The sequence below is a fragment of the Orcinus orca genome, chromosome 3 (assembly GCF_937001465.1).
Source record: "Orcinus orca chromosome 3, mOrcOrc1.1, whole genome shotgun sequence".
Taxonomy (NCBI): Eukaryota; Metazoa; Chordata; class Mammalia; order Artiodactyla; family Delphinidae; genus Orcinus; species Orcinus orca.
This window is the reverse complement of record NC_064561.1, coordinates 20,797,302-21,638,114: the sequence shown is the minus strand read 5'-3', so window position 1 is coordinate 21,638,114 and position 840,813 is coordinate 20,797,302. Positions and strand designations below refer to the sequence as shown.

General features: G+C 42.3%; 10 protein-coding genes, 5 long non-coding RNA genes and 7 pseudogenes across 22 annotated transcripts; 11 read left to right on the top strand and 11 right to left on the bottom strand.

Moving 5' to 3' along the window:
• Positions 1-34,300: 34,300 nt before the first annotated feature.
• On the bottom strand, positions 34,301-36,487 carry LOC125963861 (uncharacterized). Its single transcript, XR_007476283.1, has 2 exons — positions 34,947-36,487; positions 34,301-34,898 (listed from the first exon to the last, which is right to left on the bottom strand). It is a non-coding gene; the product is annotated as an uncharacterized LOC125963861 (long non-coding RNA).
• Positions 36,488-116,447: 79,960 nt separating this feature from the next.
• Positions 116,448-118,673, bottom strand: LOC125963899 (metabotropic glutamate receptor 7-like). The gene has a single exon (XM_049707537.1). The coding sequence runs from the start codon at positions 118,671-118,673 to the stop codon at positions 117,798-117,800; it is 876 nt and encodes a 291-aa protein (XP_049563494.1). The 3' UTR covers positions 116,448-117,797.
• A 35,432-nt stretch (positions 118,674-154,105) lies between these two features.
• Positions 154,106-154,211, top strand: LOC125964135 (uncharacterized; annotated as a pseudogene).
• A 38,858-nt stretch (positions 154,212-193,069) lies between these two features.
• LOC125963854 (la-related protein 7-like) lies at positions 193,070-194,752 on the bottom strand (annotated as a pseudogene). Its single transcript, XR_007476267.1, has one exon. The product of XR_007476267.1 is annotated as a la-related protein 7-like (transcript).
• A 12,151-nt stretch (positions 194,753-206,903) lies between these two features.
• On the bottom strand, positions 206,904-218,427 carry LOC125963867 (uncharacterized). 3 transcript variants are annotated; one of them, XR_007476291.1, is made up of 3 exons: positions 215,483-215,615; positions 213,310-213,478; positions 206,904-207,164 (listed from the first exon to the last, which is right to left on the bottom strand). It is a non-coding gene; the product is annotated as an uncharacterized LOC125963867 (long non-coding RNA). The 3 variants fall into 3 exon arrangements; XR_007476290.1 differs by lacking the exon at positions 206,904-207,164 and adding an exon at positions 211,817-212,114; XR_007476289.1 differs by lacking the exon at positions 206,904-207,164 and adding an exon at positions 218,273-218,427 and having other exon boundaries at positions 213,342-213,478.
• Positions 213,341-516,484, top strand: LOC125963843 (UDP-N-acetylglucosamine--peptide N-acetylglucosaminyltransferase 110 kDa subunit-like). 3 transcript variants are annotated; one of them, XM_049707414.1, is made up of 2 exons: positions 213,341-216,751; positions 515,639-516,484. In XM_049707414.1, exon 1 carries the CDS (start codon positions 213,341-213,343, stop codon positions 216,479-216,481), a length of 3,141 nt encoding a protein of 1,046 aa, XP_049563371.1. In that variant the 3' UTR covers positions 216,482-216,751; positions 515,639-516,484. The 3 variants fall into 3 exon arrangements, with proteins under 3 accessions (XP_049563371.1, XP_049563373.1, XP_049563372.1); XM_049707416.1 differs by lacking the exon at positions 515,639-516,484 and adding an exon at positions 329,479-329,665; XM_049707415.1 differs by lacking the exon at positions 515,639-516,484 and adding an exon at positions 217,473-217,672 and having other exon boundaries at positions 213,341-216,738.
• Positions 277,438-277,543, top strand: LOC125964146 (uncharacterized; annotated as a pseudogene).
• LOC125963848 (UDP-N-acetylglucosamine--peptide N-acetylglucosaminyltransferase 110 kDa subunit-like) lies at positions 326,043-329,489 on the top strand. The gene has a single exon (XM_049707419.1). The coding sequence runs from the start codon at positions 326,073-326,075 to the stop codon at positions 329,211-329,213; it is 3,141 nt and encodes a 1,046-aa protein (XP_049563376.1). The 5' UTR covers positions 326,043-326,072; the 3' UTR covers positions 329,214-329,489.
• Positions 344,255-348,672, bottom strand: LOC125963862 (uncharacterized). Its single transcript, XR_007476284.1, has 2 exons — positions 347,884-348,672; positions 344,255-347,851 (listed from the first exon to the last, which is right to left on the bottom strand). It is a non-coding gene; the product is annotated as an uncharacterized LOC125963862 (long non-coding RNA).
• On the bottom strand, positions 457,595-458,294 carry LOC125963897 (putative POM121-like protein 1). Its single transcript, XM_049707526.1, has 3 exons — positions 458,264-458,294; positions 457,642-458,032; positions 457,595-457,607 (listed from the first exon to the last, which is right to left on the bottom strand). The coding sequence occupies exons 2-3, from the start codon at positions 458,016-458,018 to the stop codon at positions 457,595-457,597; spliced, it is 390 nt and encodes a 129-aa protein (XP_049563483.1). The 5' UTR covers positions 458,019-458,032; positions 458,264-458,294.
• Positions 461,842-461,947, top strand: LOC125964134 (uncharacterized; annotated as a pseudogene).
• LOC125963845 (UDP-N-acetylglucosamine--peptide N-acetylglucosaminyltransferase 110 kDa subunit-like) lies at positions 472,322-672,916 on the bottom strand (annotated as a pseudogene).
• Positions 512,285-524,821, top strand: LOC125963896 (UDP-N-acetylglucosamine--peptide N-acetylglucosaminyltransferase 110 kDa subunit-like). The gene is made up of 3 exons (XM_049707525.1): positions 512,285-515,625; positions 522,953-523,213; positions 524,363-524,821. The coding sequence occupies exon 1, from the start codon at positions 512,285-512,287 to the stop codon at positions 515,372-515,374; it is 3,090 nt and encodes a 1,029-aa protein (XP_049563482.1). The 3' UTR covers positions 515,375-515,625; positions 522,953-523,213; positions 524,363-524,821.
• LOC125964133 (uncharacterized) lies at positions 531,428-531,533 on the bottom strand (annotated as a pseudogene).
• Positions 567,255-607,591, top strand: LOC125963892 (metabotropic glutamate receptor 7-like). The gene is made up of 7 exons (XM_049707519.1): positions 567,255-568,070; positions 577,405-577,486; positions 579,324-579,538; positions 581,961-582,022; positions 586,623-586,665; positions 591,120-591,248; positions 607,390-607,591. Exons 1-2 carry the CDS (start codon positions 567,255-567,257, stop codon positions 577,438-577,440), a joined length of 852 nt encoding a protein of 283 aa, XP_049563476.1. The 3' UTR covers positions 577,441-577,486; positions 579,324-579,538; positions 581,961-582,022; positions 586,623-586,665; positions 591,120-591,248; positions 607,390-607,591.
• LOC125963860 (uncharacterized) lies at positions 572,191-575,984 on the top strand. Its single transcript, XR_007476282.1, has 3 exons — positions 572,191-572,874; positions 573,953-574,046; positions 575,036-575,984. It is a non-coding gene; the product is annotated as an uncharacterized LOC125963860 (long non-coding RNA).
• LOC125963863 (uncharacterized) lies at positions 651,991-672,915 on the top strand. Its single transcript, XR_007476285.1, has 4 exons — positions 651,991-652,908; positions 660,434-660,577; positions 670,644-670,776; positions 672,779-672,915. It is a non-coding gene; the product is annotated as an uncharacterized LOC125963863 (long non-coding RNA).
• A 46,659-nt stretch (positions 672,917-719,575) lies between the features above and the next one.
• Positions 719,576-721,588, bottom strand: LOC125963891 (putative POM121-like protein 1). The gene is made up of 3 exons (XM_049707518.1): positions 721,508-721,588; positions 720,271-721,277; positions 719,576-719,674 (listed from the first exon to the last, which is right to left on the bottom strand). The coding sequence occupies exons 1-3, from the start codon at positions 721,530-721,532 to the stop codon at positions 719,576-719,578; spliced, it is 1,131 nt and encodes a 376-aa protein (XP_049563475.1). The 5' UTR covers positions 721,533-721,588.
• Positions 721,589-725,529: 3,941 nt separating this feature from the next.
• On the top strand, positions 725,530-725,633 carry LOC125964130 (uncharacterized; annotated as a pseudogene).
• A 48,394-nt stretch (positions 725,634-774,027) lies between these two features.
• On the top strand, positions 774,028-786,443 carry LOC125963842 (UDP-N-acetylglucosamine--peptide N-acetylglucosaminyltransferase 110 kDa subunit-like). Of its 3 annotated transcripts, none has more exons than XM_049707413.1 (3): positions 774,028-777,453; positions 783,294-783,324; positions 784,386-786,443. In XM_049707413.1, the coding sequence occupies exon 1, from the start codon at positions 774,056-774,058 to the stop codon at positions 777,194-777,196; it is 3,141 nt and encodes a 1,046-aa protein (XP_049563370.1). In that variant the 5' UTR covers positions 774,028-774,055; the 3' UTR covers positions 777,197-777,453; positions 783,294-783,324; positions 784,386-786,443. The 3 variants fall into 3 exon arrangements, with proteins under 3 accessions (XP_049563370.1, XP_049563368.1, XP_049563369.1); XM_049707411.1 differs by lacking the exon at positions 784,386-786,443 and adding an exon at positions 778,189-778,233 and having other exon boundaries at positions 782,992-784,006; XM_049707412.1 differs by lacking the exon at positions 784,386-786,443 and having other exon boundaries at positions 783,294-784,006.
• A 26,201-nt stretch (positions 786,444-812,644) lies between these two features.
• LOC125963858 (centrosomal protein of 78 kDa-like) lies at positions 812,645-819,217 on the bottom strand. The gene is made up of 3 exons (XM_049707438.1): positions 816,303-819,217; positions 815,280-815,451; positions 812,645-814,367 (listed from the first exon to the last, which is right to left on the bottom strand). The coding sequence occupies exons 1-3, from the start codon at positions 816,437-816,439 to the stop codon at positions 813,903-813,905; spliced, it is 774 nt and encodes a 257-aa protein (XP_049563395.1). The 5' UTR covers positions 816,440-819,217; the 3' UTR covers positions 812,645-813,902.
• A 6,650-nt stretch (positions 819,218-825,867) lies between these two features.
• THOC3 (THO complex subunit 3) lies at positions 825,868-835,507 on the bottom strand. The gene is made up of 6 exons (XM_004284842.3): positions 835,144-835,507; positions 834,189-834,345; positions 832,571-832,775; positions 829,074-829,235; positions 828,854-828,954; positions 825,868-826,465 (listed from the first exon to the last, which is right to left on the bottom strand). Exons 1-6 carry the CDS (start codon positions 835,408-835,410, stop codon positions 826,302-826,304), a joined length of 1,056 nt encoding a protein of 351 aa, XP_004284890.1. The 5' UTR covers positions 835,411-835,507; the 3' UTR covers positions 825,868-826,301.
• Positions 835,508-840,813: the final 5,306 nt, after the last annotated feature.

Genomic DNA, 840,813 nt, shown 5'->3' with positions numbered 1-840,813 from the left:
CGACTCAAAATCTATGGGATGCAGCAAAAGCAGTTCTAAGAGGGAAGTTTATAGCAATACAATCCTACCTTAAGAAACAGGAAACATATCGAATAAACAACCTAACCTTGCACCTAAAGCAATTAGAGAAAGAAGAACAAAAAACCCCCAAAGTTAGCAGAAGGAAAGAAATCATAAAAATCAGATCAGAAATAAATGAAAAAGAAATGAAGGAAACGATAGCAAAGATCAATAAAACTAAAAGCTGGTTCTTTGAAAGGATAAACAAAATTGATAAGCCATTAGCCAGACTCACCAAGAAAAAAAGGGAGAAGACTCAAATCAATAGAATTAGAAATGAAAAAGGAGAAGTAACAACTGACACTGCAGAAATACAAAAGATCATGAGAGATTACTACAAGCAACTCTATGCCAATAAAATGGACAACCTGGAAGAAATGGACAAATTCTTAGAAAGGCACAACCTGCCAAGACTGAATCAGGAAGAAATAGAAAATATGAACAGACCAATCACAAGCACTGAAATTGAAACTGTGATTAAAAATCTTCCAACAAGCAAAAGCCCAGGACCAGATGGTTTCACAGGCGAATTCTATCAAACATTTAGAGAAGAGCTAACACCTATCCTTCTCAGACTCTTCCAAAATATAGCAGAGGGAGGAACACTCCCCAACTCATTCTACGAGGCCACCATCACCCTGATACCAAAACCAGACAAGGATGTCACAAAGAAAGAAAACTACAGGCCAATATCACTGATGAACATAGATGCAAAGATCCTCAACAAAATACTAGCAGACAGAATCCAACAGCACATTAAACGGATCATACACCATGATCAAGTGGGGTTTATTCCAGGTATGCAAGGATTCTTCAATATATGCAAATCAATCAACGTGATACACCATATTAACAAATTGAAGGAGAAAAACCATATGATCATCTCAATAGATGTAGAGAAAGCTTTTGACAAAATTCAACACCCATTTATGATAAAAACCCTGCAGAAAGTAGGCATAGAGGGAACTTTCCTCAACATAATAAAGGCCATATATGACAAACCCACAGCCAACATCGTCCTCAATGGTGAAAAACTGAAAGCATTTCCACTAAGATCAGGAACAAGACAAGGTTGCCCACTCTCACCACTCTTATTCAACATAGTTTTGGAAGTTTTAGCCACAGCAGTCAGAGAGAAAAGGAAATAAAAGGAATCCAAATTGGAAAAGAAGAAGTAAAGCTGTCACTGTTTGCAGATGACATGATCCTATACCTAGAGAACCCTAAAGATGCTACCAGAAAACTACTAGAGCTAATCAATGAATTTGGTAAAGTGGCAGGATACAAAATTAATGCACAGAAATCTCTGGCATTCCTATACACTAAGGATGAAAAATCTGAAAGTGAAATCAAGAAAACACTCCCATTTACCATTGCAACAAAAAGAATAAAATATCTAGGAATAAACCTACCTAAGGAGACAAAAGACCTGTATGCAGAAAATTATAAGGCACTGATGAAAGGAATTAAAGGTGATACAAATAGATGGAGAGATATACCATGTTCTTGGATTGGAAGAATCAACATTGTGAAAATGACTCTACTACCCAAAGCAATCTACAGATTCAATGCAATTCCTATCAAACTACCACTGGCATTTTTCACAGAACTAGAACAAAAAATTTCACAATTTGTATGGAAACACAAAAGACCCCGAATAGCCAAAGCAATCTTGAGAACGAAAAACGGAGCTGGAGGAATCAGGCTTCCTGACTTCAGACTATACTACAAAGCTACAGTAATCAAGACATTATGGTACTGGCACAAAAACAGAAATATAGATCAATGGAACAGGATAGAAAGCCCAGAGATAAACCCACGCACATATGGTCACCTTATCTTTGATAAAGGAGGCAGGAATGTACAGTGGAGAAAGGACAGCCTATTCAATAAGTGCTGGGTAAACTGGACAGGTACATGTCAAAGTATGAGATTAGATCACTCCCTAACACCATACACAAAAATAAGCTCACAATGGATGAAAGACCTAAATGTAAGGCCAGAAACTATCAAACTCTTAGAGGAAAACATAGGCAGGACAGTCTATGACATAAATCACAGCAAGGTCCTTTTTGATCCACCTGCTAGAGAAATGGAAATAAAAACAAAAGTAAACAAATGGGACCTAATGAAACTTAAAAGCTTTTGCGCAGCAAAGGAAACCATAAAGAAGACCAAAAGACAACCCTCAGAATGGGAGAAAATATTTGCAAATGAAGCAACTGACAAAGGATTAATCTCCAAAATTTATAAGCAGCTCATGCAGCTTAATAACAAAAAAACAAACAACCCAATGCAAAAATGGGCAGAAGACCTAAATAGACATTTCTCCAAAGAAGATACACAGACTGCCAACAAACACATGAAAGCATGCTCAACATCACTAATCATTAGAGAAATGCAAATCAAAACTACAATGAGATATCATCTCACACCAGTCAGAATGGCCATCATCAAAAAATCTACAAACAATAAATGCTGGAGAGGGTGTGGAGAAAAGGGAACCCTCTTACACTGTTGGTGGGAATGTAAATTGATACAGCCACTGTGGAGAACAGTATGGAGCTTCCTTAAAAAGCTACAAATAGAACTACCATATGACCCAGCAATCCCACTACGGGGCATATACCCTGAGAAAACCATAATTCAAAAAGAGTCATGTACCAAAATGTTCATTGCAGCTCTATTTACAATAGCCCGGAGATGGAAACAACCTAAGTGCCCATCATCGGATGAATGGATAAAGAAGATGTGGCACATATATACAATGGAATATTACTCAGCCATAAAAAGAAACGAAATTGAGCTATTTGTAATGAGGTGGATAGACCTAGAGTCTGTCATACAGAGTGAAGTAAGTCAGAAAGAGAGAGACAAATACCGTATGCTAACACATATATATGGAATTTAAGGAAAAAAAATGTCATGAAAAACCTAGGGGTGAAACAGGAATAAAGACACAGACTTACTAGAGAATGGACTTGAGGCTATGGGGAGTGGGAAGGGTAAACGGTGACAAAGCGAGAAAGAGGCATGGACATATATACACTACCAAACGTAAGGTAGATAGCTAGTGGGAAGCAGCCACATAGCACAGGGAGATCAGCTCGGTGCTTTGTGACCACCTGGAGGGGTGGGATAGGGAGGGTGGGAGGGAGGGAGACGCAAGCGGGAAGAGATATGGGAACATATGTGTATATATAACTGATTCATTTTGTTGTGAAGCTGAAACTAACATACCATTGTAAAGCAATTATACTCCAATAAAGATGTTAAAAAAATAATTTGTTCCTTTTTGTTGCTCGGTAGTGTTCTATCATCAGATTTTATCACAATTTGTTTCAACATTCATCCACTGAAAGACATTTGAGTAGTTGCCAGTTTTGGGCTATTATAAATAAAACTGCTATGAACATTTATGTGTAAGTTTCTGTGGGAACTTAATTAAGTTTTTGTTTCTTTTGGATAAATGCTCAAGAGTACAATTACTGCGTTGTAGGGTGAATCTACTTTTAGGATTAAAAGAGACTGTCAAGCTGTTGATCAGAGTGGCTAAACCATTTTATTTTCCCACCAGTGATGTGATATAATTTTTCTATGTACTCGCCAGCATTTGATGTTGTCACTATACTTTAATTTTAGTTACTCTCTGACATCTCATTATGGTCTTAATTTGCATTTCCCTAATGGCTAATGATGCTGAGCATCTTTTCATGTGCTCCTTTGCCGTGTGTATATTCTCTTCCATGAAATGTCTGTTCCTGTCTTCTGCCTATTTTCTAGTTGGATTTTTTTAAGTTGTTTGGAGAGTTCTTTGTATATTATAGATACAAGTCATTTGTCTCATATGGGATTTTCAAATATGTTTTCCTACTGTGTAATTTGAGTTTTCATCCACTTAAAAGGATCTTCTATGAAGCATTTTTAACTCATTTTGATGAGATCCAATTTATCAGGTTTTGCCTTTATTGATCATACTTTTGGTGTCAAGTCTAAGAATTATTCCCCTTGTTCTAGATGCCAAACATTTTCTCCTATTTTTTTTCTAAAAATGCCCTGCTTTTACATTTAAGATTATGATCCACTTTGATTTAATTTTTGTGTAAGGTGTGGAGGTTAAGGTTCATTTTTTGTTTGTTTTTGTCGAGGGATGTCCAACTGTTTCAGTACCATTTTTTGAAAAGTCTATTCTTCCTTGATAGCTTTTGCACTGCTGTCAAAAACAAGTTATATGTATTTATGTCAGTCTATTTCTGGGTTCTCTATTCCATTCCATTGATCTATGTATCTACCCTCCATCATTACTGCAAAATCTTGAAATTGGGTAGATTAATTCCTCCCATTTTCATCTTCCTTTACAAGTTGTTTTAGCTATTCTTCAGCCTCTTCTTACCATATAAATCTTAGAATAAGCTTGTCTATATCCACAGAAACCTTGAGGGCATTTTAAGAGTAATTGTGTTAAGCCTCTTAACTTGGGGAGAATTGACATCTTTACCATGTTGTGTTTTCTAATCCATGAACAAGGTATGTCTCCCTATTTGTTTGGGACTTAAAAATTTTTCTTCATCAGCATTTTGTAATTTTCAGTATAGAGGTCCTATAAATGTCTTATTGGGCTTATATTTAGGTATTTATTTAGGTCAGTTGTAAATGGCATCACATATTTTTATTTAAGCTTCTACACATTTGTTATTAATATATAATTTGATAAAATTGTGGTGATCTTGTACTCTAAATCATTTACAAACTAATATTATTTCTCAAGCTTTTTGTGGATTCCTTGGTATTTTCTCCATTTAGATTATCATCTCATCTTCAGATACAGACAGTTTTACTTTTCCTTATTCAGTATAATAGGATATATTACTATTCAACATTCAGTAGGATATGTTCCTTCCTATGCAACGTAGTAGGAATAGTCCTTTTATCTTTTAAATAAACTTTTTAAAAATTTAACTTTTAAATTTATGTATTTATTTATTTTTGCTTTATTTTCTTACTAGACCCTCCAGTGATATATTTAATAAAAGTGGTGAGAGCAGATATCGGTGCCTTGTTTCTGATCTTACAGAGAAAGCATCCAGTCTTCCACAGTTAAATATCATGTCGGTATAGGTTGTTTGTAGATCATCTTTATGAGTTTCAGTATGCTCCTTTTCTATTCCTAGTTTGCTTGGAGTTTTTTTTCTTCTTTTTTTAAAATCATGAATGGGATTGGATTTTGTCAAATGCTTTCTCTGCATTAATGGATAGGATCACATGACTTTTCCCCCTTAATCTATTGGATATGGTGGATTACACTGTTTAATTTTCAAATATTTAACCAACTTTGCATAACTGGAATAAATCCCACTTGGTCATGGTATATTATTCTTTTCATATATTTCTGGATTTAATTTGCTAATATTTGGCTGAGGGTTTTTCAGCCAATTTCATAAAAAATATTGGTCTGTAGGTTTCTTCTTTCTATACTATCCCTGTCTGGTTTTGGTATCAAGGTAATACTGACTTCATAAAATTAATTAGAAACTGTTCCCTCTACTTCTATTTCTTATCAAATCATGTAAAATTGGTGTTAATTCTTTAAGTCTTGGGTAAAAGTGAAACATCTAAGCCTGAACATTTCTTTTGGGAGTTTTTAAATGAAAAACCAGTGTTTCTAATGGTTACAGGAAAATTGAGATTATCTATTTCATCTTGGCTGAGTTTTGGTAGTTTTGGGTGTAGAAACATTGGCCCATTTCATCTACATTTTTGAATTTATAGTGTAGACTTGTTCATAGTAACTTGTCCCTCATTAACCTGCAGGATATGTCATGGTATCCCTGGTTGCATTTCTGATATCTGTGATTTGTGCCATCTCTCTGTTTATCTTTATCAGTCTTGCTAGAGCTTTATTGTTTAGATTGCTTATTTCAAAGAACCAGCCTTTTGTTTCATTGATTTCCCCCCCTATTTTCCTGTTTTCAGTTTCATGGATTTCTGTTTCATCTTTATTATTTCCTTCTTTCTGCTTGTTTAGTGTTTTTTCCTCTTCCTTTTTTACTATTTTAATATAGAAAATTAGATTATTGCTTTGAAATATTTTCTTTCCCAATTTAGTGCTATAAACTTCCCTTTCAGCATTGCTTTCACTTCATTCCGCAAACTTTGATCTGTTATATCTCCATTTTCTTTTATTCTATGCATTTAAAAATTTTTTCCTTGATGCTGTCTTTTTTACCCATGAGTTATTTGGAAGTGTGATGTTTAGTTTTCATGTGATTGAAGGTTTTCCTGTTGTCTTTCTCTTATTGATTTCTAGTCTGATTCCATTATGGCTAGAGAACATACTCTCTATGATTTTAATTCTTTTAAATCTGCTAATGTTTTTTTATCGCCCAGTATATGGTATATGAGTGAATGTTCCATGGACACTTGAATATGTATTCTGCTCTTACTGAGTGTGTTCTTTAAATGTCAGTTATATCCTGTTGATTGATGATGTTTTCAGTTCTTCCATATCCTTGCTGATTTTTCTCTCTGGTAGTTGTATAAATTGCTGTGTTGAAGTCTCAAATAATAATTGTGGATTTAAAACTTTCTCCTCTTACCTTTTTCAGTGTTTGCTTCATGCATTTTGAAGTTCTGTTGTTTGGTGCACACACATTTAGTATCACTAGGTCATCTAGGTAGATTATTCCTGTTATCTTTATGTAATGACCCTCTTTGCCCCTAATAATTTCCTTTGCTCTGAAGTCTACTTTGTCTGATATTAATATAGCCATTCCTGCTTTTTCTGATTAATGTTCACATGATATATCATTTTCATCCTTTTACTTTGAACTACCTATATCATGATGTTTAAAGTAAGCTTCTTATAGACAGTATATAGTTGGATCATGCTTGCGATTTTTTAATCTACTCTTCCAATCTCTGTCTTTGACTTGGTTATTTAGATCATTTACCGTTAATGTAATTATTGCCATGTCAAAGATTTGGTCTACCATGTTATTTTTTGTTTTGTCTTTTACCTTAGTTTCTCAATCCTGTGTTTCCCTTATTTTTCCTTCTTGTGGATTACTTAAACATTTTTTAATAAGTCCATTTTAATTTAATTCATTTATAATCATTTGTGTATACTGTTTGTATAGTTTTCTTAGTGGTTGCTTTTGGCATTACAGTATACATATGTAACTTATCATAGCCTACTGGAATCAGCGTTTCATTACTTCAAGTGAAGTTTCAAAATTTTACTTCCATTTAGGTCTCTTAATATTCCCCAGTTTTAAAGTATGATTTTCTGTAGTATTTCCTTTCTCTACATTGAGAACCCCATCAGATGGTGTCATCATTTTTGCTTTGACCATCGTATAGAATTTAAGAAACTCATGAGGCTAATGATAGTCTCTTATATTTACCCCATTTGTTTTCACCCATTCCATTGTTCCCCTTTTCTTTCTGAAGTTCCCAGTCTTCTGTTATTGTTTATGTTTTCATAACAGTACGTGATATCTTGGATTTCCAGTGCAACTGGATATGAGTTTCAGGAAACACTGAGCCTGGCTCACTTAATGCTACTGAGTTGGAGGGTTTGTATACGTTGGGCCTGTTGGCACAGCAGATGCTAGCAGATTAGACTAATGTTGATGGGACTAGTGCCACAGGAGGATGGGTTCCCATTCAGGCTATGCTGCTGCTACAGTAGATCAAGTCCCCCTCTACCCCAAGTGTGGGGCAGTGACCTGCTGCTGTCACTGCTTTGTATTAGGCTCCTTTTGCCTCAGGTGTGTGGTGGGATCCCTTGGAAGCTGCTGCTGCTGCTGCTGTCAATCACAAGGTTAAATTCATTTCAGAAATACTTAAGTATAAATATATAGCCTGGCTCTTGTAGGACCTCTGTTTTTTTTTTTATTGCTTTCATACAAATTATCCCAAATTTAGTGACTCAAAACAACGTAAATTTATTACCTTACAAGTCTGACATTGGTCTCAATTAAGTAAAAGTGTTGGCAGGATCAACAGATGAATGGATAAAGATGTGGCACATATATACAATGGAATATTACTCAGCCATAAAAAGAAATGAAATTGACTTATTTGTAGTGAGGTGGATTGACCTAGAGACTGTCATACAGAGTGAAGTAAGTCAGAAAGAGAAAAACAAATACCATATGCTAACACATATATATGGAATCTAAAAAAACAAGAAAAAATGGTTATGAAGAACCTAGGGGCAGGGCAGGAATAAAGACGCAGCCATAGAGAGTGGACTTGAGGACACAGGGACGGGGAAGGGTAATCTGGGATGAAGTGAGAGAGTGGCATGGACATATATACACTACCAAATGTAAAATAGCTAGCTAGTGGGAAGCAGCCACAAAGCACAGGGAGATCAGCTCTGTGCTTTGTGTCCACCTAGATGTGTGGGATAGGGAAGGGAGGGTGGGAGGGAGATGCAAGAGGGAGGAGATATGGGGATATATGTATATGTATAGCTGATTCACTTTGTTATGAAGCAGAAACTAACACGCCATTGTAAAGCAATTATACGCCAATAAAGATGGTTAAAAAAGAAAAAAAAGTGTTGGCAGAGCTACATTCTTTTCTGGAGGCTCTTAGGGGTGTTTCTGTTCCCTGGACTTTATCCGCTTCCAGCGGTCACTTGTAGTCCTTGACTCAGAGTCCCCTTTCTCCACCTACAAGCCCCAAAATGTTGCATCTCTCTGATTCTGCTTCTATTAGGACATCTCTCTCTCTTTCTACAGTTGGGAATGGTTTTCTGCTTTTAAGGACTCATGCAATTAGATTTGTTCCATGAGGTAATCCAGGATAATCTTTCTATCTCAAGGCCTATAACTTCAGTCATATCTGCAAAGTCCTCTTTACCATGTAAGGTAACATATTATTGGGTTCTAGGGATTAGGGTGAGGGCATTTTTAGGAGCCATTATGCTGCCTACCACACCCTTAACAAGTGACCTTGAGAAAATTACTGAGACTTTAAAGCCTTACTTTCCTCAAACATAAAATGGAAAGAAAGATAACTAGTTAATATCATGAAAGTGAAACAGTATATATGAAATCAACTAATTCAAAAAATAAGATTTCTTCTTTTTCTTTATGATTGGCATGATTCTCAGAGTTCAGTTACTTGAAGAGTTACTTTTTTTTAAACAGAACTAAGGAATTTCAGGGTTCAGGTGCTGTAAGATTGTCTGAATTATCTGAGTAACAATTAGCTAAGCACAGGTGTAAAGCATTTGATTTACTCCCTGGTGTCCTTTATCTTCTCATCCCACTAAATCCATATCCCTTGTCTAGCTCCAGCCAGTAGAGTCAGAGCTTGTTTTACTGTTTAACTAAAGTTCAATTTAAATTTGCTCTACCTCTCCAGATTCTCAGCCCTGGTTGCATATTATAGTCACCTGGGGAGATTTCAAGACCTACTTGATGCCAAAGTTTTACCTATCATGGATATTTGAGGAGGGACCTGGAATGAAATGCTCTAGCTTATGGTTTGGGGAGCCAAATCATAGTCTACACTGAGCCAAATCATTTGTGAGATCAGCTCTAAAAAGCAATTTTTCTGTGGTGACTGATGCTCTTCCTTTGTCAGTATGCTTGTCCCTCTTTGGGGGAAAAGAAGAAGGGGAAAAAAACCCCAGCGGTTGGGCTCCCTGAATTATAACCTGATGCTGTGGAATTAGTGTTGGCTCAGAGCGCACATCTTCGGATACCCATTCTCTCTCCTGCTTCCTTGCATGAGCTTATATCCTTGGGCAGTTTTTCATCCACCACCCTCTTTTGCTTCTAATCTTAGCAAGTAAAGTCTCTCCTTAATGAAACAGCATTTCATGAGACTTACTGGGAGCATAGGTCTGTTCCAGACCTATCCTATGTTAGCTAAAGCAGATATAAGTGATGTATTTTTGGCATTCATCCTTGTGGGTTGCAGAGAGAAGACAGAATTTTATCCTTTAGGTGTCATATGACTGGGCAAATGGGCTCATTCCCTCTACTGCCTACCATGTAAAATACTGAGGGTATTACCTCTAGAAGGTATCTTCTAGGTATCAAAATAGCTCAGATAAGTCATATTTCTCAGTAAAAGGTGACAAAACTATGGCTTAGGTGGTGAATTTTCCATGTCAATTTGTCTGGGCCACCATGCCCAGTTATTTGGTCAAATATTATTCTGGATATTTCTGTGATGGTGTTTTTGTGTTTTTAAAAATTTTTATGTTTTATTTATTTATATTTTTGGCTGCATTGGGTCTTCGTTGCTGCACATGGGCTTTCTCTATTTGCAGCAAGCGAGGGCTTCTCTTTGTTGTGGTGTGCAGGCTTCTCATTGCGGTGGCTTCTCTTGTTGCAGAGCATGGGCGCCAGGTGCACGGGCTCAGTAGCTGTGGTGCATGGGCTTAGTTGCTCTATGGCATGTGAGATCTTCCCAGACCAGGGCTCAAACCCGTGTCCCCTGCATTGGCAGGCGGATTCTTAACCACTATGCCACCAGGGTGTTTTTGGATGAAATTCATAATTAAATTTGTGGTGGACTTTGAGTAAAGCAGATTATCCTCCATAATATGCATGGGCCTCATCCAATCAGGCGAAGCTCTTAATAAAGACTGACCTCCCTGTCGCAAAAAGGAATTCTGCCAGAAGACTTACAGAAATTGAACAGCAACTCTTCCGAGTCTCTAGACAGCCTAACCTGCAGATTTTGAATTTACCAAGCCTCTATTATTGTGTGAACCAATTGTTTAAAATCTCTCTCTCTTTCTCTATCTTTATATAGATATGGATATAGATCTAGGTATCAATATCGATATCTAGATCTATATCTGTCAGTATATATGGGCACATTGTATACACATGCTGTTGGTTCTGTTTTTCTGGAGAACCTTGACTAATACAGTGGCCCATATAAATAAAAGGATGAACCCAAGTTCACCCAGGTAGAAAGTAGTACAATGAGAACTGGAACTTAAGGCCTCATGACTCATTCAGCTGTGAACACTGACCCAGAACTGGCGTCCGCACACTCTGGCCCACTGATCAGATCTCGCTTGACTCCTGGTTTTGTACATAACGTTTTGCTTGAACCCAGCCGCACTCATTCATTAACGTATTGTGCATGGCTGTTTCTGTTACAGCAGCAGATGGGCAGTTGCAGTGGAGACGTATGGTACAGAAAATCCAAAGTATTTACTATCTGACCCTTTACAAAGAAGATCTGCTGACCCCTGCTCTAGGATGCCATCTGATTTCTGATAGCACCGAGGAGAATAATTCATGCACATTGGGATAGATTGTTAATCTCATGTCCTCCTTAGGTCAAAGATCTCTTAAATGCTCACCCTTGCAATAGCCAGCTTGGGGAGCATTGTCTGAGGATGCAGAAATTTTTCTTGCCAGGTCTTTCCAATCCACACTGCTCCCTGACTATGGTTCTTAAAACCTTTTTTTTTTTTAAATTTTTATTGGAGTATAGTTGATTTACAGTGTTGTGTTAGTTTCAGGTGTACAGCAAAGTTTATCAGTTATACATGTACATATATCCACTTTTTTTTTTTTCTTTTTTCAGTACGCGGGCCTCTCACTGTTGTGGCCTTTCCCGTTGTGGAGCACAGGCTCCAGACGCGCAGGCTCAGCAGCCATGGCTCACGGGCCCAGCCGCTCCGCGGCATGTGGGATCTTCGTGGACCGGGGCACGAACCCGTGTCCTCTGCATCAGCAGGCGGACTCTCAACCACTGTGCCACCAGGGAAGCCCCACTTTTATTTTTTTTTTTGGAGTCTTTTCCAAATAGCCCATTACAGAGTACTGAATGGAGTTCCCTGGGCTAATAAGAAGAGCAGGTTCTTACTAGTTATCTATTTTATGTATAGTAGTGTGTATATTTCAGTCCCAATCTCCCAATTTAGCCTCCCCGCCACAATCCCCTGGTAACCCTAAGTTTGTTTTCTACATCCGTGCCTCTACTTCTAAAACCTGTCTATTTTAACCAACTACCACTCATTGCTTACTGTCTCTGGCTTCATGTACTTGATAATAAATCTACTTCTTGTTCTATCCTGGATGACATGTTCCAAGGACTGAGATAATATCTTATTCTACATAATTTGTCCTTGATATTGTCTATCTTGGGGTCTTCATCTATGTCCCAAAGAAGACAGTCACTCTGTCTTCTAGTACTACTATTAATACCACATCTTATGGCATGAATTTGACCCAATGCACTGCACTATCCCTGTAGAAGCTGTATGCAACCTGTCACTGGGTTTTAGCACAGGGGTAGAACTCAGATTAGTGATCATATTTAAACAAATCTACTTGACCAGAAACTTTTTGTCTCACCATTTATTACACAAGTAACTTCTGTCTTTGCATCTATGATGTAAATATTTTTAATCTCCTAAATTATCTGAAAAATTATTTAGAGCTTCCATTTCAGTAGGCATTGGAATTGCTGTGTTATGACTATTTCACTATTTTATTTCCAAGTGTTAAATTAGGCTTCAAGCTTTGGCCAAGAGTAGACAGGAAAGGGTTTCAAAGAAATGAAGAGTGGGAAAAACTTCTGATGCAAGGGAGACTTAATAAAGATTTGATTTTGAATCAATAATTTATAATAAAAGTTTGAGTTTGAATCAATAATTTATGTCATTGCAAAATAGCTCCCTGGTAAAATTCCATTCTTTGGTAATCATTAAGTACAGAAATTAACAATCAAAATATGCAGTGACCTTCTTCATTTTCTAAAAACAAACCTATATCTAGATGAGAGGAGAATTCATCTCATAACTCAGGCTCTGGACTTACGACTCCAAGTTCTGTCTTCTTTCAACCATACCTGCTAAGTTTCTGTCTAACTTCTTGAGCATGAGGTAATGGTGTCAGCTTTCATCCCCTTCCTCAGTATATAGCTTGGTGAGTATGAGTAAGGGATCTAAAACTTGAGAACCTGGGTTCAAATCTTGACTCTAAAATTTACTTGTTGAGTACTCTTGAGCATGTTATCTGTTTTTGCCTCAGTTTTCTCATCTATAAAATAGAGATACCATTACTTCTCTCAGGGAGTTGCTATGAGGGTGAAAGAGAAAATTCATACAATGCAAGAATTTATCAGTTCTTGGAACACAATAAATACCGAAAAATAATGTTAGCCATTATCAAGGCCCCCTCATTTTATGGATAATATAGATTAGTTTATATAGGTCTAATATTTACATATGCATAAACATTTTGTACCTATGTGTGTGTATACGTTCTTCTTAGAAATTGAGCAGTCAACATTCACATCTAAAAATCTGTGCTCTGTGAAATGTAGATATCCTGTGTACACACACAGTGCTATAGTTATCTATTGCTACATAATAAAGAAGTCCAAACTTAGTGGTGAAATAAACAAAAATTTTAATATGTGCCCAGATTTTGTGGGTCAGCAATTCAAACAGTACACAGAGGAGATGGCTTGTCTCTACTCCATGACTGATATCTGAAACCTCAGCTCATGAGGATTCGGATGGCTGGAGCTGGAATCATCTAGATAATTTTAATTCACATGTCTGGCCCTTGAAGACTGGGCCCAACAAGGACTGTTGACTGGAGTGCCTATAGATGGCTGCCCAGGTGGCTTGGACTTCTCATAACGTGGTAGTTAGGATTCAAGATAGAGTATCCCAAGAGAATGAGTGTCCAGGGTTGAAGCATTCCACGAGAATCATGCAAAAGCTGCATGACCTTTTATGACCTAGTCTTAGATGTTACATAGCATCACTTTCATTATATACTATTGCAGGCGTTGGAGACCTTTTTCCATAAAGTGTCAGACAGTCAATATTTTAGGCTTTACAAGCCATACAGTCTCTTTTGCAACTACTTAGCTCTGCTGCTGTGATGTGAAAACAGACACAAACAATACATATACTAAGGAACAAGGCTGTGTTCCAATAAAGCTTCATTTTTATAAAAGCTGGTAGAGGCCTAGACTTGGCCCACCAGCCATAATTTACTGACCCCTGCTCTATTGTTTGAAGCCATGGAAAGCCTGCCTAAATTCAAGGGAAAACACCCACATCTGGATGCGAAGAATGGCAGTGAATCTGAGACCCTGTATTAAAACCACTACATATGGGATATTTATAAGAGGATCTGTCTGCATACCTTGTTTCTCCCATGTATGGTGGGTATGAGGTATTGGGACATCTTACATCTCTGTAAGCCTGGGTCAGGGTCAAAGTTGGAATCTGAACTCAATGACCTTGATTTCTGGAATAATCGGTAACTCTAATTATGATTTGCTTACACTCCTTACCTCAATAAATATACCACAAAAGATAGATTTCAAGTAAACAATGCTTTATGGCAAATTTTTATCAAGTCTCCATTGACTGAATTATTCCATTTTGGTTGGAAAGCATGAGCTTTTTTCTTTCCTAAAGAGATCTGCAACTTTTCAGATGTGGCATTTCATTCTACTGAGAGGATGATGTAGGTTTTTATAAACGGAAAAAGCAGGGCAGGCTGAGTTCACTCAGATCGTACTAGTGCTTAAAGGAATAACCGAAACTGGAACACAGGCTTCCAGGTTTTCCTGTCCTGTGCTCTTTCCGGTAGGTGCCATTGTCTGCTGGGTCTGGCGGTAATAATTTCTGACCTTTACCTCTCTACGCTCTTGTGAAGTGGTTTGGGGCTTTGTTAGCTTTCTTATGAGTTTGTACTATATTGTGTCCATAAAGTAGGCTGAATTCCTCAGGGAAGGATGATAGCTGTTACTGTGTTATTACTGCAAATGTTGTGTTGGTTACCTTTTTTTCTTTTCTTTTGTCCAGTTGTATCCTGAACTTAAAAGTTATATTATCCGAAATGAAAGATGTGCATCTGGTAGAAAAGACTAATTTAAGGGATGAAAATTCCTGATGATTGCTTCAGTCAACCCTTAATACACACTGAGCTTCATTAGTAAATAGACAACTCTCAGACCATTCCCTTGGAAGAGGTCGCATAATCAGGCTTTGTGTTGATTTCGCATTCTGTTCGGTAGAGACAGAACAAATTAGAATAATTAGCTGGTACAGGAAAGCACAATGAACTTTCTTCTGTTTTTGTGATGCATCCCATAATAAGGGTTGAAAATGACACTGGAGGTAAGAACGTGAAACTCAGAAGAGCAAAGGAGAGAGGATATTGTTTCTTTGAAAATATTCTTTCAGTGTTGGCCCAGAAGAAATATGAAGCTGAGGAAATTTTTTTTTAATGATGATTTTTGTGTTGATGATGTGAGTGTGGAATTAGTAAGAATCAGGAAGCAAGCATCCTTTTCCACCAAGGACTTGGGAGCAAATGAAGCCATAAATACTCCCTGCTCTTGGAAACCCTTTTGGAGCAGTAATCAGAGAAGGGTAAAGGCAAAGCCTCAGGGCAGAGGTGTTCAGAGCAAAGGGATAGGAGGAGAACAAAAGGAGAGTGGATATGTTTAGAGCTGTCATTTTGAAATTTACCTGCTTCTGATTCAGTGCTGCTTTGCTGCTCTCTTGGTCCAGTGGAAATCCTCAAAGCAGGAGCAGCCATATTTTAAAATAATAAGGTTAGAACAAATGACTTTAATCCAGGTCTCTTTAGCTCAAAAGCACAGAGGAGAGTGTGAGGAAAGAGTGAGGCCACAAGGAATTGTTCACTGGGTACCTTTTCCCCAAACCTCACTAACTGGGAGAAACTGACCACTGGATTATGTGCCTTGAAGGAAAGCAAATATGTTGAAAGCAAACAGTGTGGAGCTTGTTTAGAAAGCAAGCTGTATCATTTGGTCACCTGCTGATGATAATAGCATTGGCTGAGACCTGACCATTTACAATGTAGGTAATAAGTTCCAGGAGGGCCCGAACTGAGTATGTCTGTTTCAGCATTTAGCATGGTCTAGCATCTGAGAGGCCGGTACATTATTGGCATATAGTAGACTTAAAAATGAATATTTGTGGATTGTCTGAATGAGTGGATGTGTGTGATTCATATCCTATTTGCAGGTCCTATGCCCTACAGTGGATTTTCAACGTCAGGTTGTGAAAGTATTTATGACGGGGATTGGCATTGTTCCCTATCTAATGGATAAAGATTACACATGAAAGGACTTTACATTGACATCCCAACAGCCTCATAGGAATTACTTAACAAAAAAATAAAATTGGATTCTGTATAATTTCTAATTTGTAAGCTGGCCAGAACACTGGTATTTCAGCCAGTCCTCTGGTAGTTCCGATGACGTCCCCATGATCACCCAGGCATAATCAGAATGGCTTTAGGATTTGGGAGCCAAAATGTTCCTCAGTATTTATGGCATTGCTAGTCCATTTAAGAAAATGGAGTATTGAAAAAATAGCTTCAGACACAATATGGCATTTTATGATTTAGCATGAAATCTGAGAAATATAGAGGTTATCGGAAGCCTGCAATGGTAAAGTTCCCTCTGCTATTGAAGTTATTGTCTTTAAACAAAGATTCTACATCAGTAATGCTATATATATATATATTTTTTATGATATTCAGGTTAATTTCCTATTCTCTCTAAGGAAGTAATTGGTTGGTTGGTATGGGAGATGGTGTGGCTTCCAAAGGTGAAAAGTATTATTTTGTTGTAATTTCCAGCTACCTAAGGATGGGAGAGGCCCAGGACACTGCAGTCAGTATATTATGTGGAGCAGGTTATATTGTGGTTTATTTATGAACTTTTACATGTTTATTTTCTATGCAAGTTTGTGTGCTCCTTTTTGAGTTTTGGTAGATAAGTGTTTTGTAACTTTGGAATACTTGGAGTTTATATATATATATATATATATAAAACATATATATATATATATAAATGTAGTAGTTAAAGCCGTGGAGAGTGTACTAGTCTACCTAGGTTCAAATTTTGGCTTTACCCTATGACTTCCCTGTGGCTTCCTCTGCTCACCTATTCAAAAGGAGGATAATAAGACTGCTGTGGTGAGTTACATACTAAGTGCTATTTAAGCATTTGCTATAATGATCATGTATACTCGAAGGCAAGGAACTTGCCCCTTGATCGTCTCTGTATTCCTAGTGCTTAAGAATTCCTAGTGCTTTCCTAGTGCATTGTCTTAGGATAGAGATAGCTCAGTACAGTTCTTCTCACTATAAAGTACTGTTACGTTGAAAGTCTTTGCTTGTGTACTAATAATCTATGACATATCTGCTGAGGACAAAGAAAGGAATAGTTTTAAAACTGCAATGGATAACAAAAGATTGTATGATGTAACGCCTTTATTATGTAATTATAAAACTAACAAATGTTCATGGTAGAAAATTTGAAAAACTCCTAGACAAAAGAGAGATCAACAAAATTTGGAGTAACTTTCAGAGTGTAGAGCTGTCCATGAATATTAGTGCTTTCATATTTTCCAGGACTTTCAGTAGACTCTGCTTCTTAAGAGTCTATTCATGATATTTTACTTTAATGATGTTTTCATCATGGGGACACACACACACACAGAAATGTTAAAAAAAAAGAAAGACATGTAAATCACTGATGTTTCAGATAGCCACATGAAATAAAGTGAGAAAGGTCAACAAGCTGAAAGGATGTGGAGTAGCATCTCCTTAATTGCTTACATAACTCTGATAATTACCTCTTTGTGGATAAAGTAATTAATGGGGAATCTAATTTAAGAAAAAGATATGAACTGCAAGCCTTCTCGAAGCCAAGTATTTCTTTCCACAAAAGGTTACTTTCCACGGCCATTCTTCCTTATTACCCGACAGGGAAAGAGTATTGTATGGCAAAGGATCTTCCTGAAGGAGGGTGCTTCCCACACTGATTGTCATAAGTGACTTCGGGATTACTGTTGCTGTATTACCAAAATCTTAAACTACGATATTTTTGACAAATTTGGTCCTTAGTTAATTTTTAGAGCTACAAACTCTCAGATGGCTCTGAAATAACAATTGTCTGGCTATTCTTCAGGGTGATCACAATATGGAAATGACCTTGAGGTATCACTAAAAAGCAGGAAGGTGTGAGTCTTCCTTTGGTTCCAGAGTGAAATGCGAGTTGGAGTTGGAGTTGGAAAAGAGGCCCACAAACAAGTGATAGGGAAGGAAATGTGAGGTCATCAGTGAAAAACCAGGTTGAAGTTAAGGTGAAGAGGCATGAGGAAATGGGCAACTGTTCCAGTATTACAAAGATCATCAAGAAGCATATCCATGAATGTGGTTTGTATTGCAATCTGCTGAAAAAGAGACAAATATCCTGGCCTGGCCTTCAAGGAGATTATATTTTATTGATTCTGATAATAGATTATTGTTGAAAAGGGCCTCCTATAAATTATAACCATGCAAAGGCAGCAAGACAATTTTTTTTTCTTTATGTGTTTCTCATTCCTACTCACTTCTATCTTAGGGGAAGAGAAAATCACAAAAAGCAAAAATGTCAATTCTCAGCTATTCATTTTCAATATAATTTTTTTTCCAAATTCCAGTGGAGGCAATAGGTTAACTGTTAAGATTTGTAAGCCTCAAAAAGCTAGATTTTTACAAAGTGTAGCCAAATTTTATTCTATAAATAATAGCTTTGCAAATAATATATGGTGATGCAAAGTTGGAAAAAGCTGGTTTTTCTTCCGTGAATGGCTTCACTGTGCTGGGAGAAGAGGCACAGAAGAAATCAAAGTAATTAAACGTGGGGTGAGTTTTCCTGATAGGGGACTCTCGTGGTTTAAAATAGACTAGATAATCCTAGGGATAATCTGAGGGTAGAACAGACCAATGCCTCATTTCCAATCTGGTACCCTGGAAGAAAACAGTGTATTTTCTTTAAGGTCTTGAGAGGTTTTTCTTCTGCTTTGTTTTGGTTTTGGTTCATTTTGTAATCAACCTTATTAAGGTATCATTTACATACAATAAAATGCAGACATTTTTAGTCAACGGCTCAGTGACTTTTAATTAATGTATACATTTGTATAACTAGCACCCCCATAAAGATAGATAACAATTCTAAAACCCTAGAAAGTTTCCTCCTAGGCTTTTGCAAAAGTATCCCCATCTCCCACCCCAAGGCCACCACGGATCTGTTTTTTATCTTTAGAGATGACTTTTGCCCAGTTTACAATTTCATGTAAGTTGAATAATACAGTAGGTGCCCTTTTGATCTGGCTTCACTTGCTCAGCATATGGTTTTTGAGATTCATTCATGTTGGGATGTTTTAAACCAGGACTTTAGCCTGGGTGGCTGATGTTGTCTGAAGGCACCTATAGGTACATCTGAGTCTCTGGCATTGTCACTGTCTGTTCTTGGCTCAGTATTTTCAACTTTATAAGAAGCACAAGGTTGAAGTAAGGAAGATCATTGTCAGTATAATGGAGGTGAAGTGGGTTCTGTTATATAATATTCTCAGCAAAAATTGACCTGCTTGGAATCATTGTGTTGATAATGGACAAGGATACTCCTCCTCCAAAAACCTTGATACTATAAAACTTCTAAAGGACGCTGTCCTAGGACTCTTTTAATTTTCATATTTTGGGAAACATTTCTGGAGAATTCAAATGCTCGCAACCTGAAAGAAACAATTATTCACCTGAAAGCTGACTCTGCTAAAGTTGTCTGACCTTTACATGCTGATAGAACCCAAACAGTCTTGCAAAACAATGCTCTCTTGTTGGATATAAGCATATAGATTGTTTAAGATGGACGTGGATATGCAGTAAAGTGAAAAAGCAAAGAATCTTTGAGTTTCCCTTGCTGGATTTTTTTATTTTTTCATTTAAGTTTCTATAGCATATGCTAATAATTCAGGGAAACCTCAGGTTAGTTTTAGGTCCACTCTACATAAATGTTGAAGTACTCCATATCCACCTTTTTTCTACCTTCCTTCTTTTCTTCCATCTTTCCTTTCTAACTTCTTATAATCCATTATACTTAATCCTGCATTTGCTGAGGTGGCAATTAGTGTAGGAAAATACTGTGAAATTTTGCTGTTCAGAATGCATGTTGACCAAATTCTATATTGAGAAAAGGTCTGAATTTACCCAGAGTAACCCTTTCTCAGCGTCTTTGAATAAACGCCATAGAAAGTGGGCTATATATAATATCCTGACAGGTATGTAGAACTCATATCAATTGCCCTAAAGAGCTTACCTAGCGTAGATGCATATGAATGCATTTAATAATTGCTTTATTGGCAGCAGTGCCAACCTACACAGTCTGTTTGGTTTTATATCATTCTCATTACCTGCTGTTTACCACTGTATACATTGCTAATGGTGTGGTTTCTATGGCTTGTGAATTTCACGGCCAAATAATATGTAATTTATTGCACACTTCAGTGTAGAAGATGGAGACTCCATAACTTTTCGTGTGCTCTTTGCCCCTTTAGAATGTATTACACTGAGATCAGGCAAAGTAATAAATGTATTTCAAATGTGCGTGATAGCTAAACATCAATTAGGACTGCTGGGCAATATTTCTGCTTCCAGCAACATAACAGTTTTTAAAGACTAAGCCATTGAACGTGGAGTCACTGAACATGGGACTCAGTTCACTGGGATCCTTCTTAGAAAACTAAAGGAAAACTTGGATTGGATTTGTGTGGTTTATTCAAGTAGTAACTAATCACCTACATCTTGGTGAACTTAATTTGTCACAATTGTTTGGTATTTTATTAACTCTCTTCCCCTTCTTCCCCGACTCTCACGAGAACGGATCATGAGTATCTTAAAACATACTAAGTCGTCTTCCATCCCTGTTAATCTAACTACAAAAGCACACTTTCCTTATCCAATGTAACTTACTGTCTTTTAGAGTGGCTGGGGTTTTAATTCTCTACAAAATTTAAACCAGCAAAGAGAAACATTTTCAAGGAGCCACCACATTGTAGCGCTTTAGAAAGAAGACTTTAGAATTAAGGGCAACTATATCATTTTATAGCTAAAGCACCTGAGGCCTAAAGTAGGAAGGTAACCATCGAGGTCAGGGAAAGGGGTTGAAGATCAGGTTTCCAGAAAGAGTCTAGAGGGACTCAATCTGAGCAGGTCAAAAACTGAAAGGAGGCCACGAATGTTCTGGGAAGGCTGGCATCTGGCCTCCAGTGTGGGATTCAGATGGGGAGTGGGTCCTGGGGGAACTGAGCTTCTGCAGTAGGCAGAGAAGTCCACCTCCTCTCCGGAGAGTACCACTGACATCAGGGAGTTGAGAGGAAAGAGCAGAATTCCAGTCCACCTGAGAAAGCAGGCCAGTCTGATTAACTCTGAATTTAGGCTTATTTCAGATACTTCTTGAGAAAGAACTTGGACAAGAGCAAGTCCCACGCAGCCTCTTTTAAATCCATGCCCAGTATTTTCTGGTGGAGCTGCTTAAACCCTCCAAGTGACTCCAGTATTTTAATTTCACTCTACATTTAATTCCGACAGTTCTATGATTGATTATTTAATGGGCAAATAAGTAGGGTCACAAAAGAGTGTGAATGTATTTTACAGGATGAGGATGGGCGGAGTGGAGCAGTCTGGAACAGGACACCAATAAAAAGGGATCTTGGTAAAGAAGAACGTCTATTAGAAATGGAGAGGAATTCGCAAGGAAATTAGTGCCTGACACCACGCCCTTCTCTCTGCATGTTTAGAAGCTAGTTTCTAATTTTATTTTCGTAGGAGCTGTCCCTGTGATGAATTCTCTTTTACCTCCACACCATTTACCACATGGACATATTGTGAAGTTTGTGTGAGAGAAAGCAAGTATTAGAATTTGTCTTGCAAGGAGCTATAAACACTTCCTGGAACAATCTAGGGTAGAAGGAAAAGGAAAGGAAGGTGGAAACAAAGCAGAAAGACAGCTAATGATGCTGGAGTCTCTCGCTGGGATTTGTGGTATCTCTTTTTGAAACTAAGTACAGAAAGTCAGAACTTGACTGATTGTTTCCTGATCACGGTTTGTTTTCAGTTTTGCTTTTTTCTTGCTCTCTCATCAGTTATTCCAGCCATTGCTATGTCATTTTCAGTTTCAGTAAGCATGCCTGTCTTGTTTCCATTTGCATTATTCATGCAAACGTTGATTGAACTGATGACCCCGAGTTATCAAGGAAACATTAGATACACCAGTAGATACATTTCTTAATTTTAGAAAAACATTACCGAGTGAAGGTTAAAATAACTCCTCTTCAATTTGTCATTTTAAAAAAAACTTCTCCTAACATACAATACCTCATTGCCTAACAATGCCAGATAAATGAAGAATTCCTATGTATTCATGAATGCAGGCTAGTCTGTATATTTTTTGGCAGGTATGACCGTTACCGAGGGTAACGGCCTGGTTTGCCGGCCATGTCCTGTCTCCTAGATAGTTGTAGTTTCTGTTGTCTTTCAGTTGGTCCATTGGATATCAGAGGTGAATTTATAAAACTATACTTCCCTTTACACTTAGTTTTTTGTTTTGTTTTGTTTTACTTGAAGTATAGTTGATTGACAATGTTGTGTTTCAGGTGTACAGCCAAGTGATTCCGATATATGTATTTCTTCTTCAGATCCTTTTCCATTATAGGTTATTACAAGGTATTGAATATAGTTGCCTGTGCTATACAGTAGGACCTCGTAGTCTATCTACTTTATATATACACTTACTTTGTGTGATCCACGCTGGTCAGACCACATGATTATTTTCACTTCTGATATAATTTTTTCAGGTCCAACCTCAAATCTTTGATAAGAAGATATTTTTTAGCATGTGTGTGCTCTAAATCCAACAGTAGTTATTAGAGATATGGTTTTGCATTAGGTATTCTTCACTTTTTTGTTCTCGGCCAACCAACTGAAAACTAGCTTTTATTTTCTGGTTGGTTTGCTAGATGTTTATGACTAAAATAAAAGTCTTACATTTTGTCTCATATCTTAAAACACAATCTGAATTAGCAATGGGTATTGTGCTATACATAGGGCCTGTTATATAAATATTGTATCTAATTTCAAAAACATATAGCCTAGAAGGGAACACAGACACCTAAGCAGCAATTATGGCAACTGCATTTGTTTACTAAGTGAAATAGTACTGAGATGGATAAAGTGCTAGCAAGCCTTGAAGAGGCAAAGCAGCTTCAAAAACAGATGCGCAGTTCTTTAAAAATCTTTTTAACATTTTTCCATCTACATGTAGAATATAACTTAGCATAAAAACGGTACGGGTTTTATTTTAAGTAATGTAGCATTTTGACATCCTCATAATGAAATTAAATCCAGAAGGAGGTTTCTCTCCATGGTCTCTTGAAATGGTCCTTGATCATCCACAATATTTCCCATCAACACAAAGGTGTTACCAAGGGCAGGAAACTCCAGCATTATTAAAGTTTCATAAAGCAAAGTCAATTTGAAGAATATAATGTCCCCAAACTGATAAAGGTCTTGACAGAAAATTTCAAGAGAAGCATAAATTATTTTTTGTTTGTCAGAGGGCAAAAATATTTAGGTTGAGTTAATGAATGGTAGAGTTTTTGAGTGGAGAGTGTCCTTAAAATATTATGTAGATCTGTACTGTCAACAGATGCTAGCCACATGGCATTATTTATATTTAAACAAATTTAAAAATAAGATTAAAAATTCAGTTCCTCAGTTGCATTTGCCATATTTCAAAGATGTTTATTAGCTCCATGTAGCTATTGAATACTGCATTGCATGGTACAGATATAGAATATTTTCATTATCACCAAAAATTCTATTGAGCAATACTAAAATTATACCCAGATATTCACAGAGAAGGCAACCAAGTCTCAAGGAAATAATATAACTTCCCCAAGATCACACAGCTGTGTTTTTAAAGAAAAAGAAAACGACACAAAGGAAATAGTAACAGAGGCATTAACGAAACCCAGTAAGTTTCTGGAGCAGTCAAAGTAGGGTTTAAAAGTGCATACTTAGCTGTTAGCAGGGTTGAAGCTCTTGATGGTTGGTAAGATCTACCTGCCTGAATTTGGACATTAGCATTTTATGCAATGAATTAAAAGCAAAAAATCCTTTCAGCGAATGGCTGCCAGCTCCATAGTTTTAGCCACTGCCGTGCTTCCAGGTTATGTTTATCATTTTCATGTACAGGGCACCACTGTGAAATGTGACAGTTTATCTGACCCCAGAGAAATCAAGAAATCTTGTGGGGGTTATGGCTATATTTGAAAAGGTTGATTTTTAAATGCATCATGCAGACTGGCCCTGTTGTAAAAGGGATTCCTGCCATCAAATAATCAAAATGTAAACTCTCTTCTTACCTTGCAAAAGTCAAAGATAGTCCCTGCATCTTTATTATTTCGTTGAAATCCAAATATTGTTTTTCCATTCTCTAACTTGTTTTCCTCACAGTGTGATCAACTATTGCCAAGGAAGGAAAGGTTAGATTTATCAGTCAAAGTTTGCTAAAGGCCCCCTAGGTAACTGAACCCTCAGGAGAAACAATCATCATGTATTCTTTTTCTGTTGTTTCAGTATCTTCGTAAAGAGTCATTTCAATATGTTTGGTTCTGTAGCAGAGGTTCTGTGAAGTGCTTATCTTCCTCTGAGGTCCAGAAAGCCTGCGAGTCTGTGGGTAAAGATGGGTAAGGAGAGAGAGGGAAGGAGGCTAGATAGAGGCTCAGTGCTGAGATAAGGACAGTGTTCTAAAGCCTCCTGGGGGTGAGGCTGGGGTGCACAAACACCCACGACTAATCTAGACAGAAACTGAATAATCAAGGGGACGACCAGTGTGAAGTCATGTGGTCACCTCTCCCTCTAGAAATAAATATTGCCCTCAGTAAGTCTCCCCCCTGCCCCAGAAGAGCATTAGGAAGGTCTGGAGAGGGGGATTATTGGCAGAAATGGGAAAAGCAGGTTGAAGGGATTAGCCTGGAGCAGAGAGCCCAAGAAACCCAAGCCAGTAGATGGAAGGCAGACTTTTCCTGGAAGTCTCCAAGCCCAAGTCAAGTTCTGGGACCACCAAGTACAAGTCAAAGAGTGCTCATTTAACCCCTTTGGGCCCCCACGGGAGTGGAGGAAGGCTGGACAGAGAGGGAGAAGGGGCCATTGAAGGTACAGTATTTACTATGGGATTTAACTCCTCAAAGGCCTCCCAGTAGCTTCAGATCTGCTCAAGAATCCTTCATGTCCTGCTGGTTTGCAGCGAGTGGCTCACAGCTTCAAGGCCTCCTCTGCCAGATGGAGAACTATTTCAAACATCCTGCCTCTATTTTGTACTCTAGCAATGCAGACCGGAAACGTGACCCCATTTTCAGGTTCTAAAGAGAAATTCTAAGTACCTGAAAGACTGAGGAACATGGTGGCTTTTATTTAAGATGTGGAGATACAGAGCACATACCTGGACTTGGGCCTGCAGCAGCACCGAATTGCACCAAGAGTTCCCTTTATTTTCTCTCGCATCTCTGTTCCTCCTTTTTTCTCTGCTGGATTAGCCATGGGGACTCCAAGTTCTTCATTGTGTGGTCCTGGTACCAAGATTCTCCTGGGAATTATAAAGCTATTCACCTGCTACATCGAGCACTTCTTATTTTTTCCCCAGCAACGTAAGTCATCCTTAAGAAGGGTCAGGGTGCTAGCTCTTAAATATATTTTAGTCATCCCTTTGTACATTAAATTCTCTTTCTTGGAGACTGCTCCTGACATGGTGTTCACCGTGCTCTCAGCTGGCCTCCTGAAGTTCTGCCCTGCCTTCCCCACCAGGTACAGTTCAGGAGCTGCCTACCTCAGGGTGATAGGTTATCTTCTAGTTGCTTTATTCCTTTCCCTTTTACATTTAGAGAGTATAATTGGAATACATAAACTTCTCTGTGACCACAGCTTTATTTGCAACCCACAGGTTTTGTTATGGCATGTTTTCATTATCATTCAATTAATAAAATTCTAATTCCCATTGCAACTTTATCTTTGACCTACATAATGATCAGAAGTATGTCTTTAATATCCAACTATTTGCTAAAATATTGGTTATATAGTTTTAAATTTCTTGCTTATTCGGAGTCTTGTTTTATAACCAGAATATAGTCAATTTTATAAATGTGCCACGTGCACCTAAAAATTTCTGCGGGATATATATATTCCATCATTGTTGGTACAGTGTTTTATGTAAATTTAGGCCAAAGTTTTTAATGATGGTATTCAGATCTTCTATAATCTGCTGATTTATTGTTGTGGTTCTATGTTACTGATCTAGGTAATTCAGATTTTTCTATTTCTACTTAGATTTTTGGAATTTCCCTTCATATATTGCATTGAAGTTTAGATTTATAATATATTCCTTGTAAAGTAACAGTGGGTTTTATTATCCTGCATTATCGCCAGTGATACTTTTTGCTTTCAAATCTATGTTAACATTAAAAAATCTTCTTCAATTTTACTTATTGTTGTTATGACGTAATTGTTGAATCCTTTCATTTTCAATCTGACTCTTGTCTCTTGTAGGTGGCATAGAATTAGGTTTTTTGTTTGTTTCAATAATCCTTGTCATTTGAGTATTTACAGTTAATGTATTTTCTTACAGATCGTTTACTCCTTGTTTACGATTTGTCCCACCTTGTTATGTTCCTTTTGCTCTTCTTTCTTCCTTTGAGATTTCTTCAAATTCCGTTTTGCCTTGTATTAGCTTGTTATTTTTATATAAGTAGCAGTTACACATGTACCATGACTTATTAGCTGTTTTACTGCTTCTCAGGCAATGCTGAAATCTTAAATTTCTTTTACTATATTTTCCTCTTCCATTTGTTTTAATGCATTCTAATTTTTGATATATTTTATTATTACCCTTTTGTGTTGTTAGATTTTATTTAGGTTTATCCACTTATTTATCCTTTCTGTTATACATAATTCTTTATAAAGTCCTTATTTTCATCTGTGATAATCTTCCTTCTGCCTGCAGGTCTCCCTTTATAATTTAATTCAGTCAGTTCTGATGAGAAAATATTTTCTAAATTTTGTTTGTCTGCAAATTTCCTTATTGCATCTCTCCTTCCAAACAACAATTTCTCTGCCTCTAGAATTCCCAATGGGCAGCTCTTTTCTTTACCACTTAAAAATGTTATTCCATTATTTTCTAGTATCCATTCAGTTTTGCTGAGAAGTAAACTGTAATCTTAATCCTATTGTTCCTTTGAAAGTAATCTCTCTCTTTTTCCTCGGGCTGCTTTTAAGATGTCATGTTTTTCTTTGCTGTTCATGAATTGTACTGTGGTGATCTTAGGTGTGGTTTTCTTTGTATTTGTTCTTGTTGCTTTTTTTTTAGTGCTTGTTGAATTTAAGGCTCCATATATTCCTTTTAGTTTTAGAGAACTCTCAGCTGTTAATATTTCTGAAATATTGTTTTCATCCCAATCTCTCTCTCCTTTTTTCTTTGGACTCCAGTTTACACATATGATAAAAATGTTTACTGTGGCCATATGTCTCAAATGCGCTTATGTGTACTTTTTATTCTTTTCGTTTCCCGTGCTTTAGTCTTTATATTGTTACTACTCTATCTTCCAGTGCACTTACCTCTCTTTACCTGTGTCCAATCCACTACCGAGTTTTAAATTTCGTATAATTTTTAACTCTATCAGTTCAACTTCAATCAGTTTCTAGTTTCTAGTTGTCAAGTTAAATTCTTCACCTTGTCATCTATTTTCTTGAACTTGATAATATTTACCAAAATATGTATGAAATTTAATGTTTAGGTCATCTATGATTCTGATTCTGTTTTGTTTTTTATTCTAATTCTCCTTTTCTTGGTAGTCTTAGTGGTTCTTCAGTGAATACCAGACTTGGGATATGACAAGTTGTAGAGAATCTGAATGACATTACAGTTGCCCTTTGGACAACCTGGGTTTGAACTGCACAGATCCACTTATACATGGATTTTTTTTTCAATAAGTAATACAGTACTACATGAGCTGTGGTTGGTTGAATCCTCAGATTCAGAACCACAGATAAGAAGGGCCGACCATAAAGTTGTATGTGGATTTTTGACTGCACAGGGAATCAGCAGCTCTAAATACTACATTGTTCCAGGGTCAACTGTATTTTCTTGAGGAGAGAATTTCCTATTCTTAGGTAGGGGAAGATCACCTCAGTCACCTGGACCAACTTCATACTCATTTTCCTTCTTTATAAGGTTCAATGTAGATGTTGCATCAACCTTCCTAACACACAGACACACAGACAGACAGACAGACACACACACACATATGTAGAGACTTCCAGTGTCCTAATTCGTATCATTAGTTTTCCATTGGGCCACAAATCTTTCATAGGTTCTGAACCCCAATTTTGTCTCTTCAGCATTATGAGCCAACTAAGTCTTTGCTTTGACTTCATGTTAGCTTTTGTTTGACTTCTTAGCATCTTGTCTTGTCTACCTTTTATACATGGAAAATACTGCAAGGGAACACTGTTGCTGAATGCAGCTCCGTTCTCTGAATCTTTACTCTCTCTGTGATTTTGGTCCTTAAAATTCTAGCTGCCTTGTTATTTCTCAATTCCAACTCTGGTTTCCTTAGTCCTATGACATTGTCCTACGTTCTACTGGCTTTTCTACCTCTTAGGAGCCACATTTGGTTTCTCAGACTTTTGCTCTTCATCAGTAGTTTCTAAATGACTGGGCTAGAAACGCATGTGCAGAATATTGTTCTCACTTCAGTGAGTTTCTTTCTCTATTTTACTTTTCTAGGTCATGGCTACCTCAGTAGCTTTCTAACGCTCACAGTCAAATGTTGCTTATGATTTATCTGGCCTTTCTAGTATGTTTTCCTAAGGTAAACTGATATAGTTGGAAACAGAAGTTTGTACCCACCATTTAAAAAATTCTGTTTTGTCTTTCTATGAATTCTCGTTTTGTCCCATCTTCTGTCACTTTTTCCTACCCAAAATTCCCATTCTCACAGATAGATTATTTTAAGATTAAAAATTATTATTAAGCTAATACGTTAATTTTGAAAGGAATTAATTTTGCTTTGAACAAGAACACAGATTGGTGAATGGAATATGGAAGATTCCTTAAGACCTTTTTCATCTCTAAGAGTAGTATCCAACCATCGGTACCATCATAAGTTTGTCAACTATGGAAGAAAGCAGTCTTTATAAAATCAGCATTTTTTTTCTTTTTTTATTTTTTTGGGTGTCACCAGGACTTGCCTTAGACCACAACTCCTGGCAACACCAAATATAAATGAACCCTGTTACCCATGGGCGTTTACTTGGCTCTGCCACCCTAAGATTGGCCTCCTGGCTCCTTAACCCCAGGGGACTCTAAGCCCTGGGCCACATTCTTGAACCCAAGCCCTGCTCCTCTGTCAGTGGGCAGAATAGTCCTGATACCCCCTGGGACCAGGGACTGGGCACATGGCCCACATCTGCCACCACACGGGTCAGGGCGAGAGGGAAGAGGGACCTTGACATTCTCTTCCGGTTTCCCTCTGGGGCTTGGAGTCAGATCCAGGCAAAGACCCCACCCTTCCGTGTGGAGCTCCTGGCCCCTCATTTGCAGCGCCCAAAACCTGCCTCTGGGGAACCCCTCATTTTGCTCCTTTCTTTGGCTGAAGGTGCTCAGGAAGGAAGCACTGCTGAGACCCAGAATCCCAGGCCAGAAGATGCCCAACAAAGTAGGCTAGGCCAGCCCCAGGACATGATACCGGAACTCCCTCCTAAACAAGACTGAACTCATCACACAGATGGGGAAACTGAGGTCGAAGAGGGCAATGGCTTTCTGGCGGAGCCTGGAGCAGAGTCTCTAATGGACACATTCCATGTTACCACCAAAACATGGGATTTCTAGAGTGCAGCTCAGCCCGTGCTGACCCCCCCTCTTAGCCTGGCCACCAAGGTCTCGCCTCCATAATCCCATCCCACGACACCCCCTTCCTGTGTCCCGCACAACAGCCGGATTAGACCCCTTGCCCTCAGGCTGTCGTTCACAGGGCTCCTTCTCCCCGAAGCTCCTTCTCCCACCTCTGCCTGCCCAAGTTCAACCAGCCTCTTTAGGGTCCGGCTCAATGCCAGCTCCTTCGTGAGCCACCCAGAGTCCTCATGCTCCTCTAACCTTCCAAGGTGCTTCCTCTACCCTCACACCCCGCGCTCTGTTGTCCACGTGAGCTGTGGTTATGGTGTGTGAGCTTCCTGAAGCCGCAGACCACCTCCCCTCTGGGCCCCAGCACCTGGCGCAGTACCCAGCACTCAGTAGGTGCTCAGTAAAATCTCCTCCTCATCTGATGCCCTGCCGTGTCCTACCGATAACTGACAATAATGCCTATTGTTTACCGAGCATATACCATAAGCCCGGCTCTGGTACTGTCTCCCATCCTCATGTGATGGACCCAGGTCACAGAGGTTGTGTGACTTTCCTGAGGTCACAGCTCTGGAACTGGAACCCCACTGGTTCTTGTGCCTAAATGAGTCTCCTTTCCTTCCCACTCACCTCTTCTAGGTCAGACCACCATCATTTCCTCACCCTGTCCTGTCACTAAAGACTTCCCATGACTCCTTGTGGCCCACTAGACAAAATCTAAACCCCTGAGCATGGCATCTAAACTCTGTGACATCTGGCTTCTTCCCTCTTTGCAGCTTCTCCTCTAGTCTCTGAGCATCATCTCAGTTTCCAGCCTACTGTACCTTGATTTACTTGTAGGCTCTGCACATTCTTTGCCCTCTGCCTAGAACACCCTTCCCCTACTTTTCCTCCTGTGAACTCCTACACATCTCTCAACATCCAAGATCAAGGGTTACCTTCCATTCTAGTCAGATGAGACAAGCAGCAAACGAATTGGACACAAAATTGAGAGCTCTACGAGGGAAGGACCTGTGTCATCATAGTATCCCCAATGCTTAACCCATAATCAGTGCTCAGTCAACATTTGTTGAATGAATAAATGAATACTCTCTATATTCTTGTTGACTAAACAGAGAAATGGCAAAAGAATACAAGGCCACAGTATGCAGGGCTGGAGGTGGAAGGGAAGAGACTGAGGCCAGGAAGGCCAAGGACGTGGTGGAGTACAGTGACAAGTACTTCAGGGGCTGCTCTGCAGCAGAGCCACGCTCTTGGCAGAGGGAGTGTTTGTGAGAGACAGAGGAAGGAAAGTGATGGTGTGAGGGAGGCTCTGAAAGTGTGTGTGTGCACGCACACGCGCATGTGAGAAGGCGGTGGGGATGTATGCGGGGGAGTGTGCGTGTGTGAGTGTGCTGCATTTGTGAATCAGTCTGTGAGAGCGGTGCTGAGGAAGTATGTGAAGGAGCGCGTGTACGTGGCTTGTGGGTCTGTGGCAGAGAGCCCGTGCGTTCTATTTGTGCATGGGGGTCTGCGTGAGAAGGCGAGGGTGTGGGCCACGAAGGCTGTGCTGGAGGTTGTGCATGTCTGCGGGGCGAGGGGGTGGGGACAGTGATTGAGAAAGACAACAAGGAGGGGACACCTGAGGGGGGTGTGAGGGAGAAAACATAAGTGTGCGGGCGTGGAGGGTGTCGTGAGCACGTGCAGGAGGAGACGGTGTGACCGTGAGTGTGCACGACACGGAGGGTAAGGTAGGATGTCAGGGCGCTGCTGAGGGTGTGGCTGCATGGCCTCGGCCACGGGCCGGGAGCCAGAGGTGCGGGCTGGCCCTGGGCCCAGGGTGGGGGGCTCTGACCAAGCAGGAGGTTCCTCAGAGTTCTCCCTGGAGCCACGGGCGCCAGATCACCACGACCCCAGGTAGAGAGGTCGAGCAGGAGGCCCAGATGTGTGTGTGCGCCTCACATTTTGTCCACAGCAAAACCTCTGGGCATTTATTTGTCTTTGTCTGTGTCCGGGTGTGCACGCCTGTGCTTGTGTGCGTGCTGCCGGCTGTGTGTCTGTGCCTGTCTTTGTCTCTGTATGTATCTGGGCCTTTGTCTCAGTGTGTGTGGCGGTTGGTCTAGGCTTGCCCACAAGACTGTGTCTGGGGTTGTGTGTGTCTATGTGTATCTGTGCCTGTGGGGCACCGGGCGTCCTTGATCTGTGCATGTCTAGGTAGGGCTGCGAGCATCCCCCTGGACCGCCTGTTTGTATCTCTGTCTGTGTGGCCTTAGTGTGAGTGGGAGAACGTTGTGCTTTGGAGACTGTGGATCCAGATCTCGGTGTATCTTTACACACTGTATCTCGGTGTGTGCTTGTGCATCTGCATGTGAGAGTCTGCCATGCGTTGTAGCATGGAAATGCTTATGTGTGTCTGTGGAAGGTGCCTTTGTGAGACCAAGGATCTCCGTGTGTCTCTGCCTGTGTGTATGTGTGTGTTGGGTGTGAGGGGTTTGTCACAGACTGGTGAGCAAGTTAATCTCAGACTCCGTGACACGTGGAATAAAATCACGCTCCCATAATGGAAGAGAACCAACTCTTCACCCTCCGCCCTGGGGGAGCCAGTGGGGGCCGGGGCCAGGCTTAGGCCCCTATGCAGGGCCCCCTGTGGCCTCAGCACCCTACCCCCACCTCTCCTCTGCCATACCAGGCTCATTCTGCCTCCAGAGTGCCCCGGTGCCCACTGCTGGCTGGGCTAGGCTCCAGGACATGTGACGGAGCCTTAGAGGCCTGTCCTGGGCCCCCCAGCCCCACCCACTGCTGAGGAGGGCCCTGCCCCAGATGGGAGGGCGGGTGCAGGAAGGAATCTTTGGGCCCCTCCTCCTCCCGGAGGGGAGAGATGAGCTGCAGGCCCGACCTGGATCTTCCATCTCTCAGCAGCAAGATTCCTGGTGAGCAGGCTGCGAGGCTTGGCAGGGCGCCTGCCGGAGACCCGCCCTCACCCGCCAGGACACCTGGGTCCCCAGGGCCGGGCAGCAGCGGGTTCCCTGGGGAGCTAGGAGGGCCCCAGAACTTCAGGCTACAGCTGCCCGGGACTATGGGAAAGCCAGACCCTTCCAGGCTCCCACCCCCAACCACAGACGGCTCCTCAGGCCCCCAGGCAAACCTCCACCCTTCTTCTGGCCTCTCCCCAGCCTCGGCCTTTGCTTCGGAAAACAGACCAGCCACCCAGCACCACCCACTCCCTACCTGAGCCTCAGCGCACACCCAGCCTGAGTTCAAGACCTCACCTCTGGGTTTGAGGGCTCTCAAGGCCAGGACTGTGCTGCTTATCGCAGAATGGGGCTTCTGAGGACAGGGCCATGTGTCCCGCAGCTGTGAAATCCCTCTTGGTCTTAGCACTCCTTCCTGACTGAGCAGTCAGGCACCAGGAGAGGATTTCAAACCCAAGGCTGGGGACACTGAGGCAGTGAAGCTCTCTGCCCTGCCTACCGTTATGAATCAGAGGCCAAATCCAGTAGTCTAGACACACAAGTTCTTAATTCTGTCCAGCGGCAGTGGCTGCAACTTGTTCTTCCCCATAGGGGGTGCAATTTCGGGGGGGGGGGAGGCATCAGTTGGAGGGAGAGGGGAATGGGCAGGTGGACCCCCCTCAACCCTCAGACTTGGATGAGCAGCCGGAGAGCAGGTTTGGTAAGAGATTAAGGTCGAGGAGAAGAGAACCCAGACGCTCCAAGATTTATGACCCTAATTCTTCTCCCTTAAATTCCCCTCCAAGCCCCCCAGCCCTAGCCTGGTCCCTCCAGGGTCATGCTGTGGCCCCAGGCCAATGTCAAGGCCTTAACCCATCCATCAGCTGTTGCCAGGGAGTTTCCACCCCAATGGGTCCCAAAGGGAGGAGATCAACTGACACTACGGGCCCAGACTGACGGGGAAGGGGCATGGCCCTAAAGAGGTGGCCAACAGCCCCCTGCCCCCTCCCAGGATATAGGGGCTCACAACCTCCAGGGCAGAAGCTAGGCTGGTGGGTGGGGTCCAGGAGGAGGTGACCTCCCAGCTCTGGCACCACTCCCAGCCCCGCCCTTCCAACAGGCCAGGAGACCTGGGATCCCACGGGGCCCTACAGCTTACAGGGTGTGTGGCCTTGGGCCCTTGCTGCTCCTCTCCAGGCCTCAGCCTCCCCACCACACAATGCAGGAAGTGGTCTGGATACCCCAGGCATCCCCCCTTCAGCTCCGCTCCCTCAGTGCTAAGCCCTGCCCTCTCTCCGGTCCAGGGGTGTCACCTAGAATCTGGGCCAGATGGGGTGAGGCTTTGGCAGTTAACTGGAGGAGCCCCTGAAGCCACCCAAGTCAGAGCTGAAGAACGTATGGTGCTCACTCCTCCACCGCACATCCATTTTCCAGAAGAGTGAAACTGAGGCCCTGAGAGAAGGTCGGGGTCTGCGCCAAGACCTGAGTGTTACTGGTGGGATGGTTAAGAGCACGGGCTCTGGGGACAGAAAGACTTAAGATTAAAATGTCAGCTGCAACAGAAACTTGTTACGTGAAGTCCCTTGCCTTCTCAGCCTCAGATTCCTCATCCATAAAATGGGCAATAGTGCCTCCCTCCTACGACTGCTGAGTTGAAATAAGAAAACGCATGTAAAGGGCTCGGCCAGTGTAGCAAACGCTTGGACAATGGTAACTATCATGACTGTGGGTAGTATTAACACAAAGCCAAGTGGCCGGGGGGAAGGGTAGGTGGGGCCCCGACCTGGCTCATCCTCCAGACCAGGAGGGCCAGCCAAATTCCTCAAAGCCCCCCAGCTGTCTCCCCTCTTCGTTAAAGGCCTCTCATTAGTGAGCCTGGGCACCTGCCCCCCCACACGTAATAAGCCTCATTAGTATCTTAGCCCCAAGCTCTGAGCCCAGAGTCTGTGCATGTGCACACGCGTGAGGGTGGGGGGCTGCGACAGGCCACCAGCCAGGAGACAGCATCCCCGCCAACCACACCCCCTGCCTGTCATCAGCAGGGCCCGTCACCACCCAGCTTGTCACCTGCCTGCCTCGCACCCGCACCACCTGTCACCCACCCAGCTCGTCACCCACCCAGCCCATCACCTGCACCACCTGTCACCCACCCAGCTCGTCACCCACCCAGCCCATTACCTGCACCACCTGTCACCCACCCAGCCTGTCACCGGAGCTGCCTGACAGGCCTCTGGGTGAGGGACAGGAGATGGGGAGGAGAAGACCACAGGGGTGTGGAGCTGGGGGCCCCAGAGACCCTGTAAGACCCCCACTTCAGCTCAGCATCCTGCAGCATCGCCATGGCAACGTCTCAGCCGCAACCACTTTCCCAAACATCCCCCCCGCCCTCCAGGCCCTGCTCTTAGCTGAGCTGAGGCTGAGAAGAGCCTTGACTGACAGCAGAATGGGACAGGAAGGAGCTGCTCATCAGCTGGCTGGCCTTGGCCATCCCTGCCCTCTCTGGACTTGGTTACTCCATCTGCAAAATGGAGGGGCTGGAACTGGGGAGGCCCCTGTACAGCGGGTCATCCCTTCCCAGCCTGGATTTGCTGAGCCAGTGGCCAGTTAACCTGTGAAGGCTGGTGGGGGCGGGGTACAAAAGGACAGGGGGTTCTGGGTTCTTCCACACTCCTTTGCCCTGGCCCAGCTCACACAGGCTGGGCCTCTGGCCCAAACTCACATAGCAAAAGAGGAGGAGCAGGCTGGAAGGCAGAGGGGCTCTGCCACAGGACTGCCAGCTGGAGATGATGCCACAGTGGGTGACCCAAGGCTGAGTGGGCCCCCACCTCCAAGCTGCATTATTTATAAAACCCAGAGCTCCTAGCCGAGCAACAGCTGCGGTGCCGCCCCTCCAGGGGGCACAGGCAGCGGTGGAAGGGTGGTGCCTCCCCGGGGGAGCCCCCTGGGGTCCCGGGCTCCCTCCACAGCTGGCTGGGGCAGGGGCTGAGGTGGGAAAGGGGCGGCTGCGCCATCCTTCCCCTCCCAGCCCCCTCTCCTCTCCTCTCCTCCAGGCAGGCAGCGATAGGATTACTTCTGCATGACTGCCCGCTCCACAAGGTTCCAGAGACCCTCCTGCCTGCAGCAATCTTTAAAATTCCTGTAGCCCGGCCTCTCTCCCTTTCTCCCCACAGTGAATGCTCCAGCTTCTACCGCAGCGTGCCCGCGGCCGCCACCACCACCAGCGAGCTGGCCGGGGCCCCAGGTCCCCGGAGCCACAGGCAAAGGTAGACCCATCCTCGGGGTGTCCCTCGGAACCCTCTGAGGCCCAGGCCCTGGCCCATCCCCTCCGGCCCCTGGTGCCCGTCTAGCCCCACAGGGCAAGGCTCAAGCTGGGGTCGGGCCTGCCAGCTGCGCCAAGGAGGACCGGCACATACGTGCAAACACACCTGGTGGGTCCTGGCGTGCCTGGCCACATCCTCTGCTGCCAAAACCTGGATGTCCCCACCTCTGCTCTAACCGCCCCCTCCCTAACCTCACTAATCCTTGCTACCCCTGGGGTGGGCAGACACCTGGGCCAGGCCAGCGCCTGTGGCTCCCCAGGGCACAAGAAGCAGGCAAGAGATCGATCCACTGAATTTTTTAAGGCTCTAATGGAGCCTGCCTCCCCAGACTTGGGGCCTGGGACACAGGCGATCTCTCAGGGACCCCTCCCTCAGCATTGCAGTTGCTTCCTCTTTCAGCTCTAGGGGGTCGGGCCACCTTTCTAGGAGCCTTTCCCCCAACAAGAGAAGAGGCACGAGGGGCCCCTGGGAAAGAGATGGGATTGAGGGGCTGTGAGCAATACCCAGAGGCCCCCCCAGTCTCCCCAGCCCTAATGCAGGCAGAAGCAGCTCAGCCTCTAAATCACTCCCCTCATGCTGCCCTCTGAGGCGGATTCTGTGCATCTGTAATTAGGGGGTGGAACAGATGGTGGAGATTCCATTTAAAATCATGCATCTAGTAAAGTAACCTTCACTGTTGGAACTGACTCCCAGGGAGACCAAGCCCCAAGCCCGGATCTGGGGGTGGGGTGGGGTGGGAGGGGAAGCATATCAAGCCAGCACCTTCTCCATCTTTTTTCCTGAAGCTCCAGGCCCAATGTCCCCCTCAGGTGAGCCCAAGAAGAGGGGGATTTGGCAAGCACCTGCGAAAGTGCAGGCTGGGGGTAAATCCCTCTGCCCAGACCCCACCCACCCACCCATACACGACAGAGTCAGGGCATGGCTGGGTACTCAGAGTTCTTGGCTGCCACACCAGGATGACCAGGTGCCAAGAGCCCCCAAAGAGGCCCCAAACCCCCAAAGCTCAGGCCAGGGTGCCCAGAGCACAGGGTCTTGGGTGGGGCAGCTTTGAACCAGATGTACAGCCTCACTGTCCAGGAATGAAAGGCCTGGGGCAATGAGGGGGGGTGGAGATGCCTCCCCAGGCAGAGGAGGCTCTGGGAAGTGGGGGAGGACCAGGCAGCCGAGAATGAGAGAGAGCACGGAAGAGTGGGCCAGTGTGTCTGCAAGGCTGAGGCTATCTGGGGGGAGTTTGGGGGAGGGAGGCTGGGGAGGACAAGGTGGGGTGGGGGAGCGGTGATGGAGAGCGCTGAGGAGGGAGGCTGTGCTGGAACGTGTGATGGTGGGAGTGCGGCTGCAGGGTGAGGTGTGGGCGCAGGGCGGAGCTGCTCTGAGGGGTGACTGGGCTGGGGCCCTGTGTGTTTGTGTATGAGTGTGGGACTGGTGTTTGGAGAGGGGTGGGGCTGTCCCTGGGCCCTTGGATGGCTGAGGAAAGTACTGGAGCTGCAGCTTGCTGGGGAACACACAGAGGACTGCTTGTTTGCGGAGGTGCTGGGACCTGGGGGGTGTGTGTGCGTATGCGGGATGCGCATGCACGTGCACGGCCTGGAAGGTACGAGAAGCTGAGGGGACATTACTGTTCAAAGATGCACCGTGTCTGTGTGTTTGAGGTAAATGGTGTGGCTACAGGGGTGTCCTCCTCTGCGTGGGTGTTGAGGCGGTGTGTGTACGTGTAAGTCGCAGGGAGAGTTTGGAAAGGTGTAGGGGGCTGTATCAATGTGTCTGGGGACGTGATGAGCTGCAGCGGAGGGAAACGCTGGGGCCGTCGGGAGAGTCTGTGGGTGTCTGGTTAGGTGCTGGGACTCTGAGAACCTGAGTGTGTGGAAGGTATTAGGGCTACAGTAGGGTCCTGGGTGTATCTGGGGAGGTGCTGGGATTGGAGGAAGAGTTGATCTGTTTCAGGATGTGGTAGAAGCCTTGTGTGTGTGTTGGGGTGTCTGGGGGTATATTGGGGGTCATAAACATCTGGGTTTTGGTTAAGTACTAGGGCTGTAATATGTGTTTGGGTGGGTAGGCATGTGGTGGTTGTGTGTTTGGGGGTGCTGGGGCTGTGAGTGGGGAAGTGGTTGTGTATTTAGGAGGTACAAGGGGCTGGAGTTGGGCCCCTGTGCCCAGACAGGTGATGGGGCTGCGGGGTGAGGGCGGGTGCCCCTCTGAGGAGGTGAAGGGCAGAGTCCTGGCCTTTGCTCGGGCCCACCTGGGGGCTGCCCGCTAGAGCCCCTCTGCCGGTGGTGCCCGCCTACCCCCAGACCCCACGTCCGGGTGTCGAGACAGGCAGTCCATCTGTCTCTTCCTGTGCCCAGGCCGAAGGAGCAGTGCCGCCTCCTTGCTCCCTGGGGGGGCGACAGCAGATCCCAGTCCACCCATCTGCCTTCAGATGGTCGAGGCAGGAGCCTCCACAAAGCTGCCTGGGGGGCATCCCTGTGTTTGAAGAGGCACGGGCTGGGGGGTGGGGGGAACTGCACAGCAAACAGTCCTTGTGGAGGCTCCTTTGAAAACCACTGACGCCAGGAGAGACCAAGAGGGAGGACAGGGGCGGGTATGTCTGTCCTTGTATGTCTGTGCGGGTCAGCGCCCAACTGTGTGCCTTGGAGCCCCTTCGCATGTGTTCATGCCGGTGGCCTCTGTTCAAGCAGCATCCTTGCCTTGGAAAACAGCCCTCCAACCCAGGCTACGAGCTCACAGCCTCACACAGCTACCCCCTCATCCATGCACCCTGCCTACACTACACCCACACGCAAACATCCCCCACACCTTCACATCTGCAGAACACTGCACCCTGGTACACATGCCCCTCAGCCCCAGAGTCCCAGTCCTTCACATGTGTACGCCATGACACACACCCGCACACTGCAAAGCCAGGTACAGCCACATGCACCTGTCACATATACATGCCTCCACACAGACATACCCGACAAGTAGCTGTCACACCCACACCCACACCCTCCACACACCTTGGGGAGTGGATCTCCCTGTCACCCCCATATCCCACCTCATATGAACTCAGTCTCTCTCATACACATTGTAACAGACACTCACCATCCCTTATACCTGTACATACGCGCACATGTTTGTACACGTGCATACACACTCTCACCAGCTCTCAGCTCTTTCACACCAGCCAGTTTCTCTGTGTCCAGGCCAGGCCCTGCAGGAAGGCTGCCACCCGCTGAAAGTGTCTCCTGCCTCCCTGCCCTGCCAGCTAGGTCAGAGTGGGGGGCATACCCCCCCACCATGACACCATGGCTCCCTGGGAACCCTGATCTTCCCCTCCAGAGAGAAAGAGTCCTCTCTCTGCTCTGGGGTGTCTGCCACTGTTGTGTGAGAGTGTGACTGTGTATGTGTGTGTATCAACATGTTCTGAGAAGCCACGATGAGGCCTGTGTGTCACTGCCTGTATGGGTAAGAAAGCATAGGGACAGGTTCACCGGTTGTGTTTGTGAGATTCAAGATGAGTGTGAGAGCAGAGACATGTATGCCACAAAATGTGTATTTGTGAGTGTGTGTGAGGCCAGGCCCCTGTGGACAGGCGTGAGTATGGGGGGGTGCACTTACACAAGGAGACACACAGTGAGTGTGAGTGGGGAGTGAGTGAGAAGTATTCTGGGATATTTTCTGAGACAAGGGGTATGTACATTTGTGAGTAGGGGTCAGGGCTAGGAGAGGCACCCTCCGCAACTCCCTCCCCCTACAAAGAGATCAGGGGAAAGGGGTCTCTGGGATCTGTGGGGAGTGTGTGTGTGTGTGTGTGTGTGTGTGTCTTCCTCTCTCTCTTTCTCCCTGACCTCTTTAGCAGCTGGAAACTGAGCCGGGGGTGGAAGGAATGGAGACTTGGCTGGCCTGGGGGTTTGGGGAGGGAAGCAGGAGAAAACACCTTCCAGATTCTCATCAAATCCTTGTCTGTGGTTTGTAGCCTTCAGTCTCTCCTCTCTCTTTCTCTCGGTCTGGGTTTCCCCCTTTCTTTATCTCTTCCTGCCCCTCCCTCTCTCCCCCATATCTCTCCTTCTCCCATCTCAGTCACCTTGTCTCCCCCCTTGGATCTCCCTGTCTCCAAGTCTCTGTCTCTGCCTGTCTGTTACTCTCTCCCCAGGCCCTTCCATTTTTCTGACTCCTGTCTCTGCCAGCACCTCTGTATGTCCGTCTCTCCCAGTCCTGGTCCATCTGTCTGTCTCTCTCCGTCTGCCTGTGCGTGGGTGTCTCTGTCCATCTGCTCCGCCACCCATCTGTCTGGTTGTCTGTGCTAGTCCTTCTAAGGGTGCCCACTCGCTCACCAAGACACCCTCCCCCAGGTCAGCAAAGGCCTCTCCTGGCTCAGGGGGCGGGGAGGGGGTGCAGAGCTGCAGCTTCTGGAAGCTTCAATAGCAGCTGGCTGAGCTGGGAGTTCGGGGCCAGCCAGCTGCAGAAGTGGCCCCTCCCCTGGGCTCCCAAGCCAAGGACCCCAGAGCAGAGAGAGGAGAAAGCAGGGCCTCACTGCAGCTCAGTCTGTGTGTGCGCGCGTAGGGGGAGGCAGGGGGCCTCACTTTGCCTTCACTTCACCGTTCCCCCCAAAGCCAGGCCCTGTAGGAGAGGAAGCTTCAGTGCCCACCTCCCTCATCCCCTCACCAATGGAAGAGATGCTGGGGATCCAGGAGGGAAGGGCTGGGGGATGCCAGGCCTTGGACGAAGCCATAGCTTCCTGTCAGATGGGTGGGAGGGGGGCTCCTTCCCTCCTCCCTCCCAGGCAGTCCCTGGGGATCCCTCCAGTGCTGGTCCCAGCTCCAGACACGAGGGGCCCCATAGGCAGTTCTCACCAGCTCCCACAGGGACCATTCCTACCCCCCAGCTGCCCCAGAGCCTCTGACCCACAGGGATAAGGCGGAGGGGGGTGGATCACAAGGGTGTCTCCTCCCTCCCCAAATGGAGGTTGGCTCTGGACATCTGGAGTTCGTGGCCCTGTCTACGCCCTGGCCATCCTGAGAGGCCCCAGGCAGTCCCCCTACCATTGCCAGCCCGGCACCACACACACACACACTGCACCCCAGCACTCGTGGCCCACCACCGCCACTCCCTGGCCCAGCAACTCTGAGGGCTCGAGAGGAGCCCTACCACGGAGACCTGCACCCTACACTGACTGGTGGCAGCCTCCAGCAGGGCCCCTGGCACAAAGCCAGCAGCTGGAGAAAGTACCCCCCAACACTTCCCAGGAGGCTCTGTTCCTCCCTCTCTAAGAAGAGCTCACAGTCCAAATCCCACAACAGATGGGGAAACTGAGGAAGGGATGGGATGACACAGTCAGTCATTCTTCCTGAGACCCTGGGGTGGGATCATAAATGAGGAATAGGGAATGAAAAGGACGCCTCAGGGGCAGAATCTGGCTCCTTCCTGACCTGCCACGGGCAAAGTCCATGTTGGCTGCACAGCCCTGCACAGCCCTACCGCTGGGCCAGGGCCAGGGGCTGGCTCCCTCCCTCTAGAGCTCTCCTTGCCCCTGGCTGGGCCCCCTCCCTCTCCTCACTTCTGAGCAGCCCTCCCTGCCCTCTCCCTCCCAGCTCTGGCTCTCTCATCCTCAGCTCTTGGAAGCCTAACTCACTGTTTCCCCTCTTCTCTCCCCTCCCTCCCTCTCTCCTGGCAGCGGCGCCTCCCCCTCCCCTGGGGGGGCTCTGGCCACAAGGGTGCCCGCCTGCTCCTCTCCCCAGGCTCTGGCCCCCTCCGCACCCAGGAGTCCCCCCGCAGCTGTTCCAGCTCTCTAACTATACAGAGGTGGACGGAAAGAGCCTAGGTCCCAGGCAAGCAAGGGGAGGGGGCCCCTCTAGACTGGATTTCCTCCTGGCAAACAAGGTGGGGGGGATCCAACCGGATGACACCCCTGGTGTCTCTAACAGTCCTAATGTTCCCCGCTTTTAAAAGTCCGGTGCCTCCTGACAGAGCGCCCACAACCTGTGGGGTGCTGTACCTGCCTCAGGCTCCGCCCCCAGGTCCAAAGAAGAGGTCGGCTCTGTTCCCAGACATTTGGGGAGTGGGGAGACACTGCCCTGGGGCAGGAGCATTAGTCTAGTGACCCCTCTCAGTGCCCGCTCATTTTGGGCTGTGGGGTGGGGAGTGGCACATGCCTAGGCCTTCTTGGTCCCCTGGATGCCATCTCCAGGGGCTGTGATCCTGGCTCTTCTCCTTGACCGTTTTCTCTCTCACCCCCTCATCACTGGCTTCTGTCACCATCTTTTCCTCTTTCCACCTCATGTCGGGCTCTCTGGGTCTCTTTCCTCCCCACCTCCCCCAGCTCTCTCCCTGTGGGGCTCATCTGCTGACATTAGCAACAATGTTACCGTTGCTCCCCCGCTTCAGTTCCCAGCTCCACCCCATCCTGACTTCCCCCTCCCCGGCTCTGTCCCAAGAGACCCAGGGGACCCAGAGGCAGAGCTGGGCTCTATCCCATAATGGTGAGTCTGCTTGACCTCACTAATCACACCAGAAGTGCCTGGGCATCTGGTATGAAGGCATGGCACCCTGTGGTCTTGGGTGGCTGGCCTGAGGCACAGAGCTCTGTATTCCACAAACCAAAAAAAAAGAAGTTGACTTGGGGTGGGGCAGAGCAGAGAAGAGGGGAAGTGAGGGGGATCAGGTTTGCCTGGAGGAAGCCCCGGTCCAATGGGGAACAGAGGCAAGAGGAGGTAGTGGCTCGAGCCAGCGCTCCAGGCTGATTGAGAACAAGCATGTCCCTCTGGGGCTCTGCCGGTCCAGATCAGCCCCCCCTAAAAAAAAGGTCTTCTGCCAGGGACAGTTTGCCCTCCAAGCCTCCAGCACAGCCACACCAAGCAGGTAAAGATCCCGCGTCTCTGTCTCTTAATCTCCTTTAGAATCCAAATCCATCCTCCCTACAGTACACCTCCACTTAGCTCAGCAGGGGGTTCCATAAGCCTCCCTGCCCCAATCTAACCAGGTGGAATGGGAGGGGACAAAGCCCCCCAGCTCCCAAGCCCCCTCACCAAAGGCCCCATCAAGGGCTGGGGAGCAATGCAAAACAATCCTGGAACCCACGCACCTCCAAACCGAGAAGCAACCCTGTCCATCCACAGCACCTGGGGGTGCTGGGGCTCCCTGCCCCCACGACCCTGTTCCAGACCCCCCAGCCCAGCAACCATAATAAAAAGCAAGCTCTTTTTCTTTATGACACCAAATTCCTGCAAGCCGAACAGCTCCTTCCATCACTACCTCAGCCATAGATCACATTAAAAACTCACAGAGGGCAACTTAAACACATCACATTTGTTTCTCTCTATATTATTTCAAAAGTAACGGCATTAAAAATGGATTTTACTACAGAAAATAAATATCAACACGTGGGCCGGGAGCCCAGGCAGGGGGAGAGAGCCCACCAGGAGAAGGTCCCTGAGGGCTTGGGCACAGCTTAGGCACTGACCAAGGAGGTGGCTGAGAGGACAGACTACACCTGGGGTGGGGTGGGGCGTGGGGGGAATGCCTGGGGAGGGGGCAATGCCCGCCCACCTGGGCACCTGCCCCAATGCCAGACCAAGAGGGACAAGAGTCACTGGTTTGAACTGGACCCCCAAAGCTCATGCCCTCACTGATCTTTGCAACCTCTGGAGGGTAGGAGCTCTGGGGCAAGAAGTTCACTAGTCTCTAGAGGTTATTCCAACTATTGACACAGCAGAAGAAAAAAATGAATTCAACTTACTATCCAGTTTGATTTTCCATTACTATAAAAATATACATCTGCTCAAAGGAGGGAGATGGCAAGCTGCAGGCACATGCCACCTGGGGGGTCCCCCTGCAGCTCACCACCACAACCCAGCCTGCCCCTCCAGGCGGCAGGGGTGGGGGCTGTGTGTGGGTGGGGGACGGACCAACTGGTAATCTGTCACCTACAGCCCCAGCTCGCACAGCTACACACACCGGACCACACGGAACAGGAACAAGCCAACAATAGAAACACCCCAAATGCTCCTGGCAGGACTCTGCCCAGGCCCGGGCGCATGCCCCCGCCCCGCCGGCGGCAGCAGCGGACGAAATGTGGCCACCCTGACCCGGAGGCAAACTTGTCCTCACACCCTGAGCTCTGCCCAGGGAACTGGGGCCAAGTCCCACCTGACACCAACTGGTCCGGCGGGAAACGCCTGCCCAGCCAGACAGGCACAGGTCCCCCAAGGGTCCCTCCTTGTGCTCAGGGGCCAGGCTGGTGCAGCCTGGCCCTACCTCCCAGGGTGACGCCTGGCCCCAAATTCAGCTGGCCCTGCCAGTCAGGCACTGGTGCAGAACGGAGGGCACCAGGCTCAGCCCTGCCCAGCCCCAGGGCCCCCAAGCTAGGAGGGAGGGGGGACTCCCCACCCCTCCACATCTGGCCCTGGCCCCCAGGGTCTGCGGTAGAGAATTCCCGCCCCCGCTTCTCTCTCTCTCCCTCCTCCCTCTCAGTGCCCGCTGCCAGTCTCAGGGACGGCCCCAGCTCCCGCCTCCGGCCAGCAAGGCCCACATCCTTCCTCCCTCAGCTGGCCCCTTCACCTGGCAGGAGGCTGGGGGGTCAGGCTGCTGGGGAACCCCTCCAGCTCCCATCAGTCTTCATCCCCAGCCCCCAAACTCTGGGTTGCTGTCCCTTTTCCTGTAGAACAGGAAACAAGGTTATTTCCTAGACTCAGAGCCAGCCCTCTGCCCCTCTGGCTCTGCCTGGGGACCAGGACCCAGCAGGGGAATGTGCCCTTAGCCAGAAAGCAGAGGGATTCTGCAATTCACCCCCAGCTACCGGCCCAGGGGGCTGACAGCTGTCACTCAGCACCCCACCCCCTGGGGAAGAGGGGGCCGATTCAATCAGAGCCTCAGAGGAAACGCATTGATAGGCGATTATTTATTTATTTATGCAAAAGTGAGCCGACTTTGTTCACCAGGTAACCGGGCACGCGGCCCAACCCCTACGGCCCTGGCTGCCCCCAAATCCCTCCTCCGCCCCACACCCGCTCCGGGTCATTAGGTCCCCGCCTCTCAACTCCCAGAGCACCAGCAGAACCTTGGGATTTGGGGGTTGAAGGGGAGGGGCTCCTCCCTCCGCAGTCTCCCCCTTTCCCAGGGCCGTTCCTAAAATCCAGCCTTGTTCTCCGGTCCCACGGTCCCCCCTTCACCCACCCCCGCCACACACTCAGCAAGCTGGAGAGCAAATTGCAGTTTTAAATCCAAAGACGGAGGGAGGGGAAGGAGGAGGGGGCGCGCGGCAGCGCTGGGCGCGCACCTCGCCCCCGAGCCGGGGGAGCCGCGGGGCGGCCAGGAAACCCGGGAACCCCCCCTCCCCGCGCCCCCTTCTCGTCCCCCTCCCCCTCCCCCTTCCCGGCGCTGCCTGCCAGGCTTCGAGCCGAGCCCAGCCGAGCCGCGGGCCCCGGTGGAAACAAAGACCGATCGCACCGCGGGCACCGCAGCCACGGGGTCCGGCGGACCGGACCCCGGCGCGCGGAGGGGGCGCAGAGCACCCCCGGTGCGCTGCACAAAAGAGCCCGGCCGGCCGGTCCCCAGAGGGGGTCTAGGGCTGGGGAGGAGGCGCCACTCACCGGAGTGCTGGGCTGCCGGCTCCGTTGGTCCGAGCCAGGCGAGGGGCTTTGGGGGTCGTCTGTCTTCCGGCCGCGGCAGCGACGCGGGCGCTCGGCAGCTTCGCCGCTCACCCTAAAATCGAGATCGTATTTCCCTTTGAGTCCTAACACTATGATAATATCATCTCAGTTATGGTATAAAGCAGGTAACTGATTTGAGAAGGGTACTGAGTTTGAGGACATATTGACTGATTCATTCCACAAATACTTTACTAAGCGACTATGCTAAGGGCCTGGGATCCCATGAAACAAAATGCCAGCAGAAGTGAATCTCTTTAATGAAACAAAGTATGTGGAAGACAAATCATTAAATGCTTACTTACAGTAAAGCATGCAATGTATCCTGAAATAGGATACATAAATGACTATACGTCCAGGGCTTCCCCCAAGAGCAAGTCTTCTCTAAATGGATTCTTTTCTTTTCTCTTTCTTTACCTTGTCTTCCCCACTTATACCTCTACTCTCTGCTTCAGTGAAAGATATTTCTCCTTTCCACTTCTAGCTGAAAAAAAAACAAGTCTCAGGTGTCAATTTACTATGTAACTGTGGGTCCCTCTCTGTATTACAAAACAAGACTCAGGAGACAGTGAGTCCTGATATCATGACCTCCAAAAGGGTCACAAGGGATCTCTGAAAATTTCAATAGTTTTAGTGTCTTTTCTACATCTTTTCCAATGATTCAGGTATGGAGGTTTCTATATATTGGGCCTAGAATTCCTTCTACTGAGTGGCGAGTCGATGTGGTTTTAGTGCTTATATCCTATAAGTTCTTTTAATTAGTGTCTTATAGCCTCCCAAAGTGTTTATATATATATATATGACTGGCCACCATTTAAAATGAAAAAAATAATTTACATTGCTACTTATTCTCATTGAGTTGCCCATTTAAGAAGCAGAACTACACTGTCAGAGCATCCACTTTTGTAAGAACTTAGCCATAGTGTTTTAACATATATAGTAGTTCTCAATATTTACAGTGTATTGGAAGCACCATAGTAGTCAGGGTACTCCAGAGAAACAGAACCAATAGGAGATATATAATAAATATAATGTAATATATGTAATTGCTTTAACATATGTAATTGATATTAAACATATTAAATATTAAATATATTGTATATGAAATATAAGCTGGAAGCTAGGAAATCCAGGGGTGTAGTTTTCAGAACTGACGTAAGCCACAGTCAGAGGGCAGGGGATCAGATCAAACACTCAGGCAGAGAGAGCAAATTCTCCTTTCCTCTGACTTTTTATTCTTTTGGGGCCCTCAAGAGATTGGATGAGGCCCACCTACACTGGGGAGGGAAATCTGCTTTACTCCATCTACCAATTCAAATGCTAATCTCATCTGGGAACAGACCCACCCAGAAATAATGTTTAGCAAAATATCTGTGTATCTCAGGATATAGCTGAATTGACACTTAAATATTAACCATTACATTCTGCAAACCTTAAAATATACCAATGCCTCAGTCCAACCCATATTTAATTGGTATAAATTACAGGCTGGGCTTTAAGATTATCAAGAGCTCCCCAGGAGATTTTAATGAATCACCAAAAGTTAAGAACCATTAACATCACAGAACATTTCTTTCTTGATGAGAAATCAAAATGCTTCTCACTTTTAGCGTTGATGCCCTGGGAGAGATATTATCTACCTCTGTAAGGTGCCTTCAGAGTATCCCACTGTACCCCATGTAGTCAGTATTTTCAAACAGGCCACTGCAAACATGTGCCTCCAAGTCTGGTCAAAGTCAATCCAAATATTTTTCCCCAATATGGTAGTAGATGGGTAGAATTTCTTTTATGATCACCACGTTGTATGGTAGGCATAATTATTCCCATGTAGAGGGTGAACTGAGATTCATAGAAAAATAGGGGTGCATATTGCCACAAAGCTAGCAAATGTAAAAAATTAGGAAAAGGTCAAGTTTTCTGATCCGAGTTAAATAAGTAGTAGGTATCCTTATTTTATTTATTCCACAGATACTACTGTCAGGGGTGAGTAGAAAAAAAGCAAATGAATAAAAATGTAGTCAGCCTATGAACGGGAAGATTAGCTAGCATCCTTCACACAAAAGACCTGATATGTATCGGCCACTAGAGAGGTTTAGTCAGCTGTATTTACAGTCCCATAAATGGAAAGAAGCATCACGACAAAAGGAAATTCTATGAATCCAGGAAAAAACACATCAAATTAAATAAATAATTCACAGGCAGAGCGAAGATTACAGAGTTGACTCTGATAACAAAGTATCTAAAATAAGTGGTGATGTGTTTCTCCAACCACACAGGCTGCCAGTCCAGGTGCAAAGGAAAATAAATAAAACTATTATAGATCTAGTAAGAGTTAAACAGACAATAAAAACCAACAATGGAGATGAATTTTAAGTTGGTGATTCTTTGAACAATCTTCAAAAGATTTCATTTGCTCTGTTAACGCAATGTCAAGTCCATTTTAGAAATAAAAGAACATTTTTCTGCTTGCTAGAGTTTAGACATAAATCCTCAAACTGTATTAAATCAAGATGCTTCTAGAATCATAGCGCTAAAGATCATCAAGGATTATTAAAGAACTATAGTCACTCCCTCATTTTACAGGTGAGAAAACCAAGGTGGTAAATGACTGTGTGATGGCCTTAAAGTCCACATGATTCCCATCAGTGGCCAAAACAAGATTAGAATGCAGGTCTCCCATTTCCTCTTCACTTAATTATTCATCATTCTTTAGTCATTTTGAGCACAACTAGTGCACTGCTGTTTGAAACCTGACCTTTCGAATGGCAGTCAAAATGCCATACTTTAATAGTGCTTCCATTGTCTTTGACCAGAATATTAAATAACTGGCAATCACGTTCTGAGCTTCTTTCCAGATGAATTATATGTTAAGCTCTGTTTCAATATTGATTTGTAATATACTTTAAAGCATGTTGATCTTCCTCTGGTCTCTTCTTACAGTTCTGAGCTACATGAATGCTAGAGTTCCTAAAATTTGTGATTTTCTGAATGGCCATCTCTACTATGTCCACCAACCCAACAACAATCACTGCTTGTTGCTAGACAGAAAAAAAAAAGTTAATAAATTTACAAGTGAAATCCTGTGTTCATTTTTTTAAAATGAAAAACAGAAACCTATTTGATTTAGAATCTAAACCCTAGAAGCATACACAGGGCTTAAAGAAATGTATGATTCTTCTATGGAATATTGGAGAATTCTTGTTTAATCAATGGCAGCACATCGTTAGTTTACTCAGGTCCCTAAAAAGGCGGAGGACCTCACTTAAAAGAAACAAGTGACTATCTTAGTTAATGTAAATAGAAATGCATTTCCAGCTTATTTATGGTTGTTCATTTCTATACCATACAGTGGTCTGTTTCTCAGGACATCAGTATAAAAGGCAAATTGATAGGTGAGAAGGGTAAGTGGTATAATAAAAAAGTTAAAAGCATGGGCTACATCACATGGACAAGTTACTCAGCCTTTCTAATGTTCCATATGCACATCTATAAAACAGGGAATAAAACATATTACAAAGAGATATGCTTCTCCTCCCACCATGCTTTGGCCTTCACATGTTTGGGAGGCATAGGAGATCCAGTGCCTTTCCCCTCCATCCTATTCTTGGAAGAGGAATTGTTAATGTTATTGGTCAGTAACCAGAACATCTATGGAGCAATGGGTAGAATTATTACATTTGAAAGGGACAAACGTGTCACATGGTTCTGTCCCAGTAGCTCAGCTTATGATTCACAGAATACGGCATGTTAGCTTAAGCTTGTCCCATGACCTAGTCAGCTGTGATTTGGGGGCAAGAGAGAGAGAGAAGGAAAGCCTCAATTAGAATTCCAAAATGAAGTAACAGCGGCTAGCTCACTAGTAATAAGTAATACTTTGGTCTTTTCTGATTATCGTTTCTTGTGTATGGATCCCTTGGCAGGAAACTTAACCACCCACTTCAGAGGTCTGTTATGAAGTCCGATATGGTATAAAAAGTGCACAGTGCAGTGCCTCATATGCAATAAGCTGTCAAAGAATATTATCTAGATGACCTTGGATTTGCACTTAAATGTTTGTTATTAAATCAGTTTGCATGGGACTAGTATCCAGAGCCTCAGGATAAAGTAGATTCATGTGAGTTAATAAATGAAAAGCTCTCTGAAATTCTAGATGGCAGGTCATGCTAAGTCAGGTAAGTGCAAGCTGGTGGCTGGGCGTTCCCTTAGGACACGTGTTTTGATGGAATGAGGACTCAGGGTGTAGAAACCAGCTTGGCAGTGGATGGTAAACCATTGCCCAGCACATGCTGCCTCCTGTTAAGCAGAAGGCTCTCATGCAAATTGCTTTCCGAATCGTTAGCTGTCGGCAACCCTCAGCTCTCCTCCTGCAGCTGTTCTTTCTGATTTTGCCTGCAAACTTTTCATATTGGGCAGGCTCCCAAGCCAAACAAGTTGCCCCTCTGCAGGCTTTGTTCCTGGGGGTGAGAAGTGAACCTCACAGATAAGTCAAAGTAAGGATGCACCATGGACTAATACACACTGAAGGAACAGACTCCTGTAAGCTAAGGTGATGAATGCCTTTGAAAGTAATTTTCATGCGGCTTCCTATGAGAATGTCAGCCAGGCTCCAGAAGTTATATGCTGCAATTTTAAAATTATCTGCCTCTGTAGACTTCTAAAGCTTCTATCAGCTAAGAAGTATCTTTTTTAAAAAAGAAAATATTTTTATACAACTTTAAAGACTACTTTCCATTTATTACAAAATATTGGCTATATTCCCCCTGTTGTATAATACATCCTGGAGCCTACTTTACACCAAATAGTTTGTACTTCCCACTTCCCAATTCCAACTCTTAAATTGCCTTTCCCCCCTCCCCCACTGGCAATTACTAGTTTGTTCTCTATATCTGTGAGTCTGCTTCTTTTATGTTATATTCACCAGTTTGTTTTATTTCTTAGATTCCACATATAAGCGGTATCATACAGTATTTACCTTTCTCTGTCTGACTTGTTTCTCTTAGAATAATGCCCTCCAAGTCTATCCATGTTGCTGCAAATGGCAAAATTAATTTCATTCTTTTTTATGGCTGAGTAATATTTATATATATATATATATGTATGCAAATATATAAATTTAAATTATATATATATATATATAAAATCTTCTTTATCCATTGATCTGTTGATGGACACTCAGGTTGTTTCCACGTCTTAGCAATCGTAAATAACGCCTCTATGATGCTGCGAACATTGGGGTGCATGTATCTTTTTGAATTATAGTTTTGTCTGGATATATGCCCAGGAGTGGGATTGCTGGATCATATGGTAATTCTATTTTTAGCTTTTGAGGGACCTCCGTACTGTTTGCCACAGTGGCTGTACCAATTTATTACATTCCCACCAGAGGAATGTGTGGGAAATCTCTGTACCTTGTGCTCAATTTTACTGTGAACCTAAAACTTAATTAATTCCCAGCAGCATTAGCAAATAAGACCATGCATTTTTTAAAAAATCTCTTTTTAAGGCAGAGTAAATATTTGCTGAATAAAATGAGAAACTCTATCTCGATTGGGTGGATTAAATCAGCAGAAACTAAGCTTCACCTGTGAGTTTAGCAGCTGAACTGGTTGAGAAATTCAGAGCAGAACAGGCACAAGTCCTCTCTGAACAAGGTAAGGTACAAGAAAAGGAAGGATGGATGTTGTAGGCAAATCATAACACTCTCTCATGGCTAAATATAATATCAGGAATTAAATAACTTGAAATCATATAAAAGTTTCCTTTACTCGTATGCCCCCTCCCGCATAAAGTGGAAGGTGAGCACAAATGTAAATCAAGCAGGCAGAGGCTCCCACTATCTTATATATGAAACCAAAATTTTAAAGTGTTTTCTTCAGAATCCCTTTTGCCTGGGTGCAGAAGAAAAAGTAGCTGATCAGTGCACCCAAAGGTAAAATGAAAAATAGTAAAAGAAAGTTTTTCTACATTTTTGAATTTAAAATCTGAAATACATTTCTTTAACACTCTTCTTACTTATACCCATGTACCTTAAAAACCAAAATTAAAATTAAATTGTATTAGAGCAGAGGAGCAAAAATTTCCAGCCAATCCAAAGGTTAACTGGTGCCTGATACACTGTTTGAATAAAGTTACGAATCCATATCCAGACTCAGCTAGAAAATTAAAGCGTGCTGTGATCACTCGGTACGAAGAGGGGTCATGGCAATTGATTTTATTTATACACACTTTCATACATAATAATTTATCAAATTTGTCCTATGCCACTTTCCATGCTTATTTAATCCTCATTTAATCTCTACCAAATGAATACTGTGAAACATGTTTAATCATTATTCCCATTTCCAAGATGTGGGAACTGAGGCAGGAAGTATGGTACATCAAAATTCAGAAATTTTGTCACTCCAAATGTATCCAGGTCTAGCTCTTTAACCTGTATAATAGTCTTTTTCTCTTTTCCTTGCCGTGTGAACCTTTCATCTTCTCCCACTGTCAAATTCAAGTGTTAACTCTAACCTCTCTTGACCTCCGCTATCCACTGAAGGATGCCTTCTGGCTTCCTAGAAAAGCTTCACCGTTCTTAGCAGAGTACTTGAGATCTAGCAGGTGCTTTGTTAAGTGAATGAGTTAATAAACATATAAGAGAACATTAAAATTACCATTTAAGGGATGGAGAAACAGGCTCTGAAAGATTAAGTAACTTCCTTCACATAAGGGGTCAAGCTAGAATTCAGATTCTGAAGCCCAAGTGATCATCCTCAGAATAATCTAAGTTATATTCATTGGGATAGAATATGCTCAGTCTATATCCCTCACTAGACTCTAAGGAACAAGAAGGCAGTACTAGGCACCTAATGCACTTCATTTTGGGTAAATTTTTCATTTATGCAAAAATACGTGTGTAAAGATAGACTAAAGCCTTAAACTTTCCCTGCTGGATTCCCTGCTCAACTGTGAGTACCCCTGTGATGAAAACTCGCCTAACGCACTGAATGACCTTGACCAAGCAGCTTTCCTTTACAGCCTCCATTTTCTTTTCTGTAAAATACTGTTGACAGGACATGTTCCACCTGCCTCATAGAAATGCGTTTATAAAGCACTTTGGAAAGCATGAAGCTTTCTTTTTTTTTTTTTTTTCGGTACGTGGGCCTCTCACTGCTGTGGCCTCTCCTGTTGCGGAGCACAGGCTCCGGATGCACAGGCTCAGCAGCCATGGCTCACGGGCCCAGCCGCTCCACGGCATGTGGGATCTTCCCGGACCGGGTCACGACCCTGTGTCCCCTGCATCGGCAGGCGGACTCTCAACCACTGCACCACCAGGGAAGCCCAAGCATGAAGCTTTCTTCAAAAGCAAGCAAGTACTTTAAATGTCATTATTATAGGACTCCTTAAAAGGAGCCTTTTTATGGTGAAAAGAAACCTTAGCTTATCAATTGTGCAACTCAACCACAGAAAATTTAAGGCGGAACATGCATGACACAATAATAATTCCAAATAAATCCTTCTAATAGTTAAGTAAAGAGAAGTCAAAATTCTTCTCTGGACTATTTTGATTTCATACAAAGGGCATCCCTTTAGAAGTTATGGAAGTTCAGATACAGAGCCTCAAACTCTAGATTGCCATGCGACATTTGTTTCTGAACTTCTGCTGCCAGTCTTGCTAACAGTTCACTTGCAATGTAATATATTACTGCATTTCATTTCTAGGCAAGAACATTATTTACTCACAGGAGAAATACTTTTCTGAGGAAAGACTGTCTTTGGAAACTTTCAAGGACATTTGAGAAATGCTTCAGCCCAAGCCACAAAATTATGAGCATGCTTTTGTGCCTCTCTGTTCCCAGGGCACCATTTTTAAAAATCTTTCATTTAAGTTTATTGCAAGCATCCATCTTCCCTTTCCAGAAAAAATAGCAATTAACACAACTTCATTGATTTCCAGTTTTCCTAGGTGTCATTTCATAATGCATATATTGTATGCAGTTCACATCATCATTTTCATCGCTTTCAACATTTTCCATGTTGTCTCCCTACCTGAATTGTGACTTTTTGTATGGAAAGTTTTATTTATCACTTGCATCTTACTTTGAATAAATCTGAAATCAACATTCAGGATTATTTATTTTTATTTTCTTCAGTATGTTTCTAACTTAGCAAACTATGGGTAAAAATGCCATGTAACAACAGTATGTAATATTTACATAGAGTCCATGTAGTGAACATAGTCCTAAACTCTTACCAAATCCTCACCAGACCCTATAAAGTAGGTACTATTAACCTTGTCATTTGATAGATGAGAAAACTGATGCATAAACTGGTTAAGTAACCTGTCTGAGGTCAGATAGCTAGTGATTACTTTCCCCATCACCGCCATTGTTTAGTTAATGCGTCCTTCCCATCTCAGTTCAAATGGCACTGACACAAAAAAGCCTTTCTTTGACCTCCTGAAAATACTGGGTCTCGTTGCTTTTACAGCATCATATGTTTATTATTCATTTCACATATTTGTGTGATTAATTATATTTGAACGTATTTTTCCTAAGGGTAACTCTAGTCCAGCTGTGCTTTCCAAATTATGAAATCCGGGACTACGTGGGCTATGTCTGTTTTGCTTATTACTGTACTTTCAGTATTTGGTGCATGGTAAGTATTCACGAAATGTGATGGATGGATGAATACAGGACTTTGTAAGAACAAATAAATAAATGACTGGATCAATAAATTTGGTTGATCATAACATAAACAACAGTGCCATGTTAAAAGTTTTCTCTGGGTCTATACACAAACTCTTCTCAGACAGGGTTCCTGTTTGCTGTCTACACCACCAGTTGGAAGAGAAAAAAGCCAATCAAGGTCTGACTGTCATGTGTACAGGCTGAAGCTGATGCATTAGGTTGAGAGACAGGGTGATTTAGGAATAATTTTACTTCTGGCTGAACTATATATAGAACCAAGTCTTACGTAAAAAAAACCCTACTTTTAATATGATTGTGTGAAGAATGAAATAGGAGCATCAAGCCCATTAATTGCGATATTTAATTATATTGTCCCATTTCCACATTCATTTCCATGAATTTGGATGCCATTAGGTCAAGCTAACCCAAGCATTTACACCACCATGATAAATAGTGAAATATCAATGGATACACAAAAAGAAAATTTCCCAAATTTAGCAGAGAACACATTAGCATGAACTTGTAAATTTAACATTCAAGTTCATTGGCGCACAGAGAACCAAGTGACTTTTGTTAAAGTAGGAAACTTTATGACTATGTGAGGACATGAACATTGAGAAAGTGCTCCCTATTTTAAAACCAGGACCCTAGAAATATTTTAATGAATTTATTTTTTGCATATCTGCCATCTAGGTAACAGTAAAACTCAATATTTATACATCAGATTTTTAAAACATTGTGCATATATACTGTATACTGCTACAGAATATAAGTTGCCCCCAAATCTCCAAGATACAATATGGGATCAAACAAACAAACAGAATGACAAGAAAAACCAACTGTAATATTTTGATACCTCTTAATTATTAAATAATTATGTTTAGAGGAATAAAAGTTAAAAAATTGTGCTCTGAAGAGTATTTAAAATATGAATGAACCTTCAAGATGGCAGAGGAGTAAGACGTGGAGATCACCTTCCTCTCTACAAATACATCAGAAATACATCTACATGTGGAACAACTACAGAACACCTACTAAACACTGGCAGAAGACCTCAGACTTCCCAAAAGGCAAAAAACTCCCCACGTACTTGCGTAGGGCAAAAGAAAAAACAGAGACAAAAGAATAGGGATGGGACCTGCACCTCTGGGAGGGAGCTGTGAAGGAGAAAAGTTTCCACACACTATGAAGCCCCTTCACTGGTAGAGACAGGGAGCAGTGGGTGGGGGGAAGCTTTGGAGACACGGAGGAGAGCACAGCAACAGGGGTGCGAAGGGCAAAGCGGAGAGCATCCCGCACAGATCGGTGCTGACCAGCACTCACCAGCCTCAGAGGCTTCTCTGCTCACCTGCCAGGGCAGGTGGGGGCTGGGAGCTGAGGCTCGGGCTTCAGAGGTGAGATCCCAGGGAGAGGACTGGGGTTGGCTGCGTGAACACAGGCTGAAGGGGGCTAGTGTGCCACAGCTAGCTGGGAGGGAGTCCAGGAAAATGTCTGGATCTGCCTAAGAGGCAAGACACCACTGTTTCGGGGTGCACAAGGAGAGGGGATTAATAAAGCACTGCCGAAACGAGCTCCAGAGACGGGCGTGAGCCGCGGCTATCAGCGCGGACCCCAGAAACAGGCATAAGATGCTAAGGCTGCTGCTGCAGCCACCAAGAATCCTGTGTGAAAGCACAAGCCACTGTCCACACTTCCCCTCCCGGGAGCCTTTGCAGCCCGCCATTGCCAGGGTCCCGAATTCCAGGGACAACTTCCGCGGGAGAACGCACGGCGCGCCTCAGGCTGGTGCAACATGACGCTGGCCTCTGCTGCAGCAGGCTCGCCCCGCACTCCGTACCCCACCCTCCCCCCGGCCTGAGTGAGCCAGAGCCCCCGAAGCAGCTGCTCCTTTAACCCTGTACTGTCTGGGTGAAGAAAAGACGCCCTCCGGTGACCTACACGCAGAGGCGGGGCCAAATCCAAAGCTGAGCCCCAGGAGCTGTGCAAACAAAGAAGAAAAAGGGAAATCTATCCCAGCATGGAATACCTGAATAGACAATGAATCATCCCAAAATTGAGGCGGTGGACTTTCTGTGATTTTGTCTGTATAGCTTTGCTTATACCATTTGTCCTATGGTTCTGTCTGTACGTCTTTTGTTTCTTTGCTTTTTAGTATAGTTTATAGGGCTTGTTATCATTGGTGGATTTCTTTTTTGGTTTGGTTGCTCTCTTCTTTCTTTCTTTTTTTAAATTACTTTTTAATTTTTAAAAAATTTTAATATTTTTTTATTTTAATAACTTTATTTTATTTTTTACTTTCTTTTTTCTCCCTTTTGTTCTGAGCCATGTGGCTGACAGGGTCTTGGTGCTCTGAAGGGTGTCAGGCCTGTGCCTCTGAGGCAGGAGAGCCAAGTTCAGGACATTGGTCCACAAGAGACCCCCCCCAGCACCACATAATATCAAAAGGCGAAAGCTCTCCCAGAGATCTCCATCTAAACGCTAACACCCAGCTCCACTCAACGACCAGCAAGCTACAGTGCTGGAAACCCTATGCCAAACAACTGGCAAGAGAGGAACATAACCCCACCCATTAGCACACAGGCTGCCTAAAATCATAATAAGGTCACAGACACCCCAAAACACACCACAGGATGCGGTCCTGCCCACCTGAAAGACAAGATGCAGCCTCATCCACCAGAACACAGGCACCACTCCCATCCACCAGGAAGCCTACACAACCCACTGAACCTACCTTAGCCACTGGGGGCAGACACCAAAAACAGCAGGAACTACGAACCTGCAGCCTGCAAAAAGGAGACCCCAAACACAGTAAGTTAAGCAAAATGAGAAGACAGAGAAATACACAGCAGATGAAGGAACAAGGAAAAAACCCACCAGACCAAACAAATGAGGAGGAAATAGGCAGTCCACCTGAAAAAGAACTCAGAGTAATCATAGTAAAGATGAGCCAAAAGCTTGGAAATAGAATGGAGAAAATACAATAAACGTTTAACAAGGACCTAGAAGAACTAAAGAGCAAACAAATAATGATGAAGAACACAATAAATGAAATTTAAAATTCTCTGTAAGGAATCAATAGCAGAATAACTGAGGCAGAAGAACGGATAAGTGACCTGGAAGATAAAATAGTGGAAATAACTACTGCAGAGCAGAATAAAGAAAAAAGAATAAAAAGAATTGAGGACAGTCTCAGAGACCTCTGGGACAACATTAAACACGCCAACATTTGAATTATAGGGGTCGCAGAAGAAGAAGAGAAAAAGAATGGGACTGAGAAAATATTTGAGGAGAATACAGTTGGAAACTTCCCTTATATGGGAAAGGAAATAGGCAATCAAGTCCAGGAAGCGCAGACAGTGCCATACAGGAAATATCCAAGGAGAAACATGCCAAGACACATATTAATCAAACTATCAAAAATTAAATACAAAGAAAAAATATTAAAAGCAGCAAGGGAAAACAACAAATAACATACAAGGGAATCCCCATAAGGTTAACAACTGACCTTTCAGCAGAAACTCTGCAAGCCAGAAGGGAATGGCAAGACATATTCAAAGTGATGAAAGGGAAAAACCTACAACCAAGATAATTCTACCCAGCAAGGATCTCATTCAGATTCGACGGAGAAATTAAAACCTTTACAGACAAGCCAAGGCTAAGAGAATTCAGCACCACAAAACCAGCTTTATTACAAATGCTAAAGGAAATTCTCTAGATAGGAAACACAAGAGAAGGAAAAAACCTCCAATAACAACCCCAAAAGAATTAAGAAAGTGGGAATAGGAACATACATATCAATAACTACCTTAAATGTAAATGAATTAAATGCTCCAACCAAAGGACATAGACTGGCTGAATGGACACAAAAACAAGACCCCTATATATGCTGTCTACAAAGGAACCACTTCAGACACATACTAGGGACACATACAGACTGAAAGTGAGGGGATGGAAAAAGATATTCCATGCAAATGGATATCAAAAGAAAGCTGGAATAGCAATTCTCATATCAGACAAAATAGACTTTAAAATAAAGACTATTACAAGAGACAAAGAAGGACACTACATAATGATCAAGGGATCAATCCAAGAAGAAGATATAACAATTGTAAATATTTATGCACCTAAAATAGGAGCACCTCAATACATAAGGCAAATGCTAACAGCCATAGAAGGGGAAATCAACAGTAACACAATCATAGGAGGGGACTTTAAACACCCCACTTTCACCAAAGGACAGATCATCCAAAATGAAAATAAATAAGGAAACACAAGCTTTAAATGACACATTAAACAAAATGGACTTAATTGATATTTATAGAACATTCCATCATAAAGAACAGAATACACTTTCTTCTCAAGTGCTCATGGAACATTCTCCAGGATAGATCATATATTGACTTGTCACAAGTCAAGCCCTGGTAAATGTAAGAAAATTAAAATCGTACCAAGTACCTATTCTGACCATAATGCTACAAGACTAGATATCAATTACAGGAAAAAAAAACTGTAAAAAATACAAAAACATGGAGGTTAAGCAATATGTTACTAAATTACCAAGAGATCACTGAAGAAATCAAAAAATACCTAGAAATGAATGACAATGAAAACACGATGACGCAAAACCTACGGGATGCTGCAAAAGCAGTTGTAAGAGGGCAGTTTATAGCAATACAAGCCTACCTCAAGAAGGAAGAAACAACTCAAATAAACAATCTAACCTTACACTTAAAGCAAATAGGGAAAGAAGAACAAAAAACCCCCCAAAGTTAGCAGAAGGAAAGAAATCATAAAAATCAGATCAGAAATAAATGAAAAACAAATGAAGGAAATGAAAGCAAAAATCAATAAAACTAAAAGCTGGTTCTTTGAGAAGATAAACAAAATTGATAAACCATTAGCCAGACTCATTCAGAAAAAAAGGAAGAAGACTCAAATCAATAGAATTAGAAATAAAAAAGGAGAAGTAACAACAGACACTGCAGAAATACAATGGATCATGAGAGATCACTACAAGCAACTCTATGCCAATAAAATGGACAACCTGGAAGAAACACACAAATTCTTAGAAATGCACAACCTTCTGAGACTGAACTAGGAAGAAATAGAAAATATAAAGACACCAATCAGAAGCACTGAAATAGAGACCATGATTAAAAATCTTCCAACAAACAAAAGCCCAGGACCAGATGGTTTCACAGGCGAGTTCTAGCAAACATTTAGAGAAGAGCTAACACCTATCCTTCTCAGACTCTTCCAAAATATAGCAGAGGGAGAAACATTCCCAAACTCATTCTACGAGGCCACCACCACCCTGATACCAAAACCAGACAAAGATGTCACAAAGAAAGAAAACTACAGGCCAATATCACTGATGAACATAGATGCAAAAATCCTCAACAAAATACTAGCAAACAGAATCCAACAGCACATTAGAAGGATCCTACACCATGATCAAGTGGGGTTTATCCCAGGAATGAAAGCATTCTTCAATATATGCAAATCAATCAATGTGATAAACCATATTAACACACAGAAGGAGAAAAACCGTATGATCATCTCAATAGATGCAGGAAAAGCTTTCCACAAAATTCAACACCCATTTATGATATAAACCCTCCAGAAAGTAGGCATAGAGGGAACTTGCCTCAACATAATAAAGGCCATATATGACAAACCCACAGCCAACACCGTTTTCAATGGTGAAAAACTGAAACCATTTCCTCTAAGATGAGGAACAAGACACGGTTGTTCACTCTCACCACTATTATTCAACATAGTTTTGGAAGTTCTAGCCACAGAAATCAGAGAAGAAAAAGAAATAAAAGGAATCCGAATTGGAAAAGAAGAAGTAAAGCTGTCACTGTTTGCAGATGACATGATACTATATATAGAGAATCCTAAAGATGCTACCAGAACACTACTAGAGCTAATCAATGAATCTGGTTATATAGCAGGATACAAAATAAATGAACAGAAATCTCTTGCATTCCTATACACTAATAATGAAAAATCTGAAACACAAATTAAGGAAACACTCCCATTTAACACTGCAACAAAAAGAATAAAATACCTAGGAATAAACCTACCTAAGGAGACAAAAGACCTTTATGCAGAAAACGGTAAGACACTGAGGAAAGAAATTAAACATGATACAAACAGATGGAGAGATATACCATGTTCTTGGATTGGAAGAATCAACATTGTGAAAATGACAATACTACCCACGGCAATCTACAGATTCAATGCAATACCTATCCAACTACCAACAGCATTTTTCACAGAATTAGAACAAAAAATTTCACAATTTGTATGGAAACACAAAAGACCCTGAATACCAAAAGCAATCTTGAGAAAGAAAAACAGAGCTAGAGGAATTACGCTCCCAGGCCTCAGACTATATTACAAAGGTACAGTAACCAAGACAGTATGGTACTGGCACAAAGACAGAAATATACATCAATGGATCAGGATAGAAAGCCCAGAGAGAAACCCATGCACATATGGTCACCTTATTTTTCATAAAGGAGGCAAGAATATACAATGGAGAAAAGACAGCCTCTTCAATAATGGTGCTGGGAAAACTGGACAGCTACATTTAAAAGAATGAAATTAGAACACTCCCTAACACCATACACAAAAATAAACTCAAAATGGATTAAAGGAGAAGGCGGAAGATGGCGGAAGAGTAAGACGCGGAGATCACCTTCCTCCCCACAGATACACCAGAAATACATCTACACGTGGAACAGCTCCTACAGAACACCTACTGAAGGCTGGCAGAAGACCTCAGACCTCCCAAAAGGCAAGAAACTCCCCACATACCTGGGTAGGGCAAAAGAAAAAAAGAAAAAACAGAGACAAAAGAATAGGGACGGCACCTGCACCAGTGGGAGGGAGCTGTGAAGGAGGAAAAGTTTCCACACACTAGGAAGCCCCTTCGCGGGCGGAGACTGCGGGAGGCGGAGGGAGGAGCTTCGAAGCCGCGGAGGAGTGCACAGCAACGGGTGCGGAGGGCAAAGCGGCGAGATTCCCGCACAGAGGATCGGTGCCGACCGGCAATCACCAGCCCGAGAGGCTTGTCTGCTCACCCGCCGGGGCGGGCGGGGCCGCGAGCTGAGGCTCTGAGGCTCGGGTTTCGGTTTTGGACGGAACGCAGGGAGAGGACTGGGGTTGGCGGCTTGAACATAGCCTGAAGGGGTTAGTGCACCACAGCTAGCCGGGAGGGAGTCCGGGGAAAAGCCTGCACCTGCCGAAGAGGCAGGAGACTTTTCCTTCCCTCTTTGTTTCCTGGGGCGTGAGGAGCGGGGTTTAAGAGCGCTGCTTAAAGGAACTCCAGAGACGGGCGCGAGCCGCGGCTGAAAGCGCGGACCCCAGAGACGGGCGCGAGCCGCGGCTGAAAGCGCGGACCCCAGAGACGGGCGCGAGCCGCGGCTGAAAGCGCGGAATCCAGAGACGGGCGCGAGCCGCGGCTGAAAGCGCGGAATCCAGAGACGGTCGCAAACCGCGGCTAAAAGCGCGGACCCCAGAGGCGGGCGGGAGACATTAAGGCTGCTGCTGCCGCCACCAAGGGGCCTGTGTGCGAGCACAGGTCACTCTCCACACCCCTCTTCCGCGGAGCCTGTGCAGCCCGCCACTGCCAGGTTCCCGGGATCCAGGGACAACTTCCCCGGGAGAACGCACAGCGCGCCTCAGGCTGGTGCAAAGTCACGCCGGCCTTTGCCACCGCAGGCCTGCCCCGCACTCCGTGCCCCTCCCTCCCCGCTGGCCTGAGTGCGCCAGAGCCCCCGAATCAGCGGCTCTTTTAACCCCATCCTGTCTGAGCAAAAAACAGACGCCCTCCAGCGACCTACACGCAGTGGCAGGGCCAAATCCAAAGCTGAGCCCTGGGAGCTGTGAGAACAAAGAAGAGAAAGGGAAGTCTCTCCCAGCAGCCTCAGAAGCAGCGGATTAAAGCTCCACAATCAACTTGACATACCCTGCATCTGTGGAATACCTGAATAGACAACCAATCATCCCAAATTAAGGAAGTGGACTTTAGGAGCAAGATCTATGATTTTTTCCCTTTTCCTCTTTTTGTGAATGTGTATGTGTATGCTTCTGTGTGAGATCTTGTCTGTATAGTCTTGCTTCCACCATTTGTCCTAGGGTTCTATCCGTCCATTTTTTTAAAAAATTTTTTTCTTAATAATTAATTTTAATAACGTTATTATACTTTACCTTCGTTCTTCCTTTTTCTTTCTTTCCTTCCTTCCTTCCCTCCTTTAGACAACGAATCATCCCAAATTGAGGAGGTGGTCTCTGACAGCAAGATTTATGATTTTTCCCCATTTACCTCTTTTAGTGAGGGTGTATGTGTATGCTTCTGTGTAAGATTTTGTCAGTATAGCTTTGCTTCCAACATTTGTCCTAAGATTCTATCTGTCCCTTTTTTTTTCTAAATAAGAATTTTTTAATTCAATAACTTTATTATACTTTATTTTATTTTTACTGTATCTTCTTTCTTTCTGTCTTTTTTCCTTCTTTCCCTCCTTCCTTCCTTCCTCCCTCCCTCCCTCCTTTCTTTCCTTCTTGCCTTCTTTCCTTCTTTGCTTCTTTCTTTCTTTCTTCCTTCCTTCCTACCCTCCTTTCCTTCTTTCTTTCCTCATACTTCTACTAATTCCCTCTACTTTTTCTCCCTTTTATCCTGAGCCGTGTGGATGAAAAGCTCTTGGTGCTCCAGCCAGGAGGCAGGGCTCTGCCTCTGAGGTAGGAGAGCCAACTTCAGGACACTGGTCAACAAGAGACCTCCCAGCTCCACATAATATCAAACGGCGAAAATCTCCCAGAGACCTCCATCTTAACACCAGCACCCAGCTTCACTCAACGACCAGCAAGCCACATTGCTGGAGAACCTATGCCAAACAACTAGCAAAACAGGAACACAACCCCACCCATTAGCAGAGAGGCTGCCTAAAATCATAATAAGGCCACAGACACCCCAGAACACACCACCAGACGTGAACCTGCCCACTAGAGAGACAAGATCCAGCCTCATCCACCACAACACAGGCACTAGTCCCCTCCACCAGGAAGCCTACACAACCCACTGAACCAACCTTAGCCACTGGAGACAGACATCAAAAACAGGAGGAACTACGAACCTGCAGCCTGCAAAAAGGAGACCCCAAACACAGTAAGATAAGCAAAAGGAGAAGACAGAAAAACACACAGCAGATAAAGGAGCAAGATAAAAATGCACCAGACCTAACAAATGAAGAGGAAATAGGCAGTCTACCTGAAAAAGAATAAAGAATAATGATAGTAAGGTTGATCCGAAATCTTGGAGATAGAATGGACAATAGAATGGACAAAATGCAAGAATCAGTTAACAAGGACCTAGAAGAACTAAAGATGAAACAAGCAACAATGAACAACACAATAAATGAAATTAAAAGTACTCTAGATGGGATCAATAGCAGAATAACTGAGGCAGAAGAACGGATAAGTGACCTGGAAGATAAAATAGTGGAAATAACTACTGCAGAGCAGAATAAAGAAAAAAGAATGAAAAGAACTGAGGACAGTCTCAGAGACCTCTGGGACAACATTAAACGCACCAACATTCGAATTATAGGGGTTCCAGAAGAAGAAGAGAAAAAGAAAGGGACTGAGAAAATATTTGAAGAGATTATAGTTGAAAACTTCCCTAATATGGGAAAGGAAATAGTTAATCAAGTCCAGGAAGCACAGAGAGTCCCATACAGGATAAATCCAAGGAGAAATACGCCAAGACACATATTAATCAAACTGTCAAAAATTAAATACAAAGAAAGCATATTAAAAGCAGCAAGGGAAAAACAACAAATAACACATAAGGGAATCCCCATAAGGTTAACAGCTGATCTCTCAGCAGAAACCCTACAAGCCAGAAGGGAGTGGCAGGACATACTGAAAGTGATGAAGGAGAAAAACTGCAGCCAAGACTACTCTACCCAGCAAGGATCTCATTCAGATTTGATGGAGAAATTAAAACCTTTACAGACAAGCAAAAGCTGAGAGAGTTCAGCACCACCAAACCAGCTTTACAACAAATGCTAAAGGATCTTCTCTAGGCAAGAAACACAAGAGAAGGAAAAGACCTATAATAACGAACCCAAAACAATTTAGAAAATGGGAATGGGAACATACATATCGATAATTACCTTAAATGTAAATGGACTAAATGTTCCCACCAAAAGACACAGATTAGCTGAATGGATACAAAAACAAGACCCTTATATATGCTGTCTACAAGAGACCCACTTCAGACCTAGAGACACATACAGACTGAAAGTAAGGGGATGGAAAAAGATATTCCATGCAAATGGAAACCAAAAGAAAGCTGGAGTAGCAATTCTCATATCAGACAAAATAGACTTTAAAATAAGGACTATTAAAAGAGACAAAGAAGTACACTACATAATGATCAAGGGATTGATCCAAGAAGAAGATATAACAATTGTAAATATTTATGCACCCAACATAGGAGCATCTCAATACATAAGGCAAATACTAACAGCCATAAAAGGGGAAATTGACAGTAACACATTCATAGTAGGGGACTTAAACACCCCACTTTCACCCATGGACAGATCATCCAAAATGAAAATAAATAAGGAAACACAAGCTTTAAATGATACATTAAACGAGATGGACTTAATTGATATTTATAGGACACTCCATCCAAAAACAACAGAATACACATTTTTCTCAAGTGCTCCTGGAACATTCTCCAGGATAGATCATATCTTGGGTCACAAATCAAGCCTTGGTAAATTTAAGAAAATTGAAATTGTATCAAGTATCTTTTCCGACCACAACGCTATGAGACTCGATATCAATTACAGGAAAAGATCTGTAAAAAAATACAAACACATGGAGGCTAAACAATACACTACTTAATAACGAAGTGATCACTGAAGAAATCAAAGAGGAACTCAAAAAATACCTAGAGACAAATGACAATGGAGACACGACGACTCAAAATCTATGGGATGCAGCAAAAGCAGTTCTAAGAGGGAAGTTTATAGCAATACAATCCTACCTTAAGAAACAGGAAACATCTCGAATAAACAACCTAACCTTGCACCTAAAGCAATTAGAGAAAGAAGAACAAAAAACCCCCAAAGTTAGCAGAAGGAAAGAAATCATAAAAATCAGATCAGAAATAAATGAAAAAGAAATGAAGGAAACGATAGCAAAGATCAATAAAACTAAAAGCTGGTTCTTTGAAAGGATAAACAAAATTGATAAGCCATTAGCCAGACTCACCAAGAAAAAAAGGGAGAAGACTCAAATCAATAGAATTAGAAATGAAAAAGGAGAAGTAACAACTGACACTGCAGAAATACAAAAGATCATGAGAGATTACTACAAGCAACTCTATGCCAATAAAATGGACAACCTGGAAGAAATGGACAAATTCTTAGAAAGGCACAACCTGCCAAGACTGAATCAGGAAGAAATAGAAAATATGAACAGACCAATCACAAGCACTGAAATTGAAACTGTGATTAAAAATCTTCCAACAAGCAAAAGCCCAGGACCAGATGGCTTCACAGGCGAATTCTATCAAACATTTAGAGAAGAGCTAACACCTATCCTTCTCAGACTCTTCCAAAATATAGCAGAGGGAGGAACACTCCCCAACTCATTCTACGAGGCCACCATCACCCTGATACCAAAACCAGACAAGGATGTCACAAAGAAAGAAAACTACAGGCCAATATCACTGATGAACATAGATGCAAAGATCCTCAACAAAATACTAGCAAACAGAATCCAACAGCACATTAAAAGAATCATACACCATGATCAAGTGGGGTTTATTCCAGGAATGCAAGGATTCTTCAATATACGCAAATCTATCAATGTGATAAACCATATTAACAAATTGAAGGAGAAAAACCATATGATCATCTCAATAGATGCAGAGAAAGCTTTTGACAAAATTCAACACCCATTTATGATAAAAACCCTGCAGAAAGTAGGCATAGAGGGAACTTTCCTCAACATAATAAAGGCCATATATGACAAGCCCACAGCAAACATCATCCTCAATGGTGAAAAACTGAAAGCATTTCCACTAAGATCAGGAACAAGACAAGGTTGCCCACTCTCACCACTCTTATTCAACATAGTTTTGGAAGTTTTAGCCACAGCAATCAGAGAAGAAAAGGAAATAAAAGGAATCCAAATTGGAAAAGAAGAAGTAAAGCTGTCACTGTTTGCAGATGACATGATCCTATACATAGAGAACCCTAAAGATGCTACCAGAAAACTACTAGAGCTAATCAATGAATTTGGTAAAGTGGCAGGATACAAAATTAATGCACAGAAATCTCTGGCATTCCTATATACTAATGATGAAAAATCTGAAAGTGAAATCAAGAAAACACTCCCATTTACCATTGCAACAAAAAGAATAAAATATCTAGGAATAAACCTACCTAAGGAGACAAAAGACCTGTATGCAGAAAATTATAAGACACTGATGAAAGAAATTAAAGATGATACAAATAGATGGAGAGATATACCATGTTCTTGGATTGGAAGAATCAACATTGTGAAAATGACTCTACTACCCAAAGCAATCTATAGATTCAATGCAATCCCTATCAAACTACCACTGGCATTTTTCACAGAACTAGAACAAAAAATTTTGCAATTTGTATGGAAACACAAAAGACCCCGAATAGCCAAAGCAATCTTGAGAACGAAAGAAGGAACTGGAGGAATCAGGCTCCCTGACTTCAGACTATACTACAAAGCTACAGTTATCAAGACGGTATGGTACTGGCACAAAACCAGAAAGATAGATCAATGGAACAGGATAGAAATCCCAGAGATAAACCCATGCACATATGGACACCTTATCTTTGATAAAGGTGGCAGTAATGTACAGTGGAGAAAGGACAGCCTCTTCAATGAGTGGTGCTGGGAAAACTGGACAGGTACATGTAAAAGTATGAGATTAGATCACTCCCTAACACCATACACAAAAATAAGCTCAAAATGGATTAAAGACCTAAATGTAAGGCCAGAAACTATCAAACTCTTAGAGGAAAACATAGGCAGAACACTCTATGACATAAATCACAGCAAGATCCTTTCTGACCCACCTCCTAGAGTAATGGAAATAAAAACAAAAACAAACAAATGGGACCTAATGAAACTTCAAAGCTTTTGCACAGCAAAGGAAACCATAAACAAGACCAAAAGACAACCCTCAGAATGGGAGAAAATATTTGCAAATGAAGCAACCGACAAAGGATTAATCTCCAAAATTTACAAGCAGCTCATGCAGCTCAATAACAAGAAAACAAACAACCCAATCCAAAAATGGGCAGAAGACCTAAATAGACATTTCTCCAAAGAAGATATACAGACTGCCAACAAACACATGAAAGAATGCTCAACATCATTAATCATTAGAGAAATGCAAATCAAAACTACAATGAGATATCATCTCACACCAGTCAGAATGGCCATCATCAAAAAATCTACAAACAATAAATGCTGGAGAGGGTGTGGAGAAAAGGGAACACTCTTGCACTGCTGGTGGGAATGTGAATTGGTTCAGCCACTATGGAGAACAGTATGGAGGTTCCTTAAAAAACTACAAATAGAACTACCATATGACCCAGCAATCCCACTACTGGGCATATACCCTGAGAAAACCGAAATTCAAAAAGAGTCATGTACCAAAATGTTCATTGCAGCTCTATTTACAATAGCCCGGAGATAGAAACAACCTAAGTGCCCATCATCGGATGAATGGATAAAGAAGATGTGGCACATATATACAATGGAATATTACTCAGCCATAAAAAGAAACGAAATTGAGCTATTTGTAATGAGGCGGATAGACCTAGAGTCTGTCATACAGAGTGAAGTAAGTCAGAAAGAAAAAGACAAATACCGTATGCTAACACATATATATGGAATTTAAGAAAAAAAAAATGTCATGAAGAACCTAGGGGTAAGGCAGGAATAAAGACGCAGACCTCCTAGAGAACAGACTTGAGGTTATGGGGAGGGGGAAGGGTGAGCTGTGACAGGGCGAGAGAGAGTCATGGACATATACACACTAACAAACGTAGTAAGGTAGATAGCTAGTGGGAAGCAGCCGCATGGCACAGGGATATTGGCTCGGTGCTTTGTGACAGCCTGGAGGGGTGGGATAGGGAGGGTGGGAGGGAGGGAGACGCAAGAGGGAAGAGATATGGGATTATATGTATATGTATAACTGATTCACTTTGTTATAAAGCAGAAACTAACACACCATTGTAAAGCAATTGTACCCCAATGAAGATGTTAAAAAAAAAAATGGATTAAAGACCTAAATGTAAGACCAGACGCTATAAAACTCTTAGAATAAAACATAGGCAGAATACTCTATGACATAAATCACAGCAAGATCCTTTTTGACCCACCTCCTAGAGAAATGGAAATAAAAACAAAAATAAACAAATGGGACCTAATGAAACTTAACAGCTTTTGCACAGCAAAGGAAACCATAAACAAGATGAAAAGACAATCCTGAGAATGGGAGAAAATATTTGCAAATGAAGAAACTGACAAAGGATTAATCTCAAAATATACAAGCAGCTCATGCAGCTCAACATCAAAAAAACAAACAAGCCAATCCCAAAATGGGCAGAAGCCCTAAACAGACATTTCTCCAAAGAAAATATACAGATTGACAACAAACCCATGAAAGGATGTTCAACATCACTAATCATTAGAGAAATGCAAATCAAAAGTGCAATGAGGTATCACCTCACACCGGTCAGAATGGCCATCATCAAAAAAATCTACAAACAATAAATGCTGGAGAGGGTGTGGAGAAAAGGGAACACTCTTGTACTGTTGCTGGGAATGTAAATTGATACAGTCACTATGGAGAACCGTATGTCGCGTCCTTAAAAAACTAAAAATAGGACTACCATATGACCCAGCAATCCCACTGCTGGGCATATACCCTGAAAAATCATCATTCAAAAAGAGACATATACCAGAATGTTCTTTGAAGCTCTATTTACAATAGCCAGGACATGGAAGCATCCTAAGTGTCCAGCGACAGATGAATGGATAATGAAGATGTGGCACATATATACAATGGAATATTACTCAGCTGTAAAAAGAAACGAAATTGAGTTATTCATAGTGAGGTGGATGGACCTAGAGTCTGTCATACAAAGTGAAGTAAGTCAGAAAGAGAAAAACAAATCCCATATGCTAACACATATATATGGAATCTGAAAAAGAAAGAAAGAAAGAAAGAAAAAATGGTTCTGAAGAACCTAGGGGCAGGACAGGAATAAATACGCAGACATAGAGAATGGACTTGAGGACATGGGAAGGGGGAAGGGTAAGCTGGGACAAAGAGAGAGTGGCATGGACATATATACACTACCAAATGTAAAATAGACAGCTAGTGGGAAGTAGCCACATAGCACAGGGAGATCAGCTCAGTGCTTTGTGACCACCTAGAGGGGTGGGATAGGGAGGGTGGGAGGGAGATGCAAGAGGGAGGAGATGTGGGGATATATGTATATGTATAGCTGATTCACTTTGTTATAAAGTAGAAACTAACACACCATTGTAAAGCAATTATACGCCAATAAAGATATTTTAAAATAATAATAAATAAATAAATAAAATGTGAATGACTGTTTTACATGTGGTTCATCACGAAATCATAAAAGTGCAATTCTCCATTGTATATGTTTAAGAATATATTCATGATGCTGACTAAGGTCCTGATATGACTGTGGCTTTGGTCTTGAAACATGTAGAAATTTTTTCTTGAATTTCTATCAAACACAACTACCCAGCTGCCATTAACAAGTGATGTGCAAAGTCAGAGAGGGTCAACGCTTGTAGGATTTGGGAAAATTTTCTCCATTCTGTGAAGTGTTGAAGTCATTTATTGAACATCCACTAAGTGTAAAACAGGGCAGGATACTAAAATACTGAAAAAATGGACAACATATACTTTAAGTCTTCAAAGAGGTGATACTGACATTAAAATACGTGAAAATAACCAACAAAATGAAGAGTGCTATACTATCATTTTAGATAACAAATATGTGAGTTAAAATACATTTCTATGTGATCAAATATAAGCTGTCAATTATTAAGGATTGACAACTATATTTGTATTGAGGAGAACTGTATTGAAGCAGCCTATGAACTTATTAATGGTTTATTGATTGATTGACTTATAGATCTTGGAAAGCAAAAATTTTCTTAAGGTCAAGTTGTAAAGGTAGGAAAGTAAAGACCATGTAGGATTTAAGATTGTGAAGAAGTTGAAAGACTTCCTAGGCAGATGAAATAGGGATATATTGGAATATAAGGAAAAGAACTTGTACTCCAGATGAGTGAATGCAGTTGGGTGAATGGATATTTGCTGTATGAAAGAAGTGGGGAGAACTACTGGAACTGGATTTTGGTGGATTAGAGTATGAGTATCTTGAATGCCAAGCTAGGGGATTGAGATTCCATCTGGCAGGCTGTTTTTGAAGGATGGCATGCTCAGGAAGCCAGGGCTGAGTAGTTCATTGCTAGTCATAGTCAGGCACTCAATTATTCAGCCTGGTTGTCTAATTTTTCTACTGCAGGAAATTCATCTGAAGAAAGGTTGGGTGGAAGACTGTGACGGGCTGAAGACCACTTATCCTTACCCTTACTACTAAAATCACTAAAATGCTAAACCTTTAATGGAACAGCCTTCTGGCTTGACTAGGAACACTACTTCACAAAGAAAGGATGAAACCAAAAGGTTTATCCAACTCAGACCTAGAAGTGGGGAGAATGGTGGGAAGGCTGCAAATAGTCAATCATTTAATACTGAATGGAGAATTAAGGACTCTAGAACTAACCTTTGGAGAAAAGTAAGAACAGAAAAGATAAGATTTGGAACACTCATTATTATTCCTGTTTTCATATAACAGGGTTTCTTGTCATCCAACTATTCGTTATCTACATCCTAATGTTAAGGTGTCTATAGATTCCAGCCCTTCTAAGTCAGCAAACTGCTCATCCTGTTTCAGAAAATTACTCACTGATGGATTCATAACATAAACATAATACCGTATAATAGAAATAAAATTCAAATCAACTTTAAAGTGAGATTCTGAATTTTAAAGATATAATATCATGAAGCCATTGTAAATAATACCAGAGATCTGCTGGGTTAAACATACAAAGCCATTGATAAATGAGGATGTGCAGTTAACAATTTAAAGAAGAGATACAATAGAAGTAAAAGAAAAAACAATTGAGTATCAAATAATTAAGAGAAGGCCTTGGAAAACTGTTGAATTTTTACCAGAATTAGCCTGTTTGAGCTGCTAACATTGAACATGCACTGAAGGACAGTTTACTGTCCCATAAACCAGTTTTGCTGAAATAATCACTTGAAACAGAATGTAATTCTTTTTTTTAATTGTAGCACTTGTGCTTAATTAAAATTTAACCTAAATTTTACTGGCTATAAGAAAAAATATACTGGATTCGTTTATATAATAACATATTTTGACATAAATTTCAAATGAAAATTATTTTCAAATGTATTTTCAATTACTCTTCAGTCACTATTTACAGATGATTTGAAGTATATGGATTTTTTTTTCATGTACAAATCATCCTTGAAAAATAAGGATTGTTTTACTTGAGTAGGACTTATCTTAATCCAGAGATCAGATCTAGGTCCAATAGACAAAATTTTAAAACTTAAAATTTTCTAAGAGTAAAAGGCACTTAAAAAGTTAAAACCTCCTAACAGACCAGCATTCCGACTATAGAATCAGCTGATTTATGGGTAGTGAGCATTTTGTTATCAAAATACTCATCCACAGCTGAGTGAGCCTATAGCATGGATACATGGTAGATTTCTGTACCAGAAATTGGATGAGCTTGTGTGTGGATCTCCTTCCAAATGCTAAGATTTCAAGGGCTTAACTGAGACCAGAACAGCATTTTCCAAAGTTGCTAGAAACAAAGAGTCCTTTAAAATGTTCCAGTGACAAAGGGTTGTAGAGCTAAATAAAGTTTAAAAACACTTCAGACCAAACTCTACTTAACAGTGAAAATCACAGAGCACATTATAGCTCATTCCACATCTCAAAAGTCCTCCAGTCACGAAACATGTTTAAATTTCCTGAACCCAGGATTTCTCAAGTTTATTTTACTACAAAATCCTTTTTCTTACTTTTTTTTCTTTTTTGTTGACTTCACATTCACTAATGTCCCATGGGAGCATAGGTGAGATTCAAAATATTTAACAAACTTCAAGTGAAGGCACTAAACAATCAGAAGGCTGTCTGACTAATTAGAATGACCGTAAAACTAGTGTTCTTTGGATCACTATTTAGAGGAAAAATCTGGTTTAAAACTGAGATCTTAATTGATAATCTAATGCCATCAATCTGCAAAGTTGCCTTAATTAGTAGGGTTTTTTTTTCTTTTTTTTGGTTACAGTTGCTGGACTTAAAATGTAGCTGATATAATGTAAATCATTTCAAAAAGGTCAAATGTATGATATCACATGTTCTCTAGCATCAAATCCATTTCACTAAGTCTAAAATAATCTCTTTCAAGAGACGCAATATTTTTTTAACCCTGGAAGGTTCGGTTCTAACCTTAAAGTAACTTAAAGACACTTTTCAAAACTAAACTAAAAATTGAAAAAATAAATAATAAGTAGAAAAGGGCAAGAGCTAAAGTAAGAGACATTTTCACTGGCCATTCAAAAAATTCTCTTCTTAAATCTGATTTTTAAAAATTAATAGAAAAGACTGGCAATTAACTTATTTTCCCTGGTGACTACTGCCTGTTTGGGGTGATACAAACATTTACCTAGATAACTGTGCTTTAGGAGTAATAAGAATTATATGTTTGGTCTCTGTCCCAGTTTCTGCCAGAGTTTTTAAAGCCCTTGGGATTTCCTAAGTGATGAGATGATAATGATGTCTTTTGTTATGTTATCAAGGTGATCTTTGGAAAGCACCTAAGGATGGGAGCAGGCAGCCTGTGGAGCCAACCTTGTGATTAGAGGTTGGAACTTTCAGTCCCACCCCCTTGCCCTCAGGGCAGGGAAGAGCCACTTAAGATTGAGCTCAGTCCCCCATGGCCAATGAGTTATTCAGTCACGCCTGTGTACTGAAGCCTCCATAAACCCCCAAGGACAAGGTTCAGGGATCTTCCCAGTTGTGAGCACATGGAGATTTGGGGAGAGTGGGCTCCATGCTTTCTCTCCATACCTCGTCCTATACATGTTTTCTATCTGGCTGTTGCTGAGTTTTATCATTTTATAATACACCGGTTAATCTAGTTAATAGAATATTTCTGTGAGTTCTATGAGTCACTTGGGCAAATTAATTGAAGCTAAGAAGGGGGTCGTTGGAACCTCTGACCTGTGGTACAAGGGTCAGAAGCACAGGTGACAACATATACTTGGTGACTGGCACCTGAAGTGTGTGTGTGCATTCCTGCTGGACTGAGCCCTTAACATGTGAGATCTGATGCTATCTACAGGTAGATAGTGCCAGAATTGAGTTGAATTATAGGACACCCAGCCGTTTGAGCACTGCTACGCTCTCTCATTGGAAATGGGGTGCTCAGGACCACTTAATGCTTTCCAGGCTCTGGCTTCTGTGAATTCATGACAACAGTAACCTCTGAAACATACACATGTACCTTTGCCACAAAAAACTTCTGATAGACACATAAGAAATTAATAAAAGTTGCTAAGAAAGGGGGTAAGGGACCTAACGTTGGTTGGATGAGGGGCAAAAATATTCCAGAAGGAATTACTACTACTATTTATCTTTTGATAGTGTGTGATTTTTAAATATGTGATCTCATTAGATTTTCCAAATACAAATAAACAAGATAATTATCATTTTTTTTAAAAAAAGGCTGAAGAAAATGTAGTTTTATATACTTCAGAAAAAAGAAAATTGAGGGAGGATTTGATTATAGCGTTCAGTAGGCCAAGAAATGTGAATAAAGAAAGAATTACTATAAAGGGGCCGGAAAAATGATTTAGGAGACAAGACTTTAGGAGACACTTTCTGATAAGCAGAGCGGTAACTCTTGCCCATTTCCTTTGTTTTTGGCCACGAATGGTTAAAGGCTCCTGTGAGACGGCTACATGGGGACTAGTGTCCACATCAAGTGGATAGCTTAGATCCCGATACCAACTACTGGAAATTATCCAGGGCCCAGGAAGGAAGTACTGGTAAGCTGCAGTTGCCAGCACGGTGCTTGGTAGATGTAAATATTTGTGGGTCTGCTAAATTAACGGTAAGACTATAATTCATAATATCTTGCACACAAACTAGATTGGTAAGTTTTCAGTGGATGACTTTATTACCATTCAGAACTCAGTTAGATGGAACAGTACTCCTCAATGATTGAGAAATCAATCTTCCTCAATCTTCATGTATCACCATCTGCAAACATTGCTCTCTGCCACAGATTACGTGCCTTCAGCTATGGATGAGATAGTGAGATGCATTTCATTCTCCTCTTCCTGGACACACAGAACAATGACCTTTCCTAACCTCCCTTGGAGCCAGGCAGAGGTCAAGTGTTTGCATTCTTGTTGAAAGGGTATGGGTCTACCACTTTCAGGCCTGGCCAGGAGATATTATGCATGATTGCCCATGTTCCCTTCTGCTGTAGTTTAGGTAGTCATGCATTTAAGACAACACCTCAAGGTGGAGGGGGCATGGGTTCCTGATTCACTACTTGAAAATAATCTGCTAAAAATGAACCACCTAATTCACACTGGTCTCTGACAAGAGAAATAAACATTTATTAAGTTAAGACACTTGGCTTTCAGGAGTGTTTGTTAGACTACCTAGCATCAATTACCTTGAGTAATTCATTGTTAAACTGGTACACTGGTAATAACCACGGACTAGTGATGAGTCTACTTAATTCCAATCCTCTCCATTTCTCATTGCTGATTTACTCTATACTCACCAGAAATTATTTTTCATAGGACTTCCTGATGACCATGTCAGTCTAGAATTTTCCATAGTACCTCTATGTCTATCTCTTCCTCCAATTCAACTTCCCAGTAGGGGACCTGGCATTACCCCTCTGTGTAGATACAACCATGGAGGATCAGGTCCTAACGAGATCGTATCTAGAAGGGCCCTGTTCTGCAAGGTTTATGGTTTATTTTGCTATACCTTGGATTCATATGTTGGTTTAAAATAAAAAGTGACATGATTTTTGAAGTTCGTTGAAGCTGAGTGGCTGAACCAAATTTCTATAATCAAGGTAACATATATTTTCCCCAAGTCTGTACTAGGTCATTTCTTAAAAATTATTTTTTCTATCCTATGAATCTATATGTTTACATAAGCATTAGCTATTATTCCCAACGTCTATGTTATGGACGGAAAATAGGATTCTTCTCGTGTCCCAACTCAAATCAAACAGTAAAGCACTGTTTACATTATACAAGGTTTACATTGCACAGGACTGTTTATATTCTACAAGGATCCTGAGGTCACGTCTAGACCCAATGGGAAAAAATGTCATAATAGATTAGTAAGGACTGTAATGAAGATGGAAGGGAAAAGTGGTGGCATATGTGCTAGGCATTTATTTCCCCAACTGAGGTCATTTCCTTGTCATGTATCACAATGCTACTGTAGTTACTCATGTGCTACAATCCACTGCCCACCCATCCACCCATCTAACATTTTTGAGGACTTAACCTGTGCCAAGGACTCTACTCTGCCTGAAATGCAAGTGAAAAATACAACCCAGGTCTTTCCTGAAAGAGCACATAAAGGAAGACTGATCTCTGAATAGTAAGTGACACAAGATAATGGCTGAATGGGTGGTTTCTTTTATCGTGCACTTGCAGGATAGAAAGCAGAGAGAAAAATAGCTCCAAAGAGTTGGACAGTTATATTATCATTGATTTTCGAGTGACCACCAATTAAAGGGCATGCTTCGCAGCTAGAAATGAGGACCTCATTAGATGACTACAAGAGCCAGACACTTTCAAAACTTTCCCCTAAACTCGCAGTTCCATTTTCATTTCATGAAGAGACAGCTTGGGAAGTCAGAGGTCACGCTCTTGTATGTCCACAACAGGGATGATTTAAGGCACTGGTAAGCTCCTGCTGAGCTGCCACCTAAGGTCATACGACTGTGAATCATGGCGGGATATAATGACTTGGGCAACATTCTTTCCTGCAAATACGTACAAGATGGATGGTGAATAGTATTGAAGTATAATATATGGTGCCGATCATGAATTTAAATTCCCTCAGAAATGGAGGAGAAACAATTAGCAAAGGGCATTCTTGACTTCGTTGAGCAGCAATGCCTCTCTGACTCCTGAGACACTCATTTTCAGCAGTCAGGCCACAAGATGTGTCTTCAATTTCTGCAAAATCTAGTTCTAGCTAGATTTTGGGAACTCATGGGAATATGATCTTAATGGATGTCTCATGTTTCTCATGCAGTGTGGCTGTGGAAGTTTATGGGATGGAGTCAACAAAAAAGACAGGTCCTTTTTTACAGCATTCTTTATATCTGTTCAATCTTGTCACTACCATAGTGTCCTACTAAAAGGACGTTTCAGGGATTGTGTGAGGCCTGGTACAGTGTGTTTTTATAGTCAGAGTGGGTCAGCGCATGGAGAATCACATGAGAGAAAACAAGAGGATGAGGTGCTATTCCTGGCTCCGGCTCCACCTCAGAGAATGACCTTGGCAGAAGCACTTAACCTTACTTTGAATCTTTGAACCTCAGTTTTCTCATCTGTGAAATAAGGAAAGAACATCTGCCCCTTTGCTCCCTCTCAGGATTCTTGGAGGATTAAACAGATCAGGGCTATAACCTGAACTACGGTGAACCCATGAGGAAAAATGTTAGACATCACTTAACTATATAATATTCGTTTTAATCATTACTAATTTCCAAAGGTGAAGAAAACCTTGTTAAAAAAAATATGTAAGCTGATTGTTTTTCTGGAAGCAAAATAAAGGCTCAACTAGCAACCCTGCATTAAAAAAGAGAACCTGAAATGCACATTCCAAATCTACTTCGAGACAGAAAGACCCCCAAATTCCTTCCAGTTTCCTAAGATTTTTCCACTATAATTTTTTTCGTTATTGTCTTCTTCATAAAACGTTAGTTATATTTTGGGGGTTTGCTATTGCACAGTTTAGCGTATATAAGGAAATCGTCTTTCCAATTCACTAATAAAAAAGGGAGTACAGGAGAGAAGGAAGAGAGGGAAGGAGGAAGGAATAAACAGAGAACAAACCCACGTGGCTAGAAGAAACTGACCTGAGAAGACAAAACAATTCATAATTTAAAATACTATATAATACAAATGAAGTTAAAGATGTGTTTGCCCAGAAGAGGACTGACTTGAAGTAAACTGATATGGTTTTCTGGATAACACCCTGTATTTCCCTGCTTTAGTGAAATAGTCAGTCATAGAAGAGTTCTATCTACAGGGAAATTATGAAAGAAATAATCTTCATTTCTCCATGATTCTTTAAAACCAAATTGGACTTTATTCCTTCTTATTTCTCTCTCAAACTCCACTCCTCGACATAGAAAATAGCATTCTGGAATGACTTAGAATTAGAGATCAGTCAATATTTCGTGATTTTAAGGTTCTTCATTAGGAACAATGTGAATTCGGGCCCAATAATCCTAATCCTAGCTTTTTCTTTAGTTCTATAGTTCTATTAGGCCATGTTGTTAGAACACTGTTTACACTTATTGCCAATTGTCTCTGGATTGGAGGTCAAACTGTTACTTACCTTCTTCAGCATACCCTTCAATGATTAAATGCCCCCAAGGACTTTGAAGAATCATTTTCATCTTGTAAATATTTTTTGTTTTTTTTTTTTTTTTTTTTTTTTTTTTGCGGTACAAGGGCCTCTCACTGCCCTGGCCTCGGCTCTGGACGCGCAGGCTCAGCAGCCATGGCCCACGCGCCCAGCTGCTCCGTGGCACGTGGGATCCTCCCGGACCGGGGCACGAACCCGCATCCCGTGCATCGGCAGGGGGACTCCCAACCACTGCGCCACCAGGGAAGCCCCATCTTGTAAATATTTTTTAATTGACATCTTAACTTTATAGTTGCTTCCCCTGTGAGGGAAAGAGACTAGGGTGATGGAGGCTTTTTGCTTCTTACTTTGTATTTTTTCAAGTACTTATTACTTTTTAAATTAAAATCAAGGAACCAGCACAAGAATGCTAGTAAGGTATAAGTGAGATGTAATGCTTGGTGTGCATAAGCGTTCAATAGTCCACTGTGAGAGTGCAGCCTGTTGAACAACCTCAGTGATAAGTGGGAACCACTTGTCCAAGACTATTTTATTTAAGATGCAATACTCATTTCTATCCCCTTCAATACATTTTAAGTACCCCAAGCTAGAATAATGGGGCTGGAGGTGCAAGAAGAATATTATACAAAACAGGGGCAATATAAAAAAACATTACAATCAAATTTTCCTTATTAAAAATATAAGTCAAAAACCTAAATACACTATTATTCCACAGAGTTTTAAGGTATATTAAAAACATTGTGATAGGATGTTTCAAAAATTATGGTACAATCCCCTTCTGACACCCTCATTCCTGAGTCACCACTTCAGCAGGACTGGGCTTTGGCATACTCAACCCACATGATGAGACAATAGCAAAAGAGCTTGATGGCTCAGTTGCCGAGGACTAGCCCACTAGGTTCTGAAGACAAGTGGACCAGGTGCTCCCACTGTCCATGCCAACCACCAAACCTGTGAGTGAGGCTGTCTCAGACCAGCTCTCACTCAGCTGATCCATCAGTTGACTAAAACTGCATGAAGAAGCCCAGATAAAACCAAAAGTAAAACACTACCCAGATGAATCCAGTCCCAAATTGCCAAGTAATTGCTATTTTAAGCCACTAAGTTTTTTGTTGTTGTTTTGTTTTTTATATCTTTATGGGAGTATAATTTCTTTACAATGGTTTGTTAGTTTCTGCTTTATAATAAAGTGAATCAGTTATACATATACATATGTTCCCATATCTCTTCCCTCTTGTGTCTCCCTCCCTCCCACCCTCCCTATCACACCCCTCTAGGTGGTCACAAAGCACCAAGCTGATCTCCCTAAGCCACTAAGCTTTGAGGTGGTTTGTAATACAGCAAAAGCTAATCTATACTATAATACGATTTGGTCAAGTGGGTTTATCCTTGAGAATGCAAGGTTGGTTCAGTATCAGCCAGTCAAATCATGTGATTCACTATATTAGTTAAATAAAAGGAGAAAATCATATCATCATTCTTTTTAGATAGAAGAGATAAAAAGCATCCCATGAGGTTCAAAATCTATTGGGTAGGGTAAATTTTATAAAACTAGATCCAAATAATAACTATCTTTCCTTGATAAAGGCTATATACCAAAAATACATGGCACATGTATACACTAACAAAAATTATTATACTAGTAATTTTTTTAAAAAATTAGCATTTCCTTTAAGGAGAGAATTGAGATAAAGATTTCTAACATTACTGGTCTATTGGAACCGACCTTTTTGGAGCTGTGTATTGAGAGAAATAGAAAGAGAGAGAAGGTTTAGAAGAATACAGATAAAAATGTCATATTTATAGATTGTTTTGATTATGTATTTCATTGGAAACACAGGAAAATCAATAAGCTATTAAATCTAAGAAAAGAGCTCAACATAGGAGCTGGAAAAAAATTAATACACCAAAATCAATTGTGTTCCTCCATAGCATCAATATCTAGATACAATACAAGATGAATTTACCACAGTAACAAAACCTATAGAGAGTATGGGGTTTCACCTAATAAATTATGCAGAAAATCTTCATAATGAAAACTTTATTAGAGGACACATGAGTAAAAGAAATATATATCACAGGTATGGATGAGATGACTTACTATAATAATATAAATGTTCTTATATTAATCTATAAAATTAAATGCAACTGTAATAAAAGGCCAAGCTCTTTTTTTTTGAGGGACAGCATAAAAAAGTGATTCTAAAATGTATCTGGGGGACTTCCCTGGTGGTACAGTGGTTGAGAATCCGCCTGCCAATGGAGGGAACATGGGTTCAATCCCTGGTCCAGGAAGATCCCACATACCATGGAGCAACTAAGCTGGTGCACCACAACTGCTGAGCCTGCGCTCTAGAGCCTGGGAGCCACAACTACTGAGCCCGCGCGCCTAGAGCCTGTGCTCCGCAACAAGAGAAGCCACTGCAATGAGAAGCCTGCGCACCGCAACGAAGAGTAGACCCCGCTCGCTGCAACTAGAGAGAGCCTGAGTGTAGCAACGAAGACCCAATGCAGCCAAAAATGAATAAATTAATTAATTTTTAAAAATGCAGATTAACAGCATGTGGTGACAAAGGATATGGTAAGAGAGAAATTCCAAGTATTGCTGGTGAGGGGAAAATGGTACAGCTATTCCGGGGAGGAATCTGTGAAATAAGGCATATATATGACTTCTACCTCAGCCATTCCACGGCTGCACTGTTACTCTGCACTGTTACTCAAGGGGACATGTGGAAAGAGTGTGTTAATGCTTTATGGTGGACATAAAGTGTTGAAAAGAGCCTAAGTATGTATCACCAGGGTAATGGATAAGCAAAACATGGTATCAACATATGGTGGAATATTAGACAGTGGCCAGAAGCAATAATTTCTATGGAGCAACACAGACAAATTTTAAAACAATAATTTTGTGTAGAAAAAATAATAGGATGTGATTCTTAGTCGATACTACTTTTGCAAAAATGAGAAAATACAAAACAATTCGGTATTTCAAATATATACATATGTTTAAAATAACTATGAAAGGTGAGTTGGGAAATTACATATTAAATGGCCCAAATGGTGCTATATAGGGGAAAATAAAGGAAATAAATCTGGCAGAGGAACGTCGGGGCCAAAACCAATCTTAAAAGTATTAGAAAATAGAGTGACCATACACACTGATGATAGAGTGACATGAACTGAGGCATATGGTCCCTTTTGAGTAAATGCCTTAAATATAAACTAAAAAAATAATGTCATAAGATTTACAAGCACTATAAAAATACTTAGCAGTATTGCAGTAGATAGTAGAAATATATAACCTTTCAACTTAAATAAAAACAAGACTGATGAAATATCATCTTTGTTCCCATGTCGTCCATGCTAAGGAAGAAATAATAAATCAGCTTTTAAGATAGAATTTTTTACAATGAGAGATAAAAAACAAACAAAAAGAAACCCTGTTTATCCCATGAAGGGAGAAAAAAACAATTTGAAAAGTCAGAGTAGAACTCTCTAAGGACAATATTTAACAACAATTTTTGTAAAACAGAATTTTAAGAAGCTGGTTTTGAATTGTTTATAGAGTTTCTAATTAGCATGCTGAGGAAATACAGGCTCCATCTTAATCCAGAAGCAAATAAAAAGTTCTGACTCTTAAAATTCTAGGCTCTAGAGTAGGTGCGTGCTGGTGTGCTGGTGTGTATGTGTGTGTGTGTGCACATTTGCTGTGTGTTTTCAATAAACTCAAGAGTACATAAGGGTGTATGTTATTACATTGTAACAATTCTTGAGCAAGTCTAACTGAAGGTCAGTAGCAAACAAGTAGATGCCGCTTGGGTGGCCCCCCAAACTCTCAGGTAATGAGCAGATCTGGCTTGGCAATCATGTTCTGCTTTTAGACATAATGCATTTTTATGTTCTTGTTAGCACTGAAAGACTAACTTGAATATTCTGCAACTGATGAAATAGACAACAGAGCAGTAACCTAGAGTTTACATGTATTTGGGGCAGTAAAACTTTAGTTCTAGATTTAACTTGGATATTAGTCCTAATTTAACTTGGATTTTCTACAACGCATTTTTTTCCTATAAACTGGAGGTATATACCACCATAATCCTAAAAAACCTGTGACTTTGGGCTTCAGGGGTCTAAGCCTTCTCTCTAAGTGACTGAAAGGTACAACTGGATATTAGACCTGTCTAAAAATTGTCCTTTTCTGTCCTCACATACAAGGGTTCAGCTTGATTTTTGGATAGCTGTCAGTAAAAAAAAAAAAAAAAAAAGTGCAAAGAGCTAATGCCTTTTGCTACAAGACAAAACAATTTCTCCTGGACATGCAGTAATAGGAGGCAATGCCATGTGTTGGAAGCATGCACATATTTTATGATAGATATTAATCTGGAGGTTAACAGCTAGATGCTCTGGCTGAAGTAGTTTATTTCAAACATACATATAATGTTAACCCACTTTGTAACAAAGCCTTCAACATTTCATATGCAAATTCATTTTTCTTTCTAGTTTAAGCCCAAGGAAATCCCTATAAATCTTGTCTCCAAAGAGAAAATATAAAGAATTCATAAGATTAAAGAGTTCTTATCAATTGTATAAAAATCTAGAAACGTACGAACTAGACAAAAATGTAGACGTCTAAGAGAACGTCCAACAAATAGAAAAGTAGAGGACTGCACTGAGATTGCAATCCTGAGAAAAATACATTATTTCTAAATGAAAAAGTAAATGGAGATAGTATAAATTAAAGCCAGAAGAAAAATTTTAAACCTACAAAAATACGAGTCAATACAAAGTTAAAAACCCATGAATTTTACTATATACCCAAAAGGCTTCACAAAAGATCTCATGAATATCACAAATTAAAATAAAACAAACAAAAGCCAGAAATATTGTTTTCCCCAAATTGTACTACTACCTGCTTATTGCTTCAGTGGTAAGAAGAAAAATTATCTTCAAATAGTTAAATTATATACCTACTTATATTTTAACTCTTAGGTGGATCTTGTTATATAATATATGATCTTTAAAGAAAACTTGTTGGTTGTTTATTTTGGCATCTCTTAGGAAATTCCTATTTAATTAGATAAATCTCCTTAGATAACTCTTAAATAAAAATAGATGCAAATATAGTATGTTTCATACCATTCATTTTAGACCTCTAAGAGTTGGAAAAGCTCAACCTGGAGAAGAAACTAGTTTTATTGAGGGAAGAAACTACTTTCCAGTTTAGAAGAGGAGGGATTATCCCATTTCTGTAGAGGAAGCAATCAGGAAGATACAAAAAGAATGATCCTTGCCTAGTGCTAAGGCCAGAACTACTGTGAATATTGTACCAGATCTTGTAAAAACAGCCACTGTGCTGGCACTCACAGGCCTGGGTCATGGTGTGTTCAACAATAAAACTTTGTTCCAAAGGATGGAACTCCTTCGGGCCAAAAAGCTTTCACCTGCATTATTCCATTAACCTCACTGTTTTGTTATGGGAAATGTGTTTATTTTTTGAAATGACATTGAAATATATCCTTAAAAGAACACTTTAGGTCTCAACAAGATTCTCTTCTCTTTCAGCCAACACATTACCTTTTAGAAATCAACAGTCTACTTCTTTCTTTAAATCATCACATTTCAAAGCTGTAGCAGCTAATAAATGTTAATATAATTTTTCCAAAACTGCAATCTCCCTAAATTTCTATGCTGTCTTCTTTATCCTGTCTTTTCAAGGTAAAGGTATCTTTCCAGTTTTCTTAGCATTATCAGGATTACGGATTTTGTTCATTGTTAAAGTTCGTTATTTATGGACATAAGTTAATGTAAATGCAGAAATATCTCGTATTATTCACAAGCTGGCTGACTTAAATCACAGGCTCTTAAAGCAACTTTACTGCTCTCCAATCTGTTCAAATGCACGGAAATATAAATTCAGGATGATGCGGCTTTTCTGCAATGCTTTCTTTTCAGGCTGCAGTCTACATGACAGCGTTATACCTTATCCTTGCTGCTGTTGTTGTTCAATCTATAAAATCTCTCTTGAAGACCCCCAAAACAGCTTGTAATTTAAACTTTTACTTTTGGTGACTCACTGTTTTCAAACTGCCATCTCTGACCATATCCCCCTTCCAGGGGAATTTATGCAGACTCTTAACCCATAATTGCTTTACTCTTTACCTCTATTTCTGGGTTCTTCAATTAACTGTTACATCAGTGTTCTTCATTACTCAAATTATTTTTTCTTAAGAACTTTTCCTGGAAGTAAGTTCATGCTACTTTTGACAAGCAAACATTTGACCTCTGAAGGAATTCTTATGGAAATGGGTTTATATCCCAAATGCACCACCAAAAATCTTTGTGACCTTGCATAAACGTCCCTTACCATTTCAGGTGCTATCTTTGCTTGACTCCAAACTGAACTGATTAAAACTATGAGCATCTAGCTGTTATGCACTTTTGTCTCAGTTTGGTCAATGAAACTCTCAAAAATCCATCAGATTTTCATTATTTTTATCATTAGCCTGTTTGTGTAAAATAAGTTACCATTTATGGAGCCAGTGTTCTCCTTTATTCCGGCATCCAATCATTGTAAATATTTCTCATGGACACATTCTTAGAAGGCCTATGAATAACCTGGCCTCTTACTGATTCTCCCTTTTGGAGTCTTACTAGCCAGACTTCCCCAATAACTTTCAGAAAGAGTTTTCCCCCTTTCCGGGTCTTCTTTTTGACTTCTATACGCCATAGAACTTTCAAAAGTCATCACACCAATACTAATATTACCACATACCCTCCAAAAAGCTCCAAGCTGTTTATGCCTATTCATTAAGTTAATACTTTATCAAAACTTGTCCAATTGAGTAGTTTTAGCACAGATATTTTACACAGTTTAGCACAGACATGCTCTGTTTAAGGCTGACAGATCCATTAGGAATTAACCTTCTGGTACATTTTCCCTCTGACATTTTCCTCACAACTGCGTTTCCTCATAACTGAGCCATCAGTTATCTCTTGCCTATAGAAAGGCAGATAAGAGAAAAGAAAGCTAAGTGAGAAAAGATATGTAAATAGACTAGCACAATATTGGACACATAATAAGTATTCAATAAATGATAGCAAGTATTCTTACCCTTATCCTCACATTAGTTTATATGTATTAAAAACTGATTACTGGACTCAACTCTCACTTCCATTGCTCATTAGATCCTCACAGAAACCTTGGAGGAAGCGAGGTTTTATCCCCAATTTACAGGTTGGGAGACTGCAGCCTAGAGGGCTTAAGTACCTTAACTGAAGTCATATAGTCAAGAAATAAGCCTATATTTGTCACAATCACTTGCCCATGCTTTGACGTGACACCACCACCCATCATTTACCCAGCTTCACCAAGGTACTACTAAATTTTTTACTCTTATTCTCCTCTCTTTGCTTCATACTGCCATTGTCACCAGCCCAGTCAAATTCACTTTTAATTTTCCAATGTTAATGAAGGGAGTAGAAGGTGGAAATTGAGGTTAAAGGAGGAAACTTTAATGTTATTCAAGGATGACTTCATCTTAACTTCCAGCCTTCGTCTGCCCATTCTCTGCTCCAGTCACACGCAGAGTATTTGCTATCTCTTCCATAAGTCTTGACTTTTCTTGTCTTTATGCCACTTTTCTTTTCTCCATTTGCAATGAATCTCCCTTTCCCTTGGTTCTTCACCATTTCTTACTCCATACTCTCCATTAAAATTCAAATCTACCTTTAAAGCCCAACTCATATACCAGTTCTGTCCTGCAGTCGCCTGGATCTGCCAAGTCAGAACTAACCACTTGCTCCTCCGTGCTCCTGCAATGGCAATGATGTTAGAAGGGCGAGTGATTTTACAGCTCGCTCACCACCTGCGGGAAATATGTCCTCTTTGCCCTTCCACATCCTTTCTCCACCCAACTCTATATGGATGGCTTGCATGGCCTATCTTAGTAAGTGTCCTTGCTCTAGCTTCTGTTTGGCTCACCAATGAAGAGTACCAATAGAAGACTGTAGGGAATGAAGGAGGGGAGTGAAGTTAGGGTATTAATTCTTGCCAAATTGCATCCCCCAACTAACGTATAGTGCTTCTCCGTGGGGCATCACAGCATCTTTGGGGAGGACTCTCTCTCCAGCAAGGCTTCCTTTCTCTTTCATCTTCTATAAAGGTAGCCACACTTTTACTGAACCCAGGGCACTACACTATCTCTTGATTCTCTACATTGGGCTCAATTTATCCTTATTGATGTACCCCTGATTTCCTGCTGAGACCCTGTCTGATGAACTTTGTAATATGCTCTTCTAAGCTGTTAATTTTACAAACCACATTATTACACTTATTAGAAGAATGTCTTCAGGATGTGTCAGTAAGCTCTGACTGATGATAATTGTAAACAGCTAGAATTTATGGAACATAAAGTATGCTTTGGTTACTCTCTTGAGTACACCATGTGCATTATTCTAATTAATTAAAATCACTATTAGCTAAGCAAGGCACACAGATGCTAAGAGGTTCCCAGAAGTAACTTGCTCATGGTCACCCCAGTGTCTCAGTAGTGTTTAGGACTCAGATCTGTCCAAAGCCTAAACCTTAAGTTCTAGGTCTAAGCAGTGGCTCTCAAACTTGAGTATGCATCAGCATCACCAAGAGAGCTTGCTGAAACAGGCAGTGGGCCCCACCCCCAGAGTGTCCGAGTCTGTAGGTCTGGAGCAGGGCCCAAGACTTTCACTTCTAAAAATTCCTACGTGCAGCTGATGTGCTGGTCTGGGTACCAGACTTTGAGAACCACTAGTCCAAGCATTTTAGGTCCAGAATTTCAGGTGTTAGAATAATTTTCTGGTGATAAATTGTCGAAAAAAAAAAAAAGCACTGCATTTTCCTGTTTGTAAGGAGGTAATACATTCAATCTTAAAGAGTCAATAATGGGGCTAAGTATTTAAGAAAGAAGAGTTATTCTCCAGGAAGATGGGAGGAGATGGACATTCTAAGGACAGGAATGCCCTTTCAGGAAACTTGCAAAGGGAAAAGAAAAATAACATAGTAAGATTCTGCTATCCAGTGTTCACAGAACATGAGTGGGATACCCTTGACTGGAAAATGGGAAGCCAACTTTTGCTCACCATATACATACCTTATTCAGTACAAATGTTTATTAAGAATCTCCAAAAGCTAGACACTAGGCATCAGGGCTACACTGATAGAGCAGATAAAGTGCCTGGCCTCACGGAGCTTGTGCTTCAGATGATGTACCTCAGCTAGATAGACTGAAGGATGGATACTATATTGGGTTCACACTTCGTCTCAAGAAAAAAATATATCCATAGACGTGATCCAGGAGTCAAATGGCAAAAGACCTAGCCTCAAAGTGAGTGTTAATTTCATTAAATGGTAGGTAAAAATTATTTTATATGCCGAGATAGGCTCTGCTTAAAAGACACACTATTCCTCCAAACGTATTATACAAGCCAGCTTATGAACCTGTGACTTTTTCTAGGAGAAATGTTGCCTTCTTTCCCAAGAAGGGAGCAGTAGGGGTCGGGGTGGAAATAGTTTCATCATCAGAGGCACAGTCTCACTACTACTGCTCAGCTCCAATTCGCAACCTTCTGAATGGTTTCCAGACTAAGTAATTTAGCAAAGTGATGAAGAAAAAATGGCCCATTAATCTTATGATGCGTGTTATAACTTCACTCTGGGTTTAGCATAGGAAAAATATTATTTGCATTGATTAGAAATATGCTTTATGGCTGCATATATTATTCACTCTGAAGATTCTAAAATTATTAGCTGGGTTGACATGATGAACTGCACAGGAGTACTTCTAGATAGCATCTCAATGTCATCTGTTACTCACATCATATAGGTCTAGGAATCAATATGTATTTTACTCAATATGAGATCTTATTCCAAACATCAAAATATACCTGTTTTTATTCGATGGTTATCATCATGAAATTAGCAGCTAAACGTCATTTAGAAAATTCAAATCAAGTAAATTACTGTATTAACTGTCCAACTATGATTATGACTTTCCTCCACTTATAGCTGAACCTAATATAATGATCTGGTCAGTCTGACTAGGAGGATTTATTCATTAATTTACTCAAATGTTCTGAGGTACATTTTGAAGGACTTAAATTATGGTCTGGTTTGTAGGATCCAACAGTAAGGGTACAGGTTTATCTCCTACAAGCTCTGTGACCTTGCCCAAGTGACTTAGCATCTCTGAGCCTCACTTTCCTAATCTGTAAAATGGAAACAATAATAGAACCCAAGTTGTAAAGCTGCAGGAAAAAAAGTAATATGGTAATATATTTTGGCACAAAAGAGCAGTTACGCTGATGGTCATTATTTGTGAATACTGTTGCTAAGATTATTGAAAACCTGTTGTGTGTTAGGTGCTGTTCAAGGACTAGAATTTTAAGACTGTTCTTCACCTTTATCCCAGTTTTACCTGCAAAGTTCTGCCATGCACTGGAAGAACATACTGGTATTTCTAGGGAAGGGGACCACTCAGGTGACATTTTTGTTTCACCAGGTAAAGTATACAAAGGTTATAGTGTATCTTTTGAGTCTTTTGGACGTCTAGTTACCTTTCACTAGAATGATTCTAGTAGATCCTGATAGATACCTGAGACAAGGTCAGGTCAGTGATGTTGGTACCTTTTCTGGCTTAAGAGCATAGGGCAGAAACACAGGAAGAGAGGTCTTCCTTTTCCACTCCTGTTACTAAGAACCCTCTCGAATAATGACCATCTGAAACAGATCACTACATTGTTGCATGCTGTAGAATCAAAGCAGTGCACAAAGCAAAGAGCACTGGCCTCCATTATACGTGCATTTCACTTGAGATTCACTTTTCTAGACCGTGGAGAAAGCAGATGTTCCAACACTTTCCAGGTACTGGAATATTACAATCTGGCCATCTCCACCACTGCATGTTTGATCACACCATTCCCTGCAAATGGAATGCTGTTCCATCAAGGTCAGATTGACCAGTGCAAATACCTGATTTTATCGTACGGTCAGAACCAAATTAACTTACTGAAATTCTGCCCAGCTCAGGGTCTACCTTCTCTGTGAAACCTCCTGTGAGATCCCAAGTTACAAACAACTCTATCTTCTTCAGAAGACATTGTATACTATATAAATAGTAATTTACATATAAATATATGTATATGTGTCTGTATTTCCTTGTTACATTAAGTTATAACTCCTGTGGTTTCTCTTCTTAACTAAACTGGACCCCCTTATCATCACAGTGGCCATGTACATCATTGTATCCTCCAAAACATCCAGAATAATATCATGGATTCAGTATATAGTTGTTTAATAGAAAACAATTAACTAACCACTGCAGAATACTAGTGTCTCTCAATGTGTGTTCAGTGGATCATAAATCCTATGAGACAGTCCATGAAGGAAAAGATTTCAAATAAATTTGGGATCTGTTGTCCACTACATCTCCTTATCAGAGACTCATAATTCACAAGACTCGTAAAAAGCTCTGTAGCAAAGAAACTGTTGACTTAGTTTGACCCAGTATTTCTCTTACAAGAGTATCAGTTCTGGAGGTCAAGGACATTTTCCACCTCTAATACAACATCTCTACTGCCTAGTAGAGTGCCTGGCACTTAGTAGACACCTAATAAATATTTCAATAAGTTTAAACATACATTCCCCTTTTAAGCTATAGAAGAAAAACATAGTATATAGTATATTTTGATTTACTTGGGGAGAATAATAATATGAATAGATAAATTTACACAAATCATCTTGAAGTATATATATTTGATAATACTTTTTTCCACAAATCTACACAATTGCACATTTAGTGGTGATAGTAAACAAACTACATTTGCTTCTGAAAACTTGCTAAGAAGGATGGCTACTAAAAACTACAACTTGAACCCAAAACAATTGATTTAGTTCATTGGTCCCCACTCCTTAGCAGTTTTAATATAGAAGAAAATAGACGCATATATTTCTTTTCTGCCATAATATGGCATCATATAAGGAATGCTATGTTATTAGCTAGAAATAAGATTTGCTCTTGTTATTTTAGTACATTGATCACATAAGAATAATTCTAGATTTTTTCCCCTCCTGTGACGCTCATAGCATCCGCATCTAAAACAGACTTTGGAGATTTAGATCAAATGTCATATCAATTGTCCTAGACTGCTTACTATGTGCTTTCACTATAGATTTTAATGTCAATAGAGAAAGGAGAAGGAAAGTCAGAGGGAAATGAAACAGGTGTATGCAACACCCCTCTCTACTACCGACATTTCTCAGAATTCTGGGGGAAGTTGCATCTATAAGGGGAAGTTTTTCACCATGGAACTCACGGTGGTTGAACTTCTCATGAAGAATTTTTTTTTCACTACTGAAGAAAACTATGTTTGATTTTACCATAACTGAAAAGTTCTCCTGTTTCTACTTCTGAGGTTTGCCCTCAAGACTACTGTTTACCTAATGGAAGTGACTCCTATGTATGGAGGAAAAAGTGCACCATTTGAAGGAAAAGCTAAAGGAGTGATATTCAGGTAGCTCCTCATTCCACCAATGAAAACGTACACATAGATTTTCCACTTTACACCTCATTTTCCACCTTATTTTCAAGATTTTGAAATGAACATGTAGGGTCTGATGAGTTTGTCAATAGTCTATAATTATTAGTGTTATTAAAATAGAATACAAATGATAAGCCATATGTAAAAATGCTGTGTGAATAAACTGCTATACCGCAAATAATACAAATGAGTGAATGGCAGTAAATGCTAAGAGGGATTAACAACATAAAGGATATTAAAAAAATGATGACCGTATTTCATATTTATGTGTGTTTTTCTCTCTCACTCTTTTTTTTTTGTCTTTTTTTTTTTTTTGCGGTACGCGGGCCTCTCACTGTTGTGGCCTCTCCCGTTGCAGAGCACAGGCTCCAGACACGCATACTCAGCGGCCATGGCTCACGGGCCCAGCCGCTCCACGGCATGTGGGATCTTCCAGGACCGGGGCACGAACCCCCGTCCCCTGCATCGGCCGGCAGAACACTCAATCACTGCGCCACCAGGGAAGCCCTTCTCTCTCACTCTTACTCAACTCCTAAATAACTAAGAGAATATGCTCACAAATGGTAAGCATGTTTTGGATGTTCGATGTGTGTTTGTGGGAAAGAACAAAAAAAAAACTGCCTCAATTAGGTCAAATATCATACAAGAGATGAATGAGATTAGAGATGGGATTGGGATTTGTGTTAGTGACTCAATAGCTAACCAATCACAGATATGACAGTGTAGTGCAATATGTAAATATACTTTTAAACAACTTCTCTTAAGTTATCTACTGTCTGTAAAGACAATCACACTCAACTGCTCTGCACTTAACCCCAGAGCTTCTGAGTTAGAATCTGTTAGAAATAGGTACACGTTTCATTGCTTTGGCAACATTTACATGGCTCTGCATCAGGCAATACAACTGCTAAGATCACACCCTGGGAATTCAGGAAAGGCTAGTGTCCAGTTCTGGTCGTTCTACCACCCAACTGTGATCTAGGGTAAATTCCTGATTAAAAAAAAAAGAAAAAAGAAAAACCCTGAAGATGCTGAAACAGTATTTCCTACTTCACAGGGTCGTCATGGGGATAAAAGGTCATTAGGATAAAGTGCCTCTCACCCAGGAAACACTGATAAATGCTACTGATGCTACCATCATCATCATGACCGATCAAGAACATATTGCCACATGGAAATTCAACATTCCCTGGGCCATTCACAACTTTCCTTTAAAGGACTCATATTCTATGTGGGGTCTTAACACCTTCAAATAACAGAAAATACAAGTCTTTACGCCTTTTTTTCTGTAGCTAATTTTGGCATCTTTCACCTCTGTCCACTTAAGTGTTGGCTTAGCATATTCTTGTCACACAAAGAAGCTACTTCCCAAAGAGAGGAACAATGTGTCAAGTGACAAAGACATTGAGTGACGTCTTTCACATCCTAGATTGTCCACGGTACAGCTCAGCTGGTCTCTGGGTTGGAAGGCCTGGGTCTACTTTGCTCGTCTGTTACAGGGGAAGGGACATGGTCCTTAGCATGTGCTCTGTGAAACAGAGGCAGCTGCTGGTAGAAGTATAACACAAGCAGAACTGGCTTCAATTCTTCCTTCTTAGGTCTTTTTCTTCTTGTTCAGCTGTTCAAGGAACTTGCCTGCCCTCTGTCCCTGCCAGGACGATGTTACATCTGCCTGGATAAGTAGGTCACCATTGTATATCAGGAAAGGTCTTATTTGTAATCATCAGGAACCGGATACGGCTAATTTGAGCAGAAAAAGAAACTTTTGGAAGTTTATGGTTAGGTCTCAGTAACTACAAGCAGACTAAACAACCGTAAGCCAAGGCTATGCTATTGCAATTATAGGATCAGGCCGAAGTGATGTTATAAGTCCTAGCTGGCCTTGCTACCAAGCAGGAACAGGAAACAGGAGGTTGACCCAGCACTGCTGGCCTTGCTTCTTTACATCATTTATTTGTCATTCAAAATCCAAGAGAGGGGTGCAGTTGGCCAACCCGAGATCGCCCGACTGTTTTCCATCTGTAAGGGAGACTGAGCATGTGAATAAACAGTGTATCTGACATGTTCAGCTTGTATAACGAGAGGAAGGCTCTGTTTCTCACCAAGACCCACAAAGTGGAAAATTCCCCAGAGAAAGGAATTTCAGATCAGATGCTTGGAAAGTTAAAAACAACAACAACAAACAAATGCAGATGTGGAATTAAAGACATGGAGTCATTAAGAACCTATATGTGGAGTGATTCAGACCTGAGTTCACATCTGGAGCAAGCTACTCAATCTTGCTGAGCTTCAATTTTCTTTAAAGGAAACAACGTGGAAGATGATATCCACATGTAACTTGTGGTACACATGAAGGAGGGTAGTACAGTATATGATGCCTGGCACATCCTATGCATTTGCTAAAACTACTACTAGTCCTATTATTATTGTTACTTATTATACAATTTATTGTAGAAATTAACAGGGAGAGTATTAATAAATGTTAATACAGTGCTAAGTGTCACATTTATGATCTCAACTAATTATTTGTTGATTCAACAAACATTCCACATATCAGAAAATAACCTGTTAGTGTGTGTATATATATATATATATATATATAGATTTTTTTTTTTTACAGAAGAAAAGAAACCCTGAGGCTTAGAAAGTGTAAACAATGTACCAAAAGTCACTCATTTAAGAGGTAATGGAATATTATTCAGCCTTAAAAACATGAAGGAGATCCTTTCATTTGTGACAATATAGATGAAACAGGAGTGCATTATGCTGATGAAATAAGCCAGACAGGATAAATACGAATTATATCATTTATATATGGAATCTAAAAAGAAAAAAAGCCACACTCATAGAAACAGAGTAGAAAACTGGTTGCCAGGGGCTGGGGTGTGGGTGGGGAAAAGAGGGGAAGACTGGTAAAAGGGTACAAACTTTCAGCTACAGGAAGAATAAGGTCTGAGGATCTACTGTATAACATAGTTACTACAGTCAATAATACTGTATTGTATAACTAACATTTTCTGAGAGAATAGAACTTAAGTGTTCTCACCAAAAAAAGAAAAAAAGGAAAAAGGTGTCATGAGCTGTTAGATGTATTAATTAACGTGATGGGAAGGATCCTTTTACAACGCATATGTATATCAAATCATCATAATATACTCTTTGACTATCTTACAATTTTGTCAATTATACCTCAATAAAACAGAAAAAAAAGAGAGGTAATAAAGAAGAGATTCCAATCCAGGATTATCCAGCTCAAAAAACTACACTCTTAACCATTACAATATAGTATCCATCCATATGTTGTAACTGTAAAATGCTTAACACAAAAGAAACGTTAAATAAATGGTATTTATTCTAACTCTAATGCTTAGTAGATATTAGTTATGTGGTATGCTTTACTTCTAACTACAAGGGTATAAGGTGCAAATTCTTGCCACAGAACATAAAAGCCCCTGTGGTACCCTGTACGATAAACACAGTACCTGTAAATCTCTCATCTCTCAACCCAGAGTCTCCTCAAGTTGGAGGTCTTTACCCCCTTTATAATGTGGGAATAATGCCTTTCCCACATTTGCACTGGGCATGAAAATCCATACTTCCAGGTGTATACTGAACCTCCACGTAGCTCCTCGTCACCTTGGAATCACCAGACCAAAGATCATTTATTCCATTAATATAAATGATCTAGGGATAGAAGTGCAGAATATACAGAGAGTGTTGGAGGAATCCAAACAACAAGTCCTCCACTCTCAAAACAAATTTTAGAGTTCCAAAAGTAAAGAGCAATGTTTGGAAATAAAACTAAAAATGAAACTAACATCTACAATTAGCCAAGTATTTATTATGGGCCAGGCTACTTACCAGGCACTTGATAAACATTACAGCTCATCTTCCTGCAGTCCTTCATAGCATATAATATTGTTTCTATTTCATAGAGAAGAAAATTGTATCTAAGCAGGTTAGTGATTAGCCCAAGACCACAGGGCTAGGCTGTAAGAAAAGAAAGCCAAGTTTCAGTGGTCAAAATGGTGATGGATGTTATAACTAGAAGATTATGGATAATCAAATAAAAATATTCAAAACGGTCCTAATGTATTATTAGGATTTCTTTAGAATAACTTGGGTGCCTTAGTGAATACAGTAGTGGTAGGCACTACAGTCTCTTTACTTTGCTAATCATACAAATCTACTTTAATATTCTTGGTGACAAGGAGCTAACTACTGATAAGACAGCTTCTTCAGTTTTGGGGCTACTCCAGGGTGAAATGCCGGAACGTCTTACTTCCTGCCTGCAATGTTACCTAGTTCTACCGGGGGGAATAAAGCAGAACAAGTAGTCACTGTTCTTGACAAATGGATACAGTTTCAGTTTTTCAAACTGTGAGTGTCAGATTCATTCATTGTATCAGATAGATCTGTCAAATGGCTTTGCCCATTTACTAATGGATGGCACACTGCAGACACACGTTGGGTCAAAGGACTCAATGTCACCTCATTGATACTGTCATCAATATAATTTGTATTGGCATTTTGTCTCACCCTGACTTTAAGGACTATGTGAGGAGATCCAAGTCTCCAGACCATGGACTGATCACCTCTGCTTGACACAGTATTCTCTGCTCATTTCCAGAGGGGACCAAGGATGAGCTCTTGTACTTCTGAGTCTATTCACCCTACCTGGCAACACATACTAGCTGGGCTGATTGGATCAAGCAGGAGCCCCAGAGTTTAAATTTCCAGCTGCATTGGAGGAAACAGAGGCTATGCCCCAATCCCATAACCCCTCACTTCTTACTGCTAGCCTATCCTAGGCTGTTCTTGCTGATAGGAGTACTTCATGCTAAAAATTAATTTTGCTTACCTGATGGCAGTCACACAACCTCAAATGCCATTTTTATAAATAAGGCAACCACCAATGGAGTGTGATTTAGGGTTTTTTCTTCTGTAGACCCTGCCTACCCTATAAAATCTCCCATTACTGCATCATGGAGACTATAATCCCTTTCCGAGGGAATAGATTCTTTCCAACCATAAGATGAAATAAGAACTTACATTTCCATACTGCCCAAAAGGAAATAAATTGATTACAAAATGCAGGAGAATGACTGATTTTCCACATTTGTTGTGTTCATTAAAGGGTTTTTGAATAGACTTGACAGTATTAAAGAAGTTCAACACACACAAAATAAAAATTAATAAATGAAGAGAAAAAAATTGCATTTACAACAAACAACAAAATAAACACATTGATATATAAAAGGTTGTTATACATCGATGAAAAATGGATGTCATAAAGTCACAAACTAAAAAGTATTAACAGCCAATAAAGATATGAAAATATGTTCAACCTTGCTATTATTAATCAAAGAAATACAAATAAAATAATTCAGGTGTCATATTTTACTGACTAGAATGACAAAGTTTTAAAAAACTTGATAATACTGGTATTGATATTGATAATACTGGTACTGATGAGTGTGTGTAAGAAACCACACTGGATGTTAAATTCTTGGTAGAAATAAAAAGCACGGTAACCTTTCTGGAAGACAATATGTCAGTATGTACCAGAACTGACAACCAGCCATTCAAGTTCTAGAAGTCCATTCTAAGGAAGTAAACAAATGCTCAAAGACATATGAACAAGGATGCTTGTCTCATTGTTTAGCAAAGCAAAACAGGAATAATCTAAATGTTGAACAGTAGGGACTGGTTAAATAAATAATAGAATGCTGTTCAACCATTAAAAATGATGCTGCAGATTTGTATTAGGTGATGAGTAATCATACTTATATTACTAAATAAAAATGTTATAGAACTGTTTTGTAGTTTGATATAATAATTAAAGGTATTTTATACTTGCATTGTATTTATATGCACCCCGTCACAAAAAAGTTTCCAAAGATACCCTCAAAAATGTTACAGAGATGATTTATCAGAAATGGGATTTTGAGTTATTTTTCCTTTTTTCTTTAAATCCTTTCAATTTTGGAGTTTCTGCAATGAGCCTGTATTATTTTTACAATTAAAAATATTTAAATTTACAACAAAAGGATCTAAATTCCTCCAGTTTTCCATTTATTTTCCACCCTGGCTCAGGGTATTTGTGTAAAAAAAAAAAAATCAGCTTATTTTCTCTTTTGTATCAATCTAAATTTACTTTTCGTAAGTTAACTATTTTAGTCTGGCAAAAGTTTCACATAGGAAAATTGTTAAGGTCTGAGTATTCTATTACCTTTAAAAGCACTGGAAACTTTGAAATTATTTCTTTCAGAATTATCATATAATACTGAAAGGTGGGGGGGGTAGCAAAATGAAGGGAAATAGATAGTAGTAGTCAACGTCAATTAAGAAAAAGCAACAAGAGGCAGTTTGTACTCTTTTGATACGGCAGAAGCCCCATGTGTCAACTCATGCTAAAAAATGGATATATACACACACATATATATGTTTGTGTGTATTATATGTATATGTGACACACACACATAATTAATCCACAGCCTTAAGCTAATCACTCATTGTGGCAGAAACAACGAGCTGTTGACTACACTTTAATTAGCTCCTCCAGCCTGTAGAGGCATCACTAGGACCAAGATAGGAACAACATTCTCCATCTCTGCTTGCATCTGGGTATGGTTCTATCCCAAAGAATGTGACCAGAGGTGACCTGAAGAGTTTATGTCTGAAGGATAATGAGTTGATAATTGTAGCTTGCAGCTTCCTCTCTCCTTTCCTTTTTAGGACAAACGTAGAGCCACTTGATGAAGGTGGTGGGTCCCTGAATAACTGAGCAGAAAACTGACCCTCAGACCACCAAAGTCCATACTACACTCCTGAGTGAGTGAGAAATGAACCGTCCATGTGTTGCTCCACTGAGGTTTAAGGTATATTATTTAGTGTTTAACTAACGCATTTTTTCTTTAAACCTCAGTTGCCTTCTCTGTAAAATAAAGTCTTTGAAAAGGATCCACTGTAAGTTTTTTCCCTTGCTTATGTTTTTACCTTAGTTTTTAATTCTCAGAAACATTGCGTGCATTTTACCTTTTAAGTTAGTAAGTCTACTTTTTTTCCCACAAAGACGGGTTCTTCAAGTTATGGAGAAGTCATAGCAGACTGTTGCTTCAGTTTAAGATACGCATTCACATATGAGATGAGAAGGGTGAGGACCCAGAGAAACGCCTTTGACAGAGGGGAGTGAGAGCATACTGAAGAATGTTTAGTAATAAAGAATTCAGATGGGAGAAACGGATGGGTTACATCTAACAGATTTGCTCAAAGGAATTCTGGAAAGGCAAATATGTGAAAATGTATAGCAAAGACATGAAATGCCTTTTGGTCCCTAAATGGATTTCATTTCAAAGACGTGCATATTGCAAATACATGTACCATAACACTTCTCTGTCCACTTCTAGAATCTTCTAAAGCCTGACAGAACATCTGCAGAGAGAGGATGTCATTCCAAGATAATCGACTGCAAGTGACTAAATTAAGATAAAAATATCCTTAACCTTGAACAGTTTTTTAAAGAGATTTTAGAAGAAAGGAGCCCTCCAGGGGGTTGTATAACTATATAATTGTACCCTTTCTAAAAGGCTATTTACAGATACATAATGTTTCCCCTCCATTCTTTAAAGTAAAATATAGGATAAAAAAAATAGTTTGGGGATAATATTTGTTTGGGACAGCAGGCACTGCTAATCAGTACCACTCTCTCCTTATTCCTTACTATCAGAGCCCTGGTTTAGGAGACCCCATTATCCTTAAGGCTAAGGTGGCCAGTTTAAAATCCGAGCTGATGAGATCTAAGTGCAAGTCTGCTGACCATCTGTGGTAAAAAATTTGCTCTCTGAGTTAGACACTGCCTTTTTTTTCTTACTTAATTTCTTTTTTTTTTCCTTTTCTTTCTTCCTGCCCCAATTGTTGGAACACTATTGGAGATTCTGGGGTCACTTTGAAGCTATGTGGACGTGCTAGAGATGTGGAAGCTGGAAGAGCGAAGCAACCCAGTCCCCTGGTGATGCCCTTCAGCAGCTGGACTAACGCTAGAGGGACTATCTCCAAACTTCCTGCTACCCGTGGAAAGTAAGGTAAATCACTCATTCACTTTCTGTTACCTACTAACTGATCCAGAACTCTAACCTCAGGGTTCTAGAACCCTTCTCAGTATCCCATAGTCATACTCATGTTCCGGACTCCTGATCATCAGACTTGCTTATAGCAGATGTATGGGGAGGGCAGGCTCTTCTGGAAGCCCTCATACTTCCTCCCCTACCCCCACCACACACAAATAATGATCTTTATGTCCACTCATCCTTCTATCTACACTCAGAGGCCAGGGCCCCCAGGAAGGCTTCACTGACAACCCTTTACTCCTCTCTACATGCAGAAAGAGTAGAGGTGTGGGCTCTGGAATCAGACTTCCTAGACTTGAATTCTTAACCTGTTACTTACCAGTTTAGGACGTGGGCAAAGTAGTTACCTTCTCTGGACACCCCTGTAAAAGAGGAACACTAAGTAGCACTATGTTCCTTACTGAAAGGATTAAATGAGCAAACGCAGGTAAAGTTCTTATAATTTTTTCTTGGGTCAATCAATTCTAGCTGCTATTGTTACCTTTGGCTAATTTAGGGCAGAGTCCCTTTGCCCTCCTTTGGTTCTCTGGGCCCGTCTCATTCACAACACACACAACCGCATACTGCATTCACAACACACACAACCGCATACTGCAGAGTTTTGAAAGGTGGTTCTCAAAATGTGGTCCCTGGGCCAGCAATATCAGCCACACCTGGGAACTGGTTAGAACTCTGGCACTGGAGCCCAGCAATCTGTGTTTTAACAATACTCTCAGGCAAATCTGATGCACACTAAAGGTTGACGACAACTGAGAACATCTGTCTCAGACTCTCCTGGAGGCATTCACCAAAAATAGAGTTACAGGACCTTACACCTGACTAGCTGGAGAAGGGGTCTAGTAATTGCCCTGGTTATCATGCTTGTCATGATTTCTCAGCACATAAATGTTTGAGAATCACTGCCATTTTGAATGTGTGTTTCACTTGTCTGTGTTTCCAGTGGACTTTACTTCCTTGCAAGGAAGGTTTGTGAAGATTTGTTGCTGTTGTTTGCATTATTAGTTTTATTATGCTAATTCTAGAATCTCTGGTGCATAGTGCAATCTCAGGCAGGAAGTAGTGGCTCATTAAAACAGATGTCCCAAAAGTCTTAGTAGAACTTCAAGATTAATTCCTTCAGGAAGAGGTAAAATTGTCATTAGATGCAAATGATATGATACTATATAGAGAAAACCCTAAAGACTCTACATGAAAACTACTACAACTGATAAACGAATTCAGCAAGGTAGCAGAACACAAGATTAACATACAGAAATTGGTTGCATTTCTTTATACCAACAATGAAATATTGGAAAGGGAATGTAAAAAAACAATGCCTTTTAAAATCACAACCCTCAAAATAAAATACTTAGGAATAAACCTCACCAAGAAGGCAAAAGACTTATACGCTGAGAACTGTAAGACGTTAATAAAGGAAAGTGAAGATGATTCAAAGAAATGGAAAGACATCTCATGTTCTTGGGTTGGAGGAATTAATATTGTTAAAATGCTCATACTACCCAAAGCAATCTACAGATTTAATGCGATCCCTATCAAATTATCCATGACATTTTTCACGCAATTAGAATAAATAATCCTAAAATTCATAACCATAAAAGACCCAGAATTGCCAAAGCAATCCTGAAGAAAAAGAACAACGTTGGAGGCATAGCCACCCCAGACTCAGACAGTACTCCAAAGTCACAGTAATCAAAACAGCGTGGTATTGGCACAAAAACAGACATATGGATCAATGGAACAGAATACAGAGCCCAGAAATAAACCCACACACCTCAGTTAATCTTTGACAATTAATCTTTGACAAAGGAGGCAAGAATATATAATGGGAAAGAGACAGTCTCTTCCGCAAGTGGTGTTGGTAAAGTTGGACAGCCTTATATAAACCAGTGAAGTTAGAAAACATCCTTTCACCATACACGAAAATAAACGCAAAATGTCTTAAAGACTTAAACATAAGACATGACACCATAAAACTTCTAGAAGAGAACACAGGCAAAATATTCTCTGACATAAATCATACCAATGTTTTCTTAGGTCAGTCTCCCAAGACAATAGAAATAAAAATGAAAATAAACAAAGGGGACCGAATCAAACTTACACGCTTTTGCACAGCAAAGGAAACCATAAACAAAATGAAAAGACAACCTACAGAATGGGAGAAAATATTTGCAAATGATGCGACCAGCAAGGGCTTAATTTCCAAAATATACAAACAGCTCATACAACTTGATGACAATAAAAGCAAACAACCCAATCAAAAAAATAGGCAGAAGACTTAAAGAGACATTTCTCCAAAGAAGAAATACAGATGGCCAATAGGCACATGAAAAGAGGCTCAACGCTGCCAATTATTAAAGAAATGCAAATCAAAACTACCATGAGGTACCACCTCACACCAGTCAGAATGGCCATCATTAAAAAGTCTACAAATAACATATGCTGGAGAGGGTGTGGAGAAAAGGGAACCCTCCTACAACACTGTTGGTGGGAATGTAAGTTGGTGCCGCCACTGTGGAAAACAGTATGGAGGTTCCTCAGAAAACTAAAAATAGACCTACCATATGATCCAGCAATCCCACTCCTGGGCGTATATCCAGACCAAACTAGAATTCAAAAAGACACATTCACCCTGATCTTCACAGCAGCAACATTCACAATAGCCAAGACATGGAAACAACCTAAATGTCCATCAACAGATGAATGGATAAAGACGATGGGGTACATATATACAATGAAATACTACTCAGCCATAAAAAACGAATGAAATACTGCCATTTGCAGCAGCAACATGGATGCAACTAGAGATTATCATACTAAGCAAAGTATGTCAGAAAGAGAAAGACAAATACCATGATACCACTTATATGTGGACTCTAAAATATGACACAAATGAACCTATCTATGAAACAGAAACAGAATCAGAGACATAGAGAATAGACTGGTGGCTGCCAAGGGGGAAGCAGGTGGGAGAGGGATGAACTGGGAGTTTGGGATTAGCAGATGCAAACTGGTATATATAGATTGGCTAAACAACAAGGTCCTACTATAGCACAGGGAACTATATTCAATATCCTGTCATAAACCATAATGGAAAAGAATATGAAAAGGAATGTATACACATATGTATAACAGAGTCACTTTGCTGTACAACAGTAATTAACACAACGCTGTAAACCAAGTATACTTCAATAAAAAATAAGTTAATTAAATTTTTAAAAAGATTAATTCCTTCAGAAGAACAAGTACTACACATTCACAAAAAAAGCACCCTTTGAAAGTTTAAATTTTTGAATTTCTTTGCCACTTCCTTAGTTTTGATCATCTTGGACAATATATTTTTAATACTGACTTTTAAAAAGAATTGTGTTTCAGTGTTTGCTATCCTTAGAGAGACAGAAACAGATAAGTACAACTAAATACTTATTTTTCAAAAGTCTCAAAAGTATAAGGGAAATGAAAGTAATTATATCTTCAAATGATTTTGGGGTATGTTTCTAATTTCATACTTCTGATGCGATTAAAGATTAAAACTGTATTAAGACATTTGAGACATGCCGCATTGGTATTAAATGAATTTAATTTTGTATAAAGTGGCAGAAATATTTTCTTCAGCAAACATACCTGCAGATATAAAATCACAACCATAAATCTACAAAAAAGCAAGCTATTGAATGAAATCTGATTGGTTATTTCCCTGCAGTATGGATCTGCTAATAATTTACTACTTGCTAACAGAAGCCAAAATTTAAATATACATATATATGTGTGTGTGTGTATATATATATATCTCTTCAATTTTAAATCATTCATATATATGAACAAGTATACATACACATATATAACAATTGTTCATATATATATATATATAAAAAATTTAAATTAAAGAAAGTACATCTGGTGGCCTATTTTTTCCCCCCGATTTCTAAAGAACACCATATTCTATTCTAGGCAGTGGAATGTCAATCCACCTTAAGGGTTGTTCAATGAGCATATCTGAGAAACCACTGGTTTAGCCAATGATGTACTTATTGAGGGAGGCCCTAGTGCCACTGTCAAGAGCTTATCCACAGGAGAGATAAGAAGGTACTTGTTTGGTTTGTGAAAAGGAGTAGTGAGGAATGGCAGGTAGCTGCAGGCTGATGACACGTGATGTCTGTATATATGTAGAACCAACACGCCCATAATTGCACCCGTTTTCCATACCCAAATCCAAAGCCTCTGTATCATTAATCCCAGGCAAAAATGGTAAGATTCATGTGTGTTACTATCCCACGGCTTCAAGATGCCTCTAAACTCATATGAGTATGTCTTAGTTTTATCAGTGGAGGACAAACCAGGCTTCTATCACCAAGCCCCATTCCATAACAGGCAAACCAGTCCAAGACTTCTCTGAATGCTGCAGGAGAGTCTATGGAAGGGGCGCTCACTCCACTGTGATGCCTAAAATGCCTTTGCACAAAGCAAACATTCAATACATGCTGAGTGAATGAATCAGTGAACTCGTGTCATAAAACAGGCTTATTTCAGGGAAATTCCATTCAACAGGCTGGCATTCCTTCCTACCCATCTTAACTGTTAAGCTTGCCATCAGACAAAAATTTAATTATAAAACGTTAGAGCTGAGGAAATTTTAGAAACTATCTACTCTCCAGAGGTATACAACTTTAATTTAGTGGTAAAAATCACTAGGAGTGATTTAGGAGTCTATCAGACCTGAGTCCAAATTCCACATCTACCATATTTTGGTGAGCAAATAACTACTTCTGAGGCTCTGTTCCATGTATGCATTATGGGATATGATAATAATACATACATTAATTGTATGACTATCAGGGGATGAAATGACACAACCCATTTGCCATGGTCGGCTAAGTAATTTGCACCAAGTAAGCACTCAAGACATTAGCCAATATTAATAGCGGAGAGATGAAAACAAAACTCTGGGACTGATGCCTACCTTAGTGGCCCCAGTGGTCATAATGACTGTCTTCCATTCAGCCTGCTCTCTTCTCACTAAGACTAAGGAAGAGAAGATGAACAAATTAGGAATAACAATTTGAAAATGGTTTTATACTCCCTGAATGAATGGAATTATAATAAAATGATTCATGAGTTCTGCAGAAATATGATGAGACTTTAGATCTTTCTGTTAGTTCTCTACAAAACCAATTGATGGCCCTAAGATGTACCTTCCCACCCAGCCCCATCCTTACCAGGATCAAACATCATTGTAAATGGAAAAGTCAACAACACATATCAACAAGCTAAGTTACAAGCCAGTGAAGTCTCAGAGCTTTGATAGAGAAAATTCAGATTTATCATGATATGTAAAAATAAGATGATATGAAGAACTCAATCTAAAAAATATTACCTGGAGATCTATAATCTCTACAATAGTGCTATAAAAAGTAAAGAGCTAGAAATCTATTTAGATGGTTTTCCTTATAAGAAATCACTTTCTGTATAACTTTTAATGTACTATTGATGAGAACAATTCAACAAAATTCAAATAAATATCTGCAGATGTCCTATAAGAAGAAAAGAACAGAGTTAGATGTGACAGGGGATAACCGGACTTCAGGATGAGTAAGACCCTATACTTGACCTCAATAAATTAACATGAAATACAGTGGATGAGTCATGTACAGAATGTCAGAATTCTAAAAGGCCAAGCTAAGTACCAAAAGGAACACGTGGGGACTCTTAAGAAGGAAATAAAATATTGGTTAGTTGATTACGAAAAGGCAGAAGGGAGTAGGTTCCCTTTGGCTGCTCTTTGAAGAGATCACTTCCTTTCCCACCTAGTCCTGAGGCTAGGGTGGCATGGGCAATAGAGGAATGTGGGGACTGAGAATCATTTCTACTCTCACCAGAGTGGCTGGAAGCAGATTTTCTTACCAGGATGTAGTAGTATGCTAACATTTAAGGGTTCTTGAGGTCAGAGAGAAGGGTTTGAATACTCCGGCTCCATCTCTTGCTGTGGGTCAAGTTTCTTACCTTTCCAACACCTCGGCGTCTTTATCGGAAAATTGGGGACGATGATAATGTCTCCCACCTGAGTGTGAGAACTACATGATATAGTGCATACGCAGGGCTAAATTTGGTGCCTGGCAAACAGAAAGTGCTCAGTACGGCAGGCGAGTGTAGTGACAATAAAGGCAAAGATGACGGGGGTAGTGCCGGTGTTGCTTCTGCCCCCAGAACAGGCTCTGACTGGGAGACAGTTAAAGCACCTTTGGGTTCATGGGGGTTTATATATAAGCAACGGTTGATCAATGTGAGCTGGTTGTCCAAATGATTATGTGCAATCTAAGAAAAAAATGGGCCTCGGATCTGCTCAGCTACTTAATAATATTAGCAGCAGTAGTAGTCAAAGAAGCTAAATTTTATTAAGTGTTTATATGCCAAACAACGTGCTGAACGTTTTAAAAGGATTTACTCACTTATTACAACGAGGCTATATGCCAGGTCCTGATAATGTTATTCGTCTCTTTCAGATGTTGACTGAGCCTCAGACGGGTTACAAAAGCACCTAAGATCCCGTTGTCAGTACATGACAGAAATGAGTTCAAATCCAGCCTGTCTGACTTGTTCTTAATCACTAAGGTATGAAATTAAGCATGTTGCCCTTTGCCTGATTCTCCTTCTGAGGCCTGAATATTTCACTTAGCTCTCTGAGTGCAGAAGAGAGAAAATTCTCTCTCCTTGACCCAACTTGGCATCAATATCCAACTCCCCTTCTCAAAATGGGTTGCTTCAACGAGCAGCAATGAATGCCGGGTCGTGGACCAGTCACCTTGATGACTAAGAGTCAGACACTAGGGAAAGAAAATGCTCTATGACAAACCTACCCTTGTACAGAAACAAGACAGAAATGGGGGGACAGGGCAGAAGATAATGGAATAAGGCATAGGAAAAATAGCACCTGGCATCGTGACAGTAATAGTAATAATAGTATTAGTAGTAGTAATAGTAATAATAATAGACTTTACTATGCTCTAGGCATTGTATTAAGTGCTTGGTGTAAGTGACTTCATTTTAACATTGAAAACAAGTCTATGAGGATGAAATATTATTAACATCATTTTATAGGCAGGAGTATTGAGGTTCAGGTAATCAGGTAAATTGCCCAAGCTCATATGGTTAGCAAGTGGAAAGCAGAGATTTGAACCAGCACCTACACTCCTAACCATTATGCTATAACCATTATGCTGAAGACATAAGAATTCCAATGGTCTTTCCCCATAACCCACTCCTGCACTCCAGACTTAAATAGTCCAAGATCAAGAGAGAGCAAGCTTGGAGTTGCCACTCTTCAGTGAGTGTCAATCATTTCAAAACAGTGTGTTTGCTAACAAGATGCAGTTCCTGTGATAATCTTCTCAACCAGCTATCAAGAAACAGGAAGCAAAGATTCAAGTAACAGGATGTTCCTACTTACGAGGAAGGTGGGACAGCATAGTTGACACTGGGCTTAACTGTTCTGGAAAACGTGGTCCCAGTAGGCATACACGCTGGTACATTTTCCCCACTTACCAAATACAAAAGAAGTATTTCATTTCCATGTTGCTCTTCAAAGTTCCACCTCATTCGTGCCTGTCATTCATCCTCTGGCCTCTTCCTGTCTCCATTTCTGTACAGAAGGGTGCTGAGTCTCTGCTCTCGGATACAAAAAGGGTGTGTTAGGAGAGGGAGCCATGGTACCTCGATGTCTTTTTCTTTCATCTTAATTCTATTATGCCAACTCCACTGAACTTAATTAGAGTGAATACAGAATTACACAATTACCCTCTGTTCTATTCTTCAGATGTTATATTTTGATAAAATTTACGACATGCTGCTCTCCCCTTGAACACCAGATGAACACTAGAAATGGATGTGTGTTGACATAAAATCTGTTATAATTACAATTAAAGTATAGCTTACATAATGATAGTGTTAACATAAAATTATAGATGTGTAGAGACAACGTGGTCATGCATTTTTTAGTATAAGTACATGCTTAGACCAATATCTGTTAGCGGAATGAAGATGGAAGAGAATTTTGGTTAAGCCACAAAGGCTGTTTAAGGACTTGCAGATAGCTAAGGGGAACTCAAAGACCAGTAAGATAATATTTCCCCTGCCATGTTTGCAATTGCAAAGTGAAGGGAAGATGTGAAAGTAAGTACCCCTATGGAAATTACAAGACAAGTACATTTTTTTCCTTGAGTACCTGGGTAAATGCTTAAATTCTAATGTATATCAGTGATGCAAATTTTCAACTGAGTTTGATAAATCATAAAATAATAATTATACATATATGTATATAAAACTGCATGGAACTAGGCAGTTCAGAATTACTTCTAATTAAAGAGGTACCCTATGACAACTAACTTAAACCTTACAAAATATGGTTCCAAGTACCCTATCAGAGTGAAAAGCAGGAGACTGAAAGGTTTATTGTAAATGTTTGTAGTCATGGTGTCTTAACTAAAACTACTGTGTCACAAATACTATTAAAATAATTGTGACATTTTATTCACTTTTACTGCAAACAACAAAAGAAACTATAGGTATTTTTTCATTTCAGGTAATTATTTTAGCTAACAGTTATTAAATGTTTTGAGAAGACAGAGTGCTAATTGCATTACTTCATTTTATCTTTAAAATAGCGCTTCTATGTAATTATTCTTAATATCTCCATTGTATTAAAGTGTATCTCTAGTTTAGACCTTTCTTCAGAACTGCAGACTTGTGTATCCAACTGTGTACTCAGCACCTCTACTTGGACGTCACGAAAACATCTCAAATCTTATACCTCCAAAACTGGTCTTTAATCCCCCAAACATGCTCTACCCCAAACTTTTTCCATCTTAGGTGACAGAAACCACACCTTTCCAGTTCCCCAGGCCCTAAATCTCGAATTCACCCTTGACCCCCTCTTCCTTTCCATTCTTGCATTCAATCTACCACGAAATGCTGTCACAACCTTCCCAATGTGCCACTTCTGAGAATTACCAGCCACTAGCAGCCTGGTGCAGGCCAACAACATAGACCTCGAGGATCCTGTAGTCGCCTCCTGAGATTCTCCCTGACTCCACTCTCTCCCCACATCCTCAAGACCACAGATAGAGCTATGCTTTTCAAACAAGAGACAGTTCATGCCACACCTCGGCTAAAATCCTGTCCCTGGCTGCCTACGTTTAGAGTAAAAGACACAATGCATGTGATGGCCTCCCAGGACTTACCCAATCCATCCCGTCACATATCCGACCTCCAGCCCTCCTGCTGTCTCTTCCTCCCCACTGACTAAGTCAGCCAGGGTGGCCTCCTTGATATTCCTCCAAGCTGCCTGGCATATTTCTGCCTTAGAGTGTTGGGACTGGTTATTCTTGCTCCCAGGGAGTGGTCTCCCCATCATACATTCTGACAACTCCCTCACTTCAAGTCTTTGCTCAAATGTCAACTTATAAAATCCACCCTGACTACCCTATTTAAAATCAGAACCTACCTGTACACGCCTCCAGCACTCCCAACGCAAGCCTCTTCAGTGAGCTTCACATCCTTTTCCTTATCCCGTAGCGCCCATCAACCTGTGACAAAGCATAGAATTTATTTATAACATCCGTTTCCACACGAGAGTGTAAGGAGGGAGAAAGCATGCAAGAAGGAGCACGCAGGCAAAGGCTCTTGTCTAATTTATTCATTGATACGTCCAAGCATAGAGAACAGGAAGATGCTTGATAAATAGTCCTGAAAAAGATACAGATGAGGAAACTAGTAGTAAAGCTCAGAAAGTTTAAGTAACTTCCTCAAGGTTTTAGAGCTAGAAGAGGGTCACAGTAGAATTCACACTTGGGGATGTCTAACTTCAAATCTCTTAGCCTCTCTGCTATCTTTTTTTTTTTTTTTTTCCTTCACGGTACGTGGGCCTCTCACTGTTGCAGCCTCTCCCGTTGCGGAGCACAGGCTCCGGAGGCGCAGGCTCGGCAGCCATGGCTCACGGGCCCAGCCGCTCTGCGGCATGTGGGATCTTCCCGAACCGGGGCACGAACCCGTGTCCCCTGCATCGGCAGGCGGACTCTCAACCACTGCGCCACCAGGGAAGCCCCTCTCTGCTATCTTAAGTCCATGCAATTCAGGATTTGTTTTAATCAGTGCCATGGAAATTCTCACTCCACTGAATAGGATCACTAAAGTGTTCTCTGTCTAGATCTATATATATATTTTCCATTTAAACAAAGGAAACAGAAGAGGGGAATTCATCATGGGTTATTGCGGTAATTTTACAGCAATTTTACCAATAATGACATTTAAGTAATAGTGATATTTAATGATAGCATAATAATAATAAAATAATAGCTCTTAAATGTATTGAAGACGAATCGCATGCTAAACTCGGTGCTAAAATACTTCCATGCACATTTTGTGCAAAATCCTTATGAATATTCTATCAGATGAGCTTGATGTGTAACTCCACCAGGCATACTTCTCTTATTCCGCTTTCAAAGATAAGGAAATTGATGAGAAGTGTGGTAACCGTTTGATCAAGATGAGACTGGTAATAAGTTGTGAGTATGAATTTAAATTCAGGTCTAACTCCAGAATTTGATTCTCAATCCATACATGAAAATTCTGATAATTCCTTTGATAAGAGTATGTTTTCTCCTGGAAAACATCCCCCATTATGTCTGCCTGTGCTCATACCTTCAGAACACAGTCAAGTTTAAAACATGATAAAAATGTTTAAATAGTGTGCTTTAATAAATGGAAATATCTTCATCTCAACAATAACACAAAAAGGCAGGCTGAGCCCTTTGAAGTGGCTCTCTTCCATCCAGAACAAGAGAAGGAATCAACAGCTGCAGAGTAAAGAAAGCATGAAACCCAGAGATGGAGGATTCTGTAAATGACCAATTACAAGACTATTAAGCCGCACTTTCATAGCAAGAGGCAAAATATTCCATTAAACTGAAAATTCTTCTACCCCTCACTCCAAGGCCCACACAAACATTAATGTTGCATTTATTAGGATGTATTTCCTGTGCTCTATCAACTTGACTTTCAGCAACTGTATTAATACAGTCCTTTCGCTTTGCACATATATCTGAATGATGGATTCCATTACTGGAGTTTTGTAGAAACAGTGGAGGGAATGAAGTAAAGTTTGGGAAGAGCCATCATAATCCATAATGATGGGCACTGAATCAGGACAAGAAGAAACCTCTCTTCTCACTTATTTGAATGAAAATTCTACTATATATTTATTGCCTCTGTACAGGGCCATGTGTTGAATAATGGAAAACAAGCATCTTTCATTTGGAGGTAGGATTTGTGTGCTCCAGTTTCGATGGGCCTGCAGAATTAATCTTGTTTTAGAAATGAAATAAAATGTAATTTCTTACTGTAAGTAGATGTGGTTAAGCAACTGGCAACTTTGATGTCTTTAAATCACTGCAGTTTCGGGGCAGGCAAATCTATAATTATTACAAGCCCTTCTTTATTGGTGCAACAATTGAGCAGTGTACATAGTGGTCAACAACCTGGGCATTGTCAGACGACTCTAAGTTTGAATCTAGACTTTGCCACTCACCAGCTATGTGACTGTCAGCTATGAGAATCACTTTCTTCAGCTTTACAGGGTGGATTATTATATGCCCTCTGCAGAACTACTGTAAGAACTAAATGTATATGGGCACAGTGGCTCATAGTAAGGGCTCAAATTAGTATTGTGGTCACTACTAGTAGTATGGAAAAGAAATTAGAACTTCTATTCTCATAAAGTGGGATATGTGTCCCTTTATCATTGTAATTTCATATCATTTTACTTTTGACCTTATAATTTAATAGCTTGATCCAAGAAACATTTAGCAGTAAATATAATTGAAAGAAGGTTACTTGTCAAACATGAAATACTGTAGTATCAAGTGTGCTGGCACAATACTCTTCTCAGATAATTAACCTGTAAAAATATGTTATTGTCTTCTTTTTAATTAAGCACATCGAACATATATATTTACTGTGCCAATTGGCGAAAGGTCCATTAATTAATCAGTCTAACTATATGTTGCATAAATGTCTTCTAAACATAATCGTATATGTATTTTATTTGTTGGGAAAATGTGTTTGAGATTGTTCTTTTCTGCCTATTTAAAGTAAAAGAGGGTGAGAAGTAGAGTTAGGCTTAATGTACTTTGTACTCTATTATGCCATGAAAATGCTTCTGTGCCCTGGAGACAACAAAAGATTTGCTTTAATGACAAGAATCAAGTATGTTCTAAAGCTTCCAGGTAGGAGGCGTATAGGTTGCAGTTTATATCAGAAGTCTTTGCTCTCTCTCTCAACTGTGTCTAGATGGGAAAGATGTGGTCACAAATGCTTCAAGGTGATACAGTAAATGTTGGAAAGAGGGGGGTAGGAGGCAGAGTTTTGAATATCTCAAACCTGAGCTAGAAGGATTTTATTTAAAGAAAATAGCGGATATGATTTTTCACTTAAGGAATGCCAGTCAGCAAACCTGACATTAATGTAGGAAATTAGCTCTTTTAGCTATGATGCTTTCAAATGCACATGGCTGAAAACAAATTCAAAATAGTCAAAGGAGATTTAAAAACAAAAACCAAACAACAACAACCACCTCAACAAACAAGTACTAGAAATTCAGGGATGCAGCCATATTCAGATACAGTTGGATCTGGACGTTCCAGAGTATCAGCAGGGTTCCAGCTCTCTCTCCATCCCTCAGCGCTGCTTACCTCTGCAAGACTTTATTTTACAGAATGTCTCTCCTTGTGCTGGATGGTCACTGGGAGTCCCAGAGTCATATCTCCCCAGCTTAGAAATTCCAGAGAGAAAAGACAATTCTTCCATTTTGCTCTGAGAGAAAAGTCCTGGAGAGCAGTCTGATAGACTTAGCCGAGGTCAGACACCTACCCATGAGCCAATCACCTGCTTTACTGGAGTTCAGTCCCTGGGCGACTCATCCCCGGGGCCCGTGAGGAGGCAGGATGGCATTATCTGGCAGTTCTCCAAGAAAAGCCTGCTGTTTTTTTGTAAGATGAAAGGGGAGAGGACATGGAAAATGAAACCTGTATCTGCTTCTGTAAAATCCACAGAATCTTACTCCCTGTCCTGTGTCGATGACCATGCAGTAAGCTGACCCAGGAGGTCATTTTTCCCACAACAGTCTTTATATATATGACTAAGGAACACACTGGTAAAAGAATATGGGAGAAAGTCTGAGTATGACAAGTCAGCTAGACTGATATTAACTAAAAAAGCTGCGTGAAAATATCCTTAAAAAGTTGCCCCCAACTCACTCAAAGTCCAAAGTTGGAGCTGGAAATACAATGTCATGGAGTTTGGATAAGAACAGGTTTTCTCCAAGCTGAACTATGACACAGAGATTAGCGACTTCGAGAAACTATACTTTTCCAAATAAAAAACATCACATGAGAAAAATGAGGCCTAGAAAAATTAAATGACTTAAGGTAACATAGCTAATTAATGGCAGGACTGAGACTAGAGTATATACTTTGTGTAACTGGCTATGGTTTTTTTGGTTGTTTGTTTGTTTTGTTATCAGTTCAAAACGAGACAAACTTAAAGAAAGGAAACACAACCAAAACTCAGTGGTTGGAAAAGAGATGGATATGAACGCCCACTTGTTTCTTACGTATAAAGTTACCCCTCGCAGTGTTTTGGAGGAGAAAACGCTGGCTCTTCCCAACGTTGGTTATATACACAAAGATTCCAAAGACAAGACAAGTGCTTTGCAAACAAAGTAACTAGAACCAGCTCAGGCTTCCCCGCGCCGGGTCCTACGTTCCACGGTCAGAACCACCAACTGTATCCCCCCGGGGAACAAGATGATTCAGAAAAGCTGGCGTCTTCAGAGAAGGGAGAACACTTAGCCGGGAACAGAGGAGAAAACTTGCTCAGCTTCTTGCTGGGGTCTGAAACGATCCCAACAGAGTCCTTAAACCCCTCAGGTTTCCCCAATCAAGCACCCTCGCCTCCAACCTGGGCCACCCCAGATCTATCAGACCACAGAAGTCTGCGGACGCACGAAGAGCTGACCACCCCACGAGAGGAACCTACGCGCGGCCGCGCCCACTCACCCGCCGCTCCCCGGGAGACGGGAGACGAGCCCGGGGTCCAAGTCCTGGGCGTGGCTGACTCACCCCTCTCCGGGCCCAGCTCCAGCTCACCTCGGCGCGGCCCGCCTGGGCGCCGCCATCTTGACCACGAAGGGGGCCTCGCGCCGGAGGCCCCTGAGAGGGCGCCCTGAGCGGAGCCGGAGCGCCGGGGAGCCCCAGGTCGGCGCCCTACGTCCCACGCACGCTCGCGCAGCGTCCACGCGCGACGAGAGTCCCTCACGCAGCCCCCGACCCAGGCTTCCGCGGACCCGGCGCCCCGCGCAGCCCGCACCGCGGCTCAGGCGGCGCCGAGGGCGGCCCGGGCGGAAGAGCGGGCGGGGGCACGCGCTCGGTAACCTGGCAACGCGGAGCAACCCGGCGTCTCTGGCGAACCCCAGCCTTCCACCGCGAGGAAGCACGGACCCCTGCACCCGCCGTCCAGCCCTCGCCGCCGCTCGTTCGCTCCGCCCGCTGCTGCCCGCTGGCTATGGTCTTTTCAATCCATGATACAACGTCTATATGTAACGAATCTGTTAAACCCTAAATGTTTATGATATTCAAGTAATCCAGTATCTGAATTATTCTTGAAGATAAAACATCCAAAGACTTCTTAATTGTATGGGTATACATACATAAAATACACGTGGAGGTAACTTCAAATATAGTATGTGCCTGTCTCTATTCCTTCCCCCTCCGCTCTTTAAAAAATGCTCCTTTAAAAATTGCCCACTCACCATCTGTTAGGTAAATTTGCTGAAACACAGTAAATGTGGAGACAGAAATTGTTATAGAGACTATTCCAAATGGCACTGACACCTGTATTTATGAAATGTTTAAAAGGGTAAGTTAGAGTTGTTTTTTTTTAAAAAAAAAAAAAATCCCACTATAGTAACACCACATCATCCTAGGTGCCCAGTTCTATCCAATTACATAAGATGGAGAGAGAGAAAGAGAGAGGAGGAAGAGAAAGAAGAAAGGAAGAAAACCAAGTACTTATGTATAAAATGTTGCTGCCAAAGTTTGAGATTATACTCAAGCATCAATGAACAGAAGGAAAACACTTACAAATTTACAAATGTATTTCATTTATGGTATGAGGGACACAGGTTTAGATTTGCAACACGCTCCCACAAGGGTCAAATTGACCACTTTTTTCTATCTAGTTGCTCTTGAGAGAACAAAACAATTGAAACAGATGCCATTCAATTCCAAGTCTATAGCTTAGACCATGTCACTGCACATGAAATATTGTTCATTCAGAGTCAGCACACAGCAAGAGTAATTTATACTCTCAGAGTGTTTGCTCTCAAGTCAATAGCAGAGAAGCCTTGAATAAAAACGTTCCCATTACTTTCCATTGTAATAGATCTTACTTATAGCCCATGAAACAGTGGTCAGAGGAGATTTATTCTTTGGACACCATATTATATAATCTCTCCACTTTAAGCCATCCCCCACTCGGCGATTATTTTTTAAATATGTTACTCGTAGTCAATATTAATTTACATTTAATCTTTCTTAGCATTAGGAGAGTATTATTTTGTACAGGCTCCGAAACAAATCTCCCGAAATTCCTCCCTGATGCTCCCTTCAGGCTGAAAATGCATTGCAGGGTGGCTGCAGTGACTTAATTCTAGTTGGCAGAGCCCTGGCCTCACACTAATTTCATTAGCCTCAAACTCCTGGATTTGAAAGATCCACTGAATATGATTCCTGTCCTCTGACATGTCACTTACTAACCAATTCAGTGTGCATACAGAGGAGAGAAAGGACTTGCTCAGCTCTGGCCCACCGGCAGGCAGATGAGAATTCCCAGTCAGAGACACTGTTTACATCTGAGTGGTCATTCTTGCCCGGGTCCTCATTTTCAGGAAGGCAGTTCAATCCAGGCTTTGCTGGCAGCTGCAGCATTTGTTACATCCATTGCTAGCTCCTTGTTCCTTCCTGCCCCCCAGTGCTTAGCATCCCCCATTTCAGTCACTAAGTCTTCCTTCCCCCAGCCTAGAAGCTTACCTCACCATAAATTTTTATCTCAAATGATAGGTTTGACACATTCCCCACAGCAACCCACAGGGACTGGGGAAAAGAAAACTCAAATCTCTGGAGAGCTAAGAATTCAACCATTTAGAGGAGTTTCTTTTATCCAGGACAGTCTTCATTGAGCTGAACCCTGCAATCCCAGAGAAGATTCACCTACCCGTTCTTTTCCTCTTTCCCTAAAGTGACTGTGTCTTTGAACAAGGGGTCTGTGTTCCACTATTCTCTCTATTCATTTTGCAGGTTTACAGAGGCTGGGAAACTGGGGACTGGACTTACATGCCAGGAGCTTCTAAGATCACACGCAAAAATAAGGCTACTGGAAGAGACTGTTGGAATCTATCTCTGTATATTTGAACATGGGCAGTGGTTAACCAGGATGCTCACACCAAGCTTACATCCAGCTTGCAGCACGAGCCACAAGTTGGTGCATCCCTCCTACTACCAGCCTCTTCTCAATAAATGCAGGTGAAAACTGGGGGCTCTTTTCCCTCAGCTGTTCAATCCAACATGAATAGCTGCAATTTGCAAATTAGAGGAAAATGACAGTGTTTTCTCTGAATGGTTTTGGTCCCAACGCACACTGCTAATGCTGGCATTCAGTTCCTTTCCTTCCCAGCCCAGGGAACGGGGGAACTAAGCATAAGGCAAGCGTTCTCTTTTCTTGCAAGTGCCTCAGATCCACACACCAGAGAAGGAATCAGCTCCCCCTGGAATCTTTTTCAGCAAACACAATCCTTCACCTAGTCTGCAAGCTCTCTCTTGACTTTAAGATTTCACTCTTTTTTCGACAGGCAGGCCCATCTGCAAGCTCCCAAGCTCCAAGTGAAGGCACCAAAATAATTTTTAAAATGTCAAACAGCAAATGTGCCTTCAACCCCCAGAGCTCCAGTAAAAATACTGTGAGTTGCCCCTGTGGTTCTCAGGTGACCTCTGGCCTCATCCTCCCTGCAGCGCTGCCTCCTCAGGTTCTCTAGTTTAAGCTCAGAGGTAAAGGAAGTGCTTCTGGGTTTTGCTTCCAACAACCCAGGCTCTTCCTGAAAGCATTACCTCAAAGTGAAGGCTGCCCAGAAGCACTTTTGGCCTTGCAAACATCTAGAGGTGGCATACTCAACAGGTGCTAGGGATGCTCAGAGGCTCAGAGGGGCCATACCAGGCTGCAGCTTTAGACAGGCACCCCTCCTTCTGGCACAAACACAAACTTCATACCCCTGGGTGCTGATGTAGTGACAGCTTGAATCTCACAAGGAGTCCCCTCCAGAAACCCAACATGCTTCAGGAAAGGCACTTGAGAGGGAGCCGACTTTTTAGCTACAGGGAGCATAAGGGTCAGCCAGAACATCTGGAGAAGGGACTAACTGAGCTTGGGTCCTACCAGGCAGGGAGAGAGCTGTGCATTAGGAAAGGATCACTTCAAGACAGAGATGAACAAAAAACTTGGAGATAGGGGTAGGGAAGGAAAAGAGAGGCAGAAATTGAAAGGGAGAACATAAAAACAGACAAAAAAAAAAAAGCAGGGAGAAAGAGACACAAGGAGAGAGACACACAGGAAGAAAGACAGAGAAACAAGAGAACCCATAGTCACGCAGACCCTGAAACTCAATTTCTTCATCCAGAAGCCATCCATCTATACCCAGGGCGGCACAGGAGCCTCGGGGCCGAGGCTGCGGGAGCAGGCGGTGAGAGAGCACTGCAGCACCGCCCACCGCTCAGCGGGCCCGATCCGCCGTCCTCGCATCTTCCGCCGTCCTCGCATCTTCCGCTGTCCTCGCATTCTTCCGCCGTTGCCCGCCTGCACCCGGAGCTAGAGGACCGCCCGGCCTTGCTCAGCGCACCCTACTGCCTCCCTCCAGGCGCCTTCTTGTCTGGCTCTGAGAATCGTCCTCAAAACCCAGGACTGGGGTTGGGGGCTGCGTTAGAGAGGTCGTGGGAAAGGATGGGCACAGGGTGGGTGCAGACAAAGCGACTGTGTTTCGCAGTTAGCATGAGCTCACCTCCGGGCTCTGAGCTGGCAGGAGTAGAAAGCTGATCGCCCGGCTCCTGCCAGTGGCCGGATCGCAAAGGCAGTTTAGACGGTGCAAACAACTGCCCAGAGCAAATCACCTGGGGGCACGTCTGCGGGTGGCTTCTCCCCGCTTGAGGACAGTCCCCACGCCTTCCGCCCCATGCCCTCGCAGAGACAGGTTACAGGTCGGGAAATCCAACCCGAGCGAAATGGGCAATTCACGTCCAAATGTAGGTGAAGACCTAGCCTTCGGTTTAAGAACTGCCTCCCTAAGCTCTTCTCGAAATTTTCCAAGGGAGCTGCAGCTTGTCGGGCGGCTTGGGGCAGGGAAGCTGGGGAGTTGAGAAATGCCTAGTTTCTAGGCGTCTTCTCATCTTTCATATTCCTTGCGCCTAAGTGGCTCTCACAGGAGCCCGGCACTTTTACAAGCCTGTTTTGGAACCATATTTCACTCGAATGCAAACCCATTTAAATCATCGCCTTGTTTTTCGGAGACTGTTTCTTGTCAATGGGGCCATAAATCCAGAATGTCAAGCCGGATGGAGTGGAGCGCGGACAGGGGAGAGATGGAAGGGAAATGAATCAAGCAGGGAAAGTACCTCCTCGGGTGAGGTGGGAGGGATTCGGCAGGATCTCCAGGGTGGAAATGAGCGAAGGCTGACCAGACCCCGCAGCCCTGGAGTCCAAGCCAGCCTTCAGGATAAAGAGCGCGGGGAGCTACGGCGCGCTCTGCCCCGGAGGGAGCGCCCCCCTACCTGGAAAAACCTCAGGATGTTGGCTACCATGATGGAGACCGAACTCCCCGAAGCCCCAATCACTCCAACTACTTTCTCGGGCTTGACGAAAACCGGAGGCTCGCCGTTGGTGCAGCGCACTTCGGAGGTGTCCTTCTGGATGAGCGCCTGGACGAAAGTGAGCGACTGTTCGAGCGCATAAGTGTCCCTGGAACAAGTGTCCAGGATCCGCGCTCCCAGCGTCACGTTGGGCAGCAGGTTGGGATCGCTGTTGATCTGGTCCAGGGCGTAGAGCATCGCTTCCAGCCTGTGGATCCCGTTCTCCCTCTTGATGTCGCCGCAGGGCACTCCGCTGGGACCCTTCGCGTGCACCGGGAACAGCCCCCCGAGGGTGACGTCCCCTTCGATCCGAATGGAGTGCGGGGCGTACATCTCCTGGCCGCGCGCCGCCGCCGCCAGCGCGCACAGAAGCACCTCCAGCACGCAGCAGGGAAACTTCATCAAAGTCAGGGCGCGGAGCAGCTTCCCCAGCTGGACCATGCTGCTCCCGCGGCTGCGGTGGTGGCGGCGGCACTCGAGGGGACGGTAGCGGGCTCGCCGGAGTCCTGGCCCCTTGGGGTGAGCTCCTCCGGGGAAGCCCAGGGTCTCCTGCGGGCGAGGAGGGTAGGGGCGCCCGGGAAAGGGCAGCCGGCGAGGGTGGGGGGTCCCGCGGCGCCTGCCATCTAGGGGCGCCGTGGGCTCTTGGGTTCCCCGGCCAGCGCGCCGCGCTCGAGCTCGCGCTCGGTGGCTTGCAGCTCGAGCTCTCCAACAGCCCAGCACTGGGGAGAGAGCGAGCATGGCTATCGCTTTAAATGCGCGTTCGGCTCCCTCTCCTCCTCCGCCCACTGCCTCCCACCCTCGCTCGCTCTCAGGCTCTCCCCACCCTTCCCAGCGCCCACCCTCCCCACGGTTTTGCATCATCACGCAGGGAGGGGCTGCGTGCTGAGGTAAGGGGGGAGGGAATAGGTGGGCGGCTGTGGGGGGGGGAGTACCTCCGATTGGGAGTTTCGAGGTCCCCAGGGAATCTGGGGATTGCAGGTCGCAGGCGAAGGCTGAGCTCCTGCTTCGGTCTCACTGTAGAAGCCGCTCGCTCGCCCGCCTGCACCCACACGCACATTCTAGGCACAGGGTGGCATCAGCCCCGGACAGGGCGGTTCTAGCTGGGGCTGACTGCTTCCAACCCTGAGGTCCGGAGCCGGGACTGTCAGCGCCGAGAGAATGCGAGGTAGTCGAAGGTGATGCCGCCAAGCATGAAGGGTAGTAGGGAGACCCCAGTCTGTACTGCTAATTCGTCTGTGCCAGTTTTTCCTAAGAAAAACACACATACACACAGGAGCCTGATTTATGACCTAAAGAACCTTTACGCAGAGACTTCTCCGGGGCCAGGCACTGGGCTAGCCTGTAGGGAAAGACGCCAACAAGAAATGCTGGGAATGGAAATGCATCTTTGGTCTTCAGGGGTTACTGCGGCCGGAGCCGGATGAAGTAACCCTGGTCTCCAGTAAATCTGTGGCGGATTCGCTCCTTTTCTTCCTTTCATCGCAAGAGATGGAACAACTGAGAACTCTGCAGAGCGCCCTTTCTTCTCTGGCGCTGACAGGTGTAAGGCTCCCTCCTACCCATTTCCAGAGATGCTTTTGGGCTGATGTCAGGTTTCCTCGGGCAGGAAATAGCAAGAAAGAGGTGGCAGTAGGAGGAGCAGACAGAAATCTCCCCATCGATCCAGTGATCCATTCTTCTTTTTTTTTTTTTCTGGCTGAAGATTTGGGGGGTTTGGGGAGTGGAACCAGGATGCCAGAGCAGGTTGTAGTGCAGTTAGGAAGCTGTTTTTCAAAGGTGTCCCCTCCTGCAGGTCCAGCCCAAACTTGGCCCATTAAAGCAACAAGTGGCCCTAGTTCCTACACAAGGAAGGGCAATGTATCTGCCCTTGGTGCCCACGTGTACTGCTTATGGTGGTCTCTACTCTTGCTGAGCCTTTCTGTTGGAGGGCAGCGAAACTGTCTTATACAGAATTGAGGGCGCAGAGAAAACCAAAACAAGACTATACTTTCTGTTGTAATGTTAGTGTACTAAAGAAAAATGTCCTTGCACATAAACAAAACAACACAGACACACACACACCTAAAAAGTCAGAGGTTGGGAAGTTGGTTGTCTCTTCCACCAACCACCTGTATGACCTTGGCACTTCTGTTCCTGTGCCTGAGTTTTACTTTGCCCATCTGTAAAATGATGAAATTGAATTGAATGTTTTACAGGTTAACTTTTAACTTTCAAATCCTCTGTTGAAATAGGTCATGCACCTTTGGCCATGGTGTTCTTTTTAGACCAATATCCTTTTTTGCTTTATGTGTAGGGCACCCGTTTTTTGATACCCAAACAACACTCCAAACATTTCCTGGTACAGAGGATTTTATTTTTTTTCTTCTTGACCACCCATTTATCTTCCTTCTAGGGAGAGTCCAGTCCATCATTTTCTTTTCAGACATGCCCCTCCTCCAGGTTTCAATACTTAAGGTTTGAGGAGGAAAACAACCTTCTTGCTACAGTGTTCAAGGAAGGGAATAGAGGCTAACAAGAGTTATGCAGGGCTAATCCCTGGACTTCTGCTGGAGTAACGAGGTTGATGACATAGGGTTACCACTGTCCAATAGACAATCCGTGCCGGAGTTAAAAGAAAAAGGAGCCTCCTTCCTCTAAATGCTTTATGTATATCTTTTGGACAATGTTACACTATTTGATTTTGTAAAAACATACCATTTTACTGCCATCTTCAAGAAAAGTGATGTAAAAACTATGCGAAGCTACCCCTGTATACAATGTGATCATCAATCACTCATAGATGTGATGCCCTGCTATATAAGTGCACACCTTGTGCAAACTTATGCTGTGATGCGCCCGCCCCTTCCAGCCAGCCCTGGAGCTGCGAGCGTAAAAGCCCGCAGCTGTGCCAGAAGCTCCCACATAAACAGGGAAATATTTGAATCCCATAATGAGAACTACCAGAGAGGAGAAAAGGCAGAGAGAAGAAGGGGTGGGGAAGAGAGAAAGGGACCTGGTTAGAACATGTGAACTCCTGGATCCACATGTGCCTGAAAGATTGCCTCTTTTTTTTCAATTATATGGTATTTTATTTCTGTTGTTTGAAGTCAAAATATCCTCTTGTAACTCACCTATTCTGCTATTCAATACATTGGATCAAAAAGGCTGGAACAAGTGAAATAGATATCCTGGTAAGGCAGCATTAGCTAGTTTGCAAAGGGGGAAAGAAGCAAAGCACTAGAAAGGCATCCTTGGGACACAAATACTGTGATCCTAGTATGTAGGCATCAGTACCTGAGGCTATATTTGATAGAGACTGTATCCTTATTTAGTTTTAATTTAAGGCTACTTAGTAGGCACTTGGTGCCAAAACATATATTTGAAGAGCTGTGCTACAAGTGAGAACACTTGATTTTTCACCTGCCCATGGGAAGATCTATGTTCTCCTCTTCCATTTCCAGGTCACAGCTTGCAACTGCTCAACAAATAGTTCTTGGCTGACTGTTGAATGTTGCCTTATTCTGTGTTCTCTCTTTGCTCTACTCATTCTCCCCAAACGTCTGGCAGCAATCATTATCTTCTTTTTGTTGCAGTCATCTGTGTGCATGTTTTATTTCCCTTGCTAAGCTGGAAGATCCTTGAGGGTAAGGGGCTAGGTATTATTTATCTTTTTACCTCGGACAATGTTCAGAATGGTGTTTTGTACCTAAGAAGCACTCATGTGTTGAATGAATCAGAATTGGTTTGCCATTCCCCACTGCCTTTATCTCACAATAACAGAAACATAAAGTGGGCAGAGCAGAACCGACGGCAAATAAATTGTCCTCTTTGCAGTTTCTAGAACTTAAAGAATAATTAGTAGATTTTGAAATAATTTTGTTTTACAAAAATTTCATAAGATTGAAATACTCTAACCTTCAAGCTCTCGATCAACTCTAAAGGAGGGCTTTAATTGGCTCTTCCTGAGTCAAGTGTTTATTCCTGGGCTGATAACTGGGGCCATTGTCATAATAGAAAGTGTGATTTGTTACCAGAGAAAGAGGAAAGTGACGCTGGGCTTGCAAGATATTTCTATCTTCAGCCAGAGTGCATAGGATCTGGAACTTAATTCGTGACGCAGTATTTGTTTGAGATTATATGAATGAAAAATCTTTGTGTAAGAGTGATTAATCTAAAACTTGGCCAGTCATTGTCCTAGTGTCATATTAAATTGCAGGTGAATCTAGTTTTAGGCACAAAGATCATAAATATAAAATGTGTTCCCAGGCTTGGTTCTGTGTAGTCAGTAATCTATACTCACCCACTCATTAATAAAAATGAAAGTTAAGGACTCAGTCCTAACTTACATGCTTAGCATTGTATTTTGCTAACAATCTCAGTTTTATTTTCTTTGTTCTCCCCTGTCCATCATCTTCTGCAGAAAATAATGTCTCCACTTTCAATTCCCTGTCTATTTAAATCCAATTTGTAATTTATAAAGTTGTCCTCCTTAAGGGCTGCTGCTTCTGCCACAGTAATGTACTCTGGCCATTATTATACTCTTCCATCTTTCATGTAGGTCTCCATCCATAGGTTTTGTTTTCATAGCTTTTTTTTTTTGGCGGTACGCGGGCCTCTCACTGTTGTGGCCTCTCCCAATGCGGAGCACAGGCTCCGGACGCGCAGGCTCAGCGGCCATGGCTCACGGGCCCAGCCGCTCCGCGGCATGTGGCATCTTCCCGGACAGGGGCACGAACCCGTGTCCCCTGCATCGGCAGGGGGACTTTCAACCACTGCGCCACCGGGGAAGCCCTATACTTATGATTTTATATTTGCTTATTTACTTTTGTCTCCCCCCTCAGCTCAAGAGAGACTATATTCATCTGTGTTAATCACTGCTGTGTTTCCTGAACATGCCTATAAATCATACTGAAGAATGGTGCCTGAAATTTGGTAAGGGATCAATCAATTTTCTTGGCTGGATGAAGAAATGTGTTCATAAATTAATGAACAGATCTTCGGGGCTTCTGACTTGAGGACTAATGGGAAGAGGATGGCAAATGGTTGGGACAGGGTACTGCAAGAAGTAATATTTGGAGTACTCTGATAGCTATCCTAACAGATAAGATTGTGTTCATTTAAGTAGTTCTAATGAGAGAGCTGGGAACTAGGGACACACAGCATTAAGGTTTTTATAATGCATTCTGTAGAGTTCTTTTTAAGTCTGTACAAATATCATTGAAAATATATGCATACACATACACCTCTGTTACTTTACTTAGCGCTTTACGAGAGCCCCTCAAGGAAGGGGTAGTATCAACTCTCAGTATCCTTCCTTTATGATGAGCTTAATTTATTCAAAGTTACATCATAATTTATTTGTAACTGTGAAACTAGACTTAGTTATTGAATAGACCCTCCCTAGGAACGTATGACATTAATAAAACCAACAAAACTTTGTTCAGTTTCCAATGATAGACACACTACAGACTCAATTATGGGCCATCCAGTTTAATGAAGGGAAGAAGTGATTGAACAAATATAGAGCAAACAGAATATGAAGTTTTATCCTCCATTAATATTAGTAACGAATAGTGTGGGCTCCAATGCCTTCAAGATAGCTTGAGACCATCATCTCTGTGTCATGGGCAGGGGGATGTTCAGCCAGGATGTCTTTCACTGTCACTGAGAAAAATTTCCATAATATATAATGATACCTACTGAAACTGATATGGGGCATTTGGGTAATAAGGAATCCATTAGCATATTTTTCCGGAAGCCTTGACTACAAAATGAAGACAGTAGATTTGGACACTTTCAGCCATGAAGAAGTTGTTTGGATATTCATCCTTATGCCTAATGAAATAAGCTTATTTCATCTCTGCAGCTTCCCATATACCATTTTCCCACCTCTGTTTTATGTTTGGAAAGACTTTTAGAAATTGAAAGTCAAGTTAAAAAGTGAATGACAACTTAAATGATATATGGAATATTTTGCTGACTTACAAGAGCATGCAGAATTAAATATGACCCAGTTCAAATGTTTATTTTAATGTGTATGTTGAGGTGGCGTTTTCAAGGTGCCAGAAAATGAGAATTCACCTTCCAGTGTGTGTTACCAGTTCTGTTCATTGCACAGAATCATCTTCATAAAACATAGTGTTTTCTATGTACCTGGTATATATCTCAATTAGTTTGAAGAATTTCTCAGATACCTCTTAATATGTAGTGCTCCAATTCCAATCTTGCCATGTCCTGTACCAGTGACACAGCACACAGGAGTTATATTTCTCTTTATTTCTCTGGGTTGTTCAGAACCCAATGAAAGAACAATGGAATGGGATCCAAGAGATCAGGGTTCTTGTCCCAGATTTACCATAAAATAATTGTGTCCTCTTGGGAAAATTATAGTCATTCTAGGTCCCTTTTGTTTACTTTGACAGAGCTGCACTAGATGACCCCAAATAATACAGCACTCTTTCAGTAGTCGCTTAGATGTTATTGGTATTCTGAAACAAATGAAGACAATGACACATGGAGCTGTGCAACATCTCTGTAACTCTGTTGTCTTAGAGTTGCCTCCATTTTACAGATGATAAGATGACTGTGCATAGAAGTAGACGTTTGGAACCAGCGGTTCCAAAGTAAGTGGAGGTAAACCACAAATTTCCTTCCTTCCTGAAGCTCACTTAGCCAAAACATAGGCTTCTGAATATTAAGCTGTAAAGCATATTATCAGTACATTTTAAAAGAAGCTATTCTTCTAGGATTTCCAATTAATAGCAGGAGGTTTTGAAATTCTTGAAAGATCATGTGATTTTGTGAGATTTACAGCTCTATTTTCCTGTCAAGCAAGTTGTATTAGTGCCAGACAATCATCTGAGCTTCTGGATGCTGCTCTGAACCTCTTGAAGTTTTCTTCTTGCTATCTGAAATTCATGCCAGATAAGCCTTTTTCTAGAGCGTATGTACAGACTTGTGTATTTTTATATAGGAAAGCGATGCAGTGAGTCAAGTCGGGGGTTAAGCCCTCATTCTCAGAGTGGTATTGAGCTCCTGGTGAAATATAATCATCATTTCCTCAGAATCGGAAAGCAGTTATCTCAGGTGTATAATCCCATTAACTATTTATACATTTACATATGATACATGTATTTATTGTACCTACGAGGTGTGTTCTCTTTGGGAAGTACAAAGCTCTTAGAGACATAGGTTCTTCATTTTTTTGTTTTCCCACAAATACTGTGACCCTTTGAGCAGGAAGGTCTATATTTTACTAACATCTAGAACCAGCAGTTAACAGGGTGTCTAAGATGTAGTCAATAAATATGAAATAGATAAATGAACACATTTTTATGTAAGGGCCAGGACATGGACAAATAGAAATTTTTCGTTTTCAGTCACAAAGCAACAACAGACATAAAAATGATAAAACAAGTGCTACGGTCATTCAAAGAAGGCATAGAATAGATAGAAGGATCTCCTCTATGGCACAGGGAACTATACTCAATGTTTTGTAATAACATCTGTATGGGGCACCTGCTCCACACCAGGCCCTATGACAGGTGCTTACATACTTTCCCTCTCCCCCATCCTATGGGGAAAGTACCTCTGCTATAGATTTAACATTTGCCTCCCCCAAAATTCATATGTTGAAATCCTAACCCCCAAAGTGATGGTATCAGGAGGTGTGGCATTTGGGAGGTGATAAGGTCATGAGGGTAGAGCCCTCATGAACAAAATTAGTGCCCTCATAAAAGAGACCCCACAGAGGTCCCTCAACTTTTCTGCCATGGGAGGTTACAGAGAAAACACGCCAACTGTGACCCAGGAAGAGGAGACTCACCGGACTGTGAATCTGCTCGCACCCTGATCTTAGACTTCCAACCTCCAGAACTATGAGAAATAAATTTCTGTTTTTTATAAGCTACCCAGACTCTCGTATTTTGTTATAGCAGTCCAAATGGATTACGATAACCTCTGTCCTTAGGTTTCAGACCCAGAAACTCAACTTTGTAGAGGTTACGAGGACCCTAAAGCCACTCAACCAGGCAGAGGCAGATTTGAAATTTAAGTCTCCAATTCCACATGGAAGTCTATCAGACCCTGCCTCCAGACATGATGTCACGAACAAGAGCTAATGCAACAAAGAGTTTACATGCAGCAAAACAATTAGCAAACAAAGTAAGAATATAGTAGACCGACTGTTTTGGTCACCCAATAGCCATTCACCACTCTTCCAGTTGAACAGAAGCCATGCCCCGTGGGCACATTCAGCCCTGCTGTTTTCACTTCCCAGATTTGAGGGGTAGGAAATTATCATCCCTCCTGGCCATCAGCACCCTGACCTCTACCACCCACCGGGCCAGCTTCAAGAACAGCTGGATCCACCTGTTCAAGTGAAACAGGTCTACTCTCTGTGGTGTTGGCTTCTAGTTCAAGCAGCTCTCCCCACACGATAGCAAAGCTGGCTCCCAGCGGTTGCAAGCATGAATCCTACCAGCCTAGCAGTCCCAACAGATACCTTTTAAGTATTTTTTCCCCAAAGCTCCAGTTAAAAGTCCTAGGCTGATTCCAATTTGATCTGCTCTGGACAAACATTTTCTCTAGAACCTAGAAGGCTGCCAGACAAAATACAGGATGCCCGCCTCGTTAAAGCTGAACTTCAGATAAACAGTAATTTTTTTAATAGAAGTATGTTGCATGCAATGTTGAAGACACCCTAAAAAGTCGTGGTTTTCACCTAAGGTTCAGCTTTAACTGAGCGCCCCGTGTGGGCTTTGCCGGCTGTGGTGGGCGCCGAGCGGGGTCGGCGGGGACGGGGGTGGGGGGGACTGTGGCCGGAGCCGGGTTGCACACCCAGCCCACAGCGTGCAGGGAGAGAGGGGAAGCCTCGTCTCCGCTGCAGGAGCTGAGACGGGGAGAAGGGGAGCGCCCCAAAAGGAAACCAGCTGCTCCTCCCAGGAGAGAGGAGATGGCTGTTCAGCAGCCAGAGACAGAAGAGGAGCCCGAGCACAGAAGCGGCGGCCTCTGAAGACGCGGTGCACATATTTCTGGTGGGCGAGGGGCACGCGGGCCGGTCCGTGGGGAAGAGGGGAGCCCGCGCCGGCCCCTCCGCCTCCCGAGCCTGTGCGTTTCCCTAAAAGAGCAGCAGCTGTGCAAACTGACCGTTCACAGTTGTGATAAATCGCCTTAGGAAAGCACTTCGATTAAAGTCACATCTAAATAGAACGCAAGAAGTCACCCCTGAACAAATCAATTGCGAGAGGGGCAGCTCTGGGCGCGCACCCACCCCGCTGCTGTTTTGCTTTCCCCGCAGGACGAGGGCCGCTCACTGGGTCGCGGGGACAGCGCGCTGTCTCAGCTGGGGAAGAGGCGCTTCCTCGGGACACATGCAAAACCCAAAGTGTGAAAGGAGGCCTTTATTCCATTTCTTTGGGGGATTTCTTAATGACGTAAAGCCCAACTTGGTTTCAGATCTGCCTGTCGTTTCCGTGACAGAACCTTCCTGGGGGGTCCACCAGCAGCGGGGTGGCCAGGCGCCACAGGGCTGTGCTCTCCTTCCCAAGCCAGTTCATCTCCATCTGTAGCATTTTCAGAGAAACTCTCGGATAGGTTTTCTCCAACAGGTTCTTTTTCCTTCAGTTTATAAAGTCATTCTCCTGCACAAAATGAACGGCCTGAAGACATCACTGAGCCTCTTTTTCTCCCAGGGTCAGGGCCAGCACGGCCCCCAGACCACAGGGGCGCAGGACCTCACAATGGGCTTCAGGCCTTCCCCTCCCCTTCCGCCCCTCCCACCCTGCCCTACCCCTCCCCTCCTCCCCTGCAGAAATCACATCCCTTTCTCCAGACTCCCCACTTCAGCTTGAATTCCAGCAGATCTTTACCCTGCCAGTTAGTAATTCAGGACTAATTAGGTGATTGCTTTCATTTATGGTAGCAGTTGGGTCGGGGGTGGGGGGGGTGGGATGAAATGGCTTTGCCCCTATTCTTGTTGGAAAAATAAATCACACCCACTGTCACTTGAGATCTTATTTTGGCCCCCAATCAAGCAAATTAGCAGCGTGGTTCATTTCCCCAGCATTCACTCCTGAACAGACGGCAGTGCCCTGGAACATGGCTTAGAGCTGAGTGGTCAGTGCAATTGTTTGGGGCTGTTTGTGCCGACAATGAGAGGAGACGCCTGTCTCCCAAAAGAAGAGTGGCCCTTGTCTTAGGCCAACGAGCTGCCCGGAGCGCTGTCCGCCTGGCTTCTGAGGAAGATGTACACCGCCATCTAGTGGATATGGGGGCTCACTGCAGTGTGCTCGCTCTCCCGCCTTTCCTTCTGGCCGGTAAGGACAAGCAATAATGCTTCTTGTAAATTCCTAAAAATAGGGAGGTCTCATTATATCACCAGGAGTGAAATGTTTGCCTCGATGTCTGTAATGAAAGTGCAACCCCATGTTTGCACAACGTCTGTCTTGTCAGTAGCCCTCTTTCATCCCGATGTTTAGGTCCAAGACAGGATTGTCATTGTCTGAGCAATGGGTATCTCTGTGAAGCTGGGTAGTTCTTCCCTGTCCCAAGTAGTGTGGGAGGAGACAGTCAGCACCTTCAGAGGCGCCTTCATCTCTGCAGCCTCGCCATCACTCCTCATCTCGCCCACAGCAAGCCCTATTCCAAAGTGCACAGGGTAGAGGCGTTCGAAAGTTGGCTTGTTCAACCAGGGGCATTGCCACTTCCCAGCGGGAGCCACAAACACACCCACATCCTAAGACTCTTTTCAGTCTTGGTGTTGAGGGGGTTCCCACTCTGTCCCCTGCCTACACACAAGTCAGCGTCTTTTTCCTTTCCACTCATTCTACCTACATGAAGAGCACGTTGATCTCCCCAGTTTTAACACAGGAACCATGATTTTCTTGGGTTTTGTGTACTGGTGGGGGGGGAGAGATTGAGAGAGAGAGCAAGTACATCCCAATATGGAAGGGCTTGGGGCCGTGATCTCAAACAGGGGCAATTTTGCACCCAGGAGACATTTGAAAGTGTCTTGGGACACTTTGGATGGTCACAGCTTACGTGAGGCTAAATGTCCTTCCATCACAGGACAGGCCCACAGCAAAGAAGCATCCAACCCCACCCAGCAGTCGTGCCGAGGCTGAGAAAGCCTGGTTTAAGCTCGCAGATATCGCCCTCCAGCAAGCCGGTGAGAACACTGATTGTCCTCAAATGGGCCACACTGCAGAGGCTGTGGATAGATAATGCATCCTCTCCCAAGTCAGTACTGACCACCGTTTTTCTTCTTTTAGACTCTTCCATTTTAAACATAATTTAGCTGTCTCTTTCTTGTCCCTCTGCTCTGCTGGGAAGAGAAAGGATTGGAAAGGGGGAGGGGAAGGTGACAGAAAAGGAGGATTAGAGGCCTGACCTGTTTCTCCTGCAGAAGCTGGGCACATTCCTCTCTCACAAGCTTTGTGACCCAGCAGGGTACAATTAAAAGCACAACAATTTGCTTGTTATTCAAGTCAGGCATTAGTCCGGGTAACGGCATGCTTGCTAGAGAGATGGATTTCCTTGTTTGGAGCTAAGCACAGGACTAGCTGAATTCTCCATGGAGAAATCTTGATTTGTTCAGGTCTTTCATGTTTTCTACAGAGAAGGGATTATGTCTTCCTAAAGAGGGGCCTTGCTTAAAAAGCTACAAAAGTATAAGAAAAGGATTTAGGGCAGAGGGGCCTGTGGTTACGTAGCTGAGGGGTACAGGGAATTTCAGAGCCAAGGATTATTTAAAGCCATAAAGTTAAAAAAATAATTGGCTTAGGGACTCCCCTTGTGGTGCAGTGGTTAAGAATCCACCTGCCAGTGCAGGGGACATGGGTTCGAGCCCTGGTCCGGGAAGATCCCACATGCCACGGAGCAACTAAACCCGTGCGCCACAACTACGGAGCCTGCACTCTAGAGCCCGCGAGCTACAACTACTGAGCCCAAGTGCCACAACTACTGAAGCCCACGCGCCTAAAGCCCGTGCTCTGCAACAAGAGGAGCCACCCAATGAGAAGCCCGCGAACCGCAACGAAGAGTAACCCCTGCTCACCGCAACTAGAGAAAGCCCGCGCGCAGCAACAAAGACCTAAGGCAGGCAAAAATAAAAATAAATAAATTTTTTTAAATTTATTTTAAAAATTAGTTTAGCACTACTGCATCCGTGCTGGCGAGTACGCTGTAAAGGCAATTAAGCATGAGCTAAAATTCATTTTACTTTGGCTAATTACTGCATGGATCCAGGAGAGGGAGGGGAAAGAAAACATGCCCCCTCCCTGGCAATCAGGGAGGACGTTGGTTTTGGTTTCTTTGCCTTATCGGCACGCTTATTAGTTGGGGTGCCCAGAATCCAGCCGTCACAACGGCCTTATTAGTTAAAACACAGGAAAATTGTTCTCTCAAGGCAGAGCAGTGAATGCTCTGCTGTCCCAGTGACCAAGCAGAAGCCACTATTAGTTTTAACTCCATCAATTATTGTTAGCCAGAGAGGACATGACATACACAGTCCTGACTTCACGCATGTGCCTGCTGAGCCTGGATCAGGGGTTCTCAACCCAGAGCAACTCTGCCGCCCTCCCCCCAGCTCCCCGCCCCCGGACAATTGACAAGTTCAGGAGGCATTTCTGCTGTCACAGCTGGGGAAGGACTGCTGGCGTCCGCTGGGCGGAGGCCAGGGATAATGTAGGAGTATCCCACAATGCCCAGGACAGCCCACAGCAAAGAATTATCGGACACAAAATGTCACCAGTGGCAAAAGTAAGAGGTCCTGGTCTAGACAGAGGCAATTTCCTCTCCTTGAGTAGGTGAAGGTCTTCAGAATCTCCGCTTCCTCAAATACATAATGGACAAGTCATCAGATGACCATATTTCATGCTAACTAACACGCTTTTCTTCCCACTTTTCTACACTGGGTATTCATTCTCCCACTTCAGGAAATCGAGTGACACTAAGAAAAACTTGCCCTGGAAGGATGGTCCGCGGCGGCGAACCGAGACCCAAGTCGGTGCCCGCCCTCTCCTTCCCCGATTCACACCCAGGCACCCAAGAGAGAAGACAGCGAGCTTCTCCGCAATCCCCCGGTTCGGAGTTTTGAGAAGTTTTATTCCCTTCTCTGAGATTACCCACTCCTCCCTGCATGAAGCATGTTCAGGGAAGTCATTTGTCCTGCAGCTTTATAGCAGTTAAGAGCCCGCAGCAGTGAGATATCCATTTCCTCCCTGGAGAATGAGGACTCCCGCTGAGGGAGGTTAATGCTCAGGACAGGAGCATCCCTGGAGCTGGCGACAGCCAAGGGGCTGTGACTCAGGACTGTCCCAGGCAGGCCATCAACTCGCTGGGAGAGCCTCAAGGATGTACTTAGCCTCCGTTTACAGGCGGTGAGGAGGGCAGAGTGCTGCAGACGGGGAGCGGGGCGGCCACACCCAGACTAAACCCTACCCGGCACCCTGCAAGAGACAGAAAACCTCTCCCCTCAGGTCCCACCAGCCCTGCTCTCCCCTTCTGTGCACCCCTTTCAAATGCGTTTTTCTGCTTTGCCCCCTCCCATTCAATCCGTTCTAGGTACAGTGGTCACGGTGATCCTGGTAAGTCCCAAGTCAGATCGTGTTGCTCGGAGCTCAAAACCCTTCAAAGGCTCCCATCTGGATTCGAACAAAAGCAGTCTTCTCCCTCTCTCCCCCTCCTCATCCCCGCCCTCTGTCTCTGTCTCTGTCTGTCTGTCTGTCTGTCTCTCTCTCTCTCTCTCACACACACACACACACACACACACATGCACGCACACACACACACACACACACACACACACACCGTCCCTCCCCTTCCCTCAAGCCCTTCCAGAGACACTGGTGAGCTGTCCCTGGCTGTTCCTAGCAGCTCCCTCCCCATAGCCTCCTGCACTTACTATTCTCTCTGCCTAGAATGTTCTTTCTCTCCATAACTACAGGGGCTGCTCTCTCCGGTCAGTCCACATGTCCCCTTCAAATTAGGGTAGCCCTCTTTCCCTTTGATGCTTTATTGTTCCCGTAACCTACATCATCTGGTAACATGCTAAAAACTTCCATGCTTTTATTTGTGGGTCCTTCCCTACCCCACCTCTCACTCCCAGATTGCAAGGATCTCTGTATAACTTTTTCACAGCTGTCTATCTCGAGGACCAAGTACAGTGCCCGGCTCCAGCAAGCACTCAGATATTCGCTAAAGAAATTAGGAAATGGACCAGGCTACTTAGCTTCAGAAGCTCTTTCATGGAAGTTCCCATCCCCTCCGTACCAGTTCTCAGCTAGTTGACTGAAGACTAGCACCCTGACAATGAGGCAGCTCTAAACTGTGAACGACAAAAATATTTACTGTGTCTCCGAGGGGCACTTGTGTTTGGTATTTAATTTTTAAAATAATTTTTTAAATTAATTTTAAAATTTATTTATTTATTTATTTTTGGCTGCGTTGGGTCTTCGTTGCTGTGCGCAGGCTTTCTCTAGTTGCAGCGAGCGGGGGCTACTCCTCGTCGCGGTGTGCGGGGTTCTCACAGTGGTGGCTTCTCTTGTTGAGGAGCACGGGCTCTAGGTGCATGCACTTCAGTAGTTGTGGCACACGGGCTTCAGTAGCTGTGGCTCGCAGGCTCTAGAGTGCAGGCTCAGTAGTTGTGGTGCACGGGCTTAGTTGTTCCGCGACATGTGGGATCTTCCCGGACCAGGGCTCGAACCCATGTCCCCTGCATTGGCAGGCGGATTCTTAACCACTGCGCCACCAGGGAAGTCCATGTTTTGTTTTTATTTGTAGTGAAATGCACATAAAATTGTATCATCGTATCACTTATGAGTGTAGAGTTTAGAAACGTTCAGGAGATTCACGTTGTGCGGCAGCCAATCTCCAGAACTCTTTTCTTCTGGAAAAACTGAAACTCTCTGCCCTCCAGCAACCGCTACCCCCAGCCCCTGGCACCCACCATTCGACATTCTGTCTGTATGAACTTGACCACTCTAGGTGCCTCATACAAGTGGAATTGACAGCATTTGTCTTTCTGTGACTGGTAGGTTAGCATCATGTCCTCAAGATTCATCCATGTTGTAGCCTGTGTCAGAACTTCCTCTTTAAGGCTGAATAATATTCTGTTGTGTATACACCCCGTTTTGCTTATCTATTCATCTGTCAGTGGGCAGTTGGGTTGCTTCCACAGTTTAGTTATTGTGAACAATGCTGCTATGAACATAGGTATACAAAGTATCTTGCAAAACCTGCTTTCAGTTAAGTTGGGTATATACCCAGAAGTGGAATTGGACCATATGGTAATCCTACTTTTAATTTTGAGGAACCACCATGATATTTTGCACAATGGCTGTACCATTTTACATTCTCACCAGTAGTGCACAGGGCTCCAATTTCCTACATCATCATCAACCCTTGTTATTTTTTGTTTTCACAGTAGCCACCCTAATGTGTGTAAGGTGGTGTCTCACTGTAGTCTTGACTTGCATTTTCCTAATGATCAGCGATGCTGAGCATCTTTTGAGGTGTTTATGGGCCATTTATGTATCTTCTTAGCAGAAATGTCTAATCGAGTCCTTTGCCCATTTTTTAGCCAGGTTGTTTGCTTTGTGGTTGAGTTTTAGGAGTTCTCTGTACACTCTAGATATTAATCCCTTATCAGATATGTGATTTCCAAACATCTCCTCTCATTCTGCGATTGCCCTTTTCCTCTGTTGATAGGGTCTGGATGCACAGAGTTTTAAAAATTTTCATGAAGTCAATTTCTCTATTTTCCTTTTGTTGCCTGTGCCTTCGGTGTCATATTCAAGAAATCATTGCCAAAATCTAATGCCATTAAACTTGGGGGCACTTGTGCTTTTTAAAAGGACCTTTTAATGACAAGTTCCCCAGTTTGGGGAGTTCAGAGCCCTGAAACCTAACTATAAGTGTTCCCAATGCAGAACGTACATAAGAACCAGAGTGCTTAATCAACATTTCTGTTGGCAAGCAAGGTCCCAAGGAGTGTGTGGAAGCACAGCAGAAGTAACATGGAGGACTTTTAGGAATGTTCTCTGCCACCTTAGTTTCCTCCCTCTTTCTCCATATATCTCTCCCATTTTTCCTTCCTTCCTTCCTTTCAGATAACATGTCTGGGGCAGGATATGGTGAGGAAAATGCTTTTACCTCACTCCCCTATAACAACACTGACCACTCCATGAGCCTTGGAGAAACAATTTGCCTAATTTGGAGAGAAAAACTCCATTCAAGCCCTGCTGGGATGCAAGTTCAAATCTGCGTGACCACAAAACCCACGTTCATGGACCCACTTGCCTCTATTGCTTTTTTAAGCTATAGGAATGCTGGATGAGGAATGTTGTCTGTTATTAACTAGCAAAACACGATCCCCCTTTGAGCCTTCATGTCATTATCTATACGATGAAAATGGACAAGCACAGCACATTTCCAATGTTACTTTTGAAATTTTCAGTGCTATCTTACATGAAAATAACATGAAGAAAGAGAAGCTAACCTGCCTGATTCCCCCTTATGCCTTGACTTCTTGGCCTGCAGAGAGGCCTCCAAGACCCTCCTTGGACGATCCAGGGTTCAGCCCAGCACTGAGCTAGACGACCATGGGCTCCCCTTCCATGAGTGAGTCTTTGCATGTCTGTTTTGGGTTTTTTTCCCTAGACTCCCATTTCTTAAACGTTTAAGAGGAGAGCCAGTCACAGATCTCCATTTCACCTGAGGGCTGGCGTGTCACGAGGTCACCAATATTTGTTTTATGTACTGCTAAGAGATTAAGGGACAGTATAATTTCAGAGAAAAGTTAGGTTCCCTGGAAGTCAGGAACCCCAACATCCTGCCCTTAAACACTCGAATGACCTTGAGCAATGAAAGGTCTCCAGACCTTCATTTCTCATCTTCAAATGAGAAGACAAATTGGACAACATCACTGTTTCCTAAAGTGTGGTGTGTACACCGCTGTTGAAAGTAAGCAATAGGTAGAAAAAAGTTAGGTGCTTTTATCTTATGTATATATCTATAAATACTTAAGTAGCCTCTCAGCTCTACAGTATCTTAGCTATTATTGCTACAGCAAGGCTGAAGTCGGTGACACACACACAAGCAAGACCCAATGCTAGTACATGTGGTGAACGTATCGCACCTTCAGGAATTGTCCTTTCCACCCAAACTGTCCAGAAAGATTGACACCGATGAAATGGATCGCTATTGTGGATCCTCATATACCAAATTCCCGTGAGCTTTGCTGAGAAGACCTCAGCAGTGCATCAAAGCATCCCTTTGATGCAATGTGAATAAGGTTTAAAACAGTTATTAATGTGGCTAGTAACTGACTGCAGTTTGGGAAATCCTACACTTGATTTCTTGGTTTCTTCCACGTCTAGCTGCCTTTGACGTGTGACGTGCTTAGACGAAAGTCAGTGTGCTCTCTTCAGGTCAGTCTTAATCTATAACCTGTGTTATACATGTGCCTCATTAAGGACAAATTGCTAGTTCCAGATGGGGAATTTGGAGCAGGCTCTTTTTTCTCTAAATGAATGGGGCTCTACTCCAAGAGCACAGACTTCACATATATGGGTATAAACACATACATACACCAAAGTCAAGTCACTTTCTATCCCTCTATTCACTGTTTAGGCCCTGAAGGTATTGTTTACAGCCGGACACTTGGCTTGCAGGGAAGAATCTCATCCACCTGAGATCTTAGGCACAGTGCCTCCAATCCCCTCCTCTCTTTCTGTTAAATTTCTGCAAAGGCAGGAAGTACCAGAGTGATGCAGAGGTTGGCTGGAAGGTTGAGAAGAGGCCCCAAAGATGTAGGGCTTAGCATGACCCTGAAGAAGAGATGGGGTTTGGGCAGTCTGCATGGAAGCTAGAGAAAATTCCAACTGGGCAAGGAAGGAGTGGGCACTATAAATGGGGGACAGGGAAAAGACTGGAACACAGAGTTTGGACTGGGAAACAAAGAAGATTGTATAAGACAGGTTTGAGGGGTGGGTTAGAGAGAGCCTGATGGCCCACTAAATCTTTTAAGCTCCACTCTGTGCCACTCACGTGCTACAAAAGGATTTATTTCAGTGTGAGGTAAGATGTAAGTGCTACTTTAAGAATTTAACTGAACCAAAATGACCTGGGGACCAGGATGCTAGTCTACTGTTATAGGTACTGTTCTCCTGGGGAAAAAAGCCAACATAAAATGGTGCATTAGTCTGTTTGGGCTGCCATAATAGAATACTAGAGACTGGAGGCTTAAACAACAGAAATTTCCTTTCTCGCAGTTCTGGAATTTTGCAGTCTAAAATTAAGATGCCAGCAGAGTTGCTTTCTTCTGAGGCCTCTCTTCCTGGCTTGCAGACAGCTGCCTTCTCACTGAGTCCTCACATGGTCTTACCTGTGTGTGTGCATGGACAGAGAGAGGTCGCTGATGTCTCTATCTTCTTATAAGGACACGAGTCCAGTCTGATTAGGGCTTCACCATTATGACTTTATTTAACCTTAATTACCTCCTTAAAGACCCTATTTCCTCATACAGTCACATTAGAGGTGAGGGCTTTAACTCAGGAATTGGCAGGGGCGGGGTGTTTCTGCCCTATGTGAGAGGGCTGGGAATGGCACAGAGCCCATCCCGCTGAAGGCTGTGCCTGTGCTGCCCTTCCCACCTTTTCCAGTGGTAAGATATAGGCAGAGAGGGAAGAGCGTTCTAGAACAGGCTTCATGACTTGCTTCAGTTCAAACCTATTCAAACCCAAGGACAAGCATTCACTCTTGTGGACCAGCACAGCTTACCAGATTTTCAGGGGTTGGGGGAGAGTTTAAAGCCCAAATAAAGTGTTAATTTCTCGTTGGCCGGGGGCACAAGCCGCCCACACAGTGTGGGCAGGTAGCTCCCTCAGCATCCAAACTCCCTCTGTGGGGAAATGAAACCCCCGGGGTCATTTGGAGGAAAGGTGCAGTTTCAATACACCCATACAAAGGGAGTAGAGTCATAAGATTTATTACTTTCAAAAATAGATAACTAATGAGAACCTACTGTATAGCACAGGGAACTCTACTCAATGCTCTGTGGTGACCTAAGTGAGAAAGAAATCTAAAAAGGAGGGGTATATGTATACGTGTAACTGATTCACTTTGCTGTACAGCAGAGACTAACACAACATTGTAAAGCAGCTATGCTCCAATAAAAATTAATTTAAAAAATTTTAAAAAAATGATTTATTACTTATATATCCCCGAAGCAAAGGGACACAGTGAGCGAGGGGAAGGGCAGTCTTCCACCCCAGGTCACAAGCCAGCAGGAGATAGAGCGGGGTAGCAAGCACCTAGTCCTTACAAGGTGATTGGGGCAGAGGCTACTAACTTTTCACAGGCTTAACTCTAAGTGGTTATTTTTTTTTAACATCTTTATTGGAGTATAATTGCTTTACAATGGTGTGTTAGTTTCTGCTTAATAACAAAGTGAATCAGTTACACATATACATATGTTCCCATATCTCTTCTCTCTTGCGTCTCCCTCCCACCCTCCCTATCCCACCCCTCTAGATGGTCACAAAGCCCCGAGCTGATCTCCCTGTGCTATGCGGCTGCTTCCCACTAGCTATTTTACGTTTGGTAGTGTATATACGTCCATGCCACTCTCTCACTTTGTCACAGCTTACTCTTCCCCCTCCCCATATCCTCAAGTCCATTCTCTAGTAGGTTTGTGTCTTTATTCCTGTCTTACCCCTACGTTCTTCATGACCTTCTTTTTTTTTTTCCCTTAGATTCCATATATATGTGTTAGCATACGGTATTTGTTTTTCTCTTTCTGACTTACTTCACTCTGTATGACAGACTCTAGGTCCATCCACCTCACTACAAATAACTCAATTTCGTTTCTTTTTATGGCTGAGTAATATTCCATTGTATATATGTGCCACATCTTCTTTATCCATTCATTTGTTGATGGACACTTAGGTTGCTTCCATGTCTTGGCTATTGTAAATAGAGCTGCAATGAACATTTTGGTACATGACTCTTTTTGAATTATGGTTTTCTCAGGATATATGCCCAGTAATGGGATTGCTGAGTCATATGGTAGTTCTATCTGTAGTTTTTTAAGGAACCTCCATACTGTTCTCCATAGTGGCTGTATCAATTTACATTAAAAAATTTTATTTAAAACCCGCTTAGCTCTAAATTTTTAAAAAATTTTATTTATTTATGTTTTTTGGCCACACAGTGTGGCATGCAGAACTTCCCTGACCAGGGGTCGAACCCATGCCCGCTGCAGTGGAAGCTCAGAGTCTTAACCACTGGACCACCAGGGAAGCCCACTCAGTGGTTATATTAAAAGGTTCCACCGGGGAAGGCAAAGCAGGAACCTGTGGGGATACCCTAAACCTATCTAAAAGTCCAGACTCTGAACTTTTGGTGTTAGTAGGGTCACCATACTGTAAAATGCCTAGGCAGCCACTCAGAAAAACAAAATTTTTTCCTCAAAGTTGTTTTTCTCATCACACCTTTCTAGTTTTGACCCTCTTGCATTATTATCCTAGCTAGGACAGGAGGTGACATGATGCAGCTGCAGGAAGGGCTTGGGGGAAAAAAGCTCAGTGAGGGCAGCCTGGAGTGGAGTAAGATAGATCCTGGGTGAAATCCCAGCTTCACCACTAGCTGTGTGACCTTGGGCAAGTGACCTCACCTCTCTGAGCTTCCATTAAAAAAAAATTTCCATTATCAAAAATTTTAAACAGAAAGATAGAAAGAGAATACAATGAACACTTACTTATACATCCGCCCAGATTCAACAAGTCTAAACTCTGCCATATTTGCTTCAACTAAGCCACTTTAAAGTAAATTACAAACGCTAAGTACCATCGTCTCTAAATACTTTAGCATTTGTGTCCAACAAAAGAGAACATTTTCCCCCATAACCACAAAACTATTACGCCTCAAAAAGACAGTTCCCTGGGACTTCCCTGGTGGTCCGGTGGTAAAGAATCCACCTTCCAATGCAGGGGACTCGGGTTCGATCCCTGGTCAGGGAACGAAGATCCCACATGCTGCAGGGCAACTAAGCCCACGTGCCACAACTACTGAGCTCCCACGCCTCAACTAGAGAGCCCGTGTGCCGCAAACTACAAAGCCCACACACCCTGGAACCCACGCGCCACAACTAGGGAGAGAAAACCCGCACGCCACAACTAGAGAGACACCCGAGCCCGCACGCTGCAACAAAAGATCCCGCATTGCCACAACTAAGACCTGATGCAGCCAAGAAAATAAATAAATAAAATAAATAAATATTAAAAAAACAATTCCCTTATATATATATATATATATTATTTAATATTCTGGCCATATTGAAATTTCCCCAATTGTTCCCAAATTATATTTTACAGATGGTCCATTCACACCAAGATCCAATCAGAGACCTTGCATTATGTTTGGTCATTATGGATTTAAATCACTGAGTTTCCATTCTGCTCATCTGTAAAATGGGAAAAGAATAGTACATACCTCACAGGGTACACAAATTAGACATAATACATGTTAAGGGGTTAGGCTAGTGCATCCAAAAAATACACTATTATTATTAGCTTCCTCACTGGACTTGCTCTGCTCAAGGCAGCAGTGCATTGGGATGGAGTGTCTTGAGATGTCAGTAGCATGGGCTAGAGATAATGAGGCAACAGGTTCCAGCATCCTCAGGGATGTAGACCCACAAGCTGCATTTTGCCCAGCCCTGGCCTGGGGATGGAGGGAACCAGTCTCACCTTGACCACCTTCAGCACCCCCGATTCCTGGTCCAGCCCTTGCTCCCCCTGGAAGCTCTGCTCCCTCAGGAACTGCTCCACGGTCTGCACAGTCTCCAACACCTCTTTTTTCCACTTCTGGCTGGGATGCAGGCAGTGAGCCACGAAGGAGTTCAGCCTGGAAGCTGGGGTGACAAAGAGCTCCGGGGGCACTGCCATCTCTGTCTTGAGAGTACCACTGGTGGCTAGATCTATACCCACACACCTACCCAGCTCCTGGCACACACACTCTTCTTTAAGGGGACTCCTCCTCAGCCGACCTCCAGCACCCTGTGGAACAAAGGACCAGAGTGGAGAGGAAACAAGGGGTGTCTGGCTGACCAGGGAATCCTCTTCCTGGAGGCCATTCACTGCAGCTGGGGTACCGAGGGACACTGGGTGAAACCACCTTAACAGGCGGGGCTTTTAGTCACCCTTTCTGCTGTAGGTTTCGTTTCTCACCTCTTAGTTTCCCTTTTACAACTTGGAAACTGAAACTGGCTTGAGGATGGCCCTGGGAAAGGCAACTCCCCCAGGAGATGGGAGTTGGATGGTATCCACCAATCCCATCCCCACAACCTTGTCACCCAAAACAGGCTCAGTAAGAGCAGGCACTCGCTGGAGGTTGGGCTGAACAGTGGGAATTCTAGGGTTCCACAGAACAAACTCTGGAATTCCAGTCTGCCCTTTGCCAGACAACCTCTCTGACCCTCACAGAAATAATCCTTAAAATGGGTTTAAGAATAATACCTACCCCATAGGTTGTGTGGATTAAGCAAGAGAACATTTAGCAGAGAAAACATTAAGTAAATGCAAGTATTGTTATTCGTTCACTGTACAGCTATTGAGTGCTGGCTGGGTGCCAGACATTGTGCGAAGAAGACAATGTAAGACGTGGTTCCTGCCCCAGGGGCTCCCAGAGCAGTGGGGGAGACAGAGGAGACACAGAGAGTCCAGTGTCCTGTGTACTAGGAGAAAAGAGGGCACAGAAACTTGGTGGAAATTCAGGCAGAAGAGTTTCTTTGGGGTCACCTGTGGTGTCAGTGAACACCTGCTTGAGATGAGTCTTAAAAGACTGGGAATGCGGCCACGAGACAGAGGGCACAAGACAGGATAAGGCTGAGAAGTGTGAATCATCCTGCCATGTGCCAGGACTCGGCTGTCAGATCCACGTTGGCATGGAGGGCAGGGAGGGGAGAGGGGAGAGCTGTGCCTGGACAGGTGGGCAGGGATTGAAACTCGGAATGCCATTCATTCATTCATTCAACAAACATTTGTTGAGTGCCCGCTATGTGCCAGGCAGGTGTCCTGGGGATACAGCAGTGAATAGGCAAAATTCTCGGACTGCAGAGAGCTAACACTCTAATGGTGGAGACAGATAATAAACAGGATAAATAAGTAACATTATAATAATTAAGACGGTGATAAGCGCTAATCAGGAAAATAAAGCAGGGAAAGAGGTTAAAAGGTACTGACTACGTGTGTGTGGGTGGGGTGAGAATTGGTAATGTTCAGGGGTTCAGTCTCAAGAAAGGTGGCTAGGGAAGGTCTGAAAAGGAGACATTTGAGCAAAGACATGAAGGAGGCGAAGAGTGAGCGGTATGTATGTCAGAGGGAAGAATGAGAGAAAGTGGGACTTCCCTGGTGGTCCAGTGGGTAAGACTCCACTCTCCCAATGCAGGGGGCCCAGGTTCGATCCCCGATCGGGGAACTAAATTCCACATGCATGCCGCAGCTAAGAGTCTGTATGCGGCAACTAAGAAGTCCACACGCCCCAACGAAAGATCCTGTGTGCCGCGACTGAGACCCGGCTCAGCCAAAAATTTAAAAACAATAAAATAAATAAAAACAATTAAAGAAGAATGGGAGAAGGAACAGCAAGTGCAAAGGCCCTGTGGCGGCAGTATGCCTGGTGGGATTGAGGAATAGCAGTGTGACTGGAATGGAATGATCAAAGGGGGAGAGTGGGAGGGGATGAGGTTTGAGTACAAGAGTAGGGGGCAAATTGTGTAGGATCTTGAAGACTACTAAGACTTTGGCTTTTACTCTGATTGAAATGGGGAGCCACTGGGGAGTTCCAAGCAGAAGAGGGACATGGATGGACTTTCATTTTAACGGTGTCACACTGGCTGTTCGTGGGAAGATTGGATTAAAAGCAGAGAGTGGGGAGTGGAGGTGAGAGCAGAAGCAGGAATTCAGTTAAGAAGCTACTACAACAGTCCAGGCAAGACATGTGGCGTCTTGGATCAGAATGGTAACAGTGAAAGGTAGGGAGAAGTGGTATGATTCAATTTTCTTATTATGGAAAATTTCAAACATGAACAAAAGTAGAATAATACAATGAACCTCCACGTACCATCCCCCATCTTCAACCATTATCAACCTGTAGACAGTTTTTTAAATGTTTATTCAGGTCTTCTGCCCATTTTAATTTTTATTGGCCACCCGGCATGCGGGATCTTAGTTCCCCAACCAGGGATTGAACCCATGCCCCCTGCAGTAGAAGCACAGAGTCCTAACCACTGGACCACCAGGGAAGTCCCAACCTACAGACAATCTTGTTTCAATGATATCTCCATCCACATCTCCCCTCCTGTATTATTCGGAAGTGAATCCCAGACCCCATATCATTTCACTGGCTATATTTTGAGTATAAACAGGTCTTGCTAAAGGATAGAGTGTGATGTGAGAGAAAAATTAGAGTCAAGGACCTCTCTAAGGCTTTTGGCCTTAGCACTGGAAGGATAGAATTGTCCTTAACTGAGAAGGGAAAGACTGGGCCAGAGCACAGTGTAGGCATGAAGGTCGGGAGCTCGGCTTTGGAAGCAAACTTGAGTGTCTAGTGAGATGCGAGTTGGCTAGGGAGTTGCATATTTGAGTCTGGATTTCAGGGACGAAGTCTGGGGTTGAGATACAAATGACCAGCATAGATACATTTAAAGCCATGAGGCTGGATGGGTTCACCAAGGGAGTGAGTATAGAACAAGGCAAGAAAAGGACCAGTGACTGGGCCCTGAAACACTTAATAGTATTAAGTGATTGGGGAGAGGCAAGCATCCGGCAAACAAGAATGCGAAGGAGTAGCCAGGGAGGTGGAAGAAAAATCCGGAGTGTGTTTTGATAGCCAAGTGGAAACATTGTTCTAGGAAAGAGAAAGTGATCCAGTGGGTCACATATCAGGTGAATCTGCGCTGACTTTGTCCTGAGGGCAGTGGCAAATCAGAGGAGCGACCAGAGGTGAAATGACCATTCTGGAAAGATTGGTCTGGCTGCTTCTGTGGGGAGGATGGATTGCAGGGGGCAGGGGTAGATATGTAGGGAGAGGTGTCAGGACACTGTACAGTGATCCAGGTGAGAGGGAAGGTGACCCGGACTTGGCTGGAGAAGGGATGGGATTCTAGGTCTACCTTGGGGGAAGGGTGAACAGGACTTGGTGACTACAGGTAGGAGGTGAGGGAAAAGACAGGATGGCTATCAGCTCTCTGGCTTGGGTACCTGGGTAATGGATGGAGGGTACTATTAACAAAGGGAGGAAGATACAAGGAGGAGTGGGAAGTGGGGAGGTCTACAAGGGTAGCTGTTTAAGCCAGAGAGCTTAAAATAGTTGTCCACATTGCCTAATGCTTCCGATAAGTTCAGGAATATAGGTCTGAGAAGCACCCCAGAGGCTACTGGTGATCACTGTGGGTGAAATGTAAGGGAGAGCTGGGAGCAGAAGCCAGATCTTAGGTGCGGGGTTGAAGAGTAAGTTGGGTGAGGAGGATGGAGACCAGGAGTGTAGATAACACTTTCAAGAACTTTGTCGTGAAAGGGAGGAGAAAGACCAGGTGTTAGCTGGAGGAAGTGGTGGGGTGGAGGGTGTTTGTTGTCTTAAATACCATTTGGGGGGGAAAAAACACCTCAATCATGACACGTTTCAATTTAAACTCTCCAACTGGCTAACCCCAAACGGAAAGAATCACATTTTTAATTACATAAATTCTAAAAGTCTCCATATTTTCAAAGTTTGGTAGTGCCTGGTCCTTAAACAGTCCTATATTATAACTGTTTAAAGAGCAGTGGCAATTTCACAAACCAAAGTCAACAATAAAGTGAGATTCCAAACATTTGTCCTATGTTTATAATGACAGATAATGAGCTTCAAGGCAGTATAAAAGTTATTCAAACGAAAGTTATTCAAACATTCAGACCTTACATCTTAGTTTAAAACATTTTTTTGAAGTATAATTGATTTACAACACTATATCAGTTTCAGGTGTACAACATTGTTATTCAATATTTTTACAGGTTATACTCCATTTAAAGTTATTATAGGCACTTCCCTGGTGATTCAGTGGTAAAGAATCTGCCTTCCAATTCAGGGGACACAGGTCTGATCCCTGGTTGGGGAACTAAGATCCTACAGGCGGCAGGGCAACTAAGCCCGCGCGCCACAACTACTGAGCCCATGTGTCCTGGAGCATGCAGGCCACAACTAGAGAGAAACCTCCACACCACAACGAAGAGCCCACGTGCTGCAATGAAAGATCCCGCACGCCTCAATGAAGATCCTGCGTCTCGCAACTAAGACCCAATGCAGCCAAAAATAAATTAAATAAGTAAATAATAAACCTTTGAAAAACTGAAGTTATTATAATATATTGGCTCTATTCCCTGTGCTGTACAATATGTCCTTGTAGCTTATCTATTTTATACACAGTAGTTTGTACCTCTTAATCCCGTCCTCCTATTTTGCCTCTCCCCACTTCCTTCTCCCCACTGGTAGCCACCACTTTGCTCAATAGACCTTACATATTAGTTTTGATTCATTTCATTATTCATTTTTCATGAGATATCTGGGAGTTCAGCAGCTTTCAAGATTTCAAAAGGGGGAATTCCCTGGCAGTCCAGCGGTTGGGATTCTAGGCTTTCACTGCCAGGGACCAGGGTTCAACCCCTGGTCTGGTATTTAGGAATCTGCAGGCCTCGCAGTGTGGCCAAAAAAGAAAAAAAAAAAAAAAACGATTTAAAAAGGGAACATGGGGCTTCCCTGGTGGCGCAGTGGTTGGGAGTCCGCCTGCCGATGCAGGGGACATGGGTTCGTGCCCCAGTCCGGGAAGATCCCACAGACCGCGGAGCGGCTAGGCCCATGAGCCATGGCTGCTGAGACTGTGCGTCCGGAGCCTGTGCTCTGCAACAGGAGAGGCCACAACAGTGACAGGCCCGTGTACCACAAAAAAAAAAGGGGGGGGGGAACATGCAGTCGATTGTGTATTGGTTTTATGGTTTGTAGAAATGCCACGCAGTTGGGCACATTTCTATGGCGGTGGGGGAAGAGCTAGTGGTTAGGAAGGGTGTGGGCTTGGTTTTAGGAAGGAGGAAGATGCATAAAGGTGGGTTTTCTCTTAGCTTGTGTTCCTCCAAATGCAGAGCCTGAGACAAGGATTTGCATGAGACTTGTTTTGGGAAATGATCCCAAGGGACAGGTGTGGGGGATTGAGAAGGAGGAAAAAACAGTCCAAGAAATATCATGAAATTGATCACTACTGTGGGCAGCTGAGCTTTGATCCCACTGGGGACCCTCTAAGGAGCAATGCAGAACGTGCCTCAAAATTATCCACCTGAGAGGTGGAGGAGGGGAGTATGCACTCACTGCACTCGCTGGTTCCTGTCTTTCAATGGGCCAAGGCTTACCCCCTGGGGTGTTAACTCCCTGGAACTTCCATATTTGCTCAGAATTACTTGGAAGGCTTGTTAAGACACAGATTGCTGAGTCCCACTTCCAGAGAACCTACCTCAGGTAATTCTGGGCTAGCTGCTGAGAATTTTTATTTCAAAGAGGTTCCCAGATGATGTTGATTTTGCTGGTCTGGGGTCCGTACTTTTGAGAATCAATAACTTAGAGGTTTGAACTTTGAATGGTGACAACATGGGGGAGAAGGAAAGTTGACTCAAAGTCATGGAGTTGTGAGCCAGCATTCAGTGTTCTGGAATTGCAAGTGTTTGGCCACGTCTGGTATGTTTTGAGAGTGACGAGGAGAGACTGAGAGGTCAGCAAGAGCTAAATGGTCAAGAACCCTGAATGCCAAGCAAAGGAACTTGAACTTGATTCTGTAGGTAATAGGAGCCATTGGAGAATTTTAAGCAGGGGAGGATTCTGTTTCTATTTATGCTTCAGAAAGAGCACAGTGGTCTGGGTAGAAAGGGGTGAGCTAGGGGGACATGACCATAGAAGTCTGCAAAATGAACAGCCTGATCTTGGCACTCGTGGGGATGTGGGGCCTCTCTTAACGAGCATGATGGTGTCACAATCCTTGATGTGCAGTCTGAGAAGCTATTGATTCCACAGTTTCTGGCCCCGGGACCCTCCATGTAAGGTCCTCCAGCCTCTTCAACCTTCTCTTTCAAGTCGTGGATGGAGTCATCAGGGTCAATGGCGTAAGGCTTGCCCTGGCCACTGGAGTCCTTCATGAAGACCTGGATCTCAGGAGGGAAGGTCTCCAGCACCTGGAGGCTCCTGAAAGGAGAGACAGTGGTGTCCACTGGGGCCACATGTCCTCTTGTTTTCATAGTTTTGCCTTTCCCAGAATGTCATATGGTTGGAATCATCCAGTGTGTAGTCTTTTCAGACCGGTTTCTTTCAACTAGCAATATGCATTTAAGCTTCTTCCATGGCTTTTCATACATCACCACTCACAGTAACAAATTATTTTTTTCTTGTGATGAGAGCTTTTAAGATCTACTCTCTTAGCAACTTTCAAATACACAACAATATTGTTAGCTATAGTCACTACACTATACATGACATCCCCAGGACTTATTTATCTTATAACTTGAAGTTTGTACCTTTGGACCACTTTCAGCTATTTCACCCACCTCCCACCTCTGGCAACCAGTCTATTCTATGTATCTGTGAGTTGTTTCTTCTTTTTTTTTTTAAAGATTCCACATATAAGTGATCTCATACAGTATTTATGTTTCCCCCTCTGACTTAATGCACTTAGCATAATGCCCTCAAGGTCTATCTGTGTTGTCACAAATGGCAGATTTCCTTCTTTTCATGTGGCTGAATAAAATTCCATTATCTACCTATCTATCTATATCTATCTATCTATCTATCTATCTCTATCTATCTATCTATCTATCTATCTATCTATATCTATATGTCACATTTTCTTTATTCATTCACCTGTTGGACACTTAGTTGTTTCCTAGTCTTGCTTTGCCTATTTTATTTTATTTTTTTACACACACTGCATGACATGTGGGCCTTAATTCCCTGACCAGGGATCAAACCCATGCCCCCTGCAGTGGAAGTGTGGAGTCTTAACCACTGGACCACCAGGGAAGTCCCCTGCTTTGCCTATTTTAGAATCAGATTATTTGTTTTTGTTTGTTTGTTTGTTTTTTGCTATGGAGTTGTTTGAATTCCTTATAGATTTTGGATATTAACCTCTTATCATACATGTGGTTTGCAAATATTTTTTCCCATTCCTAGTTTGCCTTTTCATTTTGTTGATTGTTTCTTTTGCTCTCCAGGAGCTTTTTAGTTTGATGTAGTCCCATTGGTTGCTTTTTGTTTTTGTTGCTTGTGGTTTTGTTGTCATACCCAAAAAATCATCACCAAGACCAATGTTAAGGAGCTTTCTCTTTATGTTCTCTTCTAGGAGTTTTACAGTTTCAGGTCTTACATTTAAGTCTTTAATCCATTTCAAGTTAATTTTTACAAAGGGTGTAAGATAGGGGTCCACTTTCTTTGTTTTGCATGTGGGTATCCAGTTTTGCCAACACCATTTACTGAAGAGACTATCTTTTCCCTGTTGAGTATTCTTGGATCCCTGTCAATTAGTTGCCTGTATGTGTGTGGATTTATTTCTCGGCTCTTGATTCTGTTGCATTGGTGTATGTGTCTGTTTTCATGCCAGTACCATACTATTTTGATTACTCTAGCTTTGTAGTATAATTTGAAATAGGAAAAGTGTTGCCTCCAGCTTTGTTCTTCTTTCTCAGGATTGCTGTGGCTTTTGAAGTCTATTGCAGTTCCATATGAATTTTAGGATTGTTTTTCCTATTTATGTAAAAAATGTCATGGGAATTTTGATAGGGATTGCACTGGATCTGTAGATTGCTTTAGGTTGTGTGGACTCTCCGAGTGAGATGTGCATGTAAATGATTTGCCTAAGACCTATTAAAGCAAAACAAAAAAAGTCAAAGAAACTGCTACATTAGAAAATACTAAACGTGTAGAGTATGGGCGGCTGGTGTGTGCTCGGGATGACCCAGCCCCCTCCAGGCCAGAGAGGTGGGTGGGAAGTAGCAATTACAACAGACAAGGATGACCCTCCCTGTTTACCCCTCCCTCTGGGCCCATTTTATTCCGGGCTGCATCGTTTAAACTCAAAACACACTTTTAATATAGGGCCCTTGTAGCCATCTTGTTGTGCTACTCTTTACAACCCATGAGCAGGGTCACAGGAAACTGTAAACAGGTCTGGCTTTCCATGTTACCACTCATACAAGCCAGTGCTTTTCCTCACTTGATCTACAGATCACAGAAACGTGAGGATTATGCAAAAGAACAAGAACAAAGCTTTATTATAAGTTTCACATCGAAACAGGGTCCACACGAGGCCCAGCCTGGGAGGAGGTGGACACTGATGGCCTCGCCCCAAAGTTATTGGCTCAGGCCAACTTCCTCCTCTTAAACCCCAAGGTAATGAATCGAGACCTGGAGGAGAATGACTTGGTCGATGGCCCAGTGGTTTTTTGTCCAGCCACGCCCTGGGCAGGTGATGAGGGGGCCCTAAGAGCAAGGCTGCACCTTGCTGTGCCCACTGCAGAGCTGAGGCTGATAGGAGTAGAGGCTGGAACCGACACACCCCTAAAGTCAGCCTTGGCTGGGCATGGGCTGCGCCCTCCGATGGAAGTAGGGGGGCCCTGCCTGGGTGTGCCCCCAGGGATGTGAGTTAAAATGGGGGCAGTAGTGCCTCCAAACCCAGGCTTCTTCTTAGTGCTGGGTCCCGTGGTCACCATGGGGTGGCTCTGGTGAGGAGGGTCCCAGGAGTTCAGGCCCACGCTGCCCACATTGCTGTGTGTGGTGCTCGGGGGCCCCCTCTTTCTTGATGTCACGCTGAGAGCTGCAAACATGCAGCTCAGATCATCTAGGGCAGCCGCTCTGCTCCCAAAACCCAGCTGTGTGCTGGCATGGGTGCCCACGGTGGAATTTCTGGATGATGAACCCCCAGAAGATGCTTGTGCGGGCCCGCCCGAAGCTGGGGGGCCTGGAGCAGAGGCAAAGCCTGGGGCTTTCCGTTTCCTATGCTGGGGAGAGCTGCCACAGGCGGTGTTTCCTCGCTGCTGCCAATCAGGGCCCCCAGGGATGTGAATAAGATGGGGGCAGTAGTGCCCCCAAACCCAGGCTTCTTCTTAGGTCTGGGTCCCGTGGTCACCATGGGGTGGCTCTGGTGAGGAGGGTCCCAGGAGTTCAGGCCCAGGCTGCCCCCATTGCTGTGTGTGGTGCTCGGGGGCCCCCTCTTCCTTGATGTCACGCTGAGAGCTGCAAACATGCAGCTCAGATCTAGGGCAGCCGCTCTGCTCCCAAAACCCAGCTGTGTGCTGGCATGGGTGCCCACGGTGGCATTTCTGGATGAACCACCCCGAGAAGATGCTTGTGCGGGGACGCCTGAAGCTGGGGGGCCTGGAGCAGAGGCAAAGGCTGGAGCTTTCCGTTTCCTACGCTGGGGAGAGCTGCCGAGGTCCCCGATGGCATAGGTCTCACCCCGCAGCGCTCTGTTGATGCGCCGGAACGCTGCTTCCTTCTCCGAGTCTAGGTCTTCGGCGGTGACCCGGAAACCCGGCTCAGGGGCTGGAGGCAGCCTCAGAGGCTCCCCTCGCCTGTGCGGCAGCAGAGGAATCCTGCGTTTTCGGGGCCTGGGAGTGTCAGATGTGCAGGAGCCCTTCCTCCAGGGCCCTTTCTGCCCTCTTGCTGCCTCTGCATTTTTGTCAGGCTGGCTTTTCCTCTGGTAAACCACCAGAGCTTCAGAGGGCGATGGAGGGCCCTCCTAGCGCCCTGTCTTTGCAGACTTCTCGGGCAGCCCTTGCGGTATGGCGGGACCCCTCCTTCTCTTCACTGGTAGGAAACCTCGGGTGGAGCTATATGAGCTCGTGATGGCGTTTCTTTGGGGGCAGGAGCTCATACAAGAAGTCTGCAGTTTCCTGGCGGATCTGTCCTCTGCCCACTTGGCGTGGAGGTCTCTCTGCAGAGGTCCAGGCCTGGGCACGAAGAAAGAGCCCCCCAGGGGCCTAAATGCAGATCGTGCGCCCCCGGTGTCATTGGGGCCGCTTCTCTGGTCATCGTTCTTCCCTGTGACTGTGGGGACTTCCTCCTGCTTGGCCATCCCTTGCCCGCTCTCTCCCAGGGCCCTCAACACCGTCTTCTCTGTGCTGTAGTTCAGGACACAGCTGGGTGTCGTGGCCGGCACTGGCTGCCCCCGTGCCACACTGACAGTGACTGTGTCCACTGCGGACACTGAGCTGCGGGACGTCGTGGAGGTGCGAGCACCCATCACTGCCTTCTTCCGATGGCCTCGCCTGAAGATGGAGATAAGGATCCCCATAAGGAGTGCAGCGTCTGCGGGACGGTAGATTGGGGTCTCAGAGACTCTGTGGCAAAGTGCAGATGCAGAGTCACTGGACACTTGTGGGCCGGCCTGCGAGTGGATAGCCGGCCATAGACAGCTGGGTGACCCGGGCCAGCCACGGGAAGTCGGTGGGCGCGGGGAGCGGGCTGGGGGCAGCCGAGCCCTCCTGGCAGGTGCTGGTCCCCCAGTGCCTGGGACGAGGGTGAGGGGCAGGGCCTACCTAAGTAACTGCTCCTAGAGAACTTGGGTGAGGTCGGTCCTTGGATAGAGAGCTGGGCTCCGAGCACTCTCCTTCAGCTGCCAACTCGGCCAAAAGCGGAGTGCGCTCTCTTTGGCCTGTTGCTGGGATGCAGCTCTGAAACCTGTGAGCGAACAATGGGCGTGCGTTGGCGGGGCGCAAAAGTTTAGGGAGGGGTGGCGCATGCGCAGAGTACACGTCAGGCCCTGGGGCGCACAGGTGAGGATGCGCGCCCCTGGACCGTCTAGCGCTTCTGAATCTCCCCGGGGGTCTGAGGGCTGGAGGTGTTTGCCTTGAGGGTGATGAGCTTCTTGGCAGGACAGCTGGCCCTTCTCCCCTGGCCGTGCCCCAGTGCTGTCGGGGTAACTAACTGTACTGGACGGGATCCCCGCCCAGCAAAGTGGGGCAAGGTCGCTGGCTGTGCAGCTCCCACAAGAGGCGGCAGCTTTGGCAGCAGCGCCTCTGCGTCCTCCTGCCCTTTCCCCTGGCGGCACTGGAGGGGAGTCGCTAAGAACGGAAGTGCCCACACCATCCAGATCCTGCTGGGGTGACACCTGAAGTGGTGGCCAGGGCTGGCTGAGAGGGCCATACTTACCATATGACCCAAAAACCCACTCCTAGGCAATTAACCAAGAGAAAAACTTTTCACAAAACACATATGTGAATGTTTTAGCTATCTTGTCCACAATTCCTAAATATAGGACTATTGAGGTTATCCAATTTTCTTGAGTTTGTCATTTTTAATTGTTCTTGGAATAACACTATGTATACGTATTGTTTCACAGTCTAGAGTTAATATTTTACCAATTAAATAAAATTCAGAAGGCTTACATCCATATAGATTCTTTTACCTTCCACTCTTTGTTATAGCTGTCATACGTGTCACCTTTATATGACGTCAACGCCACCCTCTGAGACTGTGGTATCCTTTTTTCATACATATACAGGGAATTCCCTGGCGGTCCAGTGGTTAGGACTCAGCACTTTCACTGCTGGGGCCCCGGGTTCAGTCCCTGGTAGGGGAACTAAGACTCCTTAAACTTAACCCCACTCTGGGGCAATGTCCCAGCCAGGCAGAAACTGCAGGTGGAGCTGGAGACCTTGAAGAGTTTGGCTATACTTCCAGCTCAGCCCAAAGCCCAAGGATGATTCTGGACTTTCATTCTGACTCGTGCATTTCAGATCTTTCTGGGTTTGGACCTGGTATATATGTCCCTCCCAGCCCGCCCTGCCTGCCCCTTCAGTTGTCACCCCAGCAGGATCTGGTTGGCTTGGGCACTTCTGGGGGGTTTTTTGGTTTGTTTTGGGGTTTTTTTTTGCACTTCTGTTCTTAGCGGCTCTCTCCTCCAATGTTACCAGGTGGGAGGGCAGGCGGACGCACAGGCGCTGATGCCAAATCTGCCACCTCGGGCGGCGGCTGCTGAGCCATGTACCCTGCTCTCCAGCTTTCCTGCTCTGGTGGCCGGGGACCCATCCTGTACAGTTAGAGCCGGCCGGGGGAGAAGGGGCAGCTGCCCTACCAAGAAGCTCATCACCCTCAAGGCAAACACCTCCAGCCCTCAGACCCCCGGGGAGATTCAGAAGCGCTAGACGGTCCAGGGGCGCGCATCCTCACCTGTGCGCCCCAGGGCCTGACGTGTACTCTGCGCATGCGCCACCCCTCCCTAAACTTTTGCGCCCCGCCAACGCACGCCCATTGTTCGCTCACAGGTTTCAGAGTATAAAAAGGCAACAGGCCAAAGAGAGCGCACTCCGCTTTTGGCCGAGTTGGCAGCTGAAGGAGAGTGCTCGGAGCCCAGCTCTCTATCCAAGGACCGACCTCACCCAAGTTCTCTAGGGTCAGTTACTTAGGTAGGCCCTGCCCCTCACCCCAGCCCCAGGCACTGGGGGACCAGCACCTGCCAGGAGGGCTCGGCTGCCCCCAGCCCGCTCCCCGCGCCCACCGACTTCCCATGGCCGGCCCGGGTAACCCAGCTCTCTATGGCCGGCTATCCACTCGCAGGCCAGCCCACAAGTGTCCAGTGACTCTGCATCTGCGCTTTGCCACAGAGTCTCTGAGACCCCATTCTACCGTTCCGCAGACCCTGCGCTCCTTTCTGGGGGTCCTTATCTCCATCTGCAGGCGAGGCCATCGGAAGAAGGCAGTGATGGGTGCTCGCACCTCCACGACGTCCCGCAGCTCAGTGTCCGCAGTGGACACAGTCACTGTCAGTGTGGCACGGGGGCAGCCAGTGCCGGCCACGACACCCAGCTGTGTCCTGAACTACAGCACAGAGAAGACGGTGTTGAGGGCCCTGGGAGAGAGCGGGCAAGGGATGGCCAAGCAGGAGGAAGTCCCCACAGTCACAGGGAGGAACGAAGACCAGAGAAGCGGCCCCGATGACACCGAGGGCGCACGATCTGCATTTAGGCCCCTGGGGGGCTCTTTCTTCGTGCCCAGGCCTGGACCTCTGCAGAGAGACCTCCACGCCAAGCGGTCAGAAGACAGATCCACCAGGAGACCGCAGACCGCTTGTATGAGCTCCTGCCCCCAAAGAAACGCCATCACGAACTCATATATCTCCACCCGAGGTTTCCTACCAGTGAAGAGAAGGAGGAGTCCCGCCATACCGGAAGGGCTGCTCCAAAAGTCTGCAAAGAAAGGGAGCAAGGAGGGCCCTCCGTCGCCCTCTGCAGCTCCGGTGGTTTCCCAGAGGAAAAGCCAGCCTGACAAAGATGTAGAGGCAACAAGAGGGCAGAAAGGGCCCTGGAGGAACGGCTCCCGCACATCTGACAGTCCCAGGCCCCGAAAACGCAGGATTCCTCTGCTGCCGCACCGGCAAGGGGAGCCTCTGAGGCTGCCCCCCGGCCCTGAGCTGGGTTTCCCTGTCGCCGCTGAAGACCTAGACTCCGAGAAGGAAGCAGCGTTCCGGCGCATCAGCAGTGAGCTGCAGGGTGAGACCTAGGCCATTGGGGGCCTGGGCACCATGCAGCCTCCCTGTCCCTTTCTGCTGCCTGCCGCAGGGGCTGCTTCTCCGCAGAAAATGTTTCATAGTTATTTCTATTTTAATATGATCATGGTACATTAAAATGTATTAGTGCTTGCCTGTGAACACTAAGGTCACTTGTAATTTTCTATATTGTTCTATATTTTTGTGACTAAAGGCATTACTTGGGGGAATTAAAAGAATATCTTGAAGCGATTTTGGCTTTTGATCTGCCACTAATTGCTATTTAACCTTAATTCAGGGGTCGGATTCTTTGACCCAAGGAAACAGACTAGTATAAAAAGAAAGAATGTGAGTGTCAGATGGTGGCAGTGATTAAGTATAGCAAGAGACGCCTTTGCAAAAGTTACTGTTGGTCCCAGAAGACTCTCACTTAGCTGTGTGACCCTGGGCAAGTCACTTCACCTAAATCTCTGAATTATAGGGCTGTGCTGATGATTTAAAAGTGACTGAGCACGGTGGACACTCGGAAATCCTGGGTTCTCAATAAAGCCACTGCCCTGCTCTTTGGTCCTTTGGAATTACTAGATTAGTAAAATTTATACTTGACAGTAATTTTAGCTTAAAGTTTATTTTGTCTATTTCATCTCAGCCTTTTGGCTAAGATCAAGTGTAGTATCTGTTCTTGTCAATTTAAATAGCAAGAGAAAAGAAAGGAAAATAACGGGCATGCCCCCACACTCTTCAGACAATAGGAGCCTCTTAACCTGTTCCTTTGTCCAGAGACACAGGCCATTTCTCAGTGAAGGCCTCTGCCATCACTGAGGTTGCAGGGGAGATGTGGTAACTGGGGAGAAAAAGACCAATGGGGATGACCCCCTCACTCCTCAACATCCAAGCCCCCCACTTTCTCACTTGTCTGGCTAGAAATAAAAGGTTGATCCCATGGTTTTAACTTTCAGCTGTTGCTGGACTTTGCGTGCCTTGCCTAAGCTGGGAGACAGAGGCAGGAAAAAACCCCACCATAATCACCCTGTTACGGGCTGTTATTCAACTTTGGACTTCCAGGCCCCATCTGCCTGTTAGCGTTCACTTCTTAGAGTTTCAAGTGCATGCTGTTTGTCCTCTACCTTGCCCCACGCGGCTCTCAAGCCCTCGTAATATGACCACATTTCTCGTGCCACATGTAAACATTCTAACACTTTGCAGATACTGAATTAAAAATCTATTATTTACATTGACTTCACCATTTTCATTTTCCTGGTGTGTTCAGTAGAAAATTCAAAATTACATATGTACCTGGCATTATGTATTTTTTGGTGAGCAGTGATCCAGAGGATGGAAATGTATGCCTCCTTCGACTCCTTAAACTTAACCCCACTCTGGGGCAATGTCCCAGCCAGGCAGAAACTGCAGTGTGTCTTGGAGAAGGTCTTTTGCATTGAGATAGTAGGATGCTCTTTTAGCTTCAAGAACTTGGATGTTGTTGAGTTTAACCTGGTATAAGTTCAAATTAGAGTGTTTTAATTTTAGGATGTTAAAGGTAATCCCCATGGTAAACACAAAGAAAATAGCTATAGAATAGTCCCAAAAGGAAGTGAGAAAGTCATTTAAATATTTTATTGTAAGAAATCAGCTAAACACACACAACGAAAGATAGGAATGCAGGAAATGAGGGGCAAAAAAGCTTTGGGCAGATGGAAAAGAAACAGCACAATAGCAGAAATAAGTCTTTTTTTTTGTCAGCAATTACTTTAAATGTAAATGCATTAAACTCTCCAATCAAAATACAGAGATTGGCGGAATAGGTAAAAACATATGACCCAACTATATGCTGTCTACAAGAGACTTACTTGAGATCAAAAGAATCAAGCAGGTTGAAAGTTAAAGGATAGAAAAGGGAATTCCAAACTCAGTGAGAAAACTCAAATAGTAACCAAGAGAGCAGGAGTGTCTATACCAATATCAGACAAAATAGACTTTGAATTTAAAATGGATCAAAGAGTTAAATATAAGAGCTAAACTATACAAATTTCTGAAGAAAAAAAGGGATAAATCTTCATAGTCTTGGATTTGGCAATGAACTCTTAAATATGATAGCAAAAGCACAGGCAACAAAAGGAAAAAGAAATTGGACTTTATCAAAATTAAAATCCTTTGTGTTTCAAAGAACACCATCAAGAAAGACATAATACAACCTTCAGAATGAAGGAAAATGTTTGCAAGTCATATATCTGATAAAGCCTAGTATTCAGAATATGTAAAGAACACTGGCAACTCAACAATAAAATGTCAAATAACCAAATTTTAAAAATGAGAAAAAGAATCTGCATAGATACTGCTCCAAAGAAGACACAAATTGCCAATAAGCACATGAAAACATGTCCAAAATTATTAGCCAAAATCATGCAAACTGAAACCACAGTGAGATACCACTTCATACCCAGTATTGTGCCATATAATTTTTTTAAAAACAAGGGTTGGCAATGATGTGGGGAAATTGGCACTTTCAAGCATCGCTGGTGCAAATATGAAAAAGAAAATAGTTTGGCCGTTCCTCAAAAAGTTCAACACACAGATACAGCATGGCCCAGGAACTCCACTCCCAGGTATATGTCCAGGAGAAATAAAAAACATATGTTCACACGAAAACTTGTACATGAGTGTTATACTGTCATATCATTATTCATAATAGCCAAAAAGTGGAAACAACCCAACTATTCGCCAACTGAGGAATGGAAAAATAAAATGTGTTATATCCATACAATGAATATTATTCAGCCATTAAAAGAGTGAAGGACAGATACATGCTACAACCTGGATGCACCTTGAATACATTTTGCTTACTGCAAAAGTCAGACACAGAAATCCGCACATTGTGTGGTTCTATTCATATGAAAGGTCCAGCATAGGAAAATCAATAGAGACAGAAAGACCCAGGGCTGGGGTGAAAGGGGAGGACAGAATGAGAATGACTGATACTAGGTATGAGGTTTCTCTTGGGGATGATGAAAATGTACTGGAATTAGAGATGTTGATTGCAAAACCTGAGTACACTAAAAGCAGCTGAATCACACAGTTAAAAAAAATGTGAATTGATGGAATGTGAATTATATCTCAATCAAAGGATAATATGACAACATTTTTATAGTCATTACTCTTGATCAGTTTCAGGATGGAATTCTCACAGTGACTTCAATGGAGTGGCTTGTATGGGATGATATTTGAGGCTCAACCCTTTGGGACTAGATGTTCATTTTGAGCTGTTGAATGACGGTGAGGGCCAGCCAGTATATTTTCTTCACGGAGGATCAATCCCCATATGTATCCTTGGTTTGAATCCTTGTCTTTTTCTTTTCATATTCCTGAAACAAGTTCCTAGGAAATACATTCACAATAGTGAGAGGTGTTGACACCTTCCTGGCAAAAGTCATCACTTATTCACAGGTCAAACTTCAGAGCTCCTTATTACTAGCTGCCCGGGGAGTCCCCTGGATCAAAGTAGGGCTTATGAAGATGGACCTTGCATTTGAGCGTGCACTTAAAATACCCAACAGGCTCATCACATGGGGAAAATAACTTTATTTACATGAGACAAGTACAAAGTCAGCACAACACAATGAGGGAGAGTATGGGTGCTGGTGCCTGATGGCCTGAAATCAAATCCTATTTGAACGCCGTGTGTACCTGGGAAGGTTAGTTACTTAGCCCTTCTGTTTCTCAGTTCCCTGGCCAGGGATATGGAAATATTAGTAGGACCTGCTTATTCGTATTATGTTCTGAGGCTAAACATTAGTAAATACAAAGCCTGAAGAAAAATGATGGGTACTTCATAAGTGCTACCTACATAAATGTTCAAGTATTAAATGCCTGGAAGAATAAGTAGGTCGTCTCCAGAAAGGGCACCTAGGAGGCTACAAACAGGAGGATAGAGCCTACTTTTTCACATTGATGACATGAGTAAGAAGTTTTAGAGCTCATGGAAAGAATATTATTTCTTGTGATGCACTGTGGGGTGGGCAGAGTAGGGGCTGTGACCCATATTTTATGGTTCAGGGCACTGAAATTTAGACAGATTGAGTAACTTGCCCAGAGTCACAACACTGATGAGTGATGATTCTGAGGCAGGGGAGGGATAGAGATTCCTGAACACATGGACATGAGATCATGCCCTGGATACACAAACCAAGAGCTCTCCTCACTCCCTTTCCCACATCCTCCTGCCCCAAGGATGCTGCAGGGAGACAGCTGGTACTCGGAGGAGGTGCCTGGCCCAAGAGAATGGCTCAAATCTGGACCCACCTCCTGGCTCTACGTTTCAATCCCTGACCCCAAATACAATGTCTTTCCCCCAAATGCAGACCCCCTGATGGACCGGGGTATCCAAATATGTGTGCATCTCCCCTCCCTTCCCCCTCAGCACTTGATTCTAGCAGCTGATTTGCAGTGAGACGTCCTGGTGGTCAGGTGACCACCCTGAATGACCAGTAGTCTACTTGACTCCCTAACTGACTCAAAACCCAGGACATTCCAAACCAACTGCCCACATGACAGTTGCACAGAGAATTAGCATCATCTTCAACTGATCAAACCTGGATGATGAGCAGTTAATATTCATTAGCTGGGAACAGGGTCTACTGGGCTGGTGTTTTGGTGGCTTAACAGATGAGGTGTACAGGCCCCCAGGGTCTCACTGACTAGAAACTGACCAATCATCTGAGCAGCTTGGACTAAGGCCTGCCTAAGAGCGGGCAGTGGCTGCATGGGCTCTGAGTGGGCACCTTCCCTGCCCAATCCTCCCTCAGCCAGATCCAGGCTCTGCTGTAAAAACTACAGCCATTGCTCCTGAATCTACTTGCTGGTATTATTTCCACAGTACCTTCAATGGAGTGGTTAGTGGGGGTGCTATTTGTGTCCCTACCCTGTTGTTTGGCCAGATGCTGATTCTGATGTGCCTGAACCACCGCTGCGGATGGCCAGCAGATTATCTTGATCGCAGATGATATTCTTGTGCATCCTGTGTTTGACTCCTTTATAATCTTCCTTTTCTTCTTGGTACCCGAGTCATGATCCAGGAAAACACAACAAAAACTGAGAGAACTATTGATATGTTGCTGGGAGAAGACCATGCAGAGGTGTCAATTCATTCGCAGGTCACACGTCTGTTCTCTTTGTTCACCAGCCTCCTAGGGGAGTCTAGGGGAGTCAAGTGAATCGAAGCTGGGCTGAGAAGAGGGTGTTGCAATGTGGTGTGCACTTAAAATAGCCAGCAGGCTGACTGCACGGAGACATGACTTTATTTAGTGAGGTAATACAGAAAGGGAGCACAGCACAGTGACCGACAGAGTGGGGGCTGGTGCCTGATGGTCTGGATTCAAATCATACCAGAAGCCACATGAACCTGGGAAAGTTATGCAGACCCTCTGTCCTCAGTTCCTTGTTCTGTGATAATGGAAATGTTAATAGGGCCCACTTATTAGTATTACATGATGAAGCTTAATACAGCAAATCAGGTAGACCCTGATGAAAAATGATGGTTACTTCATAAGTGCTACCTAAGTGTGCAAATATTAAATGTCTGGAAGAATAAGCAAGAAATGTGGTAGTGCTGCCTCCAGAGAGGGGACCTGGATGCCACAGGGCAGGGGAGTGGGGAAGGTTATGGGTGTGATGCTTTAGAGCTTGTGAAGAATATCTGTCATCATCTCCTGTGATCCCCACATCAGCCCCGTGGGGAACTCATGGCAGGTGCTGTGAACCATATTTTATGGTACATGGCACGAAAATGTTGAGATTTTAAGTGACTTTCCCGGAGTCGCAAAGCTGATGACAGATGGATGTGGGACAGGAATGTAGTTGGTTCCCTGGGACAGAAATCCCTCAACCCCTGAATCCTCTAGATGGTGCTCTGGACCCCTGAGCCCAGGGCTCCCCTCCCTCCATGACCCCAATCCTCCTGCCTGCCCCATGGTTGCTCCAAGGACAGGAGGGGTCTGAGCCAACAGGAGGGCCCATGCCTGACCTGCTGCCCCCCTTACATGTTGATCCCTGACCCCACAGCTCTTAAATATCCCTGAAAGAAGGTCCCTTGAAGGATCAGGGGGTCCCATCTACGTCCCTCCTCCCTCAGCGTCTTCACACACTGGGTGAGCCTCCTGGTGGTCTGACCAGTGGTCGGCTTGTCTCCACGTGGCTCAGAGCCCTGGTCTCCCCAAGCCTGTTGCCCACATGGCACGTCTCTAACAAATTAGCTTGGTCTTCAACAACCAGCCCTGGATGCACAGGTAGTGCTGATTAATGGGGACAGTGGCCTGCTGGGTTGTGCTTGGTGGTTTAGTGGGTGAAGCTGGCGTGACCCACTGTCGCCTATTGATGTGAGCAAGTGTCTGAGTAGCCTGGGCTACGGCCTGGCTGGGGAGGGGCCGTGGCTGCACTGGCTCTGAGGGCGCACCTTCCCTGCTCATCCTTCCTCATCAAAAACCAGCCCCTACAAACTCCTCATCCATCCCTAGACCCTGCAGTGGCACAGGAGAGAGGCCCATGCCCTTCTAGAGGGACCCCTCCATAGCCACAGCCTAGAGACCCCATCCCAGGACTGTCTCTGAGGATGACCCAGGCCCTCCTAATCTCTGTCACCAAATGTTCATTCCACTAACCCGATGGCATTGTCCCTTCTCTGCACGTTCCCAGGCAGCGCCCAAACACCCAGTGATCCTGTCCACATCAACCACTGGAAATACCGCCATGAAATCCCAGTTTCCTTCCTTTCTGAAAACCTCTAGATTTAGACTGCTAATATTTGCTTTTGGATTTTGACATCGACATTCAGAAGTGTTTAGCCTGTAATTTCTCCTGTCCTGTAATATCTGCTACTGGTATGACATCAGTATTCTCCTGGTCCGATGAAAGCAGTGTGGGTGTGTTCCTTCTGTATCTGTTCTCTGGAAGAGTGTGTAGGAGACGGGCATCGTTTCTGTCTTAAATGTTTGGTAGAAATCAGAGGAAGCCACAGGGCCCTGAAGTTTGTTTTGTGGGGAAATTTTTTTGGCATCTCTTTCTAATTGAAGTTTCCTTGGTGTATTGTACAGGGCACAGATCTTAAGCGTAGAGCTTTATGGTTTCTTGTAAATATAAACACATCTGTTACCAACACCCAGTTCAATATACAGGACGTCCCCAGCACCCTGGCTACCCCCTGTAGAAGGGGAGAAGAATAAGTGCTAACTTATTCAGTTATAAGAATGAAATCAGTTACTCCACGTATATTCCAAGTGCAGTGATTTACACACAAATAACTCAAAATGAGTGTGGCAGCACAATCAGAAACTAGTGGAGGGTGCTGGAGGGCTGGGAGAATCCAGTCCCTTTGGGATTTCCGCTGTGGAGGTCGGGCCACAGTAAGGAAGCTGAGGAGCTTCTCAGAAGCATCTGGGCTTCTACTGCTCCCCAGAGTGGAGCGCCCATTGTAATTCACTGAGCCCTCCCTTTGCGGAGGGTGCTTTTCTATACTTGTGTGTTATCTTACATAGAAATGTTTAAAAAAAAAAGAGATCAATTTTGCTTGATGTAACAGCCTTTCACTGTTAAAAGTAAGACCTATATCTAAAATTTATGCTAAATCTGTACAGCTCCGACAGGAAGTAACCGGCACTCACTAGCTGACTCAGGAGCGGAGGGGGAGCAGAGAGGCGGCCCTCCTTCCTTGGCTTCGTGTCTCATTTAAGCTGCCAGACGCTGCACAGGCTCCATCCCCTCTGAGTCTCAGGCTGAGGCCTCCAGGTCACAGTCGTCACAGGTGTCAGACCAGAACCTGCCACACAAAGGCAGGGACTGGAGTCAGTGGGGAGGTGGGCTTCCTGGGGTCGGTGTGTGGGACCCAGGGGGCTACTCAGACCCTGCAAGTGACTTTGGGCCCTGACATCCCCCAGGGCTCACATCCCCAGGGCACTGGGGCCTGTTTGCTGCTCTTTGCCAAGTGTGTTCTGGTAGCAGAGAGACCTGTCCTACAGGGGCGATTTAACGTGGGCATTTGGCCGGGCGGCGTTCAAGTGATTGGTCCCCTGAACAGTGAAAGTGATGCAGAGGAAAGGGGAGGCTTTGGGGCTCCAGGGTGAAAAGTGTGGGTCCCTCCCACCTGGGCGCTGTGAGGAGTGGGAGGTCTGATGACACAGGTGGGAGTAGTGACCCTGTCCCTCCAGCCCACACGCAACACGGCCCATCATGAGACCAGCACAGTGGAAGTGGGCAGAGAACCGCAATGTTCCCTTTTCCCCTAATAATCATTTTTCTTTCTTTAACACCCCAGCCAAACTTGCCTGTGCTTTTTAATTTAAAAATACCCTGATGCTGTGGTCATAGAATCATAAATTCTATAGCTTTGCTGTATCCCAACATGAAAAGTTTGTAGAAGACACTGCTTTTCAGCAGGTAATAAAACCAGATGTATTTGTTATCTAATTTTAAGGTCATAATTAACTTGGAATCCTGGCCCTTTAACTCATCCTAAATTAGCATTGCTTTGAATTGCCTTCATTTTGTGTGTGTGTTGTATTCAATTTTTACACATCTATGAAAAATCTATAGAACCTCAGGTTGAGAAATGGTGCCATGAGGTGACCCAGGCCCTTCAGTGGGGCTCCACAGAGGCTGCGGGGTCCCCAGGGGGTGGGCAAATCCCAGCCAGGTGTGGATCCTGCAGTGTCCCCTACCGGATGCCAGGGCTACCGCGTGCCCACAGGGATGCAGCAGTGCTGGGCCAGGTGAGCGGTCTGCTTGCGTGAGAAGAAGCCCCGGTGCCTCTGTCCTCCTCACCCTTTCCCCAGGACGCCTGAACTGGGGGGTACCAGGGCCACTCCAGATATCTCACCACACCTGGTGATTAACTGGGGATGTTGCCTGCTGACCTCGGCGGGTTGGGAGGGCAAGGCTGGGTCCTGCAGAGGGAGATGTGGAACCTCACCAGGGACACTCTTTACAAAGAGTGAACAACACCTCCAGGAGTGATGTATGTGGTGACCCCACAGACGCCTTCGGCCCCCCATCTAAACATAAGAGCCTGGCATCTTCAGGGGTTCTATGGAACAAGGACTGTTCCCTGGCGAGATGCACTCAGGTCATCCTCCAGTTGCCTGCGCAGATTACCACCATTCTCTTCTCTCCACCTTTTTGTTCACATGCAGTGGTGACCACCTCCGTGCTCTTCTCTGGCTTTTGGGTTTTCCTGAAGCGCAAAAAAAAACAAAAAAAAAGTCAGGGATGGCAAGGGAAGCACATACACTTATTTGCCTTCTGCTCTTCCTCCTACCCTCTCCACGCTCACATTTCCTCTTCTTGTTCTTCCTCATCCTTTTACTTCATCCCTTCTCTTGAATCCAGGACAAAAGAATTTCTTTTTTTTTTTTAATTGGATGAGTCAGTCTTCTTTTCCTTATTTATTTATTTTTAACGTCCTTATTGGAGTATAATTGCTTTACAATGGTGTGTTAGTTTCTGCTATATAACAAAGTGAATCAGCTATACATATACATACATCCCCATAACCCCTCCCTCTTTTGTCTCCCTCCCACCCTCCCTATCCCACCCATCCAGGTGGTCACAAAGCACCAAGCTGATCTCCCTGTGCTAAGCGGCTGCTTCCCACTAGCTATCTATTTCATGTTTGGTAGTGTATATATGTCCATGCCACTCTCTCACTTTGTCACAGCTTAACCTTCCCCCTCCCCATATCCTCAAACCCATACCGTTTTTATGCTAAGTTATATTCTACATGTACCTGGAAAAATGTTAAAAAGATTTTTAAAGAACTGCGCATCTATTTTTGAAGCTGATTTGCCTGTTCAAGGCTTGCTAGCACTTTATCCATCTCAGTGCTATTTCACTTAGTAAACAAATGCAGTTGCCATAATTGCTGCATATGTGTCTGTGTTCCCTTCTAGGTTATATGTTTTTGAAGTTAGAAACTATATTTATATCACAGCCCCTATGTATAGCACAATATCCATTGCTAATTCAGATTGTGCTTTAAGATATGAGAGAAAATTTAACACGTTTATTATAGTCATAAACATCTAGCAAACCAACCAGAAAATAAAAACTAATTTTCAATGGGTTGGCCAAGAACAAAAAAGAGAGGAATACCTAGTTCAAAATCATATCTCTAATAACTACTGTTGGATTCAGAGCACACACATGCTAAACTTATTTTAAAATATCTTCTCATCAAAGATTTGAGGTTGGACCTGAAAAAATTATATCAGATGTGAAAATAATTATGTGGTCTGACCAGCGTGGATCACACAAAGTAAGTGTATACTATGTATAAAGTAGATAAACTACGAGGTCCTGCTGTATAGCACAGGCAACTATATTCAATACCTTGTAATAACCTATAAAGGAAACGGATCTGAAAAAGAAATATATATATCTGAATCTCTTGGCTGTACACCTGAAACACAACATTGTCAATCAACTACACTTCAAGTAAAACAAAACAAAACAAAACAAAACAAAGTAAGTGTAAAGGGAAGTATAGTTTTATAAATTCACCTCTGATATCCAATGGACCAACTGAAAGACAACAGAAAGTACAACTTTCTAGGAGACAGGACATGGCCAGCAAACAAGGCAATTACCCTCGGTAACGGTCATACCTGCCAAAAGATATACAGACTAGCCTGCATTCATGAATACATAAGAATTCTTCATTTATCTGGCATTGTTAGGCAATGAGGTATTGTATGTTAGGAGAAGTTCTTTTAAATGACAAATTGAAGAGGAGTTATTTTAACCTTCACTCGGTAATTTTTTTCTAAAATTAAGAAATGTATCCACTGGTGTATCTAATGTTTCCGTGATAACTCGGGGTCATCAGTTCAATCAAGGTTTGCATGAATAATGCAAATGGAAACAAGACAAGCATGCTTACTGAAACTGAAAATGACATGGCACTGGCTGGAAGAACTGATGAGAGAGCAAGAAAAAAGCAAAAATGTTAACAAACAGTGATCAAGAAACAATCAGTCAAGTTCTGAATTTCTGTACTTAGTTTCAAAAAGAGATACCACAAACCCCAGCGAGAGACTCCAGCATCATTAGCTGTCTTTCTCCTTTGTTTCCACCTTCCTTTCCTTTTCCTTCTACCCTAGATTGTTACAGGCAGTGCTTATAGCTGCTTGCAAGACAAATTCTAATACTTGCTTTCTCTCACACAAACTTCACAATATGTCCATGTAATAAATAGTGTGGAGGTAAAAGACAATTCATCACAGGCACATCTCCTATGAAAATAAAATTAGAAACTAGCTTCTAAACATGCAGAGAGAAGGGCGTGGTGTCAGGCACTAATTTCCTTGCGAATTCCTCTCCATTTCTAATAGACGTTCTTCTTTACCAAGATCCCTTTTTATTGGTGTCCCGTTCCAGACTGCTCCACTCCGCCCATCCTCATCCTGTAAAATACATTCACACTCTTTTGTGACCCTACTTATTTGCCCATTAAATAATCAGTCATAGAACTGTCGGAATTAAATACAGAGTGAAATTAAAATACTGGAGTCACTTGGAGGGTTTAAGCAGCTCCACCAGAAAATACTGGGCATGGATTTAAAAGAGGCTGCGTGGGACTTGCTCTTGTCCAAGTTCTTTCTCAAGAAGTATCTGAAATAAGCCTAAATTCAGAGTTAATCAGACTGGCCTGCTTTCTCAGGTGGACTGGAACTCATTGCTCTTTCCCCTCAACTCCCTGATGTCAGTGGCACTTTCCGGAGATGAGGTGGACTTCTCTGCCTACTGCAGAAGCTCAGTTCCCCCAGGAACCACTCCCCATCTGAATCCCACACTGGAGGCCAGATGCCAGCCTTCCCAGAACATTCGTGGTCTCCTTTCAGTTTTTGACCTGCTCAGATTGAGTCCCTGTAGACTCTTTCTCAGCTTGAAACCTGATCTTCAACCCCTTTCCCTGACCTCGATGGTTACCTGCCTACTTTAGGCCTCAGGTGCTTTAGCTATAAAATGATATATTTGTCCTTAATTCTAAAGTCTTCTTTCTAAGGCTCTACAATGTGGTGGCTCCTTGAAAATGTTTCTCTTTGCTGGTTTTAATTTTGTAGAGAATTAAAACCCCAGCCACTCTAAAAGACAGTAAGTTGCATTGGATAAGGAAAGTGTGCTCTTGTAGATAGATTAACAGGGATGGAAGACGACTTAGTATGTTTTAAGATACTCATGATCCATTCTCGTGAGAGTCGGGGGAAGAGAGTTAATAAAATACCAAACGATTGTGACAAATTAAGTTCACCAAGATGTAGCTGATTAGTTTCTACCTGAATAAGCCACACAAATCCAATTCAAGTTGTCCTTTATTTTTCTAAGAAGGATCCCAGTGAACTGAGTCCCATGTTCAGTAACTCCACCTTCAATGGCTTAGTCTTTAAAAACTGTTATGTTGCTGGAAGAAGAAATATTGCCCATCAGTCCTAATTGATGTCTACCTATCACGCACATTTGAAATAAATTTATTACTTTGCCTGATCTCAGTGTAATACATTCCAAAGGGGCAACGAGCACACGAAAATTTATGAAGTCTCCATCTTCTACACTGAAGTGTGCAATAAATTACGTATTATTTGGCCGTGAAATTCACAAACCATAGAAACCACGCCATTAGCAATGTATACAGTGGTAAACAGCAGGTAATGAGAATGATATAAAACAAAATAAGACTGTGTATGTTGGCACTGCTGCCAATAAAGCAATTATTAAATGCATTCATATGCATCTACGCTAGGTAAGCTCTTTGAGGGCAATTGCTATGAATTCTACATACCTGACAGGATACTATATATAGCCCACTTTCTATGGCCTTTATTCAAAGACGCTGAGAAAGGGTTACTCTGGGTAAATTCAGACCTTTTCTCAATATAGAATTTGGTCAACATGCATTCTGAACAGCAAAATTTCACAGTATTTTCCTACACTAATTGCCACCTCAGCAAATGCAGGATTAAGTATAATGGATTATAAGAAGTTAGAAAGGAAAGATGGAAGAAAAGAAGGAAGGTAGAAAAAAGGTGGGTATGGAGTACTTCAACATTTACGTAAAGAGTGGACCTAAAACTAACCTGAGGTTTCCCTGAGCTATTAGCATACGCTATAGAAACTTAAATGAAAAAATAAAAAAAACCAGCAAGGGAAACTCAAAGATTCTGTTTTTTCACTTTACTGCATACACACGTCCACGTTAAACAATCTATATGCTTATATCCAATAAGAGAGCATTGTTTTGCAAGGCTATTTGGCTTCTATCAGCATGTAAAGGTCGGACAACTCAACTTCAGCAGAGTTAGCCTTCAGGTGAATAATTGCTTCTTTCAGGTTGTGAGCAGTTGAATTTCCCAGAAATGTTTCCCAATTCCAGTTGAATTTTCCCAGAAATGAATTTTCCAGAAATGTTGAATTTTCCAGTTCATATTTTCCAGAAAATATGAAAACTAAAAGAAGGGTCCTAGACAGCGTCCTTTAGAAGGTTTATAGTATCAAGGTTTTTGGAGGAAGAGAATCCTTGTCGATTATCAACACAGTGATTCCAAGCAGGTCAATTTTTGCTGAGAATATTATATAACAGAACCCACTTCACCTCCATTATACTGACAATGATCTTCCTTACTTCAACCTTGTGCTTCTTAGTAAAGTTGAAAATACGGAGCCAAGAACAGACAGTGACAATGCCAGAGACTCAGATGTACCTATAGGTGCCTTCAGACAACATCAGCCACCCAGGCTAAAGTCCTGGTTTAAAACATCCCAACATGAATGAATCTCAAAAACCATATGCTGAGCAAGTGAAGCCAGATCAGAAGGGCACCCACTGTATTATTCAACTTACATGAAATTGTAAACTGGGCAAAAGTCATCTCTAAAGATAAAAAGCAGATCCATGGTGGCCTTGGGGCGGGAGATGGGGATACTTTTGCAAAAGCCTAGGAGGAAACTTTCTAGGGTTTTAGGATTATCTATCTTTATGGGGGTGGTAGTTAAACAAATGTATACATTAATTAAAAGTCACTGAACCGTTGACTAAAAATGTCTGCATTTTATTGTATGTAAATGATACCTTAATAAGGTTGATTACAAAATGAACCCAAACCAAAACAAAGCAGAAGAAAAACCTCTCAAGACCTCAAAGGAAATACACTGTTTTCTTCCAGGGTACCAGATTGGAAATGAGGCACTGGTCTGTTCTACCCTCAGATTATCCCTAGGATTATCTAGTCTATTTTAAAGCACTAGAGTCCCCTATCAGGAAAACTCACCCCATGTTTAATTACTTTGATTTCTTCTGTGCCTGTTCTCCCAACACAGTGAAGCCATTCACAGAAGAAAAACCAGCTTTTTCGAACTTTGCATCATCACATATTCTTTCCAAAGCTATTATGTATGGAATAAAATTTGGCTACACTTCGTAAAAATCTAGCTTTTTGAGCCTTACAAATCTTAACAGTTAACCTATTGTCTGCACTGGACTTTGCAAAAAAAATTATTTTGAAAAGGAATAGTTGAGACTTGACAATTTTATTTTTTGTGATTTTCTCTTCCCCTAAGAGAGAAGTGAGTAGGAATGAGAAACACATACATAAAGGAAAAAAAATTATCTTGCTGCCTTTGCATGGTTATAATTTATAGGAGGCCCTTATCAACAATAATCTATTATCAGAATCAATAAAATATAATCTCCATGAAGGCCAGGCCAGGATATTTGTCTCTTTTTCAGCAGATTGCAATACAAACCACATTCATGGATATGCTTCTTGATGATCTTTGTAATACTGGAACAGTTGACCATTTCCTCATGCCTCTTCACCTTAACTTCAACCTGGTTTTTCACTAATGACCTCACATTTCCTTCTCTAACACTTGGTTGTGGGCCTCTTTTCCAACTCCAACTCGCATTTCACTCTGGAACCAAAGGAAGACTCACATCTTCCTGCTTTTTAGTGATACCTCAAGGTCATTACCATATTGTGATCACCCTGAAGAATAGCCAGACAATTGTTATTTCAGAGCCATCTGACAGTTTGTAGCTCTAAAAATTAACTAAGGACCGCATTTGTCAAAAATATCCTAGTTTAAGATTTTGGTAATACAGCAACAGTAATTCCAAAGTCATTATGCTACAGTTGCAGATTAAATAGACTAGAAAAAGGAAGCTTGCCAGATGGTGGTTTACATTATCTACAGACTGTCTCGGCTCAAGGTTAACTTCCCTGGGAGAAAACCCATAAACCCAGAATCATCAAAAATAACCTGCACGTGCAGAGGGGAGACAGCTTTGCTTGTCAAATTTTACATTCTTTCTGATCTCTGGGCCCTGGTGATTTATCTCCCATGGAATGGAATAAGGAGGGGAACAAGTAGGGACAGTCCCTTCGAGCAGCGGCCGCATGCCTGGCATGTCCTTACCTGCTTTCAAGGCTGACTGCTTCCCACACATATGTTGCCTTTTTTAAGCCTCAAGCCCTCGATCCTTTGCTGAAATACAATAATTTCATTCCTATGGTTTTCAATACCAAAAACTCAACCTCCAGGAGGGCTAAAGTCTAATTTGTACTCCAAACCAAGTAGCAGTGCAGTTCGCTACTACCGAGGCTGAATCCATAAAGACTTCAAGACCACGTCCAGAAGACAAGTTATTATATATAATACCCTAGAAGATCTGAAACATAATTATCATATACATAGCTGGTCCTTCAGAGCTTTTTACCTATAACATGTTTCTTTGATGAAAGTTATTTAATGTACTGGAGATAACTGTGACTTACTGATCAAATATTTGAATACTTATACTTACCTGGGATTTCATTTCTGCTGAAAGAAAAAGGAAGAACAGGACTCATTAAAAAAAAAAAACTTTAGAAATGAAAGTAAAAATCTTATCACACACTATGACTTTTGGAAGCAGCATAGAGGGGCAGTCAACGGTAAAACACTGGTGAAATAGGTCAACACTCTAGGCCAAAAATCCATTATTATTATCATCAGTGGCAGTACCACAACTGTGCCCTTCAGAATTAATAATCACTCCTAAGGATCTTCATTTGGAACCAGATGATGAGTTTAAGAGAAACGCTCTGGGAGGCTTTGAATCAGACTTGGTTTTTTGTTAGCCAAGTTACAGGAGAATTTTTAAAGTGGGGGGAAGGGAAGAAGGAAACGGACCAGGAAAAGAATTTAAGCCATCATCTATAAACCAACAAAGCACTGATAGTTCCAAACATTATGTCAGACACTAAAATGACTGATATAGGCTCAAGTGGTTTATAAAACCTATAAAAAGACTACACCAGCAAAATCCCCATTTATCTGTAGAGTTCAGAAACTAAAACAAGGAATATTTTACCTTAAATATTTACCTTAAATATTTACCTTAAATATTTTACCTTCCGCTGTGGAGGTCGGGCCACAGTAAGGAAGCTGAGGAGCTTCTCAGAAGCATCTGGGCTTCTACTGCTCCCCAGAGTGGAGCGCCCATTGTAATTCACTGAGCCCTCCCTTTGCGGAGGGTGCTTTTCTATACTTGTGTGTTATCTTACATAGAAATGTTTAAAAAAAAAAACCGAGGAGGAGATCAATTTTGCTTGATGTAACAGCCTTTCACTGTTAAAAATAAGACCTATATCTAAAATTTATGCTAAATCTGTACAGCTCCGACAGGAAGTAACCGGCACTCACTAGCTGACTCAGGAGCGGAGGGGGAGCAGAGAGGCGGCCCTCCTTCCTTGGCCTCGTGTGTCATTTAAGCTGCCAGACGCTGCACAAGCTCCATCCCCTCTGAGTCTCAGGCTGAGGCCTCCAGGTCACAGTCGTCACAGGTGTCAGACCAGAACCTGCCACACAAAGGCAGGGACTGGAGTCAGTGGGGTGGTGGGCTTCCTGGGGTCGGTGTGTGGGACCCAGGGGGCTACTCAGACCCTGCAAGTGACTTTGGGCCCTGACATCCCCAGGGCTCACATCCCCAGGGCACTGGGGCCTGTTTGCTGCTCTTTGCCAAGTGTGTTCTGGTAGCAGAGAGACCTGTCCTACAGGGGCGATTTAACCTGGGCATTTGGCCGGGCGGCATTCAAGTGACTGGTCCACTGAACAGTGAAAGTGATGCAGAGGAAAGGGGAGGCTTTGGGGCTCCAGGGTGAAAAGTGTGGGTCCCTCCCACCTGAGCGCTGTGAGTGGGAGGTCTGATGACACAGGTGGGAGTAGTGACCCTGTCCCTCCAGCCCACACGCAACACGGCCCATCATGAGACCAGCACAGTGGAAGTGGGCAGAGAACCGCAATGTTCCCTTTTCCCCTAATAATCATTTTTCTTTCTTTAACACCCCAGCCAAACTTGCCTGTGCTTTTTAATTTAAAAATATCCTGATGCTGTGGTCATAGAATCATAAATTCTATAGCTTTGCTGTATCCCAACATGAAAAGTTTGTAGAAGACACTGCTTTTCAGCAGGTAATAAAACCAGATGTATTTGTTATCTAATTTTAAGGTCATAATTAATTTGGAATCCTGGCCCTTTAACTCATCCTAAATTAGCATTGCTTTGAATTGCCTTCATTTTGTGTGTGTGTTGTATTCAATTTTTACACATCTATGGAAAATCTATAGAACCTCAGGTTGAGAAATGGTGCCATGAGGTGACCCAGGCCCTTCAGTGGGGCTCCACAGAGGCTGCGGGGTCCCCAGGGGGTGGGCAAATCCCAGCCAGGTGTGGATCCTGCAGTGTCCCCTACCGGATGCCAGGGCTACCGCGTGCCCACAGGGATGCAGCAGCGCTGGGCCAGGTGAGCTGTCTGCTTGCGTGAGAAGAAGCCCCGGTGCCTCTGTCCTCCTCACCCTTTCCCCAGGACGCCTGAACTGGGGGGTACCAGGGCCACTCCAGATATCTCACCACACCTGGTGATTAACTGGGGATGTTGCCTGCTGACCTCGGCGGGTTGGGAGGGCAAGGCTGGGTCCTGCAGAGGGAGATGTGGAACCTCACCAGGGACACTCTTTACAAAGAACACAATGTGAACAACACCTCCAGGAGTGATGTATGTGGTGACCCCACAGATGCCTTCGGCCCCCCATCTAAACATAAGAGCCTGGCATATTCAGGGCTTCTATGGAACGGGGACCGTTCCCTGGCGAGATGCACTCAGGTCATCCTCCAGTTGCCTGTGCAGATTACCACCATTCCCTTCTCTCCACCTTTTTGTTCACATGCAGTGGTGAGCACCTCTGTGCTCTCCTCTGGCTTTTGAGTTTTCCTGAAGCGCCAAAAAAAAAAAAAAAAAAAAAAAAAAAAAAAGTCAGGGATGGCAAGGGAAGCACATACACTTATTTGCCTTCTGCTCTTCCTCCTACCCTCTCCAGGCTCACATTTCCTCTTCTTGTTCTTCCTCATCCTTTTACTTCATCCCTTCTCTTGAATCCAGGATGAGAGAATTTTTTTTTAATTGGATGAGTCAGTCTTCTTTTACTTAATTTATTTTTAACGTCCTTATTGGAGTATAATTGCTTTACAATGGTGTGTTAGTTTCTGCTATATAACAAAGTGAATCAGCTATACATATACATACATCCCCATAACCCCTCCCTATTTTGTCTCCCTCCCACCCTCCCTATCCCACCCATCCAGGTGGTCACAAAGCACCAAGCTGATCTCCCTGTGCTAAGCGGCTGCTTCCCACTAGCTATCTATTTTATGTTTGGTAGTGTATATATGTCCATGCCACTCTCTCACTTTGTCACAGCTTAACCCTCCCCCTCCCCATATCCTCAAACCCATACCGTTTTTATGCTAAGTTATATTCTACATGTAGCTAGAAAAATGTTAAAAAGATTTTTAAAGAACTGCGCATCTATTTTTGAAGCTGATTTGCCTGTTCAAGGCTTGCTAGCACTTTATCCATCTCAGTACTATTTCACTTAGTAAACAAATGCAGTTGTCATAATTGCTGCATATGTGTCTGTGTTCCCTTCTAGGCTATATGTTTTTGAAGTTAGAAACTATATTTATATCACAGCCCCTATGTATAGCACAATATCCATTGCTAATTCAGATTGTGCTTTAAGATATGAGAGAAAATTTAACACGTTTATTATAGTCATAAACATCTAGCAAACCAACCAGAAAATAAAAACTAATTTTCAATGGGTTGGCCAAGAACAAAAAAGCGAGGAATACCTAGTTCAAAATCATATCTCTAATAACTACTGTTGGATTCAGAGCACACACATGCTAAACTTATTTTAAAATATCTTCTCATCAAAGATTTGAGGTTGGACCTGAAAAAATTATATCAGATGTGAAAATAATTATGTGGTCTGACCAGCGTGGATCACACAAAGTAAGTGTATACTATGTATAAAGTAGATAAACTACGAGGTCCTGCTGTATAGCACAGGCAACTATATTTAATACCTTGTAATAACCTATAAAGGAAATAGATCTGAAAAAGAAATATATATATCTGAATCTCTTGGCTGTACACCTGAAACACAACATTGTCAATCAACTATACTTCAAGTAAAACAAAACAAAACAAAACAAAGTAAGTGTAAAGGGAAGTATAGTTTTATAAATTCACCTCTGATATCCAATGGACCAACTGAAAGACAACAGAAAGTACAACTTTCTAGGAGACAGGACATGGCCAGCAAACAAGGCCATTACCCTCGGTAACGGTCATACCTGCCAAAAGATATACAGACTAGCCTGCATTCATGAATACATAGGAATTCTTCATTTATCTGGCATTGTTAGGCAATGAGGTATTGTATGTTAGGAGAAGTTTTTGTAAATGACAAATTGAAGAGGAGTTATTTTAACCTTCACTCGGTAATTTTTTTCTAAAATTAAGAAATGTATCCACTGGTGTATCTAATGTTTCCCGTGATAACTCGGGGTCATCAGTTCAATCAACGTTGGCATGAATAATGCAAATGGAAACAAGGCAGGCATGCTTACTGAAACTGAAAATGACATGGCACTGGCTGGAATAACTGATGAGAGAGCAAGAGAAAAACAAAAATGAAAACAAACCGTGATCAAGAAACAATCAGTCAAGTTCTGACTTTCTGTACTTAGTTTCAAAAAGAGATACCACAAATCCCAGCGAGAGACTCCAGCATCATTAGCTGTCTTTCTCCTTCGTTTCCACCTTCCTTTCCTTTTCCTTCTACCCTATATTGTTCCAGGAAGTGATTATAGCTCCTTGCAAAACAATTTCTAATACTTGCTTTCTCTCACACAAACTTCACAATATGTCCATGTGATAAATAGTGTGGAGGTAAAAGACAATTCATCACAGGCACATCTCCTATGAAAATAAAATTAGAAACTAGCTTCTAAACATGCAGAGAGAAGGGCGTGGTGTCAGGCACTAATTTCCTTGTGAATTCCTCTCCATTTCTAATAGACATTCTTCTTTACCAAGATCCCTTTTTATTGGTGTCCTGTTCCAGACTGCTCCACTCCACCCATCCTCATCCTGTAAAATACATTCACTCTTTTGTGACCCTACTTATTTGCCCATTAAATAATCAGTCATAGAACTGTCGGAATTAAATGTAGAGTGAAATTAAAATACTGGAGTCACTTGGAGGGTTTAAGCAGCTCTACCAGAAAATACTGGGCATGGATTTAAAAGAGGCTGCGTGGGACTTGCTCTTGTGCAAGTTCTTTCTCAAGAAGTATCTGAAATAAGCCTAAATTCAGAGTTAATCAGTCTGGCCTGCTTTCTCAGGTGGACTGGAATTCATTGCTCTTTCCCCTCAACTCCCTGATGTCAGTGGCACTTTCCGGAGGGGAGGTGGACTTCTCTGCCTACTGCAGAAGCGCAGTTCCCCCAGGAACCACTCCCTGTCTGAATCCCACACTTGAGGCCAGATGCCAGCCTTCCCAGAACATTTGTGGTTTCCTTTCAGTTTCCGACCTGCTCAGATTGAGTCCCTGTAGACTCTTCCTCAGCTTGAAACCTGATCTTCAACCCCTTCCCTGACCTTGATGGTTACCTTCCTACTTTAGGCCTCAGGTGCTTTAGCTATAAAATGATATAGTTGCCCTTAATTCTAAAGTTTTCTTTCTAAAGCGCTAAAATGTGGTGGCTCTTGAAAATGTTTCTCTTTGCTGGTTTAAATTTTGTAGAGAATTAAAACCCCAGCCACTCTAAAAGACAGTAAGTTACATTGGATAAGGAAAGTGTGCTTTTGTAGTTAGATTAACAGGGATGGAAGATGACTTAATATGTTTTAAGATACTCATGATCCGTTCTCGTGAGAGTCGGGGGAAGAAGGGGAAGAGAGTTAATAAAATACCAAACGATTGTGACAAATTAAGTTCACCAAGATGTAGCTGATTAGTTACTACTTGAATAAGCCACACAAATCCAATTCAAGTTGTCCTTTATTTTTCTAAGAAGGATCCCAGTGAACCGAGTCCCATGTTCAGTAACTCCACCTTCAATGGCTTAGTCTTTAAAAACTGTTATCTTGCTGGAAGAAGAAATATTGCCCATCAGTCCTAATTGATGTTTAGCTATCATGCACATTTCAAATAAATTTATAACATTCCCTGATCTCAGTGTAATACATTCCAAAGGGGCAAAGAGCACATGAAAAGTTATGGAGTCTCCATCGTCTACACTGAAGTGTGCAATAAATTACATATTATTTGGCCGTGAAATTCACAAGCCATAGAAACCACGCCATTACCATTATACAGTGGTAAAGAGCAGGTAATGAGAATGATATAAAACAAAACAGACTGTGTATGTTGGCACTGCTGCCAATAAAACAATCATTAAATGCATTCATATGCATCTACGCTAGGTAAGCTCTTTAGGGCAATTGCTATGAGTTCTACATACCTGTCAGGATATTATATATAGCCCACTTTCTATGGCCTTTATTCAAAGACGCTGAGAAAGGGTTACTCTGGGTAAATTCAGACCTTTTCTCAATATAGAATTTGCTCAACATGCGTTCTGAACAGCAAAATTTCACAGTGCTTTCAATTTTCCTACACTAATTGCCACCTCAGCAAATGCAGGATTAAGTATAATGGATTATAAGAAGTTAGAAAGGAAAGATGGAAGAAAAGAAGGAAGGTAGAAAAAAGGTGGGTATGGAGTACTTCAACATTTATGTAGAGTGGAGCTAAAACTAAACTGAGGTTTCCCTGAACTATTAGCATACGCTATAGAAACTTAAATGAAAAAATAAAAAAAACCAGCAAGGGAAACTCAAAGATTCTTTGTTTCTTCACTTTAATGCATATACACGTCCACCTTAAACAATGTATATGCTTATATCCAATAAGAGAGCATTGTTTTGCAAGGCTATTTGGGTTCTATCAGCATGTAAAGGTGGGACAACTCAACTTTAGCAGAGTTAGCCTTCAGGTGAATAATTGCTTCTTTCAGGTTGCGAGCATTTGAATTTTCCAGAAATGTTTCCCAAAAAATGAAAACTAAAAGAAGGGTCCTAGGACAGCGTCCTTTAGAAGTTTTATAGTATCAAGGCTTTTGGAGGAAGAGAATCCTTGTCGATTATCAACACAATGATTCCAAGCAGGTCAATTTTTGCTGAGAATATTATATAACAGAACCCACTTCACCTCCATTATACTGACAATGATCTTTCTTACTTCAACCTTGTGCTTCTTAGTAAAGTTGAAAATACGGAGCCAAGAACAGACAGTGACAATGCCAGAGACTCAGATGTACCTATAGGTGCCTTCAGACAACATCAGCCACCCAGGCTAAAGTCCTGGTTTAAAATATCCCAACATGAATGAATCTCAAAAACCATAAGCTGAGCAAGTGAAGCCAGATCAGAAGGGCACCTACTGTATTATTCAAGTTACATGAAATTCTAAACTGGGCAAAAGTCATCTCTAAAGATAAAAAACAGATCCGTGGTTGCCTTGGGGTGGGAGATGGGGATACTTTTGCAAAAGCCTAGGAGGAAACTTTCTAGGGTTTTAGGATTGTTATCTATCTTTATGGGGGTGGTAGTTAAACAAATGTATACATTAATTAAAAGTCACTGAACCGTTGACTAAAAATGTCTGCATTTTATTGTATGTAAATGATACCTTAATAAGGTTGATTACAAAATGAACCAAAACCAAAACAAAGCAGAAGAAAAACCTCTCAAGACCTCAAAGGAAATACACTGTTTTCTTCCAGGGTACCAGACTGGAAATGAGGCATTGGTCTGTTCTACCCTCAGATCATCCCTAGGATTATCTAGTCTATTTTAAAGCACTAGAGTCCCCTATCAGGAAAACTCACCCCATGTTTAATTACTTTGATTTCTTCTCTGCCTCTTCTCCCAACACAGTGAAGCCATTCATGGAAGGAAAACCAGCTTTTTCCAACTTTGCATCACCACATATTCTTTCCAAAGCTATTATTTATGGAATGAAATTTGGCTACACTTTGTAAAAATCTAGCTTTTTGAGGCTTACAAATCTTAACAGTTAACCTATTGCCTCCACTGGAATTTGGAAAAAAATTATTTTGAAAAGGAATAGCTGAGACTTGACATTTTTTTTGTGTGTGATTTTCTCTTCCCCTAAGAGAGAAGTGAGTAGGAATGAGAAACACATACATAAAGAAAAATAAATTATCTTGCTGCCTTTGCATGGTTATAATTTATAGGAGGCCCTTTTCAACAATAATCTATTATCAGAATCAATAAAATATAATCTCCATGAAGGCCAGGCCAGGATATTTGTCTCTTTTTCAGCAGATTGCAATACAAACCACATTCATGGATATGCTTCTTGATGATCTTTGTAATACTGGAACAGTTGACCATTTCCTCATGCCTCTTCACCTTAACTTCAACCTGGTTTTTCACCAATGACCTCACATTTCCTTCTCTATCACTTGGTTGTGGGCCTCTTTTCCAACTCCAACTCCAACTCGCATTTCACTCTGGCACCAAAGGAAGACTCACACCTTCCTGCTTTTTAGTGATACCTCAAGGTCATTACCATATTGTGATCACCCTGAAGAATAGCCAGACAATTGTTATTTCAGAGCCATCTGACAGTTTGTAGCTCTAAAAATTAACTAAGGACCGCATTTGTCAAAAATATCCTAGTTTAAGATTTTGGTAATACAGCAACAGTAATTCCGAAGTCATTTATGACAATCAGTGTGGGAAGCACCCTCCTTCAGGAAGATCCTTTGCCATACAATATTCTTTCCCTGTAAGGAAGAATGGCCGTGGAAAGTAACCTTTTGTGGAAAGAAATACTTGGCTTTGAGAAGGCTTGAAGTTCATACATTTTTCTTGAATTAGATTCCCCATTAATTACTTTATCCACAAAGAGGTAATTATCAGAGTTATGTAAGCAATTAAGGAGATGCTACTCCACATTCTTTCAGCTTGTTGACCTTTCTCACTTTATTTCATGTGGCTATCTGAAACATCAGTGATTTATATGCCTTTTTTTTTTGACAGATTTCTGTGTGTGTGTGTCCTCATGATGAAAACATCATTAAAGTAAAATATCATGAATAGACTCTTAAGAAGCAGAGTCTACTTAAAGTCCTGGAAAATATGAAAGCACTAATATTCATGGACAACTCTACACTCTGAATGTTACTCCAAATTTTGTTGACCTCTCTTTTGTCTAGGAGTTTTTCAAATTTTCTACCACGATCATTTGTTAGTTTTATAATTACATAATAAAGGCATTACATCATACAATCTTTTGTTATCCATTGCAGTTTTAAAACTATTCCTTTCCTTTCCTCAGCAGATATGTCATAGATTATTAGTACACAAGCAAAGACTTTCAACGTAACAGTACTTTATAGTGAGAAGAACTATACTGAGCTATCTCTGTCCTAAGGCAATGCACTAGGAAAGCACTAGGAATTCTTAAGCACTAGGAATACAGAGACAATCAAGGGGCAAGTTCCTTGCCTTCAAGTATACATAATCATTATAGCAAATGCTTAAATAGCACTTAGTATGCAACTCACCACAGCAGTCTTATTATCCTCCTTTTGAATAGGTGAGCAGAGGAAGCCACAGGGAAGTCATAGGGTAAAGCCAGAATTTGAACCTAGGTAGACTAGTACACTCTCCACGGCTTTAACTACTACATTAAAAAAATATACATATATATATATATATATATAAGTTTCATATATATATATATATATGTATGTATATAACTCCAAGTATTCCAAAGTTACAAAACACTTATCTACCAAAACTCAAAAAGGAGCACACAAACTTGCATAGAAAATAAACATGTGGGCTTCCCTTGTGGCGCAGTGGATGAGAGTCTGCCTGCTGATGCAGGGGACACGGGTTTGTGCCCCAGTCCGGGAAGATCTCACATGCTGCAGAGTGGCTAGGCCCGTGAGCCATGGCCGCTGAGCCTGTGCGTCCGGAGCCTGTGCTCCTCAAAGGGAGAGGCCGCAACAGTGAGAGGCCCGCGTACCGCAAAAAAGAAAATAAACCACAATATAACCTGCTCCACATGCTGACTGCAGTGTCCAGGGCCTCTCCCATCCTTAGGTAGCTGGAAATTACAACAAAATAATACTTTTCACCTTTGGAAGCCACACCATCTCTCATACCAAGCAACCAATTACTTCCTTAGAATTGGAAATTAACCTGAATATTATAAAATATATGTATATAGCATTAGTAATGTAGAACCTTTGTTTAAAGACAATAACTTCAATAGCAGAGGAAACTTTACCATTGCAGGCTTCAGATAACCTCTATATTTCTCAGATTTCATGCTAAATCATAAAATGCCATATTGTGTCTGAAGCTATTTTTTCAATAGTCCATTTTCTTAAGTGGACTATGCAAAGCAGTAAATACTGAGGAACATTTTGGCTCCCAAATCCTAAAGCCATTCTGATTATGCCTGGGTGATCATGGGGACGTCATCGGAACTACCAGAGGACTGGCTGAAATACCAGTGTTCTGGCCAGCTTACAAATTAGAAATTATACAGAATCCACTTTTATTTTTTTGTTAAGTAATTCCTATGAGGCTTTTAGAATGTCACTGTAAAGTCCTTTCATGTGTAATCTTTATCCATTAGATAGGGAACAATGCCAATCCCCATCATAAATACTGTCACAACCTGACACTGAAAATCCATTGCAGGGCATAGGACCTGCAAATAGGATATGAATCACACACATCCACTCATTCAGACAATCCACAAATACTCATTTTTAAGTCTACTATATGCCAATAATGTACCGGCCTCTCAGATGCTAAACCATGCTAAATGCTGAAACAGACATACTCAGTTCGGGCCCTCCTGGAACTTATTACCTACAGAAGTGCCTTCGTTGTAAATGGTCAGGTCTCAGCCAATGCTATTATCATCAGCAGGTGACCAAAGGATAGAGCTTGCTTCCCTTCAGAGGTACAAAACAGTTCTTACACCTGAATGGGATGCAAAGAATAATCTGACTTCTGTTCACCGGGGGATGAACTGAACTGTCCTTGCAGAACAGATAACAGATGGTGTGAACCCCACATCCTAGAAAAGGGCCAGGCACACGATAAGTGTTCAGCTTTTCAAAAACAAATGAACAATCACTTCCTCTCCTAGATCTTTACACCCTTCCTCTGCTGGCTACTTTCTCTCAGCTTATAAACATCCTCAAATATACCCACTTAAAAAAACTCTCAGACCTATGATTCTTTGGATATTCTTGTGGATAACCTAAGTCTCTACCATGCCTTCAAACACCTGTCCTCCCAAAAGCCCACATCTGTACCTTGGGCCCAGACCTGTCTACCAGGCCCCTCTAAAGCACTGAAGATGAAGGAAGATCCTCTCGCCACCCCCAATCCCTTTCTACTGTGCTCTGTAGCTCTCAAAAAGATGCAGCTGTAAACTGTCACCCACGCTTGCTGCCCTCCCTTTTATAACTGGTCACCAGGCCTCACCCATTCTCTCTCAGATCTGCAAAACCCGGTCCCACCTTTTATAACTTAAGTGGGACCCTTAGATTACAATTCACCCTGCACCCAATCAACTGCCATCCACATGGAGGTCCAAGTGAGCCTCTAAACCAGAATTCCATTTCACTGTTCTTTGGTGTTTCCCGCAGCCTTCAGGATAAACATCCAAACTTCTGACAGGACAAACAAGGCGCCTTTCTGTTGGGCCCCACTAAGTTTTCAGTATCGACTCTCATTTCTTTCCCAAACCCTGAGTTCCAGCCCTGTACATTAGTTTTGCCATATTTTCTTACATTTCTCAAACTTCAACACACACTGCTCTCTCCTGCCACCCCAGGAGCTTCTACATATCCTTAGAAAGGATGGCACTTCCTCCAAGAATCCTACCCTGAACTTTCCCTTCCAAGTTTCTGTGCTCTGCAAAGGGGAAAGATGGTGGGGAGGGATACATTAGGAGTTTAGCATTAACATATACACACGGCTATATATAAAATCATCAACAAGGACCTACTGCATAGCACAGGGACCTCTACTCCATATCCTGTAACAAACTGTACGGGAAAAGAATCTGAAAAGGAATGGGTATATGTATAACTGAATCACTTTACTGTACACCTGAAAGTAACACAATATTGTAAATCAACTATCCTCCAATATAGAATAAAAATTAAACAAAAAAGAGGTTCTGTGCTCTGTAGCAGCAGAACTCACTTCTTCCAGAGCACTGACTCCTGTGCTTGTGTTTACTTGCTGCCCAGTAGAAGGGAAGATTACCTAGGGCAGAAGCATGGTCTCCAGCAGCCCTTGGTTCTGACATCTCATTCAAGTGCCAGGATACTTTACACACATAACCTGCTTAATTAATTCTAAGAACCCACAGAAAGAGTGGTTTTTAATGTCATTTTACAAGTGTGGGGATTGTAGTGCAAAAGAAACCTGTCCAGGCCACAGAGAGCATAAGCCCTGGAATTCAAACCCTAAGCTGCCTTGACACCGGTGCTCTTTCCACTATATATGATACACCTATGGAGAAAAATTTTTTTTTTTTCTTGAGCCCTGTTTGAATGGAAAGGAAATGAAGCTGGGATATATCCATTTCCTAATCGCTTTGGTGTGTACCAGGCAAAGTCATTCAACAGACCAGGTAACATCTGTGCAACAATTAACGATGCTCCAAACTGTGCTAAGTGTTCTACTTTGTAGAGTCTAGAAGCATTAACACAGTGCATCCTTGTAACCGCCACAGAGGCTGGGTCCTGTTAAGCCCATGCTACAGATGAGAACACTGAGACCTTGAAGCCTTAAGGCACTCGGCCGGGGTCACCGAGCTGGCAGGAGTCCTAGGCCGCACGCCCCGTCTAGTGCACGTACACCCGGTCACCGGGCACCGGTTCTAGAGCCCACCCTCCACCGTTAACCATTTAAAACCCCGCTTCTCAGCGCCCACACGAGGGCCCCTGGAAGCGGGAAGTACAAACCTGTCTCGACAAGCCGTGGCTGGAAGAAGCTCTGGATACAGATCAGGGGCAGAGGGTGCTCAGGAGCGGCGCCCAGTCTACCCGCGGAGGCAGAAGGCGTTAAGTCCAGCAGGCCCTCCCTCAGGGAAGCCCGCACGGAGGGCAGAGGCACCGAGTCCTGCAGCGCGCACAGGTCCTCAGAGCGCGAGAAGGAGTCGGCCGCGCTGTCCGGGCGCAGCTTCACCGAGTGTTCACGGCCTAAGCGCGGCCTCGGGGACGCTGGCTGCAGACAGGATGCCCACACCCTCCTGTGGGTCCCGGCTCGCCTCCCGGCCCCTCGGGCGCCCACCGCCCGGCGGCTGCGGCCCGAAGACACAGGGCCACGGGCCCCAGCTAGGCCGGGCCCTCCATGCCGCGCTCCGGAGCCCACGCGCGGCCTGGTGTTGGCGCGGGCATCAACGCCCTCCCGAGCCGCGGGGCTGCGGTTTAAGCCTCCGGGCGGGCCCGTGGGGGCGGGGCTCGAGGACTTCTGCGCGCTCGCCGTGCGTCCGCATGCAGACCCGCCTCCCTTGACGACGCGGCCTGAGGAGCAGCACGCAGACCCGCCTCTCCTGACGACGCGGCCTGAGGAGCGGTGTCGGCAGCTTCGAGACTAGGGCAGCGTGAAAGGTAGGAGGTGTGGAGAATTTGGGGTTTCCAAAAAGCGTTTGCTGACTGATCCAAACAAAAGTGAGACATGGTTGTATCAGCGCATTTTAAAAGTAGTTAAACTCCCGCAAAGTGTCTGTGCTCGCCCCGCCCAGAAGAGAGCGTGAACTCCGTGAGGGACACAGGAAAGGCTGAGTGAACGTCTGCCTGTGGTCCCTTACCTGGTGCACGGGTGTGTGAATTTCTGCGGAGAGCTCTTAATTTCTGTCGTTTCTGCTGGCTTGACACGGTGGTTGGCAAACGGTGACGTGTTCCGTGCATTCAGGACATGATCGTGGTTCCTAATAATCACTTTGTTTTGTACTGACACCTCCACAGAGAATTTACTACTGAATATCCACTTTGCAGAAGAGAAAGTGAGGCGTAGGAAGTGAAGTGACTGAGTAAGAGGAAGGACTCAGACAATTGGTGTTAGTAAATTAACCCTGCAAGGAGGCCGTTAGCCTGCGGTGGCTCTAGCGATGCGGCCACCCACTTAAACCAACCCAAATCTAAGCCTGTCAGCGCCTCAGGGTGACGAACACCGCTGAGGACACCCAGTCACAAACCACCAACTAGGCGTTAAAGCCATAGCAAATCACTGGTTTCCTTGCTTTGCTTCTGCCTTTTTAAAATAAACATCTCTGCAGCTCCTGTGCCTGGAGTGCTCCTCACCTCTTCCGCTTTGTGGTGCGTGAATTGAATCTATTTTTGCGCACATAAAGTGTTAAAATTTTAAATATGCCTCAGTTTGTCTTCTAGGATTGGCCGTAGAAGTTGGATTTGTGTCCAGTTTCTAGAGCAGTGGTCGTCCTCTGGTCAGGCCTTAGGCGTTACGTGTACAACGTTCCTCTTCTACCACCACCTTCTGGATGCCTCCACCCACTACCAGCTCCCACGCATCAGTTCCCCTAGATGTGGTCAGCAATGGCTTTTACATGCAGCGTGCTCACATTATAACATCGCAGACACTCCTCCGTCCTCCAGCCAGTGTGTGAAGTGAAACATTACCATTCCTGTTGAAGAGTCTCTGGTGTGACCACTTTCCCAAACACAGCCACTCCCCAGCTGACCCTGGGTAACCACTCTTCTGAACTTGGTCTCCGTCAGTGGCATGGATGTCTTTCTATGTAGGCTACATGTTTAAGTATTCTTAAACTGCATATCGTATTTTATTTTGTTTTCTCTTGTTACTTGCTTTATTTAGCGTTATCTTTGCTAGGTTCATCCATGCTGACACGTAAAGATCTGTCTAGTTCATGTACTTTCCTCGCTACGTAGGATTCCCATGTAGGGAAATCCAATAATTTATATGTGCATTTTCCTGTTGATGGACATTTAAATTGTTTCGAATTTTAAGTATGATTTCTTTTTAAAAAAATTTTTATATCCTTTTTAAAGGTTACTTTACATTTACAGTTATTACCAAATATTGGCTATATTCCCTGTGTTGTACAATACATCCTTGAGCCTGTCGTACACCCAGTAGTTTACATCTCTCACTTCCCCACCCCTGTATTGCCCCCTCCTCCCCCTCCACCTGGCAACCATTAATTTGTTCTCTATATCAGTGACTCTCCTTTTTTGTTATATTCGTTCAATTGTTGTATGTTTTAGATTCCATTTATAGGTGATATCCTACAGTGTTTCAGAGTTCAAGACTCTCACGACAGAAGCCAAAAGGTAAGAGCCATTTTACATTGATAAAAAGCATTTTAACTATGTAGAAGCAGAAAATGAAAAGAATGAACTTTGGATTACATTTAATAAAAGCTTAGGGAGATCTTTGTGGTATATTAGTGAACTTATTTGTGGAAATTTAGCCATGTACATTGTGTTGGAGAGGCACCAAGAGTTCAAGAACTCTCACAATTTGAGTACACAATTGCCTTACTTGTAGGCATGGTGGCAGCCATTTACATAACAATGATTTGGAGGATGTTGTGTTAGTCAGCTCTTGCTGTGATAATGCTTTGGAACGAATTGACCCAAAACTCAGTTCCATAAACAAGAATTTATTTTTCTTGGACCTATTGGCTAGCTGCAGTGGCTCTCTTTTAGACCTCTAGATGGCTGGTTTTGCTCCGTGTTTTGGGTCAGTTTGAGGTCTGTAACACACATCTTCCTCTGGAGCCCAACTGTGAGGCCGCAGCTCCCAGGCCCTGTCTTCTCACAAAGTTCACTGAAACATAAGAGGTGAGCCCAAGTGCACAAGCCCATTTAAGGCCTCTGCTGCTCATTGAAGGCCATCATGTCTGCTCACACTTCATTGGCCAAAACATGTCACAGATCTAAGCTGTATTTAGAATATGTGTATTTGTTTAAAGTTGGGTGCCCTCACAGAAGAATATTGCATTTTGGACAGTGTTACCTTAGCATTTTCATTGGCATTTGCAAACGTGATAAACGCTGTGTGCACTTTTTCACCTTTGAGAACTTTCTGAAATTGTGGGACCATTTCTATTGGAAAAGAGGAAGGTACACTTTAGAACTCAACTCTAGTTATGGCATTGTTGGGAGAAGAATTACTGAGATAAGGTCAATACAAGTGAAAGATTTGGGATCACATATTCATCATTAACATTAGCATTCTACAGAACATTCCTGGAGAATTGTGATGCTTGCTTTATGTGATTTCCATCATAAATCATTAGAATTTGACCAAGACACTTCAGTGAAACATACATCATACAGCACATCGCATTTTAGTTTTTCCCACCACTCCACAACTTATCATCAATACTTCACCATAACTCAGAAACAGAAAAAGAAACTGAGTGAGTTCATTGTTAGCAGACGGGCTTCACAAGCAATACTAGTGGAAGTTCTTCAAATGATAGCATACAGTAACTCAAGCCATACAAACAAAGAATGCTGACTAGAGCAGTTGTGTAGGGAATTATAAAAGATACTGTAATTTCAAATTTCTTCTCCTTTCTTCTCTTAACTAATTTAAAAAGTAAGTGCCTAAACAATATGACTATATTTGGATTGTTCTGTATATAACATAAAAAAATCATATATTTGATGATATGGCACAACGAAGGTAGTGAGAACAAAGCTGTGTTAGGATAAAAATGACAGTAGATCATAAGCTGAATCCACAGGAAGAAAGGAAGAGAACCAGAAATGGTAAATAGATTAACCCGACAAACTCAAAAATATTTATTTGCTCAACTTTCTTCTCTAAGCTCTTTGAAAAAATAAGCTTGTGAGAAGTAATTATTATAATAATATGTTGTTAAGTATGTAACATATATAAATGTAATAAAAACAAAAAAGAGGGGAAGGCATACAGCTCTATAAAAGTACAGTTTCTGTTTCTATCTGGAATGAACCTAGCAAAAATCTGAAGAGATTCTGAGATGTATTACATAAGCCCTAGTGCAGCCATTACTCAAACAATGTGGTTAAAAATCATTAAAGGAATTACATGTTACAGTAGAAAATATCTACTTACTATAAAAGGAAAATGGAGGAACAATAACAAAAAAGCAAAAACATGAGACATGTAGAAAACCAAAGGTAGAATGATAGACATAAATAAATCCTACCATATCAATAATAAAAACTAAATGTAAATGAATTAAACAATATAATCAAAAGGCAGATATTGTCGAACTGGGTATTAAAAAATGTTTACTATAGGAGACACTGCTTGGATTCAAAAGTCTAATGTGTACAAAGTAAAAGGATGAAAAAATATATATCATGCAAATAGCAACCATAAGCATTGCTGAAGTGGCTATACAAATACCAGAAAAAATAGACTTTAAAACAAACAAAAAAGTTACTAGATATGAAAAGGGACATTTTATGATAAAGAAAGGGAAGATACAAAAATCTTTACCCTATTTGCCCTGAATAAGGTAAAACCAAAATACACGAAGAAGAAAATACCAAAATCCATGAAGAATTGAAGGAAGAAATAGATAATTGCACAACATTAGGTAGAGGCTTCAGTACTCCACAGTCAATAATGGATAGAACAGTTAGGCAGAAGATCAACAACGATATAGAAGACTTGGACAAGACTATGAATTAACAAGACCTAATAAATGTTTACAGAACACTCAACCAAACAGTAAAATACTCATCCTGCTCAACCACATGTGAAACGTTTTCCAGCATAGATGACATGCTAGGCTGTAAGAGAAGAGATTGAAACCCACATACATTGCTGGTGGGAATGTAAAATGGTGCGGCCATTTTACAAAACAGCTTGAGAGTTCCTGCAAGTGTTAAACATAGAGTTACCCTATGACCCAGCAGTTCCACTACTAAATATATACCTAAGAGAAAGAAAAACTTATGTCTGCACAAAAGCTTGTACGTGAATGTTCATAGAAGCATATTTGTAAAAACAAAAGGTGGAAATAATTCAAATGACAACTGGATAAATGAATAAACAAAATGTGGAATATCCATACAATAGAATAGCATTCAGCTATAGAAAGGAACGATCTACTGATCCATGTTACAACATAGATGAACCATGATAGCATTATGTAAAGTAAAAGCAGCCACTCACAAAAGATCACATATTGTACGGTCCCATTTATATGAAATGCCCAGAATAGCAAATCTGTAGAGACAGGAAGTAGATGAGTGGTTGCCTAGGGCTGAGAGGGTTGAAGAGATTGAAAAAAGCTTGTTAATGTGTAATGGGTTTTTTGTGGGGGGACAGAAATCTAAAATTGGATTGTTGTGATGCTTACACAAGTCTTTTAGTGGTTACACTGAGAACCACTGAATTGTATACATTAAAGTGTTGAAATTATGGTATGTAAATTACATCCCAATAAAGCTGTTTAAATTATGATAATTTTATATTTATAAATTTGAAAATTCATCGAAAATGACAAATTCTTTAAAAATGCAAGCTAACAAGACTAACCCAAGAAAGAAAACATATCTCAAAAACCTATATCTACTGCAAAAGTTGTTTGTATAATTAAGTACCTTTACAGAAAATGATTTCCAGGGATAAATGGCTTTCCAAGTAAATTCTTCCAAATATTTAGGGAAGAAATATTGGTAATCTTACATAAAAATCTTCCAGGAGACAGAAAAGTATATATTGCTCAAATATTTATAAGGCCAACATAAGCTTCAGATTAAAACTAAAAAGAATATTACAAGAATAGAATCACAGGCCAGTTTCTCTTTTGAACATGCATGCAAAATGTGTAAACAGAAGCACAAACTGTATCCATGGTATGTAAAACAATCATATATCACAATCAAAGTAGCTTTATTCTAGTAATGCAAGGTTGGTTTAATGTTCAAACATGAAACTGATCCCAGGAATGAATTAGAGTGGGAAAAAAAGTCATTTAAAACAGAAGTCTTGGGACTTCCCTGGTGGTCCAGTGGTTAGAACTTGGCGCTTTCACTGCTGGGGCCCTGGGGTCCCATTCCTGGTCAGGGAACTAAGATCCTGCAAGCCATGAGGCAGGGCCCCCCCCACGCCAAAAAAAAAAGGAAAAAAAGAAGACAACCAGGAGAAGAACAAGATCGAATAAACATAACAGATCACACCTTATGAAAAGTAGGTGAAGATTATGGAATATTCTAAAATTTTAAAACAAAAAGAAACATTTAAAGGTTCAAGAGGATGTGACAAATATTGTACATAGGCAAAAAATAAAATAAAATAAAATATTACGATGATGGGAGCCCAAAAATCCAGATGCCCATGTCCTGTCTCTGAAGATTCTCATTCAATGGGTTATGGATTTCCTCTATGTTTAAAAACCTACAGGTGTTATAAAGCAGAAACTAACACACCATTGTAAAGCAATTACACTCCAATAAAGATGTTAAAACACAACCAAACAAACCTACAGGTGATTCTGATATGATGCACAGACAATGTAAAGCTTCTGCTTTACAGGAAATAATACCAGATTATTTTGTTATTTTATAGTTATAGTAACAGGTTGTACTATTGACCGGTAAGTCTGATGTCAAAATGCACTCCCCACTAGGGATATAAAAGGAACTAATAATCTCTACGGCTACTTGGTGGCAGCATGCATGTATTGCAAGGGCAATTATTGTAGGAATCCAAATGAGTGGAACATTTTAGAATTGGAAGACTACATACAGATCATCTAGTCAAGCTTCCAACTATTATAGTTGTGAAAACTAAGGCCCATATAAAAGAAATGATTTATCTCCAAAGAGCGTTAGTGAAAGAGTATGAAATTAAAAATATCTCTGAACTTTTAATTTAGTGCTGTTTTTATTAATCTCATGTATTAGCTTAAACTTCAGTGTGACAGATTTGGGATTGAATTCTTGCTCAGATTTACTGATTGCGTGCCTTTTAGTAAGTTACTAAAACACTTTTTTAAAAAAAATAGATTTATTTATTTATTTTTGGCTGCGTTGTCTCTTCCTTGCCATGCGCGGGCTTTCTCTAGTTGCGGTGAGCGGGGGCTACTCTTTGTTACGGTGCGCGGGCTTCTCATTGTGGTGGCTTCTCTTTGTTGCTGAGCACGGGGTCTAGGTGTGTGGGCTTCAGTAGTTGTGGTTCACGGGCTCTAGAGTGCAGGCTCAGTAGTTGTGGCGCATGCTCTTAGTTGCTCCGTGGCATGTGGGAGCTTCCCGGACCAGGGCTCAAACCCGCGTCCCCTGCACTGGCAGGCAGATTCTTAACCACTGCGCCACCAGGGAAGCCCTACTAAAACACTTTTAACTTCGCTTTTCACATATGTAAAATGGTGAGCCTTGGCTGATATAGAATATGAGATAACCTAGCACTGTTCTTAACACATACACGTAGTTAACATTTTTTGGCTCTCATCCCTCTTAAACAGCCTCTATCCTCTTAACAATGAAAGTGTGTTTCAGCTAGCAAAGCACCCCAGAGCTGACCACATTCTGGCAAGAGATATAGGATTCTTTTTCTTGCTGGTGGTTCTTTATACCTGATATTTGAACTGCACTGAAACATGAACATCTCTTGTTTATACTATATTAATGGATTTGATAGATGAATTTAAAAAAGTAATATGCAGGAAAAAAAAGTAATATGCAGGAATTGAGCTGCCTTACTCTCAAGAAATATAATTCGATAGTGGTGGCTAAAACGATAAACAGTGTTTGGACAGGGAGTCCATATTGGATGTGAACTACCTGTACTCCCATTCGTCTATTAAGAATAAATAGAATCCTTTCAAAATCAGTTTTAAAGCGCAGTTATTTCCTTCTGACTCATTTAAGTTACCTGCAAGAAAAAGACAATCTCCTGAATCCTTGCTTAAAAGGCTTTTAATATAAAGCAGATAATTTTTTGCAACATTTCCCAAACTTTTCATTATCAAATTGGCTGAGGCTTCTCAACGATTATCATTTCACAACAATATCTCCCTTTTCACCTTTTTTAAAAGAGTTGGCCTCGTAGATGTGCCCTTAAAACAGAGCTTCACTCTCAACTTATTTTAAATTTTGTATTCAAACAGTGTGAAGAAAACAGGATCAGGGAATTCAGCCCTAGAAGTGAATGGATTACTGATACATGCTACATCGTGGATGCAACTAAGTGAAAGAAGTCAGGCGCGAAAGGCTCTATATTGTATGGTTCCATTTATAGGAAATGTCCAGCAGTGGCAAATCCATACACACGGACAATATTATACATTAGTGGTTGCCAGGGGTTTGGAAGAGAGGGAAATAGGGAATGACTCCTCAAAATGGGTGTATGTTTCCTCTTGGGGTGATGAAAATATTTTGTAGTTGGACAGAGGTGATAGTTGCACAACATTGTGACAGTAGTAAATTCCACTGAATGGTACAGTGAATTGTAAAATGATCAAAATGGTGAATTTTGTGTTATGTTCATTTTACTACAATAAAAAGGAGAAAGAATTAGGGAAAGACTTAGAGTTTGGGAAACTAAGGTGAACTGATCAAGAAAAAGACAGCTCTACTGTTGAGTGTTCTCTCAGCTCTCCCAGTGCATTAATCCTCAGCAAAAAGTAGCCTGAACTTGTCGATGATAGTCATTCAACACAGTCCAGGGAAAAGTAAATAAAATAAAACCCAACTCTTCTTCTTTAGCACATCTGTGAAAGGTTAACTTGCTGCTCAGCCACGTGGACATTCATGAAATCGTTTCACTTTAGGTGTCCTCTACTTCAGTACTTTACTCACAGCTCATTCACACATGTAGGCAACAGCATTCCTTAATTGGATGGAATCTGCAGTGCTGGTTGTGATCGGTCTCATGAAAAGAAAAGGGAAGGAGGAAAAAGCCTCCACATTGACTTGGTGGTCTTGACGAAATGGATGCAGAAGACAGCTTGAGTGTCAGACTGGAAACTGTTATTTTCCTTTTCCTTTTCTTTTTATCTTTCCTATCAGGTCTTCTGCCCACTTCCCACCCCCTTCTCTCAAAGAGGAGAGACACTAATTAGCTGCTTTTTTGTGTTTTTGGTAAAACACCTATTGTTTTGCGTTTCTTGTTGTTTGGTGAACATTATTGTTTTTACTGCCAAATGAGCTTCAGTGGTTGATGTAGGGGGTCTCTTGGGAACTTAACGTTTTCCAGTTTAAGTGGAAAAGCTTTTTTGTTTGAATTGGCTTTTACTGGGTGCTTCAAGGTTTGCTCTTGGCTCTTTGAAGGGGGACTAAATAGCACTGTGTTTCCTTTGAGGTTCCAATGAAGAAAGGATCCTATGTCCTGGGCACTTTTTGTTGATTTTGCTGTGTGTCCTCTCTAATAGCCAGATGCAGATTCCAGGAGAATGACATATAAATGAATATAAGTAATCTAATATTTTTACAATTTGCTTTGGCCATACTCCTGGTCTTATTCTACCTGTAGCAGGTGGCTTTAAAGAGCATTAGCTATGTATATATTAAAAATAATATAAATGTACCAATATTAAATATTATATTGATGTATAAATGTAATATACTAATATTTATATTAGTGTATAACAATTATGTATTATATTAATATATATTTTTGCCTAGCATATATTATATACAAAATATATGAGTAATGAAATGTATTTCTATGGTTAATATGTTCATAATATTAATATGATATATCCTGTAATATTGATTTTAAAACAATTATATCATAATATATAAATATATAATTATTATTATCTGATATAATACACTATAGTTAATATATTCTATATAACACAATATATAATATATTAGTATAATTGTATTATATAATATAAATATAATACATATATAAAACTATATATCTTTTGGTTATACATTACACATACGAGTATGTATAGCTAATTATAATTTTATTTACATAGGAATCTGGTCATCATAACAATTGATGTAAAAATATGCAATATTTTCAATCAAATGGGCCTTAACCTCACTACGTACACATAACTACTTTTAAAATCTTGAACCCTGTCTAACTCATGCTTCCATATCTCTCAACCTGCTTTTCTACACATGCACATAGACACACGTTTATACATGATATATATGTATACTACCAGTTTTCAGTTCAATGTATATAAATATATAATATATAATTATATTCCTGTGTATGTATACAAATATAAATCAAAGGTATGTGTATAGGTATGTATTTCATATGTTTATATAAATATATCATACAAATAATGTATGTGTATATAAATACATGACTGTATACATACATACACAGAAATATACTTATTTAAACAAAAGGGACCTAAATAAACATAGTTCTCCAAGAATAAAAAGTTATGTCTCACTCTTTCAATAACAGTTTATAGTTTTCTACTGTATGTGCTTCTATAATTGTTATGAGCATTTCCCATTTTTGTTGAATGTTAAGTTGTTTTAATTTTTTGCCTTTTTTTGTTTTTTGTTTGTTTGTTTTTTTGGTACGTAGGCCTCTCACTGTTGTGGCCTCTCCCGTTGCAGAGCACAGGCTCCGGACGCACAGGCTCAGCGGCCATGGCTCACGGGCCCAGCCGCTCCACGGCATGTGGGATCTTCCCGGACCGGGGCACGAACCCGTGTCCCCTGCATCGGCAGGCGGACTCTCAACCACTGCGCCACCAGGTAAGCCCAGTTTTTTGCCATTATTAATGAAGTTCTGAAGAATACGGTGGGCAAGATTACTTGAAAAACTCTCCTAAAAGAAAAGGGTTAGGTATGCTAGGTTAAATGTACACAACTTATTTTTAATTGCGTGGTTGATTTTGGAAGTGTGCAGTCGAAATGTCCAGGACCCATGAAGGAAGGGTGGTCCATGTGTGAGAGTTATAGCTCTATTAAGAGTGGATTGAAGATCTTGATAGCTTAGAACAGAAGCTGGAAATCCTGTTTTTTTTTTTTTGTTTTTTTTTTGTTTTTTTTTTTGTCAACAACCGAACCGGAATAGTCTCATTTTATTAATGCTACTTTATGCATATTATAGTACCAAAAAAACCCAACAACGTAGTTTCATTAGCCAAACTCAGAAATTGTAGAACAATCACCCCACAATAAGAATTGTTGAAAAAGAATGTTCTATAAAGTTTTACCAGAAAGAATCTCTAGTTTCCAGCAGTGTTTCTTTTTAATTTCCGTATATGCATTTATTACCGCTTGAGCATCGTCAGGAGTTTTAAATCTAGCATGGCATTCTGTATCTCCTTCCAGCAAATCAACATAAACAACTTCTGAGATTACTGCCAAAGTATCCCTGACTTGTTTCCTGCCAGGTAAAGGCTCAGCGCTAATGATCTTCACAATCACACCACTCACAAACTGTGGTCCTGCTGCATTGACCTTCTCCTGGGGACCACCCTCTTCACTGTCTGTTTTTTCATTTTTCATTTCGGACTTAGTAGGTACTCCATGGTTTGTTTCCATTTCTGACTCTAATTTTATTTGGGATATTGTTTTTTTTAAAGAAGCCATGCTAGCTTTTTGCAGTGCTAAATACTCTTTTTTCAAATCCAGCCATTGGGTCTTTGATAGTACTCGTAATGGTATAACCTCTTCTCCCATTTTATGCCTCTCTTTATGTTTTTTCTTATGCTTTCTTTTTGCTTTCAAGAGGGATCCATCTTTTATATCTCCAGTGTCTTTTTCCTCTTCAGTAGAGACTTCTAATTCTTTGTTTTCTTTACAAACTTCTGAAGCTTTTTTAATGTCTTTCTGAGCCACTTTAAGTTTTGATTTGGGAGTTAGGTAATCTGCATCTTCAGAGCTACTTCTCTTTCTCTTCCCTGTTTTGCCTAAAGGGAAGCTGGATACTTCAGTTCTTTCTCGTTTTTTCTTTTTCTTTGTGGGTGGCTTTTGGGCTTCAGTAACCTCTACTTCAGAGCCCTCAGATGTGGTCCTCGACCTTTTTTTTACAGACGCTTTCCTTGCTTGGGTCCATATTTGACTCTTTGGTCTGGATACTGTCTTCTTTCTTCATTCGGCCTTTCTTCTTCTTTTTCTTTTTCTTTTCTTCAGCTACTCTAAGGGCAGGAATGGGCTTGTTTTTCACTGTCTTGGGAAATTCACCAGGTTTTCTTGGTGCTTCCTCTGGTGGGTTATTAAGAAACTCAATAGCTTTTGCTGCTTGTTCTTTTGTCTCAAATTCCACAAAGGCAAATCCCTTTGGATCTCCAGTAGACTTATAATGTGGTATACTTATATAAACAACATTGCCACATTTCCCAAATACCCTTTCAATCCAGCTGTGATTAACATTTTTGGGAAGTAATTCCACATACACAGTCCGCTCATCCTCATCCTTTGGTCTTTCACCCAGAGGCTTTTTTCTCCTGATTCTGGTGCCTTCTAAATCCAGCTCTACAACAGCTGAATTTTTCAGTGCTCTGGCTATTAACTTTCCATCAGTGGTCAATTTTTTCATTTTGTTGAATGACACGAGAAGTGATATATCAACATATCCATCTCTAGATTTTTCTATCTGCTCTCGAAGAAATCTATCCTTGTGAAGATTTGCATCTCCAAACCAGAAGTCCACCTGCTTTGCAATATCTGCAAGCACCTGTTTTACCCGAGACCTTTTCTTTTTTTCTACTTCTTTTTTCTTTTCAGTGCTTTCCTCTTCCAGTGCTTTTTCTTGATTTGCACTTCCAGTTTCCATTCCTGTCAATCCGTCCAATTCCCAAAATACAGGGCCAGAGACCGCGTCCTTCAGTCCTTCGCGTCTCCCGATCCTTAAAGTCGTAGTTCTGGAAATCCTGTTTTTATGGAGCCAAATGGCAAATATTTTAGGCTTTGTAGACCAAAGAGGCAAAATTGAGGATATTATTTAGGTACTTAGGTAACCATTTAAAATGTTACCAGTTAAAACGTGAAAATTATTCATAGCTCATAGGCCATAAAAAATAGGCAGCTGTCTGGATTTGGAATACAGGCCGTAGTTGAATGACACACCTGGTATAGAGACTTGTTTTTAAATGGCCATGACCACATGGGAGGCAGGAGGTAAGACTCCATCCCTACTAGATGGGAAGTTAGAACTAAAGCTATCTATCCCTAGCTTCACCTTTAATGAAAGGGTGTGCCAGGAGAAAAAAATATCTGCTGGCAAAGGGAGACTAAGATCAAATTCTCTTGGCCTCTGCTCTGGGTAGGAAACAGGTAGGAAATCTTGAGAATTCTGAACCGCAGATCTGTGTTCACAGTGTTTGGGTTGCAAATTTATTTGCGGTCTTGCAAACAGAAGCTAAGAAATTAACTTACAATGCTCCCAAATCGGTGGTATTCCAAACACAAAACTAAACCCTTTCTGGAGAGGTAGACCTTCAACACAGGCCTATAGCGTTCCCACAGATAAAGTTTAGCTAAACATGAGCTCATGATCTAAATTTACACAATAATGAAGAAATCAGCTACAAGTGGAGAGAATCAGCAAAAACAATCAATAGCAGAATTAGATTCCCAAGGCCATCCATCAGATGTTGGAATAATCAGGTGCCAGGCAGAAAATATACATAAAACTAGAAGTGAAACAAGGAGCAAGGATGTTTTAAAAGACTGGGTAGGATCTTTCAAACATTTTTAGAGTACATGTCATTGTTAAAGCTAAAAACTCGAAGGTCGTGTAATACAGCAGATTAATCGTGGAGAAGAGTGAAATTATGCTGTTTTTAAAAATATGGCAGGTCAGATTTCCTGCCTAATTATATAAGTTGATTTATCTTAAAAAATACACAGTATTTTAAAGACTTATTGGCTGTAAAATAAGTTAAGGGTATTTCAAAGGGCTTCTCTGCAAAGAGAAGTGAGAAGTAGCAAAACACAGAAAGTCGAGGGGAAAAAATGTCAATATATACATGGCTATAGGGTGAACTAAGCCTTAGGCCAGCAACTATGAGGAGGAGCTGACCCTTAGATACGTACAACTAAGCTGGAACCTTCAAAAAGTTCAACTGTTTATAAGTGAAAAGATTTATTAAAATTAATAACCAAGTGTTTTAATTGACATCAGAAGTGTAAAACAATAAACCCTGAGAACACAGAAAAAGAGACAATAAAGATATGAGCAGAACTTAATAAAACAGAAAAAAGTATAAAATTGAGGTGATCTAGTAAGTCAAAAGAATATTCTTTGAAAAGATTTAAAAAAACAAACTTTGATTAAGCAAAACAAAAACGTAAGTAAACAATATACAGAAAGAATCAGGACAATGTTATAGCAGAGAGTACAAACAGAGAATATATGAAATGCCAGTAAATTTGAACATTTCTGTAAAGTGGACAATTTCCTAGCTCCTGAAGTTTACCAAAACTGACACAAGCGGAAATTTGTAGCTGTAGTTCTTGCACCAGTAAAGGAATTAAGTCAATAGTTCACAAGCTTTCACCAAGAAAATACCAGACCCGGCCAGATCATTTGGGAGGTGAATTCTATCCAACTTCTGTTAAACAGATAACATCAATATTAACAAAGAAAAACTTCTAGGGAGTAGCAAAGGAAGAATGCTCCTTTATTCATCTTATGAAGTCTATATAATCCTAATACTGAAAATAGATTAGGACTGTAAGGAAAAAGAAATTTACAGGTCAAATTTACTTGTAAATATAAAAGGAAAAATTTTAAACTATGATATTAGCTACCCAAGTTCACTAGAGTAAGAAAAAGCACGAGCAAGTTAGGTCATCCAATGTAGTTTAATGTCAAGAATATATATCAATAGATTGAAATCACCACATTTTATTTCTTTCATGTGTCTCTTTAACAAATTGGTAAGTACTTATATTGATCTCTCTTGTACTAGGCACTGTGCCAAGTCACTTACATATTTACTCCTTTAAACCTTCTATCATCCCTGGGGGAAAGTTCTATTTTGCTTCCATTTCTTAGCTAAGACTCTAACCCCCAGGAAAGTAAAGCAACATTTGTAAGTTTTTGTGGATGGTCAGTGACGGGACCAGTACAGGAACATCCAATGTCTGTGCTTGGAAACAGTGCCCCATGTTGACACTCACATTACAGATGAAAGGAAAGGAACCATGCACTTACCATATAGATTAAATCTCACATTACAGGTTAAAGGAAAGGAACCATGCACTTACATTATAGATTAATACCCACATAACAGGTTAAAGGAAAAAGAAACATGTGCTTCTCTCAAAAGTTGTAAAGAAGGCATATCCATTTCTAAATATATTTCCCAATTTCTTTTGCTTGTTTTCTGACCTTTGTAGTGCATTTTGCCATGAGGAAAATTTTAATTCTTATATAATTAAATGTACCTTTTTTCTTTGTATCTTAGAAAGGTATTCCTCATGAATAATTTATTTCAAGTCTCCCAGGTTTCTGATACTTTTACACTTTCATTATTTTTTAACTTTTAACTGGTTGCTGTATCTAGAATTTAGTAACTCTATGATAGCCATATTTTCCCAATTTTGTTGAATAATTTTTGCTACTGATCCAAAATGTGAATTTTATTTTAATCTCAATTCTCTTACGCTCTTGCATCTAATTTTAAGATGCTTCCTATTCCACTGGTTGTTTTGTCTATCTAAAACAAAATGCTACCTTAAAAATAATGAAATTATAATATAATAAATGTCATTAGTAAACATAATACAATATATAATAAATAGCATAATGTGAAATAACAAAATATAATTTACCATATAACAAGGTCAAAGGAGAGCAAAAGTATACAATCACTTGAAATATCCCCCAAAAGATATTTTATAAAATTCAATATTCATTTGTAATTTAAAAGAAAGAGTAAAAAAGGGATAGATGAATGCTTCCAAAATAAGAAGAAATTATATGTCTAAAAGAGAAAGAGGTAAGTGACAGACTTTAGTAACACTGGCAATAAATGCAGGACAAGATGAGGATGCCTGGTATAATGTTAAAGAAAAAGTATTATGTAACATTGTGTTTGCAGCACTGATGAGTTCAGTGAAAAGAGAATCTCATAGAAAAGAGTATCTCGTTCTTCTTAATGTATGTACACTTGTCCATTGCATGAACATAACAGCTTATTTAACCAATATGTTACTGATTTGCATCTGGATTTCTAGGTTTTCATGGAATTTTATTATGCACAGTTGTTTCAAACACTAGGACTTCCTCTTATGTTTATATCTTTTGAAAGAAACACTATCTCCACCGATGATTTATCTGTGCTGGCTGCTAGCTGACTTTGGGTACTTCTCAGTTCTTCCCTTTACCTTCCTAGTCAATATGAAAACGGAAGGCAAGAAGGTCTCCTGTTTAGAGACTGTAAAGATGGGTCTTGGTGATAAAGTCTTGGTGGTAAAGGCTAAAAGTATTAACCCAGAACAAATGTTTTTCCAGCTGTAACTGTGTGTGATTCCCTTGGCCTGATTCCATAGAGGATGTAAGACAAGACTGTAGAATCTGCCCTCAAAGTCCTTTCAGTAGGATGAGCTAAGTCAAGTATGGTGGCATATCCAATTCAAGACAAAATATCACGTCTCCTTTTCTCTCCTGGCAAAACTTGGTGGAGTGAATGTAGAAGTCACTGTATGCTTTAAATTAAAGCAACACAATTAATCTTGTATTGGAAGGTGCTTATTCTGGTCTCTTTGTGGAGACGAATTGGAAATTGTCTAGAAGAAAGAAAATTAGGTTAACCAAAGTTAAACTCATAAAAAATTGAGCATTAATTAAATATCTGTGGTCTATGTTTCTCTTTGATCATAATTTCTCCCAATTTATAGACCTCTTTGATACCTGATTAATCCTTGTCAAAGATGCAGTTAACAATGATTATTACTGTGTATTAGGTTTTGCCTGGGCCCTGAAGAAACTATCCTAAATCACCAGCTATGATTGTCACTTGATTTCCTCACAGAGAACAATCAGAACTCCTTGTCTTAAGTGGCTTGGGATGTGAAACTAGTTAGTCTCTTAGATACTGTTAGAGGACCCTACAGAGCCCATTGGTGAAAGTTTGGAAAACACTGGGCTTCTTAAAATTGATTCTTGTAGTGCTTCAGGAAAGATCACTGAACCAAAAGGATAATGGTGTTTCTGGTTCTGTTGTTAGTGTTCTCCATGGAAACATTGCTGAAGCTTCTGGACTCAATTTCCTTCCCCATGTGTGAATGTCACTGAAAATATCTAACTCCACTCTATCCCCATATAACTTCAGAAACTAAGCAAAATGAAGACTCAAAATTCATTTCAAATAATGAAAGGAATATATAACGTAGAATGGAAGTGGGAAAATACCTGGTTTAAATTCTGGAAAGTACCAACTATACAATTCTGGATAAGTTGCTTCATCTTGCTTAGTCTAATTTAATGCCCATCTCACAGGATGTTATGATGATTAATTTAATATCTTTGTATAACGTACAGTGTTATGTAATTTCTTCTTGTTTTTCTTGAGTAAATTCATATCCTTAAGCAAGTCACTGTAAACAATAGTTACTTGCTTAAATTACTCTTATCTTCTATTATCAGCTGAATTGTGTCCTGCTCAAGTTAATATGTGGAAGTCTTAACCCCCAATACCTCGTAATATGACTGTATTTGGAGATAAGGCCCGTAAATAGGTAACTGAGGTCAAATGAGGTGAAATGGGTGGGCTCTAATCCAATATGACTGGTGTCCTTATAAAAAGAAAATATTAGGACACAGACATGCACAGAGAGAAGACCATGTGAAGACAAAAGGAAAACGTGGCATCTACAAACCAAGAAGAGATACTTGAGAAGAAATCAATCCTGCTGACACCTTATGTCAGATTTCTAGCCTCTAGACCTGTGAGTGAGTAAATTTCTGTTGTTTAACCTCCTCAGTCTCTGGTACTTTGTCATGGCAGTTCTAGGAAACTAATACAACTTTTTATGGCCTCCTTGTCTCATGTTGAAAGTTCAATATTTGGCATCATAGCTAGGAAACAAAAATATCATCTACATTCCTTGTTGTAGTCTTTCTTCCCCATTCTCATTGCTAGTAATTTCCATATTTGGGTCTGTTTTCTGTGCCTTGTAAACAGAGCGTTACGCTCATTTCTGGTCTTACTGCTAATATACAGTAAATGTGCAGATACTGAACAGATTTTGGAGAAGTGCAGCATATAGTTGGCACATGTGTGTATGTGTGTGTATTCATATAATTTATACTTTTTCTCTATTTTCTTCCTTTGGTGTGAGCTAAGATTCTCTGCTTTTGTGACGAGTACTCCTGAATACTAATCCCTGAATTTAATTCACGAAAAATTGCCAAAAATAATAATAATATGGGGAAAGAGAGAGTGATAGAGGGAGAAGAACAAACAATCAGGCAAGGGCAGTACTGTGAATTACTAGGGTCTTATTAATAAGCTTATGTTAGTCTAGAGGAAATGACCGTAAATATCATCAGTGAGCCCAGTTGGTCTTTACTGACTGCTAGACACATCCCTGAGTTCTGTTCTTAGTCTCCAACTGTGTGATTACTACTGTCTGGAAGTATCATTTGAACAACTAAAGTCACTTAATGGAAAAGGAATATGTCTTTAGAGAATCAACAGTAAGTTTTCTATCTGATTACAAAGGAATGTTGACTATCTGGAAACCTCAGTCATATTTGTAAGCAGGAAAGCATTGGCTATTAAAAGTGGATGATGTAAAGAGATGAGCAGAAACTTTGGCGATAGGTATACCTGGATTTAATTCTCACTCCTACCGCTTGGCAGCTGGATAACATTAAGCAAGTTTCCTACCTCCCTGAAATTCACTTAATTCAGTCTGTAAAATGGCATAATAACTTATTATAGCATCCTTTTAGGAATTTTAAATCAGTTATTGAAATAAAAGTACACAATATATAGACAAGTATGGATTCCTCAATAGGTGTTTGACCTTTCATTTCTCCAGTATCCCACCCGCATCAAATAAAGAAAAATACTTTTTAAAAGTTACGAATATTTCATTGTTCTAAAGTTAAAGCCATAAAAATAGAAATAATCAAATGGCCTACTATCATACCATTAGAAGAAAAAAAAAGTGTTCATGAGAGTTCCAGATTAGAATACAAATTTTCCTTAGGCACCTGTTTATGTATGCTATTCTGCTCTTTACAATAAATAATTAAATTTAAAAGACTTAATTCCTCACTTTTAAGACCTTATTAGTTTACAAATTACATATTGACCTATGCTAAATTTTATACCGACCCATGCTAATGAATTCAGTACAGAAAACAAAAAACACTGCACTCAAGCAAACTACATATATATATATATATATATATATATATATATATATTACTTAAATGCATTTATATCCTACCATGTCTCATAAAGCATTGTGGTAACTCACCGGAACAGACAATCAAATATAATGGCAAAAGCACTTAATATAAACAGGGCCAAGGAAACAGACAGAAGATGAAGAAAAGATGAGGGAAATGTGAACAGGAGGAAGTGTAGTTAATCGAGTTGTATGTTTTGACCTTAAGATTCTCTGTGTGGGGACTTCCCTGGTGGCACAGTGGTTGGGAATCCTCCTGCCAGTGCAGGGGACATGGGTTCAGGCCCTGGTCTGGGAAGATCCCACATGCCGCGGAGCAACTAAGCCCGTGCGCCACAACTACTGAGCCTGTGCTCTAGGGCCAATGAGCCACAAGTACTGAAGCCGGCGTGCCACAACTACTGAAACCCCAGCGCCTAGAGCCCGTGCTCCACAACGAGAGAAGCCACAGCAATGAGGAGCCCGCACACCACAATGTAGAGTAGCCCCCACTCGCCCCAACTAGAGAAAGCCCATGTGCAGCAACAAAGACCCAACACAGCCAAAAATAAATAAATTTATTAAAAAAAAAAGATTCTCTGTGGATAAAACAACATGTAAATAATTGGTTACAAAGCCACATTATTTGAAGGTGCCAGACTGCACATTAACAGTCTGACACAAAGAGACAGCACAGGAAAACTATTCAAAGATAAAGATTTTTAAATCTTTGCAGTTTGAAACCTTTTAGAGCAAGTATAATGAGTTCGACACACATTTCAACACTCCACATGTTAATCACATGTTCAAAGCATGTCTCAAAGTCATTGGAAATAGTTGCTGTCTCTGTCTCTGATATGTAAAACAGACCTGTGATGTGTAAAACTCAGGAGGTATTGATATCCACTTTCTGGCATCTGAACAGGAAACAAAGTTGTTTCGCAGTGATAATAAAGAATGAAGTAAATGCACCAGTCAAATAAAAGACAAAGTACTGAGGGAATGTATTAACAAAACGAATCCAACTAAATTCTGGTGACCTGGGGCCTATGATTGTACACACTGCATGGAAATACCCCAGCCTAAATACTGGCATAGGAGGAAGGGTACTGCTAAGCCCATCACAATATAATCCTTTTAAATGTCCCTTTCAAGGTTGTCTCCACTCAACACTGAGTATAGGAAGTCTTCCCATCAGGCAGAAACACTGGCTGTGCAATGATTGACCAAGAAATTAACACACTAATGAATAAATAATGCTAATTTATTTCTATCCCTGACAACGGGAAACAGCACACACTCTGTGTCAATGGTATGTCCTCTTTCCCACTTTTCTAAATGGTCAGTTATGTTTTTCCCTTCATTGCTTTATATCATGTGTGGCAGGCATGATGGGAAATGGCTACCAATGGTTCTGTTATTGATTTCTACCTTCATTTCACTGTGGCTAAAGAAGATACTTTGTATGATTTCAGTTTCTTAAAAATGTATTGGTACTTGTATTGTGGCGTAACATATGGTCTTTCCTGGAGAATGTTCCACGTGTACTTGAGAAAAATGTGTATTCTGCTGTTGTTGAGTGGAGTGATCTATATATGGCTGTTAGGTTTAGTCGGTTAAATGTGTTATTCAGTCCCCCTACCTCTCTACTGATCTTCTGTCTACATGTGTTATCCATTATTGAAAGCAAGGTATTGATCTCCAACTATTATTTTAGAACTATCTATTTCTTCCTTCAATTCTGTCAATGTCTGCTTCACTATTTGGGGGATGTTTGGTACATATATGTTTATAGTTGTTATATCTTCTTGATAGATTGAACTTGTTATCAACATATAGTGGCCTCCTTTTCCTCTTGTGATAGTTTTTGATTTAAAGCTTATTTTGTGTGATATTAATGTAGCCATCCCAGATCTATCTTCCTTCCTTCCTTCCTTCCTTCCTTCCTTCCTTTTTCTTTCTCTCTCTTTATTTCTTTTTGTTACTATTTGCATGGGATATTTTATTCTGTGCTTTAACTTTCAACCAACTTGTGTCTCTTGAAATCAAGTAAGTTTTTTGCGGACAGCATATACTTGGATTATGGATGTTTTTAAAGTCCATTCTGCCAATATTTATCTTTTTATTGGAGACCTTAATCCACTCTTTTAAAAATTACTGATGAGGAAGAACTTAATTCTGTCTGTTTCCTGGTTGTTTTCTGTATGTCTTATGCATTTTTTGTCCCTCATTTACTCCATTACTGACTTCTTCTGTGCTTAGCCGATTTTGTTGTAGTGAACTCTTGATTCCTTTTTCATTTCTTTTTGCATATAGTCTATTGATATTTTCTTTGTGGTTATCGAGAAGATTACATTTACCCTTCTAAAGTTCAACCAATATCATTTGAATTGGAACCAACTTCAAGAGCACACAGAAACTCTGTTCCTCTACAGTTCCATTCCTCCTCCTTACATTATTGTTGTCACAAATTACACCTTTATACTTTGTGAGCCCAATAACGTGGATTTATGATTATTTTATGCATTTGTTTTTTCAATCATGTGAGAAATAAAAAGTAGAGTTACAAGCCAGTAGCACAATACTGGCTTTAGTATCTGCCCATGTATTTATCTTTACTGGAGATTTCTATTTCTTTATACAGGTTCGAGTTGCTGTCTAGTGTCCTTTCATTTCAACCTGAAAGTTCAGTTTAGCATTTGTCATAGGGCAGTGTTAGGAAGTTGTAAAACAAACGCCCTCAGCCTTTGTTTATCCAGGAATGTGTTAATTTCTCCCTAAGTTTTGAAACCAGTTTGGCCAAATATAGAATTCTTGGTGCACAGTTTTTTTCTTTCAGCACTTTAAATATGTCTGGCCTCTTGTTTCCGTGGTTTCAGATAGGAAATTAGCTATGAATCTTTTTGAGGATCCCTGCTTTGTAACAAATTTGTTTTTTCTTTCTCCTTTGGGAGAAAAGATTCTTTCTCTGTCTTTTGGCATCTGAGAGTTTGATCATACTGTTTCTTGTTGTGGGGTTCCTTGAGTTTCTCTTAGTCCTGAAATCAGGCAAAGATTTACAGCAACCAAACACATACTGAACCAGGGAAGAGGCAATTTGAAAATGGCAGGAAAGCTTTGTGGCATTTTTACTTGCCCTTGCCCCATCTACTGTTAGTGTAGTGATGGTCTTAAAGTGGTGGGGTCTTAACGCAGTGATAGTCTTAAAGTAGCAGCAGACCATTCCTAGTATGGGACCCTCAATACTGCTTCAGGAGGGAGCAGAAGAGACCATACTCTCGGATTATTATGTGTATCTGTTCTAACCTGTCTGGGAGTTACCTGAAGGACTGACACAAGATGCTTATCTCTGTCTTAGCTAACCTGGAACACAGTCTGGGAAAGCATTGGTCATTGCTCAAAAAAAGTGCAAGGTGAACTAACAAAGCACAGATGGCTGGGGCAGAAGACTGTGCATTGAAATACAATAGACCACATAAGATGCAGGAGCAAAAGTTGGGGGAGATTCTTTGGGAACTTAGAACATACAAAAAGTACACATGTGTCCAGAGAAATTAAGAAAGCCACATGCATACTCAAGATAAGATGCGTATTCTGAAAACACCAGAGGAGTCTCTAAGCTTTTACCATGGGCTGAGCCCTGAACTCAGTGCAGGTCAGCTAAATGTTGAAGGAGTGATCCAGCAATCTGCACAATGGGGAGAGGTGTGTGGTTTTGAGTGTGCATGTGGATGTGCTTGTGTATATTTGTTTTTGTTTGTCTTAGGTGCAGGAATTCAAGGACATCTCTGTCAAAACATTAGGTAAACATGAACTAAAGGAACAGAGACTTCAGTGCCTACATACGATAAGGAGTACACTCATTGCAAAACTAGTTTGGAAAGGTCCCTAAACAAACAGACTGCTACAGCCTTCAACAATCCAAAGCCCAGAAAACCCTGGGAAAGTGGGAGAATCTGATTTCCATAGACACCACATTATAATATTTGAAAGCCAAATGTTCCACCAAAAAGCTTACAAGGTATACAAAGACATGGAAAAGTATGGTCCATTTAAGAAAACAAATTAATTGATGAAACCATCCCTAAGGAAGCCCAGACCTTTCTCCATTGCATATTCTTGCCTCCTTTGTCATAGATTCTTTGACCATAAGTGCATGGGTTTCTTTCTGGGCTCTCTATTCTGTTGCAGTGATGGATGTTTTTGTGCCAGTACCATACTGTTTTGATTACTGTAGGTTTGTAGCAGAGTCTGAAGCCAGGGAGCATGATTCCTCCAGTTGTGTTCTTCTTTCTCAAGACTGTTTTAGCTATTCAGGATCTTTTGTGTTTCCATACAAACTTTAAAATTATTTGTTCTAGGTCTGTGGAAAATGCCCTTGATATGTTGATACAGACTGCATTGAATCCGTAGATGTCCTTGGGTATGATGGTCATTTTAACAATATTAATTCTTCCAATCCGTGACCATGGTATATCTTTCCAGCTGTTTGTGTCATCTTTCATTTCTTTTATGAGTGTCATATAGTTTCCTGGGTACAGGTTTTTTACCTCCTTAGGCGGGTTTATTCTTATGTATTTTATTCTTTTTTATGCGATTGTAAATGGGATTGTTTCCTTAATTTCTCTTTCTATTAGTTCACTGTGAGTGTATAGAAATACAAAATTTATATATAGAAATCTTTTGTATCCTGCAAATTTACCAAGTTCATGTTTGAGCTCGAATAGTTTTTTGATAGTGTCTTTCAGATTTTCTATGTATCATGCCATCTGCAAACAGTGACAGTTTTACTTTTTCCTTTCCATTTTGGAGTCCTTTTATTTATTTATTTTTTCTTGTCTGATTGCTGTGGCTAGGACTTCCAAAACTCTGTTCAATAAAAGTGGTGAGAGTGGGCATCCTTGTCTTGTTCCTGATCTTAGGGGAAATGCTTTCAGCTTTTCACCATTGAGTATGTTAGCTATGGGCTTGTCATATATGGCCTTTATTATGTTGAGGTATGTTCCCTGTATGCCCACTTTCTGGAGAGTTTTTACCATGAATGGATATTGAATTTTTTCAGAAGCTTTTTCTGCATCTATTGAGATGATCGTATGGTTTTTAGTGTTCAATTTGTTACTGTGATGATAAGAGACCTAAGACAGCTACAGAGGCTAAGTGTCCTTTCCTTCCCTGAATGGGTAGGTATCCTTGTTCTGCCTTCTAATTGAGTTAGTATCTGAGTAAAGAACTGCCAGGTGTCATTTAGTTCACAATACACTGCTGTGGCAATATAGAAATGAATTTGCCTAAGTCATTTGGCTTTTCTCAATTATAGTAAATGAATATACTGAATGAATACTTCAACGTAAGGAAATGTTCTTAAAAATATATTAATGTAGGCAACTTCAGTGGAGAACTGAAAACAAAACAAAACAAAACATTCAGGTAAAGGGCTGAAATAAAAGTACACTCAGTTGTATCCAGTTTCCTCTTGTAAATCTCTCTTTTTAATTTGAGTGGACAGTCACTTGAGAATATCTGACTTGGGGCTAAGGAAATCTAAGCCTTCTTGGCCACACTGTATTCTCCTATGTCATTTAATAAAGACACCAGTTGGGCTGCTGAAAAAAGAGTGGGAAAAATCAATCCCTCACATCCAAAGGGTGGCTCTTGAAAATATGTGTGTTTTTGTAGTTATTTTGCTCTTCTGGCCTCAGAAGTTCTAATCTTAACCTTAGCCCCTCATGGAGAGAGACTTTGTAAACCAATTCCCACATTACTCATTATGTGACCGTTGAAAAAGAGCAACCCAGCTCTTTTCCTGTGCTTTCAACCAGTTATCTTCTTCAAAAATCTGTTTGGATTATTATACCTTAATCTTGCCTGGCAAGGGACTTATGGGAAGGTTCTTATTGTTTGAAAGTTTGGTGCCAGTATCTGCAAAGAAAGAAGAAAGATGTGTTTATCAAACATCCCAATAATGAAGGTGTGTGAAAGCAACTTTTGAAAAAGTTAATCTGTCAGAGTTTAGCCGTATGAGTACATTTTATTTTATTCATTGAAAATAAATAATTATCAAGGAATCCTTTCTAGATTTTCTAGTTTCCCAAAGTTCCCTGTATTCACATTCTAAGAGGAAAAATGGTATTTTAAGTCACTGCTCTCCACCTTATATTATTTATAATCACTCCTCGTGACTTCTTCCTTCCAAGAAACGTGATCCTGAGAAGTGTCCTTTGTTTGTCTTTGTGGAATAAGTGATGAGGATGCGTCCTGGAGACCTGTGAGATGTTCAACTTGTGGCATAATGAAACTAGGATGGAGAGTTCTGGAAAGATCTGGAAAGGTGGCTGGTAGAGTGTGGCCAGATGTGGGAGAAGAGAGACGTACAGAGAGAGGGAGAGGAAATTTTCAGTGGGAGAAAATGAAACAAATAAGTTTTGTTGTGTGGTGTGGGATGCAAGCCTTCCTCTCCCCTTTTCCTTCACAATGTCTTTGTTAAAGACTGTGTTTTTCATTAGTTTTACTAAGATAGGATTTGCCATTTTGTTTGGATACTGAGAATGGACCCATGGGAACAGTTACATTTGGGTTATCTCTGACTATCTTTAATGAAGAACATAAATATTGGCCCCACTATCTATGCACATGCTATCACCATGCCTTTTTTGTTCTCTGTTCATATATCTAAGTCCTCTTGTTTCTTTAAGGTCAATCTCAAATCTCATCTGAAATGTACATTTATTGATAGATTCAACCCATAATGAACTGTCCCTGCTTTGTCCTCCTTAGGCTGTGATTATTTATAAAAACTCATTTTTGAACTTAGAGACTGTCCAATATGATATATTAGTTATTTCACCAGCATATGTTATATCCTCAACACAATTATACACTTTTGTGGGGCTGGGATCAAACATTCTGTAATTTTTCACAGTACTTACACTTACTTTGATAAAAAGCACGTTCATTCACCTAAACATCATTTATTGGGTGTTAATTAAATATCTCAACTCAGTAAATATTGTTTGAATGAATGCATGCATGAATGAGGGAGTATGCAATAGGTAGCCTAATGTACCGCCCAATGTGAGAAAACCAAAAACATAAACACAAAAGCAAGCCAAAAAGTGGACCAGGACTTTCTGTAAAATATCCTGCTTTTTGTTGGATGATGCCATGAAAATCAAGATGCTCCTGAAAGGTCTTAATAGCTGACCAAGAATAGTAAACAATTGAAATTTTCTCAGGCTTCTTCAACCCTATCTCTGGACACATTTATACCTCTCCGGAATGGTATTAAAAGAAGAGATTAATAAAGCTTTTATAGATGAGTTGATAAATCTCTAAAGATTTAAGTCTTCATTGCCTCCTAGGTTTTCTCTATTTTGGGTTTCCAAAAGATTTCAATAAACCACAGGATAATTAAAAATTAGACATTATCTTCCTTACCTTGACATTTTTTGATGGTAAACACCTTTTTATTGTCTCCATAGTGCTGCCGACTTTCCACCAGTACAGTACTTAAGTGAATTTGGCTCTGGATGGTGGGATATATAAGATGTAAACGAATTGTTTGTATATGTTTTAGAATTCTTCTAAAGGGCCTGGCCATGGAAATGCATTGAATATTACTTAAATAACTAAAGTAACTTCCTCAGAATTATTATTCTATTCTGGTTAGGATATATCTGCTCTGGTTTGTTAAAATTTCCCTTTAGAGTGGTTTTAATTTTGTTTCTGATAGGGTCCTAGGATTTATTGCCAGACCCATCCTGCATCTGTTTTTCTTTGAATTACTCTCCTTGCAGTTTCTGATTCATACAGGGCCTTACAGGTTAGTGACAACCTGGCCATCACAACGCTGGGAAGGACAGGCCTACTTTTCAGAGGTGTTGATGTCTTCTGTACCTGAAGGTTTTCAAGAGATATCAATCTTCCTCACCACCGCCCTTGGCCCTCTTAATGGACTAAGCAGTTCCTCATGAAATTTCTGTGGGATATCTGTACCAACTTCTCAATATTGTTCCATCCTGAGTCTAAATTCCTGGCCTCAAGGTAATGTTAGATTTCTAGCTCCAGCCCCTATTTACATAAGGCCTATACTAAGGAACGGAACCCACAGACATCAGCCCGCTCTTCTTTCTCTGGATTTAATTTCTCTGTTACTTTCTGAAACATGCAGGTGTTCCTTTCTTTCTTTTAATCTCAGCTATGTGCTTTTAACTTTTTCAAAACTGACCCAGAATTTACATCTGTCTCCAGTAAGAGTACATTAAATTGAGCTTAGTCTGCTATTCTACTGGCGTATTTGAGATCCAGATAATTTGCTACTTAACTGGATTCAATGACCTGTATATTTCAGGCATCTAAAAGTCACCATGTTCCAAATTTCCCTCCTTATAGTTAGTAATTTTCTTGGGAATCTGGATGAGATTAAATGGAATAAAGTTAGTGAGTGGCCCAGGAATGCCTGAAAGTTTGTTTGTCAGAGTGGCCAGGGAAAGTTAAGCAAGGAAGAAAAGCAAATGAAAAACAGAATCCCATTATTATGGCTGAGTTTACTCCCAGGATTCCATGCAGAGCTCTCTGTAGAGCTGGGTTGGGTTATAACTTATGCCAGAGCTCTACGTGGGGCTGACACCATCTCATGCCAAGCTCTCAGTTCTGGGCTCACGTCATCTCTGGTCCACTTTGTGGAGTGGAAACTTTGGAGGAATGGCCAATGTGTTCCACGGCGTAGGAAGAGGGAAATTGTGAATGTGACTTTCTAAATTGTGGAGGAACTAACCACTGTAAATGTGCCTTGAATTATGTTGTTTAATTTGACCAGTCAAATCAATGACATTCCCCTTGAATGAAATGCTGCTACGTATATGAGCAGAAAAACAAAACTGGTATAAGGAATAGATAGTGGGAAGCAGCCGCATAGCACAGGGAGATCCGCTCTGTGCTTTGTGACCACCTAGAGGGGTGGGATAGGGAGGGTGGGAGGGAGAGAGATGCAAGAGGGAAGAGATATGGGGACATATGTATAACTGATTTACTTTGTTATAAAGCAGAAACTAACACACCATTGTAAAGCAATTATACTCCAATAAAGATGTTAAAATAAAAGTATAAGGAGGTATAAGGAGATGGAGAGACTGGGAGTCTTATTTTCCCACCAATTAACTTTGCCTCTGACCATGACCTTCCCTTTGAGTCTCCTAGACCTTGGGGATGATCGGAACCCCTTGGGTTGGGTGACGGCAACCCCATCTTCACTAGAACCTCTATAGTTAACTTTGATTTTTCCCACTCCGTCTATCCATCCCATGTATGCAGTCAGACATTTGATCTTGGACTTTTACTGACAAAATGTGCTTGAATATAACCATTTCTTTTCAGTCCCACTGCTACTGTTGTCACTGCCTTAACTAGGGCTTTATCTTTAAGTTCTTTATATAAATATATAAATATCTATGTATAAATATATACAAATAAATAAAATATATTAATTCTGATGATTTTAAAGTCTTTTCTTGATAAAGACTTTTCCTGATAAAGATACACAATATCTTATATAAATATTTTTGTATAATCTGTCCTTTTCTTAGAATTTTAGTCATATGATTCTATCTCTTGGTTTGTCTAGAACTTTTTGATTGAATGCTGGCTATTTTATTTGGCTTTTTGTTGTTTTTCTCAGTGGAAACGTTGTTTTGCTTCAAAATATTTTATTCTACCTGGAAGTAGCAAATCTTCAAATTACAATTTTTTAAATGCTTTCAAATATCAATACTATAGGTGTCACAAAATCTAGAAAAATGACATTTAAAAATGAACTACTGCCAGATGTGTCTCTATAAAACTTTTCCCCCACTCTTTTAGCTATATATTCTTTAACTGCCTCCTCATACGACAGTTTATGTATTTTCGAAATCAAATTTTAAGAAATAAACTTTGTAGTTTTTAGACATAGATTTCTTGTAACATGGTTGATTAGAATTTGCTTCTAGTTATTAATAGTTTAGAAAAGTTTATTTCAGCTTCACAATTTATTACTGATAATGTCACATTAATTTTCATTGTTAACTTTTGAGAAAACCTCTAAGGATTACTTCCTCATAAATATTTACTATTATAAATGCATTACTGATTTCAGTACTGCTATAGGTTTGTGCATTACAGAGATTCTGATAAAATACTCATTCACACCATTCCATTACACACATTGTTCATGGAGTATATTCATTCATTTATTTATTTATTTATTTATTTATTTATTTATTTTTGGCTGTTTTGGGTCTTCGTTGCTGTGCGCAGGCAGGCTTTCTCTACTTGCACGGAGTGGGGGTTACTCTTCGTTGCGGTGCACAGGCTTCTCATTGCAGTGGCTTCTCTTGTTGCAGAGCATGGGCGCTAGGCACGGAGGCTTCAGTAGTTGTGGCTCGCAGGCTCAGTAGTCGTGGCTCACGGGCTCTAGAGCGCAGGTTCCGTAGTTGTGGCACACCGGCTTAGTTGCTCCGTGGCATGTGGGATCTCCCCAGACCAGGGCTCGAACCCTTGTCCCCTGCATTGGCAGGTGGCTTCTTAACCACGGCGCCATCAGGGAAACCTCTGGAGTATATTCTTGACAGAAGAAAATTTCCGTTTTGACTAAGCATTGATGAAAACTGAATCTTTGACTTATCTTTCACATGCCTGATGATTGAAATAATTTTCCACAGAATAGCTTCTGGTTTTGTACTTTTCAGTTCTTTTTTTCTTCTTCAAACGCACATGCTTTGAGAGCTGTGAAGTGCAAGACATGGCTATATTGTAAGGTGGTTTTTGTCCTTATGCTTCTGTGTCTTGTGCTAGTTAAGTCAGTAGAGTAGTCAGTATGAGTACTGGAAGTTATTCCTGTAATGGGATAGTATATAGTCAATTACATATGGTGGTGTCTGAAAGTCACATAATAGCCTCACTTAAAACATCTCCTTAGGGCTTCCCTGGTGGCGCAGTGGTTGAGAGTCCACCAGCCGACGCAGGGGACACGGGTTCGTGCCCCGGTCCGGGAAGATCCCACATGCCGTGGAGCGGCTAGGCCCGTGAGGCATGGCCGCTGAGCCTGTGCGTCCAGAGCCTGTGCTCCACAACGGGGGAGGCCACAACAGTGAGAGGTCCGCGAACCACAGAACAAAAGAAAATCTCCTTAGCCAGATTTCAAAAAAGCCTGTGGCCATTCCAATATGATCCAACATAGCAGAATATGATAGAAGGAAAATTGGCAAAGAAAGAGACGCTGGTCTTACCTGATGGAAGTTAAAATATCTCACTTTTGACAATTTTGCAAAAACCTATAATTACGTGAATTAATTTCTAGGGTTCTTCATAGGACCTAAAGAGGAACCCATAGAGTTGTGGAAGAACAATAGAAGCTGCTGTGATGAGAAGCCCGGGCACCGCAACAAAGAGTAGCCCCCGCTCGCCGCAACTAGAGAAAGTCTGCACGCAGCATTGAAGACCAACGCAGCCAAAATAAAAATAAATAAATAAAAATAAATAAATTTATTTTTAAAAAAGTAATACTCAGGTTTGAGGCATGAGAAATATGAGAAATTAGCTAATCCTTTCAGAACTTTTAAAATATCAAACTCAGTCTCTAAGATTTTAGCATTATATACAACATCGGTTACTTATTAGTGGTTTGGGAAGGCCAATTTAAAATTTTCTGATCTTACTGTATTGAAATTCACGGCCCTAATGTTTTCCACATTGACTATATGAATGATGAAGTAAAGTCAATCATGTATTTCCTTTCCAACTGGGCAGAAAACAAAATTTTGAAAAGTGTTTGGACTACTGACTTCTGATTTCTTCTAAGGCAAGTGTATAGGTAATTTTTATTCCCTGATTAGGAGAAAAATGGTGGAAGAGGGCAGGGTTAAGAATTAAGAGCGTGAGAGTTAGATGACCAACCAGAGTTCCTAAGGTTCGGTGCCTGTAACTGTCGCCGCCGCTTAAGCCTGCCAAAGCAGTGGTATGGCTGCTGCCCTCGTATTTGCTACCTCTAGAAACATTCTTGCCAGTAGTGGCGGCAGCGGGACTCAATTACCCCCTTTTCTCACTCTCTGCAGACCCTCCAGATGGCGTCTTCTGTGGGCAACGTGGCCGACAGCACAGAACCAACGAAACGTATGCTTTCCTTCCAAGGGTTAGCTGAGTTGGCACATCGAGAATATCAGGCAGGAGATTTTGAGGCAGCTGAGAGACACTGCATGCAGCTGTGGAGACAAGAGCCAGACAATACTGGAGTACTTTTATTACTTTCATCTCTACACTTCCAGTGTCGAAGGCTGGACAGATCTGCCCACTTTAGTACTCTGGCAATTAAACAGAACCCTCTTCTGGCAGAAGCCTATTCGAATTCGGGGAATGTGTACAAGGAAAGAGGGCAGTTGCAGGAAGCAATTGAGCATTACCGGCATGCATTGCATCTCAAGCCAGATTTCATCGATGGTTATATTAACCTGGCAGCCGCTTTGGTAGCAGCAGGCGACATGGAAGGGGCAGTACAAGCTTACGTCTCTGCTCTTCAGTGCAATCCTGATTTGTACTGTGTTCGCAGTGACCTGGGGAACCTGCTCAAAGCCCTGGGTCGCTTGGAAGGAGCCAAGGCATGTTATTTGAAAGCAATGGAGACGCAACCGAACTTTGCAGTAGCTTGGAGTAATCTTGGCTGTGTTTTCAATGCACAAGGGGAGATTTGGCTTGCAATTCATCACTTTGAAAAGGCTGTCACCCTTGACCCCAATTTTCTGGATGCTTATATCAATTTAGGAAATGTCTTGCAAGAGGCACGGATTTTTGACAGAGCTGTGGCAGCTTACCTTTGTGCCCTAAGCTTGAGCCCAAATCATGCAGTGGTACATGCCAACCTGGCTTGTGTATACTATGAGCAAGGCCTGATAGATCTGGCAATAGACACCTACAGGCGAGCTATTGAGTTGCAACCACATTTCCCTGATGCTTACTGCAACCTAGCCAACGCTCTGGAAGAGAAGGGCAGTGTTGCCGAAGCAGAAGATTGTTATAATACAGCTCTGCGGCTGTGTCCCACCCATGCAGACTCTCTGAATAACCTAGCCAATATCAAAGGAGACCAAGGAAACATTGAAGAGGCAGTTCGCTTGTATCGTAAAGCATTAGAAGTCTTCCCAGACTTTGCTGTTGCCCATTCAAATTTAGCAAGTGTATTGCAGCAGCAGGGAAAACTGCAGGAAGCTCTGATGCATTATAAGGAGGCTGTTCGAATCAGTCCTACCTTTGCTGATGCCTACTGTAACATGGGAAACACTCTAAAGGAGATGCAGGATGTTCAGGGAGCCTTGCAGTGTTATACTCGTGCCATTCAGATTAACCCTGCACTTGCAGATGCCCACAGCAATCTGGCTTCCATTCACAAGTATTCAGGGAATATTCCAGAAGCAATTGCTTCTTATCGCACTGCTCTGAAGCTTGAACCTGATTTTCCTGACGCTTATTGTGATTTGGCTCATTGCCTGCAGATTGTCTGTGATTGGACAGACTATGATGAGCAAATGAAGAAGTTGGTCAGCATTGTGGCTGACCAGCTGGAGAAGAATAGGTTGCCTTCTGTGCAGCCTCATCATAGTATGCTCTATCCTCTTTCTCATGGCTTCAGGAAGGCTATTGCTGAGAGCCACGGGAACCTCTGCTTGGATGAGATCAGTGTCCTTCATAAACCACCGTACGAACATCCAAAAGACTTGAAGCTCAGTGATGGTCGACTGCGTGTAGGATACGTGAGTTCTGACTTTGGGAATCATCCTACTTCTCATCTTATGCAGTCTATTCCAGGCATGCACAATCCTGATAAATTTGAGGTATTCTGTTATGCCCTGAGCCCAGATGATGGCACAAACTTCCGAGCGAAGGTGATGGCAGAAGCCCATCATTTCATTGATCTTTCTCAGATTCCATGCAATGGGAAAGCAGCTGATCGCATCCATCAAGATGGTATACACATCCTTGTAAATATGAATGGTTATACCAGGGGTGCTCGAAATGAACTCTTTGCTCTCAGGCCAGCTCCTATTCAGGCAATGTGGCTGGGCTACCCTGGGACCAGTGGCATGCTTTTCATGGATTATATCATCACTGATCAGGAAACTTCACCTGCTGAAGTTGCTGAGCAGTATTCTGAGAAACTGGCTTATATGCCCCATACTTTCTTTATTGGTGATCATGCTAATATGTTCCCTCACCTGAAGAAGAAGGCAGTCATCGATTTTCAGTCCAATGGGCACATTTATGACAATCGGATTGTGCTGAATGGCAACGACCTCAAAGCATTTCTTGATAGTCTCCCAGATGTGCAGATTGTCAAGATGAAATGTCCTGATGGAGGAGACAACGCAGACAGCAGTAATACAGCTCTTAATATGCCTGTCATTCCTATGAATACTATTGCAGAGGCAGTTATTGAAATGATTAACAGAGGACAAATTCAGATAACAATTAATGGATTCAGTCTTAGCAATGGACTGGCAACTACCCAGATCAACATTAAGGCTGCCACTGGAGAGGAGGTTCCCCATACCATTATTGTAACCACACGTTCTCAGTACGGGTTACCGGAAGATGCGATTGTCTACTGTAACTTTAATCAGTTATATAAAATTGACCCATCTACTTTGCAGATGTGGGCAAATATTCTGAAGCGTGTTCCCAATAGTGTACTGTGGCTGTTGCGTTTTCCAGCAGTAGGAGAACCTAATATTCAACAGTACGCACAAAACATGGGCCTTCCCCAGAACCGTATCATTTTTTCACCTGTTGCTCCTAAAGAGGAACATGTTCGGAGAGGCCAGCTGGCTGATGTCTGCTTGGACACTCCACTCTGTAATGGACACACCACAGGGATGGATGTCCTTTGGTCAGGGACACCCGTGGTGACTATGCCAGGAGAGACTCTTGCTTCCCGAGTTGCAGCTTCCCAACTCACTTGTTTAGGCTGTCGTGAGCTTATTGCTAAAAATAGACAAGAATATGAAGACATAGCTGTGAAACTGGGAACTGATCTAGAATACCTGAAGAAAATTCGTGGCAAAGTCTGGAAGCAGAGAACATCTAGCCCTCTGTTCAACACCAAACAATACACAATGGACCTAGAGCGGCTCTATCTACAGATGTGGGAGCATTACGCAGCTGGCAACAAACCTGATCACATGATTAAGCCTGTTGAAGTCACTGAGTCGGCCTAAATAATGACTGTGTGCACAGGAGAATTACCCTGTACCTGAGCCTCAACCTTCTGGGGGAAAGGGAACTACTTTTTCCTTATCTGTACAATACCATGCTGCAGATGGGTGACAGACAATGATAAGAAATAGCACAGCCAGACTTGCTTCCTGCATGATCACGATCACGATAGGGAGAGACACAAGAGATGGGAAACTGCTGTTCCTCAAGGAGTCTCCATAGAATTTTGCAGCAGCCAGGTGTCTGGAAGGTCTGGAAGGTAAGTGTGGAAGGTCTGATCTCCCTTGGTCTTCCATGGGATGGATGGTTAGTGTGGAATGGAGATAGAGATTGCCCAGCCGTTTTGTGATTATCATGGATTGATTGAGTCTTCTGAATTAATATTTTTCTTTATATTTTGGGTATTGGAGCTTTTAAAAATGTTTGGTTTCAGGTATTTTTATTCATGTGAAGTGTGTATGATTCTCTTGAGATAAGGTTTTAAGCTAAAATATTCCTTGTTTTAGTTTCTGAACTCTACAGATAAATGGGGACTTTGCTTGTGTAGTCTTTTTGTAGGTTTTATAAACCACTTGAGCCTATATCAGTCATTTTAGTGTCTGACATAATGTTTGGAACTATCAGTGCTATGTTGGTTTATAGATGATGGCTTAAATTCTTTTCCTGGTCCGTTTCCTTCTTCCCCTCCCCCCACTTTAAAAATTCTCCTGTAACTTGGCTAACAAAAAACCAAGTCTGATTCAAAACCTCCCAGAGTGTTTCTCTTAACCGCATCATCTGGTGCCAAATGAAGATTCTTAGGAGTGATTATTAATTCTGAAGGGCACAGTTGTGGTACTGTCACTGATGATAATAATAATGGATTTTTGGCCTAGAGTGTTGACCTATTTCACCAGTGTTTTACCGTTGACTGCCCCTCTATGCTGCTTCCAAAAGTGATAGTGTGTGTTAAGATTTTTACTTTCATTTCTAATGTTTGTTTGTTTGTTTTAGTGAGTCCTGTTCTTCCTTTTTCTTTCAGCAGAAATGAAATCCCAGGTAAGTATAAGTATTCAAATATTTGATCAGTAAGTCACAGTTATCTCCAGTACATTAAATAACTTTCATCAAAAAACATGTTATAGGTAAAAAGCTCTGAAGGACCAGCTATGTATATGATAATTATGTTTCAGACCTTCTAGGGTATTATATATAATAACTTGTTTTCTGGACGTGGTCTTGAAGTCTTTATGGATCCAACCTCAGTAGTAGTGAACTGCACTGCTACTTGGTTTGGAGTACAAATTAGCCTCTAGCCCTCCTGGAGGTTGAGTTTTTGGTATTGAAAACCATAGGAATGAAATTATTGTATTTCAGCAAAGGATCGAGGGCTTGAGGCTTAAACAAGGCAACATATGTGTGGGAAGCAGTCAGCCTTGAGAGCAGGTAAGGACATGCCAGGCATGCGGCCGCTGCTCGAAGGGACTGTCCCTACTTGTTCCCCTCCTTGTTCCATTCCATGGGAGATAAATCACCAGGGCCCAGAGATCAGAAAGAATGTAAAATGAGACAAGCAAAGCTGTCTCCCCCCTGCACATGCAGGTTATTTTTGATGCTTCTGGGTTTATGGGTTTCCTCCCAGGGAAGTTAACCTTGAGCCGAGACAGTCTGTAGATAATGTAAACCACCATCTGGCAACCTTCCGATTTCTAGTCTATATAATCTGCAACTGTAGCATAATAAAATTTGCCTTGCAACCATCAGTTGTCTTGGTCCTTCTGACCCCATCCATCGGTGCTACTTCAGTTCCTTACCCCTTCCCTTCTGACCCTGGGCGGTGAGATGCTCTTTCTCCGGCTGGTCCTCGGCAAGTGGCACTCGAACAGGGACCTGAAGCGTGAAGGCAATTAAAAGAAAAAGAAAGTGCAGGTAAGAGAACCCTTATGCAAAATATGTGTGGCCACCAGTAAAAGTGAAACGAATAGAGCCATGAGGCAATAGTCAGAAGTAAAATAAGATGAGGCAAAAGGCCTCAAAGTAGTGTGAATTATTTGCTCAGGTTTTACTTTCGATGCTTAAAGCTCGGGGTAATAAAGTTTCTACCTCACAGTTGACTGAATTTTTACAGCATATCCATGGTGTATCTCCCTGGTTTCCTGATGGCGGCTCTGGTGACATAGAAATCTGGCAGAAAGTTGGAGAAGATTTAAAAAATTATTATGAGTCTCGAGGGCCTACTCATACTCCTGTTGTTACATATAGTTTGTGGAATGTGATAAAAATATGTTTAGATGCTTCTCATGATAGTGTTGATTTGAATGTAAAGTCAGAAAAACATAAGCCTCTGACAGAAGGAGAGACTGTATTATCAGCTACTGTGTCGCCGCTTCCTAAACCGAAAGAGCTAATTAATTTCAATAGTTTAGATGAAGAGGAACATTTTGACTTAACAGATGAGGCTTGTAAACATAAAAGAGAGAACTATCCTGAGGATGGTTTCCTAATGGCTGTGATAGATAAGTCAGTGAAAAAGCTGCAGGTTAATAAGGACTGTCTTCCTCAAAAATCTACGTCTGTAAAAATGCTGAGTCCCTTGCAGCGCGCTGTACAAGGAGCAATAAAACGAGGAGAAGATCCTATTTTCTGTTGTCCCGTCATAGAAAGACCTGATCCTAATAATCCTCAACAAGCTACTAGGGAGCATCAGGCTCTCCCTTTGAAAGTTTTGAAAGATTGAAAATCTGCCTGTGCTCAATATGGGCCCACTGCTCCCTTTACTGCTGCTATGGTTGACAGGAGAAGCTCTTCCCCCCGCTGATTGGAAGTCTATTGCACGAGCTTGTTTAAATGGTGGAGATTATTTAATATGGAAGTTTGATTTTTATGAACGGGCTGCTGAACAAGCAGAAAAGAATGCTACCCATAATGTTCCAGTTGATTATCATATGCTGATTGGGGAAGGACAGTATCTTTCTTTACAAGATCAATTAACTTATCCCTTCATTGCTTATCCTCAAATAAATCATTTGGCATTACAAGCCTGGAGGAAATGACCTTCCACACACAAAACTGAGGATCTTTGAACAATTAGACAGGGACCTGATGAACCATATGCTGATTTTGTAGATAGGTTGTCACAGGCGGTGGGGAGACTCATTGTGGACGGACTCACTGGTACAATTGTAGTTAAGCAGCTTGCTTTTGAGAATGCTAATAATGCGTCTCAGGCTGCGATTCGACCTTGGAGAAAACGGGGAACATTGGAGGCTTATATTCGCCTTTGTGCAGACATTGGGCCTACTTATATACAGGGTGCTGCTGTGGCTGCAGCATTAACTAAAGTGGGGTTCAAAAACAATCAAAAGAAAACAAAGACTTGTTTTAAATGCGGAAAGGCAGGTCATTTTGCTAGAGAATGTAGATCTTTTAATTCTAAGCCTAGTCCTTCCTTCCCTACTCAGAAACCTCCAGATGGTCAGAAAATCCCTGGTTTATGCCCTAAATGCAATAGGGGAAAACATTGGGCACAAGATTGTTGCTCAGTGGCCCACAAGGATGGGCCACCACTGTCGGGAAACTCCTCCCGGGGCCTTCCCCGGCCCCAACAAATAATAAGGGCAATGTCTGTGTATCCTCCTCAAATTATCAATCAGACATTAACCAAAAACAAAAACATACAATATCCTCGCTCTCCAGAGCAACACCAGGAAGCGCAGGACTGGAGCTCAGTACCTCCGCCCGATATGTATTAACTCCTGAAATGGGTCCTCAGGCCCTCTCTACGGGCATCTGTGGACCTTTACCCAAGGGTTTGATGGGACTATTATTGGGAAGAAGTTGTGTCACCATGAAAGGTTTAACTATTATGCCAGGAGTCACAGATTCTGACTACGAAGGAGAAATAAAAGTCATGGCACAAACTATTAAAAATATAATAACTATTTCTCCTGGTGATAAAATTGCACAATTGCTACTTTTGCCCTTTGTACCTCATGGACAAATTTTACAACATCAAAAGAGAGAAACAAAGGCTTTTGGATCGTCTAGTGCTGCCTACTGGATTCAGAAGATAGGGAAAGAACGTCCAGAAATGAAATGAACCATTAATGGAAAGGTTTTTTCAGGTTTGTTAGACACTGGAGCTGATGTCTCTGTTATGACGCAGATACACTGGCCTAAACGTTGGCCCATTAGTCCTACTATTACAGAACTTCACGGAATAGGACAAAGTACTTCTCCTATGCAAAGTAGTCAGTTTTTATTATGGCAAGATAGTGAGGGCCATTCAGGATACTTCCAGCCTTATGTTTTGCCTGGGCTGCCTTTAAACCTCTGGGGCCGAGATATATTAAAAGAAATGGGAGTATTACTTTATAGTCCAAACTCTCAAGTCTCTAATATGATGTTGGATCAAGGATTTCTTCCCACAAAAGGTCTGGGAACAAATCAACAAGGAACTGTCTCTCCTATTGATGTGAAAATAAAAAATGATAGACAAGGTTTGGGTTTTTCTTAGGGGCCTTGGATTCTCCACTCACTGCTGATCCAATTACTTGGCTGACTGATGACCCTGTATGGGTGGACCAATGGCCCCTCACAAAGGAGAAATGAGAAGCTGCAGAACAATCAGTACTGGAACAATTAGGGCATTTAGAAATTTCCAGTAGTCCTTGGAATACTCCTATTTTTATTATCAAGAAAAAATCTGGAAAATATAGGTTATTACAGGATCTAAGAGCTGTTAATAAAACTATGCTAATAGTGGGAGCTCTTCAACGAGGCCTACCCTCTCCAACAGCCATACCACACAATAATCATCTTTTAGTTATAGATTTAAAAGATTGTTTTTTCACTCTTCCTTTGTTTCCTGAAGATAGAAAACATTTTGCTTTTAGCTTGCCTGCCTTAAATTTTAAGGAACCCATGAGGAGATTTCAATGGAAAGTATTGCCTCAGGGCATGGCAAATAGTCCTACATTATGCCAAAAATATGTGGCTCAGGCCTTGACTCCTGTGAGAAAAAGGTTTCCATCGTTATATCTCATACATTATATGGATGATATGCTTTTAGCCACTGATAATATTTCTTTATTAGAGACTGCTTTTCAATTTTTACAACAGTCCTTACAATCATTTGGCTTGGTCATTGCCTCAAAAAAAATTCAAAGACAATCTCCATTTTTATATTTGGGAAAATATATTGATAACACTACTATTAGGCCTCAAAAACTGCAAATTCGAGTTGATAATTTAAAAACATTAAGTGATTTTCAAAAATTTCTTGGAGATATTAATTGGCTAAGGCCTTCCTTAAAACTTACTACTGCTCAATTACAGCCTTTGTTTGATATTCTTAAAGGTGACTCAGATCCTTCTTCACGCTCTATGACTCCAGAAGGATTTCAAGCTTTATAAATAGTCAATAGATCGATCAGTTCTACACAATTAACTAGAATTCATACTCACCTTCCAATTTTCTTAATAATTTGTCCAACTCCTCATGTGCCTACTGCCGTCTTATGGCAAACTGTTGGAATTATTGAATAGATTCATATGAAAACTACACCCTCTAAAGTTATTAACCCTTATTATGAACTTATTAGTAATTTAATAATGCAAGGTAGAACTAGATGCTTACAACCTATAAGTGTAGAACCTTCTCAAATTATTATCCCTTATTCAGTTAGTCAACAAAATTGGCTTTTTCAACATAGTAATGAATGGGGTCTTGCTCTTGCAGGATTTTCAGGTACCTTGGAATGCCATTACCCTGCTGATAAATTGATCCAATTCAACAAACTTAACTCATATCTTTCCTTCTATAATTAGGCAACGGCCTGTTCCTCATGTACCTTTGGTTTTTACGGACGGTTCTTCTTCAGGAGTGGCTACTGTAATCATTGACGATGGAACAAACCTCATTAAAGAAACTTCCTTGACTTCAGCTCAACGTGTTGAACTGTATGCTGTCATTATGTCTTTTAAACATTTGCCTTCTATATCTTTTAATTTGTTTTCTGATAGTAAATATCTTATTAGCTTGTGATTTCTTCTGGAGACTGCGACCATAGGACATACTAATGACCCTGAATTATCATCCTCTTTTCGTTTGCTTCAACAGCTTATTCGTTCCCATGATGGTCCCGTTGCAGGTCTGTATATCCGTGCTCATTCTAACTTGCCTGGTCCATTGACTAAACTTAATGCGACTGCAGATGTTTTAACTCGATCTAAACGTGATCTTTATCCTGTACATTTTCCTCCCAAGAATAGAGTTGAAGTTACTCCTCCTCCTCAATCTCTTTTCCCTAAAGCAGGACAGGTCCCAATTTACCGTACTCCTCCTTTCCGTTCGTCATGCTGTCAAGAATGGCTAATGTACTGCATTCATTATCTTCATACTCTTGATACTCATGGTCCATGTCCTGGACACCCTCATATTATGGTAAGTTATGATCAAACTGCTTCACAAGCAGCACAGCCGTTGCACGCTTTACACCGTCAGTCGGCGGCTACATTACACACACAATTTTCCCTTACTGGTGAAGCCGCCCCACAAATTGTTAAGCAATGCGCACAATGCTTACCTCACCTTCCTGTTCCACATTATGTTGTTAATCCTCGTGGATTATTACCTAGACATTTATGGCAAATGGATGTTACTCATATCCCGTCTTTTGGGAAATTACAGTTTGTTCGTGTCACTATCGACACGTATTCTGGTTTCCTCTGTGCTACAGCACAGACCGGAGAAGCTAGTAAACATGTTATCACTCATTTTTTACACTGTTTTGCTTTCATGAACCTTTCCAAAATTATTAAAACAGATAATGGGCCCACTTACTCTAGTGCTGCTTTTGCAACATTTTGTAATTCATTACAAAATTACCCATATTACAGGCATTCCATATAACCCTCAAGGACAACGTATTATAGAACGTGCAAATAGATCTTTAAAGCTAACTATTGAAAAAATAAAAAGGGGGGAATTGTATAGAACAACACCACATAACCTTATAAATCATGCTCTGTTTATTTTAAATGTTCTCACTGTTGACAAATTTGGCTGCTCTGCAGGGGAAAGGTTGGTGGCTGAGCCAAATTGGCCTCTCAATCTCCGGAGGTCCTCTGGAAAGATCCGTTAACCAGCACTTGGCGTGGTCCTGATCCTGTGTTGATTTGGGGACGTGGTCACGTGTGTATCTTTCCCAGATCAGCGCCTGGACCTTGCTGGTTTCCTGAGCGCTTAGTCAAGCAAACAGATGGCTCGCCACAGCTCACAACTAGTTCAGAAGATGAAGAAGCTCTGCACCTCTCCGGAAAATTTGACAGTGTTGATTCAGAAAGAGAAAAGGAAGAGAAGACCACTTGCCAGGACGACTCAAAGGAGTGATGTTCCAACTTGGGGACAAATTAAACAACTGGTTTCACGAGCTCAAGAGTCAGTGAAACAACAGAATAATCCTGTTACACCTGTAACTTTATTTTTGGCTATGTTGGCAACCATTTCATGTGTTCCCTCTGTTAATGCAGCAACTGACTGGGCCTATGTACCTGATCCTCCACTATTACAACCCATATCTTGGTCTGAAGCAGAGTTTCCTGTATTTTACAATGATAAGTGTTTATGGGCCTCTTATTGGGAATATAAAACAAACCAATATGTCTGTAAATTATACTAACTGGTTTAGTACCCATCCTGTCTGTCTTAGCCCATTGAATCTGGAAACTGGACGTGTAAAGGCTATTAGTTATGAGCATACAGATGTTTATGAGGGAACGGATCAATCAATTTGTTTGTCAGGCTCTCCAGGCATCCTTCGTTTTACAGGAACCAACATTACTCTTACATGCCCGGCTACCAGCCGACGAGAGTATCTTAAGGATACCATCATTTCGTATAAAATGGGCAACCTATTAATATTAGAGGTCAAATCTCATACGCTTCACCACTTAGGGATTCCGCTATTACTATAGCCAAGGTTACAGGTGAAGATTCAGGAAATTATTTCTGTATGAAGCGTTTACTTGGAGGACAAGGGATATTTATAGCTGGACATAAGGTTACTATGCTTAACAGAAAATCAAAAAATCAATTGCCTCCCCTTACGACCGTTAACTTTCCTGGATCCAATTTTGAACATTGCAATGCATCTTGGAATAATAACCAAATATGGTGTACTATAGATTATACCAAGGTGTCAATTCTTATCTCTTCTTTTCCCATCATAGATAGGTTTATCACATTTCAAAAGAACTGGGATATATGGAAACTAGCTCTAACTTATTCCAATACACCTGTTATAACTTGTGTTACTCCTCCATATACACGTTTGCGTGGTTCTATTAACATTGGTAATTCTTCCAAAGGAGGATATAATATTAGCTGTGATAATTGTACTTTTAGCGGTTGTATGTTCCCTTCTGCAGGAACGCAATCTGTGCTTATACTAAAGCAACCCATGTATGTTATGGTGCCTGTACATCTGAGAGAACCTTGGTATGAAGATACTGGAGTACAGGCATGGGTGGAACTCTCTAAAGCCTTGCAGAGAAGGAGACGCTTTCTTGGGTGGCTAATAGTAAGTTTACCTGCCTCGGCTGCTCTGTCTGCTACCGTGGCCACTGCCGGTCTTGCTCTTTCACAGAGTATTCATCATGCTCACTTTGCTAATCAGTTATCTCAACATACCAGTCTTGCTTTATCTTTACAAAGTCACATAGATTTACAGATTAATAACAAGTTAGATGAATTTAAAAACGCAATTTTGGGGATTGGAGATCAGATGACAGCATTAAAATTGAGGATACGTTTAGCTTGTCATGCAAAGTACACATGGATGTGTGTTACTCCTTAAAAGTACAATGACTGTATTTGGGAATGAGAAAAAGTAAAAATGCATCTGCTGAGTGTTTGGTCAGATAAATATTAGTCTTGATCTTAAGAAATTAAATGCTGAAATTCAGGATATACAAAATGCACATCTTGATGATATTTCGCCAGAAGATGTAATTCAGACTTTACTGGACCATTTAAAGTGGTTAAATCCTCAGTCTTGGATTACTGGAAGGTTGTCAGAATTTATTACCCTGGCCATAATTTGCCTATTATTGATATTAATCTTCTCATGTCTGTTTCATATCCTCATGCAACAGTATACTACTCTCGGCACTAAACTTCATGGGATTATTTTGCAGCAAAAGTTAAAAAATAAAAAAGGGGGACCTGTGGGAAGCAGTCAGCCTTGAGAGCAGGCTACGGACATGCCCGGCATGCCGCCGCTGCTCGAAGGGACTGTCCCTACTTGTTCCCCTCCTTGTTCCATTCCATGGGAGATAAATCACCAGGGCCCAGAGATCAGAAAGAATGTAAAATGAGACAAGCAAAGCTGTCTCCCCCCTGCACATGCAGGTTATTTTTGATGCTTCTGGGTTTATGGGTTTCCTCCCAGGGAAGTTAACCTTGAGCCGAGACAGTCTGTAGATAATGTAAACCACCATCTGGCAACCTTCCTTTTTCTAGTCTATATAATCTGCAACTGTAGCGCAATAAAATTTGCCTTGCAACCATCAGTTGTCTTGGTCCTTCTGACCCCATCCGTCGGTGCTACTTCAGTTCCTTACCCCTTCCCTTCTGACCCTGGGCGGTGAGATGCTCTTTCTCCGGCTGGTCCGCGGCACACATGAATATATGTTTTTGTCTTGCTGTACTGCACCTGTGCTGTCTAGTAACAGATATTTTGTCTGCTAGTAGTGTTCTAGATTATGTCTTTCCAAAGCGCTGAGGCAGTGCACCTATTCTGTAGTTGCAGCTGATGCCTAAATGTATCCTAGCTGACAAATTATTGATTAATAAGAACTTGAATTTCTGAAAGATTTGTACTGTTAACCAAAATCTGAGCAAGGAGTCTCAAATGTAATTCTTAGCCAGAATTACATGTTAATGAACCATTTAACAGTGTGAATCAAGGAACATCAGTGTAAGGATTTCTTTTAATTTATTTTTGACCTGCTTGAAATATCAGTTAAAGTTTGCCAGCTTGGTTGCAGATGAACGGACGTTTGAAGTTCACCAAACTACTTAATGTGGGATAGGATAATAGACTTCCAGCGCCCTCAAGGCTGTGACCTTGCAGCCATTTTACATAGCACATCCTCCTCCTATAGGGATGAACCTTTCCCTGGCCCGAAAAGTGGCAGCTCTGTTGAAGCTTTGCTTATTGTAACAGGCTTTTGTTTCCAGGTTACATGTCTGTGGAAGACTTAATTCTGAATAGAGATATAGATATTACTGGAAACTAATTGTTTTTTCTATTATACTCTGATTTATCAAAAAAGTAAAACATTTAAATTGTGCTACAGAAATTCAGAAGTTGTCTTGCAATCTTTAAACAATATATGAATGAGTTGCCCTTAAAAAAAAAAAAAAAGAATTAAGCAGTTAGGCTTTGTGGGCCATATACAGTTTCTGTAACTTCTCCTACCCTTTTTTCTTCAACAGCCTTTCTAAACGTGAGACATTATTAGCTCACAGTCCCACAGATCCAGGCTGAGAGCCTGATTTGATGTGTGGCCATTATTTGCCGATTCCTGCTCTGCGTCCTTACTGAGGAGGGGGACCATGTTTGAGTAATCACTTCTTTGAATCAACTATTGGTCTTCTGGGGCTTGTCCTTACTCTCCTACAGTCTCGAATCAACATGGCATCCAGAGAGATCTTGTTAAAACATAAGTGAGATCCTGTCACTTAAGTATCTTCAATGGCTCCTTCACAGGAAAAGCAAAGTCCTCAAAGTGAGTCCACAGCCCTAGAAATGTGGGCCTCTGTTTCCTGTCTGACTGTTTCCTTCTCCTCTCCACTTTGCTCCCTCTGTTTTCCACACACTGACATCCTTTCTGCTCCTTGGATACTCCAAGCCCACTCTTGCCTCATAGGCTTTCCATCTGACTGTTCCCTCTGCTTGTACTCTTCACTTCCCAGATATGCACCTTGCTCCCTCTCACAACCTTAACTTCCCTCTTATATTTTATCTTCCCCAGAAAGCCCTCATCGATCACTTAGTTTCAGATCGCAGTCTCCTCCTACCAGCTAACAATCTCCATCTCCCTTCCCTGCTTGCTGTTTCTCTCCAACACTTACCTGATATACAATTCTATCCATTTATTTAATTTTTATTTACATATTTATACTTATGATTTTTTTTTTTTTTTTTTTGTGGTACGCAGGCCTCTCACTGTTGTGGCCTCTCCCATTGTGGAGCACAGGCTCCGGACGCACAGGCTAAGCGGCCATGGCTCACGGGGCTAGCCGCTCTGCGGCATGTGGGATCTACCCGGACTGGGGCACGAACCGGTGTCCCCTGCATCGGCAGGGGTCTTTCAACCACTGCGCCACCAGGGAAGCCCTATACTTATGATTTTATATTTGCTTATTTACTTTTGTCTCCCCACTCAGCTCAAGAGAGACTATATTCATCTGTGTTAATCACTGCTGTGTTTCCTGAACATGCCTATAAATCATACTGAAGAATGGTGCCTGAAATTTGGTAAGGGATCAATCAATTTTCTTGGCTGGATGAAGAAATGTGTTCATAAATTAATGAACAGATCTTTGGGGCTTCTGACTTGAGGACTAATGGGAAGAGATGGCAAAAGGTTGGGACAGGGTACTGCAAGAAGTAGTATTTGGAGTACTCTGATAGCTATCCTAACAGATAAGATTGTGTTCATTTAAGTAGTTCTAATGAGAGAGCTGGGAACTAGGGACACACAGCATTAAGGTTTTTATAATGCATTCTGTAGAGTTCTTTTTAAGTCTGTACAAATATCATTGAAAATATATGCATACATATACACTTCTGTTACTTTAATTAGTGCCTTATGAGAGCCCCTCAAGGAAGGAGTAGTAGCAACTCTCAGTATCCTTCCTTTATGATGAGCTTAATTTATTCAAAGTTACATCATAATTTATTTGTAACTGTGAAACTAGACTTAGTTATTGAATAAACCCTCCCTAGAAACGTTTGACATTAATACAACCAACAAAACTTTGTTCAGTTTCCAATGATAGACACACTACAGACTCAATTATGGGCCATCCAGTTTAATGAAGGGAAGAAGTGATTGAACAAATATAGAGCAAACAGAATATGAAGTTTTATCCTCCATTAATATTAGTAACGGATAGTGTGGGCTCCAATGCCTTCAAGATAGCTTGAGACCATCATCTCTGTGTCATGGGCAAGGGGATGTTCAGTCAGGGTGTCTTTCACTGTCACTGAGAAAAATTTCCATAATATATAATGATACCTACTGAAACTGATATGGGGCATTTGGGTAATAAAGAATCCATTAGCATATTTTTCCGGAAGCCTTGACTACAAAATGAAGACAGTAGATTTGGACACTTTCAGCCATGAAGAAGTTGTTTGGATATTCATCCTTATGCCTAATGAAGTAAGCTCATTTCATCTCTGCAGCTTCCCATATACCATTTCCCCACCTCTGTTTTATGTTTGGAAAGACTTTTAGAAATTGAAAGTCAAGTTAAAAAGTGAGTGACAACTTAAATGATATATGGAATATTTTGCTGACTTACAAGAGCATGCAGAATTAAATATGACCCAGTTCAAATGTTTATTTTAACGTGTATGTTGAGGTGGCGTTTTCAAGGTGCCAGAAAATGAGAATTCACCTTCCAGTGTGTGTTACCAGTTCTGTTCATTGCACAGAATCATCTTCATAAAACATAGTGTTTTCTATGTACCTGGTATATATCTCAATTAGTTTGAAGAATTTCTCAGATACCTCTTAATATGTAGTGCTCCAATTCCAATCTTGCCATGTCCTGTACCAGTGACACAGCACACAGGAGTTTTATTTCTCTTTATTTCTCTGGGTTGTTCAGAACCCAATGAAAGAACAATGGAATGGGATCCAAGAGATGAGGGTTCTTGTCCCAGATTTACCATAAAATAATTGTGTCCTCTTGGGAAAATTATAGTCATTCTAGGTCCCTTTTGTTTACTTTGACAGAGCTGTACTAGATGACCCCAAATAATATAGCACTCTTTCAGTAGTCGCTTAGATGTTATTGGTATTCTGAAACAAATGAAGACAATAACACATGGAGCTGTGCAACATCTCTGTAACTCTGTTGTCTTAGAGTTGCCTCCATTTTACAGATGATAAGATGACTGTGCATAGAAGTAGATGTTTGGAACCAGCGGTTCCAAAGTAAGTGGAGGTAAACCGCAAATTTCCTTCCTTCCTGAAGCTCACTTAGCCAAAACATAGGCTTCTGAATATTAAGCTGTAAAGCATATTATCAGTACATTTTAAAAGAAGCTATTCTTCTAGGATTTCCAATTAATAGCAGGAGGTTTTGAAATTCTTAAACGATCATCTAATTTTGTGAGATTTACAGCTCTATTTTCCTGTCAAGCAAGTTGTATTAGTGCCAGAGAGTCAGCTGAGCTTCTGGATGCTTCTCTGAACCTCTTGAAGTTTTCTTCTTGCTATCTGAAATTCATGCCAGATAAGCCTTTTTCTAGAGCGTATGTACAGACTTGTGTATTTTTATATAGGAAAGCGATGCAGTGAGTCAAGTCGGGGGTTAAGCCCTCATTCTCAGAGTGGTATTGAGCTCCTGGTGAAATATAATCATCATTTCCTCAGAATCGGAAAGCAGTTATCTCAGGTGTATAATCCCATTAACTATTTATACATTTACATATGATACATGTATTTATTGTACCTACGAGGTGTGTTCTCTTTGGGAAGTACAAAGCTCTTTGAGACATAGGTTGTTCATTTTTTTGTTTTCCCACAAATACTGTGACCCTTTGAGCAGGAAGGTCTATATTTTACTAACATCTAGAACCAGCAGTTAACAGGGTGTCTAAGATGTAGTCAATAAATATGAAATAGATAAATGAACACATTTTTATGTAAGGGCCAGGACATGGACAAATAGAAATTTTTCGTTTTCAGTCACAAAGCAACAACAGACATAAAAATGATACAACAAGTGCTACGGTCATTCAAAGAAGGCATAGAATAGATAGAAGGATCTCCTCTATGGCACAGGGAACTATACTCAATATTTTGTAATAACATCTGTATTGGGCACCTGCTCCACACCAGGCCCTATGACAGGTGCTTACATACTTTCCCTCTCCCCCATCCTATGGGGAAAGTACCTCTGCTATAGATTTAACATTTGCCTCCCCCAAAATTCATATGTTGAAATCCTAACCCCCAAAGTGATGGTATCAGGAGGTGTGGCATTTGGGAGGTGATAAGGTCATGAGGGTAGAGCCCTCATGAACAAAATTAGTGCCCTCATAAAAGAGACCCCACAGAGGTCCCTCAACTTTTCTGCCATGGGAGGTTACAGAGAAAACACGCCAACTGTGACCCAGGAAGAGGAGATTCACCGGACTGTGAATCTGCTCGCACCCTGATCTTAGACTTCCAACCTCCAGAACTATGAGAAATAAATTTCTGTTTTTCATAAGCTACCCAGGCTCTGGTATTTTGTTATAGCAGTCCAAATGGATTACGATAACCTCTGTCCTTAGGTTTCAGACCCAGAAACTCAACTTTGTAGAGGTTACGAGGACCCTAAAGCCACTCAACCAGGCAGAGGCAGATTTGAAATTTAAGTCTCCAATTCCACATGGAAGTCTATCAGACCCTGCCTCTAGACATGATGTCACGAACAAGAGCTAATGCAACAAAGAGTTTACATGCAGCAAAACAATTAGCAAACAAAGTAAGAATATAGTAGACCGACTGTTTTGGTCACCCAATAGCCATTCACCACTCTTCCAGTTGAACAGAAGCCATGCCCCGTGGGCACATTTAGCCCTGCTGTTTTCACTTCCCAGATTTGAGGGGTAGGAAATTATTATCCCTCCTGGCCATCAGCACCCTGACCTCTACCACCACCCACCGGGCCAGCTTCAAGAACAGCTGGATCCACCTGTTCAAATGAAACAGGTCTGCTCTCTGTGGTGTTGGCTTCTAGTTCAAGCAGCTCTCCCCACATGATAGCAAAGCTGGCTCCCAGCGGTTGCAAGCATGAATCCTACCAGCCTAGCAGTCCCAACAGATACCTTTTAAGTATTTTTTCCCCAAAGCTCCAGTTAAAAGTCCTAGGCTGATTCCAATTTCATCTGCTCTGGACAAACATTTTCTTTAGAACCTAGAAGGCTGCCAGACAAAATACAGGATGCCCGCCTCGTTAAAGCTGAACTTCAGATAAACAGTAATTGTTTTAGTAGAAGTATGTTGCATGCAATGTTGAAGACACCCTAAAAAGTCGTGGTTTTCACCTAAGGTTCAGCTTTAACTGAGCGCCCCGTGTGGGCTTTGCCGGCTGTGGTGGGCGCCGAGCGGGGTCGGCGGGGACGGGGCGGGGGGGTGGGAGGGGGGGGACTGTGGCCCGAGCCGGGTTGCACACCCAGCCCACAGCGTGCAGGGAGAGAGGGGCAGCCTCGTCTCCGCTGCAGGAGCTGAGACGGGGAGAAGGGGAGCGCCCCAAAGGGAAACCAGCTGCCCCTCCCAGGAGAGAGGAGATGGCTGTTCAGCGGCCAGAGACAGAAGAGGAGCCCGAGCACCGAAGCGGCGGCCTCTGAAGACGCGGTGCACATATTTCTGGTGGGCGAGGGGCACGCGGGCCGGTCCGTGGGGAAGAAGGGAGCCCGCGCCGGCCCCTCCGCCTCCCGAGTCTGTGCGTTTCCCTAAAAGAGCAGCAGCTGTGCAAACTGACCGTTCACAGTTGTGATAAATCGCCTTAGGAAAGCACTTCGATTAAAGTCACATCTAAATAGAACGCAAGAAGTCACCCCTGAACAAATCAATTGCGAGAGGGGCAGCTCTGGGCGCGCACCCACCCCGCTGCTGTTTTGCTTTCCCCGCAGGACGAGGGCCGCTCACTGGGTCGCGGGGACAGCGCGCTGTCTCAGCTGGGGAAGAGGCGCTTCCTCAGGACACATGCAAAACCCAAAGTGTGAAAGGAGGCCTTTATTCCATTCCTTTGGGGGATTTCTTAATGACGTAAAGCCCAACTTGGTTTCAGATCTGCCTGTCGTTTCCATGACAGAACCTTCCTGGGGGGTCCACCAGCAGCGGGGTGGCCAGGCGCCACAGGGCTGTGCTCTCCTTCCCAAGCCAGTTCATCTCCATCTGTAGCATTTTCAGAGAAACTCTCGGATAGGTTTTCTCCAACAGGTTCTTTTTCCTTCAGTTTATAAAGTCATTCTCCTGCACAAAATGAACGGCCTGAAGACATCACTGAGCCTCTTTTTCTCCCAGGGTCAGGGCCAGCACGGCCCCCAGACCACAGGGGCGCAGGACCTCACAATGGGCTTCAGGCCTTCCCCTCCCCTTCCGCCCCTCCCACCCTGCCCTACCCCTCCCCTCCTCCCCTGCAGAAATCACATCCCTTTCTCCAGACTCCCCACTTCAGCTTGAATTCCAGCAGATCTTTACCCTGCCAGTTAGTAATTCAGGACTAATTAGGTGATTGCTTTCATTTATGGTAGCAGTTGGGGCGGGTGGGGGGGGGGTGGTGGGATGAAATGGCTTTGCCCCTGTTCTTGTTGGAAAAATAAATCACACCCACTGTCACTTGAGATCTTATTTTTGCCCCCAATCAAGCAAATTAGCAGCGTGGTTCATTTCCCCAGCATTCACTCCTGAACAGACGGCAGTGCCCTGGAACATGGCTTAGAGCTGTGTGGGCAGTGCAATTATTTGGGGCTGTTTGTGCCGACAATGAGAGGAGACGCCTGTCTCCCAAAAGAAGAGTGGCCCTTGTCTTGCTTAGGCCAACGAGCTGCCCGGAGCGCTGCCCGCCTGGCTTCTGAGGAAGATGTACACCGCCATCTAGTGGATATGGGGGCTCACTGCAGTGTGCTCGCTCTCCCGCCTTTCCTTCTGGCCGGTAAGGACAAGCAATAATGCTTCTTGTAAATTCCTAAAAATAGGGAGGTCTCATTATATCACCAGGAGTGAAATGTTTGCCTCAATGTCTGTAATGAAAGTGCAACCCCATGCTTGCACAACGTCTGTCTTGTCAGTAGCCCTCTTTCATCCCGATGTTTAGGTCCAAGACAGGATTGTCATTGTCTGAGCAATGGGTATCTCTGTGAAGCTGGGTAGTTCTCCCCTGTCCCAAGTAGTGTGGGAGGAGACAGTCAGCACCTTCACAGACGCCTTCATCTCTGCAGCCTTGCCATCACTCCTCATCTCGCCCACAGCAAGCCCGATTCCAAAGTGCACAGGGTAGAGGCGTTCGAAAGTTGGCTTGTTCAACCAGGGGCATTGCCACTTCCCAGAGGGAGCCAGAAACACACCCACATCCTAAGACTCTTTTCAGTCTTTGTGTTGAGGGGGTTCCCACTCTGTCCCCTGCCTACACACAAGTCAGCATCTTTTTCCTTTCCCCTCATTCTACCTACATGAAGAGCACGTTGATCTCCCCAGTTTTAACACAGGAACCATGATTTTCTTGGGTTTTGTGTACTGGGGGGGTGTGGGGAGAGATTGAGAGAGAGAGCAAGTACATCCCAATATGGAAGGGCTTGGGGCCGTGGTTCTCAAACAGGGGCAATTTTGCACCCAGGAGACATTTGAAAGTGTCTTGGGACACTTTGGATGGTCACAGCTTACGCGAGGCTAAATGTCCTTCCATCACAGGACAGGCCCACAGCAAAGAAGCATCCAACCCCACCCAGCAGTCGTGCCGAGGCTGAGAAAGCCTGGTTTAGGCTCGCAGATATCGCCCTCCAGCAAGCCGGTGAGAACACTGATTGTCCTCAAATGGCCCACACTGCAGAGGCTGTGGATAGATAATGCATCCTCTCCCAAGTCAGTACTGACCACCGTTTTTCTTCTTTTAGACTCTTCCATTTTAAACATAATTTAGCTGTCTCTTTTTTGTCCCTCTGCTCTGCTGAGAAGAGAAAGGATTGGAAAGGGGGAGGGGAAGGTGACAGAAAAGGAGGATTAGAGGCCTGACCTGTTTGTCCTGCAGAAGCTGGGCACATTCCTGTCTCACATGTGCTTTGTGACCGAGCAGGGTACAATTAAAAGCACAACAATTTGCTTGTTATTCAAGTCAGGCATTAGTCCGGGTAATGGCATGCTTTGTAGAGAGATGGATTTCCTTGTTTGGAGCTAAGCACAGGACTAGCTGAATTCTCCATGGAGAAATCTTGATTTGTTCAGGTCTTTCATGTTTTCTACAGAGAAGGGATTATGTCTTCCTAAAGAGGGGCCTTGCTTAAAAAGCTACAAAAGTATAAGAAAAGGATTTAGGGCAGAGGGGCCTGTGGTTACGTAGCTGAGGGGTACAGGGAATTTCAGAGCCAAGGATTATTTAAAGCCATAAAGTTAAAAAAATAATTGGCTTAGGGACTCCCCTTGTGGTGCAGTGGTTAAGAATCCACCTGCCAGTGCAGGGGACATGGGTTCGAGCCCTGGTCCGGGAAGATCCCACATGCCACGGAGCAACTAAGCCCGTGCACCACAACTACGGAGCCTGCACTCTAGAGCCCGCGAGCTACAACTACTGAGCCCAAATGCCACAACTACTGAAGCCCACGCGCCTAAAGCCCGTACTCTGCAACAAGAGAAGCCACCCAATGAGAAGCCCGCGAACCGCAACGAAGAGTAAACCCTGCTCACCGCAACTAGAGAAAGCCCGCGCGCAGCAACAAAGACCTAAGGCAGGCAAAACTAAAAATAAATAAAGTTTTTAAAATTTATTTTAAAAATTAGTTTAGCACTACTGCATCCGTGCTGGCGAGTACGCTGTAAAGGCAATTAAGCATGAGCTAAAATTCATTTTACTTTGGCTAATTACTGCATGGATCCAGGAGAGGGAGGGGAAAGAAAACATGCCCCCTCCCTGGCAATCAGGGAGGACGTTGGTTTTGGTTTCTTTGCCTTATCGGCACGCTTATTAGTTGGGGTGCCCAGAATCCAGCCGTCACAACGGCCTTATTAGTTAAAACACAGGAAAATTGTTCTCTCAAGGCAGAGCAGTGAATGCTCTGCTGTCCCAGTGACCAAGCAGAAGCCACTATTAGTTTTAACTCCATCGATTATTGTTAGCCAGAGAGGACATGACATACACAGTCCTGACTTCACTCATGTGCCTGCTGAGCCTGGATCAGGGGTTCTCAACCCAGAGCAACTCTGCCGCCCTCCCCCCAGCTCCCCACCCCCGGGACAATTGACAAGTTCAGGAGGCATTTCTGCTGTCACAGCTGGGGAAGGACTGCTGGCGTCCGCTGGGCGGAGGCCAGGGATACTGTAGGAGTATCCCACAATGCCCAGGACAGCCCACAGCAAAGAATTATCGGACACAAAATGTCACCAGTGGCAAAAGTAAGAGGTCCTGGTCTAGACAGAGGCAATTTCCTCTCCTTGAGTAGGTGAAGGTCTTCAGAATCTTCGCTTCCTCAAATACATAATGGACAAGTCATCAGATGACCATATTTCATGCTAACTAACACGCTTTTCTTCCCACTTTTCTACACTGGGTATTCATTCTCCCACTTCAGGAAATCGAGTGACACTAAGAAAAACTTACCCTGGAAGGATGGTCCGCGGCGGCGAACCGAGACCCAAGTCGGTGCCCGCCCTCTCCTTCCCCAATTCACACACAGGCACCCAAGAGAGAAGACAGCGAGCTTCTCTGCAATCCCCTGGTTCGGAGTTTTGAGAAGTTTTATTCCCTTCTCTGAGATTACCCATTCCTCCCTGCATGAAGCATGTTCAGGGAAGTCATTTGTCCTGCAGCTTTACAGGAGTTAAGAGCCCGCAGCAGTGAGATATCCATTTCCTCCCTGGAGAATGAGGACTCCCCCTGAGGGAGGTTAATGCTCAGGACAGGAGCATCCCTGGAGCTGGTGACAGCCAAGGGGCTGTGACTCAGGACTGTCCCAGGCAGGCCATCAACTCTCTGGGAGAGCCTCAAGGATGTACTTAGCCTCCGTTTACAGGCGGTGAGGAGGGCAGAGTGCTGCAGACGGGGAGCGGGGCGGCCACACCCAGACTAAACCCTACCCGGCACCCTGCAAGAGACAGAAAACCTCTCCCCTCAGGTCCCACCAGCCCTGCTCTCCCATTCTGTGCACCCCTTTCAAATGCGTTTTTCTGCTTTGCCCCCTCCCATTCAATCCGTTCTAGGTACAGCAGTCACTGTGATCCTGGTTAGTCCCAAGTCAGATCGTGTTGCTCGGAGCTCAAAACCCTTTAGAGGCTCCCATCTGGATTCGAACAAAAGCAGTCTTCTCCCCCTCTCCCCCTCCCCATTCCTCTCTCTCTCTGTCTCTCTCTCTGTCTCTCTGTCTCTCTCTGTCTCTCTCTCTCTCTGACACACACACACACACACACACACACACACACACTGTCCCTCCCCTTCCCTCAAGCCCTTCCAGAGACACTGGTGAGCTGTCCCTGGCTGTTCCTAGCAGCTCCCTCCCCGTAGCCTCCTGCACTTGCTATTCTCTCTGCCTAGAATGTTCTTTCTCTCCATAACTACAGGGGCTGCTCTCTCCGGTCTGTCCACATGTCCCCTTCAAATTAGGGTAGCCCTCTTTCCCTTTGATGCTTTATTGTTCCCGTAACCTACATCATCTGGTAACATGCTAAAAACTTCCATGCTTTTATTTGTGGGTCCTTCCCTACCCCACCTCTCACTCCCAGATTGCAAGGATCTCTGTATAATTTTTTCACAGCTGTCTATCTCGAGGACCAAGTACAGTGCCCGGCTCCAGCAAGCACTCAGATATTCGCTAAAGAAATTAGGAAATGGACCAGGCTACTTAGCTTCAGAAGCTCTTTCATGGAAGTTCCCATCCCCTCCGTACCAGTTCTCAGCTAGTTGACTGAAGACTAGCACCCTGACAATGAGGCAGCTCTAAACTGTAAACGACAAAAATATTTACTGTGTCTCCGAGGGGCATTGTGTTTGGTATTTTCTTTTTTAAAAAAATTTTAAATTAATTTTTAAATTTATTTATTTATTTATTTTTGGCTGCGTTGGGTCTTCGTTGCTGTGCGCAGGCTTTTCTCTAGTTGCGGCGAGCGGGGGCTACTCCTCGTTGCGGTGTGCGGGCTTCTCACAGTGGTGGCTTCTCTTGTTGAGGAGCACGGGCTCTAGGTGCATGCACTTCAGTAGTTGTGGCACACGGGCTTCAGTAGCTGTGGCTCGCAGGCTCTAGAGTGCAGGCTCAGTAGTTGTGGTGCACGGGCTTAGTTGTTCTGCGACATGTGGGATCTTCCCGGACCAGGGCTCGAACCCATGTCCCCTGCATTGGCAGGCGGATTCTTAACCACTGCGCCACCAGGGAAGTCCATGTTTGGTTTTTATTTGTAGTGAAATGCACATAAAATTGTATCGTATCACTTATGAGTGTAGAGTTTAGAAACGTTCAGGAGATTCACGTTGTGCAGCAGCCAATCTCCAGAACTCTTTTCTTCTGGAAAAACTGGAACTCTCTGCCCTCCAGCAACCGCTACCCCCAGCCCCTGGCACCCACCATTCGACATTCTGTCCGTATGAACTTGACCACTCTAGGTGCCTCATACAAGTGGAATTGACAGCATTTGTCTTTCTGTGACTGGTAGGTTAGCATCATGTCCTCAAGATTCATCCATGTTGTAGCCTGTGTCAGAACTTCCTCTTTAAGGCTGAATAATATTCTGTTGTGTATACATCCCGTTTTGCTTATCTATTCATCTGTCAGTGGGCAGTTGGGTTCCTTCCACATTTTAGTTATTGTGAACAATGCTGCTATGAACATAGGTATACAAAGTATCTTGCAAAACCTGCTTTCAGTTATGTTGGGTATATACCCAGAAGTGGAATTGGACCATATGGTAATCCTACTTTTAATTTTGAGGAACCACCATGATATTTTGCACAATGGCTGTACCATTTTACATTCTCACCAGTAGTGCACAGGGCTCCAATTTCCTACATCCTCATTAACCCTTGTTATTTTTTGTTTTCACAGTAGCCACCCTAATGTGTGTAAGGTGGTGTCTCACTGTAGTCTTGACTTGCATTTTCCTAATGATCGCTGATGTTGAGCGTCTTTTGAGGTGTTTATGGGCCATTTATGTATCTTCTTAGCAGAAATGTCTAATCGAGTCCTTTGCCCATTTTTTAGCCAGGTTGTTTGCTTTGTGGTTGAGTTTTAGGAGTTCTCTGTACACTCTAGATATTAATCCCTTATCAGATATGTGATTTCCAAACATCTCCTCTCATTCTGCGATTGCCCTTTTCCTCTGTTGATAGGGTCTGGATGCACAGATTTTTTAAAATTTTCATGAGGTCAATTTCTCTATTTTCCTTTTGTTGCCTGTGCCTTCGGTGTCATATTCAAGAAATCATTGCCAAAATCTAATGCCATTAAACTTTGGGGCACTTGTGCTTTTTAAAAGGACCTTTTAATGACAAGTTCCCCAGTTTGGGGAGTTCAGAGCCCTGAAACCTAACTATAAGTGTTCCCAATGCAGAAAGTACATAAGAACCAGAGTGCTTAATCAACATTTCTGTTGGCAAGCAAGGTCCCAAGGAGTGTGTGGAAGCACAGCAGAAGTAACATGGAGGACTTTTAGGAATGTTCTCTGCCACCTTAGTTTCCTCCCTCTTTCTCCATATATCCCTCCCATTTTTCCTTTTTTCCTTCCTTTCAGATAACATGTCTGGGGCAGGATATGGTGAGGAAAATGCTTTTACCTCACTCCCCTATAACAACACTGACCACCCCATGAGCCTTGGAGAAGCAATTTGCCTAATTTGGAGAGAAAAACTCCATTCAAGCCCTGCTGGGATGCAAGTTCAAATCTGCATGACCACAAAACCCACGTTCATGGACCCACTTGCCTCTATTGCTTTTTTAAGCTATAGGAATGCTGGATGAGGAATGTTGTCTGTTATTAACTAGCAAAACACGATCCCCCTTTGAGCCTTCATGTCATTATCTACGATGAAAATGGACAAGCACAGCACATTTCCAGTGTTACTTTTGAAATTTTCAGTGCTATCTTACATGAAAATAACATGAAGACACAGAAGCAAACCTGCCTTATTCCCCCTTATGCCTTGACTTCTTGGCCTGCAGAGAGGCCTCCAAGACCCTCCTTGGACGATCCAGGGTTCAGCCCAGCACTGAGCTAGACGACCACGGGCTCCCCTTCCAGCCCAGTGAGTCTTTGCATGACTGTTTTGGGTTTTTTTTCCTAGACTCCCATTTCTTAAAAGTTTGAGAGCCAGTCACAGATCTCCATTTCACCCAAGGGCTGGCATGTCACGAGGTCACCAATATTTGTTTTATGTACTGCTAAGAGATTAAGGGGCAGTATAATTTCAGAGAAAAGTTAGGTTCCCTGGAAGTCAGGAACCCCAGCATCCTGCCCTTAAACACTCGAATGACCTTGAGCAATGAAAGGTCTCCAGACCTTCATTTCTCATCTTCAAATGAGAAGACAAATTGGACAACATCACTGTTTCCTAAAGTGTGGTGTGTACACCGCTGTGGAAAGTAAGCAATAGGTAGAAAAAAGTTAGGTGCTTTTACCTTATGTATATATCTATAAATACTTAAATAGCCTCTCAGCTCTACAGTATCTTAGCTATTATTGCTACAGCAAGGCTGAAGTCGGTGACACACACACAAGCAAGACCCAATGCTAGTACATGCGGTGAAGGTATTGCACCTTCAGGAATTGTCCTTTCCACCCAAACTGTCCAGAAAGATTGACACCGATGAAATGGATCGCTATTGTGGATCCTCATATACCAAATTCCCGTGAGCTTTGCTGAGAAGACCTCAGCAGTGCATCAAAGCATCCCTTTGATGCAATGTGAATAAGGTTTAAAACAGTTATTAATGTGGCTAGTAACTGACTGCAGTTTGGGAAATCCTACACTTGATTTCTTGGTTTCTTCCACGTCTAGCTGTCTTTGACGTGTGAGGTGCTTAGACGAAAGTCAGTGTGCTCTCTTCAGGTCAGTCTTAATCTATAACCTGTGTTATACATGTGCCTCATTAAGGACAAATTGCTAGTTCCAGATGGGGAATTTGGAGCAGGCTCTTTTTTCTCTAAATGAATGGGGCTCTACTCCAAGAACACAGACTTCACATATATGGGTATAAACACATACATACACCAAAGTCAAGTCACTTTCTATCCCTCTATTCACTGTTTAGGCCCTGAAGGTATTGTTTACAGCCGGACACTTGGCTTGCAGGGAAGAATCTCATCCACCTGAGATCTTAGGCACAGTACCTCCAATCTCCTCCTCTCTTTCTGTTAAATTTCTGCAAAGGCAGGAAGTACCAGAGTGATGCAGAGGTTGGCTGGAAGGTTGAGAAGAGGCCCCAAAGATGTAAGGCTAAGGATGACCCTGAAGAAGAGATGGGGTTTGGGCAGTCGGCATGCAAGCTAGAGAAAATTCCAACTGGGCAAGGAAGGAGTGGGCACTATAAATGGGGGACAGGGAAAAGACTGGAACACAGGGTTTGGACTGGGAAGCAAAGAAGATGGTATAAGACAGGTTCGAGGGGTGGGTTAGAGAGAGCCTGATGGCCCACTAAATCTTTTAAGCTCCACTCTGTGCCACTCACGTGCTACAAAAGGATTTATTTCAGTGTGAGGTAAGATGTAAGTGCTACTTTAAGAATTTAACTGAACCAAAATGGCCTGGGGACCAGGATGCTAGTCTACTGTTATAGGTACTGTTCTCCTGGGGAAAAAAGCCAACATAAAATGGTGCATTAGTCTGTTTGGGCTGCCATAATAGAATACTAGAGACTGGAGGCTTAAACAACAGAAATTTCCTTTCTCGCAGTTCTGGAATTCTGCAGTCCAAAATCAAGATGCCAGCAGAGTTGCTTTCTTCTGAGGCCTCTCTTCCTGGCTTGCAGACAGCTGCCTTCTCACTGAGTCCTCACATGGTCTTACCTGTGTGTGTGCATGGACAGAGAGAGGCCGCTGATGTCTCTATCTTCTTATAGGGACACGAGTCCAGTCTGATTAGGGCTTCACCATTATGACTTTATTTAACCTTAATTACCTCCTTAAAGACCCTGTTTCCTCATACAGTCACATTAGAGGTGAGGGCTTTAACTCAGGAATTGGCAGGGGTGGGGCGTTTCTGCCCTATGTGAGAGGGCTGGGAATGGCACAGAGCCCATCCCGCTGAAGGCTGTGCCTGTGCTGCCCTTCCCACCTTTTCCAGTGGTAAGATATAGGCAGAGAGGGAAGAGCGTTCTAGAACAGGCTTCATGACTTGCTTCAGTTCAAACCTATTCAAACCCAAGGACAAGCATTCACTCTTGTGGACCAGCACAGCTTACCAGATTTTCAGGGGTTGGGGGAGAGTTTAAAGCCCAAATAAAGTGTTTATTTCTCATTGGCCGGGGGCACAAGCCGCCCACACAGTGTGGGCAGGTAGCTCCCTCAGCATCCAAACTCCCTCTGTGGGGAAATGAAACCCCCGGGGTCATTTGGAGGAAAGGTGCAGTTTCAATACACCCATACAAAGGGAGTAGAGTCATAAGATTTATTATTTTCAAAAATAGATAACTAATGAGAACCTACTGTATAGCACAGGGAACTCTACTCAATGCTCTGTGGTGACCTAAGTGAGAAAGAAATCTAAAAAGGAGGGGTATATGTATACGTGTAACTGATTCACTTTGCTGTACAGCAGAGACTAACACAACATTGTAAAGCAGCTATGCTCCAACAAAAATTAATTTAAAAAATAAAAAAAATGATTTATTACTTATATATCCCAGAAGCAAAGGGACACAGTGAGCTGGGGGAAGGGCAGTCTTCCACCCCAGGTCACAAGCCAGTAGGAGATAGAGCGGGGTAGCAAGCACCTAGTCCTTAGAAGGTGATTGGGGCAGAGGCTACTAACTTTTCACAGGCTTAAATCTAAGTGGTTTTTTTTTTTTTAACATCTTTATTGGAGTATAATTGCTTTACAATGGTGTGTTAGTTTCTGCTTAATAACAAAGTGAATCAGTTACACATATACATATGTTCCCATATCTGTTCTCTCTTGAGTCTCCCTCCCACCCTCCCTATCCCACCCCTCTAGATGGTCACAAAGCCCCGAGCTGATCTCCCTGTGCTATGCGGCTGCTTCCCACTAGCTATTTTACGTTTGGTAGTGTATATACGTCCATGCCACTCTCTCACTTTGTCACAGCTTACCCTTCCCCCTCCCCATATCCTCAAGTCCATTCTCTAGTAGGTTTGTGTCTTTATTCCTGTCTTACCCCTACGTTCTTCATGACCTTCTTTTTTTTTCTCCTTAGATTCCATATATACGTGTTAGCATACGGTATTTGTTTTTCTCTTTCTGACTTACTTCACTCTGTATGACAGACTCTAGGTCCATCCACCTCACTACAAATAACTCAATTTCGTTTCTTTTTATGGCTGAGTAATATTCCATTGTATATATGTGCCACATCTTCTTTATCCATTCATCTGTTGATGGACACTTAGGTTGCTTCCATGTCTTGGCTATTGTAAATAGAGCTGCAATGAACATTTTGGTACATGACTCTTTTTGAATTATGGTTTTCTCAGGGTATATGCCCAGTAGTGGGATTGCTGGGTCGTATGGTAGTTCTATCTGTAGTTTTTTAAGGAACCTCCATACTGTTCTCCATAGTGGCTGTATCAATTTACATTAAAGAATTTTATTTAAAACCTGCTTAGCTCTAAATTTTTAAAAAATTTTATTTATTTATGTTTTTTGGCCACACAGTGTGGCATGCAGAACTTCCCTGACCAGGGGTCAAACCCATGCCCGCTGCAGTGGAAGCTCAGAGTCTTAACCACTGGACCACCAGGGAAGCCCACTCAGTGGTTATATTAAAAGGTTCCACCGGGGAAGGCAAAGCAGGAACCTGTGGGGATACCCTAAAGCTATCTAAAAGTCCAGACTCTGAACTTTTGGTGTTAGTAGGGTCACCATACTGTAAAATGCCTAGGCAGCCACTCAGAAAAACAAAATTTTTTCCTCAAAGTTGTTTTTCTCATCACACCTTTCTAGTTTTGACCCTCTTGCATTATTATCCTAGCTAGGACAGGAGGTGACATGATGCAGCTGCAGGAAGGGCTTGGGGGAAAAAAGCTCAGTGAGGTCAGCCTGGAGCGGAGTAAGATAGATCCTGGGTGAAATCCCAGCTTCACCACTAGCTGTGTGACCTTGGGCAAGTGACCTCACCTCTCTGAGCTTCCATTAAAAAAAATTTCCATTATCAAAAATTTTAAACAGAAAAACAGAAAGAGAATACAATGAACACTTATACATCCGCCCAGATTCAACAAGTCTAAACTCTGCCATATTTGCTTCAAATAAGCCACTTTAAAGTAAATTACAAACGCTAAGGACCATCGTCCCTAAATACTTTAGCATTTGTGTCCAACAAAAGAGAACATTTTCCCCCATAACCACAAAACTATTACGCCTCAAAAAAACAGTTCCCTGGGACTTCCCTGGTGGTCCGGTGGTAAAGAATCCACCTTCCAATGCAGGGGACTCGTGTTCGATCCCTGGTCAGGGAACGAAGATCCCACATGCTGCAAGGCAACTAAGCCCACGTGCCACAACTACTGAGCTCCCACGCCTCAACTAGAGAGCCCGTGTGCCGCAAACTACAAAGCCCACACACCCTGGAACCCACGCGCCACAACTAGGGAGAGAAAACCCGCACGCCACAACTAGAGAGAAGCCCGAGCCCGCACGCTGCAACAAAAGATCCCACATTGCCACAACTAAGACCTGACGCAGCCAAGAAAATAAATAAATAAAATAAATAAATATTAAAAAAACAATTCCCTTATATATATATATTATTTAATATTCTGGCCATATTGAAATTTCCCCAATTGTTCCCAAATTATATTTTACAGATGGTCCATTCACACCAAGATCCAATCAGAGAACTTGCATTGCGTTTGGTCATTATGGATCTTAAATCACTGAGTTTCCACTCTGCTCATCTGTAAAATGGGAAAAGAATAATACATACCTCACAGGGTACACAAATTAGACATAATACATGTTAAGGGGTTAGGCTAGTGCATCCAAAAAAGTACACTATTATTATTAGCTTCCTTACTGGACTTGCTCTGCTCAAGGCAGCAGTGCATTGGGATGGAGTGTCTTGAGATGTCAGTAGCATGGGCTAGAGATAATGAGGCAACAGGTCCCAGCATCCTCAGGGATGTAGACCCACAAGCTGCATTTTGCCCAGCCCTGGCCTGGGGATGGAGGGAACCAGTCTCACCTTGACCACCTTCAGCACCCCCGATTCCTGGTCCAGCCCATGCTCCCCCTGGAAGCTCTGCTCCCTCAGGAACTGCTCCACGGTCTGCACAGTCTCCAACACCTCTTTTTCCACTTCTGGCTGGGATGCAGGCAGTGAGCCACGAAGGAGTTCAGCCTGGAAGCTGGGGTGACAAAGAGCTCCGGGGGCACTGCCATCTCTGTCTTGAGAGTACCACTGGTGGCTAGATCTATATCCACACACCTACCCAGCTCCTGGCACACACACTCTTCTTTAAGGGGACTCCTCCTCAGCTGACCTCCAGCACCCTGTGGAACAAAGGACCAGAGTGGAGAGGAAACAAGGGGTGTCTGGCTGACCAGGGGATCCTCTTCCTGGAGGCCATTCACTGCAGCTGGGGTACCGAGGGACACTGGGTGAAACCACCTTAACAGGCGGGGCTTTTAGTCACCCTTTCTGCTGTAGGTTTCGTTTCTCACCTCTTAGTTTCCCTTTTACAACTTGGAAACTGAAACTGGCTTGAGGATGGCCCTGGGAAAGGCAACTCCCCCAGGAGATGGGAGTTGGATGGTATCCACCAATCCCATCCCCACAACCTTGTCACCCAAAACAGGCTCAGTAAGAGCAGGCACTCGCTGGAGGTTGGGCTGAACAGTGGGAATTCTAGGGTTCCGCAGAACAAACTCTGGAATTCCAGTCTGCCCTTTGCCAGACTCTTAACCTCTCTGACCCTCACAGAAATAATCCTTAAAATGGGTTTAAGAATAATACCTACCCCATAGGTTGTGTGGATTAAGCAAGAGAACATTTAGCAGAGAAAACATTAAGTAAATGCAAGTATTGTTATTCGTTCACTGTACATCTATTGAGTGCTGGCTGGGTGCCAGACATTGTGCGAAGAAGACAATGTAAGACGTGGTTCCTGCCCCAGGGGCTCCCAGAGCAGTGGGGGAGACAGAGGAGACACAGAGAGTCCAGTGTCCTGTGTACTAGGAGAAAAGAGGGCACAGAAACTTGGTGGAAATTCAGGCAGAAGAGTTTCTTTGGGGTCACCTGTGGTGTCAGTGAACACCTGCTTGAGATGAGTCTTAAAAGATTGGGAATGCGGCCACGAGACAGAGGGCACAAGACAGGATAAGGCTGAGAAGTGTGAATCATCCTGCCATGTGCCAGGACTCGGCTGTCAGATCCACGTTGGCATGGAGGGCAGGGAGGGGAGAGGGGAGAGCTGTGCCTGGACAGGTGGGCAGGGATTGAAACTCGGAATGCCATTCATTCATTCATTCAACAAACATTTGTTGAGTGCCCGCTATGTGCCAGGCAGGTGTCCTGGGGATACAGCAGTGAATAGGCAAAATTCTCGGACTGCAGAGAGCTAACACTCTAATGGTGGAGACAGATAATAAACAGGATAAATAAGTAACATTATAATAATTAAGACGGTGATAAGCGCTAATCAGGAAAATAAAGCAGGGAAAGAGGTTAAAAGGTACTGACTACGTGTGTGTGGGTGGGGTGAGAATTGGTAATGTTCAGGGGTTCAGTCTCAAGAAAGGTGGCTAGGGAAGGTCTGAAAAGGAGACATTTGAGCAAAGACATGAAGGAGGCGAAGAGTGAGCGGTATGTATGTCAGAGGGAAGAATGAGAGAAAGTGGGACTTCCCTGGTGGTCCAGTGGGTAAGACTCCACTCTCCCAATGCAGGGGGCCCAGGTTCGATCCCCGATCGGGGAACTAAATTCCACATGCATGCCGCAGCTAAGAGTCTGTATGCGGCAACTAAGAAGTCCACACGCCCCAACGAAAGATCCCGTGTGCCGCGACTGAGACCCGGCTCAGCCAAAAATTTAAAAAAAATAAAATAAATAAAAACAATTAAAGAAGAATGGGAGAAGGAACAGCAAGTGCAAAGGCCCTGTGGCGGCAGTATGCCTGGTGGGATTGAGGAATAGCAGTGTGACTGGAATGGAATGATCAAAGGGGGAGAGTGGGAGGGGATGAGGTTTGAGTACAAGGGTAGGGGGCAAATTGTGTAGGATCTTGAAGACTACTAAGACTTTGGCTTTTACTCTGATTGAAATGGGGAGCCACTGGGGAGTTCCAAGCAGAAGAGGGACATGGATGGACTTTCATTTAAACGGTATCACACTGGCTGTTCGTGGGAAGATTGGATTAAAAGCAGAGAGTGGGGAGTGGAGGTGAGAGCAGAAGCAGGAATTCAGTTAAGAAGCTACTACAACAGTCCAGGCAAGACATGTGGCGCCTTGGATCAGAATGGTAGCAGTGAAAGGTAGGGAGAAGTGGTATGATTCAATTTTCTTATTATGGAAAATTTCAAACATGAACAAAAGTAGAATAATACAATGAACCTCCACGTACCATCCCCCATCTTCAACCATTATCAACCTGTAGACAGTTTTTTAAATGTTTATTCAGGTCTTCTGCCCATTTTAATTTTTATTGGCCACCCGGCATGCGGGATCTTAGTTCCCCAACCAGGGATTGAACCCATGTCCCCTGCAGTAGAAGCACAGAGTCCTAACCACTGGACCACCAGGGAAGTCCCAACCTACAGACAATCTTGTTTCAATGATATCTCCATCCACATCTCCCCTCCTGTATTATTTGGAAGTGAATCCCAGACCTCATATCATTTCACTGGCTATATTTTGAGTATAAACAGGTCTTGCTAAAGGATAGAGTGTGATGTGAGAGAAAAATTAGAGTCAAGGACCACTCTAAGGCTTTTGGCCTTAGCACTGGAAGGATAGAATTGTCCTTAACTGAGAAGGGAAAGACTGGGCCAGAGCACAGTGTAGGCATGAAGGTCGGGAGCTCGGCTTTGGAAGCAAACTTGAGTGTCTAGTGAGATCCGAGTTGGCTAGGGAGTTGCATGTTTGAGTCTGGATTTCAGGGACGAAGTCTGGGGTTGAGATACAAATGACCAGCATAGATATATTTAAAGCCATGAGGCTGGGTGGGTTCACCAAGGGAGTGAGTATAGAGCAAGGCAAGAAAAGGACCAGTGACTGGGCCCTGAAACACTTAATAGTATTAAGTGATTGGGGAGAGGCAAGCATCCGGCAAACAAGAATGCGAAGGAGTAGCCAGGGAGGTGGAAGAAAAATCCGGAGTGTGTTTTGATAGCCAAGTGGAAACATTGTTCTAGGAAAGAGAAAGTGATCCACTGGGTCACATATCAGGTGAATCTGCGCTGACTTTGTCCTGAGGGCAGTGGCAAATCAGAGGAGCGACCAGAGGTGAAATGACCATTCTGGAAAGATTGGTCTGGCTGCTTCTGTGGGGAGGATGGATTGCAGGGGGCAGGGGTAGATATGTAGGGAGAGGTGTCAGGACACTGTACAGTGATCCAGGTGAGAGGGAAGGTGACCCGGACTTGGCTGGAGAAGGGATGGGATTCTAGGTCTACCTTGGGGGAAGGGTGAACAGGACTTGGTGACTACAGGTAGGAGGTGAGGGAAAAGACAGGATGGCTATCAGCTCTCTGGCTTGGGTACCTGGGTAATGGATGGAGGGTACTATTAACAAAGGGAGGAAGATACAAGGAGGAGTGGGAAGTGGGGAGGTCTACAAGGGTAGCTGTTTAAGCCAGAGAGCTTAAAATAGTTGTCCACATTGCCTAATGCTTCCGATAAGTTCAAGAATATAGGTCTGAGAAGCACCCCAGAGGCTACTGGTGATCATTGTGGGTGAAATGTAAGGGAGAGCTGGGAGCAGAAGCCAGATCTTAGGTGCGGGGTTGAAGAGTAAGTTGGGTGAGGAGGATGGAGACCAGGAGTGTAGATAACACTTTCAAGAACTTTGTCGTGAAAGGGAGGAGAAAGACCAGGTGTTAGCTGGAGGAAGTGGTGGGGTGGAGGGTGTTTGTTGTCTTAAATACCATTTGGGGGAGAAAAAAAAAAACCCTCAATCATGACACGTTTCAATTTAAACTCTCCAACTGGCTAACCCCAAACGGAAAGAATCACATTTTTAATTACATAAATTCTAAAAGTCTCCATATTTTCAAAGTTTGGTAGTGCCTGGTCCTTAAACAGTCCTATATTATAACTGTTTAAAGAGCAGTGGCAATTTCGCAAACCAAAGTCAACAATAAAGTGAGATTCCAAACATTTGTCCTGTTTATAATGACAGATAATGAGCTTCAAGGCAATATAAAAGTTATTCAAACAAAAGTTATTCAACCATTCAGACCTTACATCTTAGTTTAAAACATTTTTTTGAAGCATAATTGATTTACAACACTATATCAGTTTCAGGTGTACAACATTGTTATTCAATATTTTTACAGGTTATACTCCATTCAAAGTTATTATAGGCACTTCCCTGGTGATCCAGTGGTAAAGAATCTGCCTTCCAATTCAGGGGACACAGGTCTGATCCCTGGTCGGGGAACTAAGATCCTACAGGCGGCAGGGCAACTAAGCCCGCACGCCACAACTACTGAGCCCATGTGTCCTGGAGCATGCAGGCCACAACTAGAGAGAAACCTCCACACCACAACGAAGAGCCCACGTGCTGCAATGAAAGATCCCGCACGCCTCAATGAAGATCCTGCGTCTCGCAACTAAGACCCAATGCAGCCAAAAATAAATTAAATAAATAAATAAATAAAAAACCTTTGAAAAACTAAAGTTATTATAATATATTGGCTCTATTCCCTGTGCTGTACAATATGTCCTTGTAGCTTATCTATTTTATACACAGTAGTTTGTACCTCTTAATCCCGTCCTCCTATTTTGCCTCTCCCCACTTCCTTCTCCCCACTGGTAGCCACCACTTTGCTCAATAGACCTTACATATTAGTTTTGATTCATTTCATTATTCATTTTCATGAGATATCTGGGAGTTCAGCAGCTTTCAAGATTTCGAAAGGGGGAATTCCCTGGCAGTCCAGTGGTTGGGACTCTGGGCTTTCACTGCCAGGGACCAGGGTTCAATCCCTGGTCTGGTATTTAGGAACCTGCAGGCCTCGCAGTGTGGCCAAAAAAGAAAAAAAAACGATTTAAAAAGGGAACATGGGGCTTCCCTGGTGGCGCAGTGGTTGAGAGTCCGCCTGCCGATGCAGGGGACATGGGTTCGTGCCCCAGTCCGGGAAGATCCCACACACTGCGGAGTGGCTAGGCCCATGAGCCATGGCTGCTGAGACTGTGCGTCCGGAGCCTGTGCTCTGCAACAGGAGAGGCCACAACAGTGAGAGGCCCGCGTACCGCAAAAAAAAAAAAAGGGGGAACATGCAGTCGATTGTGTATTGATTTTATGGTTTGTATAAATGCCATGCAGTTGGGCACATTTCTATGGCGGTGGGGGAAGAGCTAGTAGTTAGGAAGGGTGTGGGTTGGGTTTTAGGAACGAGGAAGATGCATAAAGATGGGTTTTCTCTTAGCTTGTGTTCCTCCAAATGCAGAGCCTGAGACAAGGATTTGCATGAGACTTGTTTTGGGAAATGATCCCAAGGGACAGGTGTGGGGGATTGAGAAGGAGGAGAAAACAGTCCAAGAAATATCATGAAATTGATCACTACTGTGGGCAGCTGAGCTTTGATCCCACTGGGGACCCTCTAAGGAGCAATGCAGAACGTGCCTCAAAATTATCCACCTGAGAGGTGGAGGAGGGGAGTATGCACTCACTGCACTCGCTGGTTCCTGTCTTTCAATGGGCCAAGGCTTACCCCCTGGGGTGTTAACTCCCTGGAACTTCCATATTTGCTCAGAATTACTTGGAAGGCTTGTTAAGACACAGATTGCTGAGTCCCACTTCCAGAGAACATAACTCAGGTAATTCTGGGCTAGCTGCTGAGAATTTTTATTTCAAAGAGGTTCCCAGATGATGTTGATTCTGCTGGTCTGGGGTCTTTACTTTTGAGAATCAATAACTTAGAGGTTTGAACTTTGAATGGTGACAACATGGGGGAGAAGGAAAGTTGACTCAAAGTCATGGAGTTGTGAGCCAGCATTCAGTGTTCTGGAATTGCAAGTGTTTGGCCACGTCTGGTATGTTTTGAGAGTGACGAGGAGAGACTGAGAGGTCAGCAAGAGCTAAATGGTCAAGAACCCTGAATGCCAAGCAAAGGAACTTGAACTTGATTCTGTAGGTAATAGGAGCCATTGGAGAATTTTAAGCAGGGGAGGATTCTGTTTCTATTTATGCTTCAGAAAGAGCACAGTGGTCTGGGTAGAAAGGGGTGAGCTAGGGGGACATGACCATAGACGTCTACAAAATGAACAGCCTGATCTTGGCACTCGTGGGGATGTGGGGCCTCTCTTAACGAGCATGATGGTGTCACAATCCTTGATGTGCAGTCTGAGAAGCTATTGATTCCACAGTTTCTGGCCCCGGGACCCTCCATGTAAGGTCCTCCAGCCTCTTCAACCTTCTCTTTCAAGTCGTGGATGGAGTCATCAGGGTCAATGGCATAAGGCTTGCCCTGGCCGCTGGAGCCCTTCATGAAGACCTGGATCTCAGGAGGGAAGGTCTCCAGCACCTGGAGGCTCCTGAAAGGAGAGACAGTGGTGTCCACTGGGGCCACATGTCCTCTTGTTTTCATAGTTTTGCCATTCCCAGAATGTCATATGGTTGGAATCATCCAGTGTGTAGTCTTTTCAGACCAGTTTCTTTCAACTAGCAATATGCATTTAAGCTCCTTCCATGGCTTTTCATACATCACCACTCACAGTAACAAATTATTTTTTTCTTGTGATGAGAGCTTTTAAGATCTACTCTCTTAGCAACTTTCAAATACACAACAATATTGTTAGCTATAGTCACTACACTATACATGACATCCCCAGGACTTATTTATCTTATAACTTGAAGTTTGTACCTTTGGACCATTTCAGCTATTTCACCCACCTCCCACCTCTGGCAACCAGTCTATTCTATGTATCTGTGAGTTGTTTCTTCTTTTTTTTAAAAGATTCCACATATAAGTGATCTCATACAGTATTTATGTTTCACCCTCTGACTTAATGCACTTAGCATAATGCCCTCAAGGTCTATCTGTGTTGTCACAAATGGCAGATTTCCTTCTTTTCATGTGGCTGAATAAAAGTCCATTATCTATCTATCTATCTATATCTATCTATCTATCTATCTATCTATCTATCTATCTATATCTATCTATCTATCTATATCTATATGTCACATTTTCTTTATCCATTCACCTGTTGGACACTTAGTTGTTTCCTAGTCTTGCTTTGCCTATTTTATTTTATTTTTTTACACACACTGCATGACATGCGGGCCTTAATTCCCTGACCAGGGATCAAACCCATGCCCCCTGCAGTGGAAGTGTGGAGTCTTAACCACTGGACCACCAGGGAAGTCCCCTGCTTTGCCTATTTTAGAATCAGATTATTTGTTTTTGTTTGTTTGTTTGTTGTTGCTATGGAGTTGTTTGAATTCCTTATAGATTTTGGATATTAACCTCTTATCATACATGTGGTTTGCAAATATTTTTTCCCATTCCTAGGTTGCCTTTTCATTTTGTTGATTGTTTCTTTTGCTCTCCAGGAGCTTTTTAGTTTGATGTAGTCCCATTGGTTGCTTTTTGTTTTTGTTGCTTGTGGTTTTGTTGTCATATCCAAAAAATCATCACCAAGACCAATGTTAAGGAGCTTTCTCTTTATGTTCTCTTCTAGGAGTTTTACAGTTTCAGGTCTTACATTTAAGTCTTTAATCCATTTCAAGTTAATTTTTACAAATGGTGTAAGATAGGGGTCCACTTTCTTTGTTTTGCATGTGGGTATCCAGTTTTGCCAACACCATTTACTGAAGAGACTATCTTTTCCCTGTTGAGTATTCTTGGATCCCTGTCAATTAGTTGCCTGTATGTGTGTGGATTTATTTCTCGGCTCTTGATTCTGTTGCACTGGTGTATGTGTCTGTTTTCATGCCAGTACCATACTATTTTGATTACTCTAGCTTTGTAGTATAATTTGAAATCAGGAAAAGTGTTGCCTCCAGCTTTGTTCTTCTTTCTCAGGATTGCTGTGGCTTTTGAAGTCTATTGCAGTTCCATACGAATTTTAGGATTGTTTTTCCTATTTATGTAAAAAATATCATGGGAATTTTGATAGGGATTGCACTGGATCTGTAGATTGCTTTAGGTTGTATGGACATATACTCTCCGAGTGAGATGTGCATGTAAATGATTTGCCTAAGACCTATTAAAGCAAAACAAAAAAAGTCAAAGAAACTGCTACATTAGAAAATACTAAACGTGTAGACTATGCGCGGCTGGTGTGTGCTCGGGATGACCCAGCCCCCTCCAGGCCAGAGGGGTGGGTGGGAAGTAGCAATTACAACAGACAAGGATGACCCTCCCTGTTTACCCCTCCCTCTGGGCCCATTTTATTCCGGGCTGCATCGTTTAAACTCAAAACACACTTTTAATATAGGGCCCTTGTAGCCATCTTGTGCTACTCTTCACAACCCATGAGCAGGGTCACAGGAAACTGTCAACAGGTCTGGCTTTCCATGTTACCACTCATACAAGCCAGTGCTTTTCCACACTTGATCTACAGATCACAGACACGTGAGGATTATGCAAAAGAACAAGAACAAAGCTTTATTATAAGTTTCACATCGAAACAGGTCCACACGAGGCCCAGCCTGGGAGGAGATGGACACTGATGGCCTCGCCCCAAAGTTATTGGCTCAGGCCAACTTCCTCCTCTTAAAACCCAAGGTAATGAATCGAGACCTGGAGGAGAATGACTTGGTCGATGACCCAGTGGTTTTTTGTCCAGCCACGCCCTGGGCAGGTGATGAGCGGGCCCTAAGAGCAAGGCTGCACCTTGCTGTGCCCACTGCGGAGCTGAGGCTGATAGGAGTAGAGGCCGGAACCGACACACCCCTAAAGTCAGCCTTGGCTGGGCATGGGCTGCGCCCTCCGCTGGAAGTAGGGGGGCCCTGCCTGGGTGCGCCCCCAGGGATGTGAGTTAAGATGGGGGCAGTAGTGCCTCCAAACCCAGGCTTCTTCTTATGGCTGGGTCCCGTGGTCACCATGGGGTGGCTCTGGTGAGGAGGGCCCCAGGAGTTCAGGCCCACGCTGCCCTCATTGCTGTGTGTGGTGCTCGGGGGCCCCCTCCATTCTTGATGTAATGCTGAGAGCTGCAAACATGCAGCTCAGATCATCTAGGGCAGCCGCTCTGCTCCCAAAACCCAGCTGTGTGCTGGCATGGGTGCCCACGGTGGAATTTGTGGATGAACCCCCCCCAGAAGATGCTTGTGCGGGGCCGCCCGAAGCTGGGGGGCCTGGAGCAGAGGCAAAGGCTGGAGCTTTCGTTTGCCTATGCTCAAAACCCTTCAGAGGCTCCCATCTGGATTCGAACAAAAGCAGTCTTCTCCCCCTCTCCCCCTCCCCATTCCTCTCTCTCTCTGTCTCTCTCTCTCTCTCTGTCTCTCTGTCTCTCTCTGTCTCTCTCTCTCTCTGACACACACACACACACACACACACACACACACACACACACACACACACACACACTGTCCCTCCCCTTCCCTCAAGCCCTTCCAGAGACACTGGTGAGCTGTCCCTGGCTGTTTCCTAGCAGCTCCCTCCCCATAGCCTCCTGCACTTGCTATTCTCTCTGCCTAGAATGTTCTTTCTCTCCATAACTACAGGGGCTGCTCTCTCCGGTCTGTCCACATGTCCCCTTCAAATTAGGGTAGCCCTCTTTCCCTTTGATGCTTTATTGTTCCCGTAACCTACATCATCTGGTAACATGCTAAAAACTTCCATGCTTTCATTTGCGGGTCCTTCCCTACCCCACCTCTCACTCCCAGATTGCAAGGATCTCTGTATAACTTTTTCACAGCTGTCTATCTCGAGGACCAAGTACAGTGCCCGGCTCCAGCAAGCACTCAGATATTCGCTAAAGAAATTAGGAAATGGACCAGGCTACTTAGCTTCAGAAGCTCTTTCATGGAAGTTCCCATCCCCTCCGTACCAGTTCTCAGCTAGTTGACTGAAGACTAGCACCCTGACAATGAGGCAGCTCTAAACTGTGAACGACAAAAATATTTACTGTGTCTCCGAGGGGCACTTGTGTTTGGTATTTAATTTTTAAAATAATTTTTTAAATTAATTTTAAAATTTATTTATTTATTTATTTTTGGCTGCGTTGGGTCTTCGTTGCTGTGCGCCGGCTTTCTCTAGTTGCGGCGAGCGGGGGCTACTCCTCGTTGCGGTGTGCGGGCTTCTCACAGTGGTGGCTTCTCTTGTTGAGGAGCACGGGCTCTAGGTGCATGCACTTCAGTAGTTGTGGCACACGGGCTTCAGTAGCTGTGGCTCGCAGGCTCTAGAGTGCAGGCTCAGTAGTTGTGGTGCACGGGCTTAGTTGTTCTGCGACATGTGGGATCTTCCCGGACCAGGGCTCGAACCCGTGTCCCCTGCATTGGCAGGCGGGTTCTTAACCACTGCGCCACCAGGGAAGTCCATGTTTTGTTTTTATTTGTAGTGAAATGCACATAAAATTGTATCGTATCACTTATGAGTGTAGAGTTTAGAAACGTTCAGGACATTCACGTTCTACGGCAGCCAATCTCCAGAACTCTTTTCTTCTGGAAAAACTGGAACTCTCTGCCCTCCAGCAACCGCTACCCCCAGCCCCTGGCACCCACTATTCGACATTCTGTCTGTATGAACTTGACCACTCTAGGTGCCTCATACAAGTGGAATTGACAGCATTTGTCTTTCTGTGACTGGTAGGTTAGCATCATGTCCTCAAGATTCATCCATGTTGTAGCCTGTGTCAGAACTTCCTCTTTAAGGCTGAATAGTATTCTGTTGTGTATACATCCCGTTTTGCTTATCTATTCATCTGTCAGTGGGCAGTTGGGTTCCTTCCACATTTTAGTTATTGTGAACAATGCTGCTATGAACATAGGTATACAAAGTATCTTGCAAAACCTGCTTTCAGTTATGTTGGGTATATACCCAGAAGTGGAATTGGACCATATGGTAATCCTACTTTTAATTTTGAGGAACCACCATAATATTTTGCACAATGGCTGTACCATTTTACATTCTCACCAGTAGTGCACAGGGTTCCAATTTCCTACATCCTCATTAACCCTTGTTATTTTTTGTTTTCACAGTAGCCACCCTAATGTGTGTAAGGTGGTGTCTCACTGTAGTCTTGACTTGCATTTTCCTAATGATCGCTGATGCTGAGCGTCTTTTGAGGTGTTTATGGGCCATTTATGTATCTTCTTAGCAGAAATGTCTAATCAAGTCCTGCCCATTTTTTAGCCAGGTTGTTTGCTTTGTGGTTGAGTTTTAGGAGTTCTCTGTACACTCTAGATATTAATCCCTTATCAGATATGTGATTTCCAAACATCTCCTCTCATTCTGCGATTGCCCTTTTCCTCTGTTGACAGGGTCTGGATGCACAGATTTTTAAACATTTTCATGAAGTCAATTTCTCTATTTTCCTTTTGTTGCCTGTGCCTTCGGTGTCATATTCAAAAATCATTGCCAAAATCTAATGCCATTAAACTTGGGGGCACTTGTGCTTTTTAAAAGGACCTTTTAATGACAAGTTCCCCAGTTTGGGGAGTTCAGAGCCCTGAAACCTAACTATAAGTGTTCCCAATGCAGAACGTACATAAGAACCAGAGTGCTTAATCAACATTTCTGTTGGCAAGCAAGGTCCCAAGGAGCGTGTGGAAGCACAGCAGAAGTAACATGGAGGACTTTTAGGAATGTTCTCTGCCACCTTAGTTTCCTCCCTCTTTCTCCATATATCCCTCCCATTTTTCCTTCTTTCCTTCCTTTCAGATAACATGTCTGGGGCAGGATATGGTGAGGAAAATGCTTTTACCTCACTCCCCTATAACAACACTGACCACCCCATGAGCCTTGGAGAAACAATTTGCCTAATTTGGAGAGAAAAACTCCATTCAAGCCCTGCTGGGATGCAAGTTCAAATCTGCATGACCACAAAACGCACGTTCATGGACCCACTTGCCTCTATTGCTTTTTTAAGCTATAGGAATGCTGGATGAGAAATGTTGTCTGTTATTAACTAGCAAAACACGATCCCCCTTTGAGCCTTCATGTCATTATCTATAAGATGAAAATGGACAAGCACAGCACATTTCCAGTGTTACTTTTGAAGTTTTCAGTGCTATCTTACATGAAAATAACATGAAGACACAGAAGCAAACCTGCCTTATTCCCCCTTATGCCTTGACTTCTTGGCCTGCAGAGAGGCCTCCAAGACCCTCCTTGGACGATCCAGGGTTCAGCCCAGCACTGAGCTAGACGACCACGGGCTCCCCTTCCAGCCCAGTGAGTCTTTGCATGACTGTTTTGGGGTTTTTTTTCCTAGACTCCCATTTCTTAAAAGTTTGAGAGCCAGTCACAGATCTCCATTTCACCCAAGGGCTGGCATGTCACGAGGTCACCAATATTTGTTTTATGTACTGCTAAGAGATTAAGGGGCAGTATAATTTCAGAGAAAAGTTAGGTTCCCTGGAAGTCAGGAACCCCAGCATCCTGCCCTTAAACACTCGAATGACCTTGAGCAATGAAAGGTCTCCAGACCTTCATTTCTCATCTTCAAATGAGAAGACAAATTGGACAACATCACTGTTTCCTAAAGTGTGGTGTGTACACCGCTGTGGAAAGTGAGCAATAGGTAGAAAAATGTTAGGTGTTTTTATCTTATGTATATATCTATAAATACTTAAATAGCCTCTCAGCTCTACAGTATCTTAGCTATTATTGCTACAGCAAGGCTGAAGTCGGTGACACACACACAAGCAAGGCCCAATGCTAGTACATGTGGTGAAGGTATCGCACCTTCAGGAATTGTCCTTTCCACCCAAACTGTCCAGAAAGATTGACACCGATGAAATGGATCGCTATTGTGGATCCTCATATACCAAATTCCCGTGAGCTTTGCTGAGAAGACCTCAGCAGTGCATCAAAGCATCCCTTTGATGCAATGTGAATAAGGTTTAAAACAGTTATTAATGTGGCTAGTAACTGACTGCAGTTTGGGAAATCCCACACTTGATTTCTTGGTTTCTTCCACGTCTAGCTGTCTTTGACGTGTGACATGCTTAGACGAAAGTCAGTGTGCTCTCTTCAGGTCAGTCTTAATCTATAACCTGTGTTATACATGTGCCTCATTAAGGACAAATTGCTAGTTCCAGATGGGGAATTTGGAGCAGGCTCTTTTTTCTCTAAATGAATGGGGCTCTACTCCAAGAACACAGACTTCACATATATGGGTATAAACACATACATACACCAAAGTCAAGTCACTTTCTATCCCTCTATTCACTGTTTAGGCCCTGAAGGTATTGTTTACAGCCGGACACTTGGCTTGCAGGGAAGAATCTCATCCACCTGAGATCTTAGGCACAGTGCCTCCAATCCCCTCCTCTCTTTCTGTTAAATTTCTGCAAAGGCAGGAAGTACCAGAGTGATGCAGAGGTTGGCTGGAAGGTTGAGAAGAGGCCCCAAAGATGTAGGGCTTAGCATGACCCTGAAGAAGAGATGGGGTTTGGGCAGTCTGCATGGAAGCTAGAGAAAATTCCAACTGGGCAAGGAAGGAGTGGGCACTATAAATGGGGGACAGGGAAAAGACTGGAACACAGGGTTTGGACTGGGAAGCAAAGAAGATGGTATAAGACAGGTTCGAGAGGTGGGTTAGAGAGAGCCTGATGGCCCACTAAATCTTTTAAGCTCCACTCTGTGCCACTCACGTGCTACAAAAGGATTTATTTCAGTGTGAGGTAAGATGTAAGTGCTACTTTAAGAATTTAACTGAACCAAAATGACCTGGGGACCAGGATGCTAGTCTACTGTTATAGGTACTGTTCTCCTGGGGAAAAAAGCCAACATAAAATGGTGCATTAGTCTGTTTGGGCTGCCATAATAGTATACTAGAGACTGGAGGCTTAAACAACAGAAATTTCCTTTCTCGCAGTTCTGGAATTTTGCAGTCCAAAATCAAGATGCCAGCAGAGTTGCTTTCTTCTGAGGCCTCTCTTCCTGGCTTGCAGACAGCTGCCTTCTCACTGAGTCCTCACATGGTCTTACCTGTGTGTGTGCATGGACATAGAGAGGCCGCTGATGTCTCTACCTTCTTATAAGAACACGAGTCCAGTCTGATTAGGGCTTCACCATTATGACTTTATTTAACCTTAATTACCTCCTTAAAGACCCTGTTTCCTCATACAGTCACATTAGAGGTGAGGGCTTTAACTCAGGAATTGGCAGGGGCGGGGCGTTTCTGCCCTATGTGAGACGGTTGGGAATGGCACAGAGCCCATCCCGCTGAAGGCTGTGCCTGTGCTGCCCTTCCCACCTTTTCCAGTGGTAAGATATAGGCAGAGAGGGAAGAGCGTTCTAGAACAGGCTTCATGACTTGCTTCAGTTCAAACCTATTCAAACCCAAGGACAAGCATTCACTCTTGTGGACCAGCACAGCTTACCAGATTTTCAGGGGTTGGGGGAGAGTTTAAAGCCCAAATAAAGTGTTCATTTCTCGTTGGCTGGGGGCACAAGCTGCCCACACAGTGTGGGCAGGTAGCTCCCTCAGCATCCAAACTCCCTCTGTGGGGAAATGAAACCCCCGGGGTCATTTGGAGGAAAGGTGCAGTTTCAATACACCCATACAAAGGGAGTAGAGTCATAAGATTTATTACTTTCAAAAATAGATAACTAATGAGAACCTACTGTGTAGCACAGGGAACTCTACTCAATGCTCTGTGGTGACCTAAGTGAGAAAGAAATCTAAAAAGGAGGGGTATATGTATACGTGTAACTGATTCACTTTGCTGTACAGCAGAGACTAACACAACATTGTAAAGCAGCTATGCCCCAACAAAAATTAATTTAAAAAATAAAAAAAAATGATTTATTACTTATATATCCCCGAAGCAAAGGGACACAGTGAGCCGGGGGAAGGGCAGTCTTCCACCCCAGGTCACAAGCCAGCAGGAGCTAGAGCGGGGTAGCAAGCACCTAGTCCTTACAAGGTGATTGGGGCAGAGGCTACTAACTTTTCACAGGCTTAACTCTAAGTGGTTATTTTTTTTTAAACATCTTTATTGGAGTATAATTGCTTTACAATGGTGTGTTAGTTTCTGCTTAATAACAAAGTGAATCAGTTACACATATACATATGTTCCCATATCTCTTCTCTTTTGCGTCTCCCTCCCACCCTCCCTATCCCACCCCTCTAGATGGTCACAAAGCCCCGAGCTGATCTCCCTGTGCTATGCGGCTGCTTCCCACTAGGTATTTTACGTTTGGTAGTGTATATACGTCCATGCCACTCTCTCACTTTGTCACAGCTTACCCTTCCCCCTCCCCATATCCTCAAGTCCATTCTCTAGTAGGTTTGTGTCTTTATTCCTGTCTTACCCCTACGTTCTTCATGACCTTCTTTTTTTTTTTCCCTTAGATTCCATATATATGTGTTAGCATACGGTATTTGTTTTTCTCTTTCTGACTTACTTCACTCTGTATGACAGACTCTAGGTCCATCCACCTCACTACAAATAACTCAATTTCGTTTCTTTTTATGGCTGAGTAATATTCCATTGTATATATGTGCCACATCTTCTTTATCCATTCATTTGTTGATGGACACTTAGGTTGCTTCCACGTCTTGGCTATTGTAAATAGAGCTGCAATGAACATTTTGGTACATGACTCTTTTTGAATTATGGTTTTCTCAGGGTATATGCCCCGTAGTGGGATTGCTGGGTCATATGGTAGTTTTATCTGTAGTATTTTAAGGAACCTCCATACTGTTCTCCATAGTGGCTGTATCAATTTACATTAAAAAATTTTATTTAAAACCCGCTTAGCTCTAAATTTTTAAAAAATTTTATTTATTTATGTTTTTTGGCCACACAGTGTGGCATGCAGAACTTCCCTGACCAGGGGTTGAACCCATGCCCGCTGCAGTGGAAGCTCAGAGTCTTAACCACTGGACCACCAGGGAAGCCCACTCAGTGGTTATATTAAAAGGTTCCACCGGGGAAGGCAAAGCAGGAACCTGTGGGGATACCCTAAACCTATCTAAAAGTCCAGACTCTGAACTTTTGGTGTTAGTAGGGTCACCATACTGTAAAATGCCTAGGCAGCCACTCAGAAAAACAAATTTTTTCCTCAAAGTTGTTTTTCTCATCACACCTTTCTAGTTTTGACCCTCTTGCATTATTATCCTAGCTAGGACAGGAGGTGACATGATGCAGCTGCAGGAAGGGCTTGGGGGAAAAAAGCTCAGTGAGGTCAGCCTGGAGCGGAGTAAGATAGATCCTGGGTGAAATCCCAGCTTCACCACTAGCTGTGTGACCTTGGGCAAGTGACCTCACCTCTCTGAGCTTCCATTAAAAAAAATTTCCATTATCAAAAATTTTAAACAGAAAAATAGAAAGAGAATACAATGAACACTTATACATCCGCCCAGATTCAACAAGTCTAAACTCTGCCATATTTGCTTCAACTAAGCCACTTTAAAGTAAATTACAAACGCTAAGAACCATCGTCCCTAAATACTTTAGCATTTGTGTCCAACAAAAGAGAACATTTTCCCCCATAGCCACAAAACTATTATGCCTCAAAAAGACAGTTCCCTGGGACTTCCCTGGTGGTCCGGTGGTAAAGAATCCACCTTCCAATGCAGGGAACTCGGGTTCGATCCCTGGTCAGGGAACGAAGATCCCACATGCTGCAGGGCAACTAAGCCCACGTGCCACAACTACTGAGCTCCCACGCCTCAACTAGAGAGCCCGTGTGCCGCAAACTACAAAGCCCACACACCCTGGAACCCACGCGCCACAACTAGGGAGAGAAAACCCGCACGCCACAACTAGAGAGAAGCCCGAGCCCGCACGCTGCAACAAAAGATCCCGCATTGCCATAACTAAGACCTGACGCAGCCAAGAAAATAAATAAATAAAATAAATAAATATTAAAAAAACAATTCCCTTATATATATATATATTATTTAATATTCTGGCCATATTGAAATTTCCCCAATTGTTCCCAAATTATATTTTACAGATGGTCCATTCACACCAATATCCAATCAGAGACCTTGCATTGCGTTTGGTCATTATGGATCTTAAATCACTGAGTTTCCACTCTGCTCATCTGTAAAATGGGAAAAGAATAATACATACCTCACAGGGTACACAAATTAGACATAATACATGTTAAGGGGTTAGGCTAGTGCATCCAAAAAAGTACACTATTATTATTAGCTTCCTTACTGGACTTGCTCTGCTCAAGGCAGCAGTGCATTGGGATGGAGTGTCTTGAGATGTCAGTAGCATGGGCTAGAGATAATGAGGCAACAGGTCCCAGCATCCTCAGGGATGTAGACCCACAAGCTGCATTTTGCCCAGCCCTGGCCTGGGGATGGAGGGAACCAGTCTCACCTTGACCACCTTCAGCACCCCCGATTCCTGGTCCAGCCCATGCTCCCCCTGGAAGCTCTGCTCCCTCAGGAACTGCTCCACGGTCTGCACAGTCTCCAACACCTCTTTTTCCACTTCTGGCTGGGATGCAGGCAGTGAGCCACGAAGGAGTTCAGCCTGGAAGCTGGGGTGACAAAGAGCTCCGGGGGCACTGCCATCTCTGTCTTGAGAGTACCACTGGTGGCTAGATCTATACCCACACACCTACCCAGCTCCTGGCACACACACTCTTCTTTAAGGGGACTCCTCCTCAGCTGACCTCCAGCACCCTGTGGAACAAAGGACCAGAGTGGAGAGGAAACAAGGGGTGTCTGGCTGACCAGGGGATCCTCTTCCTGGAGGCCATTCACTGCAGCTGGGGTACCGAGGGACACTGGGTGAAACCACCTTAACAGGCGGGGCTTTTAGTCACCCTTTCTGCTGTAGGTTTCGTTTCTCACCTCTTAGTTTCCCTTTTACAACTTGGAAACTGAAACTGGCTTGAGGATGGCCCTGGGAAAGGCAACTCCCCCAGGAGATGGGAGTTGGATGGTATCCACCAATCCCATCCCCACAACCTTGTCACCCAAAACAGGCTCAGTAAGAGCAGGCACTCGCTGGAGGTTGGGCTGAACAGTGGGAATTCTAGGGTTCCACAGAACAAACTCTGGAATTCCAGTCTGCCCTTTGCCAGACTCTTAACCTCTCTGACCCTCACAGAAATAATCCTTAAAATGGGTTTAAGAATAATACCTACCCCATAGGTTGTGTGGATTAAGCAAGAGAACATTTAACAGAGAAAACATTAAGTAAATGCAAGTATTGTTATTCGTTCACTGTACATCTATTGAGTGCTGGCTGGGTGCCAGACATTGTGCGAAGAAGACAATGTAAGACGTGGTTCCTGCCCCAGGGGCTCCCAGAGCAGTGGGGGAGACAGAGGAGACACAGAGAGTCCAGTGTCCTGTGTACTAGGAGAAAAGAGGGCACAGAAACTTGGTGGAAATTCAGGCAGAAGAGTTTCTTTGGGGTCACCTGTGGTGTCAGTGAACACCTGCTTGAGATGAGTCTTAAAAGACTGGGAATGCGGCCACGAGACAGAGGGCACAAGACAGGATAAGGCTGAGAAGTGTGAATCATCCTGCCATGTGCCAGGACTCGGCTGTCAGATCCACGTTGGCATGGAGGGCAGGGAGGGGAGAGGGGAGAGCTGTGCCTGGACAGGTGGGCAGGGATTGAAACTCGGAATGCCATTCATTCATTCATTCAACAAACATTTGTTGAGTGCCCACTATGTGCCAGGCAGGTGTCCTGGGGATACAGCAGTGAATAGGCAAAATTCTCGGACTGCAGAGAGCTAACACTCTAATGGTGGAGACAGATAATAAACAGGATAAATAAGTAACATTATAATAATTAAGACGGTGATAAGCGCTAATCAGGAAAATAAAGCAGGGAAAGAGGTTAAAAGGTACTGACTACGTGTGTGTGGGTGGGGTGAGAATTGGTAATGTTCAGGGGTTCAGTCTCAAGAAAGGTGGCTAGGGAAGGTCTGAAAAGGAGACATTTGAGCAAAGACATGAAGGAGGCGAAGAGTGAGCGGTATGTATGTCAGAGGGAAGAATGAGAGAAAGTGGGACTTCCCTGGTGGTCCAGTGGGTAAGACTCCACTCTCCCAATGCAGGGGGCCCAGGTTCGATCCCCGATCGGGGAACTAAATTCCACATGCATGCCGCAGCTAAGAGTCTGTATGCGGCAACTAAGAAGTCCACACGCCCCAACGAAAGATCCCGTGTGCCGCGACTGAGACCCGGCTCAGCCAAAAATTTAAAAAAAATAAAATAAATAAAAACAATTAAAGAAGAATGGGAGAAGGAACAGCAAGTGCAAAGGCCCTGTGGCGGCAGTATGCCTGGTGGGATTGAGGAATAGCAGTGTGACTGGAATGGAATGATCAAAGGGGGAGAGTGGGAGGGGATGAGGTTTGAGTACAAGGGTAGGGGGCAAATTGTGTAGGATCTTGAAGACTACTAAGACTTTGGCTTTTACTCTGATTGAAATGGGGAGCCACTGGGGAGTTCCAAGCAGAAGAGGGACATGGATGGACTTTCATTTTAACGGTATCACACTGGCTGTTCGTGGGAAGATTGGATTAAAAGCAGAGAGTGGGGAGTGGAGGTGAGAGCAGAAGCAGGAATTCAGTTAAGAAGCTACTACAACAGTCCAGGCAAGACATGTGGCGCCTTGGATCAGAATGGTAGCAGTGAAAGGTAGGGAGAAGTGGTATGATTCAATTTTCTTATTATGGAAAATTTCAAACATGAACAAAAGTAGAATAATACAATGAACCTCCACGTACCATCCCCCATCTTCAACCATTATCAACCTGTAGACAGTTTTTTAAATGTTTATTCAGGTCTTCTGCCCATTTTAATTTTTATTGGCCACCCGGCATGCGGGATCTTAGTTCCCCAACCAGGGATTGAACCCATGCCCCCTGCAGTAGAAGCACAGAGTCCTAACCACTGGACCACCAGGGAAGTCCCAACCTACAGACAATCTTGTTTCAATGATATCTCCATCCACATCTCCCCTCCTGTATTATTCGGAAGTGAATCCCAGACCCCATATCATTTCACTGGCTATATTTTGAGTATAAACAGGTCTTGCTAAAGGATAGAGTGTGATGTGAGAGAAAAATTAGAGTCAAGGACCTCTCTAAGGCTTTTGGCCTTAGCACTGGAAGGATAGAATTGTCCTTAACTGAGAAGGGAAAGACTGGGCCAGAGCACAGTGTAGGCATGAAGGTCGGGAGCTCGGCTTTGGAAGCAAACTTGAGTGTCTAGTGAGATGCGAGTTGGCTAGGGAGTTGCATATTTGAGTCTGGATTTCAGGGACGAAGTCTGGGGTTGAGATACAAATGACCAGCATAGATATATTTAAAGCCATGAGGCTGGATGGGTTCACCAAGGGAGTGAGTATAGAACAAGGCAAGAAAAGGACCAGTGACTGGGCCCTGAAACACTTAATAGTATTAAGTGATTGGGGAGAGGCAAGCATCCGGCAAACAAGAATGCGAAGGAGTAGCCAGGGAGGTGGAAGAAAAATCCGGAGTGTGTTTTGATAGCCAAGTGGAAACATTGTTCTAGGAAAGAGAAAGTGATCCACTGGGTCACATATCAGGTGAATCTGTGCTGACTTTGTCCTGAGGGCAGTGGCAAATCAGAGGAGCGACCAGAGGTGAAATGACCATTCTGGAAAGATTGGTCTGGCTGCTTCTGTGGGGAGGATGGATTGCAGGGGGCAGGGGTAGATATGTAGGGAGAGGTGTCAGGACACTGTACAGTGATCCAGGTGAGAGGGAAGGTGACCCGGACTTGGCTGGAGAAGGGATGGGATTCTAGGTCTACCTTGGGGGAAGGGTGAACAGGACTTGGTGACTACAGGTAGGAGGTGAGGGAAAAGACAGGATGGCTATCAGCTCTCTGGCTTGGGTACCTGGGTAATGGATGGAGGGTACTATTAACAAAGGGAGGAAGATACAAGGAGGAGTGGGAAGTGGGGAGGTCTACAAGGGTAGCTGTTTAAGCCAGAGAGCTTAAAATAGTTGTCCACATTGCCTAATGCTTCCGATAAGTTCAGGAATATAGGTCTGAGAAGCACCCCAGAGGCTACTGGTGATCACTGTGGGTGAAATGTAAGGGAGAGCTGGGAGCAGAAGCCAGATCTTAGGTGCGGGGTTGAAGAGTAAGTTGGGTGAGGAGGATGGAGACCAGGAGTGTAGATAACACTTTCAAGAACTTTGTCGTGAAAGGGAGGAGAAAGACCAGGTGTTAGCTGGAGGAAGTGGTGGGGTGGAGGGTGTTTGTTGTCTTAAATACCATTTGGGGCGAAAAAAAAACCCCTCAATCATGACACGTTTCAATTTAAACTCTCCAACTGGCTAACCCCAAACGGAAAGAATCACATTTTTAATTACATAAATTCTAAAAGTCTCCATATTTTCAAAGTTTGGTAGTGCCTGGTCCTTAAACAGTCTTATATTATAACTGTTTAAAGAGCAGTGGCAATTTCGCAAACCAAAGTCAACAATAAAGTGAGATTCCAAACATTTGTCCTATGTTTATAATGACAGATAATGAGCTTCAAGGCAGTATAAAAGTTATTCAAACAAAAGTTATTCAACCATTCAGACCTTACATCTTAGTTTAAAACATTTTTTTGAAGCATAATTGATTTACAACACTATATCAGTTTCAGGTGTACAACATTGTTATTCAATATTTTTACAGGTTATACTCCATTTAAAGTTATTATAGGCACTTCCCTGGTGATTCAGTGGTAAAGAATCTGCCTTCCAATTCAGGGGACACAGGTCTGATCCCTGGTCGGGGAACTAAGATCCTACAGGCGGCAGGGCAACTAAGCCCGCGCGCCACAACTACTGAGCCCATGTGCCCTGGAACATGCAGGCCACAACTAGAGAGAAACCTCCACACCACAACGAAGAGCCCACGTGCTGCAATGAAAGATCCCGCACGCCTCAATGAAGATCCTGCGTCTCGCAACTAAGACCCAATGCAGCCAAAAATAAATTAAATAAATAAGTAAATAATAAACCTTTGAAAAACTGAAGTTATTATAATATATTGGCTCTATTCCCTGTGCTGTACAATATGTCCTTGTAGCTTATCTATTTTATACACAGTAGTTTGTACCTCTTAATCCCGTCCTCCTATTTTGCCTCTCCCCACTTCCTTCTCCCCACTGGTAGCCACCACTTTGCTCAATAGACCTTACATATTAGTTTTGATTCATTTCATTATTCATTTTCATGAGATATCTGGGAGTTCAGCAGCTTTCAAGATTTCAAAAGGGGGAATTCCCTGGCAGTCCAGAGGTTGGGACTCTGGGCTTTCACTGCCAAGGACCAGGGTTCAACCCCTGGTCTGGTATTTAGGAACCTGCAGGCCTCGCAGTGTGGCCAAAAAAGAAAAAAAAAACGATTTAAAAAGGGAACATGGGGCTTCCCTGGTGGCGCAGTGGTTGGGAGTCCTCCTGCCGATGCAGGGGACATGGGTTCGTGCCCCAGTCCGGGAAGATCCCACACACCGCGGAGCAGCTAGGCCCATGAGCCATGGCTGCTGAGACTGTGAGTCCGGAGCCTGTGCTTTGCAACAGGAGAGGCCACAACAGTGACAGGCCCGTGTACCACAAAAAAAAAAAAAGGGGGAACATGCAGTCCATTGTGTATTGGTTTTATGGTTTGTAGAAATGCCATGCAGTTGGGCACATTTCTATGGCGGTGGGGGAAGAGCTAGTGGTTAGGAAGGGTGTGGGCTGGGTTTTAGGAAGGAGGAAGATGCATAAAGGTGGGTTTTCTCTTAGCTTGTGTTCCTCCAAATGCAGAGCCTGAGACAAGGATTTGCATGAGACTTGTTTTGGGAAATGATCCCAAGGGACAGGTGTGGGGGATTGAGAAGGAGGAGAAAACAGTCCAAGAAATATCATGAAATTGATCACTACTGTGGGCAGCTGAGCTTTGATCCCACTGGGGACCCTCTAAGGAGCAATGCAGAACGTGCCTCAAAATTATCCACCTGAGAGGTGGAGGAGGGGAGTATGCACTCACTGCACTCGCTGGTTCCTGTCTTTCAATGGGCCAAGGCTTACCCCCTGGGGTGTTAACTCCCTGGAACTTCCATATTTGCTCAGAATTACTTGGAAGGCTTGTTAAGACACAGATTGCTGAGTCCCACTTCCAGAGAACCTAACTCAGGTAATTCTGGGCTAGCTGCTGAGAATTTTTATTTCAAAGAGGTTCCCAGATGATGTTGATTCTGCTGGTCTGGGGTCCGTACTTTTGAGAATCAATAACTTAGAGGTTTGAACTTTGAATGGTGACAACATGGGGGAGAAGGAAAGTTAACTCAAAGTCATGGAGTTGTGAGCCAGCATTCAGTGTTCTGGAATTGCAAGTGTTTGGCCACGTCTGGTATGTTTTGAGAGTGACGAGGAGAGACTGAGAGGTCAGCAAGAGCTAAATGGTCAAGAACCCTGAATGCCAAGCAAAGGAACTTGAACTTGATTCTGTAGGTAATAGGAGCCATTGGAGAATTTTAAGCAGGGGAGGATTCTGTTTCTATTTATGCTTCAGAAAGAGCACAGTGGTCTGGGTAGAAAGGGGTGAGCTAGGGGGACATGACCATAGAAGTCTGCAAAATGAACAGCCTGATCTTGGCACTCGTGGGGATGTGGGGCCTCTCTTAACGAGCATGATGGTGTCACAATCCTTGATGTGCAGTCTGAGAAGCTATTGATTCCACAGTTTCTGGCCCCGGGACCCTCCATGTAAGGTCCTCCAGCCTCTTCAACCTTCTCTTTCAAGTCGTGGATGGAGTCATCAGGGTCAATGGCATAAGGCTTGCCCTGGCCACTGGAGCCCTTCATGAAGACCTGGATCTCAGGAGGGAAGGTCTCCAGCACCTGGAGGCTCCTGAAAGGAGAGACAGTGGTGTCCACTGGGGCCACATGTCCTCTTGTTTTCATAGTTTTGCCTTTCCCAGAATGTCATATGGTTGGAATCATCCAGTGTGTAGTCTTTTCAGACCGGTTTCTTTCAACTAGCAATATGCATTTAAGCTTCTTCCATGGCTTTTCATACATCACCACTCACAGTAACAAATTATTTTTTTCTTGTGATGAGAGCTTTTAAGATCTACTCTCTTAGCAACTTTCAAATACACAACAATATTGTTAGCTATAGTCACTACACTATACATGACATCCCCAGGACTTATTTATCTTATAACTTGAAGTTTGTACCTTTGGACCATTTCAGCTATTTCACCCACCTCCCACCTCTGGCAACCAGTCTATTCTATGTATCTGTGAGTTGTTTCTTTTTTTTTTTAAAGATTCCACATATAAGTGATCTCATACAGTATTTATGTTTCACCCTCTGACTTAATGCACTTAGCATAATGCCCTCAAGGTCTATCTGTGTTGTCACAAATGGCAGATTTCCTTCTTTTCATGTGGCTGAATAAAATTCCATTATCTACCTATCTATCTATATCTATCTATCTATCTATCTATCTATCTCTATCTATCTATCTATCTATCTATCTATCTATCTATCTATATCTATATGTCACATTTTCTTTATCCATTCACCTGTTGGACACTTAGTTGTTTCCTAGTCTTGCTTTGCCTATTTTATTTTATTTTTTTACACACACTGCATGACATGCAGGCCTTAATTCCCTGACCAGGGATCAAACCCCTGCCCCCTGCAGTGGAAGTGTGGAGTCTTAACCACTGGACCACCAGGGAAGTCCCCTGCTTTGCCTATTTTAGAATCAGATTATTTGTTTTTGTTTGTTTGTTTGTTTGTTGCTATGGAGTTGTTTGAATTCCTTATAGATTTTGGATATTAACCTCTTATCATACATGTGGTTTGCAAATATTTTTTCCCATTCCTAGGTTGCCTTTTCATTTTGTTGATTGTTTCTTTTGCTCTCCAGGAGCTTTTTAGTTTGATGTAGTCCCATTGGTTGCTTTTTGTTTTTGTTGCTTGTGGTTTTGTTGCCATACCCAAAAAATCATCACCAAGACCAATGTTAAGGAGCTTTCTCTTTATGTTCTCTTCTAGGAGTTTTACAGTTTCAGGTCTTACATTTAAGTTTTTAATCCATTTCAAGTTAATTTTTACAAATGGTGTAAGATAGGGGTCCACTTTCTTTGTTTTGCATGTGGGTATCCAGTTTTGCCAACACCATTTACTGAAGAGACTATCTTTTCCCTGTTGAGTATTCTTGGATCCCTGTCAATTAGTTGCCTGTATGTGTGTGGATTTATTTCTCGGCTCTTGATTCTGTTGCATTGGTGTATGTGTCTGTTTTCATGCCAGTACCATACTATTTTGATTACTCTAGCTTTGTAGTATAATTTGAAATCAGGAAAAGTGTTGCCTCCAGCTTTGTTCTTCTTTCTCAGGATTGCTGTGGCTTTTGAAGTCTATTGCAGTTCCATACGAATTTTAGGATTGTTTTTCCTATTTATGTAAAAAATGTCATGGGAATTTTGATAGGGATTGCACTGGAGCTGTAGATTGCTTTAGGTTGTATGGACTCTCCGAGTGAGACGTGCATGTAAATGATTTGCCTAAGACCTATTAAAGTAAAACAAAAAAAGTCAAAGAAACTGCTACATTAGAAAATACTAAACGTGTAGAGTATGGGCGGCTGGTGTGTGCTCGGGATGACCCAGCCCCCTCCAGGCCAGAGAGGTGGGTGGGAAGTAGCAATTACAACAGACAAGGATGACCCTCCCTGTTTACCCCTCCCTCTGGGCCCATTTTATTCCGGGCTGCATCGTTTAAACTCAAAACACACTTTTAATATAGGGCCCTTGTAGCCATCTTGTTGTGCTACTCTTCACAACCCATGAGCAGGGTCACAGGAAACTGTAAACAGGTCTGGCTTTCCATGTTACCACTCATACAAGCCAGTGCTTTTCCACACTTGATCTACAGATCACAGACACGTGAGGATTATGCAAAAGAACAAGGACAAAGCTTTATTATAAGTTTCACATCGAAACAGGGTCCACACGAGGCCCAGCCTGGGAGGAGGTGGACACTGATGGCCTCGCCCCAAAGTTATTGGCTCAGGCCAACTTCCTCCTCTTAAACCCCAAGGTAATGAATCGAGACCTGGAGGAGAATGACTTGGTCGATGGCCCAGTGGTGTTTTGTCCAGCCACGCCCTGGGCAGGTGATGAGGGGGCCCTAAGAGCAAGGCTGCACCTTGCTGTGCCCACTGCGGAGCTGAGGCTGATAGGAGTAGAGGCCGGAACCGACACACCCCTAAAGTCAGCCTTGGCTGGGCATGGGCTGCGCCCTCCGCTGGAAGTAGGGGGGCCCTGCCTGGGTGCGCCCCCAGGGATGTGAGTTAAAATGGGGGCAGTAGTGCCTCCAAACCCAGGCTTCTTCTTAGTGCTGGGTCCCGTGGTCACCATGGGGTGGCTCTGGTGAGGAGGGTCCCAGGAGTTCAGGCCCATGCTGCCCCCATTGCTGTGTGTGGTGCTCGGGGGCCCCCCCTTTCTTGATGTCACGCTGAGAGCTGCAAACATGCAGCTCAGATCATCTAGGGCAGCTGCTCTGCTCCCAAAACGCAGCTGTGTGCTGGCATGGGTGCCCACGGTGGAATTTCTGGATGATGAACACCCAGAAGATGCTTGTGCGGGGCTGCCCGAAGCTGGGGGGCCTGGAGCAGAGGCAAAGGCTGGGGCTTTCCGTTTCCTCTGCTGGGGAGAGCTGCCACAGGCGGTGGTTCCTCGCTGCTGCCAGTCAGGGCCCCCAGGGATGTGAGTTAAAATGGGGGCAGTAGTGCCTCCAAACCCAGGCTTCTTCTTAGTGCTGGGTCCCGTGGTCACCATGGGGTGGCTCTGGTGAGGAGGGTTCCAGGAGTTCAGGCCCACGCTGCCCCCATTGCTGTGTGTGGTGCTCGGGGGCCCCCTCTTTCTTGATGTCACGCTGAGAGCTGCAAACATGCAGCTCAGATCATCTAGGGCAGCCGCTCTGCTCCCAAAACGCAGCTGTGTGCTGGCATGGGTGCCCACGGTGGAATTTCTGGATGATGAACACCCAGAAGATGCTTGTGCGGGGCCGCCCGAAGCTGGGGGGCCTGGAGCAGAGGCAAAGGCTGGGGCTTTCCGTTTCCTCTGCTGGGGAGAGCTGCCACAGGCGGTGGTTCCTCGCTGCTGCCAGTCAGGGCCCCCAGGGATGTGAGTTAAAATGGGGGCAGTAGTGCCTCCATACCCAGGCTTCTTCTTAGTGCTGGGTCCCGTGGTCACCATGGGGTGGCTCTGGTGAGGAGGGTCCCAGGAGTTCAGGCCCACGCTGCCCCCATTGCTGTGTGTGGTGCTCGGGGGCCCCCTCTTTCTTGATGTCACGCTGAGAGCTGCAAACATGCAGCTCAGATCATCTAGGGCAGCCGCTCTGCTCCCAAAACCCAGCTGTGTGCTGGCATGGGTGCCCACGGTGGAATTTCTGGATGAACCACTCCCAGAAGATGCTTGTGCGGGGCCGCTCGAAGCTGGGGGTCTGGAGCAGAGGCAAAGGCTGGAGCTTTCCGTTTCCTACGCTGGGGAGAGCTGCCGAGGTCCCCGATGGCATAGGTCTCACCCCGCAGCGCTCTGTTGATGCGCCGGAACGCTGCTTCCTTCTCCGAGTCTAGGTCTTCGGCAGTGACCCGGAAACCCGGCTCAGGGGCTGGAGGCAGCATCAGAGGCTCCCCTCGCCTGTGGGGCAGCAGAGGAAACCTGCGTTTTCGGGGCCTGGGACTGTCAGATGTGCGGGAGCCGTTCCTCCAGGGCCGTTTCTGCCCTCTTGCTGCCTCAGCATTTTTGTCAGGCTGGCTTTTCCTCTGGTAAACCACCGGAGCTGCAGAGGGCGATGGAGGGCCCTCCTCGCGCCCTGTCTTTGCAGACTTCTGGGGCACCCCTTGCGGTATGGCGGGATCCCTCCTTCTCTTCACTGGCAGGAAACCTCGGGTGGAGATATATGAGCTCCTGATGGCGTTTCTTTGGGGGCAGGAGCTCATACAAGAGGTCTGGGGCCACAGAGGCTTCCCTACCCTGAGCAGCAGCAGAAGAATTCTGCGTTTTCGGGGCCTGGGACTGTCAGGTGTGCGGGAGCCGTTCCTCCAGGGCCCTTTCTGCCCTCTTGTTGCCTCTGCATTTTTGTCAGGCTGGCTTTTTCTCTGGTAAACCACCGGAGCTGCAGAGGGCGATGGAGGACCCTCCTCGCGCCCTGTCTTTGCAGACTTCTGGGGCAGCCCTTGCGGTATGGCGGGATCCCTCCTTCTCTTCACTGGCAGGAAACCTCGGGTGGAGCTATATGAGCTCGTGATGGCGTTTCTTTGGGGGCAGGAGCTCATACAAGAGGTCTGCAGTTTCCTGGCGGATCTGTCCTCTGCCCGCTTGGCGTGGAGGTCTCTCTGCAGAGGTCCAGGCCTGGGCACGAAGAAAGAGCCCCCCAGGGGCCTAAATGCAGATCGTACGCCTCCGGTGTCATTGGGGCCGCTTCTCTGGTCATCGTTCTTCCCTGTGACTGTAGGGACTTCCTCCTGCTTGGCCATCCCTTGCCCGCTCTCTCCCAGGGCCCTCAACACCGTCTTCTCTGTGCTGTATTTCGGGACACAGCTGGGTGTCGTGGCCGGCACTGGCTGACCCCGCGCCACACTGAGAGTGACTGTGTCCACTGCGGACACTGAGCTGCGGGACGTCGTGGAGGTGCGAGCACCCATCACTGCCTTCTTCCGATGGCCTCCCCTGAAGATGGAGATAAGGATCCCCATAAGGAGTGCAGCGTCTGCGGGACGGTAGAATGGGGTCTCAGAGACTCTGTGGCAAAGCGCAGATGGCAGAGTCACTGGACACTTGTGGGCCGGCCTGCGAGTGGATAGCCGGCCATAGACAGCTGCGTGACCCGGGCCGGCCACGGGAAGTCGGTGGGCGCGGGGAGCGGGCTGGGGGCAGCCGAGCCCTCCTGGCAGGTGCTGGTCCCCCAGTGCCCGGGACGAGGGTGAGGGGCAGGGCCTACCTAAGTAACTGCTCCTAGAGAACTTGGGTGAGGTCGGTCCTTGGATAGAGAGCTGGGCTCCGAGCACTCTCCTTCAGCTGCCAACTCGGCCAAAAGCGGAGTGCGCTCTCTTTGGCCTGTTGCCTTTTTATACTCTGAAACCTGTGAGCGAACAATGGGCGTGCGTTGGCGGGGCGCAAAAGTTTAGGGAGGGGTGGCGCATGCGCAGAGTACACGTCAGGCCCTGGGGCGCACAGGTGAGGATGCGCGCCCCTGGACCGTCTAGCGCTTCTGAATCTCCCGGGGGTCTGAGGGCTGGAGGTGTTTGCCTTGAGGGTGATGAGCTTCTTGGCAGGACAGCTGGCCCTTCTCCCCTGGCCGCGCCCCGGTGCTGTCGGGGTAACTAACTGTACTGGACGGGATCCCCGCCCAGCAAAGTGGAGCAAGGTCGCTGGCTGTGCAGCTCCAAGAGGCGGCAGCTTTGGCAGCAGCGCCTCTGCGTCCTCCTGCCCTTTCCCCTGGCGGCACTGGAGGGGAGTCGCTAAGAACGGAAGTGCCCACACCATCCAGATCCTGCTGGGGTGACACCTGAAGTGGTGGCCAGGGCTGGCTGAGAGGGCCATACTTACCATATGACCCAAAAACCCACTCCTAGGCAATTAACCAAGAGAAAAACTTTTCACAAAACACGTATGTGAATGTTTTAGCTATCTTGTCCACAATTCCTAAATATAGGACTATTGAGGTTATCCAATTTTCTTGAGTTTGTCATTTTTTAATTGTTCTTGGAATAACACTATGTATACGTATTGTTTCACAGTCTAGAGTTAATATTTTACCAATTAAATAAAATTCAGAAGGCTTACATCCATATAGATTCTTTTACCTTCCACTCTTTGTTATAGCTGTCATATGTGTCACCTTTATATGACGTCAACGCCACCCTCTGAGACTGTGGTATCCTTTTTTCATACATACACAGGGAATTCCCTGGCGGTCCAGTGGTTAGGACTCAGCACTTTCACTGCTGGGGCCCCGGGTTCAGTCCCTGGTAGGGGAACTAAGACTCCTTAAACTTAACCCCACTCTGGGGCAATGTCCCAGCCAGGCAGAAACTGCAGGTGGAGCTGGAGACCTTGAAGAGTTTGGCTATACTTCCAGCTCAGCCCAAAGCCCAAGGATGATTCTGGACTTTCATTCTGACTCGTGCATTTCAGATCTTTCTGGGTTTGGACCTGGTATATATGTCCCTCCCAGCCCGCCCTGCCTGCCCCTTCAGTTGTCACCCCAGCAGGATCTGGTTGGCTTGGGCACTTCTGGGGTTTTTTGTTTTTGTTTTTGTTTTGCACTTCTGTTCTTAGCGGCTCTCTCCTCCAATGTTACCAGGTGGGAGGGCAGGCGGACGCACAGGCGCTGATGCCAAATCTGCCACCTCGGGCGGCGGCTGCTGAGCCAGGTACCCTGCTCTCCAGCTTTCCTGCTCTGGTGGCCGGGGACCCATCCTGTACAGTTAGAGCCGGCCGGGGGAGAAGGGGCAGCTGCCCTGCCAAGAAGCTCATCACCCTCAAGGCAAACACCTCCAGCCCTCAGACCCCCGGGGAGATTCAGAAGCGCTAGACGGTCCAGGGGCGCGCATCCTCACCTGTGCGCCCCAGGGCCTGACGTGTACTCTGCGCATGCGCCACCCCTCCCTAAACTTTTGCGCCCCGCCAACGCACGCCCATTGTTCGCTCACAGGTTCCAGAGCTGCATCCCAGCAACAGGCCAAAGAGAGCGCACTCCACTTTTGGCCGAGTTGGCAGCTGAAGGAGAGTGCTCGGAGCCCAGCTCTCTATCCAAGGACTGACCTCACCCAAGTTCTCTAGGGGCAGTTACTTAGGTAGGCCCTGCCCCTCACCCCCGCCCCAGGCACTGGGGGACCAGCACCTGCCAGGAGGTTTCGGCTGCCCCCAGCCCGCTCCCCGCGCCCACCGACTTCCCATGTCCGGCCCGGGTCACCCAGCTGTCTATGGCCGGCTATCCACTCGCAGGCCGGCCCACAAGTGTCCAGTGACTCTGCCATCTGCGCTTTGCCATAGAGTCTCTGAGACCCCATTCTACCGTCCCGCAGACGCTGCACTCCTTATGGGGATCCTTATCTCCATCTTCAGGGGAGGCCATCGGAAGAAGGCAGTGATGGGTGCTCGCACCTCCACGACGTCCCGCAGCTCAGTGTCCGCAGTGGACACAGTCACTCTCAGTGTGGCGCGGGGTCAGCCAGTGCCGGCCACGACACCCAGCTGTGTCCCGAAATACAGCACAGAGAAGACGGTGTTGAGGGCCCTGGGAGAGAGCGGGCAAGGGATGGCCAAGCAGGAGGAAGTCCCCACAGTCACAGGGAAGAACGAAGACCAGAGAAGCGGCCCCGATGACACCGGGGGCGCACGATCTGCATTTAGGCCCCTGGGGGGCTCTTTCTTCGTGCCCAGGCCTGGACATCTGCAGAGAGACCTCCACGCCAAGAGGGCAGAAGACAGATCCACCAGGAAACTGTAGACCACTTGTATGAGCTCCTGCCCCCAAAGAAACGCCATCACGAGCTCATATAGCTCCACCCGAGGTTTCCCGCCAGTGAAGAGAAGGAGGGGTCCCGCCATACCGCAACGGCTGCCCCAGAAGTCTGCAAAGAAAGGGGACAAGGAGGGCCCTCCGTCGCCCTCTGCAGCTCCGGTGGTTTCCCAGAGGAAAAGCCAGCCTGACAAAAATGCAGAGGCAACAAGAGGGCAGAAAGGGCCCTGGAGGAACGGCTCCCGCACACCTGACAGTCCCAGGCCCCGAAAACGCAGGATTCCTCTGCTGCCGCACCGGCAAGGGGAGCCTCTGAGGCTGCCCCCAGGCCCTGAGCTGGGTTTCCCTGTCGCCGCTGAAGACCTAGACTCCGAGAAGGAAGCAGCGTTCTGGCGCATCAACAGTGCGCTGCGGGGTGAGACCTAGGCCACTGGGGGCCTGGACGCCATGCAGCCTTCCTGTCCCTTTCTGCTGCCTGCCGCAGGGGCTGCTTCTCCACAGAAAATGTTTCATAGTTATTTCTGTTTTAATATGATCATGGTACATTAAAATGTATTAGTGCTTGCTGTGAACACTAAGGTCACTTGTAATTTTCTATATTGTTCTATATTTTTGTGACTAAAGGCATTACTTGGGGGAATTAAAAGAATATCTTGAAGCGATTTTGGCTTTTGATCTGCCACTAATTGCTATTTAACCTTAATTCAGGGGTCGGATTCTTTGACCCAAGGAAACAGAATAGTATAAAAAGAAAGAATGTGAGTGTCAGATGGTGGCAGTGATTAAGTATAGCAATAGATGCCTTTGCAAAAGTTACTGTTGGTCCCAGAAGACTCTCACTTAGCTGTGTGGCCCTGGGCAAGTCACTTCACCTAAATCTCTGAATTATAGGGCTGTGCTGATGATTTAAAAGTGACTGAGCATGGTGGACACTCGGAAATCCTGGGTTCTCAATAAAGCCACTGCCCTGCTCTTTGGTCCTTTGGAATTACTATATTAGTAAAATTTATACTTGACAGTAATTTTAGCTTAAAGTTTATTTTGTCTATTTCATCTCAGCCTTTCGGCTAAGATCAAGTGTAGTATCTGTTCTTGTCAATTTAAATAGCAAGAGAAAAGAAAGGAAAATAACGGGCATGCCCCCACACTCTTCAGACAATAGGAGCCTCTTAACCTGTTCCTTTGTCCAGAGACACAGGCCATTTCTCAGTGAAGGCCTCTGCCATCACTGAGGTTGCAGGGGAGATGTGGTAACTGGGGAGAAAAAGACCAATGGGGATGACCCCCTCACTCCTCAACATCCAAGCCCCCCACTTTCTCACTTGTCCGGCTAGAAATAAAAGGTTGATCCCATGGTTTTAACTTTCAGCTGTTGCTGGACTTTGCGTGCCTTGCGTAAGCTGGGAGACAGAGGCAGGAAAAAAAACCCACCATAATCACCCTGTTATGGGCTGTTATTCAATTTTGGACTTCCAGGCCCCATCTGCCTGTTAGCGTTCACTTCTTAGAGTTTCAAGTGCATGCTGTTTGTCCTCTATCTTGCCCCATGCGGCTCTCAAGCCCTCGTAATATGACCACATTTCTCGTGCCACATGTAAACATTCTAACACTTTGCAGATACTGAATTAAAAATCTATTATTTACATTGACTTCACCATTTTCATTTTCCTGGTGTGTTCAGTAGAAAATTCAAAATTACATATGTGCCTGGCATTATGTATTTTTTGGTGAGCAGTGATCCAAAGGATGGAAATGTATGCCTCCTTCGACTCCTTAAACTTAACCCCACTCTGGGGCAATGTCCCAGCCAGGCAGAAACTGCAGTGTGTCTGGGAGAAGGTCTTTTGCATTGAGATAGTAGGATGCTCTTTTAGCTTCAAGAACTTGGATGTTGTTGAGTTTAACCTGGTATAAGTTCAAATTAGAGTGTTTTAATTTTAGGATGTTAAAGGTAATCCCCATGGTAAACACAAAGAAAATAGCTATAGAATAGTCCCAAAAGGAAGTGAGAAAGTAATTTAAATATTTTATTGTAAGAAATCAGCTAAACACACACAACGAAAGATAGGAATGCAGGAAATGAGGGGCAAAAAAGCTTTGGGCAGATGGAAAAGAAACAGCACAATAGCAGAAATAAGTCTTTTTTTGTCAGCAATTACTTTAAATGTAAATGGATTAAACTCTCCAATCAAAATACAGAGATTGGCGGAATAGGTAAAAACATATGACCCAACTATATGCTGTCTACAAGGGACTTACTTGAGATCAAAAGACTCAAGCAGGTTGAAAGTTAAAGGATAGGAAAAGGAATTCCAACCTCAGTGAGAAAACTCAAATAGTAACCAAAAGAGAGCAGGAGTGTCTATACCAATATCAGACAAAATAGACTTTGAATTTAAAATGGATCAAAGAGTTACATATAAGAGCTAAACTATACAAAGTTCTGAAGAAAAAAAGAGACAAATCTTCATAGTCTTGGATTTGGCAATGAACCCTTAAATATGATAGCAAAAGCACAGGCAACAAAAGGAAAAAGAAATTGGACTTTATCAAAATTAAAATCCTTTGTGTTTCAAAGAACACCATCAAGAAAGACATAATACAACCTACAGAATGAAGGAAAATGTTTGCAAGTCATATATCTGATAAAGCCTAGTATTCAGAATATGTAAAGAACACTGGCAACTCAACAATAAAATGTCAAATAACCAAATTTTAAAAATGAGAAAAAGAATCTGCATAGATACTGCTCCAAGGAAGAGACACAAATTGCCAATAAGCACATGAAAACATGTCCAAAATTATTAGTCAAAATTATGCAAACTGAAACCACAGTGAGATACCACTTCATACCCACTATTGTGCCATATAATTTTTTTAAAAACAAGGGTTGGCAATGATGTGGGGAAATTGGCACTTTCAAGCATCGCTGGTGCAAATATGAAAAAGAAAATAGTTTGGCCATTCCTCAAAAAGTTCAACACAGAGATACAGTATGGCCCAGGAACTCCACTCCCAGGTATATGTCCAGGAGAAATAAAAAACATATGTTCACACAAAAACTTGTACATGAGTGTTACATTGTCGTATCATTATTCATAATAGCCAAAAAGTGGAAACAACCCAACTATTCGCCAACTGAGGAATGGAAAAATTAAATGTGTTATATCCATACAATGAATATTATTCAGCTATTAAAAGGGTGAAGGACAGATACATGCTACAACCTGGATGCACCTTGAATACATTTTGCTTACGCACATTGTGTGGTTCTATTCATATGAAATGTCCAGCATAGGAAAATCAATAGAGACAGAAAGACCCAGGGCTGGGGTGAAAGGGGAGGACAGAATGAGAATGACTGATACTAGGTATGAGGTTTCTCTTGGGGATGATGAAAATGTACTGGAATTAGAGATGTTCATTGCAAAACCTGAGTACACTAAAAGCAGCCGAATCACACAGTTAAAAAAAAATGTGGGGCTTCCCTGGTGGCGCAGTGGTTGAGAGTCCGCCTGCCGGTGCAGGGGACGCGGGTTCGTGCCCCGGTCCAGGAAGATCCCACATGTCGCGTAAGCGGCTGGGCCCGTGGGCCATGGCCACTGAGCCTGCGCGTCCGGAGCCTGTGCTCCGCAACGGGAAAGGCCACAGCAGTGAAAGGCCCGCATACTGCCAAAAAAAAAAAAAATATATATATATATATATATATATATATATATGAATTGATGGAATATGAATTATATCTCAATCAAAAGATAATATGACAACATTTTTATAGTCATTACTCTTGATCAGTTTCATTATGGAATTCCCACAGTGACTTCAATGGAGTGGCTTGTATGGGATGATAGTTGAGGCTCAACCCTTTGGGACTAGATGTTCATTTTGAGCTGTTGAATGACGGTGAGGGCCAGCCAGTATATTTTCTTCACGGAGGATCAATCCCCATATGTATCCTTGGTTTGAATCCTTGTCTTTTTCTCTTCATATTCCTGAAACAAGTTCCTAGGAAATACATTCACAATAGTGAGAGGTGTTGACATCTTCCTGGCAAAAGTCTTAACTTATTCACAGGTCAAACTTCAGAGCTCCTTATTACTAGCTGCCCGGGGAGTCCCCTGAAGCAAAGTAGGGCTTATGAAGATGGACCTTGCATTTGAGCGTGCACTTAAAATACCCAACAGGATGATCACATGGGGAAAATAACTTTATTTACATGAGACAAGTACAAAGTCAGCACAACACAATGAGGGAGAGTATGGGTGCTGGTGCCTGATGGCCTGAAATCAAATCCTATTTGAACACCACGTGTACCTGGGAAGGTTAGTTACTTAGCCCTTCTGTTTCTCAGTTCCCTGGCCAGGGATATGGAAATATTAGTAGGACCTGCTTATTCGTATTATGTCCTGAGGCTAAAAATTAGTAAATACAAAGCCTGAAGAAAAATGATGGGTACTTCATAAGTGCTACCTACATAAATGTTCAAGTATTAAATGCCTGGAAGAATAAGTAGGTCGTCTCCAGAAAGGGCACCTAGGAGGCTACAAACAGGAGGATAGAGCCTACTTTTTCACATTGATGACATGAGTAAGAAGTTTTAGAGCTCATGGCAAGAATATTATTTCTTGTGATGCACTGTGGGGTGGGCAGAGTAGGGGCTGTGACCCATATTTTATGGTTCAGGGCACTGAAATTTAGACAGATTGAGTAACTTGCCCAGAGTCACAACACTGATGAGTGATGGGTCTGAGGCAGGGGAGGGATAGAGATTCCTGAACACATGGACATGAGATCATGCCCTGGATACACAAACCAAGAGCTCTCCTCACTCCCTTTCCCACATCCTCCTGCCCCAAGGATGCTGCAGGGAGACAGCTGGTACTCGGAGGAGGTGCCTGGCCCAAGAGAATGGCTCAAATCTGGACCCACCTCCTGGCTCTACGTTTCAATCCCTGACCCCAAATACAATGTCTTTCCCCCAAATGCAGACCCCCTGATGGACCGGGGTATCCAAATATGTGTGCATCTTCCCTCCCTTCCCCCTCAGCACTTGATTCTAGCAGCTGATTTGCAGTGAGACTTCCTGGTGGTCAGGTGACCACCCTGAATGACCAGTAGTCTACTTGACTCCCTAACTGACTCAAAACCCAGGACATTCCAAACCAACTGCCCACATGACAGTTGCACAGAGAATTAGCATCATCTTCAACTGATCAAACCTGGATGATGAGCAGTTAATATTCATTAGCTGGGAACAGGGTCTACTGGGCTGGTGTTTTGGTGGCTTAACAGATGAGGTTTACAGGCCCCCAGGGTCTCACTGACTAGAAACTGACCAATCATCTGAGCAGCTTGGACTAAGGCCTGGCTAAGAGCAGGCAGTGGCTGCACGGGCTCTGAGTGGGCACCTTCCCTGCCCAATCCTCCCTCAGCCAGATCCAGGCTCTGCTGTACAAACTACAGCCGTTGCTCCTGAATCTACTTGCTGGTATTATTTCCACAGTACCTTCAATGGAGTGGTTAGTGGGGGTGCTATTTTTGTCCCTACCCTGTTGTTTGGCCAGATGCTGATTCTGATGTGCCTGAACCACCGCTGCGGATGGCCAGCAGATTATCTTGATCGCAGATGATATTCTTGTGCATCCTGTGTTTGACTCCTTTATAATCTTCCTTTTCTGCTTGGTACCCGAGTCATGATCCAGGAAAACACAACAAAAACTGAGAGAACCATTGATATGTTGCTGGGAGAAGACCATGCAGAGGTGTCAATTCATTCCCAGGTCACACGTCTGTTCTCTTTGTTCACCAGCCTCCTAGGGGAGTCTAGGGGAGTCAAGTGGATCGAAGCTGGGCTGAGAAGAGGGTGTTGCAATGTGGTGTGCACTTAAAATAGCCAGCAGGCTGACTGCACGGGGACATGACTTTATTTAGTGAGATAATACAGAAAGGGAGCACAGCACAGTGACCGACAGAGTGGGGGCTGGTGCCTGATGGTCTGGATTCAAATCATACCAGAAGCCACATGAACCTGGGAAAGTTATGCAGACCCTCTGTCCTCAGTTCCTTGTTCTGTGATAACGGAAATGTTAATAGGGCCCACTTATTAGTATTACATGATGAAGCTTAATACAGCAAATCAGGTAGACCCTGATGAAAAATGATGGTTACTTCATAAGTGCTACCTAAGTGTTCAAATATTAAATGTCTGGAAGAATAAGCAAGAAATGTGGTAGTGCTGCCTCCAGAGAGGGGACCTGGATGCCACAGGGCAGGGGAGTGGGGAAGGTTATGGGTGTGATGCTTTAGAGCTTGTGAAGAATATCTGTCATCATCTCCTGTGATCCCCACATCAGCCCCGTGGGGAACTCATGGCAGGTGCTGTGAACCATATTTTATGGTACATGGCACTAAAATGTTGAGATTTTAAGTGACTTTCCCGGAGTCGCAAAGCTGATGACAGATGGATGTGGGACAGGAATGTAGTTGGTTCCCTGGGACAGAAATCCCTGAACCCCTGAATCCTCTAGATGGTGCTCTGGACCCCTGAGCCCAGGGCTCCCCTCCCTCCATGCCCCCAATCCTCCTGCCTGCCCCATGGTTGCTCCAAGGACAGGAGGGGTCTGAGCCAACAGGAGGGCCCATGCCTGACCCGCTGCCTCCCTTACATGTTGATCCCTGACCCCACAGCTCTTAAATATCCCTGAAAGAAGGTCCCTTGAAGGATCGGGGGGTCACATCTACGTCCCTCCTCCCTCAGCGTCTTCACACACTGGGTGAGCCTCCTGGTGGTCTGACCAGTGGTCGGCTTGTCTCCACGTGGCTCAGAGCCCTGGTCTCTCCAAGCCAGTTGCCCACATGGCACGTCTCTAACAAATTAGCTTGGTCTTCAACAACCAGCCCTGGATGCACAGGTAGTGCTGATTAATGAGGACAGTGGCCTGCTGGGCTGTGCTTGGTGGTTTAGTGGGTGAAGCTGGCGTGCCCCACTGTCGCCTGACTATTGATGTGAGCAAGTGTCTGAGTAGCCTGGGCTACGGCCTGGCTGGGGAGGGGCCGTGGCTGCACTGGCTCTGAGGGCGCACCTTCCCTGCTCATCCTTCCTCATCAAAAACCAGCCCCTACAAACTCCTCATCCATCCCTAGACCCTGCAGTGGCACAGGAGAGAGGCCCATGCCCTTCTAGAGGGACCCCTCCATAGCCACAGCCTAGAGACCCCATCCCAGGACTGTCTCTGAGGATGACCCAGGCCCTCCTAATCTCTGTCACCAAATGTTCATTCCACTAACCCGATGGCATTGTCCCTTCTCTCCACGTTCCCAGGCAGCGCCCAAACACCCAGTTATCCTGTTCACATCAACCACTGGAAATACCGCCACGAAATCCCAGTTTCCTTCCTTTCTGAAAACCTCTAGATTTAGACTGCTAATATTTGCTTTTGGATTTTGACATCGACATTCAGAAGTGTTTAGCCTGTAATTTCTGCTGTCCTGTAATATCTGCTGCTGGTATGACATCAGTATTCTCCTGGTCCGATGAAAGCAGTGTGGGTGTGTTCCCTCTGTATCTGTTCTCTGGAAGAGTGTGTAGGAGACGGGCATCGTTTCTGTCTTAAATGTTTGGTAGAAATCAGAGGAAGCCACCTGGCCCTGAAGTTTGTTTTGTGGGGAAATTTTTTTGGCATCTCTTTCTAATTGAAGTTTCCTTGGTGTATTGTACAGGGCACAGATCTTAAGCGTAGAGCTTTATGGTTGCTTGTAAATATAAACACATCTGTTACCAATATCCGGTTCAATATACAGGACGTCCCCAGCACCCTGGCTGCCCCCTGTAGAAGGGGAGAAGAATAAGTGCTAACTTATTCGGTTATAAGAATGAAATCAGTTACTCCATGTATATTCCAAGTGCAGTGATTTACACACAAATAACTCAAAATGAGTGTGGCAGCACAATCAGAAAGTAGTGGAGGGTGCTGGAGGGCTGGGAGAATCCAGTCCCTTTGGGATTTCCGCTGTGGAGGTCAGGCCAGAGTAAGGAAGCTGAGAGGAGCTTCTCAGAAGCATCTGGGCTTTTACAGAGGGAAAAACTACTGCTCCCCAGAGTGGAGCGCCCACTGTAATTCACTGAGCCCTCCCTTTGCGGAGGGTGCTTTTCTATACTTGTGTGTTATCTTACATAGAAATGTTTAAAAAAAAAAGAGATCAATTTTGCTTGATGTAACAGCCTTTCACTGTTAAAAGTAAGACCTATATCTAAAATTTATGCTAAATCTGTACAGCTCCGACAGGAAGTAACCGGCACTCACTAGCTGACTCAGGAGCACAGGGGGAGCAGAGAGGCGGCCCTCCTTCCTTGGCCTCGTGTCTCATTTAAGCTGCCAGACGCTGCACAAGCTCCATCCCCTCTGAGTCTCAGGCTGAGGCCTCCAGGTCACAGTCGTCACAGGTGTCAGACCAGAACCTGCCACACAAAGGCAGGGACTGGAGTCAGTGGGGAGGTGGGCTTCCTGGGGTCGGTGTGTGGGACCCAGGGGGCTACTCAGACCCTGCAAGTGACTTTGGGCCCTGACATTCCCAGGGCTCACATCCCCAGGGCACTGGGGCCTGTTTGCTGCTCTTTGCCAAGTGTGTTCTGGTAGCAGAGAGACCTGTCCTACAGGGGCGATTTAACCTGGGCATTTGGCCGGGCGGCATTCAAGTGATTGGTCCCCTGAACAGTGAAAGTGATGCAGAGGAAAGGGGAGGCTCTGGGGCTCCAGGGTGAAAAGTGTGGGTCCCTCCCACCTGGGCGCTGTGAGGAGTGGGAGGTCTGATGACACAGGTGGGAGTAGTGACCCTGTCCCTCCAGCCCACACGCAACACGGCCCATCATGAGACCAGCACAGTGGAAGTGGGCAGAGAACCGCAATGTTCCCTTTTCCCCTAATAATCATTTTTCTTTCTTTAACACCCCAGCCAAACTTGCCTGTGCTTTTTAATTTAAAAATATCCTGATGCTGTGGTCATAGAATCATAAATTCCATAGCTTTGCTGTATCCCAACATGAAAAGTTTGTAGAAGACACTGCTTTTCAGCATGTAATAAAACCAGATGTATTTGTTATCTAATTTTAAGGTCATAATTAATTTGGAATCCTGGCCCTTTAACTCATCCTAAATTAGCATTGCTTTGAATTGCCTTCATTTTGTGTGTGTGTTGTATTCAATTTTTACACATCTATGGAAAATCTATAGAACCTCAGGTTGAGAAATGGTGCCATGAGGTGACCCAGGCCCTTCAGTGGGGCTCCACAGAGGCTGCGGGGTCCCCAGGGGGTGGGCAAATCCCAGCCAGGTGTGGAACCTGCAGTGTCCCCTACCGGATGCCAGGGCTACCGCGTGCCCACAGGGATGCAGCAGCGCTGGGCCAGGTGAGCTGTCTGCTTGCGTGAGAAGCAGCCCCGGTGCCTCTGTCCTCCTCACCCTTTCCCCAGGACGCCTGAACTGGGGGGTACCAGGGCCACTCCAGATATCTCACCACACCTGGTGATTAACTGAGGATGTTGCCTGCTGACCTCGGCGTGTTGGGAGGGCAAGGCTGGGTCCTGCAGAGGGAGATGTTGAACCTCACCAGGGACACTTTTTACAAAGAACACAATGTGAACAACACCTCCAGGAGTGATGTATGTGGTGACCCCACAGACGCCTTCGGCCCCCCATCTAAACATAAGAGCCTGGCATATTCAGGGCTTCTATGGAACAGGGACCGTTCCCTGGCGAGATGCACTCAGGTCATCCTCCAGTTGCCTGCGCAGATTACCACCATTCTCTTCTCTCCACCTTTTTGTTCACATGCAGTGGTGACCACCTATGTGCTCTTCTCTGGCTTTTGGGTTTTCCTGAAGCGCCAAAAAAAAAAAAAAAAAAAAAAGTCACGGATGGCAAGGGAAGCACATACACTTATTTGCCTTCTGCTCTTCCTCCTACCCTCTCCACGCTCACATTTCCTCTTCTTGTTCTTCCTCATCCTTTTACTTTATCCCTTCTCTTGAATCCAGGATGAGAGAATTTCTTTTTTTTTTTTAATTGGATGAGTCAGTCTTCTTTTACTTATTTATTTTTAACGTCCTTATTGGAGTATAATTGCTTTACAATGGTGTGTTAGTTTCTGCTATATAACAAAGTGAATCAGCTATACATATACATACATCCCCATAACCCCTCCCTCTTTTGTCTCCCTCCCACCCTCCCTATCCCACCCATCCAGGTGGTCACAAAGCACCGAGCTGATCTCCCTGTGCTAAGCGGCTGCTTCCCACTAGCTAGCTATTTTACGTTTGGTAGTGTATATATGTCCATGCCACTCTCTCACTGTCACAGCTTAACCCTGACCCTCCCCATATCCTCAAACCCATACCGTTTTTATGCTAAGTTATATTCTACATGTAGTTAGAAAAATGTTAAAAATATTTTTAAAGAACTGCGCATCTATTTTTGAAGCTTATTTGGCTGTTCAAGGCTTGCTAGCACTTTATCCATCTCAGTGCTATTTCACTTAGTAAACAAATGCAGTTGCCATAATTGCTGCATATGTGTCTGTGTTCCCTTCTAGGCTATATGTTTTTGAAGTTAGAAACTATATTTATATCACAGCCCCTATGTATAGCATAATATCCATTGCTAATTTAGATTGTGCTTTAAGATATGAGAGAAAATTTAACACGTTTATTATAGTCATAAACATCTAGCAAACCAACCAGAAAATAAAAACGAATTTTCAATCGGTTGGCCAAGAACAAAAAAGAGAGGAATACCTAGTGCAAAATCATATCTCTAATAACTACTGTTGGATTTAGAGCACACACATGCTAAACTTATTTTAAAATATCTTCTCATCAAAGATTTGAGGTTGGATCTGAAAAAATTATATCAGAAGTGAAGATAATTATGTGGTCTGACCAGCGTGGATCACACAAAGTAAGTGTATACTATGTATAAAGTAGATAAACTAGGAGGTCCTGCTGTATAGCACAGGCAACTATATTTAATACCTTGTAAGAACCTATAAAGGAAATGGATCTGAAAAAGAAATATATATATCTGAATCTCTTGGCTGTACACCTGAAACACAACATTGTCAATCAACTATACTTTAAGTAAAACAAAACAAAACAAAACAAAGTAAGTGTAAAGGGAAGTATAGTTTTATAAATTCACCTCTGATATCCAACAGACCAGCTGAAAGACAACAGAAAGTACAACTTTCTAGGAGACAGGACATGGCCAGCAAACAAGGCCGTTACCCTCGGTAACGGTCATACCTGCCAAAAAATATACAGACTAGCCTGCATTCATGAATACATAGGAATTCTTCATTTATCTGGCATTGTTAGGCAATGAGATATTGTATGTTAGGAGAAGTTTTTTTAAATGACAAATTGAAGAGGAGTTATTTTAACCTTCACTCGGTAATTTTTTTCTAAAAATAAGAAATGTATCCACTGGTGTATCTAATGTTTCCGTGATAACTCGGGGTCATCAGTTCAATCAACGTTTGCCTGAATAATGCAAACGGAAACAAGGCAAGCATGCTTACTGAAACTGAAAATGACATGGCACTGGCTGGAATAACTGATGAGAGAGCAAGAGAAAAACAAAAATGAAAACAAACCGTGATCAAGAAACAATCAGTCAAGTTCTGACTTTCTGTACTTAGTTTCAAAAAGAGATACCATAAATCCCAGCGAGAGACTCCAGCATCATTAGCTGTCTTTCTCCTTTGTTTCCACCTTCCTTTCCTTTTCCTTCTACCCTAGATTGTTCCAGGAAGTGATTATAGCTCCTTGCAAAACAAATTCTAATACTTGCTTTCTCTCACAAAAACTTCACAATATGTCCATGTGACAAATAGTGTGGAGGTAAAAGACAATTCATCACAGGCACATCTCCTATGAAAATAAAATTAGAAACTAGCTTCTAAACATGCAGAGAGAAGGGCGTGGTGTCAGGCACTAATTTCCTTGCAAATTCCTCTCCATTTCTAATAGACGTTCTTCTTTACCAAGATCCCTTTTTATTGGTGTCCTGTTCCAGACTGCTCCACTCCACCCATCTTCATCCTGTAAAATACATTCACACTCTTTTGTGACCCTACTTATTTGCCCATTAAATAATCAGTCATAGAACTGTCGGAATTAAATACAGAGTGAAATTAAAATACTGGAGTCACCTGGAGGGTTTAAGCAGCTCCACCAGAAAATACTGGGCATGGATTTAAAAGAGGCTGCGTGGGACTTGCTCTTGTCCAAGTTCTTTCTCAAGAAGTATCTGAAATAAGCCTAAATTCAGAGTTAATCAGACTGGCCTGCTTTCTCAGGTGGACTGGAATTCATTGCTCTTTCCCCTCAACTCCCTGATGTCAGTGGCACTTTCCGGAGGGGAGGTGGACTTCTCTGCCTACTGCAGAAGCGCAGTTCCCCCCGGGCCCACTCCCTGTCTGAATCACACACTGGAGGCCAGATGCCAGCCTTCCCAGAACATTCGTGGTCTCATTTCAGTTTTTCACCTGCTCAGATTGAGTCCCTGTAGACTCTTCCTCAGCTTGAAACCTGATCTTCAACCCCTTCCCTGACCTTGATGGTTACCTTCCTACTTTAGGCCTCAGGTGCTTTAGCTATAAAATGATATAGTTGCCCTTAATTCTAAAGTTTTCTTTCTAAAGCGCTAAAATGTGGTGGCTCCTTGAAAATGTTTCTCTTTGCTGGTTTAAATTTTGTAGAGAATTAAAACCCCAGCCACTCTAAAAGACAGTAAGTTACATTGGATAAGGAAAGTGTGCTTTTGTAGTTAGATTAACAGGGATGGAAGATGACTTAATATGTTTTAAGATACTCATGATCCGTTCTCGTGAGAGTCGGGGGAAGAAGGGGAAGAGAGTTAATAAAATACCAAAGGATTGTGACAAATTAAGTTCATCAAGATGTAGCTGATTAGTTACTACCTGAATAAGCCACACAAATCCAATTCAAGTTGTCCTTTATTTTTCTAAGAAGGATCCCAGTGAACTGAGTCCCATGTTCAGTGACTCCACGTTCAATGGCTTAGTCTTTAAAAACTGTTATCTTGCTGGAAGAAGAAATATTGCCCATCAGTCCTAATTGATGTTTAGCTATCACGCACATTTGAAATAAATTTATTACTTTGCCTGATCTCAGTGTAATATATTCCAAAGGGGCAAAGAGCACACGAAAAGTTATGGAGTCTCCATCTTCTACACTGAAGTGTGCAATAAATTACATATCATTTGGCCATGAAATTCACAAGCCATAGAAACCACGCCATTAGCAATGTATACAGTGGTAAACAGCAGGTAATGAGAATGATACAAAACCAAACAGACTGCGTATGTTGGTACTGCTGCCAATAAAGCAATCATTAAATGCATTCATATGCATCTACGCTAGGTAAGCTCTTTGAGGGCAATTGCTATGAGTTCTACATACCTGTCAGGATATTATATATAGGCCAGTTTCTACGGCGTTTATTCAAAGACTCTGAGAAAGGGTTACTCTGGGTAAATTCAGACCTTTTCTCAATATAGAATTTGGTCAACATGCATTCTGAACAGCAAAATTTCACAGTATTTTCCTACACTAATTGCCACCTCAGCAAATGCAGGATTAAGTATAACGGATTATAAGAAGTTAGAAAGGAAAGATGGAAGAAAAGAAGGAAGGTAGAAAAAAGGTGGGTATGGAGTACTTCAACATTTACGTAAAGAGTAGACCTAAAACTAACCTGAGGTTTCCCTGAGCTATTAGCATACGCTATAGAAACTTAAATGAAAAAATTAAAAAAAACAGCAAGGGAAACTCAAAGATTCTTTGTTTTTTCACTTTACTGCATACACACGTCCACCTTAAGCAATCTAAATGCTTATATCCAATAAGAGAGCATTGTTTTGCAAGGCTATTTGGGTTCTATCAGCATGTAAAGGTCGGACAACTCAACTTTAGCAGAGTTAGCCTTCAGGTGAATAATTGCTTCTTTCAGGTTGCAAGCATTTGAATTTTCCAGAAATGTTTCCCAAAATATGAAAACTAAAAGAAGGGTCCTAGGACAGCATCCTTTAGAAGTTTTATAGTATCAAGGCTTTTGGAGGAAGAGAATCCTTGTCGATTATCAACACAATGATTCCAAGCAGGTCAATTTTTGCTGAGAATATTATATAACAGAACCCACTTCACCTCCATTATACTGACAATGATCTTCCTTGTGCTTCTTATAAAGTTGAAAATACGGAGCCAAGAACAGACAGTGACAATGCCAGAGACTCAGATGTACCTATAGGTGCCTTCAGACAACATCAGCCACCCAGGCTAAAGTCCTGGTTTAAAACATCCCAACATGAATGAATCTCAAAAACCATACGCTGAGCAAGTGAAGCCAGATCAGAAGGGCACCTACTGTATTATTCAACTTACATGAAATTGTAAACTGGGCAAAAGTCATCTCTAAAGATAAAAAACAGATCCGTGGTGGCCTTGGGGTGGGAGATGGGGATACTTTTGCAAAAGCCTAGGAGGAAACTTTCTAGGGTTTTAGAATTGTTATCTATCTTTATGGGGGTGGTAGTTAAACAAATGTATACATTAATTAAAAGTCACTGAACCATTGACTAAAAATGTCTGCATTTTATTGTATGTAAATGATACCTTAATAAGGTTGATTACAAAATGAACCCAAACCAAAACAAAGCAGAAGAAAAACCTCTCAAGACCTCAAAGGAAATACACTGTTTTCTTCGAGGGTAACAGACTGGAAATGAGGCATTGGTCTGTTCTACCCTCAGATTACCCCTAGGATTATCTAGTCTATTTTAAAGCACTAGAGTCCCCTATCAGGAAAACTCACCCCATGTTTAATTACTTTGATTTCTTCTCTGCCTCTTCTCCCAAGACAGTGAAGCCATTCACGGAAGGAAAACCAGCTTTTTCCAACTTTGCATCACCACATATTCTTTCCAAAGCTATTATGTATGGAATGGAATTTGGCTACACTTTGTAAAAATCTAGCTTTTTGAGCCTTACAAATCTTAACAGTTAACCTATTGCCTCCACTGGAATTTGGAAAAAAATTATTTTGAAAAGGAATAGCTGAGACTTGACATTTTTTGTGTGTGTGATTTTCTCTTCCCCTAAGAGAGAAGTGAGTAGGAATGAGAAACACATACATAAAGAAAAAAAAATTATCTTGCTGCCTTTGCATGGTTATAATTTATAGGAGGCCCTTTTCAACAATAATCTATTATCAGAATCAATAAAATATAATCTCCATGAAGGCCAGGCCAGGATATTTGTCTCTTTTTCAGCAGATTGCAATACAAACCACATTCATGGATATGCTTCTTGATGATCTTTGTAATACTGTAACAGTTGACCATTTCCTCATGCCTCTTCACCTTAAATTCAACCTGGTTTTTCACCAATGACCTCACATTTCCTTCTCTATCACTTGGTTGTGGGCCTCTTTTCCAACTCCCAACTCCAACTCGCATTTCACTCTGGCACCAAAGGAAGACTCACACCTTCCTGCTTTTTAGTGATACCTCAAGGTCATTACCATATTGTGATCACCCTGAAGAATAGCCAGACAATTGTTATTTCAGAGCCATCTGACCGTTTGTAGCTCTAAAAATTAACTAAGGACCATATTTGTCAAAAATATCCTAGTTTAAGATTTTGGTAATACAGCAACAGTAATTCCGAAGTCATTTATGACAATCAGTGTGGGAAGCACCCTCCTTCAGGAAGATCCTTTGCCATACAATATTCTTTCCCTGTAAGGAAGAATGGCCGTGGAAAGTAACCTTTTGTGGAAAGAAATACTTGGCTTTGAGAAGGCTTGAAGTTCATACATTTTTCTTGAATTAGATTCCCCATTAATTACTTTATCCACAAAGAGGTAATTATCAGAGTTATGTAAGCAATTAAGGAGATGCTACTCCACATTCTTTCAGCTTGTTGACCTTTCTCACTTTATTTCATGTGGCTATCTGAAACATCAGTGATTTACATGCCTTTTTTTTTTGACAGATTTCTGTGTGTGTGTGTCCCCATGATGAAAACATCATTAAAGTAAAATATCATGAATAGACTCTTAAGAAGCAGAGTCTACTTAAAGTCCTGGAAAATATGAAAGCACTAATATTCATGGACAACTCTACACTCTGAAAGTTACTCCAAATTTTGTTGACCTCTCTTTTGTCTAGGAGTTTTTCAAATTTTCTACCACGATCATTTGTTAGTTTTATAATTACATAATAAAGGCATTACATCATACAGTCTTTTGTTATCCATTGCAGTTCTAAAACTATTCCTTTCCTTGTCCTCAGCAGATATGTCATAGATTATTAGTACACAAGCAAAGACTTTCAACGTAACAGTACTTTATAGTGAGGAGAACTATACTGAGCTATCTCTATCCTAAGACAATGCACTAGGAGAGCACTAGGAATTCTTTTTTTTTTTTTAAGTTTATTTTATTTTATTTTATTTTTTTAACATCTTTATTGGGGTATAATTGCTTTACAATGGTGTGTTAGTTTCTGCTTTATAACAAAGTGAATCAGTTACACATATACATATGTTCCCATATCTCTAGCACTAGGAATTCTTAAGCACTAGGAATACAGAGACGATCAAGGGGCAAGTTCCTTGCCTTCGAGTATACATAATCATTAGAGCAAATGCTTAAATAGCACTTAGTACGTAACTCACCACAGCAGTCTTATTATCCTCCTTTTTAATAGGTGAGCAGAGGAAGCCACAGGGAAGTCATAGGGTAAAGCCAGAATTTGAACCTAGGTAGACTAGTACACTCTCCACGGCTTTAACTACTACAGTAAAATATATATATATATATATATATATATGTAACTCCAAGTATTCCAAAGTTACAAAACACTTATCTACCAAAACTCAAAAAGGAACACACAAACTTACATAGAAAATAAACTTGTGGGCTTCCCTTGTGGCGCAGTGGTTGAGAGTCTGCCTGCCGATGCAGGGGACACGGGTTCGTGCCCCAGTCCGGGAAGATCCCACATGCCGCGGAGTGGCTAGGCCCGTGAGCCATGGCCGCTGAGCCTGCGCGTCCGGAGCCTGTGCTCCTCAACGGGAGAGGCCGCAACAGTGAGAGGCCCGCATACCGCAAAGAAGAAAATAAACATGTAAAAGTTCATAAATAAACCACAATATAACCTGCTCCACATAATATACTGACTGCAGTGTCCTGGGCCTCTCCCATCCTTAGGTAGCCGGAAATTACAACAAAATAATACTTTTCAGCTTTGGAAGCCACACCATCTCTCATACCAACCAACCAATTACTTCCTTAGAATTGGAAATTAACCTGAATATCATAAAATATATATATATATAGCATTAGTGATGTAGAATCTTTGTTCAAAGACAATAACTTCAATAGCAGAGGGAACTTTACCATTGCAGGCTTCCGATAACCTCTATATTTCTGAGATTTCATGCTAAATCATAAAATGCCATATTGTGTCTGAAGCTATTTTTTCAATAGTCCATTTTCTTAAATGCACTAGCAAAGCCGTAAATACTGAGGAACATTTTGGCTCCCAAATCCTAAAGCCATTCTGATTATGCCTGGGTGATCATGGGGACGTCATCGGAACTACCAGAGGACTGGCTGAAATACCAGTGTTCTGGCCAGCTTACAAATTAGAAATTATACAGAATCCACTTTTATTTTTTTGTTAAGTAATTCCTATGAGGCTTTTAGAATGTCAGTGTAAAGTCCTTTCATGTGTAATCTTTATCCATTAGATAGGGAACAATGCCAATCCCCGTCATAAATACTTTCACAACCTGACACTGAAAATCCATTGCAGGGCATAGGACCTGCAAATAGGAGGTGAATCACACACATCCACTCATTCAGACAATCCACAAATATTCATTTTTAAGTCTACTATATGCCAATAATGTACCGGCCTCTCAGATGCTAAACCATGCTAAATGCTGAAACAGATATACTCAGTTCGGGCCCTCCTGGAAATTATTACCTACAGAAGTGCCTTCGTTGTAAACGGTCAGGTCCTAGCCAATGCTATTATCATCATCAGGTGACCAAAGGATAGAGCTTGCTTCCCTTCAGAGGTACAAAACAGTTCTTACACCTGAATGGGATGCAAAGAATAATCTGACTTCTGTTCACCGGGGGATGAACTGAACTGTCCTTGCAGAAGAGATAACAGATGGTGTGAACCCCAGATCCTAGAAACGGGCCAGGCACACGATAAGTGTTCAGCTTTTCAAAAACAAATGAACAATCACTTCCTCTCCTAGATCTTTACACCCTTCCTCTGTTGGCTACTTTCTCTCAGCTTATAAACATCCTCAAATATACTCACTTAAAAAAACTCTCAGACCTATGATTCTTCGGATATTCTTGTGGATAACCTAAGTCTCTACCATGCCTTCAAACACCTGTCCTCCCAAAAGCCCACATCTGTACCTTGGGCCCAGACCTGTCTACCAGGCCCCTCTAAAGCACTGAAGATGAAGGAAGATCTTCTCGCCACCCCCAATCCCTTTCTACTGTGCTCTGTAGCTCTCAAAAAGATGCAGCTGTAAACTGTCACCCACGCTTGCTGCCCTCCCTTTTCTAACTGGTCACCAGGCCTCACCCATTCTCTCTCAGATCTGCAAAACCCGGTCCCACCTTTTATAACTTAAGTGGGACCCTTAGATTACAATTCACCCTGCACCCAATCAACTGCCTTCCACATGGAGGTCCAAGTGAGCCTCTAAACCAGAATTCCATTTCACTGTTCTTTGGTGTTTCCCGCAGCCTTCAGGATAAACACCCAAACTTCTGACAGGACAAACAAGGCACCTTTCTGTTGGGCCCCACTAAGTTTTCAGTATCAACTCTCATTTCTTTCCCAAACCCTGAGTTCCAGCCCTGTACATTAGTTTTGCCATATTTTCCTACATTTCTCAAACTTCAACACACACTGCTTTCTCCTGCCACCCCAGGATCTTCTACATATCCTTAGACAGGACAGCCCTTCCTCCAAGAATCCTACCCTGAACTTTCCCTTCCAAGTTTCTGTGCTCTGCAAAGGGGAAAGATGGCGGGGAGGGATACATTAGGAGTTTGGCATTAACATATACACACGACTATATATAAAATAATCAACAAGGACCTACTGCATAGCACAGGGACTTCTACTCCATATCCTGTAACAAACTGTACGGGGAAAGAATCTGAAAAGGAATGGATATATGTATAACTGAATCACTTTACTGTACACCTGAAACTAACACAATATTGTAAATCAACTATCCTCCAATATAGAATAAAAATTAAATCAAAGAAAAAAGAGATTCTGTGCTCTGTAGCAGCAGAACTCACTTCTTCCAGAGCACTGACTCCTGTGCTTGTGTTTACTTGCTGCCCAGCAGAAGGGAAGATTACCTAGGGCAGAAGCATCGTCTCCAGCAGCCCTTGGTTCTGACATCTCATTCAAGTGCCAGGATACTTTACACACATAACCTGCTTAATTAATTCTAAGAACCCACAGAAAGAGTGGTTTTTAATGTCATTTCACAAGTGTGGGGATTGTAGTGCAAAAGAAACCTGTCCGGGCCACAGAGAGCATAAGCCCTGGAATTCAAACCCTAAGCTGCCTTGACACCGGTGCTCTTTCCACTATATATGATACAACTATTGAAAAAAATTTTTTTTTTCCTGAGCCCTGTTTGAATGGAAAGGAAATGAAGCTGGGATATATCCATTTCCTAATCGCTTTGGTGCGTACCAGGCAAAGTCATTCAACAGACCAGGTAACATCTGTGCAACAATTAACGATGCTCCAAACTGTGCTAAGTGTTCTACTTTGTAGAGTCTAGAAGCATTAACACAGTGCATCCTTGTAACCGCCACAGAGGCTGGGTCCTGTTAAGCCCATGCTACAGATGAGAACACTGAGACCTTGAAGCCTTAAGGCACTCGGCCGGGGTCACCGAGCTGGCAGGAGTCCTAGGCCGCACGCCCCGTCTAGTGCACATACACCCGGTCACTGGGCACCGGTTCCAGTGCCCACCCTCCACCTTTAACCATTTAAAACCCCGCTTCTCAGCGCCCACACGAGGGCCCCTGGAAGCGGGAAGTACAAACCTGTCTCGACAAGCCGTGGCTGGAAGAAGCTCTGGATACAGATCAGGGGCAGAGGGTGCTCAGGAGCGGCGCCCAGTCTACCCGCGGCGGCAGTCGGCGTTAAGTCCAGCAGGCCCTCCCTCAGGGAAGCCCGCACGGAGGGCAGAGGCACCGAGTCCTGCAGCGCGCACAGGTCCTCAGAGCGCGAGAAGGAGTCGGCCGCGCTGTCCGGGCGCAGCTTCACCGAGTGATCATGGCCTGAGCGCGGCCTCGGGGACGCTGGCTGCAGACAGGATGCCCACACCCTCCTGTGGGTCCCGGCTCGCCTCCCGGCCCCTCGGGCGCCCACCGCCCGGCGGCTGCGGCCCGAAGACATAGAGCCACGGGCCCCAGCTAGGCCGGGCCCTCCATGCCGCGCTCCGGAGCCCACGCGCGGCCTGGTGTTAGCGCGGGCATCAACGCCCTCCCGAGCCGCGGGGCTGCGGTTTAAGCCTCCGGGCGGGCCCGTGGGGGCGGGGCTCGAGGACTTCTGCGCGCTCGCCGTGCGTCCCCACGCAGACCCGCCTCCCCTGACGACGCGGCCTGAAGAGCGGTGTCAGCAGCTTTGAGACTACGGCAGCGCGAAAGGTAGGAGGTGTGGAGAATTTGGGGTTTCCAAAAAGCGTTTGCTGACTGATCCAAACAAAAGTGAGACTGGTTGTATCAGCGCATTTTAAAGGTAGTTAAACTCCCGCAAAGTGTCTGTGCTCGCCCCGCCCAGGAGAGAGCGTGAACTCCGTGAGGGACGCAGGAAAGGCTGAGTGAACGTCTGCCTGTGGTCCCTTACCTGGTGCACGGGTGTGTGAATATCTGCGGAGAGCTCTTAATTTCTGTCGTTTCTGCTGACTTGACACGGTGGTTGGCAAACGGTGACGTGTTCCGTGCATTCAGGACATGATCGTGGTTCCTAATAATCACTTTGTTTTGTCCTGACACCTCCACAGAGAATTTACTACTGAATATCCACTTTACAGAAGAGAAAGTGAGGCGTAGGAAGTGAAGTGACTGAGTAAGAGGAAGGACTCAGACAATTGGTGTTAGTAAATTAACCCTGCAAGGAGGCCGTTAGCCTGCGGTGGCTCTAGCGATGCGGCCGCCCACTTAAACCAACCCAAATCTAAGCCTGTCAGCGCCTCAGGGTGACGAACACCGCTGAGGACACCCAGTCACAAACCACCAACTAGGCGTTAAAGCCATAGCAAATCACTCGTTTCCTTGCTTTGCTTCTGCCCTTTTAAAATAAACATCTCTGCAGCTCCTGTGGCTGGAGTGCTCCTCACCTCTTCCGCTTTGTGGTGCGTGAATTGAATCTATTTTTGCGCACATAAAGTGTTAAAATTTTAAATATGCCTCAGTTTGTCTTCTAAGATTGGCCGTAGAAGTTGGATTTGTGTCCAGTTTCTAGAGCAGTGGTCGTCCTCTGGTCAGGCCTTAGGCGTTACGTGTACAACGTTCCTCTGCTACCACCACCTTCTGGATGCCTCCACCCACTACCAGCTCCCACGCATCAGTTCCCCTAGATGTGGCTTTTACATGCAGCGTGCTCACATTATAACATCGCAGACACTCCTCCGTCCTCCAGCCAGCGTGTGAAGTGAAACATTACCATTCCTGTTGAAGAGTCTCTGGTGTGACCACTTTCCCAAACACAGCCACTCCCCAGCTGACCCTGGGTAACCACTTTTCTGAACTTGGTCTCCATCACTGGCATGGATGTCTTTCTATGTAGGCTACATGTTTAAGTATTCTTAAACTGCATATCGTATTCTATTTTGTTTTCTCTTGTTACTTGCTTTATTTAGTGTTATCTTTGCTAGGTTCATCCATGCTGACACGTAGAGATCTGTCTAGTTCATGTACTTTCCTCACTACGTAGGATTCCCATGTAGGGAAATACAATAATTTATATGTGCATTTTCCTGTTGATGGACATTTAAATTGTTTCGAATTTTAAGTATGATTTCTTTTTTAAAAAAATTTTATATCCTTTTTAAAGGTTACTTTACATTTACAGTTATTACAAAATATTGGCTATATTCCCTGTGTTGTACAATACATCCTTGAGCCTGTCGTACACCCAGTAGTTTACATCTCTCACTTCCCCACCCCTGTATTGCCCCCTCCTCCCCCTCCGCACTGGTAACCATTAGTTTGTTCTCTATATCGGTGACTCTCCTTCTTTTTTGTTATATTCGTTCAATTGTTTTATGTTTTAGATTCCATTTATAGGTGATATCCTACAGTGTTTCAGAGTTCAAAAGACTCTCACGACAGAAGCCAAAAGATAAGGGCCATTTTACATTGATAAAAAGCATTTCAACTATGTAGAAGCAGAAAATGAAAAGAATGAACTTTGCATTACATTTAATAAAAGCTTAGGGAGATCTACGTGGTATATTAGTGAACTTATTTGTGGAAATTTAGCCATGTACATTGTGTTGGAGAGGCACCAAGAGTTCAAGAACTCTCACAATTTGAGTACACAATTGCCTTACTTGTAGGCATGGTGGCATCCATTTACATAACAATGATTTGGAGGATGTTGTGTTAGTCAGCTCTTGCTCTGATAATGCTTTGGAACAAATCGACCCAAAACTCAGTTCTGTAAAGAAGAATTTATTTTTCTTGGACCTATTGGCTAGCTGCAGTGGCTCTCTTTTAGACCTCTAGATGGCTGGTTTTGCTCCGTGTTTTGGGTCAGTTTGAGGTCTGTAACACACACCTTCCTCTGGAGCCCAACTGTGAGGCCGCAGCTCCCAGGCCCTGTCTTCTCACAAAGTTCACTGAAACATAAGAGGTGAGCCCAAGTGCACAAGCCCATTTAAGGCCTCTGCTGCTCATTGAAGGCCATCATGTCTGCTCACACTTCATTGGCCAAAACATGTCACAGATCTAAGCTGTATTTAGAATATGTGTATTTGTTTAAAGTTGGGTGCCCTCACAGAAGAATATTGCATTTTGGACAGTGTTACCTTAGCATTTTCATTGGCATTTGCAAACGTGATAAACGCCGTGTGCACTTTTTCACCTTTGAGAACTTTCTGAAATTGTGGGACCATTTCTATTGGAAAAGAGGAAGGTACACTTTAGAACTCAACTCTAGTTATGGCATTGTTGGGAGAAGAATTATTGAGATAAGGTCAATACAAGTGAAAGATTTGGGATCACATGTTCATCATTAACATTAGCATTCTACAGAACATTCCTGGAGAATTGTGATGCTTGCTTTATGTGATTTCTATCATAAATCATTAGAATTTGACCAAGACACTTCAGTGAAACATACGTCATACAGCACATCGCATTTTAGTTTTTCCTACCACTCCACAACTTATCATCAATACTTCACCATAACTCAGAAACAGAAACAGAAACTGAGTGAGTTCATTGTTAGCAGACGGGCTTCACAAGCAATACTAGTGGAAGTTCTTCAAATGATAGCAGACAGTAACTCAAGCCATAAGAACAAAACAAAGAATACTGACTAGAGCAGTTGTGTAGGGAATTATAAAAGATACTGTAATTTCAAATTTCTTCTCCTTTCTTCTCTTAACTAATTTAAAAAGTGCCTAAACAATATGACTATATTTGGACTGTTCTCTATATAACATAAAGAAATATCATATCTTTGATGATATGGCACAACGAAGGCAGTGAGAACAAAGCTGTGTTAGAATAAAAATGACAGTAGATCATAAGCTGAATCCGCAGGAAGAAAGGAAGAGAACCAGAAATGGTAAATAGATTAACCCGACAAACTCAAAAATATTTATTTGCTCAACTTTCTTCTCTAAGCTCTTTGAAAAAATAAGCTTGTGAGAAGTAATTATTATAATAATATGTTGTTAAGTATGTAACATATATAAATGTAATAAAAACAAAAAAGAGGGGAAGGCATACAGCTCTATAAAAGTACAGTTTCTGTTTCTATCTGGAATGAACCTAGCAAAAATCTGAAGAGATTCTGAGATGTATTACATAAGCCCTAGTGCAGCCATTACTCAAACAATGTGGTTAAAAATCATTAAAGGAATTACATGTTACAGTAGAAAATATCTACTTACTATAAAAGGAAAATGGAGGAACAATAACAAAAAAGCAAAAACATGAGACATGTAGAAAACCAAAGGTAAAATGATAGACATAAATAAATCCTACCATATCAATAATAAAAACTAAATGTAAATGAATTAAACAATACAATCAAAAGGCAGATATTGTCGAACTGGGTATTAAAAAATGTTTTCTATAGGAGACACTGGTTGGATTCAAAAGTCTAATGTGTACAAAGTAAAAGGATGAAAAAATATACATCATGCAAATAGCAACCGTAAGCATTGCTGAAGTGGCTATACTAATACCAGAAAAAATAGACTTTAAAACAAACAAAAAAGTTACTAGCTATGAAAAGGGACATTTTATGATAAAGAAAGGGAAGATACAAAAATCTTTACCCTATTTGCCCTGAATAAGGTAAAACCAAAGTACACGAAGAAGAAAATACCAAAATCCATGAAGAATTGAAGGAAGAAATAGATAATTGCACAACATTGGGTAGAGGCTTCAGTACTCCACAGTCAATAATGGATAGAACAGTTAGGCAGAAGATCAACAACGATATAGAAGACTTGGACAAGACTATGAATTAACAAGACCTAATAAATGTTTACAGAACACTCAACCAAACAGTAAAATACTCATCCTGCTCAACTACATGTGAAACGTTTTCCAGCATAGATGACATGCTAGGCTGTAAGAGAAGAGATTGAAACCCACATACATTGCTGGTGGGAATGTAAAATGGTGCGGCCATTTTACAAAACAGCTTGAGAGTTCCTGCAAGTGTTAAACATAGAGTTACCCTATGACCCAGCAGTTCCACTACTAAATATATACCTGAGAGAAATAAAAACTTATGTCGGCACAAAATCTTGTACGTGAATGTTCATAGAAGCATATTTCTAAAAACAAAAGGTGGAAATAATTCAAATGACAACCGGATAAATGAATAAACAAAATGTGGAATATCCATACAATAGAATAGCATTCAGCTATAGAAAGGAATGATCTACTGATCCATGTTACAACATGGATGAACCATGAAAGCATTATGTAAAGTAAAAGCAGCCACTCACAAAAGATCACATATTGTACGGTCCCATTTATATGAAATGCCCAGAATAGCAAATCTGTAGAGACAGGAAGTAGATGAGTGGTTGCCTAGGGCTGAGAGGGCTGAGGAGATTGAAAAAAGCTTGTTAATGTGTAATGGGTTTTTTGTGGGGGGACAGAAGTCTAAAATTGGATTGTTGTGATGCTTACACAAGTCTTTTAGTGGTTACACTGAGAACCACTGAATTGTATACATTAAAGTGTTGAAATTATGGTATGTAAATTACATCCCAATAAAGCTGTTAAAATTATGATAATTTTATATTTATAAATTTGAAAATTCATCGAAAATGACAAATTCTTTAAAAATGCAAGCTAACAAGACTAACCCAAGAAAGAAAACATATCTCAAAAACCTATATCTACTGCAAAAGTTGTTTGTATAATTAAGTACCTTTACAGAGAATGATTCCAGGGATAAATGGCTTTCCAAGTAAATTCTTCCAAATATATATAAAAATCTTCCAGGAAACAGAAAAGTATATATTGCTCAAAATATTTATAAGGCCAACATCAGCTTCAGGTCAAAACTAAAAAGAATATTACAAGAATAGAATCACAGGCCAGTTTCTCTTTTGAACATGTATGCAAAATGTGTAAACAGAAGCACAAACTGTATCCATGGTATGTAAAACAATCATATATCACAATCAAAGTAGCTTTATTCTAGTAATGCAAGGTTGGTTTAACGTTCAAACATGAAACTGATCCCAGGAATGAATTAGAGTGGGGAAAAAAGTCATTTAAAACAGAAGTCTTGGGATTTCCCTGGTGGTCCAGTGGTTAGAACTTGGCGCTTTCACTGCTGGGGCCCTGGGGTCCAATTCCCGGTCAGGGAACTAAGATCCTGCAAGCCATGAGGCAGGGCCCCCCCCCAAAAAAAAAGGAAAAAAAGAAGACTTAACCAGGAGAAGCACAAGATCGAATAAACATAACAGATAAGACCTTATGAAAAGTAGGTGAAGATTATGGAATATTCTAAAATTTTAAAACAAAAAGAAACATTTAAAGATTCAAGAGGATGTGACAAATATTGTACATAGGCAAAAAATAAAATAAAATAAAATGTACGGATGATGGGAGCCCCAAACTCCAGATGCCCATGTCCTGTCTCTGAAGATTCTCATTCAATGGGTTATGGATTTCCTCTATGTTTAAAAACCTACAGGTGTTATAAAGCAGAAACTAACACACCATTGTAAAGAAATTATACTCCAATAAAGATGTTAAAACACAACCAAACAAACCTACAGGTGATTCTGATATGATTCACAGACAATGTAAAGCTTCTGCTTTACAGGAAATAATACCAGATTATTTTGTTATTTTATAGTTATAGTAACAGGTTGTACTGTTGACCGGTAAGTCTGATGTCAAAATGCACTCCCCACTAGGGATATAAAAGGAACTAATAGTCTGTACGGCTACTTGGTGGCAGCATGCATGTATTGCAAGGGCAATTATTGTAGGAATCCAAATGAGTGGAACATTTTAGAATTGGAAGACTACATACAGATCATCTAGTCAAGCTTCCAACTATTATAGTTGTGAAAACTAAGGCCCATATAAAAGAAATGATTTATCTCCAAAGAGCGTTAGTGAAAGAGTATGAAATTAAAAATATCTCTGAACTTTTAATTTAGTGCTGTTTTTATTAATCTCATGTATTAGCTTAAACTTCAGTGTGACAGATTTGGGATTGAATTCTTGCTCAGATTTACTGATTGCGTGCCTTTTAGTAAGTTACTAAAACACTTTTTTTAAAAAAAAATAGATTTATTTATTTATTTTTGGCTGCGTTGGCTCTTCCTTGCCATGCGCGGGCTTTCTCTAGTTGCGGTGAGCGGGGGCTACTCTTTGTTACGGTGCGCGGGCTTCTCATTGTGGTGGCTTCTCTTTGTTGCTGAGCACGGGGTCTAGGTGTGTGGGCTTCAGTAGTTGTGGTTCACGGGCTGTAGCGTGCAGGCTCAGTAGTTGTGGCACATGCTCTTAGTTGCTCCGTGGCATGTGGGAGCTTCCCGGACCAGGGCTCAAACCCGCGTCCCCTGCACTGGCAGGCAGATTCTTAACCACTGCACCACCAGGGAAGCCCTACTAAAACACTTTTAACTTCGCTTTTCACATATGTAAAAAGGTGAGCCTTGGCTGATACAGAATATGAGATAACCTAGCACTGTTCTTAACACATACACGTAGTTAACATTTTTTGGCTCTCATCCCTCTTAAACAGCCTCTATCCTCTTAACAATGAAAGTGTGTTTCAGCTAGCAAAGCACCCCAGAGCTGACCACATTCTGGCAAGAGATATAGGATTCTTTTTCTTGCTGGTGGTTCTTTATACCTGATATTTGAACTGCACTGAAACATGAACATCTCTTGTTTATACTGTATTAATGGATTGATGAATTTGATAGATGAATTTTAAAAAGTAATATGCAGGAAAAAAGTAATATGCAGGAATTGAGCTGCCTTACTCTCAAGAAATATCATTCGATAGTGGTGGCTAAAACGATAAACAGTGTTTGGACAGGGAGTCCATATTGGATGTGAACTACCTGTACTCCCATTCGTCTATTAAGAATAAATAGAATCCTTTCAAAATCTGTTTTAAAGCGCAGTTATTTCCTTCTGACTCATTTAAGTTACCTGCAAGAAAAAGACAATCTCCTGAATCCTTGCTTAAAAGGCTTTTAATATAAAGCAGATAATTTTTTGCAACATTTCCCAAACTTTTCATTATCAAATTGGCTGAGGCTTCTCAACGATTATCATTTCACAACAATATCTCCCTTTTCACCTTTTTTAAAAGAATTGGCCTCGTAGATGTGCCCTTAAAACAGAGCTTCACTCTCAACTTATTTTAAATTTTGTATTCAAACAGTATGAAGAAAACAGGATCAGGGAATTCAGCCCTAGAAGTGAATGGATTACTGATACATGCTACATCACGGATGCAACTAAGTGAAAGAAGTCAGGCGCGAAAGGCTCTATATTGTATGGTTCCATTTATAGGAAATGTCCAGCAGTGGCAAATCCATACACACGGACAATATTATACATTAGTGGTTGCCAGGGGTTTGGAAGAGAGGGAAATAGGGAATGACTCCTCAAAGTGGGTGTATGTTTCCTCTTGGGGTGATGAAAATATTTTGTAGTTGGACAGTGGTGATAGTTGCACAACATTGTGACAGTAGTAAATTCCACTGAATGGTACAGTGAATTGTAAAATGATCAAAATGGTGAATTTTGTGTTATGTTCATTTTACTACAATAAAAAGGAGAAAGAATTAGGGAAAGACTTAGAGTTTGGGAAACTAAGGTGAACTGGTCAAGAAGAAGACAGCTCTACTGTTCAGTGTTCTCTCAGCTCTCCCAGTGCATTAATCCTCAGCAAAAAGTAGCCTGAACTTGTCGATGATAGTCATTCAACACAGTCCAGGGAAAAGTAAATAAAATAAAACCCAACTCTTCTTCTTTAGCACATCTATGAAAGGTTAACTTGCTGCTCAGCCACGTGGACATTCATGAAATCGTTTCACTTTAGGTGTCCTCTACTTCAGTACTTTACTCACAGCTCATTCACACATGTAGGCAACAGCATTCCTTAATTGGATGGAATCTGCAGTGCTGGTTGTGATCGGTCTCATGAAAAGAAAAGGGAAGGAGGAAAAAGCCTCCACATTGACTTGGTGGTCCTGACGAAATGGATGCAGAAGACAGCTTGAGTGTCACTGGAAACTGTTATTTTCCTTTTCCTTTTCTTTTTATCTTTCCTATCAGGTCTTCTGCCCACTTCCCACCCCCTTCTCTCAAACAGGAAAGACACTAATTAGCTGCTTTTTTGTGTTTTTGGTAAAACACCTATTGTTTTGCGTTTCTTGTTTTTCGGTGAACATTATTGTTTTTACTGCCAAATGAGCTTCAGTGGTTGATGTAGCGGGTCTCTTGGGAACTTAACTTTTTCCAGTTTAAGTAGAAAAGCTTTTTTGTTTGAATTGGCTTTTACTGGGTCCTTCAAGGTTTGCTCTTGGCTCTTTGAAGGGAGACTGAATAGCACTGTGTTTCCTTTGAGGTTCCAATGAATAAAGGATCCTATGTCCTGGGCACTTTTTGTTGATTTTGCTGTGTGTCCTCTCTAATAGCCAGAGGCAGATTCCAGGAAAATGACATATAAATGAATATAAGTAATCTAATACTTTTACAATTTGCTTTGGCCATACTCCTGGTCTTATTCTACTTGTAGCAGATGGCTTTAAAGAGCATTAGCTATGTATATATTAAAAATAATATAAATATACCAATATTAAATATTATATTGATGTATAAATGTAATATACTAATATTTATATTAGTGTATAACAATTATGTATTATATTAATATATATTTTTGCCTAGCATATATTATATACAAAATATATGAGTAATGAAATGTATTTCTATGGTTAATATGTTCATAATATTAATATGATATATCCTGTAATATTGATTATAAAACAATTATATCATAATATAGAAATATATAATTATTATCTGATATAATACACTATAGTTAATATATTCTATAGAACACAATATATAATGTATTAATATAATTGTATTATATGGTATAAATATAATACATATATAAAACTATATATCTTTTAGTTATACATTACATATTACATTACATATACGAGTATGTATAGCTATTTATAATTTTATTTACATAGGAATCTGGTCATCATATCAATTGATGTAAAAATATGCAATATTTTCAATCAAATGGGCCTTAGCCTCACTACCTACACATAACTACTTTTAAAATCTTGAACCCTGTCTAACTCATGCTTCCATATCTCTCAACCTGCTTTTCTACACATGCACGTAGACACACATTTATACACGATATATATGTATACTACCAGTTTTCAGTTCAATGTATATAAATATATAATATATAATTATATTCCTGTGTATGTGTACAAATATAAATCAAAGGTATGTGTATAGGTATGTATTTCATATGTTTATATAAATATATCATACAAATAATGTATGTGTATATAAATACATGACTGTATACATACATACACAGAAATATACTTATTTAAACAAAAGGGACCTAAATAAACATAGTTCTCTAAGAATAAAAGGTTATGTCTCACTCTTTCAATAACAGTTTATAGTTTTCTACTGTATGTGCTTCTATAATTGTTATGAACATTTCCCATTTTTGTTGAATGTTGTTTTAATTTTTTGCCTTTTTTTGTTTTTTGTTTGTTTGTTTTTTTTGGTACGTAGGCCTCTCACTGTTGTGGCCTCTCCCGTTGCGGAGCACAGGCTCCGGACGCACAGGCTCAGCGGCCATGGCTCACGGGCCCAGCCGCTCCACGGCATGTGGGACCTTCCCGGACCGGGGCACGAACCCGTGTCCCCTGCATCGGCAGGCGGACTCTCAACCACTGCGCCACCAGGTAAGCCCAGTTTTTTGCCATTATTAATGAAGTTCTGAAGAATACGGTGGGCAAGATTACTTGAAAAACTCTCCTAAAAGAAAAGGGTTAGGTATGCTAGGTTAAATGTACACAACTCATTTTTAAGTGCGTGGTTGATTTTGGAAGTGTGCAGTTGAAATGTCCAGGACCCATGAAGGAAGGGTAGTACATGTGTGAGAGTTATAGCTCTATTAAGAGTGGATTGAAGATCTTGATAGCTTAGAACAGAAGCTGGAACTCCTGTTTTTATGGAGCCAAATGGCAAATATTTTAGGCTTTGTAGACCAAAGAGGCAAAATTGAGGATATTATTTAGGTACTTAGGTAACCATTTAAAATTTAAAATGTTACCAGTTAAAACGTGAAAATTATTCATAGCTCATAGGCCATAAAAAATAGGCAGCTGTCTGGATTTGGAATACAGGCCGTAGTTGAATGACACACCTGGTATAGAGACTTGTTTTTAAATGGCCATGACCACATGGGAGGCAGGAGGTAAGACTCCATCCCTACTAGATGGGAAGTTAGAACTAAACCTATCTATCCCTGGCTTCACCTTTAATGAAAGGGTGTGCCAGGAGAAAAAAATATCTGCTGGCAAAGGGAGACTAAGACCAAATTCTCTTGGCCTCTGCTCTGGGTAGGAAACAGGTAGGAAATCTTGAGAATTCTGAACCGCAGATCTGTGTTCACAGTGTTTGGGTTGCAAATTTATTTGCGGTCTTGCAAACAGAAGCTAAGAAATTAACTTACAATGCTCCCAAATCGGTGGTATTCCAAACACAAAACTAAACCCTTTCTGGAGAGGTAGACCTTCAACACAGGCCTATAGCGTTCCCACAGATAAAGTTTAGCTAAACGTGAGCTCATGACCTAAATTTACACAATAATGAAGAAATCAGCTACAAGTGGAGAGAATCAGCAAAAAGAATCAATACCAGAATTAAATTCCCAAGGCCATCCATCAGATGTTGGAATAATCAGGTGCCAGGCAGAAAATATACATAAAACTAGAACTGAAACAAGGAGCAAGGATGTTTTAAAAGACTGGGTAGGATCTTTCAAACATTTTTAAAGTACATGTCATTGATAAAGCTAAAAACTCGAAGGTCGTGTAATACAGCAGATTAATCGTGGAGAAGAGTGAAATTATGCTGTTTTTAAAAATATGGCAGGTCAGATTTCCTGCCTAATTATATAAGTTGATTTATCTTAAAAAATACACAGTATTTTAAAGACTTATTGGCTGTAAAATAAGTTAAGGGTATTTCAAAGGGCTTCTCTGCAAAGAGAAGTGAGAAGTAGCAAAACACAGAAAGTCGAGGGGAAAAAATGTCAATATATACATGGCTATAGGGTGAACTAAGCCTTAGTCCAGCAACTATGAGGAGGAGCTGACCCTTAGATACGTACAACTAAGCTGGAACCTTCAAAAAGTTCAACTGTTTATAAGTCAAAAGATTTATTAAAATTAATAACCAAGTGTTTTAATTGACATCAGAAGAGTAAAACAATAAACCCTGAGAACATAGAAAAAGAGACAATAAAGATATGAGCAGAACTTAATAAAACAGAAAAAAGTATAAAATTGAGGTGATTTAGTAAGTCAAAAGAATATTCTTTGAAAAGATTTAAAAAAACAAACTTTGATTAAGCAAAACAAAAACGTAAGTAAACAATATACAGAAAGAATCAGGACAATGTTATAGCAGAGAGTACAAACAGAGAATATATGAAATGCCAGTAAATTTGAACATTTCTGTAAAGTGGACAATTTCCTAGCTCCTGAAGTTTACCAAAACTGACACAAGCGGAAATTGTAGCTGGAGTTCTTGCACCAGTAAAGGAATTAAGTCAATAGTTTACAATCTTTCACCAAGAAAATACCAGACCCGGCCAGATCATTTGGGAGGTGAATTCTATCCAACTTCTGTTAAACAGATAACATCAATATTAACAAAGAAAAACTTCTAGGGAGTAGCAAAGGAAGAATGCTCCTTTATTCATCTTATGAAGTCTATATAATCCTAATACTGAAAATAGATTAGGACTGTAAGGAAAAAGAAATTTACAGGTCAAATTTACCTGTAAATATAAAAGGAAAAATTTTAAACTATGATATTAGCTACCCAAGTTCACTAGAGTAAGAAAAAGCACGAGCAAGTTAGGTCATCCAATGTAGTTTAATGTCAAGAATATATATCAATAGATTGAAATCACCACATTTTATTTCTTTCATCTGTCTCTTTAAAAACTTGGTAAGTACTTATATTGATCTCTCTTGTTCTAGGCACTGTGCCAAGTCACTTACATATTTACTCCTTTAAACCTTCTATCATCCCTGGGGGAAAGTTCTATTTTGCTTCCATTTCTTAGCTAAGACTCTAACCCCCAGGAAAGTAAAGCAACATTTGTAAGTTTTTGTGGATGGTCAGTGACGGGACCAGTACAGGAACATCCAATGTCTGTGCTTGGAAACAGTGCCCCATGTTGACACTCACATTACAGATGAAAGGAAAGGAACCATGCACTTACCATATAGATTAAATCTCACATTACAGGTTAAAGGAAAGGAACCATGCACTTACATTATAGATTAATACCCACATAACAGGTTAAAGGAAAAAGAAACATGTGCTTCTCTCAAAAGTTGTAAAGAAGGCATATCCATTTCTAAATATATTTCCCAATTTCTTTTGTTTGTTTTCTGACCTTTGTAGTGCATTTTGCCATGAGGAAAATTTTAATTCTTATATAATTAAATGTATCCTTTTTTCTTTGTATCTTAGAAAGGTATTCCTCATGAATAATTTATTTCAAGTCTCCCGGGTTTCTGATACTTCTACACTTTCATTATTTTTTAACTTTTAACTGGTTGCTGTATCTAGAATTTAGTAATTCTATGATAGCCATATTTTCCCACTTTTGTTGAATAATTTTTGCTACTGATCCAAAATGTGAATTTTATTTTAATCTCAATTCCCTTACGCTCTTGCATCTAATTTTAAGATGCTTCCTATTCCACTGGTTGTTTTGTCTATCTAAAACAAAATGCTACCTTAAAAATAATGAAATTATAATATAATAAATGTCATTAGTAAACAGAATACAATATATAATAAATAGCATAATATAAAATAACAAAATATAATTTACCATATAACAAGGTCAAAAGTATACAATCACTTGAAATATCCCCCAAAAGATATTTTATAAAATTCAATATTCATTTGTAATTTAAAAGAAAGAGTAAAAAAGGGATTGATGAATGCTTCCAAAATAAGAAGAAATTATATGTCTAAAAGAGAAAGAGGTAAGTGATAGACTTTAGTAACACTGGCAATAAATGCAGGACAAGATGAGGATGCCTGATATAATGTTAAAGAAAAAGTATTATGTAACATTGTGTTTGCAGCACTGATGAGTTCAGTGAAAAGAGAATCTCATAGAAAAGAGTATCTCGTTCTTCTTAATGTATGTACACTTGTCCATTGCATGAACATAACAGCTTATTTAACCAATATGTTACTGATCTGCATCTGGATTTCTAGGTTTTCATGGAATTTTATTATGCACAGTTGTTTCAAACACTAGGACTTCCTCTTATGTTTATATCTTTTGAAAGAAACAATATCTCCACAGATGATTTATCTGTGCTGGCTACTAGCTGACTTTGGGTACTTCTCAGTTCTTCCCTTTACCTTCCTAGTCAATATGAAAAGGGAAGGCAAGAAGGTCTCCTGTTTAGAGACTGTAAAGATGGGTCTTGGTGATAAAGTCTTGGTGGTAAAGGCTAAAAGTATTAACCCAGAACAAATGTTTTTCCAGCTGTAACTGTGTGTGATTCCCTTGGCTTGATTCCATAGAGGATGTAAGACAAGACTGTAGAATCTGCCCTCAAAGTGCTTCCAGTAGGATGAGCTAAGTCAAGTATGGTGGCATATCCAATTCAAGACAAAATATCACGTCTCCTTTTCTCTCCTGGCAAAACTTGGTGGAGTGAATGTAGAAGTCACTGTATGCTTTAAATTAAAGCAACACAATAAATCGTGTATTGGAAGGTGATTATTCTGGTCTCTTTGTGGAGACGAATTGGAAATTGTCTAGAAGAAAGAAAATTAGGTTAACCAAAGTTAAACTCATAAAAAATTGAGCATTAATTAAATATCTGTGGTCTATGTTTCTCTTTGATCATAATTTCTCCCAATTTATAGACCTCTTTGATACCTGATTAATCCTTGTCAAAGATGCAGTTAACAATGATTATTACTGTGTATTAGGTTTTGCCTGGGCCCTGAAGAAACTATCCTAAATCACCAGCTATGATTGTCACTTGATTTCCTCACAGAGAACAATCAGAACTCCTTGTATTAAGTGGCTTGGGATATGAAACTAGTTAGTCTCTTAGATACTGTTAGAGGACCCTACAGAGCCCATTGGTGAAAGTTTGGAAAACACTGGGCTTCTTAAAATTGATTCTTGTAGTGCTTCAGGAAAGATCACTGAACCAAAAGGATAATGGTGTTTCTGGTTCTGTTGTTAGTGTTCTCCATGGAAACATTGCTGAAGCTTCTGGACTCAATTTCCTTCCCCATGTGTGAATGTCACTGAAAATATCCAACTCCATTCTATCCCCATGTAACTTCAGAAACTAAGCAAAATGAAGACTCAAAATTCATTTCAAATAATGAAAGGAATATATAACGTAGAATGGAAGTGGGAAAATACCTGGTTTAAATTCTGGAAAGTACCAACTATACAATTCTGGATAAGTTGCTTCATCTTGCTTAGTCTAATTTAATGCCCATCTCACAGGATGTTATGATGATTAATTTAATATCTTTGTATAACGTACAGTGTTATGTAATTTCTTCTTGTTTTTCTTGAGTAAATTCATATCCTTAAGCAACTCACTGTAAACAATAGTTAGTTACTTGCTTAAATTACTCTTATCTTCTATTATCAGCTGAATTGTGTCCTGCTCTAGTTGATATGTGGAAGTCTTAACCCCCAATACCTGGTAATATGACTGTATTTGGAGATAAGGCCCTTAAGTAGGTAATTGAGGTCAAATGAGGTCAAATGGGTGGGCTCTAATCCAATATGACTGGTGTCCTTATAAAAAGAAAATATTAGGACACAGACATGCACAGAGAGAAGACCATGTGAAGACAGAAGGAAAACATGGCATCTACAAACCAAGAAGAGATACTTGAGAAGAAATCAATCCTGCTGACACCTTATGTCAGATTTCTAGCCTCTAGACCTGTGAGTGAGTAAATTTCTGTTGTTTAACCTCCTCAGTCTCTGGTACTTTGTCATGGCAGCTCTAGGAAACTAATACAACTTTTTATGGCCTCCTTGTCTCAAGTTGAAAGTTCAATATTTGGCATCATAGCTAGGAAACAAATATATCATCTACATTCCTTGTTGTAGTCTTTCTTCCCCATTCTCATTGCTAGTAATTTCCATATTTGGGTCTGTTTTCTGTGCCTTGTAAACAGAGCGTTACGCTCATTTCTGGTCTTACTGCTAATATACAGTAAATGTGCAGATACTGAATAGATTTTGGAGAAGTGCAGCATATAGTTGGCACATGTGTGTATGTGTGTGTATTCATATAATTTATATACTTTTTCTCTATTTTCTTCCTTTGGTGTGAGCTAAGATTCTCTGCTTTTGTGACGAGTACTCCTGAATACTAATCCCTGAATTTAATTCACCAAAAATTGCCAAAAATAATAATAATATGGGGAAAGAGAGAGTGATAGAGGGAGAAGAACAAACAATCAGGCAAGGGCAGTACTGTGAATTATTAGGGTCTTATTAATAAGCTTATGTTAGTCTAGAGGAAATGACCGTAAATATCATCAGTGAGCCCAGTTGGTCTTTACTGACTGCTAGACACATCCCTGAGTTCTGTTCTTAGTCTCCAACTGTGTGATTACTACTGTCTGGAAGTATTATTTGAACAACTAAAGTCACTTAATGGAAAAGGAATATGTCTTTAGAGAATCAACAGTAAGTTTTCTATCTGATTACAAAGGAATGTTGACTGTCTGGAAACCTCAGTCATATTTGTAAGCAGGAAAGCATTGGCTATTAAAAGTGGATGATGTAAAGAGATGAGCAGAAACTTTGACGATAGGTATACCTGGATTTAATTCTCACTCCTACCGCTTGGCAGCTGGATAACATTAGGCAAGTTTCCTACCTCCCTGAAATTCACTTAATTCAGTCTGTAAAATGGCATAATAACTTATTATAGCATCCTTTTAGGAATTTTAAATCAGTTATTGAAATAAAAGTACACAATATATAGACAAGTATGGATTCCTCAATAGGTGTTTGACCTTTCATTTCTCCAGTATCCCACCCGCATCAAATAAAGAAAAATACTTTTTAAACTTTACAAATATTTCATTTTTCTAAAGTTAAAGCCATTAAAAATAGAAATAATCAAATGGCCTTTCATACCATTAGAAGAAAAAAAAAAGTGTTCATGAGAGTTCCATATTAGAATACAAATTTTCCTTAGGCACCTGTTGATGTATGCTATTCTGCTCTTTACAATAAATAATTAAATTTAAAAGACTTAATTCCTCACTTTTAAGACCTTATTAGTTTACAAATTACATATTGACCTATGCTAAATTTTATACCGACCCATGCTAATGAATTCAGTACAGAAAACAAAAAACACTGCACTCAAGCAAACTACATATATATATATATATATATATATATATACACACACACACATATATATTACCTAAATGCATTTATATCCTACCATGTCTCGTAAAGCATTGTGGTAACTCACCGGAATACAGACAATCAAATATAATGGCAAAAGCACTTAATATAAACAGGGCCAAGGAAACATAGAAGATGAAGAAAAGATGAGGGAAATGTGAACAGGAGGAAGTGTAGTTAATCGAGTTGTATGTTTTGACCTTAAGATTCTCTGTGTGGGGACTTCCCTGGTGGCACAGTGGTTGGGAATCCTCCTGCCAGTGTAGGGGACATGGGTTCGGGCCCTGGTCTGGGAAGATCCCACATGCCGCGGAGCAACTAAGCCCGCGCGCCACAACTACTGAGCCTGTGCTCTAGGGCTAATGAGCCACAACTACTGAAGCCCGCGTGCCACAACTACTGAAACCCTAGCGCCTAGAGCCCGTGCTCCGCAACGAGAGAAGCCACAGCAATGAGGAGCCCGCACACCACAATGTAGAGTAGCCCCCACTCGCCCCAACTAGAGAAAGCCCATGTGCAGCAACAAAGACCCAACACAGCCAAAAATAAATAAATTTATTAAAAAAAAGATTCTCTGTGGATAAAACAACATGTAAATAATTGGTTACAAAGCCATGTTATTTGAAGATGCCAGACTGCACATTAACAGTCTGACACAAAGGGACAGCACAGGAAAGCTATTCAAAGATAAAGATTTTTAAATCTTTGCAGTTTGAAACCTTTTAGAGCAAGTATAATGAGCTCGACACACATTTCAACACTCCACGTGTTAATCACATTTTCAAAGCATGTCTCAAAGTCATTGGAAATAGTTGCTGTCTCTGTCTGTGATATGTAAAACAGACCTGTGATGTGTAAAACTCAGGAGGTATTGATATCCACTTTTTGGCATCTGAACAGGAAACAAAGTTGTTTCGCAGTGATAATAAAGAATGAAGTAAATGCACCAGTCAAATAAAAGACAAAGTACTGAGGGAATGTATTAACAAAACGAATCCAACTAAATTCTGGTGACCTGGGGCCTACGGTTGTACACACTGCATGGAAATACCCCAGCCGCCTACTGGCATAGGAGGAAGGGTACTGCTAAGCCCATCACAGTATAATCCTTTTAAATGTCCCTTTCAAGGTTGTCTCCGCTCAACACTGAGTATACGAAAACTTCCCATCAGGCAGAAACACTGGCTGCGCAATGATTGACCAAGAAATTAACACACTAATGAATAAATGATGCTAATTTATTTCTATCCCTGACAACGGGAAACAGCACACACTCTGTGTCAATGGTATGTCCTCTTTCCCACTTTTCTAAATGGTCAAGTATGTTTTTCCCTTCATTGCTTTATATCATGTGTGGCAGGCATGATGGGAAATGGCTACCAATGGTTCTGTTATTGATTTCTACCTTCATTTCACTGTGGCTAAAGAAGATACTTTGTATGATTTCAGTTTCTTAACAATGTATTGGTACTTGTATTGTGGCGTAACATATGGTCTTTCCTGGAGAATGTTCCACGTGTACTTGAGAAAAATGTGTATTCTGCTGTTGTTGAGTGGAGTGATCTATATATGGCTGTTAGGTTTAGTTGGTTAAATGTGTTATTCAGTCCCCCTACCTCTCTACTGATCTTCTGTCTAGATGTGTTATCCATTATTGAAAGCAAGGTATTGATCTCCAACTATTATTTTAGAACTATCTATTTCTTCCTTCAATTCTGTCAATGTCTGCTTCACATATTTGGGGGATGTTTGGTACATATATGTTTATAGTTGTTATATCTTCTTGATAGATTGAACTTGTTATCAACATATAGTGGCCTCCTTTTCCTCTTGTGATAGTTTTTGATTTAAAGTTTATTTTGTGTGATATTAACATAGCCATCCCAGATCTATCTTCCTTCCTTCCTTCCTTCCTTCCTTCCTTTTTCTTTCTCTCTCTTTATTTCTTTTTGTTACTATTTGCATGGGATATTTTATTCTGTGCTTTAACTTTCAACCAACTTGTGTCTCTTGAAATCAAGTGAGTTTTTTGCAGACAGCATATACTTGGATTATGGATGTTTTTAAGGTCCATTCTGCCAATATTTATCGTTTTATTGGACAGCTTAATCCACTTTTTCAAAAATTACTGATGAGGAAGAACTTAATTCTGTCTGTTTCCTGGCTGTTTTCTGTATGTCTTATGCATTTTTTGCCCCTCATTTACTCCATTACTGACTTCTTCTGTGCTTAGCCGATTTTGTTGTAGTGAACTCTTGATTCCTTTTTCATTTCTTTTTGCATATAGTCTATTGATATTTTCTTTGTGGTTATCAAGAAGATTACATTTACCCTTCTAAAGTTCAACCAATATCATTTGAATTGGAACCAACTTCAATAGCACACAGAAACTCTGTTCCTCTACAGTTCCATTCCTCCTCCTTACATTATTGTTGTCACAAATTACACCTTTATACTTTGTGAGCCCAATAACATGGATTTATGATTATTTTATGCATTTGTTTTTTCAATCATGTAAGAAATGAAAACTAGCGTTACAAGCCAGTAGCACAATACTGGCTTTAGTATCTGCCCATGGAGATTTCTATTTCTTTATACACCTTCGAGTTGCTGTCTAGTGTCCTCTCATTTCAAGCTGAAGGTTCAATTTAGCATTTGTCATAGGGCAGTGTTAGGAAGTTGTAAAACAAACGCCCTCAGCCTTTGTTCATCTGGGAATGTGTTAATTTCTCCCTAAGTTTTGAAACCAGTTTGGGCAAATATAGAATTCTTGATGGACAATTTTTTTCCTTCAGCACTTTAAATATATATGTCTGGCCTCTTGCTACCGTGGTTTCAGATAGGAAATTAGCTATGACTCTTTTTGAGGATCCCTGCTTTGTAACAAATTTGTTTTTTCTTTCTCCTTTGGGAGTAAAGATTCTTTCTCTGTCTTTTGGCATCTGAGAGTTTGATTATATTGTTTCTTGTTGTGGCGTTCCTTGAGTTTCTCTTAGTCCTGAAATCAGGCAAAGATTTACAGCAACCAAACACATACTGAACCAGGGAAGAGGCAATTTGAAAATGGCAGGAAAGCTTTGTGGCATTTTTACTTGCCCTTGCCCCATCTACTGTTAGTGTAGTGGTGGTCTTAAAGTGGTGGGGTCTTAATGCAGTGATAGTCTTAAAGTAGCAGCAGACCATTCCTAGTATGGGACGCTCAATCCTGCTTCAGGAGGGAGCAGAAGAGACCATACTCTCGGATTATTATGTGTATCTGTTCTAACCTGTCTGGGAGCTACCTGAAGGACTGACACAAGATGCTTATCTCTGTCTTAGCTAACCTGGAACACAGTCTGGGAAAGCAGCGGTCATTGCTCAAAAAAAGTGCAAGGTGAACTAACAAAGCACAGATGGCTGGGGCAGAAGACTGTGCATTGAAATACAATAGACCACATAAGATGCAGGAGCAAAAGTTGGGGGAGATTCTTTGGGAACTTAGAACATACAAAAAGTACACATGTGTCCAGAGAAATTAAAAAAGCCACAAGCATACTCAAGATAAGATGCATGTTCTGAAAACACCAGAGGAGTCTCTAAGCTTTTACCATGGGCTGAGCCCTGAACTCAGTGCAGGTCAGCTAAATGTTGAAGGAGTGATCCAGCAATCTGCACAATGGGGAGAGGTGTGTGGTTTTGAGTGTGCATGTGGATGTGCTTGTGTATATTTGTTTTTGTTTGTCTTAGGTGCAGGAATTCAAGGACATCTCTGTCAAAACCTTAGCTAAACATGAACTAAAGGAACAGAGACTTCAGTGCCTACATACGATAAGGAGTACACTCATTGCAAAACTAGTTTGGAAAGGTCCCCAAACAAACAGACTACTACAGCCTTCAACAATCCAAAGCCCAGAAAACCCTGGGAAAGTGGGAGAATCTGATTTCCATAGACACCACATTATAATATTTGAAAGCCAAATGTTCCACCAAAAAACTCACAAGGTATACAAAGACATGGAAAAGTATGGTCCATTTAAGAAGACAAATTAATTGATGAAACCATCCCTAAGGAAGCCCAGACTTTTCTCCATTGCATATTCTTGCCTCCTTTGTCATAGATTCATTGACCATAAGTGCATGGGTTTCTTTCTGGGCTCTCTATTCTGTTGCAGTGATGGATGTTTTTGTGCCGGTACCATACTGTTTTGATTACTGTAGGTTTGTAGCACAGTCTGAAGCCAGGGAGCATGATTCCTCCAGTTGTGTTCTTCTTTCTCAAGACTGTTTTAGCTATTCAGGATCTTTTGTGTTTCCATACAAACTTTAAAATTATTTGTTCTAGGTCTGTGGAAAATGCCCTTAATATGTTGATACAGACTGCATTGAATCCGTAGATGTCCTTGGGTATGATGGTCATTTTAACAATATTAATTCTTCCAATCCGTGACCATGGTATATCTTTCCAGCTGTTTGTGTCATCTTTCATTCTTTTTATGCGTGTCATATAGTTTCCTGGGTACAGGTCTTTTACCTCCTTAGGCAGGTTTATTCTTATGTATTTTACTCTTTTTTATGTGATTGTAAATGGGATTGTTTCCTTAATTTCTCTTTCTGATAGTTCATTGTGAGTGTATAGAAATACAAAATTTATATATAGAAATCTAGTGTATCCTGAAAATTTACCAAGTTCATGTTTGAGCTCGAATAGTTTTTTGATGGTGTCTATCAGATTTTCTATGTATCATGCCATCTGCCAACAGTGACAGTTTTACTTTTTCCTTTCCATTTTGGAGTCCTTTTATTTATTTATTTTTTCTTGTCTGATTGCTGTGGCTAGGATTTCCAAAACTCTGTTCAATAAAAGTGGTGAGAGTGGGCATCCTTGTCTTGTTCCTGATCTTAGGGGAAATGCTTTCAGCTTTTCACCATTGAGTATGTTAGCTATGGGCTTGTCATATATGGCCTTTATTATGTTGAGGTATGTTCCCTGTATGCCCACTTTCTGGAGAGTTTTTACCATGAATGGATATTGAATTTTTTCAGAAGCTTTTTCTGCATCTATTGAGATGATCGTATGGTTTTTAGTCTTCAATTTGTTACTGTGATGATAAGAGACCTAAGACAGCTGCAGAGGCTAAGTGACCTTTCCTTCCCTGAATGGGTAGGTATCCTTGTTCTGCCTTCTAACTGAGTTAGTATCTGAGTAAAGAACTGCCAGGTGTCATTTAGTTCACAATACACTGCTGTGGCAATATAGAAATGAATTTGCCTAAGTCATTTGGCTTTTCTCAATTATAGTAAATGAATATACTGAATGAATACTTCAACGTAAGGAAATGTTCTTAAAAATATATTAATGTAGGCAACTTCAGTGGAGAACTGAAAACAAAACAAAACATTCAGGTAAAGGGCTGAAATAAAAGTACACTCAGTTGTATCCAGTTTCCTCTTGTAAATCTCTCTTTTTAATTTGAGTGGACAGTCACTTGAGAATATCTGACTTGGGGCTAAGGAAATCTAAGCCTTCTTGGCCACACTGTATTCTCTTATGTCATTTAATAAAGACACCAGTTGGGCTGCTGAAAAAAGAGTGGGAAAAATCAATCCCTCACATCCAAAGGGCAGCTCTTGAAAATATGTGTGTTGTTGTAGTTATTTTGCTCTTCTGGCCTCAGAAGTTCTAATCTTAACCTTAGCCCCTCATGGAGAGAGACTTTGTAAACCAATTCCCACATTACTCATTATGTGACCGTTGAAAAAGAGAAACCCAGCTCTTTTCCTGTGCTTTCAACCAGTTATCTTCTTCAAAAATCTGTTTGGATTGTTATACCTTAATCTTGCCTGGCAAGGGACTTATGGGAAGGTTCTTATTGTTTGAAAGTTTGGTGCCAGTATCTGCAAAGATAGAAGAAAGATGTGTTTATCAAACATCCCAATAGTGAAGGTGTGTGAAAGCAACTTTTGAAAAAATTAATCTGTCAGAGTTTAGCCGTATGAGTACATTTTATTTTATTCATTGAAAATAAATAATTATCAAGGAATCCTTTCTAGATTTTCTAGTTTCCCAAAGTTCCCTGTATTCACATTCTAAGAGGAAAAATGGTATTTTAAGTCACTGCTCTCCACCTTATATTATTTACAATCACTCCTCGTGACTTCTTCCTTCCAAGAAACGTGATCCTGAGAAGTGTCCTTTGTTTGTCTTTGTGGAATAAGTGATGAGGATGCGTCCTGGAGACCTGTGAGATGTTTAACTTGTGGCATAGTGAAACTAGGATGGAGAGTTCTGGAAAGATCTGGAAAGGTGGCTGGTAGAGTGTGGCCAGATGTGGGAGAAGAGAGACGTACAGAGAGAGGGAGAGGAAATTTTCAGAGGGAGAAAATGAAACAAATAATTAAATAAGTTTTGTTGTGTGGTGTGGGATGCAAGCCTTCCTCTCCCCCTTTCCTTCACAATGTCTTTGTTAAAGACTGTGTTTTTCATTATTTTTACTAAGATAGGATTTGCCGTTTTGTTTGGATACTGAGAATGGACCCATGGAAACAGTTATATTTGGGTTATCTCTGACTGTCTTTAATGAAGCACATAAATATGGGCCCCACTATCTATGCACATGCTATCACCATGCCTTTTTTGTTCTCTGTTCATATATCTAAGTCCTCTTCTTTCTTTAAGGTCAATCTCAAATCTCATCTGAAATGTACATTTATTGATAGATTCAACCCATAATGAACTGTCCCTTCTTTGTCCTCCTTAGGCTCTGATTATTTATAAAAACTCATTTTTGAACTTAGAGACTGTCCAATATGATATATTAGTTATTTCACCAGCATATGTTATATCCTCAACACAATTATACACTTTTGTGGGGCTGGGATCATACATTCTTTAATTTTTCTCAGTACTTACACTTACTTTGATAAAAAGCGCATTCATTCATCTAAACATCATTTATTGGGTGTTAATTAAATATCTCAACTCAGTAAATATTGTTTGAATAAATGCATGCATGAATGAGGGAGTATGCAATAGGTAGACTAATGTACCGCCCAATGTGAGAAAACCAAAAACATAAACACAAAAGCAAGCCAAAAAGTGGACCAGGACTTTCTGTAAAATATCCTGCTTTTTGTTGGATGATGCCATGAAAATCAAGATGCTCCTGAAAGGTCTTAATAGCTGACCAAGAATAGTAAACAATTGAAATTCTCTCAGGCTTCTTCAACCCTATCACTGGACACATTTATACCTCTCCGGAATGGTATTAAAAGAAGAGATTAATAAAGCTTTTATAGATGAGTTGATAAATCTCTAAAGATTTAAGTCTTCATTGCCTCCTAGGTTTTCTCTATTTTGGGTTTCCAAAAGATTTCAATAAACCACAGGATAATTAAAAATTAGACATTATCTTTCTTACCTTGATGTTTTTTGATGGTAAACACCTTTTTATTGTCTCCATAGTGCTGCCCAATTTCCACCAGTACAGTACTTAAGTGAATTTGGCTCTGGATGGTGGGATATATAAGATGTAAACGAATTGTTTGTATATGTTTTAGAATTCTTCAAAAGGGCCTGGCCATGGAAATGCATTGAATATTACTTAAATAACTAAAGTAACTTCCTGAGAATTATTATTCTATTCTGGTTAGGATATATCTGCTCTGGTTTGTTAAAATTTCCCTTTAGAGTGGTTTTAATTTTGTTTCTGATAGGGTCCTAGGATTTACTGCCACACCCATCCTGCATCTGTTTTTCTTTGAATTACTCTCCTTGCAGTTTCTGATTCATACAGGGCCTTACAGGTTAGTGACAACCTGGCCATCACAACGCTGGGAAGGAGAGGCCTACTTTTCAGAGGTGTTGATGTTTTCTGTACCTGAATGTTTTCAAGAGATATCAATCTTCCTCGCCACCGCCCTTGGCCCTCTTAATGGACTAAGCAGTTCCTCATGAAATTTCTGGGGGATATCTGTACCAACTTCTCAATATTGTTCCATCCTGAGTCTAAATTCCTGGCCTCAAGGTAATGTTAGATTTCTAGCTCCAGCCCCTATTTACATAAGGCCTATACTAAGGAACGGAACCCACAGACATCAGTCCGCTCTTCTTTCTCTGGATTTAATTTCTCTGTTACTTTCTGAAACATGCAGGTGTTCCTTTCTTTCTTTTAATCTCAGCTATGTGCTTTTAACTTTTTCAAAATTGACCCACAATTTACATGTGTCTCCAGTAAGAGTACATTAAATTGAGCTTAGTCTGCTATTCTACTGGCGTATTTGAGATCCAGATAATTTGCTAGTTAACTGGATTCAATGACTTGTATATTTCAGGCATCTAAAAATCACCATGTTCCAAATTTCCCTCCTTATAGTTAGTAATTTTCTTGGGAATCTGGATGAGATTAAATGGAATAAAGGTAGTGAGTGGCCCAGGAACGCCTGAAAGTTTGTTTGTCAGAGTGGCCAGGGAAAGTTAAGCAAGGAAGAAAAGCAAATGAAAAACAGAATCCCATTATTATGGCTGAGTTTACTCCCAGGATTCCATGCAGAGCTCTCTGTAGAGGTGGGTTGGGTTATAACTTATGCCAGAGCTCTACGTGGGGCTGACATCATCTCATGCCAAGCTCTCAGTTCTGGGCTCAGGTCATCTCTGATCCACTCTGTGGAGTGGAAACTTTGGAGGAATGGCCAATGTGTTCCGCAGCGTAGGAAGAGGGAACTTGTGAATGCGACTTTCTAAATTGTGGAGGAACTAACCACTGTAAATGTGCCTTGAACTATGTTGTTTAATTTGACCAGTCAGATCAATGACTTTCCCCTTGAATGAAATGCTGCTACGTATATGAGCAGAAAAACAAAACTGGTATAAGGAATAGATAGCTAGTGGGAAGCTTCCGCATAGCACAGGGAGATGCGCTCGGTGCTTTGTGACCACCTAGAGGGGTGGGATAGGGAGAGTGGGAGGGAGGGAGATGCAAGAGGGAGGAGATATGGGGACATATGTATAACTGACTTACTTTGTTATAAAGCAGAAACTAACACACCATTGTAAAGCAATTATACTCCAATAAAGATGTTAAAAAAAAAAACTGGTATAAGGAGATGGAGAGACTGGGAGTCTTATTTTCCCACCAATTAACTTTGCCTCTGACCATGACCTTCCCTTTGAGTCTCCTAGGCCTTGGGGATGATCGCAGCCCCTTGGGTTGGGTGACGGCAACCCCATCTTCACTAGAACCTCTATAGTTAACTTTGATTTTTCCAACTCCGTCTATCCATCCCATGTATGCAGTCAGACATTTGATCTTGGACTTTTCCTGACAAAATATGCTTGAATATAACCATTTCTTTTCACTCCCACTGCTACTGCTATTGTCACTGCCTTAACTAGGGCTTTATCTTTAAGTTCTTTATATAAATATATAAATATCTATATATAAATATACAAATAAATAAAATATAATATTAATTCTGATGATTTTAAAGTCTTTTCTTGATAAAGACTTTTCCTGATAAAGATACACAATATCTTATATAAATATTTTTGTATTATCTGTTCTTTTCTTAGAATTTTAGCCATATGATTCTATCTCTTGGTTTGTCTAGAAGTTTTTGATTGAATGCTGGCTATTTTATTTGGCTTTTTGTTGTTTTTCTCAGTGGAAACGTTGTTTTGCTTCAAAATATTTTATTCTACCTGGAAGTAGCAAATCTTCAAATTACAATTTTTTAAATGCTTTCAAATATCAATACTATAGGTGTCACAAAATCTAGAAAAATGACATTTAGAAATGAACTACTGCCAGATGTGTCTCTATAAAACTTTTCCCCCACTCTTTTAGCTATATATTCTTTAACTGCCTCCTCATACGACAGTTTATGTATTTTCGAAATCAAATTTTAAGAAATAAACTTTGTAGTTTTTAGACATAGATTTCTTGTAACATGTTTGATTAGAATTTGCTTCTAGTTATTAATAGTTTAGAAAAGTTTATTTCAGCTTCACAATTTATTACTGATAATGTCACATTAATTTTCATTGTTAACTTTTGAGAAAACCTCTAAGGATTACTTCCTCATAAATATTTACTATTATAAATGCATTACTGATTTCAGTACTGCTATAGGTTTGTGCATTACAGGGATTCTGATAAAATACTCATTCACACCATTCCATTACACACATTGTTCATGGAATATATTCATTTATTTATTTATTTATTTATTTATTTATTTATTTATTTATTTATTTTTGGCTGTGTTGGGTCTTCGTTGCTGTGCGCAGGCAGGCTTTCTCTACTTGCACGGAGTGGGGGCTACTCTTCGTTGCGGTGCACAGGCTTCTCATTGCGGTGGCTTCTCTTGTTGCAGAGCACGGGCGCTAGGCACGGAGGCTTCAGTAGTTGTGGCTCGCAGGCTCAGTAGTCGTGGCTCACGGGCTCTAGAGCGCAGGTTCCGTAGTTGTGGCACACCGGTTTAGTTGCTCCGTGGCATGTGGGATCTCCCCAGACCAGGGCTCGAACCCTTGTCCCCTGCATTGGCAGGTGGCTTCTTAACGACGGCGCCATCAGGGAAGCCCCTGGAGTATATTCTTGACAGAAGAAAATTTCCGTTTTGACTAAGCATTGATGAGAACTGAATCTTTGACTTATCTTTCACATGCCTGATGATTGAAATAATTTTCCACAGAGTAGCTTCTGGTTTTGTACTTTTCAGTTCTTTTTTTCTTCTTCAAACGCACATGCTTTGAGAGCTGTGAAGTGCAAGACATGGCTATATTGTAAGGTGGTTTTTGTCCTTATGCTTCTGTGTCTTGTGCTAGTTAAGTCAGTAGAGTAGTCAGTATGAGTACTGGAAGTTATTCCTGTAATGGGATAGTATATAGTCAATTACATATGGTGATGTCTGAATATCACATAATAGCCTCACTTAAAACATCTCCTTAGGGCTTCCCTGGTGGCGCAGTGGTTGAGAGTCCACCTGCCGATGCAGGGGGCATGGGTTCGTGCCCCGGTCCAGGAAGATCCCACATGCCGCGGAGCGACTAGGCCCGTGAGGCATGGCCGCTGAGCCTGTGCGTCCAGAGCCTGTGCTCCACAACGGGAGAGGTCACAACAGTGAGAGGTCCGCGTACCACAGAACAAAAGAAAATCTCCTTAGCCAGATTTCAAAAAAGCCTGTGGCCATTCCAATATGATCCAACATAGCAGAATATGATAGAAGGAAAATTGGCAAAGAAAGAGACGCTGGTCTTACCTGATGGAAGTGAAAATATCTCACTTTTGACAATTTTGCAAAAACCTATAATTCCATGAATTAATTTCTAGGGTTCTTCATAGGACCTAAAAAGGAACCCATAGAGTTGTGGAACAACAATAGAAGCTTCTGTGATGAGAAGCCAAGGCACCGCAACAAACAGTAGCCCCCGCTCGCCGCAACTGGAGAAAGTCTACACGCAGCATTGAAGACCCAATGCAGCCAAAATAAAAATAAATAAATAAAAATAAATAAATTTATTTTTAAAAAAGTAATACTCTGGTTTGAGGCATGAGAAGAGAAATTAGCTAATCCTTTCAGAACTTTTAAAATATCAAACTCAGTCTCTAAGATTTTAGCATTATATACAACATCGATTACTTATTAGTGGTTTGGGAAGGTCAATTTAAAATTTTCTGATCTTACTGTATTGAAATTCACGGCCCTAATGTTTTCCACATTGACTATATGAATGATGAAGTAAAGTCAATCATGTATTTCCTTTCCAACTGGGCAGAAAACAAAATTTTGAAAAGTGTTTGGACTACTGACTTTTGATTTCTTCTAAGGCAAGTGTATAGGTAATTTTTATTCCCTGATTAGGAGAAAAATGGTGGAAGAGGGCAGGGTTAAGAATGAAGATTTCAAGAGCGTGAGAGTTAGACGACCAACCAGAGTTCCTAAGTTTCGGTGCCTGTAACTGTCGCCGCCGCTTAAGCCTGCCAAAGCAGTGGTATGGCTGCTGCCCTCGTATTTGCTACCTCTAGAAATATTCTTGCCAGTAGTGGCGGCAGCGGGACTCAATTACCCCCTTTTCTCACTCTCTGCAGACCCTCCAGATGGCGTCTTCTGTGGGCAACGTGGCCGACAGCACAGAACCAACGAAACGTATGCTTTCCTTCCAAGGGTTAGCTGAGTTGGCACATCGAGAATATCAGGCAGGAGATTTTGAGGCAGCTGAGAGACACTGCATGCAGCTGTGGAGACAAGAGCCAGACAATATTGGAGTACTTCTATTACTTTCATCTCTACACTTCCAGTGTCGAAGGCTGGACAGATCTGCCCACTTTAGTACTCTGGCAATTAAACAGAACCCTCTTCTGGCAGACGCCTATTCGAATTCGGGGAATGTGTACAAGGAAAGAGGGCAGTTGCAGGAAGCAATTGAGCATTACCGGCATGCATTGCATCTCAAGCCAGATTTCATCGATGGTTATATTAACCTGGCAGCCGCTTTGGTAGCAGCAGGCGACATGGAAGGGGCAGTACAAGCTTACGTCTCTGCTCTTCAGTGCAATCCTGATTTGTACTGTGTTCGCAGTGACCTGGGGAACCTGCTCAAAGCCCTGGGTCGCTTGGAAGGAGCCAAGGCATGTTATTTGAAAGCAATGGAGACGCAACCGAACTTTGCAGTAGCTTGGAGTAATCTTGGCTGTGTTTTCAATGCACAAGGGGAGATTTGGCTTGCAATTCATCACTTTGAAAAGGCTGTCACCCTTGACCCCAATTTTCTGGATGCTTATATCAATTTAGGAAATGTCTTGCAAGAGGCACGGATTTTTGACAGAGCTGTGGCAGCTTACCTTTGTGCCCTAAGCTTGAGCCCAAATCATGCAGTGGTACATGCCAACCTGGCTTGTGTATACTATGAGCAAGGCCTGATAGATCTGGCAATAGACACCTACAGGCGAGCTATTGAATTGCAACCACATTTCTCTGATGCTTACTGCAACCTAGCCAACGCTCTGGAAGAGAAGGGCAGTGTTGCCGAAGCAGAAGATTGTTATAATACAGCTCTGCGGCTGTGTCCCACCCATGCAGACTCTCTGAATAACCTAGCCAATATCAAAGGAGACCAGGGAAACTTTGAAGAGGCAGTTCGCTTGTATTGTAAAGCATTAGAAGTCTTCCCAGAGTTTGCTGTTGCCCATTCAAATTTAGCAAGTGTATTGCAGCAGCAGGGAAAACTGCAGGAAGCTCTGATGCATTATAAGGAGGCTGTTCGAATCAGTCCTACCTTTGCTGATGCCTACTGTAACATGGGAAACACTCTAAAGGAGATGCAGGATGTTCAGGGAGCCTTGCAGTGTTATACTCGTGCCATTCAGATTAACCCTGCACTTGCGGATGCCCACAGCAATCTGGCTTCCATTCACAAGTATTCAGGGAATATTCCAGAAGCAATTGCTTCTTACCGCACTGCTCTGAAGCTTGAACCTGATTTTCCTGACACTTATTGTGATTTGGCTCATTGCCTGCAGATTGTCTGTGATTGGACAGACTATGATGAGCGAATGAAGAAGTTGGTCAGCATTGTGGCTGACCAGCTGGAGAAGAATAGGTTGCCTTCTGTGCAGCCTCATCATAGTATGCTCTATCCTCTTTCTCATGGCTTCAGGAAGGCTATTGCTGAGAGCCATGGGAACCTCTGCTTGGATGAGATCAGTGTCCTTCACAAACCACCGTACGAACATCCAAAAGACTTGAAGCTCAGTGATGGTCGACTGCGTGTAGGATATGTGAGTTCTGACTTTGGGAATCATCCTACTTCTCATCTTATGCAGTCTATTCCAGGCATGCACAATCCTGATAAATTTGAGGTATTCTGTTATGCCCTGAGCCCAGATGATGGCACAAACTTCCGAGCGAAGGTGATGGCAGAAGCCCATCATTTCATTGATCTTTCTCAGATTCCATGCAATGGGAAAGCAGCTGATCGCATCCATCAAGATGGTATACACATCCTTGTAAATATGAATGGTTATACCAGGGGTGCTCGAAATGAACTCTTTGCTCTCAGGCCAGCTCCTATTCAGGCAATGTGGCTGGGCTACCCTGGGAGCAGTGGCGTGCTTTTCATGGATTATATCATCACTGATCAGGAAACTTCACCTGCTGAAGTTGCTGAGCAGTATTCTGAGAAACTGGCTTATATGCCCCATACTTTCTTTATTGGTGATCATGCTAATATGTTCCCTCACTTGAAGAAGAAAGCAGTCATCGATTTTAAGTCCAATGGGCACATTTATGACAATCGGATTGTGCTGAATGGCATCGACCTCAAAGCATTTCTTGATAGTCTCCCAGATGTGCAGATTGTCAAGATGAAATGTCCTGATGGAGGAGACAGTGCAAACAGCAGTAATACAGCTCTTAATATGCCTGTCATTCCTATGAATACTATTGCAGAGGCAGTTATTGAAATGATTAACAGAGGACAAATTCAGATAACAATTAATGGATTCAGTCTTAGCAATGGACTGGCAACTACCCAGATCAACATTAAGGCTGCCACTGGAGAGGAGGTTCCCCGTACCATTATTGTAACCACACGTTCTCAGTACGGGTTACCGGAAGATGCCATTGTGTACTGTAACTTTAATCAGTTATATAAAATTGACCCATCTACTTTGCAGATGTGGGCAAATATTCTGAAGCGTGTTCCCAATAGTGTACTGTGGCTGTTGCGTTTTCCAGCAGTAGGAGAACCTAATATTCAACAGTATGCACAAAATATGGGCCTTCCCCAGAACCGTATCATTTTTTCACCTGTTGCTCCTAAAGAGGAACATGTTCGGAGAGGCCAGCTGGCTGATGTCTGCTTGGACACTCCACTCTGTAATGGACACACCACAGGGATGGATGTCCTTTGGTCAGGGACACCCGTGGTGACTATGCCAGGAGAGACTCTTGCTTCCCGAGTTGCAGCTTCCCAGCTCACTTGTTTAGGCTGTCTTGAGCTTATTGCTAAAAATAGACAAGAATATGAAGACATAGCTGTGAAACTGGGAACTGACCTAGAATACCTGAAGAAACTTCGTGGCAAAGTCTGGAAGCAGAGAACATCTAGTCCTCTGTTCAACACCAAACAATACACAATGGACCTAGAGCGGCTCTATCTACAGATGTGGGAGCATTACGCAGCTGGCAACAAACCTGATCACATGATTAAGCCTGTTGAAGTCACTGAGTCGGCCTAAATAAGGACTGTGTGCACAGGAGAATTACCCCTGTACCTGAGCCTCAACCTTCTGGGGGAAAGGGAACTACTTTTTCCTTATCTGTACAATACCATGTTGCAGATGGGTGACAGACAATGATAAGAAATAGCACAGCCAGACTTGCTTCCTGCATGATCACGATAGGAAGAGACACAAGAGATGGGAAACTGCTGTTCCACAAGGAGTCTCCATAGAATTTTGCAGCAGCCAGGTGTCTGGAAGGTCTGGAAGGTAAGTCTGGAAGGTCTGATCTCCCTTGGTCTTCCATGGGATGGATGGTTAGTGTGGAAGGGAGATAGAGATTGCCCAGCCGTTTTGTGATTATCATGGATTGATTGAGTCTTCTGAATTAATATTTTTCTTTATATTTTGGGTATTGGAGCTTTTAAAAATGTTTGGTTTCAGGTATTTTTATTCATGTGAAGTGTATATGATTCTCTTGAGATAAGCTTTTAAGCTAAAATATTCCTTGTTTTAGTTTCTGAACTCTACAGATAAATGGGGATTTTGCTGGTGTAGTCTTTTTATAGGTTTTATAAACCACTTGAGCCTATATCAGTCATTTTAGTTTCTGACATAATGTTTGGAATTATCAGTGCTTTGTTGGTTTATAGATGATGGCTTAAATTCTTTTCCTGGTCCGTTTCCTTCTTCCCGTCCCCCCACTTTAAAAATTCTCCTGTAACTTGGCTAACAAAAACCCAAGTCTGATTCAAAACCTCCCAGAGCGTTTCTCTTAAACGCATCATCTGGTGCCAAATGAAGATCCTTAGGAGTGATTATTAATTCTGAAGGGCACAGTTGTGGTACTGTCACTGATGATAATAATAATGGATTTTTGGCCTAGAGTGTTGACCTATTTCACCAGTGTTTTACCGTTGACTGCCCCTCTATGCTGCTTCCAAAAGTCATAGTGTGTGATAAGATTTTTACTTTCATTTCTAAAGTTTTTTTTTTTTTTTAGTGAGTCCTGTTCTTCCTTTTTCTTTCAGCAGAAATGAAATCCCAGATAAGTATAAGTATTCAAATATTTGATCAGTAAGTCACAGTTATCTCCAGTACATTAAATAACTTTCATCAAAGAAACATGTTATAGGTAAAAAGCTCTGAAGGACCAGCTATGTATATGATAATTATGTTTCAGACCTTCTAGGGTATTATATATAATAACTTGTCTTCTGGACGTGGTCTTGAAGTCTTTATGGATTCAGCCTCGGTAGTAGTGAACTTCACTGCTACTTGGTTTGGAGTACAAATTAGACTCTAGCCCTCCTGGAGGTTGAGTTTTTGGTATTGAAAACCATAGAAATGAAATTATTGTATTTCAGCAAAGGATCGCGGGCTTGAGGCTTAAAAAAGGCAACATATGTGTGGGAAGCAGTCAGCCTTGAAAGCAGGTAAGGACATGCCAGGCATGCGCCCGCTGCTCGAAGGGACTGTCCCTACTTGTTCCCCTCCTTATTCCATTCCATGGGAGATAAATCACCAGGGCCCAGAGATCAGAAAGAATGTAAAATTTGACAAGCAAAGCTGTCTCCCCTCTGCACGTGCAGGTTATTTTTGATGATTCTGGGTTTATGGGTTTTCTCCCAGGGAAGTTAACCTTGAACCGAGACAGTCTGTAGATAATGTAAACCACCATCTGGCAAGCTTCCTTTTTCTAGTCTATTTAATCTGCAACTGTAGCATAATGACTTTGGAATTACTGTTGCTGTATTACCAAAATCTTAAACTAGGATATTTTTGACAAATGCGGTCCTTAGTTAATTTTTAGAGCTACAAACTGTCAGATGGCTCTGAAATAACAATTGTCTGGCTATTCTTCAGGGTGATCACAATATGGTAATGACCTTGAGGTATCACTAAAAAGCAGGAAGGTGTGAGTCTTCCTTTGGTTCCGGAGTGAAATGCGAGTTGGAGTTGGAAAAGAGGCCCACAACCAAGTGTTAGAGAAGGAAATGTGAGGCCATTAGTGAAAAACCAGGTTGAAGTTAAGGGGAAGAGGCATGAGGAAATGGTCAACTGTTACAGTATTACAAAGATCATCAAGAAGCATATCCATGAATGTTGTTTGTATTGCAATCTGCTGAAAAAGAGACAAATATCCTGGCCTGGCCTTCATGGAGATTATATTTTATTGATTCTGATAATAGATTATTGTTGATAAGGGCCTCCTATAAATTATAACCATGCAAAGGCAGCAAGATAATTTTTTTTCCTTTATGTATGTGTTTCTCATACCTACTCACTTCTCTCTTAGGGGAAGAGAAAATCACAAAAAACAAAACTGTCAAGTCTCAACTATTCCTTTTCAAAATAATTTTTTTTGCAAATTCCAGTGGAGACAATAGGTTAACTGTTAAGATTTGTAAGCCTCAAAAAGCTAGATTTTTACAAAGTGTAGCCAAATTTCATTCCATACATAATAGCTTTGGAAGGAATATGTGATGATGCAAAGTTGGAAAAAGGTTTTTTTCTGTGAATGGCTTCACTGTGTTGGGAGAACAGGCACAGAAGAAATCAAAGTAATTAAACATGGGGTGAGTTTTCCTGATAGGGGACTCTAGTGCTTTAAAATAGACTAGATAATCGTAGGGATAATCTGAGGGTAGAACAGACCAATGCCTCATTTCCAATCTGGTACCCTGGAAGAAAACAGTGTATTTCCTTTGAGGTCTTGAGAGGTTTCTCTTCTGCTTTGTTTTATTTTTGGTTCATTTTGTAATCAACCTTATTAAGGTATCATTTACATACAATAAAATGCAGACATTTTTAGTCAACGGTTCAGTGACTTTTAATTAATGTATACATTTGTATAACTAGCACCCCCATAAAGATAGATAACAATCCTAAAACCCTAGAAAGTTTCCTCCTAGGCTTTTGCAAAAGTATCCCCATCTCCCACCCCAAGGCCACCACGGATCTGCTTTTTATCTTTAGAGATGACTTTTGCCCAGTTTAGAATTTCATGTAAGTTGAATAATACAGTAGGTGCCCTTTTGATCTGGCTTCACTTGCTCAGCATATGGTTTTTGAGATTCATTCATGTTGGGATGTTTTAAACCAGGACTTTAGCCTGGGTGGCTGATGTTGTCTGAAGGCACCTATAGGTACATCTGAGTCTCTGGCATTGTCACTGTCTGTTCTTGGCTCAGTATTTTCAACTTTACTAAGAAGCACAAGGTTGAAGTAAGGAAGATCATTGTCAGTATAATGGAGGTGAAGTGGGTTCTGTTATATAATATTCTCAGCAAAAATTGACCTGCTTGGAATCACTGTGTTGATAATCGACAAGGATTCTCTTCCTCCAAAAGCCTTGATACTATAAAACTTCTAAAGGACGCTGTCCTAGGACCCTTCTTTTAGTTTTCATATTTTGGGAAACGTTTCTGGAAAATTCAAATGCTCGCAACCTGAAAGAAGCAATTATTCACCTGAAGGCTAACTCTGCTAAAGTTGAGTTGTCCGACCTTTACATGCTGATAGAAGCCAAATAGCCTTGCAAAACAATGCTCTCTTATTGGATATAAGCATATAGATTGTTTAAGGTGGACGTGTGTATGCAGTAAAGTGAAAAAACAAAGAATCTTTGAGTTTCCCTTGCTGGTTTTTTTTATTTTTTCATTTGAGTTTCCATAGCGTATGCTAATAGCTCAGGGAAACCTCAGGTTAGTTTTAGGTCCACTCTTTACGTAAATGTTGAAGTACTCCATACCCACCTTTTTTCTACCTTCCTTCTTTTCTTCCATCTTTCCTTTCTAACTTCTTATAATCCATTATACTTAATCCTGCATTTGCTGAGGTGGCAATTAGTGTAGGAAAATACTGTGAAATTTTGCTGTTCAGAATGCATGTTGAACAAATTCTATATTGAGAAAAGGTCTGAATTTACCCAGAGTAACCCTTTCTCAGCGTCTTTGAATAAAGGCCATAGAAAGTGGGCTATATATAGTATCCTGACAGGTATGTAGAATTCATAGCAATCGCCCTCAAAGAGCTTACCTAGCGTAGATGCATATGAATGCATTTAATAATTGCTTAATTGGCAGCAGTGCTAACATACACAGTCTGTTTTTTTTTATATCATTCTCATTACCTGCTCTTTACCACTGTATACATTGCTAATGGCGTGGTTTCTATGGCTTGTGAATTCACGGCCAAATAATACGTAATTTATTGCACACTTCAGTGTAGAAGATGGAGACTTCATAAATTTTCGTGTGCTCGTTGCCCCTTTGGAATGTAACACACTGAGATCAAAGTAATCGATTTATTCCAAATGTGCATGATAGGTAGACATCAATTAGGACTGATGGGCAATATTTCTTCTTCCAGCAACATAACAGTTTTTAAAGACTAAGCCATTGAACGTGGAGTTACTGAACATGGGACTCAGTTCACTGGGATCCTTCTTAGAAGAATAAAGGACAACTTGAATTGGATTTGTGTGGCTTATTCAAGTAGAAACTAATCAGCTACATCTTGGTGAACTTAATTTGTCACAATCGTTTGGTATTTTATTAACTCTCTTCCCCTTCTTCCCCCGACTCTGACGAGAACGGATCATGAGTATCTTAAAACATACTAAGTCATCTTCCATCCCTGTTAATCTAACTAGAAAAGCACACTTTCCTTATCCAATGTAACTTACTTTTAGAGTGGCTGGGGTTTTAATTCTCTACAAAATTAAAACCAGCAAAGAGAAACATTTTCAAGGAGCCACCAAATTGTACAGCCTTAGAAAGAAGACTTTAGAATTAAGGGCAACTATATCATTTTATAGCTAAAGCACCTGAGGCCTAAAGTAGGCAGGTAACCATCGAGGTCAGGGAAAGGGGTTGAAGATCAGGTTTCCAGCTGAGAAAGAGTCTAGAGGGACTCAATCTGAGCAGGTCGGAAACTGAAAGGAAATGACAAATGTTCTGGGAAGGCTGGCATCTGGCCTCCAGTGTGGGATTCAGACAGGGAGTGGGTCCTGGGGGAACTGAGCTTCTGCAGTAGGCAGAGAAGTCCACCTCCTCTCTGGAAAGTGCCACTGACATCAGGGAGTTGAGGGGAAAGAGCAATGAATTCCAGTCCACCTGAGAAAGCAGGCCAGTCTGATTAACTCTGAATTTAGGCTTATTTCAGATACTTCTTGAGAAAGAACTTGCACAAGAGCAAGTCCCACGCAGCCTCTTTTAAATCCATGCCCAGTATTTTCTGGTGGAGCTGCTTAAACCCTCCAAGTGACTCCAGTATTTTAATTTCACTCTGTAATTAATTCTGACAGTTCTATAATTGATTATTTAATGGGAAAAGAAGTAGGGTCACAAAAGAGTGTGAATGTATTTTACAGGATGAGGATGGGCGGAGTGGAGCAGTCTGGAACAGGACACCAATAAAAAGGGATCTTGATAAAGAAGAACGTCTATTAGAAATGGAGAGGAATTCGCAAGGAAATTAGTGCCTGACACCACGCCCTTCTCTCTGCATGTTTAGAAGCTAGTTTCTAATTTTATTTTCATAGGCGATGTCCCTGTGATGAATTCTCTTTTACCTCCACACCATTTATCACATGGACATATTGTGAAGTTTGTGTGAGAGAAAGCAAGTATTAGAATTTGTCTTGCAAGGAGCTATAAACACTTCCTGGAACAATCTAGGGTAGAAGGAAAAGGAAAGGAAGGTGGAAACAAAGGAGAAAGACAGCTAATGATGCTGGAGTCTCTCGCTGGGATTTGTGGTATCTCTTTTTGAAACTAAGTACAGAAAGTCAGAACTTGACTGATTGTTTCTTGATCACGGTTTGTTTTCATTTTTGTTTTTTTTCTTGCTCTCTCATCAGTTACTCCAGCCAGTGCCATGTCATTTTCAGTTTCAGTAAGCATGCCTGTCTTGTTTCCATTTGCATCATTCATGCAAACGTTGATTGAACTGATGACCCCGAGTTATCACGGAAACATTAGATACACCAGTAGATACATTTCTTAATTTTAGAAGAAAATTACCGAGTGAAGGTTAAAATAACTCTTCAATTTGTCATTTTAAAAAAACTTTTCCTAACATACAATACTTCATTGCCTAACAATGCCAGATAAATGAAGAATTCCTATGTATTCATGAATGCAGGCTAGTCTGTATATTTTTTGGCAGGTATGACCGTTACCGAGGGTAACGGCCTGGTTTGCTGGCCATGTCCTGTCTCCTAGAAAGTTGTAGTTTCTGTTGTCTTTCAGTTGGTCCATTGGATATCAGAGGTGAATTTATAAAACTATACTTCCCTTTACACTTAGTTTTTTGTTTTGTTTTACTTGAAGTATAGTTGATTGACAATGTTGTGTTTCAGGTGTACAGCCAAGTGATTCAGATATATGTATTTCTTTTTCAGATCCTTTTCCATTATAGGTTATTACAGGTATTGAATATAGTTGCCTGTGCTATACAGTAGGACCTCGTAGTCTATCTACTTTATATATAGTATACACTTACTTTGTGTGATCCACGCTGGTCAGAGCACAAGATTATTTTCACTTCTGATATAAATTTTTCCGGTCCAACCTCAAATCTTTGATAAGAAGATATTTTTTAGCATGTGTGTGCTCTAAATCCAACGGTAGTTATTAGAGATATGATTTTGCACTAGGTATTCTTCGCTTTTTTGTTCTTGGCCAACCAATTGAAAATTAGCTTTTATATTCTGCTTGGTTTGCTAGATGTTTATGACTACAATAAAAGTCTTAAATTTTTTCTCATATCTTAAAACACAATCTGAATTAGCAATGGATATTGTGCTATACATAGGGGCTGTGATATAAATATAGTTTCTAACTTCAAAAACATATAGCCTAGAAGGGAACACAGACACATATGCAGCAATTATGGCAACTGCATTTGTTTACTAAGTGAAATAGTACTGAGATGGATAAAGTGCTAACATGCCTTGAACAGCCAAATCAGCTTCAAAAATAGATGCGCAGTTCTTTAAAAATCTTTTTAACATTTTTCCAGTTACATGTAGAATATAACAGCATAAAAACGGTATGGGTTTTATTTTAAGTAATGTAGCATTTTGACATCCTCATAATGAAATTAAATCCAGAAGGAGGTTTCTCTCCATGATCTCTTGAAATGGTCCTTGATCATCCACAATATTTCCCATCATCACAAAGGTGGTACCAAGGGCAGGAAACGCCAGCATTATTAAAGTTTCATAAAGCAAAGTCAATTTTAAGAATATAATGTCCCCAAACTGATAAAGGTCTTGGCAGATAATTTCAAGGGAAGCATAAATTATTTTTTGTTTGTCAGAGGGCAAAAATATTTAGGTTGAGTTAATAAATGGTAGAGTTTTTGAGTGGAGAGTGTCCTTAAAATATTATGTAGGTCTGTAATGTCAACAGATGCTAGCCACATGGCATTATTTATATTTAAACAAATTTAAAAATAAGAAAAAAATCAGTTCCTCAGTTGCATTTGCCATATTCCAAAGATGTTTATTAGCTCTATGTAGCTATTGAATACTGCATTGCATGGTACAGATAATAGAATATTTTCATTATCACCAAAAATTCTATTGAGCAATAATAAAATTATACCCAGATATTCACAGAGAAGGCAACCAAGTCTCAAGGAAATAATATAACTTCCCCAAGATCACACAGCTATGTTTTTAAAGAAAAAGAAAACGACACAAAGGAAATAGTAAGAGAGGCATTAAGGAAACCCAGTAAGTTTCTGGAGCAGTCAAAGTAGGGTTTAAAAGTGAATACTTAGCTGTTAGCAGGGTTGAAGCTCTTGATGGTTGGTAAGATCTACCTGCCTGAATTTGGACATTAGCATTTTATGCAATGAATTAAAAGCAAAAAATCATTCCAGCGAATGGCTACCAGCTCCATAGTTTTAGCCACTGCCGTACTTCCAGGTTATGTTTATCACTTTCATGTACAGGGCACCACTGTGAGATGTGATGGTTTATCTGACCCCAGAGAAATCAAGAAATCTTGTGGGGGTTATGGCTATATTTGAAAAGGTTGATTTTTAAATGCATCATGCAGACTGGCCCTGTTTTAAAAGGGATTCCTGCCCTCAAATAATCAAAATGTAAACTGTCTTCTCACCTTGCAAAAGTCAAAGATAGTCCCTGCATCTTTATTATTTCGTTGAAATCCAAATATTATTTTTCCATTCTCTAACTTGTTTTCCTCACAGTGTGATCAACTATTGCCAAGGAAGGAAAGGTTAGATTTATCAAAGTTTGCTAAAGGCCCCCTAGGTAACTGAACCCTCAGGAGAAACAATCGTCATGTATTCTTTTTCTGTTGTTTCAGTATCTTCGTAAAGAGTCATTTCAATATGTTTGGTTCTGTAGCAGAGGTTCTGTGAAGTGCTTATCTTCCTCTGAGGTCCAGAAAGCCTGCGAGTCTGTGGGTAAAGATGGGTAAGGAGAGAGAGGGAAGGAGGCTAGATAGAGGCTCAGTGCTGAGATAAGGACAGTGTTCTAAAGCCTCCTGGGGGTGAGGCTGGGGTGCACAAACACCCCTGACTAATCTAGACAGAAACTGAATAATCAAGGGGACGACCAGTGTGAAGTCATGTGGTCACCTCTCCCTCTAGAAATAAACATTGCCCTCAGTAAGTCTCCCCCCTGCCCCAGAAGAGCATTAGGAAGGTCTGGAGAGGGGGATTATTGGCAGAAATGGAAAAAGCAGGTTGAAGGGATTAGCCTGGAGCAGAGAGACCAAGAAACCCAAGCCAGTAGATGGAAGGCAGACTTTTCATGGAAGTCTCCAAGCCCACGTCAAGTTCTGGGACCACCAAGTACAAGTCAAAGAGTGCTCATTTAACCCCTTTGGGCCCCCACGGGAGTGGAGGAAGGCTGGACAGAGAGGGAGAAGGGGCCATTGAAGGTACCGTATTTACTATGGGATTTAACTCCTCAAAGGCCTCCCAGTAGCTTCAGATCTGCTCAAGAATTCTTCATGTTCTGCTGGTTTGCAGCGAGTGGCTCACAGCTTCAAGGCCTCCTCTGCCAGATGGAGAACTATTTCAAACATCCTGCCTCTATTTTGTACTGTAGCGATGCAGACAGCAAACCTGACCCCATTTTCAGGTTCTAAAGAGAAATTCTAAGTACCTGAAAGACTGAGGAACATGGTGGCTTTTATTTAAGATGCGGAGATAGAGAGCACATACCTGGACTTGGGCCTGCAGCAGCACCAAATTGCACCAAGAGTTCCCTTTATTTTCTCTCGCATCTCTGTTTCTCCTTTTCTCTCTGCTGGATTAGCCACGGGGACTCCAAGTTCTTTCTTGTGTGGTCCTGGTACCAAGATTCTCCTGGGAATTATAAAGCTATTCACCTTCTACATCGAGCACTTCTTATTTTTTCCCCAGCAACGTAAGTCATCCTTAAGAGGGGTCAGGGTGCTAGCTCTTAAATATATTTTAGTCATCCCTTTGTACATTCTCTTTCTTGGAGACTGCTCCTGACATGGTGTTCACCGTGCTCTCAGCTGGCCTCCTGAAGTTCTGCCCTGCCTTCTCCACCAGGTACAGTTCAGGAGCTGCCTACCTCAGGGTGATAGGTTATCTTCTAGTTGCTTTATTCCTTTCCGTTTTACATTTGGAGAGTATAATTGGAATACATAAACTTCTCTGTGACCACAGTTTTATTTGCAACCCACAGGTTTTGTTATGGCATATTTTCATTATCATTCAATTAATAAAATTCTAATTCCCATTGCGACTTTATCTTTGACCTACATAATGATCAGAAGTATGTCTTTAATATCCAACTATTTGGTAAAATATTGGTTATATAGTTTTAAATTTCTTGCTTATTCGGAGTCTTGTTTTATAACCAGAATATAGTCAATTTTATAAATGTGCCACGTGCACCTAAAAATTTCTGCGTGATATATATATTCCATCATTGTTGGTACAGTGTTTTATGTAAATTTAGGCCAAAGTTTTTAATGATGGTATTCAGATCTTCTATAATCTGCTGATTTCTTGTTGTGGTTCTATATTACTGATCTAGGTAATTCAGATTTTTCTATTTCTACTTAGATTTTTGGAATTTCCCTTCATATATTGCATTGAAGTTTAGATTTATATATTCCTTGTAAAGTAACAGTGGGTTTTATTATCCTGCCTTATCGCCAGTGATACTTTTTGCTTTCAAATCTATGTTAACATTAAAAAATCTTCTTCAATTTTGCTTATTGTTGTTATGCCATAATTGTTGAATCCTTTCATTTTCAATCTGACTCTTGTCTCTTGTAGGTGGCATAGAATTAGGTTGTTTGTTTGTTTCAATAATCCTTGTCCTTTAATTTGAGTATTTACAGTTAATGTATTTTCTTACAGACCGTTTACTCCTTGTTTACTATTTGTCCCACCTTGTTATGTTCCTTTTGCTCTTCTTTCTTCCTTTGAGATTTCTTCAAATTCCATTTTCCCTTGTATTAGCTTGTTACTTTTACATAAGTAGCAGTTACACATGTACCATGACTTATTAGCTCTTTTACTGCTTCTCAAGCAATGCTGAGATCTTAAATTTCTTTTACTACTTTTTCCTCTTCCATTTGTTTTAATGCATTCTAATTTTTGATATATTTTATTGCCCTTTTGTGTTGTTAGATTTTATTTAGGTTTATCCACTTACTTATCCTTTCTGTTTTATATAATTCTTTATAAAGTCCTTATTTTCATCTGTGATAATCTTCCTTCTGCCTGCAGGTCTCCCTTTATAATTTAATTCAGTCAGTTCTGATGAGAAAATATTTTCTAAATTTTGTTTGTCTGCAAATTTCCTTATTGCATCTTTCCTTCCAAACAACAATTTCTCTGCCTCTAGAATTCCCAATGGGCAGTTCTTTTCTTTAGCTCTTAAAAATGTTATTCCATTATTTTCTAGTATCCATTCAGTTTCGCTGAGAAGTAAACTGTAATCTTAATCCTATTGTTCCTTTGAAAGTAATCTCTTTTTCGTCGGGCTGCTTTTAAGATGTCATGTTTTTCTTTGCTGTTCATGAATTGTACTGTGGTGATCTTAGGTGTGGTTTTCTTTGTATTTGTTCTTGTTGCATTTTTTTAGTGCTTATTGAATTTATGGCTCCATATATTCCTTTTAGTTTTAGAGAACTCTCAGCTGTTAATATTTCTGAAATATTGTTTTCATCCCAATCTCTGTCTCCTTTTTTCTTTGGACTCCAGTTTACACATATGATAAAAATGTTTACTGTGGCCCATATGTCTCAAATGCGCTTATGTGTACTTTTTATTCTTTTCGTTTCCCGTGCTTTAGTCTTAATATTGTTACTACTCTATCTTCCAGTTCACTTACCTCTCTTTACCTGTGTCCAATCCACTACCGAGTTTTAAATTTCGTATAATTTTTAATTCTATCAGTTCAACTTCAATCAGTTTATAGTTTCTAGTTGTCAAGTTAAATTCTTCACCTTGTCATCTATTTTCTTGAACTTGATAATATTTACCAAAATATGTAAGATCTTTAATGTTTAGGTCATCTATGATTCTGATTCTGTTTTGATTTTTATTCTAATTCTCCTTTTCTTGGTAGTCTTGGTGGTTCTTCAGTGAATACCAGACTTGGGATATGACAAGTTGTAGAGAATCTGAATGACATTACAGTTGCCCTTTGGATAACCTGGGTTTGAACTGCACAAATCCACTTATACATGGATTTTTTTTCAATAAGTAATACAGTACTACATGATCTGTGGTTGGTTGAATCCTCAGATTCAGAACCACAGATAAGAAGGGCCGACCATAAAGTTATATGTGGATTTTTGACTGCACAGGGAGTCAGCGTCTCTAACTCCTACATTGTTCCAGGGTCAACTGTATTTCTTGAGGAGAGAATTTCCTATTCTTAGGTAGGGAGCAGAGGGGAAGATCACCTCAGTCACCTGGACCAACTTCATACTCATTTTCCTTCTTTATAAGGTTCAGTGTAGATGTTGCATCAATCTTCCTAACACACAGACACACAGACACACACACACACACACACACACACATGTAGAGACTTCCAATGTCCTAATTCATATCATTAGTTTTCCATTGGGCCACAAATCTTTCATAGGTTCTGAACCCCATTTTGTCTCTTCAGCATTATGAGCCAACTAAGTCTTTGCTTTGACTTCAGTTAGCTTTTGTTTGACTTCTTAGCATCTTGTCTTGTCTACCTTTTATACATGGAAAATACTGCAAGGGAACACTGTTGCTGAATCCAGCTCCGTTCTCTGAATCTTTACTCTCTCTGTGATTTTGGTCCTTAAAATTCTAGCTGCCTTGTTATTTCTCAATTCCAACTCTGGTTTCCTTAGTCCTATGACATTGTCCTAAGATCTACTGGCTTTTCTACCTCTTAGGAGCCACATTTGGTTTCTCAGACTTTTGCTCTTCATCAGTAGTTTCTAAATGACTGGGCTAGAAACGCATGTGCAGAATATTGTTCTCACTTCAGTGAGATTCTCTATTTTACTTTTCTAGGTCATGGCTACCTCAGTGGCTTTCTAACGTTCACAGTCAAATGTTCCTTATGATTTATCTGGCCTTTCTAGTGTGTTTTCCTAAGGTAAACTGATATAGTTGGAAACAGAAGTTCGTACCCACCATTTAAAAAATTCTGTTTTGTCTTTCTATGAATTCTCTTTGTCCCATCTTCTGTCACTTTTTCCTACCCAAAATTCCCATTCTCACAGATTATTTTAAGATTAAAAATTATTAAGCTAATACGTTAATTTTGAAAGGAATTAATTTTGCTTTGAACAAGAACATAGATTGGTGAATGGAATATGGAAGATTCCTTAAGACCTTTTTCATCTCTAAGAGTAGTATCCAACCATCGGTACCATCATAAGTTTGTCAACTATGGAAGAAAGCAGTCTTTATAAAATCAGCATTTTTTTTCTTATTTTTTTTATTTTTTTTTGTGTCACCAGGACTTGCCTTAGACCACAACTCCTGGCAACACCAAATATAAATGAACCCTGTTACCCATGGGCGTTTACTTGGCTCTGCCACCCTAAGATTGGCCTCCTGGCTCCTTAACCCCAGGGGACTCTAAGCCCTGGGCCACATTCTTGAACCCAAGCCCTGCTCCTCTGCCAGTGGGCAGAATAGTCCTGATACCCCCTGGACCAGGGACTGGGCACATGGCCCACATCTGCCACCACACGGGTCAGGGCGAGAGGGAAGAGGGACCTTGACATTCTCTTCTGGTTTCCCTCTGGGGCTTGGAGTCAGATCCAGGCAAAGACCCCTCCCTTCCATGTGGAGCTCCTGGTCCCTCATTTGCAGCGCCCAAAACCTGCCTCTGGGGAACCCCTCATTTTGCTCCTTTCTTTGGCTGAGGGTGCTCAGGAAGGAAGCACTGCTGAGACCCAGAATCCCAGGCCAGAAGATGCCCAACGAAGTAGGCTAGGCCAGCCCCAGGACATGATACCAGAACTCCCTCCTAAACAAGACTGAACTCATCACACAGATGGGGAAACTGAGGTCGAAGAGGGCAACGGCTTACTGGCGGAGCCTGGAGCAGAGTCTCTAATGGACACATTCCATGTTACCACCAAAACATGGGATTTCTAGAGTGCAGCTCACCCCGTGCTGACCCCCCCCCCTTAACCTGGCCACCAAGGTCTCGCTTACATAATCCCATCCCACGACACCTGCTTCCTGTGTCCCACACAACAGCCAGATTAGACCCCTTGCCCTCAGGCTGTCGTTCACAGGGCTCCTTCTCCCCGAAGCTCCTTCTCCCACCTCTGCCTGCCCAAGTTCAACCAGCCTCTTTAGGGTCCGGCTCAATGCCAGCTCCTTCGTGAGCCACCCAGAGCCCTCATGCTCCTCTAACCTTCCGAGGTGCTTTGCCTCCACCCGCACACCCCGCACTCTGTTGTCCACGTGAGCTGTGGTTACGGTGTGTGAGCTTCCTGAAGCCGCAGACCACCTCCCCTCTGGGCCCCAGCACCTGGCGCAGTACCCAGCACTCAGTAGGTGCTCAGTAAAATCTCCTCCTCATCTGATGCCCTGCCATGTCCTACCAATAACTGACAATAATGGCTATTGTTTATCGAGCATATACCATAAGCCCGGCTCTGGTACTGTCTCCCATCCTCATGTGATGGACCCAGGTCACAGAGGTTGTGTGACTTTCCTGAGGTCACAGCTCTGGAACTGGAACCCCACTGGTTCTTGTGCCTAAATGAGTCTCCTTTCCTTCCCACTCACCTCTTCTAGGTCAGACCACCATCATTTCCTCACCCTGTCCTGTCACTAAAGACTTCCCATGACTCCTTGTGGCCCACTAGACAAAATCTAAACCCCTGAGCATGGCATCTAAACTCTGTGACATCTGGCTTCTTCCCTCTTTGCAGCTTCTCCTCTAGTCTCTGAGCATCACCTCAGTTTCCAGCCTACTGTACCTTGATTTACTTGTAGGCTCTGCACATGCTTTGCCCTCTGCCTAGAACACCCTTCCCCTACTTTTCCTCCTGTGAACTCCTACACATCTCTCATCATCCAAGATCAAGGGTTACCTTCCATTCTAGTCAGATGAGACAAGCAGCAAACGAACTGGACACAAAATTGAGAGCTCTACGAGGGAAGGACCTGTGTCATCATAGTATCCCCAATGCTTAACCCATAATCAGTGCTCAGTCAACATTTGTTGAATGAATAAATGAATACTCTCTATATTCTTGTTGACTAAACGGAGAAATGGCAAAAGAATACAAGGCCACAGTATGCAGGGCTGGAGGTGGAAGGGAAGAGACTGAGGCCAGGAAGGCCAAGGACGTGGTGGAGTACAGTGACAAGTACTTCAGGGGCTGCTCTGCAGCAGAGCCACGCTCTTGGCAGAGGGAGTGTTTGTGAGAGACAGAGGAAGGAAAGTGATGGTGTGAGGGAGGCTCTGAAAGTATGTGTGTGTGTGCACGCACACGCGCATGTGAGAAGGCGGTGGAGATGTATGCGGGGGAGTGTGCTGCATTTGTGAATCAGTCTGTGAGAGCGGTGCTGAGGAAGTATGTGAAGGAGCGCGTGTACGTGGCTTGTGGGTCTGTGGCGGAGAGCCCGTGCGTTCTATTTGTGCATGGGGGTCTGCGTGAGAAGGCGAGGGTGTGGGCCACGAAGGCTGTGCCGGAGGTTGTGCATGTCTGCGGGGCGAGGGGGTGGGGACAGTGATTGAGAAAGACAACAAGGAGGGGACACCTGAGGGGGGTGTGAGGGAGAAACCGTAAGTGTGCGGGCGTGGAGGGTGTCGTGAGCACGTGCAGGAGACGGTGTGACCGTGAGTGTGCACGACGCGGAGGGTAAGGTAGGATGTCAGGGCGCTGCTGAGGGTGTGGCTGCATGGCCTCGGCCACGGGCCGGGAGCCAGAGGTGGGGGCTGGCCCTGGGCCCAGGGTGGGGGGCTCTGACCAAGCAGAAGGTTCCTCAGAGTTCTCCCTGGGGCCACGGGTGCCAGATCACCACGTCCCCAGGTAGAGAGGTCGAGCAGGAGGCCCAGATGTGTGTGTGCGCCTCACATTTTGTCCACAGCAAAACCTCTGGGCATTTATTTGTCTTTGTCTGTGTCCGGGTGTGCACGCCTGTGCTTGTGTGCGTGCTGCCGGCTGTGTGTCTGTGCCTGTCTTTGTCTCTGTATGTATCTGGGCCTTTGTCTCAGTGTGTGTGGCGGTTGGTCTAGGCTTGCCCACAAGACTGTGTCTGGGGTTGTGTGTGTCTACGTGTATCTGTGCCTGTGGGGCACCGGGCGTCCTTGATCTGTGCATGTCTAGGTAGGGCTGCGAGCATCCCCCTGGACCGCCTGTTTGTATCTCTGTCTGTGTGGCCTTAGTGTGAGTGGGAGAACGTTGTGCTTTGGAGACTGTGGATCTAGATCTCGGTGTATCTTTACACACTGTATCTCGGTGTGTGCTTGTGCATCTGCATGTGAGAGCCTGCCATGCGTTGTAGCATGGAAATGCTTATGTGTGTCTGTGGAAGGTGCCTTTGTGAGACCAAGGATCTCCGTGTGTCTCTGTGCCTCTGTGTGTGTGTGTGTTGGGTGTGAGGGGTTTGTCACAGACTGGTGAGCAAGTTAATCTCAGACTCCGTGACACGTGGAATAAAATCACACTCCCATAATGGAAGAGAACCAACTCTTCACCCTCTGCCCTGGGGGAGCCAGTGGGGGCCAGGGCCAGGCTTAGGCCCCTATGCAGGACCCCCTGTGGCCTCAGCACCCTACCCCGCCTCTCCTCTGCCACACCAGGCTCATTCTGCCTCCAGAGTGCCCCGGTGCCCACTGCTGGCTGGGCTAGGCTCCAGGACATGTGATGGAGCCTTAGAGGCCTGTCCTGGGCCCCCCAGCCCCACCCACTGCTGAGGAGGGCCCTGCCCCAGATGGGAGGGCGGGTGCAGGAAGGAATCTTTGGGCCCCTCCTCCTCCCGGAGGGGAGAGATGAGCTGCAGGCCCGACCTGGATCTTCCATCTCTCAGCAACAAGATTCCTGGTGAGCAGGCTGCGAGGCTTGGCAGGGCGCCTGCCGGAGACCCGCCCTCACCCGCCAGGACGCCTGGGTCCCCAGGGCCGGGCAGCAGCGGGTTCCCTGGGGAGCTAGGAGGGCCCCAGAACTTCAGGCTACAGCTGCCCGGGACTATGGGAAAGCCAGACCCTTCCAGGCTCCCACCCCCAACCACAGATGGCTCCTCAGGCCCCCAGGCAAACCTCCACCCTTCTTCTGGCCTCTCCCCAGCCTCGGCCTTTGCTTCAGAAAACAGACCAGCCACCCAGCACCACCCACTCCCTACCTGAGCCTCAGCGCACACCCAGCCTGAGTTCAAGACCTCACCTCTGGGTTTGAGGGCTCTCAAGGCCAGGACTGTGCTGCTTATCTCAGAATGGGGCTTCTGAGGACAGGGCCATGTGTCCCGCAGCTGTGAAATCCCTCTTGGTCTTAGCACTCCTTCCTGACTGAGCAGTCAGGCACCAGGAGAGGATTTCAAACCCAAGGCTGGGGACACTGAGGCAGTGAAGCTCTCTGCCCTGCCTACTGTTATGAATCAGAGGCCAAATCCAGTAGTCTAGACACACAAGTTCTTAATTCTGTCCAGCGGCAGTGGCTGCAACTTGTTCTTCCCCATAGGGGGTGCAATTTCGGGGGGGGGGAGGCATCAGTTGGAGGGAGAGGGGAATGGGCAGGTGGACCCCCCTCAACCCTCAGACTTGGATGAGCAGCCGGAGAGCAGGTTTGGTAAGAGATTAAGGTCGAGGAGAAGAGAACCCAGATGCTCCAAGATTTATGACCCTAATTCTTCTCCCTTAAATTCCCCTCCAAGACCCCCAGCCCTAGCCTGGTCCCTCCAGGGTCATGCTGTGGCCCCAGGCCAATGTCAAGGCCTTAACCCATCCATCAGTTGTTGCCAGGGAGTTTCCACCCCAATGGGTCCCAAAGGGAGGAGATCAACTGACACTACGGGCCCAGACTGATGGGGAAGGGGCATGGCCCTAAAGAGGTGGCCAACAGCCCCCTGCCCCCTCCCAGGATGTAGGGGCTCACAACCTCCAGGGCAGAAGCTAGGCTGGTGGGTGGGGTCCAGGAGGAGGTGACCTCCAGCTCTGGCACCACTCCCAGCCCCGCCCTTCCAACAGGCCAGGAGACCTGGGATCCCACGGGGCCCTACAGCTTACAGGGTATGTGGCCTTGGGCCCTTGTTGCTCCTCTCCAGGCCTCAGCCTCCCCACCACACAATGCAGGAAGTGGTCTGGATACCCCAGGTATCCCCCTTCAGCTCCGCTCCCTCAGTGCTAAGCCCTGCCCTCTCTCCAGTCCAGGGGTGTCACCTAGAATCTGGGCCAGATGGGGTGAGGCTTTGACAGTTAACTGGAGGAGCCCCTGAAGCCACCCAAGTCAGAGCTGAAGAACGTATGGTGCTCACTCCTCCACCGCACATCCATTTTCCAGAAGAGTGAAACTGAGGCCCTGAGAGAAGGTCGGGGTCTGCGCCAAGACCTGAGTGTTACTGGTGGGATGGTTAAGAGCACGGGCTCTGGGGACAGAAAGACTTAAGATTAAAATGTCAGCTGCAACAGAAACTTGTTACGTGAAGTCCCTTGCCTTCTCAGCCTCAGATTCCTCATCCATAAAATGGGCAATAGTGCCTCCCTCCTACGACTGCTGAGTTGAAATAAGAAAACGCATGTAAAGGGCTCGGCCAGTGTAGCAAACGCTTGGACAATGGTAACTATCATGACTGTGGGTAGTATTAACACAAAGCCAAGTGGCCGGGGGGAAGGGTAGGTGGGGTCCCGACCTGGCTCATCCTCCAGACCAGGAGGGCCAGCCAAATTCCTCAAAGCCCCCCAGCTGTCTCCCCTCTTCGTTAAAGGCCTCTCATTAGTGAGCCTGGGCACCTGCCCCCCCACACGTAATAAGCCTCATTAGTATCTTAGCCCCAAGCTCTGAACCCAGAGTCTGTGCATGTGCACACGTGTGAGGGTGGGGGGCTGCGACAGGCCACCAGCCAGGAGACAGCATCCCCGCCAACCACACCCCCTGCCTGTCATCAGCAGGGCCCGTCACCACCCAGCTTGTCACCTGCCTGCCTCGCACCCGCACCACCTGTCACCCACCCAGCCCATCACCTGCACCACCTGTCACCCACCCAGCTCGTCACCCACCCAGCCCATCACCTGCACCACCTGTCACCCACCCAGCCTGTCATCGGAGCTGCCTGACAGGCCTCTGGGTGAGGGACAGGAGATGGGGAGGAGAAGACCACAGGGGTGTGGAGCTGGGGGCCCCAGAGACCCTGTAAGACCCCCACTTCAGCTCGGCATCCTGCAACATCGCCATGGCAACGTCTCAGCCGCAACCACTTTCCCAAACATCCCCCCCGCCCTCCAGGCCCTGCTCTTAGCTGAGCTGAGGCTGAGAAGAGCCTTGACTGACAGCAGAATGGGACAGGAAGGAGCTGCTCATCAGCTGGCTGGCCTTGGCCATCCCTGCCCTCTCTGGGCTTGGTTACTCCATCTGCAAAATGGAGGGGCTAGAACTAGGGAGGCCCCTGTACAGCGGGTCATCCCTTCCCAGCCTGGATTTGCTGAGCCAGTGGCCAGTTAACCTGTGAAGGCTGGTGGGGGCGGGGTACAAAAGGACAGGGGGTTCTGGGTTCTTCCACACTCCTTTGCCCTGGCCCAGCTCACACAGGCTGGGCCTCTGGCCCAAACTCACATAGCAGAAGAGGAGGAGCAGGCTGGAAGGCAGAGGGGCTCTGCCACAGGACTGCCAGCTGGAGATGATGCCACAGTGGGTGACCCAAGGCTGAGTGGGCCCCCACCTCCAAGCTGCATTATTTATAAAACCCAGAGCTCCTAGCCGAGCAACAGCTGCGGTGCCGCCCCTCCAGGGGGCACAGGCAGCGGTGGAAGGGTGGTGCCTCCCGGGGGTCCCGGGCTCCCTCCACAGCTGGCTGGGGCAGGGGCTGAGGTGGGAAAGGGGCGGCTGCGCCATCCTTCCCCTCCCAGCCCCCTCTCCTCTCCTCTCCTCCATGCAGGCAGGCGGCGATAGGATTACTTCTGCATGACTGCCCGCTCCACAGGGTTCCAGAGACCCTCCTGCCTGCAGCAATCTAAAATTCCTGTAGCCCGGCCTCTCTCCCCTTCTCCCCACAGTGAATGCTCCAGCTTCTACCACAGCGTGCCCGTGGCCGCCACCACCACCAGCGAGTTGGCCGGGGCCCCAGGTCCTTGGAGCCACGGGCAAAGGTAGACCCATCCTCGGGGTGTCCCTCGGAACCCTCTGAGGCCCAGGCCCTGGTCCATCCCCTCCGGACCCTGGTGCCCGTCCAGCCCCACAGGGCAAGGCTCAAGCTGGGGTCGGGCCTGCCAGATGTGCCAAGGAGGACCGGCACATACGTGCAAACACACCTGGTGGGTCCTGGCGTGCCCGGCCACATCCTCTGCTGCCAAAACCTGGATGTCCCCACCTCTGCTCTAACCGCCCCCTCCCTAACCTCACTAATCATTGCTACCCTGGGGTGGGCAGACAGCTGGGCCAGGCCAGCGCCTGTGGCTCCCCAGGGCACAAGAAGCAGGCAAGAGATCGATCCACTGAATTTTTTAAGGCTCTAATGGAGCCTGCCTCCCCAGACTTGGGGCCTGGGACACAGGCGATCTCTCAGGGACCCCTCCCTCAGCATTGCAGTTGCCTCCTCTTTCAGGTCTAGGGGGTCGGGGCACCTTTCTAGGAGCCTTTCCCCCAGCAAGAGAAGAGGCACGAGGGGTCCCTGGGAAAGAGATGGGATTGGGGGGCTGTGAGCAATACCCAGAGGCCCCCCCAGTCTCCCCAGCCCTAATGCAGGCAGAAGCAGCTCAGCCTCTAAATCACTCCCCTCATGCTCCCCTCTGAGGCGGATTCTGTGCATCTGTAATTAGGGGGTGGAACAGATGGTGGAGATTCCGTTTAAAATCATGCATCTAGTAAAGTAGCCTTCACTGTTGGAACTGACTCCCAGGGAGACCAAGCCCCAAGCCCGGATCTGGGGGTGGGGTGGGGTGGGAGGGGAAGCATGTCAAGCCAGCACCTTCTCCATCTTTTTTCCTGAAGCTCCAGGCCCAATGTCCCCCTCAGGTGAGCCCAAGAAGAGAGGGATTTGGCAAGCACCTGAGAAACTGCAGGTTGGGGGTAAATCCCCCTGCCCAGACCCCCCCGCCCCCTACCCATACACGACAGAGTCAGGGCATGGCTGGGTACTCAGAGTTCTTGGCTGCCACACCAGGATGACCAGGTGCCAAGAGCCCCCAAAGAGGCCCCAAACCCTCAAAGCCCAGGCCAGGGTGCCCAGAGCACAGGGTCTTGGGTGGGGCAGCTTTGAACCAGATGTACAGCCTCACTGTCCAGGAATGAAAGGCCTGGGGCAATAAGGGGGGGTGGAGATGCCTCCCCAGGCAGAGGAGGCTCTGGGAAGTGGGGGAGGACCAGGCAGCCGAGAATGAGAGAGAGCACGGAAGAGTGGGCCAGTGTGTCTGCAAGGCTGAGGCTATCTGGGGGGAGTTTGGGGGAGGGAGGCTGGGGAGGACAAGGTGGGGTGGGGGAGCGGTGATGGAGAGCGCTGAGGAGGGAGGCTGTGCTGGAACGTGTGATGGTGGGAGTGCGGCTGCAGGGTGAGGTGTGGGCGCAGGGCGGAGCTGCTCTGAGGGGTGACTGGGCTGGGGCCCTGTGTGTTTGTGTATGAGTGCGGGACTGGTGTTTGGAGAGGGGTGGGGCTGTCCCTGGGCCCTTGGATGGCTGAGGAAAGTACTGGAGCTGCAGCTTGCTGGGGAACACACAGAGGACTGCTTGTTTGCGGAGGTGCTGGGATCTGGGGGGTGTGTGTGCGTGTGCGGGATGCACATGCACGTGCACGGCCTGGAAGGTACGAGAAGCTGAGGGGACATTACTGTTCAAAGATGCACCGTGTCTGTGTGTTTGAGGTAAATGGTGTGGCTACAGGGGTGTCCTCCTCTGAGTGGGTGTTGAGGCGGTGTGTGTACGTGTAAGTCGCGGGGAGAGTTTGGAAAGGTGTAGGGGGCTGTATCGGTGTGTCTGGGGACATGATGAGCTGCAGCGGAGGGAAACGCTGGGGCCATCGGGAGAGTCTGTGGGTGTCTGGTTAGGTGCTGGGACTCTGAGAACCTGAGTGTGTGGAAGGTATTAGGGCTACAGTAGGGTCCTGGGTGTATCTGGGGAGGTGCTGGGATTGGAGGAAGAGTTGATCTGTTTCAGGATGTGGTAGAAGCCTTGTGTGTGTGTTGGGGTGTCTGGGGGTATATTGGGGGTCATAAACATCTGGGTTTTGGTTAAGTACTAGGGCTGTAATATGTGTTTGGGTGGGTAGGCATGTGGTGGTTGTGTGTTTGGGGGTGCTGGAGCTGTGAGTGGGGAAGTGGTTGTGTATTTAGGAGGTACAAGGGGGCTGGAGCTGGGCCCCTGTGCCCAGACAGGTGATGGGGCTGCGGGGTGAGGGCGGGTGCCCCTCTGAGGAGGTGAAGGGCAGAGTCCTGGCCTTTGCTCAGGGGCCCACCTGGGGGCTGCCCGCTAGAGCCCCTCTGCCGGTGGTGCCCGCCTACCCCCAGACCCCACGTCCGGGTGTCGAGACAGGCAGTCCATCTGTCTCTTCCTGTGCCCAGGCCGAAGGAGCAGTGCCGCCTCCTCGCTCCCTGGGGGGGTGACAGCAGATCCCAGCCCACCCATCTGCCTTCAGATGGTCGAGGCAGGAGCCTCCACAAAGCTGCCTGGGGGGCATCCCTGTGTTTGAAGAGGCACGGGCTGGGGGGTGGGGGGAACTGCACAGCAAACAGTCCTCGTGGAGGCTCCTTTGAAAACCACTGACGCCAGGAGAGACCAAGAGGGAGGACAGGGGCGGGTATGTCTGTCCTTGTACGTCTGTGCGGGTCAGCGCCCAACTGTGTGCCTTGGAGCCCCTTCGCATGTGTTCATGCCGGTGGCCTCTGTTCAAGCAGCATCCTTGCCTTGGAAAACAGCCCTCCAACCCAGGCTACGAGCTCACAGCCTCACACAGCTACCCCCTCATCCATGCACCCTGCCTACACTACACTCACACGCAAACATCTCCCACACCTTCACATCTGCAGAACACTGCACCCTGGTACACATGCCCTCAGCCCCAGAGTCCCAGTCCTTCACATGTGTACGCCATGACACACACCCGCACACTGCAAAGCCAGGTACAGCCACATGCACCTGTCACATATACATGCCTCCACACAGACATACCCGACAAGTAGCTGTCACACCCACACCCACACACTCCACACACCTTGGGGAGTGGATCTTACTGTCACACCCATATCCCACCTCATATGCACTCAGTCTCTCTCATACACATTGTAACAGACACTCATCATCCCTTATACCTGTACATACGTGCACATGTTTGTACACGTGCATACCCACTCTCACCAGCTCTCAGCTCTTTCACACCAGCCAGTTTCTCTGTGTCCAGGCCAGGCCCTGCAGGAAGGCTGCCACCCGCTGAAAGTGTCTCCTGCCTCCCTGCCCTGCCAGCTAGGTCAGAGTGGGGGGCATACCCCCCCACCATGGCTCCCTGGGAACCCTGATCTCCTCCAGAGAGAAAGAGTCCTCTCTCTGCTCTGGGGTGTCTGCCACTGTTGTGTGAGAGTGTGACTGTGTATGTGTGTGTATCAACATGTTCTGAGAAGCCACGATGAGGCCTGTGTGTCACTGCCTGTATGGGTAAGAAAGCATAGGGACAGGTTCACCGGTTATGTTTGTGAGATTCAAGATGAGTGTGAGAGCAGAGACATGTATGCCACAAAATGTGTATTTGTGAGTGTGTGAGGCCAGGCCCCTGTGGACAGGCGTGAGTATGGGGGGGTGCACTTATACAAGGAGACGCACAGTGAGTGTGAGTGGGGAGTGAGTGGGAAGTATTCTGGGATATTTTCTGAGACAAGGGGTATGTACATTTGTGAGTAGGGGTCAGGGCTAGGAGAGGCACCCTCTGCAACTCCCTCCCCCTACAAAGAGATCAGGGGAAAGGGGTCTCTGGGATCTGGGGGGAGTGTGTGTGTGTGTGTGTGTGTGTCTTCCTCTCTCTTTCTCCCTGACCTCTTTAGCAGCTGGAAACTGAGCCGGGGGTGGAAGGAATGGAGACTTGGCTGGCCTGGGGGTTTGGGGAGGGAAGCAGGAGAAAACACCTTCCAGATTCTCATCAAATCCTTGTCTGTGGTTTGTAGCCTTCAGTCTCTCCTCTCTCTTTCTCTCGGTCTGGGTTTCCCCCTTTCTTTGTCTCTTCCTGCCCCTCCCTCTCTCCCCCATATCTCTCCTTCTCCCATCTCAGTCACCTTGTCTCCCCCCTTGGATCTCCCTGTCTCCAAGTCTCTGTCTCTGCCTGTCTGTTACTCTCTCCCCAGGCCCTTCCATTTTTCTGACTCCTGTCTCTGCCAGCACCTCTGTATGTCCGTCTCTCCCAGTCCTGGTCCATCTGTCTGTCTCTCTCCGTCTGCCTGTGCGTGGGTGTCTCTGTCCATCTGCTCCGCCACCCATCTGTCTGGTTGTCTGTGCTAGTCCTTCTAAGGGTGCCCACTCGCTCACCAAGACACCCTCCCCCAGGTCAGCAAAGGCCTCTCCTGGCTCAGGGGGCGGGGAGGGGGTGCAGAGCTGCAGCTTCTGGAAGCTTCAATAGCAGCTGGCTGAGCTGGGAGTTCGGGGCCAGCCAGCTGCAGAAGTGGCCCCTCCCCTGGGCTCCCAAGCCAAGGACCCCAGAGCAGAGAGAGGAGAAAGCAGGGCCTCACTGCAGCTCAGTCTGTGTGTGCGCGCGTAGGGGGAGGCAGGGGGCCTCACTTTGCCTTCACTTCACCGTTCCCCCCAAAGCCAGGCCCTGTAGGAGAGGAAGCTTCAGTGCCCACCTCCCTCATCCCCTCACCAATGGAAGAGATCCTGGGGATCCAGGAGGGAAGGGCTGGGGGATGCCAGGCCTTGGACGAAGCCATAGCTTCCTGTCAGATGGATGGGAGGGGGGCTCCTTCCCTCCTCCCTCCCAGGCAGTCCCTGGGGATCCCTCCAGTGCTGGTCCCAGCTCCAGACACGAGGGGCCCCATAGGCAGTTCTCACCAGCTCCCACAGGGACCATTCCTACCCCCCAGCTGCACCAGAGCCTCTGACCCACAGGGATAAGGCGGAGGGGGGTGGATCACAAGGGTGTCTCCTCCCTCCCCAAATGGAGGTTGGCTCTGGACATCTGGAGTTCGTGGCCCTGTCTACGCCCTGGCCATCCTGAGAGGCCCCAGGCAGTCCCCCTACCATTGCCAGCCCGGCACCACACACACACACACACACACACACACACTGCACCCCAGCACTCGTGGCCCACCACCGCCACTACCTGGCCCAGCAACTCTGAGGGCTCGAGAGGAGCCCTACCTCGGAGACCTGCACCCTACACTGACTGGTGGCAGCCTCCAGCAGGGCCCCTGGCACAAAGCCAGCAGCTGGAGGAAGTACCCCCCAACACTTCCCAGGAGGCTCTGTTCCTCCCTCTCTAAGAAGAGCTCACAGTCCAAATCCCACAATAGATGGGGAAACTGAGGAAGGGGTGGGATGACACAGTCAGTCATTCTTCCTGAGACCCTGGGGTGGGATCATAAATGAGGAATAGGGAATGAAAAGGACGCCGCAGGGGCAGAATCTGGCTCCTTCCTGACCTGCCACGGGCAAAGTCCATGTTGGCTGCACAGCCCTGCACAGCCCTACCGCTGGGCCAGGGCCAGGGGCTGGCTCCCTCCCTCTAGAGCTCTCCTTGCCCCTGGCTGGGCCCCCTCCCTCTCCTCACTTCTGAGCAGCCCTCCCTGCCCTCTCCCTCCCAGCTCTGGCTCTCTCATCCTCAGCTCTTGGAAGCCTGACTCACAGTTTCCCCTCCTCTCTCCCCTCCCTCCCTCTCTCCTGGCAGCGGCGCCTCCCCCTCCCCTGGGCGGGCTCTGGCCACAAGGGTGCCCGCCTGCTCCTCTCCCCAGGCTCTGGCCCCCTCCGCACCCAGGAGTCCCCCCGCAGCTGTTCCAGCTCTCTAACTACACAGAGGTGGATGGAAAGAGCCTAGGTCCCAGGCAAGCAAGGGGAGGGGGCCCCTCTAGACTGGATTTCCTCCTGTCAAACAAGGTGGGGGGGATCCAACCGGATGACACCCCTGGTGTCTCTAACAGTCCTAATGTTCCCCGCCTTTAAAAGCCTGGTGCCTCCTGACAGAGCGCCCACAACCTGCGGGGTGCTGTACCTGCCTCAGGCTCCGCCCCCAGGTCCAAAGAAGAGATCGGCTCTGTTCCCAGACATTTGGGGAGTGGGGAGACACTGCCCTGGGGCAGGAGCATTAGTCAAGTGACCCCTGGAATCCCCCTGTCTCCCCGTTCTCCCTCCTCCTGTGGGAGAGCTTCCTTCTCTCTCTCTCTCTCCCACCTGTCCTCCTCCCTTTTCCCAGAGACGTTTGCTTGTCTCTCCTTCAGATACTATCCTAGCAGCAATTGATCTTGGGTGAGAGGCTCTCAGTGCCCGCTCATTTTGGGCTGTGGGGTGGGGAGTGGCACATGCCTAGGCCTTCTTGGTCCCCTGGATGCCATCTCCAGGGGCTGTGATCCTGGCTCTTCTCCTTGACCGTTTTCTCTCTCACCCCCTCATCACTGGCTTCTGTCACCATCTTTTCCTCTTTCCACCTCAAGTCGGGCTCTCTGGGTCTCTTTCCTCCCCACCTCCCCCAGCTCTCTCCCTGGGGGGCCCATCTGCTGACATTAGCAACAATGTTACCATTGCTCCCCCCCTTCAGTTCCCAGCTCCACCCCATCCTGGCTTCCCCCTCCCCGGCTCTGTCCCAAGAGACCCAGGGGACCCAGAGGCAGAGCTGGGCTCCATCCCATAATGGTGAGTCTGCTTGACCTCACTAATCACACCAGAAGTGCCTGGGCATCTGGTATGAAGGCATGGCACCCTGTGGTCTTGGGTGGCTGGCCTGAGGCACAGAGCTCTGTATTCCACAAACCAAAAAAAAAGAAGTTGACTTGGGGTGGGGCAGAGAAGAGGGGAAGTGAGGGGGATCAGGTTTGCCTGGAGGAAGCCCCTGTCCAATGGGGAACAGAGGCAAGAGGAGGTAGTGGCTCGAGCCAGCACTCCAGGCTGACTGAGAACAAGCATGTCCCTCTGGGGCTCTGCCGGTCCAGATCAGCCCCCCGTAAAAAAAAAGGTCTTCTGCCAGGGACAGTTTGCCCCGCAAGCCTCCAGCACAGCCACACCAAGCAGGTAAAGATCCCGTCTCTGTCTCTTAATCTCCTTTAGAATCCAAATCCATCCTCCCTACAGTACACCTCCACTTAGCTCAGCAGGGGGGTCCATAAGCCTCTCTGCCCCAATCTAACCAGGTGGAATGGGAGGGGACAAAGCCCCCCAGCTCCCAAGCCCCCTCACCAAAGGCCCCATCAAGGGCTGGGGAGCAATGCAAAACAATCCTGGAACCCACGCACCTTCAAACCGAGAAGCAACCCTGTCCATCCACAGCACCTGGGGGTGCTGGGGCTCCCTGCCCCCACGACCCTGTTCCAGACCCCCCAGCCCAGCAACCATAATAAACAGCAAGCTCTTTTTCTTTATGACACCAAATTCCTGCAAGCCGAACAGCTCCTTCCATCACTACCTCAGCCACAGATCACATTAAAAACTCACAGAGGGCAACTTAAACACATCACATTTGTTTCTCTCTGTATTATTTCAAAAGTAACAGCATTAAAAATGGATTTTACTACAGAAAATAAATATCAACACGTGGGCCGGGAGCCCAGGCAGGGGGAGAGAGCCCACCAGGAGAAGGTCCCTGAGGACTTGGGCACAGCTTAGGCACTCACCAAGGAGGTGGCTGAGAGGACAGACTACACCTGGGGTGGGGTGGGGTGTGGGGGGAATGCCTGGGGAGGGGGCAATGCCCGCCCACCTGGGCACCTGCCCCAATGCCAGACCAAGAGGGACAAGAGTCACTGGTTTGAACTGGTCCCCCAAAGCTCATGCCCTCACTGATCTTTGCAACCTCTGGAGGGTAGGAGCTCTGGGGCAAGAAGTTCACTAGTCTCTAGAGGTTATTCCAACTATTGACACAGCAGAAGAAAAAAATGAATTCAACTTACTATGCAGTTTGATTTTCCATTACTATAAAAATATACATCTGCTCAAAGGAGGGAGATGGCAAGCTGCAGGCACATGCCACCTGGGGGGTCCCCCTGCAGCTCACCACCACAACCCAGCCTGCCCCTCCAGGCGGCAGGGGTGGGGGCTGTGTGTGGGTGGGGGACAGACCAACTGGTAATCTGTCACCTACAGCCCCAGCCCACACAGCTACACACACCGGGCCACACGGAACAGGAACAAGCCAACAATAGAAACACCCCAAATGCTCCTGGCAGGACTCTGCCCAGGCCCGGGCGCATGCCCCCGCCCCGCCGGCGGCAGCAGCGGACGAAATGTGGCCACCCTGACCCGGAGGCAAACTTGTCCTCACACCCTGAGCTCTGCCCAGGGAACTGGGGCCAAGTCCCGCCTGACACCAACTGGTCCGGCGGGAAACGCCTGCCCAGCCAGACAGGCACAGGCCCCCCAAGGGTCCCTCCTTGTGCTCAGGGGCCAGGCTGGTGCAGCCTGGCCCTACCTCCCAGGGTGACGCCTGGGCCCAAATTCAGCTGGCCCTGCCACTCAGGCACTGGTGCAGAACGGAGGGCACCAGGCTCAGCCCCGCCCAGCCCCAGGGCCCCCAAGCTAGGAGGGAGGGGGGACTCCCCACCCCTCCACATCTGGCCCTGGCCCCCAGGGTCTGCGGTAGAGAATTCCCGCCCCCGCTTCTCTCTCTCTCCCTCCTCCCTCTCAGTGCCCGCTGCCCGTCTCAGGGACGGCCCCAGCTCCCGCCTCCGGCCAGCAAGGCCCACATCCTTCCTCCCTCAGCTGGCCCCTTCGCCTGGCAGGAGGCTGGGGGGTCAGGCTGCTGGGGAACCCCTCCAGCTCCCATCAGTCTTCATCCCCAGCCCCCAAACTCTGGGTTGCTGTCCCTTTTCCTGTAGAACAGGAAACAAGGTTATTTCCTAGACTCAGAGCCAGCCCTCTGCCCCTCTGGCTCTGCCTGGGGACCAGGACCCAGCAGGGGAATGTGCCCTTAGCCAGAAAGCAGAGGGATTCTGCAATTCACCCCCAGCTACCGGCCCACGGGGCTGACAGCTGTCACTCAGCACCCCACCCCCTGGGGAAGAGGGGGCCGATTCAATCAGAGCCTCAGAGGAAACGCATTGATAGGCGATTATTTATTTATTTATGCAAAAGTGAGCCGACTTTGTTCACCAGGTAACCGGGCATGCGGCCCTAACCCCTACGGCCCTGGCTGCCCCCAAATCCCTCCTCCGCCCCACACCCGCTCCGGGTCATTAGGTCCCCGCCTCTCAACTCCCAGAGCACCAGCAGAACCTTGGGATTTGGGGGTTGAAGGGGAGGGGCTCCTCCCTCCGCAGTCTCCCCCTTTCCCAGGGCCGTTCCTAAAATCCAGCCTTGTTCTCCGGTCCCACGGTCCCCCCTTCACCCACCCCCGCCACACACTCAGCAAGCTGGAGAGCAAATTGCAGTTTTAAATCCAAAGACGGAGGGAGGGGGAAGGAGGAGGGGGCGCGCGGCAGCGCTGGGCGCGCACCTCGCCGCCGAGCCGGGGGAGCCGCGGGGCGGCCAGGAAACCCGGGAACCCCCCCTCCCCGCGCCCCCTTCTCGTCCACCTCCCCCTCCCCCTTCCCGGCGCTGCCTGCCAGGCTTCGAGCCGAGCCCAGCCGAGCCGCGGGCCCCGGTGGAAACAAAGACCGATCGCACCGCAGGCACCGCAGCCACGGGGTCCGGCGGACCGGACCCGGGCGCGCGGAGGGGGCGCAGAGCACAAAAGAGCCCGGCCGGCCGGTCCCCAGCGGGGGTCTAGGGCTGGGGAGGAGGCGCCACTCACCGGAGTGCTGGGCTGCCGGCTCCGTTGGTCCGAGCCAGGCGAGGGGCTTTGGGGGGCGTCTGTCTTCCGGCCGCGGCAGCGACGCGGGCGCTCGGCAGCTTCGCCGCTCACCCTAAAATCGAGATCGTATTTCCCTTTGAGTCCTAACACTATGATAATATCATCTCAGTTATGGTATAAAGCAGGTAACTGATTTGAGAAGGGTACTGAGTTTGAGGACATATTGACTGATTCATTCCACAAATACTTTACTAAGCGACTATGCTAAGGGCCTGGGATCCCATGAAACAAAATGCCAGCAGAAGTGAATCTCTTTAATGAAACAAAGTATGTGGAAGACAAATCATTAAATGCTTACTTACAGTAAAGCATGCAATGTATCCTGAAATAGGATATATAAATGACTATATGTCCAGGGCTTCCCCCAAGAGCAAGTCTTCTCTAAATGGATTCTTTTCTTTTCTCTTTCTTTACCTTGTCTTCCCCACTTATACCTCTACTCTCTGCTTCAGTGAAAGATATTTCTCCTTTCCACTTCTAGCTGAAAAAAAAACAAGTCTCAGGTGTCAATTTACTATGTAACTGTGGGTCCCTCTCTGTATTACAAAACAAGACTCAGGAGACAGTGAGTCCAAAAGGGTCACAAGGGATCTCTGAAAATTTCAATAGTTTTAGTGTCTTTTCTACATCTTTTCCAATGATTCAGGTATGGAGGTTTCTATATCTTGGGCCTAGAATTCCTTCTACTGAGTGGCGAGTCGATGTGGTTTTAGTGCTTATATCCTATAAGTTCTTTTAATTAGTGTCTTATAGCCTCCCAAAGTGTTTATATATATGACTGGCCACCATTAAAAATGAAAAAAATAATTTACATTGCTACTTATCCTCATTGAGTTGCCCATTTAAGAAGCAGAACTACACTGTCAGAGCATCCATTTTGTAAGAACTTAGCCATAGTGTTTTAACATATATAGTAGTTCTCAATATTTACAGTGTATTGGAAGCACCATAGTAGTCAGGGTACTCCAGAGAAACAGAACCAATAGGAGATATATAATAAATATAATGTAATATATGTAATTGCTTTAACATATGTAATTGATATTAAACATATTAAATATTAAATATATTGTATATGAAATATAAGCTGGAAGCTAGGAAATCCAGGGGTGTAGTTTTCAGAACTGACGTAAGCCACAGTCAGAGGGCAGGGGATCAGATCAAACACTCAGGCAGAGAGAGCAAATTCTCCTTTCCTCTGACTTTTTATTCTTTTGGGGCCCTCAAGAGATTGGATGAGGCCCACCTACACTGGGGAGGGAAATCTGCTTTACTCCATCTACCAATTCAAATGCTAATCTCATCTGAGAACAAACCCACCCAGAAATAATGTTTAGCAAAATATCTGTGTATCTCAGGATATAGCTGAATTGACACTTAAATATTAACCATTACATTCTGCAAACCTTAAAATATACCAATGCCTCAGTCCAACCCCCAGAAATTCATATTTAATTGGTATAAATTACAGGCTGGGCTTTAAGATTATCAAGAGCTCCCCAGGAGATTTTAATGAATCACCAAAAGTTAAGAACCATTAACATCACAGAACATTTCTTTCTTGATGAGAAATCAAAATGCTTCTCACTTTTAGCGTTGATGCCCTGGGAGAGATATTATCTACCTCTGTAAGGTGCCTTCAGAGTATCCCACTGTACCCCATGTAGTCAGTATTTTCAAACAGGCCACTGCAAACATGTGCCTCCAAGTCTGGTCAAAGTCAATCCAAATATTTTTCCCCAATATGGTAGTAGATGGGTAGAATTTCTTTTATGATCACCACGTTGTATGGTAGGCATAATTATTCCCATGTAGAGGGTGAACTGAGATTCATAGAAAAATAGGGGTTCATATTGCCACAAAGCTAGCAAATGTAAAAAATTAGGAAAAGGTCAAGTTTTCTGATCCGAGTTAAATAAGTAGTAGGTATCCTTATTTTATTTATTCCACAGATACTACTGTCAGGGGTGAGTAGAAAAAAAGCAAATGAATAAAAATGTAGTCAGCCTATGAACGGGAAGATTAGCTAGCATCCTTCACACAAAAGACCTGATATGTATGGGCCACTAGAGAGGTTTAGTCAGCTGTATTTACAGTCCCATAAATGGAAAGAAGCATCATGACAAAAGGAAATTCTATGAATCCAGGAAAAAACACATCAAATTAAATAAATAATTCACAGGCAGAGCAAAGATTACAGAGTTGACTCTGATAACAAAGTATCTAAAATAAGTGGTGATGTGTTTCTCCAACCACAGAGGCTGCCAGTCCAGGTGCAAAGGAAAATAAATAAAACTATTATAGATCTAGTAAGAGTTAAACAGACAATAAAAACCAACAATGGAGATGAATTTTAAGTTGGTGATTCTTTGAACAATCTTCAAAAGATTTCATTTGCTCTGTTAACGCAATGTCAAGTCCATTTTAGAAATAAAAGAACATTTTTCTGCTTGCTAGAGTTTAGACATAAATCCTCAAACTGTATTAAATCAAGATGCTTCTAGAATCATAGCGCTAAAGATCATCAAGGATTATTAAAGAACTATAGTCACTCCCTCATTTTACAGGTGAGAAAACCAAGGTGGTAAATGACTGTGTGATGGCCTTAAAGTCCACATGATTCCCATCAGTGGCCAAAACAAGATTAGAATGCAGGTCTCCCATTTCCTCTTCACTTAATTATTCATCATTCTTTAGTCATTTTGAGCACAACTAGTGCATTGCTGTTTGAAACCTGACCTTTCCAATGGCAGTCAAAATGCCATACTTTAATAGTGCTTCCATTGTCTTTGACCAGAATATTAAATAACTGGCAATCACGTTCTGAGCTTCTTTCCAGATGAATTATATGTTAAGCTCTGTTTCAATATTGATTTGTAATATACTTTAAAGCATGTTGATCTTCCTCTGGTCTCTTCTTACAGTTCTGAGCTACATGAATGCTAGAGTTCCTAAAATTTGTGATTTTCTGAATGGCCATCTCTACTATGTCCACCAACCCAACAACAGTCACTGCTTGTTGCTAGACAGAAAAAAAAAAGTTAATAAATTTACAAGTGAAATCCTGTGTTCGTTTTTTTTAATGAAAAACAGAAACCTATTTGATTTAGAATCTAAACCCTAGAAGCATACACAGAGCTTAAAGAAATGTATGATTCTTCTATGGAATATTGGAGAATTCTTGTTTAATCAATGGAAGCACATCGTTAGTTTACTCAGGTCCCTAAAAAGGCGGAGGACCTCACTTAAAAGAAACAAGTGACTATCTTAGTTAATGTAAATAGAAATGCATTTCCAGCTTATTTATGGTTGTTCATTTCTATACCATACAGTGGTCTGTTTCTCAGGACATCAGTATAAAAGGCAAATTGATAGGTGAGAAGGGTAAGTGGTATAATAAAAAAGTTAAAAGCATGGGCTACATCACATGGACAAGTTACTCAGCCTTTCTAATCTTCCATATGCACATGTATAAAACAGGGAATAAAACATATTACAAAGAGATATGCTTCTCCTCCCACCATGCTTTGGCCTTCACATGTTTGGGAGGCATAGGAGATCCAGTGCCTTTCCCCTCCATCCTATTCTTGGAAGAGGAATTGTTAATGTTATTGGTCAGTAACCAGAACATCTATGGAGCAATGGGTAGAATTATTACATTTGAAAGGGACAAACGTGTCACATGGTTCTGTCCCAGTAGCTCAGCTTATGATTCACAGAATACGGCATGTTAGCTTAAGCTTGTCCCATGACCTAGTCAGCTGTGATTTGGGGGCAAGAGAGAGAGAGAAGGAAAGCCTCAATTAGAATTCCAAAATGAAGTAACAGCGGCTAGCTCACTAGTAATAAGTAATACTTTGGTCTTTTCTGATTATCGTTTCTTGTGTATGGATCCCTTGGCAGGAAACTTAACCACCCACTTCAGAGGTCTGTTATGAAGTCCGATATGGTATAAAAAGTGCACAGTGCAGTGCCTCATATGCAATAAGCTGTCAAAGAATATTATCTAGATGACCTTGGATTTGCACTTAAATGTTTGTTATTAAATCAGTTTGCATGGGACTAGTATCCAGAGCCTCAGGATAAAGGAGATTCATGTGAGTTAATAAATGAAAAGCTCTCTGAAATTCTAGATGGCAGGTCATGCTAAGTCAGGTAAGTGGAAGCTGGTGGCTGGGCGTTCCCTTAGGACACGTGTTTTGATGGAATGAGGACTCAGGGTGTAGAAACCAGCTTGGCAGTGGATGGTAAACCATTGCCCAGCACATGCTGCCTCCTGTTAAACAGAAGGCTCTCATGCAAATTGCTTTCCGAATCGTTAGCTGTCAGCAACCCTCATCTCTCCTCCTGCAGCTGTTCTTTCTGATTTTGCCTGTAAACTTTTCATATTGGGCAGGCTCCCAAGCCAAACAAGTTGCCCCTCTGCAGGCTTTGTTCCTGGGGGCGAGAGGTGAACCTCACAGATAAGTCAAAGTAAGGATGCACCATGGACTAATACACACTGAAGGAACAGACTCCTGTAAGCTAAGGTGATGAATGCCTTTGAAAGTAATTTTCATGCGGCTTCCTATGAGAATGTCAGCCAGGCTCCAGAAGTTATATGCTGCAATTTTAAAATTATCTGCCTCTGTAGACTTCTAAAGCTTCTATCAGCTAAGAAGTATCTTTTTTAAAAAAGAAAATATTTTTATACAATTTTAAAGACTACTTTCCATTTATTACAAAATATTGGCTATATTCCCCCTGTTGTATAATACATCCTGGAGCCTACTTTACACCCAATAGTTTGTACTTCCCACTTCCCAATTCCAACTCTTAAATTGCCTTTCCCCCGTCCCCCACTGGCAATTACTAGTTTGTTCTCTATATCTGTGAGTCTGCTTCTTTTATGTTATATTCACCAGTTTGTTTTATTTCTTAGATTCCACATATAAGCGATATCATACAGTATTTACCTTTCTCTGTCTGACTTGTTTCTCTTAGAATAATGCCCTCCAAGTCCATCCATGTTGCTGCAAATGGCAAAATTAATTTCATTCTTTTTTATGGCTGAGTAGTATTTATATATATATATGTATGCAAATATATAAATTTAAATTATATATATATATATAAAATCTTCTTTATCCATTGATCTGTTGATGGACACTCAGGTTGTTTCCACGTCTTGGCAATCGTAAATAACGCCTCTATGATGCTGCGAACATTGGGGTGCATGTATCTTTTTGAATTATAGTTTTGTCTGGATATATGCCCAGGAGTGGGATTGCTGGATCATATGGTAATTCTATTTTTAGCTTTTGAGGGACCTCCGTACTGTTTGCCACAGTGGCTGTACCAATTTATTACATTCCCACCAGAGGAATGTGTGGGAAATCTCTGTACCTTGTGCTCAATTTTACTGTGAACCTAAAACTTAATTAATTCCCAGCAGCATTAGCAAATAAGACCATGCATTTTTTAAAAAATCTCTTTTTAAGGCAGAGTAAATATTTGCTGAATAAAATGAGAAACTCTATCTCGATTGGGTGGATTAAATCAGCAGAAACTAAGCTTCACCTGTGATTTTAGCAGCTGAACTGGTTGAGAAATTCAGAGCAGAACAGGCACAAGTCCTCTCTGAACAAGGTAAGGTACAACAAAAGGAAGGATGGATGTTGTAGGCAAATCATAACACCCTCTCATGGCTAAATATAATATCAGGAATTAAATAACTTGAAATCATATAAAAATTTCCTTTACTCGTATGCCCCCTCCCGCATAAAGTGGAAGGTGAGCACAAATGTAAATCAAGCAGGCAGAGGCTCCCACTATCTTATATATGAAACCAAAATTTTAAAGTGTTTTCTTCAGAATCCCTTTTGCCTGGGTGCAGAAGAAAAAGTAGCTGATCAGTGCACCCAAAGGTAAAATGAAAAATAGTAAAAGAAAGTTTTTCTACATTTTTGAATTTAAAATCTGAAATTCATTTCTTTAACACTCTTCTTACTTATACCCATGTACCTTAAAAACCAAAATTAAAATTAAATTGTATTAGAGCAGAGGAGCAAAAATTTCCAGCCAATCCAAAGGTTAAGTGGTGCCTGATACACTGTTTGAATAAAGTTACGAATCCATATCCAGACTCAGCTAGAAAATTAAAGCGTGCTGTGATCACTCGGTACGAAGAGGGGTCATGGCAATTGATTTTATTTATACACACTTTCATACATAATAATTTATCAAATTTGTCCTATGCCACTTTCCATGCTTATTTAATCCTCATTTAATCTCTACCAAATGAATACTGTGAAACATGTTTAATCATTATTCCCATTTCCAAGATGTGGGAACTGAGGCAGGAAGTATGGTACATCAAAATTCAGAAATTTTGTCACTCCAAATATATCCAGGTCTAGCTCTTTAACCTGTATAATCGTCTTTTTCTCTTTTCCTTGCCGTGTGAACCTTTCATCTTCTCCCACTGTCAAATTCAAGTGTTAACTCTAACCTCTCTTGACCTCCGCTATCCACTGAAGGATGCCTTCTGGCTTCCTAGAAAAGCTTCACCGTTCTTAGCAGAGTACTTGAGATCTAGCAGGTGCTTTGTTAAGTGAATGAGTTAATAAACATATAAGAGAACATTAAAATTACCATTTAAGGGATGGAGAAACAGGCTCTGAAAGATTAAGTAACTTCCTTCACATAAGGGGTCAAGCTAGAATTCAGATTCTGAAGCCCAAGTGATCATCCTCAGAATAATCTAAGTTATATTCATTGGGATAGAATATGCTCAGTCTATATCCCTCACTAGACTCTAAGGAACAAGAAGGCAGTACTAGGCACCTAATGCACTTCATTTTGGGTAAATTTTTCATTTATGCAAAAATACGTGTGTAAAGATAGACTAAAGCCTTAAACTTTCCCTGCTGGATTCCCTGCTCAACTGTGAGTACTCCTGTGATGAAAACTCGCCTAACGCACTGAATGACCTTGACCAAGCAGCTTTCGTTTACAGCCTCCATTTTCTTTTCTGTAAAATACTGTTGACAGGACATGTTCCACCTGCCTCATAGAAATGCGTTTATAAAGCACTTTGGAAAGCATGAAGCTTTCTTTTTTTTTTTTTTTTCGGTACGTGGGCCTCTCACTGCTGTGGCCTCTCCTGTTGCGGAGCACAGGCTCCGGATGCGCAGGCTCAGCAGCCATGGCTCACGGGCCCAGCCGCTCCACGGCATGTGGGATCTTCCCGGACCTGGGCACGACCCTGTGTCCCCTGCATCGGCAGGCGGACTCTCAACCACTGCACCACCAGGGAAGCCCAAGCATGAAGCTTTCTTCAAAAGGAAGCAAGTACTTTAAATGTCATTATTATAGGACTCCTTAAAAGGAGCCTTTTTATGGTGAAAAGAAACTTTAGCTTATCAATTGTGCAACTCAACCACAGAAAATTTAAGGCGGAACATGCATGACACAATAATAATTCCAAATAAATCCTTCTAATAGTTAAGTAAAGAGAAGTCAAAATTCTTCTCTGGACTATTTTGATTTCATACAAAGGGCATCCCTTTAGAAGTTATGGAAGTTCAGATACAGAGCCTCAAACTCTAGATTGCAATGCGACATTTGTTTCTGAACTTCTGCTGCCAGTCTTGCTAACAGTTCACTTGCAATGTAATATATTACTGCATTTCATTTCTAGGCAAGAACATTATTTACTCACAGGAGAAATACTTTCCTGAGGAAAGACTGTCTTTGGAAACTTTCAAGGACATTTGAGAAATGCTTCAGCCCAAGCCACAAAATTATGAGCATGCTTTTGTGCCTCTCTGTTCCCAGGGCACCATTTTTAAAAATCTTTCATTTAAGTTTATTGCAAGCATCCATCTTCCCTTTCCAGAAAAAATAGCAATTAACACAACTTCATTGATTTCCAGTTTTCCTAGGTGTCATTTCATAATGCTTATATTGTACGCAGTTCACATCATCATTTTCATCGCTTTCAACATTTTCCATGTTGTCTCCCTACCTGAATTGTGACTTTTGTATGGAAAGTTTTATTTTTCACTTGCATCTTACTTTGAATAAATCTGAAATCAACATTCAGGATTATTTATTTTTATTTTCTTCAGTATGTTTCTAACTTAGCAAACTATGGGTAAAAATGCCATGTAACAACAGTATGTAATATTTACATAGAGTCCATGTAGTGAACATAGTCCTAAACTCTTACCAAATCCTCACCAGACCCTATAAAGTAGGTACTATTAATCTTGTCATTTGATAGATGAGAAAACTGATGCATAAACTGGTTAAGTAACCTGTCTGAGGTCAGATAGCTAGTGATTACTTTCCCCATCACCGCCATTGTTTAGTTAATGCGTCCTTCCCATCTCAGTTCAAATGGCACTGACACAAAAAAGCCTTTCTTTGACCTCCTGAAAATACTGGGTCTCGTTGCTTTTACAGCATCATATGTTTATTATTCATTTCACATATTTGTGTGATTAATTATATTTGAACGTATTTTTCCTAAGGGTAACTCTAGTCCAGCTGTGCTTTCCAAATTATGAAATCCGGGACTACGTGGGCTATGTCTGTTTTGCTTATTACTGTACTTTCAGTATTTGGTGCATGGTAAGTATTCACGAAATGTGATGGATGGATGAATACAGGACTTTGTAAGAACAAATAAATAAATGACTGGATCAATAAATTTGGTTGATCATAACATAAACAACAGTGCCATGTTAAAAGTTTTCTCTGGGTCTATACACAAACTCTTCTCAGACAGGGTTCCTGTTTGCTGTCTACACCACCAGTTGGAAGAGAAAAAAGCCAATCAAGGTCTGACTGTCATGTGTACAGGCTGAAGCTGATGCATTAGGTTGAGAGACAGGGTGATTTAGGAATAATTTTACTTCTGGCTGAACTATATATAGAACCAAGTCTTACGTAAAAAAAAACCCTACTTTTAATATGATTCTGTGAAGAATGAAATAGGAGCATCAAGCCCATTAATTGCGATATTTAATTATGTTGTCCCATTTCCATATTCATTTCCATGAATTTGGATGCCATTAGGTCAAGCTAACCCAAGCATTTACACCACCATGATAAATAGTGAAATATCAATGGATACACAAAAAGAAAATTTCCCAAATTTAGCAGAGAACACATTAGCATGAACTTGTAAATTTAACATTCAAGTTCATTGGTGCACAGAGAACCAAGTGACTTTTGTTAAAGTAGGAAACTTTATGACTATGTGAGGACATGAACATTGAGAAAGTGCTCCCTATTTTAAAACCAGGACCTTAGAAATATTTTAATGAATTTATTTTTTGCACATCTGCCATCTAGGTGACAGTAAAACTCAATATTTATACATCAGATTTTTAAAACATTGTGCATATATACTGTATACTGCTACAGAATATAAGTTGCCCCCAAATCTCCAAGATACAATATGGGATCAAACAAACAAACAGAATGACAAGAAAAACCAACTGTAATATTTTGATACCTCTTAATTATTAAATAATTATGTTTAGAGAAATAAAAGTTAAAAAATTGTGCTCTGAAGAGTATTTAAAATATGAATGAACCTTCAAGATGGCAGAGGAGTAAGACGTGGAGATCACCTTCCTCTCTACAAATACATCTACATGTGGAACAACTACAGAACACCTACTAAACACTGGCAGAAGACCTCAGACTTCCCAAAAGGCAAAAAACTCCCCACGTACTTGCGTAGGGCAAAAGAAAAAACAGAGACAAAAGAATAGGGATGGGACCTGCACCTCTGGGAGGGAGCTGTGAAGGAGGAAAAGTTTCCACACACTATGAAGCCCCTTCACTGGTAGAGACAGGGAGCAGTGGGTGGGGGGAAGCTTTGGAGACACGGAGGAGAGCACAGCAACAGGGGTGCGAAGGGCAAAGCGGAGAGCATCCCGCACAGATCGGTGCTGACCAGCACTCACCAGCCTCAGAGGCTTCTCTGCTCACCTGCCAGGGCAGGTGGGGGCTGGGAGCTGAGGCTCGGGCTTCAGAGGTGAGATCCCAGGGAGAGGACTGGGGTTGGCTGCGTGAACACAGGCTGAAGGGGGCTAGTGTGCCACAGCTAGCTGGGAGGGAGTCCAGGAAAATGTCTGGATCTGCCTAAGAGGCAAGACACCACTGTTTCGGGGTGCACAAGGAGAGGGGATTAATAAAGCACTGCCGAAACGAGCTCCAGAGACGGGCGTGAGCCGCGGCTATCAGCGCGGACCCCAGAAACAGGCATAAGATGCTAAGGCTGCTGCTGCAGCCACCAAGAATCCTGTGTGAAAGCACAAGCCACTGTCCACACTTCCCCTCCCGGGAGCCTTTGCAGACCGCCATTGCCAGGGTCACGAATTCCAGGGACAACTTCCGCGGGAGAACGCACGGCGCGCCTCAGGCTGGTGCAACATGACGCTGGCCTCTGCTGCAGCAGGCTCGCCCCGCACTCCGTACCCCACCCTCCCTCCGGCCTGAGTGAGCCAGAGCCCCCGAAGCAGCTGCTCCTTTAACCCTGTACTGTCTGGGTGAAGAAAAGACGCCCTCCGGTGACCTACATGCAGAGGTGGGGCCAAATCCAAAGCTGAGCCCCAGGAGCTGTGCAAACAAAGAAGAAAAAGGGCAATCTATCCCAGCAGTGGAATACCTGAATAGACAATGAATCATCCCAAAATTGAGGCGGTGGACTTTCTGTGATTTTGTCTGTATAGCTTTGCTTATACCATTTGTCCTATGGTTCTGTCTGTACGTCTTTTGTTTCTTTGCTTTTTAGTATAGTTTATAGGGCTTGTTATCATTGGTGGATTTCTTTTTTGGTTTGGTTGCTCTCTTCTTTCTTTCTTTCTTTTTTTAAATTACTTTTTAATTTTTTAAAAATTTTAATATTTTTTTATCTTTTATTTTAATAACTTTATTTTATTTTTTACTTTCTTTCTTTTTTTCTCCCTTTTGTTCTGAGCCGTGTGGCTGACAGGGTCTTGGTGCTCTGAAGGGTGTCAGGCCTGTGCCTCTGAGGCAGGAGAGCCAAGTTCAGGATATTGGTCCACGAGAGACCCCCCCCAGCACCACATAATATCAAAAGGCGAAAGCTCTCCCAGAGATCTCCATCTAAACGCTAACACCCAGCTCCACTCAACGACCAGCAAGCTACAGTGCTGGAAACCCTATGCCAAACAACTAGCAAGAGAGGAACATAACCCCACCCATTAGCACACAGGCTGCCTAAAATCATAATAAGGTCACAGACACCCCAAAACACACCACAGGATGCGGTCCTGCCCACCTGAAAGACAAGATGCAGCCTCATCCACCAGAACACAGGCACCACTCCCATCCACCAGGAAGCCTACACAACCCACTGAACCTACCTTAGCCATTGGGGGCAGACACCAAAAACAGCAGGAACTACGAACCTGCAGCCTGCAAAAAGGAGACCCCAAACACAGTAAGTTAAGCAAAATGAGAAGACAGAGAAATACACAGCAGATGAAGGAACAAGGAAAAAACCCACCAGACCAAACAAATGAGGAGGAAATAGGCAGTCCACCTGAAAAAGAACTCAGAGTAATCATAGTAAAGATGAGCCAAAAGCTTGGAAATAGAATGGAGAAAATACAACAAACGTTTAACAAGGACCTAGAAGAACTAAAGAGCAAACAAACAATGATGAAGAACACAATAAATGAAATTTAAAATTCTCTGTAAGGAATCAATAGCAGAATAACTGAGGCAGAAGAACAGAAAAGTGACCTGGAAGATAAAATAGTAGAAATAACTACTGCAGAGCAGAATAAAGAAAAAAGAATAAAAAGAATTGAGGACAGTCTCAGAGACCTCTGGGACAACATTAAACACACCAACATTCGAATTATAGGGGTCGCAGAAGAAGAAGAGAAAAAGAAAGGAACTGAGAAAATATTTGAGGAGAATACAGTTGGAAACTTCCCTTATATGGGAAAGGAAATAAGCAATCAAGTCCAGGAAGCGCAGACAGTGCCATACAGGAAATATCCAAGGAGAAACATGCCAAGACACATATTAATCAAACTATCGAAAATTAAATACAAAGAAAAAATATTAAAAGCAGCAAGGGAAAACAACACATAACATACAAGGGAATCCCCATAAGGTTAACAACTGACCTTTCAGCAGAAACTCTGCAAGCCAGAAGGGAGTGGCAAGACATATTCAAAGTGATGAAAGGGAAAAACCTACAACCAAGATAATTCTACCCAGCAAGGATCTCATTCAGATTCGACGGAGACATTAAAACCTTTACAGACAAGCCAAGGCTAAGAGAATTCAGCACCACAAAACCAGCTTTATTACAAATGCTAAAGGAAATTCTCTAGATAGGAAACACAAGAGAAGGAAGAAACCTCCAATAGCAAACCCAAAAGAATTAAGAAAGTGGGAATAGGAACATACATATCAATAACTACCTTAAATGTAAATGAATTAAATGCTCCAACCAAAGGACATAGACTGGCTGAATGGACACAAAAACAAGACCCCTATATATGCTGTCTACAAAGGAACCACTTCAGACACATACTAGGGACACATACAGACTGAAAGTGAGGGGATGGAAAAAGATATTCCATGCAAATGGATATCAAAAGAAAGCTGGAATAGCAATTCTCATATCAGACTAAATAGACTTTAAAATAAAGACTATTACAAGAGACAAAGAAGGACACTACATAATGATCAAGGGATCAATCCAAGAAGAAGATATAACAATTGTAAATATTTATGCACCTAAAATAGGAGCACCTCAATACATAAGGCAAATGCTAACAGCCATAGAAGGGGAAATCAACAGTAACACAATCATAGGAGGGGACTTTAAACACCCCACTTTCACCAAAGGACAGATCATCCAAAATGAAAATAAATAAGGAAACACAAGCTTTAAATGACACATTAAACAAGATGGACTTAATTGATATTTATAGAACATTCCTTCATAAAGAACAGAATACACTTTCTTCTCAAGTGCTCATGGAACATTCTCCAGGATAGATCATATATTGACTTGTCACAAGTCAAGCCCTGGTAAATGTAAGAAAATTAAAATCATACCAAGTACCTATTCTGACCATAATGCTACAAGACTAGCTATCAATTACAGGAAAAAAACTGTAAAAAATACAAAAACATGGAGGCTAAACAATATGTTACTAAATTACCAAGAGATCACTGAAGAAATCAAAAAATACCTAGAAACGAATGACAATGAAAACACGATGACGCAAAACCTACGGGATGCTGCAAAAGCAGTTGTAAGAGGGCAGTTTATAGCAATACAAGCCTACCTCAAGAAGGAAGAAACAACTCAAATGAACAATCTAACCTTACACTTAAAGCAAATAGGGAAAGAAGAACAAAAAAACCCCCAAAGTTAGCAGAAGGAAAGAAATCATAAAAATCAGATCAGAAATAAATGAAAAACAAATGAAGGAAACGAAAGCAAAAATCAATAAAACTAAAAGCTGGTTCTTTGAGAAGATAAACAAAATTGATAAACCATTAGCCAGACTCATTCAGAAAAAAAGGAAGAAGACTCAAATCAATAGCATTAGAAATGAAAAAGGAGAAGTAACAAAAGACACTGCAGAAATACAATGGATCATGAGAGATCACTACAAGCAACTCTATGCCAATAAAATGGACAACCTGGAAGAAACACACAAATTCTTAGAAATGCACAACCTTCTGAGACTGAACTAGGAAGAAATAGAAAATATAAAGACACCAATCAGAAGCACTGAAATAGAGACCATGATTAAAAATCTTCCAACAAACAAAAGCCCAGGACCAGATGGTTTCACAGGCGAGTTCTAGCAAACATTTAGAGAAGAGCTAACACCTATCCTTCTCAAACTCTTCCAAAATACAGCAGAGGGAGAAACATTCCCAAACTCATTCTACGAGGCCACCATCACCCTGATACCAAAACCAGACAAAGATGTCACAAAGAAAGAAAACTACAGGCCAATATCACTGATGAACATAGATGAAAACATCCTCAACAAAATACTAGCAAACAGAATCCAACAGCACATTAAAAGGATCCTACACCATGATCAAGTGGGGTTTATCCCAGGAATGAAAGCATTCTTCAATATATGCAAATCAATCAATGTGATAAACCATATTAACACACAGAAGGAGAAAAACCATATGATCATCTCAATAGATGCAGGAAAAGCTTTCCACAAAATTCAACACCCATTTACGATATAAACCCTCCAGAAAGTAGGCATAGAGGGAACTTGCCTCAACATAATAAAGGCCATATATGACAAACCCACAGCCAACACCGTTTTCAATGGTGAAAAACTGAAACCATTTCCTCTAAGATGAGGAACAAGACACGGTTGTTCACTCTCACCACTATTATTCAACATAGTTTTGGAAGTTCTAGCCACAGAAATCAGAGAAGAAAAAGAAATAAAAGGAATCCGAATTGGAAAAGAAGAAGTAAAGCTGTCACTGTTTGCAGATGACATGATACTATATATAGAGAATCCTAAAGATGCTACCAGAACACTACTAGAGCTAATAAATGAATCTGGTTATATACCAGGATACAAAATAAATGAACAGAAATCTCTTGCATTCCTATACACTAATAATGAAAAATCTGAAACACAAATTAAGGAAACACTCCCATTTAACACTGCAACAAAAAGAATAAAATACCTAGGAATAAACCTACCTAAGGAGACAAAAGACCTTTATGCAGAAAACGGTAAGACACTGAGGAAAGAAATTAAACATGATACAAACAGATGGAGAGATATACCATGTTCTTGGATTGGAAGAATCAACATTGTGAAAATGACAATACTACCCACGGCAATCTACAGATTCAATGCAATACCTATCCAACTACCAACGGCATTTTCCACAGAATTAGAACAAAAAATTTCACAATTTGTATGGAAACACAAAAGACCCTGAATACCAAAAGCAATCTTGAGAAAGAAAAACAGAGCTAGAGGAATTACGCTCCCAGGCCTCAGACTATATTACAAAGGTACAGTAACCAAGACAGTATGGTACTGGCACAAAGACAGAAATATACATCAATGGATCAGGATAGAAAGCCCAGAGAGAAACCCACGCACATATGGTCACCTTATTTTTCATAAAGGAGGCAAGAATATACAATGGAAAAAAGACAGCCTCTTCAATAATGGTGCTGGGAAAACTGGACAGCTACATTTAAAAGAATGAAATTAGAACACTCCCTAACACCATACACAAAAATAAACTCAAAATGGATTAAAGACCTAAATGTAAGACCAGACGCTATAAAACTCTTAGAGGAAAACATAGGCAGAATACTCTATGACATAAATCACAGCAAGATCCTTTTTGACCCACCTCCTAGAGAAATGGAAATAAAAACAAAAATAAACAAATGGGACCTAATGAAACTTAACAGCTTTTGCACAGCAAAGGAAACCATAAACAAGATGAAAAGACAATCCTGAGAATGGGAGAAAATATTTGCAAATGAAGAAACTGACAAAGGATTAATCTCAAAATATACAAGCAGCTCATGCAGCTCAACATCAAAAAAACAAACAAGCCAATCCCAAAATGGGCAGAAGCCCTAAACAGACATTTCTCCAAAGAAAATATACAGATTGACAACAAACCCATGAAAGGATGTTCAACATCACTAATCATTAGAGAAATGCAAATCAAAAGTGCAATGAGGTATCACCTCACACCGGTCAGAATGGCCATCATCAAAAAAATCTACAAACAATAAATGCTGGAGAGGGTGTGGAGAAAAGGGAACACTCTTGTACTGTTGGTGGGAATGTAAATTGATACAGTCACTATGGAGAACCGTATGTCGGGTCCTTAAAAAACTAAAAATAGGACTACCATACGACCCAGCAATCCCACTGCTGGGCATATACCCTGAAAAATCATCATTCAAAAAGAGACATGTACCAGAATGTTCTTTGAAGCTCTATTTACAATAGCCAGGACATGGAAGCATCCTAAGTGTCCAGCGACAGATGAATGGATAATGAAGATGTGGCACATATATACGATGGAATATTACTCAGCTGTAAAAAGAAACGAAATTGAGTTATTCATAGTGAGGTGGATGGACCTAGAGTCTGTCATACAAAGTGAAGTAAGTCAGAAAGAGAAAAACAAATCCCATATGCTAACACATATATATGGAATCTAAAAAAGAAGGAAAGAAAGAAAGAAAAAATGGTTCTGAAGAACCTAGGGGCAGGACAGGAATAAATACGCAGACATAGAGGATGGACTTGAGGACATGGGAAGGGGGAAGGGTAAGCTGGGACAAAGAGAGAGTGGCATGGACATATATACACTACCAAATGTAAAACAGACAGCTAGTGGGAAGTAGCCACATAGCACGGGGAGATCAACTCAGTGCTTTGTGACCACCTAGAGGGGTGGGATAGGGAGAGTGGGAGGGAGATGCAGGAGGGAGGAGATGTGGGGATATATGTATATGTATAGCTGATTCACTTTGTTATAAAGTAGAAACTAACACACCATTGTAAAGCAATTATACTCCAATAAAGATATTTAAAAATAATAATAAATAAATAAATAAATAAAATGTGAATGACTGTTTTACATGTGGTTCATCACAAAATCATAAAAGTGCAATTCTCCATTGTATATGTTTAAGAATATATTCATGATGCTGACTAAGGTCCTCATATGACTGTGGCTTTGGTCTTGAAACATGTAGAAATTTTTTCTTGAATTTCTATCAAACACAACTACCCAGCTGCCATTAACAAGTGATGTGCAAAGTCAGACAGGGTCAACGCTTGTAGGATTTGGGAAAATTTTCTCCATTCTGTGAAGTGTTGAAGTCATTTATTGAACACCCACTAAGTGTAAAACAGGGCAGGGTACTAAAATACTGAAAAAATGGACAACATATACTTTAAGTCTTCAAAGAGGTGATACTGACATTAAAATACGTGAAAATAACCAACAAAATGAAGAGTGCTATACTATCATTTTAGATAACAAATATGTGAGTTAAAATACATTTCTATGTGATCAAATATAAGCTGTTATTATTAAGGATTGACAACTATATTTGTATTGAGGAGAACTGTATTGAAGCAGCCTATGAACTTATTAATGGTTTATTGATTGATTGACTTATAGATCTTGGAAAGCAAAAATTTTCTTAAGGTCAAGTTGTAAAGGTAGGAAAGTAAAGACCATGTAGGATTTAAGATTGTGATGAAGTTGAAAGACTTCCTAGGCAGATGAAATAGGGATATATTGGAATATAAGGAAAAGAACTTGTACTCCAGATGAGTGAATGCAGTGGGTGAATGGATATTTGCTGTATGAAAGAAGTGGGGAGAACTACTGGAACTGGATTTTGGTGGATTAGAGTATGAGTATCTTGAATGCCAAGCTAGGGGATTGAGATTCCATCTGGCAGGCTGTTTTTGAAGGATGGCATGCTCAGGAAGCCAGGGCTGAGTAGTTCATTGCTAGTCATAGTCAGGGACTCAATCATTCAGCCTGGTTGTCTAATTTTTCTACTGCAGGAAATTCATCTGAAGAAAGGTTGGGTGGAAGACTGTGACGGGCTGAAGACCACTTATCCTTACCCTTACTACTAAAATCACTAAAATGCTAAACCTTTAATGGAACAGCCTTCTGGCTTGACTAGGAACACTACTTCACAAAGAAAGGATGAAACCAAAAGGTTTATCCAACTCAGACCTAGAAGTGGGGAGAATGGTGGGAAGGCTGCAAATAGTCAATCATTTAGTACTGAATGGAGAATTAAGGACTCTAGAACTAACCTTTGGAGAAAAGTAAGAACAGAAAAGATAAGATTTGGAACACTCATTATTATTCCTGTTTTCATATAACAGGGTTTCTTGTCATCCAACTATTCGTTATCTACATCCTAATGTTAAGGTGTCTATAGATTCCAGCCCTTCTAAGTCAGCAAACTGCTCATCCTGTTTCAGCAAATTACTCACTGATGGATTCATAACATAAACATAATACCGTATAATAGAAATAAAATTCAAATCAACTTTAAAGTGAAATTCTGAATTTTAAAGATATATCATGAAGCCATTGTAAATAATACCAGAGATCTGCTGGGTTAAACATACAAAGCCATTGATAAATGAGGATGTGCAGTTAACAATTTAAAGAAGAGATACAATAGAAGTAAAAGAAAAAACAATTGAGTATCAAATAATTAAGAGAAGGCCTTGGAAAACTGTTGAATTTTTACCAGAATTAGCCTGTTTGAGCTGCTAACATTGAACATGCAGTGAAGGACAGTTTACTGTCCCATAAACCAGTTTTGCTGAAATATCACTCGAAACAGAATGTAATTCTTTTTTTTAATTGTAGAACTTGTGCTTAATTAAAATTTAACCTAAATTTTACTGGCTATAAGAGAAAATATACTGGATTCGTTTATATAATAACATATTTTGACATAAATTTCAAATGAAAATTATTTTCAAATGTATTTTCAATTACTCTTCAGTCACTATTTACAGATGATTTGAAGTATATGGATTTTTTTTTTTTATGTACAAATCATCCTTGAAAAATAAGGATTCTTTTACTTGAGTAGGACTTATCTTAATCCAGAGACCAGATCTAGGTCCAATAGACAAAATTTTAAAACTTAAAATTTTCTAATAGTAAAAGGCACTTAAAAAGTTAAAACCTCCTAACAGACCAGCATTCCGACTATAGAATCAGCTGATTTATGGGTAGTGAGCATTCTGTTATCAAAATACTCATCCACAGCTGAGTGAGCCTATAGCAATGGATACATGGTAGATTTCTGTACCAGAAATTGGATGAGCTTGTGTGTGGATCTCCTTCCAAATGCTAAGATTTCAAGGGCTTAACTGAGACCAGAACAGCATTTTCCAAAGTTGCTAGAAACAAAGAGTCCTTTAAAATGTTCCACTGACAAAGGGTTGTAGAGCCAAATAAAGTTTAAAAACACTTCAGACCAAACTCTACTTAACAGTGAAATTCACAGAGCACATTATAGCTCATTCCACATCTCAAAAGTCCTCCAGTCACGAAACATGTTTAAATTTCCTGAACCCAGGATTTCTCAAGTTTATTTTACTACAAACTCCTTTTTCTTACTTTTTTTTCTTTTTTGTTGACTTCACATTCACTAATGTCCCATGGGAGCATAGGTGAGATTCAAAATATTTAACAAACTTCAAGTGAAGGCACTAAACAATCAGAAGGCTGTCTGACTAATTAGAATGACCGTAAAACTAGTGTTCTTTGGATCACTATTTAGAGGAAAAATCTGGTTTAAAACTGAGATCTTAATTGATAATCTAATGCCATCAATCTGCAAAGTTGCCTTAATTAGTAGAGTTTTTTTTTCTTTTTTTTGGTTACAGTTGCTGGACTTAAAATATAGCTAATATAATGTAAATCATTTCAAAAAGGTCAAATGTATGATGTCACATGTTCTCTAGCATCAAATCCATTTCACTAAGTCTAAAATAATCTCTTTCAAGAGACGCAATATTTTTTTTAACCCTGGAAGGTTCGGTTCTAACCTTAAAATAACTTAAAGACACTTTTCAAAACTAAACTAAAAATTGAAAAAATAATAAGTAGAAAAAGGCAAGAGCTAAAGTAGAGACATTTTCACTGGCCATTCAAAAAATTCTCTTCTTAAATCTGATTTTTAAAAATTAATAGAAAAGACTGGCAATTAATTTATTTTCCCTGGTGACTACTGCCTGTTTGGGGTGATACAAACATTTACCTAGATAACTGTGCTTTAGGAGTAATAAGAATTATATGTTTGGTCTCTGTCCCAGTTTCTGCCACAGAGTTTCTAAAACCCTTGGGATTTCCTAAGTGATGCGATGATAACGGTGCCTTTTGTTATGCTAACAAGGTGATCTTTGCAAAGCACCTAAGGATGGGAGCCGGCAGCCTGTGGAGCCAACCTTGTGATTAGAGGTTGGAACTTTCAGTCCCACCCCATTGATCTCAGGGCAGGGAACAGCCACTCAAGATTGAGCTCAATCGCCCATGGCCAATGAGTTATTCAGTCACGCCTGTGTACTGAAGCCTCCATAAACCCCCAAGGACAGGGTTCAGGGAGCATCCCAGTTGGTGAGCACATGGAGATTTGGGGAGAGTGGGCTCCATGCTTTCTCCCCATACCTCGTCCTATACATGTTTTCTATCTGGCTGTTGCTGAGTTTTATCATTTTATAATACACCGGTTAATCTAGTTAATAGAATATTTCTGTGAGTTCTATGAGTCACTTGAGCAAATTAAAGCTAAGAAGGGGGTCGTTGGAACCTCTGACCTGTGGTACAAGGGTCAGAAGCACAGGTGACAACATATACTTGGTGACTGGCACCTGAAGTGTGTGTGTGCATTCCTGCTGGACTGAGCCCTTAACACGTGAGATCTGATGCTATCTACAGGTAGATAGTGCCAGAATTGAGTTGAATTATAGGACACCAGCCGTTTGAGCACTGCTACGCGCTCTCACATTGGAAATGGGGTGCTCAGGACCACTTAATGCTTTCCGGTCTCTGGGTGAATTCATGACAACAGTAACCTCTGAAACATACACATGTACCTTTGCCACAAAAAACTTCTGATAGACACATAAGAAATTAATAAAAGTTGCTAAGAAAGGGGGTAAGGGACCTAACGTTGGTTGGATGAGGGGGAAAAATATTCCAGAAGGAATTACTACTACTATTTATCTTTTGATAGTGTGTGATTTTTAAATATGTGATCTCATTAGATTTTCCAAATACAAATAAACAAGATAATTATCATTTGTTTAAAAAAAGGCTGAAGAAAATGTAGTTTTATATACTTCAGAAAGAAGAAAATTGAGGGAGGATTTGATTATAGCGTTCAGTAGGCCAAGAAATGTGAATAAAGAAAGAATTACTATAAGGGGCCGGAAAAATGATTTAGGAGACAAGACTTTAGGAGACACTTTCTGATAAGCAGAGCGGTAACTCTTGCCCATTTCCTTTGTTTTTGGCCACAAATGGTTAAAGGCTCCTGTGACAGGGCTACAAGGGGACTAGTGTCCACATCAAGTGGATAGCTTAGATCCTGATACCAACTACTGGAAATTATCCAGGGCCCAGGAAGGAAGTACTGGTAAGCTGCAGTTGCCAGCACGGTGCTTGGTAGATGTAAATATTTGTGGGTCTGCTAAATTAACGGTAAGACTATAATTCATAATATCTTGCACACAAACTAGATTGGTAAGTTTTCAGTGGATGACTTTATTACCATTCAGAACTCAGTTAGATGGAACAGTACTCCTCAATGATTGAGAAATCAATCTTCCTCAATCTTCATGTATCACCATCTGCAAACATTGCTCTCTCTCACAGATTACCTGCCTTTAGCTATGGATGAGATAGTGAGATGCATTTCATTCTCCTCTTCCTGGACACACAGAACAATGACCTTTTCTAACCTCCCTTGGAGCCAGGCAGAGGTCAAGTTTTTGCATTCTTGTTGAAAGGGTATGGGTCTACCACTTTCAGGCCTGGCCAGGAGATATTATGCATGATTGCCCATGTTCCCTTCTGCTGTAGTTTAGGTAGTCATGCATTTAAGACAACACCTCAAGGTGGAGGGGGCATGGGTTCCTGATTCACTACTTGAAAATAATCTGCTAAGAATGAACCACCTAATTCACACTGGTCTCTGACAAGAGAAATAAACATTTATTAAGTTAAGACACGTGGCTTTCAGGAGTGTTTGTTAGACTACCTAGCATCAATTACCTTGAGTAATTAATTCATTGCTAAACTGGTACACTGGTGATAACCACGGACTAGTGATGAGTCTACTTAATTCCAATCCTCTCCATTTCTCATTGCTGATTTACTCTATACTCACCAGAAATTATTTTTCATAGGACTTCCTGATGACCATGTCAGTCTAGAATTATCCATAGTACCTCTATGTCTATCTCTTCCTCCAATTCAACTTCCCAGTAGGGGACCTGGCATTACCCCTCTGTGTAGATACAACCATGGAGGATCAGGTCCTAACGAGATCGTATCTAGAAGGGCCCTGTTCTGCAAGGTTTATGGTTTATTTTGCTATACCTTGGATTCATATGTTGGTTTAAAATAAAGTGACATGATTTTTGAAGGTTGAAGCTGAGTGGCTGAACCAAATTTCTATAATCAAGGTAACATATATTTTCCCCCTGAGTCTGTACTAGGTCATTTCTTAAAAATTATTTTTCTATCCTATGAATCTATATGTTTACATAAGCATTAGCTATTATTCCCAACGTCTATGTTATGGACGGAAAATAGGATTCTTCTTGTGTCCCAACTCAAATCAAACAGTAAAGCATTGTTTACATTATACAAGGTTTACATTGCACAGGACTGTTTATATTCTACAAGGATCCTGAGGTCACGTCTAGACCCAATGGGAAAAAATGTCATAATAGATTAGTAAGGACTGTAATGAAGATGGAAGGGGAAAGTGGTGGCATATGTGCTAGGCATTTATTTCCCCAACTGAGGTCATTTCCTTGTCATGTATCACAATGCTACTGTAGTTGCTCATGTGCTGCAATCCACTGCCCACCCATCCACCCATCTAACATTTTTGAGGACTTAATCTGTGCCAAGGACTCTATTCTCTGCCTGAAATGCAAGTGAAAACTACAACCCAAGTCTTTCCTGAAAGAGCACATAAAGGAAGACTGATCTCTGAATAGTAAGTGACACAAGATAATGGCTGAATGGGTGGTTTCTTTTATCGTGCACTTGCAGGATAGAAAGCAGAGAGAAAAATAGCTCCAAAGAGTTGGACAGTTATATTATCATTGATTTTCGAGTGACTACCAATTAAAGGGCATGCTTAGCAGCTAGAAATGAGGACCTCATTAGATGACTACAAGAGCCAGACACTTTCAAAACTTTCCCCTAAACTTGCAGTTCCATTTTCATTTCATGAAGAGACAGCTTGGGAAGTCAGAGGTCACGCTCTTGTATGTCCACAACAGGGATGATTTAAGGCACCGGTAAGCTCCTGCTGAGCTGCCACCTAAGGTCATACGACTGTGAATCATGGCGGGATATAATGACTTGGGCAACATTCTTTCCTGCAAATACGTACAAGATGGATGATGAATAGTATTGAAGTATAATATATGGTGCCGATCATGAATTTAAATTCCCTCAGAAATGGAGGAGAAACAATTAGCAAAGGGCATTCTTGACTTCGTTGAGCAGCAATGCCTCTCTGACTCCTGAGACACTCATTTTCAGCAGTCAGGCCACAAGATGTGTCTTCAATTTCTGCAAAATCTAGTTCTAGCTAGATTTTGGGAACTCATGGGAATATGATCTTAATGGATGTCTCATGTTTCTCATGCAGTGTGGCTGTGGAAGTTTATGGGATGGAGTCAACAAAAAAGACAGGTCCTTTTTTACAGCATTCTTTATATCTGTTCAATCTTGTCACTACCATCGTGTCCTACTAAAAGGACGTATCAGGGACTGTGTGAGGCCTGGTACAGTGTGTTTTTATAGTCAGAGTGGGTCAGCGCATGGAGAATCACATGAGAGAAAACAAGAGGATGAGGTGCTATTCCTGGCTCCGGCTTCACCTCAGAGAATGACCTTGGCAGAAGCACTTAACCTCACTTTGAATCTTTGAACCTCAGTTTTCTCATCTGTGAAATGAGGAAAGAACATCTGCCCCTTTGTTCCCTCTCAGGATTCTTGGAGGATTAAACAGATCAGGGCTATAACCTGAACTACGGTGAACCCATGAGGAAAAAAATTAGACATCACTTAACTATATAATATTTGTTTTAATCATTACTCATTTCCAAAGGTGAAGAAAACCTTGTTAAAAAAAATATGTAAGCTGATTGTTTTTCTGGAAACAAAATAAAGGCTCAACTAGCAACCCTGCATTAAAAAAGAGAACCTGAAATGCACATTCCAAATCTACTTCGAGACAGAAAGACCCCCAAATTCCTTCCAGTTTCCTAAGATTTTTCCACTATAATTTTTTTCGTTATTGTCTTCTTCATAAAACGTTAGTTATATTTTGGGGGTTTGCTATTGCACAGTTTAGCGTATATAAGGAAATCGTCTTTCCAATTCACTAATAAAAAAGGGAGTACAGGAGAGAAGAAGGAAGAGAGGGAAGGAGGAAGGAATAAACAGAGAACAAACCCACGTGGCTAAAAGAAACTGACCTGAGAAGACAAAACAATTCATAATTTAAAATACTATATAATACAAATGAAGTTAAAGATGTGTTTGCCCAGAAGAGGACTGACTTGAAGTAAACTGATATGATTTTCTGGATAACACCCTGTATTTCCCTGCTTTAGTGAAACAGTCAGTCATAGAAGAGCTCTATCTACAGGGAAATTATGAAAGAAATAATCTTCATTTCTCCATGATTCTTTAAAACCAAATTGGACTTTATTCCTTCTTATTTCTCTCTCAAACTCCACTCCTCGACATAGAAAATAGCATTCTGGAATGACTTAGAATTAGAGATCAGTCAATATTTCGTGATTTTAAGGTTCTTCATTAGGAACAATGTGAATTTGGGCCCAATAATCCTAATCCTAGCTTTTTCTTTAGTTCTATAGTTCTATTAGGCCATGTTGTTAGAGCACTGTTTACACTTATTGCCAATTGTCTCTGGATTGGAGGTCAAACTGTTACTTACCTTCTTCAGCATACCCTTCAATGATTAAATGCCCCCAAGGACTTTGAAGAATCATTTTCATCTTGTAAATATTTTTTAATTGACATCTTAACTTTATAGTTGCTTCCCCTGTGAGGGAAAGAGACTAGGGTGATGGAGGCTTTTTGCTTCTTACTTTGTATTTTTTCAAGTACTTATTACTTTTTAAATTAAAATCAAGGAACCAGCACAAGAATGCTAGTAAAGTATAAGTGAGATGTAATGCTTGGTGTGCGTAAGGGTTCAATAGTCCACTGTGAGAGTGCAGCCTGTTGAACAACCTCAGTGATAAGTGGGAACCACTTGTCCAAGACTATTTTATTTAAGATGCAATACTCATTTCTATCCCCTTCAATACATTTTAAGTGCCCCAAGCTAGAATAATGGGGCTAGAGGTGCAAGAAGAATATTATACAAAACAGGGGCAATATAAAAAAACATTACAATCAAATTTTCCTTATTAAAAATATAAGTCAAAAACCTAAATATACTATTATTCCACAGAGTTTTAAGGTATATTAAAAACATTGTGATAGGATGTTTCAAAAATTATGGTACAATCCCCTTCTGACACCCTCATTCCTGAGTCACCACTTCAGCAGGACTGGGCTTTGGCATACTCAACCCACATGATGAGACAATAGCAAAAGAGCTTGATGGCTCAGTTGCCGAGGACTAGCCCACTAGGTTCTGAAGACAAGTGGACCAGGTGCTCCCACTGTCCAAGCCAACCACCGAACCTGTGAGTGAGGCTGTCTCAGACCAGCTCTCACTCAGCTGATCCATCAGTTGACTAAAACTGCATGAAGGAGCCCAGATAAAACCAAAAGTAAAACACTACCCAGATGAATCCAGTCCTAAATTGCCAAGTAATTGCTATTTTAAGCCACTAAGTTTTTTGTTGTTGTTGTTTTGTTTTTTATATCTTTATGGGAGTATAATCTCTTTACAATGGTTTGTTAGTTTCTGCTTTATAACAAAGTGAATCAGTTATACATATACATATGTTCCCATATCTCTTCCCTCTTGTGTCTCCCTCCCTCCCACCCTCCCTATCCCACCCCTCTAGGTGGTCACAAAGCACCAAGCTGATCTCCCTAAGCCACTAAGCTTTGAGGTGGTTTGTAATATAGCAAAAGCTAATCTATACTATAATACGATTTGGTCAAGTGGGTTTATCCTTGAGAATGCAAGGTTGGTTCACTATCAGCCAGTCAAATCATGTGATTCACTATATTAGTTAAATAAAAGGAGAAAATCATATCATCATTCTTTTTAGATAGAAGAGATAAAAAGCATCCCATGAGGTTCAAAATCTATTGGGTAGGGTAAATTTTATAAAACTAGATCCAAATAATAACTATCTTTCCTTGATAAAGGCTATATACCAAAAATACATGGCACATGTATACACTAACAAAAATTATTATACTACTAATTTTTTTTTAAAAATTAGCATTTCCTTTAAGGAGAGAATTGAGATAAAGATTTCTAACATTACTGGTCTATTGGAACCGACCTTTTTGGAGCTGTGTATTGAGAGAAATAGAAAGAGAGAGAAGGTTTAGAAGAATACAGATAATAATGTCATATTTATAGATTGTTTTGATTATGTATTTCATTGGAAACACAGGAAAATCAATAAGCTATTAAATCTAAGAAAAGAGCTCAACATAGGGGCTGGAAAAAAATTAATACACCAAAATCAATTGTGTTCCTCCATAGCATCAATATCTAGATACAATACAAGATGAATTTACCACAGTAACAAAACCTATAGAGAGTATGGGGTTTCACCTAATAAATTATGCAGAAAATCTTCATAATGAAAACTTTATTAGAGGACACATGAGTAAAAGAAATATATATCACAGGTATGGATGAGATGATTTACTATAATAATATAAATGTCCTTATATTAATCTATAAAATTAAATGCAACTGTAATAAAAGGCCAAGCTCTTTTTTTTTGAGGGACAGCATAAAAAAGTGATTCTAAAATGTATCTGGGGGACTTCCCTGCTGGCGCAGTGGTTGAGAATCCACCTGCCAATGGAGGGAACATGGGTTCAATCCCTGGTCCAGGAAGATCCCACATGCCACGGAGCAACTAAGCTGGTGCACCACAACTGCTGAGCCTGCACTCTAGAGCCCACGAGCCACAACTACTGAAGCCCACGAGCCTGGAGCCTGTGCTCCGCAACAAGGGAAGCCACTGCAATGAGAAGACTGTGCACCACAACAAAGAGTAGCCTCCTGCCCCACCCCTCGCTGCAACTAGACAAAGCTCACACGCAGCAATGAAGACCCAACACAGCCAAAAAAAAAAAAGAAAGAAAAAAAGGAGCAGATTGCTCTATCTCCTATAAAAACATTAAAATAAAATAAAATAAAATAAAATAAAATGTATCTGGAAGAATAAAGTTCTCCATACAGCTAAGGTAGTTTTGAAAAATAAGCTCAAAGTGGAGAATGTGCCCTATACATTAAGATATATTGGGAAGTCATGATAGATAAGAACTGTGTGATGCCCTTGGAAGAAACGGCAAACAAGAAAACAAATCAAACAGGTGGCCTAGAAATAGAGCTATATACAGATAGGAAGTTGGCACATGAAAGAGATGGAATCATAGTCCAATGGAGGAAGCTGAATTACAGCTTTTGGGGAAACAGTCTCATTTTCAAAAGAGAGATGAGACTGGATCTTAACCTAGTGATATCACTTATGTTGTACCCAGTCCTATATAGCTCACCTAATCTTCATAAAAAAATCCACAAGGCATAAACTATTATCCTCATTTTACAGGTGGAAAAACTGAGGTATGAGAGATAAAATGACTAGCCTAAGAAGTACATGGTGGAGCTGGAACTTAAACCCCACAGAAATCATTCTATTAACCATTATGTTATATAATTCCACCTAATGTACAAAACTAAAATACAATAGTTTTAATATCTAAATGTGAAAAATAAAATCTAGAGAGAATAAAAGAAATTGCAAGGTAATATATTTGTGATTTCAGGGTAAGAGATGAAATACATCTTTGAAAAATAAGCATACATTGTATGAAGCAAAAGTGATGAATTTAACTATATTAAAATTATAAATTAATATAAAAAATCTGATTTAAAAAAATGGGCAGAAGAGCTGAATAGACATTTTTCCAAAGAAAACATACAGATGGCCAACAGGCACATGAAAAGATGCTCAACATCACTAGCCATCAGGGAAATGCAAATCAAAACCACAATGACAGATCACCTCACACATGTCAGAATGGCTATCATAAAAAAGAACAAAACTAACAAGCCTTGGTGAGGATGTGGAGAAAAGGGAACCCTGGTACACTGTTGGTGGGAATGTTAACTGATGTAGCCACTAGAGGGGTGGGATAGGGAGGGTGGGAGGCAGACACAAGAGGAAGAAGATATGGGGACATATGTATATGTATAGCTGACTCACTTTGTTATAAAGCAGAAACTAACACACCATTGTAAAGCAACTATACTCCAATAAAGATGTTAATAAAAACAAAAACAAAACAGAACAACCAGAAATTCCAGTAATTCCACTCCTGGGTATATATCTGAAGAAAACAGAAACACTGATTTGAAAAGATGCATGCACCCACATCCAGTGTTTATAACAGCATTGTTTACAATAGCCAAGATATGGAAGCAACCTAAGTGTCCATCAACAGATGAATGAATAAAGAATACATGCCATATGTACACAATGGAACACTGCTCAGCCATAAAAAATGTTAAATTTTGCCATTTGCAACAACATAGATGGACCTGGAGGGTATTATGCTTAGTGAAATAAGTCAGACAAAGACAAATACTGTAATGATATCACTTATAAGTAGAATCAAAAAATAAGACAAATGAATGGATACAACAAAACAGAAACAGATTCACAGATATAGAAAACAATCTAGTGGTTACCAGTGGGGAGAGGGAAGCGAAAGGGGCAAGATACAGACTGGGAATTAGGAAGTGCAGACAACTTATGTATAAAATAAATGAGATACAAGGATATATTGTAGGGCATGGGGAATATAGCCAATATTTTATAGTAACTTTCCATGGAGCATAATCTATAGAAATATTGAATCACCATGTTGTACACCTGAAATTAACATAATATTGTAAATCAATTATACTCTAATAAAAAATTAGAATTTTAGGTACAATAAAGGATACCAAAGTCAGACTGAAAAAGAGTTGATGGGTAGAAGACATATACATTATCTAAAACCCAATAAAGGACTCAACATCTGAATACAAAAACTTCTACTCTCTAAAGACACAGAATACTCAATAGAAAAATGAGCGAAGGTCATGATAGGCAATTCATAGAATGGAAAACATGAATAGCAAGAAAGTATATGAAGACCTAACTTTTCTAGAATCAGAGCAATGCAGAATTAAAACACCTTACTTCATATGAATCCACACATGCCAAATGTCCAGAAGTTAAAATGCAAATTATGCCGTGGAGCAACTCCGCCTGCGCATCACAACTACTGAGCCTGCGCTCTAGAGCCTGGGAGCCACAACTACTGAGCCCGCGCGCCTAGAGCCTGTGCTCCGCAACAAGAGAAGCCACTGCAATGAGAAGCCTGCGCACCGCAACGAAGAGTAGACCCCGCTCGCTGCAACTAGAGAGAGCCTGAGTGTAGCAACGAAGACCCAATGCAGCCAAAAATGAATAAATTAATTAATTTTTAAAAATGCAGATTAACAGCATGTGGTGACAAAGGATATGGTAAGAGAGAAATTCCAAGTATTGCTGGTGAGGGGAAAATGGTACAGCTATTCCGGGGAGGAATCTGTGAAATAAGGCATATATATGACTTCTACCTCAGCCATTCCACGGCTGCACTGTTACTCTGCACTGTTACTCAAGGGGACATGTGGAAAGAGTGTATTAATGCTTTATGGTGGACATAAAGTGTTGAAAATAGCCTAAGTATGTATCACCAGGGTAATGGATAAGCAAAACATGGTATCAACATATGGTGGAATATTAGACAGTGGCCAGAAGCAATAATTTCTATGGAGCAACACAGACAAATTTTAAAACAATAATTTTGTGTAGAAAAAATAAAAGAATAGGATGTGATTCTTAGTCGATACTACTTTTGCAAAAATGAGAAAATACAAAACAATTCGGTATTTCAAATATATACATATGTTTAAAATAACTATGAAAGGTGAGTTGGGAAATTACATATTAAATGGCCCAAATGGTGCTATATAGGGGAAAATAAAGGAAATAAATCTGGCAGAGGAACGTCGGGGCCAAAACCAATCTTAAAAGTATTAGAAAATAGAGTGACCATACACACTGATGATAGAGTGACATGAACTGAGGCATATGGTCCCTTTTGAGTAAATGCCTTAAATACAAACTAAAAAAATAATGTCATAAGATTTACAAGCACTATAAAAATATTTAGCAGTATTGCAGTAGATAGTAGAAATATATAACCTTTCAACTTAAATAAAAACAAGACTGATGAAATATCATCTTTGTTCCCATGTCGTCCATGCTAAGGAAGAAATAATAAATCAGCTTTTAAGATAGAATTTTTTACAATGAGAGATAAAAAACAAACAAAAAGAAACCCTAACTGTTTATCCCATGAAGGGAGAAAAAAACAATTTGAAAAGTCAGAGTAGAACTCTCTAAGGACAATATTTAACATCAATTTTTGTAAAACAGAATTTTAAGAAGCTGGTTTTGAATTGTTTATAGAGTTTCTAATTAGCATGCTGAGGAAATACAGGGTCCATCTTAATCCAGAAGCAAATAAAAAGTTCTGACTCTTAAAATTCTAGGCTCTAGAGTAGGTGCGTGCTGGTGTGCTGGTGTGTATGTGTGTGTGTGTGCACATTTGCTGTGTGTTTTCAATAAACTCAAGAGTACATAAGGGTGTATGTTATTACATTGTAACAATTCTTGAGCAAGTCTAACTGAAGGTCAGTAGCAAACAAGTAGATGCCGCTTGGGTGGCCCCCCAAACTCTCAGGTAATGAGCAGATCTGGCTTGGCAATCATGTTCTGCTTTTAGACATAATGCATTTTTATGTTCTTGTTAGCACTGAAAGACTAACTTGAATATTCTGCAACTGATGAAATAGACAACAGAGCAGTAACCTAGAGTTTACATGTATTTGGGGCAGTAAAACTTTAGTTCTAGATTTAACTTGGATATTAGTCCTAATTTAACTTGGATTTTCTACAACGCATTTTTTTCCTATAAACTGGAGGTATATACCACCATAATCCTAAAAAACCTGTGACTTTGGGCTTCAGGGGTCTAAGCCTTCTCTCTAAGTGACTGAAAGGTACAACTGGATATTAGACCTGTCTAAAAATTGTCCTTTTCTGTCCTCACATACAAGGGTTCAGCTTGATTTTTGGATAGCTGTCAGTAAAAAAAAAAAAAAAAAAAGTGCAAAGAGCTAATGCCTTTTGCTACAAGCAAAACAATTTCTCCTGGACATGCAGTAATAGGAGGCAATGCCATGTGTTGGAAGCATGCACATATTTTATGATAGATATTAATCTGGAGGTTAACAGCTAGATGCTCTGGCTGAAGTAGTTTATTTCAAACATACATATAATGTTAACCCACTTTGTAACAAAGCCTTCAACATTTCATATGCAAATTCGTTTTTCTTTCTAGTTTAAGCCCAAGGAAATCCCTATAAATCTTGTCTCCAAAGAGAAAATATAAAGAATTCATAAGATTAAAGAGTTCTTATCAATTGTATAAAAATCTAGAAATGTACGAACTAGACAAAAATGTAGACGTCTAAGAGAACGTCCAACAAATAGAAAAGTAGAGGACGGCACTGAGATTGCAATCCTGAGAAAAATACATTATTTCTAAATGAAAAAGTAAATGGAGATAGTATAAATTAAAGCCAGAAGAAAAATTTTAAACCTACAAAAATACGAGTCAATACAAAGTTAAAAACCCATGAATTTTACTATATACCCAAAGGCTTCACAAAAGATCTCATGAATATCACAAATTAAAATAAAACAAACAAAAGCCAGAAATATTGTTTTCCCCAAATTGTACTACTACCTGCTTATTGCTTCAGTGGTAAGAAGAAAAATTATCTTCAAATAGTTAAATTGTATACCTACTTATATTTTAACTCTTAGGTGGATCTTGTTATATAATATATATGATCTTTAAAGAAAACTTGTTGGTTGTTTATTTTGGCATCTCTTAGGAAATTCCTATTTAATTAGATAAATCTCCTTAGATAACTCTTAAATAAAAATAGATGCAAATATAGTATGTTTCATATCATTCATTTTAGACCTCTAAGAGTTGGAAAAGCTCAACCTGGAGAAGAAACTAGTTTTATTGAGGGAAGAAACTACTTTCCAGTTTAGAAGAGGAGGGATTATCCCATTTCTGTAGAGGAAGCAATCAGGAAGATACAAAAAGAATGATCCTTGCCTAGTGCTAAGGCCAGAACTACTGTGAATATTGTACCAGATCTTGTAAAAACAGCCACTGTGCTGGCACTCACAGGCCTGGGTCATGGTGTGTTCAACAATAAAACTTTGTTCCAAAGGATGGAACTCCTTCGGGCCAAAAAGCTTTCACCTGCATTATTCCATTAACCTCACTGTTTTGTTATGGGAAATGTGTTTATTTTTTGAAATGACATTGAAATATATCCTTAAAAGAACACTTTAGGTCTCAACAAGATTCTCTTCTCTTTCAGCCAACACATTACCTTTTAGAAATCAACAGTCTACTTCTTTCTTTAAATCATCACATTTCAAAGCTGTAGCAGCTAATAAATGTTAATATAATTTTTCCAAAACTGCAATCTCCCTAAATTTCTATGCTGTCTTCTTTATCCTGTCTTTTCAAGGTAAAGGAATCTTTCCAGTTTTCTTAGCATTATCAGGATTACGGATTTTGTTCATTGTTAAAGTTCGTTATTTATGGACATAAGTTAATGTAAATGCAAAAATATCTCGTATTATTCACAAGCTGGCTGACTTAAATCACTCGCTCTTAAAGCAACTTTACTGCTCTCCAATCTGTTCAAATGCACGGAAATATAAATTCAGGATGATGCGGCTTTTCTGCAATGCTTTCTTTTCAGGCTGCAGTCTACATGACAGCGTTATACCTTATCCTTGCTGCTGTTGTTGTTCAATCTATAAAATCTCTCTTGAAGACCCCCAAAACAGCTTGTAATTTAAACTTTTACTTTTGGTGACTCACTGTTTTCAAACTGCCATCTCTGACCATATCCCCCTTCCAGGGGAATTTATGCAGACTCTTAACCCATAATTGCTTTACTCTTTACCTCTATTTCTGGGTTCTTAAATTAACTGTTACATCAGTGTTCTTCATTACTCAAATTATTTTTTCTTAAGAACTTTTCCTGGAAGTAAGTTCATGCTACTTTTGACAAGCAAACATTTGACCTCTGAAGGAATTCTTATGGAAATGGGTTTATATCCCAAATGCACCACCAAAAATCTTTGTGACCTTGCATAAACGTCCCTTACCATTTCAGGTGCTATCTTTGCTTGACTCCAAACTGAACTGATTAAAACTATGAGCATCTAGCTGTTATGCACTTCTGTCTCAGTTTGGTCAATGAAACTCTCAAAAATCCATCAGATTTTCATTATTTTTATCATTAGCCTGTTTGTGTAAAATAAGTTACCATTTATGGAGCCAGTGTTCTCCTTTATTCCGGCATCCAATCATTGTAAATATTTCTCATGGACACATTCTTAGAAGGCCTATGAATAACCTGGCCTCTTACTGATTCTCCCTTTTGGAGTCTTACTAGCCAGACTTCCCCAATAACTTTCAGAGAGAGTTTTGCCCCTTTCCGGGTCTTCTTTTTGACTTCTATACGCCATAGAACTTTCAAAAGTCATCACACCAATACTAATATTACCACATACCCTCCAAAAAGCTCCAAGCTGTTTATGCCTATTCATTAAGTTAATACTTTATCAAAACTTGTCCAATTGAGTAGTTTTAGCACAGATATTTTACACAGTTTAGCACAGACATGCTCTGTTTAAGGCTGACAGATCCATTAGGAATTAACTTTCTGGTACATTTTCCCTCTGACATTTTCCTCACAACTGCGTTTCCTCATAACTGAGCCATCAGTTATCTCTTGCCTATAGAAAGGCAGATAAGAGAAAAGAAAGCTAAGTGAGAAAAGATATGTAAATAGACTAGCACAATATTGGACACATAATAAGTATTCAATAAATGATAGCAAGTATTCTTACCCTTATCCTCACATTAGTTTATATGTATTAAAAACTGATTACTGGACTCAACTCTTACTTCCATTGCTCATTAGATCCTCACAGAAACCTTGGAGGAAGCGAGGTTTTATCCCCAATTTACAGGTTGGGAGACTGCAGCCTAGAGGGCTTAAGTACCTTAACTGAAGTCATATAGTCAAGAAATAAGCCTATATTTGTCACAATCACTTGCCCATGCTTTGACGTGACACCACCACCCATCATTTACCCAGCTTCACCAAGGTACTACTAAATTTTTTACTCTTATTCTCCTCTCTTTGCTTCATACTGCCATTGTCACCAGCCCAGTCAAATTCACTTTTAATTTTCCAATGTTAATGAAGGGAGTAGAAGGTGGAAATTGAGGTTAAAGGAGGAAACTTTAATGTTATTCAAGGATGACTTCATCTTAACTTCCAGCCTTCGTCTGCCCATTCTCTGCTCCAGTCACACGCAGAGTATTTGCTATCTCTTCCATAAGTCTTGACTTTTCTTGTCTTTATGCCACTTTTCTTTTCTCCATTTGCAATGAATCTCCCTTTCCCTTGGTTCTTCACCATTTCTTACTCCATACTCTCCATTAAAATTCAAATCTACCTTTAAAGCCCAACTCATATACCAGTTCTGTCCTGCAGTCGCCTGGATCTGCCAAGTCAGAACTAACCACTTGCTCCTCCGTGCTCCTGCAATGGCAATGATGTTAGAAGGGCGAGTGATTTTACAGCTCGCTCACCACCTGCGGGAAATATGTCCTCTTTGCCCTTCCACATCCTTTCTCCACCCAACTCTATATGGATGGCTTGCATGGCCTATCTTAGTAAGTGTCCTTGCTCTAGCTTCTGTTTGGCTCACCAATGAAGAGTACCAATAGAAGACTGTAGGGAATGAAGGAGGGGAGTGAAGTTAGGGTATTAATTCTTGCCAAATTGCATCCCCCAACTAACGTATAGTGTTTCTCTGTGGGGCATCACAGCATCTTTGGGGAGGACTCTCTCTCCAGCAAGGCTTCCTTTCTCTTTCATCTCCTATAAAGGTAGCCACACTTTTACTGAACCCAGGGCACTACACTATCTCTTGATTCTCTACATTGGGCTCAATTTATCCTTATTGATGTACCCCTGATTTCCTGCTGAGACCCTGTCTGATGAACTTTGTAATATGCTCTTCTAAGCTGTTAATTTTACAAACCACATTATTACACTTATTAGAAGAATGTCTTCAGGATGTGTCAGTAAGCTCTGATTGATGATAACTGTAAACAGCTAGAATTTATGGAACATAAAGTATGCTTTGGTTACTCTCTTGAGTACACCATGTGCATTATTCTAATTAATTAAAATCACTATTAGCTAAGCAAGGCACACAGATGCTAAGAGGTTCCCAGAAGTAACTTGCTCATGGTCACCCCAGTGTCTCAGTAGTGTTTAGGACTCAGATCTGTCCAAAGCCTAAACCTTAAGTTCTAGGTCTAAGCAGTGGCTCTCAAACTTGAGTATGCATCAGCATCACCAAGAGAGCTTGCTGAAACAGGCAGTGGGCCCCACCCCCAGAGTGTCCGAGTCTGTAGGTCTGGAGCAGGGCCCAAGACTTTCACTTCTAAAAATTCCTACGTGCAGCTGATGTGCTGGTCTGGGTACCAGACTTTGAGAACCACTAGTCCAAGCATTTTAGGTCCAGAATTTCAGGTGTTAGAATAATTTTCTGGTGATAAATTGTCGAAAAAAAAAAAAGCACTGCATTTTCCTGTTTGTAAGGAGGTAATACATTCAATCTTAAAGAGTCAATAATGGGGCTAAGTATTTAAGAAAGAAGAGTTATTCTCCAGGAAGATGGGAGGAGATGGACATTCTAAGGACAGGAATGCCCTTTCAGGAAACTTGCAAAGGGAAAAGAAAAATAACATAGTAAGATTCTGCTATCCAGTGTTCACAGAACATGAGTGGGATACCCTTGACTGGAAAATGGGAAGCCAACTTTTGCTCACCATATACATACCTTATTCAGTACAAATGTTTATTAAGAATCTCCAAAAGCTAGACACTAGGCATCAGGGCTACACTGATAGAGCAGATAAAGTGCCTGGCCTCACGGAGCTTGTGCTTCAGATGATGTACCTCAGCTAGATAGACTGAAGGATGGATACTATATTGGGTTCACACTTCGTCTCAAGAAAAAAATATATCCATAGACGTGATCCAGGAGTCAAATGGCAAAAGACCTAGCCTCAAAGTGAGTGTTAATTTCATTAAATGGTAGGTAAAAATTATTTTATATGCCGAGATAGGCTCTGCTTAAAAGACACACTATTCCTCCAAACGTATTATACAAGCCAGCTTATGAACCTGTGACTTTTTCTAGGAGAAATGTTGCCTTCTTTCCCAAGAAGGGAGCAGTAGGGGTCGGGGTGGAAATAGTTTCATCATCAGAGGCACAGTCTCACTACTACTGCTCAGCTCCAATTCGCAACCTTCTGAATGGTTTCCAGACTAAGTAATTTAGCAAAGTGATGAAGAAAAAATGGCCCATTAATCTTATGATGCGTGTTATAACTTCACTCTGGGTTTAGCATAGGAAAAATATTATTTGCATTGATTAGAAATATGCTTTATGGCTGCATATATTATTCACTCTGAAGATTCTAAAATTATTAGCTGGGTTGACATGATGAACTGCACAGGAGTACTTCTAGATAGCATCTCAATGTCATCTGTTACTCACATCATATAGGTCTAGGAATCAATATGTATTTTACTCAATATGAGATCTTATTCCAAACATCAAAATATACCTGTTTTTATTCGATGGTTATCATCATGAAATTAGCAGCTAAACGTCATTTAGAAAATTCAAATCAAGTAAATTACTGTATTAACTGTCCAACTATGATTATGACTTTCCTCCACTTATAGCTGAACCTAATATAATGATCTGGTCAGTCTGACTAGGAGGATTTATTCATTAATTTACTCAAATGTTCTGAGGTACATTTTGAAGGACTTAAATTATGGTCTGGTTTGTAGGATCCAACAGTAAGGGTACAGGTTTATCTCCTACAAGCTCTGTGACCTTGCCCAAGTGACTTAGCATCTCTGAGCCTCACTTTCCTAATCTGTAAAATGGAAACAATAATAGAACCCAAGTTGTAAAGCTGCAGGAAAAAAAGTAATATGGTAATATATTTTGGCACAAAAGAGCAGTTACGCTGATGGTCATTATTTGTGAATACTGTTGCTAAGATTATTGAAAACCTGTTGTGTGTTAGGTGCTGTTCAAGGACTAGAATTTTAAGACTGTTCTTCACCTTTATCCCAGTTTTACCTGCAAAGTTCTGCCATGCACTGGAAGAACATACTGGTATTTCTAGGGAAGGGGACCACTCAGGTGACATTTTTGTTTCACCAGGTAAAGTATACAAAGGTTATAGTGTATCTTTTGAGTCTTTTGGACGTCTAGTTACCTTTCACTAGAATGATTCTAGTAGATCCTGATAGATACCTGAGACAAGGTCAGGTCAGTGATGTTGGCACCTTTTCTGGCTTAAGAGCATAGGGCAGAAACACAGGAAGAGAGGTCTTCCTTTTCCACTCCTGTTACTAAGAACCCTCTCGAATAATGACCATCTGAAACAGATCACTACATTGTTGCATGCTGTAGAATCAAAGCAGTGCACAAAGCAAAGAGCACTGGCCTCCATTATACGTGCATTTCACTTGAGATTCACTTTTCTAGACCGTGGAGAAAGCAGATGTTCCAACACTTTCCAGGTACTGGAATATTACAATCTGGCCATCTCCACCACTGCATGTTTGATCACACCATTCCCTGCAAATGGAATGCTGTTCCATCAAGGTCAGATTGACCAGTGCAAATACCTGATTTTATCGTACGGTCAGAACCAAATTAACTTACTGAAATTCTGCCCAGCTCAGGGTCTACCTTCTCTGTGAAACCTCCTGTGAGATCCCAAGTTACAAACAACTCTATCTTCTTCAGAAGACATTGTATACTATATAAATAGTAATTTACATATAAATATATGTATATGTGTCTGTATTTCCTTGTTACATTAAGTTATAACTCCTGTGGTTTCTCTTCTTAACTAAACTGGACCCCCTTATCATCACAGTGGCCATGTACATCATTGTATCCTCCAAAACATCCAGAATAATATCATGGATTCAGTATATAGTTGTTTAATAGAAAACAATTAACTAACCACTGCAGAATACTAGTGTCTCTCAAGGTGTGTTCAGTGGATCATAAATCCTATGAGACAGTCCATGAAGGAAAAGATTTCAAATAAATTTGGGATCTGTTGTCCACTACATCTCCTTATCAGAGACTCATAATTCACAAGACTCGTAAAAAGCTCTGTAGCAAAGAAACTGTTGACTTAGTTTGACCCAGTATTTCTCTTACAAGAGTATCAGTTCTGGAGGTCAAGGACATTTTCCACCTCTAATACAACATCTCTACTGCCTAGTAGAGTGCCTGGCACTTAGTAGACACCTAATAAATATTTGAATAAGTTTCAACATACATTCCCCTTTTAAGCTATAGAAGAAAAACACAGTATACAGTAGATTTTGATTTACTTGGGGAGAATAATAATATGAATAGATAAATGTACACAAATCATTTTGAAGTATATATATTTGATAATACTTTTTTCCACAAATCTACACAATTGCACATTTAGTGGTGATAGTAAACAAACTACATTTGCTTCTGAAAACTTGCTAAGAAGGATGGCTACTAAAAACTACAACTTGAACCCAAAACAATTGATTTAGTTCATTGGTCCCCACTCCTTAGCAGTTTTAATATAGAAGAAAATAGACGCATATATTTCTTTTCTGCCATAATATGGCATCACATAAGGAATGCTATGTTGTTAGCTAGAAATAAGATTTGCTCTTGTTATTTTAGTACATTGATCACATAAGAATAATTCTAGATTTTTTCCCCTCCTGTGACGCTCATAGCATCCGCATCTAAAACAGACTTTGGAGATTTAGATCAAATGTCATATCAATTGTCCTAGACTGCTTACTATGTGCTTTCACTATAGATTTTAATGTCAATAGAGAAAGGAGAAGGAAAAGTCAGAGGGAAATGAAACAGGTGTATGCAACACCCCTCTCTACTACCGACATTTCTCAGAATTCTGGGGGAAGTTGCATCTATAAGGGGAAAGTTTTTCACCATGGAACTCACGGTGGTTGAACTTCTCATGAAGAATTTTTTTTCACTACTGAAGAAAAATATGTTTGATTTTACCATAACTGAAAAGTTCTCCTGTTTCTACTTCTGAGGTTTGCCCTCAAGACTACTGTTTACCTAATGGAAGTGACTCCTATGCATGGAGGAAAAAGTGCACCATTTGAAGGAAAAGCTAAAGGAGTGATATTCAGGTAGCTCCTCATTCCACCAATGAAAACATACACATAGATTTTCCACTTTACACCTCATTTTCCAGCTTATTTTCAAGATTTTGAAATGAACATGTAGGGTCTGATGTGTTTGTCAATAGTCTATAATTATTAGTGTTATTAAAATAGAATACAAATGATAAGCCATATGTAAAAATGCTGTGTGAATAAACTGCTATACCCCAAATAATACAAATGAGTGAATGGCAGTAAATGCTAAGAGGGATTAACAACATAAAGGATATTAAAAAAATGATGACCGTATTTCATATTTATGTGTCTTTTTCTCTCACTCTTTTCTTTTTGTCTTTTTTTTTTTTTTTTTATTGCGGTACGTGGGCCTCTCACTGTTGTGGCCTCTCCCGTTGTGGAGCACAGGCTCCGGACGCGCAGGCTCAACGGCCATGGCTCACGGGCCCAGCTGCTCCGCGGCATGTGGGATCTTCCCGGACCGGGGCACGAACCCGCGTCTCCTGCATCGGCCGGCAGACAGTCAACCACTGCGCCACCAGGGAAGCCCTTCTCTCTCACTCTTACTCAACTCCTAAATAACTAAGAGAATATGCTCACAAATGGTAAGCATGTTTTGGATGTTCGATGTGTGTTTGTGGGAAAGAACAAAAAAAAAAACTGCCTCAATTAGGTCAAATATCATATAAGAGATGAATGAGATTAGAGATGGGATTGGGATTTGTGTTAGTGACTCAATAGCTAACCGATCACAGATATGACAGTGTAGTGCAATATGCAAATATACTTTTAAACAACTTCTCTTAAGTTATCTACTGTCTGTAAAGACAATCACACTCAACTGCTCTGCACTTAACCCCAGAGCTTCTGAGTTAGAATCTGTTAGAAATAGGTACACGTTTCATTGCTTTGGCAACATTTACATGGCTCTGCATCAGGCAATACAACTGCTAAGATCACACCCTGGGAATTCAGGAAAGGCTAGTGTCCAGTTCTGGTCGTTCTACCACCCAACTGTGATCTAGGGTAAATTCCTGATTAAAAAAAAAAAGAAAAAAGAAAAACCCTGAAGATGCTGAAACAGTATTCCCTACTTCACAGGGTCGTCATGGGGATAAAAGGTCATTAGGATAAAGTGCCTCTCACCCAGGAAACACTGATAAATGCTACTGATGCTACCATCATCATCATCATGACCGATCAAGGACATATTGCCACATGGAAATTCAACATTCCCTGGGCCATTCACAACTTTCCTTTAAAGGACTCATATTCTATGTGGGGTCTTAACACCTTCAAATAACAGAAAATACAAGTCTTTACGCCTTTTTTTCTGTAGCTAATTTTGGCATCTTTCACCTCTGTCCACTTAAGTGTTGGCTTAGCATATTTTTTTCACACAAAGAAGCTACTTCCCAAAGAGAGGAACAATGTGTCAAGTGACAAAGACACTGAGTGAAGTCTTTCACATCCTAGATTGTCCACGGTACAGCTCAGCTGGTCTCTGGGTTGGAAGGCCTGGGTCTACTTTGCTCGTCTGTTACAGGGGAAGGGACACGGTCCTTAGCATGTGCTCTGTGAAACAGAGGCAGCTGCAGGTAGAATTATAACACAAGCAGAACTGGCTTCAATTCTTCCTTCTTAGGTCTTTTTCTTCTTGTTCAGCTGTACAAGGAACTTGCCTGCCCTCTGTTCCTGCCAGGACGATGTTACATCTGCCTGGATAAGTAGGTCACCATTGTATATCAGGAAAGGTCTTATTTGTAATCATCAGGAACCGAATATGGCTAATTTGAGCAGAAAAGGAAACTTTTGGAAGTTTATGGTTAGGTCTCAGTAACTAGAAGCAGACTAAACAACCGAAAGCCAAGCCTATGCTATTGCAATTATAGGATCAGGCCAAAGTGATGTTGTAAGTCCTAGCTGGCCTTGCTACCAAGCAGGAACAGGAAACAGGAGGTTGACCCAGCACTGCTGGCCTTGCTTCTTTACATCATTTACTTGTAATTCAAAATCCAAGAGAGGGGTGCAGTTGGCCAACCCGAGGTCGCCCGACTGTTTTCCATCTGTAAGGGAGACTGAGCATGTGAGTGAACAGTGTATCTGACATGTTCAGCTTGTATAACGAGAGGAAGGCTCTGTTTCTCACCAAGACCCACAAAGTGGAAAATTCCCCAGAGAAAGGAATTTCAGATCAGATGCTTGGAAAGTTAAAAACAACAACAACACACAAATGCAGATGTGGAATTAAAGACATGGAGTCATTAAGAACCTATATGTGGAGTGATTCAGACCTGAGTTCACATCTGGAGCAAGCTACTCAATCTTGCTGAGCTTCAATTTTCTTTAAATGAAACAACGTGGAAGATGATATCCACATGTAACTTGTGGTACACATGAAGGAGGGTAGTACAGTATATGATGCCTGGCACATCCTATGCATTTTCTAAAACTACTACTAGTACTATTATTATTGTTACTTATTATACAATTTATTGTAGAAATTAACAGGGAGAGTATTAATAAATGTTAATACAGTGCTAAGTGTCACATTTATGATCTCAGCTAATTATTTGTTGATTCAACAAACATTCCACATATCAGAAAATAACTTGTTAGTATATATATATATTTTTTTTTACAGAAGAAAAGAAACCCTGAGGCTTAGAAAGTGTAAACAATGTACCAAAAGTCACTCATTTAAGAGGTAATGGGAAAAAAAAAAAAAAAAGAGGTAATGGAATATTATTCAGCCTTAAAAAAATGAAGGAGATCCTTTCATTTGTGACAATATAGATGAAACAGGAGTGCATTATGCTGATGAAATAAGCCAGACAGGATAAATACGAATAATATCATTTATATATGGAATCTAAAAAGAAAAAAAGCCACACTCATAGAAACAGAGTAGAAAACTGGTTGCAAGGGGCTGGGGTGTGGGTGGGGAAAAGAGGGGAAGACTGGTAAAAGGGTACAAACTTTCAGCTGCAGGATGAATAAGGTCTGAGGATTTACTGTATAACACAGTTACTACAGTCAATAATACTGTATTGTATAACTAACATTTTCTGAGAGAATAGAACTTAAGTGTTCTCACCAAAAAAAGAAAAAAGGAAAAAGGTGTCATGAGCTGTTAGATGTATTAATTAACGTGATGGGAAGGATCCTTTTACAACGCATATGTATATTAAATCATCATGATATACTCTTTGACTATCTTACAATTTTGTCACTTATACCTCAATAAAACAGGAAAAAAAAAGAGGTAATAAACAAGAGACTCCAATCCAGGATTATCCAGCTCAAAAAACTACACTCTTAACCATTACAATATAGTATCCATCCATATGTTGTAACTGTAAAATGCTTAACACAAAGGAAACGTTAAATAAATGGTATTTATTCTCACTCTAATGCTTACTAGATATTAGTTATGTGGTATGCTTTACTTCTAACTACAAGGGTATAAGGTGCAAATTCTTGCTACAGAACATAAAAGCCCCTGTGGTACCCTGTACGATAAACACAGTACCTGTAAATCTCTCATCTCTCAACCCAGAGTCTCCTCAAGTTGGAGGTCTTTACCCCCTTTATAATGTGGGAATAATGCCTTTCCCACATTTGCACTGGGCATGAAAATCCATACTTCCAGGTGTATACTGAACCTCCACTTAGCTCCTCGTCACCTTGGAATCACCAGACCAAAGATCATTTATTCCATTAATATAAATGATCTAGGGATAGAAGTACAGAATATACAGAGAGTGTTGGAGGAATCCAAACAACAAGTCCTCCACTCTCAAAACAAATTTTAGAGTTCCAAAAGTAAAGAGCAATGTTTGGAAATAAAACTAAAAATGAAACTAACATCTACAATTAGCCAAGTATTTATTATGGGCCAGGCTACTTACCAGGCACTTGATAAACATTACAGCTCAGCTTCCTGCAGTCCTTCATAGCATATAATATTGCTTCTATTTCATAGAGAAGAAAATTGTATCTAAGCAGGTTAGTGATTAGCCCAAGACCACAGGGCTAGGCTGTAAGAAAAGAAGGCCAAGTTTCAGTGGTCAAAATGGTGATGGATGTTATAACTAGAAGATTATGGTTAATCAAATAAAAATATTCAAAACGGTCCTAATGTATTATTAGGATTTCTTTAGAATAACTTGGGTGCCTTAGTGAATACAGTAGTGGTAGGCACTATAGTCTCTTTAATTTGCTAATCATACAAATCTACTTTAATATTCTTGGTGACAAGGAGCTAACTACTGATAAGACAGCTTCTTCAGTTTTGGGGCTACTCCAGGGTGAAATGCCGGAACGTCTTACTTCCTGCCTGCAATGTTACCTAGTTCTACCAGGGGGAATAAAGCAGAACAAATGGCCACTGTTCTTGACAAATGGATACAGTTTCAGTTTTTCAAAATGTCAGTGTCAGATTCATTCACTGTATCAGATAGATCTGTCAAATGGCTTTGCCCATTTACTAATGGATGGCACACTGCAGACACACGTTGGGTCAAAGGACTCAATGTCACCTCATTGATACTGTCATCAATATAATTTGTATTGGCATTTTGTCTCACCCTGACTTTAAGGACTATGTGGGGAGATCCAAGTCTCCAGACCATGGACTGATCACCTCTGCTTGACACAGTATTCTCTGCTCATTTCCAGAGGGGACCAAGGATGAGCTCTTGTACTTCTGAGTCTATTCACCCTACCTGCCAACACATACTAGCTGGGCTGATTGGATCAAGCAGGAGCCCCAGAGTTTAAATTTCCAGCTGCATTGGAGGAAACAGAGGCTATGCCCCAATCCCATAACCCCTCACTTCTTACTGCTAGCCTATCCTAGGCTGTTCTTGCTGATAGGAGTACTTCATACTAAAAAGTAATTTTGCTTACCTGATGGCAGTCACACAACCTCAGATGCCATTTTTATAAATAAGGCAACCACCAATGGAGTGTGATTTAGGGTTTTTTCTTCTGTAGACCCTGCCTACCCTATAAAATCTCCCATTACTGCATCATGGAGACTATACTCCCTTTCCGAGGGAATAGATTCTTTCCAACCATAAGATGAAATAAGAACTTACGTTTCCATACTGCCCAAAAGGAAATACATTGATTACAAAATGCAGGAGAATGACTGATTTTCCACATTTGTTGTGTTCATTAAAGGGTTTTTGAATAGACTTGACAGTATTAAAGAAGTTCAACACACACAAAATAAAAATTAGTAAATGAAGAGAAAAAAATTGCATTTACAACAAACAACAAAATAAACACATTGATATATAAAAGGTTGTTATACATCGATGAAAACTGGATGTCATAAAGTCACAAACTAAAAAGTATTAACAGCCAATAAAGATATGAAAATATGTTCAACCTTGCTATTATTAATCAAAGAAATACAAATAAAATAATTCAGGTGTCATATTTTACTGACTAGAATGACAAAGTTTTAAAAAACTTGATAATACTGGTATTGATATTGATAATACTGGTACTGATGAGTGTGTGTAAGAAACCACACTGGATGTTAAATTCTTGGTAGAAATAAAAAGCACGGTAACCTTTCTGGAAGACAATATGTCAGTATGTACCAGAACTGACAACCAGCCATTCAAGTTCTAGAAGTCCATTCTAAGGAAGTAAACAAATGCTCAAAGACATATGAACAAGGATGCTTGTCTCATTGTTTAGCAAAGCAAAACAGGAATAATCTAAATGTTGAACAGTAGGGACTGGTTCAATAAATAACAGAATGCTGTTCAACCATTAAAAATGCTGCTGTAGATTTTTATTAGGTGATGAGTAATCATACTTATATTACTAAATAAAAATGTTATAGAACTGTTTTGTAGTTTGATATAATAATTAAAGGTATTTTATACTTGCATTGTATTTATATGCACCCCGTCACAAAAAAGTTTCCAAAGATACCCTCAAAAATGTTACAGAGATGATTTATCAGAAATGGGATTTTGAGTTATTTTTCCTTTTTTCTTTAAATCCTTTCAATTTTGGAGTTTCTACAATGAGTCTGTATTATTTTTACAATTAAAAATATTTAAATTTACAACAAAAGGATCTAAATTCCTCCAGTTTTCCATTTATTTTCCACCCTGGCTCAGGGTATTTGTGTAAAAAAAAAAAAAATCAGCTTATTTTCTCTTTTGTATCAATCTAAATTTACTTTTCATAAGTTAACTATTTTAGTCTGGCAAAAGTTTCACACAGGAAAATTGTTAAGGTCTGAGTATTCTATTACCTTTAAAAGCACTGGAAACTTTGAAATTATTTCTTTCAGAATTTTCATATAATATTGAAAGGTGGGAGGGGAAGTAGCAAAATGAAGGGAAATAGATAGTAGTAGTCAACTTCAATTAAGAAAAAGCAACAAGAGGCAGTTTGTACTCTTTTGATACAGCAGAAGCCCCATGTGACAACTCATGCTAAAGAATGTATATATACACACACATATATATGTTTGTGTGTATTATATGTATATGTGACACACACACATAATTAATCCACAGCCTTAGGCTAATCACTCATTGTGGCAGAAACAACGAGCTGTTGACTACACTTTAATTAGCTCCTCCAGCCTGTAGAGGCATCACTAGGACCAAGATAGGAACAACATTCTCCATCTCCGCTTGCATCTGGGTATGGTTCTATCCCAAAGAATGTGACCAGAGGTGACCTGAAGAGTTTATGTCTGAAGGATAACGAGTTGATAATTGTAGCTTGCAGCTTCCTCTCTCCTTTCCTTTTTAGGACAAACGTAGAGCCACTTGATGAAGGTGGTGGGTCCCTGAATAACTGAGCAGAAAACTGACCCTCAGACCACCAAAGTCCATACTACACTCCTGAGTGAGTGAGAAATGAACTGTCCATGTGTTGCTCCACTGAGGTTTAAGGTATATTATTTAGTGTTTAACTAACGCATTTTTTCTTTAAACCTCAGTTGCCTTCTCTGTAAAATAAAGTCTTTGAAAAGGATCCACTGTAAGTTTTTTCCCTTGCTTATGTTTTTACCTTAGTTTTTAATTCTCAGAAACATTGCACGCATTTTACCTTTTAAGTTAGTAAGTCTACTTTTCTTCCCACAAAGACGGGTTCTTCAAGTTATGGAGAAGTCATAGCAGACTGTTGCTTCAGTTTAAGATATGCATTCACATATGAGATGAGAAGGGTGAGGACCCAGAGAAACGCCTTTGACAGAGGGGAGTGAGAGCATACTGAAGAATGTTTAGTAATAAAGAATTCAGGTGGGAGAAACGGATGGGTTACATCTAACAGATTTGCTCAAAGGAATTCTGGAAAGGCAAATATGTGAAAATGTATAGCAAAGACATGAAATGCCTTTTGGTCCCTAAATGGATTTCATTTCAAAGACGTGCATATTGCAAATACATGTACCATAACACTTCTCTGTCCACTTCTAGAATCTTCTAAAGCCTGACAGAACATCTGCAGAGAGAGGATGTCATTCCAAGATAATCTACTGCAAGTGACTAAATTAAGATAAAAATGTCCTTACCCTTGAACAGTTTTTAAAGAGATTTTAGAAGAAAGGAGCCCTCCAGGGGGTTGTATAACTATATAATTGTACCCTTTCTAAAAGGCTATTTACAGATACATAATGTTTCCCCTCCATTCTTTAAAGTAAAATATAGGATAAAAAAAAAAGTTTGGGGATAATATTTGTTTGGGACAGCAGGCACTGCTAATCAGTACCACTCTCTCCTTATTCCTTACTATCAGAGCCCTGGTTTAGGAGACCCCATTATCCTTAAGGCTAAGGTGGCCAGTTTAAAATCCGAGCTGATGAGATCTAAGTGCAAGTCTGCTGACCATCTGTGGTAAAAAATTTGCTCTCTGAGTTAGACACTGCCTTTTTTTTCTTACTTAATTTCTTTTTTTTTTCCTTTTCTTTCTTCCTGCCCCAATTGTTGGAACACTATTGGAGATTCTGGGGTCACTTTGAAGCTATGTGGATGTGCTAGAGATGTGGAAGCTGGAAGAGCGAAGCAACCCAGTCCCCTGGTGATGCCCTTCAGCAGCTGGACTAACGCTAGAGGGACTATCTCCAAACTTCCTGCTACCCGTGGAAAGTAAGGTAAATCACTCATTCACTTTCTGTTACCTACTAACTGATCCAGAACTCTAACCTCAGGGTTCTAGAACCCTTCTCAGTATCCCATAGTCATACTCATGTTCCGGACTCCTGATCATCAGACTTGCTTATAGCAGATGTATGGGGAGGGCGGGCTCTTCTGGAAGCCCTCATACTTCCTCCCCTACCCCCACCACACACAAATAATGATCTTTATGTCCACTCATCCTTCTATCTACACTCAGAGGCCAGAGCCCCCAGGAAGGCTTCACTGACAACCCTTTACTCCTCTCTACATGCAGAAAGGGTAGAGGTGTGGGCTCTGGAATCAGACTTCCTAGACTTGAATTCTTAATCTGTTACTTACCAGTTTAGGACGTGGGCAAAGTAGTTACCTTCTCTGGACACCCCTGTAAAAGAGGAACACTAAGTAGCACCTATGTACCTTACTGAAAGGATTAAATGAGCAAATGCAGGTAAAGTTCTTATAATTTTTTCCTGGGTCAATCAATTCTAGCTGCTATTGTTACCTTTGGCTAATTTAGGGCAGAGTCCCTTTGCCCTCCTTTGGTTCTCTGGGCCCGTCTCATTCACAACACACACAACCACATACTGCATTCACAACACACACAACCGCATACTGCAGAGTTTTGAAAGGTGGTTCTCAAAATGTGGTCCCTGGGCCAGCAATATCAGCCACACCTGGGAACTGGTTAGAACTCTGGCACTGGAGCCCAGCAATCTGTGTTTTAACAATATTCTCAGGCATATCTGATGCACACTAAAGGTTGACGACAACTGAGAACATCTGGCTCACACTCTCCTGGAGGCAGTCACCAAAAATAGAGTTACAGGACCTTACACCTGACCAGCTGGAGAAGGGGTCTAGTAATTGCCCTGGTTATCATGCTTGTCATGATTTTTCAGCATATAAATGTTTGAGAATCACTGCCATTTTGAATGTGTGTTTCACTTGTCTGTGTTTCCAGTGGACTTTACTTCCTTGCAAGGAAGGTTTGTGAAGATTTGTTGCTGTTGTTTGCATTATTAGTTTTATTATGCTAATTCTAGAATCTCTGGTGCATAGTGCAATCTCAGGCAGGAAGTAGTGGCTCATTAAAACAGGTATCCCAAAAGTCTTAGTAGAACTTCAAGATTAATTCCTTCAGGAAGAGGTAAAATTGTCATTAGATGCAGATGATATGATACTATATATAGAAAACCCTAAAGACTCTACATGAAAACTACTACAACTGATAAACGAATGCAGCAAGGTAGCAGAATACAAGATTAACATACAGAAATTGGTTGCATTTCTTTATACCAACAATGAAATATCAGAAAGGGAATGTAAAAAAACAATGCCTTTTAAAATCACAACCCCAAAAATAAAATACTTAGGAATAAACCTCACCAAGAAGGCAAAAGACTTAAACGCTGAGAACTGTAAGACATTAATAAAGGAAAGTGAAGATGATTCAAAGAAATGGAAAGACATCTCATGTTCTTGGGTTGGAGGAATTAATATTGTTAAAATGCTCATACTACCCAAAGCAATCTACAGATTTAAAGTGATCCCTATCAAATTATCCATGACATTTTTCACGCAATTAGAATAAATAATCCTAAAATTCATACAGAACCATAAAAGACCCAGAATTGCCAAAGCAATCCTGAAGAAAAAGAACAACGTTGGAGGCATAGCCACCCCAGACTCAGACAGTACTCCAAAGTCACAGTAATCAAAACAGCGTGGTATTGGCACAAAAACAGACATATGGATCAATGGAACAGAATACAGAGCCCAGAAATAAACCCACACACCTCAGTTAATCTTTGACAATTAATCTTTGAGAAAGGAGGCAAGAATATATAATGGGAAAGAGACAGTCTCTTCCGCGAGTGGTGTTGGTAAAGTTGGACAGGCTTATATAAACCAGTGAAGTTACAACACATCCTTTCACCATACACGAAAATAAACTCAAAATGTCTTAAAGACTTAAACATAAGACATGACACCATAAAACTTCTAGAAGAGAACACAGGCAAAATATTCTCTGACACAAATCATACCAATGTTTTCTTAGGTCAGACTCCCAAGACAATAGAAATAAAAATGAAAATAAACAAAGGGGACCGAATCAAACTTACAAGCTTTTGCACAGCAAAGGAAACCATAAACAAAATGAAAAGACAACCTACAGAATGGGAGAAGATATTTGCAAATGATGCGACCAGCAAGGGCTTAATTTCCAAAATATACAAACAGCTCATACAACTTGATGACAATAAAAGCAAACAACCCAATCAAAAAAATAGGGAGAAGACTTAAAGAGACATTTCTCCAAAGAAGAAATACAGATGGCCAATAGGCACATGAAAAGATGCTCAACACTGCCAATTATTAAAGAAATGCAAATCAAAACTACCATGAGGTACCACCTCACACCAGTCAGAATGGCCATCATTAAAAAGTCTACAGGGCTTCCCTGGTGGAGCAGTGGTTGAGAGTCCGCCTGCCGATGCAGGGGACACGGGTTCGTGCCCCGGTCTCGGAAGATCCCACATGCCGCAGAGCGGCTGGGCCCGTGAGCCATGGCCGCTGAGCCTGCGCGTCCGGAGCCTGCGCGGCCGGAGCCTGTGCTCCACAACGGGAGAGGCCGCAACAGTGAGAGGCCCGCATGCCGCAAAATAAAAAAAATAAAAAAAGTCTACAAATAACATATGCTGGAGAGGGTGTGGAGAAAAGGGAACCCTCCTACAACACTGTTGGTGGGAATGTAAGTTGGTGCCGCCACTGTGGAAAACAGTATGGAGGTTCCTCAGAAAACTAAAAATAGACCTACCATATGATCCAGCAATCCCACTCCTGGGCGTATATCCAGACCAAACTAGAATTCAAAAAGACACATTCACCCTGATCTTCACAGCAGCAACATTCACAATAGCCAAGACATGGAAACAACCTAAATGTCCATCAACAGATGAATGGATAAAGACGATGGGGTACATATATACAATGAAATACTACTCAGCCATAAAAAAAAGAATGAAATAATGCCATTTGCAGCAGCAACATGGATGTAACTAGAGATTATCATACTAAGCAAAGTATGTCAGAAAGAGAAAGACAAATACCATGATACCACTTATATGTGGAATCTAAAATATGACACAAATGAACCTATCTATGAAACAGAATCAGAGACATAGAGAATAGACTGGTGGCTGCCAAGGGGGAAGCAGGTGGGAGAGGGATGAACTGGGAGTTTGGGATTAGCAGATGCAAACTGGTATATATAGATTGGCTAAACAACAAGGTCCTACTATAGCACAGGGAACTATATTCAATATCCTGTGATAAACCATAATGGAAAAGAATATGAAAAAGAATGTATACACATATGTATAACAGAGTCACTTTGCTGTACAGCAGTAATTAACACAACGCTGTAAACCAAGTATACTTCAATAAAAAATAAGTTAATTAAATTTTTAAAAAGATTAATTCCTTCAGAAGAACAAGTACTACACATTCTCAAAAAAAGCATCCTTTGAAAGTTTAAATTTTTGAATTTCTTTGCCACTTCCTTAGTTTTGATCATCTTGGACAATATATTTTTAATATTGACTTTTAAAAAGAATTGTGTTTCAGTGTTTGCTATCCTTAGAGAGACAGAAACAGATAAGTACAACTAAGTACTTATTTTTCAAAAGTCTCAAAAGTATAAGGGAAATGAAAGTAATTATATCTTCAAATGATTTTGGGGTATGTTTCTAATTTCATACTTCTGATGCGATTAAAGATTAAAACTGTATTAAGACATTTGAGACATGTCGCATTGGTATTAAATGAATTTAATTTTGTGTAAAGTGGCAGAAATATTTTCTTCAGCAAACATACCTGCAGATATAAAATCACAACCATAAATCTACAAAAAAGCAAGCTATTGAATGAAATCTGATTGGTTATTTCCCTGCAGTATGGATCTGCTAATAATTTAATTTACTACTTGCTAACAGAAGCCAAAATTTAAATATACATGTGTGTGTATATATCTATCTCTTCAATTTTAAATCATTCATATATATGAACACGTATACAGATACATATATAACAATTGTTCATATATATATATATATATATATATATATATATATAAAAACAATTTAAATTAAAGAAAGTACATCTGGTGGCCTATTTTTTCCCCCCGATTTCTAAAGAACACCATATTCTATTCTAGGCAGTGGAATGTCAATCCACCTTAAGGGTTGTTCAATGAGCATATCTGAGAAACCACTGGTTTAGCCAATGATGTACTTATTGAGGGAGGCCCTAGTGCCACTGTCAAGAGCTTATCCACAGGAGAGATAAGAAGGTACTTGTTTGGTTTGTGAAAAGAAGGAGTAGTGAGGAATGGCAGGTAGCTGCAGGCTGATGACACGTGATGTCTATATATGTAGAACCAACACGCCCATAATTGCACCCATTTTCCATACCCAAATCCAAAGCCTTTATATCATTAATCCCAGGCAAAAATGGTAAGATTCATGTGTGTTACTATCCCACGGCTTCAAGATGCCTCTAAACTCATATGAGTATGTCTTAGTTTTATCAGTGGAGGACAAACCAGGCTTCTATCACCAAGCCCCATTCCATAACAGGCAAACCAGTCCAAGACTTCTCTGAGTGCTGCAGGAGAGTCTATGGAAGGGGCGCTCACTCCACTGTGATGCCTAAAATGCCTTTGCACAGAGCAAACATTCAATACATGCTGAGTGAATGAATCAGTGAACTGGTGTCATAAAACAGGCTTATTTCAGGGAAATTCCATTCAACAGGCTGGCATTCCTTCCTACCCATCTTAACTGTTAAGCTTGCCATCAGACAAAAATTTAATTATAAAATGTTAAAGCTGAGGAAATTTTAGAAACTATCTACTCTCCAGAGGTATACAACTTTAATTCAGTGGTAAAAATCACTAGGAGTGATTTAGGAGTCTATCAGACCTGAGTCCAAATTCCACATCTACCATATTTTGGTGAGCAAATAACTACTTCTGAGGCTCTGTTCCATGTATGCATTATGGGATATCATAATAATACATACATTAATTGTATGACTATCAGGGGATGAAATGACACAACCCATTTGCCATGGTCGGCTAAGTAATTTGCACCAAGTAAGCACTCAAGACATTAGCCACTATTAATAGCGGAGAGATGAAAACAAAACTCTGGGACTGATGCCTACCTTAGTGGCCCCAGTGGTCATAATGACTGTCTTCCATTCAGCCTGCTCTCTTCTCACTAAGACTAAGGAAGAGAAGGTGAACAAATTAGGAATAACAATTTGAAAATGGTTTTATACTCCCTGAATGAATGGAATTATAATAAAATGATTCATGAGTTCTGCAGAAGTATGATGAGACTTTAGATCTTTCTGTTCGTTCTCTACAAAACCAATTGATGGCCCTAAGATGTACCTTCCCACCCAGCCCCATCCTTACCAGGATCAAACATCATTGTAAATGGAAAAGTCAACAACACATATCAACAAGCTAAGTTACAAGCCAGTGAAGTCTCAGAGTTTTGATAGAGAAAATTCAGATTTATCATTATATGTAAAAATAAGATGATATGAAGAACTCAATCTAAAAAATATTACCTGCAGATCTATAATCTCTACAATAGTGCTATAAAAAGTAAAGAGCTAGAAATCTATTTAGATGGTTTTCCTTATAAGAAAGCACTTTCTGTATAACTTTTAATGTACTGTTGATGAGAACAATTCAACAAAATTCAAATAAATATCTGCAGATGTCCTACAAGAAGAAAAGAACAGAGTTAGATGTGACAGGGGATAACCGGACTTCAGGATGAGTAAGACCCTATACTTGACCTCAATAAAGTAACATGAAATACAGTGGATGAGTCATGTACAGAATGTCAGAATTCTAAAAGGCCAAGCTAAGTACCAAAAGGAACACGTGGGGACTCTTAAGAAGGAAATAAAATATTGGTTAGTTGATTACGACATGGCAGAAGGGAGTAGGTTCCCTTTGGCTGCTCTTTGAAGAGATCACTTCCTTTCCCACCTAGTCCTGAGGCTAGGGTGGCATGGGCAATAGAGGAATGTGGGGACTGAGAATCATTTCTACTCTCACCAGAGTGGCTGGAAGCAGATTTTCTTACTAGGATGTAGTAGTATGCTAATATTTAAGGGTTCTTGAGGTCAGAGAGAAGGGTTTGAATACACCGGCTCCATCTCTTGCTGTGGGTCAAGTTTCTTACCTTTCCAACACCTCGGCGTCTTTATCTGAAAATTGGGGATGATGATAATGTCTCCCACCTGAGTGTGAGAACTACATGATATAGTGCATATGCAGGGCTAAATTTGGTGCCTGGCAAACAGTAAGTGCTCAGTACGGCAGGCGAGTGTAGTGACAATAAAGGCAAAGATGACGGGGGTAGTGCCGGTGTTGCTTCTGCCCCCAGAACAGGCTCTGACTGGGAGAGAGTTAAAGCACCTTTGCGTTCATGGGGGTTTATATATAAGCAATGGTTGATCAATGTGAGCTGGTTGTCCAAATGATTATGTGCAATCTAAGAAAAAAATGGGCCTCGGATCTGCTCAGCTACTTAATAATATTAGCAGCGGTAGTAGTCAAAGAAGCTAAATTTTATTAAGTGTTTATATGCCAAACAACGTGCTGAACGTTTTAAAAGGATTTACTCACTTATTACAACGAGGCTATACGCTAGGTCCTGATAATGTTATTCGTCTCTTTCAGATGTTGACTGAGCCTCAGACGGGTTACAAAAGCACCTAAGATCCCGTTGTCAGTACATGACGGAAATGAGTTCAAAACCAGCCTGTCTGACTTGTTCTTAATCACTAAGGTATGAAATTAAGCATGTTGCCCTTTGCCTGATTCTCCTTCTGAGGCCTGAATATTTCACTTAGCTCTCTGAGTGCAGAAGAGAGAAAATTCTCTCTCCTTGACCCAACTTGGCATCAATATCCAACTCCCCTTCTCAAAATGGGTTGCTTCAACAAGCAGCAATGAATGCCGGGTCGTGGACCAGTCACCTTGATGACTAAGAGTCAGACACTAGGGAAAGAAAATGCTCTGTGACAAACCTACCCTTGTACAGAAACAAGACAGAAATGGGGGGACAGGGCAAAAGATAATGGAATAAGGCATAGGAAAAATAGCACCTGGCATCGTGACAGTAATAGTAATAATAGTATTAGTAGTAGTAATAGTAATAATAATAGACTTTACTATGCTCTAGGCATTGTATTAAGTGCTTGGTGTAAGTGACTTCATTTTAACATTGAAAACAAGTCTATGAGGATGAAATATTATTAACATCATTTTATAGGCAGGAGTATTGAGGTTCAGGTAATCAGGTAAATTGCCCAAGCTCATATGGTTAGCAAGTGGAAAGCAGAGATTTGAACCAGCACCTACACTCCTAACCATTATGCTATAACCATTATGCTGAAGACATAAGAATTCCAATGGTCTTTCCCCATAACCCACTCCTGCACTCCAGACTTAAATAGTCCAAGATCAAGAGAGAGCAAGCTTGGAGTTGCCACTCTTCAGTGAGTGTCAATCATTTCAAAACAGTGTGTTTGCTAACAAGATGCAGTTCCTGTGATAATCTTCTCAACCAGCTATCAAGAAACAGGAAGCAAAGATTCAAGTAACAGGATGTTCCTACTTACGAGGAAGGTGGGACAGCATAGTTGACACGCGGCTTAACTGTTCTGGAAAACGTGGTCCCAGTAGGCATACACACTGGTACATTTTCCCCACCTACCAAATACAAAAGAAGTATTTTATTTCCATGTTGCTCTTCAAAGTTCCACCTCATTCGTGCCTGTCATTCATCCTCTGGCCTCTTCCTGTCTCCATTTCTGTACAGAAAGGTGCTGAGTCTCTGCTCTCGGATACGAAAAGGGTGTGTTAGGAGAGGGAGCCATGGTACCTCGATGTCTTTTTCTTTCATCTTAATTCTATTATGCCAACTCCACTGAACTTAATTAGAGTGAATACAGAATTACACAATTACCCTCTGTTCTATTCTTCAGATGTTATATTTTGATAAAATTTACGACATGCTGCTCTTCCCTTGACCACCAGATGAACACTAGAAATGGATGTGTGTTGACATAAAATCTGTTATAATTACAATTAAAGTATAGCTTACATAATGATAGTGTTAACATAAAATTATAGATGTGTAGAGACAACGTGGTCATGCATTTTTTAGTATAAGTACATGCTTAGACCAATATCTGTTAGCGGAATGAAGATGGAAGAGAATTTTGGTTAAGCCACAAAGGCTGTTTAAGGACTTGCAGATAGCTAAGGGGAACTCAAAGACTTGTAAGATATTTCCCCTGCCATGTTTGCAATTGCAAAGTGAAGGGAAAATGTGAAAGTAAGTACCCCTATGGAAATTACAAGACAAGTACATTTTTTTCCTTGAGTACCTGGGTAAATGCTTAAATTCTAATGTATATCAGTGATGCAAATTTTCAACTGAGTTTGATAAATCATAAAATAATAATTATACATATATGTATATAAAACTGCATGGAACTACACAGTTCAGAATTACGTCTAATTAAAGAGGTACCCTATGACAACTAACTTAAACCTTACAAAATATGGTTCCAAGTACCCTATCAGAGTGAAAAGCCGGAGACTGAAAGGTTTATTGTAAATGTTTGTAGTCATGGTGTCTTAACTAAAACTACTGTGTCACAAATACTATTAAAATAATTGTGACATTTTATTCACTTTTACTGCAAACAACAAAAGAAACTATACGTATTTTTTCATTTCAGGTAATTATTTTAGCTAACAGTTATTAAATGTTTTGAGAAGACAGAGTGCTAATTGCATTACTTCATTTTATCTTTAAAATAGCGCTTCCATGTAATTATTCTTAATATCTCCATTGTATTAAAGTGTATCTCTAGTTTCGACCTTTCTTCAGAACTGCAGACTTGTGTATCCAACTGTGTACTCAGCGTCTCTACTTGGACGTCACGAAAACATCTCAAATCTTATACCTCCAAAACTGGTCTTTAATCCCCCCAAACATGCTCTACCCCAAACTTTTTCCATCTTAGGTGACAGAAACCACACCTTTCCAGTTCCCCAGGCCCTAAATCTCGAATTCACCCTTGACCCCCTCTTCCTTTCCATTCTTGCATTCAATCTACCACGAAATGCTGTCACAACCTTCCCAATGTGCCACTTCTGAGAATTACCAGCCACTAGCAGCCTGGTGCAGGCCACCAACATAGACCTCGAGGATCCTGTAGTCGCCTCCCGAGATTCTCCCTGACTCCACTCTCTCCCCACATCCTCAAGACCACAGATACAGTTATGCTTTTCAAACAAGAGACAGTTCATGCCACACCTCGGATAAAATCCTGCCCCTGGCTGCCTACACTTAGAGTAAAAGACACAATGCATGTGATGGCCTCCCAGGACTTACCCAATCCATCCCATCACATATCCGACCTCCAGCCCTCCTGCTGTCTCTTCCTCCCCACTGACTAAGTCAGCCAGGGTGGCCTCCTTGATATTCCTCCAAGCTGCCCGGCATATTTCTGCCTTAGAGTTTTGGGACCGCTCCCAGGGAGTGGTCTCCCCATCATACATTCTGACAACTCCCTCACTTCAAGTCTTTGCTCAAATGTCAACTTATAAAATCCACCCTGACTACCCTATTTAAAAACAGAACCTACATGTACACTCCTCCAGCACTCCCAACCCAAGCCTCTTCAGTGAGCTTCACATCCTTTTCCTTATCCCGTAGCGCCCATCAACCTGTGACAAAGCATAGAATTTATTTATAACATCCGTTTCCACACGAGAGTGTAAGGAGGGAGAAAGCATGCAAGAAGGAGCACGCAGGCAAAGGCTCTTGTCTAATTTATTCATTGATACGTCCAAGCATAGAGAACAGGAGGATGCTTGATAAATAGTCCTGAAAAAGATACAGATGAGGAAACTAGTAGTAAGCTCAGAAAGTTTAAGTAACTTCCTCAAGGTTTTAGAGCTAGAAGAGGGTCACAGTAGAATTCACACTTGGGGATGTCTAACTTCAAATCTCTTAGCCTCTCTGCTTTTTTTTTTTTCTTTTTTTCTTCGCGGTACGCGGGCCTCTCCCTGTTGCAGCCTCTCCCGTTGCGGAGCACAGGCTCCGGAGGCGCAGGCTCAGCAGCCGTGGCTCACGGGCCCAGCCGCTCTGCGGCATGTGGGATCTTCCCGGACCGGGGCACGAACCCGTGTCCCCTGCATCGGCAGGCGGACTCTCAACCACTGCGCCACCAGGGAAGCCCCTCTCTGCTATCTTAAGTCCATGCAATTCAGCATTTGTTTTAATCAGTGCCATGGAAATTCTCACTCCACTGAATAGGATCACTAAAGTGTTCTCTGTCTAGATTTATATATATATTTTCCATTTAAACAAAGGAAACAGAAGAGGGGAATTCATCATGGGTTATTGCGGTAGTTTTACAGCAATTTTAGCAATAATGACACTTAAGTAATAGTGATATTTAATGATAGCATAATAATAATAAAATAATAGCTCTTAAATGTATTGAAGACGAATCGCATGCTAAACTCGGTGCTAAAATATTTCCATGTATATTTTGTGCAAAATCCTTATGAATATTCTATCAGATGAGCTTTATGTGTAACTCCACCAGGCATACTTCTCTTATTCTGCTTTCAAAGATAAGGAAATTGATGAGAAGTGTGGTAACCGTTTGATCAAGATGAGACTGGTAATAAGTTGTGAGTATGAATTTAAATTCAGGTCTAACTCCAGAATTTGATTCTCAATCCATACATGAAAATTCTGATAATTCCTTTGATAAGGGTATGTTCTCTCCTGGAAAACATCCCCCATTATGTCTGCCTGTGCTCATACCTTCAGGACACAGTCAAGTTTGAAACATGATAAAAATGTTTAAATAGTATGCTTTAATAAATGGAAATATCTTCATCTCAACAATAACACAAAAAGGCAGGCTGAGCCCTTTGAAGTGGCTTCGTTGCTCTCTTCCATCCAGAACAAGAGAAGGAATCAACAGCTGCAGAGTAAAGAAAGCATGAAACCCAGAGATGGAGGATTCTGTAAATGACCAATTACAAGACTATTAAGCCGCACTTTCATAGCAAGAGGCAAAATATTCCATTAAACTGAAAATTCTTCTACCCCTCACTCCAAGGCCCACACAAACATTAATGTTGCATTTATTAGGATGTATTTCCTGTGCTCTATCTATCTTGACTTTCAGCAACTGTATTAATACAGCCTTTTCGCTTTGCACATATATCTGAATGATGGATTCCATTACTGGAGTTTTGTAGAAAGAGTGGAGGGAATGAAGTAAAGTTTGGGAAGAGCCATCATAATCCATAATGATGGGCACTGAATCAGGACAAGAAGAAACCTCTCTTCTCATTTATTTGAATGAAAATTCTACTATATATTTATTGCCTCTGTACAGGGCCATGTGTTGAATAATGGAAAACAAGCATCTTTCATTTGGAGGTAGGATTTGTGTGCTCAAGTTTCGATGGGCCTGCAGAATTAATCTTGTTTTAGAAATGAAATAAAATGTAATTTCTTACTGTAAGTAGATGTGGTTAAGCAACTGGCAACTTTGATGTCTTTAAATCACTGCAGTTTCGGGGTAGGCAAATCTATAATTATTTCAAGCACTTCTTTATTGGTGCAGCAATTGAGCAGTGTACATAGTGGTCAACAACCTGGGCATTGTCAGACGACTCTAAGTTTGAATCTAGACTTTGCCACTCACCAGCTATGTGACTTTCAGCTATGAGAATCACTTTCTTCAGCTTTACAGGGTGGATTATTATATGCCCTTTGCAGAACTACTGTAAGAACTAAATGTATATGGGCACAGTGGCTCATAGTAAGGGCTCAAATTAGTACTGTGGTCACTACTAGTAGTATTGAAAAGAAATTAGAACTTCTATTCTCATAAAGTGGGATATGTGTCCCTTTATCATTGTAATTTCATATCATTTTACTTTTGACCTTATAATTTAATAGCTTGATCCAAGAAACATTTAGCAGTAAATATAATTGAAAGAAGATTACCTGTCAAACATGAAATACTGTAGTATCAAGTGTGCTGGCACAATACTCTTCTCAGGTAATTAACCTGTAAAAATATGTTATTGTCTTCTTTTTAATTGAGCACATTGAACATATATATTTACTGTGCCAATTGGCGAAAGGTCCATTAATTCATCAGTCTAACTATATGTTGCATAAATGTCTTCTAAACATAATCGTATATGTATTTTATTTGTTGGGAAAATGTGTTTGAGATTGTTCTTTTCTGCCTATTTAAAGTAAAAGAGGGTGAGAAGTAGAGTTAGGCTTAATGTACTTTGTACTCCATTATGCCATGAAAATGCTTCTGTGCCCTGGAGACAACAACAAAAGATTTGCTTTAATGACAAGAATCAAGTATGTTCTAAAGCTTCCAGGTAGGAGGCGTATAGGTTGCAGTTTATATCAGAAGTCTTTGCTCTCTCTCTCAACTGCGTCTAGATGGGAAAGATGTGGTCACAAGTTCTTCAAGGTGATATAGTAAATGTTGGAAAAGAGGGGGGTAGGAGGCAGAGTTTTGAATATCTCAAACCTGAGCTAGAAGGATTTTACTTAAAGAAAATAGCGGATATGATTTTTCACTTAAGGAATGCCAGTCAGCAAACCTGACATTAATGTAGGAAATTAGCTCTTTTAGCTATGATGCTTTCAAATGCACATGGCTGAAAACAAATTCAAAATAGTCAAAGGAAATTTAAAAACAAAAACCAAACAACAACAACCACCTCAACAAACAAGTACTAGAAATTCAGGGATGCAGCCATATTCAGATACAGTTGGATCTGGACGTTCCAGAGTATCAGCAGGGTTCCAGCTCTCTCTCCATCCCTCAGCCCTGCTTACCTCTGCAAGACTTTATTTTACAGAAAGTCTCTCCTTGTGCTGGATGGTCACTGGGAGTCCCAGAGTCATATCTCCCCAGCTTAGAAATTCCAGAGAGAAAAGACAATTCTTCCATTTTGCTCTGAGAGAAAAGTCCTGGGGAGCAGTCTGATAGACTTAGCCGTGGTCAGATGCCTACCCATGAGCCAATCACCTGTTTTACTAGAGTTCAGTCCCTGGGCGACTCATCCCCGGGGCCCGTGAGGAGGCAGGATGGCATTATCTGGCAGTTCAAGAAAAGCCTGCTGTTTTTGTAAGATGAAAGGAGAGAGGACATGGTTAATGAAACCTGTATCTGCTTCTGTAAAATCCACAGAATCTTACTCCCTGTCCTGTGTCGATGACCATGCAGTAAGCTGACCCAGGAGGTCATTTTTCCCACAACAGTCTTTATATATATGACTAAGGAACACACTGGTAAAAGAATATGGGAGAAAGTCTGAGTATGACAAGTCAGCTAGACTGATATTAACTAAAAAAGCTGTGTGAAAATATCCTTAAAAAGTTGCCCCCAACTCACTCAAAGTCCAAAGTTGGAGCTGGAAATACAATGTCATGGAGTTTGGTTAAGAACAGGTTTTCTCCAAGCTGAACTATGACACAGAGATTAGCGACTTCGAGAAACTATACTTTTTCAAAGAAAAAACATCACATGAGAAAAATGAGGCCTAGAAAAATTAAATGACTTAAGGTAACATAGCTAATTAATGGCAGGACTGAGACTAGAGTATATACTTTGTGTAACTGGCTATGGTTTTTTTGGTTGTTTGTTTGTTTTGTTATCAGTTCAAAACGAGACAAACTTAAAGAAAGGAAACACAACCAAAACTCAGTGGTTGGAAAAGAGATGGATGTGAACGCCCACTTGTTTCTTACGTATAAAGTTACCCCTCGCAGTGTTTTGGAGGAGAAAACGCTGGCTCTTCCCAACGTTGGTTATATACACAAAGATTCCAAAGACAAGACAAGTGCTTTGCAAACAAAGTAACTAGAACCAGCTCAGGCTTCCCCGCGCCGGGTCCTACGTTCCACGGTCAGAACCACCAATTGTATCCCCCCGGGGAACAAGGTGATTCAGAAAAGCTGGCGTCTTCAGAGAAGGGAGAACACTTAGCCGGGAACAGAGGAGAAAACTTGCTCAGCTTCTTGCTGGGATCTGAAACGATCCCAACAGAGTCCTTAAACCCCTCAGGTTTCCCCAATCAAGCACCCTCGCCTCCAACCTGGGCCACCCCAGATCTGACTATCAGACGAGGGAAGTCTGCGGACGCACGAAGAGCTGACCACCCCACGAGAGGGACCTACGCGCGGCCGCGCCCACTCACCCGCCGCTCCCCGGGAGACGGGAGACCAGCCCGGGGTCCAAGTCCTGGGCGTGGCAGACTCGCCTCTCTCCGGGCCCGGCTCCAGCTCACCTCGGCGCGGCCCGCCTGGGCGCCGCCATCTTGACCACGAAGGGGGCCTCGCGCCGGAGGCCCCTGAGCGGGCGCCCGGAGAGGAGCCGGAGCGCCGGGGAGGCCCAGGTCGGCGCCCTACGTCCCCCGCGCGCTCGCGCCCCGTCCACGAGCGACGAGAGTCCCGCACGCAGCGCACGATCCAGGCTTCCGCGGAACCGGCGCCCCGCGCAGCCCGCACCGCGGCTCAGGCGGCGCCGAGGGCGGCCCGGGCGGAAGAGCGGGCGCGGGGCACGCGCTCGGTAACCTGGCAACGCGGAGCAACCCGGCGTCCCCGGCGAACCCCAGCCCTCTACCGCGAGGAAGCACGGACCCCCGCACCCGCCGCCCAGCCCTCGCCGCCCCTCGGTCGCTCCGCCCGCCGCTGCCCGCTGGCTACGGTCTTTTAAATCCATGATACAACATCTATATGTAACAAATCTGTTAAACCCTAAATGTTTATGATAGTCAAGTAATCCATTATCTGAATTATTCTTGAAGATAAAACATCCAAAGACGTCTTAATTGTATGGGTATACATACATAAAATACACGTGGAGGTAACTTCAAATATAGTATGTGCCTGTCTCTATTCCTTCCCTCTCCGCTCTTTTAAAAAATGCCCCTTTAAAAATTGCCCACTCACCATCTGTTAGGTAAATTTGCTGAAACACAGTAAATGTGGAGACAGAAATTGTTATAGAGGCTATTCTAAATGGCACTGACACCTGTATTTATGAAATGTTTAAAAGGGTAAGTTAGAGTTGTTTTTTTTTTTTTTAAATCCCACTATAGTAACACCACATCATCCTAGGTGCCCAGTTCTATCCAATTACATAAGATGGAGAAAGAGAGAGGGAGAGAAACAGAGAGAGAGAGAGGAGAAAGAGAAAGAAGAAAGGAAGAAAACCAAGTACTTATGTATAAAATGTTGCTGCCAAAGTTTGAGATTATACTCAAGCATCAATGAACAGAAGGAAAACACTTACAAATTTACAAATGTATTTCATTTATGGTATGAGGGACACAGGTTTAGATTTGCAACACGCTCCCACAAGGGTCAAATTGACCACTTTTTTCTATCTAGTTGCTCTTGAGAGAACAAAACAATTGAAACAGATGCCATTCAATTCCAAGTCTATAGCTTAGACCATGTCACTGCACATGAAATATTGTTCATTCAGAGTCAGCACACAGCAAGAGTAATTTATACTCTCAGAGTGTTTGCTCTCAAGTCAATAGCAGAGAAGCCTTGAATAAAAACGTTCCCATTACTTTCCATTGTAATAGATCTTACTTATAGCCCATGAAACAGTGGTCAGAGGAGATTTATTCTTTGGACACCATATTATATAATCTCTCCACTTTAAGCCATCCCCCACTCGGCGATTATTTTTTAAATATGTTACTCGTAGTCAATATTAATTTACATTTAATCTTTCTTAGCATTAGGAGAGTATTATTTTGTACAGGCTCAGAAACAAATCTCCCGAAATTCCTCCCTGATGCTCCCTTCAGGCTGAAAATGCATTGCAGGGTGGCTGCAGTGACTTAATTCTAGTTGGCAGAGCCCTGGCCACACACTAATTTCATTAGCCTCAAACTCCTGGATTTGAAAGATCCACTGAATATGATTCCTGTCCTCTGACATGTCACTTACTAACCAATTCAGTGTGCATACAGAGGAGAGAAAGGACTTGCTCAGCTCTGGCCCACCGGCAGGCAGATGAGAATTCCCAGTCAGAGACACTGTTTACATTTGAGTGGTCATTCTTGCCCGGGTCCTCATTTTCAGGAAGGAAGTTCAATCCAGGCTTTGCTGGCAGCTGCAGCATTTGTTACATCCATTACTAGCTCCTTGTTCCTTCCTGCCCCCCAGTGCTTAGCATCCCCCATTTCAGTCACTAAGTCTTCCTTCCCCCAGCCTAGAAGCTTACCTCACCATAAATTTTTATCTCAAATGATAGGTTTGACACATTCCCCACAGCAACCCACAGGGACTGGGGAAAAGAAAACTCAAATCTCTGGAGAGCTAAGAATTCAACCATTTAGAGGAGTTTCTTTTATCCAGGACAGTCTTCATTGAGCTGAACCCTGCAATCCCAGAGAAGATTCACCTACCCGTTCTTTTCCTCTTTCCCTAAAGTGACTGTGTCTTTGAACAAGGGATCTGTGTTCCACTATTCTCTCTATTCATTTTGCAGGTTTACAGAGGCTGGGAAACTGGGGACTGGACTTACATGCCAGGAGCTTCTAAGATCACACGCAAAAATAAGGCTACTGGAAGAGACTGTTGGAATCTATCTTTGTATATTTGAACATGGGCAGTGGTTAACCAGGATGCTCACACCAAGCTTATATCCAGCTTGCAGCACGAGCCACAAGTTGGTGCATCCCTCCTACTACCAGCCTCTTCTCAATAAATGCAGGTGAAAACTGGGGGCTCTTTTCCCTCAGCTGTTCAATCCAACATGAATAGCTGCAATTTGCAAATTAGAGGAAAATGACAGTGTTTTCTCTGAATGGTTTTGGTCCCAACGCACACAGCTAATGCTGGCATTCAGTTCCTTTCCTTCCCAGCCCAGGGAACGGGGGAACTAAGCATAAGGCAAGCGTTCTCTTTTCTTGCAAGTGCCTCAGATCCACACACCAGAGAAGGAATCAGCTCCCCCTGGAATCTTTTTCAGCAAACACAATCCTTCACCTAGTCTGCAAGCTCTCTCTTGAAGATTTCACTCTTTTTTCGACAGGCAGGCCCATCTGCAAGCTCCCAAGCTCCAAGTGAAGGCACCAAAATAATTTTTAAAATGTCAAACAGCAAATGTGCCTTCAACCCCCAGAGCTCCAGTAAAAATACTGTGAGTTGCCCCTGTGGTTCTCAGGTGACCTCTGGCCTCATCCTCCCTGCAGTGCTGCCTCCTCAGGTTCTCTAGTTTAAGCTCAGAGGTAAAGGAAGTGCTTCTGGGTTTTGCTTCCAACAACCCAGGCTCTTCCTGAAAGCATTACCTCAAAGTGAAGGCTGCCCAGAAGCACTTTTGGCCTTGCAAACATCTAGAGGTGGCATACTCAACAGGTGCTAGGGATGCTCAGAGGCTCAGAGGGGCCATACCAGGCTGCAGCTTTAGACAGGCACCCCTCCTTCTGGCACAAACACAAACTTCATACCCCTGGGTGCTGATGTAGTGACAGCTTGAATCTCAGAAGGAGTCCCCTCCAGAAACCCAACATGCTTCAGGAAAGGCACTTGAGAGGGAGCCGACTTTTTAGCTACAGGGAGCATAAGGGTCAGCCAGAACATCTGGAGAAGGGACTAACTGAGCTTGGGTCCTACCAGGCAGGGAGAGAGCTGTGCATTAGGAAAGGATCACTTCAAGACAGAGATGAACAAAAAACTTGGAGATAAGGGTAGAGAAGGAAAAGAGAGGCAGAAATTGAAAGGGAGAACATAAAAACAGAGAGACAAAAAAAAAAAAAGCAGGGAGAAAGAGACACAAGGAGAGAGACACACAGGAAGAAAGACAGAGAAACAAGAGAACCCATAGTCACGCAGACCCTGAAACTCAATTTCTTCATCCAGAAGCCATCCATCTATACCCAGGGCGGCACAGGAGCCGTGGGGCCGAGACTGCGGGAGCAGGCGGTGAGAGAGCACTGCAGCACCGCCCACCGCTCAGCGGGCCCGATCCGCCGTCCTCGCATCTTCCGCCGTTGCCCACCTGCACCCGGAGCTAGAGGACCGCCCGGCCTTGCTCAGCGCACCCTACTGCCTCCCTCCAGGCGCCTTCTTGTCTGGCTGTGAGAATCGTCCTCAAAACCGAGGACTGGGGTTGGGGGCTGCGTTAGGGACGTCGTGGGAAAGGATGGGCACAGGGTGGGTGCAGAAAAAGCGACCGTGTCTCGCAGTTAGCATGAGCTCACCTCCGGGCTCTGAGCTGGCAGGAGTAGAAAGCTGATCGCCCGGCTCCTGCCAGTGGCCGGATCGCAAAGGCAGTTTAGACGGTGCAAACAACTGCCCAGAGCAAATCACCTGGGGGCACGTCTGCGGGTGGCTTCTCCCCGCTTGAGGACAGTCCCCACGCCTTCCGCCCCATGCCCTCGCAGAGACAGGTTACAGGTCGGGAAATCCAACCCGAGCGAAATGGGCAATTCACGTCTAAATGTAGGTGAAGACCTAGCCTTCGGTTTAAGAACTGCCTCCCTAAGTTCTCGAAATTTTCCAAGGGAGCTGCAGCTTGTCGGGCGGCTTGGGGCAGGGAAGCTGGGGAGTTGAGAAATGCCTAGTTTCTAGGCGTCTTCTCATCTTTCATATTCCTTGCGCCTAAGTGGCTCTCGCAGGAGCCCGGCACTTTTACAAGCCTGTTTTGGAACCATATTTCACTCGAATGCAAACCCATTTAAATCATCGCCTTGTTTTTCGGAGACTGTTTCTTGTCAATGGGGCCATAAATCCAGAATGTCAAGCCGGATGGAGTGGAGCGCGGACAGGGGAGAGATGGAAGGGAAATGACTCAAGCAGGGAAAGTACCTCCTCGGGTGAGGTGGGAGGGATTCGGCAGGATCTCCAGGGTGGAAATGAGCGAAGGCTGACCAGACCCCGCAGCCCTGGAGTCCAAGCCAGCCTTCAGGATAAAGAGCGCGGGGAGCTACGGCGCGCTCTGCCCCGGAGGGAGCGCCCCCCTACCTGGAAAAGCCTCAGGATGTTGGCTACCATGATGGAGACCGAACTCCCCGAAGCCCCAATCACTCCAACTACTTTCTCGGGCTTGACGAAAACCGGAGGCTCGCCGTTGGTGCAGCGCACTTCGGAGGTGTCCTTCTGGATGAGCGCCTGGACGAAAGTGAGCGACTGTTCGAGCGCATAAGTGTCCCTGGAACAAGTGTCCAGGATCCGCGCTCCCAGCCTCACGTTGGGCAGCAGGTTGGGATCGCTGTTGATCTGGTCCAGGGCGTAGAGCATCGCTTCCAGCCCGTGGATCCCGTTCTTCCTCTTGATATCGCCGCAGGGCACTCCGCTGGGACCCTTCGCGTACACCGGGAACAGCCCCCCGAGGGTGACGTTCCCCTCGATCCGAATGGAGTGCGGGGCGTACATCTCCTGGCCGCGCGCCGCCGCCGCCAGCGCGCACAGAAGCACCTCCAGCACGCAGCAGGGAAACTTCGCCAGAGTCAGGGCGCGGAGCAGCTTCCCCAGGTGGACCATGCTGCTCCCGCGGCTGCGGTGGTGGCGGCGGCACTCGAGGGGACGGTGGCGGGCTCGCCGGAGTCCTGGCCCCTTGGGGTGAGCTCCTCCGGGGAAGCCCAGGGTCTCCTGCGGGCGAGGAGGGTAGGGGCGCCCGGGGAAGGGCAGCCGGCGAGGGTGGGGGGGGTCCCGCGGCGCCTGCCATCTTGGGGCGCCGTGCGCTCTTGGGTTCCCCGGCTAGCGCGCCGCGCTCGAGCTCGCGCTCGGTGGCTTGCAGCTCGAGCTCTCCAACAGCCCAGCACTGGGGAGAGAGCGACGATGGCTATCGCTTTAAATGCGCGTTCGGCTCCCTCTCCTCCTCCGCCCACTGCCTCCCACCCTCGCTCTCTCTCAGGCTCTCCCCACCCTTCCCAGCGCCCACCCTCCCCAAGGTTTTGCATCATCACGCAGGGAGGGGCTACGTGCTGAGGTAAGGGGGGAGGGAATGGGTGGGCGGCTGTGGGGGGGAGTACCTCCGGTTGGGAGTTTCGAGGTCCCCAGGGAATCTGGGGATTGCAGGTCGCAGGCGAAGGCTCAGCTCGTGCTTCGGTCTCACTGTAGAAGCCGCTCGCCCGCCTGCACCCACACGCGCATTCTAGGCACAGGGTGGCATCAGCCCCGGACAGGGCGGTTCTAGCTGGGGCTGACTGCTTCCAACCCTGAGGTCCGGAGCCGGGACTGTCAGCGCCGGGAGAATGCGAGGTAGTCGAAGGTGATGCCGCCAAGCATGAAGGGTAGTAGGGAGACCCCAGTCTGTACTGCTAATTCGTCTGTGCCAGTTTTTCCTAAGAAAAACACACATACACACAGGAGCCTGATTTATGACCTAAAGAACCTTTACGCAGAGACTTCTCTGGGGCCAGGCACTGGGCTAGCCTGTAGGGAAAGACGCCAACAAGAAATGCTGGGAATGGAAATGCATCTTTGGTCTTCAGGGGTTACTGTGGCCGGAGCCGGATGAAGTAACCCTGGTCTCCAGTAAATCTGTGGCGGATTCGCTCCTTTTCTTCCTTTCATCGCAAGAGATGGAACAACTGAGAACTCTGCAGAGCGCCCTTTCTTCTCTGGCGCTGACAGGTGTAAGGCTCCCTCCTACCCATTTCCAGAGATGCTTTTGGGCTGATGTCAGGTTTCCTCGGGCAGGAAATAGCAAGAAAGAGGTGGCAGTAGGAGGAGCAGACAGAAATCTCCCCATCGATCCAGTGATCCATTCTTCTTTTTTTTTTTCTGGCTGAAGATTTGGGGGGTTTGGGGAGTGGAACCAGGATGCCAGAGCAGGTTGTAGTGCAGTTAGGAAGCTGTTTTTCAAAGGTTTCTCCTCCTGCAGGTCCAGCCCAAACTTGGCCCATTAAAGCAACAAGTGGCCCTAGTTCCTACACAAGGAAGGGCAATGTATCTGCCCTTGGTGCCCACGTGTACTGCTTATGGTGGTCTCTACTCTTGCTGAGCCTTTCTGTTGGAGGGCAGCGAAACTGTCTTATACAGAATTGAGGGCGCAGAGAAAACCAAAACAAGACTATACTTTCTGTTGTAATGTTAGTGTACTAAAGAAAAATGTCCTTGTACATAAACAACACACACACACCTAAAAAGTCAGAAGTTGGTTGTCTCTTCCACCAACCACCTGTATGACCTTGGCACTTCTGTTCCTGTGCCTGAGTTTTACTTTGCCCATCTGTAAAATGATGAAATTGAATTGAATGTTTTACAGGTTAACTTTTAACTTTCAAATCCTCTGTTGAAATAGGTCATGCACCTTTGGCCATGGTGTTCTTTTTAGACCAATATCCTTTGTTGCTTTATGTGTAGGGCACCCGTTTTTTGATACCCAAACAACACTCCAAACGTTTCCTGGTACAGAGGATTTTATTTTTTTTCTTCTTGACCACCCATTTATCTTCCTTCCAGGGAGAGTCCAGTCCATCATTTTCTTTTCAGACATGCCCCTCCTCCAGGTTTCAATACTTAAGGTTTGAGGAGGAAAAAAACCTTCTGGCTACAGTGTTCAAGGAAGGGAATAGAGGCTAACAAGAGTTATGCAGGGCTAATCCCTGGACTTCTGCTGGAGTAACGAGGTTGATGACATAGGGTTACCACTGTCCAATAGACAATCCGTGCCGGAGTTAAAAGAAAAAGGAGCCTCCTTCCTCTAAATGCTTTATGTATATCTTTTGGACAACGTTACACTATTTGATTTTGTAAAAACATACCATTTTACTGCCATCTTCAAGAAAAGTGATGTAAAAACTATGCGAAGCTACCCCTGTATACAATGTGATCATCAATCACTCATAGATGTGATGCCCTGCTATATAAGTGCACACCTTGTGCAAACTTATGCTCTGATGTGCCCGCCCCTTCCAGCCAGCCCTGGAGCTGCGAGGGTATAAGCCTGCAGCTGTGCCAGAAGCTCCCACATAAACAGGGAAATATTTGAATCCCATAATGAGAACTACCAGAGAGGAGAAAAGGCAGAGAGAAGAAGGGGTGGGGAAGAGAGAAAGGGACCTGGTTAGAACATGTGAACTCCTGGATCCACATGTGCCTGAAAGATTGCCTCTTTTTTTTCAATTATATGGTATTTTATTTCTGTTGTTTGAAGTCAAAATATCCTCTTGTAACTCACCTATTCTGCTATTCAATACATTGGATCAAAAAGGCTGGAACAAGTGAAATAGATATCCTGGTAAGGCAGCATTAGCTAGTTTGCAAAGGGGGAAAGAAGCAAAGCACTAGAAAGGCATCCTTGGGACACAAATACTGTGATCCTAGTATGTAGGCAGCAGTACCTGAGGCTATATTTGATAGAGACTGTATCCTTATTTAGTTTTAATTTAAGGCTACTTAGTAGGCACTTGGTGCCAAAACATATATTTGAAGAGCTGTGCTACAAGTGAGAACACTTGATTTTTCACCTGCCCATGGGAAGATCTATGTTCTCCTCTTCCATTTGCAGGTCACAGCTTGCAACTGCTCAACAAATAGTTCTTGGCTGACTGTTGAATGTTGCCTTATTCTGTGTTCTCTCTTTGCTCTACTCATTCTCCCCAAACGTCTGGCAGCAATCATTATCTTCTTTTTGTTGCAGTCATCTGTGTGCATGTTTTATTTCCCTTGCTAAGCTGGAAGATCCTTGAGGGTAAGGGGCTAGGTATTATTTATCTTTTTACCTCGGACAATGTTCAGAATGGTGTTTTGTACCTAAGAAGCACTCATGTGTTGAATGAATCAGAATTGGTTTGCCATTCCCCACTGCCTTTATCTCACAATAACAGAAACATAAAGTGGGCAGAGCAGAACCGACGGCAAATAAATTGTCCTCTTAGTCACAGAATGCAGTTTCTAGAACTTAAAGAATAATTAGTAGATTTTGAAATAATTTTGTTTTACAAAAATTTCATAAGATTGAAATACTCTAACCTTCAAGCTCTCGATCAACTCTAAAGGAGGGCTTTAATTGGCTCTTCCTGAGTCAAGTGTTTATTCCTGGGCCGATAACTGGGGCCATTGTCATAATAGAAAGTGTGATTTGTTACCAGAGAAAGAGGAAAGTGACGCTGGGCTTGCAAGATATTTCTATCTTCAGCCAGAGTGCATACGATCTGGAACTTAATTGGTGACGCAGTATTTGTTTGAGATTATATGAATGAAAAATCTTTGTGTAAGAGTGATTAATCTAAAACTTGGCCAGTCATTGTCCTAGTGTCATATTAAATTGCAGGTGAATCTAGTTTTAGGCACAAAGATCATAAATATAAAATGTGTTCCCAGGCTTGGTTCTGTGTAGTCAGTAATCTATACTCACCCACTCATTAATAAAAATGAAAGTTAAGGACTCAGTCCTAACTTACATGCTTAGCATTGTATTTTGCTAACAATCTCAGTTTTATTTTCTTTGTTCTCCCCTGTCCATCATCTTCTGCAGAAAATAATGTCTCCACTTTCAATTCCCTGTCTATTTAAATCCAATTTGTAATTTATAAAGTTGTCCTCCTTAAGGGCTGCTGCTTCTGCCACAGTAATGTACTCTGGCCATTATTATACTCTTCCATCTTTCATGTAGGTCTCCATCCATAGGTTTTGTTTTCATAGCTTTTTTTTTTTGGCGGTACGCGGGCCTCTCACTGTTGTGGCCTCTCCCAATGCGGAGCACAGGCTCCGGACGCGCAGGCTCAGCGGCCATGGCTCACGGGCCCAGCCGCTCCGCGGCATGTGGCATCTTCCCGGACAGGGGCACGAACCCGTGTCCCCTGCATCGGCAGGGGGACTTTCAACCACTGCGCCACCGGGGAAGCCCTATACTTATGATTTTATATTTGCTTATTTACTTTTGTCTCCCCACTCAGCTCAAGAGAGACTATATTCATCTGTGTTAATCACTGCTGTGTTTCCTGAACATGCCTATAAATCATACTGAAGAATGGTGCCTGAAATTTGGTAAGGGATCAATCAATTTTCTTGGCTGGATGAAGAAATGTGTTCATAAATTAATGAACAGATCTTCGGGGCTTCTGACTTGAGGACTAATGGGAAGAGGATGGCAAATGGTTGGGACAGGGTACTGCAAGAAGTAGTATTTGGAGTACTCTGATAGCTATCCTAACAGATAAGATTGTGTTCATTTAAGTAGTTCTAATGAGAGAGCTGGGAACTAGGGACACACAGCATTAAGGTTTTTATAATGCATTCTGTAGAGTTCTTTTTAAGTCTGTACAAATATCATTGAAAATATATGCATACACATACACCTCTGTTACTTTACTTAGCGCTTTACGAGAGCCCCTCAAGGAAGGGGTAGTAGCAACTCTCAGTATCCTTCCTTTATGATGAGCTTAATTTATTCAAAGTTACATCATAATTTATTTGTAACTGTGAAACTAGACTTAGTTATTGAATAGACCCTCCCTAGGAACGTATGACATTAATAAAACCAACAAAACTTTGTTCAGTTTCCAATGATAGATACACTACAGACTCAATTATGGACCATCCAGTTTAATGAAGGGAAGAAGTGATTGAACAAATATAGAGCAAACAGAATATGAAGTTTTATCCTCCATTAATATTAGTAACAGATAGTGTGGGCTCCAATGCCTTCAAGATAGCTTGAGACCATCATCTCTGTGTCATGGGCAGGGGGATGTTCAGTCAGGGTGTCTTTCACTGTCACTGAGAAAAATTTCCATAATATATAATGATACCTACTGAAACTGATATGGGGCATTTGGGTAATAAAGAATCCATTAGCATATTTTTCCGGAAGCCTTGACTACAAAATGAAGACAGTAGATTTGCACACTTTCAGCCATGAAGAAGTTGTTTGGATATTCATCCTTATGCCTAATGAAATAAGCTCATTTCATCTCTGCAGCTTCCCATATACCATTTTCCCACCTCTGTTTTATGTTTGGAAAGACTTTTAGAAATTGAAAGTCAAGTTAAAAAGTGAGTGACAACTTAAATGATATATGGAATATTTTGCTGACTTACAAGAGCATGCAGAATTAAATATGACCCAGTTCAAATGTTTATTTTAACGTGTATGTTGAGGTGGCATTTTCAAGGTGCCAGAAAATGAGAATTCACCTTCCAGTGTGTGTTACCAGTTCTGTTCATTGCACAGAATCATCTTCATAAAACATAGTGTTTTCTATGTACCTGGTATATATCTCAATTAGTTTGAAGAATTTCTCAGATACGTCTTAATATGTAGTGCTCCAATTCCAATCTTGCCATGTCCTGTACCAGTGACACAGCACACAGGAGTTTTATTTCTCTTTATTTCTCTGGGTTGTTCAGAACCCAATGAAAGAACAATGGAATGGGATCCAAGAGATGAGGGTTCTTGTCCCAGATTTACCATAAAATAATTGTGTCCTCTTGGGAAAATTATAGTCATTCTAGGTCCCTTTTCTTTACTTTGACAGAGCTGCACTAGATGACCCCAAATAATATAGCACTCTTTCAGTAGTCACTTAGATGTTATTGGTATTCTGAAACAAATGACGACAATGACACATGGAGCTGTGCAACATCTCTGTAACTCTGTTGTCTTAGAGTTGCCTCCATTTTACAGATGATAAGATGACTGTGCATAGAAGTAGATGTTTGGAACCAGCGGTTCCAAAGTAAGTGGAGGTAAACCACAAATTTCCTTCCTTCCTGAAGCTCACTTAGCCAAAACATAGGCTTCTGAATATTAAGCTGTAAAGCATATTATCAGTACATTTTAAAAGAAGCTATTCTTCTAGGATTTCCAATTAATAGCAGGAGGTTTTGAAATTCTTAAAAGATCATCTGATTTTGTGAGATTTACAGCTCTATTTTCCTGTCAAACAAGTTGTATTAGTGCCAGAGAGTCAGCTGAGCTTCTGGATGCTTCTCTGAACCTCTTGAAGTTTTCTTCTTGCTATCTGAAATTCATGCCAGATAAGCCTTTTTCTAGAGCATATGTACAGACTTGTGTATTTTTATATAGGAAAGCGATGCAGTGAGTCAAGTCGGGGGTTAAGCCCTCATTCTCAGAGTGGTATTGAGCTCCTGGTGAAATATAATCATCATTTCATCAGAATCGAAAAGCAGTTATCTCAGGTGTATAATCCCATTAACTATTTATACATTTACATATGATACATGTATTTATTGTACCTACGAGGTGTGTTCTCTTTGGGAAGTACAAAGCTCTTTGAGACATAGGTTGTTCATTTTTTTATTTTCCCACAAATACTGTGACCCTTTGAGCAGGAAGGTCTATATTTTACTAACATCTAGAACCAGCAGTTAACACGGTGTCTAAGATGTAGTCAATAAATATGAAATAGATATATGAACACATTTTTATGTAAGGGCCAGGACATGGACAAATAGAAATTTTTCGTTTTCAGTCACAAAGCAACAACAGACATAAAAATGATACAGACAACAAGTGCTACGGTCATTCAAAGAAGACATAGAATAGATAGAAGGATCTCCTCTATGGCACAGGGAACTATACTCAATGTTTTGTAATAACATCTGTATGGGGCACCTGCTCCACACCAGGCCCTATGACAGGTGCTTACATACTTTCCCTCTCCCCCATCCTATGGGGAAAGTACCTCTGCTATAGATTTAACATTTGCCTCCCCCAAAATTCATATGTTGAAATCCTAACCCCCAAAGTGATGGTATCAGGAGGTGTGGCATTTGGGAGGTGATAAGGTCATGAGGATAGAGCCCTCATGAACAAAATTAGTGCCCTCATAAAAGAGACCCCGCAGAGGTCCCTCGACCTTTCTGCCATGGGAGGTTACAGAGAAAACACGCCAACTGTGACCCAGGAAGAGGAGACTCACCGGACTATGAATCTGCTCGCACCCTGATCTTAGACTTCCAACCTCCAGAACTATGAGAAATAAATTTCTGTTGTTCATAAGCTACCCAGGCTCTGGTATTTTGTTATAGCAGTCCAAATGGATTACGATAACCTCTGTCCTTAGGTTTCAGACCCAGAAACTCAACTTTGTAGAGGTTACGAGGACCCTAAAGCCACTCAACCAGGCAGAGGCAGATTTGAAATTTAAGTCTCCAATTCCACATGGAAGTCTATCAGACCCTGCCTCCAGACATGATGTCATGAACAAGAGCTAATGCAACAAAGAGTTTACATGCAGCAAAACAATTAACAAACAAAGTAAGAATATAGTAGACCGACTGTTTTGGTCACCCAATAGCCATTCACCACTCTTCCAGTTGAACAGAAGCCATGCCCCGTGGGCACATTCAGCCCTGCTGTTTTCACTTCCCAGATTTGAGGGGTAGGAAATTATTATCCCTCCTGGCCATCAGCACCCTGACCTCTACCACCCACCGGGCCAGCTTCAAGAACAGCTGGATCCACCTGTTCAAATGAAACAGGTCTGCTCTCTGTGGTGTTGGCTTCTAGTTCAAGCAGCTCTCCCCACATGATAGCAAAGCTGGCTCCCAGCGGTTGCAAGCATGAATCCTATCAGCTAGCAGCCCCAACAGATACCTTTTAAGTATTTTTTCCCCAAAGCTCCAGTTAAAAGTCCTAGGCTGATTCCAATTTCATCTGCTCTTGACAAACATTTTCTTTAGAACCTAGAAGGCTGCCAGACAAAATACAGGATGCCCGCCTCGTTAAAGCTGAACTTCAGATAAACAGTAATTGTTTTAGTAGAAGTATGTTGCATGCAATGTTGAAGACACCCTAAAAAGTCGTGGTTTTCACCTAAGGTTCAGCTTTAACTGAACGCCCCGTGTGGGCTTTGCCGGCTGTGGTGGGCGCCGAGCGGGGTCGGCGGGGACGGGGCGGGGGGGTGGGAGGGGGGGGACTGTGGCCCGAGCCGGGTTGCACACCCAGCCCACAGCGTGCAGGGAGAGAGGGGCAGCCTCGTCTCCGCTGCAGGAGCTGAGACGGGGAGAAGGGGAGCGCCCCAAAGGGAAACCAGCTGCCCCTCCCAGGAGAGAGGAGATGGCTGTTCAGCAGCCAGAAACAGCAGAGGAGCCCGAGCACCGAAGCGGCGGCCTCTGAAGACGCGGTGTACATATTTCTGGTGGGAGAGGGGCACGCGGGCCGGTCCGTGGGGAAGAGGGGAACCCGCGCCGGCCCCTCCGCCTCCCGAGTCTGTGCGTTTCCCTAAAAGAGCAGCAGCTGTGCAAACTGACCGTTCACAGTTGTGATAAATCGCCTTAGGAAAGCACTTCGATTAAAGTCACATCTAAATAGAACGCAAGAAGTCACCCCTGAACAAATCAATTGCGAGAGGGGCAGCTCTGGGCGCGCACCCACCCCGCTGCTGTTTTGCTTTCCCCGCAGGACGAGGGCCGCTCACTGGGTCGCGGGGACAGCGCGCTGTCTCAGCTGGGGAAGAGGCGCTTCCTCAGGACACATGCAAAACCCAAAGTGTGAAAGGAGGCCTTTATTCCATTCCTTTGGGGGATTTCTTAATGACGTAAAGCCCAACTTGGTTTCAGATCTGCCTGTCGTTTCCATGACAGAACCTTCCTGGGGGGTCCACCAGCAGCGGGGTGGCCAGGCGCCACAGGGCTGTGCTCTCCTTCCCAAGCCAGTTCATCTCCATCTGTAGCATTTTCAGAGAAACTCTCGGATAGGTTTTCTCCAACAGGTTCTTTTTCCTTCAGTTTATAAAGTCATTCTCCTGCACAAAATGAACGGCCTGAAGACATCACTGAGCCTCTTTTTCTCCCAGGGTCAGGGCCAGCACGGCCCCCAGACCACAGGGGCGCAGGACCTCACAATGGGCTTCAGGCCTTCCCCTCCCCTCCCGCCCCTCCCACCCTGCCCTACCCCTCCCCTCCTCCCCTGCAGAAATCACATCCCTTTCTCCAGACTCCCCACTTCAGCTTGAATTCCAGCAGATCTTTACCCTGCCAGTTAGTAATTCAGGACTAATTAGGTGATTGCTTTCATTTATGGTAGCAGTTGGGGCGGGGGGGGTGGTGGTGGGATGAAATGGCTTTGCCCCTATTCTTGTTGGAAAAATAAATCACACCCACTGTCACTTGAGATCTTATTTTGGCCCCCAATCAAGCAAATTAGCAGCGTGGTTCATTTCCCCAGCATTCACTCCTGAACAGACAGCAGTGCCCTGGAACATGGCTTAGAGCTGTGTGGTCAGTGCAATTGTTTGGGGCTGTTTGTGCCGACAATGAGAGGAGACGCCTGTCTCCCAAAAGAAGAGTGGCCCTTGTCTTGCTTAGGCCAACGAGCTGCCCGGAGCGCTGCCCGCCTGGCTTCTGAGGAAGATGTACACCGCTATCTAGTGGATATGGGGGCTCACTGCAGTGTGCTCACTCTCCCGCCTTTCCTTCCGGCCGGTAAGGACAAGCAATAATGCTTCTTGTAAATTCCTAAAAATAGGGAGGTCTCATTATATCACCAGGAGTGAAATGTTTGCCTCAATGTCTGTAATGAAAGTGCAACCCCATGCTTGCACAATGTCTGTCTTGTCAGTAGCCCTCTTTCATCCCGATGTTTAGGTCCAAGACAGGATTGTCATTGTCTGAGCAATGGGTATCTCTGTGAAGCTGGGTAGTTCTCCCCTGTCCCAAGTAGTGTGGGAGGAGACAGTCAGCACCTTCACAGACGCCTTCATCTCTCCAGCCTCGCCATCACTCCTCATCTCGCCCACAGCAAGCCCGATTCCAAAGTGCACAGGGTAGAGGCGTTCGAAAGTTGGCTTGTTCAACCAGGGGCATTGCCACTTCCCAGAGGGAGCCAGAAACACACCCACATCCTAAGACTCTTTTCAGTCTTGGTGTTGAGGGGGTTCCCACTCTGTCCCCTGCCTACACACAAGTCAGCGTCTTTTTCCTTTCCCCTCATTCTACCTACATGAAGAGCACGTTGATCTCCCCAGTTTTAACACAGGAACCATGATTTTCTTGGGTTTTGTGTACTGGGGGGGGGTGGGGAGAGATTGAGAGAGAGAGCAAGTACATCCCAATATGGAAGGGCTTGGGGCCGTGGTTCTCAAACAGGGGCAATTTTGCACCCAGGAGACATTTGAAAGTGTCTTGGGACACTTTGGATGGTCACAGCTTACGTGAGGCTAAATGTCCTTCCATCACAGGACAGGCCCACAGCAAAGAAGCATCCAACCCCACCCAGCAGTCGTGCTGAGGCTGAGAAAGCCTGGTTTAGGCTCGCAGATATCGCCCTCCAGCAAGCCGGTGAGAACACTGATTGTCCTCAAATGGCCCACACTGCAGAGGCTGTGGATAGATAATGCATCCTCTCCCAAGTCAGTACTGACCACCGTTTTTCTTCTTTTAGACTCTTCCATTTTAAACATAATTTAGCTGTCTCTTTTTTGTCCCTCTGCTCTGCTGAGAAGAGAAAGGATTGGAAAGGGGGAGGGGAAGGTGACAGAAAAGGAGGATTAGAGGCCTGACCTGTTTGTCCTGCAGAAGCTGGGCACATTCCTGTCTCACATGTGCTTTGTGACCGAGCAGGGTACAATTAAAAGCACAACAATTTGCTTGTTATTCAAGTCAGGCATTAGTCCGGGTAATGGCATGCTTGGTAGAGAGATGGATTTCCTTGTTTGGAGCTAAGCACAGGACTAGCTGAATTCTCCATGGAGAAATCTTGATTTGTTCAGGTCTTGCATGTTTTCTACAGAGAAGGGATTATGTCTTCCTAAAGAGGGGCCTTGCTTAAAAAGCTACAAAAGTATAAGAAAAGGATTTAGGGCAGAGGGGCCTGTGGTTACGTAGCTGAGGGGTACAGGGAATTTCAGAGCCAAGGATTATTTAAAGCCATAAAGTTAAAAAAATAATTGGTTTAGGGACTCCCCTGGTGGTGCAGTGGTTAAGAATCCACCTGCCAGTGCAGGGGACATGGGTTCGAGCCCTGGTCCGGGAAGATCCCACATGCCACGGAGCAACTAAGCCCGTGCGCCACAACTACGGAGCCTGCACTCTAGAGCCCGCGAGCTACAACTACTGAGCCCAAATGCCACAACTACTGAAGCCCACGTGCCTAAAGCCCGTACTCTGCAACAAGAGAAGCCACCCAATGAGAAGCCCGCGAACCGCAACGAAGAGTAGCCCCTGCTCACCGCAACTAGAGAAAGCCCGCGCGCAGCAACAAAGACCTAAGGCAGGCAAAAATAAAAATAAATAAAGTTTTTAAAATTTATTTTAAAAATTAGTTTAGCACTACTGCATCCGTGCTGGCGAGTACGCTGTAAAGGCAATTAAGCATGAGCTAAAATTCATTTTACTTTGGCTAATTACTGCATGGATCCAGGAGAGGGAGAGGAAAGAAAACATGCCCCCTCCCTGGCAATCAGGGAGGACGTTGGTTTTGGTTTCTTTGCCTTATCGGCACGCTTATTAGTTGGGGTGCCCAGAATCCAGCCATCACAAGGGCCTTACTAGTTAAAACACAGGAAAATTGTTCTCTCAAGGCAGAACAGTGAATGCTCTGCTGTCCCAGTGACCAAGCAGAAGCCACTATTAGTTTTAACTCCATCAATTATTGTTAGCCAGAGAGGACATGACATACACAGTCCTGACTTCACCCATGTGCCTGCTGAGCCTGGATCAGGGGTTCTCAACCCAGAGCAACTCTGCTGCCCTCCCCCCAGCTCCCCGACCCTGGGACAATTGACAAGTTCAGGAGGCATTTGTGCTGTCACAGCTGGGGAAGGACTGCTGGCGTCCGCTGGGCGGAGGCCAGGGATACTGTAGGGGTATCCCACAATGCCCAGGACAGCCCACAGCAAAGAATTATCGGACACAAAATGTCACCAGTGGCAAAAGTAAGAGGTCCTGGTCTAGACAGAGGCAATTTCTCTCCTTGAGTAGGTGAAGGTCTTCAGAATCATCGCTTCCTCAAATACATAATGGACAAGTCATCAGATGACCATATTTCATGCTAACTAACACGCTTTTCTTCCCACTTTTCTACACTGGGTATTCATTCTCTCACTTCAGGAAATGGAGTGACACTAAGAAAAACTTACCCTGGAAGGATGGTCCGCGGCGGCGAACCGAGACCCAAGTCGGTGCCCGCCCTCTCCTTCCCCGATTCACACACAGGCACCCAAGAGAGAAGACAGCGAGCTTCTCCACAATCCCCTGGTTCGGAGTTTTGAGAAGTTTTATTCCCTTCTCTGAGATTACCCACTCCTCCCTGCATGAAGCATGTTCAGGGAAGTCATTTGTCCTGCAGCTTTACAGGAGTTAAGAGCCCGCAGCAGTGAGATATCCATTTCCTCCCTGGAGAATGAGGACTCCCCCTGAGGGAGGTTAATGCTCAGGACAGGAGCATCCCTGGAGCTGGTGACAGCCAAGGGGCTGTGACTCAGGACTGTCCCAGGCAGGCCATCAACTCGCTGGGAGAGCCTCAAGGATGTACTTAGCCTCCGTTTACAGGAGGTGAGGAGGGCAGAGTGCTGCAGACGGGGAGCGGGGCGGCCACACCCAGACTAAACCCTACCCGGCACCCTGCAAGAGACAGAAAACCTCTCCCCTCAGGTCCCACCAGCCCTGCTCTCCCATTCTGTGCACCCCTTTCAAATGCATTTTTCTGCTTTGCCCCCTCCCATTCAATCCGTTCTAGGTACAGCAGTCACGGTGATCCTGGTTAGTCCCAAGTCAGATCGCGTTGCTCGGAGCTCAAAACCCTTCAGAGGCTCCCATTTGGATTCGAACAAAAGCAGTCTTCTCCCCCTCTCCCCCTCCCCATTCCTCTCTCTCTCTGTCTCTCTCTCTCTCTCTGTCTCTCTCAGTGTCTCTCTCTCTCTGACACACACACACACACACACACACACACACACACACACACACACCGTCCCTCCCCTTCCCTCAAGCCCTTCCAGAGACACTGGCACGCTGTCCCTGGCTGTTCCTAGCAGCTCCCTCCCCGTAGCCTCCTGCACTTGCTATTCTCTCTGCCTAGAATGTTCTTTCTCTCCATAACTACAGGGGCTGCTCTCTCCGGTCTGTCCACATGTCCCCTTCAAATTAGGGTAGCCCTCTTTCCCTTTGATGCTTTATTGTTCCCGTAACCTACATCATCTGGTAACATGCTAAAAACTTCCATGCTTTTATTTGCGGGTCCTTCCCTACCCCACCTCTCACTCCCAGATTGCAAGGATCTCTGTATAATTTTTTCACAGCTGTCTATCTCGAGGACCAAGTACAGTGCCCGGCTCCAGCAAGCACTCAGATATTCACTAAAGAAATTAGGAAATGGACCAGGCTACTTAGCTTCAGAAGCTCTTTCATGGAAGTTCCCATCCCCTCCGTACCAGTTCTCAGCTAGTTGACTGAAGACTAGCACCCTGACAATGAGGCAGCTCTAAACTGTAAACGAAAAAAATATTTACTGTGTCTCCGAGGGGCACTTGTGTTTGGTGTTTTATTTTTTTAATAATTTTTTAAATTAATTTTTAAATTAATTAATTAATTTATTTTTGGCTGCTTTGGGTCTTTGTTGCTGTGCGTGGGCTTTCTCTAGTTGCGGCGAGCGGGGGCTACTCCTCGTTGCAGTGTGTGGGCTTCTCACTGTGGTGGCTTCTCTTGTTGCGGAGCACGGGCTCTAGGTGCATGCACTTCAGTAGTTGTGGCACACGGGCTTCAGTAGCTGTGGCTCGCAGGCTCTAGAGTGCAGGCTCAGTAGTTGTGGCATACGGGCTTAGTTGTTCCACGGCATGTGGGATCTTCCCGGACCAGGGCTCGAACCCGTGTCCCCTGCATTGGCAGGCGGATTCTTAACCACTGTGCCACCAGGGAAGTCCATGTTTGGTTTTTAATTGTAGTGAAATGCACATAAAATTTTATCATCGTATCACTTATGAGTGTAGAGTTTAGAAACGTTCAGGACATTCACGTTGTGCGGCAGCCAATCTCCAGAACTCTTTTCTTCTGGAAAAACTGGAACTCTCTGCCCTCCAGCAACTGCTACCCCCAGCCCCTGGCGCCCATCATTCGACTTTCTGTCCGTATGAACTTGACCACTCTAGGTGCCTCATACAAGTGGAATCGAGAGCATTTGTCTTTCTGTGACTGGTAGGTTAGCATCATGTCCTCAAGATTCATCCATGTTGTAGCCTGTGTCAGAACTTCCTCTTTAAGGCTGAATAATATTCTGTTGTGTATACATCCCGTTTTGCTTATCTATTCATCTGTCAGTGGGCAGTTGGGTTCCTTCCACATTTTAGTTATTGTGAACAATGCTGCTATGAACATAGGTATACAAAGTATCTTGCAAAACCTGCTTTCAGTTATGTTGGGTATACACCCAGACGTGGAACTGGACCATATGGTAATCCTACTTTTAATTTTGAGGAACCACCATGATATTTTGCACAATGGCTGTACCATTTTACATTCTCACCAGTAGTGCACAGGGCTCCAATTTCCTACAACCTCATCAACCCTTGTTATTTTTTGTTTTCACAGTAGCCACCCTAATGTGTGTAAGCTGGTGTCTCACTGTAGTCTTGACTTGCATTTTCCTAATGATCGCTGATGCTGAGCGTCTTTTGAGGTGTTTATGGGCCATTTATGTATCTTCTTAGCAGAAATGTCTAATCAAGTCCTTTGCCCATTCTTTAGCCAGGTTGTTTGCTTTGTGGTTGAGTTTTAGGAGTTCTCTGTACACTCTAGATATTAATCCCTTATCAGATATGTGATTTCTAAACATCTCTTCTCATTCTGCGATTGCCCTTTTCCTCTGTTGATAGGGTCTGGCTGCACAGATTTTTAAACATTTTCATGAAGTCAATTTCTCTATTTTCCTTTTGTTGCCTGTGCCTTCGGTGTCATATTCAAGAAATCATTGCCAAAATCTAATGCCATTAAACTTTGGGGCACTTGTGCTTTTTAAAAGGACCTTTTAATGACAAGTTCCCCAGTTTGGGGAGTTCAGAGCCCTGAAACCTAACTATAAGTGTTCCCAATGCAGAACGTACATAAGAACCAGAGTGCTTAATCAACATTTCTGTTGGCAAGCAAGGTCCCAAGGAGTGTGTGGAAGCACAGCAGAAGTAACATGGAGGACTTTTAGGAATGTTCTCTGCCACCTTAGTTTCCTCCCTCTTTCTCCATATATCCCTCCCATTTTCCCTTCTTTCCTTCCTTTCAGATAACATGTCTGGGGCAGGATATGGTGAGGAAAATGCTTTTACCTCACTCCCCTATAACAACACTGACCACCCCATGAGCCTTGGAGAAACAATTTGCCTAATTTGGAGAGAAAAACTCCATTCAAGCCCTGCTGGGATGCAAGTTCAAATCTGCATGACCACAAAACCCACGTTCATGGACCCACTTGCCTCTATTGCTTTTTTAAGCTATAGGAATGCTGGATGAGGAATGTTGTCTGTTATTAACTAGCAAAACACGATCCCCCTTTGAGCCTTCATGTCATTATCTATACGATGAAAATGGACAAGCACAGAACATTTCCAGTGTTACTTTTGAAATTTTCAGTGCTATCTTACATGAAAATAACATGAAGACACAGAAGCAAACCTGCCTTATTCCCCCTTATGCCTTGACTTCTTGGCCTCCAGAGAGGCCTCCAAGACCCTCCTTGGATGATCCAGGGTTCAGCCCAGCACTGAGCTAGACGACCACGGGCTCCCCTTCCAGCCCAGTGAGTCTTTGCATGACTGTTTTGGGGTTTTTTTCCTAGACTCCCATTTCTTAAAAGTTTGAGAGCCAGTCACAGATCTCCATTTCACCCAAGGGCTGGCATGTCACGAGGTCACCAATATTTGTTTTATGTACTGCTAAGAGATTAAGGGGCAGTATAATTTCAGAGAAAAGTTAGGTTCCCTGGAAGTCAGGAACCCCAGCATCCTGCCCTTAAACACTCGAATGACCTTGAGCAATGAAAGGTCTCCAGACCTTCATTTCTCATCTTCAAATGAGAAGACAAATTGGACAACATCACTGTTTCCTAAAGTGTGGTGTGTACACCGCTGTGGAAAGTGAGCAATAGGTAGAAAAAAGTTAGGTGCTTTTACCTTATGTATATATCTATAAATACTTAAATAGCCTCTCAGCTCTACAGTATCTTAGCTATTATTGCTACAGCAAGGCTGAAGTCGGTGACACACACACAAGCAAGACCCAATGCTAGTACATGCGGTGAAGGTATTGCACCTTCAGGAATTGTCCTTTCCACCCAAACTGTCCAGAAAGATTGACACCGATGAAATGGATCGCTATTGTGGATCCTCATATACCAAATTCCCGTGAGCTTTGCTGAGAAGACCTCAGCAGTGCATCAAAGCATCCCTTTGATGCAATGTGAATAAGGTTTAAAACAGTTATTAATGTGGCTAGTAACTGACTGCAGTTTGGGAAATCCTACACTTGATTTCTTGGTTTCTTCCACGTCTAGCTGTCTTTGACGTGTGAGGTGCTTAGACGAAAGTCAGTGTGCTCTCTTCAGGTCAGTCTTAATCTATAACCTGTGTTATACATGTGCCTCATTAAGGACAAATTGCTAGTTCCAGATGGGGAATTTGGAGCAGGCTCTTTTTTCTCTAAATGAATGGGGCTCTACTCCAAGAACACAGACTTCACATATATGGGTATAAACACATACATACACCAAAGTCAAGTCACTTTCTATCCCTCTATTCACTGTTTAGGCCCTGAAGGTATTGTTTACAGCCAGACACTTGGCTTGCAGGGAAGAATCTCATCCACCTGAGATCTTAGGCACAGTGCCTCCAATCCCCTCCTCTCTTTCTGTTAAATTTCTGCAACGGCAGGAAGTACCAGAGTGATGCAGAGGTTGGCTGGAAGGTTGAGAAGAGGCCCCAAAGATGTAAGGCTAAGGATGACCCTGAAGAAGAGATGGGTTTGGGCAGTCGGCATGGAAGCTAGAGAAAATTCCAACTGGGCAAGGAAGGAGTGGGCACTATAAATGGGGGACAGGGAAAAGACTGGAACACAGGGTTTGGACTGGGAAGCAAAGAAGATGGTATAAGACAGGTTCGAGGGGTGGGTTAGAGAGAGCCTGATGGCCCACTAAATCTTTTAAGCTCCACTCTGTGCCACTCACGTGCTACAAAAGGATTTATTTCAGTGTGAGGTAAGATGTAAGTGCTACTTTAAGAATTTAACTGAACCAAAATGGCCTGGGGACCAGGATGCTAGTCTACTGTTATAGGTACTGTTCTCCTGGGGAAAAAAGCCAACATAAAATGGTGCATTAGTCTGTTTGGGCTGCCATAATAGAATACTAGAGACTGGAGACTTAAACAACAGAAATTTCCTTTCTCGCAGTTCTGGAATTCTGCAGTCCAAAATCAAGATGCCAGCAGAGTTGCTTTCTTCTGAGGCCTCTCTTCCTGGCTTGCAGACAGCTGCCTTCTCACTGAGTCCTCACATGGTCTTACCTGTGTGTGTGCATGGACAGAGAGAGGCCGCTGATGTCTCTATCTTCTTATAGGGACACGAGTCCAGTCTGATTAGGGCTTCACCATTATGACTTTATTTAACCTTAATTACCTCCTTAAAGACCCTATTTCCTCATACAGTCACATTAGAGGTGAGGGCTTTAACTCAGGAATTGGCAGGGGCGGGGCGTTTCTGCCCTATGTGAGAGGGCTGGGAATGGCACAGAGCACATCCCGCTGAAGGCTGTGCCTGTGCTGCCCTTCCCACCTTTTCCAGTGGTAAGATATAGGCAGAGAGGGAAGAGCGTTCTAGAACAGGCTTCATGACTTGCTTCAGTTCAAACCTATTCAAACCCAAGGACAAGCATTCACTCTTGTGGACCAGCACAGCTTACCAGATTTTCAGGGGTTGGGGGAGAGTTTAAAGCCCAAATAAAGTGTTAATTTCTCGTTGGCCGGGGGCACAAGCCGCCCACACAGTGTGGGCAGGTAGCTCCCTCAGCATCCAAACTCCCTCTGTGGGGAAATGAAACCCCCGGGGTCATTTGGAGGAAAGGTGCAGTTTCAATACACCCATACAAAGGGAGTAGAGTCATAAGATTTATTACTTTCAAAAATAGATAACTAATGAGAACCTACTGTATAGCACAGGGAACTCTACTCAATGCTCTGTGGTGACCTAAGTGAGAAAGAAATCTAAAAAGGAGGGGTATATGTATACGTGTAACTGATTCACTTTGCTGTACAGCAGAGACTAACACAACATTGTAAATCAGCTATGCTCCAACAAAAATTAATTTAAAAAATGATTTATTACTTATATATCCCAGAAGCAAAGGGACACAGTGAGCTGGGGGAAGGGCAGTCTTCCACCCCATGTCACAAGCCAGTAGGAGATAGAGCGGGGTAGCAAGCACCTAGTCCTTACAAGGTGATTGGGGCAGAGGCTACTAACTTTTCACAGGCTTAAATCTAAGTGGTTATTTTTTTTTTAACATCTTTATTGGAGTATAATTGCTTTACAGTGGTGTGTTAGTTTCTGCTTAATAACAAAGTGAATCAGTGACACATATACATATGTTCCCATATCTGTTCTCTCTTGCGTCTCCCTCCCACCCTCCCTATCCCACCCCTCTAGATGGTCACAAAGCCGCGAGCTGATCTCCCTGTGCTATGCGGCTGCTTCCCACTAGCTATTTTACGATTGGTAGTGTATATACGTCCATGCCACTCTCTCACTTTGTCACAGCTTACCCTTCCCCCTCCCCATATCCTCAAGTCCATTCTCTAGTAGGTTTGTGTCTTTATTCCTGTCTTAACCCTACGTTCTTCATGACCTTCTTTTTTTTTTCTCCTTAGATTCCATATATACGTGTTAGCATACGGTATTTGTTTTTCTCTTTCTGACTTACTTCACTCTGTATGACAGACTCTAGGTCCATCCACCTCACTACAAATAACTCAATTTCGTTTCTTTTTATGGCTGAGTAATATTCCATTGTATATATGTGCCACATCTTCTTTATCCATTCATCTGTTGATGGACACTTAGGTTGCTTCCATGTCTTGGCTATTGTAAATAGAGCTGCAATGAACATTTTGGTACATGACTCTTTTTGAATTATGGTTTTCTCAGGGTATATGCCCAGTAGTGGGATTGCTGGGTCGTATGGTAGTTCTATCTGTAGTTTTTTAAGGAACCTCCATACTGTTCTCCATAGTGGCTGTATCAATTTACATTAAAAAATTTTATTTAAAACCCGCTTAGCTCTAAATTTTTAAAAAATTTTATTTATTTATGTTTTTTGGCCACACAGCGTGGCATGCAGAACTTCCCTGACCAGGGGTCGAACCCACGCCCGCTGCAGTGGAAGCTCAGAGTCTTAACCACTGGACCACCAGGGAAGCCCACTCAGTGGTTATATTAAAAGGTTCCACCGGGGAAGGCAAAGCAGGAACCTGTGGGGATACCCTAAACCTATCTAAAAGTCCAGACTCTGAACTTTTGGTGTTAGTAGGGTCACCATACTGTAAAATGCCTAGGCAGCCACTCAGAAAAACAAATTTTTTTCCTCAAAGTTGTTTTTCTCATCACACCTTTCTAGTTTTGACCCTCTTGCATTATTATCCTAGCTAGGACAGGAGGTGACATGATGCAGCTGCAGGAAGGGCTTGGGGGAAAAAAGCTCAGTGAGGGCAGCCTGGAGCGGAGTAAGATAGATCCTGGGTGAAATCCCAGCTTCACCACTAGCTGTGTGACCTTGGGCAAGTGACCTCACCTCTCTGAGCTTCCATTAAAAAAAAATTTCCATTATCAAAAATTTTAAACAGAAAAACAGAATACAATGAACACTTATACATCCGCCCAGATTCAACAAGTCTAAACTCTGCCATATTTGCTTCAACTAAGCCACTTTAAAGTAAATTACAAACGCTAAGGACCATCGTCCCTAAATACTTTAGCATTTGTGTCCAACAAAAGAGAACATTTTCCCCCATAACCACAAAACTATTACGCCTCAAAAAGACAGTTCCCTGGGACTTCCCTGGTGGTCCGGTGGTAAAGAATCCACCTTCCAATGCAGGGGACTCGGGTTCGATCCCTGGTCAGGGAACGAAGATCCCACATGCTGCAGGGCAACTAAGCCCACGTGCCACAACTACTGAGCTCCCACGCCTCAACTAGAGAGCCCGTGTGCCGCAAACTACAAAGCTCACACACCCTGGATCCCACGCGCCACAACTAGGGAGAGAAAACCCGCACGCCACAACTAGAGAGAAGCCTGAGTCCGCATGCTGCAACAAAAGATACCGCATTGCCACAACTAAGACCTGACGCAGCCAAGAAAATAAATAAATAAAATAAATAAATATCAAAAAAACAATTCCCTTATATATATATATTATTTAATATTCTGGCCATATTGAAATTTCCCCAATTGTTCCCAAATTATATTTTACAGATGGTCCATTCACACCAAGATCCAATCAGAGACCTTGCATTGCGTTTGGTCATTATGGATCTTAAATCACTGAGTTTCCATTCTGCTCATCTGTAAAATGGGAAAAGAATAATACATACCTCACAGGGTACACAAATTAGACATAATACATGTTAAGGGGTTAGGCTAGTGCATCCAAAAAAGTACACTATTATTATTAGCTTCCTTACTGGACTTGCTCTGCTCAAGGCAGCAGTGCATTGGGATGGAGTGTCTTGAGATGTCAGTAGCATGGGCTAGAGATAATGAGGCAACAGGTCCCAGCATCCTCAGGGATGTAGACCCACAAGCTGCATTTTGCCCAGCCCTGGCCTGGGGATGGAGGGAACCAGTCTCACCTTGACCACCTTCAGCACGCCCGATTCCTGGTCCAGCCCATGCTCCCCCTGGAAGCTCTGCTCCCTCAGGAACTGCTCCACGGTCTGCACAGTCTCCAACACCTCTTTTTTCCACTTCTGGCTGGGATGCAGGCAGTGAGCCACGAAGGAGTTCAGCCTGGAAGCTGGGGTGACAAAGAGCTCCGGGGGCACTGCCATCTCTGTCTTGAGAGTACCACTGGTGGCTAGATCTATACCCACACACCTACCCAGCTCCTGGCACACACACTCTTCTTTAAGGGGACTCCTCCTCAGCTGACCTCCAGCACCCTGTGGAACAAAGGACCAGAGTGGAGAGGAAACAAGGGGTGTCTGGCTGACCAGGGGATCCTCTTCCTGGAGGCCATTCACTGCAGCTGGGGTACCGAGGGACACTGGGTGAAACCACCTTAACAGGCGGGGCTTTTAGTCACCCTTTCTGCTGTAGGTTTCGTTTCTCACCTCTTAGTTTCCCTTTTACAACTTGGAAACTGAAACTGGCTTGAGGATGGCCCTGGGAAAAGCAACTCCCCCAGGAGATGGGAGTTGGATGGTATCCACCAATCCCATCCCCACAAGCTTGTCACCCAAAACAGGCTCAGTAAGAGCAGGCACTAGCTGGAGGTTGGACTGAACAGTGGGAATTCTAGGGTTCCGCAGAACAAACTCTGGAATTCCAGTCTGCCCTTTGCCAGACTCTTAACCTCTCTGACTCTCACAGAAATAATCCTTAAAATGGGTTTAAGAATAATACCTACCCCATAGGTTGTGTGGATTAAGCAAGAGAATATTTAGCAGAGAAAACATTAAGTAAATGCAAATATTGTTATTCATTCACTGTACATCTATTGAGTGCTGGCTGGGTGCCAGACATTGTGCAAAGAAGACAATGTAAGACGTGGTTCCTGCCCCAGGGGCTCCAAGAGCAGTGGGGGAGACAGAGGAGACACAGAGAGTCCAGTGTCCTGTGTACTAGGAGAAAAGAGGGCACAGAAACTTGGTGGAAATTCAGGCAGAAGAGTTTCTTTGGGGTCACCTGTGGTGTCAGTGAACACCTGCTTGAGATGAGTCTTAAAAGACTGGGAATGCGGCCACGAGACAGAGGGCACAAGACAGGATAAGGCTGAGAAGTGTGAATCATCCTGCCATGTGCCAGGACTCGGCTGTCAGATCCACGTTGGCATGGAGGGCAGGGAGGGGAGAGGGGAGAGCTGTGCCTGGACAGGTGGGCAGGGATTGAAACTCGGAATGCCATTCATTCATTCATTCAACAAACATTTGTTGAGTGCCCGCTATGTGCCAGGCAGGTGTCCTGGGGATACAGCAGTGAATAGGCAAAATTCTCGGACTGCAGAGAGCTAACACTCTAATGGTGGAGACAGATAATAAACAGGATAAATAAGTAACATTATAATAATTAAGACGGTGATAAGCGCTAATCAGGAAAATAAAGCAGGGAAAGAGGTTAAAAGGTATTGACTACGTGTGTGTGGGTGGGGTGAGAATTGGTAATGTTCAGGGGTTCAGTCTCAAGAAAGGTGGCTAGGGAAGGTCTGAAAAGGAGACATTTGAGCAAAGACATGAAGGAGGCGAAGAGTGAGCGGTATGTATGTCAGAGGGAAGAATGAGAGAAAGTGGGACTTCCCTGGTGGTCCAGTGGGTAAGACTCCACTCTCCCAATGCAGGGGGCCCAGGTTCGATCCCCGATCGGGGAACTAAATTCCACATGCATGCCGCAGCTAAGAGTCTGTATGCGGCAACTAAGAAGTCCACACGCCCCAACGAAAGATCCCGTGTGCCGCGACTGAGACCCGGCTCAGCCAGAAATTTAAAAACAATAAAATAAATAAAAAAAAATTAAAGAAGAATGGGAGAAGGAACAGCAAGTGCAAAGGCCCTGTGGCGGCAGTATGCCTGGTGGGATTGAGGAATAGCAGTGTGACTGGAATGGAATGATCAAAGGGGGAGAGTGGGAGGGGATGAGGTTTGAGTACAAGGGTAGGGGGCAAATTGTGTAGGATCTTGAAGACTACTAAGACTTTGGCTTTTACTCTGATTGAAATGGGGAGCCACTGGGGAGTTCCAAGCAGAAGAGGGACATGGATGGACTTTCATTTAAACGGTATCACACTGGCTGTTCTTGGGAAGATTGGATTAAAAGCAGAGGGTGGGGAGTGGAGGTGAGAGCAGAAGCAGGAATTCAGTTAAGAAGCTACTACAACAGTCCAGGCAAGAGATATGGCGCCTTGGATCAGAATGGTAGCAGTGAAAGGTAGGGAGAAGTGGTATGATTCAATTTTCTTATTATGGAAAATTTCAAACATGAACAAAAGTAGAATAATACAATGAACCTCCACGTACCATCCCCCATCTTCAACAATTATCAACCTGTAGACAGTTTTTTAAATGTTTATTCAGGTCTTCTGCCCATTTTAATTTTTATTGGCCACCCGGCATGCGGGATCTTAGTTCCCCAACCAGGGATTGAACCCATGCCCCCTGCAGTAGAAGCACAGAGTCCTAACCACTGGACCACCAGGGAAGTCCCAACCTACAGACAATCTTGTTTCAATGATATCTCCATCCACATCTCCCCTCCTGTATTATTCGGAAGTGAATCCCAGACCTCATATCATTTCACTGGCTATATTTTGAGTATAAACAGGTCTTGCTAAAGGATAGAGTGTGATGTGAGAGAAAAATTAGAGTCAAGGACCACTCTAAGGCTTTTGGCCTTAGCACTGGAAGGATAGAATTGTCCTTAACTGAGAAGGGAAAGACTGGGCCAGGGCACAGTGTAGGCATGAAGGTCGGGAGCTCGGCTTTGGAAGCAAACTTGAGTGTCTAGTGAGATGCGAGTTGGCTAGGGAGTTGCATATTTGAGTCTGGATTTCAGGGACGAAGTCTGGGGTTGAGATACAAATGACCAGCATAGATATATTTAAAGCCATGAGGCTGGGTGGGTTCACCAAGGGAGTGAGTATAGAACAAGGCAAGAAAAGGACCAGTGACTGGGCCCTGAAACACTTAATAGTATTAAGTGATTGGGGAGAGGCAAGCATCCGGCAAACAAGAATGCGAAGGAGTAGCCAGGGAGGTGGAAGAAAAATCCGGAGTGTGTTTTGATAGCCAAGTGGAAACATTGTTCTAGGAAAGAGAAAGTGATCCACTGGGTCACATATCAGGTGAATCTGCGCTGACTTTGTCCTGAGGGCAGTGGCAAATCAGAGGAGCGACCAGAGGTGAAATGACCATTCTGGAAAGATTGGTCTGGCTGCTTCTGTGGGGAGGATGGATTGCAGGGGGCAGGGGTAGATATGTAGGGAGAGGTGTCAGGACACTGTACAGTGATCCAGGTGAGAGGGAAGGTGACCCGGACTTGGCTGGAGAAGGGATGGGATTCTAGGTCTACCTTGGGGGAAGGGTGAACAGGACTTGGTGACTACAGGTAGGAGGTGAGGGAAAAGACAGGATGGCTATCAGCTCTCTGGCTTGGGTACCTGGGTAATGGATGGAGGGTACTATTAACAAAGGGAGGAAGATACAAGGAGGAGTGGGAAGTGGGGAGGTCTACAAGGGTAGCTGTTTAAGCCAGAGAGCTTAAAATAGTTGTCCACATTGCCTAATGCTTCCGATAAGTTCAAGAATATAGGTCTGAGAAGCACCCCAGAGGCTACTGGTGATCATTGTGGGTGAAATGTAAGGGAGAGCTGGGAGCAGAAGCCAGATCTTAGGTGCGGGGTTGAAGAGTAAGTTGGGTGAGGAGGATGGAGACCAGGAGTGTAGATAACACTTTCAAGAACTTTGTCGTGAAAGGGAGGAGAAAGACCAGGTGTTAGCTGGAGGAAGTGGTGGGGTGGAGGGTGTTTGTTGTCTTAAATACCATTTGGGGGAGAAAAAAAAACCCTCAATCATGACACGTTTCAATTTAAACTCTCCAACTGGCTAACCCCAAACGGAAAGAATCACATTTTTAATTACATAAATTCTAAAAGTCTCCATATTTTCAAAGTTTGGTAGTGCCTGGTCCTTAAACAGTCCTATATTATAACTGTTTAAAGAGCAGTGGCAATTTCGCAAACCAAAGTCAACAATAAAGTGAGATTCCAAACATTTGTCCTATGTTTATAATGACAGATAATGAGCTTCAAGGCAATGTAAAAGTTATTCAAACAAAAGTTATTCAAACATTCAGACCTTACATCTTAGTTTAAAACATTTTTTTGAAGCATAATTGATTTACAACACTATATCAGTTTCAGGTGTACAACATTGTTATTCAATATTTTTACAGGTTATACTCCATTTAAAGTTATTATAGGCACTTCCCTGGTGATCCAGTGGTAAAGAATCTGCCTTCCAATTCAGGGGACACAGGTCTGATCCCTGGTCGGGGAACTAAGATCCTACAGGCGGCAGGGCAACTAAGCCCGCACGCCACAACTACTGAGCCCATGTGTCCTGGAGCATGCAGGCCACAACTAGAGAGAAACCTCCACACCACAACGAAGAGCCCACGTGCTGCAATGAAAGATCCCGCACGCCTCAATGAAGATCCTGCGTCTCGCAACTAAGACCCAATGCAGCCAAAAATAAATTAAATAAATAAATAAATAATAAACCTTTGAAAAACTAAAGTTATTATAATATATTGGCTCTATTCCCTGTGCTGTACAATATGTCCTTGTAGCTTATCTATTTTATACACAGTAGTTTGTACCTCTTAATCCCGTCCTCCTATTTTGCCTCTCCCCACTTCCTTCTCCCCACTGGTAGCCACCACTTTGCTCAATAGACCTTACATATTAGTTTTGATTCATTTCATTATTCATTTTCATGAGATATCTGGGAGTTCAGCAGCTTTCAAGATTTCAAAAGGGGGAATTCCCTGGCAGTCCAGTGGTTGGGACTCTGGGCTTTCACTGCCAGGGACCAGGGTTCAATCCCTGGTCTGGTATTTAGGAACCTGCAGGCCTCGCAGTGTGGCCAAAAAAGAAAAAAAAAAAACGATTTAAAAAGGGAACATGGGGCTTCCCTGGTGGCGCAGTGGTTGGGAGTCCTCCTGCCGATGCAGGGGACATGGGTTCGTGCCCCAGTCCGGGAAGATCCCACACACCGCGGAGCGGCTAGGCCCATGAGCCATGGCTGCTGAGACTGCGCGTCCGGAGCCTGTGCTCTGCAACAGGAGAGGCCACAACAGTGAGAGGCCCGCGTACCGCAAAAAAAAAAAAGGGGGAACATGCAGTCGATTGTGTATTGGTTTTATGGTTTGTAGAAATGCCACGCAGTTGGGCACATTTCTATGGCGGTGGAGGAAGAGCTAGTAGTTAGGAAGGGTGTGGGCTGGGTTTTAGGAAGGAGAAAGATGCATAAAGATGGGTTTTCTCTTAGCTTGTGTTCCTCCAAATGCAGAGCTTGAGACAAGGATTTTCATGAGACTTGTTTTGGGAAATGATCCCAAGGGACAGGTGTGGGGGATTGAGAAGGAGGAAAAAGCAGTCCAAGAAATATCATGAAATTGATCACTACTGTGGGCAGCTGAGCTTTGATCCCACTGGGGACCCTCTAAGGAGCAATGCAGAACGTGCCTCAAAATTATCCACCTGAGAGGTGGAGGAGGGGAGTATGCACTCACTGCACTCGCTGGTTCCTGTCTTTCAATGGGCCAAGGCTTACCCCCTGGGGTGTTAGCTCCCTGGAACTTCCATATTTGCTCAGAATTACTTGGAAGGCTTGTTAAGACACAGATTGCTGAGTCCCACTTCCAGAGAACCTAACTCAGGTAATTCTGGGCTAGCTGCTGAGAATTTTTATTTCAAAGAGGTTCCCAGATGATGTTGATTCTGCTGGTCTGGGGTCTTTACTTTTGAGAATCAATAACTTAGAGGTTTGAACTTTGAATGGTGACAACATGGGGGAGAAGGAAAGTTGACTCAAAGTCATGGAGTTGTGAGCCAGCATTCAGTGTTCTGGAATTGCAAGTGTTTGGCCACGTCTGGTATGTTTTGAGAGTGACGAGGAGAGACTGAGAGGTCAGCAAGAGCTAAATGGTCAAGAACCCTGAATGCCAAGCAAAGGAACTTGAACTTGATTCTGTAGGTAATAGGAGCCATTGGAGAATTTTAAGCAGGGGAGGATTCTGTTTCTATTTATGCTTCAGAAAGAGCACAGTGGTCTGGGTAGAAAGGGGTGAGCTAGGGGGACATGACCATAGAAGTCTACAAAATAAACAGCCTGATCTTGGCACTCGTGGGGATGTGGGGCCTCTCTTAACGAGCATGATGGTGTCACAATCCTTGATGTGCAGTCTGAGGAGCTATTGATTCCACAGTTTCTGGCCCCGGGACCCTCCATGTAAGGTCCTCCAGCCTCTTCAACCTTCTCTTTCAAGTCGTGGATGGAGTCATCAGGGTCAATGGTGTAAGGCTTGCCCTGGCCGCTGGAGTCCTTCATGAAGACCTGGATCTCAGGAGGGAAGGTCTCCAGCACCTGGAGGCTCCTGAAAGGAGAGACAGTGGTGTCCACTGGGGCCACATGTCCTCTTGTTTTCATAGTTTTGCCTCTCCCAGAATGTCATATGGTTGGAATCATCCAGTGTGTAGTCTTTTCAGACCAGTTTCTTTCAACTAGCAATATGCATTTAAGCTTCTTCCATGGCTTTTCATACATCACCACTCACAGTAACAAATTATTTTTTTCTTGTGATGAGAGCTTTTAAGATCTACTCTCTTAGCAACTTTCAAATACACAACAATATTGTTAGCTATAGTCACTACACTATACATGACATCCCCAGGACTTATTTATCTTATAACTTGAAGTTTGTACCTTTGGACCACTTTCAGCTATTTCACCCACCTCCCACCTCTGGCAACCAGTCTATTCTATGTATCTGTGAGTTGTTTCTTCTTTTTTTTAAAAGATTCCACATATAAGTGATCTCATACAGTATTTATGTTTCGCCCTCTGACTTAATGCACTTAGCATAATGCCCTCAAGGTCTATCTGTGTTGTCACAAATGGCAGATTTCCTTCTTTTCATGTGGCTGAATAAAATTCCATTATCTATCTATCTATCTATCTATCTATCTATCTATCTATCTATATCTATCTATCTATCTATCTATCTCTATCTATCTATCTATCTATCTATATCTATCTATCTATCTATCTATATCTATATGTCACATTTTCTTTATCCATTCACCTGTTGGACACTTAGTTGTTTCCTAGTCTTGCTTTGCCTATTTTATTTTATTTTTTTACACACACTGCATGACATGCGGGCCTTAATTCCCTGACCAGGGATCAAACCCATGCCCCCTGCAGTGGAAGTGTGGAGTCTTAACCACTGGACCACCAGGGAAGTCCCCTGCTTTGCCTATTTTAGAATCAAATTATTTGTTTTTGTTTGTTTGTTTGTTTTTTCCTATGGAGTTGTTTGAATTCCTTATAGATTTTGGATATTAACCTCTTATCATACATGTGGTTTGCAAATATTTTTTCCCATTCCTAGGTTGCCTTTTCATTTTGTTGATTGTTTCTTTTGCTCTCCAGGAGCTTTTTAGTTTGATGTAGTCCCATTGGTTGCTTTTTGTTTTTGTTGCTTGTGGTTTTGTTGTCATATCCAAAAAATCATCACCAAGACCAATGTTAAGGAGCTTTCTCTTTATGTTCTCTTCTAGGAGTTTTACAGTTTCAGGTCTTACATTTAAGTCTTTAATCCATTTCAAGTTAATTTTTACAAATGGTGTAAGATAGGGGTCCACTTTCTTTGTTTTGCATGTGGGTATCCAGTTTTGCCAACACCATTTACTGAAGAGACTATCTTTTCCCTGTTGAGTATTCTTGGATCCCTGTCAATTAGTTGCCTGTATGTGTGTGGATTTATTTCTCGGCTCTTGATTCTGTTGCACTGGTGTATGTGTCTGTTTTCATGCCAGTACCATACTATTTTGATTACTCTAGCTTTGTAGTATAATTTGAAATCAGGAAAAGTGTTGCCTCCAGCTTTGTTCTTCTTTCTCAGGATTGCTGTGGCTTTTGAAGTCTATTGCAGTTCCATACGAATTTTAGGATTGTTTTTCCTATTTATGTAAAAAATATCATGGGAATTTTGATAGGGATTGCACAGGATCTGTAGATTGCTTTAGGTTGTATGGACATATACTCTCCGAGTGAGATGTGCATGTAAATGATTTGCCTAAGACCTATTAAAGCAAAACAAAAAAAGTCAAAGAAACTGCTACATTAGAAAATACTAAACGTGTAGAGTATGGGTGGCTGGTGTGTGCTCGGGATGACCCAGCCCCCTCCAGGCCAGAGGGGTGGGTGGGAAGTAGCAATTACAACAGACAAGGATGACCCTCCCTGTTTACCGCTCCCTCTGGGCCCATTTTATTCCGGGCTGCATCGTTTAAACTCAAAACACACTTTTAATATAGGGCCCTTGTAGCCATCTTGTTGTGCTACTCTTCACAACCCATGAGCAGGGTCACAGGAAACTGTAAACAGGTCTGGCTTTCCATGTTACCACTCATACAAGCCAGTGCTTTTCCACACTTGATCTACGGATCACAGACACGTGAGGATTATGCAAAAGAACAAGAACAAAGCTTTATTATAAGTTTCACATCGAAACAGGTCCACACGAGGCCCAGCCTGGGAGGAGGTGGACACTGATGGCCTCGCCGCAAAGTTATTGGCTCAGGCCAACTTCCTCCTCTTAAACCCCAAGGTAATGAATCGAGACCTGGAGGAGAATGACTTGGTCGATGGCCCAGTGGTTTTTTGTCCAGCCACGCCCTGGGCAGGTGATGAGGGGGCCCTAAGAGCAAGGCTGCACCTTGCTGTGCCCACTGCGGAGCTGAGGCTGATAGGAGTAGAGGCCGGAACCGACACACCCCTAAAGTCCGCCTTGGCTGGGCATGGGCTGCGCCCTCCGCTGGAAGTAGGGGGGCCCTGCCTGGGTGCGCCCCCAGGGATGTGAGTTAAGATGGGGGCAGTAGTGCCTCCAAACCCAGGCTTCTTCTTAGTGCTGGGTCCCGTGGTCACCATGGGGTGGCTCTGGTGAGGAGGGCCCCAGGAGTTCAGGCCCACGCTGCCCTCATTGCTGTGTGTGGTGCTCGGGGGCCCCCTCCATTCTTGATGTAACGCTAAGAGCTGCAAACATGCAGCTCAGATCATCTAGGGCAGCCGCTCTGCTCCCAAAACCCAGCTGTGTGCTGGCATGGGTGCCCACGGTGGAATTTGTGGATGAACGCCCCCCAGAAGATGCTTGTACGGGGCCGCCCGAAGCTGGGGGGCCTGGAGCAGAGGCAAAGGCTGGAGCTTTCGTTTGCCTATGCTGGGGAGAGCTGCCCAGGTCCCTGATGGCATAGGTCTCACCCCGCAGCGCACTGTTGATGCTCCGGAACGCTGCTTCCTTCTCCGAGTCTAGGTCTTCGGCAGTGACCCGGAAACCCGGCTCAGGGGCTGGGGGCAGCATCAGAGGCTCCCCTCGCCTGTGGGGCAGCAGAGGAAACCTGCGTTTTCGGGGCCTGGGACTGTCAGATGTGCGGGAGCCGTTCGTCCAGGGCCGTTTCTGCCCTCTTGCTGCCTCAGCATTTTTGTCAGGCTGGCTTTTCCTCTGGTAAACCACCGGAGCTGCAGAGGGCGATGGAGGGCCCTCCTCGCGCCCTGTCTTTGCAGACTTCTGGGGCAGCCCTTGCGGTATGGCGGGACCCCTCCTTCTCTTCACTGGCAGGAAACCTCGGGTGGAGATATATGAGCTCCTGATGGCGTTTCTTTGGGGGCAGGAGCTCATACAAGAGGTCTGGGGCCACAGAGGCTCCCATAGCCTGAGCAGCAGCAGAAGAATCCTGCGTTTTCGGGGCCTGGGACTGTCAGGTGTGCGGGAGCCGTTCCTCCAGGGCCCTTTCTGCCCTCTTGTTGCCTCTGCATTTTTGTCAGGCTGGCTTTTCCTCTGGTAAACCACCGGAGCTGCAGAGGGCGATGGAGGACCCTCCTCGCGCCCTGTCTTTGCAGACTTCTGGGGCAGCCCTTGCGGTATGGCGGGATCCCTCCTTCTCTTCACTGGCAGGAAACCTCGGGTGGAGCTATATGAGCTCGTGATGGCGTTTCTTTGGGGGCAGTAGCTCATACAAGAGGTCTGCAGTTTCCTGGCGGATCTGTCCTCTGCCCGCTTGGCGTGGAGGTCTCTCTGCAGAGGTCCAGGCCTGGGCACGAAGAAAGAGCCCCCCAGGGGCCTAAATGCAGATCGTGCGCCCCCGGTGTCATTGGGGCCGCTTCTCTGGTCATCGTTCTTCCCTGTGACTGTGGGGACTTCCTCCTGCTTGGCCATCCCTTGCCCGCTCTCTCCCAGGGCCCTCAACACCGTCTTCTCTGTGCTGTAGTTCGGGACACAGCTGGGTGTCGTGGCCGGCACTGGCTGCCCTCGTGCCACACTGACAGTGACTGTGTCCACTGCGGACACTGAGCTGCGGGACGTCGTGGAGGTGCGAGCACCCATCACTGCCTTCTTCCGATGGCCTCGCCTGAAGATGGAGATAAGGATCCCCATAAGGAGTGCAGCGTCTGCGGGATGGTAGAATGGGGTCTCAGAGACTCTGTGGCAAAGCGCAGATGGCAGAGTCACTGGACACTTGTGGGCCGGCCTGCGAGTGGATAGCCGGCCATAGACAGCTGGGTGACCCGGGCCGGCCACGGGAAGTCGGTGGGCGCGGGGAGCGGGCTGGGGGCAGCCGAAACCTCCTGGCAGGTGCTGGTCCCCCAGTGCCCGGGACGAGGGTGAGGGGCAGGGCCTACCTAAGTAACTGCTCCTAGAGAACTTGGGTGAGGTCGGTCCGTGAATACAGAGCTGGGCTCCGAGCACTCTCCTTCAGCTGCCAACTCGGCCAAAAGCGGAGTGCGCTCTCTTTGGCCTGTTGCCTTTTTATACTCTGAAACCTGTGAGCGAACAATGGGCGTGCGTTGGCGGGGCGCAAAAGTTTAGGGAGGGGTGGCGCATGCGCAGAGTACACGTCAGGCCCTGGGGCGCACAGGTGAGGATGCGCGCCCCTGGACCGTCTAGCGCTTCTGAATCTCCTGGGGGTCTGAGGGCTGGAGGTGTTTGCCTTGAGGGTGATGAGCTTCTTGGCAGGACAGCTGGCCCTTCTCCCCTGGCCGCGCCCCAGTGCTGTCGGGGTAACTAACTGTACTGGACGGGATCCCCGCCCAGCAAAGTGGAGCAAGGTTGCTGGCTGTGCAGCTCCCACAAGAGGCGGCAGCTTTGGCAGCAGCGCCTCTGCGTCCTCCTGCCCTTTCCCCTGGCGGCACTGGAGGGGAGTCGCTAAGAACGGAAGTGCCCACACCATCCAGATCCTGCTGGGGTGACACCTGAAGTGGTGGCCAGGGCTGGCTGAGAGGGCCATACTTACCATATGACCCAAAAACCCACTCCTAGGCAATTAACCAAGAGAAAAACTTTTCACAAAACACATATGTGAATGTTTTAGCTATCTTGTCCACAATTCCTAAATATAGGACTATTGAGGTTATCCAATTTTCTTGAGTTTGTCATTTTTTAATTGTTCATGGAATAACACTATGTATACGTATTGTTTCACAGTCTAGAGTTAATATTTTACCAATTAAATAAAATTCAGAAGGCTTACATCCATATAGATTCTTTTACCTTCCACTCTTTGTTATAGCTGTCATACGTGTCACCTTTATATGATGTCAACGCCACCCTCTGAGACTGTGGTATCCTTTTTTCATACATATACAGGGAATTCCCTGGCGGTCCAGTGGTTAGGACTCAGCACTTTCACTGCTGGGGCCCCGGGTTCAGTCCCTGGTAAGGGAACTAAGACTCCTTAAACTTAACCCCACTCTGGGGCAATGTCCCAGCCAGGCAGAAACTGCAGGTGGAGCTGGAGACCTTGAAGAGTTTGGCTATACTTCCAGCTCAGCCCAAAGCCCAAGGATGATTCTGGACTTTCATTCTGACTCGTGCATTTCAGATCTTTCTGGGTTTGGACCTGGTATATATGTCCCTCCCAGCCCGCCCTGCCTGCCCCTTCAGTTGTCACCCCAGCAGGATCTGGTTGGCTTGGGCACTTCTGGGGTTTTTTGTTTTTGTTTTTGTTTTGCACTTCTGTTCTTAGCGGCTCTCTCCTCCAATGTTATCAGGTGGGAGGGCAGGCGGACGCACAGGCGCTGATGCCAAATCTGCCACCTCGGGCGGCGGCTGCTGAGCCAGGTACCCTGCTCTCCAGCTTTCCTACTCTGGTGGCTGGGGACCCATCCTGTACAGTTAGAGCCGGCCGGGGAAGAAGGGGCAGCTGCCCTGCCAAGAAGCTCATCACCCTCAAGGCAAACACCTCCAGCCCTCAGACCCCCGGGGAGATTCAGAAGCGCTAGACGGTCCAGGGGCGCGCATCCTCACCTGTGCGCCCCAGGGCCTGACGTGTACTCTGCGCATGCGCCACCCCTCCCTAAACTTTTGCGCCCCGCCAACGCACGCCCATTGTTAGCTCACAGGTTCCAGAGCTGCATCCCAGCAACAGGCCAAAGAGAGTGCACTCCGCTTTTGGCCGAGTTGGCAGCTGAAGGAGAGTGCTCGGAGCCCAGCTCTCTATCCAAGGACCGACCTCACCCAAGTTCTCTAGGGGCAGTTACTTAGGTAGGCCCAGCCCCTCACCCCCGCCCCAGGCACTGGGGGACCAGCACCTGCCAGGAGGTTTCGGCTGCCCCCAGCCCGCTCCCCGCGCCCACCGACTTCCCATGTCCGGCCTGGGTCACCCAGCTATCTATGGCCGGCTATCCACTCGCAGGCCGGCCCACAAGTGTCCAGTGACTCTGCCATCTGCGCTTTGCCATAGAGTCTCTGAGATCCCATTCTACCGTCCCGCAGACGCTGCACTCCTTATGGGGATCCTTATCTCCATCTTCAGGCGAGGCCATCGGAAGAAGGCAGTGATGGGTGCTCGCACCTCCACGACGTCCCGCAGCTCAGTGTCCGCAGTGGACACAGTCACTCTCAGTGTGGCGCGGGGGCAGCCAGTGACGGCCACGACACCCAGCTGTGTCCCGAACTACAGCACAGAGAAGACGGTGTTGAGGGCCCTGGGAGAGAGCGGGCAAGGGATGGCCAAGCAGGAGGAAGTCCCCACAGTCACAAGGAAGAACGAAGACCAGAGAAGCGGCCCCAATGACACCGGGGGCGCACGATCTGCATTTAGGCCCCTGGGGGGCTCTTTCTTCGTGCCCAGGCCTGGACCTCTGCAGAGAGACCTCCACGCCAAGAGGGCAGAAGACAGATCCACCAGGAAACTGTAGACCACCTGTATGAGCTACTGCCCCCAAAGAAACGCCATCACGAGCTCATATAGCTCCACCCGAGGTTTCCTGCCAGTGAAGAGAAGGAGGGTGTCCCGCCATACCGCAAGGGCTGCCCCAGAAGTCTGCAAAGACAGGGAGCAAGGAGGGCCCTCCGTCGCCCTCTGCAGCTCCAGTGGTTTCCCAGAGGAAAAGCCAGCCTGACAAAGATGCAGAGGCAACAAGAGGGCAGAAAGGGCCCTGGAGGAACGGCTCCCGCACACCTGACAGTCCCAGGCCCCGAAAACGCAGGATTCCTCTGCTGCCGCACCGGCAAGGGGAGCCTCTGAGGCTGCCCCCAGGCCCTGAGCTGGGTTTCCCTGTCGCCGCTGAAGACCTAGACTCCGAGAAGGAAGCAGTGTTCTGGCGCATCAGCAGTGAGCTGCAGGGTGAGACCTAGGCCATTGGGGGCCTGGGCACCATGCAGCCTTCCTGTCCCTTTCTGCTGCCTGCCGCAGGGGCTGCTTCTCCGCAGAAAATGTTTCATAGTTATTTCTGTTTTAATATGATCATGGTACATTAAAATGTATTAGTGCTTGCCTGTGAACACTAAGGTCACTTGTAATTTTCTTTATTGTTCTATATTTTTGTGACTAAAGGCATTACTTGGGGGAATTAAAAGAATATCTTGAAGCGATTTTGGCTTTTGATCTGCCACTAATTCCTATTTAACCTTAATTCAGGGGTCGGATTCTTTGACCCAAGGAAACAGAATAGTATAAAAAGAAAGAATGTGAGTGTCAGATGGTGGCAGTGATTAAGTATAGCAAGAGACGCCTTTGCAAAAGTTACTGTTGGTCCCAGAAGACTCTCACTTAGCTGTGTGGCCCTGGGCAAGTCACTTCACCTAAATCTCTGAATTATAGGGCTGTGCTGATGATTTAAAAGTGACTGAGCATGGTGGACACTCGGAAATCCTGGGTTCTCAATAAAGCCACTGCCCTGCTCTTTGGTCCTTTGGAATTACTATATTAGTAAAATTTATACTTGACAGTAATTTTAGCTTAAAGTTTATTTTGTCTATTTCATCTCAGCCTTTTGGCTAAGATCAAGTGTAGTATCTGTTCTTGTCAATTTAAATAGCAAGAGAAAAGAAAGGAAAATAACGGGCATGCCCCCACACTCTTCAGACAATAGGAGCCTCTTAACCTGTTCCTTTGTCCAGAGACACAGGCCATTTCTCAGTGAAGGCCTCTGCCATCACTGAGGTTGCAGGGGAGATGTGGTAACTGGGGAGAAAAAGACCAATGGGGATGACCCCCTCACTCCTCAACATCCAAGCCCCCCACTTTCTCACTTGTCTGGCTAGAAATAAAAGGTTGATCCCATGGTTTTAACTTTCAGCTGTTGCTGGACTTTGCGTGCCTTGCCTAAGCTGGGAGACAGAGGCAGGAAAAAAAACCCACCATAATCACCCTGTTATGGGCTGTTATTCAACTTTGGACTTCCAGGCCCCATCTGCCTGTTAGCGTTCACTTCTTAGAGTTTCAAGTGCATGCTGTTTGTCCTCTATCTTGCCCCATGCGGCTCTCAAGCCCTCGTAATATGACCACATTTCTCGTGCCACATGTAAACATTCTAACACTTTGCAGATACTGAATTAAAAATCTATTATTTACATTGACTTCACCATTTTCATTTTCCTGGTGTGTTCAGTAGAAAATTCAAAATTACATATGTGCCTGGCATTATGTATTTTTTGGTGAGCAGTGATCCAGAGGATGGAAATGTATGCCTCCTTCGACTCCTTAAACTTAACCCCACTCTGGGGCAATGTCCCAGCCAGGCAGAAACTGCAGTGTGTCTTGGAGAAGGTCTTTTGCATTGAGATAGTAGGATGCTCTTTTAGCTTCAAGAACTTGGATGTTGTTGAGTTTAACCTGGTATAAGTTCAAATTAGAGTGTTTTAATTTTAGGATGTTAAAGGTAATCCCCATGGTAAACACAAAGAAAATAGCTATAGAATAGTCCCAAAAGGAAGTGAGAAAGTAATTTAAATATTTTATTGTAAGAAATCAGCTAAACACACACAACGAAAGATAGGGGCAAAAAAGCTTTGGGCAGATGGAAAAGAAACAGCACAATAGCAGAAATAAGTCTTTTTTTGTCAGCAATTACTTTAAATGTAAATGCATTAAACTCTCCAATCAAAATACAGAGATTGGCGGAATAGGTAAAAACATATGACCCAACTATATGCTGTCTACAAGAGACTTACTTGAGATCAAAAGACTCAAGCAGGTTGAAAGTTAAAGGATAGGAAAAGGAATTCCAACCTCAGTGAGAAAACTCAAATAGTAACCAAAAGAGAGCAGGAGTGTCTATACCAATATCAGACAAAATAGACTTTGAATTTAAAATGGATCAAAGAGTTACATATAAGAGCTAAACTATGTTTTCCTCTAAGAGTTTGATAGTTTCTGGCCTTACATTTAGGTCTTTAATCCATTTTGAGCTTATTTTTGTGTATGGTGTTAGGGAGTGATCTAATCTCATACTTTTACATGTAGCTGTCCAGTTTTCCCAGCACCACTTATTGAATAGGCTGTCCTTTCTCCACTGTACATTTCTGCCTCCTTTGTCAAAGATAAGGTGACCATATGTGCGTGGGTTTATCTCTGGGCTTTCTATCCTGTTCCATTGATCTATATTTCTGTTTTTGTGCCAGTACCATACTGTCTTGATTACTGTAGCTTTGTAGTATAGTCTGAAGTCAGGAAGCCTGATTCCTCCAGCTCCATTTTTCGTTCTCAAGATTGCTTTGGCTATTCGGGGTCTTTTGTGTTTCCATACAAATTGTGAAATTTTTTGTTCTAATTCTGTGAAAAATGCTGTTGGTAGTTGGATAGGTATTGCATTGAATCTGTAGATTGCCGTGGGTAGTATTGTCATTTTCACAATGTTGATTCTTCCAATCCAAGAACATGGTATATCTCTCCATCTATTTGTATCATTTTTAATTTCTTTCATCAGTGTCTTATAATTTTCTGCATACAGGTCTTTTGTCTCCTTAGGTAGGTTTATTCCTAGGTATTTTATTCTTTTTGTTGCAATGGTAAATGGGAGTGTTTTCTTGATTTCACTTTCAGATTTTTCATCCTTAGTGTATAGGAATGCCAGAGATTTCTGTGCATTAATTTTGTATCCTGCTACTTTACCAAATTCATTGATTAGCTCTAGTAGTTTTCTGGTAGCATCTTTAGGATTCTGTATGTATAGTATCATGTCATCTGCAAACAGTGACAGCTTTACTTCTTCTTTTCCGATTTGGATTCCTTTTATTTCCTTTTCTTCTCTGATTGCTGTGGCTAAAACTTCCAAAACTATGTTGAATAAGAGTGGTGAGAGTGGGCAACCTTGTCTTGTTCCTGATCTTAGTGGAAATGCTTTCAGTTTTTCACCATTGAGGACGATGTTGGCTGTGGGTTTGTCATATATGGCCTTTATTATGTTGAGGAAAGTTAATTAATCATTAGAGAAATGCAAATCAAAACTACAATGAGATATCATCTCACACCAGTCAGAATGGCCATCATCAAAAAATCTAGAAACAATAAATGCTGGAGAGGGTGTGGAGAAAAGGGAACCCTCTTACACTGTTGGTGGGAATGTAAATTGATACAGCCACTGTGGAGAACAGTATGGAGGTTCCTTAAAAAGCTACAAATAGAACTACCATATGACCCAGCAATCCCACTACTGGGCATATACCCTGAGAAAACCATAATTCAAAAAGAGTCATGTACCAAAATGTTCATTGCAGCTCTATTTACAATAGCCCAGAGATGGAAACAACCTAAGTGTCCATCATCGGATGAATGGATAAAGAAGATGTGGCACATATATACAATGGAATATTACTCAGCCATAAAAAGAGACGAAATTGAGCTATTTGTAATGAGGTGGATAGACCTAGAGTCTGTCATACAGAGTGAAGTAAGTCAGAAAGAGAGAGACAAATACCGTATGCTAACACATATATATGGAATTTAAAAAAAAAAAATGTCATGAAAAACCTAGGGGTGAAACAGGAATAAAGACACAGACTTACTAGAGAATGGACTTGAGGCTATGGGGAGGGGGAAGGGTAAACGGTGACAAAGCAATAAAGAGGCATGGACATGTATACACTACCAAACGTAAGGTAGATAGCTAGTGGGAAGCAGCCGCGTAGCACAGGGAGATCAGCTCGGTGCTTTGTGACCGCCTGGAGGGGTGGGATAGGGAGGGTGGGAGGGAGGGTGACGCAAGCAGGAAGAGATATGGGAACATATGTATATATATAACTGATTCATTTTGTTGTGAAGCTGAAACTAACATACCATTGTAAAGCAATTATGCTCCAATAAAGATGTTTAAAAAAAAAAAAAAGAGCTAAACTATACAAAGTTTTGAAGAAAAAAAGAGATAAATCTTCATAGTCTTGGATTTGGCAATGAACCCTTAAATATGATAGCAAAAGCACAGGCAACAAAAGGAAAAAGAAATTGGACTTTATCAAAATTAAAATCCTTTGTGTTTCAAAGAACACCATCAAGAAAGACATAATACAACCTTCAGAATGAAGGAAAATGTTTGCAAGTCATATATCTGATAAAGCCTAGTATTCAGAATATGTAAAGAACACTGGCAACTCAACAATAAAATGTCAAATAACCAAATTTTAAAAATGAGAAGAAGAATCTGCATAGATACTGCTCCAAGGAAGAGACACAAATTGCCAATAAGCACATGAAAACATGTCCAAAATTATTAGTCAAAATTATGCAAACTGAAACCACAGTGAGATACCACTTCATACCCAGTATTGTGCCATATAATTTTTTTAAAAACAAGGGTTGGCAATGATGTGGGGAAATTGGCACTTTCAAGCATCGCTGGTGCAAATATGAAAAAGAAAATAGTTTGGCCGTTCCTCAAAAAGTTCAACACAGAGATACAGTATGGCCCAGGAACTCCACTCCCAGGTATATGTCCAGGAGAAATAAAAAACATATGTTCACACGAAAACTTGTACATGAGTGTTATACTGTCATATCATTATTCATAATAGCCAAAAAGTGGAAACAACCCAACTATTCGCCAACTGAGGAATGGAAAAATTAAATGTGTTATATCCATACAATGAATATTATTCAGCTATTAAAAGGGTGAAGGACAGATACATGCTACAACCTGGATGCACCTTGAATACATTTTACTTACGCACATTGTGTGGTTCTATTCATATGAAATGTCCAGCATAGGAAAATCAATAGAGACAGAAAGACCCAGAGCTGGGGTGAAAGGGGAGGACAGAATGAGAATGACTGATACTAGGTATGAGGTTTCTCTTGGGGATGATGAAAATGTACTGGAATTAGAGATGTTCATTGCAAAACCTGAGTACACTAAAAGCAGCCGAATCACACAGTTAAAAAAAAATGTGGGGCTTCCCTGGTGGCGCAGTGGTTGAGAGTCCGCCTGCCGGTGCAGGGGACGCGGGTTCGTGCCCCGGTCCAGGAAGATCCCACATGTCGCGTAAGCGGCTGGGCCCGTGGGCCATGGCCACTGAGCCTGCGCGTCCGGAGCCTGTGCTCCGCAACGGGAGAGGCCACAGCAGTGAAAGGCCCGCATACCGCCAAAAAAAATATATATATATATATATATATATATATATATATATATATATATATATGAATTGATGGAATATGAATTATATCTCAATCAAAAGATAATATGACAACATTTTTATAGTCATTACTCTTGATCAGTTTCATTATGGAATTCCCACAGTGACTTCAATGGAGTGGCTTGTATGGGATGATAGTTGAGGCTCAACCCTTTGGGACTAGATGTTCATTTTGAGCTGTTGAATGACGGTGAGGGCCAGCCAGTATATTTTCTTCACGGAGGATCAATCCCCATATGTATCCTTGGTTTGAATCCTTGTCTTTTTCTCTTCATATTCCTGAAACAAGTTCCTAGGAAATACATTCACAATAGTGAGAGGTGTTGACATCTTCCTGGCAAAAGTCTTAACTTATTCACAGGTCAAACTTCAGAGCTCCTTATTACTAGCTGCCCGGGGAGTCCCCTGAATCAAAGTAGGGCTTATGAAGATGGACCTTGCATTTTAGCGTGCACTTAAAATACCCAACAGGATGATCACATGGGGAAAATAACTTTATTTACATGAGACAAGTACAAAGTCAGCACAACACAAAGAGGGAGAGTATGGGTGCTGGTGCCTGATGGCCTGAAATCAAATCCTAATTGAACATCGCGTGTACCTGGGAAGGTTAGTTACTTAGCCCTTCTGTTTCTCAGTTCCCTGGCCAGGGATATGGAAATATTAGTAGGACCTGCTTATTCGTATTATGTTCTGAGGCTAAAAATTAGTAAATACAAAGCCTGAAGAAAAATGATGGGTACTTCATAAGTGCTACCTACATAAATGTTCAAGTATTAAATGCCTGGAAGAATAAGTAGGTAGTCTCCAGAAAGGGCACCTAGGAGGCTACAAACAGGAGGATAGAGCCTACTTTTTCACATTGATGACATGAGTAAGAAGTTTTAGAGCTCATGGAAAGAATATTATTTCTTGTGATGCACTGTGGGGTGGGCAGAGTAGGGGCTGTGACCCATATTTTATGGTTCAGGGCACTGAAATTTAGACAGATTGAGTAACTTGCCCAGAGTCACAACACTGATGAGTGATGGGTCTGAGGCAGGGGAGGGAGAGAGATTCCTGAACACATGGACATGAGATCATGCCCTGGATACACAAACCAAGAGCTCTCCTCACTCCTTTCCCACATCCTCCTGCCCCAAGGATGCTGCAGGGAGACAGCTGGTACTCGGAGGAGGTGCCTGGCCCAAGAGAATGGCTCAAATCTGGACCCACCTCCTGGCTCTACGTTTCAATCCCTGACCCCAAATACAATGTCTTTCCCCCAAATGCAGACCCCCTGATGGACCGGGGTATCCAAATGTGTGTGCATCTTCCCTCCCTTTCCCCTCAGCACTTGATTCTAGCAGCTGATTTGCAGTGAGACTTCCTGGTGGTCAGGTGACCACCCTGAATGACCAGTAGTCTACTTGACTCCCTAACTGACTCAAAACCCAGGACATTCCAAACCAACTGCCCACATGACAGTTGCACAGAGAATTAGCATCATCTTCAACTGATCAAACCTGGATGATGAGCAGTTAATATTCATTAGCTGGGAACAGGGTCTACTGGGCTGGTGTTTTGGTGGCTTAACAGATGAGGTTTACAGGCCCCCAGGGTCTCACTGACTAGAAACTGACCAATCATCTGAGCAGCTTGGACTAAGGCCTGGCTAAGAGCAGGCAGTGGCTGCACGGGCTCTGAGTGGGCACCTTCCCTGCCCAATCCTCCCTCAGCCAGATCCAGGCTCTGCTGTACAAACTACAGCCATTGCTCCTGAATCTACTTGCTGGTATTATTTCCACAGTACCTTCAATGGAGTGGTTAGTGGGGGTGCTATTTGTGTCCCTACCCTGTTGTTTGGCCAGATGCTGATTCTGATGTGCCTGAACCACCGCTGCGGATGGCCAGCAGATTATCTTGATCGCAGATGATATTCTTGTGCATCCTGTGTTTGACTCCTTTATAATCTTCCTTTTCTTCTTGGTACCCGAGTCATGATCCTGGAAAACACAACAAAAACTGAGAGAACTATTGATATGTTGCTGGGAGAAGACCATGCAGAGGTGTCAATTCATTCCCAGGTCACACGTCTGTTCTCTTTGTTCACCAGCCTCCTAGGGGAGTCTAGGGGAGTCAAGTGAATCGAAGCTGGGCTGAGAAGAGGGTGTTGCAATGTGGTGTGCACTTAAAATAGCCAGCAGGCTGACTGCACGGAGACATGACTTTATTTAGTGAGATAATACAGAAAGGGAGCACAGCACAGTGACCGACAGAGTGAGGGCTGGTGCCTGATGGTCTGGATTCAAATCATACCAGAAGCCACATGAACCTGGGAAAGTTATGCAGACCCTCTGTCCTCAGTTCCTTGTTCTGTGATAACGGAAATGTTAATAGGGCCCAATTATTAGTATTACATGATGAAGCTTAATACAGCAAATCAGGTAGACCCTGATGAAAAATGATGGTTACTTCATAAGTGCTACCTAAGTGTGCAAATATTAAATGTCTGGAAGAATAAGCAAGAAATGTGGTAGTGCTGCCTCCAGAGAGGGGACCTGGATGCCACAGGGCAGGGGAGTGGGGAAGGTTATGGGTGTGATGCTTTAGAGCTTGTGAAGAATATCTGTCATCATCTCCTGTGATCCCCACATCAGCCCCGTGGGGAACTCATGGCAGGTGCTGTGAACCATATTTTATGGTACATGGCACGAAAATGTTGAGATTTTAAGTGACTTTCCCGGAGTCGCAAAGCTGATGACAGATGGATGTGGGACAGGAATGTAGTTGGTTCCCTGGGACAGAAATCCCTGAACCCCTGAATCCTCTAGATGGTGCTCTAGACCCCTGAGCCCAGGGCTCCCCTCCCTCCATCTCCCCAATCCTCCTGCCTGCCCCATGGTTGCTCCAAGGACAGGAGGGGTCTGAGCCAACAGGAGGGCCCATGCCTGACCCGCTGCCTCCCTTACATGTTGATCCCTGACCCCACAGCTCTTAAATATCCCTGAAAGAAGGTCCCTTGAAGGATCAGGGGGTCCCATCTACGTCCCTCCTCCCTCAGCGTCTTCACACACTGGGTGAGCCTCCTGGTGGTCTGACCAGTGGTCGGCTTGTCTCCACGTGGCTCAGAGCCCTGGTCTCTCCAAGCCAGTTGCCCACATGGCACGTCTCTAACAAATTAGCTTGGTCTTCAACAACCAGCCCTGGATGCACAGGTAGTGCTGATTAATGAGGACAGTGGCCTGCTGGGCTGTGCTTGGTGGTTTAGTGGGTGAAGCTGGCGTGCCCCACTGTCGCCTGACTATTGATGTGAGCAACTGTCTCAGTAGCCTGGGCTACGGCCTGGCTGGGGAGGGGCCGTGGCTGCACTGGCTCTGAGGGCGCACCTTCCCTGCTCATCCTTCCTCATCAAAAACCAGCCCCTACAAACTCCTCATCCATCCCTAGACCCTGCAGTGGCACAGGAGAGAGGCCCATGCCCTTCTAGAGGGACCCCTCCATAGCCACAGCCTAGAGACCCCATCCCAGGACTGTCTCTGAGGATGACCCAGGCCCTCCTAATCTCTGTCACCAAATGTTCATTCCACTAACCCGATGGCATTGTCCCTTCTCTCCACGTTCCCAGGCAGCGCCCAAACACCCAGTGATCCTGTTCACATCAACCACTGGAAATACCGCCACGAAATCCCAGTTTCCTTCCTTTCTGAAAACCTCTAGATTTAGACTGCTAATATTTGCTTTTGGATTTTGACATCGACATTCAGAAGTGTTTAGCCTGTAATTTCTCCTGTCCTGTAATATCTGCTGCTGGTATGACATCAGTATTCTCCTGGTCCGATGAAAGCAGTGTGGGTGTGTTCCCTCTGTATCTGTTCTCTGGAAGAGTGTGTAGGAGACGGGCATCGTTTCTGTCTTAAATGTTTGGTAGAAATCAGAGGAAGCCACCGGGCCCTGAAGTTTGTTTTGTGGGGGAATTTTTTTGGCATCTCTTTCTAATTGAAGTTTCCTTGGTGTATTGTACAGGGCACAGATCTTAAGCGTAGAGCTTTATGGTTGCTTGTAAATATAAACACATCTGTTACCAACACCCAGTTCAATATACAGGACGTCCCCAGCACCCTGGCTGCCCCCTGTAGAAGGGGAGAAGAATAAGTGCTAACTTATTCGGTTATAAGAATGAAATCAGTTACTCCATGTATATTCCAAGTGCAGTGATTTACACACAAATAACTAAAAATGAGTGTGGCAGCACAATCAGAAAGTAGTGGAGGGTGCTGGAGGGCTGGGAGAATCCAGTCCCTTTGGGATTTCCGCTGTGGAGGTCAGGCCACAGTAAGGAAGCTGAGAGGAGCTTCTCAGAAGCATCTGGGCTTTTACAGAGGGAAAAACTACTGCTCCCCAGAGTGGAGCACCCATTGTAATTCACTGAGCCCTCCCTTTGCGGAGGGTGCTTTTCTATACTTGTGTGTTATCTTACATAGAAATGTTTAAAAAAAAAAGAGATCAATTTTGCTTGATGTAACAGCCTTTCACTGTTAAAAGTAAGACCTATATCTAAAATTTATGCTAAATCTGTACAGCTCCGACAGGAAGTAACCGGCACTCACTAGCTGACTCAGGAGCACAGGGGGAGCAGAGAGGCGGCCCTCCTTCCTTGGCCTCGTGTCTCATTTAAGCTGCCAGACGCTGCACAAGCTCCATCCCCTCTGAGTCTCAGGCTGAGGCCTCCAGGTCACAGTCGTCAGAGGTGTCAGACCAGAACCCGCCACACAAAGGCAGGGACTGGAGTCAGTGGGGAGGTGGGCTTCCTGGGGTCGGTGTGTGGGACCCAGGGGGCTACTCAGACCCTGCAAGTGACTTTGGGCCCTGACATCCCCAGGGCTCACATCCCCAGGGCACTGGGGCCTGTTTGCTGCTCTTTGCCAAGTGTGTTCTGGTAGCAGAGAGACCTGTCCTACAGGGGCGATTTAACCTGGGCATTTGGCCGGGCGGCGTTCAAGTGACTGGTCCCCTGAACAGTGAAAGTGATGCAGAGGAAAGGGGAGGCTCTGGGGCTCCAGGGTGAAAAGTGTGGGTCCCTCCCACCTGGGCGCTGTGAGGAGTGGGAGGTCTGATGACACAGGTGGGAGTAGTGACCCTGTCCCTCCAGCCCACACGCAACACGGCCCATCATGAGACCAGCACAGTGGAAGTGGGCAGAGAACCGCAATGTTCCCTTTTCCCCTAATAATCATTTTTCTTTCTTTAACACCCCAGCCAAACTTGCCTGTGCTTTTTAATTTAAAAATATCCTGATGCTGTGGTCATAGAATCATAAATTCCATAGCTTTGCTGTATCCCAACATGAAAAGTTTGTAGAAGACACTGCTTTTCAGCATGTAATAAAACCAGATGTATTTGTTATCTAATTTTAAGGTCATAATTAATTTGGAATCCTGGCCCTTTAACTCATCCTAAATTAGCATTGCTTTGAATTGCCTTCATTTTGTGTGTGTGTTGTATTCAATTTTTACACATCTATGGAAAATCTATAGAACCTCAGGTTGAGAAATGGTGCCATGAGGTGACCCAGGCCCTTCAGTGGGGCTCCACAGAGGCTGCGGGGTCCCCAGGGGGTGGGCAAATCCCAGCCAGGTGTGGAACCTGCAGTGTCCCCTACCGGATGCCAGGGCTACCGCGTGCCCACAGGGATGCAGCAGCGCTGGGCCAGGTGAGCTGTCTGCTTGCGTGAGAAGAAGCCCCGGTGCCTCTGTCCTCCTCACCCTTTCCCCAGGACGCCTGAACTGGGGGGTACCAGGGCCACTCCAGATATCTCACCACACCTGGTGATTAACTGAGGATGTTGTCTGCTGACCTCGGCATGTTGGGAGGGCAAGGCTGGGTCCTGCAGAGGGAGATGTGGAACCTCACCAGGGACACTTTTTACAAAGAACACAATGTGAACAACACCTCCAGGAGTGATGTATGTGGTGACCCCACAGACGCCTTCGGCCCCCCATCTAAACATAAGAGCCTGGCATATTCAGGGCTTCTATGGAACGGGGACCGTTCCCTGGCGAGATGCACTCAGGTCATCCTCCAGTTGCCTGCGCAGATTACCACCATTCTCTTCTCTCCACCTTTTTGTTCACATGCAGTGGTGACCACCTCCGTGCTCTTCTCTGGCTTTTGGGTTTTCCTGAAGCGCAAAAAAAAAAAAAAAAAAAAAAGTCAGGGATGGCAAGGGAAGCACATACACTTATTTGCCTTCTGCTCTTCCTCCTACCCTCTCCACGCTCACATTTCCTCTTCTTGTTCTTCCTCATCCTTTTACTTCATCCCTTCTCTTGAATCCAGGATGAGAGAATTTCTTTTTTTTTTTAATTGGATGAGTCAGTCTTCTTTTACTTATTTATTTATTTTTAACGTCCTTATTGGAGTATAATTGCTTTACAATGGTGTGTTAGTTTCTGCTATATAACAAAGTGAATCAGCTATACATATACATACATCCCCATAACCCCTCCCTCTTTTGTCTCCCTCCCACCCTCCCTATCCCAACCATCCAGGTGGTCACAAAGCACCGAGCTGATCTCCTTGTGCTAAGTGGCTGCTTCCCACTAGCTAGCTATTTTACGTTTGGTAGTGTATATATGTCCATGCCACTCTCTCACTTTGTCACAGCTTAACCCTGACCCTCCCCATATCCTCAAACCCATACCGTTTTTATGCTAAGTTATATTCTACATGTAGCTAGAAAAATGTTAAAAATATTTTTAAAGAACTGCGCATCTATTTTTGAAGCTGATTTGCCTGTTCAAGGCTTGCTAGCACTTTATCCATCTCAGTACTATTTCACTTAGTAAACAAATGCAGTTGCCATAATTGCTGCATATGTGTCTGTGTTCCCTTCTAGGTTATATGTTTTTGAAGTTAGAAACTATATTTATATCACAGCCCCTATGTATAGCACAATATCCATTGCTAATTCAGATTGTGCTTTAAGATATGAGACAAAATTTAAGACTTTTATTATAGTCATAAACATCTAGCAAACCAACCAGAAAATAAAAACTGATTTTCAATTGGTTGGCCAAGAACAAAAAAGAGAGGAATACCTAGTGCAAAATCATCTCTCTAATACCTACTGTTGGATTTAGAGCACACACATGCTAAACTTATTTTAAAATATATTCTCATCAAAGATTTGAGGTTGGACCTGAAAAAATTATATCAGAAGTGAAGATAATTATGTGGTCTGACCAGCGTGGATCACACAAAGTAAGTGTATACTATGTATAAAGTAGATAAACTACGAGGTCCTGCTGTATAGCACAGGCAACTATATTTAATACCTTGTAAGAACCTATAAAGGAAATGGATCTGAAAAAGAAATATATATATCTGAATCACTTGGCTGTACACCTGAAACACAACATTGTCAATCAACTATACTTTAAGTAAAACAAAACAAAACAAAACAAAGTAACTGTAAAGGGAAGTATAGTTTTATAAATTCACCTCTGATATCCAACAGACCAGCTGAAAGACAACAGAAAGTACAACTTTCTAGGAGACAGGACATGGCCAGCAAACAAGGCCGTTACCCTCAGTAACGGTCATACCTGCCAAAAAATATACAGACTAGCCTGCATTCATGAATACATAGGAATTCTTCATTTATCTGGCATTGTTAGGCAATGAGGTATTGTATGTTAGGAGAAGTTTTTTTAAATGACAAATTTAAGAGGCGTTATTTTAATCTTCACTCGGTAATTTTTTTCTAAAAATAAGAAATGTATCCACTGGTGTATCTAATGTTTCCGTGATAACTCGGGGTCATCAGTTCAATCAACGTTTGCATGAATAATGCAAACGGAAACAAGGCAGGCATGCTTACTGAAACTGAAAATGACATGGCACTGGCTGGAATAACTGATGAGAGAGCAAGAGAAAAACAAAAATGAAAACAAACCGTGATCAAGAAACAATCAGTCAAGTTCTGACTTTCTGTACTTAGTTTCAAAAAGAGATACCATAAATCCCAGCGACAGACTCCAGCATCATTAGCTGTCTTTCTCCTTTGTTTCCACCTTCCTTTCCTTTTCCTTCTACCCTAGATTGTTCCAGGCAGTGCTTATAGCTGCTTGCAAGACAAATTCTAATACTTGCTTTCTCTCACACAAACTTCACAATATGTCCATGTGACAAATAGTGTGGAGGTAAAAGACAATTCATCACAGGCACATCTCCTATGAAAATAAAATTAGAAACTAGCTTCTAAACATGCAGAGAGAAGGGCGTGGTGTCAGGCACTAATTTCCTTGCGAATTCCTCTCCATTTCTAATAGACGTTCTTCTTTACCAAGATCCCTTTTTATTGGTGTCCCGTTCCAGACTGCTCCACTCCACCCATCCTCATCCTGTAAAATACATTCACACTCTTTTGTGACCCTACTTATTTGCCCATTAAATAATCAGTCATAGAACTGTCGGAATTAAATACAGAGTGAAATTAAAATACTGGAGTCACCTGGAGGGTTTAAGCAGCTCCACCAGAAAATACTGGGCATGGATTTAAAAGAGGCTGCGTGGGACTTGCTCTTGTCCAAGTTCTTTCTCAAGAAGTATCTGAAATAAGCCTAAATTCAGAGTTAATCAGACTGGCCTACTTTCTCAGGTGGACTGGAATTCATTGCTCTTTCCCCTCAACTCCCTGATGTCAGTGGCACTTCCCGGAGGGGAGGTGGACTTCTCTGCCTACTGCAGAAGCGCAGTTCCCCCCGGGCCCACTCCCTGTCTGAATCCCACACTGGAGGCCAGATGCCAGCCTTCCCAGAACATTCGTGGTCTCATTTCAGTTTTTCACCTGCTCAGATTGAGTCCCTGTAGACTCTTCCTCAGCTTGAAACCTAATCTTCAACCCCTTCCCTGACCTTGATGGTTACCTTCCTACTTTAGGCCTCAGGTGCTTTAGCTATGAAATGATATAGTTGCCCTTAATTCTAAAGTTTTCTTTCTAAAGCGCTAAAATGTGGTGGCTCCTTGAAAATGTTTCTCTTTGCTGGTTTAAATTTTGTAGAGAATTAAAACCCCAGCCACTCTAAAAGATAGTAAGTTACATTGGATAAGGAAAGTGTGCTTTTGTAGTTAGATTAACAGGGATGGAAGATGACAATATGTTTTAAGATACTCATGATCCTTTCTCGTGAGAGTCGGGGGAAGAAGGGGAAGAGAGTTAATAAAATACCAAAGGATTGTGACAAATTAAGTTCACCAAGATGTAGCTGATTAGTTACTATTTGAATAAGCCACACAAATCCAATTCAAGTTGTCCTTTATTTTTCTAAGAAGGATCCCAGTGAACTGAGTCCCATGTTCAGTGACTCCACGTTCAATGGCTTAGTCTTTAAAAACTGTTATGTTGCTGGAAGAAGAAATATTGCCCATCAGTCCTAATTGATGTTTAGCTATCACGCACATTTGAAATAAATTTATTACTTTGATTGATCTCAGTGTAATATATTCCAAAGGGGCAAAGAGCACACGAAAAGTTATGGAGTCTCCATCTTCTACACTGAAGTGTGCAATAAATTACATATTATTTGGCCATGAAATTCACAAGCCATAGAAACCACGCCATTAGCAATGTATACAGTGGTAAACAGCAGGTAATGAGAATGATACAAAACCAAACAGACTGCGTATGTTGGTACTGCTGCCAATAAAGCAATCATTAAATGCATTCATATGCATCGACGCTAGGTAAGCTCTTTGAGGGCAATTGCTATGAGTTCTACATACCTATCAGGATATTATATATAGCCCAGTTTCTATGGCCTTTATTCAAAGACGCTGAGAAAGGGTTACTCTGGGTAAATTCAGAACTTTTCTCAATATAGAATTTGGTCAACATGCATTCTGAACAGCAAAATTTCACAGTATTTTCCTACACTAATTGCCACCTCAGCAAATGTAGGATTAAGTATAACGGATTATAAGAAGTTAGAAAGGAAAGATGGAAGAAAAGAAGGAAGGTAGAAAAAAGGTGGGTATGGAGTACTTCAACATTTACGTAAAGAGTAGATCTAAAACTAACCTGAGGTTTCCCTGAGCTATTAGCATACGCTATAGAAACTTAAATGAAAAAATAAAAAAAAACAGCAAGGGAAACTCAAAGATTCTTTGTTTTTTCACTTTACTGCATACACACGTCCACCTTAAACAATCTAAATGCTTATATCTAATAAGAGAGCATTGTTTTGCAAGGCTATTTGGCTTCTATCAGCATGTAAAGGTCGGACAACTCAACTTTAGCAGAGTTAGCCTTCAGGTGAATAATTGCTTCTTTCAGGTTGCGAGCATTTGAATTTTCCAGAAACGTTTCCCAAAATATGAAAACTAAAAGAAGGGTCCTAGGACAGCATCCTTTAGAAGTTTTATAGTATCAAGGCTTTTGGAGGAAGAGAATCCTTGTCGATTATCAACACAGTGATTCCAAGCAGGTCAATTTTTGCTGAGAATATTATATAACAGAACCCACTTCACCTCCATTATACTGACAATGATCTTCCTTGTGCTTCTTATAAAGTTGAAAATACGGAGCCAAGAACAGACAGTGACAATGCCAGAGACTCAGATGTACCTATAGGTGCCTTCAGACAACATCAGCCACCCAGGCTAAAGTCCTGGTTTAAAACATCCCAACATGAATGAATCTCAAAAACCATATGCTGAGCAAGTGAAGCCAGATCAAAAGGGCACCCACTGTATTATTCAACTTACATGAAATTCTAAACTGGGCAAAAGTCATCTCTAAAGATAAAAAACAGATCCGTGGTGGCCTTGGGGTGGGAGATGGGGATACTTTTGCAAAAGCCTAGGAGGAAACTTTCTAGGGTTTTAGAATTGTTATCTATCTTTATGGGGGTGGTAGTTAAACAAATGTATACATTAATTAAAAGTCACTGAACCGTTGACTAAAAATGTCTGCATTTTATTGTATGTAAATGATACCTTAATAAGGTTGATTACAAAATGAACCAAAACCAAAACAAAGCAGAAGAAAAACCTCTCAAGACCTCAAAGGAAATACACTGTTTTCTTCGAGGGTAACAGACTGGAAATGAGGCACTGGTCTGTTCTACCCTCAGATTATCCCTAGGATTATCTAGTCTATTTTAAAGCACTAGAGTCCCCTATCAGGAAAACTCACCCCATGTTTAATTACTTTGATTTCTTCTCTGCCTCTTCTCCCAACACAGTGAAGGCATTCACGGAAGGAAAACCAGCTTTTTCCAACTTTGCATCACCACATATTCTTTCCAAAGCTATTATTTATGGAATGAAATTTGGCTACACTTTGTAAAAATCTAGCTTTTTGAGCCTTACAAATCTTAACAGTTAACCTATTGCCTCCACTGGAATTTGGAAAAAAATTATTTTGAAAAGGAATAGCTGAGACTTGACATTTTTTGTGTGTGTGATTTTCTCTTCCCCTAAGAGAGAAGTGAGTAGGAATGAGAAACACATACATAAAGAAAAAAAAATTATCTTGCTGCCTTTGCATGGTTATAATTTATAGGAGGCCCTTTTCAACAATAATCTATTATCAGAATCAATAAAATATAATCTCCATGAAGGCCAGGCCAGGATATTTGTCTCTTTTTCAGCAGATTGCGATACAAACCACATTCATGGATATGCTTCTTGATGATCTTTGTAATACTGGAACAGTTGCCCATTTCCTCATGCCTCTTCACCTTAACTTCAACCTGGTTTTTCACCAATGACCTCACATTTCCTTCTCTAACACTTGGTTGTGGGCCTCTTTTCCAACTCCAACTCCAACTCGCATTTCACTCTGGCACCAACGGAAGACTCACACCTTCCTGCTTTTTAGTGATACCTCAAGGTCATTACCATATTGTGATCACCCTGAAGAATAGCCAGACAATTGTTATTTCAGAGCCATCTGACAGTTTGTAGCTCTAAAAATTAACTAAGGACCATATTTGTCAAAAATATCCTAGTTTAAGATTTTGGTAATACAGCAACAGTAATCCCGAAGTCATTTATGACAATCAGTGTGGGAAGCACCCTCCTTCAGGAAGATCCTTTGCCATACAATATTCTTTCCCTGTAAGGAAGAATGGCCGTGGAAAGTAACCTTTTGTGGAAAGAAATACTTGGCTTTGAGAAGGCTTGAAGTTCATACATTTTTCTTGAATTAGATTCCCCATTAATTACTTTATCCACAAAGAGGTAATTATCAGAATTATGTAAGCAATTAAGGAGATGCTACTCCACATTCTTTCAGCTTGTTGACCTTTCTCACTTTATTTCATGTGGCTATCTGAAACATCAGTGATTTACATGTCTTTCTTTTTTTTTAACAGATTTCTGTGTGTGTGTGTGTCCCCATGATGAAAACATCATTAAAGTAAAATATCATGAATAGACTCTTAAGAAGCAGAGTCTACTTAAAGTCCTGGAAAATATGAAAGCACTAATATTCATGGACAACTCTACACTCTGAAAGTTACTCCAAATTTTGTTGACCTCTCTTTTGTCTAGGAGTTTTTCAAATTTTCTACCACGATCATTTGTTAGTTTTATAATTACATAATAAAGGCATTACATCATACAGTCTTTTGTTATCCATTGCAGTTCTAAAACTATTCCTTTCCTTGTCCTCAGCAGATATGTCATAGATTATTAGTACACAAGCAAAGACTTTCAACGTAACAGTACTTTATAGTGAGGAGAACTATACTGAGCTATCTCTATCCTAAGACAATGCACTAGGAAAGCACTAGGAATTCTTAAGCACTAGGAATACAGAGACGATCAAGGGGCAAGTTCCTTGCCTTCGAGTATACATAATCATTATAGCAAATGCTTAAATAGCACTTAGTACGTAACTCACCACAGCAGTCTTATTATCCTCCTTTTGAATAGGTGAGCAGAGGAAGCCACAGGGAAGTCATAGGGTAAAGCCAGAATTTGAACCTAGGTAGACTAGTACACTCTCCACGGCTTTAACTACTACATTAAAATATATATATATATATATATATATATATATATATGTAACTCCAAGTATTCCAAAGTTACAAAACACTTATCTACCAAAACTCAAAAAGGAACACACAAACTTGCATAGAAAATAAACATGTGGGCTTCCCTTGTGACGCAGTGGTTGAGAGTCTGCCTGCCGATGCAGGGGACACGGGTTCGTGCCCCAGTCCGGGAAGATCCCACATGCCGCGGAGTGGCTAGGCCCGTGAGCCATGGCCGCTGAGCCTGCGCGTCCGGAGCCTGTGCTCCTCAACGGGAGAGGCCGCAACAGTGAGAGGCCCGCATACCGCAAAGAAGAAAATAAACATGTAAAAGTTCATAAATAAACCACAATATAACCTGCTCCACATAATATACTGACTGCAGTGTCCTGGGCCTCTCCCATCCTTAGGTAGCTGGAAATTACAACAAAATAATACTTTTCACCTTTGGAAGCCACACCATCTCTCATACCAACCAACCAATTACATCCTTAGAATTGGAAATTAACCTGAATATCATAAAATATATATATATATATAGCATTAGTGATGTAGAATCTTTGTTTAAAGACAATAACTTCAATAGCAGAGGGAACTTTACCATTGCAGGCTTCCGATAACCTCTATATTTCTCAGATTTCATGCTAAATCATAAAATGCCATATTGTGTCTGAAGCTATTTTTTCAATAGTCCATTTTCTTAAATGCACTAGCAAAGCCGTAAATACTGAGGAACACTTTGGCTCCCAAATCCTAAAGCCATTCTGATTATGCCTGGGTGATCATGGGGACGTCATCGGAACTACCAGAGGACTGGCTGAAATACCAGTGTTCTGGCCAGCTTACAAATTAGAAACTATGCAGAATCCAATTTTATTTTTTTGTTAAGTAATTCCTATGAGGCTTTTAGAATGTCAGTGTAAAGTCCTTTCATGTGTAATCTTTATCCATTAGATAGGGAACAATGCCAATCCCCGTCATAAATACTTTCACAACCTGACACTGAAAATCCATTGCAGGGCATAGGACCTGCAAATAGGAGGTGAATCACACACATCCACTCATTCAGACAATCCACAAATATTCATTTTTAAGTCTACTATATGCCAATAATGTACCGGCCTCTCAGATGCTAAACCATGCTAAATGCTAAAACAGATATACTCAGTTCGGGCCCTCCTCGAACTTATTACCTACAGAAGTGCCTTCGTTGTAAACGGTCAGGTCTCAGCCAATGCTATTATCATCAGCAGGTGACCAAAGGATAGAGCTTGCTTCCCTTCAGAGGTACAAAACAGTTCTTACACCTGAATGGGATGCAAAGAATAATCTGACTTCTGTTCACCGGGGGATGAACTGAACTGTCCTTGCAGAAGAGATAACAGATGGTGTGAACCCCAGATCCTAGAAACGGGCCAGGCACACGACAAGTGTTCAGCTTTTCAAAAACAAATGAACAATCACTTCCTCTCCTAGATCTTTACACCCTTCCTCTGTTGGCTACTTTCTCTCAGCTTATAAACATCCTCAAATATACTCACTTGAAAAAACTCTCAGACCTATGATTCTTCGGATATTCTTGTGGATAACCTAAGTCTCTACCATGCCTTCAAACACCTGTCCTCCCAAAAGCCCACATCTGTACCTTGGGCCCAGACCTGTCTACCAGGCCCCTCTAAAGCACTGAAGATGAAGGAAGATCTTCTCGCCACCCCCAATCCCTTTCTACTGTGCTCTGTAGCTCTCAAAAAGATGCAGCTGTGAACTGTCACCCACGCTTGCTGCCCTCCCTTTTCTAACTGGTCACCAGGCCTCACCCATTCTCTCTCAGATCTGCAAAACCCGGTCCCACCTTTTATAACTTAAGTGGGACCCTTAGATTACAATTCACCCTGCATCCAATCAACTGCCTTCCACATGGAGTTCCAAGTGAGCCTCTAAACCAGAATTCCATTTCACTGTTCTTTGGTGTTTCCCGCAGCCTTCAGGATAAACACCCAAACTTCTGACAGGACAAACAAGGCACCTTTCTGTTGGGCCCCACTAAGTTTTCAGTATCAACTCTCATTTCTTTCCCAAACCCTGAGTTCCAGCCCTGTACATTAGTTTTGCCATATTTTCCTACATTTCTCAAACTTCAACACACACTGCTCTCTCCTGCCACCCCAGGAGCTTCTACATATCCTTAGAAAGGACAGCCCTTCCTCCAAGAATCCTACCCTGAACTTTCCCTTCCAAGTTTCTGTGCTCTGCAAAGGGGAAAGATGGCGGGGAGGGATACATTAGGAGTTTGGCATTAACATATACACACGACTATATATAAAATCATCAACAAGGACCTACTGCATAGCACAGGGACCTCTACTCCATATCCTGTAACAAACTGTACAGGGAAAGAATCTGAAAAGGAATGGATATATGTATAACTGAATCACTTTACTGTACACCTGAAACTAACACAATATTGTAAATCAACTATCCTCCAATATAGAATAAAAATTAAATCAAAGAAAAAAGAGATTCTGTGATCTGTAGCAGCAGAACTCACTTCTTCCAGAGCACTGACTCCTGTGCTTGTGTTTACTTGCTGCCCAGTAGAAGGGAAGATTACCTAGGGCAGAAGCATGGTCTCCAGCAGCCCTTGGTTCTGACAACTCATTCAAGTGCCAGGATACTTTACACACATAACCTGCTTAATTAATTCTAAGAACCCACAGAAAGAGTGGTTTTTAATGTCATTTCACAAGTGTGGGGATTGTAGTGCAAAAGAAACCTGTCCGGGCCACAGAGAGCATAAGCCCTGGAATTCAAACCCTAAGCTGCCTTGACACCGGTGCTCTTTCCACTATATATGATACAACTATTGAAAAAAATTTTTTTTTCCTGAGCCCTGTTTGAATGGAAAGGAAATGAAGCTGGGATATATCCATTTCCTAATCGCTTTGGTGCGTACCAGGCAAAGTCATTCAACAGACCAGGTAACATCTGTGCAACAATTAACGATGCTCCAAACTGTGCTAAGTGTTCTACTTTGTAGAGTCTAGAAGCATTAACACAGTGCATCCTTGTAACCGCCACAGAGGCTGGGTCCTGTTAAGCCCATGCTGCAGATGAGAACACTGAGACCTTGAAGCCTTAAGGCACTCGGCCGGGGTCACCGAGCTGGCAGGAGTCCTAGGCCGCATGCCCCGTCTAGTGCACATACACCCGGTCACTGGGCACCGGTTCCAGTGCCCACCCTCCACCTTTAACCATTTAAAACCCCGCTTCTCAGCGCCCACACGAGGGCCCCTGGAAGCGGGAAGTACAAACCTGTCTCGACAAGCCGTGGCTGGAAGAAGCTCTGGATACAGATCAGGGGCAGAGGGTGCTCAGGAGCGGCGCCCAGTCTACCCGCGGCGGCAGTCGGCGTTAAGTCCAGCAGGCCCTCCCTCAGGGAAGCCCGCACGGAGGGCAGAGGCACCGAGTCCTGCAGCGCGCACAGGTCCTCAGAGCGCGAGAAGGAGTCGGCCGCGCTGTCCGGGCGCAGCTTCACCGAGTGATCATGGCCTGAGCGCGGCCTCGGGGACGCTGGCTGCAGACAGGATGCCCACACCCTCCTGAGGGTCCCGGCTCGCCTCCCGGCCCCTCGGGCGCCCACCGCCCGGCGGCTGCGGCCCGAAGACATAGAGCCACGGGCCCAAGCTAGGCCGGGCCCTCCATGCCGCGCTCCGGAGCCCACGCGCGGCCTGGTGTTGGCGCGGGCATCAACTGCCTCCCGAGCCGCGGGGCTGCGGTTTAAGCCTCCGGGCGGGCCCGTGGGGGCGGGGCTCGAGGACTTCTGCGCGCTCGCCGTGCGTCCGCACGCAGACCCGCCTCCCCTGACGACGCAGCCTGAGGAGCGGTGTCGGCAGCTTTGAGACTACGGCAGCGCGAAAGGTAGGAGGTGTGGAGAATTTGGGGTTTCCAAAAAGCGTTTGCTGACTGATCCAAACAAAAGTGAGACATGGTTGTATCAGCGCATTTTAAAAGTAGTTAAACTCCCGCAAAGTGTCTGTGCTCGCCCCGCCCAGAAGAGAGCGTGAACTCCGTGAGGGACACAGGAAAGGCTGAATGAACGTCTGCCTGTGGTCCCTTACCTGGTGCACGGGTGTGTGAATTTCTGCGGAGAGCTCTTAATTTCTGTCGTTTCTGCTGGCTTGACACGGTGGTTGGCAAACGGTGACGTGTTCCGTGCATTCAGGACATGATCGTGGTTCCTAATAATCACTTTGTTTTGTCCTGACACCTCCACAGAGAATTTACTACTGAATATCCACTTTAGAGAAGAGAAAGTGAGGCGTAGGAAGTGAAGTGACTGAGTAAGAGGAAGGACTCAGACAATTGGTGTTAGTAAATTAACCCTGCAAGGAGGCCGTTAGCCTGCGGTGGCTCTAGCGATGCGGCCGCCTACTTAAACCAACCCAAATCTAAGCCTGTCAGCACCTCAGGGTGACGAACACCGCTGAGGACACCCAGTCACAAACCACCAACTAGGCGTTAAAGCCATAGCAAATCACTCGTTTCCTTGCTTTGCTTCTGCCCTTTTAAAATAAACATCTCTGCAGCTCCTGTGGCTGGAGTGCTCCTCACCTCTTCCGCTTTGTGGTGCGTGAATTGAATCTATTTTTGCGCACATAAAGTGTTAAAATTTTAAATATGCCTCAGTTTGTCTTCTAGGATTGGCCGTAGAAGTTGGATTTGTGTCCAGTTTCTAGAGCAGTGGTCGTCCTCTGGTCAGGCCTTAGGCGTTACGTGTACAACGCTCCTCTTCTACCACCACCTTCTGGATGCCTCCACCCACTACCAGCTCCCACGCATCAGTTCCCCTAGATGTGGTCAGCAATGGCTTTTACATGCAGCGTGCTCACATTATAACATCGCAGACACTCCTCCGTCCTCCAGCCAGTGTGTGAAGTGAAACATTACCATTCCTGTTGAAGAGTCTCTGATGTGACCACTTTCCCAAACACAGCCACTCCCCAGCTGACCCTGGGTAACCACTCTTCTGAACTTGGTCTCCGTCAGTGGCATGGATGTCTTTCTATGTAGGCTACATGTTTAAGTATTCTTAAACTGCATATCGTATTCTATTTTGTTTTCTCTTGTTACTTGCTTTATTTAGTGTTATCTTTGCTAGGTTCATCCATGCTGACACGTAAAGATCTGTCTAGTTCATGTACTTTCCTCGCTACGTAGGAGTCCCATGTAGGGAAATCCAATAATTTATATGTGCATTTTCCTGTTGATGGACATTTAAATTGTTTCAAATTTTAAGTAAGATTTCTTTTTTAAAAAAATTTTATATCCTTTTTAAAGGTTACTTTACATTTACAGTTATTACAAAATATTGGCTATATTCCCTGTGTTGTACAATACATCCTTGAGCCTGTCGTACACCCAGTAGTTTACATCTCTCACTTCCCCACCCCTGTATTGCCCCCTCCTCCCCTCCGCACTGGTAACCATTAGTTTGTTCTCTATATCGGTGACTCTCCTTCTTTTTTGTTATATTCGTTCAATTGTTGTATGTTTTAGATTCCATTTATAGGTGATATCCTACAGTGTTTCAGAGTTCAAAAGACTCTCACGACAGAAGCCAAAAGGTAAGAGCAATTTTACATTGATAAAAAGCATTTTAACTATGTAGAAGCAGAAAATGAAAAGAAAGAACTTTGCATTACATTTAATAAAAGCTTAGGGAGATCTACGTGGTATATTAGTGAACCTATTTGTGGAAATTTAGCCATGTACATTGTGTTGGAGAGGCACCAAGAGTTCAAGAACTCTCACAATTTGAGTACACAATTGCCTTACTTGTAGGCATGGTGGCAGCCATTTACATAACAATGATTTGGAGGATGTTGTGTTAGTCAGCTCTTGCTGTGATAATGCTTTGGAACAAATCGACCCAAAACTCAGTTCCATAAAGAAGAATTTATTTTTCTTGGACCTATTGGCTAGCTGCAGTGGCTGTCTTTTAGACCTCTAGATGGCTGGTCTTGCTCCGTGTTTTGGGTCAGTTTGAGGTCTGTAACACACACCTTCCTCTGGAGCCCAACTGTGAGGCCGCAGCTCCCAGGCCCTGTCTTCTCACAAAGTTCACTGAAACATAAGAGGTAAGCCCAACTGCACAAGGCCATTTAAGGCCTCTGCTGCTCATTGAAGGCCATCATGTCTGCTCACACTTCATTGGCCAAAACATGTCACAGATCTAAGCTGTATTTAGAATATGTGTATTTGTTTAAAGTTGGGTGCCCTCACAGAAGAATATTGCCTTTTGGACAGTGTTATCTTAGCATTTTCATTGGCATTTGCAAACGTGATAAACGCCGTGTGCACTTTTTCACGTTTGAGAACTTTCTGAAATTGTGGGACCATTTCTATTGGAAAAGAGGAAGGTACACTTTAGAACTCAACTCTAGTTATGGCATTGTTGGGAGAAGAATTACTGAGATAAGGTCAATACAAGTGAAAGATTTGGGATCACATGTTCATCATTAACATTAGCATTCTACAGAACATTCCTGGAGAATTGTGATGCTTGCTTTATGTGATTTCTATCATAAATCATTAGAATTTGACCAAGACACTTCAGTGAAACATACATCATACAGCACATCGCATTTTAGTTTTTCCTACCACTCCACAACTTATCATCAATACTTCACCATAACTCAGAAACAGACACTGAGTGAGTTCATTGTTAGCAGACGGGCTTCACAAGCAATACTAGTGGAAGTTCTTCAAATGATAGCATACAGTAACTCAAGCCATACAAACAAAACAAAGAATGCTGACTAGAGCAGTTGTGTAGGGAATTATCAAAGATACTGTAATTTCAAATTTCTTCTCCTTTCTTCTCTTAACTAATTTAAAAAGTGCCTAAACAATATGACTATATTTGGACTGTTCTCTATATAACATAAAGAAATATCATATCTTTGATGATATGGCACAACGAAGGCAGTGAGAACAAAGCTGTGTTAGAATAAAAATGACAGTAGATCATAAGCTGAATCCGCAGGAAGAAAGGAAGAGAACCAGAAATGGTAAATAGATTAACCCGACAAACTCAAAAATATTTATTTGCTCAACTTTCTTCTCTAAGCTCTTTGAAAAAATAAGCTTGTGAGAAGTAATTATTATAATAATATGTTGTTAAGTATGTAACATATATAAATGTAATAAAAACAAAAAAGAGGGGAAGGCATACAGCTCTATAAAAGTACAGTTTCTGTTTCTATCTGGAATGAACCTAGCAAAAATCTGAAGAGATTCTGAGATGTATTACATAAGCCCTAGTGCAGCCATTACTCAAACAATGTGGTTAAAAATCATTAAAGGAATTACATGTTACAGTAGAAAATATCTACTTACTATAAAAGGAAACTGGAGGAACAATAACAAAAAAGCAAAAACATGAGACATGTAGAAAACCAAAGGTAAAATGATAGACATAAATAAATCCTACCATATCAATAATAAAAACTAAATGTAAATGAATTAAACAATACAATCAAAAGGCAGATATTGTCGAACTGGGTATTAAAAAATGTTTTCTATAGGAGACACTGCTTGGATTCAAAAGTCTAATGTGTACAAAGTAAAAGGATGAAAAGCTATACATCATGCAAATAGCAACCGTAAGCATTGCTGAAGTGGCTATACTAATACCAGAAAAAATAGACTTTAAAACAAACAAAAAAGTTACTAGCTATGAAAAGGGACAGTTTATGATAAAGAAAGGGAAGATACAAAAATCTTTACCCTATTTGCCCTGAATAAGGTAAAACCAAAGTACACGAAGAAGAAAATACCAAAATCCATGAAGAATTGAAGGAAGAAATAGATAATTGCACAACATTGGGTAGAGGCTTCAGTACTCCACAGTCCAAAATGGATAGAACAGTTAGGCAGAAGATCAACAACGATATAGAAGACTTGGACAAGACTATGAATTAACAAGACCTAATAAATGTTTACAGAACACTCAACCAAACAGTAAAATACTCATCCTGCTCAACCACATGTGAAACGTTTTCCAGCATAGATGACATGCTAGGCTGTAAGAGAAGAGATTGAAACCCACATACATTGCTGGTGGGAATGTAAAATGGTGCGGCCATTTTACAAAACAGCTTGAGAGTTCCTGCAAGTGTTAAACATAGAGTTACCCTATGACCCAGCAGTTCCAGTACTAAATATATACCTAAGAGAAATAAAAACTTATGTCTGCACAAAATCTTGTACGTGAATGTTCATAGAAGCATATTTCTAAAAACAAAAGGTGGAAATAATTCAAATGACAACCGGATAAATGAATAAACAAAATGTGGAATATCCATACAATAGAATAGCATTCAGCTATAGAAAGGAATGATCTACTGATCCATGTTACAACATGGATGAACGATGAAAGCATTATGTAAAGTAAAAGCAGCCACTCACAAAAGATCACATATTGTACGGTCCCATTTATATGAAATGCCCAGAATAGCAAATCTGTAGAGACAGGAAGTAGATGAGTGGTTGCCTAGGGCTGAGTGGTTTGAGGAGATTGAAAAAAGCTTGTTAATGTGTAATGGGTTTTTTGTGGGGGGACAGAAATCTAAAATTGGATTGTTGTGATGCTTACACAAGTCTTTTAGTGGTTACACTGAGAACCACTGAATTGTATACATTAAAGTGTTGAAATTATGGTATGTAAATTCCATCCCAATAAAGCTGTTAAAATTATGATAATTTTATATTTATAAATTTGAAAATTCATCGAAAATGACAAATTCTTTAAAAATGCAAGCTAACAAGACTAACCCAAGAAAGAAAACATATCTCAAAAACCTATATCTACTGCAAAAGTTGTTTGTATAATTAAGTACCTTTACAGAAAATGATTTCCAGGGATAAATGGCTTCCCAACTAAATTCTTCCAAATATTTAGGGAAGAAATATTGGTAATCTTACATAAAAATCTTCCAGGAGACAGAAAAGTATATATTGCTCAAAATATTTATAAGGCCAACATAAGCTTCAGATCAAAACTAAAAAGAATATTACAAGAATAGAATCACAGGCCAGTTTCTCTTTTGAACATGTATGCAAAATGTGTAAACAGAAGCACAAACTGTATCCATGGTATGTAAAACAATCATATATCACAATCAAAGTAGCTTTATTCTAGTAATGCAAGGTTGGTTTAACGTTCAAACATGAAACTGATCCTAGGAATGAATTAGAGTGGGAAAAAAAGTCATTTAAAACAGAAGTCTTGGGACTTCCCTGGTGGTCCAGTGGTTAGAACTTGGCGCTTTCACTGCTGGGGCCCTGGGGTCCAATTCCCGGTCAGGGAACTAAGATCCTGCAAGCCATGAGGCAAGGCCCCCCCCCAAAAAAAAGGAAAAAAAGAAGACTTAACCAGAAGAAGCACAAGATCGAATAAACATAACAGATAAGACCTTATGAAAAGTAGGTGAAGATTATGGAATATTCTAAAATTTTAAAACAAAAAGAAACATTTAAAGATTCAAGAGGATGTGACAAATATTGTACATAGGCAAAAAATAAAATGTACGGATGATGGGAGCCCCAAACTCCAGATGCCCATGTCCTGTCTCTGAAGATTCTCATTCAATGGGTTATGGATTTCCTCTATGTTTAAAAACCTACAGGTGTTATAAAGCAGAAACTAACACACCATTGTAAAGCAATTATACTCCAATAAAGATGTTAAAACACAACCAAACAAACCTACAGGTGATTTTGATATGATTCACAGACAATGTAAAGCTTCTGCTTTACAGGAAATAATACCAGATTATTTTGTTATTTTATAGTTATATTAACAGGTTGTACTATTGACCGGTAAGTCTGATGTCAAAATGCACTCCCCACTAGGGATATAAAAGGAACTAATAGTCTGTACGGCTACTTGGTGGCAGCATGCATGTATTGCAAGGGCAATTATTGTAGGAATCCAAATGAGTGGAACATTTTAGAATTGGAAGAGTACATACAGATCATCTAGTCAAGCTTCCAACTATTATAGTTGTGAAAACTAAGGCCCATATAAAAGAAATGATTTATCTCCAAAGAGCGTTAGTGAAAGAGTATGAAATTAAAAATATCTCTGAACTTTTAATTTAGTGCTGTTTTTATTAATCTCATGTATTAGCTTAAACTTCAGTGTGACAGATTTGGGATTGAATTCTTGCTCAGATTTACTGATTGCGTGCCTTTTAGTAAGTTACTAAAACACTTTTTTAAAAAAAAATAGATTTATTTATTTATTTTTGGCTGCGTTGGCTCTTCCTTGCTATGCGCGGGCTTTCTCTAGTTGCGGTGAGCGGGGGCTACTCTTTGTTACGGTGCGCGGGCTTCTCATTGTGGTGGCTTCTCTTTGTTGCTGAGCACGGGGTCTAGGTGTGTGGGCTTCAGTAGTTGTGGTTCACGGGCTCTAGAGTGCAGGCTCAGTAGTTGTGGCACATGCTCTTAGTTGCTCCGTGGCATGTGGGAGCTTCCCGGACCAGGGCTCAAACCCGCGTCCCCTGCACTGGCAGGCAGATTCTTAACCACTGCACCACCAGGGAAGCCCTACTAAAACACTTTTAACTTCGCTTTTCACATATGTGAAAAGGTGAGCCTTGGCTGATACAGAATATGAGATAACCTAGCACTGTTCTTAACACATACACGTAGTTAACATTTTTTGGCTCTCATCCCTCTTAAACAGCCTCTATCCTCTTAACAATGAAAGTGTGTTTCAGCTAGCAAAGCACCCCAGAGCTGACCACATTCTGGCAAGAGATATAGGATTCTTTTTCTTGCTGGTGGTTCTTTATACCTGATATTTGAACTGCACTGAAACATGAACATCTCTTGTTTATACTGTATTAATGGATTGATGAATTTGATAGATGAATTTTAAAAAGTAATATGCAGGAAAAAAAGTAATATGCAGGAATTGAGCTGCCTTACTCTCAAGAAATATAATTCGATAGTGGTGGCTAAAACGATAAACAGTGTTTGGACAGGGAGTCCATATTGGATGTGAACTACCTGTACTCCCATTCGTCTATTAAGAATAAATAGAATCCTTTCAAAATCTGTTTTAAAGCGCAGTTATTTCCTTCTGACTCATTTAAGTTACCTGCAAGAAACAGACAATCTCCTGAATCCTTGCTTAAAAGGCTTTTAATATAAAGCAGATAATTTTTTGCAACATTTCCCAAACTTTTCATTATCAAATTGGCTGAGGCTTCTCAACGATTATCATTTCACAACAATATCTCCCTTTTCACCTTTTTTAAAAGAGTTGGCCTCGTAGATGTGCCCTTAAAACAGAGCTTCACTCTCAACTTATTTTAAATTTTGTATTCAAACAGTGTGAAGAAAACAGGATCAGGGAATTCAGCCCTAGAAGTGAATGGATTACTGATACATGCTACATCACGGATGCAACTAAGTGAAAGAAGTCAGGCGCGAAAGGCTCTATATTGTATGGTTCCATTTATAGGAAATGTCCAGCAGTGGCAAATCCATACACACGGACAATATTATACATTAGTGGTTGCCAGGGGTTTGGAAGAGAGGGAAATAGGGAATGACTCCTCAAAGTGGGTGTATGTTTCCTCTTGGGGTGATGAAAATGTTTTGTAGTTGGACAGTGGTGATAGTTGCACAACATTGTGACAGTAGTAAATTCCACTGAATGGTACAGTGAATTGTAAAATGATCAAAATGGTGAATTTTGTGTTATGTTCATTTTACTACAATAAAAAGGAGAAAGAATTAGGGAAAGACTTAGAGTTTGGGAAACTAAGGTGAACTGGTCAAGAAAAAGACAGCTCTACTGTTGAGTGTTCTCTCAGCTCTCCCAGTGCATTAATCCTCAGCAAAAAGTAGCCTGAACTTGTCGATGATAGTCATTCAACACAGTCCAGGGAAAAGTAAATAAAATAAAACCCAACTCTTCTTCTTTAGCACGTCTATGAAAGGTTAACTTGCTGCTCAGCCACGTGGACATTCATGAAGACGTTTCACTTTAGGTGTCCTCTACTTCAGTACTTTACTCACAGCTCATTCACACCTGTAGGCAACAGCATTCCTTAATTGGATGGAATCTGCAGTGCTGGTTGTGATCGGTCTCATGAAAAGCAAAGGGAAGGAGGAAAAAGCCTCCACATTGACTTGGTGGTCTTGACGAAATGGATGCAGAAGACAGCTTGAGTGTCAAACTGGAAACTGTTATTTTCCTTTTCCTTTTCTTTTTATCTTTCCTATCAGGTCGTCTGCCCACTTCCCACCCCCTTCTCTCAAACAGGAAAGACACTAATTATCTGTTTTTTTTGTGTTTTTGGTAAAACACCTATTGTTTTGCGTTTCTTGTTGTTCGGTGAACATTATTGTTTTTACTGCCAAATGAGCTTCAGTGGTTGATGTAGGGGGTCTCTTGGGAACTTAACTTTTTCCAGTTTAAGTGGAAAAGCTTTTTTGTTTGAATTGGCTTTTACTGGGTGCTTCAAGGTTTGCTCTTGGCTCTTTGAAGGGGGACTGAATAGCACTGTGTTTCCTTTGAGGTTCCAATGAATAAAGGATCGTATGTCCTGGGCACTTTTTGTTGATTTTGCTGTGTGTCCTCTCTAGTAGCCAGAGGCAGATTCCAGGAAAATGACATATAAATGAATATAAGTAATCTAATATGTTTACAATTTGCTTTGGCCATACTCCTGGTCTTACTCTACCTGTAGCAGATGGCTTTAAAGAGCATTAGCTATGTATATATTAAAAATAATATAAGTATACCAATATTAAATATTATATTGATGTATAAGTGTAATATACTAATATTTATATTAGTGTATAACATGTATTATATTAATATATATTTTTGCCTAGCATATATTATATACAAAATATATGAGTAATGAAATGTATTTCTATGGTTAATATGTTCATAATATTAATATGATATATCCTGTAATATTGATTATAAAACAATTATATCATAATATATAAATATATAATTATTATCTGATGTAATACACTATAGTTAATATATTCTATATAACACAATATATAATGTATTAGTATAATTGTATTATATAATATAAATATAATACATATATAAAACTATATATCTTTTAGTTATACATTACACATACGAGTATGTATAGCTATTTATAATTTTATTGACATAGGAATCTGGTCATCATAACAATTGATGTAAAAATATGCAATATTTTCAATCAAATGGGCCTTAACCTCACTACGTACACATAAGTACTTTTAAAATCTTGAACCCTGTCTAACTCATGCTTCCATATCTCTCAACCCGCTTTTCTACACATGCACGTAGACACACATTTATACACGATATATATGTATACTACCAGTTTTCAGTTCAATGTATATAAATATATAATATATAATTATATTCCTGTCTATGTATACAAATATAAATCAAAGGTATGTGTATAGGTATGTATTTCATATGTTTATATAAATGTACAAATAATGTATGTGTATATAAATACATGACTGTATACATACATACACAGAAATATACTTATTTAAACAAAAGGGACCTAAATATAGTTCTTTAAGAATAAAAAGTTATGTCTCACTGTTTCAATAACAGTTTATAGTTCTCTACTGTATGTGCTTCTATAATTGTTATGAACATTTCGCATTTTTGTTGAATGTTGTTTTAATTTTTTGCCTTTTTTTGTTTTTTGTTTGTTTTTTTTTTTGGTACGTAGGCCTCTCACTGTTGCGGCCTCTCCCGTTGCGGAGCACAGGCTCCGGACGCACAGGCTCAGCGGCCATGGCTCACAGGCCGAGCCGCTCCGCGGCATATGGGACCTTCCTGGACCGGGGCACGAACCCGTGTCCCCTGCATCGGCAGGCGGACTCTCAACCACCGTGCCACCAGGTAAGCCCAGTTTTTTGCCATTATTAATGAAGTTCTGAAGAATACGGTGGGCAAGATTACTTGAAAAACTCTCCTAACAGAAATGGGTTAGGTATGCTAGGTTAAATGTACACAACTTATTTTTAAGTGCGTGGTTGATTTTGGAAGTGTGCAGTCGAAATGTCCAGGACCCATGAAGGAAGGGTGGTCCATGTGTGAGAGTGATAGCTCTATTAAGAGTGGATTGAAGATCTTGATAGCTTAGAACAGAAGCTGGAAATCCTGTTTTTATGGAGCCAAATGGCAAATATTTTAGGCTTTGTAGACCAAAGAGGCAAAATTGAGGATATTATTTAGGTACTTAGGTAACCATTTAAAATGCTACCAGTTAAAATGTGAAAATTATTCATAGCTCATAGGCCATAAAAAATAGGCAGCTGTCTGGATTTGGAATACAGGCCGTAGTTGAATGACACACCTGGTATAGAGACTTGTTTTTAAATGGCCATGACCACATGGGAGGCAGGAGGTAAGACTCCATCCCTACTAGATGGGAAGTTAGAACTAAACCTACCTATCCCTGGCTTCACCTTTAATGAAAGGGTGTGCCAGGAGAAAAAAATATCTGCTGGCAAAGGGAGACTAAGAGCAAATTCTCTTGGCCTCTGCTCTGGGTAGGAAACAGGTAGGAAATCTTGAGAATTCTGAACCGCAGATCTGTGTTCACAGTGTTTGGGTTGCAAATTTATTTGCGGTCTTGCAAACAGAAGCTAAGAAATTAACTTACAATGCTCCCAAATCGGTGGTATTCCAAACACAAAACTAAACCCTTTCTGGAGAGGTAGACCTTCAACACAGGCCTGTAGCGTTCCCACAGATAAAGTTTAGCTAAACGTGAGCTCATGATCTAAATTTACACAATAATGAAGAAATCAGCTACAAGTGGAGAGAATCAGCAAAAACAATCAATACCAGAATTAAATTCCCAAGGCCATCCATCAGATGTTGGAATAATCAGGTGCCAGGCAGAAAATATACATAAAACTAGAACTGAAACAAGGAGCAAGGATGTTTTAAAAGACTGGGTAGGATCTTTCAAACATTTTTAAAGTACATGTCATTGATAAAGCTAAAAACTCGAAGGTCGTGTAATACAGCAGATTAATCGTGGAGAAGAGTGAAATTATGCTGTTTTTAAAAATATGGCAGATCAGATTTCCTGCCTAATTATATAAGTTGATTTATCTTAAAAAATACACAGTATTTTAAAGACTTATTGGCTGTAAAATAAGTTAAGGGTATTTCAAAGGGCTTCTCTGCAAAGAGAAGTGAGAAGTAGCAAAACACAGAAAGTTGAGGGGAAAAAATGTCAATATATACATTGCTATAGAGTGAACTAAACCTTAGGCCAGCAACTATGAGGAGGAGCTGACCCTTAGATACGTACAACTAAACTGGAACCTTCAAAAAGTTCAACTGTTTATAAGTAAAAAGAGTTATTAAAATTAATAACCAAGTGTTTTAATTGACATCAGAAGAGTAAAACAATAAACCCTGAGAACATAGAAAAATAGACAATAAAGATATGAGCAGAACTTAATAAAACAGAAAAAAGTATAAAATTGAGGTGATTTAGTAAGTCAAAAGAATATTCTTTGAAAAGATTTAAAAAAACAAACTTTGATTAAGCAAAACAAAAACGTAAGTAAACAATATACAGAAAGAATCAGGACAGTGTTATAGCAGAGAGTACAAACAGAGAATATATGAAATGCCAGTAAATTTGAACATTTCTGTAAAGTGGACAATTTCCTAGCTCCTAAAGTTTACCAAAACTGACACAAGAGGAAATTTGTAGCTGGAGTTCTTGCACCACTAATGGAATTGTCAATAGTTTACAAGCTTTCACCAAGAAAATACCAGACCCGGCCAGATCATTTGGGAGGTGAATTCTATCCAACTTCTGTTAAACAGATAACATCAATATTAACAAAGAAAAACTTCTAGAGAGTAGCAAAGGAAGAATGCTCCTTTATTCATCTTATGAAGTCTATATAATCCTAATACTGAAAATAGATTAGGACTGTAAGGAAAAAGAAATTTACAGGTCAAATTTACTTGTAAATATAAAAGGAAAAATTTTAAACTATGATATTAGCTACCCACGTTCACTAGAGTAAGAAAAAGCATGAGCAAGTTAGGTCGTCCAATGAATGAAAAGGTAGTTTAATGTCAAGAATATATATCAATAGATTGAAATCACCACATTTTATTTCTTTCCTCTGTCTCTTTAAAAAATTGCTAAGTACTTATATTGATCTCTCTTGTACTAGGCACTGTGCCAAGTCACTTACATATTTACTCCTTTAAACCTTCTATCATCCCTGGGGGAAAGTTCTATTTTGCTTCCATTTCTTAGCTAAGACTCTAACCCCCAGGAAAGTAAAGCAACATTTGTAAGTTTTTGTGGATGGTCAGTGACGGGACCAGTACAGGAACATCCAAAGTCTGTGCTGGGAAGCAGTGCCCCATGTTGACACTCACATTACAGATGAAAGGAAAGGAACCATGCACTTACCATATAGATTAAATCTCACATTATAGGTTAAAGGAAAGGAACCATGCACTTACATTATAGATTAATACCCACATAACAGGTTAAAGGAAAAAGAAACATGTGCTTCTCTCAAAAGTTGTAAAGAAGGCATATCCATTTCTAAATATATTTCCCAATTTCTTTTGCTTGTTTTCTGACCTTTGTAGTGCATTTTGCCATGAGGAAAATTTTAATTCTTATATAATAAAATGTATCCTTTTTTCTTTGTATCTTAGAAAGATATTCCTCATGAATAATTTATTTCAAGTCTCCCAGGTTTCTGATACTTTTACACTTTCATTATTTTTTAACTTTTAACTAGTTGCTGTATCTAGAATTTAGTAATTCTATGATAGCTATATTTTCCCACTTTTGTTGAATAATTTTTGCTACTGATCCAAAACGTGAATTTTATTTTAATCTCAATTCCCTTATATCTTGCATCTAATTTTAAGATGCTTCCTATTCCACTGGTTGTTTTGTCTATCTAAAACAAAATGCTACCTTAAAAATAATGTAATTATAATATAATAAATGTCATTAGTAAACATAATACAATATATAATAAATAGCATAATATAAAATAACAAAATATAATTTACCATATAACAAGGTCAAAGGAGAGCAAAAGTATACAATCACTTGAAATATCCCCCAAAAGATATTTTATAAAATTCAATATTCATTTGTAATTTAAAAGAAAGAGTAAAATAGGGATTGATGAATGCTTCCAAAATAAGAAGAAATTATATGTCTAAAAGAGAAAGAGGTAAGTGATAGACTTTAGTAACACTGGCAATAAATGCAGGACAAGATGAGGATGCCTGATATAATGTTAAAGAAAAAGTATTATGTAACATTGTGTTTGCAGCACTGATGAGTTCAGTGAAAAGAGAATCTCATAGAAAAGAGTATCTCGTTCTTCTTAATGTATGTACACTTGTCCATTGCATGAGCATAACAGCTTATTTAACCAATATGTTACTGATCTGCATCTGGATTTCTAGGTTTTCATGGAATTTTATTATGCACAGTTGCTTCAAACACTAGGACTTCCTCTTATGTTTATATCTTTTGAAAGAAACAATATCTCCACAGATGATTTATCTGTGCTGGCTACTAGCTGACTTTGGGTACTTCTCTGTTCTTCCCTTTACCTTCCTAGTCAATATGAAAAGGGAAGGCAAGAAGGTCTCCTGTTTAGAGACTGTAAATGTAGGTCTTGGTGATAAAGTCTTGGTGGTAAAGGCTAAAAGTATTAACCCAGAACAAATGTTTTTCCAGCTGTAACTGTGTGTGATTCCCTTGGCTTGATTCCGTAGAGGATGTAAGACAAGACTGTAGAATCTGCCCTCAAAGTGCTTCCAGTAGGATGAGCTAAGTCAAGTATGGTGGCATATCTAATTCAAGACAAACTATATAACATCTCCTTTTCTCTCCTGGCAAAACTTGGTGGTGTGAATGTAGAAGTCACTGTATGCTTTAAATTAAAGCAACACAATAAATCTTGTATTGGAAGGTGCTTATTCTGGTCTCTTTGTGGAGACGAATTGGAAATTGTCTAGAAGAAGGAAAATTAGGTTAACCGAAGTTAAACTCATAAAAAATTGAGCATTAATTAAATATCTGTGGTCTATGTTTCTCTTTGATCATAATTTCTCCCAATTTATAGACCTCTTTGATACCTGATTAATCCTTGTCAAAGATGCAGTTAACAATGATTATTACTGTGTATTAGGTTTTGCCTGGGCCCTGAAGAAACTATCCTAAATCACCAGCTATGATTGTCACTTGATTTCCTCACAGAGAACAATCAGAACTCCTTGTCTTAAGTGGCTTGGGATGTGAAACTAGTTAGTCTCTTAGATACTGTTAGAGGACCCTACAGAGCCCATTGGTGAAAGTTTGGAAAACACTGGGCTTCTTAAGATTGATTCTTGTAGTGCTTCAGGAAAGATCACTGAACCAAAAGGATAACGGTGTTTCTGGTTCTGTTGTTAGTGTTCTCCATGGAAACATTGCTGAAGCTTCTGGACTCAATTTCCTTCCCCATGTGTGAATGTCACTGAAAATATCCAACTCCATTCTATCCCCATGTAACTTCAGAAACTAAGCAAAATAAAGACTCAAAATTCATTTCAACTAATGAAATGAATATATAACATAGAATGGAACTGGGAAAATACCTGGTTTAAATTCTGGAAAGTACCAACTATACAATTCTGGATAAGTTGCTTCATCTTGCTTAGTCTAATTTAATGCCCATCTCACAGGATGTTATGATGATTAATTTAATATCTTTGTATAACGTACAGTGTTATGTAATTTCTTCCTGTTTTTCTTGAGTAAATTCATATCCTTAAGCAACTCACTGTAAACAGTAGTTACTTACTTGCTTAAGTTACTCTTATCTTCTATTATCAGCTGAATTGTGTCCTGCTCAAGTTAATATGTGGAAGTCTTAACCCCCAATACCTGGTAATATGACTGTATTTGGAGATAAGGCCCTTAAATAGGTAACTGAGGTCAAATGAGGTCAAATGGGTGGGCTCTAATCCAATATGACTGGTGTCCTTATAAAAAGAAAATATTAGGACACAGACATGCACAGAGAGAAGACCATGTGAAGACAGAAGGAAAACATGGCATCTACAAACCAAGAAGAGATACTTGAGAAGAAATCAATCCTGCCGACACCTTATGTCAGATTTCTAGCCTCTAGACCTGTGAGTGAGTAAATTTCTGTTGTTTAACCTCCTCAGTCTCTGGTACTTTGTCATGGCAGCTCTAGGAAACTAATACAACTTTTTATGGCCTCCTTGTCTCATGTTGAAAGTTCAATATTTGGCATCATAGCTAGGAAACAAAAATATCATCTACATTCCTTGTTGTAGTCTTTCTTCCCCATTCTCATTGCTAGTAATTTCCATATTTGGGTCTGTTTTCTGTGCCTTGTAAATAGAACGTTACGCTCATTTCTGGTCTTACTGCTAATATACGGTAAATGTGCAGATACCGAATAGATTTTGGAGAAGTGCAGCATATAGTTGGTACATGTGTGTATGTGTGTGTATTCATATAATTTATACTTTTTCTCTATTTTCTTCCTTTGGTGTGAGCTAAGATTCTCTGCTTTTGTGACGAGTACTCCTGAATACTAATCCCTGAATTTAATTCACCAAAAATTGCCAAAAATAATAATAATATGGGGAAAGAGAGAGTGATAGAGGGAGAAGAACAAACAGTCAGGCAAGGGCAGTACTGTGAATTATTAGGGTCTTATAATAAGATTATGTTAGTCTAGAGGAAATGACCGTAAATATCATCAGTGAGCCCAGTTGGTCTTTACTGACTGCTAGACACATCCCTGAGTTCTGTTCTTAGTCTCCAACTGTATGATTACTACTGTCTGGAAGTATTATTTGAACAACTAAAGTCACTTAATGGAAAAGGAATATGTCTTTAGAGAATCAACAGTAATTTTTCTATCTGATTAAAAAGGACTGTTGACTGTCTGGAAACCTCAGTCATATTTGTAAGCAGGAAAGCATTGGCTATTAAAAGTGGATGATGTAAAGAGATGAGCAGAAACTTTGGCGATAGGTATACCTGGATTTAATTCTCACTTCTACCGCTTGGTAGCTGGATAGCCTTAGGCAAGTTTCCTACCTCCCTGAAATTCACTTAATTCAGTCTGTAAAATGGCATAATAACTTATTATAGCATCCTTTTAGGAATTTTAAATCAGTTATTGAAATAAAAGTACACAATATATAGACAAGTATGGATTCCTCAATAGGTGTTTGACCTTTCATTTCTCCAGTATCCCACCCGCATCAAATAAAGAAAAATACTTTTTAAAATTTACGAATATTTCATTGTTGTAAAGTTAAAGCCATAAAAATAATCAAGTGGCCTACTATCATACTGTTAGAAGAAAAAAAAAAAAGGTGTTCATGAGAGTTCCATATTAGAATACAAGTTTTCCTTAGGCACCTGTTTATGTATGCTATTCTGCTCTTTACAATAAATAATTAAATTTAAAAGACTTAATTCCTCACTTTTAAGACCTTATTAGTTTACAAATTACATATTGACCTATGCTAAATTTTATACCGACCCATGCTAATGAATTCAGTACAGAAAACAAAAAACACTGCACTAAAGCAAATTGTATATATATATTATATATATATGTATATATAAAATATATATACATATATATATCTTAAATGCATTTATATCCTACCGTGTCTCATAAAGCATTGTGGTAACTCACCGGAATACAGACAATCAAATATAATGGCAAAAGCACTTAATATAAACAGTGCCAAGGAAACATAGAAGATGAAGAAAAGATGAGGGAAATGTGAACAGGAGGACGTGTAGTTAATCGAGTTGTATGTTTTGACCCTAAGCTTCTCTGTGTGGGGACTTCCCTGGTGGCACAGTGGTTGGGAATCCTCCTGCCTGTGCAGGGGACATGGGTTCGGGCCCTGGTCTGGGAGGATCCCACATGCCGCGGAGCAACTAAGACCATGCGCCACAACTATTGAGCCTGTGCTCTAGGGCCAATGAGCCACAACTACTGAAGCCCGCGTGCCACAACTACTGAAACCCCAGCTCCTAGAGCCCATGCTCTGCAACGAGAGAAGCCACAGCAATGAGGAGCCCGCACACCACAATGTAGAGTAGCCCCCACTCGCCCCAACTAGAGAAAGCCCATGTGCAGCAACAAAGACCCAACACAGCCAAAAATAAATAAATTTATTAAAAAAAAAAGATTCTCTGTGGATAAAACAACATGTAAATAATTGGTTACAAAGCCACATTATTTGAAGGTGCCAGACTGCACATTAACAGTCTGACACAAAGGGACAGCACAGGAAAACTATTCAAAGATAAAGATTTTTAAATCTTTGCAGTTTGAAACCTTTTAGGGCAAGTATAATGAGCTCGACACACATTTCAACACTCAACATGTTAATCGCATGTTCAAAGCATGTCTCAAAGTCATTGGAAATAGTTGCTGTCTCTGTCTCTGATATGTAAAACAGATCTGTGATGTGTAAAACTCAGGAGGTATTGATATCCACTTTTTGGCATCTGAACAGGAAACAAAGTTGTTTCGCAGTGATAATAAAGAATGAAGTAAATGCAACAGTCAAATGAAAGACAAAGTACTGAGGGAAACGAATCCAACTAAATTCTGGTGACCTGGGGCCTACGGTTGTACACACTGCATGGAAATACCCCAGCCGCCTACTGGCATAGGAGGAAGGGTACTGCTAAGCCCATCACAGTATAATCCTTTTAAATGTCCCTTTCAAGGTTGTCTCCACTCAACACTGAGTATAGGAAATCTTCCCATCAGGCAGAAACACTGGCTGCGCAATGATTGACCAAGAAATTAACACACTAATGAATAAATGATGCTAATTTATTTCTATCTCTGACAACGGGAAACAGCACACACTCTGTGTCAATGATATGTCCTCTTTCCCACTTTTCTAAATGGTCAATTATGTTTTTCCCTTCATTGCTTTATATCATGTGTGGCAGGCATGATGGGAAATGGCTACCAATGGTTCTGTTATTGATTTCTACCTTCCTTTCACTGTGGCTAAAGAAGATACTTTGTATGATTTCAGTTTCTTAAAAATGTATTGGTACTTGTATTGTGGTGTAACATATGGTCTTTCCTGGAGAATGTTCCATGTGTAGTTGAGAAAAATGTGTATTCTGCTGTTGTTGAGTGGAGTGATCTATATATGGCTGTTAGGTTTAGTTGGTTAAATGTGTTATTCAGTCCCCCTACCTCTCTACTGATCTTCTGTCTAGATGTGTTATCCATTATTGAAAGCAAGGTATTGATCTCCAACTATGATTTTAGAACTATCTATTTCTTCCTTCAATTCTGTCAATGTCTGCTTCACATATTTGGGGGATGTTTGGTACATATATGTTTATAGTTGTTATATCTTCTTGATAGATTGAACTTGTTATCAACATATAGTGGCCTCCTTTTCCTCTTGTGATAGTTTTTGATTTAAAGTTTATTTTGTGTGATATTAACGTAGCCATCCCAGATCTATCTTCCTTCCTTCCTTTCTTTTTCTCTCTCTCTCTTTCTTTCTTTTTGTTACTATTTGCATGGGATATTTTATTCTGTGCTTTAACTTTCAACTAACTTGTGTCTCTTGAAATCAGGTGAGTTTTTTGCGGGCAGCATATACTTGGATTATGGATGTTTTTAAAGTCCATTCTGCCAATATTTATCTTTTTATTGGAGAGCTTAATCCACTTACTTTTTCAAAAATTACTGATGAGGAAGAACTTAATTCTGTCTGTTTCCTGGTTGTTTTCTGTATGTCTTATGCATTTTTTGCCCTTCATTTACTCCATTACTGACTTCTTCTGTGCTTAGCCGATTTTGTTGTAGTGAACTCTTGATTCCTTTTTCATTTCTTTTTGCATATAGTCTATTGATATTTTCTTTGTGGTTATCAAGAAGATTACATTCACCCTTCTAAAGTTCAACCAATATCATTTGAATTGAAACCAACTTCAATAGCACACAGAAACTCTGTTCCTCTACAGTTCCATTCCTCCTCCTTAAATTATTGTTGTCACAAATTACACCTTTATACTTTGTGAGCCCAATAACATGGATTTATGATTATTTTATGCATTTCTTTTTTCAATCATGTAAGAAATAAAAAGTAGAGTTACAAGCCAGTAGCACAATACTGGCTTTAGTATCTGCCCATATATTTATCTTTACTGGAGATTTCTATTTCTTTATACAGCTTCGAGTTGCTGGCTAGTGTCCTTTCATTTCAACCTGAAGGTTCAATTTAGCATTTGTCATAGGGCAGTGTTAGGAAGTTGTAAAACAAACGCCCTCAGCCTTTGTTCATCTGGGAATGTGTTAATTTCTCCCTAAGTTTTGAAACCAGTTTGGCCAAATATAGAATTCTTGGTGGACAGTTTTTTTCTTTCAGCACTTTAAATATGTCTGGCCTCTTGCCTCCATGGTTTCAGATAGGAAATTAGCTATGAATCTTTTTGAGGATCCCTGCTTTGTAACAAATTTGTTTTTTCTTTCTCCTTTGGGAGTAAAGATTCTTTCTCTGTCTTTTGGCATCTGAGAGTCTGATTATACTGTTTCTTGTTGTGGCGTTCCTTGAGTTTCTCTTAGTCCTGAAATCAGGCAAAGATTTACAGCAACCAAACACATACTGAACCAGGGAAGAGGCAATTTGAAAATGGCAGGAAAGCTTTGTGGCATTTTTACTTGCCCTTGCCCCATCTACTCTTAGTGTAGTGATGGTCTTAAAGTGGTGGGGTCTTAATGCAGTGATAGTCTTAAAGTAGCAGCAGACCATTCGTAGTATGGGGCCCTCAATCCTGCTTCAGGAGGGAGCAGAAGAGCCCATACTCTCGGATTATTATGTGTATCTGTTCTAACCTGTCTGGGAGCTACCTGAAGGACTGACACAAGATGCTTATCTCTGTCTTAGCTAACCTGGAACACAGTCTGGAAAAGCAGCGGTCATTGCTCAAAAAAAGTGCAAGGTGAACTGACAAAGCACAGATGGCTGGGGCAGAAGACTGTGCATTGAAATACAATAGACCACATAAGATGCAGGAGCAAAAGTTGGGGGAGATTCTTTGGGAACTTAGAACATACAAAAAGTACACATGTGTCCAGAGAAATTAAGAAAGCCACATGCATACTCAAGATAAGATGCATGTTCTGAAAACACCAGAGGAGTCTCTAAGCTTTTACCATGGGCTGAGCCCTGAACTCAGTGCAGGTCAGCTAAATGTTGAAGGAGTGATCCAGCAATCTGCACAATGGGGAGAGGTGTGTGGTTTTGAGTGTGCATGTGGATGTGCTTGTGTATATTTGTTTTTGTTTGTCTTAGGTGCAGGAATTCAAGGACATCTCTGTCAAAACATTAGCTAAACATGAACTAAAGGAACAGAGACTTCAGTGCCTACATACGATAAGGGGTACAGTCATTGCAAAACTAGTTTGGAAAGGTCCCTAAACAAACAGACTACTACAGCCTTCAACAATCAAAAGCCCAGAAAACCCTGGGAAAGTGGGAGAATCTGATTTCCATAGACACCACATTACAATATTTGAAAGCCAAATGTTCAACCAAAAAACTCACAAGGTATACAAAGACATGGAAAAGTATGGTCCATTTAAGAAAACAAATTAATTGATGAAACCATCCCTAAGGAAGCCCAGACTTTTCTCCATTGCATACTCTTGCCTTCTTTGTCATAGATTCATTGACCATAAGTGCATGGGTTTCTTTCTGGGCTCTCTATTCTGTTCCAGTGATGGATGTTTTTGTGCCGGTACCATACTGTTTTGATTACTGTAGGTTTGTAGCACAGTCTGAAGCCAGGGAGCATGATTCCTCCAGTTGTGTTCTTCTTTCTCAAGACTGTTTTAGCTATTCAGGATCTTTTGTGTTTCCATACAAACTTTAAAATTATTTGTTCTAGGTCTGTGGAAAATGCCCTTGATATGTTGATACAGACTGCACTGAATGCGTAGATTTCCTTGGGTATGATGGTCATTTTAACAATATTAATTCTTCCAATCCGTGACCATAGTATATCTTTCCAGCTGTTTGTGTCATCTTTCATTTCTTTTATGAGTGTCATATAGTTTCCTGGGTACAGGTCTTTTACCTCCTTAGGCAGGTTTATTCTTATGTATTTTATTCTTTTTTATGCAATTGTAAATGGGATTGTTTCCTTAATTTCTCTTTCTGATAGTTCACTGTGAGTGTATAGAAATACAAAATTTATATATAGAAATCTGTTGTATCCTGCAAATTTACCAAGTTCATGTTTGAGCTCGAATAGTTTTTTGATGGTGTCTTTCAGATTTTCTATGTATCATGCCATCTGCAAACAGTGACAGTTCTACTTTTTCCTTTCCATTTTGGAGTCCTTTTATTTATTTATTTTTTCTTGTCTGATTGCTGTGGCTAGGACTTCCAAAACTCTGTTCAATAAAAGTGGTGAGAGTGGGCATCCTTGTCTTGTTCCTGATCTTAGGGGAAATGCTTTCAGCTTTTCACCATTGAGTATGTTAGCTATGGGCTTGTCATATATGGCCTTTATTATGTTGAGGTATGTTCCCTCTACGCCCACTTTCTGGAGAGTTTTTACCATGAATGGATATTGAATTTTTTCAAAAGCTTTTTCTGCATCTATTGAGATGATCGTATGGTTTTTAGTCTTCAGTTTGTTACTGTGATGATAAGAGACCTAAGACAGCTACAGAGGCTAGGTGACCTTTCCTTCCCTGAATGGGTAGGTATCCTTGTTCTGCCTTCTAATTGAGTTAGTATCTGAGTAAAGAACTGCCAGGTGTCATTTAGTTCACAATACACTGCTGTGGCAATATAGAAATGAATTTGCCTAAGTCATTTGGCTTTTCTCAATTATAGTAAATGAATATACTGAATGAATACTTCAACGTAAGGAAATGTTCTTAAAAATATATTAATGTAGGCAACTTCAGTGGAGAACTGAAATCAAAACAAAACATTCAGGTAAAGGGTTGAAATAAAAGTACACTCAGTTGTATCCAGTTTCCTCTTGTAAATCTCTCTTTTTAATTTGAGTGGACAGTCACTTGAGAATATCTGACTTGGGGCTAAGGAAATCTAAGCCTTCTTGGCCACACTGTATTCTCCTATGTCATTTAATAAAGACACCAGGTGGGCTGCTGAAGAAAGCGTGGGAAAAATCAATCCCTCACATCCAAAGGGCGGCTCTTGAAAATATGTGTGTTGTTGTAGTTATTTTGCTCTTCTGGCCTCAGAAGTTCTAATCTTAACCTTAGCCCCTCATGGAGAGAGACTTTGTAAACCAATTCCCACATTACTCATTATGTGACCGTTGAAAAAGAGAAACCCAGCTCTTTTCCTGTGCTTTCAACCAGTTATCTTCTTCAAAAATCTGTTTGGATTGTTATACCTTAATCTTGCCTGGCAAGGGACTTATGGGAAGGTTCTTATGGTTTGAAAGTTTGGTGCCAGTATCTGCAAAGAAAGAAGAAAGATGTGTTTATGAAACATCCCAATAGTGAAGGTGTGTGAAAGCAACTTTTGAAAAAGTTAATCTGTCAGAGTTTAGCCGTATTATTACATTTTGTTTTATTCATTGAAAATAAATAATTATCAATGAATCCTTTCCAGATTTTCTAGTTTCCCAAAGTTCCCTGTATTCACATTCTAAGAGGAAAAATGGTATTTTAAGTCACTGCTCTCCACCTTATATTATTTATAATCACTCCTCGTGACTTCTTCCTTCCAAGAAACTTGATCCTGAGAAGTGTCCTTTGTTTGTCTTTGTGGAATAAGTGATGAGGATGCATCCTGGAGACCTGTGAGATGTTTAACTTGTGGCATAATGAAACTAGGAGAGTTCTGGAAAGATCTGGAAAGGTGGCTGGTAGAGTGTGGTCAGATGTGGTGGGAGAAGAGAGACATACAGAGAGAGGGAGAGGAAATTTTCAGAAGGAGAAAATGAAACAAATAATTAAATAAGTTTTGTTATGTGGTGTGGGACGCAAGCCTTTCTCTCCCCCTTTCCTTCACAATGTCTTTGTTAAAGACTGTGTTTTTCATTAGTTTCACTAAGATAGGATTTGCTGTTTTGTTTGGATACTGAGAATGGACCCATGGAAACAGTTACATTTGGGTTATCTCTGACTGTCTTTAATGAAGAACATAAATATTGGCCACACTATCCATGCACATGCTATCACCATGCCTTTTTTGTTCTCTGTTCATATATCTAAGTCCTCTTCTTTCTTTAAGGTCAATCTCAAATCTCATCTGAAATGTACATTTATTGATAGATTCAACCCATAATGAACTGTCCCTTCTTTGTCCTCCTTAGGCTCTGATTATTTACAAAAACTCATTTTTGAACTTAGAAACTGTCCAATATGATATATTAGTTATTTCACCAGCATATGTTATATCCTCAACACAATTATACGCTTTTGTGGGGCTGGGATCATACATTCTGTAATTTTTCTCAGTACTTACACTTACTTTGATAAAAAGCGCATTCATTCATCTAAACATCATTTATTGGGTGTTAATTAAATATCTCAACTCAGTAAATATTGTTTGAATGAATGCATGCATGAATGAGGGAGTATGCAATAGGTAGCCTAATGTACCGCCCAATCTGAGAAAACCAAAAACATAAACACAAAAGCAAGCCAAAAAGTGGACCAGGACTTTCTGTAAAATATCCTGCTTTTTGTTGGATGATGCCATGAAAATCAAGATGCTCCTGAAAGGTCTTAATAGCTGACCAAGAATAGTAAACAATTGAAATTTTCTCAGGCTTCTTCAACCCTATCACTGGACACATTTATACCTCTCAGGAGTGGTATTAAAAGAAGAGATTAATAAAGCTTTTATAGATGAGTTGATAAATCTCTAAATATTTAAGTCTTCATTGCCTGCTAGGTTTTCTCTATTTTGGGTTTCCAAAAGATTTCAATAAACCACAGGATAATTAAAAATTAGACATTATCTTTCTTACCTTGATGTTTTTTGATGGTAAACACCTTTTTATTGTCTCCATAGTGCTGCCTAGTTTCCACCAGTACAGTACTTAAGTGAATTTTGCTCTGGATGTTGAATATTACTTAAATAACTAAAGTAACTTCCTCAGAATTATTATTCTATTCTGGTTAGGATACTATCTGCTCTGGTTTGTTAAAATTTCCCTTTAGAGTGGTTTTAATTTTGTTTCTGATAGGGTCCTAGGGTTTACTGCCACACCCATCCTGCATCTGTTTTTCTTTGAATTACTCTCCTTGCAGTTTCTGATTCATACAGGGCCTTACAGGTTAGTGACAACCTGGCCATCACAACGCTGGGAAGGAGAGGCCTACTTTTCAGAGGTGTTGATGTTTTCTGTACCTGAAGGTTTTCAAGAGATATCAATCTTCCTCACCACCGCCCTTGGCCCTCTTAATGGACTAAGCAGTTCCTCATGAAATTTCTGTGGGATATCTGTACCAACTTCTCAATATTGTTCCCTCCTGAGTCTATAAATTCCTGGCCTCAAGGTAATGTTAGATTTCTAGCTCCAGCCCCTATTTACATAAGGCCTATACTAAGGAACGGAACCCACAGACATCAGTCCGCTCTTCTTTCTCTGGATTTAATTTCTCTGTTACTTTCTGAAACACGCAGGTGTTCCTTTCTTTCTTTTAATCTCAGCTATGTCCTTTTAACTTTTTCAAAATTGACCCAGAATTTACGTGTGTCTCCAGTAAGAGTACATTAAATTGAGCTTAGTCTGTTATTCTACTGGCATATTTGAGATCCAGATAATTTGCTACTTAACTGGATTCAATGACCTGTATATTTCAGGCATCTAACACTTACCATGTTCCAAATTTCCCTCCTTATAGTTAGTAATTTTCTTGGGAATCTGGATGAGATTAAATGGAATAAAGTTAGTGAGTGGCCCAGGAATGCCTGAAAGTTTGTTTGTCAGAGTGGCCAGGGAAAGTTAAGCAAGGAAGAAAAGCAAATGAAAAACAGAATCCCATTATTATGGCTGAGTTTACTCCCAGGATTCCATGCAGAGCTCTCTGTAGAGCTGGGTTGGGTTATAACTTATGCCAGAGCTCTACGTGGGGCTGACACCATCTCATGCCAAGCTCTCAGTTCTGGGCTAACGTCATCTCTGGTCCACTCTGTGGAGTGGAAACTTTGGAGGAATGGCCAATGTGTTCCGCGGTGTAGGAAGAGGGAACTTATGAATGTGACTTTCTAAATTGTGGAGGAACTAACCACTGTAAATGTGCCTTGAACTATGTTGTTTAATTTGACCAGTCAGATCAATGACTTTCCCCTTGAATGAAATGCTGCTAAGTATATGAGCAGAAAAACAAAACTGGTATAAGGAATAGATAGCTAGTGGGAAGCTTCCGCATAGCACAGGGAGATGCGCTCGGTGCTTTGTGACCACCTAGAGCGGTGGGATAGGGAGGGTGGGAGGGAGGGAGATGCAAGAGGGAGGAGATATGGGGACATATGTATAACTGATTTACTTTGTTATAAAGCAGAAACTAACACACCATTGTAAAGCAATTATACTCCAGTAAAGATGTTACCAAAAAAACTGGTATAAGGAGATGGAGAGACTGGGAGTCTTATTTTCCCACCAATTAACTTTGCCTCTGACCATGACCTTCCCTTTGAGTCTCCTAGACCTTGGGGATGATCGCAGCCCCTTGGGTTGGGTGACGGCAACCCCATCTTCACTAGAACCTCTATAGTTAACTTTGATTTTTCCCACTCCGTCTATCCATCCCATGTATGCAGTCAGACATTTGATCTTGGACTTTTCCTGACAAAATGTGCTTGAATATAACCATTTCTTTTCACTCCCACTGCTACTGCTATTGTCACTGCCTTAACTAGGGCTTTATCTTTAAGTTCTTTATATAAATATATAAATATCTATATATAAATATAATATACAAATAAATAAAATATAATATTAATTCTGATGATTTTAAAGTCTTTTCTTGATAAAGACTTTTCCTGATAAAGACACACAATATCTTATATAAATATTTTTGTATTATCTGTTCTTAGAATTTTAGCCATATGATTCTATCTCTTGGTTTGTCTAGAACTTTTTGATTGAATGCTGGCTATTTTATTTGGCTTTTTTTGTTTTTCTCAGTGGAAACGTTGTTTTGCTTCCAAATATTTTATTCTACCTGGAAGTAGCAAATCTTCAAATTACAATTTTTTAAATGCTTTCAAATATCAATACTATAGGTGTCACAAAATCTAGAAAAATGACATTTAAAAATGAACTACTGCCAGATGTGTCTCTATAAAACTTTTCCCCCACTCTTTTAGCTATATATTCTTTAACTGCCTCCTCATACGACAGTTTATGTATTTTCGAAATAAAATTTTAAGAAATAAACTTCGTAGTTTTTAGACATAGATTTCTTGTAGCATGGTTGATTAGAATTTGCTTCTAGTTATTAATAGTTTAGAAAAGTTTATTTCAGCTTCACAATTTATTATTGATAATGTCACATTAATTTTCATTGTTAACTTTGAGAAAACCTCTATGGATTACTTCCTCATAAGTATTTACTATTATAAATGCATTACTGATTTCAGTACTGCTATAGGTTTGTGCATTACAGGGATTCTGATAAAATACTCATTCATACCATTCCATTACACACATTGTTGATGGAGTATATTCATTCATTCATTCATTCATTCATTCATTTATTTATTTTTGGCTGTGTTGGGTCTTCGTTGCTGTGCGCAGGCTTTCTCTACTTGCAGGGACTGGGGGCTACTCTTCGTTGCGGTGCACAGGCTTCTCATTGCGGTGGCTTCTCTTGTTGCAGAGCACGGGCGCTAGGCACGGAGGCTTCAGTAGTTGTGGCTCGCAGGCTCAATAGTCGTGGCTCACGGGCTCTAGAGCGCAGGTTCCGTAGTTGTGGCACACCGGCTTAGTTGCTCCGTGACATGTGGGATCTTCCCGGACCAGGACTCGAACCCTTGTCCCCTGCATTGGCAGGTGGCTTCTTAACCACTGCGCCATCAGGGAAGCCCCTGGAGTATATTCTTGACAGAAGAAAATTTCCATTTTGACTAATCATTGATGAGAACTGAATCTTTGACTTATCTTTCACATGCCTGATGATTGAAATAATTTTCCACAGATTAGCTTCTGGTTTTGTACTTTTCAGTTCTTTTTTTCTTCTTCAAACGCACATGCTTTGAGAGCTGTGAAGTGCAAGACATGGCTATATTGTAAGGTGGGTTTTGTCCTTATGCTTCTGTGTCTTGTGCTAGGTTAAGTCAGTAGAGTAGTCAGTATGAGTACTGGAAGTTATTCCTGTAATGCGATAGTATATAGTCAATTACATATGGCGGTGTCTGAAAATCACATAATAGCCTCACTTAAAACATCTCCTTAGGGCTTCCCTGGTGGCGCAGTGGTTGAGAGTCCACCTGCCGACGCAGGGGACACAGGTTCGTGTCCCGGTCCGGGAAGATCCCACATGCCGCGGAGCGGCTAGGCCCGTGAGCCATGGCCGCTGAGCCTGTGCGTCCAGAGCCTGTGCTCCACAACGGGAGAGGCCACAACAGTGAGAGGCCCGCGTACCACAGAAAACAGAAAATCTCCTTAGCCAGATTTCAAAAAAGCCTGTGGCCATTCCAATACGATCCAACATAGCGGAATATGATAGAAGGAAAATTGGCAAAGAAAGAGACGCTGGTCTTACCTGATGGAAGTTAAAATATCTCACTTTTGACAATTTTGCAAAAACTTATAATTCCATGAACTAATTTCTAGGGTTCTTCATAGGACCTAAAAAGGAACCCATAGAGTTGTGGAAGAACAATAGAAGCTGCTGTGATGAGAAGCCCAGGAACCGCAACAAAGAGTAGCCCCCGCTCGCCACAACTAGAGAAAGTCTGCACGCAGCATTGAAGACCCAACGCAGCCAAAATAAAAATAAATAAATAAAGATAAATAAATTTAATTTTAAAAAAGTAATACTCAGGTTTGAGGCATGAGAAGTATGATGAGGAGAAATTAGCTAATCCTTTCAGAACTTTTAAAATATCAAACTCAGTCTCTAAGATTTTAGCATTATATACAACATTGGTTACTTATTAGTGGTTTGGGAAGGCCAATTTAAAATTTTCTGATCTTACCGTATTGAAATTCACGGCCCTAATGTTTTCCACATTGACTATATGAATGATGAAGTAAAGTCAATCATGTATTTCCTTTCCAACTGGACAGAAAACAAAATTTTGAAAAGTGTTTGGACTACTGACTTCTGATTTCTTCTAAGGCAAGTGTATAGGTAATTTTTATTCCCTGATTAGGAGAAAAATGGTGGAAGAGGGCAGGGTTAAGAATTAAGATTTCAAGAGCGTGAGAGGTAGATGGCCAACCAGAGTTCCTAAGGTTCGGTGCCTGTAACTGTTGCCGCTGCTTAAGCCTGCCAAAGCAGTGGTACGGCTGCTGCCCTCGTATTTGCTACCTCTAGAAACATTCTTGCCAGTAGTGGCGGCAGCGGGACTCAATTACCCCCTTTTCTCACTCTCTCCAGAAGCTCCAGATGGCGTCTTCTGTGGGCAACGTGGCCGACAGCACAGAACCAACGAAACGTATGCTTTCCTTCCAAGGGTTAGGTGAGTTGGTACATCGAGAGTATCAGGCAGGAGATTTTGAGGCAGCTGAGAGACACTGCATGCAGCTGTGGAGACAAGAGCCAGACAATACTGGAGTACTTTTATTACTTTCATCCCTACACTTCCAGTGTCGAAGGCTGGACAGATCTGCCCACTTTAGTACTCTGGCAATTAAACAGAACCCTCTTCTGGCAGAAGCCTATTCGAATTTGGGGAATGTGTACAAGGAAAGAGGGCAGTTGCAGGAAGCAATTGAGCATTACCGGCATGCATTGCATCTCAAACCAGATTTCATCGATGGTTATATTAACCTGGCAGCCGCTTTGGTAGCAGCAGGCGACATGGAAGGGGCAGTACAAGCTTACGTCTCTGCTCTTCAGTGCAATCCTGATTTGTACTGTGTTCGCAGTGACCTGGGGAACCTGCTCAAGGCCCTGGGTCGCTTGGAAGGAGCCAAGGCATGTTATTTGAAAGCAATGGAGACGCAACCGAACTTTGCAGTAGCTTGGAGTAATCTTGGCTGTGTTTTCAATGCACAAGGGGAGTTTTGGCTTGCAATTCATCACTTTGAAAAGGCTGTCACGCTTGACCCCAATTTTCTGGATGCTTATATCAATTTAGGAAATGTCTTGAAAGAGGCACGGATTTTTGACAGAGCTGTGGCAGCTTACCTTTGTGCCCTAAGCTTGAGCCCAAATCATGCAGTGGTACATGCCAACCTGGCTTGTGTATACTATGAGCAAGGCCTGATAGATCTGGCAATAGACACCTACAGGCGAGCTATTGAATTGCAACCACATTTCCTTGATGCTTACTGCTACCTAGCCAAGGCTCTGGAAGAGAAGGGCAGTGTTGCCGAAGCAGAAGAGTGTTATAATACAGCTCTGCGGCTGTGTCCCACCCATGCAGACTCTCTGAATGACCTAGCCAATATCAAAGGAGACCAGGGAAACTTTGAAGAGGCAGTTCGCTTGTATTGTAAAGCATTAGAAGTCTTCGCAGACTTTGCTGTTGCCCATTCAAATTTAGCAAGTGTATTGCAGCAGCAGGGAAAACTGCAGGAAGCGCTGATGCATTATAAGGAGGCTGTTCGAATCAGTCCTACCTTTGCTGATGCCTACTGTAACATGGGAGACATTCTAAAGGAGATGCAGGATGTTCAGGGAGCCTTGCAGTGTTATACTCATGCCATTCAGATTAACCCTGCACTTGCGGATGCCCACAGCAATCTGGCTTCCATTCACAAGTATTCAGGGAATATTCCAGAAGCAATTGCTTCTTATCGCACTGCTCTGAAGCTTGAACCTGATTTTCCTGACGCTTATTGTGATTTGGCTCATTGCCTGCAGATTGTCTGTGATTGGACAGACTATGATGAGCGAATGAAGAAGTTGGTCAGCATTGTGGCTGACCAGCTGGAGAGGAATAGGTTGCCTTCTGTGCAGCCTCATCATAGTATGCTCTATCCTCTTTCTCATGGCTTCAGGAAGGCTATTGCTGAGAGCCATGGGAACCTCTGCTTGGATGAGATCGGTGTCCTTCATAAACCACCGTACGAACATCCAAAAGACTTGAAGCTCAGTGATGGTCGACTGCGTGTAGGATACGTGAGTTCTGACTTTGGGAATCATCCTACTTCTCATCTTATGCAGTCTATTCCAGGCATGCACAATCCTGATAAATTTGAGGTATTCTGTTATGCCCTGAGCCCAGATGATGGCACAAACTTCCGAGCGAAGGTGATGGCAGAAGCCCATCATTTCATTGATCTTTCTCAGATTCCGTGCAATGGGAAAGCAGCTGATCGCATCCATCAAGATGGTATACACATCATTGTAAATATGAATGGTTATACCAGGGGTGCTCGAAATGAACTCTTTGCTCTCAGGCCAGCTCCTATTCAGGCAATGTGGCTGGGCTACCCTGGGACCAGTGGCGTGCTTTTCATGGATTATATCATCACTGATCAGGAAACTTCACCTGCTGAAGTTGCTGAGCAGTATTCTGAGAAACTGGCTTATATGCCCCATACTTTCTTTATTGGCGATCATGCTAATATGTTCCCTCACCTGAAGAAGAAGGCAGTCATCGATTTTCAGTCCAATAGGCACATTTATGACAATCGGATTGTGCTGAATGGCATCGACCTCAAAGCATTTCTTGATAGTCTCCCAGATGTGCAGATTGTCAAGATGAAATGTCCTGATGGAGGAGACAACGCAGACAGCAGTAATACGGCTCTTAATATGCCTGTCATTCCTATGAATACTATTGCAGAGGCAGTTATTGAAATGATTAACAGAGGACAAATTCAGATAACAATTAATGGGTTCAGTCTTAGCAATGGACTGGCAACTACCCAGATCAACATTAAGGCTGCCACTGGAGAGGAGGTTCCCCGTGCCATTATTGTAACCACACGTTCTCAGTACGGGTTACCGGAAGATGCCATTGTGTACTGTAACTTCAATCAGTTATATAAAATTGACCCATCTACTTTGCAGATGTGGGCAAATATTCTGAAGCGTGTTCCCAATAGTGTACTGTGGCTGTTGCGTTTTCCAGCAGTAGGAGAACCTAATATTCAACAGTACGCACAAAATATGGGCCTTCCCCAGAACCGTATCATTTTTTCACCTGTTGCTCCTAAAGAGGAACATGTTCGGAGAGGCCAGCTGGCTGATGTCTGCTTGGACACTCCACTCTGTAATGGACACACCACAGGGATGGATGTCCTTTGGTCAGGGACACCCGTGGTGACTATGCCAGGAGAGACTCTTGCTTCCCGAGTTGCAGCTTCCCAGCTCACTTGTTTAGGCTGTCTTGAGCTTATTGCTCAAAATAGACAAGAATATGAAGACATAGCTGTGAAACTGGGAACTGATGTAGAATACCTGAAGAAACTTCGTGGCAAAGTCTGGAAGCAGAGAACATCTAGCCCTCTGTTCAACACCAAACAATACACAATGGACCTAGAGCGGCTCTATCTACAGATGTGGGAGCATTACGCAGCTGGCAACAAACCTGATCACATGATTAAGCCTGTTGAAGTCACTGAGTCGGCCTAAATAAGGACTGTGTGCACAGGAGAATTACCCTGTACCTGAGCCTCAACCTTCTGGGGGAAAGGGAACTACTTTTTCCTTATCTGTACAATACCATGTTGCAGATGGGTGACAGACAATGATAAGAAATAGCACAGCCAGACTTGCTTCCTGCATGATCACGATAGGGAGAGACTCAAGAGATGGGAAACTGCTGTTCCACAAGGAGTCTCCATAGAATTTTGCAGCAGCCAGGTGTCTGGAAGGTCTGGAAGGTAAGTCTGGAAGGTCTGATCTCCCTTGGTCTTCCATGGGATGGATGGTTAGTGTGGAAGGGAGATAGAGATTGCCCAGCCGTTTTGTGATTATCATGGATTGATTGAGTCTTCTGAATTAATATTTTTCTTTATATTTTGGGTATTGGAGCTTTTAAAAATGTTTGGTTTCAGGTATTTTTATTCATGTGAAGTGTATATGATTCTCTTGAGATAAGGTTTTAAGCTAAAATATTCCTTGTTTTAGTTTCTGAACTCTACAGATAAATGGGGATTTTGCTGGTGTAGTCTTTTTATAGGTTTTATAAACCACTTGAACCTATATCAGTCATTTTAGTGTCTGACATAATGTTTGGAACTATCAGTGCTTTGTTGGTTTATAGATGATGGCTTAAATTCTTTTCCTGGTCCGTTTCCTTCTTCCCGTCCCCCCACTTTAAAAATTCTCCTGTAACTTGGCTAACAAAAAACCAAGTCTGATTCAAAACCTCCCAGAGCGTTTCTCTTAAACGCATCATCTGGTGCCAAATGAAGATCCTTAGGAGTGATTATTAATTCTGAAGGGCACAGTTGTGGTACTGTCACTGATGATAATAATAATGGATTTTTGGCCTAGAGTGTTGACCTATTTCACCAGTGTTTTACCGTTGACTGCCCCTCTATGCTGCTTCCAAAAGTCATAGTGTGTGATAAGATTTTTACTTTCATTTCTAAAGTTTTTTTTTTTTGTTAGTGAGTCCTGTTCTTCCTTTTTCTTTCAGCAGAAATGAAATCCCAGGTAAGTATAAGTATTCAAATATTTGATCAGTAAGTCACAGTTATCTCCAGTACATTAAATAACTTTCATCAAAGAAACATGTTATAGATAAAAAGCTCTGAAGGACCAGTTATGTATATGATAATTATGTTTCAGATCTTCTAGGGTATTATATATAATAACTTGTCTTCTGGACGTGGTCTTGAAGTCTTTATGGATTCAGCCTCGGTAGTAGCGAACTGCACTGCTACTTGGTTTGGAGTACAAATTAGACTTTAGCCCTCCTGGAGGTTGAGTTTTTGGTATTGAAAACCATAGGAATGAAATTATTGTATTTCAGCAAAGGATCGAGGGCTTGAGGCTTAAAAAAGGCAACATATGTGTGGGAAGCAGTCAGCCTTGAAAGCAGGTAAGGACATGCCAGGCATGCGGCCGCTGCTCGAAGGGACTGTCCCTACTTGTTCCCCTCCTTATTCCATTCCATGGGAGATAAATCACCAGGGCCCAGAGATCAGAAAGAATGTAAAATTTGACAAGCAAAGCTGTCTCCCCTCTGCACGTGCAGGTTATTTTTGATGATTCTGGGTTTATGGGTTTTCTCCCAGGGAAGTTAACCTTGAGCCGAGACAGTCTGTAGATAATGTAAACCACCATCTGGCAAGCTTCCTTTTTCTAGTCTATTTAATCTGCAACTGTAGCATAATGACTTTGGAATTACTGTTGCTGTATTACCAAAATCTTAAACTAGGATATTTTTGACAAATGCGGTCCTTAGTTAATTTTTAGAGCTACAAACTGTCAGATGGCTCTGAAATAACAATTGTCTGGCTATTCTTCAGGGTGATCACAATATGGTAATGACCTTGAGGTACCACTAAAAAGCAGGAAGGTGTGAGTCTTCCTTTGGTTCCAGAGTGAAATGCGAGTTGGAGTTGGAAAAGAGGCCCACAACCAAGTGATAGAGAAGGAAATGTGAGGTCATTAGTGAAAAACCAGGTTGAAGTTAAGGTGAAGAGGCATGAGGAAATGGTCAACTGTTCCAGTATTACAAAGATCATCAAGAAGCATATCCATGAATGTGGTTTGTATTGCAATCTGCTGAAAAAGAGACAAATATCCTGGCCTGGCCTTCATGGAGATTATATTTTATTGATTCTGATAATAGATCATTGTTGATAAGGGCCTCCTATAAATTATAACCATGCAAAGGCAGCAAGATAATTTTTTTTCCTTTATGTATGTGTTTCTCATTCCTACTCACTTCTCTCTTAGGGGAAGAGAAAATCACGAAAAACAAAACTGTCAAGTCTCAACTATTCCTTTTCAAAATAATTTTTTTTGCAAATTCCAGTGCAGACAATAGGTTAACTGTTAAGATTTGTAAGGCTGAAAAAGCTAGATTTTTACAAAGTGTAGCCAAATTTTATTCCATACATAATAGCTTTGGAAAGAATATGTGATGATGCAAAGTTGGAAAAAGGTGGTTTTTCTTCTGTGAATGGCTTCACTGTGTTGGGAGAACAGGCACAGAAGAAATCAAAGTAATTAAACATGGGGTGAGTTTTCCTGTTAGGGGACTCTAGTGCTTTAAAATAGACTAGATAATCCTAGGGATAATCTGAGGGTAGAACAGACCAATGCCTCATTTCCAATCTGGTACCCTGGAAGAAAACAGTGTATTTCCTTTGAGGTCTTGAGAGGTTTCTCTTCTGCTTTGTTTTATTTTTGGTTCATTTTGTAATCAACCTTATTAAGGTATCATTTACATACAATAAAATGCAGACATTTTTAGTCAACGGTTCAGTGACTTTTAATTAATGTATACATTTGTTTAACTAGCACCCCCATAAAGATAGATAACAATCCTAAAACCCTAGAAAGTTTCCTCCTAGGCTTTTGCAAAAGTATCCCCATCTCCCACCCCAAGGCCACCACGGATCTGCTTTTTATCTTTAGAGATGACTTTTGCCCAGTTTAGAATTTCATGTAAGTTGAATAATATAGTAGGTGCCCTTTTGATCTGGCTTCACTTGCTCAGCATATGGTTTTTGAGATTCATTCATGTTGGGATGTTTTAAACCAGGACTTTAGCCTGGGTGGCTGATGTTGTCTGAAGGCACCTATAGGTACATCTGAGTCTCTGGCATTGTCACTGTCTGTTCTTGGCTCAGTATTTTCAACTTTACTAAGAAGCACAAGGTTGAAGTAAGGAAGATCATTGTCAGTATAATGGAGGTGAAGTGGGTTCTGTTATATAATATTCTCAGCAAAAATTGACCTGCTTGGAATCATTGTGTTGATAATCGACAAGGATTCTCTTCCTCCAAAAGCCTTGATACTATAAAATTTCTAAAGGACGCTGTCCTAGGACCCTTCTTTTAGTTTTCATTTTTTGGGAAACATTTCTGGAAAATTCAAATGCTCGCAACCTGAAAGAAGCAATTATTCACCTGAAGGCTAACTCTGCTAAAGTTGAGTTGTCCGACCTTTACATGCTGATAGAAGCCAAATAGCCTTGCAAAACAATGCTCTCTTATTGGATATAAGCATATAGATTGTTTAAGGTGGACGTGTGTATGCAGTAAAGTGAAAAAACAAAGAATCTTTGAGTTTCCCTTGCTGGTTTTTTTTAATTTTTTCATTTAAGTTTCTATAGCGTATGCTAATAGCTCAGGGAAACCTCAGGTTAGTTTTAGGTCCACTCTTTACATAAATGTTGAAGTACTCCATACCCACCTTTTTTCTACCTTCCTTCTTTTCTTCCATCTTTCCTTTCTAACTTCTTATAATCCATTATACTTAATCCTGCATTTGCTGAGGTGGCAATTAGTGTAGGAAAATACTGTGAAATTTTGCTGTTCAGAATGCATGTTGACCAAATTCTATATTGAGAAAAGGTCTGAATTTACCCAGAGTAACCCTTTCTCAGCGTCTTTGAATAAAGGCCATAGAAAGTGGGCTATATATAGTATCCTGACAGGTATGTAGAATTCATAGCAATTGCCCTCAAAGAGCTTACCTAGCGTAGATGCATATGAATGCATTTAATAATTGCTTTATTGGCAGCAGTGCCAACATACACAGTCTATTTTGTTTTATATCATTCTCATTACCTGCTCTTTACCACTGTATACATTGCTAATGGCGTGGTTTCTATGGCTTGTGAATTTCACGGCCAATAATACGTAATTTATTGTACACTTCAGTGTAGAAGATGGAGACTTCATAACTTTTCGTGTGCTCGTTGCCCCTTTGGAATGTATTACACTGAGATCAGTCAAAGTAATAAATTTATTTCAAATGTGCGTGATAGGTAGACATCAATTAGGACTGATGGGCAATATTTCTTCTTCCAGCAACATAACAGTTTTTACAGACTAAGCCATTGAACGTGGAGTTACTGAACATGGGACTCAGTTCACTGGGATCCTTCTTAGAAGAATAAAGGAGAACTTGAATTGGATTTGTGTGGCTTATTCAAGTAGTAACTAATCAGCTACATCTTGGTGAACTTAATTTGTCACAATCGTTTGGTATTTTATTAACTCTCTTCCCCCGACTCTCACGAGAACGGATCATGAGTATCTTAAAACATACTAAGTCGTCTTCCATCCCTGTTAATCTAACTACAAGAGCACACTTTCCTTATCCAATGCAAGTTACTGTCTTTTAGAGTGGCTGGGGTTTTAATTCTCTACAAAATTAAAACCAGGAAAGAGAAACATTTTCAAGGAGCTACCACATTGTAGAGCCTTAGAAAGAAGACTTTAGAATTAAGGACAAATATATCATTTTATAGCTAAAGCACCTGAGGCCTAAAGTAGGCAGGTTACCATCGAGGTCAGGGAAAGGGGTTGAAGATCAGGTTTCAAGCTGAGAAAGAGTCTACAGGGACTCAATCTGAGCAGGTCAAAAACTGAAAGGAGACCACGAATGTTCTGGGAAGGCTGGCATCTGGCCTCCAGTGTGGGATTCAGATGGGGAGTGGTTCCTGGGGGAACTGAGCTTCTGCAGTAGGCAGAGAACTCCACCTCATCTCCGGAAAGTGCCACTGACATCAGGGAGTTGAGGGGAAAGAGCAATGAGTTCCAGTCCACCTGAGAAAGCAGGCCAGTCTGATTAACTCTGAATTTAGGCTTATTTCAGATACTTCTTGAGAAAGAACTTGGACAAGAGCAAGTCCCACGCAGCCTCTTTTAAATCCATGCCCAGTATTTTCTGGTGGAGCTGCTTCTACCCTCCAAGTGACTCCAGTATTTTAATTTCACTCTGTATTTAATTCTGACAGTTCTATGACTGATTATTTAATCGGCAAATAAGTAGGGTCACAAAAGAGTGTGAATGTATTTTACAGGATGAGGATGGGCGGAGTGGAGCAGTCTGGAATGGGACACCAATAAAAAGGGATCTTGATAAAGTAGAACGTCTATTAGAAATGGAGAGGAATTCGCAAGGAAATTAGTGCCTGACACCACGCCCTTCTCTCTGCATGTTTAGAAGCTAGTTTCTAATTTTATTTTCATAGGCGATGTGCCTGTGATGAATTGTCTTTTACCTCCACACTATTTATCACATGGACATATTGTGAAGTTTGTGTGAGAGAAAGCAAGTATTAGAATTTGTCTTGCAAGCAGCTATAAGCACTGCCTGGAACAATCTAGGATAGAAGGGAAAGGAAAGGAAGGTGGAAACAAAGGAGAAAGACAGCTAATGATGCTGGAGTCTGTCGCTGGGATTTGTGGTATCTCTTTTTGAAACTAAGTACAGAAGGTCAGAACTTGACTGATTGTTTCTTGATCACGGTTTGTTTTCATTTTTGCTTTTTTCTTGCTCTCTCATCAGTTATTCCAGCCAGTGCCATGTCATTTTCAGTTTCAGTAAGCATGCTTGTCTTGTTTCCATTTGCATTATTCATGCAAACCTTGATTGAACTGATGACCCCGAGTTATCACGGAAACATTAGATACACCAGTTGATACATTTCTTAATTTTAGAAAAAAATTACCGAGTGAAGGTTAAAATAACTCCTCTTCAATTTGTCATTTAAAAAAACTTCTCCTAACATACAATACCTCATTGCCTAACAATGCCAGATAAATGAAGAATTGCTATGTATTCGTGAATGCAGGCTAGTCTGTATATCTTTTGGCAGGTATGACCGTTACCGAGGGTAATGGCCTTGTTTGCTGGCCATGTCCTGTCTCCTAGAAAGTTGTACTTTCTGTTGTCTTTCAGTTGGTCCATTGGATATCAGAGGTGAATTTATAAAACTATACTTCCCTTTACAGTTACTTTGTTTTGTTTTGTTTTGTTTTACTTGAAGTGTAGTTGATTGACAATGTTGTGTTTCAGGTGTACAGCCAAGAGATTCAGATATATATATTTCTTTTTCAGATCCGTTTCCTTTATAGGTTATTACAAGGTATTGAATATAGTTGCCTGTGCTATACAGCAGGACCTCGTAGTTTATCTACTTTATACATAGTATACCCTTACTTTGTGTGATCCACGCTGGTCAGACCACATAATTATTTTCACTTCTGATATAATTTTTTCAGGTCCAACCTCAAATCTTTGATGAGAAGATATTTTAAAATAAGTTTAGCATGTGTGTGCTCTAAATCCAACAGTAGGTATTAGAGAGATGATTTTGCACTGGGTATTCCTCTCTTTTTTGTTCTTGGCCAACCAATTGAAAATCAGTTTTTATTTTCTGGTTGGTTTGCTAGATGTTTATGACTATAATAAAAGTCTTAAATTTTGTCTCATATCTTAAAGCACAATCTGAATTAGCAACGGATATTGTGCTATACATAGGGGCTGTGATATAAATATAGTTTCTAACTTCAAAAACATATAACCTAGAAGGGAACACAGACACATATGCAGCAATTACGGCAACTGCATTTGTTTACTAAGTGAAATAGCACTGAGATGGATAAAGTGCTAGCAAGCCTTGAACAGGCAAATCAGCTTCAAAAATAGATGCGCAGTTCTTTAAAAATCTTTTTAACATTTTTCTAGCTACATGTAGAATATAACTTAGCATAAAAACGGTATGGGTTTGAGGATATGGGGAGGGAGAAGGTTAAGCTGTGACAAAGTGAGAGAGTGGCATGGACATATATACACTACCAAACATGAAATAGATAGCTAGTGGGAAGCAGCCGCTTAGCACAGGGAGATCAGCTTGGTGCTTTGTGACCACCTGGATGGGTGGGATAGGGAGGGTGGGAGGGAGACAAAATAGGGAGGGGTTATGGGGATGTATGTATATGTATAGCTGATTCACTTTGTTATATAGCAGAAACTAACACACGATTGTAAAGCAAATATATTCCAATAAGGTCGTTAAAAATAAATTAAGTAAAAGAAGACTGACTCATCCAATTAAAAAAAAAATTCTCTCATCCTGGATTCAAGAGAAGGGATGAAGTAAAAGGATGAGGAAGAACAAGAAGAGGAAATGTGAGCGTGGAGAGGGTAGGAGGAAGAGCAGAAGGCAAATAAGTGTATGTGCTTCCCTTGCCATCCCTGACTTTTTTTTTTTTTTTTTTTTTTGCGCTTCAGGAAAACCCAAAAGCCAGACAAGAGCACGGAGGTGGTCACCACTGCATGTGAACAAAAAGGTGGAGAGAAGAGAATGGTGGTGATCTGCGCAGGCAACTGGAGGATGACCTGAGTGCATCTCGCCAGGGAACGATCCCTGTTCCATAGAACCCCTGAAGATGCCAGGCTCTTATGTTTAGATGGGGGGCCGAAGGCGTCTGTGGGGTCACCACATACATCACTCCTGGAGGTGTTGTTCACTCTTTGTAAAGAGTGTCCCTGGTGAGGTTCCACATCTCCCTCTGCAGGACCCAGCCTTGCCCTCCCAACCCGCCGAGGTCAGCAGGCAACATCCCCAGTTAATCACCAGGTGTGGTGAGATATCTGGAGTGGCCCTGGTACCCCCCAGTTCAGGCGTCCTGGGGAAAGGGTGAGGAGGACAGAGGCACCGGGGCTTCTTCTCACGCAAGCAGACAGCTCACCTGGCCCAGCGCTGCTGCATCCCTGTGGGCACGCGGTAGCCCTGGCATCCGGTAGGGGACACTGCAGGATCCACACCTGGCTGGGATTTGCCCACCCCCTGGGGACACCACAGCCTCTGTGGAGCCCCACTGAAGGGCCTGGGTCACCTCATGGCACCATTTCTCAACCTGAGGTTCTATAGATTTTTCATAGATGTGTAAAAATTGAATACAACACACACACAAAATGAAGGCAATTCAAAGCAATGCTAATTTAGGATGAGTTAAAGGGCCAGGATTCCAAGTTAATTATGACCTTAAAATTAGATAACAAATACATCTGGTTTTATTACCTGCTGAAAAGCAGTGTCTTCTACAAACTTTTCATGTTGGGATACAGCAAAGCTATAGAATTTATGATTCTATGACCACAGCATCAGGATATTTTTAAATTAAAAAGCACAGGCAAGTTTGGCTGGGGTGTTAAAGAAAGAAAAATGATTATTAGGGGAAAAGGGAACATTGCGGTTCTCTGCCCACTTCCACTGTGCTGGTCTCATGATGGGCCGTGTTGCGTGTGGGCTGGAGAGACAGGGTCACTACTCCCACCTGTGTCATCAGACCTCCCACTCCTCACAGCGCCCAGGTGGGAGGGACCCACACTTTTCACCCTGGAGCCCCAGAGCCTCCCCTTTCCTCTGCATCACTTTCACTGTTCAGTGGACCAGTCACTTGAATGCCGCCCGGCCAAATGCCCAGGTTAAATCGCCCCTGTAGGACAGGTCTCTCTGCTACCAGAACACACTTGGCAAAGAGCAGCAAACAGGCCCCAGTGCCCTGGGGATGTGAGCCCTGGGGGATGTCAGGGCCCAAAGTCACTTGCAGGGTCTGCGTAGCCCCCTGGGTCCCACACACCGACCCCAGGAAGCCCACCTCCCCACTGACTCCAGTCCCTGCCTTTGTGTGGCAGGTTCTGTTCTGACACCTGTGACGACTGTGACCTGGAGGCCTCAGCCTGAGACTCAGAGGGGATGGAGCCTGTGCAGCGTCTGGCAGCTTAAATGAGACACGAAGCCAAGGAAGGAGGGCCGCCTCTCTGCTCCCCCTCCGCTCCTGAGTCAGCTAGTGAGTGCCGGTTACTTCCTGTCGGAGCTGTACAGATTTAGCATAAATTTTAGATATAGGTCTTACTTTTAACAGTGAAAGGCTGTTACATCAAGCAAAATTGATCTCTTTTTTTTTTTAAACATTTCTATGTAAGATAACACACAAGTATAGAAAAGCACCCTCCGCAAAGGGAGGGCTCAGTGAATTACAATGGGCGCTCCACTCTGGGGAGCAGTAGAAGCCCAGATGCTTCTGAGAAGCTCCTCAGCTTCCTTACTCTGGCCCAACCTCCACAGCGGAAATCCCAAAGGGACTGGATTCTCCCAGCCCTCCAGCACCCTCCACTAGTTTCTGACTGTGCTGCCACACTCATTTTGAGTTATTTGTGTGTAAATCACTGCACTTGGAATATGCGTGGAGTAACTGATTTCATTCTTATAACTGAATAAGTTAGCACTTATTCTTCTCCCCTTCTACAGGGGGCAGCCAGGGTGCTGGGGACGTCCTGTATATTGAACTGGGTGTTGGTAACAGATGTGTTTATATTTACAAGAAACCATAAAGCTCTACGCTTACGATCTGTGCCCTGTACAATACACCAAGGAAACTTCAATTAGAAAGAGATGCCAAAAAAATTTCCCCACAAAACAACTTCAGGGCCAGGTGGCTTCCTCTGATTTCTACCAAACATTTAAGACAGAAACGATGCCCGTCTCCTACACACTCTTCCAGAGAACAGATACAGAGGGAACACACCCACACTGCTTTCATCGGACCAGGAGAATACTGATGTCATACCAGTAGCAGATATTACAGGACAGGAGAAATTACAGACTAAACACTTCTGAATGTCGATGTCAAAATCCAAAAGCAAATATTAGCAGTCTAAATCTAGAGGTTTTCAGAAAGCAAGGAAACTGGGATTTCGTGGCGGTATTTCCAGTGGTTGATGTGGACAGGATCACTGGGTGTTTGGGTGCTGCCTGGGAACGTGCAGAGAAGGGACAATGCCATCGGGTTAGTGGAATGAACATTTGGTGACAGAGATTAGGAGGGCCTGGGTCATCCTCAGAGACAGTCCTGGGATGGGGTCTCTAGGCTGTGGCTATGGAGGGGTCCCTCTAGAAGGGCATGGGCCTCTCTCCTGTGCCACTGCAGGGTCTAGGGATGGATGAGGAGTTTGTAGGGGCTGGTTTTTGATGAGGAAGGATGAGCAGGGAAGGTGCGCCTTCAGAGCCAGTGCAGCCACGGCCCCTCCCCAGCCAGGCCGTAGCCCAGGCTACTCCGACAGTTGCTCACATCAATAGGCGACAGTGGGTCACGCCAGCTTCACCCACTAAACCACCAAGCACAGCCCAGCAGGCCACTGTCCTCATTAATCAGCACTACCTGTGCATCCAGGGCTGGTTGTTGAAGACCAAGCTAATTTGTTAGAGACGTGCCATGTGGGCAACTGGCTTGGAGAGACCAGGGCTGTGAGCCACGTGGAGACAAGCCGACCACTGGTCAGACCACCAGGAGGCTCACCCAGTGTGTGAAGACGCTGAGGGAGGAGGGACATAGATGGGACCCCCTGATCCTTCAAGGGACCTTCTTTCAGGGATATTTAAGAGCTGTGGGGTCAGGGATCAACATGTAAGGGGGGCAGCAGGTCAGGCATGGGCCCTCCTGTTGGCTCAGACCCCTCCTGTCCTTGCAGCAACCATGGGGCAGGCAGGAGGATTGGGGGGATGGAAGGAGGGGAGCCCTGGGCTCAGGGGTCCAGAGCACCATCTAGAAGATTCAGGGGTTCAGGGATTTCTGTCCCAGGGAACCAACTACATTCCTGTCCCACATCCATCTGTCATCAGCTTTGCGACTCTGGGAAAGTCACTTAAAATCTCAACATTTTCGTGCCATGTACCATAAAATATGGTTCACAGCACCTGCCATGAGTTCCCCACGGGGCTGATGTGGGGATCACAGGAGATGATGACAGATATTCTTCACAAGCTCTAAAGCATCACACCCATAACCTTCCCCACTCCCCTGCCCTGTGGCATCCAGGTCCCCTCTCTGGAGGCAGCACTACCACATTTCTTGCTTATTCTTCCAGACATTTATTATTTGCACACTTAGGTAGCACTTATGAAGTAACCATCATTTTTCATCAGGGTCTACCTGATTTGCTGTATTAAGCTTCATCATGTAATACTAATAAGTGGGCCCTATTAACATTTCCATTATCACAGAACAAGGAACTGAGGACAGAGGGTCTGCATAACTTTCCCAGGTTCATGTGGCTTCTGGTATGATTTGAATCCAGACCATCAGGCACCAGCCCCCACTCTGTCGGTCACTGTGCTGTGCTCCCTTTCTGTATTACCTCACTAAATAAAGTCATGTCTCCGTGCAGTCAGCCTGCTGGCTATTTTAAGTGCACACCACATTGCAACACCCTCTTCTCAGCCCAGCTTCGATTCACTTGACTCCCCTAGACTCCCCTAGGAGGCTGGTGAACAAAGAGAACAGACGTGTGACCTGGGAATGAATTGACACCTCTGCATGGTCTTCTCCCAGCAACATATCAATAGTTCTCTCAGTTTTTGTTGTGTTTTCCAGGATCATGACTCGGGTACCAAGAAGAAAAGGAAGATTATAAAGGAGTCAAACACAGGATGCACAAGAATATTATCTGCGATCAAGATAATCTGCTGGCCATCCGCAGCGGTGGTTCAGGCACATCAGAATCAGCATCTGGCCAAACAACAGGGTAGGGACACAAATAGCACCCCCACTAACCACTCCATTGAAGGTACTGTGGAAATAATACCAGCAAGTAGATTCAGGAGCAATGGCTGTAGTTTGTATAGCAGAGTCTGGATCTGGCTGAGGGAGGATTGGGCATGGAAGGTGCCCACTCAGAGCCCATGCAGCCACTGCCTGCTCTTAGCCAGGCCTTAGTCCAAGCTGCTCAGATGATTGGTCAGTTTCTAGTCAGTGAGACCCTGGGGGCCTGTAAACCTCATCTGTTAAGCCACCAAAACACCAGCCCAGTAGACCCTGTTCCCAGCTAATGAATATTAACTGCTCATCATCCAGGTTTGATCACTTGAAAATGATGCTAATTCTCTGTGCAACTGTCATGTGGGCAGTTGGTTTGGAATGTCCTGGGTTTTGAGTCAGTTAGGGAGTCAAGTAGACTACTGGTCATTCAGGGTGGTCACCTGACCACCAGGAAGTCTCACTGCAAATCAGCTGCTAGAATCAAGTGCTGAGGGGGAAGGGAGGGAAGATGCACACACATTTGGATACCCCGGTCCATCAGGGGGTCTGCATTTGGGGGAAAGACATTGTATTTGGGGTCAGGGATTGAAACGTAGAGCCAGGAGGTGGGTCCAGATTTGAGCCATTCTCTTGGGCCAGGCACCTCCTCCGAGTATCAGCTGTCTCCCTGCAGCATCCTTGGGGCAGGAGAATGTGGGAAAGGGAGTGAGGAGAGCTCTTGGTTTGTGTATCCAGGGCATGATCTCATGTCCATGTGTTCAGGAATCTCTCTCCCTCCCCTGCCTCAGACCCATCACTCATCAGTGTTGTGACTCTGGGCAAGTTACTCAATCTGTCTAAATTTCAGTGTCCTGAACCATAAAATATGGGTCACAGCCCCTACTCTGCCCACCCCACAGTGCATCACAAGAAATAATATTCTTTCCATGAGCTCTAAAACTTCTTACTCATGTCATCAATGTGAAAAAGTAGGCTCTATCCTCCTGTTTGTAGCCTCCTAGGTGCCCTTTCTGGAGACGACCTACTTATTCTTCCAGGCATTTAATACTTGAACATTTATGTAGGTAGCACTTATGAAGTACCCATCATTTTTCTTCAGGCTTTGTATTTACTAATGTTTAGCCTCAGAACATAATACGAATAAGCAGGTCCTACTAATATTTCCATATCCCTGGCCAGGGAACTGAGAAACAGAAGGGCTAAGTAACTAACCTTCCCAGGTACACGTGGCGTTCAAATAGGATTTGATTTCAGGCCATCAGGCACCAGCACCCATACTCTCCCTCATTGTGTTGTGCTGACTTTGTACTTGTCTCATGTAAATAAAGTTATTTTCCCCATGTGATCAGCCTGTTGGGTATTTTAAGTGCACGCTCAAATGCAAGGTCCATCTTCATAAGCCCTACTTTGATTCAGGGGACTCCCCGGGCAGCTAGTAATAAGGAGCTCTGAAGTTTGACCTGTGAATAAGTTAAGACTTTTGCCAGGAAGATGTCAACACCTCTCACTATTGTGAATGTATTTCCTAGGAACTTGTTTCAGGAATATGAAAAGAAAAAGACAAGGATTCAAACCAAGGATACATATGGGGATTGATCCTCCGTGAAGAAAATATACTGGCTGGCCCTCACCGTCATTCAACAGCTCAAAATGAACATCTAGTCCCAAAGGGTTGAGCCTCAAATATCATCCCATACAAGCCACTCCATTGAAGTCACTGTGAGAATTCCATCCTGAAACTGATCAAGAGTAATGACTATGAAAATGTTGTCATATTATCCTTTGATTGAGATATAATTCACATTCCATCAATTCACATTTTTTTTTAACTGTGTGATTCAGCTGCTTTTAGTGTACTCAGGTTTTGCAATCAACATCTCTAATTCCAGTACATTTTCATCATCCCCAAGTGAAACCTCATACCTAGTATCAGTCATTCTCATTCTGTCCTCCCCTTTCACCCCAGCCCTGGGTCTTTCTGTCTCTATTGATTTTCCTATGCTGGACCTTTCATATGAATAGAACCACACAATGTGCGGACTTCTGTGTCTGACTTTTGCAGTAAGCAAAATATATTCAAGGTGCATCCAGGTTGTAGCATGTATCTGTCCTTCACCCTTTTAATGGCTGAATAATATTCATTGTATGGATATAACACATTTTATTTTTCCATTCCTCAGTTGGCGAATAGTTGGGTTGTTTCCACTTTTTGGCTATTATGAATAATGATATGACAGTATAACACTCATGTACAAGTTTTCGTGTCAACATATGTTTTTTATTTCTCCTGGACATATACCTGGGAGTGGAGTTCCTGGGCCATACTGTATCTCTGTGTTGAACTTTTTGAGGAACGGCCAAACTATTTTCTTTTTCATATTTGCATCAGCGATGCTTGAAAGTGCCAATTTCCCCACATCATTGCCAACCCTTGTTTTTAAAAAAATTATATGGCACAATAGTGGGTATGAAGTGGTATCTCACTGTGGTTTCAGTTTGCATAATTTTGACTAATAATTTTGGACATGTTTTCATGTGCTTATTGGCAATTTGTGTCTTCTTTGGAGCAGTATATATGCAGATTCTTCTTCTCATTTTTAAAATTTGGTTATTTGACATTTTATTGTTGAGTTGCCAGTGTTCTTTACATATTCTGAATACTAGGCTTTATCAGATATATGACTTGCAAACATTTTCCTTCATTCTGAAGGTTGTATTATGTCTTTCTTGATGGTGTTCTTTGAAACACAAAGGATTTTAATTTTGATAAAGTCCAATTTCTTTTTCCTTTTGTTGCCTGTGCTTTTGCTATCATATTTAAGAGTTCATTGCCAAATCCAAGACTATGAAGATTTATCCCTTTTTTTCTTCAGAAATTTGTATAGTTTAGCTCTTATATTTAACTCTTTGATCCATTTTAAATTCAAAGTCTATTTTGTCTGATATTGGTATAGACACTCCTGCTCTCTTGGTTACTATTTGAGTTTTCTCACTGAGTTTGGAATTCCCTTTTCTATCCTTTAACTTTCAACCTGCTTGATTCTTTTGATCTCAAGTAAGTCTCTTGTAGACAGCATATAGTTGGATCATATGTTTTTACCTATTCCGCCAATCTCTGTATTTTGATTGGAGAGTTTAATGCATTTACATTTAAAGTAATTGCTGACAAAAAAAAAGACTTATTTCTGCTATTGTGCTGTTTCTTTTCCATCTGCCCAAAGCTTTTTTGCCCCTCATTTCCTGCATTCCTATCTTTCGTTGTGTGTGTTTAGCTGATTTCTTACAATAAAATATTTAAATGACTTTCTCACTTCCTTTTGGGACTATTCTATAGCTATTTTCTTTGTGTTTACCATGGGGATTACCTTTAACATCCTAAAATTAAAACACTCTAATTTGAACTTATACCAGGTTAAACTCAACAACATCCAAGTTCTTGAAGCTAAAAGAGCATCCTACTATCTCAATGCAAAAGACCTTCTCCAAGACACACTGCAGTTTCTGCCTGGCTGGGACATTGCCCCAGAGTGGGGTTAAGTTTAAGGAGTCGAAGGAGGCATACATTTCCATCCTCTGGATCACTGCTCACCAAAAAATACATAATGCCAGGTACATATGTAATTTTGAATTTTCTACTGAACACACCAGGAAAATGAAAATGGTGAAGTCAATGTAAATAATAGATTTTTAATTCAGTATCTGCAAAGTGTTAGAATGTTTACATGTGGCACGAGAAATGTGGTCATATTACGAGGGCTTGAGAGCCGCGTGGGGCAAGGTAGAGGACAAACAGCATGCACTTGAAACTCTAAGAAGTGAACGCTAACAGGCAGATGGGGCCTGGAAGTCCAAAGTTGAATAACAGCCCGTAACAGGGTGATTATGGTGGGGTTTTTTCCTGCCTCTGTCTCCCAGCTTAGGCAAGGCACGCAAAGTCCAGCAACAGCTGAAAGTTAAAACCATGGGAGCAACCTTTTATTTCTAGCCAGACAAGTGAGAAAGTGGGGGGCTTGGATGTTGAGGAGTGAGGGGGTCATCCCCATTGGTCTTTTTCTCCCCAGTTACCACATCTCCCCTGCAACCTCAGTGATGGCAGAGGCCTTCACTGAGAAATGGCCTGTGTCTCTGGACAAAGGAACAGGTTAAGAGGCTCCTATTGTCTGAAGAGTGTGGGGGCATGCCCGTTATTTTCCTTTCTTTTCTCTTGCTATTTAAATTGACAAGAACAGATACTACACTTGATCTTAGCCAAAAGGCTGAGATGAAATAGACAAAATGAACTTTAAGCTAAAATTACTGTCAAGTATAAATTTTACTAATCTAGTAATTCCAAAGGACCAAAGAGCAGGGCAGTGGCTTTATTGAGAACCCAGGATTTCCGAGTGTCCACCGTGCTCAGTCACTTTTAAATCATCAGCACAGCCCTATAATTCAGAGATTTAGGTGAAGTGACTTGCCCAGGGTCACACAGCTAAGTGAGAGTCTTCTGGGACCAACAGTAACTTTTGCAAAGGCGTCTCTTGCTACACTTAATCACTGCCACCATCTGACACTCACATTCTTTCTTTTTATACTAGTCTGTTTCCTTGGGTCAAAGAATCCGACCCCTGAATTAAGGTTAAATAGGAATTAGTGGCAGATCAAAAGCCAAAATCGCTTCAAGATATTCTTTTAATTCCCCTAGGTAATGCCTTTGGTCACAAAAATATAGAACAATATAGAAAATTACAAGTGACCTTAGTGTTCACAGGCAAGCACTAATACATTTTAATGTACCATGATCATATTAAAATAGAAATAACTATGAAACATTTTCTGCGGAGAAGCAGCCCCTGCGGCAGGCAGCAGAAAGGGACAGGGAGGCTGCATGGTGCCCAGGCCCCCAATGGCCTAGGTCTCACCCTGCAGCTCACTGCTGATGCGCCGGAACGCTGCTTCCTTCTCGGAGTCTAGGTCTTCAGTGGCGACAGGGAAACCCAGCTCAGGGCCGGGGGGCAGCCTCAGAGGCTCCCCTTGCCTGTGCGGCAGCAGAGGAATCCTGCGTTTTCGGGGCCTGGGACTGTCAGATGTGCGGGAGCCGTTCCTCCAGGGCCCTTTCTGCCCTCTTGTTGCCTCTACATCTTTGTCAGGCTGGCTTTTCCTCTGGGAAACCACCGGAGCTGCAGAGGGCGACGGAAGGCCCTCCTTGCTCCCTTTCTTTGCAGACTTTTGGAGCAGCCCTTCCGGTATGGCGGGACTCCTCCTTCTCTTCACTGGTAGGAAACCTCGGGTGGAGATATATGAGTTCGTGATGGCGTTTCTTTGGGGGCAGGAGCTCATACAAGCGGTCTGCGGTCTCCTGGTGGATCTGTCTTCTGCCCGCTTGGCGTGGAGGTCTCTCTGCAGAGGTCCAGGCCTGGGCACGAAGAAAGAGCCCCCCAGGGGCCTAAATGCAGATCGTGCGCCCTCGGTGTCATCGGGGCCGCTTCTCTGGTCTTCGTTCCTCCCTGTGACTGTGGGGACTTCCTCCTGCTTGGCCATCCCTTGCCCGCTCTCTCCCAGGGCCCTCAACACCGTCTTCTCTGTGCTGTAGTTCAGGACACAGCTGGGTGTCGTGGCCGGCACTGGCTGCCCCCGTGCCACACTGACAGTGACTGTGTCCACTGCGGACACTGAGCTGCGGGACGTCGTGGAGGTGCGAGCACCCATCACTGCCTTCTTCCGATGGCCTCGCCTGCAGATGGAGATAAGGACCCCCAGAAAGGAGCGCAGGGTCTGCGGAACGGTAGAATGGGGTCTCAGAGACTCTGTGGCAAAGCGCAGATGCAGAGTCACTGGACACTTGTGGGCTGGCCTGCGAGTGGATAGCCGGCCATAGACAGCTGGGTTACCCGGGCCGGCCATGGGAAGTCGGTGGGCGCGGGGAGCGGGCTGGGGGCAGCCGAGCCCTCCTGGCAGGTGCTGGTCCCCCAGTGCCCGGGGCGGGGGTGAGGGGCAGGGCCTACCTAAGTAACTGCTCCTAGAGAACTTGGGTGAGGTCGGTCCTTGGATAGAGAGCTGGGCTCCGAGCACTCTCCTTCAGCTGCCAACTCGGCCAAAAGCGGAGTGCGCTCTCTTTGGCCTGTTGCTGGGATGCAGCTCTGGAACCTGTGAGCGAACAATGGGCGTGCGTTGGCGGGGCGCAAAAGTTTAGGGAGGGGTGGCGCATGCGCAGAGTACACGTCAGGCCCTGGGGCGCACAGGTGAGGATGCGCGCCCCTGGACCGTCTAGCGCTTCTGAATCTCCCGGGGGTCTGAGGGCTGGAGGTGTTTGCCTTGAGGGTGATGAGCTTCTTGGCAGGGCAGCTGCCCCTTCTCCCCCGGCCGGCTCTAACTGTACAGGATGGGTCCCCGGCCACCAGAGCAGGAAAGCTGGAGAGCAGGGTACCTGGCTCAGCAGCCGCCGCCCGAGGTGGCAGATTTGGCATCAGCGCCTGTGCGTCCGCCTGCCCTCCCACCTGATAACATTGGAGGAGAGAGCCGCTAAGAACAGAAGTGCAAAACAAAAACAAAAACAAAAAACCCCAGAAGTGCCCAAGCCAACCAGATCCTGCTGGGGTGACAACTGAAGGGGCAGGCAGGGCGGGCTGGGAGGGACATATATACCAGGTCCAAACCCAGAAAGATCTGAAATGCACGAGTCAGAATGAAAGTCCAGAATCATCCTTGGGCTTTGGGCTGAGCTGGAAGTATAGCCAAACTCTTCAAGGTCTCCAGCTCCACCTGCAGTTTCTGCCTGGCTGGGACATTGCCCCAGAGTGGGGTTAAGTTTAAGGAGTCTTAGTTCCCCTACCAGGGACTGAACCCGGGGCCCCAGCAGTGAAAGTGCTGAGTCCTAACCACTGGACCGCCAGGGAATTCCCTGTATATGTATGAAAAAAGGATACCACAGTCTCAGAGGGTGGCGTTGACGTCATATAAAGGTGACACGTATGACAGCTATAACAAAGAGTGGAAGGTAAAAGAATCTATATGGATGTAAGCCTTCTGAATTTTATTTAATTGGTAAAATATTAACTCTAGACTGTGAAACAATACGTATACATAGTGTTATTCCAAGAACAATTAAAAATGACAAACTCAAGAAAATTGGATAACCTCAATAGTCCTATATTTAGGAATTGTGGACAAGATAGCTAAAACATTCACATATGTGTTTTGTGAAAAGTTTTTCTCTTGGTTAATTGCCTAGGAGTGGGTTTTTGGGTCATATGGTAAGTATGGCCCTCTCAGCCAGCCCTGGCCACCACTTCAGGTGTCACCCCAGCAGGATCTGGATGGTGTGGGCACTTCCGTTCTTAGCGACTCCCCTCCAGTGCCGCCAGGGGAAAGGGCAGGAGGACGCAGAGGCGCTGCTGCCAAAGCTGCCGCCTCTTGTGGGAGCTGCACAGCCAGCGACCTTGCCCCACTTTGCTGGGCGGGGATCCCGTCCAGTACAGTTAGTTACCCCGACAGCACTGGGGCACGGCCAGGGGAGAAGGGCCAGCTGTCCTGCCAAGAAGCTCATCACCCTCAAGGCAAACACCTCCAGCCCTCAGACCCCCGGGAGATTCAGAAGCGCTAGACGGTCCAGGGGCGCCTATCCTCACCTGTGCGCCCCAGGGCCTGACGTGTACTCTGCGCATGCGCCACCCCTCCCTAAACTTTTGCGCCCCGCCAACGCACGCCCATTGTTCGCTCACAGGTTTCAGAGTATAAAAAGGCAACAGGCCAAAGAGAGCGCACTCCGCTTTTGGCCGAGTTGGCAGCTGAAGGAGAGTGCTCGGAGCCCAGCTCTGTATTCACGGACCGACCTCACCCAAGTTCTCTAGGAGCAGTTACTTAGGTAGGCCCTGCCCCTCACCCTCGTCCCGGACACTGGGGAACCAGCACCTGCCAGGAGGGCTCGGCTGCCCCCAGCCCGCTCCCCGCGCCCACCGACTTCCCGTGGCCGGCCCGGGTCACCCAGCTGTCTATGGCCGGCTATCCACTCGCAGGCCGGCCCACAAGTGTCCAGTGACTCTGCCATCTGCGCTTTCCCACAGAGTCTCTGAGACCCCATTCTACCATCCCGCAGACGCTGCACTCCTTATGGGGATCCTTATCTCCATCTTCAGGCGAGGCCATCGGAAGAAGGCAGTGATGGGTGCTCGCACCTCCACGACGTCCCGCAGCTCAGTGTCCGCAGTGGACACAGTCACTGTCAGTGTGGCACGGGGGCAGCCAGTGCCGGCCACGACACCCAGCTGTGTCCTGAACTACAGCACAGAGAAGACGGTGTTGAGGGCCCTGGGAGAGAGCGGGCAAGTGATGGCCAAGCAGGAGGAAGTCCCCACAGTCACAGGGAAGAACGATGACCAGAGAAGCGGCCCCAATGACACCGGGGGCGCACGATCTGCATTTAGGCCCCTGGGGGGCTCTTTCTTCGTGCCCAGGCCTGGACCTCTGCAGAGAGACCTCCACGCCAAGCGGGCAGAGGACAGATCCGCCAGGAAACTGCAGATCTCTTGTATGAGCTCCTGCCCCCAAAGAAACGCCATCACGAGCTCATATAGCTCCACCCGAGGTTTCCTGCCAGTGAAGAGAAGGAGGGGTCCCGCCATACCGCAAGGGCTGCCCCAGAAGTCTGCAAAGACAGGGCGCGAGGAGGGCCCTCCATCGCCCTCTGCAGCTCTGGTGGTTTACCAGAGGAAAAGCCAGCCTGACAAAAATGCAGAGGCAGCAAGAGGGCAGAAAGGGCCCTGGAGGAAGGGCTCCTGCACATCTGACAGTCCCAGGCCCCGAAAACGCAGGATTCCTCTGCTGCCGCACAGGCGAGGGGAGCCTCTGAGGCTGCCTCCAGCCCCTGAGCCGGGTTTCCGGGTCACCGCCGAAGACCTAGACTCGGAGAAGGAAGCAGCGTTCCGGCGCATCAACAGAGCGCTGCGGGGTGAGACCTATGCCATCGGGGACCTCGGCAGCTCTCCCCAGCGTAGGAAACGGAAAACTCCAGCCTTTGCCTCTGCTCCAGGCCCCCCAGCTTCAGGCGGCCCCGCACAAGCATCTTCTGGGGGTGGTTCATCCAGAAATTCCACCGTGGGCACCCATGCCAGCACACAGCTGGGTTTTGGGAGCAGAGCGGCTGCCCTAGATCTGAGCTGCATGTTTGCAGCTCTCAGCGTGACATCAAGAAAGAGGGGGCCCCCGAGCACCACACACAGCAATGGGGGCAGCGTGGGCCTGAACTCCTGGGACGCTCCTCACCAGAGCCACCCCATGGTGACCACGGGACCCAGACCTAAGAAGAAGACTGGGATTGGGGGCACTACTGCCCCAATCTTACTCTTTTTTTTTTTTTTTTTTGCGGTACGTGGGCCTCTCACTGTTGTGGCCTCTCCCGTTGCGGAGCACAGGCTCCGGACGCGCAGGCTCAGCGGCCATGGCTCACGGGCCCAGCCGCTCCGCGGCACGTGGGATCTTCCCGGACCAGGGCACGAACCCGTGTGCCCTGCATCGGCAGGCGGACTCTCAACCACTGCGCCACCAGGGAAGCCCCTACTGCCCCAATCTTAATTCACATCCCTGTGGGCCCTGATTGGCAGCAGCGAGGAACCACCGCCTGTGGCAGCTCTCCCCAGCAGAGGAAACGGAAAGCCCCAGTCTTTGCCTCTGCTCCAGGCCCCCCAGCTTCGGGCGGCCCCGCACAAGCATCTTCTGGGTGTTCATCATCCAGAAATTCCACCGTGGGCACCCATGCCAGCACACAGCTGGGTTTTGGGAGCAGAGCGGCTGCCCTAGATGATCTGAGCTGCATGTTTGCAGCTCTCAGCGTGACATCAAGAAAGAGGGGGCCCCCGAGCACCACACACAGCAATGGGGGCAGCGTGGGCCTGAACTCCTGGGACCCTCCTCACCAGAGCCACCCCATGGTGACCACGGGACCCAGCACTAAGAAGAAACCTGGGTTTGGAGGCACTACTGCCCCCATTTTAACTCACATCCCTGGGGGCGCACCCAGGCAGGGCCCCCCTACTTCCAGCACAGGGCGCAGCCCATGCCCAGCCAAGGCTGACTTTAGGGGTGTGTCGGTTCCGGCCTCTACTCCTATCAGCCTCAGCTCCGCAGTGGGCACAGCAAGGTGCAGCCTTGCTCTTAGGGCCCCCTCATCACCTGCCCAGGGCGTGGCTGGACAAAAACCCACTGGGCCATCGACCAAGTCATTCTCCTCCAGGTCTCGATTCATTACCTTGGGGTTTAAGAGGAGGAAGTTGGCCTGAGCCAATAACTTTGGGGCGAGGCCATCAGTGTCCACCTCCTCCCAGGCTGGGCCTCGTGTGGACCCTGTTTCGATGTGAAACTTATAATAAAGCTTTGTTCTTGTTCTTTTGCATAATCCTCACGTGTCTGTGATCTGTAGATCAAGTGTGGAAAAGCACTGGCTTGTATGAGTGGTAACATGGAAAGCCAGACCTGTTTACAGTTTCCTGTGACCCTGCTCATGGGTTGTGAAGAGTAGCACAACAAGATGGCTACAAGGGCCCTATATTAAAAGTGTGTTTTGAGTTTAAACGATGCAGCCCGGAATAAAATGGGCCCAGAGGGAGGGGTAAACAGGGAGGGTCATCCTTGTCTGTTGTAATTGCTACTTCCCACCCACCTCTCTGGCCTGGAGGGGGCTGGGTCATCCCGAGCACACACCAGCCGCCCATACTCTACACGTTTAGTATTTTCTAATGTAGCAGTTTCTTTGACTTTTTTTGTTTTGCTTTAATAGGTCTTAGGCAAATCATTTACATGCACATCTCACTCGGAGAGTATATGTCCATACAACCTAAAGCAATCTACAGATCCAGTGCAATCCCTATCAAAATTCCCATGACATTTTTTACATAAATACGAAAAACAATCCTAAAATTCATATGGAACTGCAATAGACTTCAAAAGCCACAGCAATCCTGAGAAAGAAGAACAAAGCTGGAGGCAACACTTTTCCTGATTTCAAATTATACTACAAAGCTAGAGTAATCAAAATAGTATGGTACTGGCATGAAAACAGACACATACACCAATGCAACAGAATCAAGAGCCGAGAAATAAATCCACACACATACAGGCAACTAATTGACAGGGATCCAAGAATACTCAACAGGGAAAAGATAGTCTCTTCAGTAAATGGTGTTGGCAAAACTGGATACCCACATGCAAAACAAAGAAAGTGGACCCCTATCTTACACCATTTGTAAAAATTAACTTGAAATGGATTAAAGACTTAAATGTAAGACCTGAAACTGTAAAACTCCTAGAAGAGAACATAAAGAGAAAGCTCCTTAACATTGGTCTTGGTGATGATTTTTTGGGTATGACAACAAAACCACAAGCAACAAAAACAAAAAGCAACCAATGGGACTACATCAAACTAAAAAGCTCCTGGAGAGCAAAAGAAACAATCAACAAAATGAAAAGGCAAACTAGGAATGGGAAAAAATATTTGCAAACCACATGTATGATAAGAGGTTAATATCCAAAATCTATAAGGAATTCAAACAACTCCATAGCAAAAAACAAACAAACAAACAAAAACAAATAATCTGATTCTAAAATAGGCAAAGCAGGGGACTTCCCTGGTGGTCCAGTGGTTAAGACTCCACACTTCCACTGCAGGGGGCATGGGTTTGATCCCTGGTCAGGGAATTAAGGCCCACATGTCATGCAGTGCGTGTAAAAAAATAAAATAAAATAGGCAAAGCAAGACTAGGAAACAACTAAGTGTCCAACAGGTGAATGGATAAAGAAAATGTGACATATAGATATAGAAAGATAGATAGATAGATAGATAGATAGATAGATAGATAGATAGATAGATAGATAGATAGATAGTTATAGCTAGATAGATAGATAGATATAGATAGATAATGGACTTTTATTCAGCCACATGAAAAGAAGGAAATCTGCCATTTGTGACAACACAGATAGACCTTGAGGGCATTATGCTAAGTGCATTAAGTCAGAGGGCGAAACATAAATACTGTATGAGATCACTTATATGTGGAATCTTTAAAAAAAAAAAAAGAAGAAACAACTCACAGATACATAGAATAGACTGGTTGCCAGAGGTGGGAGGTGGGTGAAATAGCTGAAAGTGGTCCAAAGGTACAAACTTCAAGTTATAAGATAAATAAGTCCTGGGGATGTCATGTATAGTGTAGTGACTATAGCTAACAATATTGTTGTGTATTTGAAAGTTGCTAAGAGAGTAGATCTTAAAAGCTCTCATCACAAGAAAAAAATAATTTGTTACTGTGAGTGGTGATGTATGAAAAGCCATGGAAGAAGCTTAAATGCATATTGCTAGTTGAAAGAAACCGGTCTGAAAAGACTACACACTGGATGATTCCAACCATATGACATTCTGGGAAAGGCAAAACTATGAAAACAAGAGGACATGTGGCCCCAGTGGACACCACTGTCTCTCCTTTCAGGAGCCTCCAGGTGCTGGAGACCTTCCCTCCTGAGATCCAGGTCTTCATGAAGGACTCCAGTGGCCAGGGCAAGCCTTACGCCATTGACCCTGATGACTCCATCCACGACTTGAAAGAGAAGGTTGAAGAGGCTGGAGGACCTTACATGGAGGGTCCCGGGGCCAGAAACTGTGGAATCAATAGCTTCTCAGACTGCACATCAAGGATTGTGACACCATCATGCTCGTTAAGAGAGGTCCCACATCCCCACGAGTGCCAAGATCAGGCTGTTCATTTTGCAGACTTCTATGGTCATGTCCCCCTAGCTCACCCCTTTCTACCCAGACCACTGTGCTCTTTCTGAAGCATAAATAGAAACAGAATCCTCCCCTGCTTAAAATTCTCCAATGGCTCCTATTACCTACAGAATCAAGTTCAAGTTCCTTTACTTGGCATTCAGGGTTCTTGACCATTTAGCTCTTGCTGACCTCTCAGTCTCTCCTCGTCACTCTCAAAACATACCAGACGTGGCCAAACACTTGCAATTCCAGAACACTGAATGCTGGCTCACAACTCCATGACTTTGAGTTAACTTTCCTTCTCCCCCATGCTGTCACCATTCAAAGTTCAAACCTCTAAGTTATTGATTCTCAAAAGTACGGACCCCAGACCAGCAGAATCAACATCATCTGGGAACCTCTTTGAAATAAAAATTCTCAGCAGCTAGCCCAGAATTACCTGAGTTAGGTTCTCTGGAAGTGGGACTCAGCAATCTGTGTCTTAACAAGCCTTCCAAGTAATTCTGAGCAAATATGGAAGTTCCAGGGAGTTAACACCCCAGGGGGTAAGCCTTGGCCCATTGAAAGACAGGAACCAGCGAGTGCAGTGAGTGCATACTCCCCTCCTCCACCTCTCAGCTGGATAATTTTGAGGCACGTTCTGCATTGCTCCTTAGAGGGTCCCCAGTGGGATCAAAGCTCAGCTGCCCACAGTAGTGATCAATTTCATGATATTTCTTGGACTGTTTTTTCCTCCTTCTCAATCCCCCACACCTGTCCCTTGGGATCATTTCCCAAAACAAGTCTCATGCAAATCCTTGTCTCAGGCTCTGCATTTGGAGGAACACAAGCTAAGAGAAAACCCACCTTTATGCATCTTCCTCCTTCCTAAAACCCAGCCCACACCCTTCCTAACCACTAGCTCTTCCCCCACCGCCATAGAAATGTGCCCAACTGCGTGGCATTTCTACAAACCATAAAACCAATACACAATCGACTGCATGTTCCCCCCCCCTTTTTTTTTTTGTGGTACACGGGCCTCTCACTGTTGTGGCCTCTCCTGTTGCAGAGCACAGGCTCCGGACGCACAGTCTCAGCAGCCATGGCTCATGGGCCTAGCCGCTCCGCGGTGTGTGGGATCTTCCCGGACTGGGGCACGAACCCATGTCCCCTGCATCGGCAGGCGGACTCCCAACCACTGCGCCACCAGGGAAGCCCCATGTTCCCTTTTTAAATCGTTTTTTTTTTTTTTTTTTCTTTTTTGGCCACACTGCGAGGCCTGCAGGTTCCTAAATACCAGACCAGGGGTTGAACCCTGGTCCCTGGCAGTGAAAGCCCAGAGTCCCAACCGCTGGACTGCCAGGGAATTCCCCCTTTTGAAATCTTGAAAGCTGCTGAACTCCCAGATATCTCATGAAAATGAATAATGAAATGAATCAAAACTAATATGTAAGGTCTATTGAGCAAAGTGGTGGCTACCAGTGGGGAGAAGGAAGTGGGGAGAGGCAAAATAGGAGGACGGGATTAAGAGGTACAAACTACTGTGTATAAAATAGATAAGCTACAAGGACATATTGTACAGCACAGGGAATAGAGCCAATATATTATAATAACTTTAGTTTTTCAAAGGTTTATTATTTATTTATTTATTTAATTTATTTTTGGCTGCATTGGGTCTTAGTTGCGAGACGCAGGATCTTCATTGAGGCGTGCGGGATCTTTCATTGCAGCACGTGGGCTCTTCGTTGTCGTGTGGAGGTTTCTCTCTAGTTGTGGCCTGCATGCTCCAGGACACATGGGCTCAGTAGTTGTGGCGCGCGGGCTTAGTTGCCCTGCCGCCTGTAGGATCTTAGTTCCCCGACCAGGGATCAGACCTGTGTCCCCTGAATTGGAAGGCAGATTCTTTACCACTGAATCACCAGGGAAGTGCCTATAATAACTTTAAATGGAGTATAACCTGTAAAAATATTGAATAACAATGTTGTACACCTGAAACTGATATAGTGTTGTAAATCAATTATACTTCAAAAAAATGTTTTAAACTAAGATGTAAGGTCTGAATGTTTGAATAACTTTTGTTTGAATAACTTTTATACTGCCTTGAAGCTCATTATCTGTCATTATAAACATAGGACAAATGTTTGGAATCTCACTTTATTGTTGACTTTGGTTTGCGAAATTGCCACTGCTCTTTAAACAGTTATAATATAGGACTGTTTAAGGACCAGGCACTACCAAACTTTGAAAATATGGAGACTTTTAGAATTTATGTAATTAAAAATGTGATTCTTTCCGTTTGGGGTTAGCCAGTTGGAGAGTTTAAATTGAAACGTGTCATGATTGAGGGGTTTTTTTCCCCCCCAAATGGTATTTAAGACAACAAACACCCTCCACCCCACCACTTCCTCCAGCTAACACCTGGTCTTTCTCCTCCCTTTCACGACAAAGTTCTTGAAAGTGTTATCTACACTCCTGGTCTCCATCCTCCTCACCCAACTTACTCTTCAACCCCGCACCTAAGATCTGGCTTCTGCTCCCAGCTCTCCCTTACATTTCACCCACAATGATCACCAGTAGCCTCTGGGGTGCTTCTCAGACCTATATTCCTGAACTTATCGGAAGCATTAGGCAATGTGGACAACTATTTTAAGCTCTCTGGCTTAAACAGCTACCCTTGTAGACCTCCCCACTTCCCACTCCTCCTTGTATCTTCCTCCCTTTGTTAATAGTACCCTCCATCCATTACCCAGGTACCCAAGCCAGAGAGCTGATAGCCATCCTGTCTTTTCCCTCACCTCCTACCTGTAGTCACCAAGTCCTGTTCACCCTTCCCCCAAGGTAGACCTAGAATCCCATCCCTTCTCCAGCCAAGTCCGGGTCACCTTCCCTCTCACCTGGATCACTGTACAGTGTCCTGACACCTCTCCCTACATATCTACCCCTGCCCCCTGCAATCCATCCTCCCCACAGAAGCAGCCAGACCAATCTTTCCAGAATGGTCATTTCACCTCTGGTCGCTCCTCTGATTTGCCACTGCCCTCAGGACAAAGTCAGTGCAGATTCACCTGATATGTGACCCAGTGGATCACTTTCTCTTTCCTAGAACAATGTTTCCACTTGGCTATCAAAACACACTCCGGATTTTTCTTCCACCTCCCTGGCTACTCCTTCGCATTCTTGTTTGCCGGATGCTTGCCTCTCCCCAATCACTGAATACTATTAAGTGTTTCAGGGCCCAGTCACTGGTCCTTTTCTTGCCTTGTTCTATACTCACTCCCTTGGTGAACCCATCCAGCCTCATGGCTTTAAATATATCTATGCTGGTCATTTGTATCTCAACCCCAGACTTCGTCCCTGAAATCCAGACTCAAACATGCAACTCCCTAGCCAACTCGGATCTCACTAGACACTCAAGTTTGCTTCCAAAGCCGAGCTCCCGACCTTCATGCCTACACTGTGCTCTGACCCAGTCTTTCCCTTCTCAGTTAAGGACAATTCTATCCTTCCAGTGCTAAGGCCAAAAGCCTTAGAGTGGTCCTTGACTCTAATTTTTCTCTCACATCACACTCTATCCTTTAGCAAGACCTGTTTATACTCAAAATATAGCCAGTGAAATGATATGAGGTCTGGGATTCACTTCCGAATAATACAGGAGGGGAGATGTGGATGGAGATATCATTGAAACAAGATTGTCTGTAGGTTGGGACTTCCCTGGTGGTCCAGTGGTTAGGACTCTGTGCTTCTACTGCAGGGGGCATGGGTTCAATCCCTGGTTGGGGAACTAAGATCCCGCATGCCGGGTGGCCAATAAAAATAAAAATGGGCAGAAGACCTGAATAAACATTTAAAAAACTGTCTACAGGTTGATAATGGTTGAAGATGGGGGATGGTACGTGGAGGTTCATTGTATTATTCTACTTTTGTTCATGTTTGAAATTTTCCATAATAAGAAAATTGAATCATACCACTTCTCCCTACCTTTCACTGCTACCATTCTGATCCAAGGCGCCACATGTCTTGCCTGGACTGTTGTAGTAGCTTCTTAACTGAATTCCTGCTTCTGCTCTCACCTCCACTCCCCACTCTCTGCTTTTAATCCAATCTTCCCACGAACAGCCAGTGTGATACCGTTAAAATGAAAGTCCATCCATGTCCCTCTTCTGCTTGGAACTCCCCAGTGGCTCCCCATTTCAATCAGAGTAAAAGCCAAAGTCTTAGTAGTCTTCAAGATCCTACACAATTTGCCCCCTACCCCTGTACTCAAACCTCATCCCCTCCCACTCTCCCCCTTTGATCATTCCATTCCAGTCACACTGCTATTCCTCAATCCCACCAGGCATACTGCCGCCACAGGGCCTTTGCACTTGCTGTTCCTTCTCCCATTCTTCTTTAATTGTTTTTATTTATTTTATTGTTTTTAAATTTTTGGCTGAGCCGGGTCTCAGTCGCGGCACACGCGATCTTTCGTTGGGGCGTGTGGACTTCTTAGTTGCCACATACAGACTCTTAGCTGCGGCATGCATGTGGAATTTAGTTCCCCGATCGGGGATCGAACCTGGGCCCCCTGCATTGGGAGAGTGGAGTCTTACCCACTGGACCACCAGGGAAGTCCCACTTTCTCTCATTCTTCCCTCTGACATACATACCGCTCACTCTTCGCCTCCTTCATGTCTTTGCTCAAATGTCTCCTTTTCAGACCTTCCCTAGCCACCTTTCTTGAGACTGAACCCCTGAACATTACCAATTCTCACCCCACCCACACACACGTAGTCAGTACCTTTTAACCTCTTTCCCTGCTTTATTTTCCTGATTAGCGCTTATCACCGTCTTAATTATTATAATGTTACTTATTTATCCTGTTTATTATCTGTCTCCACCATTAGAGTGTTAGCTCTCTGCAGTCCGAGAATTTTGCCTATTCACTGCTGTATCCCCAGGACACCTGCCTGGCACATAGCGGGCACTCAACAAATGTTTGTTGAATGAATGAATGAATGGCATTCCGAGTTTCAATCCCTGCCCACCTGTCCAGGCACAGCTCTCCCCTCTCCCCTCCCTGCCCTCCATGCCAACGTGGATCTGACAGCCGAGTCCTGGCACATGGCAGGATGATTCACACTTCTCAGCCTTATCCTGTCTTGTGCCCTCTGTCTCGTGGCCGCATTCCCAGTCTTTTAAGACTCATCTCAAGCAGGTGTTCACTGACACCACAGGTGACCCCAAAGAAACTCTTCTGCCTGAATTTCCACCAAGTTTCTGTGCCCTCTTTTCTCCTAGTACACAGGACACTGGACTCTCTGTGTCTCCTCTGTCTCCCCCACTGCTCTGGGAGCCCCTGGGGCAGGAACCACGTCTTACATTGTCTTCTTTGCACAATGTCTGGCACCCAGCCAGCACTCAATAGATGTACAGTGAACGAATAACAATACTTGCATTTACTTAATGTTTTCTCTGCTAAATGTTCTCTTGCTTAATCCACACAACCTATGGGGTAGGTATTATTCTTAAACCCATTTTAAGGATTATTTCTGTGAGGGTCAGAGAGGTTAAGAGTCTGGCAAAGGGCAGACTGGAATTCCAGAGTTTGTTCTGCGGAACCCTAGAATTCCCACTGTTCAGCCCAACCTCCAGCGAGTGCCTGCTCTTACTGAGCCTGTTTTGGGTGACAAGCTTGTGGGGATGGGATTGGTGGATAGCATCCAACTCCCATCTCCTGGGGGAGTTGCCTTTCCCAGGGCCATCCTCAAGCCAGTTTCAGTTTCCAAGTTGTAAAAGGGAAACTAAGAGGTGAGAAACGAAACCTACAGCAGAAAGGGTGACTAAAAGCACCACCTGTTAAGGTGGTTTCACCCAGTGTCCCTCGGTACCCCAGCTGCAGTGAATGGCCTCCAGGAAGAGGATCCCCTGGTCAGCCAGACACCCCTTGTTTCCTCTCCACTCTGGTCCTTTGTTCCACAGGGTGCTGGAGGTCAGCTGAGGAGGAGTCCCCTTAAAGAAGAGTGTGTGTGCCAGGAGCTGGGTAGGTGTGTGGGTATAGATCTAGCCACCAGTGGTACTCTCAAGACAGAGATGGCAGTGCCCCCGGAGCTCTTTGTCACCCCAGCTTCCAGGCTGAACTCCTTCGTGGCTCACTGCCTGCATCCCAGCCAGAAGTGGAAAAAAGAGGTGTTGGAGACTGTGCAGACCGTGGAGCAGTTCCTGAGGGAGCAGAGCTTCCAGGGGGAGCAAGGGCTGGACCAGGAATCGGGGGTGCTGAAGGTGGTCAAGGTGAGACTGGTTCCCTCCATCCCCAGGCCAGGGCTGGGCAAAATGCAGCTTGTGGGTCTACATCCCTGAGGATGCTGGAACCTGTTGCCTCATTATCTCTAGCCCATGCTACTGACATCTCAAGACACTCCATCCCAATGCACTGCTGCCTTGAGCAGAGCAAGTCCAGTAAGGAAGCTAATAATAATAGTGTATTTTTTGGATGCACTAGCCTAACCCCTTAACATGTATTATGTCTAATTTGTGTACCCTGTGAGGTATGTACTATTCTTTTCCCATTTTACAGATGAGCAGAATGGAAACTCAGTGATTTAAGATCCATAATGACCAAACATACTGCAAGGTCTCTGATTGGATCTTGGTGTGAATGGACCATCTGTAAAATATAATTTGGGAACAATTGGGGAAATTTCAATATGGCCAGAATATTAAATAATATATATATATATATAAGGGAATTGTTTTTTTAATATTTATTTATTTTATTTATTTATTTTCTTGGCTGCATCAGGTCTTAGTTGTGGCAATGCGGGATCTTTTGTTGCAGCGTGCGGGCTCGGGCGTCTCTCTAGTTGTGGCGTGCGGGTTTTCTCTCCCTAGTTGTGGCGCATGGGTTCCAGGGTGTGTGGGCTTTGTAGTTTGCGGCACACGGGCTCTCTAGTTGAGGCGTGGGAGCTCAGTAGTTGTGGCACGTGGGCTTAGTTGCCCTGCAGCATGTGGGATCTTCGTTCCCTGACCAGGGATCGAACCCGAGTCACCTGCATTGGAAGGTGGATTCTTTACCACCGGACCACCAGGGAAGTCCCAGGGAACTGTTTTTTTGAGGCGTAATAGTTTTGTGGTTATGGGGGAAAATGTTCTCTTTTGTTGGACACAAATGCTAAAGTATTTAGAGACGATGGTACTTAGCGTTTGTAATTTACTTTAAAGTGGCTTAGTTGAAGCAAATATGGCAGAGTTTAGACTTGTTGAATCTGGGCGGATGTATAAGTAAGTGTTCATTGTATTCTCTTTATATTTTTCTGTTTAAAATTTTTGATAATGGAATTTTTTTTTAATGGAAGCTCAGAGAGGTGAGGTCACTTGCCCAAGGTCACACAGCTAGTGGTGAAGCTGGGATTTCACCCAGGATCTATCTTACTCCACTCCAGGCTGCCCTCACTGAGCTTTTTTCCCCCAAGCCCTTCCTGCAGCTGCATCATGTCACCTCCTGTCCTAGCTAGGATAATAATGCAAGAGGGTCAAAACTAGAAAGGTGTGATGAGAAAAACAACTTTGAGGAAAAAATTTTGTTTTTCTGAGTGGCTGCCTAGGCATTTTACAGTATGGTGACCCTACTAACACCAAAAGTTCAGAGTCTGGACTTTTAGATAGGTTTAGGGTATCCCCACAGGTTCCTGCTTTGCCTTCCCCGGTGGAACCTTTTAATATAACCACTGAGTGGGCTTCCCTGGTGGTCCAGTGGTTAAGACTCTGAGCTTCCACTGCAGCGGGCGTGGGTTCGACCCCTGGTCAGGGAAGTTCTGCATGCCACACTGTGTGGCCAAAAAACATAAATAAATAAAATTTTTTAAAAATTTAGAGCTAAGCGGGTTTTAAATAAAATTTTTTAATGTAAATTGATACAGCCACTATGGAGAACAGTATGGAGGTTCCTTAAAAAACTACAGATAGAACTACCATATGACCCAGCAATCCCATTACTGGGCATATACCCTGAGAAAACCATAATTCAAAAAGAGTCATGTACCAAAATGTTCATTGCAGCTCTATTTACAATAGCCAAGACGTGGAAGCAACCTAAGTGTCCATCAACAAATGAATGGATAAAGAAGATGTGGCACATATATACAATGGAATATTACTCAGCCATAAAAAGAAACGAAATTGAGTTATTTGTAGTGAGGTGGATGGACCTAGAGTCTGTCATACAGAGTGAAGTAAGTCAGAAAGAGAAAAACAAATACCGTATGCTAACACATATATATGGAATCTAAGGGAAAAAAAAAAAGAAGGTCATGAAGAACGTAGGGGTAAGACAGGAATAAAGACACAAACCTACTAGAGAATGGACTTGAGGATATGGGGAGGGGGAAGAGTAAGCTGTGACAAAGTGAGAGAGTGGCATGGACGTATATACACTACCAAACGTAAAATAGCTAGTGGGAAGCAGCCGCATAGCACAGGGAGATCAGCTCGGGGCTTTGTGACCATCTAGAGGGGTGGGATAGGGAGGGTGGGAGGGAGACGCAAAAGAGAAGAGATATGGGAACATATGTATATGTGTAACTGATTCACTTTGTTATTAAGCAGAAACTAACACACCACTGTAAAGCAATTATACTCCAATAAAGATGTTAAAAAAAAATAACCACTTAGAGTTAAGCCTGTGAAAAGTTAGTAGCCTCTGCCCCAATCACCTTGTAAGGACTAGGTGCTTGCTACCCCGCTCTATTTCCTGCTGGCTTGTGACCTGGGGTGGAAGACTGCCCTTCCCCTCGCTCACTGTGTCCCTTTGCTTCTGGGATATATAAGTAATAAATCATTTTTTTTTTATTTTTTAAATTAATTTTTGTTGGAGCATAGCTGCTTTACAATGTTGTGTTAGTCTCTGCTGTACAGCAAAGTGAATCAGTTACACGTATACATATACCCCTCCTTTTTAGATTTCTTTCTCACTTAGGTCACCACAGAGCATTGAGTAGAGTTCCCTGTGCTATACAGTAGGTTCTCATTAGTTATCTATTTTTGAAAGTAATAAATCTTATGACTCTACTCCCTTTGTATGGGTGTATTGAAACTGCACCTTTCCTCCAAATGACCCCGGGGGTTTCATTTCCCCACAGAGGGAGTTTGGATGCTGAGGGAGCTACCTGTCCACACTGTGTGGGCGGCTTGTGCCCCCGGCCAACGAGAAATGAACACTTTATTTGGGCTTTAAACTCTCCCCCAACCCCTGAAAATCTGGTAAGCTGTGCTGGTCCACAAGAGTGAATGCTTGTCCTTGGGTTTGAATAGGTTTGAACTGAAGCAAGTCATGAAGCCTGTTCTAGAACGCTCTTCCCTCTCTGCCTATATCTTACCACTGGAAAAGGTGGGAAGGGCAGCACAGGCACAGCCTTCAGCGGGATGGGCTCTGTGCCATTCCCAGCCCTCTCACATAGGGCAGAAACGCCCCACCCCTGCCAATTCCTGAGTTAAAGCCCTCACCTCTAATGTGACTGTATGAGGAAATAGGGTCTTTAAGGAGGTAATTAAGGTTAAATAAAGTCATAATGGTGAAGCCCTAATCAGACTGGACTCGTGTCCCTATAAGAAGATAGAGACATCAGCGGCCTCTCTCTGTCCATGCACACACACAGGTAAGATCATGTGAGGACTCAGTGAGAAGGCAGCTGTCTGCAAGCCAGGAAGAGAGGCCTCAGAAGAAAGCAACTCTGCTGGCATCTTAATTTTAGACTGCAGAATTCCAGAACTGCGAGAAAGGAAATTTCTGTTGTTTAAGCCTCCAGTCTCTAGTATTCTATTATGGCAGCCCAAACAGACTAATGCACCATTTTATGTTGGCTTTTTTCCCCAGGAGAACAGTACCTATAACAGTAGACTAGCATCCTGGTCCCCAGGCCATTTTGGTTCAGTTAAATTCTTAAAGTAGCACTTACATTTTACCTCACACTGAAATAAATCCTTTTGTAGCACGTGAGTGGCACAGAGTGGAGCTTAAAAGATTTAGTGGGCCATCAGGCTCTCTCTAACCCACCCCTCAAACCTGTCTTATACCATCTTCTTTGCTTCCCAGTCCAAACTCTGTGTTCCAGTCTTTTCCCTGTCCCCCATTTATAGTGCCCACTCCTTCCTTGCCCAGTTGGAATTTTCTCTAGCTTCCATGCCGACTGCCCAAACCCCATCTCTTCTTCAGGGTCATGCTAAGCCCTACATCTTAGGGGCCTCTTCTCAACCTTCCAGCCAACCTCTGCATCACTCTGGTACTTCCTGCCTTTGCAGAAATTTAACAGAAAGAGAGGAGGGGATTGGAGGCACTGTGCCTAAGATCTCAGGTGGATGAGATTCTTCCCTGCAAGCCAAGTTTCCGGCTGTAAACAATACCTTCAGGGCCTAAACAGTGAGTAGAGGGATAGAAAGTGACTTGACTTTGGTGTATGTATGTGTTTATACCCATATATGTGAAGTCTGTGTTCTTGGAGTAGAGCCCCATTCATTTAGAGAAAAAAGAGCCTGCTCCAAATTCCCCATCTGGAACTAGCAATTTGTAATGAGGCACATGTATAACACAGGTTATAGATTAAGACTGACCTGAAGAGAGCACACTGACTTTCGTCTAAGCACGTCACACGTCAAAGGCAGCTAGACGTGGAAGAAACCAAGAAATCAAGTGTAGGATTTCCCAAACTGCAGTCAGTTACTAGCCACATTAATAACTGTTTTAAACCTTATTCACATTGCATCAAAGGGATGCTTTGATGCACTGCTGAGGTCTTCTCAGCAAAGCTCACGGGAATTTGGTATATGAGGATCCACAATAGCGATCCATTTCATCGGTGTCAATCTTTCTGGACAGTTTGGGTGGAAAGGACAATTCCTGAAGGTGCGATACGTTCACCACATGTACTAGCATTGGGTCTTGCTTGTGTGTGTGTCACCGACTTCAGCCTTGCTGTAGCAATAATAGCTAAGATACTGTAGAGCTGAGAGGCTATTTAAGTATTTATAGATATATACATAAGATAAAAGCACCTAACTTTTTTCTACCTATTGCTTACTTTCAACAGCGGTGTACACACCACACTTTAGGAAACAGTGATGTTGTCCAATTTGTCTTCTCATTTGAAGATGAGAAATGAAGGTCTGGAGACCTTTCATTGCTCAAGGTCATTCGAGTGTTTAAGGGCAGGATGTTGGGGTTCCTGACTTCCAGGGAACCTAACTTTTCTCTGAAATTATACTGTCCCTTAATCTCTTAGCAGTACATAAAACAAATATTGGTGACCTCGTGACACACCAGCCCTCAGGTGAAATGGAGATCTGTGACTGGCTCTCCTCTTAAACGTTTAAGAAATGGGAGTCTAGGGAAAAAAACCCAAAACAGACATGCAAAGACTCACTCATGGAAGGGGAGCCCATGGTCGTCTAGCTCAGTGCTGGGCTGAACCCTGGATCATCCAAGGAGGGTCTTGGAGGCCTCTCTGCAGGCCAAGAAGTCAAGGCATAAGGGGGAATCAGGCAGGTTAGCTTCTCTTTCTTCATGTTATTTTCATGTAAGATAGCACTGAAAATTTCAAAAGTAACATTGGAAATGTGCTGTGCTTGTCCATTTTCATCGTATAGATAATGACATGAAGGCTCAAAGGGGGATCGTGTTTTGCTAGTTAATAACAGACAACATTCCTCATCCAGCATTCCTATAGCTTAAAAAAGCAATAGAGGCAAGTGGGTCCATGAACGTGGGTTTTGTGGTCACGCAGATTTGAACTTGCATCCCAGCAGGGCTTGAATGGAGTTTTTCTCTCCAAATTAGGCAAATTGTTTCTCCAAGGCTCATGGAGTGGTCAGTGTTGTTATAGGGGAGTGAGGTAAAAGCATTTTCCTCACCATATCCTGCCCCAGACATGTTATCTGAAAGGAAGGAAGGAAGGAAAAATGGGAGAGATATATGGAGAAAGAGGGAGGAAACTAAGGTGGCAGAGAACATTCCTAAAAGTCCTCCATGTTACTTCTGCTGTGCTTCCACACACTCCTTGGGACCTTGCTTGCCAACAGAAATGTTGATTAAGCACTCTGGTTCTTATGTACGTTCTGCATTGGGAACACTTATAGTTAGGTTTCAGGGCTCTGAACTCCCCAAACTGGGGAACTTGTCATTAAAAGGTCCTTTTAAAAAGCACAAGTGCCCCCAAGTTTAATGGCATTAGATTTTGGCAATGATTTCTTGAATATGACACCGAAGGCACAGGCAACAAAAGGAAAATAGAGAAATTGACTTCATGAAAATTTTTAAAACTCTGTGCATCCAGACCCTGTCAACAGAGGAAAAGGGCAATCGCAGAATGAGAGGAGATGTTTGGAAATCACATATCTGATAAGGGATTAATATCTAGAGTGTACAGAGAACTCCTAAAACTCAACCACAAAGCAAACAACCTGGCTAAAAAATGGGCAAAGGACTCGATTAGACATTTCTGCTAAGAAGATACATAAATGGCCCATAAACACCTCAAAAGACGCTCAGCATCAGCGATCATTAGGAAGATGCAAGTCAAGACTACAGTGAGACACCACCTTACACACATTAGGGTGGCTACTGTGAAAACAAAAAATAACAAGGTTTGATGAGGATGTAGGAAATTGGAGCCCTGTGCACTACTGGTGAGAATGTAAAATGGTACAGCCATTGTGCAAAATATCATGGTGGTTCCTCAAAATTAAAAGTAGGATTACCATATGGTCCAATTCCACTTCTGGGTATATACCCAACATAACTGAAAGCAGGTTTTGCAAGATACTTTGTATACCTATGTTCATAGCAGCATTGTTCACAATAACTAAACTGTGGAAGCAACCCAACTGCCCAGTGACAGATGAATAGATAAGCAAAACGGGGTGTATACACAACAGAATATTATTCAGCCTTAAAGAGGAAGTTCTGACACAGGCTACAACATGGATGAACCTTGAGGACATGATGCTAACCTACCAGTCACAGAAAGACAAATGCTGTCAATTCCACTTGTATGAGGCACCTAGAGTGGTCAAGTTCATACAGACAGAATGTCGAATGGTGGGTGCCAGGGGCTGGGGGTAGCGGTTGCTGGAGGGCAGAGAGTTTCAGTTTTTCCAGAAGAAAAGAGTTCTGGAGATTGGCTGCCGCACAACGTGAATCTCCTGAACGTTTCTAAACTCTACACTCATAAGTGATACGATGATACAATTTTATGTGCATTTCACTACAAATAAAAACAAAACATGGACTTCCCTGGTGGCGCAGTGGTTAAGAATCAGCCTGCCAATGCAGGGGACATGGGTTCGAGCCCTGGTCCGGGAAGATCCCACATGTCGCAGAACAACTAAGCCCGTGCACCACAACTACTGAGCCTGCACTCTAGAGCCTGCGAGCCACAGCTACTGAAGCCCGTGTGCCACAACTACTGAAGTGCATGCACCTAGAGCCCGTGCTCCGCAACGAGAGAGGCCACCACTGTGAGAACACCGCACACCGCAACGAGGAGTAGCCCCCGCTCGCTGCAACTAGAGAAAGCCTGCGCACAGCAACGAAGACCCAACGCAGCCAAAAATAAATAAATAAATAAATTTTAAAATTAATTTAAAAAATTATTTTAAAAATTAAATACCAAACACAAGTGCCCCTCGGAGACACAGTAAATATTTTTGTCGTTCACAGTTTAGAGCTGCCTCATTGTCAGGGTGCTAGTCTTCAGTCAACTAGCTGAGAACTGGTACGGAGGGGATGGGAACTTCCATGAAAGAGCTTCTGAAGCTAAGTAGCCTGGTCCATTTCCTAATTTCTTTAGCGAATATCTGAGTGCTTGCTGGAGCCGGGCACTGTACTTGGTCCTCGAGATAGACAGCTGTGAAAAAGTTATACAGAGATCCTTGCAATCTGGGAGTGAGAGGTGGGGTAGGGAAGGACCCACAAATAAAAGCATGGAAGTTTTTAGCATGTTACCAGATGATGTAGGTTACGGGAACAATAAAGCATCAAAGGGAAAGAGGGCTACCCTAATTTGAAGGGGACATGTGGACTGACCGGAGAGAGCAGCCCCTGTAGTTATGGAGAGAAAGAACATTCTAGGCAGAGAGAATAGTAAGTGCAGGAGGCTATGGGGAGGGAGCTGCTAGGAACAGCCAGGGACAGCTCACCAGTGTCTCTGGAAGGGCTTGAGGGAAGGGGAGGGACGGTGTGTGTGTGTGTGTGTGTGTGTGTGTGTGTGTGTGTGTGTGTGCGTGCATGTGTGTGTGTGTGTGTGAGAGAGAGAGAGAGAGAGACAGACAGAGAGACAGACAGAGACAGAGACAGAGGGCGGGGATGGGGAGGGGGAGAGAGGGAGAAGACTGCTTTTGTTCGAATCCAGATGGGAGCCTCTGAAGGGTTTTGAGCTCCGAGCAACACGATCTGACTTGGGACTTACCAGGATCACCGTGACTGCTGTACCTAGAACGGATTGAATGGGAGGGGGCAAAGCAGAAAAACGCATTTGAAAGGGGTGCACAGAAGGGGAGAGCAGGGCTGGTGGGACCTGAGGGGAGAGGTTTTCTGTCTCTTGCAGGGTGCCGGGTAGGGTTTAGTCTGGGTGTGGCCGCCCCGCTCCCCGTCTGCAGCACTCTGCCCTCCTCACCGCCTGTAAACGGAGGCTAAGTACATCCTTGAGGCTCTCCCAGAGAGTTGATGGCCTGCCTGGGACAGTCCTGAGTCACAGCCCCTTGGCTGTCGCCAGCTCCAGGGATGCTCCTGTCCTGAGCATTAACCTCCCTCAGGGGGAGTCCTCATTCTCCAGGGAGGAAATGGATATCTCACTGCTGCGGGCTCTTAACTGCTATAAAGCTGCAGGACAAATGGCTCACTGAACATGCTTCATGCAGGGGGGAGTGGGTAATCTCAGAGAAGGGAATAAAACTTCTCAAAACTCCGAACCGGGGGATTGCGGAGAAGCTCGCTGTCTTCTCTCTTGGGTGCCTGTGTGTGAATCGGGGAAGGAGAGGGCGGGCACCGACTTGGGTCTCGGTTCGCCGCCGCGGACCATTCTTCCAGGGCAAGTTTTTCTTAGTGTCACTCGATTTCCTGAAGTGGGAGAATGAATACCCAGTGTAGAAAAGGGGGAAGAAAAGCGTGTTAGTTAACATGAAATATGGTCATCTGATGACTTGTCCATTATGTATTTGAGGAAGCGGAGATTCTGAAGACCTTCACCTACCCAAGGAGAGGAAATTGCCTCTGTCTAGACCAGGACCTCTTACTTTTGCCACTGGTGACATTTTGTGTCCGATAATTCTTTGCTGTGGGCTGTCCTGGGCATTGTGGGATACTCCTACAGTATCCCTGGCCTCCGCCCAGCGGACGCCAGCAGTCCTTCCCCAGCTGTGACAGCAGAAATGCCTCCTGAACTTGTCAATTGTCCCGGGGGCGGGGAGCTGGGGGGAGGGCGGCAGAGTTGCTCTGGGTTGAGAGCCCCTGACCCAGGCTCAGCAGGCACATGGGTGAAGTCAGGACTGTGTATGTCATGTCCTCTCTGGCTAACAATAATTGATGGAGTTAAAACTAATAGTGGCTTCTGCTTGGTCACTGGGACAGCAGAGCATTCACTGCTCTGCCTTGAGAGAACAATTTTCCTGTGTTTTAACTAATAAGGCCGTTGTGACGGCTGGATTCTGGGCACCCCAACTAATAAGCGTGCCGATAAGGCAAAGAAACCAAAACCAACGTCCTCCCTGATTGCCAGGGAGGGGGCATGTTTTCTTTCCCCTCCCTCTCCTGGATCCATGCAGTAATTAGCCAAAGTAAAATGAATTTTAGCTCATGCTTAATTGCCTTTACAGCGTACTCGCCAGCACGGATGCAGTAGTGCTAAACTAATTTTTAAAATAAATTTTAAAAAATTTATTTATTTTTATTTTTGCCCGCCTTAGGTCTTTGTTGCTGCGCGCGGGCTTTCTCTAGTTGCGGTGAGCAGGGGTTACTCTTCGTTGCGGTTCGCGGGCTTCTCATTGGGTGGCTCCTCTTGTTGCAGAGCACGGGCTTTAGGCACGTGGGCTTCAGTAGTTGTGGCACTTGGGCTCAGTAGTTGTAGCTCGCGGGCTCTAGAGTGCAGGCTCCGTAGTTGTGGCGCACGGGTTTAGTTGCTCCGTGGCATGTGGGATCTTCCCGGACCAGGGCTCGAACCCATGTCCCCTGCACTGGCAGGTGGATTCTTAACCACTGCACCACCAGGGGAGTCCCTAAGCCAATTATTTTTTTAACTTTATGGCTTTAAATAATCCTTGGCTCTGAAATTCCCTGTACCCCTCAGCTACGTAACCACAGGCCCCTCTGCCCTAAATCCTTTTCGTATACTTTTGTAGCTTTGTAAGCAAGGCCCCTCTTTAGGAAGACATAATCCCTTCTCTGTAGAAAACATGAAAGACCTGAACAAATCAAGATTTCTCCATGGAGAATTCAGCTAGTCCTGTGCTTAGCTCCAAACAAGGAAATCCATCTCTCTAGCAAGCATGCCATTACCCGGACTAATGCCTGACTTGAATAACAAGCAAATTGTTGTGCTTTTAATTGTACCCTGCTGGGTCACAAAGCTTGTGAGAGAGGAATGTGCCCAGCTTCTGCAGGAGAAACAGGTCAGGCCTCTAATCCTCCTTTTCTGTCACCTTCCCCTCCCCCTTTCCAATCCTTTCTCTTCCCAGCAGAGCAGAGGGACAAGAAAGAGACAGCTAAATTATGTTTAAAATGGAAGAGTCTAAAAGAAGAAAAACGGTGGTCAGTACTGACTTGGGAGAGGATGCATTATCTATCCACAGCCTCTGCAGTGTGGGCCATTTGAGGACAATCAGTGTTCTCACCGGCTTGCTGGAGGGCGATATCTGCGAGCCTAAACCAGGCTTTCTCAGCCTTGGCACGACTGCTGGGTGGGGTTGGATGCTTCTTTGCTGTGGGCCTGTCCTCTGATGGAAGGACATTTAGCCTCGCATAAGCTGTGACCATCCAAAGTGTCCCAAGACACTTTCAAATGTCTCCTGGGTGCAAAATTGCCCCTGTTTGAGATCACGGCCCCAAGCCCTTCCATATTGGGATGTACTTGCTCTCTCTCTCAATCTCTCCCCCCCCACCAGTACACAAAACCCAAGAAAATCATGGTTCCTGTGTTAAAACTGGGGAGATCAACGTGCTCTTCATGTAGGTAGAATGAGTGGAAAGGAAAAAGACGCTGACTTGTGTGTAGGCAGGGGACAGAGTGGGAACCCCCTCAACACCAAGACTGAAAAGAGTCTTAGGATGTGGGTGTGTTTGTGTCTCCCGCTGGGAAGTGGCAATGCCCCTGGTTGAACAAGCCAACTTTCGAACGCCTCTACCCTGTGCACTTTGGAATAGGGCTTGCTGTGGGCGAGATGAGGAGTGATGGCGAGGCTGCAGAGATGAAGGCGCCTCTGAAGGTGCTGACTGTCTCCTCCCACACTACTCGGGACAGGGGAGAACTACCCAGCTTCACAGAGATACCCATTGCTCAGACACTGACAATCCTGTCTTGGACCTAAACATCGGGATGAAAGAGGGCTACTGACAAGACAGACGTTGTGCAAACATGGGGTTGCACTTCCATTACAGACATCGAGGCAAACATTTCACTCCTGGTGATATAATGAGACCTCCCTATTTTTAGGAATTTACAAGAAGCATTATTGCTTGTCCTTACCGGCCAGAAGGAAAGGCGGGAGAGCGAGCACACTGCAGTGAGCCCCCATATCCACTAGATGGCGGTGTACATCTTCCTCAGAAGCCAGGCGGGCAGCGCTCCGGGCAGCTCGTTGGCCTAAGCAAGACAAGGGCCACTCTTCTTTTGGGAGACAGGCGTCTCCTCTCATTGTCGGCACAAACAGCCCCAAACAATTGCACTGACCACTCAGCTCTAAGCCATGTTCCAGGGCACTGCCGTCTGTTCAGGAGTGAATGCTGGGGAAATGAACCACGCTGCTAATTTGCTTGATTGGGGGCCAAAATAAGATCTCAAGTGACAGTGGGTGTGATTTATTTTTCCAACAAGAATAGGGGCAAAGCCATTTCATCCCACCCCCCCCACCCCCGACCCAACTGCTACCATAAATGAAAGCAATCACCTAATTAGTCCTGAATTACTAACTGGCAGGGTAAAGATCTGCTGGAATTCAAGCTGAAGTGGGGAGTCTGGAGAAAGGGATGTGATTTCTGCAGGGGAGGAGGGGAGGGGTAGGGCAGGGTGGGAGGGGCGGGAGGGGAGGGGAAGACCTGAAGCCCATTGTGAGGTCCTGCGCCCCTGTGGTCTGGGGGCCGTGCTGGCCCTGACCCTGGGAGAAAAAGAGGCTCAGTGATGTCTTCAGGCCGTTCATTTTGTGCAGGAGAATGACTTTATAAACTGAAGGAAAAAGAACCTGTTGGAGAAAACCTATCCGAGAGTTTCTCTGAAAATGCTACAGATGGAGATGAACTGGCTTGGGAAGGAGAGCACAGCCCTGTGGCGCCTGGCCACCCCGCTGCTGGTGGACCCCCCAGGAAGGTTCTGTCACGGAAACGACAGGCAGATCTGAAACCAAGTTGGGCTTTACGTCATTAAGAAATCCCCCAAAGAAATGGAATAAAGGCCTCCTTTCACACTTTGGGTTTTGCATGTGTCCTGCGGAAGCGCCTCTTCCCCAGCTGAGACAGCGCGCTGTCCCCGCGACCCAGTGAGCGGCCCTCGTCCTGCGGGGAAAGCAAAACAGCAGCGGGGTGGGTGCGCGCCCAGAGCTGCCCCTCTCGCAATTGATTTGTTCAGGGGTGACTTCTTGCGTTCTATTTAGATGTGACTTTAATCGAAGTGCTTTCCTAAGGCGATTTATCACAACTGTGAACGGTCAGTTTGCACAGCTGCTGCTCTTTTAGGGAAACGCACAGGCTCGGGAGGCGGAGGGGCCGGCGCGGGCTCCCCTCTTCCCCACGGACCGGCCCGCGTGCCCCTCTCCCACCAGAAATATGTGCACCGCGTCTTCAGAGGCCGCCGCTTCTGTGCTCGGGCTCCTCTTCTGTCTCTGGCTGCTGAACAGCCATCTCCTCTCTCCTGGGAGGAGCAGCTGGTTTCCCTTTGGGGCGCTCCCCTTCTCCCCGTCTCAGCTCCTGCAGCGGAGACGAGGCTTCCCCTCTCTCCCTGCACGCTGTGGGCTGGGTGTGCAACCCGGCTCGGGCCACAGTCCCCCCCACCCCCGTCCCCGCCGACCCCGCTCGGCGCCCACCACAGCTGGCAAAGCCCACACGGGGCGCTCAGTTAAAGCTGAACCTTAGGTGAAAACCACGACTTTTTAGGGTGTCTTCAACATTGCATGCAACATACTTCTATTAAAAAAATTACTGTTTATCTGAAGTTCAGCTTTAACGAGGCGGGCATCCTGTATTTTGTCTGGTAGCCTTCTAGGTTCTAGAGAAAATGTTTGTCCAGAGCAGATCAAATTGGAATCAGCCTAGGACTTTTAACTGGAGCTTTGGGGAAAAAATACTTAAAAGGTATCTGTTGGGACTGCTAGGCTGGTAGGATTCATGCTTGCAACCGCTGGGAGCCAGCTTTGCTATCATGTGGGGAGAGCTGCTTGAACTAGAAGCCAACACCACAGAGAGTAGACCTGTTTCACTTGAACAGGTGGATCCAGCTGTTCTTGAAGCTGGCCCGGTGGGTGGTAGAGGTCAGGGTGCTGATGGCCAGGAGGGATAATAATTTCCTACCCCTCAAATCTGGGAAGTGAAAACAGCAGGGCTGAATGTGCCCACGGGGCATGGCTTCTGTTCAACTGGAAGAGTGGTGAATGGCTATTGGGTGACCAAAACAGTCGGTCTACTATATTCTTACTTTGTTTGCTAATTGTTTTGCTGCATGTAAACTCTTTGTTGCATTAGCTCTTGTTCGTGACATCATGTCTGGAGGCAGGGTCTGATAGACTTCCATGTGGAATTGGAGACTTAAATTTCAAATCTGCCTCTGCCTGGTTGAGTGGCTTTAGGGTCCTCGTAACCTCTACAAAGTTGAGTTTCTGGGTCTGAAACCTAAGGACAGAGGTTATCGTAATCCATTTGGACTGCTATAACAAAATACGAGAGTCTGGGTAGCTTATAAAAAACAGAAATTTATTTCTCATAGTTCTGGAGGTTGGAAGTCTAAGATCAGGGTGCGAGCAGATTCACAGTCCGGTGAGTCTCCTCTTCCTGGGTCACAGTTGGCGTGTTTTCTCTGTAACCTCCCATGGCAGAAAAGTTGAGGGACCTCTGCGGGGTCTCTTTTATGAGGGCACTAATTTTGTTCATGAGGGCTCTACCCTCATGACCTTATCACCTCCCAAATGCCACACCTCCTGATACCATCACTTTGGGGGTTAGGATTTCAACATATGAATTTTGGGGGAGGCAAATGTTAAATCTATAGCAGAGGTACTTTCCCCATAGGATGGGGGAGAGGGAAAGTATGTAAGCACCTGTCATAGGGCCTGGTGTGGAGCAGGTGCCCCATACAGATGTTATTACAAAACATTGAGTATAGTTCCCTGTGCCATAGAGGAGATCCTTCTATCTATTCTATGCCTTCTTTGAATGACCGTAGCACTTGTTGTATCATTTTTATGTCTGTTGTTGCTTTGTGACTGAAAACGAAAAATTTCTATTTGTCCATGTCCTGGCCCTTACATAAAAATGTGTTCATTTATCTATTTCATATTTATTGACTACATCTTAGACACCCTGTTAACTGCTGGTTCTAGATGTTAATAAAATATAGACCTTCCTGCTCAAAGGGTCACAGTATTTGTGGGAAAACAAAAAAATGAAGAACCTATGTCTCTAAGAGCTTTGTACTTCCCAAAGAGAACACACCTCGTAGGTACAATAAATACATGTATCATATGTAAATGTATAAATAGTTAATGGGATTATACACCTGAGATAACTGCTTTTCGATTCTACCGAAATGATGATTATATTTCACCAGGAGCTCAATACCACTCTGAGAATGAGGGCTTAACCCCCGACTTGACTCACTGCATCACTTTCCTATATAAAAATACACAAGTCTGTACATATGCTCTAGAAAAAGGCTTATCTGGCATGAATTTCAGATAGCAAGAAGAAAACTTCAAGAGGTTCAGAGCAGCATCCAGAAGCTCAGATGATTGTCTGGCACTAATACAACTTGCTTGACAGGAAAATAGAGCTGTAAATCTCACAAATCAGATGATCTTTCAAGAATTTCAAAACCTCCTGCTATTAATTGGAAATCCTAGAAGAATAGCTTCTTTTAAAATGTACTGATAATATGCTTTACAGCTTAATATTCAGAAGCCTATGTTTTGGCTAAGTGAGCTTCAGGAAGGAAGGAAATTTGCGGTTTACCTCCATTTACTTTGGAACCGCTGGTTCCAAACGTCTACTTCTATGCACAGTCATCTTATCATCTGTAAAATGGAGGCAACTCTAAGACAACAGAGTTACAGAGATGTTGCACAGCTCCATGTGTCATTGTCTTCATTTGTTTCAGAATACCAATAACATCTAAGCGACTACTGAAAGAGTGCTGTATTATTTGGGGTCATCTAGTGCAGCTCTGTCAAAGTAAAGAAAAGGGACCTAGAATGACTATAATTTTCCCAAGAGGACACAATTATTTTATGGTAAATCTGGGACATGAACCCTGATCTCTTGGATCCCATTCCATTGTTCTTTCATTGGGTTCTGAACAACCCAGAGAAATAAAGAGAAATAAAACTCCTGTGTGCTGTGTCACTGGTACAGGACATGGCAAGATTGGAATTGGAGCACTACATATTAAGAGGTATCTGAGAAATTCTTCAAACTAATTGAGATATATACCAGGTACATAGAAAACACTATGTTTTATGAAGATGATTCTGTGCAATGAACAGAACTGGTAACACACACTGGAAGGTGAATTCTCATTTTCTGGCACCTTGAAAATGCCACCTCAACATACACATTAAAATAAACATTTGAACTGGGTCATATTTAATTCTGCATGCTCTTGTAAGTCAGCAAAATATTCCATATATCATTTAAGTTGTCATTCACTTTTTAACTTGACTTTCAATTTCTAAAAGTCTTTCCAAACGTAAAACAGAGGTGGGAAAATGGTATATGGGAAGCTGCAGAGATGAAATAAGCTTATTTCATTAGGCATAAGGATGAATATCCAAACAACTTCTTCATGGCTGAAAGTGTCCAAATCTACTGTCTTCATTTTGTAGTCAAGGCTTCCGGAAAAATATGCTAATGGATTCCTTATTACCCAAATGCCCCATATCAGTTTCAGTAGGTATCATTATATATTATGGAAATTTTTCTCAGTGACAGTGAAAGACACCCTGGCTGAACATCCCCCTGCCCATGACACAGAGATGATGGTCTCAAGCTATCTTGAAGGCACTGGAGCCCACACTATCCGTTACTAATATTAATGGAGGATAAAACTTCATATTCTGTTTGCTCTATATTTGTTCAATCACTTCTTCCCTTCATTAAACTGGATGGCCCATAATTGAGTCTGTAGTGTGTCTATCATTGGAAACTGAACAAAGTTTTGTTGGTTTTATTAATGTCATACGTTCCTAGGGAGGGTCTATTCAATAACTAAGTCTAGTTTCACAGTTACAAATAAATTATGATGTAACTTTGAATAAATTAAGCTCATCATAAAGGAAGGATACTGAGAGTTGCTACTACCCCTTCCTTGAGGGGCTCTCGTAAAGCGCTAAGTAAAGTAACAGAGGTGTATGTGTATGCATATATTTTCAATGATATTTGTACAGACTTAAAAAGAACTCTACAGAATGCATTATAAAAACCTTAATGCTGTGTGTCCCTAGTTCCCAGCTCTCTCATTAGAACTACTTAAATGAACACAATCTTATCTGTTAGGATAGCTATCAGAGTACTCCAAATACTACTTCTTGCAGTACCCTGTCCCAACCATTTGCCATCCTCTTCCCATTAGTCCTCAAGTCAGAAGCCCCGAAGATCTGTTCATTAATTTATGAACACATTTCTTCATCCAGCCAAGAAAATTGATTGATCCCTTACCAAATTTCAGGCACCATTCTTCAGTATGATTTATAGGCATGTTCAGGAAACACAGCAGTGATTAACACAGATGAATATAGTCTCTCTTGAGCTGAGTGGGGAGACAAAAGTAAATAAGCAAATATAAAATCATAAGTATAGGGCTTCCCCGGTGGCGCAGTGGTTGAAAGTCCCCCTGCCGATGCAGGGGACACGGGTTCGTGCCCCTGTCCGGGAAGATGCCACATGCCGCGGAGCGGCTGGGCCCGTGAGCCATGGCCGCTGAGCCTGCGCGTCCGGAGCCTGTGCTCCGCATTGGGAGAGGCCACAACAGTGAGAGGCCCGCGTACCGCCAAAAAAAAAAAGCTATGAAAACAAAACCTATGGATGGAGACCTACATGAAAGATGGAAGAGTATAATAATGGCCAGAGTACATTACTGTGGCAGAAGCAGCAGCCCTTAAGGAGGACAACTTTATAAATTACAAATTGGATTTAAATAGACAGGGAATTGAAAGTGGAGACATTATTTTCTGCAGAAGATGATGGACAGGGGAGAACAAAGAAAATAAAACTGAGATTGTTAGCAAAATACAATGCTAAGCATGTAAGTTAGGACTGAGTCCTTAACTTTCATTTTTATTAATGAGTGGGTGAGTATAGATTACTGACTACACAGAACCAAGCCTGGGAACACATTTTATATTTATGATCTTTGTGCCTAAAACTAGATTCACCTGCAATTTAATATGACACTAGGACAATGACTGGCCAAGTTTTAGATTAATCACTCTTACACAAAGATTTTTCATTCATATAATCTCAAACAAATACTGCGTCACCAATTAAGTTCCAGATCGTATGCACTCTGGCTGAAGATAGAAATATCTTGCAAGCCCAGCGTCACTTTCCTCTTTCTCTGGTAACAAATCACACTTTCTATTATGACAATGGCCCCAGTTATCGGCCCAGGAATAAACACTTGACTCAGGAAGAGCCAATTAAAGCCCTCCTTTAGAGTTGATCGAGAGCTTGAAGGTTAGAGTATTTCAATCTTATGAAATTTTTGTAAAACAAAATTATTTCAAAATCTACTAATTATTCTTTAAGTTCTAGAAACTGCATTCTGTGACTAAGAGGACAATTTATTTGCCGTCGGTTCTGCTCTGCCCACTTTATGTTTCTGTTATTGTGAGATAAAGGCAGTGGGGAATGGCAAACCAATTCTGATTCATTCAACACATGAGTGCTTCTTAGGTACAAAACACCATTCTGAACATTGTCCGAGGTAAAAAGATAAATAATACCTAGCCCCTTACCCTCAAGGATCTTCCAGCTTAGCAAGGGAAATAAAACATGCACACAGATGACTGCAACAAAAAGAAGATAATGATTGCTGCCAGACGTTTGGGGAGAATGAGTAGAGCAAAGAGAGAACACAGAATAAGGCAACATTCAACAGTCAGCCAAGAACTATTTGTTGAGCAGTTGCAAGCTGTGACCTGGAAATGGAAGAGGAGAACATAGATCTTCCCATGGGCAGGTGAAAAATCAAGTGTTCTCACTTGTAGCACAGCTCTTCAAATATATGTTTTGGCACCAAGTGCCTACTAAGTAGCCTTAAATTAAAACTAAATAAGGATACAGTCTCTATCAAATATAGCCTCAGGTACTGCTGCCTACATACTAGGATCACAGTATTTGTGTCCCAAGGATGCCTTTCTAGTGCTTTGCTTCTTTCCCCCTTTGCAAACTAGCTAATGCTGCCTTACCAGGATATCTATTTCACTTGTTCCAGCCTTTTTGATCCAATGTATTGAATAGCAGAATAGGTGAGTTACAAGAGGATATTTTGACTTCAAACAACAGAAATAAAATACCATATAATTGAAAAAAAAGAGGCAATCTTTCAGGCACATGTGGATCCAGGAGTTCACATGTTCTAACCAGGTCCCTTTCTCTCTTCCCCACCCCTTCTTCTCTCTGCCTTTTCTCCTCTCTGGTAGTTCTCATTATGGGATTCAAATATTTCCCTGTTTATGTGGGAGCTTCTGGCACAGCTGCAGGCTTATACCCTCGCAGCTCCAGGGCTGGCTGGAAGGGGCGGGCACATCAGAGCATAAGTTTGCACAAGGTGTGCACTTATATAGCAGGGCATCACATCTATGAGTGATTGATGATCACATTGTATACAGGGGTAGCTTCGCATAGTTTTTACATCACTTTTCTTGAAGATGGCAGTAAAATGGTATGTTTTTACAAAATCAAATAGTGTAACGTTGTCCAAAAGATATACATAAAGCATTTAGAGGAAGGAGTCTCCTTTTTCTTTTAACTCCGGCACGGATTGTCTATTGGACAGTGGTAACCCTATGTCATCAACCTCGTTACTCCAGCAGAAGTCCAGGGATTAGCCCTGCATAACTCTTGTTAGCCTCTATTCCCTTCCTTGAACACTGTAGCCAGAAGGTTTTTTTCCTCCTCAAACCTTAAGTATTGAAACCTGGAGGAGGGGCATGTCTGAAAAGAAAATGATGGACTGGACTCTCCCTAGAAGGAAGATAAATGGGTGGTCAAGAAGAAAAAAAATAAAATCCTCTGTACCAGGAAACGTTTGGAGTGTTTTTTGGGTATCAAAAAACGGGTGCCCTACACATAAAGCAACAAAGGATATTGGTCTAAAAAGAACACCATGGCCAAAGGTGCATGACCTATTTCAACAGAGGATTTGAAAGTTAAAAGTTAACCTGTAAAACATTCAATTCAATTTCATCATTTTACAGATGGGCAAAGTAAAACTCAGGCACAGGAACAGAAGTGCCAAGGTCATACAGGTGGTTGGTGGAAGAGACAACCAACTTCCCAACTTCTGACTTTTTAGGTGTGTGTGTGTGTGTGTATTGTTTTGTTTATGTGCAAGGACATTTTTCTTTAGTACACTAACATTACAACAGAAAGTATAGTCTTGTTTTGGTTTTCTCTGCGCCCTCAATTCTGTATAAGACAGTTTCGCTGCCCTCCAACAGAAAGGCTCAGCAAGAGTAGAGACCACCATAAGCAGTACACGTGGGCACCAAGGGCAGATACATTGCCCTTCCTTGTGTAGGAACTAGGGCCACTTGTTGCTTTAATGGGCCAAGTTTGGGCTGGACCTGCAGGAGGGGACACCTTTGAAAAACAGCTTCCTAACTGCACTACAACCTGCTCTGGCATCCTGGTTCCACTCCCCAAACCCCCCAAATCTTCAGCCAGAAAAAAAAAAAGAAGAAGAATGGATCACTGGATCGATGGGGAGATTTCTGTCTGCTCCTCCTACTGCCACCTCTTTCTTGCTATTTCCTGCCCGAGGAAACCTGACATCAGCCCAAAAGCATCTCTGGAAATGGGTAGGAGGGAGCCTTACACCTGTCAGCGCCAGAGAAGAAAGGGCGCTCTGCAGAGTTCTCAGTTGTTCCATCTCTTGCGATGAAAGGAAGAAAAGGAGCGAATCCGCCACAGATTTACTGGAGACCAGGGTTACTTCATCCGGCTCCGGCCGCAGTAACCCCTGAAGACCAAAGATGCATTTCCATTCCCAGCATTTCTTGTTGGCGTCTTTCCCTACAGGCTAGCCCAGTGCCTGGCCCCGGAGAAGTCTCTGCGTAAAGGTTCTTTAGGTCATAAATCAGGCTCCTGTGTGTATGTGTGTTTTTCTTAGGAAAAACTGGCACAGACGAATTAGCAGTACAGACTGGGGTCTCCCTACTACCCTTCATGCTTGGCGGCATCACCTTCGACTACCTCGCATTCTCTCGGCGCTGACAGTCCCGGCTCCGGACCTCAGGGTTGGAAGCAGTCAGCCCCAGCTAGAACCGCCCTGTCCGGGGCTGATGCCACCCTGTGCCTAGAATGTGCGTGTGGGTGCAGGCGGGCGAGCGAGCGGCTTCTACAGTGAGACCGAAGCAGGAGCTCAGCCTTCGCCTGCGACCTGCAATCCCCAGATTCCCTGGGGACCTCGAAACTCCCAATCGGAGGTACTCCCCCCCCCCCACAGCCGCCCACCTATTCCCTCCCCCCTTACCTCAGCACGCAGCCCCTCCCTGCGTGATGATGCAAAACCTTGGGGAGGGTGGGCGCTGGGAAGGGTGGGGAGAGCCTGAGAGCGAGCGAGGGTGGGAGGCAGTGGGCGGAGGAGGAGAGGGAGCCGAACGCGCATTTAAAGCGATAGCCATGCTCGCTCTCTCCCCAGTGCTGGGCTGTTGGAGAGCTCGAGCTGCAAGCCACCGAGCGCGAGCTCGAGCGCGGCGCGCTGGCCGGGGAACCCAAGAGCCCACGGCGCCCCCAGATGGCAGGCGCCGCGGGACCCCCCACCCTCGCCGGCTGCCCTTTCCCGGGCGCCCCTACCCTCCTCGCCCGCAGGAGACCCTGGGCTTCCCCGGAGGAGCTCACCCCAAGGGGCCAGGACTCCGGCGAGCCCGCCACCGTCCCCTCGAGTGCCGCCGCCACCACCGCAGCCGCGGGAGCAGCATGGTCCAGCTGGGGAAGCTGCTCCGCGCCCTGACTTTGATGAAGTTTCCCTGCTGCGTGCTGGAGGTGCTTCTGTGCGCGCTGGCGGCGGCGGCGCGCGGCCAGGAGATGTACGCCCCGCACTCCATTCGGATAGAAGGGGACGTCACCCTCGGGGGGCTGTTCCCGGTGCACGCGAAGGGTCCCAGCGGAGTGCCCTGCGGCGACATCAAGAGGGAGAACGGGATCCACAGGCTGGAAGCGATGCTCTACGCCCTGGACCAGATCAACAGCGATCCCAACCTGCTGCCCAACGTGACGCTGGGAGCGCGGATCCTGGACACTTGTTCCAGGGACACTTATGCGCTCGAACAGTCGCTCACTTTCGTCCAGGCGCTCATCCAGAAGGACACCTCCGAAGTGCGCTGCACCAACGGCGAGCCTCCGGTTTTCGTCAAGCCCGAGAAAGTAGTTGGAGTGATTGGGGCTTCGGGGAGTTCGGTCTCCATCATGGTAGCCAACATCCTGAGGCTTTTCCAGGTAGGGGGGCGCTCCCTCCGGGGCAGAGCGCGCCGTAGCTCCCCGCGCTCTTTATCCTGAAGGCTGGCTTGGACTCCAGGGCTGCGGGGTCTGGTCAGCCTTCGCTCATTTCCACCCTGGAGATCCTGCCGAATCCCTCCCACCTCACCCGAGGAGGTACTTTCCCTGCTTGATTCATTTCCCTTCCATCTCTCCCCTGTCCGCGCTCCACTCCATCCGGCTTGACATTCTGGATTTATGGTCCCATTGACAAGAAACAGTCTCCGAAAAACAAGGCGATGATTTAAATGGGTTTGCATTCGAGTGAAATATGGTTCCAAAACAGGCTTGTAAAAGTGCCGGGCTCCTGTGAGAGCCACTTAGGCGCAAGGAATATGAAAGATGAGAAGACGCCTAGAAACTAGGCATTTCTCAACTCCCCAGCTTCCCTGCCCCAAGCCGCCCGACAAGCTGCAGCTCCCTTGGAAAATTTCGAGAAGAGCTTAGGGAGGCAGTTCTTAAACAGAAGGCTAGGTCTTCACCTACATTTGGACGTGAATTGCCCATTTCGCTCGGGTTGGATTTCCCGACCTGTAACCTGTCTCTGCGAGGGCATGGGGCGGAAGGCGTGGGGACTGTCCTCAAGCGGGGAGAAGCCACCCGCAGACGTGCCCCCAGGTGATTTGCTCTGGGCAGTTGTTTGCACCGTCTAAACTGCCTTTGCGATCCGGCCACTGGCAGGAGCCGGGCGATCAGCTTTCTACTCCTGCCAGCTCAGAGCCCGGAGGTGAGCTCATGCTAACTGCGAAACACAGTCGCTTTGTCTGCACCCACCCTGTGCCCATCCTTTCCCACGACCTCTCTAACGCAGCCCCCAACCCCAGTCCTGGGTTTTGAGGACGATTCTCAGAGCCAGACAAGAAGGCGCCTGGAGGGAGGCAGTAGGGTGCGCTGAGCAAGGCCGGGCGGTCCTCTAGCTCCGGGTGCAGGCGGGCAACGGCGGAAGAATGCGAGGACGGCGGAAGATGCGAGGACGGCGGATCGGGCCCGCTGAGCGGTGGGCGGTGCTGCAGTGCTCTCTCACCGCCTGCTCCCGCAGCCTCGGCCCCACGGCTCCTGTGCCGCCCTGGGTATAGATGGATGGCTTCTGGATGAAGAAATTGAGTTTCAGGGTCTGCGTGACTATGGGTTCTCTTGTTTCTCTGTCTTGCTTCCTGTGTGTCTCTCTCCTTGTGTCTCTTTCTCCCTGCTTTTTTTTTTTTTTTGTCTGTCTGTTTTTATGTTCTCCCTTTCAATTTCTGCCTCTCTTTTCCTTCTCTACCCCTATCTCCAAGTTTTTTGTTCATCTCTGTCTTGAAGTGATCCTTTCCTAATGCACAGCTCTCTCCCTGCCTGGTAGGACCCAAGCTCAGTTAGTCCCTTCTCCAGATGTTCTGGCTGACCCTTATGCTCCCCGTAGCTAAAAAGTCGGCTCCCTCTCAAGTGCCTTTCCTGAAGCATGTTGGGTTTCTGGAGGGGACTCCTTGTGAGATTCAAGCTGTCACTACATCAGCACCCAGGGGTATGAAGTTTGTGTTTGTGCCAGAAGGAGGGGTGCCTGTCTAAAGCTGCAGCCTGGTATGGCCCCTCTGAGCCTCTGAGCATCCCTAGCACCTGTTGAGTATGCCACCTCTAGATGTTTGCAAGGCCAAAAGTGCTTCTGGGCAGCCTTCACTTTGAGGTAATGCTTTCAGGAAGAGCCTGGGTTGTTGGAAGCAAAACCCAGAAGCACTTCCTTTACCTCTGAGCTTAAACTAGAGAACCTGAGGAGGCAGCGCTGCAGGGAGGATGAGGCCAGAGGTCACCTGAGAACCACAGGGGCAACTCACAGTATTTTTACTGGAGCTCTGGGGGTTGAAGGCACATTTGCTGTTTGACATTTTAAAAATTATTTTGGTGCCTTCACTTGGAGCTTGGGAGCTTGCAGATGGGCCTGCCTGTCGAAAAAAGAGTGAAATCTTAAAGTCAAGAGAGAGCTTGCAGACTAGGTGAAGGATTGTGTTTGCTGAAAAAGATTCCAGGGGGAGCTGATTCCTTCTCTGGTGTGTGGATCTGAGGCACTTGCAAGAAAAGAGAACGCTTGCCTTATGCTTAGTTCCCCCGTTCCCTGGGCTGGGAAGGAAAGGAACTGAATGCCAGCATTAGCAGTGTGCGTTGGGACCAAAACCATTCAGAGAAAACACTGTCATTTTCCTCTAATTTGCAAATTGCAGCTATTCATGTTGGATTGAACAGCTGAGGGAAAAGAGCCCCCAGTTTTCACCTGCATTTATTGAGAAGAGGCTGGTAGTAGGAGGGATGCACCAACTTGTGGCTCGTGCTGCAAGCTGGATGTAAGCTTGGTGTGAGCATCCTGGTTAACCACTGCCCATGTTCAAATATACAGAGATAGATTCCAACAGTCTCTTCCAGTAGCCTTATTTTTGCGTGTGATCTTAGAAGCTCCTGGCATGTAAGTCCAGTCCCCAGTTTCCCAGCCTCTGTAAACCTGCAAAATGAATAGAGAGAATAGTGGAACACAGACCCCTTGTTCAAAGACACAGTCACTTTAGGGAAAGAGGAAAAGAACGGGTAGGTGAATCTTCTCTGGGATTGCAGGGTTCAGCTCAATGAAGACTGTCCTGGATAAAAGAAACTCCTCTAAATGGTTGAATTCTTAGCTCTCCAGAGATTTGAGTTTTCTTTTCCCCAGTCCCTGTGGGTTGCTGTGGGGAATGTGTCAAACCTATCATTTGAGATAAAAATTTATGGTGAGGTAAGCTTCTAGGCTGGGGGAAGGAAGACTTAGTGACTGAAATGGGGGATGCTAAGCACTGGGGGGCAGGAAGGAACAAGGAGCTAGCAATGGATGTAACAAATGCTGCAGCTGCCAGCAAAGCCTGGATTGAACTGCCTTCCTGAAAATGAGGACCCGGGCAAGAATGACCACTCAGATGTAAACAGTGTCTCTGACTGGGAATTCTCATCTGCCTGCCGGTGGGCCAGAGCTGAGCAAGTCCTTTCTCTCCTCTGTATGCACACTGAATTGGTTAGTAAGTGACATGTCAGAGGACAGGAATCATATTCAGTGGATCTTTCAAATCCAGGAGTTTGAGGCTAATGAAATTAGTGTGAGGCCAGGGCTCTGCCAACTAGAATTAAGTCACTGCAGCCACCCTGCAATGCATTTTCAGCCTGAAGGGAGCATCAGGGAGGAATTTCGGGAGATTTGTTTCTGAGCCTGTACAAAATAATACTCTCCTAATGCTAAGAAAGATTAAATGTAAATTAATATTGACTACGAGTAACATATTTAAAAAATAATCGCCGAGTGGGGGATGGCTTAAAGTGGAGAGATTATATAATATGGTGTCCAAAGAATAAATCTCCTCTGACCACTGTTTCATGGGCTATAAGTAAGATCTATTACAATGGAAAGTAATGGGAACGTTTTTATTCAAGGCTTCTCTGCTATTGACTTGAGAGCAAACACTCTGAGAGTATAAATTACTCTTGCTGTGTGCTGACTCTGAATGAACAATATTTCATGTGCAGTGACATGGTCTAAGCTATAGACTTGGAATTGAATGGCATCTGTTTCAATTGTTTTGTTCTCTCAAGAGCAACTAGATAGAAAAAAGTGGTCAATTTGACCCTTGTGGGAGCGTGTTGCAAATCTAAACCTGTGTCCCTCATACCATAAATGAAATACATTTGTAAATTTGTAAGTGTTTTCCTTCTGTTCATTGATGCTTGAGTATAATCTCAAACTTTGGCAGCAACATTTTATACATAAGTACTTGGTTTTCTTCCTTTCTTCTTTCTCTTCCTCCTCTCTCTTTCTCTCTCTCCATCTTATGTAATTGGATAGAACTGGGCACCTAGGATGATGTGGTGTTACTATAGTGGGATTTTTTTTTTTTAAAAAAAAAACAACTCTAACTTACCCTTTTAAACATTTCATAAATACAGGTGTCAGTGCCATTTGGAATAGTCTCTATAACAATTTCTGTCTCCACATTTACTGTGTTTCAGCAAATTTACCTAACAGATGGTGAGTGGGCAATTTTTAAAGGGGCATTTTTTAAAGAGCGGAGGGGGAAGGAATAGAGACAGGCACATACTATATTTGAAGTTACCTCCACGTGTATTTTATGTATGTATACCCATACAATTAAGAAGTCTTTGGATGTTTTATCTTCAAGAATAATTCAGATACTGGATTACTTGAATATCATAAACATTTAGGGTTTAACAGATTCGTTACATATAGACGTTGTATCATGGATTGAAAAGACCATAGCCAGCGGGCAGCAGCGGGCGGAGCGAACGAGCGGCGGCGAGGTCTGGACGGCGGGTGCAGGGGTCCGTGCTTCCTCGCGGTGGAAGGCTGGGGTTCGCCAGAGACGCCGGGTTGCTCCGCGTTGCCAGGTTACCGAGCGCGTGCCCCCCGCCCGCTCTTCCGCCCGGGCCGCCCTCGGCGCCGCCTGAGCCGCGGTGCGGGCTGCGCGGGGCGCCGGGTCCGCGGAAGCCTGGGTCGGGGGCTGCGTGAGGGACTCTCGTCGCGCGTGGACGCTGCGCGAGCGTGCGTGGGACGTAGGGCGCCGACCTGGGGCTCCCCGGCGCTCCGGCTCCGCTCAGGGCGCCCTCTCAGGGGCCTCCGGCGCGAGGCCCCCTTCGTGGTAAAGATGGCGGCGCCCAGGCGGGCCGCGCCGGGGTGAGCTGGAGCTGGGCCCGGAGAGGGGTGAGTCAGCCACGCCCAGGACTTGGACCCCGGGCTCGTCTCCCGTCTCCCGGGGAGCGGCGGGTGAGTGGGCGCGGCCGCGCGTAGGTTCCTCTCGTGGGGTGGTCAGCTCTTCGTGCGTCCGCAGACTTCTGTGGTCTGATAGATCTGCGGTGGCCCAGGTTGGAGGCGAGGGTGCTTGATTGGGGAAACCTGAGGGGTTTAAGGACTCTGTTGGGATCGTTTCAGACCCCAGCAAGAAGCTGAGCAAGTTTTCTCCTCTCTTCCCGGCTAAGTGTTCTCCCTTCTCTGAAGACGCCAGCTTTTCTGAATCACCTTGTTCCCCGGGGGGATACAGTTGGTGGTTCTGACCGTGGAACGTAGGACCCGGCGCGGGGAAGCCTGAGCTGGTTCTAGTTACTTTGTTTGCAAAGCACTTGTCTTGTCTTTGGAATCTTTGTGTATATAACCAACGTTGGGAAGAGCCAGCGTTTTCTCCTCCAAAACACTGCGAGGGGTAACTTTATACGTAAGAAACAAGTGGGCGTTCATATCCATCTCTTTTCCAACCACTGAGTTTTGGTTGTGTTTCCTTTCTTTAAGTTTGTCTCGTTTTGAACTGATAACAAAACAAACAACCAACCAAAAAAACCATAGCCAGTTACACAAAGTATATACTCTAGTCTCAGTCCTGCCATTAATTAGCTATGTTACCTTAAGTCATTTAATTTTTCTAGGCCTCATTTTTCTCATGTGATGTTTTTTCTTTGGAAAAGTATAGTTTCTCGAAGTCGCTAATCTCTGTGTCATAGTTCAGCTTGGAGAAAACCTGTTCTTATCCAAACTCCATGACATTGTATTTCCAGCTCCAACTTTGGACTTTGAGTGAGTTGGGGGCAACTTTTTAAGGATATTTTCACGCAGCTTTTTTAGTTAATATCAGTCTAGCTGACTTGTCATACTCAGACTTTCTCCCATATTCTTTTACCAGTGTGTTCCTTAGTCATATATATAAAGACTGTTGTGGGAAAAATGACCTCCTGGGTCAGCTTACTGCATGGTCATCGACACAGGACAGGGAGTAAGATTCTGTGGATTTTACAGAAGCAGATACAGGTTTCATTTTCCATGTCCTCTCCCCTTTCATCTTACAAAAAAACAGCAGGCTTTTCTTGGAGAACTGCCAGATAATGCCATCCTGCCTCCTCACGGGCCCCGGGGATGAGTCGCCCAGGGACTGAACTCCAGTAAAGCAGGTGATTGGCTCATGGGTAGGCGTCTGACCTCGGCTAAGTCTATCAGACTGCTCTCCAGGACTTTTCTCTCAGAGCAAAATGGAAGAATTGTCTTTTCTCTCTGGAATTTCTAAGCTGGGGAGATATGACTCTGGGACTCCCAGTGACCATCCAGCACAAGGAGAGACTTTCTGTAAAATAAAGTCTTGCAGAGGTAAGCAGCGCTGAGGGATGGAGAGAGAGCTGGAACCCTGCTGATACTCTGGAACGTCCAGATCCAACTGTATCTGAATATGGCTGCATCCCTGAATTTCTAGTACTTGTTTGTTGAGGTGGTTGTTGTTGTTTGGTTTTTGTTTTTAAATCTCCTTTGACTATTTTGAATTTGTTTTCAGCCATGTGCATTTGAAAGCATCATAGCTAAAAGAGCTAATTTCCTACATTAATGTCAGGTTTGCTGACTGGCATTCCTTAAGTGAAAAATCATATCCGCTATTTTCTTTAAATAAAATCCTTCTAGCTCAGGTTTGAGATATTCAAAACTCTGCCTCCTACCCCCCTCTTTCCAACATTTACTGTATCACCTTGAAGCATTTGTGACCACATCTTTCCCATCTAGACACAGTTGAGAGAGAGAGCAAAGACTTCTGATATAAACTGCAACCTATACGCCTCCTACCTGGAAGCTTTAGAACATACTTGATTCTTGTCATTAAAGCAAATCTTTTGTTGTTGTCTCCAGGGCACAGAAGCATTTTCATGGCATAATAGAGTACAAAGTACATTAAGCCTAACTCTACTTCTCACCCTCTTTTACTTTAAATAGGCAGAAAAGAACAATCTCAAACACATTTTCCCAACAAATAAAATACATATACGATTATGTTTAGAAGACATTTATGCAACATATAGTTAGACTGATTAATTAATGGACCTTTCGCCAATTGGCACAGTAAATATATATGTTCGATGTGCTTAATTAAAAAGAAGACAATAACATATTTTTACAGGTTAATTATCTGAGAAGAGTATTGTGCCAGCACACTTGATACTACAGTATTTCATGTTTGACAAGTAACCTTCTTTCAATTATATTTACTGCTAAATGTTTCTTGGATCAAGCTATTAAATTATAAGGTCAAAAGTAAAATGATATGAAATTACAATGATAAAGGGACACATATCCCACTTTATGAGAATAGAAGTTCTAATTTCTTTTCAATACTACTAGTAGTGACCACAGTACTAATTTGAGCCCTTACTATGAGCCACTGTGCCCATATACATTTAGTTCTTACAGTAGTTCTGCAAAGGGCATATAATAATCCACCCTGTAAAGCTGAAGAAAGTGATTCTCATAGCTGAAAGTCACATAGCTGGTGAGTGGCAAAGTCTAGATTCAAACTTAGAGTCGTCTGACAATACCCAGGTTGTTGACCACTATGTACACTGCTCAATTGTTGCACCAATAAAGAAGGGCTTGAAATAATTATAGATTTGCCTACCCCGAAACTGCAGTGATTTAAAGACATCAAAGTTGCCAGTTGCTTAACCACATCTACTTACAGTAAGAAATTACATTTTATTTCATTTCTAAAACAAGATTAATTCTGCAGGCCCATCGAAACTGGAGCACACAAATCCTACCTCCAAATGAAAGATGCTTGTTTTCCATTATTCAACACATGGCCCTGTACAGAGGCAATAAATATATAGTAGAATTTTCATTCAAATAAGTGAGAAGAGAGGTTTCTTCTTGTCCTGATTCAGTGCCCATCATTATGGATTATGATGGCTCTTCCCAAACTTTACTTCATTCCCTCCACTCTTTCTACAAAACTCCAGTAATGGAATCCATCATTCAGATATATGTGCAAAGCGAAAGGACTGTATTAATACAGTTGCTGAAAGTCAAGTTGATAGAGCACAGGAAATACATCCTAATAAATGCAACATTAATGTTTGTGTGGGCCTTGGAGTGAGGGGTAGAAGAATTTTCAGTTTAATGGAATATTTTGCCTCTTGCTATGAAAGTGCGGCTTAATAGTCTTGTAATTGGTCATTTACAGAATCCTCCATATCTGGGTTTCATGCTTTCTTTACTCTGCAGCTGTTGATTCCTTCTCTTGTTCTGGATGGAAGAGAGCCACTTCAAAGGGCTCAGCCTGCCTTTTTGTGTTATTGTTGAGATGAAGATATTTCCATTTATTAAAGCACACTATTTAAACATTTTTATCATGTTTTAAACTTGACTGTGTTCTGAAGGTATGAGCACAGGCAGACATAATGGGGGATGTTTTCCAGGAGAAAACATACTCTTATCAAAGGAATTATCAGAATTTTCATGTATGGATTGAGAATCAAATTCTGGAGTTAGACCTGAATTTAAATTCATACTCACAACTTATTACCAGTCTCATCTTGATCAAACGGTTACCACACTTCTCATCAATTTCCTTATCTTTGAAAGCGGAATAAGAGAAGTATGCCTGGTGGAGTTACACATCAAGCTCATCTGATAGAATATTCATAAGGATTTTGCACAAAATGTGCATGGAAGTATTTTAGCACCGAGTTTAGCATGCGATTCATCTTCAATACATTTAAGAGCTATTATTTTATTATTATTATGCTATCACTAAATATCACTATTACTTAAATGTCATTATTGGTAAAATTGCTGTAAAATTACCGCAATAACCCATGATGAATTCCCCTCTTCTGTTTCCTTTGTTTAAATGGAAAATATATATATAGATCTAGACAGAGAACACTTTAGTGATCCTATTCAGTGGAGTGAGAATTTCCATGGCACTGATTAAAACAAATCCTGAATTGCATGGACTTAAGATAGCAGAGAGGGGCTTCCCTGGTGGCACAGTGGTTGAGAGTCCGCCTGCCGATGCAGGGGACACGGGTTCGTGCCCCGGTTCGGGAAGATCCCACATGCCGCAGAGCGGCTGGGCCCGTGAGCCATGGCTGCCGAGCCTGCGCCTCCGGAGCCTGTGCTCCGCAACGGGAGAGGCTGCAACAGTGAGAGGCCCACGTACCGTGAAGAAAAAAAAAAAAAAAAAAGATAGCAGAGAGGCTAAGAGATTTGAAGTTAGACATCCCCAAGTGTGAATTCTACTGTGACCCTCTTCTAGCTCTAAAACCTTGAGGAAGTTACTTAAACTTTCTGAGCTTTACTACTAGTTTCCTCATCTGTATCTTTTTCAGGACTATTTATCAAGCATCTTCCTGTTCTCTATGCTTGGACGTATCAATGAATAAATTAGACAAGAGCCTTTGCCTGCGTGCTCCTTCTTGCATGCTTTCTCCCTCCTTACACTCTCGTGTGGAAACGGATGTTATAAATAAATTCTATGCTTTGTCACAGGTTGATGGGCGCTACGGGATAAGGAAAAGGATGTGAAGCTCACTGAAGAGGCTTGCGTTGGGAGTGCTGGAGGCGTGTACAGGTAGGTTCTGATTTTAAATAGGGTAGTCAGGGTGGATTTTATAAGTTGACATTTGAGCAAAGACTTGAAGTGAGGGAGTTGTCAGAATGTATGATGGGGAGACCACTCCCTGGGAGCAAGAATAACCAGTCCCAACACTCTAAGGCAGAAATATGCCAGGCAGCTTGGAGGAATATCAAGGAGGCCACCCTGGCTGACTTAGTCAGTGGGGAGGAAGAGACAGCAGGAGGGCTGGAGGTCGGATATGTGACGGGATGGATTGGGTAAGTCCTGGGAGGCCATCACATGCATTGTGTCTTTTACTCTAAACGTAGGCAGCCAGGGACAGGATTTTAGCCGAGGTGTGGCATGAACTGTCTCTTGTTTGAAAAGCATAGCTCTATCTGTGGTCTTGAGGATGTGGGGAGAGAGTGGAGTCAGGGAGAATCTCAGGAGGCGACTACAGGATCCTCGAGGTCTATGTTGTTGGCCTGCACCAGGCTGCTAGTGGCTGGTAATTCTCAGAAGTGGCACATTGGGAAGGTTGTGACAGCATTTCGTGGTAGATTGAATGCAAGAATGGAAAGGAAGAGGGGGTCAAGGGTGAATTCGAGATTTAGGGCCTGGGGAACTGGAAAGGTGTGGTTTCTGTCACCTAAGATGGAAAAAGTTTGGGGTAGAGCATGTTTGGGGGATTAAAGACCAGTTTTGGAGGTATAAGATTTGAGATGTTTTCGTGACGTCCAAGTAGAGGTGCTGAGTACACAGTTGGATACACAAGTCTGCAGTTCTGAAGAAAGGTCTAAACTAGAGATACACTTTAATACAATGGAGATATTAAGAATAATTACATGGAAGCGCTATTTTAAAGATAAAATGAAGTAATGCAATTAGCACTCTGTCTTCTCAAAACATTTAATAACTGTTAGCTAAAATAATTACCTGAAATGAAAAAATACCTATAGTTTCTTTTGTTGTTTGCAGTAAAAGTGAATAAAATGTCACAATTATTTTAATAGTATTTGTGACACAGTAGTTTTAGTTAAGACACCATGACTACAAACATTTACAATAAACCTTTCAGTCTCCTGCTTTTCACTCTGATAGGGTACTTGGAACCATATTTTGTAAGGTTTAAGTTAGTTGTCATAGGGTACCTCTTTAATTAGAAGTAATTCTGAACTGCCTAGTTCCATGCAGTTTTATATACATATATGTATAATTATTATTTTATGATTTATCAAACTCAGTTGAAAATTTGCATCACTGATATACATTAGAATTTAAGCATTTACCCAGGTACTCAAGGAAAAAAATGTACTTGTCTTGTAATTTCCATAGGGGTACTTACTTTCACATCTTCCCTTCACTTTGCAATTGCAAACATGGCAGGGGAAATATTATCTTACTGGTCTTTGAGTTCCCCTTAGCTATCTGCAAGTCCTTAAACAGCCTTTGTGGCTTAACCAAAATTCTCTTCCATCTTCATTCCGCTAACAGATATTGGTCTAAGCATGTACTTATACTAAAAAATGCATGACCACGTTGTCTCTACACATCTATAATTTTATGTTAACACTATCATTATGTAAGCTATACTTTAATTGTAATTATAACAGATTTTATGTCAACACACATCCATTTCTAGTGTTCATCTGGTGTTCAAGGGGAGAGCAGCATGTCGTAAATTTTATCAAAATATAACATCTGAAGAATAGAACAGAGGGTAATTGTGTAATTCTGTATTCACTCTAATTAAGTTCAGTGGAGTTGGCATAATAGAATTAAGATGAAAGAAAAAGACATCGAGGTACCATGGCTCCCTCTCCTAACACACCCTTTTTGTATCCGAGAGCAGAGACTCAGCACCTTTCTGTACAGAAATGGAGACAGGAAGAGGCCAGAGGATGAATGACAGGCACGAATGAGGTGGAACTTTGAAGAGCAACATGGAAATGAAATACTTCTTTTGTATTTGGTAAGTGGGGAAAATGTACCAGCGTGTATGCCTACTGGGACCACGTTTTCCAGAACAGTTAAGCCCAGTGTCAACTATGCTGTCCCACCTTCCTCGTAAGTAGGAACATCCTGTTACTTGAATCTTTGCTTCCTGTTTCTTGATAGCTGGTTGAGAAGATTATCACAGGAACTGCATCTTGTTAGCAAACACACTGTTTTGAAATGATTGACACTCACTGAAGAGTGGCAACTCCAAGCTTGCTCTCTCTTGATCTTGGACTATTTAAGTCTGGAGTGCAGGAGTGGGTTATGGGGAAAGACCATTGGAATTCTTATGTCTTCAGCATAATGGTTATAGCATAATGGTTAGGAGTGTAGGTGCTGGTTCAAATCTCTGCTTTCCACTTGCTAACCATATGAGCTTGGGCAATTTACCTGATTACCTGAACCTCAATACTCCTGCCTATAAAATGATGTTAATAATATTTCATCCTCATAGACTTGTTTTCAATGTTAAAATGAAGTCACTTACACCAAGCACTTAATACAATGCCTAGAGCATAGTAAAGTCTATTATTATTACTATTACTACTACTAATACTATTATTACTATTACTGTCACGATGCCAGGTGCTATTTTTCCTATGCCTTATTCCATTATCTTCTGCCCTGTCCCCCCATTTCTGTCTTGTTTCTGTACAAGGGTAGGTTTGTCATAGAGCATTTTCTTTCCCTAGTGTCTGACTCTTAGTCATCAAGGTGACTGGTCCACGACCCGGCATTCATTGCTGCTCGTTGAAGCAACCCATTTTGAGAAGGGGAGTTGGATATTGATGCCAAGTTGGGTCAAGGAGAGAGAATTTTCTCTCTTCTGCACTCAGAGAGCTAAGTGAAATATTCAGGCCTCAGAAGGAGAATCAGGCAAAGGGCAACATGCTTAATTTCATACCTTAGTGATTAAGAACAAGTCAGACAGGCTGGATTTGAACTCATTTCCGTCATGTACTGACAACGGGATCTTAGGTGCTTTTGTAACCCGTCTGAGGCTCAGTCAACATCTGAAAGAGGCGAATAACATTATCAGGACCTGGCATATAGCCTCGTTGTAATAAGTGAGTAAATCCTTTTAAAACGTTCAGCACGTTGTTTGGCATATAAACACTTAATAAAATTTAACTTCTTTGACTACTACTGCTGCTAATATTATTAAGTAGCTGAGCAGATCCGAGGCCCATTTTTTTCTTAGATTGCACATAATCATTTGGACAACCAGCTCACATTGATCAACCGTTGCTTATATATAAACCCCCATGAACCCAAAGGTGCTTTAACTGTCTCCCAGTCAGAGCCTGTTCTGGGGGCAGAAGCAACACCGGCACTACCCCCATCATCTTTGCCTTTATTGTCACTACACTCGCCTGCCGTACTGAGCACTTTCTGTTTGCCAGGCACCAAATTTAGCCCTGCGTATGCACTATATCATGTAGTTCTCACACTCAGGTGGGAGACATTATCATCGTCCCCAATTTTCCGATAAAGACGCCGAGGTGTTGGAAAGGTAAGAAACTTGACCCACAGCAAGAGATGGAGCCGGAGTATTCAAACCCTTCTCTCTGACCTCAAGAACCCTTAAATGTTAGCATACTACTACATCCTGGTAAGAAAATCTGCTTCCAGCCACTCTGGTGAGAGTAGAAATGATTCTCAGTCCCCACATTCCTCTATTGCCCATGCCACCCTAGCCTCAGGACTAGGTGGGAAAGGAAGTGATCTCTTCAAAGAGCAGCCAAAGGGAACCTACTCCCTTCTGCCTTTTCGTAATCAACTAACCAATATTTTATTTCCTTCTTAAGAGTCCCCACGTGTTCCTTTTGGTACTTAGCTTGGCCTTTTAGAATTCTGACATTCTGTACATGACTCATCCACTGTATTTCATGTTAATTTATTGAGGTCAAGTATAGGGTCTTACTCATCCTGAAGTCCAGTTATCCCCTGTCACATCTAACTCTGTTCTTTTCTTCTTATAGGACATCTGCAGATATTTATTTGAATTTTGTTGAATTGTTCTCATCAATAGTACATTAAAAGTTATACAGAAAGTGATTTCTTATAAGGAAAACCATCTAAATAGATTTCTAGCTCTTTGCTTTTTATAGCACTATTGTAGAGATTATAGATCTCCAGGTAATATTTTTTAGATTGAGTTCTTCATATCATCTTATTTTTACATATCATGATAAATCTGAATTTTCTCTATCAAAGCTCTGAGACTTCACTGGCTTGTAACTTAGCTTGTTGATATGTGTTGTTGACTTTTCCATTTACAATGATGTTTGATCCTGGTAAGGATGGGGCTGGGTGGGAAGGTACATCTTAGGGCCATCAATTGGTTTTGTAGAGAACTAACAGAAAGATCTAAAGTCTCATCATATTTCTGCAGAACTCATGAATCATTTTATTATAATTCCATTCATTCAGGGAGTATAAAACCATTTTCAAATTGTTATTCCTAATTTGTTCATCTTCTCTTCCTTAGTCTTAGTGAGAAGAGAGCAGGCTGAATGGAAGACAGTCATTATGACCACTGGGGCCACTAAGGTAGGCATCAGTCCCAGAGTTTTGTTTTCATCTCTCCGCTATTAATATTGGCTAATGTCTTGAGTGCTTACTTGGTGCAAATTACTTAGCCGACCATGGCAAATGGGTTGTGTCATTTCATCCCCTGATAGTCATACAATTAATGTATGTATTATTATCATATCCCATAATGCATACATGGAACAGAGCCTCAGAAGTAGTTATTTGCTCACCAAAATATGGTAGATGTGGAATTTGGACTCAGGTCTGATAGACTCCTAAATCACTCCTAGTGATTTTTACCACTAAATTAAAGTTGTATACCTCTGGAGAGTAGATAGTTTCTAAAATTTCCTCAGCTCTAACGTTTTATAATTAAATTTTTGTCTGATGGCAAGCTTAACAGTTAAGATGGGTAGGAAGGAATGCCAGCCTGTTGAATGGAATTTCCCTGAAATAAGCCTGTTTTATGACACGCGTTCACTGATTCATTCACTCAGCATGTATTGAATGTTTGCTTTGTGCAAAGGCATTTTAGGCATCACAGTGGAGTGAGCGCCCCTTCCATAGACTCTCCTGCAGCATTCAGAGAAGTCTTGGACTGGTTTGCCTGTTATGGAATGGGGCTTGGTGATAGAAGCCTGGTTTGTCCTCCACTGATAAAACTAAGACATACTCATATGAGTTTAGAGGCATCTTGAAGCCGTGGGATAGTAACACACATGAATCTTACCATTTTTGCCTGGGATTAATGATACAGAGGCTTTGGATTTGGGTATGGAAAACGGGTGCAATTATGGGCGTGTTGGTTCTACATATATACAGACATCACGTGTCATCAGCCTGCAGCTACCTGCCATTCCTCACTACTCCTTTTCACAAACCAAACAAGTACCTTCTTATCTCTCCTGTGGATAAGCTCTTGACAGTGGCACTAGGGCCTCCCTCAATAAGTACATCATTGGCTAAACCAGTGGTTTCTCAGATATGCTCATTGAACAACCCTTAAGGTGGATTGACATTCCACTGCCTAGAATAGAATATGGTGTTCTTTAGAAATCGGGGGGAAAAAATAGGCCACCAGGTGTACTTTCTTTAATTTAAATTTTTTATATATATATATATATGAACAATTGTTATATATGTGTATGTATACTTGTTCATATATATGAATGATTTAAAATTGAAGAGATATATATATATATACACACACATATATATATGTATATTTAAATTTTGGCTTCTGTTAGCAAGTAGTAAATTAAATTATTAGCAGATCCATACTGCAGGGAAATAACCAATCAGATTTCATTCAATAGCTTGCTTTTTTGTAGATTTATGGTTGTGATTTTATATCTGCAGGTATGTTTGCTGAAGAAAATATTTCTGCCACTTTATACAAAATTAAATTCATTTAATACCAATGCGGCATGTCTCAAATGTCTTAATACAGTTTTAATCTTTAATCGCATCAGAAGTATGAAATTAGAAACATACCCCAAAATCATTTGAAGATATAATTACTTTCATTTCCCTTATACTTTTGAGACTTTTGAAAAATAAGTATTTAGTTGTACTTATCTGTTTCTGTCTCTCTAAGGATAGCAAACACTGAAACACAATTCTTTTTAAAAGTCAGTATTAAAAATATATTGTCCAAGATGATCAAAACTAAGGAAGTGGCAAAGAAATTCAAAAATTTAAACTTTCAAAGGGTGCTTTTTTTGTGAATGTGTAGTACTTGTTCTTCTGAAGGAATTAATCTTTTTAAAAATTTAATTAACTTATTTTTTATTGAAGTATACTTGGTTTACAGCGTTGTGTTAATTACTGCTGTACAGCAAAGTGACTCTGTTATACATATGTGTATACATTCCTTTTCATATTCTTTTCCATTATGGTTTATGACAGGATATTGAATATAGTTCCCTGTGCTATAGTAGGACCTTGTTGTTTAGCCAATCTATATATACCAGTTTGCATCTGCTAATCCCAAACTCCCAGTTCATCCCTCTCCCACCTGCTTCCCCCTTGGCAGCCACCAGTCTATTCTCTATGTCTCTGATTCTGTTTCTGTTTCATAGATAGGTTCATTTGTGTCATATTTTAGAGTCCACATATAAGTGGTATCATGGTATTTGTCTTTCTCTTTCTGACATACTTTGCTTAGTATGATAATCTCTAGTTGCATCCATGTTGCTGCTGCAAATGGCATTATTTCATTCGTTTTTTATGGCTGAGTAGTATTTCATTGTATATATGTACCCCATCGTCTTTATCCATTCATCTGTTGATGGACATTTAGGTTGTTTCCATGTCTTGGCTATTGTGAATGTTGCTGCTGTGAAGATCAGGGTGAATGTGTCTTTTTGAATTATAGTTTGGTCTGGATATACGCCCAGGAGTGGGATTGCTGGATCATATGGTAGGTCTATTTTTAGTTTTCTGAGGAACCTCCATACTGTTTTCCACAGTGGCGGCACCAACTTACATTCCCACCAACAGTGTTGTAGGAGGGTTCCCTTTTCTCCACACCCTCTCCAGCATATGTTATTTGTAGACTTTTTAATGATGGCCATTCTGACTGGTGTGAGGTGGTACCTCATGGTAGTTTTGATTTGCATTTCTTTAATAATTGGCAGTGTTGAGCCTCTTTTCATGTGCCTATTGGCCATCTGTATTTCTTCTTTGGAGAAATGTCTCTTTAAGTCTTCTGCCTATTTTTTTGATTGGGTTGTTTGCTTTTATTGTCATCAAGTTGTATGAGCTGTTTGTATATTTTGGAAATTAAGCCCTTGCTGGTCGCATCATTTGCAAATATTTTCTCCCATTCTGTAGGTTGTCTTTTCATTTTGTTTATGGTTTCCTTTGCTGTGCAAAAGCGTGTAAGTTTGATTCGGTCCCCTTTGTTTATTTTCATTTTTATTTCTATTGTCTTGGGAGACTGACCTAAGAAAACATTGGTATGATTTATGTCAGAGAATATTTTGCCTGTGTTCTCTTCTAGAAGTTTTATGGTGTCATGTCTTATGTTTAAGTCTTTAAGACATTTTGCGTTTATTTTCGTGTATGGTGAAAGGATGTTTTCTAACTTCACTGGTTTATATAAGGCTGTCCAACTTTACCAACACCACTTGCGGAAGAGACTGTCTCTTTCCCATTATATATTCTTGCCTCCTTTGTCAAAGATTAATTGTCAAAGATTAACTGAGGTGTGTGGGTTTATTTCTGGGCTCTGTATTCTGTTCCATTGATCCATATGTCTGTTTTTGTGCCAATACCACGCTGTTTTGATTACTGTGACTTTGGAGTACTGTCTGAGTCTGGGGTGGCTATGCCTCCAACGTTGTTCTTTTTCTTCAGGATTGCTTTGGCAATTCTGGGTCTTTTATGGTTATGAATTTTAGGATTATTTATTCTAATTGCGTGAAAAATGTCATGGATAATTTGATAGGGATCGCATTAAATCTGTAGATTGCTTTGGGTAGTATGAGCATTTTAACAATATTAATTCCTCCAACCCAAGAACATGAGATGTCTTTCCATTTCTTTGAATCATCTTCACTTTCCTTTATTAACGTCTTACAGTTCTCAGCGTATAAGTCTTTTGCCTTCTTGGTAAGGTTTATTCCTAAGTATTTTATTTTGAGGGTTGTGATTTTAAAAGGCATTGTTTTTTTACATTCCCTTTCCAATATTTCATTGTTGGTATAAAGAAATGCAACCAATTTCTGTATGTTAATCTTGTGTTCTGCTACCTTGCTGAATTCGTTTATCAGTTGTAGTAGTTTTCATGTAGAGTCTTTAGGGTTTTCTCTATATAGTATCATATCATTTGCATCTAATGACAATTTTACCTCTTCCTGAAGGAATTAATCTTGAAGTTCTACTAAGACTTTTGGGACATCTGTTTTAATGAGCCACTACTTCCTGCCTGAGATTGCACTATGCACCAGAGATTCTAGAATTAGCATAATAAAACTAATAATGCAAACAACAGCAACAAATCTTCACAAACCTTCCTTGCAAGGAAGTAAAGTCCACTGGAAACACAGACAAGTGAAACACACATTCAAAATGGCAGTGATTCTCAAACATTTATGTGCTGAGAAATCATGACAAGCATGATAACCAGGGCAATTACTAGACCCCTTCTCCAGCTGGTCAGGTGTAAGGTCCTGTAACTCTATTTTTGGTGAATGCCTCCAGGAGAGTCTGAGACAGATGTTCTCAGTTGTCGTCAACCTTTAGTGTGCATCAGATTTGCCTGAGAGTATTGTTAAAACACAGATTGCTGGGCTCCAGTGCCAGAGTTCTAACCAGTTCCCAGGTGTGGCTGATATTGCTGGCCCAGGGACCACATTTTGAGAACCACCTTTCAAAACTCTGCAGTATGCGGTTGTGTGTGTTGTGAATGCAGTATGCGGTTGTGTGTGTTGTGAATGAGACGGGCCCAGAGAACCAAAGGAGGGCAAAGGGACTCTGCCCTAAATTAGCCAAAGGTAACAATAGCAGCTACAATTGATTGACCCAAGAAAAAATTATAAGAACTTTACCTGCGTTTGCTCATTTAATCCTTTCAGTAAGGAACGTAGTGCTACTTAGTGTTCCTCTTTTACAGGGGTGTCCAGAGAAGGTAACTACTTTGCCCACGTCCTAAACTGGTAAGTAGCAGGTTAAGAATTCAAGTCTAGGAAGTCTGATTCCAGAGCCCACACCTCTACTCTTTCTGCATGTAGAGAGGAGTAAAGGGTTGTCAGTGAAGCCTTCCTGGGGGCCCTGGCCTCTGAGTGTAGATAGAAGGATGAGTGGACATAAAGATCATTATTTGTGTGTGGTGGGGGTAGGGGAGGAAGTATGAGGGCTTCCAGAAGAGCCTGCCCTCCCCATACATCTGCTATAAGCAAGTCTGATGATCAGGAGTCCGGAACATGAGTATGACTATGGGATACTGAGAAGGGTTCTAGAACCCTGAGGTTAGAGTTCTGGATCAGTTAGTAGGTAACAGAAAGTGAATGAGTGATTTACCTTACTTTCCACGGGTAGCAGGAAGTTTGGAGATAGTCCCTCTAGCGTTAGTCCAGCTGCTGAAGGGCATCACCAGGGGACTGGGTTGCTTCGCTCTTCCAGCTTCCACATCTCTAGCACGTCCACATAGCTTCAAAGTGACCCCAGAATCTCCAATAGTGTTCCAACAATTGGGGCAGGAAGAAAGAAAAGGAAAAAAAAAAGAAATTAAGTAAGAAAAAAAGGCAGTGTCTAACTCAGAGAGCAAATTTTTTACCACAGATGGTCAGCAGACTTGCACTTAGATCTCATCAGCTCGGATTTTAAACTGGCCACCTTAGCCTTAAGGATAATGGGGTCTCCTAAAGCAGGGCTCTGATAGTAAGGAATAAGGAGAGAGTGGTACTGATTAGCAGTGCCTGCTGTCCCAAACAAATATTATCCCCAAACTATTTTTTTTATCCTATATTTTACTTTAAAGAATGGAGGGGAAACATTATGTATCTGTAAATAGCCTTTTAGAAAGGGTACAATTATATAGTTATACAACCCCCTGGAGGGCTCCTTTCTTCTAAAATCTCTTTAAAAAACTGTTCAAGGTTAAGGACATTTTTATCTTAATTTAGTCACTTGCAGTCGATTATCTTGGAATGACATCCTCTCTCTGCAGATGTTCTGTCAGGCTTTAGAAGATTCTAGAAGTGGACAGAGAAGTGTTATGGTACATGTATTTGCAATATGCACGTCTTTGAAATGAAATCCATTTAGGGACCAAAAGGCATTTCATGTCTTTGCTATACATTTTCACATATTTGCCTTTCCAGAATTCCTTTGAGCAAATCTGTTAGATGTAACCCATCCGTTTCTCCCATCTGAATTCTTTATTACTAAACATTCTTCAGTATGCTCTCACTCCCCTCTGTCAAAGGCGTTTCTCTGGGTCCTCACCCTTCTCATCTCATATGTGAATGCGTATCTTAAACTGAAGCAACAGTCTGCTATGACTTCTCCATAACTTGAAGAACCCGTCTTTGTGGGAAAAAAAGTAGACTTACTAACTTAAAAGGTAAAATGCGTGCAATGTTTCTGAGAATTAAAAACTAAGGTAAAAACATAAGCAAGGGAAAAAACTTACAGTGGATCCTTTTCAAAGACTTTATTTTACAGAGAAGGCAACTGAGGTTTAAAGAAAAAATGCGTTAAACACTAAATAATATACCTTAAACCTCAGTGGAGCAACACATGGACGGTTCATTTCTCACTCACTCAGGAGTGTAGTATGGACTTTGGTGGTCTGAGGGTCAGTTTTCTGCTCAGTTATTCAGGGACCCACCACCTTCATCAAGTGGCTCTACGTTTGTCCTAAAAAGGAAAGGAGAGAGGAAGCTGCAAGCTACAATTATCAACTCATTATCCTTCAGACATAAACTCTTCAGGTCACCTCTGGTCACATTCTTTGGGATAGAACCATACCCAGATGCAAGCGGAGATGGAGAATGTTGTTCCTATCTTGGTCCTAGTGATGCCTCTACAGGCTGGAGGAGCTAATTAAAGTGTAGTCAACAGCTCGTTGTTTCTGCCACAATGAGTGATTAGCTTAAGGCTGTGGATTAATTATGTGTGTGTGTCACATATACATATAATACACACAAACATATATATGTGTGTGTATATATCCATTTTTTAGCATGAGTTGACACATGGGGCTTCTGCCGTATCAAAAGAGTACAAACTGCCTCTTGTTGCTTTTTCTTAATTGAAGTTGACTACTACTATCTATTTCCCTTCATTTTGCTACCCCCCCCACCTTTCAGTATTATATGATAATTCTGAAAGAAATAATTTCAAAGTTTCCAGTGCTTTTAAAGGTAATAGAATACTCAGACCTTAACAATTTTCCTATGTGAAACTTTTGCCAGACTAAAATAGTTAACTTAACGAAGAGTAAATTTAGATTGATACAAAAGAGAAAATAAGCTGATTTTTTTTTTTTTACACAAATACCCTGAGCCAGGGTGGAAAATAAATGGAAAACTGGAGGAATTTAGATCCTTTTGTTGTAAATTTAAATATTTTTAATTGTAAAAATAATACAGGCTCATTGCAGAAACTCCAAAATTGAAAGGATTTAAAGAAAAAAGGAAAAATAACTCAAAATCCCATTTCTGATAAATCATCTCTGTAACATTTTTGAGGGTATCTTTTGAAACTTTTTTGTGACGGGGTGCATATAAATACAATGCAAGTATAAAATACCTTTAATTATTATATCAAACTACAAAACAGTTCTATAACATTTTTATTTAGTAATATAAGTATGATTACTCATCACCTAATACAAATCTGCAGCATCATTTTTAATGGTTGAACAGCATTCTATTATTTATTTAACCAGTCCCTACTGTTCAACATTTAGATTATTCCTGTTTTGCTTTGCTAAACAATGAGACAAGCATCCTTGTTCATATGTCTTTGAGCATTTGTTTACTTCCTTAGAATGGACTTCTAGAACTTGAATGGCTGGTTGTCAGTTCTGGTACATACTGACATATTGTCTTCCAGAAAGGTTACCGTGCTTTTTATTTCTACCAAGAATTTAACATCCAATGTGGTTTCTTACACACACTCATCAGTACCAGTATTATCAATATCAATACCAGTATTATCAAGTTTTTTAAAACTTTGTCATTCTAGTCAGTAAAATATGACACCTGAATTATTTTATTTGTATTTCTTTGATTAATAATAGCAAGGTTGAACATATTTTCATATCTTTATTGGCTGTTAATACTTTTTAGTTTGTGACTTTATGACATCCAGTTTTCATCGATGTATAACAACCTTTTATATATCAATGTGTTTATTTTGTTGTTTGTTGTAAATGCAATTTTTTTCTCTTCATTTATTAATTTTTATTTTGTGTGTGTTGAACTTCTTTAATACTGTCAAGTCTATTCAAAAACCCTTTAATGAACACAACAAATGTGGAAAATCAGTCATTCTCCTGCATTTTGTAATCAATGTATTTCCTTTTGGGCAGTATGGAAATGTAAGTTCTTATTTCATCTTATGGTTGGAAAGAATCTATTCCCTCGGAAAGGGATTATAGTCTCCATGATGCAGTAATGGGAGATTTTATAGGGTAGGCAGGGTCTACAGAAGAAAAAACCCTAAATCACACTCCATTGGTGGTTGCCTTATTTATAAAAATGGCATTTGAGGTTGTGTGACTGCCATCAGGTAAGCAAAATTAATTTTTAGCATGAAGTACTCCTATCAGCAAGAACAGCCTAGGATAGGCTAGCAGTAAGAAGTGAGGGGTTATGGGATTGGGGCATAGCCTCTGTTTCCTCCAATGCAGCTGGAAATTTAAACTCTGGGGCTCCTGCTTGATCCAATCAGCCCAGCTAGTATGTGTTGCCAGGTAGGGTGAATAGACTCAGAAGTACAAGAGCTCATCCTTGGTCCCCTCTGGAAATGAGCAGAGAATACTGTGTCAAGCAGAGGTGATCAGTCCATGGTCTGGAGACTTGGATCTCCTCACATAGTCCTTAAAGTCAGGGTGAGACAAAATGCCAATACAAATTATATTGATGACAGTATCAATGAGGTGACATTGAGTCCTTTGACCCAACGTGTGTCTGCAGTGTGCCATCCATTAGTAAATGGGCAAAGCCATTTGACAGATCTATCTGATACAATGAATGAATCTGACACTCACAGTTTGAAAAACTGAAACTGTATCCATTTGTCAAGAACAGTGACTACTTGTTCTGCTTTATTCCCCCCGGTAGAACTAGGTAACATTGCAGGCAGGCAGTAAGACGTTCCGGCATTTCACCCTGGAGTAGCCCCAAAACTGAAGAAGCTGTCTTATCAGTAGTTAGCTCCTTGTCACCAAGAATATTAAAGTAGATTTGTATGATTAGCAAAGTAAAGAGACTGTAGTGCCTACCACTACTGTATTCACTAAGGCACCCAAGTTATTCTAAAGAAATCCTAATAATACATTAGGACCGTTTTGAATATTTTTATTTGATTATCCATAATCTTCTAGTTATAACATCCATCACCATTTTGACCACTGAAACTTGGCCTTCTTTTCTTACAGCCTAGCCCTGTGGTCTTGGGCTAATCACTAACCTGCTTAGATACAATTTTCTTCTCTATGAAATAGAAACAATATTATATGCTATGAAGGACTGCAGGAAGATGAGCTGTAATGTTTATCAAGTGCCTGGTAAGTAGCCTGGCCCATAATAAATACTTGGCTAATTGTAGATGTTAGTTTCATTTTTAGTTTTATTTCCAAACATTGCTCTTTACTTTTGGAACTCTAAAATTTGTTTTGAGAGTGGAGGACTTGTTGTTTGGATTCCTCCAACACTCTCTGTATATTCTGTACTTCTATCCCTAGATCATTTATATTAATGGAATAAATGATCTTTGGTCTGGTGATTCCAAGGTGACGAGGAGCTAAGTGGAGGTTCAGTATACACCTGGAAGTATGGATTTTCATGCCCAGTGCAAATGTGGGAAAGGCATTATTCCCACATTATAAAGGGGGTAAAGACCTCCAACTTGAGGAGACTCTGGGTTGAGAGATGAGAGATTTACAGGTACTGTGTTTATCGTACAGGGTACCACAGGGGCTTTTATGTTCTGTGGCAAGAATTTGCACCTTATACCCTTGTAGTTAGAAGTAAAGCATACCACATAACTAATATCTACTAAGCATTAGAGTTAGAATAAATACCATTTATTTAACGTTTCTTTTGTGTTAAGCATTTTACAGTTACAACATATGGATGGATACTATATTGTAATGGTTAAGAGTGTAGTTTTTTGAGCTGGATAATCCTGGATTGGAATCTCTTCTTTATTACCTCTCTTTTTTTTCTGTTTTATTGAGGTATAATTGACAAAATTGTAAGATAGTCAAAGAGTATATCATGATGATTTGATATACATATGCGTTGTAAAAGGATCCTTCCCATCACGTTAATTAATACATCTAACAGCTCATGACACCTTTTTCCTTTTTTTCTTTTTTTGGTGAGAACACTTAAGTTCTATTCTCTCAGAAAATGTTAGTTATACAATACAGTATTATTGACTGTAGTAACTATGTTATACAGTAGATCCTCAGACCTTATTCATCCTGCAGCTGAAAGTTTGTACCCTTTTACCAGTCTTCCCCTCTTTTCCCCACCCACACCCCAGCCCCTGGCAACCAGTTTTCTACTCTGTTTCTATGAGTGTGGCTTTTTTTCTTTTTAGATTCCATATATAAATGATATAATTCGTATTTATCCTGTCTGGCTTATTTCATCAGCATAATGCACTCCTGTTTCATCTATATTGTCACAAATGAAAGGATCTCCTTCATTTTTTTAAGGCTGAATAATATTCCATTACCTCTTAAATGAGTGACTTTTGGTACATTGTTTACACTTTCTAAGCCTCAGGGTTTCTTTTCTTCTGTAAAAAAAAAAAAAAATATATATATATATATATATATATACACACACTAACAGGTTATTTTCTGATATGTGGAATGTTTGTTGAATCAACAAATAATTAGTTGAGATCATAAATGTGACACTTAGCACTGTATTAACATTTATTAATACTCTCCCTGTTAATTTCTACAATAAATTGTATAATAAGTAACAATAATAATAGGACTAGTAGTAGTTTTAGCAAATGCATAGGATGTGCCAGGCATCATATACTGTACTACCCTCCTTCATGTGTACCACAAGTTACATGTGGATATCATCTTCCACGTTGTTTCCTTTAAAGAAAATTGAAGCTCAGCAAGATTGAGTAGCTTGCTCCAGATGTGAACTCAGGTCTGAATCACTCCACATATAGGTTCTTAATGACTCCATGTCTTTAATTCCACATCTGCATTTGTTTGTTGTTGTTGTTTTTAACTTTCCAAGCATCTGATCTGAAATTCCTTTCTCTGGGGAATTTTCCACTTTGTGGGTCTTGGTGAGAAACAGAGCCTTCCTCTCGTTATACAAGCTGAACATGTCAGATACACTGTTTATTCACATGCTCAGTCTCCCTTACAGATGGAAAACAGTCGGGCGATCTCGGGTTGGCCAACTGCACCCCTCTCTTGGATTTTGAATGACAAATAAATGATGTAAAGAAGCAAGGCCAGCAGTGCTGGGTCAACCTCCTGTTTCCTGTTCCTGCTTGGTAGCAAGGCCAGCTAGGACTTATAACATCACTTCGGCCTGATCCTATAATTGCAATAGCATAGCCTTGGCTTACGGTTGTTTAGTCTGCTTGTAGTTACTGAGACCTAACCATAAACTTCCAAAAGTTTCTTTTTCTGCTCAAATTAGCCGTATCCGGTTCCTGATGATTACAAATAAGACCTTTCCTGATATACAATGGTGACCTACTTATCCAGGCAGATGTAACATCGTCCTGGCAGGGACAGAGGGCAGGCAAGTTCCTTGAACAGCTGAACAAGAAGAAAAAGACCTAAGAAGGAAGAATTGAAGCCAGTTCTGCTTGTGTTATACTTCTACCAGCAGCTGCCTCTGTTTCACAGAGCACATGCTAAGGACCATGTCCCTTCCCCTGTAACAGACGAGCAAAGTAGACCCAGGCCTTCCAACCCAGAGACCAGCTGAGCTGTACCGTGGACAATCTAGGATGTGAAAGACTTCACTCAATGTCTTTGTCACTTGACACATTGTTCCTCTCTTTGGGAAGTAGCTTCTTTGTGTGACAAGAATATGCTAAACCAACACTTAAGTGGACAGAGGTGAAAGATGCCAAAATTAGCTACAGAAAAAAAGGCGTAAAGACTTGTATTTTCTGTTATTTGAAGGTGTTAAGACCCCACATAGAATATGAGTCCTTTAAAGGAAAGTTGTGAATGGCCCAGGGAATGTTGAATTTCCATGTGGCAATATGTCCTTGATCGGTCATGATGATGATGATGGTAGCATCAGTAGCATTTATCAGTGTTTCCTGGGTGAGAGGCACTTTATCCTAATGACCTTTTATCCCCATGACGACCCTGTGAAGTAGGAGATACTGTTTCAGCATCTTCAGGGTTTTTCTTTTTTCTTTTTTTTTTTATCAGGAATTTACCCTAGATCACAGTTGGGTGGTAGAACGACCAGAACTGTACACTAGCCTTTCCTGAATTCCCAGGGTGTGATCTTAGCAGTTGTATTGCCTGATGCAGAGCCATGTAAATGTTGCCAAAGCAATGAAACGTGTACCTATTTCTAACAGATTCTAACTCAGAAGCTCTGGGGTTAAGTGCAGAGCAGTTGAGTGTGATTGTCTTTACAGACAGTAGATAACTTAAGAGAAGTTGTTTAAAAGTATATTTGCATATTGCACTACACTGTCATATCTGTGATCGGTTAGCTATTGAGTCACTAACACAAATCCCAATCCCATCTCTAATCTCATTCATCTCTTATATGATATTTGACCTAATTGAGGCAGTTTTTTTTTTGTTCTTTCTCACAAACACACATCGAACATCCAAAACATGCTTACCATTTGTGAGCATATTCTCTTAGTTATTTAGGAGTTGAGTAAGAGTGAGAGAGAAGGGCTTCCCTGGTGGCACAGTGGTTGAGTGTTCTGCCGGCCGATGCAGGGGACGAGGGTTCGTGCCCCGGTCCTGGAAGATCCCACATGCCGTGGAGCGGCTGGGCCCGTGAGCCATGGCCGCTGAGTATGCGTGTCTGGAGCCTGTGCTCTGCAACGGGAGAGGCCACAACAGTGAGAGGCCCGCGTACCGCAAAAAAAAAAAAAAAGACAAAAAAAAAAGAGTGAGAGAGAAAAACACACATAAATATGAAATACGGTCATCATTTTTTTAATATCCTTTATGTTGTTAATCCCTCTTAGCATTTACTGCCATTCACTCATTTGTAGTATTTGCGGTATAGCAGTTTATTCACACAGCATTTTTACATATGGCTTATCATTTGTATTCTATTTTAATAACACTAATAATTATAGACTATTGACAAACTCATCAGACCCTGCATGTTCATTTCAAAATCTTGAAAATAAGGTGGAAAATGAGGTGTAAAGTGGAAAATCTATGTGTACATTTTCATTGGTGGAATGAGGAGCTACCTGAATATCACTCCTTTAGCTTTTCCTTCAAAAGGTGCACTTTTTCCTCCATGCATAGGAGTCAGTTCCATTAGGTAAACAGTAGTCTTGAGGGCAAACCTCAGAAGTAGAAACAGGAGAACTTTTCAGTTATGGTAAAATCAAACATAGTTTTCTTCAGTAGTGAAAAAAAAATTCTTCATGAGAAGTTCAAGCACCGTGAGTTCCATGGTGAAAAACTTTCCGCTTATAGATGCAACTTCCCCCAGAATTCTGAGAAATGTCGGTAGTAGAGAGGGGTGTTGCATACACCTGTTTCATTTCCCTCTGACTTTTCCTTCTCCTTTCTCTATTGACATTAAAATCTATAGTGAAAGCACATAGTAAGCAGTCTAGGACAATTGATATGACATTTGATCTAAATCTCCAAAGTCTGTTTTAGATGCGGATGCTATGAGCGTCACAGGAGGGGAAAAAATCTAGAATTATTCTTATGTGATCAATGTACTAAAATAACAAGAGCAAATCTTATTTCTAGCTAACAACATAGCATTCCTTATGTGATGCCATATTATGGCAGAAAAGAAATATATGCGTCTATTTTCTTCTATATTAAAACTGCTAAGGAGTGGGGACCAATGAACTAAATCAATTGTTTTGGGTTCAAGTTGTAGTTTTTAGTAGCCATCCTTCTTAGCAAGTTTTCAGAAGCAAATGTAGTTTGTTTACTATCACCACTAAATGTGCAATTGTGTAGATTTGTGGAAAAAAGTATTATCAAATATATATACTTTAAGATGATTTGTGTAAATTTATCTATTCATATTATTATTCTCCCCAAGTAAATCAAAATATACTATATACTATGTTTTTCTTCTATAGCTTAAAAGGGGAATGTATGTTGAAACTTATTGAAATATTTATTAGGTGTCTACTAAGTGCCAGGCACTCTACTAGGCAGTAGAGATGTTGTATTAGAGGTGGAAAATGTCCTTGACCTCCAGAACTGATACTCTTGTAAGAGAAATACTGGGTCAAACTAAGTCAACAGTTTCTTTGCTACAGAGCTTTTTACGAGTCTTGTGAATTATGAGTCTCTGATAAGGAGATGTAGTGGACAACAGATCCCAAATTTATTTGAAATCTTTTCCTTCATGGACTGTCTCATAGGATTTATGATCCACTGAACACACGTTGAGAGACACTAGTATTCTGCAGTGGTTAGTTAATTGTTTTCTATTAAACAACTATATACTGAATCCATGATATTATTCTGGATGTTTTGGAGGATACAATGATGTACATGGCCACTGTGATGATAAGGGGGTCCAGTTTAGTTAAGAAGAGAAACCACAGGAGTTATAACTTAATGTAACAAGGAAATACAGACACATATACATATATTTATATGTAAATTACTATTTATATAGTATACAATGTCTTCTGAAGAAGATAGAGTTGTTTGTAACTTGGGATCTCACAGGAGGTTTCACAGAGAAGGTAGACCCTGAGCTGGGCAGAATTTCAGTAAGTTAATTTGGTTCTGACCATACGATAAAATCAGGTATTTGCACTGGTCAATCTGACCTTGATGGAACAGCATTCCATTTGCAGGGAATGGTGTGATCAAACATGCAGTGGTGGAGATGGCCAGATTGTAATATTCCAGTACCTGGAAAGTGTTGGAACATCTGCTTTCTCCACGGTCTAGAAAAGTGAATCTCAAGTGAAATGCACGTATAATGGAGGCCAGTGCTCTTTGCTTTGTGCACTGCTTTGATTCTACAGCATGCAACAATGTAGTGATCTGTTTCAGATTGTCATTATTCGAGAGGGTTCTTAGTAACAGGAGTGGAAAAGGAAGACCTCTCTTCCTGTGTTTCTGCCCTATGCTCTTAAGCCAGAAAAGGTACCAACATCACTGACCTGACCTTGTCTCAGGTATCTATCAGGATCTACTAGAATCATTCTAGTGAAAGGTAACTAGACGTCCAAAAGACTCAAAAGATACACTATAACCTTTGTATACTTTACCTGGTGAAACAAAAATGTCACCTGAGTGGTCCCCTTCCCTAGAAATACCAGTATGTTCTTCCAGTGCATGGCAGAACTTTGCAGGTAAAACTGGGATAAAGGTGAAGAACAGTCTTAAAATTCTAGTCCTTGAACAGCACCTAACACACAACAGGTTTTCAATAATCTTAGCAACAGTATTCACAAATAATGACCATCAGCGTAACTGCTCTTTTGTGCCAAAATATATTACCATATTACTTTTTTTCCTGCAGCTTTACAACTTGGGTTCTATTATTGTTTCCATTTTACAGATTAGGAAAGTGAGGCTCAGAGATGCTAAGTCACTTGGGCAAGGTCACAGAGCTTGTAGGAGATAAACCTGTACCCTTACTGTTGGATCCTCCAAACCAGACCATAATTTAAGTCCTTCAAAATATACCTCAGAACATTTGAGTAAATTAATGAATAAATCCTCCTAGTCAGACTGACCAGATCATTATATTAGGTTCAGCTATAAGTGGAGGAAAGTCATAATCATAGTTGGACAGTTAATACAGTAATTTACTTGATTTGAATTTTCTAAATGACGTTTAGCTGCTAATTTCATGATGATAACCATCGAATAAAAACAGGTATATTTTGATGTTTGGAATAAGATCTCATATTGAGTAAAATACATATTGATTCCTAGACCTATATGATGTGAGTAACAGATGACATTGAGATGCTATCTAGAAGTACTCCTGTGCAGTTCATCATGTCAACCCAGCTAATAATTTTAGAATCTTCAGAGTGAATAATATATGCAGCCATAAAGCATATTTCTAATCAATGCAAATAATATTTTTCCTATGCTAAACCCAGAGTGAAGTTATAACACGCATCATAAGATTAATGGGCCATTTTTTCTTCATCACTTTGCTAAATTACTTAGTCTGGAAACCATTCAGAAGGTTGCGAATTGGAGCTGAGCAGTAGTAGTGAGACTGTGCCTCTGATGATGAAACTATTTCCACCCCGACCCCTACTGCTCCCTTCTTGGGAAAGAAGGCAACATTTCTCCTAGAAAAAGTCACAGGTTCATAAGCTGGCTTGTATAATACGTTTGGAGGAATAGTGTGTCTTTTAAGCAGAGCCTATCTCGGCATATAAAATAATTTTTACCTACCATTTAATGAAATTAACACTCACTTTGAGGCTAGGTCTTTTGCCATTTGACTCCTGGATCACGTCTATGGATATATTTTTTTCTTGAGACGAAGTGTGAACCCAATATAGTATCCATCCTTCAGTCTATCTAGCTGAGGTACATCATCTGAAGCACAAGCTCCGTGAGGCCAGGCACTTTATCTGCTCTATCAGTGTAGCCCTGATGCCTAGTGTCTAGCTTTTGGAGATTCTTAATAAACATTTGTACTGAATAAGGTATGTATATGGTGAGCAAAAGTTGGCTTCCCATTTTCCAGTCAAGGGTATCCCACTCATGTTCTGTGAACACTGGATAGCAGAATCTTACTATGTTATTTTTCTTTTCCCTTTGCAAGTTTCCTGAAAGGGCATTCCTGTCCTTAGAATGTCCATCTCCTCCCATCTTCCTGGAGAATAACTCTTCTTTCTTAAATACTTAGCCCCATTATTGACTCTTTAAGATTGAATGTATTACCTCCTTACAAACAGGAAAATGCAGTGCTTTTTTTTTTTTTCGACAATTTATCACCAGAAAATTATTCTAACACCTGAAATTCTGGACCTAAAATGCTTGGACTAGTGGTTCTCAAAGTCTGGTACCCAGACCAGCACATCAGCTGCACGTAGGAATTTTTAGAAGTGAAAGTCTTGGGCCCTGCTCCAGACCTACAGACTCGGACACTCTGGGGGTGGGGCCCACTGCCTGTTTCAGCAAGCTCTCTTGGTGATGCTGATGCATACTCAAGTTTGAGAGCCACTGCTTAGACCTAGAACTTAAGGTTTAGGCTTTGGACAGATCTGAGTCCTAAACACTACTGAGACACTGGGGTGACCATGAGCAAGTTACTTCTGGGAACCTCTTAGCATCTGTGTGCCTTGCTTAGCTAATAGTGATTTTAATTAATTAGAATAATGCACATGGTGTACTCAAGAGAGTAACCAAAGCATACTTTATGTTCCATAAATTCTAGCTGTTTACAATTATCATCAGTCAGAGCTTACTGACACATCCTGAAGACATTCTTCTAATAAGTGTAATAATGTGGTTTGTAAAATTAACAGCTTAGAAGAGCATATTACAAAGTTCATCAGACAGGGTCTCAGCAGGAAATCAGGGGTACATCAATAAGGATAAATTGAGCCCAATGTAGAGAATCAAGAGATAGTGTAGTGCCCTGGGTTCAGTAAAAGTGTGGCTACCTTTATAGGAGATGAAAGAGAAAGGAAGCCTTGCTGGAGAGAGAGTCCTCCCCAAAGATGCTGTGATGCCCCACGGAGAAGCACTATACGTTAGTTGGGGGATGCAATTTGGCAAGAATTAATACCCTAACTTCACTCCCCTCCTTCATTCCCTACAGTCTTCTATTGGTACTCTTCATTGGTGAGCCAAACAGAAGCTAGAGCAAGGACACTTACTAAGATAGGCCATGCAAGCCATCCATATAGAGTTGGGTGGAGAAAGGATGTGGAAGGGCAAAGAGGACATATTTCCCGCAGGTGGTGAGCGAGCTGTAAAATCACTCGCCCTTCTAACATCATTGCCATTGCAGGAGCACGGAGGAGCAAGTGGTTAGTTCTGACTTGGCAGATCCAGGCGACTGCAGGACAGAACTGGTATATGAGTTGGGCTTTAAAGGTAGATTTGAATTTTAATGGAGAGTATGGAGTAAGAAATGGTGAAGAACCAAGGGAAAGGGAGATTCATTGCAAATGGAGAAAAGAAAAGTGGCATAAAGACAAGAAAAGTCAAGACTTACGGAAGAGATAGCAAATACTCTGCGTGTGACTGGAGCAGAGAATGGGCAGACGAAGGCTGGAAGTTAAGATGAAGTCATCCTTGAATAACATTAAAGTTTCCTCCTTTAACCTCAATTTCCACCTTCTACTCCCTTCATTAACATTGGAAAATTAAAAGTGAATTTGACTGGGCTGGTGACAATGGCAGTATGAAGCAAAGAGAGGAGAATAAGAGTAAAAAATTTAGTAGTACCTTGGTGAAGCTGGGTAAATGATGGGTGGTGGTGTCACGTCAAAGCATGGGCAAGTGATTGTGACAAATATAGGCTTATTTCTTGACTATATGACTTCAGTTAAGGTACTTAAGCCCTCTAGGCTGCAGTCTCCCAACCTGTAAATTGGGGATAAAACCTCGCTTCCTCCAAGGTTTCTGTGAGGATCTAATGAGCAATGGAAGTGAGAGTTGAGTCCAGTAATCAGTTTTTAATACATATAAACTAATGTGAGGATAAGGGTAAGAATACTTGCTATCATTTATTGAATACTTATTATGTGTCCAATATTGTGCTAGTCTATTTACATATCTTTTCTCACTTAGCTTTCTTTTCTCTTATCTGCCTTTCTATAGGCAAGAGATAACTGATGGCTCAGTTATGAGGAAACGCAGTTGTGAGGAAAATGTCAGAGGGAAAATGTACCAGAAGGTTAATTCCTAATGGATCTGTCAGCCTTAAACAGAGCATGTCTGTGCTAAACTGTGTAAAATATCTGTGCTAAAACTACTCAATTGGACAAGTTTTGATAAAGTATTAACTTAATGAATAGGCATAAACAGCTTGGAGCTTTTTGGAGGGTATGTGGTAATATTAGTATTGGTGTGATGACTTTTGAAAGTTCTATGGCATATAGAAGTCAAAAAGAAGACCCGGAAAGGGGGAAAACTCTTTCTGAAAGTTATTGGGGAAGTCTGGCTAGTAAGACTCCAAAAGGGAGAATCAGTAAGAGGCCAGGTTATTCATAGGCCTTCTAAGAATGTGTCCATGAGAAATATTTACAATGATTGGATGCCGGAATAAAGGAGAACACTGGCTCCATAAATGGTAACTTATTTTACACAAACAGGCTAATGATAAAAATAATGAAAATCTGATGGATTTTTGAGAGTTTCATTGACCAAACTGAGACAAAAGTGCATAACAGCTAGATGCTCATAGTTTTAATCAGTTCAGTTTGGAGTCAAGCAAAGATAGCACCTGAAATGGTAAGGGACGTTTATGCAAGGTCACAAAGATTTTTGGTGGTGCATTTGGGATATAAACCCATTTCCATAAGAATTCCTTCAGAGGTCAAATGTTTGCTTGTCAAAAGTAGCATGAACTTACTTCCAGGAAAAGTTCTTAAGAAAAAATAATTTGAGTAATGAAGAACACTGATGTAACAGTTAATTTAAGAACCCAGAAATAGAGGTAAAGAGTAAAGCAATTATGGGTTAAGAGTCTGCATAAATTCCCCTGGAAGGGGGATATGGTCAGAGATGGCAGTTTGAAAACAGTGAGTCACCAAAAGTAAAAGTTTAAATTACAAGCTGTTTTGGGGGTCTTCAAGAGAGATTTTATAGATTGAACAACAACAGCAGCAAGGATAAGGTATAACGCTGTCATGTAGACTGCAGCCTGAAAAGAAAGCATTGCAGAAAAGCCGCATCATCCTGAATTTATATTTCCGTGCATTTGAACAGATTGGAGAGCAGTAAAGTTGCTTTAAGAGCCTGTGATTTAAGTCAGCCAGCTTGTGAATAATACGAGATATTTCTGCATTTACATTAACTTATGTCCATAAATAACGAACTTTAACAATGAACAAAATCCGTAATCCTGATAATGCTAAGAAAACTGGAAAGATACCTTTACCTTGAAAAGACAGGATAAAGAAGACAGCATAGAAATTTAGGGAGATTGCAGTTTTGGAAAAATTATATTAACATTTATTAGCTGCTACAGCTTTGAAATGTGATGATTTAAAGAAAGAAGTAGACTGTTGATTTCTAAAAGGTAATGTGTTGGCTGAAAGAGAAGAGAATCTTGTTGAGACCTAAAGTGTTCTTTTAAGGATATATTTCAATGTCATTTCAAAAAATAAACACATTTCCCATAACAAAACAGTGAGGTTAATGGAATAATGCAGGTGAAAGCTTTTTGGCCCGAAGGAGTTCCATCCTTTGGAACAAAGTTTTATTGTTGAACACACCATGACCCAGGCCTGTGAGTGCCAGCACAGTGGCTGTTTTTACAAGATCTGGTACAATATTCACAGTAGTTCTGGCCTTAGCACTAGGCAAGGATCATTCTTTTTGTATCTTCCTGATTGCTTCCTCTACAGAAATGGGATAATCCCTCCTCTTCTAAACTGGAAAGTAGTTTCTTCCCTCAATAAAACTAGTTTCTTCTCCAGGTTGAGCTTTTCCAACTCTTAGAGGTCTAAAATGAATGGTATGAAACATACTATATTTGCATCTATTTTTATTTAAGAGTTATCTAAGGAGATTTATCTAATTAAATAGGAATTTCCTAAGAGATGCCAAAATAAACAACCAACAAGTTTTCTTTAAAGATCATATATATTATATAACAAGATCCACCTAAGAGTTAAAATATAAGTAGGTATATAATTTAACTATTTGAAGATAATTTTTCTTCTTACCACTGAAGCAATAAGCAGGTAGTAGTACAATTTGGGGAAAACAATATTTCTGGCTTTTGTTTGTTTTAATTTGTGATATTCATGAGATCTTTTGTGAAGCCTTTTGGGTATATAGTAAAATTCATGGGTTTTTAACTTTGTATTGACTCGTATTTTTGTAGGTTTAAAATTTTTCTTCTGGCTTTAATTTATACTATCTCCATTTACTTTTTCATTTAGAAATAATGTATTTTTCTCAGGATTGCAATCTCAGTGCAGTCCTCTACTTTTCTATTTGTTGGACGTTCTCTTAGACGTCTACATTTTTGTCTAGTTCGTACATTTCTAGATTTTTATACAATTGATAAGAACTCTTTTAATCTTATGAATTCTTTATATTTTCTCTTTGGAGACAAGATTTATAGGGATTTCCTTGGGCTTAAACTAGAAAGAAAAATGAATTTGCATATGAAATGTTGAAGGCTTTGTTACAAAGTGGGTTAACATTATATGTATGTTTGAAATAAACTACTTCAGCCAGAGCATCTAGCTGTTAACCTCCAGATTAATATCTATCATAAAATATGTGCATGCTTCCAACACATGGCATTGCCTCCTATTACTGCATGTCCAGGAGAAATTGTTTTGTCTTGTAGCAAAAGGCATTAGCTCTTTGCACTTTTTTTTTTTTTTTTTTTTACTGACAGCTATCCAAAAATCAAGCTGAACCCTTGTATGTGAGGACAGAAAAGGACAATTTTTAGACAGGTCTAATATCCAGTTGTACCTTTCAGTCACTTAGAGAGAAGGCTTAGACCCCTGAAGCCCAAAGTCACAGGTTTTTTAGGATTATGGTGGTATATACCTCCAGTTTATAGGAAAAAAATGCGTTGTAGAAAATCCAAGTTAAATTAGGACTAATATCCAAGTTAAATCTAGAACTAAAGTTTTACTGCCCCAAATACATGTAAACTCTAGGTTACTGCTCTGTTGTCTATTTCATCAGTTGCAGAATATTCAAGTTAGTCTTTCAGTGCTAACAAGAACATAAAAATGCATTATGTCTAAAAGCAGAACATGATTGCCAAGCCAGATCTGCTCATTACCTGAGAGTTTGGGGGGCCACCCAAGCGGCATCTACTTGTTTGCTACTGACCTTCAGTTAGACTTGCTCAAGAATTGTTACAATGTAATAACATACACCCTTATGTACTCTTGAGTTTATTGAAAACACACAGCAAATGTGCACACACACACACATACACACCAGCACACCAGCACGCACCTACTCTAGAGCCTAGAATTTTAAGAGTCAGAACTTTTTATTTGCTTCTGGATTAAGATGGAGCCTGTATTTCCTCAGCATGCTAATTAGAAACTCTATAAACAATTCAAAACCAGCTTCTTAAAATTCTGTTTTACAAAAATTGTTGTTAAATATTGTCCTTAGAGAGTTCTACTCTGACTTTTCAAATTGTTTTTTTCTCCCTTCATGGGATAAACAGGGTTTCTTTTTGTTTGTTTTTTATCTCTCATTGTAAAAAATTCTATCTTAAAAGCTGATTTATTATTTCTTCCTTAGCATGGACGACATGGGAACAAAGATGATATTTCATCAGTCTTGTTTTTATTTAAGTTGAAAGGTTATATATTTCTACTATCTACTGCAATACTGCTAAATATTTTTATAGTGCTTGTAAATCTTATGACATTATTTTTTTAGTTTGTATTTAAGGCATTTACTCAAAAGGGACCATATGCCTCAGTTCATGTCACTCTATCATCAGTGTGTATGGTCACTCTATTTTCTAATACTTTTAAGATTGGTTTTGGCCCCGACGTTCCTCTGCCAGATTTATTTCCTTTATTTTCCCCTATATAGCACCATTTGGGCCATTTAATATGTAATTTCCCAACTCACCTTTCATAGTTATTTTAAACATATGTATATATTTGAAATACCGAATTGTTTTGTATTTTCTCATTTTTGCAAAAGTAGTATCGACTAAGAATCACATCCTATTCTTTTATTTTTTCTACACAAAATTATTGTTTTAAAATTTGTCTGTGTTGCTCCATAGAAATTATTGCTTCTGGCCACTGTCTAATATTCCACCATATGTTGATACCATGTTTTGCTTATCCATTACCCTGGTGATACATACTTAGGCTATTTTCAACACTTTATGTCCACCATAAAGCATTAATACACTCTTTCCACATGTCCCCTTGAGTAACAGTGCAGAGTAACAGTGCAGCCGTGGAATGGCTGAGGTAGAAGTCATATATATGCCTTATTTCACAGATTCCTCCCCGGAATAGCTGTACCATTTTCCCCTCACCAGCAATACTTGGAATTTCTCTCTTACCATATCCTTTGTCACCACATGCTGTTAATCTGCATTTTTAAAAATTAATTAATTTATTCATTTTTGGCTGCATTGGGTCTTCGTTGCTACACTCAGGCTCTCTCTAGTTGCAGCGAGCGGGGTCTACTCTTCGTTGCGGTGCGCAGGCTTCTCATTGCAGTGGCTTCTCTTGTTGCGGAGCACAGGCTCTAGGCGCGCGGGCTCAGTAGTTGTGGCTCCCAGGCTCTAGAGCGCAGGCTCAGCAGTTGTGGTGCACCAGCTTAGTTGCTCCATGGTATGTGGGATCTTCCTGGACCAGGGATTGAACCCATGTTCCCTCCATTGGCAGGCGGATTCTCAACCACTGCACCACCAGGGAAGTCCCCCAGATACATTTTAGAATCACTTTTTTATGCTGTCCCTCAAAAAAAAAGAGCTTGGCCTTTTATTACAGTTGCATTTAATTTTATAGATTAATATAAGGACATTTATATTATTATAGTAAGTCATCTCATCCATACCTGTGATATATATTTCTTTTACTCATGTGTCCTCTAATAAAGTTTTCATTATGAAGATTTTCTGCATAATTTATTAGGTGAAACCCCATACTCTCTATAGGTTTTGTTACTGTGGTAAATTCATCTTGTATTGTATCTAGATATTGATGCTATGGAGGAACACAATTGATTTTGGTGTATTAATTTTTTTCCAGCTCCTATGTTGAGCTCTTTTCTTAGATTTAATAGCTTATTGATTTTCCTGTGTTTCCAATGAAATACATAATCAAAACAATCTATAAATATGACATTTTTATCTGTATTCTTCTAAACCTTCTCTCTCTTTCTATTTCTCTCAATACACAGCTCCAAAAAGGTCGGTTCCAATAGACCAGTAATGTTAGAAATCTTTATCTCAATTCTCTCCTTAAAGGAAATGCTAATTTTTTAAAAAAATTACTAGTATAATAATTTTTGTTAGTGTATACATGTGCCATGTATTTTTGGTATATAGCCTTTATCAAGGAAAGATAGTTATTATTTGGATCTAGTTTTATAAAATTTACCCTACCCAATAGATTTTGAACCTCATGGGATGCTTTTTATCTCTTCTATCTAAAAAGAATGATGATATGATTTTCTCCTTTTATTTAACTAATATAGTGAATCACATGATTTGACTGGCTGATACTGAACCAACCTTGCATTCTCAAGGATAAACCCACTTGACCAAATCGTATTATAGTATAGATTAGCTTTTGCTGTATTACAAACCACCTCAAAGCTTAGTGGCTTAGGGAGATCAGCTTGGTGCTTTGTGACCACCTAGAGGGGTGTGATAGGGAGGGTGGGAGGGAGGGAGACACAAGAGGGAAGAGATATGGGAACATATGTATATGTATAACTGATTCACTTTATTATAAAGCAGAAACTAACAAACCATTGTAAAGAAATTATACTCCCATAAAGATATAAAAAACAAAACAACAACAAAAAACTTAGTGGCTTAAAATAGCAATTACTTGGCAATTTGGGACTGGATTCATCTGGGTAGTGTTTTACTTTTGGTTTTATCTGGGCTTCTTCATGCAGTTTTAGTCAACTGATGGATCAGCTGAGTGAGAGCTGGTCTGAGACAGCCTCACTCACAGGTTTGGTGGTTGGCATGGACAGTGGGAGCACCTGGTCCACTTGTCTTCCGAACCTAGTGGGCTAGTCCTCGGCAACTGAGCCATCAAGCTCTTTTGCTATTGTCTCATCATGTGGGTTGAGTATGCCAAAGCCCAGTCCTGCTGAAGTGCTGACTCAGGAATGAGGGTGTCAGAAGGGGATTGTACCATAATTTTTGAAACATCCTATCACAATGTTTTTAATATACCTTAAAACTCTGTGGAATAATAGTGTATTTAGGTTTTTGACTTATATTTTTAATAAGGAAAATTTGATTGTAATGTTTTTTTATATTGCCCCTGTTTTGTATAATATTCTTCTTGCACCTCTAGCCCCATTATTCTAGCTTGGGGTACTTAAAATGTATTGAAGGGGATAGAAATGAGTATTGCATCTTAAATAAAATAGTCTTGGACAAGTGGTTCCCACTTATCACTGAGGTTGTTCAACAGGCTGCACTCTCACAGTGGACTATTGAACCCTTATGCACACCAAGCATTACATCTCACGTATACCTTACTAGCATTCTTGTGCTGGTTCCTTGATTTTAATTTAAAAAGTAATAAGTACTTGAAAAAATACAAAGTAAGAAGCAAAAAGCCTCCATCACCCTAGTCTCTTTCCCTCACAGGGGAAGCAACTATAAAGTTAAGATGTCAATTAAAAAATATTTACAAGATGGGGCTTCCCTGGTGGCGCAGTGGTTGGGAGTCCCCCTGCCGATGCACGGGATGCGGGTTCGTGCCCCGGTCCGGGAGGATCCCACGTGCCACGGAGCAGCTGGGCGCGTGGGCCATGGCTGCTGAGCCTGCGCGTCCAGAGCCGAGGCCAGGGCAGTGAGAGGCCCGCGTACCGCAAAAAAAAAAAAACAAAAAAAAAAAACAAAAAATATTTACAAGATGAAAATGATTCTTCAAAGTCCTTGGGGGCATTTAATCATTGAAGGGTATGCTGAAGAAGGTAAGTAACAGTTTGACCTCCAATCCAGAGACAATTGGCAATAAGTGTAAACAGTGCTCTAACAACATGGCCTAATAGAACTATAGAACTAAAGAAAAAGCTAGGATTAGGATTATTGGGCCCAAATTCACATTGTTCCTAATGAAGAACCTTAAAATCACGAAATATTGACTGATCTCTAATTCTAAGTCATTCCAGAATGCTATTTTCTATGTCGAGGAGTGGAGTTTGAGAGAGAAATAAGAAGGAATAAAGTCCAATTTGGTTTTAAAGAATCATGGAGAAATGAAGATTATTTCTTTCATAATTTCCCTGTAGATAGAGCTCTTCTATGACTGACTGTTTCACTAAAGCAGGGAAATACAGGGTGTTATCCAGAAAATCATATCAGTTTACTTCAAGTCAGTCCTCTTCTGGGCAAACACATCTTTAACTTCATTTGTATTATATAGTATTTTAAATTATGAGTTGTTTTGTCTTCTCAGGTCAGTTTCTTTTAGCCACGTGGGTTTGTTCTCTGTTTATTCCTTCCTCCTTCCCTCTCTTCCTTCTTCTCTCCTGTACTCCCTTTTTTATTAGTGAATTGGAAAGACGATTTCCTTATATACGCTAAACTGTGCAATAGCAAACCCCCAAAATATAACTAACGTTTTATGAAGAAGACAATAACGAAAAAAATTATAGTGGAAAAATCTTAGGAAACTGGAAGGAATTTGGGGGTCTTTCTGTCTCGAAGTAGATTTGGAATGTGCATTTCAGGTTCTCTTTTTTAATGCAGGGTTGCTAGTTGAGCCTTTATTTTGTTTCCAGAAAAACAATCAGCTTACATATTTTTTTTAACAAGGTTTTCTTCACCTTTGGAAATTAGTAATGATTAAAACGAATATTATATAGTTAAGTGATGTCTAACATTTTTCCTCATGGCTTCACCGTAGTTCAGGTTATAGCCCTGATCTGTTTAATCCTCCAAGAATCCTGAGAGGGAGCAAAGGGGCAGATGTTCTTTCCTTATTTCACAGATGAGAAAACTGAGGTTCAAAGATTCAAAGTAAGGTTAAGTGCTTCTGCCAAGGTCATTCTCTGAGGTGGAGCCGGAGCCAGGAATAGCACCTCATCCTCTTGTTTTCTCTCATGTGATTCTCCATGCGCTGACCCACTCTGACTATAAAAACACACTGTACCAGGCCTCACACAATCCCTGAAACGTCCTTTTAGTAGGACACTATGGTAGTGACAAGATTGAACAGATATAAAGAATGCTGTAAAAAAGGACCTGTCTTTTTTGTTGACTCCATCCCATAAACTTCCACAGCCACACTGCATGAGAAACATGAGACATCCATTAAGATCATATTCCCATGAGTTCCCAAAATCTAGCTAGAACTAGATTTTGCAGAAATTGAAGACACATCTTGTGGCCTGACTGCTGAAAATGAGTGTCTCAGGAGTCAGAGAGGCATTGCTGCTCAACGAAGTCAAGAATGCCCTTTGCTAATTGTTTCTCCTCCATTTCTGAGGGAATTTAAATTCATGATCGGCACCATATATTATACTTCAATACTATTCACCATCCATCTTGTACGTATTTGCAGGAAAGAATGTTGCCCAAGTCATTATATCCCGCCATGATTCACAGTCGTATGACCTTAGGTGGCAGCTCAGCAGGAGCTTACCAGTGCCTTAAATCATCCCTGTTGTGGACATACAAGAGCGTGACCTCTGACTTCCCAAGCTGTCTCTTCATGAAATGAAAATGGAACTGCGAGTTTAGGGGAAAGTTTTGAAAGTGTCTGGCTCTTGTAGTCATCTAATGAGGTCCTCATTTCTAGCTGCGAAGCATGCCCTTTAATTGGTGGTCACTCGAAAATCAATGATAATATAACTGTCCAACTCTTTGGAGCTATTTTTCTCTCTGCTTTCTATCCTGCAAGTGCACGATAAAAGAAACCACCCATTCAGCCATTATCTTGTGTCACTTACTATTCAGAGATCAGTCTTCCTTTATGTGCTCTTTCAGGAAAGACCTGGGTTGTATTTTTCACTTGCATTTCAGGCAGAGTAGAGTCCTTGGCACAGGTTAAGTCCTCAAAAATGTTAGATGGGTGGATGGGTGGGCAGTGGATTGTAGCACATGAGTAACTACAGTAGCATTGTGATACATGACAAGGAAATGACCTCAGTTGGGGAAATAAATGCCTAGCACATATGCCACCACTTTTCCCTTCCATCTTCATTACAGTCCTTACTAATCTATTATGACATTTTTTCCCATTGGGTCTAGACGTGACCTCAGGATCCTTGTAGAATATAAACAGTCCTGTGCAATGTAAACCTTATATAATGTAAACAGTGCTTTACTGTTTGATTTGAGTTGGGACACGAGAAGAATCCTATTTTCCGTCCATAACATAGACGTTGGGAATAATAGCTAATGCTTATGTAAACATATAGATTCATAGGATAGAAAAAATAATTTTTAAGAAATGACCTAGTACAGACTTGGGGAAAATATATGTTACCTTGATTATAGAAATTTGGTTCAGCCACTCAGCTTCAACGAACTTCAAAAATCATGTCACTTTTTATTTTAAACCAACATATGAATCCAAGGTATAGCAAAATAAACCATAAACCTTGCAGAACAGGGCCCTTCTAGATACGATCTCGTTAGGACCTGATCCTCCATGGTTGTATCTACACAGAGGGGTAATGCCAGGTCCCCTACTGGGAAGTTGAATTGGAGGAAGAGATAGACATAGAGGTACTATGGAAAATTCTAGACTGACATGGTCATCAGGAAGTCCTATGAAAAATAATTTCTGGTGAGTATAGAGTAAATCAGCAATGAGAAATGGAGAGGATTGGAATTAAGTAGACTCATCACTAGTCCGTGGTTATTACCAGTGTACCAGTTTAGCAATGAATTACTCAAGGTAATTGATGCTAGGTAGTCTAACAAACACTCCTGAAAGCCAAGTGTCTTAACTTAATAAATGTTTATTTCTCTTGTCAGAGACCAGTGTGAATTAGGTGGTTCATTTTTAGCAGATTATTTTCAAGTAGTGAATCAGGAACCCATGCCCCCTCCACCTTGAGGTGTTGTCTTAAATGCATGACTACCTAAACTACAGCAGAAGGGAACATGGGCAATCATGCATAATATCTCCTGGCCAGGCCTGAAAGTGGTAGACCCATACCCTTTCAACAAGAATGCAAAAACTTGACCTCTGCCTGGCTCCAAGGGAGGTTAGGAAAGGTCATTGTTCTGTGTGTCCAGGAAGAGGAGAATGAAATGCATCTCACTATCTCATCCATAGCTGAAGGCACGTAATCTGTGGCGGAGAGCAATGTTTGCAGATGGTGATACATGAAGATTGAGGAAGATTGATTTCTCAATCATTGAGGAGTACTGTTCCATCTAACTGAGTTCTGAATGGTAATAAAGTCATCCACTGAAAACTTACCAATCTAGTTTGTGTGCAAGATATTATGAATTATAGTCTTACCGTTAATTTAGCAGACCCACAAATATTTACATCTACCAAGCACCGTGCTGGCAACTGCAGTTTACCAGTACTTCCTTCCTGGGCCCTGGATAATTTCCAGTAGTTGGTATCGGGATCTAAGCTATCCACTTGATGTGGACACTAGTCCCCATGTAGCCGTCTCACAGGAGCCTTTAACCATTCGTGGCCAAAAACAAAGGAAATGGGCAAGAGTTACCGCTCTGCTTATCAGAAAGTGTCTCCTAAAGTCTTGTCTCCTAAATCATTTTTCCGGCCCCTTTATAGTAATTCTTTCTTTATTCACATTTCTTGGCCTACTGAACGCTATAATCAAATCCTCCCTCAATTTTCTTTTTTCTGAAGTATATAAAACTACATTTTCTTCAGCCTTTTTTTAAAAAAAATGATAATTATCTTGTTTATTTGTATTTGGAAAATCTAATGAGATCACATATTTAAAAATCACACACTATCAAAAGATAAATAGTAGTAATTCCTTCTGGAATATTTTTGCCCCTCATCCAACCAACGTTAGGTCCCTTACCCCCTTTCTTAGCAACTTTTATTAATTTCTTATGTGTCTATCAGAAGTTTTTTGTGGCAAAGGTACATGTGTATGTTTCAGAGGTTACTGTTGTCATGAATTCACAGAAGCCAGAGCCTGGAAAGCATTAAGTGGTCCTGAGCACCCCATTTCCAATGAGAGAGCGTAGCAGTGCTCAAACGGCTGGGTGTCCTATAATTCAACTCAATTCTGGCACTATCTACCTGTAGATAGCATCAGATCTCACATGTTAAGGGCTCAGTCCAGCAGGAATGCACACACACACTTCAGGTGCCAGTCACCAAGTATATGTTGTCACCTGTGCTTCTGACCCTTGTACCACAGGTCAGAGGTTCCAACGACCCCCTTCTTAGCTTCAATTAATTTGCCCAAGTGACTCATAGAACTCACAGAAATATTCTATTAACTAGATTAACCGGTGTATTATAAAATGATAAAACTCAGCAACAGCCAGATAGAAAACATGTATAGGACGAGGTATGGAGAGAAAGCATGGAGCCCACTCTCCCCAAATCTCCATGTGCTCACCAACTGGGAAGATCCCTGAACCTTGTCCTTGGGGGTTTATGGAGGCTTCAGTACACAGGCGTGACTGAATAACTCATTGGCCATGGGGGACTGAGCTCAATCTTAAGTGGCTCTTCCCTGCCCTGAGGGCAAGGGGGTGGGACTGAAAGTTCCAACCTCTAATCACAAGGTTGGCTCCACAGGCTGCCGGCTCCCATCCTTAGGTGCTTTCCAAAGATCACCTTGATAACATAACAAAAGACATCATTATCATCTCATCACTTAGGAAATCCCAAGGGTTTTAAAAACTCTGGCAGAAACTGGGACAGAGACCAAACATATAATTCTTATTACTCCTAAAGCACAGTTATCTAGGTAAATGTTTGTATCACCCCAAACAGGCAGTAGTCACCAGGGAAAATAAGTTAATTGCCAGTCTTTTCTATTAATTTTTAAAAATCAGATTTAAGAAGAGAATTTTTTGAATGGCCAGTGAAAATGTCTCTTACTTTAGCTCTTGCCCTTTTCTACTTATTATTTATTTTTTCAATTTTTAGTTTAGTTTTGAAAAGTGTCTTTAAGTTACTTTAAGGTTAGAACCAAACCTTCCAGGGTTAAAAAAATATTGCGTCTCTTGAAAGAGATTATTTTAGACTTAGTGAAATGGATTTGATGCTAGAGAACATGTGATATCATACATTTGACCTTTTTGAAATGATTTACATTATATCAGCTACATTTTAAGTCCAGCAACTGTAACCAAAAAAAAGAAAAAAAAACCCTACTAATTAAGGCAACTTTGCAGATTGATGGCATTAGATTATCAATTAAGATCTCAGTTTTAAACCAGATTTTTCCTCTAAATAGTGATCCAAAGAACACTAGTTTTACGGTCATTCTAATTAGTCAGACAGCCTTCTGATTGTTTAGTGCCTTCACTTGAAGTTTGTTAAATATTTTGAATCTCACCTATGCTCCCATGGGACATTAGTGAATGTGAAGTCAACAAAAAAGAAAAAAAAGTAAGAAAAAGGATTTTATAGTAAAATAAACTTGAGAAATCCTGGGTTCAGGAAATTTAAACATGTTTCGTGACTGGAGGACTTTTGAGATGTGGAATGAGCTATAATGTGCTCTGTGATTTTCACTGTTAAGTAGAGTTTGGTCTGAAGTGTTTTTAAACTTTATTTAGCTCTACAACCCTTTGTCAGTGGAACATTTTAAAGGACTCTTTGTTTCTAGCAACTTTGGAAAATGCTGTTCTGGTCTCAGTTAAGCCCTTGAAATCTTAGCATTTGGAAGGAGATCCACACACAAGCTCATCCAATTTCTGGTACAGAAATCTACCATGTATCCATGCTATAGGCTCACTCAGCTGTGGATGAGTATTTTGATAACAAAATGCTCACTACCCATAAATCAGCTGATTCTATAGTCGGAATGCTGGTCTGTTAGGAGGTTTTAACTTTTTAAGTGCCTTTTACTCTTAGAAAATTTTAAGTTTTAAAATTTTGTCTATTGGACCTAGATCTGATCTCTGGATTAAGATAAGTCCTACTCAAGTAAAACAATCCTTATTTTTCAAGGATGATTTGTACATGAAAAAAAAATCCATATACTTCAAATCATCTGTAAATAGTGACTGAAGAGTAATTGAAAATACATTTGAAAATAATTTTCATTTGAAATTTATGTCAAAATATGTTATTATATAAACGAATCCAGTATATTTTTTCTTATAGCCAGTAAAATTTAGGTTAAATTTTAATTAAGCACAAGTGCTACAATTAAAAAAAAGAATTACATTCTGTTTCGAGTGATTATTTCAGCAAAACTGGTTTATGGGACAGTAAACTGTCCTTCAGTGCATGTTCAATGTTAGCAGCTCAAACAGGCTAATTCTGGTAAAAATTCAACAGTTTTCCAAGGCCTTCTCTTAATTATTTGATACTCAATTGTTTTTTCTTTTACTTCTATTGTATCTCTTCTTTAAATTGTTAACTGCACATCCTCATTTATCAATGGCTTTGTATGTTTAACCCAGCAGATCTCTGGTATTATTTACAATGGCTTCATGATATTATATCTTTAAAATTCAGAATCTCACTTTAAAGTTGATTTGAATTTTATTTCTATTATACGGTATTATGTTTATGTTATGAATCCATCAGTGAGTAATTTTCTGAAACAGGATGAGCAGTTTGCTGACTTAGAAGGGCTGGAATCTATAGACACCTTAACATTAGGATGTAGATAACGAATAGTTGGATGACAAGAAACCCTGTTATATGAAAACAGGAATAATAATGAGTGTTCCAAATCTTATCTTTTCTGTTCTTACTTTTCTCCAAAGGTTAGTTCTAGAGTCCTTAATTCTCCATTCAGTATTAAATGATTGACTATTTGCAGCCTTCCCACCATTCTCCCCACTTCTAGGTCTGAGTTGGATAAACCTTTTGGTTTCATCCTTTCTTTGTGAAGTAGTGTTCCTAGTCAAGCCAGAAGGCTGTTCCATTAAAGGTTTAGCATTTTAGTGATTTTAGTAGTAAGGGTAAGGATAAGTGGTCTTCAGCCCGTCACAGTCTTCCACCCAACCTTTCTTCAGATGAATTTCCTGCAGTAGAAAAATTAGACAACCAGGCTGAATAATTGAGTGCCTGACTATGACTAGCAATGAACTACTCAGCCCTGGCTTCCTGAGCATGCCATCCTTCAAAAACAGCCTGCCAGATGGAATCTCAATCCCCTAGCTTGGCATTCAAGATACTCATACTCTAATCCACCAAAATCCAGTTCCAGTAGTTCTCCCCACTTCTTTCATACAGCAAATATCCATTCACCCAACTGCATTCACTCATCTGGAGTACAAGTTCTTTTCCTTATATTCCAATATATCCCTATTTCATCTGCCTAGGAAGTCTTTCAACTTCTTCACAATCTTAAATCCTACATGGTCTTTACTTTCCTACCTTTACAACTTGACCTTAAGAAAATTTTTGCTTTCCAAGATCTGTAAGTCAATCAATCAATAAACCATTAATAAGTTCATAGGCTGCTTCAATACAGTTCTCCTCAATACAAATATAGTTGTCAATCCTTAATAATTGACAGCTTATATTTGATCACATAGAAATGTATTTTAACTCACATATTTGTTATCTAAAATGATAGTATAGCACTCTTCATTTTGTTGGTTATTTTCACGTATTTTAATGTCAGTATCACCTCTTTGAAGACTTAAAGTATATGTTGTCCATTTTTTCAGTATTTTAGTATCCTGCCCTGTTTTACACTTAGTGGGTGTTCAATAAATGACTTCAACACTTCACAGAATGGAGAAAATTTTCCCAAATCCTACAAGCGTTGACCCTCTCTGACTTTGCACATCACTTGTTAATGGCAGCTGGGTAGTTGTGTTTGATAGAAATTCAAGAAAAAATTTCTACATGTTTCAAGACCAAAGCCACAGTCATATGAGGACCTTAGTCAGCATCATGAATATATTCTTAAACATATACAATGGAGAATTGCACTTTTATGATTTCGTGATGAACCACATGTAAAACAGTCATTCACATTTTATTTATTTATTTATTTATTATTATTTTAAAATATCTTTATTGGCGTATAATTGCTTTACAATGGTGTGTTAGTTTCTACTTTATAACAAAGTGAATCAGCTATACATATACATATATCCCCACATCTCCTCCCTCTTGCATCTCCCTCCCACCCTCCCTATCCCACCCCTCTAGGTGGTCACAAAGCACTGAGCTGATCTCCCTGTGCTATGTGGCTACTTCCCACTAGCTGTCTATTTTACATTTGGTAGTGTATATATGTCCATGCCACTCTCTCTTTGTCCCAGCTTACCCTTCCCCCTTCCTATGTCCTCAAGTCCATTCTCTATGTCTGCGTATTTATTCCTGTCCTGCCCCTAGGTTCTTCAGAACCATTTTTTCTTTCTTTCTTTCCTTCTTTTTTAGATTCCATATATATGTGTTAGCATATGGGATTTGTTTTTCTCTTTCTGACTTACTTCACTTTGTATGACAGACTCTAGGTCCATCCACCTCACTATGAATAACTCAATTTCGTTTCTTTTTACAGCTGAGTAATATTCCATCGTATATATGTGCCACATCTTCATTATCCATTCATCTGTCGCTGGACACTTAGGATGCTTCCATGTCCTGGCTATTGTAAATAGAGCTTCAAAGAACATTCTGGTATATGTCTCTTTTTGAATGATGATTTTTCAGGGTATATGCCCAGCAGTGGGATTGCTGGGTCATATGGTAGTCCTATTTTTAGTTTTTTAAGGACGCGACATACGGTTCTCCATAGTGACTGTATCAATTTACATTCCCAGCAACAGTACAAGAGTGTTCCCTTTTCTCCACACCCTCTCCAGCATTTATTGTTTGTAGATTTTTTTGATGATGGCCATTCTGACCGGTGTGAGGTGATACCTCATTGCACTTTTGATTTGCATTTCTCTAATGATTAGTGATGTTGAACATCCTTTCATGGGTTTGTTGTCAATCTGTATATTTTCTTTGGAGAAATGTCTGTTTAGGGCTTCTGCCCATTTTGGGATTGGCTTGTTTGTTTTTTTGATGTTGAGCTGCATGAGCTGCTTGTATATTTTGAGATTAATCCTTTGTCAGTTTCTTCATTTGCAAATATTTTCTCCCATTCTCAGGATTGTCTTTTCATCTTGTTTATGGTTTCCTTTGCTGTGCAAAAGCTTTGAAGTTTCATTAGGTCCCATTTGTTTATTTTTGTTTTTATTTCCATTTCTCTAGGAGGTGGGTCAAAAAGGATCTTGCTGTGATTTATGTCATAGAGTATTCTGCCTATGTTTTATTCTAAGAGTTTTATAGCGTCTGGTCTTACATTTAGGTCTTTAATCCATTTTTTTTTTTAACATCTTCATTGGGGTACAATTGCTTTACAATGGTGTGTTAGTTTCTGCTTTATAACAAAGTGAATCAGTTATACATATACATATGTTCCCATATCTCTTCCCTCTTGCGTCTCCCTCCCTCCCACCCTCCCTATCCCACCCCTCCAGGCTGTCACAAAGCACCGAGCCAATATCCCTGTGCCATGCGGCTGCTTCCCACTAGCTATCTACCTTACTACGTTTGTTAGTGTGTATATGTCCATGACTCTCTCTCGCCCTGTCACAGCTCACCCTTCCCCCTCCCCATAACCTCAAGTCTGTTCTCTAGGAGGTCTGCGTCTTTATTCCTGCCTTACCCCTAGGTTCTTCATGACATTTTTTTTCTTAAATTCCATATATATGTGTTAGCATACGGTATTTGTCTTTTTCTTTCTGACTTACTTCACTCTGTATGACAGACTCTAGGTCTATCCGCCTCATTACAAATAGCTCAATTTCGTCTCTTTTTATGGCTGAGTAATATTCCATTGTATATATGTGCCACATCTTCTTTATCCATTCATCCGATGATGGGCACTTAGGTTGTTTCCATCTCCGGGCTATTGTAAATAGAGCTGCAATGAACATTTTGGTACATGACTCTTTTTGAATTTCGGTTTTCTCAGGGTATATGCCCAGTAGTGGGATTGCTGGGTCATATGGTAGTTCTATTTGTAGTTTTTTAAGGAACCTCCATACTGTTCTCCATAGTGGCTGAACCAATTCACATTCCCACCAGCAGTGCAAGAGTGTTCCCTTTTCTCCACACCCTCTCCAGCATTTATTGTTTCTAGATTTTTTGATGATGGCCATTCTGACTGGTGTGAGATGATATCTCATTGTAGTTTTGATTTGCATTTCTCTAATGATTAATGATGTTGAGCATTCTTTCATGTGTTTGTTGGCAGTCTGTATATCTTCTTTGGAGAAATGTCTATTTAGGTCTTCTGCCCATTTTTGGATTCGGTTGTTTGTTTTCTTGTTATTGAGCTGCATGAGCTGCTTGTAAATTTTGGAGATTAATCCTTTGTCGGTTGCTTCATTTGCAAATATTTTCTCCCATTCTGAGGGTTGTCTTTTGGTCTTGTTTATGGTTTCCTTTGCTGTGCAAAAGCTTTGAAGTTTCATTAGGTCCCATTTGTTTATTTTTGTTTTTATTTCCATTACTCTAGGAGGTGGGTCAGAAAGGATCTTGCTGTGATTTATGTCATAGAGTGTTCTGCCTATGTTTTCCTCTAAGAGTTTGATAGTTTCTGGCCTTACATTTAGGTCTTTAATCCATTTTGAGCTTATTTTTGTGTATGGTGTTAGGGAGTGATCTAATCTCATACTTTTACATGTACCTGTCCAGTTTTCTCAGCACCACTTATTGAAGAGGCTGTCCTTTCTCCACTGTACATTACTGCCACCTTTATCAAAGATAAGGTGTCCATATGTGCATGGGTTTATCTCTGGGATTTCTATCCTGTTCCATTGATCTATCTTTCTGGTTTTGTGCCAGTACCATACCGTCTTGATAACTGTAGCTTTGTAGTATAGTCTGAAGTCAGGGAGCCTGATTCCTCCAGTTCCTTCTTTCGTTCTCAAGATTGCTTTGGCTATTCGGGGTCTTTTGTGTTTCCATACAAATTGCAAAATTTTTTGTTCTAGTTCTGTGAAAAATGCCAGTGGTAGTTTGATAGGGATTGCATTGAATCTATAGATTGCTTTGGGTAGTAGAGTCATTTTCACAATGTTGATTCTTCCAATCCAAGAACATGGTATATCTCTCCATCTATTTGTATCATCTTTAATTTCTTTCATCAGTGTCTTATAATTTTCTGCATACAGGTCTTTTGTCTCCTTAGGTAGGTTTATTCCTAGATATTTTATTCTTTTTGTTGCAATGGTAAATGGGAGTGTTTTCTTGATTTCACTTTCAGATTTTTCATCATTAGTATATAGGAATGCCAGAGATTTCTGTGCATTAATTCTGTATCCTGCCACTTTACCAAATTCATTGATTAGCTCTAGTAGTTTTCTGGTAGCATCTTTAGGGTTCTCTATGTATAGGATCATGTCATCTGCAAACAGTGACAGCTTTACTTCTTCTTTTCCAATTTGGATTCCTTTTATTTCCTTTTCTTCTCTGATTGCTGTGGCTAAAACTTCCAAAACTATGTTGAATAAGAGTGGTGAGAGTGGGCAACCTTGTCTTGTTCCTGATCTTAGTGGAAATGCTTTCAGTTTTTCACCATTGAGGATGATGTTTGCTGTGGGCTTGTCATATATGGCCTTTATTATGTTGAGGAAAGTTCCCTCTATGCCTACTTTCTGCAGGGTTTTTATCATAAATGGGTGTTGAATTTTGTCAAAAGCTTTCTCTGCATCTATTGAGATGATCATATGGTTTTTCTCCTTCAATTTGTTAATATGGTTTATCAACATTGATAGATTTGCGTATATTGAAGAATCCTTGCATTCCTGGAATAAACCCCACTTGATCATGGTGTATGATCCTTTTAATGTGCTGTTGGATTCTGTTTGCTAGTATTTTGTTGAGGATCTTTGCATCTATGTTCATCAGTGATATTGGCCTGTAGTTTTCTTTCTTTGTGACATCCTTGTCTGGTTTTGGTATCAGGGTGATGGTGGCCTCGTAGAATGAGTTGGGGAGTGTTCCTCCCTCTGCTATATTTTGGAAGAGTCTGAGAAGGATAGGTGTTAGCTCTTCTCTAAATGTTTGATAGAATTCGCCTGTGAAGCCATCTGGTCCTGGGCTTTTGCTTGTTGGAAGATTTTTAATCACAGTTTCAATTTCAGTGCTTGTGATTGGTCTGTTCATATTTTCTATTTCTTCCTGATTCAGTCTTGGCAGGTTGTGCCTTTCTAAGAATTTGTCCATTTCTTCCAGGTTGTCCATTTTATTGGCATAGAGTTGCTTGTAGTAATCTCTCATGATCTTTTGTATTTCTGCAGTGTCAGTTGTTACTTCTCCTTTTTCATTTCTAATTCTATTGATTTGAGTCTTCTCCCTTTTTTTCTTGGTGAGTCTGGCTAATGGCTTATCAATTTTGTTTATCCTTTCAAAGAACCAGCTTTTAGTTTTATTGATCTTTGCTATCGTTTCCTTCATTTCTTTTTCATTTATTTCTGATCTGATTTTTACGATTTCTTTCCTTCTGCTAACTTTGGGGGTTTTTTGTTCTTCTTTCTCTAATTGCTTTAGGTGCAAGGTTAGGTTGTTTATTCGAGATGTTTCCTGTTTCTTAAGGTAGGATTGTATTGCTATAAACTTCCCTCTTAGAACTGCTTTTGCTGCATCCCATAGATTTTGAGTCGTCGTGTCTCCATTGTCATTTGTCTCTAGGTATTTTTTGAGTTCCTCTTTGATTTCTTCAGTGATCACTTCGTTATTAAGTAGTGTATTGTTTAGCCTCCATGTGTTTGTATTTTTTTACAGATCTTTTCCTGTAATTGATATCGAGTCTCATAGCGTTGTGGTCGGAAAAGATACTTGATACAATTTCAATTTTCTTAAATTTACCAAGGCTTGATTTGTGACCCAAGATATGATCTATCCTGGAGAATGTTCCACGAGCACTTGAGAAAAATGTGTATTCTGTTGTTTTTGGATGGAGTGTCCTATAAATATCAATTAAGTCCATCTTGTTTAATGTATCATTTAAAGCTTGTGTTTCCTTATTTATTTTCATTTTGGATGATCTGTCCATGGGTGAAAGTGGGGTGTTTAAGTCCCCTACTATGAATGTGTTACTGTCAATTTCCCCTTTTATGGCTGTTAGTATTTGCCTTATGTATTGAGATGCTCCTATGTTGGGTGCATAAATATTTACAATTGTTATATCTTCTTCTTGGATCGATCCCTTGATCATTATGTAGTGTCCTTCTTTGTCTCTTTTAATAGTCCTTATTTTAAAGTCTATTTTGTCTGATATGAGAATTGCTACTCCAGCTTTCTTTTGGTTTCCATTTGCATGGAATATCTTTTTCCATCCCCTTACTTTCAGTCTGTATGTGTCTCTAGGTCTGAAGTGGGTCTCTTGTAGACAGCATATATAAGGGTCTTGTTTTTGTATCCATTCAGCTAATCTGTGTCTTTTGGTGGGAGCATTTAGTCCATTTACATTTAAGGTAATTATCGATATGTATGTTCCCATTCCCATTTTCTAAATTGTTTTGGGTTCGTTATTATAGGTCTTTTCCTTCTCTTGTGTTTCTTGCCTAGAGAAGATCCTTTAGCATTTATTTGTTGTAAAGCTGGTTTGGTGGTGCTGAACTCTCTCAGCTTTTGCTTGTCTGTAAAGGTTTTAATTTCTCCATCAAATCTGAATGAGATCCTTGCTGGGTAGAGTAGTCTTGGCTGCAGTTTTTCTCCTTCATCACTTTCAGTATGTCCTGCCACTCCCTTCTGGCTTGTAGGGTTTCTGCTGAGAGATCAGCTGTTAACCTTATGGGGATTCCCTTATGTGTTATTTGTTGTTTTTCCCTTGCTGCTTTTAATATGCTTTCTTTGTATTTAATTTTTGACAGTTTGATTAATATGTGTCTTGGCGTATTTCTCCTTGGATTTATCCTGTATGGGACTCTCTGTGCTTCCTGGACTTGATTAACTATTTCCTTTCCCATATTAGGGAAGTTTTCAACTATAATCTCTTCAAATATTTTCTCAGTCCCTTTCTTTTTCTCTTCTTCTTCTGGAACCCCTATAATTCGAATGTTGGTGCGTTTAATGTTGTCCCAGAGGTCTCTGAGACTGTCCTCAGTTCTTTTCATTCTTTTTTCTTTATTCTGCTCTGCAGTAGTTATTTCCACTATTTTATCTTCCAGGTCACTTATCCGTTCTTCTGCCTCAGTTATTCTGCTATTGATCCCATCTAGAGTACTTTTAATTTCATTTATTGTGTTGTTCATTGTTGCTTGTTTCATCTTTAGTTCTTCTAGGTCCTTGTTAACTGATTCTTGCATTTTGTCCATTCTATTGTCCATTCTATCTCCAAGATTTCGGATCAACCTTACTATCATTATTCTTTATTCTTTTTCAGGTAGACTGCCTATTTCCTCTTCATTTGTTAGGTCTGGTGCATTTTTATCTTGCTCCTTTATCTGCTGTGTGTTTTTCTGTCTTCTCCTTTTGCTTATCTTACTGTGTTTGGGGTCTCCTTTTTGCAGGCTGCAGGTTCGTAGTTCCTCCTGTTTTTGATGTCTGTCTCCAGTGGCTAAGGTTGGTTCAGTGGGTTGTGTAGGCTTCCTGGTGGAGGGGACTAGTGCCTGTGTTGTGGTGGATGAGGCTGGATCTTGTCTCTCTAGTGGGCAGGTTCACGTCTGGTGGTGTGTTCTGGGGTGTCTGTGGCCTTATTATGATTTTAGGCAGCCTCTCTGCTAATGGGTGGGGTTGTGTTCCTGTTTTGCTAGTTGTTTGGCATAGGTTCTCCAGCAATGTGGCTTGCTGGTCGTTGAGTGAAGCTGGGTGCTGGTGTTAAGATGGAGGTCTCTGGGAGATTTTCGCCATTTGATATTATGTGGAGCTGGGAGGTCTCTTGTTGACCAGTGTCCTGAAGTTGGCTCTCCTACCTCAGAGGCAGAGCCCTGCCTCCTGGCTGGAGCACCAAGAGCTTTTCATCCACACGGCTCAGGATAAAAGGGAGAAAAAGTAGAGGGAATTAGAAGTATGAGGAAAGAAAGAAGGAAAGGAGGGTAGGAAGGAAGGAAGAAAGAAAGAAAGAAGCAAAGAAGGAAAGAAGGCAAGAAGGAAAGAAAGGAGGGAGGGAGGGAGGAAGGAAGGAAGGAGGGAAAGAAGGAAAAAAGACAGAAAGAAAGAAGATACAGTAAAAATAAAATAAAGTATAATAAAGTTATTGAATTAAAAAATTCTTATTTAGAAAAAAAAAGGGACGGATAGAATCTTAGGACAAATGTTGGAAGCAAAGCTATACTGACAAAATCTTACACAGAAGCATACACATACACCCTCACTAAAAGAGGTAAATGGGGAAAAATCATAAATCTTGCTGTCAGAGACCACCTCCTCAATTTGGGATGATTCGTTGTCTAAAGGAGGGAAGGAAGGAAGGAAAGAAAGAAAAAGGAAGAACGAAGGTAAAGTATAATAACGTTATTAAAATTAATTATTAAGAAAAAAAATTTTTAAAAAAATGGACGGATAGAACCCTAGGACAAATGGTGGAAGCAAGACTATACAGACAAGATCTCACACAGAAGCATACACATACACATTCACAAAAAGAGGAAAAGGGAAAAAATCATAGATCTTGCTCCTAAAGTCCACTTCCTTAATTTGGGATGATTGGTTGTCTATTCAGGTATTCCACAGATGCAGGGTATGTCAAGTTGATTGTGGAGCTTTAATCCGCTGCTTCTGAGGCTGCTGGGAGAGACTTCCCTTTCTCTTCTTTGTTCTCACAGCTCCCAGGGCTCAGCTTTGGATTTGGCCCTGCCACTGCGTGTAGGTCGCTGGAGGGCGTCTGTTTTTTGCTCAGACAGGATGGGGTTAAAAGAGCCGCTGATTCGGGGGCTCTGGCGCACTCAGGCCAGCGGGGAGGGAGGGGCACGGAGTGCGGGGCAGGCCTGCGGTGGCAAAGGCCGGCGTGACTTTGCACCAGCCTGAGGCGCGCTGTGCGTTCTCCCGGGGAAGTTGTCCCTGGATCCCGGGAACCTGGCAGTGGCGGGCTGCACAGGCTCCGCGGAAGAGGGGTGTGGAGAGTGACCTGTGCTCGCACACAGGCCCCTTGGTGGCGGCAGCAGCAGCCTTAATGTCTCCCGCCCGCCTCTGGGGTCCGCGCTTTTAGCCGCGGTTTGCGACCGTCTCTGGATTCCGCGCTTTCAGCCGCGGCTCGCGCCCGTCTCTGGATTCCGCGCTTTCAGCCGCGGCTCGCGCCCGTCTCTGGGGTCCGCGCTTTCAGCCGCGGCTCGCGCCCGTCTCTGGGGTCCGCGCTTTCAGCCGCGGCTCGCGCCCGTCTCTGGAGTTCCTTTAAGCAGCGCTCTTAAACCCCTCTCCTCACGCCCCAGGAAACAAAGAGGGAAGGAAAAGTCTCCTGCCTCTTCGGCAGGTGCAGGCTTTTCCCCGGACTCCCTCCCGGCTAGCTGTGGTGCACTAACCCCTTCAGGCTATGTTCAAGCCGCCAACCCCAGTCCTCTCCCTGCGTTCCGTCCGAAACCGAAACCCGAGCCTCAGAGCCTCAGCTCGCGGCCCCGCCCGCCCCGGCGGGTGAGCAGACAAGCCTCTCGGGCTGGTGAGTGCCGGTCGGCACCGATCCTCTGTGCGGGAATCTCGCCGCTTTGCCCTCCGCACCCGTTGCTGTGCACTCCTCCGCGGCTTCGAAGCTCCTCCCTCCGCCTCCCGCAGTCTCCGCCCGCGAAGGGGCTTCCTAGTGTGTGGAAACTTTTCCTCCTTCACAGCTCCCTCCCACTGGTGCAGGTGCCGTCCCTATTCTTTTGTCTCTGTTTTTTCTTTTTTTCTTTTGCCCTACCCAGGTATGTGGGGAGTTTCTTGCCTTTTGGGAGGTCTGAGGTCTTCTGCCAGCCTTCAGTAGGTGTTCTGTAGGAGCTGTTCCACGTGTAGATGTATTTCTGGTGTATCTGTGGGGAGGAAGGTGATCTCCGCGTCTTACTCTTCCGCCATCTTCCGCCTTCTCCTTTAATCCATTTTGAGTTTATTTTTGTGTATGGTGTTAGGGAGTGTTCTAATTTCATTCTTTTAAATGTAGCTGTCCAGTTTTCCCAGCACCATTATTGAAGAGGCTGTCTTTTCTCCATTGTATATTCTTGACTCCTTTATGAAAAATAAGGTGACCATATGTGCATGGGTTTCTCTCTGGGCTTTCTATCCTGATCCATTGATGTATATTTCTGTCTTTGTGCCAGTACCATACTGTCTTGGTTACTGTACCTTTGTAATATAGTCTGAGGCCTGGGAGCGTAATTCCTCTAGCTCTGTTTTTCTTTCTCAAGATTGCTTTTGGTATTCAGGGTCTTTTGTGTTTCCATACAAATTGTGAAATTTTTTGTTCTAATTCTGTGAAAAATGCTGTTGGTAGTTGGATAGGTATTGCATTGAATCTGTAGATTGCCGTGGGTAGTATTGTCATTTTCACAATGTTGATTCTTCCAATCCAAGAACATGGTATATCTCTCCATCTGTTTGTATCATGTTTAATTTCTTTCCTCAGTGTCTTACCGTTTTCTGCATAAAGGTGTTTTGTCTCCTTAGGTAGGTTTATTCCTAGGTATTTTATTCTTTTTGTTGCAGTGTTAAATGGGAGTGTTTCCTTAATTTGTGTTTCAGATTTTTCATTATTAGTGTATAGGAATGCAAGAGATTTCTGTTCATTTATTTTGTATCCTGCTATATAACCAAATTCATTGATTAGCTCTAGTAGTGTTCTGGTAGCATCTTTAGGATTCTCTATATATAGTATCATGTCATCTGCAAACAGTGACAGCTTTACTTCTTCTTTTCCAATTCGGATTCCTTTTATTTCTTTTTCTTCTCTGATTTCTGTGGCTAGAACTTCCAAAACTATGTTGAATAATAGTGGTGAGAGTGAACAACCGTGTCTTGTTCCTCATCTTAGAGGAAATGGTTTCAGTTTTTCACCATTGAAAACGGTGTTGGCTGTGGGTTTGTCATATATGGCCTTTATTATGTTGAGGCAAGTTCCCTCTATGCCTACTTTCTGCAGGGTTTTTATCATAAATGGGTGTTGAATTTTGTCAAAAGCTTTCTCTGCATCTATTGAGATGATCATATGGTTTTTCTCCTTCTGTGTGTTAATATGGTTTATCACATTGATTGATTTGCATATATTGAAGAATGCTTTCATTCCTGGGATAAACCCCACTTGATCATGGTGTAGGATCCTTTTAATGTGCTGTTGGATTCTGTTTGCTAGTATTTTGTTGAGGATGTTTTCATCTATGTTCATCAGTGATATTGGCCTGTAGTTTTCTTTCTTTGTGACATCTTTGTCTGGTTTTGGTATCAGGGTGATGGTGGCCTCGTAGAATGAGTTTGGGAATGTTTCTCCCTCTGCTGTATTTTGGAAGAGTTTGAGAAGGATAGGTGTTAGCTCTTCTCTAAATGTTTGCTAGAACTCGCCTGTGAAACCATCTGGTCCTGGGCTTTTGTTTGTTGGAAGATTTTTAATCATGGTCTCTATTTCAGTGCTTCTGATTGGTGTCTTTATATTTTCTATTTCTTCCTAGTTCAGTCTCAGAAGGTTGTGCATTTCTAAGAATTTGTGTGTTTCTTCCAGGTTGTCCATTTTATTGGCATAGAGTTGCTTGTAGTGATCTCTCATGATCCATTGTATTTCTGCAGTGTCTGTTGTTACTTCTCCTTTTTCATTTCTAATGCTATTGATTTGAGTCTTCTTCCTTTTTTTCTGAATGAGTCTGGCTAATGGTTTATCAATTTTGTTTATCTTCTCAAAGAACCAGCTTTTAGTTTTATTGATTTTTGCTTTCGTTTCCTTCATTTGTTTTTCATTTATTTCTGATCTGATTTTTATGATTTCTTTCCTTCTGCTAACTTTGGGGGGTTTTTTGTTCTTCTTTCCCTATTTGCTTTAAGTGTAAGGTTAGATTGTTCATTTGAGTTGTTTCTTCCTTCTTGAGGTAGGCTTGTATTGCTATAAACTGCCCTCTTACAACTGCTTTTGCAGCATCCCGTAGGTTTTGCGTCATCGTGTTTTCATTGTCATTCGTTTCTAGGTATTTTTTGATTTCTTCAGTGATCTCTTGGTAATTTAGTAACATATTGTTTAGCCTCCATGTTTTTGTATTTTTTACAGTTTTTTTCCTGTAATTGATAGCTAGTCTTGTAGCATTATGGTCAGAATAGGTACTTGGTACGATTTTAATTTTCTTACATTTACCAGGGCTTGACTTGTGACAAGTCAATATATGATCTATCCTGGAGAATGTTCCATGAGCACTTGAGAAGAAAGTGTATTCTGTTCTTTATGATGGAATGTTCTATAAATATCAATTAAGTCCATCTTGTTTAATGTGTCATTTAAAGCTTGTGTTTCCTTATTTATTTTCATTTTGGATGATCTGTCCTTTGGTGAAAGTGGGGTGTTTAAAGTCCCCTCCTATGATTGTGTTACTGTTGATTTCCCCTTCTATGGCTGTTAGCATTTGCCTTATGTATTGAGGTGCTCCTATTTTAGGTGCATAAATATTTACAATTGTTATGTCTTCTTCTTGGATTGATCCCTTGATCATTATGTAGTGTTCTTCTTTGTCTCTTGTAATAGTCTTTATTTTAAAGTCTATTTCGTCTGATATGAGAATTGCTATTCCAGCTTTCTTTTGATATCCATTTGCATGGAATATCTTTTTCCATCCCCTCACTTTCAGTCTGTATGTGTCCCTAGTATGTGTCTGAAGTGGTTCCTTTGTAGACAGTATATATAGGGGTCTTGTTTTTGTGTCCATTCAGCCAGTCTATGTCCTTTGGTTGGAGCATTTAATTCATTTACATTTAAGGTAGTTATTGATATGTATGTTCCTATTCCCATTTTCTTAATTCTTTTGGGGTTGCTATTGGAGGTTTTTTCCTTCTCTTGTGTTTCCTATCTAGAGAATTTCCTTTAGCGTTTGTAATAAAGCTGGTTTTGTGGTGCTGAATTCTCTTAGCCTTGGCTTGTCTGTAAAGGTTTTAATTTCTCCGTCGAATCTGAATGAGATCCTTGCTGGGTAGAATTATCTTGGTTGTAGGTTTTTTCCCTTTCATCACTTTGAATATGTCTTGCCACTCCCTTCTGGCTTGCAGAGTTTCTGCTGAAAGGTCAGTTGTTAACCTTATGGGGATTCCCTTGTATGTTATTTGTTGTTTTCCCTTGCTGCTTTTAATATTTTTTCTTTGTATTTAATTTTTGATAGTTTGATTAATATGTGTCTTGGCATGTTTCTCCTTGGATATTTCCTGTATGGCACTGTCTGCACTTCCTGGACTTGATTGCCTATTTCCTTTCCCATATAAGGGAAGTTTTCAACTGTATTCTCCTCAAATATTTTCTCAGTTCCTTTCTTTTTCTCTTCTTCTTCTGCGACCCCTATAATTCGAATGTTGGTGTGTTTAATGTTGTCCCAGAGGTCTCTGAGACTGTCCTCAATTCTTTTTATTCTTTTTTCTTTATTCTGCTCTGCAGTAGTTATTTCTACTATTTTATCTTCCAGGTCACTTTTCTGTTCTTCTGCCTCAGTTATTCTGCTATTGATTCCTTACAGAGAATTTTAAATTTCATTTATTGTGTTCTTCATCATTGTTTGTTTGCTCTTTAGTTCTTCTAGGTCCTTGTTAAACGTTTGTTGTATTTTCTCCATTCTATTTCCAAGCTTTTGGCTCATCTTTACTATGATTACTCTGAGTTCTTTTTCAGGTGGACTGCCTATTTCCTCCTCATTTGTTTGGTCTGGTGGGTTTTTTCCTTGTTCCTTCATCTGCTGTGTATTTCTCTGTCTTCTCATTTTGCTTAACTTACTGTGTTTGGGGTCTCCTTTTTGCAGGCTGCAGGTTCGTAGTTCCTGCTGTTTTTGGTGTCTGCCCCCAATGGCTAAGGTAGGTTCAGTGGGTTGTGTAGGCTTCCTGGTGGATGGGAGTGGTGCCTGTGTTCTGGTGGATGAGGCTGCATCTTGTCTTTCAGGTGGGCAGGACCGCATCCTGTGGTGTGTTTTGGGGTGTCTGTGACCTTATTATGATTTTAGGCAGCCTGTGTGCTAATGGGTGGGGTTATGTTCCTCTCTTGCTAGTTGTTTGGCATAGGGTTTCCAGCACTGTAGCTTGCTGGTCGTTGAGTGGAGCTGGGTGTTAGCGTTTAGATGGAGATCTCTGGGAGAGCTTTCGCCTTTTGATATTACGTGGTGCTGGGGGGGTCTCTCGTGGACCAATGTCCTGAACTTGGCTCTCCTGCCTCAGAGGCACAGGCCTGACACCCTTCAGAGCACCAAGACCCTGTCAGCCACACAGCTCAGAACAAAAGGGAGAAAAAAAGAAAGAAAGTAAAAAATAAAATAAAGTTATTAAAATAAAAGATAAAAAAATATTAAAATTTTTTAAAAATTAAAAAGTAATTTAAAAAAAGAAAGAAAGAAAGAAGAGAGCAACCAAACCAAAAAAGAAATCCACCAATGATAACAAGCCCTATAAACTATACTAAAAAGCAAAGAAACAAAAGACGTACAGACAGAACCATAGGACAAATGGTATAAGCAAAGCTATACAGACAAAATCACAGAAAGTCCACCGCCTCAATTTTGGGATGATTCATTGTCTATTCAGGTATTCCACTGCTGGGATAGATTTCCCTTTTTCTTCTTTGTTTGCACAGCTCCTGGGGCTCAGCTTTGGATTTGGCCCCGCCTCTGCGTGTAGGTCACCTGAGGGCGTCTTTTCTTCACCCAGACAGTACAGGGTTAAAGGAGCAGCTGCTTTGGGGGCTCTGGCTCACTCAGGCATGAGGGAGGGTGGGGTACGGAGTGCGGGGCGAGCCTGCTGCAGCAGAGGCCAGTGTCATGTTGCACCAGCCTGAGGCGCGCCGTGCGTTCTCCCGCGGAAGTTGTCCCTGGAATTCGGGACCCTGGCAATGGCGGTCTGCAAAGGCTCCCGGGAGGGGAAGTGTGGACAGTGGCTTGTGCTTTCACACAGGATTCTTGGTGGCTGCAGCAGCAGCCTTAGCATCTTATGCCTGTTTCTGGGGTCCGCGCTGATAGCCGCGGCTCACGCCCGTCTCTGGAGCTCGTTTCGGCAGTGCTTTATTAATCCCCTCTCCTTGTGCACCCCGAAACAGTGGTGTCTTGCCTCTTAGGCAGATCCAGACATTTTCCTGGACTCCCTCCCAGCTAGCTGTGGCACACTAGCCCCCTTCAGCCTGTGTTCACGCAGCCAACCCCAGTCCTCTCCCTGGGATCTCACCTCTGAAGCCCGAGCCTCAGCTCCCAGCCCCCACCTGCCCTGGCAGGTGAGCAGAGAAGCCTCTGAGGCTGGTGAGTGCTGGTCAGCACCGATCTGTGCGGGATGCTCTCCGCTTTGCCCTTCGCACCCCTGTTGCTGTGCTCTCCTCCGTGTCTCCAAAGCTTCCCCCCACCCACTGCTCCCTGTCTCTACCAGTGAAGGGGCTTCATAGTGTGTGGAAACTTCTCCTCCTTCACAGCTCCCTCCCAGAGGTGCAGGTCCCATCCCTATTCTTTTGTCTCTGTTTTTTCTTTTGCCCTGCGCAAGTACGTGGGGAGTTTTTTGCCTTTTGGGAAGTCTGAGGTCTTCTGCCAGTGTTTAGTAGGTGTTCTGTAGTTGTTCCACATGTAGATGTATTTCTGATGTATTTGTAGAGAGGAAGGTGATCTCCACGTCTTACTCCTCTGCCATCTTGAAGGTTCATTCATATTTTAAATACTCTTCAGAGCACAATTTTTTAACTTTTATTCCTCTAAACATAATTATTTAATAATTAAGAGGTATCAAAATATTACAGTTGGTTTTTCTTGTCATTCTGTTTGTTTGTTTGATCCCATATTGTATCTTGGAGATTTGGGGGCAACTTATATTCTGTAGCAGTATACAGTATATATGCACAATGTTTTAAAAATCTGATGTATAAATATTGAGTTTTACTGTTACCTAGATGGCAGATATGCAAAAAATAAATTCATTAATATATTTCTAAGGTCCTGGTTTTAAAATAGGGAGCACTTTCTCAATGTTCATGTCCTCACATAGTCATAAAGTTTCCTACTTTAACAAAAGTCACTTGGTTCTCTGTGCGCCAATGAACTTGAATGTTAAATTTACAAGTTCATGCTAATGTGTTCTCTACTAAATTTGGGAAATTTTCTTTTTGTGTATCCATTGATATTTCACTATTTATCATGGTGGTGTAAATGCTTGGGTTAGCTTGACCTAATGGCATCCAAATTCATGGAAATGAATGTGGAAATGGGACAATATAATTAAATATCGCAATTAATGGGCTTGATGCTCCTATTTCATTCTTCACACAATCATATTAAAAGTAGGGTTTTTTTTACGTAAGACTTGGTTCTATATATAGTTCAGCCAGAAGTAAAATTATTCCTAAATCACCCTGTCTCTCAGCCTAATGCATCAGCTTCAGCCTGTACACATAATGACAGTCAGACCTTGATTGGCTTTTTTCTCTTCCAACTGGTGGTGTAGACAGCAAACAGGAACCCTGTCTGAGAAGAGTTTGTGTATAGACCCAGAGAAAACTTTTAACATGGCACTGTTGTTTATGTTATGATCAACCAAATTTATTTATCCAGTCATTTATTTATTTGTTCTTACAAAGTCCTGTATTCATCCATCCATCACATTTCCTGAATACTTACCATGCACCAAATACTGAAACTACAGTAATAAGCAAAACAGACATAGCCCACGTAGTCCCGGATTTCATAATTTGGAAAGCACAGCTGGACTAGAGTTACCCTTAGGAAAAATACGTTCAAATATAATTAGATAATCACACAAATATGTGAAATGAATAATAAACATATGATGCTGTAAAAGCAACGAGACCCAGTATTTTCAGGAGGTCAAAGAAAGGCTTTTTTGTGTCAGTGCCATTTGAACTGAGATGGGAAGGACGCATTAACTAAACAATGGCGGTGATGGGGAAAGTAATCACTAGCTATCTGACCTCAGACAGGTTACTTAACCAGTTTATGCATCAGTTTTCTCATCTATCAAATGACAAGGTTAATAGTACCTACTTTATAGGGTCTGGTGAGGATTTGGTAAGAGTTTAGGACTATGTTCACTACATGGGCTCTATGTAAATATTACATATTGTTGTTACATGGCATTTTTACCCATAGTTTGCTAAGTTAGAAACATACTGAAGAAAATAAAAATAAATAATACTGAATGTTGATTTCAGATTTATTCAAAGTAAGATGCAAGTGATAAATAAAACTTTCCATACAAAAAGTCACAATTCAGGTAGGGAGACAACATGGAAAATGTTGAAAGCGATGAAAATGATGATGTGAACTGCATACAATATATGCATTATGAAATGACACCTAGGAAAACTGGAAATCAATGAAGTTGTGTTAATTGCTATTTTTTCTGGAAAGGGAAGATGGATGCTTGCAATAAACTTAAATGAAAGATTTTTAAAAATGGTGCCCTGGGAACAGAGAGGCACAAAAGCATGCTCATAATTTTGTGGCTTGGGCTGAAGCATTTCTCAAATGTCCTTGAAAGTTTCCAAAGACAGTCTTTCCTCAGGAAAGTATTTCTCCTGTGAGTAAATAATGTTCTTGTCTAGAAATGAAATGCAGTAATATATTACATTGCAAGTGAACTGTTAGCAAGACTGGCAGCAGAAGTTCAGAAACAAATGTCGCATTGCAATCTAGAGTTTGAGGCTCTGTATCTGAACTTCCATAACTTCTAAAGGGATGCCCTTTGTATGAAATCAAAATAGTCCAGAGAAGAATTTTGACTTCTCTTTACTTAACTATTAGAAGGATTTATTTGGAATTATTATTGTGTCATGCATGTTCCGCCTTAAATTTTCTGTGGTTGAGTTGCACAATTGCTAAGCTAAGGTTTCTTTTCACCATAAAAAGGCTCCTTTTAAGGAGTCCTATAATAATGACATTTAAAGTACTTGCTTGCTTTTGAAGAAAGCTTCATGCTTGGGCTTCCCTGGTGCTGCAGTGGTTGAGAGTCCGCCTGCCGATGCAGGGGACACAGGGTCGTGCCCAGGTCCGGGAAGATCCCACATGCCGTGGAGCGGCTGGGCCCGTGAGCCATGGCTGCTGAGCCTGCGCATCCGGAGCCTGTGCTCCGCAACAGGAGAGGCCACAGCAGTGAGAGGCCCACGTACCGAAAAAAAAAAAAAAAAAAAAATAGCTTCATGCTTTCCAAAGTGCTTTATAAACGCATTTCTATGAGGCAGGTGGAACGTGTCCTGTCAACAGTATTTTACAGAAAAGAAAATGGAGGCTGTAAAGGAAAGCTGCTTGGTCAAGGTCATTCAGTGCGTTAGGCGAGTTTTCATCACAGGAGTACTCACAGTTGAGCAGGGAATCCAGCAGGGAAAGCTTAAGGCTTTAGTCTATCTTTACACAAGTATTTTTGCATAAATGAAAAATTTACCCAAAATGAAGTGCATTAGGTGCCTAGTACTGCCTTCTTGTTCCTTAGAGTCTAGTGAGGGATATAGACTGAGCATATTCTATCCCAATGAATATAACTTAGATTATTCTGAGGGTGATCACTTGGGCTTCAGAATCTGAATTCCAGCTTGACCCCTTACATGAAGGAAATTACTTAATCTTTCAGAGCCTGTTTCTCCATCCCTTAAATGGTAATTTTAATGTTCTCTTATATGTTTATTAACTCATTCACTTAACAAAGCACCTGCTAGATCTCAAGTACTCTGCTAAGAATGGTGAAGCTTTTCTAGGAAGCCAGAAGGCATCCTTCAGTGGATAGCGGAGGTCAAGAGAGGTTAGAGTTAACACTTGAATTTGACAGTGGGAGAAGATGAAAGGTTCACACGGCAAGGAAAAGAGAAAAAGACTATTATACAGGTTAAAGAGCTAGACCTGGATATATTTGGAGTGACAAAATTTCTGAATTTTGATGTACCATACTTCCTGCCTCAGTTCCCACATCTTGGAAGTGGGAATAATGATTAAACATGTTTCACAGTATTCATTTGGTAGAGATTAAATGAGGATTAATTAAGCATGGAAAGTGGCATAGGACAAATTTGATAAATTATTATGTATGAAAGTGTGTATAAATAAAATCAATTGCCATGACCCCTCTTCGTACCGAGTGATCACAGCACGCTTTAATTTTCTAGCTGAGTCTGGATATGGATTCGTAACTTTATTCAAACAGTGTATCAGGCACCACTTAATCTTTGGATTGGCTGGAAATTTTTGCTCCTCTGCTCTAATACAATTTAATTTTAATTTTGGTTTTTCAGGTACATGGGTATAAATAAGAAGAGTGTTAAAGAAATGTATTTCAGATTTTAAATTCAAAAATGTAGAAAAACTTTCTTTTACTATTTTTCATTTTACCTTTGGGTGCACTGATCAGCTACTTTTTCTTCTGCACCCAGGCAAAAGGGATTCTGAAGAAAACACTTTAAAATTTTGGTTTCATATATAAGATAGTGGGAGCCTCTGCCTGCTTGATTTACATTTGTGCTCACCTTCCACTTTATGCGGGAGGGGGCATACGAGTAAAGGAAACTTTTATATGATTTCAAGTTATTTAATTCCTGATATTATATTTAGCCATGAGAGAGTGTTATGATTTGCCTACAACATCCATCCTTCCTTTTCTTGTACCTTACCTTGTTCAGAGAGGACTTGTGCCTGTTCTGCTCTGAATTTCTCAACCAGTTCAGCTGCTAAAATCACAGGTGAAGCTTAGTTTCTGCTGATTTAATCCACCCAATCGAGATAGAGTTTCTCATTTTATTCAGCAAATATTTACTCTGCCTTAAAAAGAGATTTTTTAAAAAATGCATGGTCTTATTTGCTAATGCTGCTGGGAATTAATTAAGTTTTAGGTTCACAGTAAAATTGAGCACAAGGTACAGAGATTTCCCACACATTCCTCTGGTGGGAATGTAATAAATTGGTACAGCCACTGTGGCAAACAGTACGGAGGTCCCTCAAAAGCTAAAAATAGAATTACCATATGATCCAGCAATCCCACTCCTGGGCATATATCCAGACAAAACTATAATTCAAAAAGATACATGCACCCCAATGTTCGCAGCATCATAGAGGCGTTATTTACGATTGCCAAGACGTGGAAACAACCTGAGTGTCCATCAACAGATCAATGGATAAAGAAGATTTTATGTATTTATATATATATATATATATAATTTAAATTTATATATTTGCATACATATATATATATATATAAATACTACTCAGCCATAAAAAAGAATGAAATTAATTTTGCCATTTGCAGCAACATGGATGGACTTGGAGGGCATTATTCTAAGAGAAACAAGTCAGACAGAGAAAGGTAAATACTGTATGATATCGCTTATATGTGGAATCTAAGAAATAAAACAAACTGGTGAATATAACATAAAAGAAGCAGACTCACAGATATAGAGAACAAACTAGTAATTGCCAGTGGGGGAGGGGGGAAAGGCAATTTAAGAGTTGGAATTGGGAAGTGGGAAGTACAAACTATTGGGTGTAAAGTAGGCTCCAGGATGTATTATACAACAGGGGGAATATAGCCAATATTTTGTAATAAATGGAAAGTAGTCTTTAAAGTTGTATAAAAATATTTTCTTTTTTAAAAAAGATACTTCTTAGCTGATAGAAGCTTTAGAAGTCTACAGAGGCAGATAATTTTAAAATTGCAGCATATAACTTCTGGAGCCTGGCTGACATTCTCATAGGAAGCCGCATGAAAATTACTTTCAAAGGCATTCATCACCTTAGCTTACAGGAGTCTGTTCCTTCAGTGTGTATTAGTCCATGGTGCATCCTTACTTTGACTTATCTGTGAGGTTCACTTCTCGCCCCCAGGAACAAAGCCTGCAGAGGGGCAACTTGTTTGGCTTGGGAGCCTGCCCAATATGAAAAGTTTGCAGGCAAAATCAGAAAGAACAGCTGCAGGAGGAGAGCTGAGGGTTGCCGACAGCTAACGATTCGGAAAGCAATTTGCATGAGAGCCTTCTGCTTAACAGGAGGCAGCATGTGCTGGGCAATGGTTTACCATCCACTGCCAAGCTGGTTTCTACACCCTGAGTCCTCATTCCATCAAAACACGTGTCCTGAGGGAACGCCCAGCCACCAGCTTGCACTTACCTGACTTAGCATGACCTGCCATCTAGAATTTCAGAGAGCTTTTCATTTATTAACTCACATGAATCTACTTTATCCTGAGGCTCTGGATACTAGTCCCATGCAAACTGATTTAATAACAAACATTTAAGTGCAAATCCAAGGTCATCTAGATAATATTCTTTGACAGCTTATTGCATATGAGGCACTGCACTGTGCACTTTTTATACCATATCGGACTTCATAACAGACCTCTGAAGTGGGTGGTTAAGTTTCCTGCCAAGGGATCCATACACAAGAAACGATAATCAGAAAAGACCAAAGTATTACTTATTACTAGTGAGCTAGCCGCTGTTACTTCATTTTGGAATTCTAATTGAGGCTTTCCTTCTCTCTCTCTCTTGCCCCCAAATCACAGCTGACTAGGTCATGGGACAAGCTTAAGCTAACATGCCGTATTCTGTGAATCATAAGCTGAGCTACTGGGACAGAACCATGTGACACGTTTGTCCCTTTCAAATGTAATAATTCTACCCATTGCTCCATAGATGTTCTGGTTACTGACCAATAACATTAACAATTCCTCTTCCAAGAATAGGATGGAGGGGAAAGGCACTGGATCTCCTATGCCTCCCAAACATGTGAAGGCCAAAGCATGGTGGGAGGAGAAGCATATCTCTTTGTAATATGTTTTATTCCCTGTTTTATAGATGTGCCTATGGAAGATTAGAAAGGCTGAGTAACTTGTCCATGTGATGTAGCCCATGCTTTTAACTTTTTTATTATACCACTTACCCTTCTCACCTATCAATTTGCCTTTTATACTGATGTCCTGAGAAACAGACCACTGTATGGTATAGAAATGAACAACCATAAATAAGCTGGAAATGCATTTCTATTTACATTAACTAAGATAGTCACTTGTTTCTTTTAAGTGAGGTCCTCCGCCTTTTTAGGGACCTGAGTAAACTAACGATGTGCTTCCATTGATTAAACAAGAATTCTCCAATATTCCATAGAAGAATCATACATTTCTTTAAGCCCTGTGTATGCTTCTAGGGTTTAGATTCTAAATCAAATAGGTTTCTGTTTTTCATTTTAAAAAAACGAACACAGGATTTCACTTGTAAATTTATTAACTTTTTTTTTTCTGTCTAGCAACAAGCAGTGATTGTTGTTGGGTTGGTGGACATAGTAGAGATGGCCATTCAGAAAATCACAAATTTTAGGAACTCTAGCATTCATGTAGCTCAGAACTGTAAGAAGAGACCAGAGGAAGATCAACATGCTTTAAAGTATATTACAAATCAATATTGAAACAGAGCTTAACATATAATTCATCTGGAAAGAAGCTCAGAACGTGATTGCCAGTTATTTAATATTCTGGTCAAAGACAATGGAAGCACTATTAAAGTATGGCATTTTGACTGCCATTCGAAAGGTCAGGTTTCAAACAGCAGTGCACTAGTTGTGCTCAAAATGACTAAAGAATGATGAATAATTAAGTGAAGAGGAAATGGGAGACCTGCATTCTAATCTTGTTTTGGCCACTGATGGGAATCATGTGGACTTTAAGGCCATCACACAGTCATTTACCACCTTGGTTTTCTCACCTGTAAAATGAGGGAGTGACTATAGTTCTTTAATAATCCTTGATGATCTTTAGCGCTATGATTCTAGAAGCATCTTGATTTAATACAGTTTGAGGATTTATGTCTAAACTCTAGCAAGCAGAAAAATGTTCTTTTATTTCTAAAATGGACTTGACATTGCGTTAACAGAGCAAATGAAATCTTTTGAAGATTGTTCAAAGAATCACCAACTTAAAATTCATCTCCATTGTTGGTTTTTATTGTCTGTTTAACTCTTACTAGATCTATAATAGTTTTATTTATTTTCCTTTGCACCTGGACTGGCAGCCTGTGTGGTTGGAGAAACACATCACCACTTATTTTAGATACTTTGTTATCAGAGTCAACTCTGTAATCTTCGCTCTGCCTGTGAATTATTTATTTAATTTGATGTGTTTTTTCCTGGATTCATAGAATTTCCTTTTGTCGTGATGCTTCTTTCCATTTATGGGACTGTAAATACAGCTGACTAAACCTCTCTAGTGGCCGATACATATCAGGTCTTTTGTGTGAAGGATGCTAGCTAATCTTCCCGTTCATAGGCTGACTACATTTTTATTCATTTGCTTTTTTTCTACTCACCCCTGACAGTAGTATCTGTGGAATAAATAAAATAAGGATACCTACTACTTATTTAACTCGGATCAGAAAACTTGACCTTTTCCTAATTTTTTACATTTGCTAGCTTTGTGGCAATATGCACCCCTATTTTTCTCTGAATCTCAGTTCACCCTCTACATGGGAATAATTATGCCTACCATACAACGTGGTGATCATAAAAGAAATTCTACCCATCTACTACCATATTGGGGAAAAATATTTGGATTGACTTTGACCAGACTTGGAGGCACATGTTTGCAGTGGCCTGTTTGAAAATACTGACTACATGGGGTACAGTGGGATACTCTGAAGGCACCTTACAGAGGTAGATAATATCTCTCCCAGGGCATCAACGCTAAAAGTGAGAAGCATTTTGATTTCTCATCAAGAAAGAAATGTTCTGTGATGTTAATGGTTCTTAACTTTTGGTGATTCATTAAAATCTCCTGGGGAGCTCTTGATAATCTTAAAGCCCAGCCTGTAATTTATACCAATTAAATATGAATTTCTGGGGGTTGGACTGAGGCATTGGTATATTTTAAGGTTTGCAGAATGTAATGGTTAATATTTAAGTGTCAATTCAGCTATATCCTGAGATACACAGATATTTTGCTAAACATTATTTCTGGGTGGGTTTGTTCTCAGATGAGATTAGCATTTGAATTGGTAGATGGAGTAAAGCAGATTTCCCTCCCCAGTGTAGGTGGGCCTCATCCAATCTCTTGAGGGCCCCAAAAGAATAAAAAGTCAGAGGAAAGGAGAATTTGCTCTCTCTGCCTGAGTGTTTGATCTGATCCCCTGCCCTCTGACTGTGGCTTACGTCAGTTCTGAAAACTACACCCCTGGATTTCCTAGCTTCCAGCTTATATTTCATATACAATATATTTAATATTTAATATGTTTAATATCAATTACATATGTTAAAGCAATTACATATATTACATTATATTTATTATATATCTCCTATTGGTTCTGTTTCTCTGGAGTACCCTGACTACTATGGTGCTTCCAATACACTGTAAATATTGAGAACTACTATATATGTTAAAACACTATGGCTAAGTTCTTACAAAAGTGGATGCTCTGACAGTGTAGTTCTGCTTCTTAAATGGGCAACTCAATGAGAATAAGTAGCAATGTAAATTATTTTTTTCATTTTAAATGGTGGCCAGTCATATATATATATATAAACACTTTGGGAGGCTATAAGACACTAATTAAAAGAACTTATAGGATATAAGCACTAAAACCACATCGACTCGCCACTCAGTAGAAGGAATTCTAGGCCCAATATATAGAAACCTCCATACCTGAATCATTGGAAAAGATGTAGAAAAGACACTAAAACTATTGAAATTTTCAGAGATCCCTTGTGACCCTTTTGGAGGTCATGATATCAGGACTAACTGTCTCCTGAGTCTTGTTTTGTAATACAGAGAGGGACCCACAGTTACATAGTAAATTGACACCTGAGACTTGTTTTTTTTTTCAGCTAGAAGTGGAAAGGAGAAATATCTTTCACTGAAGCAGAGAGTAAAGGTATAAGTGGGGAAGACAAGGTAAAGAAAGAGAAAAGAAAAGAATCCATTTAGAGAAGACTTGCTCTTGGGGGAAGCCCTGGACGTATAGTCATTTATATATCCTATTTCAGGATACATTGCATGCTTTACTGTAAGTAAGCATTTAATGATTTGTCTTCCACATACTTTGTTTCATTAAAGAGATTCACTTCTGCTGGCATTTTGTTTCATGGGATCCCAGGCCCTTAGCATAGTCGCTTAGTAAAGTATTTGTGGAATGAATCAGTCAATATGTCCTCAAACTCAGTACCCTTCTCAAATCAGTTACCTGCTTTATACCATAACTGAGATGATATTATCATAGTGTTAGGACTCAAAGGGAAATACGATCTCGATTTTAGGGTGAGCGTCGAAGCTGCCGAGCGCCCGCGTCGCTGCCGCGGCCGGAAGACAGACGCCCCCCAAAGCCCCTCGCCTGGCTCGGACCAACGGAGCCGGCAGCCCAGCACTCCGGTGAGTGGCGCCTCCTCCCCAGCCCTAGACCCCCTCTGGGGACCGGCCGGCCGGGCTCTTTTGTGCAGCGCACCGGGGGTGCTCTGCGCCCCCTCCGCGCGCCCGGGTCCGGTCCGCCGGACCCCGTGGCTGCGGTGCCCGCGGTGCGATCGGTCTTTGTTTCCACCGGGGCCCGCGGCTCGGCTGGGCTCGGCTCGAAGCCTGGCAGGCAGCGCCGGGAAGGGGGAGGGGGAGGTGGACGAGAAGGGGGCGCGGGGAGGGGGGGTTCCCGGGTTTCCTGGCCGCCCCGCGGCTCCCCCGGCTCGGGGGCGAGGTGCGCGCCCAGCGCTGCCGCGCGCCCCCTCCTCCTTCCCCCTCCCTCCGTCTTTGGATTTAAAACTGCAATTTGCTCTCCAGCTTGCTGAGTGTGTGGCGGGGGTGGGTGAAGTGGGGGGACCGTGGGACCGGAGAACAAGGCTGGATTTTAGGAACGGCCCTGGGAAAGGGGGAGACTGCGGAGGGAGGAGCCCCTCCCCTTCAACCCCCAAATCCCAAGGTTCTGCTGGTGCTCTGGGAGTTGAGAGGCGGGGACCTAATGACCCGGAGCGGGTGTGGGGCGGAGGAGGGATTTGGGGGCAGCCAGGGCCGTAGGGGTTGGGCCGCGTGCCCGGTTACCTGGTGAACAAAGTCGGCTCACTTTTGCATAAATAAATAAATAATCGCCTATCAATGCGTTTCCTCTGAGGCTCTGATTGAATCGGCCCCCTCTTCCCCAGGGGGTGGGGTGCTGAGTGACAGCTGTCAGCCCCCTGGGCCGGTAGCTGGGGGTGAATTGCAGAATCCCTCTGCTTTCTGGCTAAGGGCACATTCCCCTGCTGGGTCCTGGTCCCCAGGCAGAGCCAGAGGGGCAGAGGGCTGGCTCTGAGTCTAGGAAATAACCTTGTTTCCTGTTCTACAGGAAAAGGGACAGCAACCCAGAGTTTGGGGGCTGGGGATGAAGACTGATGGGAGCTGGAGGGGTTCCCCAGCAGCCTGACCCCCCAGCCTCCTGCCAGGCGAAGGGGCCAGCTGAGGGAGGAAGGATGTGGGCCTTGCTGGCCGGAGGCGGGAGCTGGGGCCGTCCCTGAGACGGGCAGCGGGCACTGAGAGGGAGGAGGGAGAGAGAGAGAAGCGGGGGCGGGAATTCTCTACCGCAGACCCTGGGGGCCAGGGCCAGATGTGGAGGGGTGGGGAGTCCCCCCTCCCTACTAGCTTGGGGGCCCTGGGGCTGGGCGGGGCTGAGCCTGGTGCCCTCCGTTCTGCACCAGTGCCTGACTGGCAGGGCCAGCTGAATTTGGGCCCAGGCGTCACCCTGGGAGGTAGGGCCAGGCTGCACCAGCCTGGCCCCTGAGCACAAGGAGGGACCCTTGGGGGGCCTGTGCCTGTCTGGCTGGGCAGGCGTTTCCCGCCGGACCAGTTGGTGTCAGGTGGGACTTGGCCCCAGTTCCCTGGGCAGAGCTCAGGGTGTGAGGACAAGTTTGCCTCCGGGTCAGGGTGGCCACATTTCGTCCGCTGCTGCAGCCGGCGGGGCGGGGGCATGCGCCCGGGCCTGGGCAGAGTCCTGCCAGGAGCATTTGGGGTGTTTCTATTGTTGGCTTGTTCCTGTTCCATGTGGTCCGGTGTGTGTAGCTGTGTGAGCTGGGGCTGTAGGTGACAGATTACCAGTTGGTCCGTCCCCCACCCACACACAGCCCCCACCCCTGCCGCCTGGAGGGGCAGGCTGGGTTGTGGTGGTGAGCTGCAGGGGGACCCCCCAGGTGGCATGTGCCTGCAGCTTGCCATCTCCCTCCTTTGAGCAGATGTATATTTTTATAGTAATGGAAAATCAAACTGGATAGTAAGTTGAATTCATTTTTTTCTTCTGCTGTGTCAATAGTTGGAATAACCTCTAGAGACTAGTGAACTTCTTGCCCCAGAGCTCCTACCCTCCAGAGGTTGCAAAGATCAGTGAGGGCATGAGCTTTGGGGGTCCAGTTCAAACCAGTGACTCTTGTCCCTCTTGGTCTGGCATTGGGGCAGGTGCCCAGGTGGGCGGGCATTGCCCCCTCCCCAGGCATTCCCCCCACGCCCCACCCCACCCCAGGTGTAGTCTGTCCTCTCAGCCACCTCCTTGGTCAGTGCCTAAGCTGTGCCCAAGCCCTCAGGGACCTTCTCCTGGTGGGCTCTCTCCCCCTGCCTGGGCTCCCGGCCCACGTGTTGATATTTATTTTCTGTAGTAAAATCCATTTTTAATGCCGTTACTTTTGAAATAATATAGAGAGAAACAAATGTGATGTGTTTAAGTTGCCCTCTGTGAGTTTTTAATGTGATCTATGGCTGAGGTAGTGATGGAAGGAGCTGTTCGGCTTGCAGGAATTTGGTGTCATAAAGAAAAAGAGCTTGCTGTTTATTATGGTTGCTGGGCTGGGGGGTCTGGAACAGGGTCGTGGGGGCAGGGAGCCCCAGCACCCCCAGGTGCTGTGGATGGACAGGATTGCTTCTCGGTTTGAAGGTGCGTGGGTTCCAGGATTGTTTTGCATTGCTCCCCAGCCCTTGATGGGGCCTTTGGTGAGGGGGCTTGGGAGCTGGGGGGCTTTGTCCCCTCCCATTCCACCTGGTTAGATTGGGGCAGGGAGGCTTATGGAACCCCCTGCTGAGCTAAGTGGAGGTGTACTGTAGGGAGGATGGATTTGGATTCTACAGGAGATTAAGTGACAGAGACGCGGGATCTTTACCTGCTTGGTGTGGCTGTGCTGGAGGCTTGGAGGGCAAACTGTCCCTGGCAGAAGACCTTTTTTTTAGGGGGGGCTGATCTGGACCGGCAGAGCCCCAGAGGGACATGCTTGTTCTCAATCAGCCTGGAGCGCTGGCTCGAGCCACTACCTCCTCTTGCCTCTGTTCCCCATTGGACCGGGGCTTCCTCCAGGCAAACCTGATCCCCCTCACTTCCCCTCTTCTCTGCTCTGCCCCACCCCAAGTCAACTTCTTTTTTTTTGGTTTGTGGAATACAGAGCTCTGTGCCTCAGGCCAGCCACCCAAGACCACAGGGTGCCATGCCTTCATACCAGATGCCCAGGCACTTCTGGTGTGATTAGTGAGGTCAAGCAGACTCACCATTATGGGATAGAGCCCAGCTCTGCCTCTGGGTCCCCTGGGTCTCTTGGGACAGAGCCGGGGAGGGGGAAGCCAGGATGGGGTGGAGCTGGGAACTGAAGGGGGGGAGCAACGGTAACATTGTTGCTAATGTCAGCAGATGAGCCCCACAGGGAGAGAGCTGGGGGAGGTGGGGAGGAAAGAGACCCAGAGAGCCCGACATGAGGTGGAAAGAGGAAAAGATGGTGACAGAAGCCAGTGATGAGGGGGTGAGAGAGAAAACGGTCAAGGAGAAGAGCCAGGATCACAGCCCCTGGAGATGGCATCCAGGGGACCAAGAAGGCCTAGGCATGTGCCACTCCCCACCCCACAGCCCAAAATGAGCGGGCACTGAGAGGGGTCACTTGACTAATGCTCCTGCCCCAGGGCAGTGTCTCCCCACTCCCCAAATGTCTGGGAACAGAGCCGACCTCTTCTTTGGACCTGGGGGCGGAGCCTGAGGCAGGTACAGCACCCCACAGGTTGTGGGCGCTCTGTCAGGAGGCACCGGACTTTTAAAAGCGGGGAACATTAGGACTGTTAGAGACACCAGGGGTGTCATCCGGTTGGATCCCCCCCACCTTGTTTGCCAGGAGGAAATCCAGTCTAGAGGGGCCCCCTCCCCTTGCTTGCCTGGGACCTAGGCTCTTTCCGTCCACCTCTGTATAGTTAGAGAGCTGGAACAGCTGCGGGGGGACTCCTGGGTGCGGAGGGGGCCAGAGCCTGGGGAGAGGAGCAGGCGGGCACCCTTGTGGCCAGAGCCCCCCCAGGGGAGGGGGAGGCGCTGCTGCCAGGAGAGAGGGAGGGAGGGGAGAGAAGAGGGGAAACAGTGAGTTAGGCTTCCAAGAGCTGAGGATGAGAGAGCCAGAGCTGGGAGGGAGAGGGCAGGGAGGGCTGCTCAGAAGTGAGGAGAGGGAGGGGGCCCAGCCAGGGGCAAGGAGAGCTCTAGAGGGAGGGAGCCAGCCCCTGACCCTGGCCCAGCGGTAGGGCTGTGCAGGGCTGTGCAGCCAACATGGCCTTTGCCCGTGGCAGGTCAGGAAGGAGCCAGTTTCTGCCCCTGCGGCGTCCTTTTCATTCCCTATTCCTCATTTATGATCCCACCCCAGGGTCTCAGGAAGAATGACTGACTGTGTCATCCCATCCCTTCCTCAGTTTCCCCATCTGTTGTGGGATTTGGACTGTGAGCTCTTCTTAGAGAGGGAGGAACAGAGCCTCCTGGGAAGTGTTGGGGGGTACTTCCTCCAGCTGCTGGCTTTGTGCCAGGGGCCCTGCTGGAGGCTGCCACCAGTCAGTGTAGGGTGCAGGTCTCCGCGGTAGGGCTCCTCTCGAGCCCTCAGAGTTGCTGGGCCAGGGAGTGGCGGTGGTGGGCCACGAGTGCTGGGGTGCAGTGTGTGTGTGTGTGGTGCCGGGCTGGCAATGGTAGGGGGACTGCCTGCGGCCTCTCAGGATGGCCAGGGCGTAGACAGGGCCACGAACTCCAGATGTCCAGAGCCAACCTCCATTTGGGGAGGGAGGAGACACCCTTGTGATCCACCCCCCTCCGCCTTATCCCTGTGGGTCAGAGGCTCTGGGGCAGCTGGGGGGTAGGAATGGTCCCTGTGGGAGCTGGTGAGAACTGCCTATGGGGCCCCTCGTGTCTGGAGCTGGGACCAGCACTGGAGGGATCCCCAGGGACTGCCTGGGAGGGAGGAGGGAAGGAGCCCCCCTCCCACCCATCTGACAGGAAGCTATGGCTTCGTCCAAGGCCTGGCATCCCCCAGCCCTTCCCTCCTGGATCCCCAGCATCTCTTCCATTGGTGAGGGGATGAGGGAGGTGGGCACTGAAGCTTCCTCTCCTACAGGGCCTGGCTTTGGGGGGAACGGTGAAGTGAAGGCAAAGAGGCCCCCTGCCTCCCCCTACGCGCGCACACACAGACTGAGCTGCAATGAGGCCCTGCTTTCTCCTCTCTCTGCTCTGGGGTCCTTGGCTTGGGAGCCCAGGGGAGGGGCCACTTCTGCAGCTGGCTGGCCCCGAACTCCCAGCTCAGCCAGCTGCTATTGAAGCTTCCAGAAGCTGCAGCTCTGCACCCCCTCCCCGCCCCCTGAGCCAGGAGAGGCCTTTGCTGACCTGGGGGAGGGTGTCTTGGTGAGCGAGTGGGCACCCTTAGAAGGACTAGCACAGACAACCAGACAGATGGGTGGCGGAGCAGATGGACAGAGACACCCACGCACAGGCAGACGGAGAGAGACAGACAGATGGACCAGGACTGGGAGAGACGGACATACAGAGGTGCTGGCAGAGACAGGAGTCAGAAAAATGGAAGGGCCTGGGGAGAGAGTAACAGACAGGCAGAGACAGAGATTTGGAGACAGGGAGATCCAAGGGGGGAGACAAGGTGACTGAGATTGGAGAAGGAGAGATATGGGGGAGAGAGGGAGGGGCAGGAAGAGATAAAGAAAGGGGGAAACCCAGACCGAGAGAAAGAGAGAGGAGAGACTGAAGGCTACAAACCACAGACAAGGATTTGATGAGAATCTGGAAGGTGTTTTCTCCTGCTTCCCTCCCCAAACCCCCAGGCCAGCCAAGTCTCCATTCCTTCCACCCCCGGCTCAGTTTCCAGCTGCTAAAGAGGTCAGGGAGAAAGAGAGAGAGGAAGACACACACACACACACACACACACACACTCCCCACAGATCCCAGAGACCCCTTTCCCCTGATCTCTTTGTAGGGGGAGGGAGTTGCGGAGGGTGCCTCTCCTAGCCCTGACCCCTACTCACAAATGTACATACCCCTTGTCTCAGAAAATATCCCAGAATACTTCCCACTCACTCCCCACTCACACTCACTGTGTGTCTCCTTGTGTAAGTGCACCCCCCCATACTCACGCCTGTCCACAGGGGCCTGGCCTCACACACACTCACAAATACACATTTTGTGGCATACATGTCTCTGCTCTCACACTCATCTTGAATCTCACAAACATAACCGGTGAACCTGTCCCTATGCTTTCTTACCCATACAGGCAGTGACACACAGGCCTCATCGTGGCTTCTCAGAACATGTTGATACACACACATACACAGTCACACTCTCACACAACAGTGGCAGACACCCCAGAGCAGAGAGAGGACTCTTTCTCTCTGGAGGGGAAGATCAGGGTTCCCAGGGAGCCATGGTGTCATGGTGGGGGGGTATGCCCCCCACTCTGACCTAGCTGGCAGGGCAGGGAGGCAGGAGACACTTTCAGCGGGTGGCAGCCTTCCTGCAGGGCCTGGCCTGGACACAGAGAAACTGGCTGGTGTGAAAGAGCTGAGAGCTGGTGAGAGTGGGTATGCACGTGTACAAACATGTGCACGTATGTACAGGTATAAGGGATGATGAGTGTCTGTTACAATGTGTATGAGAGAGACTGAGTTCATATGAGGTGGGATATGGGGGTGACAGGGAGATCCACTCCCCAAGGTGTGTGGAGGGTGTGGGTGGGTGTGACAGCTACTTGTCGGGTATGTCTGTGTGGAGGCATGTATATGTGACAGGTGCATGTGGCTGTACCTGGCTTTGCAGTGTGCGGGTGTGTGTCATGGCGTACACATGTGAAGGACTGGGACTCTGGGGCTGAGGGGCATGTGTACCAGGGTGCAGTGTTCTGCAGATGTGAAGGTGTGGGGGATGTTTGCGTGTGGGTGTAGTGTAGGCAGGGTGCATGGATGAGGGGGTAGCTGTGTGAGGCTGTGAGCTCGTAGCCTGGGTTGGAGGGCTGTTTTCCAAGGCAAGGATGCTGCTTGAACAGAGGCCACCGGCATGAACACATGCGAAGGGGCTCCAAGGCACACAGTTGGGCGCTGACCCGCACAGACGTACAAGGACAGACATACCCGCCCCTGTCCTCCCTCTTGGTCTCTCCTGGCGTCAGTGGTTTTCAAAGGAGCCTCCACAAGGACTGTTTGCTGTGCAGTTCCCCCCACCCCCCAGCCCGTGCCTCTTCAAACACAGGGATGCCCCCCAGGCAGCTTTGTGGAGGCTCCTGCCTCGACCATCTGAAGGCAGATGGGTGGGCTGGGATCTGCTGTCGCCCCCCCAGGGAGCGAGGAGGCGGCACTGCTCCTTCGGCCTGGGCACAGGAAGAGACAGATGGACTGCCTGTCTCGACACCCGGACGTGGGGTCTGGGGGTAGGCGGGCACCACCGGCAGAGGGGCTCTAGCGGGCAGCCCCCAGGTGGGCCCCTGAGCAAAGGCCAGGACTCTGCCCTTCACCTCCTCAGAGGGGCACCCGCCCTCACCCCGCAGCCCCATCACCTGTCTGGGCACAGGGGCCCAACTCCAGCCCCTTGTACCTCCTAAATACACAACCACTTCCCCACTCACAGCTCCAGCACCCCCAAACACACAACCACCACATGCCTACCCACCCAAACACATATTACAGCCCTAGTACTTAACCAAAACCTAGATGTTTATGACCCCCAATATACCCCCAGACACCCCAACACACACACAAGGCTTCTACCACATCCTGAAACAGATCAACTCTTCCTCCAATCCCAGCACCTCCCCAGATACACCCAGGACCCTACTGTAGCCCTAATACCTTCCACACACTCAGGTTCTCAGAGTCCCAGCACCTAACCAGACACCCACAGACTCTCCCGACGGCCCCAGCGTTTCCCTCCGCTGCAGCTCATCACGTCCCCAGACACATTGATACAGCCCCCTACACCTTTCCAAACTCTCCCTGCGACTTACACGTACACACACCGCCTCAACACCCACGCAGAGGAGGACACCCCTGTAGCCACACCATTTACCTCAAACACACAGACACGGTGCATCTTTGAACAGTAATGTCCCCTCAGCTTCTCGTACCTTCCAGGCCGTGCACGTGCATGCGCATGCCGCACACGCACACACACACCCCCCAAGTCCCAGCACCTCCGCAAACAAGCAGTCCTCTGTGTGTTCCCCAGCAAGCTGCAGCTCCAGTACTTCCCTCAGCCATCCAAGGGCCCAGGGACAGCCCCACCCCTCTCCAAACACCAGTCCCACACTCATACACAAACACACAGGGCCCCAGCCCAGTCACCCCTCAGAGCAGCTCCGCCCTGCGCCCACACCTCACCCTGCAGCCGCACTCCCACCATCACACGTTCCAGCACAGCCTCCCTCCTCAGCACTCTCCATCACCGCTCCCCCACCCCACCTTGTCCTCCCCAGCCTCCCTCCCCCAAACTCCCCCCAGATAGCCTCAGCCTTGCAGACACACTGGCCCACTCTTCCGTGCTCTCTCTCATTCTCGGCTGCCTGGTCCTCCCCCACGTCCCAGAGCCTCCTCTGCCTGGGGAGGCATCTCCACCCCCCCTTATTGCTCCAGGCCTTTCATTCCTGGACAGTGAGGCTGTACATCTGGTTCAAAGCTGCCCCACCCAAGACCCTGTGCTCTGGGCACCCTGGCCTGAGCTTTGGGGGTTTGGGGCCTCTTTGGGGGCTCTTGGCACCTGGTCATCCTGGTGTGGCAGCCAAGAACTCTGAGTACCCAGCCATGCCCTGACTCTGTCGTGTATGGGTGGGTGGGTGGGGTCTGGGCAGAGGGATTTACCCCCAGCCTGCACTTTCGCAGGTGCTTGCCAAATCCCCCTCTTCTTGGGCTCACCTGAGGGGGACATTGGGCCTGGAGCTTCAGGAAAAAAGATGGAGAAGGTGCTGGCTTGATATGCTTCCCCTCCCACCCCACCCCACCCCCAGATCCGGGCTTGGGGCTTGGTCTCCCTGGGAGTCAGTTCCAACAGTGAAGGTTACTTTACTAGATGCATGATTTTAAATGGAATCTCCACCATCTGTTCCACCCCCTAATTACAGATGCACAGAATCCGCCTCAGAGGGCAGCATGAGGGGAGTGATTTAGAGGCTGAGCTGCTTCTGCCTGCATTAGGGCTGGGGAGACTGGGGGGGGGCTCTGGGTATTGCTCACAGCCCCTCAATCCCATCTCTTTCCCAGGGGCCCCTCGTGCCTCTTCTCTTGTTGGGGGAAAGGCTCCTAGAAAGGTGCCCCGACCCCCTAGAGCTGAAAGAGGAAGCAACTGCAATGCTGAGGGAGGGGTCCCTGAGAGATCGCCTGTGTCCCAGGCCCCAAGTCTGGGGAGGCAGGCTCCATTAGAGCCTTAAAAAATTCAGTGGATCGATCTCTTGCCTGCTTCTTGTGCCCTGGGGAGCCACAGGCGCTGGCCTGGCCCAGCTGTCTGCCCACCCCAGGGGTAGCAAGGATTAGTGAGGTTAGGGAGGGGGCGGTTAGAGCAGAGGTGGGGACATCCAGGTTTTGGCAGCAGAGGATGTGGCCAGGCACGCCAGGACCCACCAGGTGTGTTTGCACGTATGTGCCGGTCCTCCTTGGCGCAGCTGGCAGGCCCGACCCCAGCTTGAGCCTTGCCCTGTGGGGCTGGACGGACACCAGGGGCCGGAGGGGATGGGCCAGGGCCTGGGCCTCAGAGGGTTCCGAGGGACACCCCGAGGATGGGTCTACCTTTGCCTGTGGCTCCGGGGACCTGGGGCCCCGGCCAGCTCGCTGGTGGTGGTGGCGGCCGCGGGCACGCTGCGGTAGAAGCTGGAGCATTCACTGTGGGGAGAAAGGGAGAGAGGCCGGGCTACAGGAATTTTAAAGATTGCTGCAGGCAGGAGGGTCTCTGGAACCTTGTGGAGCGGGCAGTCATGCAGAAGTAATCCTATCGCTGCCTGCCTGGAGGAGAGGAGAGGAGAGGGGGCTGGGAGGGGAAGGATGGCGCAGCCGCCCCTTTCCCACCTCAGCCCCTGCCCCAGCCAGCTGTGGAGGGAGCCCGGGACCCCAGGGGGCTCCCCCGGGGAGGCACCACCCTTCCACCGCTGCCTGTGCCCCCTGGAGGGGCGGCACCGCAGCTGTTGCTCGGCTAGGAGCTCTGGGTTTTATAAATAATGCAGCTTGGAGGTGGGGGCCCACTCAGCCTTGGGTCACCCACTGTGGCATCATCTCCAGCTGGCAGTCCTGTGGCAGAGCCCCTCTGCCTTCCAGCCTGCTCCTCCTCTTTTGCTATGTGAGTTTGGGCCAGAGGCCCAGCCTGTGTGAGCTGGGCCAGGGCAAAGGAGTGTGGAAGAACCCAGAACCCCGTGTCCTTTTGTACCCCGCCCCCACCAGCCTTCACAGGTTAACTGGCCACTGGCTCAGCAAATCCAGGCTGGGAAGGGATGACCCGCTGTACAGGGGCCTCCCCAGTTCCAGCCCCTCCATTTTGCAGATGGAGTAACCAAGTCCAGAGAGGGCAGGGATGGCCAAGGCCAGCCAGCTGATGAGCAGCTCCTTCCTGTCCCATTCTGCTGTCAGTCAAGGCTCTTCTCAGCCTCAGCTCAGCTAAGAGCAGGGCCTGGAGGGCGGGGGGGATGTTTGGGAAAGTGGTTGCGGCTGAGACGTTGCCATGGCGATGCTGCAGGATGCTGAGCTGAAGTGGGGGTCTTACAGGGTCTCTGGGGCCCCCAGCTCCACACCCCTGTGGTCTTCTCCTCCCCATCTCCTGTCCCTCACCCAGAGGCCTGTCAGGCAGCTCCGGTGACAGGCTGGGTGGGTGACAGGTGGTGCAGGTAATGGGCTGGGTGGGTGACGAGCTGGGTGGGTGACAGGTGGTGCAGGTGATGGGCTGGGTGGGTGACGAGCTGGGTGGGTGACAGGTGGTGCGGGTGCGAGGCAGGCAGGTGACAAGCTGGGTGGTGACGGGCCCTGCTGATGACAGGCAGGGGGTGTGGTTGGCGGGGATGCTGTCTCCTGGCTGGTGGCCTGTCGCAGCCCCCCACCCTCACGCGTGTGCACATGCACAGACTCTGGGCTCAGAGCTTGGGGCTAAGATACTAATGAGGCTTATTACGTGTGGGGGGGCAGGTGCCCAGGCTCACTAATGAGAGGCCTTTAACGAAGAGGGGAGACAGCTGGGGGGCTTTGAGGAATTTGGCTGGCCCTCCTGGTCTGGAGGATGAGCCAGGTCGGGGCCCCACCTACCCTTCCCCCCGGCCACTTGGCTTTGTGTTAATACTACCCACAGTCATGATAGTTACCATTGTCCAAGCGTTTGCTACACTGGCCGAGCCCTTTACATGCGTTTTCTTATTTCAACTCAGCAGTCGTAGGAGGGAGGCACTATTGCCCAGTTTATGGATGAGGAATCTGAGGCTGAGAAGGCAAGGGACTTCACGTAACAAGTTTCTGTTGCAGCTGACATTTTAATCTTAAGTCTTTCTGTCCCCAGAGCCCGTGCTCTTAACCATCCCACCAGTAACACTCAGGTCTTGGCGCAGACCCCGACCTTCTCTCAGGGCCTCAGTTTCACTCTTCTGGAAAATGGATGTGCGGTGGAGGAGTGAGCACCATACGTTCTTCAGCTCTGACTTGGGTGGCTTCAGGGGCTCCTCCAGTTAACTGCCAAAGCCTCACCCCATCTGGCCCAGATTCTAGGTGACACCCCTGGACCGGAGAGAGGGCAGGGCTTAGCACTGAGGGAGCGGAGCTGAAGGGGGGATGCCTGCGGTATCCAGACCACTTCCTGCATTGTGTGGTGGGGAGGCTGAGGCCTGGAGAGGAGCAGCAAGGGCCCAAGGCCACACACCCTGTAAGCTGTAGGGCCCCGTGGGATCCCAGGTCTCCTGGCCTGTTGGAAGGGCGGGGCTGGGAGTGGTGCCAGAGCTGGGAGGTCACCTCCTCCTGGACCCCACCCACCAGCCTAGCTTCTGCCCTGGAGGTTGTGAGCCCCTACATCCTGGGAGGGTGCAGGGGGCTGTTGGCCACCTCTTTAGGGCCATGCCCCTTCCCCGTCAGTCTGGGCCCGTAGTGTCAGTTGATCTCCTCCCTTTGGGACCCATTGGGGTGGAAACTCCCTGGCAACAGCTGATGGATGGGTTAAGGCCTTGACATTGGCCTGGGGCCACAGCATGACCCTGGAGGGACCAGGCTAGGGCTGGGGGGCTTGGAGGGGAATTTAAGGGAGAAGAATTAGGGTCATAAATCTTGGAGCGTCTGGGTTCTCTTCTCCTCGACCTTAATCTCTTACCAAACCTGCTCTCCGGCTGCTCATCCAAGTCTGAGGGTTGAGGGGGGTCCACCTGCCCATTCCCCTCTCCCTCCAACTGATGCCTCCCCCCCCCCCGAAATTGCACCCCCTATGGGGAAGAACAAGTTGCAGCCACTGCCGCTGGACAGAATTAAGAACTTGTGTGTCTAGACTACTGGATTTGGCCTCTGATTCATAACGGTAGGCAGGGCAGAGAGCTTCACTGCCTCAGTGTCCCCAGCCTTGGGTTTGAAATCCTCTCCTGGTGCCTGACTGCTCAGTCAGGAAGGAGTGCTAAGACCAAGAGGGATTTCACAGCTGCGGGACACATGGCCCTGTCCTCAGAAGCCCCATTCTGAGATAAGCAGCACAGTCCTGGCCTTGAGAGCCCTCAAACCCAGAGGTGAGGTCTTGAACTCAGGCTGGGTGTGCGCTGAGGCTCAGGTAGGGAGTGGGTGGTGCTGGGTGGCTGGTCTGTTTTCTGAAGCAAAGGCCGAGGCTGGGGAGAGGCCAGAAGAAGGGTGGAGGTTTGCCTGGGGGCCTGAGGAGCCGTCTGTGGTTGGGGGTGGGAGCCTGGAAGGGTCTGGCTTTCCCATAGTCCCGGGCAGCTGTAGCCTGAAGTTCTGGGGCCCTCCTAGCTCCCCAGGGAACCCGCTGCTGCCCGGCCCTGGGGACCCAGGTGTCCTGGCGGGTGAGGGCGGGTCTCCGGCAGGCGCCCTGCCAAGCCTCGCAGCCTGCTCACCAGGAATCTTGCTGCTGAGAGATGGAAGATCCAGGTCGGGCCTGCAGCTCATCTCTCCCCTCCGGGAGGAGGAGGGGCCCAAAGATTCCTTCCTGCACCCGCCCTCCCATCTGGGGCAGGGCCCTCCTCAGCAGTGGGTGGGGCTGGGGGGCCCAGGACAGGCCTCTAAGGCTCCATCACATGTCCTGGAGCCTAGCCCAGCCAGCAGTGGGCACCGGGGCACTCTGGAGGCAGAATGAGCCTGGTGTGGCAGAGGAGAGGTGGGGGTAGGGTGCTGAGGCCACAGGGGGCCCTGCATAGGGGCCTAAGCCTGGCCCTGGCCCCCACTGGCTCCCCCAGGGCGGAGGGTGAAGAGTTGGTTCTCTTCCATTATGGGAGCGTGATTTTATTCCACGTGTCACGGAGTCTGAGATTAACTTGCTCACCAGTCTGTGACAAACCCCTCACACCCAACACACACATACACACAGGCAGAGACACACGGAGATCCTTGGTCTCACAAAGGCACCTTCCACAGACACACATAAGCATTTCCATGCTACAACGCATGGCAGACTCTCACATGCAGATGCACAAGCACACACCGAGATACAGTGTGTAAAGATACACCGAGATCTAGATCCACAGTCTCCAAAGCACAACGTTCTCCCACTCACACTAAGGCCACACAGACAGAGATACAAACAGGCGGTCCAGGGGGATGCTCGCAGCCCTACCTAGACATGCACAGATCAAGGACGCCCGGTGCCCCACAGGCACAGATACACATAGACACACACAACCCCAGACACAGTCTTGTGGGCAAGCCTAGACCAACCGCCACACACACTGAGACAAAGGCCCAGATACATACAGAGACAAAGACAGGCACAGACACACAGCCGGCAGCACGCACACAAGCACAGGCGTGCACACCCGGACACAGACAAAGACAAATAAATGCCCAGAGGTTTTGCTGTGGACAAAATGTGAGGCGCACACACACATCTGGGCCTCCTGCTCGACCTCTCTACCTGGGGTCGTGGTGATCTGGCGCCCGTGGCTCCAGGGAGAACTCTGAGGAACCTCCTGCTTGGTCAGAGCCCCCCACCCTGGGCCCAGGGCCAGCCCCCACCTCTGGCTCCCGGCCCGTGGCCGAGGCCATGCAGCCACACCCTCAGCAGCGCCCTGACATCCTACCTTACCCTCCGTGTCGTGCACACTCACGGTCACACCGTCTCCTCCTGCACGTGCTCACGACACCCTCCACGCCCGCACACTTATGGTTTCTCCCTCACACCCCCCTCAGGTGTCCCCTCCTTGTTGTCTTTCTCAATCACTGTCCCCACCCCCTCGCCCCGCAGACATGCACAACCTCCAGCACAGCCTTCGTGGCCCACACCCTCGCCTTCTCACGCAGACCCCCATGCACAAATAGAACGCACGGGCTCTCCGCCACAGACCCACAAGCCACGTACACGCGCTCCTTCACATACTTCCTCAGCACCGCTCTCACAGACTGATTCACAAATGCAGCACACTCCCCCGCATACATCCCCACCGCCTTCTCACATGAGCGTGTGCGTGCACACACACACATACTTTCAGAGCCTCCCTCACACCATCACTTTCCTTCCTCTGTCTCTCACAAACACTCCCTCTGCCAAGAGCGTGGCTCTGCTGCAGAGCAGCCCCTGAAGTACTTGTCACTGTACTCCACCACGTCCTTGGCCTTCCTGGCCTCAGTCTCTTCCCTTCCACCTCCAGCCCTGCATACTGTGGCCTTGTATTCTTTTGCCATTTCTCCGTTTAGTCAACAAGAATATAGAGAGTATTCATTTATTCATTCAACAAATGTTGACTGAGCACTGATTATGGGTTAAGCATTGGGGATACTATGATGACACAGGTCCTTCCCTCGTAGAGCTCTCAATTTTGTGTCCAGTTCGTTTGCTGCTTGTCTCATCTGACTAGAATGGAAGGTAACCCTTGATCTTGGATGATGAGAGATGTGTAGGAGTTCACAGGAGGAAAAGTAGGGGAAGGGTGTTCTAGGCAGAGGGCAAAGCATGTGCAGAGCCTACAAGTAAATCAAGGTACAGTAGGCTGGAAACTGAGGTGATGCTCAGAGACTAGAGGAGAAGCTGCAAAGAGGGAAGAAGCCAGATGTCACAGAGTTTAGATGCCATGCTCAGGGGTTTAGATTTTGTCTAGTGGACCACAAGGAGTCATGGGAAGTCTTTAGTGACAGGACAGGATGAGGAAATGATGGTGGTCTGACCTAGAAGAGGTGAGTGGGAAGGAAAGGAGACTCATATAGGCACAAGAACCAGTGGGGTTCCAGTTCCAGAGCTGTGACCTCAGGAAAGTCACACAACCTCTGTGACCTGGGTCCATCACATGAGGATGGGAGACAGTACCAGAGCTGGGCTTATGGTATATGCTCGATAAACAATAGCCATTATTGTCAGTTATTGGTAGGACATGGCAGGGCATCAGATGAGGAGGAGATTTTACTGAGCACCTACTGAGTGCTGGGTCCTGCGCCAGGTGCTGGGGCCCAGAAGGGAGGTGGTCTGCGGCTTCAGGAAGCTCACACACCGTAACCACAGCTCACGTGGACAACAGAGTGCGGGGTGTGCGGGTGGAGGCAAAGCACCTCGGAAGGTTAGAGGAGCATGAGGGCTCTGGGTGGCTCACGAAGGAGCTGGCATTGAGCCGGACCCTAAAGAGGCTGGTTGAACTTGGGCAGGCAGAGGTGGGAGAAGGAGCTTCGGGGAGAAGGAGCCCTGTGAACGACAGCCTGAGGGCAAGGGGTCTAATCTGGCTGTTGTGTGGGACACAGGAAGCGGGTGTCGTGGGATGGGATTATGGAAGTGAGACCTTGGTGGCCAGGTTAAGGGGGGGGGGTCAGCACGGGGTGAGCTGCACTCTAGAAATCCCATGTTTTGGTGGTAACATGGAATGTGTCCATTAGAGACTCTGCTCCAGGCTCCGCCAGTAAGCCGTTACCCTCTTCGACCTCAGTTTCCCCATCTGTGTGATGAGTTCAGTCTTGTTTAGGAGGGAGTTCTGGTATCATGTCCTGGGGCTGGCCTAGCCTACTTCGTTGGGCATCTTCTGGCCTGGGATTCTGGGTCTCAGCAGTGCTTCCTTCCTGAGCACCCTCAGCCAAAGAAAGGAGCAAAATGAGGGGTTCCCCAGAGGCAGGTTTTGGGCGCTGCAAATGAGGGACCAGGAGCTCCACATGGAAGGGAGGGGTCTTTGCCTGGATCTGACTCCAAGCCCCAGAGGGAAACCAGAAGAGAATGTCAAGGTCCCTCTTCCCTCTCGCCCTGACCCGTGTGGTGGCAGATGTGGGCCATGTGCCCAGTCCCTGGTCCCAGGGGGTATCAGGACTATTCTGCCCACTGACAGAGGAGCAGGGCTTGGGTTCAAGAATGTGGCCCAGGGCTTAGAGTCCCCTGGGGTTAAGGAGCCAGGAGGCCAATCTTAGGGTGGCAGAGCCAAGTAAACGCCCATGGGTAACAGGGTTCATTTATATTTGGTGTTGCCAGGAGTTGTGGTCTAAGGCAAGTCCTGGTGACACACAAAAAATAAAAAAAATAAGAAAAAAAATGCTGATTTTATAAAGACTGCTTTCTTCCATAGTTGACAAACTTATGATGGTACCGATGGTTGGATACTACTCTTAGAGATGAAAAAGGTCTTAAGGAATCTTCCATATTCCATTCACCAATCTATGTTCTTGTTCAAAGCAAAATTAATTCCTTTCAAAATTAACGTATTAGCTTAATAATTTTTAATCTTAAAATAATCTGTGAGAATGGGAATTTTGGGTAGGAAAAAGTGACAGAAGATGGGACAAAGAGAATTCATAGAAAGACAAAACAGAATTTTTTAAATGGTGGGTACGAACTTCTGTTTCCAACTATATCAGTTTACCTTAGGAAAACACACTAGAAAGGCCAGATAAATCATAAGCAACATTTGACTGTGAGCGTTAGAAAGCTACTGAGGTAGCCATGACCTAGAAAAGTAAAATAGAGAAAGAAACTCACTGAAATGAGAACAATATTCTGCACATGCGTTTCTAGCCCAGTCATTTAGAAACTACTGATGAAGAGCAAAAGTCTGAGAAACCAAATGTGGCTCCTAAGAGGTAGAAAAGCCAGTAGATCTTAGGACAATGTCATAGGACTAAGGAAACCAGAGTTGGAAGTGAGAAATAACAAGGCAGCTAGAATTTTAAGGACCAAAATCACAGAGAGAGTAAAGATTCAGAGAACGGAGCTGGATTCAGCAACAGTGTTCCCTTGCAGTATTTTCCATGTATAAAAGGTAGACAAGACAAGATGCTAAGAAGTCAAACAAAAGCTAACTGAAGTCAAAGCAAAGACTTAGTTGGCTCATAATGCTGAAGAGACAAAATGGGGTTCAGAACCTATGAAAGATTTGTGGCCCAATGGAAAACTAATGATATGAATTAGGACATTGGAAGTCTCTACATGTGTGTGTGTGTGTGTCTGTGTGTCTGTGTGTTAGGAAGGTTGATGCAACATCTACACTGAACCTTATAAAGAAGAAAAATGAGTATGAAGTTGGTCCAGGTGACTGAGGTGATCTTCCCCTCTGCTCCCTAACTAAGAATAGGAAATTCTCTCCTCAAGAAATACAGTTGACCCTGGAACAATGTAGGAGTTAGAGACGCTGACTCCCTGTGCAGTCAAAAATCCACATATAACTTTATGGTCGGCCCTTCTTATCTGTGGTTCTGAATCTGAGGATTCAACCAACCACAGATCATGTAGTACTGTATTACTTATTGAAAAAAAACCCATGTATAAGTGGATTTGTGCAGTTCAAACCCAGGTTATCCAAAGGGCAACTGTAATGTCATTCAGATTCTCTACAACTTGTCATATCCCAAGTCTGGTATTCACTGAAGAACCACCAAGACTACCAAGAAAAGGAGAATTAGAATAAAAATCAAAACAGAATCAGAATCATAGATGACCTAAACATTAAAGATCTTACATATTTTGGTAAATATTATCAAGTTCAAGAAAATAGATGACAAGGTGAAGAATTTAACTTGACAACTAGAAACTATAAACTGATTGAAGTTGAACTGATAGAATTAAAAATTATACGAAATTTAAAACTCGGTAGTGGATTGGACACAGGTAAAGAGAGGTAAGTGAACTGGAAGATAGAGTAGTAACAATATTAAGACTAAAGCACGGGAAACGAAAAGAATAAAAAGTACACATAAGCTCATTTGAGACATATGGGCCACAGTAAACATTTTTATCATATGTGTAAACTGGAGTCCAAAGAAAAAAGGAGACAGAGATTGGGATGAAAACAATATTTCAGAAATATTAACAGCTGAGAGTTCTCTAAAACTAAAAGGAATATATGGAGCCATAAATTCAATAAGCACTAAAAAAATGCAACAAGAACAAATACAAAGAAAACCACACCTAAGATCACCACAGTACAATTCATGAACAGCAAAGAAAAACATGACATCTTAAAAGCAGCCCGACGAAAAAGAGATTACTTTCAAAGGAACAATAGGATTAAGATTACAGTTTACTTCTCAGCGAAACTGAATGGATACTAGAAAATAATGGAATAACATTTTTAAGAGCTAAAGAAAAGAACTGCCCATTGGGAATTCTAGAGGCAGAGAAATTGTTGTTTGGAAGGAGAGATGCAATAAGGAAATTTGCAGACAAACAAAATTTAGAAAATATTTTCTCATCAGAACTGACTGAATTAAATTATAAAGGGAGACCTGCAGGCAGAAGGAAGATTATCACAGATGAAAATAAGGACTTTATAAAGAATTATGTAAAACAGAAAGGATAAGTAAGTGGATAAACCTAAATAAAATCTAACAACACAAAAGGGTAATAAAATATATCAAAAATTAGAATGCATTAAAACAAATGGAAGAGGAAAAAGTAGTAAAAGAAATTTAAGATGTCAGCATTGCTTGAGAAGCAGTAAAAGAGCTAATAAGTCATGGTACATGTGTAACTGCTACTTATGTAAAAGTAACAAGCTAATACAAGGGAAAATGGAATTTGAAGAAATCTCAAAGGAAGAAAGAAGAGCAAAAGGAACATAACAAGGTGGGACAAATAGTAAACAAGGAGTAAACGGTCTGTAAGAAAATACATTAACTGTAAATACTCAAATTAAAGGACAAGGATTATTGAAACAAACAAACAACCTAATTCTATGCCACCTACAAGAGACAAGAGTCAGATTGAAAATGAAAGGATTCAACAATTATGTCATAACAACAATAAGTAAAATTGAAGAAGATTTTTTAATGTTAACATAGATTTGAAAGCAAAAAGTATCACTGGCGATAAGGCAGGATAATAAAACCCATTGTTACTTTACAAGGAATATATAAATCTAAACTTCAATGCAATATATGAAGGGAAATTCCAAAAATCTAAGTAGAAATAGAAAAATCTGAATTACCTAGATCAGTAATATAGAACCACAACAATAAATCAGCAGATTATAGAAGATCTGAATACCGTCATTAAAAACTTTGGCCTAAATTTACATAAAACACTGTACCAACAATGATGGAATATATATATCACGCAGAAATTTTTAGGTGCACGTGGCACATTTATAAAATTGACTATATTCTGGTTATAAAACAAGACTCCGAATAAGCAAGAAATTTAAAACTATATAACCAATATTTTACCAAATAGTTGGATATTAAAGACATACTTCTGATCATTATGTAGGTCAAAGGTAAAGTCGCAATGGGAATTAGAATTTTATTAATTGAATGATAATGAAAATATGCCATAACAAAACCTGTGGGTTGCAAATAAAACTGTGGTCACAGAGAAGTTTATGTATTCCAATTATACTCTCCAAATGTAAAACGGAAAGGAATAAAGCAACTAGAAGATAACCTATCACCCTGAGGTAGGCAGCTCCTGAACTGTACCTGGTGGAGAAGGCAGGGCAGAACTTCAGGAGGCCAGCTGAGAGCACGGTGAACACCATGTCAGGAGCAGTCTCCAAGAAAGAGAATGTACAAAGGGATGACTAAAATATATTTAAGAGCTAGCACCCTGACCCCTCTTAAGGATGACTTACGTTGCTGGGGAAAAAATAAGAAGTGCTCGATGTAGAAGGTGAATAGCTTTATAATTCCCAGGAGAATCTTGGTACCAGGACCACACAAGAAAGAACTTGGAGTCCCCGTGGCTAATCCAGCAGAGAGAAAAGGAGAAACAGAGATGCGAGAGAAAATAAAGGGAACTCTTGGTGCAATTTGGTGCTGCTGCAGGCCCAAGTCCAGGTATGTGCTCTCTATCTCCGCATCTTAAACAAAAGCCACCATGTTCCTCAGTCTTTCAGGTACTTAGAATTTCTCTTTAGAACCTGAAAATGGGGTCAGGTTTGCTGTCTGCATCGCTACAGTACAAAATAGAGGCAGGATGTTTGAAATAGTTCTCCATCTGGCAGAGGAGGCCTTGAAGCTGTGAGCCACTCGCTGCAAACCAGCAGGACATGAAGGATTCTTGAGCAGATCTGAAGCTACTGGGAGGCCTTTGAGGAGTTAAATCCCATAGTAAATACTGTACCTTCAATGGCCCCTTCTCCCTCTCTGTCCAGCCTTCCTCCACTCCCGTGGGGGCCCAAAGGGGTTAAATGAGCACTCTTTGACTTGTACTTGGTGGTCTCAGAACTTGACGTGGGCTTGGAGACTTCCATGAAAAGTCTGCCTTCCATCTACTGGCTTGGGTTTCTTGGGCTCTCTGCTCCAGGCTAATCCCTTCAACCTGCTTTTTCCATTTCTTCCAATAATCCCCCTCTCCAGACCTTCCTAATGCTCTTCTGGGGCAGGGGGGAGACTTACTGAGGGCAATGTTTATTTCTAGAGGGAGAGGTGACCACATGACTTCACACTGGTCGTCCCCTTGATTATTCAGTTTCTGTCTAGATTAGTCGTGGGTGTTTGTGCACCCCAGCCTCACCCCCAGGAGGCTTTAGAACACTGTCCTTATCTCAGCACTGAGCCTCTCTCTAGCCTCCTTCCCTCTCTCTCCTTACCCATCTTTACCCACAGACTCGCAGGCTTTCTGGACCTCTGAGGAAGATAAGCACTTCACTAGAACCTCTGCTACAGAACCAAATATATTGAAATGACTCTTTACGAAGATACTGAAACAACAGAAAAAGAATACATGACGATTGTTTCTCCTGAGGGTTCAGTTACCTAGGGGGCCTTTAGCAAACTTTGACTGATAAATCTAACCTTTCCTTCCTTGGCAATAGTTGATCACACTGTGAGGAAAACAAGTTAGAGAATGGAAAAATAATATTTGGATTTCAACGAAATAATAAAGATGCAGGGACTATCTTTGACTTTTGCAAGGTGAGAAGACAGTTTACATTTTGATTATTTGAGGGCAGGAATCCCTTTTAAAACAGGGCCAGTCTGCATGATGCATTTAAAAATCAACCTTTTCAAATATAGCCATAACCCCCACAAGATTTCTTGATTTCTCTGGGGTCAGATAAACCATCACATCTCACAGTGGTGCCCTGTACATGAAAGTGATAAACATAACCTGGAAGCACGGCAGTTGCTAAAACTATGGAGCTGGTAGCCATTCGCTGAAATGATTTTTTGCTTTTAATTCATTGCATAAAATGCTAATGTCCAAATTCAGGCAGCTAGATCTTACCAACCATCAAGAGCTTCAACCCCGCTAACAGCTAAGTATGCACTTTTAAACCCTACTTTGACTGCTCCAGAAACTTACTGGGTTTCCTTAATGCCTCTCTTACTATTTCCTTTGTGTCGTTTTCTTTTTCTTTAAAAACATAGCTGTGTGATCTTGGGGAAGTTATATTAATTCCTTGAGACTTGGTTGCCTTCTCTGTGAATATCTGGGTATAATTTTATTATTGCTCAATAGAATTTTTGGTGATAATGAAAATATTCTATTATCTGTACCATGCAATGCAGTATTCAATAGCTACATAGAGCTAATAAACATCTTTGGAATATGGCAAATGCAACTGAGGAACTGATTTTTTTCTTATTTTTAAATTTGTTTAAATATAAATAATGCCATGTGGCTAGCATCTGTTGACAGTACAGATCTACATAATATTTTAAGGACACTCTCCACTCAAAAACTCTACCATTTATTAACTCAACCTAAATATTTTTGCCCTCTGACAAACAAAAAATAATTTATGCTTCCCTTGAAGTTATCTGCCAAGACCTTTATCAGTTTGGGGACATTATATTCTTAAAATTGACTTTGCTTTATGAAACTTTAATAATGCTGGAGTTTCCTGCCCTTGGTAACACCTTTGTGTTGATGGGAAATATTGTGGATGATCAAGGACCATTTCAAGAGATCATGGAGAGAAACCTCCTTCTGGATTTAATTTCATTATGAGGATGTCAAACTGCTAAATTACTTAAAATAAAACCCATACCGTTTTTATGCTAAGTTATATTCTACATGTAACTGGAAAAATGTTAAAAAGATTTTTAAAGAACTGCGCATCTATTTTTGAAGCTGATTTGCCTGTTCAAGGCATGTTAGCACTTTATCCATCTCAGTACTATTTCACTTAGTAAACAGATGCAGTTGCCATAATTGCTGCATATGTGTCTGTGTTCCCTTCTAGGCTATATGTTTTTGAAGTTAGAAACTATATTTATATCACAGCGCCTATGTATAGCACAATATCCATTGCTAATTCAGATTGTGTTTTAAGATATGAGAAAAAATTTAAGACTTTTATTATAGTCATAAACATCTAGCAAACCAAGCAGAAAATAAAAGCTAATTTTCAGTTGGTTGGCCGAGAACAAAAAAGTGAAGAATACCTAGTGCAAAATCATATCTCTAATACCTACTGTTGGATTTAGAGCACACACATGCTAAACTTATTTTAAAATATCTTCTCATCAAAGATTTGAGGTTGGACCTGAAAAAATTATATCAGAAGTGAAAATAATTATGTGGTCTGACCAGCGTGGATCACACAAAGTAAGTGTATACTATGTATAAAGTAGATAGACTACGAGGTCCTGCTGTATAGCACAGGCAACTATATTCAATACCTTGTAATAACCTATAATGGAAAAGGATCTGAAAAAGAAATATATATATCTGAATCACTTGGCTGTACACCTGAAACACAACATTGTCAATCAACTATACTTCAAGTAAAACAAAACAAAAAACTAAGTGTAAAGGGAAGTATAGTTTTATAAATTCACCTCTGATATCCAATGGACCAACTGAAAGACAACAGAAACTACAACTTTCTAGGAGACAGGACATGGCCAGCAAACCAGGCCGTTACCCTCGGTAACGGTCATACCTGCCAAAACATATACAGACTAGCCTGCATTCATGAATACATAGGAATTCTTCATTTATCTGGCATTGTTAGGCAATGAAGTATTGTATGTTAGGAAAAGTTTTTTTAAAATGACAAATTTAAGAGGAGTTATTTTAACCTTCACTCGGTAATTTTTTTCTAAAATTAAGAAATGTATCTACTGGTGTATCTAATGTTTCCGTGATAACTCGGGGTCATCAGTTCAATCAACGTTTGCATGAATGATGCAAATGGAAACAAGACAGGCATGCTTACTGAAACTGAAAATGACATAGCACTGGCTGGAGTAACTGATGAGAGAGCAAGAAAAAAAACAAAAATGAAAACAAACCGTGATCAAGAAACAATCAGTCAAGTTCTGACTTTCTGTACTTAGTTTCAAAAAGAGATACCACAAATCCCAGCGAGAGACTCCAGCATCATTAGCTGTCTTTCTGCTTTGTTTCCACCTTCCCTTTTCCTTCTACCCTAGATTGTTCCAGGAAGTGTTTATAGCTCCTTGCAAGACAAATGCTAATACTTGCTTTCTCTCACACAAACTTCACAATATGTCCATGTGATAAATGGTGTGGAGGTAAAAGAGAATTCATCACAGGGACATCGCCTATGAAAATAAAATTAGAAACTAGCTTCTAAACATGCAGAGAGAAGGGCGTGGTGTCAGGCACTAATTTCCTTGCGAATTCCTCTCCATTTCTAATAGACGTTCTTCTTTATCAAGATCCCTTTTTATTGGTGTCCTATTCCAGACTGCTCCACTCCGCCCATCCTCATCCTGTAAAATACATTCACACTCTTTTGTGACCCTACTTATTTTCCCATTAAATAATCAATTAAGAACTGTCAGAATTAATTACAGAGTGAAATTAAAATACTGGAGTCACTTGGAGGGTTTAAGCAGCTCTACCAGAAAATACTGGGCATGGATTTAAAAGAGGCTGCGTGGGACTTGCTCTTGTCCAAGTTCTTTCTCAAGAAGTATCTGAAATAAGCCTAAATTCAGAGTTAATCAGACTGGCCTGCTTTCTCAGGTGGACTGGAATTCATTGCTCTTTCCCCTCAACTCCCTGATGTCAGTGGCACTTTCCGGAGATGAGGTGGACTTCTCTGCCTACTGCAGAAGCTCAGTTCCCCCAGGACCCACTCCCTGTCTGAATCCCACACTGGAGGCCAGATGCCAGCCTTCCCAGAACTTTCGTGGTCTCCTTTCAGTCTCCGACCTGCTCAGATTGAGTCCCTCTAGACTCTTTCTCAGCTGGAAACCTGATCTTCAACCCCTTTCCCTGACCTCGATGGTTACCTGCCTACTTTAGGCCTCAGGTGCTTTAGCTATAAAATCATATATTTGTCCTTAATTCTAAAGTCTTCTTTCTAAGGCTCTACAATTTGGTGGCTCCTTGAAAATGTTTCTCTTTGCTGGTTTTAATTTTGTAGAGAATTAAAACCCCAGCCACTCTAAAAGTAAGTTACATTGGATAAGGAAAGTGTGCTTTTGTAGTTAAATTAACAGGGATGGAAGATGACTTAGTATGTTTTAAGATACTCATGATCCGTTCTCGTCAGAGTCGGGGGAAGAAGGGGAAGAGAGTTAATAAAATACCAAACGATTGTGACAAATTAAGTTCACCAAGATGTAGCTGATTAGTTACTACTTGAATAAGCCACACAAATCCAATTCAAGTTGTCCTTTATTTTTCTAAGAAGGATCCCAGTGAACTGAGTCCCATGTTCAGTAACTCCACGTTCAATGGCTTAGTCTTTAAAAACTGTTATGTTGCTGGAAGAAGAAATATTGCCCATCAGTCCTAATTGATGTATACCTATCACGCACATTTGGAATAAATCTATTACTTTGATCTCAGTGTAATACATTCCAAAGGGGCAACGAGCACACGAAAATTTATGAAGTCTCCATATTCTACACTGAAGTGTGCAATAAATTACGTATTATTTGGCCGTAAAATTCACAAGCCATAGAAACCACGCCATTAGCAATGTATACAGTGGTAAAGAGCAGGTAATGAGAATGATATAAAACAAAATAGACTGTGTATGTTGGCACTGCTGCCAATAAAGCAATTATTAAATGCATTCATATGCATCTACGCTAGGTAAGCTCTTTGAGGGCGATTGCTATGAATTCTACATACCTGTCAGGATACTATATATAGCCCACTTTCTATGGCCTTTATTCAAAGACGCTGAGAAAGGGTTACTCTGGGTAAATTCAGACCTTTTCTCAATATAGAATTTGGTCAACATGCATTCTGAACAGCAAAATTTCACAGTATTTTCCTACACTAATTGCCACCTCAGCAAATGCAGGATTAAGTATAATGGATTATAAGAAGTTAGGAAAGATGGAAGAAAAGAAGGAAGGTAGAAAAAAGGTGGGTATGGAGTACTTCAACATTTACGTAAAGAGTGGACCTAAAACTAACCTGAGGTTTCCCTGAGCTATTAGCATACGCTATAGAAACTTAAATGAAAAAATAAAAAAAACCAGCAAGGGAAACTCAAAGATTCTTTGTTTTTTCACTTTACTGCATACACACGTCCACCTTAAACAATCTATATGCTTATATCCAATAAGAGAGCATTGTTTTGCAAGGCTATTTGGCTTCTATCAGCATGTAAAGGTCGGACAACTCAACTTTAGCAGAGTTAGCCTTCAGGTGAATAATTGCTTCTTTCAGGTTGCGAGCAGTTGAATTTTCCAGAAATGTTTCCCAAAATATGAAAACTAAAAGAAGGGTCCTAGGACAGCGTCCTTTAGAAGTTTTATAGTATCAAGGCTTTTGGAGGAAGAGAATCCTTGTCGATTATCAACACAGTGATTCCAAGCAGGTCAATTTTTGCTGAGAATATTATATAACAGAACCCACTTCACCTCCATTATACTGACAATGATCTTCCTTACTTCAACCTTGTGCTTCTTAGTAAAGTTGAAAATACTGAGCCAAGAACAGACAGTGACAATGCCAGAGACTCAGATGTACCTATAGGTGCCTTCAGACAACATCAGCCACCCAGGCTAAAGTCCTGGTTTAAAACATCCCAACATGAATGAATCTCAAAAACCATATGCTGAGCAAGTGAAGCCAGATCAAAAGGGCACCTACTGTATTATTCAACTTACATGAAATTCTAAACTGGGCAAAAGTCATCTCTAAAGATAAAAAGCAGATCCGTGGTGGCCTTGGGGTGGGAGATGGGGATACTTTTGCAAAAGCCTAGGAGGAAACTTTCTAGGGTTTTAGGATTGTTATCTATCTTTATGGGAGTGCTAGTTATACAAATGTATACATTAATTAAAAGTCACTGAACCATTGACTAAAAATGTCTGCATTTTATTGTATGTAAATGATACCTTAATAAGGTTGATTACAAAATGAACCAAAAATAAAACAAAGCAGAAGAGAAATTTCTCAAGACCTCAAAGGAAATACACTGTTTTCTTCCAGGGTACCAGATTGGAAATGAGGCATTGGTCTGTTCTACCCTCAGATTATCCCTAGGATTATCTAGTCTATTTTAAAGCACTAGAGTCCCCTATCAGGAAAACTCACCCCATGTTTAATTACTTTGATTTCTTCTGTGCCTGTTCTCCCAACACAGTGAAGCCATTCACAGAAGAAAAACCACCTTTTTCCAACTTTGCATCATCACATATTCTTTCCAAAGCTATTATGTATGGAATGAAATTTGGCTACACTTTGTAAAAATCTAGCTTTTTGAGCCTTACAAATCTTAACAGTTAACCTATTGTCTGCACTGGAATTTGCAAAAAAAATTATTTTGAAAAGGAATAGTTGAGACTTGACAGTTTTGTTTTTTGTGATTTTCTCTTCCCCTAAGAGAGAAGTGAGTATGAATGAGAAACACATACATAAAGGAAAAAAAATTATCTTGCTGCCTTTGCATGGTTATAATTTATAGGAGGCCCTTTTCAACAATAATCTATTATCAGAATCAATAAAATATAATCTCCATGAAGGCCAGGCCAGGATATTTGTCTCTTTTTCAGCTATTGCAATACAAACCACATTCATGGATATGCTTCTTGATGATCTTTGTAATACTGGAACAGTTGCCCATTTCCTCATGCCTCTTCACCTTAACTTCAACCTGGTTTTTCACTAATGACCTCACATTTCCTTCTCTAACACTTGGTTGTGGGCCTCTTTTCCAACTCCAACTCGCATTTCACTCTGGCACCAAAGGAAGACTCACACCTTCCTGCTTTTTAATGATACCTCAAGGTCATTACCATATTGTGGTCACCCTGAAGAATAGCCAGACAATTGTTATTTCAGAGCCATCTGACAGTTTGTAGCTCTAAAAATTAACTAAGGACCGCATTTGTCAAAAATATCCTAGTTTAAGATTTTGGTAATACAGCAACAGTAATTCCAAAGTCATTATGCTACAGTTGCAGATTAAATAGACTAGAAAAAGGAAGCTTGCCAGATGGTGGTTTATATTATCTACAGACTGTCTCGGTTCAAGGTTAACTTCCCTGGGAGAAAACCCATAAACCCAGAATCATCAAAAATAACCTGCACGTGCAGAGGGGAGACAGCTTTGCTTGTCAAATTTTACATTCTTTCTGATATCTGGGCCCTGGTGATTTATCTCCCATGGAATGGAATAAGGAGGGGAACAAGTAGGGACAGTCCCTTCGAGCAGCGGCCGCATGCCTGGCATGTCCTTACCTGCTTTCAAGGCTGACAGCTTCCCACACATATGTTGCCTTTTTTAAGCCTCAAGCCCTCGATCCTTTGCTGAAATACAATAATTTCATTTCTATGGTTTTCAATACCAAAAACTCAACCTCCAGGAGGGCTAGAGTCTAATTTGTACTCCAAACCAAGTAGCAGTGCAGTTCACTACTACCGAGGCTGAATCCATAAAGACTTCAAGACCACATCCAGAAGACAAGTTATTATATATAATACCCTAGAAGTTCTGAAACATAATTATCATATACATAGCTGGTCCTTCAGAGCTTTTTACCTATAACATGTTTCTTTGATGAAAGTTATTTAATGTACTGGAGATAACTGTGACTTACTGATCAAATATTTGAATACTTATACTTATCTGGGATTTCATTTCTGCTGAAAGAAAAAGGAAGAACAGGACTCACTAAAAAAAAAAAAAACTCTAGAAATGAAAGTAAAAATCTTATCACACACTATGACTTTTGGAAGCAGCATAGAGGGGCAGTCAACGGTAAAACACTGGTGAAATAGGTCAACACTCTAGGCCAAAAATCCATTATTATTATCATCAGTGACAGTACCACAACTGTGCCCTTCAGAATTAATAATCACTCTTAAGGATCTTCATTTGGCACCAGATGATGCGTTTAAGAGAAACGCTCTGGGAGGTTTTGAATCAGACTTGTTTTTTTGTTAGCCAAGTTACAGGAGAATTTTTAAAGTGGGGGGAAGGGAAGAACGAAACGGACCAGGAAAAGAATTTAAGCCATCATCTATAAACCAACAAAGCGCTGATAGTTCCAAACATTATGTCAGACACTAAAATGACTGATATAGGCTCAAGTGGTTTATAAAACATATAAAAAGACTACACCAGCAAAATCCCCATTTATCTGTAGAGTTCAGAAACTAAAACAAGGAATATTTTAGCTTAAAACCTTATCTCAAGAGAATCATATACACTTCACATGAATAAAAATACCTGAAACCAAACATTTTTAAAAGCTCCAATACCCAAAATATAAAGAAAAATATTAATTCAGAAGACTCAATCAATCCATGGTAATAACAAAATGGCTGGGCAATCTCTATCTCCCTTCCACACTAACCATCCATCCCATGGAAGACCAAGGGAGATCAGACCTTCCAGACTTACCTTCCAGACACCTGGCTGCTGCAAAATTCTATGGAGGCTCCTTGTGGAACAGCAGTTTCCCATCTCTTGTGTCTCTTCCTATCGTGATCATGCAGGAAGCAAGTCTGGCTGTGCTATTTCTTATCATTGTCTGTCACCCATCTGCAACATGGTATTGTACAGATAAGGAAAAAGTAGTTCCCTTTCCCCCAGAAGGTTGAGGCTCAGGTACAGGGGTAATTCTCCTGTGCACACAGTCCTTATTTAGGCCGACTCAGTGACTTCAACAGGCTTAATCATGTGATCAGGTCTGTTGCCAGCTGCGTAATGCTCCCACATCTGTAGATAGAGCCGCTCTAGGTCCATTGTGTATTGTTTGGTGTTGAACAGAGGGCTAGATGTTCTCTGCTTCCAGACTTTGCCACGAAGTTTCTTCAGGTATTCTAGATCAGTTCCCAGTTTCACAGCTATGTCTTCATATTCTTGTCTATTTTTAGCAATAAGCTCACGACAGCCTAAACAAGTGAGCTGGGAAGCTGCAACTCGGGAAGCAAGAGTCTCTCCTGGCATAGTCACCATGGGTGTCCCTGACCAAAGGACATCCATCCCTGTGGTGTGTCCATTACAGAGTGGAGTGTCCAAGCAGACATCAGCCAGCTGGCCTCTCCGAACATGTTCCTCTTTAGGAGCAACAGGTGAAAAAATGATACGGTTCTGGGGAAGGCCCATATTTTGTGCATACTGTTGAATATTAGGTTCTCCTACTGCTGGAAAACGCAACAGCCACAGTACACTATTGGGAACACGCTTCAGAATATTTGCCCACATGTGCAAAGTAGATGGGTCAATTTTATATAACTGATTAAAGTTACAGTACACAATGGCATCTTCCGGTAACCCGTACTGAGAAAGTGTGGTTACAATAATGGTACGGGGAACCTCCTCTCCAATGGCAGCCTTAATGTTGATCTGGGTAGTTGCCAGTCCATTGCTAGGACTCAATCAATTAATTGTTATCTGAATTTGTCCTCTGTTAATCATTTCAATAACTGCCTCTGCAATAGTATTCATAGGAATGACAGGCATATTAAGAGCTGTATTACTGCTGTTTGCACTTTCTCCTCCATCAGGACATTTCGTCTTGACAATCTGCACATCTGGGAGACTATCAAGAAATGCTTTGAGGTCGATGCCATTCAGCACAATCCGATTGTCATAAATGTGCCCATTGGACTTAAAATCGATGACTGCTTTCTTCTTCAGGTGAGGGAACATATTAGCATGATCACCAATAAAGAAAGTATGGGGCATATAAGCCAGTTTCTCAATACTGCTCGGCAACTTCAGCAGGTGAAGTTTCCTGATCAGTGATGATATAATCCATGAAAAGCACGCCACTGGTCCCAGGGTAGCCCAGCCACATTGCCTGAATAGGAGCTGGCCTGAGAGCAAAGAGTTCATTTTGAGCACCCCTGGTATAACCATTCATATTTACAAGGATGTGTATACCATCTTGATGGATGCGATCAGCTGCTTTCCCATTGCATGGAATCTGACATAGATCAATGAAATGATGGGCTTCTGCCATCACCTTCACTCGGAAGTTTGTGCCATCAACTGGGCTCAGGGCATAACAGAATACCTCAAATTTATCAGGATTGTGCATGCCTGGAATAGACTGCATAAGATGAGAAGTAGGATGATTCCCAAAGTCAGAACTCACGTATCCTACACGCAGTCGACCATCACTGAGCTTCAAGTCTTTTGGATGTTCGTACGGTGGTTTGTGAAGGACACTGATCTCATCCAAGCAGAGGTTCCCATGGCTCTCAGCAATAGCCTTCCTGAAGCCATGAGAAAGAGGATAGAGCATACTATGATGAGGCTGCACAGAAGGCAACCTATTCTTCTCCAGCTGGTCAGCCACAATGCTGACCAACTTCTTCATTCGCTCATCATAGTCTGTCCAATCACAGACAATCTGCAGGCAATGAGCCAAATCACAATAAGCGTCAGGAAAATCAGGTTCAAGCTTCAGAGCAGTGCGATAAGAAGCAATTGCTTCTGGAATATTCCCTGAATACTTGTGAATGGAAGCCAGATTGCTGTGGGCATCCGCAAGTGCAGGGTTAATATGAATGGCACGAGTATAACACTGCAAGGCTCCCTGAACATCCTGCATGTCCTTTAGAGTGTTTCCCATGTTACAGTAGGCATCAGCAAAGGTAGGACTGATTCGAACAGCCTCCTTATAATGCATCAGAGCTTCCTGCAGTTTTCCCTGCTGCTGCAATACACTTGCTAAATTTGAATGGGCAACAGCAAAGTCTGCGAAGACTTCTAATGCTTTACGATACAAGCGAACTGCCTCTTCAATGTTTCCTTGGTCTCCTTTGATATTGGCTAGGTTATTCAGAGAGTCTGCATGGGTGGGACACAGCCGCAGAGCTGTATTATAACAATCTTCTGCTTCGGCAACACTGCCCTTCTCTTCCAGAGCGTTGGCTAGGTTGCAGTAAGCATCAGGGAAATGTGGTTGCAACTCAATAGCTCGCCTGTAGGTGTCTATTGCCAGATCTATCAGGCCTTGCTCATAGTATACACAAGCCAGGTTGGCATGTACCACTGCATGATTTGAGCTCAAGCATAGGGCACAAAGGTAAGCTGCCACAGCTCTGTCAAAAATCCGTGCCTCTTGCAAGACATTTCCTAAATTGATATAAGCATCCAGAAAATTGGGGTCAAGGGTGACAGCCTTTTCAAAGTGATGAATTGCAAGCCAAATCTCCCCTTGTGCATTGAAAACACAGCCAAGATTACTCCAAGCTACTGCAAAGTTCGGTTGCGTCTCCATTGCTTTCAAATAACATGCCTTGGCTCCTTCCAAGAGACCCAGGGCTTTGAGCAGGTTCCCCAGGTCACTGCGAACACAGTACAAATCAGGATTGCACTGAAGAGCAGAGACGTAAGCTTGTACTGCCCCTTCCATGTCGCCTGCTGCTACCAAAGCGGCTGCCAGGTTAATATAACCATCGATGAAATCTGGCTTGAGATGCAATGCATGCCGGTAATGCTCAATTGCTTCCTGCAACTGCCCTCTTTCCTTGTACACATTCCCCGAATTCGAATAGGCTTCTGCCAGAAGAGGGTTCTGTTTAATTGCCAGAGTACTAAAGTGGGCAGATCTGTCCAGCCTTCGACACTGGAAGTGTAGAGATGAAAGTAATAGAAGTACTCCAATATTGTCTGGCTCTTGTCTCCACAGCTGCATGCAGTGTCTCTCAGCTGCCTCAAAATCTCCTGCCTGATATTCTCGATGTGCCAACTCAGCTAACCCTTGGAAGGAAAGCATACGTTTCGTTGGTTCTGTGCTGTCGGCCACGTTGCCCACAGAAGACGCCATCTGGAGGGTCTGCAGAGAGTGAGAAAAGGGGGTAATTGAGTCCCGCTGCCGCCACTACTGGCAAGAATGTTTCTAGAGGTAGCAAATACGAGGGCAGCAGCCATACCACTGCTTTGGCAGGCTTAAGCGGCGGCGACAGTTACAGGCACCGAAACTTAGGAACTCTGGTTGGTCGTCTAAGTCTCACGCTCTTGAAATCTTCATTCTTAACGCTGCCCTCTTCCACCATTTTTCTCCTAATCAGGGAATAAAAATTACCTATACACTTGCCTTAGAAGAAATCAAAAGTCAGTACTCCAAACACTTTTCAAAATTTTGTTTTTTGCCCAGTCGGAAAGGAAATACATGATTGACTTTACTTCATCATTCATATAGTCAATGTGGAAAACATTAGGGCCGTGAATTTCAATACAGTAAGATCAGAAAATTTTAAATTGGCCTTCCCAAACCACTAATAAGTAATCGATGTTGTATATAATGCTAAAATCTTAGAGACTGAGTTTGATATTTTAAAAGTTCTGAAAGGATTAGCTAATTTCTCTTCTCATGCCTCAAACCAGAGTATTACTTTTTTTAAAATAAATTTATTTATTTTTATTTATTTATTTATATTTTGGCTGCATTGGGTCTTCAATGCTGCGTGTAGACTTTCTCCAGTTGCGGCGAGCGGGGGCTACTGTTTGTTGCGGTGCCTGGGCTTCTCATCACAGAAGCTTCTATTGTTGTTCCACAACTCTATGGGTTCCTTTTTAGGTCCTATGAAGAACCCTAGAAATTAATTCATGGAATTATAGGTTTTTGCAAAATTGTCAAAAGTGAGATATTTTCACTTCCATCAGGTAAGACCAGCGTCTCTTTCTTTGCCAATTTTCCTTCTATCATATTCTGCTATGTTGGATCATATTGGAATGGCCACAGGCTTTTTTGAAATCTGGCTAAGGAGATTTTCTTTTGTTCTGTGGTACGGGGACCTCTCACTGTTGTGACCTCTCCCGTTGTGGAGCACAGGCTCTGGACGCACAGGCTCAGCGGCCATGGCTCACGGGCCTAGTCGCTCCGCGGCATGTGGGATCTTCCTGGACCGGGGCACGAACCCGTGCCCCCTGCATCGGCAGGTGGACTCTCAACCACTGCGCCACCAGGGAAGCCCTAAGGAGATGTTTTAAGTGAGGCTATTATGTGATTTTCAGACACCACCATATGTAATTGACTATATACTATCCCATTACAGGAATAACTTCCAGTACTCATACTGACTACTCTACTGACTTAACTAGCACAAGACACAGAAGCATAAGGACAAAAACCACCTTACAATATAGCCATGTCTTGCACTTCACAGCTCTCAAAGCATGTGCGTTTGAAGAAGAAAAAAAGAACTGAAAAGTACAAAACCAGAAGCTATTCTGTGGAAAATTATTTCAATCATCAGGCATGTGAAAGATAAGTCAAAGATTCAGTTCTCATCAATGCTTAGTCAAAACGGAAATTTTCTTCTGTCAAGAATATACTCCAGGGGCTTCCCTGATGGCGCCGTGGTTAAGAAGCCACCTGCCAATGCAGGGGACAAGGGTTCGAGCCCTGGTCTGGGGAGATCCCACATGCCACGGAGCAACTAAGCCGGTGTGCCACAACTACGGAACCTGCGCTCTAGAGCCCGTGAGCCACGACTACTGAGCCTGCGAGCCACAACTACTGAAGCCTCCGTGCCTAGCGCCCGTGCTCTGCAACAAGAGAAGCCACCGCAATGAGAAGCCTGTGCACCGCAACGAAGAGTAGCCCCCACTCCGTGCAAGTAGAGAAAGCCTGCCTGCGCACAGCAACGAAGACCCAACACAGCCAAAAATAAATAAATAAATAAATAAATGAATATACTCCATGAACAATGTGTGTAATGGAATGGTGTGAATGAGTATTTTATCAGAATCCCTGTAATGCACAAACCTATAGCAGTACTGAAATCAGTAATGCATTTATAATAGTAAATATTTATGAGGAAGTAATCCTTAGAGGTTTTCTCAAAAGTTAACAATGAAAATTAATGTGACATTATCAGTAATAAATTGTGAAGCTGAAATAAACTTTTCTAAACTATTAATAACTAGAAGCAAATTCTAATCAACCATGTTACAAGAAATCTATGTCTAAAAACTACAAAGTTTATTTCTTAAAATTTTATTTCGAAAATACATAAACTGTCGTATGAGGAGGCAGTTAAAGAATATATAGCTAAAAGAGTGGGGGAAAAGTTTTATAGAGACACATCTGGCAGTAGTTCATTTTTAAATGTCATTTTTCTAGATTTTGTGACACCTATAGTATTGATATTTGAAAGCATTTAAAAAATTGTAATTTGAAGATTTGCTACTTCCAGGTAGAATAAAATATTTTGAAGCAAAACAACGTTTCCACTGAGAAAAACAACAAAAAGCCAAATAAAATAGCCAGCATTCAATCAAAAACTTCTAGACAAACCAAGAGATAGAATCATATGACTAAAATTCTAAGAAAAGAACAGATAATACAAAAATATTTATATAAGATATTGTGTATCTTTATCAGGAAAAGTCTTTATCAAGAAAAGACTTTAAAATCATCAGAATTAATATTATATTTTATTTATTTGTATATTATATTTATATATAGATATTTATATATTTATATAAAGAACTTAAAGATAAAGCCCTAGTTAAGGCAGTGACAATAGCAGTAGCAGTGGGAGTGAAAAGAAATGGTTATATTCAAGCATATTTTGTCAGGAAAAGTCCAAGATCAAATGTCTGACTGCACACATGGGATGGATAGACGGAGTGGGAAAAATCAAAGTTAACTATAGAGGTTCTAGTGAAGATGGGGTTGCCGTCACCCAACCCAAGGGGTTGCGATCATCCCCAAGGTCTAGGAGACTCAAAGGGAAGGTCATGGTCAGAGGCAAAGTTAATTGGTGGGAAAATAAGACTCCCAGTCTCTCCATCTCCTTATACCAGTTTTTTTTTTAACATCTTTATTCGAGTATAATTGCTTTACAATGGTGTGTTAGTTTCTGCTTTATAACAAAGTAAGTCAGTTATACATATGTCCCCATATCTCCTCCCTCTTGCATCTCCCTCCCTCCCACCCTCCCTATCCCACCCCTCTAGGTGGTCACAAAGCACCGAGCGCATCTCCCTGTGCTATGCGGCTGCTTCCCACTAGCTATCTATTCCTTATACCAGTTTTGTTTTTCTGCTCATATACGTAGCAGCATTTCATTCAAGGGGAAAGTCATTGATCTGACTGGTCAAATTAAACAACATAGTTCAAGGCACATTTACAGTGCTTAGTTCCTCCACAATTTAGAAAGTCACATTCACAAGTTCCCTCTTCCTACGCTGCGGAACACATTGGCCATTCCTCCGAAGTTTCCACTCCACAGAGTGGACCAGAGATGACGTGAGCCCAGAACTGAGAGCTTGGCATGAGATGGTGTCAGCCCCACGTAGAGCTCTGGCATAAGTTATAACCCAACCCAGCTCTACAGAGAGCTCTGCATGGAATCCTGGGAGTAAACTCAGCCATAATAATGTGATTCTGTTTTTCATTTGCTTTTCTTCCTTGCTTAACTTTCCCTGGCCACTCTGACAAACAAACTTTCAGGCATTCCTGGGCCACTCACTAACTTTATTCCATTTAATCTCATCCAGATTCCCAAGAAAATTACTAACTATAAGGAGGGAAATTTGGAACATGGTGATTTTTAGATGCCTGAAATATACAATTCATTGAATCCAGTTAACTAGCAAATTATCTGGATCTCAAATATGCCAGTAGAATAGCAGACTAAGCTCAATTTAATGTACTCTTACTGGAGACACATGTAAATTCTGGGTCAATTTTGAAAAAGTTAAAAGCACATAGCTGAGATTAAAAGAAAGCAAGGAACACCTGCATGTTTCAGAAAGTAACAGAGAAATTAAATCCAGAGAAAGAAGAGCGGACTGATGTCTGTGGGTTCCGTTCCTTAGTATAGGCCTTATGTAAATAGGGGCTGGAGCTAGAAATCTAACATTACCTTCAGGCCAGGAATTTAGACTCAGGATGGAACAATATTGAGAAGTTGGTACAGATATCCCACAGAAATTTCATGAGGAATTGCTTAGTCCATTAAGAGGGCCAAGGGCGGTGGTGAGGAAGATTGATATCTCTTGAAAACCTTCAGGTACAGAAAACATCAACACCTCTGTAAAGTAGGCCTGTCCTTCCCAGCGTTGTGATGGCCAGGTTGTCACTAACCTGTAAGGCCCTGTATGAATCAGAAACTGCAAGGAGAGTAATTCAAAGAAAAACAGATGCAGGATGGGTGTGGCAATAAATCCTAGGACCCTATCAGAAACAAAATTAAAACCACTCTAAAGGGAAATTTTAACAAACCAGAGCAGATATATCCTAACCAGAATAGAATAATAATTCTCAGGAAGTTACTTTAGTTATTTAAGTAATATTCAATGCATTTCCATGGCCAGGCCCTTTTGAAGAATTCTAAAACATATACAAACAATTCGTTTACATCTTATATATCCCACCATCCAGAGCAAAATTCACTTAAGTACTGTACTGGTGGAAATTGGGCAGCACTATGGAGAGAATAAAAAGGTGTTTACCATCAAAAAACATCAAGGTAAGGAAGATAATGTCTAATTTTTAATTATCCTGTGGTTTATTGAAATCTTTTGGAAACCCAAAATAGAGAAAACCTAGGAGGCAATGACGACTTAAATATTTAGAGATTTATCAACTCATCTATAAAAGCTTTATTAATCTCTTCTTTTAATACCATTCCGGAGAGGTATAAATGTGTCCAGTGATAGGGTTGAAGAAGCCTGAGAGAATTTCAATTGTTTACTATTCTTGGTCAGCTATTAAGACCTTTCAGGAGCATCTTGATTTTCATGGCATCATCCAACAAAAAGCAGGATATTTTACAGAAAGTCCTGGTCCACTTTTTGGCTTGCTTTTGTGTTTATGTTTTTGGTTTTCTCACATTGGGCGGTACATTAGGCTACCTATTGCATACTCCCTCATTCATGCATGCATTTATTCAAACAATATTTACTGAGTTGAGATATTTAATTAACACCCAATAAATGATGTTTAGATGAATGAATGCGCTTTTTATCAAAGTAAGTGTAAGTACTGAGAAAAATTACAGAATGTATGATCCCAGCCCCACAAAAGTGTATAATTGTGTTGAGGATATAACATATGCTGGTGAAATAACTAATATATCATATTGGACAGTCTCTAAGTTCAAACATGAGTTTTTATAAATAATCAGGGCCTAAGGAGGACAAAGAAGGGACAGTTCATTATGGGTTGAATCTATCAATAAATGTACATTTCAGATGAGATTTGAGATTGACCTTAAAGAAAGAAGAGGACTTAGATATATGAACAGAGAACAAAAACGGCATGGTGATAGCATGTGCATAGATAGTGGGGCCCATATTTATGTTCTTCATTAAAGACAGTCAGAGATAACCCAAATATAACTGTTTCCATGGGTCCATTCTCAGTTTCCAAACAAAACGGCAAATCCTATCTTAGTAAAACTAATGAAAAACACAGTCTTTAACAAAGACATTGTGAAGGAAAGGGGGAGAGGAAGGCTTGCATCCCACAGCACACAACAAAACTTATTTAATTATTTGTTTCATTTTCTCCCTCTGAAAATTTCCTCTCCCTCTCTCTGTACGTCTCTCTTCTCCCACATCTGGCCACACCCTACCAGCCACCTTTCCAGATCTTTCCAGAACTCTCCATCCTAGTTTCACTATGCCACAAGTTAAACATCTCACAGGTCTCCAGGACGCATCCTCATCACTTATTCCACAAAGACAAACAAAGGACACTTCTCAGGATCACGTTTCTTGGAAGGAGTCACGAGGAGTGATTATAAATAATATAAGGTGGAGAGCAGTGACTTAAAATACCATTTTTCCTCTTAGAATGTGAATACAGGGAACTTTGGGAAACTAGAAAATCTAGAAAGGATTCATTGATAATTATTTATTTTCAATGAATAAAATAAAATGTAATAATACGGCAAAACTCTGACAGATTAACTTTTTCAAAAGTTGCTTTCACACACCTTCACTATTGGGATGTTTGATAAACACATCTTTCTTCTTTCTTTGCAGATACTGGCACCAAACTTTCAAACAATAAGAACCTTCCCATAAGTCCCTTGCCAGGCAAGATTAAGGTATAACAATCCAAACAGATTTTTGAAGAAGATAACTGGTTGAAAGCACAGGAAAAGAGCTGGGTTTCTCTTTTTCAACGGTCACATAATGAGTAATGTGGGAATTGGTTTACAAAGTCTCTCTCCATGAGGGGCTAAGGTTAAGATTAGAACTTCTGAGGCCAGAAGAGCAAAATAACTACAACAACACACATATTTTCAAGAGCCGTCCTTTGGATGTGAGGGATTGATTTTTCCCACTCTTTTTTCAGCAGCCCACCTGGTGTCTTTAGTAAATGACATAAGAGAATACAGTGTGGCCAAGAAGGCTTAGATTTCCTTAGCCCCAAGTCAGATATTCTCAAGTGACTGTCCTCTCAAATTAAAAAGAGAGATTTACAAGAGGAAACTGGATACAACTGAGTGTACTTTTATTTCAGCCCTTTACCTGAATGTTTTGTTTTGTTTTCAGTTCTCCACTGAAGTTGCCTACATTAATATATTTTTAAGAACATTTCCTTAAGTTGAAGTATTCATTCAGTATATTCATTTACTATAATTGAGAAAAGCCAAATGACTTAGGCAAATTCATTTCTGTATTGCCACAGCAGTGTATTGTGAACTAAATGACACCTGGCAGTTCTTTACTCAGATACTAACTCAGTTAGAAGGCAGAACAAGGATACCTACCCATTCAGGGAAGGAAAGGTCACTTAGCCTCTGTAGCTGTCTTAGGTCTCTTATCATCACAGTAAAAAATTGAAGACTAAAAACCATATGATCATCTCAATAGATGCAGAAAAAGCTTCTGAAAAAATTCAATATCCATTCATGGTAAAAACTCTCCAGAAAGTGGGCATACAGGGAACATACCTCAGCATAATAAAGGCCATATATGACAAGCCCATAGCTAACATACTCAATGGTGAAAAGCTGAAAGCATTTCCCGTAAGATCAGGAACAAGACAAGGATGCCCACTCTCACCACTTTTATTGAACAGAGTTTTGGAAGTCCTAGCCACAGCAATCAGACAAGAAAAAATAAATAAATAAAAGGACTCCAAAATGGAAAGGAAAAAGTAAAACTCACTGTTGGCAGATGGCATGATACATAGAAAATCTGAAAGACACCATCAAAAAACTATTCGAGCTCAAACATGAACTTGGTAAATTTTCAGGATACACTAGATTTCTATATATAAATTTTGTATTTCTATACACTCACAGTGAACTATCAGAAAGAGAAATTAAGGAAACAATCCCATTTACAATCACATAAAAAAGAATAAAATACATAAGAATAAACCTGCCTAAGGAGGTAAAAGACCTGTACCCAGGAAACTATATGACACGCATAAAAGAAATGAAAGATGACACAAACAGCTGGAAAGATATACCATGGTCACGGATTGGAAGAATTAATATTGTTAAAATGACCATCATACCCAAGGACATCTACGGATTCAATGCAGTCTGTATCAACATATCAAGGGCATTTTCCACAGACCTAGAACAAATAATTTTAAAGTTTGTATGGAAACACAAAAGATCCTGAATAGCTAAAACAGTCTTGAGAAAGAAGAACACAACTGGAGGAATCATGCTCCCTGGCTTCAGACTGTGCTACAAACCTACAGTAGTCAAAATAGTATGGTACCGGCACAAAAACATCCATCACTGGAACAGAATAGAGAGCCCAGAAAGAAACCCATGCACTTATGTCAATGAATCTATGAGAAAGGAGGCAAGAATATGCAATGGAGAAAAGTCTGGGCTTCCTTAGGGATGGTTTCATCAATTAATTTGTTTTCTTAAATGGACCATACTTTTCCATGTCTTTGTATACCTTGTGAGTTTTTTGGTTGAACATTTGGCTTTCAAATATTATAATGTGGTGTCTATGGAAATCAGATTCTCCCACTTTCCCAGGGTTTTCTTGGCTTTGGATTGTTGAAGGCTGTAGTAGTCTGTTTGTTTGGGGACCTTTCCAAACTAGTTTTGCAATGACTGTACCCCTTATCGTATGTAGGCACTGAAGTCTCTGTTCCTTTAGTTCATGTTTAGCTAATGTTTTGACAGAGATGTCCTTGAATTCCTGCACCTAAGACAAACAAAAACAAATATACACAAGCACATCCACATGCACACTCAAAACCACACACCTGTCCCCACTGTGCAGATTGCTGGATCACTCCTTCAACATTTAGCTGACCTGCACTGAGTTCAGGGCTCAGCCCATGGTAAAAGCTTAGAGACTCCTCTGGTGTTTTCAGAACATGCATCTTATCTTGAGTATGCTTGTGGCTTTCTTAATTTCTCTGGACACATGTGTACTTTTTGTATGTTCTAAGTTCCCAAAGAATCTCCCCCAACTTTTGCTCCTGCATCTTATGTGGTCTATTGTATTTCAATGCACAGTCTTCTGCCCCAGCCATCTGTGCTTTGTTACTTCACCTTGCACATTTTTTGAGCAATGACCGCTGCTTTTCCAGACTGTGTTCCAGGTTAGCTAAGACAGAGATAAGCATCTTGTGTCAGTCCTTCAGGGAGCTCCCAGACAGGTTAGAACAGATACACATAATAATCCGAGAGTATGGTCTCTTCTGCTCCCTCCTGAAGCAGGATTGAGGGTCCCATACTAGGAATGGTCTGCTGCTACTTTAAGACTATCACTGCATTAAGACCCCACCACTTTAAGACCACCACTACACTAACAGTAGATGGGGCAAGGGCAAGTAAAAATGCCACAAAGCTTTCCTGCCATTTTCCAATTGCCTCTTCCCTGGTTCAGTATGTGTTTGGTTGCTGTAAATCTTTGCCTGATTTCAGGACTAAGAGAAACTCAAGGAACGCCACAACAAGAAACAATATAATCAAACTCTCAGATGCCAAAAGACAGAGAAAGAATCTTTACTCCCAAAGGAGAAAGAAAAAACAAATTTGTTACAAAGCAGGGATCCTCAAAAAGATTCATAGCTAATTTCCTATCTGAAACCACGGAAGCAAGAGGCCAGACATATATATTTAAAGTGCTGAAGGAAAAAAATTGTCCACCAAGAATTCTATATTTGGCCAAACTGGTTTCAAAACTTAGGGAGAAATTAACACATTCCCAGATGAACAAAGGCTGAGGGCGTTTGTTTTACAACTTCCTAACACTGCCCTATGACAAATGCTAAATTGAACCTTCAGCTTGAAATGAGAGGACACTAGACAGCAACTCGAAGGTGTATAAAGAAATAGAAATCTCCATGGGCAGATACTAAAGCCAGTATTGTGCTACTGGCTTGTAACGCTAGTTTTCATTTCTTACATGATTGAAAAAACAAATGCAGAAAATAATCATAAATCCATGTTATTGGGCTCACAAAGTATAAAGGTGTAATTTGTGACAACAATAATGTAAGGAGAAGGAATGGAACTGTAGAGGAACAGAGTTTCTGTGTGCTATTGAAGTTGGTTCCAATTCAAATGATATTGGTTGAACTTTAGAAGGGTAAATGTAATCTTCTTGATAACCACAAAGAAAATATCAATAGACTATATGCAAAAAGAAATGAAAAAGGAATCAAGAGTTCACTACAACAAAACCGGCTAAGCACAGAAGAAGTCAGTAATGGAGTAAATGAGGGGCAAAAAATGCATAAGACATACAGAAAACAGCCAGGAAACAGACAGAATTAAGTTCTTCCTCATCAGTAATTTTTGAAAAAGTGGATTAAGCTGTCCAATAAAACGATAAATATTGGCAGAATGGACCTTAAAAACATCCATAATCCAAGTATATGCTGTCCGCAAAAAACTCACTTGATTTCAAGAGACACAAGTTGGTTGAAAGTTAAAGCACAGAATAAAATATCCCATGCAAATAGTAACAAAAAGAAATAAAGAGAGAGAAAGAAGAAGGAGGGAAGGAAGGAAGGAAGGAAGGAAGGAAGGAAGGAAGGAAGGAAGATAGATCTGGGATGGCTATGTTAATATCACACAAAATAAACTTTAAATCAAAAACTATCACAAGAGGAAAAGGAGGCCACTATATGTTGATAACAAGTTCAATCTATCAAGAAGATATAACAACTATAAACATATATGTACCAAACATCCCCCAAATATGTGAAGCAGACATTGACAGAATTGAAGGAAGAAATAGATAGTTCTAAAATAATAGTTGGAGATCAATACCTTGCTTTCAATAATGGATAACACATCTAGACAGAAGATCAGTAGAGAGGTAGGGGGACTGAATAACACATTTAACCAACTAAACCTAACAGCCATATATAGATCACTCCACTCAACAACAGCAGAATACACATTTTTCTCAAGTACACGTGGAACATTCTCCAGGAAAGACCATATGTTACGCCACAATACAAGTACCAATACATTGTTAACAAACTGAAATCATACAAAGTATCTTCTTTAGCCACAGTGAAATGAAGGTAGAAATAAATAACAGAACCATTGGTAGCCATTTCCCATCATGCCTGCCACACATGATATAAAGCAATGAAGGGAAAAACATACTTGACCATTTAGAAAAGTGGGAAAGAGGACATACCATTGACACAGAGTGTGTGCTGTTTCCCGTTGTCAGGGATAGAAATAAATTAGCATCATTTATTCATTAGTGTGTTAATTTCTTGGTCAATCATTGCGCAGCCAGTGTTTCTGCCTGATGGGAAGTTTTCCTATACTCAGTGTTGAGTGGAGACAACCTTGAAAGGGACATTTAAAAGGATTATACTGTGATGGGCTTAGCAGTACCCTTCCTCCTATGCCAGTATTTAGGCTGGGGTATTTCCATGCAGTGTGTACAATCGTAGGCCCCAGGTCACCAGAATTTAGTTGGATTCGTTTTGTTAATACATTCCCTCAGTACTTTGTCTTTTATTTGACTGGTGCATTTACTTCATTCTTTATTATCACTGCGAAACAACTTTGTTTCCTGTTCAGATGCCAAAAAGTGGATATCAATACCTCCTGAGTTTTACACATCACAGGTCTGTTTTACATATCACAGACAGAGACAGCAACTATTTCCAATGACTTTGAGACATGCTTTGAAAATGTGATTAACACGTGGAGTGTTGAAATGTGTGTCGAGCTCATTATACTTGCTCTAAAAGGTTTCAAACTGCAAAGATTTAAAAATCTTTATCTTTGAATAGTTTTCCTGTGCTGTCCCTTTGTGTCGGACTGTTAATGTGCAGTCTGGCACCTTCAAATAACATGGCTTTGTAACCAATTATTTACATGTTGTTTTATCCACAGAGAATCTTTTTTTTAATAAATTTATTTATTTTTGGCTGTGTTGGGTCTTTGTTGCTGCACATGGGCTTTCTCTAGTTGGGGCGAGTGGGGGCTACTCTACATTGTGGTGTGCGGGCTCCTCATTGCTGTGGCTTCCCTCGTTGTGGAGCACGGGCTCTAGGCGCTAGGGTTTCAGTAGTTGTGGCACGTGGGCTTCAGTAGTTGTGGCTCAGTGGCCCTAGAGCACAGGCTCAGTAGTTGTGGCGCACGGGCTTAGTTGCTCCGCGGCATGTGGGATCTTCCCAGACCAGGGCCCGAACCCATGTCCCCTACACTGGCAGGAGGATTCCCAACCACTGTGCCACCATTGAAGTCCCCACACACAGAATCTTAAGGTCAAAACATACAACTCGATTAACTACACTTCCTCCTGTTCACATTTCCCTCATCTTTTCTTCATCTTCTATGTTTCCTTGGCCCTGTTTATATTAAGTGCTTTTGCCATTATATTTGATTGTCTGTATTTTGGTGAGTTACCACAATGCTTTATGAGATATGGTAGGATATAAATGCATTTAGGTTATATATATATATATATATATATATATATATATATATGTAGTTTGCTTGAGTGCAGTGTTTTTTGTTTTCTGTATTGAATTCATTAGCATGGGTCGGTATAAAATTTAGCATAGGTCAATATGTAATTTGTAAACTAATAAGGTCTTAAAAGTGAGGAATTAAGTTTTTTAAATTTAATTATTTATTGTAAAGAGCAGAATAGCATACATCAACAGGTGCCTAAGGAAAATTTGTATTCTAATATGGAACTCTCATGAACACTTTTTTTTTTTCTTCTAATGGTATGATAGGCCATTTGATTATTTCTATTTTTAATGGCTTTAACTTTAGAACAATGAAATATTTGTAAAGTTTAAAAAGTATTTTTCTTTATTTGATGCGGGTGGGATACTGGAGAAATGAAAGGTCAAACACCTATTGAGGAATCCATACCTGTCTATATATTGTGTACTTTTATTTCAATAACTGATTTAAAATTCCTAAAAGGATGCTATAATAAGTTATTATGCCATTTTACAGACTGAATTAAGTGAATTTCAGGGAGGTATGAAACTTGCCTAATGTTATCCAGCTGCCAAGCGGTAGGAGTGAGAATTAAATCCAGGTATACCTATCGCCAAAGTTTCTGCTCATCTCTTTATATCATCCACTTTTAATAGCCAATGCTTTCCTGCTTACAAATATGACTGAGGTTTCCAGACAGTCAACATTCCTTTGTAATCAGATAGAAAACTTACTGTTGATTCTCTAAAGACATATTCCTTTTCCATTAAGTGACTTTAGTTGTTCAAATGATACTTCCAGACAGTAGTAATCACACAGTTGGAGACTAAGAACAGAACTCAGGGATGTGTCTAGCAGTCGGTAAAGACCAACTGGGCTCACTGATGATATTTACGGTCATTTCCTCTAGACTAACATAAGCTTATTAATAAGACCCTAATAATTCACAGTACTGCCCTTGCCTGATTGTTTGTTCTTCTCCCTCTATCACTCTCTCTTTCCCCATATTATTATTATTTTTGGCAATTTTTGGTGAATTAAATTCAGGGATTAGTATTCAGGAGTACTAGTCACAAAAGCAGAGAATCTTAGCTCACCAAAGGAAGAAAATAGAGAAAAAGTATAAATTATATGAATACACACACATACACACATGTGCCAACTATATGCTGCACTTCTCCAAAATCTATTCAGTATCTGCACATTTACTGTATATTAGCAGTAAGACCAGAAATGAGCGTAACGCTCTGTTTACAAGGCACAGCAAACAGACCCAAATATGGAAATTACTAGCAATGAGAATGGGGAAGAAAGACTACAACAAGGAATGTAGATGATATTTTTGTTTCCTAGCTATGATGCCAAATATTGAACTTTCAACTTGAGACAAGGAGGCCATAAAAAGTTGTATTAGTTTCCTAGAGCTGCCATGACAAAGTACCAGAGACTGAGGAGGTTAAACAACAGAAATTTACTCTCTCACAGGTCTACAGGCTAGAAATCTGACATAAGGTGTCAGCAGGATTGATTTCTTCTCAAGTATCTCTTCTTGGTTTGTAGATGCCATGTTTTCCTTTTGTCTTCACATGGTCTTCTCTCTGTGCATGTCTGTGTCCTAATATTTTCTTTTTATAAGGACACCAGTCATATTGGATTAGAGCCCACCCATTTGACCTCAGTTGACCTCAGTTACCTATTTAAGGGCCTTATCTCCAAATGCAGTCATATTACGAGGTATTGGGGGTTAAGACTTCCACATATCAACTAGAGCAGGACACAATTCAGCTGATAAAAGAAGATAAGAGTAATTTAAGCAAGTAACTATTGTTTACAGTGAGTTGCTTAAGGATATGAATTTACTCAAGAAAAACAAGAAGAAATTACATAACACTGTACGTTACACAAAGATATTAAATTAATCATCATAACATCCTGTGAGATGGGCATTAAATTAGACTAAGCAAGATGAAGCAACTTATCCAGAATTGTATAGTTGGTACTTTCCAGAATTTAAACCAGGTATTTTCCCACTTCCATTCTACGTTATATATTCCTTTCATTATTTGAAATGAATTTTGAGTCTTCATTTTGCTTAGTTTCTGAAGTTACATGGGGATAGAGTGGAGTTGGATATTTTCAGTGACATTCACACATGGGGAAGGAAATTGAGTCCAGAAGCTTCAGCAATGTTTCCATGGAGAACACTAACAACAGAACCAGAAACACCATTATCCTTTTGGTTCAGTGATCTTTCCTGAAGCACTACAAGAATCAATTTTAAGAAGCCCAGTGTTTTCCAAACTTTCACCAATGGGCTCTGTAGGGTCCTCTAACAGTATCTAAGAGACTAACTAGTTTCACATCCCAAGCCACTTAAGACAAGGAGTTCTGATTGTTCTCTGTGAGGAAATCAAGTGACAATCATAGCTGGTGATTTAGGATAGTTTCTTCAGGGCCCAGGCAAAACCTAATACACAGTAATAATCATTGTTAACTGCATCTTTGACAAGGATTAATCAGGTATCAAAGAGGTCTATAAATTGGGAGAAATTATGATCAAAGAGAAACATAGACCACAGATATTTAATTAATGCTCAATTTTTTTGAGTTTAACTTTGGTTAACCTAATTTTCTTTCTTCTAGACAATTTCCAATTCGTCTCCACAAAGAGACCAGAATAATCACCTTCCAATACAAGATTTATTGTGTTGCTTTAATTTAAAGCATACAGTGACTTCTACATTCACTCCACCAAGTTTTGCCAGGAGAGAAAAGGAGACGTGATATTTTGTCTTGAATTGGATATCCCACCATACTTTACTTAGCTCATCCTACTGGAAGCACTTTGAGGGCAGATTCTACAGTCTTGTCTTACATCCTCTATGGAATCAAGCCAAGGGAATCACACACAGTTACAGCTGGAAAAACATTTGTTCTGGGTTAATACTTTTAGCCTTTACCACCAAGACTTTATCACCAAGACCCATCTTTACAGTCTCGAAACAGGAGACCTTGTTGCCTTCCCTTTTCATATTGACTAGGAAGGTAAAGGGAAGAACTGAGAAGTACCCAAAGTCAGCTAGCAGCCAGCACAGATAAATCATCGGTGGAGATAGTGTTTCTTTCAAAAGATATAAACATAAGAGGAAGTTCTAGTGTTTGAAACAACTGTGCATAATAAAATTCCATGAAAACCTAGAAATCCAGATGCAGATCAGTAACATGTTGGTTAAATAAGCTGTTATGTTCATGCAATGGACAAGTGTACATACATTAAGAAGAACGAGATACTCTTTTCTATGAGATTCTCTTTTCACTGAACTCATCAGTGCTGCAAACACAATGTTACATAATACTTTTTCTTTAACATTATATCAGGCATCCTCATCTTGTCCTGCATTTATTGCCAGTGTTACTAAAGTCTGTCACTTACCTCTTTCTCTTTTAGACATATAATTTCTTCTTATTTTGGAAGCATTCATCAATCCCTTTTTTACTCTTTCTTTTAAATTACAAATGAATATTGAATTTTATAAAATATCTTTTGGGGGATATTTCAAGTGATTGTATACTTTTGCTCTCCTTTGACCTTGTTATATGGTAAATTATATTTTGTTATTTTATATTATGCTATTTATTATATATTGTATTCTGTTTACTAATGACATTTATTATATTATAATTTCATTATTTTTAAGGTAGCATTTTTTTTAGATAGACAAAACAACCAGTGGAATAGGAAGCATCTTAAAATTAGATGCAAGAGCGTAAGAGAATTGAGATTAAAATAAAATTCACATTTTGGATCAGTAGCAAAAATTATTCAACAAAAGTGGGAAAATATGGCTATCATAGAATTACTAAATTCTAGATACAGCAACCAGTTAAAAGTTAAAAAATAATGAAAGTGTAAAAGTATCAGAAACCTGGGAGACTTGAAATAAATTATTCATGAGGAATACCTTTCTAAGATACAAAGAAAAAAGGATACATTTAATTATATAAGAATTAAAATTTTCCTCATGGCAAAATGCACTACAAAGGTCAGAAAACAAGCAAAAGAAATTGGGAAATATATTTAGAAATGGATATGCCTTCTTTACAACTTTTGAGAGAAGCACATGTTTCTTTTTCCTTTAACCTGTTATGTGGGTATTAATCTATAATGTAAGTGCATGGTTCCTTTCCTTTAACCTATAATGTGAGATTTAATCTATATGGTAAGTGCATGGTTCCTTTCCTTTCATCTGTAATGTGAGTGTCAACATGGGGCACTGTTTCCAAGCACAGACATTGGATGTTCCTGTACTGGTCCCGTCACTGACCATCCACAAAAACTTACAAATGTTGCTTTACTTTCCTGGGGGTTAGAGTCTTAGCTAAGAAATGGAAGCAAAATAGAACTTTCCCCCAGGGATGATAGAAGGTTTAAAGGAGTAAATATGTAAGTGACTTGGCACAGTGCCTAGTACAAGAGAGATCAATATAAGTACTTACCAAGTTTTTAAAGAGACACATGAAAGAAATAAAATGTGGTGATTTCAATCTATTGATATATATTCTTGACATTAAACTACATTGGATGACCTAACTTGCTCGTGCTTTTTCTTACTCTAGTGAACTTGGGTAGCTAATATCATAGTTTAAAATTTTTCCTTTTATATTTACAAGTAAATTTGACCTGTAAATTTCTTTTTCCTTACAGTCCTAATCTATTTTCAGTATTAGGATTATATAGACTTCATAAGATGAATAAAGGAGCATTCTTCCTTTGCTACTCCCTAGAAGTTTTTCTTTATTAATATTGATGTTATCTGTTTAACAGAAGTTTGATAGAATTCACCTCCCAAATGATCTGGCCCGGTCTGGTATTTTCTTGGTGAAAGCTTGTAAACTATTGACTTAATTCCTTTACTGGTGTAAGAACTGCAGCTACAAATTTCCGCTTGTGTCAGTTTTGGTAAACTTTAGGAGCTAGGAAATTGTCCACTTTACAGAAATGTTCAAATTTACTGGCATTTCATATATTCTCTGTTTGTACTCTCTGCTATAACATTGTCCTGATTCTTTCTGTATATTGTTTACTTACGTTTTTGTTTTGCTTAATCAAAGTTTGTTTTTTTAAATCTTTTCAAAGAATATTCTTTTGACTTACTAAATCACCTCAATTTTATACTTTTTTCTGTTTTATTAAGTTCTGCTCATATCTTTACTGTCTATTTTTCTATGTTCTCAGGGTTTATTGTTTTACTCTTCTGATGTCAATTAAAACACTTGGTTATTAATTTTAATAAATCTTTTGACTTATAAACAGTTGAACTTTTTGAAGGTTCCAGCTTAGTTGTACGTATCTAAGGGTCAGCTCCTCCTCATAGTTGCTGGCCTAAGGCTTAGTTCACCCTATAGCCATGTATATATTGACATTTTTTCCCCTCGACTTTCTGTGTTTTGCTACTTCTCACTTCTCTTTGCAGAGAAGCCCTTTGAAATACCCTTAACTTATTTTACAGCCAATAAGTCTTTAAAATACTGTGTATTTTTTAAGATAAATCAACTTATATAATTAGGCAGGAAATCTGACCTGCCATATTTTTAAAAACAGCATAATTTCACTCTTCTCCACGATTAATCTGCTGTATTACACGACCTTCGAGTTTTTAGCTTTAACAATGACATGTACTCTAAAAATGTTTGAAAGATCCTACCCAGTCTTTTAAAACATCCTTGCTCCTTGTTTCACTTCTAGTTTTATGTATATTTTCTGCCTGGCACCTGATTATTCCAACATCTGATGGATGGCCTTGGGAATCTAATTCTGCTATTGATTGTTTTTGCTGATTCTCTCCACTTGTAGCTGATTTCTTCATTATTGTGTAAATTTAGATCATGAGCTCACGTTTAGCTAAACTTTATCTGTGGGAACGCTATAGGCCTGTGTTGAAGGTCTACCTCTCCAGAAAGGGTTTAGTTTTGTGTTTGGAATACCACCGATTTGGGAGCATTGTAAGTTAATTTCTTAGCTTCTGTTTGCAAGACCGCAAATAAATTTGCAACCCAAACACTGTGAACACAGATCTGCGGTTCAGAATTCTCAAGATTTCCTACCCGTTTCCTACCCAGAGCAGAGGCCAAGAGAATTTGCTCTTAGTCTCCCTTTGCCAGCAGATATTTTTTTCTCCTGGCACACCCTTTCATTAAAGGTGAAGCCAGGGATAGATAGCTTTAGTTCTAACTTCCCATCTAGTAGGGATGGAGTCTTACCTCCTGCCTCCCATGTGGTCATGGCCATTTAAAAACAAGTCTCTATACCAGGTGTGTCATTCAACTACGGCCTGTATTCCAAATCCAGACAGCTGCCTATTTTTTATGGCCTATGAGCTATGAATAATTTTCACGTTTTAACTGGTAACATTTTAAATGGTTACCTAAGTACCTAAATAATATCCTCAATTTTGCCTCTTTGGTCTACAAAGCCTAAAATATTTGCCATTTGGCTCCATAAAAACAGGAGTTCCAGCTTCTGTTCTAAGCTATCAAGATCTTCAATCCACTCTTAATAGAGCTATAACTCTCACACATGGACCACCCTCCTTCATGGGTCCTGGACATTTCGACTGCACACTTCCAAAATCAACCACGCACTTAAAAATAAGTTGTGTACATTTAACCTAGCATACCTAACCCTTTTCTTTTAGGAGAGTTTTTCAAGTAATCTTGCCCACCGTATTCTTCAGAACTTCATTAATAATGGCAAAAAACTGGGCTTACCTGGTGGCGCAGTGGTTGAGAGTCCGCCTGCCGATGCAGGGGACACGGGTTCGTGCCCCGGTCCGGGAAGATCCCACATGCCGTGGAGCGGCTGGGCCCGTGAGCCATGGGCGCTGAGCCTGTGCGTCCGGAGCCTGTGCTCCGCAACGGGAGAGGCCACAACAGTGAGAGGCCTACGTACCAAAAAAAACAAACAAACAAAAAACAAAAAAAGGCAAAAAATTAAAACAACTTAACATGCAACAAAAATGGGAAATGTTCATAACAATTATAGAAGCACATACAGTAGAAAACTATAAACTGTTATTGAAAGAGTGAGACATAACTTTTTATTCTTGGAGAACTATGTTTATTTAGGTCCCTTTTGTTTAAATAAGTATATTTCTGTGTATGTATGTATACAGTCATGTATTTATATACACATACATTATTTGTATGATATATTTATATAAACATATGAAATACATACCTATACACATACCTTTGATTTATATTTGTATACATACACAGGAATATAATTATATATTATATATTTATATACATTGAACTGAAAACTGGTAGTATACATATATATCGTGTATAAACGTGTGTCTATGTGCATGTGTAGAAAAGCAGGTTGAGAGATATGGAAGCATGAGTTAGACAGGGTTCAAGATTTTAAAAGTAGTTATGTGTAGGTAGTGAGGTTAAGGCCCATTTGATTGAAAATATTGCATATTTTTACATCAATTGTTATGATGACCAGATTCCTATGTAAATAAAATTATAATTAGCTATACATACTCGTATGTGTAATGTATAACCAAAAGATATATAGTTTTATATATGTATTATATTTATATTATATAATACAATTATACTAATACATTATATATTGTGTTATATAGAATATATTAACTATAGTGTATTATATCAGATAATAATAATTATATATTTATATATTATGATATAATTGTTTTATAATCAATATTACAGGATATATCATATTAATATTATGAACATATTAACTATAGAAATACATTTCATTACTCATATATTTTGTATATAATATATGCTAGGCAAAAATATATATTAATATAATACATAATTGTTATACACTAATATAAATATTAGTATATTACATTTATATATCAATATAATATTTAATATTGGTATATTTATATTATTTTAAATATATACATAGCTAATGCTCTTTAAAGCCATCTGCTACAAGTAGAATAAGACCAGGAGTATGGCCAAAGCAAATTGTAAAAATATTAGATTACTTATATTCATTTATATGTCATTTTCCTGGAATCTGCATCTGGCTATTAGAGAGGACACACAGCAAAATCAACAAAAAGTGCCCAGGACATAGGATCCTTTCTTCATTGGAACAGAACCTCAAAGGAAACACAGTGCTATTTAGTCCCCCTTCAAAGAGCCAAGAGCAAACCTTGAAGCACCCAGTAAAAGCCAATTCAAACAAAAAAGCTTTTCCACTTAAACTGGAAAACGTTAAGTTCCCAAGAGACCCCCTACATCAACCACTGAAGCTCATTTGGCAGTAAAAACCGAACAAGAAACGCAAAACAATAGGTGTTTTACCAAAAACACAAAAAAGCAGCTAATTAGTGTCTTTCCTCTTTGAGAGAAGGGGGTGGGAAGTGGGCAGAAGACCTGATAGGAAAGATAAAAAGAAAAGGAAAAGGAAAATAACAGTTTCCAGTTTGACACTCAAGCTGTCTTCTGCATCCATTTCGTCAAGACCACCAAGTCAATGTGGAGGCTTTTTCCTCCTTCCCTTTTCTTTTCATGAGACCGATCACAACCAGCACTGCAGATTCCATCCAATTAAGGAATGCTGTTGCCTACAGGTGTGAATGAGCTGTGAGTAAAGTACTGAAGTAGAGGACACCTAAAGTGAAACGATTTCATGAATGTCCACGTGGCTGAGCAGCAAGTTAACCTTTCATAGATGTGCTAAAGAAGAAGAGTTGGGTTTTATTTTATTTACTTTTCCCTGGACTGTGTTGAATGACTATCATCGACAAGTTCAGGCTACTTTTTGCTGAGGATTAATGCACTGGAAGAGCTGGGAGAACACTGAACAGTAGAGCTGTCTTTTTCTTGATCAGTTCACCTTAGTTTCCCAAACTCTAAGTCTTTCCCTAATTCTTTCTCCTTTTTATTGTAGTAAAATGAACATAACACAAAATTCACCATTTTGATCATTTTACAATTCACTGTACCATTCAGTGGAATTTACTACTGTCACAATGTTGTGCAACTATCACCACTGTCTAACTACAAAACATTTTCATCACCCCAAGAGGAAACATACACCCACTTTGAGGAGTCATTCCCTATTTCCCTCTCTTCCAAACCCCTGGCAACCACTAATGTATAATATTGTCCGTGTGTATGGATTTGCCACTGCTGGACATTTCCTATAAATGGAACCATACAATATAGAGCCTTTCGCGCCTGACTTCTTTCACTTAGTTGCATCCGTGATGTAGCATGTATCAGTAATCCATTCACTTCTAGGGCTGAATTCCCTGATCCTGTTTTCTTCACACTGTTTGAATACAAAATTTAAAATAAGTTGAGAGTGAAGCTCTGTTTTAAGGGCACATCTACGAGGCCAACTCTTTTAAAAAAGGTGAAAATGGAGATATTGTTGTGAAATGATAATCGTTGAGAAGCCTCAGCCAATTTGATAATGAAAAGTTTGGGAAATGTTGCAAAAAATTATCTGCTTTATATTAAAAGCCTTTTAAGCAAGGATTCAGGAGATTGTCTTTTTCTTGCAGGTAACTTAAATGAGTCAGAAGGAAATAACTGCGCTTTAAAACAGATTTTGAAAGGATTCTATTTATTCTTAATAGACGAATGGGAGTACAGGTAGTTCACATCCAATATGGACTCCCTGTGCAAACACTGTTTATCGTTTTAGCCACCACTATCGAATTATATTTCTTGAGAGTAAGGCAGCTCAATTCCTGCATATTACTTTTTTTCTGCATATTATTTTTTAAAATTCATCTATCAAATTATCAAATTCATCAATCCATTAATACAGTATAAACAAGAGATGTTCATGTTTCAGTGCAGTTCAAATATCAGGTATAAAGAACCACCAGCAAGAAAAAGAATCCTATATCTCTTGCCAGAATGTGGTCAGCTCTGGGGTGCTTTGCTAGCTGAAACACACTTTCATTGTTAAGAGGATAGAGGCTGTTTAAGAGGGATGAGAGCCAAAAAATGTTAACTACGTGTATGTGTTAAGAACAGTGCTAGGTTATCTCATATTCTATATCAGCCAAGGCTCACCATTTTACATATGTGAAAAGCGAAGTTAAAAGTGTTTTAGTAGGGCTTCCCTGGTGGTGCAGTGGTTAAGAATCTGCCTGCCAGTGCAGGGGACGCGGGTTTGAGCCCTGGTCCGGGAAGCTCCCACATGCCACGGAGCAACTAAGAGCATGCGCCACAACTACTGAGCCTGCACTCTAGAGCCCGTGAACCACAACTACTGAAGCCCACACACCTAGACCCCGTGCTCAGCAACAAAGAGAAGCCACCACAATGAGAAGCCCGCGCACCGTAACAAAGAGTAGCCCCCGCTCACCGCAACTAGAGAAAGCCCGCGCATGGCAAGGAAGAGCCAACGCAGCCAAAAATAAATAAATAAATCTATTTTTTTTAAAAAAGTGTTTTAGTAACTTACTAAAAGGCACGCAATCAGTAAATCTGAGCAAGAATTCAATCCCAAATCTGTCACACTGAAGTTTAAGCTAATACATGAGATTAATAAAAACAGCACTAAATTAAAAGTTCAGAGATATTTTTAATTTCATACTCTTTCACTAACGCTCTTTGGAGATAAATCATTTCTTTTACATGGGCCTTAGTTTTCACAACTATAATAGTTGGAAGCTTGACTAGATGATCTGTATGTAGTCTTCCAATTCTAAAATGTTCCACTCATTTGGATTCCTACAATAATTGCCCTTGCAATACATGCATGCTGCCACCAAGTAGCCGTAGAGATTATTAGTTCCTTTTATATCCCTAGTGGGGAGTGCATTTTGACATCAGACTTACCGGTCAATAGTACAACCTGTTACTATAACTATAAAATAACAAAATAATCTGGTATTATTTCCTGTAAAGCAGAAGCTTTACATTGTCTGTGCATCATATCAGAATCACCTGTAGGTTTGTTTGGTTGTGTTTTAACATCTTTATTGGAGTATAATTGCTTTACAATGGTGTGTTAGTTTCTGCTTTATAACACCTGTAGGTTTTTAAACATAGAGGAAATCCATAACCCATTGAATGAGAATCTTCAGAGACAGGACATGGGCATCTGGATTTTTGGGCTTCCATCATCCGTATATTTTATTTTATTTTTTGCCTATGTACAATATTTGTCACATCCTCTTGAATCTTTAAATGTTTCTTTTTGTTTTAAAATTTTAGAATATTCCATAATCTTCACCTACTTTTCATAAGGTGTTATCTGTTATGTTTATTCGATCTTGTTCTTCTCCTGGTTGTCTTCTTTTTTTCCTTTTTTTTTTTTTGGCGTGGGGGGGGCCCTGCCTCATGGCTTGCAGGATCTTAGTTCCCTGACCGGGAATTGGACCCCAGGGCCCCAGCAGTGAAAGCGCCAAGTTCTAACCACTGGACCACCAGGGAAGTCCCAAGACTTCTGTTTTAAATGACTTTTTTTCCCACTCTAATTCATTCCTGGGATCAGTTTCATGTTGGAACATTAAACCAACCTTGCATTACTAGAATAAAGCTACTTTGATTGTGATATATGATTGTTTTACATACCATGGATACAGTTTGTGCTTCTGTTTACACATTTTGCATGCATGTTCAAAAGAGAAACTGGCCTGTGATTCTATTCTTGTAATATTCTTTTTAGTTTTGATCTGAAGCTTATGTTGGCCTTATAAATATTTGAGCAATATATACTTTTCTGTTTCCTGGAAGATTTTTATGTAAGATTACCAATATTTCTTCCCTAAATATTTGCAAGAATTTACTTGGAAAGCCATTTATCCCTGGCAATCATTTTCTGTAACGGTACTTAATTATACAAACAACTTTTGCAGTAGATATAGGTTTTTGAGATATGTTTTCTTTCTTGGGTTAGTCTTGTTAGCTTGCATTTTTAAAGAATTTGTCATTTTCGATGAATTTTCAAATTTATAAATATAAAATTGTCATAATTTTAACAGCTTTATTGGGATGTAATTTAAATACCATAATTTCAACACTTTAATGTATACAATTCAGTGGTTCTGAGTGTAACCACTAAAAGACTTGTGTAAGCATCACAACAATCCAATTTTAGATTTCTGTCCCCCCACAAAAAACCCATTACACATTAACAAGCTTTTTTCAATCTCCTCAACCCTCTCAGCACTAGGCAACCACTCATCTACTTCCTGTCTCTACAGATTTGCTATTCTGGGCATTTCATATAAATGGGACCGTACAATATGTGATCTTCTGTGAGTGGCTGCTTTTACTTTACATAATGCTTTCATGGTTCATCCATGTTGTAACATGGATCAATAGATCATCCCTTTCTATAGATGAATGCTATTCTATTGTATGGATATTCCACATTTTGTTTATTCATTTATCCAGTTGTCATTTGAATTATTTCCACCTTTTGTTTTTAGAAATATGCTTCTATGAACATTCACGTACAAGCTTTCGTGCAGACATAAGTTTTTATTTCTCTTAGGTATATATTTAGTAGTGGAACTGCTGGGTCATAGGGTAACTCTATGTTTAACACTTGCAGGAACTCTCAAGCTGTTTTGTAAAATGGCCGCAACATTTTACATTCCCACCAGCAACGTATGTGCGTTTCAATCTCTTCTCTTACAGCCTAGCATGTCATCTATGCTGGAAAACGTTTCACATGTAGTTGAGCAGGATGAGTATTTTACTCTTTGGTTGAGTGTTCTGTAAACATTTATTAGGTCTTGTTAATTCATAGTCTTGTCCAAGTCTTCTATATCGTTGTTGATCTTCTGCCTAACTGTTCTATCCATTATTGACTGTGGAGTACTGAAGCCTCTACCCAATGTTGTGCAATTATCTATTTTTTCCTTCAATTCTTCACGGATTTTGGTATTTTCTTCTTCGTGTATTTTGGTTTTACCTTATTCAGGGCAAATAGGGTAAAGATTTTTGTATCTTCCCTTTCTTTATCATAAACTGTCCCTTTTCATATCTAGTAACTTTTTTGTTTGTTTTAAAGTCTATTTTTTCTGGTATTAGTATAGCCACTTCAGCAATGCTTACGGTTGCTATTTGCATCATGTATATTTTTTCATCCTTTTACTTTGTACACATTAGACTTTTGAATCCAAGGAGTGTCTCCTATAGAAAACATTTTTTAATACCCAGTTCGACAATATATGCCTTTTGATTATACTGTTTAATTCATTAACATTTAGTTTTTATTATTGATATGGTAGGATTTATTTATGTCTATCATTTTACCTTTGGTTTTCTACATGCCTCATATTTTTGCTTTTTTGTTATTGTTCCTCCAGTTTCCTTTTATAGTAAGTAGATATTTTCTACCGTAACATGTAATTCCTTTAATGATTTTTAACCACATTGTTTGAGTAATGGCTGCACTAGGGCTTATGTAATACATCTCAGAATCTCTTCAGATTTTTACTAGGTTCATTCCAGATAGAAACAGATACTGTACTTTTATAGAGCTGTATGCCTTCCCCTCTTTTTTGTTTTTATTACATTTATATATGTTACATACTTAACAACATATTATTATAATAATTACTTCTCAGAAGCTTATTTTTTCAAAGAGCTTAGAGAAGAAAGTTGAGCAAATAAATATTTTTGAGTTTGTCGGGTTAATCTATTTACCATTTCTGGTTCTCTTCCTTTCTTCCTGCGGATTCAGCTTATGATCTACTGTCATTTTTATCCTAACACAGCTTTGTTCTCACTGCCTTCATTGTGCTATATCATTAAATATATGATATGTTTTTATGTTATATAGAGAACAATCCAAATATAGTCATATTGTTTAGGCACTTACTTTTTAAATTTGTTAAGAGAAGAAAGGAGAAGAAATTTGAAATTACAGTATCTTTTATAATTCCCTCCACAACTGCTCTAGTCAGCATTCTTTGTTTTGTTTGTATGGCTTGAGTTACTGTCTGCTATCATTTGAAGAACTTCCACTAGTATTGCTTGTGAAGCCCGTCTGCTAACAATGAACTCACTCAGTTTCTGTTTCTGAGTTATGGTGAAGTATTGATGATAAGTTGTGGAGTGGTGGGAAAAACTAAAATGCGATGTGCTGTATGATGTATGTTTCACTGAAGTGTCTTGGTCAAATTCTAATGATTTATGATAGAAATCACATAAAGCAAGCATCACAATTCTCCAGGAATGTTCTGTAGAATGCTAATGTTAATGATGAATATGTGATCCCAAATCTTTCACTTGTATTGACCTTATCTCATTAATTCTTCTCCCAACAATGCCGTAACTAGAGTTGAATTCTAAAGTGTACCTTCCTCTTTTCCAATAGAAATGGTCCCACAATTTCAGAAAGTTCTCAAACGTGAAAAAGTGCACACGGCGTTTATCACGTTTGCAAATGCCAATGAAAATGCTAAGGTAACACTGTCCAAAATGCAATATTCTTCTGTGAGGGCACCCAACTTTAAACAAATACACATATTCTAAATACAGCTTAGATCTGTGACATGTTTTGGCCAAAGAAGTGTGAGCAGACATGATGGCCTTCAATGAGCAGCAGAGGCCTTAAATGGGCTTGTGCACTTGGGCTCACCTCTTATGTTTCAGTGAACTTTGTGAGAAGACAGGGCCTGGGAGTTGCAGCCTCACAGTTGGGCTCCAGAGGAAGATGTGTGTTACAGACCTCAAACTGACCCAAAACACGGAGCAAAACCAGCCATCTAGAGGTCTAAAAGAGAGCCACTGCAGCTAGCCAATAGGTCCAAGAAAAATCAATTCTTGTTTATGGAACTGAGTTTTGGGTCGATTTGTTCCAAAGCATTATCACAGCAAGAGCTGACTAACACAACATCCTCCAAATCATTGTTATGTAAATGGCTGCCACCATGCCTACAAGTAAGGCAATTGTGTACTCAAATTGTGAGAGTTCTTGAACTCTTGGTGCCTCTCCAACACAATGTACATGGCTAAATTTCCACAAATAAGTTCACTAATATACCACAAAGATCTCCCTAAGCTTTTATTAAATGTAATGCAAAGTTCTTTCTTTTCATTTTCTGCTTCTACGTAGTTAAGATGCTTTTTATCAATGTAAAATGGCTCTTACCTTTTGGCTTCTGTCGTGAGAGTCTTTTGAACTCTGAAACACTGTAGGATATCACCTATAAATGGTATCTAAAACATACAACAATTGAACGAATATAACAAAAAAGAAGGAGAGTCACCGATATAGAGAACAAACTAATGGTTGCCAGTGCAGAGGGGGAGGAGGGGGCAATACAGGGGTGGGGAAGTGAGAGATGTAAACTACTGGGTTTACTGGGTGTACGACAGGGTGTACGACCCTGTCGTACTGGGTGTACGACAGGCTCAAGGATGTATTGTACAACACAGGGAATATAGCCAATATTTGGTAATAACTGTAAATGTAAAGTAACCTTTAAAAAGGATATAAAAATTTTTTAAAAAAGAAATCATACTTAAAATTCGAAACAATTTAAATGTCCATCAACAGGAAAATGCACATATAAATTATTGTATTTCCCTACATGGGACTCCTACGTAGCGAGGAAAGTACATGAACTAGACAGATCTTTACGTGTCAGCATGGATGAACCTAGCAAAGATAACGCTAAATAAAGCAAGTAACAAGAGAAAACAAAATAGAATACGATATGCAGTTTAAGAATACTTAAAAATGTAGCCTACATAGAAAGACATCCATGCCACTGATGGAGACCAAGTTCAGAAGAGTGGTTACCCAGGATCAGCTGGGGAGTGGTTGTGTTTGGGAAAGTGGTCACACCAGAGACTCTTCAACAGGAATGGTAATGTTTCACTTCACACGCTGGCTGGAGGACGGAGGAGTGTCTGCGATGTTATAATGTGAGCACGCTACATGTAAAAGCCATTGCTGACCACATCTAGGGGAACTGATGCGTGGGAGCTGGTAGTGGGTGGAGGCATCCAGAAGGTGGTGGTAGAAGAGGAACGTTGTACACGTAACGCCTAAGGCCTGACCAGAGGACGACCACTGCTCTAGAAACTGGACACAAATCCAACTTCTACGGCCAATCCTAGAAGACAAACTGAGGCATATTTAAAATTTTAACACTTTATGTGCGCAAAAATAGATTCAATTCACGCACCACAAAGCGGAAGAGGTGAGGAGCACTCCAGCCACAGGAGCTGCAGAGATGTTTATTTTAAAAGGGCAGAAGCAAAGCAAGGAAACCAGTGATTTGCTATGGCTTTAACCCCTAGTTGGTGGTTTGTGACTGGGTGTCCTCAGCGGTGTTCGTCACCCTGAGGCGCTGACAGGCTTAGATTTGGGTTGGTTTAAGTGGGCGGCCGCATCGCTAGAGCCACCGCAGGCTAACGGCCTCCTTGCAGGGTTAATTTACTAACACCAATTGTCTGAGTCCTTCCTCTTACTCAGTCACTTCACTTCCTACGCCTCACTTTCTCTTCTGTAAAGTGGATATTCAGTAGTAAATTCTCTGTGGAGGTGTCAGTACAAAACAAAGTGATTATTAGGAACCACGATCATGTCCTGAATGCACGGAACACGTCACCGTTTGCCAACCACCGTGTCAAGCCAGCAGAAACGACAGAAATTAAGAGCTCTCCGCAGAAATTCACACACCTGTGCACCAGGTAAGGGACCACAGGCAGACGTTCACTCAGCCTTTCCTGTGTCCCTCACGGAGTTCAAGCTCTCTCCTGGGCGGGGCGAGCACAGACACTTAGCGGGAGTTTAACTACTTTTAAAATGCGCTGATACAACCAGTCTCACTTTTGTTTGGATCAATCAGCAAACGCTTTTTGGAAACCCCAAATTCTCCACACCTCCTACCTTTCGTGCTGCCATAGGCTCAAAGCTGCCGACACCGCTCCTCAGGCCGCGTCGTCAGGGGAGGCGGGTCTGCGTGCTGCTCCTCAAGCCGCGTCGTCAAGGGAGGCGGGTCTGCGTGCGGACGCACGGCGAGCGCGCAGAAGTCCTCGAGCCCCGCCCCCACGAGCCCGCCGGGAGGCTTAAACCGCAAGCGCGCGGCTCGGGAGGGCGTTGATGCCCGCGCCAACACCAGACCGCGCGTGGGCTCCGGAGCGCGGCATGGAGGGCCCGGCCTAGCTGGGGCCCGTGGCCCTATATCTTCGGGCCGCAGCCGCCGGGCGGTGGGCGCCCGAGGGGCCTGGAGGCGAGCCGGGGCCCCCAGGCGGGTGTGGGCATCCTGTGTGCAGCCAGCGTCCCCGAGGCCGCGCTCAGGCCGTGAACACTCGGTGAAGCTGCGCCCGGACAGCGCGGCCGACTCCTTCTCGCGCTCTGAGGACCTGTGCGCGCTGCAGGACTCGGTGCCTCTGCCCTCCGTGCGGGCTTCCCTGAGGGAGGGCCTGCTGGACTTAACGCCTTCTGCCTCCGCGGGTAGACTGGGCGCCGCTCCTGAGCACCCTCTGCCCCTGATCTGTATCCAGAGCTTCTTCCAGCCACGGCTTGTCGAGACAGGTTTGTACTTCCCGCTTCCAGGGGCCCTCGTGTGGGCGCTGAGAAGCGGGGTTTTAAATGGTTAACGGTGGAGGGTGGGCACTAGAACCGGTGCCCAGTGACCGGGTGTACGTGCACTAGACGGGGCGTGCGGCCTAGGACTCCTGCCAGCTCGGTGACCCCGGCCGAGTGCCTTAAGGCTTCAAGGTCTCAGTGTTCTCATCTGTAGCATGGGCTTCACAGGACCCAGCCTCTGTGGCGGTTACAAGGATGCACTGTGTTAATGCTTCTAGACTCTACAAAGTAGAACACTTAGCACAGTTTGGAGCATCGTTAATTGTTGCACAGATGTTACCTGGTCTGTTGAATGACTTTGCCTGGTACACACCAAAGCGGTTAGGAAATGGATATATCCCAGCTTCATTTCCTTTCCATTCAAACAGGGCTCAGGAAAAAAAAATTTTTTCAATAGGTGTATCATATATAGTGGAAAGAGCACCGGTGTCAAGGCAGCTTAGGGTTTGAATTCCAGGGCTGATGCTCTCTGTGGCCTGGACAGGTTTCTTTTGCACTACAATCCCCACACTTGTAAAATGACATTAAAAACCACTCTTTCTGTGGGTTCTTAGAATTAATTAAGCAGGTTATGTGTGTAAAGTATCCTGGCACTTGAATGAGTTGTCAGAACCAAGGGCTGCTGGAGACCATGCTTCTGCCCTAGGTAATCTTCCCTTCTACTGGGCAGCAAGTAAACACAAGCACAGGAGTCAGTGCTCTGGAAGAAGTGAGTTCTGCTGCTACAGAGCACAGAACCTCTTTTTTGTTTAATTTAATTTTTATTCTATATTGGAGGATAGTTGATTTACAATGTTGTGTTAGTTTCAGGTGTACAGTAAAGTGATTCAGTTATACATATATCCATTCCTTTTCAGATTCTTTCCCCGTACAGTTTGTTACAGGATATGGAGTAGAGGTCCCTGTGCTATGCAGTAGGTCCTTGTTGATGATTTTATATATAGTCGTGTGTATATGTTAATGCCAAACTCCTAATGTATCCCTCCCCGCCATCTTTCCCCTTTGCAGAGCACAGAAACTTGGAAGGGAAAGTTCAGGGTAGGATTCTTGGAGGAAGGGCTGTCCTCTCTAAGGATATGTAGAAGCTCCTGGGGTGGCAGGAGAAAGCAGTGTGTGTTGAAGTTTGAGAAATGTAAGAAAATATGGCAAAACTAATGTACAGGGCTGGAACTCAGGGTTTGGGAAAGAAATGAGAGTTAATACTGAAAACTTAGTGGGGCCCAACAGAAAGGCGCCTTGTTTGTCCTGTCAGAAGTTTGGATGTTTATCCTGAAGGCTGCAGGAAACACCAAAGAACAGTGAAATGGAATTCTGGTTTAGAGACTCACTTGGACCTCCATGTGGAAGGCAGTTGATTGGGTGCAGGGTGAATTGTAATCTAAGGGTCCCACTTAAGTTATAAAAGGTGGGACCGGGTTTTGCAGATCTGAGAGAGAATGGGTGAGGCCTGGTGACCAGTTAGAAAAGGGAGGGCAGCAAGCGTGGGTGACAGTTCACAGCTGCATCTTTTTGAGAGCTACAGAGCACAGTAGAAAGGGATTGGGGGTGGCGAGAGGATCTTCCTTCATCTTCAGTGCTTTAGAGGGGCCTGGTAGACAGGTCTGGGCCCAAGGTACAGATCTGGGCTTTTGGGAGGACAGGTGTTTGAAGGCATGGTAGAGACTTAGGTTAACCACAAGAATATCCAAAGGATCATAGGTCTGAGAGTTTTTTTAAGTGAGTATATTTGAGGATGTTTATAAGCTGAGAGAAAGTAGCCAACAGAGGAAGGGTGTAAAGATCTAGGAAAGGAAGTGATTGTTCATTTGTTTTTGAAAAGCTGAACACTTACCGTGTGCCTGGCCCGTTTCTAGGATCTGGGGTTCACACCATCTGTTATCTCTTCTGCACGGACAGTTCAATTCATGCCCCGGTGAACAGAAGTCAGATTATTCTTTGCATCCCATCCAGGTGTAAGAACTGTTTATTACCTCGGAAGGGAAGCAAGCTCTATCCTTTGGTCACCTGCTGATGATAATAGCATAGGCTGAGACCTGACCATTTACAACGAAGGCACTTCTGTAGGTAATAAGTTCCAGGAGGGCCCGAACTGAGTATGTCTGTTTCAGCATTTAGCATGGTTTAGCATCTGAGAGGCCGGTACATTATTGGCATATAGTAGACTTAAAAATGAACATTTGTGGATTGTCTGAATGAGTGGATGTGTGTGATTCACCTCCTATTTGCAGGTCCTATGCGCTGCAATGGATTTTCAGTGTCAGGTTGTGACAGTATTTATGACGGGGATTGGCATTGTTCCCTATCTAATGGATAAAGATTACACATGAAAGGACTTTACAGTGACATCTCAAAAGCCTCATAGGAATTACTTAACAAAAAAATAAAATTGGATTCTGTATAATTTTTAATTTGTAAGCTGGCCAGAACACTGGTATTTCAGCCAGTCCTCTGGTAGTTCCGATGACGTCCCCATGATCACCCAGGCATAATCAGAATGGCTTTAGGATTTGGGAGCCAAAATGTTCCTCAGTATTTACGGCTTTGCTAGTCCATTTAAGAAAATGGACTATTGAAAAAATAGCTTCAGACACAATATGGCATTTTATGATTTAGCATGAAATCTGAGAAATATAGAGGTTATCTGAAGCCTGCAATGGTAAAGTTCCCTCTGCTATTGAAGTTATTGTCTTTAAACAAAGATTCTACATCACTAATGCTATATATATATTTTTTATGATATTCAGGTTAATTTCTTGTTCTCTCTAAGGAAGTAATTGGTTGCTTGGTATGAGAGATGGTGTGGCTTCCAAAGGTGAAAAGTATTATTTTGTTGTAATTTCCAGCTGCCTAAGGATGGGAGAGGCCCAGGACACTGCAGTCAGTATATTATGTGGAGCAGGTTATATTGTGGTTTATTTATGAACTTTTACATGTTTATTTTCTTTTTTGCGGTACGCGGGCCTCTCACTGTTGCGGGCTCTCCCGTTGAGGAGCACAGGCTCCGGACGCGCAGGCTCAGCGACCATGGCTCACGGGCCCAGCCACTCCGCGGCAGGTGGGATCTTCCCGGACTGGGACACGAACCCGTGTCCCCTGCATCAGCAGGCAGACTCTCAACCACTGCGCCACAAGGGAAGCCCACATGTTTATTTTCTATGCAAGTTTGTGTGCTCCTTTTTGAGTTTTGGTAGATAAGTGTTTTGTAACTTTGGAATACTTGGAGTTTTATATATATATATATATATATATAACTTATATATATATATATATATTTTTAACGTAGTAGTTAAAGCCGTGGAGAGTGTACTAGTCTACCTAGGTTCAAATTCGGGCTTTACCCTATGAATTTCCTGTGGCTTCCTCTGCTCACCTATTAAAATGGAGGATAATAAGACTGCTGTGGTGAGTTACTTACTAAGTGCTATTTAAGCATTTGCTATAATGATCCTGTATACTCGAAGGCAAGGAACTTGCCCCTTGATTGTCTCTGTATTCCTAGTGTTTAAGAATTCCTAGTGCTTTCCTAGTGCATTGTTTTAGGATAGAGATAGCTCAGTATAGTTCTTCTCACTATAAAGTACTGTTACGTTGAAAGTCTTTGCTTATGTACTAATAATCTATGACATATCTGCTGAGGACAAGGAAAGGAATAGTTTTAAAACTGCAATGGATAACAAAAGATTGTATGATGTAATGCCTTTGTTATGTAATTATAAAACTAACAAATGATCATGGTAGAAAATTTGAAAAACTCCTAGACAAAAGAGAGGTCAACAAAATGTGGAGTAACTTTCAGAGTGTAGAGTTGTCCATGAATATTAGTGCTTTCATTTTTTCTAGGACTTTAAGTCGACTCTGCTTCTTAAGAGTGTATTCCTGATATTTTATTTTAATGATGTTTTCATCATGGGGACACACACACACAGAAATCTGTTAAAAAAAAAAGAAAGAAAGACATGTAAATCACTGATGTTTCAGATAGCCACATGAAATAAAGCGAGAAAGGTCAACAAGCTGAAAGAATGTGGAGTAGCATCTCCTTAATTGCTTACATAACTCTGATAATTACCTCTTTGTGGATAAAGTAATTAATGGGGAATCTAATTCAAGAAAAATGTATGAACTTCAAGCCTTCTCAAAGCCAAGTATTTCTTTCCACAAAAGGTTACTTTCCACGGCCATTCTTCCTTACAGGGAAAGAATATTGTATGGCAAAGGATCTTCCTGAAGGAGCGTGCTTCCCACACTGATTGTCATAAATGACTTCGGAATTACTGTTGCTGTATTACCAAAATCTTAAACTAGGATATTTTTGACAAATGCGGTCCTTAGTTAATTTTTAGAGCTACAAACTGTCAGATGGCTCTGAAATAACAATTGTCTGGCTATTCTTCAGGGTGATCACAATATGGTAATGACCTTGAGGTATCATTAAAAAGCAGGAAGGTGTGAGTCTTCCTTTGGTGCCAGAGTGAAATGCGAGTTGGAGTTGGGAGTTGGAAAAGAGGCCCACAACCAAGTGATAGAGAAGGAAATGTGAGGTCATTAGTGAAAAACCAGGTTGAAGTTAAGGGGAAGAGGCATGAGGAAATGGTCAACTGTTACAGTATTACAAAGATCATCAAGGAGCATATCCATGAATGTGGTTTGTATTGCAATCTGCTGAAAAAGAGACAAATATCCTGGCCTGGCCTTCATGGAGATTATATTTTATTGATTCTGATAATAGATTATTGTTGAAAAGGGCCTCCTATAAATTATAACCATGCAAAGGCAGCAAGATAAATTTATTTTTCTTTATGTATGTGTTTCTCATTCCTACTCACTTCTCTCTTAGGGGAAGAGAAAATCACACACACAAAAAATGTCAAGTCTCAGCTATTCCTTTTCAAAATAATTTTTTTCCAAATTCCAGTGCAGGCAATAGGTTAACTGTTAAGATTTGTAAGGCTCAAAAAGCTAGATTTTTACAAAGTGTAGCCAAATTTCATTCCATACATAATAGCTTTGGAAAGAATATATGATGATGAAAATTTGGCAAAAGCTGGCTTTTCTTCCGTGAATGACTTCACTGTGTTGGGAGAAGAGGCAGAGAAGAAATCAAAGTAATTAAACATGGGGTGAGTTTTCCTGATAGGGGACTCTAGTGCTTTAAAATAGACTAGATAATCCTAGGGATAATCTGAGGGTAGAACAGACCAATGCCTCATTTCCAATCTGGTACCCTGGAAGAAAACAGTGTATTTTCTTTGAGGTCTTGAGAGGTTTTTCTTCAGTTTTGTTTTGGTTTTGGTTCATTTTGTAATCAACCTTATTAAGGTATCATTTACATACAATAAAATGCAGACATTTTTAATCAACGGTTCAGTGACTTTTAATTAATGTATACATTTGTTTAACTACCAGCACCATAAAGATAGATAACAATCCTAAAACCCTAGAAAGTTTCCTCCTAGGCTTTTGCAAAAGTATCCCCATCTCCCACCCCAAGGCAACCACGGATCTGTTTTTTATCTTTAGAGATGACTTTTGCCCAGTTTAGAATTTCATGTAAGTTGAATAATACAGTAGGTGCCCTTTTGATCTGGCTTCACTTGCTCAGCATATGGTTTTTGAGATTCATTCATGTTGGGATGTTTTAAACCAGGACTTTGGCCTGGGTGGCTGATGTTGTCTGAAGCCACCTATTGGTACATCTGAGTCTCTGGCATTGTCACTGTCTGTTCTTGGCTCCGTATTTTCAACTTTACTAAAAAGCACAAGGTTGAAGTATGGAAGATCATTGTCAGTATAATGGAGGTGAAGTGGGTTCTGTTATATAATATTCTCAGCATAATTTGACCTGCTTGGAATCATTGTGTTGGTAATCAACAAGGATACTCTTCCTCCAAAAGCCTTGATATTATAAAACTTCTAAAGGACGCTGTCATAGGACTCTTTTAGTTTTCATTTTTTGGGAAACATTTCTGGAAAAATCAAATGCTCGCAACCTGAAGGAAGCAATTATTCACCTGAAAGCTGACTCTGCTAAAGTTGAGTTGTCCGACCTTTACATGCTGATAGAAGCCAAATAGCCTTGCAAAACAATGCTCTCTTATTGGATATAAGCATATACATTGTTTAAGATGGACGTGTATATGCAGTAAAGTGAAAAAACAAAGAATCTTTGAGTTTCCCTTGCTGGTTTTTTTTATTTTTTCATTTAAGTTTCTATAGCGTATGCTAATAGTTCAGGGAAACCTCAATTTAGTTTTAGGTCCACTCTACATAAATGTTGAAGTACTCCATACCCACCTTTTTTCTACCTTCCTTCTTTTCTTCCATCTTTCCTTTCTAACGTCTTATAATCCATTATACTTAATCCTGCATTTGCTGAGGTGGCAATTAGTGTAGGAAAATTGAAAGCACTGTGAAATTTTGCTGTTCAGAATGCATGTTGACCAAATTCTATATTGAGAAAAGGTCTGAATTTACCCAGAGTAACCCTTTCTCAGCGTCTTTGAATAAAGGCCATAGAAACTGGGCTATATATAATATCCTGACAGGTATGTAGAACTCGTAGCAATTGCCCTAAAGAGCTTACCTAGCATAGATGCATATGAATGCATTTAATGATTGTTTTATTGGCAGCAGTGCCAACATACACAGTCTGTTTTGTTTTATATCATTCTCATTACCTGCTGTTTACCACTGTATAATGGTAATGGTGTGGTATCTATGGCTTGTGAATTTCACGGCCAAATAATACGTAATTTATTGCACACTTCAGTGTAGAAGATGGAGACTCCATAACTTTTCATGTGCTCTTTGCACCTTTGGAATGTATTACACTGAGATCAGGCAAAGTAATAAATTTATTTCAAATGTGCGTGATAGCTAAACATCAATTAGGACTGATGGGCAATATTTCTTCTTCCAGCAACATAACAGTTTTTAAAGACTAAGCCATTGAACGTGGAGTTACTGAACATGGGACTCAGTTCACTGGGATCCTTCTTAGAAAAATAAAGGACAACTTGAATTGGAATTGTGTGGCTTATTCAAGTAGTAACTAATCAGCTACATCTTGGTGAACTTAATTTGTCACAATCGTTTGATATTTTATTAACTCTCTTCCCCTTCTTCCCCCGACTCTCACGAGAACGGATCATGAGTATCTTAAAACATACTAAGTCGTCTTCCATCCCTGTTAATCTAACTACAGAAGCACACTTTCCTTATCGAATGCAACTTACTGTCTTTTAGAGTAGCTGTGGTTTTAATTCTCTACAAAATTAAAACCAGCAAAGAGAAACATTTTCAAGGAGCCACACATTGTAGAGCTTTAGAAAGAAAACTTTAGAATTAAGGGCAAATATATCGATTTATAGCTAAAGCACCTGAGGCCTAAAGTAGGCAGGTAACCATCAAGGTCAGGGAAGGGGTTGAAGATCAGGTTTCAAGCTGAGAAAGAGTCTACAGGGACTCAATCTGAGCAGGTCAAAAACTGAAAGGAGATCACGAATGTTCTGGGAAGGCTGGCATCTGGCCTCCAGTGTGGGATTCAGATGGGGAGTGGTTCCTGGGGGAACTGAGCTTCTGCAGTAGGCAGAGAAGTCCACCTCCCCTCCAGAAAGTGCCACTGACATCAGGGAGTTGAGGGGAAAGAGCAATGAATTCCAGTCCACCTGAGAAAACAGGCCAGACTGATTAACTCTGAATTTAGGCTTATTTCAGATACTTCTTGAGAAAGAACTTGGACAAGAGCAAGTCCCACGCAGCCTCTTTTAAATCCATGCCCAGTATTTTCTGGTGGAGCTGCTTAAACCCTCCAAGTGACTCCAGTATTTTAATTTCACTCTGTATTTAATTCCGACAGTTCTATGATTGATTATTTAATGGGCAAATAAATAGGGTCACAAAAGAGTGTGAATGTATTTTACAGGATGAGGATGGGCGGAGTGGAGCAGTCTGAAATAGGACACCAATAAAAAGGGATCTTGGTAAAGAAGAACGTCTATTAGAAATGGAGAGGAATTCCCAAGGGAATTAGTGCCTGACACCACGCCCTTCTCTCTGCATGTTTAGAAGCTAGTTTCTAATTTTATTTTCATAGGAGATGTCCCTGTGATGAATTGTCCTTAATTCCATACTATTTACACATGGACATATTGTGAAGTTTGTGTGAGAGAAAGCAAGTATTAGAATTTGTCTTGCAAGCAGCTATAAGCACTGCCTGTAACAGTCTAGGATAGAAGGGAAAGGAAAGGAAGGTGGAAACAAAGGAGAAAGACAGCTAATGATGCTGGAGTCTCTCGCTAGGATTTGTGGTATCTCGTTTTGAAACTAAGTACAGAAAGTCAGAACTTGACTGATTGTTTCTTGATCACGGTTTGTTTTCATTTTTGCTTTTTTCTTGCTCTCTCATCAGTTATTCCAGCCAGTGCCATGTCATTTTCAGTTTCAGTAAGCATGCCTGTCTTGTTTCCATTTGCATTATTCATGCAAACGTTGATTGAACTGATGACCCCGAGTTATCACGGAAACATTAGATGCACCAGTGGATACATTTCTTAATTTTAGAAAAAAATTACCGAGTGAAGGTTAAAATAACTCCTTTTCAATTTGTCAGTTAAAAAAACTTCTCCTAACATACAATACCTCATTGCCTAACAATGCCAGATAAATGAAGAATTCCTATGTATTCATGAATGCAGGCTAGTCTGTATATGTTTTGGCAGGTATGACCGTTACCGAGGGTAATGGCCTTGTTTGCTGGCCATGTCCTGTCTCCTAGAAAGTTGTACTTTCCGTTTTCTTTCAGTTGGTCCATTGGATATCAGAGGTGAATTTATAAAACTATACTTCCCTTTACACTTACTTTGTTTTGTTTTGTTTTGTTTTACTTGAAGTATAGTTGATTGACAATGTTGTGTTTCAGGTGTACAGCCAAGAGATTCAGATATACATATTTCTTTTTCAGATCCGTTTCCTTTATAGGTTATTACAAGATATTGAATATAGTTGCCTGTGCTATACAGCAGGACCTCGTAGTTTATCTACTTTATACATAGTATACACTTACTTTGTGTGATCCACGCTGGTCAGACCACATAATTATTTTCACTTCTGATATAATTTTTTCAGGTCCAACCTCAAATCTTTGATGAGAAGATATTTTAAAATAAGGTTAGCATGTGTGTGCTCTAAATCCAACAGTAGTTATTAGAGATATGATTTTGCACTAGGTATTCCTCTCTTTTTTTTCTTGGCCAACCAATTGAAAATTAGTTTTTATTTTCTGGTTGGTTTGCTAGATGTTTATGACTATAATAAACGTGTTAAATTTTCTGTCATATCTTAAAGCACAATCTGAATTAGCAATGGATATTGTGCTATACATAGGGGCTGTGATATAAATATAGTTTCTAACTTCAAAAACATATAGCCTAGAAGGGAACACAGACACATATGCAGCAATTATGGCAACTGCATCTGTTTACTAAGTGAAATAGTACTGAGATGGATAAAGTGCTAGCAAGCCTTGAACAGGCAAATCAGCTTCAAAAATAGATGTGCAGTTCTTTAAAAATCTTTTTAACATTTTTCCAGCTACATGTAGAATATAACTTAGCATAAAAACGGTATGGGTTTGAGGATATGGGGAGGGGGAGGGTTAAGCTGTGACAAAGTGAGAGAGTGGCATGGACAGATATACACTACCAAACATAAAATAGCTAGTGGGAAGCAGCCGCTTAGCACAGGGAGATCAGCTTTGTGCTTTGTGACCACCTGGATGGGTGGGATAGGGAGGGTGGGAGGGAGACAAAAGAGGGAGGGGTTATGGGGATGTATGTATATGTATAGCTGATTCACTTTGTTATATAGCAGAAACTAACACAGCATTGTAAAGCAATTATACTCCAATAAGGACATTTAAAATAAATAAATAAGTAAAAGAAGACTGACTCATGCAATTAAAAAAAAAAAGAAATTCTTTTGTCCTGGATTCAAGAGACGGGATGAAGTAAAAGGATGAGGAAGAACAAGAAGAGGAAATGTGAGCCTGGAGAGGGTAGGAGGAAGAGCAGAAGGCAAATAAGTGTATGTGCTTCCCTTGCCATCCCTGACTTTTTTTTTTTTTGCGCTTCAGGAAAACCCAAAAGCCAGAGAAGAGCACGGAGGTGGTCACCACTGCATGTGAACAAAAAGGTGGAGAGAAGAGAATGGTGGTAATCTGGGCAGGCAACTGGAGGATGACCTGAGTGCATCTCACCAGGGAAGAGTCCCGGTTCCATAGAACCCCTGAAGATGCCAGGCTCTTATGTTTAGATGGGGGGCCGAAGGCATCTGTGGGGTCACCAGATACATCACTCCTGGAGGTGTTGTTCACATTGTGTTCTTTGTAAAGAGTGTCCCTGGTGAGGTTCCACATCTCCCTCTGCAGGACCCAGCCTTGCCCTCCCAACCCGCCGAGGTCAGCAGGCAACATCCCCAGTAAATCACCAGGTGTGGTGAGATATCTGAAGTGGCCCTGGTACCCCCCAGTTCAGGCGTCCTGGGGAAAGGGTGAGGAGGACAGAGGCACCGGGGCTTCTTCTCACGCAAGCAGACAGCTCACCTGGCCCAGCGCTGCTGCATCCCTGTGGGCACGCGGTAGCCCTGGCATCCGGTAGGGGACACTGCAGGATCCACACCTGGCTGGGATTTGCCCACCCCTTGGGGACCCCGCAGCCTCTGTGGAGCCCCACTGAAGGGCCTGGGTCACCTCATGGCACCATTTCTCTTTACCATAGATGTGTAAAAATTGAATACAACACACACACAAAATGAAGGCAATTCAAAGCAATGCTAATTTAGGATGAGTTAAAGGGCCAGGATTCCAAATTAATTATGACCTTAAAATTAGATAACAAATACATCTGGTTTTATTACCTGCTGAAAAGCAGTGTCTTCTACAAACTTTTCATGTTGGGATACAGCAAAGCTATAGAATTTATGATTCTATGACCACAGCATCAGGATATTTTTAAATTAAAAAGCACAGGCAAGTTTGGCTGGGGTGTTAAAGAAAGAAAAATGATTATTAGGGGAAAAGGGAACATTGCGGTTCTCTGCCCACTTCCACTGTGCTGGTCTCATGATGGGCCGTGTTGCGTGTGGGCTGGAGGGACAGGGTCACTACTCCCACCTGTGTCATCAGACCTCCCACTCACAGCGCCCAGGTGGGAGGGACCCACACTTTTCACCCTGGAGCCCCAGAGCCTCCCCTTTCCTCTGCATCACTTTCACTGTTCAGTGGACCAGTCACTTGAATGCCGCCCGGCCAAATGCCCAGGTTAAATCGCCCCTGTAGGACAGGTCTCTCTGCTACCAGAACACACTTGGCAAAGAGCAGCAAACAGGCCCCAGTGCCCTGGGGATGTGAGCCCTGGGGATGTCAGGGCCCAAAGTCACTTGCAGGGTCTGAGTAGCCCCCTGGGTCCCACACACCGACCCCAGGAAGCCCACCACCCCACTGACTCCAGTCCCTGCCTTTGTGTGGCAGGTTCTGGTCTGACACCTGTGAGGACTGTGACCTGGAGGCCTCAGCCTGAGACTCAGAGGGGATGGAGCTTGTGCAGTGTCTGGCAGCTTAAATGAGACACGAGGCCAAGGAAGGAGGGCCGCCTCTCTGCTCCCCCTCCGCTCCTGAGTCAGCTAGTGAGTGCCGGTTACTTCCTGTCGGAGCTGTACAGATTTAGCATAAATTTTAGATATAGGTCTTATTTTTAACAGTGAAAGGCTGTTACATCAAGCAAAATTGATCTCCTCCTCGGTTTTTTTTTTAAACATTTCTATGTAAGATAACACACAAGTATAGAAAAGCACCCTCTGCAAAGGGAGGGCTCAGTGAATTACAGTGGGCGCTCCACTCTGGGGAGCAGTAGTTTTTCCCTCTGTGAAAGCCCAGATGCTTCTGAGAAGCTCCTCTCAGCTTCCTTACTCTGGCCCGACCTCCACAGCGGAAATCCCAAAGGGACTGGATTCTCCCAGCCCTCCAGCACCCTCCACTACTTTCTGATTGTGCTGCCACACTCATTTTGAGTTATTTGTGTGTAAATCACTGCACTTGGAATATACATGGAGTAACTGATTTCATTCTTATAACCGAATAAGTTAGCACTTATACTTCTCCCCTTCTACAGGGGGCAGCCAGGGTGCTGGGGACATCCTGTATATTGAACTGTGTGTTGGTAGCAGATGTGTTTATATTTACAAGAAACCATAAAGCTCTACGCTTAAGATCTGTGCCCTGTACAATACACCAAGTAAACTTCAATTAGAAAGAGATGCCAAAAAAATTTTCCCACAAAACAAACTTCAGGGCCCGGTGGCTTCCTCTGATTTCTACCAAACATTTAAGACAGAAACGATGCCCGTCTCCTACACACTCTTCCAGAGAACAGATACAGAGGGAACACACCCACACTGCTTTCATCGGACCAGGAGAATACTGATGTCGTATCCGCAGCAGATATTACAGGACAGGAGAAATTACAGGCTAAAGACTTCTGAATGTCGATGTCAAAATCCAAAAGCAAATATTAGCAGTCTAAATCTAGAGGTTTTCAGAAAGGAAGGAAACTAGGATTTCGTGGTGGTATTTCCAGTGGTTGATGTGGACAGGATCACTGGGTGTTTGGGCGCTGCCTGGGAACGTGGAGAGAAGGGACAATGCCATCGGGTTAGTGGAATGAACATTTGGTGACAGAGATTAGGAGGGCCTGGGTCATCCTCAGAGACAGTCCTGGGATGGGGTCTCTAGGCTGTGGCTATGGAGGGGTCCCTCTAGAAGGGCATGGGCCTCTCTCCTGTGCCACTGCAGGGTCTAGGGATGGATGAGGAGTTTGTAGGGGCTGGATTTTGATGAGGAAGGATGAGCAGAGAAGGTGCGCCCTCAGAGCCAGTGTAGCCACGGCCCCTCCCCAGGCAGGCCGTAGCCCAGGCTACTCCGACAGTTGGTCACATCAATAGTCAGGCGACAGTGGGGCACGCCAGCTTCACCCACTAAACCACCAAGCACAGCCCAGCAGGCCACTGTCCTCATTAATCAGCACTACCTGTGCATCCAGGGCTGGTTGTTGAAGACCAAGCTAATTTGTTAGAGACGTGCCATGTGGGCAACTGGCTTGGAGAGACCAGGGCTCTGAGCCACGTGGAGACAAGCCGACCACTGGTCAGACCACCAGGAGGCTCACCCAGTGTGTGAAGACGCTGAGGGAGGAGGGACGTAGATGGGACCCCCTGATCCTTCAAGGGACCTTCTTTCAGGGATATTTAAGAGCTGTGGGGTCAGGGATCAACATGTAAGGGAGGCAGCGGGTCAGGCATGGGCCCTCCTTTTGGCTCAGACCCCTCCTGTCCTTGGCGCAACCATGGGGCAGGCAGGAGGATTGGGGTCATGGAGGGAGGGGAGCCCTGGGCTCAGGGGTCCAGAGCACCATCTAGAGGATTCAGGGGTTCAGGGATTTCTGTCCCAGGGAACCAACTACATTCCTGTCCCACATCCATCTGTCATCAGCTTTGCGACTCCGGGAAAGTCACTTAAAATCTCAACATTTTCGTGCCATGTACCATAAAATATGGTTCACAGCACCTGCCATGAGTTCCCCACGGGGCTGATGTGGGGATCACAGGAGGTGATGACAGATATTCTTCACAAGCTCTAAAGCATCACACCCATAACCTTCCACACTCCCCTGCCCTGTGGCATCCAGGTCCCCTCTTTGGAGGCAGCACTACCACATTTCTTGCTTATTCTTCCAGACATTTAATATTTGCACACTTAGGTAGCATTTATGAAGTAACCATCATTTTTCATCAGGGTCTACCTGATTTGCTGTATTAAGCTTCATCATGTAATACTAATAATTGGGCCCTATTGACATTTCCATTATCACAGAACAAGGAACTGAGGATAGAGGGTCTGCATAACTTTCCCAGGTTCATGTGGCTTCTGGTATGATTTGAATCCAGACCATCAGGCACCAGCCCCCACTCTGTCGGTCACTGTGCTGTGCTCCCTTTCTGTATTATCTCACTAAATAAAGTCATGTCCCCGTGCAGTCAGCCTGCTGGCTATTTTAAGTGCACACCACATTGCAACACCCTCTTCTCAGCCCAGCTTCGATTCACTTGACTCCCCTAGACTCCCCTAGGAGGCTGGTGAACAAAGAGAAGAGATGTGTGACCTGGGAGTGAATTGACACCTCTGCATGTCTTCTCCCAGCAACTTATCAATAGTTCTCTCAGTTTTTGTTGTGTTTTCCAGGATCATGACTCGGGTACCAAGAAGAAAAGGAAGATTATAAAGGAATCAAACACAGGATGCACAAGAATATCATCTGCGATCAAGATAATCTGCTGGCCATCCGCAGCGGTGGTTCAGGCATATCCGAATCAGCATCTGGCCAAACAACAGGGTAGGGACACAAATAGCACCCCCACTAACCACTCCATTGAAGGTACTGTGGAAATAATACCAGCAAGTAGATTCAGGAGCAATGGCTGTAGTTTGTACAGCAGAGCCTGGATCTGGCTGAGGGAGGATTGGGCAGGGAAGATGCCCACTCAGAGCCCGTGCAGCCACTGCCTGCTCTTAGCCAGGCCTTAGTCCAAGCTGCTCAGATGATTGGTCGGTTTCTAGTCAGTGAGACCCTGGGGGCCTGTAAACTTCATCTGTTAAGCCACCAAAACAACAGCCCAGTAGACCCTGTTCCCAGCTAATGAATATTAACTGCTCATCATCCAGGTTTGATCAGTTGAAGATGATGCTAATTCTCTGTGCAACTGTCATGTGGGCAGTTGGTTTGGACTGTCCTGGGTTTTGAGTCAGTTAGGGAGTCAAGTAGACTACTGGTCATTCAGGGTGGTCACCTGACCACCAGGAAGTCTCACTGCAAATCAGCTGCTAGAATCAAGTGCTGAGGGGGAAGGGAGGGGAGATGCACACATATTTGGATACCCCGGTCCATCAGGGGGTCTGCATTTGGGGGAAAGACATTGTATTTGGGGTCAGGGATTGAAACGTAGAGCCAGGAGGTAGGTCCAGATTTGAGCCATTCTCTTGGGCCAGGCACCTCCTCCGAGTACCAGCTGTCTCCCTGCAGCATCCTTGGGGCAGGAGGATGTGGGAAAGGGAGTGAGGAGAGCTCTTGGTTTGTGTATCCAGGGCATGATCTCATGTCCATGTGTTCAGGAATCTCTATCCCTCCCCTGCCTCAGACCCATCACTCATCAGTGTTGTGACTCTGGGCAAGTTACTCAATCTGTCTAAATTTCAGTGCCCTGAACCATAAAATATGGGTCACAGCCCCTACTCTGCCCACCCCACAGTGCATCACAAGAAATAATATTCTTTCCATGAGCTCTAAAACTTCTTACTCATGTCATCAATGTGAAAAAGTAGGCTCTATCCTCCTGTTTGTAGCCTCCTAGGTGCCCTTTCTGGAGACGACCTACTTATTCTTCCAGGCATTTAATACTTGAACATTTATGTAGGTAGCACTTATGAAGTACCCATCGTTTTTCTTCAGGCTTTGTATTTACTAATGTTTAGCCTCAGAACATAATACGAATAAGCAGGTCCTACTAATATTTCCATATCCCTGGCCAGGGAACTGAGAAACAGAAGGGCTAAGTAACTAACCTTCCTAGGTACACGTGGCGTTCAAATAGTCTATCTATCTATCTATCTATCTATCTATATCTGGATATGTCACATTTTCCTTATCCATTCACCTGTTGGACACTTAGTTGTTTCCTAGTCTTGCTTTGCCTTATTTATTTTATTTTTTTACACACACTGCATGACATGCGGGCCTTAATTCCCTGACCAGGGATCAAACCCATGCCCCCTGCAGTGGAAGTGTGGAGTCTTAACCAGTGGACCACCAGGGAAGTCCCCTGCTTTGCCTATTTTAGAATCAGATTATTTGTTTTTGTTTGTTTGTTTGTTTTTTGCTATGGAGTTGTTTGAATTCCTTATAGATTTTGGATATTAACCTCTTATCATACATGTGGTTTGCAAATATTTTTTCCCATTCCTAGTTTGCCTTTTCATTTTGTTGATTGTTTCTTTTGCTCTCCAGGAGCTTTTTAGTTTGATGTAGTCCCATTGGTTGCTTTTTGTTTTTGTTGCTTGTGGTTTTGTTGCCATACCCAAAAAATCATCACCAAGACCAATGTTAAGGAGTTTTCTCTTTATGTTTTCTTCTAGGAGTTTTACAGTTTCAGGTCTTACATTTAAGTCTTTAATCCATTTCAAGTTAATTTTTACAAATGGCGTAAGATAGGGGTCCACTTTCTTTGTTTTGCATGTGGGTATCCAGTTTTGCCAACACCATTTACTGAAGAGACTATCTTTTCCCTGTTGAGTATTCTTGGATCCCTGTCAATTAGTTGCCTGTATGTGTGTGGATTTATTTCTCGGCTGTTGTTTCTGTTGCATTGGTGTATGTGTCTGTTTTCATGCCAGTACCATACTATTTTGATTACTCTAGCTTTGTAGTATAATTTGAAATCAGGAAAAGTGTTGCCTCCAGCTTTGTTCTTCTTTCTCAGGATTGCTGTGGCTTTTGAAGTCTATTGCAGTTCCATACGAATTTTAGGATTGTTCTTTCTATTTATGTAAAAAATGTCATGGGAATTTTGATAGGGATTGCACTGGATCTGTAGATTGCTTTAGGTTGTATGGACATATACTCTCTGAGTGAGATGTGCATGTAAATGATTTGCCTAAGACTTATTAAAGCAAAACAAAAAAAGTCAAAGAAACTGCTACATTAGAAAATACTAAACGTGTAGAGTATGGGCGGCTGGTGTGTGCTCGGGATGACCCAGCCCCCTCCAGGCCAGAGAGGTGGGTGGGAAGCAGCAATTACAACAGACAAGGATGACCCTCCCTGTTTACCCGTCCCTCTGGGCCCATTTTATTCCCGGCTGCATCGTTTAAACTCAAAACACACTTTTAATATAGGGCCCTTGTAGCCATCTTGTTGTGCTACTCTTCACAACCCATGAGCAGGGTCACAGGAAACTGTAAACAGGTCTGGCTTTCCATGTTACCACTCATACAAGCCAGTGCTTTTCCACACTTGATCTACAGATCACAGACACGTGAGGATTATGCAAAAGAACAAGAACAAAGCTTTATTATAAGTTTCACATCGAAACAGGGTCCACACGAGGCCCAGCCTGGGAGGAGGTGGACACTGATGGCCTCGCCCAGCCTGGGAGGAGGTGGACACTATTGGCTCAGGCCAACTTCCTCCTCTTAAACCCCAAGGTAATGAATCGCGACCTGGAGGAGAATGACTTGGTCGATGGCCCAGTGGTTTTTTGTCCAGCCAAGCCCTGGGCAGGTGATGAGGGGGCCCTAAGAGCAAGGCTGCACCTTGCTGTGCCCACTGCGGAGCTGAGGCTGATAGGAGTAGAGGCCGGAACCGACACACCCCTAAAGTCAGCCTTGGCTGGGCATGGGCTGCGCCCTCTGCTGGAAGTAGGGGGGCCCTGCCTGGGTGCGCCCCCAGGGATGTGATGTAAGATGGGGGCAGTAGTGCCTCCAAACCTAGGCTGCTTCTTAGGGCTGGGTCCCATGGTCACCGTGGGGTGGCTCTGGTGATGCGGGCCCCAGGAGTTCAGGCCCATGCTGCCCCCATTGCTGTGTGTGGTGCTCGGGGGCCCCCTCTTTCTTGCCGTAACTCTGAGAGCTGCAAACATGCAGCTCAGATCTGCGGGGCCGCCCAAAGCTGGGGGGCTTGGAGCAGAGGCAAAGGCTGGAGCTTTCCGTTTCCTGGGGAAGAGCTGGGGAGAGCTGCCCAGGTCCCCGATGGCATAGGTCTCATCCCGCAGCGCACTGTTGATGCGCCGGAACGCTGCTTCCTTCTCCGAGTCTAGGTCTTCGGCGGTGACCCGGAAACTCGGCTCAGGGACTGGGGGCAGCCTCAGAGGCTCCCCTCGCCTGTGCGGCAGCAGAGGAATCCTGCGTTTTCGGGGCCTGGGACTGTCAGATGTGCAGGAGCCCTTCCTCCAGGGCCCTTTCTGCCCTCTTGCTGCCTCTGCATTTTTGTCAGGCTGGCTTTTCCTCTGGTAAACCACCGGAGCTGCAGATGGCGATGGAGGGCCCTCCTCGCCCCCTGTCTTCGCAGACTTCTGGGGCAGCCCTTGCGGTATGGCGGGACCCCTCCTTCTTTCCACTGGCAGGAAACCTCGGGTGGAGCTATATGAGCTCGTGATGGCGTTTCTTTGGGGGCAGGAACTCATACAAGAGGTCTGCTGTTTCCTGGCGGATCTGTCCTCTGCCCACTTGGCGTGGAGGTCTCTCTGCAGAGGTCCAGGCCTGGGCACGAAGAAAGAGCCCCCCAGGGGCCTAACTGCAGATCGTGCGCCCCCGGTGTCATCGGGGCCGCTTCTCTGGTCTTCGTTCCTCCCTGTGACTGTGGGGACTTCCTCCTGCTCGGCCATCCCTTGCCCGCTCTCCTCCAGGGCCCTCAACACCGTCTTCTCTGTGCTGTAGTTGTAGTTCGGGACACAGCTGGGTGTCGTGGCCGGCACTGGCTGCCCCTGCGCCACACTGACAGTGACTGTGTCCACTGCGGACACTGAGCTGCGGGACGTCGTGGAGGTGCGAGCACCCATCTCTGCCTTCTTCCGATGGCCTCGCCTGAAGATGGAGATAAGGATCCCCATAAGGAGTGCAGCGTCTGCGGGATGGTAGAATGGGGTCTCAGAGACTCTGTGGCAAAGTGCAGATGCAGAGTCACTGGACACTTGTGGGCTGGCCTGCGAGTGGATAGCCGGCCATAGACAGCTGGGTGACCCGGGCCGGCCACGGGAAGTCGGTGGGCGCGGGGAGCGGGCTGGGGGCAGCCGAGCCCTCCTGGCAGGTGCTGGTCCCCCAGTGCCCGGTGTGAGGGTGAGGGGCAGGGCCTACCTAAGTAACTGCTCCTAGAGAACATGGGTGAGGTCGGTCCGTGGATAGAGAGCTGGGCTCCGAGCACTCTCCTTCAGCTGCCAACTCGGCCAAAAGCGGAGTGCGCTCTCTTTGGCCTGTTGCTGGGATGCAGCTCTGGAACCTGTGAGCGAACAATGGGCGTGCGTTGGCGGGGCGCAAAAGTTTAGGGAGGGGTGGCGCATGCGCAGAGTACACGTCAGGCCCTGGGGCGCACAGGTGAGGATGCGCGCCCCTGGACCGTCTAGCGCTTCTGAATCTCCCCGGGGGTCTGAGGGCTGGAGGTGTTTGCCTTGAGGGTGATGAGCTTCTTGGCAGGACAGCTGGCCCTTCTCCCCTGGCCGTGCCCCAGTGCTGTCGGGGTAACTAACTGTACTGGACGGGATCCCCACCCAGCAAAGTGGGGCAAGGTCGCTGGCTGTGCAGCTCCTACAAGAGGCGGCAGCTTTGGCAGCAGCGCCTCTGCGTCCTCCTGCCCTTGCCCCTGGCGGCACTGGAGGGGAGAACCGCTAAGAACGAAAGTGCCCACACCATCCAGATCCTGCTGGGGTGACACCTGAAGTGGTGACCAGGGCTGGCTGAGAGGGCCATACTTACCATATGACCCAAAAACCCACTCCTAGGCAATTAACCAAGAGAAAAACTTTTCACAAAACACATATGTGAATGTTTTAGCTATCTTGTCCACAATTCCTAAATATAGGACTATTGAGGTTATCCAATTTTCTTGAGTTTGTCATTTTTTAATTGTTCTTGGAATAACACTATGTATACGTATTGTTTCACAGTCTAGAGTTAATATTTTACCAATTAAATAAAATTCAGCAGGCTTACATCCATATAGATTCTTTTACCTTCCACTCTTTGTTATAGCTGTCATACCTGTCACCTTTATATGACGTCAACGCCACCCTCTGAGACTGTGGTATCCTTTTTTCATACATATACAGGGAATTCCCTGGCGGTCCAGTGGTTAGGACTCAGCACTTTCACTGCTGGGGCCCCGGGTTCAGTCCCTGGTAGGGGAACTAAGATCCCGCAGGCCACGCAGCCGTGGCCAAAAAAAAAAAAAAGTCATACATATACAAAATAATGTAAGAGGATAATTTTTCCAGATACTTGCCATTTTTGTTGCCCTTCCTTTGTTCCTGAAGTTGCAAGCTTACTTCTTTCTTGTGTCATTTCACTTCAGCCTGAAGAAGTTCCTTTCATGTAATATTGTTATAGCAAATTGTCTGGTGATGAATTCTCTTAGTTTTCTCTCATCTCCATCAGACTTCATTTTGGCTTTTGTTTGACTTTCAGTCTTTAAGGATATCCTTGCTTTAAGGATATCATATCCTGGTTGGTCTTTTCCTTTAATACTTTAAAGATGTTATTCCATTCTTTTCTGGTCTCTGTTTTCTGATGAGAAATCACAGTCCTTCAAGTTGACATTCTGTGATGTATAACAGGTCGGTTATACAAGATTATTCTTCACCTTGGCTTTTTTATCAGGTTGTGTGTCAGGGTGAGGCTTTCTGAGCTTAGGTCTGTGTCTTGAAATCAGTGACGTTTTCAACTATTCTTTTCCTCATATATTTTCTTCTGCACCTTTCCTTCAGACCCTCCAACGGCACAAGAGTTAGAACTTGCAATATTGTTTCACATGTCTCTGAGACTTAATTTTTGTTCAGTCATTTATCCCCCTTCAGTTGTCACCCCAGCAGGATCTGGTTGGCTTGGGCACTTCTGGGTTTTTTTTTTTTTTTTTGCACTTCTGTTCTTAGCGGCTCTCTCCTCCAATGTTACCAGGTGGGAGGGCAGGCGGACGCACAGGTGCTGATGCCAAATCTGCCACCTCGGGCGGCGGCTGCTGAGCCAGGTACCCTGCTCTCCAGCTTTCCTGCTCTGGTGGCCGGGGACCCATCCTGTATAGTTAGAGCCGGCCGGGAGAGAAGGGGCAGCTGCCCTGCCAAGAAGCTCATCACCCTCAAGGCAAACACCTCCAGCCCTCAGACCCCCGGGGAGATTCAGAAGTGCTAGACGGTCCAGGGGCGCGCATCCTCACCTGTGCGCCCCAGGGCCTGACGTGTACTCTGCGCATGCGCCACCCCTCCCTAAACTTTTGCGCCCCGCCAACGCACGCCCATTGTTCTCTCACAGGTTTCAGAGCTGCATCCCAGCAACAGGCCAAAGAGAGCGCACTCCGCTTTTGGCCGAGTTGGCAGCTGAAGGAGAGTGCTCGGAGCCCAGCTCTCTAACCAAGGACCAACCTCACCCAAGTTCTCTAGGGGCAGTTACTTAGGTAGGCCCTGCCCCTCACGCTCGCCCCGGGCACTGGGGGACCAGCACCTGCCAGGAGGGCTCGGCTGCCCCCAGCCCGCTCCCCGCGCCCACCGACTTCCCGTGGCCGGCCCGGGTCACCCAGCTGTCTATGGCCGGCTATCCACTCGCAGGCCAGCCCACAAGTGTCCAGTGACTCTGCATCTACGCTTTGCCACAGAGTCTCTGAGACCCCATTCTACCATCCCGCAGACGCTGCACTCCTTATGGGGATCCTTATCTCCATCTTCAGGCGAGGCCATCGGAAGAAGGCAGAGATGGGTGCTCGCACCTCCACGACGTCCCGCAGCTCAGTGTCCGCAGTGGACACAGTCACTGTCAGTGTGGCGCAGGGGCAGCCAGTGCCGGCCACGACACCCAGCTGTGTCCCGAACTAACTACAGCACAGAGAAGACGGTGTTGAGGGCCCTGGAGGAGAGCGGGCAAGGGATGGCCGAGCAGGAGGAAGTCCCCACAGTCACAGGGAGGAACGAAGACCAGAGAAGCGGCCCCGATGACACCGGGGGCGCACGATCTGCATTTAGGCCCCTGGGGGGCTCTTTCTTCGTGCCCAGGCCTGGACCTCTGCAGAGAGACCTCCACGCCAAGAGGGCAGAAGACAGATCCACCAGGAAACTGCAGACCACTTGTATGAGTTCCTGCCCCCAAAGAAACGCCATCACGAGCTCATATAGCTCCACCCGAGGTTTCCCGCCAGTGAAGAGAAGGAGGGGTCCCGCCATACCGCAAGGGCTGCCCCAGAAGTCTGCAAAGAAAGGGAGCAAGGAGGGCCCTCCATCGCCCTCTGCAGCTCCGGTGGTTTCCCAGAGGAAAAACCAGCCTGACAAAGATGCAGAGACAAGAGGGCAGAAACGGCCCTGGAGGAAGGGCTCCCGCACATCTGACAGTCCCAGGCCCCGAAAACGCAGGATTCCTCTGCTGACGCACCGGCAAGGGGAGCCTCTGAGGCTGCCCCCAGGCCCTGAGCTTGGTTTCCCTGTTGCCGCTGAAGACCTAGACTCCGAGAAGGAAGCAGCGTTCCGGCGCATCAACAGTGCGCTGCGGGGTGAGACCTAGGCCACTGGGGGCCTGGGCGCCATGCAGCCTTCCTGTCCCTTTCTGCTGCCTGCTTCAGGGGCTGCTTCTCCGCAGAAAATGTTTCATAGTTATTTCTATTTTAATATGATCATGGTACATTAAAATGTATTAGTGCTTCCCTGTGAACACTAAGGTCACTTGACTTGTAATTTTCTATATTGTTCTATATTTTTGTGACTAAAGGCATTACTTGGGGGAATTAAAAGAATATCTTGAAGCGATTTTGGCTTTTGATCTGCCACTAATTCCTATTTAACCTTAATTCAGGGGTCGGATTCTTTGACCCAAGGAAACAGAATAGTATAAAAAGAATGTGAGTGTCAGATGGTGGCAGTGATTAAGTATAGCGAGATACGCCTTTGCAAAAGTTACTGTTGGTCCCAGAAGACTCTCACTTAGCTGTGTGACCCTGGGCAAGTCACTTCACCTAAATCTCTGAATTATAGGGCTGTGCTGATGATTTAAAAGTGACTGAGCACGGTGGACACTAGGAAATCCTGGGTTCTCAATAAAGCCACTGCCCTGCTCTTTGGTCCTTTGGAATTACTAGATTAGTAAAATTTATACTTGACAGTAATTTTAGCTTAAAGTTTATTTTGTCTATTTCATCTCAGCCTTTTGGCTAAGATCAAGTGTAGTATCTGTTCTTGTCAATTTAAATAGCAAGAGAAAAGAAAGGAAAATAACGGGCATGCCCCCACACTTTTCAGACAATAGGAGCCTCTTAACCTGTTCCTTTGTCCAGAGACACAGGCCATTTCTCAGTGAAGGCCTCTGCCATCACTGAGGTTGCAGGGGAGATGTGGTAACTGGGGAGAAAAAGACCAATGGGGATGACCCCCTCACTCCTCAACATCCAAGCCCCCCACTTTCTCACTTGTCTGGCTAGAAATAAAAGGTTGATCCCATGGTTTTAACTTTCAGCTGTTGCTGGACTTTGCGTGCCTTGCGTAAACTGGGAGACAGAGGCAGGAAAAAACCCCACCATAATCACCCTGTTATGGGCTGTTATTCAACTTTGGACTTCCAGGCCCCATCTGCCTGTTAGCGTTCACTTCTTAGAGTTTCAAGTGCATGCTGTTTGTCCTCTATCTTGCCCCATGCGGCTCTCAAGCCCTCGTAATATGACCACATTTCTCGTGCCACATGTAAAAATTCTAACACTTTGCAGATACTGAATTAAAAATCTATTATTTACATTGACTTCACCATTTTCATTTTCCTGGTGTGTTCAGTAGAAAATTCAAAATTACATATGTGCCTGGCATTATGTATTTTTTGGTGAGCAGTGATCCAGAGGATGGAAATGTATGCCTCCTTCGACTCCTTAAACTTAACCCCACTCTGGGGCAATGTCCCAGCCAGGCAGAAACTGCAGTGTGTCTTGGAGAAGGTCTTTTGCATTGAGATAGTAGGATGCTCTTTTAGCTTCAAGAACTTGGATGTTGTTGAGTTTAACCTGGTATAAGTTCAAATTAGAGTGTTTTAATTTTAGGATGTTAAAGGTAATCCCCATGGTAAACACAAAGAAAATAGCTATACAATAGTCCCAAAAGGAAGTGAGAAAGTCATTTAAATATTTTATTGTAAGAAATCAGCTAAACACACACAACGAAAGATAGGAATGCAGGAAATGAGGGGCAAAAAAGCTTTGGGCAGATGGAAAAGAAACAGCACAATAGCAGAAATAAGTCTTTTTTTTGTCAGCAGTTACTTTAAATATAAATGGATTAAACTCTCCAATCAAAATACAGAGATTGGCGGAATAGGTAAAAACATATGATCCAACTATATGCTGTCTACAAGAGACTTAATTGAGATCAAAAGACTCAAGCAGGTTGAAAGTTAAAGGATAGAAAAAGGAATTCCAACCTCAGTGAGAAAACTCAAATAGTAACCAAAAGAGAGCAGGAGTGTCTATACCAATATCAGACAAAATAGACTTTGAATTTAAAATGGATGAAAGAGTTAAATATAAGAGTTAAACTATACAAAGTTCTGAAGAAAAAAAGAGGTAAATCTTCATAGTCTTGGATTTGGCAATGAACTCTTAAATATGATAGCAAAAGCACAGGCAACAAAAGGAAAAAGAAATTGGACTTTATCAAAATTAAAATCCTTTGTGTTTCAAAGAACACCATCAAGAAAGACATAATACAACCTTCAGAATGAAGGAAAATGTTTGCAAGTCATATATCAGATAAAGCCTAGTATTCAGAATATGTAAAGAACACTGGCAACTCAATAAAATGTCAAATAACCAAATTTTAAAAATGAGAAAAAGAATCTGCATAGATACTGCTCCAAAGAAGAGACACAAATTGCCAATAAGCACATGAAAACATGTCCAAAATTATTAGTCAAAATCATGCAAACTGAAACCACAGTGAGATACCACTTCATACCCAGTATTGTGCCATATAATTTTTTTAAAAACAAGGGTTGGCAATGATGTGGGGAAATTGGCACTTTCAAGCATCGCTGGTGCAAATATGAAAAAGAAAATAGTTTGGCCGTTCCTCAAAAAGTTCAACACAGAGATACAGTATGGCCCAGGAACTCCACTCCCAGGTATATGTCCAGGAGAAATAAAAAACATATGTTCACATGAAAACTTGTACATGAGTGTTACATTGTCGTATCATTATTCATAATAGTCAAAAAGTGGAAACAACCCAACTATTCACCAACTGAGGAATGGAAAAATAAAATGTGTTATATCCATACAATGAATATTATTCAGCCATTAAAAGGGTGAAGGACAGATACATGCTACAACCTGGATGCACCTTGAATACATTTTGCTTACTGCAAAAGTCAGAAGTCCGCACATTGTGTGGTTCTTTTCATATGAAATGTCCAGCATAGGAAAATCAATAGAGACAGAAAGACCCAGGGCTGGGGTGAAAGGGGAGGACAGAATGAGAATGACTGATACTAGGTATGAGGTTTCTCTTGGGGATGATGAAAATGTACTGGAATTAGAGATGTTCATTGCAAAACCTGAGTACACTAAAAGCAGCCGAATCACACAGTTAATAAAAAATGTGGGGCTTCCCTGGTGGCGCAGTGGTTGAGAGTCCGCCTGCCGGTGCAGGGGACGCGGGTTCATACCCCGGTCCGGGAAGATCCCACATGTGGCGTAAGCGGCTGGGCCCATGGGCCATGGCCACTGAGCCTGCGCGTCCGGAGCCTGTGCTCCGCAACGGGAGAGGCCACAGCAGTGAGAGGCCCGTGTACCGCCAAAAATATATATATATATGAATTGATGGAATATGGATTATATCTCAATCAAATCAAAAGATAATGTGACAACATTTTCATAGTCATTACTCTTGATCAGTTTCAGGATGGAATTCTCACAGTGACTTCAATGGAGTGGCTTGTATGGGATGATATTTGAGGCTCAACCCTTTGGGACTAGATGTTCATTTTGAGCTGTTGAATGACGGTGAGGGCCAGCCAGTATATTTTCTTCATGGAGGATCAATCCCCATATGTATCCTTGGTTTGAATCCTTGTCTTTTTCTCTTCATATTCCTGAAACAAGTTCCTAGGAAATACATTCACAATAGTGAGAGGTGTTGACATCTTCCTGGCAAAAGTCTTAACTTATTCACAGGTGAAACTTCAGATCTCCTTATTACTAGCTGCCCGGGGAGTCCCCTGAAGCAAAGTAGGGCTTATGAAGATGGACCTTGCATTTGAGCGTGCACTTAAAATACCCAACAGGCTCATCACATGGGGAAAATAACTTTATTTACATGAGACAAGTACAAAGTCAGCACAACACAAAGAGGGAGAGTATGGGTGCTGGTGCCTGATGGCCTGAAATCAAATCCTATTTGTACGTCACGTGTACCTGGGAAGGTTAGTAACTTAGCCCTTCTGTTTCTCAGTTCCCTGGCCAGGGATATGGAAATATTAGTAGGACCTGCTTATTCGTATTATGTTCTGAGGCTAAAAATTAGTAAATACAAAGCCTGAAGAAAAATGATGGGTACTTCATAAGTGCTACCTACATAAATGTTCAAGTATTAAATGCCTGGAAGAATAAGTAGGTTGTCTCCAGAAAGGGCATCTAGGAGGCTACAAACAGGAGGATAGAGCCTACTTTTTCACATTGATGACATGAGTAAGAAGTTTTAGAGCTCATGGAAAGAATATTATTTCTTGTGATGCACTGTGGGGTGGGCAGAGTAGGGGCTGTGACCCATATTTTATGGTTCAGGGCACTGAAATTTAGACAGATTGAGTAACTTGCCCAGAGTCACAACACTGATGAGTGATGGGTCTGAGGCAGGGGAGGGATAGAGATTCCTGAACACATGGACATGAGATCATGCCCTGGATACACAAACCAAGAGCTCTCCTCACTCCCTTTCCCACATCCTCCTGCCCCAAGGATGCTGCAGGGAGACAGCTGGTACTCGGAGGAGGTGCCTGGCCCAAGAGAATGGCTCAAATCTGGACCTACCTCCTGGCTCTACGTTTCAATCCCTGACCCCAAATACAATGTCTTTCCCCCAAATGCAGACCCCCTGATGGACCGGGGTATCCAAATATGTGTGCATCTCCCCTCCCTTCCCCCTCAGCACTTGATTCTAGCAGCTGATTTGCAGTGAGACTTCCTGGTGGTCAGGTGACCACCCTGAATGACCAGTAGTCTACTTGACTCCCTAACTGACTCAAAACCCAGGACAGTCCAAACCAACTGCCCACATGACAGTTGCACAGAGAATTAGCATCATCTTCAACTGATCAAACCTGGATGATGAGCAGTTAATATTCATTAGCTGGGAACAGGGTCTACTGGGCTGGTGTTTTGGTGGCTTAACAGATGAGGTTTACATGCCCGCAGGGTCTCACTGACTAGAAACTGACCAATCGTCTGAGCAGCTTGGACTAAGGCCTGGCTAAGAGCGGACAGTGGCTGCACCGGCTCTGAGTGGGCACCTTCCCTGCCCAATCCTCCCTCAGCCAGATCCAGGCTCTGCTGTACAAACTACAGCCATTGCTCCTGAATCTACTTGCTGGTATTATTTCCACAGTACCTTCAATGGAGTGGTTAGTGGGGGTGCTATTTGTGTCCCTACCCTGTTGTTTGGCCAGATGCTGATTCTGATGTGCCTGAACCACCGCTGCGGATGGCCAGCAGATTATCTTGATCGCAGATGATATTCTTGTGCATCCTGTGTTTGATTCCTTTATAATCTTCCTTTTCTTCTTGGTACCCGAGTCATGATCCTGGAAAACACGACAGAAACTGAGAGAACTATTGATATGTTGCTGGGAGAAGACCATGCAGAGGTGTCAATTAATTCCCAGGTCACACGTCTGTTCTGTTTTTTCACCAGCCTCCTAGGGGAGTCTAGGGGAGTCAAGTGAATCGAAGCTGGGCTGAGAAGAGGGTGTTGCAATGTGGTGTGCACTTAAAATAGCCAGCAGGCTGACTGCACGGGGACATGACTTTATTTAGTGAGATAATACAGAAAGGGAGCACAGCACAGTGACCGACAGAGTGGGGGCTGGTGCCTGATGGTCTGGATTCAAATCATACCAGAAGCCACATGAACCTGGGAAAGTTATGCAGACCCTCTGTCCTCAGTTCCTTGTTCTGTGATAATGGAAATGTCAATAGGGCTCACTTATTAGTATTACATGATGAAGCTTAATACAGCAAATCAGGTAGACCCTGATGAAAAATGATGGTTACTTCATAAGTGCTACCTAAGTGTGCAAATATTAAATGTCTGGAAGAATAAGCAAGAAATGTGGTAGTGCTGCCTCCAGAGAGGGGACCTGGATGCCACAGGGCAGGGGAGTGTGGAAGGTTATGGGTGTGATGCTTTAGAGCTTGTGAAGAATATCTGTCATCATCTCCTGTGATCCCCACATCAGCCCCGTGGGGAACTCATGGCAGGTGCTGTGAACCATATTTTATGGTACATGGCACGAAAATGTTGAGATTGTAAGTGACTTTCCCGGAGTCGCAAGGCTGATGACAGATGGATGTGGGACAGGAATGTAGTTGGTTCCCTGGGACAGAAATCCCTGAACCCCTGAATCTTCTAGACGGTGCTCTGGACCCCTGAGCCCAGGGCTCCCCTCCCTCCATGACCCCAATCCTCCTGCCTGCCCCATGGTTGCTCCAAGGACAGGAGGGGTCTGAGCCAACAGGAGGGCCCATGCCTGACCCGCTGCCTCCCTTACATGTTGATCCCTGACCCCACAGCTCTTAAATATCCCTGAAAGAAGGTCCCTTGAAGGATCAGGGGGTCCCATCTACGTCCCTCCTCCCTCAGCGTCTTCACACACTGGGTGAGCCTCCTGGTGGTCTGACCAGTGGTCGGCTTGTCTCCACGTGGCTCAGAGCCCTGGTCTCTCCAAGCCAGTTGCCCACATGGCACGTCTCTAACAAATTAGCTTGGTCTTCAACAACCAGCCCTGGATGCACAGGTAGTGCTGATTAATGAGGACAGTGGCCTGCTGGGCTGTGCTTGGTGGTTTAGTGGGTGAAGCTGGCGTGCCCCACTGTCGCCTGACTATTGATGTGAGCAGCTGTCGGAGTAGCCTGGGCTACGGCCTGGCTGGGGAGGGGCCGTGGCTGCACTGGCTCTGAGGGCGCACCTTCCCTGCTCATCCTTCCTCATCAAAATCCAGCCCCTACAAACTCCTCATCCATCCCTAGACCCTGCAGTGGCACAGGAGAGAGGCCCATGCCCTTCTAGAGGGACCCCTCCATAGCCACAGCCTAGAGACCCCATCCCAGGACTGTCTCTGAGGATGACCCAGGCCCTCCTAATCTCTGTCACCAAATGTTCATTCCACTAACCCGATGGCATTGTCCCTTCTCTCCACGTTCCCAGGCAGCACCCAAACACCCAGTGATCCTGTCCACATCAACCACTGGAAATACCACCACGAAATCCTAGTTTCCTTCCTTTCTGAAAACCTCTAGATTTAGACTGCTAATATTTGCTTTTGGATTTTGACATCGACATTCAGAAGTCTTTAGCCTGTAATTTCTCCTGTCCTGTAATATCTGCTGCGGGTACGACATCAGTATTCTCCTGGTCCGATGAAAGCAGTGTGGGTGTGTTCCCTCTGTATCTGTTCTCTGGAAGAGTGTGTAGGAGACGGGCATCGTTTCTGTCTTAAATGTTTGGTAGAAATCAGAGGAAGCCACCGGGCCCTGAAGTTTGTTTTGTGGGAAAATTTTTTTGGCATCTCTTTCTAATTGAAGTTTACTTGGTGTATTGTACAGGGCACAGATCTTAAGCGTAGAGCTTTATGGTTTCTTGTAAATATAAACACATCTGCTACCAACACACAGTTCAATATACAGGATGTCCCCAGCACCCTGGCTGCCCCCTGTAGAAGGGGAGAAGAATAAGTGCTAACTTATTCGGTTATAAGAATGAAATCAGTTACTCCATGTATATTCCAAGTGCAGTGATTTACACACAAATAACTCAAAATGAGTGTGGCAGCACAATCAGAAAGTAGTGGAGGGTGCTGGAGGGCTGGGAGAATCCAGTCCCTTTGGGATTTCCGCTGTGGAGGTCGGGCCAGAGTAAGGAAGCTGAGAGGAGCTTCTCAGAAGCATCTGGGCTTTCACAGAGGGAAAAACTACTGCTCCCCAGAGTGGAGCGCCCACTGTAATTCACTGAGCCCTCCCTTTGCAGAGGGTGCTTTTCTATACTTGTGTGTTATCTTACATAGAAATGTTTAAAAAAAAACCGAGGAGGAGATCAATTTTGCTTGATGTAACAGCCTTTCACTGTTAAAAATAAGACCTATATCTAAAATTTATGCTAAATCTGTACAGCTCCGACAGGAAGTAACCGGCACTCACTAGCTGACTCAGGAGCGGAGGGGGAGCAGAGAGGCGGCCCTCCTTCCTTGGCCTCGTGTCTCATTTAAGCTGCCAGACACTGCACAAGCTCCATCCCCTCTGAGTCTCAGGCTGAGGCCTCCAGGTCACAGTCCTCACAGGTGTCAGACCAGAACCTGCCACACAAAGGCAGGGACTGGAGTCAGTGGGGTGGTGGGCTTCCTGGGGTCGGTGTGTGGGACCCAGGGGGCTACTCAGACCCTGCAAGTGACTTTGGGCCCTGACATCCCCAGGGCTCACATCCCCAGGGCACTGGGGCCTGTTTGCTGCTCTTTGCCAAGTGTGTTCTGGTAGCAGAGAGACCTGTCCTACAGGGGCGATTTAACCTGGGCATTTGGCCGGGCGGCATTCAAGTGACTGGTCCACTGAACAGTGAAAGTGATGCAGAGGAAAGGGGAGGCTCTGGGGCTCCAGGGTGAAAAGTGTGGGTCCCTCCCACCTGGGCGCTGTGAGTGGGAGGTCTGATGACACAGGTGGGAGTAGTGACCCTGTCCCTCCAGCCCACACGCAACACGGCCCATCATGAGACCAGCACAGTGGAAGTGGGCAGAGAACCGCAATGTTCCCTTTTCCCCTAATAATCATTTTTCTTTCTTTAACACCCCAGCCAAACTTGCCTGTGTTTTTTAATTTAAAAATATCCTGATGCTGTGGTCATAGAATCATAAATTCTATAGCTTTGCTGTATCCCAACATGAAAAGTTTGTAGAAGACACTGCTTTTCAGCAGGTAATAAAACCAGATGTATTTGTTATCTAATTTTAAGGTCATAATTAATTTGGAATCCTGGCCCTTTAACTCATCCTAAATTAGCATTGCTTTGAATTGCCTTCATTTTGTGTGTGTGTGTTGTATTCAATTTTTACACATCTATGGAAAATCTATAGAACCTCAGGTTGAGAAATGGTGCCATGAGGTGACCCAGGCCCTTCAGTGGGGCTCCACAGAGGCTGCGGGGTCCCCAGGGGGTGGGCAAATCCCAGCCAGGTGTGGATCCTGCAGTGTCTCCTACCGGATACCAGGGCTACCGCGTGCCCACAGGGATGCAGCAGCGCTGGGCCAGGTGAGCTGTCTGCTTGCGTGAGAAGAAGCCCCGGTGCCTCTGTCCTCCTCACCCTTTCCCCAGGACGCCTGAACTGGGGGGTACCAGGGCCACTCCAGATATCTCACCACACCTGGTGATTAACTGGGGATGTTACCTGCTGACCTCGGCGGGTTGGGAGGGCAAGGCTGGGTCCTGCAGAGGGAGATGTGGAACCTCACGAGGGACACTCTTTACAAAGAACACAATGTGAACAACACCTCCAGGAGTGATGTATGTGGTGACCCCACAGATGCCTTCGGCCCCCCGTCTAAACATAAGAGCCTGGCATCTTCAGGGGTTCTATGGAACAGGGACTGTTCCCTGGCGAGATGCACTCAGGTCATCCTCCAGTTGCCTGCGCAGATTACCACCATTCCCTTCTCTCCACCTTTTTGTTCACATGCAGTGGTGAGCACCTCTGTGCTCTCCTCTGGCTTTTGAGTTTTCCTGAAGCACCAAAAAAACAAAAAAAAAAAAAAAAAAAAAAAGTCAGGGATGGCAAGGGAAGCACATACACTTATTTGCCTTCTGCTCTTCCTCCTACCCTCTCCAGGCTCACATTTCCTCTTCTTGTTCTTCCTCATCCTTTTACTTCATCCCTTCTCTTGAATCCAGGATGAGAGAATTTTTTTTTTAATTGGATGAGTCAGTCTTCTTTTACTTAATTTATTTTTAACGACCTTATTGGAATATATTTGCTTTACAATGGTGTGTTAGTTTCTGCTATATAACAAAGTGAATCAGCTATACATATACATACATCCCCATAACCCCTCCCTATTTTGTCTCCCTCCCACCCTCCCTATCCCACCCATCCAGGTGGTCACAAAGCACCAAGCTGATCTCCCTGTGCTAAGCGGCTGCTTCCCACTAGCTATCTATTTTATGTTTGGTAGTGTATATATGTCCATGCCACTCTCTCACTTTGTCACAGCTTAACCCTCCCCCTCCCCATATCCTCAAACCCATACCGTTTTTATGCTAAGTTATATTCTACATGTAGCTGGAAAAATGTTAAAAAGATTTTTAAAGAACTGCGCATCTATTTTTGAAGCTGATTTGCCTGTTCAAGGCTTGCTAGCACTTTATCCATCTCAGTACTATTTCACTTAGTAAACAAATGCAGTTGTCATAATTGCTGCATATGTGTCTGTGTTCCCTTCTAGGCTATATGTTTTTGAAGTTAGAAACTATATTTATATCACAGCCCCTATGTATAGCACAATATCCATTGCTAATTCAGATTATGCTTTAAGATATGACAGAAAATTTAACACGTTTATTATAGTCATAAACATCTAGCAAACCAACCAGAAAATAAAAACTAATTTTCAATTGGTTGGCCAAGAACAAAAAAGAGAGGAATACCTAGTGCAAAATCATATCTCTAATAACTACTGTTGGATTTAGAGCACACACATGCTAACCTTATTTTAAAATATCTTCTCATCAAAGATTTGAGGTTGGACCTGAAAAAATTATATCAGATGTGAAAATAATTATGTGGTCTGACCAGCGTGGATCACACAAAGTAAGTGTATACTATGTATAAAGTAGATAAACTACGAGGTCCTGCTGTATAGCACAGGCAACTATATTTAATACCTTGTAATAACCTATAAAGGAAACGGATCTGAAAAAGAAATATATATATCTGAATCTCTTGGCTGTACACCTGAAACACAACATTGTCAATCAACTATACTTCAAGTAAAACAAAACAAAACAAAACAAAACAAAGTAAGTGTAAAGGGAAGTATAGTTTTATAAATTCACCTCTGATATCCAATGGACCAACTGAAAGACAACAGAAAGTACAATTTTCTAGGAGACAGGACATGGCCAGCAAACAAGGCCATTACCCTCCGTAACGGTCATACCTGCCAAAACATATACAGACTAGCCTGCATTCATGAATACATAGGAATTCTTCATTTATCTGGCATTGTTAGGCAATGAGGTATTGTATGTTAGGAGAAGTTTTTTTAACTGACAAATTGAAGAGGAGTTATTTTAACCTTCACTCGGTAATTTTTTTCTAAAATTAAGAAATGTATCCACTGGTGTATCTAATGTTTCCCGTGATAACTCGGGGTCATCAGTTCAATCAACGTTTGCATGAATAATGCAAATGGAAACAAGGCAGGCATGCTTACTGAAACTGAAAATGACATGGCACTGGCTGGAATAACTGATGAGAGAGCAAGAGAAAAACAAAAATGAAAACAAACCGTGATCAAGAAACAATCAGTCAAGTTCTGACTTTCTGTACTTAGTTTCAAAAAGAGATACCACAAATCCCAGCGAGAGACTCCAGCATCATTAGCTGTCTTTCTCCTTCGTTTCCACCTTCCTTTCCTTTTCCTTCTACCCTATATTGTTCCAGGAAGTGATTATAGCTCCTTGCAAAACAATTTCTAATACTTGCTTTCTCTCACACAAACTTCACAATATGTCCATGTGATAAATAGTGTGGAGGTAAAAGACAATTCATCACAGGCACATCTCCTATGAAAATAAAATTAGAAACTAGCTTCTAAACATGCAGAGAGAAGGGCGTGGTGTCAGGCACTAATTTCCTTGTGAATTCCTCTCCATTTCTAATAGACATTCTTCTTTACCAAGATCCCTTTTTATTGGTGTCCTGTTCCAGACTGCTCCCCTCCACCCATCCGCATCCTGTAAAATACATTCACACTCTTTTGTGACCCTACTTATTTGCCGATTAAATAATCAGTCATAGAACTGTCGGAATTAAATACAGAGTGAAATTAAAATACTGGAGTCACTTGGAGGGTTTAAGCAGCTCTACCAGAAAATACTGGGCATGGATTTAAAAGAGGCTGCGTGGGACTTGCTCTTGTGCAAGTTCTTTCTCAAGAAGTATCTGAAATAAGCCTAAATTCAGAGTTAATCAGTCTGGCCTGCTTTCTCAGGTGGACTGGAATTCATTGCTCTTTCCCCTCAACTCCCTGATGTCAGTGGCACTTTCCAGAGGGGAGGTGGACTTCTCTGCCTACTGCAGAAGCGCAGTTCCCCCAGGCCCACTCCCTGTCTGAATCCCACACTTGAGGCCAGATGCCAGCCTTCCCAGAACATTTGTGGTTTCCTTTCAGTTTCCGACCTGCTCAGATTGAGTCCCTGTAGACTCTTCCTCAGCTTGAAACCTGATCTTCCACCCCTTCCCTGACCTTGATGGTTACCTTCCTACTTTAGGCCTCAGGTGCTTTAGCTATAAAATGATATAGTTGCCCTTAATTCTAAAGTTTTCTTTCTAAAGCGCTAAAATGTGGTGGCTCTTGAAAATGTTTCTCTTTGCTGGTTTAAATTTTGTAGAGAATTAAAACCCCAGCCACTCTAAAAGACAGTAAGTTACATTGGATAAGGAAAGTGTGCTTTTGTAGTTAGATTAACAGGGATGGAAGATGACTTAATATGTTTTAAGATACTCATGATCCGTTCTCGTGAGAGTCGGGGGAAGAAGGGGAAGAGAGTTAATAAAATACCAAAGGATTGTGACAAATTAAGTTCACCAAGATATAGCTGATTAGTTACTACTTGAATAAGCCACACAAATCCAATTCAAGTTGTCCTTTATTTTTCTAAGAAGGATCCCAGTGAACCGAGTCCCATGTTCAGTAACTCCACCTTCAATGGCTTAGTCTTTAAAAACTGTTATCTTGCTGGAAGAAGAAATATTGCCCATCAGTCCTAATTGATGTTTAGCTATCATGCACATTTCAAATAAATTTATAACATTCCCTGATCTCAGTGTAATACATTCCAAAGGGGCAAAGAGCACATGAAAAGTTATGGAGTCTCCATCGTCTACACTGAAGTGTGCAATAAATTACATATTATTTGGCCGTGAAATTCACAAGCCATAGAAACCACACCATTACCATTATACAGTGGTAAACAGCAGGTAATGAGAATGATATAAAACAAAACAGACTGTGTATGTTGGCACTGCTGCCAATAAAACAATCATTAAATGCATTCATATGCATCTATGCTAGGTAAGCTCTTTAGGGCAATTGCTACGAGTTCTACATACCTGTCAGGATATTATATATAGCCCACTTTCTATGGCCTTTATTCAAAGACGCTGAGAAAGGGTTACTCTGGGTAAATTCAGACCTTTTCTCAATATAGAATTTGGTCAACATGCGTTCTGAACAGCAAAATTTCACAGTGCTTTCAATTTTCCGACACTAATTGCCACCTCAGCAAATGCAGGATTAAGTGTAATGGATTATAAGAAGTTAGAAAGGAAAGATGGAAGAAAAGAAGGAAGGTAGAAAAAAGGTGGGTATGGAGTACTTCAACATTTATGTAGAGTGGACCTAAAACTAAATTGAGGTTTCCCTGAACTATTAGCATACGCTATAGAAACTTAAATGAAAAAATAAAAAAAACCAGCAAGGGAAACTCAAAGATTCTTTGTTTCTTCACTTTAATGCATATACACGTCCACCTTAAACAATGTATATGCTTATATCCAATAAGAGAGCATTGTTTTGCAAGGCTATTTGGGTTCTATCAGCATGTAAAGGTCGGACAACTCAACTTTAGCAGAGTTAGCCTTCAGGTGAATAATTGCTTCCTTCAGGTTGCGAGCATTTGAATTTTCCAGAAATGTTTCCCAAAAAATGAAAACTAAAAGAAGGGTCCTAGGACAGCGTCCTTTAGAAGTTTTATAGTATCAAGGCTTTTGGAGGAAGAGAATCCTTGTCGATTATCAACACAATGATTCCAAGCAGGTCAATTTTTGCTGAGAATATTATATAACAGAACCCACTTCACCTCCATTATACTGACAATGATCTTTCTTACTTCAACCTTGTGCTTCTTAGTAAAGTTGAAAATACGGAGCCAAGAACAGACAGTGACAATGCCAGAGACTCAGATGTACCTATAGGTGCCTTCAGACAACATCAGCCACCCAGGCTAAAGTCCTGGTTTAAAACATCCCAACATGAATGAATCTCAAAAACCATAAGCTGAGCAAGTGAAGCCAGATCAGAAGGGCACCTACTGTATTATTCAACTTACATGAAATTCTAAACTGGGCAAAAGTCATCTCTAAAGATAAAAAACAGATCCGTGGTTGCCTTGGGGTGGGAGATGGGGATACTTTTGCAAAAGCCTAGGAGGAAACTTTCTAGGGTTTTAGGATTGTTATCTATCTTTATGGGGGTGGCAGTTAAACAAATGTATACATTAATTAAAAGTCACTGAACCGTTGACTAAAAATGTCTGCATTTTATTGTATGTAAATGATACCTTAATAAGGTTGATTACAAAATGAACCAAAACCAAAACAAAGCAGAAGAAAAACCTCTCAAGACCTCAAAGGAAATACACTGTTTTCTCCAGGGTACCAGACTGGAAATGAGGCATTGGTCTGTTCTACCCTCAGATTATCCCTAGGATTATCTAGTCTATTTTAAAGCACTAGAGTCCCCTATCAGGAAAACTCACCCCATGTTTAATTACTTTGATTTCTTCTCTACCTCTTCTCCCAAGACAGTGAAGCCATTCACGGAAGAAAAGCCAGCTTTTTCCAACTTTGCATCACCACATATTCTTTCCAAAGCTATTATGTATGGAATAAAATTTGGCTACACTTTGTAAAAATCTAGCTTTTTGAGCCTTACAAATCTTAACAGTTAACCTATTGCCTCCACTGGAATTTGGAAAAAAATTATTTTGAAAAGGAATAGCTGAGACTTGACATTTTTTTTGTGTGTGATTTTCTCCTCCCCTAAGAGAGAAGTGAGTATGAATGAGAAACACATACATAAAGAAAAATAAATTATCTTGCTGCCTTTCCATGGTTATAATTTATAGGAGGCCCTTTTCAACAATAATCTATTATCAGAATCAATAAAATATAATCTCCATGAAGGCCAGGCCAGGATATTTGTCTCTTTTTCAGCAGATTGCAATACAAACTACATTCATGGATATGCTTCTTGATGATCTTTGTAATACTGTAACAGTTGACCATTTCCTCATGCCTCTTCCCCTTAACTTCAACCTGGTTTTTCATCAATGACCTCACATTTCCTTCTCTATCACTTGGTTGTGGGCCTCTTTTCCAACTCCAACTCCAACTTGCATTTCACTCTGGCACCAAAGGAAGACTCACACCTTCCTGCTTTTTAGTGATACCTCAAGGTCATTACCATATTGTGATCACCCTGAAAAATAGCCAGATAATTGTTATTTCAGAGCCATCTGACAGTTTGTAGCTCTAAAAATTAACTAAGGACCGCATTTGTCAAAAATATCCTAGTTTAAGATTTTGGTAATACAGCAACAGTAATTCCGAAGTCATTTATGACAATCAGTGTGGGAAGCACCCTCCTTCAGGAAGATCCTTTGCCATACAATATTCTTTCCCTGTAAGGAAGAATGGCCATGGAAAGTAACCTTTTGTGGAAAGAAATACTTGGCTTTGAGAAGGCTTGAAGTTCATACATTTTTCTTGAATTAGATTCCCCATTAATTACTTTATCCACAAAGAGGTAATTATCAGAGTTATGTAAGCAATTAAGGAGATGCTACTCCACATTCTTTCAGCTTGTTGACCTTTCTCACTTTATTTCATGTGGCTATCTGAAACATCAGTGATTTACATGCCTTTTTTTTTTGACAGATTTCTGTGTGTGTGTGTCCTCATGATGAAAACATCATTAAAGTAAAATATCATGAATAGACTCTTAAGAAGCAGAGTCTACTTAAAGTCCTGGAAAATATGAAAGCACTAATATTCATGGACAACTCTACACTCTGAATGTTACTCCAAATTTTGTTGACCTCTCTTTTGTCTAGGAGTTTTTCAAATTTTCTACCACGATCATTTGTTAGTTTTATAATTACATAATAAAGGCATTACATCATACAATCTTTTGTTATCCATTGCAGTTTTAAAACTATTCCTTTCCTTTCCTCAGCAGATATGTCATAGATTATTAGTACACAAGCAAAGACTTTAAACGTAACAGTACTTTATAGTGAGAAGAACTATACTGAGCTATCTCTATCCTAAGACAATGCACTAGGAAAGCACTAGGAATTCTTAAGCACTAGGAATACAGAGACAATCAAGGGGCAAGTTCCTTGCCTTCAAGTATACATGATCATTATAGCAAATGCTTAAATAGCACTTAGTACGTAACTCACCACAGCAGTCTTATTATCCTCCTTTTGAATAGGTGAGCAGAGGAAGCCACAGGGAAGTCATAGGGTAAAGCCAGAATTTGAACCTAGGTAGACTAGTACACTCTCCACGGCTTTAACTACTACATTAAATATATATATATATATATAAGTTTTTTATATATATATATATATATATGTATATAACTCCAAGTATTCCAAAGTTACAAAACACTTATCTACCAAAACTCAAAAAGGAGCACACAAACTTGCATAGAAAATAAACATGTGGGCTTCCCTTGTGGCGCAGTGGTTGAGAGTCTGCCTGCCGATGCAGGGGACACGGGTTCGTGCCCCAGTCCGGGAAGATCCCACATGCCGCGGAGTGGCTAGGCCCGTGAGCCATGGCCGCTGAGCCTGCGCGTCCGGAGCCTGTGCTCCTCAACGGGAGAGGCCGCAACAGTGAGAGGCCCGCATACCGCAAAGAAGAAAATAAACATGTAAAAGTTCATAAATAAACCACAATATAACCTTCTCCACATAATATACCGACTGCAGTGTCCTGGGCCTCTCCCATCCTTAGGTAGCCGGAAATTACAACAAAATAATACTTTTCACCTTTGGAAGCCACACCATCTCTCATACCAACCAACCAATTACTTCCTTAGAATTGGAAATTAACCTGAATATCATAAAATATATATATATAGCATTAGTGATGTAGAATCTTTGTTTAAAGACAATAACTTCAATAGCAGAGGGAACTTTACCATTGCAGGCTTCCGATAACCTCTATATTTCTCAGATTTCATGCTAAAATGCCATATTGTGTCTGAAGCTATTTTTTCAATAGTCCATTTTCTTAAATGGACTAGCAAAGCCGTAAATACTGAGGAACATTTTGGCTCCCAAATCCTAAAGCCATTCTGATTATGCCTGGGTGATCACGGGGACGTCATCGGAACTACCAGAGGACTGGCTGAAATACCAGTGTTCTGGCCAGCTTACAAATTAGAAATTATACAGAATCCAATTTTATTTTTTTGTTAAGTAATTCCTATGAGGCTTTTGAGATGTCACTGTAAAGTCCTTTCATGTGTAATCTTTATCCATTAGATAGGGAACAATGCCAATCCCCGTCATAAATACTTTCACAACCTGACACTGAAAATCCATTGCAGGGCATAGGACCTGCAAATAGGATGTGAATCACACACATCCACTCATTCAGACAATCCACAAATATTCATTTTTAAGTCTACTATATGCCAATAATGTACCGGCCTCTCAGATGCTAAACCATGCTAAATGCTGAAACAGACATACTCAGTTTGGGCCCTCCTGGAACTTATTACCTACAGAAGTGCCTTCATTGTAAACGGTCAGGTCTCAGCCAATGCTATTCTCATCAGCAGGTGACCAAAGGATAGAGCTTGCTTCCCTTCAGAGGTACAAAACAGTTCTTACACCTGAATGGGATGCAAAGAATAATCTGACTTCTGTTCACCGGGGGATGAACTGAACTGTCCTTGCAGAAGAGATAACAGATGGTGTGAACCCCAGATCCTAGAAACGGGCCAGGCACACGATAAGTGTTCAGCTTTTCAAAAACAAATGAACAATCACTTCCTCTCCTAGATCTTTACACCCTTCCTCTGTTGGCTACTTTCTCTCAGCTTATAAACATCCTCAAATATACCCACTTAAAAAAACTCTCAGACCTATGATTCTTTGGATATTCTTGTGGATAACCTAAGTCTCTACCATGCCTTCAAACACCTGTCCTCCCAAAAGCCCACATCTGTACCTTGGGCCCAGACCTGTCTACCAGGCCCCTCTAAAGCACTGAAGATGAAGGAAGATCCTCTCGCCACCCCCAATCCCTTTCTACTGTGCTCTGTAGCTCTCAAAAAGATGCAGCTGTAAACTGTCACCCACGCTTGCTGCCCTCCCTTTTATAACTGGTCACCAGGCCTCACCCATTCTCTCTCAGATCTGCAAAACCCGGTCCCACCTTTTATAACTTAAGTGGGACCCTTAGATTACAATTCACCCAGCACCCAATCAACTGCCTTCCACATGGAGGTCCAAGTGAGCCTCTAAACCAGAATTCCAAATCACTGTTCTTTGGTGTTTCCCGCAGCCTTCAGGATAAACATCCAAACTTCTGACAGGACAAACAAGGCGCCTTTCTGTTGGGCCCCACTAAGTTTTCAGTATCAACTCTCATTTCTTTCCCAAACGCTGAGTTCCAGTCCTGTACATTAGTTTTGCCATATTTTCTTACATTTCTCAAACTTCAACACACACTGCTCTCTCCTGCCACCCCAGGAGCTTCTACACGTCCTTAGAAAGGATGGCACTTCCTCCAAGAATCCTACCCTGAACTTTCCCTTCCAAGTTTCTGTGCTCTGCAAAGGGGAAAGATGGCGGGGAGGGATACATTAGGAGTTTGGCATTAGCGTATACACACGACTATATATAAAATAATCAACAAGGACCTACTGCATAGCACAGGGACCTCTACTCCATACGCTGTAACAAACTGTACGGGAAAAGAATCTGAAAAGGAATGGATATATGTATAACTGAATCACTTTACTGTACACCTGAAACTAACACAGTATTGTAAATCAACTATCCTCCAATATAGAATAAAAATTAAATCAAAGAAAAAAGAGATTCTGTGCTCTGTAGCAGCAGAACTCACTTCTTCCAGAGCACTGACTCCTGTCAGTGCTTGCTGCCCAGTAGAAGGGAAGATTACCTAGGGCAGAAGCATGGTCTCCAGCAGCCCTTGGTTCTGACATCTCATTCAAGTGCCAGGATACTTTACACACATAACCCGCTTAATTAATTCTAAGAACCCACAGAAAGAGTGGTTTTTAATGTCATTTTACAAGTGTGGGGATTGTAGTGCAAAAGAAACCTGTCCAGGCCACAGAGAGCATAAGCCCTGGAATTCAAACCCTAAGCTACCTTGACACCGGTGCTCTTTCCACTATATATGATACACCTATTGAAAAAAATTTTTTTTTTCCTGAGCCCTGTTTGAATGGAAAGGAAATGAAGCTGGGATATATCCATTTCCTAATCGCTTTGGTGCGTACCAGGCAAAGTCATTCAACAGACCAGGTAACATCTGTGCAACAATTAACGATGCTCCAAACTGTGCTAAGTGTTCTACTTTGTAGAGTCTAGAAGCATTAACACAGTGCATCCTTGTAACCGCCACAGAGGCTGGGTCCTGTTAAGCCCATGCTACAGATGAGAACACTGAGACCTTGAAGCCTTAAGGCACTCGGCCGGGGTCACCGAGCTGGCAGGAGTCCTAGGCCGCACGCCCCGTCTAGTGCACGTACACCCGGTCACTGGGCACCGGTTCCAGTGCCCACCCTCCACCTTTAACCATTTAAAACCCCGCTTCTCAGCGCCCACACGAGGGCCCCTGGAAGCGGGAGGTACAAACCTGTCTCGACAAGCCGTGGCTGGAAGAAGCTCTGGATACAGATCAGGGGCAGAGGGTGCTCAGGAGCGGCGCCCAGTCTACCCGCGGAGGCAGAAGGCGTTAAGTCCAGCAGGCCCTCCCTCAGGGAAGCCCGCACGGAGGGCAGAGGCACCGAGTCCTGCAGCGCGCACAGGTCCTCAGAGCGCAAGAAGGAGTCGGCCGCGCTGTCCGGGCGCAGCTTCACCGAGTGATCATGGCCTGAGCGCGGCCTCGGGGACGCTGGCTGCAGACAGGATGCCCACATCCTCCTGTGGGTCCCGGCTCGCCTCCCGGCCCCTCGGGCGCCCACCGCCCGGCGGCTGCGGCCGGAAGACATAGAGCCACGGGCCCCAGCTAGGCCGGGCCCTCCATGCCGCGCTTCGGAGCCCACGGGCGGCCTGGTGTTGGCGCGGGCATCAACGCCCTCCCGAGCCGCGGGGCTGCGGTTTAAGCCTCCGGGCGGGCCCGTGGGGGCGGGGCTCGAGGACTTCTGCGCGCTCGCCGTGCGTCCGCACGCAGACCCGCCTCCCTTGACGACGCGGCCTGAGGAGCAGCACGCAGACCCGCCTCTCCTGACGACGCGGCCTGAGGAGCGGTGTCGGCAGCTTCGAGACTAGGGCAGCGCGAAAGGTAGGAGGTGTGGAGAATTTCGGGTTTCCAAAAAGCGTTTGCTGACTGATCCAAACAAAAGTGAGACATGGTTGTATCAGCGCATTTTAAAAGTAGTTAAACTCCCGCAAAGTGTCTGTGCTCGCCCCGCCCAGGAGAGAGCGTGAACTCCGTGAGGGACGCAGGAAAGGCTGAGTGAACGTCTGCCTGTGGTCCCTTACCTGGTGCACAGGTGTGTGAATTTCTGCGGAGAGCTCTTAATTTCTGTCGTTTCTGCTGACTTGACACGGTGGTTCGCAAACGGTGACGTGTTCCGTGCATTCAGGACATGATCGTGGTTCCTAATAATCACTTTGTTTTGTCCTGACACCTCCACAGAGAATTTACTACTGAATATCCACTTTACAGAAGAGAAAGTGAGGCGTAGGAAGTGAAGTGACTGAGTAAGAGGAAGGACTCAGACAATTGGTGTTAGTAAATTAACCCTGCAAGGAGGCCGTTAGCCTGCGGTGGCTCTAGCGATGCGGCCGCCTACTTAAACCAACCAAAATCGAAGCCTGTCAGCGCCTCAGGGTGACGAACACCGCTGAGGACACCCAGTCACAAACCACCAACTAGGCGTTAAAGCCATAGCAAATCACTCGTTTCCTTGCTTTGCTTCTGCCCTTTTAAAATAAACATCTCTGCAGCTCCTGTGGCTGGAGTGCTCCTCACCTCTTCCGCTTTGTGGTGTGTGAATTGAATCTATTTTTGCGCACATAAAGTGTTAAAATTTTAAATATGCCTCAGTTTGTCTTCTAAGATTGGCCGTAGAAGTTGGATTTGTGTCCAGTTTCTAGAGCAGTGGTCGTCCTCTGGTCAGGCCTTAGGCGTTACGTGTACAACGTTCCTCTGCTACCACCACCTTCTGGATGCCTCCACCCACTACCAGCTCCCACGCATCAGTTCCCCTAGATGTGGTCAGCAATGGCTTTTACATGCAGCGTGCTCACATTATAACATCGCAGACACGCCTCCGTCCTCCAGCCAGCGTGTGAAGTGAAACATTACCATTCCTGTTGAAGAGTCTCTGGTGTGACCACTTTCCCAAACACAGCCACTCCCCAGCTGACCCTGGGTAACCACTCTTCTGAACTTGGCCTCCATCAGTGGCATGGATGTCTTTCTATGTAGGCTACATGTTTAAGTATTCTTAAACTGCATATCGTATTCTATTTTGTTTTCTCTTGTTACTTGCTTTATTTAGTGTTATCTTTGCTAGGTTCATCCATGCTGACACGTAAAGATCTGTCTAGTTCATGTACTTTCCTCGCGACGTAGGATTCCCATGTAGGGAAATACAATAATTTATATGTGCATTTTCCTGTGGATGGACATTTAAATTGTTTCGAATTTTAAGTATGATTTCTTTTTTAAAAAAATTTTATATCCTTTATAAAGGTTACTTTACATTTACAGTTATTACAAAATATTGGCTATATTCCCTGTGTTGTACAATACATCCTTGAGCCTGTCGTACACCCAGTAGTTTACATCTCGCACTTCCCCACCCCTGTATTGCCCCCTCCTCCCCCTCCGCACTGGCAACCATCAGTTTGTTCTCTATATCGGTGACTCTCCTTCTTTTTTGTTATATTCGTTCAATTGTTGTATGTTTTAGATTCCATTTATAGGTGATATCCTACAGTGTTTCAGAGTTCAAAAGACTCTCACGACAGAAGCCAAAAGGTAAGAGCCATTTTACATTGATAAAAAGCATTTCAACTATGTAGAAGCAGAAAATGAAAAGAAAGAACTTTGCATTACATTTAATAAAAGCTTAGGGAGATCTACGTGGTATATTAGTGAACTTATTTGTGGAAATTTAGCCATGTACATTGTGTTGGAGAGGCACCAAGAGTTCAAGAACTCTCACAATTTGAGTACACAATTGCCTTACTTGTAGGCATGGTGGCAGCCATTTACATAACAATGATTTGGAGGATGTTGTGTTAGCCAGCTCTTGCTCTGATAATGCTTTGGAACAAATCGACCCAAAACTCAGTTCCGTAAAGAAGAATTGATTTTTCTTGGACCTATTGGCTAGCTGCAGTGGCTCTCTTTTAGACCTCTAGATGGCTGGTTTTGCTCCGTGTTTTGGGTCAGTTTGAGGTCTGTAACACACACCTTCTTCTGGAGCCCAACTGTGAGGCCGCAGCTCCCAGGCCCTGTCTTCTCACAAAGTTCACTGAAACATAAGAGGTGAGCCCAAGTGCACAAGCCCATTTAAGGCCTCTGCTGCTCATTGAAGGCCATCATGTCTGCTCACACTTCATTGGCCAAAACATGTCACAGATCTAAGCTGTATTTAGAATATGTGTATTTGTTTAAAGTTGGGTGCCCTCACAGAAGAATATTGCATTTTGGACAGTGTTACCTTAGCATTTTCATTGGCATTTGCAAACGTGATAAACGCCGTGTGCACTTTTTCACCTTTGAGAACTTTCTGAAATTGTGGGACCATTTCTATTGGAAAAGAGGAAGGTACACTTTAGAACTCAACTCTAGTTATGGCATTGTTGGGAGAAGAATTATTGAGATAAGGTCAATACAAGTGAAAGATTTGGGATCACATGTTCATCATTAACATTAGCATTCTACAGAACATTCCTGGAGAATTGTGATGCTTGCTTTATGTGATTTCTATCATAAATCATTAGAATTTGACCAAGACACTTCAGTGAAACATACATCATACAGCACATCGCATTTTAGTTTTTCCTACCACTCCACAACTTATCATCAATACTTCACCATAACTCAGAAACAGAAACAGAAACTGAGTGAGTTCATTGTTAGCAGACGGGCTTCACAAGCAATACTAGTGGAAGTTCTTCAAATGATAGCAGACAGTAACTCAAGCCATAAGAACAAAACAAAGAATGCTGACTAGAGCAGTTGTGTAGGGAATTATCAAAGATACTGTAATTTCAAATTTCTTCTCTTAACTAATGTAAAAAGTAAGTGCCTAAACAATATGACTATATTTGGACTGTTCTCTATATAACATAAAGAAATATCATATCTTTGATGATATGGCACAACGAAGGCAGTGAGAACAAAGCTGTGTTAGGATAAAAATGACAGTAGATCATAAGCTGAATCCGCAGGAAGAAAGGAAGAGAACCAGAAATGGTAAATAGATTAACCCGACAAACTCAAAAATATTTATTTGCTCAACTTTCTTCTCTAAGCTCCTTGAAAAAATAAGCTTGTGAGAAGTAATAATTATAATAATATGTTGTTAAGTATGTAACATATATAAATGTAATAAAAACAAAAAAGAGGGGAAGGCATACAGCTCTATAAAAGTACAGTTTCTGTTTCTATCTGGAATGAACCTAGTAAAAATCTGAAGAGATTCTGAGATGTATTACATAAGCCCTAGTGCAGCCATTACTCAAACAATGTGGTTAAAAATCATTAAAGGAATTACATGTTACAGTAGAAAATATCTACTTACTATAAAAGGAAAATGGAGGAACAATAACAAAAAAGAAAAAACATGAGACATGTAGAAAACCAAAGGTAAAATGATAGACATAAATAAATCCTACCATATCAATAATAAAAACTAAATGTAAATGAATTAAACAATACAATCAAAAGGCAGATATTGTCGAACTGGGTATTAAAAAATGTTTTCTATAGGAGACACTCCTTGGATTCAAAAGTCTAATGTGTACAAAGTAAAAGGATGAAAAAATATACATCATGCAAATAGCAACCGTAAGCATTGCTGAAGTGGCTATACTAATACCAGAAAAAATAGACTTTAAAACAAACAAAAAAGTTACTAGCTATGAAAAGGGACATTTTATGATAAAGAAAGGGAAGATACAAAAATCTTTACCATATTTGCCCTGAATAAGGTAAAACCAAAATACACGAAGAAGAAAATACCAAAATCCATGAAGAATTGAAGGAAGAAATAGATAATTGCACAACATTAGGTAGAGGCTTCAGTACTCCACAGTCCAAATGGATAGAACAGTTAGGCAGAAGATCAACAACGATATAGAAGACTTGGACAAGACTATGAATTAACAAGACCTAATAAATGTTTACAGAACACTCAACCAAACAGTAAAATACTCATCCTGCTCAACTACATGTGAAACGTTTTCCAGCATAGATGACATGCTAGGCTGTAAGAGAAGAGATTGAAACGCACATACGTTGCTGGTGGGAATGTAAAATGTTGCGGCCATTTTACAAAACAGCTTGAGAGTTCCTGCAAGTGTTAAACATAGAGTTACCCTATGACCCAGCAGTTCCACTACTAAATATATACCTAAGAGAAATAAAAACTTATGTCTGCACGAAAGCTTGTACGTGAATGTTCATAGAAGCATATTTCTAAAAACAAAAGGTGGAAATAATTCAAATGACAACCGGATAAATGAATAACCAAAATGTGGAATATCCATACAATAGAATAACATTCAGCTATAGAAAGGAATGATCTACTGATCCATGTTACAACATGGATGAACCATGAAAGCATTATGTAAAGTAAAAGCAGCCACTCACAAAAGATCACATATTGTACGGTCCCATTTATATGAAATGCCCAGAATAGCAAATCTGTAGAGACAGGAAGTAGATGAGTGGTTGCCTAGGGCTGAGAGGGTTGAGGAGATTGAAAAAAGCTTGTTAATGTGTAATGGGTTTTTTGTGGGGGGACAGAAATCTAAAATTGGATTGTTGTGATGCTTACACAAGTCTTTTAGTGGTTACACTGAGAACCACTGAATTGTATACATTAAAGTGTTGAAATTATGGTATGTAAATTACATCCCAATAAAGCTGTTAAAATTATGATAATTTTATATTTATAAATTTGAAAATTCATCGAAAATGACAAATTCTTTAAAAATGCAAGCTAACAAGACTAACCCAAGAAAGAAAACATATCTCAAAAACCTATATCTACTGCAAAAGTTGTTTGTATAATTAAGTACCTTTACAGAGAATGATTTCCAGGGATAAATGGCTTTCCAAGTAAATTCTTCCAAATATTTAGGGAAGAAATATTGGTAATCTTACATAAAAATCTTCCAGGAAACAGAAAAGTATATATTGCTCAAAATATTTATAAGGCCAACATCAGCTTCAGGTCAAAACTAAAAAGAATATTACAAGAATAGAATCACAGGCCAGTTTCTCTTTTCAACATGCATGCAAAATGTGTAAACAGAAGCACAAACTGTATCCATGGTATGTAAAACAATCATATATCACAATCAAAGTAGCTTTATTCTAGTAATGCAAGGTTGGTTTAACGTTCAAACATGAAACTGATCCTAGGAATGAATTAGAGTGGGAAAAAAAGTCATTTAAAACAGAAGTCTTGGGACTTCCCTGGTGGTCCAGTGGTTAGAACTTGGCGCTTTCACTGCTGGGGCCCTGGGGTCCAATTCCCGGTCAGGGAACTAAGATCCTGCAAGCCATGAGGCAGGGCCCCCCCCCCCAAAAAAAAGGAAAAAAAGAAGACTTAACCAGGAGAAGCACAAGATCGAATAAACATAACAGATAAGACCTTATGAAAAGTAGGTGAAGATTATGGAATATTCTAAAATTTTAAAACAAAAAGAAACATTTAAAGATTCAAGAGGATGTGACAAATATTGTACATAGGCAAAAAATAAAATAAAATAAAATGTACGGATGATGGGAGCCCAAAACTCCAGATGCCCATGTCCTGTCTCTGAAGATTCTCATTCAATGGGTTATGGATTTCCTCTATGTTTAAAAACCTACAGGTGTTATAAAGCAGAAACTAACACACCATTGTAAAGAAATTATACTCCAATAAAGATGTTAAAACACAACCAAACAAACCTACAGGTGATTCTGATATGATTCACAGACAATGTAAAGCTTCTGCTTTACAGGAAATAATACCAGATTATTTTGTTATTTTATAGTTATAGTAACAGGTTGTACTGTTGACCGGTAAGTCTGATGTCAAAATGCACTCCCCACTAGGGATATGAAAGGAACTAATAGTCTGTACGGCTACTTGGTGGCAGCATGCATGTATTGCAAGGGCAATTATTGTAGGAATCCAAATGAATGGAACATTTTAGAATTGGAAGACTACATACAGATCATCTAGTCAAGCTTCCAACTATGAGAGTTGTGAAAACTAAGGCCCATATAAAAGAAATGATTTATCTCCAAAGAGCGTTAGTGAAAGAGTAAGAAATTAAAAATATCTCTGAACTTTTAATTTAGTGCTGTTTTTATTAATCTCATGTATTAGCTTAAACTTCAGTGTGACAGATTTGGGATTGAATTCTTGCTCAGATTTACTGATTGCGTGCCTTTTAGTAAGTTACTAAAACACTTTTTTAAAAAAAATAGATTTATTTATTTATTTTTGGCTGCGTTGGCTCTTCCTTGCCATGCGCGGGCTTTCTCTAGTTGCGGTGAGCGGGGGCTACTCTTTGTTACGGTGCGCGGGCTTCTCATTGTGGTGGCTTCTCTTTGTTGCTGAGCACGGGGTCTAGGTGTGTGGGCTTCAGTAGTTGTGGTTCACGGGCTCTAGAGTGCAGGCTCAGTAGTTGTGGCGCATGCTCTTAGTTGCTCCGTGGCATGTGGGAGCTTCCCGGACCAGGGCTCAAACCTGCGTCCCCTGCACTGGCAGGCAGATTCTTAACCACTGCACCACCAGGGAAGCCCTACTAAAACACTTTTAACTTCGCTTTTCACATATGTAAAATGGTGAGCCTTGGCTGATATAGAATATGAGATAACCTAGCACTGTTCTTAACACATACACGTAGTTAACATTTTTTGGCTCTCATCCCTCTTAAACAGCCTCTATCCTCTTAACAATGAAAGTGTGTTTCAGCTAGCAAAGCACCCCAGAGCTGACCACATTCTGGCAAGAGATATAGGATTCTTTTTCTTGCTGGTGGTTCTTTATACCTGATATTTGAACTGCACTGAAACATGAACATCTCTTGTTTATACTGTATTAATGGATTTGATAGATGAATTTTAAAAAGTAATATGCAGGAAAAAAAAGTAATATGCAGGAATTGAGCTGCCTTACTCTCAAGAAATATCATTCGATAGTGGTGGCTAAAACGATAAACAGTGTTTGCACAGGGAGTCCATATTGGATGTGAACTACCTGTACTCCCATTCGTCTATTAAGAATAAATAGAATCCTTTCAAAATCTGTTTTAAAGCGCAGTTATTTCCTTCTGACTCATTTAAGTTACCTGCAAGAAAAAGACAATCTCCTGAATCCTTGCTTAAAAGGCTTTTAATATAAAGCAGATAATTTTTTGCAACATTTCCCAAACTTTTCATTATCAAATTGGCTGAGGCTTCTCAACGATTATCATTTCACAACAATATCTCCCTTTTCACCTTTTTTAAAAGAATTGGCCTCGTAGATGTGCCCTTAAAACAGAGCTTCACTCTCAACTTATTTTAAATTTTGTATTCAAACAGTATGAAGAAAACAGGATCAGGGAATTCAGCCCTAGAAGTGAATGGATTACTGATACATGCTACATCACGGATGCAACTAAGTGAAAGAAGTCAGGCGCGAAAGGCTCTATATTGTATGGTTCCATTTATAGGAAATGTCCAGCAGTGGCAAATCCATACACACGGACAATATTATACATTAGTGGTTGCCAGGGGTTTGGAAGAGAGGGAAATAGGGAATGACTCCTCAAAGTGGGTGTATGTTTCCTCTTGGGGTGATGAAAATGTTTTGTAGTTGGACAGGGGTGATAGTTGCACAACATTGTGACAGTAGTAAATTCCACTGAATGGTACAGTGAATTGTAAAATGATCAAAATGGTGAATTTTGTGTTATGTTCATTTTACTACAATAAAAAGGAGAAAGAATTAGGGAAAGACTTAGAGTTTGGGAAACTAAGGTGAACTGGTCAAGAAGAAGACAGCTCTACTGTTCAGTGTTCTCTCAGCTCTCCCAGTGCATTAATCCTCAGCAAAAAGTAGCCTGAACTTGTCGATGATAGTCATTCAACACAGTCCAGGGAAAAGTAAATAAAATAAAACCCAACTCTTCTTCTTTAGCACATCTATGAAAGGTTAACTTGCTGCTCAGCCACGTGGACATTCATGAAATCGCTTCACTTTAGGTGTCCTCTACTTCAGTACTTTACTCACAGCTCATTCACACCTGTAGGCAACAGCATTCCTTAATTGGATGGAATCTGCAGTGCTGGTTGTGATCGGTCTCATGAAAAGAAAAGGGAAGGAGGAAAAAGCCTCCACATTGACTTGGTGGTCCTGACGAAATGGATGCAGAAGACAGCTTGAGTGTCACTGGAAACTGTTATTTTCCTTTTCCTTTTCTTTTTATCTTTCCTATCAGGTCTTCTGCCCACTTCCCACCCCCTTCTCTCAAACAGGAAAGACACTAATTAGCTGCTTTTTTGTGTTTTTGGTAAAACACCTATTGTTTTGCGTTTCTTGTTTTTCGGTGAACATTATTGTTTTTACTGCCAAATGAGCTTCAGTGGTTGATGTAGCGGGTCTCTTGGGAACTTAACTTTTTCCAGTTTAAGTAGAAAAGCTTTTTTGTTTGAATTGGCTTTTACTGGGTCCTTCAAGGTTTGCTCTTGGCTCTTTGAAGGGAGACTGAATAGCACTGTGTTTCCTTTGAGGTTCCAATGAATAAAGGATCCTATGTCCTGGGCACTTTTTGTTGATTTTGCTGTGTGTCCTCTCTAATAGCCAGAGGCAGATTCCAGGAAAATGACATATAAATGAATATAAGTAATCTAATACTTTTACAATTTGCTTTGGCCATACTCCTGGTCTTATTCTACTTGTAGCAGATGGCTTTAAAGAGCATTAGCTATGTATATATTAAAAATAATATAAATATACCAATATTAAATATTATATTGATGTATAAATGTAATATACTAATATTTATATTAGTGTATAACAATTATGTATTATATTAATATATATTTTTGCCTAGCATATATTATATACAAAATATATGAGTAATGAAATGTATTTCTATGGTTAATATGTTCATAATATTAATATGATATATCCTGTAATATTGATTATAAAACAATTATATCATAATATAGAAATATATAATTATTATCTGATATAATACACTATAGTTAATATATTCTATAGAACACAATATATAATGTATTAATATAATTGTATTATATGGTATAAATATAATACATATATAAAACTATATATCTTTTAGTTATACATTACATATACGAGTATGTATAGCTATTTATAATTTTATTTACATAGGAATCTGGTCATCATAACAATTGATGTAAAAATATGCAATATTTTCAATCAAATGGGCCTTAACCTCACTACCTACACATAACTACTTTTAAAATCTTGAACCCTGTCTAACTCATGCTTCCATATCTCTCAACCTGCTTTTCTACACATGCACGTAGACACACATTTATACACGATATATATGTATACTACCAGTTTTCAGTTCAATGTATATAAATATATAATATATAATTATATTCCTGTGTATGTATACAAATATAAATCAAAGGTATGTGTATAGGTATGTATTTCATATGTTTATATAAATATATCATACAAATAATGTATGTGTATATAAATACATGACTGTATACATACATACACAGAAATATACTTATTTAAACAAAAGGGACCTAAATAAACATAGTTCTCTAAGAATAAAAGGTTATGTCTCACTCTTTCAATAACAGTTTATAGTTTTCTACTGTATGTGCTTCTATAATTGTTATGAACATTTCCCATTTTTGTTGAATGTTAAGTTGTTTTAATTTTTTGCCTTTTTTTGTTTTTTGTTTGTTTGTTTTTTTTGGTACGTAGGCCTCTCACTGTTGTGGCCTCTCCCGTTGCGGAGCACAGGCTCCGGACGCACAGGCTCAGCGGCCATGGCTCACGGGCCCAGCCGCTCCACGGCATGTGGGACCTTCCCGGACCGGGGCACGAACCCGTGTCCCCTGCATCGGCAGGCGGACTCTCAACCACTGCGCCACCAGGTAAGCACAGTTTTTTGCCATTATTAATGAAGTTCTGAAGAATACGGTGGGCAAGATTACTTGAAAAACTCTCCTAAAAGAAAAGGGTTAGGTATGCTAGGTTAAATGTACACAACTTATTTTTAAGTGCGTGGTTGATTTTGGAAGTGTACAGTTGAAATGTCCAGGACCCATGAAGGAAGGGTGGTACATGTGTGAGAGTTATAGCTCTATTAAGAGTGGATTGAAGATCTTGATAGCTTAGAACAGAAGCTGGAAATCCTGTTTTTATGGAGCCAAATGGCAAATATTTTAGGCTTTGTAGACCAAAGAGGCAAAATTGAGGATATTATTTAGGTACTTAGGTAACCATTTAAAATTTAAAATGTTACCAGTTAAAACGTGAAAATTATTCATAGCTCATAGGCCATAAAAAATAGGCAGCTGTCTGGATTTGGAATACAGGCCGTAGTTGAATGACACACCTGGTATAGAGACTTGTTTTTAAATGGCCATGACCACATGGGAGGCAGGAGGTAAGACTCCATCCCTACTAGATGGGAAGTTAGAACTAAACCTATCTATCCCTGGCTTCACCTTTAATGAAAGGGTGTGCCAGGAGAAAAAAATATCTGCTGGCAAAGGGAGACTAAGACCAAATTCTCTTGGCCTCTGCTCTGGGTAGGAAACAGGTAGGAAATCTTGAGAATTCTGAACCGCAGATCTGTGTTCACAGTGTTTGGGTTGCAAATTTATTTGCGGTCTTGCAAACAGAAGCTAAGAAATTAACTTAAAATGCTCCCAAATCGGTGGTATTCCAAACACAAAACTAAACCCTTTCTGGAGAGGTAGACCTTCAACACAGGCCTATAGCGTTCTCACAGATAAAGTTTAGCTAAACGTGAGCTCATGACCTAAATTTACACAATAATGAAGAAATCAGCTACAAGTGGAGAGAATCAGCAAAAACAATCAATACCAGAATTAAATTCCCAAGGCCATCCATCAGATGTTGGAATAATCAGGTGCCAGGCAGAAAATATACATAAAACTAGAACTGAAACAAGGAGCAAGGATGTTTTAAAAGACTGGGTAGGATCTTTCAAACATTTTTAAAGTACATGTCATTGATAAAGCTAAAAACTCGAAGGTCGTGTAATACAGCAGATTAATCGTGGAGAAGAGTGAAATTATGCTGTTTTTAAAAATATGGCAGATCAAATTTCCTGCCTAATTATATAAGTTGATTTATCTTAAAAAATACACAGTATTTTAAAGACTTATTGGCTGTAAAATAAGTTAAGGGTATTTCAAAGGGCTTCTCTGCAAAGAGAAGTGAGAAGTAGCAAAACACAGAAAGTCGAGGGGAAAAAATGTCAATATATACATTGCTATAGGGTGAACTAAGCCTTAGTCCAGCAACTATGAGGAGGAGCTGACCCTTAGATACGTACAACTAAGCTGGAACCTTCAAAAAGTTCAACTATTTATAAGTAAAAAGATTTATTAAAATTAATAACCAAGTGTTTTAATTGACATCAGAAGAGTAAAACAATAAACCCTGAGAACATAGAAAAATAGACAATAAAGATATGAGCAGAACTTAATAAAACAGAAAGAAGTATAAAATTGAGGTGATTTAGTAAGTCAAAAGAATATTCTTTGAAAAGATTTAAAAAAACTTTGATTAAGCAAAACAAAAAGGTAAGTAAACAATATACAGAAAGAATCAGGACAATGTTATAGCAGAGAGTACAAACAGAGAATATATGAAATGCCAGTAAATTTGAACATTTCTGTAAAGTGGACAATTTCCTAGCTCCTAAAGTTTACCAAAACTGACACAAGAGGAAATTGTAGCTGGAGTTCTTGCACCAGTAAAGGAATTAGTCAATAGTTTACAATCTTTCACCAAGAAAATACCAGACCCGGCCAGATCATTTGGGAGGTGAATTCTATCAAACTTCTGTTAAACAGATAACATCAATATTAACAAAGAAAAACTTCTAGGGAGTAGCAAAGGAAGAATGCTCCTTTATTCATCTTATGAAGTCTATATAATCCTAATACTGAAAATAGATTAGGACTGTAAGGAAAAAGAAATTTACAGGTCAAATTTACTTGTAAATATAAAAGGAAAAATTTTAAACTATGATATTAGCTACCCAAGTTCACTAGAGTAAGAAAAAGCACGAGCAAGTTAGGTCATCCAATGTAGTTTAATGTCAAGAATATATATCAATAGATTGAAATCACCACATTTTATTTCTTTCATCTGTCTCTTTAAAAACTTGGTAAGTACTTATATTGATCTCTCTTGTTCTAGGCACTGTGCTAAGTCACTTACATATTTACTCCTTTAAACCTTCTATCATCCCTGGGGGAAAGTTCTATTTTACTTCCATTTCTTAGCTAAGACTCTAACCCCCAGGAAAGTAAAGCAACATTTGTAAGTTTTTGTGGATGGTCAGTGACGGGACCAGTACAGGAACATCCAATGTCTGTGCTTGGAAGCAGTGCCCCATGTTGACACTCACATTACAGATGAAAGGAAAGGAACCATGCACTTACCATATAGATTAAATCTCACATTACAGGTTAAAGGAAAGGAACCATGCACTTACATTATAGATTAATACCCACATAACAGGTTAAAGGAAAAAGAAACATGTGCTTCTCTCAAAAGTTGTAAAGAAGGCATATCCATTTCTAAATATATTTCCCAATTTCTTTTGCTTGTTTTCTGACCTTTGTAGTGCATTTTGCCATGAGGAAAATTTTAATTCTTATATAATTAAATGTATCCTTTTTTCTTTGTATCTTAGAAAGGTATTCCTCATGAATAATTTATTTCAAGTCTCCCAGGTTTCTGATACTTTTACACTTTCATTATTTTTTAACTTTTAACTGGTTGCTGTATCTAGAATTTAGTAATTCTATGATAGCCATATTTTCCCACTTTTGTTGAATAATTTTTGCTACTGATCCAAAATGTGAATTTTATTTTAATCTCAATTCCCTTATGCTCTTGCATCTAATTTTAAGATGCTTCCTATTCCACTGGTTGTTTTGTCTATCTAAAACAAAATGCTACCTTAAAAATAATGTAATTATAATATAATAAATGTCATTAGTAAACAGAATACAATATATAATAAATAGCATAATATAAAATAACAAAATATAATTTACCATATAAGAAGGTCAAAGGAGAGCAAAAGTATACAATCACTTGAAATATCCCCCAAAAGATATTTTATAGAATTCAATATTCATTTGTAATTTAAAAGAAAGAGTAAAATAGGGATTGATGAATGCTTCCAAAATAAGAAGAAATTATATGTCTAAAAGAGAAAGAGGTAAGTGATAGACTTTAGTAACACTGGCAATAAATGCAGGACAAGATGAGGATGCCTGATATAATGTTAAAGAAAAAGTATTATGTAACATTGTGTTTGCAGCACTGATGAGTTCAGTGAAAAGAGAATCTCATAGAAAAGAGTATCTCGTTCTTCTTAATGTATGTACACTTGCCCATTGCATGAACATAACAGCTTATTTAACCAATATGTTACTGATCTGCATCTGGATTTCTAGGTTTTCATGGAATTTTATTATGCACAGTTGTTTCAAACACTAGGACTTCCTCTTATGTTTATATCTTTTGAAAGAAACAATATCTCCACCGATGATTTATCTGTGCTGGCTGCTAGCTGACTTTGGGTACTTCTCAGTTCTTCCCTTTACCTTCCTAGTCAATATGAAAAGGGAAGGCAAGAAGGTCTCCTGTTTAGAGACTGTAAAGGTAGGTCTTGGTGATAAAGTCTTGGTGGTAAAGGCTAAAAGTATTAACCCAGAACAAATGTTTTTCCAGCTGTAACTGTGTGTGATTCCCTTGGCTTGATTCCGTAGAGGATGTAAGACAAGACTGTAGAATCTGCCCTCAAAGTGCTTCCAGTAGGATGAGCTAAGTCAAGTATGGTGGCATATCTAATTCAAGACAAAATATAACGTCTCCTTTTCTCTCCTGGCAAAACTTGGTGGAGTGAATGTAGAAGTCACTGTATGCTTTAAATTAAAGCAACACAATAAATCTTGTATTGGAAGGTGATTATTCTGGTCTCTTTGTGGAGACGAATTGGAAATTGTCTAGAAGAAGGAAAATTAGGTTAACCAAAGTTAAACTCATAAAAAATTGAGCATTAATTAAATATCTGTGGTCTATGTTTCTCTTTGATCATAATTTCTCCCAATTTATAGACCTCTTTGATACCTGATTAATCCTTGTCAAAGATGCAGTTAACAATGATTATTACTGTGTATTAGGTTTTGCCTGGGCCCTGAAGAAACTATCTTAAATCACCAGCTATGATTGTCACTTGATTTCCTCACAGAGAACAGTCAGAACTCCTTGTCTTAAGTGGCTTGGGACGTGAAACTAGTTAGTCTCTTAGATACTGTTAGAGGACCCTACAGAGCCCATTGGTGAAAGTTTGGAAAACACTGGGCTTCTTAAAATTGGTTCTTGTAGTGCTTTAGGAAAGATCACTGAACCAAAAGGATAACGGTGTTTCTGGTTCTGTTGTTGGTGTTCTCCATGGAAACATTGCTGAAGCTTCTGCACTCAATTTCCTTCCCCATGTGTGAATGTCACTAAAAATATCCAACTCCATTCTATCCCCATATAACTTCAGAAACTAAGCAAAATGAAGACTCAAAATTCATTTCAAATAATGAAAGGAATATATAATGTAGAAAGGAACTGGGAAAATACCTGGTTTAAATTCTGGAAAGTACCAACTATACAATTCTGGATAAGTTGCTTCATCTTGCTTAGTCTAATTTAATGCCCATCTCACAGGATGTTATGATGATTAATTTAATATCTTTGTATAACGTACAGTGTTATGTAATTTCTTCTTGTTTTTCTTGAGTAAATTCATATCCTTAAGCAACTCACTGTAAACAGTAGTTACTTACTTGCTTAAATTACTCTTATCTTCTATTATTAGCTGAATTGTGGCCTGCTCAAGTTAATATGTGGAAGTCTTAACCCCCAATACCTCGTAATATGACTGCATTTGGAGATAAGGCCCTTAAATAGGTAACTGAGGTCAAATGAGGTCAAATGGGTGGGCTCTAATCCAATATGACTGGTGTCCTTATAAAAAGAAAATATTAGGACACAGACATGCACAGAGAGAAGACCATGTGAAGACAGAAGGAAAACATGGCATCTACAAACCAAGAAGAGATACTTGAGAAGAAATCAATCCTGCTGACACCTTATGTCAGATTTCTAGCCTCTAGACCTGTGAGTGAGTAAATTTCTGTTGTTTAACCTCCTCAGTCTCTGGTACTTTGTCATGGCAGCTCTAGGAAACTAATACAACTTTTTATGGCCTCCTTGTCTCCAGTTGAAAGTTCAATATTTGGCATCATAGCTAGGAAACAAAAATATCATCTACATTCCTTGTTGTAGTCTTTCTTCCCCATTCTCATTGCTAGTAATTTCCATATTTGGGTCTGTTTTCTGTGCCTTGTAAACAGAGCGTTACGCTCATTTCTGGTCTTACTGCTAATATACAGTAAATGTGCAGATACCGAGTAGATTTTGGAGAAGTGCAGCATATAGTTGTCACATGTGTGTATGTGTGTGTATTCATATAATTTATACTTTTTCTCTATTTTCTTCCTTTGGTGAGCTAAGATTCTCTGCTTTTGTGACTAGTACTCCTGAATAATAATCCCTGAATTTAATTCACCAAAAATTGCCAAAAATAATAATAATATGGGGAAAGAGAGAGTGATAGAGGGAGAAGAACAAACAATCAGGCAAGGGCACTACTGTGAATTATTAGGGTCTTATTAATAAGCTTATGTTAGTCTAGAGGAAATGACTGTAAATATCATCAGTGAGCCCAGCTGGTCTTTACCGACTGCTAGACACATCCCTGAGTTCTGTTCTTAGTCTCCAACTGTGTGATTACTACTGTCTGGAAGTATTATTTGAACAACTAAAGTCACTTAATGGAAAAGGAATATGTCTTTAGAGAATCAACAGTAAGTTTTCTATCTGATTACAAAGGAATGTTGACTATCTGGAAACCTCAGTCATATTTGTAAGCAGGAAAGCATTGGCTATTAAAAGTGGATGATATAAAGAGATGAGCAGAAACTTTGGCGATAGGTATACCTGGATTTAATTCTCACTCCTACCGCTTGGCAGCTGGATAGCCTTAGGCAAGTTTCATACCTCCCTGAAATTCACTTAATTCAGTCTGTAAAATGGCATAATAACTTATTATAGCATCCTTTTAGGAATTTTAAATCAGTTATTGAAATAAAAGTACACAATATATAGACAAGTATGGATTCCTCAATAGGTGTTTGACCTTTCATTTCTCCAGTATCCCACCCGCATCAAATAAAGAAAAATACTTTTTAAAATTTACGAATATTTCATTGTTCTAAAGTTAAAGCCATAAAAATAGAAATAATCAAATGGCCTACTATCATACCATTAGAAGAAAAAAGAAGTGTTCATGAGAGTTCCATATTAGAATACAAATTTTCCTTAGGCACCTGTTGATGTATGCTATTCTGCTCTTTACAATGAATAGTTAAATTTGAAAGACTTAATTCCTCACTTTTAAGACCTTATTAGTTTACAAATTACATATTGACCTATGCTAAATTTTATACCGACCCATGCTAATAAATTCAGTACAGAAAACAAAAAACACTGCACTCAAGCAAACTACATATATATATATATATATAACTTAAATGCATTTATATCCTACCATGTCTCATAAAGCATTGTGGTAACTCACCGGAATACAGACAATCAAATATAATGGCAAAAGCACTTAATATAAACAGGGCCAAGGAAACATAGACAGAAGATGAAGAAAAGATGAGGGAAATGTGAACAGGAGGAAGTGTAGTTAATCGAGTTGTATGTTCTGACCTTAAGATTCTCTGTGTGGGGACTTCCCTGGTGTCACAGTGGTTGGGAATCCTCCTGCCAGTGCAGGGGACATGGGTTCGGGCCCTGGTCTGGGAAGATCCCACATGCCGCGGAGCAACTAAGCCCGTGCGCCACAACTACTGAGCCTGTGCTCTAGGGCCACTGAGCCACAACTACTGAAGCCCGCGTGCCACAACTACTGAAACCCTAATGCCTAGAGCCCGTGCTCCGCAACGAGAGAAGCCACAGCAATGAGGAGCCTGCACACCACAATGTAGAGTAGCCCCCACTCGCCCCAACTAGAGAAAGCCCATGTGCAGCAACAAAGACCCAACACAGCCAAAAATAAATAAATTTATTTAAAAAAAGATTCTCTGTGGATAAAACAACATGTAAATAATTGGTTACAAAGCCATATTATTTGAAGGTGCCAGACTGCACATTAACAGTCTGACAAAAAGGGACAGCACAGGAAAACTATTCAAAGATAAAGATTTTTAAATCTTTGCAGTTTGAAACCTTTTAGAGCAAGTATAATGAGCTCGACACACATTTCAACACTCCACATGTTAATCACATGTTCAAAGCATGTCTCAAAGTCATTGGAAATAGTTGCTGTCTCTGTCTCTGATATGTAAAACAGACCTGTGATGTGTAAAAGTCAGGAGGTATTGATATCCACTTTTTGGCATCTGAACAGGAAACAAAGTTGTTTCGCAGTGATAATAAAGAATGAAGTAAATGCAACAGTGAAATAAAAGACAAAGTACTGAGGGAATGTATTAACAAAACAAATCCAACTAAATTCTGGTGACCTGGTGCCTACGATTGTACACACTGCATGGAAATACCCCAGCCTAAATACTGGCATAGGAGGAAGGGTACTGCTAAGCCCATCACAGTATAATCCTTTTAAATGTCCCTTTCAAGGTTGTCTCCACTCAACACTGAGTATAGGAAAACTTCCCATCAGGCAGAAACACTGGCTGCGCAATGATTGACCAAGAAATTAACACACTAATGAATAAATGATGCTAATTTATTTCTATCCCTGACAACGGGAAACAGCACACACTCTGTGTCAATGGTATGTCCTCTTTCCCACTTTACTAAATGGTCAAGTATGTTTTTCCCTTCATTGCTTTATATCATGTGTGGCAGGCATGATGGGAAAGGGCTACCAATCGTTCTGTTATTGATTTCCACCTTCATTTCACCGTGGCTAAAGAAGATACTTTGTATGATTTCAATTTCTTAAAAATGTATTGGTACTTGTATTGTGGCGTAACATATGGTCTTTCCTGGAGAATGTTCCACGTGTACTTGAGAAAAATGTGTATTCTGCTGTTGTTGAGTGGAGTGATCTATATATGGCTGTTAGGTTTAGTTGGTTAAATGTGTTATTCAGTCCCCCTACCTCTCTACTGATCTTCTGTCTAGATGTGTTATCCATTATTGAAAGCAAGGTATTGATCTCCAACTATAATTTTAGAACTATCTATTTTTTCCTTCAATTCTGTCAATGTCTGCTTCACATATTTGGGGGATGTTTGGTACATATATGTTTATAGTTGTTATATCTTCTTGATAGATTGAACTTGTTATCAACATATAGTGTCCTCATTTTCCTCTTGTGATAGTTTTTGATTTAAAGTTTATTTTGTGTGATATTAATGTAGCCATCCCAGATCTACCTTCCTTCCTTCCTTCCTTCCTTTCTTCCTTTCTTCCTTTCTCCTTCTCTCTCTTTCTTTCTTTTTGTTACTATTTGCATGGGATATTTTATTCTGTGCTTTAACTTTCAACCAACTTGTGTCTCTTGAAATCAAGTGAGTTTTGTGCGGACAGCATATACTTGGATTATGGATGTTTTTAAAGTCCATTCTGCCAATATTTATCTTTTTATTGGAGAGCTTAATCCACTTTTTCAAAAATTACTGATGAGGAAGAACTTAATTCTGTCTGTTTCCTGGCTGTTTTCTGTATGTCTTATGCATTTTTTGCCCCTCATTTACTCCATTACTGACTTCTTCTGTGCTTAGCCGGTTTTGTTGTAGTGAACTCTTGATTCCTTTTTCATTTCTTTTTGCATATAGTCTATTGATATTTTCTTTGTGGTTATCAAGAAGATTACATTTACCCTTCTAAAGTTCAACCAATATCATTTGAATTGTAACCAACTTCAATAGCACACAGAAACTCTGTTCCTCTACGGTTCCATTCCTCCTCCTTACATTATTGTTGTCACAAATTACACCTTTATACTTTGTGAGCCCAATAACATGGATTTATGATTATTTTATGCATTTGTTTTTTCAATCATGTAAGAAATAAAAAATAGAGTTACAAGCCAGTAGCACAATACTGGCTATAGTATCTGCCCATGTATTTATCTTTACTGGAGATTTCTATTTCTTTATACAGCTTCGAGTTGCTGTCTAGTGTCCTTTCATTTCAACCTGAAGGTTCAATTTAGCATTTGTCATAGGGCAGTGTTAGGAAGTTGTAAAACAAATGCCCTCAGCCTTTGTTCATCTGGGAATGTGTTAATTTCTCCCTAAGTTTTGAAACCAGTTTGGCCAAATATAGAATTCTTGGTGGACAGTTTTTTTCTTTCAGCACTTTAAATATGTCTGGCCTCTTGCCTCCATGGTTTCAGATAGGAAATTAGCTATGAATCTTTTTGAGGATCCCTGCTTTGTAACAAATTTGTTTTTTCTTTCTCCTTTGGGAGTAAAGATTCTTTCTCTGTCTTTTGGCATCTGAGAGTTTGATTATATTGTTTCTTGTTGTGGCGTTCCTTGAGTTTCTCTTAGTCCTGAAATCAGGCAAAGATTTACAGCAACCAAACACATACTGAACCAGGGAAGGGGCAATTTGAAAATGGCAGGAAAGCTTTGTGGCATTTTTACTTGCCCTTGCCCCATCTACTGTTAGTGTAGTGGTGGTCTTAAAGTGGTGGGGTCTTAATGCAGTGATAGTCTTAAAGTAGCAGCAGACCATTCCTAGTATGGGACCCTCAATCCTGCTTCAGGAGGGAGCAGAAGAGACCATACTCTCGGATTATTATGTGTATCTGTTCTAACCTGTCTGGGAGCTCCCTGAAGGACTGACACAAGATGCTTATCTCTGTCTTAGCTAACCTGGAACACAGTCTGGAAAAGCAGCGGTCATTGCTCAAAAAAAGTGCAAGGTGAACTAACAAAGCACAGATGGCTGGGGCAGAAGACTGTGCATTGAAATACAATAGACCACATAAGATGCAGGAGCAAAAGTTGGGGGAGATTCTTTGGGAACTTAGAACATACAAAAAGTACACATGTGTCCAGAGAAATTAAGAAAGCCACATGCATACTCAAGATCAGATGCATGTTCTGAAAACACCAGAGGAGTCTCTAAGCTTTTACCATGGGCTGAGCCCTGACCTCAGTGCAGGTCAGCTAAATGTTAAGGAGTGATCCAGCAATCTGCACAATGGGGAGAGGTGTGTGGTTTTGAGTGTGCATGTGGATGTGCTTGTGTATATTTGTTTTTGTTTGTCTTAGGTGCAGGAATTCAAGGACATCTCTGTCAAAACATTAGCTAAACATGAACTAAAGGAACAGAGACTTCAGTGCCTACATACAATAAGGAGTACACTCATTGCAAAACTAGTTTGGAAAGGTCCCTAAACAAACAGACTACTACAGCCTTCAACAATCCAAAGCCCAGAAAACCCTGGGAAAGTGGGAGAATCTGATTTCCATAGACACCACATTATAATATTTGAAAGCCAAATGTTCAACCAAGAAACTCACAAGGTATACAAAGACATGGAAAAGTATGGTCCATTTAAGAAAACAAATTAATTGATGAAACCATCCCTAAGGAAGCCCAGACTTTTCTCCATTGCATATTCTTGCCTCCTTTGTCATAGATTCATTGACCATAAGTGCATGGGTTTCTTTCTGGGCTTTCTATTTTGTTCCAGTGATGGATGTTTTTGTGCCGGTACCATACTGTTTTGATTACTGTAGGTTTGTAGCACAGTCTGAAGCCAGGGAGCATGATTCCTCCAGTTGTGTTCTTCTTTCTCAAGACTGTTTTAGCTATTCAGGATCTTTTGTGTTTCCATGCAAACTTTAAAATTATTTATTCTAGGTCTGTGGGAAATGCCCTTGATATGTTGATACAGACTGCACTGAATCCGTAGATGTCCTTGGGTATGATGGTCATTTTAACAATATTAATTCTTCCAATCCGTGACCATGGTATATCTTTCCAGCTGTTTGTGTCATCTTTCATTTCTTTTATGAGTGTCATATAGTTTCCTGGGTACAGGTCTTTTACCTCCTTAGGCGGGTTTATTCTTATGTATTTTATTCTTTTTTATGCGATTGTAAATGGGATTGTTTCCTTAATTTCTCTTTCTGATAGTTCACTGTGAGTGTATAGAAATACAAAATTTATATATAGAAATCTATTGTATCCTGCAAATTTACCAAGTTCATGTTTGAGCTCGAATAGGTTTTTGGTGGTGTCTTTCAGATTTTCTATGTATCATGCCATCTGCAAACAGTGACAGTTTTACTTTTTCCTTTCCATTTTGGAGTCCTTTTATTTATTTATTTTTTCTTGTCTGATTGCTGTGGCTAGGACTTCCAAAACTCTGTTCAATAAAAGTGGTGAGAGTGGGCATCCTTGTCTTGTTCCTGATCTTAGGGGAAATGCTTTCAGCTTTTCACCATTGAGTATGTTAGCTATGGGCTTGTCATATATGGCCTTTATTATGTTGAGGTATGTTCCCTGTATGCCCACTTTCTGGAGAGTTTTTACCATGAATGGATATTGAATTTTTTCAAAAGCTTTTTCTGCATCTATTGAGATGATCGTATGGTTTTCAGTCTTCAGTTTGTTACTGTGATGATAAGAGACCTAAGACAGCTACAGAGGCTAAGTGTCCTTTCCTTCCCTCAATGGGTAGGTATCCTTGTTCTGCCTTCTAATTGAGTTAGTATCTGAGTAAAGAACTGCCAGGTGTCATTTAGTTCACAATACACTGCTGTGGCAATATAGAAATGAATTTGCCTAAGTCATTTGGCTTTTCTCAATTATAGTAAATGAATATACTGAATGAATACTTCAACTTAAGGAAATGTTCTTAAAAATATATTAATGTAGGCAACTTCAGTGGAGAACTGAAAACAAAACAAAACATTCAGGTAAAGGGCTGAAATTAAAGTACACTCAGTTGTATCCAGTTTCCTCTTGTAAATCTCTCTTTTTAATTTGAGTGGACAGTCACTTGAGAATATCTGACTTGGGGCTAAGGAAATCTAAGCCTTCTTGGCCACACTGTATTCTCTTATGTCATTTACTAAAGGCACCAGTTGGGTTGCTGAAAAAAGAGTGGGAAAAATCAATCCCTCACATCCAAAGGGCGGCTCTTGAAAATATGTGTGTTGTTGTAGTTATTTTGCTCTTCTGGCCTCAGAAGTTCCAATCTTAACCTTAGCCCCTCATGGAGAGAGACTTTGTAAACCAATTCCCACATTACTCATTATGTGACTGTTGAAAAAGAGAAACCCAGCTCTTTTCCTGTGCTTTCAACCAGTTATCTTCTGCAAAAATCTGTTTGGATTGTTATACCTTAATCTTGCCTGGCAAGGGACTTATGGGAAGGTTCTTATTGTTTGGAAGTTTGGTGCCAGTATCTGCAAAGATAGAAGAAAGATGTGTTTATCAAACATCCCAATAGTGAAGGTGTGTGAAAGCAACTTTTGAAAAAGTTAATCTGTCAGAGTTTAGCCGTATTATTACATTTTATTTTATTCATTGAAAATAAATAATTATCAATGAATCCTTTCTAGATTTTCTAGTTTCCCAAAGTTCCCTGTATTCACATTCTAAGAGGAAAAATGGTATTTTAAGTCACTGCTCTCCACCTTATATTATTTATAATCACTCCTTGTGACTTCTTCCTTCCAAGAAACGTGATCCTGAGAAGTGTCCTTTGTTTGTCTTTGTGGAATAAGTGATGAGGATGCATCCTGGAGACCTGTGAGATGTTTAACTTGTGGCATAGTGAAACTAGGATGGAGAGTTCTGGAAAGATCTGGAAAGGTGGCTGGTAGAGTGTGGCCGGATGTGGGAGAAGAGAGATGTACAGAGAGAGGGAGAGGAAATTTTCAGAGGGAGAAAATGAAACAAATAATTAAATAAGTTTTGTTGTGTGGTGTGGGACGCAAGCCTTTCTCTCCCCCTTTCCTTCACAATGTCTTTGTTAAAGACTGTGTTTTTCATTAGTTTTACTAAGATAGGATTTGCCGTTTTGTTTGGATACTGAGAATGGACCCATGGAAACAGTTACATTTGGTTTATCTCTGACTATCTTTAATGAAAAACATAAATATTGGCCACACTATCTATGCACATGCATCACCATGCCTTTTTTGTTCTCTGTTCATATATCTAAGTCCTCTTCTTTCTTTAAGGTCAATCTCAAATCTCATCTGAAATGTACATTTATTGATAGATTCAACCCATAATGAACTGTCCCTTCTTTGTCCTCCTTAGGCTCTGATTATTTATAAAAACTCATGTTTGAACTTAGAGACTGTCCAATATGATATATTAGTTATTTCACCAGCATATGTTATATCCTCAACACAATTATACGCTTTTGTGGGGCTGGGATCATACATTCTGTAATTTTTCTCAGTACTTACACTTACTTTGATAAAAAGCTCATTCATTCATCTAAACATCATTTATTGGGTGTTAATTAAATATCTCAACTCAGTAAATATTGTTTGAATGAATGCATGCATGAATGAGGGAGTATGCAATAGGTAGCCTAATGTACCGCCCAATGTGAGAAAACCAAAAACATAAACACAAAAGCAAGCCAAAAAGTGGACCAGGACTTTCTGTAAAATATCCTGCTTTTTGTTGGATGATGCCATGAAAATCAAGATGCTCCTGAAAGGGCTTAATAGCTGACCAAGAATAGTAAACAATTGAAATTCTCTCAGGCTTCTTCAACCCTATCACTGGACACATTTATACCTCTCAGGCATGTTATTAAAAGAAGAGATTAATAAAGCTTTTATAGATGAGTTGATAAATCTCTAAAGATTTAAGTCTTCATTGCCTCCTAGGTTTTCTCTATTTTGGGTTTCCAAAAGACTTCAGTAAACCACAGGATAATTAAAAATTAGACATTATCTTTCTTACCTTGACGTTTTTTGATGGTAAACACCTTTTAATTGTCTCCATAGTGCTGCCCAATTTCCACCAGTACAGTACTTAAGTGAATTTGGCTCTGGATGGTGGGATATATAAGATGTAAACGAATTGTTTGTATATGTTTTAGAATTCTTCAAAAGGGCCTGGCCATGGAAATGCATTGAATATTACTTAAATAACTAAAGTAACTTCCTCAGAATTATTATTCTCTTCTGGTTAGGATACTATCTGCTCTGGTTTGTTAAAATTTCCCTTTAGAGTGGTTTTAATTTTGTTTCTGATAGGGTCCTAGGATTTATTGCCACACCCATCCTGCATCTGTTTTTCTTTGAATTACTCTCCTTGCAGTTTCTGATTCATACAGGGCCTTACAGGTTAGTGACAACCTGGCCATCACAACGCTGGGAAGGACAGGCCTACTTTTCAGAGGTGTTGATGTTTTCTGTACCTGAAGGTTTTCAAGAGATATCAATCTTCCTCACCACCGCCCTTGGCCCTCTTAATGGACTACGCAGTTCCTCATGAAATTTCTGTAGGATATCTGTACCAACTTCTCAATATTGTTCCATCCTGAGTCTAAATTCCTGGCCTCAAGGTAATGTTAGATTTCTAGCTCCAGCCCCTATTTACATAAGGCCTATACTAAGGAACGGAACCCACAGACATCAGTCCACTCTTCTTTCTCTGGATTTAATTTCTCTGTTACTTTCTGAAACATGCAGGTGTTCCTTTCTTTCTTTTAATCTCAGCTATGTGCTTTCAACTTTTTCAAAATTGACCCAGAATTTACATGTGTCTCCAGTAAGAGTACATTAAATTGAGCTTAGTCTGCTATTCTACTGGCATATTTGAGATCCAGATAATTTGCTACTTAACTGGATTCAATGACCTGTATATTTCAGGCATCTAAAACTCACCATGTTCCAAATTTCCCTCCTTATAGTTAGTAATTTTCTTGGGAATCTGGATGAGATTAAATGGAATAAAGTTAGTGAGTGGCCCAGGAATGCCTGAAAGTTTGTTTGTCAGAGTGGCCAGGGAAAGTTAAGCAAGGAAGAAAAGCAAATGAAAAACAGAATCCCATTATTATGGCTGAGTTTACTCCCAGGATTCCATGCAGAGCTCTCTGTAGAGCTGGGTTGGGTTATAACTTATGCCAGAGCTCTACGTGGGGCTGACACCATCTCATGCCAAGCTCTCAGTTCTGGGCTAACGTCATCTCTGGTCCACTCTGTGGAGTGGAAACTTCGGAGGAATGTCCAATGTGTTCCACGGCGTAGGAAGAGGGAAATTGTGAATGTGACTTTCTAAATTGTGGAGGAACTAACCACTGTAAATATGCCTTGAACTATGTTGTTTAATTTGACCAGTCAGATCAATGACATTCCCCTTGAATGAAATGCTGCTACGTATATGAGCAGAAAAACAAAACTGGTATAAGGAATAGATAGCTAGTGGGAAGCAGCCGCATAGCACAGGGAGATCCGCTCTGTGCTTTGTGACCACCTAGAGGGGTGGGATAGGGAGGGTGGGAGGGAGAGAGATGCAAGAGGGAAGAGATATGGGGACATATGTATAACTGATTTACTTTGTTATAAAGCAGAAACTAACACACCATTGTAAAGCAATTATACTCCAATAAAGATGTTAAAAAAAAAAACTGGTATAAGGAGATGGAGAGACTGGGAGTCTTATTTTCCCACCAATTAACTTTGCCTCTGACCATGACCTTCCCTTTGAGTCTCCTAGACCTTGGGGATGATCGCAGCCCCTTGGGTTGGGTGACGGCAACCCCATCTTCACTAGAACCTCTAGAGTTAACTTTGATTTTTCCCACTCCGTCTATCCATCCCATGTGTGCAGTCAGACATTTGATCTTGGACTTTTCCTGACAAAATGTGCTTGAATATAACCATTTCTTTTCACTCCCACTGCTACTATTGTCACTGCCTTAACTAGGGCTTTATCTTTAAGTTCTTTATATAAATATCTATATATAAATATACAAATAAAATATAATATTAATTCTGATGATTTTAAAGTCTTTTCTTGATAAAGACTTTTCCTGATAAAGATACACAATATCTTATATAAATATTTTTGTATTATCTGTTCTTTTCTTAGAAGTTTAGTCATATGATTCTATCTCTTGGTTTGTCTAGAACTTTTTGATTGAATGCTGGCTATTTTATTTGGCTTTTTTTGTTTTTCTCAGTGGAAATGTTGTTTTGCTTCCAAATATTTTATTCTACCTGGAAGTAGCAAATTTTCAAATTACAATTTTTTAAATGCTTTCAAATATCAATACTATAGGTGTCACAAAATCTAGAAAAATGACATTTAAAAATTAACTACTGCCAGATGTGTCTCTATAAAACTTTTCCCCCACTCTTTTAGCTATATATTCTTTAACTGCCTCCTCATACGACAGTTTATATATTTTCGAAATAAAATTTTAAGAAATAAACTTTGTAGTTTATAGACAGATTTCTTGTAACATGGTTGATTAGAATTTGCTTCTAGTTATTAATAGTTTAGAAAAGTTTATTTCAGCTTCACAATTTATTATTGATAATGTCACATTAATTTTCATTGTTAACTTTCAGAAAACCTCTATGGATTACTTCCTCATAAATATTCACTATTATAAATGCATTACTGATTTCAGTACTGCTATAGGTTTGTGCATTACAGGAATTCTGATAAATTACTCATTCACACCATTCCATTACACACATTGTTGATGGAGTATATTCTTTTATTTATTTATTTATTTATTTATTTTTGGCTGTGTTGGGTCTTCGTTGCTGTGCGCAGGCTTTCTCTACTTGCAGGAAGTGGGGGCTACTCTTTGTTGCGGTGCACAGGCTTCTCATTGCGGTGGCTTCTCGTTGCAGAGCACGAGCGCTAGGCACGCAGGCTTCAGTAGTTGTGGCTCGCAGGCTCAGTAGTCGTGGCTCACGGGCTCTAGAGCGCAGGCTCCGTAGTTGTGGCACACCGGCTTAGTTGCTCCGTGGAATGTGGGATCTTCCCGGACCAGGGCTCGAACCCTTGTCCCCTGCATTGGCAGGTGGCTTCTTAACCACGGCGCCATCAGGGAAGCCTCTGGAGTATATTCTTGACAGAAGAAAATTTCCGTTTTGACTAAGCATTGATGAAAACTGAATCTTTGACTTAGCTTTCACATGCCTGATGATTGAAATAATTTTCCACAGAATAGCTTCTGGTTTTGTACTTTTCAGTTCTTTTTTTCTTCTTCAAACGCACATGCTTTGAGAGCTGTGACGTGCAAGACATGGCTATATTGTAAGGTGGTTTTTGTCCTTATGCTTCTGTGTCTTGTGCTAGTTAAGTCAGTAGAGTAGTCAGTATGAGTACTGGAAGTTATTCCTGTAATGGGATAGTATATAGTCAATTACATATGGTGGTGTCTGAAAATCACATAATAGCCTCACTTAAAATATCTCCTTAGGGCTTCCCTGGTGGCGCAGTGGTTGAGAGTCCACCTGCCGATGCAGGGGACACGGGTTCGTGCCCCGGTCCGGGAAGATCCCACATGCCGCGGAGCGGCTAGGCCCGTGAGCCATGGCCGCTGAGCCTGTGCGTCCAGAGCCTGTGCTCCACAACGGGAGAGGCCACAACAGTGAGAGGTCCGCGTACCACAGAACAAAAGAAAATCTCCTTAGCCAGATTTCAAAAAAGCCTATGGCCATTCCAATATGATCCAACATAGCGGAATATGATAGAAGGAAAATTGGCAAAGAAAGAGACGCTGGTCTTACCTGATGGAAGTGAAAATATCTCACTTTTGACAATTTTGCAAAAACCTATAATTACATGAATTAATTTCTAGGGTTCTTCATAGGACCTAAAAAGGAACCCATAGAGTTGTGGAACAACAATAGAAGCTTCTGTGATGAGAAGCCCGGGCACCGCAACAAAGAGTAGCCCCCGCTCGCCGCAACTGGAGAAAGTCTACACGCAGCATTGAGGACCCAACGCAGCCAAAATAAAAATAAATAAATAAAAATAAATAAATTTATTTTTAAAAAAGTAATACTCAGGTTTGAGGCATGAGAAATATGATGAGGAGAAATTAGCTAATCCTTTCAGAACTTTTAAAATATCAAACTCAGTCTCTAAGATTTTAGCATTATATACAACATCGGTTACTTATTAGTGGTTTGGGAAGGCCAATTTAAAATTTTCTGATCTTACTGTATTGAAATTCACGGCCCTAATGTTTTCCACATTGACTATATGAATGATGAAGTAAAGTCAATCATGTATTTCCTTTCCGACTGGGCAGAAAACAAAATTTTGAAAAGTGTTTGGACTACTGACTTTTGATTTCTTCTAAGGCAAGTGTATAGGTAATTTTTATTCCCTGATTAGGAGAAAAATGGTGGAAGAGGGCAGGGTTAAGAATTAAGATTTCAAGAGCGTGAGAGTTAGACGACCAACCAGAGTTCCTAAGGTTCGGTGCCTGTAACTGTCGCCGCCGCTTAAGCCTGCCAAAGCAGTGGTACGGCTGCTGCCCTCGTATTTGCTACCTCTAGAAACATTCTTGCCAGTAGTGGCGGCAGTGGGACTCAATTACCCCCTTTTCTCACTCTCTCCAGAAGCTCCAGATGGCATCTTCTGTGGGCAACGTGGCCGACAGCACAGAACCAACGAAACGTATGCTTTCCTTCCAGGGGTTAGCTGAGTTGGCACATCGAGAATATCAATCAGGTGATTTTGAGGCAGCTGAGAGACACTGCATGCAGCTGTGGAGACAAGAGCCAGACAATACTGGAGTACTTTTATTACTTTCATCTCTACACTTCCAGTGTCGAAGGCTGGACAGATCTGCCCACTTTAGTACTCTGGCAATTAAACAGAACCCTCTTCTGGCAGAAGCCTATTCGAATTTGGGGAATGTGTATAAGGAAAGAGGGCAGTTGCAGGAAGCAATTGAGCATTACCGGCATGCATTGCATCTCAAACCAGATTTCATCGATGGTTATATTAACCTGGCAGCCGCTTTGGTAGCAGCAGGCGACATGGAAGGGGCAGTACAAGCTTACGTCTCTGCTCTTCAGTGCAATCCTGATTTGTACTGTGTTCGCAGTGACCTGGGGAACCTGCTCAAGGCCTTGGGTCGCTTGGAAGGAGCCAAGGCGTGTTATTTGAAAGCAATGGAGACGCAACCGAACTTTGCAGTAGCTTGGAGTAATCTTGGCTGTGTTTTCAATGCACAAGGGGAGATTTGGCTTGCAATTCATCACTTTGAAAAGGCTGTCACCCTTGACCCCAATTTTCTGGATGCTTATATCAATTTAGGAAATGTCTTGAAAGAGGCACGGATTTTTGACAGAGCTGTGGCAGCTTACCTTTGTGCCCTAAGCTTGAGCCCAAATCATGCAGTGGTACGTGCCAACCTGGCTTGTGTATACTATGAGCAAGGCCTGATAGATCTGGCAATAGACACCTACAGGCGAGCTATTGAGTTGCAACCACATTTCCCTGATGCTTACTGCAACCTAGCCAACGCTCTGGAAGAGAAGGGCAGTGTTGCCGAAGCAGAAGATTGTTATAATACAGCTCTGCGGCTGTGTCCCACCCATGCAGACTCTCTGAATAACCTAGCCAATATCAAAGGAGACCAGGGAAATATTGAAGAGGCAGTTCGCTTGTATCGTAAAGCATTAGAAGTCTTCCCAGAGTTTGCTGTTGCCCATTCAAATTTAGCAAGTGTATTGCAGCAGCAGGGAAAACTGCAGGAAGCTCTGATGCATTATAGGGAGGCTGTTCGAATCAGTCCTACCTTTGCTGATGCCTACTGTAACATGGGAAACACTCTAAAGGAGATGCAGGATGTTCAGGGAGCCTTGCAGTGTTATACTCGTGCCATTCATATTAACCCTGCACTTGCGGATGCCCACAGCAATCTGGCTTCCATTCACAAGTATTCAGGGAATATTCCAGAAGCAATTGCTTCTTATCGCACTGCTCTGAAGCTTGAACCTGATTTTCCTGACGCTTATTGTGATTTGACTCATTGCCTGCAGATTGTCTGTGATTGGACAGACTATGATGAGCGAATGAAGAAGTTGGTCAGCATTGTGGCTGACCAGCTGGAGAAGAATAGGTTGCCTTCTGTGCAGCCTCATCATAGTATGCTCTATCCTCTTTCTCATGGCTTCAGGAAGGCTATTGCTGAGAGCCACGGGAACCTCTGCTTGGATGAGATCAGTGTCCTTCATAAACCACCGTACGAACATCCAAAAGACTTGAAGCTCAGTGATGGTCGACTGCGTGTAGGATACGTGAGTTCTGACTTTGGGAATCATCCTACTTCTCATCTTATGCAGTCTATTCCAGGCATGCACAATCCTGATAAATTTGAGGTATTCTGTTATGCCCTGAGCCCAGATGATGGCACAAACTTCCGAGCGAAGGTGATGGCAGAAGCCCAATATTTCATTGATCTTTCTCAGATTCCATGCAATGGGAAAGCAGCTGATCGCATCCATCAAGATGGTATACACATCCTTGTAAATATGAATGGTTATACCAGGGGTGCTCGAAATGAACTCTTTGCTCTCAGGCCAGCTCCTATTCAGGCAATGTGGCTGGGCTACCCTGGGACCAGTGGCGTGCTTTTCATGGATTATATCATCACTGATCAGGAAACTTCACCTGCTGAAGTTGCTGAGCAGTATTCTGAGAAACTGGCTTATATGCCCCATACTTCCTTTATTGGTGATCATGCTAATATGTTCCCTCACCTGAAGAAGAAAGCAGTCATCGATTTTCAGTCCAATGGGCACATTTATGACAATCGGATTGTGCTGAATGGCATCGACCTCAAAGCATTTCTTGATAGTCTCCCAGATGTGCAAATTGTCAAGATGAAATGTCCTGATGGAGGAGACAACGCAGACAGCAGTAATACAGCTCTTAATATGCCTGTCATTCCTATGAATACTATTGCAGAGGCAGTTATTGAAATGATTAACAGAGGACAAATTCAGATAACAATTAATGGATTCAGTCTTAGCAATGGACTGGCAACTACCCAGATCAACATTAAGGCTGCCACTGGAGAGGAGGTTCCCTGTACCATTATTGTAACCACACGTTCTCAGTACGGGTTACCGGAAGGTGCCATTGTGTACTGTAACTTTAATCAGTTATATAAAATTGACCCATCTACTTTGCACATGTGGGCAAATATTCTGAAGCGTGTTCCCAATAGTGTACTGTGGCTGTTGCGTTTTCCAGCAGTAGGAGAACCTAATATTCAACAGTATGCACAAAATATGGGCCTTCCCCAGAACCGTATCATTTTTTCACCTGTTGCTCCTAAAGAGGAACATGTTCGGAGAGGCCAGCTGGCTGATGTCTGCTTGGACACTCCACTCTGTAATGGACACACCACAGGGATGGATGTCCTTTGGTCAGGGACACCCATGGTGACTATGCCAGGAGAGACTCTTGCTTCCCGAGTTGCAGCTTCCCAGCTCACTTGTTTAGGCTGTCTTGAGCTTATTGCTAAAAATAGACAAGAATATGAAGACATAGCTGTGAAACTGGGAACTGATCTAGAATACCTCAAGAAACTTCGTGGCAAAGTCTGGAAGCAGAGAACATCTAGCCCTCTGTTCAACACCAAACAATACACAGCGGACCTAGAGCGGCTCTATCTACAGATGTGGGAGCATTACGCAGCTGGCAACAAACCTGATCACATGATTAAGCCTGTTGAGGTCACTGAGTCGGCCTAAATAATGACTGTGTGCACAGGAGAATTACCCTGTACCTGAGCCTCAACCTTCTGGGGGAAAGGGAACTACTTTTTCCTTATCTGTACAATACCATGCTGCAGATGGGTGACAGACAATGATAAGAAATAGCACAGCCAGACTTGCTTCCTGCATGATCATGATCACGATAGGGAGAGACACAAGAGATGGGAAACTGCTGTTCCACAAGGAGCCTCCATAGAATTTTGCAGCAGCCAGGTGTCTGGAAGGTCTGGAAGGTAAGTCTGGAAGGTCTGATCTCCCTTGGTCTTCCATGGGATGGATGGTTAGTGTGAAAGGGAGATAGAGATTGCCCAGCCGTTTTGTGATTATCATGGATTGATTGAGTCTTCTGGATTAATATTTTTCTTTATATTTTGGGTATTGGAGCTTTTAAAAATGTTTGGTTTCAGGTATTTTTATTCATGTGAAGTGTATATGATTCTCTTGAGATAAGGTTTTAAGCTAAAATATTCCTTGTTTTAGTTTCTGAACTCTACAGATAAATGGGGACTTTGCTGGTGTAGTCTTTTTATAGGTTTTAGAAACCACTTGAGCCTATATCAGTCATTTTAGTTTCTGACATAATGTTTGGAACTATCAGTGCTTTGTTGGTTTATAGATGATGGCTTAAATTCTTTTCCTGGTCCGTTTCCTTCTTCCCCTCCCCCCACTTTAAAAATTCTCCTGTAACTTGGCTAACAAAAAACCAAGTCTGATTCAAAACCTCCCAGAGTATTTCTCTTAAACGCATCATCTGGTGCCAAATGAAGATCCTTAGGAGTGATTATTAATTCTGAAGGGCACAGTTGTGGTACTGTCACTGATGATAACGACAATGGATTTTTGACCCAGAGTTTTGACCTATTTCACCAGTGTTTTACCGGTGACTGCCCCTCTGTGCTGCTTCCAAAAGTGATAGTGTGTGTTAAGATTTTTGCTTTCATTTCTAAAGTTTTTTGTTTTTTTTTTAGTGAGTCCTGTTCTTCCTTTTTCTTTCAGCAGAAATGAAATCCCAGGTAAGTATAAGTATTCAAATATTTGATCAGTAAGTCACAGTTATCTCCAGTACATTAAATAACTTTCATCAAAAAACATGTTATAGGTAAAAAGCTCTGAAGGACCAGCTATGTATATGATAATTATGTTTCAGACCTTCTAGGGTATTATATATAATAACTTGTCTTCTGGACGTGGTCTTGAAGTCTTTATGGATCCAGCCTCAGTAGTAGTGAACTGCACTGCTACTTGGTTTGGAGTACAAATTAGACTTTAGCCCTCCTGGAGGTTGAGTTTTTGGTATTGAAAACCATAGGAATGAAATTATTGTATTTCAGCAAAGGATCGAGGGCTTGAGGCTTAAACAAGGCAACATATGTGTGGGAAACAGTCAGCCTTGAGAGCAAGTAAGGACATGCCAGGCATGCGGCCACTGCTCGAAGGGACTGTCCCTACTTGTTCCCCTCCTTGTTCCATTCCATGGGAGATAAATCACCAGGGCCCAGAGATCAGAAAGAATGTAAAATGAGACAAGCAAAGCTGTCTCCCCCCTGCACATGCAGGTTATTTTTGATGCTTCTGGGTTTATGGGTTTCCTCCCAGGGAAGTTAACCTTGAGCCGAGACAGTCTGTAGGTAATGTAAACCACCATCTGGCAGCCTTCCGATTTCTAGTCTATATAATCTGCAACTGTAGCATAATAAAATTTGCCTTGCAACCATCAGTTGTCTTGGTCCTTCTGACCCCATCCGTCGGTGCTACTTCAGTTCCTTACCCCTTCCCTTGTGACCCTGGGTGGTGAGATCCTCTTTCTCCGGCTGGTCCGCGGCAAGTGGCACTCGAACAGGGACCTGAAGCGTGAGGCAATTAAAAGAAAAAGAAAGTGCAGGTAAGAGAACCCTTATGCAAAATATGTGTGGCCACCAGTAAAAGTGAAACTAATAGAGCCATGAGGCAATAGTCAGAAGTAAAATAAGATGGGGCCAAAGGGCTCAAAGGAGTGTGAATTATTTGCTCAGGTTTTACTTTCGATGCTTAAAGCTCGGGGTAATAAAGTTTCTACCTCACAGTTGACTGAATTTTTACAGCATATCCATGGTGTATCTCCCTGGTTTCCTGATGGCGGCTCTGTTGACATAGAAATCTGGCAGAAAGTTGGAGAAGATTTAAAAAATTATTATGAGTCTCGAGGGCCTACTCATACTCCTGTTGTTACATATAGTTTGTGGAATCTGATAAAAATATGTTTAGATTCTTCTCATGATAGTGTTGATTTGAATGTAAAGTCAGAAAAACATAAGCCTCTGACAGAAGGAGAGACTGTATTATCAGCTACTGTGTCGCCGCTTCCTAAACCGAAAGAGCTAATTAATTTCAATAGTTTAGATGAAGAGGAACATTTTGACTTAACAGATGAGGCTTGTAAACATAAAAGAGAGAACTATCCTGAGGATGGTTTCCTAATGGCTGTGATAGATAAGTCAGTGAAAAAGCTGCAGGTTAATAAGGACTGTCTTCCTCAAAAATCTACGTCTGTAAAAATGCTGAGTCCCTTGCAGCGCGCTGTACAAGGAGCCATAAAACGAGGAGAAGATCCTATTTTCTGTTGTCCCGTCATAGAAAGACCTGGTCCTAATAATCCTCAACAAGCTACTAGGGAGCATCAGGCTCTCCCTTTTAAAGTTTTGAAAGATTGAAAATCTGCCTGTGCTCAATATGGGCCCACTGCTCCTTTTACTGCTGCTATGGTTGACAGGAGAAGCTCTTCCCCCCGCTGATTGGAAGTCTATTGCACGAGCTTGTTTAAATGGTGGAGATTATTTAATATGGAAGTTTGATTTTTATGAACGGGCTGCTGAACAAGCAGAAAAGAATGCTGCCCATAATATTCCAGTTGATTATCATATGCTGATTGGGGAAGGACAATATCTTTCTTTACAAGATCAATTAACTTATCCCTTTGTTGCTTATCCTCAAATAAATCATTTGGCATTACAAGCCTGGAGGAAATGACCTTCTACACACAAAACTGAGGACCTTTCAACAATTAGACAGGGACCTGATGAACCATATGCTGATTTTGTAGATAGATTGTCACAGGCGGTGGGGAGACTCATTGTGGACGGACTCACTGGTACAATTGTAGTTAAGCAGCTTGCTTTTGAGAATGCTAATAATGCGTCTCAGGCTGCGATTCGACCTTGGAGAAAACGGGGAACATTGGAGGCTTATATTCGCCTTTGTGCAGGCATTGGGCCTACTTATATACAGCGTGCTGCTTTGGCTGCAGCATTAACTAAAGTGGGGTTCAAAAACAATCAAAAGAAAACAAAGACTTGTTTTAAATGCGGAAAGGCAGGTCATTTTGCTTGAGAATGTAGATCTTTTAATTCTAAGCCTAGTCCTTGCTTCCCTACTCAAAAACCTCCAGATGGTCAGAAAATCCCTGGTTTATGCCCTAAATGCAATAGGGGAAAACATTGGGCACAAGATTGTTGCTCAGTGGCCCACAAGGATGGGACACCACTGTCGGGGAACTCCTCCCGGGGCCTTCCCCGGCCCCAACAAATAATAAGGGCAATGTTTGTGTATCCTCCTCAAATTATCAATCAGACATTAACCAAAAACAGAAACATACAATATCCTCGCTCTCCAGAGCAACACCAGGAAGCTCAGGACTGGAGCTCAGTACCTCCGCCCAATATGTATTAACTCCTGAAATGGGTCCTCAGGCCCTCTCTACGGGCATCTGTGGACCTTTACCCAAGGGTTTGACGGGACTATTATTGGGAAGAAGTAGTGTCACCATGAAAGGTTTAACTATTATGCCAGGAGTCATAGATTCTGACTATGAAGGAGAAATAAAAGTCATGGCACAAACTATTAAAAATACAATAATTATTTCTCCTGGTGATAAAATTGCACAATTGCTACTTTTGCCCTTTGTACTTCATGGACAAATTTTACAACATCAAAAGAGAGAAACAAAGGCTTTTGGATCGTCTAATGCTGCCTACTGGATTCAGAAGATAGGGAAAGAACGTCCAGAAATGAAATGAACCATTAATGGAAAGGTTTTTTCAGGTTTGTTAGACACTGGAGCTGATGTCTCTGTTATGACGCAGATACACTGGCCTAAACGTTGGCCCATTAGTCCTACTATTACAGAACTTCAAGGAATAGGACAAAGTTCTTCTCCTATGCAAAGTAGTCAGTTATTATTATGGCAAGATAGTGAGGGCCATTCAGGATACTTCCAGCCTTATGTTTTGCCTGGGCTGCCTTTAAACCTCTGGGGCCGAGATATATTAAAAGAAATGGGAGTATTACTTTATAGTCCAAACTCTCAAGTCTCTAATATGATGTTGGATCAAGGATTTCTTCCCACAAAAGGGCTGGGAACAAATCAACAAGGAACTGTCTGTCCTATTGATGTGAAAATAAAAAATGATAGACAAGGTTTGGGTTTTTCTTAGGGGCCTTGGATTCTCCTCCACTCACTGCTGATCCAATTACTTGGCTGACTGATGACCCTGTATGGGTGGACCAATGGCCCCTCACAAAGGAGAAATTAGAAGCTGCAGAACAATCAGTACTGGAACAATTAGGGCATTTAGAAATTTCCAGTAGTCCTTGGAGTACTCCTATTTTTATTATCAAGAAAAAATCTGGAAAATATAGGTTATTACAGGATCTAAGAGCTGTTAATAAAACTATGCTAATAATGGGAGCTCTTCAACCAGGCCTACCCTCTCCAACAGCCATACCACACAATTATCATCTTTTAGTTATAGAGTTAAAAGATTGTTTTTTCACTCTTCCTTTGTTTCCTGAAGATAGAAAACATTTTGCTTTTAGCTTGCCTGCCTTAAATTTTAAGGAAGCCATGAGGAGATTTCAATGGAAAGTATTGCCTCAGGGCATGGCAAATAGTCCTACATTATGCCAAAAATATGTGGCTCAGGCCTTGACTCCTGTGAGAAAAAGGTTTCCATCGTTATATCTCATACATTATATGGATGATATACTTTTAGCCACTGATAATATTTCTTTATTAGAGACTGCTTTTCAGTTTTTACAACAGTCCTTACAATCATTTGGCTTGGTCATTGCCTCAAAAAAAATTCAAAGACAATCTCCATTTTTATATTTGGGAAAATATATTGATAACACTACTATTAGGCCTCAAAAACTGCAAATTCGAGTTGATAGTTTAAAAACATTAAATGCTTTACAAAAATTACTTGGAGATATTAATTGGCTAAGGCCTTCCTTAAAACTTACTACTGCTCAATTACAGCCTTTGTTTGATATTGTTAAAGGTGACTCAGATCCTCCTTCTTCACGCTCTATGACTCCAGAAGGATTTCAAGCTTTACAAATAGTCAATAGATCTAACTAGAATTCATACTCACCTTCCAATTTTCTTAATAATTTGTCCAACTCCTCATGTGCCTACTGCCGTCTTATGGCAAACTGTTGGAATTATTGAATAGATTCATATGAAAACTACACCCTCTAAAGTTATTAACCCTTATTATGAACTTATTAGTAATTTAGTAATGCAAGGTAGAACTAGATGCTTACAACCTATAAGTATAGAACCTTCTCAAATTATTATCCCTTATTCAGTTAGTCAACAAAATTGGCTTTTTCAACGTAGTAATGAATGGGGTCTTGCTCTTGCAGGATTTTCAGGTACCTTGGAATGCCATTACCCTGCTGATAAATTGATCCAATTCAGCAAACTTAACTCATATCTTTCCTTCTATAATTAGGCAACAGCCTGTTCCTCATGTACCTTTGGTTTTTACGGACGGTTCTTCTTCAGGAGTGGCTACTGTAATCATTGACGACGGAACAAACCTCATTAAAGAAACTTCCTTGACTTCAGGAAGGAAGTTGAACTGTATGTTGAACTGTATGCTGTCATTATGTCTTTTAAACATTTGCCTTCTATGTCTTTAATTTGTTTTCTGATAGTAAATATCTTATTAGCTTGTGATTTCTTCTAGAGACTGCGACCATAGGACATACTAATAACCCTAAATTATCATCCTCTTTTCGTTTGCTTCAACAGCTTATTCGTTCCCACGATGGTCCTGTTGCAGGTCTGTATATCCGTGCTCATTCTAACTTGCCTGGTCCATTGACTAAACTTAATGCGACTGCAGATGTTTTAACTCGATCTAAACGTGATCTTTATCCTGTACATTTTCCTCCCAAGAATAGAGTTGAAGTTACTCCTCCTCCTCAATCTCTTTTCCCTAAAGCAGGACATGTCCCAATTTACCACACTCCTCCTTTCCATTCGTCATGCTGTCAAGAATGGCTAATGTACTGCATTCATTATCTTCATACTGTTGATAGTCATGGTCCATGTCCTGGACACCCTCATATTATGGTAAGTTATGATCAAACTGCTTCACAAGCAGCACAGCCGTTGCACACTTTACACCGTCAGTCGGCGGCTACATTACACACACAATTTTCCCTTACTGGTGAAGCCGCCCGACAAATTGTTAAGCAATGCCCACAATGCTTACCTCACCTTCCTGTTCCACATTATGTTGTTAATCCTCGTGGATTATTACCTAGACATTCATGGCAAATGGATGTTACTCATATCCCGCCTTTTGGGAAATTACAGTTTGTTCGTGTCACTATCGATACTTACTCTGGTTTCCTCTGTGCTACAGCACAGACCGGAGAAGCTACTAAACATGTTATCACTCATTTATTACACTGTTTTGCTTTCATGAACCTTCCCAAAATTATTAAAACAGATAATGGGACCGCTTACTCTAGTGCTGCTTTTGCAACATTTTGTAATTCATTACAAAATTACCCATATTACAGGCATTCCATATAACCCTCAAGGACAAGGTATTATAGAACGTGCAAATAGATCTTTAAAGCTAACTACTGAAAAAATAAAAAGGGGGGAATTGTATAGAACAACGCCACATAACCTTATAAATCATGCTCTGTTTATTTTAAATGTTCTCACTGTTGACAAATTTGGCTGCTCTGCAGGGGAAAGGTTGGTGGCTGAGCCAAAATTGGCCTCTCAATCTCCGGAGGTCCTCTGGAAAGTTCCGTTAACCAGCACTTGGCGTGGTCCTGATCCTGTGTTGATTTGGGGACGTGGTCACGTGTGTATCTTTCCCAGATCAGCGCCTGGACCTTGCTGGTTTCCTGAGCGCTTAGTCAAGCAAATAGATGGCTCGCCACAGCTCACAACTAGTTCAGAAGATGAAGAAGCTCTGCACCTCTCCGGAAAATCTGACAGTGTTGATTCAGAAAGAGAAGAGGAAGAGAAGACCACTTGCCAGGACGACTCAAAGGAGTGATGTTCCAACTTGGGGACAAATTAAACAACTGGTTTCACGAGCTCAAGAGTCAGTGAAACAACAGAATAATCCTGTTACACCTGTAACTTTATTTTTGGCTATGTTGGCAACCATTTCATGTGTTCCCTCTGTTAATGCAGCAACTGACTGGGCCTATGTACCTGATCCTCCACTATTACAACCCATATCTTGGTCTGAAGCAGAGTTTCCTGTATTTTACAATGATAAGTGTTTATGGGCCTCTTATTGGGAATATAAAACAAACCAATATGTCTGTAAATTATACTAACTGGTTTAGTACCCATCCTGTCTGTCTTAGCCCATTGAATCTGGAAACTGGATGTGTAAAGGCTATTAGTTATGAGCATACAGATGTTTATGAGGGAACAGATCAATCAATTAGTTTGTCAGGCTCTCCAGGCATCCTTCGTTTTACAGGAACCAACATTACTCTTACATGCCCGGCTACCAGCTGACGAGAGGATCTTAAGGATACCATCATTTGGTATAAAATGGGCAACCTCTTAATATTAGAGGTCAAATCTCATACGCCTCACCACTTAGGGATTCCGCTGTTACTATAGCCAAGGTTACAGGTGAAGATTCAGGAAATTATTTCTGTATGAAGCGTTTACTTGGAGGACAAGGGATATTTATAGCTGGACATAAGGTTACTATGCTTAACAGAAAATCAAAAAATCAATTTCCTCCCCTTATGACCGTTAACTTTCCTGGATCCAGTTTTGAACGTTGCAATGCATCTTGGAATAATAACCAAATATGGTGTACTATAGATTATACCAAGATGTCAATTCTTATCTCTTCTATTCCCATCATAGATAGGTTTATCACATTTCAAAAGAACTGGGATATATGGAAACTAGCTCTAACTTATTCCAATACACCTGTTATAACTTGTGTTGCTCCTCCATATACACTTTTGTTTGGTTCTATTAACATTGGTAATTCTTCCAAAGGAGGATATAATATTAGCTGTGATAATTGTATTTTTAGCAGTTGTATGTTCCCTTCTGCAGGAACGCAATCTGTGCTTATACTAAAGCAACCCATATATGTTATGGTGCCTGTACATCTGAGAGAACCTTGGTATGAAGATACTGGAGTACAGGCATGGGTGGAACTCTCTAAAGCCTTGCAGAGAAGGAGACGCTTTCTTGGGTGGCTAATAGTAAGTTTATTTGCCTCGGCTGCTCTGTCTGCTACCGCGGCTACTTCCGGTCTTGCTCTTTCACAGAGTATTCATCATGCTCACTTTGCTAATCAGTTATCTCAACATACCAGTCTTGCTTTATCTTTACAAAGTCACCTAGATTTACAGATTAATAACAAGTTAGATGAATTTAAAAACGCAATTTTGGGGATTGGAGATCAGATGGCAGCATTAAAATTGAGGATGCGTTTAGCTTGTCATGCAAAGTATACATGGATGTGTGTTACTCCTTAAAAGTACAATGACTGTATTTGGGAATGGGAAAAAGTAAAAATACATCTGCTGAGTGTTTGGTCAGATAAATATTAGTCTTGATCTTAAGAAATTAAATGCTGAAATTCAGGATATACAAAATGCACATCTTGATGATAGTTCGCCAGAAGATGTAATTCAAACTTTACTGGACCATTTAAAGTGGTTAAACCCTCAGTCTTGGATTACCGGAAGGTTGTCAGGATTTATTACCCTGGCCATAATTTGTCTATTATTGATGGTAATCTTCTCATGTCTGTTTCGTATCCTCATGCAACAGTATACTACTCTCGGCACTAAACTTCATGGAATTATTTTGCAGCAAAAGTTAAAAAATAAAAAAGGGGGACCTGTGGGAAGCAGTCAGCCTTGAGAGCAGGCTACAGACATGCCAGCCATGCCGCCACTGCTCGAAAGGACTGTCCCTACTTGTTTCCCTCCTTGTTCCATTCCATGGGAGATAAATCACCGGGGCCCAGAGATCAGAAAGAATGTAAAATGAGACAAGCAAAGCTGTCTCCCCCCTGCACATGCAGGTTATTTTTGATGCTTCTGGGTTTATGGGTTTTCTCCCAGGGAAGTTAACCTTGAGTCGAGACAGTCTGTAGATAATGTAAACCACCATCTGGCAGCCTTCCTTTTTCTAGTCTATATAATCTGCAACTGTAGCATAATAAAATTTGCCTTGCAACCATCAGTTGTCTTGGTCCTTCTGACCCCATCCGTCGGTGCCACTTTCAGTCCTTACCCCTTCCCTTCTGACCCTGGGCGGTGAAATCCTCTTTCTCCGGCTGGTCCGCGGCACACATGAATATATGTTTTTGTCTTGCTGTACTGCACCTATGCTGTCTAGTAACAGATATTTTGTCTGCTAGTAGTGTTCTAGATTATGTCTTTCCAAAGCGCTGAGGCAGTGCACCTATTCTGTAGTTGCAGCTGATGCCTGAATGTATCCTAGCTGACAAATTATTGATTAATAAGAACTTGAATTTCTGAAAGATTTGTACTGTTAACCAAAATCTGAGCAAGGAGTCTCAAATGTAATTCTTAGCCAGAATTACATGTTAATGAACCATTTAACAGTGTAAATCAAGGAACATCAGTGTAAGGCTTTCTTTTAATTTATTTTTTACCTGCTTGAAATATCAGTTAAAGTTTGCCAGCTTGGTTGCAGATGAACGGACGTTTGAAGTTCACCAAACTACTTAATGTGGGATAGGATAATAGACTTCCAGCGCCCTCAAGGCTGTGACCTTGCAGCCATTTTACATAGCACATCCTCCTCCTATAGGGATGAACCTTTCCCTGGCCCGAAAAGTAGCAGCTCTGTTGAAGCTTTGCTTATTGTAACAGGCTTCTGTTTCCAGGTTACATGTCTGTGGAAGACTTAATTCTGAATAGAGATATAGATATTACTGGAAACGAATTGTTTTTTCTATTATACTCTGCTTTATCAAAAAAGTAAAACATTTAAATTGTGCTACAGAAATTCAGATGTTGTCTTGCAATCTTTAAACAATAAATGAATGAATTGCCCTTAAAAAAAAAAAAAAAGAAAAGAATTAAGCAGTTAAGCTGTTGGTCCCACATCAGACAAATTATCCTTATACCTCCTGTCAATATTGTTAACAGAGACTGTTATTTTATTAATCCTTATGATCCCGTGATTCTTTCTTTCATGTTTCAGGGCACAGCAGGTGAGAGAGTGGATTTGTTAAGCTGGGTGGGTTTATCCTTCTTTTATGCGTTCATTCAATTTTATGTTCATTTACTTATTGTACACACATGGCAATAGAAGCTGCTAAAGCAATCATTGCTATTCTGCAAAACAACAAGGCACAGAAGCAGATGTCTTATTTCTGAGATTTCTCCCCCCAGGATTGTTATGATTAAAGATCCTTTCCCCCCACTCCCTGGAGAGGACAAGGGGCTACTCGCTGGAGGTTTTTTAATGACTTGGGGAAAGGCTCAAATATCCCCCCACTATGGTAATCCACCCCAGGGGCAAACCACACAAGAATATAGAAAAATGCAAACACATGTCTAATGATAGAAAGCATATCAGTGGTCACTTGGGGATGTGAAGGGGTGGAATGTGTGGATAAAAAGGGGCTTTATGAATGAGGCATAAAAACACTTGCAAGTAATGGATATGTTCCTTTTCTTGATTGTGTTGGCAGTTCCATGGGTATATGCATATTTCAGAACTTAAATTGTCTTTAAGTTTGTGCAGTGTACTGTGTGTCCATTCTATTTAACAGAGCCATTAAAAAAAGGCTAAGAACAGACGTGTGTCTCAACAAATAAATGTAGCAAAGAACAGAAAAGTCAAGTACAGTATGATCTCTGTCAGTTGAATTTTCCTATATTTTATTTCCCTCAAAAAATATATCCCAGTTCTTAAAAGAGATGGGACTCTTAATAAAAGGTTAAAAAAAAAAAGGATTCACTGGTATTTCAGCAATAGTTTTTGATATCCCTCTAGCAACATGTTGTAGGAAAGGAGAAAATAAAACTTACCTTCCATCTACCCAGAACCTCTATGGCTTCATTGTGCTTGAGGATCCCAGCCCCACTGTAACCCATCAGAGCCTCTAGTACATGTCTCTGGTTGCACTGATACCCAATAGCAACGGTGGTATCTGGTGATAAGTGGTTTGCCTGTGGCTGCTGGTGACTCTGGTGAGATACCTTCTCAACGCTTCATGCACAGTGAGACTGTGCAAACATAGCAAGAGCAGGAGGGAAAGAAAATTGGAAGTTCTCTGTGGAGATTGAAAGATTTTGTTGGTGTCACTATGGTAAACATGACATATACAGAAATCATCTTTTTTCAAAGATAAATGCAGTTCTAATGATTGTAGCATCTCTTAAATGCTTAAAAGACCCCTAAACTATTGCTACCAAATTTCTTGGGCTTAGGAAACCTCTCTGGATTGAATAAAGAAGAATTGTTAACCATTGGCAGAAGGTCATCATTTATATAATATGATCTCATATCCCAAGGGAGATTCTCTTAATTTATTATGTTTAATTGATATTTCCAGTGATTCCAAAAAGAGAGATACATAAAAGTGCCCTCATTCTCAAGTAATTAGGAGATTAGGCAACTGTACTAGTAATCCTAAACCTCATATTTGAAATGCTTCCAGATTTAAGCCTTTTGAAGTGCTGTGTTTTCTCTACTTTAAAAAAAAATCAGTATTTAATTTTCTTTGAATCACAACTGTCCTACAGGGGATGAATATGGTAGAACAGATAAGTATCTATTTTCAAAGGGCTTTCTACTTCAAGTTTAATAGTCTCCCAAAGTTTATATAAGAGAGTCCCAAGCTGTTGCAAAGGTTTGACAAGCATGTTTCTCCACAGTTCTGGGATTTATGTTAGGTAGCTTTTCGTTCAGATAAAGAAAATTTACTGAGTTCCTAAATAACCAGTGATTCAGGTTCTTATTAATATTCTTAGTGGTAGTAAACACTCTTTCTTGCTGTTCTGCCTTAGAATTCTTCATTCATTTTCTTCTTCAGGGACTACTTGGCCATTTTAAAGGCACATCAAGTTTGTTCTTTATCATTTGAATTTGTATTATCACTTTTCTCGTTTTTTGTCTCCTCTATACCGCTTGATTCACTTTGGCATATTTACAGTTTGTTCATTTGGTAACATCAGGCTGCATCTTAAGGAAGGGCATGTAAATAAACCAAAGATAATTGTGTGTGCAGTAAGCTTAGGCTGTTTGCACACTTGTATCCAGCCATTTTATGTATTTTTATTGGTCACGCTTCAAAGATTTGCTAACATGGTTGAACTTTTACTGAGTAGAAACCTCTGGCTGCCTAAATCATTCACCTGATACTCCTGATTCTCAGAGGTAGAGAGAAGGTTTTTACAGGTCCAGCACCAGGTTGACCTCCCTCACCCCACCCCTCCACCCCCCCCTCCCCCGCAGGGCCTCTGAGCTCTACTGCATGAAGCCAGTGCTGAGCAGGCACCTAGAAATGGACAGTCTCCCAGCAGGGAGAGTTATGGCTGGAAAGTACCCCCTTCCTCATGACTGACATCAATTATCCTGACCCTCCACACTACATTATTCCTCATTCATGTGCTTACTATGAAGTGATTTTCCTGTGTATGGGCCCCAAATACTCCAGAACTCTGCTTCCATAAAATAGTCATAGGTTGCAGTGCTCCTCTCATAAAAAATAGTATTTTAGATGGGAACAGCCAAAGAGTTCACATAATCTCTGCAGCTAAGGCTATAAAACACAGGCAAGCAGGATACATCTTTAGGGATTATGTTTTTAAACAGTTTCAAGACATATCTGGCCTTTACTTCTCCAAATATGAATTATTTTCAGGCAAATTTCAAATTGTATGACATCTTATGGATTCCATTTTGTAATTACCTACACTTTACCCCATGGATTGACACATTTTACTGAAACCCAGAATTCTTGTTTAGTTTCTAATAAACCTCATGCAACAATAGCTACCTTCAAACTCCTCCTGCCAGGAGAGTTCTGGGGATGTGTTGTTCTTGGTTTCTTTCTCGATTATTAGTGTTGTTACTTTATGTCTCACCAGTCCATGAGGAGGAGCCTAGACCTGTACTTAGAGACCCTGATTCTTGGGCTTCTTAGTTGGGTGAATTGCTTTAATATCTCTGGAATTTAGTTTCCTCATCTACAAAATGGGAATCAGAACACCAGGCCTGCCTAACATATAGGATTATTTTGAAGGTCAAGGGAAACAATGCACTCACAGAGGTTTTGAAGATGGTCGTGTGCCGTAGGAGCACACACTATCATTACTACTACTTTATTATATTATTCTTCCTCCTGTTTCTACCACACTGCTAATAATAACACTGGGTGAGGTGCTGTCCGGAAAATATGCTCATCATCTTGAGTGAGTCTGACCTGCTTTGCACAAGATGATATGACATTTTATATGTCTTCGTTTTTGTTGAGGAATTAGTTTCCACTTGAATTTTTATGTATCAATACCTATAAATGACTGTGGAATGAAGCCTGATTAGAGAACAAAAAGGAAAATGGTATTTAAATTCAAGGAGCAAAGAGAATCAAAATCAAGAAATGTATAAAGGGTTCAAACCTGCTAGAAGAATTCTATATTTTTATTGTCTATTTATATCAGACAATGGTCCTAGATGAGATTAGTCATCTGATATATTTATTGTGATTTCAACACTCAAAGGGATCCACTCAGCCTCTGTTTATCAGTGGAAGAGAAAGTGCACACTGGGCGGAACCCTTTGTGAGGCTCCATCCGTGAAAATCATAACATTGCTAAAACACCATGTACACTCCAAATCTTCGTAACACCTTTTGTTCGATGTAAACAGTTTCCTGGCAATGCTTGCCTGAAATTTCTGAGCAGCTTGATACTCCAGTTTAGCCCTGGAGGACATCATTAATCACTCTATTATAAAAAAAAAAAAGCAGAGATAATATGTGTGTCTATACAGTATGCATGCTGTGTAATAACCAAGGGCACAGGGTAGTTTACAGGCTGGTGATGGGGAAGCTCTGCTTACACACAGCTCTGCATCAGCCCCACACGTGGGCTCTTTGATGACCTGCCACCACAACATCATATATGTGGCCTCACACGGGAAACTCTGCCTTCACATTTAGCACCTGTTTCCCCAGCCACAGATTATGAAAGAGAGAGCTAAGCCTCAGCGGGTGGGTTTCATCGAGACAGACACGAAGCTGATGATCAAATAAGTCTGCAACACCTGAGCTTAACAGGACAGGTTACCTGAGGAGCAGGCAGTGGGAAGAGGTAACCAGCTCAGGGTTAACCTGCTGTCGGGGGCTCGAGACAAGTGAGACCACAGGGAGGCCTGATGGAAGCCGCTGCTCAGCCATGACAAGGAATGAGGACCTTCCTTTAAGAACTGATTAGTGGTTTGTCCCTGTGAGGACCTGTAAGTGATTCGGAGCTCTGGCCACAACTGTTCACCTGGGATCGGTGACCAGTGTAGTGTATGCAGCTCCATGGACCATTTCCTTTCCCATTGTTGGGCAATAACATGACCTGAGGAGGATCTGTTGTTTTTCTCGCAGAATTTAAAAAAATATTTCATAAAAAGGATATGGCTTTACAAAAAGTGAAGGAAGTATTGCTTACTCTATATCGTGACTTGCTTGAGAATCGAGGAATAAGAATGTTTGCCGTATGAGAAGCTGACATCTGCAAACAGCCTCCCCACTTCCACCCCCCTCCCCAAATCTACGAGCTTCTGGCCAGTCCAGAATTCCACTGGCGCTCTCGTACAGGCCCTTTTTCATTGCCGAATCCCAAACACCCGTTCAATTATTAAAGAATGGCCTGTTATATTTAGTACAGAGGTGGCTGATATTGCTGCCAGTTGTCGAATTTCGGTTTCCTGTGGTTGATTTTCATGCATGAGGAACACACAGATGCTGGGCAGGTGCCAGGGCTCCATCAATCTCCCCAGGCTGCCTCGACCTCAGGATATGTAAGAGTAGCAGATAAATTGGAAGATCAATGACTTGTCCCTCCTGCCTCACGAGCTGCTATTGAGAAATTAATATGAGGATCACTATAAATAAAAGATAAAAGATGATATGGCTTACCATGTAAAATATTCAGGCTGGACACAATGTGCCAGAGGAATCTAAACCAAAAGCAAAGTAAATTAGCCCAGTAAGGGCCTTCCACCACCTTGCTGGAAATCCAGTCTGAGAAAGAGAGATGGTGCTGGAATGTGGCAAGGATCTCTTACTAGAGAAAGACTTAACAAAATAGTTTTCCTTCTCTTTTCTGTGTCAGAGTGTCTCAGGGCTAGAAGAAATGGCAGAAATTATTCATCCCTAGACACCTTATTTTACATGAGGAAACTGAGGACCAGAGAATTAAGTGGTTTGCTCAAATATTTGCAGCTAGCCAGTGACGGAGCTGCTAATGGACCCGAGTTCCAATGCTCAATCCTTTTTATCAAGCTATCTCCTATCACAAAGTCTCTTCATAAAGCTATCATTTTTGTGCTCTCTAGGCCTTCCCTTAGAAGAGCGCTAATTTGTAATCATGCCAGAAACAGTGAAAGATGAGGGTATTTCTTAATATGCACTCAAGACCAAAGATCTACGTGCAGCGTGATAATAACTTTAGACAGATAATTTGCAGAGCACCTTTGATTCTGAAGTATAACAGAGGTCATTACCCACGTTTCTCCTGGGGAAGAGGAAACGGAACAGATGATCAGACTCAAAAAGATATGTGGAGCCCAAGAAGGACTTTGGGAAAGAAAAGAAAAATGCCTCTTGTATTAGGAGAACACTGGCTGAGGAGAAAATAAGGCCTTAAGGGGAGGAACTTGACCTCGAAATGGGAGCTGAAGTTGAAGAGTCATGGCTTAATTTCGTTTGAATCTAAAAGCCTAAATTCAGCTGCTGGCTCTGGTGCACGATGGGTGTGCATTAATCTGCATGGCTCAACCCCAAAGTGACTGAGTCCTGGGATGTGCAGCTGTAAATTGGACTCCACCCCTACTGACAGCGTGAGATAGGGGACACGGGGCTGCTGTGGTGGCCGCACCGCACAGCTGAGTTACGTCTCCACCTTGACTTGCGGTTCCTTCTGGCTGCTTCTCAGGACAACTAGGTGGGATTTAGAGTCCTTAAAATGCAATTATGCATCTATTGGCCTTGACTCTAGGTTCTACCCACGAACTCATTTGTCATTGGAAAAGAGCATTTCTCATCTCCTACGTCATTTAAGCCTCTCTTTAGATCCGTCCTCATTCTCACCTGTTAATAATCAGAAGTCAGCTACATGAAACATTCAAGTCAGGCTCCATCTCTTGAAGACAAATGCACTTAAAAAAATAGTGGGATGCAGATTTTATTTAAAGCCAAGTCACCTACTGGGTGACAAAGGCTGATTGTCTCTTCAGGAGGTTAAAAAGAAATCAGCAATCTCAAACTCTTGCTTTTCCTTAAAAAAAAACAAAAAAACAAACTTCTATCAGAGCTATTTCTTAAGACCCAAAAAGTATACGTTACAAAGAGAGAGAAAAAAAAAGATTAGAGATCAATGCAAGCTCACCCTGAAATGCGTGCCTCAGTTGAGAAATGAATATGAAGATCACTATAAATAAAAGATGCTATGCCTTTTGGAGTAAAATATGAGGGCAGTCACAATGTGATGGATCAAGTTTAACCCAATTAACCCCCTGGGATAAACAGGGGCTTGGAGTTTGCTGCATTTGAAAACTGAACTGATATTAAAAAACAAGCTTCTATATGAAAAGAGTCATCCAGAGGCTCAAACAGGAGAATTCAGTTTCTTTCCTTTTAGGTAGTCTCTCTCAGACACCTGCACAAGATTTAGAAAATGCTTTCCCCTGGACAACAGAAAGCAGCATTCTGTGAAGGTGCACCAACTTATCTTATTGGTTGATGCGCTAGCTGGAAGCTCTGTTTAGGGGATGGATTCTTTTTTGGCTATTCCAGTCCACAAGCTTTGCTCAGAAAATATGCTTTCCATTAGGATGAACACAATTCACTTTTGTAACATACCATTCATTAGATTGTTAGTATTAGAGCTTTGTAGAGCACATATGTGTCATGGGCATCTTTCCAGAAATGCATTATGTAACACATGGATTTCCAGTTCATAATTGCAAAGGTTTCAAAACCTGAGCTTCAGAGGAGACTTTAGAAACAGGCTAGCTGCAATGAATTGTTCACTCCCTTGCCTAACTAGTCTTCCCAAATTGTGTGCCTTTTCCAGGAAATGAGATCAAAATAAAAATGAAATCTTGGTACAGTCGAAGTGATTATTTTAATCTGTTGAGAGTTTTTCAGAGTTTTTCTCTATGTCTGTTGCATGTCGACTCCTTTTTCTTCATGTTTTGACCTCTCTAACCCTGAAAGAATATAGATGGGTTGGGTGACTCACAGTCACTTCTGGAGTAGTGAGCTGAATTATTTAGCATGGGCAATGGGGGAAAGTGGGGGAGTAAGCAGGGAGAAATCTTTAGCTGGAGGAAAATTGGCCTACTCACACAAGAGTAAATATGGCATATGCCATGATTCAAATACTCAAAGATGTCTGTTTTAGCAATAAACACCAGATATGGACACAGTCCCTGGCAGAGTCAAACATACACCTGCACGTTCACTTATCAAAAGAATCACAGAAGTGTGCTGACATACTGTTGGAAGTGTGTTCAGTGAGAGACATACAACTCCAGATGAAGGGACAGGAACTCAGGTCTTTAAATGCTGGACTGCTGGCAAAGCTGTCAGCAAGGTGAGCTCCAGCCAATTTTCAATTTCGAGACACTAGATGCACTGTGCAGATATGCTAGGATGTTTGTGCTTCCTGCACAATATTTTAGAGCGGATATTAAACACCCCCGTTAAATGCCTGCAAGTGATGGCCAGAGTGAAGCTGTGGAGAATGATGGCTGTGACCTTTAAGATGGTGGTGCCGTTGTCAAGAGTCTCACTCAGAATTTCCAGGGTAATTTTCGAGTGAACTTTTTTTGTTTTTTGGATGATATATACATCTAACTCACCTCAAGAATGTATCCACGTAGTCTTGAAGTTAGGGACCAGCTGGTGTAAATTTGTGTGGTTATCTCCTGACCTAACCTTTTAGCTTCTTTTTGTTCCTTGATTGTAGTTAAGCTTCATCTTGCCTCAGAGCCTTTGTATTGGCTGTTCCCATGTTTTGGAAATATTATTTCCAGAAAAATTTTCCATAAATGATTCCTTTCTATTCTTTGGCACTCATCTCTTAAAGATATTTTTTCCTTGATTGTCCTACTAGCCTAACTTAGTCCCAATTTATCAGATTACTTTACTTCTTTCACAGGGTAATAATAAAAACAAATATTATCTTTTGTGTCTATTTGTATTTAGATGAAATTCTTCCCAAAGAACTCAAGCCCCACAGTGACAGAGGTTGTTACCTTTCTTATCCCTTATTCTGTGTCTTAGAACTGTGTCTGACATGTAGTAATCACTCGAGGTCTGTTGACCGTGTAAAGAATATGTGAGTAGATGAACAGATTTGGAGTTATCTGAGGTCGCGCTTAATGATGGCTGGTGTTGGTGATTAAAATTGTAGGTTTTAGAGTTGGAAGTGATCTTGCTGAGTCTCACAGCTATGGCAAAACTCTCCCTACTGTAGCATCCCTGACAGATGATCAAGTCTGAGCTTAAATAACTGTATATGGAAGACCCTAACCAGGGCACCCTCCTAGCTCTCTTCAAGCAGATCACAACCTTCCATGGGAGTTTGCTCCCAATTATTCAGCTGTAATTAGGAGAAAACGGTTTGATTTACCCACAATCATCTTCCCTCAGTCTCCTTGTTCTAGTTCCTAGAGAATAGACAGGACAGAGTTTCCTCTAAATTACATTCTTTGGATTTGCATTCCTGCTTGTACCAAAATAAACACCCTGCTATGGCAAAATTCCCCTTGATTGTCTGCCACTTATTGCTACATTGTTTGTTAGTGTTTAGAAATAATTTGTCTTAATGTTCCACATTATAACTTATGGAGTACAGAAGTAAAAGAGATCCAGGGGTTATGTCAGAAGCAATCATACAGATATTTTAACTTACTCTTTTAATGTATTTAATGCTGATGCTGTATAGAATTGAGCAATATAGTCACCGCATTATTGCCATTGATGAAAAAATGTATTTATGGTGAAATTTATGGTAACTTTGAAAGCTTTACCTCATGCAGAAATTGTCAGCTACATCTTAGAGCTCTGGGCATTTCTCAAAAAGCTGTGATACGAAACACCTCTGCCTTTTCTTGTATTTCTGTTATGTTCAACTACTTCACAAAAAGCATTCTTCATATTCCTGAAATAATGATGGGCTTAATTGAGATTCTTTTGGGTCCTAAGGGACCAACATGTGTGCATAATAGTGTAGAGTTACACAGAACCTGGATGTTTGGCTCCAGACTGAAAGCCCCATGGAGTCGCTTTTTCACATCTGTTCACCAATGTGTATGAATGGGAGAAAACCAAAGATCTGGTTCGTTTAATCAAGGTGAGCCAAACTCCTTTTACTTTTGCTGTGACAAACAGGTAAAGAGGTGTAAAATATCTGAAACCAGCCTCTTAGGGTTTGGTAGAAAGCTTAAGTGGGATGTAGAGAATATACAACAAAAAGAAAAGCAAGTGAGTACTGGTGGCAAACGTTTGCAAGGACAGCTAACGAAATAATAATAGTAACAACAATAGTAAGGTTGATTTTCAAAGACTTAAGTGTGGCATAGATTCCTAACCACTCTACATGTATTAACTCCATGCCACAGCTTTGTAAAATGGGTGAGGTTATTAACCCCTTGGTTTTTAAAAGGGAAGTGAAACACAAAGAAGAAACACTCCTGAAGTCCCACCACTAATAAGTGGTAGAGCTGGGGAAAAAAGATCCAGGCAAATTAATTTCAGAGTTAGTGCTCTTAACCAGTAGGTTATGTCCCACAGGTAATATTTGCACGTTTTGAAATCACTTTACAAATACTATTTCTACACCTAAAGTACACAGAGAATACCCAGGGAAATTGGCATTATAATTATTGTTATTTCTTTGCCAATAATCTGTTAACTTCTGGCAGTTCAATATCCTTCCCCAACTTCTTAAAAATTCAGCCTACAATCCAAAAAAATAAGGACTAGTGAAAATAAATGTCTTCTAAATCCAGTTCAAGAGAGCAACTACAAACTAAGGCCCCCAAGGATGTAAAAGAGAAAGCAAAAGAAAAGAAGAGACAAGAAGCCCAAACCCTATGATTAAGCTCCACGTTGTTAGGTAAAGGGGCACTTAATTAATGCTTCTTTAATACCTTGTGCACAGAGGCATGGATCTACAGAAGCCAAGGAGTCTCCCTTTCATCACTGATTCATGGTATGCTTCTGGCAGGGTCACTTCCTTCTTTGAGCCTCAAAGGTTTTCATCAATACAATGAGGGAATTGGAACAAGGTTAGCTCTCACAACCCAGGTCTCACGTTCTCTCATGGTACCTGTGAGTCTAGGTAAGTGCTGAATGTCATTAACATGACAGGTTATATTTTTCTTAACCATTTATCTTCTCCTGATTTTTATGTAATTTCTAATACATAGTAGAGTACTAGAAAAGAAAAAATACCAAACTGAAAAGTAAATGATACACTAACTTTCCATTCTCATTTCACTGCCAATTCAGCCAAAAGCCTTCTGTAGAATTCTGATGCAGACCATGAAAACACACTGTAAGTGTTCCAAAGTCTTTGCCATATTTGGTAGTCCTGTGATTTCCATTGGCAGAACTATCTTGGACTGTCATCTGCAAATCTATCAAAAAGAAATTAAGTAACAGGAATTCATATCAATGGTATTGGAGAAAGAAATCCTTGAACTTATTATCCTTGTGTGAACATTCATCCATGTACAAAATCGACAAGAAAGGTTAAGCTTTAAAGGCAACATATTCCCATGAATAGAAGGGAGAACATAACACAAACAATATATAATGCTGAAATTATGTACATACACATATATACAAGTGGTCTTGAAATATATTCCAGGATATTAATTGGATTAAAGTTTGGGGCACTAAAGCATTTTTTCTCATAGAGAACATTATTCTTTAAGACATATACAGACACACATATCTGGCCTACTGGCCTCTCACAGTTTCAGTTGATTCCAATCATTTCCCCATATATTTATTCTCAGATTAGTGATTTTTGAACAGGTGTTCATCTCTTTAGAAATACCTGTGCCATGACCGCAGAGTACTCAGATTTTTTTTTTTTTTTTTTGGCATTTGGTGGCATATGATGGGGAAACTGATGAGTTGTATGACAGGAGAGGTACAAGGTGAACCTTAGAGTAAGTAAGACTTTATGCATAGTTCTTAATCCCAAAAGGAAAAGAGAAGGATAGCAGCAAAAGTCATTGGAATAAAGGACCTCTCAGATGAATCAGCATTAGGATAATTCATTGGTTACTGGCTGTCCAGTCGGTTTAGGTTATAAAGTATTCCTGAGTGACTGCATCACTTTATGAAAGGATCTACCTAACTATAGCTTTCTTTTGCTGGAATTAGTTTATATGGCAATAATATGCATAGAGAATGGCAATTCTGAATTCATGTCTTCCCAAAATTGAAGACACTCGTTAAGGTACAAGTTTACCCAAGACCGAAAATGATTTATCCATACTATACTAACTGAGACTGTGTCTTACCATTCTTGTTTGTTAAAGAAGATAACAAGGCTAACTTTGAGTAGAGTAATAGCAGGATACTTAGAAAATGCTTTCAGGTTAAGTTTTGTAAACAAAGTTCAGTGTTCACCCACCAAAAGCAAATCAGCTCATTTAGTGTTGCAGGAAATGCCTTCATACTTTTTCACTGCCACTAAAGGAATTTAAAACACCTGTTGGATATATTCCCTCCTAGAATGCAATTTGTACACTTATTCCTAATAGGACCTGTTATTTTAAAAACAAACTCCTATTATACGGTGCAGAATAGATACTCAGTATTTTTAGTGATCACATGGTTTAGGGTTCTAAGATTTGGGCTCAGACTTGGATTTCAAGCATTGCAATCTGGGCTTGTTAAATGATCTCCTTGCAACCAGGAAAAATTGTTTATCTGAATCTAAAGTCCAATTAAGTAAATGTGATAGTGGTGATAGTGGTTGATGAAGCCGACTAGCATAGCAGCTAGGGCAATTATAGACAAGTTACATTTAACCTCTCTGTGTCTCAGTGTCTTCCTCTGAAACTGAGTTTCTTCATCAATGGGGATAAATACTGGTACCAATCTGACAGAGTTATTGTAAGAAATGAAGGAGTTCACAAATTTCCTAAAGGCTTAATGTTTGGCTTGTCGTTACTAAATGCTGGTAATTATTAGTAAAACAATATCCCTCCATTATTTATTATATCAAAATAATAATGATAAGAGCCTGTTATTTTAGTAGTTCGATTTTTTGGTCATATAGTTTAGACTAACTCATATTGTTTAAATGTGAAACCAAGAAGAAAAACAGTTTTGTTTTGTTTTTTTTAACCTGGTCAAGGAACCCAAATCACCTAATTCAGAAATGTTTCTAACTTGGCATCTGCTTTGAATCTGTCACAGCCAGAGAAAGTTTATTGTCTCAGAAAGTGACAGCCTTGTATTTGTGTAGCATAAAAAAGAAGATACATGCTAGATAAGATACATACCCCTTATCATAGTCATGCCACATATAGTGCGGCACTATTCCTGCTGGGTTCAAACATTGTGATCCAGAGCCTGCCATTGCCTATTATCAGGAGCAGGAAAGCGTAAGAACCGTATGTGTTTGCCCTTAAGTTGGTCTACAACACAGAGACTGTCAATCAGCCTCTGATCGTACCCTCCCCGTGGACAACCTTCTGTGCTTTTTTTTTTTTTGCAGTACGCAGGCCTCTCACTGTTGTGGCCTCTCCCGTTGCAGAGCACAGGCTCCGGACGCACAGGCTCAGCGGCCATGGCTCACGGGCGCAGCCGCTCCGCGGCATGAGGGATCTTCCCGGACCAGGATACGAACCCGTGTCCCCTGCATCGACAGGCGGACTCTCAACCACGGCGCCACCAGGGAAGCCCTTCTGTGCTCTTTTGAGCATGCTTAGATGGAGTCTACCATCAGTGTGGTGGGACTTCACTTAGCTTCAAGTGTGTCCAAGTTGAAGGGTGAAATTAACAAACACTAAGCAAATTTGTGGCTGTCCAAACTAGGAAAATAATTAAAGAATCAGGACATGAAGAATCAGGCAAATACTCATTTGGCATCAACCCAATAAAAAAGCTTCTTGGTGAGAAAAAAGTTGCCAAAGATGAAAGCCCAGAAGAGTGCTACTTTAGCCTAACCACAGTGTCAAAGCAAATGACACACATACACACAAACGCAAAAGGAGGCCCTCTTCACACTGATGCCCCAAAGTCCTTTATGGGTCTTCAAATTGAGCAGCTTAGGTAGGTTGATGGTTGTCCTTTACGGACTGGATCCACCTAACAAGACTGGTTACTAACAGAATACCTCTGTTTTGTCATTTAATCGACATCCCAAACTTAATATACCTTGCAATCAAATACACACATAGTCACTCATGCTTTTCCTGTAGACTCTCCAAAACAGAAAAGCGCAGCTCCATTCTTCCTGGTGCTCAGTTACAGAATGTGATTCATCTTTGACGTTTTCCTTTCTCTCTCCTTTCACATCCAGTACACAAGCACAATGTGTCAGCCCCATCTTTGAGATAGGACCAGAATTTGACAGTTTCTCGATTTTTCCACTGTTACCACTCAGGATTAAGATTTCGTTGTCTGTCATCTTAATTATTATCCCTCTGAACTGTGTCCTTAACACAGTGGCCAGAGAACCCTTTGAGAATCTAAGTCAGAAGAATTATGTGACTTCAGTGTCTTCCCCTTCATCATAGTTGAAGCTGAAGTTCTTAAAATGCTGGAAAGTTGCTACATGATTACCCTCCACATTATATATTTGATCTCATCTCCTCCACCTCTACTCCTTGCTCACTCTTTTCCAAACACCTTATACTCTTTAGTCCTTGATGTTCAACAAGTATAGTAGGCAGACATTTTCACTGGCTGTTCCCTTTACCTGAATTGCTGTTGTCTTTACTATCTACAGTACTCATCCACTCACTTTTTTAGGTCTTTTCTCAAATATCACCATCTCCATTATGAGGCCTTGCTTGGATTCCCTGTAATAACCTGCAGCCCCACTAATACACCCCACCTCCTTAGAAGCCTCCCTTCTGCTGTACAATCTGTTGAATGAATGAATGGAGTGAGTTATGTCTAATTTCCAAAAAAATAAACATCAACTGTAAATACTTGTTGAGAGACAGGTTCAGGGTATAAAGAATAAAAGAAGTGTAAATTCAGGCCTTACCATTCACCATCCATTCCCTCAGGGTTCTGCTATGGTGTATCTTTGAATAAAAAGCACAATTTGATAAGACTAATTAATAGCTTAAATTCATTAGAATCCCAAACCTTTTATAGTAGAAATGTGATAAAAAGTGTGTCAGAGATTCTCCACAAAATGTTAGCAAATTGAAGCCAAAAAAGTATAAAAACAATTATATACCATGACCAAACGGGATTTGTGTCAGGTATGTAAGGCTGGTTCAACATTTGAAAATTAATTAATATAATCCAACCAAGACAAAAAAAGGAAAAAAACGTATAAATACATGCAGAATAAGCATTTGACAAAATCCAGCGTGCACTCATGAGAAAATCTCTCAGTACACTAGGAATAGAGAGGGACTTTCTTAACTTGATAAATACAATCTACAAAAAAACCAATAGCTAACATCATACTTACTGGAGAGAAACTCAATGCTTTCCCACTAAGATTAAGCACAAGGCAAGTATGTCCTCTTTTATTATAACTTTTCAATATTGTGCTGCAAGTCCTTGCTAATGCAATAAGGCAAGGAAAGGAAATAAAAGGTGTACAGATTGAAAACGAAGACATAAACCTGTCTTTGTCCACAGGTGACATGATCATCTATGTAGAAAATCTTAAAGAGTTGACCCAAAACTCCTGTAACTAATAAGTGATTATAGCAAGGTTGCAGGATCCAAGGTTAATATACAAAAGGAAATTGCTTTCCTATATACCAAAAATGAACAAGTGGAATAGGTTTAAAAAAAACCGACACTATTTACATTAGCATTGCCAAAAATGTAATACTTCTGTATAGCTCTAATAAAATATGTACAACCTCTATAGGAGGAAAACTACAAAACCGTGATGAATGAAGTCAAAGAATAACTAAATAAATGGAGGGATATCGCATGTTCATGAATAGGAAGACTCGGTATTATCAAAATGTCAGTTCTTTCCATCTTAATCTATAGAAATTCAGTGCAATCCCAATCAAAATCCCAGCAAGTTATTTTATGGATATTGGCAAACTGATTCTAAAGTCCATATGAAGAGGCAAGAGACCCAGAATAGCTATCACCTCATTGAAGGACACAGTTGAAGGAATGACACTACCCAGCTTGAAGACTTATTATGAAGGTGCAGTAATCAAGACAGGGTGGTACTGGTGAAACAACAACTAGATCAATGGAACAGAATAAAGAGCCCCAAAACAGACCCACATCAATACAATCAACTGGTCTTTGGCAGAAGAACAAAGACAATACAATGGAGCAAAGATAGTCTTTTCATCAAATACTGCTGAAACAACTGGATGTCCACAGTAAAAAAAAAAAAAAAGCAACCGAGACACAGACTTTATATCCTTCATAAAAATTAACTCAAAATGAACCACAGACCTAAATGTAAAACACAAAACTGTAAAACTCCCAGAAGATAACATAGGAGAAAACCTAGATGACCTTGGGTATGGCAATGACTTTTAAAATATAACACCAAAGGCACACTCCATGAAAGAAAGAATTGATAAGCTAGACTTCATTAAAATAGAAAATTTCTGCTCTGTGAAAATCACTATCAATATAATGAAAAGACAAGCCACAGAGTGGGAGAAAACATTTGTAAAAGACGCACCTTGCTAGGGTAAAGTGGCAACTTGCAAGCTTCTTACATGTGCAACTGGTGTAATTTATTTTAGTATGTAGTGTGAGGTACAGACTTTAGTTTTAAATGGGTGTGTAGTTTTCTAGGCATCAATTTTAAAGATTATACCTTGACTTTGTCACAATCAAACTTCCCAGACATACTTAGAACTATTTGTGGATATTCTTTTCTGTTTAATTTGTATATGTGCTCATTCATGTCGTAATGCTACAATGTTTGAATTGTAGTGGCTTTACAGTTAAGTTATATAGCTGCCTGCTAATTAACAGATACTCAACTTCTAATAAAGTTTATTACTTGTACCTGAATGCCTCCAGATTATGTTCTTCATTCAGACTCTTTACTATTCACTCAATATAAATTCAGAGCTGATATACATTAAAACCTGAACTGAAGTGGCTAACATTTTTTAGTTTTCATCTGTATTCCTAGATTCAAAGTATGAGAAAGTAATACAATGCAACATTTTTTTTTTTTTTGCGGTATACGGGCCTCTCACTGTTGTGGCCTCTCCCGTTGAGGAACACAGGCTCCAGACGTGTAGGCTCAGCGGCCATGGCTCATGGGCCCAGCCACTACGCGGCACCTGGGATCTTCCCAGACTGGGGCACGAACCCGCGTCCCTTGCATCGGCAGGCGGACTCTCAACCACTGCGCCAAGAGGGAAGCCCACAATACCACATTTTTTAAAACCTCTAATGACTCACATTTTCTATCTCTAATTAAAACAGAACACCCTGTGGAATATCTTTGCATCATTTACCCGGTTTCATTAATTCTGGCTGCTGAAGTTAATTTAAATTCACTCTGGTAAAATGAGAGCTCAGTATAAGCTTTTAGCATACTCAGTGAGACTTACAAATAGTCATCTGCTAGGTGGTAAACAGTAAACAGTCTTGTTTATTGCAAATAATCTTAGCCAATAAATGTTATTTATGCTCCATTTAAGAATAAAGATGTTCATCTGAGATCACAGAACGATCTTTTTGTTAAAGCTAAAAGCAATGCTGCTTTGATTAGTGGCAAGTGCAAATATTACCCAACTTCTTTCTCCTTCTTTGATAGTTGTATAGAAATAAAACTAAATATAAGAATGTAAGCCAAACCCACTACAAATGAAACTGCACTACAGACCCACTATCTTCAGTGATTTCTACATGATTTCTATGCTCAAGCCTTCATTCTATCTTCTCTTCCTAAACAGAATTGTTTTGTTTTGTTTTTTTGGTTTTCAGTAACTTTTATTACACAAGAGATTCATATTCTTTATAGAGAAATCATGTAATCAAATAATCTAAAAATAGATTAAAAAGCAGCCATAATTCCACCTCTCAGATATATTATCACTGTATCTATTTTATAATATAGCTTTCATATATATTGTTTTAACATCTTTATTGGAGTATAATTGCATTACAATGTTGTGTTAGTCTCTGCTGTATAACAGTGCATCAGCTATACGTATGTATATATCCCCATATCCCCTCCTTTTTGTGTCTCCTTCCCACCCTCCCTATCCCAGCCCTCTAGGTGGTCACAAAGCCCCGAGCTGATCTCCCTGTGCTATTTGGCTGCTTCCCACTAGCTATCTATTTTACATTTGGTAGTGTATATATGTCCATGCCACTCTCTCACTTCATCCCAGCTTACCCTTCCCCCTCGCCATGTCCCTAAACAGAATTTTAAGAAGTTAGCCAAGATAAAATGAGAAACTGATTTAGACTTAGGTCCCAAATTTACAGTTTCAATGATTTAGGAAAATCCCTTGACAGCTATACTGAGCCTCAGTTTTCACATTTGTGAAAGGGTGAGGATTAAAAAAACTGACACTTCTGGAAATGCCTGTCATTCTGATTGGATATTTTGAAAATGTTAACTGAAATTTAAATGTATAAATTATAAAAAGAAGATGACAGAAAGGCCTATTATCATTTTATTACCCAGATAAACCCTGGTGGCCCACTGATAGGAGAAGGGTCTTCTCTAAGCAGTTTTCTTCATCCTGATTTCTGGACACTCCCTTCTTTAATCTGCTTTTGGAGGCAGCGGGTGACATTTTGGCAAGTTTTATTCAATTTCTTTATGCCTTGATTTTAGGAAAGAAGAATAGTAGCTGTGCTGAGCTCTGCCAGGTCAGATAGAATTTTGGAGTATTCTCTTTCTCTCTCTTGTAGACAGCCACTGTCATTTGGTAAGCCATAAGCCTTCCTTTGCTTTGACTGTGGTGAGTGTGTTTGCTGGATTTCTAAAATATATTTTTAGTGTTTACCTATTTAGATTGAAAAGATTGGGCTATATTTTTAAAAGTTTATCCCTCCATTTTGGAAGGCCTTTTAAGTTGTGATATTACATGCAAGAGAGCTAACGGAATTCTGGACTCCATATTTTCGTTTTTACCTTTTTTTTTTTTTTTCTCAGACTTTGAACAAACAATGGCTAAGAATGAAAGGAACTCAGACCCGAATATTTTTTCCCTTGTCAAGCACAGAGAATATGGGAAAAAATGAAATTGGGAAATTGTTTTGCTCGTCTTCCTTTCCTCCTTTTTGGTCAGTTACCTTAGTCGTCCACCTCACTTTGTATTTCTAGCCTGGCTTCAGAAAGACCTGAATTTGATTAACTACACACTGGTGGAGTAGTAGATTGCTAGAAGGAACCAAGATCCAGATGACCTTAAATGGCAGCTTCATGGAATTATATTCAAGAAGGATGGTCCAGCCAATTTCCTCACTTCCATTGTGAAAGGAGTTCCCTATTCCTAAGAAAATGGACCTATGTCCGACTGACACAGAAGATGGAGATTTATCCCAGTGCATTTGTATATGTATAGATATTAAAATTATGTATATATATATATATGTTTATATATATATAATGCCTAATGGAAATATCTCAGATGTTCTATTTTGTGTTTTTTCTTTAATTTTACTTATAAAAATTGTGACCATTTTTTAACTCAAAAGAGGAGAACCTTAAAAATTAATTAAAAACACATTCTCAGTAGTCTAAGGTTCAGAATGACTTGGCAGAGAAAATTGCTGAATAAAAAAAAAAAATTGCTGAATGGTTAGATAACAGTGCTGGTAGGCTTGGCTATTGTAACACTTTACATTTTTACATTTGAGTTTCTCTTCCTTGAAATTACAAGAACCATATGACTCAAGAGAAAGATTGATAATTAGGAATATTCTGCTTGCTTTTTATATAGCCCATTGCAGAACATTTTGATTAATTATTTGGAGGTCATAGGAAGGAACCTTCATGATCTAACTTTTGAACAAGTAGTGTTGCAACACAAAGCTATGACTTAAAAAGGAAATTTGAAATGACCTATTTCTTTTGGCATCTCAAGCCAGATACCTGTCAGTAAAATGAGTCACTTTTCAGTCAAATGGGTGGTCAGCAATATAAATTTTATTGGGAAGCTGAAAGACACCATTGCCAAACAGAGCATCTGCAGTGTTCACATCTATATTTGAGCATCTTTCGTTTTCCCAAGTGGTGCAGATGAGAAGAAGGAAGGCAGAGACATGCACCTCTATACAGCTTTTCAAGACGGATAGAAGAGAGAGCATTCCCAGAGGCAGGTCAAGTTCAACCCAAGAACAACACTCTCAGTGCTTTCACAACTAGTTAAAATACAAGACCAGTAGTAACTCAGCTCTCAAATCAGTGCTGAAATCAAGCAGAAGTTTGTTAATATTGATACGGTTAACATACATCAAATAGGATTACTGAATTTTCTGAATCTAAAAGTTCTCCACAGTGTTGACATTTCCTTACTGAACTCCCAGGATTGTTTGGTTTCAAAGGCTGTTGGGCTCAAGATGCATTTGGTTTTAAATAATCCGTCATAAAAAGTTCAGCTTTCAGTCTAATATGATTGAAACCCAGCTTGAGTGTGTTTTATAATGCACTGAACTGGAAAGACTATGGGCATTGAATTATTGAAAACATGGTAGGCGAAGGAGTGATATGTAGGGAGGAGTTGATCAAAGAAATCATTGAGACTTGATATGTCTTGTTATCTCATTTTATTTACCTTTTAGAACTCTTCCAAATATTAGAGGAAAGAAATCAATATCAATTTTCACCTGTCACGTTCCACACTTCAATTATTAATGAATGTCAAATTTGACCACAGTTTTCTGTACTACCTGCTCTGCAATAATATTTCTGAGCCTTTATTAAAAACGTAAAATTGTCATTGAATTTCCAAATATGATTCTCCAGTGGCTAATTCAGCTTGTTTTATTAATAAGCAAGTTCTGATGAGTAATACTAATTTAATATGCCAGCATGTAAGGTTAAAGTGTAAATTATTCCTTCTGAAGGTGATGAGATATGACTGCGATGTGGTGGTAGGGCACTCACCTTCCTGAACGAACCCTGCGAGGACACAGTTCTTGTGAGAAAGCAGAACTTCATACAGTAGCAAATCTGATATTATTTTGCATGTCTCCTGTAGCAGTGGAATGCACACACACACACAAACATCATGGGTGAAAAAACACACATGCGCATCTTAGATGCTTACATTAATTTCTGAATATAGTTCTCCAGAAAGAAAAAGCTTTAGTATGATTTGTATTTTTATAGTTTATTATTTTATCCATACTAAAACACTTCATGAAATCACTTACTGTTTTGTTGTTCATGGAATCCTTTCAATTTTGAGATGCTAAATATAAATGGAAATAATGATTATAGTCCTTGGCCATGAAAGACTAAGTTACAGAGAACCCGGTGACTGGAGGTCAGAGCTGCCACGGAATTATTCTCTGCTCCAGAGACCATTAGAATATCACTGTGTACCCACTTAAGGATAGAATGCTGCTATTGAGAAACTAGCTCTCTTTTATTTCTACTAAAAGGAGAGAACAGTAGGGGACCTTGGCTGCTTGAGTGTATGAGACTTTCTCTGTTTTGTACAATAAGCCAAAAACAATACATGAAATAGCCTCGGGTCTTTTGTACCCAGCTCCTTCCTGTATTGCTCCTGATCAATTACACTTAAATCAACAAGAGTTGCTTGAACATTTTGACAGTTATGTTCCTCATACCCTGAAGCATTTTTAAAGGGTTACTGAGATAAAGCTATTTCAAAAAATACTCCCTCCAAATTTGTTCAGGGAGACATCAATGAAAGTAACTTAGAGGAAAAATACTCCACCTTGAGTTCGTGGCCTATCACTCTAAGGCCAGGCAAGCATAAACCTTCATAGCAAAACCTAAGTTTGCTCCCAGTTGAGAATTTGGTTTCCATGGTCTTATATAAAAAGTAAATGGAGGATTTAATGCCCTATAAGCCCTTTCCAAAGAGTGAATACAGTTCATCATTCATAAGAGATGATGAAAATTACAATTTTGTTGAATAGGTGGAATATATATTACATATAATATATATATTTATTTTTAATATATATATAAAATATATAAAGGTACTATTCAGAGTCCTAAAACATGGATTTTTCTTACTTACCAAGAATGAACAGTAACTTGATCTCTAAACAATAAAGCACCTGGTCATAACAGAATCATAAAAAATATTTGATATCAGAATGAATTCACTGTTCAGGTGTAAAGAGGGAGTAGCTTCAGTTTTCCTCTTTCTTGCACCCCATTATTGCATCCTGGACAGAGGGGATTTTCTTGATTTTAATCTAAAGGAGAAATGTTCACTTTTGTTGAGATGGAAATTGACAACCTCAGTAGGCAGAGGCACTGTTTTTATTTGGCTGAATTTATGTTTCTAGTGATAATTCAAGGTGTAATAGGGTTTTCTCTGCCACTCCAAAATCTGAAAATGATAAACATCTCACCAGAGTTTCAGGATGGCCCATTACCTATTCTGTGGAAAGGATATTCAAAATACCATGCTTCATCAATGTCTTCTTTGACTTATTAATGAATGGACAACTACTGAGTTAAGACAGTGTCTTATCCTTGCTTCAAAAAAATAAAAACAAAAAAACCCCACAAACACAAAAAAAAACTGTTAACAATGAAAACTTATTATGCCAGGCCTTAGTATGGCCTGACTTGGAAATTTACTTTCAGAGGCTTCTGTGAATATACCAAGGAAAGAGGACCTAGGTGTATCTTATTGCCACAGGCCGCCAAAAAATATTTGCTTAACAGAGAAAAAATTAATATATAGTATAGGAGAGAACCTGGCAGATGCTTAACATTATTGAGTGATAGCAATGCCCAAACTCACCTGTGATCAAACACTATGAAAGTATCCTCCTAAGGATAAACTTATTACACAAAAGTGAAAATTCAAGTATGGAGATACTTTCAGTTCCAGCTCTGATATGCAAAAAGCTTGGAAGTTGTCACTGTATCTTGTCCTTACAAGATAATGGGGTACAAAATGAAAATCAATGACTTTTCTCAGACGTGATTAATAAAATATGTAACTATGAAAGAATTTTAAAACTGTAATTATGTATGTGTATATATGTGTCTCTGAAAATCTGTGTCAAAGAAAACTGAGGCTATCAGTATAAACTCATTTAACTTCTATCTCTTCTTACCTTTATTTCCTCCCAAACTTACCAGTATCCATCCAACTCGAAGGATACAAGTGATTTTTATATACTGTGCAAGGTTTTTTTCTTATTCATATGTCCATGTTTCCCCAATTCTCTAAATTATTATCTACACTTTCAGGATCTCCTTTATCAGTTCCTTCATTTCAACATATAAAATATAAGTCCTTCTCATTCTAAAAAATTCTTTTTTGCTAATTATTTTCTCTTTTCATCCAAACTCCTTCAGAGTAGCCTATTCCCACTGTCTTCACTAGCCCCGCCTGGCCCCCACAGGCAGCCCTACACCCTCAATTTATTGCCATCTGGCTTTTTGTCCACCACTTCACTGAACTGCTCTAAGGTCACTGGGGACCTAACTGCCCAAATCCAATGGACACTCACACTCTCTGAAGGATGACACTGTCATCTACTTCCTCCTTCTTGAAACTCTATCACCTCTCTCCTTCCCAGAATTCTTTCTCTGCTTATTACTTAAACGTTGTCAGTACTCACAATTCTCTGAAATGTCATCCATGTTCATGATTTTAATGACTGCTGATATGTGCTGATGACATTCAAATTTTTATCTTTCCATGTCTTCACGTGCACGTCCAGTTATCTACCAGTTTTTCTCCTGAATTCTACAGGTGCTTTAAAATTCTACATGTCCAGAACTAAAGTCTTTTCCCCAATTCAGTTCTTTATCCCCTATTTCCAAACTCAATGATAGCACCACCCAACCTTAGTCACACAGATGGGGGTTCAGCCTCCGCCTCCTACTTCTTCCTTACTTCCCAAGATCAAGGCTTGCTGGTAATTTCCCAAATACAATTAGAACTTATTTCCTCCCTTCATCTATACCTTATTTCAGACCCCTTTCTTCTTGCTATTGCTGTTTGGTGGAACCAGTTGTTAGACACTTCTATTAAAGAGGACGCTAGAGTCAAATAGCTTTGAGGATGGCTGTGTACCATGCGCCTGCTGTGATGATCCAGAATGAACACTAGCCTACAGCAGCCCCGAGAAGCTGGACAGTAAAGAAACCTGATTAACTTTACTTAAGCCAGGTCTCCCTTCTGCCGGCCTATAAAGCTTTCAGTAGGGACAGGAGAGGAGGTAGCAGCGTGAAAGTCCCACTCGAAAATAAAAAAACACTGCTCCTCAGAAGAGTGGGGCATAATTGTCTCCAGGCTTCTTCAGATTCCTCATCCATACTGACGTCAGTGGTCTGAAATGCCACCTGAACTTGTCCTTTCCATTCTTGGCTATTTTCTGAGGAAACAGCTCCACGCACATGGGTGGTAAAGAGCCGCTCTCCTCCTCCTCGCTGCCTCCTTTAGGGGCACTTGCCACTGCCTGGGGACACTGCACTGATCCTCCAGAGCCTGTGCCTGTGGCTCCGTAACACACCCCTCGCACACTCATGGCTCTGGACTTCCTCTGTCCTCTCTGCCTTGAGTGTCCTTTCCCTTCACCAGCTGACTCACCAGTTTTTCATGAGTCCCTTACGACTTAGCTTTAGGGACTGCCTCTTTCGATGACTTTTCTTTGCCTCACAGCTCCCCCTCTTCTTCCACAAACACTGACCAAACACCTTGAATATGCCCGTCACAGCATGTCACGTGCAGGATGAGACATCTGCTGTGCGTCTTCCCTCTCACTCCACTTCTAAAGGGCCAACGCTACATCTTGCTCATTGTTTCACTCCTCTAACACCCAATCCATGACTAATGAACTAACTAGTACTGTAGTAGCCCTATTAGTAACAATCAGGCAGGACCTTTTAGAAGAAATCTGACACTCCAGCTTTTCTCTGATCTCACCTTTCAGTCTGATTGAACTAAAGACTTATCTGTGCATGTTTTACCAGGGAGACATAATTTAATCCAGAGGTGTGTCATCACATACTCTGCCGTTTAAAAATTCTGCTCAGATGGGGGAAGGAGACAGGTGTGCTTTCTGACAGCCCCACTCTTTTGCATCTCTAGTGCTCACTGGCTTCTCTCTCGGTGCCTTCCTTAAACCCTTCTTCTCTTAACAAGGAAACAGGATAACAAAGTAATTAAGAGCCTGGGTTCTGCCTATCTGTGAACAGAAACATAACCAAGGACATAGAGAATAGATTGGTGGTTGCCAAGGGGGAGGGGGTGGGAGAGGGTTGGATTGGGAGTTTGGGATTAGCAGATGCAAACTGGTGTATATACAGGATGGATAAACAAAAAGGTCCTACATGGGACTTCCCTGGTGGTGCAGTGGTTAAGAATACGCCTGCCAATGCAGGGGACACGGGTTCGAGCCCTGGTCCGGGAAGATCCCACATGCCAGAGAGCAACTAAGCCCAATGCCACAACTACTTAAGTCCATGCACCTAGAGCCTGTGCTCTGCAACAAGAAAAGCCACCACAATGAGAAGCCTGTGCCCCGCAACTAGAGAAAGCCTGAGTGCAGCAACAAAGGCCCAACGCAGCCAAAAATAAAAAAATAAATAAATACATTTATTTAAAAAAAAGTGGATGTATTTTAAAAAAACCAAAAAGGTCCTACTGTAGAGCACAGGGAATTATATATCCTCTGATAAACCGTAATGGAAAAGAATATGAAAAAGAATGTATATAAATGTGTAACTGAGTCACTTTCCTGTACAGCAGTAATTAACACAACAATGTAATTCAACTCTACGTCAATAAAAAAACAAAATTTAAAAAAATTGCCATAAAAATAGTCACATAAGGGGGACTTCCCTAGTGGTCCGGTGGTTAAGACTTCGCCTTCCAATGGAGGGGGTGAGGGTTCGATCCCTGGTCGGGGAGCTAAGATCCCACATGCCTTGTGGCCAAAAATCCAAAACATAAAACAGAAGCAATACTGTAACAAATGCAATAAACACTTTAAAAATGGTCGACATCAGAAAAAATCTTTAAAGAAAAAATTCACATAAATGAAACATAATAAAGTCCATACATTAAAAAAAAAAAATGGGTTCGGGTCACATCGCAGCTTCCCACTTACTTACAGCTGTGTAATTCTGGGCAACTCACATAATGTCTCCTCAGACTCCTCATCTGTAACCGGAGATGGTAACAGTTCCCTACCTCAGAGCGTTGCTGTAGTCCATAAACACGGTTAAGTGCCTTGGTAAATGTTTGAGGCTCTCTGGTTATTGTGAATTAAAACACCTCAATGGCTTCTGGCCATGTGATTTATAATAGTTTGATGTTTAACCAAATGGTAAAACTATTCCATTTATCATTCCCATCTCTTTTTAACCCTTACCCTGCTTTGTTGTTTATGTTTTCTCCCAACACAGAGTGCTAGTTCCAGGAGAGTAAAGGCTTTATTTTGTTCACTGCTGAAAGCAATAGCACCCAGAAAAGTGCTGTACATATGAAGCCCTCAGTAAACACTAGCTGAATGAATGGTGCAAAGTGTCACAAGGAAAAGTACACCAAAACTTTCATTATAATAAAAAAGTATAGATAAATCTTTCTCTAATGGCTTCCAGTCAAGTAACTGAAACCACCATACGCTATAATAAAAACATAAGTAATTTATTAAAATTTGAAGGCAAAAACATAATTTTAAAAGATTTACCTATGTTAGGTGTGATAGAGTATGGATGCTTTCTTGAAATTCACAATCAGATCCAGGAGTATCACTTTCAGAATGTTCTAGTAGATTGAGTTTACTTTTTAGTTGTCTTTGATGAAAGTCACTATTCTACTCTCTTTCTTAACAGAAATGTGTTTTTTCGAAGACTCACTTTTAATTGGTTTATTAACCAAAGAATTATTTTGCCCAATTCCTTTGCTTTTCTGCTTTACAGGTGAGTCAGAACAGGAATGCAGGTCCTTCCCAGGTTGTTTCTTAGCAGAGTAGTTTTTCGTATATTCACCCACTTTGCTCATTTTCTCTGAAGAAGACCTGCTATTTCTAGATAATTCCTCTTCTTTTCTTTGACTTCCAGTTCCAGAAATGACATCTGCTGAAGGAGAACATGTTCTAGCAATGAAATCTTCAAAAGACTCCTGCCACTGCTCTGTGACTGCGACCCCCAGGTTGTCTTTGGAAGTTTCTAAGGCCTCCTGAGTAGAGACTGGGACATGGAAGGAGTTGAGAGGCAAAGGAATCCCAGCATCACCTGTAATTTTCTGAAACTGGAGGGAAAGACAAAAGACAAGACAAAAATTCAGTGATGAACAAAGCCAACCATTAAAAAATAGAGTTCAAAACTTCAATGTTACTCTGTGATCTTATTATTAACACAGTCAATTGATTCTTCAGAAGATTTCAGAGCCAGTTTTTCTCTAATTATATCCTGCCAAGTGATTCTCAGCTTAACCTAGCTATATCCAAGGGTATGTCCACTACATTTTCAGACTTTGGTGACTGGGGTAGTTATTACCCATTTCCTTTCCCTCACTAAAAATAAAACCCTATTCTGTAAGAAAATTAATTTCTTTGCTATCCTCCAGGCACATGTAAACAGTATATAATATAGTTTGTGACCAGACTGTGTTCTCAAGCTGCCAGTTCCCAAGACCAGTCTGAGATTGGCTGATGGGGGCTCCAAGCAAGGCTAGAGGAAAAGCTGACAGGTTTTCCCCTCCCATTCCCATAACCAGGTGATTCACTGTAATATGTTACCTATTAGCTATGTCTGGATTACTTATTTTAAAAATTATATCAGTATGTGTACCTTCATTAGTGTTCCTTCATTGTAAGCTGACTGCATACAAATAGAAACCTAGATAAAATATGAATAGAATAGATATTTATACAATTTAAAATCTGGAATATTTTCTCTAATGTTTTCTTTCTTCATTAAGGATAGTTTGCTTTAACTCATAAATTTTCTAAAGAACTTCCAGTCTCCTTATTTACAACAATACAGTATCATGAAATGGGCACACATTTACTAATCTCAGATTTGGAAAGGATTCCAGAATCTTCTAGCTCCTGAGCATGTGAACTATTAGAGACTGATCATTATTGTTTTCTCCCTGACTTGGTCATTTCCTTTTTGCTAAGCACTCTTAGAATCATTAAGTGCTGTTCTGTCCACTTACTTGGAGATTTTGCGTTAGTCCTGGGGCACTCTGCTTTGATTCTGATTTTTCTTCTTCAAGTGCCTTCTTTTCTTCTTTACGTGGACTACTAACAGTAGAATTCATCTGGGGACGACCTAGTAAATGAAAATCTGACTCATCTATGTCAGCCATTGTGGCCAGCTGCCCAAGCCTTGACCAGAGGAGGAAAGGAGAAAAGACAAAGGTTATTATAATCACATAAGAGCAGTTTAGATTTCCCCAGACCTACAATCATGAAGTACTTCTAAAATCTTAAAAGCCAACATCCTACTCCAGACTACAAGCCTCTCTCTCCCCCAAATTCTCAGCCCTTTCCAGATTCATCCTCTAGGACACATCCCATCTCCTTACCTATTACCGCTCCATTTTGAACACTGTCTGACTAGCAGCTTCAACATCTACCACGCACCTCGTCCATTACCTCTCACACCTCTATTCCCACACTTCTTTACCACCTTTCCTCCAGTTTCCAAGAATGTGTTTGTTCCTTCCTTCCCAACACCAACACCAATTCATTCACTGACAAAACACCACTCCATCAACTATCAATCTCCACTTCCCTCTTCCAGCAAAATTGCTCCCCGTTGAGAACCACTGACCTATATCTCCCCTGCAGATTAATAATAATTTTTATGTCTAAGGCAAAAATAACTTTAATTCAAACTTATCAAACAAGCAAAGTAAATGAAAGATAGGAAAATTCTTATCCATTCCCGAATATTTTCAATGAAAACTGCCTTCAATTTAGTCTTTACAAAAAACTACACCTACTAATTACTCTATCTACAGGTTACTCTTTTATAATGAGCTCCCCACTCTACCAAAACAGGCTCCCCTATTTGCATTTCTTAAAAAATTTAATTCCTCATTTTAAAAAGTCAACTATATTACCTATAATTACACTAAATATGGCCACGAAAGTGATGAAAATTGCTCCAGCTCCTCAGCAAACTACCATTATAGTCGCGAAGAGAAGAACGCCATGAAGAGAAATGAACTAACTCAGCATCTTTAAGGAGATCCAAGAAAGCATGGAACTTCTGAAAAGAATTCTCAATGCTGCCCAAAACACCTTCATCATCCAGGATCATGCTTGTCAATGAGTGGGCATGAAGGGCTTCAGACAAAGAGAAATTCATATTTCTTAAGTGGGCATTTTCATGTTCCAGCTATAAAAGAAGACTAAAAATGTCTGACATAATTTTTTCTCATTGTCATCAAAAGTAGTCTTGCCTATTTTCAAGGAACAAAACTAAAACACTCAAGATGTAATTAATTTGTAATTAACCTAACTCTCCACCAGTAAAGACAGAGACCATATCACATAGTAACCAAAACCCACAGGCACCCAACAAAGTTTCCTATATAACACTTAGGTGGTATATAAATAAACCAAAGTTATTGTTTTATTAATGATCTTTCACAAAAGATCACATTTCTAACTAGTTCAATTCATAACGGAGCCTCATTCCACATTAGAAAATTACCTGCTTTAAGTTTCTCTTAAATTAGAAAATGAAATATAGAATCTGATTTGAATAAAACATATTACAACTCTGCTGAATGTTAAGAATTAACTTTAGTGAGCAAAATATCTAATGCTTACGTTTAAAAGTCCTAAATCATACCCAACCCAATTTATTAAATGTACAATCACCAATATTTTCTTTGGCTTCTTGAAAATATTCACCCCTGTGCACTCTTCCCCTTTCGCTCATCATCTATGCACTTAAAACCCCCTGTAAGCTCATCTCTAGTATTTCTCAGAAAGGCCATTAATGTTCATGATGCCCCTTTTGCCTTACATGAGCAGGTGCTCAACATTTATTGAATGAGTGTCCGCCAATCCAATGGATGCACTTTCAAAAATTCCTCCCTACACTCACCCTGTGATAAATTATATTTAGATAGAACTTTTTAGATTATGCCCTGCTTTCATGCACATTACCAAATGTAATTCTCATAGTATATATTTTTATCTTTCATTGCATTCTTAGAAGTTTTCCAATATCTTAAATTTATTTAAAGGATTCACTTTCCTAATTCATTGCCAGAAGAGTCTCATCGTGTCTTTTATGTTACTGTATATACAGTATATGCACAAAAAGTGCCTTCTTGAATCAAAGAATCATGAACAGGAAATAAGCTAATGTCATATAAAAGCGCACACACACACACACACACACACATACACAAAACCAGATTTTCACATTTTTAAAAACATGCTTTCTGGAATTTAGATCATATGATCACTAAATACCAGTAAATGCAAAAGTCCATATGATACAACCAATTTGCAACATATTACAGTTTTAAAGCTTACAAATTATGTGTATATGGATTAAAATCAAATCAAAATAAAACCAAAACACTCTCTAAAGCAGAAGAAGAAACTTGTTTACCTCACTGACTCGTTTATCAGCCTTCAGTCTTATTACTTATTACTTACTTATTACTCTTTCCTCCTTTAACTGCTTTAGGCACTCCTCCAGGTTTTCCTAAACAAACAGAGTCAATATTATAACTAATTCATAGTATAATATCCAAAAGCCTTTCCAGCTATTGGTCTCATCAGGATTTAGGGGCAGAGCCAGAAGTGAACTCAGATTTTAGTCTGCTACTTGTAATATCATACCATGCTAGTGAAATAAATTATCAAAATCTATCAAATTAGCATAGGTAAGATTTATTTAAATTCCACTCTTTCCAACATAAATTTGTGGCAGCCCACCATAAAAGGCATATGCGTATAACATAGTAAGTCAGAAATAAGAAGTTAAGACCAAGAAAAAAAAAATCTATTTTTATTTGTGGGTCTCTTTATAGCAGGAAGTCCTATTAATGAACATGCTTAACATACCTGAATTGCCTAACTGCAGATTCAAAAGCATGTTTTTAAAAAGTAATCACTTTTAAAGCAATTCACAGTCAAGCACTGTTCCTGGAGTTCCCTGGGTATGAAATAATCTAATCATCAAAACCCTAAAAGGGGGCTTCCCTGCTGGCACAGTGGTTAAGAATCCGCCTGCCAGTGCAGGGGACATGGGTTCGAGCCCTAGTCCGGGAAGAACCGACATGCCGCGGAGCAACTAAACCCGTGTGCCACGACTACTGAGCCTACGCTCTAGAACCCACGTGCCACAACTACTGAAGCCTGCGCGCCTAGAGCCTGTGCTCCGCAATAAGAGAAGCCACCGCACTGCAATGAAGAGTAGGCCCACGCTCGACGCAACTGGAGAAAGCCCGCGAGCAGCAACGTAGAACCAACGCAGCCAAAAATAAATAAATAAAATAAATGTATAAAACAAAAAACCCTACGAGGAAAGAACGATCACTAACTCCATGTTTTTGTTTTTTTTGCGTTACACGGGCCTCTCACTGTTGTGGCCTCTCCCATTGCGGAGCACAGGCTCCGGACATGCAGGCTCAGCGGCCATGGCTCTTGGGCCTAGCCGTTCCACGGCATGTGGGATTCTCCCGGACCGGGGCACGAACCCGTGTCCTCTACATCGGCAGGCGGACTCTCAACCACTGCGCCACCAGGGAAGCCCTAGTTTACAGATGAGGGAAACAGAGGCAGAGAAGTAGAGTAAGTAGAGCAGCACAGCCAAGGTCACACCACTAAGTAGCAGAGCCACACTGTGGACTCAGGAAGCTGGGTGCCATTCTTGCTCACAGAGGTGGTCGTCTTCCCATTCACCAAGGTCACTGAAATAAAATGAACACTGATAAACTCTCTTAGGAGTTTTAGGAACTAAGACACTTCAGTCCTTGAAGTGGGGACACTGCTAGCAATAGGCAGAATTCTAACAGAGCCCCCAAGATTCCTACTTACTGAAGTACACAAACCTTCCACTTATCCAATCAAACTCTAAATCTAGGTGCTGTAGTGAAGGGATTTTGCAGATGGAATTAAGGTTCAAAATCGGTTGATTTTTTTAAGATAGGGAGATTATTCTAGGTGGATATGGCCTACTCAGGCACCCCATGAAAAGGACCTGAACTCTTCCTGAATTGAAGTACAAAAGGGACAAGAGGGAGACTCTCCATTGCTGGCTCTGAAGAAGTCAAATGCTGCAGCAGGGAAGGCAAGCGAGAGGCCTCTAGGAGCTGAGACTGTCCCCCGACTGACAGCCAGCAAGGAGATAGGGACCTCTGTCCTGCAACTGCAGAATCTGAATTATGCCAACAAGCCGAAGAAGCCTGGAGGCATTCTTTCCCAGAGCCTCTGGATGCTAACACAGCCTGACTGACATCTTGATTTCAGCTCTGTGACCCACACAAACTATGGTGAACATCCAACGTTTGGGGCTCAATGTCTTACACTTACATTTCACGTGCTTTAACACTCTCGGGAGGGAACCCACATGTTCCAGTGTGTATCTGAGCAGGAAACCTAGTCACGCTGTGCCTGGACTTCTGACCTACAGAACTGTGAGCTAGTCAAATAGGTATTGTTTTCAGTCAGTAAGAGTGTAGTAAAAGAATTAATATTCTACTCAACCTCCAGGTTCATGAACAAAATAAACGATTTTCATTGTTTTAAGCCACTGTTTCAGGGTGGTTTCTTATGCAGCGATAAACAATCAGAATACCTACACTTATGAAAACAGTACGGTATATTTATACATTTTAGCTGCTTTGAACAATCACTTAAAGAATGAGGAACTCTATTATGTGCCATCATTGGGAGAGGAGCTGGTATCACTTTCAGGAGAGTAGCTCTTGGTACCTAACAACAATCCTACATCAGGAGTTTACCCTAAGGAAATCAAAGATGTGGGCAAAGATTTATCTACCAACATGATGTCATAAGATTGTTTATAACCAAACACTAGAAGAAAGCTAAGAGCCTCCAAATTGGGACTGGGTTAAACAAAAACAGCTCACCGTCTGAAGGAATGCGCTATGAAGCCACTAAGAAAAGAATGACAACAGGTCTCAACCAGAGTTAATGAATGGGCTTCAGGAGTTCTACATTCAAAATATATCTGTGCGTTTTTCCTGGGAGATGGTGCATAAGCTTAATCAAATTCTCTGATGTAGAAGAGTATTTAGTGATAAGACAAAATATTTTTCATACTTTTTTCAGACAAAAGAGCAGATTAGGTGTGTGTACATGCAGAGGTGGCTTTTATTTCCTTCAATGAGTTGTTCATTGTTTTCAAAAATTTGCTCAATGAATATATATTTTTATATTCAGATCATGTTTAAAAAACTGACAGTCTAAGAACTTCAAATTCTTTAATGTTTCATTACTAAAGCCAGCCAAGTTTTCAATGGGGAAAAAGGGGAAAAAATTGCAAAATTCCTCTACTTTCAATATAATGGTTCAATAAATCGTCTAAAACCGATTTCAAAGAATTTCTAAACAAATAAGCAAACAAACAAAAAAACCCTCACCACAGTCAGAGGAAAGTAGAGTAAAACTTCCTGACTGGTTCTAAATAGCACATCAAAGTGAAATTACATGAAATAGTTTCTCCCTCTAGTGGAGGGAATTAGAACACAGTGTTAAATTTTTGTGAAAAAGTGTACCCTCCTCCCACAAAGTATTAATAATTCATGTCCCTTACATGGAAATATGGAACCAAAAAAGTTAGAAAGTAAAATTGCTTGATATTCTATTACTTAAGTAAGACTAATGATAAGGCTTTGGAATAATTTTCCTTCCTGTCATCTGCTCTCCTTCCTCCCTTCTGTACACTGGCTAGGGTGATTTTTCTGGGACAAAGCTCCCATCATATTGGATATCAAATTTTATGTTCACCTTTTCTCCATTTAACATTGAAATCCATCATTTCTCATATAATCAGGGGATTCATAACCTTGATTTTTTTGTGTGGGCTACAAAATATTCCACTGAGTGGGTTTACTGGTTAACCACTTTACACATTTAAATTCTTTCCAAGTTTTCAGTATTATAAGACAAAATAACCGTTTTTATGCATGAAGGCTTTTTTCCATATTGAGAATAACAATAAATCCATAAAATCCATAAAAATGAGTTTCACGTCAAAGCAAATGAACATTTGTAAGGCTTGAGGTACCTATCTCCAAACTTCTTTCCAAAAGATTTCTGAGATTTTATACTGCCATCAGCGATGTATCACTTGGTATATAACCTCTACTACAACTGTTGGCTTATTTCCTCACGTAGAGTGCAAGTTATTTGAAGATTGGGGGTGTATTTTATTAAGTGTTTATCCCCAGCATCTGTGCCTAGCACAACGTAGGCAGTCAATAAATAATTGCTTAATAAGGAAAATCCCTGCCAATACAAGATGTACGTGTATGAAAGACAGACTGTGTGCTTTTCTCTAACTGGATAGATGAAAACTTGTCATCTTCTTTAATGTGCAATTTTTTTGCTTATAATTAGTAATTAAATTTCTCTTTTAGATTGTATTGTAAAAATTCAGATTCTCTGAGGCAAATGGGCCTGGCACTACCCATTAGCTATATAACCTTGGACAAGTTCTATAACTCTAGGCCTCAACTTCCTCATCTATAAAATGGAGATAAGCTCCCATATCACAGAGCTCTTGTGAGGATTACATGAGTTAAAACACATATAAAATAAGAAGAGTGCTTGGTACACAGAATATGTTCAACTAATGCTGAATGAATGAACATGCGAATGCAAACAGTAGTGAAGGGCTTAAAATGAAATAGTCTCATCCCACTCCCACATCCAGCAGTCAAGAAGCGACCGATTCTTTACTCAGGTTTTTAATTGTAAAATACGATATGCGTACTGAGAAGTGCAGAGAACAAAACTGTCAATGTGACAAATAAAAAGAGAATACTTACATAACCACTACTCAAATCTGAAAGTATTGATACTTGTCAGCATCTCAAAAACCCCCCCATATCCTTTTCCCATCACAGTCTCCTTTCCTCTTCCAGGTTAAACACCATCTTCATTTCTTGACAATCCTTTCCTTTAACCTGCATGCATCCCTAACAAAAGAGTTTAGTTTTGTCAACATCTAACTTTATGTAGAGGATCATAGTATATGAAGTCTTTTCTATCTTATTTCTTTCACTCAACATTGGTTTAAAAAATTCATCCACATTGCAGCCTGTAGCTCTAGTTCATTCAATTTTATTGCTTGATCGTTTTCCCACTGTACAAATACACATAATTTATTTAATTTTTGACTCTTAATGAACATTTAGTTTGTTTTCAGTTTGTGCGAATGCAAATCATGGACAGGAATCCTGCTGTACCGGTTATTCCGGTGCATTTACACAGGGCGGGGGTGAGGGCTGCTGGCTCACAGGCTATTTATATACCTTCAGTTGATGGAGAGTGCTAAATGCTTTCCAAAGTAGTTGTGTCGATTTGTACTCCAGTATAAGCAGGGTAGAAGATTCCCATAGTACTCCAGGTCTACAATACCTGATACTACCACACTTCACTTATGTATTTGTCAAACTGATTGGCATGTAGTTTCATTGGTTTTGACTCACTTTTCTCTTATTACTTAATGAAGTCGTACACTTTTCTCTGTTTACTGGCTGTTTGGTTTTCCTTTTTTATGAGGTTTACGTCAACTATTGTTTTTTTTTATTATTATTATTTATTTATTTTTGGCTGAGTTGGGTCTTCGTTGCTGCGTGCTGGCTTTCTCTAGTTGCGGTGAGCGAGGGCTACTCTTCATTGCAGTGGCTTCTCTTGTTGTGGAGCACAGGATCTAGGCGGGCGGGCTTCAGTAGTTGTGGTACGTGGGCTCAGTAGTTGTGGCTTGCAGGTTCTAGAGCGCAGGCTCTATAGTTGTGGCGCACAGGCTTCATTGCTCCGTGGCATGTGGGATCTTCCCGGACCAGGGCTCGAACCCGTGTCCCCTGCCTTGGCAGGAAGATTATTAACCACTGCGACACCAGGGAGGTCCAACTATTTGTTATTTTGAATTCTTCCCCATTTCCAAGTAACACTCTTACATGACCATTTTCTGACTAAATTGGAGGCATTATCTGTTCACTTTCTATTTTACTAAGGGTTTAGTTCCTTTACACTCTTCCTATGTCCACACTGCTCAGTAAAGTTCTGTCATCATTAGTTATTCCACTGCTCATGATCTCTTTGACTTGTAGTGATATACTTAAAAATCTACATTGTTGATCAACTATACTCTCTCAACATCACGCTTTGTAAAATGAGGACATTCATACCATCTTCCCTTTTTTCTACCTCCTGTCTACCTTCCAAACCTAGCTTTTACATTGTCAAAGTTGAAATTTATATTCTGTTCTATGTGCAGTTAAGTCTTCTGTTATTTGAGAGTCAGTAGGCAGTAAGGTTTAAGACAACAGGCAGAGAGCCTAAACTCAAAGCCTCGATCCAACCCTAAATTAGGTACAGCCTGGGCAAGTTCCTACCCTGTCTTAGCTTCCTTTTCACAAAAGTGGGAATGATATTAGCACCAACCTCATAAGGCTATTCAGAGGATTAAATGAGTTAATATATGCAAAAGCACTTAGAGCCTAATATATACTAAGTACATACTAGTACATTTCAGTACATACCAAGTTAATGCAAATACATACTAAGTATAGTTTAGGTTAGTTATTTGTTATTACATGCAAGTTGACAATAAAAGCTGCAAACCAAGACAGTATTGCCATTGTTACAATGAAATTAATATTGCCCACTGCAGATGTACTGTGTCTCTGTATATAGACTACACCTCGTTCCATACTGTGTCAGTGTCACTGCCCTTGTGCAGGGTGACCACATACCCCTAGCCGCCTTGGGCTGTTCCAGTTTATACCTGTTGTCCTGATGTTACAGCATTAGAGCACCTCCTTACACTATTGAAGTGTTCTGGTGTGGACAACAAATTAGATAGGTGGTCATTACCCCTGTGTGTCACTGAAAAGGGGGACATCTATAGTGTCAAGTTTAAGTGATTAAAAATCAACCATAGCTTAGTTTGCTTCAGGTTTATGTCCCTATAGCCTTTTCTCCTCTGGAGTTCAAGTTCCTTCTCTTTCTCTCCCTCCTCCCTTCCAACAGTGCCTAATACCTAGTAAGTATAATATGCCTCAAGGTGTTTCTAAGCTCTCAATCACACAATCAATAGAAGCCTCTCACTCTAGACTACAGACTTCAGACTATACTACAAAGCTACAGTAATCAAGACAATATGGCAGTGGCACAAAAACAGAAATATAGATCAATGGTACAGGACAGAAAGCCCAGAGATAAACCCACACACCTATGGTCACCTAATCTATGACAAAGGAGGCAAGAATAAACATGGAGAAGAGACAGTCTCTTCAATAAGTGGTGCTGGGAAAACTGGACAGCTACATGTAAAAGAGTGAAATTAGAACACTCCCTACACCATACACAAAAATAAACTCAAAATGGATTAAAAACCTAAATGTAAGGCCGGACATTATAAAACTCTTAGAGGAAAACACAGGCAGAACACTCTGACATAATATGCAGCAAGATCCCTTTTGACCCACCTCCTAGAGTAATGGAAATAAAAACAAAAATAAACAAATGGGACCTAATGAAACTTAAAAGCTTTTGCACAGCAAAGGAAACCATAAACAAGATGAAAAGACAACCCTCAGAATGGGAGAAAATATTTGCAAACGAATCAACGGACAAAGGATTAATCTCCAAAATATATAAACAGCCCATGCAGCTCAATATTAAAAAAAAAACCAACCCTATCCAAAAATGGGCAGAAGACCTAAATAGACACTTCTCCAAAGAAGACATACAGATGGCCAAGAGGCACATGAAAAGCTGCTCAACATCACTAATTACTGGAGAAATGCAAATCAAAACTACAATGAGGTATCACCTCACACCAGTTAGAATGGGCATCATCTGAAAATCTAAAAACAACAAATGCTGGAGAGGGTGTGGAGAAAAGGGAAGCATCTTGTGCTGTTGGTGGGAATGTAAATTGATACAGCCACTATGGAGAACAATATGGAGGTTCCTTAAAACACTAAAAATAGAACTACCATACAACCCAGTAATCCCACTCCTGGGCATATACCCAGAGAAAACCATAATTCAAAAAGACACATGCACCCCAATGTTCATTGCAGCACTATTTACAATAGCCAGGACATGGAAGCAACCTAAATGCCCATCGACAAGACGAATGGATAAAGAAGATGTGGTACATATATACAATGGAATATTACTCAGCCATAAAAAGGAATGAAATTGGGTTATTTGTAGAGACGTGGATGGATCTAGAGACTGTCATACAGAGTGAAGTAAGTCAGAAAGAGAAAAACAAATATTGTATATTAACACATATATGTGGAACCTAGAAAAATGGTACAGATGAACTGGTTTGCAGGGCAGAAATTGAGACAAAGATGTAGAGAACAAACGTATGGACACCAAGGGGGGAAAGTGGCGGGGGGTGGTCGTCTTGTGATGAATTGGGAGATTGGGATTGACATGTATACACTAATATGTATAAAATGGTAACAAAAAAATAAATAAAAATTAAATTAATAAAAAAATAAATATATAAAATAAAATTTAAAAAAACATAAGAAAATAATAATGATGTTACCATAATTTTTAAAGTCCTAGAAGTCCCATAATTAAAAAGTCAGTTTTATTAAATGCTCAATTCTCAACAGTAAATGTATTTCTTTTTTATTATAAAAAATCTCCATCCCCGTCTCACCCTTCCTCACCCACCCCTTCAAACTAGGTAGCAAGCAGAAGCAAGCCCAACAAAGTCCACCATATCCCCAAAAGCAGAAAGACAGGACAAGGTATGTTGGTGTCATCACTGCAGAGCCCTCCTGCAGGGGGCAAGGAACGGGAACAGCTACCATAACAAATACGAAGGAGACTGGAATGGGCAGCCTGATAAAAGACTTGTATAATTTATACCAATTTATAAATACTTTAGGTGCCCACCAACTCCAAGAGAACAGATCAAACTAACTATACAATGGAAGCCTGCCTCTGCCTGGGCCTTCTCCATACATCAGGTCCCCCTATCAGGAATCATTAGGAAGCCCAAAAAGTTTCACAGTTCCAGCTTCCCGACTGCTGTCATATTTGCCATCTTTGTCATCACAGGCAAATGCCAGTAGAGGCCTTTTGGGGTGCCAAGCCACGGTGAAGGTGGGGGACTCACACTGTACCTCCCACAGCTTGTCTCCTATAAAAATCAATATAGAGAAACCAATCAATACATTAATAATAAGAGACCATACTCATTAAGCACTTACCTACATTAAATCATTTAATCTGCTTAATAACCCTATAGGATAAGTACAATTACTACCCCATTTTGCAGAGAACACTGAGGCGCAGAGGGGTCACGAGGCAGTGGGTGGCAGAGCAGGATGTGAACGCAGGCCAGTTAACTTAAGAGCCTGTGCTCTGAACCCGATTCTACCCTTCCTGAAAAAACAGCAACAGCAGCTGTTTGTTGAGCACCCCTTATGAATCAGATGGATTATACTTTATCTTAATAAAGTATAATGACAATCCAGCAAGGCAAGTAATGATTTTAAACCCCATTTTATAAAGAAACAGGTGATTGAACAGTTAAGTCACACCTCAAAGAAGCAGCAGGGGAAATAAAAAGGGAAACAGCAGAGTCAGCACAGGAAGTCAGCCTGTTTCCAAAGCCACAGATCTTTCTACTAAACCACAATGACTTGCAAATAGATTTCTTTTTCCAAAAATTTTTCTTCCTACTTGTGGAAATTAAACATAATTTTTCCAAAGCCATTTTTTTTAGTCCTGCTTAACATTTTTTCAACCTTAGAGTTAAGATTAATGTAGTAAAATGTTCACAGTGTGGTGCTGATTTAAAAATGCATGATACACTGAATTATACACTTCAAACTGGTCAACTATATGGTATGTGAATTATATTTGAATAAAGCTGTTTTTATATATATATATATACACACACATATGCATATATATATATGTGTGTGTAAGTGTATAAAGAAGATTTTTTTATTGAAGTATAGTTGATTTACAATACTGTGTTAGTTTCAGGTGTAGAGCATGTACAGCAAAGTGATTTAGTTTTGATTTGTTTTTTTTCTTTTTTTTTCAGATCACTTTCCATTACAGGTTATTACAAGATATTGAATATAGTTCCCTGCAGTATACAGTAAATCCTTGTTGCTTATTTATTTTACATAGAGTAGTTTGTATCTGTTAATCCCATACTCCTAATTTATCCCTCCCCCCACTCCCTTCCCCCTTTAGTAAACCATAAGTTTGTTTTCTATGTCTGTGAGTCTGTTTCTGCTTTGTATATAGTTGTTGTTGTTTTTTTTAAGTAATCTATTTCAGGGACAGTTAACCACTCTTCATAATGCTAGGATCTGGCAATCTATAGCCACATGTCTGAGCAAATTTCTGTGTTACACAGACATAAAAAATGGTGTCGGAGGCTGCTACTCCCCTTCCATTTCCCTTTTGGCCTTTAACTCCATGCATGCGTTGCTGCTGCGAGTAAACACTGCAATAACTCTTCTGTAAGGAAGTTTGGTTCCTGACAAGATGTGAGCAGTTTGGACTCAGCAATCCCAATTTTACCCAAAAGGATTACTACATAAGTAAAATGATACTCATCAAAGAATCATTTATAATGGTGTAAAGACCAGAAGCCATCTAAGAGTGGGGCAGCTTAGGTATATACTGGTATAGCCAACGGAATTCTAAACCCCATTAAAAACAGCAGTAGAGCTCAACAGCCATCGCCATGTAAGAAGCTGTAAGATCCTGCAGGTGAGGAGGGAGGGCCCCGGAGCAGCAGGAGAGCATGCCTGCATCACATGAACACGAGGGGACATGAAGGAGCTGCATGTCTGGATGGCTGGACAATGCTCACCAAAATGCTATCAAGAGTGGCACTCTTTAAATCGTGGAATGTCAAGCTTTTTACTTTCTTTGAAGTTTTCTATAGTTTGAATTCTTTTAATAAAGTATCATGTATTTCCAAAAACAATAAAGCTACATTAAAAAATAAATCTGGAGAAATTCTTTTGTAAAATGAATACTCACCTCTCATTTTTCTATTTTCAAGTTGTTCTGTTGCTTTTTAAAACAAATCACATCTATTTTAATAATTTCTTAAATTATAAAATGTATATATGTATTTTTTAAGTCCACATACAGGCAAAAGATAGAAATATCCCGCAATGCTAAAAGAGGTTGTATTTAAATGGTAGGATCATTCACTCATTCATCCATCCATCCATTTATTCATTCATTCTTCTCCCTTTCTGTATTTTAAAAATTTTGTTATAATGGAAGAATTAAAACTGAATAAAATGTAAAACATTTTCTTTAATCACTCTCTTTCAGACCTGCCCCTTTCTTTCCTAACTCTTTGCTCCCTCCATTACCTGACTACAATAGTCATAATAAACAAACTTGCCTTAAGGAGTTTGTGCTAATGCTGGCATTTATGCTAATACCCATTTATACTAATGCTGGCCAAGTAGTAATGAGCAGAGATGAAAACAGGAGAAGGCCTGATGGCCAGAAATGAAAGACAGAGGAGTCTCATTATAGTTACCTGTCTCTACTTCAGCAATGTCGATGAAATGATCTTCCGATGCCGATGCCAGCATTTTCCCATCATGGCTAAAACTGAGGGTCCTCACAGGCCAATCCAGCCTATAACAGAGTAGACAGAGGAGACATTAAAATAACCCAGTGAGAAGAGGGCCCAGTTTCACCCAACATGACATAAAACAAATTTATCCAACAAGGAAAGTGCTGGCAGAGTTGCTTACCTGGAAAAGCACCGAACACACACTAACTCGTCTACATCCCAGAGGCTGACCAAAGCATCTGCGCTTCCTGTGGCAAAATACTTCCCCATGGGGTCAAACTTGATACAGATGCAGTTGGATGGATGGGCGTTGATAGACTGCACAGGCTTCAGCTCTGGGTAGCTGAGAAACAAGACAAACAGCAATCAAACTGGGGGAAGAGGACCGTGGTACTAAGACGGTAAGAGGAGACACTAAGAAGAAAATGGAAGTAAGAAAACAGAACAAATATCAAAGACTGGAATTTCAAAACAACTTTCCTGAAATAAAAAGATGTCAAACAATACACTGAAACACCACATACCTGAGAATATGAACCCAGACTAACCAACAAGAAGACGTATAGTAGTAAAATTACTGGACTTTAAATTAGATTGTCATCAGACTTTTTGACAGTAACACTTTATGCGAAAAGAAAATGGAGTAACATACTTAAGATACACCAGCAAGAATATATGAATTGAAATGTTTATATCTAGCAAAACTATTAATTATAAAAAGTTCAAATAATAAGCACAATATAATAAAGTATCTTTTTTTTTCTTTGCGGTATGCGGGCCTCTCACTGTTGTGGCCTCTCCCATTGAGGAGCACAGGCTCCGGACGCACAGGCTCAGCGGCCATGGCTCACGGGCCCAGCCGCTCCGCGGCATGTGGGTTCTTCCCGGACCAGGGCACGAACCTATGTCCCCTGCATGGGCAGGCGGACTCTCAACCACTGCGCCACCAGGGAAGCCCCATAAAGTATCTTAAAATTTTAGAAGTATATAAGCTATAATAAGTATGAACTCAGGGAATCTTGTTCCCCTGAGCTCTTCCTGAGGAATCAAAACTGGAAAGTGAGTTTTGACAATCAGTGACTAGAGATGTACCAGACTTACCAGGCTGGTAATGAGCATTAAATACGTAGTTTCTTGTGGAAATTATATATGTTTAAGGTATAATATGTAATAGCTGTATAATCTGACAATATATAGTATTGACTATTTTTTTTAATGGAGGAAGAATGAGGAAAGCATATTCAAAAAGCAAAATTTACTATTTTAAGCAATCATATTGGTGGTGGTGGTGGTAGTATTGCTACTCTGAAATATCTGTATGTGTAACAAGGGATGAAGATAATAAGCAACCATGGGACATTCAAATTCTATAATCCCCTGCATCTCTGAGAACCAGAACACTCAGTTTGGAAGGAAAGAGATTTTAACTGGAAGTTATCAGTATGAATTCACAAAGTATTTTATCTTTAAGGTATATACAATACATATACTTCTTAGCTCTGTCCACTGGAAAGGTCTATAAACAGTCAACCCAACAATATGGACATTCCTAGCTCCAATATTATTTTCTAGTAGAAGAATCCAGGAATTCTCAGAATTTTCTGATTAAAGATTTGAGGCAGGAAAAACACAAGATGAACCTGGCATATCTTGTCATACCAGAGAGCAAGAAACTGAAGACTAATAGGATTATGTCAAAAAAAAAAAAAAGAAAAAACGACTCAGGAACCAACTTGAAGAGGATCCTATTTGCCAAAAATAAGATAATTTGAGCTTCAATAAGGATAATGATTACGATAGACTGAAACACTTCTACCATGCTTAAATCCATGAGTCCATAATCATTCTTTTTTATTTAAAAAACCCTAGGTGATCATCTTTGGAGGTGATAGAGAACTAACTCATTACCTAATGACAAAGGGAAAGAATCAACCATTTATCCTGCTTTCTCTAAATGAACTATATTCCTGGGTGACCAAACAGATTAGAGGAAATGTCTCTTAAATTCCAACAAATAAGCAAGCATTTGGAATCAGCAAAATCCAGACTGGGACAAGCTCCACAGGTTAACAGCCTGCTTTTTCAACAGCTAAGTTCTAAGTAAAAGAAAGGGATGGAGGGGGACTCCGTAGTTTAGCTGACTTAAAAGGCATATCAAACTTTTTTAAGTGGGCAAAATTAGAGTATCTAGAGATGCACACTTGGTAGCTAAAACTACAAAGAAATATAAAAATCAAGACTGTTTTGGGGGGAGGGAGTTTTGATTAGGAAGGACAAAGCCCATGGCAAGACTTCTGAGGTGGCCAGCAAAGTACTATTTCTTGACCTGGTGGAGTTACACAGGTGTTAAGCATATAATAGTTCATTAAGCTACACATTTATATTTCGTGGTTTTCTGTATCTGTTTTATTTTCTAATAAAAAAGCTTAAAAAAAACAACAGCAAAAAACACTGCCTACAGAATAAAGTTCAAATTGCTATGCATAGAATTCCAGACCCAAATAACCTGGTCTCAAATTATACTTCAGCTTTATCTTCCCGTTTCAGGACGTCTCTCTTCAGACACCTTATCTGCCACCACTCCCAGCAACCCTGATCTACCAACTACTCTCTAAATAAATCATGCTAATTATCACTTGTTTTGTCCATTGTGCAGTTCCCTTTTGCTGATTCTTAAAATTCAACTAATCTTTCAAGGTCAAGCTCAGAAGCTGCCTCCTTCAACCCCCAACTGCCACAATCAATCTAAGTTTCTTTCCTTGGGATTCTACAGCAAACTCCCAGCCTCTCACACAGAGCCTATTTCACTCTGCCTTGCATTGCTCACCCAAGATAACAGAAAGAACAGAATCAGACAGATCTCAATTTCAATTCCACAGTTTCATTCATTTAGAGAATATTCACTGAGATCCTAATTTTGTGTAGCAGATACTGGGCTAGGCACTAGGGATTTAACAGTAAACAAGTTAAATACAGTCCCTACCTTCATGGAGTTTACAGTCTAATGGAAGATACAGAGAAATAAACATGCAATTATAATGTAGAATGAGAAATGCTTCCAACAGGAAGTACACAAAATAAGTTTCTAACCTTGGGGGTGAAGATGGCTTCCCCGGAGGGGAAGTGATATTTAAGTGGAGACTTTAAGGGTACGAATTAGCTATAATTCCAAGTGCATCCAGTTCTAGTGCTCACCAGCTGACTAGTGACTCTGAGTCCCTGATCCTCATCTGTGAAATGGGAAGCACACCATCGACTCCCTAGGAGTTCTCTGAGGACTCAGTAAAATATAAGGGGCCTAGTTCAAAGGTGCTCAAGAGAGATTAGAATTCTTTATTACTACAGTTGAACCTTGAACAAGAAGGTTAGGGGTGCCAATTCTCTGCACAGTCAAAAATCTACATATAACTTAGTTGGTCCTCTGTATCCACGGTTCCTCTGTATCCGAGGTTCCACATCCCAGATTCAACCAACCCCGGATCAGGTAGGACTGTAATATTTGCTCTTGAAAAAATCCACATATAAGTGGACCTGAGCAGTTCAAATCCGTGTTGTTCAAAGGTCAACTGTATTAGTCCTTTTGGGTCCTTCAGAATAGACTCACATCTAATTCACCTTGGTATCCACCACAGCACCCAGTGCAAAGATATGACAGTCCCTTCAGCTAGAACCCCTCACCTGAGTATGTTGATACAACCATTGCCATTTGTCAGGAAGAACATGTTATTGTCATTGTTCCAGGAGATTTCATTGACCTCAAACTTGAACTGCTCCTCCGCTTTGGAACGGTGTGTCTTGGCATCAATGAACGTCACCACATCATCCTTGTTGCCTACAGCAATGGTCTGTCCATCGGGACTCCAGCAGATATTGATGTTTTCCCCTGGGAACCCAAATACAATCAGCAAGATAATGTTAGTCCATAATCCTCCAGAAGTTTATTTTGTTATCATAGAAAAACTAGAGCTATCGCCAGAGCTCATTCACTAAGGTCCTCGTCAACAGAAGGGAACTACCATTTACAGATCAACTGGGAGTCCAGCACATTCATCTACAAATGTCCCCCTTTAGTTCTCATGTTTCTTTAAGGGACACTTTTTACCCCCATTTTACAGAAGAAAAAATGGAAGAGAAATGAGCCAAAGTGTCAAAGCTGTGAAGTAACAGAGCCAAGATCTAAACGCAGACTTGACACCAAAGCCTCTAACTCTCTTACACCAGCACTTCCCAAACTCCAGTCATTCACATGCCATTTTCACAATTTTTGTACTATCCATGTAACAGCTATACTTTTCTTCACTCAAGATTTTTATTAAAATTGACCCCCCAAATTTTTACTTAAATAGCTTTACTTTAGCAATAAATTCTATAGGCTAGTTCTTTTTTTCTAGTAGGCATTAAAATATATACACAATCAGTTTCTAATGTTCATCCATATACCACCTAAATCACTCACATATCACCAGTTGTCTAGTTGGGGAAACCACATCATTCCACCTCCAGGTACAAGTCTTGCCAACAAAGTCCAGTAGCCCACATTGAATACATCAATCAAAAATTTCATCAACTTTACTGATTCTAAGATGCATATTTTTTCACACTTTATTACCTATAATGTATCTTAGAATGCATCAGGATACATCTCAAAACTTTCAGTGTATCATGACTATATGATAAATAAAACTTTATTTTCTTTCCTAATGGTCCATAAAATACTGATGCATCTTATAATCAATAACATCTTAGTCAATAAAATTTAATAAAGGGCCTCAATGTTTATAAGGTAATATGTGGTGAAAAGCAGTCTGCAAATGTACTGCACAACTTCCAGGTCATTTTCTCCCAGACCATCAAAGCCATTTATTCCAAGATCAGCCATTCTAGCCTATCAGCAGTTTCCCAAATTCTCCATTCCTTTGCACATGCTCTTCCCTGCTAGAGCTGCTCACCCAATGTACCCTGACCACTAAATCTATATGGCTACCCTAAGAGTTTGCTCAAATTCTGTGAGGCCCTCCCTATCTCCCTCAGGCAGACTTAAGCATTTCCATTCTGGGTATCCACTTTGTAGACTTCTCCGTTACAGGATGACCACGTCATATTACGTTAGTGTTTTTTTTATACATATGTCTCTCTCCTTGCACTAAACCCTAATATCCTTGGAGCTGGAAACTGTCTTATTCAGCTCAGGATGTCCTATACCTACAGAGTCATGCACAGAGAAGATACTTGCAAAATGCTTGTTGAATAACTATAAGTAGCTTATCTTCCTACTGCCCACTCTCTGAATAGTCACCTTTAGTGTTCACAGTGGCGATGCATTTTGTAGTCCTCACATCCCAGATGCGAATGGTTTTGTCTCCAGATGCAGTGACAAAGAGATCAGGATTACTTGGATGCCAACAGAGCTGGTCCACACTATCCCCATGTCCCCGATAATTGTTTTCTTTGACCTGAAAGAACAGAATACAGATGTCACTTCACCCATATGTACCTGCCTCCCCATGTAACTTCTCAACCTTATTTAAACAGAGCTATCTTGTGACCAACAAAAGTTTGGGTAATTAGAGAGTCGAATCCTTCCAAGCCTCTTCCCCCAAACTCCTTCCAATATCCTCCCTCCCTTCCTCCCCAATCAGTCTGAACTGTTCTGAGGATGGGTTCCACATCAATGCCCTTACTCTTTTGCTCTCCCTGGCCTTCCTCCTTCTTTCTGGTTTTCTACCCTTACTCTGCCACCAAGGGGTCCCAACCCACCTGCTCATTGCCATGGAGGCCCTATCATTTTCAGAGAGGCCCTCCTTACCACCACAGTGAGCCCACCACCACTGCCCCTAGCCACCCCTCACCACCACACAATTCCCCCCACCACTCTCCCACACCCCCGCCATCCTCCTCACCGCCCATCCATCCATCCTCCTCACCCCCGGTCTTCACTATCCCCGCACCGCGACTCCCCGCTCATCTTCGCACCTCCTTACTACTACACTCCCTACACACGGCCACCTTCCCTAACCACCAGTTCTCCTCTCCAGCATCCCCATCTTCACCCCCTACCACCCGGCCCGTTCACCCCCTCCTCACCCTCATACTCCTCTGTCTCGCATCACACACGCCCCTCGTCTCCACACCCCTTCACCTTCCTCCCCTTTCCTCACCTCCACACTCCTCACCCCCGTTCTCTCCTTGCCACCACACCTCGCTTTACCACAGTCCTTCTCCCTAGCCTGGGCCGGGTCCTAGCGGCTCACCAACCGGTCCTTCTCCAGCAGGAAGACGCTGGCCGTCTTGTCGAAGGACCCCGAGGCCAGGCGACGCCCGTCGCAGCTCCAGGCCACCGAGTGCACCTTGGCGCTATGGGCCGGGAACTCGCGCGTCTTGCTGTGGCCGCGGAACAGCTCTTGCATCCCGAGCACGTAGCGCGTCGGGCCGCTGTTCACTGAGCACCAGGGAGCCATCGAGCCAGGACCGCTCTGGCCCAGCGCCGAGGGCCCCATGGACGCCGCGGGGATCGCCATGCCGAGCTGCCTGACACCGGCTGGGTTGACTCTGCGGGACTGCAGTTAGCCCTGCCGCCGCCGCCGCACGCATGCGCACGGGAGAGCGCCCACTCTTCCGCGCAGCCGCACTGTGGACCATCCAGAAGGGACTACAAGTCCCAGCCTGCAGCGCGCGCCCGCTTTTTGCCTTTTCAAATAGTCATGGTTCCACTTTAAGTTTTCCTTACAAATAACGGTTAGGAGGTTTTTAGGGTCTTTATTTTACCCTTACCTACTACTTGGTATATATATTTGTATCCCTGTTTAATCGAAGAAATAAACCAACGCATTTCTCCTAAACCTCCGTTCGCCGTCAGTCAGAAACACCTTTTTTCTAGGGTTGCTCCCCACCTGTCAGCCACATCTCTGAGCTGAAGGCTCTCAATTTCTTGCTGGAGAAGGACGAGTTGGTGAACTTGTCCCGGGTAAAGGGCTAGGAGTTTGCAGGGGCGGGAGGAAGAAGGAGGAGGGGAGGAGGAGGTAGTGGGGAAGAGGAGGTGGGGGAGGGGAGGGGGAGGGGGAGGGGAGGGGAGGGGAGGAAGAGGTGGAGGTGTTGGGGAGGGGTTTGGGGATGTTTTTAAATATACAAATTCTTTGTTTTTAGAAGGGGCTATATTCACATGATTATATATGCAAAAATATATAAGATACAGAGTGAAAAGTAAATGTCTGCCTGTGTCATGCCCTTTAGACTATTCCCCACACTTCACACCCATACGTTCCAAAAAATATTGTTAAATTTCTTTTGTGGCCTTCCAGAGATAGTTTAAGTGTAAATAAGCACCTTGGGAGAGGTAGATAGGTGTGTGTGTATCCTACCCCACCCCTCAAAATGGTAGCATTCCTTACATAACTTGTTTTCTATGGTAAACACCTGTAAGAAATCATTTCGTATCAGTATATGCATATGTCTCATTCTTTTCATGGATGCAGTCTTTAATGATATAGATGCGTAATAGTTTATTTGACTGATCCCTTTGGTGGACATTTTGTGTCCATGATTTGCTTTTAGGACAATACTGCAGTGAACATCCCTATACAAACTTCATTGTGCACATATGCACTTTTTTATTTGAATAAATATTGCCAAAACACCTGAAGAAGTTCTAACAATCTACATTTCCACCAGCTGCATGGGAGAGTGTCATAAGGTCCTAAATACTAAGTGAGTCCACATATAAAGCACAAGGTTCTGAGAGGGGCCTTAGGAAATGAGGCCCTTTTCTTTCCCCAATTCACTTCCCTACCCCTTTAAAACTAGAAATTCTTGGAGACTTCAAAGCTTTTTAGACTCCAAAGAATATTGATGACATCACTAAGATCTTGGGGTGGGAGATTATTTGGTATCTAGTTTTCCCTCCTTAGCTTTCATTTTCAGGAATCTTCTTCATATGCTCGCATGTTTTTTTTCCTACATACACTGAGAATTTATATCTCTCGGTCCCAGATAAGGACACTGAAGAAAGAAGAGGTAAAATGTCCTGCTCCAGGTCACATGGCTGGTATTAGAGGTACTGACTTCAAATTCTACACTCTGATTCTTAGTATCTGAAACCTCTAGGTTACAAATGTAATTCTTTGAATTTCTGTATTAATTCTGTATTTTTGTATGTTATGTGTTTTTTATTTCATTTTCCCTGAGTTCTTTTTCTATATTCTGTAAACACAAATGTTAGAACCTCCGTTGTGATAAGTGTATCCCACTGCTCTTCACTGAGACAGTTGTAATAGCACATTTCTGGGGACTATGAGACTGAAGTCAGAGAGTCTCAAAGAGATAAAATTCAGGGGAACAGAGGCATGGGCCACTTTTTAAAAAACTTTTTGTTTGGAAAAACTAACAAATTTACAGAAAAGTTGCAAGAGTAGTAAGAGCGCTGTTATTCCCATGGCCCAGGTTCACCTGGTTTTAGCATTTGTTCCATTTGCTGTGTCTATACATACACGTATTACTCTTTTGCCTAAATGTTTGAGTAAGTTGCATACATCATTATTCTTTACACCTAAAGATTTCAATGAGTATTTCCGAAGAATAAGGATATTCTGTTTCCTATCCCTAGCATAGTTATAAACTTTGGTAATTTGAACAGTAACATAGAATTTAATCTACTGTCTGTATTTCAATTGTGTCTGTTTACCCACTAATATCCTTAGAGCATTTTTCTTCCTCCAGTACAAGATCTAGTCTAGGATTTTATACTGTATCATGTCTCCTTAGTCTCCTTGAATCTATATAAAAATTCCCCAGCATTTCCATGCTATTATGATCTTCACATTTTTTGAAAAATATAGTCGATGGACCATTGTTATAGTCCCTTCTGCAACCCAGAAATTCTCTTTGGGAGCTGATCTTTGCTCAGACTCTGCAGGATGTTTTTATGTATGGGTGTCATAGGAACTTGAGTCATTCAGGGCAGAATCAGATCAAAAATAATAATTCCAGGGGCTTCCCTGGTGGCACAGTGGTTGAGAATCTGCCTGCTAATGCAGGGGACACGGGTTCGAGCCCTGGTCTGGCAGCATCCCACATGCCATGGAGCAACTAGGCCCGAGAGCCACAACTACTGAGCCTGCGCGTCTGGAGCCTGTGCTACTCAACAAGAGAGGCCGCAACAGTGAGAGGCCTGTGCACCGCGATGAAGAGTGGCCCCTGCTTGCCACAACTGGAGATAGCCCTCGCATAGAAACGAAGACCCAACACAGCAAAAATAAATAAATTAATTAATAAACTCCTACCCCCAACATCTAAAAAAATAAAATAATAATGATAATAATTCCAGAAATGCCAGGATGTGTAGAGGGAATTTTCAGGGGCCGAGGGAGACATCCTACAGTGAAGGAACAGTAGATAAGGAAGGAGGGGGGCTTGAAGTATAAGTCCTTTGTTGGTGGGGGACTTTGGAGAAGCTGCTGTTGCAAAAGAAAACAGGAAGGAGCATGTCACTTCTGGCAAATCTTCAATGTATAGGTGTGTATCAGTTTAACCAGAGAAGCAAACTAGTGAAAGATATATATTACAGAGATTTATTGCAAGAAATTATTTTATACCACTGTGGGGGTTAGGTAGGCAAGTCTGAAATCCATAGAGCAGGCCATCAGAATGGACAGGCTGGAACTCTCAGGCACTGGCTGAAGGTACTTTCCACAGGTGGGATTTGTTCCGTCAGGGAAGTCTGAGTGCTGCCTTAAAGGCCTTTCGACTGATTGACTCAGGCCCACCCAGATTATATAAAATAATCTCTTTTATTTAAAGTCAACTGATTATGGATCACATCTATAAAATACTTTCATGGAAATATCTAAATTAGTGTTTGATTGACTAACTCAGGACTGTAGCCTAGCCAAGCTGACACATCAAAAAGACCATTATGGGGTGGGAGAGGTTTGGATCTCCTGGGCAAGGTAGACTCATTACAAAGGTCAGAGAAGTGAGGAAATCAAACTAAGGAAAGGATACAGAGCTTGATTTTAGCAGCTTAGAATTTTAATTATAAAGGTATTACATTTCTATCATATTACCTAGGTAATATTGGAAACTAAAGCAGATCCCCCCACCCAAAAAAATGACCTCATTACTTATTGTATGAACTGTTTAGGGAGGATTCTGAGAAGATGGCAGAGTAGAAAGAATCACGAATCTGTCTCCCCACATAGACAACAGTTGCACTAGAAGAATCTGTCTGATGTAACTGTTTTGGAACTCTGAGTAACAGGGGGGAAAAAAAGATTGAAGAAAAATGAACAGAGCCTGAGGAACCTGTGGGACACTATCAAGTGTACCAACATATGTGTTGTTGGGGGGGGTGGTTCCCAGAGGGAGAAGAAAGAGATAAAGGGGCAGAGAAAGTATTTGAATAAATAATGACTGGAAATTTCCCAAATTCGATGAAAGATAAATATCCAAGAAGCTCAACAAATTCCAAGTAAGATGAACTCAAAGAGACCCACACTGAGATAGATTATAATCAAACTTTCAAATGCCAGGATGGATAAAACAAATGGTGGGGGAGGGATAAATTACGAATTTGGGATTAACAGATACACACTACCATATATAAAATAGATAAACAACAAGGACCTACTGTATAGTACAGGGAACTACATTCAATATCTTGTAATAACCTAAATGGAAACAATCTTAAAAAGAGTACATATATAGGGGCTTCCCTGGTGGCACAGTGGTTAAGAATCCGCCTGCCAGTGCAGGGGACACAGGTTCGAGCCCTGGTCCAGGAAGATCCCACATGCCGTGGAACAGCTAAGTCCATGCACCACAACTACAGAGTCTGCGCTCTAGAGCCCACGAGCCACAGCTGCTGAGCCCGTGTGCCACAACTACTGAAGCCTGATCACCTACAGCCCATGCTCCACAACAAAAGAAGCAACCGCAATGAGAAGCCCGCACACCACAGTGAAGGGTAGCCCCCGCTTGCCGCAACTAGAGAAAGCCTGCACACAGCAACAAAGACCCAATGCAGCCAAAAATAAATAAATAAGTTTATTTTTTTAAAAAGAGTACATATATATATGAAACAGATTCACTTTGCTGTACACGGAACACTGTAAATCAACTATACTTAAATTAAAAAAATCTTTAAGAGAATCATTGAAAGCTTCAAGAGAAAAGCAACTCATCACATAAAAGGGATTGTCAATAAGATTATAAGCAGGTTTCTCATCAGAAATTTATAGGCCAGAAGACAAAGGGCCAATATGTTTAAAGTGCTACAACAAACAAAAACTGTCAACAGAGAATCCTACATCTAGTAAAACTGTCCTTGAAAGTGGTGGAGAAATTAAGACATTCCTAGATAAGCAAAAGCTGAAAGAATTTGTTACCACTAGACCTTCCCTGCAAGAAATTTTCAGGAAAATCCTACAGGATGAAAGGAAAGAACAATAGAAAATAACACAAAACCATATGAAGAAATAAAGATCTCAATAAAGGTCAATACATGGGCAACTATAAAAGCTATTATTGTAACAGTTTGCAACTCCATATTTTGTTTTCTACATGATTTAAGACTAGTACATTTTGAAAAATTATAAGTCTAAAAGCTAATATTGTAACGTTTGTAACTCCACGTAGAGTTTTCTACATAATTTAAGAGACTAATGCACTTAAAAGAAGTATTAGTTTATGTTTTGGGGCATATGATGTATAAAGATATAATTTTGTAACATCAACAACTAAAAGGGATGAGAACAAAGCTGATAAAGGAGAAAGTTTTTGTATGTTATTGAGGATAAACTGGTATAAATTCAAATTAGTGTGTTATAACTTTAGGATTTTAAATGTAATCCCCACAGTACCCACAAAGAAAATAGCTAGAGGATATGCCAAAACAATAAAAAAGAAAGAAAGAAAATCAAAACTGCCTG

Excerpts from the sequence above, each read along its gene's own strand:
- LOC125963848 (XM_049707419.1), top strand. The coding sequence starts at position 326,073 with ATGGCGTCTTCTGTGGGCAACGTGGCCGACAGCACAGAACCAACGAAA.
- LOC125963897 (XM_049707526.1), bottom strand. The coding sequence starts at position 458,018 with ATGGGGATCCTTATCTCCATCTTCAGGCGAGGCCATCGGAAGAAGGCA.
- LOC125963892 (XM_049707519.1), top strand. The coding sequence starts at position 567,255 with ATGCTCGCTCTCTCCCCAGTGCTGGGCTGTTGGAGAGCTCGAGCTGCA. Across the intron at positions 568,071-577,404 it reads ACATCCTGAGGCTTTTCCAG|GTTGATGGGCGCTACGGGAT; the intron begins GTAGGGGGGCGC and ends GCTTTGTCACAG.
- LOC125963896 (XM_049707525.1), top strand. The coding sequence starts at position 512,285 with ATGCTTTCCTTCCAAGGGTTAGGTGAGTTGGTACATCGAGAGTATCAG.
- LOC125963858 (XM_049707438.1), bottom strand. The coding sequence starts at position 816,439 with ATGAATTTCTCTTTGTCTGAAGCCCTTCATGCCCACTCATTGACAAGC. Across the intron at positions 815,452-816,302 it reads GATCTCCTTAAAGATGCTGA|GCTTGGGCAGCTGGCCACAA; the intron begins GTTAGTTCATTT and ends CCTCTGGTCAAG. Across the intron at positions 814,368-815,279 it reads GACTAACGCAAAATCTCCAA|TTTCAGAAAATTACAGGTGA; the intron begins GTAAGTGGACAG and ends CTTTCCCTCCAG.
- LOC125963891 (XM_049707518.1), bottom strand. The coding sequence starts at position 721,532 with ATGTTCTCTAGGAGCAGTTACTTAG. Across the intron at positions 721,278-721,507 it reads CTCTAGGAGCAGTTACTTAG|ACGCTGCACTCCTTATGGGG; the intron begins GTAGGCCCTGCC and ends ACCATCCCGCAG. Across the intron at positions 719,675-720,270 it reads TTGCAGCTCTCAGAGTTACG|ATCAAGTGTGGAAAAGCACT; the intron begins GCAAGAAAGAGG and ends TGTGATCTGTAG.
- THOC3 (XM_004284842.3), bottom strand. The coding sequence starts at position 835,410 with ATGGCGATCCCCGCGGCGTCCATGGGGCCCTCGGCGCTGGGCCAGAGC. Across the intron at positions 832,776-834,188 it reads CGCCACTGTGAACACTAAAG|GGGAAAACATCAATATCTGC; the intron begins GTGACTATTCAG and ends TTGGGTTCCCAG. Across the intron at positions 829,236-832,570 it reads GGTTGTATCAACATACTCAG|CTACCCAGAGCTGAAGCCTG; the intron begins GTGAGGGGTTCT and ends CTTGTTTCTCAG.
- LOC125963899 (XM_049707537.1), bottom strand. The coding sequence starts at position 118,673 with ATGCTCGCTCTCTCCCCAGTGCTGGGCTGTTGGAGAGCTCGAGCTGCA.
- LOC125963842 (XM_049707413.1), top strand. The coding sequence starts at position 774,056 with ATGGCATCTTCTGTGGGCAACGTGGCCGACAGCACAGAACCAACGAAA.
- LOC125963843 (XM_049707414.1), top strand. The coding sequence starts at position 213,341 with ATGGCGTCTTCTGTGGGCAACGTGGCCGACAGCACAGAACCAACGAAA.